Below are 1153433 nucleotides of genomic sequence, written 5' to 3'. Positions count from 1 at the left end.
ACTTCTTACATCTGTCCTATAGTTTAAGCAACATAATTGACTTTGTGTACCTACTGACTTATCTTTCCTTACAGACTAACATGCTGGAAATGGAGTATCATGTCTTGACACAGGTTTAAGTAATGATATAAATATACACTTGTACCTGGAACAGAAGGTGGTAAGAACTCTGTCATTATTAGATGTCTACAGGTTAGTTTGGGACAACATGGAATGCTTTGGTTGACTTAAGTTGACCTGGCAGCATTAGCTAAAAATTGTAAGGTGGTTTGGCCTTGCAAAACGGGTGGAACAGCAACCACAGCTGACAAATAAAAACATCTGTCAATCAAAATGTTTAAAGCATGTGAGTGATTTCCCTTAGGTAATGAAAAATAGATGAAGAGAGATGAGAAAACCATGGAGAGTACCACCATTTACACCGAAATTACAAATTATCAGAGAATGTCCCTGTGTGCATTTTGAACAAGTGTCATCAACAACCAAGCACAGAGACCTCCAGTCCTTCACACCTGGTGCACATTGCACAAACATATCACCATTTCCCAGGCTGGAAAGAGTCATGTGCCTAAAACCCTACAACCTCATGTTTTTCAGTGTTCAAGTGTTTTAGCAAATCTTTTGTTGATCCCTCTTACTGACTTGATTAGTTTCATCCTTCCAAGGGCTACCCTTTATTTTGCTTCTGTCTTCCTTTGGCAAACCAGATATTAATTCTTACTGTTTTCATCCTGTCACTGATTACCCTTTTTTCTCAAAGAGCGTTCAAGCGTACTGTAGTGCAGCATAACACTGTCATATCTGCTTTTTTTGGAGAATGTTTCCTATTCTATTTTATTTTAAATAGCCAAACTATTTTATGATGAGAGAGTTTTGCATTTTTCTGTGCTATGCATATTCAAGGATATAAAACCTAAAGAAAAATAATGTGGTTTGCTTTCATCCTGCGTTTTCCCCACTTTTCAGTTATCTTTGTAAATAAAGAGTGAAATGATAGTAGTCCTGTAGCCATGAGAGAATTCAGGTTAGAAAAGAGCAAAGTTGCACAGAAACAGTTGTTCTCAAGACCTTTCAAGACAACTTTACTTAACTCTAACATAAGTAGAGTACTTGGCTGTGGTAGGCGAAGTGAGAAGTATGTAGCTAAACTGCATTATGAGAGGATGAGGTGGAAGTAATTTTAAATTAGTCCCCCTAAGTTCTGGAAATTGCTTGCTCAATTATATCCTATTGCTGATTATGGCACAATCTGTTTATTAAGTACTATGAAGTGTAAAGGGTTCTACCATTATCCAGGTGCTTTCCGAACTCAAGGTTAATACTGAAATTTGCTCATTGATTTCCAGGGTCAAGTCTAAATACACTCTGGGCTGTTTTCAATGTATCTTTGAATTTTAATGTTGAGTTAATAGAATCTATTTTAAGGTTTACAACAGATTTCACACCTGGCTTGGTCCCAGTTCAAGGTTTTTAAATGATTACCATAAGAAACAACCATTGTGTCCCTGAAGAGCTGAATGAGGAGGCTCTGTTTTACTCTGGGTTGTTCATAAAGATTTTACTGCTGTGCTCTGCAAGGCTTGAGCTCACACGTCCTTTTCCATGGAGCATTGATAAGGTCTCTTTCTTGCACCATCTGTTAGAGATGGAATTAATGGTGACATAAGCTTTTTCTTGGAGAAGATGTGAAAGAAGACAAGTCTTGGAAGGAGACACTCTGTGTTGGAGCAGGGATACTTTGGATGGTAACTGTGGACTATGGTTTTAGCAGGAACAACTCTGAGGGACTATGGCTGACTTACACTAGAGTAGAAGAAAATAGTTCAGTAGTGAAGAGCAGTGGAGGAAAATAAGTCAAGTGGGGAGTGGCAGAAAACAGCCATTGTGCACTGACCCGACCTCCTGAACTGCCCATTACCACACAGAAGGGGTTAGACAGGACTGAGGGTAGCAGAGGGTAAAAAAATGAGGTGGAGACATAGAACAGAGGTGTTGTAGTGGAATCTGGGGAGAAGGTCTTTTCCTATATTGTCTTCATAATTGTAATTTGTTGTTTTATTTTTTTTTTTCCTAGGTACTAGGCTCAGTAATCAAAAGTCTCTGCTGTTTGGTAAGAAATTAAATTAAGTAAAACTCCCTCATCAAGACTGTTTTGCTTCTGATGTGTATAAGGAGTGTCTGTACCTTTCTTTAGTTTTAACTGTAGTCCTATCAACTCTAGATTTTTGTGTAATTGCAGGACAGGCTTGAATCCCAAAGCACTGATAATTCGTAGATATTTTTCTTTCTTCACTGCATCCCAGGATGTATTTTGGAGACTCTCTGTCTCTATATAGATGTATTTTCTATTTCTTACTGTGACACAACAAGAAAATTTGCAATGGATTCAGTTTTTGAATATTGTTTCCAAAAAGTCATGCTTAGGGTTAGAGGGTTTGATGCCTGTTCACCACCTCTTCAGTCCTCCCTTCCCAGTTTGCAGGCCTAGAAAATAGTATTTGAAATTAACTTTGCCTTGCTGTCAGCCAGATAATAAACCCTTCCGAGACAAAATACAAAAAGCTCTTTTTCCCTTCAGTGTAGGAGGGGGATATGTGAACTTCCAAAGGGAGACAGCTGTTGCACAGGAGTGTGAACGAATTTCATTGTGATACAGGATTGCTCTCTTCCCCTTAAACTATTGATTGTTTTGTTTGCTTGCTTTGAGTGCCAAAAGGGAGGACAGAGAACTGGTGCAGAGCTGCAAAGAAACACCGCAAACTAAATAAATAACAACCTTGAGCATTTGTGAGCTGCTTCTGCAGTAAAACCCCATAACCTCTGTCTAGTTGGTGATGTTGACCTTGGGTCTGCAACATCACCCAATAACTTTCAGCTGACTAGTGAAAACATAAAGCTGGAATGTTTGGGCTTGCACTTCGAGAACTGATTTGTCTTCAACGAATAATGTTTCTAAGCTTTTAATCTTTGCCATTTCCATTGTATTTTCCTCAGTGTAGCCCTGATTCTGTGCAACCTTAAGTATCTGGTCTGCAGGTTTTTGTTGCATATGCCTCCAATACAGTTGGCATGAAGAGCTTTCTTAAAAGCTGACTTTAATTTACTGATGCTGCATTGCCCAGATCAATATTATTGCATTTGGAAGGTCTATCCTGCCATTAGATTTACCAACCAGAAAATGGGGACCACTAAAGGCTTGACTTCAATTCACATTTCTTATAAATCTCCTATAAATGTGGATTATGATGCAGCATTTTTTTATTCTTTTAAATACTGAGGAGATTCTCCAGTATTTCTCTGGGACCACTGTGTCATTGCCACATGTGATCCTTCAGGTGAGATTAAGTAATTGTGTGTGTCTTGCAGTGGTTTAAAGCTAATGCTTGTCACTTTATTCAGAAAAAGAGATCCAAGAGGTGCAACGGGACTACCCAGGATTAAAGCAAGGAGAATCTGGCCTATGACATCTATTTATAGAGCTTGCTTTCTTCTCTTTGTATACTTAATTTTCTGAGTACCATTAGCCAGTAAACATGTTAAAGAAATGGTCATCCTCTATTTATATGTTCCAATTTGTCACTTTGGTCACAGAGGGCACATTCCCTGGCTGTTACTCAACATTAATGGCTGAATTAAAATAGGCAGTTGCCAAAAAACACTTCTGAGACCTGCCTCTGATTGTCCATTAATCCAGGATAATCACTTTTACTTTTCTTCTTCACCTGCGTTCTCAGGTCATGTTCCCCTTTGGCATTTCCTCTTTTTGTTGATTTCCTTTGACTAAAAGTTTAGTTTCCTTCACTAAACTCCATTCAGTGAAAGAGGACGACTCAGAGGAGAGACTTATGCAAGTCTGATATGTACCACTTGCACAGTGGTAACTCTGACTCCTCTTCAATATAAAGATTTGTATACGATGAACAAGCAGGTTGTGCTGCTGAATAGCAAAGTGATGGAGACATATTTCTACCTCTAATAAAAACATTTTCAAACAAATGTTTTAAAGTGACATGAAAGCTTTCATTATAATTTTATATATTCATCTCATAACTAGTAGAAATTGGTTTTTATACTGGTAACTAACAATTTGCTGTGCTTAATATATTTGTATTTGCAATGAATACCTAGAGTCTTCTTTTTTCCCTTTATTGGCTTCTAAATATGTTGGGGTGGTATTTTTGGAGGAGAAGGAGATAATAGTTAATGAATTTCTATGGATTTCTAAGTATCAAAGCATGACTGTGACATGCTAACTTCTAATACATATTCCCCATCTGCAGAACTAAAAGGAATTAGCAAGCTATAAAAAGCAAATCTTGACTGCCTTCAAATCCAGCAACCATCTACCTGGTGCTGCCTTTAAATCTATATCCTGGAGTTTCCCAATAGGTCTGTAAATGTCTATATACATTCTGCAAACAGAAATACACAGCTCTAAGGTTAAAGGAATATAATTTGTAATTATGCCCTTTAGAGCAGTATCATTTCTTTCTAAGAGTTATTGGACTCCAAGCACTTTTATGCCACACAGATTTATACATTTCCTTCATTATGAAAATTCCAATAAAACCTGCACCTTCTTTTCTTTGGACCTTTGGACCTGAAAGTTTTAGACATCCTGTATGATATTAAATTACATACCAGTAAAAATTGAAACTTTTCTCACTTGAATGGGTTTTCTGCTGCTTTCCATTTAACTCAAGGTGATATGTCCTTTCCTTTAATTTTTTAAAATTAATTAATCATTCCAATGACATAACAATAGAATAACAAACTCTTTAAAACTATTAATAATTCATCTTTGGTTGGTTTAGGGGTTTTTTGGTTTTGTTTGTTTGCTTGGTTTCTTACCTGGAACTGCAGTCTATAAAAGTTCAGCAACAACAAACTTCATCCAAAATGGTGCTGGGGCCTAAGGTGTTGCCTTCTTTTCAGTCAGTACTTTTGTGCACATCACAGTGATTCACAAATTGCAATGACTGACAGAAAGGATAAATTACAGGTTCTTTATCATTCTTTGGTAAACACATATATAGAACTTTTATCTCCATCTAGAAAAGATGCTGGGAAATATTGTTTCTAATTAGAAAGATGCTCAGTGTAGCAGCACAGCAGCAAGAAGACTGAAAATCTTGGCTTCTGGTACTTAGGATGGTAATTCAAAATACAAGTTCTGCTACAGATTTTTCTTGGTTCACTCCACAGTTTTGCATCTAAATGTGCCACGACTTTACAGACAGTGATCAGAACTTGAGTGGTGGAACAGGTCTCATGGAGTAGCCCATCTAGGAGACAACTCACCAGTTCCCCTGTTGGTTATTTAGCCCCTCTCTGCAGTCAGTAGCTCTTACTGAGATGTGTGAACAGTGATTGTTCAACTCATTGCAAAATTACGTTAGTTGTGCAGACAGGTCCTGGAAGTTCTGGGGCCACCCAGAGTTAAAAATAATGCAGCCAGACAAGCCAAATGATTGCTTGGGTTCTCTTGCTCCTGGGGTTTCTCTTGAGAACAGCTGCCTTCTCCGGCAAATTGTCTTTCATCAGCTGATTTGTGGCAACTGAGGCTTCCATATTCTCACCTGCTGTTTATAATTTAGGGCTTCCCACTTAATCTTCCTTGGAGTGCTCTAACACAGAGTACTGACCTTGGTGTACATTTGATTAGTACAAGAAGCTTAGGGAGCCTCTCTGCCAGATACCAGTTCTATCTGAACACTAGCAAAAGTGATTAAGCACTGAACTGTCCTTTGCCCGTAGATGAGCTATGTGCTTCATGCTTGTTACTCTTTTAATTCAGGTCTGATGAATTAGGTTTGATTTTCTTTGTTGTTTTCATTTATTTTTTTCCTGGAAATGGTCTGCTTGTTGTGTCTGGTGGAAAATGAGGACATAACATTCATTTAAGTTTCCTGTAAAATTCGATTATAGGAACATCTTGATCTTTTTTAATATGTACCACTTTTGCCCTTTGAATGGTGTTCTGAGTTGTTTAAATGTGTGTTTATTGATCCACTAATAAAGGGGTTGTGGCTTTGTCCAGGAAAAACAATGTCTGTCAGCAGAACTTGTAGAGGTAGAGAAACCAATGGCTTGTGGATTTTGTCTTTTAAGTCTTAAATCATAATGATAATCAATATTAACCACTCACTCCTAGGCTGGACAGCAAGTACTAGTTGTACTTTCTTTTACTTCTCTGTCCCTAATAACTTCTTTCTTTTCTTCAGCTTTTCTAACAATTTATCAAGATTCCCATCCATAAGTCATTGAAGGAAGGGCACACTGATTGAAAATTTGATAAATTACTTCTTGTAATATGATTTAACTTTCAAATGTTCTTCTTTCCACCAGTGTTTCTCTCCTCACTTGTTCCGTATGTTCACTTTCTGTCATCACCAGCTGTAAGAAATGTTTTTGGCTCTTGACTCCAAGATATGTCCATTTACAAGCACTACCTTCTAGGTTGCACGCTTGTTAAAATACAGTCTTCATTTTTACCTTTTCTTTGCCAGTCATGCTGTTCATTTACCTCTATGACTCAGACATTGAATATTCCACTGGTTACTGTTTCTGAAATAGGAATTATAGGGTGTTTTATTATTCCTCTTTGGTTTTTATGGTTTTTTGTTGTTTTTTTTTCAAATCTCACCTTTCTGCTAATGTTGGACACTATCAGTGAAAGAGTCTAGAACTCACCTTACTGTTGTGTAACATAGTCTGATTTTATGTTACTGTTCATGACACATGTCAAAGGATTCAGAAAGCTAGCGACCATGAAAGAGCAGAGTTTTCACTTTGGCAGTAATTAATTTAGTCCAAAGAACTACTATTATGGTTCTCAGGGCTGGATAAAGCTAAGTGCTTTTTCTTGGTCTCTATTTTCTTAATATATTGACTCGGTCCATTTGGTACCTGAAACAGAGAAGATAAAAGAAAATCTAACAATTGTTACTCATATTGAACACTGAAAATCATTCCACTTCTCTATAATAATTTATGATCCCTGTAAAGTCTGACGTATACTTGTGCTGGTTTTGGCTGGAGTAATTTTCTTCCCAGTGGCTGGTGTGGGCTGTGCTTTGGGTTTGTGCTGAACACAGGGTTGATGATATAATGAAATTTTAGTTATGCTGAGCAGGGCTTGCACAGAGCCAAGGCCTTTTCCTGCTTTTTGTACTGCCTCAGTGGGGAGGATGTGGGGATGGTTTGCCAATGCATGGGAAATAGGGAGAAGACACAGACAGAATAGGTGACTGCAGCTCCCCGAGGGACATTCCAGACTATATGACATCCTGCTCATTATATTAGTGGGAGGAAGAAGGAAGAGGAGGGGAGTTGGGAGTGATGGCCTTTGTCTTCCTAAGTAACTGTGACATGTGATGAGGCCCTGTTCTCCTGGGATGGTTGAACACCTGCCTGCCCATGGGAAGAGGTGAATTAATTCCCAGATTTGCTTTGCTGTGTGCTTTTGCTTTCCCTATTAAACTGTCTTTATCTCAACCCATGAGTTTCCTGCCTTTTACCCTTCCAGTTCTCTCCCGGATCCCACTGACAGAAGAGTGAAGGAGTGGCTGTGTGGGTATTGGTTGATGGCTGGGTTTAAACCAGGACAAAAGTTTTCTCTGATGAGTAGATCTCCTGCTGATGTGGATTTTTGAATTGAGTATCATCCTAACCTCATCATTAAACTTAAAACACGGATTCTATAATGTCCACATTTAAGGGGAATTTCTTTCTTCCTCCTGCTGGGAGTGAGTCAAGAACCAAAATGTTAACTGCTCGGGAGTCTTGGGGAAAAGTCAAGAAAGAGAATCAAGACTCTGTATCCATCCACATCATAGTATCTTGGTGTCACTTTTCTGTGTAAAAATCCATGTTTCCTCACAGTACCTGGTTTCTTAATGTTCTCACCCTCAACTCTCTCTCCTCTTATTGCAGCCCTGGGTGCATTCAAACATTGCTATATAATGGTTTTCCAAGTGCTTTGAGCTGAACAGAATGATGGAATTACCACACAATTAACCTGCATGCTGTGAATGAAGGCTTCTATCAATATAAATCAGTGTTCCATCTATGAAACTAATTCATAATATGGAACAGCATCCAGCACTGAGCATTAGCACCATCAGCTTGTCTCAGAAATAACACAGGGCCTGCTTATACAAAGAGATTATCATATATTTGCTGACACTACAAGGGGTTATACTTTGTCCAAGTTTTAGAGAGCTTTGTTGGAGACATTTCTTTATGTTTCAGTGATGTAAGTACATGTTGTTGAAATCTGTGTCTAGTAATCTCAAACAGGTTTTGGATTCTTCAGCATAAAGAGGAGAATTTCTCTCTAAGAAAACTTGGAAGGGAATAATGATGCACAATAGAAAGAGGTTACCTGTGGGAATGAACAAAGGAGATGAGACTAATTAAGCAATAAAACAAAGCTGTTTGAAAAAGAGTGATGGACTAAAAAGAGGTGGTGGCAAGGAAAAGAAAAATAAGTTTTAATTTTTAGATGACCATGGAATAAAAGTCAACTCTCCAGTAGAACTTTTCAATTTCTGAAGACTTACAGCAGTTACTCAGTGTGCCACAAATGGTTTTGTTGTTATTGGCTTGTAATTCTTAAAAATAAAGCCCTTATGTTTATTTCCATTTTTTTCCCCAATATTCTGTAAAATGTATGTCTCTATGTATAGTTGAATATCTTGTGGTGAATTACATTTTTTCCCAAAACTGAAGAGATGGAGAGATGGAGCAAACTTCAAGATTACTCAGATGAAGGAAAAGAGAAGCACTAATATTGGAATAAAAAACCTGTTTGAAATGCAGATATTAGCTTAGACTGACGACTCCCCTGCATCTGATTTGGACCAGAGACTATATATTCAATTTTGAAAATTCAATGAGCATCCTTATCACTAAGCTGCTGAGTGCTTTGAATATGGGCCATAAATGGAACAAGTGTAAATGCTCCATCAGACAGCTTCAGATAAATAGCTGAATTGGATGCCTTTCTTCTTGCTCTGACAAGAAATCTCTGCTATTAAGGATATTCTGTAGATGCCATGGAAGATTTGCTGGTGTCCCAGTGTTTGCAACACTCACCTGGGGTAGTGGAGACGGGTTCAAGCCTTTGCAGTAAGTAAAACTGAGGATAGGCATTAAGGTCCCCCAGGTTGCTGTAAATGCTTTAAGTGCCTCTTCTGAAATAGGCATTTATTTTAACCTTAGAAGACCTAAAATTTATCTCTCTGCAGACTTGGAGAATATTCACAGCCTAGGAAAAGCATTCATCATCACCTGGCTAGACATCTGAAAAGTCTGCCTTTGCATTCTGACCTGAAAAATATGATCTGAATAGTTGCTCTGGGTTGGAGTTTCCAAGCACAGTGAACAAGGCTGATTCAAATGCCTTAAGCTTCCATTTTAGGAATTTACTACTCTTTGTCTGGTGGGAGCCCAGTTAACCCTCCCTCTTTGGAATTTACAGTATAAATAGTGTTGAGTCAGCTGTGGAGATGGTTAATGCACAGGTGCCATTTCGTGTATCATAAGTGAACCTATAACACAAAAATTCAAAGGAGTGAGATCTTGTGCTAAAAAACGCCAATTATTTAATGTTGAATTCATATCCTTTCATAGAGATATTTTCCTGAAGCAGGTTGGAAACAGGAAAGGATTTTCAGGGTGGCAAGAAGGAGACAAGCAAATAGCAAGTCAGTTCTTTTAACCACTATTGCAGAGTTTAATTGACTTCTTCAGTGCTAATATGTCAAGTGGCAGGCTTTCTCCAGCTTCCATTAGCTGCTTTTAAATGCTGTCATTAGCAGAAGGGGAGGTCAGGGAAAAAAAAACACAAGTAAAAGCTATCTTAGCTCAGAGCTCCAGATAAAAGCATGTTACAGATGAGAATCTATAGTATCCCTGGATTACTGAGCAAAGAAATGAGCCAGGACAGAAAGAAGAATCCTGACTCTTCTGTTAAGTGAATTTCTGTTTTAGAAACCAAATCTTCTTTCTCCATCTCTTTGTATAATGACTGAGTTTACTCCCATTGTAAAACATCAGAAGGATGAAAATTCAGATTTTTTTAAGGAGACTCAAATCTGTTAAATACTGGAAAGGATTCTGATATTCTTTTAATTAAAACAAAGGTGATTTTCTGGAATTTGGGGAGGGAAGTAAGAGTTGGACATATTCCAGTTAAAGTAGTTCAGAGAATTATTGAATTACTTACTGACAAAAGAGATACAGGATGGAATCTGCCTTGTTAATGAGGTGGATTAAAATGTGAAAGTACCAGTCTTCATAGGATAGAACAAATATAATCTAAAGCCAGTGGAGACCTAAATTAAAAGCGCTTTCAATTTGTCATGTTACTCAGTTGAAATCCAGCAAAATCAGGCTCTTATGATAGGATAAGAAGTAAATATTAATGTATGTTTTCAGATCAAACATTTTAAAACAAAAGATCAGTAGACAACTAAGTCAAAGCTGCTTTTTAAATCGATCTAAGTCCAATTAAGTTTGCCTAGATTAGTCAGGGAAAAGGGAAGGAAAAAAGAAATCCCTATTGATGTACTCTTAAGCAAATGCAAATATGTTACTTTCTAGTTCAGTGTTTTTAAATCCAAAAAGGTTTTTTAGGTAATAACTTAACGTTCTGGTGTGTTCCAGAGGTGCTGGTTTGCACTGTACATTAGATTATTAGTACTTGCTTTTATATGTTGAGTGAGTGGATGTCCTGTCTGCTTGTCTGCCTAGATTCCTTCTCCTTCCCCTTGTCCACCCCTTCTGAGTTTATTGCCTTATTCCTGCCAATAGTGAAAGAGTGGGGAATTTTTTTTTAAAAAAAGTAATAAAATTGTGTATTTGGTATGTTTTAAATTTTTTCTTAAGAGGATAAATAGTGGGGATTACTCAAGGCCTATATTATGGCACCTGAGGCTTTTCCCTGTGTATTAGTACAGAACCTGCATTGGGGAGGGAAGAGGAGTGAGGAAGGATTTGGATGGAGATATGGTAAGTGTACTAACAGCAAACAGGTCTTGCACGAGGATAATTCAGTATTAACTCATTCACAGACAGGGAAGAAAAACTCCACCATTTTTACAGCTTGTGACCCTTTCTTCTGCAGTGACATGAGGTGGCAGTGCTGTATCTTCAGCAGGTGTATCTTGGGGTTCAGTTCAAAGGGTACTACAATAGATGTCTTGAAATATTTTCCCTCTGTTCCTGTGAGACTCACCTGCCACTTGGAAGCATCCTGGGCAGTAATTAATCACTTATTTCCCAGTGATTTTCATGTGTGTCGTTGCAATGTCGCTGCACATATGCCATAAATTCTAATTCCTAATGAGCAATAGATGGGGAGATGACCTAGAAGAGAGATAGTAGGAAGAGAAGGATTTTCTCTTTTTAGAGAAAATGTTCAGTTTATCCTTACTATTTTTATACACTGCTTATGTAAATAGGAAATGTCTATTAAGATTGCAAAGACAAGAATTTAAAGTTGTGATAATATGGGTAGAAAAAAAGCCCTGCTGTTTAAGATCAGCCTGTAGCTTTCTTGCTGTGCATGCAAAACTGTGCCATCTGATGTATATTTTGAAGTCCTATCTATAATAATCAGTTCCACTGCTGTTAGCACAAAAAAGAAAGCAAAAAAAATTCCCCAAATCCCCAAAAGTCAAGTCATCATCTCTTTATTAGTTTACACTGCAACAAATGGATAGAAGAGTTTGCCATGTAGATTTTGGTGGAAGAGTGTTTAAAGAACAAGGACTCTTTTTTTGTATAGGAGGAGACAAAAAAGTGAATGGGATGTTTTGATTATTCTCACCATAAACATCTTCCTGTAAAAAGTAGAAGGCTGTTGGATATAAAATTTATATTTTCAATGTATATTATCAGTGAGGGAAATTTTCTCATTGCATCAATTCAGCCTGAGAAATAAAACTTCTGAAAATGCTGGAGGTATGAGAATAAAACCATATTTATTGGTTTTGGTGTTACAGTTTTATCAGGACAAGAACAGGGAATTTGGAGAAAAAGGAAATTATGTAAAAACGGCTTGCTTATTGACACGAGTCTATATATTTCTATAATGAAAAAAGTTATTAAATAATAAAAAATTCAATAGTAAAAATTTCTCTCTAGCACACTGAATGCAGTGCTGAGTATTTTTATGAAATTAATATAAAGTCTTTCCATCTTACATTTAACCAGTTATCTAGCATTGAAAATACAACTGGCTTTATACTGAAGCTAATTTATTTGGAGTTTGGGTCTGTTTTCCTGGAAGAAAAAAAGACATACCTGTATGCTTCCTTTGCAATAATAACTTCTGGATTCTACCTATTTCAACCAAATTTAGTAGAGGAGCTCAAGACAAGATGTTCCTAAGGAACCAAGCAATCACGCAACAGAGAGGTACCAGGTTCATGGCCTTCACTTCACTACAGGAAATGTCATAAAACTATCTAAAATTTTATTAGAAATCAGGAAAGTGCTAGTGGAAAAGAAGTCATTACTGTCCCTATTCATGAGAAAAGCTTAATTGGAGTTTACAGGCTACTAATTGTGTTAAAATCCATTGCTGGAATGCAGAATTAGGAAAACAAGCTTCATAAATACACCTTGATATTAACATGCTTGAAAGAATGGGAATAATATTAAAAATAGCACCAATATTGGTGGCTTAAAAAGGAGGTTTTGCCATGGAGCCAAGTAGTGAAATGTAGAGATTAAAAGTTTTAATGTAGTTGCTTAACAAAGCTGTGTGTTTAGAGGAAAAGAGAAGCTTGAAATTTGTCAGCCTTCTGATTTTTGCTTCTTTACCATTTAGTTGGATCAATCTGTGGTCATTAGTTCTTCTGTGGAAGGAACCAACATCATTCTTTCCCTCTTCATCTTCCCCTGTCACTCACATTTTATACCTTTTTTTCACTTACTGCCTCATACTTTTCCAATATGAGACAGTGTAATAATGACACCACACTTCTGATACACCCTCACTGTGTTCTTTGTCTTTTCCCAGTGATCTGGTTTTTTCCTGGGGTGTCAGACCTACTCATGTAGTTTTTGACATAAAAGTTAGCTCAGGGTTTATATAATGGCATAATGTTATCCCCTACTCCTTTTCTGATGATCTTATGCTTAATTTTCTTTGCACACTAAGCTTAAGTCCAAGAGCTCATTCTTATTCTAGAGAAAAATATTTTTGTATCAAGGTTGATTTTGATTTTCCTAAAAGTGTACTTTTTTGTAATATTATTTGATCTATGTGGGGGAGGAATGGGCAGGAGATATTTTTGTCCTCCAAATACGTTTACTACCAATGTAGTGATTATGGCCTAAAAAAACCCCCAAAATAACCAATTGTTCTGATACTGTCAAAATGTTTGTTTAAGCTTATCTATTACATTAATGGGCTAAGTTATATCTCATTCTGTATCAGAGAGCTGGGAATAGAATCCAAATCGATTGAAACAGTAAGATCTGATGGTTAAACAGTAAGATCTAAAATTACTTCCTCCAGCCCGAGGTATCACAGTAATAATGAGTTAAAGAAAATAGCTTTTATTTTGAAACTGAAGAGTCAACACTCTGGTTTATTTCTTTTCTGGGCTTGGTCATCTGGGTTTTTTGTTTGTTGTTTGTTTGTTTTTAATTTTCAAAGCAATTTCTGTCAAGCTAAACCATCTAACTCTTTGGAATTGTGCACAAAGAAATCTAACAAATACACCAGTGTATTGCCTGTATACATGTCTTTTTGAGAAGTCACAGGAGAAAGCATAAAAATAACCAGTGAGAAAGCCAAAGCACAAAAAGAGACACAGTCACCAAGGGACATCAAGATTTACAAGTAATTAGTACTAACAGAAAAGTTGGTAAACTATCTAGGTAATATTCAGAAGAGGAACAAAAATAGCAGATCAATATGCTGTTTGGCTGAAACATTTTCACCTTTTTTCCCTCATCTATCTTAATTCTAGGGGGAAAAAAACCCCAAGACATCACTGGGCATTCTGTTACACAGAACCAGCCACTGAGAAATACACAGAATACATTAACATTTTCTAATTGTAATTTAGAGGCTTTTAACATCTGCACCCAGTAAACTTCACCCTATGTGCTTAAAAGGTGCCAATGATCCCTAAAAGCAGTTTGGGAAACAGATGAGGTACCAGAGGATCGGCAAAGGGAGAATTGGCTGTTGATCTTTAAAAAGAGCAAGGGAGGGGAGGAAATGCTCGGAGTTCTGGGTTGATAACTCCAGGTTTCTTCTATTAAAAAAAAAAAAAAGGACAGAAAAATAAGTCATTCCTATAACTGCCGTGAAAACAAGGATGAATAATTATATGGATTTAGGTCAATTGATCCTGTTTCCATCTACAGCACGTTAACAAGTGCTAGAGACAAGGAGAGTGTCAGAAACAGCAGTTTCTGTGAGCAGGAGTTTTCACCCTTTAGTAAGTAATGACAACAATTTTAGTAAATCTTTCTACCTGACATTCTCAGGAGCAGCCCAGGGATCCATGCCCTGAATATAATTTGAAGTATGCTGAGGTGGATACAGAACTGTCTTGAAAAACATATGGAGAGTAGTTATCAGAGATTTATTATCAAACAGAAGAATATTAAGAAAGTTTCTTGGAGTTGCTGGATTTGATACCAATCAATACTGGAGTCAGTTTTTTGGATGATAAATCAGAGCCTGTGGTCATTAGATTTTCAGGGCTGCAGGTGCACTGAAAGAACAAGATTCAAATTAATTTTGGCAGTTTTAACATACAATCTGAAAATCTTTAAAGGTTGCTGTTAACTACAGAAAAAGCAAGGTTTTCCTTTGACACAGAAATAATGAGTCTAAAAAATCTGACAGAGGGGACAGTCAAAACCCTGTGTAACACTTAATCCTGTGTGCCAGTGTTATGGTTTGGGGTGTAGTATTTAAAGAAGGACAGAGAACATTTGAGTCTGGGGAAGAATAAGGGTCTGTAAACCATTAATTATGAGGAGTGACGAATGACCTGAGGTTGTTGTAATTCAAATGTGATTTTAATGAAATATATAAAAAAATTGAGAATATAAGATCTTCAGCAGTACAGAAAAGGTGATTGTGGGGTGATTATTCAACTTTCTCTTTTCATGTAATGAATAACTAACCTGCAGAAGTTTCAAAGGATGTTATGAAATCCAAAAAACATTAACAGGTTTGAAAAAAACAAATCTTGAAAGTAGTGTCAGGATCTCTGCACTGTAGTTGCTGAAGTTTTGGAGAATAGTGCAACAGAGGTCTCTCCTTCCATAACGGTTTTTACAGGATTTTTCTAACCCATGTGTTACTGACAGCTACTGGAAAGAAAATTTACTATAGCTGGCTGTTTGGTCTGGCATAATTTGGCCTTCTAGATGTTTCTATGCTCTGAAAAAGAGAGTTAGTGTGATGGGGCAGTAAGTGTATCTCCTGTATGTGGACATATAAAAAGAGAATGTTTTCCTACTATCAGGTTCTGCTTGCAAAGCAGTGATTTAACTTTTGGGACTAGGAAACTTGTATTAGTCATTTGGAGGGGGAAGAGCCACTAAAAATGAAGGGCTGGTATAATGAACTGCTAGAAAATATTCAGCCTTGCTGCCAACTTTGGAGACTTTTGAGAACAGTTTGGAAGAATAACTGTCATGAAGAATTGCAGGTAGAGCTGATGCTGCTTTGGAGGAGGATAAGCAGCAAGATTTCTTGAGTCCCTTCAATCCTATCAATCTGTGATGAAACTCCCCCTCAGTCTCAGAGAAAACAGATCATGGACAGTGTAATCAAACCCTCAAGATTTAGGGATTTTCAGTGAGGTGATAACTGAGTGATGACTTCAAACCTGTCTCTGGTTGGCCAGTTGGTAGGAATATTGGCAAGAGCTCAGTTTCCCTTTTGACACCAAATGGATATCTGGATTTTCCCGAAGTGTGGATTGTTTGATACCAAGCTCTGTTCAATAATCTTAGTCTCAGGATGAGAGATGTGTGGGGTTAAGCAATTTTTACAGTCAGATATGAAGCTGGTGTGTAACATCTTTATATTCTCCTTGAACTGTAAAAAGAATTAGGAGTTTTTCATTATCTCATATGTTGGAGTGATTCATGTGGTAAGACTCTGCTCCTAAATCCCTATTTTCTTCCAAAATGTGCATCTCACATAGATTAAATATTTAAAAAGAACTCCAAATAAAATTCTCTCCCTTTTCCTGAGGGTTTCTTTTCTGCCTGTACTTACATTTCAAGTGAGACAAAGGCAAACAATAAGTAAGGTTGAAGATGGATGTCAATGTTACACACCTGTGTTAACAATTAGAGTACAAAGATGTACATTTTATTTCATTATGGAATCTCATAGCATAGGAGCATCAGCAGGAGAATACTTCAGATTAGTTCTGTAGATTCTTAACTGGGTAAATGTGAATTTGCTGTTTGCTTTGAATTTTAATACCCCTGAAAGATTAAATAATATTTTTTCCTTTTGGAAGGCAGAGATTTTATTTTAAAACCTGTAGAGAAAACAAACACTGAAATACTCACCTAGGGCCTGCTTTAATTCACATGAAAGCTGAGGTAAAGGCTTTTGTTGTCTCTGCTAAAAGTTGGCTTATTGCATACAGTTTAGTAATTTTCTTAGTCAATAAAGTGGGACTACTCTGATCCCTGGGAGGGGTTTGACATAAAGATGCAGCTCAGGAGAATGTCCTTCTGTTGGATTTTCACTTTTCTGCTGAGTTTGACTGTGTGGAACAGCCATTGATTTAGCTTCATGTCAGGTTTTACATCTATCCTAAATCATGCTTTAACATTTGTTTGCATTTGTTTAAAATTTTGTGGATTTGAATCTTACCTACTATTGATAGTACCAGCACAGACTAGAATGGCATCAGGGTTGCTCAGTTTGTTACAAGACATTCAGAACTGGATCTGTGATTTTTTAAAAAAAACAACCAATAAAGAAATAAAAACAAACAAACAGACAAAACCACACCAAAAAAACCCAACAACCAAAACCCACAACCCCTCCTCACAGACAAACTAAAACCCAAGCAAACAAAACCCAAAGCTTCTCAAAACCAAACACTCTACACACAGTCACTAATAAACCCTCTGTTGAGTCCATCTCTCTGTACTATTTGCAAATATTTAGATATCTCATGCTTGATCCACCTATATATGTTAAGTTTTGGAATTAAACTTCTCACACAAGAAATCCAGCAGGTCCTCCTCTTTCTACCACTACGTGTCAGGGGATTCTTAAGTAAAAAGTAATAATGACTTCAGAAAATTTTGTAGTGAGAACGATTCTGTATGCACCAGATAATTAGTTTGACATTTGAAGGGTGTGCTCTGTTCATTGCTATAATGTATTACCTGAAGTGGTGTATTTATCCCACAGGTTGCTCAGAAGCAGCTCACAGCCCCAGCTCAGACAGCAGCTACACTACGTGGTCTCTGTGGGATCACAGCCTTATTTTCTAACAGACTGCACTTCACAGCACAGTGTGACTGAAAGTGCTGTTTCATTTAGGATTGAAGTTGTCAATCACATCTCCACTGCACAGAAATGATCACCAGGTACAGTTCTTACCTCTGGCCAGAATAATTAGGACTGACCACTTTATTGTGAACACTGTAAAAAAAGTAATGGCTCAAGGAAGTACACCAGCCTGCAGCAAACTCAGCAGAAGGTACCCTGATGCTGAATTTGAAATGCAGATGTAATCTGTAAAATTACATGACAGGAAAAAATATCTGAGTACAGAATGCTGTAACAGTTGAGAAAGCAAATGGCTGGCCTATCTCTCAGTAGAATATTTCATAAGTTCCTGAATTTCCCAGGTCTTCAAAGAGCCAGACTAAAATACTCCTCTGCTAAAATGATCTGTTTGTGCAGTATTAAAAATACTTGGAAAAAGTTTTGAGAGAACAGAGAGTGGCTTTCAGAAAATGCCTGCAGTTCTTACATTTCCTCAAGGAACTGAATTCTGCAGGACTTCAGATTTTCATATGCCCTTGTCTGGCCTAAAAGGGATGAATATATTTAGTTCACTAACATGAGCCACAATCATAGAAGGTGTAGGTTGTTTTCTGTTCCCAAATTAAGCTGAAATAATAAAATGCAGGCTCTACTGCACGGAGGTGCTCTGTTCCTTTACCTGACCCTTGAAAAAGTCAGTCCTTCATTAGCCAGGAGAGAGGCAAGAGAGTTTTACTTTAAAAGAAAACTAATGATAAATTAGCAGTATTTTACCAAATCTTTGTCTACCTTGCTTCATCTGACCAATGAACCCTGCAGCAAAGAAGGCTCAGAGGAGATGGACAAGGATGATGTGCCACAAAGCTCAAGGAATAATGCAGGATGGGGGCACAGCTGTGACAAAACTGACTTTATCTCAAAACAGAGGATCTGTGGCCATTGGTTTAAATCACCAGCTGTCAAAGCTGAGCAGATCAACTGGTGGTACAAATATTTCTCCCTGATTTCATTAAAAGAATATGGATTTCTCCCTGAGTTAACCAGACCAGCATGTGGGGAGTCAATATGGGGCTCAGCCCAACATAAAGTATAAAAACTGAACAACTAATAATTTTTTTTTAAAAGAACACTGAACTTAAGGTGACTTCAGGCCTGATGGATTAAAGATATCCAGTGTTGTGATGCCAAGCATATTTTAGAGGCTGGTAATGGTAACTATTCTGATATCTCAATTGAACTGTTATGCTTAGCAATATATAGCAATTGCAACTCACACTTGAATAGTAGTTTTTGGTATATTTTGTATCAGTGTGCTAAATCAGAAATGTCATGTAACATTAACAGTCTTCTAATAAGTAAATTTTATATTAAGCATTTCATCCTCCATGTGGAAAAGAGCCTGGCCAGAGTATTGAACTTAACCTTGCTAACAGTGAGTGTCATCAGGGGAGCCCAGTTTGTTTCCACAGGGTACAACCTCTCATTTAACCACAGATGATATAGTTTTATGTAAAGGTTGTATTGCTGAGTTCCTGTGGCTTGTGTTGCGGGTTTATAGATAAAATAAAAGAGGAAATTCTGATAAAAAAATGGCCACGAATGGTCTTTGTAAATATGTCATCTTAAAAATAAAACTGTATAGTCTATGTTTGCTTAGGTTCACACTATTACTCTCTGAATACCTTCTTTGTCCTTGCTCTATTTTTCATGTAAACAACAGACTAAATTTAACCAAACCAAACAAAAACCAAAAAAAAAACCAAAAACACACAAAAAAAACCCCACAAAACCAAAAAAAACCAAAACAAACCAAACTAAACCAAAAACAAACAAAAAACAACAACAAAAAACCCAACCCAAACAAACAAACCACCCAAAACAACAAACAAACAAACAAAAAACCCCCAACCAACCAACCCAAAAAGCAAAACAAAAAATCTTTTTACAAACTAGCATGTCAGGAACAGAGTAGGTAATATCCCACATGAGTGTGATATATCTGAGCCTGTTTAACTCCTTAACAAGGAACTCCAATCTGTCATCCTCAGCTGTGATACAGGGTTTGAATCATCCATGTACAGCAATATCTTTTCTCACATTTGAACCGGTTCAAATATTGCAGAGGGTCGTGTTGGTGTTCACCATGTGACTTGCCAGAAGCCTTTAGTGCCAGAAAAATCCAATTGTGGGTCCCTCCAACTCACTTTTTCCCACCAGACGTTCTCCAGTCATTTAATAAACAGCAATTTGTGGTGCAAACACTTTTTCTTTTCCGAGCATTTTCATGAAGAACGAGCTTTCTGATGGGAATGACTAATGATGGCAATTTGGAGACAGTTGTGTAATTGCTTTTTTGAAATATTTTCACATTGGTTTCTGTGAGCGTGGAATTACTATTGGCATATTTTCTGCTTAATAAGTAATTCTTCAAGACGTTGCCTAACCAATTAAACAATCAATTATACATCTCCTGAGAGCCATAGTAGTATAACTAATGGAAACCTCCAGGTATGATGCTGAAAGTGGACTACTAAATATTCTTTACTACTCCATCAAAATTGCTCAGGGTGGTGGATGCCTTTTTCCTTGCTAATAGGAGGACAAAATTATTTGATTTATTATTATTCTTTCCTGAGCATAGCTAGTGAACATTCTTATGCAGGAACATAATGGTTTAGAGACATTATTGTGGTATATATCCATATACTTACCTGTTTTATACAGCTCTAACAATTTCTTCCTGGTTTGTATACAGAATTTTCATATTTTCAGTTTCAATCGAAAGCAAAAAGGAAATTGGATATACATTTCCTTCCACAATATACAATAAGGACAGAAAGTTTTACCTGGTGATGTCTAATTGGAATTTTGACCTTAAATATTTACAAAAATGTGTACCTACTTGCCTAGTTCCAGTCCAAACTCCCATTGTAGGGATGTTCTATGGATGGACAAAGAAAGGTCAGAGTTAATCATTGTCTAGTGCAGCCAAAGGGAGCATTCAGTGTGTTTCTAGAACATCAGAGAGTCTGGAAAGGATTCATCTCTGCAACTGCTGAATCAGTGGTTCACACCCACTGGCAGTAATTATTGTAGATGCTAAAACACCACTGCCCCAGAAGAATTACTACTGGCTGGAGAGACTCAAACCCCTAAACTCATGGTGTGCTAAAGGGGTTCTGTTAGTCTGTGGGGGATGTTTCTTATGAATGATCACCTCTTAATCCCTCTCTAACTCCTTGCTGCCTCATTTGAATGAAGAGTTGGACCAGATGCCCTCCAGAGACCCTTTCCAACCCCTCTTGCTTAAGCTTTTACGATTTCCAAGTGCGTGTGTACGCAGAAAATACTTGGAGACTTTACAAGTGTAAATGGATTTCTGGGCTGAAAGAGTTTACAGAAGGAAATGACACCTACAGTATCTTATGTGAGACAATGTGGAAGGGCTTTGCTGGTGAGGAACAAGTTCAGTAGTGGTTTCTGTCAGAAAGGCACTTAAAATAATTACAGATGAGGAGCAGGAAAATCCTTGAAGGAGAGGAGGATATGAATTGATGGTACATAGGTACAAGGCAACTTTCTATTCTAAGGACAGAAGTAATCTCACCACACATTTGAGTAGCTATCTAAAGCTGTAAAGACTTAAGATAGTTCTCTAGACCTACTCTTTAATCAGTGGAAAGGTAATAATTTAGAGGACAATTTGTGCTGTGTTAAAACAGCTGCAAGTTGGGATAGTCACTGATAATAAGATTTGTTAGCATCACAATAGTATTTTCAATTACAAGCTTTTTTTTTTAACAGTGATATCCGTGCCAAGGATTGCAGTTAACTTAAAATATTTTATAACGTTAACCTGATTTCTGTTTAAATGCATTTAATAATCCCATTAATCTAAGTTGTAGAAACAACCTGTTACTTAATTATAGATTTGAAGCTGGAAATCTTTGGAAGAATTCTACTTGATAAGCAAGTCTAACATTTCTTAGTTTTTCTGTTGTTCAGGTAATAATGGGAAGAGATAAGAAATTCAAGTCCAGTAGTACATTACATAAAATAAATGACAGAATCACAGAGCAGCTGAGGTTGGAAGGGACCTTTGAAGGTCATTTGGTCCAAACCCCCTGCTCAAACAGGGCCACCTAGAAACAGTTGCTCAGGGCTGTGTCCAGATGCATTTTGATATCTCCAAGGATGGAGATATTCAACCTCCCAGGGTGATCTGTGCCAGTGCTCAGTTGCTGTCACAGTCCAAAGATGTTTTTTGATGTTCAGAGGGACCTCCTGTGTTTCGTGTGTGCCTGTGTCCCTTGTCCTGTCCCTGGGCTCCCATGAAATGAGCCTGGCTCTGCCCCCTTTTTCACCCTCCCCTCAGTTTTTTGTAGGCAGTATAAGATCACCCCTGAGCCTTCCCTTCTCCAGGCTGAACAATCCCAGCTCTCTCAGCCTTTCCTTAGAGAACAGATGCTCCAGCCTTCACCATCTCTGTTGCTCTTCATTGGACTCTCTCCAGTATGTCTGTGCCTCTCTTCTACTGGGGAGCCCAGAACTGGACACAGTACTTCAGTCGTGTCCTCATCAGTGTTGAGTAAAGAGAGAGGGGTGACCTCCCTTAGACTGCTGACAACTGTGATGGAAGCTTTTGGTATTGCTGCAGACATTCTAACCTTAGTCAAAAGTTGTTTTCCAGGGGCAGTACATTGTTTAGGCATTCCCCAGCAGCACAGTGTGTGCAGATACTTTTTGTTTCCACTTAAGCAATCAGCCTCAGGGGAGCAGTTGGTTTTATCTGGTCACCTCTTGTGTGTCATTCCTCTCTTCTGTCAAAGAATAGAAATGCACAGTAGTGTTCAGGGTGAGAGTAATGTTTTTGTTCTACGAAAAATGTGTTAAAGTTTCAAAATTTCTGCACCTTAGGGAAATGGTTACTCCTCATATTTTCATGGGCAGGTGGTGACTAGAGAAGAAGCCTTGCCTGTGTGAGAACCAGCTTCGGTTCTTTGTGGTGCTTGACTCAAGAAGAGGCTTTTACCTGACTCCTTAGCATAGCACCTGGATTGAGACTATGGGGCTAATGACTTTTATATTCCCATCTATTTCTCTCTCAGCAGAAATTTTGTTGTGGGATAAAATATTCTCCAATCCAAAAGTTGTTTGGTTTTTGGTTTTGGGGTTTTTTTACATCTCTTGTTTTATGAATTAGATCCCAATGGAAGCTTCAACCTTTTTTCCGATGACCTCAACAGTGGTAAGAAAGGAACTGAAGTGAAACCTTAACTATCAAGCACTGACTCCCCTTCCATCTAGAAATGGCTCTTGTTTGCTTTATGAGCATCTGAATTCAAGTGGAGTGTGAGAAGCTGTTAAAATTATGGGTGGTGCCATCATGAATAGATGAACCTCTTAGTCAACTAGCTGAGATTTTTAAGAGAAACAGCTAAACTCTGAATGATTAAATGGGAATTACAAATGACTGGTACCAAGATAACTATATCCCTAGTGCAGTTTAATACCATGATCACCTAGGTAATGACATTAGAAATTTGGGTATGATGTAACAAAAAAAATGTAAAAAAAAAAAAAAAAGAAATAAAAGAAAAGAATAGAAGTTTATCACAGGGCTGCTAATTTCAGTGGACATAGGGCCAGAGAAGGCTGGATAGAAGTATGGGCATGGGAAAATGGAGGGTGGGAAGCACAAGGGTGTTGGTTGCATGTCAGCAAGCTGCTGGTCACTCCTTTTCTGTCTGAGTCCTGTGCCTGACCACCACAGCTTGCCCCAGCTGCTTATTAAAGTAATAACTATTCCTAAGTATTTGGTGTGAATATGATTTTTATCTTTGTGTGTGTCATTTATGTGCTGTCACCTGCAGACTGGGCTAACCAGGAGGTTGGATACAGGATCTGGATGTCCAGCAACTGAATGCCTTGGGGGAATGCTGCTATACAGATCCCACCTGAGACTGCTGGAGTGACCTGAGTTTACATGTGGGTTTATGGTTTGATACCAAATTTCAAGCTGTTCTAGACAGTGAGGAGACCTCACTGGAAAGATCTGAGGCCTGAGATAGTAACTGGGAAAGGGGGCTGAGTCCACGGACCCTTGGTACATGGGAATGTGGATAAACTTAAAAGTCTGGGCTGGTGTTGTGGGCACCCATGAATGAGTGTGCATACTTGTTAAATGTGCAATTATTTGCTCTTAATAGATTAGAACAGCTGAAAGTATTAGCTTTGAATATGTAATGTAGCTTTATTATTTACATGTAGAAATTTTCTGTCCTTTTTCAGCGTGACTGGAATGGCACTTCACTTGAAGAAATCTGTAGTACTATAATAATATTGAGGATTTTAAATAGTATTTTCAGGTTTGATTTATTTGTTAAGTAAAATGTGTAATTTGTTTTTATTCAAGGTTAAATCATTTTGACTTGCTCAGCTGTCACTAAAACACATCTGATGATTACCTTGCAGCTAAAAAGACTAATAATGGACAAACTGTTAAATCCACAAATTAATGAGTGCTGAGAGTTAAAACAGGTGTATTATGGATACTACCATATGTTTTGAATGGAACTTTGTTCAGAATTCCTATAAATTTCTCCTGGTATTAAATAGTAAACTGATTCTCATCTGTAACAATCTGACATGCTCAGATAACAGATGGCTTGGGAGGCCTTACAGGTTTTTTTTTCCTCTATAAGGAACTGTTAAAAATGAAGTGTATCATCTATTATTTTTCTGTGCCCTTTTGTATCACTTTCTGACTAAACAGAAAAGTGATGTATTACAGGGCAGTTGCCCACATTGTGACATTTCAGATGTGATTATCAAAATGCAGCACACTGGGGTTTGAGGTTTCTCAAATGAATGTGACAGCAGTTAGCATTTCACAAGTTCTTGATCTGTAATCTCAGCACTGCAGTAATTCAGTGGCTTGTCTGCATGCCACAGTGGAGTTCCCACAACTCCATGGCACAAATGTTAAAGTGCCTGATCTGTACAAATCCACAGGCTGCTACTGGTGACTTTCTCAAATTATTCTTAGAATGTTTGTTTTAAAGGCAGCAAACTTGGCCAGTTGAGGCTTTCATCTAAGCTGAAGTTCAACCAGCTCCTTGTACCCAGTGCCCCTCAGCAGCTGCACCTTTGAACTATGAAAACTTTTACCAAAACCTGGATCATTTTATCAATCTCTATTTTCCAATTGGTCAGGCACAGCAACGTGACAAAGAGAATTGTGTTGGTTATCAAGAAAAGAGACTGGAAAGAACAGGAAACAATAGGATCACTGAAAAATCACTCAGGCTGGGACACAAGAAAGCAGAAAAACTCACTCACTTTGAGTATTACTCAGAAGAAAATTCTGTTACTGTCACTTTCCACCACTCTTGAGGGAAGTTAAGACCAAAAACTACAGGGAGAGAAAATCCCTTACTTCTCAGATTATTCCTCTGTCTGGATGTATATTCGTATCTGACCTCCAGTTTATACAGACGTTCCTAACACAGATCTCATCCATCAGTAATGGAAAATAAAAGGAGTATCTTGTCTGCTTATACAACTCAGCTGCTCACAAGGCAAACCATGGGCTGTCTGTACATTCTTGCACAACATCACCTGAATCATGTATTGAACTGTGTCTCTGATTCTACCACTGACAGAAACATCACTTTACTCTTGGAGCTGCTACTGATGGATCTCTCTCAGAGCTTTTTGGCTTTTTAGTTTCTCAAAATCTACATGTTTCTTGGCATTCCCAAATAACTATTTCACAGTTGTTTTGTGTCAGAGGTGTGAGGGGGTCTGAGGGAGATGACCAGTGACCCACAGTTTCAGTTGGTATCTCTTATAATCCTTTATATACAGTGCTTTGTTTTCATGGGAGAGTGCTGTTCAAACAAAAATCGTTTTGCATAAAGCTATTTAATTTAAGATTTTTGCGTCTTCCAAGGAAGATGGACTTCTTCCATTTCAGCTTATTCAAGGAGATTTTTGAGGCATATTGAGACAGTATTTAGTGCTGTTTAGAGGGGATTAGAGCACACAGGTGGTGAAAGTACCAAAACTCCCCAAGATCAGCTGTGACTGTAAGTTAAAGTCCCCTCTGGGCTACTTAAATCTTTCATTTTTCTTCCTCTGCTTCTTACAGGATAAAGGCCTTTGCATTGAGCTAACAGTGATATTATAATAATTGTTTTGCCAGCAGGGGAGGTCATTCTAAGAAGAGTCAGACACAAGTTGGTGTCAATTTCTATGTCAAATTGAGTACCTTCTATCTTTTAAGCTTTCCCTCAATTTTAAACCAGAAATGAGTCAGGACGTACATAAAGATTGTCTATTACTTTCCAAGTGTCTTCAGTATTATAGCATGGTAAAAAATATTTCAGATATCTTCTGCTGCTTGAGTTGTTTGTTTCTAGGAATAAAGCAAAACTCTCTGATATCCAAAGAAGTCAGGAGACACATTTTATTATTACTAAACAAATTGTAGCAAAGTATGTTATAGATTTATATTTAAATGGAAATATTTTTTCTTCCCAATGATATATAAATCTGTAAACAATTACATTAGAAGACCACAATAGAACTATTCAAAGTCATATGAAAATGTGGTTGTAAAATGCAGAAGAGGAGAAACTGGTGATGGGAGCCCTTTGTGAATGTTCAGCTCTATTGTAAGTAACAGGCAGGTTTCTATTAGCACTGCAATCCAACACTAGTTTTATGGGGACACTAAGCCTTCTGAGAGTGACTTAGATAAACTAATGTGTGTCATTTAGAAAATCCTGACTACAACCAAAAACAATGTTTGGAGAAGGTTTTCGTCTACTGAAAGCATAAAATAAGGGTAGGATAATGGTCATGTGTCCTCCCTTCCCTTAGGAACTACCTAATTCATTTTCTGTATTTAACAGCCTGAGGAATACAGTCTTTAACCTTATACTTTATTCTAAAGGCACCGTCTACTGTACAGCTACTTTGACAATAAAATTATAGTTCTACTTAGATGAAGAAATCTCACAGAAATAGCAATTTTTTTTCAGCTTTTCAACATAAAGTTACCTCTGGAAGTGGAATTGTGGAGGGTATATGTGCTGTTGGAAGAACTGAAAGGAACTGAGACTTTTACTGGGAGGGAGAGGAGCATTAAGGGATCTTTCCTGACCCCAACACCTTCTCTCCCATCATAACTCTTTCCAATTAACTATATCCAAAACTGCTGTGAACTGTCTTTTCCAAAACCAGTATTGTTAGAAAGAATGTGTGGGATTTTTTTCCTGGATTTTCCTGTTTGTTTAGTTGGTTTTGGTTGGTTTTTGCTTTTTTTTTTTTTAGAAATTGTTGTGTTAAAGAATTCAAAATTTTGCAGCATTAGAAAAAATCTTTACCAACCTTCATTTTTAGATATAATAGCATAGTATATTAGGTCTACTAAATGTACAAAGATCCTGCAGTGCACACATGAAAATCCAAATTTTTATGGTCCTTTAAATGTTCATACACACATATCATAATCTATTTGATTTCACAGTTCAGCAAACTGAGAGCATCCATTCTACCCCACTGCAAGAAACACATTAGCAGCTGGGGAATCCAGAATCCAAACCTCAGTGTTGTAAATTATTAAAGGAGGGTTGTTTGTGCATTTTGATGGGTTGAACCCATACATCTGCAAGTTCTGTCAAAATGGGTTATTCATGAACAGTAGGCCAATATCTGCCAGGAATCCTGATTTCATCTGAAATCCTACGGTAAGTAAAATGATTTCCACTGTTGCTATATAATTAAAAACTGGAGATTTTAGGCTGCATCATATTTTCTGTGTGTGTGGAAAAAAAAAATCATTAGTAGAAGAAAATCTTTACATGTTGCAAAAGCTCTGTTCCGACATGGGGAACAGATGATCATGAATTTCATGTTGATTCGTGAGGATTTTTGTACCTCTTTGTTAATTCCTACTTTATTTTGGATGCTGGTAGTATTCATGCCAGCTGAGAACTTAGATTCTGTTCTTAGATTATTATTCAGGTGGATGTTTTGTTGTTTCCAACATCAGGTTGTGCATTTACAATGCACTGCTTTGCAGTGTCCCATTGTAGGCACCAGTGGCATCCTAGTTACTGGTCACACTGATATGATTATATGTACTTTGACTATTTTCTTTTTTTTAGTAGTTTTTTTTTTAGCAATGAAAAGGGCACGAGGTGTCTTTATTGCAGTTTTTAATTGTTTTTCTGCCTTCTTATTTAACCTCTGTTTCACAAGCAACTTTTTACAAAATCTTCATTTTCTCATGGAAGGGAAAAAAAACCAAACAACTGAAAATGCAACATTGCATAGATTTCTTTTTTTTAGTACACTTACAGAAGAAAATACAATCACCATAATCACAGCTAGTGTTAGTGCTGTTCACTGCATTGCAACAAGGTAAAGGCACTAAGGTGATGATGGTATAAGTGAAACACATGAATTCAGAGCTGAGACAGGGATCAGAATTTCCTTTGCAGATTGGCATTTTAGCCACCAGAAACCAAGTCAATGATGTCAATAAATGCAGTTCAGAGAGTACAAACCCTGGTTGAGGAGCTCACTGTGATAGACCTGCTGCTCACAAGATCTGATGATAATGGCAGCTTTGACACTGCAGGGTAGATTCCTGAATTTTGGTGAATGTTTTCCACGGTCTATAACAAGAGGAATAAGGCTTTCTCTGCATCCACCTGGTTCCTCAAGTTATGCCACCTGTCTTTTCTTGGGTTTTGACAGAGGGAGAAGGGAAGAGGAGTTAAGGGGAAAACTCATGCTAAAGGGGAGCCAGACTGAATGCCACTATATGGCAAGGTGAATAAATAATACCCTTTAAAAGATTACAATTATCCAGGGCACTTGGCATTTTCCTTCATTTTATGCAAAATTTAAGTCTGAGGGAACAAGCTCCAGTGCAGAATTCAGAGAAATTGCACTAAAGGCTTGAGAGGTGAGGTAGAATTTGCACCAGTGTAAATGACTGATTTTTACAAAAATACTTTGTTTGTTCTGTTTTTCCTTATTCTTTCCTGAAGTGGCATTCCCTCCCCATAATTTTTTCCCCCCTCATTCAGTGAAGTGATCCTTTGTAGTGGGAACTGACAAATGTATATTACCCAAGTGAACATGCAAGCAGGTTACTTTATGAAATTAATTATTCAGGGGAACGTGAGGCAGAAAGCCAGCCTAGTAAAACAATCAGGTAAATGAGCAATTTATTCCCCTGGAGAAGAAGTTTTAAAGTTTGGCTCTAAGAAAGTAAGCAGCTCTTCTCACAGTAGTAAAGAGTAAGGAAGGTTACACCTTCAGCTAATAACTCTCTGAATATAAAAGCAGAAGTTAATGCATGGGAGCTAGTGTAGATCACAGAGTGGTTTATTATATGCTTCTTTATTGCTGTAAATTAATATTGAGATATGAATGGGGTAGAGAGAAAAGGAACTGAAGTGTAGATGTGACCTGTCATTTTCATCTCTGCAAGAAGGGGAATTTCTTCCGCAATGCTTTTACCCTCATTAGAAAACATGATGTTAAGTGCATGTATTCATATGGATGTGTATGATTTCCTCTTGAGAAATGTTTATAAATGTCTGAATCCATGCACTGTGGGAGGAGGGCCATAAACATTAGTAACAGAGAACACAAATGCCTTCCAATGCAGTCGAGTGCTCCTTCCCACGCTGCAGTTCTGCTCCCTGCAGAGGAGCTGTCAGTGGTTTGCTGGCAACGCTCTTGTTTCCTCTCAACATGCAGAAGCACAAGCCCATTGTCAACACAGCTTCTGAAGAGGATCAGTAGCCAAAATTACCCCCTTTCTTCTGTTTCTGATAGACAACTGAACATAGGTTGAGCTTCTCCTGTACTTGTGGAGTTCAGCTTTTTCCTATGAACGGTATCCTCCCCTGTGAAAAATCCTTTAAACAGGGGCTTAAGGGCTTTCCTGCCTTTGCTGTAGAAAGAGCTGGCAGGATTCAGGCCCAAAGGGCATGCAGTGTATAAATGTCATGTATTAAGATGAAAGAAGGAAAAAAGCTCTGGGTGACACTGTGAGGGAAACTGGTCTCTTCACCTTAATGCTGGCTTAGATCAGGTGAAGTTTGATGTTATGAAGCAGTTGTCTTAGGTTAACAGTACTGCCCTGTTTGAAAGGATTGACACTTAATCCTACTGCTCACAAACCTAAGCTGTTGAGAGTCTTGTTTTGGAGCTAACATCGTGTAGGCAACAAACAGCACCAAATTCCCCCAGATCCAAACCCTAAGGCTCATAGAATCTTTTTCTTTTGTTTTTCCAGTTGTGTAAGTGTTTGGGATAGTTAAACTGGTCCTGATCACCAGTGTGAAGTCCATCTTAATGTTAAATTATCTTTTGTGTCCAGTAGCAGTGTGGTAGCAGGGAATTAGCCCTGTGATCACAACAACCCAACCCATGTCTCTGGCAATGCAGTGACAGTCTCTTGTGTGTTATGACACCAGATTGAAAAGTGTTGGAGCAAATGTTAGGTTCTGTTAGGTCAAATTATAATGAAGGTTTTACTGGGCTGTGTCATGTTCTGTTTGACCAAATGACATCTAGCAGAACTGTTATCTCTATTACTTTGTCCTGCTTAGCCCATGTGCTAAGAGTATAAACAGCAGTGTCAGATATTGTTACTCCCAATAAGGTTATTTGTCACCTGGTGAACTAAAAGAAAAGTTTTGTTCAGAAGGAATCTGTGTTCTTTTTATGTAGTTGTGTCTTATGTGATGTTCAACAATCCAATTCTAACTGGAAGGCTGCATTTGCTGAGATTCCTGTATCATATCCTCTTCCCATCCTAAAAGAGTGTCAAATGTCTGAACTCATGGGCTGTGTCTTATTCCTTGCTATGTTTTGGTAAAATAAATTTTAAAATAGAAAATCCAATGAAACTCCTAAACTTCTCTTCAATTATATTTACTACCATCACTTTCTGGCTCACATCTGGTTTCCAAACTTGAAAAAATAGCTTCAAACTGATGTCCAGACCCATCCAAGACATGACATTGAGGAACAAGAAAAACTAAACAGGTCTGGCAACCAGAGGTTTCTCTTGGGTCTTTGAAATGTACTATCTTGCATGTGGAATGATTTTAAATAAAAAGTGTGTCCTGGTAAGAGACAGGAGCTATCAGCTGATGGTGTTTTCTGGGAGGTGTCACAGCATTAGGATGGTTCAGCTTCAGAAGGGATCCCTCTCAAAGAGGGAACCTGTAGACTTCATTAGATAACCATAGTACTTTACAACTGTCTTTCAACCATGATGTAATAGAATATGAAGTTCATGTGAAAAGGAAGTAGAAAAATGATGTGATAGTTGGAGTACTCTAAAGTTGCATTGAAGGACAGGCAAATAGAGGTCAACTCCTGAAAGTGGTCTCTGGCCTTAAACTTGGAAAAGATTAATAGTTTCATATTTCAAAGTAACTACAGGGTGGGTTGAAAGAATCAAGATTAACTCTTAGTTAAATTTGTCCCATCTCACTGGGTACATGTGAGTGAAAATTTGTAGCAGATAGAGCCTTTCACATCTTTTTAATTTTAATGCTAGAGCTGTATTGATCAGCTCCTAACAGTTTAATAGCTGACCTGACTCCAAGCCAACATTTGCCACAGAATATTTTGTCACTGTGCATTTTCTCTTCCCCTGTTGTGAACGTTTTAATAAATGTGAACTGAATCCCACATAAAAAGCCACAATTTGAAGAGGAGAATGAGAAAGCAGTGTTTGAAGACTTGTCCTCCTGCATCAGATCAGAGTTTCCAGCAGCCTTAACCATGTAATCTCAAGTCTGTCACAGTGGCCAACATTCCTGCTCAGGGAGGAAACATGAGAAAAAAGACAAGTATAACATAACCATGACATACCTTTCAGCAGTGAGGAAGGTGGGGATTTGAAAGTTGGAGGCTGTCTGGGTTCCTTCTTATCTGTAGATGGCAATTTCTTCAGTTATTAGAATCGTAAAATATCCTGAGTTGGAAGGGACCAACAAGGATCATCCAGTCCAACTCCTGGCCCTGCACAGGACCATGCCCAAGAGTCACACCCTGTGCCTGAGACAATTGTCCAAACACTTCTTGAACTCTGGCAGGTTGGTGCCACAACCATGTCCCTGGGGAGCCTGTTGCAGTGTCCAACCACCTTCTGGTGGACAAAGAACCTCTTTCTAATATCCAACCTAAATTTCCCTTGTGTCCTGTGACTGGTTCTCACAGAGATCAGTGCCTGCCCCTCCTCTTCCCCTCAGGAGGAAGCTGTAACTGCAATGAGGTCTCCCCTCAGTCTCCTCTTCTCCAGCTGAACTGACCAAGTGCCCTCAGCCAGTCCTTGCATGGCTTCCCCTCTATACCTTTATTATGTATATAGATATAAATATGTATCCTTATAGATATATTTCCTTATAAATATATATCCTTAGAGAGAGAGAGACTCAATGGATTTATTTTACCAACCATGGAAATTGCTCATTTAACTTGATATGTAGGCATCTGCCAGGGAGTTTGGATTTGGTGTTCAGTGGCACTGCCTGAAGTGCCTGGAAATCTAGGGATCACACTGACTTTGTCCAGGCTCTTGTTAGTGAAGTGATTGTTCTTTCATTCTGCTCCCTTCAGTAAGAAATCTCAGTAACAATCTTGAGTGCAAAACTCCTTTTTTTGCCTTCTCCCTCTGCCTACCACTCACCAGTAAAAAATAAGACTTGACTATCCATGACTAACAAATAAAATTTAGGAAGCAAGAGCCACTTAATGATTTTATGAATGATTGCCTACCATTGCAATAAATAATTATCACTTTTGTACTTTAGTACAATTAATTATATATGTCAGCTTAAACAAGTGCACTTCCATAGCTACACATTGAGAAGCAGTGGTGGCTAAAAGGGCAGGGGTACCACATCCTTTTCCTATGATTTGTAGGTGGAATGTGCAGATTTGAATGCATTCATTGGACTCACCTCTCCTTTTCTGAAATAGATGTCCAGTTAAAAACACCCCCTTAAAACATCTAGAGGTACTGAGTATGAAAAAAATCCATGCTGCAAATGTTACCACCTGACTTCCTAGTGGAGAAATAAAATATGACCAAGGAATATGACTCATGGGAATAGTGGGTGATTTAGATTGCTTCAAGCTTGGGACATAATCAGACAGAAAGACATGGCATCGCCAATGTTTAGGGCATTTAATATCAAATATTCAGAGAGGCATTTAATATCAAATATTGGAGAACTGAAATTGCAACCCTAATTACCAAACACATTCCATGAGTTTCTGTCACTCACAGGACAAATGTGAAAAGTTGGCAGAATTAGAGCACTTCATTACCCTGTTTAGTGAGGGGGAATCTTATGAATTTACCTCTGGAGAGTAAAAGACTCGTGACTTTTCCATTGCTACATCAGCTTCTACCTTCTGTCGCATACAAATATTTTCCTGATGCTTTATGATGAAGTGAACTGCTTTAGAAGTCGCCATCACTTTCGTATGAGTAACAGGGCTGAATGATTAAATCCTATTGTCTGCACTTTCTATAAAAGTCATTAAGGTGGAAAAGAGCTACCTCTAAATTGAAATTCTGTCTTCAAGGTCATTATCATTTTACCTCTTCTGCCTTGTCTGTGTATACACATACTGGTGTATGCTCTAATAGTGTAAAAATATACCCAATTTTCAATTATGAAAACAAAGCAATACAATCTCTGTCAAGTCAGAAAATGGGAAAACATCCATCAGTACATTGCTTTGGCAGCCTTTAGCTTTCATGTCAATGACCCATAAAGCTGTTCTCAAATTCTCTATTCCCTCTTTTTTCCCTATATTATTGCTTGTTCATCATTCAATTCTTGCAGCTGTGATGGTGAAGATCGGTCTGATTCTGTATCCTTCAGCAGAATAACCCCAAAACCATACTTTGAAATGCAGGGAGGCATATGTCCTTTAAGCTCTAATTGTTCACTCGTTCCTTAGATTCATTACCAATCCTGAATGCTGATTATAGAGATTTCAATGAGATTTTAATAGATTTGGTGGGTAATATCTGATTCAGCACTAAAATGGAAATGATCCTGTGTATTAGCTGGCATGCACTAGCAGCTGGGATTTTCTAGTATTAAATATGGGTTTAATAAGGTAAAGAAAAATAAAACATGTGAGTGCCCTCATACACCAAGTCTGTTTCTGCAGAAAATTACTGGAGCATGTTCAGTGGAATTGGTCTGTCTGAGAGTGAGAAATCTCCTTTGTCAGTCCAGCAAAGTAATCAGTCAAGAACTGAAGTATCCTGGGCAGATTCTCTATACCACAGCACTGGCTGAATATAAATAGATAAAATATATGCCCAGTTTGCTTGTACCTAAAGGAATAGCCTGAGGGAACTCACTCTCACAAAACCCTTATCATCTTATCCTTTCTCATAAAATGAAAGAAATGTCATGAGGAGAAGCCGAATTATCCAACTGGCAGGGCATTGGATAAGAACCCTGGAAAGCTGGAACTAAATTAATCTTATGCAAAGGGGAATCTAAACAACAGATGTCTCTGAAGTGACTGCCCTGATTGCTTCAAGGGAACAGTACATGCGACCTAAGACATCTACTTCAGGTGTGATTTTCTTCTCTCCGTGTATTGATTATAAAGGATGTAGTAGCTTTAATTTAAACCATACATTTAGGCAATGAAGGAAAAGCAGGAAAGTCCTGCTTACCTGCTCTCACCAGCATTTTGCAATTCTCCTTGTTTCTTCTCCACCTTTTGCCTGTCTTTAGAGCTGAAGCTCATTCAGAGCAGAGGAGACTGACTTCCTTTAAAAGACCTGTTGCAACGGATTACAGTTTCTTTTTTTATACCTGGAGGTTACTCTAATACAAAATGCAACAAAAGCCCATCTTTAAATTTATCTCAAGACTTAGTTTGTATATATGCCACATTGACACACCTATATATTGACACACATATATGTGAAATAAAATTTTGTGTGCTTGCTAAGGTCAATGTTTTCTGCACAGGAAAATCTGACATTTAGTGTCTCAACATACATACAAGAAAGCATAACCATTGGAGTGAGTTACAAGTGTTTCAAAAGATAAGTAATTGGTGAATAGCAAACAGGGATAGAATGCATGGAAGGTGCACATAAAACACCTGAACATTAGAGAAAATAAAAACTGGAATTATTGCTGGTGTAACTCTCTTTATTCTTCAAATCACGAGCGTTCAATATCTTCCTAGAAATGACAAAATGTTCTTACCTGGATGGTTAAATGCTTAAAGAGTGATCCACAAAATGATAAAAAGCTTACTAAAGACTTTTAGTTAGGGATTCTTCCAAACACACAGCATTTGACCTACCTTTCCTCCATCAGAGTTATTGGGAATTTTGCCATGATTTCAATGACAATGGTCTTATACTTTTTGTATAAAAGGAAAGAGAATCAGAGCAGTGCTGATAACTCAGAAATACTCCAGTGCTGAACTCACAGGCATTTCAGCACAACTGAATTTCTAAATCAGTCTATGGAAGTCGCTACCCAGAGTGATTGTTTCAGCCTATGCCCATGTTCTCTTCACCTTCCTGAGCACCCTTGGGCATGATCAGATCATAAACTCTGGAGCAGCTGAATTTCTCTTTAAATCCAGTCCTTTCTGCTTTGTATGTTAGGGTTACAGTAAGGAAATATATGACTTGCCATACTATAAACATCTCTATTTTCTTCTTCAGTCAACATAGTTTGTCTTTCACTCTCAGACATTGTGGGTTTAATCATCTGGAATGGACTTAGTGTTAGAAGGAATGCTTGAATTTAGACCACTCCATTCTCATCTCTATGAAAAATGTGACACCAGGAAGGATAATTTCACCTCTGGCTGTGTTGGTTCCCCTAATCTGGCAAAAACCCAATAATGTCGATGTATCCCACAGAGATACTATTTGGCATGCAAGAATAAGTTTATAAGAGGTTCACTGAGTGCAGGTTTCATGAGACAGTAACTAGAGTGGTACCTGAGGGTTTTTTTAATTTATTTATTCTTGAATTTCAGTCTCAGGTAGCATGAGTATGTGAGAAAATGGAACTTGATTCTATAACAAAACTTCCTAATCATCAGCACTGAAGTGATTGTTTCCAATAGGTTTTGTTTTGGGGTCAGTTTTTTGGGGGTCTTTGGGTTTTGGGTTTGGGTTTTTTTGTTTTGTTTTGGTTTGGTTTCTTTAAGAGATTTATTCATCTCTCATGACTGGGATTAATTTTTTTTTTTCTGGAATGTGAGATGGTCGGGTTGTGCTGATTTTTTATTTGAATTTCTTCTGGAAGGCATGTTACTTTTAATATTCTATGTTAAAAAAAATGGTACCCAGCAATTTTCTGCAATGATTTTCAAACATTCATCATAAAGCTGAGCCTTATAACAGTTTTAACCAGCTGGTTATTTAGAATGCCATTTCACATTCAGCTATCAGAGTTAAAACAGAGATGAACAGGGTTATTTCTGGAGTGGCTGCAGAGCAGCTGAGATCACACCTGGCCCGGTCTGCAAAGGAGCCTAAATACTCCCAGACATCAACCAGCTGTGGCTTCTTTCTGGCATTATGGCTTTTTACAGAGATGCTGCTCATATGAGAACCTGTTTCTGCTTAAATCAAGACCTGACTTACCTGTTCTCAGTGTCGATTTGGAACCATCACGATGTTCACAAAATGCTTAGATTCTTTGAAGTCTGCGCACATGGAAGGATTTTTTTTTTCCTTCCTTTTCCTTTCAGTCGAGTGTATTGGTACTTGTTTATTGTCAGATTTGTCTTTCGATTTTTACAGTCTCCCTTCCCAGTTGCATGCTATTATCACCTCTTTATGCTAATGCTCTCCCCAGCTGCCTGTATTATCACCCCTGCATTTATCTCCTTATCGTGTGTGATCTACGGTGCTCATTAGCTTCCTATTCTCAGATCACTTTTTGCCTTCTCAGCATGCAAGATGACCCTTTTATCACTCTGCTATGTTTCACAATCAGGCCAGATAAGGCTTCAAACTTCCTCACTATTCCTTAGCTTTTATTTTTGTGCTGCTTGTTTCCTCTTACCATTCATTTCTCTTCAACGAGGCTTGTTTTAATGCTTATTCAATTACCCCAGGTTTTTGCTAGTGCTCTATCAGTTGCCTTCATTGCCTGGGTAGTACATTATTGATTTTCATGATTCAATATATCAGAGTATATAATTCCTAGCAAACTTCTTTCTCCATCAAGTTTATTTAATCCACCCTCTTCCCAGTCTCCTCTTCACGGCCAGACTTCATATTCATGAGGCCAACAGTACATTAACGGCTTAACTCGTTGATTCTTACACCTTACAAAGTGCTTCATCCATAATCTTACTCATTCTGCCTGATTTCAGCTAACTTGCAATTCTTACTCTGGACACGGCTACTTAGAGCACTTCTTTAATGTGTATTTTAGACAATTTATATGCCTGACTTGATACCTTTGCAGCCACTGCATAAGATGTTTTCAGCTCATTGGCTCCAAGGTACTTAAACCTCTATTTCCCAAAGCTCCTTTCAGGTTTTATGATTGTTCATGTTAAATAATGAACTTTAAACAAAGAGGATGGTTGTTGTTGTTGTTTTATGCTAAAGATCTTTTCATTAACAATGGGACTTTGAGGGGCTGGGAGACCTGTAGACTTTTATACATGAATCCTTTTCAAAAAGAAGCCTTCCCTGGTTCTGTGTAAAACCCCCTCAGTCTTGTGGGGTTTTTGATAAGATAACTGCTCAGCTATCTGTAAATTTAATCTTCCATGTGAAGTTCCAGCTGCCATGTGCAAAAAAAAAAAATCTGGATATTGCGTAAACCCCCATAAACTATACAATATGATAAGAGAATAAATGGAAAAGAAGATGAATTAAAGACATTTTTTGATAAAGAGGTCAATTATTGAGCCATGAAGTTTACATACTTCATGAGTTGTAGGGCTATAAAGAGCAATCTCAGGAATGGATAGTATGGCTTTAGTTTTCCTGTTATTTTGAAGGATTCCCAAAGTAGTGGAACCTTTTCAGTTCTGGGTTATGCAGGAATGTAACAATTAACACAGAATCCTGTTGGGACCTTATCTTTGAATGGCTACCCTAAAATATATTTTGAATCTTTTTGTTTTAAGAGTTCTTTCATGTTTGATCATCCTCCTGGATTTAGAGAACTGCTGTGATTATGGAAAGGATATGGTTGAGCCACTTCAGAATTTTGCTGAAGAAATAACTAAGTTCTACAGCAGTATAAAAAGTATTGACTGAGTGGCTCAACATTGAAGATAATTCCTTTCAATTTCCAAATTATGGCTCCATGTACATATAAAACAGCCTGGTCACAAATGGATTTCAACGTTTCTTATTCCTCTCACAAAGTACAATCAGAATAGAAGGAAAGTTTTTGGCTACAAAGCACATGTGAGGCAAAATCCTGCATAGTTAAGGCTGGACTATCTGATTATAGATATTTTTATCATGTCCTATTTTCTGTACTGTGCTTTATCCAGAGGCACTAACAGGGATCAAGAGGGTGACATGTAAGTTTGGTAGTCGTTTGTTCATCTCTTCCTGTCAGGCAGGTGATACATGGGGTTTTTTGGTCATCATCATCATTAAATACCTGGAATATATTGCACTCGTCTGACAGGGAAATGTTTAATTCTTTTATCGTGATAATTAGGGGGGGAAATTTAAAAATATTAGTTCATCAAAAGGGATAAAAAATTTGAGAGCCTTGTTTTGGTGTTAATAATGAAGCATAGCCAAGATGACTGAAAACAGCAGCTCCCATTTAGAGGTGGATTACCACTGGGGAAGGAGGAATCGGAATCTTTCATCATTTATAAATATTGCCTTGACTTTTTGCTTAGAAGCACTTAGTTGGCACTCTTACAGGATGCACTTACAGGCTGCCCTCAGGTACAAGTGGTAGAGATGAGTCTAACCTTGAAGCTATTCTAGTTCTCTGGTTCTGGAAACTCCTGTTTCAGGGTAAAAAGGAGGTAAATTAAACCCGCTTTTGAAATTTGCAGTATTTTTATCATCCAAGGAGGCAACAACCTGCATCTGAAGGAAACAGCTAAATCATCTCAGTCATTACTCTTATTATTGCCATTACAGCTGAGATGATCTTCCAGCCATCGTAGATGATCTCATGAGCACTGTTGTCTAAAGGAAGGATAAAAGCAAACCTCATGTTTTTCAGGTCATGGCTGCTTTCCCCATTCTAAGTGTCATGAAAGGGCTGTGGTGTTACACAAGAACCTTACTAATTTCTTCCCAGAAGAACAAATACGTGCAGAGAAGATACATTCACACATGCATCACTCTGCAGTGGAAACTTAAGGTATTTTCTTCCCTTATTCATCTGGTGATGAGTAGCAACAGTAGTCTATTTTTTCAGGACTGTTTGCAAAACTTAGGATCTAACATAGGTATGTTAGTGGCTTTCCCCATGCAGAGAAAATGTAAAACAGGACATCTGCTACTGTAAATCTTTGATTTTCCCATCAGCAACAGTCTTTCTGAAATTAAAGATGAAAGTTGCAGAAGGGAGGTGCTTTGCATAAATTGGGTTTTCTTTCCCTCCCCATGAAATACATGCAAGCCATGGCTAATGAAGTGCATATTTGTATAGGACTGAAAATCACTGCAAATTCCCATTTCACTCATCCAAATTATTTGATTTCTCACATTAACCATGGATCAATAAGTACCTGTGGGACTGCTCTAGTAGACAAAGGCTCAAAAATCAAAACAGAAATTCAAATGTGTTTTGATCCCTGTTTTTTCTCCCAGCACATACATATATTTCCTTCAGAAGTGTCAGATGTACAACAGCATTAAAGAATTTCAGCTCATGTTACATATTTGATCATCAAATGTGTGAATAAGAGGTCTACTTCTTATCACTATGTAAAATACATAAAGGACCAGATGGAAATCAATGGAAATTTGTCTTGACAGAAACTTTTATTTTTTTTATACAAATAGTTATAATAAAGACAATTTTTTACCTGAATGGATCTGTGGGATAATTCACAGGCTAATGTACAGGTCATACAGTATTAGAACCTGCTCCAGCTTTGCTACCATATTGTTATTGAATACTCAATACTATTGAGTTTGTTATTAGATTCTGAGATTCACAGCTCAGTTAAAGGAGATGTAGTTATATTATAGCCCCCTAGAGCTCTGACAACATATGCTAAGGAAGGGGGGAAAAAATAGCTCATTCTTTATGCCCCATTCAACCCTTGAGGTCTTTGGAACTTTCTAACTTCAAGATCAAGACTTTGTGCCTGTTGCCCTGCTGTTCTCTTTGATAGGAATCAATCCTCTGGGCATGGATGTAGATCACAGCTGGTGCTTTTTAGAGAAATACTCAATGGGGTGAGACCAAGCAACATTTTGTCCTTTGTCCTCAGTTGCTGTGTTCCCTGTTCACCCTGTTCCTTGATGGTCCTTGTGCTGGTAGAGACACACAGAGAGATGCTGGAGCTCATTGTCTCACCTGTGGACATGGAGGCAAATGAACAGTTACATGCTGTATCAATGCCACTAACAAAAGTAGATAAAAATTAAATTATTTGCCTCCAAACACACTGGTATGAAGGTGAATTGTCACCCTTCAAATGGCTTCTCAAAATGATGTTGTGACACCAGCCAGCCTGTGTGATTTGACTCTTTTCTCTGCCTTTTTTTTTTCCTGCTGACTTTCCTGAACTTTTTTTCCCCCAAGTCATATCACTGGTGACCCTGTTATATGTGGAGATTGTGTAATGCATGCTGTACAGAAGATAAATTCATTTGGTATGTGACAAAGATATTGTAGAACAACACCCAACTGGGGTGTAATTTTTCTGGTGTACTCTTCTGAATTTTAACTCTGCTCCCGTGGAAGCACGGGGAATGCTTGCCTTTAGCATTAGAGACGCTAGAACAGCTAAAAACAAGTGAGTTGATTTAATAATTAGGCACCTGATTTTTCCAAGTGTTCTGAATTCAATTTACAATTCTATGTGGATGAAGAGAAAATGTGTGAATAACCATAAACTTTAAGGAAGGGTACTTATCAAAAAAAAATCGAAAGCTAAACATGCATGAATGTATCTTACAAGTTTTAAATGTATATGTAAAATATATATCTTAAATATATAAATATATGAAAATATATCTTAAGTTTTGAAAGCATAACTGTGTAATGTTGCAACACATGTGCATAAAATGATACCACTTCATCACACCCACTTTTTTTTTATTTAAATAAATCACTGCTCTGTTTGAAAGGTCTATATAGCACAACTGTAAGCACATGTAAATTAGGTTCTTATATGCCATCTAATACCTCTTATTTGGGCTTTTGCACAAGAAGTGATACACACAACATCCCAAGGATGAGGAGAAATATTTTTATCCCTTTTCTGCAGAAAACTGTCTGAGGTGTGGAACAGCCAGGGGCCATCTCTGAAGTGCTCCAAAAGAAGGTGCAGACCTGCAGACTGGGTTGGCTGTTTAGCTTCAAACGTTTTCCATTTCCTAGAACTGAAAATTCAAACAACAGAGAAAGGTTTTCTGTTTGTCTACAAAACTGCCTGTCCTGACAAGTTCTTTGACAGGTCTCACTGGATTTCCAAGGGAGATGGCACCTAAGTCCTGTGAGGTGCTGGCACAACTTTACATAGCTTCACAACAAACTCTTTATAAAAGGGAGACCTGTCCTGGTAGCTGTTTCTGAGACATATAAAAACAAAAAAGGATCCCAAAGAGTTCAATATTTCCTGTTGGTTATTTCTATCCGACTTCCTTCAATTGGTAGAACATTTTTTTTCTTATTTCTGAGGGCACTGATTCTTCTCACACAATTTTTAGAGAGGAATCACCCTGAGGTCTGCTTTATTAGTTACCTCTTCTGTCTGGAATCAGGTTCCTGAAGTGTAGATGTTAATACATGTGGCAGATGTAAAATGAATCTCACCCCATGAGATTCCCCACGATGTTCACAAACAGTCTGTGGCAAAGGAGGAAGGTGAGCTTTAGCCATTTCTCCCTCTGTGTCTTTTTTTCTTTTCTTCTCCATACCAGGGAGGTCTCTGAACACACTTCCTCCAAGTGATCAGGAGGTGTCTTCAATGCCTAATATCAAACTGGCATCCTTCAACTTACCACACAGAACAACTCAAAAGAGCCATGTAGGATGTAAATTGATTTAGAAGCAGAAACATGGCCATGTTTCACAAAACTACAGCAAATCCAAGGATGTTTTGCTCCCTTTAAATTTTCCAAGTACCCTTGTGCTCTGGGATGTTGATCTCATATAACTCTTTAAAATAAACTTCCTCCCCCTTCCTCTGATGAGCTTGATTTGTGTTTTAGAAAGAGGATTCACCCACTGTTACTCATTCACATCATCTCTCAGCCATCAGGTGATAAAGGGCTTCTGACTGTGAGGGACCCAGACATCCTTTGAACTGACAACAAGAGGTTAAAGGCTTCTTATCAACTTTAGTAGGATTGTTTGCAATACATCAGGGATTAATTAATACCTGTTCAGACCTGGGAACACACACAGAACAAAAGGAATTCATCACACACAGATAAAACCAACGGGAATCTTGTTGACACTGCTCACTTATTTGACCCTTTAAGCTAACAGGTGTTTAGTTTCCCTGGGACCTAAAAATCAACACTGAATAGGATTCCCGGGGAGTTTTACATTCCTTGGCAGGTAACCAGATGACACGCTCACTATATGTCTAGTAAACCCATTTCCACACTACATTAGGAATTTACCAAAGCAAGTCGGATCACTTCTCTACAAAAATGAAGGAATCTTGAGAGAATTTTGTGTCTGTGTCTTTAGCTCTTCTTCTGTTTCTGGTTATGGTTTATATGATTTATAACTGCAGGGGGAAAACTGTTTCCCCCTTCCACAACTCTAATTAATAATGAATTCAAAATTAGACTTCATCCATAGTGTTATATATATATATATATATATATGTATATGTATATATATATGTAATTTCCTTTTTTTGTAAAAAAATTACTCTGGAATCACTGTACTATAGAGCTCAACTAAATTGAAGCACTAAATTGCCATATATGTAATTCAAAGCTGTATGCCACATCTCTGCAAGTTAATCTGAAATACCTTCAGATCATTGTTTGTCAGAAACAGAACTTTATCTCTTTACACTTTCTTCTGAAAGCAGCACTATTCTGTACTACAGGAGACGGTGACAAAGGAAGATTTGTTATTCATATCTTAATAGATTTTATGCTTTTTCAAAGTCTTGTAAATGACATTACTTCAAAGTAGTAATTTCAGAAAGAAAGGGAAAGAAAGGTAACCTACATATGAGCTAGTGAATGTGCTTTTTAGTGTGAGGTTTGCCAGTATTCATTGCAATTTCAAATACTTGGCTGTTTCCATAGTATTTTGCTGACTATTAAATTCCTGTGTTCATTTTAGTGTGTCTGTAAGTGGATTCTTGATTTACTTGTAGTGACTGACAGAGGGCAGGTTTGGATTAAATAGAAGGAAAAAATTCTTCCCTGTGAGGGTGGGGAGGTCCTGGTACAGGTTGCCCAGAGAAGCTGTGACTGCCCCATCCCTGGAAGTGTCCAAGGCCAGGTTGAACAAGGCTTGAAGCAACCTGGGATAATAGAAGGTGTCCCTGCCCATGGCAGGGGGTTGGAACAAAAGGATATTTCATGTCCCTTCCAACCCAAACCATTCTATGATTCTGTGAATAGTAAAATTGTCAAAACCAACACAAGTATCCTCCAAATCTCTAGTAGATTAGCATTTTATTATTTCTCTGTGGAAGGAAGAAAGGAAATGAAAGAAGGAAGGGAATGAGGAGAGCCTTAGAAGACAGAGCTTGTAGGTCCCCCTAGTGCAACAAGTCCTTTAGATCTGGCATTGCTTCTCCCCTCCTGCCCTGTTGCAGTAGTGGCTTCCATTCCACACATTTAATTTTTTGTGGTGTTTTGTGGTTTTTTTTTTTTTTTTAAGGATCTGAAATCACACAAGAAGTTCTGTGTTTGCATTGCTGTCCTAAAAAGTGCTGATTTTACCTAATGCTTTATAATATTTTATAAGGGGTTTTTAAACTAATCTAATAATTAGATTAGAAAAGTTTGCTAAATGAATTATTATAATCTCAGCAGGAGATGCATGCACTCTGAATTGTGCTCCATAGCAAGTAATGGATCTTATTTATTAGGGAACACTATCCCTAGTTAACCCCATATCATTTATATGAAATTATAAATTATGTATGAATATATCAAAAAATGTGTATTACACTGTTGTTTGGCCTATGGTAGGATTTATATGACAGAAGTAGAGGGTACTGACAGAAGCACTTCATGGCAAGGAGATGATCAGCACTGCTTTGAAATGCACTGAAATGTAGGATCTTAATTCTTTCATCTTTTTATTCCTTTTTTTCCCCTGACTTTTACAATTTTTCCCATACCTCAGGCAAAGATCAGATTCATGGCAGAATCAAATGCTCTATTATGAACCTCTGGAAGGTTTGCCTTTTCTGTCTTAAAGTGTAAACCAGGCTCTTTTGGTTTTTCTAAATCTTTACAGTTCCAAAATCTGTTCTTTTCAGTTTGTTCTGAGGGCAGGCTTTCACTGCTTTTCTTCAGCTTTAAGCTGTTTTACCCATTTTCTTCTTTTCAGCTGTATCCTTTTTTTTTTTTTTTTTAGGCTTTTCTTCACTGTATTTTTATTCTCAATCTTGTCTTCTTGCCTTGGTGGCTTTGTTTGCAGCTTAAATCTTCTAAGTGACATTTCTTCATAACTAAGGCTGATTTATCATTGGTAGACCTAAAATTCTCACATTTCAGATTTAAAAAAAAAATTCAAGAAGAAGATCATGATTTTGAGTCAGCAGTGATGCCAAGTACCTCTTCTATTCCCTGTTACTCAATTGAAAATTATTGCATGTCTGCAAGTGGTTGAGAAGTAAAAATGTATAGTATAATTGTTCTTTTTTTCTTTTGACATTACTTGGCCAGATATGAGATCTTGAAAACTATAGAAGCTACAAAGTCCATTGCAGTGGAATCTACCTGTCCATTATGATCATCTTGAAGGAGGAAAACTCCACAACTTACATCATATAGCTGGATATCTCACATAATGTGCATCCTTACCCAGTGACTACTACATGTGAGATCTTTTCCATATGTATACACGTCACAAAATAAACATTTTTATTAAATGTTACTGATTTGATATAGTTCTCCAATATTATCTTTTAGTACTCTCTAGAGGAGTCCTTCAAATTAATATATTTCAAGTACAGCATTCATTATTGTAAGCCCATATTTCAGATTTTTGGTTCTGATTTATCCTGTCTGCTGTTTGTTTTCTCTGTTGCCCAGGATATTGCCTGTACCAGTAAATGTGTCAGTGCACTTCAGTGCAGAGAATCTGTGATGAGGTACTAAAATTGTACTTTCCAGACTGACTGCTAGACACTTTAGGTATTGCATGTATTGTGACTTATTCTTTCTGAACTAATGAGCAGGCTATTCTTCCTTTTGTATGTAAAGTTGATAACAGGGCACTTTTTGTTAAGCTTTTTTTTTTTTTCCTTCTGAAAAGCATCTATGTGTGGCTTCAATTTGGAAAAGATCCTGCCTTTTTAAAGCTGCTTCCACTCACTTTTTTATTTGGCAGCACATGTTCTCAAAAGGCTTCAATTTTAAGCCTCTTCTCTGTAAAATAAGTTAAGATGTTCTTTTTACATCCAAATGCTCCATATTCCTGGAGGGAGGCCAGGTACTGTTGTGTATTAACCTGGCTAGTTAGCTGACATCAACTCTCACCTTTCCTGATCTCCTGGCTTTAAATTCATCAGGGTTAAGAAATGTCTTTCCTCCTTTAAGGATTTACCTCTGAGTAGATATCTCAGTAAGCACACATTTTTTTAGAAAGAAGTTTTATTGCAAAAAACAGGGTGAGGTTCTTAAGTTTTCTTATTTATTATCTTTTCTTGTTTCTTATATGCTCCTTCAACCTGAAGTTTTTACATTCATACTCTTTCAGTAAGCATTTAGTTCTGTCTATCTTTACATTACTTTCTTTCATTTCTTAATTCTTACTTAGTAGCTCCCAAAAACTGCACCCTGGACTGGAGATCCAGTGTTTGAGACGAGGAAAATAAAGTCTTCTTTAATAGAAAATAAGTTTGGGTTTTTTTTCTTTTTTTCTTTTTTTTTTTCTAATTTAAATCCATCTGGTCAGTACAGACTGAAGATTTAACTCAGGCTTTAAAGCTGGGTTTCTGCTCTGTACAGCAGAGCTATAAATAATGGAACAAACAAGACAGAAGGAGAGAAAAAAATCTTGCCAGCATATTTGCACCTATATCACTATTAATTTTTTCTAAATGTAATTATTATTATATTAGTAAAGAGAAATCCAAGAGAGAACAAGAACTCATTGAGGGAGAAAAGAAGGGAAGGAATAGAAAAAGAGGGAAAAGAAAGAGAACACACCCTCATGTCACTGAATCTACACAGCCTATACATCCTTCAGTAAAACTTCCAGACCTGGGGGCTTGAAGTCTGCGAGTTTGGCTGCAGTCACCAAGTCCTTCAGCAGATACCAGGTGGTGCTTCCTTCTCTGGGCTGCTTTACAGCAGCAGAGATGCTGAGAAAGAAATTATTTGTGGAGTATTTCCTCCAAGGACTCCCCCATCACACAGAGGTAGTTTTCAGAGTGTTATCAAAGGTTTGAAAGCCGAATGTAAAAGGGGATGACAGCCTTGCAGATTCCAGCTTACTCAAAGGGACCTTAAAGTCACCCCTAAAAGCACTTCATGCATGTTTGAACTTGATTCTCTCTTAACAGACTGTTTGTGCTGTTAATAATTCCAGATAATTACAGGAAATATTACCTTTCAACATCATCATCTTAAAAGATCAAAAGATGACAGATAAAAAAAATTCAACATTAAAATAAAGTATCTAAAATAGAGGACTGTAACTAAAACCAGAGCCCACAAGAGAAACCTTCCTCTTCTTCTTGCCACACTGCTAAAGCATTTGGGATCCCAAGCAAGTCAGCATCAGGTAAAGATGTAACTTCTCTACTTGGACTTGCCTTCTTATAAATGCCAACACTGCTATCCCCATATTTTGTGTTAGTAAAATGTTTGCACTTGGAAAATAATCTCACATCACAAAATTTCTTTTTCTTTTCAAATAAATAGGTCTAATGCTGATATATTTTTGGAAAAAGTGGTGTTTTCATACAGTATTTCTTCTAATTTACCAGCTAGAGCACGTTGTAAGAAGAGTGTTTGGAGGATTTTTGCTTGACATGAGCTCATTTGCCCTCTTTCTGGTACACTAAGGAGAAGCTACTTGAACACTTTGTCAGGTGAAATTAAACAGCAGTCAGGCAGCTTTTTCTGTAGAGGCACCCTGGTGAAAGGTGAACAGCTGTCAATTCATTCTGTATTTTGTAGCTCATTTCAGTTGGATTAAATAATGCCCTTTTCATTTGAGGCTGCTGCCTTCAGGATCTCAGAAGGCACCATAGGGTTCCTCCACTCAGTCCAGAATTCAAAGCTATTGGTGAACTGGGCAAAACCTCAATGACACCAGTGGTATAAGTGAAAATAACGTGATGTTTTGCACAATCTCATCCTAAAGTGTTTTTGCTTCTGCCCACTGAGGCATGGGGAGTTCAGATGGAACTGGACTGAACTATAACATCTGTTTTGAAACTGCCTGTTATTGCCACTACGTCTCTGAGAAGATAAAAACATATTTCTCCTCCCAGACTAACCTGCATTACTTACAATTTTCCAGAATGGGTTTATTTGGTTTTTTTCACATTGTTCCTCTGCATACAAATGTTAAATGTCCATTTGTGTATTATGAAATTTTACTTAAAGGGCTTTATTTTGTAATCCTGAGAAGAACTTAAATTTATCACTTGTTTGGGAGGACCAATAAAGAGAAAATAGAGAGTAACGTTCTATTCTCTCCTTTTCTGCAGAGTTGCTTTGTCATGACCTTCTCATTTGTGTTGCTCATAACTATCTGAAACTGGTCATCTGAAAATGAGTCAGTTTGTAAAGCTTTTTTTCTCTCCTACTAGAACAGCAATAAAGGGCTATGGAGCAGGTAGAAAAGTACAGGGTGTTGACTCTTTAAATATGAATATCCATAGAAGCCTGTATTTATTTAATAGCACTATTGCTGCTATGGCAATAATAAAGGCTATATAAGACTTTTCTAAGTGGTCATTTTGTTTGTTTATCCATTCACACTGCTTTGGAATCGCACAGTTTTTCCTCCTCAACCCATTTTTGCAAGAGCTATTAAATAGCTTCAAGCATATTCCAGCAGAATTTCTGATGTTTTTATTTTTATTTCCTTGACTTATCCTTTATAATTCCCTGTGACCACTGGGATGTGACAAACAATTTGTATTTTTTTTTTTTTTAGCCCTGATAATGGGTTTGTGTTAATCAGTAAAACTAATGGTAAATTTTTGTCCTTTTTCATCCTCTTCCATCAAGTCCACCTACTGTGCTAATTGTGATGTTGTGTTATGAGTTTAACCATGTGAGAAGATAAACAAAGGTAAATGTGTGTATGTGTGTATAAATATATATATGAATAAACTAAACAGACTCATCTGATTCTGCTCCTGCAAGTCTGGATTCAGGTCAGGAGTGACCCCTTTGCTCTCTGGACCTCAAAACAGTGGAATTGTGATAATTGCAAAATTTAACTCTGAGTTGTATCGTTTGGACCTCTCATTTTTTTAACTCAGGTTTTAGCCTTTTCTCTTTCTTTGCAGACACAGAATTGAGGTAAATCCAAAGCTTCAAAGATGGACTAAAATCTACAGTGCTGTTACACTATTTCTCATTTAGAAGTGTTTACCAATTGCTTGCCAGTACTTGCATTCATTTGGATTTCCTGTGATGAAATTTGTTTTTAGTTTTAAGGTCACATTCTTCTTCAGGAAGGGCAAAAAGGGGCACTGTGTGTAAGTCCATGATGTCGTACATTTTTATACCTCTTTTTTACAGTTGAAAAAAGAAGGTAAAAAACTTTTTTATCAGCTTTTGTGGTTTCACTCTGTCTGAAAAGATGCAGAATCACCTTCAGAATAAAAGTCAGCAGGCAACTCAGACCTATACGGAGTTAACCAGAATATAGATATCAGTCCTTGCAAAAGCTCTGAAGTTTGTGTTTGGCTCCTCAAGGACAAGTTTTATCAAAACAAAAGCCATATTGGTAGAGCTTGAGGTGAACATTCTATTAACAATAGATATATTCTGCCTTCCTAAGCTCCCTGCATAATAAATGGAGATGCACTTACCCTGTTCAACATCATTTGCAAGCAGTTCAAATATTCATCTTGCTTTGGTTTGCTCGCACTGGTGATATGAACAGTTGGTATCAAAATTGTCAGTGAGCTTTTTTACTTCCTTCTCCCGCTGTCTGTGAGGCACCCCTTTAACTACCACTGCAGATGGGGCTGAAATATCTAATACTCAATAATAAAACCTTTGCTCTTGTTTGCATCTGGTATTAAATCAGCCCTAACAAGTAATGAGATCTAAGTGAAACTGTTGCTCAAGAGGAGAAGGAAATAGCTTTCTCCTGTACATTATTTATCTCACTCAGGGAGAAAGTAGTGGTGCAGAGAAGCAGCAGAGTGGATCTGGACTGCTTGAAACCCCTACAACTAGAAGAAAAGACATAGGCTAAAAGAATTTCTTACTCTTGTTTTGGCCCCCAGTGCACAGATGGATGCCATTGTTGTGTAACACCTGCATGGACAGGTACACAGCTGTTCTTCGACATGTCCTTCTCAGGTCTGTTTTAGCCTTCCTATTTTTCATCATTACTGTCCTACTAATCTTTACAGATTGCAGGAAGGAAGCATAAGGAAAAACTGGGATGTCTTTCTCCAAGAGAATTGAGATAGTCATGTAAGAGCTCTTAGAGGAATTAAGTGAAACCTTGTGAGATGAAGTCCATTGAATAGATCTCAGGAACCCAAACTTTTAGTTTAATTTCCATACACCTGTGCAAAGACTTTAAAGGAAAATATCAACTCACTTAATCTCATATTTTTCTTGGAAGGCACCATGATCATGTAAAGTGGGAATTCACCTTTTATTTCAGTGGATGCTGGAGTAGGTTTCATAAGTTTAAACTACTTGCTATTTGACTCACCAAGTGACCCAAATTCCTTTGGCACTGGACTTTATCTTTCCTCTCTTCTCCTGCTTTTGTGTGGACCAGCTGCCCTTAAACTGCTCTTTAACTAATCAAGGCAAATCAGCCTTTGGTCTGTGCTGTAGGCACTGCTGTCCTGCAGGAAGGAAATGGCAGATGGGGATGAATACAACTCTTTGTCTAATGTATGGTTTCTTGTTTTGCTCAGTCATGTGAACCCATATCTGCAAACTGGAGGGCAAATCAAGTAATTCTTTAAATAGGTTAAAAATCTGCATGAAAGGAGAGAAGCTACTCTGAGTACTTTCATTGTTCCTGCTTCCATTTGCAATCTAATGCCTAGCACTTCAATCTGTCTTAATTAGGGATGTTTACATTGAGGTGGAGAATGTGTTTCATTTGTATTTCCGTTAATCACATCCTCATTAAATATCATAAAGATATTTGCCTCAAAAACACTAGTGTTTTGTTTTTGACCTAGAGAGTTCTTTTCCCCTACTCATGATAGGTAAACCAGTAAGAGTGGAAGAATTAACAAATAAGGTTATTTGGGATAAACTGTTATCTCTTCGGGAAATTTTTAAGCATTTTACAGCTTTCAAGAGACCAAGAATCAGGAAGGAGTTTGATAAGTGAACATAACCAATGGAAAAACAAACACACAAACTAAAAAATAATAAATAAAATTAATAGATAATTAAAGCAGTTAGAGCCATTGTGACATCCTGCATAACATAGGCCATAGGACTTCTCCCGAAATAATTCCTTTGTCTTGGCAATTAGCTAAGACTGAAATTGGCAATTATTTTATATTATTTATTTGGTCTTACTTTTAAAATTGTTTAAATGAGTGGAGAATCAACCATGGCACTGATCAAGTTTTTCACTATTAAATTATCTTCTCTATTAAAAGTACGGATTTTATCTATCGCCTGTGTGAAATTAGCTACAATATTCATTCATTCATCAAACCTTATCATTATGGAAATGTCTTAAAAAGGATTTCAAGAGGTTTTCTGGGCCATCCTTCAGTTTCTTGGCAGAATTAAATACAAGGTTTCCTTTCCTCAGGGCAGGATCAACTCTATCTAAACCATTCTTAGCTACAGTTTGTCTAAACTATTCTTGAAAGGCACAAGTGATTCTATGATGCACAATCTCCCCAGTAAATCTATGCCAGTACTTAACTGTACTTATCTTTAGAAAGCTTTTTCCTGAGGCCTCACTGAAGTCTCTATTTCAGAAATATAAGCCTCTTATTACTTGTTCTATCCATTATGAAGAAGGAAAACAAATTAGTTCTTCTTTGTTCCAGGAGTCTCATAGAGTTGAAGACTATGTGTCTGCTCTTCCCCCCACAATGATCAGCTTTTATGTGCTAGAGTTAAATTTCCTGTACTATAAATATTTATCAGCTTCTTAATTCTGTAATCATGATTCTGGTCTTCTTTGGAATCTCTCCATATTTCCAGTGTAAGTGGTAAGCCAGCAGACTTGATCTATTATCCATAAAAGAATATGGCTCTTATTTTTACTATTTTGTAGCATATTTGTTGCTAACATTTTCCTTTTGAATTACAGTGAGGTGCTTAAATTGACTTCATTAGCCAAAGAGGCAAAGTCCCCTGTTCTGCAAATGTGGTTTGTGTTCATCTGTCATAAGTAAAAGCTGGTTTTCAAGGGACTGAATTCAGTTTTACTGCCTTCAACAGAGGAACTCTTTTGTTTCAGGACAATCACAAAGGAAACAAGATCCAGGTTCTCAGGGAACTTTTTTTTTTTTTAATGATCTTGTAGGTTTGAAACATTTCTTCCCCCACAGTGTAAGAAAAGCTTATATTAAGTTGCCATCAACTTTTTAGAGGCGAGTGCTACATCATTCACTAAAAGCACCATACAGGTGGGCTTACAGTGGCTGAAAAGTGCCATAAGAATCTTCCAAGCTTATTAAACAGGCCCACCATCAAGCCCTTAATGTTTTTTGTCATTCAAATATAACCATTTCCAAGATGTGCTACATTTTCACCTTATGGTCATCCTATATGAGCTGGCAGAGGACTGACACATCTTTGGAAACAGCTGTTTCTAAGGTGAGATAAACCTTATCTGATCCTTTAAATAGTACTATAAAAGGTGAAGGAGGGGGAGAGAAAGTTTTGGAGGTTCCTTCTTTGGAATGCTCTCAATTTGTGAAGGTATCTTCAGATGTTCTTGCGAGATTGTGGTCACAGTCAAGGACTAGGTCAAAGGGAGGGTCATAAAAGGAGCAGGAATAGCAATAAAAGAGGGGGTCTGAAGCTATTTGAATAAAGTAGCAGTATTTCTAAGGTGGTATTCTAGTAAAGAAAGTTATGAAGCTTAGGAAGAAAAGGGAAGTGTCTGTTCTATGAAGTGCCTGAATCAAGAACAGGGATAGATGTGATATTTGAAAGTTACTGTGGAAAAGAGCACTCATATCATCCACAAAAGTTGGTGTCTGTGTAACACATCTAGAAGAAGATATAAACATATTTGTTCTCCCTTCTCCGTGCTGCCTTACAGAAACAAGCTTATCTCAGGCCATCAAATATCTGTCCCTTCCTGTATAACCTATGACCAATTTAAAAGCAGCAGCACAGTATGCTGAAGTGTCAGAAACTGAAATGCTGCCTGAGAGGAGATCAAGGGAAATCAATGGCAGCTCAGGCTCCTGTAGCAGCAGGAAACGTGTGAGATGAAAATGCTGCAGTGAAACACACCTCTTGGTGTGAACACCCCAGTTCAGGGTCAGTACCTTGACTGTCATGTTTTCAGCCTGCTCACTGTTTCATCCCCTCCTAGAGCTAAAAACTTTCACCTAAACTTCCTTCTTAAGGACGGGCCTTTTCTTCCAGTCCTCATAGTTTGAGACTGAATAATTTCCTCCTTTCGTTCCTATCCTTACCTTGAAGATATTTATAGACTGAGATCATGTTGCCCCTGGGCTTTTACTCTTCTGGACTCCATAAATTTAACTTCTTTACTATCTCACCCTATGTCTTATGATCTTCTAGTTCTTATATCAGTTTGGTTTCCTCATTTTCTCTTTCCCTACATCTCTTCTGTTCTTTCCAAACAATGGGAAAATACATTCCCAAAATATTGTTCTGATGTTTTTTCTGTTATTATGCCATTCTATTTTTTCATTATTTAATCCATTTTTTTATACATTATTATTATTATGGTCTTCCTATTAAAAACAAGCAAATAGCTGATGACAAACTTTTCAGAGATGTCTTTAACTATTGAAGAGGACAGTACAATTTCATGTGTATGAAACAGAATTCTTCAAAGATGCATTTTTTTTTTTAAATTTGGTCACCTATAATGAAGTTCTCAGTTATGAAGTCTCCTGAAATCTCTTTTCTGATAACAATCTCCACAGCTCCTTTACAGTTCATATTTCTGTATTCATGTCACAAAGTCTTACGAAAAGGTAGACAAATATAAGTTATTAGGATCTTTGCAAGGGTAATCAGATACAAATACTTCATCTTTATTACATAGAAAATTACACACGTTTAACTAGTGGTCTCTTCCGGTTTCAAATTCAGTGAAAGGTATTAAATCCCTTGTCTTAACACTTTCATAGTGAATGTAACAGTTTAGGCTTAATTTTTAAGCTTCAAAGGTTATGATAAAAAAGGTTGCTCTTCCTCTTAGTTATTTAATGGCAGGTGAGAAGCTGATGAATCTCTGACAGCTTCCACTTCAAGGTCTTGAACATTTAACTCAAAGAGTAATATTTCAGTTTTATCATATTGTTTACCCCTGCCTGAAATCTCACTGTCAGACCAGGAAAAATTGACTTGATACAAGAATTAGGAGGCTTTCCAAACAAATGAAAAAAACGAAAACCTTAATTAAAGGAAATTTAATATTGAAAACTATTATTAGTACTATTTCTAAAAGCTTTGGGTTTAAAAATGTTATTTGGGAACTTAATAAATTTGGACCAGGAAGCCTCTAAATTCTTATTTATGAGATACAGTGGGATCACAACTGAGATTAAAACTGTGAATTAGCCTAGAATTTCATGTTTCTTTTCTGTGACATCTGACTGGCTGTGAACAACCCAAGTGTTTACATTAAAAGAATGTGTTCTCTGCTGATAAAGATGATTGCTTAATGATAAATGCTGTTGGGCTAAGATCTAAAATACATGAAGCACCATCTCACAAGGGTAATTCATAAATGTGATGAGAAATGTCCCACCCTGTGTAAGGAACAGTCCAGTAGGTCCCACCATAATACACATAAAATCAATTCTAATACCCATAAAATCAATTCAAAGACTCTTTCTGTGCATCAACAGATTAAAATGAAGATGATTTTAAAGACTAATGCAGAGTCTAGAGGGGATAGGTGAAAAAGCAGTGTATGGCAGATTTGGATTCTCCTATCACCACTTCATGTTGTGAATCTTTGAGAGATGTCTGTGTCATGTTACCTGTGACTTTTCCAAAACTAGGAATTAATTTATCAGAGCCAGGAAGCACTATTATCACTGTCTGTTCGTGTAGATCTGTGACTGTTTAACCAGAACAAATAATAGTAAAGAAATTAAAATCACGGAATAATAAAGTCATAGAGTGGTTTGGGTTGGAAGGGACCTTAAAGACCATCTTGTTCCAACCCTCTTCTATGGGCAGGGACACATTTCACTGGACCAAACTGCTCAGAGCCCCAGCCAACCTGGCCTTGAATGCTTCCAGGGATGGGGAAGCCACAGCTTCTCTGGGCATCCTAGTCTACTCATAGGGATGAATTTCTACCCTCACAGGGAGGAATTTGTTTTACGTAAAGAACTTCACTTATACCCTTCTTTCAAGAAGTGTCTCAAGGCTGATAGATTGACTTGAACAGAAAAATCAGCTCAGGTCCTTGCCCAAAAACTTAAAAACATGTTTTGAGGTCAGTCTTGGACCCCTTTGGCTCTGCAAGGAATACCCAATATTGGTATTGAAGGGGGCAGCACAGCACTGTGGAGCAAAGAGTATAAAACAAACACTGGTTGAATACAGAACACTGCTGATCTGATTAAACCAGTCATTTGTTTATGGGATTTAGCTTTATTTGTACGGTAAATTCTGATAGATGCCCTGTCAGGTTGGTAAGGTCACTTTTCTAACTTTATTTTATCCATAATGTATTCCAACAGTTTAGAATGTGATTGAGAACTTCAAAGCATAAACCCTTTGGAAGACAGTAAAGGATGAAAACATATGGAAAGGTGCAAATTGCTTCATGGGTGAAGCCCAGGGTGGGGACTCAGGAGACCTGGTGCATTTCTAGTTGTGACACAGTTCTCTGTGACTCTCAGAATGACACTTATTTATCTGTGCATCAAGTACCCATAATAACCCTCACATCAGCCAAATCCTTCTTCATTTCCTTTTCTTATTACAGAAACATTGGAACAGGACTGTTTCAGTGAGTGTTTGTACCTTACCCATTGCAGAGAGCCCTTCAAACACTTCTGCAACTCAAGTACAAATTAATAAATGCATCCACCACGGCTTTCTGGAAGGGATCTTAATTACAACATTTTTTAGAAACCTCAGTATTTTTCATCAGTTTAAGTACAATCAAGCCTTAAGGACAGGAAAAGAGAAAGAAAATAAGGGCACTTTAGAAATAGGCATTGAAAATCCTAAGTGGTGATAGAGGAAGGCAGCTTTGCTTAGGAAACTTGAGTGAAAAGAAGCTTTGTGACAAGAAAAGGACTTCAGTAGGATACTTTGGTTTCTTTTTTGTTTTTTTGGTAGCACTTTTTCTTAAGAGTTTAATTACCAGGTTGATTAGAAGGAAGGAATTTGTGCTCATAAATGGCACTTATAAAAATCATCTTTTCCTTCTTGGTCTCTGAATGAAAGATGGTCTCTGACGCCAGCTGAACTATAAGTAATTGAATAAAAGAGCAAAATATACTACCTGGTAATGGAGTCATTATAGTCTGCAGAACACACATATAAAATCAATTGAAATGTATTTCTTACGCTCAACAAAACCAAAGCTTTTATAGATTATAACTTTTTATGTACACAGAAATATTTTTATTAATTATGAAAATGGCACACTAATACTCCACAGAGCAGTGTTGTAATCAATGCTCAGGAGCCAGCAATAATGTACAGTTGCTTTTTAGCAATGTGCAGTCTTTTGTAAGGGGCTTTCAAGGGGAGTTTCAGTCTTAAAAATGGCTTTCAGTATGCAAACAGACCAAGTCCCCTCCACATCAGATGGGATGCACTTCCTGCTGATAAATACATACCATTTTTTCTGCATTAAACAAAGGTAGACAGGTTAGGAAACAGCAGAGCTTGTGATGTGAGGAACACAGATGCCTCCTTACTCAGAACATGTACAACATGTTCGGCAGCCTTGGAACAAACTTTGAGGTTTTGAGATAACAGTGACTCAGCCAGAGCAGCCCAGATCATTGCAAATTCATGATAGTTGCAGAAAACAGAATCATGTAGTTTTTTCTACATCCATATGTTGTTATCTCTACACTCAGCTTAAAGCACCAAGGGGAAGAGAACTCATTCTTTTTCCTCCCTGCTGTGCTACTCATAGCTACTTTTTCTTTAAATTACTATGAGCTCATGGACCAGAGGAGACAGTCGTGATGATTTCAGTGACACCTATGAAAATCACCAAATCCAAGTCCAAAACCTAGTTTGGATTGATAGACTGACTTATATTTTTCTTTATGGTTGACGCTTTCTCATAACCTTGCTGCTTTCTTTCACTAAATGAGTTTGGTGAGTCACTGTTTTTCCCTGTTTGGAACAATGTGGCATTGTTAGAGCCCCTGATCTGCTTTGTTTTCAGCCTCTCATTTCTCTGCCTGTTCTTGTGTGCCCTGCTGTTTTTTTCCCTTTCTTCTCATCATTGTCTTCCTTGGATATTGTCTTATTCTTTGTATTTCTTAATATTCCTCTTTCCCCCTCTCATCTTTAAATGGTGTCTGTAATGCTATTCTTTTGTTATCCTGTCCCCCACCGTGCCAAAATTTCCACTTCTTAGGAAAACAATGCCCCCCTTCTGCAGGCAACTGTTGCTTTCATGTACACAGAAGAGAAACCCCACTTTGTGAACAGCACAGACAGTGTCTTCTGCTGCTGTGGGGCAGCTGCTGCAATATCACATCAGCTATCACAACCTGCCTGAGTCAGTCCAGTGGTGGGCACACAGTAGAAATTTTTATTTCATTCTTCATAGGAGTCCCCAGGCAACTCTAGTAGCAGAAGCAGGACAAGAAGAAGAATGTGGACTGCCCAGAGAGTGTCCCTCTTCTGCTCTCATTTATGAGGATGTGCTGTCTCTCCTGCTAAGTCTTGTTTCTGAGTCTGCAGGTTGGTGAGATGAAGAGTCCCAGTGGTGGTCCGTGAGTAGCAGTTTAGAGGAAATACGGGTCCCTTGATGGGTGGGAGAGACAATCCAGTTATTCACAATGTGGAAAAAACAGAAATAAAATGCTTTTTTTTGGCTTAGTTCTTCCTGAAAAAGCCTGCTCCAGGGTATCTCTGCATCAACAGGATTTGGAAGAGAAAAGGGGCAGTGAACAGCAAAAGAAGAGATTAGGGACTAACAAGAGAAGTTGAATATGCACAAGTCTATGGGTTGCTGCAAGAGTTGTCCAATGTGACTGGGAGAAAGTTCTCGCTCATCTATGAAACAACAGCAATCAGAGAGGGAGAAAACATTGCACTCATTTTATTTGAATAGTCCAGAAAAAAATGTGAAAGAAAAGGTGGTAATTGAAAACAGTAAGCAGTTGCCAAGGACAGCTCAGGCCTGGCTATCCTGATCTCCTTGTGCCATGAAATGACTGGCCATATGGACAAGGATCTTCTTGTCATGCTTATATGCATGTGTTTCATCACTATATTTGCAGTCCTGTACATCTTAAATGATTCTGAAGTTCATGCTGGATAATGAGTTGCATAGCAGTTTTATTTGGGTTACCTTTGAAGGCTTATTTGCTTTGGTGTATTTATTTTGCTTGTTGTTGCCTTAGACCTAGCTGGAATTTTGACTGGTGTGTTTACTTCTATAAAGCTTTTGCTAAAATGATAGTCAAAATTTATATTATGGAAAGAGTGACCAGCAGTTTAATGGGGTAGAATGAGTTTAATAATGAAGTAAGGAGAGTAGGAGAGGGAGAGACTAAGGGATATGTATTTCTTGGATATCGGGTGTTTCTGTGACCATTAGGTTGATTTCTGTGAACTTCCCAGCAAAATTACAGATGTAACATTACTACAGAATTGTGTTTATCAATGTATATAAAAGAAGTCAGAAATTTCATATTTGCCACAGTAAATATATTTTTTTTTGCTGATGAGTTCTCACATGTGCATACAGGTACATGGACATTTTGTATGTATTAGCATGTTAGGGCTATACCTTATCATCAAACAGCACAAAATTTGTGCTGCCAAAGCAAACTTACATCATTTTGTGTTGTGTGATTAGCACTGGCATCTCCACACGTGCACGAGTAGCAGAAAGGGCCAACACCTGATGAATACAACGGCAGCTGCTGACTATGGCATGGGCTCACTCAACCTTTCAAGTGCTCTCTGCCCCTAGAAATAATCTTTGGTCCTCAGGCCAAGTGCAGGAGAATGTTTTTGTTCCCACGGCTCAGGGTCAGCCTCTGTAGAGATGACTGACTGACTCTGTCAGTCCCTCAAAGCACTGCATTGGCTGAGTTTCCTGTGGGCTCCATGTGGTGCCTCATGGACCCAAAGGTGTCATGAGAAAACTTAATTTGAAGTGCCTAAGGTAACACAAAGTGTGCGTTGCAGTTGAGCAGCAAAGTGCTTTCATGTGTGGCATCCAGGCTGGCATGGAGCTTGAGGGCACAGGGGTTGTTTTAGGGCATAAGGGTGGCTGAGCAGATTTTGAAAACAACCTAAGCTGTTATAGTCTATATCCATGCTCTGCCTGGTACAGGTGTAGAAAATCATTTTGTCTGTCATGTTTGTTTAGTCTTGGAGAAAGCTAGCTGGTTTCCCAAGAAAACTAGCGTGTGCACCAACAAGGTGATCAGGAGACCAGAACTCAGGAATAAAATGCTAAGTTTCCCCAGTCATGGTGTACACATAGCTGTGAGGATATCTTTTAGAGAGAAACAGCTTTGAATCTTGCCCCCCTTTTCTATTACAGCTGAAAACATAGCTAATACCAAACATTTGGCTCCAGATTATTTCCTGAGACGAACAGATCACCAAAACACTTCAGTTAATATAGAATGACTTCAGAATTTGTTTCTTTGGGCAAAATCATCACAAAATTCCCTTTAAATTTATCAAAAAAAAAGTGTTCACAGAATCATAAAATGGTTTGGGTTGAAAGGGACCTTAAAGATGATCCAGTTCCAACCTCTCTGACATGGACAGGAACACCTTCCACTAGCCCAGGTTGCTCCAAGCCCTGTCCAACCTGACCTTGGACACTTCAAGGGATGGGGCAGCCACAGCTTCTCTGGGAAAACTGTTCCAGTGACTCACCACCCTCAAAGAGAAAAACTTCTCCCCTATATCCAATCTAAAACTCCTCTCTTTTAGCTTGAATTCATTCCACGCTTTTCCTGTGACTTCATGTTCTTGTAAATAGCCCCTCTCCATCTTTCTTGCCAGCTCCCTTCAGGTACTGGAAGGTCAGAATTAGGCCACCCTAAACTCTCTTCTCCAGGCTGAACAAGCCCAATTCTCTCAGCCTTTCCTCATAGCAGAGCTGTTCAACCCTTCTAATAGTCTTGGTGGCCTCCTCTGGACTCACTCATGTCCCTCCTGTGCTGGGATCCTGAGGCTGGAGGCAGCACTGCAGGTGGGGTCTCACCTGAGCAGGGCAGAGGGGCAGAATCCCCTCCCTGACCTGCTGCTCACACTGCTTTGGATGTAGCCCAGGATACGACCGGTTTTCTGGGCTGCAAGCACACGTGGTCAGCTCATGTCCAGCCTCTCATCCACCAGCACCCCAATCCTCACTCAGAAGTGAGCAGAATATCATTTACCTGCAGCCCCTTGTTACAGCAAAGCCGGATGCTCTCAGTTATGTCACCCAAATCATGCCCTTGTCAAATCTTTCAATAGCAGAATGCCACATATTTGTCATGGCACTGCAGGGCAATATCCAGAAGCATGGCTGAACAAAGAAATGCAAACCTGGATGTTCATGCAAGGCTGAGTTGCACATTACAGCAGCTTGTTGCTGAGTTAAACTAGTTGCTAATTTAGCAAGGGAAGTGCTATAGGTGGGGATTCTGCTCTGTTACGAATTATAAATTGACATTTCTCACAGAGTCTCACCCTTAACCATGTTTTGATTTAATTGGAATTCCCCACAGGTGTGACTGCAGTAGCCTGTGGGACCAAGCTGAAGTGAAAAATTTAATTATGACTTAATGTGACCGTGTTATAAGTTTTTACATCTGTCAGACAATTTGTTTCCTTCCTTACTGCTTCTGCTATTTTTAAAGCTTTCTAGATTGTCTTTGCTTTGTTGCAGGATGTATTCAAATTTTTATACCCCTTACCAAGAAAAGAGCATTTAATTGATATCAGCAGCAAAACTGGCCTATATTGATTCAGTGGTAGAACTTAGTATTTACATAATAATTTCTTTAAGAGACCTTTCTGTACTTTACATAGAAGGTATGTAACAGAATCCTTAATTAATGACTAATGAAAATGAGGTACCCAAAGGCTCCTAGCACTTGTTCATAATAAAAAAAAAAAAAGGAGGCCTCATTTAATTTCTCTTGAACCCTAGTTCCTACTCACTTGAATGTACTGCATATGACCTAATTATTTTAAATCATGCTTTAGAGTACAGTGTACTATGCTTAAAACTGGAGCCATACGCATTAATAAACATGTTTTTATTCTCTGTTTATCTGAGTAGCACCCCCATTCATTGCAAATATACTCACAGGAGTTTTCCTTACGCACACAGATGTCTAATTGGTTGTGTTACTGAATTGACACTCTGTAGTATCAGCACATTGTAGTAAGACAGTACAAAATATCATCAGGTGATAAGGATTCTTCCATTTTGTTTTTTGGCACAATCCTATCCGACAGATGTTATGTCATCATTCATTTTACACAGGTTTTCCATGTACCAGTCAGATATCTGACTCATTAGAGAACAATCTGGGCTCTTCTCATAGCTGTTTCCAGAGAGGATTATTTGGATTGATAGGATAGATTTAATTCCATTCTAAAATAAAGGTATGAAGTAGGTAGCTAGATAATTTGATGGCTGAAGTTTGATCCAATTAATTCTATTTGTTAGTATTGATATTATAATCACATATATATGGACCTGATCAAAAGTATTAGTGACATTCCAGACTCATAGTGGATAACAGTCCATTGAGAAGAATCTCTTCCTCATGTTAAACTGGGGTGAATTTCCCTCAAGAAGGGAATATATCTGTCCTGGATTGTAGAAAGAACCTGAAAACATAGATGAAAGCAAATATTTCAGATGGTCAGAGGCGAACACCACCCTGAGTGTCTAGCATGAAAAGAAAGACTCTGGATTAAGGAAATAATATGAATTGTTTTCTCCCTGTCTTTATAGGATTTATAACATCCTGAGGATCATATTAAAATTTTATACATGGGTCTCATCTCACTTTCGCTCTTATTTAGAATTTCCTCAGATACATTCATTTTTTCTTCCACAGTTTTGTCCAAGGTAGAATTTACGGATTTTGTACATTTTCTTGGATTTCTGGATGTCAACCTCATCAGACACTACAATCATACTGCAGGAACTATGGGTATTGTTGATGTAGCTGCTACATGTGTAGCAGTGAGCCCAAAATAAAGTGAGAATCTTCAAACATTCCCTCTCGAAGGTTAGCTGAAGTGGAAGTGTTGTAGGATTTTGAACTAAACTTGTTCCTTCTAAGGTGGGAAATTGAAAAAGCAGATCCAGGCTAACATACACTCACTTTTTGCTGCTCTTGCAGGAGGCAAGTTGTGTGCATGTCAGAGCAAACCTGTCCCTCCATTCCTTTCAGCTATTCAACAGAGATCTCCTCCCCAGTCACCTCCTCCATCATTAATCACCTCTCCATACAACCTTATTAATGCCCAGGTTAATACCCTGGGTATCCATGAAAATTGCCCACCCTGATCCTCCCACCGGGGGTCTTCCAGAATCCTCTGACGTAAGAAAATCCTTGGATAGCTGATCAGATGTACAATATCTCCACCTGCCTTACTATTTCATAAATTTCTCCTTTTGATTTTCTTTCCCATTTTTCTCTTGCTTCTCCCTCTGTTCTGTATTACAGCTATTGGACTTGATTCTGTCTCCTCAGCTGAACAGAAACACTTCATAAGATATTCCCCAGGGGTTAACCTACATATTGTTCCTCAAAGTTTGCCCTGTCCTTTTCACCCTTTGTTTCTGAGTCTTCAGCGTTTCTGTTGGGAATTTTGGGTCACAGTGACAACACAACAGCTACCTTGGGAGTCTGTGAAAACATTCCTGGCCAAAATGTTCCAGGGACTCACTTTGCTCCCAGACAGATGACGCATCACGGGTGAACAGGCCCCATTTTTGTTGGCTTTATGTTTTGTGGGCTGTTCACAGAGACAAAACAACAGCAAGCAGTACACAGGTGGAAAGAGAAAAACAAAACTGTCCTCTCATATGAACACATCTCCTCTTGGGTTTTGTCTGTCAGTAGTTACAATAGGTGTAGGTTAACTAAGGCTGGCCCAAGGCTGTGTAAGGTCTGTCTGGTTAAGCCTCTAAGTTTGCTTTTATCTAGGAAGAAGCCTTAACTGAACTGTGGAATACAGGAATCTTCTCTTTCCACTCACACACTGTGGAGTTTAGCCAAGAATGGGCTTGTCTGTGGCTTGGAGCCAATTTCCCAAGTTCCTAAAACGAGTTCCTTCCTGAAGGATTATCACAGCTACATGGAGGAAGCTTACTCTATGCAACGGGAGCAGAGACATTCAAATCCCTAATCCTGTGCTAACCCAGGTGGCAGGGACAGCATGGATGTGTCTAAGCTTCCATGAAATCTCTGTATTTGCAACTTTACACCAGATTCAACAAAGAGTCAAAGTGCCCGATCCAGTGTCATGTCAATGTGACTGACACTGACCGAACTAAGTTGCCTGTTGCAGTTATGTACATGGGGAAAATGCCTGTTTGAGCGTTTGGAAGCTTGGGAAATTCTCTGTCATGCAGTGTAGAAATATATTAGATACCTTGCATTTCATTTGACTTGAAAAGTGTGTCTTCTGAATGCATGAGGGTTCCTGTAGAAACTGCCTTCTTGAGTGGTATATGACATTCTCCTGGGAGTGTAAGATAAGCTTTTTGTGAGAGAAATTTTCTGATCCAAGTGATACCTTTAATTTATAATGCAGGTCCAAACCAGTCCTGCTTAGAGAGTATGTTAGGTGGAGGAATTAATGTGCTCTTTCACTTCCCTGCCCAAACCTCTTTGGCTGGTATTTAGAAGGCATTTCTACCCCATTCCAATTTCTCTCCCTGTTTATATCTAACAGTAGTGAACAGAGTACCACTGTATCTACTTTTTTAGAAATCTTTATGATTCTGCAGATCCACTGTTATTCACAAGTAACAAGTGAATAGCAATGAACATAAGTAGTGGGAATACCTTGTACTACATTTGAAATTAGCATTAATTTTTCAAAAGAAAACCTGTTGATGATATTTTCTACTGTGAAAAATGTGGTCCTATTGGTAAGTTGTCTTTGCTTGTTAATATTTTTGGTATATGAATCACCCTTATTATTAAAAACATTATTTTTGTCATTGTATTTGATAGTGAGAGTAAGAATTTTAAATGGGAACTATATTCAAATTAAAAGTGAAAATGTTTAATACTTGGAACAGGCTACCAAGTTATATAGCAGCTTCTCAATGTCCTGATAGTGTGTTTATATTCAGGTTTTATTGTATTCAGGAATACATTTTAGACACACTCAAACAATGTTTCTTCACTGAATTCAAGAGGCTCAAGGGTGAAGCACAGGTGTTCGTAACATGTAAGCATTTAAAGTAAATTATAAAATTATTTCCTATGGCCTGTGTATCCCTGGAGGCACAAGAACTACTGACAATGTCTGTTTGTCTGTTCAAAATACTTTCATACAGGATTATGTGATTATAAACAGGTAAATAAAACATTCAGTCCTCCTGTTGGTTTCTCTTGCATAATTCAACTTCATGCTTCGATTCTTCATCATTCTCCACAAAACTTCCTTCTGTAACAAAGTATTACAAACTTAAATCTGACATATATTTTCAATGCATTTTAATATTTACCTCATCTCACATCCCTGTTAGTACTCATCACACACAATGGCACATTTCCACAGTTCCACAACGTACTTAAGAATGTGTTAAACTTGAAAAACTCCAAGTGTCCCTAAATAGATGAACACAAACTCGAATTTCATGCAGAATCAGGGTCATAATCATGTTTACATTAAATGGAGTTATACTCTCACCTATACTGCTGTATAGGCATTAATCATCCATGAAATCTTTTCGTTTTCCTCAGAATATGCTTTCGTGGAAGTGTCTTCCATCCATTCATAAGATGTTGCTCCCCCTGCTTCCTCATAAATTCATAGTAATTTCTTTGATCAGTAATAGCTTCTTCATGTAGTTCCTGTCTTCTGTTTAGCCAAGATTGATGACATTTGCAAAGGGGCTGTTTGACTGACCAATTTCCTCTCATACCATTTACAGTCTTTTTGTGTTTTTAAACTTGATCCTTATCACTCATCTACATTTAAAATTTTTGCCTCGTGTTCTATATGGTTTCCGACTGGAAAATGTTACAACAACTCCAGCTTGTATGCATAAAACAGATGTTTGTGGATATTTTAAATTTTGCCACATATTTGATAACTAAGGGATTGTAACTTGTTTTGTAGCAACTTCTCTGGTATAAATTGTCTTTTTTGGTGGTTCACACGAGAAGCATATTGTTTTCATTGCTTTACTTTACATTTACAAAGTATTTGGTAAATCAAAATTAAAATTGATAACGACAAACTGAAGTCACCAGATTTGGAAATGCACATGTGAACGTGACCTTTGATGTTTGCTGGAATATATAGATACATATTTGAAAGCAGTAACAATTAGAACTATGGTACTCATTTGGGGAAGCAGTTGAACAATCCTTCTGTGGGCATCTGTCTCTCAAGTATTAATTCCTACACGTCACCAAGAGAAGCCATTTAGACAAATGCATAAATTGGATGGAGTATTCCTTTCTCATAAGCACCATAACTCCAAGTGCCTCCTTGATAGAGTTATTTATAGAGAACTCCCCACCACTTCTACTTTTGCGTGAACAGCAGAAAAAATAGAAATTAGTAATCACCCTCTTCAGTTGGGGTTAAGAGTTAGCTCAGAGAACATGATTTCTAACAAAATCTATTTGACTGTAAGTCAAAAGGAATAGAATTTGATGTTGCTTAAAAATTACTACAAGCCTTGTTATTTTCTGTTTCTCATACAAGATGCCCTCATTAAATTCACTGTCACAAAGATGCATGGCATGCAATTCATAGCTTTTTACCTTTATGAAATATTTATATGCAGAATGTCTTCTCTTCCTCCCCTTTTAATTTGAGGCTCTTTGCTAAACATCGATATATCTGTACCTGTGTGTAGCACAGCACTCCTCCTAGCCCTGTTTTGTGGAAGTTTGGAACTGGTAAGTTAGTTCCAATCTAATTCTAGTTGTTGTGATCAGCAAAACACCGGTGTGGCTGTACAACCCTCACAATGTCTTTCCTGGTGCCTGAGAATTGACTTCTTTGTCTCCCATTTCCCTCTTGAAGCAGCTCCCAGGAAGGTCATTGTAAAATGAGCAACACAGGATTTATTTTAGCCACAATGGTAAGACACAGAAATCACTGAACCAGCCTCAGAGAAATTCATTAGACCTGTTGTAATCTCAGTTCATCTTTCTGCATAACTGACATAACGAAATTTAACTGATATATTTAGGAATGTTAAAATTGCTGATCATTTTCCATAATATGGGAAAATATGCAGAATTATGAAAATTAAAACTAGCCATCTTCACAATACATGAAATAACAAAAACTATTGTCTAAGGTTTCACCTAAGAAAGAGGAAAAGATGAGAATAGCGATGAGGAACCAAACAGAAGACAAATGAATGGCCAAAAAGGTGGCAATCACACATATCATAAGAAAACTTTAGCAAGCAAAACCAGTAAGGATTACAGAGCATTCTGGAAAAAAACCTCCATATTTGGAAACACACCATATACACATCTGAAATATGAAGTTATAAGGTGTTTAAAATAAGATTTATCATAACTATTAATATCTTGCTGTCTGGTGTCTATTCTAGAAACACTGAACTATGTGTGCATTTTTGATGGTCTAACAATACACTCTCCTGTAATTGTAATTAATGTGTTGGATCCACTGCAGACATTATGTGTAATTTTTATTTGTATCTTAACTTTCAGCTGGGAAGAGAATTTGGGTGACATTAATTGATGTTTTCAGAGAGGTTTATGTATATTCCCGTTTCTTTTGAACCCTTGGGCTCTGGAGAGACACTTTCAGAAAGATATTTTTAAGTTGAGTTGAAAAAATAACGAGCACAAAAAAAGAATGGAAGGTGTTTTTGAGGTTTTAAACTCAGAAAATTTTTTCTAGTGACTAAGTTCTTTATTTGGCAGAATCAGCACTGACTCAAATAAATGTTCAAGAGTTCTTAATGCAGCTCATACTTTTCATACGATGCACGAAATTTCCTTAGTAAATTTAACTATTCTTTGCTTCAATATTCCTCCATGAAATATTTACTGATTACACGTCATGCATGCATGCATCTAACATTTACAAACATCAACAGAATGGATACATCTATATGTAAATGCATATATGCAAATCTTGGATTGGAGCACAAGAACTGGAAATCAGTGACTGAATGAATGTTCCTGTGTATTTTTGCAACATGATACATGCTCCTGTTTCTTGTAAAACACATGTTGGAATAAGAGAAGGTGCTGTTTGACAGGGAGGAAAACATTCCTCACCTTGAAGATTTAAGGCTGGAAAAGGGTCCCAAAAATTCACAGGTTTTGGATTTGAACTCAAACATTTCTTGTCCAATTGGATAATAGGTTAGACTTTAGGTGTAGAAGGTGTTGTGCCTGCATTTAAAATATCCTCATTCTAATTAATGATAATTCTCTGCTTCACAGTCTTTAAAGTAAACCAACTTTTCCATGTGCACAGTACTTAACAGAGGAGAGTGAATCACAAACTCAGGATCAGAGGTTTACAACCTTCTGCACCAAAATGTCCATGTAGCAAAGACTGAAGGGGGATGCTCAAACTCATGCAGACAAGCACTGTGGACAATGAAAACATTTATCTCAAATAAGTATTTTAGTTCTGTTTGAAAATATAGATTATATTTTAAAAGGTGAGGAGAAACAAATTTTGTGTAAAAGAGTGCATATGATGGAAGAAGTTAAACAAAAAAAAATCCATTTTTTTGATACCATATAAGAATTTTTATTAGCCTAAGTATCTAAATGATGGTTCAGTTCAACAACAATTTATATTTTAGCTAAATTTGAACTGAAAAATGAGTCCCCATCCACACTCTCTGATCTGATGCCCTCACCATGCAAGGGTTGTTTCTAGTTAATCACTGAAATATTTACCTCTCTGCTGTATCATCACCTGGTAGTGACTGTGACAGGTTTGCCTGTCACAGGCACTTAAAATCTTGGCTCACGTTGTAGAACTTGAACCAGCTGCCTGTGAGAATCAATAGTGAAACATTTCAAATACTTGTTTCTGCTCCATGTAATAGCCAAGGTAGTTGCAGGAAGAAAGTCAGCCCTGACCTTTTTAATGGATTACTCACAGTAGTAGAAGGAATAGAACAACCTTTGAATGGATGACCATAGATCTCACATTTACACAATTTCATTAAAATATATCTCTTCATTAATTGAGGGGGGGATATGTGGGGATTTGATAGCAAGAACATATATTTGAAGAATTTTTCATCTTCATCTAAATCCTGGCCAAATCACTTTGGAAGTCTGGACTTTAATAGTAAAAATTTCATATGCTGCTACACAAATTGAAAATACAACCATAAGTCAAAAGTTAAGTGAACTCATACAAGACTGTAATACTAATTATTGTGCACTATAGTATTTAAAATCTGTAAGTCTCCATGGCTTCATACTATTTGTGCTGGAGATGCTTTGATACTCTCATGGTAGGGATAAAGTAGTACAAAACATAAGCATTTTGAATATAATTACCAGCAAGGCAACAGCAAAAATTCAGGTGAACACATCTGGGAAAATACATGGAAAGATGTAAATATAAATACAAGTTTCAATATCATATTCCTCTGTATCTTGAAGAAAATCGTGCTGATAAAACTGGAGGTAGTGGATGATGTGGGAGAATTACTCCAGGATGAGACAGTAAACAAAGTGGAGCAACATATTTAAGCAGAAATATTCTAATTGCTTACTGCAGTTTTATGTTATTGGAAAGTGTCTGGTCATTTCAGCACCAGACTTAGCACATAAAATTTTATTGGAGGTTTTTATACAGCTGTTGTTAAAAAGGGAGAGAATTTATTGAAATCAATGAAGCACACTCCTCTTGATGGCTTTTTTCCCCCTCATATACACCAGTTTTACATCATTGTAATTCCACGGATGTCAGTGGGGTTACTCTTGATTTCCACTGGGATAAAAGAAGGAAGACTCCTGTCCTTTCCCTTCCTGTGTTTTTATACAGCTACAGAATTCTTGCTACTTAAAAACCACGATGGAAAAGAATAGTAGAAGGATTTTGCTTTATTTATTCTCATATTAAAATTTTTCACACTTTATGAACTCAGTTTTTTTGAAGAGAGTTGAGTATCTAAACCAACTGATCTCATTCTTTGACTTTGGAAAGAGTTCCTCCTAGAGTAAGAAAAAATCTTGATGTACATGTTTTATCACAGTGCTGAAAAAGCAGAATAGGTCTTTCAAGTTGTGGATGGTTTAGTTGCTCGGAAATAATTGTTATATATTTAACTGAATTAATTTATTTGTGCCTTAGTATCAAGCTGAGATATGAATGTAATATTTAACAACAGGCAGTCAGAAGCCTTGTTGGATGCTGTCATGGGTGGAGTGATGCACTTCACTCCTAAGAGAGAAGTAGCAACATGTTTATTGATCCGAAACAGCAATTTAACAAAGTTTAATAGTAAATGCCACTGTTTTAATAAGATATGATGGCAAGGGACACTTGATTATTTACTGCATAGAGGACAGGATCGGACAAAATGATCAGGGAGACCCCTCCACTGAGTCATGAGGTTCAGAAAGGACCCCCCTGCTTTCTAAACTCCTTCTTAGAGGAAAGTCTAGGTGCAGCTGGTTCCAGATTTAGTCCCACACTTGGCCTGATGTTTATGTCTAAAGAATTATATGTCCACAATCAATCCTTTAAGTTTGGAAATAATTTTTTGAATCTGTAGCTCCCTCTTCCAACCCTTGTACTGCCTACTCCTCCTCCCCAAACATCTCATGGAGGTGAGGAATCCTCTCATCCTGCTCTGAACTGAAAACTAAAGAATGACTGACATAGAAAGCATTATTTGTCATTGCTCTAAGTCACTGTTTCCCTATCAAGCCTCTTCCCTTATCAACATCTTACGAAAAAGGTGTTCTCTGCTGAATTTGATATGTGCAATTATTCTTCATGGGGGGTTCACACTGGTATTTCTTCAGATGAAATTTATTAAAATGCCTGTGTTTATTCTGAGCTGACTCCACAGTCCTGTAGCACTAATTTCCCTGCAGTGACTGGGAAGAATGTCATTCACATTCCAGCCCTGCAGAGGACAAACAAATGCTTTTCTGCTGTGCTCCTTTTGCAGTACAGCCTCCCTCACATGCTTGAATAATGGGTGAAGCTGTGCAAAGTCAGGGATTCTGCAGAGCAGCAGTAACTGGTGTGTTGTACATCAAAACTACAACTAGGAATAGCTTCCCTGTCAGAACCTGGTTCCAGGCTTTATCTCAACTTGGTTTATGGTCATGAAGGACCCAACATTCAAAAGCTGGATTCTCAGTACCTAGGCAAAGGCAAGAATTATTTAATTTTCCTCCCCTCTGCTCACACAATGTCATGGAAAAGAATAGTGGTATCAATTTGCATTTACACCCACTTCTACAACAGAAGATTATCATAGTCATAATATTAATCTTCTGTATTTATAGAACAATCAAGGAAACTTCTTAATCAACAGTGGGAAAGCCCAAAACTCACCATACTGAGGGCTGCATTAACAGTTTGCCAAGAGCTTAAGACCTGCAAAGAATTTCCATATTATATGTACATTATATGTGTAATCAAAACTAACATGCATAACTATATTTGTTTCTGCTGCTGCTTTCCTGACAGACACATGGTAACTATTAGGGTTTCCCAGTTTTTCTCATCCCCTCCCCTGCTCTGGATGTACAACCTCTTAAAACTTCATTTGGTGACTTTGACAGTTCACCTGACCTACCTGAAGAATATGAAGTGTATTTCATGTGTCTATCTTGAGCCAAATTAATCCAAACAACGTGTAGTTTTAAAATTATATGTCTTGACTAAAATGGCAAATCTTGGTGAGTTTGTTATTCCTAGATTTTGTATTTCCTCATGTTGTCAAATTAATTTCTGCCTTTGATTCTCCTGTTATCCTCAATGCATTTGTTGCCTTTTAAGGTGCAATAAGACACTAAAATGCAGCTTTAAGTAATAGAACATTTGAAAGGAGGAAAAGTATAATCCAAGAGCAGTTCATCTAATCTACCCTGGACAGGCACATTGAGAGTGGATGAATCACTCTCTGGAGAGGTCTGTCTATCTCTACCATAGTTATAAAGCTGGGTCACAATACTAGATCAGACAGATGGATTAGATTTACTGATGTGTAGAAACCTCTTCTGACTCAGGAGGTCTCTGGGCCAGAAGCAGTTGGCACCTGACAGCACACAGCACACTGGGGTATTTCCTTCCTATTAGGAATACATTTTTGGCCATTGAGAAGAGACAAGTTACTGAGCTAGGCAGACTATCTTAAGTCCTTATCAACTTTTAGATGGCAGAAATTTGCAAATACAATTTGGACATTTAGCTGAGAAACCCAGTGAAGTGAACTGAAGTTTCAGCCAAACTAGTTCTACCAGGAACCAATCCCTTTTCTTGACTGATGCGAGTTTCACTGGAAAGGCTTGAATGGGGATAGAAAACTAATATTTAAGACTTGACTGCCAAAAGACTTGTACTCACTGGGTTCAAAGATACTTGGAAGTAGTCTGCATCTCAGTCAAATTATTCTCCTGCACTAAGTGTGAAGGAGATGTAGTAAGTGTGCTATGTATAACAACTCATGTGACTTCACTGAAACAGCACATTGAAACAGCAATCCCTGATAGCTATTCTATAAAATTTACATCTTTTCCAGGGAAAATTCCATCTTTAACCAGTCCTTTTTACTCAAGTGAGGTTCCTTACTCTCACATTTAAATAATCAGAAACTTGCCAATTACATGCTGCTATGTATACAAAAGTCTTCCATCTACAATGACAGAATTCACAAATCAGCACCACTGAACTACATTGTTCTTATGATGTTGCAATGCACTCTGAAAACCTACTTACACATCTGACTGTCCTCTATAAAGAGAATAATATTTCATGAGATATGCTCCTGAACATGCTACCTAATCAAATTTAATCACAACCATGACCCCATGGTCCTCCTCCTGCCTCCCATTTGCACTCCCTCATTTCAGACTACCAGGACATATTCTCAGTAATGATTTTCCTTGAAAGGTGTATGACATGCAGCATCATTACCTTCTTAATAATATCATGTTTTTCTGTAACACATCTGCATGCAAGTCTTTGCCCATTTATTTCTCCACAGCACTATATCTACTATTAGGAACAACCTTTCTTCTCCCAGGTAGTGAGTACTTCCCTCTGCCCTCCATTACACAGTTTTAATCCCTGACAGCACGGCAATGAATGCTTAAAATTTAACTTCTGAATGCTGTGTGTGCAAATATATCCATACTCCCTATTTCTTTGCTTACAAAACATCAGCTTCTCCTCCTTTCTCACAATGTCCTGCAGTTAAGAGCATTAAACAGAACAAAAGTGGAAATGTGGCCTCTGTGGTGCATTTGCATGTGCACACTGGACTGGTCAGCAGAGCTGATGGAAAAATCTGCTGGCAGGGTCTGAACAAAACTCTAAACTGTAGCCAATACCTGTGGATATCAGTGAACAAGTTACCTATGCTAGTCAAAGGAATTTTTAGACGAGTTTGTGCATAAAAAGAAGATTTTAGACTGTAGGTAAGACCAGAAGTGCAATAGTTAGTCACCATTAAGTGCATTAGGGCTCGAGAAGCTCAATAATAACATCAGCAAGGAAGCTACTGAATGATCCATTTTTTTCCCCCTCTTCAAATGCAAGCATGCCTAAAGGAGATAAAGCTGAGATAACCCATCTACCTATAAATTATAGTGCCATCTATGTCAGGCACAGCATGTGTGAGGGAGGACAAGTGAACAGTCCCCACAGCCCAGGCAGTGCCTTCACCAGCCAAGGTACAGCAGGGCTGGGTGCTGATAACAAGGTTACTGACAGCCTCAGAAAGACAGGCTGAGGATCCAAGCTGCACCTCCATTTGGGAAGTGCCCCACCCAGGAGCAGCAGGAGAACTGGAGAAAGGGCTACAACATAGGTCTGACCAGTCCATTTAGGAGGCAGTGCCACAGACATGACTGGAGATGGATGCACTTAAGATACAGACAAGGTCCACCCAGGACACAGAAACAAGACTGCTAAAACCTACAGTATAGATCAGACAAGGGCTGAAGGCCAAGGATGAAGCTTAAATAGATCTCCTGAGCCCATGGGCAAAGGCTGGGGGCAGGGGTAGGGGTGCCAGGTAAGGCTGGTCAGGAAAATAAAGACCCACAGCCACATTTATGGTGCTGACACTGTTACTGCTAAACACCTGGAACACAGGAATACAAAGAACAGGCTTCAACAAATTTGCTTTTCATAATTTTTGCTCTCTTCTGGCCTCAGGACATCTCAGTCAGCTCCTCGGTTTTTGTACTCTGCATGATGTAGCTAATCTGGGTACTTAGGTTGTTCCCACCACTGCAATGCTCCATTAGCATCATACCATTGTCTTCAGGTTTATGATTCTTCAGAAAGCTGTGATAAGAATCCCAGTACATGTGACACTGTTCCCTTGTTCACTTCAATGAGCTTTATATAACCAGATTGCTTTTGGCAAGAGGTTAGCTTGTTTTCTAGTGCAAAACTAAAACTAAAAAACAGCTTTCACATAAATCTAGGGAAACCTTTCCTGTCATTGAGCCATATTTAGGATTTTGTCTCAGAGTCATTCTCTATTCTAAAAAATTGGTGATGCTTGTAGTTATTAAATGGTTCTCCCTCCTTTTTTTTGCCTCTTGCCTTTAAGTGTCAACACGCAGAAGATGAGAATAAATCCTTGATTTTAGCCAATGGAACATTTGTATTAGAGCAAAGCACTTGTGTAGACAAGGAAAACCACATTCTGTCTCAATGGAACTTGTTCTTGCTGAAAAACAAGGTTAGGTCTATCAACCTGAATCATCTCCAAGGTTTGCTGAGCTGCCAACACACTGGTAGCTGAAATGTAAATGAGATCAAAGCATACACTGTCCTAAGAACTGTGCCCATTATGAATTGTCATTTTGTCATCTTAATTTCAGCAAGTTGTGTTGAATAATTTATCTTGCCATTTTCTTTGTTTACTACTCCCAAACAGTGCATTGTGTCTTTCCCTTCTGGTCCCTGAGGACATGCTCTGCCTGTTCTGGTCCTGTGCCGAGGCAAGACCAGATAATCCACCATTTTACAAGGAAGCTTAATTTATTTTGGAAGGAATTGCAGTTATACAATCAAGAAGGGAATTTCTGTATTGCCTCTGTGTGGCCTATCAGGGCATTAGAACCCTTGTCATTCCCAAAACAAACTCAACACCTAAACGTAGACTTGGTCTTTTCCTTCACAAAGTGAGGGGAAGAATTCTATTGAAGTTTGTTAGTGTATTTTTCTAATTTTACATCCGTGATGTTATTTGTTCAAAGGTACAGTCAGAGAACCCTGTTTTACACAAGATTTGGGGGAAAAGTAGTTTCATGCAGCACATAGAAGCTGTATCTCTTTATTTAAAAAAAACACATGTATACTTCCAAAACTGCTTTTCCAGAAAACAAGTGTCATTTCCATGATGAACAGGTCCATCATGGCTGAGGTCAGGAGCCCCTGACCGGTGTCTTCTGGTACCAGATAAATTTTAATTTTCTTTGAAGTTTTTTCAGAGTTCTCACTAATGAATGTTCATTGCTACACACTATAATTATTTACCTTTTATTTCCTTACTTCTAAAGAAAATCTAGTTGTTAATAGGACAATTACCAAGGCATTTTCTTCATTGTTGAATCATTATTGCTGGATCATTTTGCTGTGACCAAGAATCAAGTTCTAGTGAATTCACTTCTGTTTCTCTATGAACATTAAACAAATCTACAAACCAAGTAAGTTCTTTTAACCTTTCTGAGGAAGAAATATTCCAAGACACATACTCATATTTTCCTCTTCTTTTAAAATAGTATCTCACAGTGAAGTTGAAAGGTCAGTAACTTGTTTGTGGACAAAAATAACATATATTGATGTTTAAAGTGGGATAAACTTGCTATTCAAAAGGCTGATGCAATCAATATATGTCCCTGGATATCAAGTCTGGCCCATCAGACTAATTTTAATTTTATGTCCACTATTGGAAATTGAAAAATTGTTTGTGAAAAATTGTTTGTGAAGAATGAAAAAGTTGGAAAGATAAAAGGTATTTTTCTGTGTTGTTTATAAAAAAATCAGTTTTGTCATTGCATTGTGTCTTTGGTAGTGTTTCCCACTTGTGCAAGATGAAAAAAATTAGGCAGCAGTGGTTTGTAATACTTGTAAAAATGACAAAAATAACGTGCAATGCAATAGACAGTCAAATTCCAAATGCATATTGAGGTAATCTAGTGAGGCATCTCTGGGATCGTGCAGGAATATTAGATGCTAGTAGTTGTATTACTTAAAAGAGTCATCCATTTCTGTTGTTAGGCCCCCTGGATCTTCCCTTTCCCACTTTTCCAATCTTAGTGTTTCCCCATTCTTCTCGCCCCTCTCTTCATACCACACAGAACTTCTGTAAGGGCTTTCAGGAGTGCCCACTGCCAGCCCTGAAGCTGTGCTGGAGCCAGGCCAGTTTGTACCAGCTGGGAATTCATTCTTATGGCCCCTTTGGGACTTTCCTCACCATTACTACCAGACCTCATCCTGGGAGCTCTGACTGCCTGCCTGGCTGGACTCTTCAGTTGTTGCAGTGAGCTCAGTTGCCTTTGTTCCTCCACATGAACCATCCAGCCAATTTTACTGGGATACAATTGCTTCACACTCAGTGTTGGGTATTTTCTCCTCTTCAAGTGCCCAGATCCTCCAGCATTCCCTGATAGTGCCAGGGAACACTCCATTGGATTCAGGGAGAAAGCCAAGTCAGCAGTACTAAAACTCTGTAAACAATTCCAGTGGATTAAAAGCAAAATGTGCAGTGATGTGCTTTCCTCAAACATCATGGGCATCAAGAACCTGTGCTGCTAGAAGATGGAGTCTCAGTTAATATCAAACATATTGTTCTGCTCCTGTCCCTAGTAGAGCACAGCAAACTGACTTATCCAGTACTGAGTAGAAGTCAGTGGAAACCCAAAGAATCCAGATGATAAAACCTCAGGGGACAGGAATCTTAAAAGAATAGAAAAAAACCCCCAACAACAACGACAACAAAAACTTTAGTGAGGTTCTAAATATCAATGGTTCCTACGGTGGATACTTCAAGTGCACTCGATTATAACACATCCGTGAGCTGGCAATGGAAAAATCCAATTCCAGCAGCAGAGATGACTTGCAGCTGCAGCTGATGGAGTGAGGGATGTGAATACAGAGAGCACTTACACGATGAAGGCAAGGCCGGCAATCAACTGTGTGCTTCAAAGCAATAAAGCACAATCAGTGTGACAACAGGGCCCCATTGTCATCTCTGGCTCCCTGTTGAAAGGACTGGCACAGGGGAAGGGCCGTGTAGCAGGGCAGCCTTGCCCCCAAACCCTGGCACACCTTCTGTGTTCCTTTTTTTCCCCTTTCTCCTTTCTTCCCTCTCACTTTGTAGCTGAGATTTCCTCATTAGGGGGTAATTCTTCAGCACAGTTAAAATGTTCCAAGTTGCCTCACCTTGCTTATATTTTGTTCTGCCTTCACATCAGCAGTTCAGGTCACAGAAATGTCTCACTGCAAGCAGTGGCTGGGAGCCAGTAAAGCAGGTACAATTCTGTAGCATGCAATGGCATCGTGCTGTTTGGGTGCCCTGTACAGTGGATAGGTGAACATTCAGTGAAGCAGAAGACACAAGTGTACTTTTCCTAGATTTTGGTGTGCATGGCTTGAACAATGCAAAGATCACTGTTCAGTTATATCAAGAAAAAAAATGTGGGTTTTTTTTTAGTTCCCCAATCAGCAGTTTTTCTATCAAAAACTCTCTTTTACTTTCGTCACCTGTTCTCCCACTGTGAACAACTTAATAATATTGGAGAGCCCCAGCTCTTTTCAGCTAAACTAGCTTTTCAAAACAGTACAATTCTGTCCCTAATCATTGTATAATTCTTAGTTTCTAAAGCCTTTGAAATATGCCTTTTCTTTTTTCCAAAAGACCCATCATTTAGAAGTTCCTTAGAACCATGTTATAATTTAAATAGTCTCCTTTCCCAAGCAACCATGATTGGTACCAACCTTAAAGCTCTGACAGGTTTACATTAGGCATGATTCAATCTTTGCAGTACAAAGAGGCATCCCAAACACTCACAGAAAAATAATGAACTGCTAGTCCCTAAACTGAGCATCTCACTGTATGTTATAAACATGGATAGCAATACAAAGAAAGACTTGACATAGAAAGAAAGAGCACTTAACAACCAAGGAAATGGTTACAAGAAATTGAAATCATGAAGACAAAAGCATTGTCCTAATTAAATGGTCTGTGCAGTAATTTAGATTGTGGTCACAGCACCAAGGCTGCCAGAGTTGAAGAAGGATTGTCATGATACTTTCAGGCACATACTGTGACTCCTGGGGATGGTCCTGTGCAGGGCTAAGGGTTGGACCTGAGGATCCTTGGGGATCCCTTCCAACTCAGCACATTCTGTGATTCTGTGATTCCTTGATTCTGGTTCTGCTCTCACTGAAATCAATGGCAAAAATCCACAGATTTAATTACAGCAGGGTTCAATGTGTGGAGAGAAAAAAAAAGGGATATATGAAAAAGGCAAGTACTACTCATAGAATAAGATAATACACTGAGTTGGAAGGGACTCCCAAGGATCTTTGAGTCCAAGTCCCAGCCCTGCACAGGGCAACTGCAAGAATCACACCATGTTCAAACACCTCTTGAGCTCTGTCAGGCTTGATACTGTGACCACTTCCCTGGGGAACCTATTGTAGTACCCAACCACACTCCAGGTGAAGAACTTTTTTCTAATATTCAACCCAAACCTTCCTTGGCACAAATTGAGGCCATTTCCTTGGGTCCTGTTACTTGTCACCACAGGGAAAAGATCCGTGCCTGCTCCTCCTCTTCCTCTCAGGAGGAAGCTGTAAATGCAATGAGGTCTCCCCTCAGTCTCCTCCAGATTGTACAAACCAAGTGACCTCAACCACTCCTCACACGTCTTCCCCTCAAGGTCCTTCTCCATCTAATGCTCTGATCTGATAAACTTTGCTGTCTACTTTAGACCTCAGTCATCTTGCAGTGGCACTGAATTCACTACACCGAATGCAAAGTAAATGAGAATTAGCAGTTTTTCACTGTTGCAGCAAGAACCTGACAGTGTTTGCCTGCAGTGCCTGTAGATGAGAAAGAGGTGCTCAGTTTCTGTTTGCATTTCAGAGAACCCACAGGATTCTAAAAGTCTTCATGCACCTGCCATGAAAAACCAGCCTTTTAAGAAGCAAGTAAAGAACAGTGAGGTGCAGCCAGCTACAGAGGTAATTCTGTGTTGTAAAGTGCCCCACAAGCTCTGAAATAGGAAACTGAGGCAGTTTGCTCTACTCGATGCATTGTGGTAATCAGGCAGCTTATTTTCTGACCCTCAGGGATCTGGCTCCGTACAAAAAGGAAAGTAAAAGCAACATAAATTTTTACAAGGAATTGGTTTCACTGAAGCCTGTATGTCGTGGTACAGAATTACTAGAAGCCATGCAGGCCCAGAGGGAAGGATGGATCAAAAATGGCAAAGTTCATACGCATATATATTTCTTTGTATATCTCAAAACTCGTCCAGCTGCTCACAAAGATATGTCCAAAATTAAATCAACTGAAGACTGATAGCCTCTCTTCAGAATGGTAATCAAATAGTACTAAATGCAAAGCAAAATTAAATCTCATTATTAAAACCTTAGATTAAAAGCAGCATCTGGGAGGATACTCAAGGAGATCTCTGTGTTATGCCCCTGTCCTTGGACATCTGCTCTTTTTCACTGGATATATTTGTTTTGACCTGGTACAACCATCCTCAGTTTCTCTTTCAGATTTATACTCTATCTGTTTAGTCATGACTAAAAATTAATAATTTCAATTACAAGGATTTCAATCATCCTGCTCTGTGTGTCATTACAAGGACCAGACTTCAGAAATCTGTATTTACTGGCTGAAAATACAAGGTTTTTGTTGTATTCATGTTGAACAGGTACATTGATTTGAGCATAAAATAAAGGAGGAAAAAAAATGTATTTTCACTTGGAAAATTATTTTACTCTAAACTTTAATCCATATGTTAATATTTCCTCTGTTTTTTTCTTCTAAAACATATCTAATTAATTTTTTTCCTTGCAATTATTTTTTAAACTGTCAGAGATAACTTGAATTTCTTTTGTTCAGCTATGTGGGATTATGCCAAGGAAAATCATGAAATCCTCAAAGTGAATAACATATGCCCTTGGCATCTTTCATACATTATTTGCACAACTGGGCAGTTTGCATTAGTCTTCTTGTAATGTGCACCTGAAACTGGTTGGTACGGATTGAAGAAAAATTGAAATTCCTCAGGAATGTTTGGTGCACCATAGATCAGTTAGAGGTCATCATGTTATTTAGTGTTTTATGGTGAATAAATCAGATGCTCACTTCAAAATCCCCCTTTATATGAGCTATAATGCCTCGAGTTCTTTATGGCAAAGGAATTTTTATGAACTGAAACTGAACCACATTATCCTGTAAAGTAATGGGGCAGTGACACCTATAATGAATAGGACATCACTCACTTTTTTGTATTCTCTGCATCCCACTGAGAGCACAAAAAATCTGAACCAAGCAGATGCTTCTCCCTGTGTACAAACACGGGGCACCTGAGGCAATGGAGTGGGAGTCTCTATATTTAGTTTAAACATCCACATAAGGATGGTTGTTTACATTCTCCATAAAAGGGGAGTCTCCACAACTTCTCAATAAAACCCAACCTAGTGATAAAGCAAGATACCACCAAAAAATGTAGGCTGGACCAAGAGAGGCAGGTAAAATAGTTATTCCCTGGCCCTCTGAGAAGTTTCCTGTGAATGAGTATTGAGAAGACGAGATCTTGGTCTTCGGAGCACATGGCCAAGATCCTTCAAATCTGGCTTTTGATTTACAGCTCCAGCTTTTCTGTTGCATTGTGTGCTCAATAGCCTTTGCTTTTTATTGGCACAACTGTAAAACTATTCTGTGAATATAATATATTTCAGACTAGTTACAAGTGGCTCAAGAATGTAGAAAAGTCACATTGTACAACTTCATTCCTCATACACTTCAGCTACTACAGCCATTCATCCTCAACCATTAGCTAAATGCAGAGCAACATATGGATTATAAAATGTTTCTGCAAAATTACTTACTTTTTTCTTAGAATTTGTCTCATAATTTTCCAGATAAAATCAATAAGACAGGTAAAAAGAATTCTCTTAATTTTCTTGATAATTGAGGATAACTTTTTCACTCCAGTGTTTTATTTATTTTTCTTTTGGTTTATGGAAAGATAAAAATTTATTAATGAAAAGATTTAATTCTTATAAGAAATACAACATTCTGTAGGATCAGGGATTCTCTGCTGACTGATATCTAGAGCACTTTTTTTCACTGATTCTTAAATAAATTTTGGTATGTGTTGTAAGAAGGCTATAAATGACTTGATTAATTTTCATGTGCCCATTCCAACCTCTTATCCTCGAAGAGAATGAACGTACAATTACCTTCATTAGCAATATAACAACTGATTGTTGCTTCAAATATGCATTTTGGTGCCGTTTTTTTTTTCCCTGAATGTGCAGCTCTGAAGTGGCAGGAAGTTCATGGTATAAATGGATCTGATGAAAAACTTCCATTTTCTAGCTTGGTCAGAAAAATTTCCAACCCTGTTCCCTTCATATTTTAAGAGGGAAGAACTAAGAGATTGTCTTTGTCATAGTTTAACGTGAAAGCAGCTCAGGGTCCAGACTAAGGGGGTGATTCATTAATCTTTAAATCCAGCTTTCTGAAGTTTAGGTGTCTCATCTAAAGTAACTGTCTGGGCATCCTGTCAAGGGAATGGACACAGATAAACAACTCCAGAAGGCAATACATCTTATCAGAGCTGAATAACATCTCAGAATGGGCCTATTTCTCACTCCACTCACTCAGGGTGCCAAGGCATTAAGTTAGACTTTGTGTTTAACTGGTCTTCAAAGAAAGTTACATTATATAACAAAACTGTAAATCTTTTGCTCTCGAGCATTTAGCAGGTAATACCTAAGGAATCACTTTGGGGAAAAAAAAATGTGGCTTCTGTAAGATTTATTCCTTAGTTTTTCAACTTTACTGCTATGTCAATGCTGGGGTTTAGAACAAATGAGAAAAACATATTTTATAGATCAAGTATTGCCTTCACCGTAGGCCTTAATTTGAGGGACTGTGAAAAACAGATGAGAAATAAATGTTTTGGTCTTCTTTTATTACTTACATTTAAAATAAAATGTTAATGTTATTTCAGCTTCAAATATGTTTAAATATCAATGGTGTAGAGAAAGCCTCGCATGGGATCTTGAAATAAAAGCATATTTGAAGAGTCTTACTTGATTTTTATCCATTGTTCTTTTTGCTTTCCCACTGGTTGTGTTTTAAAGATCCATCTGTTAATAATGCGTGTTCTTCCTTTCCATCTTATGTGAGATAGCAGGAAATAATCACATTGCCTCAGACTCTTAGAAAAAAAGCATCAGAGGGTTAAAAATACATTTCACAAAAACAGGGAATACAATAGAAATTCGTTGTTATGTTTTGTTAAAAATGTTTTAGTGATTTGTGTTATTATTACTGCTGCACCTGTTTTGCTTGTAACTGTTTATGAGCCAATGTTCTCAATGTCATTTCTGCTCGTTCCCAAATCAATCAAAAACCTGAGCATAAAAAAAAACCTCAATCAATGAATATAAATATTATAAAAGCAACTTAATCAAAACAAGAAAGCCATAAGAAATTCATACTCATAGCAAATATATTTTTCTGAACTTGTTGTTAATATTTTTCTTTAGTGGATATTCCTTGTTTTCTTTTTATTTTAGGGCAGTGGTGATGTGGTTCAGCAGTTGAGTCCTGATTTACAGGTCTTAGTGTCTTTTAATCTCTTCAGTCCAGGCATAGTTATAGACTCAGGGATATAGGTATAGATAGAGCTTCCTACATTAGAAATACCTGGGCAAAATTGGTGGGAAACATTGCTATTCAGATAGTATTCATGGCTTTCCCCAAAAATTTTATGAGATATGATTACACCAAAGAAACAAAAGAGAAACAGAGAATATGTTTGAACCTGATTCACAAATAGCACGAACAACTTTAAAAACTATGAAGACTACCTCAGATAGAGGACATCAGCTGTCTCTGGTAGATGTGTTAAAAGGCATAAAAAATAGGAAAAAAAAAATATGTTTTGCCTAAACAGAAACTTATAAGCTCATGAACTGAAGGGTGGTGGAAGAAAGGATGGAAAAATAATTTTCAGCCTGGGTAAGAACAGCAAAAATACCCAAGGACCTCCAGAACACAAACTCTCCTGTGGAGATCCATAAGATCTTACTAAAAATCTCTTGACTGTTACTTACCTGTGAAAGGTGTGGAGCTAATTTGACATAACCTGTGGGTTTTGATAATAAATTCACACTTTAGCTGACACACTCTGTCACAGTACCTGAAATCTGTAATAGTCACTGCACGAGAGATTCCCCTGCCCTCCTCCTTTGAGCACCAGGAATGAAGTGGAATAAATGGTTTCCCTCCACTAACTGAGCCCAACTTGTGGCTGTCACTGGCCCCTAGTTGGCTGCAATGTGCACACCAATCCCACCTGACAGAGATTTTTGGTATATTTTCTTGGCCACCTCTGTCTGTGACATGACTATTCACAGTTCTTCTGGGTCACCTCTGCAAGTTCTTAACTCTCGAACTCCAGCTCCTCGAGCAGCCTGGATTCTGCTATAGTTTAACTCTCCTGAAGAAGATTTACTAGAGGATTACATATATTGGACAGGAACTATGGTAGTCAAGAACAGAGAGTAGTTATTTTCCCAGTAAGACAAGAAAGAGCATTTTTAAAATCTGACTGCAATGAGTTTTGCACTGTTATGGAAGTCCCTGCCAAAATCTCTTAGAGCAAACCAGGTCTCCATATTTTTTTTTTTATTTGGGCTGGTGAGGACTGATGATGAAAAACATAGGAATCAGTTTTCAATCAGGACTCTAAAAGTATCAAAGATACCTAGTAAATTATTTATAATCAGAGTACAAGCTACTTATGAAAAAAATTAACTAACCTCAGCCAAACCCTGTTGGACAAACCATTGCTCCTAATGGTGTATATCAGAGCCTTGGATTAAATGTTTGGTTTAAGATTTTGTTTGTGGTTTAGAGGATACTGATTTAACAAACCTCATCTGTCAATCTTTATGTAACCTCAGAAATTTCAGTCTTACAGACCATCTGAGAGGAAGCAGAGCTATACATTGAAAGCAGCGTTGGCAGATTGATGGAGGCACATAGAGAGAGATCTTTGTGCCGTGAGTAGCCTAAGGGAGCATAAGTTGGTATAACTTCTGTTTTATTGGGGCCTGGAGGAAGTGTAAATTGCAGCAGCTTAGATCCCTCTGATGTTAACCACTGTGTCTAGATATAGTTCCAGCCCTTTAATACATCACTGCTGCCTGTTTCATGCAGAGTTGTGAGTGCTCATTATTGGACACCACATCCAAAGACAACACTGAGCAAACATCTGTGGTGCTCTAACAGGGCTCTGATGTTCTCTGCCAGGCTGGTTTTGTGCATCCATGGGTAGACAGCTTCTGACCTCAGCAGCTGTAATGAAGGAACATATCTGACTCACTGGTGTTTGAAATGGAGGTGTAGCAAGTCTTAGGTCACTGTGGTTTATACAAATTAGAGTCTTGAGATACAATTTCATAGCTAGTTTTGCCTGTCACCAGAAAAAGGGGATGTCCCCCATTCGCTTGATCTTCCTTAGCTCTGCTTCTCTGACCTGTTACTGACCTCCCAACCCTGTATTCTGCCTTGCTCCACCTTCAGTGTTTGTTAGATCTTTCCATGGAGTCACTAACATGAGAGAAAACAATCCAGCTTTTTTGTCTGGATTTATTTTCTAATTAATTTCACTAAATTAGTGACATAAAGCAGCTTATAATAGAGTTAAATGTGTACCAATACCTGCTGGGAGTATGAGGGGGTGGGAGGAGGGATGGGTAAGAAGGAACTTCCAGTTGTACTAGTAGATGGAGTTACTACAGTGGCTCCCCATATTGCATGGAATGACATTCTTAATGCCATCTGCTTCTTGTAGTAGATATTACTCAAGTTATAAGTTGCAGTTTGTAACATGGAGGTTTTTTTGAGGACAGACACTCTCCAGCTTCTGACTGAGTGGGACAAAAAGTGCTGATAACTCTAGGTAACAAAATACAAACCTGAGGCAGAATGGTGGACACAGAGAACTGAAATACCTGAACTCAATGCTACCTGGGTAGGTTAAATTTGTCAGTTTAGTTACAACAGCACGGGTTTAGCTCAGTTTACAAAACATTTCTGAAGTCAAGGATGACTTAGTAGAGGCTGATCACCAAATAACACCCCCACTACTACCTGGGTGTGAGATATTTGTTAGAACACGGGTTGGTTATTTCTGCTTTTCATGGTATGGCTTTCTCGGAACATGTTAGAGACATCTCCTTTGAAATATCAGGCCCAAATTCTAGACTTTGAATTTAAACTGCACTTCATTTTAGGTACCTCACTCAAGGGTCTGAATTTTGCTTTTAAACCATTCTTTAACTTTCAGAGACTTTAAAGCTCATGACCCAGCCGGGAACCTCAAGCTCAGATTTTGCCCTGCTGCTCTTAAAATACTGATACATTTTTAAAGTTTTTTGGTTTTTGGTTTTTTGGGTTTTTTTAAGGTAAGATAAACTGCAGAAACAATACTTAAATTCCATAGCTCAAGTTGGAAATCATTTCATGTTTTGGCTTTCAAACATCTACCAACAGAGAATTGCTCTCTGTTGTATATTATATTTTTAGTTGTCAACATCAGACTCAGTGTCAGTGCCAGGCAAACTGTGACACTAACTAGTCTTTTAAGTGTGAACTGGAATCCAACCTAAGAAATTCTCAGCTGAGGCTTCACACTGACATTATGTAGCTGTATCTACACATTTATTATTTAGAAAAACCAGCCTGTAATGTTTCATTTCAGCAAATTGAACTGATAGCTTTCAGCACTTCTGGAATAAATCAATACAGGGTTTAGTTCCCAGCAAAGCAAAAAAGGTTTGCTTGATGAACATTTCCTAAGTTCTTGGTCCAGCTCTTGTATAATTTAGGAAACAAGTGAATGATGCCTGGAGAATCTTGTAAGCAGGCTGCTCCTGCAGCTTGATGGACACAGGCACTTTCTTCCTACATTGTCATGTCTTGAGGAATCTGGCAGTAGAATGAGAGCCAGAAAAGACAAAGGACAACTGGTAAAGGAGGGTGGAGTGCCTTCATTAGGGAAACCAGGGTGAGTTCTTTCCCTCTTCTCTACACAATTGGGGCTGCTTTTATTCCCATCTTTATCTACTCACACAGACAACAGTCAAGCCAGGTAAAGCCTACGGGAACATCTTGGTTACTTTTCTCACATTTTGTTGCAAAAGGAGAAGTTTCTAAACTTCTTGATAACTATTTCAAAACAGGAAGATGAAATAAAATTCTACCTTTTTGAGCATTGAAAAAATGACACCTCTGTCGAGTTTTAATCTTGTTCTGGATAAGACACCACATTCCATTGGATCCTTTGGCTGCCTTTGCACACTGACCCACCTGGTTTAGAAAACTTCAGTTCAAAGTTTGGCATCATGCATACATTATTTGTGTTATTGTTCTGTAGATGTATTCTTTATAACTATAATATAACATAAAGCACTTGTGCCACTTTTTTTCTTAATTTACTCAGTTTTAGGAGGTCTTTTTCTTGTCCTTAATCCTAATTTTTTTACACTTTTTGGTTACCAGAGGAAGATTACAAGCACCTGTAAATGCAAATATTTAATTTTCTATACCTTGTTTTTTGAACAGAGAGTTTGTTTGGCTGAACAGAATCAGCTTCAGCACTGTTTCCTCTGGGACACTTTGTGTGCCTTTTGGCTTTTCCCCATTCCCAGATTAAATATTTTTCTATGACCTTGAGTGTGTACATTTGGATTGAACATAAGGCTTCTTTCCAGTACAAGTACTTCAAATCCCAGAAAGTTCCCCAATTCATGGTACCATCTCATCACTGCACTGAGAGTCTGGATCTCTGTCTGTTTGACACTATTCTGGAGAATAATAATGAGGAATTTGTAACTTGTCCTGGGGGGTCTGATTCCACCTTTTCCATCAGGTATTTTGCTCTCACATGCACAAATGAAGGTATCTCTGCACATAATGACTGAAACAACTGAATAACTTACAAGATCAGTTCATCTTTCTCTGGCAGATTGCACAGATTTCAGAGGAGAGATTTGTCTGTCTCTATTTTAGGAAGCACACAGCTTGTTTTAGGAGTTACCCAAAAATAACATTTGCTCATATGCATATGTTTACCTGTCTGCCTGGTGTTTTCTATCTCCTCACAGGCTGTGTTGTGCAGTAGCTATGGTGCTTAAAATAATGCAGGTGAATCTGATGTCTGGGGGATTAACTAATTCTTCACATAATTGCCTTGACAGATACAAGGTTAAAAAATTTCATTTCTAAGCCACAAGAATTACAATTTGCTCTATGTGCTGAGGGCTTGTTGCATGAACTTCTATAGCATCCAGTATATTATCAGTTTTTGTGTTATTTTCCTGACTAGTTCTAACGAATAATAATACAGTCTTGAAGATTTCTGAACTGAGAAAATAAACCCTGCACATGAAGAAACAGACTTTCTTTTCAATATATCAATTTAAAATCTATCACTTATGCATAGATTTGGTATTTCTTGTGAGTTTGGTGTGTTAGGTACTGTGTACACAAGATGATACAACTGGAATACAGGTCAAGATTCTGACAGTCTTACCTAATGACTCATTTGCATGATGTGCTCTTAGCCCCTTTTAGAGAGAAATAGGCATGTGCAGGATGTAATTAACCCTCCGTGTCCCATCCAGACATGGCTTTGTGTCACATAAATAAAGCATAGGTGGAAAGAACATGCTAAAGTAATACATCAGGGTCATATGTTACTTTGTATATGCTGATTGTATGTGATATGTACTTGATTCACATCCATTCATATACATTCATGTACATAGCTTTCATTTGGATTCTTGGATATTTTTTTGTAAGTTAATATCCACTATAATCAAAGTAGATCCTTAGAATTCCTTGGTGCCATCTCCTTTGATTCCAAAGGGAGCAGGGACAAGTATTTCACTTGTAGATATTCCCATGAAAATGCATCATTTGAGAAGGTTTAATCTTTAGAGGATATCACACACCATACTGAGACTTAGATTCCTCATTGCAAATTCACAGAAAATGTTCATCCCTGTTAACTGGCTGATCAACACTTCTAAATATCAGGGTATTTTGTTAATGTTCAGGAACACAGTTCCAAATTAATTAATTGAATTCCACATCCATCCTTTTGTAAAGGGCTCCTATAATAAGTATTTATAGGCAAATAGATGAAAGTGAAATCACTTGAATATTTAATATCTCTGTCTAAATGTTCAGTCCATGTTATCAATATACAAAGATATTAATCTGCCCTTTGACCACTCACTGTTAAGGGTAGCTGTTACTGATACAGCTGGTTGTCACTAGAAAGATTTTAGAATAATTTCTAAGTAAATTTTCATCTCTTGGAAGTCTGACGTTCTTCAGTTTGCAGCAGGACAAAATAACCTTCAAATTATTAGTGGCAAGAAAATCTCTCAATGAAAAATTACCTCCCGTTGTGCTGGGTGGGTTTTTTACATGCACCATATGTTTTCTTATGGAAAAATTTTAATTATAGATAAAGAGAATGAAAATACAGAAAAGAGCTAAATGCTCAGACATGGGATACACTTCAAATCCAAACAAAATGGCAATGGTAATTGTCCTTATAAAAAACCTAATCAAACAATTCTATTTACTCGAAGCCTTAATTGACTCTGTGCATCTTCTAAAATCATAAACTTTATCTCTTACATTGTCTTCCTTTCTGATAAGCAGGTTATCAATTAAAACACGTGTATCTAAATGTCTGGATGGCTGAGGAACAATGTTATAAGTGGCATTTACTCTCTATTCAGTTTTTTTAAAGCCATGTTTTGCTAAATAGATTACTTTGATTTCTCTTTAAAAAAAAAAAGAAAAAAATAACAAAATTACTGTCCTGAGTTGAAACAAATCATCATTAATACTGTGTGGATGAAATCAGGTTTTGCTAATCCAATTAAAATCATCTTTGATGGAGTTTTAAAACAAAAGAAAGAAAATCCATTTTCCTTCCTAATAAGCCTCCCCTCAGCCCAAATATTAAAGCCCTTTATACAAGGTTTAATTTTTAACAATACGGAATCTTTCGGAATTATAAATATCTTTTTATGAAGATGCATTCTAGTAGAAAATATGTGGAATTTAATGGAAGAACTGTCAAAATAAAAATCTAGTAATTCCCATTCTGTCACTACCAGTTGTCAGTCCAAGACAGTCCAACAGCTGAGATATGGATGGTATCAAATCCTGTTCTCTGAGTTTTGGTTTTTGTTTTTTCCTTAGTCAAAGCTTTAAGATATAAATAAACACAAACCATTTCAACCTTGGCATTGACTTTTGCTGTGATCACGACATGTCCATGTTCCTACCTTAGTCTGTGGGATTCAAAGAATATCAAAGAACTTTTCTTTGAGGGAACTGAAGGAACAAAATGTATCAATTTCTATGTTTTGTGAATGTTCATTGTCCTGAAAATACCTTTAATATGAATAGAAATGCACTGCCAAACTGGGGTTGTGTCATAGCCTCTGCTAAGCAGCCAATATGTCTGTATGTTGAAAAAGGACAGTTCTATACCTATTTCAGAAAAGCCTCCTGGCACTTGCAAGAAACTAATTTGGGTCTCAAGGACCAGTTGATCAATAGGATGGCACAGAAAGAAGCATGTGAACTTTTGTACATGTCCAAAAAATCCTTCACTTTCTAAGAAGATGTGATTAGCAATGATCAGCATTAGCCTATAGACTACACAGAAACTCTGTGATAAAACACTCCAACTCTGTGGACAAATATTTTTAGAAGTAGAAGAAGACATGTATTAGAAAATCTTGAATTAAACCTGGCCTTACTGATTGCTTTTTCTCTAGTGTCAGTTGGAAGATCATCGTGGTTTGGATTCAGTCTGTTGAACAGGAAACATGTATTTAGAATCACAGAAATATTAAGGTTAGAAAAGACCACCAAGATCACAGAGTCCAACCATTAACTCATGTCCTTAAGCACCAGATCTACATGTTTTTGAACACTTCCAGGGATGGTGATTCCACCACTGCCCTGGGCATCCTGTTCCAATGCTTGAAAGCCCTACCAGTGAAGAAATTTTCCCTAATATCCAATCCAAACCTCCCCTGGAGCACCTTGAAGTCATTTCCTCTTGTCCTTTCACTTGTTACATGGTAGAAGAGTCCAATCCCCACCTGGATACAACTTCTTTTCAGGTGTCTCTGTAGATGTCCACATGTGAGTTAGACATCTAAGCTCCCATTGCAGTCAAATGAGATCCTTAAAATCCCTTGGTGCCATCTCCTTTGACTCCAAAGGGAGCAGGGACAAGTACCTCACTTGTAGATATTTACATGAAAATGCATCATTTGGGGCTTTTTAATCTTTGAAGGTTATCACACACCATACTGAGACTTAAATTCCTCATTGCAAATTCACAGAAAATATGCACCCCTGTTAACTGGGTGAACAACACTTTTAAATATCAGGTTATTTTGTAAATGTTCAGGATCATGTTTCTTAACACATTAATTGAATTCCACATCCATCCTTTTGTAAAGGGCTCCTATGCATATGCAAATGAGTATTATAGGCAAATGTATGAAAGCAATATCTCTTGAATATTTAATGTCTGTGTCTATATTAATATTTAAACTGGTCCAGAGTGTGGTCTTAAACATTGGCACGTTGTACAAACTGCTCAATTATTAATATTCTTTCTGACATGATTTTGGCTCATTCTCAGTCACCCAAACTAGTGGTCACAGTCTAGCAGGCAACACAAATCACAGGATCATAGAATGGTTTGGATTGGAAGGGACCTTAAAGATCATTTAGTTCCAACCCCCTGCCATGAGCAGGGACACCTTCCACCAGAGCAGTTTTCTCAGAGATCCCTCCAACCTGGCCTTGGACACTTTCAGGGATGGGGTAGCCACAGTGTCTCTGGGCAACCTGTGCCAGGGCCTCACCACCCTCACAGGGAAGAATTTCTTCCTAAAACCTAATCTAAAACTGCTCTCTTTCATTTTGGAATCATTCTCCCTTGTCCTGTCACTCCAGGCCCTTGTAAATACTCCCTCCCCATCTTCCTTATCTCCCTTCAGGTTCTGGAAGGCTGTAATTAGATCAGTCTGAAGCTTTCCCTTTTCCAGGGTGAGCAATCCCAATTCTCTCAGCCCCTCCTCATGTGAGAGGTATTCCATCCCTCTGATTATCTTGATGGCCTCCTCTGGACTTGCTCCAGTAGGTGGATGTCCTCTCTGTGCTGAGGAATCCAGAGCTGGATGCAGCACTCAGGGTAGAGTCTCACAAGAGCAGTGTAGAGAGGGAGAATCCCTTCTTTGACCACAAAAAACAAACAAACAAACAAAACACAAAAAAAAAACAAAACCAACCAACAAAAAAACCCACAACAAAAAACCCACCTAAAAGAAATACACAGAAGTACTCAGAAGTACTCACTGTAGCTGAATCATCTTGTTCTGGAGGGAAAGAGTGTTCAGCTGTGTGAATGCAATGAATCTTTTATTTTTGCCACAGTCAGAGAAGAGGTAGAAAAGGCTCTTTTATTTACTAATACAGATGTTGCTCATAAATATTTGACCTCACCTTTTACCTCCCTTTCCAGGATCTTTCAGGCTAGGTGTTCCATTCACAGAAGGTTTGAATTCATAAGCTGTCAGAAAAAGTAAACAATCAGCTACAGACCACCTACCTTTCATGTGTTAAATATTCAAGGAACAATGATGCATACCTTAAGGCAATAAAGCTACAGTATCTGTTGGTTCTGAGACTGAACAGGACCTGAAGCAGCTTCTGAAAAATAGGCAGATCACCACTATCCCCAAAAAGTCTATTATCTACTGTGAAGCCCATCTGCCTGTCAGAAGTCTGCCTGCTTCCAGCTGCACCAGGCTGATAAACATAAAGAAGGCCAAAAAATTGAGATGGTTCTTCTTGCTTTGCTTTTTAATATAGCTAATTTAGGGAATATTTTTGACAGTTTTTGATCAGAATTGTAAACCCTTGATGATACAAAATTAATAGATATGAATACACTTCTCTCTATAATGTCAGTGCCTGTCAGAGGGGAAAAGTACATGGTAACACATTCAGGTGACTTCATTTTCACACAAAGGTGAACACACACAGAAGGCACATGGAAATTTTTATATAGAGGTTAAACAGCCTCTATATCAAAAACTTACTAAATATAGATATATTGGAGTTGTTCTTAACCCAAGCTAATGAAGAAAAATGTATTTAGGAAGACTTCTATTAAATGTAAGTTAAATACTTAACCTTAAAGGTGCTTGACATTGCATTAAAGTTTTAAAGACTGGCATTTTCAGACTGTCAGTCAAAAAGCAGAGGAGAAGCTGGATAACTGGCATGCAACCCCATGAGAGCTCCAGCTGGGGGCTGAGTGGCTGGAAACCTGCCTGGCAGAAAAGGACCTGAGGGTGGTGATCAACAGTGGTTGAACACGAGCCCAGGCATGCCCAGGTGGGCAAGAAGGCCAAGTTTTTCTATATTCTTCATTTCTTCTTTAAAATAACACAAATTAATAAATAAACACAAATTTACATCACTAAAATGCAAATTTCTATGCTCAGACGTCTAGGCTATACTATTAATTGTTGGAATCACCATCCCTGGAAGTGTTCAAAAGGCATGTGGATGTGGCACCTGGGCACAGGGATTAGTGGTGAACTTGGTGGTGTTGGGTTAACAGTGGCACTGGGTGATCTTGGAGGTCTTTTCTAACCTTACTGGTTCTATGATTCTGTAAGATTAGCAGCATCCTAGAAAAGGAACTTACAGCTGACAGCAAAAAGATATCTCTGGGTTGTGAAAACTTCATTCTTTCTGGTGTAAATGACCACCAGAGCTAGGAGAAAGAGGAGTGATGCCTTTATACACTTATTTCATAATAATTAATAATAGCTACTAATTTTTTCAGAAATTTTCTTTGGATTTGAACTTGATGGACCAACTCTGAATTTAGAGTGCTAGTCTTATATACTTTCACCTCTAAATGTCTCTGGTACAACTTTTGATTTGATTAGCACTGTGTACTAGTATAGACCATCATTCTCAGCACTGTAAGTAAGAGTAGTTTGAAAAGCACTCCTTGTTATGAAGAGCTTGTTCTACAAATATATATTTTATCAAACTGTTCTTATCCAAGCAGTCTCTGAGCCTTCTCCCAGTGACTGGGAAGTCAGTAGCACAGACATGGATCATACCATGACTGCTGAATAACTGAATAACCAAATAGCAGCCCCAAGGACGTTTAATTTCCAGTTACAGATGTAGTTATTGTGCACCACTGATCAAACAGAGCAGAACAGGCAAAACTGCCACCACCTTGAAGCTAAATAACCTAAGCCATGATTATTGTTTTCATATGCATTTAATCCCTCTATTACACATCTTCTAATGGCTTTCATCTTCTCTCACACCACTTTCAAGCTCTCAGTTGATCTACCTATATAATCAGCACACACACACATTCCACGCTGTAGTACCCACATCCATACAGTTCATGGGTTTTGTTTATATTTCAGGGACATATTTGGGCATTTTCCAGTTTGTGTGTCCTTTCCTACTGAATGCCAGATGTATCTTGTGTATCCAGTACCCTGTAAATCTTACAAAGCCTGTCACAAGTTCTTTGATGCATCACAGACATCCACCTTGTCAGCCTAACCCTCAGCACCTTCTCACTTACTCTGTTAAATTCATTACTTCAGGTGTACAGCTATGACAATTAAACTTCTCATCTGTTAAGTTTCCATGGCACTTATTTCTCCTGTGTGCCTTTCCTTTCTCTGTCTTTATCACCTACTGAAAAAATTGGAGTAATTTTTATTCAGCTTTCGAGCTGTTCTTCACTGACTGGAGGTCTCTTTCTGCTTGAGTTGTATGTCATAGTGTCAAAAACCCCCACAATACTGCCAAGAATGATGTTGTATAATTATAAAATTTCAAATTAAGAAGAATTTATCAGTATTCAGCTCTCAATTGCTCTCTCTATGTTAAAACTGCCCACTCTCATTTATACTTCCCTGAAGATTTCAGTGCTAGTACTATTATACATTTCTTCTGGACCATGGAGTAAGGAACTGCACATCCCAATTATGCAAAGAATTATGTGCTCAAATTTTCTTGTATCAGCAGCTATGCAGTTGACTTATTTTACAGCACTGAGTTGTAAGACAGACAAGCAAATGACAGGGGAACAATGTACAAGAGACTCATATTAAGTTTAGTCCTCAAGCGTGAGATTATCCTGCAGACATTACTGAGGAGAAATCGTTGTGTAATGAATGTCTCTGGATCCACTCGCATATAATGTTACTACATAATCTTGTTAATAAGTACATGAAGCTTCCTTTTGTAATATTTACATTTTTAGATCAAATATGTCTGCTGTGGGACGCTTTTGGAAATTCATTGCTTCAGTGACTGGAGAGGTTTTTATTTCAAAGTGAATACAGTCATTGCCTGTTTATTAATTTCAGTGTAAAGACTGTTGTTTAACTTCTTTCCATTTTTTTTTTAACCGTTTCTGGTTTTATGAACCAAGTTTTACAGAAAGACTGTATTTTAGTAAAGTAAAGAAAGAAAATTCTAGTTATATCTCAGACTCCATTTCATTATTATTCTAGCTGTACCTGAATACATTTGTCTCAGTGGACAGATCTATGATGTCAGCTAATAGATGGGGGAAAATATTGCAATAATCAAGATGAGAGCTGCTGACAAACTTGCTGAGATCCATAGAAAATTATATGTGGGGATGATAAGGAGATGATCACACCCAGAGAACAGGCCCAGTGATCAAGATTGCCTTGATGATACAGGTGGAAAATACAAAAGAAGAGGAAGGATCACATTTCAGTTGATTTAGCAAATACAAAAGCAGGAGATGAGGATGATATTTCAGTTGTTTCAGTAAATACAGACAGTGTCAAGGAAGAAAAAGAAGGAAGTCATGGCCAAAATCCTTCAAACACTTAAAACAGGAGAAAAAAGTAGAGGATTTACTGACAGAAGAGAGCTGTGCTGAAGGAACTGGAGAAAATATCATAGTACAGGCAATAATATAAAAAACCTAAACAAACAAACAAAAACCAGGAAAAAGAGTATGTATTGTCAAAATAAGTTGGAAAAAATGTATATTATTATTCACACAAAACCTCCCATATCTTTATGTAAGGGATTACGAAATGTCTTTCTGAGGCTTAACAGGGAGAAGAGTAGAAAAGCCTGTGCAAGGCAGTGCAGAATCAAAGCTCTGAAATAAAACACCATCAAATTAAATGTATTCAATAGCAAATCCAGGTGTGTGACTCTCTTCAAACCTACACTTTGCACTGCACAATACATTAGTTCCCAACCAGCACAAGACCAGAACTAACACAATATAAATGCAGCAGCAACCCCTTTTTTTTTTTTCCAACGCTGAGCCAAGCACGAAAAATTCAGAGCAAGCCTGAGTGATAAACATCACTCCCTCTATAAATGACTGGCCCGTTGCTAATGGCAACAACTCTGTTCCTAAAGTTAGCTGAGCTCTTACAGTGGCAAATTTGGTGTCCTCATGTAACTTGCAGGATTCAGCTCATCAGTTTTGTCAACTCCTGCAGCCATACAACTGCATTTAAGCATGAACTTTTCCTTTCTCTTTGCATGATATTTATCACAGGAAAATACAGTTTAAGTTAGATACTGAATATGTAAGTGGAATCAATATCTAGTCTTGCCATTGTGTGACACCATTTTATCCCAAATGAATACTTTTTGTTGGTTTTAAATAATTCCCTACATTACTGTAAAACAGATCCTTTAATTCCAGATACAAATGGATGGAAGTAATTCATCTAAATTATGGCACACTGCTAAAAGGGGACTTAGGACTAAACTATGTATTGCTTAGGGTTTCAGACTGTGGTTAGCAGATGTTTGCTGGGATGATGTGATGTGAGAGGCAAACATTGCATTAGTTTATGGTTGTAGTTTTGCAGAAAGATACACACAATAACCAACCTCTGAGGTAAATGAGATTATAAAAACAATCCCTTGCCTTGATTTGTGCATCTTACATTTGGTTTCAGAGACTCTTCTGTCAAAGTCAAGGAGGAGAACAAAAGTTTTTTACACCAGAACTATCTACGACCAATTCAGAATCAGTTTTGTGACTGCCATATGATATTTGGATTTAGGTTTTGCATTCCAGTAGCTCAGAAAATTGTGAGTTATAAACGGGATGTCTAAACTGTTGTATTAAACGATGCTTAATGTATCCATTAAAAATTTCATTTCAAGTTCTAAGTTTGTTGTTTGTTTTTTTTTTAAATAGAAAACTGCATTTTGGATTGATAGTGTTTTCCTCATAATTATAAAAGTGTGGAAGCAATTCATTTCAACCATGTAGAATCTTAGAATCATAGAATCATTTAGGCTGGAAAAGACCTTTAAGACCATTGAGTCCAACCACTAACCAGCACTGCCAAGGCCACCACTAAACCATGTTCCCAAGTGTCGTATCTACCTGTTTCTTGAACACTTCCAAGGATGGTAATTCCACCATCATGTATTTGTGACAAAAAAGATGGGGAAAATGTCAAAGTATCAGTTCATAACCTTTAAAATATTGCACTTGGAGCTTCATAAACTGTAGAGATAAAATACAAATTATTACTTTTCTTCTTTTACGGCTTTTCAAAGGAAAGCATAATTATCTAAAGTCAACACTGATTGTCCCACTATAAAAATTATTACGGTCACAACCTGAAGCCCTAAAGAGAATCAGGAGCTGGGAGCATGAAGAGAACAGTACACAGGGGTATCTACACAGAGCTGTGTATCACCTAAACCGATTTCAGGGAAAAAAATAGATCAATTACATTCATAATTGTAGGTTGGATGTGTCTGCTCCATTTTGTTCAGTTTTATGCCATAGAAATTGTAACAGTGTCTGGGACTGTTTCTTAAGGATATTTAGGTATCCACTTCCTCCTGATGTTTCTGAGTGTTAGACATGGAGATGAGGGCTGGGGGGAAGGTAAAAAAAATCATAGAATCAGAGAATGATTTGGGGTAGGAAAGGACATTAAAGACCACCCAGTTTTACCTCCTGACATGGGTAGGGACACCTTCCACTAGCCCAGGTTGCTCCAAACCCCATCCAACCTGGCCTTGGACACTTCCAGGGATGGGGCAGCCACAGCTTCTCTGGGCAACTTGTACCAGGGCCTCTCCACCCTCACAGTAAAGACTTTCTTCTGCAAACCTAACCTAAATTTCCTAAATAAATAAGGACATACCTTTTTTTAACTGATTTGCTGTTAACAAGGCATGATGAGTTTTTATGCTGGTTTTACACAGGCTGAGATGTCAGCACCAAAAGCCCAAAGAGCTGATGAATCAGGATATGGATGCTACAAAAAAACCCCTTTGAGTGAGCTTCACAAACTTTTCACCTCTTGCCTCTGAAACACTTTGCAGCTGTTACTGCTTGTGCAGCACACTTCCTGCAAGGTAAATAGAAATCTGCTTCCTATAATGCTTTGCAAGCATTATTTGCTGCCATAAAATATGAATAAAAGCATAAAATATTGAGGAAGGTATAATTTTATAGTACATTAAAAATAAAAAAAAAATTAACAAGCATGACAGGTTAACATTTTGCAAGTATCAGAGGAGCAGGTGAATTATGGTATTATCGGCAGCAGAACAAGCCATCTTGTGTTTAGCCCTGGAGTTCTTTATTTCTCCAGACCATTTCTAATTAGAGTCTTGAAATGAGATCCTGCTAGCAAACCCCTAAATTACAGGCAGCAAAGTGGGGATTCAATCCAGATATTTCTGGTGTAGTACGGGACTGTGAGCCCGACACATTATGTTCTGCATACAAAGCATTTGGGTTGTACAGGTACAGAATGATTATAAGGAAAAAAAGGTGTAGGTGTTAAAAAAGGGAGAGAGAGGAAATAACAATTCCCCATGCAGGTGATCTTCATGGGTGTATTTACCAATGGAGAAATTGCCATGTTTTACATAAAGAAAACACAAAAGTGTTTTGCAGAAAAAAGGGTGAAATTCCACATCAGTGAAATTCCACATCAGTGAATTTAAGAACTGAATTGATCAAGAACTGGAAAAACCAGTGTAAAGCAGGAAAGGGAAAGGGAAGAAGAATGGAAAAAGAAATGAGAAAAGGAAAGGGGAAAGACTGACTAGCAGGAGAAAAAAAGCCTGAAATTTCCTTGTGTCTAGAATAAAAACCATGAAGCCTTACATTGTTAAAATATAATCTGGACCAATACACCATTGCAAGCAAAAAGCTTTGTGTCTTGGACAAATCTTTCTTTTTACTGACATCTCACATAGGATATAGAGACATGTGTATGTGTTTCAGAAAAAAGAAAACCTCTGGGTTTAGACTATGTTAAACTTTACTACAGATTTGCAATGCCTATTTGATATCTATGAATGCACCATGCGCTTTTTAAGTTTAAGACAAAAAAATATCTAAAACAAATTATATCATAGAATGATAAAATATCATGAGTAAGAAGGGACCACAAGGATCTTTGAGTCCAACTCCTGACCCTGCACAAGACACCCCAATAATCCCACCCTGTGCCTCAGGACATTACCCAAATACTTCCTGAACCCTGTCAGGCTTGGTGCTATAACCACTCCTGTATGGAGCCTGTTCCAGTGCCCAACCACCTTCTGGGTGAAGAAATAACCTAAAATGTAAAACGAACTAAGAATAATTCTAGTTAAACTGCACTCCAAGGTTTGCTTCTAGTACTTTTATTCTCCAGCCAAAAATATCCAAAGTGTTTGTGTTCCTCCTTAAACCAGTCTCTTGAATTTGTCATTGAGTGAATCCACCAGTAGAGGCAAAGGAATTGATCAGATGGTTCCTGAAATTATATCCTTTGTGGACAGTAACTGTATAAATAAACAGAGGCTCTGATCCAGGGATATCCAGGGATATTCCTTTGGGAATCTAAGGTAGGTATGTACATCATAAATATTAGTTTCTTAGCAGAGGACACAGGAAGGAAACCTGTCATGTGAAATCAGTGGCAAAGGTTGCCTGTGTGGTTAGTGAAGTGAGGGCAGTATTTCTGCAGGTTTCCAGGGGGTTCTTTGCTTTACCTAATGACCTGATATCTTTACAGTCAATTAATTTCCTGGTGTCTGTAAGAATAAGTAGTCTGTGTAGTACTGGAAAGAAATGGGGACTTTCAAGATTTTTTTATTTTTTTTTTTTGAGAGTTAGTGATATTTTCCTACTATGTAAAAAATTGGGGAGGACAAGAAATACTGGGAGAAAAAAAATTAAAAGGAAAATATATTCCTGAAATGCTAGATTATCTCATATGGGGAGGATACAATAGGTAGGGCAAGTCAATAGGAAGGTTAAGTCAATGACTGTGTCTATTTATCTTACTCTATTTGAGAAACAAAAGTAAATAACAGACTCTAAAAGAAACAAGAAACATGAGAATATAAAGCTAGGGAAAAATTGAGGGGAAAGTTCCATGATTTTTTTTTTTTAATAGAGTGGTCATTTCAGTACTGGAACAGATATTTTAAATGCCTCTTAGAGCAATTTGATTTTGATATTTCAGACACCTGGCCTTGCTGGATCCAGACAAGACAGAGGAAGGTTTCTACTTCAAGAACAACATAATAGTAACAGAGTCTGATGTTTGTCAGAATTATTCTAGTAGTTATAAGCTGTGTGCTCTGAAACTGTAAGAGTCAGAAACAAATTACAGCAGAGAGAAGCTTTTGATGTCCATTTGATGGTCAGAAACGAAAGGATCAAATGCAAAAGGAGGTACCAGGTCCAAGAGGAAGGAGTTTTCATTATTCTGGTGAATTGAACTAAAAATAATGGTAAAAGGAGACCTAGTAAGGAGCAGGGTAACTGTTGGTACCAGAGACACTGGTCCATTAGCACAATTTCAGCTACGTAGAGTTCTCACTCTGGTAAAAGATCCAGCACAGAGAAGAAAATGAAAAAATAATAATATGACACCTTTTTTTTTTTTATTTGCAGGGAGGGAGGAGATAATCTCAGACAATATTGATTTAATAAACAATGAAAACACAAATAAGGAAAGACTTCCATTGAATTTACTAAGCCAAGAATTGAAAGGCCAAAAAATTTCAGTAAGGCAGAGAGATGGAAAATCTGTGAAAGATATAGTAAAGCACAAAGTACAGCTGACAACTGTGTTTAGCAGAAGAAAGAGGATACAGTTCACACCAGAAGGCAGAGCGTTGTACAGTAACATGCCAGTCGCCCAGAATAATAAAAATTATCTGAGGAATTTGGCCTTAGGTAACAACAAACCCTTATTTCTGTTATAACACAAAAAAACCAGCATGAATAGAATGCTGAAATTCTTAACCAAAAGAGAACATTATCATTTAAATCATAACTTATATATCATAACTATAACCTGATAATGAATATTTGTAAAGGCAAATGAGAATATATACAGGAATGCCTCATAGGATGTTTGTGGTCAATATCCAGATGAACCGGGGAAAAATACAGTCCTTGGAAAAATATAATGCAAAGACTGATGCTTTCCCACTATGCAGACAGTAAAACAAGGTCAAGGATGCATCAGTAGCAAAAAGACAAATTACTGAAGAGATGTAGCCACATGTTTTTATGGGAATAGAGGAGCTGCCAAGGGAATGTAAAATCAAACTTGTGACATCAGCAATTCTAACAACAGTCTCTGACCTCTGTATTTTCTTGATAGAGAGGGTATGAAAAAAAGAGAATTGAAGATATGAGAGGTATTTGACAGATGAAAGCACTTCAGGACACATAGGCAATGAAAGCCCCAAAGTTCAGCAGAAAATTTGCATATGTATGTGGAGAAATAAAACTGGCTTCTGAAATTAGCTTGTTTATCACAAACCAAATATTTTCAAAGTTCTATACTTTGAAAGTCCTCTTGGCCTTTCTCCTCCTCAGCTTTTTCATGGAGGAATTTGAGCATTAACTGTGTTCATCATTATATTTGGAAGGTACTGTGTCAGCTGGCTCCCAGTCAGCATCACTCTAGCAACAGAAAATTTCTGAAAAAGAAATCTAGGATGGTGCCAGGGTTGCTTGGCATCCTTTGCCAGGCAGAAGATGTGTTGGTTTATGACAGAAACAAAACTCAGGATGATGAATTCTGAGATACTTTTAGCAAGCTGGCCTTGCTCTGAATGAGACTGCTACCTGTGAAAAGGAGCAGATAAATGTGTGTTGTTTAGTATTAATAACTAGGAAGTTCTGGTGAGCAGTCCTGTTTCTGCAATTCCACAAAAAGCTCAGCAAAGTTGGTGAATGCAGCAATTTTGCAACAGTCAGAAAGACCAGATTTTGGAAAGGAAGCAACAAAGTCATTTAATATAATAAAGAAGTATTGATACACCTGCCTCTTTGGTGCAATATTCTGTATTGTTCCTGCCATCCAGAGGTAAAGGCAAGGGATGTGATAGTTGTTTGATATATCTATATCTCTATCTGTGTCCACCAAATGAAACCTGTCTGGAGACAAAAAAACCCACACCCTGTACTATTCATAGAAAAATTTTCAGAGAAATCAAAACATTGTATGTTCCAGTGTGTGGGGGCTACTCACAAAGCCACGAGGACCAGCAGAAAACCCAGTCTTTACACACCTGGCAGTTTTATAACACCCAAACAGACTGAAGCACCTCTGCCCTTATAGGATTCATGTTCAACAAAAACCCTTTTCTTTTAGATTCAAAGGCTCAGATCAGATATGATACTTTCTTTTAATCTCTGGCAGCAGCAAATAGTCTCAGGGAAAGTCTTTGTTATGCAAAAACTCATGTGAAAGAACAGATTTGTGAGGAAGATGCTGAAGTAAATATATGTTAATACTGACTGACAATAACCACACTTTTTCAATCGATCTTTTTTTTAAATTTTTTTTATTCAGTATGAATCAAATGTATTCCTTGCTGCCCAAGAAGAAAGAGTCAAGGGGATGAAATTCCAACAGACCAGTTGCCAGAATAGTAAATGCAGGTTGACACTGAGATTGTGGAATCAAAGTATTGTTAATCCTCTGAGACTTCAGAAGAGCTGCTCTCCAAAATCCTACAAGAGCACAAACAAGGTCATCACATGAGCACAGCAGTTTGTAGGGTTTGACTAGGGCAGTTCAAACCTAAGCAACAGCTGTGAAGAATACAGTGTGGGAGGGAAAATAAGCAAACAAGAATATCCAAACACAACCCTCCCCCCAGGAAACAGTTGCTAATATCATTAATCTCTACAAAACTACCTGACAGACCTTGGCAATAGGCAGAAACACTTTTTTGTTGTATGTTTGTTAGATTTTTTGAGAGGACACACACATACATTATTGTTGCTGATTATTTCTCCTTATATGCAGACCTGGCTGGCCTTTCATGGTCTTCAGCCACACATGTCATCCAAAAAACTAAAGCCACTACTTGCCTGGTGTGAAATTCCTAAGCTTTTCATAGAAGGTTGTGAGCCCTGTATTAGCAGCTCTGAGCTCCTCAGCAAAGAGAAGGTAGAATGGTACATACTTAAGAAAAAAAAAGGTAAAAATCATGGGGAGATGTGTGTATGACAATTATGATGTATTGATCACTTGCATCTGGATTCTTTCCAGTAGAACTGGTAATAAGTGTATTAGGAATGGCTCTACTTGAAGCACTCATTAATCCTAAACCTCAGAAGTCCAACCAGAAGGAACTTTTAAAGTAAAATACCAAGGTATAAACTTGGCAACCGTAATGATCTAAGGTAGAAAAGACGAAGAACCGCTCCTAGAACAAAAGGATCATTTTTTTCCCCTTAAAAATCTTAGAAATCTTCTGGTGCACTTTGCCAGAGCTCTTACTTCTGATGACTGCAAAGGTATTTCTTCAAAGGGATGAAGTGCTACCTTCACATTTCCTATTGCAGGTAAGAGAAAATGTGTCACTTATAGTGGTGACAGCAGGTAAAACCAAAGAGTGCCCTTCCCCCCAGTCCCTCTCCCAGCCTCAAGGAGCTGCACATACAAGCTTCAGGAGAACTGATTCAACCTAACAGAGTTCAGAATTTAGCTCAGATTTCATTCTGTGCCTGGATGAGAAGATACATCAGTGGAGACAGCTTTGAGTGATTTGAAATAGTTTCAGACTCTTGATTTAAAGAGTCAGAACACGTTTTAACACGGTGGGAAAAAGTAAACTCTCAATTTACTTCGTGGGTGTGTCAGTTAATATCATCAGTAAGTTGTACCAGCCATTAATTCCTTTATAAATGAAATTCCTTAAGTTTTTTCTTTGAATGATATGTAAAATCTGTTCAAAACCTCTGTCATCTTCTAAAGTAAACAGAACAGTATGCACTTGAATTTAGAACAGCACACAAAATGTCAATCATTGAAATTAGAGATCTGTTGCATTCAAAATTTTATGCATGAGAAGAAACAGTTCTGAAGCTGTAGATTGTATGAAATCTTCCCCTGCATAGTCACAGAGTAAGAATTTTGTGATTTAAATGTCCTGTTTTATCTTTGTCTCTATTTTGTTTAAGTATCATATTCAGACTCATTCTTGTGTATTCAAATGTTTGGTTCTGCAGTGGTTTATTAATATTACTGTTCTGTTCTGTGGGAATATCCTCACAAAGACTGATACAAAATACACCTGCTGTCTGAATATACACATTTCTATTCTTTTTTTTATATAAGAGGTTTTATTTTATATCTTTTCCCTTAACTTTTAGAACGTGTAGATGTAGCTTTGCCCTGCTCCAGGAAACTGAAGTGTATTTGCTTTGTAAATCTTGTAACTGTTGGTTTTGTCTCTTTGGGAACAAGAAGAGTCTAGAGAGTTCCTCCAGAGAAAAGAAAATTCTGCTATAAATGTTTGACACACAGAGGGATTAAGGATGTATAACTCCTCATTTTTCACTTGCATTCCACCAGCACCTGCAAATCCCAGTCCTGAAACAAGACCTTGCTCTGTTTGGCAGTGGGGAAGATCCTTTTTGCTCTGTTTTGGGGAACTGGTGTGGAACATATTTAGTTATGCATGACAATTTTGAATTTGCCAACTAGTGCCCTCCATGGCTCGTGTAACAGCCTGGCCCCAGCAGCTGCTCTGCATGACAGCACTGCATGTAAGGGGAAAATTTAGCTATAGCCACCCATTCCTCCATCCCTCCATCCCTCCATCCATTCATTCATCCAATGTTAATTTCCCTGAAGGCCAAAGAATGGACTTGGCTGTTCATTGTACAGATGGGACCTGTGAGCCCACAGTTCTTTGACAACCCACGTTTTAGCTGAACGTGGAACCACTTTATTCTCAACCGGGCTCTAGTGGCAGATCCCTACCTCAAATACACAAAATCCAGCTGAGACTCGTTCTTCAGACCACAAAGAAAGGTGAATTGGACCATCATGGCACAGAGAAAAGGTGACTTATACTCTGAGACAAAGTGTAGCTGATGCATTTCAGAGAAAATCCCTGCTTGGGTGGCCTGGCTGCCCCCAGAAATCAGAGATCACCTGGACACAGTTTGATGCTTCTCATGGCCTTGGATCAAATATTTACCTTGTGCATAGTCACTGCATCATATTTACTTCTCATAATCTTCGACATTTATGTGTTTCATAGTGCTCAGCTGAGGATACTCTTTGTTTACCTTCATTTTTCATACCTCATGAACACTTCTACTCTTTCTCTCTCCCTTTACAAATCCAGGGGTGAAAGTGCTACAGCTTTTGAATTTTCAACAAGCTGACCATCCTCCTGGTCTCAATGGTTTATATTCCTACTGGTATATTCAGGATACTCACAGCATCAAGTTTTGCAGGTTTTCTTTGCAGGCAGATAGGCAGTGATAAAAAATTACAAATGCCAGAATGGCTGAAGGAAAAAAAAATGTAGTTTCCTAAAATTCCTATATTTTGCTATAATTCAGTTTCTGTGTTTTGCTATTTGCATAAATGTGTTCTTTTTGCTTTCAGCGCTGAATGTCTCATAGGTGGTGTTAGGGAGGAAGGAATGTAAGTTATTTCCCTAATGTGGAAGGACAAAGGGTTTTTTTTCCTGACCTTGTTAGTTTAAAATATTTATAACCAGAAGACTAGATGAATAATTCTTCTGAACAATGTCCTATAACTCTGGGAAAAGATAAAAAATTCTCACTTAAACGAATTAATTTTGGAGGTCAGAATTTTTTTATTATTTTACCTCAAGTAATCCCACTGAAATTTAATTTAAGGTTTCTTTAATTAAGAGTAGAGAAATTAAACAATTGCAAAAATTGTTCCAGTCTCAAAAAAAACCAACTCTAAATCTATTTTTTTTCTCAACAAATCCAGTGAGAGGTAGTTTCAGAATACACCCCCCCCCACATGGTTATTTCCACTGTGCAACTCAGTGGAATAATTCACAATCAAGATTTATTCATGTCTCGGAAACTGCATCTCATTTTTCATCTCGGGTGTCTGGATCAGAAACCAATTCCAGTGGTAAGACATTCCCAGCTGCACAATGTTATCACACATGAAACCTGATTTCCACGTGCCTTCCCATCAAACACAGGCTGTCACCTACAATGATTGGCAGATATAAATGAAGACACTAATGGATAAACTGTTGGGGACTCACAGTTACTTTTATAAATGCATATTCTTTTCCTGTGTCTGTAAGGAGTAGTTTATGTCACAGTTCTTGCATTTTCAAAGTGCAGTTAAATGTTATCTTCATACACTTGGGTTCTCCTGACAGGATCTACAGCTTTGGACTTTTGTTTTGTTTAGAACTTATTAGACTTCTGCTATTAGAGAATTGGAGCACATAACGATGTTTAATTCAGTTATCTTCATCATACTCTGGAAAGTAGTATAATACCAATTTGTGGTTCTAATCTATGGCATGAGAGTACTTTTGTGTTTATCTTCTGGTGAAACACATCTGGGCACCACAGCTTGAACTTACTGAACACTTTAGCCATCTCCTATGGCAGCTGTGCAGAGGTGGATCACTCTTCAAAAAGGCAACTACAGAAGGAGGGAACAGCATCACATGCACATCCCTTTATCTCAGGAAGACCCACACCAAAACTAGAGGTGTTCTGGCTTTGAGTCTACCATTGGAGGCAATTTGAATCCTTCCATCTTTCAGGTGTTTTCATTGACAGAAGTAGAAGGAATAAACTCTTTCCTTTCTGCTGACTTTGTCTCATTTTTAGGAAATAATTTAAAATTATTTTCAAATTACAAAACCCAATAGCATCATATAAAACCAGTATTTTATGTTGAGGGTGTATGTGTATCAGATGGGACATAGAATCATAGAATGGTTGGGGTTGGAAGGAACCTTAAGGACCATCTCCTTCCAACCCTTCACCCCAATGCACAGGGACACCTTCCACTAGACCAGATTGCTCCAAGTCCCATCCAACCTGGCCTTGAACACTTCCAGGGATGGGGCAGCCACAGGTTCTCTGGGCAAACTGTGCCAGGGCCTCACCACCCTCACAGGAAAGAATTTCTTCCTAATACCTAATAGCCTTGAAAATCTCCAGGGTTGGGGAATACACCTGAACACAATTTGCCATTGCACACAATTCTTAATAACAAGTGGAGCCATTGGACATTTTAATGTTTTTGGTAAATATCATTCTACACCACCAACTCTGCCCCCTTTTTGCTTTGTTATACTCTGCTCTCACCTTTGCAGCTTCTGCAGTGATTTGTCAAAAAGGTCTCTCATCCCCCAGCCCACACAGAAAACTGATTCACTGTTTAACCTGCTGGGGGAATCACAGAGGGTAAAAGTTTCTGTGCCTTTTGTATGAAAACTGACCTTATGCTGAGTTTGGGATTCCTGCTGAACAGCCCTCGAGGGACAGATCGCTGAGGGACGTGAAATCCCGAAAAGGTAAAAAAGAGATTGATGGTGCTGTACTGTATAAAGAGGAAACTAACTGGAAAACCAAAGGATATGAAGAGATACTGAGAGGGGAGATTAGCATAGAAGTGATGGAGGGAGAGCTTTGCTTGGAAAGAAGTCAATAATCTGAATTCTATATATATAAAACATTGAGAATGCTCATCTTTCTGGTGAGGAGAGAATCCAAGGGTTATCTGGTGAAAGAGGACAGCTCCATTTTCTTTTTCCAAGAGAAAATTACCTTTTTTTTTTTAAAAAAGGAAGCCTTACTGGCATATGCTACAGATATTTTTTGCCTTTTTCAGGTTTGCCATAAATGGATGCCTTCGATGTTTTTGGAAGCCAGAGAATGTCTCATTGTCAGATGCTGAGATTATTTTGTACCTAAAATAATAGGTATAAAAATAGCATCTGATACAGCACAGACATCTCTTTCACTCCTACTCCCCAAAAGGGCAAGGAAGAAGCACTATCATGACTTTAGCTATGATGTGGCTGCTCCTGAAAGCCCAGACACATCCAGCCTGCCCTCCAGAGTTACTCAGCTCCATCAGTGTGACTCAGATTTTAAACTGTAAGGGAAGCACTTGTAACATTCAAGTGTGCATTTTAAGGTCAAAGTAAGCTTGTAAAATGTCCAAATTTGTATATTCAGAGCTGTCTTGCATCATGTACTTTCTACTATCTTCAATTACACTAATAAAATTTTCATTTCAGGGAAGAGGTTGGATATAAAACTGGCTAAATTCTTTGAGTTCTTTTTTCTTTCTAGATTATTTATTAGTGATAACAACTAATGTACTGCTTAAGGGTAATGAATCTTATTAAATGCACTTTAAATTATCTCCTAAATTAATACGAGAGTGCAGTTCCAGTGCTAAAGACCCACATAAGACTGGCAGAAAAACTAATATTCACTTCCTATGAAAGACTCCATCCTGCCTCCAGCTAAATTATGTATATCCAATCAAAATCTTGTCCCTAATAGAGATGTAACATATGTAAGCAGATTAAAATGTTATGTACTACTTATGGGAGATGTCCATAGATTTCATTCAGAGTATACTCTCTTCCTGCAGCCACTATGTGATGTCATTCATTTTTTTTATTTTTTTTTTTTTCCCTATTTCTCAGTGTATTTAACAGACATCCTCAGTTAAAACTAACAATTACCCTGCCCATGATACAGGCCAGTGTAATCCTGCTACAGCAGTATGAGTGAAGGGATTTTGTCTTCAGGGATGGAATTGTTACTGTAAGAGGTAAGTTTATTTCGGAGGTGAAAGTCAGATTTCTAAAACTGAAGGAGTGTGTACACATAGCTGGTTAAGAACACATGACTTCGTATATTCCCCAGCTTCTCCAGCCAGTTTAGGATAGTCCCTGTCAAACTGCCAGCTCCTCCTACGTTACCTTTTCCTCTCCTCCCCCTGCTCTCATGAGCCTGGTTTTGGCTCTGGGGAAGTATTAGATGTGATTGTTATAAGAGAATACTCCATGGGGATGGTTGTTTACATTCCCTTTAGCCTGGATATCCCATTAATATTCTGTCTTTCAAACACAGTGCCAAGTTTGAATTTAAATGCCTCCCTGTGTCTCTCCTGCAGTTACCAGAGGTGAGCCACCACAACAAGTCAGTCTCATTTCAGCTCCTGAACATGAGAGAGAGAGAGATTTCAGGAAGGATTATTAATAAAGAACACTGAGGAAAAAGTCTGGAAAGGAATTTGAATATTAGTGGTCAAATTTTATACTCAATAAATTCTTCCTTTACATAATTATGTAATTTCCTTCATCTCCCCCTGGAGGGTTTGGCTGGACATAATGAATTTTTTTAGCCAACTTCTCAGCAACTTGGAGGTTTCCTGTTACTCCTGTGACCAGAGTCAGGCTGTGCCTGCTGCCCATGATGCTACTCAGTCTCCTCTGACACTGAAAAAATTTTCAGGTACTGCAAAAGAAAGGCCAACAAAATTAGTGAACACAAATAAAACTAAAAAAAAAATTACACCAGGTGTAAAAATAACCTGGAATTGTCATTTCTTTGGAGATCAGAAGGGTCCAAAACTTTGGCATAATATGAGATTTCTATACTAACTTCAAATATAAAGCAGTAGTTAGTCATGAAATACATGTGTTAAAAATTCACTGAACCTATTTCAATATTGGAATAATTTGTGTAATTTCTACTATTTTTGATTCTTAAAAATAATCTTTCCCTTGAATATTGCAGAACTGGGTTACTACAAACAATCTTTAGAAATAGATTTAATTTTTGGAATAATAAAGTTTTCATTCTTTTAGTTAAAGTTTTCTTTAAACATTCTTTAAAGTTTTCACCTTCTTATTTTCAACTGATATATCATATTCAAACCTGTCTGTCCTCTGAACATCACTGTCATCAGCAGCCAATGTGCTGATCTGCTGTTTTTTCCCCATCATAATTAGTGCACAGATACGTCCATCTCGAGCTGTTACAGCAATACATATTCAGAACACACTGTTAAGAAATACAGGGGCAAAGCAACTAATAACCAGAGCTCTCCTATATTCCTTCCTGGAAAATTCCCTGTTTCATTTTACGTGATGTATTTTGCACCAAATTACCAAGAACATGAGCACTTGCTGTAACTCCTGTAGTTGAGCTGCTTTCTGAGCTGTCACCTCTGGTCAGACACAACCATGCCCCTCGATTTTCATGGATTCTTGGTATTCTTGACTGCCTGACATATAAAATTTTGTCACACAATGATCTCCTATTTCAGGCTGTTGCAGCAGCACGAGTAGGGTATGGGAAGATCATTAGATCATGGAATGACCTTTCTGTAACACAGAACAGAGCTATACCAGGGATTCCACTGCAGGGCTCAGCTCTTCAGAGCTCTCTCAGGTGAAAATATTTCTGCAGAACCTGAACTGAAAGCAAGAAAACAAGTAAACTCACTGATTTATTATTTTTATTTATTTTTTATTGAGACAGGCTGAAAGAATTGGGGGTGTTCAACCTGGAGAAGGAAAGGCTCCAGGGAGACCTGTCAACACCTTCCAGTGCCTAAAGGGGCTCCAAGAGAGCTGGAGAGGGACTCTGGAGAAGGTCTTGGAAAGACACAATAAGGGATGATGGCTCTGGAAAAACAGAAGGCAGGGTTAGGTTGGATATTAGAGAGAAATTCTTCCCTGTCAGTGCGGTCAGGTCCTGGCACAGGTTGCCCAGAGAAACTGTGGCTGCTCCATTCCTGGAAGTGCCCAAGGCCAGGTTGGATGGGGCTTGGAGCAACTTGAGATAGTGGAAGATGCCCCTGCCTATGGCAGGGGGTTAGAACGAGATGACTTTTAAGTTTCCTTCCAACTTAAAACCTCTTTGTGATTCTATGATTTGCGGTGGTGTTGGAAATCAGTAGTTCCACCTGATTTCCAGCAGGAGTTGTCCCTGTCCAGGAGCTGTTCTAAACATTAGGGTTTATTTAATAGAATTACTCCTATGCAGAAGTACATTTCCATATAGAAAGATACCATTAAATGTCTATGAAATATGGAAGACAGATTTCATAAAACCTTACTTTGTGTAAAGCAAGATAACACATATCCACACAAAAAGTGCTGAAAGAATTTGATGTCAGCATCACTAGGATATATGTTCTTTTATTTGCTACCTGTATACCCTTGTACTTAAGGGTACATAGATATTTTTGATTTATAGTAGTATTATCATTCAGTTGGAATAATATTAATTTATTAAGAGTATCCCTTGACTAATAAAATAAATATTAGAAGAAAAAGGATCTCCCAGATAAAAGAAGTACCATAGGATACCTGCCTCATTAATGGTACAAAGACTGTGACCTTTCATAATTATTTTATCAATAATATATCAATTAATAATTAAATCTCTATTATTTATAAACTGGAGACTCAATTAGGTCTCTCTTCAGAGGATAATGACACCTTGGTAATGAGAGGAATACTTGATGGAGAATAATGATTGATCAAATTGTTAAAATTATAAAAGTGGAGTAGGAAAACAAGATGCAGCATAATTTCAAGGGACTCATCCTGCAAACTCTCACTTGGCCTTTGTGCCCTGAGATGAAAATAGTAATAATAATAAATATGGATTTATCTCTTCCTCAATAGAGAGGTTTCTGATTAAAAAACACTCTAGGTTTTTTTTTTCCCATGCCTTAGTTTTTAACTCCCTTGTTACTGTGGACCAAATATTTACAATACGCTGTTATTGCAGATTTGCATATGAAATGCCAAATGATGACTGGGAGGGTTTTAGTGTGGACAATCAAAGGAGTTTGTTTTGATTAAATAGTAAAAGGGTTGTCTTTAAATACCAAGTTTGGGAATATGAAATGATTACCAACAGATAGGAGTGAAAAGGAGTGGAGGGGGAAGAGGAAGAGGGAGGAAAAGGAGTGGGGGAAGAGACAGAGAGAGAGATTTCTTATCAGGGACAGCATCCCACATACCACAGTGCCAAGTCAGTTCCCTTTGCCTAATTCATCACAGGCAATGTTGTATTGCATGAACCACTGTAAAGTTTCACTAGGGCAGTTCACAGACTCCTGTAGCAAACATGAATAATTTTATGGATCTTTATTAATCAGAGTTTGCAGATCGGATAAGATGACTCAGAGGAAAAATGAGCTATTGTATCTCTCCGTGTAAGTTTTATAGAGCAGTTGTTAACACCTGGGGAGCTCAAGCAGGATGCCAATGAGACATAAAGGTCCTTCTGGGTGGAGGTGCCTCATCTGACTGGAGCAGGCAATGAAAGGCTTCTACACTCAAGGAGCAAGATGCTGGAGGATCAGGTGCCTTTAATATCTTGATTAACTGGAGTGTGCTCAGTGGTCAGCAACGAGGGTTGAATTTGTGCCTGGATATGTGTATTGGCTGAACGTAATTTTTTCCTGGTGGATGAGTCACTCTGTGGTGATAATATTTATGATGAATTATTACTATCCATTATTATTATTATTATTACTATTATTATTACTATTGGCTCTGCACCCAATGCATTCCTCACTCTTCATGGGCTCTGGAGGGAGCCTCAAGCATCAACTGAAACTGGATCCCTAATGCTGATGGATAAAGAGATGAAACCCTTTTGGAGCACCACTGGTTGAAGAAGTTTGCACTTTTCCTTTGTTTTAGCTCACACTGGACTCAGGCAAAAGAAGTCCTGCAGTTTAGTGAGTAGTTTTCAAATTTCTTAGAAATAGGTGCATAAAAGTATTTGCTAAACTCACGGGAATGCTTTGGCCATTTTACAGAAAGCTTTAAACACAGAATATTATATGCTAGGGCTCCATTATACCTGCATTTCCAAGAGATAACAGCACTGTACATATACAGTGCCCACAGGTTTTTCTCCCTTCATGAATTTAGGCAGTTTTTCAAACAAAGCATGTATTATGTATGCAGAAGGGAAATGTCTGCTTCAGAGAAGCTGATGTCTCAAAGGTAAACATGTATAAATGTTTATACATTTTTTAACACATATTATTTACCCAGAAGAGCACAACAGCTGCTTCTGAGTTGTTCTGGGCTTGGTGGTAAATAGGTATTTTTGGCAGTTGCTCGAAACAGAAATGATTCTTTGGTTCCATTCCATTCTACCCTCTCCACTTGTTATTCTAATGATTATTCTAAAGGAATCAGGTGTCAGAGTAGATTGATTTCACTTCACATGAGGCTTCTCACAGATTAGATTGGTACATCCATGAAAGGCTCTAAGTAGAAGCTTTTTTTTCTATTTTATTTTCTGAGTCATAATTTAGTCTCTGCTCCCCCTTGACCTTGTGATTTGCATGGCCTTCAAATAGAGATGGATTCTTTCCTACTCATTCTCACCTGGCAGTATGTGTGCACTGTGATGTGTGTAGATGTTCATCAAGTAGCCTCATCCCAGCCAGCAGTATCAATCCAATTGGAATGGCACGGGACTGTTTGGATCTGATTCCTTGCCCTACTCGCCATCCAGAACACCAGATGAGCTTGAAAAAAATCTCACTGCTACTGTCAACACTGAGAGAGAGACCAAATGCTCTCACACATGCTGCAATGACTTCACTGAGGGTTGGAGAGACAAAAATTGGCTAGACACTTGAAGACATAACTTCATCCTACAGGAGAGCAGGAATATGCCCCCTCCAGGCTGCCTCTCCCAGCATTGGTACCCAGGGCTCCAGCAGTCTCCCCAGTGTGTAGTTCACAGGTTATTTTTGCATTCAGGCCTACAGCCAATCACTAATTAAGCCCCAAGTGCACACACCATGTGCATCACTAATACAGCTGTGTGTTGTATTTTGTGATTCTCCTGGCTATGCTCATTTGTTACAACAGCAACTCTCTTTCTTAACTGAAATCCTCTGCATCACTAGAGATGGTTGTTAGCTGGGATTAGTCCTGTTGTGTTTTGTGCCCTGAAGTTTATAACCCAGATCTAATTTCTCTGGTCTGTGGTAGCTGTTCTAGTTGTTTCCCCGCTGGCTTCCAGCCTTCCAGTACTAACTGGGGCTTACAGGAAGACTGGAAATGGACTTTTCCCAAGGGCATGTGGTGATAGGACAAGGGGGAATGGCCTTAAGCTAAAGGAGGGAAGGTTTATATTAGTTATTAGGAAAAAATTCTTTACTGTGAGGGGTGTGAGGCCCTGGAACAAGTTGCCCAGAGAAGCTGTGGACACTATTCCTGGAAGTGTTCAAGGCCCCAGTTGGATGGGATCCTGTGCAACCTGGTCTAGTGGAAGTTGTCCCAGCCCATGGCAGGGGTGCTGGATCTAGTAAATCTTTTAGGTCCCTTCCAACCCAAACCATTCTGTGATTCTCTGATCCTCATGGCTCTAAATGAACCAGCTGAACTAGTGGGGAGGAATAGGTCATATCACTTCTGTGGCCATATGTGTCTATCTGTGCCAAATATGATTTTGTTTTGTGCAGAGAAGTGGTTATCTCTCAGTTTGCTCCACTTCACATACCACCACATCAGTGCAAACTCATTTTCACCATGATTATAAGTTCAGCTACTGAACAATTAAATGCAGCAGCACATATATTGGGCTGTCTTCTCTTTGGCTATGTTAAGGGTGTGATAACCTGTATAGATGGATGCAGGGAGAGCTGAGTGTTAAGCTGGCACAGAAGATTCTCCACAGCTCATTTGGAGAGCTTATCACTGAAAAAAAACATGATTCATTAAATCAACCAGTAGAGTACATGCTATGAGATGATCTACTACAGTAAAGTTGCTTTCTTACATATCAGAACACAGAGGAAACAGAAATATCACTGAGTTTTTGAGAAATGTACTTTATTGCTATTTATTCATGAGCTATCAACATTCAGTGGTTTACTTACAGATTCAAATTGTGTTACAATTTTTTTGAGTATCGTACTGGATATGGCAAATTATTAATGCAAAAACATTCATAATGTTAGAAGATTAGATGGCTCACAGAGTCAGTGATGGGAGAGGTAATCATTGTGAAGCCACAGATTGAACAGGAAGTCATTAAAGATGCACTTAAACCAACTACAGCTTCAGTATGTAGTTTAAGTTAGTTTTGTAGACTTTCTTTGCAGTCAAAGAAGAGCATTAGTCACCTCCAGAAAGTAATTCATCCCACCCTTTGTAGATACTGAGAACGGATGAATATTGTCCCAGGAGGTGAATGACACTCTGAAATTAGTTTTCCAATGTTACATTTCTTCAGTAGTCAACTGATATGAATTTAGTGTCTTCAGTGTGAGTTCATTCAGTATTCTGTATTCACAAACCAGCATTACGATTGCTGACAGTCTTAGATTAGATGAAAAGACAGGGCAAAGCGAACAAATGAAATATTTCTCTACTGCTGGAGGATATAGATCAGGAGAGATTAGTTCCTCTTGCTCTTAAAAGAGCTGTAGTCCTGTGTGCAGTTCTTGACAGGGTATTGCAGGTAGTTTAATCAGTTCATGTTAGCTAAGACGATTAATTTATTAGTGTGATTTTTCCCTGCACCAGCACCACATTTATTCACAAAACAGTGTTTGAAGGACTTTATTTAACAGTTACTGCAAATTGGCAAACAAAGGCAATGCTTATCAAATGTGAAAGAGCATATGAGTATCTAATGACTGAACTGCAATTCAGGGAAGAATATGCACTGTATAAATATTGTATGCATCTGAATTCAAGTAACAAAAGTCCATCTAGAAGGCATTTAGTAGACAAGAGGTGAAGGAGGTGAAGATGTTTAGGTGGGAGATGCGGCAAAATATGTGCATCTTCTGCACCATATTGTCAGCATCAGTTGTATAGAGATGTAGTTTATCCTGCTTATGAGCATCTTTAATTGAGATTTACTGACTTATCTTAGTTATCAGTGTCTTCAGATAACTTTCTGATATGTTTTAAATTTGAGTTCTCTTGATGTTCTTAGTTTCTTACGAAATCCTGAAAATTATTTCCATTTATATCCAAAAGAAAACTCCAGCTATTACAGACTCAGTCTACTGAAACTTGCTACACTTGACTCCTGCAAGTCTCCCCTCAGTGCATTTCTGTTCTTGTCTGCATCAAACATCTCTCCTTCCTATGGTTATGAGGGGGTTACAACTTCCTTACCAAAACCCAAACTTTTTCACAATTTTTTTTTTTGTCTATCAGATCAACAAAATGGTTGGACCTCATGCAACATCAAGTTCAGCTTATGTGTCTTCAGTGCTTAATTTTCAGCTGTGATTCTTTTCTCCCATATCTGTACAGTTGGGATTTCCAGGTGTTTCCTAGGCAAACACTGGATGAGATCAGTGCTCTGTTTTCAGGAGCAGGCACTCTTAGTCTTCTACACTTAAAAATCTTCTCACTTTACTTGAAGCCATGATATTACAGACAATTGATCCTTCTTCCAAGTAACTTCTCATTAGCCACCTTGTACCACTCTTAATCAGCCTTTCCATGAATTCATTAATCCTAAAACTTCCTCAAAATATCTAATCTTCTCTTCTGAATTCTTTTCTAATGATCTGGAATCATAGTTACTGTAAGGTCCTCTGACTTTTGCATTCCTCATCCTACCCCAAACAGATCTCTTCTCATGTGTCACCCTTTCAGCCCATTCTAACTTCAAGTTCCATCTTCTTTGGACCTTCTGGCATGGAAAGAAAAGTATTCTAGTTCTTTAAATATTCCATTACTGGATTTTTTCCATAAAAAGATAGAAAGGAATCAAACCTCTCCTCTTTTAGAAAATTTAAAAGGAAAATATTGCAACTCTACAGCTCAAGTTTAATAGCTGACTGCAGGTCATTGCAAATTAAAGTTGAAGACACGGGCAAATTTCCCAATAGTCAAAGAGAAGGATGGGGTAGGGCTCTCTCTCAACTTTGCCTTAATTCATCCCGTTCATTTAATACTTAGTACTTGAATACTTCAGACTGGCTTTTATCTCATAGGCTTTTAGAAACGTTCATCACACAACTTCCCTGAAATAGAACTGGGCTATTTCTGCTTTACAGGAAAGGATTCATCAGAGATGCTACATGAATAAACGGAGATAAGAGATCAAGATGAAAAAAAGCTGGTTGACCAAGATTTCCAAACTCTCTCAGTATTTAGCTATTTCTGCTGTAGCTTTACAGCCAGGACAGACATTCCTTTGTGTCCTGTCATCCATCTCATTGCTGCATTGGAAGCAATTTTAAATCTGAGCACAGCCACGGTTCCGTAGTTGCTGCTGCTGCTCATGTCATCACAGAGCTGCTTTTGAACCCTTTCCTGACACAAAGTTCATTTAATTACTTCTGTTACTGTGCACAAGGGTCTTCCTCTGCATGCCAAGGACCTGAGCAGTGGTAGAGGCTGAGTCAAGGCCACGGACACTGACTGTGTTGACACATCATCACCTCGCAGGAGAGTCAGATCTATCAAAAGGTATCATCCTATCAGAAATCTGCCCTTTCTCATGCTCTTACTGAGCCTCCTCATTTTCCTCCTGATAGAGAGAGAGAAAGAAGAGATGGGAGAGGGCACTTTGACTGACTTCCATAAGCAAGCAAGGAATTGCTTATGGATTGGAGAAATTGTGTCATCTTCTGTATGATAGGCTTCTCTTATTTGCAACACATTGCCATGGCATGCTATGTTTAGGATTTCAGTCTTAGAACAATATTTTTTTTTAAAGTTGGAGGAGACTATTTTGATCCTCACTGTTAATTTTTGTATAATAGTGATCTTCCTCTGCTCTGCTTCAACATCTTGCTATCAAATATCAAATGGATTCCATTTCATAAGTTGCTTGACTCTCTTAAGACTGGCCTTTGGTGGAGTATCCTGCTTGACTCTGTCTCTATGATAAATGCAGCTAAACTGCAATAGTAAGATCTCACAGTAGGATCTCCAGTGACTATTTTATATGTTGAGAAGAATCAATAACTTTGGAGTTTAAGACTTGCCTTTGCTCACAGGTGTCCTTGAACAAATCAGTTTGCCCTTTGAGGAAAAATACTTCAAAGTTAAAGAGCTAGAAGCGCAGTTAGTGCTTTTATAGGAGTTAAATATGGCTGTAAGCAGAAATACCAACTTTATTTCCTTTCTTATGTTTCCTTGGTATGGGTTTCTCACTAGCTTTTCAGTCCTTAAACTCTCATTCCTGGTTTATCACACACTCTTTTTTGGTCTTTCTGAACACATGAAGCTACAGAGGACCCTGCCTAGGGGCCCTAGAAAGGGACAGCTGGAAATGAGTGGCAAAAATGCTGATACTTTTTGGCTGCCATCTCCCCTCAGCCCACACACCTCCCTAGCTGCTTCTTTAGAAAGAACCAGTCAGAAAATATGGTTGGTTTATGGTCTCGTTAAGACCTTGTACAGCTCACTTTTTTCATTCAGTTTTTTATATCCACCAAGTCTCTTTTTTCAAGGAAAGTGCTGTTGCTACGCAACTGAAGGAACCATAGAGAGAGAGGGAGCAGGGAAGGATGAAGGCGAGAGGGAGGTAAAAAAGGAAAGATGTTCTTGGAAGAAAAAGAAGGAAGTCATAGACTGTGATTTGAAAATCAAAGATAAGAAAAGCTTTTCCTTTAGCTGTGTGAAGGCAAGAGGTAGAAATGAAGGAAATCTCCTCCCTTGCCCTCCACTCCTTCTCTTGACATTGTCCCGTTGTCTCCAGCTTGTAGTGCATGGCCAGATGACTGAACAACTTGAGAAACAGGAGTTTAAGTGCTTGGGGTGTCTGGCTAGGATTCAGGAGGTCTGTCAGGTAGTCCCTGCTCACCAATTGTTTTACTGGGTCACCTGAGGCAAATTGTTTGATCTCCTGTCCTAATTTCCTTCCTCTAAAGTAGGGATAGTGCCTCTGATTTTTGCCTTGTCATTTTAGACTACAAAACCTTCTTAATTAGCATTGAATCAACACCCCAGTGAGGTCTCAGGGTCTCTGCTTTAATGATAGGATAGGTACTAATATTAAAATAACACTCACCTTCCCACTCTAATGGTGCAAAACATGTTACAGCTCTTATGTTGACCTATGACACATTCCCACTCTGTCTCATCCCCCACATTTCAGGGCTATGCTTCAAATGCAGGAGGAATTAACTACACCCCATCTAACTCCAGGACTATTCAAGGAAGTATTTATGTTCCTTGGGAACCCAAGCCTCTCCTATACTCAGTGGATTTACCTCCGGATCTAATTCACACTTCAGAAATGCCCATTTTGCTTTCTTTTGAACGTCTTCTTCTAGTAAAAATCTGAAGTAAATAGGTGCTTGAGTTAATTCTCTGAAGTTGAATAAGATACATTCAGGGCAGTGTGGCTTTCATTGCCTTTTTGTATGTATTTTACTCTATGGCGTTTTCACACAGTGGAAATCTTCCCTTCCCTTTCCAAAAAGAGTAAGAAAAGCACCAGAAGGTAGAACTGAGCCCTGCAAGAGAACTGGCAGGATGATGCTGCCTCATTTAGAATTAATTTGTTTGTGCAGGCTTGTTAAAGTGAAAGTGGCATTTTATTTGCTCTGATGAAGACAGAATTAATTTTGCTATGATTACCATTCTACTTCTTAGAGAAATTCACTGGTGCTCAGCTTTTTGTACTTGGGATAGAGGATCATTTAAAAACATAATTAAGAGTAAAAGCCCCACTGTCTGTACTGGCACGACAGTGCTTCCAGATATTGAGTTCTCCTCTAGTGCTTTGAAGTTTATGGGAGTTTTGTTTTCATAATTGGTGTGTGCTAATCACCCCCCTTGCAAAATGAGGAGCAGTTGTCATTGGTCATGAAATCAGGAGAGTATGGGTGCAGATTTCTCCTCTCTGTTCCTTGCAGTGTACCTTCATGGACAACTCCACCCTCTCCTGAGTACCCCTGAATATCCTTTGTCTATCTAATCTCTTCAGGTAACAAAACCTTTGGTGAAGCCTAAGAGCTCAACCCCTAGGCAAAGGATTTAATAGTGGAGCATCTAAGGCATCTTGGATCAGGAGTTTAAGATTTGTTTCACATTTATCCAATCTATAAGGGGGTCCTAGTTAGGATGCTAGTTAATCTTAATCTTACTAGTTCAGCGAAACATTTAGTTCTGGATTAAATTGATTTTAATTGTGTGTTTTCACACAATCATAGTGGAGATTGGTTTTCACTCTATCCTAATGGAGAAAGTTCTCTCTTCCAGAGACAGAACTGAATTGGAAATGTGGTATTTGCACATGTATACTGACTACTTTCTAAAACTATTAACCCTTCCCTTCCTTTCCCTTCCCTTCCTTTCCCTTCCCTTCCCAGCAGGAGTTTGATCTGATTAAACACACCTTCCTTCTGACCTTCTAATGGCAGTGTGAACCCCAGAGGAAGATTCCTCAGTTTAACTTCTAAGGAGACCTAATTAATTCTAAAATTGTAAACAGTTTTAGAAAGCCTGATTATTTTAGGTCATTAGCAGAGGTGGAGCATCAACAATAAGCAGGTGATTTTAATGCAAGCTTCAGATAGCTGACATTAAATTTTGTATTAACTTTCAGCGATAATTAAGTGGGGTCAACAGCCTCTGACTAAACAGTGAATCTCTGGAGACTGTAGAATTGTGTGATCTCCAGTTTACATATTATATTTTCTGTATCATTATGAGATTTTAACAGAAAATCAAAATTAGCTATCAAATGTACTTTGAAAGTATGTGATACCTCTTGGGATAAGTTTTTTTTGTTTTTGTTTTGTTTTGTTTTTGTTTGTTTGGTTGGTTTTTTGTTTTGTTTTGTGTTTTGTTTTTTGTTTTTGTTTTTGTTTTTTTTAAAAAAAGAGTGAAACCCCAAATTCTTTGTCTTCAGTTTGAACTGCCAGTTGTTTATGTTGGGCAGTGCCATGACCATAAAAGGTATTTTTTGGATATACATTACAAGCTTTGTAAAGATATACAAGGAGGCTTTTTTTGAGAGAGTGAAACCCTTTCCATAAGCACAACGAAGTGTATAATGTATCTGCTGTGATGGAAGGAAGATTGACTTGCTGCCACACTGTTGTTTAAATAGCTGCCAACAACCATGTCTGATGAATGCATTGCTATAAATGATCTCCACTTTTCACATCCTTCTACAAAGACCTTGTTAGACAAAGAGCTAATCTCCAATACTGCAAAGATTTTAGCAACATCCTAGTCGTGTGTTATACTGAATCATAGAAAACACTTCAATTTGCAGTATATATAGATTTTGCAAAGGAAAAGACTAAGAAAATTCCACAGTAGGTAAAATAACAGACAACTTTGATATGCAAAAGTAACTCTGATTTCACAAAAAAAAAAAAAATAAAGGTAAAACTTGGCCTATATTCCAACTCTCTGTTTATCCTGTTGGATGCAGAAGGAAAAATCACAAGCAGAACAATCCCTGATAACACCGTTGTTTTTAAATCTGGACTGATGAAAATTGAAATGCTTTTTGTTAGCAATTGGATGTTCTGAGAACAATTTTAACAGCAAGATCAACAGAAGTTCTTTCGTTCTAGTACCTAAAGGGATTTACAAGGTTGAAGAGGGGCTTTTAGCAGTGTCATGTAGTGACAGAACAATGGGGAATGGCCTTAAACTGAAGTGCAGTGGATTTAATTAGACATTAGGAAGAAATTCTTTACTGTATGGATGGTGAGACACTGCCACAGTTTGCCCAGAGAAGCTGTGGCTGCCCCATTCCTGGAAGTGTCCAAGGCCAGGTTGGACAGGACTTGGAGCAACCTGGGCTAGTGGAAGGTGTCCTTGCCAATGGCAGGGAAGAGGAACTGTGTGGTCTTTAGTGTCCCTTCAAACTCAAACCATTCTCTGATTCTCTGATTGTTTGCAAACAACCATCTGGACTGCAGGGGAGGACTTGGTTTGCAATCAGAGCTGCAGCAGTCCTGGCACAAGCAGGTGATTAACAGTGGAAAGTTGTACAAGACAAGAGGAAACGGCATCAAGTTCCACCGGGAGAGGTTTAGATTGGATATTACAAAAAATTTCTTCCCCAGAAGAGTTTTCAAACCCTGGAATGGGCTGCCCAGGGCAGTGGTGGAGTCACCATCCCTGGAGGGGCTTAGAAGGCGTGTAGATGTGCTGCTTAGGGACATGGTTTGGAGGTTGCCTTGGTGGTGTTGATTTAAGGGTTGAACTCAACAGTGTTAGAGGTCTTTTCTAACCTAAATGATCCTATGATTCTATAAACTTGATGGTCCAAGAACTTTCTTCTATTCATAGCTTCCTTAAAACACAACCTTTATAAATACACTCAAAATCACCTGTCCAGGAGCAAGGGAAATCTGCACATACATTAAACAAGCTAAGTATTCATGAGCAGAAAGTGTAACAGACTCTGAGCAGGTACAGAGCCAGTAAAACAGCTGTTAAGATATCATTTCAAACCCAGTCAAGAATGAGTCAGGCAGCTTTGTTTATTTCCGTAAGTTTTTAGAGGTAAAGGAGGAGAATCAAACAAAAGACATTTTTGCTTAACAGCTCTATGTCTTTGGTCTGTTTTATTGCCATTATCTTGGCTAGGTCTGCCACGTCTGTCAAGCGTGGAAGAGAGAATTTGCCTCCTACCTCTTTTTCTTTGATCCATGCCTTCAAGTTGTAGCCTTTCATCCTCATTTTCTTATGAAAGAGAGCTATTTCTCTTCATGAAATTTTCTCCCCTTATGTGAGAGACTGGCATGGATTAGCATATACTTTCTGTATCTGATGTTCAGCAGTGACCTTTCAGGGCCCTGTGATGCATTTTGATGCTGATCACTTTTGAAGGCTTTGATGTGCTGCCTGTCTACCAGGTGCAGCTTATGCAGCACTACTTAAGGGTGGTGTAGGGGAAGGGTAATAGCTTTGAGCCTCAGCTCATGAATCTTCCTCCGAAACTCTTAGATCTCTAAAAGCTTGTGGTGCACGAGCCAATGTGAGGGAAAGGTATTTTGGGGCACAGATGTAGATGGTTGGGAAAAGAGATGCACTTTTTTCAGTGCAGTGTCCCTTTAAGGTGGACTCCTTTTCTTAAAATCATTCTCTGGGACTAATAATTTAGAATCATGGAAAAGTTTGGGTCCAAAGGGACCTTAAAGACCATCTAATTCCAACCCCCTGACACGAGCAGAGACACCTTCCACTAAACCAGGTTGCTCCAAGCCCTGTCCAACCTGGCCTTGAACTTTTCCAGGGATGGGGTAGCCACAAATTCTCTGGGCAACCTATATTATAAAATATAACATAACATACAACATAATACATATTTAAACTCATTTATATCTGCTGTGTAACTTGTAGCACATATATTTTGCTGCAGTGATCTAACATGTAAATGCAAATGAGAATCTGGGCCCTACTTCCATGATTTTTAACGAAATAATTAAGAAAGTTTCTTCAGTCAGTGCTTAATCACCTAATAACTGTTAAAACTTTAAGAGGCTGTGAACACTTACCTCTTCCACTAATTAAACAGAACATATTCTTGAGCAGGCCTTCAGAAAAACAGAACATTCAAGTGCCTAAATTTGGAAACCAAATAGGACGGATATGTTGTAAGTTGATTATGTCTCACCTCCTAATTTGTAATGAAAAAATAAAAGTACATTTATTCACTAATCTGTTAAGATACCTTCATGACAGATATGACTAACCATATGATTTTGTTCTTGTCTTTCCCTAGCAAAACTTGCCACTGTCCTAATTATTTTGCTCAGCTCATTCTGTTATGCCTAAAATTAACCTGAAAAATATTTATCACAAGCAAGTCCGAGCATACATTTGGATCCTGTGAAATACTTGAAAATGCTAATGCAGTGCTAATAACAAAAGTGGAGTCCTGTGAGATTCAGTGAATTACTTAATGTTTATAAATTATTTTGGAATACTGGAACAGGGATGGCATTGCTGAAATAGTAATAATAATGTTTTTACAGTATTTGTAGATATCAGTGATCTCAAAACAATGTGATAAACCTAAGAGAGGAAATTCTAATTTTTAAAGGACACTGAGTGAGATTACTCTTGTCAGCTACATAAAATTTAGGATCAAAAATACCCACAGAATGAGGTATTCAAGAAGAAGGAACTTTATTGCAGATGCAACTGTTGTACTCCGAGACAGATCCCACTCCCAGAGGACGGTTCACATGTACAACACCAGCAAACCCCACCGTGTTTGCAAATCCTCCTGGTGCACACACTGAAACACCTCCAACTCGTGCTCCTATTGCAGGTTTGTTCAAAGTTTTCAAAAAAGTAGATTTGATCTTGGTGACCTCACGTGAGGCTGAGTGTGGCCCTTCCCTCCTGGTCTGCCCATGGTCACACCCAGCTGTCTGCCCATGGTCACACACACAGAGTCTTGTCGTGTGCTCTGGACAGAAGTGCAATCAAGTGGATCACCAGAGCAGCTCAGGTCTGTGCTGTGCATGATCCAGTACAGCAATACAGCTTTAGCAAGACATCATTACGAGCATAAAAAGTATCTTTTTTTAAACTGTGGATGATTTAACTCAATGCAGTGGGACACAAATTATAAACTGACTGACTTTATGAGCTAATCAGGATTAATATAGTATCGTCTGTGAGTTTTGTGAGATTCCTCACATTTTTGATAAGTATAAAACCTTGTCCATCTTTTCAAACTACCAATTTGAGCATGGGGTGATTTCTTTTATATCTCCTATTATGTAGAAAGAAAGACTCCATTCCATATATTGTAGCATAATATACATGTCGTTGTTCACATTATTCTGAAACAGTGACTGGAAGCATTGAGCTGCAAAATGTGTATTGTTAATCATTGGGTCATTAACCTTAACAATGTCAATGCATTCCCCAATCAGATCCAACTAAATGACTGCCCGAGGTAATAGTTAAGAGAACATTTCACACAGATGAACGTATTAATGCTTTATTTGGTTCTAAATGCAGTGTGAAGGATTTAGGTAGGAGCTAATGTATGTGAGGAGGAATAGAAAGATGAAGCACAGTTGGAAAAAGAAAGTTTAGCTTCCCAAAAGAAAGAGAGTAGTCCTCAGTTTTCTGCAGCTGAGAAATGCATACCTATTTCACTTCAGTTAAAATCATTCAGATAAAAAATATGCTATTTTGAGGAGGACTTAAAAGTCCTGAGGTTTCACTAGAATCCAGAGGCTTTTCTAACACCTAATAACCAATTCCTGTAGCTAATGTGAGTTCTCTGATCTGGTGTTTTCACAGCAAAAGGCAGATGATAAAAAATTCTTTATTTGGCTACAGCTGATGGGCTTCTGCCTGAATTGTGCTCTCCCTACATCTGACAAAGCAGGTCTTTTACATCCCTCTGAAACGAGAAGATGTCACTGCTATCCCCAAAAATCTATAGCACATATCCAATACAGTTGACCACACAGCACAAAACCTGTGTTCAATGGTCTTTTTGTAACAGAGAAGAGCCTGGAAGGATATCACACAGCAAAGACTTCCTCCAGAGTGACTAATTTTGCAAGCTGCTCCTTGTAGACCTCTGCCCAAGGCACATCCCTCAAACCTAGGCTCAAACTGGCTGGCAGCCTAGATTAAGTCTCCTGGTGCTGCTCCTGGAGACCATAATTTCCAGGGACTTGAAGGAAGCCTTTAGTAATTTATTCTGGGTCATTTCCACAGGAGTATCTGTCACCTTGTGGGGCAGCTCAGAAAGCCAGTGATACAAAATAGCCTCTTGCCACTGCCTGAAAAATTCATGTAATCATCAGACATTTCCCAAGTTGCACTCAGGAAAAAAAGGCTGTAATAATGAACTGGAAATTGGATGATTGGTCCTGGTGGTCTGCAAATGGCCTGGAGGATGTACAGAAAAATATTCACATTTAAGGCCTTTTAAAACAATGGCACCAAGCTTTCTCACTGCAGGTGAGGACGACTGCAGGTCGTTCCAAAAAGCCTCAGTTCTGGGGTTTTCACCCTTTACTTGAAAGATCAAATGCACAAAATGACACGTTTCAAAGTCAGTTCCTATTAAGCTGTTAGAGAACCTAATGACTCACTGCTGTACACACGTAGCATGGAGTCATATTTGCTACTGAAACCAGTCCATTAATGCTGCATCACTTAGCAATGAGCAAGAGGATGGTGCTCTATAAATATCTGACAAGTGTTATCAAAAACCAGATATAGCTATTAATTAGGGACTCAAAATAGGAAGTGTGATATTTGTTGGTGGGTGTTAAGAGGATAAAGCCACTGATTTTTCTAGGTCTGATTTCATTCCTTTTCTTTTAGTTATTCTCCCCTGAAGGACATAAAATTTCACTCTCCTCTCCCAATATCCTTTGCAGACTGTTATCGTGTTCTCTTAGTCATCACTTAGCAAAATTACACTATTTGAAATCTCTACTGAAGTTGAAAAGTGGAAAGTATTATTACAAAAAGGATTTTTTGTTGTTAATAGTAAGGAAAAGTTCACCTGTAAGTTTTGTTGCTTCTCTCATATGCATGAATATAAATTAGTTGTAATTTCTAGTTAATAAACACTGATAATTCTGCAGTAGTTGGGCCTTTCTGGTTGCATGGGCTTGAAAGGAAAAATTTGGTAGTGTGTTAATTCTAAGGAAGCTTTTTAATGTCCTATTCTTTTTCAGGATTAAGGATTTGGATGTTGATGAGGGGGAGTGAGGTTTTGTCATCAATTTTAATGAGACATTTATAATCTCTCTTGATTGTATTTAGGTTTCTTTATTGTTGCTATTTTTTTTTTTATTTCCCTCATTCAGGCAGTCACTCTGTGAAAGCTTTTTTTAAGTACTCCAAATCTATTCTGGTAATGAAGAAATGAATGTCAAGCAAAGCAATTTTTTCTAAATTTACAACTCATTCTCTTAGACAAGATCAAAACTTTCATAAAGAAAATATCTTTTATGTGTAAAAGAAAAAAAGACCAAACTGCAACTCCCCAGTTACATCCACTGGTGTATAGTAAGGTGGCATTCTTAGCCATTACAGTTTGCCTCACCTAGTCCCAGTCATTGCATGTCACATTTGTTTATCCAAAGATGAAAAAGCATCAGTAATAATATTTTACAGGAATGAAGCTTCTGCAGCTGTTGCTAGGTCCAAGAAGATTTAAGTACTATTTCTGTACATGTTCTGAACCTCACATCCCGCTCTCTCTCTCTTCAGGTAATTGGAAATTGGCCCAATGAAGTTAAAAGGGATAAAAAGTAACTAAGAGAATGAGATACAAGCCAAGAGTCTGAAAGGAGAGAGCTGTTGTAGCAGAGCCAGCTGGGTATGGAACTGGCATTATATTTTTAATACTTATGTGTACCACTGACATAAAATTTGTTCCGTGTGGGACAAACTGCCTTCTCTTCTTTTGCAGGGTAGTTTTGATATTTCATTTTCATTTGGTTTTCCAGAAGAGTTCTGACTCTCATCAACCCAACAGTATTGTGCACACAGGGTGACCCGGCTTTTAGAGCAGACTTGAAAAATCACCAGGTTATTCAAGACAAATCTTTGCCCCACTAGACTAATTTTCCTCTCTTTTTGCAAGGAGATACTCAAAGTACCTATAAATTCCACTTGCATTCAGGAAGATATCATGCTCTAGAAGGGCAGTAATAACCAGGACTGACTGTTCTGGGATGAGAGCAGCTTGGTCTGGGAGTACTTTGGGTTTTTTTTCATGATGCTGTTTATCTATCCCACAGTGGAAAGAAACAAGCTGTTGCAGTAGATTTAAGATTGCAATCCTACCTACCTTATGGATAAATCATTAGGGTCTTGTTCCCAATCTAGTTTTGCTGTTGCAAATCATCTCTCTGCATGCACGGCAAGTCCAGCTCCTAAAGATGATCTCAGATGTGCTCCACATGGAGTAGAGATGCACTCAAGAAGCATAATAACTTAGGCTGTGACTGGCAAGCAAATACATGGTACTGAGCAAAATAAGCAGCTGTAGCCAAATCTACACCATGGTAAGGAAAGTGATCCAGAGATAGCAAAGATAAGTTTATGGGTTGATGTACAGATAGAGTTGAATGCACAGTGTTGGCATTATTTTAGTGGGTGCTGAGAAACAACATTTGTTACCTCAGACATAGGTTGGCATTCAGTGCTTTGGGATGTCGATTTGTATCTCCTCATGATACTGTACAGTATCTCAAGCCAACTGCATCTTCAGACTCCTCATATTTTAGTCTATCTTATAGCATAAACATGCATGTTTTTAAATGGGAGAACCAAAATGCCTGCAATTGTGTCCTCATGCAGACATTGCTTTCCTGTTATTTTTACTGTCAGGGTTGTGTGGGTTATTTTTACTGTGAGGCCCTGGCACAGGTTGCCCAGAGAGGCTGTGGCTGCCCCATCCCTGGAATTGCTCAAGGCCAGGTTGGACGGGGCTTGGAGCAGCCTGGGATAGTGGAAAGTGTCCCTGCCCATGGCAGAAAGGTGGAACGAGATGGTTTTGAAGGTCTCCTCCAACTCAAACTATTCTATGATTCTATGATGGAAGTATAAAATAGGCTTTAGTTATGTGGTGGTTAAGCCATTGAAATGTCTGAGTCTAAAATGAAAAGTTTTTCCTGAGCATTTGCATAACATGCACATACTTACATCTATCCCTCTTCATTCATGATGCTTTGTCCCTGTTTTTCTTGTAAACAAACAATTGCAATTATACAGTTTTTTCTTTCTCTGTATGAATATTTATAGAGATAATGATCTGGGAATGACACTGTAATACTTAGCTGATAATCTGATGTGCTGTTGATTAGTTCCAACTGCTTGAGAATATCTGGGCTGACAAATTCCTGCTCTAGATAGTTACTTTTTTTATTGAATTCCTTAAACTTATATATACATGTTTCTACATGAAAACACAGAAATCAGGTTAATTATCTGGTAAATCAATAAATAGTATTGCAATGTCTCTATACTTACTAAGATCCCTAAATTCTAGGAAACACAATTAGGGTGAAAGTGTCCATACTCTGTTTTTTTCCAAATATTCCTTCATCTTATACTTTCCCCTTTCAGTAACACTCCAAAAATACAGGCATTTCATTTTCTTTTGCTTAAGTTAGCACATTTCTCATTGAAGGCCCTCAAGGGAAGTAGAAACTATGAAATACGAAATGCGATTTATGCTTGCCTTGTAAAATGCCAAGGAAACTGCTTTAAGACTGTAATAACCCTTGCTGCTCATTCCATGAACATGCCTATAGAAAATGTTAATTTAATCAACAAATTATAGCTTCACACAAAGCTAGAAGTGTGGAAATACTGGCAGAGGAGGAGGAAAGGTCTCTCATAATTTTTATGTTTAATCATGAATTTGAGACTCTTTATTATTCTTGTATAAACGAAGAACTTCTCCTAAATGGATTATGTTGCACTTCCCATTCATTTTCTTTCCTGATTTACATCTACATACATGTCCATTCAAATTTTATGAGAACTCACTTATGCTGACATGAACGCATCTTAGCAGAACTCTTGATACTTTATTTAATTTTTTCTTGTCAAAGATGTTGTTTGAGAGGGAGCTCAGAGAGCTGGTACTTTTAGAGGAAACCCTGCAGATTTCACACTGGTTTTTCCCAGCATTTCTAGCCCATGGATTCTGATCACGGGATGCCTGACACAGTCTAAGTGTTCCCTGCCAAATGTTGAAGCAATGAAGTCAGAAATAGGAATATTGGAATGAAAAGGACTAGAAATAGATTTCTACAAGTCAGCTTAAGCACCCATTTGCAGTAGGGCAATATTACATTTTTCAAAGGCATGTATTAACTGATTAGATCACCTGCAAATGGAGTGTTAATTAATAATATCCATAATACAGTGCAATACAATTACATTAGCAGGAAAAGCTGACAGATCCATTGTAGCTCTTTCATTCAGGCATTAATTCTAAAGATAATGGACCAAACTCTGCTCTCTGTGGGTTTTTTTCAGCTTATATATGGAGTGATTCCAGGAGCACAGGCTGGCTGTAACTTCGTGAGGCTGAATAGTGAATTTATCCCATTATCCTGTAATGAAATGCTTTCTGAAAATACCTGTCAGTGAGGCACACTTGACACACCATCTGCTTGGCTGATAACAACTCAAAAGACAAAATACTTGATCTCATGGAGGAATGCCATGGAGGGAAAGACAACAGCTTACAGTCAGTTTTATATTCCTCTAATGCTAAACTCAAGTAATCCTTATTCACATTATCTAATTCATGTCACCTTCAGAAAATCTGCAGGTAAAAATTTTGCACCAGCAGTGGATGGAATTCCAAGGACCAAAAGCAAAAAGCTTAAATCTTATGGATTGCATTGATATTTTGATTGCAAACAAACCCTTTTCCCTATTCAGGGATGTTCTGTACAGTCAACAGAAAATGATTTGGTTCTTGAGGAAAAGGAATTTCAGTGTATACACCAAAGCTGAAGTCAGGTCACAGTCCATCTGACTCTTGTGATACACAAGGTGTCACCTTGATTGACAAAATGGGAATAAAGCTAAGCAAATTTTTAATGGAAAACATGATTTACTGCAGCTGGAGACTTTTATTGGGACTGTAAAGGACTTGTGCTCTTTATAACTGATAAACCAATAGGTTTGATGTAAGAAGAGGATCCTGTTGCAAAGCCCATGTCTGCCTTATCAGAGGACACAGAAACAGATATTCTAACTTTTAGCATTTAAGCTAAAAGGCTGAGAGGAAAGGGGAGATGCAATAAATCAATAAATACAGTTTTTTTCCTCAAATAAATGGGTTTAAACTCAGAATACATACATACCCTGCCTCACTCTGGAAAAGGAACCTGTAACAGTTGTTGTGAGGGTGGGAAAGGGTAGAGGAACAACGGGGCCAAGTGTGAGGAGGCAAATGATAAAGGGGCCAAGGGAGCAAGGTCTAGTGGTCATAAATGTACAGCTTTGCAGAGTCAACAGAAAATATTGATTTAATATACTTCTGATGGCAGAAACACTCCAGTACAAGACAGCACTACGCAACAGAACTTCTTGGTCATCAAATATTTATTCCAATACTATTCAAGGTGTACAGCCAACAGCACTAGTGACTAGTAGTTTTCTGAATTTTAGGTTTTCATTACAACCAAAGCTAGGTTGTTCTATAAAGAATCAAAGCTCCCAACTTTGGCTGTTACCCTCCTGCTCTCTGCTGGGATGCACTCACAGTGAATTTTCTATGTAGTTCTTCTGCAATAAAAGCATGAAATAGTTCATGATGTGTAAAATTATTTAATAGGTTAAAAAAATATGGGTTCGTATCCTAAAAAAAGCCACCAAAAGAATGCATTCCTCACTTTACCTAATGAATATCTGTTGTAATCTGTTTTTCTTATAGAATCATAGAATCATTTAGGTTTAAAAAGACCTTTGAGATTGTAGAGTTCAGCCATTCACCCAGCACTACCAAACCCACCACTGAACCACGTCCTTAACCACCACATCTACATGTGCTTTGAACTCTTCCAGGGACAGTGATTCCACCACTTCCTTCAGCAGTCTGTTCCAATGTTTGACCAGCCTTTCCATGAAGAAATTTTTCCTAATATCCAATGTCATGATAAAGCAGTTTCACTACTCGTACGCTTTGAGCACTCCCCCAATATTTCTGTGTAGCACAGTCATTTAGGACATATGTATTTCACATGTTCATATCCATAAGGTCTGAGAGTACAGAAAGGGGACAGTTTGCTTTGTTTTTCCTGGGGCTTTGTAGCTCCAAGGTCTGCTCAGAGAACTACTAGAATTATTCTTGTAATTTCCATATCGATACAGTTAGTTTGGGAATTCTTTTTCTTCGAGTTATGTTAGCCCTGCTTCCTCTCCCATTTGAGCTCTGTGGAGTAAGTAGGAAATGAAAGGTGTAGGAGAAATGTGATATAGTTTATTGTATGCTGTGTTTTTTAATTTAAGCAGGTGGGCTGGAAGTGCCCTGAAGCAGCTCAAGATAAACCTAACAAAGTGAGTACCACATTGAGCTTATGTCTGTATTGAACAGGCACTTTTTAATTTTTGCTGATGTCTGAAGAGCTTTATACATGTTCCTCCCTCATTTTTCCTCCAAAAAGAAAGAATTTTTTCCACCTGAAAAAAAATAATAAATCAAGTAAGATTTAATAAATCAAGTAAGATTTAATAAATCAAGTAAGATATGCACTTTTCCTATAGCACAGTTAAACAAACTGAATAACAAGATGTATGCTTTGACAATAATAACTGGGCACATAACAAGGTGTTTGCCCAAGGTGTTTGCATGAATCCTGAGTGATCAGCCAGCAGTTGTCTCCAGTCTGGCTTCAGCTTCCTGGAATCTACAGTTGGTTTGAGTTTGTTTAAATTACAGAAGGAAACACATATTTTCCCTCACATGAAAGGAACTGCAATCCTTTGTTATTTGGCAAACGCATCCCACAGATCGGAATGTGAGTCTGGTTTTGAAGTGCTTTTTTTTCCACACATCTTTAGAAAGCTTCCCCAGTGCTTTTACTTGAGTACATATCTATTTCCTTCTTTCTTTTCTTAAGCAAATAACCCAAACCTTTCTGTTATATGTCCCTCAGCATCACTTAGGAATTCCACGACAGTTCCCGTTACTGCCAGCTCGTTTTTCAGCTACAGTTCTCAGCTTTCTTTAGTCCATTTCTGCTTTTCTTCTTCCAGTTGCCTTTTTTTTTTTTTTTGCCATACCCTGCTGATCACATCCCAGGTCCCCATGATGATTCTGAGCAGTGCAGCTTTACAAGTAGAGATTCCTGAGCTGAAACTCAAGAACACAGTGTGCTTTGCAGCAAGGCTTTCTCCTTGCTGGCCCCTCCAGAGGACAGACGCCAGGATTAGTACTGAAACTCAGGCTTTATATTCAAACAGCTGTGGAGCTGTAAGAAGTGATGCTATGGTTTCATAGACCATAGAAAGAAATAAAAGTATCTCCAGCAAATTACTTTATCTATTCATCAGCCACTGCATTTTTCCCTGGAGTAGTTATTTCATTCCTTGAGGCAGCTGAGATTTAAATATCTGAGGTCACAGGTCTTCTACCAAAACAACTGGGAATTTCTGCTAGAGACTCACTATACCACTGTTGTTATAAATATTGGTCTTAATTGCATTACACAAGCCTTAAGAGCCCTAATCATAGATCAGTGTGTAGGAAGGAGCTGTACAAGGGAGAAAAAGCACCATGTCTTTAGATCAACAAGGAGTACCTGGTGAGTTATCCCAGTATAAAGACACAGATAGTAAATTTAAAATTACATTATGGAAGGTATGTATAAAAAGCTTTCCATGCAGCTAGTAAAAAGTTGGAGGTATAGATAGATTGAGACAAGGTAGGCTTTAAGGAATAATTTAGAACTGATAACAGAATTCCTTCACAAATGCTTAGAGTGACTTTTTCAGCAGGGAACGTAAAGAATAAAAACGTTGATAGGAAAAGCAGGTGATCGATAGAGTGCAAAGTTGAGGGCTGATATCTTGTTGGAATCACAAGTCTAACAGAAATAGGGTAAATTACTTTTTCAAGGCTATCACCTTAGAAAAGAGCTTGAAAGCTTGCTTTGGGTATGCAAAGGATCAAGCCACACATCGTGGAAGGAAGGTTGCAATCAAAGCAAGGTGCCAAAACCAACAGCTTGAATAGTGATGTCTGCATGGATTGAGATCCCAGGCAGGTGGGATAGTTGATTAGTATCAAGGGGAAGAGGCAGCCACACTTCATGTGTATTTATTTTTACCTCTCAGCAGTGATATAGTACTCTGATACCAGCAAAATTTGTCAAAGTCTGATATAGGAATGACAACTTGATGAACAGGAAATGTGTGAATTTTCTAAATCCCAAGTTATTGCCTTATTTAAAAATATGTGTTTCTTCACAGAGCACTGTCATGTTTGTGAGTCTAGCTAGTTTGGCATGATTTAAGTTCAAAGCTCTTGATTTTCCCAGATTCTGTGTATGACGAGTTTTTGTGAGGGCTGTGTGGTGTGAGGTCAAAAAGAAGACTACCTAAGCCACAAGGCACAGGGGACTACATGAACCAAGATAATGAGCTTCTAGAGAAATTGTATTATGTTGGATTCCATTTAGCAGGGGTGAAAATAGGCTCAATTGACTGTGTCATCGAAATATGGACTTTTCTGATGCATGCAAAAACCATGATGCATTAGGAAGAAATGGAATATTGAGTAAACACTGAAGCAACAGCTTGGTAATCTTTAGAGTTTGTGAACTGCCAAAGCAGCTCTTTTAGCTCTGATAACTCAATAGGCAAACTATGGAAAGTAGTGAAACTACTGGATTATAAGTTAATAAAATTAATAGAGAGACCATTGAGGTCAACTTCTGCATTGCAACCACAGAACCCAAGAAGATTTACAGAACTCAGTCAAACTTTTAAGTCAGAGCTCCAGGCCTCTTGCTCACCTTTGCTCAATAACCATCCAAAAAGCTGATTGAATAGATTTAATTCCTACAGTTAGGAAAAAAGAATCACACATATTTAAAGGTTGCATAGAGACACAGAGGAGCAAAAAGAGGATTTAGATTGGGTAGATCACCTTCATTTTGGCACAAGATATAACTGCATATGTAACTTCAGAAGAGTTAGTGCGTGTTACTGATATGGTTTTTCCAAACAGGCATTTTTAAAATTAAAAACAAGTTAAAAAATCCCAAAACTTGATAAGCAGATCTATTTGCAGGTAGAAGGTGATTACTATCTTTTATTTATGTGTTCAAGATGGGATAATTTGAAAGAAGTTATATTCTGTTACTCAGAGAGGTATTGATAAACGAATTACTAAAATGAGAGCAGAACTTAGTAATATGTAGAAGGAGTTGCTTTTCCACAGGCACAACAGGAAATATATTCCATGATTTAGAAATTTTGTAAAATTTTTCTCTATTAACTTGCTTATATGATTAAAAACCATAAACTTCTTGGTTGTAATAAATAGTCTGTTCCATCCATCACAACTCTTAGGGGAAAAATTGGTCTTACACATTTTCAGAATTTTTTGTCAGTTTTTAGGTTTTAAGGTTTGAGGTTTTTTTCCCCTTGTGAATGTGTCCCATTACTACACATCATAATTTTGGGTTAAAAGTGGTCCTAATAATTTTCTTTCGATGAAAGGTAATTCTTTCAGTACTGTTTCCAAACTAGATCTGAACAATGTGCTGTGCACATGAAAGGAACTTCAGCTTCTTGTACAGAAAGAATTTTTCAAGGACTGTAGGCTGTACAATCACTTTGTGATCTAAGCTATATTGCAGTTTGGGGTTTTTTAAAGAATTACTTTAACAAGCAATTACTGGTTATGTAATTTTGCCACCACTGAAACCTACTATGGTATCTACACTGATTATTTAATTCACTTCCTGTTTACCTCCGGAGTTGTAGCTTCTAAATTATTGGACCATAAATCATTTAGTTCCCAGGGTCTAGCATGTAAGAAGCCAGAGAGTTTCCTTTGCTAGAAAACTCAGGAATAGGACAAATGAGAGGTGTATTCAAAAGAAAAGAAGGAAAAAGAAAAAGAAAATTATTTTAAAAGTTAAAAGAATAAAAAGACCCATTGGTATAACTGGTCTGGCTTTCTATTAGCTAAGTTTTAGGTTGATGTCACCATTTGGGCTGAGGAAAAGAAGAGAGGAATGAGAGATCCTCATGTACATCTAAATCCTACCTCTGGCACTGTTTGGTCAGTGGGATTCTGCAGGGGCCCAGGGTGGTGGAGCAATGAAAGTGCATCAGAAAAAAAAAAAAAGCGGGGTTAAGAAGCACCGGTACCAAAAGTCTCAGTGAGGAGTTCTGACCATGCAAACACCATCTGCTCTGTTAGAGTTCATATTTTATGAAAGGAACGTGGCCCTACTGTACTCTGTGAAGGGCTCTCACATCATTTCAGGAGGGCCAGGATTTGAGGTGGATGCTTAAACCCAGTGTGACAACCTGTACATGCCTCTCACTGTGAGCACCGCTGTGTTCTCTGCAATGGTTGTGTGGGGACAGAGGATGGGGCTGTCAGACAGCTACTTTGCTGTACAGAATAATAACCAGCTGTAAGAAAGGAAGCAACACTTTTGATATTCCCTTGTAGAAAGGGAAGGTTTTGTGAGAGGTGGGAATAGGACATAGGCCTCATGATTCACCAGCCAGACTAGCTGAGGTAAGATGTTTTATTTAAAAGGCCAAGTCATTTACTCCTCACTCTGAAAAACGAAAGCTGCTCATTCTAGGTGAGCAATAATCAAATCCTTTTCTTTCTGGGATGGTTGCTTCTTGGGAAAGCACGCAGGATCACCCTTGAGGAGAAAAGACAACCCAGAAAGAATTGTGCCTTGCAGAATACACCATCTAAGGAGTCTTTCTGCTGTGCCTTTTGCAACCGGACATACCTATCTCATATTGGTCTTTTTAGCCACCAAACGTGGGTAGAGCCCTTCCCAAATCCTCGTTTGTGAAGCTCAGCCATGAGCTGAGATGAGGTTGCTTCTTGGGGAATAGCTCCTATGAAGAAAATGGACCCTGTGCCACTATTACTGCCCAGCTCAGCCTCATCTTGCCCCATGCCAGACTGCTTTGGCAATAAACAGGGACAGATCTCGGCTTGCCTCAACTTCTCTGGGAGCTCAGGGTTGGTATGGGATGCTCTCAACACCTCGTTCTCAGACCCTATTGCATTTTTACTGCCATCCTTCAGTCTCCATGGCAACCCTCACTGCAGTACACCCTCCTATGCATTGCATATGTGCAGCATCACAGCTTTTTTTTCTGTTTTTTGGGGTTTTCTTTTCTGTGGTGAATTTTTGTTGTGTTTTTCTACGTAAATAGTTACTTTAACAGAGACAATGAGCCCGCTGTGTTGCCAGATGAACTCTTGGGTAGTCCTTCCTGGGTCTAAATCATGCACTAATAATCAAGCATCTTTTTCCCTCACTGTTTCCCGAGGTTAGGTTACAAATGCACGTTGGTAGTGCTGATGGTACAGCACTGGTGTTTGCACTGTTAAATCTACATAAAAACCAAGGACAATTAGGATGTATGCAGTCATGCACGATCGTTTTTGGAGTCATTGTACAATATTTATGCTCCTTTATGCTTCATCTGTTCTGAATTCCACGTCTCGTTCAGCTGGAGCCCCGTTGAAAGCCTTGTGCAGAGGGTAAGGCTGTTATTGTGCAGTTTATTCAGGACAGCATGAATTTTGCAATATTGCTACTGACTTCAAATCTTCATGAACGATATCTACATGAGTGCAGTTCTCCAGTACCCATCATGCACTGTCAAGGATTAAAAGAATATCATAGGGCAGCCTGAAGCAACCAACATCTGCTCTTGGACATCTCATATTAGCAGTGACATTCCCCACAGGAAATCACTTCTGTTCTGCTGGTGGGATTTGTTCTCTCTGGTTTCTAAAAAGTGCTTTTGCAAGAGCAGAGAGGGAAAAGAACCGGGAAAAGAAAAATAACAAGAAGAAGGAAAATAAGAAAAATAATGATAATAAAGAAGTAAAAAAGGAATTAAAAAGGAAAAACAAAATAAAAATTATAATAAAACCCCCATAAAAATAAATTAAAAAGAGAGAAGAGAAGAGAAGGGAAGGGAAGAGAAGGGAAGGGAAGGGAAGAAAAAAGAAAACAAAAGCGAAAACAAAAACAAAAAAGGAAAGGAAAGGAAAGGAAAGGAAAGGAAAGGAAAGGAAAGGAAAGGAAAGGAAAGGAAAGGAAAGGAAAGGAAAGGAAAGGAAAGGAAAGGAAAGGAAAGGAAAGGAAAGGAAAGGAAAGGAAAGGAAAGGAAAGGAAAGGAAAGGAAAGGAAAGGAAAGGAAAGGAAAGGAAAGGAAAGGAAAGGAAAGGAAAGGAAAGGAAAGGAAAGGAAAGGAAAGGAAAGGAAAGGAAAGGGAAAAGGAAAAGAAAAGGGAAAAGAAAAGAGAAAAGAAAAGAGAAAAGAAAAGAGAAAAGAAAGAGAAGAAAAGAAGAAAACCAGTTGACAAATAGTTCATGAAGAGTCCTTGGAAAGCAAATAAAAAGTTACATTGAAGTTACCACACTGCTTTCAATGGCACATTTAAAGGAACTCAATCAAAGTGTGAAGACCAAGCATTTAACCCAGCCTGACCTTCTTGAAACCAGTCCATCTCTTGTCTTCTCAGATCTCTTCATCCTGTCTGAGTGTTGAGAATATTGTTTCCTGGAACACGTAAAGAGGATGGGTCCACAAGTGGACAGTGACAATCAACAACTTAAAAGAGCTGGATATTTCTCAGCTCACTTTGCTCATGGTGTCAAGTAGAACGCTTAGTTTTAGTCTGTCTCATGTACAACTGGACATGGCACTCGGTGCTGTGGTTCAGTTCACATGGTGATGTTTGGTCAGAGGTTGAACTCGAAGATCTTGGAGGTATTTTCCAACCTTAATGATTCTATGATTCTATGTAGAGCTCCAAAGGAAAAACCAGTTTTGAGCGTTTTATATCACAAAGACCATGTGAGGATAAAATTCACTGAAAATCATGAAGCATTCAGTTCATTGAGTCATCAATAGAACAACTTGGAAATAGTTTTGCATTACAAAATGGCATTATAATTTACTAAAATTTTTAAATCTTATAGAATTTGTTTTGGTGAAATTTCCTAAGAGAGAAGAATTCTTTTCAGTTAATTCAAAGTGAATGGTGAAAGTAGCACAAGTCTTCTCACGAGAGAAGGAGAAAGGAAGCTAGAAATCTGAAAGCTTTGCAGCTAAAGAAAGGCTGGAACAAATGTCTTCTGCTCCTGGATTCATGATCCAGTTTCTAAATTATAGCTGACATATGCTTATGTGAAAAAAAAACAAAACAACTGAGTCAGTTTTGTCCAAAAGGGCGTCTTAGAAGCTTATATGTGACAGATTTTACAGAAATGGGTTTCCACCTGATCCTGAGACTTGGGGTTACAGACAAAACTCGTTCTTACATAAAGGAACCTAATTCTCCAGAGGTACACAAAAAGGGACATAAATAATTTGCCATTTTTCAAATAAGTAAAAAAAAAAAATAGTGTAGGAAAATGCCTTTGCTTTAATGGATAACATGAAATGAAACAGCAACTGTCAAAGAAAGATGAAAAATAATAGAATGTTCCTTCATTGATCAGGAAGACACGATGCTCTGCAAAAAGTTTATTTTCAGGAATTCAGTGTACTTTTTGTAAGAAATGAAGCAACATTTCCTCTTGATAAAGAAAATTTACTCTTTTAACCTTTTGATTCTGTCTTTAAAGATAAAAGATCTATGTACAAATTAAATATTAGTGAAAATGGTGTAGGAAAAATAAAGCTATAGATACAGAAGAACAAAGTCAGAAGATAGATAAAGTAGAATAGAAATACCTAACAATTTTTCCTATTGTTTGTTTTCCTGAAAAGTCATTGTGTGCCTTATCAAAGTCAGGTAACATAAATGTTCGCTGCTAATTCCTCTGACAGTCCACACAAAATATATTTTATGTTGTAACTGGAATTTCTTTTGCACTGAGCCAAACAGCTTTTTTATGAAATGAAAGCTGAGTGCAGTTCTCAGGTAGAGCACTCGGGAGCTCTGCTGCACTGACAAAAAATTACATTACTGTCCTAAAAGGTATTGCATCCTCAGTTTGGTGGATTGTGGCATTGATCTCACATTACTCCTTGTATTTGATTGGAAAAAGAACCAAAACTCAGTTTTAGCAGAAACAGCCGAGGGCAAAAGTCAAATGAGAAATAGGCAATGTGGTGAATGGTATGTGGAGACTCACCTGACTGAGCACAGGGAACCAGCTCAGAGTAAGCTGGAGAGATTTCAAGATGCTACTGAGTCTAATGATTAGATCTCTACAGGATAAAAACAGGAGCTTAGGCACTGCCTAAGCAGACATTGCCTGCAAACATTACCATGCAGGTATTTCAGTTTTAGCAGCATTAATTGGGACCTGATTTCCACCTGGGCACTGTCCTCTGCAGAGTAATAAACCTCAACCACGCGACCACAAATCTCTCCACACCTCTTAGGGGAGGCTCTGAAGAGTCTCTGGGCAGGGATATGCCTTTACCTCAGCTCAATTTTGTCATAAACATTTTGAACAGCTACAAGTTGTAATTGTTATCCCCTGTCTCCCCACATTTAAATCCTCATAATGAGAAAATTTGCTTCTCTTTTGGTCCTTCAGGGATTTCGTACGTAGAATTATTATTTTGGCATGAGTAGGTTACAGCTGCGAACACAAAATGAGCACCTAAAGCTATGGAAGGAGATTTATGATCTTTGACTTTGTTCTTATAATGAAAACAACTTTTTTTCTCACATGAATAACCTTTGTATAAGCAGGAGACAGAGATTTGTCTGCAAACTAAGGGTCAACAAATTCATTAGCACCTTGTGCTTTATATCAAGTTAATGCCATGCCCTGCTTTCACCAACACAGAGGGCTAAATATTTTCTAAGAAAACAAGAAAATGAACCAAAATGGAAATAAATGCTTTCAAACTGAACCTTAGAAATCAAGGGACTGCTCAATATACACACAGTTTTTCCCAAGGAGAAAGACAAATAGAAATGAACTGCAAATTATGTGTTTTATTCATGTTGCTGGTTCATGAGTCTTAATCCATGGATTTATCTAGATCAATATAGAAACAATAAAAAAAAAAAAGATGGAAAAGAGTGGTGAGAAATGTTACTGACCCCATTTAAGTAAGCTCCCTGGTGCTGAATGACTTGCTACAACCTTTACACCTTCCTCTCTGATCGCAGAACATAGAAAGCTTTTTTAGGTGCACGATTCAAAGAACATACAGTAATTTTTGCTTTGAACTGCCCTGCAAAAGAACCTGTATCACTGGGCAGAAGCACAACGAGCTGCTGTCCGAACACGACTCTCTGAGTTGGATGTCATTGGAGAGTACAAAGATGCCCCAGTGACAGCATGAAGTAAAGTTTCCACACTGACAAATGGCATAAACTGTTCCCAAGACGAATGGCTAAAGTATTAAATTATAACACTGTTGGATATCTGCCCTGTGTGGCACCATGTATTTATTCTTTTGTTTCAAGTCAGATAGTGTAGTTACTGCAGATGAGCGAGAAGTCTTTGAGTTTAAGTGCCAGAGGCTAAAGAGATTTTGCCTCAGGATAAAATACAGAAATTATTTAAGAACTGAAAAGTATTGTAAATTTAATAACAATCATGAATAAATTAAACCAACCTAATTAAAAAATGATAAAATGATAGGCTCTGTAAGAAAAGCCTGACTGTGGAAAGTGTTCTGTTCATATGGAAACGTTTAACTTCTCCAATCCCAGTGCCTGCCTCAGAGATGACATCTGTATCTTTTTTGTTGTTGTTGTTGTTGTGCTAACATGCTATCTTGGTTCTGCATCTTCTTCTCTCATTTAATGTCACAGTTATCCAGTTCAGTTTGAATTATGTACATGTTATACCCCACTGCTTCACTTTTCTCCCAGTCAACTGGGAGGAATACAGGGAAATTGTCTGAGCAGCCAGGGACTGTGTTAGGAAAGCTAGAGCCCTCAGAGAAATAAATCTGGCCAGGGACATCAAGAACAACATGGAAAGTTGGGGCTATTCAGCATGAGAATCAGAAGGCTCCAGGGAGACCTCTTAGCACCTTCCAGTACCTAAAGGGACTCCAAGAGAGCTCGTGAGGGACTTTTGACAAGGGCCTGGAGTGATGGTACAAGGCGAAATGGCTTCGAAATGAAAGAGGCTAAAGTTAGAAAACATATTTGGGAGAAATTCTTTACTGTGAGGGCGGTGAGGCACTGGACCAGGTTGACCAAAGAAGCCGTGGATATTCCATCCCTGGAAGTGTTCAAGGCCAGGCTGGATGGAGCTCAGAGCAACCTGGTCTAGTGGAAGGTGTCCTTTCCCATGGCAGGGGGGGTTGAAAGGTTAAGGTCCTTCCAAGCCAAACCATTCTGGGTTTCTGTGAACTGCAATCACAAACAAGGAGTAGCAATCAAACCCCCTAGGATTGTCTTCTACTTCCCAGGATATTTCTTCCTGAATGGCCACAGATGCCCCTAAAGGGATTTACTCCTGTTGTCTCATGAAACTGTTCCTCTGTTAATCATTATTATCTGCTCCAAACTCTGTTTCTGACTTCATCTCTTCTAGATGTTCTTTTTCTCTGTCTTGTTGCTACACAGAGCTTCATTCTCTGCTGGGTTCATTACACAGGATCCTTTACTGTTTAGGTAATAAGTGTAAAATGATGTATTGTTGATCACACAGCATAATAAAATCCAGCTGTTTGGTAGCTGAAATCCAGAGTGAATTGTGGTTCTTTCTATAAAAGTGGACGTGACTTCTCCTAAAATTGCATCTTGCATTATTCTACAATTTATTTGCCTTCTATTATGTATTTCTCATGTATCTGCCATTTACTTACATTCTGCCATCACACTTATTACATATTTTTGCCCAGTTATTAAAGCTCTCATCCCTGAAAGCACCCACAGACCATCTGTGAATCAGATGAATTTGGTGCTCCTTTCATAATTCCAGTGTGCACCCAGCAGCAGCTAGACTGGAACCTTCTTGCTTTCCTGTACATGGTCCAATGTTACACACAGAATCTTCTTGGGTTTACATTCAAATACATTTTACTTATCCATAATTGCAACTTAGAGGTTCATTTCAGACTCAAGTTAACCATGAACAGCATTTAAAAAGGTAGAGCAGAAATGTGATGTTTTAACTTGTTAAGCAAAATAATAGGATCATAGAATCATGAAATGGTCTGAGTTGGAAGGAACCTCAAAGATCATCCAGCTCCAACTCCCTGCCATGGACAGGGGCACCCTAAAGCTGAACAGGTTGCCAGAACCTCATCCAACACTTGAATTCTTCCAGAGATGGAGCATCCACAACTTCTCTGGGCAACCTCTTGCATGTTACTGCTGGCAGTCCAGATTTTAAAATTCCAGCATTCAAGTGGTCAAATAAGTTAAAAACTTACTGGATTTTTTGTGTGCTCATATGTTACATGTGTTTTTGTTTCATTCTAGAATTTCCAGTAACTTCCAGTATAAAGAAATACATATTCACATAAATTTATATATGTATATATATATATCACACTCTTCTACAAATTGACAGTGAGAAAGAAGATAATGAATTGAGAGAATGGCCTTTCAGTTGTCTCAAGGACAGGAGACTGTCTTCAACATAAGTCTCTGCTTCTCATGCAGAGGAGTCTGGGCCCTCCGTGGCACAGGAGGGCTTTCCTCCAGGGTTCTCATTTGTACCAGCTCTCCACAAGATGAACACACACAAGTGGACAAAACTGTTCAAGAGACTGGTAAGAATTACATTTACCATAAAATAATGTCCTCTATGGTAATTACAGCTCTGTTTTTCAGGAAGAAACTGGATATACCTGCTGACAAAAGTGTGCGTAGACTCATAAAGGTTTATATCACTAATGAATAATTCTCTCATATGATACCTACTGCTTCAAATTGAAAGTAAACATTTTATGTTAAAGAACTGAATATTCTTAAGCTGATCTTTTTCTCTTATATACCAAATATTCTGCTCCTTTAGGCTGGTTTTAATGTTATTATTTGCTATTAACTTCATAGCTGGTATTTTTAAAAGTCATATGTTAACATATGTGCTGCTAAATAACTCCTTGTATACACAGAATATATAGTTATTTAAGTAATGTGATGCAAAAAACGTAGTGCAGGCACTAACTTCTCCATCTGCAGTTCTACCTTTACTGGGAAAAAAAAAAAACTACAGGAGATATAATGTTTTAACTCTTTAACCCCTTTTTGATATGTGTTTAATCCCATTATACTGCATTTTTACTGGAAAAAAATAAAGTGATTAATATTTTGCTACAATAGCTCCCTAATGTCATATTCCCTAACAAAATTCTTAGTCCATCATTTCTCTGAAAAAAATCACAGTGTTCCAATCTGTAAGTGTACTACCCAACTGGGACATGGCTTTTTGGCTAAATTTCTTCCTTTCTTTTCTTTTACAGGCAGAGAGGTGGAAGGCTGACAAGGACCCAACTATAAATCATTCATTTTCAAAATGATGTTTTGACCAACTTCTGGAACTGTGGAAATGATTATTGCAGCCTTTGGATGTGATCTAAATTATGCCACAGGCTATGGTTCCCTAAGTGACCATACGACACCTGCAAACTGCACATTCCTGTCATTATTTTCTTATTACTCTGATAATCCCATCTTTTCCAGTATTCCCAGCTAGAAGGTGATAGCCTGAAGGGCAGAAAGGGCTAGAGATCAGAATTTTAGACTTTGATTTTACGGGAATTTGGTTCTGTGTTTTCCCCAGTCCTGTTAATAAAGCCACAGAAATTCTGAGTAATTTCTAACATATCCACAACAGGGTGTTTCACTGTTGTTTTGTGGTTGTTTTTTTTTTTTTTTTCCAAGCCCATTCAGTAGATATTTTTCTAGCGCAGCTGGAATAACATGTCAGTGGAGATTCCTTCTTCTCCTCTTGGCAAAAAGTCCTCTGGGACAGGATTGCCTTAAGCAACAGCAGTCAGGCAGGGTGCCCCAATGAAAGCAGTGACTTGTGATGTTACTGACCTTTGTAAAATTGTGCCTCTGGAAAGGTAATATCAAATCCTATAGTAGCAAAAATTAGGCTACACGAGCATCTATAAAAAAACTTAGTGAGCTGGATCTTATCACATCCATGCAGGAGAGATAAGCACAGTCTGAGCCCCTGAGGTAGCTCAGACAGCAAGATACAAACTTACAGAATAAGGGACACTGATTCCCAGTGATGACTCAGCCTAGTCCACATGGACCCTCTGGTTGTGATAATCTGGTTTGTTTGCTGTTTTTTTCAATAGACACTAATCCCCATTTTTCCAGGTAGTGACACTGGCTGTGCTGGAATACCTGCATGAGTCTGTTAAAGATACGTGAATCAGCTTTATTTATAAAACAGAAGGCAGGTTTTGACAGGTGTGGAGGCACCAGCTGCCTCCTCAGGCAGAACTGCACTACTCCTCCCAGTTCCTCCTAACTAGGATTAGCTCAATTTTAATTTCCAGCTGCTGGATTTTGTGATGCATGTGTGGGAATGTTTAGTGAAAGAGGTCTTTCCCTGCATAAGTACTTACTGATAATCGTAAATTTTCTTCCTGTCTTTTCCTGGAACAGATTGAGCAGACTGAGCTTGTGTGATCTCTGTCCACAGGGACAGTTAATATAGGAAAGCTTTAAAAAAAAAAAAGTCTCAGATTTCTGCTCACAGTATCGAAAGCCTTGGTGAGATCAACAAAGGTTACATAGAGACCTTTATTCTGTTCCCTACACTTCTCTTGCAGTTGTCTGAGAACAAATACCATGTCTGTGGGATGACACCGCCCTTGTTGCCCACACAGAAGCAGCTCTGCAGTGTTTAACGTCCTGCTTTGCAGAGGCTGCTGAGCTCTTTGGGCTGGAAGTCAGCTTAAAGAAGACAGAAGTTCTCTATCAACCTACATCTCAGGAAGTCTTCCATCATCCCCATATCACCATTGGCCAATCAGAGCTCAAATCAGTCCAGCGGTTTAATTACCTAGGTAGCCTCATCTCCTCAGATGGTAAGATTGACAGAGAGATAGACAACAGGTTACCAAAGGCATGCAGTGCCTTCAGAAATCTTCATAAAAGAGTTTGGCAAAATAAACACTTGAAGAAAAGTACCAAGATCAGTGTTTACAGAGCCATTGTGCTGTCTACTCTTTTATATGGTTCCGAATCATGGGTCATCTACCACCACCACCTGCGTCTCCTCGAACGCTTCCATCAGCGCTGCCTCCGTACAATCCTAAACATCCACTGGTCAGATTATGTGACCAATACATCTGTTCTAGAACAAGCAGCAGTCAAAAGTATTGAGGCCATGTTGCTGAGAACACAGCTGTATTGGGCAGGGCACGTCTCAAGGATGAAGGAGCACTGCCTCCCTAAGGTCTTGCTTTATGGTGAACTTACCACCGGTTGCCGCAAGAGAGGAGCCCCGAAGAAAAGATACAAGGACTCCCTGAAGCAACATCTCAGCTGTGGAGGAACATCAGAGTGACTGGAAGAGATTTAAAGCCTGGAGAGACTTATACGGAGCCTAAAGAAGTCAACTATTTATGGACTTTCATGTTATTCCTCAGTTTATTCCATGTTTTATGTACACTTACATGCATACTCCTGTATTAATCCCCTTGGTTTATATTATTCAGGGCTTGTCTAGACTTGTCCTCATGTTTTCCTACCAAAAGTTGTTTACCACCTTGTCCTCCCCTGGTTTCCCACTCATCCCACTGTGATTGGCTAAGAGGTGCCACAGTGCGGCGTGAGCTCCCATTGGTCCCTGTTGTTTAACTCCTCCCAAGATCCTCTCTACTTTCTCTCATTCCCCAATCCCGTGTTACCCTGAGATGTCAATCCCACGCTCCACCCTAGTTATCAGGCCTTCCCTTACCCAAACTCTATATAAATCCTTGTTCTCCTTCAATAAAGGGGCCATTGCACCCTGACCTTCTACCGTGTCAGAACCCTCTGTGCCATGTCGCATCCCTATTCCTCTTCCAACCGTGGCACTCAGCCTCGGCCATAGTGATCAACATAACTGGTCTACTCTGGCCTCCAGTCGGGAGACCTGGAGACACAGTATCTATAACTCTGCTGTTTCCTTTGAGAACACACGCAGGATCACTCTTGAGGAGAAAAGACAGTGCAGAAAGAATTGTGTCTTGCAGAATATACCACCTGAGGAGTCTTTCTGCTGTGCCTTTTGCAATTGGACATGTCTATCTCATATTGGCCTTATTAGCCACCAGCGTGCTTATAACAAATGTGGATAGAGCCTTTCCCAAATCTTCGTTCATGAAGCCTAGTCATGATGATGATGAAAAAACGTCTCAGAAATGTTTCCAGTTTTTAGAGGATTAGACACTAGAACTAGGTATGGTATTCCAGTAACAGCTCACTGATGTTTTCTGCAAACATGTCCTGCTTCCTTCCTCAGTCTTGCGGGTTACTATTCAAACCTCATCCTCACATCACACAGAGCATTCCCATTCAGGTAAGATGCTCTCACTGAGTCAAGAAAAAAAAATTATCAAATGTATTAACAACGGTCTTAAGCTAAAGGAGGGTACATTTTTCCACAACTGTTGTCATATGTCTTTCCTAGTCCACAGAGAGATTTTCCTTTATATTTCCAATGGGAGTGCATACCCAGAATATTGGAGCCATTGTTCGTCTGAGATGAGCCAATTCAATCTACTGTGACGACCTGTTTAGAGCCTAATTTGGGCAAAGCAATATTAGAGCAGAGCTAGTTGCAAGTATAACCTCTCCAAACATGCATTGGGCAAAAAATATCTCCTCTGCAACCACCTCTGTGGGAGTCCCAGAAAGCCATGACATTGGTCTAGAAGCTCTACTGTCCAGCCAGACATGACCTTAGGTGGTTTGGACCACAAAGATAGAATGGAACAGTGTGCAAAGGCCTGTGGGAAAGCATTTAGGAAAGGGAGAAACATGGAATAGTGTGAGAGAAATCTCCCAGTCCTTCTGGCTTGACCTTCACGCATTTAGCCAGCAGGGCATCACCCACAAGGTACCTCAGTCGTCCTGTGCAGTCCTGCTGCTGTCCAAGGCCCTCTCAAGGCAGCTGCTCCTGCACTCCTGGGGCAGCAGGGCAAGCTGCCAGGCTCCAAACAGCCCGTGGAGCCTTGAGAGCGAAGGTGGCAGCAGAGCAGCAACTGCACTGGCAAAGTTCTCAGGTGTAGACACAGCGCAGCTGCTCAGCATCTCCTGCATGGAGAGCAGAAATAAAAGAAAGGAACGATCACACACCAGTATTTCTGTGGTAACTCTACAAGGATCTCCCCGGCCCCCGTAGCTTGGGACACAGGGATTGCCCACCCAGACTGGGGAGGGACAAAGTGCTCTGGTGCAGCCATATGTCACTTGGAGTGCAAGGTCAAAAGCCAAAGCACACATCCAGGGCTTTCCCTCTTGGAGAAGGCCTTGAGGGTTGTGGAAGACACCTGACATGCAGCAACTTGAGAAGCTGATCTTGGCAGAGAATGCAGCACAAGTCCTCCAAGTGCGCATGGGGCACACACCATCTCCTCTGCACCCACTGTTCCACTGGGCCCATCGTTCCCACCCAGCTGCAGCACTGGCTTCACACACAGCCTGGGAAGATAAGAGGGAGTTTTCATCTCCTGTGCCTTCCTGACTCTGCTCACAGCACACAAGGCACAGCAAAAGCATGCCCAGTACACAGGGAGCCAGTCCACCTGGACAGTGGCAGCAGCACTGCCCAACCTGCTTGCTACCTTAGATCCTGTGCCCTGGTTGCTTAGAGGGAAGCATACCAGCTCTGTCCAATTCCAGGGACTTACATTCTATTGTCAAAGCTTTGGTATCTGCAGAGGACCTTTGAGTTGTACAATGCCCAACTGGACTCAGGTCACAGCCTCTCTCCATAAGCTCCTGTGTCTGGAGGGGTTGGGAATATTGCTCTTGCCAGGCTGATCCATTCAGAGTCTCTTGCCCATGTCTCTCTCTGGGAGCTCATTCTTTCTAAGCAAAACCAATCAGCCAAACTAGAAACTTTTCCGAAGCCCACCTGTGTGAGAGCCCTGGAAAGCCATGACACTGGACTAAAGAGCAGCAGTCCTGGATGTGTCTACTCCCAACTCCCCATGTGCCCTGGTGTGCTTTGTGCCCAGCTGCAAATGGAGCACCAGCAGCCACTCCCTCAACTCCCTTCTGTTCCCCACCACCCTGGTGGAATGGGGACGAGAATCCAAATTCCAACTTTAGAGAAGTTGACTAATATTAAATTTAAGAATACCTTCAAGAATAGATTTAGGATTAAGTTTAATAGTAAGTTTAGTTCCTAAGTGCAATAATAATAATAACTAGTTTAATAATAGATCAATTTAATAATAATTTAGTTTTATAAAACTCTAAATTAAAAGTTAGATAAAGTTAACTCCCAACTCCCATGTCCCTTGTCGTGTTGCTTTAATCCCAGCTGGAAATTAAGCCCCAGCAGCAACTCCTTCAAAGCCCTTCTCTTCCTTCCACCCCAGTGGAATGGGGAAGAGAATCAAAAGTCAAACGTTGTAAGTTTAGTAATAATAAATTGAATAATAGCTCTAATAATGTTTAATTTATGAGTTTAATATTAGATAAGTTTATTAACAACAATTTATTTTTGTTAAACTGAAACCTAAATATTTTATAAAATGTAATAGTTTAAAGCAAATTTTAATACAATAATAGTAGTAATTAATAATAAAAATTATAAGCAAAATGGAAAGGAAAAAAACCCAAAACTGTTGCTCTACACCTGCTCAGCAATTCCAACCTTCCTTCCCAAACCCAGTTCATCTTGCTTCCAAGTAACTCCCCAGTTTATTTACTGGACATGGTGTTCTGTTGTGTGGAATATCCCTTTTACTAATTGAGATCACCTGTCCCAGCGATGCTCCTCACAGTTTCTTTTCTGTATTTTCTCAGTGGTACACAAAGAGGCACAAAAAAATGCTATTAACAATATTCTCATTCTGAATCTGAAACACAGTACTGTAGCAGCTACTGAGAGGAAATTAACCCTATCCCACCTAAACCAGGACATCTCTGAAGCCCCCTCCCCAGCGCAGCAGTACGAGAAGCAGAAAAGGGTTTGGTGCCGTGCACATACTGCTGAGCAATAAGAAAAACATCCCTGGATTATGAAGTTTGTTTTCAGCACAAATCCAAACACAGCCCCCATGCTGGTCACTAATTTACCAGATCTGTCTCACGCACCTCCAGCCCCCTGGTCAGTGTGTCAGCAAACCATGAAAAGAGCCCTCAGACATCCTTCAGTGTGGGAAAGGGGACAGAGAATGCCCTGAGCCTCAACTTAATGCAAACTGTCAATGGTCTCCTGACTTGTGTCAGCAATGGTGTGGCCAGCAGGACCAGGGCAGGGACCGTCCCCCTGTGCTGGGCACTGGTGAGGCCACACCTCAAGTACTGTGTCCAGTTCTGGGCCCCTCCCTTCAGGAAAGACATTGAGTGGTTGGAGTGTGTCCAGAGGAGGGCAACAGAGCTGTGGGAGGGTGTGGAACATAATTCCTGTGGGGAGCAGCTGAGGGTTCCAGGGTCATCCCGGAGACTTGTCTTCCTTAAAAGAAAAGAAATTTAAATGAACGACATGTAAGAGTTTCTTTTCCTTTTGTCAAAGGAAAGAATTTTAGTATTTTTAGAAAACATTTTGAAGTGCAGGGACTTCTGCTGCACAAACCCATTATTTAACTGTATAAATAAAGCACTAACTAATAAAAAGTCAAGTGTTTGTTGGGGTTTTTCTTCAATTCGGCAGGAAAACTGAATTCTGCTTCATTGCATAATAATATAGGAATTGCCAGTGGATGAGGGAATGACTGCGGATCTGGTCTGCCTAGACTTTAGGAAAGCCTTTGACACTGGTTCCCACAGCCTTCTCCTGGAGAAACTGGCTACCCATGGCTTGGATGGGTGCACTGTTTGCTGGGTGAAAAACTGGTTGTGTGTCTGGGCCCAGAGGGTGGTGGGCAGTGGAGTCACATCCAGCTGGTCACCAGTGGTGTTCCTCAGGGCTCAGACCTGGGACAAGTTCAGTTTCATATCTCGGGATTGGAGTCAGTCTCTTCTCCCAAGAAAAAAGGAGAAGAAAAGATGCCTCCAAGTTGCACCAGGGGATGTTTAGATTGGATATTAGGGAAAATTTCTTGACTGAAAGGGTTTTCTAGCCTTGGTACAGGCTGCCCAGGGCAATGCTGGAGTCACCATTCCTGGAGGGATTTAAAAACCAGTGGATGTACTCAAGGACATGGTTTAGTGGTGGTCTTGGCAGTGCTGGACTAAGGATTGGATTTGATGACCTTAAAGATCTTTTCAAATCTAAATTTTCTGTGATTCAATGCATGTAAATATTATTCTGTATATGCTCATGTTTATATCCCTTATAGTTTGAGGTAAGGCAAAATTATTAGTTTAGGTTGCTTTAAGCTTACCTTCATTAACTCTCTGTGGAACTTGGGTCTTTTGAAAGACGCTTATAATAACTTTTAAAAGTAGCCTAAACTAAATAAAAGGAATGTGCTGGCTGTCAAACTTAATTATGAATATATAGTTTTCCAGTGTCATGGATTGTTTAGATCTAGTTCTGTAATCTGGAAGTTAAACTATCTACACAACCCCAAATTTCAGGAGAATGATTCACAGTTTTATGGTTTGAGTGAGCTTTTCCTGTGCAGTTTGTGATTACAGGCGTGACCATACAGATCTTCACTTAGAGTGTTTCAAGGTCAATAGATGAGATGTTCTGTATGAAAGCTTCATACCTTAAGCTCTAACTTCTGCAAAAAGTGGAGTAAGCCTTTTAATTCCAATGGGACAGTCATTTGTTTTACTGGAAAAACATCTGACACTTTTTCAAACAATCTTTAACACTCAGCTAAAATATCACCTCCCCATCTGACTTCCGAATAACTGACCTGGTTAATGCTTTATTTGTTCATTTTCAATGCAAAAGAAAATATAATTATTTAAAATTTGGTTAAGTGTCCTCCAGGAGCAAGAGAATACAGTGTATTGCCAGACAAATGAGTAGGAATGGCTTCCTAAAACATAGTTAGCATTTCATACATGCTTTAAACTCAGTTATAGTCTTATTTTCAACTTTTATATTGGGAAAGCAAAGAGGTTTTGTTTATTTTAAGTGCACTGGTGATATGAAGTAATCAGTAGTCACCAAAGTTATATTTATAATATCTATATTTAATAATCACTACTTCCCAGTATATTTACTGTAAAGAAATATATTTAAATTATAAAGAGCAATTAACTTGTTCAATCACTATGTACAGTAAGACATTGATTCTGTACAGCACTACATTGCTATTAGACTCTATCTGAGTGCAATAACTAACATGTTACTGACAAAGAACAGAGGAAGAAAATGTGTTTATTTCAGAGGAATCTGAACAACTTTCAATTTCCAAATGATTAGAGAAAAGATACTCACTGTAAGGAACTGACACCATTAATTATACATATTATTTGATTGCTTTTCTTAATAAGTCTCTTTGTAGTGTTTGGATTTCCCTTTTCTAGTGAAAGTAGAGATAATTTAGGCTCAGATATGACTCGATGTGGTTGCTGTTCACAAACATATCAATCCATATTTATTATAGCTGACAAATCTGGCAGAAGAAATCAGTAATGAAAAACAGCATTAAACTTTATGACTATGAAATCCTGTCATAAAAATTTAAAGGCCAAAAAATTGAAGGGTCAATGGGTGTCATTAATTTTATCTTCATCTGCTGCATTGTATTGGTTAATGCTAGTAGGCAGGTCTATCAGCTACTGACCAGAAGTGACCAGGAGTGGAAAATATAAATCTTATACATATTACATATATATATATAAAAATATATATATAAAAGCTCTTCCTCCCTGTTATATAGACATGGACATTTAAATGCACATGGGCATAGAAGTGTCACAGTATTCTCACTTGGAAATTTCCAAATCTGTCCCTTCAATGCCAAAAATCATATTCACTATTTCTTAGAAACTACTTCACCCAAAACCTGGCACAGGAGTGTCACAAAAAAACTCTTGCACAGTTTTCACTCACAACTCGGTGATCAGACCTTCTGTAGGTTCCAGCGGTGAGAGAACAAGGACTGTTTCCAATCATTCAAACCATTTTAAATAATTTAAAATATTCTAAGAATAGAAATGCTTCTTAATTGCTGGGAAAGGTTCAGGCACATCTTTTGAAAAGAAGTAGGGGGGAAAGAAAGAGGGGACAGGAGAAAACTCACCAGGTTTTTGGGGTACTATGCTATAACAGGCTGTGTAGGTTTCTCAATTCTACACATTTTTAAGGGCAATAAAATACAATAGAGAGGTTTGCTGAAATCTGAAACTACAAAAGAGTCACATTGTGACTTCAAGCTACGGCCAGTTACACAAACAATCTCATCATTTCTTTTTGGTCTAGCAGAGAAAGACCAGTGCATGATGCCACTTCTACCTTCCTGGTTGCCAGGTTACCACATCCCACTCAGAGGTTACAGCTTGCACTACTTATGATTAAATTGCCTGACATGTGAGAGGTTTTGAGTCTTTAAAAGTCATTAGTTTCTAAGCATATAGGTTTTGTTAGTTCCTCCTCATTTGCTGCCCATCATTATGCAATTGATTATATAAGAGCCTAATCAGTTGGTTTTCAAAAACTTGCAAGGGCCAATCAATCACGTCCGTGCAAAGTTAACAATTCTGTTTGAATCTTAGTTGGGTTTGGATTTTAACGGCTTTTCCATAGCAAAAGAGATTCCACTGTGGGCTGAAAAAAAAATATAGCAGAGCCAGTGCTTCTCACTTCTGATAGTCTTTAATTATGATATGTACTCTTATATTAAACAATGAAAAGTGTGGGTCACCTTCCTGCTACTGTACGAGATGTCACAATTTTGACTCACAGTAACATATATACACATATCTATTAAAATATATTATATACAAATGTATAAATGGAGGACTGCAGTTCATTCCTGACACATCCACCTGCCCCAGAATCCTGTCTTTTATGGGCTCCTGTGTGGATATCTGCACCAGTGTGGTCTGTCCACGGGGTGCAGGGAATCAGCTGCTCCACTTCAGTGTTTTCTGGCCTTTCTTAAACACATTTTCACAACAGTGCCACCAGCTTGGCTTATGACAGTCTTGGGTGTGTCCTGTGGTGGGGCCACTATGGAACCTACAGGAATGGGCTGGATCTCTCTATGTCCAGCATGAGGCAGCTCCAGACTTCTCCTCACAGAGCCTTTCCTGCAGACCCTGCTACCAACACCTCGCCACGGACACCAACGGAAAAATAATTAATTTCTCTTAATTATTGCTAACTGCCAGTGGGTGAGAGGTTCATGGGAATTGCCAATTCCTTATATAAAGATTTCACCCTTAGCCACATCTACAAAGTCGCTCAACCTGGTCCAAATACTATTTGCAGTGCCAAGAAAGACATCTTACTGCTCTAGTACAGAAATCAGAAATAAGAAGTCATGATTCTAGACCAAAAATATATTTACATTGCTCCTAAGTTGAGCTAGTGATGAAACACAGACTTTTCTTCTGAGCCCTGAGGGATAAGGGCTGTTGTTTCTGATGTCATCAGTTCATACCTTCTTGTTAACACAGCCATGGCTGCAGATATTTTTCTCTGTTTCCTGGGGAGAAGAGGAGGGAAAATACTGCCTTCTTTTTTAAAAGATAAATCTATAGCTTGCCAGCTCTGGAAGGAAAATACTCCACTTGATCTGCTTGTTCATTAATCTACCAGGAGTCATTACAACTGCACAGAGTCCCAACTAGAGTTTATGATCTCTGCTCTGTTTGTCAATGTGGGGAGAGTTGTACATGAAAATTTCTAGCTGCTGTATTCAGGAAGAACAGCTTCTCCAAAGAACTGTTTGTCTGCACACTGAACAGAACCTAAATCATATTCTTCCTTAAAAAGCATTACTTGACTCATTGCAACCTTCAAACAGGATTCTTTTAGGTTGCTTTCATGGTTGCGTGGAAGAGAAATAGGTTCTTTGATGTGCAGGACATGACTGGTTTCTTAAATGACAGGACATAAAAAGCTGACTAAGAACAACAACTTAAGTTTCTAGGGTAGAACAAAACAGGTGTCATTTGGTCTGCCTTAAAACTCTGAAGAGATGCACAGGTACTGAAGCACTTGAATGGTTTATCAACAAGGAAGCAAACAGGAACCAGTTCTGTTGAGATTACTTGAACTTGTTGAACATAGAATATCACCTGTAATATATTGTCTGCATTCCTCAGGGATGGATATTAAAGGAGGAAAAAAAAAAACCCACACAACTGATTGTTATGGGTTTCCTTGATGAGAACAACTATATAATGAAGTTTAATAATTTGACTTGTAGGATTTTAAAGCAGGCTTATAATAATAAAGCTTAAACTGTTCAGGATAAAGTATCCTCTTTCAGACATCTGCTTCAAAATACATGTGATTTTGAAAGTTTTAATGAATACAGTTGAACCTTCTCCAGTAACAGGATTGAGAGGAGTGGAAGATTTTTTTTTTTTTTAAAAAAGGTGCTTACAGTCCAATCACATAGAAATACCAGTGATTTAAGTCTTTGAAATAGGACCAGGAGTTTGAAAGGTGTTCCGCTCTTAATGATAGGGGTAAAGATCTTTACAATTTTGTAAATACATACATACATATATTTATATATATATACACACACATACATGCATATATTTGAAAATTAAATTTAAATTTTACATGTTCAGAGGAAGCTTTGTGGGGAATTTGGTAACGAGTACAAACCATACAAACCATTCTTTCTGCTCTGGATAACATTTTATGTCATGTAGGTACTGACGATCCACCATTCGTTGTATCTACCACCTTATTACAAACATGAGAGGTTCTGTCAGCCAGGGATTACTTTTGTTGCAACTAATCATCACAGGAATCACTGAAATTCGTAATTAGTGTTTGTAACATAAATTCTCAAGAAGTAAAACCGTAAAACATTGATTGGCTGACTGAGAAGCCAAGAACAGAGAGGTAAACAGAGGTAGGTAAGAAAATAAGAGTGAAGCTAAGATAGGAAACAGGGAGAAAGATAACCAAGTGTTACAATGATATGCAGATTTATTAAGAAAAAATAAATTTAGATTTACAGTAAGAATAGATGTACCCTGAAAAAGATATTGAAAAGGGAGGGAATAGAAATAGAGAAATATATTATCGTGACCGGGGAAAAATATTAGCACATAGTGTTAGGAATTGATGCTTTGGAAGAAACTCCAGAATTCTTTTCCTTGGCCGTCATTTCTCTGTCAGTCAATGTCAGTAAATCCCACACCAAGCTATATTATTCTTCTTTTTCTAATCATTGGCCATGTGATGGAAAGCAACCTACTGCAGCTGTCTGTCACAGAGGCAGTTAAAGTGGCAAATGTTTGTTTCTATGGATCTGAGGTCTCCAGTCTGTCCAGTGACCCAAACTGGAACCATTCTGATGTCATGTGATGTAATAACACACACACAAAAAAAAAAACCCTTCATAATGTTTAAGTATGAAAACCTCTTCCACAAGATACTCTCTAAGGCTGTAAATCCAGGCACTTGAAGCTCACTGAATGCCAAAACTGACAGCTGCCCTTGCCTCTAACCCTCTGGAATGCTCACATTATGGTGATCTCCCAACAAAATTCCATGATTTTTTCTCACAAGACACTTGCTTCTATTAGCTCAAAAGCTGTAAGGCAGTCATTGCACAGATTGTTAAGAGACATTGAGGTAAAATGTTAAAAATATTGAGGTGCTGGAGCTTGTCCAGAGAAGGCAACAGAGCTGAGGAAGGGTCTGGAGCACAAATCTGATGAGGAGCAGCTCAGGGAGCTGGAGGGGCTCAGCTTGGAGAAAAGAAGGCTCAGAAGGAAACTTATCATTCTCTACAACTACTTGAAAAGAGTTGTAGCCACATGGAAGTCAGTCTCTTCTCCCAAGTAACAAGTGGAAACAGCCTCAGGCTGTACCAGGGAGGTTTAGTTTGGATATTAGATAAAATTTCTTCCTTAAAAGGCTTGTCAAGCACTGGAAGGGCAGTAGCGGAGTCACCATCCCTGGAGGTACTTAGAAGTCATGTAGATGTGCCAGCTGGGGACATGGTGGCCTAGTTTTAGTGCTGGGTCAGTGGTTGGATTCAACGATCTTCAAGGTCTGTTCCAACTTAATGATTCTGTGATTCTAATACTTTTTTTTTAACTCATTATTCACTGTGTGGACTTACTTCCACAACAGAAATAAAAACACTATATTTCCCAGCAGTCATCTTGAAAACCTTTTTTCTCATTAAGATTGTTTCCTTTTATTTGAACCCTTTCTCTGCCACCTCTTCTTAAATCTCTCACAGGTCATTCAGTGTGCATAAGGAGAAATAATTGCAAGTGGTTGACTTACTGTGGACTAATGAGTCACTCTAAGACATCTCAGTGAAGGCTTTTCTAGTTTACTGCATAAATTAAAAAGAAAAACAACCCCTAAAAAAGTATTATGGCGGCTTATGAAGAGAGTATAAGCTAATATATGGCTTGTGGTTGAGATGGACTTGGTTTATGTGGTTATGCTGCTCAATCATGGTGAATCCTAACTCATTTTGAAAGCAGAATTCTGTTGCTGTAGAGTGTCAGTCCCTCATTCCTCACATTTCAATCCACGATGACACACAGGCTCAGGGACACAAGTTGTTGTCCTCTTCCCTAAAGTTTGTAAACTTTCATAGCTGTTCTTAGGAAAAAGATCTACCAAATTGTATATTCTGTGGTGTATTCTTTCAATCAGTGAATTACGATGACAATATCATATTTCTAAAACATAGCACCAACTTTCTACAAAAGCATTTTTCAACACGTTTGTGCATTTCCTCTCTCACCTGGACTTTCAATGTCTCTCATTGTTGCCATGTGTGATCTCTCCATCTCCCCTGCTGCTGCTGTTGCTGCTCCAACCACCCTGGCCCTCTGTGCTGCTGAGAAGTGAACCCAAAGCAAATACAGAGCCCAGGTCCTTATTCAGGGAGATCAAACAGGCAGCCCTGAACAGTCTGACCCTCTCTGCCTTCACGACCTTTCTTCCCTTCAGAGAGTGAAACTCAGTTTGACTTCCACATCTGGCCTCTCTCTGGGTGACAAACTGATATATTTTATCTTATTAAAGGATAGGCACAATGGAAACAAGAGGGAGTTACATCCCGTGCAGAAAAATAGATTTTTTATATCCTATCAAGTGACACTGTTTAATGTGTTCAAGAGGGCAGATGTGATAATGTCCATCTTGCAGTAAAAAAGGGAAATGAAACTGCAAGTCTGATGGCAGGGGTTGTTCTGATTAACAGGAGATCATTCCATATAAATAAACACTGGCACATATAGTGTCTATAAAAACACAAGGAAAAAAATTACCAAGGTCTTCATTACCCTGTTAATGTGATCTCAGTAGCATGGGTGTTGTTTGGAAATAACCTGTAAATCTAGACATTTGACCAAAATCTGTTTGATTAACCAATATTGTCCTATCACTCTTAGCAGTGTATCTGCCCTGTCAAAACTGTTAAGTGCAAAGTTGACTAAGTACAAAAAACTTAATTAATTGATCTAAGCAACAGAAAAATTTCAATCTCATGGACTGACAATAAACCATCCTATATGAAGTATCTGATCCTTTATTAAAAAAAAAAAAGAAAAAATATATTTAACTTTCAACAAAAACTAAATAACTTTACCAAAAAATGCTATTTCTCTTTCTAACTTCATCAGATCAGGAACTAGAGATTTGCTCTGACGAAAGGCAGAGACCCAACTCAGAGCCCATATCACTGAGCAGGAGCCCCATGAGCAATCAGGTGGCATTGACAGAACATAAACTTACTGTAGATAATTTCGACTATAAACAGAAATATTTCTAACTACCAACAGAATAAGTCTCTAGCTTTTACTGGGATATATAAGAGTCAAACACCATAACTCATTTTAACATAAAAGTTTGGTAAGAAATTACATAGTAGAGTTGTCCGTAATATAAACAAAAAGTGCTGGAATTGGAGGAGCCAGAGACCTCTTTTGGTCCTGAATATTTTTTCTTGATAGCAGATGCTACAGATCTGAATTTTGATTTCTATAAGGTAAGGCTAAAACTCCTAATGTTTTTCCAGTGGTTAACCAAGGTGTCCCAGAATGTAATTCCACATGTTTTCCTTCTCATTTTATTTCTTGGTCTTCAAAATCGTTAGGGATTAACTGAAAAAGCAGATGTTCCATGTGAACAGTATTCCGTACTTTTATGCTTTTCCAGCACCTTAATCACATTTTCTTCCTGACACGTAGTGGTTTTACTCTTAAAAACAGACTAATTCTTGCAGGTAAGAATTATTTCTGTTTTTCTTTGTGAAGCCATTGACTTTAGAGCAGCTCAAGACTTTTATATCTTGAGATATAAAATATCTTGAGATATTTCTTTCTTGAAAATAAGAATAGGAAAAGACCTACCTGACTAAATTAAAGTAGATTCTAAAGTTTATCCGGCTAAAGTCAGAGGAATGCAAGAGGTCACCCACAGTAGACTGATTATTTCAATTCATGTATTTTTTAAAGCAACTCAGTCATTTTTATTTTTTCACCCATGAAACACTGAAGCTTTTTCAGGTTAAGAAGAAAATCAAACCTCATGTCTGTAAAGTCATACAAGGCACAACAACTTCCTTGGGAAATGTTTGAGAGGTCAACATCTGAAAAACTGTAACACCGTTTATATTACCAAGACACCAGGTCTTAGTGTTTTTTTGACAAATGAGTCAGCATTTTACTATTTGCTTTCCAATTTCTGTGTTTATAAAATATCACAGAAAGACTTGACAGGAATTCAAAATATTTGACAGAAGGAAGCATAAACACACCTTCTCATTGGTTTTCTTCAATTTTTTTTTCACATTTTATGATTGAAAACTCCCTAGTATTATTCCCCATCTAAAACAGTTCCTGATCTTTCATAGTTCTTTGCTCTTAATTAATTTTCTGAAAGGTGGGTTTGGTGATTTACTCTTTGTGACACAGGTATAAAAATTTTTGGACCAGTGGCTGATAAGAGGACATGGAGGTATTTCCCAAAGGTTTTTTTACCTGGTTCAGAAAATACTGTTTATAGCTCTTACCTTGAAACAACAAAATACTTAAAATTCAAAACTCATATGCTTCCAAATGGGTTTGGGAATTCATTTTGTTATCGTCTTCCATTCTTGTTGTTAAAGCAATCTAGGAATTGGGAAACACATTAGCTTAGCCCTGGGGAAATGCATGTATATGCTAAAGTCTGAAAGGGAGCTGAAGGCTGGAGAGATAATGAATTCACTAAAGGGTTTATTCTTTTTTCCAGCTAAATCTCAAAAGTTATTTGGCACTGTGAGAAACTAACCCTTGCCACTGGTCCAGTTCACAGATTAAACTGGCCAACAGACCAGTTTATTTTATGTGCAGACCTGTCTGTCATCCACTCTCTGGTACATGCTCTGAAACAGAGCAAAAGGGCACTCAAAGCAATGGTTTAATACTATTTTATCTGTGCTTGTTGTCACACAGCTGGGAACATGGGGAAAGCAAGGCACTGATAGTCTACATTATTTTTTTAAAGACTGCTGTGTTTGCAACACCAAGGACTTGTTCATTCATTTTTAACGCAGCAGAGGAGTGGGAATTTTAGAAGTCATTCAGAGGGCCTAATAATACACGTTAGATTCAGTGCTGAAAATTGGTCATGGCCCTCCTTTTTGTCTGTTGGATATCACTGAAGACAGGATTAAATGAAGAAAAAAAATCAACCAAAAAAATCAAAAAAGAATCTTAAAAACCCACCTTCTGTTTGATTATGTGAGGTACCACTTTGGCATTTAATGTAGTTTCAAATTTGCAGTATGTATATCAGTTGGTTATTTGTCTCTAATGGCACCTCCCAGTCATATTTTTCTCTGTAATCATCAATTTTTACTATATAAGGTGAACAAGAAGTTTAGATTGTACTGGTATAAATCTTTCATATTTTTTAATCTAGTAATCAATTAAAGCCCTGCCATTGGCCTGTTATGAAATGGCCCATATGGGATCATTTATTCTGAACCAGAATATAAATCCTCTGATTTCAGGTCAGCTTGAGGCTTCCCAAAATTGTGGTGAAATAGCACCCACAGTGAAGTGTTATAGCATTCTTTCTAAGTTCCTACTTGCATGTTTATTCTACATATTGACAGACACTGTAAAAAAAAAAAGAGTATTATGTGTTAAAAAGGTGTTTCCTCAATATGATTAAAAAGCATTGGGTTCTGACATTAGGCTCACATAACTTGTTGGAGTCGTATTTGAGGCAAACTAACTAAATTTTATAATATGTGTTCTATACAATGTCAGTTTAGATATTTGGGGGTTTTTTTTGACCGCCTTTAATAAACCATCACCTCAAATCAATAATTATTTAAAAAGGTTAAGTGGATTTTCAGGAAACCTGAAATAGTGTTGGCTTGACACGTATCAAAATAGCATTTTTTCAATAAAACCACAGAATTTTATTTCATACCTATGTAAGATTTGTTAATGGGATGAATACCTTTCTGCTTTGTGGTTCATTCAGATTTATGTGGCTCTTTTCTGCCTTGTTTTACAAAATAATCTTTCTTACTTTGTGACTTTCCTTCCAATCTCTGCATTACTAAACACTATTTATTTCAAAGTTTTAAGCATTGAACAGTAAAGTAATTTGATTTGGCGAGGATATGTTTTCCTTTAATTTCATCATCAGTTTCTGCTTGTAATAAAAAATCAGTCCAGAGTTTTCAGGAATAAGGTTTTGCAGTTATCTGATAAAATCCCGACTTAGAGAAACCAAGGAAAAAATCACGTTAATTTAAACCAGAAGAGAATTTAATCTATTGAGTTTCAGGCTGAGAATATCCATTGCCCAGCCATACCTAGTCATACCTCAAACAGACCACGTAATTTTAGCAATTCCACAACAGTTTTGTGTGGAATTAAAGCATATAGTTTAAAAATATGTCCAGTTATGATGTAAAGACTTCAAATGACAGAATCATGTCCCTTGGTAAACCATTCCAGTGGTGAGGTACTGTTACTGTTGAAATATGTGCTTTTACTTGAATTTGTCAAGCTTTAGGTTTATATTAGATATTAGGAAGAAATTCTTTACTCCAAGGGTGGGGAGGCCCTACCAGAGGTTGCCCAGAGAAGCTGTGGCTGCCCCATCCCTGGAAGTGTTCAAGGCTTGGAGCAAGCTGGGGTAGTGGAAGGTGTCCCTACCCATGGTAGGGGAGTGGAAAAGGATGATCTTTAAGGTTCTTCCAACCCAAACCATTCCATGATTCTATGATTCAGTTTTCACACACCGAATCCTGACTTCCCTTTATCCAGTGGGTTAAAGAGCAGTGTAGGAACAGACACACGGTCCAGTGTATTAGTTTCCTTCCCCCCACTCCACAGGCATTGCCCATTAGTGGTGGCACTTCAGTGGTGTTGTAATGGATCTAGTTATGTTTCCTCTGCCACATACTTCCTATAAAGTTGTGTGAGGTCCTAATTGTTATAGGTAAATGAACCAAATCAAAAGTTAGCAGCAAAATTTATTGTAAGATTTATATAAAGTGCAGATAAGCAAATCAGCGCGCTGCGTGGCCTGAGGAGACCCCTGCTCCTCACCGGCCCACAAACCCAATAAAAACAAACAGCAACTTTTTTACTTTTCCAACTCCCCTCCCATAGTCACTTGTTAGCTCTTGATTGGGCTTGGGTTCGCGGGCTTCGTTCTGGTTGGGTCTGTTGCAGGCCCATTCCAAGTGCCAGGGACTTTTCCATCAATAGCTTTAATTAGCTCAATGTCCTTGGAGTTGGGTATGAATTCTGATGTCCAGATGTTCTCCTTGGCTCTTCTTTATCATTTTCATCCTTGACCCTCTGATCCTCGTTCTCTTCTTCTTTTCTAATGAGTACACTTAAACAATATTTTTAGAAAAACAGGATATGGTATACGTGCTCAGTAAAGCAAGATACTCTATCTTTGCCAACTAGGTAGGGAACTGCCAGTTGCAGGACAGTCAACTTATAATAGTAACACAGCAATTAACTATTCCACAGCTTACAATTCCCTAGTCCCAACCAGGTATTAGCTATAGTATACAGAAAATACAATATATATTTTGACGAGTAAATTTTACCATTGCTTACTTATTACATAATCTAATGGAGCCTTGTGCCATAGACTTCTTCTGGCCTGTGTGTCATAGTTAAAGGCAAAAATGCTTCAAGGTTGCAGTTTCTTTTTTCCCAAAGGAGTTTTTCTACTGTATTTTCACTAACCTCAGATGGTCCTGCCAGCACAGCAGTCATTCCCAGTACAAAGGGCTCTGTATCTTTCTGCCTCCTGTCTGGAGACCCTTCTAGTGCCTTTCATTTTTTTTTTTTTTCCTTTTTAAAATCATGCTTTGTACCCTTAAACTCCTCACACATCACCTCAATCCCTCTGTCCTGCTTGAAGTATTTCTGGTTCTCCAGACCCTTCTTTTCAGACAGGCAGGAAACATTCAGTATTCCTAGTTTATTTCAGCTGCAGTAAATGACCAGTTAAGATTTAGTGACCAGCTATTGCCACTGGTTTGACAATAACATAGCACAGCCATTATCAGCAGTATTTGGCACATTCTTGCATAAATGTATCCAAGGCTGTAATAGGCCTGTATTAACAGCCTCAGGAGACTGACCAGAATTCATTAATGTGCATTCAGAACACTCAATTCATCACGGTGGGGCAGAAATGAGAATTTTCTCCCCTGTTCTATGACACGTGGTTGGGTGATTATATCTGAGATCCTTCCAGAACAACAGCCGCTCTAATTCTTCTGTAAAACTTATCCCAGCTTTGCAGCTGCAGTGACTTGAGGATTTAAGTCTTGTAGCCCTATAAAAAAAATATGCTCTGCACTTTGCTTTGGAGGACAGAGTGCAAGAGGTTGAGAGAACTGGATTTGTTTTGACTTAGGAAAGTAAGATCAACAAGAGATCAAGTTGCTGTCTTCAACTGCCTGATGAGAGAATATGGAGGTGACAGAGCCAGGCTGTTCTTGGGTGAGCAAAGGGAAAAGATAAGGGACAACAGATATCAATAGAAATCCAGGAAGTTTCAATTGACTATGAGGAAAAGCTTTTTTCTCCATGACAGGTTGTCAAATGTTTATCTTTTGATATATTCAAAGCTTGACTGGACAAGGGCATGGGAAGCATTTGGACTTGTTTTCAAGGGAGTTGGAGCAGATATATTCATCAGTCCCTTACAAACTAATTTCTTCTGTTGATTACATGATAATCTTTTTCAGAATTCATTTTCTTATGTCATTACTGCCTGTGCATGTCCCTTCTGCACTCAAAAGTAACTGCAGCATCATGAAAAAGGAAACTCCTCTGTGACTGCTGGTGTTGTGGAAAGTGCTGAGTGGGCAGCACAAGGCACTGATCTTCTCTCTACCTTCAGAGGGTCTAGTCTCAGATCCCAGTTCACATGCCTACCTCACCTTTGGTAGCCCACCACATATTTACTTCAGGCTGAATATTACTCAGAAATCTAAATGTAAAAGATAATCTATTTGTACTGCCCATTAATACATGATTTAATGAATATGTATTAATCTATTAGTGGTAAAGCAGCTTTATGGAATTTTGATTTCCCTCCAACTCTATTGAAAGACTCCTAATTTTAACTTATTGAACCAGCCTTCTAATGAACCAACCAGTAAAATAATTTTTGACCTTTTCATTCTCTTTTTTAGTGTTGTGCCAAAATGCTTTGCAGAATATTTTAATCAAATACAGAAGCTTGTATTACATATAAGATTAATAGTTTATAGTTTCCAATAGTCGAAGTGCCATTATGTTAACAAACACTGGAAAATTCATTACAAAAATACATTACATGACACAGACCTTAAATACATATTTCACTGAATAAAAATGTGGGTTTTTTTCAGAATTATGTAGCCAGGGACAAAAAGACTGAACAGTAAGTAACCACATACAAAAATAATTAGCAACATTTTTAAAACATTCATATATTTTAGGCACAAAAGTGATGAATATCACCACTAAGGGGGCTTCAAATTTCATCTACTGACTCGTGCATAGAACCAAGAACTACTTGTTCAAATAAGATATAAATATGTTCAAATAAGACAATATTCTCTCTTCCACGTAAATCAAAGCAATATTTCAGAACTTTCCATGATAGAAGATCAGCCATATCCCTAGGTAAATTCTTCCAGTGGTTAATTATTTCCACAATAAGAATGTAGAGGGTTGTTTTATGTTTGGATCTTTGTAGCGCTCTAGCAAAACAACAAAGGGCTTGTCATAGGTAGTTATCCCAAAATGGAAAATGAAATAATATTGTCTAACTACCTTTTACTGCACAGCCCCATCATTCAGGCTCTCACCTGGCAATGGGGGATGAAGGTTTAGTATTCTCATCTTGCTGAGACTGCTCTGTTCACACAAAGAAGCATATTTTACTACAGGGCACTTGCAGCCTTTTCAGACAACACCATTTATTAAGCCAATGTGAGAGAACAAGGGAAAATAACTCCATAAATTAGGAATTAGGAACTAACCTCAAATGTCAGGATTTGAGATTTAATTTCCTTAAATATGTAAGCAACATGAAAGCAACTGGAACAATGTCAGTGGGATAACTCCGGAGAAAGACATAATCACATATTGCCAGTTAACTGGGATACACTTGTGAGTAATGAGAGGATTGAATCTCTGCAGGTAGAGATGAAAATTCAATTCCCTGCCCTACCTTTTGATCAAGTGCCTGGAACAGTGGATTATTGACTAAAAAACAGGTGATATTCCTTCCTTACCTATGTGCACATGGTGCTCCCAAAATTTAAACCAGGTCTAGACTGCAAATTTCACTCAAAACTCATTTGTTTGTTTTGGCAGGTGGTCAAAGCAAGGATTTTTTCCATTTTTCTCTACTGAAATGTGGAAACTCTCAACATGAAGCAGAAATTTAGACCTGGTTTGATAAAGAGTATTAAAAAGTCATGTGAAGTAGATAAAACTTTGATGATAACATGGCCTGGGAATGATCCTTTGCTCCATTATTAGTCAAGTGTGACAGTGGATTTCAGTGTGACTCCATGGGGTTTTTTTGTCTCCCTGATTTAATTTTAGCACAGTCCATTCAATTTAAATTTCATGCAAGTGTGAGGCAAAAAGCTTTCTTTGCCCAGTCTTGATAGTGCAGATGTATTAACAGTTACTGAATCGATACAGATCTCAAAGCTCATACACAAATCATGTTAATAATTTAAGAGAAGCCCTGTATAAATTGAATATATAGCTCTTATTTATATATATGACAGAAGGAGTGCAACAACACCTCTGTTTTTCATATATTTGTCTCTTTTCAATATGTATTATATCTGTAAAAGAGAGGGCTGAGCGGCACCATTTCTATTTACCAATCTCTATTTTCTCATTAGCATGAATATGCATTAGAAGTTCAATATATATTCTTGCATTTGAAAATAAAGTATGTTTCCAAGAGGATTCATGTGTCCTATGGGACTAGAGGAATATTTCTTTAATGGGCTGAAACAACAATAAGTAGTAAGAATAAATAACACAATCTGCTTTGCCTTATTGTTGTATAAACTATTCCAAACTTAACTGAAATATTCTGGACTGAATAAGCTTCCAGCAGTGTGGTGTGCATGGAATTCATAAACAACAAGGATTTCAAAGCTGTAGAGAAACAAAGTAAAATATCTGTGATCGGTGAAGATATGTCAGATACTGAAGTAACCCAAATTTTTACTTAACATATATCAATGAATCCTTTCTCTGTGTATAGATGCATATATGTATATGACACATATATTGTGAAGTCCAACTGAATATAATAAGACTGATTATCTCTCTCACCCTAACCACTATATAGAATACACTAATGGAAATTGCAGCTGTGCTTTAGAATTCTGAAAGGGTTTGTTTTGTTTTGCTTTGTTTTTTTTAAAAAGAGATTACTCTGGAGTTTTAGAGTATATTTTCAAGAGCCTTACTGCACGTTGAAAGAAGCCAATTATTTTTACCGCAATAAGATCCTGCTGTCATCAGTAAAAGGAAAAGACAGACAACAGGCTACATGTCACTGTACAATGAAAAAACTAAATGTAGACTTCTCCTCATAAAAAAAAAAAAAAAAAGAAGAAAATGCATACCTTGGCTTTCATCTAGCTTCAAACACTTACAGTGTTCTCCCAGTACCAAATGTAATACCAGCCCTAATTATTTTTTATTTCTGACCTTTTCACTAATGTATAGTGACATTATCATTTTCACACATCGGGATAGGATAATTAGAATACTAAGTGTTTTTTTACAAACAGAAACAATCTTAAATGAATTTAGCCAAAGCAAGAGAGTTGTTTTTAGAACTGCAGTGACAGAGACTGACACAGAAATATCTTGCCTTGAATGAGGACCCAAACGTAATGTTTTCACATGAGCGATAGGCAATTAGTTTCAGTGGTTCTAAATTATTATACTCCTACGAGGGAAGTAGGAAAAATGTAGGGATTTGTTCTGTTGAGTTGTAAGGATGTTGGGTCTAACATATCTTTCTATCTATTTGCAAACCAGTGACTATATCCCTCTACACAGTGGAAGTGTATATATGATACATTGACAAAAAACACAGAACAATCAGGACTTCCCCAAAACAATTTTGCACAAAAGCTTCAGTGAACTTTGTGTATCCATTTTGGTTAAACTTCCAGTATGAAGGATTTCACATTATGGAGGACTGAGCAGTTCTGTCACCTTCCAGAAGAAGATGCTATCTGCTGAAAAATCTTAAAGAGTTTGAGCAAAATAGACCCTCTACCTCATATTTTGTCCTTGGCTTTGCTTGGGCTCAGTGCAAAGAAGTACAGGGAGATGTAAGAACTTTACAGTGGTTAAATTTATCTAAAGCAAGCTGATATTGAAGCAGTGTTGGCTTTCACTCCTGTGTAGTTGGGACATCAGAGGATCATAGAATGGTTTGGGTTGTAAGAAATCTTAAAGCCCATCTTGTTCCACCCCACTGCCATGGGCAGGGACACCTTCCACTAGCCCAGGTTGCTCCAAGCCCTGTCCAACCTGGCCTTGGACACTTCCAGGGATGGGGCAGCCACAGCTTCTCTGGGTGACCCCAGGGTGTCACCACCCTCACAGGGAAGAATTTCCTCCTAATATCCCATCTAACCCTGCCTTCTGTCAATTTGAGGCCATTTACACTTGTCTTATCACTACAGTGAACAGGTATTTGCAGACACAGGTGGAAAACACAAGTGGATAAATTTCTTACCCTTTCGCTTCATAATTCTTTGTTCTTGACATAGTCTGCAGTGATCCAGGTTGCTTAGCCCAGTCAACTGACATCTGATTTACATTTAGTAAAGTTTATCATAAGTAATTATTTCTGTGTAGATTCAATCAAGCATATTTTATTTCAATATACTCTCCCTTTTTTCACAACATACTCAATTTATAAAATTTATATAGAAAGCTAAAATTATATGATTAAAAAAAAAACTTTATCTGATCAGTAAATTAAACCTAACTGCAATTCAAAAGATTCCTGTCTGTTTAGTTGATAATATTAATATTGCACCAATGCCCCAATTGATTTTTCTACACATTCTCTCATTGTAGATTATTGTGTAGATAAATAATTTCTTTGAAAAGTTAAACAGCCCACAGCAACACTAGACTGTCATAAGGGAAAAAGCTGTGATGGTCATTAGCTGTTACAACATTTAATATTTAAAAAAATATAACACTAAAGTTAAAAGAATTAGTGTTTCTTTCTTTTTATGCTTAGTTCAAAATTTGGTTGTTTCATTTTATTTTTTTTTTACATCCTGGAATATATGTTTAAATATTACTGAAACTGAGTTTCTCATAATATTAAATATCTTAACAATTGTTTTCTAATTTAAAACCTGTAATGATTTAGTGAAAAAAATCATGTCCAAATAAGAGTTATTTTTCATTCCCAGATTTTCAACTGGTATTATTAACTGTCCCCTACTTGTGTGTCAAACACACCTAAACAATGCAAACCCTCGAATCTTTACATGTGTTTCCCAGTGCATTTTGACTTTTATGTATGGATTCTTCATGAGAAGATGGGTTGATTTAATCAGAAAATTATCTTCAGCTGTGCATAGTTTTCAGCAAATCCTACTCTTTTTCAATTCTCTGTTAAATTTCTCCTTCAAACGCTTTTGCATGGTATGTAAAATATGAAAGACAAACATTATAATGTCTCTCATTATAATGTCTCTATAACAGTGGTTTAGCACATAGCTGAATGCCATCTCATACCTCCAAATACCTCCATCCTACAAAGTACTTCATGATTCCCAGGTTGAGTGAGTTGAGACAGAAATTACCATTTTTTGGGCCGTTTCTAGTGATATTGAGGCCATATGACTATGAAAATAAGTATCACCCTAGTGATAGATACACAATTTATATTTAATTCAGAGACCTAAGGAAAGAAAATAAAGCTTTTAAAACTCCTGGAATTTTTTTTTTCCTGCTGGGTTGTAGTGGTTTGGATTTTGTTTTCCCCCAGAGGCTAAGAAAGTGGTAGCCCCCAAGGAGTGGAAACCCCTGGAAGTTTTGAAATTCTGCCCAATAGGCGCTCCTGCAGAAATGTAAACATATCACAACCAGACCGGAAGAGAAGAGTTGTAGTTTTGGTTGTTAGAAGAAGTAGCCATGTTGTAGAGCCACAAGGAAGGGGGCTCTGAGCCCCTCGGGGCCTTTGGCCCCCCAGCCCGGGGGCTGTAGGGACCTGGAACAGCATAAAGCTGGGCTAGGTGCCTGTAGTTATGGTTTCTCTCCATTGTGGGCAGGAGTAGCGGCAGACGCAGCATCCAGAGACTCTGGCTAAGAGCCAGGACAGATAAGAACTGAACCGGAGAAGCAGCAGAAGCCAGCAGCTGAGTTCTACAGAGTTCTTGGGGGTAAGAACTGATACCAGGCCCCCCAAAACTCCTTTGAGACCTCCGAGAAGGAGGAATAGATGGACTCCTATTTGAGAGGAGCCTTGAAGTACATGCAGCAGCGGAGAGAGAGAGGAGCTGAGAAGCTCAGAGTGTCCTGAGAGCTGAGCCAGGACGGTGTGGGAGGTTGGCCTTGGAGGCCCTCCCTTGCTGCAAGCTACAAAGAAGCTCGCAGCCTGAGACAGGGCACAGAGGCCCTGCAAGGAGCTTGAATCTCCTGGAGATACCAGACCGTCACGAAGACCCCCTGTGCTTCGTGATATGACCGTGGTGAAACGACCTTGTCTGGGGTGACGAAGCCCACAGAAGACCCCTTTACCTGCATCAAGGGGCCGAGGGAGCTTGGATACCTCCCTCGTGAGTACTGGCAGAGATCCAGCTATCAGCTGCATGCATGAAATGAGGAGAACCTGCTGCCTTAGAAGAAGCTGCTGCCCTGAGAGACTGGAAGGGATCTGTCCTTCTTTCCCTCCTGGACTTTTATTTGGAGGGGAGAAGAGATCTGGTCCATTGTAAATACTATATGTCATGGTAGAGATAGTTGTAATCGTGTGTATAATGTATTATGATATTTATTTGTACAGTCATTGTAATATATTCCCTTTCCCCCATTCTGAATCTGGTTATGTTTTGTCTGGAAAAACCCATCTCACATTGGGTTGAGATGTGGGAGGGGGAATGGAGCTAGGGAATTGGATTTTGGGGCTACCTCAAACCATGACATGGGTCCATCATCCTGAAACGTTGAAGAGCTGAATTATTTGATCCAATGTCACTTGCATCAATGGTGAATGGAAATCCTTTCTCTTCATCTTCTCCTGGGCTTCAGAGTGGGCACATGTCTTTCAACACAAGCTGTCTCATAAATAAGGGACCTCAGTTATCAAAGTGTCTCAGGCATGTCACACCATCTGCCTTATCTTGTTGAAACATCACATACCGTGGTATGTTCAAAGAAGATCAGCATCCATTCAGAACTTCAGATGTTGCCCAGCTTTTGGGTATGTCATTCATAAAATTGGCTGGAATTTATTGTCCTAGTGCTGCATCATTTTTCCAGAGGACGGTTTTATCGTTCTCGTGATTTGACACAACCACTGAAGAACCTCCAAAGAGGTTCATAACGCTCTTGGTTTTATTTTTTGTTGTTTGTTTGTGTTTGTTTTTGTTTTTGTTTTCCTTCATTCCAGGACAATTTAAAGAGCGCTTCCCCCTTTTCATGAAGTGGGGGGTGCTGTAGCCTGTGATCATGACTCAAACACAACAGCCCGGGCATCTCTGATCCCCTTCTTGGAGCACAGAAAAAGCACCTCTAGCACAGAACAATTACATTTTCTGAGTTTGTTCAGCACTGTGTTACATCATTGATCATACCACAGACTCCTCCACTTGCCTTTCTGACCTGACTGAAATGCTTGGTAATTTTAAGGAATTTTGACTAATGCCTTTGAAATTAGTCATTTGATTCCTTTATTTCATAGACTTTTTGTATTCTCAGGCTATTAAAAAATCTCACCAAGTCTGTTTTCCTTTCTGATCCAGAGCACAAGTCTGATGAGGTGCAGCTGAGGGAACCTGTGGAGATGTTTAGCCTGGAGAAAAAGGAGGCTCAGGGGAGACCTTATCTCTCTTTACAACTACCTGAAAGGAGGTTGTAGCCAGGTCAGGATTGTTCTCTTCTCCCAGGTAACAAGTGATAGGACAAGAGGAAATGGCTTAGAATTGCTCCAGGAGACGTTTAGGTTGGATATTAGGGAGAAATTCTTCACAGAAAGGGTTCTCAGGCACTCTCACAGGCTGCCCAGGGAAGTGGTGGAGTCCCCACCTGTCTGTGTGAGCAGCTGTTGAACAAGGCTGTTTTCTTCACCAACAGTGCCCAGCAAAAAAAGTGCAAACTGGACATCACAGAGTTAAGGTGGGAAAGCTGCACGGAACCTAAAGGCTTCGTAAAGCTGCAGGAAATGGCTTGACCGAAATGCCTGAGAGATGAGGCAGAAACCATTCAGCAAATTGGAAACTGCGAGTCATTAATGATGCATATTGTTCAATTTACAAATTAAATTAATTGTGGTAAAAGTTCACGCTTGCGAGTCAAGTAATTTTTCAGAAATACGCACGTATTTTCGAACCATTAAGGAATTTCTGTGGATGGAAAGCGAGCTGCTTTTGATGATTATGTCTCTTTCCTGAGAACCCTAAATTAAATTCTTTAAATGTCAGACAAATTACCCGTGTGCGCATTTCTGAGGCCCAAAACCCTTTTAAGGATGTTATTTCTTCATCTGGTGAGACGCGCTGTACACCACACGGTACAGCTGCTGGCCTTTTAAGCATTAAAAGCTTCTGAAACTTCTCAGAGGATAAAGTCATTATGAGGTGTATTTTAAAATTAATCCAATAAATTAAGCAATGGTTTATTCAATTCAATTTACATTTATGTGTTTTTTTTTTTTTCTAGTCCATAACTATGAAAGAAAAAAAGAAAGCACTACTTTTATTCTCAGTTCATTAACTGCTGCACTGTAAGTCCATAGATGGCAAGTATGTAACTTACTCTCTTAACAGATTTATTTATCTCCAGGCATTAATTTGTTGGGGAGCCTATTATTTTCTTTTAATAGCTATTAATTTTTTTTGCAGACTAGTACAAAGGGAATATATCCTTTGAACATTTTACTACTTTATTTATGTATTTACATTTTCTGCATGCACAAAATAAAACACAATAAAATAAAAAACAATAAAAGATCTTGCTTGAGAGAAATGCATATTGGTATGTTCTTGCTTTGCATTACACTTCACTCTTCAGTCCTGGCTGTATCAGCTCCATTTAGGGGATGTGATAATTTCAGTTTAAAAGACAGATTTGAATCTGGACAGATCTGGAAGGTGAAAAAATCTTTTTCTCCAAATTCATCATCATAATTCTCCTTTTGCCAGAGGAATTTGTGAAATTTCTTTCCCTGGAAGTATTCAGAACAAAACTCAGTTTCAAACTGGGGAAGTTTGCAGTCGTGATTGAGTGGCAGACACCCAGGGAGATGCAGGAAAACTTCTCACATAGTTCACATATACAGCACATAGTTCACCCCAGCTGGTGTTTCTTTGTAATTTCTTTGTAATTTCTTTGTAAATTCTTTGTAATTCCCAAATCTTCCACAGTCTCTGTGGAAATACTCAGGTACAGAATTTGAAATCTGGTTCTGTTCTAGCTTAATGATCAACATGCTGGTGGTTTTTCACTCTTTCCTGGCCCTACAAGCAGGAGACAAAGGGTAGGTTTTTTTAAGTAACAGGAGCAACATCAACTTTCCATGACAAAAAATAAGAGATACTAAGAGTATCTCTTAGTAGTCATAAAGCAATTGCCAGAGGAGCAAGGTGGAAAAAGAAGGATATTTATGATGAATTTCAAACACAATCAGGATGAGTTGCCTTTGGAACTCATTAAAACCTTTACAAATGTGGGCATTTCCATGAAGATAGCAGAGCATCCTGAGCCTCCAGGAAACCCTCTGCCACTGATACCCAACATCCATGGGCCTATGGGCACTGATGGTGAGCAAACACTGCCCTGAAAGAAGCATTTTAGTGCCTCTCAGTGACCTATTTTTCATTAAATAATGAACACTCAGACTGCCTTGTCTCTTACAAGCAGCACTGGCCCACAAGCCATGAGACGGTAACGCCCGATCCCTCGCTCCAAAACTGGCATTTTTCTCCACGTGCTAAGGGACTGCTGTTCCAAACCAAACATTTCTGTTTTGCAGGAGTGACTCACAGCCTAGTGGAAGGCTATAAATATTCATTCCAAAAACGCCAGAATATGTCTGTCTCACCAGCCTGCTTCGAAATGAAAGCGTAGTGTTTGTATTGAAGGATGGGGTCCGGGATAGTCGATAATGAAAAGTTCCTCTCTTGTTTACTTGGGAAGAGATCTGAGCAGTCACTACTGCCATGCCATTCTGACATGGAAGTATAAAAATAAGATGCCTCACCTTAAACACATCTTAGGAATCTTTCATGTAAAAATATCACACTAAAGAGTGCTAAAATAAAGTGGTATTAGCTGTCACTGCATGGGTTGGGTGTTAGGGTACTATTTTTGATTCAGTATGGCAAGAAAAAAGGCAGATACTGACTTAATAATCAGTTCCAAGATTAAACACACCTCTTTCTTAGCTTCACACTGGATGGCACATTCATGCTTTATAAATTCCTGCAATCTAGATCTGAGGAGGTGTGGATTTTTTTTTTTTATTTTCACTCATGTCTGTTGTGAGTAACTGAAGGGGAAGACAAAACCATATATTTTTCCTATTCTACTTCAAGAAATTATTGATTCATTCAAAAAGCAACAGCTAAAGGTAGATTTTAACTGTAACTACTTCAAAACTTGAAATAATAATTACAATGTTTAGCTTGGTGTATGTATTCTGGGTGGCTTGTGCTTCTAAGTCATCCACCAGTATATTTTTACAAGTGTTCTTACACATGTTAATTCTTTCCCCAGAAATTAGTATTAAATTAGTATTGATTAGGAGGAAATGGGATACCCTGTGGAAGCAGCATGCAGATTTCTGCCATGCAGATAAATCATCTCTCTTCCATGGGCTAACAATAAAAAAAAATTAAGATAAATTTCTATAAGGTAGTGCACAACTGTTAGTGCTCCCAAGCTTTGTTGGTACCATTTGGATTGAAGAAAAACAGAGGAGGGTCTGGATTCGTAGCAACACTGAAGTTCCCTACTCTGCCACATATTTCCTGGATGACCTTGGCAGATTAAACATCTTTGGTCTCACCTGTGCAGTGTAGTGGGATCAACCTTGGCCAACTGTGCAGTAACACAGCTCATACAGCCACCTTCTGTCTTATTAATATTACCTGGAGTATTTTTCTTTTTGCTCTACACATACTTTCAATACCTTGTTTTCTCAGGATCAGGATGAAATTTTCAGAAATCAGGATTTGGGACCCTACCCAATCATTAAAAATTGAACCTACCTATAGAAAGAAAAGTGTCACAGCGGTTCAGTGATCAGCAATTTAAATTAAATTTTTACACTCTGAAGTGTCCTGTCTGATCTCCACGTCCCACTCCAGAGAGACAGGAGAATCATGTCAGCTTGCACCACTAGGCTCCACCTGGAAACCTCAGATTCCCTACAAATCTTCCCTACAAAGCCTTCAGTGGCCCTACCATCCATTAAGTGGGCAATGGAACTTAATCCTAAGATTTCACTTTTAACTTTAGGAACTTAAGCCTGTTGCTGAGAGAAACCCTTTAAAAAGCTAGTGTCATATTTGCCAGCTACACTTAGACAGACATAGGATAACTTAATTGGAATCAAACATCTGTTTAGGCAACTGAGTTGCATGACAGCTTTATAAAATTTAGTAGCAGGATTCAGCTTGCTGTTTTAAATGCCTGAATACAGAAATCATCCATGTGTGGGAGCAGTGTGTGGGTTGGGTGATTACTACACACAGTGTATCCTGGTAGTACCCTCAGAGGGGGTTAGAGAGCTCTGCACATCACCCTGAAGTAGATTCTTCCATTCATTCAGACAGATGAATTTCCCTCTGCATGTCTGGGCAAATCATTCAAGGGCTCAGTAACATTGCACAAACGTCAGCTTCTACCATCATCTAAGGTTTCATAGAGTTCCTGAGGTGTTTTCTCAGGATGGTAGATGTGATTCAAAAGGTTGTTAATGAAAACAACTTCATTGCCTTCAGAAATAATGTTCTGTTGGAGTCCTGGTGAAGAAGAAAAAATGAAATTTTTGAATTTTTGTTTCTTCATTATACTTTCATCCGTATGGGTGGATGCATAGAAACAGTGGTTCTCAAAGTTGATGGGACCAGAGCTTAGCTCCAATGGCTTCAGCTAAAAATCTACTTTATACCAAGTAAACCTAAAAAAACATGATAGTTTCTTTTTCTCTCAAAAAAATTGTGAAACTAGTGGAACTGAAAGAAATTAAAATACACCTAATATTTAGAATTTTTAGGACTATACTGTAGGTACTGGTAATACCTGGATACAATGCCAAGGGCTACAATTAAAAGTGTATGGACTGAAAAAAAAAAAAAAAAGCAGGGTTACAGATGGATCTCTGCTCCCCCTGAGCCTCCCTGGGTGCAGGGGCACGGCTGCCTCACCATGGGCTGCACCTGGGGCTGCAGGGGAACCTCAGCTCCCATTCCTGGAGCACCTCCTGCCCCTCCTGCTGCTCCGCCCTGGGGTCTGCAGGGCTGTTCCTCCCACACATTCTCACTCCTCTCCCCAGCTGCAGTTGCTGTTGCCTTGTTTTCGCCTCTTCTTACACACACTGTCCCAGAGGTGCCACCACCATCTCTGATGGGCTCTGCCTTATCCAGCGGTGGGTCCATCCTGGAGCTGTCTGGAATTGGCTCCATGGAAACAGGGGAAGCTTCCAGCAGCTTCTCACAGCAGCCACCCCTGTAGCCCCCCCTTGCTACCAAAACCTTACCACACAAACCCACTACACTCATTCTGCCCCACATGCTCAGATCAAACATGGTGGATGTGTCAACTCCAAAAGCTGTTACTGCGTTGAGAATAACCAGTTCAGGAGCCCCTCAGGAGTCCTTTTGCTAGTCTGCTCCACTGCACACACATCTAACTTCCAGTTTCCTGTCCTAAATAAGAAATCCTTCCCTGTGAAGGTCGGTGAGGCCCTGGTACAGGTTACCCAGAGAAGCTGTGGCTGCCCCATCCCTGGAAGTGTTCAGGGCCAGGTTGGATGGGGCTTGGAGCAACCTGGGATAGTGGAAGGTGTCCCTGCCCATGGCAGGGGGGTAGAATGAGATGATCTTTAAGATCCCTTCCAACCCCAACCATTCTATGATTCTACGATGTTACTACCCAGTCCCTCACTGTCCCTACAAATTCTAGTGATAAAAACTTAACCAGAAAAACTTTTACCAAATACTGCAAAATTACACACCATCCAAATTAATTTCCCTTGTCATTTGATCAGTGTTTTGCTTGAGGAAACAGGTTTCATAGAATTTCTTTTTTAAATGCTGTTCAAAGCACCATATCACAGAGCTGTGTGAGATGTCATCCACAGTATTTTATCTTTGCATGTGATAAGGTACATTTCCAACTGCTGCATCATATCCCTGTGTGGGGTATATTTTATAACATTTTATCACACCATTCAGCATACGTATTTTAAGGTCGTTTATGTAACGTTTCATCCAATACAAAGCATAGCCTTTTAGCAGCAGGCAAACTCTTTGGGGAAAATATTTCAGAGTGAAAGCTTGAACACATGTGAAAGTACAGAAATACATCAGAGCACAAATGAGGAAGGAATCTGAGAACGCCACTAACCCCTCTGCTGCTGACAGCATTTATTTAACACATTTTTCTACAGGAAAGATGAAGTACAATAAAATTCCTTGGCTGTTTTTCTAGCACACAATCATAGAGTCATTAGGGTTGGAAAAGACTTCCAAGATCATCAAATAGGTGAACTATATCCTGGTAGGATCTCATAAGGGACCATTTTGGTAACTGGCAGCCAAAGTAACTTTTAGTCATCTCTCCAGATTCCTAAAAAAACAAAATAGTCTTTTTCTTTGGTCCCACTGGTCAGGGATTTGCTCTGCCACCATAAGAAAGGTCTAGAAAGCTTTACTTTTCTCCTTCAAATCCCAACTGCCATTGCCCCAGAAGGCCAATTTAACTTGCAGTATGTAAAGCATCTTCTCAGCTTCTTTCTGCCCAATTCTCAGTGGGGAAAAAAAAAAAAAAAAAAAAAAAGCAGCTATAAAAGTGGCATTTCAAAATGGATGGAGAAAAATGTTCACATTTTTATTCCTTGATTTTCTTGATAATCTTTCACATCTGAAGCACAACGTCTCCAGGCACCATCTAGCAAGAAAGCTGCTGAGAACTCAACTGAGGGAAGGACACAGTTTGTCTTCTGGAAATCTATCCATGGGTGTCTACTCTTCCTTCCTGGACACAGCCCAGGCCAACAAGACAAGCATGTGAGCAAGGTTAGAAATCATACTCAGGTTCTTGAGTTTAACCTTCCTCCTGCAGAAGGGTAAAAAAGCAGGAGAGAGAATTTTTACTGAGGTAGAGAGTGGTAAGACAAGGGAGAGTGGTTTTAAACTAAAAGATGAGAGATTTAGATAAGATTTCAGGAAGAAAGTCTTAGAGGGTGATGAGGCCCAGGCACAGGGCCCAGAGAAGCTGTGGCTACCCCATCCCTGGAAGTGTCCAAGACCAGGTTGGATGGGGCTTGGAGCAACCTGGGCTAGTGGAAGGTGTCCCTGCCCATGGCAGGGGGGTAGAATGAGATGATCTTTAAGATATCTTCAAATCCAAAATCCCTTCAAATCTGTGATAAAGACAGAAGGAGAGAGAGGGAGTAATTTTCATTAAATATTTGTATTTATACTGAAATATGATCACTTACGTTTTTATGAATGCTTCAGATAAGACGTATCACACAGGTATATTTCTAAACATAGAAGTGAACTTCCACAGAGTAAAAAAAAATAAAAAAAATTAAAATAATTATGCAATAGTTCATGAAACACTCAGGAAATGTCTTCTTAAAATTTGATGAAATATTACATAAAGATTAAAGAAAGTATTCTAACCATAACTTTAATAAAATATAAGATTAAGATCACAAAAATTGTCCCCATTAAATTATCTTGAAATACATTATGAATTATTTCACTATATTGCATAGAATATTAATGCAATTTTATTCCTCAGACATTATAATTTTCATGACGTTTCACAGAAATATTATAAAAATGTCAAAGCATAAAGAAGTAATCACAGACACAGACACACACCAAAAAAAAAGACATGAAATGCACCTTTCCAGACATAAAAAATGTCCTTTAAGAGTACACTTCTTAAACTCATATATAAATTCTGAACTTGGATTTTCAAAGAGTTTTTGAAAACACTTCTCTTAAAAAGAAACTACGTTGTCATGGGATAAAAAAGAAAAGTTGTCCTGTGGATTAACTACTGATTAATGAATAAGGGAAAAGGTAGGAAATAATTACAGTTTTTACAGTGAAGGGAAGTTGCCAGCATAATCCTAAAGGATCTGTGCTAAAGCCTGTGTCTTTGAACACGTTCACAGGTAATCTAGAAAAGATGCAGATAGTGAGCAAGAAATGTTACTGATGATTCCAACTCAGCCAAAGGAGTAAAGGGAGATTTGACAGTAAGAATGGCAGAAAGAGGCCATGGGCTTGTGTGACAGGAAAATGAACAATGAAATAGGATGTTGATAAATTAAACACATTGGGGGAATAAACCCAGTCCAAAATATGCAAATTTGAGTAACTAATATTCAATGCAGATATCTTGGAATCATTCAATATAACTCCAAGAAAGTATTAATATTCAGTAGTAAGACAAAAAGCAAAATGATGAGGGTTTATTGGAAAAAATATCATTATGGCACTGTGTAGTTTCATAGAGTGGTCACATATTGAGTAGTACCTCTCCTTACATCAAAAACCATGAGGTAAAATTGAAAAAGGTGTCAAGAAAGAAGCAAATGGCCAAATGCAGGCAGGCAAGCAGCAGGGTCTGTGTGAGAGATCAGCATGACTTGGAGTTATAGACTTGGAAATGGAGTAATGGAAAGTTCTACAGAGAGAGATCCTAGAAATGTAGTGTATCCATGTTGGTCCATTAACTAAATTATATCCATCAGGTAAGGGTTAAACTTAGATGAAAATAAGGACAAACTCCTTTGCAAATTGATACTTAAGAATTTCCCTGCTTCTCTGCATCAGTGACCTTCATCACTGATTCCCTTGATTGTGCTCATTTTTGCCGTTGGTAAACTGCTATCAGCAGAGAAAATTTCTACATCACTTCTATGGTCAAATTTGTTGCTGTTTCATTTTTACCAGGGGAAAAAACCCAAACAGATTTTAAGTGAGCAGTACAAGCTATAGATCCAACATCTGGTCTTTATGGAGTGAGTTTGCAGAGCTATAACTTCTGCCCTCCACAGTGTTCCCACAATGTTATAAAAAAGCAGATCACCTTGCAAAAAATCTCTGCACACCACTGTTTAAAGTTCTCTGAACCTGGGGAAGGCTAAAGAAAACTCAGCTCAGCTGATGCAAAACGAGGCTTAAGGCTACAACTATTTAAACAGCGATGCCTGCTGGTCATGCCTTCAGCTACTGAACAGAGCTGCTTCCCTTCCTCCCAGCAAGTAAACTTGCAAAGGATTGGTATATTAGGTAAAAAAATGTGTCTTTTCATTCCAAATGTAGTTGCAGTTATGTAACCGATGAAAGAGGGAGTTTGTTTGGAAACACTGCAAACATCATTATTGGAAACAAACCTGAAAGCAATGTTTCAATCTTTCAGATTACTCTCCTGTGAACTGGGATTTTTTTTGGTAGATTTTCCCGTGTAGTGACTCTAACCATCCTTTAATCATCTTTGAGGAAATTGTCTGGGCTCACTCCAGTATGTCCATGTCTCTTTTGTACCGGGAAGCCCAGCACTGGACACAGCAATGCAGCTGTGCCTCACCAGTGCTGAGCAGAAGGGAAGAATTCCCTCCCATCACCTGCTGGGAAAGCTCTAAGGTGGACTTATCCACGTTTTATAAAGGTTTTGTGTTATTTAGCAGGATTCTTATGAATATAAAATTTATAAATGGTTCTAGATTGTTATCTAGGTGCACATCAACAACAGAAAGCCCTGTTTTCTTCAAAAGAAAGCTTCTTGTCAAACTCCAACAAACAGGTCAGCACCTCAACCTGAAAATTTGTTCTGAAGTGTTTTCTTAATTTGTTACTTCCTCTTCCCCCATTCTCTTTCCAGTGAGTGTAACACATTTTTGAAATGTGTATATTTTCAGAGATTCAAAAGCAAAATTTTCCTTCTTTGGGAGGAAAGAAAGGAAGATAAATAGCACAGTACTATATGGGATGATGGAAACTATTAAATGGAGCAGTAAAGTAAGAGTCAACACGGGAACATATTTGATTTACAAACCTGACTCAAAATGAGCACTGACACACAGAAACAAAAGACTGGAAATTTCATACTCTTCAGATGCTGTCATCTGTACTTTGTATTCTGGTACCACATAGGATCTTCATCGTGGAATATATAAACTCTTAATGTACATGAAATAACTTTGATGGTAAAGTCCATAAATTCTCTTTACTGTGATGACATATAATTAGTCAGTGACTCAACTGTTACTGTGAGACAAAGGGCAAGTAATTCTAAATCTTCATAAAATTTAAAGATAAAGAAGGTAAATGTGCTATCATGGTCATCTAGACTGACCTTTCTGTGTTGATTGAATCATTTCTCCCAGTGAGAGAATCTTGTAATAATTCCAAAGACCCGAGGTTAAATGAGAATATCTCTAGAATGGTACTCTGTACCCAAAAAATTATCTGAGGGGCCTGGATTCTAACTTATTCTGTCAAAAAGGCATCTAATATAAACCACACAAATATGGGGTTCCATTTTAAAATCAGTGAAATTCAGTCATTTGAAAGCAACTGTCTAGGCTGGATGGAACAAATCATCACAAAATTAAATATTTTTCTAGATAGCAAAATTTCTGAAGTCTAAAATTAGGGGAAATGCATCCTTGCAAAATGGATTTTTAAAAATAGATTTTTAAAAATTAATTTTTATTTTTTGTCCTCTGTATCCATACAAAGAAATTGATTATCCCCCTCCACTGACTGCAACAGGATAACAGGATAACGAATTCTCAAGTGTATTGGCTCCCAAGATGGAAAGGTTCTTCAGGATAATGTGCAATTCTAAACCATCCCACGATCATTTGCAGACTCCACACTGCTACTCTCCAAAACTGATCACTACATATCATCAATCAGCAGATGACACCACATCTGTGTGAGGGAAGATATTCAAAGTATGAAGTTTAAAATTCAGTAAGCAAGGAACTGTCTAACAAACGCACTCAGCCAGCTGAGCAAGAAAAGCTACAAGTGAAGAAGCATCCACAGAACAGTTTGGGTTTGCTTGAATAACAAAGAAAATGGAAGAGTGGGATGGCAGGAAGGGGACTCCTAGAACACAATCACTCTGGCACAGGCTGGCCATCAGGAGCAAGCTGACAGAAAGATCATATGGCAGAGAAATCTTTTTAATTACTATAAAATTTATATATATTTATATATAATTTAACTAAATTCCACAGTTCTTTTGCTAAATACATGTTCTACTTAAGTGAATCTTCAAGATGAATATGTAATATGAGATTTCTTAAATTTTAGGAGTTGTAGGGTAGTGGAGCAGGAGTTGTGTGGAGCAGGGCAATGTGCAGAGATGCTTTGATAAATTGTATCTGGAGGCATTTCTTCCACTTGTACTTTAGGCTCTAGTCCATGGTATTTTTTCCATTTATTTATTTATTTATTTTTAATACATGAAACTTAATAAAAATGTTAAGGAAGCCTAAAGTGAAAAGTGGGTTTGTGCATTATCATGCCACTGAACACCTGTAATTTAACTGGGTTACAGTTGGTGCTGCTTCCATGCTTGGAGAGAGGGAGACACATGTGTGAGGAGGAGTTTATTGACTTACTTGCTGTGTCTTTACAGTACAATGCCTTGACTACTTCTAGCCACGCCCTCTGTTCCCATCTCCCACTTTCAGAGCAGCAGATTAGACCAGCCTGGACAGCAGAGTAAGTCACTTGGAGCAAACTGGTCTTGTGGATGCCAGCAGTGTTGGAATGAGGTGGTCTTTAAGGTCCCCTCCAACCTAAACTGTGCTGTGATTCTATGATTTTATGTTTCTGCTGCTCCCTGGGACTGGACAGCATGTGAGAGGTTCAGGTCATATAATCCAGTTCTGGGCTCCTCAGACAAGGAGCTACTGGAGGGGGTCCAGTAGAGGCCGTTTAAGGGGCTGGGACACCTCTCTTACGAAGAGAGACTGCAGGAGCTGGACCTGTTTAGTCTGGAGAAGATTGAGCGGGGATCTCATTAATGCATATGAATATCTCAAAGGTGGGTGCCAATGTGCAATGGCCATAAACATAGTGCAATGGCCATAAACTAAAACACAAGAACTTCCACTTCAGTGTGAGGAGGAATATCTTTATGTTGAGTGTTGCAGAGCACTGGAACAGCTGCCCAGGGAGGGCTTGCAGTCTCCCTCTCTGAGATATTCCAAACCCACCTGGATGCACTCCTGTTTCTCCTGCCCTTGGTGATCCTACCTGGGCAGGGGAGTTGGACTGCATGGTCTCCAGAGGTCCCTTCCAAGCCCAACCATTCTGTGATTCTGTGAACCACCATGTGACAGGGAATGAGCAGAAATTCAAGGGCTGCCTGACACTGCCCACTTCCAGAGCTGTATGTTGAGTGCAGCCCTGTCACACTCACCACCTTCAAACTTCTTCCTCAACTCGTGCTTTCCCTGGACTTGGAAAAGGTTTTTACGTGTTTCTATAGCACAACTCTCCGGGTCTGTAACAGATGATGATGGTCCTGCAGAAGTTCAGTCCCAAACCAGATGAATTTATTAATGTGGTTCTGAAACTAGTGTGTTCAATACCTACTCATGGTTTACTAACTCTTGCAAGTATTTCTATATATAACCTTAGCACCAGAATAATTGTGTGCAAAAAATCAGTGCTACACACAATGTGAACTTAAACAATCGTCATGGACCTTCCTGATCTGAATGGAATACTAACAAATGTCTGCCAGAGGCTTTCAGTGCTTTATCCTTATTAAAAAGTCAAGGCAATTTACACAGAAAGTCAGAAAGAAAGGGACCGTCCTGAGAGGAGGCTGAGAGGATGCACCTTATTGTAACCATACATCAGAGCTTTCAAAAGCCAAATCCATTCCGTTCCTTGGCCAAAAATTTGAGTAATGATATGATGAAATAAGAGCCACTGGATTGCAACAGAGATGTACAAATTATCTCACCATTTAACTCCTTGTATTCATTACCATGAGACATTTCAAGATGAGCTGATGGGCAATTATCCTACGACACAGAGAGAAGGATTTTCTGAAGTAGGCAGACCCTGTGAGACACTTAGGCAGAAAGCTGACATGAAGTCTGCTGTAGTTTCAGTTTCTGAAATCATCTGAGGTCTGAGCCATTGTATGCAGAACATGTTACAGCGCAGTGTCTTTCAAGTACAAGAACATTGTCACAATTTGCTGGTTTTAAAATGAAAAATAGAACACTCCTCTGGCAACTAGATGAACATCTAACATAGATGGAATTTCAATACATGCTGGAGATAATGCTTATTCCTATTTTTGTTCAGAAATAGATTAAGCCCTCACTTTGCCTTTGATTGTTCCTTCTGATTTGCTGTGTTATTTCCACTTTCTCTAAAATTTTAGCTGCCATTCAATTCAGTTTCCACCATGTACTGAGATGAAATAGGCATAGAACACACTCTGATTATATTCTTGAGCTTAATCATCATGAGTTAAAATTATCCATTTGTAGACTTACATTCCATTTAATCAGGAGCTTGATCTTGACAGATCTTGAATAAACCAATATAGAGGCAGTTGGTTGTGTCTTAAACCATGTATGTTCCTGAAAACTCACTTATCCAAATGAAAATCTGGCACCTTAGGAGACAGAATCATTGGAACACACATTCTTTTTGAAGAGTGAAGGGGACAAAATACTAAGGAACTGTTTTCAAACCTTAAAACTGCAAATGTTGAGTCTGAAATATTTTCATTGAGTGCAGTGGACTCTCTACCTTTGTACATGATGACAGCTTAGCTGAGCTCTACCCTTTCTCCATATAGTAATGTATACCATGAACAAATAAAAATCACATTCAAATTATTGAACAGAATGACAAAGATTTTATTTATTTTGCCAAGAAGAGGGCAAAAAGAGTAGCTTTGCATTTGGAGATGCACACAGATACTAGAGGCAGCTTAGAGAAAGAAGCTGGACTACACTTCAGACAACTAATTTAAGCGAGGTGAATATGACCCTTGTCAGAGCATCTCATGCCTTTTTAATAAAGGATACCAGTTTAATTTGCATGCATAGCTCTGGCTTTAAGTGAACTCATGATGAAAGCATCTTCTTATGCTCTTCTCTTCTTACAAGATGCAGGACACACTCATGACATTTCTTCACACTCAAAGGAATTAAACTGAACTTTATCCCAATGCAAAGGGATTTAGGTATTAGTGAAGCAGATTAGTGCAAAGAAGGGACTATTTGAAGGAAAAAACACATCATTTCCAAAGAAAATAACAGATAGTGACATTAATTGCTAAGCTCTGTTCCGCCTATTAAAAGTTGAATGAGGCAGCTCGACAGATGATTTTATAATGACACACAGGGGATTTTTTGGTGGTGGTTTTATTTCTAATACACTCAGAATCTGGTTGGCCTCATTTGGTTTGAACTTTTGTACTGTGCAATAAAGTGTCCCCAGTCAGATAACTGGGCCCACCACAACAACATTTTATCAACCGCCAATACTCAAAAGTTCAAAAGAACACAAAAATCAGTGTTAACAGTGATGTAATAGCCCAGTCACATTAAGGCAAAATAGTTCCCACCTCCTGCAGCTGGAGCATGAGACATATTTTGCCGTTGTAACTACAATAAATAGGATTTCCTGGTACCCTGACTGTGCTGACATAGAGTCAGATATCCACATGAGCATCCTCTTGGTGTATATTCATGCTCTCCATCTTTCTCATCTCCCAGTTCTTTTCTCTTCTCCTGTGCTTTGAATACAAGGTCTTTAGAGGCACAGATACTTAAGTGTGATTGGAAAGGATTGTATTTAATAATCAAGGGGATCTTTCTCAATCCCATGTTCCCTCTTTGGTGGTACACAGGGGAGTTTTCTTCTTTATTTTATGGAGCTTCTGAAAAATAGAAACTTTTAGTATTAGCATGTCCATAAGGAGATTTTTCCTCTGCCAAGTCATCTACATCATGAAAAAGCCAGATGCCAAGGGTAACTAATGTAAAAATTCTAGTTTTGGTAGGATTATAATGATTTACTAAAGTCTCTGTGCCCGAGGTTTCTTTCAGGTCTTGACCAAAATCCCATTGTGGTCAATTGTAGTCAGCAGAAAAACTGGACTTGAAACAGTAACCTTGACTTTAGAACAGTAAGAGATTCCACTGAATGCATAGGAGCTCCGATCAGCCTAATGCACAATTTGCCTTACTCTTCTTCAGAAACCACTAGAAAATTGTCAATGAAAAGCTTACATTTAAAATACCATGAAAACCTTAAAGGAAAAAAAAAAACCCAAACATAGAGAACAAACATATAGGAAGAGTGTATTTAAAATAACAAAACCCAAAGGATTCTCTCTATGGAATGCAACTAAATTATTTAGATGATAAAACAGTTCTGACACTGACAGTGTTCCTATGAAACTATTTTGATATTAAAATATGGCAACACAAATGTTGTTTATCAGGAAGAGTTTTTAAGTAATGATATGAGGAGGTGTTTGCTACACATTTTATTTCCTGTCTAAAATGTTTCTGAAGATATGGTTTTTAAATGTAACGGGTCGTGGGGGAATGAAGGAAAACAATTTCTCTGGAACTGAGTTTGTAAATAATTTATATGTTTCATTTTTTTTTTTACCCCTAATTTTTTGTTACAGAATCACATAAGATGACAGAATGGGTAAGGCTGGAGGGGACCACAGTGGATCATCTGGTTCAACATCCCTGCTCAAGCAGGGTCATCCTAAATCAGATTGTTTAAAGGTTGGACTTGCTGATCTCAGAGGTCTTTTCCAACCTAGTTGATTCTGTGATTCTGTTATCCTTGTGTAAGTCAGTCTTTCACAACTGGAGGTCTCACACTGAAGAAACACGGAGCTTAAAATGATCCCATAGCCAAACTAATAATTTTGAGGCTTATCCATTTGTTTGTGCTCTTGTGTCCCCAAAACAAGATGTGACCTCCACTGAAGAAGGATTGTACATCAAGAATTTCTTCAGGCTACGGTTAAGTTATTTAAAAATAAAAAACAGCACAAAAGAAAACTTTACCTTGGACTAGGACAGGGATCTCAAAGTTTTCCACCAAGTACCCGACTTCTCATCTGCACAACCTCAGCAGTCACAGACACAGAGGTCCCTCTTTCTGGTTCTCTTACAGCTGTTCTCTTACAGCTGTGTTCTCTTAACTTTAATATGTGGATCTGAATAACAGATATTGAAAAAATTAATCTAAAAGTTGAGCAGGGATGACCCATGTAGAGGAACTTTATCAGAGTTCCTTTCCTGCATGTGCCCTCAGTGCAGAAGCTTCAAAAACAGGCACAATGAAACTGTTCTTGGATAAAAAAGACACAGTACTCAGAATTTATACTGCCCAGGTTTTCCTCCTGCAGTGTTTTTGATCTTAGTGAAATTATCTGGACAGAGAATATTATACCTGAAGGTCATTGTTATGCACACGATTCTGCATGACACTGAACTGATGAAAAATGGAAATTTACCTCAGCTGCACCACACAGAAAGGATTCACTGAGAGAAAAATAATGTGAATTCAGTTTTGGTGTCTTATCTCCAGCAAGTTCACAAGTGCAATCCCTCAGAAAATTTGTGCTCTGCTTCCCTCAGAGCAATATGTCCCAGCAGGAAGTCCCAATGCATTTCTGTCCATTTGTCCCTCAGTTTCATCTTCCCAGTGCCAGTTCTTCATATTCCTTTGTGTCTGAGCTACTCCTCATGAAAACCTCCACGTGAGCACCACTGCACGACGATGTAGAGGGAGAAATCCAGATATCTTTGTTCTCCTACAGCTCTTCTGGCATCTCACCAGCCAGCCCCATGCAGGTTTCTTGTCCTCAGAGACATTTAAAGTGACATCAGACCCCAAGACTGAGGCACCTGTGCCACTCTCTGAATCTCCATCTCAGAAGTTGCTCATGGCAAGTGCGTCCCACCCATGAGGGAGGAAACACTGACAAAGTGCACACCAGGCTGATCTTGAGTGAGGTTTACAAGTTTCACTAAAAAATGACTTTGTAGTTTTCTACAGTTCAAGCGCTGAACTATGTGTTCAAGGAAAATCTGATGACAAAAATGCCAAGCTCAACACTTAATCACCACATTTAGCAACTCGTGTGTTGACTACACACAGCATTGTTAGAAACATGGATTCCATCTGAATTGCCTTCAGTGCTCACTGGATTTCTGCACTAGTAACACTCACTATAATTTGTGTTGCTGTCATCTGTAGTGCACTAATTTAATTTGGGTCCCATCCCAGCATCCACCTGCTCATAAACATCAGTTACAGCAGCCTGAAGGCTCCTGTGTGGTATGCCAGGCTCAGGTGTGTACATGAGTGTCTTACATCAGATGTAAAATCACTGATAGAGAATATTTGTCTGTGCTGGGATGAGATGACCCCAGTTTCACACTCTGAATGAACAAAATCTTGCACTTGGGGAAAGCATGTGATAAAGTGAAATAAAAAAATCACGTGTAAGCTTCTGCTAACCAAAAGATCTCACCAAGAATGGTGAGCAAAACCAACTGATTTGCACAAAAAGGCTTATGCTGAATTACATTGTAAAAGTACAAGTCAGTTTCTTGTTTTGAAAGGAAAATAAAATGAAATGTACAAGAAGTGGTTTAAGGTCTCTCTACTTCTATAAGAGATTATCTCATGGATAAATTCTACACTTTGCATTTATTATTCTATGAGACAGTGCACAACAAAAACAGAAAAGCAGAACAGAGTAAGAAAGGTCCCTGTTGTTAATAGAAAAAATGAGGGACATGCTCTGAAATTCAATTCACATTCTGCAACACACAAGATAAAAGTAAAGCTATGAAGGAAAACCCAGGGATGGAAATTCAGAGACTGAAAAATACCCTGAAAAAAACCTGTTCTTTTTATTTGGTAGTAAATCCCTACCAAGCAGGAGCTTTAACTTCCTGCTAGACACATCAGAATATCTGAATTCACAGCTATAAGCAGACTGCCATATCAGTATGCACAGAATATTTGGTTTTATGTGTTTCTTATGTAAATGTGTTTCCGACTTTATAAACAAAACTGTAATCTTTCCCATTTTTTTTCAATAAAACCCATTTACTTTGTGCTTTAAGCTTACACAATGCTTAAAGTGGAGTCAAGTGCGTTTCACACTTACAGAACAGCACAGATTTCAAACAAGGCAGCATAGAGAGACAATCACTCCCCAGCTTACCTTCACATCTTAAGAATAGAGGTGTTTTCTCATTAAAGGAGAGAATCTGTTTGCAAGCATGAAAAGAAAGATGGAGATGCTGCCAGGCGGGATCGTTGTCATTTTGGCAAGGGGCAAACCCAAAATGCTTGGACATGCCTGTAATGTCTCAGTGAAGATATTCAGGGGAAAACGCAGTAAGAATGCAAAGGACACATCTTGGGCACAAAAAGTGCCATCAATGTTTGAGTATTGAGTGAATAGTCACTTTTTAATACACACAGATGGAGTTTTCACAGACACCTGAGAGCTTAGACTTTTGCATTCTGAATTTTGAGTTCCAAGCATCCTTACCTCCTGAAAAGCTATGTACATTTCAGAATCAATTTCCCAGATGCTAACACTGGTTTATGACTCTGTTTAATAGGTTTGAATTAGAGTTACCCATGTTTTAGGTGTCAGTTTTCACTGATGTGAATTTGGTGCTGTGAATTCCAGCATTCCACCATTCTCTGCCCAAATCTCCCTGCAAGAAGCATTGAATGTCTATTTAACCTGTATCATTTCTTCCTCTTCAGCAAAGCTGAACATGCACACTCTTCCCTTGACACCATTAAAACACGTAAAAGTGGGAGAGATCAGGCACTGTTAGTTTTGTATTTTCTGAATAGGAGGTCTTTTTCTGGGTTTGTTTGTTTATTTAAAGAGGTGTTCTGTGTTCAGGGGAATGGATTGTGAAATCCTAGGAAGATATAAGAAGATTTGTGCCTCAGCTTTAAAAGTTGACCCCATCACCTCCATTGAATTACAGAAAATTTCCAAACTTAGCATGTGGAAACAGTAAAATTGCAAACTCTGAGTGTATAATAATCTGCTCACCTTCAAGGTTCTCTTCATGACCAACAGCACCATTGAGCTGTAGTTTGGATCCTTTTATAGATGGTTTCCTATGATAGATGACTTGATCTCACCCAGCCTCATATGCCAAAATACATTTCATCTGATTAATATTTCTGTTCCATAAGAGGTATTGTTAGCAGTTCAGTGGGTGGTATTCCATAGGAATCAACGTGAATTCTCTGCCTTACACAGTATTATGTGTAGGGACACAGCCTTATTAGGAGAAATCTGTTCATCACTAATTTCCATAGTAATCTCTCTTCCCACATCCCTCAAGCCCCTGAAGTTCAGGGCAAGGACGGGGGGAATGAAGTTACAGAACAGAATATTTCAGTCAAAGCAGATCTGGTCCAACTGCCTGACCAATTCAGGATGGACCAAAAGCTAAAACCTGGTGTTAAGGGCATTGTCCAAACGCTTCTTAAGCACTGATGGGCTCGGGGCGTTGAGCACAAATTGGTGGTGGGATTGAACTCTGCCCTTTGGATCAGGGTCACACAACCTGGCCTCTCATCTAATGGGAATTTCAATAAATTACTCCTAATTTACCCCAGGGCAAATGATACATTAATCTGCATTTCCAAAGGATTATTGAATATTAGAGACCTTTCAAGGCTAACATAAATCTGCATTTTCAACTCCTGGAACTTTCAATTTTTGGTGCTGCTATTACATTACTATTTGATTCCTGAATTCAGTCTGGGAAGATATTATTTTGGTTAGCCTCAGAATGCAAGGTTCTGTTAGGATATATAGTTATGCTTCCTATTGATCACTTAACTAATGCTCAGTGTATCTTTCCACAGTTATATTTTTCCTAACATTAAATTCCTAAGTGAAGTAAGTTTTATGCATTACCCCTTTGCCAAAAATGCATGACATACAGATCTCAGTTTCTGAACAATGTAGTCAAGTGATTTTCAAATGACTGATGATCTTGGGAGCAAAAATTAAAAAGCTTCTGAGTGTCTAATTCAAAAAATACTAAACCTTCTGAAAAATTAAATTTCTTGATTAATGTTTTCTGAAGTTATTCATTAAAAAAATTAAGTGACCAACAAACACTAGTTCCTTTGGAGAACAGTATTATTATATGATGCTCATTGTTATATTTTCAGATTCCTGCAGGAATCTGACTGAAATCAGGATTAAGGCACTTGGTGGGTCTGTGCCACAGGTTCAGTACAAACTGAATTGTTTGAGCCACACAGAACTACAAAGAGCCAGGCTTCAATCCATGCCACTCAGACCTGGGTGCTGCACTTACTCTGGGAAGCACAGTGATGGGATGCTGCAGTCTGCAAGGAGAAATCATGACATAAAACACTACATTGGACTTTAAAAAATTTCCGAAAAGTGAATGCACTTAGGGAGCAATTTTTCAGGGTCCAGAGGAAAAAATTAATAGCTTTTCCCCACCTCACATCTCTTATTTTCTGATGTCCTGCTATTCAGAAAAACATGTATGATTTTTTTTCTTCCTGTTGTAAAGTTGTTAATGCTGTAAAAAAATCCTCATTTAGATTTCCTTTATTGTTTGCATCCCCAACAGGGAAACCCCGAGAAATCACATATACAGAGACACAAAACCTGTGGGCAAACAACACATATCCCCTTTCTTTGTAACTGGCCTTTTATATATCCTATATGACTGTGGATTTTCGCTCTACTCCCCCCCCCCAAAAGAGTTAGTTTCACTTTAAACATGGTAATTTACCCTGGAGGCAGAAAATTACAATATGAAAATTAATTTTTCTGCTGGACTGGACAATTATCATTATTATTATACTAATTCTCAGCAGTCCAGTGATAACTCTGACAAATGGCACCTGGTAAGAAAAGAACTCTGTTTTACAGTATCCATTATTCATGTGTGTCCCCCTTTAAAATTACCTGGCCCATAGCCAGGAAAGTTAAGGTCACTAAAGAGTCGTGCTTTAAGATGATATGTCACCATAGCCCTTTGCTAGCTTTGTAATGAATGTTTTAATTAAAGAGCAACAGCAGGCAGGCCAACATCTGGATCAGATTTAACTGTAATTCCCAATTCTCACAAATTGGAATCTTCAGCTCTGAGACAGTTGAAACACCCTCAGCCAATCACCTCTTGCTAGTCAGTATTCTGCAAATACATTATAAATAGAACTTAAATTTTTAAGGTGCAGTGTTATATAAAAGGCAAGAGGACTGTTCAGTTCTGATTGTACAGCTGAGAGTGTCCTTTAAAATAGAGAAATGCTAGATTTGGTCAAATAAAGCATGAAATAGTAAAGGAGAACATGATTTCATAAAGACCTGTCTTTAGTGACATCTTAGTCTTTTGTCTACTAAAATGCAGACAGATATTTAGAGTAGACAGGACAATGCTGGGTCCAGAATTTGAGGGAAATTTGTTCTGATGCTTTAACTTTAAGCATTTTGGATCCATGTTTGCCTCCTTTTATATGTTTCAGAATTGTGTGGAACAATAGGATCCTTGATTTATCTCAATAAACTAACCATCATAATGCTACTACTAATAATTTAGATAAGGATATCTTCTGATACTTATTCATAACTTGATAAAACTTTATTCTTTTCTGCCAACATTTCATAAATAATATCATGAATTCTGGAGTAGAAAGTTCTGTCTTTGAGTAGATTTTTGGTGAGTTATTAAGTCAGATATACATTAAAAAATGTAAAAATCTGAACAGGAATGAACTCCACATTCTTAGATTTTATATAAAGCACAGTCAACTGTATGCTTTGATATCTGACGTGGAATAACCACTCTGAGAAGATAACAAAGAGAAATTTTCAGTGAAATTTGACTTTGATATCATTGACGGTGTTTTTGTAAAGTTTTTTTTTGGTTTCTATCTGGGAAAGATGTGTATGCACATCTATTATATTATCCTGAGTCACAGGGGAACTTATTTACATATCGTGCAATGAACCAAAATGCAGCTTGTTCAGGAGACTGAGTGTCTTCTCTGGGCTTTTTTTGTGGTCTTCAGCAGTCCCAATATATCAATATGGATATAATATAATAGTATGGAATTAAATTATTATAATATTATATAATTATAATATAGGTTTCTCCCCAGAAAACTAGATCCTGGCTAGATTTTGTTAATCGCCACCATCACTATCCAGATTTTGTGCCTTACACAGAAGATCACACTTCCAGCAGCATTTTTTGGGCTGCACCCTGGAGTAGAGGATGTGGTTCAGTAAATTGACATAGATTCAATACCCAAAACTGCATGAAAACACAGTTAAAAAATTGGGATAAATGCCACAGAAATATTTTATTCTACAAAATAGTCATATGATAGAGAATCTGACACCTTTCACCTGCCTTCTGTATCAGCAAAAAGCCAAAGTTACCTGTTGCACCCTGGGCTCAGCTTCCTCTTGCTTTGCTTCATACCTCAAGTGTCTCCTACTAAGAAAGTCAGTCACTTCTAGTTTGTAGAGAAAAGACAGTTCATTCCTCAGGGCAGTCCCGTAAATGACAGATATCCACTGGTCTGGCAGCAGCGTGGGGGCAAAGCTTTGTTAGCACAGATTTCATTGAACAGAAATTGTTATTTTGCAAATTATTTTTAGTTTGGGGAGTGGGAAGGGAGAAGAAACTGAGTCGATAGAAAATTTAAATTTATCTGATGGCTTGTTTTAACATTTTATTCTTTCTGTGGAATGGCATGTCCTTCAGAAACGTGCAGAACATGATTAAAAATGCTTGAACAGAAAACAGGAACCAGAAGAAAACTATAGAGTGTATAAGACAAATCATAGAGTCTACAGATTTTAATACAGAAGCTTTTACAAAAGAAAACTATCACACCAGAATTATCTTGAACTCCTTGTTGGCAGAACTAACTGATATGTCACTGATAGGAGCTCCTAATTCTTTGGGAAGACCTTCACAGAATAAATCGTGTTTTCTTATTTTCTACCAGACTAAACAAGGATTTTATTCTCCAGGATTGTCACTCTCAGAGGCTTCTCCAGGACTGAAACAGCACTTGATGTTTTAAGGCTAAAGGCAGGGGTAGGAGGTCTGAGGGAAATTGTTTTATTTGACAGTTTTATTTTTGCATATGTTTTTCAATTCTCCCAAAGTACTGTGGCACTAGCTGCTTGTAGATATCTAAAAGGAAAAGGCTTTGGCAATTTTAGTAAACCACACTAAAACTGCTAAAAAAGTCACAGTTATTGCTATTGGAAAAAAAAAAGCCCCAAGGCTGTGCTTCCTCTTGCTTTACGAGCTTCCTTTAGAGACATTAAAACTCTGAATAATTTTAAAAAGTGGAAGGAATGGAAGAAAAAGAAAATGAAGCCCAATGTTTCAAATGAAAATTTAAATGATTATCTGATTTAGACCAACATGACATAAAAATATTTTTACTGAAAGTTCTGAGAAGAGGTTCAGATCCCCAGAAGACACATTGTGTTTACCAGCTAAATGTAAGAATGTAATGCAATGTACTACATCCAGTCTGTTCAAATCTTCCTGCTTTAAAAAAACAAAAACAAGTTTGAATTTATGTCCTACATTCAACAGACCACCTTGAAGTCCCTGTCAATTTAACCCTTCAGAAATTTAAGCTTTCTCTGGCATTTCTGAATAGGAAGCAACAAGGCTTGTTAGTAATGTAGATTAAAAGGATGTTCAAAGGGATGTAAGTGAGAAAGAAATGTTTTATCTCTTTCAATGTGTCAAAAAAAACAAAATCTGAAAAATCCTCTTTCCTGTCATATCACTTCATGTTTTTCTACCATGTTACCTCAGAGAGCTCAGGAAAACTGGTCAATTAGTGAAAGAAATCATACCAGAAAGGCAAAGTGTGAGCAGATTAGAAAGGCTTTCCTATTATACTGTACAGCTAGAGGCTATGGGACTTTTTGCTCTGTGTTTAAGTTAGAAGGAGGAAAAGAATAACAATGAGAAGACAAGATTAAATAGAAAACAGTGTGGAGAAAAGGAGGCTCAGGGGGGACCTTCTCACTCTCTTCAACTGCTTGAAAGGAGGTTTTAGCCAGGTGGGGTTGGACTCTGATCCCAGTGAATGGGGGACAGGACAAAAGGAAACGGCCCCAGGCTGCACCAGGGGAAGTTCTTTTCTTAGGCTGGATATTAGGAAAAAGTCTTCACCAAAACAGTCATCAAGCCCTGGCCCAGGCTGCCTATGGAAGTGGTGGAATTGCCATCCCTGGAGGGATTTAAAAGCCGTGTGGATGTGGCACTTGGGGACATGGGTTAGTGGTGGCCTTGACAGTGGTGGGGGAATGGTTGGACTCAGTGATTTTGGAGGCCCTTTCCAACCTAAATGATTTTATAATATAGCCTTAGGTTTTGTGGTTCTACCATATTGTGTCGATTTTGAATGGAAGGAAGGTTTAGAAACATGCCTCCTGATCTTCCTGTATCGCAGTTTATGGAATTAGGTGGCAAATTCTTCTTACCCAGCTTTTAAATAATGTATTTGTTACTAATTTCTGATAGATGTTTACCCCAGAAGTAGCTGCATTTTATATTATCATTAAAATCTTATTGAAAAACATCTCAGGAGACTTTGGGACAGAACAGGAGATATAAATGGAATATCCTATTAATATTCCATTAAGTTAATAATATCTGTCTAACTGAATCACAGTTATAACTCCTGCCAGCTTTTAAATACAGATTATTTTGTTTTGATGTTTAAACTCCCAGTGTGTAGAGCTGTGCTAGTCTTTATGAGCTATTTTTTTACTATTTATCTTGTGTTCCTTCAAATGTGTTATAGGTAAATTATTGAGCTGGAGGCAGAGATATAAGAAACAGAAGAGTCTAAGGCAAAATAATGATTTTGACATTGTGTCTAAAGCCTAACCACATGTCTGAGTGAATACTAGACTCTTATCTGATTACACATTTATGCACTGCTGGATGGTTGTTTATTTGCTTTGACAATGGGTCCAGAGAAGTGTTCAACAAGCCTTAATTGAGTTAATTTATGTCGAATGGAGGGCTTTTCTGGGATTGCATTTCTCATCAGGTTCCAGCCAGATCTCTTCACACTGGTCCCTTCATATTTGTATAGAATATGTGCTGCTTAATCAGATACCCCACCAGGTTTGAAGAGGGGATAAAATTGTTTTCACCTTTAAATAGGAAAGAAATAACCATAGTTGTGGTAGAAACCTGGAGAAGGTTAAGCAATTGATTTTATCTGGTTTTCTTGTGATTTTTTTAATTATTGTCAGTGTTGTTAATATTAAATACTGTTACTTTCACTCTAGGTTTTCAGTGGGAACCATTCCCTTTTTCACAAAGGTACAGAAAAAAAATCTAGTCATCCAGAGATTTCTTGTGGATCTATGGGCTACATGTCTTTGATTTAGATACCCATGTAAGTCTGTAGGTATTTTTTAATGGTAAAATTGGAAGAATAGTAGCCCTGGTACATTCATTTTGGATCAGCTTTACTAATCTTCTTGCTATGATCTCACTGTTACCCAGGAATTTTCCTAATATCAATAACTGATTGTACTAAAGTAAGATCAAAATTAAATCTGGATAGATTAAGAAATCAAAGCCTAGAAAAGGAAAACAGGAATTATGACAGAAAGTCATTGCATGAGGTGACACTAAAAGTGTTGCTGTAACTATTGTATAAAGCAACACAATTAAAAAAAAAAAGTAAAGTGAAAAGTTCTAGAGGAAGGGGAAAGGTAGGCATCAATTGCTGCAGAAAGAAAGAGGTGGAGTTTCAAGAATATGGTAAGTGGATGGACAAATTGGAAATGATGGCAGTACAGAAGTGTTTTGTGCAACCAGTGGTTGCTCTTCTTCCTCAGGTAGTTCATGGGTTCTTTGCCATGGATGTTTTTACAGCTCAGCAATGTATGTGTAATCCATGTGTGCCACCAGCTTTTTCTTTTTACTTGAGTCAACCATCTCCAGCTGGAAACCTTCATGTTAAAAATCCAGAGTATTGTGTAGTTGTGAGTCCCTGAAAGCAGTAAAAGCAGTCTGAGCTTCCAAAGGAAACCCAGCACTACCCTACAGATGGTAAGATCTGTGCAGGCAGCGGGATCTCAGCTCCTGAGCAGCACTTCCCAGAGAAAGCACTTTGCTCTGGTGTCTCTGCTAAGTTTCCAGGGAAACTAATGTCTAAACTGAGTATGTACAGACTGTTCTCTGAGGTGGAGACATTATTTTAATAGATTCACAGCTCCAGCTAAAATTTCCCAGAGGACAAGTGAGGCAGACGAGAAGAGCTCAGATGCTGACACTGGGGTTTCAGTGGCTCATGTTAGTGTAATTACCAGCTTTGGCAGCTCACCTGTCTCACACTAGAATAATCTAAAGAATTTGATGTTGCACTCTAATGTCTGGGATGTCTAATATAAGAGATCTTTATACACATATGTATTTTTATAAAGAGAGAGAGAAAAGTTGTGCCTGAGTTTAGGAGGCACTTTAGCATTGTTGAGGACAGAGGAAAGTGTTTAAAGACAGCATCCACCTATCCTTCAATTTTGTTGACAAGTAACATGGGATCCAAAGGCCAATATCTCTGCAAAAAATGAACAGATATCACTCTGTTCTTCTTGAAATTTTAAGTATTATTTTCATAATCTGTATATAAAAGAGATCATGAAGATCTTGTGCAGAATAATTTGTTGGTGTCGAAAAATACATAGGTAATTTCTCAGTCAATAGATTCTTTCCAGTCAGAATATTAATCCTTAAGTCTCATCTTAATCACACCAACAGACTTGAAAAGTTTATTTTACAGCAATTCTGTTTATATACATCAGATAAAATAATTTAGTGGGCACTGAAACATGTTTCATCCCTTAATCGTCCTTTCCAAGCTGGATACATCAACCATTAGGCTACACTGACATGGTAATACTGTTTGCTTGATAACATAAAGAAACTTCAGTTATTCTGCACGAAGTTGAAGCTGTTCATTAAAGGAAATTCAGATATATTTTCCTGCTGACACACATGAGTAACAATTTACCGTGATTGGAAGGAACCTGAAGGTAGAAGGAGTTACGGCAATAAAGTCCCTGGGCAGTCAAAAATCATTAAATCCACACCCTGCACTGTGTTATGGTCACTCCTGGCACTGATGACAGGACTAACAAATTTCATCTTGGGATTCTGAGAGGGATTAGGCATCTGACAGATGCAAAAGATCAGTTTTATCGAGAATAAGACAATTTTGGAAATACTCCAAAAGGAGATCTGAGACTCCTGGGGAACCTCTGCATCACAAGTCACGTTGCCTGCAGATCTTCAGTTTGGGAAACACAGGGGAGAAGTGTCATAGGAAGATGTGGATATATTAGTTTGGAGTTTATGTCTGGAATGCAAGAGTCAGACTTGACACTTTAATCTCCTGTATGGATTCAACCCTAAGTAACTCCCTTTCATGATTAAACAATTCTTCTCACAGGAATCCTGTTGCAAAGCAGCAAATTTGACATCACATGCGGATAGTAATCTATCCTAGATGGGACTGTCTCTCCTTGTCAAAGATGCTGAATACATTAATTAAAAAAAAAAAGAGAGAGAGAGAGAGAGAAAATGTTCACTTATAATGAAAAAGCTAATTTAGCTTCCTGCCAGAAAGGCCATAACATATGACATGAAATTAATGCCAGCAGTGAAGTAACTTACAGTTAGCTCGTGACTGATTTAGAATTAATCCTATCCTTCAGAATTGTTAAAAAAAAACAATAAAAAATAAGCAAACAAAAAAACCCACAGTACATAAATAACTGCCTGAACAAAAATATTCCCCTGTCTGTAGCTCTCTCACTCTCCAGTCCTTCATTTGGGATTTTTTTGATACTTTGGAGAAACCTGAATATTTCTGAGACCTGTGTTTTGTCTTACACTTTTTTCCCCTCCCCCTGCAATTTACTCTAATGGTATTCCAGTATCACTGACCTTGAGTCTGTAGACCAGAATGTAGATCAGATCAGCTACTCTGTGTTCAGAATAACAAAAAGATTAAGGTTAAGATGAGAATCACAGAAGTCAAAGTAGAATGAGAACATAAGTTGCCAATGGATTCACCATACCTATCAGCATGCTTAATAGAAAAATAATAATTAATCTGCTCACAGTATAAAATTATCATCTGCAGCAATTGTGACTGCTAAAATGAATTTCTCTGGAATTGTGAATTTAAACCAAAGTGACTGAAGTCTAGTTCAAAAACATGACAGAAAGAGAGGGAAGAGCTGAATAAAATTTAATCACACTGTAAAGTCAATGTCTATCTGCAGGAACATTTGCTGTTTTCCATAATTTCCACAGGCCTCTTACAGATGTTTCATCTTTAAATGGGGACTTGTATAGGTTTTCCTCTTCATAAAGTTTGTGAGATAAATGCTGCAAAGCAGCACAGAACCTCACAAGATAGCTAAATATAAGGACATACATATGCACAACAAGTATCAGAATTTATGTTGCCATTCTAAGAATTACACAGGGCAGGTAAGATTGTTGAATAGACAGAGGAAAACTTTACTACAAGAGAAAGCAATACAATAGGAAAATAAGGGTTTGGACTTATCACTTTTTAAATTTATGGTCCATGAAATGCATTCAAGAGGTCAAGCAGTATCTTCAGGTGATTTAAACAGGTAAAGTTCTAGGAAAAGGAAGAAATCTTTGCTGAATTCCACTGCTTTTGGATCTGCCTCACACGGAGATGCCAAGTTTCCTTCTCCACATTGCTGCCATAGGTCACACACAGGGAGAGAAGCTGACTTTCCTGCAAAAATCAGATTATACAAGGAAGCTGATCTGAGTTGACATGATTTGATTTGGGTTAGAAGATTAATCCAGACTTCTGCTGCCAAAGGCTTTTAGATAAATAGCACTTAGCCCACTTACACTGAATGGATTTTTTTTTTCAAAGGAAGGAGTATTAATTAGAACAGTATGGAAGTGCAAGAAATCTGCAAAGACTTAGGATCCATGTGACAAAGGCTATGAAATACTGCTGCCTTCAGAGATTATAGTATCGATGTTGGAAATGGGATGTGTGTTTCTATGATCTGCTTAGTGACTGTGCTCCTGGCTCATCTGATGAGGGAAAAAATGTGGTATCAAAAAGCACTGAGGAGAAAACAAAATAGTCCAGCCTGCTTCAAAAGGACTGTGAAGACAAAAGTTTTACAAATGCCAGTCCTGGCCTGAGACTGAGTAAAATCTTAATCCAAGATAGGACAAGCATTGTGGTAATTTAACATTTCAGTGCACTGCAAGTGTGACACCGGTTCCGAGTTGTCACCAGTCAGATGTGATCCTTCTACATGCATTTCCTTCTGGTATGTCCTTCTGACATATTTTTGATTTGGGCATGTCATTACCCAGGTCTCTTGTTAGAGCTGGTTGTTCCCTAGGTAGCAGAATCTTCAGTTAGGTCCCCTCTAAATTAAAATTAGCAGACCAAAAGAAAGATGAGTTACTGTAATTTGGAGAAGTTTGCAGCTTAACATCCTTGGGTTGGAGGGGCAGAGCATGGGATTTTACTCCAAGAAAAGTGGAAAAGTAAAACTTTAATTTGGAGAACGATGTCTCAGATGTTGGCCACAGGAACAATCAGAGGGATGGAACATCTCTTCTCTGAGGAAAGGCTGAGAGAGTTGGGGTTGTTCAGCCCAGAGGAAAGCTCCAGGGAGATCTTATTGTGGCCTATCAGAACTTAAAGAGTGCTTATAAGAAAGATGCAGAGAGATGCCTGCAGTGATTTGACAAGAAAAAATTGTTTTAAACTAAAGAGGGTAGATTCAGTCTAGACATGAGAAAGAAATGATTTATGAGGACGGCAGTGAAACACTGGCACAGAGAAGTGATGGAGGTCCCATCCCTGGGAACAGTCATGGCCAGATTGGAGGGGCTCTGAGCAACCTGATCTAGTTGAAGATGTCCCTGCCCATAGCAGGGGGATTGGAAGTTGATGACATTGAAAGGTCTCTTCTAACCCAAATGATTTTGTGATTCTAAGAAGAACACAGCCACAAAGAGTGGACTGGAATGCCCAGCTAATTGATAATACCGTGTGGGAGATTTAAGGCTGTAATGGCTGTCAAAATCCACTGTGTTAAACTGAACAAACCCAATTCCATTCATGTATTCTAAAAAAATGCAGCCTAGAGCAATGTAGAGATATAGATTCTGTTGATATAGAAATTAATTGCATTTTCTAGTGTCACACAAAAAATCTGTGGCATAACCAGCATTTTGGTTGGTTAGATCTCAGTTAACAGCCCACTCATAAAATGTTGAATGACTAATTCATGTTCTTTGGGATTTCCAAATGAGGTTTTATTAAAACACTGTTCAAATTATAAAATGGTTGGTAATTTCTGCAAAACTGAGAACACTGACATCTAGCTTCATTTTTCCCAGATATCAAGAGTTTAGTCTAAGGTACTCCCTATGGAATATCACTAGAGACAGATGACTCAAGGACATGCACATGCTAAGTGTGTATGATAGGTCAGCAGCTGTGGGTGTGTGGAAAATGCCCAATAGAAATGTTAAACTACTTTTTAGATATTTTAAAATACTACCTAATATCTGAAACTGGACTTGGACATGGAAACTGAATCAGCCATCCTGAAATGATGCCATTTAGCCAGGGTGAGGTAATGCTATAAATATATATATATATATATGTATAAGGAAGCTTGACATCTATAAAAAAGTAAAATATTCTTTTTGAAATAAAAAATCCTGGAATCCATATCTAGACAGGCAGATAAGAATCCTTTCCAACACAAATTATTCAGTGAGTTGAAGAGTTAAGTCCTATGCTTTACTCTTCAGACCTTAAGTTTACACAAATAGTGTTGTCTAGCTCTTAGGACATCTGGTTCATTTTGGGAATTTGAATAGGTCCTATCTCACTTGTTTGTGTTGCCTCATTTTCTTTATATAATGGCCATGAACAAAAAATTTACTTTGTAAATTCAAGTTTTGTAGATTCATATACTCCTTTCCATCTTATACTTGCTTAATATTTAATGACTCCTACCACTTCCTATAGGAAGGAAGGGAAGACTTCAATCCCATTTGAATTACTAAGCGGCATAACTTAGCAAAGTGTTCCTAAAATACTGGCTTATTTCATCTCAGTATTTATTTGTAGTATTAGACTAGTGATCATTCTATCAATTCATTGTTCCATTAAAAACCACTGAAAAGGCAGAAATACATAGATTGCACACTAGTTTTTATTAATATCAGAGAAGCTCTAATATCAGTAGAACTTTCATTAGATACACAAGCACAAAAATCCCCACTTTGCAAAAAATAACTTAATGGCAATGCTAAGAATACAAGGGAAGATTCCTCATTGAACCAAGTGGAGAGTCAATAACTAAGAGATTGCAGGTATGGGGTATAACCTGGAATAGTTTATTGAACATGCAAACACAATTTAAGGGCCTTGGATGTTGGACATGTTAGTGGGGAGGACAAGCTATGTTAACTAGGGAATTACACAAGTTTTTTCTACAGTTACTCAATGGGTTAATATTTCCCTCAAGCAGGATTACATGGGGGAGAAGAGTACTAAAGGGTTTAGACATGGTCTGATACAACCATCTCAAAGTCCTTTCTTAATTTGCTTCAGGAGCCAGGTTAATCCATATGTTTGAACTTTAACAGGTCTCGTGAGGAAGGTCCAGTCCTTCAGGTCATGGGATTCCTCTCAGCCCCTGTTTTCCGAGGTTTACTGCTTTGACCCATTAAGCTCCTTTCTGCAGATATTATATTTTGGGATCCAACAGAACCACAGAATCATTTAAGTGAGAAAAGACCTTTTAGATCATCAAGTCCAACACTTAACCCAGCGCTGCCAAAGCCATCATTAAACCACGTCTCCAGGTACCACATCTACTCGTCTTTTGAACCCTCCCTGGGCAACCTGTTGAAATGTTTGACCACCCTTTCAGTGAAGGAATATTTCCTAATATCCAATCTAGGACTCCCTCACTGATAGTCTGATACCTCTTGAATTCATTTCAATGATAGCTCAGATAAGAATGAGTCCTGGAAGAATATGCCCTACAGATAAGAATGAGTCGTGGAAGAATACATCCTGCAGAATATATCTGCAGCCATTTGGGACCAAAAGTCAGTCATGGAAAGTTTAGAAAATATTGGAAGCATAAGTAACAACATACCAGCGAATAAAATTTGCCACACTGGGGAGATATGAGTTTTCAAATGAAAGTTTTCTGAAAACTCGACTCCTTGTCTGATGAGTGAATCTCTTCCAGAGAGAACAAATTACCGTGTAATAAACTTGCAAAGCTGAAATGTGCTTTGCCTGCATTATGATGACACGTTATGGATTCTTCAAAGCTGCCATGGAGGAATTAATCTTTTTCATACCTTTCAAGTGAGATACAAGTTTTGTTGATACAACTCTATCTATCTAAATACACACTCACAAAATTTTGACACACATATATATATTTATATATATATAGATATGTACATATATGTGAGTGTGTGATTGTGTGTATGTATATATATAAATATAAAAATATATTTTTATTATCTATTGATAAAAAGATCTTGGATAAGAAACATATAACATCATTTCCTCTCACCAATCCTGTTCTCAGTAGATAACTCCATTCACACTCATTCTCCTTACAGAAAAAAATTTCAGCCATGACATTCCATGGTTTCATGCTCAACTAAACTGCAGTTAGGTACTTTTTCACTGGGATTGGCATGTGAAAGAAATACTAAGAATTTCTTCCTTTTTCCTTTTTTCTTTTTTCCTGGAGAAGAGTAAGTTTGTTACAGAAAGCAAATACTCTGCATTTTTCTCTCCTCAAGAACACAGATGTGGAACTAATGGTTAAGTTTTAAAGCAAAAATACCTTTAAGGCCAACAAAATTAAGTTTTTGGAAATTGCTTTTGGAATGGCTGTTGAGTTATGACAAGCTCTTTCTGAAAGCTCTGGCACACAGCCTTACAGATTTTCTTTTTAAGATGGTTTATGATTAGAGCTCCGTGTGTAAATCAAGGAAAAAAGGCAACAATTTTCATTGGCTAGAGACAGTAAAAATAATCAAGGTTCTCTGTGGTCTGCCAAGATAAATACATAGGGAAGAAAAGTATTAAATGGCACGTTTTCACTTTTAACAGTCATTTGAAATTTTCAGGCAATAGAAGATAAATGAAAGCAGAAATCTGTGGTGTTCTTCACCATAAGAAAAAGGCAGGAAATAATAAAAGTTTTACAGATCTCCTGTCTGATGTGTTTATAATAATATTCAGCTAATACCTGGTGTGCTTTTCATCAGTAAACTTCAAAGTACTTTTCAAAGCAGGTAATCTTTAGGGAGATTTGGGAAAATTCCAGCTAAAACATGTTTTGATCAGGTTTTGCATAAGGAGGAAAAACAAAACAATTTGATTTCCACCAGTTTTCCCAGGCATCAGGCAGGTTTTTCACAGAAAGTACAAACTAGCCCTCAGCTTTATATGATGTGACACTTCGTGTTAGCACAGACACCACTATTGCCTTGAGAAGGAATTTGCAATTTGTTTACACCTTCTTTGAAGCTGTTATTCATTAAGCAAGATTATATGGAAATAACTTGGTTTTGAAGCAACCAATATGTGGTTGTAATTAGGGGGTTTACAGGTATAAGTGTTCTCTGACTGCAATCTATGTGATTTATGCATGGAAAGATAAGAGGAACTGTCCCAAAACTGCTAAGAGAGGACAAAGAATGGCCACTACCAGGTCTAATGTGTAGGAGGGGGCTAAAATTCCTTTTGAAGAGGCAAAATCATCTCAGTACTTGCTCGTCCAGGGAAGCTGTGGCTGCCCCATTCCTGGGAGTGTTCAAGGCCAGGTTGGATGGGGCCTGGAGCAACCTGGTCTAGTGGAAGGTGGGGGTTGACATTTCTCATGTCAGGGGGCTTGAAATGAGATGGCTTTGAATGTCCCTTCCAAATCATTCCATGATTCTGTGATGCTCATGTAGCTCCTAGCACATGGACAGTTCTCGTGGCTGGTTTATCCTGCAAGATGTGAAATACTGTTTCGCTATTTTGAGTCTGAATATTTTATTGTCCCGTGTCAGGGAACTGAACGGTGAAAAAAGCAAACTAAAGCCATTCCCTAGGGTCCTGGCAGAAGCTTTTTCACTGACCCATCTGACAGCTGATGGGGATTGTTGCCAGGCAAGGAGGAGGAACAAAAAATCACCTCTCTAACAGAAAGATTTTCAATGCACAAAAGATATTTTTGTGTGTGTGATATGGATGCAGAATGCATAACCCCAGAGATGCCCTCTTCTCCTAAGATATATGACAGTGTCTCTTAAACCTGTCCTAGTGGAGTAAAGGACTATATTTCTGCTGAGTTCTTGCACTGCAGAGAGGAGATGTATTAATGACAGTGGCTTCAGTGCTGACCATGTGCTGAAAATAGGAACTGAACTGAAAATCTCCATATTCATTTCATGAAGGTCAGTGAACAGACATCGTTGCAATACATCTTTTAAGCCTGAGGGAACTGATTCTACATTGTATCATTTTAAGTTTATGTCAGTTTAACTTCTCTGAAATCACTAGAGTTAGAAATGGCATAAAGCTGGAAGAAAGTAGCAGTGAGTCATGCCTTTTTATTTTCAAATATAGGAGCCAAGTGTTTATGGTGGTTTCACCAGGAAGCCAGAATAAATGGGGAGATTTGGAGTGGGTTTTGATGACTTGTCTGAACCTGTAGCTCATGAATCCATGCAAACCAAACCCAAATTACAGTGCATGCATGCATCCCAGTGAACAAAACCTGCTGACTTTCACATGGCTTTAGCTGCAAAGTCACATTCATTTAACACATTTTCCTTTGTAAACTGTTCACAAAAATCTGCAAATAGTCAGAGAGTGTTTACAGGGCAGAATGGCTGCACAGAAAGGATGCAATCAGAACAGATTTGCTGGTCTATACAGCAGGTAAAAAGAAAACAAATCCAAACAAAACACCCAGAAAACAAAATGACCTATTTGTGATTTCACAAATTGATCAAGCAACTGCCCACCTTCAAGCCTGAATTCCTTCTGTAGATTGCTGTCTTTCTGAATTAGTGGTAAAATCTCCGGACTCTATGCATTGAATCCATACATTTAGTGATGTGCAGTCAAGAATGGCAATTCTTTGCCACGCAGCCCACAGATATTTTTCCCTTATCAGTCACACAGGTGGTGATTTAGGGATAAACACTATTAAGTACTGAGTCAATATACTCCCAATGAGTATTGTAGTACTACCATATTGCTTGGAGAGTGATGAAATTCCAATCCATTTTTTTACTCCTGCAAAATATAGTTGGATCCTGGACTCAAAGCACTGCAGTAAAAGAGTGTAAGTGTTGGTATGATATACCCTGCACTCAGCCAATTTGTGAACACTAAGTGTGTTTTAAAGATTGTGAACAATTTCTACCCACAGCAGAAAATCTGGATCAATACAGGCAGAAGACTTCAAGGTTTTAGGGGGAAAAAAAAGCCCACTTTGTTTTATACATTTCTGGATAGAAACTCTCTTGCATTCTTTCTCCCCCATACACCCAAAGCACAGAGTGAATTTCAATAAAAAACAACTTACATGAAATTATTCTTTTCTTTCTAGGTTGTCTATAATTAGTGACTTAGACTTGATCTAGTTTTGCCATCCTAAGGCTGAGAAATATTTTATAGGTGTACTTTTACCATAGAACTCTTCTACCTCAATACTGTAGTCAGTGTTGTACAAAGGCAGAAACTGAGGAGCTAATCTTTCCTAAAGCCGTGGAAGACTGGGGCAGAGGTGGGTAGAGAATTGAGAACTGTCAAATCACAGCCCCACTGCTTTTCCCTTTGAGAACCTGCAATGCAAACAGTGGAGATCAGCAATGCTGCCAAGAGAAGGATTTGAAAGCTGTGAAGGCTACAGGGATGTCCAGACACCATCTGGAACAAAGAACTTGCTCATGTGAGGAAGGATTGGGGAAGCACTGGAACAGGCTGCCCCTGGAGGTGCTAAAAAAATGTGCAGATGTGGTGCTTAGGGATGTGGTTTTGTGGTGGACCTGGTAGTGTCAGGTTGATGGTCAGACTCAATGATCTTAGAGGTCTTTTCCAACATTAAAGATATTTTGATTTTATGAGAAATTTTTGCCCATTCAGAAAGTCCTCTGAAAGAAAACAACATTAAAGAAGGAGTGTTTTGGGGAGCATAAGCATGTTGAACTGGCAAATGTAGAACTGCATGTCCAATAGCTATCTTTTAAAGTACTTGCTTTCACAGTGGTGGCTTAAATTAACAACAAAAACCCTTAAAAAACCCACCAAAATTATGTCAGATGCCAATTCTCTAATAAAAACTCACCTAGACTGCTTATCACACCATATACCACAGATCATTAATTTAAATATATTGCAAAGTAAAAAAGTATAAATCCACTTTCCCTGTGCAGTTAATGAAGAGAGAGAGGCTACGAAGGGAACACTGCAAGGCAGAACACCTTAGATTTGCTAATGTGGATGAATAGAGTGACCAAGACTCAAAAAATTGCCTTGGAAAGAGGAATCTGCTCTCACACATGCGAAAAAAAAAATGAAGGTACAGCACTAAGGGAAAATGGTTGGTAAATGAACACATGCTACAGGGGCTGTATCTTTCAAATTTTGAACAGGAACCAGAAATAAAAAGATAAAATGGCATCCCTCTACACTAAGAAAAGGAGAATTGGCAAAACACCAAGACAGTATGAGGGTGCCAGAATCCTCATAGTTGTATGGATTGTGTGTTCTTTCTGCAGTAACTCTCAAGAAAAGAACTTCTCTTTTAATGTTTTCCTCCTCAGGAGGAAATGAGGCAAAGAGAGGCATTTCATGGAGATGGACTGCTAAAGTGAATTCTCCTGGACTGTGAAGGAAAGGAAAGTACTTGAGAATAAATTGTATTGCTTTTACTGGCCTTTTCTTTTTTTTTTTTTTTTTGTTTAAATTCTCAGATAGTTTCCCTTTTTATTCCAGATCACCAAGAAATATGGAACTATATGGTTGAAAGGGTCAAAAAAATACAGTTTTCTATCTTCTTCAAAGTAGGTTCAGTTATTCCCATCATCCCAAAGAGATGTTGGTATAGCCTGTTCCTGGTAATCTCCCATGTTAGGAACTCCAAGGTTTGCCTAGTCAATATATCCCAGAGTACCACAGCCCTGATAGTCTTTTTGTTCCTAATATTTAACCTGAATTTTCCTTTCCTACCTTTCAAGGAAACAGAGAAGAGATAATTTTTTTTCTCTTTACTGAATTATCCTTGGGTCCTGTGGTCTGTAAGCAACACTGGACTATAAATTAGTCCTGTAAAAATCTAAAAGATAATATCAAACCAGAAACCAGGGCAACTATCTCTCTTCTTTTTTTTCTTTTTCCCTCTGCATATTTGAGGAATATTTTTATTGACATCTTTCCATTCAGATGCTAAAACTGACATCATGAGATGTGCCTCTTAGTCAACATGGCAAAACACTGTATGTGATTCTCTTTGTCTGCTCTCTGGATTTTTATCATGTTATGACAACCTTTAATTTATTTCTCACTCTCAGTTTAATATTTTCCCTCTCATCATATGCCAATCTCTTCATCCCTGCTGCTGCTAGGGACCCAAGTGCTGTGAGATCTCAGAGGGTCTACAACACTTTCGATGTGAATACAGATTAAAACGCCAATTTTTTGTGCATTCATCCCTAGTACTTGGATTTTCTTGGGTTTTTTTCAAATTAAAATTTTCTGTAAAATTTTAAAAACACGTAGAGTTGAAAATGCTAACAGAATTAATTTTGCAGTTTTGTTCCAATTCTCCTCTTTAGTTTGTTTTTGTTTTGGTTTGGTTTGCTTTTGTTTTTGCTTTATTTACCTTTCTAACTCCTCCTCTACAGCACTGTACAAGAATTCCTCCACGTAACTCAAATCACATGAGCTCTGTAATGCGAGATGTTACACGCAGGGTTGAGTTAGAAATAGAATTGTCTGCCTTAACCAGACACTTGCTGGTATACACTAAAACCTGTCTTGCTTCTTCCCCTCATTACCAGGTTAATGAGAAAACATAAAGAAATAGGTCAGAGAGAAAAAAACTGTTATTGAGGCTGATGGTCACGACCTCACAAAAGCATGATGTGACTCATTGCTGGGAAAAATGGAGGTTCAGCAGGAGGAAATCGTCACAAATGCAGGGTGGTGATGGAGAAGCAACTTTTATCACTTGATTTGCAGGGTTTAGGACGACATGGTCGTGACATCTCATGCTGTACATATATCAGTCATTCCTCCACTGCACAGAAGCAGCTGCAGGATCCCCAGGGCCAGAGACGCAAAGTTGGGTATCACAGGAGAGAAATGACATTTCACCTCCTCTTCAGGAATGATTTCACCAAGAAGCTTCTCTAAACAACACAAGACCAATTTGGTGGCAAACCATAATGAAATTGCCCTTCCAGATTTTGCAAAGACTGCTGGATTTTTTCCTCTTTCCTTTTCCAAAAGGAAAAACCTATACAAGTTTTTGTACAAGACAGGAAGCAGTTCCAGTGCAGCTGGACCTACTTCCCTATACCAAAGTACATGATACACTACCAACAAATCTCTGTGACTCTCTTATAAATTAATTGTTCTCTGTGGTTGTGAGCAGGATGAGAAGACTATACTTTAGATGCAAATAGTTTTAGTAATATTGATATTTCTTTCTCCTTTACCTGTAGTCACAGTGAATCAGTCATATCTTTTTAAACTACCTCAGACAGCAAGATTGTGTTCACTACATCCCTGCTTAAACAGGTACTCCTTTTCCAAGGGAGGTGTTACAATACTTGTCGCAAAGGAGACAGCACTTGTCAACAAGGATTGCACAGCTGAATCAGAAATATTAATTTATGCATGCTTAGTTAAAAAGGGTGGTACTGCAGTAAATCGTCTGTGCTGACAGGTGTCTCCTGCTCTCTGTAGCAACTGAATTAACAGCTTCACTCATATTATAACAGGAAGATCTACCCAAAGGCAGAGCTAGGATTAGGGTTAAAAGAGAGTACAAGTTTCTGGTTTCAGTCCCAGTCATATTATTAACTGCAAAATCAAGCTGTGTTCTCATCTAGGTATTGGTCTGATCTCCTCTCTGCTTACATTGCCAGGAACATATGAAACACAGCAGTTTCTTGATGAGAAGATCACAGAAAAGAGTAATGACAATTCCAGGAAAGCAGTGCCCCTCCTGTGCCAGAAGCTGCATAAGGCAAGGATCACATTAGTGACCCCTCAACAGTACCAGGAATATCAACTGTGCAAACGAATATTGACCGTACAAACAGCAGATTCTGTCACGATTCAGCCACCACACAGCGAGGAAACAGGACTAGCAGAGAAGGCAAAAAGCTTCTCTAATGTTACTTCTCAATGTTACTGCTGGATAAAACACTTGTGATGATGTGGAGATCAATGCATAAGTCTCCAAGAGTTTAATACACAGCTGAATATTTATGCAGAACACTAAAGGACGACGTTTAGTGCGGTGTCAGGCACAGGTTGTGTAAACAGCCAGACAGAAAAAATCTGGGAGCAGGAAAACAGGCAAACTATGGGTCAGTCCTGCCCAATGCTCACCACACATCAATCACTCAATCTCCCAGGGCAGGAGGATGTACTGCAGCAAAGACAACAGTGACTCAGTGCAACACTGAGCAACCCAACACCGCTTAGTCCTTCTTCCTGTTTCCCTGGTATCTAGAGATGGACCAAAGGACTAAAAGGCAACACTTCTGCTTTTCACAGCTCTGCCAACCACCACAATTAGTAAGATATTTGTGAACTTGTTAGCTGTAGATACAAGATATCTTATACTCTTAGGAGGAAAGAGAGAGCTTTGCTTTGTCCCAGAGGGGAAATATGTACAGGCTTGGATAGAGAGAAGTGGAGCACTAAACGGACAGCCTTTCCCAGAAGTTGGTTTTGTTCTTTCAACCAAGAGAAGCATCTGGTTTTTTCTCCTCTTGCATTTCTGTGAAGTACTGAATAAATTCCAGTTAGTTTGGTTCGTTTGTTAATCGTAAGACTTCTGTCAAGTGAGGGGAGTGGAGTGAGAATTTTGCTGGGGTACATTTAGCACATTGTATGGTTCATGGAAGGAAAGGTAAATTATTAAAGACAGTATGAAAGCCTGGATAAGCTGGAGTAGCCTAAATTGCAGAGCTGTATTTCTTCACACGTAATTCAACTGTTGTGAAGAAGACAAAAATACAATATGCTTCACTCTTGCTTTAATAGACCTGCTAATGCACAAAAAAAAATTAAGAAAAATCTGAAAATAACTAGGACTAAAGAAAATATGTAAAATAATGCTTAATACATGACTGTAGAATACATTCTACTTGTTCTTACAGCTCTTTTAAGAGATGTGGATCCAGTGAGTCTCCCTAAATGCCCTGGATTGTATAGGTAAGTGATCTAATTTTTAAATTATCAAGAACAGGTATTCCTGACAGTTTTCTAAGCTCTCTTACTCACTCTAGCTGGAACTGTAGCTCAAAACCAGATTTTGTTGTTTTGTTCAGCCATGTCCTCTTTTGACTTTGAATGGTGCCAAGAAACCATAGGAAAGACAAAAGCAAGAGAATTAACTAGACTGTCTGAAATCTAAGACTAAAGAAAAAGACAGAAATAAAGACTATAAAGTGAATAAAGAATCTTATCTACCTCATTAGTGCTGTATTTCAGTAGAAATAATCAAAAATTATTTAAGTAGGTTTGCTCTAAACTGAAACATAGACTCCAAATTTCTAAAAAGACCCAAACCCAAGGCAAACAAAACCTAGAATTTCTTTAGAAAAGTAAAATCAAGTCAGAGGTTTGTTATTTTCAGGAAAAGAAATAGGCACATCCTACCAGGTGTACAGTGGCTCTATAACTGGCTTAGATAGAATCCTCAGGAGCTAAAGACTTCCCTGCATCATAGGAATAACCTAGAAATCACACAGCCCTGCTTTGGAATCATTTCCCTGCTTTATACTTCAGAAACCGATGACAACTTGAAATCCTAGGATACCTGGAATGACCTTTGGAAATCCACTCCTTACAAGTTAAACAGATAGGCATAGAACACTTTGCTATTTTGGAAAACATTAGTTTAAATCATTGCTTCAATAAAACACTGCCTTTATCATGAACCCTCATTTCCCTATGAATGTACAGCAAAACGTTCCAGATAAGCTCTGGCTGCGACAGAAACTGCTCTGTTTTCTCCCACGTTTTCCAGTTCCAAAATAAGTCGAAGAAAGGAGAAAAATTACCTAAAGTACGATGAAAGCTATTTCATGGTTTGCTAGGAGAACAGACATCTGTAGTTAGGAGAGAAAATACCAGCTGAGCTGGTTTAAAAATGAGGCTGATGTGCTGCTTGGCACGAGTCTCACACCGTCGCATACAAAAAGCCTGCCATGAAATCGGCACTTCTGGAGTATTTCTATAGCACCTGCAGGCATATTCATGCATGACACTTCCTTAAGGTGAAGCCTTAGCAAAAATGCCATTTTCCCAGTTTAGAACTAAAGATGTGCAGAAAAGCTCTGCAAAGAACCACAATTTCCAGTGCATTGCTCCACCCCCAAGACCGTCCTTTGCTTCTCTCCCTTCTCAAACACTCTCTAACATCTGATGTGCGAGAGGTGAAGGGAAGCCTTATTAATCAACCACAAAGTACATTAAAGCACCTAAATAACTTGTTTATACAAATGATCTGCTCCAGTGTAAGTGATGGGGTCAGGAGTCCCGTTTGTTGTGTTTGTGCCATTTTATGGATGCAGCAGGAGGCATCAGCAGCTGTAATTTTGTCACGCTCCGCTTTCCATCCCTCCGAAGGATCATCACTCTTGGGCTGTCAGATGCATCCAATATCCCAGTGCATGTTGCATGTTTGATAGAGCACTACCTCGGCCATTAATCATGCAGGGAGCTAAATTTCCTCTGTCAATATGGTAATTCTGCAAGGGCGAGGATGTGTTATCAATTCTTATTGAGGAAATGACAACGAAAAAACTGGGTCAGCGTGAGGTTGCCTTAAAGCAGTTTCTTAAAATTATCTGACCAGCTAAATTTCATAATATGATTTAACTCTAAACTGTTTTCCATACCCTGTTACATACCAAGTCTTAAGGATTGACCTTTTTTTTTTTTCCTGAAGTGCATCCCTTTCCCAGAGTATAATATCACTTCAGGCAGAAAAAGGGGGATTTTAAACATTATCCCATGGCAAGATAATTGGCTATGGCAATAAAAAAAAGTTTCCAGGGTCTTGCAGGTTTTGGAAAAACATTTTAGACAAACAACTATACTGACAAGGACACTTAGAAATCCTCCAAACTACCAATAGTCATTTAGGCTGTCAAAGAGGTGCAGAGACTAAAATAAAGAATATGAGATATGTCAGGCATTTCAACTTAACATTCCTGCACTCATTATGTGTAAGGACAAAAAAAATTACAAAAACTCAAATCAGCTTCAATAACATCAAAATTCAACTTAAAGAATTATGGATGATCAGTATTAACAAAAAAAGGTTTCTGAGGGAAGAGACCTCTTTGATCCAGCAGAGAAAGGTATAACAAGACACTAGGGCTGGAAGCTGAAGGTAGACATATTCAGAACAGAAAAAAGGGAAACATTTTTAAGGATGAGTGTGATTAACTGTTGGAACATTATACTTAGAAGGACAGTGGGTATTTCATCCCTTGACATTTTGGAATCAGTCATTTTCTAAAAGAGCACATTAGTATACTTACAAGTTGTTATGAGCTTGATACAGGGATCATTCTTATGAGGAGGGAAAAAATAGACAGATGTGGAGTAACTCTTAGAGGTCTGTTCATAAATACAGTGTCCTGTTACTAATCCAATGTTTTAATTTTTTTTCTTGTATATTCTGGTTATGAGATTGTTTAACCTGGTGAAGAGAAGGCTCAGGGGGGACCTTATTGCCCTCTACAACTCCCTGAAAGGAGTTTGTAGCCAGGTGTAGTCAGGCACTTCTCCCAGGGATCCAGCAACAGGACGAGGGGACATAGCCTTAAGCTGTGCCAGGGGATGTTTTAGTTGAACATTAGAAAGAATTTCTTTCTTCACAGAAAAGCTGATTAGACAGTGGAATGAACTGCCCAGGGAGGTGGTGGAGTCACCATACCCAGAGGTGTTTAAGGAAAGACTGATTGTGGCACTTGGTCATGTCATATCCAGGGATGATGTTCAGTCATAGGATGGACTCGATGATCTCAGAGATATTTTCCAACCTTATTGATTCTGTGATTCTGTGATTTTAGTAATGATAACAACTGCCCATATTTTTCCTGTTAACTCACCATACAGCAACAGCAGAAGGGTTAATTCTATTGAAGATATTTCAATCATCATTAGTTAAATTAAGGACCTGTGGTAGGGGATGCAGCTTTCTGTGGGGTTACTGTACCACGACACCAAAAGTAGCAACTGACATTTAGTGATGGGGATGCTGACACACAAACCTTAGAGGATGTAAGTTTTGATTCCAAGAGAGAGTAACTACCTTGTAGGATAGGTTTGGGAGGCAGAGACATTCATAAAAGACGGTGAACATAATGTGCAGTAATTAAAATTAAGAAATGTGGATATCATTTTAGCAGAATCACTTTTAAAAAGTTGGATTTTTTTTCTCAAAGAATGGTTATCTGGTAAAATTCTTTTCCTCTGAAGACCCTCTGCTCCTCTTCCATTTGAAGGTTGGAATAATCTCAGCATGCAACATTTCCATGTGCAGTCTGTGAAGTTATACATGGAAGAAAATTCACATGAAACAAATAAAATATTTATTTTAATATTTATTCTTTCTTACATTTTCTCTACTTTTGCACTGAGATACTAGTTAATAGTAAAGATATCCCACAGTTTCCATCAAAAATTGGACAATTTAACCCCACCAGTAGCAGATTTCCCCAAGTGCAAGGCTGTAAACATTTACATCAGGGTAGAAACACTTTTAAAGTTACTGTATTCATCTTGAGTGTCACAAAAGACAAACAATACATTATGCTTAATTTACTTATGTATCTGATAAGAAATTTATGTGTCACTGAGAAAAAGAAGTTTTTAATATTCCCCAGATATGACAAGAAGCAGATGAGAACCAAGCGTGGAACTGATCATTTTGGGGAGGATTTTTTGGTTTATTTTGTTCCTTCATTGTCCTTATAAACTCTTCTTGAACCAGAAGCAGCACATGAGAGGGTCACAGGCTTGAACAGTTTTCTCTTTGCATATTTCAATTAATCTTTCTTTGAGTGGTAAAAAACAGAATCTGCTGATCCCAGGGTTGAGCAGGCTTAGATTGATGCCTCTATTCTTTGCTTTAGCAAGTGACCTTAATTCACATATTCTATCTATTTTAATAAATGGTATTATTTACTACACTGACACAGTATAGTATTTTTAAAGTATTTATGAAAGCAGCCTTTACATACACACAACTGATGTTTATCCTTGGGCTGCTGCCAGGGAATGAGCAATGTATGGGTAGAACAACGAGTTTGGATTATACAGTATTTATTGCTTTTCTTTTTTATCTCTTTCATAGGATAGACAGAAGCTTTCATCTGTTATAAAGCACAATACTACTTCCTTCACATGATAGTATTTCTGCCTTACCAGATCTTTTCTCCTAACTCACCCTGTCATTTCTGGGTTTGAATCTTCCTTTATGTGTCTACATATTTTTATTTTTTTTTTTTTGTTAATAGAACAGAAATATTTTACTATTTTCTTGATGTCCAATGTTCTAATAAATTTTTAAGAATGTCATGTTCCATTTAAGTGTCAGGATGAAGACCTCCAGTGTAATCTCTTTTTCCTGTAAGTGCTTCTGACTTCTTTTTGTCTATATAATTCTGCCTTGCAAGGAGTCTTTTGCAAACTAATGTTCTTAAGGACACTGTAGATGAAAACAGCTCACCTATGGCATCATGGAGAAACCAAACTGGCAGTGGGTGAATAGCTGGGGAACGGAGATACTAGAATGCAAAAAGAAGTAATCTAACTAGAGTGTGGCAGTGTAAAAGCTCATTGCTGAAGTGAAGGATAAGGAATTAAAAATAAGTATTATGTATTTCTTCTAAGTGAGCTAAATTCTGTTTGGAGCTTCCAGACTGGCAGTTCTGAAGAAGTTGGCTGTGAAAAGGATGCTGAGACCAGAAAAGTGCGAGTTTCTCTCCATCATTGGGCATTCAATCTGCTCAAGGGAGGATGAGTTTTCTGCCTGCATTCAGTCTGTTTTTTGATGATTTGGATCTATAAGACATTGATCATAAGAAATGATCAATTAATTTCATATAAAATGACCTTCAAGTTGTAATTGATGTTGGTTATTACATCCCATTTCACAGGTTGGTGTCTCCTGGGTAATGTTAAACCTTTGTCAAGGTACAAAGAAGAAGGAACAAAGTGAATAAAAACAACAATAATAATAATAATATATGATTTTATTTAGGATGAACTTTGGGAAACAGCTTCTCAGTGCGATAAAAATGAATCTGGATTATGTCAGAAAACTACAATTTTAACTTCACCTCTTAATTTCATTTACCAGACTGGACTGCTGTTAGACATTTTAGCAGAATCTATTGATGATAATACCTCAATTTTCAACAGTTTACTATAAAAATATAAAAAATATATATATGCTACACTAAAGTAACTTTCTATGTATGAAAATCAGGAGCATAGTGAAGTAGTGGTAATAAACACATGAGGGTGCCCATATTTTTACAGTCTGCAATGTGGATAATTATTTCACAGCATTTGCAAAACTGTGAGTGTTGTTATCAAAGCTGACTTACTGGCTGGAGGGGCTGCAATTCCATTGCCAAAAGCATAAAAGAGACAATCTGAAGAAACATATACAAAAGCTAAAATCTTGCCCCTTCCTCCAGGGAAGGAGATTGTCCCCAACAATATATTTGCTATTGCTTTTCTAGAACACTGACTCTGACTGACACTGATATTCAACCCATAGAGTAGATTTTCTCCTACTCCTGTCCACAGTTTCCTGACTCTGGGAGCAAGTGAACAGACATCCACTATGAACTGAGATAAAATCATTTTTTCTTTAAATTTTTCCTATCTCTTCCCTCAGAAAACATAAATGTTTCCTTAGATAGTCTCCAATTTTTGCAAGTATATAAATAACAAAGTAGTTAGCAAAGTCTTTGCTATGTGAAAAGAAAGGGATTTCATAAAGATGCAATAAACATATGTAATAAATTGTGTAGCAAAAGAACAGAACCAAAATTCATTGCTTAGGCATTAGTAAGATACTTCTTTTGCACAGCTTAAAGCAAGTGGTTTCTTCCCTTTTATTTTAATTAGAAAAAGAACAATAATCTTTCTGTGAGAAATTGCATAATCCTGCAGTTTGTAAATATCCAGTAACAGAATTATAAGCTATTAATTTTTATTTGTTCTGGTTTACTCTTTCCTTCTATTTTGGTAGGAAAGGAATAAATTTAACGATGCAAATTTATTCTGCATTTGCACGAAATAATTCATGATTTTTAATCCTAGATTTAAATATATCTTGCAGTTAGGAATTACGGGAATAATATTTCTGTGTGTAAATAGGTACTGGATAAATTATTAACTGCTTTGATACATGGCAAGGTGGGATCTGACCAGACAACTGGGAGCTGAGAAGCTGTTCTTGGCCTCCATTGCCCAATAAGAGGAGCAATTGGGAATCAAGGCATACATTTTAAGATCATGGGCAATTAAGGAAAATAAGAATCTGAACACACCATGTCTTCTCAGTGATATTTCTAAAGTAAAAAAAATTGTAGTCCACTCTACAGGGTTAGGTTAGGTCAGTGTGGAAACAAGGAGAAAGTACTCTATAAATGTTTACAATTAATTACTTTGTGTTTATTCTGTTGGCAGCTAAATTGAGATTAGTCTTAGAGTTTGTGGAATTCATAGAGAGAAACTTCTCTATTTAGAAACAATTCATGTTTTAGATGATCTAAAAGCAATATAAAGGTTACAGGCAAGGGCTGTGCTGACTTGGGACATGCTTTAACTTGGGGCATCCACAAACTTAATCATAAAGCTTTCTTCTAATCTGAAATCTTTGCTTCTTTGATTATTTTTTTTGTTTGTTTATTTGTTTGTCTATTTGTTGAACTTCTCTAATTGAAGCAATGCAGTGAAACCATAAGCAAAAATCCTTATTATTTCACTTCGTATACTCCAGTTGTACTTCTTTACTAACAGAAACACATGCAACATAAACAAGTTCAAAATTATATTTATACATACTCCTGCGAATGTCTAAAGCACATAAAAAATAGAGTTCCACTAACTTTGAGCATTTTACCTAAGAGCTAGGAATGGGTTTGCCAAAAAAATAATTAGGAAAGTTAAGAAACTAAGACCTCAACCTTCTTGTACCCAAAGCCTATTCCATGCATTGCTAAGGTTTATTGACTGAAGGCACAACCCTCATAGATTTTGAGCTCTCTGGTGGTAATGTGGGATGAATCTGCAAAAGAATATAGCCAGGGTTAATTAGAAATGTAGGTGGCATTGGAATATGGTACCTTAGAGCAATGTCTGCTTCAGATTCTTTACTCTCAGATAGACTGACAAGAGAAAAGAATGTCTAAAGCCTGAAAGTTGAGCTCTTCTCTCTTTTTCTCTTTATGATTGATAAGAAATGCCATCAACTGTACAGGAAAGCTTACAAAGCAAGGAATTTTTTAAGTAAAATTTATCATCATCAGAAATCATCATTACCTTGGGTACCACAGTGAACAGTATTTATACAGAAGCAACTATGCAGAAAACCAAAGAAGTTTCCCTGAAGACAAGACCCAAGCCTCACAATTTCCCTGTCATATGCAAGATTATCATCTACTCATAAATATCCTGCAGGGAAGCCAAGTGATGTGAGTCTGATCACGTTTTATGGATATGCACCATATGGGTGAAGGAGAAATGTCTATATTGACAATAGAAATCACTGAACAAACAAAATCTTATCTCTGGGGTCCAAAGGCAGGCAAATTTACATAAGGAATGAGTTGTGCATTTTAAAAAGAAGGTTAATTAACCGTTTCATACATTTATCCAAAACCATGATCAGTTCCATGAGTTAAAGTCTCCAAGATTAGAAGGATTTTTAAGTGATATTACAAGTTTAACCAGAAGATTTTAGGGTATTAATATAGGCATCACTGAATAAAATGCTATTCTGGTTTTAGATTCTGTAAGTGTAACAGAAAAGGCTTAATGATAGAGGAAGCTTTGACAAATGAGAGTCCCACTGTTATGGAAAATGACCCCAAAGCTAATTGCAACATAAAATATTACGAAGCTCTAGCTAAATATTTGTCTAAGTGGTGTGTTTGCTTTGGAAAGACTTGGAAAGACTGCATTAACAACTCCTCACTGTGCTATCTTTTACAATTCATAAATAAGTACTGATAAACTAAAAAAACACGGGTAAATTAACCAAAATTTAATCTGAATGCATATCTGAGTACACTCAGACAGAATGAGTGGGCTGTAGCTTTTCATGTTTGCTTATCACTAACTATGATTAATGATATCAGTGGATCTGAGAAGGTTTGAAGGTCTAGTGATGAAAGCATGCAAAAATATTTGAGCCTTGTTGAACCTGCCCATAACTATCTGATCCATAAACTGGGCTGGAAACACTGTAAACAACCTATCCCATGAGAGCTTCAGCTTTCAGTTTCCTAATATATTTTCCAATGCCCTATTTAATATAATTTTCATGCTTAATATTCAAAATATTTTCCATTCATTTTCTTTTTGAACTCAGTCCTTCAAGAGGGTATTTTTTTCCTGATATGCACTAACAGATTAGTGTATTTGGACATGCAAGGTATATTCTTCCCCCTGATGCATGACATAAGCTAAATAAATGTTATCTGGGTCTCAAAGGACTATCTCCTCTGGATTCTTGAGCCTGCCTTTGCTCCTGTAAGAAAGTCAAATTAAGATTGATAGAAGTGGCACGTACAAAGAAAGCAAAGGAACTGGCAGGGTCATAACATGAGTATGAAGATTCACCAACGTTTTCTAATAATCATAGAGCAGCACTTTGGCTTCAGGATCAAGTTCAAAGCTGCTTTTGCATTCTTTGGAATCTGAGTGCTTGTTTCAGCTGGCCTCAAACTTTGGTTATCATACCAATTTTCTCTGAGGTTCATCCTGACATCATCCATATTTTTCAGCGAAAGATGCTTCCTTATTCAAAGTTCCCGATTCCTCTACTTTGTGGTATCTTCAAAGAGCCTACACAAATTCTTTCCATAGGTCTAAAAGTTTCAAGTTATTAGATGACCCAGTCAGATTCCAATATGTCACAGACCACTTAATGTCATCAAATTATCTCCTGACTGACAGCAGTCTCTTTTTATTCCATATACTTGAATAATTTTGAAGATTTCAGGAGACTGAGAAGTTGGCACAATTTTTGTAATTTGCTGCAATTATTCTCCATGTTAAGGATTTGTGCTTTGTTTTGAATTTTGATTAATCTATTTCTAAATTTCAACAATTATACATGATTAAAGGTCCTTTAGCACTTGGCATTTTCTTCAGTTAGAGTATTTATGTGCTCTAATGAAGTCACCTCTCAATCTCCTTGTGAAAAACCAAATGTTTATCACTCTATGGCATTTCTCATGTCTTCAAAACCCTTTATTTCTGTCTCCTGTCTGCTCATTTTTCATCTTTTTAATATCCTACTAAAATCACTGGGCACTCGCTGAGTACACAGTATTCCAATACTGTGCTCATAGATGCCACAGGAAACCTACTGTTAACCTTCATTTTTAAAGAATTAATTCCTGGTTTGTACATCAGGAATCACAGTCATACTGTCACACTAAAAGCTTGATTTTCTTGACAACTATAACACTTAAATTTTTGTACTGCCTTATAAATTTCCAGCACACATTCTGCATGACTGGTATTCATTCCTACACAATCTCTAATGCTTTATTTAACTGTGCTGATACATGCTTTGTCTGAGAGATCCAAAATTATCAAGTAAAACCAAGTTCTTCATATGATTGGTGCACCCCCTTTTTTATTTAATAGAACACAAATTCTTGGGTCATCTCCAAATTCCACCAGGAGTAAATTCAGCTTTGTCTCCAGATGACTGATCAACATATTCCATACACTTGAATTATTATACTTAAAATATTCCTTGACTAGGAATATTTGCTCTGAACACCTCCAGTGTTTTGTTTCACCTCAATCATCTTGACTGTGAATTTAATCCAGAAGACCTTCCTCTGCAGTCTGACAGGAGAACAGCAGAAGGAATGAAACATTTGTGGAGATCTCTAGATAACACCACAATGATGGATAACTTCACATTTGCATTTTTACAAAGACCAAGAAAAATTTGGTCCTTTCCACCTGGCACTCATCTGACAAACCAAACCCATCGAGAGCTCTACTGGAAGTTACACATGAGATCAACAAATACACATAAGCACATTTGCTTCACCATTACAACTCTTAAAAGTATGAGAGAAGAAACTACATCAGCAGCAGCTGACAACAGGTGGAACCATGGTCCAGTTATGTTTCTTCTGAATTAAATTTAATCACACTAAAAGTTGATCAAATGCTATATCGTTGCAGTCACAAGGCAAGACCTGGGCCTCACAAAGATTTTTTTTGCTTGTTCCATAATTTTATCACTTACACCTCAGCCATCAGGATGCGCAAGTGACCTCACAAATATGCAAGTCACAGAGAGCATCTGGCAGCTTCGTGCTCAACCACCCTTCACAGAACGCATCATTCAGAAAGTAAAACCTTGGGGCACTGCTGTTTCCACCAGCAGCTGCATAAATGTCTCTATAAGGAATATAGATTTTAATGGATTTTAGCTGGCTATAAAACTCACTTTCATACTGGTGCTGGCTGACTGTCATGAAGGTTTTTTAATTTTTTTTTTTTATGAAAATAAAATTGACATATTCTGAACCACAAGAGCACCAGTTGTATGGAAGTTATGAAATCAGACAAGATCTTGCATTCAGTACAGAGTACAAAGCCTGAGTTACAGGATATTTTATTATTTTTTCCTGGGCTCAATGATAGAATCGTCGAATCATAGTATGGTTTGGACTGGAAGAGACCTTAAAGACCATCTGATGTTCATAATAAAGTTCCAATAATAAGTTCATCATAAAGTTCCAATCCACTGCCACAGGCAGGGACGTCTTCCACTAGACCAGGTTGCTCCAAGCCTTGTCCAGCCTGGTCTTGAACACCTCCAAGGATGAGGTGTCCATGGCTTCTCTGGGACACTTCATGTTTTATTATCAGCTGTTTTACAGTCACAGAGCAATTCTACATTTGCTACAGCAGGGTGGCTCTCTTGACTGCCATGATGCTGATTTGTTAAGTAAAAGTAGGATCCAGGACTCAAACTGAACCTGAACAAAGCCTTAGGAGCTACTTGCTGGAGGTGTCTGCTCACCAGTTCTTTATCATGTTAGTTTTTTCACTTCTTCATGTCCACCACGGAGTCTGTGAATTCCGTTCATTTCCCAAAACCGTCTGGTGTTATTTGGGACAATCTAGGACACCCAAAATGACCTGCAACCACAAGTCCTGAGGATGGGTGTTTTTCACTGGTCATGTGTCAGACCCTCCAAACTTGAGGAGATACCACAGATCTCCTGCTCTCTTTGACACAGCTCCATCTGGCTGCTTTGCAGCAACTGGCTCCAGACTCTCACATAGAGATATCTACATTTAGATGTATCAGAGTCTGCAAGCTGAGTCCCATCCCAGAATTTACACATTTTGCCTAAATCAGAGGTACTAATATCATGAAATGAGTGTTTAGGGTCACTCAAAAATAGCCAGCAAAGTTATCAGTGAAAGCAGGTTTAATATAAAGCCAGTGGCATGACAGAGTTCGTGGCAGGGTTCACTCTACTACTTACTACTGTAGTTAAAATATACAGAGAAAAAGCACATAAAAATCTAAAATCAATATCAGTCTGAACCAAAATAAAAACAATACCATCTATGTGAAGGTTGTGGCTGAGGAGTAGAAGGATAGGTAAGACTAAAGGAAAGATGGATAAGGACTTATGACCTAACAGCTTTTAACTTGCAACTTAACAGTTTAACTTAGCAATTTGACTTGGATCCACACATGATTTACTATACTATAACAGTAACTCACCTATAAATCTAAACTACTTAAGAACTTAGGGAAGCAGCATCTCAGCACATTTGATACAGCAAATACACACAGACAGAAAGAGTCTGTACAAGGTACCTGTGAAAAGTTTCCCTTGACTTCTGTGAAATACTCAAGGTCGAGGCCCAGTGAGCATTTCTCAGATCATAGTGTGGGCTGTGGTGTGTGTGGGGAGGATGCACCACCACAACTGAACAGTATGACGATATAAATAACAGGAACTTTTGACGTAATTCTGGTCGCAGTCTGATTTTTAAGTCAGAAAGTGTTTGAATGTTTTTTTCTGGGCTGCTGCATGGCTGGGATCTTCCCCAGAAAGTCTTGATACAATGGACCTGCAAAGTCACATGTGAATAAAGAGATAAGAGGTGGTTATTCTGGAGAGCTGAAAGTAGTGTATTGCTCTTCCTGATATAAAATCACAGTTGAGCAACCAGGCTATTGGGGTCTGCAAGAAAAGTCTTTCTTTCCTTTCTGCCTATTCTCTTCTCACTTGCCTCTCTATAAAAATCCTCCAAAACTTCCCTGAAGTTAATGAAATGTCACCAAAGTAAAAGGAGTCAATTTCAGGCCATTTATGTTGTCTCACATTTGATCTTCTTCTTGATGTTTTACTTGTCTTTGTCTTCCTTTCTTATTTCCCAAGAGAACAAAATGTGCAGGACCAAAGGCCAGTTCATCACTGGATTTGTGTGCCAGCATAAAGCCATTTATTTCAGGGCTTTCTGCAGGTATGAAATTTGATTTATGATGTTTGGATGTGCACATCCACAAAGTTATCAGTTACAAATGAAGCATGTTAAAGAAAAGTTAATGAGATGAGATTCATGACGTTATTTCTCAACCTAAAGTCTATTGAGGATTTCTGTTTTATTAAACGTCTGAGAGGTAATGTATCAAATTTAAGATTTCAGATTTGAAATATGGAAAGATCTTTAACTGTCATAACAATGGCAGATAAAGTATCAATAATTTCTGGTTTGGGTACAATCTGAAATTGAATTTCTTTCATTCTATGACAAAGTTGATAACAAAGCAAAATGAAACATTCCAATAATGTACATTCCATAGTTCTGAGAATAAATATGAATTCTTTGTTGAGCATCCTGGAAATTGGCATATTTCGTGTACAGAGACATTAAAGCACTAAAGTGAGCAATGATTTGCAATTAGACTAGAACTTCAAATTAAAATTACAATATTAATACGGTCCATTGCCTCTACCCATTCTTTGTGTTATTATCTACATAGATCCATTTTCCTTTGGTTTTGTTTGTGCAGATTTCATTCATGTTTAGGTAATTTAAAATATAAGTTCAGCAATACACACCAGACACAACCTAGCTCTGATATTCTTCAGATGCAGAACTCCTCTGAAATGGTTTTGAATAATCTGTCTTTCTACAGTATGTACAAACAACATCACTTCTGATGTTGGCTGTTACACTCAGCAGTACTAGAATTGTATTTGGAGGAAAGCTATATTTAACTTAAGAAAGACAGAAAAAACTGTCTGCAGCTATAACACATAGCTCTGATTAACTTCTGGAGACCAGACTTGGCTAATATTTTAATAAAAATGTTTCAATGAAAAACACAAGACAGGGAAAAAAATTTGGAGGGCATATTCTGAATAATTTTTACCTTTGTAATCCATCATGGAGTGTAGAGTTTATGAAATATTAAGTTTTAAGTAATTTTATTTGGGTAGACTTCTGTCGAAGTGCTTTATTCTGTATTTCTAAGGGAAAATATGAAACACAAGGCTTGACATTCTCATCACAAAAGCATCCTTGAGTAACATAGAACAATCATCTGCAAAAAAAAAGAAATCTCAAAGGATTTGGAGAAATTGTCTGATGGTATCTAATATACTTCCACTTCCAAAAGGGGAACCATTTAGCATTTTGCCAATGCAAACTCTGTAGAAAACTTTATTTGAATATCTCTACTAAACTGGTGGATATGTTTCATTAAAAGTTTTAAATGTATCAAGCAAATTTATCTTTTTTTTTTTTCCCCCCTACAGGACAAGTTGTTGTTTCTTTGATTTAATGTATTCTGGCCCCAAAGAAACTTGGCATTTAAACATGTTCATAACTTTAAATTGAAGCTTAGTCTCCTTAAAGACAGTAAGACTTCTCACATGCTTGAGTACCTCACTAGACTGGGATCTATAGGTCTAATCTAAATTCAAACTGTCTTTTCATTTATTTTAATGAGCATTACACTGGATGCTGTATGAATTTATTTCACCATTGTCATCTTCCAGTATTTCTCCCTGGGGACTGAGTGCAAATACTTGAGATTCGACATGTGTTGCTTATCACTTTCAATTAGAAAATATGCCATGTTTCCTATCTTCCTGCTCTTTGAATGGATGAGCACAGAAGGACTTCCCACAGGATGTCTTTCAGATTTAAATCTCACCTTCTGGAGATGCTCATATGAGGATTTGATTTTCATTTGCTGTGAACATTTGTGCCAGTAAAACTTTATTGTCTGGATGTGTACAGAGTGTGAGCAGAAAGGACTTGTGAGCATACGAAATCCTTTGCTGCTCAATGTTTTTTACACCTTTAACTGTGGCTGATGAGCAGATGAGAGCTGGCTAAAGAAACCAGGCAGAGAATTTAATTTTGTCAGTCACATTTTTCAGTGGATTAGTTGAAATTTCTCTAAATCCTAGAGTGCTGAGAATTGTATGAAGGCCAACACTGAAGATACTAGGACTCATTTCAGAGCAACGGCAGAAATGGTAGCCAGGGCCACACACAAAGGAATGTACAGAAGCAAAAGACAGCTGACAGAAGATGTTTTGAATATGCATTAAATCTGGAAAGTAGTAGGGCCATTTTCTGTTTAAACTCTCACATACCACAGAAAAGAATTGTTAAATAGCTGCCACATTCAACATCAGTGGACTGATTTCAGTGGTGAGAAAAGTGTTTGTGAAGTGTTATAAGCACGCAGGAGTTGTGTGCTGAATGATTATGTTTGATGATAAAACTTGTGAGTAAATACATAAAAATATTTCCAGAGGAAAAATCTCTTTCCAAATCGGGATTAAATGATATAGACTTCATATTTATCCCTATGTACAAACTTAATATACTACAAAATTCTATAGAAATATTTACAAACCTAAATAATATGTTCACTATACAGACAACCTCATAAATCATGTGGTGAGGATTTTGGGTCTATAAATGAAGGAAATTCCCTTCACACTTGAATAATTAGAAGCTGGAGTACAAGGGCATAGATGATGAGAAAAGATGATGATCATCTTCCCATGGAAAAAGCTGGGTTATCAACCAGCAGGACAGATTCCCTAACACAATAGCTACCTTTTAAATTAGCTCCTGTAAATTAACTGGCTCAACTAAACATTGGCAGGATCTTATCACTCTAATGCACAATAAAGCCTGCACTATTAAAATTCTACTGAAGAAAACTTAGTGTGAGATAAGGCAGACATGAATGATCATTTAACATTAATCGTGATGACAACCATTTCCACTTTGCTATTGAAATTCCCTCCTTCCTACATTTTCATTTCCAAATACAATGCAAACAACACGCTCTAATCAATCACTTATACATCCACCATAATTTTTATACAAGGCCCTCTATCTTAGATATATAAGCCAATGAAATAATTTATCTTCCCTCTTGCTTTGCAGTCTCGCTAAATGAAAGGAAAGGTAGGGAAAAGTAAGGTGGTACAGAGAAGTAGCAGGTAAGATATAGGGTTTTAAGGTCCGTAGGTATTTTTAACACTGACATTTGCATTCAGAATTCGTTCAGTGATGAGTCACAAACGTTGACAACAAAGACTGTCCCATCCAAAAGAGAGATGTTTGTCTGGCACAGCGTCACCTAAATGTGATTATATTGTTCCAGACTACCCCTAAGTCAGAACGAGCCACCCTGATCATCTCTGCAAAGTGATGCCAAGTCCAGGCTTGTCTCATATCATGTCAGCTCATCACAGAATCACAGAGTGCTTTGGGTTGGAAGGGACCCTAAAGACCATTTTGTTCCAACCCTCCTGCCATGGGCAGGGACACCTTCCTCTAGACCATGAACTTGATGCTCATGGTCCTGAATTCTCTTTGCCACTAAGTGTAAGGAATTAGGTAAGAATTAGTTTAGGTGTTCTGTAGGTGGTGGATGTTGGAGAAGTGGTGCCTGCAAGGCACAGTTCAGATCACTTATGATGTGACTGGTTTGCTGACTGTGTTTGGGTTTGATGCCTGTAGAGACAGACTTGGACAGAGTCATTTCTGGTTTATAGCACATTCAGGTGGGGTAGAAGGTATAAAGAGTTGTTCATAAATCCCCAGTGTTTGCCCCGAATACCCATCAAAATCTGCAATTATATTTGCATTAAGCACTTGCACACCTGGCCTACTTTCTGAGGGGAATTAACAGTAAGAGTAGTCAGCTCTTAACATCTCCAAGAATAAAAATACATCAGGTCACAATGGAGAGTTGCCAAGAGATGTTTTAGTTTAGTTATCTGAGCGTGGAGCGGTGAATTTGCTGCCCACCAAAACAAAACAAACAACCCCCCCCCAAAAAAAGAAAACCAAACACAAACAAGCTTCATTCTTCTACCATTAGTATGGGGGTAAAAGGACTGAAGTGTCTTCTCCCACATCATCCTCAAACCTTCTAGTCACCCTTATTTCAACAAGTCAGTACAGTAAATTCTCCAATTTATACAGAAAAATAAAGATAGGAAATACTTCATTAAAATATGAGTTATTCCTAAGATGTATCTATTTTAAGAATTTCATTGACCCTAAGTGGGTTGGCACAATGGAGACCAGAAAATGGATCTTTTGCTAATAATGAGGATCTTTTATTCTGAACCCTCTCACACAGATCAGTGTAATGGAACCAGTGAAAGTTTTGCTTAGAACATGATTTGATCAAAATGTTTCTTTAATTTTTTCCTTTTTTTTCCCTTGGAAAAAACAATTTAACATAGCTACTGCACGGAATAATTTTCTAAATGAAGACAGCATTTCATTCAGTCTCCATCAGAAGATGCAACTGGAGATTTCAGAATGTGAGCAAAGTGTTAAAGGAGAAGGAAAGAGAATAAAGCAAACATTTTTGTCACAATTCACAGTGACAATGGAAAAAGATGTTATGGAAAATATATGTAAAATTATTTGAAAATTAAACCCATATAACAATGGCTCTGAAAGAAACATGAACTGAAAATTACAATGAGAAAAAAAAAGGGAGAATAAAATGCAACCCTTATGCATGGAAACAAGAACAAGGGTTCAATCAGATCATGCAAATGCAAATCAAGACTTTTAACATTTTGAAGAAGAGCAATATAATGCAGCAGGAAGAATTTGTAGACAAGAACATGTTCCGGGGACCTGATGGATTCCACCTGAAAAGCAATTCACTTATGCTAACCTCAAAAGAAATATTTAGAATGAGTCATGGCTCCATCTGGCTTCTCTGCATACAGAGCAGGTATTGGTAACCATGAACTTTTAATCTCAAAATATCAAGAGAACAAACCCCTGTCAGAGTTATTCTGGGTATGCCTACAAGAAGAAAACCATGTTGCTAACAGAGCAAGTACTTTTACTGGTTGCAATCATGTCCCAGGAATTTAGATCCCTGGAATTTAAGTTCTGTGCTGCCAGAATAAAATATTTCTTGTGGCCAAGAAGAAGAAATTGGATAGGACTGTCATATTGTATTGTAGCCAAACATAAGAATAAGACTAGGGAACATAGTGGCTGATTAAAACAAATTCCCAGGATCTTCTAAATATTTACCTTGTTAGTTATTGATAAACCAACACACATCTAGGAAAGTTTCACATGCCAGAGTCCACACTGAGTTGCCTTGTGAAAAAAGATGAGATGATTACGTCTCACTAGATAAATTGCCATTAATACCCAAACAGGATGTGATGCATTTTATATGTTTGAATAAACAACTGTTAACTTCTCCCCATGCCTTCCAAAATGAACAGTGCTGTAAATCTTGTCTGCTTCTGGGCTGACTCATGCACAAGGCAGACTTAGGGGCAAGAAAAGGGGACAAAGAACAGATAAATTAAGAAAGATTTCAACAGCACATGGGATGGCAAAAAAAAACCAAACCAACAACAACCTACCTGCCCAGACCAGAAATGTCCAAATCTTCAGTGGACAGTGGAGATATATGTTCACCTTGGTTGACTTTGAAGTATTCAAACTTTGATCAGTACATTATCATCACAGACTCTATATATGCCCTAAATGACAAAAATATGAGTGGGACACTTGAATAAATAATATTTCTGTTTTCCAGCTGTCCCTGTCATGTGTGTTTTCAGTGGCAGGTGTGTCACACCCCTGGCATTTTGATCCTGATTAGCCTCACACTAAGCTTCATCTTGAGGTACCCCATCAGGCAGCTATAAATATTATAAGGCTTTTAATATAAATATTATGATGTTTTTCCTCCAGGAAGGGCATGTGCTTTTCAGTTCCATGTCATCAGATCACAGTGAATGCAAGATATCTGGTTTCCAACTAGATTTTTTTTTTCCTTATTGTTCATTAACAGGTCTATGGAGACAAGGCAAATTTCTGCCTTATTTCTCATGTACTTATGCTTCCTGCTTATATATTCTTATGTATTCTTTTCATTTTCATGAAGTCAGGTCATGTCTTTCAGATAGGTTTGGTAAAAAAGTTCATTTACTAGTCTTTCCAATTCTTTTAAGAAGAGAATGTTCCACAAGAAAATGGTAGTTTCCATGGAACTTTATTTAAGAAAAGTTTTTCAGGCTGAGATTTTTTTGTTGCTGTTGTGAAAATGTTAATTGCTTAAATAAATATTTTCATGCATAAAACCATATATTATATACATGCTAGTGCATTTATTTCTTACCTATATCCATAGATATAAATATGTCAACACATATTCACACAAATAAATAGAGGGAAAAACAGAAAAAGAAACCCAGTTAATCATTAATTTGGTATTTTGCATACTGACATTGCGGGCTATGAAAATGTTATTTCAAAACTTGTTTTACATCAGACCTATCTATTCCAGGACAAATATCCATGACAGAGATAAGCTCATCTCAGCTGGTACAAGTTCATTTTTTTAAATTTTTTCTTCATGTTAAGCTATTAAAACTCTTGTTTTCATCTCAATGCAGAAATTATTTTTTTTAAATCGCTAATTTTCATGAAAAAGAAAAATATTTTTCCTTTCTCTACTATTCAGTGATGTTAGTGGACAGCATGGCAAACCTTGACCCCTTCCTCTTACATTCATACCCTTTATCCTCCTCTTGCTATTTTGCATTATTAATTTCCATTTTCAGTCAACAGTGAGGAGTGTTACTTAAGGTACATATCATTTTGACAGTAAATTTACTTCAGTGTCTGGCTGTATGAAATAAAAGGGAAATATGTAATGAAAAACAAACTAAGGATAATGAGGATCATTGAAACGGAAATGAACCAAATAACTTTCTTAATAAAATAACAACAAAAAAAAAAAAGTAACCTAATTTCTAGGTAAGCTAAAATTTGGCACTCCAATCTGGCCTCGGAGCCTACCCCAGCCCTCAGCCCGTCCCCCCCCAACCCCTCTACCTATCCGGCATGCAGCGTGCTCTCCAACCCAGCCTCGGAGCCTACCCCAGCCCTCAGCCCGTCCCCCCCAACTACATTCGATACCGTACTGATGGAAGCCTGTTCAATCTAAGGCGTCTGAAGGCCCACACCAAGACCCTAAACCATCTTGTCCGGGAGCTGCTCTATGCTGATGACGCCGCCCTTGTTGCCCACACAGAAGCAGCTCTGCAACGTTTAACATCCTGCTTTGCAGATGCTGCTGAGCTCTTTGGGTTGGAAGTCAGCCTAAAGAAGACAGAAGTTCTCCATCAACCTGCACCTCAGGAAGTCTTCCATCATCCCCATATCACCATTGGCGAATCAGAGCTCAAATCAGTCCAGCAGTTTAATTACCTAGGTAGCCTCATCTCCTCGGATGGTAAGATTGACGGGGAGATAGACAACAGGTTGGCAAAGGCATACAGTGCTTTCGGAAAACTCCACAAGAGAGTATGGCGTAATAAACACTTGAAGAAAAGCACAAAGATCAGTGTTTACAAAGCCATAGTGTTGTCTACTCTCTTGTATGGTTCCGAATCATGGGTCATCTACCGCCACCACCTGCGTCTCCTCAAACGCTTCCATCAGCGCTGCCTCCGTACAATCTTAAACATCCACTGGTCAGATTTTGTGACCAATACATCTGTTCTTGAGCAAGCAGCAGTCACAAGTGTAGAGGCCATGCTGATGAGAACACAGCTGCGATGGGCAGGGCACGTCTCCAGGATGAAGGACCACCACCTCCCTAAGATCTTGCTCTATGGTGAACTTGCCACTGGCTGCCGCAAGAGAGGAGCCCCGAAGAAAAGATTCAAGGACTCCCTGAAACAACATCTCAGCCTTGGCCATATTGATCACCATAATTGGTCCACTCTGGCCTCAAATCGGGAGGCCTGGAGACACAGCATCTATAACGCTGCGGAAGCCTTTGAGAACACACGCAGGATCACTCTCGAGGAGAAAAGGCAACGCAGGAAGAACCGTGTCTTGCGGAATACACCATCTACGGAGTCTTTCTGTTGTGCCTTTTGCAACCGGATATGTCTGTCACGTATTGGCCTCATAAGTCACCAACGTGCCTGTAACAAATGTGGATAAAGCCTTCCCAAATCTTCGTTCGCGAAGCTCAGCCATGCTCATGCAAAATTTGGCAAAACATATTTGCAGAAACCATGCAAAAGCAGCATGGGATTTTTTTTTTCTGTGTGAGAAATTCCTGCACAGTGAGGGAATGAATCCATCTTGTTGCTGCTTATGAGGATGTTCAGCCTCACAGGATGCACAGCAGAGTGCAAAGATGTCAACGTACTTGATGTCAGTGGGAGTAAACTAAACTAATTATTGCAAGCTTCATGTTCCCGTGCTTTGCTTTTTTATTAGGATGCATTAAACACCAGTTCAGCCACACACTCAGAGAGGTCTCTAAGTGAGTGAACCAAGCACCTGGTCAGAAACACTTAGAACATGGCAGGCAAACCACAGCCAGGCTTCTCAGCAGCATCATAATACAGCATCATAATAAATATGATATTTAAAACTAATCCATCAACCTGGACAATGCAAGCTGAACAGGGAGAAGACATGAAGAAAGTAAAAACTCCGTGCACACTATGGAATTATTCTATCAGTTTACAAATTCATGTACATGATTTGAGGAAGGTTTAGAAGTCCAAAGGTATTTGATTTAATGGCCCCTTAATACTGGAGAATAGTGAGGCTTAAAGCACAGACAGTCTGAAATCTTCATTTAGGCAGCATTAAATACATGCAACTAAGTGCTATATTTAAGTATTATAGAAATATTTTAGCTCCCAGGGCCTCTTGGGGCTAGTAAAATTCCTATCTTCGAAATCACTGAGAACATTCAGTCAATTAAAGACAGATATGTGATCTCCAGCAATAACAGCTCCCTCTACTTATTTTCCAATTTTAGAGATTAAAGTTTCCCCTATGGAAAAAAAAAAAAAATTCTCCTCATCAACTTCTTGATGAATAGGCACCTTCTCTATCCATTTTATGCTATTCATTTCTCCCATCGAGCAGAATCTGTTGAAACATGTTTTCATGTTGTTTTGAAATCAGCACGCAGACGTGGAATTAAAAAACCCCACATGCTGTTATTTTCACTGCTCTTTGATCACCTCTTCATGGGCATTTTTCTAGGGTCACACAAAAGGTCTGCCTTGGTGAGGATAAAAAAGAAACCATAAAAAGGATGCTATTGTGGCAGAGAGCACAGGAGGCACCTGAGAGAACCAGCTTCAGTTCCCCCTTTATTACAAGCTGGCCACGTTCCTGTAGGCAAATCCTTTAAATGAGACATTCTAAAAGTGTTTTATTGCCAACAACTGGGGACAGACACTCAAAAGTGCTTCATAAATGGGAGGCTATAAACACACACACACAAAAATCCAGCCTAGAGGTCTTTTGTAACTTTGACTCTTCAAGCTCAATTTTGCAGTCTTCCCTCTTGAAATCAGTTGAGGATAACTGGGCTTAATGCAAAATCACAGCCTGTCCCTTTGTTTTCAATATTTGTAAAATAAAGATAAGAAAATATATCCCCTTCAGCTCTGTGCAAGGATGATATCATAAATGCCAGGAAAGCTGTTTAAGATTTGTGGACCAGAAGCACCTACAGCTACTCTCAATTCAGGTATATATCCAAAACCTGCTGACTCCCTAAGCCTCCCAGCTCTCTAAATATCTCAGGCTGCCTATTTGAAATCTGAGTGTCTTTCAAGGCCTTTGACATGGTTCCACAAAACATCCTTGTAGCTAAACTGGAAAGATATGGGTTTGATTGAGGGACTGTTCGATGGATAAGAAATTGGCTGCAAACAGAGCAGTGGCAAATGATGTCCCTCAGAGGCGAGGGACTGACACCAGCACTGTTCAGTATCCTTATTAATGCCATGGGCAGTGGGACTGAGTGCATCCTCAGCCAGTTTGTGGATGACACCAAGCTGAGCAGTGCAGTTGATTCCCTAGAGGGAGCTGGTGCCATCCAGAGGGACCTTGAGAGGCTGGAGAAGCAGAGAAGTGTGAACATTGTGAAACTCAGCAAGGCCAAGTGCAAGGTCCTGCACCTGGGCTGAGACAATTACAAGTATTGATATGGGGTGGATTATGAATAGATTGAGGAGAGCCCCGTGGAGAAGGAATTGGGGATACTGGAAGATGAAAACTGGACATGAGCTGGTACCATGCACTTGCAGCCCAGAAATCCAGTTTTACCATGAGCTGTATAAAAGAGAAACATGGCCAGCAGGTCAATGGAGGTATTTTCTTGAAGAAAATCTGGCTTCCTTTTCTAGAAAATTAATTCCAGATGTTTTGGTTTTGAAGATTAATTTTTATTAAATTCTTAGAGGAAGGAGGGGTTTTCTAGATGAAGGAGGTATTGCTTGTTTCAAATGCCCAGGGAAGTGGTGGATCCTCCGTCCCTGGAGGTTTTTAAGATGAGACTGGATGTGGCTTCATTACCATGGTCTAGAAACCACAGTGGTAGTGGATCAAGGGTTGAACTTGATGATCTCGGAGGTCCCTTCCAACCCAGTTGATTCTATGATTCTATGATTCAACTATCTCATATGTAGGGAATTTGAACAGTACCAGGAAAAATAATATTATGACTCTGTTCTCTAGTCATATAATTTCCCTTGTTTTTTACACACCATAATTAAAAGAAAAGAAAAATCTATCCTATAAAAATGAATCCCTCTATTTCAGTGTTTAGACCTGCTGATTTTTGTGGTAAATTTCTCTAAACGAGGAAATCCATAACTTATTTTTTACTCTTCCCTCCACCTTTATGCCCTCATTTCTTGCACTATGACTGAAACATAAACAAAACCACAGCAAATTCATGACTGTGAATATAGATCTAAAAGCCCAGTTGATATTTGAGGTGATTCACTAGGCCTTTCCTAACTGCTGAGTAATCCTTTGGTTAAAGAGAGATCAGTAAATTCCAGTGTTACATCCACACTGTACAACCAGGTGCTTCTGATGGTCTCTATTACAACAACCAAAACATTTCCAAAGTGAATCACTTTGCATTTTGCTATGCACTTCTGCAAATCCTACAAGTCATTTTAGGCCATCCAACACACATAACGGGTTTCTTATGAGAAAACTCTGAATTTATACATCCAACAGACAGCTGGGCAAAGTTTAGAAGTTGTAATGTCTTTCCAACTATGCTAAAACAGTCAGGTTTAAAAAAATTAGTTGTGGAACAGTTGATTCCTTGATGTGAAAAATACTCAAAGTAGTTGTTTGTTGTAGAACTGAATTCCTGCAAATCAGCAGTGCAAATGAAAATATTCTGTTATTCACTGAACCCAAACATAAAACAAGGAAAACACTCTGTTAAACAAACTTTTTGATGCACACTCAAATGGGAAATTTCTCCTTTGTGCTTGCTGATCTTTAAACACAAGGAATTAGGACTTCTGTGTTGTCTGCTGCTGTGTCTGACACTCAGAAAACGTGGATTTTTTTGTTCCCAGATCTGCAGTTAAATCATTAAGAAAATCCATTATATTCTCCAAACCAGTACAGCACACTAATACTGGGCTTCATTTTTTGAAAATTAATAAAGAAATATTAAATATAGTTTGGTAATTAGAGTTTGATTGAGGGCCAGGAGGAGGCATTTACTTTACCTGTGATAATTTAAAGACAACCAGATGAACAAAAAGAACAAACAAGACATCCCAGCTTTAGTGACCTGAACAGGTTTATGTTAAGAAAGATCAAAATTAATAAGCAATATATACTATTAATATAATGATAATAATGATAATGACAATGATGGTGATGATGATGATAATAACAAAACCAAATAAAAATATTATACACAATTATATAACATATAATGATTTCTATTATATAATTTAATATTATTATTTGATAATATTATATAGTTGTTATTATTATTATTATTATTATTATTATTATTATTATTATTATTATTATTTCCATTCATTAATCCATCTAACCTGTGCCAACTAATGTTACGAGTTTTTTCACCACCTGCAAACCATAAAGGTTGATTTGTTGATTAAAAGCACCAAAGGGTTTTTTATAGCTTTTTAATTTTACTTTCATTTTACTTTAATGGAGACAGTGCAGCTCTGCCCTGATCACAAAGCATTTTGTGTAGCAGTATGTCTCAATATTTCTGTTTCTTCAGAGAGAATTCATTAAGATGCAGTGAATTTTTGTTGCTGGACCTTGTTTCACAGAAACAAAGCAAAGAGCAATAAACTGCATACTGGAAACCTGAGAGCAATGCACCCAACTATGGCCATTCAATCAAATCCTAACAAGATTTGTATGGTCCTTCAGAGAGTTTTAGAAAGAACAATTCCAATATGAAAAGACTTTCGTTTGTTTGTTTGTTTCTCTGATTTAAAAAAAAAAAATGGTGAAAGCCTTAGATGTGTGGCAGTGATAAAAATATCAGCCTTGTTGTGGGTGCTGCCTGATATTCCCTCTCCATTTTCCTACTCTGCACCAATTTTGTTGATAAAAATGGATGTTATTGTTTTCCAACAATTGTATCTAGTTCAACATATTTTCCCCTGCCCTAGGGAAGACACATCTCAATATACCATTCATCTAGAAGCAGCACTGATTGGTCTTATACAGAACTGTACACAAAATTTTCAGGTCCTTTCATCCAGCTGCAAAGAATTGTCCATTAAGACCCATGAAATTAAAGGGAAATGCATTTGGAAAAAAAATAATGGTGGAGCAAGGCCTCAAAAACAAACTTGGGAAATGATTTATACAACTAGTTTTGAAGTAAGTGTCCTTCATTTAGAACTAGACACTAATCTGGCTGTCAAGGTGGGATGCAGCCTTCTCTGTGCTACCACATTTTAGTAACCACTATGATGATAATTAAAACAGACTGAAGCAGTAAACTGTATAAATAAAGAGAAAGCAACATCCAAGTTCGTAATATTTCCTTATTTTATTGTGATTTTGACACAAATGAAGACAAGATATATTTTATTCATTTTCTATTTTCACTTCAGACTTTGCTTTATGGCCCTTAGGGACACAGGAGTGTGCATGTAAAGAAGTCTATAAATTAAAACAAACTATGTTTATGGTAATACTACCAAATCTTTACAATGCATTAATGTAATGTGAACAAACTACAGTTTTCATGGCAGTTCATTTGCATTTCCTTCCCTGCAGTTTCCCGGGTATCTTGAGATATCAGTACTTTGCTTCCCGAAACTGCTCTAGTGAAGGGATAACTAAAAAAAAAGAACAACAACATACTCTGTGTTCTTATCTTAGCCATTTCCCTCGAGTAATTTTCATAGAATCATGAAATCATAGAGGGGTTTGGGTTGAAAGGGACCTTAAAGATCACCTTGTTCCAACTCCCCTGCTGTGAGCAGGGACACTTTCCCCTATTTCGTACCATTCTGATACAGTTCTTCCCTACCAACAGGTGGAGATGGAGAGACTGAATCTGTCTGAAACATGCTGCTCATTGATTATCAAGACAGTTGGACTATGAGGGAAAGCCCTGGGTTTGGGTGCTCATTCATAAAATTATAATATTGTGAACTTCCGTTCTTAAAAGTTATAATTTTGCATCCTTAACAACCACGTAGTGCTCAATCTTCAAAGAGCAAAACCATCTGGTAAGAAAAACTGGAAAAAATATACTTTTCCCCTTCTCTAGAACTATTCTTAGACTCTGTATCAGGGATGAGGACAGAAATATTTTCTTTTGGGGTTTTGATTTGTTTGTTTTAATGAGTGACTGGGACTAGCGCTTCACACTTCAATTTGTACCAATCAGTCCAGGTCTTTATTCTGCACCTTTCTTTGTTCTCCTTGGCACCTGAGCAATTCTTTCCCAAAACAGGTAACTGCAGGGGACAAAAGTGTCACCAGAAGTTTTTCAATGAAAGATGCTGGAGATAGTTCTTCACTCCTGAAAATGTATGGTTTCATCCAAATGCCTCGGATGAAAAAATATTCTGAACATCATGAAATTACTGTTTAAGTTATCAGTGATGGTAAAGGGAGAAGGGTATCACCCTGTACCTGCTGCTGCTACAAGGCATGCTCACTTATCTAGTGGAGTATCCAAAACCATAATACATAGAATCATAAAATACCCTGACTTGGAAGGGACCCACAAAGATCATCCAGTCCAATTCCTGACCCTGCACAGGACTGTCCCCAAGAATCCCACCCTGTGCCTGAGAGCACTGTCCAAATGCTTCTTGACCTCTGTTAGGTTTGGGGCCATGATCACTGCCCTGGGGAGCCTGTTCCAGCACCCAGACACTCTCTGGGTGAACAACCTTTCCCTAATATCCAACCTAAACCTCCTCTGACACAATTTCAGGCCATTCCCTCAGGTCCCAACACTGGTCACAACAAAGAGATCAGTGCCTGCCCCTCTGCTGCCCCTCATGAGAAACCTGCAGAGCACAATAAGGTTTCCTTTCTCCTTTTCCTGAAAAGGACTAAAAGTGTGTCTATCTGTACATGCACATGTACACTGTTCACACAAACACACACACACACACACATGTACACATGTGCATATGTGGTATGTCCTACACAAGAAAAACTGGAAAGGAAATGAACAAAGACACTAACACTCTACTATTTCTTTAATAGGTGCATTTCTCTTTTCTGAAATACTCTCAAATTTTCATAGACATATTTCCATGTCAGAAATATTGTTATTATGCCTCATTCCTACTATAGAGATGATGGGAAGAAAAGTAAATGTTTCATCTCCATATTATGCACAAATTAATTGAGTGTAAGAAAGTTCTATTGAATCTAGCTAAAAATACCCTGCTTTCAGTTGTCATCCTCAAGTCATATGCTTTTTAGGTTCTCATGCAAGTGCATGAGATTAGTATACACCCCATTTAATCTGATCATGATTGCCTGCTATTTTAATTAACCTTTATTGGCATATCTATATTGCCAAGAAAATATACTTTGAGAAGCCCCATTAATAACACTACTATTTGTTCAGGGATTTTTTTTCAGCTTCACTTATCAAATTCTTTAGACAGATAATAAATCTGTGCAGCCTAGGGTTATTGGTAGGCTGTTTGTTTTGTTATGTTTTTTTTTTTAACAACACATTTAAAATTTAATATTCTGAGAAAAGGATACTTAAGAAAATAATTTCTTCCCTACCTTACAGAAAGGAAAAATGAGGCAGAAGTTGTATGGTTTGTCCTTCTCTGTACAGCAGGTCTAGTCAGTGCTGGGCTCAGTCTAGGTGATATGGCAGATAACCCAGATAATTCAAATGTTTAATACCAATAAACAACGATCATATCTTCCCCACTTTACATCCTTCCTTGATTATGGGTCGTACAGGTTGGGGGCAAGGAGACGGTTCAGATCTTTTTTGTGTACACCCAGGAGCATGACACAATTTGGGCCAGTCATTGAAGCACTGGAGAATTTATTTCCTAGAGTGACACCTCTACAGCTAATCACCAGTGACCTGAAGACTTGTCACCAGGAAAGAGATAAGAACTGAACCTTGGCTGATCAGTCAATCCTTCCATCTATCCTAAGGCAGGCTTCCACCCTGAGCCTGCCCACATTTTCTAACCCACAAAATGAGTTCCTGAAAGCTGTGTTTTGGTATATTTTCCAAGATCTTCCAGAAATCAGACGTTTTCTTTTTTTTCTGCTATTTTTGTTCTCTGGCATTAGACTCTAACTCCATATGTTGCCTCCTTCTACTATAAAGTTATTAAAGAAATCTCAGCAGAACATCCCCCACTCTTAATTGGATCTCTTCCACTTTGGTTGGGAAGACAGAGCCCTTTAGATGATATGTGGCTGATTAGTTGTTCTCAAAGGAGTTTGAATGAGCCATCTTTACTATCACCTTGCTCTGCATAAGCACAGACATCTCAGCAAGAGCAACATTTGCTGCTCTGCATCCACCACGGATTGCACACTTTAAAGGATTACCCTGATTTCACTTCATTTATTTATTTATTTATTTTTAATTGTTGATAGACTTAGCAAAATGCACGTGTTGAATTAAGATTTTCCATTTGCTGCCATTCGAATTACAAACACAACCCTCTGTGCAAGTGGAAATCACAACTTTGGCCTTATGGGCTACTCCTGAAACAACCTTGTGAATGAGAAATCACAGCACATCATAAATCCTCTCCAGTATTGGAACTCATGCAGAGATAACAAGGTGAGAATGAGTCCTGTTTGTTCTCAGTTATGCTATCACATTGATGGCTGTTTAGCCTTTGAAAAACAGGTAAAATATTTTGTATTTCAACCATGATCTGCAAGTAGAAAGGCATAATTTAAGAGACAGAAATACCACAGTTACCCCCTTAGTATTTCATGGGGTTTTAGGTAATGTTACTTATGAACCCCTGTAATTTTATTTAGCATGAGACAAGACATGAGGTGAAGTAGTTGATAGTAAAATTTCAAATGGGAGTCAGAGCAAAGTTTTCCCTAGCTGGAAATGTAGGGGGAATTGGAGATCACATGGTGGGGACTGAAGAGAAGAAGGAAGAAGTGAGAGTTAACTTTGGATATTTAGTGCTCTAAATTTGGACATTTAGAGTCCTTTGGACATTTAGTGTTCTAAATGTCTTTTGTCACAGTTATTTCTGTTTCATTGCTGGTGCTATGAGAGAAATCCAATAAATACTAATGTGAAGGTGTCACTTGGTTCAAAAGAAATTGGGATACCAAATCAGGACAAGTCCACTGACAAAGCATGGAATAACCCTAATTTTTTTTCCCCATATAAATTAGGTGTTGTGTGTCATATGATAAGAGGAAAGGCAGTGCTATCTTAATGATAAACAGTAAGTTTATTAGAATAAATGAAAGAATATTCCTGCCTAAATTAGCTTTTCTTTCCCCCGCTGAATGTCATGCCTGTGGCTAAAACCATCCTCAGTTATCATCTGGACACCACCTACAGCTTTAAAGAAGCTGTGCATGTTTTACTTCACATGCTTCTCTTTGCTACAGCTAAATATGCAAAAAAAAAAAAAAAAAGAAACTACTCATGTTAATTCATTATCCTTCAGAAGGAATTAATTCAGAGGAGTATTGTTATGGATCTTCTGTTCCTTAACTCTGAAGTTTCCCAAGTACAGCCTGCCCCTATTAAAGAGGGATGTCAGGAAAATGCAATGGGACCTGTGTGGTACACTCAATGTGCTGTGATAAGCAAGTAGCCATCTGATATGAGACTCCTGTCTTCTCCCTAGAAACTGTGCCTTTATGGTCATAAATTACTACTAGAAAGGATGCTAGGAGATGACTCAAGTGTATGTGGGTATTTCATGAATTCTGTAGCACCAAATAAAAGTAATTTGTGTTCTTTCAGAACAGCTTTTGTGGAGCTTGTAGCATCATATTTCCCATTTTACAGACAGAGAAAATGGTTTACAGGCAGTGAATGATTTATGAAAGATAAAACAATGTATAAAAAGTTAAACCAGGAACAGAATCCAGGATGTTTCATTGCCATATCTGGACAATACAGAATATGTATTTCGTATGTGTATATTTGAGTGGGAAGATTACCAAGACCACAGAAGAAGTCAAAAGCTCACAAATTGGCTCAGACATCTAATTCTCTTCTTTGAAAGTGTGGCTCTGCAGTCTTCCAGTGTTAGAAGAGCCCGAGATTGTGTGTGACACTGGATCTGAAGCTCTTTAGCAGGGCACTGCATGAAACTCAGATAATTACCCACACTGCAGTGCTGAGTAAATAGCTTGTTGTTGAACTTCTTTCTACATCCTTAATTCCAGCAGGGAAAACATTTTTCATTAGACAGGGCCAGAAGGACCATTTTTTAACAGCAAGGGCAGTTGAAGAGTTTCCTGGATGGACCATTACTCAGTTAAAGGATGGATGTTCACTTGCTCCATTCTCTCCACTTTCTCCTGCCAGTTATTTTTTAATTTTTTTGCCAAAGACTGATTAACTTTTATGTGTCTGAGGAGTGATAGATGGTGATGTCAAGATAAAAACAGTTTCAGAAAAGCTTGCTCACAATGCGCAGTGTCCTACTTCATGGATAATTATTGGCTCCATACCAGTAGGCTCACATATAGCAGCCTGAATTTCCCTTTTGTCTATTCTAGACACCTTAACAAAGATTTGCTGAAGGATTGTTTTATTTCTCTGCATGCATATCTCTGATTTTTTGTTTAAGTAGATAAATAGAGAATAGGGCTGAACAACACATTTTTTTTAGCAATTATAAGTGGAAGAAAAGGGTATCTCAGTCTACAGGGAATCATTTCCCTTGTACTAAACAAACACACAAAATACTCATATTTCCTCATATTTAATAAACATTCAGTAATGTTCTACAAACTAGAAATCAGAAGAATCAGAAATTCAGATTGATTTTTTCAATATATATATATATTATTCCATATTCTATATTATATATTTTTATTAGGCAAAATAGCATAGCAACTGATACAAAGGAAAATCCCTAACAAGGGTCTTTTCTCAGAGAAAAAGAGATGTCTCTATATATAAATATATATTTAAACACAGGCATATATCTATCTATCTACATACATAGATATAGATATAGATATATGTATAAAACACAATACAAAGTATCCAGGAGTAATTGAAGCAGAGCTTAGCTGAGATCTCAGCAGCTAAGCAGGACCAGCTCCCACAAACAATTGGACTGGGCACAAAACTAAAGCTCTGCAGCCTTGGGCAAGGCATGATTGAATCTTTCATTGAACTGACCACTGGAAACCTGTTGTTATGTTGATTTTCACAGCAGATGCTTGGCAGGAGCATTAAGACGGGACAAAACCATTCCATAGTTCTATTACTGTGTGTTACACGAGAGAAGACACTGACACACTGAAACTGCAATTTCATTCCCATCAGTTGTCCTCTGTGGTTGAGGGATGGGGTTTTTGCCTGGCAGCAGGAGCCAAGCAGGTCTCCTTCCTTTCTGAGAGCCCTCACAGGTGTGGTGCTGAGAAGAAACTTGCCCACTGCCGTGTTCTGAGTCACTGCCCAGGCTGGGCTGGGAGCCTGGGGCTGATTTCACTCTAAAAGTCTGCATGAGACCTTTTACTAATTCCACAGTGCAGCACTCAGTTCAGTTTAGGATTATTCAAAGAACTGATTTTAGTTCAAATGCCACCGAGACGGGCAGGAGTGGGACAGAAAGAAATTACTGTTTTTCATATTTTCCATGCACGCTCATAAATTATTTTAATTAAATCCAGATAAACTCCCAAACACAAAAGTGTTGTGCTTCAAAACCTTTTATTTCAGAAGTGGTGACATGAATCCCTTTGATTTTCTCATCTCCTCCCCTTCCTCTGTTATCAAGCTAAAACAATTAGATTAATTCACCATGAATTTGTGATTAGTTTTGCTAATTCTGAAACTACATAATTTTTTTTTTTTTTTTTTTTTTTCAAAAAAAGCTTTTGAGCTCTTTACCACATTCTACTGCAGAGCTGTGGGATGGCAAACCACACCACACAGGTGCACAATTTATTACGAAATGCTGCATCAACAAGACAAGAAAAAACATAATGGACTAGAATATTGGCCTAGGTATGTATGAAGTGTCATACATGCTCATTGAAACATTGCAAATATTTAAATATTCTCCTGCAGCCACAGCTTGGCCATGGCTGATCTGGAAGTCTTCAGGCATCATATTAAACTTGTCACAGGTGTCTTCAAGGTAACAAACTCCCACAGGTATCATATTGTCTACATGTCATAACAACGTGAAATGTTTCTTTGTGAGGAACTTATTGATCTTCTTGACGCAACATAGAATATTGTATCTTTTAATTTGGCCTCAAACTCATGTCAAACTCTAAACAAATCTTCAGTTATACCAAAGTTATCATGGTTATCACATCAGGACATATGGCCCACAGAAGAATCATCCCTTCCTTAGACCACCACAGCCAGTGGCCTAATAAAATGTTTTCTCCATTCTTCCAACCTCAAAAAAAAGAAAAATTGTGAAAAAAGATCATGAACTTTTCATGAAAAGCTCCCTTTTATCTAGGTTTCACCATTATTTTATATGTGAAAGAAACCTCTGGGACTCTTCTGTATCCTGCAGCACCTGTGGAGCTGCTGTGGGCATGTGCAAGAGCAAGTTGGACCAGATGACCTTTAAAGGTCCCTTCCAACCCAAACTATTCTGGGATTCTATGGTGAGTCATCCTCGTGCTGGGGAGGAGTAGGGCAAGGTGACAACCTGTGTTGTGGGATCACACAGGCATAAGAAAGAAAGAAAGAAGGTAAATCCACACCTTGAAGTCCACTGGTACAGATTTCTTTTCGCTTCTTAGTTATCCTGATCTATGGCAGATTGGGGAGCAGCTGGAAAAATGGAGAGCTGGGAAGTGAGTGTTAATACTTCAATGTGGGCAATCACAGCCTGAGTGTTCAAATTCCCCTTTTATTTAACAATACTGAACAACCTTCAGTGGCTGAAAGTTACAGTAATAGCCAAAAAACTCCTCCTGATCATGGCAGGAAGGGCAAGTCAGTTAGTTTGGATAAGAGTATGGAATTCTGGACTAATATTGCAGAAAGACTGATGTTACTGGAAAGCAAACCAAAATCACGTATTCTTTTATGGTAAACTCTTTCCCAGCAGGAAATTATTTCCCACCCAGTCCTAGGAATAGATTTGTTTTCCATGTGTAAACTTGACCCTCTTGGACCCTGCAGCTCAGACAGCAAGGGGTCCTTGCCATCTGCCTGCAGAAGTGGAGGTAAAGTGGTAAAAACAACAGTAAGTTAATATGGAATCAGGGTTTTTCAAGTACCAGGCACTTCTCTCAACTCCCAGAAAGGGTGCAAGTTCAGAAAAGATTGTAGGAATGCAAAAATTTCCAATTACTTTTTCCCCAAAAATCCTAGAGGATTTATCTGGGACTACAAAGAATCACACAAATGGAGCTTTTCAGCCCTGCTAATGCTGACTCTTTATTGTGTTTGAAGATGAAGAGGTTGGCTCCATTTCACCTGGCTATGAAATAATTTAGCACTCAATCCTAGTTGCTTTCTAGTAGTGCTGATTCTGAATCTGGCAGAGCACCAAGGTTTAAGGAAAGAATAAGGAAGCAAATGGTAACATGAAGGGACTTTAGACATAAAAAACTATTTTCTGTACAATATGATATTGTTATTACTGTTAATATTTGTGGCCATCACAGTGCCTGGAAATCCTAGTCCTGGACTATGATCACAGCAAACTAAATACCAGTTTCTGCAGTAAAAAAAGGTAAAGGATGACTAACTTCTCTATTTTATTCCAGAGGGAGCATTTTCTTTCTGTCCATAAAGTCAACTAATAATGACAAACCACCAGCATCTTTATTTGGGATGGATGGACTACTGAACCTAGTTACTATTGTCAGGAACTCTGGGATATCCATTTTCATGTCAATGCAATGACACCCCAAGTCACAGGTGGTTTCTCTGTGCTCCTGCTGCCTTGGAGATTTCAGCTTTACAGATCAAGAAACTGAAATATAGAAAGGAATTACTTATCCAAGGTTAGAGGGCAGGTTGTGGAAGAAACAGGAATAGAAACTGTGGCTGGCAAGGCACACCACCTTTTCTAATTAACGGACCAAAGTATCTTTTCATTCTCCAACTTCCTCTAATGTGTCTAGCCAATTACAGAGCAAATTCAAGGTTCTTTGTTTTCTTTTTCTGAATTTAAAAGAAAAGAAAAATTTGCCTAGATGTCATTGTTAGTTAAAGAAAATACTTTGAATTTAAGGAGGAATCAAATCAGTTCCACTTAATTACTGCTGTGATTTTGCTTGCTTAGTGAAGAAAAGCAGTTTATTAAGTGGACGTGGAAGAGCTTTAGACACTTAATTGTTGTCCCTGGAACAAAAAAATATATCACTTAGAAATTAAACAGAAAGAAATGTTCTGAATTCTTCAAATTGTGCAGAAGCTTGATATATAATGGAAAATAATGAATTGTTTCTAGATCATGATAATGGTGTTTCTGCTTTTCCATGCTAATGAATACTGAAAGAAGAGTGTGTCATCAAAGTGTAATCAAATCCAACTTGTTTTGTAAATGATTAACAGGGACAGAAGCAGAAGTTGGGTTTTTTCAATCTCACACTAATACTTCAGTGAGACACTGAAGAGCTCTGCAATAACGAAGCTCAGAAATTATATAAATGCAAATGTAAAATACATCTCTCATTTCATTACACTAACAGAAGAAGCAATATGTGGGCACAAAAGAGAGTGTCATCTGAAGTGGACTGGCTCAAATTAACGCAGCGGGGCAGGAAACACAAATTGCACGATGTATTTGTGCCACCTGAACGATGTTTAACGCGCCGTGGGCAGGGGATGATCGACTGCACGGCGACGTGGGGAGTGCAGCGGCTGCTCAGAACCCTCATTAGCTGCAAACTGAAGGGCACTGGTGCTGGGAATCAATACCACCTCAGCACCAGGACAAAGGCAGAGAACCTTCATCTGCAAAATCCTCATTCGTGGCAATCCAGGTCTCTCGTGCAGTTTGTCCCTGTTCAAGTGAAAGGGACGGACGTCACGGTAAAGATTTATAGGGTGAGATCCACAATGAGGTTTTCGCTCTGGTTTTGCACAGACTGAAGAGTGTGGAGTCTCGAGCAATGATTAAAGCAAACTGAGCGGGTTATATCACGAGGACAGTTCATTTTCCCTTATTAAATGGAAAGGATGAAACATAAAAAGGACCATGAGATTTAAGGAAAAAAACTGGTCAATCAGTTGATACAGTTTTGCCTGGGCAGGTGTAAATGAGAAGCATTAACAGGAAAAGATGAGCACATCTGCGTGGAGGCATCTTGCTCTATGGGATTTCTGAGGACTGACAACTGTAAAATTGTCAAGGACAAAAACACCCAAGTATTTCACAAAAATGCTTCACACTGCTGACAGGGGACTCCAATGTATAACTGATCTTTAAGAGCTTGAACTGTTATCTTTATGAGCTTGAACAGTGAATATCTGTAATGAAATAAATTATTTACTCTAGATCTTGGGGTAAGTGGGAGGGGAACTGTAGTCCTCCTGCTTCACTTTAAGGACTATACCTGTTGGAGTGTTATTTATCAAGATTTCATCACAATATCTTGGAATGTGATAACTCTAAAAGAAAAGCAAGGATCTTTTGTGAATGAGAGTAAAAATTCTTTTATTTTTTGGTTAAAGCCTAGCAAAAAAAAAGGAATATTCCTCCTGTCTACTTCTCAAAGCTGGTATTTTATACAGGACTTTACCTCTTTTGTTCCATTTAGGAGTAAGCCAAAACCAGCATCTTTATATTCTCTACAATTTGAAACTCCTTTATTAGTCAACTCAGAAACACATATCTGGAAAACAAACTGATATGGGCTTATAGGATGATTTTAATTTTGATCCTTCAGAATAATGAAATATTCCAAAAAAGGATAACCTTATGTCACTTTCTTTTTATTCTTCATCTGCTGCAGAAGTTTAGAATGAATGGGAGGGAATACTGCAAAGCAATATAGTGAATTTTGTGCTGCCACCTCCTTCACTTTCCATCTTCAAGAATCTGCTATAGACTAGAAAAGAAGACTCATGATAGAAACTAATTCCATCCCTCACACCCTGATGGTGCTACTTTGAAACAGAGAGTTTATCACTATATTTTATATTAAATTCTGAACCTCTGTATGGAAAGATACAGAACAGCCAAAATTTATTTTGGTTTATCACTGACCCATGGTGAATAAGAGTTAGAATTACATATTGAGAGGTAAAATGACTTACCATCTGTTTGAAATACCTTGTACTTCAGAGACCAATGCTTGCCCTCCATCATATTTTTACTCTGGATTAGAGGATTTGTTGGTTGTATTAGTCACTATTTCTTCTTGGTCATACTGTGTTTTTTAAATAGCAGACCACTGAGCAGCCAGTCCTCACAGGAGAACTAGACCATGGTATTAAAAATCCTAATTCTTCCCTCAAGATGCATAATTAAAAGATGACCCATCAATAGTAACCTCTATTTTATTTTAAATAACTTTTTTGTTAACTACCTTTGATTTCAAAGTTGGCTTGATTATAATCATTATGATGGTTTAATATTAATGAAGTTATTTCTCCTAGTTTATTTTATTTCTCATAGGTCATTTCTGAAGGAAAAGACAGATATGTCCTTAGAAGTTCTAATATATCTGACAACTCAGTTCAAAATCAATCACTTTTCAGTTCTGTATTTTTTATTTCACTTAGAATATTCACAAGGTCATATTTCCAATATTTAGGGTAGATGCTATCTTTCTCCTACCTTACACTAAGATGTTCTCATTTGGGAGGCATCCTAAACTTAATTGTATGAAAACACATGAGGTATTACAAGGTGTGAGAAATCAAGAGAGTCCATGACATACCAGACCAAAGGCACAAATCTATTATTATGCTGTTTGCAAATGGAGTGCAACAGTGGGTGTTTAGGGAGTGAGAATAAGAAATTGGTTACCCATAGTATGAATATTCAGTATTATAATACCTAAATTCTACTCCATATAGAGGAATCAATGACAGACATCTCTCTTTTACAAGGAAAGGAAATGAAGAACCACCAGAAAATCTTTCTAAGGTAGCAAACAGGCAAGAAAAAGCCGATGAGAGGCATGACCTGGCACAAAGCAATATTTCATAGAATTATAGAATCATAGAATGGCCTTGGTTGGAAGGGACCTTGTTCCAACTGCCCTGCTGTGAGCAGGGACACCTTTCACTAGACCAGGTTGTTCAGGGCTCCATCCAATCTGGCTTTGGACACTTCCAGGGATGGGGCAGCCACAGTTTCTCTGGGAAACCTGTGCCAGGGCCTCACCACCCTCACAGCAATGACTTATTCCCTAATATCAAATCTAAACCTACTCTCTGCCAGTGTGAAGCTGCTCCCCATTGTTCTGTCACTACATGTTTTATTTGAGGCAGAACCTGATCTGCCATTTCCATTCACTGAGGATTCAAAACCCTGTCAGCTTTTCTGAGTGATGCCTGTCAAAATCCGAGCAGAGACATGGAAGTCTCCTTCATTTCCAAGGAATGGATGAGGTTGGAAGAGACATCTGGAATTCATCTTGTCTCAGTGCCAGAGAACATCTCCAGTGTCCAGAGATGGCTCTGGAGTCATGAAGACAACATGAGAGAGCAGCATCCCAATTTTTTCCACTGCCTATTGAAGACTCAGAACTGCAGCTCCCACCTGTGGGAGAGAATTTCAGTCACCAGCTCAGAGGTGATTGGCACTGGAGGTGGAATAATCTTGTTTTAATAGCACAGGTACAATCCCTAGGCCAAAAAGGAGAAAAGAAAGAAGGATGAAGGAGAAAATCTAACTGTATGCAAATGTGATGCAGATTCTTAAACTCCACAAATGTAAAACTGCCTTTGGACAGGGGATTTCCATGTTGCAGTTCACAGTCCATAAGTCCATAAGCTGTCTGTGCATTTAAGACATCCATTACCCATTCTAACTAAGTACAAATCCTTATAAATTCCTGTATCCTCATCCTACATTAACCACTGAGCTGTGGAGGCACATTACAGAGTGCCCTTTTTTCTCCTCTCCTTGCCAAGGATATACAAAGCCTATAGAAAAGAGGAAATACTCATCAGATTGAAAACGTTTAAGCTATTCCCTCTTTTACTTTGAGTGGGAATAAAGCACCTAACTTGTGATATCTGAAGACACAGTGAAGTTCCTATTTATATATTGCTTAAATATATTTATTTATGCCTTGAGATATCTGACTTCCCTTGAGAATATAAATTTCCTGCTTTTTGCAAGATAGAGGTCTGTAAGAGTGTCAAAAGATCAGATGAAAAATCACATACCTTGCTAAAATAAGTATTATACTACATTATATTACACTATTCTAGTTCATCATGAACTGCCAAAAAAGTGACAGTTTCAGACTGCAGAAACAATATCTTTGTTCTCTAATTTTTAAAACTGAAGAACAGCTTGATATGTATCTGGAAGCTGGAAGAAAAAGTTTTAATGCAAATTCTGTGTTAGTTTTGCATGAGCTGGAAATGTTCTGGTAAAAAAAAAAAAAAGAAAGATGTCTGATATTGTAACACGATAAGAAATTTCTCATTTTGAAGATTTTGGCAACACTTCTAATCTCTGATAAGAAAATATTTGTTAGACATCCTAGCATCCCATCAGAATATTTGTCAGTTGAAGTTAAGAGTGTGAGTATTTTTAACTGGATGATTTTTGTGTTATACAGAACTGTGAAAATGAAAAGATACACTCATGTTCCTTAGACATAAATAATTCGGGGGTTCCTCCTTTCACAGATGCTTTGCTAGAGGGGCAATAGAATTTTTACTTCTATGCTGAGGGGAATCACTCAAGAAAATTTACTTAAGAGCCTCATGAAATGCACAATTTAGTGTTCATTTTCTTGATGGGAGGGGATGGATTCTTGCCCACATAACACTGTTGCATTTTCAAAAGTGATTATTTTCCTTCAACTACCAAGATGCTTTTATTGTAACATATCTGTTTGGCTTTGGACACTTATATCCTTTCAAGACCAATAAAAGCATAAAATAAAAAAATTAAGATAGACGTCTGATAAAGTCGGGTATAAATTTCTGGTCCAGGTTATAATGAGAATATTGGAGTTTTGATTAATTTAAATCTTATGAATTACTGATGAACTGCTTAATTAAAATCATCTTTTCATTTCCTTTGAGAAGTTGAATTCTGAGTTTTTAACCCAAGAGTGCCATTTCTCTATGTTCACATATTTTTGTCTCAGTTTTTATTTGAATACAAAGTACTAGACTTCTGTTAAAATAAATTCTTTCAAATGACCTAAGAAAATGTTTATTTAAAACTTAATACTCTACTTAAATAGCTTAATCTAAAATTAAAAAAAACACATAAAATTTATCAGTCAGTTAAATTAACATTATAAAAATCTGTTACCAACACAGTTCCAACAGCTGTTCAGTAAAAAGTTGATTTTTAACTATCAGATTCTGAAAGATCGAGATTTTAGTTGCTTAATTTAGACATGCCACAATATGTAAAGATTAAATGATTTGACAGAAACTGTGCAAGGAAAGTGATTATGACTTTAAGTAAAAAAAAAAAATGTCTTAAGTTTTCCTTTAATAGATATAATTTAAAGTGTCAAATTCAAAGGAATATGTATGCATAATACAAGTTCATTAAAACATGAACATGCTCAAGTTTGGTCCAAATGTTGGTAAAATTTATTCTCAAATTTTAAATTAGATTATATTTTGTCAAAGATTTCTGTAAATCCCTTTATTAATCTCATGGCTCCCTGGAATGGGTCGATTTCACAATTCAGAGTATGGGTACAAAATGCAGGGAAGGTCATTTTTTCTCTAGTGACTTTTTTGTCACTAGAAAACTTGGTGTTTTCATCTATTTCTGCACTATACCTACTGATCCTGACCACTTTATCCATGAGGAAGATCTATACAAAGGTCTGTAATTTCAAGACCATTCACTGTGAAGAGATTTCCCAGGAGATGTTACAGACTCAGCTGAGATCTGTAACAACCACACTCTCCAGTGTGTTCTCAAACCCAGAAAGCTTTTTTTTTTTGGTGCAATGCTGACTACAGGAAGACTTATCCATCTTCAGCTCCTGGGTTAGGCCTCCTTCCATCCAGCGTGGATTAGGTGAAAGTAACTGGGCAGACTCCAGGAGGGGGTCAGGGTGCTGGGCTTTGTGTGAGGGAGGACATCCATCCCTTTCCTGACCATGCACATCTCCATTTATGACCCACCTGGAGCCATTTTTGGTGAAAACAATTCAAATTTACCTCCAGCATCAAACAAATAGCACGGCAACAAAGACTTATGAAGACAAAGATAAGAGATATGTGGGGAGGGGGTAGAAGAAAAGTAAAAAAACTAAGGATGCTTAATCTAGTTATCCTCAGATCAAATACAAAAGATCTCTCTTTCTTCTTTGTCTGAGGTACTGTTGACATTTACTTTACTTCCCTGGCCAGTGACACGTTCCCTTGCCCACTCCCTGTGCTCAGGTTGCTGTATCAGGAAAGAGGCTTTTCTTGGCAAAGCATTCTGGTTTTTATGTTCAATCCTTTTCTTAAATCTCCCCGGGGTTCCATTTAGATTAAAATCCTCCTTTCTCCCACCAAACACTATTGATCCTTAATTTATTTAGGAGGCAGTTTCAGCACTCCTTCTTCCAGATATTGACTGCCCTCACTGCCTTGGAAATGATAATGGCCCTTCAGAAAAATAGGTGCTATCTCTTGCACTTGAGTAGGTATTAGAAAAACACTAACAACTCTCCCCCACTTGGGCAGACAATGAGTAAACCTCTTTGGGAAGTTTTTTTCTACACACTGAAGCTTGGATTTCATGTTAATGTGCAAACTCCTAAAGATACATCAACAGAATTGATGCTTGTAGCTCATTAGTGGGTGTCGGTTGAGACAGAAGTGAAAGCAAACTGATAAAAGAAGATCTTAATAAAGTTGACTAAACAGTTTTCTTAGGAAAATAAAACAAGACAGGTCTCTCAGCTCTTTACATCAGGATCTGTACAAAATCTGTTACAATTACAATGTCAGCATTAGCTGTCTGAAGTATCTTCTTCTCAGACTCTACTTCACAATGCATAAGTCTATTACCCTAAAAAAAGAGTTCATAAGAGAACTGTGACACCTGCAGGTTTGCATGTTCTGTCAGAGATCTTAATTACATCCTTTCACGGTTCTGAAAGACTCTCTCTCATGTATCATCCTGTAGAACACTACTCACCCATTTAACAGCACTTCTAAACCCACAAATACTCCTTAAAACAACCTCAAAGAACAATCAGAAAACTTAAGTTGCATCACTAAGCAAGCGCACAATGGTCTCTCCACATTATTATGTTCTTGTCTCATTAATGAGTGTTAATGAACTAAACCTCACACGGCCTCGGTGATACAGGAAAGTGTCTACGTTCCCTGGCTTTATGGATGAAGAAATGATGGAGACAAAGAGAAGCCAGAAACATCCCCACCCCATGGCACAGGGCAAGGATTTGGGTGTCTGAGCAATAACACAACGTACTGGCCACCTTTTCTGACCTCTCTGTATTTACTCACACGTCTGGGAGAACAGGCACCCTGACCTTTAAAAAATCCATCATGAAAATTTCCTTGGTGTTTTCACTTTGCCTTAAATTAAGGGCAACTACTCTCCGTGAAAAACTCTGCTGGATAATTACGTTTGCTACAAAAAATGTTTGTTCTCGGCTATTGTTCTATGTGTTTATTAAAATAAATCAGAGCTAATGCAGTCACCTCTCAAAGCGAATTCACCTCCTGGCAAAATATTTAGTTTCCAGTTTAGACTATAACTAAACAAAGATGTGGACTTCAATGCATAAAAGTAATATGGATAGAGTCTCTGACACCAAAAATCATTATCAAGGTAATAGGTATCATGTCCCATTACTTTTAATGTATTTATTAGTTACAATTATTGCAGCCTTTGCATAATAATTTTGGAAAGTAATAAATGTGCTAATATTTGGCTTGCAAAAGTAAAGTGTTCATTTCTAATTTTTACTGTTTCCTGACCAAGTACTTGATGGAAACTGTCTTCCTTTAACTCATACATCCTCTGACTGCCCCAGACTGCTCTCTAGAAAGTGGATGAATTATTTGTTATATGTATAGTGCCTCCTTCTTCTCTACATACATCTGAAAAAATGTTTTATCCTCCAGCAGAAAGAAAACTGGACCTAAACAAGAAAGCTAGGTCCTTTTTTTCCCTCCATGTCTTTATGAGTATTCACTACAGATACAGACCAGAAGATCTCTTGCTGCTCATTTCAGACCACCCATGTTTGATTCAGTTGTCCCATTAAAACAGTTATGAGTGCTGACTCACCCATCTCAGTGACTGAGAAACTGGGGGCCTACAGTTACATTCCAAATTTGCTAAGTCAGATATGAAAGCAGGAGACAGAAATTCCACACATCTGTACAAGAAGGAAAAAAACCTACCTGCCCTGCAGCTTCTTGTCCATCTGCCCCATCTTGGAGTTGATGATCTTAAAGGTCTCTTCCGGCCTTCATGATTCTATCTTTCTAATTAACAACCAATCGTACAGACAGAGGAGAAAAACAACAACAAAGAAACCAAATTCCAATAGTCTGGTATGATGCCAGCATGTAATAAAAGGTACCTGACCCAAGGAGTTTTTGGTCTTGTTCAGCACCATTTTGAGGTAAAGCAGGAAAAGGATCTAAACCCATGCAAAATAGGTGAGAAGGGGTATTGACAGGGAGATTTAGCTCTGGGAATAGAGCTTTTCAAATGAGATTGAGGTTTTTATCACTGGGATTTAGCAGCTCTTGGTTGTACCTCATTTGAGGGAATAAAGGCGCTGAGCTCATGCTCAGGCTGGAGAAGTGGCACAGTGCTTCCCACTCCAAACCAGCACTCAAACTGTCTGAGCTGGGAGATGTGCTGCCAACAGAGCTGTGACTCACCTGCCTCTCTGGATCATAAAATATCCTTGGACTTCCACTAAATCAAAGATGCTATGGGAGCCAGGAGGATAGAGAAATAGCACTCTGCAAAACCCAAATGTGCTTTATTAGTTTAGACAGGAAAGATTCATCATCTTGAAAGAAAGGAGTGAGTGCAAGTAGAAGGAGCAACCTATGAGCTTCTGCCATGCTCAGACAGGAGCAGTCACCTGTGAATATCCCAGTCATGGCATCAGAAATATGATAGACCAGCACCCAGGGCCTGCAGAATAACATAGATATCTCACTATGGAATGATTAGTCACAAGTTGAGCCCCAGGACACATAAGTTTAAGATACAATGAGCTACAAGAGAGGGAAGCATCAAGCTGCTCAAGCTCCAGAGGTGATTGCACATGGGAGGAGAATGAGAGGGGGAGATGCTGCAGGGGCCTGGGCATAATGATACTACTGCAAAACAACCTTTCCACGCCTTCTGTTCCCAGACTCCTCAATCCTAACATGCAAAAGTATTTTAACAATAACAGAGTGAGGACCCAAAATATGTGGAAAAATTTAGGAGTTTAATGATATAAATGATTTTAAGGTAAATTATATAAAAATTATTTGTTCTGTAGATGTGCAGCTTTAAGACACTGACAAGGTAGAAAACTCAAAATAGGACTTGTTAGCTGTAGCCTTGACCTTATGGCTACAGGTTACTGTTTTGACCCTGAACATATAATTTAATCCCAGATATTAAAACTTAAACTGAAATGGGCTTTCCCACCAGAATTAGGTGCTTGTGTAACTTTGAAGGCCTTTTTTTTTTTAAGCATAAATTGGAGGATAAAGGTGATGTCCTATTTCACGTGAATTTTGAGGATAAAGATTACAAATAAAATCATGTAGTACAACCATGGATTCCAATTGAGAATTCTGAAAAAAATGTCTTTTTCAAACTCTCCATCGCATTTCCAGCAGAAGCAGACATTATTCTTCAGACTCCAGCTAAGATACTGAGTTCCAAAAATGAAGAGACAATCTGCAATCCCACACTGAGAAAAGAGCCTGGACTGCAGCGTGCAGGAAGGACTTAAGAACACATAGTACAGTCGATGATAAAATGTTTGTTGTTACCTCCCTGGAAGTTGTAGAAAATCAATATACCCATCAGTGCCAGGTCTACTGGCTCTAACAGGCTCAGGATTTCTTATGTTCAGTCTGCAGCCTGAGCAGGGAGGGAAGAGTTGTGTGTGTGTGTGTGTGCATATGAGTGACAGGGATGTGCAGTGAGCTGGAAACCAATTAAACTGTAGTGTTAGATAGGTGAGGAAAAGGGCTCTGTAAAAGCAGGATAGTGCCAGAAGTTGGAGTTTATAAAGCACCTGGTATCCAGTGAATAATAATAACATTAAACGTGTTCTGAACTAATTTATTTGTAGAGAGAACTGGAGTAAGAAAAGAAAAGCTTAAACAAAATGTCAAGTTCAAGCAACAAACGTGGAGAAAAAGATGAAAGAATGTCAGGTCTGATGCTTAAAAATAGGCCCAATAGTACAAAAGAGCAGCTAATAATTAAAGGCTTGAGGACTACCAATACTGACAGACAGACCTCATCTCAAGTAACCCTAAAATGTTAAGTGATTGTGATAAGGACTCCCATTGAGGGGAAGGGAAGGAGGTGGGAGGAAAGTATGAGTCACTACAACCAATTTGCCAAATCTCTTGCATTTATCATCTGTATATCCTCAAAGGACACTGATCCTCAAAAGATACTGATCCTCTGAGATAGTGAGATACTGATCAAAAGCCAGCGTGGCCTTTGGGCAGCTGCAGATGGAAATGTGGTACAGTTGGCACAGATACCCAGCTGACCCCACCATGCTCTTTGGGCTCCTGCATCTTTGTTTCACGTCCCCTTATTCAGGCAGAGAACTGCAACTCCTGCTGCCTCCTAGCTTGTGATGTGGAAGGCAATAGAGACATGAGGAAAGAGTTCAGATGGAAATGGGCATGGTCCACCTACCTGAGGCAACAACTTAAACTGTCCAGCCTGGGAGCCCAACCACCAATCTACATGTCAATGGAGACACCAGTGAAGAGTCACCTCCAGAGGTCAAATGAGGTCACAGGAAAACCAATTCATCTTGCTTTTCATATTCTCTCTCCCTCCTTTGTGCAGCTTCTGCTCTCTTAGTCTGCTCTAATCTTCATCTCCCCTGCCCCAGTCCAACTCTGACACCAGGAGAGCTGCAGCTCCTGTCCCACAGAGCAACTTTACCTCTCAAATTACTCAACCCATCAGCTGTGTAGCTGGGTCAGGCATGTCCACCACTTAATTTTCTAAGGAATAAATAAAACAAGACTCCTGATATTACCTTACAGGATGAGGAGAAAGGAGGAAGAAAGTTTTCGTCAGCGTGCTCAATCCTCACCCACCACTGTTGAAAACTCTCAGGATGTCCAGGGGAAATATTTAAAAGCAGCTTCCAGCCCTGACCTGCCTCTGACAAGAACCTGAATAAACTGAACATGTACAGTCTCCCTAAACAAGTTTCAGGTCTTAAAAAAAAAAAAAAAAAAAAGGCAAAAAGCTAAACATCCACTAAAACACATGTACAGCCACATTTCCATGTGTGGGCAGGACATACAGAGCTGTGTACACAAGGACATAAGGGAGTCTCTGGGAATTACTGGAGTGAAGATTTTTACCATTAGAACAATCATCTGGAAGCAAAGCCACATTTGTGCACATGCACACACTAAAATCAAGGCAAGAAAGGGTTCTTTGTATAGGAAGTAAATGGAGCTGTAAACAAACCAGTTGGAGACTGTTGTTTTTATATAGTCAGACTAATTAGCACTGGTTTCAATGTTTGAATAAAGAAATAGTTAGGAAAAGATAAGTCAACATCCTTGATTAGCATTCTGCATGGAGTAGCAAAGACAACTGCAGTAGGTTGACACTTTGTTGGTCATTTTGAAACACAGGGAGAGAATAAAAACTGCTCGCTCTGAACATCCAATTTTACCTGCTGCAATCTCATTATTTTCTACAGGATTACGCTGTCAAAAAAATAGAGTTAAACACTGAAAGAAGCTCAAAGATATTGACAAAATCAGGTGAAATTGTACACAGTATTGAAGCACTACTCTCTCCAGCTTCTTTCATAAATACCAACAAATTTTTGAGGCTTTTTAGCAGCTTTCTTTCTTTTTTGATTTCTTGATTTATTTCTTTCTTTTTCATTTTTTTCTTTTTTTTCTTTTTTTTTTTAACTTTCTCTCTCTCTCTCTCTCTTTCTCTTTTTCTTTCTCTCTTTCTGTCTTTCTTTTTGAGGGTGTTACAGCTTCTGTGTTCACAGACCTGACAGTATCAGTTCCTGATGCTGGTTTGAAATCAAAGCTCCACTGATTTTTATTGGTTCTGCTCTAGCACTGATATCTGTTACCTGCTCCACGAGGTAAATCACTGCCACTGAAATCAACCAGATAAAAACCTAAATCCCTCAAACACAAAGAAATTAAAGAGAGAAGTGGCCTGTACTGTTCTGGTATTAGTGAAATGAGAATCAGGTGTCCAAGTTTAAATTTGGAGCACTTGCAATCAATAAAGGAGCTTCAGATTTGTGCCCGCGTGAGAGCAGCATTGCTTTATTGGATGCTCTGAGTACAGGCTTAAAGAATTGCCATATTCATAGGTCTTGACGTGGTTTCACTGGATGAGCTTCCACATAATACTGAGCAGGAGCAATTAAAAGTGGCAATGGCAGTTTATAACTGCAAAACACCTTTGGAAGTTCTTGTCTTTTCAGGATGTCTTAGTAATAACATTCCCATTGGGGTATCCATTTAGATATCCTTTATGGATTAGGGGCATAAACGATCCCATTTCGCTCCCACAGGTTTGCAAGCTGAATAACTGACTCTCATATTCCTTTGAATGTCTCAGCCTTAATGTGCAAATATAGGAAGAGAGAAAAAAATATTTCTTTCCAGCTGTAACAGAGATCCAGTTGGTAGCTCACCATTCAGCAATAACTACCCTATTCTGCATCTCTCAGCAAGAAAGATGGGACACAATAGGATTTCACCAAATTTATTATAATGGTAGAATTATCGGAATAAGTCTACTAGAACACCTGAAGGGACTGATGGAGTATAAATACCATTTCCATTAAGAAGCAGATATGAGTCAAGCTCACCTGCCAGCCAAAAGGCTCCCACACCTGCCTAGGATTTAACTATGCTGGGAACCTCCTGTTTATTTTTTCTTACAGTCAGTATCATTTCTCCTTGCATGACATACAGGCTTTCTTTTTCTTTTATTTTCCATTTTTTTTCCTTTTCATAGTATGTAGCTTTTTTTTTTTTTTATGGATGGTAAGGAATAATGTAGTCACCTCTCTGGAAAGAAAAGCATAATTCACGCAATTTTACTGATCATTACTTCAATATGGTTCCCATAGACTGCTGTAAGATGCTACCAAATTGCTGTTCCTTCATCAGCCCTATTTTACATAAAGAGTAGCACAGGAAAATAATTCAGTGGGGCTTCTATTGAAAACTGTTCTCAAACCAGTCTTCCTGTCCTCTCTCAGACACACAGAAATAACTAATTTAATAAAATACTGCAAAGCACAACAGAGAAGAATGGGGGAGAACTAATTTTGAAAAGTTCCTTTTGAGAATTTTTCAATGCTAAGACAATCTAGATATCCAATGCTCAAAAGCATTTTAAAATGCTGTCTGGATAGTTAACCCCAGGGTCTCAAGAATTCATTGATGACTAAAATTTCTCCTAAGTACCAAAACAAAACAAAATCAAAACCAAAACAGAAAAGGAGCTCTGTTACAGTCTGTTGTCAAAAAATCATTGAATGAAAATTAAGAAGACTGCTTGAGCCAACTCTTAAATCTTCTCTACTTCCCTACATTACAGGAGGCTCTCCAGTCCTGCAGGAAAAACTGAGTTCTCTATTACTAAATACATCACTGCATCCAAAATATATCAGAATATATTCTTCTGAATTGTGGCCATTTTCCAAGGCATCTCAGATCATGCCAACATTGTTTATATCCCAGCAATCTGTCTGTACTCATGATTTGACAAGACTTAGGTTGTTGGATATAGGTCTGGAACCCATGAGAAACAATTTTTTAAATTATATCTCCCAATTAAGGACTTAATTTGAGATCTGTCTGTTTTAAAGTTATTAATCCACCTAATGTTCTTCATTCATTCTATATATAGAAAGTTTCTTTTGTTCAAATGTCAGACAGTTATATGTCAAAAGTTTTGAGAAAAACAAAGTTTTCTTCTTTTTGGCTAGACCTGAAATTCTGTCAAGTCAAATATGCTCTTGTTTTACATAAACTTCTTTGAAGCTATGCTCACATTAATCTCAAGGTGTTTTGTTTTTTTTTTCTTTTCTTCTAGTCCTTTGCTGATGGTGTCTGCTTCCATATTTTAATAGTTATGTTACTTTTTCTAGAATAAGTCAACAGATTGTTGCAATATATTTCCCCATTTAATTTATTTTATCTCTTTTCAATATTGAAATTAGTAATCTTCCAAATTTTGGAATCCAGACCTGGTTACTAACAAACATTCATGATTCAGAAGGTGCCTTCGATGCTCATGATAAGTTACCTTGATTTATTGTTTGATGATTTATTAGGATTTGCAAGTTTTGTTCTTATCTTCAAGACAAGGAAAGCTCCATTATCTTCTACATCATCAGTTGTCTCTTCTTTTATTTCTTCATAAGTAGTTCTCCCCTTACTATGATCCCCAGACTTGGGGAAGGTAAATCTGGTTTTAAGTTGTCCTGTATCATAGATTTTTAATGCTAATACCTGTTGTATCTCCCCACTTCCTTTGGTTTCGTCTCAAGCATCCCCACATTTTATTGTTGGCCACAAATTCTTTGTACAAAACAAATCTGACAAGGCAAGAAGCATGGGTTAGCTGCAGGGTTGTTGTATTTTAAATTGGTGATTAAATTTTTACTGAGAATATAAAATTTCCCCTTGTTACAGACTTCACTGTATTTCTGATGTTTTGAGAACTAAGTGGGTTTTGTTGCTTTGTCAAATTAATATTCCTCAGCTAAAATTGCTCAGTGTAACACAGTTTTTGTAGTAGTTTAGGTCATTCTTTACAGAGATTAAGTGGTCTATAATAAATTCCTGCCTAGCAATTTCATTACATATAATTTTAATGAATTACTATTTAGAATCCTGTAACTCTCAGTCATATCCAGTTATGAGCATCTAATATTGAACCTAGCAATTCTCCTGGCATTCTGATCTTTGAGAATCACCAGGTCCTTCAGATTTTCTTTCTGAGTATGGTGTTGGCAGCAATGCACACGGGCTTGTTCTTAACAGGTAATTTGGGGGTTGAATTTTTCACAAATAAATAATTTCCAGCTTAGATTTCCTGCCTGAGTATTCAGACATGACTGGTGTATTTTAACCTTCTCTCTCTTGTTTGTTTAAATGTCTCTTGACTGTGAAAATATTTAAATGAAGGCCACCCCATTCATACAACCTACTCTCCCTATACTTGTCCTAATATTCCTTGGCCAAAATTACCAGTCTGGTGTCATTATAATACTCCGTTTTTGGTATCTCCTGGCTCCTTTCCTTCCTGTACTGCAGAAGAGTGGGTTTTCTGGGAAATTCATGGATAGCCTGGATATTTTTAACTTTCATCTTTCCACCCAGAGCAGTCAAGCTTTCCAGACTGTGAGGAACAGTGCCAGATGCTGTGTCACAGAGTCCAATACAGATGGTGCCAAAGGTAGCCTCAGTTTTCAGTCCTACAATCCTGCCAATCCCTTCACTCCCAAAAGGGAAATTGGCTTGATATCCTTCAAACTTTACACCCAGTCCTGTCCAATTCTCCAAGCATTCTCCTCTCCAAGCATTCTCTCCTTTGTGGCCAGTTTTGGATGCTCTCTTAGTCATATCCTCACTTTATTCTGCGTTGAGTTGGGCTGTTTTGCCCTCATCAACCATTAAAGGCCTCTGCACCGAGTGCTCCCTGCATTCCTTCAGCAACACAACTGTGCCTTCAGAGGGGGAAACAGGCTGTGACTCACTTCAGCATCTGCTGACACCATAAGGAGATGGGAATGGATGGGTGGGTGGGTGGGTGGATGGACAGAGCCAAACAGACAGCAGAGTCTTTCAGCTGCAGTGACAGTTTCTGAACATGCCACCTCCCAGCTGAGCTGAGGACCTGACCCATCAATATGTTACATTCACACTGAAGTTTCAGAACAGAAGAAGAAGATTGTGGGGTTTCTGGCAGTCATGATTCTTTTGCTTCTAACATCTTCCTGGAGCTGCTCAATGGGAAGTTACATGAAATTACATTCCTTTTCTCAGACTTCCCCTTCCCTACCTCGCACGTTAGTCTGAACCAGCATGCAGGACACAAGGATAGTGGAACCTGGTACAAAGAGAATAAATTTTTCCTATTATTAAAAGGCACTATTATTTAATTATTAAAAGGGTTTATGAAGAAGGTGGTGGATGATGGTCACTTGAAAGATAATGTGTGGAATTCCTACAAGCACGAGAGGAGCCCAACTGAGCTCTAATCAACACAGAGCATCAGTTTCAGAGCATTACTGAAAGCCAAACAAAGTCACTTCCAGTTTAAGAGACTGAAATAAAGTCTGGACATTGGTAAGACTGGACATCCTACAAAAATTTTGTAGAGCTGTAGCAGTTAATCTTGGTATGTTCTGAGAGGTCATTAAGCACTATACTTTAGTTTTAATGTAACTTGAAACATTAGAGATTGGCAGAAGACATAATGTAAAGGACAGATTATTACACTTTTACCTAATGTGAAATTCTTGTACCTTTTTCTGGGATATCCAGTGCTATGTTCTGTAGGACACTGGGTTCTGTATTGGACACCTCAGGTTTGAACATATATTTCCTTACTAACTTCACAGTAAGTCTTCCCAGTTGTGTAAGAAACAGCACTGACAGGCTTTAAAAGGGAATTTCTCTATAGCAGAAAAGGGAATTCCTTTAAAAGGCAGTTTCCCTGTAGTCTCTTCCTAGAAGATGCTGCCTTTAGGTAGGGGTTGAATCACTTTTTCTTTTTTTTTTTTCCCCAGAAAACCACAAGATAACTGAAAAAACTGACAGATGTAGAAATGGGAGGCAATAGAAAAGGCTACATGATGGGAAAATTTCTCTAAGATTAATAAATTTAACTTGTATAGACACCCTTCTCAAAACCATTTACAAATATTGTTTAGGCAACTGAGATGGTTGTGTCACACTTATCCCTGGGACTTTACCAGCAAGGGTTGTACAGGGTTCAGCCAAGAACCTTTGCACTGAAAACTTCAGTTCACCTGAGCCAGTCATCCCTGCAAGTGGAATAATTACTAATTCACTAATAATCAGAGAGAGAAGTTAGAGGAGTTATTTTACCCAAAATTGCATATGAAATTTATTCCACTCTGCTTCTTGTAGACCTTTATGTAGCCATGCCACCATTTTTCTTGCTTCTTCACCCGAATCCTATGAGCATGGAAAAGTCACTTATGTTCATAGAATCATAGAATTACAACATGGTTTGGGTTGGAAAAGAACCCCCCAGTTCCATGCCCTGCCATGGGCCTTGAACACCTTGAACAACCTCCAGTTCCACCTCCATTTCAAACAGTACAATCTGATAAAAAATTCTCTAAAAAAAACCAGTAGCCTAAATTACAAGCAATGATCACATTTTCCACACCCTAATTCTTTATTCTGTCTTGGGCTTTGTTCTTTCCTCCAAACATTTGGAGGGTAATTGGGTGATTGGCATAACCATTTGCAGTATGAAAGCCTTACATCTGTGTTGAAAGATCCAGTTTCTAGCTTGGCTAAACTGTACAGATAGAAAGGTGAAAACCGTGGATAAACAAGCTCCATATCTTCCAACTGGATTTTTAATTATTTAGCAAGTTGCCTCTTTCATTAGTAGATTTGGACAAGCTTGTTAAAATGAATAAAATTGGATATTAACTTTAGCACAAAGAAGACAAACTGTTTTCAATTATGTACAAATTTGTCTTGTACATTCTTTGCATCTGCTGAAGTGTTGTATTTTTAATATAAAATAACTGCTTGGTCAGAACTGGATTTCATTTCCCTTGAGTATTGGCTGTAGCAAACCAGTCATGTGCTCTGTTTAAAGCTTTTTACATTTCTTGCAGATTTTTTCCTTTTAAGGAACACATAACATCCACAGAAAGGGAAAGAAATAGTGCTGGGCAAAAAACATTTTGAAACTTCTGCATTTTGAGCAGCAAAGAAAAATGTCTGTAACAGCTGATACAGTGGCTCATAATTCAAACTGTCCCTCATTACAGACCTAAATTTATCTTCCATCCCACACAGATTTCTACTCTATCACTTTTTTCCACTCAAAATTATTCGCATCAGAAATGTAGGCTCATGAAATGCAGGGGAGCAAAAGTGTTATTTATGCTAAAGAAACCAATCCCACTCCTTATTTCAGCTTTCTGGCTGTGGGTTTATTGTGTCCTCCCTCTCGGGGCTGAGTCCCTTATGGTATCTCACATTTGCACCCAAGCACATTGAGAATATGGTGTCGTTGCCTCTGAGAGCTTGAATTAATCTACTAGGACTCAGTCAGAAAGTACTATAAAGAGCTGGAGGCTTTATTGACTTCAAGCTCTCTGGATGCATTTTTGTCATGTGAATTATTTAAAGTCCTTCACGAGCTTCCCTGGGGCCTTTTGAAAAGAAACTCACAATCACCTTCAAATATGCTGTGGCCAGCCCTCTCCTAAAAAACCTGCTTTCTCTAAACACTGGGAATTCTGGCAGCATCTTCCCACCTCTGTGAGGGAAGTGGAGTCCAATAGTCAAAATTTTCAGACCACTGTACATTTAGAAGTAATTATATTCTAAGTGATTGGCATTTTTTTTTTTCCCAGGACAATAGATTAAAAAAAAATATAATAATTATAATTGTTCTGATGTCCTGTTTTACTTCCATACACAAGATTTATCTTCATAGGGAATATGACAAGCAATGTTATTTCAGAATTGCACATACATGACTTTATGCAGTCATAAAAGTTCAGGAATATTTGTTTTAGTTAATTTTAGTTAAATCTAATGAAACCACCATTGTTCAGATATTATTTCAGAATAATAATAAAATTTTAATTTCACAGTCTTTTTCAAGAACAGTTTCTCCATGAAAATCAACTCAAAATTATATGGGGCACAGAAATTCATTAAGAAAGAGTTCTGTTAATAGAGTCTGATGATTACTCCCAACAATGCTTCTGGGAAACTCAGTTCCCAAAAGCTTTCAGCTGATGAATCCAAGAGTTCAGTCTGAATATTATCTGTAGGAAACACAGTAATAAAAAAGCTAAATCACCAGCAGCATGAAGATGAATTATGGCTCTAATTCTTTTTTTTCCATCAGACACCAGATGAAATATTTTTATTTTTTTTTCTGTTCCTGTAAACCTGAGCAACCCTTTTTTTGTTGCTGTTTATGACTGCAGCCAATTCAGGATACAGTGAAGAAGCATCACTACCCTGATTTAGCATCTTTGTTCCTTCTTTCCTCCTCCTCATCCCCTGTGATGTTCCCAGCCCCCATTCAGGCCCAGGTAGAGCTTCTTCACCTGTCCATATATATGCTACTTAGACTCAATTTTATCCACTGTGCCTCCCCTCTCTTTCTCCATTTCCCTTTCTTATTTTCAATCTCTGGATCAGGCAGGGTTTGTTTAATGAGTTCATCCAAGTCTTACCAGGGAAAACCTGTCTTGACTTATGTTTGTTATGCACCACTTGCAATGAAGGTCTTAATAAATAATAAGTATTGATAATGGGAACACCACCATTACCTCAGCACTTTTCTTGAGCTGACAACTGTGACACAAGCCTGTTAACAACATAAGAAACCACTTTATTCACAAACAATCTTGACATTAAACTTCCCCAGCAGTAAATAATTACCTAAATTATTTGTAAAATTGTCGAGTAGCACCTTGCACTTTCTTTTGCAGTTTCCACTTCCATGAGGAAATTTCCATTTGCATCACAATATAATATTTAAATTGAAGTGTCTTGGATGCTTGTGAAAGATCCTTACCTGATACAACTTCAGATTTCTTTCTCCTTTGAAGTTAATGTCAGATAACACTAGATGAGGATCCTGCCTACATTTTTTGTAGGGCTTAAACCCAACAAAATGAGAAACCTACCTATTGTGTCAGAATCAACAGATGTCTTTCTTCCCTTCCAAGAACTCATGGTACAGAAAAGTACACTATGTCTAGTAACTGTAGATTAGAGAAGTTTAAGCTCATAATGAAGGCGGATTTTTGAGATTCCAAAATTTCACCCAATTCTATTCTAGGGCTAAAGTTAAATTACAAAGGTAGAATCAGAAATTCCAAAAGGAAGATCTCATTTCTTCTCAAATTGAGACAATCTGGTGCTACTGTATCCAGAGAATGAATTAAATTAAATCTATCATGAGTAATACATTTTCTGCTACATGTTTATAGTAATTTACTCACTCCTCTTTTTAATTCAGGTTCTGACTCAGGAAGATAGATGAGTTTGATTCTTAGTTCAATGTTGGAATTTTGTCACAATTGAAGACAAAGAATCCCTTTTATTTGGCAGGTCTATATTTACTCTAAACAAATAACTTACAGATTTTCAGAATATTTCTAATAATATACTGATTCTCTAAACAGCCTTTTCAGGCTTCTGAAAACCCTTTATAACTGTGAAGAAAAATCAATTTCTCCTTTATACATGCAATCAATCAATAGACAGAAGATTTTTAAGTCTTCCAATATTATAGTTTCTTGGACCGCTAAGATTGTCAGACACTGACCAAACAGGTATTAGTACCAAAAAAACCAGTGCAAAGATATTTCCAGTTCTAATATTTTTCTGGTTATTGAACTCTACATATGTCTGCAGGAATATATGGATTATTTTTCTAGTAATATATCTGTATCTGGGAACACTGTCAGGGAAAATCTAAAGTAAATATATGTATATATATTTATTTATTTAAAAAAAAGTGTACTGGGAGGAGTGGTTCAAAGATCATAAAAATCACAACACCAAAGCCTTCATGGGGATTCAGCCAAAGAAATAAAAAAAAAAAAAAAAATAAAGTATTTCCTACCGTGTCCTCATTATTTGCTTTTTTTCCTGAAAAAATCCGTCCTCAGATGAACACAAATAAACACATCATCATTTCCACTGGGAGAACAGGCCTTATTATCAGATGTTTTCTACTTTTCTCTGTATCTCCTACTCCAAGGACCTGCCTAAGTAGGAAACCAGAAATCTTTTACAACCTTTTGTTTCCCAAAAAATAACCAGAATGAGGTTTATCACTTATGCACAGAGGGGTATTACCTATCAAAAAATTATTTGGACTTAAGTTAGAAGGCAACTTTGGTACTCAGTGGTAGTAAGGACATTATGTGTTTCAGAATTATAGGAAAGGAAAAGCAACATTGCTTTTTTGAGTTACATATGGAAAAACTCTAAACAGAATTTTACTTTGCTGCTGCATTCTCCCCATTTCTTGCCTAAACAAGACACAGGAATAATCTGACCCCTTCTTCTGCCTGAACAGTCATATCATGTTCTGACAGAAGATACAGCAAATTCTGCAACTGCTTTGGTTTGTGTTTGTTTGAATTAAGGAAGAACAAATCCAGATATTTTGATAAATAAGCATATAAGTTCAGTTGCTAAGCAAATAGTAAATCAGTTAATAAATTAAATTGCTTCAAACTTTCTTCATCATTGCACCTTATTGAAATAAGGAGAATAAAAATCCTTTAAAATTACAAAATTTTAATTTAATAAACAATAAATTCTGTAATAACATGTTCTAGATACTCTTGGGATCTTTTACACACTGAGTTTTTGTCCCAGAACTGCCAGTGGTGGTGCCTCATTCCGCTCCCTTTTATGACATAGAGAATCATAGTATCATAGAATCCCAGAATTGTTTGGGTTGGAAAAGGTCTCTAAGAGCATTGAGTCCAACCATCAATCCAACATTGTCAAGTTCACCACTAATTCACGGCTCTAATCACCACACCTACACGTTTTTCGAACACTTCCAGGGAAAATATGTAATCTGCCTGTTTAACTCTCAAACTAAACTTACACTTTGCAAACTGTCTTCATTCAGCTGTTCAGTGAGCTTTTACTGGACCTACACAACTTAATATTCTTATAAGTGATGCAGTAAGACTGAATCTGATGATAAATTTTCATATCAAACTGAGAATGTCACTTTTCATCAGAAGGGCCACAGAAAGAAGTGATCAGAAATTAAAAAAAAAAATTCTGAAAAAGCTAAGGCCTGGATCTCTCAGGCCTCAGATTCACTATGAAATCACACTGAAAATACCTATTGAACAGCATATAATCTCATTAACTAAAAGAGAAAATTACACCTAATTCTTATTCTCTGAAGGTATGAGTTACAATAAATCCTACTGACATACTAGTGCATGGGCCCAGGAGCTGGGATCTATTATAATCTACTTACCCTCTGAGAACCTAGTTTCCACTTGAAATAATAATTAAAAAAACCCAACCTTAAATACATTGACCTCTAATACATTCAAAACGTTGGAATAAATCAAGTAGCAGAGTTAATAATTGACTCTTTACTAATGTGCTCCTATGAAAGAAAAAAATTCAATATGCTTAGTGCTACTCCTAATTTGAAGCTCTGTCTAATAGTCCATTCTTCATAATATTCTTCCTGCCAAGGTAAACCTTTTTAAGCATTTGCAAGAGCAACCAAAGGTGGAGTAAGAGTAGAGTTGTAGTTACAGAACAGTGGTCTGAAGTGCACATAATTCATCACTTTATGCCATATTTCCCATAGCAGACAAACAATATTTGTCATTTATCTTGCAATAGAAACTAACACTGGAACTTCACTGCAGCAAGTGTCACAACAAGGCATCACATTTTAAATAGGCAAGACATAAGAATGAAATCAAGTCACACCCTGCCCGTTTTAGAGGATGAAGTATGGCATGCACAGATAAAAAAACTGTACAAAAGTCACACTAAAAACTTGAGAAAAAGTAGAAAATGGAGGCAACGTGTTCCAGTTGTTAATCAAGTGGTCGAACTAAAGCATCCTCCTTCCCTCATCAGTTTGGTGGCTGATTTTCTGCACACCAAATGTAAAATGTGCATACACACCACCCTTCCATTCCAGGATTCCAAGAGGTTTTGACAAAAGATAATTCAGTTTATCTGTGAAGGAGGGAATTTTCAGTAGAAATAATAAACAGTCAGAAATGCAATAGTCTGTCATATTTATTTTATTATTTGTAGCAAGGTGAATGGCACAGAACATTTTTTGGGGGAAACTCCCCTTTTATGAGGCACAGCATCAGGATTTTTCCCAAGATATTTAAGAACTGATCAACATCAGTTCTTCAACTGAGTTAAATGTCAAAGTGTGTTGAGATGCAGTCCCTACAATACCCTTGTGAATGTAGCCCTGCAACAAGCCATTTGGGCTGCTAACTTTGACACGAGAACCATTTTTAACATGTAAATGTCAATAAAGGTTCCCACTGCTATATTTTTTTAGCTGAATAGGAACACAGCATATGTAAAAATCAATATAGATACATTACAACATATCTATTTTTATATTCCAAGAAATGCAAAGTGAGGAAGCGTGAGATACTCAGAGATTCATAGAATTCTTTAGGTTGGAAAGGCCTTCTAAGATCACTGAGTCTAATCTTTAATGCAACATTACCAAGGCCACCACTGCCCCATGTCCCCAAGTACCACATCTACACAGCTTTTAAATCCCTCCAGGGATGGTGACTCCACCACTGCTGTGGGCAACCTGTGCCAGTGCCCAACCTTCCTTTCAGTGAAGAAACTTTTTCCTAATATCCAACCTAAGCCTCCCCTGGCACAACTTGAGTCCACTTTCCCTTTCAAGACCATGAACAGGCATCAGCACTCAAGCCCAAGTGCCAAACATGCAGATGTCAGATAAAATGATTAATCATGAAACAGAGACATACCCAGCCAGGACCTGACCTGGTGATACCACAGAGTATGACCTTCAGGATGGACAGGACAATCAGGTCTGTGAGTTTATGGGCTTCAAATTCACAACTATTGATGTCCTTCAACGGGTTAACGTGAAGAGGCAGAAGAAAGTGAGGAGTAAGGTGACAGCTTTGTTTTGCTGCAAATGTTGTGTGATCTTGAAGGCATTTCTGCAAAATGTGATAATCTCGTACGTGCAACAGCAGGAAATGGGAAGGGAGAAGGTCTCCATCCACACTTTGCTGCTCTGTTAAAGTGGATTCCCAGAAATACAACATGAAGGAGTAGGTAAATGATTTCATGTTTTCAAAGCATTTGGATTCCTGGAGCTTCTCTAAAATAAAGGTTTCCCAAAATTCCTTTGTCAGAAATGCACAGTCAGGGCATAACCTTCAGTTACTCATTCGTGGTTCATTGCTCCCAGACATTAATTTCCATTCCCTAACTGAGAATGTCTATTCCTTATTAAATTAAATCTATCACTATATCTATGAGATAGATAGATTTTTTTTTTTTGCTTCCCTGCTGTCTTTGAGGACTGATAAATAAATGAATTTTATTTCATTCATATTCAACTTCGTAAAAGTTTCATTAAAATTCTTTTCTTTATTTTCTTTTTGTTTTAATATTATATAGGATTCAACTTCCATTGCTAAAACCTGTGAGCTCCAAAATTACTGGGGTGAAAAGGGACATCAAAAAAGGCATTGATTTCAGGTGATTTCACATTCATTTGCCTATGTCAACTCAAAAGCTAGAGAAAATGAATGTAGATTCAAGTTTGTTAGAACATGTAACACATTGCACATAGAACTTTGCATGCTAAGAAACATTGCCTCTAGAAACATCGTTCATGTCCTAAATCTCTGTTGTGATTAAACCACAGCCAGCAATTAAGCACCACACACGCACTCACTCACTCCTTGTCAGTGATGGGGGAGACAATTGGAAGGGCAAAGGGTCAGATACCACAGTCAAAACAGTTACAACACATTGGCATCTTTCAAGGAAAAAATGATACTTGGAAATATAAACTCTCTGAAGTATAAATCCAGTAATCTAGAAACAGATTGCTAATTACTTGTACAGAGGAAACCGAGTCAGTCTTTATAAATCAGCAGCAACTGTGGCTGTGTAGGGAATCAAAATATCAGTTATATTCTCTATTTAGAAGGACGACACAGAACTCTCTGCATGAAATGCTACCACAGGCCTACTGGTAAATATTTGCAAGTTATTTCGTCTTGTACTTAGAGCCATAGCCACATTCTTGTACTATTAGTGTGTGCATGAGATGCTGCATCTACTGTTTCACAGTTATCCTTGTGGTTCCACAGTAAACTTTTATCACTAGGTATGTCATTATTTTGTAATTCATATGCAGACTTGTATCCTGTTACTTTTTAGGAGTTTGTATAATGAAACCCACTTACTCTGGTTAGGTTGATACATATTTCAGCAGTCATATGTGCCATGGATTTTTCTACCGGAGTCATGCAGAAGGTGCCTACCAGAGGGAGACGAATCTAAGCACGCTAAGCAAACTGAGCAGGCTGGAGCCAATTTCTTTCTCCCTTTTGAACTGTTTATTCCTCTGATGACATTCTTCCAAGTCAACAGGACTGGTCATGAAAGCAGCAGCTGGACTGGTCAAAGTTTAGAGGACAGCATTCCTTCCTTCCATCTTGAAAAGACCTCCACAGCAGTCTCATCATAACTGCTGGATTATCAGAATCCCTGTAAATAGCAGAGAAGTACTAAGATGATAAGGTTCTAACGTAAGGTACATTCAGTGCCTTACAGAAAACAGAGTAGAATCTCTGCACTATAAGATCTCTCCTAACAAGACTGCAGTAGATTTTCAAGATCTGGAAGCTGAAGCTGGAAGTTTATGGAACAGACAGGCAATGGAAGACAGAAGGTGCAAATGCGTGCCTTCTACACCTTGTATTCGTAACAATTATGATAGATGACACTCCTCAAAAGCATTGCAGGCACTCTGTGTATGATCAGCAGGAGGAGTCTTTGCCATGCCCATCCCAAAAGAGCCCAGTGAGCTGCCAAGCAAGGGACACAAGGAGAAGATTAATTTATAATAAACAAATAACTCATTGATAACCTAAGCTATATTGAAAGCTGTGGCAAGTGGACAAAACATAAAATGAGCTAATGCTCTGCAGAGGAGGTGATGAAACCTCCAGGTGAAATTAGCTATGCTTGTTATTAATATAGTTACTAAAAATGGCTGATGAGGTGATGAAAACTGATAGTTGCACAACAAGGGACGGTACTACAATGAAAGAACATGAGAACTAAGACTCCCTTACAAAAAAACAGGACTCCTAAGACTCATCTTAACATGGCAGTAGGGCACCACTGGGGATCATCAAAGTCCAAAATCCCAGAAAGCCTTCCTTAGATAAGAGTTACAATGATCAGCTCAAGAATTAAGTGAATCTTGTTTGTCTTTGTTCCCTGGTATTGGGCATAATTTATAAAAGAGTAAAACTTGGGACTTTTGTGGTGGACAACACAAAACAAGGAGCCGTGCACTCTTTGCATGAACAAAAACTGTAAAGGAACACTCTTTCTTCTGCTTGAGATGCTTTGTCTCAGTCAAACAATGCAAATCAGCCATAAGATTGATTTAACTGTTATTGCTGCTTCTTACCATCAGGGTAAAATAGCTGGAGGATATGGATGAATCAAGATTTTTGCACATATTTTACGACCATCATCTACTGCATCTGCTTTCATGGACAGAGTTTTTGTTGGTTTTTTTATACTGGATACTTTCTAGGCCTTTATTTGATTTTTAGACTCTTCACAGTCCAATAAATACCCAGGAGATGTATTTTTTTCCTTCTCTGCATATATATTTCAATGTGTTTGCATTTGTCATTTGCTAAATGCATAATGACACACCATGGCTTTGGTTCCCTAAAGAATTCCTCACATGATACAGCAATTTGGAAAGCAGCTGATGAAGGCACTGGGCTTATTAAGTTCCTAGTAATAGCTAAATCCTTACGCTTCAGGAGGGTAACAGCAGATGTTAAAATGTGTTATCGCCACCAGATAAGTGGAGTTTGCAAAAATAATTTCCAGTAACAGGCTTCCAGTTTTCAGTTGCCAGTACATTTATTCTGGTTCTAAAATATATACATAATGCTTTGTAGAAATACGTTTGGTAAGCATGCAGCCATTTCAGAGTGCTTTGATCACTGTGCTACCATCAGGATGAATTTCTGCTTAGTCCAGCTGCCAGACCCTCTGGAGACTATCTGAGAAACAATGAGGCACAGCTTCACCTTAAATGAATCTCGTTTAAAATGAGGAGAGACGAGAGGGAACAATTCTTCTCCATGACCCAACTGCACTTCCCCATTCATAACTCCTACAATTAAGCCTTTGGTACTGGCAATCAAATTCTACTCTCGTGTGACCCCAGGGTGGACCCAAAGCGACTCCAAAATTAGTGCACAACTACTGCAAAACCGTTCTGGTCATGGACAGTGAAATCTGAAAGGCAGACGAGGATTTATGTCCCAACATGCCCAATATGAGAACACCTAATTTTAGGGGACTTCACCTTCATTACCCACATGAGGATACTGCCTGGGCTACCAATTGAGAGAACTCCTTTGATGCATTCACCAAGGAGAGCTTAAACAAAAACAAGCAGGCCATCTTCAGCCATGTGGGCAAATGCCAGATCTGGCTCACTGTGAGACTCTGAAGCACAAATAAAGCCTCATGCCATTTCACCAGTATTTCATTATCAAAGACTACAGGATACAGTAACTTTATTTAGCAACTACTACAAATTAGCAGAGCTATAATTAAGTGAGATACTTCAAACGTTAGGCATCACCACAGGGGACTGTAGGTCCTTGCGTTCTTTCTTGATGTTATTAGGTCAGAACCTGCTTCCTTCTGTTTCCTTCTTCATTTTCTTTTCTAATTACTAATTTGTTATAGACTCCAAGTTGTAACTGTGGAAGAAAATTCTCTGTTGGAATAGAAACACTTCCAAACTCACCTTTGCCAACCTTTAGTTCTCACTTCTTGTGGTTTGGACTGTCATATCACCTGCTCTTTTTTCTTGGGTCGTTTTTAGTTTGTTTTGTTGTTTAGTTTTTTCCCCCTCAGGTTCCAGAGAGCCTGGTTGCATAAAATCAGACAATACAAGTTACACTTTATCAGAGTGCAATTAAAAACTTACAAAATTTTTTCTGTGTAGTTCTTTGCCTGCCAAATCTATGATTGGGTTACTTTAGGTCCTGCTCTGGAAATTGGTTACCTTTTATATCTAACTATTCTCCAGGACTTCAATAGTCAAATACAAGAATTTTATTTTTTTTTTTTTAATCACTAGGCACCAACAGCATAAACCATTTACTAAAGGTAGGTCTTTGTGATCTTCCTTTCAATATCACAGCCCTTCCTTTAAAGAAAAAAATAGAGGGAAATGGTGAGAAAGATCACATTTTAAAGAAAAGCTTAATGAGTGGCTTGCAATTGTTGTATAGGGAATGGGGAGACTTCTCACCCCTCTTATTGAAGCTATTCTGCCCCTCATGGAATAAGTGAGGTCTGAGTGAACAGCAGCTTTCCTCTTCAGTCTGCTGAGATATTCACCTGTGGGGTTGAGATATCCACCCACTCTGCTCCAGAGAAACAAGACCTCTCACCCTTGGGTGATGAATGTGTAATTTTTTCTGTTGGACATTGACTCAGCCAACACCTGTGGTGACATGAATGAACATCTAATTTGTGGTTCCTCATAAGGCTTAAATACTTCCTATAGAGTGAGATGCTCAACAAAAGCAAAGGGTGAGAAGGAAGATAGTTTCAAGCAAAGAGAGTCCATGCCCTCTGCAGCCAGTATTGAAACTCTGATTAATGACCATTAACCCAATATTTCTCTTAAAGCCACAATCAAGCACAAAAGGGAAAATTATGCCAGTAGTCATATTTTCTACAGGAGGACAGCATCCCAGAGATGGGATGTTCATATTTCTGTCGTTGGTGACACAAGAGCTTTTAGAGTTTGGTCATACCAAAAAGCAGAACTTCAGAGGCTGGGGAAAATAACATTGAAAACTAGAATTTCAGAGCATCTGGGGTAAAGTGGCAGCTGTACCTCAGGATTGCAGTTTTGGTTTCAGATAGTCAAAACTGGAGGTGGGCTAGAGCTTATGAATGAGGGAAAGATAGCAGGAGGGAAAATAAATACATACTATTTATATATGCCTGTGACATTTAATAATGGCAAGAAATATAGTAAGTGAATTCCATCCATCTGTCCCACAAACCACCACTAGTCAGGAGATTTTTTTATAAGTCTCATATCAGAAGAGGGTGTTGAGACTTTTTTTCCCCCTCTTTTTCCACTTTCCCTTATGCATCACAGTAATGAATCGTTATTTTTCCAACTATTCTCAATTCTTCTCTGAAATGGCACTTCATACTTCTTAATTCCAATTTTAATTATCTCTTAAGTAAGACACTTCTCTGTGTGTGATTTATTGTACACAGGAATTAAAAAACAGGCAAAGTTCCATTACTTAATTCTTTTCTTCTTGCAGTTTTCCTGAATTACAAAGTAGAAGGTGAAAACTGATAATAGTCTTCAAGTGCATAGAATTTGGTGCCAGTCTCACAATTTCTTAATGTACAAATTGATTGTAGTTTTATGAAAAATACTTTAAATAGTAAATTATTGTAAATGCCAATAAAAAGTAATAAATTATTAGTAATAAATTATTAGTAGTCAATGTGCATGTACATATGCAAATAGCAAAAATTCTAAATTGTAGTAATATCTGCTATATATTGCTATATTCTCACCTACTTTCGATCCAAAATTATTTCAAAACCAGAAATATGTATAATTGACTATACATGCAATTCCAGGTCTGATAAGTGGGTCACTCCTTATCTTTTGTTCTCAACTGGCTTTAATCTGAAATACTAAATGACTGTTCTACCATTAAGATTTTTCCAAGCAAATACAAATCCTATGTAGAAGATGGAACTTTTGATTAAAAAATAACTCAAAAAAACATACTCAAGAAAACAAGGAAAGGATAACTGTTGGCAATAAGTAAAATCTTATCTAGTTCTTAAAAATCTAGTAAATGTATACTTCTACCATGTGTTGATCCAGGCAGAGGAGAACAACTGTTTGAAATAAAATTATCTTTTCTCACCCTTTTATCTGTAAATGATCACAGTTTAGTGATCATTAGCTCCATGTTTTGAATATTTTACTAGAAAATTTCTCCGAGCTATTACTACTTCAAAATTAAAAACTTGTGCTTGACCTAGAATGTCTTTTAGGAAGTCATTAATTTTCAGTCAAAAAAGATAAATGATAGAGTTGTTGTTGTAATGACTAATGATGCTAATTGTTAAACTTGTGCATTCTACATTATCTTATACTTTTTTTTTCTTCTGATGGACTAAAATGCCCTTTACTTTCAGAAGCTGGCTCTCAATGAGGATAAATTTACATTGAACATCAGTAAGTCCCCTCTTAACCTTCATTTGCTAAGTTAAATGCTTGAATGTTTTATGTATTTATTCATCTATTACTGATTAAGCTGCTTTTCCAGAATAGCTAAAGCCTTTTCTTTTTCTGGACCTTTTTAATTCAGGAATGTTCATACTTTAATGCTTTATCCATAAGTAATAATATATTTCTATTTCTAATCAGTATTACCTTGATTTTGCCCATAGCATTGTATTTGCTATTTGAACGATGACCTTATCCTCTAAACTTAGAGCTTATCTCATACAAAGACAAGAAATATTTTATAAGATTGTACATCTTTCCTTTATCCCACTTTTACCTGTGTCATATCTGAATTTGAAATATGTTTTCTGAAGTTTCAAGGTTCCCTGATGCAGAGCAATGAAAAGATACATCGTGTGCCTGAGAGCATTTTCCAAACAATTCTTGAACTCCTCCAGGCTCAGTGCTGTGACCACTGCCCTGGGGATCCTGCTCCAGTGCCCCACCACCCTCTGGGAGAAGACAATTTTCTTACTATCCCACCTAAACCTCTACTGACACAGTTTCATGCCATTCCCTCTGGTCCTGTTGTGGGTCACCAGAGATCAGTCAGTGGAATATAAAAAGCTAAAGAGCTCATCAAATCTCTCGTGAGAAACCTGAATACCCGCACTGACTGTGTGGATTAGATCTCCTTCTACTATAATGCAAGTTTGACAGCCTAAACTGGACAAGGTGCCCACACTGGCAACTAGTCTAGGTGCCTAATCCTGAAGCTGGACTCTAAAAAGGCTGAATTACAAGCAACAGGGGAGAAGATAGAGCCATTTCCCTGCTGTTTTGCAATGGAAAATAACTAAGGAAAATGGTATTTGAAGAACTGGACAATAATGCAGCATTTTTTTCCTAGTTTTTAGTGTATTCTATATTGTATTCTATATTCTCATTTTCCCTTGGAAGCTACACAAAATTTCTTAGGTGGCACTGCCTTCTGCCTGTTACAGCCTCATGCCTGTTACAAGGAACTGCTGTTTCAGATTTGGATATAATCTACCAAGTATTATTGCAGGTGAAATTTCCTTTCTCACTTTACTTTCTACATTTGGTGCACACAACCAGAATGGAGTTCTATGTGAAGTGACACTCTTCTCTTTTAAACACTAGAGCTATTCTTATCAGAGTGAACTGAGAAAGGCTGAAATCACTTTTTATTTTTAAATCACGCTTTATTGAAGAAAATGTTAAAACTATGGAAACCTGGAGGGGAAAAGAAAAAGATTGAATTTTACAATAGTTAAGCAACTAAGCTCAGATTGAAAACTGTTCTCTGTGTTATTTTTGTACCTGTTTGTTTATCTAGCAATAAGAACATAACCTTCAAATGTTTTTTCTATATTATCACAAAATCCATGAGTCCAGGATCTAATAGACATTTTTTTTTCATTCTAACTCTGAGCATTAAGTGACGAGAAATGTGAAACCTGACATTCTGTGAGGTCCTTAATAGCTCATAGCTCACTTGATGTTCAAACTTTCATGGAATAGCATAAGCCTCAGTGAGCAAAACATTGATTTGGTGATAATCAGAGTAGGAATGGTAAAATGTGTCAGGGCACAGAGATCCTGACAGTTCATTTTTGAACCTAATGGTTTCAACAAGGTGTGTAATTACTCATAGACCACAAAACCAGTTTAAGACATCAGTATTAGCCACACTGTTCGCCTCAATTTACTATCTCCACAGTTTGAAGTGCTGGAATCCTGAATGAAATTTAGCACCAGGACAAAAGGAAAGCAGTGTTTTAACAAAACTATGGCTCAGGGGTGAAAAAGTAAAACCATATAGGAAACACATGCAAGGGGTCTGTTCTGCAGAAAGAGTGGAGTGTGATTCTGTGTGAAGGAGGGATATTTCTCAGTCCTCCCACAAATCCAGAGGAAAAGGAGTATCGTAAAATATGCCTGAGGTTCTGCAAATCTGTGTCTTTGAAAACAATACCGACATCCAAATTGTGCTGTGCTCCAGACACTTGGTAGGGTTCCATAAAAGAGTGAAATGTTGTGCAGATGAAAGATCATAAGACTCCCAGTGCTCACAAACAATGCAGAAGGAGTCCACATGCAAAAGGCCTACACTTCATACCTGAAGATGGTTCATTAATGGAATATGTGAAAACTAAGATACATTATGTGTTATAAAATCTTTAGTAAAGAATAAAAATACTCTTTGCATCCTGGGTTGCATTACATTGATGATACAACTGTTACTTTGAAGTTTGGTACTGATTTCAATAAAAAACTAAAGAATTGCTGTTATCTGCTTTGAAATGACACAGTATGGAAGTTTCTGTCATGGATTGAAAAGCTTTCCAATAGACAAAATTTCTTATCGAAATTGGTTAAAATTATAAAAGTAGTAATTTAAGCCTTGAAGTGGTTCAAATCTGGGTAAAAACTCTGAAGAAGGTATGTTGATATGAACCTATTAAAATAAGATTGGCTTGGTTTATGAACACACTACATAGTCTATTTGGTCTTCTTTTTATGCGGGAGTTCCAAGTAGACAGTCAATAATTAATAACTGACTAGTATAGGCTTAGGAGTATATCCAGTTTTAACACCACCCTCAACAAGTTATAGTTGAATGATGGAATTTCTTTTAAGAAAATTTACTTGATCTTGGTTCACAGTGAACTGAGAGCATATGAATTTTTTCCTGGACTGTTAAAAAGTTGTATTCTATCCCCTCTATGGCTTGTCCAGCTTCTGCCTTTGAGCTTCTGGGTATTAAGATGCTTCTGCTGGTTCAAAGACCCCTCCAGTATGAGATACTTTCTACCTTGATCCATGTCTTACACAGCTAATTACATTGATATAAAACTCTCTGAGCTTTTGAGAAATTTCAGTATCTCCATGAAATCTTCAAACCTGTACTTATGTTTGGATACTACAAAATTTACAATTTCAGGCTATATTATGTTAAAATATGTGGGTAGAACTGGATTTATGACTTGTCACTGGGGGAATGCAATGAACAGACCATCACTAATGTGTGGTAATACATCAATTTCTTTAAGGCTACTTTTGAGGCCCTAACTTTTAACATGCCCTATGCCATGTGAAATTTAATTGTTCAAACTATGTGATCAACTTAAAAAGAAAAAAAAACCAAAACAAGTATGTTAGTCTCCAAAAAAGAACTAAACAGCTATGTAAAATGAGACAGCAGTTGCAGAGTATTTTGTAGGAGGGTACAAGACTGGTACCCTCCAAAAAATATCTCATGTAACATGGCTCATAACTTTTAAAATTTTAAGCCCTTGGAAAGAGAATATCAGGTTACAAATGTGAAGCACCTCCTTTGAGAGGAGACCAGCATTCTAATTATAAGTTCACAGTAGCACTTCAAACACAAATATCACTGGACACGAGTCTTACTTTAAGTGCCAAGGGCAACCTATTATTTGCAATTTCACTTTTAGTGACAGAACCATTCTAACTGCATTTCTCAGGTCTGTTATTCAGAGTGTTTAAAGATCACACTCTGAGCACTCAAGAATAAATTTATCTGGAGCTAAAGATAAATTATATTACAAAGATGGCATCAAGTTAAACTGTTCAGGCAGGGAAAAGAGGTTAAAAAAAAAAGTTCGAAGCAGAATACCCACAAATCTGCAGGTACAAGATACAAATGTTGGCACTACCTTCTCAGGTAGGTTCCTTATGCTCACAGGACTGTAAATACCTAGACAGAAGAATTGAGACAGTACAGCTGAACTCTCTAGCCATTAAAAATTAAACTGACTTGAACATTAATATAAATACCTGTATACATATAAAATTTGGATCTTGACTCAGGAAAAACGAAAATATTTCAGATTAGTAGGCAATTTTTTCCTACTGCCTGGTTTGATTAATTAACACTTTCCTTCTGTTGTTATGGTGGAACCTGGAAAAACAAGATGTATTTTACCATCTCAAAGCAGTATCCTAATGTACTCCAGAAGGCCACTACTTCATCAGGGAAAACACCATTTAGGAAGAATATAAAGCTTGGACATCTAAATATAGAAACACTACAAATCAACCCACACAAACCAAGCAAAAACACCCAAAAAAGCTCATGTCCATTTAGTGTAAGAGGAATTGAAAGGTAAAATCATGAAGAATATTCCCAAGGATACACAGGTGAGACACTAGTAGATGTAGTAGAGCTACTCCAGGAAACGAGTCTTTTCATCTTTACTCAACGCCAGCGTTCAGTTCCCAACCTTTTTGATCGTTCCTCTTTTTCCTCAGTCACGTAAGGATTCTGCTCATAAAGAAGAAAACATTATTCCTGTACACAAAGGGAAAGGGAAGCACAGTGACACTTGACACTCAACTAAAGTGAGCATTTTAGTTGTGGATTCCAGTTGACAAACCAGGCAGAATACTGAGTAACCCAAGCTGAACAGAGCAGTCAAAAAACCAAACATCACCAATGAAACACACTTGAACTCCGCACATTTTTTTTTTTTGCATTTTCACTTTATCTTACACTTCACCCAAGGATCTGAAAACTCTTAAAAATATTTATGAAATCTTACAGAATTCCTGAGAAGTAAATTATCATGAGTTGCCACTTTAAAGACTGATACACTGAAATTAAAAGCCAGCTCAGCACTAGAGCTAGGAAAAGAATTTCACACATCTAACACCTTCCCTTCAGTTCTGAATAAAAATGTCCTAGGCTGTGTATAACAAGTACTCAGAGACACTCTGGCAGCTCTGAGAAGACACATTTCTATTGAATTCTATTAAATTACAGAAATAGATGTTTTGCATTAATTGATTTTCTTTCTTGCTATCCCTTCTCTATTATTAACAGTGAAGTGTTACAGTTCTCAGAACTGAGCAGGTTCCCCATCTCATCAAATGTCTCATCCTGAACAGGACTTTTCAGTGCAGATTCACAGAAACGAGAGACCTTGTGAAGGTAAATTCAGATAATCCTGAGAATCATTCTGAAGAGTAAGTATGCAGAATAATTTATGTCTCAACACATACTAATCTGAACTTGCAAATCCAAACGATTTCAACTGTTTTGGTGCAGAGGTTGCCATCAATGCATCATAGAATTGCTAATTTTGGAAAAGACCTTTAAGATCACAAAGTCCAACCTTCAACTCATCACTGCCACCATGTTCCCCACTAAACCATGTCCTCAAGTTCCATGTTCACATGTTTTTTGAACACTTCCAGGGACGGTGGTTCCACCACTGCCCTGGCCAGTTTGTACCAAAGCTTTACAACCTTTCCTGTGAAAAAAAAATGTCCAATCTAAACCTCCCCTGGTGCAACGTGAGGCCACTTCCTCAGGTTTACCGAGTGTTCAGTATTACAGGATGATATTTTATCAAAGATGGTCACAAATATAATGTGTAAATGAAATTATGGCATTCACTGAAATGTAATGAAGCTGGGACAACCTTCCACTATTTCCACTGATTTAGTTGAAGTCCCTTTGGATTGTCTCAGTGCAATGAAACAACATTTGGCCAATGACCTTGCACTGACTTAGAGGTACTGAGAAGTGCAACCCAAGAAAGAAGAATTCCACTGGGAAAGACAGAACATGCTACACTGCAGACAACAGAGAGTTAAACACGGTTTTGTAGATGCTGACTGCAAATATGGTGGAAACATAAACAAATATTAGGGCTAATTTGTCCATCACCTTCACCCTGGTTTATTTAATGGACAGCAGGAAAGGGACAACCAACTCATGCAATTTGCAGACACATATCCCTGATGCCCATGTCTACAACCAAAACTAGCATTAGCAACAAGACACCCTCAATCATGGTTAAAATAGTGAAAATATTTTCAAGCATACACTGTACATAGTCTCCAAGAGAGTTTTTTACTGATTGGCAATGGTGGGGTTTTTGAGGGGGTTTGGTGGCTTTCTTTTCCCTAAGCTGTTATTTGGACAGATAAATTAATTCAACAGAGAGTAGATATTCATGAATTGAACCAAAGTGAAGACAAATGGGGATGTTTTGATCTAGAGCTTCTTGCTTCCTTGTGCTTATTACAGCCAGGGCTCACTGTAAATTATACAGTTGTCCTTTAATCAATTCCTCAGTTTCAAAAACTAGAGAGTGAAAACAAGGGATGGCTTTCTTGAGAAGTAAATACTTTTGGGAGGTTATTTGTTTTACCTTTTTTGTTTGTTTGTTTTCTTTTCTATATAAAATTCTTAGGTTTTTACTGGGCACCAGAAATGCACACACTTTGTCATGTTTTAGCATGGATTGGAAACCAATGACAGGTGTAAAATGGGTGGACACAGATAATCCATTATGCAGCTTTCTGATTTAAGTTATAGTGAGATCTAAATGGTAGGAAAGGTAGAATGTACTTTAATTTTTTTTTTCAGGATTTCTTTCCCTATATTTCATATTTAATACTTACAAGGGAATTCCTTCCCTATTGTGATAGACTTATCTCATGAACACAATTATGTATTCTGTCCTTGAGGTTTGAAGTGTTCTCAAAGAGTTCTTCCTACTACTAAAAGAGAAAAAAAGTCTGTAAAGAGTGCAACACTTCTTACAGTTTATCAATCCCAATCATGAGGCCTAACTGTCCATTGATTTACCGACAAACCTTAATAAATTTTTAAGAAATGACTGCATGTCCTGGAAAAAAAAAATTACTCTTCAGAATTTTTCAGTCCTGAAGGGCGTAATTTTTAATACTTTAGACTCTGGTGTACTTCTCACAGCAATAAGGCTCAATTTTAAATCAGAACTGCAAACCTACAGATATTTTTCTCTTGTGTCAGTAAATGTGATTGTGAGGTAGCCATTTATTGTACAGCTGTGCTACTAACCTGATTTCACTGAATTCACAAGCTAAACAATGTCAGTACCTGTTAATATTTAGACAGAAGCTTATTAACACACACAGCCACATAAGTTGCATACAATGTCAATGTTTAAATAACTATTTTTGTTCTGAGGGAAGGGATTCCCCTGTTAAAAGTTGTATATCCTCTTCTTAATTGTTCCTTATCATCCGTTCTTCTGCTCTTTCTCAGTCTGTGATAAGAAGATCTGCATATCACATAGTCACTGCCAGTGGAACCTCACACCCTTTGAGAAGGGAACTCTTCTCTTTTAGCAGAGATGAAGTGACCTGTCCTCCATTGCTTAGACAAATTGTAGACTGTACAAGTGACTCGAGAGCTCCTTAATCTGTCACAAAGCCAAAATCATCCACAGCAAAACCTCCTTCCACACACCTGCCAAATGCTTCTCACATGGTGACCCATCCTGTTATGGATCTTTTCATTTCCCCTCTTCCAATCTTTTCCTTTTCTGTTCTGTCTCTAAATTCTTCTTCCTCTGTGCCTACTTACCATATGTTGTATTCTTCCTGATCTTCCTATCAAACAGAAATCCAAACTCCCATGATCTGAACATATTTCTTGCTGTGTCAGCACAGACCACGGAATCAGAGGATGGTTTTGGTTGGGAGGGACCTTTATAGGTAATTTAGTCCAACACCCTGTGATGAGCAGGGACATACTGGGAATGGCTTCAAACTGAAAGAGAGCAGGTTTAGATTGGATGTTAGGAAAAAATTCTTTATTGTGAGGGTGGTGAGGCCCTGGCACAGGTTGCCTAGAGAAGCTGTGGCTGCCCCATCCCTGGAAGTGTTCAAGGTCAGGTTGGATGGAGCTCTGAGCAACCTGGGCTAGTGGAAGGTGTCACTGCCCATGGCAGAGAGGTTGGAACTGGATAATCTTTAAGTTCCCTTTCCACCCAGACAATTTTATGATTCTATGGTTCTATGATTCCCAAATAGATCAGGTTGCTCTGAGCCCCATCCAACATAAGCTTGAATGTTTCCAGGGATGGGGCATCTACCATCTCTCTGCGCAGCCTGTGACAGCATTTTACCACCCTCACTGTGGACAAGTTCTCTCTTATATCTAATCATTGGTGGCCTTCAGGATCTCAAAGAATAGCTGGACCATCAGTACACTGCCCAAATAAATGCCTATCTAATGAACCTGTCCAGCAAAGGTGAAGTAGCTTTCTCAGTTGTGGACTCCTGTTGTTGAAATGGAAGAATCTGACACCATGATCGGACCTTCTTTGGCTTTCTCTGTTCTGCAGGATTATTGTCATTCCTATTATGGAGCACTGGCACTTCTTATAGCATGGTTTCCAACAAAAAGTGGTACAGAGACTGCTTCAACCCTCTGAAATATGTGCCAGACCACCCACAGTGATCCATGGCACAGAGCTCATGACCATCTGTTGCATAGATCCAGATGCTTGTTACTTAAATTAAGGAGACATTTGTTAGCTGGAGCAATATTGAACTGCAACACTCAAGGATGACATGACTAATGGACTATTTATAGGTGCAGCCATGCATCAGCCAGGCATAAATGGTAATCATGAAACATTCTGATAAGCCCCAAAAAGTGGTGGAGGAATCCATGTCATCGCCAAATTGGAAGGAAATAAGAGAAAATTAGTATCTGGCAGACTTTTTCTTTGCCCCTGTGAACCTTTACAAAGATGATGTTGTCATATTAATGAGAAGGAATTGTTTAATTTATTGATTCATATTTAAAAATGATGGGTGATGTTGTGTACCTTGTCATGACATCTATTCTTAATTTGATGCGTTAAGGAATGTTATATTGACTGTCATTAAATGATCTCCCTTAATTCTGACAATGGGTAGCGATGGTCATTAATGACATTTGTCACCATCAGCAGTGTCAAGGATAATGAATAATTAACAAGACAAAATTTCCACAGGTTTTGTAGTCTTATATTCCACTTAGAAGCAGGCTAGAAAAACACAGAAACAAATTAGTTCCCTGAGGACAAAAACATTTGAGGAAGACAAGAGAGAAGTTTGTTCTTTAAAATACTAAAGCACACTAACCAAGAAAGATATGGGTTAATGATGTTGCACATGAAAAAAATAAGCGTAAACCAGTTTTTAATGAGACTGGTCACACCTGGAGTGCTGTGTCCAGTTCTGGTCCCAACAACTCAAGAAAGATGTGAGCAGATTGCAGATAGTCTGAAGAAAGGCCACAAAGATGACCCAAGTGGTGGACCACATGTTCTATGAGGAAAGACTGAAGAAGTTGGGGCTTTTGTCTCTGGAGAAAAGAAGTCTCCAGGGAAATCTCACCACATTATTTCAGTACTTACAGGGTGGCTACAAAGAGCGTGGAGGCTCTGTCTTCACAAGGAGCCACATGAAGGAGACAAGGGGCAACAGGCAGGAGTTGTACCAGAAGAGTATCCATCCTGATATAAGAAAAAAAATTTTACACTGAGAACAACCAACCACTGAAAAAACCTCCCCAGGAATGTTGAGGAGTCCCCATCACTGGTGGTTCTCAGTACATGACTTGGCAGAGTGTTAGATAATCTTATCTAGGCTCAAGAGTAGGACCAGGTGACCTTTCAAGCTCCTTTCCAGTCTGTCCTGTGGATTTTTCTATGATTTCATGGTTTTACACTGAGTCTCAGAGGTTGTTTATATCCTGGTCTTGAACAACAACAACAACAGCAACAAAAACTGATTTAAGACTGCAGGCATGTACATTGAGACTTAGAAGAATAATCCTTTTGCCCACTGCAAAAGTAACTGACTCAATCCTAGAGTTAACCTCTCTGTGATGCTCCCTATTTTTGCTCCTGTATATAAGTACAATGCCTTCTAAATATAATATTTTCTTTCTAACATGAACATCTTGTGATTATGCAGAAAGGTACTGCACATGTGTCTTGCAGTTACACATTAAATTCCATGAAAATCGATGCAACCTGTGATAATACGTATTTCTGCCAGAGGCACGAGGAAATGCCTGGAGCAAAAAGCAGCTCAGGTAGTCTTACAGTTCATACCATAAATACCACCAAACCTGGTGTTATGTTTGGGTTTTTTTCAGAAAGAAAAGGAGAAAAAGCACTTTATTATTGCTCATTCTCTTTGCACAGATTGTCTGTCCAGCTACAGGACTGAGCAGGGAGGATACTTAAACTGAACTAAAATGGTGATTCCATCTGAACTATCATTATGCACAACTTCTTCTATTACCTGCAGGAGCTGCTGCCTACTTAAAAATTGGCAAGGAGAACACTTAAGGCTGCTCTGACATGTGCTTTTCTAGGACATGACATAGCTCTGTTGATTTAGAATGAAAGTACATTTTATAATAAATGTCTTGCTAGCTTTTAATCAAATGATGCATTATTAGCAAAGATTAAAAGAACTAATTATGTAGAGCATGGTTGAATGATGGCTGTGGGGAGAGAGAAGATAACTATCTCTGTGCATTTGAAAACTAAGCATTAAGAAAAGAAAGGATTTTTACTTTTTAGGGCAGCAGAGAGGGGACAGACTTCATTAATAAAACAAAACAAAGAAAAGCAAAAAAGAAAACCACAGCTGGAAATTCAGTAGTTTTGGGCTCAATATCAAATGGCTGTCTGTCTGCAGACTGAAATCTTCAAAGTGATTGTGAAATCTCTGTAAGTCTGACTACTAAAAACTCAAACAAGAAAAAGTATATGAAAAGAACCCGAAGAATTATTTCTTGAATATGGAAACCAGATTGACTGAATACATCTTAAACATAATGGACAGCTGTACCAGGAGAAAGGTCAGACTCTGGGCAGTCAGAATGATAATTTCTTCTGGTACTGTCATATGGGTGTGATTTAGCTGTTATCATGTGGGGATCCACAGCCTACAAGGTGAAAAACATCACAGTAGAAGACCATAATACCATTTTCCTGACATACAAATCTGTGAATGTCAGGCTTTTCCAAGCACAGTTTTGATGCAATTTTAAGTAAGTGGTTTAGAAATGAAAATATTTAAAGCTGAGTTTAAAAAGCAGTTGCTACCACTGAGTTATATCATCTTTCTATTAACTGTGCTAGCAGGCTGGATTACTGTATTTGGGTGTAATAAAAGTGCCTTCAAGTAAAATAAATGGCCTAAAAACTATGTTGACATGAAATCTAAAAGATAATGGATTTCAGCCTGGAGAGAAAATATTTGAATAATTTGGCATAGCATGGATAAAGAGTTTTATTAATTTCAGAATGACGTTTGCTAATTTTATGTTTGCCTATGAAAGAGGAGAGCTTGGTGCAACGTCCCAGGAAATCTCTAGCTCCTCTGCATCTCATGGGAATATCAAATGAAGAAAACCATTCATGAATGGAGCCTCAAACACAACGTAATTTCAAAACAATCAACTAACTTTCCTCTTTGATGGAGCACATGTACTGTTAGGCAGCATGGAGAAGAGCTGGGACAGCATTTCAGTAAATGCCCTGATCTCTTTATCAAGGGCAGTAAAGCCTTCTCCTACACTGTTTCTTTTTCCCATACTTAGACTGTTGTTAGAGGCAGGCATGAATTAATGCTAGTATTTCCTCCTCCTCCCCACCTTCTCCCTCCATAAAGTAGAAGTAAGGGGGAAATAGCTGATGCTGTTGCTCTCAAGGCAAATCAGGAAATCAAAACCGAGTCTATGATTAATGTGATCAATTAAAAAAAAAAGGAAAGCTCCTTCAGCTTCAAGAAAACCTTTTTTATTTTTTTCCCCCATTATGAATGTCTTATTCAGCTGAGGACAGTAAACAGTCTTATGTTCAGTGACAGATGTTACATTCAAACGGACTGGAAATGTGATGAACTATCCAGTTTTGTCCCACAAAGGCTGCAGGAAGTACTGGAGAGAAACTGCAAAAATGGCAACCAACCAGCCTGGATTTATGAGCAATGCAGAGGACAGGGAATATGGAACATGATCAAGAACATAAAATACCTGAACTTCTTTAAAATATTGAACCTTTAGAACATTATGTTCACTAAATAAGACTTAGTTGACAAAAAAATGAACAGGTATGAACACTATGTGGATTAGCTTGGAAATGATTTAGAGCTGAGTGCACAGTCAAGAGTGTATTTTTTCTGCTCATTTGGCTTCTGTGCATAAGAACTAAAAAAAGAAGAAATAGGAAAATTAATTAGACTAGAATTGCTACTTCACACCATATTAAAAAAATGTAGGACGCTCAGTAGAAGTTAAATCAGAAAGGACCTTAAAACAAACAAGTGGATTATGTTTGATGTGGAAAAGAACAGATCATGGACATGTGGCAAAAATGGGTAATAGGATCAGAGCAATGAGGCAAGAAGCACTCCTCATGGGAGCCTCTGAAGGAAATTGTAGAGGTAAGACAAACACTGTCCAGGGCATGAGAAGAGGAGAACGTGGTAATGAAGATTCCAGACAGTGAAGGTTTCAGACAGTGAAGGTTCCAGACTATGAAGTTTGTGAATAGTAGTTGCAATTTTCAATCAACTCTAGCACAAATGTTGTGGTGTACTTTTTTCTCTCCTACAGTTTGGCAACAGCATGCTTTTGACAGTTCAAATTCCTTTTAAACTTCAGCTCAGGCTACACCAGACCTGTGGCAACAATATTTAAGAACAGTCTCATTACCAGGCACTGCTCATCTCAGAGCACCTCCATCCAACCACCTTGAACAGCTTGTCAGTAAACCCAGCTCCTTGGTCCTCTTCTTGTTCAAAAATATGATTCTTCCTTAAGGAATTTGTGGCCTCCTGGTTTGGAGAGGAAACTCAGTGGGTTTCCATTGAGATGGGGCTGCCCCATCCCTGGAAGTGTTTAAGGCCAAGTTGGATGGGCCTCTAAGGAACCTGGTCCAGTGGAAAGTTCCCTGCCCATGGCATGGGGGTTGGAACCACATGATTTTTAAGATCCCTTCCAACCCAGACCAGTCTGTGACTCCAAATTTTTTTCTTTAGTATATATTGTAACCGGATTAGCAAGTAGGAGATAAGAGGTAATGTTCTTGGTTTCCTTACTGTGATGTCCCTGTTCCCAGACAGAAAACTACAAGCCAAACCAAATCTAACTTTTTTTATGATTGATCTCTCAAGCTGAGAAATTACCGAATCTGAAATCAGAACAATGGCACGCAAATGTTTACTTTCCTGTCACGGTGCTTCCAGGGTGGAGAAAAGAATCTCAGTTTAATCTGAGTTAGTATTATTCTAAATCCCTGTACCAGATACAGTCTCACGTCAGAATTTTTGTTAGGCATATCAAGAGTTCAATAATCTTTCAGAATATTCACGTAAAAACCAGAGGTTTGATTAAGAAGTTTGAGAGCAAAGGTCAGTTTTTAATACAACAGTCATATTTCACCAGGTGCCATTTGCCTGATTTTATGAGATTTACTGAAGCTGACTGTTACAAGGCAATTAGAGTTCATGTTGGAAGCATAAAAAAAACCCAAAAAACCAAAATAAAATCATAAATGAAGAAATACAACCAAAACTGGCAAAGGGAAAAATTAATGATTGTTGTAATTCCACAAAAGAGAGAAATATTAATTCAGAGCAAGACAGCATATGTAGGAATCTTTAGTGCATTACACTCTGTGATGTGGTCGAATTCAGATAATTTGCTTTTTAATGATTAATAAAATGGAATCATTAGCATGTATTTTTTCCTGCAAAGAATGAAGCAGATGGATCTGTCAGGGCTTTATAAAGTTCAAATTAAAGATGAGGATTTTCCTCTTCACTGTTTACCTTCAATCTATGGGGGAGGAAGGCTGTGAGAAGGAAGAGTAACTGCTTTTTCTTTGATCAAATCAATTTAGATTTCTGCATGAATTCTGAATAAACCCCTAGGTGTTTTTTCTTTTCTTTTTTCTTTTTTTTTTTTTTAAGTAACTGGGTTTTCAAGTGGGTAAACTGTATTTTATTGCTACTCAAGAAATTTATATTCTTATTTCTTAATAAGCCGTTCCCGAAAGGCTTTCAAGGAGGTTACATTGCAATGGGGACTTATTGCTCTACAGTTGTATTGTCATTGGAATTCAGTCTCTGACTCAAAAAAAAAGACCTATAGGCAAAACTAAATCAATTTAATCCGATTTAACATCCCTCCAGGGTCTTTCAGCTGAGGTATCTTTGCACATACATTTGGGATCTTTTTAGCTTATGCAACTGTTCAATCTGAGCAAAGTACCCACACTGCTCCTGGGAGATCTAGGACAGGAATACTTGCCCAAGAACATCGTACACAGCACATGTGTTTAATGTATATATCCAACCCTCTTCATTGCTGCACAGTGGCTTTTCTCTTCCCTATCACATTTACTAATCATGACAACTGAGGTTCAGAAGTTTCTTGATACACAGTTGTCCCACATTTATACTACAACCCTTGCTCTGTTAAGGCTATCAGACTTCCAAATATTTCAATTCAAGAAGGAGATCCTCACATCTGCTCTATTGTTTTTTTCTAAATGGAGATAAGAGCAGTGTAAAGGCCACATGCATATCCAGACATACAGATTACTTACTCAGACTAATACTGTTGCAGATGCTTTATCACACTCCCACTGTGTCCTAACTACAAAGTGATTTTTAAAAACTTCCAGGTTTATCAGGGAGACAGATGTGAGAACTGATATGTATAAATTTACCTGTCTCTAGGACTTGAGTGTCCACATGGCAAACTGGAGACCTGTAATCTGGGTGATATTCTCTAAAATGCTGCCTCACAATGATACCCAGCTTTCCTCTCATCGGAGTTGCTGCTTCCTGGAGTTTTGGGAGTTCAACATAGGAAAGGTCAGAGCTCACAGACCCAAACCTTCCTGTTAACACAGAATCTGAATCATGGAATCCCACAGAATGTGCTGAGTTGGAAGGGACCCCCAGGGCTGCTCGCGTCCAACCCTTAGCCCTGCACAGGACTATCCCCAAGAGTCACCCCACGTGCCTGAGACTATCATCCCAATCCTTATGGAACTCTGTCAGCCTTGGTGCTGTGACCACTTCCCTGGGGAGCCTGGTCCAGTGCACAACCACCCTCTGGGTGAAGAACCTTTTTCCAATATCCAACCGAAACCTTCCCTGACACAACTCCGGGCCATTTCCTCCTGTCACTGGTCACAACAGAGAAGAGATCAGTGCCTGCTCCTCCTCTTCCTCTTAAGTAAGCTACAGAATAACCAAAACTGTCTAGGAGCCAGAGAGAAACATCTTTGGGCTAAATCACCTTACAGGAAGGCCAGTAGTGACCTTTTCTATTAACACAGAGAAAATACTCCCAGAAAAGAGTTTGAATTCACATTTCCCCCCTGTCTCAAGGTCAGGGTTTGATTCCTCCAAAGAACCTCAAAATCTCTTTTGCACAGTGACACTGCTCAGTTTTACTTGGATCTGACAAATTTTATGGCCTTTTCAGTGTTTTTAAGCTGAAGAGGGCTAAAGTGGGCTAAAGCTGCAGTACAGGCTGGGTGTATTAAACAGGCTGGGAGGGACAAGACCCCAGAGCAGACCTGGGTAGAAGGTAAATCACACATGAGCCACAGAGACACACCTTTGGAAATCAGTTTTAAGTTTCGAGGATCACAGCTGGACTCGGGCAGCGAAATGCGCATCAAGCACCTTGGTGCTCTCATGGAATGTGCCCCTTGCCCCTGATTCAAGTACTTATCTCTGGTCTTTTGATTTGGAGATGTTGAGTCCCTTTCTGTCACCAGTCTGGGACTGGTCATCATGCAGTCACTCTGTCACAAACCTGGAATATGACATCAGAGACTGGAATAAACTAAAATTAAATTTATCTGGAAAATACTTTGGTGTAATCAAAATGCTTTCCTGGACACTACCTGTTTAATCACACATCAGTCTACCTGATTAGTTAATTGAATCCTCTTAATTAATTTTCCGCTGTCCACCACTCCACATTATTCTGAAAAAAAAATTAAAAATCTTCCCAGGAGATTGCAAACAAGAATTGCATAAAATCTTTTCCAAAACCATTCTGATTGAAGTCATCTTAATGAAAACTTGATACAAAATTTGAAGGAAAATATGAACATGAAGATAATGTCTGCATCGCCTGTTGAAATGATGTGCAGATTTCAATGTCATTGCAAGCAGTTACCTAAAGAGTTAAGAAAGACTTTCCAGATATATCTGTCTGCAGAGTCAGCCTGTGTATTACAAGAGAAAGAGAGCCTGCTGTAAGAATATAAACCTCTAATAAGATGAGAGACTTTTACTAAGCCACTCATGCTTGGAGTCTATTGAAAGATAATCTTTGGTACAGTACTTCCAGAAAAGCAGTGAACTGAAATCAATATTCAGTAAAAAACAGATTAAGAGACCAAGCTAAAGAAATCAGAAGTTGCTCAGCAGAACAGACATATATCTTGGAGATTATCATTCAGCATGAAAGCTTGGGGTCTTTTTAGCTCCTGGGAGAGAACAATTTCTAAGGACAGGACCCTGTCTCCCCTCTTACTGAAGGTACAAACCCATGCAGTACAACAAATTTTGAATCTCCATATTTTAATTTAAAAATACAGTAGGCAAAAAAAAAAGAAGGTTCAGATATAAGCTGATCCTGGGGAGAATACATAGTTCTGTAGAAAAAGGAGCTTCTTTTCACTCACACATTTGAATATGTCTTTGATTTTTCTCTCTGTGAAAAGAGACAATTTATTTTTGAGATGAAAAATGATCTTGCAGCTGGGAAATGGGGCAAACATTCAGCAAAGGTGAGGTTATTGCCAACTTCTTCAGAGACCTTTGGCCAATCTAAGTGCTCCATGATGCCATTTCCAACTGCAAAATGTCAATAGCAACAGCACGTATCCTTCCTACTCAGATGGCCAACAATTTGGACCTGCCATTAACTCTTTCCATAAAACTAAGATCATAATTTCCTATTATATTATATTGCATTACATTACATTATGTAATGTAATATTATATATTATTATATGTTATTATTTTATATATTATATAAATAATTATTATTATTTTATAAATTATTGCAATGGCCTTCCCTTCCTTGTGCTTTGCTACATATTAACAAATTAATTTCTATTTTGCTTTTTAAAAGCTAAGAATGCACTTCTTTAACCTTTTAATTATTATAATAAAGGTAAGAAGACACAAGACCGAAAAGTTTAACAGTAGAGAAAGGCCAAATATCTTAACAGGAATTGCAGGTAGACTGTTTGATTTCATGTCTGAATGATTAATTTCAGCAAAGTAAACAAACCTGTTTTAGTGAACAACACAGTTACTTATTTCCAATGTGACAAACTTCAAATCCTGGTCTCCCCAGTACTAAATAATTTATATAGGGAAAATAATACCAGTAGAAATTAACATAATGCTCTATTTTGCTCTTCATTGAAGTGTATTTAGCATTGAACATTGTTTAATATTTCCAACATACATCCATAACTTTGTGAGTCTTTATTCAGCAAGGAATATCTCACAACCTCAAGATAACAAACTTCAAAATAAATTCAAATACTCAATCCAACTCTGTGTGTTTCCTGTTGTGAAGAGCAAATGGTCTTTCTAAAGCATACACCACTAAATTTCCTTGTTTTTCTTGTCATCTTGATTACTTTTTTTCTGATTTAAAATTTTATTTCTAAAAACAAAATTTCACATTCTTAAGTGTTTTTTCCATTATTCTTCCCTATTTTTTTTTTTTACCTTAGAAGAAGTAAAAGTATGCATATTTAAAAACATGAGAGCTCCCCCCAAACTTGCCAACTTTGAAATCCTCTTTCTGCTACAAAAATAAGCTCCTTTCCTCTCCAGAACTGGGATTTAAGTTTGCTACTCTAAGGTTAATCTTCTCCTCCCACCACACCATTCCCTCCATGTCCACTCACACACAGAACATTTCTCTATGCTTTCAGTGTCAAAACATGAATTAAAGGGTAACATAAATTGTCTTCCCCAAAATACAAAAAGCCTGAAAACGCACCAATGATGAGACATTTGATCCTTTCCTTCTCCTCAGCACTAGGGAGACTCATGGATGCACTAAAGTGATTTCAGCAAAGGGTAAGAATGATAGTTAAGAAATTGGAGCATCTGTCACAGTTGTGTTGCTCAGCTTGGAGAAAAGAAGGCTCAGGGGAATCTTTCAACATGTATAAACACCTGAGGGGTGCTAATGAAGAGAAGAGAGTCCAGTTCTCCATGGTGGTCAGTGCATGGACAAGAAGCAATGGGCATTAATGAAAGATACAGAAAATTCCATTTAAACATGAGGAAAAACTGGTTTATCGTGAAGCTGATTGAATGCTGGAATGGGTTGCCCAGAGAGGTTTTAGGGTCTTCATTGTTGGCCTCTTCCAATTTCTGTGATTCTGTGATTCTATGTTTTATAGGTAAATGCTGAAATGCTAAAAAAATATAGTGATGTAAATACCTTAATTGTTTACTTGACCATATTTAATAAGAGCTCATAAGTGCATTGCACCCCGTGCTTGCATCTAATATCTCTCACAAATAACCCTAGACGTGCCATCCCATTTGCCAAAACCTTAGTGTTTTTAGTTTTTAAATCATTTTCCTGTGAAATCTTTCTTCTCCAATTGAAAAAGAAACAAAACAAAACAACCAAACAAACAACCAAAAAAACCACAAACAAACACAAAAAAAAACACAGAAAAAGATTGTATTATGTAAAAGACAAGGCCTACAAGGCCCTTCAAGGTCTGAGGGGTCTGCAGAGTCATTTTCTTACTCTCACTCCTCTCTCCAGCTGAGATTACTGGTTTGTTTGGGTTTTTTTCCTAAACTATGTTACTCCAGAGACACTTCCACCATCACTGTTGGGCTTGGCCTTGGTCTGTCTTGGAGCTCGCTGGCTTTGACTCTATGGATACGGGGGAAGCTTCTCACTGAAGCCCCTACCAAAACCTTGCCAAACAAAGAAGTTGTTTCTCCTAGTTCCTGGAGCCTGTAACAAAGGAGAGCTGTATCCTGTGATCTTTTGCCTGTGGGCTTTTCTTTTCTTCTCCCCCCCCACCCTCTGTTCCTCTGATGTTAAAGTAAAGCTGCATTTTCACCGCAGAGCTTCATGGAGCATTTCTTGTGTGTATGTTGAGTCTCACTCTCACTTGCTCGTGGTCTTTCCCTTGATCAAGTACAGCCTTGAGCCTGTAATTGTGCTTTCATACACTTACCCTGGCTAGAGGCTTGAATCTGGGATAGCTTGTTACGGTTCAAAGCAATAGAACACCCACTCTGAAATGAGGGAAAATGATCCCCTTGCACTGACAACTCTACAGTTGTTTACTTGTATTTTCTCCTTGTGTTTTCATGACCAGGCCCACTGTCTCCTGATCCATCCCTTACCGAGGTGGCTCAGCCCAAAGAGTCACACAGAAAGATGTGCTGTCTTCAGTTAAACTTGCACAGCAGCTCTTCCCTCCCTTTTTGACCCACCAGACTGAAGATGGAGGCTCACACCACCATCCTCAGCACAAGAAAAAGGGCAGATTCCTCGTGTGGCATCTTCGGAGTGCAGGTGCTGAGTGACAGGCCAGCTTCACCTTGCTGCTCAAATCTGGGTGGCGATTACGAAAAGTGACTTTGCAAGGCAAACGTATAAACATTAACACTAATTCAATATTAAAAAAAAAATTGCAAAGTTCCCAGGCAATACACACTAAGGAAATTGCACCCCATCCTTGTGTCTCTGTGTGTCCAAGCTCCCTATTTGCCAACTAGCTCTTGATTAAAGTAGTGCACATATTTTCACTGGTGTCAGAAGGCAAAACATTTTGGAGCTTTTCAGCAAGGGAGGAGTCCAAAATGGTGTCTAAGAAGGAAAGTGGAAAGCAGAGGTATGTAAGATAGTTGCACCAAGGAAGAGTTCTGTGTAATCACATTTTAAGTGTTTCTGCTTCAGTACACAGTCATAAATGTCAGCTGAAAGTGAACTTTGCTGTTTATTAAATGTGTGTTAATAACATCATTGAAAATCAAAGTGCTCAATTGATTGCAAATGTAAATTGGCAATGCTGTGGTCTCTGTCTGCCAGTCAATCACAGCAGTATGAGCTAGGGAGGTAAAAACAAAATAAGGGAGCTGATTACAGAAGGCATTGAAGGAAGAGATAAATGCTAAAGAATATTTTTGTATTCTTGTATCATCAGACTCCTTACAACTCTTTATGCAGCAGCTGCCAAATATCCAATCCCCATGGCCTGTTTCTTTCAATTTAAAGCTCAGATGAGACACACACATCTTCATTCCCCCACCACAACCTCCTTTAGGAAAAAGCAAGAAGCAATGCTGGGTTATAGGAGACATTCCCTAGTGGAATATTATCCAGACTACCAGCTGGCTGGATGGGATCAAGGACTCAAGGAACACCTCCCTGTTCTTCCCATCTGTGCTTTTACTGACAAGAATGGCATAAAACTTTCAAAAGACTGACCACATCCAGAGCAAATACCAGCAAGCAACTAGCTACATCTCGAGAGAGTGACCAAAAACCTTCCTTTGGGAAGAAAGAAGACAGAAAGCCTTCTTGAAAAGACAGGATTTTCTCTACAGGATTTAAAAAGATTTTGGCAAAATCCTTTTTAGTAAATGTCAACTCCTTAATATTGCTTGATTTTTGAAACTGATAAAAATTCATTTAGTATCAACAAAGGCTTACTAAGTGCTACAGTCAACAAGCACTTAAAAGTTTATAACTTACCCCTCTCTGCCCTTAAATTCCCAGCCATCAAACAGCATAACATTATTCTGTAAATCTTCTTTGAATGTCTTTCTACATTGTTTACAATAATAAGACTTCAAATTCATCTGAGCTCCTAATTACCAGCGTAGTCTGAGTAGTACTAAATCAGACCCATATTATTGTATTATTATGCAGAAAGGGTCATAAGTGCTATTTGATTGACGCTATTTGTTTCCTGTACACAAATGAGAGTTCCCCTCTGAGCACAGCAGATACTGTCTTGAACAATATTGTTATGGAGATAAAGCACTGCAGAGACATCTTTTAGAGGAGAAATTAAAGTAACTCATAAGCAGCAGAACTAAGGAATCCTGCTTTCCTGTGGATTGGAGTCCTATCTCCTGCTGCTTTCCCTCATCATCAGTTCCCAAAAATCTTTTCCCTGTTACAGTAGTCAGTACAGGGAAAGGCACTGCGATGCTCCATCTGCCTTTTCATGGATTTGGACTATATCCCTGAGGAGCTGTACCTGGTTTTAAGCTACCTATAAGTCAATCAGTGCTGCTAAATACACTGGCTGGCCAAATAGAATAGGTTGAGCTTATATAGTTTCTTTTTGGAAGCACTAGTTTGGATTGCTTGCCTATTTAGACAGAACTTTCACAAAATATTTTGACCCTTATCTGTCTCCGTTTGCCACTTCTGACAAATGGAGCAACAATGGCCAGCAGATTCCAAAAGCATAAAGAGAAAATTAAGCATCAGATACACAAAGAACTCTCTCTGATCAACCTCACTTATACAAAAAGTTGTTCTGTCCCTCCTTCTTCAAATATCTTTAAAACATTTATTTCCAACTGAACCAAAACTGCTGAGATTTAGACAAATATGTAACAATCTGCTAATAAGTAGTTTATATAAATGCATAATCTGCTAATTTCAGACAAATGGGTAAGGTAAAGCCACAGGAAATTTCTGAAACTCAAAATAAAACCACCCCAGAAACACTCAGCTAAAAAAATGGTTTTGTTAGATACACAATAAGAACGACGTAAAAATACCTAAAGCCTTAAAATGTCAAGTGATGAATTATTTTATAAATGATTATTTGAGTGAAGTAGTATTTGACTTGATTTTTTGAAGAAACTTTAATTGAAGTACTTTTAAATTTTTTGCTGCCTATATAAAATACAATAATTGCTTAATTAACACATAATTACTTTCAGGAGTGACTAATTTTGGATTCTACTAAGTATGTGTTAATTGCTATGCTGGCAACTGCAAAACAAAAAGTCAGAAAGTGAAAACCTTCCCCTATCAAGGTCAGCATTTGCATTATAAGACAATCAAAATAGTGCTAAATCAATTAATAGTCCAATATCCAATGGCTGCAAGGCACTGGGCAGTGAAATGGAAGGACAACCATGGGATTTACAAGGCATTGCTGGCAGGATTCAAACTGACCTCAGACTCGAAGGTCTGTGTTGCAGCCCCATGAAGACAAATGTTTCCAAAGACTTTACTGGTGCAGGATTAGGTCCATTGATGAGTTACCTATTGACTGATGTTCATTAGCTGTGCAGAGTCCACTTTGAAGCACCTTGTTCATCCTCTGTCATATATAATTACTCCTGTTGTTCAGTCTGAGGAGATATTAGTTCATGTGTCTTCCCTTGGTGACAAAGCAAGTGGGAGTAAATCTATTAATTTATTTTTTTTTTAATAATCAAGTGCTCCATTCACTGAGTCACAATTTGTTAATTTTTGTATTGTTAATTTTTTTTTTTATTTAATATTTTGTTTCAAAGAAAAAAATACCAAACAACCCAGACATGAAACAACTTCATTTACATACCATTTTTGTCTCCTAGGACATCAGGAAAATGCAATATATTCCTACAGCAGACTAAATGGTAAGTACTGCATGCACTCCTGACAAGGCTTTCTTTAACATGAGGTCAAACACCATTTGATCTTTGAAGCTCGCTCAAGTTTTTTGTGTTACAGCTTTGATAATAACACCTCTCATGATCCTGATTCACCCAAGATAGTTGAGGCACTGATAATATCAAACAACCTGGTTTAGTCACCTCTCATTACTATCTCAGAAAAAAAAAAGACCAAATTACTACCTTTTCTTTTTTTTTTTTTTTTAATGTTGCCATACAGATTACCCTTTTGCATTTAAACCCATTTGAAACAAACTAATATGAATTTATCTGAAACATTAGGAAGTCTGGTTGCAAATTTTCAGCCTGGTCCTGCTCACATTAACACGAAATTTGCAGAGTCTTGCAGGTAGCTATTTTTACTACTGTCATTGCTACATTTTCTCCTCTGCATCCCGTCTGTACTTCAAGGATTTCAAAGGGATAATTAACTGTATTGGTCAGTCTTACATATAGATGGACCACAAGTCATATAAAGGGCTGGGGAATAATCTAAGCATCTCAAAAATCCCAAAAAGCAGGCCACTGCTGAAGAAGTTCAATCTATCTTTGGACAGAAGTAATAGAAGGAAACTATGAGTGAAAGGCCTTTTTTGCAAGCCTTTCATAGAGAGTGACCTCCAATGTACCCAGACTGTGTTAGAGAAGGCAGCACCTGCCAAAGAGATTAATTCGTCAAAGTAAATTAATTTAAAACCTGGGTTTTAACTTTCTACCTATTTACATATCACTTGGAGTTTAATGATTAGCAAATTAGACACAAATCATGTGCAAATCAATGCAAATTACTGGTTTGCACACACATTGTAAACTTCATTTTTCATGTTGGGATGTAGCCAGTTAACAAGCATATGGATTTCAGATCTGGGGTAAATGAGCTACTCCGTCACAAGCCAAAGCTTCCCCCTTCCTCCTCCCTCTTTCCCATCTCATTCCTCCACTTGGCACAAACCCACCACACTTCTCATTCAATCCACATAATTCAGCCAATACTCACCTCATGTCAGACTTCTTGTAGGCAGGTAATAACTTCTACAGTCATTAAATTAGGCTCTATGTTTTCTCTAATTTGTGCTCCTTGGTTAGAGTTTTGTGGTCACTTACACTAATTAGAAATGCTTGGTTTATTAACAGAAGATATATGCTTTGGAAAGATCCTGGAGATTACCAAGGTATTTATAGATCCCTGCAGCTTTCGTTTTCTTGGCTTTTGAACTGTGTCACATGTAACTATTCTGAACTGAGCTGACAAAAGCCCTTTGAGTTTGTCCTCATAATTAAAAATCAGTGCATTCACTGGCTCTCTAATGTCACTTTTTATTTCAAAGGGGATTTCCCTTTCCCCAGGAGAGATTACATAAACTCAGAAACACAGAATTGGACAATAATTGTGTCCAGAAGCAACCTCTGGAGGTCTGTTCTGCAAACTCTTACTCAGAGAGGAGCAACCTCAAAGATAAATCAGATTTCACAGAATCATAGGATCACAGAATGGTTTCAATTGGAAGGAACCTTAAAGATCATCCAGTTCCAACCTCCTGCTGTGGTCAGGGACACCTTCCACTACACCAGGGTACTCAGAGTCCCATCCAACCAGGCCTTGAACATTTTCAGGGATGGGGCATCCACAAGTTTTCTGGGAATTCAGTTCCTCACCACCCTCACAGTAAAGAATTTTTTCCTGGTGTCAAATCTAAACCTACTCTCTTTCAGTTTGAAGCCATTCTTCCTTGTCCTGTCACTATTTCTTCTACACGCGTAGAGTTCAGAAAATCTGCAGGGTCAGCTATTCTGGTCCCTCCCTGCTGAACTCCTGTTCCTATGATGGGAAAAAGGATTTCCTAAAATCCAGTGGGTGTTTCCACTGCTGACACGTGTGGCCGTTGCTTCTTGACCTTTCATTGTGCAACCCCAAGAGTCTTCTTCTGTCTTCTCTCCATGTCCCCACAGGCAGTGGAAGGATTCCTCTAATTCCCCTTCCAGCTTCTCCCATCCCACCCCCAAGCATCCTGTGCTTCACCCCCAACCCTCTCTGCTGCACTCACAACAGTTTCTCATTTTTGGGGGACTCTGCAAGGTTTTACACAGACTCTTCAGCAATAGTTAAAAAAAATTACTGTCCTTCGGTGTGCTGCTGCCAATTAGATGGGAACTTTGAATATTAAACTTCTTATGAAATTACCAGCAATGTTTTTTAGCTCCTCTCAGAAAATCTGTTTAAGAGAGACCTTCCTTAAAGACCAGATGGAGAAAAGGGTACTTGGAAAACTCTGTTTCTCACCCTTAAACTGACTTTGAACTGTTTCAGACAAGGAAGATCAAAACAGACAAATCAAGGGAATGTGCCCACTGGCAACATACAATCCTTAAAACCCCAGTGCATTTCAGAAAATCCCACACAATATATATGTATGTATGGTAAAAGTTGAACTTGAGCCATTGCTGAAGTCACAGCATCCATTTAAATTGCCTCAGGCTGGAATGTCTAACTGGGAATGAGTGATTTTAGTCCCTATCAGATGTGAAAAACATAAACAATCAAAGAAATATGTCTTCTCTGACATGACCCTTAATCACTGCAAAAAAAAAAAAAAAGAGACAGTGACCTTGATTAACATTGTACTGCTGAATACGATATGAGAGATCCATTGATCATGGATTCAAACAACTGGGGACATACAGAGACTTTGTTTTCGTGCCTTCATTTAATACCTATAGAATTTAAGGTGCAGAGGAGAACATTACACAGACTGCATCTGTAATCTTCTGCTCCCTGCTGAATACAAAGCTCTTACATTTTTTGTATAAAATAGGAAAGAAATACTCATATAGCTCAGGCTCAAGAGGAAATGACAGTTAAGTTTCCATTTTAATGTGTGTGGAGGAGGACAGAGTTTAAATTCTGCAGGTAACTGCAGGAAACATTTTGTTGACCATTGCCTACGTAAATTCTACAAAAAATAAATACAATATAAAAATATAAATATAAAAATACAATATAAAAATTACAATATAAAATATAAACATAAATGCACAATATAAAAATTAAATTTATTATTATTATTATTTCTTTTAGAGGATTTGGGTCCTAAGAGTCAACCTCTAATCATAAAGGTGTTTTGATGTTCCGTAGCAGTACTGTCACTCTTACAATATATTAAAATATATCAATTCTCTGCTTTTTTAATTTTAAAAGTAACACCTTTCCTATGAATATATTTTTTTTTTGAAACTTGCTTATTTCACTGTTCATCCTTCTCCCATCTAGAGCAGCTCTTTCCTTTGCTCTTTGCCTTGCTGCCCAAAGAAATTAATTCTGTTATGCCAGTGGTTTTGCATGTATAAAACATCAGATATCAGTGAGTATTTTCTGACCTTCTGGTTCTTTTCAGAATTCTGTTCATTATTCTGTGGTTTCAAACGACCAGGTACTATTCATATCTTTTAGACTTCACCGTCATCCATCTCATGTGTCAAATGTTTTAAGAGGCTTAGCAAACGAATGTACAGCAAGATGAAATGTGCTGAAAGCAGCCTTTGTCTGAATTCCAGTCAAAAAATGTCTACAAATAATTACAGACTTCTCCCGTGAGCCCCAGACATAGTCAAACAGACTGTTCTTATATGCTAAATTCAGTATTAGTGCTGACACTTACAGCCCCAGAAGTTAAGAGCATTGGGAAGGATGTGTGGCTGTAGCTGATTGCAAAGTGTTGGAAATGACCTCAGCAAAGTCCCAACCCCTAAGTCATGCTCTGAATTTGCTTCACAGAAAGCTAGTTAGCTAGAAAGCAAGTTAGGCCCAGGTTCAGGTCACCATAGAGATGTACCCTGTATTCTGGGTCCTGGGGGTAGAAAATGGGAGGGTACACAGTGTTTAATGATTTTAACAATAGTTAGGAAACGTTTTATAATGCTTTAGAAAGTGAACACGGAGCTCCTTGAAGCTTTGGGTACTTAAGTTGCCTTTTAAAGTCTATCCACTTCTGAAAACACCTCAGTGCCTTGGGTTTGGGAATTAACCTACATGGGCACACAGTCACTGTATTACTTCCTCAGCCAGGAGACTTCATTTACAGCCCTGTACTTGAGATTTTTGTCCCTGTTGCATTTTATCACAGAAACTCATTAAGTGAGGTGTCTGTGGGCCACTTGCTTTGTATCTAAAAGTAAGTTCTGTGCCTTATTTCCAGCATGGGATCAATCCAAGAGGGAGATGCTTTTCTTAAGAAATCCAAATGTACCGTCATGAACACTGCATGTTTTTACTTCAGAAACCATGTGGATTCACAGAGCGAGTGAAAAGGTTGTGTGGGGTTTCTTTTCCTTCCCTTTAGCCAGGGGTTTTTTAAACTCCTATGTCTGGGCATTTTAAGCTAAACTGTAACCACACAGAGCAGTACCAGGTCTGGCTTCAATGCTTCTATTGAATCAAAATAAGCTGACATAAGCTGGACAATAGGATGACTGGTTTCTTGTGCTGTCAGAGCTTTTAAACTGCTGTTGAGCTCAAGCTGTGATCAGACTGAAGTTTGACAAAATAAAGCAAAGAAACCCGCCTGAAACAACTCTCTCCAGCCCTGAATGAATGCTATTTTTCACTGGCAAACTTAAGCCTTTCTTCTATGTATTCACTCTGTGCACTTTATCTGCTTCCAGGATTGCTCCATTGTGAGGACGAAGACAAGTATGATACTGCTCTGAGCCATAGCTCCCTTGGGAGGATCTATCAGGCAAAACCATTGCTTTCTCAGCTTTTTCAGAGATTTCATTTCAAATATATGTATCTCACATAAAACACATTTGATTTTTTTTTTAAAATGCATCTCCCTCTCTCCAAATAAATGCAGCTTCTGTTGTAGCTCTGATACAGAGCCTTGGATGTGAAGCAGGGATAACCATGATCAGACTTACCAGGACTTGGTGACTTGGGAGAGGTTTCAATTCCAAATTTGTTGTTTTTCCTGCACAGCTGTTCTTTTTGAATCTTTTCCACAGGCGTCACCTCCAGACAGTTTTCCAGCCATGTAGTTATCTGGTTATTTGCACAGGACATTTGAATTCTATCTTTCCTGTGGATGGTGCTCATCAGCAGTCTGACATCAATATGATGTTTGAATGCAAAAACTGTTTCACTTGCACCCCAAGACTCCAACATGGGCCTTTCAATTGCCATTCCAGCTACAATCATTTGATTCTTTTCCAGTTTCCCACCTTTCCAAGGAATGGAGGAGCAGGGGGGAAGTTTTTTCTCATGCTCCTACTGAATGTGGAAACTCTCAGCAAGCACTGAGGTGAAATAAAACTGAGGAAGAATTATTAGAATCAGGGAATTATTTAGATTGAAAAGGAGCTTTAAGATCATAAAGTTCAGCTGTTAACCTGACACTGCCAAGGCCACCCCTAACCAGTTGAGTGCCACCACAGAGGCCAAAAGGAGTGGTTTAAATCTTCTTCCTTGGTGACTTTTAACACTCAGCTGGACAGAGTCCTGAGCAACATGCTCTGACTTTGAGGTTAGTCCTTTTTTCGTGCAGGAGGTTGCACTACAGACCTCCTCCATTCCCCCACAACCTAATTTTTGTACGATTGCAGTACATAGACTATACAAAATTGACAGCCAAAGGTGGGATTATGTGCAAATTAAATCCAGAAACATATAGAACAACTTTAGACTTGTAGTTGACTCTGTAAATGGTTCTTGCTCATTGGCTTCAACAGAGGTGGACTGAGATATAGGAGAGAGTCTGCAGGTGGTAGTATTTGATTGTACTGCTATTTAGCGAGAAGAAGTAGCTTATGGCATTGATTTAGGGCTTGTGATTTTAAATAACTGACAAGTCAGGCAGAGCCTGTGGATGGGTGTTTTCTATTGCAGTAAAATCAAAACAAATAACATAGTTAAGGCACCATGCAAACTGTTTTGGATATTGTCATATCATTACATGGCTTCTATTTCTGACAAACATTACTTACATTTCAAAGCACTTTTTTCCCCCAGCTTTCCATATGTCAGCTGCTACCAAAATACACTATTCAGAGTTAAGTGGAAAGAAAATTAAAATTATTATTTTTTCTAGTCTCTGATCTTCCACTGCTCAAAGAAAATCCCAGACATTGCAATATGTGTTAAATGTCCAGCTCTATCCACAACACTAAGACCACTCTACTGCCTCCAAAAAACCCATGCGTTTCCCAAGAATTGCTTCGGTCATTTAAAACTCATATGAAATAGATGACTCAGGACTGGGATCAAGATTCTCCTATTTCATGTAAGTGTGAAGTATGTCTGTCTCTTTGGAGAGATAACAAGCTGTTCTTTAGTGTCAATGTGCAGTGTTAAAAAGTTAAAAATAAGAAATCAAAAGGAACAATATATACTCTTACATGAAGTGGTAAAATTTGTGGGAAAATTTGTCAAAGCAGTAATCTTTGGGTGACTATTCAGGCCCTGCATCTGAAATACCAGATTAAATTCTGATCAGTCCTCCTGTGAAGGTACAACCATAAAATGGTTGGAAGGGACCTTAAAGACCACCTGGTCAGAACCTTCCTGCCATGGACAGGACCACAAGACCAGGTTGCTCCAAACCCCATCCAACCTGGCCCCTTCCAGGGATGGGGCAGCCACAGATTCTCTGAGCAACCCGTACTGGCTTCTCACCACCCTCACAGGGACTAATTTCTTCCTAATATCTGATCTAAACCTACTCTCTCTCAGTTTGAATCCATTCCCCTTTGCCCAAACACTACATGCCCTTGTAAATAGTCTTGTGCTATCTTTATTGTTCCCTTCAGCTACTGGAAGGCCACAATTAGGTCACCTCAAAGCCTTCTCTTTTCCAGGCTGAAAAATCCCAAATCTCTCAGTCTTTCCTTGTACAACTCTAGGGATAGGGTGCTCTATCCCTCTAATCATCTTGGTGCCTCCTCTGGACTCGCTCCAACAGGTCCATGTCCTTCTTGTGCTGGGACCCCAGAGCTGGAGGCAGCTCTGCAGGTGGCTGAGCAAAGCAGAGGGGAAGGATCCCCTCACTCGTCCTGCTGCCCACACTCCTTTGGATGCAGCCCAGAATTGGCTTCCTGGGCTGCAAGTGCTCACTTTGCCAGCTCATGTCCAGCCTCTCATTCACCCTTCCTGCCCTTCTCGCCAGGGCTACTCTCAGTCTGTTCATCCCCCAACCTGTATGGCATAAATGCTTAGTCTGAGAAGTTACATTAGCACATAACCACGTAAAGTCTTTAAGGTTTCACTGGAATGGGGAAGAATTGCTCCTAAATGGATGCTTGAAGCCAATTTCAGGTCATAAGTTAGTAGGCATCCATCCAATGCACTTCCATTTCATCTAAAACCAAGTGCCAGGGAGCATGGACAAACACTAAAAGGAGAAAGTATTGCAATATCAAAGAAAAAAAGATACTTTTTACATTAGCTGAAGGGATATTATTCTGGAGTTCTCTTGATCTATTATGGAAAATGGTTTCTGCAAATTCAGGTGAGTGGTTACTACTCCAGTGGGCACTGTGCTAGGGCAGGGAAATGGCTCAGTGTAATTAGCAATATAAATGCAGATTTCAACAGGTGAGTGACAAGCAATTGCTGAAGTTGGATGTACTTTCAGTCTTAAATTGAAATAGTAATATGAAACTATGAGACAGCTACAGCATGTTAATGTAAAAAGCTACTTAAAAAGTTAAGATGAAGGTTAAAGCCTACTTTGAGCATGTACACTTCAGTTCCAAATTTATTGATGGATAGAAGAATAGTTTACTCATACAATAGTTTTACAGTTTCTGATCTCATGTGTAGGAAAAGCCATTAGTGCCAACCTCATGCTAATAGATTACAGAGAAAAAGGAACAAAGCAAAAGATGATCTACGTTGCTGACTTAGGGTTTGATACTAGTGGGAAATTTATTTTAGACAGGTTTACACCATGCAGTCAATAAAAAGCACTGAGTTTGCAAGACTGTGAATATGTGAGCTCACTATGAAATTTTGGCCAACAAATCAGTTGTAACCTTGAGTTTGTCACCAGCCTCCCATCCATTACCCTTTTCTTTCCTCCCTGCAATAGCATTTATATTATGTATTATGTCTCCTCCTTTCTACAAGAGGTAACCCAGATTCGTCTAGCTTTCTTCAGAGGCAATATTTCTTGATTTCTGATCACTCTTGCTTCTTTCTTCTTCAGTTGATCCGCATTAGAGTTGATTATTTCTACCTAAATATAGAGTTTTGAACTTAGGTATGTCTTTTTTTCTCCTTCTTTCTCTTTTTTTTCTTTTTTAGACTTTGAATAATTAAAAGCAGTATTAAATTAATTGATTCAATCAGTATTAATGACGTATTTTTATTCACACAGGTAATTACCTAAGCCTCGACACAAAATGCTTTCTGACCTTTTACTTTCAGTAGGCTAAAATACATGATATTTCTGTCAAATACTACTTCTCACTCCTAAAATATGACTTTGTCTGTGTAGGCTTTATATTTACCCTTATCCCATTACACTGGAGGCATCTAAGTGACCTCACATCAGAAAAAAAATCCAAGCAGAGGAAGGTTGTTAATTCACTGGGCTTTTCTTAGATCTCCAGATTTTCAGATTACAGTTACAGCTGACCTTGAAACTCAGGATTTGTGGCCGAAGAAATAATGGCAGAAGTGCTGATAAACTAACTAGTGTTTTGGGATATGGATCTTTGTTGAGTTTACTCCCACTAGCAGTATATCATTCTGTATCTGAGGTATTACTTATCCTGCTACTCTTACCTCTGTCAGCACTATGGGTAGTTATCTCCCTCCATATCATTAAGGGAGAAAAATCCCGTAGAGTGGCAGGAAACAATTTACACTTTGGAAACAGGAAAAAAAAAAAAGAAGAGAACACAATTTGAGTGCAAGCTATAAGCTGTGTGGCAGTGAGAAAGGACTGTAGTTTCAAAGACTGATTGAAAACAAGAGTGCTCTTACTTTACTATTAGAAGAGATTAAAACAATCCTAAAATCCTCCAAGGGGGTGTCTGTGTGGTTGTGAAAACCCACACAAAGACACCCACATCGTCAGGGCACCTTTTTTTAACATTTCCAAATAATTCAAGAAGAATATTGATAACCTTACACATTTTCTGAAAGACAGAAGGGGTAAAACTAATATATTCTGACTTAACTGTATAAAATGAGGCTATTTTAGTTGCAGGTGATGTGCTCAACGTCTTTACAAAATATATCACTTACCCTTTAAAATTCTGATGACAAAATTCTCATAAAAAAAAGCACTGAAGTTTGGTTTAATTACTGGGACCAGAGCATCCAAAGAACCATAGCAATTTTTGTGTGCCTATGTCATCACATCAACTGGTATATCATCAATTACTGAAAGAGAATAAAATCTTATTATAGCTTAGGAATCAATTGCTTGCAAGAGCGCATCAAGAAGCAATGCAGAATTTCCCCTGGGTTATGTTGGCAATTATTGAAAAAAAATTTGAGATAATTTATTAGAATATCCCAAAAGATCACATAGTATTTCTGAATGCTTGTAAAGTACTGAATCACAAGTTGGAGGGATCATTTCTGGACTGATGAAGTTATTTATTGTTCCTGGCTATCCACACCTTGACATCTCTGGTAGGAAAATGAGCTCAGATATGCACTATTATTAGTTCCCATGGAAGTTCAAGGGAAGGGGGTGTCCATTAAAGAAAAACTCATTGAGATCTCTGACACTCAGCACACAGCAATGACAGAAGCAACAGCTCTGCTACACAGCAGTTAGAAATATCTTTGTTTAAGTGTCTTCCATAAAAATTCCAAGATCTATATAACTGCCTACATTGAATTCCAATGACTTGTGTTCCCTGGAAGTGAAGGAAGGTTTTATTCAAATCAAAGGATCCTCTAAGAAAAAGGACTGGTGATGCTTTGAGATCTGAACAGAGGCATAAAGCATCAAAATTCAGCCTAGAGCGAATTGCAATGACTCTGGTCATATTCTAAATTACTTCAGTTGTTCAATATTAATCTTTTCTGATATGTTATGTCCAATACTTGTTTGAAGAAACAATATTAAAACATGAATTTGAAAAAAATGGACCAGACCACAGGAAATAAATTGCAAGTTGGACATCAAGATTGCTAGCCAGGCCAATTTTAAAGCAGCCAATTTTCACATAGCCCTAGGTGAGTCAAGAGAACATGCTTTTAATCAATAAATCTGTCTGACACACTGCCAAAGACATGTTTTGGACCTACAGAAGTTCCAAGAATGATTTATAAACGTTTGCTGCCAAGGTTTATTTTAAAACCTACAACATAATCTAAATACAGGGGGGGAAAGAATCAGAAACCTTTAAAATACTTCTTAAAAGGAAGTGTGGGAAAAGAGTTGGTCTCAAATTCAGGGAAACAAATTGTCCAAGTATATCTTAATGTTCCCCTACTTGTGAGAGCCTACCTTGGGCACCTATGAGTGGGGACCAAATCACCCACCCCAAATACACACACACTGACAGAGAGGGAGGGAATGGAAGAGAACACAAAGCCTCACAGTGACTTGGGTTGTGGAAGAATCCTGAAAATAATTGTAGCAATGATGAACAAGTGAAATTAATACCAAATTAAGCCTCTTATTATAGTCAACAGTCTGGGGAGAGGGAAGGCACTCAGGAGGATTGCAAGGGAACAGGTGCTGCTGGGTAGATACTCAGCTCAGTGTAGCTATCAAAGGAACTTGGAACTTTCCCCACCTTCATTTAGAGAGAGCCTTTTCCAGTTGGTCCCTTGCCATCATTAGCATACTTAGCAACTTCTAGAAATTTCCCTTCTCTGCACATGCTGAGAGAAGCAATTCCCTGGGCAGTTGCATAGTCCCTTGTATCAAAGTTATATATAATGCTAGAATGAGGATGGAAAGAAAGGAATATGCCAGCCTTCTCTGACACACATGATGTTATTGTGCTCATGATGCAATACTTTCTGTCGTTCTTTTCCTGACCGAACCTGGGAAAACTCAATTCTACCCTATTCTTGCCCATTCATTCTGTTCCAGCAGTCAAATAAGGTTCCAAACATGTCAAAGCACAAATATTAACTGTATTGTAGCATAACTAATTGGATATCATCACTGGAGGTAGAATCATAGAATATCCTGATTTGGAAGAGACACACAATGGATTATCAAAGTCCAAATCCTGGCCCTGCAGAGGGTCACTCCAAGAATCCCACCACCTGCACATAATATTCTGCAAGCACAAAATAGCTGGTTTTCCAGTGAACAGGTTCTTTAGTCAGGACCCTAAAGCCTCAAGTTTTACTTTTTGCTCTGCAGGGTGACCTTGGGTCATTATGTGTCTCTTGCCCCAACTTCCCTTTCCCACCTCTGCAAAGGAAAGTGATCTGCTTCTAGCAAGTACTGCAAGAGATTAAGATATTCTTTAACCTCAGAAGCCACTTAACTGACCCTTATCTCCCAAAGCAAATATTCTTTTGCCACTAAGAAAAACAATAACCTAGAAAATGCACCAACAAGAGCCTTCATTAATGTGGAATTAAGATTCCCCTTATGTTCTTCCAAGATTGTTGGAAGTAGTACTCTGCCAGCTAGGGAACAAAAATTGTAAGACAATAAAGTCTTGCCTGTACTTTCTGAGAAGATCAAACACTTTGTACTTGCAGATTATGCACTTTTTATGGAGAATCTTAGAACAATTTGCGTTGGAAGGGACCTTAAAAGTCATCTAGTCCAAACCACCTGCAATGAGCAGCGACAGAGGTGGGCTCTCCTAGAGAAGAGGGCCACAACAATTACTGCTTCCTGTTTAAATCCCCTCTCCCTTGGAAAGGGAACAACTGAACCCTGCTGGAGAAGGCACCTGCCTTAGTCTGAGTCCCCAGCTTTCTCCCAGGATCACCTTCCCACCCCTTGTGTGACTCATTCCCTAATATTCCATGCCACGCTCTTCTGCCTAACCCTGCAGTTACAGACTGCAAGAGGGTCGTGTTTTACAGCTGAAGTGTTGATGGCCACACTCAGGAAATAAATTCTGAGTCACCCGATATCAACAGGCACCTTCAATCACTCAGAAACAGCAGAGCATCACCAGCAGCTGCTGGCACAGCTCTCCTCACCTCATGCTTCCCCCAGCTTCCATTCCATTTGTCTTGGACAAAGCAGGAGCAGTTTAGTGACTGCAGGTGGGCACCAGGAATTATCACTAATTTGGGTGGAGAAAGTCTGCATTGCAATACTACCTATGATTTGGCTATTTTCTCTTTTAAGAACCTGTGAGTGTCACTGCTGATGTTCCATGAAGGTAGAAAGAGTAACCTGAACTCTGACTAATGAACTTGTGTTAATGAATAAAAGAACTGGTCTGTGGTGTGCTCTTTTAAATTTAAGTTTTTAATTTTTTTTTTCTGATAACAGCAATGGTGTTAAAACAGTCTCTTTGTGCTAAGAAAATGGAATTCATAGCTATAATCAGCATTTTATTTTTATTGGTGATGTAGAAAGAGAACAGAGTCTATAATATCATATTGTTGGTGTGCTTCCACATTCACTGCTTATTTATTTCCCAGGAGCCTAAGACATTTTTACTTTCATCAGTAAAAAAGCAGCAACTTCCCTTAATATCTTTCAGGTCATATAATGTCTATATTGAGGCTATCACGTGTTGTTTTTTTCATCTGTGGTGGTTTTGTTTCTTTTGGAGGAGTAGAAGGTGTGAAGAGGGAGAGGGAACAGCATTTGAGAAGGAATTGTATAACTGAGACTACATCCTCAAGCTCTCAGTTAGAAACTCCCAGGCAACAAATTCTGCATCCAAGACACTCAATTTTAAATGAAGAGTTAGTTACTGGTTTTATTTTAAAAGAGGGAAATAAATAGAGCCAGAGATAAAAAAAAAAATTAAAAGCACAGTTTTCCCAACTTTCAGTAATTAAATATTGAACCATAGTATGATTTAATGTATCCTATTCCCGATTCACGTGGTCCTGAAGAGATTTATGTGAAAACTGGTACATAATCATTAGCAATTTTTCTTCATCTGTCAAAAACCATTCAAGTCTCATCCCGATCAGGAGTGATCTTTCTGTGGCTCTTTCTGTGCTCGCAGCTGGCAACTGTCACGTTCTGGAGGTTTAAGCAGCATAAAGGCTTCACTGGTGCTGTGTCTAATGGATTCATGCACCTCTGCATTCACATTAATATTTACTGCTAATTGTTGTTGCAAATACATGAAGTGTGAGATTCACCTGGATTTCTGAGTGAGGCCAACATTTGACAGCAGCATCTTAAAGCTGCAATACATCCCCAGGAAGTTTCATCACAGTTGTATCATAGGGCGCAATGGAAATAAATACCAAAGGTATTAAAAATATAGGCCCGTGCTGCTCTCTGAAAAACTGGCTCTGTGATCACATTACAGCAGAGAATGTAACTCTGTGTTGCAAATATTTTTAGCTTCTGTCTGTGAGGTGAATGCATTGATAAGATAGTGAAACAGAAATAAGATATTACTAAACAGTTTTCCTGTATGTGCAGCTATGCAAGCTGAAAAAAAACAAAATCAGCAGCAGGAGTAAAGTGACCAAAAATCACAGTTTAGGAAGGTCTTATGAGATTATTGCATTACCTCCAGTACAGAAGAGATAGAGATCTATTTTAAACGTATTCCGAATCCATTCAGGCTTCAGAACACTTTGGAATGATCTGTTTTCCTCCACTTTACTCTGAGAGCTCATCTTTAAACACATATCCTAAATAACAGGTTTTCAGGGAGGCATAAAATACCAAACACTCCACTACCACTTCCCTGGGCCAAACCAGCCCTACGTCACTCAGGTTTGGTTAGAGCCACCTGTCAGGGAAAGCACGTGGTGATGTAAGTTGGGCAGCATCCTCCAGCGAGCCCATGTAGCCCCTGGCAGTCAGGGACCACGTGGGGAACTGCACCACAGCACATCCTACCTCTGATGGACAGCTTTGGATCATGTCCATCTTGTTAGACACAGAACATGTTGTCTGACAGGAGATGCTGTGCTGTGGCAGAGCAGGAACCTGGATATTTATCGGAGGTGATAGTTGTCGAAGATACAGCTAATAATTTAAAGCAAGAAAATTAAACAAGCCAAACCAATTTTAAAAAACAAACAAAGTCCACAACGCAAGACAGGAGAGGGGGAATGGCTTTAAACTGACAAAAGGTGGGTTTAGATCAGATATTAGGAAGAAATTCTTCCCTGTGAGGATGGGAAGGCACTGGCACAGGTTGCCCAGAGAAGCTGTGGATGCCTAATCCCTGGAAGTGTTTAAGGCCAATTTGGATGGGGCTTGGAGCAACCTGGGCTAGTGGAAGGTGTCTCTGCCCATGGCAGAGAGGTTGGAACTCGATCACCCCTTCCAACCCAAACCATTCTATGACTCTGTGATGTTATGATCTTAAAGCATCTTGAAGCATTCATATTATCCAGTATTTCCTGCCAAATTCAAAAAAGCTTCATTATTAGCTTTCATCCAATTAGCTTTTCCTTTCATCTCTCATTTTGCCTCACTTCAGTCCCCAAATCCTGCAGCAGAGATCATCAAGTGGTTAATGGCTGACATGCTTCCAGCTAGAGGAAGGTATGTCAAATGTGTTATGGATCCTCATACAGATTTCACCCACCAGCTCACCTTAAGAACATTTCAAGAGGAAATTTCACTTGCATTAAGTTTATGAGTGTAAGATTGGCTGCTGAATGTGTTACTGCAGTAGAAAAACAAATGATCACAACAGATTTTTCCTCCCTTCATAAGAAACACTGCAGTCCTGCTAAAACCATTCCTGCTGAAGTACGTCTTATCCTGAGAGGTTCACAAATAGCAGGTTTTATTCTCTACGCTCACAAGTGGCAAGGTGGTTAGTTTTTAGATTTCATCTTTCCAGCAAGGTCATTTTCCCTACTGATTCAGCACTTCAGCATCTCATTTTCTGTCTAAGAAGGGGGAAACAGCGCCAGCAGGAGCACACAGAGACAAATTTTTGAAGACAAGATAGAGCAGAAAAGAGTCCGGGGATTTCCATTGTGCCAACGAAATGATTATACTGACTGGTTGCTTTATTTAGATGTAGTGCAGACAGCTTGCAGCTGGTCCATTAGAACTGTCTTGCTCTTAATTACATTGACTTTTAAAAGCTTTGATTAATTATGATACAGAGCAAAGGTTTCAAGCAGAGAGATGACTATGTCAGACAACAGCTACTGATGCTGACCAGATTAGGTTGGTGTTTAAAGCATTTTGTGTCCCATAATAAACTAGACACAAAGCTGTCAATAGCAGTTTTGTAGATGTTAAGAAATGTTTATACCGATCAAAGAGCTCCATGATTGCAGAAGACTAGCAATGTATTTATTTACTTATTTATTTATTTATTTAAATTGGTGGAACTGAATGCAAGAGACAAATAACAGATTTGGTTTTTTGGTTCATCACTGGCATGAAAATAAATCATATTAAATACATGTATTTAGAGTAGAGATGGATTGTTTTTTTCCCCTCTTTGAAGGGAAAAAATGCTTAATTTTTTTTCAATTTTGTAAAATTCAGTCACCGTGTGTGTGCGGAACTCAAAGCACTTGAGACTCTGTGTAAACAGAGTCAGATACTTTGCATCTCTCCACCTCATTCCCATCAAAACCCTCAGTGGCTTTCTGAGGGTTGATGCTCATCCTTTCTGATATCTATGGCACTATTATAAAAAATTATATGCTTTCCTGTGTTGCATAAGAAACAAATTTGCATTCAATTCCCCAAATAACCATAGAAGGTTTACATGTCCTTGAAAGCACTACTTAAGGTGGCATTCATTGAAAACTAACTGATAGTCGAGCTTCTCAATGGCTCTAGGAAGCCAGCAGAGGAAAATTGAATTGCCCTCTGCAAGTGCTGCTGTCTCACCAGGAACTCTGGATGGAAGCTGGATGACAAGGTTAGACAAGATGCATGAAGTTACAGGACCTGTGTCTCTCTGTCTCATTTTCTACACCTTTAATTTAGTAATGGCAGCAATTCCCAGGGCTGCTGTATCAGGGGCATGTTCATTAACATTTCGAGTCCTGCTACTAATGACAAGTATAGGTGAAAGATTTAAGAGACTGAGACTCTTGTTACTTGACTGATTTTGCAGAGCTGATATTTGTAGCTTCTTAAATCTCACTGTTGCAGCCATTCCCACCTTCTCTATGTATAAAAGGTTTTTCAAATCCCTGACAATTTCTGCCATTCTTTTTCTCCTTTACTTTTATATCCTTCTTTTTGATGTCACTACAGTGATTATTTTCTATTGAAATGCCTCTTAGGAATATATATCCTCATTTTTTTCCTGATAATCAAATATGGGTATTGTTTATTATATCTAGTTTTAGCATTACTGGTTGAGTTAGAACCTGCTGTAACTTGAAGCACTAGTTTCAAGACTGAAATGTAAGTCTTTTCGAATGAGCTTTATATGACATTTTTCTTTGTCACCTATGCTGTTACCCCATCAACCTTCAGACAAAAGCTTTGTGGGAATAGACTGTACTACTGTTAACTCAGGCTTCTAAATCTCTCTGCTTGAATTTCAAGCTCTGATTAAATCTGAACTACTCCCCAACTTTTAAACTGCTGGTGGGAAGCAGGTCAACTGGAGAAGAAAACAGCATCTTAGGAGAGCATACATCAGCAGTTTTGGGGGTGAGGCAATATAACACAAGAGACACAGAGAAAATTCAAGAGTCAGCTCATGATGTATTGCTTTCCTTACTGCCTTCAAAATGGGGCTCTGTCACAAGCAGTACAGTGATATATTGATGCTACAGCTTCCTCATCCACCCCACCACATCCCCTCTCCAGATCTGACATGACTCTTGATATAAAACAGATCCTATACCTTTTCTAAACTAATCTGTGGCCACTAGGATGTCCCTTCTGAATTTATTGTAAGATAAGTTTACCACTAAGAATGCAAGTTCAGAAACTCGGCTTATTGCCCTCACTGGATTTTAGGGCCAAGCAGTCATGGGGCGTCAGAAAAATGAAGCACAAGTGAAGCCTTGATGGGAACACACCTCCAAGACCTTGTAGGCAGCTGCCTTTAGAGGAGGTATCCAACCAGCATATTTTCCACCTGTACTGGGGCAACAAAACTTAGAGGAGCACCATCAGCACATATGTGCACATCCTATGTGTTTTTCAAAGGCTGCACCTCAGACACTGAACATAGAGAAGTAAAGGACCCTTGGCAGTGGCAGTGTGGGCAATATAACTGAGAAGTACCAAGGAAGAAAAACCCCTCTAACAACCATCACTTGAAAAAACATATTCCCTGCTTCGAGTCGTGGTCACACACACAGCACTGGCATTAAACAGAAACCTGATGTTATGTATACTCTGTGCGTGCAGAAACACGTGTACAGAGAGTGAACCATGGGGGAACACACACAGCCAGTGAGTTAGAAGTATAAACTGAACATGTGTAAGGACATCTAAGTGAAAGAAGAACTCAAACTTCTCTGCAATTAGACCTTCACCTCACTGCACATATTTTTATTTCTGGCAATAAAGCTGTAAGTGTCTTCTGAAAATTGAGAGATCTGACCTCTCATCTACACTCTTAATTATGGGAACAAATTTTACAGCCTTGATACAAATATCAAATATCATTTCAAAAATCAAGTTCAATGAAAAAAAATATTAAAATACACATATTTGATTTAATAGTTGAATAAAAAAATCTACCTCAGTCCTGTCCACCCTTTCTCAGAGTAACATCCATCATCTTGCCTTCTCTTTCTCCTTCCTTTAGCCAGGGGACAGAATGGGTTGTTACAGCCCTACCCATGCCAATTGCTCCAGTGTCTGTTTTCTCCTGGCTACCATGTGGTTGGTGCACACTGCAGTTATGTGCAATAGATTACACCTCTTGTAATAAACAAGCCAATTTTCCACCCTTCGGGCAAATTTCTACAATCTCTTCTGCCTTCTCCTCACAGAGTTATAAGTTCATATCAGAGAACAAGAATCAAGGTAGCGAAGGATTCCAGGTCCTCAGGAGTAACTGAGTCATAAATTCTCCAGTGATTGTGGAAGGGGCAGACAACAAGTTCCTCCTGATGGCAGTGATCTTTACATTACTGTCTTAATAAACATTCCCAACCTGAATCCAGAAGTTCTTAATTGGAGATATAAGCATGTATTTCACAAATAGCTGTGCTTCAGTTGTAGCAGAAGAGTATCCTCACTGTTTCCTGTGTTGTGGGTAAATTCATTCCTTGTCTCCTCCTAATAGTTAGGGTTTGATCTGTTTACATCTCTGTCCCCAAAAAAAGCAACACTCCCCACATATTGGAGTGAGTCCAGAGGAGAACCACCAAGTTAATCAGAGGGATGGAGCACCTCTTCTATGAGTAAAGGCTGAAAGAATTGGGACTGTTCAGCCTGGAGAAAGGAAGGCTTCAGGGTGACCTAATTACAACCTTTTGATGCCTGAAAGGAACTGACAAGAAACGTGGAGAGAGACTATTTACAAGGGCCTGGAGCGAGAAGACAAGGGGGAATGGATTCAAACTAACAGAGGACAGGGTTAAATGGGATATTGGGAAGAGATTCTTCCCTGTGAGGGTGGTGAGGTCTTGGCACAGGTTGCCCAGAGAAGCTGTGGCTGCCCCATCCCTGGAGTGTCCAAGGCCAGGTTGGACGGGCCTTGGAGCAACCTGGGAATAGTGGAAGGTGTCCCTGCCCATGGCAAGGGAGTTAGAACTAAATGGTCCTTAAGGTCCCTTCCCACCCCAGCCATTCTGTGATTCTATAATCCTTAACCCACTTCTCTCCATTTCCAGAGGAACGCAAAAGTATCCGTAACACTTTGGAAATCTTTTTCCTTTTCTGTGAAGTTTCTGTAGTGACTCTTTGTCCTTATCTCATTTGTCTTAAGCCTCTCTCTCTCGCTAACGCCTATGACAGTTCTTTAAAAAACTTATTATGTTCCCATCAATACCTACCTTCAGTGTGACACTTTGTAGCCACTGTAATAAAGACTGTACAAATGACCAGGTTCCAGAGAACAAATTCACACAAAATGTTACTCGCGGTTTATTAGAAGAAGGACATAAATAAACCAAAAATAAAACAGAGATTTCCAGGCTGAGATAGTGAAAAACTGCCTTGGAATGCTTGTCCTCCGAGTCTCACTTTGAAATAGTGAGATTCAAACATTTGGTAGCATAGGTTTTGTTTTATTTTATATACTCCTGCATTTAAGAATCAAATTCGGCAAAAGGAACATCTTGTTTCGGATTCCTGCGGGACTTAGCACAGTGAAGTCTGGAATTGCTCTCCCTCTGTGCTACAAATGCTGATTACAGTCTCTCTTCTCTACAAGCAATTTATTTATATTTTTCTAAATGATCATTAGTGAAACATTATTGAATTTATTTAAAAAAAAAAAGGATGAAGGATAAATTGCATTCAGCTAATGAAGACATAGAGAGAGTTTCATATTTTTCTATTTTGTATCTCACAGCCTCAATGGAATTTACCAGAAGAAGGTTTGATGTAACACGTCATGAAATGTTATTTACAGCCTCCATACCTGCATGTATATCCATGCCATGTAAATCTGAGAAAAGAGAGAAAATAAGAAGAACGTATTAAACAGGAGTGCAGCAGGAGGAGTAAAGGCTCTAACACAGTAGTTTAAGAACCTGGGTCACACTGGATCTTAGAACTACTCAAGGTTTTGAAGTGCTAATGAAAGCTCCCTGCTAAAAGTCATTCTTTTAACCTGGCAAGAGAGAATCTGATGATACTTTCCTAAAATTTTCTTCCTCGTGTTGTTTACAGCTACTTATAGATCTTTCAGATGGCTTTCAAATTTCAGAAAGAAGTGGGAGGGTAAATAAACATTTTTAAACTAGGTGTGATTTTCTCCTTTTTTCTTTGGTCAGCTTTGTTAAATATCTTCACTATATAATCTTGAAAGAAGAAAGGAAAGAAAAAAGAAAAAAAAAATTCTTGTTGATACTGGTGAAATACGTTGAACTTAGAAGGGCTGAAAATACCCAGCAGGACAAGAAAATACAAAAGATTGTTATAACATTTGCAAAATGATTAAATCCTAAATTTACAAAGTTGTTTGTATTTTTAGCAGGTGTCAGAGGATTTTTTTTCCCAAAGTTCTTTTAGCGTAATTCCTGTCACGATCAGTGTCTTCACTTGTGCCATCTTTGAACTCAGGGGGCATAAAGAATGGCAACATAAGATCTCAGCTCCTATTTTACCAGTCACATTGCACACATTGCTTTGATCTCAACCAAATTTAACTGACCTTTCCAACAAAACCAGGACAGAACCCGTGCAACTGCATGAAAATTTTAGTCTTCTCAACCTAATTGAGGAAGAGGAAGAGAAAAGCAGTCTCTTGAAGGACTATTTGAGTAAATAATGACACTAAAAGTTTTGTAGACATTATTGGGCTGTAGCCATTCCTTTTCCTAGTAACATCCTCTCCTCAGCTAAATAAATTAAATCTTTCATTACATTTTTTTTCTATATTCAGGGAATTGTCACTAGTGAGTTTCTTCCATGGTATCATCTTCTTATCTATAATGTTTGTTTCTGTAATCAGACTTTCTTCAGAAGTTCATTACTTTCCAATTTTTTTCCCTTCTGTGAGTGCAAATTTATTTCAGAAATGCTCCTTAGCTCTTCCAGCTCTCCTGTCTACATATGAAAGAGCCTTTTTTCCCTGTTTTGTGGTTACTTTCTTACTTCCTGGGACTCCTTTCATAACCTTGTCTGCAAAGATACAGGATAGAAAGATTTCAAAACTAGTTTATTTCTCACAAAAAAAAATAAATTACTCTAGTTTTTGGAACAACTGCTTAATGTCTCTGGTCTTTATCGTTGGGAGATTTTGTGTCAGTGCTCACATTCCCCTGTAAATTACAAGCTTTGGAGAGCAATGTGGGACCTTGACACTGATCCTTCTCTCCCTTTGGTTGTCAGAAATGAGTTTTCCTTGGGGGAATTGCATTAGTGGGAAACCAGACAGTGGTCTTAACAAGGCACATTATTTGCTTTTAATCTGGTGGCAGTCCCATTGAAGTTAACCGACCTTGGGTATATTCCAGAATAGCAATGCTTTTTTGAGCATTAATATAAATTAATTAAATTAATTAAATTATATATATTAAATATAAAGCTATTCAACCTGAATACTTCTCCCTTAATCTAAGACAGAACCATAGGTTCATAATTTAGGAACCTATGATTTAGATACACAATATAGATCACCCCCATAGCAGATCTTTAATGGTTTATTCAGGAACTGTCCCCTTGATCCTCACTCTCCCCTTGTCTCATACACACACATATGTAAACAGGTCTCTCAGCTGACTCTCAGATCCCACAGCTCCTCCTGTATTTGGCCTTGATCTTTCTGATCCCTCTAATTGTCAGCTTGCAGACTCTTTTTTTCCCCCCAGAATCTGTGCAAAAATAAGTCTGAAGAAAACCTCAGTCTCCATTAGTTATTTCTGATGAGTTTAAATTCCTCCAACCTTATCCCCACATTAACTGTCAATTATTATCAAACTGGATCCCCCTGGACAGGAGCTTCCATCCACAGGTTGGTTGATCTGTCTTGTAAAACAGGACTCATGTTAAGTCCATATAATCTTCAAGTCACATGAAGAACTGCATTTTGAACCTTCTCAGCTAAACACAGTTGACCAACTGCCTTGTCTCTACACTAGTAAGACTACAATAAATTGATAATAATTTACGTAGGTGTCCAAATAATAGGGTATAATGAAGAGGAGATTAGAATGATGCAAAAGCTGGTACATGCTATTTTGGCTAAATAGGTTCATGACAGATCACCAAATTAAAAGAAAAATATTTTGATTGCATTCTATGTGATCAAAATTTTATCTACTTTGGAAATAGTGAGCAGTTAAACTATATCAGAGGAAGATAATTTGTAAAGGAGCTCTGAAATAATATGCACACAAAAAACCCCAAAAGCCTGCAAAAGAAGATGCAAGATTTTTCAGGTCTGTTTTTGAAGCAGGGAAAACAAGAATATATTTATACAGCTGCTAGAAAAAGGTGCTATGATTTAGAAGTTAAAGTCACATTTTTTTTGCACCTAAAGCCTTTTTGCATAGCAGGCACTTAAAAGCACAACTGAGTCCTTACCTTAGTAGAGGTTGTAATTTCCTTTAGGATTAGTGGAAGATGGGTTGGGCTTTGCATTACAACTTTTAAGACACATTAAGTTCTCTGCACCTTGACAGACTTTTTCCTGTGACTTTCAGTCCTTATGTCCTATGCCCTAATTCCCTATTTCTAAAATAGGGGTAATAGCATTTTTCTGCCTCTGAGGATTTCTGGGAGGATCAATACATTGAGGATGTGAGACAGATATTGAGGTGATGTGGGCTGTACATCTCCGAGATGGATGGCTGCTGAATGGAAGCCAAAATCAGAGTTTTCAGAACATCAGAGAGATTTATTATTCTAGTCCTTGCACAGGGTAAAGCTGCATGAAGAAAATGTGACCTTGAGATTCTGCATCTCCTATTTTGATTGCCTCAGTGCCCAGAAAAAGACTGTAGATTAACCCAGACCCCCTCAATTTTCTGCTCCATTTGGGATCCCCATTAAGCGACCATTCAACTGCACTGACCATTACCCTCTTACACTGTTGGCTAGAAGGGAAAAAAAGGTATCATCCTCTTAATACAGTCATGTACCTTGTCCTGATGTGGTGGCCAAGATTGTAACATCAACCTCAATCTGGTCATACTCTGGGTCTATAAAAAATTTACAATCCCACACAGGCGATAACTTTGTCACCTACACTTCAAAGTGTCACTCCTCATACACACATGATTCCTATAACTTCACCTCTCAGTTCCTTTAGAGACACAAAAAAACCCCATATTTCAGAACAAATTCTTTCTTTTCTTCAATCCCATCTTCCTGATCCATCAAGGCATTCCAGCAAAGACTAAGGTAAATGCAGATAAATGGAAAAAACTTGTGAAAAAATGGAGATGGATGTGGTCCTACTTGGTTTAACTTTTTCACTGCATTTCAAAACATTAAAGCAAGTCTACCAACACGACCTTCCAAACTCAATACGTGTCTAATGCGAGATAAAATCGACAAAACACTCTCTTAGAGTTAGATAACTATTATAGCTGAGTAAGGATTCAGCTCAGGGTCAGAAAGCAGAATCAGATCAGTGTTTCCTAAACAGATAAAGTGGAGGTGGGGATGCAAAAATCCATACTTGGAAATCCAGAAATATGGCAAGAAGCAGCAAGCAAGAACAATATCAGAGAGGGTAAGGTGCTAGTAGTCCAAGTTTTATATTCCTCATTTTAACATGAAGAAGGATTAGGAAGTGTTATTGCTTCCCTTATGTTCATTCACAGAACACTGCTAAAACAAGAGAGAGAATTATTTTTTTTTTGCACTGAATGAACAGAAGCTATGGAAACTGAGAGGAAGAGGGCTGCAGCATATATTTTGGTCTTAATTAAACAATTTCTGGTTGCATATTAAGGACAAAGTTCACCTGCTTTCATGGAAACATACTGCCAAACAAAAGAGAAAGGGAATGACTCAAAGTGGCTGACATCTCAGATAATACAGATTCACATTCTTTGTACAACAGCAAATGTATTCACTGTTTATTGATTCACTTGACCAGTAATTGTGCTACACACATAACAAATAAGATGTCAGGGAAAGCAGTACATCCTTGTCTGCTATATATATATATTCACTCCAAGAATTCTCACAAAGCATTAATATAAGATTAAAATAAGATAACTTAGGCACCAACATAATAAAGAAAATGTTTTATAGTCAGGACTAGTCAGCTTGACCACTTAGGCATTTATAAAACAAAAACGCAGAAATTACAACAAAGAGTTACTGAGGTCACAGAATCAAACCCACAAAAATCAGACAATGACTCCAGTGTGCATCATGGTATTTTTTCTAATTATATCAGGTCCTGTTAATTCTCTTCTGTTGCTTTCCACAGAGTGGATAGTGCTCAATTTCCTCCTGAATTCTTCAGTGATGCTTATTACTATAGTAACCAAATGTTCCAAAAAACATTAATTATTTTTCATAACATCTTTCAAAACATGGAAAATTAAATCCATCTGGACAAATGTTTCTAGGTGGCCCTTCTTGAGCAGGGTGTTGGACCAGGCGATCTCCAGAGGTTCCTTTCAACCTCAACCACTCTGAGATCCTGTGAAAAATAAGACTGTCATTTTTTTGAAAGGGAACAGAGGTAGAGGGTGATTAAGACTGCTTTTTTTGGATCTCCCTTTCAAAACACATTTGTATAGTATTTTAGGCATATTTGCATTTGCCTTTTCAGAGGACAGCTCTCTCCATCTTTAGTTTAGTATTTTTGCAGATGACATATAGAGATTTTCCTTACAAAAAAACTGACGGTCTCAGAACTGAACCAGCACTTTAGGATCAATCAGTTCCAGATCTTTTCTTTTTTTTTACTTCTTTTCTGGTTATCAGGATGCTCATCCTAATTGATTGGTCTCCAGACCTCAGGCTGTAATGCTATCGAGGTGCTTTCACAAGATATTTTCCTCTAAATTAGCATGTCTACATTTTGTATTTAATGTAGGGAGAAAAGGTAGAGACTTCTGTGGCTGTCCTTCCTTCTCCAAAACCCTTCCCAAAAAATTCAGCTCAGAGAGGTCAGCAAGAATATAAAGCTTCAGCTTTGAGCTTCAGTTCAAAACCTGACTGAATCTTGCAAAATTATAAACAGTTGAACATACAGATTTACAACAAGGAGAGTCAGAAACCAATATTATTGAGTCCAATACAGAGAGAAGAAGTTTAATTCACAAGGCATTTAACTACAGTTTCATAGTGATCTGTTCCCCAGCTTGGTTTAAATGAGTCTAAATTAGGATGAGATTTGGTACCAGCTGAGCTTTGAAGGTAAAAAGAAGCTTTGGGGTATGAGCTTTTGGCTAAAGCTTGGGTTCTCTAGGTGGAATTTTAGGGGCTAAGGAACTATGTCTTGCCTGACATCACGGCTGAAATAAAAACTGGTTGGTATCACAGCAAGTAATTCAGGGATTTTAACAGACTCTGTCTATGAAAGGCCTCCAGCCTAGGGTCAGAGTTACAAAACCAGCAGCACTTATGTAAAGAAAACTTCAGTGCTGTGCTGACTTTTTCCAGCTGGGCAAACGTTTGCAGGTAGCTGGATCTCAGTGCCATACAACTCCAGTCTGTTGGCAGACAGCAAACTACTTCAAATTAGCCCCATGGAGTCCAAGTCATGAAAAAAAAACCCAGAAGCAGCAAGAGATAAGCTATCACAAACTTCTAATTTTGTTATTTTCAGCAACAACAACAGCCAAACAATCATGATCCTGGGAATCTCTGTCCTAACAGGCACACTTTTTTCAAAATTATGCTGCCGTCAGACTGAAAATACAGTAAGAGAAAGGAGAAAAACTTACTTTTTTTTCCTATTTAAATGTTCCTATTTTTCTTTCTAGACCTTTCCGGTAACTTCCTAGTTGTCGTTCAACACCAATCCTTGGTACCACCATGTCAACTTCCAGCAGGTCTACCAACTTCACTGGGATATGAGGAGTAATTCCACACACCTTAACACTTCACACACAGTACAGAGCTGGAGCAGGCAGGCAGTGTCTGTGCAAACAACCTGGTGGAATTTAGCAACTGGATCAGGAACAGCTGATGAGATCCTTAATATTGTCTCAGAGTGCTGATGGCAAGCTCAGGGTTTTGAGTAATAATGCCAGCAGATTAATTAAATCTGATGAGAGTCTGAGAAGCAGGAACTGGTAAAATAGATGCACTGGGAGGAAAAAAATACTGGGTAAAACCTTCTCCTTGGTTATTCTCCCCCAGAATGTGTGAAACATGGGCCTTACTGGCAGTAGAGCCTCTGTGGAGCCTTTTCTTCCTGCATTGTCACAGGTCAACAAAATACAAACAGGAGAAGTAAAAAGAGCTTGAACATGATAGAAAAATGAGCATAAAAGGAGGTAAATATTTGATGCTTTACATGCTGTTTCTTTCCCCTTGAAGTTATTTCTCTGGCATAAATGCCAGTTTTTCACCTCAAGCCTTCACTCTTCACCATACCCAGTCCTTTATTATTCACACTGTTCATTCAAGTGCCGGGTCATCACACCCTCTACCCATCTCATTTATTTAGCTGAAATGTTTCAGTGGAAGTTTTGTCGATGTCCCAGGGTTTGCACAAATTTTAGCACGAGTTGCCATCTTTTTAATGGTAGTTATAACACAACAAAATACACAAGTCATAAAGGGAGTACTTCAGGTTTGGAAATAGGAACAGCCCTGGAAGAAAAGCCTTCAGGCTTGTTCAGCCTTGAAAGGAAATTAAGAATGGAGTTTTACACATTATTTAGGAAAGCAATAAATGTGTGCAGTTTGGGTCCTATATTATTTTCTTTTTCTGGACTAGCCATGATCATAAAAAAATATTTCGTCTTTCATTGTGCAAAGTTAGAGTCTAGATAAACCCAGCCTAAGCCTGCTTGCTTTCTTGGAATTCCAAAGAAATATATGGTGATACTGAAAGAGCTGGAGGCTCAAAACTTCTCGAAAAAGCCAAAAAAAATCACAAATTACATGGAAACTGAGTGCAGTTTCCATTGATTAAAAATTGTAATGAATCAGGGGACTCAAGAGAATGTGTTTGAACCATCTTGATGTCATATATGTCTTCTATGCTTGCATTTTAAAAAGCCCTTTGGAGACAGACAAACTTTATTATTCTCATTTTATAGAGAGGACGGAGACACAGAAAGAAGAACCCATCATCATACTTGAAACCTGCAGTAGGGTTAAAAATTGACATAGCCCTACTGTTCAAACCACAAGACTATTCTTGCAGTACAAATTGCCAGACAATAACCATTTTCATAAAGTCCTAATTGATTATGCAATACTGTGGGAAGTTGCTTTTAATGTGCTACAGATGTTTGGATACTTTACACACTAGATTTCAAATCTCTCATAAAACAGATGACCAGGTGTAGGGAACTTCATAAGAATATTTAATGTCTTAGCTATTATGAAGTTTTTTCCCATGCAGTTTCATATAGTGAAGATAAAGATAACAATATATTTGATTTTCTTTCTCCTCTACTGTGCCTTTATAAGTTATTTAATTGTACAAACATATAAGCAGAAATATAATATATATGAATGTGAAAAAAAAGCTCTGTGGTATCATAGAATACTAATGTACCCTGCAGCTTTTTTATTACTTAGCTGTGAGCTGTACCTAGAGAGGCACTCAGATTACTGATGCAGAAAGAAGCATTTTCTCAAGGTAGGTCTATTTTTTTTATAGTCCAGAATTATGCCTACCATTTTCACCAAGTGGTGAGCATTCATGCCACCTGCAATGATGTTTTGTCTTTGTAGAAAATGTGTTCAGAGCTCTATTACAAATAACAAAACATTATTCCCATTTTGGGGTTTGTGTGGTGGCCACAGCAGTGTCCAAAGCACAGAACGGGGTTGCTCTTCTGAGACCTCCTAAGTACCCTTTTAGTTTCTTCATATGTACTTAAAATTCCCAGATAGGTCTCTGTACAGTATCAGTTTTCCCACTACACTATTTTGGGGCAGGCAATTTCTTCAATAGTTGTGTGAGCTGAAACTGGGGAAGGCTGAGACAATCATCTCATCCTGTTGCTGTTGTGAAAAGTGACAGTGGGAGACATCAGAAGATTCATCAACCCATATGTGTCAGATCTGCTACAGTTTTATAATGGATTGGGCTTGGCAGAGAGCCTCTTCTGGGTTTGCACATGGAGAGGTGAAATATCACTTCTGATGTTTGGCAGAGAACAAGACCACTCATGGGTAAAGGAAAAGGAAGGAAATTTCCAAAACTGAAGGAGAGAAGACATATGTGTGTCATTTCTGTATTTTGCCCTGTTTAGATGCTGCACAGAAACATGGATGAAGCAGAAGGATTACCAAGAAAACCTTCCTCCTCCAGGCTAAGGACACGGGGAAGTATCTTCCTTGAAGTTTTCAGCTTAGCAGATATTCCAAAGACTTTGCTACTGGAATGTCAGATGTAGGACCAACACAGCAATTAGGTATCTAAAGTCATAAGCAGATCAAAGTGCATTTAAGAAGAGAAAGCAAATATTTAAGTCTTTAAGAGCTTTGCTTAGTGAATAGATAAGTATTAGGGAATATATCTATAAATCCTCCACTTTTCCTAAGGAGCTTTCCTTGATGCCATGCATAAAATAAGTGCCTACTGTACAGTATTTTGCACTATCTGCCAGCTGCCAATAAGCACAAGATCCTGAAGTAAATGAAACTTCAGTTGCAGACTGATGACAATTCCTCTTTTCCAATGAATAGTCTGATGGAAAGGTCTCTTCCATGAAGAGCAATTTAAATAATACCATTCTTGAATTTTAGCCACGGGTATTTAAGTACCCATATTTTGACATTGTGGGCTAAACCAGATGAAGACTGAACAGCAGTGTAGAACTCACACATGATTATAAGATAATCTTGTTTTCTGAAGGTTTGGAGAAAAATAGAAAGATCTAGTTAAATCTTAAGATGAAAAATTATTATTCCTTTCAAATAATCTAAATAGAAGGGTGCATTTTTAATTAGTAGAACAGGGTGCAAACGTGACTATATTGAAAAGTTGATTATTAACTAAATTATTGTGCCATTCTTCTACAAATAAAATGAGACAAAATGTATTTTGTGGTTTGAAGATATAGGTAATACTAATGCAGACAGCATATTTACTGATGTGAATCTTATTCAATAGTCAAGTGAGTTCAATCAATTTTCTCACATAAACTGCATGTACGAATTTTAACTGGTAAATTAGGTAGATGTCATCTGCTGGCTCTTTTGGGAAATAAGAAATCCCACTACAAGATCATCAAATTAGTTTTCACCAATTGTATGAAATTATATTAAGCAATACCTGGCTATGTTTTATTTATTTGAAAGCCTGCATCAGGAATTGATAAGTCAAGTCCAACAAAACAATCCCAAGAGTAATTTTTATGAAAATGTCTTTTTCAAACCACTGAGTGAATGTGACAATTTTTAATGGCTTGGGCACGTGTACCACTCACACACAACCCCTGTAACAGAACAGGAGACTGAGACAGGTTTGCAGTCCAGCTGAGCCACAAGGAACAGAGTGATCTGGATGTACAACCAGGCATAACCTGCTCCTTCCTCGGTGGGAAGCACCAGATTGTGCCATTTGAAATCAACTGATGAGGGAGATCCCCACACACCACTAAAAAATAATGTGGGGATGAGAAAGTCTTACAGATCTTACCAGTGAATTTTTACATCACAGAGCACAAATTTGAAACCTCCTGAATACTTCACTAAAGGCAGGTAAAAAACTGGCATCTTCACAACCTCATCCTTGACTGTCTAAACTGAACAAAACCTTCCATGTCTCATATGCAAACCTTATATAATTTAACAAATAACATTACTGTAGGATGCAGGGACACATTTGCTAAATCAAAGTGTATTTATTTTAAAAATTACCTTAAAGGTTGTTTCTATGTAAAGATGGAGTGAAATTGGAGTTCTGAGAACTGTAGTTATCAGTCATGAGTGAGAAGGAAACTCCACAAATAAAGGTACCAAATCTGGACTAGGTAATTTTCAGTGGTATGACAAAACCACTGAATAAAACTGAATAGGGTTGATTCGGTTTGTGGTCTTGCAACTAAAATTTATTTTCTTTTCCCACTTTACATATGTTAAATTTCCTCTTAAAATTAACTGTTGATTATAGATATTAATTTATTTTAATGCCTATGCCAGCCTAATAGTTGGAGATACAGGCTTGTATAAACTTGTTTTATTTAAAATTACCGAATTTCAGGCTACACTCAAAACGACTTTAGTTTCTCAATGCTGAGTTGTAATACTTATTAAAACCAAACAAAACCAAATGAACTAAATAAGAAACAAACCACACAACCATATTGCTAATAAATTCTTGTGGATTTTCTAAAATAAATATCAGAATCATAGAACCTCCCTCTAGACCAGGTTGCTCATGCCTCCATCCAGCCTGGCCTTGAACACTTCCAGGGATGGGGCAGATATGCTGTGTTATCCCTCCATGCAGGCACTGGGAAGAGGCAGGTGCCTCCAAAGGACAAGTCACAGCACAAATTACAGCTGATATAGATAGTGCAGACCCCCTACAAGGATCGGATCAGCCTGAAGATGCTGTTACAGAATAACATCCGTGGAAAATGGAAAACAGGAGGAGGAATCCGTTTCTCTCATGTGCTTTTTTTTAAAACTCACTATGCACTGATGTAAGAACACACATTCAGGCTATTGTTTTCAAGGGTTTGAAATAGCACCTATCTATCCCCTCAGCAGCAGTGCTGATAGATCATTTCAACATCTGACACCACTTAAAATCTTCTAAGCCTTATGTAGTGCCAAAGAATAGCTCTGCTTTCTGCAGCATCCATAAAAAGACATTATTCCTTAAGGTTTTGTAGGTGAGGAATTCAAGCATGAAATCATGTTTCCAAGGGACCCTGAGAACAGGAAATTGTCCACAGGACTGGGCTCAAAGGGACAGAGATGAGGGGAAGGTGAGAGAGAGAAAAGGCAGGAAGGTGAGAGAGAACCAGCTGGTGTAGCAAGAGAAACACCCAGTGGACTCTGTGCATCTGCAGTTCACTTGTTCTACTTTTACTTTTTGCCATTCCCACACATAAAAATGATATTCACTGTGAACATAATGAATGCATATCAAGAGCTAAGTATAAGTAAACATATAAGGGTTTCTTTTCTAAAGATACAGCAAAAATTACACAAAGAGTACCATAATTGGGCAAACAGGAGTTGTAAGAGAAAAATCTGAAATACAATTGATCAAAAAAAAATTTTGCTAATTTTTTTCAAAACTATTGGGTGTGCAGCACATAATCAGAGTTCATCAAATAAGTTCAATGCTTTTCTCTGAGAATGTTCCAAAGGAGGAGGACTAATAAACCACCTTTAAAAGAGTATATTTCTGGGACAACAGATAATAAGTAGCAGCAAACACAATCTTCCTCTTACAAAATTCTGTCACTTAAGCCTAAATTCTTCAAGGAGATGTGACTACTGAAGCTGAAACTACAATAGTTTGTTTCAAAATATCTGCTCTGTGTGTGGTTATTAATTCTTATACAGGAAATGAAATTTGTGTGCTAAATCATTTGTTCAGTAATCTGTGATATACAATCACAGATCATATATGGTTAAATAAATCACAAAACTTCCACTAACTTCAATGAAAATATATATACATATATACATATATGCATAAAACACCATGTATAGATAGACAGAGTATTGCTAAATAGAGGCTTGGTTCAGAGATAGATTTGATATTTTAGTCTTATCTTCCTGCCTAAGGCCTAGGAAGATAAATTTGATACCATCTTCAGCTGGATTTAGAAAGACTCAAGGAATTGTTCTGGCATAACCCTTAAAGCTTAACTGTGTGTAACAACTTCATATTCTTCACTTTGGCAAAAGTTACTTCTGCTTGCATGGATTTAGTGACACAGCAAAATGTCAATGAGTCTTCTGCTTGTATAAAGATCCAACATTTCAGAGAGAAAATTTGGCTGTGCTGGAGTCGGAAGGAATTTTGCAGTATTGAAGCTTTATTCCTTGCATTTGCAAATTAAGACTGAAGGCAAATGGCTGTGGCTGCTGACTAAGCCCTGGCCTGAGGCTAGGGAGAAAGAAGAGGCCCTGATAGCATTGGCAACTACTTCACAATATTATTCATTAGGCAGAGAAAGGACTAGGTCCATTGGTAACAAGATTTATCTCAGTAGGAAACAGGTTTAAATCCATTTAAGTTCACTGAGATTTTTCTAATGATTTTAAATTATTTATGTTAAATAAGTTTTGGGTTCAATGGTACAATCTCAAAAAAATTCTGATTAGGTTCGACCCCAGGAGTTTGAAAAAATACATCACATTTCTCAAACAATTTAAGCAGGGTAAAAATAAAGTACATTTCAGAAAGACCAAAACATTTTGGTTTGACATACTCAAAGCAAACTTACTCAGTTTTGCACATTTAAATGATATCCCTTTCTACTACACCCACAATCAGCACAACACACTAAAAGAGCCTACCTCACAACCAGATTTGTGGAGGGGGTCAGTTGGAACCAAACTGAAACATCTTGGGTTTTTAGCACAGCTCCAGGTATGAGTTGCATATTCAGCTGGCACTGAGCAGCAGGTTCAGCAGGAGAAAGAAATTAAAATGGAGAAAGAAATAATGACCTTTCTCATTGTGGTCCTTCCAGACCATTCCTGAAGTACACAGCAACTTTTACTGCCATTGTCTACACAGTACTTACCTGCTTTGTCATTAAATGGGAGAATCAATCGTCAGTGGTCCTGAATTCACTGGAAAAATATTGGTTAGTGAAACTGTGCCAGCTCAGAAAAAATGGCCCATTGACTTCCCCCTCTCAGTGACAAAGGAAAATGTTCTTTCAGTAACAGGCAGAATTGATGACCTTTTCTTGTTGATTATAAAGGTCAAAAGTCTGAAGGAAAAACACAACAACTGCACAGAGAAAAACTATCTTGGCTAAAGAGCCCATGAACTATCACTGGCTTTGCTCTAGTTTGCATTGACATTCTCAGTGAGGTTCACTGACCACCTCTCTGGCCTTATTTACCCAATAACTATAATGATGTATTAATGATGCTGATTCACCTCTTGCTACAAACACAATTGTAAATTTGAGAGCCTTAAGCTGGTCCTTTGGATCAATAAAACATCCACAGCTCCTTTCCATCCGTAAGGACAGAGCTGCAGCAGCAGGAAGCACAGTCTGAAGGACCACTGTGTGCATGTATTTTCCCAGGTCCTTTCTCAACAATTCTGAGGGCTGTTGCACCAAATGAGGCACAAATTATCATCCCCTCCTTTTACAAGGGGTACTGACAAAATTCTGAGGACAGATCACAGGTTTTCCCTACCACGCTGCAGTAGGGAGGATGCTGAGCACACACAGAGGACCAGGCTTCCTAAGGATCCTCGAAACTACAGAATTCCCATCATGTTTCCCACTACCTCAACCATCACAATACTTCCAGTCTGGATTCTGTAATTGACTCTTAATCCTTACAGTTTATGTCCTTCTCCTGCCTGGATTTGCCACCTGCACCTCCACACTTGCACTTCAGTCCTGGTGAGCCTCCTCTCCCAGTCCGACAAGATGGAACTTGCTGCTGTGGTGTATATAGGATCATAAAATGGTTTGGGTTGGAAGGGACCTTAAAGATCATCTCATTCCAGCTTCCTGCCAAGGGCAGGGACACCTTCCACTAGCCCAGGTTACTCCAAGCCCCATCCAACCTGGCCTTGAACACTTCCAGGGATGGGGCAGCCACAGTTTCTCTGGGCAACCTGTGCCAGGGCCTCACCACCCTCACAGGGAAGAATTTCTCCCTATTATCCAAGTTAAATTTATCTTCCTTCAGCCTAAAGCATTTCTTCTTTGTCCTCTCAAGTACATGTGAATTGTACATTGTCCTCCAAATATTTTGAGACCATTTAACTGGGCCTCCTTATTCCATACTGGAGAAGGCAGCATATCCTCACAGAGAAGCAGTACATACATTTTGGTGGAACACATAAGAGTGTATATTTCTAAAAATGTGTTGAGGAGCTTTTATCAGTTGTTTTTCTTCTTATACAACTACTTGATCTCCTTTTCATGCTAACCTTGTGTAAAAAGCACGGTTGCAACATGTACCATCCCAGCCAGGCTTCCTGGGAGCACAGAAACAAACCTTCTCAAGCAAATTGGTTTATGTGCAACTCCAAGCACGTGCTAATTTGAGCTGATTTATTGATGCCAGCATCCCACCAATACTGGCAGCAGCAGCTGCCCCACTTTAAAGGATTCACAATCTGCCAGTGGGGGTAAACACATCCTGACATCCCTTTCCTCTTCCCTGCTCCAGGCATTATCTTCTGTGCCAATCCCTGGGCTCCCTGATCTCGGGGAGCACAACCGTGTCTAGCCTGGTGTAGGGTCTCCAGAGGGAGCAGGGAAAGCCTGTTTCTCTCATCTCCCACCCTCACCCACACAGGGTCAGGTACAATCAAGCCTGTTGTGTTTGAACAACTCTTCTATTCATTTTTCTCCCCTTGGGAGTTCACAGCTTGAGTAAGAGCTCATCTTTTATCTGGATGAAAAGAATTCCAGCTGAATTTAGCAGCTTTTCTTACATCCAGCTTGCACTAGGGGGTCTGATCCAAAACCTATGGCAGCTTTTCCAGGATTTTCAAAGTGATTTGGATTGTGCTTTTAGCAATGGGATTCTCTTCCAATGAACCTAATTATCCCACAGAACCTGGTGAGGTGCATGCAGCCAAATTGTCCCAGGCTGTCACTGCCACCCACAAGTTAAGCTCGTGTGGCCCTGTGGGTACATCTAAGAGAATGACAACTGTGATGCAACATTTTTCCAAGTGCTGTGATGTCTGCAACCACCGGAAGGGTTATTTGATTTACCCCTGGCAAAAAAAAAAAAAAAACCAGTCACTGATTCAGCATGTTCTGATTCAGTGATTTCTTTTGATAACCTCTTGATTCCATGAGGCTGCAGAAACAAAGGATTCATTAAGCATGTGCCATTCAGTCTTATTCTAAAATCTGTCAGTTTTTATGAGTGCTATCCTAGGGTTAAAGTGTCCCTGACAGTTACTCCACATGGAACTCCACACTTTCTTGATTGAAAGGCAATTTTTAAGAGAGGTTTGCACATTCAAAAATTCCTTGGTTTACACCAACATACTTTAGGAAGATCAGATGGCTGCTGATTCCCTGGGCATAGGTAGTAAAAGAAAGCAAAACATATTAAATTTCCTATACATGCACAGGATGGCTTCCAGTCTTAACATCTGGATGTTTCAGCCCACACATTTACATCATGGAATCAGTCATAAAATCATGAAATTATGGAATGGTTTGGGTTGGAAGGGACCTTAAAGCTCATGTAGTTTCAGCCTCCTGCCATGGGCAGGGACATCTTCCACTAGCCCAGGTTGCTCCAAGCCCCATCCAACCTGGCCTTGAACACTTCCAGGGATGGAGCAGCCACAGTTTCTCTGGGCAACCTGTGCCAGGGCCTCACCATCCTCACAGGGAAGAATTTCTTTCTAATATTTAATCTACATCTCTCCTCTTTCAGGAGGAGAGAAACCTCTTAAAGAGGTTTCAGTTCTCCTCTTTAAACTGAAACCCTGTGTTACTGACTTCTGTACATAGGTAATCTAGTAAATACTGTAGTATCCATTAGAAAAAAAAAACATATAAATATAACTTATTTTTAAATAAGCCATCTACTTTCTTTGTTTCAAATTAATTCTATTTATCTCTAAAAGATATTAAAAACCAAATAGAACTATAATTAAATTATTCACCCACAAGATATAAAGGATCTAGATTATAAACCCTCAGTCTTTTTAAGAGATGTGTATTCCCTTTCATTTACTCTCTACTAAATTTCTTTCATACCTTAAACCTACTTTGAAGAGAACCTTGCACTGGAGAAAACTAGGAAATGTTCATGGGTCCTACTATGCTTCACTGGGGGAAAATATTAGTAAGCAATGACATTAATTCCTTCAACAAGTTCATAAGGGGAATTTAAATCAAAGAGCAGCTGTGGTGTCTTCTGGGAGGAGAAAAACTGAATATCCTGAGGACATCTGAAAATCACTCCTGTCCTATCTTACTTCACAGAGCTCTCCATCAATTTATATTTCCCATTCCATAGGACCAGTATCATAAGATTCCTGGAATTCTTTGAGGGTCATGAAGCTCATTGTGTTATTTTTATCAGATTTATGAAAGTGTCTGTACATCATACAGAGCTAAAGAGATTTTTCAGAAGTATCTGCATCTCCCTGTATGACTTGACAGAAGGACTAATGTTAAAGTATTGACAAACATGGGCATATACCTGCTTTATTTTTAAAGCAGAAGAAAACATCATGAATTTATAATTATATAATATGTCATGCAAAATGCAAGCAATGTTGACGACAAACTGCTTTGGCACAAATCAGTCAAGAGCCATGACCCTAAGAATCAGACCCAGGGATTTTCTTGCAAGCGAGAAAACTTTCATATTTTTCGTGACCACCCACTTTCCAAACAAACAGCTGCGAAATTACTACTTCCCCAAATAGATAATGCTTGTATCTATGTCAAAAGTAGAAGGTTTTTTGGGGTTTTTGATTGTGTGTTTGGTTGGTTGGTTGGTTGGTTTTTTAAGGGTGGGTAATATAAAAATCACTTTTTGAAAAAAACTACCACGTCACACATTGGTTCCATCTTACCAATATGGAGCTACTCCAGCCTGAGTGAGCATGTAAGAATTAAGCCATGCCAAGCAGTAGCTGGCACAGTTTCCTGTCCTTCGGAGAAAAGGTTGAGCAAGCACCAAGTTTTTGAACTCCTGAAGTTCCCAAATTGGTTGCAGCTCTGCTTGCTGGGTAGAAAATCTCTGCCTAAAAACCATTTCCACTGGCAGCCCCCACAGTTTGACTAGTGGTATTTAAGGGCCTTTTCTACTTTTACAACCCAGTAGGCAATTCTACCTTAAAGAATATCTATTGTATTATTAAACTGGGATGAAAATGATACAAACCCACCAGATCTATTGCACATTCCCAATACTCTGTGAACTTACACTAGTAAAGACTAGAGAAAACTCTGTGTGACAGGTTGGTAAATAATAGCTCTGAGAACTGAAACTCTTCAGTTTTAGGAAAGCTCAAGTCTGATCTTAAAAAGGAAAACCCTCACATTGCATCTATATTCAGAGAGGGAGACTGAAGTTTCCCTATACACCAAATACACCAAGTTTTACACTAAAATGTTGAGCTCTCCAGAGAGAAATCAGAATACTCGTGGAAGAGAGGGAAGAGTTAATTGCAGCTCAGTAAGTCTTATCATTCACAGCAAGAGGAGAGAAGGACCACACATCACCCAACACCAGCTCCTGATCTCAGAATGGCTCCATTTCAGTCAGAGCTGCTGGTGACGCAAATTAATCAGGAGATGAACGAGCTGGCAGATGTAAATGGGTTGGCTTGTTTGTCAGCATGAATGGCTTGGGACATTAACAGGTCTCATCTCTGCAAAAGGCAGGAACTTTATTATTATTAGTTACAGAAAGTGCATGAGATCCTTTTCATGTTCATATAATACCCCATTAATTCAAAATGAAGGATTCAGTTGACACATATTCCAGCTATTGATGTGCTGTTGAACATTATCTTTTGCTGTTGTTCATTTCTTTTGTTGCGCAAAGAATAAATCCTGTATATTTGCCTAACCCTGTTCATCTTTCTAGTCTTCTTTTTTCTGGTTTTTTTTTTATTCTATCACATATATTTATAGTGATTAGTGAAAAAAAAATCTTACATTCCCCCCCCAAAGCTTTCATTTGCTCTCACATCACTCTGTTTCCTTTCTTGCATTAACATCAAACAGTTCGTCTGTGAAGACAGTCGCTCATCAAAATCACTTGGAGTAATTTCAATTTCACACTGATCACACAGATCTGAAACCTCTCCAAGCAGAGATTTTCATCACAAGCAAAAATTTAGTCTCCTGTTGGAGTTGTTGATATTTCAGCTCTGTCTCTTGTTAGCTCTTGGAATAGATGCGTCATGGGAGCTTACCTACAAAATTGAATTGATTGCAAAAATGATTCAGGATTAAACGAAATTATTGCAATTCTTTCCTTTTCCCAGTAGCATTTCTACTGCGGTTTTTTTCTTTATTCCTTTTTTATTCCCTCCCCCCCCCCCCCCCTTAGTTTTTATTTTGAAAACTGGCCATTTTGGACAGTGTAAAATCAGTTTCTGATTTTGTCCTACCTTTTTACTGCTTCTTTTGCCCCTTATGTTGTTTTTCTGTTAATTCTCTTCCAGTTGCACCTGGAGTCTTCAATCAAGACAGAGAATCAGTGATGACAGGTACTGCACAGATTGGGGAGACTGTCCCCACAGCTTTCCACTGCAAAAACAGAGGCACAGAAAATGGACCAGAAAGACAAAATGCATTTCTTATGACCTATAAATGTATCTCAGCTATTCTGAATTTTCTGGTTGTGCTCTGTTCAAGTTTTTGACTATACTATTGGCCACACACAGATTTGAAAAGGGCTTCTGTAGACTGTGAGATCACTGACAGTGATGAAAGCTGATTTTTGTATGTTTGGAGCTATTATAGGAATACAAATCATTAGTTATACATAGAGCAAAATAAGGTGACTAAATTTTATCATAAGAAAATATTTACTCCTTTCAGCTAACTCCACTGTAAAGTTATTCTTCACAGATTAATTCTTCAAGCATGGAAGAGTATTAAACACTTCAGGTGTTTTGTACATATATTCAATGTTTCTTTAAATTTTGCTAAAGTATTTTTGGTGAGCCTGAAACATTTTGGACATGTGTTCAAAAAACAGACAAGTTAGATACTATGATAACAAATGATCTGAAGAAGAAAGTGATGATTTAAGTCACCAGAAAGATGGATTTCTCAAGCAATCTCAATAATATTATTTTTTAAAAAAAGAGGATCCTGGATAACATGTATGAGTATTAATGTCTCTTCAAAATTCATCAAGAATTATTAAAGGTAAACAGCATATCAATTTACTCCACTTTTTATGACTTTAAATCTGGCACAGGTGAAGTTCAAAAGCTTGGACATTTATTCATTCTTACTCAATTTAGTGAAGTCTTCCCTTCCCTTTTATATAACTCCATATTTAAAGGGAAATCTTCAGCCTCTGCTATATTCCAAAGAGCTGGTTCTGGTGAGACTCTGCTTTACTCATTTGTGGTGTTTGTTTTGCATTTGTTTTTTGGTTTGTTTTTTTTTTTTTTGAGGGGGGGGAATTGTAAGGGTCTTCTCTGGACACAGATTTGCCCCAAAATAAAATTTCATTATATACAAAACAATGCTTGCATTATGTTCAGTTCTCATTTGGAATTTTGATAGTACTGCCTGGAAACAGAGGAAATGCACTGCAGTGTCCAGATGGTGAACAATCCAGCAAGCCTTGTACTCTCAAATAAAGAATGTTCCTATGGGTAAGCATACCTTCATTACATGGCTTTTGCAGGTATTGAATGACTGCTGATATATCTTAAGGCATGAATCCAATATTTCCTCATCAAAGCTCTGGAAGACTTTGGGTGTTTGGAGAATAAATTAGGAAGACTATCCCTGATTTAGTTTCTAATCTTGTAAATTTTAAATTATTCCATGGATAAATACAAAATATATTCAAACATACAGACTGTGGGTGACAATCAGAAATTGCAGACAGGGGAATTCCAAGTAGAAGTCACAGAAAACATTTACACCATGAGGATATGCAAACATTAAAACAAGGTGCACACAGAAGCTGTGGAGTCTCCATCCCTGAAGAAATACCAACCCCAGGCCCTGACTAATGGGTCTAGGCTATAAGTTAGGTGCAACTTTGATGACCTAAGCAGAACCTCAACTTTGGTGATTCTAAACAGAAGGCAGGTCTCAATGACCTCCAGAGATCACTTTCAAGCTCTGTGACTCGAAGTCTTTGATGCTGAGTTTATCCTACAGGTTTTACTCTTACCCAGAAAGGAAAATTATCACCATTCTCTTTAGCTCAGAACTTAGTGCACTCAGCCAGGGTGCAGAATAAATACCTGATTTACTCTTTCCCTGAGAGGACTCAGAACCTGATCTTTCTCCAGGAAAATGGACTACACTGGATTATAACTATTCCAGGGTGGGAAGAAGGTTCTTGACCTCTTCCTTTTGTGCCTGTTTCATTTCATATAGTACAATTAAAGATTAGGCTAAAGAGACAGAGAGAGAGTTTAAATCTCTAGCCTAGTTGGTTGATGACTTCACCTGGGAAAATTCTGAGCTGTGTTTTCTGTTCCAGGGAATTTTACTGTATTATAAACAGTTACTGTTTTATTGAGAATATATTGCTAGTCTTTGGTGTTTAGGTACTGACAGGAAGAGGCCACTGAGTTATAAACAACAGTGCTACTACAGAATTTTTCCCTTACTTACACCCCCTGCCTTATCAGATGAATCCCTGTTCTCTGTTCAAAAATACTTTAACCTTACACGTAGGTCATAGAGATGTGAAGATGAAGGACAAAAGAAAGGTGAATCCCTTTCTTCCACAATGCCTTGAGCACTGAGCTCTGTGCAAGGGCTTCACTTTTTCTCCTCTCGTCCAGGGAAGGCAAAAGGTGGCTACTGGGACTTCATCAGACCTCACGATATGAAATGAGCTCATTGCAGGGTGAACTCGTCATGAAGACAAAGGAATTCCTCCTCATTTGTGAATTCTAGCAAGATTGGGCACTTTATTGTTTGTTTGTAGGCAGTAGGGTATGGATTGAGTCTTGGGAGTTGGACCTTGCTTAAGGCTACCCAAGAAATCTTCAGTAAACTTGATTCCCACTTTTTATAGACCCATATCAATACCACCACCAGTGACCTATTCACCTACCACCTTCCTTCTGAAGAATGTGGGGTATGGAGGAAAGAATAAAAGAACAATGAAGGATGCCTATATCAGGTTAAATCTTCAGATGATTCCTCACTTTTCTACTGCATTTTTTTGTGAAATATGGCTAATTTCAGCCCCAGACTTACTATAAAGCAGAATCTTGCACTTCCTGATATCCCTTATTTAGAATATCTGTCACATAATATTCAGTTACAGCATAATTTGTTAATGTATGCTCTTCCTCTCCTTCATATTACCTGAATAATTTTCCAGCAACAATATCCTTAACAACCAACCAATCTTCAAATCTCAGTGTTATCTGATTTCCCATTGAGAGGTTGTTATAGTCCTATATAATGAGGGGAACAGGAATAATTTTTATATGTATTTGTTGCATTTAACATGAAATATTTATCTTCCTAATCTTTGAAGATTAAAGAAGAATAGATACAATCAGAAAGAGGAAAGCTATATCAACTTAGACTGCAGACTGAGACATATTTGTCCTATAAAAACCACCAGAAACACAGTAGGAACCATGCGTTGTTTCCACGGGGTGAAGTAAGCAGCTCTTCAAATGCTGGCACAGAGCTCTCTTCTTTTTAATTTTCACACTCCTCTCATCTTTTAGAAAACATTGCACTAGGAAATGCTGGACTTACTTAAAAAAACATTGCAGTGGTGCTAATCCTGGCCTCCTTTAGCTGCGGAAAGGCTTGAAAAAGCAAAACTCTTCTCACAAGATGGAACATGCTTTACTCATCTACTTGCTCATCAGGCTTAATTTATCCTTCAGTGGAAGGGTTGATACAAAGTTCATTTTCATCTCAAAACAACCTTGACAGTCAGAAAAAAATTACAATAAAGATTTTTCCTTTTTTTTAAATTCTACTACTTCTAATTTAAGATAAAATAATTTGGTGTGGATGAGGGGAAGGCTGTTGATGTGGTCTAGCTGGACTTCAGCAAAGCCTTTGACACTGTCTCCCACAGCGTAGTCCTGCAAAAGCTCATGGCTGGGACAGGGGCACTCTGCTGGGTTAAGAACTGGCTGGATGGTTGGGCTCAGAGAGTGGTGGTGAACGGTGGGATTCAGTCACCAGGTGGGATTCAGTCACCAGTGATGTCCCCCAGGGATCAGTGTTGGGCCCAGTTCTATTTAATATCTCTACTGATGATTTAGATGAGGGGATTGAGTCCACCATCAGCAAATTTGCAGATGACATCAAGTTGGGGGGGGGAGTGTTGATCAGCTGGAAGGCAGGAGGGCTCTGCAGAGGGACCTGGACAGGCTGGATCCATGGGCTGATTCCAACAGGATGAGGTTCAACCAGGCCAAGGGCTGGGTGCTGCTCTTTGGCCACAACAACCCCTGGCAGCTCCAGGTTGGGACAGAGTGACTGGAGAGCAGCCAGGCAGAGGGGGACCTGGGAGTTTGGATTGGCAGGAAGCTGAACAGGAGTCAGAGTGTGCCCAGGTGGCCAAGAAGACCAATGGCCTCCTGGTCTGGCTCAGGAACAGTGTGGCCAACAGGTCCAAGGAAGTGATTCTTCCCCTGGACTCAGCACTGGTGAGACCACACCTGGAGTGCTGTGTCCAGTTCTGGGTCCCTCAGTTCAGGAAGGACGTTGAGGGGCTGTAGCAGGTCCAGAGTAAAGCAATGAGGCTGGTGAAGGGACTGGGGGACAAGTCCTATGAGGAGAGGCTGAGGGAGCTGGGGCTGTTCAGCCTGGAGAAGAGGAGGCTCAGGGGAGACCTCATCACTCTCTACAACTGACAGGAGGGTGTAGCCAGGTGGGGGTCAGTCTCTTCTCCCAGGCAATCAGCAGTAGGATAAGAGGGCACGGTGCCAGGGGAAATTTAGGCTGAATAATAGGAAGAAATTTTTTACGGAGAGAGTAATCAGGCATTGGAATGGGCTGCCCAGGGAAGTGGTGGATTCTCCATCCCTGGAGGTTTTTAAGATGAGACTGGATGTAGCATCAGTGCTGTGGTCTGGTAACCATGGCGAGGTTGGATCAAGGGTTGGACTTGATGATCTCAGAGGTCTTTTCCAAGACGGTTGATTCTATGATATTTTTATCAACATATTTTGTCTCCTTATTTTTATTAAATGTTAACCCTTACCTGCTATTGCCCTTTTTTTTGCTCTCTCTCCTACTACATGTAGACTAGGATTCACATCTCCTTATTTTATATACCTTCACACCTGAGCAAGTCACCTTAGGGTCCTTTTTATTTCTTTTTTGTCAGAAAGTGTTATATGAGTATGATTTGCTTGCCCAAAGGTAGATGTCTGCTTTAAGATGCAACTTACAGCACCCTACAGTCACTTGCTTGTTATGTTTTACCAGAAGAGGAATTTTCTGTGACTCACTGTAATAATTTAAATATCTGCACTGTAGAGTCTAACTGGTCAGGCAAATCTCACCCCTGACATCAGACTCACACAATGCATTTTTAGGCAGTCAAACACTCAGCATTTAATCTTCTCTTTCAGGCTTCCTCGGGGGACATCAAGATGTAATATTTAGGAACAAATCAACCATCTGTATAGTGTGCAGTCTGTGCAATACCTGTTGCACGTGAATCCTGATATTTACAATCACTTTGCCTTAAATGCCCGGGTAATACAAAAAATTTGGAGAATATCTGAATCTGTCAGTACCTTCCTTTTCCAAAAATACCGTGGGGTTTATTTTTGAGGAGGACGAAATCTCTGCGGAATCAATCCCTGTGATTCCAACACTTTTTTACCTCTCCAAGGAACATGAGACAATAGCAGCTGCTGCATTCCCACAGTGCACAATAGCCAAAATTTTTCACAAGAGGACAAATCAATACCATATTCATACTGCTGCCATAAGCATAGTGAGGGTATTCTTGTTAGAGCCTCTTATTTTTCCCAATGTTATTTGTTCCTCCTTATTTTAATGCAGCTTCATTGCAGGACGTAGTTCCCTCAAATTTCTAACCATAGACATATTTCCACCTATTTCCACTTCTTTCCACAAAAACAAACCCTCAGGTGGCAACTAGAGACAGGGTTTAGTGGTGGACTTGTCAGTGCCAGGTTCATGTGTGGCCTTGATTACCTTAGAGGGCTTTTCCAACCTAAATGATTCTAGGATTCCATGTGACTCATGTTTAAAACCCTTTCTGCAAGAATATGAGGGTTTCCTTCTTTTTTTTTTTTGCCTCTGTACTCTTACCTCCAACAAAAAGCTGAGCAGTCTGTTGTCCTCAAGGCTGAATCCTGTTCCATTGGCTACTGACAAGTGCAAGATTTTCATTATTATGTAGGAGAACAGAAAACAACCAGAAGAGGTCTTTCTGTGGTCAAAAGTATGAACTACAAATTGCAAGAGAATGCAAAGAGCGACTGTTTAATGGAAACTTAAAATTGTAATAGCAGGTCATAAAACTTCTTTCAGAATAATAATAATTTTGTTGTCACACAAAATTGCACAAAGAATTATGACACCATCAAGGCAACTCGTTGTCAGAGTGGGATTGGAAATTTAGTGGTTTTTACTTTTCCATTCATGTCACTCATTGATTTTTTTTCCTTTTATCAGCTTCCCTCTAGTGACCTATTTATTAGATAAACAAGATTCCTACCCACAAACTGTTTTTTTTCTTTTAATTGCCTATGATTATTAGACAACCACTCAATTTCAGTCACCATTTGAGCACTCTCTCAGCTAAAGACTTTGATTAACTAACTCACTTTTATATTACAGTAATTTTACACATGTCAGAAACATCAATAAAACAAAACCAGGCAGCAATACGCTTCTATCTCTTTTGTCACATGCCCTGTCCATGCACTGTAAAAAGGTATTCTTCCCTGTAGGGGCTGGAAAGTGCTAAGCTGCTGAGATTTAAAGAGAAGGCTCTGTGGTCTGGGAGCGATGTGCTTTCAAATTAGAAATGTTGGTAAATGAGACCTCTGAAGATATGCAAGGGGTTTCTTAGGTGTTCACAGATTATCAGTCACCATTAGAAAAAGATTTGAATCCATCTAAAAGTATCTAAACTGACCAGAGAATTCCATCAGAATCCCATTTAAAAGATCTATTCTCTCTTTGAGCCAGCAAAGCTATTACTAAACTTCCAAGCTCAAACTAAAGTCCTGTCTCAGGTGATTTAACCATCTTTATAAGCACCGTTCCTAGAAATTAAATATCTAATAGTTTGGATGGTCAAATGACTTGCAAAAATCAGAGGCAGAGTTGTGAGATGTAGAAGATCTATTGGAAGAGTATGAAAGGCTAAGGAGGGTCAAGAGGGTTTGGGGCTATTGGAATAAAGGGGCACATTGCTGAGAGGGAGAGGTTTGACCATTGTGTCCTGCTTTGCACATTACCTGCCCACATGTGTAGCTGCAACAGTGTTGGATCAGGGATTTTATACTGTTTATCCTCATGAAAACACCAACTGCATCTCAGAGAGGTCCTTCATGCCCTCTGCAGTCCTTGACATCGATGATCAGTTATGTCTGTCGTGGATGTGGAAGCCTTGGTGAAGTCATCGTAAGTTCTCCTCAGATACCAAACACATCCAGATCCTGGCCGTAAACACCACTAATTTAAACTGGCACAGCCCAGGAAATACAACAACTATTATTGTTGCTGTTGTTGTTGTTGTTGTTATTCTACATGGGATGGATTTCACCTGTGAGCACACTGACGTCTCCCAGTCGTCCTCCTTCAGTGTCTCTGGGCTGTGACATTTTATTCCCATGGTCACAAATAAATTAAGAACCAGCACTGCACGCAGGAAATTAAAAGCAACTCTACTGAGAAGGGATTCCTCTGTGAAATTTTCCTGCCAACACACAACTGCAACCTGAACACTGATAGCACTGGTAGGCAGCAATACCGTGCTCTGGGTAGATAAACTGAGATTAAATGGAAACCAGTGACTTGAAGCTAATGGGAGCTGGAATCCCTATTTAACTGGCAGAGGCCTTCAGCAGTTGGAAGGTTCAACTGCAGAACTGATATCGATTCCTTAAAATGAGTACCAGTAATAAAAAATAAAATATATAAAAAGAAAGTGTACAAGCAATGAGACAGGATAGGAAGCGGGGGTGGAGCAGATGGGGGATATGGTGGAAAGAGACCATCTTGAGCAAGAACAAGCAGTTCTGGGGAAGGGGAATGCTAAATTATACATCTCCAGCTAGTCTGTGATGTCTGATAGATGTTTCCTGGGAGTTATGTAACACAGTAATTGCTGTTATTTTTTTCGTGCCACGCTGATTTTTATTAAACCATTCAGCAAATGCTAATTTCAGAGTCATTTTTCCAATTAGTCACAACACTTCATGGGTATCTCTGCTAGTGAGCAGACTCTTCAACCTTTGCTCCTCCTGAGCAATGTTTTTACTCCCCCCAAATAATGTCTTGTGCTTCTCTGGTCAAAGCTGGTAGAATCTGCCCTCGAAATTTTGCCATATCCAAGTCATTTACTTAGTCTTAGGGTCAATGTGAAAAAAGATGGCTCTTGTAGGTGATACATTTCATAAAAAATAGGAAAATTATCTGTCAGTCTAAATGCTGATAGATGAAATAAACGTTTTTGTTATAATAAGGACTTAAAAAACACGATGTTTTCAGGGAAAGGGATATAAGAAATTAGAACTTTTCCACTTCAAGTAGTTCAGATGTGGCTGTTACCAATATGCAGATTTCTTCCTAAAAGCTGAAAAATAAACCTTGGTGATTCTCACTACTAAAAAACCCAATCCCCAACTCTCTTTTTGTCAGATTGCTGAAAGCAAAACTTATTTTTAAAAAAAAGAACTGCTCAATAGAACATTTTCAAACAGCATTATTAAGTCTGATAACAGCGTGCTATTCAATATTTTTTTGCAGGTATATATTGCAGAGAAGAATGACAACTTAATTGGCACAAGGAGAATGTCTGAGCTTTTGCATATTTTAATAAGTCCTAGTGTATGTAATTGAGCAATGAATATTAATTTTTTTATTCTACCTTTATGATACATGATACTGTAGAAATGGTATTTTATGATAATTCAATTTCTGCTGTCTATAAAGTTTGTAATGTAACTGACCTCAATTTCTATGTCTGTAAAACAGAGGGAATGTTTATGCTTATTTTTTCTTTTTTTTTTTTTTTTTTAAATAATGAGCTGCTGATGAGAAGTGTTATATAGGAATCACTGTTCTTACCCCTGAATAATTTTCTGTACAGTTGCATTTTAATTAAAAAATATCATAATGATCTCTTGCAAGTATTCCAGGACAGGATTATTTTCACAAGTACGTTGAATAATGAAATGTCAGGGATTTGAGGTTCCTCCTCCTTCATAAAATCCCTTAATAGAAGCTCCAGCAGTTTATTATAGGATAAACTTTATACCTCCAATACTGACTGACCCAGCCTTGTTCCTTGTCACATCACAAGGATGTGGAAATAGATGGTTCTTAAGGTCCCTTCCACCCAAACTATTCTGTGATTCTGTGGCAATCCTATGAAGAATGACCTGACACAGAAACTTGTGTTTCTTAGGGACACAAAGTCAAGTATGTCCTGCTCAGCTTTACACAGATATTGTTAATACATAAACTGTGTGTCTGCATTATTGATGCATTCCTTTGAGATTTCAAGGAAGCCTGCACATCAAAATGGACAAAGATTTGGAGTTTGGTCATTGCCTCCTTCTAATATTTAAAAAGTTGCAAATGCCTTTTCTTAATTAAAACACTTTGTTCAATTTTTTTCCTCCTTTTTCCAGTTGAAAGAAGCAATTCTGAATAATTTTCAAAGTATTTTAATAAGAAAAAATAATTTATTTTCACGGGGTAACAAAATGTTTTATACCAAGCTTTAATGACAAAATTCCATACAAAAAGTGGCCCAATTTTACACTTATCTGATTTTTTGATACTCAGGACAGACAGAAACCTAACTGTTTGTGTTTCACAACTCAGTCACGGAGCAGGAAGGACAACACTCAATCAGCTGCCTCTCAACACTCTCATCTTTTAGTTAATTTGTCCTTCCCTTACTTACTCCACCCTAGTCAACTCCAGCTCAAAAAAACCCCATTTATTAATTTCTTCCTGAACCTTCTAGTGTGAAGATACTATAGAAAACAAGTACTTAACAAACATTAATTAAATTACCTTTGCTGTGAGGCAACAATATCTCCTTTCTACCAATGTGCAGCTGAAGCACAAATTGATTAAAATCAAGTGCATACACTAATATGTCCAGCCTGAAACACCTGGAATGGTATTTTTTCAGGGTATTTATCCCTGTACTCTTTTTTTTTTTTCAAGCACAGAATCAGTGACTTTGACTGCTACTGAAGGAGCTCAGACTTCTACCAGTCATTAGTTGGGATCTCAAGATGAGAGACATGGAAGAGAGGGATGCTCAGCTAAAGACCATTTGTGCAAAGCCTAGTTTAAGTGACTTTCTGAGCATCACACAAGTTGAAGGCAGAGGCTGAAATCTAATTAAGTCCCTAGAGCTGCATGGAGCTGCCTCTCCATGAGGCTGTGTCCCCTTCCTGCAGTCCTTTGGCTCATTCAGTACAGCTGCTGACAGAAAGTGAGGGTGAAGTCTGACAGACAGCCTGCTCTAGATACAGCCGTGATATATCCCTGGAATTCCATCACACACGTGGAATAAGGCAGGATCTCATGCAAAAAAAAAAAAAAATTTGCTGGTGCTTAAGTAATTAAAGATTTTCTCACAGTTTAGACCAAACAGGGAACACATAGTCAGGTGCAGGTACTACATAGTCAGACACTTTAACTGTGAGTGACAGGTTGGTAAATAATAGGTCTGAGAACCAAAGATCTTCAGTCTTAGGAAAACTCAAGTCTGAGTTTTGCCTAATTCTGCCTTGTTAGAGATGTGCTGTTAGCAATGTTTTGTATGCTTGCATCACTGTGTTGTGATTTCCTCCTTGGCAGTCACTCATCATACTCCACTACCCTTGGAAATATTGCTGAGCTGACAGGCTTTGGTATCCTTCCATGATGCCATTTACTTTCTTTGAACAATATTTAATTTGAGAAGTTGTCAGAGTGTGGACACCTATGAGCAAATCATCCTAAACTGTCTTCATCACCAAGAGTAAGAAAACAGGCATTTCTGAGGGCTCAGTTTATCTCCCATATTTCATGATTATATGTTAGGATGTAGTGAACTGGAGCTCAGCTGTCCCCAGCAGTGTCATCTGTGACTGCAAGATTTACACATCCCCATTAGCCCAGATGAATGTGTGTTATTTCCAATCTTTGAAAAAATAAATCTGAAAACACAGCAGTCCCGTGTGCCCTGCATCCACATCCTTGAAACGAGGAGTGAGTGTGGTGGTATTTAAATAAACCAAGTAACTACAGACACATCAGCCTGAGGCTGGTTCTGAGAAAAATAATGGTTGACACAGGATATAGCAGATTAAGACCTAAAGGAAGATGCTATAATTCACATCTCCTTTTGAAAGTGATCCTATCAAGCTAATTTGATATATTCTTTCATGAAACTGCACATTATTAAAGTGCATGGTGTCAGTTTTGTTTACTGAGAATGCTACAAGGCATTTTTTTTGACATCATACACTGTTCAGTTTAAAAAAAAAAAATCAGAATAATCTCTAGCTCATAGGGATATTGTTTAACATGTTGAAAACCAGCTAGTCAAGAGTCACCAAGTCAAGGGAAAACCCAGTCTCCAGGGAGATCAACACTTCTTGCTTACACAGAGCAAAACAATAAATTCTTTTTCTGCCCTCATTGAGTGTCCAGAGAAAGAGAACAGAACCAGGGAAGGGTCTGGAGCACCAGGAGCAGCTGAGGGAGCTGGGGGGTGGGCTCAGTCTGGAGAAAAGGAGGCTCAGGGGGGACCTTCTTGCTCTCTGCAACTCTCTGACAGGAGGGTGGAACCGGGTGGGGTCGGGCTCTGCTCCCAGGGGACAAGGGGCAGGAGTAGGACAAGAGGAAATCACCTCAGGTGGTACCAGAGAATGTTTAGGTTGGATATGGGGAAAAATTCTTCACAGAATGTGCTGTCATTGGAGCAGGCTGCCCAGGGCAGTGCTGCAGTCACCATCCCTGGAGGGTGGAGTAGCTGTCTGGATGTGTCACTTGGGGACGTGGTTTAGTGGTGGGCTTGCCAGTTGGACTCAATGATTGTGGAGGCCTTTCCCAAGATTCTATGAATCATATGGGACAGAATAAGCTCAGGTTATTTTTTTTTTCAGCTGGTTCATAAACACACAGCATAGAAAATGTCAGTCTTAAAGGATGCACTTGAGCAAAATGCCCCGTGTCCCAAAATTGGGTCTTTTAAACCTGTACTGGGTAAGTGTTCCAGCATGCAGAGCCTGGTGAATCCTGCCTGTAACACTGCAAGGGAAGAATGTAGTAAATTAAACCATCATTTTGTTAAAATCCTACCATGTAATAACTTAGAAGATCTTAAAAGATTGACTTCTGATGACAGTGTGACTATCCAGGCTTAAATCAGATGACGAGTCCTTTGTGGGAACCTCTCTGATTCTCTTCAAAAGAGACCTAGTTGGAACTATATTTTATTAAATTTCTTTTCCACAGGAAAAAAAAGGTTCCTTTTTTTTATTCAGAGAAAGCTTTGTTTGATTTAAATTTTGACAGCAGGAAGATCAGTTGCTCACTAATCCTTCAATGCCTCAATATAGATTTTTCTTACTGTGAGTGGAAATAGATTTGGCATTTTGGGAAACTATAGTTATTGGATTTTTTCCCCTAAATGAAATACCTAGAAAATATTTATGAAATAATGTAATAAATATTTCTTTTCCCTTCAGAGTAAATACTGACAATTTCCTAGCCAAGTCTGCTTGAAAAGAATGCAATTCAAAGCAGGTAATATTTTTAAAATGTTTGTCTTTTCTTATATTTATTTTAAGGTGGAACTTACAGGAGAGAGGGAGGATTTGCTTAAGGATACAGTATCAAAAGAAAGAAGTTTGCTCTCAGTTATAGGAAGATATAGTAGGAAGACATGGAGCACAGAAATCTTTCCAGCCTTGCATATATTCTATAACATATCCAATATATAACTGGCTCTTAGAATGTTATTGCACAATTACTCTTCATTTCCACGGCAAAGGTGTCCATGTGGTGCATCATTTGAATAATATCTTGCCCTTTTTCAGAAAAATTAATATCCAGAGTCTGCCCAGTTTGGGACCACAAGTTCTTAGACAGAGACCAGAATTGCCCAAGGCTGCTTCGTGCTTGCAGTCAAATCATCCTTAACTGTGTTGGAAACACAGAGTGGCAAAAGGCACCTCAGTTTGCCCTGAAATGTTATAAAATACAGAAACCTGACTTCATTTTCTCTACCTATCTGCATTTTCCTCCCACTTGGCATTTAACAGTGTTGATGTCAAGGTGCTCTGTGTTTCAGGAGTTACTCTCAAGTATTCCAACTTTAACACAGACACATTGGTAACACAGTTCTCTGATTTCCTTCTTAGTTTTATTCTCAGAGGTAGCTCTGTGCCTTGTACTTGTGGCATGCTTGTGAGATTAGGTTTAAATGCCTGTAGCAAGGCCTTTTAGAATAAAATCAGAAATCTTGGTGAAGTCACAGTGTAATAATAAAAAGATACGTGTATGAGAACAGCTGTAGTCAGTATTAAACCCCCAGCCATCAAGTATTGATAAAATATGCTCCTGTGCATGCATAAGAATGTTTCTTAGGATTTTATTATTCACAGTTCTCTGTAAGACTTCATCAAATAAATACAGCTTCCTGCAGTTTGATACCTTAGAAGCTCACAAAAAACTTTGGTTTGATTGATGTTTGGGTATTTTTTTGGCTTATCTGAACTCAGTGACTCAAATAAACTGCTGCTAAAACCAAAGCTGCCTAAACATGGGACCATATTAAAGGAATCATCACATCATAGAATGGTTTGATTTGGAGGGGACTTTAAAGATCATCCAGTTCCAAAGTCCTGCCATGGGCAGGGACATCTTCCACCAGACCAGGTTGCTCCAACTGGTCTTGAACACTCCAGAGATGGAGTATCCACAGCTTCTCTGATCTGGGAAACCTGTGTCTCTCCACCCTAGCAGTCAAGACTTTCTACCTGATGTCTAATATAAATATACCCTATTTCAGCTTAAGGTCATTCCCCCTTGCACTATCACTCCAGGCCCTCGTCCAAAGTCCCTCTCCAGCCCTCTTGGAGCCCCTCTAGGTACAGAAAGGGACCAAAAGGTCTCCCCAGAGCCTTCTTTCTCCATTCTGCTTACACAAAACTGTACAGATCAATCTGGGCCAAAGCTGCATTAGTCCAATCAAGTATCAGTTTTCTCTGGAGAATGAGCACAACAGGCCTAAGTCATTTCTCAAGTGGTTTTACACCTGAAGAATTCCAAAGGCATAAGGTTCATGGAGGTGGTGATCTCTTTAAAGAGCTTCATTGAATATCTTGCCGGTAAAAAAGGCAGAGCAAGCATTTTGAACATGTTCTGTGTGCCAGGGATCCCTGCCATGGTGCAAAACAGTCCTTCAGCTACTCCCACCCAACAGCTTCCCATCCCCTTATTCCAGGGCTTCCTTGGCTTCTTGCATAATGTGTATTAGTCACCAGGTTACTTAAACTTGTAGCACAGCCAAGTTCCAGTGGCCAAGTATTCCCAGAGCTGCCTGTGAAGGATGCTAAAGGAAAATCTGAGATAACATTTTAAATTTTATACCCCCCCCAAAAAAAAAAAATCCATTAAAACTCCAATAGGATTCCAAAAAGGTAATGAGATGCCATTGATTGATATCAAATTGGTTGAAGTAAAGAAAGAAACATTCCTTGCTTTAAAATAAAGCAAAACAAACAAAAAAACCCACAAAACAGTGTAGAAAGGATGTCCTTGCTAGTGTAAATTTAAATCGTGGCCAAATCACTACTGTCAGAGAACACAGATGTATAAGATCTTTATTCAGTATCAACATACTGTAAGCTAAGCTAATTTATGAGTGAAGAGTCATTTTGGCAAAATGATTATAATCAATTTATGGCAAGGAGAGGGCATTTTGAATTTTCCTATGTTTAATTTGTGTACATAAGTGATATAAAGTCACTTTAATGCTACTGCAGAGGACAAAGATCCACAGTTGTGAAGCATTTGTATTACAAAATGATTCACGGTTTCTTAACAGAACCTCAGGCAAAGATAATTAGAATAAAGGATGTTTGTGACAATTTCAAATAAGATTATATTAATCTCCTGATAAAATTCTTCACAAGGGGCCGCGGTATTGGTGATATGACTCATTGCTTCAGGATTACCCATATTTTACCAGCATCCAATCTGCCAATATATGGATTTTAATATAGAATTAATTGTGGATAGAAGATTTTACATAGCATATTTCTGAAGTTCCTATTCACTGAAATATATTTACGACTTCAGAAGTGAGGCTTTTGCAATTTCTTGACCACTTATTGTCAAATTTAAATTGGTTTCTGAAGCTTCCTCAGGGAGAGAGCTTGTGTGCTCAAGTGGCCTCATACAGGCACAGTGTCAGATCATGCAGGTTAATGAGACAGGGAGACAGAAGTGAGAATAAAAGCAGAGCAAACAGGTTAACAAACCTTCACTGAGTTTCCTGGTATTACAAACGGGCTGCTCCTGGTCCCCAGCCTGCTCAGCCAGCCTTAAAGCTCTGCAGTCACTGATTTATTCTGAACACAGACCAGGCAGCAGGAAAAACTTCCACACCACTCTCGACCACAAAAATCAACCCCAAACACCTCCATTAAGCATAGAAATTCTGAGTATTTTGAAGAGATCAGATAAACTCAGTTCCCCCCCCTACTTTTCAAAGATGGTCTGGTTTTCTTTGCCACCTCCACCATCAGATCCCACGTCTGCCAGACTTCTGTTTATTTTTTAAGCAATCTGACATTTCAGGAAAGATTAGTTGTACCTCCAAATGCAACCTAACCCAAATAATTATGCTAAATGTCCAAATACTGTCTTTTATGCCCTACTTTCAGTAAGCAACCCAACAGTTTAATGTTATCCAGCAGACATGCTTCTGTACCATGGACTGCAAACCACTTTTGAGTCTTACAAAGGCACCAGCCTAAAAATGGAAGCAATCAAGTGACTGTAACAAACATACCAGCACTTCAGGGTCTATCTGTGCCTGTGAGAGATTTCAAGCCTAGAAAAAGAGATTTCCAGGCAAAGCAAACTCTTGCTAAGAGGGTAAATGCTGAGTAGCTGCTTCTCACGGTAACAGCTGAACCACGCAAGGCACAGTTCCAGTTCAGAGGACACGCACGTCCCCGTCACATAAAACATGGAAACTAATCTGTCTCATCAAAGTCAGCTCAGAGATGTTACACCTTGACAAGAGAGTAACCATGTGGGGAAAAAAAAAATGAATTCCAGCTCCCAAATAACCCAACAGAGGTAAAGTTAGGGAAACAGTCGAGTCCCAGATTTGAAGTAGCTGGACAGAGAAGGGGGCCTCAAAAGTGTAAGAAATTGCTGAAGAGAAATGGTAGGCTCCTTTCTTCCTGCTTTATGTTGCTGGCACACAGTGTGGAGATCCTTATGTATGTTCCTGGGGCATCCCAACCAAGTTACTCTCAGCACCTGGTCAGCAAACTGGACAAAGTGGTTTAGCAAAGAGGGTCTCGGGTCACTACTGAGTGCATCCTAACAGGGTAATACAGAGATAGCTCAAGGTAATCACCGCAGTGTGCAACCCAGAGGGAACATTTTTCTTCTGACAAATAATGCTTTTGAAGGTGGCCTGGGATGGCTCTGCTGTGGATAATCCTAATTCACACACCTGCAACACAGAGCAGAAACTCACCCTTCAACACCTGGGGAAGAGACTCTCCAGCCACTTTTGGGGCGGCAGAGAAATCCTGGGAAAAGTGGTGGGGAGAAGTAGATGTTCCTTGGAGAAAATGGAAATCAGGCTCCAGAACAGGGTCAGAAGAAAGGGGGCAGACAAGGGAGGGAGCACACAGTTCAGAGAAGGGCGTCTCTGTGGTGCAGGTTGCAGATGTGCAGTCCATGCACTGAAGCAGACGGGAAGGGAGTTTCTTTGAGGATGATTTACAGTGAGAAAACCAATTATTGATGAAAACTAAGCCTGAATTGAAGGAAACTGCTGCAATAGTGCAGTGGACAAAGGTAGTTGTTTATATTGCTTTTTTTTTTATGACTACCCTGTTTACTCAAGACATTTTTGCATTTTACTTAAGAAATACTATGGCATATATTCTAATGAATCTTGACTTTTACAGTTATTTTAATCTCCTTGTAAATGATCGCTGTAAAGGAAAGTCATATCTTTTCTATCTTGAAACCCTGAATATCTTGGGCTTTTTTTCAGCCATTGTAAAATACTGGTTATCAGGGTTTTACTTGCACAGAATATGGCTGTGGTGCAGTTATGCTTCTTCTGGTTTCAGATGCAGTTCTGGCACTGCCAGTTTGGTTGTCTCCAAGTCATGCTCTGTGGCACAAAATAGATACCATCTTGGAAAAAAACCCAGACAACACAGAGAAACCAGGCCTGGACCCACATGAATAGTGTAAGATGAAGATCCAAGAGAATTTTGAAACCATTGAAACCTTTGTGCTATAGATGCACTTGGTCCAAGTTTTCTCTTGCAGAAATGTGTGATAAAGGATAAAGCTGTTTGACAACATTTCCTCCATCCCGGGCTGCTGAAAAAGCTTTCTAATGCTATTGCAGTGGGGAATTGTAAGATGCCCACCCAATTAGGTTAACATAAGTAATGATGCTCCCTCCTGAGAAGGGAGGAGAAAAAAAAAAAGTCATGTGGCTATAATTGAGACACAACTAGAGAGTTTTAAACCCGAAAAATCATCAGTAATCAAGTATTTCTTTCAGCAAGAACAGAGCCTTCAATAGCTTTAATGCAAACCTAAAATCCCATGGCTTCGGGAGGAGTGAGGAGAATCTGAAAGCAAAACATTAAAAGCAAGGTGTTCTATATGATTGAATTAGCAATGTAGAAAAGAATCCCTCAGTAAGAAACCCCAATCCTGAAAGGAAAAATAAAACTTCTCTGCAATCCAAAATACTTCATCAATAATAAATGCAATGTGCTTTTCAGTGAGTTCTGGTATCTCATTTTTTTCCTGTAGAAGTGCTGTGAGTGCAGGTTACCCACCACAAGGTAGCACAAGGGATATATTCTGCTTCTCAGCTCTGTCTGACAATCTCACTACGAGCCTCTGAAGCCCCACCATCACCTTTGAGCCCCCAAACCAAATGGTTTAGTGGGAATCTCTCCCTCGCCAGTGTGACCACATCCTCTCAGAGAGGAACCACTTTACATTCAGCCAAACAACTTTTGCCAGGAGAGTCTCAGGGGAAGCAATTAAATTTAATGGGAGGCGTAACTCCTAAATAAATGCATCTCTTAGCCAAGGCACGGGGAAGCAAAGGTCAGCTTGCCCTCTGCAGCATGCAGGATACTCTGACATTCCCACATCAACTCCAGCATTTCCATTTCTCTTTTCAAGTTTAATTTATCTCCTCATTTCCTAATGAGCTGCACTAAAGCAGTAAGCCTTGATGAGAAGGGCATTATCAGGAGACAACTTAGTCTGCCCAGCACATGATGCTCCACAGGTCAATTATAAGGTCAATTAAAAAACCATATTCTCAGTCAGACTTTTTCTGAGAGTAAAACCAGTCTTTGGAGTTGCCCTAGTAATTTTTTTTCCCCCTTTTTTTCCTAAGTCTGAAAAGCATTTGAGAAGGAGATTAAGAAAACTAAAAAAGGAAGAATTTAATTTTTCTTCACATTTCTTCACATCTCCATTGAATCAAGGTAGTGGTTTCTGAAATGGAGACAAATGTTAGTCTTTTACAGTTATATTCGAAGCTAAAAGCAGCTTTCTGCTTTATCTTTCTGGGTCTGGGGGAAAAAACTTAAAAGATCCTTGTGACTATTTATGCACAACTAGATGATGTGGGGACACGAGTCAGGGTAACTTGTTTCGATCTAATTTATTTATTCACCTAGATTCAGCCTGGCCAATACAATTCCTAAAGCAACAGTCTTTATCCATACAGTCAGTTTATGTGCACCATCTAATTTCAGACTTAGACTTGAAATTCATTTCCCATAATCCATAAAATTAGTATCTGGAAAATATAACATAATTTCATTGTGAAAAATGGTGAGCACAGAGCGTAGCCCTTTAAGGAGGTGAGTTACAGTTGTATATTTGGTTTATGATATAATATTGGTAGATTTGAAGTCTGGAAGAATCCAGAGACAACTAAATATTTATTAGGGTGGTTTTTTGGTTTTATTTTGTTTTTCTTATTTTAATCTTTTTGAGTGGTTTCAATTGACTTGTGCTTTACAGGAAAAAACCCAGATAATTTTTTTAAGACTGTTAGAAATCACACAAAATAAATAAAAGTTAGCTGAGGAAGTTGATGGTGGTAAAGTTGAATGCAGTAACAATGCATGTCTGAAAATCCAACCCACAAGAGTACAAAAAATATTTTTACTGATGAAATATGTTTAACAAATTGACACAGATTACTGGTTTACATGTGAGTATCTGTGTGGGTGTAGACTTAGACTAACTCAGTTTTATTTTTCTTATCATCAACCTGGTTATGGGTGTTCAGTGAGAGTCTCCATTACCTGCTTCTCATTCAGGGGACACAGCAGCCAAAGGTTTAAGTCTCTTGTAGTATGAGAATTTATATAAAACCTTTGCAGACTTTTTTTTCTTTTTTTCCCTTTTTTTTCTTCTTTAATAGACAATATATTTACACAAAGTAGGATGGGGAACACTGCATCAGCCTGGGTAAGCACAATGTAATATCACCAGTAATATCACCATGAAAACTCCTTAGGATGATGAAAAGGGGGGAGAGAGACACTGAAGGTTGATTAAAACCTCGTCTTTCCTACATTCTTTTAGGTTCTATTAAAATTTAAATGATAAAAGCTCCATACACCTTTACATCTCTTTAAAATTTAACATCAAATAATCTCAATTCAAATAAATTCTTCTCTAAAGTTATTTTATTTCTTCACTTATTTCCAAGGAATTAGACATAGACCTTCGAGATTACTACACCTGACCAGATCCTATTTTATTTCAGGATTTGTTTTTTAGGTTTCATTCCAGAGTGTCTTTTCAGAGACGCCAGTGCAAAATGCTTTTTCTGCTCCTCCTCCCGAAGATACTAATTTGAAAATGTTCGAAGTATAAAGTGTAATGGTTTTCACACAAATGCTGTCAGAGAGATATGGGCTGTAAACCACATTTTCAGGACTCTTTTAAGAGTAAAGAATTTTTTAAAAAGGATTGATTTGTGCAAAAATCAAATACCAGCCCTAGAATTTTGACAGATGAAACAGTCATCCAGGTCCCATTCAATCATGAGACTCTCCACTGATCATGCTGTTCCTAGCTTTTTCATGTTGAAGTGATTAAAGTTTACCCATAAGAAAGAAAGAATAGGTATAAATGGAGCAGTCAAAGCAGGGAAGAAAATTATAAAGAAATAAAGAAAGAGAAAAACAATCTGAAATCTTATCCAATACTTATTTTATGATTCCAGAAAATAATTACGATTTATGAACTTATATCACTCCTTCCCCTTCCCATAGATATTTCTTTCATATTGTGCCCGTGCAAAATATGAGCTGAGATGCAAATTGGTTTTTTTCCCAAATAATCATTTGATAAGTCACTGTTATAGGTAAAGGAAAAACAAAGATTATTTTTATGAGCAATAGAAGCACTTTAAGGTGCACACAGTGAGAAAAGCTAAAATCTCTTCCTGTGGAATGGTGACTAATGTTCAATGTACAATACAGTTGATGTGTAAGATGCCTGCAGCACACCCTACCACCTCAGGCAGGGAATGTTTCCACTAATCCACACAAAAATAAACTTTTAAACTGCTCCCAGTGACAGGGATCTCCCACAGTGCGAGATCCACCTACTGCGATTTTTGAGATACCATTGCCAGTGAAGAGAGATCATAAACATCCCCCCATGTCCCCAAATATGCCCACTTGTGTGAGAACCCAAATCAGCTGAGATCAGGGCACCAGGGAAAGCTGAAGGAGCTTTTCTTCACAGGGCAAATAAATGACTCACTGAAATACCACAGAGATTTTTCTGAGCCCTTATCTGTGCACGCTGCAGATTTACAACACTGTCTCAAGGAACAAATCAACCCACAGTGCACGCAGGCTTCACACACCTCTACAACAAAGTCTGGTGATCTTAATTTATTCCACAATTATGGACCAAATAATGGATCTTCCTTATGGTCTCAGTTGCAGACTGGGGCCTAATTAATAATGAAAACTGTACATGACAACTAGCAAGGTCTCTGCGAGCTCCTGCAGGTCCCAGACATGGGGCTGTGTAACACTGAGTGATGCTGGGCAGAAATGCTGCTAGCAAGGTAATGAAAACAAGGAGCCTGTGGTTTAACTGAGCCAGGCTGGACTTCCACACAGACAAAGAAAACTCAAACAGAGATCAACCAAAAAAACCCCACAAACAAACAAACAAAAAACCAAACCAAACCAACCAACCAACCAACCAAACAAAAAACCCCCCCAAAAAACCCCCAAAAACCAACCAAACCCCTAGATATATATCTGGATTCATAGATATATAGATATAGATGTATATATATATATATAATCATAGAAATATTTAGGTTGGAAAAGCCCTCTAAGATCATCGAGTCCAACCAATAACCCTGCACTGCCAAGGCCATGTCCCCAGTGGCCACATCTATATGTTTTTTGAGCATTTGCAGGGACTGCGAATCCACCACTGCCCTGGGCAGCCTGTTCCAATACTTGGCAACCATTTCTGTGAAGAAATTTTCCCAATATTCAATCTAAACCTCACCTGGTGCCACTTGTGGCTATTTTGTCTCATCCTGTCCCTGGAGCAGAGCTCGACCCCCACCTGGCTCCCCCCTCCTGTCAGGGAGTTGCAGAGCCAGAAGGTCCCCCCTGAGCCTCCTTTTCTCCAGGCTGAGCCCCCTCATCTCCCTCAGCTGCTTCTGGTGCTCCAGACCCTTCCCCAGCTCCATTCCGTTCCCTGGACTCACTCCAGCCCCTCAGTGAGTTTCTTGTGAATTGTGAGCCCCTATGGAGGAGCCCTATATATATGTGCATATAAACATCAATATGCATATTTATATATTTGAAAATTCAGGCACTGGGATCTTCAGAGACCTGAAAAAACTCAGGACAGCACATTCAGAAGGTCTTGTGACATCCCTGTGATATTCCATCTAAATAAAGGCAACACCTGCTTCCTGGGGAGTAGATTGGTACATGGTAGATTTTTGGCCATCTCTGAGTCTCCTGGAAATTTTTTTGTGTGCATGCAGGCACACATGAAACACACAAAATTACACATGGACACGCTTAAAGAAAAATAATCAAATAGTTTATGAGAAATTAGGATTCAAAAATGGATTTTTGTTTCCATTTATCTTACTGTTAGCAGCCAAACCTATGGTTCAGTGAGGTGATAGAGCCATTAAGATAATTTAATGTGACCTCTCAGAAATTCAAGCCAAAAAACCTTTTTTTAATAATTTCTGCATGAAATATTTCAGGAAAATAATAGATCAAACACATCCTTCTAGCAAAGTCATTACCTCTGAATATTCTAAGAGGCTTTGGAAACGTTATTTCTCTTTCTTCCTTGTGTTTAATTTTTAGTGAGCTGGGATAAAGCAGGTAAGGATAAACATTTCACATTCTGCAATGATTCAGCGGTTTTCAAGGCCATTATTATGCAGGAGTTACCAAAAAACACTGGAACTTTAAAATTTTACCCAAAGGGAGAGCATAATATTGGGTAAGAGCTACTCACCTATGACATCTCACGCAACAATATCAAAAGAAGGAAGCATTTCTCAAGCAATTAAATATTTATTCCTTTAAAGGTATAACTAGAGCACGAAAATATATTTCTACCTCCCACAGCTTTTATCAAGCTGTCAAGTTCTCCATAACTTGGTGTTAACTGAGTCATAAAGGGAAAAATATCTAAAGCAGGAGAAATGTGTGAACCTTTGCCTGAGGATGCACTTGGTCATTCAGTGAGAAAACGGAAAAATTCTTGATATTCCTGCTCTCTACAGGTGCAACTCAGCAGCAAACTGTGTGTGTGTGCTTAACTTCCAAATAGATGCTTGAGTTCTGTGCTAAGAAGACCTGGGATAATGGGCCTGCCTTTGGATACAGCTTCAGACATGACCTTTCACTTCTGGACAAACTACTCATAAGGTTCCAACCACGAAAAATATCCTTTTTATCTATTCCAGCTTCTTTTTTTTTCTCCACACACGTATTCATTGTCTTACAAAATAACTGAACCACCAAATCTGGTCTAAAAGGTTGTTTGGCAGCATATTTATACAAAGAGTGAAAGGAGATACATTGCCTTATTTCCATTGAAAGCCTTTAATTTAGATTCATACCAATGGGTTCATTTAAAAAAACAAACCTACTACTCAGTTTTTGCTTGAAAATCCCATTGAAATCTACATTTTTATATGCAAAAATGTCATTTTGAAGCCTATAAATGTATATCCTCTGTATTAAACTCGAGTTTCCCAGAGACACTGGAAGCCTGCTTTGGCCAGATTTCATGTGGAGTTACAAAACAAAGTGTTAGATATAAAAATATCCCCCCCAGTATTTTTATTTTTATGAGGTTGTTTCCCACTGCATTTTCACACCTTGGTTCACCTCTTTTTAAAAGAAGAACTGAGCTATTGATTGGTATTTTACATGCTGAGGGCACTGTAGCAGGAAAATACTGGATCAAAGTGAATCTCTGTAGAGCTGTATCCGCTGCTTTCGTATTATCAAAGCATTTGTTCAGCTTTAAACATTAGAAAACTTATCATTTATTTGAAGCCAGGCATTTAAACTCATGTATCAGTTTAATGATGTAATTGAGATCACTGGGGATTGAGGATAAAGAAGTGCTATATCTGAGAAATATATTGTTATTTTATTACACTCAGGTTTCATTCCTTTGCCTCATCCAAAACCTCTATTCCTCTGTAGTAATATGTCTTGCTCAGTAGTTCCTCGACTACTGGCTTCTTGACCAAAAATACATATTCAGCTGTTTCAACTCTTCAATTTCAGATTCTTAATTTAATAAAAAAACCAACAAGGAAAAAAAGTAATCTTTGGAAAAATTATTTTGAAAACCATCTAAAGCTATCAGGCTTTCTGTTTTCTTTCACTTCTTAATTCAGGAAGTAGCTCCTGTTCTTGCTGAAGAATGGTATTATAAACTGATATATTTTCATAGCCATTTTCCCATATTTTATTAAGATGGGAAGTAAGCCAAAACCTTTTCTCTAGCCTTCTCCTTATGGCCACAGGTCAAAAGATATAGGTATTTCTGGGACTTCAGTAACTTGGGCATCTAATTTCTCACAGAAAAGAAAGAATTCCTGGCATATGAATAAAAAGAAGAGTGACTACAGCATTTAAGACCAAACTAGAAACTGTCCCTAGTTCAGGGAGGCCTCTCTGACCTTCATGTTGATCTTCAAAACAGTCATTTGCTGCATATTTATTTGCTGGAAGCACATAATTATTTAAAAACAACTAAATTCGGTCATCAAGAAGTATATGCACATGTAGCTGCTCCTCTTGCATTGTAGGTACAACTTAAAGAGAACATTTTCAAGGTTGTAGGTGCACAGGAATATATGTGATATATACGATACCCATAAATTTTGGTTGTGAACTAAACTGCAGCTTTCTGAGAGAAGGCACTGGAGGTCCAGTTGATGATCAGAGCTCCCTGACTCCAGTGGAGGACTGGCTGCAGAAAACATTTGCAAAACCTACACAACGTTGTTTATGCCTACACTTCATATTGCACTTAAATGTCTTCTAGATTCTAAAAGATCTGCAAGATTTCAGGACTGAAAGTCTGTGGGATGAATTCTTGGTGGGTGTAGTTAATGGAATTATCATTGTGGCGACCATGACATTGTGAAAATGAATTCCACAATTTACTCATTTTAAAAAGAAATTTTTTTTTTTTTAATATTGGATTTGCTGTTTGATAGTTCACTGTGTCAACCTGAATGTTTGAGTTATAAGGACCAGAGATTACTTTTTGCTTATTTGGTAATTTCATAGAACCACGGAATGGTTTGGGTAGGAAGGGATTTTAAAGATTATCTAGTTCAAAACTGAATACAGTTACCTCATTTGGTCTCTCCTTACATGAAAGCAAATCCAGACTTTGTAATGCTTACATTTCCATGTACTTTTCCATCCTACACCATCACTTGTTTCAAATGAGTTGATAAAGACTTCATGAACTACTCAAACACAGTATCACCCAATATTTTCTTCTCTCTCTCTATCAAACCTCGTCACTCAACATTCTGTTGGCTTTACTGCATGAGCTGAGCACTGAACTGATATGTTCCCGTTGGTTTTTTTGTTCTTGTTTTCAGGTGCATTATTTTTCACGTACTAGCACTAAATTTTATGTTACCACCCTTTCAAAAAGCAAATAATCCTTCCCTAAAGTAGGACTCTAATTCACGCAAACTAAGTTGTCCAATATCCATCTGGATTTTGCCTTCATGGACTATTTTTCCTCAGCACTTTGCAGACACTCTTTTGACTGAATGACTGATAAAGCATTCTTTCATTTACAGTCTTTCTCAGCCTGGAAAATCTACATGTTCATAGATGGTATTTGTCTACATGCTTTCCTCAAAACATTTCTGAGTTTGAGATGCCTTTTATAGCAACAACATAATTTTAAAGCAACTATTCAGTTTATCCATCACAATATTAGAGCAAAACCCTCATGAAGAAGTGCTATTAGTTTTACTTGCAGCAAATTTCCTATTTTCTTTTTTTTCATGCAGCACATTGGGATGTCTTTGTAATTTACTATTTGTTTTCTTTAAAATCTGTCTTTCATCTCTGTAATTTCATTTGTAGAGATCCCAGTTGCTTCTAGGGAGTTTATTGGTACGTCAAGTAATGTCAGTCTATGTCAAACTACAGGGCAATATAAGGAAAGCCCTTCAAGGACTTCCCCACATCTTCTAATATATTTGGGTCATGTCTACACTCTCCAGTTCTGATTGGGGAACTGTTTTTATCCCACAGTGCAACTAAACAAAGCAAAAATAGTAATTTCCTAAAAGGCCCCAGAGAGTGTGTTTCTTTACATAGACTGTGTAGGAGGGCAATGGAACAAAATTTGGTACTTTGCTATTCTGGGGAATAATCAGCGTATCTGAGACAAGCACCCAAAAATCTCTAAAAAACTCTATAAGGGTTACTCATGGTTTATAACAGTGTTTCAAACCCCTTGTGAGGTCATGAACCTTCCCTTAAGTTGTTAGTATTTTACTATAAGAAAAATAAGTAGATGCTCGTTGTTTTTCTTTTATATATGCAAAGATTTTTTTAAAAAACAATAATACAATCTCTGTAGTTTAGCCAACTGTTGGTGTTAAAAGGGAATAAAGTTAGGTATTTGCACAATGGACTTTATACAGGTCTATAAACTGTGGCACATTAGATGATCTCCAAGGGTCTGGAGTGCCAACCTTACAAGTTTAATAAACTGAACTATCTTTATGCTGGTTCTGAGGTGTTCTATTAAAACAAATAATTTCATCCCACATCACACATCTGTCTCATATGTATCAAGGTTTAAATCTGTCTCTGATTTAAACTTTGTTTTTGACCCACTGACTATGGTTGGCTTACTCTGGTTGTAAAAAAAATGAGAACATTCACGAAAAGAAAAAAAAAAAAAGAGAAAAAAAAAAGGAAGCACGAGGCAAATCAATCACTGCATCCATCAAATGTGCTGCAGGAGATATTTGTGCATTAAAGGAGACGAGCCACACTGAGGATTCCAAGGTTAAATGAGTTTATTGAGTTAGTGGTTACAATGGTATGTCAGATACCTGTAATCCAAGCTACACCTACATATTTGCCTCTAAATTCTCACACTGTCATTTTCCGTGTCTCTAAACATTTCACCACCAGGTCTTCTATTACTAATATTATAATAATCAGAATAATAATCATGATATAAAAGGCAATGTCAATCACCATATTGTGCTTCATACTCCACCATAAGGAATTCAATTGGCAAAAGTAAACCTCTGGTCATATTAATGGGATTAATCGAAATGTGAGCAATCATAACACTACTAGAATATAAAGAACAAAATCTGGTTTAAAAGAAGCATTTTTAAGATGAATTAGTTTGAATCTGTTTTAAAAATTCACATACTATAATGAAGATGACTTAAAAGTTATATCATTTAATTATTGGGCCACACATTGAAGCATATTGGCTAGTACATTTTTGCACTGCAACAGAAGCAATACAAGCTTTATGGTCTACCATTACAATTCCATTTTTTTTTTTCACTTAATATACCTGCCAACCTAATGTTTCTTGCATGCATTAAAGATTTCAGGGTTTAGACTTGAATTTTTTATTTAACCCACACGTACCCCCGTGATGCAAATTCTTTGGCCAATTCAATGCTATAGTTTACTTTAAAAAGGAAGCTTGGAGTAAGTCCATTTTACATCAGAGGGCAATGCCCTAAATTCTGGCATTGCAGAAGGTTAGTAACTTTATGAATAGAGTTTCAGGTTGCATGCAAATTGTCCCTGCTTCCCCCCACCCCATGCCAGACGCACACAAGTCGGCAGGTATGCATACAAAAAGAATATAAAACCCTCCTGGTAAAGCTTAGTGGTTTAGAATGAATCCATAGCTTTAAATTCACTTAAGGCCTGTACAGGGGAAATATGTTTCTTCTGGGACCCTCTTCTCACTCTTGTCTGATATTCTTCTGGTTTTTCTCTCTTTACTAGGGGTTTCTTCTCAGGGGCCTTCATCTTCCAAGATACAACTGGTGAGTTCACTGCAGCAGTACCATAGACCTTCTGATATTTAGTAGAAGCCACATAAGATGCTTTCACTGTAAGGACCACAGCGTTCATCAGATTTTTAGCTGCCTGGATGAGGGAAGTGGCACTGTCCAGCTACAAACAGAAAAGAAAATGAAACATGGCAAGGTTACTTCAAAATAAAATACAGCAAGGTTATGCCACGACTGGATCACTGGACCATTTCCTGACTGAAGTCTGGATCCTCCCGGGTCTTATTAGGGATGAAACAAATACTCTCCCTCAGGATTAGCTTGTTGTACCCAACACAACATGCACTGAACAGTAAAGGTAAGACTGTGGTACCTCACATTACATATTTTTGACAATTCAAAGGAAAAAACTTGCATCTTTTTTTCTTGTTGTTGATTCTTTTTCTATAGTTGAAGAAGTTGCCTTTTTTTTCCATGAAAAAATTTTACTTCTCACTTAAAACCCTTAAAAATTTACTGTTACATGTCAGAAACCTCAAAACAGGTCAACAGGGATTTTTCTCAAGTGTTCTGGTTTGTTCTAATTATTCCTATTAAGCCCAGGATAACCCTCCCAGTGATGTCTATGGGAATAGTGTGAAGCCGGTGCTGAGCTTGTTAGAGAATCCCATCTGAAAAGATGAAAGGAGGTTCTGAAACCCCTACAGAAACAAAAAGATGAAACAGTTAACCACAGGTTTTTGCAGCTCCTGTAACATGTGAGTTACTTGTGACAAGGAATGTCATTTTATGATTACCAGGCTTTTTGTACTTATACCTTTGTGCTCCTCCTACGCACGAGTCTGCCTGAGGTTCCCGGGTCCTCGGGATGTAAGAGCCCTTAAGGACTTGTTGAACTTCAAAACACTGGGACTTCCAGTCAGGCAGCTTCCATCATACACTGAAATGAAGTACATACCCCTGGCCAACATTTTCAAGAGGATTTTAAGCACTTAATGGGACTTCCAAGGCAACGTCTCAACGTCCCACAACGTGAATTAGGTACTTGCCAAATCCAAGTGGATGTCCTCAAAGTAGTAGGTCCTAAAAATATGCTCTGCATATTACTGTAGCAACCCAGGTTACTACTTATGATGTTCAATTATGCCTTTCCTAAAATACTGAAAGAGTAGGATACACTTTTTTGTGGTAAAGCCTTTCAGTTATATACCATAACATACCAGTTATAGACCTTTCAGTTATAGCATGGAAACTGCTTTGATTATTTATAAGTCTTTCCCAGACTGCAGGAATTATTTTGCATGTAATATTATTTTAGCTCTTTAATTCCACCCCACATGTTCAGTAAGTTTTTAGATATTTTTAGTAAGTGTAAATGGCCTGTGTCACTCCAAACCTTTCCTGCTCCCTATTTTGGGAGCATATGATTCTGTAACATAAATGCCAAGCAAGGTAAGTAGGATAAACAGTCATAAGGAAATAACAAAAAACATACTGTACTTCACCTCAAATATTTTGAATCATTAACAGAAGAGTTCAGGAGAAATCCCCTTCTGAAGTGTTAGTGACTGATGTGAACAGGAACAGACCCTACAGAAAGCCTGTGTCTGGAACCACATTATTCTACACTTACCTGTTCTTTTTTATTTCCTCATTATGATTCATTAAATACATAAATAGCTACATACAGTGAGGTGAAAAACAAAAAAAGCATTTTAATGATATTCACGTCCTCGGTGCCATTTCCTGAAAAGCACAGTTAATTGCCTGCCCCTAGTAAATATTTTTCCTCAGGACTAATCTGTATTTCTGTTAGTAAAAGAAACCAAGTTAAAAGATGGAAAACTACATTACATGGCAGAAACATGACTGTTCAAGAGGGAGTAATGAAATAAAATCCAGTACAGTGTTATTTACTGTATGATTTATAAGGCAATCTGTATGTTTGTTGGCAAATAACAGATCACTCTTTATTAAATTAGGATATTCTAATTTACTGCAGAGATCTACAATCAAGCATTATTCATTGTTAAATGATTCTTTCTGAAACACTGGTGAATTGATATTGAATATAAAGTGATACCATCAAATAGTATTTACTTCATCATCAGTGTGAATAAACCGCCTGGACTGAGCCCATATTGCACATTCCTGAATGAATTTTAGTTGCTGAAGGTTTCCAGTAGCTTCACATTTTCCATCATGAAAAGCATTCTGGTGGCTGTTTCACATGCATTAGGGAACAGAATGATTAAAGGAAGCATTTTAAAATGAGAGGCCACACAAATTAGATGATGAAACCTATACATAGGGTTCAATCAACATCTTTGAACACATTGGCAATTTTATGAACTATATTGATAAGAGTGAGCAGAAGCTTGTACTTCTTCAAGATCAGATAGAGATTGCAATGGTACCTTTTAGGAAACCACATTATTTTGATACCATTTTAATCACCTTTAGTTTCAATCTGCTGTTATAGTAGATTAAAGCTCCCTGTTTTCACCATTATTAATCACATTTTAAGATACAGATACTTATTCTTTGACCTTAATATCCATTTATATTGTAAAATGCTTTCAAGTCTTGGAATCAGAAAAGAGACATAAAACCCTCATCATAGAAATAGGACATGATTGTTCTCCAAAATCTACTGTTAGCCATCCCATGCATCCAATTTGGCCACCTAAGCACTTCTAGTGATTTTCTCATGCCTCCAGCTCCTTGCTTGTCTCATGGCTCAGTAAAGAAGAATTAAACTGAATGAACATCATTCCAATTAACATTTAGATCTTACTCCACCACTCCAGTGTTTCTCCAGCTTTAAGCTGTGCTTTGCTATCAGCAGAGCTACACTGGCATAAAGCTGGAATGAGGCAGCAGTGAATCAAGCCCTTAGTGCATTAATTCCTTACAAAATCTGGGCAAAGAAATATAGGCAGTTTTCCAAAAGGATAATGTTAATAATAAAAAACATAAGAAGGAAAATTAACATTTTGAATAAAAGTACCACTAGGAAATTATTGCACTGCACAGAAGGCAACCTTCACTCCCTAGCAATGCCCAGAGAATTATGGATATAATCATCGTTATATGCATAATTATGTTAGCTGTTGGTCCTAACAGCTAACAGAGCCTTTGACTTGATACACAAAGTAATAGTGTTCTGCAACTTAGACCTCTTTACAAATATGTTTGCCTCCTTATAGGAAAAAACACCCTCTTAAACATAAGAGTTAAATTTAGGTTATTGGACCACAAAACTCTAAGAACAGTGAATGCTGAAGAAAATTCAAAATTCATAAATAACCTAAGAATCACTGCACTGGAGCTGGGCACTTAGTATCATAGAATCACTGGGGTTGGAAAAGACCTCCACGATCATCAAGTCTAAAAAATTTACCCAGGTTAAAACTGCCATGGAATCGTAGAATCATGTGATGGTTTGGTTGAAGGGACCTTAAAGATCATCTTGTTCCACCCCTCCCTTCCATGGGCAGGGACACCTTCCACTAGCCCAGGTTGCTCCAAGCCCTGTCCAACCTGGCCTTGGACACTTCCAGGGATCCAGGGGCAGCCACAGCTTCTCTGGGCAACCTGTGCCAGGGCCTCCCCACCCTCACAGGGAAGAATTTCTTCCTAATATCTAATCTAAACCTGCTCATTTTCAGTTTGAAGCCATTCCCCTTTTGTTCTGTCACTCCAGTCCCCTGTAAGAAGTTTCTCTCCATCTCTCCTGTAGGTTCCCTTCAGGGTCCATTACCCTGGGAAGGTGCAAATCATTCAGTAAAAAAACAATTTAAAAAAAGGTTTTTGCTACAAGCTAACTTTGCTATTAGGGAACACAAGGGTAGAACTCTGGAACAGTAAAGGATCATATCTGCCAAGAAGATAATTCCAGGCTTTTTTCCACCTCCAAAAAAATCCTTAAGATTTAGAGGAGTTTTTGAGCTGCTGATAAGCTCTGCAGCAATTTTCCTAGACTATTTGAAGAATTATCCAGAATCTTGTGACAATCAAGATTTTTTGCCTCTTTTACATGTACACATAATCTGAGTAAAATAACCAGCAATTACAATACCAAAATAGCTGAAGAATTGGGAGAGAATAAAGCTGGAAATTTTTCTTTTTAAGAGTACAGCAGTGAAAGGAGATTTTCTCCCTGCATTGTCCCATCACTATAATGGGGAAGAATTATACTTCAGTTTTGAGAAAGGAGTAAATCTAACTTCCAGAGATATCTTCACATTTATAATCACAAATATACAAAAAAAGTAAGGGAAATAGAGAAAAAAAAAGTTTTTCCAGTGAGCAACGTTATAATACAGGTAGTTTTAAAAGAGCTGGTTGTTTAAGAATTTTCTCTATCATTATTGCTGATTTTAATCAACCTCAAAAAGTGGGAGAAGACATCAAAAGAATTGTAGATACTTCCTAGTCATGAAATATTTGAGCAGAGCAAAAAAAATGACCTGTGAAATTATAGGCCAGATCAGCTGACAGAACTCCCAAATAAGATATTTCAATGCCTGTGACAGACTCCATAAATAACAAGAGGAAAGAAATAAATGGCAACCAAAGGGTTGTGTGGGTTAAAATATTTTCAAAGTAACCTACATCATACTTTGATATGATTAAACTTTGAATTGCTTAAAATAATGCTGTGGATATAATTGGACCCTTGAAAGGCGTTTTGCTTAGTCCTACATGACAGTCTGATTAAAAACTCAGTTGATACAAAACTAACAAGGCACAATACAGAATGACTCCAAATTCTCTAACAGCTGCTTCCAAATGAACATACACACACAAAAAAAAAATCAGTGCTCAACAGTGACTTTTTCAGTGGGCTCTTGGAGAAACCATTTGGCAGCTTCACAGTATCACTACTTCTGTTGAAAGATTGGGAAAAAGGTCACTTATTTGATGAAATTTTCAGATAACAATTAGGAAAGTGGCAAGTCATATAGAAGGCAAGCGACTGATATCTAATTAGCTGCTAAGAGCCACAATGTAGATTTTATTTTGGCCAACTTCATAACAGATGATATCTACTTATACAATAAGGAACTTTATTCCATGTAGGATCCCGGGTAATCACTCCTTGAGTATACAAAAATGAAGGAGCTGATGAAATTGGTTCAATTATCACATTCAGTTATGGAACAGTGAGTCCTCTTCCCAGTGCAAGAACAATGTTGAGGAACTGGAAAGAATTTACATAAACTCAAGAACTAAAAACATATTTTAGGGGAAATAGTCAGCTCTGTTTTTTCCAGTCATAAAGAGAATGACTAAAAAATTAATTTATCAAAATCAGCAAGTACATGGTAACAGGAAGCTGATTATATTTCAACTTTCATAGATTGGACAAAGATAAAACAAAACATAATGGCTGAAAGGTGAAGTAGGTCATATTAGTTATTAATTAGCTGATTTTTTTATGTAGCAGTGATAATAATTAATCACAGGAACTCATGAAAGATTGATTCTATTTCTTGAAATTGTGAAATCAATATTGGATGGTTTTGCTTAATATGTATTAACTATTGGACATTTTTAATGCACATCAATTCAGGGAGCATGTGCATCAGTTATGCAGGAAGACAGTTTAGATGATAAAAACAGCCCACAGTGACCTTGAAACGTATGAATGCAAAAAGTTAGTATTGGGAATCATTGATAAATGCAGTTTGGTTAACTCTGTACAGATTGCCATTTATTTAGCATATTGAAAAAGAACCTGTAAGTGCTCAAATACTCTTGGCTAAGACTTGATTTGTGTGCCTTTAGAAGGTAACTTAGGCATTGCCAAGTCCTCAAGGCTATCTGTGAGTTCTTGGTGAATTCCTTGCTTCTCCTGCTTTCCAAGGGAAGTTCATACTTTCATAGCCAGGTGCAGTTGCTGTTACCACAAAGCAGAAGTCAGTTAGCAGTCTCCAGACCAAATAAATTTACATGAAGCAATCAGGAATCAGGAACATAATTTTCTCAGACTGTATTCTTATGTAACAGAACATTTTCCTCTCAGCTGTGCTTGATAGTAAATCCATTCCTATGTACATAAGATGCATGTAAGAAAAAGATCTTATTCATAATAGTTATGTCTTACATTCCTGTGGCACATTCCATGCATAAAACATGACAGTATTAGTGACAGCCAATGCAAGAATGGCCTGTTTGCTATTCAGATGCTCTCATCCCTCTGGTAGGAGACATCTGCTATTTATCAGCACTACTGTGCAATGGCTGAGGGTCTATTTTAGTCAGTCACTTGAAAATGCACATAAGGCTTTTGCTAGGTACAGTCCATTGTGAGAAAACTATCTTATATATTTCAAAATCTCTATTTAATAAAAAAAAAAAGTCATTATTTGGAATGTAATGTGGTCACAATGATGTTAAAAATGGATCATAGCTACCCAGAGAAAATAGCATTATCCTTACTTAGCTATTTATTTTCACATTTGACTGCAATTAACTTAGTCCTTTATAGATGATGAATATTTAATTCATTCTTGGCACAGGTGTGTTTTACAGGTGGCCAATCCACTGAATAACCATCATCATCTGCATTTTTTCAATTACAGGTAAGGAACCCAAGGGATTCCCAAGCCCATTTGGTTGTATTTTGCAAAGGCTGTCATCCCCTAGGACAACAGAAAGCACGGGAGTACAGCAAGAACTACAGGTATCTTCTGTCTTCTATGGACTATTGTCATTTTAAAACACATTAGCAACTGCTTTATGCCAAATTTGCAAAAACAGAAGCATATAAAAATACTCCCAATACTAGCATTCCCAATAAAACGTAAACAGACACAATAAAGAAGCATTTCTACAGTTGTTTTACTTATTCCAGGCTATTTTAAAACAAAAAGTATAAAAGACAAAATTATATTCCAATACATTTGCTTTGAGAAGAACACTCAGTATGGAAGTTCCTATTTTAACAACTGAAACGGTGGAAAAAAAACCAACCAATTAGAAACACCTAAAAGTTAATGTTACACAATTCTTTTTGTGAATCATAATTATTACTGATTTGTCTCCAGCCTGGTGGGTCCCAAAGGGGAAAAACATATTTTCAATTTTTTGATAGATATTATTTTTTTCTGTTCATTAAATGCTTTTTCAATTGATAAATTACTTCTCCAATATTGTTGCTACAAAGGAAAAAAGTACAATTTTTCTTGTAGCTACCAAATATAATGTAGTTTTTTTCTCAGCATTTAATATTTAATAAATATCTTGTTGCATTTGTTTCAGAATGTAATGGGGAAAAATATTTTGACTCATGATAAAAAATCTGTCAGAACAAGTTATTTTTCTTTTTATGCTCATTATCTGCCACTTCACAGGACCAAAAAAAGGCCAAACCAGTACAACTCATATCATACCCCAGAAACACTCTAAGGACAAGCAATCATATATAGCATTGAATTTTTAAAATTCAATTGTTTTATCAGTATTTTTTATGATACAATACTGTCTCAAAGCTTCCAGTTACTAAATTAGGGTATTTGATATCAGTTTGAATGCCAAAACATCTTCAACAATTCTACAGGACAAGGAAGAAATCCTCAGTCAATGAAGTCAAAGGAATTCTGTAGATGGGAACAGGATTTCACCCCACAGATTTGCCAGAACTCCTGTAGTTGATTATACCACACATTTCACTTTCTACCTCAACCTACAACTGAGAAACATGGGAATGAGTTTTCTGCCATGATGGCTCCAGGGTTTTTTCTTCCAAATCTGCCTCATTCTGCATAGAACTGATGTCTGGAGGATGTTGCCTACATCACAGACAGAAAACAAGATTGTTTAAGGGCCATCACAGTTCCAATACAAACTGAAGCAAAATTAGTACAACCACATTTACAACTTACAAATTTCAAACCATTCTGCCCCATGGAATGGCTTGATCTGAATTCTTGGATGTTAACAGGAAACAGGATTTGGTATAACTGTTTTAAAGAGAGGCTCCCACCTAATATTCAAGAAGATAAATGTCTACGACAAAGAAAAAGTCCAAACTCTATTTGACAGAGAGGAAAACCCAAACTAGAGCTAAAATTTTTTGATATTGCCAGGAGGCTTGCTGAAGACAGTTAGAGTAGAAAGTCTGTCAAAGCTCCGTATCAGGCCCAAAAAAAAAGCAATTTACACCAATTTACACAGGGATTCACATGCCAGAACTCTACACAAGATACAACATTGCCTCACCCTGAGGTCACAGAAAGAAAAGCACAGACAGGACTGTCAAAAGCATCTCACTACAAAGATCCATTTTCATATTCAATTGCAGTTAAATTTAAAGAAAAAGGAAATATAGGATATCTAGCTAGCCTGTGCTACTGATCTCCCTCCTCCTGACTTGAGTTCTGATTTGGTTGTAATTTGAGAACAGAAATAAATTTTAAAAGCCCAAAATAATCTAGCCCTCTTTCAAACAGAGTTTTAGAAGCAAATCTTTTGTTCCTTACCTAGAAAACAGGTATAATAACAAGAAAAAAGAAAAAACCCATGTCTTTCTTACAGTCTTACCTGAAAAGCGTCCAAATCATGTCTAGTTGGCTGGAAATTGCACTCAGTGATAAAATGTAGGAGACTTTGGATACAAAAAAATCAATAAAGCACAGAAACACTACATGCTTTACACAAGAATGTGTTATCTCCTGCTATTCCTCCTGATTTTGTCACAAAGAAAACACAAAGGAAAGCAGCATAATGCAGGATTTCAGATTGCAATGCTGAAAACTGTGCTATTTGCCCAAATTCTTTTTGAATTTGTACAAGTGTCTGTATGTGGTTTATCTCCCCATCTTCAGCTGTGAGGATCTGCCACTTTTTTAAGGTAAATCTGCTCCTTCAGGTACCTTCTTATCTTTAAAGTGATGCTTGCCCAGGTCAGCACAGAGACACATTTTGAGGATGGCTGCTCTACAGGCTTTTCTCAGGAAAGGGCTTGGAAACAATGCATCAAACAGATCAGAATGAATAAAACAAAATCCTCCTGTAGAATGGAAGACAGTCCCAGGACAACTGTTCCTTGCTTCCTAATGTTTGCCCACTGTTGTCCATGTATATTTTATGCCTTGTAGAAGCAGATAAAGGGTTTGATTATTTAAGATACTGATTGTTTCTGAGGTGCTAAAAGGCTTTCACTTCCTTGGAGTTGAGGGTCCTTCCAGTATTGCTCAACTCAATCAGTAAAAACATTTCTTTCTCTGTTTGATTCCCTGAGCATTTTCCAGGACTTTGAAACAGTATGAAATGAAATAAAAAACCCAAAATCTAATCTCCACAATAGTCTTCAAGGGAGAGCCCTATTTCAGCTTTTCATAAAAGTCCCAGCACTGACAGAGTTAGCTTAATCATACACAGCAAATAATTTGTCATGGAAATTCTATCATTTTATACCAAATAAATTATTCACAATAAACTGTTCTACTTGTTTGACCAACTCAATTAATGGTTAAATAAATAACATTCATCCTTACTAAAACAAATTTTTTCCCTGGTCAATTATGGAATATACAATCTGTAAATGCATTTGTTCATTACATTTTTAATTTTAGCTAACATTACATGCAACTAAACCCCATCAAATCGGGTAAGATTTAATGGAATTATTGCAAGCAAATGAAACCAGAATAAAACAGAAACATCTGTAAAGGCTGTTGCATCTCGAGGAAAGAACAAGTAAAGATGACAGCAAATTGAGAACAAATTGGAATGAGTAAAATCTTGCTCTGAATTCCAAAGGCTAATTTTTATTACTCATGTTTTATAATGCAAATTTTCGTTTAGGATGTAAAGAACCTTTTGAGGTCATCTAGTTCAATGCCCTGTTCAAAATTTGAATTAGATGAGGTTTTTCCAGATTTTGTTCAAATTCAAAGCATGTCCAAGGATATGTTTTTCCCACATCTCTGGACTAGAGACCTCAACCCTGAACTTGAATTTTTCTACACTCGAGTTAAAACTCTTTTCTCTTATATCTAATTGGTATTTCCCATGTTAAAACTTGTTTGTTGTCCCTTTTCCTGTCCCTATGACTATGCACCTCTGACAAGTCTGGATCTGGTTCTTCGAGATCCTCCTCTCTGATAGATGTAAACAACATCTCCCCTTAGCCTTCTCTTCTAAATACATGCAAAGGTATCTAAGAGAGCTGGGTAGATGATGTTTGGGATCTCATTTTCACTACAAGACCATGTGTCTTATCCAAAGGGAAAAAACTGAGTAACTGTAGAAAGGAAGGAAAAAATATCACCAATTACTGACAATTTTTTAATAGCTCACTCAAGTTGGTTAAGTCCTGTAGTACTCTCTTCAGAAAATACTTGTGTTAGGGATTCCTAATTTACCTGGACTCTTTTTCAACTCTTTTGCAATCCAGTACTTTAGATAGCATTTTCCTTGAGCAACAAACACAGAAGTACTTGTAGCCCCAGTGTTTCAAATAATACAAGTGGTTTCTGTGCTTTTCACCTCAGGACAATCATCCCCACACAAAACCAAATTAATTCAACCACATCTCCAAATCTTCCCTCTAATCCAGAATTTATGTAAAGGAGATGAAGGTATAAATTTGGCTGTTATTGAGAAGAATGCTGAAATGAAAAAGCATTTTCAGGGGCTCTTTTCATATAAAGTTCTTACTTAAATATTGTACATTAGTCATGATTATCTATAGACTTGACTGCACTTAGTTGCCATTGCAAAAATTCAAACTGAATGTCCTTAAATATTAGTCATGATCCATGAACTGTTCATGGCAGGTGTCATTGGATCCCCAGAAGAATTTTTTCAGATGTCTCCAGTTGAACAATTTCTCTAGGAATAAAGGCAGGAAAAACAGGGCTGTTCATAAAAGTCATTGATTTGATGTGTTTGGTGACCCAGGCAAGGTTTTCAGTTTCCACTTCTATAAATGAAGTCTTACCCTGCACTCATCCTACTTAATTCCAGGTGCTGGACCAAAAGATTCCACACTCCTTTCATGCTTGGAGAAGACCAGGAACCCTTGAGTACTTGAGGTTTTTCAGAGGTTCATTTTCTATTGAGATGGGCCAGAGCATCTCACCTTCTAAACGATTTTTATAGATCCTACCTTGCATTAGAATCCTAAAGACAACACAGTGAATCTGGGAAGAGATGCTCAACATCTGCAAAAAAACTGTCCTAGGATTTGATCCAGTAGTCCAAGAATTCAAACAGATCTAATGAATATTTTCTAGATTGTTTGTCCTAATTTTCTCTTTTGGTCCTCAAATAGGGGAAAAACACACACTACAAAACATATCAATCTCTCCAACACAAAGAAACTAATAAGATTGGAGCCCCAAGACAGTTACTTTATTTAGATAAATGCTCCTTAGAAAACAATTTAAATATTTCTCTCCAGAAAAAATTAGTTTCTTTTCTCTAGGAGTTCACAGAAAGCTGACATAACTTATCTATCAATATATGCCCTCAAAGAACCCCAAAGCTAAACTCTCTGATTCTTCCTGCCTGAACACATGGTTTAATTCACTTACCCATGTCTCTGTATTTTTTTGAAGATATTACTATCCTAAGCAGTTGTCAGTGTCTACCTGAAACAAGAATATCTGCTCCCTAGAAATGGCCCTTGAGTTCCACATGAAGGAAGTCTGGAGTGAACTTCTGAGATGCAGATGTTTACACTTCACTAGATGAATCACTCTCCCACAGCAATGGAGATGAGAGCAAAAACTGCTTCATAATTCAATTAAAAACCTTCCAAATAATAAAATAATTAGTTTTCATTACACCATAGATCTACTCTCATCTTTTTGCACAGCTTGAGTGTGGTAGCCTCCCACTGTTACTGCAAGATTTCTTTTTCCATCTTTTTCAAACCATACTTAACTAGGGTGAAGTCTTTCTCCTGGTTTGTTTGTAGGTTGTTTGTTTGTTTGTTTAGTTGGTTTTTGTTTGTTTGTTGGGGTTGTTTGTTTGTTTTTGTTTTAATTTTTACTTTTAATTGGCCATCCAGAGTAGAAACTGGAATATGGAATAGAAGACAGAGAAATGCTGGTATTGAAAATTAGGTGTCTTAAGGGAGGATGTAGTGATTGAAACTCATCATTATTCCATAATCTTTTCTACCTTGAGCTCAGTATTGTTTGCAGAGAGGAAATAATGACAATATTTCCTTCTGTTTTCAGTTCTACGAGGGTACACCGTGTGTTTGCTTTGAAACACTGCGGTGGGACTGATAAAAATCCAAAAGATTGTGACTGAACAGAATCACCTTTCACTTCTTTGAGGTGCAACTGTACCAGGATCAGAACAGGGTGTGAAGGCAGTTTCCTCCAGCCACTGTACACAGTTTGAGTGTGATTGAGCATTTTTGTTGACAATTCAAATGAGTTGAGGTCAAAGTTTAAAAGGATTGCAATTTAAATCAACATGAAGAGTCCCCTAGAATTCCGGGCACTATCATTGTGATTTCTTTCGCTGAAACAAGATGAAATCCACAGTAATTCACTTTGAGTCAATGGTGTTAAACCAGCCTAAAATTGCAGTAAGAGAGGGCAGGGTGATAAGCATCTCTCTGCCAGCTGACACGGTTTAGAAACAGATGGAGCATTTCACAGCTCTCCCTCACTTCTCATATAGAAAAAGAAGGTAAGAACCAACCCACAAAGTTTTAATTCAACTTGTAAGAGAAATCACCCTGGAAAATAAAGAAAATTTGGGAATTTTACATAGACACCTTAATCATACTGAAAAACTGTTTGATCCCTATAGATGATCTTGCATCATTAAACTATTGTTCCCCCTTTGCCAGCATGACCGAGGAACAAATCTGTAATTTAAGCACTGACTTCCTTAAATCTATAGGTATAAATATGCTAGTTACTGGTTTTGTTTCAAGACAGTTATACACAATGTGTTTGCAAATACCAAACGATTTTTTTTAAGAATACCATATCGGAAAGTAATTTTCATTTTGCTAACAACTTATTTATGAAGGTTCAATTCATTTAAATTAGCATATATTGGAAAAAGTTGCTCAGATATTTGCTCTAAAAGTTTTCATATTAAACACTAAATAAAATCAACTGAAATATAAGCCTTATAGTATTTTAATTTATGTATATGGAAATAATATTAAAAAAACATTGTAATTGACTAAATACATATTTAAGCATAAGCTCCAAAATGTAGGAATCTGTGCACTTCAGACATTTTAATATTTTTTTCAATCATAGCTGCCAGAAAAATAATTAAACAGGGGAATTAGCTCAGTAAATGTAAAATTAGGCTATTTATCCTCCCAGTGTTAAGTTACTCAGGCAAACTCACATCCTGGGGTTGCATGAACAAAAATTTGTTATTAGAATTGGTACAGACAGATTCCAGGTTAATTATTGCAACAGTTTAGGTAATTTTGAATATCATTCCCTCTACAAACTCCCTGCTATACAGCTCTAATTTGCTCATCTTAACAGATAAATCTAGAGTGCAAATATCTCTGGATTCAAAGTAATCCACTGACATCTCTGTTCCACAACATCCCCTAAGTTTTGATCACTATGTCTAGTTCATCATAATTATTGAACAACATCAATTCTGATTTCCTCTTCCCAATCCTAATACCACTTTTAAAAAGAGTTTCCCTCTCTATGCCACCAAAATGGTTTTGTATCACTGAAGCGAGATTAGAGGCATTGTGCAGTTGGTCCTTATCTTTTATCAATTCCGTGCAAAAATTAAAGTCTCCTGCATTATGCAAGAGTAATTACGTGCTGAGACAATTTGACAAAACTCATCAGCAAAGGATGTGCTTAAGCTCTAAATTAAATTTTACCTCCAAGCATTTGCTTCTGAAAAGAACAAACTTCAAATCATCTTTAAGAGCAGCAATTCCCATAAAGTTTTCCCAGTGAAACGTTAGAGACTGACTAACCTGCTTTTCCTTTCCTACTGAAAGGATGGATTAAAGTTTGCTGGGGAAGCCAAATTTGCTTAACAAGCTCGTGGCTTGGCAAAGGAAGATTTGGAGATTTCACTACAGGAATAAACAGTAGTAAAACTCCTTGTGCACATTATTCAAAGCCAGAAATGTTACCACCTGTCAGGGAGACATTTTTATATTCTTTGTCCTTATTTTTCTCTCTGACAGGAAGGGAAACAATCATTAGTGAAAGTTTTGGTATCTGGCTTTGTAAAAAAGGCTCTTACTCTCCCAGAATTTCATTCAGATCTCCTATGCATTGATACAAAGAGCATCCCTGAGTCATCAGGGAGGAATATCTATCCATCACCACAGACCAATCCCCAACATGTGCCACTGACCAGAAGATGGAATGGTCTGCATCCTTAACCAATTGCTCAAAGCCACCCAGTCACCTGGAAACAGAAGTACTTCATCAATCAAACTATGGACCACCTCTGCAGAAAAGGCTGTGATTGCACTCTCCTCGTCTTTGATTTATGGAGAATGTGCTGCTGCCTTTTAGTGCCTCTCCCTGAGATATGACAAGACCCCACACAAAGCTGGTAAAGAGCTTTAAATGAACAAGAACAGCAAGATTTGCAGAATCCCCAGGGGCCAAAATCTTCGTATGATCCTTCTTCTGCCCTTTAGTATGAGAGCTCTGATATCTTGACAGCTTTAATAGATACCCAAGAGGCAGAACAAGAAAGGAAAATCTTCGTAGTCCGTCTTGTCTTTTTTAAAATGCTGAGAGATATTAAAACAGTGAAGCAGTAATACTTGGGACCAAGGGACATAGGTAACAAGACAATACTTTAAAGGAAAATAGTAATGTTTAGGTAGTGACAAAAGAAAAACACCGAGAAATTCAGTTAGCAGTATCCCTGCCCATCTCAAGTTCTTATCATAGAAAAAAATAATCAAATGCTTTGATTTATAATTTCAAAAGTTAAATCTCAGTTACATCTCCTGGGGTTTCCTGCTTAATTTTAAGTCTATCAATATTTACCTTTGAATTTTATTTCATCTATAAAATAATTGGCTTATTGTCAATACACAGCTTCATTAAATATTCTGGGCAAAGAAAACAAAAACAGTAACAGAGAATACAGGAAAAAAAATCCTGTCCCATATAAACAGCTATTATCCACAGTTAGTAATGTTAAACATATAAATAACACCACCTGCCTTTCATCATAAAGAACTTAAGAAAAAGTATGGCCCAGCGCTGTAATTAAATACTGTAATTAAGTTAATGGAAGTTTAGCAATTGAGTTCAAGGGGACCAGGGCCTGCCTTTTAGCAAGGCAAGTTAAACACTGAAGGATCAGTTTAACCATCAGTAAATGGACTGTCTCTGCAGAGAAACGTGACCATTGCTTTGCAGATGATGTGAACTCTGGGACTTCAGGACAGGAAGGAAATGCTTTTTCTCAGGTGACTAAGACAACACATGCAATTAATTCTGTGAGTCCTACGGCTAATTAAAAAAAAAACAACAAAACAACAAGCTATCAAAAAAAATCCCCCCTTGCCATGTCTCTTCCCTCCACCCCCAGATCTATAAAGACATAGATGAGACAGGAGGTTACTCACCGTTGAGGAGTCACCGCTTCCAGTCTCAAGCGTAGCTCCCTCAGCACAGGTGGGTGGGTGGGTGGAAAGTTGACTAGCCCTGCCCCCATCTATGACATCACACTCTACCTCATAAAAGGTAGTGAAAGTGCTCTGAACTCCAGTCTGATTTCCGAGAGATACAGAAAAGAGATAGTGAGAGAGAGAGCAAGAGAAATATTTGTGCCGTAGCGTAGAGGTGAGGAGAGAGGGAAACGTGTGCTGAAGGAGCTATGCTTGGCCAAGGAGACAGGGACTCCTCCACGATGAGTGACCCCGCTGGCTGGTGGTTCCTCTCACTTGTTCCCATAGCACAGGTTAAGCCTGCAAAGCCCTAAAGGGTTTGCTGATTCAGAAAGTGGGTAATTTTTGGCATCTTTTGATGAAAACCAGAGGACGAAAAGCTCTGTCCCCGTTAAACGCTAAATGACATCAAATCGGGCATGAATTTGGTTCACAGACTTCCAAAGGACACTGTTTAATGTTTTTTTTGTACAGCCAAACTGCACAAAAACATACACACCACTGCAAGCAGGTAAAATTCCAGTGACTACAACTGGAATTATGCTTGTGTCCCCCCCATGCTGAATAAACATCCAATCCACACCTCTGGAATGACCCTTGAGCAGAGTAAACCAGAGGGCTGGCCTTCTGTACACCCTCTATACAGCACTATATGAAGGTGGTCAGCAAAGAATTATGGTTTTCTTGCATTGCAAATGAGAACCAACAAACTGTGCTGAGAGAACAAGTGAGGGAAGTATAAAAATTCTGGGCATACATTTATTTACAGAGCACACTTTCGAAGTTCCAGAAAATATCAACAAAATTGCAAAGAGGTGATGTTTTTAAATACGTGCATTTTTAGACAGTGACAACCTTACAGGCTGAGGTACATTTTTTTTTTCAAACAACATCCCGAGGACTGAAATGGGGGGGGGGTTTAAAATGGGATATTCATTTTAATTTATTGTAAATGGAATTTTTATCACCCAAATTCTGGAAAACCAGGTTCAAGAGTAAACATAATTGCTTAAATTATTCACTGGGATTTTCTTGATAACCTATCTGTATACAACAAGTGAAAAAAAAACAGTATATGCTGCTAAACTTAACTCCATTTAATAAAACTGCTTAGAGAATGAGGGACTATTCAGTGCCAGTACAGAGTGCTAACATAAGATCCTGCCTTTTGGAAGAGGAAAAATGAATGCTCCTTAAATCTCTTTTAAGACTATGGATTATAAGCACGCTGAGCTAATATTGATGTTTCCCTTTAGGCTTTTTGATGCTAAAGGATCATGAGAATTGTAATCTAATCATGATTAGTTTTTCTGTCTTAATAATGATTAATGTGCATTCCCTGCTCTGTGTGATGTTTGTTTTTCTCTCCTTCGCTTCTATTGAAAAGAGAAAGTGTGTGACTCATGTCTGGTACCAATCCCTTCACCTAACAGCAAAAGTCAAGTATTTTTCTTCTTACCTTTCAAAACTTTTATCATAATGTTAATCCTGCAGTGTCTGCAGATGCTACTTTAAACCAGTATATTTGTGGGTTTAAAAACTTTACAAATGGGTGCCCAGTTGGCAAAATGAAGAGTTACTGTGACTTAGAGATGATATGGAACTCCAGGAACACAATGCAAAACTAGGCTGCAGCTGAACAATGCTAAGTGATGATAGTGCTGTTCACAATTGAATTAAACACACATCTGTCTGATTTCTCTGTGCATCTTCTTGACTACAAGCTATTTGCATGTCTGAAGATAGAGAGGAGGAAAACCACCTCTGGTACCCTGTATTGCATCGAGTCCTTATTAATATTTATGTCTAATGGCCTGCTAAAACTAAAGAAAAATCATAATTTTTAAAGGCTTTTATGGTAAAAAGTACCAAGCAGAATTCAGTTAATTCATAACTTAGGTAACCTATGCCTTGACTACTGCACCACAGTTGTTTTTGCCAAATAAAGTAGGAATATATTTGAACTCCTGTGACCACCAGGCCTTATGAAGGCTAAGCAACGTTGCTGACTCTGATAAAGAGAAGAATGTTCAGAGGATATATCTTTAAATATGAGAAATATTACACCTCTAATAGTCGTTCTAAGATCTCCTACAGAGAGACTTAAGAGTGAGCAAGAGTTAAGTTATCTTTTATTGGAATAGAAACATATGGAAGTAGCACAATTAAATCCCAGAAGACTGAGTATGAACAAGGATATTCTCCAGTAACAATACAAGACAAGGAATATGGAGAAATATGGAAGATTCCATCATGATAATGTGATATAAACAGTTCAACAGATTAGATAACAGATAATACCCCAGATCTGAAATCTTGCTTTGACCTTCTCAGTATGGCATCTGTGGTTTATAAAGAGAAAATTAAGGGAAGAGTAAAGTTAAGACTGAAAAGCAAAGTTAAGACTGAGTTGTGAACATACACTAGAACACATTACTCAGCTATTAAAACATATTCTTGAATAAAAGCACGGAAAGAATATATTTCATGAAAACATTTTAAAAATGTTTATACATTCAAGGAAAGACAGAAATATTCTAAATGTTCCAAAGAATTCAACTAGGGTTAATTAAATGAATGCATGGAAATGCAAAGAGACAGTAAATGAAGACTTTATTATCAAATGTTTTCTTAAGGGATGTAAGCTAAGCCCAACAGCATAAGAACACTGTGAATGCATGCTGAGTAATTGATTTAATATTTTGCACCGAGGCACTAGAAATCAACTTAAAAAAAGGGTCCATGTTCAGTTTGACCTCAAAGATCTGCTGGAAAAAATCCTCATGTGTTTTCTTTCTGGTTTAAAGAGATGAACAAGTGATGGCAAAGGGCAGGTACCACCCAGGTACCACTGGCTCCTCTCTATAAAGCTTGAGTAACAGCAAGATTGTGAAAAGCTGAGGAGCACCAACAGCACAGGAGCATTATAGAGACTGGTATTATCCAGAAGGGAAAAATGGATATATTTTAAGAAATTGAAACAAGAGTTTGAAAAGGTCACATGAAAATGCCAAGGTGATACAGATCATTAAAGTCTGAGAGTTTAACACAGACACACCTCTGACACAAATATGTCCAGTTTCTGTAGTGGATCAACCTGATGGATAAGTGGAAAAATCCTTCTTGTACATTATCTGTCATAGTTCAGGAATGGTGAAATATGTAACCTCCTACCTGACACTGAGAAAAGCTGCAACTTCTCTAAATTTTTGACAATGGAAATGCTGAATTTAGTTACAGGTATAAAAAAGGATGAAAATGCTTCTGCAGTCTTTTGGTTCAGATATTGGTGCTCTAATCCAGTTTTACAGAGTTCTAATTTGGCCTTTGATAAGATTTAGGACACGATACTTGTAGACTTCATCTAAATTTCTAGAGACACTATTACCTACCTGGTAACTTAGTTCACAAGGTATTTTGATGATGTATTGGTCAGAATCTGAAAGAACTCGTGTTAAAAGAGAGCATTTGAGAATATCTAACAGTAAGAGGTTAGGACTGATTTTTCTGATACTGGTTGTTTTTTTACTTTGACATTTTACTTTTTTGTGGATGCAGCTGCTTATCAGTTATGTAAGATTAATGATGTGATAACAAATATATTCTTCCTTTGCTTCTGTGAGGTACATAAATAAATATTTCCCAGCTGTGGAAGAAAATATTTCACAGGTTAAAGATAAAGGTAACTTTTAACCTTCCTCCCTGTTTGTTCTCTTCCCAAAGGCTATTATGACCTCCTGCATTTAATGGAAACACATTTGTATTGTGAGTTCTATTAAATACTTTGTTGTAAGTTGTTCTGCTCAGTATTTGCAGCTGATTTTGATCAGGTTGAGAAAACCTGTTGATGTTTTCCCTTCAGGGTATGTCTTCTTGTCTGTGAGTGTTTCTATGTGTGTGTTACTCATCTGGAACTCGGGTTGTCAAGAACAATAATTAAAGTCAAAGGAACTGATGAGTTTGAACTGAAGTTGTTATTCTTTTAATATCTGCAAAAGCACCACCTGACAGTACTTCTAGAAGTGAGATTTAGTCTCACCACTATCCAACTCAGGGAATTAAAAAATGGCAAGTGCTACAAGATGTACTTTGTATAAGAAACAAAATCCAAAATCTCCTATTGTGTGCTAAATCTGTCAGTATGTAAATTCAGTTCTCCATAATTCCATGAGAAAGAAAAAAAAAAAAAAAAACCCTGACTTTTATTTAAAGCCTCAGGATGTACCTATTAGCAAATCTCTGCATTAGGGAGGCCAACTGACAGTGCCCCAGGGGAAAGGAATTCTTATTTAATACAAAATGGTGACACTTGGTCCCAAACCATCTCTTTCAAAGGCAGTAATACAAGAAAAGAAGGAAATGTGAAAAAGCTCTTTATTCCTCTCTTTCTTTATAGTAATTTTTACAGGATTAATCTTTTAGGACCATATCTTAGGGTATGCTAGAATGGGCTTTGCTAATTATTGCAGGGCTGGTGCAATTTGTGTATCAGAAAGCCATAATATTCTTATTTTCTTCTCAACTCATTCAGCATGGCCCGGAATAGGAAAACAAGCTGAACTGAAGCCATAACTACTGTAGCAGAGAAGCTTTGAATTTTTGAGTGGTTACTGTTTTTAAAGCAAATGCAGTATGTAATGAAGCTCATACAATAGTATTTCCTTCAATTCTCTAATCTTTTTCTATGATCATATTTGTTTCAAGCTTTAATCTTGAATCTGTAACACTTTGCTTTGTTCTTATGGAATTAAGTGGATTATTTGGTATCAGAAATGCTTTCCTTTGCAGAAAACTCTTCTAATGAGAAATTTCAGTAAATGTAATCTTCAGAAATTCATGAATATTTGTCACCTGATAAAGCACAAGAGCATGTTCCCTCTGGCCAAAATGCTTCTTAATAAGGAGAAAACCTGACCTGTCTAAATCTGAACTTACTGAATGTAGACATATAGATGGTGCTTCTTGTCTCCAGGAATATATTCTAATGAAGACAAGTCCAGTGTGATTTTGCTTTGCAAATTGAATTATAGATAACATCTCTCCATTTAGGCAGGATATATTGTTTCATATTTATGTGTATGTGTGTTTACATAAGCATTTATATACAAGATGTTTTCTTAGACCTGAAAATAACCTTGCATCAAGAAATTGGAGCTCTGAAAGAACTGAGATTATTGCCCCAAAAATATTTTCTTTTTGAATTTTTCAGTTCTGTCTTAAGCTTCATTCATCCACTTTTCCTTACATGGAGTAAACTTTGTCTTCACTCAGCTGCTTTGAGGAAACAGCCATATACTAACAAAAATAAATTAACCTTTCCAAAGGCTTCTACAAATTCTTGTACAACTTTTGACTTGAAATGAGTTGATTACCAACATTGGATCTGCTCAGCACTGTCTGCTTGGGGCTTGAATCCCTCCAATGATGCCAATTGCATAAACTCTCTGGGTTCCTGGTCCACAGGAAGCAATACTGGGAAGCAATAGATAAGTTACATATAATGAATTAAATCTTTATTATTGTCAAATATTTGGGAGAGGTATTGCAAATGGCTTTAGAGCCACTAGAGATACATCTATTTCTGTCTCTTTTTTTTCCTATTAATCTTTGAGATGTTTCATAGGATAATTAGGAATTCCTCACTGTTTTAACTTTCAGAAAGCCCTAAGACAGTGCTTCCGTAAAATACATCATATATAATGAATATATGACCATGAGGGATTTTATCAGCACTCATTTTGATTAACCTGCATAATTCACTGGTGCCTTTATCCTCTAGCAGTAGTAAATTGACTCAGTGTCAGGATGATAAATTTTTTATGTTACCATATCATTGGGTAGTCCCTTTCTTGGACAGTGTATTGAGGGACATCCTGTGCCAGCAGGAGCTGGAGACTCCTGCGTCAGTCACAAATAGAAAAGCTCAAATTTTTTCCAGATAAAGGTTTATCAAAACCTGTGTAAATATCACATGCCTCATACAGCCATATATTTTGGAACAAAGTACATTTACTATGGCTTTATTTCACCCTCTCGAGTATCAATATGTCTGCATACATTCAAACACATATGCAGAGGTTACTTAAATATCTCTCCATCCCAAACTGCCCAGCTGAAACATCTCCCTGTATTTTTCATTTCTTTAATTTCTTCCAAAGCAGGTGACATGAGCTACTTGAATATACAGAATAGATCAAGGTCTCTCTTGAAACTTGCTGAGGGTGCACTCAATCCCATGGTCCATATTGCTGACCCAATATTGACCCCTGAGGGACACCACTCATCATTCTTCTCCACCTGGACATTGAGCCATTGACCACAACTCTTTCAGGGAGACCATCCAGCCAATTCCTTATTTTTTTGATCCATCTGTCAAATCCATCTCCTTACAGTTTAGAGATGAGGGTATGTGGGCCAGTCGTTCCATTTCTATTATAAATTAATAGTAAAACTGATTTTCTTGCTAGCTAAGTAACAGCAATAACCTTTTTGTACTCTTGAGAATCTTGAAGAAAAAGGACCCCGACAGTTCTGTTGATTCACCAACTCTCCCTTCAGGAAACTTTCTTTTACATAATGCTAAATTCTTGCCTGATTCAGGAGGAATTAAATCACTCTATTTGCCAAGCTCCAAAACAACACTTCGTCCATATTCTTAAGCATTTTACATGCAAAAGTTCTCTTTGACTGCCAACTTTAAAGCAAAGGAAAGCACTCTAGAAAGGCTTTATTTTTCAGGAAAATGAAATAACCCATCAGTGGCTCTTAAGTAAATGTTTAGGTACATGCTCTTAATCCAAATTCAATGAAAGACAGCCTTACTCACTTTTAATAACAGTTGAACCTCAAATTACCTGATTTTTCTTTGAGTTTCTAGAATTAATAAGTAGCAACTTGATACTTCACTGCCCACACACATACCAACTTGCTTTTACAGCACAAGGTAGTTTACAGTGATTCAGCCTTAAATGAAAGAAAAGTAGGACCTTTAAACTATCTTCTTTTATTCCATGTAAGATCCATAGGCAGAATTGATAAGGACACTGCCAGCTCACCTGAAATAACTGCTGGATGCTCTCTGTTACTCTGTGATAAATAATGAGGTTCATTCATTTTTGATGAGGACCAGCTCTTTCTGGTTACCTTACTCTTATCACTGATCAAGAATAAACATACATTTATTTTGCCCTCTGTCTTGTGTCTGTTACTATTTTTATGTATTCACCCTCCCAGTCAAGGTGTTATGGCAATTTTTGTAATGTCCTACTCAAAATTAATGGGGTGGCTCCAGCCCTTTTACCTTCCTTTTCCCACCAAAGCCCTCACTGAAATTCCCCAAGCAGGAGCTCCTCAGTAAACTCACAATCTTAACTAAACTGCCTTGTATCTTCAACAGATTATAAGAATCCTTCTCTGAGTATTGCAGTTGAACCTATTGTGTTAAGATAAATGGGATTTGGAAACCAGTTGGGAACTAGACCCAGCTAAAGTGTATATTTGGAGAGCGCTTTGGCTGTTGATTCCATGTTTTTGGACAGTGTTCAAAGGCACATGGTACAACACTGCATATCTGTCTGGCTCAGAAGTTTCAGACTTTCTGGGCAAATTTTCTGATAATACAGCTGATTAGATCTATAGAGCTCCAAATCAAACCTGAACACGATAAGGGGCTGCCTTGGATAAGGGATTTTCTTAGATTCTGCTCAATCTAATCCTACATGAAAATCTGTGGCAAATCTGCTAACATAAACAAGAATTTTAAAAAATGCAAGCTCATAGCCTAAATGGGTAGTAGGTAAATGAGCTGATCAGCTTCTGAGCAGCAGTAAACAGAACAAGTGGATATTTATTCTAGAGTAAGAAATGAACATATATATTTGTTTTATTGTAATGCTCTTGCTAACAAGAGGCAGGAAGGAACACTAGAAAAATAAAGCAGCCCTACAGTCACAAGTCTGAATTTGTATCCAAATGAGAAACATCATCATTAAAAGCAACTCTATTGAACAAAAGTAGCTCCCACAAACAGGCAAGGCTATCAGCAAAAGCTAAGTATATGTAAATGGGATTTACTGAGAGTAGTGTATGCTCAGCACCTCAGAGGATTCATTCCAATACAACAGTGCAACTGATTATGAAGCAAATACGCATTACTTTAAATAAACTAAGGCAAGAGACAAAGCAAATTATTTTGAAATGCTTTTACTCTGTAATTTCATTAAAGGACGTTGTTTATTCTTAGAGGGGAACTACAAATTGAATATTAAAATTTAAAACTACAGAAGTATATATCTGTTTATGGACCAAGGTCAAAGAGACTTTTATTAGGAACAAGGACATCATCTACACAGATCAGAAATATTTGCAAAATCTTTTGCAATTTTTTATATTAATTTGTGTTTGCTATTATCTAACCTCCTCACCATTTTTACTTACTTTCTTCCCTATAATCTTCTTCCAGTTTACAAGGCTCCTTACTGAAGGACAGGTAGAACACAGTTTTTTTCTTATTTTACTTTCCAAAACTCAATTGGAATCAGAAATTAGAAGTCTCATCTTGCAACATAAAGGACCAAGTCAACAGACAAATTGGCCTTTCTCCACTGATATAATGAGGTATTAGCTGGTGTATCCTAACTCCCAATTGCCAGGTCTTACTCATCTGGTAAAAATAGTTTTGCTATCTGCATAGAGGGAGTTTGATGGCAAAGATCAAAGGAGAAAAAAGAGCTTGGGGGGAAAAGGAATGGGAGAAAGGAAAGGGAAAAAACAGTGGGTTCTTTACTGAAATAATTTACACTTCAGGACTGTGACATTTTCTTACTTTTTGATCTGTTTTCCTATTTGCAGCAAAGTCACTGAAGCCAAAAAGGACCCCTTCATATGCTATGCTAGTACCATATCAATCTATAGAGGAAAAAGCAAACAAGATCAGCTTTAGGCTTATTTTCAGAGATAAACCATACTGAACTACTGAATCTTGTAGGGGTGAAAAAAAATAGAAGTTTCATGAAAATATATATAGCACATTATGTGTTATGTAGACAATATTTTTGAAGTTGTTGCAACATATTTTTCTCTAAACAAGCTATAGGAACTGTGGGGTGGCTTTCATCTGTCTTTTACGTTTTAATTGGTTTTATGTCTCTTTCCTTTTTATATAAATATGCAGACACCCACACACAGATTCAAACATACATATGCATACATTCATTTCATTTATAAATATTGATTAATATTCTTAATAATGAAAGAATTCAAGCAGAGATTCTACTCCCTATAAGAATTCTGAATCATAAGTCATCTTTTGGATCGATCTGAATGATATTACGGTTCTCTGAAAACACAGTAGTAAATCACAATATTGTAATAATCATCCTGGTTCTTGATATTTACATCAAAACACTTAAATATAGTGCAATCATAAAGTTAATTCCATAGTCACAGGTTGGGAAGCTGGAATTCTGGATTTCTATAGTACTTCTAACATTGTACTGTATGCAAGTTGCCAAATAATGGTATTTCATTTTGATACAAATAAAATACTGTTTATTTGTAATTGGCTATCCAAGAGAAAATGAAGAAGAAGATGGAAGCAGAAGCAGTAAGTAGACAAGCAGATGTAGATGTGCACTTGGATACCAGACCTCTGGATAGCAAAGGAGCATACAGTACCCAGCACCTTGAAGATAAACAGCTCAGAAAACACTAGCAGGAAAGCACTGCACTGTGTTATATCAGATCACAAGATAATGCTCTCACAAAGGGATGCACAGGAGTTCAACTCTGTGTCACCTCCTGTTCAGGGCACCAGCAGAAGAAGCGAGCTGGGCAACCTTCAAATTTTCCGTACATCAGTGCTACTGAGTCTTGGGAACAGAACCAAATCATTTCTGGATTTGAAGCTAGTTTTGTCTTTGCAACTGACTGTAAAACCCCAACCAAACAGAAACACAATGGTGATGAAGCCTGGTAAGCAGCGGGTGCCAACAATGCCAGACTGGGAATGATGAAGTCAAGCGGTTCGGCCACTTATAGTTTCACAACGGATGAGGATGTTCCAGGAACGAATAGATGCTCGAGGTTCACAATGGCTTATTCAGCATTCACATACACTGAATAAAGAGACTCGAAAAAAGAAACACACACAACCACAAAAGCCAAGCTGGTTGAAGCACTGATTTGGGGGAATTGCTGTCGAGAGATGGATATGACGACTCGATGGGTATGAAAAGCTGGACCCAGATGGCAGTAGGTAAGAAAAGATCGTAGCAATCAACTCTGCAGCATAGCTGTCAGCAATACAAGGACAGATCATTCCGTTAATATCAGGAGAATGGAAGAGGATCTTTTCGTTGCTGTGGGAAGATCAAGGTATTAAAATTACATACGTACATACGTCAAGAAGTGAAGACCAATTGCAGGACAGATACAGGAACCTTTAAGTAGCTCCTTTTAGGATTGTTATGTATGACTTCAGAATGTTTGATCCAAGAAAGCCTGGCAAATGTTTAAGACCTTCTACAGTGCTTTGCAAAAAAAAAAAAAAAAAATAAAAATGTTATGTGGTTGAGAACGTTTTCTCTGACTTCTGATATGCTTGAGGAAGGCCAGTGATGTCACTGGGGAATCTTATGGATGGAATGAAGGGCACAAGTTAGTTGTCCTAATAATCTTCGTACTTGATTGGGCTTAAACAATGAAAGGGTGCTTTTTCAAAACCACATTTGAAAACAGTTTTTTTGAAGCATCTTGGGTCTCACAAATCACCATTGTTTTGAAAACACACTCAGGAGAGTGAAAATATTGCACATTTGAGTTAGAGGATAACAAATGTGTCACGGGGCTAATACTAGGGTGAAAGAACAAAAAAAGGAAATCGTGAAGAGCAGCAATTGCTACTGCTTGGTTCTAGTATTCTCCCAGAGGCACAGAAGCCAACATAAGGAGAATGAAAAGAAAAAATACTTTAAAAATACAGAAAACTCATTGTTTATAATATTACTGCTGCTGCATATTCCTGTCTTTATTTCTAAAAAAGGATTGTGTGTAAGAAGTTTGCAGTGTTCATTGAAAATAACTGAAATAACTGGACGGGCACTAGAGCATATAATCATTGTGCTTGCCAATAGTATTGGAAAACAGCACATGCATCAAAATTTAAAATATTTTGCTGGCCTTCCAGATTTTTTTGCTAAACCTAGTGTGCATTGGAACCTGAGTGAATGAATCCCATTAGTCATCACCATCTTAACAATATGCACTTCATACAGAGCTGGCTTCTACACAGAGGAAGGAAATTACCAGTACTAACAAAGGAAAGAAGATTTATAATGAGCAAATATACAAAAGCTCCAAATAATTATAATATTCACAGCTTGGCAGTGACTTTCTAGGCTATAAAATTACTTTTCTTTTGGAAGAATGAAGATTTTACAAGGTTAATATAAACAAAGGGTAATTGGAAAATCAAATTGCTCTACACAAGCTATTGTAAGGCCTGGAATAATGGTGATAACATTTTTAAAAAGCTTGCTTATGAATCAGTGGATTTTTGTTTTGCGTATTACCGCAATCAAAAATGCTCCCTTTCAAGTGCTACGTGGGAAACATAAATGGCTAAATACAAATCCCAGCTTACCCCTGATACAATAAGTTCTCCTCCCAGGTTCTGAACTTCTGCCTTCACTTTGCTGCAGATATTGAGCTGGTGGCAGTACAGGGCAATGCGCTGCAGGTAGGCCAGCAGGTCCTGTTTGCAGGCTGAGTCTGGGCACTGCAGAACGAAAGAAATATTTCATTAGATTGTAGCTGAGTTTATGTGATTGGAGACAGGTCACCAGATAGAGGCAATGTGTGTGTATTAGGTGGATCTATTCCACTTTGTCTTTACATGAGGTACTTGATGAAATGTGAGAACTCAAACTCTGTCTCTAATTTAACTCAATATTTATGAATTGTAGCCTGGAGATGTACTATACCTTTCTGGAGAGAGATGAAACCTCTCTGTCAGTCACTAATGAAAGGCAATGACAATAATATGATCACTGTGAGTGTTTACTTATGATATCAGATTGTACTGAAGAATCTACTGAGCACCCAAAAGACCAGGTTTGACCTGAAACTCCACAACGTGGACCAGTTTAAGTCCAGTTCTCTAGTGCCAGCTCTTGCCTGTGTTGCCATCTTCCCTGGCATTTGTGCAGACCTTCAGAGGACACAGCTCTGCCTCAGGCTTGGCAGAAGCCAGATCTCTCACTGACACCTGAAGGACTTGGGAGGCAGAGGTGAGGCTGCTTGGGTTTGGTAATGACAGATTTGGAAAGCTTATTTTTGATGCTGAAACTTTAACCTGTGCCAGAGAGAAATTATTTACTGAACTGTGAGCGACATATTGCAGAGTATCTCACCAGATGACATCAGTATTACAGTCCTCAAGAACACAGTGAGTTAAGCTGGTCCCTCTGCATGTCTAAGGGATAGTTCTCCATCCTAGAGGGAATGCTGTCTACAGCCCTGTACCATTTCAGATACTGTGAATCAATCCCAAATGTGTGTTGATACAGATTAGATTAGGTCAAATGTGCTAGACACTGTGAGGGTTTTATAATCAATATAACTAGAAAAGGCCCAAGTACAATTTATTCATAGTCCCTGGGACTCTTAATAGAAACTGCATCTTCCCCCACAATATCAAGAGCATAATAAACAACAGTCTTGTAGTTAATATTCAAAGTCTTGCCTCAAGAGAACAGACCTCTGTAATTCACTCTGATGAAACAGTGCTAAAAGGGTTCATTGCTAACAGCATATCTCCAATAAATGCCCTTTGAATACCCTTTGAGTGCGTAGCTTGGGGAACAAAGATTCCAAATATGCCTTCTTAGCATCTTACAAAGTCTATGCTCAATTTTTTTAAAAAATATTATCAGAGTATTTCAAGAAAAACTGATAGAATTAAACACACATGAGCCAACAGTATCACAGCCTTTGACTTGAGATCACTGCTCTAACCCAGCAGATAACACTGCCCAGGAATGAGTTCATGATGAACCAGTTGTATATATTGTTGTCTATAATCCTGAAAGCAGTCACTTTGCTTTTTTTCTCTCCCTTTAAAACTAACAAGAAACAAAGCTGGAGGTCCATTGTGGCTGTCAGGTTAAATGTGCCCTACACTTATGGCAATGCTATAAAGCCTCTTTTCCTCAGACAGATGCCACATCTTTCAGGCATGAATCCCTAAGAAACCTTTTCTCCCTACCAGTGCCAATTTAATACAAAAATATTTACCCTATTCTTGAAGTCTATGAACTGAAAGAAATGAATTTTTAAAGCAATAATTCTAGAGAGCTGTCAAGGTTTTAAATATAAGCACCTTGAAGTGAAAAAATGTAAGAGCTCTCTCATTGGAACAATAATTAAAAATGCAACTGTCCATAAAAAGTTTATATTGCATGAGGGTCTCTAAAGTTCTGTGAAATATCATTAAAGTGCAAGCATTAAAACAAATAATTCATTCTGAAAGTGCTTTCACTGTTTATTATTAAAGTGTTACAATCCTCTGAAATTTAAAATGTGACTCAAGCCAATGCACTCTAAGCATAACAAGTCTCTTTGTGTTTCTTTCTTTAAAATATTCCACCTCTGCAAATACTTCAGACCAGGAATTTCATCAGCTGACAGATGGATTTCTTCTTTCTTGTGCTAAAATGAACAGATGCTGCTTTCGAAGGATTGGAATGGGTTAACTACAGGAGAAAATGCTTGCTGATAACGTAGAAAAATGGGCAGCTTCAGGTTTTTTGCCATTTCAGCTCCTATTCCACGTCAGGGTATGTTACACACTATTACATTCTTTCTTGGAGAAGAAAAAGACATACTTATTGTGAAGAGAAAGATTAGAAGCAAGGAAGTTATCGGTTCCCTCTTCTAGTGGATTTTCTCCTGATGACAACGAGAGGAAAGGAAGTTTACAAGTGAAAAAACCAGTCAAATTTAATTTGCCTGAATCTAAAATTAGCTACCTAGGACCTGGATTTGAAATTTGGCTCTTGACTTTTAGTATGCTGCTTCCTCTCGCTCTCCAGATGGATCCAGATGGAATCCAATCTGAAAACTTATATGTCTAGTGAGTTCATCTTTCCAGTTGTGATATGAGTTTGGTACTGGGAGTGAGGACACAGAACAGGGACCAGGGGCCTCTTAAGGTGAAATACCCACAACAGCCTGATGCAAAGCAGGAAACTGGGAGTCAAGGAACATTAAAGAAGAAATGTGCCATATCAAGGGAAGTTGCTGAAAGAATGAGCTGAAAAGAAAGTAAGGATTCCAAGGCATATGGCAAAGGTAACGGAGCACCTGAGTCTCTACTGCTTCCACAACAGCAAATAAATTTTGGACTCGATGACCTTAGAGGTCTTTTCCAACCTAAATGAGAGTCTCTGTCAGTCTAATTCTAACACAACATCTGGGCCCAGGAGTGAGGTGGAACAAGTCAGGTATTTCTGAGCTTTAGAGAGACTTGTTTGTGACTTTCCTGTACTGCAAAACCCAACTGATAGGTACAGAAAAACTTCTATTCGATGGGTAGATCAGTGTCCAGGTGGTGACTTCCAGCAGGTGATTCTCTACCAAGTAAAGATAACCTCTTCCTGCAAAAGGCAACTCATCTACAGAGGTCACATTGCATTTCTGCTCATTTTTGTGGTTACCTGATCAGCTACTGCCCGTGCCAATTTGTCCATCCTCGATCCTGCCTCTGCAATCTTCTTGGCTGCGTTAATGACATCTGATGTGTTCTTCAGGGGGCCTTTGCCTCTGTGAAATACAAGACAATTACGCACAACCTACATAAATCATGAGAGGCAACAGTTTTAGTGACCCTGTTTAGTGCTTGATTTTAAAATAGCAACACGAATGACTTCTTAATTTATTAGAATCTCACCTTTTAACTACTTTATAGTACAGCTTGATTAAGAAATCGGTCTGCTGCATTTCCTCTCCCTTACAAAATGCCTCACCAGCAATTTAGTGTGATGGTGCCTTCAAGCACATGAGCTGTACTTAAAAGTATATGCATTTTTAAGTGCTCATTAAGCCAGTGCTCTTTCTGGAATACACAACTATTCAAAAATTATGTGATTCCCAAGCAAGTGCTAAACGTTAAGCCCATCGTGTCTAGGGCAAGAATGTCACATTTTAGAAAACTTTTTTTTAGTAGGTTTTTTTTTCTGCTGGAAAATAAAGACGTGAAGCATAATCCTTATATTATATTTAAATATTACACTTAAAACAGGTATCATTAGCTTCAAGATTGATCTTTCACTATATTTTTAACATGATGTACGAAACTCTCATTTTAGTCCATAAAGTAACCAAAGTGCACTAAGATAAAAATTAAAAAGTCACCACAGACTTTTCTGAGTTTGCTTCACACTCAAAACTTTCATCCTGTTTGTACTAATCAAATTGCTGCTGCTCCTGAGAATGGCTCAGTTGGAAGTGAGCTTAATTTCCTTTTTTTTTTTTAATTTAAAAAATGATCAAACATAATGCTTTTAAAAAATTGAACCAGAAGAAATCTTTTCCTAAGCATAACATTGTATTATTTTTCCTTTTTTCACAATCTATAATGCCAAGAATAACATGCTGAAACATATTTCCACTTTAATCTTCTTTCTATACTTCCATTTCCACCTTAAACAGATAATGAAATAAAAGTATCCCACTTCTGGTGAACTTAAACTGCAGCAAAAGTCCTTCTTGGTGACCTCTTATGTTTCTACATTAATTACATGAGCAGATCTTGCTGTCACAAACTCCATGCATTTGAAAAATTATTCTATTTTAACACTGCTGAGGTTACAGTCAACCAGAAAGGTGTGATAGGCTTTGTTCTGTTTTAATGGAATATATTAAACAAGTTGTTATTGAATCTGATGCTGACAGAGGTGCACTTTGATTTTTTTTTTTTTTATTTACTTAAAATGTGACAGTAGTTTTCTCTCATTCTCATATTAGTTCTGTTCTTTTGATGCTGGGAAATGTAATTACAAAACTTTCAATTCCATGATCAGTGTATCAAAGGCTGTCCAGGAGGTTGCATGAAATGTTCGTATTCTGGGCTGTGTCTTTAGAACATCATTTCTTCCTTCCATGAAACTCTGTTTGGGCAGTTTTTCATACTGGTTTTTTTGGTTTGGTCAGAAGGATCAGAGTCCCAAGACAATACAAATACATAAGTAATTTGGAATCCTGTAAAATATCACCCTTCACAGGAGGTTCTACCCTGACATTTGGTATCCAGGGGTGGTGAATCTACTGCAAAAAGAACAGCACAAACTGAGAGGAAAACAAGTAAGTGGAGAGAGCGACAGCTTGGAGCAAGTATAGTAGTAATCCATTAAAGCAAGCAAACTTTCTGTGGGCATAATTAAATTTAAAATGGATAAAAATGTTTGCTGTTGCCTATTATCAATTAACTACCTATGCAAATAGTCACGTTATTTGAAAATTAATATTATTTATACACACTCCTTCTCTCTCTCTCTCTCTCTCTCTCTCTCTCTATCTATCAGATACGTGTGAACTCCAGGCTGTAAATGCAGAGACTGGCTCCTCTGATGTGGTTTGAAGGTTTCAGACAGAAGGCATATGATCAGCTGGAGATTAAGAAATTATAGAAAGATTTGGGTTGGAAGGGACCTTAAAGATCATCCTGTTCCAATCCCCTGCCATGGGCAGGGACATCGTCCACTAGACCAGGTTACTCCAAGACCCATCCAGCTTGGTCTGGAACACTTCCAAGGGATGGGGCAGCCACAGCTTCTCTGTGGAACATAGTGAGATGAATATATGGATGTTTTATTTTAATTCTAAAGGAAAACATGAAGATTTTTGTCCAGTTTTAGGCAATCAAATTTTGACAGATACCCCTGAAACGTTTGAACTCCCATTAAAAATAAACACCGAACAAAATTTAATTTATTATGATGATTTGTAATTCAAAGAATCTTGTAAAATGTTGTCCCTGGTGTGTTTAACACTATGACTACAGTTCAACAAAATAATTCTATTTACATTATGCCATTAATGAATGGCCTTTTGATGCTTTCCAATTAGAGATTAACAAGATATCAATAGAGAAAAGAAATGAAAGCAAAAAAAAAAAAAAAATCATTACTGACAGACTCCCATGACATATTAGATAAAACAGCTTCATTTCATTTGGAATTTTTTTTTTTAAAGAAGTTCAGTGTTCAAAATTATATAAATAGTTTTGCCATTATTTTTGATTGACACAAATTGCAGTGAAATGTTGAAAGTTCAGAGAGGCACATGCATTTAGATGGGTACTAAACGAAATGTCAGTGGAGTGTCTGTAAGGTCACAGACTAACTTTGCTGCTGAAATTCAAGATGATCTGTAAATAAAAGAGATTCACAAACAGGACAAAAAACTTCATGTGATTAATCCTGTTTGGAGAAATATCCAGAGCTGTTGTGCGTGGAGAACTAAACAACACATCCCACTGTATATGGTGTGTGTTACTTCGCTTTGCATCTCCAAAAACGCAGCAAATCATCTCAACAGGCTACAAACTGAACAGAAAAGGAAAGATGTGGTATATCTGGACTCCTCAGTGCAGGTTATTTTGTCCTTACCTAGTGAAGTCTGTCATTTCCATCATGATCATGCACATCTGCTTTGCCAGCACAATGATGTCATTACCGCTGTCATCCCACTTTGCCACCTCTGCATCCAGTTTGCTCTTCTCTTGGTGGAATATCTCTACCTGCTCAGCAATCTTAGCCTTCTCCTCCTGGGGAAGCTGAGCCATGATAGCCTGGAGAAAAAAATAGAAGTTGGGTATGAAAAAAGGAAGCCAGAAATTTGACATTTCCAGTGGTCCAAATGGCAAGCACAGCTTCAGTTGCTTTACATGGGAGTTGAAGACGCCAAGCAAAATCCAGCAAGCATTTGATTTCTGTTAGGACAGGCAAAGCCAAAATCCACAGCATGTTTATAGCTCTTCTTGCACCTTCAAGATGATAAAAATTATATGACATACAGATTATTCACCAGTTGATACAAGAGGATTAAATTCCTATTAAATCTTAACTTCCAGGAAGAATAAAATGAAGGACATTTATGGGAAAAGGCAGACTGAATTGCCTGTGTCTCCCCTAGTCTCATTCTCTGTCAGAAATCCAAGTTTCTGATTAACCCAACACTAAAATAAGCTATGACATGCAAGATAATACATTTCCCAGTGAATTGTAACAAACATGTCTTTTAATGATATTTAGTGTTCTGTCTCTTGGGTGATATGCAAAAAGGCACTTCACAGGTTGGTACTAATCTGCCCCAACATCAAGAAAGCAGAAAGTTCCTGGCCCTCTCAAAAAAAAAAACCAAAAACAAAACCCCCCTAAAAAACTATAATAATTACTTTTGAAGATCAAATGGACACTTCCACTAATGATTTCCAAGTTGACTCACTATTTGGCTTTAGGGGTTCTGAAGACCACATTATGCATTTAATGGGGTGTGACACATATTTAAGTGTCATTACATTTTTTTTCTTGTTTATGTCACTTTCAATCAGCTGAAGTCTTTTTTCTACGTATTCTTAAAATGCTCTTGGCTTTTAAAAGTTCATAATTGACCTTTTCCAAAACTGAACTGAAAAAGGGTTATAAACAGTAGATCAGAAAATGAGAAATTTGCAAGTTAATCAAATTAAAATTCAACACGAGTTTTAATTAGGCCTTATCAACGTAACTCAGCAGTTTCAAATGTTAAAGTCCTTTCACAGAAAAACACTGTGTAAGTCAAGCCAATAAATAAATAGATAAAATACACATAAAACCCTAGAACTGATGAATTAACTGAAGAGAACATGATAGGAGTGGTAAAATTTGGGAAGTGGATCTGAATGTCTTGCCTGCAGTTTCTTTTGGTGGCAGCTTCACCTGCACACGCTTTAAACTGGTATACAGTGTTTTAATATTTCTGTTCCAGCTGGTGAGGTGCTTTCAAAGCAGCCATATCCTACAGCAAATGCAGCTCATTCATTCCAGTTTTATTTCCACTGAAGGCCAACACAAGCCTTTCTACTGAAATACTAACAGCTTTATGGAGTAAGCATATTAAACAAATCCATTACATTCCACAAATAAAAATGTTTTGAATATTTCCTGCAGAAACGGTTCAAATAAGATACTCTTCCACTTAGCAGAATCATTTCAATGAGTCACTGCAGAGTGTGGAATGGGCAGCTTCTGCTTAGCATGTTTTCCTTTTAGGTTTTTGTCATTTGTTGCTTCCTCTGACATATTGCAATCTATGTTATTCAGAAACTGTCCTTATAATGTATGATGTTTATACAGTGTTTGCAGCTGATCAAAGCAGAAGGTTTTAAGTGCAGCAATAATAATAATAACTGCAATAAATGTAGTAGAATTTAAGACTCCTAAGTCCCTAGGTGAACTCAATTCTTAGTAAAAAATTTACTGCAGTCTTTACTTGGTTTTCAGATCAAGAAAAGATGACGTTACCAGTCCAAAATGTAGCCAAAAAATGGAAAAGACTATGAAATTTGATAGAATACTCTGTACTGTGCCTCAATTCTGCTGTACCTGAAACTTACTTTAGTAGTCAAGTCTTTGAATATAACAGAAAGCACTTTATGCTCTTTAAAATATAAAAATCACAAAAGATAGTCATCTCCCTCCAGAACACAATTCTGTCATCCTTCTCAGAGTGAGATATCCAGGTATCATTCTGAAATTCTTGGTACTGCATGGTTTTCACTCTCAGCTCCTGGGATGGGACCCACAATCCATCTCTCTTCATGTAGATTGAAATGAATATATGTATTATGTCCTTGTGATTTAGTGATAGAAATCCAGCTTTTCTGATACATGGTATGATTTATTTACCATCTGTGTTCAATATTCATGGAAATTAATTTAAGACAAAAAGAAATCTCTGCCCATTACACTGACTCCATGTCTCACATTTCTCCCATACTTTTAAGTAAGCTTCTTTTAGATTTGTGTAACTCTTCTGTTTCTGTTGAGGGTGTAAAATCTTTATGCTAAGTTCCAACATACTCCGAGTTCTAGAGCAGCTAAAAACTCCTCTGTCCTGCTTCTCTGAACTGATTTTTCAAAGCATCATTGCCTTTTGATCTTTAGGTTCTCAGCCCTAAAAATCCTCTTCCAGAATCCAAGGTACGAAATCCCCATTCCAGCTACCAGCTTTTTCTAGTGTTTGTTCAAGTGTGTGAGGACACATCAGAAGAAACCACAGACTTGTGTGAAACAGCCGTGAAAATCATTCAGGTAACTCCCAGTTCCCCACTGCTTCTCTGCTGGAAAATGTTTAAGGCTTATTTTTTAAACTCTCTTTCCAGTCAAATATGTTTTCACGACGTCATTTTCCCCTCCAATTATATTCTGATGGGTTTTTTAATAATCTGATTTGAGCAGCCTATTAAGTATGAAGTAAACATTCATCAGAGGGTGGCATAATCCTGAGTGTTAACAGGAATATTCCTGAGTGTTAACAAACTTCACTTCCCCAGCACCTGTGACCCCTGAAGCACTCATCAGCTTCATTTGCAATCCCCGTGCACAAGCTGAGGTCGCAAATCACAATGACTGGAGTTTATCATGATGTAATTACCCTGGTAAAATTACATTGACTCAGTAGCAAATGTCTTCAATTACAATTAAATTACAGGGACTACTCGGTAGCTTAAACAGATCTTCTTGACAGGTTTGCACACTGGGAAACATGACTAATGTGAGATTTCTCTGGATACAGCACATGGTGCCCTGATGGGATTTTTTTTTATTTTTTTTTAATTCACTGACTACTCCCACGGACTTCAGCACATTCCAAACCTGCAAAGCCTCCTCTTACAGCAGTTGCTGGAGCAAACAGCTGATACAAGGCACCACAAAAGCCTCAGGAAGAACATTCAATGAAGTCAGTGCTACTTCAATAGGTGCGACACGAACTTTCAACACTTGGGTCAGGTTGGTTCTGTCCTTTCTTAAATGACCCTGAAGATTGGAAATCACTGCCTTTGCTTTCTGAGGCACAGCTTTTTATTGGTGGCTATACAGACATTAATGTTTTATGTGGGGTTTACACTCACCCTGGCACTCTGGCCAGCAATAAGCTGGTCATCCTCAGTCTGTACACTTGTTCGGCTGCGAACGTCATAATCTTCCTGCTCGAAGTCTGAATCATCCTCCAGCTCTTCAGGGGTCTAGAGAGAGAGAGAGAGACAGGGAGAGAAGGCCAAAGAGAGGAGATGACAAGCTTAGAAAGAATACAGACAAAGTCCTATGCACAGTAAGCTCCTATTTCATCGATCCCTTGCCCAGGAAATGCTGTTCTGTTTCCCTTTTAAATGAACTTGTCTGCCCAAGCACTCAGGAACTGAAATTGAATTGTCTTAAAAATTAAGTTGTTTCAGCTCTAGTTTTCTTTACAAATAACATTTGTCATTACCTTGCCACAACTTTTCTTACTGCAATTTCTCTTAACTCTGTTAACATGATGAATGCAGTTCCAGGAACAAATATCCTTTGGAAACACTAACAACCAGAATGCTGTATTTCAAAATAATGTTATTTCTTATATAAATGGACACTAATACTATTATATTACTGGAAGCTACATGTAATCTTCAAAAGAGAAAGTAAATATCTGGGAAAAAGCAACTGACATCCTGGAAGAAAAATTTATCAAAACAAGTAAGAGATTTCCCATTAAAAGAAATGGTAAATGATGTCAACTGGTTTTCAAACAAATATAAAGTTTATAACCTGTGTTATCTTGTTAAGTCACATGGTTCTTTTCAGCTACAAGGCTTTGGAATTTGACTCATCCCCTGACTGAAACCATGTTATCTCCATTGCTGGTGCTACAAATGGTGTGAGGGTCTCTAAGCAGATTGGTTAAATCTAGTTACATATATGCAGGCTTCAGGTTGTTTAAAATTTCAGAGGGAGGGAGGAAAAAAGGATGGATATGTTTATTTGGGCTTTTTCATCTTCTAGCAAAAAATTAGGAGAAAAAAATTTCCTTATGTATATACAGAGAGACCGTATAACTAAAATTACTATTTAGTACCATATTTACTATAGATGGTGCAAAAAAAAAGAGTCTTCAGAAAGAAGATCATATTCCATTTTATGACTGAATAGCCTCTAGTACAACATGAGTAACTTCTGTAGGTACAATACAGGATAATGGTGATAGAAGAAGAAGATCACAGTAACTATCACCTTATTGGATACCCCCATGTGCCCCCAGTGTCAATCTCGAAGGCCACTACAGAAGAAATCATCTATGCTGGCATTCCACGCTTGGAGGCAACGTCAAGCTTTTTAGCAGAGGTGCTAATCATTGCCAGTTGTCATTACAGCTCTGTCTTGAAGATGCTCAGTCACTAGGAACCGCTCCAAACCCTCTAACATAACGTGGAGAAGTCTTTTGGCGGTGTTTATATTCCAGCCTGGCTTCCAACGTGAAGTGCACATCACTGTTTGGAGCTGCATGGTGAAGTGCACATGATGGGGAGAGTAAAACACAGCCATCTTCATTTGGCTTGAAGAGTATGAATTAAATATGTGTTTTGATGCTGAGTGCTGGAGGAAGAAATAACCAAGTGTGACAGTGTGGTAATGGAACTCAGGCCGCGTCTCTGAAGAGCGACATGTACAAACAGCGTGTGTAACAGGACAGACAGCACGAGAAGTTTAGATGAGAAATGAATTTATCTTTTCTCTACTGTCACAGGAAAAACACAAAGATTGGTACCCATCATTAAAATGACCAATGGTCTTGTTTTCGAATCACCTTTAATCACTTTATTTCTCTGCTCAGCTGCCTGAGGTCAGGGTGTGACCTTAAAATCTGTCACAAACAAACAAGCTACAGAGAGAATCATACAACTCCCTGAGCAAAGAGAGTATTTTCTATCATAGGGCTCTGCCTGCACTTTCCTGTGAAGAAAAGGAATACGGTGGACAGCTTCAACCCTTTCTTCATAAACCAGCTGGCATCCTCCAAGTCCATTCAACTACCCAGTTTCACTGGTCATTGTAACACCTGTATCCTTTCACCCCCAAATATCCTCCTCTTAGTTTCTTCTATCTCCACTTTTATAAATAAGAATATAAAAAATAAAGTGCAGTCCTCCCCCAGGCTTTCATAGTCAGACTTCAGTAAAGGGTGTAACATTCAAAATACAGGTCTCAACACTGTAACCAGTAAGGACATCCATGAGGATGTCCCTTAAAAAGCAAAAATATTCTGAAAATTCTATTCAAGGATTTACTCTTAAAGAAAGATTCAGAAAAAAACGTATTGCTGTTGTTGTTTGACACTCCTAACATTAACATTTGTGGTCTTTCAAAGACTGAAATTTAATGGGTATAGATGTTGAACTTGGAGAAAATGTAGTACAAAGCAAAAGGACCAGTAATGCAACTGTTACTAATACACTCCAAGCACAAGACATTTCCATATTTCTCCTCTGTACATGTGAGATCTAATTCAAAATGATCTTTCATTTCACTCTCTTTAGGTTTTTAAGTGTGGTGAATTTAACATCCTCGTTTTCTTCCCCAGATAGCTACATTTTTCATTGAGGGGAAGGGCTGGAGTCTGCCTGATGCCATTTCAAACGTCTTCATGCTTTTCAGCCTTGCACCATTGCTTTGTTTTAGCTGATCTCTTGGAGACACAGCCCACATAGAATAGAATCTCCCTTTTGTTTAGACACAAAGGTATAAAAAGAAATATTGAAGTTCCTTGACTTAAAGACTTCTACTCTTAGCAGGGCCTTCTAAACGCACCATAACAACTCTAATTTTTGTGTACAACTAACAGGACCTTGGTATTTAAAAACTAGTTTCCACGACAGTAGAGTTTGAAACTCAATTTATCTGATTTAGAGGATGGAAGGACTGAATCCATCTTGCAGACACATGGACTTACGGTCACACAAATGTAGGAAACACGGATTTGAGACTTGTTTCCAAACAAAACCGACAACAGCCAGTGGCAGGAGAAGCTACAGTAATTTTCAAAACTAATAGATTTTATGAGCTGACTGATTTCAGCAGAAAACTGGGTCGTTTTCATAATTTTTAGTCTGTCTGGTTTGTAGCACAGGCCATAAGACTTCCCAGGACAACTTCTTTTTCAAATAGAGTATCTCTACTACACAAAGAGCATTCTTCATTCATCTAATTCAGATGAATTCTTCCAGTGAAGAATATTCTTTCACAATCCCAGATAAATCACCCAGTAAATACATACTTTCTCTTTTAAGATGCATGTTTTATTTCTAATATGAATATGGTGACTTTCAACTTCCAGGCACTGGAATATTTTGTTTAAATATCTCTCTGACTGTGAGAGTAAAGAGCTTGCTGCAAATAAAATACCTTCCATCACTATATTTTTTTTTATTTTGTGATTGCTGTATAAAAATGTGAATTATACAAGCATAAGTCATAAAGTGGCATATATATGCAGATTTATAAATGCTATTTGTTTCATATTTCACCAACTCAAATATACTTGATGAAGATAGAAACCCCACTATGCTACACTGCTGTATGCACTTAGAAATTGTAAGATGCAATTATAAGAATTTCAACACTGTGAACACCAAGTCAAGCTAACCTTGTAATGAGAGGAAAGACTGAAAAGATGAAAAGATACTCCCTCATTTTTTACCACGAAAATGCCCTTTAATTCTAAAAGATAAGGAGAAAAAAAAAAGTAGACCTTATAATATGCTTTTATATCCAACTCCACACTCATTTGTTTTGGTACAATTGAAGCTTGAGTGATTCAGGTGAAAGTAGTACCTGAGTGCCTAAGTCAGAGAACCTCTCTCACTGCAGGTCTTCGGTTGTTTACTGATTTACAGTAAATCTAACACTTTAAATTCAGTCTGAGAAGCAGCAGGCAGTCAGTGCAGACAGTGGACCCCATAACACCCTTTGGAGATAGACTGTTTCAAAAGATGATGAGATTCTGCATCAAACCTAGTTTTCCAGAGGACCTGAAAAGTTGTAACACTTTGGGTTTCTCCACAGTGGCTGCTCCACAGGTGATGATGGCTAAACCTGTACGGACAAGTGTGGAAAAAGTGGAAGGGTATTAATACACCCAAACAGTCTGGGGTTAAGGACCCCACACTGCCCTCATTCCATTTTTATTCAGACTCGTAGTCTTCTCTCATGGACTGAAAGTCCCTTAAAGATAGAACAGAAATGCAGTTAATCATAGAATTACAAAATAGAACATCCTGAGTTGGATCCACAAGGATCATTGAGTCCAACTCCTGGCTCTGCACAAGACAGGCCCCAAAAAAATCCCACCATGTGCCTGAGAGCATTTTCCAAATGCTTCCTGAACTCTGTCAGCCTTGGGGCCATGGCCACTTCCCTGGGGAGCCTGTTCCAGTGCCTGACCACCCTCTGGGTGAAGAACCTTTTCCTGATATCCAACCTAAACCTCTCCTGACACAACTTCAGGCCATTCCCTCGGGTCCTAAGGTGCTCCCAGAGCACATCCTCCCAAAGAATCAAGTTTCTGTGCCCTAAGATTACTCCGTAAAATGAACTAAAACACAGCAAGAAGGAGCACCTGGAGATTGGCTCCAAAAACGCACTCCTGACCCAAACAGATGTAACACTGAGGTTAATGTAGATGCCACTAAAGGTAAGGTTTCTAATAGCAAAGGCCATGTGTGAAAAGAGCAAACTGGCCTCAGAGAGACATAAGAATGAGAAAAGGTGCCATTGTGATTCCTCCTAACTGCAGAGAGGGTTTCTATCTAATAACTGAGGGAATTTCATAAACAGCTGTGAAAAAACAAAGTGTAGTTTAATCCCTACACAGTAATAGAAAAGATGTCGGAATGAAATTATTATTTTCTATTTTATTTTTCGGTTCTATAATTAGACTCTTAAATTCGTTTATACTACTTCTTAAGTTGTGGAAGGGATTTTTTCTTCTGTGTAGTTCATAATAGTAGTCCTCAGTGAAAAAATGAGTCTCCTTTCTCCTCCAGAGGGAAAATAAATTCTCCCCTTGTGAAAGAAAAAGAGAAGAACAGAGATTATCCTCCCTTCCTTCGGCTTACCAAAAGTAATAATACCAACCAAAATTAATTTAAAAAGTGGCTTTATTTACTCTATGAAATGAGAGAATCATCTCAGATAAATTCAATCTTTCACGGCTTGCACACAAACAATCACTGCCTGAAAATAATTGTGTCAGATGCTCTAAAAAGTTTGCAAGGTCAGGTTTTTGGGTTTTTTTTTAATAATTCTTCGAGAAGTTTTATAGCCTGAATTAAAGGGGTGCATGAGATTTGATAGATTATTAGATAAAAATATTCTAAAAACTTTCTTCTATAGCTTAATGCCTCACTCTTTAATTATACATTCCATTTCAGGGTGACATGTTCAGATGGGAATGAGTATCTCAAAGTGAAACTAATTTTGTTTTCTACAGAAAATAAGGTTCTGATTCAGCAAACTCTGGTCTGTGTAAGCTTATATATGTGGATTTTTCCAGTTAACTCACAAGGATAATGAGTCCATTTATGTGCTTTAGTTCTCTGCCTGGGTAAGGAGTACTACATTTAGCTCCATAAATACATTAATTGTCTGAATGCAAAAATAAATCTTCCTAATCTGGGTAAGCAGAATTCATTAACTCATATCATACAACGAGTGGAAAGTAGTAGTGATACAATTGCAAAAGTAACTTGGGAGGACTGCAGAGCCTGCATGCTGATCAGCTTTCCAAGTAAACAGAACAGTAAGGCAGAAGTGAAATAAGTGAATGTGCCTCCAGAATTTAAAATGGTGCTTTGTGCTTAGCAGAAACATCTCACCAGGACAGTCTCATGGTAACCTCTCAGGGACAACTCTGATGTACAGGAGGGTGCTGGAAGACAGAACTCTGTGTAGGGGATGGGAAAGTGTGTTTCTATAGAAGATCCCACCTGATGGTTGTGCCTCATGAAGCGATTTCAAATGACTAAAGAAGACTCAAATGTGCTAAGAAGTGGTTCTTGTCCTAAGAGAAGTTTGGAAGCTCCTGTTACAGACTAAGGAGCTGGATAATCAGGGAGGGAAAATGGAGATCCTTTGTTATGCAGATCTTTCATTTCATAGAACCATAGAATCATAGAATGGTTTGGGTTGGAAGGGACCTTAAAGGCCATCCAGTCCCACCCCCTGCCATGGGTAGGGACACCTTCCACTAGCTCAGGTTGCTCCAAGCCCTGTCCAACCTGGCCTTGGACACTTCAGGGATGGGGCAGCCACAACTTCTCTGGGCAACCTGTGCCAGGGCCTCGACACTCTCACAGGGAAGTAATTAGAGTAAAGATTTCCATCCTAGTCCAGAAGAGTTGCCAGTACTCTGATGCTGCAGACCCAGAAACAGGATGGGTTTGCCTCTGTCATCAGTCATGACTGTAATTCAGGCTACCTGAGATGAGCACTGGGAATAAGAATGGAATTTATGTTTCACAGTTATAAAATTAAGCCTGTCAAAAGCTTTTTCTGTAAATGTTAATACATAGTGAGAGATGACTAAAATGAAGCTATTTTGGAGTGCTCCAACTGCCTGAAGTCTTACATTAGAGCCATAATGCACTCCCAACCACAAGTGTATGTTACCTGTTTGCTCAAAGGGATGAGTTGGTGTTTTAGCCCTGTTATTTGCTTCATAAGAAATAAAAATCCTCTATGATTTTCTCCCCAGCTTTATGTGTATGTGGCTCTCATTAGGGCAGATTCAAGGGAATTTGGGTTTCAAATAACAGTTCCAGTTGCTGAAGAGATGTCCAAACTAGGTTTGGTTTGCTGTTTTTATGTTTTAAGTCTTTGACTGCAGACTACAGTGAAAAGCAACACACACCTACTCTCATAATAATGATGTTGTTCTGTGGTTTCTTTTATTTATTTGTTTGTTTTATTAAGAGATGTCTAAGCAAATGGAATCAACTGGTTAGTCAACACTGAAATGACACATTTATACCTCAATAAACATTCAAAACCATCCCTGCAGAGGCTCACTGGAGCAGCAAGATAATTTATTTATTCATTTAGATTTTAACCAGACCTACCTCACATCCTAGGCAGCACACATATATTAGGAAAAGAACCCAAATAAACCAAACAACAAAAATCTACACAAACTTTGAAGACCTTGGGAAATTAATTCTATTACTATGGAAACAGTAATGAAGTTTGCATCTATTGGCAGTTGCAATCAAATCTTCTCCGAGGTGATTAACATATTAATTGTGGTTCATCTACGAAAACAACCTCATCTCTGTATCTACTAATTCTTTTTTGTTGTATATACTTTTGTTTCGCGCTTGTTTCAATATCAAGCTTTTCTGGCTTATTACGACGCAAGGTCGATTCCAAGAAGCTTTTTTGTTTGTCTCATCCAACATGATACCTCCCTGTCAGTCCCAAATTTTACTCCCCGGGTGCTTCACGTACCCTTATCATCAGAACAGCTTTCCTGATGTCACGAACTCCGTCGTAAACCAGGCGGGAGGCGTCGATGAACTCGTTCTCCTCAAACGGCTGGGGGACGTTGGCGCTCAGAGCTTCAATGGCAACCTCCACTTGCTCAGCAAAACGTGGCATAACTGGGTCAAACACAATGAAAGGAAGATTAGACACCTTCTTTCAGGACCATTCTCCCCCTGCTCTCGGGCAGAGACACTTCCCAACAGATGTGCGACGCGCTGTTCTTACAATTCCAAGACACGGGAAGGCTCGTGGCAGGGGTTTGCACCGATGCTGCACATGCAGGGCTCTGGCACATTTTCTGGCAGCAGAAAAATAATGATCTTCGCATTCTCTCCCCCAGTTGCACAAGAAAGAATGGAAAGTTTCCTTTAAAAAGCGTGATTTACTAACTTTTAAAAGACTACAAGATACCTGAGCAATCAGTTAAGTACATTTAAAAGCTTTACAACTTGGAACGAACAGAGTACATATTTATATCACATGATCAAAGCAAACTGTAGCCATTATGCTCACTCATTTAGAGAACTAACTGTAGTCTAGCTCATACTGAATAATAATAATTATATAAAGGACGAAATGCAAAATCAAGCATATTACTTCTGAGAAGGCACTTAACTGAAACTTTTGTTTCTTCGCTATCATCATGTATATAATACAAAAAAAAGTATTATAAACTGTGGTATGAAGTTTTTAATACATAGCTTAAAGCAATTATTACTTCTGTAAATAGTTTCAGGGCATTCCTTGAAGTAGCAAGAGGCTTTTCTCCAAATTTTGTACAGGATTCCTTTGAAGGTAAAATCACTTTCTGCACATCATGTTTGCAAAAATCTTCCCCAAATCAGTCCTCCAACAACTTACAGCCAAATCCTACACTCCTGTACTTATTAACTCCTCTGCAAAATTTTAAACTTAATATTGGAGGAAATCTGGATTCACTAGAAACCTGGATACAAAATCCAGTGGGATTAATTTTAAAGAATTCAAGGAACTTGGGTCAAGCTTGATTTATAGATAGACATCTTTACATTATATTCATGTCATTTTTAATCTAGCATTTAGGTATCTAAATCATGAACCACTGGCTTTACTATTTTGGCAGTATAATTGGAAGAACAGGGAAAGATGATTCCTAAATCATTCAGTTGCCTTTTTTGTTGCTAAAATATTACCTTTCTGGACTATCTTTTCCCTAGACCCTATTTTTAATGCACTTCTTGGTAACTTGAACCCAGCTGATGAATACAAAGGGGAATTTCCAGTGTTATTTTCATCCAGAGCAGTGACAATCTTCCCTAGGAAGGAAACTTTCACTGTGACATGAAACCACATTTTCTTCTTGATTGAATATCCTTAAATTTATTTTAATCATAATGAAAACTACATTTTATGCATCTTACTTACTATCTGGTTTAAAGTAAAATCATAAAAAACATGATTCAAGAATAGTTTACATTATGAAGAACAAGTGGCAGCAACCATGAGCTCAAACTTGTTGTTTCTGGCACTCAAGTATTACTCACTGGATATTAATGGAGAACCCTTTAAAGTTCAAGATATAGTGATTCAAATCTTATTTATGTGTATACACACACACACACATATATATATATATACACATATATATATTTGTTCATGAACACAGATGAAAGAACAAAATTGTATCTTCCATGAAGATAATATTCAGTAAGTGCTTGGGATATATTGAAGAAAACAGGAAAAAGTGGCAGCAACAATAGACTTTAAAAAAGTAAACATTAACAAAACATTGCCAGGCAGAGGGGAAACATTCTAATTAGAAAAGAAGCATGAGAGAGCTGGAAGTTTTGGGAAGAATATTAATATATGCATATATCAAATTATCTTAATTAATAGAACACTTGAAAGTGTAGTAGGAGACTAATATGAGTGCATAAGGAAGTCTTTAGACTGATTATCAAAAAGCAATCATTCAAAATACAATGAAAAGAAGTAAACTTAAAGAACAAAACAGAAATTATTTAGGGTCATAGGGATAAAACAAGTGAAACTAGAGATGCAAAAATGACAACAAAAAGGAGGTAAACCCCCTAATATTTAGGGTTAAATTAAATTTAACCTTAAATTTCTGTCTAGAATTTCCTAACTAGCAGAGGTGGTCAGGTATTTGATATAATTAATAGCAGATGCTACAGACCTGAATTAGGAATGGGCAGTTTGGAGAACATCTACATTAATATAAGGAAATTTATCTTTTACATATGTCTTCAAGCTATCAGAGTATGGTAAAATTTACCCTGTAGTTCTTAAGAAAAAATAAAAACAATTTATGAACCGTCTTTTAGAACTCAAGGAAAACAATAACAGTGAAAATTCCAGGGATTTAGAAAAAGAAAAAAGGAAGCACATACCTATTATTATAAAGCTAGAGAAAAAAGGAAGGGAGATTTATAGAATATTCAACATAATTTTAGTACCCAGAAAGAAAATGAAACATGACGTAGAGCAATTAATTTTTAATTATCTTGTAAATAATGAGCAGATGTTGGACAGGCAACGGATTTGTCAAAATAGGTTGCACCAAGCTTTTACCATCTTTTCCTTGACAGGACAGGTATCAGTGGTGGTGGGGAAGCAGATATGACACAGCTTGACTTTGGTAAAGTCTTTGCAATGGCCACCTGGGGTGATCTTAGAAACAAAACAAGGGAAATGCAAACTGAATCACTTTAAGGTGGAAAGTTAGATTTTATTAATTTTCCTGAATTAACTTGACCACATGTGTTACCACAATGACTTCCACTGGGTGTGGCAGCCTCTTCCACCCGTTCTGACTTTGCAGAGCTGGCTATAACTTAGTCCTTAATTTACATTGCTACACGTGACCATTATCTGCTCTTTCAAAATGGAAATAGCTATTAAACTACTTTATGAATTGCTTGCTTGCCAACTGCATTTTTACATCAGTGCTCACTTTTGATTAGACAAGCAAGAAAAAACATCTTAAACTAATAAGATGCTATTACTTACAGCTTCTCCATGCATATGTGGCCATTTAATGCAGTAAAGTTTTTGAAAATTGAGTTGAAAACTGTATTATTCTCCAGTTAAGGTTATTGAACTCCATGACAAGAAACCTCCAGTCCTTCTTATCTATCACTTCCTGTACAACGAAGGATTTTCTTATCCCAATAGCAAAAGAATTACAAGTAAAATTCAGGCAAAGGCACGAACCTGTATCTGGAGTTAAAAGCTTGCAAATGCATCAGATAGAGAATGATTCATTTATTATGCACAGAGACATTGGCTATGAATTTTAGATTCAGAAGCAAATCAATACTTCTGGGGAAAAATTAAACATTGGTTTCGTAGTTTGAGCCGTGGCCTTGAAAACAGTTATGCATATGCTTAGACTGAAAAATGTGAGCCATTAACATCTCTGGGCCAAACTACATGAATTAATTAGGCACCTGCATAAATGTTGACAGAATCAGGTCCCAAGTTAATAGCAGCACTTCTAATTTACTGACTTTGTCATTCCAACAAATAAAGATTTTAAAGCTTTTCTGTGGATGAGTTTTCAATGGCGGAGAAAGTAAGATCACTGCCAACAAAATGTAGGTTGAATGGCTGCTGGAGAAAAACTGAGAATCAGCAAAGTTAAAATTACTTCCATTTTATCAGTTGATTAATTCTTTTAAATTATATAATTTTTGCTATCAGCATAATACAAAACTAGCACAACAATTCATGCCTTGATAAAACTTGTATTTTTTGGTGAACCAACGTGTTCTACAAAGAAAATATTTTCTCTAAAGCTCTTCTTGTTTTTCTCCCACTCATCCATATCTCCTACATATTAAAATTATCAAGTAATTATCTGTTTTCTAAAAATATATTCCCTATTGCCCTTTTCTTGTATAGCAATCAGTTTGTACTGCAATTTTTGTACTTAAAAACATGGTTGCAAATTTTGTTTAGTGGTATGGGAACAATAAGATCACTGACAGGGAAATGTTAGGTTATGTAATAAAATTATTGAGATAAAAATTTAAAAATGTTTGGGCGTTACTGTTCACAGCATTAGAACAAAAAAGTTTCATTAATATGCAAGATTAAATGATTGCCTCGCTAATTTACTGCACTTTTATGGCCTTATTATTTAGGAACTTGAATTCTTGAGAATCTTAAGTAGATGTGAATGTTCAGAAATATAGAAAGGGATAATTAAGACACAAAAAAAAGCAATAAAGGTCAAGGACCCTCCAGGTGCACGAGTTTCTAATTCTTAGTAGCATCGATGGGAGTCAGGAAACTTGGCCTGCTTTTGTCCTACTTCACACACCTGAAAGTTATAAATCTGTTTCCCTTTACCAAGTAGAAAGGAAGAGATGTTTCCATGAGACAATTAATCACACCCACTTTAAGAAAGCAGTTAAAGCTCAACTGGATCAAATTCTGGCATTCCTCTGCCCACTGAGTAGAGAGGGAGGTCAGGTGTTTGGCTTAGAGCAGATGTCTGCTTTGCACAACCAAGTTTAGGCATAAATAATCCCATTCATGCACCAACTCCTAGAACAGTTTTGGCTCTTAATCAGGAGGGTTCTGGCTGAGCGAGACATTGCTCCTTCCCATCCAAATCTCACTGGAACTGAAGGGTTCACAGAAGTCTCATCTTTGGGGTATTTTTCTGGCCAGAAGACTATTTCTGAATGGTATCAGCAGAGCTCTTTCTTAGAGCTTCATTTTAAAGAGACAAGCAGCTGCTCCACTCTCTCTAGCACCCAGGAATTTGGATCCAAGGGGATCACCTTTCTCAAAGACTGGGGGTTGTTCCCTAGAGCCAGGCTGTCCCCAGACAAACCAGAGAAGTGACTGATCTCCTACACCCTGCTGTGTCCATCTCTGCCCTCTGGCTTACTCCTGGTAGCTCTGTATTCATTTAGGCATTTGCAATTGTCCTTCAGAAATTTGATTTTTCCCTACACCATGTTCATAAGGTGCCAATCACCTGATCAAAGCAGCCCTTAAATGACTGTAAAAATCTTTAGGTAAGATTATTAAAAAAGGACATGGCAGTGTAAAGGTTTGGATCACTACACTGTTAAAAGCTGAAGGAAGGATCCCTGAAAAATGTCTGTGCTTCTCCTAAACATCACAGTTTTTTGTGTCGCATAAATCAAGAAAATTATCTAGAATGACTGGCAGGAGTCAAAGCTAAGGGTTATCAGGGGAGACTAATAAAGAAAAAAATCCATGAATGATCCATGAATACACTAAAAAAAAAAAAAAAAGATGCTCTGTTAGGAAAAAACCTCAGCCATTATCCATATTTAATGGGTTTTAGCACAAGAAATTCACAAAGTTATAGCTTAAAAATTTCAGTGTTCTGGATGAAATTACTCCTGTGTTGTTTTGTTTTTTTTTTATTAATCCATTAATTTAACTAGCTGAGTAAAGAATGTGGTCTACCAGGAAGTTTAAGATTTTGAACAGGCATTTAAAAGATAATTCCTATGGGAAATCTGACATAGTCTGTCAAAGACAGCACAGCTTCTCAGATTCATTTGAAGGATGAATAAGGAATGAAACATGAAACCTTATTTAGCCTGAAGTGTTTGTCAAAGTCTGTTTCTAGAAGAACTGTACATTCCTTATCAGAATATTCTAAATATTTCATGCAATGTTTTTAAGTCCTGCTCTCATATAATATAATTACATTTCAGTCATGATTATTATATTGCTAATTAAAAAGAAAAAGCTTTATAGAATTCTACTGAAATATTATATAATATTTCACAGAATCACAGTATTGTTTCTGTTGGAAAAGACCTCTCAGATCATGGAGTCCAACCATTCCCCCACCACTGCCAAGGCCACCACTAAACCATGTCCTCAAGTGCCACATCCACATGTCTTTTGAATCCCTCCAGGAATGTTGACTCCACCACGTCCCTGGACATCCTGTTACAGCGCTTGACAACCCTTTCTGTTGAGAAATCTTTCCTAATATCCAGTCTAAACCACCCGTGGCACAAATGGAGGCTGTTTCTTCTTGTCCTGTTGATTTTTATTTGGGACAAGACAAGCAAGAAGGTCCCCCCTGAACCTCCTTTTCTCCAGGCTGAGCCCCCCCAGCTCCCTCAGCTGCTCCTCATCAGTCTTGTGCTCCAGACCCTTCCCCACTTCCATTACCTAATAGGACAGTATTAATCCAACTGGTTTTCCAAGAAGTAAATCTGATTTAAATATTTTGTTGCTTGGGCAGATGTATGTTTTGTAACACATATTGTGCATGGATATATCTTGCCTGCAGATACTGTCATAGATAAAGAAATGACCATATATAACCATGTCTGTGTTTCATGTCACTGGATTGGGTTACCCTTCTGTTCTCAGAAAAGTGGTCACTGATTTCTGTTACAGTTAAAACTCCTAAGTAGAAATGTGACTTCTCTTTAGTTCTGGATATCAAACCCTGTGTGTCTGTCATTGGTGAATCTTGAAGGAAGAAAAGCAAGATTAGGGAAGAGTGCTATGGCATAGAAAAGGATGAAATGCCACTGTCCAATGTACAAGATGATCTTGTCCCTTCTTGCTATTTGCTATTCAGGTTTCCCCCAATGAAATGGTTAAAAGTCAGATGTAAAATAATGAATACCCACACCCTACAGCATTTTACAGTAAACACAAGACTTTCAGGAAGAATCAGCCTTCACTGCCAATACACTTCACCACTGATTTACCCACAGACCATAAAACCAATGTTCTCAAGCTTTCCTGAATTTATGGCCAAGTCCTGACCCTTTGGCCCATATGTGTTAAGTCTTCTCTTCTGACACTTCACAGAAGGCTCCAACTTAATCTGTGGGTTTATGCAACTAAGCAGGATGACGTGGGAATGGAAGAAATGGATTTGTTCCTGTGCAGTACAGGTGAGTTGTACACCACAGAACTTATGGGGATGTCTGGAGTTACGTTACCAAGTGTTGGGAGACAGGGACACACACAGAGGAAGGAAAAACAAACCTTCCAATTTTTTTCAGACCGAATTGTCATTTGCAGAAAGATAAATGTCAAGGGAGAAGCGAGTTAAGTGTTTACCTCATGGCCAGGTACATCACATAGGTACAAGGAAAGGTACATTGCAAAGTGTTCAGAGAAGGATAACAAATGGCAGCTGCAGGGACAGATGTGTCCCACCAATTTCAGATGTCTCATTCTCCTGTCTACCTGTGCAAGACTACAGGCAGTGAGCACCCCCAAAATATTATTCCTCCTAAATGGAACACCCCTCGGGGTATAATTCCAAATAAAAGCTAACTCTTCAAAAAATCCCCTCGAGAAAACAGTCCTATGCTGTTGGACACAAAATGGGTTATATAACACAAGCAAACCCTTTCTGGCTTAGTTCTAGGTTTGTGTATATCTGTATGTAGGTGTGTGTAGGCAAGGGGATGCAAGGAATACCAGTGCTTTTATTTTAAAAGATTATTGTACAATTCTCACTTGTGATCACAAACATTCTGTTGGAGCTAGTGTATATTCACTGCATTTTTCTGCCTTTATTTTCTAGGCTTGGTAAATTTTTTTCCACTTCCACCACCATCCTTCTTATTTTAAAAAATGGTTTTTAACAACACAAGATTTTTTGAGAACAGATTTGAACAGCAACTAAGTAATAACAGTTTATGAAAATGGGTATTTCTATTATATTAACCTACTGTTCATTATATAAGGTGTCTGGCACATCCAAAATAGATAATACTGGTATTTTTAAAATCTCACTGAGTTAAATTGCATCTAAATCTTGAATTTTCTTTAGTCATATAATCCTTATCTTGACCTTCTTCCATTCTGGAAGACCTTTCGGTTGTGGAGATCAAAGTGGAAACAACTAGTTGGTGTATTCAGTGAGCATCTTCCTATAAATACAGCCTAACATCTTCAGCACTGCTGTGAGGGCTGTTATTCATGGAAAAAGTATCTGTGCTCAGCTGCCCCTTATGATGCCATAGTTTTTCTGAGAGGATGAATTAGCTCAGAACCTTCCTGTCTCTGTAGATAATACAGTTTTAATCGTTCCACTTACCTAGAGAAATTAAATAAAAATATCTTTTAGTCTTGTCTTTTTGAAAGGGAAACTCCCTCATTCCTACCAGCTAAACCAGCATTTTCCTTGTGGCAGATTTTTCTTCTGCCTATTCACCTGTTAATTAATACATTGCACACCAACCACAGCACTGACCCCTGAAGCATCACGGGATTTATCTTTCTGCCTGCTGAGAAATGGACACTTATGCTTTGCTTATGCCTTGTAACCAGCTCTTAATCCATCAAAAGCCTTAACACTCACTCCATGGTTAACCATTTTCCAAACAGCTGTGTGTGCAGGACTTTATGAAAAACCTTAGAAAATCTAAATCAATTATGTTGTGTTTTCCTTTAGCACTGTATTCTATTTTTAAACTCTAAAAACGCAGAGAAAAAGAAATAGTGTTTCAGCTTTCAGCCACAGTGGTGATTTATTCATCTCTTATGTGTCTCATTTAATTGTTTTATAACGCATTTGCTGTGATTCCTTACTGTATTCCTCTGTATCTTGATCACAGTCTCTCTGGTTAAAAATCTTTGGATCAAACCAAGCACAAGTGGAGCACAATCTTGGGTGTTCTCTGCTCCTTTTGTAAAATACTTTTTCTTTAATAATGCATCAATTTTTTTTTGTTGGTAACACCTTGACCTTTACATTTCAGTTTAGCAAAACTTTAAAGAAAACGCTAGAGTACTTTGCAGAATAAAAATCATAATTTCATCAAAATTCCAGGATAAATGATCTCATGTTCTCAGGATGATGGTACCCATAAGTTGTACTATAACTACCCGAGCTCCCATAAAACATGAATTTAACATCATTTATTTTTTTAAATAGGCTCTATTTTGCAATTTTTAGCTCTCTCCTAGATTCAATACAGGGGTTTTTCTGATGACAGCTATGCTTAAATTCATCTTCTTGCTTCTACATTTTGTTTCCCTTCATATCACTGCTGAAAAATCCATCTTTCCTACGTTTTAATATTAGCTTTGATAACACCATTGAGCTGCCTTTCCCTAGTGATAAATATCTTTAAAGTTTGTCCTACTCACACTGATAAAACTCTCACAGGGTTATTGCTGAATTGCCAGTAGTGCTGATTTTCAACTTTAGTCCGTTCTGATAAAGACAAAATAAAAAATTTGTGTCAAAACACAAGTCAGAGTGACCTACTTAAAAACAGCCAGTTACAAAGTTACTGGGATATTTTTATAACATGCTAAAAGCTGAAACTCGAAATTTCTGGTGTGAATCAGACGATTTCATATTTCCAGTGTCCTTCACAGGAGTAACCCAAGTACTACGGCACTTGCTGTTCCAGGATGGTTTCCAGACATCCCAGTGTAAACTGAAGAAAACCAAAAATTGTTGGAAACTTTTCACAGCCCTTCTCAGGCATTTCTAATCTTAACTTGTTCTGCTCTTTTCTCCTTCATTTCCCATTCACCTCCTTTCATTACAACTCTGCAAAGTCTACTCCAGTTTTCCTAATTTAAGTTCAACCCTCTGGCCTTTAAAGAATGTCACAGCTTTTTCTCCTTCCTGAACCTCAGAAATCTTGAAAAATAACATTTAGCCTCATTGTCTGCTACTTGATTTCCTTCTAGGGTCAATTCTTCTTACTTATTTAGAATCTTAGGCTTCTTCCCTTCAGTTTTTACAGCTTCTCAAATAATTGCTGAGTAGACTTCAATCTCCTCCTTATTAAAGGCAATGGGACAGTCTCAGCTGGACTTGGTCACTCTACAAAAGGGTGTTGAGCAATAGGAGAGATCTCAATATTCAAACAGAAATTGTGCTCTGTTTTCTCTTACTCCTTTCCTTTTGCCTTTATCCTTGATCTTAACCTTTTCTTTTTAATCCCTTTTCCTTTCCACTCTTCTTTCTTTTTTTTTTTTTCTTCAGCATGGACCACCTGTAACAGTATAATTTCACAGTTCTCTACAAATCTGAATGCCAATATAACATTCAACAGGGGGCATCAGGGCTGTGTCTGACCCTAGTTTCCCTTCTTCAGCCTGATTCTGACTCCCATCCACAGCCTGACATCCCATCCTGGCCTCAGGCCACCCTATGCTCATTCAGGTGCCAGATGCCCCCAGGGAGCCACTGGGTCATGTTATTTAGGAAACCAAGCTGTAGATATTAGTAAAACTTCACAGTGCCCCAAAAAGCCAGCAAACAAACAAACAATGAGAGCCTGAAGCTCTGGTTTACTCCTGCACACAATTAACACCCACTAAAATCTATGAGTTTTGTGCTTGTTCCCAGCGAGCCCCGTAGACTCTGTGGTTTTATAGGTTTCATCCTGGATTTATAAGGAAGTCATCATGAGAGAATTAAGCTTTTATTTTGGTTTTTAAAGGAAAACGAAAGTACCCAATTTTAAAAAGACATTAACCAATCCCTCACTCCCTAATACTGCTGTCAGAGATAAGAGTCTAACCTCTACCAAGTACTTGGCTCTAAAGGCAGTTCTTAGTCAAGGGCAGGACAGAAAGCACTAAAACACTAAAAAACCCACACCCCATATTTTCCAAAGCCTGTAAATTAACACAACAAACAAATAAAACCTGGAGCTGCGACTGGTTTTCAAAGTAACATTTGTGGTTTCAATTTCTCAGAACCCACCATATAATTTTCATTAAAGATTAATTTTCTCTCCCCTAAAAAAACCCATTAGCAAGGTGTTTCTCTTTCCAAAATTGTGTATCCATATTTCTCCACTGTGGATCCAACCCAATACTCACATAACAAATTGAAATCCCCAGAAAAAGAGGTTTAACAGAGGCTTTCCTTTCCTGAGCTGACAGCTAAAATAATAAGAAAAAGGTAATGTGCTTATTTCCCTTCCACTGTCATTTAACTACATTTTTCCCAGCTTCCAAAAACACTTCATTTAAAAATGAATAAAGGTCAATTGAAAAAAAACAAAACAGAACAAAAAAGGAACAAAGATAGAACTGGTGAGGTGTTCATGATTGTGCTTGTCACAGAGAGTTTGATACACACATCTGTGGGTGGAACCTGAATCCAAATAAATCACTCGTATCATTCTTGACTGTTTGATAAAATCTGTGCAGGATCCCTAGGTGATGAATAGAAAGAATGTAGAAATAGATGCATGTATTCATAGCTACCCATATCATAGAACTGTTGAGGTTGGAAAATATCTCTAAGATCACTGAGTCCAACTGTTCCCCCAGCACTGCCAATGCCAGCACTAAACCGTGTCCCCAGGTGCCACATCCACACATTTTTTGAACACTTCCAGGGATGGTGAATCCACCACTGCCCTGGGCAGCCTGTTCCAATCATTAACAACTATTTCTATGAAAAAAACGTCCCTAAAATCTAATCTAAATCTCCCCCGGTGCAACTTGAGGCCGCTTCCTCTCATCCTTTGTTCCCTGGGAGCAGAGCCCAACTCCCCCTGGCTCCCCCCTCCTGTCAGGGAGTTGCAGAGCCAGAAGGTCCCCCCTGAGCCTCCTTTTCTCCAGGCTGAGCCTCCCCAGCTCCCTCAGCCCCTCCTGCTGCTCCAGCCCCTTCCCCAGCTCCATTCCCTTCCCTGGACACGTTCCAGCCCCTCAAGGTCTCAATATCCTCTACCCCAGGGTATATGTAGGCAGGAATCTGTTCTCTGGGAGAGGGTATACGGGGCACACAATGGCACAGGGGCATCTAAACACCATTTTAACCACTGCATTTTAGGGCAATGAATTGAGTCAGTAAATTCTACCTTTTTAATCACAGAGGAATAATAATCAATGCCTTTGTAAATGGCCTGAAAAGCTGCAGATAGAAATTGTGCTGTAATATTAATGATCCACATTCATGCCTGGCATAAATTGTTTAAGCTTCATCAGCTCCATTGAATTTGTGCCCGTTTTGTCTCTCGAACTTCTGCTGCACAATTTGTACATGATTTAAAGTTCTCAGCATTGAAAACACAATTTTTTAAAAATTTTTTTTTAATACCCTCAGGTTTACTTTGATTTGACAAAATACAAAATAAGTAATAAATTTGAGGAACAGGGACTTGTTCTTAAGTATTGAATCTCAGCATTAAAAAGTTGATGTCATCAATATGTACTTAGTCCATAGTTTATAGCACTTAGTTATAATTCAAATTATATTAAAAAGTACAATAAATATGGAATATAAGTATTCATTGGGCCTATTATTGATCTGTATAATGGCACTTTATACCTGCCAGTTACTCTGTTGAAAAATTTTTAGCAAAAAATTTTATGGAACATTAGGTCAGAAATTTTAGCTGAATAAAAAGCCTGAACAGACATTTCGTTTTGCTTATTAAAGAAGTCTTAGTGATAGGAAGAATTCTGCAAAATCCCTCCTTGACTAAAAGACAATTTTAACACAAGAGTGCAACAAACTATTTTACCATGTTGGACTGAAAATATTATTTTCCTCCAGTGAATTCATAACACCAGTTCATACACTCCTAGAAATTAGCCACATTTACAGTACTTATTCCACTGATTTGTTGTTGGGTAGTAAAAACTAGAGTGATTAATGAGAACAACTCTTGGACTCACTCTTACACCTCTCACCTAAAACACACGCAACTCGAATCATTAAACTTTAAGAAAAAAAGAAGCAAACCTCACTGCATTATCTTCAAATTAAGGTCAAAAGGCATTTTGGGCATTTTTAAGGCAAAAGGGCATTATGGACATTTTTAAGGTCAGCCAGATGTAAAGAGAACAAGAATGATGCATAAGAAATGGCTTTGTAGAGCCCAGTGGAGTGTGTATCATAGGCTGAAAATTATACCACTGATTTTTGACCTCTCCCCAAATTTTCTCTCTGCAACTCACAGGAAAGAGTCTGTGAAAGTTAATTCTACAGGATATTGTGGATCAACCAGTGTTGCACGTGTTCAAGGCACAACTTTCTAGTCATAATTACAGTCTCGTGAGTCCACACTTCAGCTATAATTTCTAATAAATCCTACTGGAAGGTCAGAAAAAGAAGAAATTCTTGATTTTGGTCACTGGGATTTATCTGTTCAAATAAGGATTGGGGTATCTATTAGGGCTAAAAGATATTACACTGGGCAGAACAATAACACAATAATATTAAATAATCCCAACATATTTTTTTAGCTTATTTTGTTGACTCCTGTTCTCAAAGTGAACACAGAGACTGGTAGAGGCACAAAATTTTTTCTTTTCCATCTCATAGGGAAATGACTGTTTTTTCTGTCCAAAAGTCACATTTGCTGTGTCCTGAACAGATGCAATTTTAATCTTTTCCCTCTAAAATGATCTTGATGATTTTAAATCCCAGATGAGCAAGTGCAATCAGGTGGGGGAGGATCAGCTCAGACATTTTCAGACATCCATAATATGTGAATCTGTATCATACCTGGTCACCTGGTCAGTGAGTGGAGACCTAGTCTGTGAAGGCAATAAAATCTAAAGCATGATTCATGAGAAAAAATATAGACCACTGCTTCAAGATGAGAGCACTTGACTGCACTGAATTATTGAGATGCACATAGCAACAGACAGTATTGAGTATAAAGGGGTATAAAATGACCAGCTCAGATGCAATAACCTACATTTAGATGAATCCAATCCCTGCTCTGTCAAGGTAAAAACAGGTTGGGAAAAAAAAAAAGAAAGAGGATTTTTTTTCCCAGTCTATCAATCCAGCAAACTTTTCTATTTTTATATAATCTACATATTTTGTATAATCTAGCAGACTTTTATATTTTTCAATCAGATAATACATTTTCAGTTGCTCATATGTATTTTTCAGTGAAAAATTGTTCTGTTTAGAAACACAATTTCAGTCATCAACAAGTACATTCACCTGCACAGACCACAGAGTAATGTTTGTAATGATTTTCCAGAGACACATAATACATAATCAACTGACTCAGAAGAAAAGACTGTGCATTATTTATTCAAATCTAGAAACTTTGATGAAGCAGCCCAGTCTTGATGGGTTACAGAATCTCTTCTCAGTATGACTTCTGCAACAGAATTGAGCAGAGAATAAAAAACCATCCGTGGTCATGAATTTATTTGTTTATATCTTGTTTTTAAGCACAGATTTCCCTCTGAGTTACAGATCTCAGAGAATTAACTGAAAGTTTTATGTGACCAAATAATGAATATTTCAATAAATCAATAATTCTAATAAACTCACCTGTCTCAGAGAGCAGTTTGGTAGCTTCCAGCACCTTCTCAGTGTAAACTCCAGTTTCATAGTTTTCCATCTCTGCATTAATGATGTGAATAACTCTGGCTGCACGGCCTCGGATGGCACCTGCAGTCCTGTCCAGTGTATCCACATCCCCCTCTTGGAGAGCAATCACACACTTATTCACATCTTCCAGAATATGGTTTTCTGGAATGGAGGGAAAAAAAATATACAGCTCATTTAATTTCCTTCTTCCTCGTAGCAAAGCTTACAGATTTGGGCAAACAGCAAATGTCAGTGTGTTAAAAAATTGATATCTGTCTTTATCCGGGTCTGCAAAGCAAATGCTCTTCTGTGATATTATGCCACATAATAGTAAAATTCCCAAGTGTGATATTTATCTTGAACAGGGACTGGACTACCTGTTATCATCTTACCTATACCGTGAGTCCCAACCTGCAATTCTTTGCAAACCAGTCACATTAATTTCAACCATCACGCTGAATTTTGGTGTGATAAAAATCAATGCAAAAAGGAAAGTGGTCAAACATTACGCAGATTCTCTAATACCCAGTCTGAAGATGAATTTACACACTCACTCCCATGAAATTTAATATGTTTGGTTCATTCGTGCCCAAATAAGTCAGAAAAGAAAATAAATAATTTTGAAAACACAACAGCAAATGGCCTTTGTAGATAGCAGGGAGCCTGGGTACAAGGAGTTCGTCTCCTGCACTCCATCTATGCCAGAAAATAAGCTCTGAATTTTTCATGACACACACTATAATTATATGTGACTGTGCATATTCTGAAATAAGAGTTAACAACAGTGACTCTGCTGAGATGAGGTAATATTGACCAGTTTTATTGGATTCCTGGGAGCTGCACTGCTTTTTTTGGCTCAGAATCATGTGCTGCAGTATCATAATTTATGTAGTATTCTCATATAAATAATGTGAAAAGATGAAGCAGATTTTGATTAGGTCAGGCACTATTTGCCAGCAGCCAGGAGAGTCAAAGTAATTTCAATGAGACTATGACTGAATTTCATATTTGACCAAACTCACTCTGAGACACTCAGCAACTCTAAAAAACAACTTGCTTTTCTGTTACAGACACCTCTAAACTGAAAATGAAATGTTGTTCTTTGTAGTAGTAGTAAAACAGAATTAATCAGTTCACCAACTGCTTTTTGTTAATTATCCTTGGCCACTAAAAAGAATGACTCACTAATCTTCAGTGTTAAAAATCCCAAGGCTGGATCATTTGAGAGTTTCAGAAATGTATTACATGATGTTGAATTTTACACTTTAACAACTATGGATGGAAACTGAAAGTCCCCTGAGATGTGAATCCGAGTAACTCGCAAGGCAAAATCCTTTGTTTAAAAAACTCCCTATATGGAATTAAAAATCATTGCTTTGCTGAAATTTTTCTCCACTGTTTTGTTCTCACAAACATCATCAATTGCTTTTATGGTGGCATAACCAAATTTTGCCCAACAAGAAGTGCTACATGCATTTGAACAGACACTGAATTTGGAATATAAAATAACTTATTAAAACCATGGTCAGCTTTGTTTTGGTAGCCTATTATTAAAACATACCATCAAATGTGACACTCAGTATGAAGAGGAGGAAGTGTCATTTCAGGAGTTACATTTAATCAGACAGTAGCATTTAGAATTCATTGGTTTAACATCCAAAAATAAAACTACCCTGTGTAAGTTGAGGCTTCCAAGCCTAGAGTAAGCAAGCAACAGGATTTCTGGATACATGTCGTGTTTATTTATGGACAGCATTAGGAAAAAAAAAAAAAAAAACAAACTCAATGGAAATTATACTTCCCAGCCACCTTCAAAAGTCTGGATCAAAATCAAGACGAAGTTAGAAGGAAAAATGGTTTGAGAAAAAGAAATGAAAACCCCCATCATCCATTCAACTGACTTCTGGTTTATGGATACCAGCACTTGGAGTAAACAAAGTTCTCAAGCAAATCAGAAAACAGCTATTTGAGAAAGTTTGCCAGTTCTTTGGCTTGTGGACTGGGCCAGCAGTTTGCAGCCTGGTTTGCCCTTTCGCTGTAGAACCAGGTCTGCCGAAAAGTGTTTGTCGGTCTCAAATCTCAAATAAAAATCAATGTGCTCCCACATTCTGAAGTACCCTTTTATTCTGACAGTTCATTTTCATTTTCTTGTCATGGTTTGCAGTAAGCACTCTGAACAGGGCTGTTGAACAGTGAAATGTAATTAACTAAGACAAACCATTTTCCTGTTAATAATAGTAGCAGGATACAGACAAACAAAATAAAGGTCAGAGCAAAAAGGAAAACTAGGGATTTTTTAAAAGAATAAATATTTTTTTTCCTTCAAATCTCACAAAATTCTATTAGAAAATTTAGGTAACATCAAGGAAAGTAAAGTAGATTGAAACAACATTTTGGCCAGACTGTCTCATGAAGTTTGCCTCTTCTGAGGCACTCTTGGTACACTCTGTGTCCTTATTCACAACAATGAAATTCACCTTTCAAACTGAAATAGGAAAATGAGTTTTCTGCAGCAGACAATTACCCCAGGACACGCAGCAATCTGCAATTACTGTGTTTGTTGTGTATGACTGCATCATAACAATCCACTCTGCCACAAGTTATAGCACTTTATAAGGAGGATGGAGAAAAGACTGTGACCCAGAGTCAATGTCCTTCTCTTCTCCATCCCTTCTTTACATGAGGACTAAGACACTTTGCCTTTTTCCATAGCAGAGCTTGCTTTGCATTGAAAGCCTCCCCAGTGAGGTCTGAGAAGTGCAAAGATTCCCATTTTCCTGTACTACTTTACTACTTCTCTCTGGTTTTATTGTTACACCAATAACTCTGAGACCCAGAAGTGCCTCCCAGCTCTCTGCAAATGTACACACTGGTCATGTCTGACAACATACCCAGACAAGAATCATAGAATCATGGAGTCATGAAGGCTGGAAAAGGTCTCTAAGATCATTGAGTCCAACAATTAACACTGTCAGGTCGACCAATAACATATGCAGCATCTGCCTATTTCCCTTCTTCCTATCCCTCTTCAGGGCCTGGTAACCTGGTACAGATGGTCAGGGGGCAAGGACTCTATGGTACACCTGCCCCACTGCACAGACACACTGAGCAAAGCTACAGAATAAAGCAAGGAAAGTGTCAAGGCCAGGTTGGACGGGGCTTGGAGAAACCTGGTCTAGGGAAAGGTGTCCCTGTCTATGGCAGGGCATTGGAACTAGATGATCTTTAAGGTCCCTTCCAACCCAAACCATCCTGTGATTCTATAAAGTTCATCTTTCCTCCTCTTGCCTGCAACTGCACAAGGATTCTAACAATTCCTACAAATACTGTCAGCCTGTCACAGGTCTGGAACACATTTTTAAAAGGTGATTAAAATCCTACTTTGTAACTGAGTTGAAACAAAACTTCTGTAGAAATAGAAGTGCAAATAGGATGCTATTTTCTGGGAGGTGAAAAGCCAACCATTGCTACCAGGGGTTAATTGACATGGTGTGGCTGCTCCCACTGAGTGCAGAAGATCAGCATTCCCATAGACACAGACTAATGGATTAATGATGCTTTAGTAATTATAGCTTTTATCCCCTCTGACCCATTACTTCAATTTAGGAGTATATTTTTAGAAGAGTCCCTCGATCCCAGTACCTGAGACAGAGAGGAAATCATCCACCGAAGTGATGTCATCAACAGCTTCAGTGAGGACTCGCACCTGCTTCTCCCACTGGTCTTTAAACACATCCATGTTGTCCTGGGCTACTTTGCTCTGGGGTCTGGCAGCCAGCGTGAGTGCAGCATTTATTACCTGTTATTCAAACCCAGTTGTTAGGAGAAGTGAAAGTTTTTTTGCAACAAAAAGAGCAAATAGATTATGGGCTGTGTTAAAAATGCAGCATCACACCCCACTTGATATGTGGGTCTCAAGGTATGACTGAATTTTTCACAGGTCATGGAAATCAGGCAACAGTGTCATGACAAAGACAAGGTTACAATCTTCACCCAGGCTGTTTTCCCTGTCTCAGCTAACTGATGCTTTTAAACACTAAAAGAGTTCTCAGGTACGTTTTAGTAGGAATCTTACTTACCTGTGGGCACAGACTATCAATCTGTGTGGCTGCCATACGGACTAACTTCACACCTTCCTCATTATTTGAGATTGAACAGGCCAGATTTGCAACCTGCAATGAAATCAGCTGATGAGAATCAAGTTTTAGGCAAGTGAGCCATTAGAGTCATACCTTTCTCTGTTCCTATTGAGCCCTGCCTGGAACGAAAGAATTGTACACCAGAGGAATAATGCATCATCTTCTGTGCTGGTGAACAGAAACATGTGTAGATTATTTCCTTACTAGCAAACTGAACTACCCACCTTCTTTAGATTTTTCTCAGAATCTGTCCTCACTGTCAAGTGTTTCACATCCTCCTCTATAGCTTGAAAATTATCTCCTGAGAAGTCATGTAGAGAATGCAGAGCACCCAGACAATTGCCTATATATTTCCTTTTCTCACAGTTTCTTTTTTTTTTTTTTTGTAATTAACCAGGTCCAAATGAATACAGGTAATCAGGTTCATCCATATACTTTGAGCTTTGTAAAATGCAGAATCTTTGATGTCCTAACACATGGAATTGTACTTTTCCATCCGTAAACAAAACTCTGGGAAGCTCTACATACTACTCAAATATTTTCACTGTTTCAGATCCTGATGGTTTTATGAGGGTTTTATTTCAATTCTCAGGTGGACCTCTTTATTTCTACGTGGTTGCCTGCCCTACAGTAAGATATCCACCACAACAGTGATGTGAAATGTCTCTGGTGAAAGCCTCATTCTGTAACATATGCCTGAAGATCTCATTCAAAGATCTTTGGATCTACATTTACTCACTCTGGTACAGCTCTGGGCAGTCTGAACCTCATAAGACTGAAAGCTATTTGGATAAGATGAAGACAGAGGAGACTTAGAGATACATCTGAATGAGATCTAGCAATCAGACCACGTCTCCAGAACTGCATCTCTGTGGCTTGGATTCAAGTGGAAGAGTATGTTCTCCCAGCTCATACAGTTCTTCCAAAAAATGCATTCCCAAAAGCTCTGGCCAAGTCCATGAATCTGCCATGGTTTTCCAAACAGCAATTCATGGCACAGTGCACATAATTAAGCTCATTGGTGATATTTAAATCACAAAGGTACATTTTGGGACGGGGGAATACAGGATATTTTTTTAATCATCCAAAAGTACGGCTTTTAATTCTAATCTACATTAAAACAAACTTATAAATTTTAAATATGCTTCCTTGATATTATTCACTGTGCCTGAAGGCACAACTATCACTTGGAAATGATTCATGAATTAGTTCAAATACCCCCATCCTTCCAATTTTCTTCCAGTCTCCCCTTGTGGTATTAAACTGTTCTCATCTCCAGTGCACATCCCCGCATTAGCCCTGATCCATCTGTTCTGCATGGAACCTATTTCCCTTCACAGTTCTGGGGAACGTGGTTTGCATATAACACAGTGCCAAAGCTCAGGAAAGAAAAGAACCCAAGGCTTCAAAGACTCTTGCAGGCATTTCCTAGTCAAGATTTTACCACAGTATTGTGATTTTTGTTTTCATTTCATGATGAGACAAATGAGTGAGTCTGTTTGTTAATAGCCTTACAGCCCTCGTGTCAAAAACGTTCTCCTGAGCTGACATCTTCCAATTAAGTCACCATTTTCTGTAGTCACTTCTTTGAACACATCAAACAGACCACTTTAATCTTCACCAGAAACAAAAACTAAGCAGGATTATAATTAGAATGCATTAACATGAGTGGAAATTACAGACCTTAAAGACTAGTAAATAATATTAAGTTCAGCAAGTGCCATCTTCCTGTATTTGAAATAAGTGAATTTTCAGATTACCCTTTCATTTTGTGATTATCGTGATGGGAATTTGTCCTAAGGCTTCAGATGCAACATACATCTTATTTTTTCACAGATAGCACTGAAGGGGGCTGGGTGTCATGAAATGGCAATCAAACTGTGAAGCAGGTCTTTGAGTTCTTCTGGAAGAGATTTTGGCAGATATAATCAGCAAAAATAAAACTTATTTTGTCTCTCTTAATTACTCTTTCAATAAAATTTGATGAGATAATAATTGGATGTTGTAAAGGGTCGTGTTTTCCGAGGAGGGATTCAGACATAACCAGAGAAAACTTTTTCTCCTTTATTTGTAAAACAGAGCTTAGTACGTTGGTTTGGGTGCTACTACCAATACAGGAGTACAAATGTAATCTATTGCTACGTTAAATATGCATCAAGAGAGCACTACAGTTATCTGTTTAAAAGAAATAGTGATATATATCATGTATAATCCTTACATGATGAGCCTAATAGTTTCTGTGGTATATTTCAAGTCTTGCATAAATACAGCACTGTATCATCAGCAGTCAGAAAGCAATACTGTGTCACAATTCAGCAGGGAGAGTGCCAGCCTCTACCATGGGAAGATATGATTATGTCAAATAAGCACGGAGATAAGCAAATTCCACAAAGGTAGATGCAATCTGGATAAAATTGAATTTAGCACTGTAAATCGGAAATACTATGACTTTACCCAAAACTGATTTTTAAAACATGGCAGGAAATAGCCATTACTTGCTTAAGTCTGCATTTTAATGCCACTGCATAAGCCTGGATCTGTGAAACAATACAAGTTCTAAGTGCACTCAATCATCACATACCACACTATTTAATTATTTTGATTGACTTTGCTATCAAATACAGAGTCAGGTCACTATCAATTAGTATTCCTGGCACAGCAAGGTCCACATTCATGCTCTTAGTTGATAAAAACCATGAGGTAATTCACCATGCTTTTAGCCTACTATAAATTCAGCAACTTCAGATATTTTTCCTATTTAAAACTATGACAAGAAAAGCTTAGACCCAATTCCACCCCACTTAGCTGAGACATTTTGACTATCCTTCAGATAATGGAAAAAAAGAGCAAGGCCCTTTCAGAGGTCTCTGGTTGACTCCCTGATCCTCTAGATGTGTCTAGTTTATTATTTAAACTTAGCTGGCCCAGATGATTGTTGAAAAAGGTATTACTGAAATGAAAGAGACTGTAATGATGTATTATAACTTGTTTTGCATGGGCATAGTTAATACAACAAACTCTTCAAGGTTGGGAATTTGTTAAATATGCCATTCCTGAGCCGGATGGAGCAGACAGCTTGAAAAGGAAAATAAAAAGGCTGTATATTACCATAGCTGCCAATTACCAAACCTTTGATTTGACAGCCTTTACCTTTATGCTTCAAGTGCTCTGTCTCCACCAAAGCATTGAAAAGAAGGTTTCATGAAAGGCTGTGGAAGCAACCAGGTAATTAATTTTTTTCTTTTTTTTTCCTGTTTATTAAGTTCCTTGAACACCCTCACTTCACTGAGTGCCATAAAGAACTTAAGATTGTATTAAGATCAATGTGAACTGTCTGAAGAGCATTTATATGAATGAATACATTTTAAATACCAAAATCAATGAACTGTGAATCATCCTCGAACTGCGCAGAGAACGTAATAACAGTGAAACTGCTGTAGAGATAAACATTATTGTCCAGAATTTCAGGTCTGCTAAGCTACTCTTATACTATCAAAACAATTGCTAAACACCTTAAACCTGTCCTGTAAGAGCATGGAAAGGTAATGAGCAAGAAAATAAACACTCCAGGTGCAGCGACGCTGTATTTTTCTGTAATCACTGAATCCACTGAACCAGCCCTAGAACTGGGGATGTGAAGAAGCAGGTACAAACTGCTTCATATTCATTTCCATCACTGGCACTGATAGCACAAGACACAATTCTGCACCTTGCCAGGTATCTCTCTTTAATCATGCAAAGAGTTCCAGTAGTTTCAGTTATTTAAAATACATACAGAGCCAGTCACAATAAAATACATCTGCATGTATTTGATTGTATTTCAGCTTCAGTTTCTTGCTGGATAGCAGATTGGGTTGGGGAGGGACTTGGTTTCTAATGCAAATTTTTATTACTCTTTGTGGTGTCTTGACCCCGGTTGGACCTCAGGTGTCCACCAAAACTACTCTGTTACTCCCCTGAGAGAAAATGCAATGAAAGGCTTGTGGGTCGAGTTCAGGGCAGGCAGAGATCACTCACCAGTTACCATCATGGGCAAAACAGAGTTAACTGTGGGAAACCAGATTAATTTATTACCAATTAAATCAGAGTAGCATAATGAGAAATAAACTAAATCTTGAAAACACCTTCCCCCTTCCCTTTCCTTCTTCCTGCACTCAACTTCACTCCCAAATTCTCTCCCTCCTCCCTCTCACTGGCACAGGGGATGGGCAATGGGGGCTGTGGTCAGTCCAACATGTTGTCTGTGTTGCTACTTCCTCCTCAGGGGTTGGACTCCTCACGCTCTTCCCCTGCTGCTGCCTGGGGTCCTGCCCATGGGAGACAGTTCTTCATGAACTGCTCCAGCCCGGGTCCCTTCCCACAGAGTGCAGTCCTTCAGGAACAGGCAGCTCCATCATGAGGTCACAAATCCTGCCCAGCAAACCTGCTCCGGTGTGGGCTCCTCTCTCCATGGAGCCACAGCTCCTGCCAGGATCCTGCTCCAGCACGGGCTTCCCACGGGGTCACAGCCTCCTTTGGGCATCTCCCTGCTCCGGTGTGGGGTCCTCCATGGGTTGCAGGTGGATCTCTGCTCCCCCTGGACCTCCCTGGGTGCAGGGGCACGGCTGCCTCACCATGGGCTGCACCTCGGGCTGCAGGGGAACCTCAGCTCCCATTCCTGGAGCACCTCCTGCCCCTCCTGCTGCTCCGCCCTGGGGTCTGCAGGGCTGCTCCTCTCACACATTCTCACTCTCTGTCAGGCTGCTGCCCAGCAGTTTTTTCCCACTTCTTACACACATTATCCCAGAGGTGCCACCACCACCTCCGATGGGCTTGGCCTTATCCAGCGGTGGGTCCATCCTGGAGCCGGCTGGAATTGGCTCCATAGACATGGGGGAAGGTTCCAACAGCTTCTCACAGAAGCCACCCCTGTAGCCCCCCTTGCTACCAAAACCTTGCCGTGCAAACCCAATACTCCACTGTTGAAAGGCCATGCCAAGGACAGGATTTATCTGAAGACACATTGATATGGCAGCTGGGAGTGCAGGCCCTGCTTGGATGGGCAATGCCTACACTGGTTTTTCACTAGGAAGCAACTTAAGAGTGGATCAGCATTTGTCATCCATACTGTTTAGGACAGGAAAGTTTTATTTCTGCCATAAAACTGCCCTCCAAGTTACCAAAGTAATCAAGGAGCTTTCACATTAATTTACTTTATTTTTACACTGATTAAAATCAGGTGTAGTTACCTTTCATTGTATTTTTAAACTAGACCATTTCCATTTTTGACTTGAGCTCTTTGTATTATTAAAGGTAACTAGGACTATCAAGATGTATTGTCCTCTTATGACAATCAAATTGTATTATCTTCTGGTTCAAAATTAAATTCAAAGATTTAACATGGCCACTCTGAATTCAACATAAGTGAAAAGGTCCAAAAAAGAAACCCATTGCTTAGAGCGAAAACGTAAAAAATGAGAGCATTATATGCTACAGCAAAGGAGTAACAGCAACACAAAAGCCACACAATATCAACTTTTTAACTTTTTCTTTTATTCTTTTTTTCACCATAAATTACTTGAAGAAATGATACCAAAAAAGCTCTATTTGGCTTTCCCAACCATTTAACCATTCAAAGGTAGAGAATGCAACCTATTTCTATCTTAGTTACTTAGTTTTCTATATTGCTGGTGTGTTACTTTCTTTTTCTTTTGTTATTCGTGCCTTTTCTATTTTGTCTACACCACACATGTGAGAAGCTGAAACTTTCTGAGTTACTCAGCTTGAGTTGAAGGTGGTTTAAGTCAGACACTTCTTTAATATTCACAGTGGACTAAACCCAAGCAAATAATCAGTTATGATGTTCCAGCTGATGGGATGTAACTTGTTGAACTGTGGTATCTTAACTATTTGTAATTATTTATCCATTCACTTAGTAATTTATCCAGATATTGCTTCAATCTCTGAATCCTTCAAAATTTTGACATATATTAATGTTGGTACTGCTGTAGGCAGCCCAGTGATATTCATGGAGCCACAAATAAGATTTTTTTTTCTAAAGGAGAGCAGAGTTGAAGCCAAGTTAGCCAAGATCTTCAACTTATTTATCCTCGCTCTATTCATTCAAGCATTATATTATGAGCAAAACTCTATTTATCACTAGACAGGATGTTTTTGCACATACACAAACAAGTGCCAAAAATCAAAATGTCACTGGGAGTACATATTGCAGCAGATTCCTCTTCCTTGTCATGCACTGCAGTGCCAATTTGTACTACCAGGAAAATATTAGACTGTGGCCGCTTTCTCAGTACTTTTTCCATATGGCATTGGGGGGAACCTCATACCAGAAATAGGGACAATTTTCCCTCATTTATATCATCCAGAATAAAAGATGTATTTTTCAGTTGTTTACCTGTACATATATTCCTGTGTATTAAAAAATCTAATTGCATGTACAGCAGTAAAAAAGGGCATTTCTTTTATAAGTTAATAATGATCTGATTTACTGAGTTTGAAGTTTGCTTAAAAAAATTTCAGTACCAAACCCTGAACATATTTAATATAAACTGCTCAGACATTTACAATATATATCTAAGGAGATTGGTAAGAGCAGGATTTTAGAAAGCTACAGAGCATTTTAAGCACAACAGTTGAATGTTTTATTTCATGTCTTATATGCTGCCCACTGAACCTGTGAAAACTCTTTTCACTCTCAAAAGGTCAGCAGCATATTCTCTCATACTTACTGCAGGAATAAGCCTTTTCCACTCACTCAAACTCCCTTCGGACTTGCTCTGTATCAGATTTAGTTGAAAGAGTTTTAGGAGATTTCTGCTTTTTGTAATGTCCAAAGCAACTTGAATAAATTCAGTGGGTTTTGGTCTGAGATTTTTGAAAGAAACCTAATAGTGTTGGAAGCCTCATGTGTACAGAAAACTTAATTCGAAGTGAAAAGATCCTCATTTGGAACAATTTCAATGAAGTGTTGTTAATACAATCTGAATCTCCTCGACTTTCTAGGACCATTCTGTTACATGCAGTGATTATGGCCTATAGAATGGAGTAAATGTGAGATCAAAAATGAAACACCTTGAAAAAAACCCTTCTACTTTAGTATTTTCATAACTGAAAAAAGCCAGCATTGGTTCATGTTCAATTATAGAGCTGCTAGTAAAGGGCAGAAGAAAAAGGTATTGTATTATATTTGATCCTTTACTTTTAATATTGAACAATAATAATGATTTCAGATATGAATAAAGAAGATATGCACTAGAAGTAAATACTGACTCTTCTTTCCTTTCTTTTCTCTTCAAATAAATGGAATTTGGCCATAAAACTCTGTCTTCCTGAAACAAGTCAAGTTTTTACACCATACTGATGAGCCCCAACCATGACAAATGTGCCTGACTGCAAGCACACGAAACCCCTGGTGTGGTCTAAAAGAAGAGGGAGAAAATCCTATTGTGCATGTGGGATTTTAGACCAACTTTCCAGGTCTTAGCGATTTTTCAGCAGGATCAACCCAAGAATTCTCTGTGGAAAACAGGGAAAAGGTAACTGATTAGAGAAAAGGCAGGTGAATGTCTCAGAGCATTTTTCCAATTTACACCTGAGAAAAATAATACTGGAAACTTCTTTAGTTTTATTTGTAAAATTATTCAAGCAATGTTGTTGGAAACTTGGAGCAAAACAGTGCCCAGAACTATCAACCTGCATCCTCATCTAGAACAAATAGGCTCAGAACTGCCCCAGTTACTACATGAAAATCCAATATCATAATTAAAAATTAGGGGTTCTCTGTTTCACTGTATCTCTAAATAGCTCGGAATTCAAAGACTTTAGAAAAGTGGGTGTGGATGTTAATTCCCAGAGATGATATCAGTTGAACTATTTTGTGTTTTGACAGAAAACTCCCTTGGGAATTACAGATGATCCTCCCTTGTTTTCTTAAGAGTTGGTTTCTAAGGCATTCTAAGGCATTCAACAGAATTAAATGATAGTACTAATGGGGATCCTGCATGGCTCCCAGCTGGCCAGCTGGGAGAGGAGGACTTCACTCTGAAGCAGAAAAGGTCTTCACTCCTGAAGTTCCCTATTCCAAGAGTTGGGACTTTCCAGGTGCAGTGGGACATTCAGCTTAGATATGTGGGATTTCTCCCTCCAATGATTTGCTCACTGCCTTGATGTAACTTTTGAATTTTCTCTCTATACATCTGCATCCTCTGATGAAGAAATAAACAGCAAACAGCTGCAATTAAGCCAAGAAGAAGAAGAAGACCAGGACTTAGTCTCAAGAGCATAGTTAAGACAAGATTTGTACTTTGGTTTTAGCTTGTCTAGAGCAATACAGCATTGCACTGATGAAACGCAGAGAGTATTTGTCATACAAAAAAGCAGCCTATAAAGCCATAGGGAATCTGCTTCCTATTGCCCATCTATTCAGGAGGGCCATGGAGTAGATATCCTGTTCTAAACCACACCACTAACATGATCACTGAGTCGAGAGAGTAAAGCTAAAAGTGACTAATTTGATTTACTGATTTTCTGAGGTACATGTATAACTGCATTTTACATTGCAGGGGTACACCTTTTTTACTTCTTGTCACAGAAAACAAAGGTAAAATACCCAACTACAAGAATTCCTTCTGCATAGATCAGAGACCAGCGACCCATCTCGGTGCTCTTTTACCTCTGTTAGCAGGATTGGGTTACTTTCCTACTTAATTTGACAAGAGGTAAAGGATTTTTGACACCATTCTTCTACAACTAGTCTACCCACACTGAAAGACCAGTGAACAAAGAATGCAGAAGAACACAACAAAAACTACAGCAGTATCTCTGAAATGTCAGACAACAGAACATTTAACCAACAGCAACTGTTATGTTCCAAAGTGTGCGAAGTGGTCAAAAAAAAAGGTCTTGGTTTGTTATACCAACAAATGAGGAAGCAACTCGGGAAGTTTGTGACCTTTCTGGTCAATCTGCAAACAAGGCCACTGCTATTAAACTTCATCATGAATTATGAGCAATGTATAGTGAAATAGTCAAGGAGCAAGAGGGCAGTTGGTGTCCTATGGAAACAAGATTTACAACACTGCAATGTGTATGAGTCGATCCCATAAAGCACTTTTGACAACATACCCCTGGCAGTGCTATAATTAATAGATATTAATAGCAAGTAGTTACCAAAGCAATCCATCTATCTAATAACAGTCCACTATTTTGGCAAACTGCTCAGTGACCCTGGGACACTGATGCATGCCTGACTAGGCTGTGATAATTAAACGTTAGTTATATTATCAGGAAGCTGTATTTTGACAGTTGTTGAAGAAAAAGAGGGGACTGTGATAGGAACTCAGAAAAGTTCAAGACATTAACAGAAGCTTTGAAGGCATTAACAGCATGATAACAGACACCCCAGGGTATAAACAAAGCACAAATTATAATCACTGATCCCTAAAGAAACATAACTTGCAAGTTAGATAGAACCAATTTTATTTAGCTGACCAATGTGGATGGAGCTGAACTTGGCAGGGGATGCAAAGAATAATAAGGACTTCCATGGGTATGTCAGCCAGAAAAGGAAGGTCAAAGAAAGCGCATCCCCCTGATAAGCAAGACTGGAAAACTGGCAACAACGGATGAGGAGAAGGCTGAGGTACTCAATAACTTTTTTGCCTCAGTCTCCAATGGAAACCTCTCTTCCCACATCTCTAGAGAATGGACTGCAAGGCAGGGACTGGGGGAGCAAAGTCTCTCCCACTGTCAGAGAAGATGAAGTCTGTGACCACCTGAGGAAGCTGAACATACATAAGTCTGTGGGACCTGATGAGATGCATCCCGGGGCCCTGAGGGAATTGGTTGATGCAGTTGCCAAGCACTCTCCACGGTATTTGAAAAATCATGGCAGTCAGGTGAAGTCCCTCGCAACTGGAAAAAGGAAAACTTTGCACCCATCTTAAAAAAGTGTAGAAAGGAGGAGCCTGGGAACTACCATCCTGTCAGCCTCATGTCTGTGCCTGGGAAGGTCATGGGACAGATCCTCCTGGGAGCTCTGCTGAGGCACACGGAGGACAGGGATGTGATTTGAGACAGCCAGCATGGCTTCATCAGAGGCCAGCAGGCTGAGGGAGGGGATTCTGCCCCTCTATTCCACCCTGGTAAGACTTCACTTGGAATCCTGGGTCCAACCTTGGACCCTCATCACAGAAAAGATGTGGATCTGTTGAACTGGGTCCAGAGGAGAGCCACAGAAAGTATCAGAGGGCTGACTTCCTTTATAAGGGTGAGCAAAGAAATTTTTATTTGGGGTAATAATTTAACAGTTTACAAAGTCCCATTCAGAGACTGAATTTACATGTATCCAATTTTTGTTCAAGGATAATCTATAAAATGTTTTTACAGTAATGGCTCAACAGTAATGCAAAACTATAACATGTGCCCAGAAACAGAACGTGTATACAAGGCAACAAAACTGGAGGTTCCCTTTTCTATTCCTCCTGTCAACATGTTTTAACCCTGGCATGGAGAGAGCTCATATTGGCTCCAAACATCATTTAGTTTACTCATCTGCCTAGCAGCCCTTTTTCCTGCTAATACATCACCTTTTCTCTTTGAAACATGTATTTATGACAATTATTTTTACAATGTGAGTGTCTGACACCAAGAAAGATCCAGAGTATTTAGCAGAAAAACTATATGTTGATATCAGGTATTTTCCCACTTCTGTATTATAAAAATCTAGTCAGTCCATTACTCCTCACTTTTTGTCCCATCAATGTCTGTCCATCCTTTTTCTAGGATCATGAACAGGGGTAACTTACATACAACTGTTAAACAGAATTTATACCAGGAAGGTGACCACAGCCAAGACACAGACCTGAGCACTTGCACACACTCATCCACCTTTTTCAACTGCAAACATCATGCTCAGCAGAGTTTTAGCCGAAAATATCTGTTATAAGAGTAAGTTTTCCCCCAGGGTTGATTAGGAAGCTATCCTTCATCACACTAGAGGTCATCATTCAGTTTCCCAACATCTGTCTTTAAATTAAATGATTTCTGAGATATCATCCTGGAACAGGAAAAAAACCTGAAAACCACAGAAAACGCAAGGTCATATACAATAAAAGGGAGCATTATTAAGTCTTCTCTCAGGCCCATTCCATGTTGCTTGGAGAAGTGATAATTGCACCCAAGGATATGTCCAGATAAGGTGATGGGTTCTACCTGTACTTATTTTTTATTTTTTTTTTTAAATTACCTCTCTGTGAAGCAGGTGGGGAATAAATAACACCTTCCTTTGGAGTAGGCAAATGAAATTTATTTTAATGTTGGGAACATTGTGGCCAAGTTTGATTGGTTTTGACAGGAGAGCAGATACCACAGCAACATCCATGTCATTACACCGATGTTAATATAATATTACTACAAGTCGTGGAAATTGAAGCCTAAAGGAAACTTGACAGACGATGCTCCTGTCTGAAGGCAGGATCAGCTGCACCCAAACCACTCCTGGCAGGTGTTTGTTTCACTTAGTCTCACAAGTCTGCATTGATACACATCGTATGGATTTCTATTCCTGTACGTGAAACATTTAATTAGGGAAAACAAATAGCAGCAGTGTGTGACGAGGTCAGGCTTACTGGATCAACTGCAGGCAGTGTGCACTAATCAGGGCCCATTCAAATACATATTAGGAGATTGAGTAATGACAGCAGGCAGCAAAACAACTAAAAAAACCCAACCAAAAATCAATAACCCCCCCCATTTTTATTTCCTCTGCACATTTCTCCTTTGCAGACTCACTGTGAGCTAAAATATGGCTCTGAGCTATTGGAATTTGTGAGTGAAGAGAACAAGCTAAAAACCACATTTATCTACTGCACAGCAAGGAGGTTATTTGCATCCTATTAGGACTATTTTTACGTGCTTGTAGTAAACTCACAGATCTTTAGGACCTTAAAAAATTACAAACCAAAAAATCTTTAAAATGAGTTTTACCAAGAAGCTACTACCAGTGGAAGTGACTTTTTAAGCTAAAAAAAAATTTTGATATCCCTTCCCACTGTCTTTTTTGCATGTGCATTTCTGTGCATGAAACACCACCACAAAGGATTATTGGCTGAGTCTGAACAATTCATCTTGTAAATTAAATTGCCACATATTACCCAGGTTCTTGAGATATCTTTATACACTTGGAAGAACAAAGAAAAAATATAATTAAAACATATCTTTGAAGGATTTTTCTTTCTCTGAAAGAATTTCTTTTTACCATCAGAACAGGTGACATGCTGGTTCCTCTGATCTGTTTAACACATTGTTATTGCTGTCTCAACTCAGATGTCTCTCAGACTCCCCAGATAATGCAAAAATAATGACAAAAATTTTGATCACTACTTGTATTATTTAAAATGGATTGCAGTCAACTCGATTCTATTTATTTGAAAACCAATCCCTGTTCTCAGAGTGAGAAACTGCAGCAGGAGCCCTGAACACATTAAAAAACATTAGTACATTCTAAGTATTAATTCTTTAAATTATGTGTGTGAAAGTAAGAGATTGAGGGGGTTCAAGGGCAGCTATAAACACAAACAAATCAGCCCTTGCACAGTAAAGGACTGCAGATCACACTGAACTCAATAATCCTAAAGTAGAGATACAAAACCCACCAACTCTTACATGAAATGATGAAGCCTCTCCATTCAATCCATCCCATGAGACAAAGCTGAAGGTCCCCAGCTCATGTGGAGCAGCTTTGTTACCCTTCAGCAAAGCTGCAGTGATTTACACCAGCCCTGGCTCATAGGACACACATTTTCATAGAATCATAGAATCATAGAATCAGATGGGTTGGAAAGGACCTCTGAGATCATCAAGTCCAACCCTTGATCCACTACCACCACAGTTGCTAGACCATGGCACTAAGTGCCATGTCCAGTCTCATCTTAAAAACCTCCAGGGACGGAGAATCCACCACTTCCCTGGGCAGCCCATTCCAATGGCTGATTACCCTCTCTGTAAAGAATTTCTTCCTAATATCCAACCTAAACCTCCCCTGGCACAGCTTAAGGCCATACCCTCTTGTCCTACTGCTGGTTGCCTGGGAGAAGAGACCAACCCCCACCTGTCTACACCTCCTGTCAGGTAGTTGTAGAGAGTGATGAGGTCTCCCCTGAGCCTTCTCTTCTCAAGGCTAAACAACCCCAGCTCCCTCAGCCTCTCCTCATAGGACTTGTGCTCCAGTCCCTTCACCAGCCTCATTGCCCTTCTGTGCACCTGCTCCAGCACCTCAATATCTTTCCTAAACTGAGGGGCCCAGAACTGGACACAGCACTCCAGGTGTGGCCTCACCAGCGCTGAGTCCAGGGGCAGAATCACTTCCCTGGTCCTGCTGGCCACACTGTTCCTGATACAGGCCAGGATGCCATTGGCCTTCTTGGTCACCTGGGCACACTCTGGCTCATGTTCAGCCTCCTGTCAATCAGCACTCCCAGATCCCTTTCTACCTGGTTGCTCTCCAGCCACTCTGTCCCAGCCTGTAGCACTGCAGGGGGTTGTTGTGACCAAAATGCAGGACCCGGCACTTGGCCTTGTTGAACCTCATCCTGTTGGAACCAGCCCAACTCTCCGGCCTGTCCAGGTCCCTCTGTAGAGCCCTCCTGCCTTCCAGCAGGTGAATAAATTGTAGCTTTGAAAAACCAAGGTAGAAATTAATTCCACAATCAATCCACCAAGAGTACACAAATGGTAGTAAATACTTCTGTGTTTTCACTTCTCCATCTGCACAATGGCATTCCAGAAATGTTTGAGAGACTCTATGTAGAAGTGTCTCTGTAGTGCCAGTCCATGTATAGAAAGAAGTAAATTAAATAGTATTTTCTAAATGTGGCAATTGATCACTAAAGCTTTTCTTTCACTGGATTAAAAAGACACAATTTGTTGACCGAAGAGCATGTCATAGTCTCTATTAAAAAAATGCAGTTATCATTGCTACCAGAAATGAATAACACATTACAAAAATACAACAATCCTATATCCTTTTATTCTCCTAATCCCTATCTTTTTAATGGTTAATTTACTGTGGATTCACTGAACAGCCATCAGCATACATTTGCACTACTACCAACTGGAATTTATTCATCTGGCTGCACAGAGGGATTTGTTAGTTATTGGGGGTCAGTGAACATGTAACACAGTTTTATAAACTGATATTGAACAGGAAGAAACTGCATTAGAATGAAGCCAGAATAACAATAAGCCAAAGAGTCAGGTGAGTATTTCTTGCTTCATCTCCTATATACACCTTTTTTTTTTTTTTTCACCGCCAGGAAGCTAATGCTTTTTATATTTATATATATTTTTAAAAAATCTTTACTTTCTTTCCATTACTATTTTTTTTAGCTCTCTGAACCCCCTGACAGCTGCCCTGCTGACAGCCTCCTGCCAGCTGAAAGGGCAGAGGAAGGAACAGCACCAGTGCTCTGACAGTGTGTGGCTGAGCCAAGCGTGTGACAGGGTTTCGTCCCACAGACAATGGGTCCCAAATGGCAGCACATGTTGCAGCTTCTCAGTGCTAAGAGCTTTAATCCTATTTTTGACTCTGTCTTTACTTCAAGAGGTAGTTTGCAACATATCAAATAATTGATTCTTTCTATATATTTAGTTCTATCCAGTCATCAGCTACAGTGGAATTAATCTTGATTTCCATCGGCGTGAGTGACAGGAGAAATGAGCTCGGGGATACAGTTTGGGGATAACAGCTGTTGAAAACGTTTATTTGCATAAACACGAGGAAATCAATTCCATTTCTGAGGCAATGGAAATATAACTTACCCTAGGCAGTTCTCATCTGAGAAACCACCTTTCCTGAGAGAGTGACAGTCAAATTGTCTGCAAGATATTACCTGCCACCTATTATACCAACATTACACTGTAGTCTTAAGAAACAGGGCAAAATCATACAGAACTGTGTAGTAACATACAAGTGTCATTTGAATTAGGTTGGGAATAGGTTGGTACAATGCATGTTCACCTGTCTGATTAACATTTTAAAAAATATAACATGATTCTCACAGATACTCATGCAGCTTCTCAGGATTATTGAAAAATTTCAAAGAAAAAATATTTTTCAGTTTATAAATTGAAGTCAAAAATTCCCAAGTTTTCTTCTCCTAGCTGTCAAAACCCAATAGCAATAGAGGCAAATGGACTCGTGCTGAAGATATTTGAATAGAAAAGGTGTTGAGAAAACACTGGTGTATTTAAGATCAGCTTTACTCATTTTAGAAGTTCAGAGAGGAACACCTGATTTTCATGTTGTGTTATTCCCAGTTTAGGAAAGCATTCAATTTGAGAAGGGAGCGCAGAGGTGATTTAAATTTAATATCTTGATCTCATTTCAAGAGAATGGCTTAAACACAAACACAGTCAAGTTGAAAGTCTTAATGTTCTACTTCAATTCACATGATTTATGGCAGGGAAAAAAACCTGTAGTTTCTCAACAGGCTGAGAAATGCCAGTTTCATCTACATGGACTAAAGGAACCCAAAGTCAAACAACAGACACTCAAACTAACATTTAACACTCCAGCTGACATTCGACACTGACATTCAAATGAACATTCCAGCTAAGAATAAATCTCCTTTTCAAAAATCCTAAATATGAAATAGGGTAGATACTGTATTAATCTGTACTCGTATAATTAGACATACTGGACTGAACTCATGTTTTTACCCAGGATTTATGCGGGGTAATTGAAGCTTATCCTTCAGTTCTCAAACAAATGCCAAATATGATGCTGAGAGTGCTCAAGTGGCCGTTCTTTCCCCTAAGAAAGTATGTTCAAATTGGAATTTAGATGTCCAAATATGCCAGTGAAAGCTTGCAGCATTATTCTGAAAGATTTTGAAGCATTTTGAAGCGTTTTTTATCCATTTTCAGAATCACTTGTTGGCTTCAGTGAGCTGTTCTTCACATTAGAATGGCACTCTTGTATTAACAAAAATTCCTTTTTTTTCCATTAATAAAAGGCTCTCTTTTTCAAGGTTGAAGTCTCTGCTGCCCAGTTTTCTGTATATTCACCTCAGCATATGCAAGGTGACTGTACAATGGCAAAACTTGACAATCTTTGCTTATGCTCTGTGCTCCCACTTCCATGAAACCCCCCTGGTTCCTTGGAATTCTTGGTCAGACAGTGAGCAGGAGCAGTTATCTATGCCACAGTGGTGTCAAAGTGGAGCAAAGCAAAGCTAATTACTCACAAAATCAACCTAATGAGCATACACAGCATTCCAGACCAAAGCTGGTAACTCAGACCACAGGCTTCAATAAAGCTTCCTAAACATTAGTGAAGACAGAATAAATACCAACAGGACAAGCTTCAAGCAGCTCCCTGAGAGGCTTTTATAAGCTGTCTAATGTTTACTTGCAGAATGGAAGCTCTGTTTATTAAATAACTAAACAAACTCACTTATTTTGTCTACTCCAAGGGACACCCTTTATACAGTGGATAAGTCAATTAAAAAAATTAAAAATCAAACATACCCAACTCCCATAATAAGTATTCTATTAAATTCAGAACAATTGGGGGGGGGGGGATTTGTGGGACTAAAGGTTTCTTTTGTAGCCTACAGGCTGTTTTCAAATTAACTAAGAGAATCATCTTCCTTAATATTCACTGGTGGCACTGATAGCAGCACTCGCTGCTATCAAGCAGTTTTCTGCTTTAACAGGTTAAAACCTCAAGCCCACTGTAAAAAGGATGATAACGTGTAATTAATTGCTCTAAATTTGGAGAGCATTTTAACTTAGCATTGATGTCTCAACTCTGCATTACAGGGAATTTATCTTTTGCCTGTTACCAAAAAAACAAAACAAAACATCTCAGAGAGATGAACCAGAGACAAGAAGCATCATAGCATTTTTGCTCATACTTTTTTTTTTCCTCAAGCTAATTCCTCATGTCAGGTGCTTATGAATGGCTATAGAAGTTCAGGAGAGAGGACCAGGGAGGGCTCAGCTTCTGTATATAATATTACAAATTTGAAACTCATAGGTCATTAAAAACTTATGTTTTTCTCCAACTTTACCAAGTTATTTAACAAAATATAGAAAACTATTCTTACTCAGGCACTTAGGTAGGTTACTAATGCTTTCTGTGGACAAAGGAATACTTGGGTTTTTCATTCTGCATTAGCTTCAATATCTCAGGGCAATTTGTAAGAACCAACTTCACAGAGTCAACCTGGTTTTGCTCTCCCAGCACAAACGAGTGAACGAAGGGAAAAACCTTTGTACCTCCATCTGTTCACAGCTAATAAGATTTTCCAGGAGGTGGGAATATATGTTCTCTCTCTTTTCACCTTCCCAACAGCAGTGGTGTCTCCTTGATTTTGAAATTTTTTGGGAAGAAGAGACAATATACCTACTCATCCTAGAACAATAGCTTAATTTTTAGACATCCAAGACTATTTCCATTCTTTACCTAAAGGTGAACAAACAGCTTTAACCTCTGCAGACTGTGCCCAAAGCACCAGGCTACAGAGCACTTTTACTTGCTGCCTTTCTATCAAAGTTTTGGCACTATGAAGAAAAACCTGTAAAATTCAGTGGAAATCAAGAGATGTTTTCTTCCAACCCCAAATACAATCAATTACACATAATTCTGAACCTCCCTCAAATGCAGTCAGAAATAAATCAGAGTCATCCTTTGGCAAAACTCAGGCTAAAGCAGATAAAAGTGCTAATGCAAGGAAATTCTACTTCTTGCAAATCAAAGCAATCCTATCTAAAAATTTTGTCTCAAAAAGGAAAAAAAATGTCAGCATTTGTTTATTGGTGTATTTCTCCAACACTTAGCAAAACTTAATTAAAAGATTAATTACACGTAATCCTTTATGTCAATAGTATATGATTGTGTTTTAAACTGCTACAGGGTATAGAAATTATATATATATATATATATATACGAAATATATGTATATAATATATATACTTTTCCTGATCACCATAATATCATCTTATTTTTTTTAAAAAGAATCTATATTCCTTCAACATAAGTAAAATACATCTTTACAGGATTTCCTTTCTATGTAAAATTATAGATCACGTATCTGAGTACATTGATTTCCAAGTAAAAAAAATGATAGAATGGTTTAGAAGGGACCTTAAACATCATTTAGTTCCAATTCCCCTGTCGTGGGCAGGGACACCTTCCACGAGCCCAGGTTGTTCCAACCTGGCCTTGGACACTTCCAGGGATGGGGCAGCCACAGCTTCTCTGGGCAACCTGTGCCAGGGCCTCCCCACCCTCACAGGGAAGACAAGCATAGAAAACTGAACATTAAAATTTATTTCCTTTTAATGGTTGTTTTGTTCCTGGACAACTGTGGTTCAATAAGGACCTCAAAAAAATCAGTTTACATCAAGATCATACCATTCTGTTATTGAATTTTTCCCTCTAATGTATGCACTAAATACAGTGTCAATGTCAACTTTATTTTCTCTAACATCTACATGCTGTATTTCATCAAACTCACAGTTAATAATTTTTTGTAGGTTTTTTTTTTTGTAAAAGTCTGTTGGCTTTTATAACAGAATATATCAGATGTTTACAAAAGAACTCTGGCATTTTCACAGTTCAGCTTAAGGAAGGAAATGAAGAATATATCAGCTAAACAAAAATGAGGGGGTTTCAGTAAAATAGTTCCAACAGCAATTAGTCAGGGCATTATGTTTGATATTACTGCAGGAAACATGACCAACTATCTAAAATACGCAAGAATTCCCACACAATTTCAAAAGATATTATTAATATATTAATTTATCCTGTGTTTTTTCTCCAGATCATTATTGTTATTTTAGTAGAAAATATATATGGATGAGGGTTGAGATTTATTATAAACATATATGACAGATACAGGAAAATTCTTCCATAATAAGAGAATAAAAATAAAGAAACCATGCCAGACATGCTATCTGTATGTGAAACGTGTGCCAAAAAAATTGAGCTGTTTAAATAATACTGTTTTTTTCTGTTCCGTGGCTACAAAAAAAATAATCACAAAAAAACATCTGAGGTTGACACACCAAGTATATTTCTATTGGCCAAATTCAGAACTTTCACAGGTAGTTTACGTTGACCTAAAAGGAACATTAATATGAGATATTTCACACAGATTCTCTCTAATTCCAGGTTTCCCCAGAATAATTCAAACCTACATTTATACAATATGCACTTCTGTATTTAGCATCCCCAAGGTATATTTGTTTGGAGGGGTCAGAAGGCTTCGTGTTCAGCTGTATGGATTCATTCATCAGCTTCCAAATGTCTCCACCTGTTATTTTTAAATAAACCCACTACCTGCTACCCACCTACCAGCTCTACCCTTTATTGTCAAGGCTATTCTCTTAGTGTTCACATTAGCATCTGACATCACCAGCAGAATATAATGAACTGTCTTATTTTTCAGTGCTCTCTTCATGGAAAATTTCTGCCCATTTTTCAAGGCACTGATGTTGTGCTGCACCACCCTGCCATTTTTCAGCCATGCTGGAGATGCAACGTATAGTTATCAAACAATTACCAATTATCTGAGAGTTCGAGCTTCACAGGCATTCTATGAATTCCTGAGATTTTTCAGGGTACTGACATGACAAAATACATGTCAGCATATTGTAAAATAGTTGAAACAGCATAGCCAAAAAATGAGGTGGGAAAGGAAAAGGTTCAGGGTTCACATTAAGTACCACTTGCTGCTGCCATTATCACAATCACTCTGCCTGTGCAGACTTCAACAAACACTGTTCTGAGAAGGAGCCTTTCTTTTCAAGGACAGTATCACAAAAGTCTCCAGACACAAAGTGATTCCCACCAATGATTAAACACTGTCTCTATGTCCCTTCTACATGATACGTGTGTTCCCAATAGATCTTCTCTTCAAATGCAGCTCACTCACGTAACAAGGGATGCAAATGGTTACTTTAGAAAGAGATGTTGTTCTACGTCTCTATTGTTAAATCAGAGAATTCACTGAATTATCCCAGCTCTTGCATTAGCTCTCTGATCCTCTTTTATTCAGAATTATAGATGTATCTATAAGGCCAAAAGGCTTGGACTTCACTCACTGAGGAACTGCCAAAGGAACCTAGATCACCTCAATGCCCGTCAGACCAGGAAACTACAGAGCATGGAAAAGATTAAGGAGAAATAGAAATTCTATTGTCTGATCAATCATAAGGAATTATATAGACTCTGACAGGTTACAAGCACAGATGATAATCTATTGTAAGACTCATACTTGTGTAATCAGTTTTAAAGACTAAACAAACCAGATCAGAGCTAAAGCATCCAAGACACTGGAGCAGATAAAGGTATTGAAGAAATAGTGACAAATTGGGAAAATATATTAAATTCTTAATACAAATCACTGGAAAACTTCACTTAGACTAGTCATGTAATAAGAGCAGCATGAACTGCAAGGTACAAAGAGGGAAATAGGAAATAGGACATTAGAGGAAGCTACAATAGTGTTTTATGAATGAATTTGAGATACGTGCTTGGGAGACAAAAATAACTACAGTGTCACATTCTGGTAGGATTTTCAAAACCAATTTTAAAAGATTTGTGATCATTATGAGAATAAAATTCTGGAATCACTTACCAATGAGCTCTTTGACATAGAGTTTGAGAGTTTCTGGAATTTACAGATTAGAAATTGGACTGGAATTAGATTGTTGAATAATTACAGAATTTGGATTATTATTTACTATTCTTGATGGTCTTTCTCACACTTCATTTCTATAACATTCAGTCTGTAAGAAGGATTTTTATTGCTACCTATTAAGGCTTTTGGTTTGTTGTGCTGTTTTAATCTTGTTTGACTTTACAGGTAGCCTCCTTCACTTTCATGGCAGGTATTCTGCTCTCTTGGTAAGTGCAGGATTTCATACATCCTATGAGAAGAATTTAATTAATTTAAAAATTTAATTCTGCCATAAATGTCTTCTGACACAATGAAAGGCTCTCTTAGACATCAAAGTGAAAAAATAATAATTGTAATTATCACGTAAGCGTGACAGAGTTGCAGAACGAGGTACAAACATGAAATTTAATTTGATCGAAAGAAGTTCCTGAAGATGATTATTTATATAATATAAATATATATTCTTAACTTTGTAATAAACTTTCTCATAAAAAGAAAGTAGAGTTTCAAGTCACAATATTCTTTCTTTATTTCTCTCTTCTGCAAGCCTGCCACAAATCATCTCAATAAATGTTAAATAAGTCTCTCTTGTAAGATTCAGGTTTTCATTTCTTTATGCACAGAAATACAGATGGGCCTTTTTATTTCCAAATCTGTATTACAACAAAAATGCCATAATTACAGAATAAGATATGAAGTAGAACACACAAGAGTTTGTTTCATTTGTTATATTACTGGAGACAAAATCACACAGGAAGAATGAAAACAAGTACAAAAACCTGTGCTGAAAAAGCTGTAGAGAACAGGATCAGTGAATAAATAAATAGATTTCTACCTCCTTACTATAATAACTGCTATTGAAATCATCTTTATTATTTAGCTGCATAAAATTTGCTTTGTTGTTTGTTTGTTTGTTTTTTTCAAAACACTGGAATAAAAAGCAAGGTCACCTAGAACTAGGCTTAAGCACTCTCACATTTGGTAAAGGAAAATCAGATTTGCAGCGTCTGTGTCATTAGACCATAGCACAGTTGTGGTTATATTTGTAACTAAGTGCATAACATTTGTTGTTGGTATAAGTGTAAAAACCAGACACAAAGACCCTTCTACAAAGCACATCATTCATTCACAGCAGCCCGAAGGAAGCAAGTGTTCAAATATGTGGCTGTGTTATCTTAGTCAGATATGTTTTTTTAAATACAAGCAGTCCATACATTTTGCACATTTTTAAAGAATGTGTCAAACATTCTGTAATATATAATTCTATGATTTGGTTATGTATATATTTTTTCATATTTGTGAGTTGGTTCAAAGGCATCCACGCTGCAGCCCGACAAATGGGATTAGGAGTTGGAAGGAGGGAGCCTAAATTCATCTATGAAAAAAACGATCTAGGACATGAGGAGGTGTAATAATAATCAGCTTTAAAGAGAAAAAAATATTGAAAGAGGGTAAAAAAATGCTAATAAGACATTTATCCCTCTGTCAGAAGACAAGGTGTACAGGGCAAGTTTCCTTTTTACCTCCTTTTTAGTAACTCCTGCCTTCTGATTTTTACATTGTAATAGATATATAAACTTCTAGTGTTTATTTTTCTTAAGGGGATTGTATTCTCAAGTTTTGCAGTGGTATACTTGAATTCCTCCAGGAAGTCTCTGCTAGGAAATAAAACCTGCCCTGCTAAAGATTTAGAGCTGGTAGCTAATGGTGCTACAATCAGCCTAAAAGGAGGGTAAATAACAAGGAATGGGGGCATGAGGAACTGAAAACAACAGAACAATGATACCATAAAGAAAACCTTCTCAATAAAGTGGCAGCCTTGAGACAAAGTGTGTTGACCATTTTTAAGCAAAATTTTTCAGTTCCCAATATTTCAAGCCCTGTTTGTCTCCCATATCTCTTCAATGCTAGTGAAAAGTATGAATAAGACTTCAGAAACCCTAATGAAATCTGTGTGTGCTGCTACCAATGTTATTTTCATTTCCTTGCCTTAGTTGGAGGAAGATGTAAAATTTTCTAGGCATTCCATCCCTGTGTTTCTCATTAAAATCCATGGAAAAACCTTTCAATCCCACAAAAACTGAGCTCTCCAGCTACTGGAATTACGGGACTGCAGCTGGCACTTGTTAGCTTGGTCTACAGTGTAAGAAGTTCTTGGAAGTTTATTTTGTGGCAATAAAATCAGTTTAGCTATTTAAATGCTGCAAGTAGAGGTCAGCCAAGATGCACCGTGTGCCATCTGTTGTGTTACAGTTACATGCCAAGAAAGCTTTCCATGCACATAGGATGGAAACAGGAGCATCTTTGACAGACACTGCAGACTAAAATAAGCTTGGAGAGCTCAAACAGGTTAAGATCCAACCGACCACAGGCAGTGGCTGCAGGATATTACTCTTTTGCTGCAGCTGAAAAGAAAATATCAGGGAAACATATCTTCAGCCTGCATGAGGTGGGAAATGCTGATGCTCCCCTAAGACACATGTCCCACTGGTTGTCTCACTTTCATAGAGACTTGATGTTATAGTGTTATTACAAGGGAGGAATTTGATGTAAATGAAGCATTTCAAGCTTTCACCAGAAGGTAATTACAAGAATTATATTATCCTCACTGCAAGAAACTTGAGGGCAGAACTAGAAGCATACCACAGGCAGTAGCAGTGCCTACTGTGGGAAAAGCCTTTTACCACAGGCAGGACTTTTGTCATTACAGACAGAGGTAATGCTATAAATATATAGAGATAAAACCTGCTTCTTCTATGTGTGGAGATATTTCAGACTCCAGAAATATATCAGTCTCTAGAAATTGCCCAGGTAATTTACTACAGTAGGCATTTAATACAGTACATAAGCAACTCAACATGACCAGTCTAAAAGGCATTTATTGCCACCTAGTTGTCTAAAATCCACAGAATCATGGAATCATAGAATATCCTCAGTTGGAAGAGACTCACTTGTATCATCCAGTCCAACTCCTGGTCCTGCACAGGACACCCCAACAATCCCACCACGTCCCTGAGAGCATCATCCAAACCCTCCTTGAGCTTTGGCAGCCCTGGTGCTGTGACCACTGCCCTGGGGAGCCTGTTCTGTGCCCAACCACCCTCTGGAGGAAGAGCCTTTTCTTAATATCCGACCTAAACCTGCCCTGACACAGGTCCAGCTGTTCCCTTGGGTCCTGTCACTGATCACAGAGAGCAGAGATTGGAGCTGCCCCTCCACTGCCCCTCATGAGGAAGCTGCAGACCACAGTGAGGTCTGACCTCAGTCTCCTCTTCTCCAACGGAACAAACCACATGACCTCAGACACTCCTCATATATCTTCCTTTCTAGACCCTTCTGCATCTTCACAGCTCTCCTTTGGATGCTTTCTAATAGCTTTGCTTTCTAACAGCTTTCTCCCTACATGTACCTATAGTGATGTCCCAGAGGGTGTAGACAACAGCCATCTAAAAGGTTAAATGCTTAGTCAAAGGTAAAAATTGGGCAGAATTAATTTTATTTTGTATGTTAGCAAGGTTACAGCTATTTAAAACTAATCCTGGATGTATACTATGTTTACTTTTACTGGCATATATATAGTAAAGAGTAGGCTGTATCTAATGATTTCTAAATGCTCAAAGTTTTTTACTCACTTGTATCTAGTTTACTATTTTAAGTGATATGCAAATAACAAGTCAACTAAAAGTCAAAAGATAGTAGAGCTAAAATCTAGAGACTGGAACAAGGATTGTGAGAGCCTCACTGATAAACCACTGATAGAAATCACAGCAATCAGATCCTTTTTCTCCATCTGCTGCAGGTTCACTAATACTCTGGGCAAATCATTTTACCTCCTAGGATGTCACCAACAAAGTGGAGGTCATATTAATGATTAAATTTAAAAAGCATTTTGAGTTCAACAACAACAAAAAATCTGATACAAGACAGGCTTTTGCTGCTTTTGAGCACTAAAAGGTGTTTGAGGTAAGAAGCATCACACAAATCCTAAGAGAACCTGAGATGTTGTAATTATAAATGCAGTCAACTTAGAAGGTTAACACGTTCACTTATTGCTTGCAAAATGCCAAATATTTTTGTGTCAAACATTACAAAATGAGAAGGAATAAAAACTGCTACTTTTTTGCTTTGAAGATGTGGGAAATAATTCTTCTCTAAAAGAGAAAAATCTTTCTGAAGGCAGGTAACAACAAGGAATGGGATAATATTCAGCAAAAAAAGATTGGGGAAGAATTTTTTGCATTTGCAATTCCGATGAAAGAAAAAAAGACAAATCATTTTAATGGTTGCTACCAATTTTGGGTATATTCAGATAACACCTCATTTGTTAGCAAATCAGCAAATTCAAAAATGGAGGAAGAAACGCAAGTTTCTCAGCAGAATTCTGAGTTTTATTAGAAATAAAACTAAAGTAAAAGATGATTTATGGCCGCACCGTGGACAAGAAAGAAGGTAACTTCTGCAGCAAATGGCAAAGACAGAAAGATATAAGGTAAGACTTAAGGTGTAGCTGTACTTGCACATTTGCTCTCCAGAGCTCCTGCTGCTGTCTGGCTTTTTGCCATCTCATTCTCTGAACATCATTTCAGATGGGAAAACTGCTATCAGCGACTTTCAGAAATGAAAATATATGGTGTGACTCAGAAGTTCCTCTCTAATGCAAAAAGGGATGAAGAGGAGAAAAAAGACATAGATTTTCACCTGGGGTGGAAGAGAAAAATAATGAACACTAAATATTATAGCACCTTTGAAAGATTCATTAACCTCAATTTTTAATTGAGTGGACAGTAAATAAACGACCGACTGGAAATAATCAGACTAAATTAATGATTTATGATACTAATGCTTTTATCTATTAGGCTTTTGAAAATCATGTGTCACAAATTAGTGTAATTAATACTTACACTGATGTAGAACCTTTTCTATAAGGTTGCCAGTGATCTGTTCATTCTACTTATTTACCACTGTTCAATGAAATGGGCAAATACTACAGTAATACTGAGATATTTGTTTGCAATCCAAGGTGCAAAATTTCATCTCCTCGTGCTTTCTCTCTTACACAGGTTGGGAATGTGAAATGCTACAGCTTCCAGTTTATGTTATTTAAGTGTTTGACTTCCTTTAGACTCGTGGGTGTCAAGGTAACTCAGTGATTAGTTGCATATTAGAGGTTTAATATCATACAATATTGGAAGAACAGTGGTAAGTAGCACTTTGGTCCTACCTTCTTCAATTTTTATAACTTAATTCAACAAAATCACCAAACATTCTTTTTTTCAAAAGGGATGTCCTCTGACATTGTTATTATCTGAGAAGGATAACACAAAGCCTGATTTGCCTCTCCCACATAAACTCTCTATTTATATTGGCATCCCAGCAAGAATAATTATACCAGCGAGGAAGTTGCACTGAGTCAAATAAGGTATCATTATTGCTTCTTTCTCATTTCCCCCTCTTCTATCTAAAAATGTCCTTGTTCTATTGTTAATATACATCACTGAGTGCCTTCATCTTTCTCCTGACGTTATGGCAATTACAATTTTTTGTAACAAAAACGTATCCAGGGGACTTTTCAGTCATGTCACAAACAGTGGTTTAAGATCTTATGGCTGCTCTTAACTGTTTCCTTGGGCATGGTAATATTTACAAATCACCTTTAAGCTATGGAACAGTACAAATTGAGCCTTGGAAAGGTGACAGCTGATCTGCTACATGCTCTGTAGAGCTACGGGTGAGAATTGGACTTATTTTCTTTATAAGTCAAAGAAAAACTTGAGCCATTTAATTGGTGCCTCAAAGGGTACAACTATGAAATTACAGACTACGAGGAGACACCTAACACCAGTGTTTTTGGCTCCATGATAAAAGGCTCTCATTGTAAAGCAGTGGCTTGACTTTCTCACCCAGACATAATGACCCAGACATTAGGGTGGTATCACCAGCCTCTAAGTCACTCATCTTTTAGAAGCAAGACCTCTGTCTTACAAACCTTTTGACTGCAAGAAGTACAGGCATTGATAAAATCTTGACTTTTCCTCCCTTCTCTATCTTGTGCTTTTTAAGCATAACATATTGTAAAGAGATTAAGGCTCAGAAAACCACTTTTCTTCAACTCTTGAAGTCTTGGAAGTACTTCAGGATCATCAAAACACGAGTTTTATAACCTGTGTACTGTGAAACTAAACTTGCTGTTGAAATTACACTTTCATGCTAAAATCCTTTTCTCAGCTACTTATAAGTTTCTTAAGAAGTTGTCCTCAGGCTGAAGTTCCTCCTGCTTGCTCTGAGGCCATAGGAAAAAACTTTCTGGAACTTTGAAGAAAATCCACTTAATTGTTTTATTTGATTTTCAGAAACCCAAGCTGGGAAATAAAGCAGTGAAACCAATGCTTTTTCATGCTAAGCCATGGAGTCGGTCTTCCTTTATTATCATCAATATTTCATCAAAGATTTTCTAGTGAAGCGTGATCCACACATTTGTTACAATGTCATTCTAAAGGAATAGTGAGGTGGTTGTTTTTATCTTTGGAAATTTAATTACAGTATAAAATAAATTTTCAAACTCTATGGAAACTTGTTATTAGACTTACAGTATTTTACTCAGTAATATCTAGATATTTTCTGAATGAGCTTGCTACTGTTTTATCTCACAGCACTACAGGCTTTCTAATGTGTCTTCTCCTTCATAACTGTACTTAAGTTTTTACTTAAGATAATTATGACTAAGAATATTTACTTTCAAATCCATATCCACATGAAATGTTGAACTTTCTTCTTAAATCCATGGGTTGTCAATAAGTAAAAAAAAAAAAATCATGAGTAAACTGAAGAAATCTACTCCCATATGTACTTGGCATTCAGCAGCAGCATTACAAGCACATATAAATAAATTCACTGAAAATTCACCCTAAAACCTTCTCTTTCCCCAGTAGCTCTCCCAAATTCTCATTTCTCACAGCCTGCTCTGTGTCCATTCATATTATCATCCTGATTTCTCTCACCATTTCCCTCATGCAATTCTGAAGCAAAAGCTTCCAGCAAGAGGTGTATATTTTTTCCAAATAACAACTATCCTGGGGGAAACAAAGACATGCATTATCTGACTCTACTGGTTATCTTGAAGATCTGTTTTGACAGCAAAATATTTTAAAGCTGCACAGGCCATTCCAGGCTAAGACTATAGGTGTCAAAACACAATAACAAAAGCTATTGAACTAATCCAAAACGGCAAAAGGTGTATTTTGTTACTGAAAACATCTGGAATTCCAGGAAAGCACACAAAAAGTATTGATGTGACAGATTTTTTTCATTTAAGTAAAGCACAAAACACTCAGTCTACAGGTATTACTTCCACCTGATAAATGCTAAGAAAAAGTGGGACATTGTGTGTTTGTGAAATAGCTGGAAAAACAGGTGGAACAGACATGAGTCACATGAGTAACTAAACTTGGGAGAAAAAAAAGGGCTTAGAATCATAGAATTGTTTAGGTTGGAAGGGACCTTAAGGATCATCCAGGTCCACCCCACTGCCATGGGCAGGGACACATTCCACCAGCCCAGGTTGCTCCAAGCCCTGTCCAACCTGGCCTTGGACACTTCCAGGGATCCAGGGGCAGCCACAGCTTCTCTGGGCAACCTGTGCCAGGGCCTCAGCACCCTCACAGCCAAGATCTTTTTTTCCTAAAGGATCTCATTTAACAGCCTTAAGTTTGGGAGTTGTTGGATCAAAATTTGCAAGTATCTACATAGAGAACAGGTTTATTATAAGAAAGGTCCTTCATAACAAGGGCGCAGATAAGAGGTGAAATAAACCGTAAGGTCTCAAAAAATATAAAATACCCCTCTTTAGACTACAGATATACTGATAAATCTTAGTACTGAAGGGAATTCAGTGTTGAATTACCTGGTATAATTTATTATGGATTTAGTATCAGTTAAATATTTCTAATCAAAACTTAAGGTGGAGGAGTTTTGGTCTTCCTAAACTATAAATACACCAGAGGACTGTAAATATATCAAGGGAATGGTTGTTGGTGCCACTAAACACAGTTTGTTGCGAAGTTTCCAAAGATTTCCTCTGCCACAGGAACTTTGAAAAGTCAACACAGAAATCAATCCTACCAAGAACATTTAAGTAATAAGGATTATTTTAGCATTGAAGTGCTATCACAACATTGTAGTAGAAATAGTGTGATATACTTATGATGAGTTTATCATAACCACTTTGTTAGAGTCTAGACAACGGGATGCAGGGAAAGAAAAACAGGATAAGATCCACTATGACCCACACATTGCATAAGTTGAAGCAACAGAGACACTCCAGTGCAACTCTAGTGTACTTGTCTTATTGGTATTTGGAGATGATGCTTTTTGTATTTGCATACTTTGCTCTGGATTAATAAAATTTATTTCTCAGTGGACCGTACTGGAAAATTTGTCACATATAACTTGTTATAGTTTTTAAAATCAAAGGTGCTATAGCTTTCGTTCAAGATCATGAGATTTCTAGATTACAATTTTTCCCTCTACATCAGCTCAAAGCTCCATAATTAAAGATGCCATTGTGCCCACAAGTGTCTGACATGACTTTTCCTTGGACATCTGCTCATTTTTTGAGTATGTCTGAATGCTCTCCATTATTTCTGACTCACTATTTCCCTGTAAATGCTTTTTTCAGCTTCCTTAGAAATACTTACTGCTTTAACTGAACTTTTTGGCTTCTTAAATAGTTCTAATCCCTCCATCTCTGTCCCGAAAGGTTCAGTCGTGGATGACAGACTCCCTTTCTCTATAGTAATATCAGCTGTTTATTTTATTTCTTACTTTGCTGTGAGTTTGGAATGCCAGCAGAGATTCTTGTATTTCAGGCTTTCTTTTATTCCCCACCATTACCTTTATTTCTCTTATATTTCATGCTCTAAAACAGGTTATTTGATTTAACTCTTCTTTCTTACAGTGAAGGCTAAGATGCACATGTATAAGCACTGACTGAAATATAACCCTGCTAATACATCAGAGAACAAAGGCAAAGATGCTAAATATTTTAGAGAGTAGTAAAGTGTTAACCTGTCTTGAGCAGCAAAAATTAATCCAAACACACAACTTCTAGAGTATAGGTTCAGGTACCTGTTTTAAAGAAGCACAGGTAAAAACATCAGTTCTGGTTAGGGCTTGTTACCAGAGGCACAAATAAAGCACTTTATCAAATAGGACAGGAGATTAAAAAATAAAAAATGAGCATAACAAGGTGGGACTGTCTAGAAAATATCACCTTTGAACAACCAACATGCTGAAAGTTGCATTGCATCCTAGCACACTAAGGTTTCAAAAACAACTGGTTCGGGGGAGCTAAACCATTAATTTAAGCAATCAATCAATTAAAATAGTACCAAGAGCTCTTGACTGTATTATTAACAAGTTATAAGTCACACAGACTGCTGTGTGATCGGATTGTATGGGATAGTAGGTATAAATGGATACTAGAGTGTGTAGGAGTCAGGTTATTTTGGGAAAATATGAATCACACAGCACAGTAGCGTGATCAGAGAGGAGAAACGAGTCCCCAGCTCTGAGGGTGTTATTCACTAGAAAAATATTTTTAAAAAAATTACTCACTGATTAAAAAGGGAGTAATTGGATTTAATCTCTTCTACAGAGGCCTTAAATAAGCACGGTTAAAAGTTGATTATCTTAAAAAAATAATCAGATAACTGGAAAATGTTGTGAAATTACTACAAATAAGTTTTTTCTGCAAGGAGAAAAGCAGGTATTTCTCATGAAAATAATTAATAGAATACACATAAAAAATGTGAATAAGTGGCAAAATTACTTTAATTTATAAAAAAACCTCCACAACTTCTTTTCCAATGTGTAAAAGCTCATGATACAATCATTTGCTAATGAAAGATGACTTATAGGAAATCAGACAACAGAACCAGCACAGCACTGGCTTTATGTTTACAGTCCCAAAGCTAGAGAAGCTTTCAAGTTGACAAGGGGGATTCTGTAGCAATTTACCACCTAGGGTTTTCTTTAATTTATTTTTTAATCTTGTACTTTCCTGGGAAGGAAGAAAAATATTATCATTACTCACAGGTTGCTAATTTTATGTAGTATTTGCTTATTATTTACATTAGAGAAATATGTGTGAAAAAATAATTTATCCTTCAACCCTTTTGGTGTTGCTACAAAACAGAAATGTTGCAATCTAAGAAAAAAAGGAAAGGGGCAAATGAATAAAAAGTGATTACACGAGATATGTTAATAGTCCCACAGACTCTGGTGTGTATTACTGGGAAGAAATTTTGGAAACAAAGCTGTATTGTCAAAACAGCCATGAGATAGGGAAGCTCCTCCCCTTTCAGCCATCCTGGATTCCTGGGTTTCACCAGAACTCTGCTAAGGGCAGATGTTGAGGGATCAGCTTGTGCTGTAGCCAAGTTCTCCATTGCCAAATTGTTTAATTTCCCCCATATTTCTGTGTTAATGGTGCCTGAAAATCACAGACAGGTTCTGCCACTGCCTCCTCCCCCAGCAGACTTTGTAACCCTCAGAGATGGACCAGTTTTGCCTGAAGGTAGAGATGGCTTTTGGAAAAAAGCAGTCTTGAAAATGAAGACACTGAGTATTTTAACTCTAATTACCTACCTTCTTCAGAGACAGATAGTCAAGAGGCTCAAAACCTCACAGAGCATCAGTTATTTCTGTGTCTCACCTTTTCTGTAAAGCAATTTGATTTCACTTCAGTGTTAATCTAGAAGCTGGAAGGTGAAACTGGCACAGATCCCAGTGGACTATCGATATCCAGTGGTTAAAGTAAGGGGAAAAGGCAGCATAAAGAGTTCACCCATGACACTGCATTACCAGAAAGTTTTATCCTGAAAGAATTTGAGTTCATTTTGCCTCAAAAACTTCCCTCTCTCCCCCTCCAAGGTGGAGAGATGGGCACTAGATCTGGCAGCAGCAGGGACTCAGAAGAAATAAATGCAAAGAGTTCAAGCTTTTCATTGTCTCCTTGCAGATAATTGGACTTGTGGCTTTAGCTATGTCAATATACTAATAATGTTGACTAGGAATTGAGAACATCTGTTGCCCACACAGGGAAGAAAGGCCTGGGATGGAAATTAAAACTAAACTGAGCAGATGAAACACTAGGACACAAAGGCAGCCCACAGCTTTAATTTGAAATAAAATCTCTCAACTTGAAGAGCTTGAATTAAACTAATCTATGACCTTCCTAACATTCCTTGATTAGAACCACAGATTACTACCTTCTAAATAGTATTTCTTATCTAGCTTAATGTCAGCTAAAAGAAAAACACGAGAGTAAAAGCTGATCACAGGAAATCCAGAGATGTACACATTTTTGGGCAGCTGGATACAGAAGCTATGAAAGAATATTGACACTTTTTCTGCATTATCAGAAACAAAAAGCTAGTTGTATATCCTGATAAAACAAGTATCTATGAAATACATCAACAAGAACACTCTTTGTTCCTTGAACTAAAGTTGCAGAAACAAACGAGCCAATTTTTCTTTCTTAGGCTTCTTCCTCTGGGTTTTGTCTGTCTCTAATTAAAATCTGTCAGTTCACAAATTTAGAAAATATTTACAAAAGCACAAATAAAACACTATCATCTACTCCTTATGAAGACCACTAGTACCTCCTGGAAGTGAATTTGAGTGCCACACTGTGAACTCTCAGCACTCCATTGACCTCAAGTGCGTTGCAGGTTTACACAGATGATTTTCACTCCCTAAGAGAAAGTTTAGTCTTGCATTTCTTATGAACCAAATGCTCTGTGTGCTTTTCTGTGAGATGTTCCTGGAAAGAAAAAAAATACTGGGCTGGATATTAGTTCTGATAATGCTGATGGAAATCCAGATTAAATTCATTACCAACCACCAGAGCAAAGTTTTTCTTCATACTTTCTCCCCTCTCCTCTCATTGCTAAATCAAGTAATCAGGGGTCATTGAGTAAGTCCAGTTGATTGTTTTGTGTGCTGTGCATACTGACAGTGGGTTTTTCCCTCCTGTCTTCAGTATGCAACCCTGCTTCTACATTTATGATGGGAAAGCACACAATCAGTCTGAATTGGGGAGCTCTGAATAATACAGTTCTTGGAAAATGAAGGGTAGCCTGCATTGTGTCTCACAAAGGAGTTCAAACACTTTTCTTCTTCCCCTTGAGAATGTAAAAGAAAAAAATCCCAAACCCCTAAAATCCCGAAGTAACCCCATTATCCTCTTCAAAGTGGAGAACATTAATAAGGGCTCCTGCAAACTTAATAGACAAAAGAGACTATAAAACAGAAAGAATGGAGCTGTTGGATTTCATCTCCTACAAATTGCTATCCAACCTTATCATATTATTGATTTGCTTGCACTATATCAACTTTAAATCACCATAAACCATTGCCTAACAGAGTTCTTTCACTGGCCAAGTGTTCTTAGAAGACAACTTTGATTATTTGGTGTGTCTCAGAAATCTATTAAGTTTGTAGGAGATGAGACTGATAGATTCATGCAAGGCTCCACAAAATTCTCCCTAAAAATCAATTCATGCTAAATTTGCGAAGTATTACCTTTTCAAAAGTTAATTTTTAGATGCTTTAAATTTGGTGCTGCATCAGTTCATGTTGAAGAACAAAAAAACCCTTCATTCCAATTTCGTTGGAAATAATTTTCAAGAAAAATAATGTGACTGGATTTAACTCTTGTAAATGTTCACTGACCGCCAAATGGTGAAATCCTTCAATAAAAATATTAAAACTCCCCCACACTGAAATAACAAGTAGAACTCTCTTGGACTCATGTCCATCCTCGTGAGGATGGAAAGTCTGACCCAATCCACCAAGGGCCTATAATCTGAATTTCAACTGAACAGCCTGCTATCGTGGCCCTTGAGAGTTTACTGGATGCTGAATTTCATCTACCAGGAAAATTTGTTGTAGTTACTAATTTAATTTTGCAAGAAACACTCCAGAGGACTAACAGTTAAACCAAGGAAGCTTTACTAAACAAAATAATGAAAATTAATTAATTAGCTGCCATATAGTGCTTCGATAGATGCACTGAATAAATCTGAGCTGATTTATCAGTCAAATGCCTTTGTGTGGTAGGTATGTGAATTATCTGTCATTAACCTTATGCTAAAAATGAAGGTGTCTGGATAGAGCAGTTAAAAGACTTCCCAAGGTCACATCTGAAGCTGGCATTACAACTCAGGCATTTACTGACTTTCAATCATTAAGAGATACTTTTTAAAAAAACATTAAAGGGATTCATGAGGTAAAGATCATGACCTGGAAAGGCACCATCACTTCTCTAACCTCAGCCTCAGAGGGCAGGAAAAAACTGAGAGGTGACTGCTGAGAAATGATTGGAAGGAAAATAGTCAACCCTCCAAGCCTGGAGTAAATTCTGTTTTACATTATTATTATTATTATTATTATTATCATCATCATCATCATTCATGGCTAGGTTTCGTGAACGAAGATTTGGGATTATTATTATTTATTTATTTTTTTTTTAACCTCCAGAGTCTGTATGACAGATAAAATAAATTTGATTTCTTTGGGATGATTTACATCATAGTAAAGTACCAGCTTGCTCTGTGTTTCCAACAAAACCCATAGACAAACCTGGTTGTCAGTGAATGCCCAGAGAAATGACAATTCATCTTTGTGGTTATTAATGTTATGATAACAGGGAAGGGAAAACATATATATAATGAAAACAGCTTTTGAGAGAAGATTTGAGTATTTTGCAATATGGACTATAAAAGGAAGTTTACCTCCATAAGCCTCATGCTTACATCAGGTATTTTTTAAAATGCATTGGCCATGCAAAGAAAATTTTGCCATTTGTATTCATCAAATATCAAGAATTGCATTTTTTTTTCCTCAGGATGTTAAAAAGTAGATTTTATGTAAAGAAGTATTAAAACATGGATTATTTTTTTCCTGACCTTTTGATAGGCTTTCTATTGAGCTTGGTAAGACATCCAAGAAATTCAGATTCTGATTTTAAAATTGATTAATACTACTGAGTTTTCACAGTATTGAATTTGCAGTGCCAAATTCCTCTGACATGAGTAAGTGCAACTCCACATACTTCAGTGGAGCTGTGTTTGCATATATTAGCAAGGAATTCTGGCCCCGTGCCTGGGAAAGGATCTTACATTTCATAGTCACTTGATTATGTCTCATCTTTAAACCACATTTTACTATTTGCAAAATACTTGACCCACAAAGCCACAGAAGCCCATCTGCTGAGATTCCATTGTGCATCAATAAGTAAAAAGGAGGAAACTATTTTAAGTGTAAAATCTAGTGGAGACAGGACATAAATCTGTTCCAAATACTTATTTCCTTGTGCAGCCTGAGGAACTTGAAATCTGGGTTTCAAAATTTCACTTGCACTAGAAATTAATTTCTTCAAGACACTTTTCACCTCAACCAGAGATAGTCCTTACAACTAAAAGGGCAAGATCCACCTAAAAGAACCCATCCTTGGAAAAGAATATGGACGAACACAGAAACGAGTACCAGCTGTCCCAAACATACAAGAATCAATTAGGAATCTGCTCCTAATAGTCTGGAATAACCTAAATGGAAAAAAAAAAAAATCAAGTATTAAGCCCAAGTTACTATCAGCACTGCTTTGTTGGCAGGGTACCTAAAGATGACCACATGATGTTAAAAATCATTAACCAAACTCCAGTTTGGTCTAAACTATGAGTCTAATGTAATGTCAGGCTTGTAAAACTGGAGCTAGAAAACTGTATCTGCTCTTTGGTTGGGTTTCATAGAATCACAGAGCCATAAAACAGTTTGGGTTGGAAGGGACCTTAAAGCCCATCTCATTCCAACCCCTGCCATGGGCAGGGACACCTTCCACTCACCCAGGTTGCTCCAAGCCCTGTCCAACCTGCCCTCGGACACTTCCAGGGATCCAGGGGTAGCCACAGTTTCTCTGGGCAACCTGTGCCAGGGCCTCACCACCCTCACAGGGAAGAATTTTCTCCTAAGATCTCACTTAAACCTGCCCTCTGTCAGTTTAACACCGTCGTGGTTCTTTCTTCTTCCAGGTAAAAGGTGGTGTGGGTTTTCCTTGTGAGTGTTTTTTGAGTTATTTTTGGTTGTTTTGTTTTTTATTTTAACAACACGTCTAAAAGGTATTTGTCCTCCTTTCATGTCAATATCTCCTATGATAATTTTAATATATCTACTTAGTAATTTTTAACTTTTTAATAATACTGTCATCACAAAACTTTGTTCCAAATCGGTGGAGGAAGTGACTGCTAAAATACTAACCCCATATGTTCATTGAATATAAGACTAGAACTCTGACTGACACTATAAAATAACTGAATACTGTGGAGGGGTTTTCAGTTTATTTGGGGTTTTTTTTCCCTGTACATACCTACTGTCTATTTCCTTTTTCATTGCCACAGCTCCAGTTACAAGGAGACAGTAACAAAGTCAATAGTAACTAAGAAACCCTTACTCCTTCCTTCAGCTCGGGCACTACAGAATTAGGAGGAGGCCTGTTTTAAGAACAGAAGACATTCAAAGCTATAGTTCAATACTCTTTAAATCAGTAGTTCCCCAACAGCATTTTCCTTTGCTAAAGAACGCTAGCAAGCGTGTTGCACAGTCTTCAAAATAATGCTGGTGCAGAAAAGTCAATAATGCCACACAATATTATCAAGCAAACCACTGAGTTATATTTGTCTTAAAGAAATAGAAGCATTTTTTCATAGTTCTTGGTCGGTTAAAGGGCAAACTGAGAAGGACATTAGCATTTTAATAAAAGCCCATTCATTGTTGATCCAGGGTTTTAATTATTACATTTTATACTCCTCATGGTAATAAACAAACAAACAAACAAATAAAAATTATTATATTTAAATTTATTTATAAATAAATAAAGCTATTTCTATATCATCCCTGAAGACTTGAAATTATCATTGGTTGACTTTGCACAGTATGTCTCTTCAGAAAGAGAAGATATGATAAATATATATATTTATATACAGACCTTTCAAGACTATTTGTGTTCTTAAGGCTATGACTTCTCTATATGTAATTTTCCCTGTTTTAGTTCAGACTGACAAGTCTAGAGCAGCCTTTGGCCACCAGATACAGCACTGTGAAGCCCCTATTTGGCTTTTTACTTAATAGGGATTAAGATCAAATATGTAGTTAGTAAACCTGAACTGAAATTTACTTCTTGTTGCTCATGCTTCTTGGAAAAATACTGGAAATACCACTTTTAACATGCTCAGCTGCTTTAATGAGCTGCCAAAGCATAGTACGTGCTTTCCTCTGCCAGTCATCCAGGCATTTCCCGTGCAATCACGGGGATAAAGTTGACCAAAACTCCTAAAACTATAATTGCAATATTTCATCCATTTTTTTTTGCCTCTCCTAGAGATGGAAGATGGAAACCTGGCTGAGTCAATAAGGTCACTTACCTCAACCAACTTGTTGGCGTGTTCACGGAAGACCTGAGCGTATTCCTTCACTTCCTTCTCATTCCCGCTTTTTGCAGCCTCAATGAGAACCAGCAATGGGACATTGGTCTCCAGGAATGAATCTGATATATGATCCATCACTGCCTTCCGGAGCTGTGACAAAAGAGAGCAGACCAGTAAATAAAGGAGAGTTATCCATATCCATTCCCACTGTTCTTGGCTATTCATATTCAAGCGCTGATGTGTCACATCTCACAGCAACACATGGAAGTTTGCAATTTTTTTCCTTCTTTTCTCCAAGTTAAATATTTCCAACAGGCACACAAAATTAAACACTTAAAGGCCTAGGCTCTGCCAAACCCTCCTGGGATTCATGCTGGCATACACCTAATCCTACTGGACTGAATGGATCTATACAGGATGATGGTGATTACCTGCCTAAGACATTGCAAATTGATGAGAACTGAAAGCTCCCCACTACTTGAAAAAAACAGTTCAGCTCACTTAAAAGCCAAATATGGATTAAGGAGCTTAACTTCAAGCAACCATTAAAAATATTAGCTTGAATACTTCTAAGCCTTCTTTAATTCCTGCATTGAATAGTATTCTGTGCAATAATTAATATTTCATGTAGCAGATGCCTTGTGCTTCATATTCTTTTTCAAATACTTTCAGCAGGTATAAACAGAAAACCCATTTAAGCATTTTCCAGGTAGATTAGAAAACACACCATAGTTTATTACAAAGGAAAAAAACCCCACATCCTATAAGTTACTGAAGATTTAACACCTGTTACTTCATAAAAACATCTGTTTGAAACAATATTACTGTAAGAATGATGCCACTAACTTCTTCTCTACTTTATTGATAACCACTAATTAGTGTCAAACTTCACTAAAATTTGAAAGACAGCCAGAAAGATGACTGAAATCTTAAATAATTCTTCCTGGAAGCATAACTGCTCTGTAGGATTGTGGATCAGAAGCATTTTGAGTATGCCTTCCCCAGCTTTTTGGTTGTTAAGAATGAAAAACTGTGGACTGGAACACAAGCTGGGAGCTATTCAGCCTGGAGGCCTGGGTAGCCATTAGTCTCCTTAAATCATGCATTTTTAGTTGGATGAAACATCCAGAAAGGTAATTTTCTCTATTTTGCAGCCCAGATAAGAAAGCTTTAGGTAGACAAGGTGTCATCAAAACACCCAATCATACTGAAAACTGGTATATTGTTAGGCACTGTAAATACACCAAGATGCATTTGCTGCTTGATGGCAGCAATTCTCAGTTCTATTTGAATATATTCAAAGCTAACTTTGAATATTTTCATTCAATCCCTGAGTGGTGCAGTAAAAACAAGCAGAGCAAAATACCATATATGTGTTTGTGTGAGGTGTTCCTTTTATTTCTATCACAACTACAGCAGTCAATGTATTGAACCCAGCAGTTCTCAATTCCCCTGAAAAATTAATTCTACTCAGATTCTACCTGGAACGTTTTTCTCCACTTCCAAAATGATTAAAGGGGCTCAGAATACCTAAGTCAGTAACACATGCAAACAGGCAGAGGGAAAAGACAAAAAGAAAAGAAGAAGAATCTATCAGAGACCTGCCAAGAGTTAGGAAGCTGGTGTGTGTTTGCCACCACCTATTACATTTAAATCTTGTACTCCTTGTTTTTTTTCTCTCCTCAATCTGCTGCTATCCACTTGCTGACTCTTATTTTATTCTTACATTAAAAGCTCTTTTGGACCATCCTTTGGGTCTGTTTGCACAGCATCTCACACAATGAGAACCCTATCCCTGAATAGTTTTCTCATAATAAACACTAATATTGCTTCAAATACATCAAACATTGCAAAAAAAAACGTATTCTAAGATGATAAGAGTCAGAGAATAGTGCACCAGCACAGCACCCTGCATTCTGTGGCTGATAGGTTTCCAATCACTATGTACATCAATCCTCTAACTTGAAAATTGAGACACATGGTGAGATTCTTGGGGTTGTCCTGTGCAGGACAACCAGGAGCTGGACCAACCTTGTAGGTCCCTTCCAACCCTACTAAATGAAGGGTTTCACCTGTAGCCAGCATTAAGGGAGAGACACTGCCAGAGAAGGTGCATCATAAACTTGCTTAATCACCTTTTGCAGATGTCCATCTCCCAGCACTTGCTGGGAAAATCTGCTCTGAAGTCAGATGCCTCACTTGTGTACCTGTAGTTAGACTTTGATGCCCATTGTACCGAAACAGGACAAATGGTGGCATTTCCAAAGGAACACACAAAGATTTCGAAAATCCCATGTGGTTTCCATCCCCTACTCAGCGAAAAATCCTTAAGAAAATCCACTTGCTCGAGTTCAATATGTCAGTAAAACCTACTGTCCACTGCACTGAAAAAAACTTACTTTAAATGCTAAATGAACACTGACACTTTTCTGTTTGCATAGTTCCAAAAGGACGTATCTGTTCCAAAGGGTTTTATTCAATTCAACTTTTGATCAAAGTTAATTTGGTGTTATAGATCTGGCTGTAACAATATGCCCCCATGGAATTCTAAGAAAATCTCAGGATGTTCAAGGAAGCAGCTTATTTTCATCAGTGTTAAATATCTTCAATCTACAACCACATACCAGAAATCAATAAAAAGGACAGCAAGAGCATCAGCTAACCAGTAATTTGGAGTTTCACATAGCAAATATACAGTAGAGTTCTATCTGAATCAAAATTAATAAATTAAATGGATATCTCATTTCTAATGGCAACTGTGTGTTGCCTTATGAGGTTCATAACTGCAGCAGCTGAAAAAAAAAATCTGAATTCTGACTGTCACAGGTTTGATAAATACGAAATTAATGAATTCTATTTCCCTCTGCTGTGTTAATCATAGATATCAGCAGCATATTTCTGCCCCCTCCTGTAAACAGGAATTAGAATTTCTTTAGAAATTTGTTATCTGAGTTTTAGGATGCCCTTGCATTGAAGCTGAAAGGTGTAGTTAACGGGTTTTATGTACGCAGGAGACCACAAATTTTGCCATCCTTCACCACAAGCTATAAAGAACGACTTGACAAAATCATTTGTTAAATGTGACAGGAGTGTGAAGGCTAGACATTTATCCAACAGCTCAAATGGATACATGACAAGGTAATATTAATGGCACAAGACGAGACATTTGAAAGTATTGGCTCTCCATTACCAGTCTATTTGATCCAATTAGGGCTATTCATCAAGGCAAATAACTAGTGGAAAACTAATCCTGTATGCTCCCCTGCAGAGTGCAACAAAGTCCAGCCAAAGTGATGGCTTTGCATCCAGGGATTTCACTGTTTCATACAAGCAACATCAGTTTAGAAGGGAACGGGAGAAGTCTGTGGCTTGAATTTAAATGCTCATAAAACAAGCAGCAAAAGCACATCATGTTTTATTCTCAAACCAGCACCAGAGCTCCTGCACATACCTACATTAGCAAATGTCTCTGCAATGCCTTAATTTATGCTGCATTCTGATGTAAATATTATGACAAAAACTATTACTCATAAGACAATGCTTTAGGTTTTTCCCCTCCCCACACTGAATTTTTAAGCTAGAGGTGAATTCAAAGCGTGGGTAGTTTCCACTACAGGAAACTTTATTTGTTAGAGGGGGAAGCAGATTAAATTAAGGTCTTGCTTAATTCATTTTGTCACAGAGAAAACTTTATTAATCAACATAAAACTAAAAGAATAATAAATTTGCCAGGGTGGCCAACAAAAAAAAAACCATAGAATGCATAGAATGAAAACATCAAAACCTGCAAATATTTTTAAAAGCAATGAATGGTGTAGCACAAGGCAGATTTTTTATGTCTTTCCAGTTCAGTCAATTTAGTCAGTTTATGGTGCACAGTCAAGTTGCTGTTTTTGATAGCATCATGTTGTACTGTTCCAAGCACTGTTTAGGGCTGTTTTATCATTGTTGGTTCACAGCTGTAATTGAGCTCAAAGAGGTTAAATGCCCACCAAAATGATGTTTTCCATGGCTATATAACAATTTTAGAACCAAAGCGTCTCAGTGCTACTTACAGTCTAGTAAAGAATTAAATGTCTAATCCTTACACTGGAAGGTAAAGTCACAGCAGGAGATTAATGACTCTGACAGGTTGTTAAACTTTAAAAAGCCTGGCAGTATCTGTAACAAAAGTTTACCAAGGAGCACCTTATTCACCACTTTCCATTTAAAGTGCACTGCAACCCAACTCCAGTTTGCACCTGCAGAGCACTCCCAAACAGGTATTAATTTAATTGAAAGGGATGAAAATAAAGTTTTCTCCACTGTAGTTAAAGTGTGTCACCTCCAATGTGCTGTGAAATTGAGTTCTGGAGAATAGGGCAGTGACCATTAGAAGCTTCTGCAGTGTAGTGCTAAAGAGAAAGTCCCAGTCAATTCTGCAAAGTTCGTCACATGAAAAGGTGATCAAAGAATGGTAACTTGGGGGATGTGGGCAGTGATGCCATCAGTTATGTCTTGATGGATTAAAGAGCAAAAAAGATTAACATTTAAAGCATGTAGCACTTGGACACTCAAACCACAGATTACTGGAATATATTGAATAAAAATATTTAAGATTTGAGCCTAAGATAAAAACTCGGGTAATACTTGATAGAGTCATGAAGTAGCTGGGGCTGGAAGGGACCTTAAAGATCACTTAGTTCCACAACCCTGTCATGGGCAGGAACACCTTCCACTAGCCCAGGTTGCTCCAAGCCCTGTTCAACCTGGTCCTGGACACTTCCAGGGATGGGGTAGTCACAGTTTCCCTGGGCAAACTGTACCAGGGCCTCCCCATCCTCATAGCCAACAATTTCTTCCTTATATCTAATCTAAACTTTCTCTCTTTCAGTTTGAAATTCTTAATATGTTTTTATGTGCGTGAGGTTTCTTCTGCCTTTAAACTTCCCTAATCAGAAAAAAAAAAATGGGGGTGAATTTACTAAGAGAAAACAATTGAAATGCCAACTTCTGACCAGAAATTTAAAAGAGCATAAGACACACACACAGAAAAACATTATTTCTAGTCACAGGCCACTGCAAAATGGTAGATGGCATGAAGCACAGAAGCCAGTTACCAAGCACCTAGGTTTAAGTTTGTTTGTTTTTGAGGGGGTGGGATGGATGGTTTATCAATTTTTATGACATCAAATTTTAAACCACTTTTTCAAAAAAAAATTTTTCATCAAGAGCAAGCCTCAGGCTTGCAAACAATATGACTAGAGTTACATAAAAGCAGAGAAAAAATTATATGTTTGGGGGAAAGACATCCACATACCCCTCAAACACAAGTGAAATCAGGACATGAATTCTGTCTTTTATGTCTGGATAGAACAATGAAAACCAAACTCTGACTGCAGTTCTGGGATAATACAAAATATTTATTGTTTCTAGCAATAAAGGTTTACACAGGGCATTAACAGGTAAGGGAGAGTACAGAGACTCCCATCAAAAATGCTGGAAAAACAGAAATACAGGTAGGGACTGAACAGACATTGAAGAGTTTTAGTGAAGTCCAAGAACCCAGAAGTGAAAGACAGAGATTAAATTTTGCATTCTGTATGACCTGGCAGGGTAGAGTTATGATAAGGTGAATGTGCAAGGATGAAATTGCAGAGCAGGAAATTACATGTAGGAACAAAGAAGGGAAAGACTATAGGAGGTTACCCCAGTAAAGAGGGTTAGGACTTCGAGAAATAACACTGTGAAAACTGAAGAGGATTGCAAAGTATGCAAAATGTCACAAGACTGCACATCTAGAGGGTCTGATGCAAAAGGGGTGTGACAAAGGGGAGGGTAATGAGCAAAGATAAAAATAATGAACTAAATATCCACAGGTTAAATCGAGAACCACAACACATTGTGTAGCTTCATGTGGTGTCTCAGGGTCTGCTGAAATATTTAAACCAAGTAGAGTGGCTTTGGAGCTTTATGGGTTCTTTATATATGTATTTTTTATAAATACAGTAAACAAAAAAAAATAATTGAGGGAAAACCTGTTTTGGGGAGGTTAAATAGCTCTTTTGGTCAAAATGGGAAGGTAATTGCCTTTGAAAGCCCTTAATGAAGTATGACAAAAATGTGTAACAACTTCACTTAAAGGTAGTCAGATGCAATAAACTTTAAAGGTTTAATAGAGTTAATGCTACACGTGCCACTCTTGCATTCTCACCTACCCCAGCTGCAGGAACAGGCTGGCACACTAAATATTATCATCAGCTTCTCTAAGGCCTAGAGATTTAACCCAATGAAAGCTGATGACAGCCCTTGGGTAGACCTGTCTATCGAAGTGCCAGACAATGGTTGAAACAAGATTAAAAATTGATCGTGTTCTGCAAAAATGGATTTCTCATCATCCTTTCCAAGAGCCACTCGAAGTCACAAATGGACTCGAAGTCCCCATGGACAGAGATGATTGATATCTGATGCTATCAATTATCATCCATGCTTTTCAAGAAAGTCCTGACTGCAGCAAGATCACAGTCTGGCTTATAGAGTTGGGTTTGATTTTCGTTGTTTTTTTTTTTTTGTTTGCTTGTTGTTTTTGTTTGTTTGTTTGTTTTTTGATTGGCTATTTTTTCATTTTCTTTTGATCTTTGGGGGTTTTTTATTTGTTTGTTTGTTTGTGGTTTGGGTTTTTTTTGGGGGGGGGTGTTTCTAGTTTTGGTTTTGCTTTATTTTGTTTTCTTTTCTTCTCCTTTGCAGTAATTTCTACAAAGTAAAAACCGAAAACAAAGCTTTTTTGTATCTCTGGTTGCTTTCTACAAGTAGAAAGTAACATTAAAGACATTTCACAACACTTAGAAATAGCGCTACTGAACAAAATTGCAAAATTAATGTCAATTAAGGCACAAATGCAGTGTTGAAATCCCATTTGGAAATTAAATTCTATGTACTTTGCCACTGCTCATAAACCCATTAGGAAGACAACTTTATAGAAGTCTTTTCAAAGGACTGTGCTTCCCTCCACATTTACTGTGCTCTCTACCTCATGCTACTGCATTATTGAAAATGAACATCAAAATTTGAAGCTAATTTTGATTCTTTATGAATCCAAAATCTGATTCTTTATGAATCCAAAATCTGATTCTTTATGTATCCAAGCTTCTGTAAGTTTCTTTAGCTGCTGTGGCTACAAGTCAGTCTCTAGCTGACAATACAGAACAATGTAAGCTTCTTTATGTAAAATTGTCATATAATTATTTTCCTCTCTGGTTTGTGTGTTGGTTTGGTTTGGGTTTTTTGCCCTTTTTTTTTTTTTTTAATGTAGCAACATTATAGATTTCTGTTCTGAATTTCCTACATTTACAGTGTCTTTTATTAAAAAGAGTTCTAAAAACTCCATACTTGTTTCTGTGCTGTGATTACAGAGCTTGGCATCTTCTAAAGGTCCTGAAGTGAGCACAAAGATTTTTTGAAATATGTGAGCTTTTACGAAGACTCATTATTTGAAGAATAATACACAAACTATGTGCAGTAATCTTCTCTAATGCAATATAGCTGTCACTGAGTTTTGCCTCATAATTCTTCACAAGCTACTTTGAAAGGCCAACCCTCTGTGCTCACAGCTTCACTCAGTTTAAAAAAAAAAAAATATATATATATAAAATCAAGTCCCTATTTCAAAAAGCAAAAGCAGCCATAGTTACTACACTATGGCTTTTGCCAGACGAAAATAATCCATCATGGGTATTATGCTGCAGATCAAAGTTTCCCTCATTTGATCAAAATGTTACACACTGCAGCCTTACCCAAAACTACCTGATATGGGCACAGTTTCCTGAAATATGGCACCATATGTGCATCAGTAAACATTATGTGTAGAGTAAATTAAACACAGCCTTGTAATTAGGCAGTACGGAAATTAGTGCAGACCTGAAAGAGTAAATCAGCAGTATTAAAGCACTCTCCATTTCCTCTGAAGCACTTCAGAGCACCATAAAAACCTCAATGTCACAGTGATGAACCTCTAGGAGTGCATTTTGAGGGAGGCAAAGACATGTGCACTCAAAGAAATTCAAGCAGAAACCATCATTAACTAAAATTAAAGTAACAGGTCATTGTCTCTAATTTTTTTAGATCAGATTTTTTGATATGTTTCTAAATTTCCTTTCCTACAGTAAATACACCAGTTATTCTACCAAATGAGAGCAGACAAAAAGCGGAATATTGAACAGCATGCCAAGGGCTCAGAGTTCTTTCAGTTCAGGATGGTGACATTCAGGGTATTCCTACCTCTGTTGCGTTAAGGCCATGAATTCAGGGGAAGATGAAAGAATAAAGGACTTTATCAAGTGGAGCTTTGCTATCTCTTCTTTCTAAGCCAGGGTTACAGAGGACTCCTGCCTATTACCATTGTAGAAGCTGCTGGAAAAACCTACTAAAGAAGTACATGCAGTGCAGTGCACCCACATTAAATGAATCCAAGCCATAAACATGTAGCACTGGCACAGAAATAAATCTGTATTAGCATTTGATAGACTGCTTTTGGGAAGCCAGCTCCCAGATTTCCATATTCAAGAGCACTGGAGTCACCTCAGACGAAAACAAAACGTACTAAGCAACAAGGGAAAGGAGCTGAGTTTCTAAGGAGCACAAGCTGATGCCACAGGTGGCCTCGGGTTCAGAGACATTTAGATTGACTTAGGGCTGGCTCCCTTTAAAAACATCAAAATTTTGTCAAGGAGCAGTTTCATGCAACAGAATGGGGCAATATTACCAGTAACACTGCACTTCCCCTTGGAAACAGCCAACACCTCCTCTTTGGGAGGGAATGCAGCACAACCTTGGCAAGACTCCTGTGGATCGTCTATTTAAGTGTGGCCTCACTTCAACTTTGCCTTTACAGAATAAATCTTTAGTAAACATTCATGCAAGATTAGATTTTGAAATTATAACCTTCTTGGATATTCTGCTAGTACTTAACACTTGCATGAAATTTTGCATCTTCAAACACTGTATCAACATCAACTCCCTTACAAATTCTCAGTGTTATGTGAAGCTCAGTGAAGGGCCATGACCTGCTCTTTCTGTGTTTTTAGCTCTCCTTAAATTATACAGATATTGAATTACAAAAAGCTGCCTTCAGGATTTATAACTTTACCTAGTGCCCTCTTGTCTGCAACAAGGGGCACGTCAGAAGCTACTTTTATGGTAATGAAGAGGGAGAATGTGCTTCCCCAGCCCTCCCAGAAATGCCCCAGTTGCTGCACTCTTGACTGGCTTGAAAGTCAAAGGCCTATTTACACAAACTACCTTTGGGCTCTTATTTTCGGGGTGCCTGAATTAGGAAGCAGTTTGTTCGTGACTCCCTCTATACAAAGAAATATGAGCTTAATGCAAAATGCATCCTTGAAACCCCAAATCACCCTCCAAAGAGGAACTATCTGTTGACTGTAAGGGAGACTGAAGGAAAACCACTTCCTTATGTCATCACCCAATTTCCATAACTGACGTCAGCTGGTGTGAATGCTCAGCGTTCTGTGTTTCCTCTTCACCCTGCCCCCTAAATATGAGGTTTTTTATTTCTTTGGGTGTGCTCTTCATCTTCTTTGATACTGAAAGGAGTTTGTTTTCTAATGGTAAGTTTGATTAGAACTGGGTTCACTGTTTTCTTCTGAAGATCTTGTTTTGCTTTCTGAGCACTCATGCTTCCCTTGGGCTTATATCTTAATACACAGATGCTGTGTACCTCCTAGTGCTGGTACAACACAGAATACCCAAATTGAGGCAGCTTCAGATTCTTTTTCTAAAACTGGACAGTAAGTTGCTTGTCTTCATAGAACACAGCAGAAGGAAGAGGGGATAAACAAACAAACAAAAGAAAATCAAGTAAGTTAGTCATGAATCAGAGCAGCAGGATTTAATTTCTAGGTGCTGCTGGCCCTCCCTGAAGCATTTGCAAGTCATCTGGTCTGTCTATGAGACAGGAGCTTTGCTGCAAAAAGATGATGATAAGATTTCCTCTTTTGGAGGAAGTCCTGTGTTTTCTTCAAAGCATTTACACAGTGTAAAGAAGAAACCTATGCCTATACTTGAATAGAGAGATTTAAGTCTACAGACTGAAAACATTCTATAAGTGTCTATCCATAACATAACTCACATTGTATGGGTTAGCTGCAATAAAATCTGCTCCAACAGAACACGTTTTTTCAGTTTTAGGTGTCCCATCAGTCTAATTCCATGAGTTAATATTCATGGCTTTTATTCTGAGACTGTCTCTGGAGTCTATGTCAATTTTTGGCAGGTTTCAAAGTGCTAAACAGTTCTCTTTTTTTACCACAAATAGCATTTATAAACAGCAATACAACTTAATCTATGTGGAAGTGACTGACATAAAGAGCAAATAGAGACACGCTGCTGCTCAAGAGCCAGAACAGAAATATATGATAAATAAGCCTAAGAATATTCTGAAGGCTGTTACCCAGTTCAGACTGTTGTAACCCATATTAAACAAAGGACACCAAACTGGGAGCACTTTCAGAGGCCTATGAAGTTGATAAAAACTGAGTATGATCAAGATGTTCTCCCCCAGATCTTTGTTTTACCAAATTTGCAAGAATGACTTACAGGAGGTATTTGCCTTATCAACTTTAACCTTCACAAAATTTGACTGATATAGCTACTGAAACAGTATTTGATCAATAATCAAATCCAGGATTTGATGAACCTTGTGGGCCCCTTCCAACTCAGGACACCTATGACTAAAAGATAAGGAGTATAATAATTGTAGATTGAAGGGAGGTGCTCTAGAGAAAATGGTTGATAACAGACTAATGAATATTGTGCCCAAAGTCCACCATGTGTCTTACAAAGATATTTGCAAGGGTCATGTGAAAAGATGTACTTACTACATGATACATAAAGAATTGATTAGAGGTATAAAAAGGGTAAATATGACCGGGATATATACTTTTTTTTTTTTTTTTTGGCTGCTGCAAAGTATGTGGATGAACAAGTCTGAATGTGTGGCTGATAGAAAGACACCACAGTACAGTCACCATTAATATTAGTTCTTGCCTAAATGTCCAAACCTGATCCTGAGTACCCCATGTCACCACTCCTAGGGTGTTATTAGTGGCTATTGGGAAAGCAGACACTGAGAAGAAAGCAATAAATATCCTAAACTCAAGCAATATTCATCAGAAAGAGGGAGGCAGCTCATCCAAACCAATGCCAGAATCTTGGAAGTTCTTATCTTTCAGCTTTCAGTCTGTAAACTAGCTGAGATTAAATCATCAATAACAAGGACAGCCACACCTGAAACCCATTCTTGGAAAGTCATATGGGAAAAAATCCTTACATTTCACTGCAGAAATCATATTGAGGTGTTTATTTATGGATAGTAACGTGCTATAGTTCTACAATACCAATTTCTAGCAGTTACAGATCACAGAGCAGAGCAGAACAGGACCACAGTCTTGATCATAAATGCTTTTGTTTCTGACTGGTTTTCTGAGGAAATGAGGCTCAGAAATTACAGTAACTCTGCCCAATTTTTCAAATACATTTTAATCTGTTGGCCAATTTTAAAACCATCTGACAGAGAGAAAAAGATCTTAAGGATGCTGAATAGCTGGAGTCTGATGAAAAATTGTCTGGGTAGGAGAACAGTGACCCGAATTAGAGTCCTGTGGAGGGAAGTTTGTTCTGTGAAGTCAGTAGCTGGCTGGCCAGTGTACTAACACAGGTACCAGCTGGGCAACCACCACGTGGGTACTGGCTGAGCAGGAGCCAAAACCAGCCTCACATCTTCCTGCATTTCACCAACCAGCCCGGAGTAAAAAAGTGAGCTACAGATGAGGCAGCAGCAGAGAGGAAAAGGACGGGTGTGAGAAAATGAGATAAAACATGAAACTCAGAGGCCATAAGGAACTGAGATTATTGCTGTAGGAAGCCCTATACACACAGTGCTATGCTATAGAAAGCAAAACTTCTTTAATTCATCTGGTTTTGTTTTTCAGTCCCGTGTCTACACAATATGTGCTCCTCGGAGGTTTGCAGGATGTGATCTGGAAAAGACAACCCTGAGGAGAGGACATTTTTCAAACAATTGTTAAGGTTGGAAAGGACCTTTTAAGAACAACACGTCCAACCATCTGTTTGATAAAAAGAAATGCTAAATTAGAATGTTTTGTCTCGGAGAGTGGTGTGAAGAATTCTTTTAGCCACGAGAACAAGCACAGGTGTTCTGAGTCCAGAAATGATGACAGTTTTCCATATTAAAAATCACCATCCTAGCTACTAACTGTAGTTGCTACTAATGGGAAGTTGATGTTATTCTGCTTTTTATAACTGTCCAAAAGGTTAAACTGCATTGCACCCAAAACCACATAGTTTAAGGCCACACAAAAAAATAATCAGACAGCAAAATCCCCCTTTTTATACTGCACACACAAACTTATATCTCTAAAAATAGCATTAATTTCTATTAGCCATCCTTCCATTAAAGAAAAAGTCCAGGACATCAGTCTAAAGGTTCAAAAGTATTTATCAAAATGCAACCATTAATGTAGTTATTTCTGGACTTTCTACTTCACAGTTCCTATTAATATATTTTTTTAATAAAGTTTTGTTGCCTAAAACTGCAAGGAGAAGCAGAAATCCATCTTTAAGAAAAACATAGATACTTTTTAATTTTTACTTTGGTCTACTTTGCCATTACATCTGAAAATTAAAAAAAAAAATCAAAATTCCTTAAAACGATGGAAAATCTTTTTGGCCATTGTAAAAATGTGGGTTTATTTTTCCATATTTATTAATGTGTAAATGTACGTATTTGCAATGCTAAGCTAAAAAGAAATTACTAACTTTCAAAATGAAAATTTGAAACTGCTGAGAAAAAGTCCACACTGGACTTTTTGACACTCTCAGACTTCTTTTTTTATAATTATTATTTATTTTTTTTTACTTTCAAAATTCAATTTCTGGATGATTTATGATTTTTTTTCAGTTTTTAAGGAAGTGAAAATTTTTCTTTGGGGTATTTATTTCACACAGCATTTCTAAGTAGCTTTAGTAATAACATAAACCTCAGTCTGCAGGAGGTGGATGGATTGTCCTTAACAGCTACCTAAGAGCATAATGCTCAGTATAAACAGAATTGCTGGTAAAAAAATCTCATTTCTGTACAATTCCTTCCACTTGGAGGCATATGAAGACTTACTCTGGCTTGAATGGACAAAAATGAAACAGTGCAGACAGGCTGCTCTGCTGGTATCAATGGCAGCACAGACTCCTGCTCTTTAAGAGAAAACAAATGGTTTTAGTTATTCCACCTCACGGGGAAACCGAGCGGCTCAAAGAGACTGAACAAGCTCAGCTGGTCCCCTGGAACAGGACACAAACACTGAGAGCTGGTGGTAGCAGGGCAGGAGAGCAGCACTAACAGGTGGGACACCAGTGGTGGTGACAGCAGAACAGCTGGTGCTCTGCTCACACACCTCCAAATTATCTACAGACCGTGCTAGGCCTCGCTGGGCATCCAGTTGGTGTGTCAGCCAAACTCTTTGGTGTGTCCTTCCTGCTTGTCTTGCTCTCCATGTCACTGCAGATGTCACTGTGACACCTGAAATCCTGGGCGTGCCTGCTGCTTTGGGATTACCTGTGGTATTTAAACTATAGGGTTGGTATTTCTTTTTCCTGCTATGGCAGAAGAGCAAAGAAACAAAATAACTGGCATCAACCAGCACCCTGCTGCTGGGCTGGCTTGCTGTACCACACAGTGAAAGATGGTTTTGTTTAGCTTTTAGGTTTTGTCTTTTCTTTTTTTTTTTTAATAACTACAGACTTGCATCCCAGGGGCATAAAAAAGACCTCAAATCTTGCCAATTGGTGCAACTTATTAGCAGACACAGAATTCTGTGTGTTTTCCAGCTTGTTCAAAATAAAAGGCTGAGCAAGCTGGAGCTGTTCATCCTGGAGAAGAGAAGACTTCCAGGAGACCTTCCAGCACCTTTCAGTACCAAAAGGGACTCCAAGAGAGCTGGAGAGGAACTTTGGACACAGGCCTGGAGGGACAAGATAAAGAATGGCTTCACACTGACAGAGGGTAGGGTTAGATTAGATCTTGGGAAGAAATTGTTCCCTGTGAGGGTGGTGGGGCCCTGGCACAGGTTGCCCAGAGAAGCTGTGGCTGCTCCATTCCTGGAAGTGTCCAAGGCCAGGTTGGACAGGGCTTGAAACAACCTGGACTGGTGGAAGGTGTCCCTGCCCATGGTAGGTGGGGTGTAACTAAACAGTCTTTAAGGTCCCTTCCAACCCAAATCATTCTGTGCTTCTATGAATATCATGTGAGAAATGGCAGCAGTGAGCTATGGGCTGGTGAGATATGTCTGCTTCCAAGAACTTGTTCAGTCTGAGTTAGGTTGATGTTCTTACTGGCAGTTTATAGTAAGACATATAATTAGATCTCCATAATAGTTTCCCAATGCCCAGGAGAGTTTAAATGATGAGTTTAAAAGATGTAATTCCATCAGAATAAGAAATATTGAAGTCTCTGCAAATTGTGAGGTGGAATTTTAGCACCGTGCATTCCATCCCCAATCATTTCACATGTCTGCATGTTCTGTAGATAATGAAATCAAATCTCAGAAATAAAGAGCTAAGTAACCTGGGGAGAGAAAGGAAAATCAGTCTTAGATGGGTGATTACTGTAGACTTGCAAGGGAGCCTGACTATCAAATGAAATATATATATCTTCTCCATCACTGAAACGTATGTTGTAGATTGTCTAGTTTTATGGTGTTAACATTAAGCTTCAAAAGTATGAAAAGCAAGCTTTAAAAGGGATTCATTAAAACAAAAGGCATTATGGTATTCAAAGGTGGTTGTCTCTCCAATGATTTAGCTCAAAATAGAAAGGCTGAAATAGTGTAACTCTGTATTCTCAACCGCGGCTCATTTCTTCTCAGTCTTCAAGCCTCTCTCCCCAGCCATTAAACCAAGCCCTCAGTGACATCCTCACACTGTCAAATTTAGCAGGGAGTGTGCAGGCAGGTCTAGGCACACACACACAGATAGACTGTTGACTATGAGTTTGGTGAAGCAGAACACTGACTATGATTCTGAAGGATAATCATTTATAGTCAGAATGCTCATTGTGGAAAGCAAAGACTCCACCTTCCCCTACATTTGTGCAAAACCCAGCACAACTATGATCTAATATTGATTAGTTTTCTAGCAACTGCCATGATTTAATAAACATTATACCTATGTGACAAAATTTCACAAATATCAAACCCTATATTAAAAGCTTCATCTCCAAGCAGGGAAATACTTTGTATGCACTTCACTTTACTCACACACAGAGTTCAAACCTTTCTGAGATTGAATATTCCATGGGGTTGAATATACATGAGAAGTAGACAGTTTATTAAGAAAGGTGCCATTTTTATATCACGTTTCAGAGTAAATTTGGCTTTAGAGATGAGTAATTCAGGCAACTGCTGAGAGCCTCACACAGAACAGCAACTCGTGTTAGTCTGCTACTTCCTTGAAGCAGTAAGAACAGAGGTGGGAGGCAACACATGGTACCAGCTCCGCTGCAGAATTGAGGATCCCACAAATTTGGAGGTCAGAACAGCAGAGATCTTTCTTCTGTCATTAGCTGAGCAGCAGATGTGATTCCAGGCTTTATATAGGAGAGTCAGTGATTCATATTGACTGTAAGACCATTGCAATAGGTTTATTATTTGCAGAATATGATCTTCAAACATGTTTGCTGAGAGTTAAGAGTTGAAATGAACTGAGCTTTGGCAGTGCAGAGCACTGATTCCAAAATACCTACAGGGGCCACTCTTTCTGAAACTATCTTATAACAAATAGGTTTCTGAAGATACATTTAAGTCCTTGCTTGGTCTTGCAGTTTTATTTTTCCTTGTTGTTATTATTATTATTATTTACAGAAAATGCAGAATTGAGATCATCTCAAAAGGAGAAAAAAGAGATAAAAAGAGGCAATCTGCCCTGCCTTAACTTAAAGGCTTAAAGAAACTTATAAAGGATTTCTCCCTCTTGTTTGCCCATCTCCTTTCAATTCTTTTCCATCTGAAGCCTTTTTAATTAACCTTTCAGTCTTATTACAAAACACAATGATAAATGTAATATAAGAAATTCTTTACTGTTTAAGCTATGTTTTGCAGTTATTCATAAAATCATAGAATATTTTGGGTTAGAAGGGACCTTCAAAGGTCCACTTCCCTGTGTCATGGGCAGGGCCATCCTCAACTATATCCCCATCCAACCTGGACTTTAATGTTTACAGAGACAGGGAATCCAACATCTCTCTGGGCAACTTGTTATTTATTAACCCTCTCTGTATTTAACTCTTTATTTAATACAGTACCTTGGAAGTTTTCTCTGAAAATGTTCTGCTCCTATAATTTTTTTTTCACATTCTCCTTTTCTTTCCTGTTATTTCCATGAGGGTATTCCAATAAATACAAATAAGCACATATGCCAGTGTTTTTATGACTGGGGTTGCTGGGCTGTGAAGGCCTGGCCAATCTGCCCACCCTCCCACACAGCAGGACATTGGGGGTTACACTTGGAACACATTCCATTCTCTCTTTTTTTTTTTTTTTTTTTTTGTCTCAGGAAATGCTACTACTTTGCTTCATGCCATGTGCAATGTACTGTCATGTCTAAATAAGGACACCAACACTTTAAACCCCTACATGTGGCAAAACCAGTCCTAAGTGGAAAAGTTTATGATTCCCTCGGAAAATCAAGAAGCATTATAAAAATCAGAGCTTACCTGTCTTCGAAGGTCTCGTGTTTTCTTGGTCATCTTGTCAATAGCAATGTTGAGGGGGTCCCCCTTCTCCTTCCTTCCAGTCTGTTAACAAAACCAAAATCACGGAGTTAGAGAAAAATACTCCAAATAATATACACTTCTAAAAAAAAAAAATAGTAAAGGCTTATCAAAGGAAACCTGTGCATCTTTTTTTTCGTTTGCTTCCATCAAGCTGTTATTTCCAATGTAGTGTTTTTAACATGTTTATGTGAGGGAGGCGTAGAAGATTATTTAAAAACAATCCTAAAGTGATAAGAACAAAGATGAAGGTGACTCACCGGAGAGTTCAGAACTTTTCCACCACTAAATTATGTGCATATATTATAGTTAATACTCAAAAAATCTGGCAAGACCTTTCACTATAAAATGAATATTAAGAGTTTCTAATCTCCATCCTGCCAGGCACTGGGAATGTTAAACATGATAATAAGCAGCAACACAGCTTGAGGACAGAAGGAAAATGGTCCCTACGCCTGTAGCAGGAATCATATTGGCAGACATTAGGTGCAGTATAAAGAAAAATTCCACTTAAAACACTTTCCTGCAGGAAGTCTCAAAGCAAAACTCCTCACGAAGATTAAAAAGGGGGGAAAAAAGCTTTTTGTGGCTCGTAACCAATGGGGAAAAAATACTTTTTTAGGTTCAATGACACAAAAAGCATTAAGTGACTTTGTTAGCTGTATTACCTTTCTCTTAAGAGAAAACTGCTTCTCTAAAGATTTGTCACATCTCTTACACATTGAACTCTGTTTGAAAGCTTTTCATCAAGAATCAAAATGATCTTCCATTCTTCCTGGCAGTACTCTTTCCTTCCCAAGGCTGTTTTCAAATACTCCTATTTAGAATTGTTCCTTGCATATGATTAAGAGCGATTTTCCGTCTCCAGCTGAGCCTAATAGCATACTTTTCTGGAAACTATTGAGAAGTCACTTTTGGGGTGGGATGGGGATTAAACATACCCTTTCAACAGTGATCTCTCACATGGACTGCATGGTTAACAGCTCTACATTGGCAAGTGGCCTCTGTTCCAGCCTTTGCTTTAAGCATTCATTCCAGAGAACGCCTGCTTTCTGTTATTGACTGTAATTCTAAGTATGACACGAGGCCAAAGCTTTTGTGATCATTTAGAAATCTGCAAAAAACCCATCCCCTTTTTTCATTTAGAAATTCAAACACAACAATATCAAGTGCCACCAGAATTTGATACAAAACATAAATTTACCTCTTAGCTCTCTAAAAAGAATCCATTACAAATTCTGGAGTTAATCATACAAATTGACACCAGAAAACAGAGAGAGAAAGCATTTGCTATCACACAAGAGGAGGCATCTGTGTCACCCGGTGATATTTTTATCTCACTTTTCTTGTCTTCATCCTTTGACTGAGTTCTTCTGGTCCCCAGCTGAAGAGCTAAGTCTCTTTAGCCTAAGCAGTGTCAGCACAGGCTTTTAGTTTTAGATGTCCTGAATTCAGTCCCTGTTATTTTGTTCGAGGCAGCAGCTGTCACATGTGCACACAATCAAAGCTTGCTTTTCAGGCTGAAATTTCACAATAAAGCTGAGGCAGATAAGTTTGGTACAGGAAGCCTCTCCTGGCTGTCAGAATGGTACAGCAGAGACTGCCAGATGAGCCAGTCTCAGCCAGGTTCTAGTTAGTTAGACTACAAAGCCATATTCTAAGAAAACTTAAAAGAAGAAAATTACTCCAGCTGTGCACTCTGCACTCGCTGAAACAAGTTTTCTTGGTGACATCACTGTTCTGGGATGTTTTATTTTCCCAATCAAATAATTCAAATTCTTTAATATTGTTTAAATTCTCCTCTTCCTTCTCATTGTTAAAGCTTTAATGGACTGGCTTAGAAAGATCCATAACCACACAAAATACGTTAAGATGTTTTTTTCTAGGGCAAAGATAACCTTTGTTTGGCTTTTTTTTTTTTTTTCATTTGTAATAAAATCAGGGAATAATTTGCTAAACTGGGGAAAATTGCTGTGAATATTAACACACTGTAAACAATAAAAGAGTAAACACCATGATACTTAACTTAGGGATCGTATTTTACAGCTCTCAAACAAAACAACTAGTTAACAATTCTTATTGACTCATCTCATGCAGAGCAGATATATTTTGTGTTCACCACCTTCATGCTGAGGTCAAGCAATTAATGCCTGGCACTCATTTAGGGGTTCAGAAAGTTGTCCTTGAACAGGAACTTGGGACTTCTTCCAGCATAGTCAGCTATGGGATACAGTGACACTGAATAAATTAAGCATTTCATAAACTGCACCATTTAGGAGAAATGGCTCCTGGCCTTTGGAAAAGAAATAGAAATTTTGAGATTGACATCAAAGTTTGTGATTTAGATTCCTAATCTGGGTGTTTTGTACTGCTCATAGGAGGGAAACTCTCACTGAGAGTAGGCCCATGGTAGTCTACATATAGAACCTCTCCCAAGCCTCTCTTCAAATTTATCCTGTAACTTTTTGAGTCTGGTTTTAAATTAACAGTGTTTATGCAAACAGTGGCCCTTGGGGTGCATCCTACTGTGGAACACAAAACAACTGGGAGCTCTTCCGTGACCCTTAGGCCACACAACACAAACTGTCAACGTCCATCTGGTCGGTCCCTTCTCCCTCCAAAACAGAAAAGAGCCTGTTCTCAATGGCTCTGTGCAATTGCCCAAATCATGCCTTCATGCTGTCTGAGATGCTAAATGGGATGAACCAGCCTGTGTTGGAAAACAGGCTCCCAAAACAAGTGGATGGAGATCCAGTTGAGCTCTCTCAATGTCAGCATTTTATTAACACATAAAAATATGGATGCAGTCTCAAATATTCTGTACAATTTTTTATTTATCCATGAATTTTAGGTGTCCTTCACCTGTTACTTATGAAATGGATACTGCCTTTTAATCTGTACACAAAACCCCTCCTTCACCGTAGGATTTCAAAGAAGGAGAAATTTGTTTAGTAAATCACATTATTGAAAAATAACTAGCATGGCATGTGATGCTACATAGCTTCAGGGAGGTCTGTCAAACACCATCTGCTCTGTGCTGAAAATACAAGTTTATTAAAGTTTATTTATTTAAGTCCTTAAATACTCTTATATTATTGTTACTCTGTGATAATTTTTTGGCCTTCATTCCTAGAAGAGATAGAAAGGAATTTAGTGGTTTCCTGAAAAAACCATAAAGCTTAGTATTGAGGTTTTTGCCATTTCTCTGTTAATCTTTTTCCACAAAGAGAAGAAAGATAATTTGGGCTAAAAAGGAAGTAAAAATTGCTGCTGGCATTGGGTTAAAAAGAGAAGGAGGAGAAATGCACAGAAGTCCTTGAACGTCAAAATATCGGCATTCAGAGTCCCTATGGACAGAATTACATCAATTCATGGTGTAATGAGAACTTTGCTACAGGAGAATATATTAATCAAGCCCCTGATTTCTTGTGACCATTTAACGGCATTTGCATACTGCTTGTACTCGAGATATTTTCAAACAATTTTCTCAGTCTGTGTTACTTCCCTCCTAATTTCCTTAGAGCTTTTCCCTGCCTGTTCGATTTATTCTCAGTTGCTCAGGATGAGCTAATTCCCACGGGATCCTGACCAGGGGCTGTGCTGGCTGCAGAGTCCTCCAGGTCAGGAGTGGGTCTTCCATTGCATTTCTACCCCGAGGCTGCAGTCCCTCTCTCAGATCACAGAATGCAGGAGCCAGCTCCCTGAATATAATTTTCAAGTGGTTTTAAGCCTGATTTGCCACGTGGTATGAGAAGTTGTGTAGTTTTTCAACACATCCGTGTCTGGTAAGTGGAAGAAATCTAGGTATTGATTGCCCTGTCACTCTAGAAAATGGTTGTAGTCACAAGCAGTGTCAACAATATTACTTGAACAGTAAAACAAAGATAGAATACAAGAACTTTCCTCTTTATATTAAGCAAAGTCTGAAAAGCTTCACAGTTAAAACTGCAAAATATTAAGGTAAGCACTCAGTTATACTGGGAACTTCACTTAGTTAGGAAAAGAAATAATTTAATAACAAGAAGTACTTAGGGATGGTAAGAAATTTCAGCACCTGCTAGAATGATCTCTGCTAAGATATAGCACTGTTTTTCCTTTTGAAAAAAAGACCTTTTTACTCTCCTTCCTTTTTTTTTTCATGAGCTGTTCACAGTTTACACTACTGGAGTAAAATATATAACTCCCAAAATATTTATCACAACTATTAAGGACATTTATATCCCACGATTTTCTTATCACAGAACTCTTTTGATCAGCAAAAGATACTTAAAAGGACACTCTCTTCTAACCCTGGAGAATATCATAGAGTCAAGACAAAGTCAAGTCAACCAGCCCAGAGACACTGTGCATTTTGGATGAAATATAGTCAACCTTGGAAGAAGATGCTTCAGGCTGGAACCGTGTTGATAGTTCTGAATAATTCCAGATACTACCAGTATGGAAATCACAGAGTTTAAATTTCACCACGTGAAACGGCTAAAATTGCTACTTCCAAAATTATTATTAGAAAGATAGATGCTTCTGTAAGGAATATCCTCGTATTGGAAAGTTAGGATCAACTTAAGAGTTGTCTGAGGTGCAAACCCATAATTTTGAGCATACTATTTAAAAAAAAAAATAAAATATAATCAGTGCCAGATGAACAAGGCTGACAATAGTGACCTATAAAAGATGTACACAAGAAGTGTAGCAGCTGTAGGCCTACAACAGAATGTCACAGACAAAACCCAACATGTATGACAACTAAATGAGTGATGTTAGAGAGGGCTGTTGTCCTTTTCCTCTGAAGTGCATCATTCAAAAGTGCATCATTCAGTGTTTCAATTTAACAATAACAATATTAATAATAATAGGGGACTAAAACTACGCAAGAAGTTTTGGAACCACTGTTTTCCCACTTTCCTCTGTTAGATATAAGCCAAAATACCTGAGAAAGCTCAGTCTCCCCACACATTATATGTTGCATGTCCAAGACACTTCCACTGCTGTTTCCAGTAATTTAGCCTCCAGGAGACAGGTGGAAAGATTATCTATTGATCCAAAAGCTACCAAATCTTGATTTATTTTTATATTTTCACCATCCCTTGGGTAGAGGGTTCCATCATTTACAGTTTATTCAGAACTTCAATATCACTGTGTTTTATTAAGGCGTAAATTGCTGCTCAAAAATATATCCATCCTAATATTTTATTTTAAACATTGAACAACATCACTCTTTTAAAACTGTGCCCATGTTCAACAGCCCTTTTAAAAGTGATGAAGAGAAGCTTAGTACTAAGAGGAAGAACATTTTGAACAACAGACATAGGCTGCATCAGTGCTTCTAAACAGAAATCTACGTTTAAACATACCAATACATATTCCCCTTCTGACAGAAGATGATTAATTTTGGGTCAGGAAAAGGCTAAACTATATATTACAGGAGAAGTAAGTAGAGACTAAATTTCACTGGAAGTTGAAAATCTTAGTTATTTGCTAGTGAGATGGGACAGGAAAACAAGTTTTACAAAACCTCTGTGGTTCCTGTATGGATGAGCTGAAGAAGACTTGTTAAAAAAAATCAATTTATGGAAAAATTGAATGGCAAGAAGTCTCTTGGGAGCATGATACAAACATGAATTACTGTTTTACTCAGCTCTGTATATTTATTTTTATAAATTATTTTGGTTTTAGAATTTATTCTAAGTAACTACAATGGAGGTTTGCAATCATCTGTTTGCCAGCTTCAACTTTGCTAGAGAGACACCTCCTATGGAATGAAAATTTCTATGTTCCCTTTTCCCCTCAATAACTGATTTTTTTCTTCAGGGAAACAAAGAGAATTTTGCATGAAAGGATGTTAAAAAAAAGCTCAATGTCCTTCCTGTGCTGGGGGCCCCAGAGCTGAAGGCAGCACTGCAGGTGGGGTCTTACCTGAGCAGGGCAGAGGGACAGAATCCCCCCCTCACCTGCTGCCCACACTCCTTTGGATGCAGAGACATCCCAGTATGTTCAGGACATGGCTCCTTTGCAATAAAACACTGAATTACAGGCCCTTCCAAGATACTTCCCAGTTCTAGAATGCCATTCACTAAACAATCTGCTCATAAATGTGTGATACAGTAAGTTCTCCTTAAATAAAACAATTTCTTTCAGCAGTTTTTAATTACCTTGTGACCCGTGAGTTTGGTTCCAGTGTAGCATGAATTATAACAACAGTGCAGAAAGCTGGGGAAGCCACAAATTTGCAGTGCCAGAGAGTAAATAAATTCAATAAAATTAAAATGAGTCATGAACTGGACACGGTATCAGCACCTGAGGTGCACAGGTCTTACCCTTGGCCTGGATCCAAGCAAGTTTTATCTAGATCTGTACAAACCAAGTTTGAAACAAAATAAAGAAATAATGAAAATTGTATCTGTTAATGGTTGAGGAAGATTTTCTTGTCATATTTTATGTATATTTTTCATGCAGGTCACATCATCACAATATCTGAATCCCTCTAAGTGGTGAATTGATGAATTAAGTGGTTTGTTCCATATCAGCCATGTGTAGTTGCTTCTTTTTTCCAAAGTGAGAAAACTTATGTGTAGGGGAGTATTTCACTTTGATTGGTTTGTGGCTGTTATTTTTCTTGTTTTGCATAATTCACTGCTGTAACCCCTTCTTGTCTTTTGGTAATAACCAAGGACTTTCAGAAACATTATCAATGACTGCAGTTTGATTTGAAGCACCAGTTAGGATTAGGGCTTCATCACAATGGTTCCCAAGTGGCAGCTGCTACTATTAATTGATACTTACCCATAATCATGTACCGGCATCTAAGCTTCCAAAAAAAAGAACTGGCTGAGGAATTTATATTTATAATGATATTAGAAGTTGCCTAAAATGGAGAAATTTTTCATTCTTGAGAACAAAGGCAGCACTTTTTTGGGGTTTGGAGATCTTTTTTTTTTTCACTTGTAGATGATACACTGAATATTTCTGCATTTCTGTGTATTTTTGAACTAGAGTTTCCAGGATCACTGTGGTGAGGACACAGTCCTGCTCTTCTAGATAGATTGGATTTTACAGCCTACTGAGGCACCAAACACTCAGAAAAGGCAACTGGTGGGACTTTCCTAAGGGACAAGGCAAGTGTAACTTCCAAATCTCATTGATTTTCATTAGGTAAAACACATGCATTTTTGGGTTTGTTTTTTTTTTGAAGGAGGGAGAGCCATGAATCTGCTAGAAATTCTTCCCCAAGGTAAGAATATCCTGCCATCACTTAAGAGTTGTGTCATTTAATTAAACTCAGATTATAAAGTAGCACACACTGCCAGTCGAGAAAACAGTGATAGCTTTCAGGGAAGGACCATCCCATTTAATTTTACCATCAAGAAATACTGAATCAAATCTAGTTATTTTAGCTCCTTCTATACTCAGTATAAAGTGACAGGCACTTTTAGAGCACCCATCTGTCTTGCATACTTGTTTTAATATGGAATACATGTCACCACATGGGATTGCTCCTCTCCATCAACAATGGAGGGGATCTTGAAAAGCTTGATGATTAACTCTTAAAAAAAACTAAGTTATATGAGATAAACTGCCTACTTAATAAATATAAAGACTGTCCAGCCCTCCTAAGGATCAGGCTGGAGACTGTGTCTTGGAAAAATATTGTGTGTTTTGGATGATTTTTTTTTTTCCAGAGAATTAAAAAATACAGGATCATAAAGGTGCCTTTTTTACAAGCTTCCACAAAAGATATTCTAGTCCTTCCAGGATGTGATATTTTGAGGTCCTGAAAATAATTCGCTTTCTTCTCACTGTCTAAAAGAAACACACTTTATAATTCAGACTCAGTATTGGATCTTTACAGTCTCAGGTTCTTTTCAAACTGGCAGCCTGTCCCAAGTGGGGTCTCTCAGGGATTGATATTGGGCTCAACATTGTTTAATATCTTCCTAAGTGACTTGGCTGATGGGATCAAGGGAACCCTGATGAAGTTTGCTGCAATGCCCAACTGAACACGAGGAAAGGTTGAGAGTGCTGGGACACAGAAACACCACAACCTAATGAAGAAAACAAAAACAAGTAAAAAACCTCCAGTTTAGCTGGATTTCTCTAATCTGAGCTTTCTCAGATAAAGACACATGCCAATATCAGCCTCATTTGGAACTGAGGTTTGCTGATAACGGTGGAAAACAAGTAAATGCAGCTGGAAGAGCCAGGACTAATAACCTCAGACAGGTTTTCTGATACGTCCTCAAGAAGTCTCTGGCAGTGGGTGTGTAATGGGATCCCTATCACTGTGAATTCAGGTGAAATGAGTCTTAGCATACAAGTCTACTTCTGATCCAGGTTTCTGTCCTAATGCCCTTGAAAGCTGATGTCTGTGAAGCTTCCCCTCACTCCTTTCTGTTTGAGGGGCTGACTTTGTAACAATACGTATTAAAATTTAAATCTGGCAGAATATTTCATTAAATAGCATCTTTTCCTTTGCAGTGCTTACTCAGAGGAAAACATAAGGGTTTTCATAGAAGAAGCTGCCTGTTTCTATTCAGAAAATGTCAGTACAGAAAATTGATGCTGTTACACTTAAATGCATATAAAAAATAGAATTTCTGAGGAAAGAAATGTTCATGATGTAAACTGTTATAAAAACATCAGCTTCACTGAAGCCACACTAATTTACACCAGCTGAGAATCTCCCCACTCATCATATAAATAAAATCTTGCAGATGTTTCCATTTAGAAGGTCAGAAATGTTTACTCCAGAATTCAAAATTATTCTAATTTCTTCACAGACTTCTACTTGCAAAGGGTCCAGTACAAACTCCTCATTTAACCACCAGCTGCCTTCCAGCTGCAAATTGCAATCTGCTTTTAAATGGCTCCTGATGTCTTCTCTTAATCTAAAATAACTGGAGAAAAAGCAGATAGGATACATTTTTTCTTTCCCTTCAGATATGTAAACCTGTAGTAAAGGACTATGCAAATGAAAAATGTTAAAATTTACCCATTCTAACAAAAGGTCTTGAGAAAAGCCTATTCTATTAAGCATAATAATGTTCCTAAGTCATGAAGTAGTTATCAATGAAGTCTCCTATCATGTATTCTGTTCAAATTTTACCAGTTAAAAAGGTGATGCAATATGAGGCGACTAAGAAAAGAGGAGGGGTAGAGAAGGACAGAATGTCTTACAGCATGTAACAAAAAAATACTTCATGGATCCAAACTCAGAAATCTATTGACTAAACCTTTGGTTTGTCTTTGTTACAGATTAGTGGAAATACTTCTCAGGACTTTTAAAGGAAGTGGTTTTGATGTCTGGTATTTATGTCAGTTTTACCCCGTATTCACTAGAAAGCTCTTGTAGCCAATCTCTCCCTAGTTGGTTTTAGACTAAAATGTGTATTATGAGTCACAGGGACGAGTGTTATTCACTGAATTAACTGCAGGACTTCTTGAGCCATCTCAGCATCCCTTGAAAACATCCTTTTAGTATTTTTCAGTTCTCTCGGAGCAACACGAGAACCACACAATGTTGTTTGGTTGTAAGCAAAGATTTTTTTGTTTGTTTATGTATTCTAGAAAAAGACTCCATTGGATGATGACACTTGACTATAACATTGGCTTCCACAGTGTGGAACTTTATGCATTTTTTTTCAGCAAAGAAGCTTTTTAACCAAATAGGCACCTCTGAGAAATGAAGTGACCACTGGAAGTTCATCAGAGCACTCACAACATTTACAGGTACTAAATGAAAATTTCTTATGAACATATTGAAGCTCCAACTATGTCATTCTATTTAGATGCAGAATTACTGCACAAAGGCATTACAGAACCTCAGAGTTCAACCACACCCCCCCAAATTCATCTGTCTGTGCCTAAGAAGCACAGAACTGTTTTTTGTGAGCACTTAGAGTGCTTTGATTATCAAATATCACTTAAAAACAAGATTTCAACTAGTTGGCTGCATCTGCCACTATCTAATGGATTTCTGTATGAGGTGTGTGTTGACTATTACATCTGCATTTCTTTCTTTTTAATTGCACCATGCTTATATTCCTTGGATGATCCACAAGGAAATGAGTCTTGTTTATGTCCAATCAAAAATGTGTTCATCAATGTAGGCAGCTCAAACTCAATGCCAACTCAATACTTATAACAGAGAATTAAATGCTTTTTCCAATTAATTGCTACTTTCTTTTCCTTTACCTTGCCATTTCCCTCCAAGTCACCCAGGTAGAGGCTGGGTTTTTTTGCATGTTCTTTATCCTCCAACCTGTTCTGAACACTTTTAATTACAGTCTAAGCAGGAAAAATATTTGAAATAATTATTATCTGAAAGCACTGCTGCTTTTCAGTGCTGACACCCTACTTGGCAATGTACTGTGCAGCCTACACAGTATCAGTGGAGGTGTCAAACTTTCTGAGGGCAGTGACATGTGTCTGGAAACAAGGGTTTCACCCTGACATATCTCCTGTGAAAACCCCACCTGCAAGCAGACAATGAGCATGAGGTTTAATTGGACACGTGCCATAACTTCAGCTCCTGCTTTGAATGACTGGGGACAGAGCAAAGCCCATGAAAGAAAATAACTCAATCCTCATTACTGTAATTAATCTTTCACTTTGAGTACAGGCTGCTTCATGTCCACATGTTCCTTTGTAGAACATCACAACCACGAGGCAACAGGGATGAAATAAAACAAAATAAAACACAAAATAAAAGAACTTCTTAAACTCCAACCAGACTTCCAAAAGAATGCAGAAGCAAAGGACCAGCTCTGTCTATTTTTACAGAGCAAAGCCATGGTCTATTCCTGTCACTGCCTCAGATCAATGTGCTAAGTGATATCCATTCAAATTACTTGTCAGTTTAATCAGAGGAAGTAAAACACAATTACAGGGCATTAGTGTAAAAGCCAGCACAAAATAACAGAATGTCCATGTGGGATATCTGAGCAAAAGCCTGTTGAAAATAACTCTGTGACATTTTCATCAACAGCCTTTTTTTACAGAAAAGAAAAAAAAAAACAACCTTTGCAAATGCTATTACAAACTAATTAGGCATAAAATAATGCTTTATTTCTACAGATTGATTAGAGTCCTTATTTCTTCTTGTAGATATCAGAAAAATTTTTGGCTTTTGTTCTGTTATTAGAATAAAACTAAATGCATAAAGATAAAGACCTTTTCTGAAATGATAACTGGTGCATTTACAAAGCCTCTCTGTGCTCCCTCTCAAGACAGCAGGAGTTTTACCATTATTTCCACTGAATGATTGGAACACTCATTTTTCATGGACACTCCAAATTTCCATTGAATAAAAGGTTTATTTTTGGAATCATCAGGCAGATGACTTGGATTAAGTGGGGAAAATGGGAGCAGGGAAGGGAAGGGACTTGTCCTTCTCCCCCTGAAGGCAGAGGTGCAAGTTTGGTGGGTTCAAAAAGGACAAATTAATGCAAACCTGCCCTCAGAGCCCTGCCTGGAGTCCCCAGGTGAGATATGTTGGGGTAGGCACTGATGTCTGGGGTCCCTCTGACCCTTTCATCCCAATCTGCATCACAGCCCAGTTTCAGTGCAACAGGTAAAACTGTACCCAGTCCAGAGGTATAAAGGGAATTAGGATCTGTGAATGCCCACAACAGGAAATCAGCCTGAAGCCCTACATGATACTCAAATATTAAAATAAAAATATAGGGGGTAGAATAATCTCTATGATATTTAGAACATCACCTTTTTTTTTTTTTTTTCAAAAAATACCTATATGTCTTCAGGAGAGAGCACATGCTGGAAAAAGCCTTTTCTTTCCAGCCCTAACTTGCTTTTTAAGATCCAGAGGGGATGGGGGCTTGGACTTCACTCATTTACAGTGAATCTCCTGGAATGAGATGACTTCACTTTTTTCAATAGCCACAATGCACAGCCCAGGTTTAGGTACCCCTGTGGTAAAAAACTCACTTAAAATGTTCATGTTGTAACTTTGAGCTCAGAAACCCCGAGGTCTTTAATTGGATTTGGCCCTTTATCTTCAATATTCATGAGATAGTAATTAATTTGACCACCCCTGCCTGGTTCACAGGGTAATTGAATGAATAGTTCTGCACAGGCACATAAATGCCTCCAAAAAGAGTTATTACTATGAATGTGCAATATGGCAAGTTAACTCTCTTGGTAATGATGGCACTGAAATTCTTAAGGTATTGGAGTCCAAATCACAGCTAATGGAAGTGGAAGAAAGTATGCATATACAACATACAGAACTACTGCACATTTTGCCTTTGAAAATAATAATAATAAAAATTTAATCTTTTTTTTTTTTTTTAATTTCCTTGCTATACCTCCATCTTCTGGCACTACTAAACCCGTCCAAATATTGCAAAAGGGGTTAAAAGCAAGACAGTTCTCTTGGTAGATTGCCACAAAGACTTCTGGTAGGAAATGGAGTGTAAAAAATGTTAAAGAATGTTAAATGAAATCACAGCAGATTGAAACCTGTGGTTCCAGTGCAAGACCTGAAATAAATCTGAGACAGATGCTAACTGGCACCACCTTCATTCTGATGCTCACAAATGAAACAGAACAAGACTTCAGAGGTGCCAGAGGAAGACCAGCCATCCAGAGAACATTAAAACAGGCTTGGATTTGGTTTGCCAGCTCCAAAGTTATTCATGCCCTGCTAAGTTATCTGGATGCTTCTGAAAATTCATCCAATGGGACACGTGTGCACGCTTTTAGAAGGATTGGAAGTCTGTGGAGCTTCAACTCCTAAGTTATCCTGGATATATCTTCCTTTATCAATTCTTGGCTTCAGAGGTGAACTCCTGATCTGAGTTATTCACCAAAGATTTTTCCCTGAGGAATGGGTAATAGTTTGTATCAAGACACACTTGGTAGTTTGCAAGTCTCAGTGAAAATCATGCACTGCTAAAAGTTTTCCACAGACATCTGCAGCTGCTCACAGTCCCTTTTTAATGACAAATTCTCAGAGAAACTAATTGCAAGTGGTAAAAGTGCTGACTGACCTTTACATCTGGTTTGCTTCTTTCCCTCCTGAAAAGCTTTGATGTCCCAATTTAAACCTATATCTAATATAGAGGGTTATCAACTATTTTAAACAGTATTATTCTAATAATTCACTAGTTTGGCCCTTCAGTGACTTCAATAGTGATGTCAGTAGTAATACAATGCAGCATGCCACACTTCCTATTTATTACTCTATTCTTATATAACCTATAATTCCACTGGCATTATCTACAAAATTATATTAGAATAAATATTTCCTTTGAAAATCAATGATTTCACTAAAACAGGAACAATGGTGGAGCTTCTGCTTGTTGCCCTGGGTCATGATGAACACCAAGAAGGGAACAACTGAATCCACAGACTCTACTTCCAATTCCCACTCCTGGTTTCTAATAGACTATATTTTAGTGAGGTTTTCTTTAGTATGGCAATTAGTGTTAAGGGTGAGTCAATTCCATGATGATCAAACGCCTAAAGAAATTTAAAAAAAAAAAAAAATAAAATAAAGCTCTGCAGGAGCAGCTCTGCTGCTTTCCACACCACATGATGCTTTTCACTTCAGAACCACCAAGTAAATTACTGAGAAAAAGTTACTGTGAATAAAATGGGCTGTACTGTGTTAAGTAATTATTTCTAAAGTGTGAAATGGGTAGGAAGTATCTCATCTTAAAGTAGTGCCATGATGCATATTACCTCTCCAGTATAAAGTGAACAGTCCTTTTTTTTTTTTCTTCATTTTTCTACTTTTTCTCTTTATCTCGCAGGAGCAAGGAGAGGAATGAAAACTTTGTTTTTCTAATGATCTTGTATGTGGGAGAGAAGTGTAAAGACCCAACCTGTGAAACTATGCTCTGCTCCACTATTTGAACTGCCTCGGGAAGAATCTTCTAGAGTTTCATGAGCTCTCAGGAAATCACAGAATAGTTAAGGTTGGAAAAGGCCTCTAAGATCAAGTCCAACAGTTAATCCACAACTGCAGGCTCAGTAAATTATAAATATTATTTGAAGGATGCTCCCCATCTAAGGAATGCAGGATGGAGTTGGGATCTCCTGTGTCAAAGACCAGTGTTTCTGTGACTGCTGTGGGATGCACCTCAGTGGTGCATCCCATAATTTGTGGAACAATGCAGAACACAGCTTGTCTTTAAGCAGGTCTTTCAAGTACGTCCTGCCACACGCCCATTCTGTTCCTCAGTCTGGAAACCAGTGATAAAAGAAGGTCATTTCAATAGAAAAGTTATGCTCACAGCATGGGTTAGGAAAATCCCCCTCTGATGGCTTGTGAGAGAACAGAGGGGATTCTTGCAATTAATTAATACCTAGATGCACACCAACAGGCTGTTTCAACAGAAAAGGTTATTTTTAGTTTCTTTGGTGGTTTCACCTTTTTTTTTTTTTGACAACTATTATTAAAAGTTACAGGGATCAAGGAGAAGAAAGAGGAAAACCACATAAGAATCAAAAAGGAGCTTTTCCAAGACAAAAGGTGACACAAATTGGTAGTAATGAATCCTGTATACCAGCTGGCTAAAATACTGCTGTCCATTTAAAGGATAATTACACAGACATTAAAATATTTATGCAGCATTCATGTGAAATTCAGTCCCAGATCAAAACCAAGTGGTGGTAGAGATTAAATAAGAGAATCCTGGTTTGGGTTTAATGGCTGACAAGCCTGACTAAGACAATATCTTCCCTTAATAATCTGTTTCAACAACATGCAATACAGGCTTTTGTTTTGTTTTGTTCATACACATAAAAGATTCATTCCAAAAAGATCAGAAAGGGTTATTTTCTCAGATTAAATATCACATGGATATCTGAATTATACTTTGCAAGGGTATGACTTCTGAACACTCAGAGCCAGCCAATGACTCGCCTAAGATAAAGAGCAAAAGTGCATCTACAAAGTGTAAACTCATTTTGGCATCAGTCCTGAAACTGTCTTTGAGGTTTGACCTTCAGAAGAACTTCACATAACACAGATGGGTTGACTAAGGCTGGCCACAGGAAAGTGTTTAACAAGTCAGCGTTGCAAAGCAGTTGGAAATGATGCAGAACAAGACTCTAAATATATCAAGTGAGCTCTTCTCTGCTGAAATATCTGTATGTTCATGGCTTGCTGTCTGGCATTAGGAAGCATTACACCCAGGAGGGGAATGGTGGGATGCTACAATATCAATGCAGAGCTTGGAAATTATATTTTATTATCTCCATTTTTTAATACTTTACCATTTAATTAATTTTAATAATTTTATACGTTTCAGTAATTTAGTTTTACTTTCATAAATTTGTGTACTTCTAAGTACAGTAATGGTAAGGTGGTAAAGGTTTTCTGTATTTAGAGATAAGCAAGGGCCAATGCCAAGTGATCCTGGAAGCTTCCCCATAATGCAGGAAAATTACACAAATTCAACAAACCACAGCAGGACAGTTGTCCTCCATCACGTCACACCCACTGATGGTTGTAATCCTGATGTGCAAGGACAGGATGGGGAGTGGGCAACCTCAAATCCACGACCCCATCAGGTGAGGTACTTGTAAATGTTTCTGGTGAGCCTGTTTGACCAATCCCACGAGCTCATGCAAACCAAAAGGAACTGTGTTTACAAAATTAATATTTCATGAGCTTCTTGCTAGACAGAGAGCTGTTTCTTTAAAAAAATAATTGCCTTAAATGCACACATTTACAGATATTTTTATACTTAAGGATGAAATTTCTTTTCTTAGATAACTTCCTAAATCAAGGTAAGAATGCCCATCAATCATTTAATATAGCTAAAGAGCAGAAATTTTGCTAAAGAGTGCTTTTTCTAAAAAAAAAAAAAAAAAAAAAAAGAGTCTCCTAGAATGGCTGCATATGCCAGCATTTGACTGATGAACTCCAGAGCAGTTTATTACAACAAATAGCACCTCCTAGTAAAATTCTTCACTTCTAATATCATTCTGCTCTACAAAAACATATTTTTGACATCAGAAACAAATTGCAACAACATGCAGAAGAATGAATTGTTGCCTCTGAAAGCTGTTTCCAAAATACCACGCAACTTCAAATTTTATCAAGACAAAAAAGAAAGCTGGGTGACACATATTTATTGTGCATCTATATAATGTTTTTGTAATTCAAATCCACTATGTTTTACCTTTATACAATCAAAACCAATTACAATTCAAAACAGTCATGTTTTCTTGACTGACATAATTAACATTTTCAGTGCTAAGAAGGGCAATGCCCAGTATTATGCATCATGTCAAATATCTCATTTGAACTGCCACCTCTTTTTTATGTCACTCCCCTCCTCAGCTGGGCAGGGGAGAGAAAATACAACAAAAGGCTCATGGTTCAAGGTAAGGGCAGGGAGAGACCACTGAGCAGTTACTGTCATGGGCAAAACAGACTCAGCTGGGGGAAACCAATTTGATTTATTAACCAACAAATCAGAACAGGCTAATCCCAAATCTTAAAATACCTTCCCTCCACCCAGAGAAATGCTGTAGAACAGCAAAAACTGGTGTGGAAAAGTACCTTCTGAATATAGAATATCACAAAAAGTTTTGCCTTGGTACCTTCATGACTTAAATTGACTTTTGAATTATATTGACTTAATTAGTTTTGCTATCACTTCTGATATTTTTTCACATAAGAAAAGGAAAGCATTATCAGAACTGGTTATTTCTGTAAACCTTGAATCTGGTGTGTTAAATGTAACCATGACTCTTCCCTTCAGTAATAAATCCTAATAACCCAACTGGATTTACAACAGCCTATTATACAGCACATTCATGAATATAGACCAATTTTCAGTTTCTTAGACTAGAAATCATGATCATATCTAATCTCCTGTGCCTGACAATAAGTTTATGATATTTAGTGGAAAAGCTCACTGACTTTAGAGGTCATTGAATGAGATCACAAACTATTTTATACAGCACAGTTATTAGTAAAAAAAAAATAATAAAAATACAGCAGAAGGAATATAAGACAAATGCTCCTATTGCTTTGTGTTGCTCTATATTACATGGATTTTATAGGCGTTATTATTTCCCAGACAAGATCCTGAAATAAATACATAAACTCAGAGATTATTCTTTTTTCAAGTATTTTAGGAATTTTAAAGTTCACACTTTGAACTTGGATGTCCCTTCTCCGGGCAGGCCCCATTCAAAGTCAGGTTGGACAGAGCTTTAAGCAACGTGATCTAGTGAAAGATGTCCCTGCCCATGACAGAGGGGTTGGACCAGATGATCTTTAAAGATCCATTCTGTGATTCATTGGAATTTTGGAGTGCATTTTTGAACAAATATGGGGAGGGAGTTTCCTAAATAGAATACTTGAAATTAAGCAAATTCTACCCTCAGTGTTACTGGAATGAAAATTCACCGGTCTAAGAAAGAAAAATTTATATTTCTGGAAATGTCCCAAATTTCCACTCTGCATCCTCCCTTACTGTGAGGAATATTTGCACAGTAGCTGTGAGACCCTGGCTGTGCTCTGCTGGGAAATGATGCTCAGCAGTTGTAGGATCAACCTGGTAGTTCAGTGATTTGGGATGAGAATTTGGGCCCATATTGATCTCTCACAGTAAACAAGAGGTATGACTCCACCTAAACTGTAAATAATAATAACTGCCACTTTGTGATTTCCTGCACAGACAAACACCACACAAATTATTATTTTTGAAAGTAATGCACTGCATTTAATTGAACACTGTAAAATAATTTTTTAAATATAATAATCTTTTTTAAAGAATGCACTGAAAATGAACAGACCTGTTTCCTGCTTCAGAAACAGAGGGTGAAATACTCTGTTTTGTAAATATGATTTGCAAATGTTTATTTTTAAAAGCCAATAACCTAAACATTCTTCTACCCAAGTCTTTCTTTAAATGTCAATTGCTATAGCATCAGAGAACAAAATGATGCTTTAACCAGCTTGTTATCATAAATGTTCTATGACCACAATAGACTATCTACAAAATACTTGCCATTTGATCCAGTTGTAGGACTTGCATTGAACTAGAAAACCAGTGGAAGGGGAATAAACCCCTCTACTGATTCCTAGAATGCACATTATAAATATAGCAGGACAATTTCAACAGATTTTGATATTTATTATCTCTACAAAATTCTCCTCTGAGCACCCTTGTGGGGTGACTCCTCTCTTTATATCCCTTGCAGATTACATAAACCCACTGTACTGAACCTACTAAAGATCCCTAGACATAATAATGGCAGTCTGAAGAGTTTAAAATAATAATATAAACTATGAAAACAAAACAATGCTGCTTAAAATACAAATTTTTAAAAAAGTATTTTTATGTTATGGTTTTTTGTCTTTTGGTTTTATGTCCTGAGAAACTGTGTTCAAAAATATTTCTATGCATGCCCGTCAGTGAGAATTTTCCTTTATTAAAAAAAAAAAAATTAGGAAATTTTTGCATGAAACAAAGATATGAAAACTTAGAAAAACTTAAACACTTGGAGATACAGAGACAGAAGAGCTGGCTACAGCAACCACAAAACATAAATAATGTTTGCCATCTTAATTATACTCTTACTTTCTCATATCACCAAACCCCTTCCATCTTCTGGGGTAGTAGCCACCTACTCCCACTAAATCACTCTGGTGAAGCCTGCAAATGCTATCTTAGATTTATTTGGTGTTACACAAACATATGCAAATCCTTATCCATATGTATGAACACACAGACACAGCTCCAGAACAAAACTCCAATCCCTCCATCGGGGTCAGTGTCCTCACACTCACGGCTCCCATCCCAAAGAGTCTAATTGAAATGTGCATTACAGTGAGTGGGAAAGGGCAGGGTGAAGGCACATCAGTAATAATAATAATGTCACAGAGGTGAGTTACAGGCATGAGAGCTGCACAGTTCAGCCATTTGTCTCTTCAGTTCATACATTCCTACATCTCCTCTACATTTTCTTGCCCGTATCCAAAGTATGGGTCAAGGTTTGCTCCAGCAAGTGGCAGTTCTAATGTTTATTGTTTAATGTTCTTCGCATTTAAACAATCTCAAATCGACTGCCCAGCTACTGCTACAACCAATTTGTCTTACAACAGAATCACAACTATTTTCATAACTTCTTTTCCCTCATTCCTCTAAATAAGCTGGGTTTTTTTCAGACAGACTCACAATATTGGGCAGAACACCTGGGTGTGCTTGGGAATTTGCTTTGGTTCCACCAAAGTGTGCTTTTATTCCCTGAGTTGAGATGCAACAATGGTTCAATGTGTTTTCTTTGCCTCCTCACTCATCCAAGTCATTCTCATTCACCCATGAAATAGTTTCTGGACTCATGACCTGCCAACACCTAAAGAGCCCATGAGGCTTCAATGGAGACACCTCCTGGTTTGTTAAGCTGTAAATGAAGTCCCTCAAAATACCTAAATTAAATTCCCTCCTCTGCCTTGTTGCTCCTATTTCTCTACTTCAGTTCTGCCCCACATTTTTGGACCAATTGACAATTCAGCCTTCAGTCTCTCCTGCCATAGAGGAGCAACACAAAGACTTATTTTGAACACTGAGCTTGAATGCTGTGCAATGACAGATACACATGAATATCAATTAAATCTGGGGAAAAAAAAAAGGAACATTTCACAAGCCTGGGAAAATATTATTAAAAGGTTGAAATTCTATGTATTTTTTCTTTTTTTTTCAGTGATTTAGAACAGCGATTAGTACCACAGCTAATTGTATTTGTGCAAACACAATAAAAGGAATTGAAACAGAAAATGTTGTAAACTAAATGAAATAATGGCATCAGTCATCTCTGAAATCATTATTGCACTTGAGAAACATAATAAAATTCAAGTGTATGAGACTTTCCTGGAAATTTCCCACACACTTTTTAAAGACATCTGTTCAAAGCAGAAATGTAGGGTAAATTTCTGGAGAGGGAAAAAACCCCCAACAACAACAACAACAAAAGCTGAATCTTCCTGATTTCCCCTATAGATTACACAGTTCAGAGCAATTTCTTTGGGGTACTGTGTGACCTTTTCTGCTTGTATGAATCCCCCTTGAGGCTCTGGGCGCTCCAACAGAAGACCTGAATCAGCTCTGTGAAGCTTTTCATGAGGAACAGAAATGGACTTTTAGCCTGGCTTTCTGTGTCTACAGACACAGACCCACATTTAACTCATTTGTCCCACTTAAATCGAGCTCTGGTTATGAAGGGACATCCCCCACCACCCACAAGAACATGTTGCTTAATGCACCGTGAACAAATTTCCTTTCTCTGCTGATACCAGGATACCATATTGCACTGATCAAAACCCCATTAAACACTGCCACATTTGCAAAAAGAGGCAAGAATTTAATTTAAATGTCATTTTAAATTTCCACTATTAGACTTCGTCGCTGTTACTACCTTCATTTTTTTCCCTCATTCCAAGGCTACTGAATATCTTTACGCTCACAGATTTTAATTTTAATTGCACACTCAACTATCCCAAATTATTAGGCAGTGTACCAAGGTAGCAGCAAATTGGCATTATATGGATTTCTCTATATGCTAAACAGGTTAAACTATATCACCCATATGTTAAATTCCTCTCTGCTGTGAGTAAATCCAGTGAATGGTCTTTGTATCTCTGCAACAGACTGAAGAACTTCAGCAGATCTTGAGGAACCAGTTCCTATTCCTAAATCAGTTTCATTGGACACAGTTTTGTCCTAAGATTATAAACAGTATATCACTAGACATATATATTCATATAACTTTTGTCTCAAACTAAACTGTTTCTACCAGTCCCATCAAATTCTTGAAGCTTTCTCACAATATCAGTACCTGTAAATTTACAGATTTTCTTCCCTGCTGTTTTCCAATATTGTATTTCTCCATATCAATAACTTTCTGCTTTAAATCATTCTGAATCAATTCTGCCTCTATTTTCTTTCTTCTCTCACTACTCACCATCTTGACCTCAACAAATTCACAGGCACTACTTTACTGCCTTTCAAATCCAGGTGTAATTCCCGACTCTCCATTTATAAGCTGTCCTTTAGCCCAGCCTCTCACAAAGAGCCAAGGAGCCTTAACCAGCTTGGCTTATTCTGACCATAGATATGTCTGACATTCACAGGAGAAAGGTTTACAAGTGCTGTCAGTGGCTCCCGCTTTAAAATTGCCAATTTACAGGTCCAGTAAAGTTTTGTCCAGTCCCAGCTGCGAAATTTCATTCTGTCTGGAAGATCTGGCCTGATTTGGGAACAAAAATATGGGACACAGGACAGGGAGTTTAGAGAGAAAGTGCTGAGGGACTTTTAACCCACAAAGTAGGAAGCTCACGCCTTGATAACACATTAATCTGCAGGGTAAAATGGCTTTTTGGGAAGTGGTGGTGCCAAAACCCCTCTCAGCCAAGATTTCCCCGTGTCTGTGACACAGGTAGGTCCAGGTAAACAAAATGTGGTACAGAGATTTATTCCTTTATCTGCAACTCATGAGACATGGTGCAAAATGAGGCACACTCTGCATTAACTGTACCTAGGGATATATAGATCCCAAAGGCACTGGGATTGCCTTTCGGATTTCTCCTGCAAGTGCTTCCTGATGCTCAGGTGCAGAAAATATACCAGTTCCAACCCGTGTGGCCATTGGCACGTGGCCATCTCCCTAAAACAAATCAGGACTCACGCCCCACAGGAGGGAGTAGCAGCAAGATTAAATGAGAAGGTCATAATTATTAATAGAGATGACAGATTTTACCACATTGGGGGAAAAAATCCCCTAAGCATTTAATAAGGGAAGTGAGATTTGAAGCTGCACTGAGGGAAATTTCACATTATACTGAGCGTTTGAAAACTGTAATGTGAGCCAGCGAAATAATTCTGTAGAGATTTTAAGCCTCTGATGTCAAAAGGATTGAGAACAGCTCTGAGTGTCCACCTCCTGCCAGCCCTTTCCAGAATCCATGGTGGAAATGTGTTATGTTAGTTTAGTCTCTGCCTTCCTTCTCTATCCATTTATAAGCAGGAATATTTCACACAGGTGTTTCGAAGACAAATGACATAAAGGGAAATATTGGAAGTGCAAAAATACTATTGTACTGGAAGCTGCAGATGCACTTTAGATATCTAGAAGTGTCTACAGTATTGGACAGGTGTCAAATAAATTGAAAGAAATAATATAATAGATTATTCCACATGAGCCAAAGTTTCATGGAAATGGTGTTTAGATAACAAAAAAATCATATCAGTTTGTAATTTGTTGTGTGTGTGTGGGCTGGTATATAACCATCCCAGCAAACCAAACCAAACCTCCTTTAGTATATTCCCAGGAGAATAACATTACTGAGAAAAATAATAACAGAAGCTTTAGTTCAACTCAGCAAACAGAAGCTGCCAAGGAGTCAAATATAGTCAAATATATTCTGCACATGTGATGGACACCGACTAACAGGAATGACAGTGAGGTCTTACAGTTTAAGGCAGGCAAATATACATGTAACTAAATGCATATATTATATTTCAGGACTTCACTGAAATAGTTAATGCCTTTGAGAGTCCTCAGGGGCACAGCTGTCTGGCTCCATCAATTTTTACACATAATTCAGGTTATCAGTAATTCAAACGTTATGCTGAGCTCAAAGACACAGGGTATATGAATGTAGTAAGTCTTCTCACAGCAACTCTACATCTAGAAATGAGGAGCTGCGTTTACTTCCATAATAGAGTCTTATTTCATATTAAAATAAAATTTAAGAAAATACATAATTTAGCATAAAGTGATTTGTGCGTTTAATTGAATGCTTACAATTCTCAAGCTCTATGGGAAAGGCTGTCACACAATGAAATGGTGAAGTTGGGGGCTGTAGTTGTGTAGGTACATCTGGGATCAAAGCAAAGGTGAAGAAAATCCCTTTTATTGCAAGTCCTTGCAAGTTTTTTTAATTAAATTATAGACTTTATTTGTATTCTGCAGAATTTCTGAGCAGGCAGAGGAATGAAGCATATCTTACATTTCTTATGCACTTTACCTAAATGCTCTTTCCTTCTCATTGCAGGACTCCAAATGTCCAGCTCAGCCCTAGAATGAGGACAGAATCGATTTTGTCCTGTGTGTGTCCTGCCCATGAGTTCAGTCAGATAACTTCAGCTCAGGCAAAAACTGAGAGGATGAAAGGAAATCTCATTGTAGATGAGTTCTTCCATCATCACTGTTTGATGCAGATATTTCCTTCTTTTACACTGTTTCATTAACATAATATAATTATCCATGTCATCTAACGATCTTGCTACCTAAAAGCAATTCACTTAGAGATGACATGGAAAGGTTTTTTTTCTGGGTCCATCAATGTTTCATACTGTCATTAATGACCTGGGTGATAGAACATGGAATATGCTTATTAAATTTGGAGGTGACACCAAGCTGAGAAGCGCTGAAAGTACTCAGAAGGGTCGGATAAAAACTCAAAATGATTCTGACAAATTGCAATTATGTCCTCAAAAAGCAAAGCAAAGAAAAGAAGAGATGCTGTCCAACAGGGTCACGTGTAAGATGTTCACTCAGTCAGGAATAACCAGCTATGAAATCCAGAATGAGTAGTAACCATAGAAAACCTGCAGAAAAAGCTCCAGGGGCTTTTGTGCACCACAGGCTGAACATGAGTCACCAGTGTCACCCAGCTGCAGGAAAGGCAAGCGCTGGTCTCCGGCAGGGAATTCCAAGGGCAGCCAGGGAGAGGCTGCCCTCAGAATTAACAAGGATTAACACCTTGGGATTTGCTTTGTCACTGTGCATAAAGAAAATGTGGACTGTTTAGAACGGGTCCAAAATAGGCCAAAAGCAGTTACCCAAGATCGGCATAAGATCCACCAATAGTGGAAGTTTGGGTGCACTGGGCTTGTTACACTCTCAGAATTTGAAAAGCGAAGCACTGGAATAGATCACAGAATCACAGAATGTCCTTAGTTGATAAGAATCATCAAATCCAACTCCTGGCCTTGCATGGGACACCCCAACAACCCCACCATGTCCCTGAGAGCATTGTCCAACCACTCCTCGAATTCTGGCAGATCTGGCGGTGTGGCCACTGCCCTGGGGAACCTGTTCCAGTGCCCAGCCACCCTCTGGGGGAAGAACCTTTTCCTTGAGAAGAATTCAGTTCTGGAGCTCACAGGAGGACCTGATGTGTCAGGACTGACCAAACCCATACTGACTTAGAGCAAAGAGTGGACCAGGTGATCCCTTAAATCCACTGCCCTTCAATGCACTGAGGTTTATGTTGCAATGACTTGCCCAGCTATAACTGATAGAAAGAATTCTGTGAAACAGAGCAGAGGAGCTTTTTAACTCTTATTCATAGGGGTTTATACTTCTTTAAGAAGACTGGGTTAGATGGGAACCTCCAAGCAAAACAATATTTATAAGGAGGTAGCAAAATACTGTCAGGGCTGAGACTCAAAGCTTTAAAGGTACTTCAGTTATCCCCATCCCATGATTTTAGTGAGAATTCATTTCAGCTCCAGAGGATCTTTAGATCAGAACATACGTTCTTAAATTCTATCTATTTGCCATATTCCTAAAAAGAAAAAAAACACTGTAGTCAAACTATTTTAGATTTAAAGTAAAAAGATTTAAAACAAAATAAAATAAAATACTCCCTAAATTAAGCTCCTCTGTTCTACAGGATCACTAGTGGTTAAAGTGGAAACTGAACAGAGAAAGTTAATGCAAAAGGTGATGTCTTATATCTTGACTAAAACTCTGTATTTTTTTTCCTTAGGGATTAAGTGAAATGTTGGAGAAATGAATCTTAGGGACACCGTTTAGTAGTGGCCTTGGCTCATGATCATAAAGATCCTTTCCAACCCAAATGATCCTGTGATTCTACACATACTGTGCCTATAAATATTTTTCTATTTCTTGATATTTTGATTAAGCTGACTGAATTACACATTTGATATGAGGGTGTTTTTTTCTTCCTACTATATGAAATGTTGTTTCAGCCCTGTAATCTGTCAAGAAAAACTTAACTATACACAGAATTTACTCAGTTAGCTTTGCCATGATGTTATCTAAAGTGGTATGCTCTAAAATTCCAATAAAAAACGAACATATTGCAAGAAAGTAAATATATTTTTACAGTCTGCTGTAGTTGCTAAACTGGTCTATTCTGTTTTTCAGAGAAACATCTGGAAAATCTACTTCAGAATGAAAAGTAAGGAGTGTGATGAATGGTATATAGCAAAAGAAGAAGATGTTTTTTTTTCCAATTCCTGCAGTTGTTAGGCTAGAAATAAACCATGGAAATGGTTACAGGGAAAATTTTCCTATATATACATAAATAATTATTTATATTTAATATTGTGCTACAGATATAGCAGTTAAAGCGCAATATCCATCGTAACATCCACCATTTGCTTCAGATTTTGATGGTACCTCTTAGGTAATGTTGCATTTGAAATCTGAAGAGAGCACTCAGGGAAAATCCAGTCAGCAAGAAAAAATGAGAATTTGACTGTGCTTTTGAGCCATCCAAGTAATGCACTGGAAGACTGTCCTTAACAAGCACAAAGAAAAGCCAAACACCTGTCTGCCTATTGCCCATTACCACCTCTTTTTAATATCAAATAGTTTTGCATTGCAACAGATACTTCAGCCTGTAAAACACTGAAAGGGGACAAATATTTTCAAACTACTAGATTTTATAAACTTCACACAAAATCACATTTAAAAAAAAGACAGAAATGGGAAAAGTAACAATTTGGGTTTGGGCTCATAAAATCAAAGTTTTTTCTAAATCAGTATTTTATCTTACCATCAACATGAGCACATTTCACAAACTGCCCAGTTTTGTGTGGGAGAGAGTAAATTTTCTAGAGTTTTGGATTTAGGATGTGAATAGTGTTGATAACACACGGATGTTTTAGTTGTTGCTGAGTAGAGCTTGCTCTAAATCAAGCACTTTTCAGTGTCCCACCCTCTGCCAGTGAGCAGGTACACAAAAAGCTGGGAGGGAGCAAGGCCTGGACAGCTGAGCTGAACTGGCCAAAGGGATATTCCACACCACAGAACATCATGCCCAGTACAGAAACTGGGGGCATTTGGCTGGGAGGGGCTGGTCACTGCTCAGGATCAGACTGGGAATAAGTCAGTGTGTGGTGAGCAACTGCATTGTGCATTGCTTGTTTTGTGTATATTCTTATTATTATAACTATATTATCTCCCTTTGCTTTCCTGTCTTTATTTCAATGCACAAAGTTCATTTTTCCCCCAATTCTCTTTCCCATCCCAGCAGGGGCAGGGAAGGAGAGACCACTAGTGGCTGTGGGATGCTCAGTTGCTGGCTGGGGTTAAACCACAACAGTCCTTTTGTGACTGTTTTTCCTTGCAGTTCATGTTCCTGTGCCTCCAGGGTCAGGGTAGATTTTTCATCTCACTTCCTCAAGTCCTCTCCTTGGTCACACAGTTAAAACCACAGGGCAGTCTATGTTGTGAACATTTATCCTCTCTCTTGAGCAGAATCCACACAGGTAGGGAGTAAATCAAAACCAGGACAGGGTGGTAAAACACTGGGAGAGGTTTCCCAGAAAACCTGTGGCTGCCCCATCCCTGGAAACATTCAAGATCAGGCTAGATGGGGCTCTGAGAAACCTTGTCTAGTGGAAGGTGTCCTTGCCCACGGCAGGGGGTTTAGACTAAATGACTTTTAAATGTCTCTTTCAACCCAAACCATTCTGGGATTCTATGATATGCAGTGATAAAACAATAATTGGATTACTCACGAATGAGGAATGGTATTTCCACACTATCCCTCTCATAAATACTCTGCTCACATCAGTGGCTTTTACCATTAAGTGGCTTTTACTAGTAGGAACACCACTGAAGTTGGCTTGATGCTCTGTTGTGCTCCATATTTTAACAGGAAATAACTTGCAACCACTTTCCCCAATGGGTGAGACCTTCAGGATACATTTCTAAACCACGTCTTCACTGATGCACGTGGCAATTCAATGGGTTTTTGGCAGAGAAAAAGATACAGTTGTATAGTTTGGGTGTGGGGGAAGACCCACAAATGCATGCTCTGCACTCCCTTAATAGCAGCACAAGGTCTTTTCAATACTGGAATAGAATTTTCGATGAAGTGCCCGGTGGCGAATTTGAAGTACTTGCCTGGGGGCCCCAGTGAGACATAATTCATTCCAGGAGCTAGAACAAATCCAGCCTCTGCATCCATTCCTCTAAAGTCATTATTGACCCAAGGGAAAATGCTCGCCTTAAGCAAGTTTTAATAAAGACTCTGGTGGAACAGTTTCTGTAGCACTAAATGCGATAATGAGAAACAAGCCACTTAGCTGCAACAGACCCAGGACCTGTATATATAACCCAAAAGTCAGTTTTCTGAGGTTCTTGGGATTCCTTCCAGAGATGAAACAGGCATCCAGAAGAGATTTAATTACCTTGCTCACTAATTTGTTACATAAAAATCAGTCAGGCTTAAACGGACCAATATTCTGCTTGTCCTATATGAGTGTAATTTATTTTAATACTGTTTCTGTGAAGTAAAAATATCCATGGACTAATCAAGTCGGGGTTGAAAATCAAGTTTTTTACTAAACCAATAAAAGTGTGAACATCTAAATCTGGCCTTAAATATTGCTATGATTTAGAGTTTTTTTTCAGTTTATTTTAAATGGCAAATGTTTGTACTGTGACCATATGACCTAGTATGAAATGGGAAAAGTGATCCTACAGACTCTGGTAGATTGAAAGTTTCTTATGGAATTACTGAAAATTCTCTATGGATGAAGCAGGTAACAACAAAATGTGATAAGTAGCACATGTTCTTTTGAAGTTAGATTTTATTTATTCAGAAAAAAAAAAACAACTGTTCCTCACTCGGCCCCTCTTTAACCATCAACCTCAAAATAAAACCTTGGTAGACACAGTGGAAGTGATTTGAAAATTAAACTACAGTCTTGATACAGAGAGATAGAGAAAGGACCCTTTGTGTGACTGTTATGATCCTTAGTCTCCAGCCCAGGCAGAGCAAGCACAACCTTTTGTGCCTGTGGTTGATGTCTGGCATTCACTCACAGAGAGATGCTTTGTTTTATGGCTTCAAATTGTACAGGCAAGTATTGAAGTTGAGAAAGTCAGCGGAGGAAAATGCAGAAATAGCCTCCTCTGCACTGATGCTTTGGTAATACAATTGATGGGATGGAATAAAAGCACAAAGAAGAGGCTGAACACAGCAGTGCTTTGAGCAGGAGGGAATTGGAGAATATTCTCATGGCTAATGCCACGCAGTAAACTCCTGGTCCTACCCCTGCCCTCACCCAAGACAAGCTGTATGCAGGTACATCCTTACCAAATTCACAAAGAAATACAATTTACAAGTTTGATTAAGTATTTACTGTCCACAGCAAAAATATATACTTTAGCATTAACCACTACTAGGTATGGACTAACATTTTACAGCCAAATCCTCAAACTCAAAGCCAGTATGTTGTATTTGCAGCCAACCCACCCCTTTATCTCACATAAAAAGAAGTTTGAAGTACTAATACTTTTTATGAAAACTCCTAAAATACTTTTTTAAAGTTATGGGGGAATCAGTGTGTGCTTTATGATCAAGGAGGATTGGTGCTTGCAGGCCTTTTATTTTTATTTTCTTTCTTTCTCTTTGGTACTGTTTGAGTAGTAATCAGATACTATGTAGTGATTTCAATAAAAGTAATATTGACTCACGTTTCTGTGAAACTTGTAGCTACTTATACAGACAAGATGCGGGGGGTGGGGGGGCACGGAAAATATTGCTGGTTTGAATGGACATTAAATGTCAAGAAGACTGGAGTTGCCATCTACTGGAGTGTGCAACGAATGACAACTGCCATGCAAACCCCCTGAAATTAAAGCATTAGTCACAGTAACAGTCCAGGTACATCACATACGGCTCCATAACTAAAAAAAAAAAAAGAAATACTGTAAAGTAAATCTCCAAAGACAAAGAATTATTCTCCTCTCAGCTTCTGAGGAGTCGGAAGATGCACAAGGAGGCTGTGTCAAACCAATCTTATTTGCCTGCGTCTTTTATCCACATTCAGTAATAGATTATATTTATCACTTCTCATCAGAACACTGATAATTGCACTTGCCAGCTTCAAAAGCACAAAACAATGTCAATCTGAAAAGGAGAGAATGGTAAAGTCTTCAAACAGGAGCCTCTAGCCACTGCTGCATTTTTAAACCACTACTTTTTAACACGAGATAATATTTCAGAATATTTTCATTTGATGAAAAACAGAAAAACATAAAAATCCTCTTAGAGCTGCTTATCATCAAAGATAGTTACTCTATATTCATTTTGCTGTTCAAATAATGTGTAATAAATTCATACAAGAAGAGAAGTATTCAAGTATTTACTCTTGTGTTTATAGATGATCCAAAGTAGAATTTTTATTTCCTACATACAGGTCTTGCAAAAGGCCAGTTATTCAGATAAGAAAGTTAATAGACTAAGTGTTTACTGTTGGACAGACAGACAAACCAGATCTCCCCAGGGCAGTTCAGAGGAAAAAAGAAAGCAAAAATGTCCATAAAGTGCTGTGACTGAAATGCCACCAAATTAGGAGGAGACATGATGTTGATGATAAGTACAGCCTGGAAATTCAGGGTATTTGCAGAGATGAGCAGATCCTGTCCCACCTCAGAAGATGAAAACTATACACTGGGATTTTTTGAAAGCAATTAAGTATTTTCTCATATTTAGTGAAGATGTTTATTAGTCTCTTACTAAATGGAGAGTATGAAGTGACTGGACAGAAATATCTGACATGTGAACTGTGTTATTATGATTAATGGAGTTCATACATAAAGGGTTATTGCTCTGGAAAACGTCAGATTGAATAATTACTGGAATTACTCCCAAAGGGCTTCAGAAAATGTTCTTCCCAGTTTCGAGTCACGTTCTTATCACATTTTTCTTTTGACTAGAGGGTGATATTTAATTGCAGTTTTAAGTAAAACAACTACTGTAAGCAATTCATTAAACATTATGAAAAATGATGTATTTCTCTAACAGTCCTTGAAAGTAGCTTTTACTTTTTACCCTCCTCTCTAGGCTATATAGCACAATCAAATCAATAAATAAAATGGCTTAGTTTTGCTTCTAAAATAAAGAAGTACCTTCTCTCTGTTTTCCATGCATCAGGTTAGGCATAGAATATCCTGGAATTGATCTATTGGAATGTTACTGGCAATATTATTAAGATAAGTAGGAACAGATGATAGCATTATTTGGTCTCTTGGATTTCTTAAATTTAATCAGTATTTAATGGATACAATGGTGCCAACAAATCCAGACAGTCAGAGAACACAGCTCAAAAGACTCTGAGCTGAATGTATTTCAGGGAAGCATCCCAAGGTCAGCATTGCTTTGCAGTGCTGCAGATGCATCCAGCAGGCTCAAGGTCCTGCAGAGTGAGGGCCAAGGAAAAGCACTGATGTATCAAAGGAGAAATGCTTTGATAACTGCTATCAACACGATTTTCTCCAGGCTGAAGGTAAAGAAGCCAATACCACCCAACTTCACCCCACTGGCAATAAGGAAGTTTTTCCCAGTATATTTTAGTGTCTTCTGTTTCTCTATTGCCTTCATGTCCCTCGTGGGGCACAAGAACAGCTACAGGTGATTTCTGCTGACCAAATGTCAGTGCAGGGTCCACGCTCAGTTGGCAAAACAAGCTGCAGGAAGGCAAAGGGACCAAACCTCAGCTGGACAGAAACATATCTGGGAGCACTGCAGGACAGTCATTCTTGTCCAACAGTTGATGTCTTGAACATCAGAACTGTGTTGATTATTATCATATTCATTATGGTTGGAGCCCCTCTGCTCTGGAGCCAGGCTGGGAGAGCTGGGGGTGTTCAGCTTGGAGAAGAGAAGGATACAGGAAGACCTTAGAGCCCCTTCCAGTGCCTAAAGGGGTTCCAAGAGAGCTGGAGAAGGACTTGGGACAAGGGCCTGGAGTGGCAGGACAAGGGGGAATGGCTTCCCACTGCCAGAGGGCAGGGTTAGATTAGGTATCAGGAAGAAATTTTTGGCTGTGAGGGTGGTGAGGCCCTGGCACAGGTTGGGCAGAGAGGCTGTTGCTGCTCCATCCCTGGAAGTGTTCAAGGACAGGTTGGATGGTGCCCTGAGTAACCTGGTCTAGTGGAAGGTGTCCCTGCCCAGGGACGGGGCTGGAACTGGATGGTCTTTAAGGTCCCTTTCAACCCAAACCATTCTATGATGCTCTGATCAGTACATAGCAAAAGATAGCCCAGGATGGGCATAATGCAGGGACATCGTAACAGACAATCCCTGAAATTAGGAGCTGGAAACAAAAAAACAAAAGAAAAAACCAAACAAACAAACTCAAAAAGCAACCCTAGAAGTAGGAAGAACAAGGGCATAAAACAAGCAAAAAAAAATGAGATACAATTAGAAGAAGCAAAGTGAGGATCTAGACCCTAGTATTGCTTCCAGGATTGACTTCTTTCATATTTGGGAATCATTATTGTAAATAGCTTATCACTTTTTGTCCCCTACTGCCAAGGGCCCCTGCTGAGCAATGTACACGTGGTAACACCAGTAAAGATTCTGGGGCCCGAAGGAGGATGTTGGGGTAGATTTGGGAGCAGCTTCTCTGCTCAACATCCACAGGACTGGGAGGGAAGGGAACTCAGTGGGTTTAGAACACACTGAGGGACACAAATCCTCAGCCAGCATCCAAAGGCCGCACCAAGGAGGTGGGTAGCTCGGGATTTTCACTCCAATGGTTTCCCAAATCCTCAGGATTGCTGCCAGGAACATTACTGATGTAATCACGAAAAATGGTTATTCATCCACAGCCAGGCATGCATCACACAGCATCCACTTAAACACATAAACACCTTTTCATAGACAAAAATCTCTGAATAATGGAGAAAGAACTACCATACATCTTCAGCCACAGGCATTTCACAGATAGTGACCTTCGGTTTTGATTTAGAGGCTCTAACTAAAAAAGCTTGGCTCTACACCAAATCTGAAGAAGAAAATCAAACACACTCTTGTCAAATTATAATTAATTTGCACTACAAAAAAAGAGCAGAAGTAAGCCAAGCATTCTTTAAAAATGGTCTCTAGAATTCAAAACACTCAGTAAAATGTCCTATCTCTCGAAAAAGAGGATGATATTTTCCTGTCTTTTCAAGTTGATTACGCATCTTTCCACTCATTTAAAATATAAATTGAGTCTTAAGAAGCAATAAGCTCTTCATTTTACAGGAATATTAAAGATTCAAAATTACAGCAGTAGCAGAGGAAATAGGATTCTAACACATAGCTGAAGTAAACCCTAAAGCTTTGTTACTATTTGCCCCTCCAATCTGCTGTTTCACCTTTAAAAACATATATAATGTGAGGGTAATTATGACTCATACTTTTGTATGGATGTTGAGAATGTAGTTGGCATATTCATTCCAAAACTTTGCAGGCAAGTTCAGGATCTTTGGATATGTTATAAAAATTTGCAATACCTTTCTTCACATTTATTAAGAGTAAAGGAGCAACACAAACTTTTGATTGCTTCGTATGTTTCTTCCTTATAGGACATAAAAAGCCTTTAAAACACATTGGAACAAAAGCAAAGAAGAGCCAGGAATGATTACTTCAAAGGCTGCCATTGGATCTCACAACGTTAAATTAGCTGTTGAGCAAAGCTGGGTTTCTAAGATTACACATAACCACACACAAACCTCCTCCACCATATGAAACTGTTCAGTAAGGCCTCAGTATTTTTAAGCTGGTTTAAAAAAAGAAGGTTAGGTTATTGTCTTTTTTTTTTTTTTTTTTAGAATGCAAGACTATCTTTTGTTATGCCTTTAAATGTGTCCTTCTGAGACTCCTGACCCATGATTATTTCTCTTAGACATTACATCAGTTGCGAATAAAATGTAATGAAACCATAAATATTTCAGGTAGTCAACAAACTGCCGTCTTTAAGCTTGCAAAAATCACAATGACTTCTATCTGAAATATGAGTCTTCAACCTGGTTTCTGCTTTATTAATTCTGTGTATGAGCTAATGATCCAGAGTCCCTCTAATCTCCCTATAAGATGCAATACACACGGAACCAGGATTTCAGCACATTTCATCCTGAGTTTTCCCTTCAGATTATGGATATCATCAGAGCAGAAGCAGGAAAACACAAAAATCCCATCTTCTCTATCTGCCAAAATTCACCAAGAAGCAACGTAACAGAGACTAACACAGTCTGCCAAAGATGAGATTGAGTGTCTGCTGTAGGTGCTCTGCTACAATCTGACATCCATTTCCATGACTACATGACAGCTGATATCGGTCAGGTGCTCAGTAAATCCAGGAGTCAGATCTAAGAACATTCCAAATTATATTATTTACAGGTAACATTTTCCAAAAGCAGAGTTTCTCTGTAAAACAACTCCTTTGCATGTAGTGATAGGACAAGGGGGAATGACTTCAAACTGAAAGAGAGGAGGTTTAGATCAGGTATTAGGAAGAAATTCTTCCCCGTGAGGGTGGTGAGGCCCTGGCAAAGATTGCCCAGAGAAGCTGTGGCTGGAAGTGTCCAAGGCCAGGTTGGATGGGGCCTGGAGAAACCTGGTCTAGTGGAAGGTGTCCATGCCCGTGGTGGGGTTGGAATGAGATGGTCTATAAGGTTTCTTCCAACCCAAATCATTCTATGACTTTATGATTCTATTTTTCTCTGGAGTAAATTTAAATTATATCCTATGTGATGGGCGAGGACTCAGTAAAAGCCTTTATTTTATTTCAAAATACTAGCACTGACTTTATCACCAATTCATACTTCTTGAAATAATGTATCCACAAAGGGCAGCAAAAAAGCTTTTTGTCTTTTTTAATCATGGTTTAAAATATATTTGGAAAAGAGTAAAAAAAAAATGGATTGTCTAATGCTGAGGAGAACAGATTTTCTGCTCTGGGAAAGTCTTCCAAGACTAGTTCATCCATTTGTAAAAAGACTTTACAGAAGAGTGCCAGGATCAGCTTTTAACTTGTTCATCATAGCTTTCAATAATTGATTTCATAACTTCCTCTCAATTTTCTCTACTTCCTGAATCTCAGAAATCTAAAAAATGTTTACTGACACTAAAGTTTTGTCATTGCTTAAGAAGAGTGAACAGTTTTGCTTCAGGGGCTGTTCCAACATAAGACAAGTGCCTTTTACACAGCATGGCTACACCTGCATCCCCAGGTGAGACTGGACAACTTCCTGAGCAACACAAGTTATTCTGGAGAAGAACACAAAATTCTGGCAAGTCAGAATTCTGAACATGTGATGAGTTTAGGAACATAACCAGTTTAGTTACAGGGGAGATTTTGCCCAGTCCTAATCAGCCCTGCTATTCTGTCACTTCGTGGTGCATTCATGGTTGAACCATCACTAGCCTCTCTCAGATTGATCATTTTGAGGTAAATACATCAAGATAAAACAACCAGCCAACCTGAGATGCAATGGTGTCAATAGCAGATACATCCAAGAACAGAATCCTTTCAGTGGAAACAAGTCCTGAAGTACAAATAAAAGACCATTTAGCACTAGAGTTTATATAAGAAAACAATCCTTACAGATGAACCAGCAACAGTAGTAGAGGGCAAGGTAGATGTTTTCAAGTGTGTGCATGAGCTGTGGCCCTCTTTACTCTTAAGCTAATTGGAAATTAATTACAGTCCATTCACTGGCACCTCCAGAAATGCTTGGGAAGGGCTTGAGACAAACCTTTCTGGAGTGTCTTGCTTAGCACTTCTGAAGGTGGAATTAATTGATTTCCAGTTAAATATGACTAACTAAAACCTATACAATTGCTAATCGTTGCACTCCACGTGTGCTCCCTTCAAGACGTCCCAAGACATTTTTAGAGATATAAATTAGCAACAGTTAATCAAAACACAAGGTTTAAATTTTCACTTTCCCTGTCAACCAGAAGTTCCACCAACCTGGTCACTTGATGATAACACACCAATCTTTGCTTAATCAGGATGTTGCACGATCTTCACCAATGTGCTGATTAATCACAAAGGGATAGTTTTATTTGTTGTCTTTTTTCCATTACACCTGGACATTCAGAACCAATAACACTGTCTACAGCTTTTACAGTACGTCCAGAAATCCATAGGTGAGTTCACTCAAGAGAGTCAGTAACTCTTTAGATTATTCAAGCAGTTTACGACTAATGAACAGAAGAGAGATACTTCATCTTACGACTGACATATTTTCCTAAAAATTGACATTTCTGCACTGCATTGACAATGCTGCACACAGGTCTCTTGTGTGAGTGACTTTATAGAGATAGGCACAACCAGCTGGGACTGAATGTGGACGATGAGGATGGAATGGCTGCAATGAGACAGAAAAGTGTTTAGCACCTTGTCCAAAACAATAACATCATTTACAGAAGAATATCTATTATTTAAAGGTGGTAACAAATCCAGTGTGTCTGTTAGGTACTACAAGAATTAAAGGACATATGGAGTCACCAGGAGTATTTTGGTAAAAATCTTGCAAAATATAATGCATTTTTATATCTACTAAAAGAGGCATGTTGTACAGGAGCTGGATTTCTTATCAGCTGAAATCCTAAATTCTATACAGAAGGGGCAGCCAATAAATGTCCAGGTTGACCAAGACAGAAACGCCAGAGAAATAACAGATTGCTCTAATTTGAGTCACGTCTTTTTCTTCCCTTTTCTGTTTTTAAATGTTTCCTTTATACAAAATGCCATGGTTCAGCACCCTTGAAAATTAAAGACTACCGAAGATCAAGGTTTGAGTCCTTCCATTCATGAAAGGAAATTAAAATCACCACTAAAAGTCCCACTTTTTATTACTCTGATATAAACCACTCGGGAAATACCAGAAGGAAGAACTACACTCAGTATTTCATACACTGTTCTGACTTATTGTATTTTGTTAGTGAATTTATTAAAAGATGTATATATGCAGAGTTAGACATCAGTGGCCAGATTCTGATCTTACTCACTCTGTCCCAACCCTCTCTGTCCTGGATTGCAAGTAAGTCAAGGTAAATACCTGGGTACAAACAGTAATGGAATATAAAAGGAATTAGTAAGAATGAAATATTCTGAGGCCAGTTAAATCCCATGGGACACTTGATGGTTGGACTGGATGACCTTAGAGGTCTTTTCCAATGTTACTGATTCTATGATTCAATGTTTAATCTGAACTCAATATTAAAAATGTGTAGACCAAATACACTGAAAGATGTTTTCCTTTTTCAGCCTGAACAATTCTAACAGTCACTGCAGGGTCTTACCAGTGGATTACACTTGTCATGACTACAAGAAGTAGCTTCCCACTTAAACTTTCTAAAACTTTATGTTGTTCTTCTGTAACCTACTTCACATTGATTTAATCAACCTTCCTTAAACACGCATTAACTGAGTTTGCCATTCTTAAAATATTTTATAATAGCACATTTAATAAAGCTAATTTAAACCTGCTAATTTTACAGAGACTTGCCAGAGGCTTTGAAACTTCACAAAATGTGTAAACTTAACAGTTTGGCTGTGATAATAGCTGAGACAGTGGAAATTAAGCCCTTTACATTACAATCATGTTCAAAGTGGATTCCTAATTTTATTGCAAAACAAAAGTATGTTGCAAAAATATAACAGAAAACCAATTTATAAAAGATATTTCAGGTCAAGACATACATTCACCCAAGTTTGGTTTTTCAGATGCAAGTGGCCCAGTTCTTGAATTTGGTCACTACTGTGCCTCAACAGCACAGCCCCAAACATACACTGAGGTCTCTCATTTTAAAGACTACCTGGAATCTTTTCTACAACCAAATTTTGTATAAGTAAAAGCAGGGTTTCTCATTCAACAGAGTAAGAGCTTTGAGACAGTGTGCTTAGGGCCATTAATTCTGGGTTCCTAATTCTAGTTGTCAGTCTTCCAGCTGATGCTATATAGGTTTGCTACTGTCTGCTCTAATTTCTACCTTTGAAAACCAAATGATAATGGATTATATGCCAAGAGTGGGAATAGGCACATTGAGTAGGATCCAGGCTGTATCCCAGGTGATAGCAAGAAGAAGCAGTGCAAAAAAAAATATTCAGCTCTTCAGTAAAGCATCAAGGAGTTTCATTTCTACTAGAGGAATTCTTCACTTTATACATAGCATTTAAATGATAACTAAGTGATCATTATCATCATCTGATTTGCAGAAAATGGCAGCTTTCCTTGAAGATATAACTGAAATTTTTAGGGCTACTGTTGCAGATCTCTCCTCAAATTTTTATATGGGAGAAGGCATTAAGACTTCCCCCATGAAGACTTGTAGGGTTGCAGGGTTTTAAGGGACACAACCTCATTGCTTTGAAGCTTTTTTCAGTATCTGTAAAGTTCAAGTCATCTTTTAATTTTTTTTTTCCTGCTAATTGCCTCAAAATATTCATCAAGGCAATCTGGAATATATTCTTGGACAAGGTTTTTTTTTTTTTAGTCTCTCCTGCTTCAGTGCTCCTTCTCTCGGTTCTGTCATTGCTTTCCTTCCTGCTTTTGTGTACTCAGAAACAGAATTAAGGTGTACTGCAACCAGTGGACACTTGCATAAACAGCCTGCTTTGAATAAAACGGCATGATTTTGGGAGAGGAAAACCACCTTCAGCTTTCCTGCCCAAATGCTAAAACACAGATGAGGTTCATATACTACCAAAGCATCACATTTTTGCTTTGAGACCACTGAAATGCTGTGAAGAAAAAATGTACATAAACTGAACAGGGAGCATAAAAGCATGTTGATTCCCAGGTTCTGAAACCGCAGTTAAAGTGGTTTATATTTGTAATTTATTTAAGACTGGTTTTGGCAAATACATTAGTAATGCATCTCCTTCACACATTTTTATGCACGAAAGCTTTAAGTTTGCCAGGACCTCTGTAAAGCAACTTTTACTGCATCAAATTACTGCATTCCTTGATCTCTCCCGACACACACTCCCAGCAGCCAGCCACACTCAAACACAACGATCAGCTCTCTCACAGATACTCCAATAACAGGTCTTTTTAAAAAATTAACACAGTTGTGAAAAAGAAAACAAATACAACGCTTTTGCCCTGCCCCTCCAGCATTTTGCACCCGATGTCGACTTAAAATCAGCACTTTCTTCTGCAATACTTGTATTTCCATGTGAAACTTCTTCACTGAGAATTGATGCAGAATTGGGAGCTGTCAGCTCTGATCGCATTCACCAGCACACAGGCTTGAGACTCTATTTCATAATAGGAAAAGATGGCCAGCGTTTTCCTGACAGAAGTACCACACATTTTTCAGTCAGTAAAAATTACAGAGCTCATTGTCGACGCATTTCCCATGCAGAATGAGGACTGTAAATTATCAGGCAAAGGTTTTTTTGGGTTTTTTTTTCCCCTTTGGTACACGGCACAAGCCCCAGCACAATCTGGAAAACTTATAACTACTGGGGTTTGAAACCCCTTCTTTGCATGCTGCCGACACGGTCACAGCAACCTATACATTGATCTTATTCCAAAAACACAGTGATCTTTATGCTGGAAGAATTCTAGTTCTGTGTGCCGTAGCATACACTGCAAAGGAAAAGAAAAAGCCTTTAGGAAAGGTATGTGCTGAACACACAAAATATGCAGGATGGAAAAAGACCAAATGTAATTAAAGCTTATATGAAAAGAGACATTCCTATTTGCAGAGCTCTGGCTGCATTTCTATGAGAAAGAATGCACAGAATTTCAAATCATGTTCTATTTAGACAATGTCAGAAGAAAAACACATTCCCCCCCCCCACCCTCCACACCCCTCAATCCCCCACCCCAAGACTCCAAAAGGCAAATCTCATCATCGGAACTAAGAGAGAAAAAGCAATCCAAAGAGACCGGTTTACATATTCCTTCCCAAACCAAGAAATCAAGTCTCTCCCTCTCCCGGCTAATAGCTTATAAATTCAGACTTTAAACAAAAGCACCACCAAAAAAAAAAAAATATAAAAAAGAAGAATCATCCTAATTCTCAAGCTTCCTACTTAGCACTGCCTCGCTTTTGATGATTTGTGCGGCTGTGTGTGCGTGCCTGTTTGAGAAATGGCGAGATAGGCTTAAAGTATTTTCCATTTCATCAAAGAGCATATATTACTTTCCTGGTTCGCTCCCGATGTTGGTTTTATGCCCACCCCTTTTCAATCTGCCCATGTCTGAGATGCACAGTGCAGGCGTACAATCATGAGCAGCTTACGACACTCAGTGAACACTGGGTGCCTCTGCATGCTCTAGCAACATACTGCTCAGCTGAAGGGAAGGGATTCTTGCTGTCTCTCTCTGCTCTAAGCATCACCTAACAAGCAAAGCGAACAAAGAATGGGAAATAAAGCGACCCTTAGCCGGTCAGTGAATGAATGGTAACCTCTCTCTGGAGTAAAGGTTGTGCCGGTCAATGGTCGTTGCAAATGACGGACATTAAACAGATTGACAAATCCTGTGGAGTCGTTAGTAAAGAGTTTGGAGTTTTTTTCACGCCACAGTGTTAACTGCAGAGGAAAGGACAGAGGGAGAAGGAGAAGATCAAGCTCATGTACATAGTTCTGAAACTTGCAGGTCCTAGGAGGCAGCTCAAAAGCTAGCTGGACAAGCCTTTCGCTCGTTGAGCAGAAGCGAAGTGAGACATTGTGAGCTTGCCAGCCTTGCACAACATTGAAAGGGACTGAATTTGTAGCACAGAGGGGTCTTTTTTAGCTCTGCATATAATTAGTCCAAACACAAAGGAAGCAACTGAATGGAGGTTGTCACTCTCTGGAAAAGGGTGGGTAAGACACTTTTTAATTAAATTCTTTCATGAAGAAAGATTTTTTTTTTCCTTTGCTGCAGCATTTAACATGAACAAAATCACTATCATTTTACCTTTGAATGTCTGTGAACTTTAATGCTGCACAGCTCCTGCATGCTGTAAAGTGAAATATTTGCCTCTGTGTTTGTTCTGTTTGCTGTTTTGCTTTGGTTTTCGGGCTTTGTTTCGTTGGTTTGCTTTTTTTTTTTCCCCCCTTAAATAAAATATGATGTAGAATTTGAAAAGATTCAATGGACATTCTCAAGCATATTTGGAAATATTCTTGCTAATGGATTTCCTTCTTATTGGTCTCTGTTTAAACTGGCTGCTGAGGAAGCCCCCGGGGTTGATATTGTGTACGCTGGGTATCTTTTCTAAAATGCTTCCAGCTGTGAATAGTGGGTGTCCACAGCTCTGTCGGTGTGAGGGCAGGCTTTTGTACTGTGAATCACTGAATCTTACAGAGATGCCTCGCAACCTGTCGGGCATGATGGGCTTGTCTCTGCGGTACAACAGCCTTTCAGAGCTGCATGATGGACAGTTCACAGGGTTAATGCAGCTCACGTGGCTCTATCTGGATCACAATCACATTTGCTCAGTGGAGGGGAATGCCTTTCAAAAATTGCGGCGAGTTAAAGAGCTCACCCTGAGTTCCAACAAAATAACCCAACTGCCCAACACCACTTTCCGCCCCATGCCAAACTTGCGCAGTGTGGATTTATCTTACAACAACCTACAGTCTTTGGAGCCCGACCTGTTCCACGGGCTGAGGAAACTGACAACTTTGCACATGCGGTCGAACGCCATCAAGTTCGTGCCGGTGAGAATCTTTCAGGACTGTCGCAGCCTGAAGTTTCTGGACATAGGATACAATCAGTTAAAGAGCCTGGCTCGAAACTCTTTTGCGGGCTTGTTCAAACTCACTGAGCTGCACCTCGAGCACAATGACTTGGTGAAAGTGAATTTAGCCCATTTTCCCAGGCTCATCTCCCTGCACTCTCTCTGCTTGAGAAGGAATAAAGTTACCATCGTAGTAAACACCTTGGACTGGATATGGCAACTGGAAAAGATGGATCTCTCCGGCAACGAAATCGAATACATCGAACCTCACGTTTTCGAAAGTGTACCTCATCTCAAATCCCTGCAGCTGGACTCCAACCGGCTGACCTACATCGACTCCCGGGTCCTGGACTCCTGGAAGTCCCTCACTAGCATCAGCCTCTCCGCCAACGCCTGGGATTGCAGCCGGAACGTCTGCGCCCTGGCCTCCTGGCTGAGCAACTTCCAGGGTCGCTACGACAGCAACCTGCTCTGTGCCACCCCCGAGTACGCGCAGGGCGAGGATGTTTTGGACGCCGTGTACGCCTTCCACCTGTGCGAAGACGCAGACCCCACGAGCGCCAACACCTTCTCCCCGGTGACCAACAACAGCGACCAGACGCTCGGCTACGGCTCCGCCACCGCCACCTACGACGTGCCGGACAGCGGCGAGGACCGGACCACGTACGCCGTCACCATCACCATGCCCGGCGAGAACTCCGAGAACGCCGTGCAGATTCACAAGGTGGTGACGGGCACCATGGCACTGATTTTTTCCTTCCTCATCGTGGTTTTGGTGTTGTACGTCTCCTGGAAGTGCTTTCCAGCCGGCTTAAGGCAACTAAGACAGTGCTTTGTCACACAGCGCAGGAAGCAGAAGCAGAAACAGACCATGCACCAAATGGCTGCCATGTCAGCCCAGGAGTATTATGTTGATTACAAACCCAACCACATTGAGGGAGCCCTGGTGATCATTAATGAGTATGGATCTTGTTCCTGTCACCAGCAGCCAGCGAGGGAATGCGAGGTGTGATTTTCCTTGTGGGATTTAAACAGTGTGCAACCAAATAACAGCGTGCAGGCAGACAGTGGCACGGGGTGGGGGGGGTTGCTGGGCTTTGCTGGTGGTTTCTGATGTGCACCTCTGCCCAAATTGTTAAGAGGGGCTGTCCCAGAGACTTGATATTTTAGCTTTATCGTGTCTTAAAAACCTTCAGGACAGCCAATCTTAAGGTTTCATATGCTAATACTCCCTTTGAAGATCTGTCAATATTCAGGAATCTGAGAGTGTAAAAAGGTACCAATTATTGATCTTTTGTAAACTAAAAAAAAAACTGTTTAAAATAAAACAAAATAGCATTTACAGTTTTTACAGACTGGTGTATATTACATGAATGGTTCCCTGTATACAAAATGCAACAGTTTAACCTCTTTTTCTCTTCATGCTGAGTGTTGAAATGAAAGTTGAGGAGCAAAGAAGCCACATAAAAGAGAAAGCTTAAAATTACCCATTGTAATTAGCACACATTCACGTCCATCATGTTGCTGAAGATATGAAGCATGACACTGGAATTCTATTTTTGTTAATGTGCTACCTGTAACTGGATGCCAGTACAACAAGGAGCCAGTGCACCTCAGAAAGGCTAAAGTTTTGACCCTGTCCCTGGGACAGGATTTCTGAGGGTTTTTTAAGTACAGCTCACTTGTTAGTTGCTGCAAGATCCATAAAAACAGCATCAGAACCCTTAGAAGTATTTTGTATCAAAACTGATCATACTGCAAAGACTCCCTAAAAAAAAAACAACCAACAAAACCCCAAATGAGTGAAACACTGCCAAAATGTGCTCATCAGAAATATAAAAAAGACCAAAAACCCCACTAAATTTAAGGGCTTTTAATAGCTTTTCCCACTTTTATGCTTGTTTTGAGCTATGCCAAGAGCATAGCTCTTGTTCTGTGCCCTGTGGTGCCATGGTGAACGGGGAAGAGCAAAAGCTATTTGGGTCTCAGTGATGAAACCTGTGTGTCTGAAGAGCAAAACCACCGTCAGGGGAAGATAGAGAGGTATTAGATCCTACTTCTGGGTCCTGTAGTAAACTGCTGGCAAAGCCCAGCTCATGTCCCTCCCTTCCACCGCCAGCCTTCACTAACAAAACAACCCTAAAAATCTCTGCAGAGGCTGAAAGCAGATGAACCCTCCTTACTAATGAGTGATAAATGGAATTGATGGATATAAAGCAGTGATTTCACAATGTAGAATCACGCAGCTGTTTTATCTGACTGCCCTTAAATAAAGGCTTCCTTTCTTTGTATTTTGGATTTTTCATTCCAGTATGTGAACAACTTGATCCTTTCACCAACTCCCCTCGTACTAATTGACGGTGAGGGAGTTTTGTAACACCAGGCAGAGCATCTTGAAATTTTCTTCCTACGGCACTACATGGGAATAAAATGTTATGGATAATGAACTGGGTGACATTTCTATGCTCTGTACATGCTTCTCTATCCTCAGGTTACCACCAATAGAGGAACAATTGCAAAATCTTACATGTATTTTAATGTAACACAGGGGTTTTTTTCCCTTTTTTATAGCATCGAAGTGCCACCTACTCTTACAAGGCTACAGCAGGCTTATAAAGCAGAAAATAGGCACAGAATAAATCACTTGTTTTCCTGCACAGCAGGTTTTAGCCATTAACTTTGAGTGTAAAGAGTGACTTCTATATTTTTTTCTGACTGATACTATTTTGAGGAGTCAGAATTTATTTTCATCTATTTGATGCATCTCATCTTCTGTAATATTAAATATGGCAAGAGCCTTTTAATCAAAATTTTTATTCAGTGAGACTATAATATCATCTGTGAAAGCAATGAGATTATGTACTGGGAGAGGACTGTTTCATAGAGAATTTAATGAAAATCAGCTGCTTTTTCACTAAAGCCACTGAAAATTCCCCCACAGTTTCAAACAAGCCAGCACTGTTAAAACCAGGCTTTTCTCTCTTTAAACAAATGCACATTTCTCTTCCTGTGCCTCAAACCCAGAAGGGCCTGATCCATCCTGAAACTCCCAAGTGACCTGAGGGGTTGAGTGTCCACATACAAACCTAACAGGGAGGACAGTGAGAAGGTACAGACCCCCTTGTCTTTTGGGTTGCCTGATCACGTCTAAGGCAAAAAATATTTGCCTAAATACATGCTAACTCAGGGCCAAGCTATATTTATTTTCCCCATTAAACCCTTCTCTGAAATCAGTAGGGAATTTAACTGTGAAAAATTGGCTCTCCAACTTTGGACTAGGCTATATGTTCCTCAAATCCACAAGGCAGCACCGCAGCCAGCAGAGCTGATTACAACTAGTTGCCAGGATGCTTCCAAAAAAATCAACTAAGATCATTAAAATATTGTCTGCATATGGCAAAATATATACATATATATATAAACTGGCTTTATTTCTATAATGACCCCCTGCTGCTATAAAGAAATGTATTAGTGCAGTCATGGCTTTGCCCCCTGTAAATCTACGACAAGACTGATACCAACAAACAATCATCCCGTGGTTGTATTTCAGTGTATTTTTAGCATATTTGTGGGTTGTATTTGAAACACACGAGTGATTGCACCCCTCTGGAGTTGTTCCTGCTGCTTATTGGTGTTAGCAACCTCCAGCCACGTTTGCAAAGACGTGAGCAGTCCTGCCTTTGGAATTTATTCACCTCTGTGCTTCATGCATCTTGCACTGACAGCTCAAGTAAACTGAGCAGAGCGTTTTCCTTTAGAGGTGCAGTGATTTCCTAAGTGGGAGCTGATTTCGGTGTTGCCTGTTGCCATTTCTCCTGAAGAGAGGTGATGACCACCAATGACTTGCCACCCTGAGCAGGATGATGGATGGATCCGCCACGTGGAGCACAGCCCTTATTAAAGGATTTGTTTCAAAATCTTCATGCAGAAATCTTTTCTGAGGGTAATCTCTTCTAGAGACAACCTCCTAGTGGTCCCCAGAGGACATCTGCAGATCCTGACACCCTCTGAATATTCACCGGTGAAAAGAGGGGTATCACTGCTGTTACCTGGCAGTACCACAGGGTGCCCACATCTAATCTGAAAGTTTACATGAAATATATGTGGGTAATAAAGAAATAAAAGAGTCAGTATGTCATTTCAATCTAGCTATTGCAAATCCAGTTATTCATCCTGCTCCAGGCTATTTCCATTGGTATATATGGGAGTTATTATATTTGTACTGCATTTATGGCAACTGCAGGGACAAATTTGCCCTAACTCTTTCTTCCAAATTTTGTGTTCAACAGCTGTCCAGAGATAAGTCATTCCCTCTCTTTGATGCCCTTATTCTGGCAATATTAAATGGCTCCAAATTCAAAAGGAATAAAAAAAGATGCTTTTGGGGTTAGTTGTGACAGTTTTGTCCAAGAGATGCTTGGGGAATATCAAAGGAAGGAAAATATTTTCAATACTCCCTTTCTAATGCTCTACTTAATAGGACTAATCTCCCTTCTATAACGAGGTAATTAGCATTCTTTTCTTTATATTTAACTGTCTTTTTAAATACAAGACAGGGTGAAAGGCAAACAAAAGAACTACCTTTTTTGAGGTTGGTTAACAGTACCAGTGTTATAGATCTCTAACATGCAATCTCTTGCTGCTGACATCAATACCCACTCACAGTGCACCCAGTGCTGAAGGAACTGTTGCTGTGTATGCTCTGAATGTATATAAGGGATGATTTATTTTCCTTTCTGTCTTTTTCTTTTCTTTCTTTCTGTACTACTTAAAAAAAAAATTAATTATATGAAACCACAGAATCAATGCTAATGTACCACATTCTGTTTCTGCCCTGAAAATATAAAATACAAAGATATTCTGTGTTAAAGCTGCAAATTCCCTCCTTTGCCATGCTGTCTGGGTACTGCAGGGGGTCAGACCAAGGGATGCCCCCTCCCTCTGTGGTCACAGCAATAGCTGAAGATGCAGCCCCTAGTTCAGAGCTGCCTTGCAAACCTGTGCCAGAGAAAGACCATTAACCATACCTAAGGATATTTTTGTATGCTTTAATATATTCTGTATATGTTTTTATGGCTAAGGCATCGAGGGGTAGTTGAAACGAGTCTGTTTGATCATTTTCTTCGGTTCTGATAAAAAAAAAAAAAAAACAACTCATTTGCTATTCAGATGGACTAAATTTGTTCCTTGTGTGTGTCTCATTCTGCATTAAAAGCAAAAGGACTCCTTGAATCCCTCTCCCTTCCCCCCCAGCTTCTCCAATGGTATTCAGAGTGGCAACTAAGGAGTATTTAATGAGGAAGCTTATTTCTAATGCTATAACAGTAATAGCAGTAATAATAACGAAATTAAAAGGAGACAAAAGATAAGAGAAAAGATTGGAGTAATGACAACTAAATCAGGATGTTACTGGATTCCTTTGCCTTTTCTTTTTTTAAAGATGGTTAATCTAAAGAACTAGCACAGATGAAAAACCAAGACTGAGGGTGGGTGGAGAAAGCAGTTTTTAAAACTGTGCAAGCAGGAATGAAACAGCTTCTGCAAAGGAGGGTACAACACTAAATAGCTTCATTCAGCAGGAGAGAGAATAGGGAAGGGTGAAGGGATGGGATGAAAGGGAAGATGAGAACTGTTGAGGAGGCAAGGGGACCACTGTGCACACATGGGAAATGAGACTTTTCAGTGCCTTCCCCTCCCACGTTAGGACTGTGGCAAGGACAACAGCAGAGATGTAAGAAGGATACCCGGTATCTCCTCTCTCCCTTTCCAAAGTCCCAGTCACACACACTCTCTCATCACAGAGGCACAGACAGACATGCTTCCCCAAACACACGTGCCCACGGCCCCGTCATTTCCTCCACCACCTCCCTGTTCCCTGGGAGCACAATGTCCCCCTCATCCATCACTGTGTTTGCTGAACTCCAGCACTGTGCCTCTGCCACTGATTTTTTTTGGCTGGATTTCTTAGCTATCCAAGCCACAGTTCACCACAGGTTTTCTAAAAAAAAAAAAACAAACAGACTTTTCTACCCAAAATCTCTCTTTTTTTTTTTTGTTTGTTTTGTTTTTTAAGAAACCCTCATCTAGAGAGATGGGTGATCTCCAGCTATCACAGATTCTCCTGCTGATTATATCTACACTCATATTCAGCTTTCATGTTCACAGATATTATGACAAACAGATCTGAGATATTTTTGCTGTGTTCAATTTCCCATTATGCACCAAGGTTATGCTTTTCCTTGACCTGCTCAACCCAGTCTAATATTAACAAATTGAGCATTTACACGGGTTCCTTTCCAAGCATGTAGTTGATTAGGAATTTAGGAAATGTTGGTGATTTAAAGATTAACCTTTCATATAATTACTGACATAAACCAGCGCTATTAAAGTATTAGAAACAACTATTCAGAGCATATTCTCCATTAAAAAAAAAAACACAAAACCACCAAAAAAACAAATCACATTTTGAGCCATGCGAAAGACTTTCCATACCAGCCAATTTTTACTTTTTTTTTTTTTTAACAGCAGAAAAACCTGGTGAAAGGAAAGGAGTAAGCACAGCCTACCTCTAAAGTTATGTAGAGGAAAGCAAAGCTATAAAAATAATACAGAAACCAAGCAACAGTCTTCTGCTGGCAAGACACAGCTTGTAATTGGGTGGGTGGCTGTGAAGAGCCGAGATGAATGCTGCAGAGCACTGTAATTTTATTGCACTGTGTCTGCTCTGAAGTGCACATATTTGCAATGGAATCTGTATTTCCCTGAGAACAGGGCAATTGTTTTTTGTTATAAAGATAACGTCACTTGTTGGCATTCAATTCAGACACAATTCTTCAGCCTTTAAAGCAATTACTGTTCTTATTCGCCTTTGCTGGGGGGGATAGTTGGAGGAAACAGTCAAATGGAACAGGCTGCACTGAAAGGAGTTTGAGCCTAAAGTCCCAGGTTTACGTTACAAGAGAAGAAACCCAGTTTTAAAATAAACAGCAGCTTTCCACCTTTTCCTCCATTTCTACTCTTCCTAAAAATCCAAATATGTAACATCACTCCTAGAAGTCAGAGAGTGGCTAAAGGATAACATTATGAGCATCTGTGCTTGGCAAACAGCACTTACTATTCTGCTAAGGCACTTTTATTTTAAATCACTTCACTGCTCTCATGTTCTTCACATCCTCACCAGACACAGTAACTACCACCAGGAAGATGTCTTTCAGCACGGGTGCTATGGGAACGTGACCAATTCCCTTCCATTTCTGAGCTAACAAAGACTCAATCTGAGATTTCAAAGGTGATAGGTAAGTAGAAAAATCTAGTTCGTCGCTGAATTATCATTTTTAGCACAGCAGACTTCTCTGGCTGACATGCCCAGGCACTAAACCCAGTTGTTCTTTTATTATCAACTTTATTCTGGCCCTTTTTGCTGACGTGCCTGTCCCCTGATCACAAAACAGAGCATGGTACCAGAGAGAGGGCTAAAAATTGTATTTTCAGTAAAGTCTCAATGTAAAAAAATATGCATGGACACATCAAATTGATTTAAGGGCTGATCTAGTGAAGGTAATGCAGCTTCTCTACACAAATCTCCCTATAGTAGCACACCTCTGTACCCTAGTGGTTACAGTAAGGTATAAGCAAACATCCTCTGATAGCTGGGGGACTCCAACTGAAAACAGATTTCTGAACACCTTTTAAAATATACACTTTCTAATTTTTATCCCTTCTCACCCATTCTCCCATCTCTCATTCCCAGAACCTCACAGGCAGGGTGAATCAAAAGCAAGAGGGGGAGGAAGAAGAGGAAAACCCTGAAAAGCCCAAACTAGGCTGCAAGAACAGTCCACAGCTACTGAATTCCAGAGGTTTTGGTTCTTTTCACAACTGTCAGCCCTTTGAAACACATCTGCTATCAACACTCTTTGCAAGATGAGAGGCAAAGTGAGTTCCCAGGAGTAAACCTGGATCTTTCTCCATGGTTCAGTGCCTGTCTGACAGCCTGACTTGCTAAGAGAGCCTGGTAAATATTAAAGAATGTTAATAATAATGAGATAAACCACCTGGGGATTTTTCCCACCTCTTTTTTTTTTTTTTTTGAACTTGGCTCCATACTAAAGTTTATCTTGACAGAATCTGATCCAGATTATTTCCCAAAGCAATTTTTTCAACAGCAAACAGAAATCTGTGGCTGCTGCTAAAAGGTTTGCTAAAGAGGCCACTGCATGTCAAATGTTTACCTTAATTTCATGTAAATGTCACTCCATATTGGACATCCTGTGTTTCTTTACCAGCATATGCAGCTGCCTCCACCTTCAAAATCCTTCCCCTTGTACCTCAGCTACCTTTACAAACAGCCCAGAACCTGCTGCTCCTGTCAGATCAAATTCCCAAACAACAACTAGATGTCATGAATTTATTATGTAATTGATGTACTCTAATAAATTGAATGTGAATCCTATGGCCTGAAAGACAAAGAAATCATGGAGACAATAAAGGAGTAGAAGGAATGCATCTGACATACTCTCTATGGGGAAAAAAACCCACAAAACAAAAAACACTGTGTGGGACAGTGCTGGAGGAGCTTGAAGAAGGTGAAGGGCACAGAGTATCAGCCGAAAAAAAAGGTGAATTACATTTTTCATCAGCTGAAAAAAAGGTGAATTACATAGCAGGAAGTCACTGCTAAAAAGCAAAGCGAAAAATGGTAAAGGGGACAGTGCCCATAACAGATTAATCAGCAAGACTTGAGTGATAAACAACACAGGAGAACCTCAATAAGGGTTAACAAAGCTCTGTGGTGATACTTGATGACAAAATGAGTACATACAAACATGTATTTGCACTGAGAAAACAGCAATCCATGAAGTCACATGGAACTAAACTCTGGGCTTATTCATTCCTCTGTCCATCTTTGCTCTGTCATGATTGGTATATTTTTAATTTTTTTTTTTTTTTACTTATTTATTGCTGATATGCACAGAATTGGGCCCACAGAGATTGTGCTTTTACTTTATGGGAAATATGCTAAAACAATAGTTGTTTTTTCAATGGGAGGCACTTCTAGCCTGAAGTAAACCTTATTGTATTGGTTTTGTGTATCTATTTCCCTGATTTCAGAAACTGCTAGGGATTACATTAGGTTATTCTAGCTATTGGAATGAATACCTTCCCAAAAAGTTCCCTGAATTAGTTTTATAAAGTTACACTGAGTCTCTTTCCTAATAAAAAAAGAGTTGAAAACTTTTTCCCCCTGGTTATCTTTTCCCATTATGCAGGATACTCCAGCCCCAATCTGTCATTTTTCATTAGCAAAGGAGTCAAGCTATGTCTGTTAATGAACAGTCTTAATGAGGATTTGGTGAATAAGCCCTGGAAAATCAAACTCCAAACAAATACTAAAATCTACCTCAGATCTATTGTTTGCAGGTAATAGAAATTGGGAAATGAAAGAGAGTTTAAAGCAATAGGGCATTTAAAACAACAAATAGGGTCAACCCAATGGTGTTTATCAAGAAATTAAAAAAATCATGGAATCACAGAATGTTATGGGCTAGAAAAGACCTTAAAGCCCATCTCATTCCACCCCCATGCCATTGGCAGGGACACCTTCCACTAGAAGAATTTGCTCAAGGCCTTATCCAGCCTGGCCTCGAACACTTCCAGGGATGGAGGGGCAGCCACAGCTCCTCTGGGCAACTTATTCCAGTATCTCACTATCCATAACTAACTATAACTAAAAATAACTAAAATATACTGTAGTTCTCCTAGTTTAGAGCTGAGCAGAGCTGATCATAATAGACTGATAAGTCTTATCTCAGTAGTTGTTAATTTAATTTTGAGATTTATTAAGGTCTGTAATACCAGACAATAGGGATAAATTGATGGGTTTTCTGTAGAGTAGCATCATGCTTCTGTAATCAGCTGCACTCCTGAACTTTTGGACTAGCATAATAGTATTAACACGGTGCTATAAAGAACAGGCAATCTCATATTTGGACTTTTAAACAGCTTTTGACAAAATGCCTTTTAGATATTTCCGTTTCCCATAAATAAGACAAGCTCCATGGTCATAGAAAACTAGATAAGCACATAAAAATTCAGTGGTCTTTTACTGAATACAATAAAAAAAAATGGAGCATAGTGTGGTCCCAAGGCCAGGGCTGCTGAATCATCCCAGCTATGATCAGGAAATAGATGGCATTTTGCAATGAGAGATTATTTATATAGTGAAAAGTAATGAAAGTCATGAGGATATGCAAAGGGACTTCCAAAGGCTGAAGTTTATATAAACTCTGATGGACGAAATTCTGAATTGTCTAATACAAAGCAAAAGACAAAGTATAAGGAAAACTGTTCATCTGTGCCCTGATGATACAAGTTAGAGGCAACAACTGGACAACTGTCTTCCTGGGTATTGCATTAAAATCTCTGCTCAGTGTGCAGAGAGGAAAAAGAAAAAGGTTGAAAAAAGAAAAGTGGAATAACATCTCAAACGTACACAGAACGGAACAGCTCTCAAGAAATTAAATAGCTTGATATAAATCACTACTATGTCTTCAGCTGGAAAATCCTGTTAAGTTAGGAAAGGATCTAAGTGCTAGATAAGGATAAACTACTGACAGGCAAAAGGATGAATGATTCAGGGAAGCATGTAAGTGAGGAGAGAGGCAAAGAAACCGGACCTACAACTGCAGCACGAGAACAAAACGTGGATCCACCCCCCCCTCTAGTGGCCAGTCCACACAGGGCTACTGCAAAAAATAATCCAAATCACTGGCAGTTGACTTTAAAACAAGCACACACAGGTCTTTTTTTTATTCCCCTTTCAGTTTTATGTCGCTTCCTAGTGTATTATTATTTCCTTTCCTCATTAAACTGCCTGCTGTATTCCTATGTTGTTTCTTGTCATCACTTAATGCTGAAGTTGCTGTACAGGACAAGAATTTTTTTTGTGCAGTGCTTTTACTGGCCTGCAAGAAGAGGATACGGAGTGTGACAGGGGCCCATGCACATTCTAGCATCAGGAATAATCATAAATTAAAAAAACAAGCTTTGGAACTCATTGCAAAAGACATCACTGATGCAAAAAATAGGCATTGGAAAAAGGAACAGTTGTACAGAAATGGGAACACAGAACTAATTTGGTACATGGATCCCTAAAACTTTTTAGATTAAAAAATATTATTTTTCACGAACAGCATCTGGGACAAGGCATACCATGCAGTGGAAATGGTCTTTTTTATTTCCTAGTCATGGACCAGTCACTGAATTTCAGTGTTTCCAATCAACCTGCCCAGCTACAGTCACCTGCAGAAACCTGGGCCAGGAGAACCCTTCACATCCCCGTGTTCTGAATACACACAAGTTCTTCTTGGCCACTAACTCCTTCTTGTCTTCTGTAGGAAGTTTGCTAAAACTGGAAGAATCCCCATTTTTACCAATTTCTCTGAATAATTCAATATTACAAACCATTTCCTGTTACTACCTTTTAACAATCCTACCCTAGAACCTTTTGGGGACTGAAGAGGTGAGATGCTGAGCGGGGGGGGCACTGAGAGGTGCTGCTGAGGACTGAGCAGGAGCTGTGCTCTGTTTCTGGCTGGGATAACACCAAACACTTGGTTAGGACTGGATGTTTTGTTTAAGTTCTGTTTTCTACCAAGAAGAAAAAAAAACAAACAAACAAACCTGGTGGCTTGAAACAGAAGTGAACATCCTTTGGTTGCAATTCCAGGGAGTCTACTACATCTTTAAGCTTAAAAATTCCAGTGTACCAGGCTGTGGTTGTAGGGCAGATATAAAGTAGCAAGGCAGTAAATTTATCTCTTGTAAAAATCTTTCCATCACTTCAATCTCTGCTTCAAATGCCATCTTTACTACTATTTTTTAAGATATGGGTTAATTTATGTATCTAATATACCCTTATTATCTAATATAACCCTTTCTACAAGTGATTTGCTAAGAAATTACAATGTGTTTCTATTTGAGGCTTGTAACACACTATGCACTTTTGTATGCATTTTAATAATTAAAGCAGGGTTACTGCCCTTCTGTAGATTATTCTGAAATTACCTGTTGACTATCTAAGATGGTGCCTTGTTGTACTTTACAGTGGCTTAGATGGAGTTCAGAGCTTGCACTCTTATTTTAATAATTAATTTGTTAAATCGAAACTAAAGAAGACCACCACAAACAAGGCACAGTTTGAATTCTCACACTTTAAATTAAAAAAAAAATAAATAAAAAATTTCAACATATCTTAATAATTTTACAGAGTTAAAAAAAAGCTAGAGGCAGCAGATTATTCAAATTATTCGTATAGAATGATGTTTGCAATTTGCTTTTCCATTACTAAATGGATTCATCACTGGCCACAGCCAGGGGAAGTCTGACAGTCTATCCCTTACTGAGGCAGTGCCAGACAACTCTTTTCTTCATCATGCCCACTGTCAAGAGAGTTTTAAGAATAAGAGCATAAGGAACTGTACAGACAACTTCAAAAAAGTAACAAAAGACACTTGAGCACTGTGGAGATGGGCATGAGTATCAGGGAAAGCTTACAGGGAAACCTGTAGGAAGCTGATTCTCTGCTCACTACAGAGAGAAATCCAGACTGATCCACCAAGGACATCTATTTTTCCATCAGCACTTACAGAGAATCGTATACATATTTCTGACAATTACAGAAGGCATTATAAGCGAGAGATCTGGAGTATTTGGCTGAGCACCTCACACTGGGTGGGAATTTTGTACCTACTGGTTGATGCAATAATACACTTAGTTTTGTATAAGAAATTCATATTTTCATCCACACAGCTTCTCAATCTTACCCTGTCAAATATTTTTTGCCTATATTCCTCCTCACAGTAGACAAAAAGTAAACCCTGATTTTTAGATGAAGAGCCAAAAGTTTCTACATGTTGAAGAAAAGGGGTTTCTTCAGAATGACAGTTGAGTTTAATCTGTGATTTTCCTTGACTGCCATTATTGGGGTAAATTAAGTGTCAGGTTGCAGACTAATTCATCCTTTATTAATTAACAGTATCAACTTTTCTCTTTTCATTATAGATAACACATTTTACAGGGTACCAGAAGCAGTTTTCTATTACTGAAATTATCTCAAAGGCTCTTCTCAAATATCTGCCATAATTTTAAAAAAAAAAAAGAAACCAAACCCAAAAAACAGAAAACATTCAATCATAATTTTAATGATAGATCATTTCTCCCTTCACTAAAATGAAATCTTAAAAGCCATTTAATTAAACTGAATGATAACTGAATGACTTCAACCATGCAAAGAATTAAAACTAAGGCTGCTCTCTGCCCAGAGACACTAAAATGTGTCATGACAATTATTTACCACAAGGAAGGAAACCTTAACAGAGCATATTATTCTGAGCAGGCTTTTCATATTCGTAAATAATAACTTACTCATAGCTTCATTTATTTGCATTTTCAAGCACAAAGTTTTACCTGTGTCTTTCTGTAACACTCAGGGCGACAAGAAGTTGTGAAGTGACCACATGCTCTGAACATCAGCAAAGGGTAAAACCTCAAAGCAAGGTTCTCTTTGATACTCTCACGGCTTTTATTAAAAAAAAAAAAATTAAAAAGACTAAATTTCATGCTTAAGTCTCCTGGTGAGCCTGAGAAACCACTCCCCCTCTGTCATTAAACCAGCCCTGCCCCAGCTGCAGCTTTACAGTATAGACCATGTTCACCTGGACACATAAAGACTGTTTGCAACCATCTTCAACATGCACTTGGAGCAATTTATTTTGCTTTTTAAACAGAGCACCTGTTTGCCCCCACCTCACAAGTTTTATCTGACCTATAGCTAACCTTGTGTGAGTTAGTTTTGCCCTTCCAGGAGTTAAAAGGAGAAAGTTTCTTTACATAGCAAATATGATTTGCTAAGTCTGTGCTCTGTGTGTTCTGTGCTTGCAGAGGATTAAAGAAGAAATTTTATCACGGAAAGAATAGGAAAATAGATTTGCAGATGTAGCAATCTTGTAAAGCCCAGACTGCAGAAAAACATTCGCGCTACCATCAGGAAGGAAAAATCATTTCCCAAATTGTCCCAAGCCTCTTCCTACAGAGATTAAAAGGACAATGATGCACCTCCTACGTGACTCCTTTCAGCTGCTTGTGAGAACAGGGCAGCTCCAGTTCCATTCCTGTGATTAGGCTCAGGATTATTTCACGCCTCTCTCTGGGTTCCTATATTTGTCAGTGTTAGGCATTTTTTGCAAGGTGAACACAAGTTATTTTATTCAGAGGTGTGAGGAAAAAAAAAGAACTGGTCCTTGATGCATTAGTCAGGTTTCCATCACTACGAAGGAAAGCATCAATTGGGATGAAAACTCTAGAAATCACTTTTTTTTTTTTTTTACATTCTTGCCAACTACATAATTACGCCCCAAATGATTTTGTGCCAGGTGGTTTGGCTAACAGATGGAATGGTGTATTTGTTCACTCTTCACAAACCAACCTCCTTTCAAAAACTGTGAGCCAGAAGTATCTAAATTATTGACTGACAGTTACAAATGCCTAATAATTAATTTAACTCTAGCTACAAATTGCAGTGAGTCCTGTGAGCACTATAGAAAATATCTGATACTGTCTTTACAGTAACATTTTTAAATCATGGCAGATAAAAATATTGGTGTGAAATGATGCACTGCAGACAAAAGAGCTCTGGTATGAAGCATTTTAGGAATGTTTAAAGCAGGATACATTACACAAAAGGCATTGATGGGCTTGAGAGATGGACCCCTGAGAACCTCAGGAAGTTCAACAAGGCCAAAGAAAAGGTCCTGCACCTGAGTCAGGGCAATCCCAAGCACAAGTACAGGCTAAGGGCAGAATGGATCAAGAGCCTGGGGAGAAGGACTTGGGAGTGCTGGTGGACAAGAAGCTCAACACACCCCCTGTGTCCTGGGCTGCTCCCACAGCGTGGGCAGCAGGGGAGGGGGGGATTCTGCCCCTCTGCCACCTCAAGTGAGATTCCACCTGCAGAGCTGCTCCAGCCCTGGGGTCCCCAACACAGGAAGGATGTGGAGCTGTTGGAGCGAGTCCAGAAGAGGCACCAAGACGATCAGAGGGATGGAGCAGCTCTGCTGCGAGGAAAGGCTGAGAGAGTTGGAATTCTTCACCCTGGAGAAGAAAAGGCTCCAGGTTGACCACCTTAAGCACCTTCCAGTATGTAAAGGGGGTCCAAGAGAGCTGGAGAGGGACTATTCACAAGATCTTAGAGTGACAGGACAAGGGGGAATAGATTCAAACTGACAAAGGGCAGGGTTAGGTTAGATATCAGGAAGAAATTCTTCCCTGTGAGGGTGGTGAGGTCCTGGCACAGGTTGCCCAGAGAAGCTGTGGCTGCCTCTGGATCCCTGGAAATGTCCAAGGCCAGGTTGGATGGGGCTTGGAGAACCTGGTCTGGTAGAAGGTGTCCCTGTCCACAGCAGGGGGTTGGAACAAGATGGTTTTTAAGGTCTCTTCCAACCCAAACCATTCCATGATAAAAATTGTTCCTAAAAGATTATTTTTCACAATCCCAAATCACCAAAGGCTTAGTAAAACAAACTAGGGGTTGTGAGCAGTCCTAACAAATGCAGTCAGGCTCAGAAGATTCCTCCCAGACAACATATACTCTGTATAACCACCATTAACACAGACAGTAAATCCAGCATGGTCCAAAGGTGCTGGACTTTGAGCACACATGCAGATTAAACTGTGCTGAGGATGCAGGGCAGGCATTTCAAATTCATGAATAGCACATGTCATCAGTCATTTTCAAGCAGGAAACAGGCTGGATTTTCTGCTCCTGTGCTGTGAAGGTACAAGACCTCTACAGCAGAGCTGACCCTCCCCCATTAAACACTTCCCTAAACATCTACAAACATCACCAATTTCCCTGCTCATGTAATGACCCCCATCATAATCCCACAAAGCTGAGGGGAACAACAGATTTGTTTCCCACCCAACCCTTCTATGGGAAAATAGTAATTAATTTAAGAAAAAAAAAAAAAACAAACAGAAAATTAGAAAAGCTTTTTGTCATAGTATATTAATATCCCTACTTCTGCTATTACAGAGCTGTGCCAGAAACACTGATTTAACAGGCACTGCAAAAGTAATTACCATGCAAATAATATTAGCCAGCAATTTATTATTTTTTTAGTAAAGTCCTTGTTTTGGCTAGCAGACCACAGTAACAGATTCCAATAAAACTGAGTAATTGAAAGAAATTGCAAGTGTCTAAATAGCTGTGACACCAAACATATGAAGCAACAGTTCTCAGCCTGGCCTTTTGGTCCGCTTGTGATTTCAAATATGGACAACCTGGGGAGCCAACAAAGGAATAGCCTACACAGCAAAAAGAGAGCACTGAAGAGAAAGAGAGATACTCAGTAAAAGTCTCTTTTACTGGTGACATTAGCAAAAGGACAATGGAGAATAACATAGAGTGGTTTAAGCCACTTAAGAAATAGCATTCCTGCCTCAAATCCTCCTGTCGCCCCTGGTTTTCTTCATAAGAAACACATTATTTGGAGTAAGTCTGTCATTTTTTAAGCAATATACATTCATCTGTATATAGCACAGGACTGGAAACTTGCTTAGATTCACTGAAATGTTAAGCTTCATGTTCAGCTTTAGAAGTTGTCAGTCGATGCTCTTGCCTTGAACTGATCAGAGGAAATATGATTTTACTTTAAATCACCTAATTTTTGTGTTCTTCATGTGACTACCAGAAAATGAATCAAGTTGCTTAACTCACACCAGAGTGCTGTTACATTCACAAAATAAGGGAAACTGCATATTAAAAGATGTAAAATATTTAATTCCCATACAAAACAGCTACTGACAGCTGTGTACTCAGAGACATAATAACAAGAGTTAAATGATGCCTCCTAGGAAATTTGGGACCAGAAAACATGTCATAGTCAAGTCTGTCATCCCTGGAAAGACCTTTGAATATCATCATATATGCACGCACTTCATAAGCAGGGCCAGCAGAAGCCAGAAAGGTCACTGGAAATGACCATAAAAATGCCAACAGCAAAACAGACAAACAATTTTTTACACAAATCTTTCTGACTATTTCAGACAGTGAAAACCTCATCATGATTGTAGCACTCAGTTCACTACAGGACTCAATCAAGAAGCAAGGTAAGGGTATTGGGAAGCTCCTATGTTGTGTAATGTTTATGAACAAGCTCAGAGCCTGTTACTGAATCCATCTTAACGTAAGTGAACAAACAAAAATACATAGAAAAGGACATGCCTTCTTTGAAATAATCTTTTACAGTCTTTATATCTCTAATAATCTTAATGATCTTAATTATTATTAATCTCTTAATTATCTTAACCTTATCTTACAAGATACCTCTACTGACTTGATAATTGAACTAATAATTTAGTATTTTGCCATCGAAATCTGCCTCATTTCCTCATCAGTTCATCAGGAGAATGGCAGCTGACATCACAAAATCAGGCAGGAACACATTTGGCATTTGCCACAAACCTATATTGAGATACACAGTCTTGACTCTCCAGCTTTGCCAAGGAGTGGGAGTATTCACAGGCGAAGATCCCAGTTTTAGACACAGGAGTTTTAAATACAGTATTGGTGGTTAATAAAGCACTAACTCCCTACACCTAATACTCCTAATTTAATGCTCAGCGTCAGAGCTTGTATGTATTTTCACAAACTGGTGCATCATATTGCTGGACTGATTCTGTCACTGTTGTTTCAGACATGATATTTTTTGGTGTAGCACTCAGTGCCATTAGCGTTGCTGTTTCCATCTAAAATAAACAGCAGGACGTCTCCCTGCCCAAACAGGGATCAACTGCTGTGTTATCCCAGGGAATGGAGGTTGGCCTAGAAAAGCTGTGGCAATAAAGCCTGAAATCACAATATCTGCAGGTGAATTGATTCCACTCCTCACCACAGGAGCCTCGGAGGAAGCCAAGCTAATTGTGCATATCACAATGTGCTCAGTCACAATCCTCCTGTTCCGTGCAGGTTTTCTGAGCCAACAGGTTATTTCTAGACCTGTCCTGAGAAGCTGGTAGCTCAGCTCAGTTAATTTCAAAGCCTGGTTCTATCACAGGGATTTAAAAGATTGACTTTTACTCCAGTACCACGGAGAAACCACAACTCCTGTGGTTACACAGCTTCTTCCCTTCGCCTCGCTCTGCAGATGGAGCTTGGCTCTGATGATGCTGATTAAACTGGAGCACGTCTGGATGGATCCTGAGAAAGCTTTTTTTTTTTTTTTTTTTGTCTTAGACACATCACTATATCAAGGGCTTGCTTAATTCTCATACCAATCTTTAATTCTCACCTATCAATACAGAGCTCCTAAATAACCTTGCGGCCTCATTTCACTGTCAGTGGAAACTTCTGTTAGTGCTTGACAGCTAATACAACATAAACACAGATGATTAGACCACTCCCTTAAAACTCTGTGAAAGAGGCTGTTTGTAGGATAAAGAGATTTGAAACTAACGTGTCAATGCCATCAAAAAAGAAAAAAAAATAAAAAGTTCCTGTTTTATTTCTGCCATGGTAACTGCAGGGCTTGATTCTCAGATCACAGTCTGGGTAATCCAGAAGGTTTCCACTCCTCTAGTGATGTTACAGCCTTCATTTTTCTGGAAGCTTCTGCTGAATTTGTGTACTCAGCCTGCTGGCTTCAGATTTTTCAGAGGTAAAGGAAGTTTCTCCAGAATTATGTTAGCAAGGGAGTATCAGCTCATCCCAGATAACTGGAGGATTCTTGGGAGTGTGAAGCCAGGGATACAGACACAACATTTCCTCTACTGCGTGGATAGAAAATGAATGCTCTCCTATTTCAGAGCCAAGAAGGAACAGTCTCGATCCCACAAGGACACAAACATCCCACCAGACAGGACAGCAGCACCAGAGAGGACAGTAGCTTGCTCAAAGTGACTTTGAACAGATACTTCCAGAAACAGCCATAACTTTGGCAGTAAATTCCACTAAAATAACTGAAATCACCTCTAGCAAGGTCCTTTATCTCTGACTGATTGTGCAATACAAGTTTCCCCATCAGGGCTCAGGAACTCTAAATTCACATCCTACTTCAGAGTAATTTCCTCAAGTAGGTAAGTAATGTCATTTGAAAATATAGATTTGCTTAATGTCAGAAAAGAAAAAAGAATTCCTCGTAATAAGGTACTGCCACCATCACCTCAAATGGTTGACTTCAAGCTAATTGAGCACTTTCAATCTAGGTTGGTCTCACCAGCCAGCAGAAGAGCATCAGATGATATTCATGGGATAAGGAACTCTATTCTAGACAAACGTGGCTCTGAAAAATGACTCAAGGTTTTCAAGTCTTTTGCAAGGGAAACTGTTCTCATCCTCTACGTCTAAGCAGGGTAAAATAAGAAGTAATCAGCTCAAATTGCAACAAAAGAGATTTGGATTCCATATTAGAAAGTATTTTCTAACTGTAAATACAGTTCAGCACAGAAGATGAAATAATTTTTCTTTGTGCCCAGAATTTTGGCATTTTAGTCCTTTATTGCAACTGAACTCTTCCAAATGACTGTCCGCATTATATTGCTTTTTTAGAGACATTTTGCATTTCACTATGAAAAATTAAGACCTTCTTCACTTACTGCCATCCCATATATTTTCTTAATTTAAACTTACCTACACACACAAATATCAAAGTGAAATATATACATCTGTGTGTGTGTGTGTACATTCACAAGTTTTTGACAGCGCGCAAACCGACACGCAACGAAATCATCAAGCTGGATTAAGGGAATCGTCAGGGAACATCAAACCTTTACACTGAAGCTGGAGTGCAGAAATCCCTACGCTTGGATCCTGAGGTGTGAAATTCCTGGGTGGCCACCAGCCCTGGAGCAGGTCCGTGGGCAGCTGCAGCGAGAATCTCGCGGCAGGGTCAGATCTGGAAGGTGGCGTCACTCGGAGAAGCACAAGCTCACACTTCTCCTCGCCAGTGCATCCACATACTGTCACTAACACACCCTGGACAGACTTAACACCACTTGTCTTCAGGTTAGTGGAAATTCCTGTTGACTTCACAGCACAGGCAGATCAGTGCTTAGTGAATTTTAAAATAAAGTGTAAGTTTGAGACAGAAGCAAGGGCATATGCTGTTAGCTTTATTCTATTTCCATATTGATGCCAATAGATTTTTGGATTTTTAGCTTTTTGTCGATTTTAGAAGTAGCTGTATTATATCCCTCACCCTTTAGCACAGTAGTTTACACATTCCCCAACCCCTATTACCCCATTCCACGATTCCCATATCAATATCCCCTGAATTCCAGCAAAAATGTTTAGTTTCTTGCCAAACTAGGCCCCTTTTGTTTAGAGAACACTTGTATCTTGGCCTGAACAGCAAAAGTACAGTCAAGAACTGGGTGAATACATGCCCCCTGTACCCCAAAGAAGATGAAGATGATGAAGAAGTGGCCCCGAAAAACCCTCAGCCCCAATTCCCAGGGGGTGGGATGGGGATGGACCAGGGCAAAAGCCACAGGGTGGAAACATCTAGGATTGGACAGACAATATTTTAAATTGTAAAATCTGTACAGAGGGGGAGGTACGTGTCTTGTAATCTCATGCCTCAGAGGCACAAATTAAAACCCTTTCCTTATCTCACCTCCAAAACTAAATTGCCTTGGACCTTTTTTCCTCCCTGAATTTTCTTTAGGCTACATTATTTTACACATAACATAAAGGCAGGGTAGGAAAGGGCTGTAAATCCCTGGGTTTATTTTATTAAGCTACTAGTTTATAAATTGGACTATTTCTGATCCCTGCTTTTTTACAGTTGCCTTTTGTTTCAAGAATATTTTTCTTTTAGTTTAAAGAAGAAAGACTGCTAGAAGAAAGAATGGGTATCACTAACTCAGGTTTTTCATACTGAGAGGAAGACTAAAATTTTGACAATTCCAAACGGGTTTGACAACAGGGGTAAAGAACATTTTAATTCAAAGATGTCTTTATACTTTCATTTTCTAAAATATTGCATACAAGTGTATTAAATATTGTTTTTAGCAGCTAAAATGACAGAAAAAAAATAATGGAAAACATTTTAAAAAGCTATTTAGCTCACTTGCCTGGAAAAACTCAAAATCAATTGGATCATTCTTGACAAATGTGGCTATTATCAAAACCCTGCACTGATAAGGATTTTGCAGCAACCTCAGGCAATATCCTTCTGTGCTGAACTCTCTTTACTCCTATTACACTGTCTTTAATTCTAATCTAGACCTTCTCTGCTGCAACGTTATTCCAGAACTACTTCTCCTGTCCAGCAGGAAAATAAAACTTGTTTATTCTATTCCACTTTGCAGCAGCATTTTTCATAGTTCAGGACCTGGAGGAAAAATGGGCGCAATTTTCACTTCTCCAGACAAAACACCAGCTCACTCAGTCTTCTCTCATCAGTTGTACTTTTTCCACGTCTTTGGTCATTATTTTTACTTTCCTTTTCAATCAGACTTCATCTTTCTTAAAGTCTGTACCCTAAATTGACACAGTATTCAGCAAAGGTCTTATGAATGTACTGAGGTAAAATACATCCTGCTTATACCTGGCTGCTCTAGGAACAGATTATGCTGCACTATAACTCACCTACATCCTTTTCTAAAGAATCACTGCACCCTAAATAAGTTGTCTCTCTTTATAGAATGCATATTTTTTTATGTAAAGATATGAGGGAAGAAGATCAAGGAAACATTTAGGATGAGCAGAGAGCTGGAGCACCTCTCCTGGCAGAACATGCTGGGAGAGCTGGGGGTGTTCAGCCCGGAGAAGGCTCCAGGGAGACCTGAGAGCCCCTTCCAGTACCTAAAGGGGTTCCAAGAGAGCTGGAGAGGGACTTGGGACAAGGAATGCAGTAAGAAAACAAGGAGGCATCGCTTTCCACTGCCAGAGGGCAGGGTTAGATGGGATATTGAGAAGAAATTGCCCAGAGAAGCTGTGGCTGCCTCATCCCTGGAAGTGTTAAGGCCAGGTTGGACAGGGCTTGGAGCAACCTGGGCTAGTGGAAGGTGTCCCTGCCCATGGCAGGGGGTTGGAACTGGATGATCTTTGAGGTTTCCTTCAAGCCAAGCCATTCAGTGATTCTATGATTTGGCTTTTTAATGAATAAATATTGAAACTCTGCATATCTGTGCATACCAGTAATAAAAAAAAAAAAATAAAAAGAACTTTTTTTTTTTCTTCTCACTCTAGTCTGTTTTGTTTAATACCTCCATTGCATTCATAAAGTTTAGTTCTGTTAATACTGTGTATACACAAAACTACATCCTTTTAAAGAATTACTTTTCTTTGAGTGAAGTAGCTCATTCATTTAAACTGACCACACAAAAATACACAGGCACAAGCAGAGTTGTTAATTTATATGCCTATTTGAGCCAGTCACTTAACCATTTCCTGAACCAGAGATACACTTTACAGTGACCTAAAACTGGGAATAAGCCTTTCAATATAAAATAATAAATCCTTCCTCTCATAATCTGCAGTTTTGAAATGCACCACATTGGAAACACTTTTAGAAATTATTTGAAGACAGCAAATTTTGTTGCAGAAAACAATTTAGTCATCAGAACAATGATATATTGGACAAGACACTACTAAACAATACTCTTTTTAAAGGACATTGAGAATTTTTTTTCCATATGAAGACAGTGGTTTCATTTTCTTATCCCTCATAGGGAATGGCAGCTCCTGACAGCATTGCAGTGCTTCCTCTGGATGTGGCCCAAGTAAGCTGATATTTGAGAGATGTTACAGAGCTGAGAGGAACTATATTAATTATAATGAAAAGCCAGAGCTGTCTTCAGAATATCTCAAACAGCGTCAGGTAATTTGGTATTGTGTAAAACATGTTAGGGTTAAATTATATCCCAAATATTATTTTAAGCTACAACCTTTGTTGTAATTAATTTTTTAATTAAACCTTTTTAATTAAAAAAATTAAAGCACACAGAAGGAATAGTGTTTTAATGAGAGTATGAATATTCAGATAGGAGATGTGAAAGCTAAAGAGCTTCAGTGACCTGATTCAAAGGCCACTGAAGCAAACAGAAAGATTTCACATATCACAGAATCACACAGTGGTTTGGGCTGGAATGAATCTTAAAAGATCACCCAGTTCCACCATCCTGCCATGGGTAAGGACACGTTCCACTAGCCCAGGTTGCTCCAAGCCCCATCCAACCTGGCCTTGGACACTTCCAGGGATGGGGCAGCCACAGCTTCTCTGGGCAAACTGTGCCAGGGCCTCCCCACCCTCACAGGGAAGAATTCCTTCCCAATATCCCATCTATCCCTGCCCTCTGGCAGTGGGAAGCCATTCCCCCTTGTCCTATCCCTCCAGGGCCTTGTCCAAAGTCCCTCTCCAGCTCCCTTGGAGCCCCTTCAGGCACTGGAAGATGCCTGGATCAACCTGGAGCCTTCTCTTCTCCATGCTGAACACCCTCAGCTCTCCCAGCCTGTCTCCACAGGACATTTGCTCCAGCCCTGACATGAACCACCCCAGGATCATTCTCAATGATCAATACACAAAAAGGTAACTCACACAAACTTCTGATTTTTTTTTTTTTAACAAATTCCCTGTGTTTTTCTTTCCCCTCTGCCTTGAAACACCTGTGTGCACACATAAATCTCTTTTTTCTTGTCTCCAAGGCTAATTATTTTGGGCTGTTCATTCTTATGCACCTTCCCACATAAACTCCTTTCACCACATCTTTCTTGGGTGATTTTTTTTTTCCATCTCATCTTGTCTGCTTTCACATCTGGCACCAGCATCTCTTCCTTGTCTCTCTCTTGTCTCCAACTCTATTTTCTTCCATGTTAGTACTACCAAAAACATTTTCATGTCACCTGCCTAGAAAGGGTCTCTCAATATCTGTCTCCTTTGGCTACAGACCTGAATTTAAGACTAATTTCTGCTTATCTACCCACATGCCCCTTTTTTTTATTATTATTTTTATCTACTACAAGTCTTTCTTCTCTTTTTGCTAATCTGACACATACATTTCCTGTAAATGCATTACATCCTCGAGGCTCACTGTTACTCAATCCATATATTAAGGTAGAATGACTTCCAAATGTATCAACTTTCTATGTATAGCTGTAATATCAAGCTTGAAGACATTTGATCCAGCTTCTATTTGGGTTTTAATCTCTTTGGGACATACTTTGTGTCTTCATTTGCATTCTCTATGTAACATTTCATAAATTATTTTTTTTTTTTAAGTGTAACTTTAGCACTAAAGATATATCATAGCTAGTATCTGGAAAAATTCTGTCTTTAGGAAATTTCTATTCAGTCCTAATTCAGACAAAATTTGACTGGATTTAATGAAATCCCTGACTAAATCCAGACTGATGTCATACTTAGATCTGCGAACTCTGGAAGTTTTCCATTACGTAAATGAATCCAGAGAAATAATTTAGAGAGACATTATGAAAAAGAACACCTTTATATATATATAATGTTAAAAAATATCTGATTGGAAATACTTTTTTTGTACATGGGCATATTAGTAACCATAGCCTGTTCCTTTTTAAGTTTTACGGCTTTTTCATTACAGTCATTCCTAAAAATGATTACCATGTGGAAGCAGACAGAAATACTGATTAGAAAACATTAGAAAATTTATTTTGTATATTCAGGATTAATTTTTTCTTTTTTTAATGAACATTGTTTTTTAACTTCCTCATTTTCAGACTCTAGAGTAAGGACTGCCAAGAGTTTGAATTCAATAAATTCCTTTGAATTCAGTAAATTCCTTTGAGAGGTCACATGAGTAATTTGTATAAACCATCCTTATATTTTACATGGACACTCCAAGACTGTTGAAAGCAGCAGTTCATCTCTCAGCTCCAATGCAATCAGCAGCTGAATTAATGAATTCAATGCCTGGCCTCGATTCTTTACTATTTGGTTTAGCACAGGCAGGGTAAGTATCACACATAATCTCTTCCTGTTCCCTCTTTCTCCATCCTCATATATATGAGTATCTATAAGATTATACATATTATATATATGGATATATATATTCATGGTGATTGATATTTCTGTTCCAGCCATGTTATTCACTGTTACTCATGATAATCTCTAAGTATCTTTAGAATTTCCTGTATTTCATTAACAATAATTTAACATTATCAAGTAGTTAATATTTATCAGCTTTCTTTGGAGCTCTTAGAATTAATTTTACCAGCAAAGAGTGTGCCCACCTGCTAAATAAATGCAAGAAATAAACAGACGCAGTGAAGAGAAAGAGCTTTTTTGGAGAAAAAAAGTTTCTATTAAAAGGACAGAGAAAATACTTCCTTTAGTTTCTCATTACTTATCCATTTTCATTGAACTGGTCCTGCTGGTTTGCCTTTACCAAATATATAACCTTAGGGAAGGCCTACCAGTGATTCCCAGCCAGAACTTGGCAAAGATCCCAAGGAGATTTGCAGCCTATCAGACAATGATGCTGCAGCGAAGAGCAAGCACCGGCTCCCTCACGGCGATCTTTACATGGCTTTGCTAAAACATTCTTCTTTCTGACTTGTCAGCAGCCAAACTAACAAGACTTCAGTGACAAATGATCTACTCAAACCCTGCAGAAAGGGATCCCAGATTGGTTTTTAGGACTGTATTCATTTCTATGTCTGAACGACCGGACGCAGACACATCACCTCTCAAGGGAAGCGATGATGCAATCTCAGCGTTCGGAAAAAAGCATCTCAGGAACATCATTTCACCTGAGTGGTTTTGTCTTTTTGATCAGTTGCTTTTGGGGGAGGAAGAAGATGCAGGGGGAATGTAACAAAAATCGGACCTCCAACGGCAAAATTGTCTTAAATTTCTGAGATGCTGTTTCCCTAATTCCGCAGGACAAACAAATTATCTGTTTTTTTACTTTCAGAGGTGGAGTCTGGAAAAGTCATGTATCTCCTCAGATTTTAAGTGTCATTAATTAGTTGTTGCAATGACAGAGTCAAAGAGAATAGGTGTAGACGAGACCTTTGGAAGCTATTTAGTGTTTCCCTTTCTCCTTGGCCATTGTTTCATGACCCTGGAGGATTTTCTGGTTTTGAATCTCAGAGTTTTAAACAAAGTAACTTTACTTCTGCTACTAAGTTTATATTCAAAGAAAGGCAGAGAAAAAAACTGGTAAAGACTTAGTTGGTAAGATATGTCCTCCTGTAAGGGAGATTTGACTGAAACAGTTAATTTTCACAGATGCATAAAAAAAATAAGCCAGGAGATATCTGCAAAGTCATCTAGTCCTTATGCAGCTCTCAGAGAAGGCAACAATATCTTCTTATTGACTTTAGCATCTGGTCTCTTTATTCCAGTTACAAGGGAATTATTTTTTATCAAAGTAAACTGGTCAAGGGACTTTTACTCGTCACGTTTACAGAGCCTGGAGTAATTCCACATTTGTCTTGACCCTCTTAGTCACAACACTGCTGATCTTCAGCTTTAATCTTTCTTGTATTCATCTCATTCCTCTTGCCAAACTAAACACCACTGGAACTAACAGTTACATAATCAGCTTCAACAATTTATCCCTTATTTTTTTTTCTTCATATCCATGCTTTTCAAACACCTACATACATATCACATCCTCCTTACTTGCTCTAGATCCCATGTTTTAGCTAATTCTTCATGACAGGATGTCAATGTCAAGTCTTATTGAGCCTTAAACAGAGTCAGGGATTGGCAAATGTAATAATCAAGCACCTTCCCAAGCAAACTGTTGGGAGCTGATTGTAGGGAGGTCTGACTCAGCTGCACTTACCTACTTTTCTGAAAAAAGGCTTTTTTAACCTCTTTTTTTCTGTAACATTTGTTTCTGCTTCTTTGTTCTGAAGGGTTCAGTAGTTTATTGCTCTAAGGGCTTATATGAAAATTACGTTCAATTTTCATCATTGGAGCAGAAAAAGACATGAAACCAAGGCACAGCAAAGACACTCTTGACAAATAATGCGTCGTCTGCTCTCCTTCCCCTTCATAAATGTAATGGCAATGATATGATGGCACAGTTCAAAGGAATTTTTTCATGGACTCTTGAAAAAAATAAATATGGAGCAAAAAACTGCCTTTAAATTTTGAATCAAATGTACTTTAACAACTGTTGTTAAGGTGGATGACTCATAAATACATGGTATTACAGAGGCAGGAAAACAAAATTGTGAAAATAAAGTGGATTTACTTTTAAACTTACTGCAATATATCACTAAACCATCTTTATATACATATATATATATACCTCTTAGGAAAATAATAACAAAAAATCAAGCCAGGCCACAGAAGTAGAAATCTGGCATAATTAATATTCTTTTTGACAACTGTGAAACTACTGTTTTCAATTTGTAAATCAGCTGAGCTGATGACAGATTTCTCTTCATCAGCACTGATTTATGAGCTCATCTTATCAACTTTTTCCCCCTTCCCACACTATTTACACAAGTGGAGGCAGTTTTTTTACGCTGGGAACAAAGGGAAACTTTTCAAGAAATACTATCAAATTGTGTAAATCCACAACTGCCTTTTGAAATTAAACAGATTTTGTCTGGATGCCACAGCTCAAGTACTACAAGACAAGGAAATAAACAGAAGGCAAAACTAAAAGAGAACCATATGATCAGAGTTTGAATGTCTCAAATGTCTTTTTCTTTTTTTCAGGGTTTTGGATTTTAGTTTGGTTTTTTAGCTTCCTTTTTTTTTTTTTTTGGGTTGTTGGTTTTCTTTTAGATGGAATGTCATAATTTATGCATATTCTAATTTAATAAAAGGACTTTTATGAAAAACAAATGAGTTGTTGGATCATTAATTAACACACTGCTACTAAGAATATGATTAATAGGATGAGTAATAATTCATCTAATATTGATATCATCCAAAGAAGATAAATGTTCAATAAGTATTTTTTCTTAGGTATTTATGAAATATTTCAATTTCAGACTAAGGAAGACATTAAATAATAAATTCAATAGTAGTTGGTAATTTGAATCAACATGTTTAATTGATTTGCATTAGAGAGTCTTGAAAGATGTAGTTGGTCATTGCTCTGGGATGGAAGTGGAATAAGTACACATAGAAAAATGGCCCTAAAAAGGCATGTCATAAACCAAATCAAACAGAAAGGCAAAGGGGAGCTCTCTAACATACTTGTTTTCAGGGTGGAATTTTTACAACTTTTCTTTTTAGGCAGAGAAATCTCACAGAATACACAAACATTTCAAAATCCCAGCATTTAACTTCTCAAAATAAAACATCTGACACAGTTCTTCTTGTCTGTCCCTCTTCTTCTACAACTGATATCATCTTTTTTACCTCCCACCTTCAATCCCAAGGATAAGGGTTGGAAGACAGAGTGCAGGCATGTAATTATGATACTTTTATTAGCAGATAGTGTGTGTCCTTGCAGGAAGCTGTGGAACAATGACAGGTAAGGGAGCCTGGCTGATTCTTTTGATTAGCTGAATAATCAAGCTGTTGTTTCTTGAATGACCTTGCCTGTTATGACACACCTTATTATCAGCTCCTCTACACTCCCTGTTCTCTAAATACTATTCTCTCTACTGTCATTTCTTCCTTGACTCGGGAGAATATACTTCCTCCTTTACTTTTCTTCCATTGCAGTTGTCAGCATCTCCTACTCTGTGAACTCTCTGACCCTTCAGATCAAGGTAATCGAAGCTTATCTCTAATTAAAATGATACTGTTTAAAGTCAGGTAATGTTTTCAATTCACTTATCAAACATCGCATTAATTCATTTACCCTGAAATACACACAAGAATTTGTTAATTGTATCCAGATGTCAAGCTCCACAAAAACCTTGTAAGAAAGATATTATGTAAGAGTTTCTTGGCCACAAGGTCCAGTGACAGTGGTGTGGAAAAGTCCAATGCTTTTTAACAACCATATTTACAAGAATAAGGATATTTAATTTGAATTACTATTGAAGGGTCAGGTCCATCCCTTTTATTTGCTTTTTTTTGCTCAGAGACAATTTAGTTTACCTGTCCCAAATTCTAGAAAAAATAAAAAAAAAAGTTCAAGTAGTTTTGTTGATGCAATTTATGGAGCTAGTTTAGAAAAAAAACATATAATGTCAGCAAAGGGAGCTATTTTTATCACAATATATTGTTTAACAACCCTTCACGGTCATCAAATTTAGTGCACCTATAAAATGCAAGGCAGCTGCAGGGGATGAACCAGCAGTTTAAAAATACTAAAGAGCCAAAAATTATCAAATTCCCCATCTCCCTGATCCACTGATATTGGTAGTTCTGCACAGAAGTGAAAAGTTTTACATATACAGTATTACAGAAAGTTGTCAGAGTTTTAAAATTAGGCAATTTTAAGATGCTATTTAAGCAATTATTAAAATTAGGGGAGTGAGTGACTGTGCACAGCTACAAGCTGAGTTACTGTTCTCAGAAATAAGCAGTGAGTCCTTACAAACCTGAGGTAGGATTAACACCAGCAAAGTCCACACAAGTATGTTGCTGTCGAGCCTTGTGTAGATCAGATCTAGAGGACCAAATTCCCAATGGGAGCTGCTGAATTCCATCAACTTCTGAGGAGCTGGGCTAATTTCCATCACAGTTTTACAGAAACCTGATGGACAACTGAAAATTGTCAATGGCCCCAGCCCCCGGAAACTAATAATTTATAAAAATAATATAATATTGTGGGAGGTTTGATTTTGTTTTCTCTTTGATCTGCATCCCGATGGAATGTGCAACATTTGATTGTTGGGCTCACTCTCCAGGCTACCTGGGAAAAAAAAAAAAGGTGTTGCTGGAAAAAGCCTTGCAATTTTTTCCGTGTTTCATTAGCTTTCATGTAGGCTTCAAATATTTGGCTCTGTATTAACTATTTTTGTCTTTCAGATTCCATTTCTGCTGCTGTCAAGCCCACATCCCTTCTCTCCCCCACATCATCAGCTCTGCCCTTCAACCTCCCTACCTGCTCCTCTTCCCATCACTCTTACAAGATTTCATCTCTTCCCTTGGAGGCGAAGGTGTAGCTCAAAGATTTGGGCAGAAAAAAAATACTTGTGTTAAAAGCTGGCTAAAATCTTCATGAAAATCAAAATCCCAACAAGGAGCTGGAAGCCTGTTCTAAGGAGCAACGAAGGAAAACCCTTCCACACCCAGCTGCAAACCTCCAAAGCAGCACTGGGTATGGCATCAGGGTAGACTGAACTAATGCTTGGCTGAGTAGTATTTAGCTTAGAAATCTGCTGCGTGTAGCAGCCAATAAATATTTGATCTGTGCTCTTAAATTGTGTGTAAAGCGCTTGCAGAGTGTCCCTGTACTCAGCAAAAGATGCCCAGAAAAGTGTTGCAGAGAGGAAGGGATATTTATGCAGCCAATTGGGATTTTTTTCTCATCTTAGCAGGGCTAAATTTTCCTAATGATTTCACTGGTGATCCACGATCTTACGTCACTGCAGGAATAATCCAATCCCCGCCAAAACCCCACCATCCTGAAGAAAAATCACAGCCATTGTCAACGTTTTGCAGCACCTTCGTAAGAACTGACTGTATTTATGCAGACTAACAATTCAATTTTATCTTATGAATGCTATTTTATCTTTCATTTTGTGCTGAAACCCTCGAGGGAGTCACACACATCCCTGCATCGGCCCCAGCAGTGGATGCGCGGAACAATCAGCGTCTGTGAGGCGGCTGATTTTTCATTCAAATGGGAACAGCGTGGCACAAATAGTTGGCCACTACCCCGAAAAGCAGCCCTGCCAGGTTGCTTTATAATCCTTCACTTAAGGATGGATCAGCTGGTCTGCCTTCCCTGCTTATTTTGGAGGCATTTTCAACTAATGTTCCATTATTGCCAGGATCCAGGACCGATTTTTAATGGTCTGTTTTACCTGTAGCTTTTGGTCTTTCCCTAAGGAACTGAAATTTCACAGAAGGTGGTCAAAAGCACGTCTTTGAGTAGGTGGCCTATGAATTCTCCTCCTGTGCATGGTTTTGAACTCAGCCACGAGAAAGCTGTTTTGGTTGTGGGTTGCTTCTTCTTTGAGGACAGCTTAAAAAAGGACAAAATACGATCAGCAGAAGTGAAAAAGGAGTTCTTTGATTCCTAAATGACCTGCCATAGCCTCATAACCATTGTCTAATGCTATTTATTCACAGACTCCCCTTCTTTTTTCTTTTTTTTTCTTTTTTTTCTTTTTTCTTTATTTTTTATTTTTTCTTCTCCCCTTCAAAAAGCTTATCAAAGAGACAAAACCCATTTAAACCTGACAGAAAACACAGCAGACATCAAGCATTATTGTACAATCATGTACAGGTAACTCTCGTCCTCACATCTTCCCTTTAGCTGTAAGGGGGATTTCTACATACTGGATCTTATTATCCCTGCCTTGCAGAGGCTTTCGATTTCTCTGTTCACATTTTGCAAAGGGACCTTTGTTTTCAGCTCCCAGGGTCACCCTAAGATCAAAAAGCCATTGTTGATAATCAAAAGCCTAAAGTTTTCTGTGTCTGTGGGTCTTTGACTTCAAAATACCTACACAAAAATCAACGTAAAAGGAACAACATGGAACTTCACAGAGTCACAGAATTTCTCAGGTAATTTATTGACATACCCTTGGCCAATAAGAACAGAAACAGAGACAGCATTAATCAGAAATATTTTCAATTAACAAGTGCCAAATTTCCAAATATATAACCTTTGGTCTTATCATCCCTGAGTTATGAAGTCACCCAGATCTTTCAAAAACATTTCTCTGTCTCCCATGCCACAAGACAAAGAGGTGTTTTCTCTTAAGGAAAGATTTTCTCTATATATCAAAATATTCCAGTTAATAGTACGCATCAATAAGTGGACATAAATGAAAAGAACAACTATCCTTGCATGAGGGATTGGAATACAGGATGTTCAAGATGAAACATGGTCTGTTTAGGAAAGTGTTTGTGTAAGCTGGTAGTTGATGTTAGATCAGGATGGGCTTCTTTAAATCAGGTAGCCCTTTCCAGCTCCCTACTTTCTAATCCTGGGGTCTTACAGTGGGTTAAAGGGGAATATTTTATACAACATATAATAATATCCTTAGCAATATTATACCTGTGGATGCTTGACAGCAAATGTTTTATGTGAGGCTGCAGAACAGTCTACATTTATTTTGCTGTGCTCATAACTTCTGCAAACCTTCACAATCCTCAGACTGGTTTCTGTCAAAAAGATATTTCCACTTCTTTGTGTGGAATAAAGAGTTCCAATAAGAACAGGGAAAACAATGACAAAATAAAATGAGGACAAAGCCAGAAAATGAGCGTAACACAGCTCAGCATTTAGAGCTGAAATCAGCTCATGTGTGGGAACAGCAGGGGCACAACACCAAAGTCCTCTGAATGCAACGACCACAGCTTTGAAGACAAATTGAAATCATGACTGGGAGGAAAAAGAGGTGGCTCCTTCACATTTTTGCAGTGCTATGGAATATTCTGTTGATTCAGAGCTTTCCTGAGCTAATTTCAGAGTTAGTGCTACAAAGCCTTGTGCATGGAATGCCCATCAGAAATTCAACTAAATTAATTACTTTAATCCATTCATTAAAAAGGGAAAGATAGTTCTGGCATAAACCCATTACTCTAAGCTTACTCACTGGCCTTGTTACTTAACTTTTCTAGACCTGTTCATGACACTTTGTGTCTCCAGCTCAGGTGATGACAGAGCTCATCCAGGAAGATAAACTGATCCACACACATACTTTTTTTTCCATGCTAGTATTCTCCCTCAAAGGGACACAAAAACAACAGCCCCAAGAACTCCCACATAAATCACACAACTCACTAACTTCTCCACCTGTGTATTTTTTTACTGTCACCTAATGCAGTGATTTTCCATAAGAGAAAAAGGAAGCTCTTTGTCTCTGCAAGTGAATAGCAGCAAACAGAAAATAAAATAGCCCATGAAAAGTCAATGTTTGAGATTATTTTTTAAATTAGAGAACCCTGATTCATCAGTACTTGACAATTTTGTCAACTTTTTCTTCCCTATCCTCAACGCACCCTCTGAAAGGAGGAAGACAGACATAAAGTCACTGTGACAGACAAAGGGCAGAATAAATAATTCCCCTCTATGTAGAATATTTAATTAATACAAATTGAAAGCTGCAATGGGAGACACTAATTCCACACTCCTATGGTTCTACCTATTGTTTGGATTGCCAGGTTCAAATTCCTGTATCAATTCATGTACAGTGTTTCCCACTTCCTTCCCATAATTATTCTGTGTTAAAAGGCCACTGTGGGTCTGCTATTCAAAATACCTTTTGCATTCCACAACAAAGCTCCATGGCATAAGAAATGGCTCTTTAACCCTCATTTTTAGCAATTTGTTATGGTGTATAGACACAAACCCACACAGATATGTGTAAATACACACAGATAAACCAACAAGGGCAACATGTAAACGAAAGGCATAACTGAAAGCCACGGAGCAACATGTGAAACTATGATTTGATTAAAACAGCTTATTTCCATTATTAGAAATAACACTTTATTAATATTAATTTAAGGCTAAACAAGTGCATTGCTTAATTATTGGATTAATCAGGCAGCAAGCTCTTCTTGGATGCTTTCAATGAACTATTCCAGACCATCAAGGCTGAGATCTCTCGAGACTGAGATGCTGGGACAGCAAATTACGCAGAGAGCTGGGGTTTTCTCCTCTTATATTCTTTCCTCAAGGCTGAAAATACACATTTTGGGAAGATGGGGAGAAGAGGGAGTAAATTCTGGGAAAATCAGACTAGAGAATTGTACAAGTTCAATACCATAGAGTAATGAATAAAATTTCCTTTTTTCTTATATATATATATTTAGTAAGGTGTATACATTTTGCAATCTAGACATTCTAATGTGATACACAAACATTAAAAACATTAAAACCAAAAAGATTTCAGATGGTATCTGAGCTGAGATTATTGTGTAACCAAACCTGAATTTAATTCAACTGATTTTAAAGACCCTAAACAGTCCTCCAACCTACACACCTCTTTAACTCTGTTTGCCACCAGGTACTAAAGGGATTATGGTTTTGCACCTGTCAGGAATAATTGATCTAGGATGAGCAGGAGTCTAATTCTAAGCATAGCAGTGATAACCAAAGAGATACATGTCTGAATAAACAGTTTTAACAAACAGCGATTTAGGGGAAACTAAACCTGGATGTTGATTCTGAAGGTTGCTGAGAAAGATGCTCAGACATGGCAGTGATACATCAGTGAAATCCAGGTAATTTTTAAAAGGAATTGTCAATATCTAAGGATTGGACTGAAGGTTGTAGAGGGGAGTCCTCTGTCCATACCCAGGCTTTCCAAATTGTTTAACTGAGCCCTAATAAAGTGGAGACACGAGCAGGCATGTTTGGGCTGAGCACAATAAACAGCTAGAATAGAAAATTCAGTATGAAGGATGTGGTCTGACAACCCCAACAGTTTCCTGGTGCAGACCACAGAGACCATCCCTTACTCTCCTCCTCTCCCACCTACACTCAGGTTTTGTTCTCCCCCCTCACCACCCCTGAAGCTTTAGTGGCTCTCTTCTCACCCCTTTATTCCATATAAGTATTTTCCACAGTCTGCTTCAAATCTGGGGAAAAGGGGGAATAACTGAAAAAATCAGAGAATCACAGAATGGTTTGGGTTGGAAGAGACCTTAAAGCCCATCTCATCCCAAGCCCCTGCCACAGGCAGGGACACCTTCCACCAGACCAGGTTGCTCCAAGCCCCGTCCAACCTGGCCTTGGACACTTCCAGTAACTAATCCAAACACTCATTTTAGCCCTTTTATTTTGCAAGGAAGGCATGCTTTAGCCACACTTACCCCGTGGAGCTGTTAAATGTTTCAAGGCAAAGGCTGTCTCACACCCTGACCCTGCCTATTGCTCACTGCAAAATGAAAACTGTCCCCTGGTGGGTTTGTTTTATTGACACTTAAGTAATAATAATGGCTGAAAATAAATTAACTTATTAGCATTGATTAAACAGGGAAGGATATAATTGAATTAAAAAAAAAATTAATCTCTCCTAGTCAGAAGAATTAGAAAGGAAATTCATTAGTGAAATTTCTGCAGAGACTCAGGTTTTATAAAAAAAAGCTTGAGATACGTTTTCACTTCAGAAGCCTAATAATAAAGTTACATTCTACAATGTAATGATGAGGTATCCAAAGTGAATGTGATCATGACTGAGAGGAAACTATTTATATAATAAATAATCAGATATCACTAGTGTAAAAAAACTTGGTTTAACCACTTATTTCAAATAAATTCAGTTTTAAAGGTTAAAATGAGTTTTCTACTTTAACATTACTGACTGTTAGGAGCTCTGTGGAAAAGATGTATTTTTTTAGTAGCCTGTGTAACTTCTACCATCATTAAAATCTCGTGACATTCTGTCCATAAACTACAAAGATCATTCTGAACACTGAAAGGAAAAGAGATTTTGAAATAAATGACATGACCTTCAGTTCTTTACCACTGAACAGAAGTTAAGGTGAAATTACATTCTCCTAATACCCAGAGAGCATTCAAATTACGAAAAAAAAAATAAAATATTGAAAACATTTACAAGAATTTCAGAAGAACTGGATCCTCTAAATTCTTGGAACTCTAAAAGTTTGGATGATAATCACAGAATCATAGAAAGGCTTGGGTTGGAAGGGATCTTAAAGATCATTTAGTTCCAACCATCCTGCCATACAACATATACTTATTAGAATCATATATGTTATGCCAACATACTTTTAAAAAACTCATTAAAATCTGCAACATCACTGCAGAAAAAAACAAACCAACTTTTTAGTATCTGTGACCTTCAGGACCTCAATCACAAAAATACCATAAGCACACATTTTCCACCTGTTATCAGGAAGAAACAAAGGCAAACACCAGGTGTGGTAATTTACAGCCTTCAAGCTGTCTGAGGACAGACTGCAAACCCTCATCCCATCAGGATCATTTCCCACTGAAGTGTTGGTGCATCAAGGCTTGAAATCAAACACCGGTCCGGCGGACAACAGACCATTTTTCTTTCTATCATCTCATTTGGCCAGACTGCAGAACTGTGATCTTGAAAGCTGAGTCGTAGATTATTCCACACCTTTGCCAACGGGACAGGTACTGGAGCAGCTGGAAAGCTGAACTCTTTAATCCAGTTTAATGTGGCAGTGAAAGCACGTTGCCATTCCTGAGCCACATGTTGGTGGCTCAGCCCGAACCGGGTGACTTCACAACTATGTTTTTTTCTCAATATGCAATAGTAACAAAATGTAATAAAAATGTTAATGAGGTAAATTAAGTTCAAGAAGTTAAATGATGCTGATAATATCATAACTCTGTGTCAGCTCTCCTGTGCACAACAGTCCCACTGAGTTAAAGGAAGGAGGCAGCATGAACTGTTCTTTGTATTGAGAGTGACAGCTTCTGAAACCTAAACAATCTTCTCAGATAATGAATTCACAACAGAAAGAGGGGAAGAAAATATATTTCAGGGGTGTGGAATATCTTTTGTTCAGATGTTAATTTTCCATTTGGTTTAAGCCCATTAAAGTAAAAAAAAAATTAAAAAAAAGGAAAGAAAAACTTGCAATATACCCAAATAACGTGGCAAAAAGAAAACAAGATTGGATATTACTGGTGATAGTAATCTGATTCCTTTCCTACTCTGTGTTTCTCATGTATCCTCACAGGAGTGTGCTTGAATTGCCATGTATCTGAATTGTAAGATACAGCCAGACTCCCCCCACTGACATAATTCTCCTTTTGGTAAAATCCTAGAGGAGCAAAACGACAGGCAGAAACTCCACATCCCACTGCTGACTCCTCTGTGCCTTTGCAAGAACTCACAGAGGCCCGAAGGAATACATGAATACCAAAAAGCTTCAAATCCTGCAAAGCTGAAGGTAAGCTCCCTCGGATTTCTAGAAACTCAGAGCACCTCAGTGGTCCCAAATGACAAGTTGTCTGAAACTGGAAAGTCGGAAAAAGAAAAGAGAAAAAAAAAAAAAGAAAAAAAAAGGAAAAAGAATGACAAACAAAAGCAAAAGTAAAAAGAAAACATTCACTCCTACTGAAAATTCTGGCCACGAACTCTGGGCTGCTTCAATATATTGTAGGCATTTTTGCCACTTCACAGCAAGGCAGCCTCAGCTTCACTGGACAGGAGTAAAAGTTACATTTTATAGCAATAAACGGTAAATTCCTACTTTCCAACTTTACTCTAAAATATGTATTATTGGCAATTTAAGCACTCTACACCTTGCACTGGGTATTTTCTCAATTGTATAAGTAGACTGGTACATTACCTACATAAATACTGGCATATGCTCTATTAGGATATAATGCAGTGTACATTGAAATGCTGCATGTGCAGCTAAATTGCAATTATATTCATCCCAGTGTACAAATATATATAAATAAACATAGAGCTATATTATTTTCTCTTGTCTCTTTTTCATATTCTAGTCACTTGCAAATCAAGTTCCTCCTCTTAGCTCTGTGCATCTCACTGCACCCTTATTTTATCCATTTGCACTGTTAATATTCCTTCCACACCTGCATTTCCTGACCTGTGGGGGCACAGGGTTATTGGCACAGGGTTCAACACAAAGACATGATATTGACTGCCATCATATTTTAATTTATTTGCTTTCAAGAGCACCCAAGTGGTTCTCAAATAGAGTTAATTCAGTTTATTTTTGCATGGTTGGATGAAAATTGACTTCACACTGATGACTTTTCTCCACCAGAAGCAGCCTAGAGGGTCTTTGAATTGCTTATGCCTGGTTTTCTTTGACTTTCTTGCACCAAGTTTTTCTAAACTTGCCTGGATCTGACAATGGCCCCTTTTACCACCATCCTACTATACTTCTTTAGTTCCCTACCATACTTACATCTGTTCTGCATATGGTGTCTGGCTCATCTTTCTGACTGTTTGTGAATGTTTGAGGGCTGAACCATCAACTCATTGTCCATCTCAGTCTTTTGTCTCCTTTGCTGTACTGAGCTGCCAACATAACCTCACAATCTCTCAGTAGCCTCTGTCTCATTTTTATTACTTCTGTTTTCTATATTTCTGTTATTGTGGTATTGCTCTTTCTCTGCAATACCCACTCTCAAGAATATTCAAATTTGCCTCGATAAGACCTTGATCAATCTGATAAAGGACAACCAGAGGCTCGGAACAGAGACCTTCACAAGTCCCTTCTAACCTAAGTATTCTGTTATTGTCTTCCTGTGCACTGGACAACTACATGGGAAGCAGAATCTGGGTTGTCCAGTCTGTCTTGATGATGGATATTATTCATAAAATCTTTACAGCCCCATCAAATCTATCAAACCGTTCTATCTTTGCTTGACCTTCTTTTGTGTGGAAGTCTTGTTTACTTTTTTTGCTTTGCCACCAACACCCTTTGTTACTCCGTGGATACTGGGATGAAGTAACCCTGTACCCAAATTCCACGTACAGCTCCCTGTCATCGCTATTTGGAGGTATTTCATTCGCTCGGATCCGCTTTTCTCAACAAATGATTCACAACTCCCATGAACACTCCTGCTTCTAATTAGAGATTTGTTAACATTTTCAAGGCTATTCCCAGACACCACAGTTCTAACACTGCAGTGTTTATTCTTTCACTGTTTTAATTCCACGCAAGAGAAAACGTAGAGAGCTCATGAACTATGATCCCAACCCATTGAGGGCATGAATCATCAAATCACATACAAATGCTTACCTTACTGCCTATATAATTTCTCAAGCTGTTTTCTCTCCAAAACAGGACAAGAAATTCTTAATTCTGAACTTGTAGTTTCTGTTGCCCCTAAACACTCAGTGCTTTCATGCTGGTGGCATTCCCAGAGACCCTGGTAGCAGAACCTATGGAAATTTCTTCCATGTTTTTGGATTTAGCAGATTGTAATCATTCAGATTAGCCTGTTTCAGGTAATGGCAATTAAGAGGCCTGTACAGTACAGAGAAACTCTTTGCTTCATAATGGGGCTCTGGTAGAGATTCTGCAACTGCAGCTTGTCTTCAAGACTGACTTCTCTTTAGCTCCTCCAAACATTCATTTCCTACACCTGACCACGTCTCCAGCTTTGAGACAGACCATATAAACTCATATTTTAAAGATGTAAATGTTTGCACAGGGAACGTTGGGAGTGGATTCTCAAATATGTTTAGCTTTAGAATATTTGGATTAAGGAAAAAAGTATCTCTTTTGGGAAAGACCCAAGAGGTCTTTTTGCCCAGAGTCTTTTTGCCCAGAGTCTTCTGCCCAGGAAGTTGTGGACTCCCCATCCCTGGAAGTGTTCAAGGACAGGTTGGATGGAGCTCTGAGCAGCCTGGTCTAGTGGAAGAGTGTCCCTGCAGGGGGTTGGAACGAGATGATCTTTAAGGTCCCTTCCAACCCAAATGATTCTGTCATTTACAATAAGACCCTTATTTTTTTCTTTAATTTGTCAGTCTTCATTAATTGAGTTTTAATGAAGTCCCATAAATAATTTCACTGAGAAGCACAGCTGAAGGTAATTTTCCCACAGCACCACAGTGAAAATGAGCAACAGAGGAGAACTGAACTCCTTGAATCATTTTCTTTTTCACCAGAGAAAGAGTAATGTGAAGTTCTCCCCTAAAGGAATTTTTATGTAAACCAAAATGGATCACCAGCATGGTCCCAGCTGGTCTTGGATTAAATCCTGTATCTGCAGGTGCAGAAATTAGAATCACCCAGAACTCTCCTGAAATTGATGTCATGATGCTATAAAGGATGTATGGGTGATATATGATGCTAAATAGGACACAACCCTCAGAAACCGTATGGTGATCAAAGCCTTCCCTATGTCTGAGAAGACTCTTATTGATTTTTACAGGATTTGAGCTATTTCTCATTGTAATAGTAGCTCCTTTGTTGCTGGGGGAAAATATGCTACGTTATTCTGTATTTATAAGTTAAAAGTATGTCTTGGAAACTTCCATTAAAAAAAAAAAAACTTCAGTTACAACTTTCTGCTGGTTTATCCTACTTTAATTTCATACAGATCATTCAGAAATAAACCTGATTTACTGCATCAGTTGTTTTTTTTCCTAACATTTTCCTATACTCCAAAATTATCAAGAAGACAACTCTATAACAGAGTTGGCTCCTTTCACTATCTGACTATCAAGCTGTAGCTTTCTATTTCATGCAGTAAGTTCACGTTACAAGTAGAAAGTGAAATAATATTTCTGTTTAATAATATTTAACAGCAGTAGCAGTGGAAAAATTCCCCCTGAACATCATAGTTTTCCTTACATAACAAGAAAATCAGGCACAAAATCAGAGTAACAAAAGCAGAGCTCAGTCACATGGTGAGGTAGTTTAAGAAGAATATTTCTGGAATAGTCAAGTGAAGTTAAATCTTCCCTACTGGAATTAAACGTCATGAAATGAAAGTCATGATTGCAAAACATTCCTGAATTAAATGCATTCCTGAGGATACTTCAGCTTTAAGTAAGACTCTCAGTACTAAAATATCACTAAAAATTGATATAAAATATCAATTTAACTATAAAAAGCAAACCTCATTTTTTATTTCCAGTTACATTGGAAGATGGGAGGAAAACAGAAATGCAGAAAAATACAGATTAAGAAGAGAGTAAATATACTCAGGGTTTAAAAATAAGACCCAACAGCCACTTTTATATTGTTTTTTCCCCATGAGTATGACACATCTCCAGTGTAGGTTTCCTCTGCCTTGCTTTTTTTAAAATTGTCTTTCTCAATGTGTTGTTTGCCTCCTCACACACTCCATTTTTCACTCCTCAGCCTCTCATTCCATTCCATTCTCTGCTGTCTCTTTTCTCTGACTGATAACGATGTGGTTTTGCCCTCACAGCCCAACCTATCGAGCACTGCTGCTTCCCTGCTCCATCTAGTGGGATCACTGCTGTGTGTGCTCCAAAACCTTGCATCACGTGGTAAAAGGGAAACCAGAAATCAGCCTGGCCACAGATAACTCCCAGCTCCTGAATCTGTGGCTTGGTTAGATTTAACTCTGAAATCCCCTGTTTATTTTACAAAATGTGGAGCACATTCCAAAATTGCTGCTGGTTATCACCTGACCGCTGTGGCAAGCGTTAGTGTTCTCAACACCTATGGATTTTATAGAAGATCACAACGGGGTTTTTATATCAAACAAAAGTAAATGCACATCAGCAGCTTAATATTAACACCCAAAGAGCCAGCCTTGCCTCGAGATGTATGACTGAAAGTAAAGACAAATTGATGCAAGCCCTTTCTAGCTTTCGCAAAAGACTCTGAACACCAATTTGGTGAATAAAGTATTTAAGCCCTCAGTGCTATGTGGGCTGCTGTAAGATTAATATTTCAAAGTCCTTGGCAGTGCAAAAAGGTCTTTAATTTATTTCCACTCTAGGCATCACGGTCAGCACCAGAACAGGAAACTGGCTCTCTAGTTATTCTTTTAACATCAAGGGTTTTGTGATATAAGGCAGAACTTCTGTCTTTTGCTTCTATGTATTTTCACCATGCACTGAGCCCTGAAGCACTGACTCGAGAAAGCCTGTCCTTAGCACACACTAAATAAACACAGATCTCACCACTGGGCTCAGATTTATTTGTGGTGCTGAGTCAGCACATCAGGTGAATTTGGAATTTAAGCTGGTCAGGTTCTAGGGCCAGTGAAGTTGAGCTCGTGCGACTCTGTGTCCAGCCAGGAGAGGGTCTGCCAGTGGTTCTCCCACTGGGTATTGTGACACCCAGACCACATAAAACCCTGAAGAATATGATCCTAATTTTAGTGAAGTTAGGAAGACTCGTGAGGACAGAATGCAAACCCCTAATTTTAGATTTTGCCACCTCCTGGGACAAGGAGGTTGCTTTGTCCCTCCAATGTCAGACACTAAATTCATTCCTGCTCCAGCTGGGTGCATGGCACACTCACATACACCCTCTACAATGGTAAAAGGCACAGAAATCCAGATGTTTCCATGCCAGTGCATAGAACTGTGCATACACACAACTGGTTTAAGTATCTGGTAATTTCAAAGTCAGACATGCTGTAATGAAGACAATGTTCATGGCTCCCTCCTCTTCAGAAGAGATGGGGTGAGTAAACAGTTCCAGAAATTATTCACCAGGAGGTGAATAATTGAAAGTGCTATCATCTTTTATTAGTGCTAACTACATATGGTTGGTACCACCCAACCCTCACAGGGAACATCTAAATGGGTATTTGAAAACTAAAAGTATAGCACATAATGTACTTCGGGTTCCTCATATAATTCATGGACAGGGGCATTTAGAGCAGGAATAGAATTATTGTCTGGCACAGGTGCTCTAAGTCTTTTCAAGTTAAGTACTGAACTTAATATTACCATCCCTTGCTGCTCTCCATGAAGGTTTTAGTGTAGTGCAACTTCTCTACCCCTCAATGCGAGACCAAAGAATCACAGAATGGTTTGGGTTGGAAGGGACCTTGAGCATAATCTCGTTCCAACCCCTGCCATGGGGAGGGACACCTTCAGCTAAACCTGGTTGCTCCAAGCCCCATCCAACCTGGCCTTGGACACGTCCAGGGCCACAGCTTCTCTGAGCAACTTGTGCCAGGGCCTCACCACCCTCCAGGGAAGAACTATTTCTAAGATCTAATCTGCCCTCTGGCAGTGGGAAGCCATTCCTCCTTGTCCTGTCACTCTGGGCTCTTGTCCAAAGTCCCTCTCCAGGTCTCTTGAAGCCCCTTTAGATACTGGAAGGTGTTACAAGGTCTCCCCAGAGCCTTCTCTTCTTCAGGCTGAACAATCCCAATTCTCTCAGCCTTTCAATCTGTCTCTGTGAGTGTCCAGTGTATAATATCCCAAAGCAGCCCATCTGCTCTGCATTCACACCCAGCAGTATGTCAATTTGGAGTCCTGAACAAAGTACATCTGTGATGTGGCTGTGTGTCACTGATCTATCCTGAGCACAACCTGGGTCTGCAGTGTCCCAGCACAGCCACACACATTCCTCAGGGTTGGACATCATGTGTGGCCAGGAGCACATCACAGGCATAAGAGTAAGTGCCATACAGGGACCAGCACTGCATGGGACAGCAGCTCTTGTCACCACAGCTACCTTGGGATACACTCTATCTGTATATTCCGTGGGGTTTACCCTTGGGTAGGGAACAATTGTGGTTTGCTGTGATTAAACCACAGAGGTTCCTACGTAACAATTTAAGCACAATATAATGAATGCAAATCAATGGATCTATTACATTATTTTCCTTCTACTGCATCAGAAATACTTTCCTTATTTTTCTGAGCATGGCATTTTGAAAAAAAACCCCTTCCAAGAAACCTGAGTGTAAGACACAGATGTGCAACACCACGACCTTCGAACAGCCACACTGACTGCAAAGTGATCCAATATTCAGGTTAAAATCATTATCTCAAAGTTGCAGCACATCTGTAACAGCCCATGATCAGAAGGTAAGGTACAGAATCGATGAGTCACAGAATGGTTTGGGTTGGAAGGGAACTTAAGCTCATCTAGTCCAACCCTCTGCCATGGGCAGGACACTGTCCACAAGACCAGGTTGCTCCAGGCCCCATCCAACCTGGCCTTGAGCACTTCCAGGGATGGGAGTGTGGCAGCTTGGACTGCTCTCTTGAGTTGCTTGCTGATCTAAATAGTTCTAATCAGTTTTGGAAGTTCATACTTGTTCTGAACACGGTATCTAGAAGGATACATGGTGAGTCCACAGCAAAGCAGTTACTGTTTGTTTGGCTGTGGTGCAGGTGTGTTTATTCAATAATTCCACGAGTTATTGTGACTCCAGCACCCTGCAGTCCCTGAGCAAATCTGCCACTCCACTGCACAGAAAAGCCACATGCCCAGGCACAGACTGGCCCCCAGATCCTGTCAGCAGTGAGCAGAACTGCCTTGCAAGTCCATCTGCTGGGAGGTCAAGGCTTCATTATCAGAGTTTGTAAATGAGAGATTAAAATGGATTCCAGCCAATTCAGCACATCTGCCATGGAGGAACATCAACCACCAGGGCTTCCAGGGGAGCTGGTTATTAGATGGAGTTTCTCCAGGGATATAAAAGGTGTGAAAGGCACAGGGATGCACCAGCTGCTTCTCCCTGGGACAAATCTACCTGAGCCACCATCCTCACAAACATCCTCGGATGTTTCATAACACCCTGTGTTCTCTGAGGTGACACTGCTCTCATGTCTGTCATGTCAACAAGTAGAGACACAACTAAATCAACACAAAACTTTCTGTCACATACCTGCCCATCTCATGATCACACACAAATCGTAAGTTTTTGACAAATCACCAGTGTGGTCATGAACAAGTGGCTACAAGAGATGTGAGTTAGACCTGTACTAATTTAAAAAGAAAAAAAAAACCACAGAATAACATCCCTAAAGAGTCTAATTCGCAGCATGGATCCGAATCACCTTGCAAACAGAAACCAGCATGTGCCCACTAAGAGAAGTGCATCCATTCTGGTGAGAATGTGATGCTGCAAATGGTGGTTGTAGTAATGAATTATGTTAATTTTCTTCACTAAGCTTAAGTACTGAACTGTATTTTTATTAGGGAATCAAGTTTGTTTGTAAGACATCTATTTCCTTACCTCTGAGCTATCTACAGAAAGAAGGAAAATATTTTTCATTCTTTCCAGGTGTTTTGATGCACCAATAAAACAGCACTTAAGATTCTCAATAAATGCATGACAATTTCAGAAGAATCCCTAAAAAAAGGTGTCCTCAGACTGAAGAAAAATTGAGGTTTTTGGTGAGGTAAAGCTTGTTATACTAAATTTCTTAGCATTTCATGTAACGCAACTATGTCTTGAGAAGACCATCATAATAGCCAAATAAAACGGATTCTCTGCTTTTTGTGAGAAAAAAATGCTTTTCCTTTTTTCTATATATACTATAGTATAGTTTCATGCAATAATTATCGGCTATAGATAAACCTATTTTTTTAGTAGACAAAAATAGTGTATTTATAATTCTAAATCCTAAAACTGCAGGAAGTATAAAATAAATATTTATAAATTAATTAATTAAAAGGCTGAAAAAGGCCCTTGCTCCCTCTTGTTGCTGTCCCATTGAGACTACAATTTTTTTAACAGGATGGATAATTCAGCAATGTTAAAAAAATCACGTTTGTAACTAGAACAACAGGAACAGTGAGATGCAACAGCTCCAGGAATATTTTTTACTTACTCCACTAATTACCACATTTTTTAAGCTCAGGTCCATTCCAGTAGCAGTTAATGCCAAACTCCACTAGGTGTCATCTACTGCTGTATTTCTACTGGGACTATGAAAAGGCTGGCTCCGAAGATGTCTCACATTAATATTTATATTTCTATATATTAGTCCTTCCTTCTGTCAAGTTCTCGGGATGCATCTATAAATTCCCATTCTATATATTACTTATGCACATATCTTATTATTACAACCACTGTTGCTACTCTTAATTAAGCTTTTTTTTCCTAAGAAAAATGTATTTTCTTGAAGGCATGGAAAGCTGCCACCTTCTCAGGGAAAAAAAAAAAAATCGAACTAACTCCAAAAGAAAACAAAACCTGTTCCATGCCTTTTTATACGACATTCCTTATGCCCAAATACTGCTATTTTTGGATGAACACATAATTTCTGAGATGCAGCTAGAAACAGCCAGTCACAGGAGACAAGAGAATAGTGTGAAGCTGGGTCAGGGGAGGGTTAGGTCAGATATTGGGAAGAGTTCTTCACCCAGAGGGTGGTTGGGCACTGGGACAGGTTCCCCAGGGAAGTGGTCACAGCCCAAAGCCTGAGAGAGCTCAAAAGGACTTTGGACAGTGCTCTCAGGCACGTGGTGGGATTGTTGGGGTGTCTGTGCAGGGCCAGGAGTTGGACTGGATGATCCCTGTGGGTCCCTTCCAACTCAGGATATTCTGTGATTCTGTGATTATTTCAGTTCTGTAATAACATCACCATTAGAAGTTCTGAGAGCTTCTAATTCAGTGTATATTTGTGCATGTACCAACACCATCCTCAAGTCTGCATTGCTGAGAGGCTGATATTCCTTGGATATGCAGCTGGAGAAGGCAACCAGCACCAAACCCACAACAGTCCAGACACACTCAACTATTTTAAAAAGAGATCTGACTTTCTAAATGTTAAGACAATTTTTACAACAACCCCCCCCCCCACATAAATCAAATCTACCTCTGGTCATTATAAATGCACATAAAATGTTTCAGCTGAGATTTGAAACCAGAAAAGAACAAGATAAATTTGGGTTTCAAATGTACGATGGAGTTCACGTGACATCAGTACAGAAAGGGATCTTTGCTGCTGTCTGAGACACTGGTACTGAAACATGAGAAAAAATCCTATCATTCCCATTTAAGACAGATAAACCCCAAATAAAAGGACTGAAAGAAAATTCCTGTCAGTGCATTCAGCAGCACGGGGCTGTCTAGGCAAGCAATGGGACCCAGAGGAACTTGCTGTGCTTACCAGAGTAAATAAAACCAGAAGGACTTAATATTCTGAACAGCGAAGATCTCTAGAAGAAAAGAGCTGCAAAGACTGATTCAAGTTGGAGGGCATTTCTGGCCCAAGAACAATTAGATGTGACAATCAATTAATTTAGATTAATTCAGAAAACATAAATAACCACTAAAAAGTTAAGGGTTTGGAAATAACTGAGAGTCATAGCTGACCGACTATTTTTAAGGTGGGCATTTCTCCTTTTATCAAAGTTGCATCACACTATTCCTTTTGAAAGAAGGTAGGAAAAAAAATCCCTTTTTGATAACATTGCTAATGTAATCTTGATAATGAATGTATATCACAAATTAAATTTGATTTTACTTTTTAGTTTACTATGTTTAACCATTTTACTATCTCAAGACATGTAATCTATTTTCTACCTCACTGAAATGACACACTATAATGTGGTAATGGTTTATCTGGGATAAGGAACCAGATAGCACAAGTCGAGAATAATTTTCATTCCTTCTTACTGCATTCTTCATAATATGTTTATAATCCTAGGCCCACAGCTACAGTTTTTAAAGTGTTGATTTTAAATACTGGAAAATTAGCAGTTACCTCCTTTTACACAGAGTTCATGCCACACATTAGACATTGGATTTGCAGGATTTAAAAGTCTCTTAAAAACTTTTGCAGTTAATTAACTCCTCAAACTTGCGTACTGCTTAAAAGATTAGGACACATTTTATGATTAACTGGGAGGTTAGAGAAGAGAAAAAAAGAAAAGAAAAGAAAATCCAAATTTTTTTTTTTAAAGAAAGGGTTTTTTGTTGTTTGGGGTTTTTTTTTAAGAATGAAGAAGACCAGATAACAAAGGGGAAAAAATATTCTACTAAATGAAGCAGAATTTTCCCTGCCACTGGATAAGATGCATCAGTCATGTCAATGAGACACGTTACAGCTCCAAACACTGTCCCATCAGGTGCTTCAAGGCATATGGTCCCCACCAGAGAATGTAAGTGCAGGTGGGAGAAGGTAAAACCCCTTTCTGCTGCTGTCACACTCTTGGATCACTACAATTCATTATGGCCAGATAATGTACACCCCAATCCTGGAGATGTCCAAGGCCAGGTTGGATGGGGCTTGGAGCAACCTGGGCTAGTGGAAGGTGTCCCTGTCCATGGCAGGGGGGTGGAACGAGATGGTCTTTAAGGTCCCTTCCAACTCAAACCATTCTGGGATTCTACATTTCTCTGTGATGGTTCATAAAAGAGCCAAACTGGAAAATTTCCCAGAGTTCCCAACTTCAAGGTGACTTTTGAGAATCATATTTAGCAAACTAACTCAAAGTAACTGGTTAAAAAAATATCTCTGTAGAGATTTCATTTTGTGTTTTTTTATAACTTCATCCATGTAATTGGACAGTGTTTAACACAACGGAAAATATTTCCTTTATTATTAACAAAGATGATGTACCTGGGTCACTTCCTATATGGGCCTCTATTGTATCTCTATTTATTCCTATATTTTCTCTTTACCTATTTCTATCAACAACTCCCTTGATTTCAGTCTCTGTATTAAGAATCCCCATAAAATTCTGGTGTGTTGGACAAATAATGCAGTGTCACATCATCTATTAGTACTTCATATTTCATGTGTTGAATTTGCAAATGAGGTTTCAAATGGCTTCTCTTAATAGGCACTGAGTGAAAAGCTTTTTATAGCTCACAGATCCCTAAGAGTCTGAATCAGCTTAAATTCCCACTATTATGAGAAGCTTTTCCCCCCTCACCTCCCAGATATATTTATTTGCAACATTTCCATATCAGTACTGGTTTACAAAAGATGAAGTAGTTGGGTTCTGAACTAAAATAACACTGTTACCTGTGATTTCATTAGGAAAAGCCAAGTCAGTCCTAAAAGCCACATTTTTTTCTCACAATATCCCTGCACAAAACCCTGAGGATGGGGAAACCTCCACCCTAATTAACTGCTTGTCTTGTACCTCTTTCCTTTTCCCACTCAATTGATTAACTCAGTATTAACCAGAAACATCCCAACTAATTAAATATCTTGCCATTTCTCAGGTAAATCCCACAAAAACACAAGTGCTTCCCTATGATTCTTCGAGGGACATTGGAATTTGAGGTGTAGACAGCACAGTCAGCCTCCAGAGCAACTGCAGGAGCACACAGGAACCTGTAACAAACTCAAACAAACTGGTGAAGATTCAAATTACAAGATAAGTCTAATGCTCCCAAATGGAAATGAAAGAAAGATTTATTCCTTTGGTAACTTGGCTTTCCATGCCCTCCCCCTCCAGCAGGGAAGGATTCACGTCACTATCCATGACTGAGACCGTGTATTTTTGAAGCATCCAAAAAAGCATGTCTGGTACTAAATACTATGGATTTATCATAAATGGAAGAGAAAGTGCAACTTGAAAAGTAGTTTGAATAAAGTGTATCTGCAAACCCTCACTTCAGGAGCTGGACTTGATGATCCTTGTGAGTCCCTTCCAACTCAGGATATTCCATGATTCTGTGTCAACCAGATCTTATGAATTTTAACAAGCAACACCAAGGCCACAAACTGGGGGATGTGTTTTCCTAATGTGGAACATAAATTATGGAGCTTTACCAGAAGACAACATTATCTCAAGGTGAGACATTAGTCTCGCAATGGTGAAGATCTGCTTGTGGTTGATTTTTCTATGTTCTATAGTGTCCACCAACGTAATGATTAAAGTGTAAGAATTATTTACTTATCCCTTCCTTTTTGGACACAATTCCTTAATTGATAAGGGTGAGACTAGAGCAGACCTGGAGGCACAGGCTCGCAAAATGAGAAAAAAAGAGGAATACTAATTATTTCTTTGTAAATAAAAACTATGCATGTTTTAAAAGGTTAAAGGTCAGGTGTGTAACTACAGAGGGAATCTAATGGAGCTTCTCATTTTAAGAGGAAAGAAGGTAGATTTATCTGGAGCAGGTCTGGAAGAGGCTACGGAGATGTTCCAAGGGCTGGAGCCCCTCTGCTCCAGAGACAGGCTGGGAGAGCGGGGGGTGTTCAACCTGGAGAGGAGAAGGCTCCAGGGAGATCCTAGAATCTTCAGTGCCTAAGGGGGATACGAGGGAGCTGGAGAGGGACTTTTGATAAGACCATGGAGTGACAGGACAAGTGGAGATGGATTCAAACTGCCAGAGGGCAGGGTGAGATGGGATATTGGGAAGAAATTCTTCCCTGTGAGGGTGGGGAGGCCCTGGCACAGGTTGCCCAGAGAAGCTGTGGCTGCCTCTGGATCCCTGGAAGTGTCCAAGGCCAGGTTGGATGGGGTTTGGAGAAACTAGTGGAAGGTGTCCCTGCCCATGGCAGGGGATTTGGACTAGATGGTCTTTAAGGTTCCTTCCAACACAAACCATTAGTTGGTTATACAATTCTGTGATCTCTCATGAGCTTTTTCCATATCCAATGGCAGGGACATAATTGTAGAACTTTTGCCTTGCCCTGAAGAAACCACTCTGTCAGCATTGTAACCATTGTAACCATTGTCCTCAAAGACATGCCAGTTTTGGGCATATAAATAGTTCATACAGTCATACTTCTGGGGTTTTGTCTGTACAATGACAGGTAGATAATAGAGATTTGGTCCAGGAAAAGTTACAAGTCACATAAAGACATTGCAGCCCACTCACCCCACGCCTGCTCACATGGAGGGGCCCATTTTATCTTTGTACATAAACACACAGAAACGTTTGCAAAGTCTCCAAATTATTTCATTTTCTTGGGTGAAAGAAACTGTAATTGCCTGGGCTGTGCAAGCTCATTCTTCCTTCTACTACTTTAGTCATGGACATTCATTTTACCACAAAGAGCCCAAATTGTTCCCGTCTGTACCGAGAGTTTGTTGTCTCATTTTAACTGACCCATCAGACCATAAAGGTTTTCACATCTCTTAACTGGTGTCATTAAGAGCCCTTTCTCATTTACTGTGAAAAGGACTAACAACTCCTATAGAAGAACTGGAAGTCTTAGGAGCAACCTCTCAGATTTGCAGTCAGAGGCGACGTCATTAAATATAATTCTTCATTAAAAGATAAGAGCAGCTGTGACTGGCTTTTTGAGCATACAGCCATTTCTTATTAAGTTCAAACAACAAACAAGTTTCTTTTGTGCTCCTCTGCACCCTGCATTATCCCCCTCTCAGAGCTGGCTCACTGTGAAGAACAGCAGCGTATATTCATGTGACTCTTAAGTTTCACCTACATCTCCCAAATAAAAGACGTTATTTCCAACACACGGGCTGCCAGAAAACATACATCAGCTGAAGGCTCTGAAAACTTCAATTAACTGATGACCTGCCGCAGCATTGTCTCGCCCTGGTCCGTGAACACACATAAAGCAGCCTATTAAACCACTGTTACATTAAACAGCTTCACAGGGCACTGAGCACCTGAAGACAACCTGTTCTCTTCTACCTTCATGAAAAAACTTTGTTCCTTACCAATTCTGAATGACACAAATGGTTTTTAGGAAGGTACTGATTCCAAACACGTGAACTGATGGACGACACAGAAGGACATTAATAATGTGATCCAGTCCCTTGGGAGATCGGTCACTGTCTGTGTATTTAACAAGGATATTATACAGTGTGAATATCCAGTAATAAGGTCACTGCTATGTCTGGCCTTATTAATAAGATTAATCTCATGCTGGCTGAATGGAGGAGGTTCCCAAGGATGCCACAGGAATGTGTGGGAGGGCTGGACGGTGACAGAGCAAAGCAGTGGCCAAGTTGTGTTGACAAAGGAGACACGAGAGCAAAGAACACACTTAAGGGATAGTTGGTGGCAGCCAAAAAGGCCTAATGGACGATAAATTTTCTACTGCAGGCATGTTTTTAAACATTCTGTCTTAGACTGCTTTGCACTTACACGAGGGAACCAAACAACAACTGGAAAATCCTGAAATGTATTCCAGTACCTGATTAAATTATGCATGTAACAATTCAGTTGGGACTCACTGGGGCTGATAACTGTTAATCAGGCAGTTTATGGAGCTCTTTCACAGGAATATATTGTAGCTCACATTATTCAGTAATTCTCATTCCCTAGGTGATGGGACCTATCTCTAATGCCTTTCAGAGGCATATCAAGAACCGGCTTCCGACTATTTTACTAATCTTTCCAATTTAAAACAAGCAACAAGATTATTTTTGGCAATGTTTGGAACAAGAAAGTTTTCTCTTGACTGCTAATGATGGAAATAATAAAAACAATCTTGGGTTTAATTGCCCTCGGCCACAGAACTCTTGCACAGAAATGTATTCCCTCAGTTACAATAGAGTTTCACTCCCAGTTAATAAATAAAAGCACTTGTATGATATATCAATGAAATAAAAAAGTTTGTAGCATATCTCTATCTCTTTTCATCCAAGGTTCTATTTAACAGCTCTTCAAGTAAGACTGCCAGGCTCTTCTTTGCTAAGGGGTTTTTGTTTCAATAATTGTTTGATCGATCACAGACAAAGTAGAATCCTATATATCAAGGAGATTTCTGTTCTCTCTGGTCTTCTCAACTTTTTTACTCCTTCACTGCCCTGCAAACTTCCCAGGAATCGATGTGTAGCTGGGTCTGCAGGTCAGCTACCTCCCTTCAGTATCCAGACACTATACTGAAATATCAGGAAATACAGGAACACGAGGGATCAGCTTTCCCAGGGGTTTGCTTCTGTGGAATGCCTAGAAACATGGGAGATCTCAAAAATACCAGCTTTATTGTGGTTCACACCTTGTTTTTCTAAGAGGCAACTTCAGTGGATTCATTATCCTTCAGAGAGCTATTTAAGACAAAAACATAAGGAATAGTCCCAAATGCAAATGTCCTTTCCAATGACCAGGCTGGGAATTCGCCACTGTCATAGGAAGATGTCTAAATTTCTCTGGTTGAGGCCAGAGGTCTAGAATCACAGAATCATTAAAGTTGGAAAATACCTCTAAGATCATTGAGTCCAACCACTAACCCAGCACTGCCAAATCCACCACTAAACCATGCCACAGACCTGGTGGAGGAAGTCCAGAGGAGGCCAAGAACATGCCACAAGGGCTGGAGCCTCTCTGTGCTCTGGGGCCAGGCTGGGAGAGCTGGGTGTGTTCACCTGGAGAAGAGAAGGCTTTTGGGAGACCTTCCAGTGCCTAAAGGGGCTCCAAGAGAGCTGGAGAGAGACTTTGGACAAGGTTCTGGAGTGGCAGGACAAGGCAGAATGGCTTTCAAAAAGAGGGTGAGGTTAAATTAGATATTGGGAAGAAATTCTTTCTTCCCAGTGAGGGTGGTTGCCCAGAGAAGCTGTGACTGCCCCATCCCTGGAAGTGTCCAAGGCCAGACTGGATGGGTTGGAGTAACCTGGCCTAGTGGAAAGTGTCCCAGCCCATGGCAGAGGTGGAATGAGCTGAACTTGAAGGTTCCTTTCAAACCACTCTATGACTCTATGATTCTGTATCAACTAATTTGAGCTGGCTTAAATACAAGGTCAGTCTAAACCAGAGTACAGGCAATGGGGAAGGACAAGACCATCAGCAGGCAGATCAATTTTTGTTACATTTTAAGTAACTGAACACATGGGATGACTCTTTCTTGAAAGGTGCATGTCTTTTTTCCACTTCCTTAAGAGAGCTGAGACTTTATGACAGTGGTTTTAAGATGAAGTTAGGTGAGATACATTGTTCATCACCTTTCAAAGTAGCACTGGCTTAATCATCAGACATAATTTATGTCATATGTTATGCCAAAAGTCAGATTACACATAATCAGAATGGACCTTTTGATTCTAGAATCTGTAATGGTTACAGATTAGAAACAGGTCCCTTGAAGGCAACACAGTTCCAGGGATGGGATAGTGATGTGAGATGAAAGTCATTCATGACAACTCTGTTATATTTCTTTTTAATAATGGATGTCCATAAAGAAAGCTCAGTTCATTTTCAAATGGCTGAACTTTTTGAAGTGATCTGCTAATGGCTCCTGTGACATTGACAGAATCTGAACAACATTTATCAGGTACATAAAGCTGAGAACATGCTCTGCACCTTGCACCAGAGGAATTTACCCTGAGCCATTCCAAACTTGCAGGCATCTTTAAAATTTGGGCTTTTTTACATAATAAATATAAATACTGTCTCAAGATAAAAAATTCTTCCATTTCCCAACAAACCAATATATTTTATCTCCACAGAATAATGGGTTTTGACTTCTGTCTGGAAATAATGCAAACAAGCAGTTTAACAAACATAATAATATATGTGGTAAGCTGAATAATGTCAGATTGACATGCTTTTTAAATAAAGATTGTCTGACAATGCCATAATTTTTTACCCCATTCAGTTTGAACGTTTTCACTGGGATTTGCCAGATGTGTGCACCTAAATAATCAGGAATGAGATATAACTGTGCACAGGACTAGAAGCTGCTGGAGAAAGAGATACCTCACTAGAGAATCAGAGAAAATTTTTTCTTAAAATGTGTATTATAAACCCTTCATATTTTGGCACCTTCATGACTCTCATTTAATACAACAAGGGGTCAAGGTGTGGCTGTTCCATCCTTGGAAGTGTCCAAGGCCAGGCTGGATGGGGCTTGGAGCAGCCTGGGCTAGTGGAAGATGTCCCTGCCCATGGCAGTGGGGTGGAACTGGATAATCTTTAGGGTCTCTTCCAACCTAGATCAGTCTGTGATTCCGTAATTATTTTCCCCAGTCAGAACAATAAAACAGACTTTCTCTCTGTTTCTATTATTTATTTTTTGACAGCGGTTTTCCACTGCAAAAATAGAATGATGTAGTTTAGTCATATACAGACATTTTTATTAATAGAGTGACACAACAGAAACAAAATAATAAAACCCTTGAGAAATGATTATTTAGAATGGCTGTGAAGGGTAGTAATGCACAGGGGATAGTAGGAGCCAGATCTTAAAGCTAAAATTTTATCTGAAGTATTGTTATACAATTTAATTTCTCCGTAATTTACTTATCTGAAGATTGTTAAGAATTTATTATATAAAATATTTCAATTCTTGGCAGAACTTTAAAACTTGAAATTGAACTGGACCACTAGTCAGCCTGCAATAGTTGCCTCAGGGATTATAAAACACTTTAAAAAAAAAAAAAAAAACAAAACCAAAAACCCTATAGTTAAGTTCTAGCCTAAATTCTTAGTGCAAAAGTTACAAGTAAACCCTGCAGCAGGAAGAGAACATGGCAGCTTACAGCCACACCCAATGTCCTGCCTTTTAACCACATGGATTACAGGGAACAAGGGGGTTCCAAAACATAGAACACACCAGTCAGTCCCAAAAATCCTCGTTAATCCTTCCAACAAATTAAAAAATTCTTACTGACCCTCAATCTGCTGACTTGAACATCCTTAAGCAGATGAACTTAATCTCAATAAGCAGATCCTGTCTATAAAACATCTCTAGGTGAGATTCCTCAAAAAATCATAGCGAGCCAAAAAGAGTCAGAGAAAAGATGAAACCAAAGCAGGAAGAGGAATAAAGTCTTAATGATCATAAAAAGCCTTGGACTATGAGATGAATGTAGTTTAGACACACTCCAAAATCTATATCCAAAGGTTATATCCATTCTAGATATATGTTCCCTGGAAATAAAAAGTGTTCCTATTTTTTTCACCATAACCATTGAAAAGAAAATGGGTAAATAAAGTACTTCATAGTTTTCTTCAAATTTTGATTAAATTTATTCAGATTTATGCTTTGTTTCTCTTTCATTTACTATAAAAAATTTCTACTCTACTTGTATGAGGTTTTTTTGTCCATTTGTCTCTCTACAATTATCAAGTTAGAGATTTTAAGATCCAGCTACTGTGTATAAACACATCACCAGGCAAGGGTAAATGAGAAGGTACAATTAAACTTTTTAAGGCACTTGAACAGCACTACCACATCAGTAGAATTTTGTGATTGATTATTAATAGAAGCTCTTCAAGAAACTATCTGGTACAAGGAAAAATCCCATAGATCCATGTCCTGCTAACAGATCAAAGACAGTCAATTTTCTCCATGAGGGGAAATTATGAGTAGAATCCCACAGGGATCTGCTTTGGTTCTTTGCCCACCTTTATGTCTATATTGATCTAGAGCTGGTGAAGTAGTGAAATCTGCTTAAGCTACCAAAATATTCAGCATAGCTAAAACTAGCTCAGTATTAATGTGTTGCATCACCTCAACAACGTATTTACAATATTTCCCACTTTAACAATTCATCAAGAGGGAAATCTTGTGCCAGTTTGAGCTGTTCTCTAAAGGTACAGCTGGAATGTTCTGGGATGATCGAGGGCACAAACAGAAGGAACTATTTTGAAAGGCTTAGAGAAAACAGCACAGCGACCATTGCCACGACACCAGACAGAGGGGGGGCACCTGTGCCTGCAACACCACAGCTGGACCAAAGAACAGAAAACACGACAAGAGTAACAAAGGTATGAAAGTTATTCCATTCAAAATGAGCTTTGTCCAGAAAGGAGAAAAAAAAAAAAAAAGACAAGTCAGAGCTATGCATTTATAAACTTAATGGAAAAGGTGAACAGAAGGTAATTATTCATGGTCTCATTATACGAGACCTTGGGGAAAACTGCAATGAGTGATTAGAGAGAAAATAAATACTTTCTCACACACAAACATTTGTCATAGATATCTTGGAGCCATATATAAAGAACTCCAAAAGAAGTTAAACAAATTCAAGAGTTATTACAGAAGATGTCACAGATGGAACTTTTATCTCAAAAACTCCTTCAATCTAAAAGAGAAGGATAACTCAGTACTTGTCCTGCTTTATTGATGACTTAAGCAGATGTCAACTGCTACTCTCAGAAGCAGATTAAGTCTGGAGATCTTTGGTCTCCATCTCTGCACACATAACTACTTTTTGTGATAAACACTGTAACTCTCTCCACAGGCCAACATCTCAAATTGCCACAATGCACCCATCACTCCGTGTGTTCCCAAAGCACAGAATCATAAAATCATGTAATGGTTTGGGTTGGAAGGGATGCTAAAGACCAGCTAATTTGACACCTTCCACTAGACCAGATTTCTCTCTCTGTCATTCAAAACGTCTCTTCCATGCAACTCTCCCAACATGTGATGGAGCCCATCCACACCAAACCTTCCAGACAACCTTGAGCCCTTCCCATACTCCTGCCTCAGATCCCTTAATCCAGAGAGACCTTCCTGGCTGTCACAGCTCCTCCTGCTCTGTTGCTGAGGCTCCAAATTTTTCTCGACAGCCACCACTGCTGGCTACTCTCTTAAAAGTTTCACTATCCCTGGAGAAGCAAAGCCCTGTTTTCACAAAGATCAAACCCAGCAAAATCCTGAAGCAGAAATCTGTAATCAAAAAAAATGACATGATTCTGGAAGCCATAAAGGAGGACATAAAGGAGAAAAGCAGGTATAGGTTGTTTCCAGGCAGAATAGGTTCCAGTGACTAATTTTCAGAACATTTGCTTCTCTTCTCAGTTCTCTGTTCGGGGGAAAAAACATCTTGCATCATTACTAACACAAAGTGTTCTCCTGGAGTGTGAATGCTTAGTATCTTTAACAATCATGCAATTTATTCAAATGACTAAAAATGGATATAATAGAAAATTCTTTCCTTTCTGTCAGTTTAAAAAAAAAAAAACAACAACAAAACCAACCACTGAGTTTCAATGGTTTCTGTACTGTTGTATCTTATCTTAGAGAGGCTTAACTAAAACCTTGAGAACTCCACAACAAGCCTGTAGATGGGTTAGACTTTTGTGTAAAAAATGCTTCTTTTCCAGAAGGCATAAATAATTAGGGAAAGCGACCATAAGTCTCATCCAAAGTCAGTAGGAAGACTCCTACTGACTTCATCATATGGAATGAGCTCAAGGTTTGTATTATAGCTTCGTGTATTTTTATACTGGCATTGCAATGAATTCCTACAAAAATAAAATTTCAAAATGTTAAAGGGGAAAGAACCGGTTACACTGCTAAATTCAGGGAAATTTTGAAATGGATGTGCTTCCTACACTTGGAGCATCAATCCTCCTCTTCTATTCCTGTCTACAACAACATAAAAGTCCCACTAGGTGTAAAAATCTCCTCCTAATGCTGTCTCCTTTTCAATACATACAAGACAAAATGCACTCTGTAAACATATTTCCCTTCAGAAACTGGTAGTTAAGTAACAATTTCATCTCCTCTCCTGCTCCTTATTTAACTCCCACATCCCCTTTCTCCAACTCTAAACATTTAAAGAGCTTTATACCTGTTTGATTAAATTTAGGAGGCTGTTTATTTCTTGCAGTGATTTGAGAAATGATCTAACAATGGAGCTTTCAGCTCCTCAATACAATATACTTGGGGACACGTAATCTCTTTAAGGGACAAATCAGTTTTTAAGCTCCCACTGCTCAAGTCAGGTTGAGAGGCATCCAAATCACCAGGACTGAAATTCCTTCAGGAAGCTTCTTAGTGCAAGGGAAGAAAAACATCTTGGTAAACACACTTGTGCTTTAAGGTGGACACCTTTATCTAAAAACCTTAACCTACACAAACTATCACCGGATTAAAAAAACAAACAAACAAACAAAACAAAACTAATTCAAAATGATGTTGCCAAGGGATTATTGGTGACTTTCAAAACATGCCAGGGAAAAATTGGTGAGCACGTTTCCAACACTTCATTAAAAGTATCTAGATGTTATAATGGAAAACATGGGATGTTTTTCATCACAGAAGAAATAGCAGTGAAATCTCATTCCCTCGCAAATGTCAGGTCAGCCAGGATCACAAATCATGAATCTGAGAATCATTTTTTTTTAATCCTGGCATGTCAGACACAGCTGCTGGAACTCAGATGCTGTAGTTGGTTTGTGATCCAGTGCTGGACATCATGAATTTCAGAGTGGAATATTGTCAGAGAGATGAAAGACTGCAGGAATAAAATATCAAGGGCAAGAGGGGTGAACTCATCAATATTTGTACTTCTAGAGGACCTGAACCTTGGCCACACACTCCTGCAGCATCACTGGATGGTCCTTCATGTAAACAGCATTTTTTTTTTATTTTCTTCCCTCGCTCGGTGAAAAATGGTGGTAATTATATAAAACTGCAGAGCTACCAAGAATTAATTTTGTGCTTTAACAATACAGAAATTAGATGCCAGCACCGCTTCTCTAAATGAGATTCGCTTCATTTCCCTGTCTCCCAGACAGAATGTTCCCTCCTTCCAGAATAAAATACACTGAAAATTATAACAGCCTAAGGGAATCCCCTCGACAAGAGATCCCCTCCAGAACATGGGCTCATGGAAAGAGAAATGTTGGGAGGCTCCAGATAGCAGCCTGAAGGAAACTCAAGGCACATGACTGTCCCCAGACACCTACTCTTTCCCCTTCCCTCAAATTAAATAGAATAATTTTTCACCTTACCCTGGGTCTACTAATTCCTCCCAGGCTTAAAGTTAAGTTTGTTCAGATCTAGGTTAAACATTTTTCAGCTGGTGGGCCGGTGCACAACTGGAGGTCACAGCAGGATCTGTGTCTTGGCTGGTAAATGCAGCAAATTGAGCCCTGTGGAAACACTCGGTGGGTAACAGCACCCTGAGAGCAACCCACAACTTGATCTGCAATGTCAGCATGCCAAATTATGCTCTGTTTAATTGCTACAGACAGAAGGGAGAAATATTTCAGTGGAACAGGATTGGTAAATAAGGATTTCATCATTAGAATTGTGCTGGGTTTGGTTTATTACTTGACTAAATCCATTACATAAAGCATGATAAATTTACTGAAAAGTTACTGATTATATTACTGAACAAATCACATAACAGGGAGCCTACTTTAATGTCAATATTGCACTATATTTTAATTTCTGGTGTCTCAAAAAGATCAGCTGAAATGCCTATTCTTCCTCCAATAATTTATCTTCCAGGATATTTTTGCAATGAGTATTAATGCCCCTGCTGGTCTAATCTCACCGATATCAGTTTATTGTGGGTTTTCATTAGCTTTGATATTATAATTCATGGAAAACAAGGCACAGCACAAATAAGAAATGCTGTAAATCACCAAGGAAAGCAGAGACAATCAGGTTTTTATCAAGGCTTGCAGTTTTAGGTCCAGTTCTAACAGAGTACTTGGACTAAGCCCATCTACATGTTTAAAGCAGATACACAATTTTCGTGCTTTACCACATCAAAACCAAACTTCCAGGTATGACAGTGGAAGAAAAAGTGGTCATTATTTGTGATGGTATGGATGTTGTGAATGCCCCATCCCTGGAAATGTTCAAGGCCAGGTTGGACAGGGCTCTCAGCAACCTGGTCTTGTAGAAGATGTCCCAGCTCATGGCAGGAGGTTGGACTAGATGGGCTTTAAAGGTCCCTTCCAACCCAAACCACCCTGTGATTCTGTGATTTTGTATTGAAGTATTTCCCTGTAAGTTATTTGGAGCAGTCCAGGATTATGATTCTCTTGGAGACTGTTCACAATTTTTCCAGTGGCCAAAGGACACCCACTCCCAGAGAGAAGAATTCTGAATAACAGACATCTGACAGTACAGCAGCAATGTAAACTGATAAATTGCCTGTCAAATCTAAGAGAAAAGAAACCAAAACAGCTTTTGGCAGAGCACCTGATTCTATAAATAAAAATAAAATGAAACAAAACAAGAAAGGAAGAGATTCTTTACAGAGAGGGTAATCAGGCATTGGAATGGGCTGCCCAGGGAAGGGTGGATTCTCTGTCCCTGGAGGTTTTTAAGATGAGACTGGATGTGGCACTCAGTGCCATGGTCTAGTAACCACGGTGGTGGTGGATCAAGGTTTGGACTTGATGATCTCAGAGGTCCCTTCCAACTCAGCTGATTCTACGATTTTATGAAAATAAAATAAAAATGAAAAAATTTATACTGCAGCTTCAAGTGTTTAAACAGAGTGAGTTTGTGGTGTGTTTAAACCTTTCCTGGAGATTGGCATTTGTCCCAAGCTGTGTCAATGTGAGCACTGGAAGCAATCTTAAAAGCAGCACCACAACTTCTCTACCCACATGGATGTTTACAAGGTTATTCAGACACTTGTGCCTTCCTCAGATGCCAAACCCATCTGGTTTTTCCATCAGTGAGCTCAGAATGATGATTTCATTATCCCTTGGGTGGCAGGCATAAAATATAGGGGTGTTTAACTTAGTGACAGAATTAAAACTTGAGTTATGCAAAGTTAATTCCCCTTTTTCAAATACATCAGTGGAAATTATCAAGGAATTCTCTGGCTGACTTAATTTCACAGATTTATTTATTTACTTAAGGGTAGGAAAGAGAGGTAACTGCTAAATTTATAAATATATAAATCCCCAAATTATTTTGACATTTTTGCCATGTGCACAATAGACACAAAGTTCCACAGAAGTTTGAAGGAAGATGACTTGCAAAACAAGGCCCTTCCCACATCTAACATTGGCAATATCTGGCACACTGATCTCTGGAAAATGTAACTCAGAGTTAGAGAGAATAACTTAAACCAAACTCTTTTATAAAGAGCTTGGTTATAAGGAACACATAAATTGTAGGGATGAAAAGACCAGAAGCCAATATGTGAGGCTGATTAAACATTCTACAGAAGTCAGTTTTATATGATAATGGCAAATCTGCAAGAGCATTTCCATTGCAAATGTCATTTATCTATAAATATTAACACATAAATATTAGCTACAGCTATTTCATACAGCTACATTAATAGAACTCGCATATCCACGATGTAAATAAAATAGTTTACTATTTTTAATTTTGTTACTTGTAAAACAAGATTTCTGGACATGATTTAAACAACTAAATTATATAATTAACAAATAAAATTATAGCACTGCGTGCACAGCATGGAAGATGAGAGTCATCATCCCAGGTATACTTACAGTTCTTAGGAAGAATTGTGACCACATTAAAGATAATAGTAAAATGCAAACTTCAATGAGCAATATTATATGCTTTCAAGATATACAATTCTCTAGAGATAACTATAATACTATAACACAAGTTATTACCATAACCATAATACCGGTTGAAACTCATTCAAAAAGAACCCTAAAACCTTCCAAGCTCTGCCAAGTGATGTCTGTTTGGAGGTGGAATATATTCCCAGGATAAAAAGCAGATGATCTTCAATTGGCAGATTCTAAAACATCACAGTAGGAGAAAAATCCAGATTTTCTAGGAAAATTGAATGAATTACCCAAATCAGCTTTTCATTCATTGTCAAGAAATGGAGCAAAGGGATGGAACATGATGATCTTTAAGGTCATTTTCAACCCAAACTGTTGAAAATGCCCAATATTGGCAATGTTCCCCTGTAAGCAAGTAAGAGTGAATAAGAATGAGGAGTTGCCATAAATTTAGGATGGACATTCCCACAAAAGAGAGCATCTACAAGCAGGACTTGTAGGCCACGAATGAGAAGGAGCACAAAATTTGTCTTACCTGATGTGAGCCACCCTAAAGTTGTGCCTATAAACTACATCAGGCAGGAGAGAAATGCATATTCAGAGCCTGATTCCTCCCATCCTGCACCCGAGGCAGTGAAAAAATTATCCTCTTCCCTCCTTTTGCTGACAGTATGGGAAACACAGAGATGCTTAATTTTAATTGTCTAAAGAGCAGGTGAAGTGCAGGAAGAGCAGAGCCTTGACTTTGTACCTGCAAGAGCCCAGCTCGGCTGAACCAGCCCCGGGGAATGAAGAAGAATGGGCTCAAAGAGAGATTTTCATTACTTTTCCTCGTGCATATAAAAGAACACCAATACATTCTGTCCCTACCTCCCTCCTGAAATAGCAGTTCCAGGCTGCTCCTTTTCCAGGGTGAAACACCTGAGTTTGCCCCAAACACATGTGGCTGTTGTCCTTCTGATGCACAACACACAAAAAAAAACCACAGGGAAGAACTGTGGCAGGTTTTCCTGTTGGAACGTGGCATGAACTGAATTTACTGTCACCCTTTGGAAGTCGGTCTAAGCATTGTGTTAACTGAATTATGAAAATGTATGAGGTGGTGATCACCTGGCATTGATTTGCTTCCCAAAGGAACTGCGGATGTCCCATCCCTGGAAGTTTTAAAGGCCAGGTGGGATGGAGCTCTAAGCACCCTGATCTAGTGGAAGATGTCTCTGCCCACGGCAGGGGGTTGGAAATAGATGGTCCTTAAGGTTCCTTCCAACCCAAACCATTCTATGATTCCATGATTTGTGTTTGATTCAGTCTGTTAAAAGAAAAAAAATACACATTCTGTGAATTACATTCTAGGTATGGCACCCATTTTTTTTTTTATTTTATTTTTTACCTATTTTATGCTTTTTACTATAGACTCTGTTTGTCAAAAACTGAACAATGTACCATGAAAGAATTATCTACCACTGGTTTAAAATCCAATTCCAGATGTTAACATGGTCTTTGTAAACAGCCTAACACATGGGAACTGCTTATAAATGACCAATACGTTCCATGCACCTTGGGAACCCTTTGAAAGGAAATCTACAGGGACAATACTTATCCAAAATAGAAATAATTCCAGCTGAGAACAACTCCTTCAAGCTGAACCAATCAGTTCCTTTCTAATCATAACCACATCGTGATAATCTCCAGATTCATTCCCCCATCCCTGGAAGTGTTCAAGGCCAGGTGGACGGGACTTGGAGCAACCTGGGACAGTGGAAGATGTCCCTGCCCATGGCAGGGGGGTTGGAATGAGATGGTCTTTAAGTTCCTTTTCAACTCAAACCATTCTATGATTCTGTGATACTTTCACATTGTACATGGAAATCAAAACCTGGGTGAACCACACTCTGGTAGTCAACGTATAAAGTTCTATTAATTTTCATATACTAAGAACAAACAGAGATTTTTTTTTTTCAGCTGAGTGTGGTGGGCTGGTAGCAAACCTAAATTAGTATTTTTCTGTCATTTATTGACTTTTATTTTCTTAATAGTTAAACAGGAAAAAATTGTTCTACTACATATGCAAACTTATGCATATTGAACTCTTAAACCAACCCAGCATGGCTCTGCCTAAAGGTAGAGTATATTGCCCCTGAAAAACTAATAAAATATCAATAGTGAATCTTGTACTGGTGACCCTTGGGGTGGCCCCAGTGTTAATACCTGATGAAATGTCTCTGTTCCTGTCCCTTGGAGGTGACAAAGCCAGTTGAAACATTTTACCCTGTAAATCTCCTATAATATATAGTATATAATCTGTATTAATCATATTATATATAATAATAAAATAAATATAATCTGATTTGTATTTAGTATGTATTCCTCTGCCTGTCACAGGTATTGTACCTTTGCAAGGGCTACTAACAAATTTCCCAGTGCCTACATAGGCACCCCCTTCCAAGATGCAAGAAATTTCAAGTCACAGTCTGAGCCATCTTATAATTCAAATAATTCCACTGCATAAATAACTGTGAAATAAATACCAGAGTTAGATTAAAAGTAAAAAAAAAAAAAAAAAAGGCAAAAGCAACAGTGGCAAATTGCATTCAATATTCTTTTCAGGAAAATACACAAATGAAGCCATTGCCTTAGGGCAGGAAATGTAATTTTCTTTCAGTATAGAGCATTTAGCATCACAGGATCCAAATCTAGCTGATAAACATGTCTGGCCAAATAAACAGCCTTTTCCAATAAATCTGAACACTTTTAATCAACTTGCTTATCAAACTAAATTTTATTTACCAAATAATCTTAAACACAGGGTTTTTAAGATGAAGGGAATTAAGCTGGTAGGTCTGTATTTGTCTGACTACGAATCCTGTCCTGTTTTTAAAAGCACAGAGGTTTGTGAGCTCATGCAATGCTGATGTGAACCCATCTGCAGACTTTTCTGTGCTTGAACACGATCCTCCTGGAAAAAGAACCCCTCATCAGCTTCACTGTAGCTTGGTAGAAGGGCAATAAAACCTCTGAAAATACATAACTTCTGAAAATATATCTATTCAGGAAAGAGAGGAGACATCCTATTTGTTATCATCAACCTTTATTAATCCCTGGGGAGCCCAACCTCAAGCCCCACACCCCTAAGAGACAACTTCAGTAGTTCTGCTGTCCACAGAAGGGCTCATTTTTCCTTCAGTCTAGGCCAGGTTTAAAAGTGGACAACCCATGGTCTAGTTTACACAAGTTGAGATGGCAAAATTCTTCTAAATTCAGCTTAAGGAATCAATGTTCCATTTGGAATGGAATCTTGTCTGTCCAATGATGCCCATAGTTATCTGAAAAACTGAGCTTTTAGTACTAGACTTGGTCCAAATGCCACTAAATATCAACAGAAATGCTGCAATTTAGGTTCCTTTATGAGAATCAAATCTCACTTCATTGTCTCTACGCCAACCACCAGATTTTGCAGTAACTTATTTTTCTCTTGCACTTTGTCACTGGAGATGTTAGTGAAATGGCTAAATATTGAAATAATAACGAAATAATTAAAAAAATAATGATACTAAAGTATCTTCTGTGTTTTTTTCCCCTCCCTTTTCCCAGTTTTGCAGCACCAGTGAGATCCTGGCTCATAACTCTAAATGGCTCTGGCAAGTGCTGTTTTTACCTGGTGATTTATTTTCAGAGTGAGGGGAGGTTCTTAAAATAATTCCTCATTTTATTTGGGATCTGTTTTCTTGGATGGCTTCGACTGGTCCAAAGCTCACTGGGCACATCTTGAATCAGTCTTAAATGTTCTCAAGTTCTGCTGGTGTTTTTCCCTGTTGAAGGGTCATTGCTCAAGCCATTCAGTTATGAAAATAAAAGTCTAAAATTCAAGTTGCTTGATTTACAGCCAGGGAACAAGCAGCAAACCAACAAATTTATATTACAACAAAAACAACTGACAGGTGATCCTTGTTTAAAATTTTGCTAGAACCTCTCCTGCTAAACAATTAGAAAACATTTAACTTTGATTTTCTGCTCAATGTGCTAAATCCTGGCACTTTCCAGCATTTTCACCCGCTAGTACAGAACTGGATCATCAGATTTGAGGTACCAGAATATTACTTATGAATGGTGCAAAACACACAACTTTACAGAGAAGAGGCATGAGGAACTCTGCTACAACAGAATTCTCCATGCTCCATGGAATTTTCTTTCCACTATTCTCTTCTTTTATTGAATTACCCTCTACTAAACCCAATACTTCATATTCCAAAAAGAAAAAAACTGCAAAGCAGAAAAGGATCAAATTTTAAAAAGCACATTTATTAGCCAGGGTGAAAGTCATCTTATGCAGGATTGATTCGCAAATACACATAGAGGAAATCTATATAAGAGTAGGGAAGTCTTTATATGATATTTCCCTAATTATGAAAACATATAATAATGTATAGAAAAAGAGAGAGATGCGTGTATCACACAATCACTTAGCTCTGAGTGCACTTCAAGGTCTTGATAGCACCATATGCTTTGCCTGCTGGAGCAGGAAGGTAGTTGGTAGCAGTAAGGTAAACATGAACAGTCCACTCAAATAAATCCCATTACTCAGTTTAAAAGTCTAAAAGTTTAAAAACAGGTATAAACTAAACACCTTTATGGTAAGGAACTAGAAATGCTTCTGGCACAACACACTTCTGGCACAGTTTACATTCCCCACCAAACAACAGTACACAGTCATGCCCCTCTGGCTCTCTACATATTTCTAAACAACATGTACATTTATAACTTTGACACTAAACTATGCACTGAACATGCAATTCAAATGCAATCTAAACTCTCCTGCTTTTATTTAAAGTTTTTTCCTGTACTTTTGATTTGTTCCTTCATGTCTTTGCTTTTCCTTGTAAAAAACTCCCTCCTGCTTGCACCCTGTGTGTCTTAACAGATTGTACAGTGGGGAGATCTCCTCTTTACAGTCATGGAATTATTGAATATAACAGCAATATATTCAGGGAAGCATCCCTAGGACAAACCAGTCCTCCTTTACTCTTCCTGGAATGGGTTACTCACAGGTCTTTGCAAAGGAAACATTGCAAGTGGGGCTCAGGGGGTGCATTGAGATTGAACAGGAATGGAAGCACCAGATCTTCGCTGTTCACGTACAGAATCACACATAAAACCAGCATTTTCATTAATAATAATAATAATAATATATAATATATAAGAAGGTAATAATATAATATAGTACGCCAGGATATATGTAAAAAGGGGACAAAATAGTCTGCAGGATCTATGCCATGTAGCTTATGTTTTTTGCCGCCTCAGAGAAATCACCCAGCCCAAGAACACCAGTTTCCTCTGGGAGATCCTTAATGCAGATGTAGAAAGTGAAGAAATTATATTAATAAACCCCTCGAAACCTCAGGAGAGTTGGGGAAGTCAAAGTGTGTTCCAAATACTGGCCATTTTTCTTCTAGACCTGGAATGGGTGACATTTTTATATTCACAGAAAGCTGCAGCTTAATGGAAGTCAGAACAAACAGCATCCAAAACACAGCCCAGACAGGTAACAGCAAACCCCCTTCTTATCAGGGGGAACAAAATCTATCATACAGACAACTTCTTAAAATTTTAATACCTATAATTTAAATATTTAAAACAGCTATAATTTTAAGCCAGCAATTAAAAAAGAGAGGGAAAAAAAAAACAACAAAAAAACCAACTACTTTCCAGAATGTCATCTGAATAATTAATCTCCATGTTGAAATGGAATTTATTAAGTTTGTCAAGTGTTTAATGAGACCTTCTCGTTAGAGCCAGCACAGAATCAATGTCTGAAGGGAAGTCCAGCTAATCAGGCTGCACCAGCAATATTTACTGACATATTCTCCCTTGATTTATATGTGATGTGAGTTGTCTTGACTTAACAGTAAATACAGCCATAAAGCAATGAGAAATACCAGCAGGATGATGACACTAATTGTACTGTCTTGACTTGAATTAAAATTGCTGAGCAGTAGATGAGATTACTAGCCTGAAGATAATCTTAATTCAAATGTGCAGCTGCATTTATCTCATCTCAGATGCAATTCTCCAAAGTGCTTAAAAAAAATAATACCAGACAGATATCTACTAGGAACCTTCATTTCTGGAGGTTTTCAAGATAATTAAAAGTGTCCTCATATGTTTTGTTCTATTGCCATATTTTATAACCAGCAGTAATCTGCAGGTCAGAATAGAAAAATGAGGAAATTTCTTAAATTGCTGTAACTTTTCCCCACTTTGATACTGTCTTCTAATTTTTTGGTGGCCATTTCCAAGATAGAATGTCTTGATGAACAGAAGATCAAATAGTTAATAGCCTATCCTGTACCATGTAATTTTCTTGTAAGAATTGCCAAAGCATTAGAAAACCTTTAGAAAATAAGTTAAAAATTTACTTAGCCTAGCAATTCTAAATAGCAGCTAATGTGCCAGTTTTTTCAATTAAGGGATTATGCTGACAAGCTTCATTAGAAGAGTCACAAACAGAAATTGTGCTTTCATTGTATTTGCATACATGTCTGTCCCCAGAATAGATGAGATTTCTCTGAAACTTTTTTTTTTTTTTCTCTTAGTCAACATCAGACAATATATTGAACATTTGCAATTAGTAAAGGCTCCCACACCCTGCCACAGATTGCAATCCAAGTTTGGCTGCAGATTCTTGGGCAGAGGGAGGATCTTGACTGGCACAATGTAAACCTCAGAAGTAAAAAGAATAAACAAAACAAAACTCAAACCAATCTCAAAGGAACCTGAGATAAATACCTCTGAATGTATTAAAATCTGGTTAGAAGCTATTAAAATTTTTACCAGATATGAGAGTCAGCATGTGGTGAAAATATCTTATGCCTTCTTCATGCTCTCTTCTAAATTTCCTAAGCCCTTATCGCTCTTGAGTAATACTCATTACTAGTTATGTTCCTTCACAGTGTTCACAGAGTATTTTCTATACCCCAAAATTCTTCAAGCACCTTTCCAGAGCAAACTGGATCAGGGCTTAATGCAGTTCCATTTAGAGTAGAAAATACAAGTTTCAATTGCAAGACTCTTGTACAAAACATGACCTGCAGCACAGGTGGCATATTAAAAGTTTTAAGGAGTGTTAGGGCTGCCATCACTTGAGGTTTTTTTTTTTCCCAGATAAATTTACACCAGCATTGTATGTCTTTTAATGCAATATTTTTTTGTGCTCACAGTAAACATCAGCATGAGGAGCAATAAACTAGGAGTGCTATAAAAGAAGTAAAAGAGTGGGGGAATGTAGCAATTATTAAAAAGCAAAAAAAAAAAAAGCCATTTGAATCTCAGCATGGAAATATGTTTACAATACAGACCTCTACTGTGATAGATATCTGAAGTCCCTACAGTATATATAATGGGGCCAGAGTGTTTTTAGGGCTCTGTATCCTCATCTTGAGATAGATGTGCAAAACACATGAGCTGAATCAAATTCCCAGGTTTTCTTGGAGGCAAAATTCCCTGGTTTTAGCCCAGTAACCACTGGACCATTATAGCCAGCTCAGCCATAGGCTTCCATACAAACCATAATCTATCTTGGGGTCAAACATGCTACTACACATCCCATTAACCCCTGAGAGATGAACTTCACTGGGATAGTTGCACAAAAACTCGAAAGAAGACTTATGTCATCATCATATACCAGGATGCCTTTTCTGATTCCACACCAGAAACTAGAAGTATTCTGGTGAATGTCTGCCCTTCCATGAGCTACCTGTCTCCCAACAGGTCACAGTGCTCCTCCTGCAGATTTATCCATGGTAGAAAGTGGCCTCAGAATACAAATATCTCCCTCCATTCCCAAATTTGAATGCTTCTGCATGTAGCTCTGCTTTGCCTCAATATGAAGATTTGTATTGATCTTCATTTGAAAGGCAATTCTTTGTATAATGGATCATTTTTCATTCCTTCATAACTCCAGGCTGGCATTTAATAACGAACTCCAGCAGCCTGTGGAAGGGCTGAAATGTAAAGGTCAAGGACAAAACAGAAGCTTTCATGAATTGCAGCTCTCACATCCTCACCAAGATGCTTTTTGAATTAACAGGTTTTGTTGATGCTGAGCAGCTCTGAGAAAGCAGACCTGGTTTGTCATCTGAGTTCCATTAAACAAAACATCTTATTCCACCTGGCTCTGAATGCCTGACTGTTCTGACCATCCCCAGTGCTGGCCTTGGCTTTGCCCCCTCACCCAAGGCACACACCAACTCTGAAAAACTTAGTTCTCTCAGGCTGTAAAAAGCAAATCCCAACTACATTGTGACAGAATATCCCAAGATGGAGGAATCAAAGCCTGCAGCAAACTAAAAAAAAAAAAAAAACAACAAAAATAATGCTCCTTCCTCTAACCTTTGCTGGTGAAAGTGGTTGGAGGTTTAATTAATGAAACCCCTTTCTCTTTTCCAAATGTACACAAGCATTGGGGCAGACTGATCCCTTCCTCAATTACAGCCCACCCTGCCTTAAAAGTAATAATAAACCCATTTCTGCCACTCCTTCTAGAAGGATCCAGGTTCTATCCACAAGAATCAATCAATTTACTGTCTAGATTTACTTTTTTAAAATGAGCTCTTTCCTCTGGGAAGGTCCATATCGGTAAAAGTAAAAGGAACTCATATTTTTCCAGTGTAATATTCAGTATCAGTATTATTTGCTCCTTTTTTTTCCCCTCACCAAAACATACATTTATTAAACATAATCACTATTCTTAAACTCTCCTGATATATGATATCCAGTGATATTTTCTAAGTAAATAGTCTCTTATTTCAGCACAACAGCACAATCTCATATGATTATTAATGCTGGTGACTTTATATTCCTCCAGTTTTTGTAATGATCCCGTGAAGTTGTTGTATTAATTTAAAAAATGTAATTGTTTGAAAGTAAGTCTTACAGATATTATGAATCATGTTTAATGGTGTCATAAGACTGATGGTATCTGTTTATACCTACTACATAATTGATGCTTCACTGCAGCACCTATGGAATTTGGAATAGGAAAGCTTGCATGCATTCATGTTTTTTCTTTCCTTATATTTCCATTGCCATTATACATTTCTAAAGTATGTTCTTTCTTGCCATTTTCTTAATTCTGGTGGGTTTTTTTAATTTTATTTTGTTTGGTTTTTTTGTTTGTTTGTTTTGTTTTGTTGGGTTTTTTTTGCTTTTTAGTTCTTCTTTTTAATGATTCCTAGAGTTTTGGTGTATTTAGAAGACAAATTCCACTTAGAGATTTAGCTCATGGTCTTTGGGTAATTCTTTCTTGACTATTTGTAAATACAAACTCTACAGCGAATCAAGTATATGACTCATCTAATTAATAGGCATAAAGTGTCATAAAGAAGAATTTAATTCAAAACACTGAGTCTTTCAAACTGCCCTCCTTCTGTACTACCAACATCTACAGGAATGTTACCAGGAGGCACTGGGAGTCTCCAGAAAGAAGATTAACAAAGGGAAGGCTGGAGGAGGAGCTGTGAACCAAACACAAATCTAGAATTCTTCCTATTTCCAGCAAAAAACCCCACAATACTGGGCAGTCTGGTGTTATTTTCTTCTGGGAAATGATGGAAGCTATGTTGATTACTTTTGGTCATTACAATTTCTGAGGAGTAAAATATAAAATGGGATTATACATCTCCAGGTTTTGCCTTCTGTGCTACTAATACCTATCTTGTTTCTCTTCCTTGTGACTCCTGCAGTACCATTTACTTGTGTGCTGCAGCACAATCAGCTCTGGGCCATATTTAATTATTGCTTCTATTGGACAAAAAGGATGAAAATGAAACATTAATGTGTTTTTTTTGCACATGACAAATCCGCAGGCAGATTAAAAGTTGGCTTAATTTCATCTAACCATAAATAGGTAGAACTGAGGCATCCAGCCTAAACCAGTTATCTGGGATATCTTTAGAAACATGGAAAAAAATGGAAGGCTTCTTCAGAAGATAAAGTCCAACTATCATGGGCAATTATTCTGGATTAGAAGATAATTCTGCTGAATGTAGAAGGAGCATAAACAACAAGAAGAGATTTGACCCTTGCATTTGAGATAATTAGAGTTTGAATTCAAATTCTACTCTCCATGATTTTCCTAGGATTATATAACCTAGTGAAAGCAGAATCAACAGAGCATTGGTCTCATGAGCCCTTTAACCACAAAAACATTCCCTGGACATCAAATATTTTTCACAGCAGACACAGCTGGTGCATCCATCACACAGGAGAAACCCAATTCAGTCACCAAAAACGGCACTTTCAAGCTTCAATTTGGCCACGTGGACACCACAGTTGATCCTTGTGGATATTTCACAGAACATCACCATTGGTGTGCCCAGAGAAATGGGGTTCCCAGAGGTCACCAACTCACAGTCATTGAGCATATGGAGACCTGTATGCAGCTGGTAGCAACCCAAATTTCAGCCTTTTTTTTGAGATTGGGTAGAAAATGTGAATGAAAAGTCCCAGCTCCCTATACACTGTGGCCAAATTTTTGGAAATGTTTGAAAAAAATGTGGAACTTACACAGGGAAAAATAGGACTTTTCCTTTTTTTTCCCCCAAATGTTAAGAATATGCCTGCACATCCTTTAACAGGCACTGCAGGAAAATGGAATGCCATTTTTTATCCTTTCCTTTTCCACAGAATTCCCTTCAAACATGTTCTTTCTTCAGTGATCCTAAGTCTGCAACAAAATTCTGGTTTCAAGAACTTCTTCCTGTCTTTACCCCCAAGCTTTCTAAATATTGTAGAAGTCTCCCCTGCTCACTGACTAAAGTATCCCCAAATTGTTTTTTACAACACTATTTTTTATATATATGAAAAAGTACTTTAAAGTATTTCTTAAAGTAAGTTTTATAAGAATAGAAGGTGTTATTTGTTTAAGAAAGTCCATTATCCCATTTGAAGAGGTAAACAGCATTCTCATGGTAAGAGATAAAACAGCACCATGACTTAAGTAGATGCACAGTAGGAGTTATAGCTGGATCTTTCAAGTTGTAGAAGAAAATGTTCAAAAACTGTGGATTTTGATTATAATAACTCATGGAATTCCATCCACTTAGATGCAACCATAAAGTAGGACATGTGTTATAAAAAAATCTACAGAAAAACAATGTTCAAGTGGGTGAGTCGCTGAAGTGAAGCAGAGGTAGGTTTGGCTCAAGAGAAAAAAGGATTCCATCTGTTCTTGCACTTCTGCAATATCCTCTTGGATACTTAAATTTATATGACATATATATTCTGAGCCCGAAAAATTAAGACATACTTTCTGGACAGTAAAGGCAGACCTGAAGGAAGAACATCAAAAATAATGTTACATGGACTTTGTTTTCTGCCTTGCTGGAGGAAAAAGTCCCCATCAAACACAGCCTTCAGAGCATCTATAAAAACACAATTCCCTGGGGATACAGAAGAAAAGTTCTGTTTTTACCTCTCCCATTGCCTCAATTTTCTAGCATTATTCTGCCTTTTTTTTTTCATTTTCTTCTTTTCTCCAAGCTCAGCCTCCTGGCTGATTACTGTAACAGCCTTTCCTTTATATTTTATTTCACGATCTCCTTCTGTGGCCTCACAAGCTCACCTGGTACCAGCGTTTTCCTGAGTCAGCTAGTCCTGATGAAGCACATGAGATGGATCAAATGTTCCTCTACCCCATCTATCTCTGGTCTTTACACCATTTCATCCATTACCCCACTTCCATATGAGTGAAATGGTCCTTGAAAATATCTTACATTTCTCCTGTTATGCCCTAAGCTTTGACTGTATCGAGATCATCCTGCTCCTCCCAAATTGTGACTTCTGTGTCCCCTGTAAGCACATGCCAATAATGCTCTGTAGGTCTTCTACTTTCAAATCCTATTTCAGTTGAAATGCAGTCTGCCCCTACCACAAACCTTTCTCCTGATTCCTCCTCTGTTCTGCAGCTGGACTCCATTTTCTCCTGATGGGATTAAAACATTTTAACTAATTTCTGTGAGTGAATTCATCACCTCCTGCTTTATTCTATTCATCAATACTCACTGAAGACAGAAGCATCTCGGGAATGGATGGAGTCTCTTTCTACAGAGGACAGAGAGATGCTACAATCTATTTTACCAAAGTGTATATATGGAGAAAGAGAAAGTGTCCCAAATTTTTTGGCAATGAGCAAATTATAATAATAAAAATAATAAATAAAAAAGGAGCAAAATTGAAAATGCAGAACTTAAAAGGTGAAAAGACCATCCTGGGTTACTGTGTGGTTTTCCAAATTGCTGTAGCACTAGAGAGCTTTGCTCACTCCCCACACTGCACCAATCAGCACATCCGTCCTTTCTTAATCCCCACAGAGTGACACCTCTGTGTTATTTGAATGCTGGAGTGTACAGGAAGGAATATATTCCCTACCATGCTTTCTACTACTGCCTCCAGGTAACAGGGGGACTCTGGGCATGCAGGACCAGCCTGGCAGGGTCAGTACTTACACAGAAACCTCCGAGAGGCACCCAGGGCGAGGCGGGACGCGGTGGCGTTGGCGTGGGATTGCAGCTGCCCTGTCCTCTCCATGCCAACACAGAGTGAAGACTAAGCACAAACTGAGCTATTACATTACTATCTAATGGCATCAAATCAAAGTCTGGGCAGCTTTAGGTCAGTGAAGGTGGCAACATCAGTGTTGCAAGAAGAAAAAAAAAAAAAAGGCAAAATCATGGTGTTATAATTAAGATACTTCACTGATGAACAGATGTCTCGCATGACTTGGGACATGGCACTGGATTTCTGACACAAAGACACTGTTCAATTAAACTGTTATTTGTCTCATGGGGCTACATGTGTAGTAAAACGTTATTTAAGGGACTATCAGCAAAAAGTCTTCTTTCCTGTAGCCCAGGTCTTCATAATTAGACTGATAAAAAACCCTTTACTCATGGCTTGCTTACAGCATTTGTTCTTTAGAGCAGAATTCATTCTTTAGGATACTGTGATATCTACTGCAATGGGCCTCCAAAGCATTTCTGATAATTCCAATAAACATCCCTATTTTCATCACAGTCTAATTTGCTTAATTACTTTTTTATCCATACGTTTTCCCTAATATAATTCATATTCTTCAATACTTCCTTATTTTCTAAATGCTGGTATATTTTTTTGAAACTGCTACAACCTTTTAAAGGACGACTGCATTGTGACAATAGCTAAAAAATGGTGCAAGTGGGATATTTTGTATGCTTTGAAGAGAAAAGGGATGTATACAATTCATCATTATTTTTTTTAAAAGTACATCTTAGGAGGCACATGTAGATATTCTTCTGCTGCTGTTTTACACCTAAGAAGAAGAAAAGAGAGGGAAAGACACAAAAACGGGGGGAAAGGAGAAGACAATGACAAAGAGAAAGAGAAAGTTAAGTGAAATAAATATACCAAGAAAGTGACTGAAAGTGGAAGGAAAACACATGAATCTCCAAACATCACTTGGAAAACCAATATAATCCTCACTTACTTTTTGCTTGACTACCTTCAATCAGTTCCTTTTTTCCTCTTCTGGGGAAAAAAATCTGAAGTTTTTCATGTTTTGGACTATAAGTCCTCACAACTTAATATTCCTACCTCAGTTTTATATGATGATAACTTTAATATTGTCCCAGGTTCTCTGGAGAATTGTCAGAAGATATGAGGAAACAGTATCAACTCCTTTATTAAGGTCATTTAACAATCCTCATGATATTAATTTCCCCAGCTGTTTCCCTAATAACCTTAATACTTTTATAATTTGCAATGGTACTTTGAAATTTATCCAAGAGTTAGCAGCCATCAAGATGTCCTCAAGATAACCTGCTTGTACTTGGCCAAATTATAAGTTTCAAAAAAACATTATTTGTGTTCTTTGCTGTAAGGGCTTGCCAGAAGCATGCTGCTAAAACCTTTCAAATTTATCATAAGGATTGTAATTTTCTAGTGACTTGATTTGATTAGATTTTTTATTTTTTTTTGACAAAATACTTATTGGTGGCCCAAAACTGCACAAACTAGAAAGAGAAATACATTTCTAGTACAAAAGCAGGGTCTCAGGCAACCCAGTGATGTTCCAAGAGTTGTATGGAAAATGGAATGCCCATTTCAAGAAAAAAAAAATTAAAGTCCCTAGAGATGCAGAGCAGAGCATTTTTTAAAAAATATTACATTTCTCATCATGTGGAAATGCCACAGTTTTTTTAGGAAAACCCAAGCTACAATTTAATTATCAAATATTGTCAGTGTCTATGAGCTATCTGCAGTAGCCTCACCATGAGCAAGCACTGGAAAATTGAACAGGGATATATTATACTTGGATAATTCCAATCAACTTGGGTCATCCTTTTTTTTCAGAAAACTTGGCCACACTGCAAAATGAAAGGGGACACAGACCCAGAAGTCATTTTTGCCTCAGAGATAACTCACATTCCTATATATTACAGTCCTCAAAGCAGTTGTCAGGAGAAAAGCAGCCCAGTCTGGGCACTAAGAAAAGGCTGCACACCTTGTCAAGTACCACACCAAAAAAAAAATTAGGCAAATTATTTACCATCAAAACTGAAGGCAGGACCCTGGAGCTTACCCACAAGGTTTCTGATGTTTTTATTTCCCTGATGACTATTTCTGTTTCCAACTATAGCCTTTCAACTTGTATAATTAACAAAATAAGGAGCCTAGAGAAGGAGCATCATTCACTATACAACATGGATTTATCTCACAACATAAGTCATTGATCAGTGGTTGTAATCTAAAGCTTAAATAATTTTAATTAAAGGACATGGCCATTCCCTGTCATTTAACCTGGGAGCTGAAACTTGTCCTTTATATTCAGCTATTCACCCAGGTTTAATTTCTGGGGTTCTCTCTGTCCCCTTCTCCCTATTTCATCTTTCAACATATATATTTTTCACAACCAGACCTTTGTGCCTAAACTTTGGTAGTGCAGAGGAATGAACTAAATAACCTCCTGAGATATTTCTAGCTTACATTTGATAATGATTGAATTATTTACTGTTTGACATGACCATGCTAAAAAAAAAAATGGCACTGGTTTGATTTCATAGAAGCAGAACTATTTGATTATTGAAAATTAAAGATTTTTGGTTTGTTCTGTTTAGTGCATATTCTTTCAGCTCAATTAATTTGCAAGAGAAGAAAATTAAATGCAATTGCAGACACTGTAAAACAGAGGGGAGAACTGAGAAAACTGCCCTTAAATACTAAACTCACCTAAAATATAAAATAGACAGATAATATCATTATTTAGTTCAAAGGCAAAGACATGATGTGTAAAATACAGCATTAAAAAGTGCAAATAGGACATCATAGTTTTGCACTAATTTATGTAAGGAAGGAGGTATACCAGCTTAATAGTTGGTATTTTCTGCTAGGAAAAGAATTAAAATACAACAAAACCTCCCACAAAAACCCAATAGTTCATTTCTGTCCAGCACATACATGGAGAAGAGATGGGAGATGTAGAAACCTGAAATCCAAATCAGTGGAAGGAATCTTTATACAGCAAGTGAAAAACCTCACAAATTACTGTTAATCAATTCTTTCTCCTGCAGTGCACAATTTTTCAGCACCGTCTCTTTTTTCACCTCCTTCCTCCTCCATAATAAATCAGCAATATTTTCTGGCATTTTCCAAGGACAACAGATGCAATATTTACACTGCTTTTTGATAATGCTGAAAAACACCTTAAGCAGTAAATATTCATCTCTGCTGCCAACAACTTCATTTTTCTATTTTTATACATATTTTTGTACCTTGCATGTATATATATATATTTATAAAAGCTATAAATTTCCTCACACACACACACATTCAGATACATCTATGTTTAAACATCTATGGAAAAATAACAACACAACTTTTACACGTTTCTCTTGTTACAAAATGCAGACACAATAAATATTGTTTAATTAAAATATCAAAGGATCTTCGTTTTTGGCACAGCATCATCACCTTTGTGTATCCCATGGACTGGAAAACTTTTCATTCAGTCCCTCAATCAGTTTGATTGTGGTTGTAAATTTTCACAGACTGTCACCCCACGATGGAGTTGATTATGCAAAATTAAACAAAATTACACATTTCAGATGCTGCTTTTCAGATGCAGCTCCCAGCTACTTCTCCCCATAACTAAGACAGGTTAGTTATGAAATCCATGAGCCTCTTTAGCCTGTAAAACTGTTATTTTTGCCACAAACTGGAGAACTTATTTCTCCTTCTTTCTTCCTAAACTGCAGCTACAGACCTTTTCAAGGTATTGAACCGTTGAAAAGTTTGAATTCTACAGATTCATCTCTAACAATTCACAAAGTTCTGGAAAATTGTCGTGATTCAGGAATATGAAAAAATCTTATGGATAAGGCTTTTCCACAAGATAAACACGCTGTAACTTCATAGCAAAGGTTGGTTAAGTGAAACATATGGATGCACAGGCACGTTGTGAGAAGATTTAGCACTGAACTTTGTAAGAAGGGTGAAGAGTCTCTCGTGAACATAGTAAAGATTCTTATGTTGTAAAACCCGAAGATTCTTGGGTGGAAAAAAAAGATACAAAATGGGGTAAAAGCAAAATAATTTCTTTGGTATTTGCATGCCCAGGAAAGGGAATGAAGCTGGGGAAGGGTCTGGAGCAGCAGGAGCAGCTGAGGGAGCTGGGAGGGCTCAACCTGGAGAAAAGGAGGCTCAGGGGGGACATTCTGGCTCTGCAACTCCCTGACAGGAGGGGGGAGCTGGGGGGGGGGTCAGGCTCTGCTCCCAGGGAATGAGTGATGGGATGAAAGGAAATGGCCTCACGTTGTGCCAGGGGAGATTTAAGTTGGATATTCGGAAAAATTCTTCCTGGAAAGGGTTGTCCATTCCTGGCACAGCTGCCCAGGGCAGTGTTGGAGTCCTCATCCCCGGAGGGGTTTAAAAGCCCTGTGGATGTGGCACTTGGGGACAGGGGTCAGTGGTGGCCTTGGCAGTGCTGGGGAACGGTTGGATTTGATGATCTCAAAGTTCTTTTCCAACCTACGATTCCACGATTCCAAGCATCAAAACATGATTAAATGCTGCAAGAATGGCAACAAATCATAACTGTTAAGACAACTACAAATTTATCTTCAGTTTCCTTTCTCTTTTAAAACTGACTTCTCGTTTTTAATACCAAAATGCCTTTGTAAAATACTTCCCAGTTAGTTCTGCTTATTGCAGTGGTTGCCTTTCAGCTGCAGAGTATCAGAAGAAAGGAAAAGTTAAGCGAAGGAATTAAGCAGAAGAAGTATTTGCTTAAAGGAAAAAAATATTCTTGGCAAGAGGAGGGGGTGCTAAAAGCTGATTCTTTCTTTCTTTCCCTAAAAAAAAAAAAAAACCAAGAAATGGTAATTCTGCAAACCATCAGTTTGAATGTGACCCTGTGAATGAGAAAGCCATTCACAGATGATTATTTTTGGTTTAAATAGTGCTACAGATTTTATATGAGGTTCAGACTAAAGTTGTGACTGTAATGGAAATCCCATTTGGGTTGAAAAGTTATTGGAAGTTGAAAGTTTCAATGGACAAGGTATTAGACATGGTAAAATAACTTGGTATATATTACTGTAGACTTCTGTGACTTTGAGTAAAGTAACAGCCAGTACTTAGTTTCCCTATCTGCAAAATTCAATAGTGATACTTTTTATCCTTTGTGATGTATTTTGACATCTCTAGATAAAGGCACAAAGACAGATAAGTAATATTAAATTCTTTATTTGTGATGAATGCAATTATCTTCATCCATATACTTTCTATGCCTTTTTTTTTTTTAAATTGAGTACTTACAGGGAGTTTCAAGATCCAACTTTTTATTATGCTAAGTGATATTATTTTAGAAAAAGAAAGAATAAAAAGATCATTACACTTGACAGATGCAAGGGGTAATTCATCCCATCACAAATAGGTGTCTTAAATTGTCTATGACTTTTTTTTCCCCTCTATGTATCTCTCCATTGAGTACAGAAAGATGATTAGCTTACATTAGGTGCAAAACTTTTCCATAGCTGCAAGAACCCAATAAACACGGAAAAAAAAAGGATTTGGGGTGTAATCTCACAGCTTTTGGGTTGTAAAATATAGAACTGGAGTGTTTATAGCATGCAACTTTGAAGCTAAACACATTAAAAAAGAGAAGTGTGAATCTCATTTACATGTCCACCATCATTAATGTGATGGTTTACTGCTGGTGCTACAAAATCATGTTTTTAATTGGAGGGGCATAAAAGCACACAAGACATTATAATGCAGGGTCTTGGCCTGTGTATTTTAAGGATTTATTGCAATTATTTTCTTTTGGCTATGGATTATTCCTTTCAGTTGTCTGGATGGATGTAGTGATCACTGAGCCACTGCTCAAGGGCCTTCTGTGTGATCACTGTGCCAGTTACTTTATTATCAGGGCAACAGAAGTGAGCTTGATACAATTATTTGTGACTGAACCTTAAACCGTCTTAAAAATTTCCATTGCTTTATGGTCTTTAAGTAAGTTTAAAGAAAAAAAAAACAACACAAAAACACATATTCCACTTTTCTCTCTTTTATATATAGCATTAGGACTTCACTCTAGCACCTTCCAGTACCTAAAGGGGCTCCAAGAGAGCTGGAGAGGGACTTTGGACAAGGGCCCAGAGGGACAGGACAAGAGGCAATGGCTTCAAACTAAAAGAGAGGTGGTTTAGATTGGATATTAGAAATTCTCCCCTGGGAGGGTGGTGAGGCCCTGGCACAGGTTGCCCAGAGAAGCTGTGGTTGCCCCATCCCTGGGAGTGTCCAAAGCCAGGTTAGACAAGGCTTGGAGCAACCTGGCCTAGTGGAAGGTGTCTCTGCCCATGGCAGGGGGTGGAACAAGATGGTCTTTAAGGTCCCTTCCAATTCAGGCCATTCTGATTCTGTGTCTTCTCTCTAACACTTTAAAATCTTAGAGAATCCAGCTACATATACATTGGTACTTACATGAATTTCCTCAGTATTTAGTCCCAACTCACTTCAGCAAAATAAAATACAAAAAGTGTTCAAGTGAACTATCTGGATGTAAAACCTACATACTAATATATGCATATAAACTCCTTTATAAATAAACCATACTTTTCCTCTCGTTTGCAAATATACATAATTGCCCATGCTTAGAGTTATCTTCCCTTTCGAGCTGAAAAGCTGATATAAATAGTTCTCTCTATACAGTTCAGCTACTCAAAATAAGAAAGACATTTTAATATTGCAAAAGTGGCTAAAGCCAATATTTGTTCTGCAGCAATAGCTTATGTTGTTTTCTTCTCTCCAATATCTTGAATTGTTATAGAGACATCGCTATATTAAACCTAATGGATTTCAAATTAATTCAGTATTTATATTCTGATCACATTTTCTATCATATATCTGAAAGGATGCATTCAGCTGATAATAACAGGCTACAGGAGACAATACTGATTATTTGGAATTAAAATGGCTAAGTTGAAGCTATTTTAGACTGAAAGGAGCCTATTGATGCCTTAATTTTCTAGGTGCAATCAAGCCTTTGATACAAGGACCAGGTAGGTGACATTTCAAGGTGTAAGTGCAGCAGGATGGGGTGTTTGACCTTCCCACTGGAAGGGGACAAGGAGAGACACAAATTCTCATCTCTCTCACTGCTCCTCAGGAGCTGTGCTGCTGATGGAGTTAATGCAATTGCTGCTGAAATTGCTGTTGAAAACCTGATCCTGCACCATTACCAAGGTGTGATAGTCCTGACTTCCTCATCCCTTCCCTTCCCAGCTTTGCAGAGCAGACAGGAAAGCTCTGGAAAGTTCTTTCTCCTAATTTTAATCCTAACACTTCTAAGAGAGCAACAGGAAGCATCCACATCCCAGAGCTGCAGGATAACTCGGTCTCATACGTACAGACAACCAATAAATTGTGAGGGGACACAATCACACACAGCAGGGTTAACAATGAAATCACACAATATATGCAATAAATGGATATAGAAATAGTGCAGAGATCTCTTTACGTGTGTGTAATGCAGTGATGTGTAACATTAATTTATTGGCAATATGTGCTTGTAGCCCAGGAAATCAACAGTGTCCTGTGCCACACCAAAAGCTGTGTGAGCAGCAGGTCGAGGGAGGGGATGCTCCACCTCTGCCCTGCTCAGGTGAGACCCCACCTGCAGAGCTGCCTCCAGCCCTGGGACCCCAACATAAGGAGGATGTGGAGCTGCTGGAGCAAGTTCAGAGGAGCCCACGGAGATGCTCCAAAGGCTGGAGCTCCTCTGCTATGGAGACAGGCTGGGAGAGCAGGAATTGTTCGGTCCAGGGAAGAGAAGGCTCTGGGAGACCTTCCAGTGCCTAAAGGGGCTCCAGGAGAGCTGGAGAGAGACTTTGGACAAGGGATGGAGGGACAGGACAAGGAGGAATGGCTTCAAACTGACTGAGGGCAGGGTTAGATGGGATATTGGGAAGGAATTCCTGGCTGGAAGGGTGGAGAGGCCCTGGCACAGGTTGCCCAGAGAAGCTGTGGCTGCCCCTGGATCCCTGGAAGTGTCCAAGGCCAGGTTGGATGGGGCTTGGGGCAACCTGGGCTAGTGGAAGGTGTCCCTGCCTGTGGCAGGTTGAGTGGAACTAGATGGTCTTGAAGGTCCCTTCCAGCCCGAACTATTCTGATTCTATCCTTCCATGCATATGCAGAAATAGTTTTTGCATCCTATTTCAGGTGTGGCCAAACAAGGGCTGAGTTCACTGCCATAACCACCCCTCAGCCTCCTGGTTGCTCCTGTTCTGATGCACCCTAGGACAGTTTTAGCTTTTTAGCTGCAAGAGCATCACTGATGCCTAATGTCACATCTTTCCTTGGGCCTGGCAGCACTTAAACACTACTGCTGCTGCCACTAAAAGCAGGATTACCCAAAGAAAGTAAATATATGAGCCCTTGTTCTTCATCACCAACATCATCAGAAAGGTATCTGCACAGACAGACTGGGAGGATTTTTTCCTAAGGAAAGGTAGATGTAGCTGCACCACTCTATTGCCCCAAAACACGTAACAGTGAGAATTGCCAAGGGAAAAAAGTGCAATTCCCTACATTGGGAATCCCTCTGTGGACTCATACAGCAAAGCCATCCAGTTAAGAGTTGGTATGGATGATCCTTCCAACTCAGAAGATTCTGTGAATCAGTAATTGCCACGATTCCATTTCCAGGTCAGAGAGAGGCTTTGACACCACTTGCCCCTGCAACCATTATCTGCCCATTAGATGAATCACAGCACCAGCAAACCTAGGCAGTGCTACTAATGAGTCAGAACTTTGCACTTTTAAAGGGTTTTTTTTTCATATATTTTAATTGCTTGGTGCTCCACATTATCTACCTATAGCCAGTTATCTGTATCTGGTTGCAACACTGTCTATTTTTGTATTTCTAATGTACTCCTGGATATTTTTAACAAGTAAAAAAAACTATTTATCTGCATAAATCAAAATACTAATGACCAAAAATGTTAAATTTATTATAATAAAACTATTTATGCTTTAGACATAAAGCAGCCATGGACATTTCCATGGCTCTTTTGTTCTCCCTACAATATTTTCACAGCTCTTTTCCATAAGTATAAAAGAGGATTTAAAAGTTTCCACTTCAGAAATTGTAATGTTCTCCTATTGCTTCTGGTTTTTTCTCCACCACAAAAGATTTGTAGTCTTCTGCACTGCTGAAGGTCATGGATGGTTTTATCATCCAGCCAAGTAAATGACCAAAATTTGGCCAAGAAGCAGAGAATCATTTTTTAAGTTCTGAGGCTGCTCTGCCACTGAGAGATGATGGAGCCTGGAGACTTCATTTTAATTAGTCTCCCTTTTCCCTCAAGCTCATCTTCCCTTGATTCAAAGAAGGTAAAAAACTGACCTCGTCCATGACTGCAGAGATTGCTCAGGAATTTTAATAATAATTCACCTGAAGGAGGGATTAACTGCCTCAAATCTTCCCAAATGTCACCCAGATACTTTGTAAGCATTTAGGAAAAACAAAACAAAACTAAACAAAATGTAAATCACATTAACTTTACTTTTTATGATATTTTTACTCCATGAGAGAAATCTCTTACCCAACAAAAGATGCTGTACCCATGTGCCTTTAAATAAATGTCTGCATGACAGTGAAAGTCAGTAATAATACAGCATTTTGTATCAAAACATACATCTGGTCCCTGAGCTCATTCCAACCACCTGATTGTGATTCTTAACACACCTGCTTTACTTTAGGATTAATAATGTTTACAACTTCCCACTCAGAGACTCATCTGAGAATGGCAAATATTCCACAGTGCCCGTGGACTGGCCTTTTGCCAGGTGCAAGCAATGATCCTTTACCAGAATGACACTTTTCTAGGTCAAAATAAAACAAAGTAATGCAAAATTCAGCCCTGTGCCAACCGAGTGAAACACCTCAGGCTGTTATGAGCTCCTCCCCACCAGCCAGCAAGGGCTGACTTTCAATTATCACCTACAGCTGTAATTGAATCAGACCAGTATCTTAAAGCAACAACAAAAAAACAGTCTACCTAATTAAACTTAAACAGAATTAATTTTCCAATGAGTTATACAGCCTGAAACTCAAACAGAGTTTAGCTCAGGAACTGAAAAGTTATTTTTTTCCTTCGGAAAACCTGTAACCAACTTTCTGCCATCCTGCTGGGCAAGAAACCATCACCTTACTGGAAGCTCCAGCTGGAAGAAAGTGTGGTAGGGAACAGCATTGATTTCTCAGCCACGCAGCTGGAGAGAGAACAGCACTCCTGTCCTTCACTCCTCTGACTAAGGTAAAGCTCTTCACTGCAGGAGACAGGATTTTATTGCTCAGCTTGGAACTAAAGAGGAAAAAAAACAACCAGAGAAAATAACACAAATATCTGTGTTCAATAAAAATACTGAGACGAATAAAGAACAGATAAACAGAGACAAAAACAAAGCTAAAGATACAGGAAGATGAGGAAGCAGATCTGGAGAAGAGCATCAAGGAAATTAAACATTAATAATGTAATGCCTGTCTTACAAACAAAAGTATTTTTACTCTGGAAAGGATTAGAGAAAGGATAAATGGTTCATAGCATCTGTTTGACATATCACTAAATATACATTACTGGTAAACACTACAATGGCAGGGAAATGGAAGAAGAAGCTGATAAGCAGGAGAGCTGGAAAATTTAGGGGTTTCAACAGCTAGACCTTTTAAAAATAATTGATAGTTCAAATTTGACTTCACTAGTATAATTCACACTAACAAATAAGCATTCGTTAGGACATTGTAAATTCTCAAATGCAACAGAGCCACAGAGAACTATCATTTGGAAAGAAAACCCCAAAGATAACAAGCCCACGTGGTTTTCAACACGGAGTTACAGTTGATGAAAGGAAATTGGATGTAAAAAAAAAAAAGGCTTATGCCATGCATTACACAGCAAAGAAAAGTCAGTTTACAGATCTGAGAACAAAATAATCTCCATCTGGATAGAGCAAATCACAGCCACTGGAATGAAGCCCTGACATATCCCAACACCCCCTTCACCTTCCCTACCATTACTTTGATTTTTATTTTTTTTTTTTTTTTTTTTAAGCACCTTACTGGGAAAAAAAAAATCAGCAGGTAATTCCAGCTGACTTTAGGTGTAAGACAGGCTGTGAATCTGCTGGATCTGCATCCCTCACTGTCCTTTGGGCTGGGTTTCCACACCCACCTTTCTCCCTGCATCCAGAATTTCTATGGCATAGCTGTGCATCAGACAAAACTGCTGCTCTTCCACTTCTCTTTGACACACACCCCCTTCATACCAACCCCAAAACCAGAATCCAGACTGACTTTACTGAAATAAATAGCTAATTTTACCTGGGTATCAATCATTTGCTTTATGCTGCCAGTTTAGACACTGGTGAGTGGGAGGAAAGGACTAGACTCCTGTTTCAGTATTCCCTAGAAGTTGCTTAAATTATGATTAAGCTGTTTTTCAAACCACACACTTTCATCATTCAAGATAATACAATCTCATTCAAAAAGAGATTATTTTTGTTGTTTTTCTTAATCTGGACTTTTAAATGAAGTCCTCCTGCAGATAACTCTATTTGAAATTATTTTGCTAATGTGCCATAGGATTCATCTCTGTGAGAACACTGTTTCAATTTACCCGTTCCCAATTTGATTTAGTTGAATGCAACCTTGCTTTATTCCAATTTATCTTGTTACTCTTCAAGCTAATGGGGAATTGACTGAAGTTCTGGCTCAGCTGCACAGAAGCAAACAGCTGCAGAGAATTAAGATGCTCCTGTTCTCCAGCTGCTCATTCTGTCCCTCTGTCCCTCTGTTCCACTGTCCCTGGAAATTTGGCAAAATAGGTCCGTCCTCCAGCCCCATAGCTGAATTTTGTCCATACTGATGTAAATGTATCTTCATATGTTTTCTCTGTTGAATCTACAAAAGATGCAACAACCTTCAGAGAAGGGGCACAGCAGAGTGTGGACACTGTCACATTTGAAGATGACTTTCCCCTGCTCCTCTCCTCCTGAACAGCACTGGGTTAACATCCCACGTGGAAGGGACCTCACTGAAACTGTCCTTTCACTGACATGAGAAAAGCACCCTGCATTGCTAAGTCTCCAAAAGTTTTCCAATATTTTGCATTAATAATAAATTCCCTGCATGTGTCGGTCCACTTGAATTCCTTGCTCTTGTGGAAACTACGCGGATTCTGATGATCCCCAAGGGTCCCCATCAACTCAGGATATTCTGTGATTCTATGATATCTTACAGGTTTGTTTCATAGAATCATACATAGAATTATACCACGGTTTGAGCTGGAAGGGACCTTAAAGATCATCCAGTTCCAAAGCCCTGCCATGGGCAGGGACACCTTCCACTAGCCCAGGTTGCTCCAAGCCCCGTCCAACCTGGTCTTGGACACTTCCAGGGATGGGGCAGCCATAGCTTCTCTGGGCAACCTGTGCCAGGGCCTCCCCACCCTCACAGGGAAGAATTTCTTCCTAATATCCCATCTATCCCTGCCCTCTGGCAGTTTGAAGCCATTGCCTCTTGTCCTGTCCCTCCATCTGTTGTCCCCAGTCCCTCTCCAGCTCTCCTGGAGCCCCTTTAGGCCCTGCAAGGGGCTCTCAGGTCTCCCTGGAGCCTTCTCTTCTCCAGGGGAACCCCCCCAGCTCTCCCAGCCTGGCTCCAGAGCAGAGGGGCTCCAGCCCTCAGAGTATCTCTGTGGCCTTCTCTGGACTTGCTCCACCACTTCCAGATCCTTCTGTTTTTTGGGGTCCCAGGGCTGGAGGCAGCTGTGGAGGTGGAGTCTCACCTGAGTGGGGCAGAGGCTCTTTTCAAAGTTACAGTATTTAAACATTTAACACAATATCACTCAATGATCTCTGTTTCAGATGCCAAACAGGATTTCTCAGTTGGCTCCCCTGAGAGGGGAAGGAAAGGTGATGGAGTTGCTTCACCCCTGGGCAGCCCCCTTTCAGAACTGCCCTTTAAACCAGAGGAAAGGAAGAGGGTTCCTGTCTACTTGACATTTCACGTCCAGGACTAGTTTGTATTTCTGTACCCTCCTTGTTTCCCTACCCAAGACAGAAGCCCAGAACACCCTGGTAGAGGGATTAGTTTCAGAATAGTTTCCCTGTTCTTCTCAACATTTTCATGTTTAGTGGAGTATTTTTATAAAATGAATGTGTATCTTTCCCAAGTCACCACTTTGCTGTCAGATCTCCCAAAAGACTATTCATGGCATAGTACAGGTGATAGCTTGTGCATGCCAAGTATGTTCTCCAAAATCATCCTCTCACCAACATTTCAGGGCTCATGATATCATAGCAACTCCCTAAACTTCTACCCAGCCAGATCTGCCTTACAGCCCATCTGTCACAACTCCATCTAAAATTACATTAGTGACTCTTCAGAGAAAACAAGACTGAATGTGAGAGGCTGGATCATTTAACAATTTCACTTTTTTTAATAGATACATTGATGGCTTGGGCAAAGTCAAAAGGAAAGTGGAGCAGAAGTCCTAAAATGCCTAAAGATTTTTATATTGACTTTCACAATAGGTAACCCTCGTGAAATGCACAATAATCATGGTTAAACATGCTGTTAACCACTCCCTACCAAACCTTCCTGATACTACAGCAGACAGATTTTATTTTATTCTCTTTCCACGTATTTATCTTTCTCCCTCAGAACTGAAAGGTTATTTCTTACACTACAAAACAGGTATCCAACTGCACTGGGGTTCCTGCATCCCCTCATGCTGTAGTCCTGAAAACACTTGCTCTCTGAGGGCTATTATTCTTTAGATTTTACAAAATTATTTATTGCCTGGAGTTTTTCTCAACTGATTAGCTGACAAAACTATGCTGTGCAGAATAAAAAAAAAGTCCTACTTCTGTTTTCACCTATTTGCTTTTAAAATAAAATACATTAAACTTTGATAAAGGTGTTTATTACTGCAATTCTACCCTTAAAAGTCCAAAAGATAAACCAGAAATCCTTTGAAAGAATATCTACCTGCAAGATACAGTGATCTTCTGGCCCTGCAGATTTACTTATGTTAATTGTAGAAGTTTTGGAGTTTGTTTTTTTTTTTTAAATAAATAAAAAAAAATCTAATTTATTTTCTAATGAAAGATACAGCAGCATTTTGTGATCCTAAGAGGGAGAAATGTTGCTTTTATGTATCCCCACTTCAGGAATAAATAACGCTATTCCACAGACTTTTTCCAGCCTTTCTCTCATTGCATGGTTTATTGACTGATATAAACTAATCTATCCAGTACTCTTCTGCTGACAGTAGACTAAGAGTCACAAAAAACTTTGTTTTCTTGCTTTTTTCCCACCTTCTAGACAAAAAACTTTAAGTATTAGCCAGCATATCTAACAGAAAACTCCTCATTTTGTTAGCTAACCTCAGCATAAGGTAAAATATCACATTTCGTGTATCTGCTTTAAATAAAAGCCCAGTACAACATCTGATCTGGTGTGGAACAAAGCTGGAACATTCAGACAGTGAAATATCACACGAGACAAAGGTGCAGTTGCTTCTGCTTGGGTGCATAAATCCTGTTTCTTAAACTGTCTGACTCATACTCAACACAGAACCCCTTGGTAAGGTCTGTCTGCATAACCCCAAGTTATACAGATGTGAGCTCTGAGGAGAAGAAAGCCAAATATTTTGCAAGAGGAACCAGTGGTGTACTTGAATTAAATAACAAGGGCACTCTCATTACAATGTGTGAATTATTTACAGGTAAACACAGTAAAATGTTAAGGAAATTATATAGTGTACATGTCTGATTATACATATATATATAAATATATATATACACATAGGTGTAAAAAAGTGTGAAACTATGATGAAAATTCAGGTTTCCAAACAATGTTTCCAAATTATTCCATACATTTCTCCTGTAATGTCAAAAAACCAAACACACAAACAAAAATCAAAAAAATTAAAAAAAAAAAACAACACACACACAAAAAACCCCAAACAAACAGACAAATAAAAAAAACCCACAGAAATGTTAGGAACAATTTTAATTTATTAACACAAAAAGGTGGAGAAATCATCTGATTTCTTTGACACATCCACCTCTACAGATTCACCCTGCAAGAGCATTGTTCCACCCCTCTTGTAGCCCATGAACTCCTTTTCCTGGTGCTTTTCTCCACTTGTTGCCAGCAGAAGTGCAGAGGGATGGCCAACTCTCCCAAGGAGGGAGGGAGGCTGCCCATGTCTTTCCACCACAACAGGCTTAACAGGCTCTTAGGTGAAGTGAAAATGGAAAGAGTTTATGAACAACACCCCAGCACACCACTGAGAAAAAACAAGTTCTGCTGAGCTTTATATAAACCAGAAGAGGGAAATGAAAATTTAACATGAAAGGCAATTTACCGAGAAAACTGAAACAATTCCGTGAGTGGCTGGAGGGAGGAAACAGCCTCTGCTCAGTGGATTAAAAGACTGACAAATGTTTCTTAGGGATCTGAAGATGGACAACAGCTTAGTGCTGTTCAGAGGAGTCAATTATTTCCAAATCAGTAAATATGACAGAAGGGTTTAGGTGAGATACAGGTATTTGTCTTATAACTACTTCATGTAGTTTCATAGCGACTTTTCCCACAGCACACAGGTACTCAGATATCGAAGACCAAACTTCATCCTGGTTCCCTTTATGTCCTTATCAGCCATCACCGAGTTTCTTTCCACTTCCAACTGCATGTTGAGAGGGGGAAAGAAATCAAGGAAGGAGGATGGTTTCTTTAGCATCTCCCCACACCCCCACATCCCCACCTGCACCCCTAAACTTTTTCCCTAGAACAGTGAAAACTTATTCCATTCAATGAAGATGATGAATCTTTTCTTCCTTCTGTCAAAGCAGGCAGAATCTGATCTGCAAAGCACTTCATACTGGCATTTAATAATTTGGTTTTCCAGAAAACAGGTTAGACACCAATCATTTTTTAACCTTGATTACGAAGGGAAAAATATAAATGTGCCTAAAATGAGAAATTCTGATTGAGGGGAAAACAAATGTTAGAAATTATATCTTCTAATGTTTTGGTGCAGCATTCCAACCACCTGCAAACCACCTTTTAGCCTCACACTAATCTGACTTTCTAACACGCTGCAGGTTGACATCTACTGGCATCAGATTTTAAAAATGCTTCAATCAAGATCTGTATAATCCTCATAATTAAAATGTCTTTGTTCTATTTTATGATCAAACATTCCTGAAAACAGAGCCACCAGTCCCAGCAAACACCCAAGATGCTCACAGGTGAGTTAAGGCACAATAAAAAGCTCAGTAATCTACCAAATCTCCTCAGAGAATGTTTGTTTATCACTGTGCCTGCAGACTCTCACACTAAAAATGTACTTGCAACCATTTCTAGCAGACATGAATATAATTTGACAAGTTTAAAAAATGCACAGAAAAAGGAATCAACAGTCTCAATAAGATATCTCAAGAAAAAAGTAAAATGATTTGGTAAACACGAATGATTGATAAGTTCTTCAATGGAAAAAAAAAGGGGGAATCAAGAAGCAATGACCTCCTGTATCCATCCTTCAAGTAGCAGGTTTTAGAAACTTTTGTATTGCCCATAAAATTAGCTAGAAGATAAATCTCACTACTGTGATTTGCTCTTTATAAGTCCAAAGCCACTGTTCTGAGTTCTCACTGTATAATTACTTCAATATAGATAAAGCATGAGTCATCTGCTCTACTCTAACCTTTGCATTTAAATTTGAATTTTATTCTTGCTTATCTTTTTTCCTAAATTGATATTACTGTCTACTATGTTTATTAAAAACAACTTAAAGCCAGAGTGCATGTCAAACTCTGCACTGAGGCACCATTTGTTGTGCTATTTTAATTAACATCTCAGGGAGATTACAATTCTAATCATTTCTATTAACTATGTCAAAGTTTTCTTTTTCTTTCAAAATGTCAGATTTTGTTTCCTGTTTCAAATTATACCTTAATACCCAGAAGGTTTTTAGTAAATGCTCTGCCCACCCAGGTATGAAACTCAGAGGTACTGTTTTGTTTTCCTGCTAACAGCAGAACCATGGTTGATTAGGGAGTGCCCTTAGCAGGTTCCCAAACTTTCCCCCTCTGGATTTCTTCCTCCTCTCTCATTCTTAGTGAGAGAAAATATTTAAAGCCCAGGAAATACATTCATTGACCCAGAAGGAGACCAGTTAGAATCCCCTTCTTTCATTAATAAGCTTGTCCTGGAGCAGGACTGAAATTAAAAGGAAATGAAAAAGAAAGTCTACCACATTCAGGCTACACTGAGAAGATTTTAAGGTTAAATACTTGGTTGTCTGCATCCATTTTTGCCCATGATTTACCACAATCCTTCTAAGGCACACTTGGGTAGTCAACTGGATCTCAATGTACTTAAATGGCTGCAGGGTGAGCTGCTACATACAAAGAAAAGGTTTAGTTCCTAACTTGTTTCAGTGAATTCCTTACAAGGTTTGGGCCCAGGTATCTAACATTGGCTCTAAGCCATTGAAATATGAAGAAAAAACTCACCTTCTTAGACTTAAGGGGGTTGTAGTTGTTTGTAAAGGTTCCCTTCCTTCCTTTCCGGGGACCAAATCATGAGACCTGTTTTTCCCCAGCCATTATGGAACTGCACAGTAACACTTTCTACTTGTCTGAATAAACAAAACCACAGCACTTAGTCAGCATTTTCAACGGGATTCCCTTCCTTCTTAAAGACTCTTTTCCATGACTGATGGATATGAGCCTGGTGCCCATCACAGCTGTGGGGGTCCCCTGCAGGGAGCCAACTCTGGAGAAGATTTTTTGCAAATCGATCCCAGAAAGAGCAGACAAAGACCTGTCAGTCTCAAAGGCTCCCACACACCACACTGAGACACTACAAGAACACCTTTTGGTTTTAATGTCCTTCTTCTACTCAGTTAAAGGGTAAGTTGGTCCATTTGCTGCCATCAAGACGGTTTCACAGCCCGAAAGTCTGCGAGAGTCTTTCAGCTCTTACTTTTGAGACAGAGGGATGTAGTGACATGAACAACTTCACTACTGCTAATTAAATACAACACTGCCTGTTCCTTTGCAAATCCAAACAAAATTAATTGACTCTGGGTTACCTTTTTTCTCCACATGAAAAAAAAAAAAGAAAAAAAAAGTGGTTTGGTACTAAAGTCAGTCCTAAGATATATCATGTAACTGATCTGCCACTACAGAAAAATCTGTGCAGATTTTTCTTAGGATCTTGGTTATAAGTAGGTATCAGGATCTTTGAATGGAAAAGGGTGAATTCTTACCTGTGTAAAAGATTTCCAGAAGTCTTTACACAAAGCTCAAGTGCTTTGCCTCCCCTTTTGTTGTGTAATGCAGGAAACCACAAGAAAAAGTTGATTATTGTGCCTCTATCTGTGTCCTTCAAATGTTTTTAACAAGCTCCTTAAATTCTGCTCATCTTATCTTTTTATTCTTAAAAGCATGGTATATTCATATCCTCTTAATCACTTCTCATTATTTTTTGCTCAATTCCTACAACCCTTTTTCTTATACATGTTGATGCAAATTACCCAAGCCCTACTATTATTATCAGGGTTCTAGATGAGCTTTCACAACAGTTTGGCAAAGCTGTAACTCTTTGCATGGCTCCCTATATCATAGTGGCTATAACCTGCAGAAATAAGCAGCAGAACACTCCCTGAGATTCACCTGAGGAGGGTGTCACTCTATTTTACAGTTTCTAACACATATGTGGATTTTTTTTCCACTCATTTTCTCTGAACTGTTCTTGTTTTTTCTTGATATTTGAATGAAGTTTTGTCCCTTTCTCCTTTCTGGTGATAAAAAGACGTGGTTTGGATTTGAGAGTCCTCTAGTGCATGTTCAGAAAGCCCATTTTGAAAATGCAGCCCACCTAGGAAGGAGGAGATGCCAGAGCATTTTTAACCTAAAAACTTACAAGTAGACACACAAAAAAATCACCTCAAATTCACCAGCCTTTTCAGCAGTTCTTCTGCAGATGCTCTAGTAACATTCACATTTGTTCACAAACCACTTCAGTCCCTGAGGAAGATTATTCAAGCACTACTCAAACTTGGGAGGCTGTTTCTCAAGTGCAAGGCTGTGCTTTACCCCATCCTACTTAAACCCCCCAAAGCCAAGGGGGAAAAAAGAGAAAAAAGAGGTTCCTGTGTGGTTACACATCCTGCAGAACAGTGCCAGTCCTTTTGGGAACTGCAGTCCTTTCTGGTTCAATGGGTACAGAGTGAAAATAATTGCTGAGCCCAAATATTTCCCATCCTCAGCTGCTGAGGGTTCCCATCAACATTCTGAAACAGTCTGTTCTCAATCTCTGCGTTCAAAGAGTTGAACTGACACCAAACTGGGGTGGAGGAAGGTCTTCCCCTGCCCTCAGACTCTGCCACAGCCCTAAGGAGACCATGACACAAAGTCCTGGACATCCCAAAGGCAGCTGATACTGGGAAGATGGGAGAGAACTCTTGGAATGGTGCAACAGGAGCAAGGTTTCAGGTCAGCTGAGACACCCATCTTTCCCATCCTTGTTTGCTGTAAGTCTCACCAGACTGAAGCAGCCAAGCAGAAAGGACAACAACCACAAAACCAGACAAAAATTGTTTTATTGGCTGAGACCCACAGCACAACTTTGGCCTGGCTTTTGACTCCCTGGCAGCCAGTCTGGCAGAGCAGGGTAGTCGAGCAAGAGGAAAAGGAAGCGGATAAATGTGCTCTGAGATCTGTCCCCCTGGGAACTGTGTTGTATAAACATCATCTAAGAGTTCCTAACAAATCTTACAGACCCTTCTGGGGGAGTATTTAACAGGTGAAGGGATCTCCTGTCCCTAAATCACACTCTGGATCTAGACACACACCTATTTCACCACGGGAAACCCTGAGCTCAGCTTGGCCAAAAGCCTGTAGAGCGACTCAGTGACGTAGGATTTAAAGCATTTCATGGAATTTGACAGCATTCCCAGAATAACCTCTTCACTAATTGGGGAGAGGTAGAATTAATGTTTCTAAGAAATGAACTCTCCCAATTCTAGGCCAGATTTTGCTAAAACACAGTATAAGGAAAGAGTTCACTTTTGACCAACAACTAAACCTTGCATTTCAGAAGAGGTGAACATAGAAAAAAGAAGAGGGAAACAAACCAAACCAAACCAAACCAACCAAGCAAACAAAAACCCAAACCAAAAACAAACAAACAAACAAATACCCAAAACAAACCAGAAAAGGCACCCTTAAACTCTAAGAATTAAAGACAAAACCCAAAGGAGACATACAGCAAATATAGCAAAGGCTTCTGTTTGAAATTCATTTCCAGAAAAGCTGAATAAGAACAGAGGAGTGGCAGAAGCTGGGGAAAAATTCACCTAGACAAATTATTTTCTGCCCTTATCCCTCAGTTCAGCCTTCAGCGCATTTTCCTATCTAATCTTTATCAACTCTTGGAACATGATGGGACTGTAGCACAGTGGGACTCATAAATAAGTGAACTACTTTGATTTTTTGGTGTGTCACTGCTGATCCTGAAGTAGTTTCCAGATTGATGGCGCTGACCTGCACCTAAAAGGAACAGATAGATTTTGGCATCATTTCAACACCAAACAAGAGAGTTAAAAAAATGCTAAAAGTCGCAGAGTTTGGCAGAGCCCTATAATTAATGTCTTGTTGCTTTTCCCTTTTGTCGAAGTAGTCAAAATAATGTCATCTGAAATGATTTATTTCTATTTGTTTGGCAGCTCTCCAGCATTTCAATAGCAGGGTGGCTGCTGTGCTCAGTGTTGATTTCTCCCAGCCCATTATATTTGTACAATTTCATTTCTGTCGTACACAATCAGGCAAGGGAGTAACACAAAGTTTTTTTTTAATATTCTGCCTTGACAACAAGCAAACAACCTGGAAGAGCGGATTTCAAATTCTGGCTGGGGATTAACATACAAATGTTCTCAAAATTAGGGATATAATTATGTAAAGTCAATTACAATTTTCAATTACTTATTTCCTAAGGCTTTGTACTAAGAAATGTTGGATACCCTGGGCTTGCAACTCCTCTCAGTCCTGTACATCATCTACCCAGAAAGAAACACCACAGCCAAGTGACTCAAAATAAAAGGGTTTTAAGGACTTTGCAGGTGAGCAGAAGTGAAAAGAGTTGTGTGTCTCAGCTCCACGAAGTATTTGGGGTGGTCCTGGGGCTCTTGGCCACCCAAAGTTTTCACTGTTCTGGTGACAGCAACAGAGAGCTGAGGATCCAGATAAATTAACTGCAATACAAAATAAAGTCACTGATTAATAAAATCAATATGTATGTATGTGTGTGAGCCTTTCTCAAATTTTATTCCCAGTTTGTAAGTAATAAAGAAGAGGGAGTCAATTAACTGCATTGAATGTAATCACAGACCCATAAATTCTTTTTACTGTATTGACTTTCAGCTTTGCATACTAATGGCTAATATTCATTTTGGTTTTTTCCTCAGAAGTTTCCCCTGCAACGTGGTAATTACATAAATTGCAGCTTTTTTTTTTTTTTCTTTTCTTTAAGTGGCTATTGGGAAGGAAAAAAAAAAAAAAGGTAGCCATGAATTTTAAAAGAATCATCATTTCCTTGCTTTTAGGAGAATCTCACTTCTGAACACCCCTGCATTATGTGTTCAAAGGGAGCACTTTTGGGAAGTACCTGCCATTTCCATGACTGGAAGAGTCAATTGAAATATTTTCCAGAATTAGAAGAGTCAACAAAAGAGACAAACTATGGAAATGGAAAGGTGACAGTGGCTGGGAAAGTGATCCTCATACAGAGCACTGAGTCCTATCACGGAGTCACATTTTAAGATAACTGCAGAACTTCTTGGACAATGGACAAAGGGAAACTGCAACCACGTTGAAGAGATACAGGAAATGTCCTGTAAGAGAAGATTCTTTGTTTACTTTTTAAAATAATAGTAGAAAGAAAAAAAAAAAAAAGCCTGGATAGTTACACATTAAGTAGAGTAAGAGTAATGTACATTTCGAGATGACCTCAGCAGGTGAGAAGAACAACTTCTGGAGAGGAGCTCTATTTTATCCTTTATTTAAATTACTAAAAGGGACAGGGTCACTTTTAGATGCCTTCTAGGTAATTCTATGATTCTTTAAAAATACGATGAAAAGGTAAATCTGAACTGAAGGAAGCCTTAAACTGGATTTTTAAGTTCTAGGAAAGCAAATCAACTTTCATTACTAGGTTGCTTAAACCAGAATTTCCCATCTATTTGTTACATGACTTCAAACAGCAAAAAAGTATTTAAATTATGCATGGCTACAAGAATTGTCAGTTTTTCAAGCAAATTACTGAATAGCCTTAGAACACCTCACAAATATCCCTGTAATGACCAAACACAGTGTTATTTCTTCTATTCACTCATTACAGTCCAGTTCTGAAATATAAAACGTGCTTGATAAAAAAAGATTTTCATCAGTTACCTACTGCCAGCCAGCAAAGCAGAAAATAGAGAAAATGGCCATTTCTATTTCATATTGCTTAATATCCATCACTTTAATGGAAATGAGATAAAATAGATAATGGCAATAAGAATAGTATTAGCAGCACAGACATATATTAAATATTTCTCAGAGGTACCATTGTTGTAGCATTTACATTGTTAATATTAAAATGTCTCCAGTAGCATAACCCAGTGTAACCAATATTATAAATATTACCTTTAATATAAAAGAGTTGAATGAGCTTTTAACCTTGAATTTGATTCAATGTTGAAAATAACTTTTATACTTACATGACCCAGCTCATGTGAATAGATGAATACTTTTCCCCTTCAAATAAATCTTTCTCCAAAGTTAAACTTCCCTGCACTATTCTTAGGTGTAATTTCTATTGGACATTAAGTGATCACAGACCTTTTCTGTACTTCTTTTATATGTAACTCAGAGGCTGAAATGTCAATTTAGATGAGGCTTTTGCAATTAATATTAAATACAAATAAAGACTTTAAGAAATGTTCCATTCTGCAGATATTTCATTAATGGAAAGTGTACAGGAAGGTCATCCACATGTTCATATACCCTGAGTCCAAGTAGAGAGTGATTTTAAATGGGTTTTGAAATACAACACTTTACCAAAAAAAAAAAAAAAAAAAGGTAAGGAGGGAAAGTAAAAGGAAGTTTAATTCTTCAAAATAAGCAGCACTTGGATCACAGAAATAAAAAAATTGGACAGAATCTAAAACACAAATCTGAATGTCTCTCACTGTGAAGAACTGGATAACCATGAGGTTTAATTTAAATACAAGGTATAGAAACAAAGAGCATGAAGCTCAACTTCTTACTCCAGGGACTATTGACAAAAATTTGTTGCAAGTCAGATAATCATCAGGCACAAGTGGTAATGGAGGGGACACACACCAGTCTAAAGAAGCACAATCTACCCCTATAATGTGCCTGTGAATAAGGCAAGTGCAACACCAGGAGTGTTGGAAAAGCAGAAATGGGAAATATTAACGGTATTGTGTCAGGTGGTGAGTTTTCATCTGGAACATTGTGCACTTCTTGTCATTTATATTCAAGAAAACGGAATCTAAATGAGCAAAGCAGAAAAAAAGGGAGTTAGGAGGACTGCTAAAAGAAGCTAAAAAACCTGGGACTGTGTAGTTTTAGCAAAAGGAGGGTTCAAGAGGACACTGTAGGACTGTTTTGATGAAAGACAGCATGAAATGAAACAGTGCAGACTAAGATTTCAGGTGAAGGACACTGTTAGCAGAAAATTAATTCAGGTATGAATTGACCAGGAATAAATACAATCCCAAAAATACAACATTTCTGACAATAACAAGGCTGGGGTTCTGAAACAGCCCTTTAGGAAGTGCTGGGACAAAAATAACCCTTAATTTTAATGAGAATCTTCACGGATTAAAAGACGTGTCTGCAATATCGAGGGTCAGAGGATAAGGAATGTAAGAGGCTTCTTTTTGGCTTGCATTTCTTCTCTCATAAATGCATTTATAGGCAGGCATCAATCGCTTCTCAGTGTGGGCCTTTCACTCCCTAAGCTGAGACACAAACTCCCCTCTCCGTGGTGCACAAGGAAGAATAGAAAGGCTGCTATTAAAAAACACAAGCACTGGTTTATTTTTCATAAAATGATGGAGTGATGCTGCAACCAGGAATAAAAAAAACCACCCTCAACTTCAGATCCTCCAAGAATGACATTAAAAAGTTAAGCAGCACTTAGTCTTCTTTAGGATGTCATTTCTGCTCAGTGTTACTGTAAGATGCCTAATGCAGATGGATGGGCTAAGCAGACTCTGTGAAGACAAGGTTTCCTTCTTTACATCCAGTCTAAAAGCTTTTAAAATCTCTCTGTCACATACAATTTGACTGCATATCAATTGCATCCCCCTACTACTGCAAAACTTATAATAAGAGAGTGTCGTGGGGAAGAAAAAACACATTTTGATAACTCTGACAGGAAAATGAAACACTGTCAAAAAAAAACCAAAAAACAAAAAAAAAAAACACCAAACCAAAAAGCTGGGACTCCACATTAACCTCACTTTGCTCATTAAAGTTCTTACACAATTAAAATAGCAGCTAGGATAGATCTGAGTTATGCCACACTTTGGTGCTGCCTGAGAGTTCATTCCTGGTGTTTCTCTGTTGACCTCATGAAGAACATCCAGGTTTTCCATGGCATCCATGTGGTTTATAATACATTTGTTTCTAATCCAGATCAACTAACAAAACAAAAACTGCTTAACTTCACCCTTGACACAGAGTTTGTGCAGTGCCTGTATGTAAGAAACGAGTCAGACATTTTCATGTTTTCAACATACAGTCTGAGGTTTTATACAGTTCTTTAAGTATAGGATTAATAGAGAGAAAACCACTCTGCTTTGAAAAGGAAAGATCTGGAACAGGTCTTAGTTCTTTCTCAAAAAGTAAAGAAGAAGAGATACAAAGTTCATAATTTTGCCTGGAGTTCTAAAAGGAAGCAAAACAATCAGTTTTATCCACAAAAAACCACGTATTTATCAACATACTAGAAGGAGAATAATTGAATGATCTTCCATATATATCTATAAGAATAACCAAATTGATCCCTAGGGTGAGAGGCATCATTTCCCAAATGCTTATATTGTGTGTGTCTGTAAAATTATAATTCTCCTCACACTGTCTCCATTTAGCTCATAGTGGCTAAATGGCTCTAATAAATAGCAATAATGGTGGATATTTCCAAAGGACATAGTGGTGGCTTTATTCTCATTTCACAATACAGCCTAAGCAAGAGCAAAAATAAAATAAATGCCAGACATGCAGGGAAGACTGGGAGCAGCTCCATTAAAGTCAATAGTTATACATAAAAATACATAAAACAGGGAAAGAAGAATAACAAATGTCCTTAGATAATGTATGAGAATCACAGTGTGAACCCTCAGCACAGATACACCTACAAAGAGAAGTTAGTCAGGAGAGCCAATTTTTAACTTGCCATTTCCAGGTAAAGGGGGAAAGAATAAAAATTTCATAGCATCAGCAGTGTCTGAGGAATTCTTTTGTGCTCAAATTGTATGTCCTGAACAATTCAAAGCTCAAAGTATGGAAATTAACATCACAATCCATTGCATCTACTGCTTTCATTTGTGATTGGAGGTTGTTTTTCAGCAGATCCATCAGTTTGGATGGAAAAAAAAAATAAGCCTTATTAGCCAAAGCATTTTTATTATTTTCAAAAGCTTTAAAAAGTGGTATTTTTTTCATGATTTAAAAAAATGTAAGCAACTTTGATTTTACCCCTGGATCAACTCAATTTAGTTGGAGGGAGGAAAAAACCCAAAGTTATCTTTTGTCAAGACTTTATAACAAGTTTTATTTTGAAGAGAGGGTTTATAGAAACGTCGTGGTTTAACCCCAGCCTGCAACTAAGCCCCACAGGGTTTCTCACTCACTGTCCCTGCCCTGGTGGGATGGGGAGGAGAATCACAAACAGGTACAACCCAAGGGTTGAGGTAAGAACAGCTGAGTAAATGAAATAAAGTAAAATATAATAATAATAAAAAACCCAACACTAACAATAATGATGATGAAAAGAGAGAGGAACAAAACCCAAATAACACAAGTGATGCACAGTGCCATTGCTCACCACTCAGTGACTGGTGCCCAGCCAGTCCCCAAGCAGGGATAGGCCCCTCCCAGTCAACTCCCCCAGTTTACATCCTGGGAATGATGTTCTGTGTTGTGGAATATCCCTCTGGCCACTTCAGGTCACCTGTCCTGACCTTGCTCCCTCCTGGTTTCTCGTGCTCCTGCTCAGAGGAAGAGCACAGGAAACTGAAAATTCTTCATTTAGGGTGACAACTAAAACATCAGTGTGTTATCAACATTAATCTCATCCTAAACCCAAAACATGGCCCTGTGCTCACTACCAGGAAGAAAATTACCTCTCATCCCAGCCAAAACTAAGATGGGAAATCATATAAACTTGCAAACTATTTGGGTAAAAGTTACTGATTACTGATAAAAGAGACATCAATGACACTTTTAAACCACATATTTTGACAAACCCTTCCACTTTCCTGGGAATACATGAGAGGCTGCATGGACTTTATTCACTGTAATCTGCTGGTCAGGAGAGCTGGGTTGGAGGAAGGGATCAACAAGGACAGAGCAGACAAGGAGACTGATTCCCAAACCTCTTATTTAAATGCTGCATTATGCCTTGTGAGTCTTCTCTGCTTGTCTGCTTAGAGTTGTAATATTCTAGCTCAGTATTTTGTATTCTTAAGGAAAAAACCCAAACCTTGGTAGATCAGAAAGCTCCTGAGACATTCCATCACGCTCCCACCCAGCACAGGTAGTTCTCACACAGCTCTTGCCAGCTCAGTATCTTCTCAATTTTATGGCCTTATTTTGACAGAGAGTGGGACTCCTCCAATCAAAGACATGTCTCCAACACAGACACAACATTTCTGTATTAGAGCCAGTGGTGAGAAATATCTTTGTAGTCAATAAAGAAATGCAAACTTTAGGGTCATAACACTTTGCTCTCTAAAGTAAAAGTAATGAGACTATTTATCTCCTTAAGAAAACGTTTTTCCCTCTTTGCCTGGAGTGAACCCAAGGTGAGAATCATTTCAGAGGAGATGGATTCACCCCGAATGGTTTTTAGAGACACTCCTTCATGAACATACAGGGAATGTCCTTTCTGTCCCACGGGTTTCAATGCAGGAACAGTCTCATGAGAAGCACATTCTTCACTGGACTAGTGAAGGGCTTCAGACATTGAGGAGGAGATGAACAGATTTTTACTACCGTGACACAACTGCCAAATACTACAAGGAATAAATATCATGACAAAATGAGCTTGAAAAAACCAAAATCAATTATAATTTTAACGGAAATTTTTTCTTAAGACCAAACTCTTAAAGCAATAAAATTTTTATTTTTTTTTTTTACTGGAGAAAAGTCAGTTTAGCAAAGGAACCATGAGCTGCATTGTCTCCTCTCTCCAGCTCCCAAGTAACCAGCTTGTACAGGAGCCCTGGTTTCTACTCTCTCCTCAATCCCTCTGCTCCACCTTCTCCCAGTTTGCACTGAGCTGATCAGTAAAAGGAATGTTCTCCACTAGTAAATCCCTGCTCCAGTGGATCAGTTACTCCAGATCATCCCATGCAAAGTTCTTGGCAGTACAATTAAAGGTACAGGTACCCTATTCCCAGTCCTGTCCTCTGCCTTTGAGTGTTGCTGGACAGGTCAGACCACCTTTCTGCCCCTCTGTTTTCCATTTAAAATTGAGTTATGAATACTCAATCTTTTATAAAGGAATTTGAATCTACAGCTGAAGTTTTTTTTTTTTTTTTTTCATCATTGACCACTCAGACCTTCTAATTTATTTTGGGTCCACTGTTCTTTCCAAGTTTATTGGTGGAGGAGAAGGGGGTGAAAATGGTTTTGTAATATGTTGAGTTACAGTCTTTCTCACAGAGCCTTTAAGGTGTATATTCAGTTCCAAGACCCAAGAAACTCAAGCAGTGGTTCCATGGTGAACCCAATCAGTTAAACAAATATATTCAAGCTTTATGGTGCTGCAGATGCTCATCAAAGAGTTGTTTGCTTTTAAGTAAGGTTTATTTAAATAACTCATATATTGAATCAATAAAACACCACCTCTTGCTGCATATTTTACACAGCTCTCACCCAGCAGTTCAAAATATTCAATAGATTTATAATGAGCTTCACTGTCCCCAGCTGCAGTTGGGTTTTACATCCTTTCACACCTAATCCTCACCATCTGCACAGTCAAGATTAGACATGATCCCTAGTGGACCTTGCAGCGTGTGAGCATCCAGCTCAGTGGCTCAGACAAATTTCCCTCATCAGTCAAACCACATCCCCTGCACCTACAATTACTCCACAGCATTACAGAGAGACTCACTTGAGTCACAGAAATACATTAATATTACTTTGCAATTATTCAGCACCTGGGAGAGTTATACTTTTAAATTACTCGTGAATTGTAGCCTGATGTTCCAGGTTCTCAGGTGTTTTAAAAATTTATAACTAAACATAGTGTCTGTTTATCACCATAGTATCACAGGACCTGCCTTATTGTACCAGTTTTAGAACTTAAAACAGAGGTTTGAATGTTCAAAACAGCCTGTGCACGAAGAGTACAGAAGTACCTCTTAAAGGTCAGTTCTAAAATGCTCATTATGGTTTTGGCCTTTTAGATTTATTTTTTTTTTTTTTTTGCAACTACTCGAAATCTTTGAGTCCTTGAGCTCTTTGCACAGAAAAACACACAATACTTCAGACAGTGGGCTCTGCATAATTCACCTTTCACATCATTCAAATATACTTCTACAGCTTTCTTTAATATTATAAAGTTAGCAGCAATATTCTTGTGCAAGGCCTTTGAAGTCACTGTTATCTCTGGCTGCAAAATCAAACATTAAGCTGACATATCGACTAGCTCATTAAATTCTGTTGTTTTTGTTGCTGTTTTGGGGAGTTTTAGGTTATTTTTCTCAAGGAACAGAATCTGAAGGATGCAGCCCAGCATCACCACCCATGTGAGCTACATGACAGCCCAATCATGCAGCTACTCTGGCACATAGCAATTTGAGAAACAGAAACCCAGAGTTACCAAATCTAGGTTTGGTTTGGCTTTACTGAACAAGGATAATTCAGCCAAAGAGGACAGGAAATAACAGTGACACTGCTTCAAACCAAGGGAGTGACATAAATTCAGATTACCAGCACAGAGCCACTGTGAGCATGACAGCATCAGTACATCCCCTAAATTCATGGCATGCTCCACATCCCAGATGCTTTGGGATGGGAGAAGGGTTTCACAGGCTGGTCTGCACACAGGACCAAATTCAGTCCAGTGGTCACACAAAGCCAGGGCAAAAAGTGCTTGGAGCTGGTCCAGACAGCCAGTTAATGCACAGATATGTGTGTACAGGGATCTGAGGGATGAAAACAATCCTGCATTCTCTGTTTAGATATCCCTTTAATTCTTCTGTCTTTAGTGTCATTTCTTACAGCTTCACTAGAGACCTTGGTGCACCTCAAATGGGGAATTAGAATGCAGCACAAGTTACTTTAAATAACAAATAAAATAATTATTTTTAAAAAAAGCCTGTGAGAGTTGTCTCAATCATGATGTAAAACAACCAGTATTTTAATTTATTATAACAACTCTCTTCCTCTTTAAAAATTCTGGCTCTCAGAGAAGTTTCAATCTAAGGAAGAGAAATACCAATTTTGCCCCAATGTATTTTCCTCATTACTTTGAAAATAATGAATAGTTTGAAACAAGTGAGAAAAGAAAGTTGTAATTTCTGCTCTGGATAAAACATCTCTATTTTTGGAAAAGCAATGAGCATGGTTTTCTTCTATTAAAGCACAAGAATAATAGGTGTTAATGATGGCACTTCTGCTAATTTCATAACTCTTTCTCCCAGCTGAATGAAAGAGGTTTTATTCAATGAGCCTCAATGAATTCAAACATTGAACACCATCCAGTAAAATCACTGCAACAGCATCACACAGCACATCTAAACAGTGCAAATACATATATTTTAGCTCACTGCTAGACAATGGACTAACTATATTTGCACTCCTCACAAGCAAATACTTTTTAAAACAAAATTAGACTTTAGAAAGAAATATTTCAAAAGAAGCAGTGAACCCCTACAGCTTGGGGAAACACAGTGCAAGGTCTGCAATAATATATCCTGTAACTGCATTTTATTGCCTTCAGTGATTTTTCCATGGATCTCCTAATCCCTAATTTTAAAAAACGATTGTCTCACTCATCAGTTTCTTGAATATAAAAGAGTCACTGCCAGGAACATGAAATATGGATGTCAAAACACCCCATGTACTAGACAGAGTTACACTACCTTAGAAGTAACCATAAGAAGAAAAATGAGCATTGGCACAAAATTCCTTGTTCATAGACCTGAAATTTAATAGGAATTGTTGTAAGAAACGAGAGTCTTGCTATTCTTTGACCTACACAAAATGGGTCAATTTGTGATCTTTTCCAAAGTCAATGTGCAGCTGTTCAGTGCCTGTTCTGCACCATTCCTGTTCAGGCACCTGAAGCTGCACTGAACTCACATCCCAGCTGAGCAAAACTTCCTGTCAGCTTCAGTCCTGGATTTCTGCAAGTTGGAAATAATTGGTTCATGAAATGTATCTGTAATTGGAAAGGCAGTGCCACTGTTTCCACACACACGTTGGTTTGTGGAAGGAGAAACATGAAGAAAAAATACCTTGGCACAATTATTTCTTCAGGAACTTCCCAAGGACATTTGGGAGATGGGAAAAGGGAACCAGCCTGGACCAGAAAGGAGAAAGAAGGACAACTGGATGGCTGAAGTGAGTGGTAACAGAGAGGGCTGGATGAAAGAGGTGGGAATTTGCAGCTGATGAGAAGTGAACAAGACAGGCTTTCGGCTGGGATGGCAGCACATGATTGTGTAATTAAATATTTACCACAATGAGTAGCCACAAGGGAGTGTCCACATGCAAAACTTTTATTTCCTCCTGACAGCTTGGTCTTGCAACCCTAACAGTGCTCTTTTAACAACGTGTGTGTGTGTGTGTGTAATAAATGTAATTATACACACACTTCACACCACACACCAGTTTTCATATGGTGATATTACCATTCCTTACAGATTAATTAAGCCTAACAAGATCCCCATAATTAGACTGCTAAGGTTTATTATTTCTCTTTTACTATTGGGAAACAGACCCAGTGAGATTAAGTGCTTATCTAAGTAAATGAATCCCTAAATTACAGTGGGAGCACAGTCCAAGGGCTCTCTGATTCCCAACCAAATGACTACTTAAACCTCGAAGGCTCCGTGCATGGGCATTAAACAAATTGTCTGTGTTTAGCTGTCAATGTGTCCTTTTCTGGATGAAAAATTGCTCCCAGAATTAGACATTAACAGTAACAGTTGTCAACCTTTCCCTTAAAAAATTAAATCAATCCAACATCTTTCTGAACCCTTAATTTTGAGTGTTTGCTTTCAGACGACTTTCAGCAACACAAAGTGCATTTATGTCCATCTCTGTGAGATGTGGGAACAGAGCCTTTACTAAGCCACTGCTCTAATTAATTGAAATGTTTTTGCAGATTGAGAAATACATTAGACAAATTACAATTTCTTTCATCAGATGTCAGATCAATTAAGACAGCAGCACATACAGGTATTGAGGCATCATATGGTTATTTTTTAACCTTCAGCTTTACAGGGCTTGATAAAAAGCAATGAAATTTTAGGAAATGTTTCCTCTTTCAGATTACAAATAAGCACTAATAAAAGTCCTGAAATATGACCTTCATTTTTAAAGGCTATTTCTAATAACCACAGATTAAAATATGGGAAAACATATACTTTCTTTTGTTTAAGAAAAAAAAAAATTTAAGTAATGCAGAGGGTAGAGGGCAGAGGACCTAAAAGACCATTAGTCTAATCCAAAGTGGTAGTTCCTATATTCCTAATGTAAAGAACCCATATAACAACCTACAGCCAAATCCATTAGTAAAACTAATGACCTACTGACACCAAATCACATTTTTTACTCCCTGTTTAATTGCAAAATCACTGACCAACTGCGATTTAAGATCATCTGCATCCAGCTCCTCATAAAACTCCTGCATATGGGTGAGCTGTCCCGGTCCTTGTGACACAGACTGTCACAGAACATGTCACCTTCCCTTTGCACACCATCCACACCTGAAAGGAAAGCAGACACTGTCTTTTTAGGCTTGAAATCCCTCATTATTGATCCACGGAACATTAGTGCATTTCATGGCTTGTTTTTTTCCGTAAAAATAGTAACAAGGTTGTGTTCGAGTGCCACTCTTTAAAGAAACAACAGAACACAAACAAAGCAGGATAAGCCTCAGTGCACAGCTGGGTTCCACTGATGCTCCTGGAAAAGGTCAGGACTGTTACAACTTCCACTTTGGAAAAGCCAAAGGAAGTGATTTCCCAATAACTCCACACACCAAAGTGTTTTGTCAGCTCTTGGTCAGCCCTGGGGAATCCTAAAGCTGCAATTTGTCTGAGCTCTTCTCTTTCTCTCTCCCCCACCTCTAGAACTTTCCAGTGCCAAACCCCCTTCGTGTCACTGTTCTCGCTCCCCCACCTTCTGCCAGACAAGTTAAGGCTCGGGGTCTCTTTGTATCAGTGTTTCTTGCATGAAGAACCAATATGAAAAAAGAAAAATCGATGCTTGTATCAATCATTCCAGGAAGAGAAATTTAAATTTACTTAACACTGAGCAGCAATATCAGCAAACTTTGATTTTTCTTTTTCCATTTGGCATAACTACCCTGTTTGGTTTTTTTCCTGCTGCCAAAGGAGTAGCAGTAGACACCCCATAATCACTCTATTGCTTTCTTCTTGCCCATTTATCTCTGGTTCTGAGTTACTGCTCTGCTGGAGATGCAAACATCAGGAAACTCAAGAACAACCCCCACCAGCAGTACCAGGAAACAGAATCATTTTGACAAAAGTGCAAGTACAGCAACACCTTGTCAAACACGACAGATAATGAGCTGGGAATCAGCCTTCAAGTTACCTGAACCAAACAGAGATGAAAGCTGGCCAAACACTATTACAAAGAATTCAAAGTGCCACTCACATAGGAACCTTTCAACAGATGATACCTAAAAATGACAGATAAAAACAAAATATCACAAAGAAGGATTTTGTTTAGAGATCTCCAACCTGTGAGTTGAAAAGGAATGCATGAAAGTGCTCTGGTTTCTCCTCTTTTCTATACAGCCCCTTGGAAAGGCACCAAAGCCATCTGTAGACATCAAGAGTTATAAAACACTCCAGCTACTTGCTCCTGTAGGCTCCTGCCTTATTCCTGGACCAAAAAGAGGGAATTGGGCTAAATGGCAGACAAAAAAATCAGAATAAACAAATCATAAACCCTTAACTGTTGAAGTAATGAAGGGTAAAGTGAACTTAAACTTAGTTTGATAGTCAACTGTATATTAAATAACACTGTTACAAGACACAGAAACATCATGTTATAGACAATATATGAGGGTCTGTCTTATAAGTTGTACAGTATTTTAATGTTGTCCACTGAGCTTGCACACAAGATAGCACAGACTCCTAACTTCTGCTGCATGCCCACACCCAAAATACACTAAAATCCATTTCTTTTAGAGGTTAAATTAAGTATTTCTGATTAGTAATATGGTGCTGGTGCTGTCTGGAAGCTTTTTTCCCACCTATGGTACCTGGGGTACTCCTGAGTTTAGGGCTGTTTTCACTGGTGTTGTTCTCAGTGTTGTTCTCTGGTTCTTTAATCACACTTAGCCTTCAAAATATTTTTCACAGATTTATACAGTCTTACTGTGGAAAAGCAGGACCAAACATTATCTTTCTTCTCTGCTTGACAATAAACTCAGTTCTGAGCGATATTCTCTGTATTGAATTTCTCCCCCCATACTTAAAACTAAAAGCTGCCAGAACTTAAGATTTACAAATGTGTGTGACATTCTTTTCACTGTATCTCACCCCCTCCTTCCCTTCTCCTGCCTCATTTAGCTTTTTCTATGTTACTTTGTTTAATTGCACCATCTACATTTCTCTTACACATCCACCTTCCTTTACTTCTTCCTGCTTTTACTTTCTCCATCAATCCCTTCTCACCCAGCAGGCAGGTGCTTGAATTGTGCAGATGGAGGAGGCAAACCTCTTGGTCAGTTGAACCAAAAAAACACGGAAAAAAACGAGAAAAAATATATGAGAGAGAGAAAATAATTACACTTTAGGGGAAAAAAAAAAAGAATACAGTGTTTTTAAGGTGAATAATGATGTTTACACCAAGATAAAAAGCACAGTGAGTCACAGAGCTGCAGATCCTCCTGTGGAAGAATTACTGTTGAAAACTAAACTCTTGAACTTCCCAAACAAATAAACAAACAAAAGACCCTACAAGAAAAAATTTCTGATTGTGGACCAAAAAAGAGTAGGAAACTTTAACAGGGAAGAGGATTTAAGGGCTGCCAGATTTTCAAAACAACCCTTCATTCCCTGATCTAGAGCTTTGACACACTGTCTGAAAATTCAACTTCTACTGACATTTTCTTCTTTCTCCCCTGTTCAGTTCAGCCATAAATCACCTGTTCTGCTGCTCCAGGGTGCAAGATGCTGTTAACAATTTGACATTCCTCCCACTGTGCAGTAACCACATTCCAGTCCTTGCTCCTACTGATTGCAAATGGGGCATAGGAATCTCTCAGATAAAACTATTTATTATGGCATCAGAACACATGCTACACTCATGCCTTGGTGACCCAGCAGTGCCTCTCTAGCAATAAACATCTTCGGAATAAGCAGCTCTGACACACAGCATGAAAATCTGGGATGGACAATTCACATCCTCAAAAATACAGAATTTTCTCCCAGTGGATTCATAATTTTATCAAGCCTGAACAAGAGACCAGATCCACCAAGTAATAAGACAGTATATCTAATTCTTGTTTACTTATCTATTTCTGTCTGCTTGAGTTTTTAAACATCTTTGTGGACACGTGCCCTAATTCCTGTATTATGTGTTACTTAAATAAATTCCTATGACACCTTTGCCTCAGTTTCTCAACTGCAGCAACACCCATCAGCTCATTTCCACTGCAGAGCTATTTTCATCCTCCTTTTCTCACTATTGACCACCTTACTTTATAAAAGATCGAGTGTGGGGAAGGTACATGAAATAAATACAGCTGGAAGTGTAAAAAAGCTGCCTGAGAGATACTGAAAAGTAGATAAAAAACAAAAAACTTGACAGTTTGGAGTTTTTTTCTGTCTTGTGAGGGAAAAAAAAAGTGAATACAATCAACAGAATATTAAAATTATCCTGTTTATGAAAAAAAAGAGGAAATAGGCATGTGAAACATAGAGTTAACAGTGGCTGACTTTGCATATTTGTATTTCCAAATACTTCAAATACTTAGGGGGAAATTTAGGTGTGATTTTTTTTTTCCAATTTTGCCTCTAATTAAAAGTCAGACTAAAAAAAAATCATTTACTGATAGATACATGGAAACTTTAATAGTTACCAGAATAAATGTGCTAAATATGGATAACAAATTAAATGCTAAAGCATAAAAATAGAGCTATTTATCAGCCTGCTTTTACTTTCCCATTCACACATCCTATATATATATACACACACTTTTTAATTTGGAGGTGGGTTATACTTCAGAATTCTAATTCCCATCCTAAAAACATGGGTTTTTTTCTGCATACAGCTCAGTGCTAAAGAGCAGAAATGTTACACTCTGTCATTCCACGAGCTGATCCAGCAAGAATTACAACATTTAAGGCAACAAAATCGTGGGCCAGAAGTCTGGTAAAATAACAACATCACAGTACCAAGGGCATCAGCTGAAGGGTTGTTCACCATCCACATCCTCTCAGACTAAGACTGTCCATAAGGAACATCCTTTCTCTTTCCCAGAGGCAGCTTCCCAAGAGCCGATGGCAGAGCCCTCACACTGCAGACACCTCACACTGCAGACACCACACTAATACCACAGCTTCAGATTTTGACATTAATGGGTTTTCTTTAACATATGATGGAACAAATGCCTCATTTCTCCCCATCATCTCTCAAAAAGATGCTAAGTGCCTTTACTCAGCTGTGACGGTGCCACCGCGTGCGAGAGCATTCCCACAGTTCTGAAGGGAACAGGGGAAATTTCCACAGTCTGGAGGAAGCAACAGCTTCTTGTGTGCAAGGAAAAGACCCCACCAACCAATCAGCAAAACACTGTTAGTTATTTTTACATGTAGGAAACTGAGGATCAGACATGACTTTGGTAAAGCCATGGGAGAGATCAACAAACAGGGCAAGCAGTGAAGTTCAACCATCGCTGCCCCAAGTCCTACTCATAAGTCACTGCCCATCAGCTCTTGGTGCTGCAGGGATGTAACAGCTGTTATATTCCATATAACATTCTCTATTCCATAGAAAACTGGGAATAAAACACCTGTAAGGAGGCATTAGGACACACAGGACGTTGTGACCCATCCCATTCCCGACATTCCAGTCGACTGACGGTGCCCTCCTAGTGGGCCAGGCACAGTCTGTGGCACACAGTGAAAGAAAATTTAAGCTTTGATACCAACATGAAATCAAATCCCTGATTACATGATTAATCATTACAATTACTGATTACAGGACAGGACCCTGCCCTGGCACACACACTCCACCCACAGCGCTCCCTTTCCTCTTCACATGCCACAGTCAAGAATTCGGAGGAAATACCTTCAAATCTCAAAATTCAGAAGAGAATTATCTATCACAGAAGGACATGGTGGCTTCTTTTATTCACTGAAACCCACTAAAATGCAGATATTATTGAGTAACCTGGTCTAGTGAAAGGTGTCCCTGCCCATGGCAGCGGAGATGCAATAAGATGGGCTCTAAAGTCCCTTCCAATCCAAACCATTCCATGATTCTATGATGATTATATGGTCTCTTATCCCACAACTAGAAAGGAGTGCACTCCAGTGCATAAGAGCTATAGCTACAGCTCATTCTCCAACTGTTTCTCATGGTTTTATTTAGTTAAGAAATTTGCATGAAACCTTCAGATGACACACGATACATATGTACAGACACATTTTGTTTTACCCCATTCCCACTGTTGTTTAGTGAAATGGTGGCATCTATCACAAATCAATGGAGTAGAATGATACAACTCTACTACTAGGAGGAAAAACGTGAATAAATGATCGTGAATGCAGAAAATTGTAGAATTTTTTTTCTTTTTAATTGCTGTTTGCATTGTGGCATGTGCTTCAGGTTGCACCAACAACCAAGGGCAGATCCCAACCAGTTATTCATTAAGCCAATTTTCTTATACAAAATAAACTATTAAGGTCATAATGAATATCCTATAAAAGCAGTTTAGGAAAACAGAAGTGATACATGCCACAGTCAAGCCCTTTACTGTAGTTCATTAAACTTGTTTTTTACTTCATGTGGTATCTTCCACAATGAACTTTATTAGCAAGCCAGAGCTTTTTTTCTGATTTCACTCTCTCTCAACACTAAGAAGACAGAAAAATGAGAGCATGTGCTGCCCCACATTCTCTTCTTACAAACAAATTTCTGGCAACTTCAGGAAGAATATAGATTCTCACAGTATTCACTTAACCTCTTGGGCAAAACTGTATTTCTAAGTATAGCTCCATGAATTTGCAGACAAGAAAAACATAGTATAATTTAGTGTGGGCTTTGAAACAGACAAAAATATTTCACTGGGCCACCATAACTTTGGGCACTGACTGTCTGAAGCACTCAGCAATTCAGAAAGGAAAAAATGAGAGACTGCTGGAATTAATTCACTCTACAACCATAGATGGGCTTCAGCTCTATAAATGGAGTAAGAAGTTCAGCTTCTTTCAATTCACACATATAATTATGTTTAATTTTTGTTAAACAGACACTGCAGAAAGGGGTTTGTTGGTGGGTGCTTTTGTCCTTTTCTCATGTCTCTTGGCTCACAGGAAAACACAGGTCATTATGGGAGACAGTTACAAGCTATTTCCTTTCCCTAAACAAACCCTTATTGCATAAAAATATGATGCAGCTTTTGTTTACAAGCCTTAACAATTTGGTGGCATGAGATACAGCTAGAAGCTAAACACTCAGCATGTCTTACAGGATACAAAGCCAAGCCAAAATCTTCAGGTTTCAGGTACTATTTTAGAAACACAGAATTCTCTCTCAGAGAGCTTTACCTTCTGTTGGCATTCATAGAATCACACAATCACAGAATGGTTTGGGTTGGATAGGATCTGAAAGACCATCCAGTTCTACTCCCCTGCCATGGGTAGGGACACCTTCCACTAGCCCAGATTTCTGCAAGCCCCGTCCAACTTGGCCTTGGACACTTCCAGGGATGGGGCAGCCACAGCTTCTCTGGGCAACCTCTGTCAGGGCCTCCCCACCCTCACAGGGAAGAATTTCTTCCTCATATCTCTTATATGCCTTTTTTTTTTTTAAGAAGAAACTGCAAAATTCACTCATCTGGAGAAGGTCAAGGAGATACCAAGGCACTCACGTGCAAAGCTGATCAACTCCTAAATCCCTGTAGTATAGGAGAGAAGACCTAACATTTCTTTGGCATTGCCTGGATGAATTCACATCTCTCCAGTGGCTTTTTCCTGTGCTATATTTTCTGATGGTAATAATAATTTAACCTGTGCTAATAGGTGACTGTCAACTGATGTTACAGCATTCTGGTAGGAACAAAGTGATGGCTGCTCCAAGTGTGTTCCTCAAAGGCAAACTCAATATAATTATAGCAATGCAGTGTACTAGTCCATGGAATCTACCCCACTTTTAAAGCCACATAATTTAAAAATATTCCCTCTTTTTTGTTTTATCCCCTTCCTTTATCTTTTGTTTTAATTCAAGCTTGGTTTGGTTTGGTTTTTAAATTAATTTCAATAAACTTTACTAGGAGAATCAGCCACTCAATGTTAAACACAAGCGAACAGAGATTTTTTTTTGTAACCCAATATCAGTAGTCAGTAATTTTCACTGACTTCATCAAATTATGAGTTTTAATCATTGATTTAGTTCAAACTCAACATCTGATGCATGGTTGCCTTTGATTCAGAGTGACAAGAAAAAAAGTTTACTGTTAAAGATTAATCATGTTCTTCTGTTCCCACTCTCCTTCTGCTCATAGATTTAGGAGGATGTACTAAACTGTAGTTTTATTTTCACATTATGAAAAAATCTGGTTTAGATTCCATTTACTTGTAATTTATTCTTCCACATTTCTTACTCAATAGTAAGTAATGTAAGAAATGCATGTAACAAACATTCGTTTCATTCATTCACTTTTGTACTTGACTAATAAATGGTGGCCACTCTCACAAAGTCCTTCTGTTTACTCATGATTCTACAATTTGTACTTTGTCTTTTTCTCCTTTGTTTCTTCTTTTAAAATGTCCTTATGGTCACTGTCTCTGAATTTAGTATCACTTGGAAAAACTCTTACTCCTGCCTTCACGTTTTTGGTTCAGGGAGCTTTGCCAGTTATAAGGAACAAATTTTTTACAAAAAGGGTGGTGAGGCCCTGGCACAGGTTGCCCAGAGAAGCTGTGGCTGCCCCATCCCTGGAAGTGTCCAAGGCCAGGTTGGATGAGGTTTGGAGAAATCTGGGCTAGTGGAAGGTGTTCCTACCCATGGCAGGGGGTGGAACTGGATGATCTATAAGGGCCCCTTCCAACCCAAACCACTCTTTGATTCTATGAGTTTCTCCTTTATTCCTGATGTGAATCTTCATTTTGTATAAAACCTATTGTATCAGGAGTAGATCTGCCATTCCAAAATTTACCATATAATTATCAAATCACACCCATTAATAACAAAAAAACCGAAATAAACCCCATTTTTTCTCTTCAATATATCTCATCCATTTCTTACCCTGAGCTTAAAAAAGTCATATTTTCCAATTAAGTAGCAATATTTCCCACACGATTCGCATCAATGTCTACAGAATTCTGGTTTTTATTTTAAATGATATTTAAAAAAAGTTCTGTCATTTATAGTTGCAAAGATAACTGCTGAAACATGAAAGCAAGAATATCAATGCCATGGCTGCCTCCTAAGCCTGACAGCTCCAGTGCCTCTGCTGCTGCTCAGAACAGGATGCTGAGCAGACATGGTGAAATTACAAAAAAACCCCTAAAAATAATTAAAAGGAAAACACATAAGCAGCTTTTCTCACTTTTTAAGACTGACTCCTCCCCACTTTGTGTTTCTCCCAACAAAATTTGCAGGCAAGCTCCTTTCTTTTCTGCTTGTCAAATATGGCAGGTTTTGATGATAAAAGGGACAACCAGGAAAAACTGGAATTGAAAATCATCCCTCTTTCTGAGGACAAGCACGGGGTCCTGCACAGAGGAGAGGAGAGATAAAGGTGGGATTAGAGGGGAGGAAGGTGGAGGATGGTGGATCACCCAGTTTCACTTCTGTGTTCACTCTGCTGTTGCAAAGTTTTTTACCCTTTCTGGACTTTCCCCAAGAGAAGCCCATGGCCCCACACGTGGTTTTTTAGCTGCAGGTCCCCCTGGCCCCAAGGATGAGAACACATTTGTGCAACCTCCCCACAGGGCACTGCAGTCACCTCTCAGCTGAAGGATGCGACAGCTGGGACACCAAATTGTGGCTCTCTCTGTGATAACAAAATCTGCCCCACTCTGAAAGTTGCAACTCCTCTGAATCTAAGACTTAAATCCAATTTTAAAACCATTTGTTTCAACCAAAAATAAAGCCACATTCTCTTTCAACATAGAGGGAATCAAATATCTCAGCTGTATTGCTGCTGTTGGGTTTTACCTGATTAAATTACAACTGGGAGGACAAATACATTTGTGAGCTGAGTGTTGAAACACCATAAAAAACCACTGTGCAACAGCAGAATCCTGACTGTCAAGGGGTTAACTGCAATGCTAGAATGAAACATAGAAAACTAATCACTACTTATTGTCAATTATTTACAAATGTGTAGATAAACAAAGTAAATGCATGTGGTATTTTCCTTTCAATAAACTAAATACATGTCACCAGTAATTAGAGAAATTAGCTGTGTATTAAATGAATGAAGTAAATAGAACAGTATAAAATACAATACATCCTTAAAGACTGAAGAACCTTCATTTCTGACTGAAGGAATAGGCAACAGTGGAATTTAAACCTCAGTTATACAATTAGAGCAGACATTGCAGCAGCCCCTACAGAGTCAGTTATTGCCCTATGATTGACTAAATCTTTCCCTGTAATGGCCATTGCATTCAGAGCTGAAGGATGGTGTTTTTATGGACTGCTGGCTGCTTTTAATTCCTTTATAGCACATTAAAATATAGTCAGTCTTTTAGCCATTTTAACCTTGTTTAGCACAAATGGTTGAACTTGAAATTCATCGACTTAAATGGTCCATGGAAAATATCATTAAGAATTGCTGTAGTGGATTTCTTTTTTTTTTTTTTTTAAACTTGCAATGCATTTAATTATTAATGTCCCTCTATCATTTATGGCCCATTGTTTTTTTAGATTTTCAACTTCTTTCACCTTATCTGTTCGAAGAGTTACAGGAGCCATAACTAAAAACTCCTGATACAAAGGCATTCACTGTTACAACTAGACCTTGCAATAGTCCAGAGTTATATACTTTGATTTTTATATCCAAGGTTAAGATCAATAACAACCTGAGGGCAACACTACCACATACATAAGACACTCAGTTTTGAGATGCTATAGGCTCACACACCACAGAGCATATTTTTCATGCACATACATATGCACTATTTTACTCGTTCTCCTTTAGGATAAGATGACCTCTGAAAATAATTTTATTTATGTTTCTTTGATCTACAGCACGAATTGAGGAACACAGGTTAACTACCTGATTTTCAGTAACAAGAGGGCCTGTAACCTTCACAGGTTATTAATTTTCATAAGTTTGCCTCGAACGACTCTGGTGTTGTCAGATTTAAACCTGTGATCTGCAAATGCTGATGTCCTTTCTGTAAAATCCAGAGCAACAAGCAGGACTTGGCTTTCAAATAAAAAAGGAAAAAAATATCCCATAAAAACTACCCCCATTCATCTGGCCAGTCCTCATCTTCTACTTCTGTATTCGTCTTTTATTTCATGAATGCTAAAACAATGACTTTTGTAACACTGCTAAAGGGATCAAGGGTGATCTGGTTTCTTTTTTCTGTACAAGAAGAGAACTGTAAGAATAAAACACTAAACCAAGAGTTGCCTATTTGTCTTTCTTTGAATGATTAACTATGGTTACTGATTTGTAAATAAAACTGGAACAGATCTTCCAGCAAACCTTTTCCCTCTGATTGGTACTTCCCAGTTGTGCATCAAAAAGTAAATTCTTGTTTCTTGCCTCAATATAATTTACCCCAGGCCCATGAGAGCAGCCTCAAACCAACAACAGCTCTCTGAGTTTCACCACCATCATCCAAAGGGAGTAGCTGGAGGCTGGAAGTGGATCTGGAGGGAGTGAAGCAGCTGTAGAAGGAAGCAATGGAGTGGAAGGAGCAGCCAGATTGAAAACACACGTTTTGAAGCTCTCGAGGTGACAGAGAGCCAGGGAAGTTCAGGTTAAAGGGCTATTGTAGAAATCACTATAAATTTTTCAAGCTTAAGTAAGTGCTGTGTAAATCAATATAGCACCAAATACATCCCTTTGGAAAAAATCAAACCCAACAAACCAAAACCCAAAGGATTACATTGGAGGAAGCGAAGCAAATAGTAGAGCTGGGAGCCAAAAATTCTGCACACTTATTAAAAAAAGCATTAAGGGTTCATTACATGCATGAATACTAACAAGAAAATAATGTAATTTGTCTATGACCTGAGTAGAGTCTTCTATGAAAGTGCTGATTAATACAAATTTACACAGCCTAGGAGATTGTGTGAAGATCACCAATACATCAACCGAATCCAATCTCACCTCTTTTCTTTCCAGATGTTTGAGGAAAATTATCTGTTAAGATATCACAAAGCACAGAGCTCCTGATACCTAAGAATATGGTCTTCCCTTTCCTGGGCATACTCTCAAACAATCCTAATATCATTACAAAATATCCATTTAGCATCTTCCAGTGGAGAACTAAAAGGCTTAACTCACATCAGCTTTAATACCAAAAGGAAAATACAATATAAAACCAGAATTCAGTTCTGTGAACACCTTAGAGCCTTGGACACCAACTCTGGAAACAAAGCAGGATCGGACACACTGAAAATTCTCTTTTGAACTTTTTAAGTTCTTTAGAACTTGTTTGTGATGCTGCTTAGTAACCCAAAGAAACAACAGAATCCACTGACTTACAAAAGAAAAAAACATGTGAATATGTTAAAAGCAACAAAGGGAGTAAAGACGTTGGCAAACAATTTTCACTGCACATCTCTGTACTTTTATTACTTATGCCTTTCAATAAAGGTATGTTTTCTACTAAAAAAGGCTGAGATAATACTAAACTTCAAACTTCAGGAAAAACAAATCTGAAGCTGCTTCAACCTTCCAAATATGGCATTAAGTCAGCATGAATATATATCTCCATTTTGAAACACATGTGTGAAACCACCCTATAAATAAAGCAATGAAAACTTTTTTTTTTATGTATCCTGATATAAATTTGGATTTACTTACCAAAAAAAACCAAACAACAAAATCCCACAAAGAATAGCAGTAACCAGTTAACCACAACAGTTCAGCACAGTGCACGTTATAAACCCATTTTTATATCTCCCCAACAAAATGTAGGAATAAAACTTGTTCCCCAACTTTTTAACAAATGAATTTTCATTTCCAGCCTCGTCTTCCTTTACAAGCTATGATTTAGCTCAGGCTGGGAAAGCAGTCTAGGGAAACATCACTTCACACTTGTTCTATGGATATATTTTCTTCCTCCTGTTGCCTTTGCTGTTCTATGTTTTCACAAAGTCGTGAGAATCTTATTAGAATCTGTTTTCCAAAGAATTTTGGGCATGTTGAATTGTAGGAAAAAAAAAAAGTCTAGTCCTACAGGTTTCTTTCAGAGTTGAGAATACAGAGATAGCAGCTTCCATGGGTGTATATATATATACATATATATATATATACATATAAGTCTGATAATTCAGTACAAACAGAACAGAATGTATTTTCTATACAGGAAGTAACAAAAAATCAAAACAAAAGTATGGAATGACCAAGAATAGTCCTAAAAACTTTCTGCACAGTAACAAAGAGAAACCAAAGCTTTCAAAGTAAAATAGGAACAACTTCTACAGAGTAATTTCCTTTTTATATATTCACTGCCAAACCCATAAAGAGTTACAATAATAATTTTAATATCACAACAATATAACCGGGTTTGATAAGACCATCCATTACAAATTTATAAGAAAACAGAGCTCTAATCTTTCATGTCCTCAGTGAAGAGCAGGTAAGCCACATATTTTATTGCTGGGATTTCTTCAATAAATAATCCCCATTGAATAATGAACACAGAATGACAGTCAGTGATCTAGACTACAGACAGAGAATTTCCTTCAATTTTTCATTTCTGTAGTTTCACTGGTTTGGGCCATTATTGCTCTGTTACCTCTATTTATCTTTCCTCTTTACATCTGGTAACAGGAGTGTAATTACTACTATATTTATTATTACTATATTTGGATTCTTACATGACACATGCACATATATATATATATATATATATATATATATATATATATATATATATATATATGTAAACTGTCTGCTTATTCATTACTTTACCTAAATGGAATCTTACATCACAGACTAATCTATAACAAAGTCTTCCCAAGGGGTTTAAAATGTCCCTGCACAACACTCATTATAAACGGAAAATTAATGAAGAAAGTTGCCTAAAGATTGCCTCCAGTTTCCCAGAGACTTGAGATTAACATTTTTAAAGTGGATGCAAGCTCATTTTAGAAATAAATAAGTCATGTTGTTCCTCAAAATTGCTATTAAATTATTTTGCTGGTGTTTTTATCATTCTGAATATTGCATCTCACCACACTGCCTAGGAGAGTAAACACTCAAACTACATCATCCTTACAAAATTCTGTTCCTCAGATTAATAGGCCTGGGAATGGTTGCAGGTGTTGCCCACGAGTGTGTGCACAGAGGGGATGAAAACTCTCAATTTAGGCAGGCCCTGTATGAACTGTGACACAAATGTAAATATAGAAATAATAGATAAGTAAATAAATAAATAAACAGATGAAAGAGTAAATCCCGAGTCCAATCGTCCTAGTAAGGAAAAATGTAACACTGCAGTAGGAAGAAAGTGATTTTCCTTTTTTGATAGTGGGTGTTCCAGCTGTACAGATCATCAAGAGATGCTGCAAATTGCAGTAGAAAAAACTTAATAAATGATTTTGATACTAAAACAGGAAGAATAACAGGTAGGACGATCTTCTGGTTAAATTACTGTACAACCAGTTAGAAAATTTGATTGTACTAAAGTCCTACTTCAGGAAAAATAATGCAGCATGATCTCAAAAGACAATATGAAATCAAACCCCATCAAAGACATAAATAACTCCAAGGAACAACAAAATACCTTTCCCATTTCTTTTTCTTCTGTTGTGCTTTTTGGAGTCCCAACGACATCAGGGATTTCCTACGTGTTGAATCCTCCCAGTTCTACAAAAAGTCCAAATTTGGCTCACTCTTTTAAATTTCCAAAGGGATAAGAGGCAGAAGAGGTGCAGCATCACTTGTACTGCAAATCATTTATAGTCCATAAGATATTTCAAGCAAATTTGCCTTCTCATTATATTTGAAATATATAAAAAAACAGAAAGCCAGGCTATGAGATCAAAAGCTGGTCCCATTTCCTGTTGCACAAACTCACATGGAAACGTCTCCACTTGTCTCAATTTCCCACCTAAATTCTCTTGTTGCTGCTGAAATACGTTGCTGGGGGAGAAATCACACGTTATTTCACATCCTTTGGTCAAAATGTGACTTTAAGATCATTTTCACTGCCAGCTTACTTGTGAATATATAAATATTGTATTTTTTGCTTCAGTCATCCAAAACACTAATCTATTGGTGTGGTGCAAATCAATTATGACAAATACAAATTTTCATGTTTCCTCCACAAAAAAAATTACAGCTCAAATGCCACAGCACATGGAACATCTCAACTCAGCACTACTTAAAAATCTCAGAAAACAGGATTTTGGGAATGCAATTTTTCTTCTTTCATCAATACCAATGAGAGTTCTTTAAAGCAGAGCATTACAGAACGTTTCCTTTCTCTTGATCCAAAGTTAACCATTACTTTTTGTGCATTACAACCCAACAGGGGTGTTATAATCGAGCTCATTGTGAGTGTGGGAGGGAGGACGAGGAGTGTGCTTGGGGTTGAGCATATTTAAAGGAGAGCTGAGAAGTTTTCTGGTGAAAGGCTGTGTTGATAAATGGTGGTTAGGAGAAGAAAATTGGTTATTCAATGAACAAAGTGGTGTGTAATTTATTTTACTTCATTAGATGCCGAATTCTTCAAACACTGCTAGGAATTAGAATGCTTTGAAACTAATTATTGTAAGTACATTTAATCATAGCTTTGAAGTTACTTTCAACACAGCACACTCTTTTTGATTAAATTATATCTTTCTGCCATTCTACTGCAAGTACTCAGTTCAAGGGCAGAAGAGGAGGAAAAAAAACCTATCAAATATTATAAATAAAAACAACAATAATTTTGCTCTGTTTTTTTCTCTGAAGTATTTCCATAATAATCTCCTATTGCTAAAAGTGCACCAGTTCCTGCAGAATCTCGAGTACAATTTTGAATAAATGAACATTATCACAAAATTAAACAATTATGTTATTATACATGGTACAAATAATTGCAAGCAGAGAAGCAGAATAGCAGGGAGCACAAAGATGAACTAAAATGCACTTTCAAGGTGTATGGATTTGTTGGAGGAAAGATTAAAGGAGTTCATTACACTCTCTCACCCTTCTTTGTACACATAGTACTGGTAATTCAAGCACTCAGCTACGTGATATTTCTCTTTATCATGATAAATGATGGCTGAAAGGAGTAATTTTGCTTTGGACCTGCTTCCTGCTTGAAAGGAAATTTTGGTTCAGTGATTTAAGCAAGGCAGAGCACCATGAATCTCCTCCCTAATCCTGAGCTTGACTTGGACACAAGCAACTGGAAATTGGGTCCCTCTGATGAAAGAATGCAAACGTAGCTCCAAGCAGCTCTGCTGATCTCACTGATTTCCAGGAACCTTTCCTATTCTGAATGTGCATCTTGTACTTCAGTGATTTGACTGGATTTTAATTGGTTCTGGGTAAAGCTCCAAGGGGAGAGGAAGATGGTTTTATACTCTTCTCTCTGAGTACTTTTCCTCTCTTTTCTCTTGTTGTATAAAGCACAAATACAACAGTGCAGGCATATGCACTACAGTAGGTAAGTTCCATCCTTGGAAGTGTCCAAGGCCAGGTTGGATGGGGCTTGGAGCAACATGGTCTAGTGGGAGATGTCCCTGCCCATGGCAGGAGCTTGCAATTAGGTGGTCTTTAAGGTCCCTTCCAACACAAACCATTCTGTAATTCCATGTTATCCCACAGACAACCACACTGAAGGAGAGAAAAGCACTTTTTCTTCTATTCTTTCTTAGGGTTATTAAATATCTTCAAATATTGTAACAATGAATGGTAAAATTACTTCATGGTAGAAATTTTTCAAAGCCTAATGTTACACAACTTTCAGTATTTCCATCTCTACAACATGGGTAACTTTATTGCATTTGGCACAAGGGTTGGGAAGGTTAAGAGGATAAGATTTATCTTGTAACTGCAGAGAAACATTTACAACCTAATAGCCAAAAAAGTCCCAGAGACACAGAGAGACAGAAGAAAATATCCATTGGCTAATTTGTCTTAGTTTTATAATAGAAAATAGTAACAAAGCTATTTATGTGGATCACAAGAACTAAATCCAAAAGGAAGGAAGTAAAAAACAGCAAAACGTGGCTTGGAGTCAGGAGCTTGTGAGAGTAGTAAGAAATTTCTGGAGAAAAAGTAGGTTAAAGAGGTAAATAAGCAGCAGTGTCTTAGCTGATCAAATAGGGATGTAGCAGTATACAAATAATGAGATATCAAAGGGAAATAAAAGAACATGCACTGAAGATTATCATCAGCACATGGAGAACAAAGAATGAGGGAACATCTCTTTCTTCTTCAACTCAAAAGCACAACATTCAACAAATAATTGCAGCCTACCCCCAAAATGCCACCCAAGTAAAACAAAACAAAACAAAACAACACTTGAATGGCATAAAGCAGTGGTTCTGCTTGTTCTTTTTACTTTCTTTCCTAATGGCATATTCCATCAGTTCTGAATTTGTCAGAAACAGTGATTAGAGGAGGAAAAAAAAACTCTTTTGTTATCCTCTATCCAAAACTTCAAAACAGCAAGGACAGTGAGTGAAACACAGCCCTATCAAAGTGAGCATTTATAACTTTTAAGTTTGATATTTATAAATTTACAAGGCTTTCCTAGTCATGCTGCTCAGAACTATCACAAAAGCAGCAAATCACAGAAACTGCAAATATTTGGAGGCTTCTGATTCTATTTTTTCACAATTTGAGGCTTCAGTGCACACAGAATATCAAGAGTTGGGGGAAAACAGAAAAACCCAAACATTTTGCCTGCCTGCCTCAAGAGAGAAAGACTCATTAGATGTTCCCAGGTGCCATTTCACACACTTACTTGGTGACATTCATTAACGTCAAGCGCTGGCCAACCAGTTAAACTCTACTTTTTATACAAGGAACTTTGGTTAGAAATATCCCACATCTCCCTACTCCTCCTGGCCTTCCCTCTTCACCTCTGCCATCATCTTCAGCCTACCTTGGAATATTCAGCTCACCAGGATCTGAAATAACGTCTTAATCTATTTTGCACAGGACACTGATAAACCATTCCGAGCTTCCCAATCAATAAGGAATTTCCATTATATAACTAATCTGCTGGATAAATTCCAAGTAAACTGAAAGACTCCTTAATATTTGGGCACCCTGAAGCTGAAGAAGATTCTGTACTGGGTTTGTGTGGCAAGGGTTTGATAGTGAGGAGGTAGAGGGATGGGTTCTGGGAGAAGCTGCTGGAAGCTTCACCCATATCCATGGAGCCAATTCCAGCTGGCTCCAGGATGGACCCACCACTGGATAAGGCTGAGCCCATCAGTGATAGTATAATGTACTGAAGAATGAGGAAAAATTGCACAACTGCAGCAAGAGGGAGGAGTGAGAACACATTTATTCCCCAGTCCTTATTAACTGTCAGAATAAAATGCAAGAGGAAACATCTCCTGCTACGTAAAAAGTAATTTGAAGCCTGTTTGTTGCGGGTCATATAATTAGGAATATTATTTTAATAAGATTCTAATTCTTCAGCCTTTGATACTGCTTAGTTCTAAAACAGTAATATACCACTTTTATTGTGTCCATGCTCTGCTTTTAAAGTGACAATATTAATGTAAAATATGCCAACTATACATATCTGCATTATAAGGGTTTCTGATTTAGCCCATTTATTTTTTAGTTAACTACATCTTCTTTACACTTCACAAAGCCAACTCAAATGTATCAGTTTTAGATCAGTTAACTGTGGCAATTATGTATTTCTAAACCACAGCCAGGTTTAATGCAAAACAAAATTCAGAAAATTTATGGTTATACTTAGACATTATTTTTTAAAGCTTCTACAAATGCATTCTTTTCACTTTGCTTTGTTTCCCTTGTATTATTGTGCAGGAAAACAGGACAAGCTTTCTGGACTGACTAACTGGAGTCTTCCTATCAAAGAAGTTGTGATCTTGTAATTTAAACATTTCTACACTAGATAACAAAAAAATGTAGATAGAGCCCTAATAATGGAAACGTGTAACCTCAATGACAATGAACCACCAGGGTCCTAAAACAATTCCAGAGATAAAGAGGAAGGGAACAGTAGGAAGCTGAACTCCTTTTAGATTGTCACCTACAGCCATATAAATGACAATATATAAGAAACACAAAAAGGACTTTAACAGTTGGTGTAATTTCCAATGTACATATATCAATGTGTGCAAAAAATACAAAAAAGCCCCACTGTGAATCTTTTAAAGGCATGTATAGTGCTTCCTATAATTACATAATAATAATAATAATGATAATAATACTTGCCTTCACACATGCAAAATTTGCTAAATTATTCCAATCTGAATATTCCAATTTTATTAATGACAAGGCTTCTTTCAATATTTTGCAGATTCTAAGTCACTACATTTCTTATATCAATCAGTACTATTATATCTAGAGGTTTAACTTCCCACCATAATTATAATTGGACTGCTATTCTGCTTAACTAATCTTGCAGAGAGTTGTCAATACATAATAAAAGTAGTAGAAAAGAATTCTAATGAAAAAAATACAGAGAGAAAAAGGATGAGCATTTAAAATATTTGAATTCTTATTAAAGGAGGAATTCACTTTTAATTTAGAAAAAAAATCGTTAATCTATCATGTACTTTGATATTCAAAGAGCTCTACAAGATGGCATCATGTAGCATTTTGCTGTCTGGGCAAAACTCACCATATCAGGAAACTTGTCAATTCACATTGGAAACAAACCCTTCCTTAAAATATTAAATACAGCTGTGGGTTTTAGTCTCCCATTAACTTCATGACTGTGACCTTCATAAAAGAGTTGGCAATCTCACACTCGTACATCTCATCCAGGAGACTGAGGAGACCCACTGAAGGTCAGCACTGAATTCCTCTGATTAAATTCAAAACATAAAATCAGATTTTCACTCTGCATTTTCTTGTACTTTCATAATCTAAATTCCCTTTGGTAATTAAAGAATACAAAACATGTTTTAAGAGACAGATTATCCTACCACTCCAGGTAGTTTACAATATGGCTTATTTTATAACAGTCATGTTCTGACTTACAATGTAATGACCAAAGAAATGATGAAAGGAACAACCAACAAAAAATGATTAAACTATTCATCCTGCTCCCAATTTATCATCTGGGAGATGGCAAACTGACCATGACCAGGCACCTACAGCAAATTGTTTGGGGGATAATTTGGAATCTAATTGAAAGATAAAGAGATTTGGGAAGAATTAGAAGAAACACGATTATTTAGAATTTCTAGTTCCATTAGGGATTTACAACATCTTATCTTGCTTCAGTAGTAGGAAACCTAGAAATGTGTCCAACATCCATCCTTGGTAATTCCATGGAATCTGCATTCACAGCAGTCTCAAGAACCAAGATTCTCAATGGGAACAAGACAATCTTTAATCACACCACTGCAAAAAATCATGGAATGGTTTGGGTTGGAAGGAATCTTAAAGCCCGTGTTGTTCCACCCCCCTGCCATGGGCAGGGACATCTTCCACTATCCCAAGTTGCTCCAAGACCCATCCAACCTGGCCTTGGACACTTCCAGGGATGAGGCAGCCACAGCTTCTCTGGGCAGCCTGTGCCAGGGCCTCCCCACCCTCACAGGGAAGGATTTCTTCCTGATATCTGATCTAAATCCACCCTCTCTCATTTTAGTGAACCAGCAGCCTAGTGGTTAAGCCCCAAAAAAATCTAAAACTTGCAAAACACAAATAATATTCACTCGTGTTACTAATATTTTAAATTACTATGGTCAAATTTGATAGTATAATAGTGCAACAAGTGCCATCACTTATGAAGAGTAATGAGATGTTTTCCTTCCAATACCAAATTGTAACTCTGTAAGTACAATCTATCCAGGGTGAGACCAAAATGCAGACGCTCAGCCAACAAGAAAAATCCAATTTGTCTGCCACACTCATCAAAAAGAAATCAAAGTAAAAAAGATCAAGATCACCTGGCAAGAGCTGATGGTTTATGATAGTTCTTATCGTGGGTTTTGAGGTATTTTGTCCAAAAAGGGAAAAATCAGAAATAAGCCAATCTCTCCTGCTCATTCTCTTTATCATTATTTATACTGATCTGTGCTTTTTCAGCTCTCACATGTAGGGAAAAAAGCCAACACCCTTCACTGCAGAGAATCAGCACTTTGCAGATTTATGAGAGCCTCACATTTCTACAGAAAACATCAAAAATACTTCCCATACCAACATTAAAACGCTGTCTTCAATCCCCTCACTTGAACAGATGGGCTGTTTGTGGTACAGAAGAAGGGAGGGGAGGAAATTAATTACATCAAAGTACAAACTACAGCGTTCAGTGATGAGCAGAGCCCAGAAAACATCCACATCCCTCCTGCTTGGGTTCTAGAACACTCACTATTTTTCACAACAGATTTGCAATTATTTCTGGTTTCTATGGGGAAAAAAATCCCAGTGAACTTCTGGTCTTTTGTTGTCAACAGTTTTCATGCACAAAGAACATGCTGATGTTTCAGTCTGACCTAGTAGCAAATGTCTAACACCTAGTTGTAACCATTTTTAAGTACATCTTCTACTAATTCATATATTAAAGATCAGTTATTTTAAGTGACTAGTTTGCTCGTCCTCATTTTTAGGAATGTGAAAATGTGAAATGTGAAAAAAAACAAAAACAAAAACAAACAAAAAACCAAAACAAGCAAACAAAAAACCCCCAGCATGTCATGTTTTAGACCCTGCAGTTTAGACTCCAATTACATCTCAACTGGTGATGGTTCTTCTGCTCCCAAGAGCTCCATCCACAGCAGCATCCAAGCTGCACTCACACTAAACCCAGCCTGTGCATCCTAAAAATTACTCCCCTGATTCCAACACGCTCTATCACACAGAGACAACTTCAGGAATGCCAGTTTTTCCATAAGCTTTTGTTGCATCCTTTGCAAAGTCCCGTCGCTCCAAATACACCCAAATTTATGTTATTCACAGTCAGCACGGTTGGGTGAGTCTGTGAGTCTGTCTCAGAGCTCTCCTCACCTCCACTGCCTCAACCTCTTTAGTCACTTCAGGGACACAACACTTCCTATCTTCCCAAGGTGGAATAGGCCAAGGGACCTGCAGAAGAGACTCAAAACCACCTAAAATGGACTACAGATCCAATGTCTCCCAAAAAGGGGAATTCAGTGATTCCCAGTGTTTGGAACAAGTATCATTTGTGGAAGAAAAATGAAGTCCTGTGACATTATAAGCGGGGATAGAGAATTCAGGCGTCCAGGGTATACAGATTTTCTGGGCAAATACAAAGCACCTTGGGAATGCTCCATAATAACGTCAGGCAAGAGACAAGTCAGCACAGTAATATTAAAAATAACATTTTCAGAGCCCTGACATAATTTGACAATTTAGGAACCATCTAATTTCGTTTTTGAGGCTGCCTTAAAGTACTCTAAAACTTAATTGTTAAAGGAAACATAACAAAAGAACTTAACAGTTATTGTGATATTTCTTGTGCTACTTAAGATCTCACCACACAAGCTGATCAACCATTCAAATACACAATAAGTAACTGATTTAAAATTAAATTTTTTAATATGTTGAGTCATATCTACTATAATAACAAAACCTGATTTTCTTTGTCCAAAGTTGTTTTTCTTTTCCAAATCACAGCCTGAAAGTACAAAACAGCATCAGGTCACTCTCCAGGCTTTCATACTGTGTTGCTGTCAGACTATCAGACTGTACCAGAAGTACATTATAAAACTTTATAAAAAGTGGTTTAAGGAAAAGCCTCGAATTTTTTCTGTTTGACACAGACGCAGTTCCAGAACAAACAGCCCACAAAAGCTTTTTTTCCACAGGTTTTAACTCTACCTCATTAATGAGAAAAGTTCAACTAATTGGAAAGTCAAACTTCCCACTTCCCTTGCTTTACCTATTGCCTTTCTAATTAATTTCTAGACTTTCACAACATTTCTGTTTGCATTACCTAAAATAGCAAAATGATGCCTGTGACTGGACAAGTGTCTTTCTTAATATACCATATGGTGATATATCTCATAGTTTGACAATATTTAACAAGAAAAGATCTGCTCATTTCTGCAAATCCCCTGTTTTCCAAGCCCTTGATTAGACAAAATGCTTCTTTGAAATCCAGTGATCTAATTACCTGTTTGATTATTTGAAATAAAATTAAGTCTCCAGAATTATTAAATCACCATGTGCTTTTCCATCACATTAAGTTGTTGCAGCTGGAGGAAACCTGAACACTTCTCAGCTCACAAAAAGAATGACAAATCCATGGCTCTACACCAGTTTACCCAAGTTTAAACACCAGTGACAGCTCACAATGAGTGGTCCAGATCCTATTTAAGGCAATGGGTGAAAGGGGATCTCTGTCACATATGGACTGGGGACAGACTGAAGCAGGGACACTTCTAGCCTCAGCTCTTGACTCTTCCACCTCACAGAGGGGGCCAGCAAAGCCTCTCATACATGGAAAGCCTCCAGAAAACCTTCCTCTTTGCCCCTCACTCTCCTGCCTGCTCTTCTGATGTCATTCTTTCTCTGAGGGAGATGTCATCATCTTATTAACACTTTAATTTATAATTATTCTTTAAAACGGAGCTTGAGTCTTTTAACCTGTTCAGAAAACCTCCTATGTGGCATATTACTGAGTGTTTATGCCTCTGAACTCTCTTCACTGATAAAATCATTATCATTAAGGTTGGAAAAGCCCCCCAAGGTCATCAAGTCCAACCTTTGACAGAATATCACCCTGCTCACTAAACCATAACGGGAAGGGCCACGTCTACTTGTTTTCTGAACGCTTCCAGGGATGGTGACTCCACCACTTCCCTGGGGAGCCTGTTCCAATGCTTAACCACTCTTTCTGTGAAGAAATTTTTCCTAATACCCAAGCTGCCCCTCTCCTGGAACAACCTGAGGCCATTTCCCCTCGATCTCTCAAGTCCATATCTTTTCAGATGCCTGAAACTCAAGGCACAATATCACAAAGTTACTCACAGAGAGGTTTTATCCCTTGACTCAGCTGCTTAGAAACCACATAACACCCTAGGAAATTCCATTCAAACAATGAAATATCTACTCTTTTTCTTTTTTCTTTTTTAACAAAAAGGAAATAAAAGACGGTCTGTTCCACTTAAACCCATTTTGCTCTTCCATATTAAAATTCTGTTGGACTCCCTCCTACTCATGATTAATTTCATTATTCTTCAATTAATTTGAGAAGGCCAGCAACTCATTTTACACTACCATAATCATTTCTATAATGCCATCAAAAGCAAGTTACTTTAATACATTAAAAATTAATATATGATGGCTCACATTAAAGGTTTTTCCTCTCAGAAAGTACACATGGATTAAGGAATGTAAGGAACATACCTAACACTGCAAATGAATGGAGGTGAAATAGAGAGAACCTGTCTCAAACCCACAGACTTATTTTCCCCATCATCACATCCCATTAACCAGCTAGCTGTAACTTTATTACTCTTTCTCTTTTTTTTTTTTCCCAGGCATCCAATTCTTATTTTGATCCCACGTTTGTTGTTAAAATGGCAGTAATGTTTTACAGAAATTGCCTAAAATTAGGCATTGTGCTTACTGATTCAAGTTTTCAATTCCTTCCTCGACATCCCTTCCCAACAATACAACAAAACCTCTGGAAAATTGAATTTCAAGAGTAATTAGCAAATTGTGTTAAAAACAAATTAAACTGATCCACCATGATTTGTCAATATTTTTCAGCTGTAGCTCTCAGCCAAGGGTCACTCAAAGCTAATAAACTGTGTGACATCAGCATAGACTTGTCATGTTGTGCTCCAGAGCTGCTGTTGGGGCCATGAGTAACAAAGTGGAGCCCCTCAGTGGACACTCACCACCCCAGCCCCGGACCATTTTCTCTAATTTTAAGCCATTTTTAAGAATACAAATTATCAAAATCCTTGGCTGAAAACAAGCCCTTGGACCAGGCTGCCCAGGGAAGTTGCTGAGTGACCATTCCTGGAAGTGCTCAAAGAAACAAGTGAAGTGGCACTTCATGGTATGATTCAGTGGACACAGTGGTATTTAGCTGAGGTTGGACTTTATAATCTTGGAGGTATTTTCCAGCTTTAATGGGCCTATGATTCTGTAGTGATTTGGATTTGACCTCATTCTTTTCAGCTCTGAGAAGATTCAATGCAGTTCTCTAATGGTCCACCTAAATTTAACACATTGTACTGCACATTATTCAGCTGAATATGAGCGCTGCCTCCACATTTTTTTAATCAGCTTATTAAATAGCACTAAGTTTCTAAACATTATATGAAAAACTACAGGTTAAAAAGATAATCATATACACATTGTAGGACCAGAGTATTCTCTCTTTAAGAACAAAATGAGGAAGCTAAATATATATCTGAGGGCTTAGCATCTCTTGAGAGATGAGTAGATGCAGCAGTTCAGGTTCTAAACAAAGAAAACGACCAGTTATTCAGCAAAGAGGGAAAAGGAGAGACCATTATTTTGTAGCTTGGCCAGTAATCAATAAACTAGGAGATCTAAAACAGGATGATCAAGTTGGACATTTAAAATGAACAACAATAATTACTATTTCATACAGTATCTAATTAATTTCAGAAACTCATTGTTGCAGGGAAGCTCAAACATATGAGTGGGCTCAATAAGTCTTGAGCAGAAAGAGTGGATTATGGGTCCACAGATGGCTATTAAAACAGCAATTCAGATGCTAATTTCAACTCAGGAAGTTCCTAAATCACAGCCTGTGGAAGCTTGGAAGATATAGCAGGGAAAAGCTCATCCCACACTTTCCATGCACCTTGTACTCTTTGTTAAACAACAGTTAATGGCAAATATCAACACCAGGACAGGGAGCTGAAGGTCTGCTGGTCTGACCCACCAAGGTAGCTGTGTCCTGCTCCTATTTAATCCTTGCATGATTATCTCTCTTAGAAACAAATCTTCTTGTATGTCTTTCTTTTGTTTTTACCTTTGGAGTTGGCAGATGAGCGATTATTTTCTGCTTAATTTGACAGCTGGATACAAACTTCATTATTTTCCAAATATTTTCAAGCACAGGCTTGTTTACCTCTGTGGGACACTCCTTGCTCATGTGGTGGTGTATTTATGCAATCAGACAAATTTTATAATTTTCCAAATATAACTCTTAAGTTCTTCTTAAGTAGGAACCAGGGTTTCAACAGTAAATGTCACCTACGCACAATACCAGGTTACCAACAATAAAGTCTTTTCTTGAGAGTGAAGTGGGCTTGTTGTACATTTCTCCCACAAATAAAAGTGTAGAGTAAATCTAAATAAAAAAATTCCACTGGTGTTTTCCACTCTAATTCTCCTTTCCTTGAGCCTATGTTATTTTACCAGCTCTGACACACTAATTTCGCAGGGATTTTTATTTCTATCACTTTGACATTGATTGTGCAATAGTATAATGTTGACCAAATTATAAAAAAATTCAATCAATGCCACCATTTCAGCCCATAAATAAATAACGATGTAACAAATATAAGTGGTAAGTAATGACTTTTCAGTCTGTGTGAGAGAATTCTATTACCCTCCAATTATATCCCAACCCATTTTCATATTATTTTTATACTGAATGTTACATAGCCTGGACACAGCACTCGAGGTGTGGCCTCACCAGTGCCCAGCACAGGGGGATGGTCACTGCCCTGGTCCTGCTGGCCACACTATTGCTGATACAGGCCAGGAGGCCATTGGCCTTCTTGGCCACCTGGGCACACCTGGGCTCATGTTCAGACACTGCTGACCACCACTCCCAGGTCTTTTTCCACTGAGCATCTTTCCAGCCACTCTGCCCCCCAGCCTGGAGCTCTCATGGGGTTGCTGTGGTCGAAGTGCAGGACCTGGCACTTGGCTTTGTTGAACCTCATCCTGTTGGTCTCAGCCCATCTCTCCAGCCTGTCCAGATCGCTCTGCAGAGCCTTCCTGCCCTCCAGCAGATCAACAGTGCCACCCAGCTGGGTGTCATCCACAAACTTACTACACAGAGACTCCATCTCCTCATGCAGATTAGCAGTAAAGATATTAAACATGACTGGGCCCAACACTGATCCCTGGGGACACCACCAGTGACTGGATCCCAGCTGGATGCAGCACCATTCCCCACCACTCTCTGGGACCAGCCATCAACCAGTTCCTAACCCAGCACAGAGTGTCCCTGTCTGAGCCATGGGCTGCAGTTTTTCCAGGAGTGTGCCATGGGAGACAGTGCAAAAGGCTTTTCTGAAGTCCAGGTAGACACATCCACAGCCTGCCCCTCATCTGCCTGGTCAGAAAAGGAGGTCAGGCTGGTCAGGATCTGCCCCTCCTGAATCCATGCTGGCTGGGTCTGATCCCTTAGTTGTCCCGTAGGTGCTGTGTGATGTTACTCCAGAAGATCTGTTCCATGACCTTGCCAGGCACTGAGGTCAGGCTGACAAGCCTGGAGTTCCCTGGTTTCTCTTTCCAACCCTTCTTGTGGATGGGTGTCACACTGGCCAACCCAATTAACCTTTGCAGTGAACAAGAATGACACACAAGGCCACGATTACACTGTGTGAGCTGGAAATTTCTTTTTGAACGTCTGAACTGATACAGACAATTTCTGCTGGTGGTGCTGGTAAAAGTTCTCACAAAATCACATTCATTTAAGGAATTAAACTATTATATGAGCTAAATACATTCTTTTCAAGAGGATATAACAATCCAAATGCAATGTACTATGGTAAATTTTTAATATTGTAAAATTTCAGTACTTTATTTGAGTGATTAAATTCTCTGGTTCAGATGGAGAAAATAATTATCCATCAATCCCAGGAAAATGTTTTTTTTCTGCATGCATACTCCTATGACAAACTACAGTATTTCATTTAATTTTGGAGAAGATTAACACCTACCAGAAAAGGCACATAAAATGCACTAAATTAAATTATGAGCAATAACACTGACTTTTTTGTTTTGTTTATTTTAATTTAGTATTTTCATATTTTAACTTTGTAGTGACAGCTTTTTTAAATGTATTTGTGTTATTTGAACATAACAACAACAACACCTGGAACTTAGAAATTCAAATCATGTGTGAATTCTTTTGAAAATAACAATTATTTGATTCATGGGCATCAAGTGGAAACTACTAGTCATAACATGACAGTGAAGAGAAAAATGTTTAACCAGAGGAACAGAGTTATGATATTTGACTCCAAAACTGGGATGGGGTAGAGATTCATCTGCTCAAATGTCTTTCTATAGGTAAAAGTCCATAGAGAAACAATTTGGGAACTAAGAATTACTTTAAATTTGCATTTCAGGACAATATTTTCAGTGATTTTCATCCTAAATCCTGAGACTGGCAACTTTGAAACCTTACATTTTCAGTAAATTTGAAGTTGATTTATATCAGTAAAGCTACACAGGGAAGTTAACTCTTATTCCGAATAGAATTTATTCCTGATTTCCAGTCAGAATTTAGCTGATGAAAGTTCAAAAATATGAGTAAAAGATTTACCAAAATGTTAAATTATTACCACAATGCTCAAAAAATAATCGTATGGTGATTACTACCAACAACTCATTCACACTGCTTAAAACATTTTACAATATTAAAAAATTATGACAAACAAAATAGTACAGACCAAAAATATATTATTTTACTGTCAGGAAAGTTCTGTTCCATTCTACTGTTTGCCTGTTGATAGCTCAGTCTCTACACTTCCATTCCCTTTTCATGTCTCAATTTTTGATTACCCTTAAGGTTCTATTTAACACGTCCTTTTCTTTTCCATCCTTTCTCTGACTTTTAGGGAATTTAGACATGACAATAAGATAATCTGATGGTACTCCATCAGGAAGCAGCAGAATCCTACTGACTAAGGAGGGCAAAGTCTCTCTTAGACTTTAACTTAGAAGAAAGGAGATTTGAAAGAATGTACCTTAAGTGGTACCAGTATGGATGCTTTCTATACTGGAGAAAAACAAATTGAGGGAAACCAAAGAATGAAAGAGTCTCAGTGGAAAAGATGAAGAACAGGTAATTTAAAAGACAAAAGGAAGAAACAAAAAACAAGTCAAAGCACAAAATAAGTAATAAACATCAGGTTCTGAAAACAAGAGAGGAAAGAAAAAGAGGAATCAAACAAAAAAAGATGTTTCAATGAAGAAATGATCCCAGCTAAGCTTTTCATTTGAAATGGGAAATATGTACAGATAATAAAACATATATCCTGGTCTTTGAACACTTTCAAAAATAACTATTAAAAGAACCTTGAACAACTTACAAGCTGCACTTGTGAAATCTGAAGCTTCATTTTGAAGACTAAGCAAAGACAAAAGCAGAATTTGTTGAAATGCATTACTTGTCCTCTCCTTCTGAAACACTGTAATTGTGCTTACTCTGTATTCCTGCATGCAACATTGAATTCCTCAGTCTGCTGCCAGGTTTTCATTCCATATTGTGTATTATTGAAGTGTAAAAGTGCTGAATGTGCCCCAGTGCAATTTTAATCATATTATAGACAATGTTCCAAGCTGATTTAATCAAATCCCTTTAATTATGGCAATCAAATGTATTATCAGTTTACTATTGCTAACCCATATTCAGTACACAAACCAGCCTGGAATTGCAGGGTCTGCTATTTATACAGACTTGGTTCAACCTTATGGCAAAACGTCTCCTCCAGTTTAGGTACAAATATTTTCATAGAATCACTGAATACCAGGTTGGAAGGGACCTCAAGGATCAGCTGGTCCAACCTTTCTTGGCAAAAGCACAGTCTAGACAAGCTGGCCCAGCACCCTGTCCAGCTGTATTTTATATGTGTCCGTCTTTGAGGAATCCACTGCTTCCCTGGGAAGATTATTCCAACAGTTGATTGTTCCCACTGTGAAAAATTTTTCCTCTTGTGTCTAACTGGATCCCCCCAGCAACAACCTGCACCCATTGCCTTTCGTTTTTTCCATGTGACTCCTTGTAAAAAGAGAATCTCCATTTTTTCTGTAGCCACCCTTCTGGAACATGGTGATAAGGTCTCCTCTCAGCCTTCTTTTCTCAAGGCTGAAAAAACCCCAGTTCTCTCAGCCTTTACTCACATGGCAGACTCCCAGTGTTTGGATCATCTTTGTGGCCCCTCTCTGGACCCTCTCCAGCCCTGTCCACTTTACTTTTGCTTAGTGGAAATCAAAACTGAACACAGTATTCCAGGTACGTTCTGACAAGCACTGAGTAGACTGGGATAATGATTTCTTCATCTCTGCTGGTGATGCCTGTGGGAAATATCCCTCTTTTAAATTTAGAAAGATGGCATAAACTCAGAGAACAAAGAAAAAAGAAGAATTTATTCAGCGCGCCGGGTCTTTCTCTCACCGAGCTTCCAGGGAAAAAGACCCCTTGGGCTTACAACTTATACATTTTATAGTTTTACAAAATCCCACCCTTTTTCAGATAGGTTTAATATATTCATGTTTGCCTAAAAAGGTTCCTTTTCTCTGAAAAAGGGTTTCCCCTTTATCCCGATTGGCTGCAAGGCATCCCCTGTCAAAGATGATGGACCTTCCTTTGTTCTTAGCCCAAAGAGAAAAAGGAATCTCGTGTACAAAATGGCCCCAAAAGATTTTAATTTTTAAGAACTTTCACATTTCCCTTTTCCAGCCGAAAAAGACCCTGATACTCAAGTTTAGTTTTTGGAACTTGGATATCTTACAACTTCACAATATGCCTATATATATATATATATATATATATATATATATATACATATATATATAAATAATATTTTTATTTCTCATAATGCTCTTGGTGATGCAACCCAGCAACAACATTTTGGACCCACCAGCACTTTGGACCCTGCTCCCCAAGTCCCTTGGTTTAAAGCCCACCTTGCCAAGGCGGACAACCTGCTGCCAAAAATCCCCTTGCCTCTTCTAGGTAGGTGGATTCCATCCCTCCAGTCTCTCTTTATTGATTGGCTTAGAAAAAAAAAAATTACTTTAATGGAAATATACATGTTATATAAATTTTATCAAAACAAAAGGATAGATTGTTTTATGGAAAATTTACAAAACTAAGTTATTTATTTATTGCAGATTCCCATTATGGAAAGGGGAAAATCACGCCTGGAGAGGACTGTGCCAGAACTTTTGAGGAACATGCAGAGCCAGGTGCTCCCTCACACTCTGGGAAAACCTCCAGTAACTGAAGCCACTGTCAACCCCAACTGAGCTCAGCTGGTGTCCAGGTAAAGCCTAATGTAGTGCTAAACTAAGGCTGCCCAAAGAGACTGGGGTGCTCACCCTTGGAGACAGTGGGAGAGGACAAGGCCCTGAGCAAGCCAATGTAACACTGAGAGCAGTTTTGCTTTGAGCAGACTGGGACCAAACAACAGCCTCTGGTTCCTTCCATGGAAAAGGATTCTCTGATTCTGTATTAGTGCAGTAATGGCACTTCACAAACTTCAGTCCTACATGCTAATGCTGGGGAAAAAAACCTCTAATGCTATTATGCTACTGAGAATAAAATTCACTGTGAGAACTTCTAAGAGATCATTAAGTTTCCCTGTTACGTACATTGAGTTTGATTATCCAAATAAATTACAATTTCTTACTAATCAGGCAATCTTTGTGGCACAATGCAGCAAGAAGCTGCTACAGTTAACACAAGTGAATCAGTTTGAGGGGGCTGTGTGAGTTGTCATGATATTAGGAATTCTATTTAGGGAAATAATTATCCACACACGATGAAAATGATCAATCACCACTAAGTTAGTAACAAATGTGCGGTGTTATATGGCTCATTAGTATCTACAGATACACACCACACAAAGTTTCTTTGTCACTGATAGTCACAAGTACTGCAATATGTTTTTTCCTTGACTGAAACAGATAGGAGTTCTGTAGAAGGAGACAACACCCTCTTCTTTTATCCCAAAATAGCGTCAGGAGTCAGGATTCTTTCACTGATGCAAGGCTATAAAAGGAAAAGACTCATCACCTTTGCTACACTCAGAATTCCTGGCAGTATCCTGCAGGTACCTGCCCCCTCAGCCAGCACGGTCTGTCCCGCAGGAGAACTCCTAAGGCAGGATGACAAAAGCACTGGAATATTCACAGGATAAGATGAGCAAGCCCCTCTGAGCACCCAGTGCTGGTTACTTTTTTGCATTTCAAAGACAGGAACGGGATTCATTGACAATACTGACATCAAAGGCTGAGTCATTGATGGCACTCACTCACTGAGAAGGGGTTTTAAATACTTTCCACTACTACATTATGCTCAGAGGCTGCACAGTTTAAAGATCACAGGAAGAGGCCTGAATTTAAACAGATTGGGACAAACCTTGGGACACCAGCAACAGAATATAGAGATAGCAAGGTTACTGCAGGAGCAGTGTTTACTGCTATTCTCAGCACAGCCCAACTCTTGTCTTTAGAAATCATCTTGTTTGTTATTAAAGTAGTTACCTAATTACAAAGGCAGCTGCATTTCCCTGTAATGACCCCGATTAATGATGTGAATTGACCTCAATTGACTACTGATTTATACAATTACCTTTTAAGCGTGGTAATGGGCATGTAAATGTTGCATCTGAACACACAGCACCTCTTCCAGATCCAGAACCAGTTTCTCCATCAGACATTAGATCCGCGTTTTTCTTGAGAAAGATGGTTTTCTGGTGTGTTTGGTTTTATTTTTTTTTCCCCATTGCTGGCTGTGCCAACATTAGTAAGCAGTGTAGCATTAACAGCAACAGGAGAAATTGAGACAAACACGGAGACTTTTTACAAGGCTCATGAAATCCTGAATTGAGTAGAGAACTGTCGAATTCGGAGACAGAAGAATTTTAAAACAGGATATTTGAAACCCTAACTTCTTATTTATGAGCAATTAAAATTTGTCCAAGTAAAAGTAAATATAATGGCAAGTTTGGGAGAGAAAAAAGAATGCTATAGTGGAGTGGACTAGTTATTAAGATGGGCACCCCTGCCCATGGCTGAGGGTCAGAATTAAATGGTCCTTAAGGGTTCTACCAACCCAAATCATTCCATGATTCTATGATTCTAAGATCAAACCCGGCTGGTCTGTACATTCAGGGCATTTTGTTTATGTCAGAATAAACATCACCACCTCACTATTTATGAGTTGGACACCCACAAACTTTACCAGAAGATGGTTCCAACTGCACATATAAGCAACCTTAAAAAGAAAAATTAACCCCTAAAAACCCTAAAACCCCAAGTAAAATCCTACTTTAGATACATGCTCCAAAGTTGGATTTTGATTTGGATTCTGGGAAAAATTAGATATTGATTCTGGACTTTAATTCTTAACTACAAGAAGGAGCAATGCCGCTGGCTGAAGATGTTACTTGATGTGTGCTTGTTAGAAAATTAAGAAATCAACAATGAAAGATAATAGCCAAACCCATAATTTTATGAGCTCAACTGCTTATAAAAGAATGTGCATTTAAATACACTACCTCGAGACAGGATTATCAGCATGTTTGTGCTAAAAGGCATACCATTTTAAATAGAGATATTTGGCATTTCCAAATTAATCACTTGGCATTGCTTAATTCCCAGGTGACGCTCTGGATCCCAGGAAACGTTGTCTGCTGAAATATGTGCAATGAAAAGCTTAGGATCAGGTTATCTGACTATATACTTGGCAAAGTTAAAAACGGAAGTGTCAGAATTTTGTTTTAAATACCATGAGAAAAAAATGAAAGAGGAAATGCAGTTTAATGAAGGATCACATAAATTAAAGCCTTTGCAACCACAAGATTATCTGTAACCAAGCAGGAGCAGCACAACCTTCTAACTCATGAAAAAATCACCCTGAGGAGAGGAGACCAGGGATCAGCTGAGAGAAATGAGTACCTTCCAGGTTTCTCAGCTTGAGCTGCTTTGGCTGTAAAGCATCTTGGACTTCAAAACACAGAAGAACAAGTCATATAATATCTGAGAGTTCATAGTTGATCACTCCACACACTGTAGATTCACAGAATGGTTTGGGTTGGAAGGGACCCTAAAGACAATCTTGTTCCACCCCCCGCCACGAGCAGGGACACTTTCCACCAGCCCAGGTTGTTCCAACCTGGCCTTGAACACTTCCAGGATTGGGGCAGCCACAGCTTCTCTGGGCAACCTTGTCCATTGCCTATTATTTCTCTTTTGATAGAAGAAAGCATGAGGTAAACTGCATTGAAATGCAACAAGGCACAACTCAAATGTATTGTAGTTGAGAAGGTGTATATTTGACACCTATTTTAGGCTTTCAAATGTTTCCCTCACCAGTTATTTCTCTTATTTGCTATAGCACTCCAATATTTGCAGAGTGTCTCAGGAACCTCATAAATCACCTCCTAAAAGCACGAAGACAATTAATATGTGTGGCACCCACCAGAAGGGAGCTCTGAACTGTGGTGTTGTTACCTGCTTCTGTAATAAACTGCTGTCATCATTGTTACTCCTGACAGAGACCCAGTGTAGATGTTTTACAACACATTGGGAAAACACCAGGTTTTCAAACTGTCATCTTTTTAGGAAATGATTTCTTCAAGATCCAATTAGGAGGAAAAAAAAAAACACGTCAGAGGTTCAATAAGTTAATAAATGAGTTCCACAAATTTAAAACTCAGTGTTGATTTTCTCTCCTTACCAGAACTAGCTACTACAAAGAGAAACTCATATAAACCCAACAAGATATCTCCTTAAATCTTGCTTTAACAAGCTGCACTGACACACAGGAGATTCATATGCAGCATATCAAAGTAAGAATGTCTCTGTTTTGCTCTTTGTGTGTGTTTGATTTAAAAATTAAGAAAAAAAAAAGAACTCTAAAGCTCTAAAGAGGATGATTCACTGCAAAGATTTAATTCAATGAAAGGAAAAGACTACAGTGTCTTTGAAATGAAAGCAAAAACACCCCAATTCTTAATTCTAAAGAGAAATACAATTTATGCAACACACAGCTACAATATCCATAGGTTACTTATATTATTCACAACTAGTAGCAGCCTACACTCCCATCACAAATTGCAATAAAGCCTTTCTTTATGAGAACATCTTTCATCTCCAACTAAGAATGCAAAAATATTCTACCTTACCTAAAATATGAATTGCATCACTTCTAAAAATATATTGGTATCTATATGTGTTCCTTCACTGGAGACATTTTTAGCACTATAACCAGGCAGTATCCCAACAACTCTTTCAAAAACAAACAGGAAGAAGAAAGGGGCAGCAATATCTATTTCTCTTAGGTCAGGCAGCCTCACACAGCATCCTATGATTTCTACAGGCTGCCAGGCAACAACATAGTGTCTGGCAATTCTTATCTCCACTTTCTAAATTTCTGAGATTCGAGGAGTAGAACAGTAGAAAACGTGCATTAATGAGCCCAGAATCCCCATTTGTGCACCTTTCTCCCATATTCCCCCCACTGGTTCTCTCCTCTAACTCACTCATTTCAATTCTTGCAGTTCTGTTTTTAAAGGTTAAACTCTTGGAGTAAAAAGAAAACAACGAAGACAAGGAAAACAGGGAAAAATGCATGAAGTCAGTTCAGTATTCATGATTTACTAGTAGTAAATCAACTAGTATAGCCCAAAGGACTGTTAACAGGTATTCACTGCTTCCAGAAGATCTTTACATGATTTGAATATTGCTTAGCAACACCGACTCTATTTAAAGGGCTCTGACAATAACATATGTATGAGTAGGTCCAGAAAATAGCAGCTTCATGACATTCATCCCAGTGCTTTATCCAGAAAGCTGGATCCTTCTGCCTTATGTCCTTGCTCTCTCAAAGGAGCAGGTTCTCATTCCTGAACCCAAGTAAGACTTATAGGATCAATGCATGTTGAAGACTTAAATAAGGTTCCACAGACCACACACTTTTGGCTTTTAAATGCTTAAGAACACGGTTCTAATAAATACATTATCATTAAACCTATTGTTTCTCCTTTGGCAGGAGAAATGCCTACGTTTCCAGGTACTACCCTGAGCTCATGAAATGCCAGAATACCTTTAAAAAGGATGAAGTGAAGGTTTGCTTAACAGACCAAATAAATCAGAAAAATAGATGCAGTGGGAATCCTGCTACTATATCAGATTATGAAGAGGGGACCAGAGGGGTGATACAGAGAAGTTCACACTAGCCCAACTTCTCATAACATCCTACTTCATTCCCACACAGCACCAGACTGTGCAAACAAAATACCAATTTCCAAAAATAAAACGGTGGCAGCAAGTCATGTAACATGCATTTATTAAAAATAAAACAAAAAACAGGTCTTTTTGTAAAGCTGTAATTCCTGCTTGTGTTTTAGTATTAAACCACAATGTGGGATTGAAGAATCCAGCAACAACAACCAAAAAGAACTGACATATATTTTACTATGGAATATAACTAAAGACGTCACGATAGGACAAAATATATATATATATACAATGGAGCTTCGAGGATATTATTCTCTCAGAGTGGTAAATCACAGGCATGAAAGGGATGAGAAGTTCAGCATTACTGCAAAGACTTTTTCAAAAGAAGCCATTTGCATGCACAGTGTTTTATTCACCCTACAAAACCCCAAAATTATGCTGCAGGGCTGCCACCTGCTGGAACTTGACAATATACAGATATAAAGACAGGACTGACAAATTAGGGACTGTTGGATGGAGAAAAACAAGAGGGAGTGGCTGGCTACAGGGGAAATTTGTGATATTTATAGTAAGAGCATCCAGATAAAATTCGATTGGATTCACGCAGCCGAGAAAAGAGCATCGATAACTCCCCGAGTCCTTCAGACCAACTCACATTTAAGGACCCAGACTACAGCGACTTCCCTGCACTTATCAGGAAGGTCTTTTTTTCCCAAAGGATTTGGGCAATGGTCCAAGACATGTAAAAAGACAGAAGAGCAAAGAGAACACACGCAGCTCAGAAACATTCATCCCAGTGTAACACAGCTCAGCTGTAAACCTCCATCATTACCAGGGTTACAACACTGTGAAAACATCAGAAAAGACATTAATTGAAGTGAGTTTTTCACTGTTTCTACTCGATGGGAAAAAAATATTCTTATTTTTACACAAATTGATCAAACTAACCTGCAGTTCAGGTCTAAAAACATAAGACACATAACACACAACTGCTGAACGAATTGTTATATAAATATTGTCTCACAACTGATTCACTGCCACTTGCCTTCCTTTTTTCTTTACTGTTCTGTATCTCCTTCCTTGTCTCCACCTTTTCATCTTCTTCCTACAGCTCCTCTTACTTTTAATGTTTCCATGGCAATGACAGCAAAGGAGAAGATTAAATATGTTTTGTGTATTTCTTTCTTTTTTACATTAAATTTTGAAAGACGATGAAGGGAAAAAAATAATATCACATATCCCTTGGAGAACGATGCCAGAGTCAGGACAAAAACTCGTTATGCAACACTAAGATTTACTAGCTAACAGCTATTTGTAAACTCATCTTCATAAACATTTAAGCTGAGAATAACAGTTCTAAAGATAACATGTTAAAAAAACAGAGGGAGAGAAAGTAAGAAAGTATAATCCAGTGGGGAGTGAAAGTTAAACTATTTAACTAAAGCTCTTGAGTGTTAGAGATTATTGGATACCTTCAGGATAACATCCAAAGTGCATTCTGCACTTTTTCATTGAATTCTTTATACTAAGGCAAAAAGTTCAGCGTTATAGTTAAGAATAAATGGAGCTTTGCATCTGAAATCAAAAATTAAGTAGAGGAGCCTATCCAACAGCTGCATTTTTAACCCTTCTCAAAGGGTTTTCCTTTACTAGCTCCTCAGGTTAAAGAGGAATTCTGCAATCCCCACAGCTCAAAAACCTGCGAGATGCCCTAAAAACATAACTGAGACCGTTTGTTGTACAAATACGTTAGAATTCAACAAGGAAGAATTCCTTCTATTTTTAAAAGCCTTCTCCTGAAGCACCCAAGGATCAATAACAGACATTCCCAACTCTTTCGTGGTAACAAAGACACACTACACAAATTCGATACAACCCTTACGAATACATCCTGGTGTGTTATGCCTATGTCTTTTGAAAAGAGAACACTCCACTTGGGGAACTCAAAATACAATGTTTTTGCACTTGTAACTGTGGGACTTCAGTAAATCTGATCTTTTATTTCCTCCTGCCCCACAGCCCCTCCATTTGGGTGAATATATTTCCTCCGAAAATGGAAGCTGGAAGACATCCAGACTATTTGTCAATAAGGTAAAAGTGAATTTTAGCATTTTTTTTCTGACTTTTTTTTCTTGCGAGAAAACAATTTCACAAATTAACATAGTGAGTCTGAAATGGTTGTGTTAGGGTTATGTTTCACTGGGAAAAATTTCAGAGGTATTATCCAAAAAAATTGAAGAATTTATATGACATCACTTAACCTCCAAACACAATCCAGCTTTTAGTCTTACAATGAACACAAACATCCAAATCACCAAAGAGGTCCCTTTTTAATTTTATTTTAAAATGGTTTAGACCAAAGCTAATTCAACTCTGCCTCAAGCTTTTCTTCCAGATTTCCATTTTAAAATTGTTTGGTCCCTTTTACAGAGAGCTGAATTTGCTGCAAGGCTTCTCTTTCCATTTCTTGCCTCAGTATTTAAAGTCTGGTAGATGCTGGTACTCTGATATTTAGAGATCTGATCTATTTTCAGAGGAAAGAGATATTAATATTTCTCAGGGAGTTCAAGTACCAAATATATGACGAGGCTGTACAACATCTACAAGGATGTAAACTCCAGAAATTCCAGTTCCATGAGTCAGATGAAATATTTTCCTTAAGCATGGCTTAGTCAGTTATTGTATATAAATGGAATCTAAACTATCTTTCAAAAATTCACATGGATTTGAAATTATATGAAAAAATGGGCTATTGCCTGTCTATGCAGAAAACATCTTACCTTGACAGGTTCAAATATTTTTGGGCCTAATTTTTCCCCTCTACCTCTGGTCCGTAAAAGATCCATCACCACCTTAAATAAAGTGAAATGCCCCAAAGTTTTACTCCTGCAAATCACATTGACCAAATAGGTTTGGGTGAGAGTTCTTCAAGTTTCTAAGAGTCCCACAAAATCAACATCATTCTTTAATACATTTGGGCCTTCAAATACAATGGGGGACACTGATTAACCCTTAAACCCTACTTTGAACCACAGGGACTTTAAATAAATAACCACAGAAACCCAAGTTTTCCAACATTAACGTTCTGATGGCACCTTTAAAGCAGCTCTTTGTAAGAAAACAATAAATGTTGGAAAATGGACATTGTGACTGATTTCCATCCCATGTCTTCAACTGCTTACACAATTAACCTACTGACATGAAGATTTCTTATTAATAGGAAATCTGGAATGTGTGTGCCAAGAATTTTATAAGTTAATATGAGGTATTACTTGATTTGTCTCCAGAAAAATAAGCATATTGGCCTGTTATTGCACATCTAACCACCTATTTAATGTTCATAAGAGAGTTCTGAGCATTTGAGCAATCCATTTTTATAGAACTTTTTGTGATTCATTCATGTTTTCCCCCATTAAATCCTCAGCCAAATGGCAATATATATACTTTTATGTGGAAAAAAATTATGATCGAAGAATATAGTGACTTCTATTTCAGAACGTAATATGCGACAACATATATTTTTCTTAATCATTAGAGCACTTCAGTGTTTCTTCTCAGGTTTGGTGGGGTTTTTTTTCTTCACTTTAACTTTCTGTGAAGTTTATTGAACTTTCTGGAGCAAGCTTAATTTTGAAACCTTTCAGGCCTCCTTGGCCTCTGATGTGAGTTTGCTGTAAAAGGAACCACACAGTTCTGTCACTATTTGGAAATCTTCACAGTCACAAGGCACATTAAGGAGTTTGGGTTGAAGACTGTAAACTCTTGTCCTCTAGAAACCAGGGACAGAATAAATCTCCTCTAAAGAAAACTGTTTTTTTCCAGAAGCAGCAGCTCATTCCAAAAATAAAGTGCAATTTAATCACAAGGCAAGCACAGCACTTCAGAAGATATATTTCTTCAGAATAACATTTCCTTCTTTACAACGTGCACAGGCATTGTCTCCACTGTTTATTAATTAAACTTTTTAAGGATAACTCTGCTTAGTTCCAAAAACCTCCTTTTTTCACCCAAAAGCCTGTATCACACAGATCCCCCCGGACTGATCTGTGTGTTGCTCTGCTCAGGCACTGACCTGTCTTTTCTCCTGATCCCACCCCTCAAGTGTAGGAAGAATCCCTTTACTGCCCACTAGTTCTGCATTGCTTTCTTTCACACTTTTCCAGTGCTGCCACCTGAACTGCTGTGGCACTAAATCACCATCTTCCTCAGAGTTAATTACCCAGCTACTCAAGTTTAGGTATTTGCTTGTCTTGGTCACTAATTTGAATGTTACCCATTTTGATCTGACCTAACACACAGATTATTATCACAAACAGACAGATATGAGGCAACACGAGGGCTTGGAATTGGAACCAGATGATCTTTAAGGTCCCTTCTACTCCAAACCAATCTAACCATTCTATAATGGACAGAGAGAAAATATTAACGAAATAATGACACAAATACGTTCACCCACACATGGAGCTGGTCTCTGCTGGTTGGTCTGTGTTTTCTGGACAAGAGAGCACATGGGTCTTCTTTCCCTCTTCCTTCTGGTTAATCAATAGTTTTTGATATTCATTTCTCTCCATTCCCTTGCCACTCACTCTTTTCAGTCATGCAGGTCCATCACCTCCCTGCTCATTTATTTAGACATTAATTTTAGAACCTTATTTTCCAACACAGTGCAACACCATTCCTCACCTGCCAACGCATCACTGTGCCAAATTCCAAAGAGATAAAGAGCACACACACTTTTAGGGTTGGGAAGGCAGACTCCAGCAGTGTGATGTAGCTGCTGGGATCAAATCCATATTCTGGGAGAGAAGCAGTAAACAGCCAGGGGTGAGAGAAGGCCAAATACCAAGGATTCTACGATTTCCCATAGAAATTTTCCAAAAGGGACATAACCTCTTGCCATAAAAATGTATTTAATGTCAAGGCCCTCGCAAATACATTGTCCAGAACTGTACTTTTTCATGCTCTTACATTTAACTGAGGTTAAAAAGTAAAAAAATATCAGAGCTGGGAATATATATCAATAAACTAAACAGAAAGAAAGCAGGGGAAACCAACATTTGGAGAAGCCCATATAATTCAGAAAGAAATTTATAATGGAAAACTACACACAGAGAGGTTTAAACTGATATTTTTGAAAGCCATGTGAAGGTTGTCTATTAGAAATTATTCTTAATGGTATTTGTGACAGGTTAATTTGCCTATTTAAAATAAATATACTCTAATTCCTTTTTCAAATGTTCTTCTCCCACTCTTAAATGATACAAGCTCATTTAACAACTGGTAGTCAAACATGTTCTAAACTGCAGAGGATTATTATCAGGCAAAAATAATTCTGCCACTCTAAAAAAAGTGGCTGGCAATTAGTGATTTCAGTTGGCCTTCTCCCCACAATGTTTAGCAGAATGTTATATTTAAGCCTTATTAAAATGTACAGAGATTCTAAAATCTTAAATATAGATTTACTTTCTAATTCTCTTTCAAAGTCAAATAGATAAAAACCAAATGTGGAAACAATCTTAGACAATAGAAATGGAAAGGCCATATTGGGTTAAAAAATAAATTATTGTATTAATAGACCTATATTGTCTTTATCTCCATTTGATTTTCCAGAGGAGTATGTTTTTGAACACTGAGGTTAAACCCTATTTTTACATAAGAGTAGCTTGAAACCTAACAGGTCAGGAGAAAATGAAAATAAACACTTTTAGAGTATATTTATATGTATTAAAGTTAAGCTGTTGGCTTTTTCCCCCTCTCAGTTTGAACTCGCAGCTCCTCATGCATCTTTTTTACACACCAGAAAATTCTTTGCTTTCTTTGTCAGAAATAGTCTACTCATAATTGATGGCTTGGAGAAAACATGGATGATCTAAAAGATTACCTGAGATCCTTTAAATTATGTTCTCAGTTCATTTCTATATCGGTCTCATCACTCATATGTATAAAACTAGGGCATTAAAGTTTCCTCGCCTTGTTTTTTCACCAAACTGAAATGGAGAATCTCATTCTGATTTTGTTAGTTGATCATAACGAGATATCAGTGCATCACAAAGTGCCATATTTTTATCAGTTTTTATTAAAAAAAAATCAAGGTACTGAGCTGGGCTATAGCCTTCGACAGCACTAGCACAGACTGTCTTCAAAGGCTTTCCCTTTGGCAAGAGGAATCAGTGAGGGCACAAAACCTAAGAGCAACTTCATAATCACCTTTCTATGTGTTTCCAGGGGAAGAAAGTTCTATGTGGGAGAAAAAGAGCAAAAAATCACCCCTCAAATTCAGAGCAGTGACCCCTAAGGAGATTCTTTGGGCCATGCACGGGCAATGAAAAGTGGGATACACACCCTGACCTGTCTCTTGCTTGCCCTTACTACACACACAGGGATGATTTAAATAGAATTACAGAATCATTTAGGTTGGAAAAGACCCTTAGGATCATTGTGTTAGCCCAGCACTGCCAAGGGCACCCCTAAACCACGGCCCCATGTGCCATATCTGTACAGAAAAGCACTTTCCATGGTAAAGTTCCTTTAGATCCTGCAAGTTCTACAGACCACATGGAATAAGAAAACAAAGACTGGATCCAATTAAAGATTTGTACTGTACTTTCATTTCTGGACAAGCTGCAAAAGAGGAGAAATATGCAGGCATCTTTCATCACTTATTGAGTATTGTATTTTAAGATCTATGTTACTTTTCAGCTCTAAGTCTCTGCAGGCCACTACAGCCAGTGCTCTTCCTCACCCCTCCTGCAATTCCTGCAGCCCCCGGACATCCCTGGCATAACAAAAACCTTGTCCCTGTTCCATTCACTCTCCATTCACAGTGCAGGAACAAACCCAAAGTTTATGTGCCTTTGCTGCTTCTGTCTTTGCTAACAGTGACTGTTTGTCCCAATGGATGGACCTCCCATCCCTTTCCCCCCTCACTCCCTCCCCCACCACTATGTCAAACTGTAGCATAAATATCAAAGTGGAGAAAAACACAGAGCAGAGAGAAAGTCCATGTCATTTCCTAGTCAAGCACAGATTGCCCTCTGGAATACATCATTTCAGTGGAGTAGTAACACAAAGATGCAGTGAAATCTCTGGCAAACACTTAAAAAAGAAACATTTTGATCAAGTTGCCATTTCCTCCTTAGACTTTGCCAAAACTGAACAACAAAACCAGCTGCTGTGAGGTCTCTCATTGACTATGTGGCAAACAAAAACAAAATCAGAAACACTCCAATTGTAAAGAATGGAATGATAATATTAAAAATTAATGCAATTAACTAGGTACTCCTGACTATCCAGCACAGGTATAATCATCTGCCTTCTGAATGTGCCAAGCTGAAAAGCTGAAATAATGTTCTTTTTGATGAAAATTTCATCAGGTAAAGACATTCTTTTCCCCTCAAATAAGAAGATAGCATGTATACCACAGAAGCAATACAGAAGGCAAATCTGGAAGTTAGTTTGCAAAATGAGGAAAATATTACTTACTGCCTTTCCAAATTTTTATGCCACGCATAAAACTTCCCAGCTATTATAAACAGCAAGTCAGAGACAGGTGACAGAAGAAAGTTACTGGTTTCTCTATGTTTCTTTTTGAGAATGAGTTCATGTTGTCCATATTAATAAATACCAGTGAGATTAAGTCAAAATAACGTGTATAGGCAATTAAGCATGAGGTTTCTGAATCACTGGAGATTGCTACAATGCTTATTTATAGGAGCACTAAACAAATCTGTGATTATACTAAAATACAGGTGAAGCCTACATTAAGGCAGAGGAGGTATAATGAAGATTAAAGAGACAATAAACCTACATTATTCTTACAATGAACAGATAAAGAAAAAAAATTACCTTTTATCATCGAACAGGGAGAAACGGTTTTCAGTTCGCTAAGAAGAAGGAAGTAAAAAACAAGTTTTGCACATGTGAGAAATTCTTCACAGGTTTAAAGATGTTAACGGAAGAAGTTGCAATTCAGATCACATTCTGTGGCTTTCAAGCCTACAAAAATAGGTATGAAATTCCACTCTGTGTTTTGAAACGAGATTATAATCTCTAATACAGGAAATAAGGAAAAATAAATATATGCGTATGTCTGTTTCTACTTATTTACACATTATTTCAGATAGGAAAAAGGTTCTTATGAAACATGCATCAAATATCCCTATATAAAGCAATTCAATAGATTTTGTGCTGCATAAGTGATAAGGCAGGTTTGGCATCACTTTTCCCATAGGCCTGGATGATGCTCATCAGGTGGTTCTCTTATGGGTCTATTTTGGTGTCTTCAGGGTGTGTGTGAGGTACTTCACCAAAAGCATCAGGACACCCAAAACACAATGTGCATCTTCTGAATCATGACCACAGGGTGTGGGCTGATGAAATAAATAACAGCTCAACATACCTCAATTAACCAGTCTGGAGGTCCTTTCTCTAAATCCAGTGCAGTCTGTGTGCTCTTCACTAAAGCTGAACACATACAGGATCTTTACTATGTAAAACTATCAGCAACAAACCAAGTGCTTTAATCTTCCATCCTTCTCCTCCAGCACAGAATCAAAGAACGGTTTGGGTTGGAAGGGACCTTAAAGATCATCCACTTCCAACCCCCCTGCCATGGGCAGGGACAACTTCCACTAGACCAGGTTGCTCCAAGCCCTGTCCAACCTGGCCTTGGACACTTCCAGGGATGGGGCAGCCACAGCTTCTCTGGGCAACCTGTGCCAGGGCCTCACTGCCCTTATAGGGAAGAGTAAACACCCTTTTCCTTAGTCAACCCTTGAACTTCATAGACACCACAAGCTCCTCTGGATCTCATTTCCCACACAGTCAACCCCAGCAGCTACACTGCCCATCCTGTCCTGTTGAAGATGGGAAAACAACTTATTTTCAGTTCCCATCCTCACACCTGTGCTTGGAAGAGGTCTGGGTTGACACCTCCCAAAGCAGGTAAGACACCCCACATTCCTCCCCATTCCCCAGAAGAAAGGTGAGGGGTCCAACAGGAGCAGTTTGGTCTGCTTTGAGAACTGACCTTTCTCTAATAGAGAGAACCACAGTTGTTCTTCCAAAGGAAACCAAAATTACCTGAAAGAAGGACCTAATCAAACCAAAATATTTCCTCCTAAATGTTTGTTGCTACTTATGGTTTAGGAACTTCACCGCCGCACAGGAGTCTAGAAAAGAAAGAAGGAAAACCTCCCAAAAAAATGATATATTTGAATGGTAATTATTTTCTATCCCCCAGCTGATTTTGGCAGTTACTTCAAAATGTCAGAGAATTCATTGCATTTTGATGAAGGCACTTGTTATTTCTTAGTTGTGAAGAAGACAATCCCAGGGCACAAAGTTCAAAAGACAGCATTCACAGAAGGCAATAATTAGATTCAACTACACTAAGACGCTGTTGCAATCGAACAGCTCTGTCTGGTAGTAGAGGGGTCAGAAATTTAATGTTGCACCATTTGGTGTAATGGCTCTGATAACTGCTTGCTTATTTTCACACCTACAGTGGAAAGTAATTAAAGCAAAATCCTTTTCGCTGCAATTAGATGGCAGGACTCATTTAAACAAGGAAAAAAAATGGGGAAAGTAAAGGATCAGAAAGATGAAGAAAGAATAAATAGCAGGTCAGTACCTTCTCTAGGTTGAATTTATGTCAGAAAACAAAATTATTTAGTAAAGGCCTGAGAATTATATACTTCTAGACTTTTTTTTCCTACAAAGTATCAAAAATGCTAGAAAAGCAAACTATTGTGATTTCTATGTTTTTGAATAGATATTCTAGATTTTACCCCTAGGAAGCAATTGAATTAAAATGAAAAACATGAAAATATTACATTGTATTACTTGGTACCACTTAATGTTTGGTTCAGCCTGGAGAAGAGAAAGCTTCAGGATGACCTAATTGTGGCCTTTCAGTACCTGAAGGGAGCCTGCAAAAAAGATGGAGAGGGACTCTGGACAAGTGCCTGGAGTGACAGGACAAAGGGGAATGTCTTCCCACTGCCAGAGGGCAGGGTTAGATGGATATTGGGAAGAAATCCTTCCCTGTGAGGGTGGGGAGGCCCTGGCACAGGTTGCCCAGAGAAGCTGTGGCTGCCCCATCCCTGGAAGTGTCCAAGGCCAGGTTGGATGGGGCTGGGAGCAACCTGGGCTAGTGGAAGGTGTCCCTGCCCATGGCAGGGGGGTTGTAATGAGATGGTCTTTAAGGTCCCTTCCAACCCAAACCATTCTGTGATTCTGTGATTCCATTCCTTCCCCTTGGATAACGGGTCAGTCCTGCAGCACACACAGCACAAAAAGAGGTTGTGAATCACAGACTCTTTTCTGTGTTTGTAGGAAGTTTCCTTTAACTGTTGAATTTAGTTTCATAACCTTCCTGGACCTCTAAAGAGGTGAAAGCTTGCTCTGAGATTAGAAAGGAAATCAGAACAATTTGACAAGCCATTTGATGAGTTTGCCTGCAATAACTTTGGCACTGCAACCTTCAGTGGGACAGAAAGCTGACAGCCAAAGAAAGGGGACACAGAGCTCTGTGACTACAAGCCAGTCTTAAGTAAAAAACACTGGGGATTTTTATGAGGGGGGGGAAAAAGATACATTGGCTAAGCATTTTTTTAAACTTTTATCATCAGAAAAACAAAGAACTTTTGATTGTGAGACATATCCACTGATGAATATAAAAACTTGTAATAGTTTGAGCATAAAATAGTCAAAAAGCCCTGAACATGAAGATAATTAGAGTATTTGATGCACAAATCAATAGTAGGTATCTGTTTGAGGCGTTCTGACTTAAAAATCAGATAAAACTGGAGAAAGAGTCTTAGAGAACTAAAATTGTTTTATCGCTAATGTGGCAATGCCAAGTCACCACAAAACCCTCAAAAACTCTTTCTTGTTTTCCCTTTTTACCATTAATTCAAATTGTGAGTTTTACAGCTTCTCTGAGATTCTTGGCTTGACTATCCCAAGTCCTTTCAGCTGTTTGCCCTCAGAAAGGCCTCTGCCTGGCTCATTCTGCAAACACTGAAGATGACAGTGCAGAAATGTGGAAATCCCTGTGAAACTTCAAATATCTCCCCTTTGCTCAGTTCCTTAAGTATTTTATCCTGCACGTAATCCTGGAACAATTGCGAAAAGTAATTATGTAATGAAGCATATAATGAAAAGTGAGTAACACAGCTCAGTAGAGTCATTATAAAAATCAGAATAATTCTGGATGAAAGTTATTTATGCATTCTCCACTCCATTAGCTTGAAATGAAAATACATGTATCAAGTCTCTGAAAATCTTTCTCCTTAAATATGCAAATTTATCTTCCAGAATTTCCCAGGCGTGAGTCCCACAAGCTGTATGTAAACCTTAAACACTGAGATACCATAAACTTGTTTAAGAACAAGTTTTTCCTCAATGAATTCTATGAATTAAAATATATCACTTATAGTTCTTCACTTATTTTCCATCTATTGGGACTTTAAATTCTTTATATAAGCTTGGCTGAAGACAACTGTTCATAGTGGTGAGAAATTTCTGAGTAGAGTTACCCGAGGAAACATTAAGTATTCTGTTATCAAGGAACATAAACTTTGATCAATGTTCCATAACTAGAAAAGCTTATAGCTACATATTTAAAGAAGGATCATTTATTTCATTTAAACGGGTTTTAATAATGCTAAAATTTTAGCAGCATCTTCATATAGCTGGGCTAAAAAGGGTAGTTATCTGGGAAAAAAAAAACAATCTTACTGGGTTTCAATTAAAAGTAGCATTGATTTAACCTCTGACAGTACCCAAGATGCATAAGGCAATTTTTTTGTATAAAAAGTCTAAGTCCCTGTCTTGAAAAGTTTCCCAACTAAAGTCACAGGTTTTTTTAAACCTGCTTATAAAAGTCTATCTGTCACTTCTGATGCTGTTCATGATGATTAGTATTGGAGAACCAAACTATTGTTCTTAGGAATTTTACACAGGTAAAATTAAGTTTAGAGACAGCAGTCAAAACATCATGTAAGGCAAGAGAAACAGTTCCAGAAACTATTGATCATTATTTAGCAAATAGTTAATAATTAATAAATAGTTAATCTTATGTTTTTAAAACTGCAGTCCCATCCCTCAGATACAGCCATGGCTGTGTGACTGAGAAACAAGGAAATTACTCCATAAAAATATTATTAAATAAGACAAAAATCCACTTCAGCAATAGTTAATATGATGATCAGGAATGGTAAATGCTAAAATTCTTGCAGTCTGAGCTGGTTTGAGCTGGGATAGATTTAATTTTCTTCATCACAGGTATTATGGGGCCATAATTTGGCTTTGTTGTCCCAGCACAGGCAGTTTGCTCAAACAGTGTCAACCCAGCCTCACAAAGAAATAACAATTTGTCCCTAACTCTTGGTAGGGTTGTACAAAAATGTCTTTAGGAGGAAACATTTTGGTTGATACTGGAGATATTCAAAACTCTAGAAGTCATGGACCTGGGAAACCTGGACTAGTTGGTCCTGCCCTGAGTAGAGTGATTGAACCACAGGATATCCAAAGGCCCTTTCCAGCCTCAACAATTCTGTGACACCAGGGAAGAATGAAGAATTAATCAAACTTATCCTATAAAGCCAATTTTGATGGGTTTGGGTTTTTTTTTTAGATTTGATGTGGGATACTTGATGTGAGATCCAAAACGAGCTCTTTGGAAATGAAAACATCGATAATCACATACAGAGACTAAAATTGTTGAAAACTGGCTTACAGGAGATATCCTCCACCTTTAAGCTGCTGAGATGACACTGTTGAGGTCTACCTGGGCATTCATGGGGGATTTCTTCCTCATGCAGGAAAAGCAGCCACTAGCACAGGATTTTCTGGAGCCCTTGGTTTCCAAAGCCAGCCTCTGACCTGGTTGCACAGCCCTGTGCTCTCCCTCTGCTCTAAGGTTTGCCTAGAGGTGAGTGACTCAGAGAAAGCTCATATATTTAGAAGAAATGTTTTGTTCTCTTCATGACATTATTGTCATAGAAGTGCTCACATGGTTGTTTATCCCTTCATTTTCAAACTACTGAAGGAAATTAAAATAAAAAACTAGATGAGGTTGAGCTCTGGTTACTTTTTTCCTAAGATATTTAATGAATCAATATAAAAACCCCGAGAAAACCCCACCAGGAATGTATATATTTTAGTGGACCACAAAAGAAAACTAACAGCCTTTTCCACTATTATTCCTCCTTATTCAGTAAAATTCATCATTCATTAAAAATGATTCATCTCCCCTGGCCTCTATTCAGTGCTTCATGTTTCTAATGAATTTAATGTAGCAAGTGATGTAATCACACAAAAGTATGGTAAGAGCTCTTTCTGCCACTATAGGCACAACCATATTTAATTAAGAATTTATCATTAACTGCAGGTATTAGTTAACTATTATAGGCCCAATATATTGTCCACCTCAGAGAACCAGCTTCCTCATTAATAAACACGAGCTTGGATCTAATTGTTGCCTCTTTAATCTGCTTGGTGCATTAGTACCTCATTAAATGTGCCTTACAGAGCAAAATTACTTCTTTGATACTATTGGAAAGGATAAACAAAATCACAATAAGTTTTTGGAGGCTTTATCCAGCATTCATTTACCAAGGAATAGGTATAACTACCCTTTAATTACTGCATACCTGAGAACAGCAAGTAAAATTACATTCCAACGAGTGTGGATCAAAGTTTCAATCTAGAACCAGAGTGAAATTCCTTAGTGAATTGCACATTTCCCTCTGCAGACAGCTGTTAAAACAGCTCATCTAGCATCTACTAATTTTATTTTCTATTTCTCCACACATTTTAGATGGATATTTCACTTTGATTCCATATGTATAGGTCCATATGCACAGGCTGGCAGCACTCCTTTCCTCCCTAGGCATTACACTATGGAATGAAAAACGTGTATAACCACTTGAATTTTGTGTTTCCTTGGGGCTCTTTTTCCTGTTTTGTTTTGGTTTGGTTTTTTTTTCATTTTTGTTTAATTTTGCAAGAAATCAATGAACATTCTGGATCCTCTTGCTTTGTTCCCTTCATTTCATGAATATTCCTTTCACAACTTCACAGACCAACATGGGATTTCCATGGATACAGGATATCTGTTAGAAATCCTGTCCATCTGTCTGTTTTTAAGTGGACACTATCATCTCTTAAGCAGAGGGTCCCTAAAATATTTATTTTTCCGTAGTTAGAAACTAAATGTTGCCTAATATTAAACAAGCAATTGGGGCCTTCAGGAGAAGATGTTTACTGTGCTTTCATCATATTAGTCTGAATATCAGAGGGCAAACAGGAAAAAACTTCCAACATCACCTGCAGTCAATTCTTCAAGCAATTTTGACTCAGTGAGGCAGAGTGAGAAAATTACCAGGGCCTACAGTTTGGGAGGACAGAACAAGAGATGTAAAGTTCTCTCACGCTGCTTTCAGGACAGATTTCAATAAGTAAATTGTGCAAGATAATGCTGTGGGAACAAAAAAATCGAGCTGAAGGGATGTCTGCTATAGAAGTGATTTTTGTCTGAATAACAATACCTAAAAAATAAGTCTCAAAGCTGTTGGTGTTTTTTCACAGATGGACCGATTTTTCACTGGAGAATTGGTCAGAAACACAAATGCCATAAAATATTATTTTGGTTTTTTCCTAACACTCTGTAATGAGCAATTTGATCCATTACTGTCATCTAGAAAAACTGAATCAGAGTAGTTCATATTTAATGGAAATGCTTATAAGCAGTTTCTTTTTAACCAACTAAGTAGAGACAGGTTTGTTTTCCTTTTCACCTCTAAAAGATAATCATTGCTATGTGAAGGAGAATTACTTTATATTCTCAAGAAAATCTGCCAAATAGAAATAGAAATTTTAGATTTCCTTGCAAAAAACATCTTTTTTTTTCCAGTTTATGTTTACATATTCACTTTCATAAAGATGAAATCCAAAATATTTTTAAGACAAAAGAAACAAGACAGCCCTCAGCAAGATGTGAAATTTAGGAAAATATTGAACAATAATACAGGATGTCAAAGATCTGTCAGCATTTACTTTAAAAAATTATATCCACATCAAGTCCTGCAGGGTCCTGAAGAGTGTTTTTTACTGCCTTATGACAATCACCTTTATTATCTATAAGCAATACCTGTAGCTGGCAAATTCCTTTCTTTTTCCCCCTCTTTTCTTTTTTGAGAGTTGTATTTTAAGCCAGGGTGGTACCTTTTTTTCATCCTACTTGCTTACTTTTACAAACAGCAGAAAGTTCCTCACTTTTTAATAAATAATTTAAATTATTATTATATTTGTTATTCATATTATTGTATTCTTTCAATATATAATTTTTATATTCACAGAATCATGGGGGATTTTTTTGGAATAAGGCAGAAATTGAAACATGAGAAAATAATAAAGCAATTTTTGAGATAGTTGAGATGAATGTACAAATCTCTCTGAATGAAAGAAAATTAGATTCTTATAGCACAACAAAGCACATTTTATTAAAGACAAAACCCCAAGCATTTGAAAATTAGACCAAACTTTCCTTGTTGCCAATTTTGGGGGTTTAGAAGCTTAGTCTCCAGGTCAATTTTTCTGCTGAACTTGATAAGACCAACTTTTCCTTGATCTTGAATTCAACAGTTTATGACTGAACAGGGAGCTATTTTCTGCAACTCTTCATGTGTGTCAAAGATTAAGAACAAAACAAGCATTTGTAATTAAAGCTTTAAAATTAAATCACAGGTGCTCTTCATTAGAAATATGGCAGTTTGTGTATCTTAAAAAAAAAGAATAAAAATAGGACTTTGAAGTATGTGCTGAATTATTGTTCTGATGTGCAGTAACAGTTTTATGTCTCCTCCAATGCTACTCAAAGCTTTGAATTTGCCTTTTCACCTGTCACACTCTCTTTTTTTTTCCCTAAATCCTCTCTAATCTCCACTCCTTTGCCTTTCAAGCAGAGCTTTTCCAGATGTGGATGGCTTTTATTTGTTATTTAATAACTATGGAACCATTAACTTGTGTATACCTTAATAACATTGATCTCTGCCCGTCTGAATATTGGCATTTAAAGCCATGACACTGCTGTTTATTGATTTTCAGGACTCAGTGGATACTGTCACCAAACACAAACTATTTCTATGGCCCATGACAACTTTGAAAATAAATACAGTGAAACCAGCATTTTACATCCTGTGCTTTAATATTTATTATGTTTCCATATTCCCTTGGTTTCATAGTATTTTTTGCAAAGTGTTGTGCAAACCAGTAAAAAACAAAATGTATCATTTTTGATACTAGTAAATGACACAACATCCCTCAGAATCTTTCTGTGGTTGCCTCCTAAACCAGATATATCAGCTACAGCATCGACTAACAGTTAAACCCAAAAGGAATCGAAAAAGTTCAGAAGGTAGTCTAAAAAATGTGTATACAATGTTTCAAAGACAGAAAATGTTTAAGGCAGTGTGGAATTGTAAATAACAAGGAAAAAAGGCACTGAATCCCATGCCCACTTAATGTTTTCCAATGTCTTCCAATCTCTAATATCAGCCTAATTTTTCAGTAAGTGCTGCTGGTTACTGTGACACCAAAAAAAAAGTGTGAAGAAATGGCTTTTTTTCTTTTTTTTTTTTTTCCACAAGAACATGCAAATGTTTGATTATTTCTCTCTTTTATCTCTGGCTAGCAGTGGGAAATCTTTATCAGTGTCCAACAGTACCCAAATTACAATCTGTTTGCCTTTTCCACAGAGAGGTTCAATGGCAGTGAACTCCAAATCATTCTGCTAATGATTGCCAATGAGGCCAAGATTTCATCTACAAGCTCAATTGTAAAACAAATTGCAAGTTAAGATGGTTAGTAAAATACCAGGTATTTTTCATAGATATATAAAAAAAATATATAAATTCAACCTAACTATATCTTCCTGTCAGGGAGCTGTAGAGAGTAAGAAGGTGCCCTCTGAGCCTCCTTTTCTCCAAGCTGAGCCCTCCCATTTCCATCAGATGCACCTCATATGACTTGTGCCCCTAGACACCTTAAAATTAAGATTAAATTGATAGAAGGAGGGACAAAAAAACAAACCAAAAAAAAAGCCTTTAAACTGAAGAGGTTTTAAGCCATTGCTGCCTGACTGGTCAAAGATATCAGGAAAAATTTCTTCACTGAAAGTGTGGTCAAGCCCTGGAACAGGCCAATCAAGGCACAATTCCTGGAGGGATTTAAAACCTGTGCAGATGTGGCATTTGGGGACATTTGTGGCCTTGGCACTGCTGGGTTAAGGGCTGGACTCAATGACCTCACAGATATTTTCCAACCTAAACAATTCTATGATTAAGCAAGATGGAGAATAATTTTTCCTTTTCATAAAGCACCTCCACATTTCTAAAGATTATTGTCAATCTTGAACCTCCTCTGAACCAATCTTGAACCTTCTTGCTATATAAATAGAACATTTATTAACTAAAACACAAGTGTACAATTAATTTATACAGTGGCAAAAAGTCATATACATTTGTCTCTTCCTTCACTACTATTTCCTAGAATGACTAGATAAGTTCTCTATCCTTGCTGTTTTCTTAACTAGTAGCTCCAAAAATTACTGATTTTGACAGTGTCTAACAGCTCAACATGATGCCCAGTCTATAGAGAAACAGAAAAGGTCATTTCTAGCTGCTCTAACTGCATTTCCCAGGCTCTTTTCCCAAAGTGCCCGGGAGTCCAACAAAATAGGTGTAACACTGTCAGTAGTTCTGTACTCTAAAATTCCTTTTTGGGCTCTGAATGTCCTTCCAGGTGTTCTTTGACAAATTTTTGTACAGTAACTCCCCTTCCTGGTTTGATTCAAGTGTTTCTTCTCTAAGGCAAAGCACATGACAAGACTGAGCCTGTTATCACTGTAAAATTTCCACCTCAGCATTGTGGAGTTCATTGCAAACTCTAAGCCCTGTTGACAACACCAAACACTGTTTTCTGGGTGAGGAAACAGGCTAATCCTCAGATGAGTAAATACACACTGGTTTGCTATTGATCCACAGATCAATAGACAGCAAAACCAAAGACCATTAGATCATCTACTGTGATACCCACTACAATTCACATAATTCCACTTCCTCCAAATATGCCCTGTAAAGAAGACTTCAATTGGTTTAAACACCACAAATCCTCCCTCTCTTATTCTCTCAAACAAACAAAGTGCACCACAGTAAGAAAATAAAAAAGGCACAGGAAACTGCAGCAGTAGAGAAATAATTATTGGAGTGGTGCAAAAGTGATACAGGCAAAAGGGTGTCAAAGGAAAAGTAAAAGAAAATAAATAAGAAGAGAAAGTTTCCCTGCCCACCAAGGCTGGAAGAAGATTCTGTTATATTTTCATCTCTAGAAGTTTTCCCTGTCAATGATATGAGAGATACAAAACAGGAGTCAGGCTCAAAAGGTACATTATTACTCAGACACAATCAAAATGTTTAAAGCCTTTAGGAAAAAAAGGTTTCTGGGAGTAAACTTAGAAGTAAACCTAAAATGACTATTAGGTAATTATGTAAAATAAAATACTATTAAGATACTGTACATGACAGCATCCCACGGGTGGGCAGCCCAGGGTACCTCTCCCCAGGAATCAGTCCTGACTCACCAGCCCTCCTGCAGCCACCACCTGCACTCATTCACCTCACAAAACCCCACCAAAGATGGGGACCTCCTGAATGTCAGTCTACTCCTCCAGGAAAAACACACCAGAACTAATGAGCGTGTTGGGAAGCACAAAAAGATTTGCCATAGTTCTGAACACACTAAAACATTGGTTTTAGTCACTGAATAAAACCCAAGCTGCTACGGATCAGTAGAAAAACAGAATACATCTGTCCTGGTTTGGGCTGGGATAGAGTTAATTTTCTTCCCAGGAGCTGGTACAGTGTTGTGTTCTGGATTTAGGATGAGAATAAAGTTGGTAACTCACTGATCTTGTAGTTGTTGCTGAGCAGCATTAACACCAAGTCAAGGACATTTCAGCTTCTCACACTGCCCTGCAAGCAAGGATGATGGGGGGAACCAGGAGCTGGGAGAGGACACAGCCAGGACAGGCTGACCCCAGCTGTCCAAAGGGATATTCCAGACCATATGGCATCAAGCTGAGCAATAAAACTGGGAGGAGTTGGCCAGGAGACAGTGATTGCTGCTTGAGTACTGGCTGGGCACTGCTCAGCAGGTGGTGGGAATCACATGGTGCATCACTTCTTTTGTATATTCTTTATTATTATTATTTTTACTACTAATAATAATAATACTTGCCCTTCCATTTCTGTCCTGCTAAACTGACTTCTCAACCCATGCTTTTTACCTTTTTTTCTGATCCTCTCCCCCATCCCTCTGGGGAGAAGTGAGTGAATGGCTGTGTGGTGTTACACACCAGAACAACATCCTATCCCTCTTGGGTTTCACTAATTCCCCTTGGTGCACCAAGGAAAGGCAGGAGCCTCCTCCAGCTTCTGACACAAGCACCTGACCATCACCTTGTGCTGCAGAAGAGGACCAAAAAGACAGCAAATGGCTCAAAGGTCCCTTTTATCATTCTCTTGCTCTGCCAAACCACTGATTAGCTCCTTTCAGACAATAACAGAAGATTTTGTTGCCAAGGTGACCTCATTTCTGAGAACCCAGATCTCTTCCCAGGTGATTACATTTCCATGCTAGAGCCCTGAAGGAAAAAAAAAATTCTTCAGTGCTTGTATTTATTCTAATCTCTGCTCTCATCTATAATTTTTAAAGGAGAAATTAGTTACACATTAAAAGAATTGAGTTAGTGGCTCATTAAAGGCAGGCAGAATCTAAATGTCCTAGTAAATTTACAGGGGGAAGGCAGGTATTTCCAAACTTGTAGAGTATAAAGACAAGACTGTGAGCAACAGATCAGTCACATCCTGCTGAATGTCACTTACCTTCACCTTGGTGAAGGAAGAGAACAAAGGAACAATTCCTCTGCCTTCCCAATATTCCAATTTACCCACTGAACAGCATCATCATTATGTCTTAAACACTCACCTGAAGTGCTCAGAACATTGGGTAACAATTAGTGTCTTAACAGAGCGAAAAGCATTGTAAGGATGTTACTTGAGATCCACACAAGAAAACTTGATTTTCCACAAAACCCAGGAAAAAAAGACTAGAGTAGAGAATTTGAGATTTCTCTTACATTGAATACAGAACTTTTCCCCCTCCTGGACAAGGGTTCAAGTCATGAGGAGGCAGAGAGGAGAAATTAGAGGGCATTACTAATGATCAGCCACATCATCACCCTCACAAAAATGAAAACTGAATGGAATGGTGAACCACTGGAGCCCCTGCTTAGGGCCTGGACTGGCAAAAAAAATGCCTTTTGGAAAAAAAACAGAATTTATGAACACAGAATGTTCTTATTTCTGACCATTATTTGCAAATCAATGGTCATGTTGTTCTATTTAACAACATGGCTCCAGTTGAATCTTATCAGTGTCTCCTGTTACACAGGACAAAAGCAGGCACAACTGGATTATTTTTATTATACATCTTTGAATGTATTTTAAAATGTGTGCAACATGCAGACCTCTCATAATCTCCAACACACGATCAACAGCAAAAGACAGATTCAGGATTTTTCCCTTCCTAAATGAACCTTTGTAATATTATATTTAAATTAACCATTTTGAGTTTCTCCTTTATTAATTAGATATTGTTACTAAAGAAGTATATAAATATTAACACAATGATTGAAAGTTATGTTAATGTGGCTTTATTATGAGGTTAAAATTGGTGACAATCTAATGACATACTGATTCCATAGTAAAATATAATTACATTGGCTTCAATAAAATATTTAAAATAATCAAATGTGAATTGCTTTCTTCACCAAAATGACACTCCTTCCAATGCCACCTAAGTCCATCTACATTTCAGATACCTACATCCTTTAGAAAATTATTTAGGAAAGACAAACAGGATATTATGGAATCATAGAACCAGAGAATGGTTTGGGTTGAAAGGGACCTTAAAGATCATCCACTTCCAACGCCCTGCCATGGGTAGGGACACCTTCCACTAGAACAGGTTGCTCCAAACTGGCCTTGGACACTTTCAGGGATCCAGGGGCAGCCACAGCTTCTCTGCCCAACCTGTGCCAGGGCCTCACCACCCTCACAGGGAACAATTTCTCCCCAATATCCCACCTAACCCTGCCCTCTGGCAGTGGAAAGCCATTCCCCCTTATCCTGCCCTTCCAGGCTCTTGTCCAAAGTCCCTCTCCAGCTCTCTTGGAGCCCCTTTAGGCACTGCAAGGGACTCTGAGATCTCCCTTTCACTAGTTTTTCTTTACTTGATGTAAATTTGGGGGATTTAGATATCTTTTAAAAACAGTTTTGATATTTTAAAGGCTTATAGCATAAAAAAAGAATAGGTAAAGAAATGCCTATATTCTCATAAATCACACTTTCATAGTTTGAACACAGTTCTTGTGACAGTGAGTCTGTTTTACTTTGGTTCACTGAAAACACAAGTACTGTCCCAGAAATCAAAGAACACTCAGGAAAAACAAGCAACAGAAACCTTCTTTAAGGGTGAGTCCTTGACTTACAAATCAGCCCAACCACAAATGCAACCCACTGCCTCATGTATTTGCTGTACAAACACAGACACTGAGAAATCTGCACCATTCACAAGGACTCTCCATTTACTTTCTAAACCAAAGAGGTCCCTCATTAGTCTTTTACTTCATGAAAGATTGGTAGAACACCATTTTATCCAGAATATGAATAAATCAACCTCGCTATTGTGAACGAGAAACAGGAAAGAACTTATCTGGCAAATGTCCTTAAGTTATAATGAAACAGGTAACAGAAGTTAATACCATGGTACTTTCTTGGCTTGTGGCCTTCAAATTCAGCTAATTTATTAGCAAACTGTAATGATATATTTGGGCAGGAACACAGATCTGCTGACAACTTGAAGTGTGCTCAGGCATTATTTACACTTATTTTGTTTCATAACATGCAAAAGCAAAATTATTCTGAAAAGAAATGACCAAATAAATGTAACTCGGGTTATATATATAGATATATAAAAATAAATAAAAAATACCATTTGTGTTCTTGCCTTCTGTAAACGATTTCAAATAGAAAAAGAAATTCCCAAGTAGATGATTAATGCAAATGGAGGTGAATGTAAGACCATTAAGCTCCAACAGTAAGTTAACACAAGTAAATTCTACTCGTGTTAACTTTGAGTAACATGTCACAAATATTAATTTCCAGTTCCTCAACAGTAGATTTTAATTATTGGTACCTTACAAATAGATTCAAATAAATTTTTGAGCAGCAGAGAATACAATGATAAGAACTATGCCTGTAAATTCCTGGTTGGCTTAAACAATTTAAGTCTCTCTGATAAAATATGTACAGTCATAAAATGAAAAAAAGAGAGAGAGAGTTTTTTAATTTGGCCAAGTAAATCATGATTTTCAAATAAAACCCATAAAAACACTGAATTTTGTAGATTTTTTCTTAATCACGTGTATATAATCCTGAAACATACTTTGCTTGTAGAAGTCAGGGCTCACACAAAGGACCAAGGCACTTTTCTTCTTTATCGAATTTACTTCACAAAGTGAAGCTGCTGTAGTAAAAACCATTTTTATTTTTCCTAATTTCAGAAAAAAAGCAAGATACTACCACTGTGACCCTCCTCCGTTATATTAAATGGCAAAAATTACCCAACTTTTAGCTTAAAAATTGGCAGAGGAATACGGGGATGAACTGGGAGTTAAGCATTCCATCATACCATCCTTCTACAAGAAATCACTATCCATTTTTAAATAATATTCTACTTTTATGTAGCTTCACCACCTGACAGGAATATCAGTTCTATCCCACTCCACGAAATGCCAGAAATACAAACTGCTGTCAGCTGGAAATGGGCAGGAACTCAGGATGTCAAATGGGCTGTCACTGTGCCCAAACCCTCTCAAATATCACAGTATCATAAAATAATTCAGTCTGGAAGGGGCTTTAGAGGTCACTTGGTCCAATCACCTGCTCCAAGCAGGGTCAGTAATGAGGTCAAAAAAGATTGTTCAGAGCTTTATCCAGTCAGGTCTGGAAAAGCTCCTCAGGGTAACCTGGTCCAGGGTCTCACCACCCTCACAGCAAAGAATTTCTTCCCAATATCCAATTTAATTCTGCCTTCTCTCAGCTTAAAGCCATTCCCCCTTGTCCTGTGACTACATGCCCCTGCAAAAAGTCCCTCTCCAGTCTCCTGTAGGTCCCCTTTAGGTACTGGTATCTTTTTAAGTTTTCAAAAGGACAGGAAGAAACCATGTTTTCCTGATAGAGAAGACCCACTTCTACCCCTCTATTTATTTAAGAAAACAAATATTCTGAGATAGGTAGAAATAATTATTTCTAGAACTTAGAGGAAAACTGAAAATATTTAGAGGTCCCCCGAAACCATAAAATTTCAGATACAGGCAAAATAATAAAAATAAAGACCATTATAAAGAAAACTAGATCAGTTTATAACTTAACTACACTTTTTACCATCCCTCTCAGAGAAATGGGATCACAGGTGCCAGACACACTTTAATATCATAAAGTGACAGGCGAAGGTTGCGTTTCATATCCCAGTGTCAGGTTCCTTCTGCTCCCTTCCAGCTGGGTCCTCAAGCATTATGTTCCAGGTAGATCTTGTCAGTTATGTGTCAGGAAATTTGGAAAGGAGACAAGGAAATGAGAATGACTCTACTAAGAGTAATACAGACATCAAAATCGAGATGAAAATGGTAAGAATTGTTCTGAATTCTTAATAACTCTTTTGAAAGGTCATTTAGCAGCTCTGACTTTACCTCCATTCTTCTTCCACAAAGGAGAAACGAATGAACTCAAATGGACGAATTTTAATCCTTTGTTTTCCCAAAACTTACTCCATTAGCTAAAACATATTGAAAAATATACTGTCTTGCCCCTCTTTCAAATGGTTTTCAGTTCACAGAAAGCTGGGAAAAAATGCTGAGAACCTGAAGCAAAGAACTGGGCACTGTAACCATCCATATACTGGGTGTGAAGTCCAATCCTTTAGTAACCTGGTAGTAAGTACTCTGCAAGTTTCTCCCTTTGGATACACAAAATCCTGCTACTGCAATCCTTAGCAAAATGCCATGAACCCGGTGAGCTGTAATGAACACCTTTGCAAAGGCCTTTGGTATCCAGAAGAGCAATGACAGCAAAATTTGCATCTCCAGTGATGATTGGGATGTCCAGATTTAAATAATAAGCTACTTTCACCTGGTATTCAGATAAAAGGTAAATAAGGAAGCTAAGGGGCCCTCCCTGTCTGGGAGGGTCAGGCTGTCAGTCAATGGTAATTTAAAGAAGAGCAATGAGGAACCCAACAGAAGGCAGTAATTTTATTTTCTTGAAGAAAACAATTAAACAAAAGAAGAAAAATCTTTAGGTCAAGGATCTTGTTGCCATTACTGGGAGATTTGCTTTGACACAGGAGCTTTTTTCAGCCTTTTCCCACAGAACCTGTCAGAAAAGCCTCTGCAAGTACTAAAAGCACAGGTACTGAAGCCTAATGTTTTCAGAGGCATCATCTAGGACCTGTCTCTGCCCACTCCTTGTCTGCCCAGGCTCTGAATCAGATAAAATACACATAAATATATATGTATATCAGGTTGTATGCTAATGTCAAGCTGCCATCTTAAGTTTTAGCTTTAAAAAAATTATCATACTTCTCTTAAAATCTTCTATGACCTGCATTTTCCACAGTCACAATAGTTACAATGAGGAAAAAACCCTGCCTGACCAGAACTAAAGTTTTTGTTTTAGGAAAAAGGCTGCACACTAAATGCAGGTGGGTTTTTTATTAGATTAGTCGTTTTATAAGTAAATTATCTAACAAAAAATGTCCACAAGACGATTAAAAAATTACATTCCTCTTTAAAGGCCTCCTTGCTAACCAGCTCCACAAGTGATGGAAATCCTTCATGTTATTTGCAAACATTTCCTTGCGCCAAATTTCCAGCCCTCTGTTAATGTTAACTATTTTTTCTCTCCAATTAAAATGTATTTGTTATTACTCTTTATATTTCCCCATCTTTCTTGCTTTAAACCCCTTTTTCAAGTCATCCTTCTCCCATTTTCATTATTGGGGCTCTTATGCGAGCCAAAATGTGCACAGGGACCTGAAACATGATCCTACTATCTGTTCATATAATGAAAAAGACACTTTCAAATGGAAAAATTAAATATAATACATGCCACAACAACATATGAATTATGAATGCTCCAAGTTCCTCTCAGTATCTTGACATCTGTGCAGGCAGTACCATTTCAACCCTACAACTGCAAATATAAAAGATAAATATTTCTTTTTAGGGCAGGAGTTTGTTTTCTTTATTAATTTTAAACAGATTTACTATCACTCAGTGACTGAAACAGAATGACTTTCCTAGCCAAAGTGATTCCTGATGTTGCTTAAATGTTTAGTATTTCAAGGACTGGATGTGGCACTTAATGCAACGGTTTAGTTGACACGGTGGAGTTTAGTCAATGGTTGGCCTGAAGGACCTTGGAGGGCTTTTCCAACCTTAAAGATTCTATGACTTGAAAACTCCAGATAAACTGCATTTGTGCTCCAGATTTGTATTTTCCCAACAAAAGATTGGTTGGGTTTTTTTTCTGTACGTCTTTCGCCACAAATGTTAAGACACTTACGAAACTTTGCTAAATACTTTGCAGGATACAAATTTCACAATAACGTGGTCGGAGACGTGTTTATTTTAGGAACTTCTTGTTGTGAATCAAAGAGAAATGAGGTTGTCTGATTGTTAGGTTATATAGAAGTATTGCTACAACAATACTGCTACTTTTTATTTGTAGCTCGTTGTAATAGAACATTATAAAACTGGAAAACAGGTTTGTGTTCTGCTCTTCGCGGACATCACTTCTTTATTACTGAAGATAGATTTAATTTAATTTCCATCAGCTAGTGTTGCACTTCAGTTATTATGGTTCCAATGGGTGCAATGAAATGTCACTGCTCTGCAATCTGAGAGTCAGGAACAACATTATAAAATCAATATGATGGTCAGACTATTCTTGGCATTCATAATACTTAGGGGTTATTTTATAAAACTGGTGTGCTAACTGCATTAAGGTCTCTTCCCCCTCTCTCCTCTAGTTTTCAATTTTCTATGATATTGAAAAACTTCAACTGTTCAACACAAATTCTCCACATTTGGCTCTATCTAGTGCTACCTTCTTCCAGAAAATCTGATAGCTATTGCCTTTTATAATAGGCAAGGCAAAAGATGCAGAAAACAGCAAGTTTAACTCAATTTAACACCTCTACTATGTATTGCTGAAGGGAAGCTCCTTCCCTTCCTCTCATCAGCTTCTTATTTGGGTTCAACAACGCCAGTGAACCAGGGACTTGAGCAGTGCTTGAGTGGTCATGAAAATGATCCAGCCTATGCAAGGCTGCATCTGAAATCAAGCCATGATGTCTTCTTCAGGAAGCTCCCTGTGCCTTGTTTCTGCTGAAAGCTGGAAATCTGGAGTAGCTCAGCTCTGCTGTTCATCACTCAGAACAGTCAGGGACACATTCATTGCTTGGAAGAGATGATCCATGGCTCTCTCCAGCACGGCAGCTGGGCACTGAAAAGGTTCCCATTTATGCACAGACAGTGGAAATGTTTTGCTCCTTAAGTTCCAAAATATGCAAACTGGCAGGTTCTTTCCTGCCAAGGCAAAATTATTCAGGTTTGCCTGAAAAAAATATCAGCCCTGAAGTGGATAAACATGATGTACATAATTCAAGTCACATATTCATTAACCAATGTCCTCGTGAATACTCCTTTAAGTAGATGTATTTGTTACCTTTATTAATACAGATTTTAGAGCAACGTGTTTCACTGAAGAGGTGGGAAGAACTGGTTATTCTCTTCCAGACATATCAGTTAACAAAAATAACAGTGATGGTAAACTGACTTCAGGCTGAAAGAAAACAAACTAAAATGGTTGTTCAGCCTGGAAAAGAGAAGGGAGATCCCAGAGCACCTTCCAGTACCTAAAGGGACTCCAAGAGAGCTGAAGAGGGATTTTGACAAGGGTTTAAAGTGACAGGACAAGGAGGAATGACAGAGGGTAAGGTTAGATGGGATATTGGGAAGAAGAAATTGTTTCCTGAGAGGGTAGTGAGGCCCTGGCACAGGTTGCCCAGAAATGCTGTGGCTGCCTCATCCCTGGAAGTGCCCAAGGTCAGACTGGATGGAGCTCTGAGCAACCTGGGCTAGGGAGGGTGCCCTGCCCATGGCAGGGGGTTGGAAATAGATGATCTTTAAGGTCCCTCTCAATCCAAATCATTCTGTGACCCGTTGGCCTGGGACTCTGTGTGTGTTTTCGTGCTGTGTCAGGGAGAGGGAACTGCAAAGTCATGGCACAGCTCCTGCCTGGAATGCACACACACAGACCAGCCAATGCAACCCAAAGAGCTGCTGCCAGCTGAGCTGAACTGGTCCCAGGTTATTAGTCTGATTGTTTCTCTCTAAATCACAACCACTAAAATTAACATCATGTCTACTGTATTTTAATGATGTTGTCATGGAAAAAAGGTTGGTGAGTGTTATTGTGAATTTGGGTGGAAAAGGCAGAGGTCATGGTTTGACACAACAGACATGAACAGGAGGGAAATCTCTTCTTTTAATTGCTATGCCTTCTTCCTCCTTGTTTTGTTAGATCCACCCTGTAATGAACATACAACTAATCAAAAAATCAAAGCATTAAATAAACATTGCTGCTTTCCCCTCATGACCAAAATAAAAAATGACAGCAGACAGCGAGAAATTATTTCAACAACTGTGATGCTGAGGGTCTTCTAAATCTATTTTAATATGTTTTGAACAGACACATCTCCTTTAATCATGGCCAGTAAGGTTGTAATGCTGCACTTCACATCGTCACTGTGCTGTGCCTCAGGCCTGAGCACGCACAGCACTGCCCAAACACCTGTACACATCAGCTAAATGTAATGTATTCTGCCCAAACCGGATTGCCTCCCCACTAAATTATTCAATGTCATTATCCACCTGGGCCATCTGCAAGCCTAATGCCTCGCCTTCGAAAATCCTGAGCTCCTGTTGTATTATTTTTGTTTTACATTCCTACATAAATCCGCTCGGCTCAATATGTTCCAGCGCATTCACAGAATCAAATGCAATCTGCTGGGCTATAAAACACCAGTTACTGAAAATCGAAGGGTTTAATATAGTAACAATTCAAGGAGTCACTAAGCAGTCTTGGTGGGCTGAAGGTCGAACCACATGCTAAGGAACAAGCTAGATAATCCATGCTGCACAACAAGGTATGTATTTGCTATACATAGCGTGGCCTTGAACCCATTCGTGGATTTCATATCTAATAAAAATCTGAACAGTTGGCCTGATTGGATTTTAAGTGATGCAAATTTGGAAATCAAATAGGCAGACTCCCTTTAGACTTGGTCTATTTAAACTATAATTGTAAAGAACTGCAAATTACATTTCCAGCGCTGCGGAATTCTCCCGGGATTCAGTGAGAATTTTACCGAAGGAAAAGGATTCATCATTCCAAATTTGTTATTAACAAATAAAAACGTACACAGAGTATGAAGCTCCATCATTTTGTTATTACCATTCTGCTTACATGGCAGTACAAGTGTAACCACTCTTCAGTGAATGGAATGCTCTTTAGTTTTCATAGTCATTTAATTACACGGTTTGACAAAATCCAGCTACATTATTGTCGTTCTGTTAGTGTGGCAACACTAAGGAAAGAGGAAAAATACCACTTACATTCCCCAGACTGCAAATTAAGGTGTGATCTGGAGACCAGATTCACATTTGCAATTAGAAAGTAGAAGTTTCATTGTCACACACAAATCAATGATGGACTCGAATAACTTCCTTCCTGACACTTAATATTCAGGGAGAGACTTCATTTGCCTTTGGTTAAGAGAGACAGAAGCTGAAAATATGAGATCCACATGCCCTCCCCAACACATTGCTAAATGGGAACTCATAGAAATCAGGATAGAAAACAGAAAAACACAACTCCTTTTTGCCTGTTATTTGTATCTCCATCAGAAAATGACCCATGTCTTAATTCTTGATTTATGAGAGATTTATGAGCACTGGCAAATCACAACAGTGTTAACATTTCCATGCACTTTCACATCTAAGATTCATTTATTTTTCTTATGATTTGACACTTTTTATTCCTCCTCTCTGAAGAAAGCTTATTTTGGCACCGATTCTGACTTTGCTTAGAAGAAAACCCTTTCACTGAAGCAAAGCCTTACTAAACATTTTGTAATATTTTCTGACAAAGGAAAGTGCATTGGCAGTTCTTCATTTTAATCACATCCTGAAAGTACTGCATCAGGTCTCCTTCTTCTTTCTTTTTTGTTTTTTTTTTTAGTATCAGGTTTGTTCTAGGAGCACAAAGTAAGAGCACAGGGTTCCAGGCCATCACCCACTCCAGTATTTGCAAAAGTAAATGACTGCAGGTTAAAGTTGATCATGACATACAGAAAGTGGTTCAAAAAGATTTTAACAAAATGTAGAAGTTTTCACGTCTCTCCTTTACTTACTGACTCCATTTGTCCACTTCCTAATTCATCCTGAACTAAACAAAATTCAGAAGAGGAAAAAAAAAAGGTTAAAAATAAAAGGAGGATGGGTCAAAACAATGCAAAAATAGCTATTCTAGAGACCTATGCAAATCCCTTAAAATCCTAATGCTCTACAGGCTGTTTAAGTAAGGCTCCTAGATTATTCACTTTTAAACAGTAAATATCACCTTTGGTTCAGGAACTCCCTGAACCATAAATTGCTGGAGGCTAAGATAATAAATTTTGCAAAGAGGAATCATGATCACAGCATGTTTGTCAGGTTCTTATACTCTTCTTGAGTCATCCCCCGTGACTATTATCAGAGATAAGATACTAGGCCAGATAAAGCTTTATTCTGAGCCTTTTTATGTTCTTATTCCCCCAAATATAACCACCTTCTTTGAAGATGAGACCAATTCTCAGTGCTAAGAACCTATATAAAATTGTCTAACATCACTGCAACAAACTCCCAAAAGATTTAAGCAAATCATCATATCAAGTTATTCACAGTAACAGACAATTTGCTACATCCAAATTTCCCTGAAATGTGGGATTGCTGAAAGGACCATGGGTATTCATTGCACAATTTGAAACACACTTTCAAAACTATTTTGCTGATGTTGTCCTTCATACGCTGCCCTCCTTCAAGTGCTCTTCTCTTTTGAGTTGTTTTCTATGTAATTTCCAAACTTCCCTTGTGTATGATTTAGTCAATGCATTCCAAGAAAATAATCCAGGTCACTTCACATACAGTATGTTTTGAAGGTATCATTTTTTTCAGTTAACTTGGGGGTATCCACGAGGCTGAAATAAGCAACCATTCTTCATCCTGAGCACCTGAAACATCTTAAATCCATGAAGACAAGCAAAACCCCTATCAAAAATACATATTAAAAAGCAAATAACAGAATCACAGAGTGGTTTGGTTTGGAAAGGACCTTTAAGACCATCTTGTTCCAACCCCCTGCCATGGGCTGGGACATTTTCAACTAGACCAGGTTGCTCCAAGCTCCATCCAACCTGGCCTTGAACACTTCCAGGGATGGGGCATATTATCCTTGCACTGTTACATGTGCACAACAATTCTATTTCAGCAGTTTACATGTATTTTCATACTCATATTTTCAGATACGAGGCAAGAAAAATCCAGTATGGACAAAGACAGTCAAAATAATTTTCTACTCAAAAAGGTTTTCAGGGAGGACAGTATCTAACAGTCTCATCAGTAAAAAACAGAAAATACATTAGAAATTGATATAAACCTTAAGAAGTACAGGGGCACCTCAGCTATTTAGCTTTTAAAGCAAAATACTGTGTTTTAGCAGTTCTAGAAGTTGTCCCTCTACCTCTTGTCTATAAGAAAAAAAAAAGAAAAAGAAAAAGAGAAAGAAAAGAAAAGCTATTTACCTAAAAATCTACATCACAGTAATGCAGTCAGAGCACTGTGGGTTTGGCCATCTGGCTTAGAGGCTCATTAGTAAAGAAATGACCCCTATGCATAAAACACAGTTGGGTCATTCCCAGCTAATGAGCCTTCAAGTTTTATTGTTTGGTTCACACAAATGGTTGGATGTAAATCTACTTTGGAAGTCCCACCTTACACATTGGCAGTCAAGTATAGCTTCCATTGATTCACCCACTACTTTATTTATTTACACATGAAGGAGAGAAAACAAGATAGTAAGAAATTACAAAAAAAACCCCTCTGTATTTCTGCTTCAAAATTTATTTCAGTAGTTAAACCACAATACGAAATTACAAAACTTTTGGCTTCTTTATTATTTGGGTTTTCTTAAAGGCCTGAATTCATAACTTTAATTAAAATTCACCCTGACAAAATGCTTGCAATTGAACATTTGGATTAATCATGTGATGGCTCTCCAGGTAGAACACATCAGGATGAACCAGCCTCCATAAAAAATAAGACTCAAACAAATGATACAATTAAGTTTTAAATCTTGTGAGTTAGCCTTGCTGCCTTTCCTGAGGGTACCTATATACTGAAATCAGGCAGGTTACATTCCCCACTGAATTCCTCATGCTTATGCCTAAGGATGACCTACTCTTCCCTGACATCCAGGGGGTTTGGCTCCATGATCCTCATCACATATGCCAAAATCAAAAGTACTTCATGATGCACAAGGGTTCAGACCCACCTACCCAGCCAGAAGAATAAGACATAATTTTCTAATGAACTAATGTGTTTATGATTGATATCACCAACAAAAAAATCCTCCTTCCACTTCCTTTCCCTTTTATTTTTTGTTTTCCTTTTGTTTTAATTATGTAGGAAATTTAAAAAAAAAATGATGTTTTCTCTTATGGACTATTATGGAGCATTAGTCATGACACAGACCTCTGTTTTAACTTATGTAATAAATTATTCCCATTAAAGTTTTCATTGCAAGGCCTTTAGTCATTAGACCTATTGTTCAGCTTTAAATGATTAAAAAAAAATGTGCTTAAAGATAAAATAATGGAATGACAAACGAATTCAAGTATTTGAATTTTGTAACTTTTTAAAATTTTAATAATTTGATTGTGTCTATATTGTTGACAAAAGGAAGGTACAAAAAAATGTTCCACTGAGGAAAATTGTTATAAGGAATTTCACAGAGAAAAGAACACACAGGCAAATGGTTTGGCCATTTCACACCACAGCAGCTTCTGTTCTGTTCTGTAAGAAACAAAAACCCCACCATTCATGGCCTTAGAAAATTCCCTGGGTGAATGGTCCAGGATGTAACTCAGCTTCGGACTTCTTGTTTCCTTTCTCTCCAAAGTGCTGTAATAAAACACAACTAATGTAATTTTCTCCAGTTTCTTGGGTTTATGTGGCTCCAGGTGATGTGGCTGTGTCACTGTGTGATTACTTTGGGTACCACCGTTCTTTTACCCACTGCTGTCACCCTCCTCCTACTCCACATGACATCTCTTTTCAACAGGAGCTTGTACAGTGTTTAATGCAAAGGCTTAAGAGCACTGAAGGTTTCATTACATTAATATGTCTCTGGTTAATTCTCCCTTATCTACTTGCTCAGCTTACCCTTAAAACCCAATTAAAATGTAATTTATCTGATCCCAGGATTCAAATGCATCTCTGGCAATGCATTTGAAAGCCTTACAGTAACTACATTACTACACATCGTGCCCCGAGGTATTTTAGATTATAGATCATGTCAGAAAGAGCTCAGCCACTGGTCACTTAAAGCTACAGAATTATATTTTAGGGATCTCAGTACACTAAAATGTATAAATGTCATTACAGCTTTAATGCATAATTAGAATTATGATGCCTCTACCCGGGTCATCATTCTCTTTGTGTTGTTTTGTTTTTTTTTTTTCCTTTTTAACTAATTGTTTAACAAATAAAAGAACTGGACAATTAATCCACCAAAGACATAACAATTCTACTGGATCAATACTTCAAATTCCAAAAAGAACCCAATCCAAAAGGAAAATTATTTATTTCTTCAGCTTAGTCATCTTAAAAGAAATGCAACAATCCTCTTTCATCCTACTGTTTGACTAAGCAAGTTTTCAGGGAACTGATAACTGTAGAGAGGCTTTTTTGTCTTTCATTTCTTTCAAGTAGAAATATGAAAGCAAACCACTTGTGCTCCCAATCTCTGCCTAAGACACAATTCTGGAAAAAAGTGACAAGTTACTGTGTCACAAGACACGATGCCCTTGCATTTTTATTGCATTTTGAAAGTCGTAAGATAATTTCTCAGGTCAAATATCAGACCCCATTAAACACTGATATATCTCATTTAACATTATCATACATCTGACTGCTGAAGAAAGAACTTGGAAATCAGTTTATATTAGAATGCACATGTTCTCAAGCTCTGCATCAAATATCTACGGCTGGAATAATTTCCAAAGGGCCTCAGGACAGGCTCTTAACCCTTCCCTGCCAAATTCCTTATTGAAAGTAAAATAAATGCCTTTTAAAAAATGCAAGTGGAACTTGCCACCACATTTCTGTTTGATAGTTCATGCACTTAATATTAATATGATTAAAATGCACTTTTTCTCCCCCAATACCCTTTTGAATCTATTTTTTCCTAAATATCCCATAGCTGCTAACAAGGTAACCTCTTCATTTTGGGTATTACTACATTTTCTTGGATCAGAGCCACACCATGTAGATCTTCGGTGATCCACAAAACATTTCTGATGTGCAAGTGTGCCCTCTTCTGGACATCCAACATCAGCAGTTCAGCCGAGAATTCCCTAAATTAAAGTGAATTTCCCCATCACCGACTTACAGAGCCTTGCTCTGACTTGTAGAAACGTTCCTGGTGTAAAGAAACAACAAAAAAAATCCTTCAAACCAACGCAGGGCACATAAACTGCAGGTTTGCACACACGACTGTCGTGTTTTCTGTAGTTTAGATTGGTAATCACAGTGTAAATACTGCAATGACATTACTAAACAAGAAGAGTTTTGACCTTTGCCTGAAGTGAAGTGAATCCTTGACTGTCAAAGTGATGATCAAACGTACTAATGAGGCAAATTTCACATCACATCCTCTATCCTTCCCCTACTTCAACGGGACTTATTACCAGCTTTTAATGAATCACAGAGTCACAAAATGGTTTGGGAGGGACCTTTAAAGGCCAACTAATCCCACCCCTCTGCCATGGGCAGGGACACCTTCCACTAGACCAGGCTGCTCAGAGAAATAAATGTTCATTGCTAATTTACTCTTTATCTTGATTACCAAAATCCGATCACATTAAGCACACCTGAAGTGAACAGAAAATGTTATGCAGCCTTCCAGGAGACACAGATTTTTTTATGTGGCCTTCTGAAAGCTCCCTAATTTCAGTAGGTCCATGTTTCCTTTATTTTGATTCACTTCCAATCATTCCATATGCACTGGGAACATTTTTCTTTCCATCCAAAAGAATACAAACACAACAATGTGAATCTGGATTGTGTAAATATTGAAAGTTAGATCCAGACACCCAAAGCAGGTACACACAGAGCTAATAATCATATTGTTATTGGTAAGGCATAAAAAGCATTATAAACTTCTCTCATACTGATATTGGCTTGCAGGCATGGAAAAACAACAAATTAATGGCCCATAAATGCTATCTTCAGGAAAAAGAAAAATTACAGAGGTTATGAATCACACTATAGAGACAAGATTGATGGAGGACTTCTCTACAGGTGAACAAATAGCTTTAACAACATCATTTTCAGTCAGCCTAAGTCTTGCAAACATTAAGGTGATGCTTTCCAGCATATTAAAAGCACTGGTGCAGAAGTCATTACTTCTGTAGGAACACACGTTAGGAAAAAAAAAACAAAAACAAAAACAAAAACCCAAAAACTAATTAATAGAAAATAAAATTAGTTAAACTATGAAAATATGGACTTTTGGGGGTCTGGTGTGCTTTCAGTTTGCTTTTTTTATTATTCTCTTAATACACTAAGTTTAAAATGAGTAAATCCTCTGATAAGGTACCAACAGTACAGTGAGACAATTTGCAGACATGCCTAAATGTATGAGGTAAAACAATGAGGAATAACAAACACATCTGTCAAAAAAGGCAAGTTTTCCAGAGTATTGATGAACTTGGGGTCCACTCACTAAATTATTTATTTCCATCTATGGCATGTAAAAAATCAATATAATATTTTATAGGATAGCAGTTTGGGTTGTTGGTCAGAAACAAACCAAAACCCATCAAAATTAAATCCCACACCATCTTCCCATGACAGTTGTGCCCCACTTCATTCTGTCACATGCCTTTTTTTTCCCAGTTTTCTGTTGAAAGGGCAAACCAAAGCCACTCAGTATTTGCCCAGTTACAGTAAAAAGTCAGCACAAGTGCTGAGGAGATTCAGGTGTTCTTTAGAGAAATCAAAAAAAGAGAAATCCTATGTCTTTGAAAATATAGACATTTTGCACACCCTTCAATATTCAAACACTACAGCTATACAATTGCTGCAGAATTTTTAATGTGGAAATAGCAAGACATTTAAACTTCAATGAATTCAGACTGACAAGACCTCAATTTAAATGTTAGAGTAACAGAGGCCCAGGTAGACTAAGCACTACAGGAACCAAGAAAATCAGGTTTGGATTTACTGTCAGTTTAGGAAATTTCCATACTAATTTGGAGGGAAGTATCTTGTTAGATACATTGCTTCAACCTAATATGGCAATTCAGCCTTAGACTCCAAAAGCCTTATGTGATTTATTTATATTTTAACATGACATACAGATATTTTATAATGACATATTGTGGTCTGCCTTTAAAGACAAAGAGCAAAAGGGAGGCAAAATGTTCTCCAGTCAACGACACCAAGAGAAATCACTGTGGTTCAGAAACAGCATTTCCTCACAAAATTATTAGAATTACCGAATCATTAAGGCTGCAAAAGAGCTCATTGAGGCCAATCTTCAGCCAAGTACCACCCACTCTCATGAAATGCAACATCATCTCATTTTTTGAGCACTTCCAGGAATGGTGACTCCACCTCTTCCCTGGGCAGACTGTTCCAGTGCTTAAACACTCTTTCAGTGAAGAAATTGTCCCTAGTATCCATCCTAAATTTCCTTTGACACAACTTGAGGCTGTTTCCTCTTGTCCTGTCTGTATCTGCCTGGGATGAGAGGCCAACCCCCACCTGGCTACAATTTCCTTTCAGGTCACTGTAAAGAGCAAATTACTTCAGTAAATTTAAAAATCTACTCATCCAAACAGCTGCAACACCACTGTGTAAACTTGCAACCACCAGAACCTGAAGTCAGGACAAATTATTAGCATATTTCTCATTTCCAAGCCATGAAATCTCATCTTCTCACACAGCTTTTTTATTTGTTACTGACAGCAAACACCAGTGTGGCTCTCTGAGCCTGGCAGGAAAAACACAACAACCTCTGAACATAAAATTGCAAAACCAGAAAATACAGGAATGAATAAATGAATCAAAACTCACTTTGTGCAACTGGAAATGATGCAGCATTTCTATAAATCTACTGAAAAATAATGGACATCCCCTATGAGGGGGCCCTGACATCATCAAAAAAAGGGACAGAGCGTTCCTGAAAAGGTGTCTCAAGTCACTCTGCAGGCAGCATATTTAGACAGTGATTTATGTACAGTCATGAGCAGTGTAGGCACTCAGCAGGGATGCAGAAATGCAAAGAAACCTAAACTGCCCATAATGCATAAAACATTTGCCCATTTGGGAACATATCCTATTCCTCCAGTAAAAACTACTGCGTTTCCACTTGTTTCTTTCAAGGTAAACAAAGGTAAAAACTGCTCATATAACCTCCAAAAGAGCCAGGTGAGTAGCAAAATAGCAAATCTCCAGCCTGAAATACAGTAGGAAGCTTCAAACGAGCCCGTGTCCTCTAAAAATTATTCATCCAGCCAGGAACTCGACAACAGTACCCAAGGAAAAACTTTCCCACTGAGCCAGTCGTGCCTGAATCCATGGAGGCTGCTGATCCAGGAGTCAATCTCCTGTCACTCATCCCCGATTCCTCAGCTCAGGACAGCTGTGGACATTCCTCTGTCTCATAACTGTAATTTACTGCTCACTGTCACCCAGATTAACCTCGCACAAGTCAGCACAGAACTGAAACGTACACACCAATTATTGCTTTGCTCTTAAATATGGACTCAGATGAAGCTGTTAAATGTGACAGCTGACAGTATCTGGAGAGTTTATAGATTTCCAGTTGCTGTCGTGTTTTTCACTCTCCAATCAAGCACAATAACCAGCTGTCTGTTAAGGACATTTCATTTTCATGTTTTTCCTCTGAGCGATTCCAATTTTTTACTGATATATTTGCGAGGAAAAGCTGCCAGCAGGCTTGTGCTCTCTCATTCCCTCTTCTGGTGTTCTGTATTTTCAAAAAAATGGCATTTTCTTCTCTGTAGGAAACAGGAATTAAAGCCTATAGAAACTCAGTTAGAGCGAGCAGACACCAGGAATGAGTAGTAACTTTAGAGAATAAGATTCCAAAGAGAAAACACTGAGCAGCGCTATTCCTGTAGTAAAGCAGGGTCATCCTTGAGCACATTGCACAGGATTGAATCCAGACAGTCCTTGGATATCTCCAGTGAGGGAGACTCCACAACCTCTCTGGGCAACCCATTCCAGTGCATCTAAATATTAAATCATCAGGAGTAATACAAAGACTCCACAAAGGATTGTTCATTCCACTCGGATAAATAGAAATAGTGTCTGTCCTAAAAGCCAATCACAATAAAAACAAACCCCAAGCTCCTCTGAAATGCTGGCAGTGACTGGGAGCAGGAGCACTGGATGAGAGGGAAAGGAAGGCAGGAGAATGCAGGTTGGCTTAGAAATAAGCCCAAGGGTTTTAGAAGACAATCTCATATTTGAACCAGCTGGGAAATGCCTTTTCAAATGCAGATTTGAACTAATGCCAAGCCAGTATTACAGAGGTCTTTAACACTCACAGCTTGCTCACTTGTCAACTGCTTTCCAAATTTCTCATTGACACACCCCAGCAACCCAAAATTCAGTCTGTCTTTGCTTGGCACTGAATCTGATGATGTCAGAAGGAAATTCAAAGCATCCTTTTTTAAGTCTATTTTTCTAGAGATATAATTTCCTTTCTTTCTTATCTTGATCAGACAGCAACACAAGGGCACCCTGAGTCTTGCTAGAAAGGGTTCCCAGTCCTGGGTTCTGAGTTTAGCAGAGTATTTCTAACCCAGGAGTCTGGGTTTAGGAGCTGGAAAACCCAAGTTTCTGGTATTTTTGCTCCCTGACAGCCTGCAACACAAATCAGGAAGGATCCAGGAGAGTAAACCAGCAGGAAACTAGACCCCAATCAGAGCTAACCATCCGTTAAATAATGCTTTCATTTAGACAAATGGAAAACAATTGCAGTAAGAGCTTCTGTGGAGCTGTATTTAGTTCTTCTCTGTAGGACAGAAGGCTAGAAATGTAATTTTATTTTGAAATAAATGATGGGATTTATCACATACACATAAGAAGCTGAAAAAACCCTATCGATTTTCTCTGAGAGATTGGGGGAAAAAGAAGTCACTAGATCCAGCAGACTGAGAACTCTCCTGGCCCTGCCTCCCAAAAATAACAGATTTTAAAATTCAGATGAGTTCACCAGAGAAATAATAGATACCACGCTGGGAAAATATTTTGTCAAAGTTACTGATAAGACAAATGAAGCAAATACATATTTCTAGGTTTACAAATAATAGTGAAACAGTTTACATCTCATTTCCATAGAAGTTCTTGTAGAGAACTCCCAGGGATCTCCCTTGCAGAGCGCTTATGTATTGTGAGACTCCAGTCAATGCAGTATACTATACGAATATATAATTATTCATAGAACTAGTACAGAGCCTATGGACTAACTAAAAAACCCCTTATTTTACAGGTAGGAAACAGGACAAATCAACATTTATCTGAGGAGAAGGAAGGAGGAAGCAAAACACGCTTCTCCTTTCATAACAGCAAATAATACAAAGGCAAAACCAGCATTATTTTTACTCATCTCATTTGAATTTTGCCCTACCTTTCTCTTCACAGAATGTCTTGTCATGTTTTTCTTTGGTTGCCAGCGTTTTGAAAGTATCTGCCTTTTTTAAAAAACTAATATCCCTCAGCTCGTGAAGTTTGTTTCACCAATCTTGTGCCCTCCTCACCAAGAGCTAAGTCAACTGTGGTATCTGTTTAGTCTTCCAAAGTGTAAAAGACTTGTAACTTACTCTTATAAAACTCTGGATAACACACAGAGAGATTTTACCCTGGCATAGAACAAACTGTAGTAAGAACATTGTTATCTACTTGTTAGCCTCTGATGGATCCATAAAAAGTAGTTGGACAAACAGGGAAAGCAACATTGGCACGTGTGTTAGAGTCTCCCTGCCCATGTAGCAGAGCATCTTGATCCGTTAAATTTGGGTAAAGCACCTAAAGATAAAACAGTTCACAGGTGCAGGGAATACACCTGGAGATGTGATGGATGTACTTAAGAGCTGCCTGTAAATCTTCCAGTTCCTGATTCATGCCTGCAATACCACCCACCGGTGCAAAAGCCAAAGGTCAGTGAAGCTTCAAAAACAGCATTTTCATCCTCAGAACGTTCTTTTGCACTTGATATTTTACTCAGTTTTCAAGAAAATTTAATATGAAACAGAACATAAACCACAATCAATTTATAGGATTTGCAGTGCAAATGTCCAGCAGCTAAAAGGGTGTACAGAAGCTACTTAACTACCAAAAAATAGAAATGTTCTTGTATACAGTAAGAAACACCAAATCAAAGAAACAGATGAATAAAAGAAAGTATTTATCTGGAGAAAGACTGAACTAACATTGACTGAACAGCATATTTCCAACACCTGCACTTCATTGTCCGTATCCTTAAAACACAACCACAAATATTTACATTGTTCTATGCACATTTGATCAAAACTCATCAGCCAAAAAATGACTCATCATTTTCCAGACATCATCAAACAGAAAAAAAAAAAACAAACCACAAACAAACCAAAATATGAATGTCTGATTATTTCTTAAAGCAAGAGCAGGATTGTGGTGGCTTAAGACTACATGGGCAGATGATAAAGATGCTCCTCTTTGGGAAATCAAGTCTTGATCAGACTTAGAACCATGTCATGTTTGGTGTGTGCCATTCAGCTTTACCTTTTGAGACTCATCCATGCCTTTAAACACCTTCCAAGTGAAACCTTTTGTTATATGGAACATGCTCAGCATTATTGCAAACCCAAGAAAATCTATCCCCAGGTTTCAAGGAAATGGTTTAATACTAAAGCAAATTCTGCCACGGATGAAATTCAATCCCTAGATAACAGGAGCTGCCTACAAGCCAGGGATCTGATCTATCCTACTTATGGGGATTTAGTTATCATATCAGAGGAGTTAAGAGATATTTAACTTATCCCCTGCCCATATTAGATCATAACAGTTGTCACCTGAATGGCTCTTCAGGTTCCCCTGGCACTATTGGTCTATCTCTTGTACCTATATACTGAAACCTAAATTTAGGCCTTGATCTGTAAACTGAATTCCATCCCTTCTACCCGCAAAGATCAGTTTGGAAAACAACATTTGATGCAGTATTATTCTCAAGTTCTACCATCCCAGATGTGCTAAGATTAGAAGTACTTCATTTTATGTAATTTAAATATATATTCAGTTCTTATAATGTTTACTCAATGAAGTAAAAATAGCTTAAGATGATTGCATTTCAATATAAAGCAGAAAAACAACAATAAAAACACCCAGAGATTGTGAAACTCAGACTAAGAATAAAAAAAAAAAAAAGGAGAAAGACTGTTTCAAAAACCATACTGTGGAAATCATAAAACCAGCTGCTCACAGCATTATGTGTTTAAGTAAAAACGATGAAACTGTATTAGCAACCTTCAGTATGGTCCTAAATGCCCTTTTAAATTAAACTTACATGCCACTTTTTAAATTAAAACTCGCCTCCCTCTGTACATGTGGTCAGAAATAAAATAAGAATGTTTGTGGTCCGAGGACAAATTGCATCATTACCAAAAACCTGTGTACTGAAAAAGAGGCACCACAGTAAAATAAGAAACCACAATTAATCAGTACTGAAAGTTTCTTTGAAAGAACTTTAAAGATTGCACTTGTCAGTAATAGTTCCAAGGAGCAAGATTCTGTAGGAAGCAATCCAGCACGTTCCCTTCCATCACAGCCTCATCACCTGCTATTTAATGTTCTCTTTATAACTTCTAACCCGTAACACAGCAGCACAAACTTTGCTTTCATTCAAGTTTTCACAAGAACCTGTCAACTATCACTTCACAAAAACTAAAAAGCAAATAATGCTTCTCAGTTCTGCGCCATCAAACACCTATTCCTTGAGGTGACTCAATTATATGGAATAATATCTTTAAAAAGCAACATTTAAGTTGAACTGTACAATGAAATGACTAAAGGGCTGAAGTCTGCACTGCTGATACCTCAGTGTATCACTCTACCAACTGTAACAGTACCAATGAAAATAACAACGTTAAAAGCCCATCCTTGAACAGTCTCTTCAGCCTTATATTGATGATTCCACCAAACAGGATCAAAATGTGCCACCTGATACTCTGGGAGCAACCAAAGACAAGAAACAGCAAAGTAGAGGATGCTCAGTTTGATGCCTCTTAGCACACATTTTCATTTTAAAACAGGTTGTTGACATTGCTTCAGACTTTCTCCCACATCCTCCAGAGGGCACAGCAACAGTGCTTACGGGTTTTAACACACAGTGTCGGGTGGAGAGAATTTTCTGGGATAAATTATGCACAACAAAGGTGATGCACTGCCAGGTAACACCATGTTGAACAATTTAACACCTCTGAAAACCCTACACAGAGAGTTGTATTTGAGACTGTGAGAACAGCACTAGAGCTACACTCACTACTTTCATGGTAACTGAGCATTTCCCAGTTCCAACAGCAAGTGAAAACCTTCCGTGGTTTAATTCATGTAATAGGCAACCTCTCATGAGTATCTACAGGTCACATCCTAAATATCAAACACAAAGTTGAAAATTAACTATATTCACCTTCAATAAGAAAATAATTCTTAAGCCATTTCTCAGTCACACTGCTTACCATTATTTTCATCAGAAAAAGCATTCTGCCTCCAAAGAAATGCTTGTTGACTACTTATTACATAAGTAGGAACTTAATGCAAAACTCATGGGGAGCACAGAGTTCCTTCTTAGATAAAAAACCATTCCCGTGAGCTTCTGCTTGTACCAAACAATTTGCAATATATTAAAAAGTTCAATAAATCAAATAACATTACCATTAAAAGGTGAAACAGTTCAAAGAGAATTACCATTAAAAAGTTACATAATTAAAATATTAATTGATATGATTTGTATTTTTTGTAAATTTGAATTATAATTTAATTATAATTATATATAATTTTAATTACATTTAAAATAAATATATACCTGTATTATATATAATTAGAATTATAATCTAAATATATTAGCAATAATTCAATAATTACCATTAAAATATGTATGATTATCATACAAATTTATATGCTAATGTATTATATGTTATATAATATATAGTAATATATATTATATAGTAATATATATTATATAATATATAATTATATGATTATACAATTATATAATTATAATTACATATAGTATGAATATATATTATACTATATATACTTCTATTTATGTAATTCCATATGTATTTTACATATATAAATATATAATGTTATATATTCTGTTTTATATGTTTTCTATATTCTTTATTATATAATATATAATATATTATATATTATATAATGTATAATTCTAATTATCTATAATTCTAGTTATCTATACTATATTATATATATTATCTCTATATACATAGATATATATATATATATTATAAATATATATTCTCTATAACTCAGTAATATTTACCATTATAAATACATATAATCTTCATATAAATTTAACTCATAATTTAATTGCAATCATATATTATTTTAGTTATATATAATTTTAATTATAATATGATTACATCTTTTACATATATAAATATAAATTTCTAAATAAATTTAATTATAAACGTAAAAATATAGCTTAAAATATAGAAGTATTTGTAATGATTATTTATAGATATCTCTTTACTTGTGCTATAAAGACGCATTATTTAGTGAAACATCAGAGCAGTAACTTTGGCTCAGGAAGGCTGAAGGAAGCAGTGCCAGCGTACTGAGCGTGTGACTTACATTGTTCATGTACTCGCTGAGCAGGTCCTGCAGCGCCTGGCGCACGGCGTTGCACTCGGCCACGATCCGCTCCCGCCGGTCGTCCCGCGTGCACGAGGAGTCGGCCATGAGCGCCGCCCCGCTGATGATGCTCTCCAGCCTCTCCTCCAGGGACGGCCGGAACCGAGCCTCGCTGAAGGTCATCGGGTCCAGAATGATCTTGTTCTAAAAGGCAAAAGGAAATGGGAAATGATGATCGGTGGGTCCTCGGTGTTTTCTAAGTGTGTCTCATTTCAACAGAATCACGGAATGTGCTGACTTGGAAGAGACCCACAAGGATCAATGAGTCCAAGCCTTAGCTCTGCACAGGACCATCCCCAAGAGTCACCCCATGTGTTTGAGAGTATTATGCCAATCCTTCTTGAACTCTGTCAGCCTTGGTGCTGTGACCACTTCCCTGAAAGGCCTGTTCAGTGCCCAGTCAGCCTCTGGGGGAAGAACCTCTTTCTAATACCAAACCGAAGCCTTCCCTTACAGAACTGGAGGCCATTTCCTCAGCTCCTGTCACTGGTCACCACAGAGAAGAGATCAGTGCCTGTCCCTCCTCTTCCCCTTAGGAGGAAGTTGTAACTGCAAGGAGGTGTCCCCTCAGTCTCCTCTTCTCCAGGCTGAACAGACCAAGTGCCCTGGGCCGCTTCTCCTACGGCTTCCCCTCAAGACCCTTCACCACCCTCATTGCCCTCCTTTGAACGCTTTATATTTATCATAGAATATCAGGTTGGAAGGGATCTCAAAGATCATCTGGTCCAACATTTCTTGGCAAAACTAACTACCAAGTTTCTGAAAAAATAAATATTACAGAAATGCCTAGTAGCTCTAAATCCAAATAGATTAATAAAATTAAAAACAATCATATATATAAATAATTCACAACCTTGCTGCCCAGATATGCTGTGGCTGCCCCATCCCTGGATGTGTCCAAGGCCAGACTGGATGGAACTCTGAGCAATCTGGTCTACTGGAAGGTGTCCTTGCCAATGGCAGGTGGTTGGAATGAGATGGTCTTTACAGTCCCTTCCAACTCAAACCATTTCAGGATTATAAATTAATATTATTCTTCCTTGAATCCTATGAGAGTTTCTTGGCTATTCATGAAATTCACAGGAAAGGTGTAAGTTATTTGTACCTGAAGAGAAAGTGGGATATTCTCTGTTAACTAATTTCTTCATTTTGATTATTTTTATTAGCAGACTACACTACTAGATCATCTCAGTGTTATGTGAATTTAAAAAAATTGAGGAACCTAACACTGCAAGAAAACCATTATTAGATAATCACATTTAGACAAAAATATAAAATATCTCTGATTTCCATTCTGTAGAGCATCTTTTAAAAGTCTTTTTTGTTTTTAAATCAGGAAAAAAGTGCTACATGAAGACAGTCTAAAAATATCTAATTTGTCTAACAGGCTACTGGTTAGCAAAATATCTTTATTCCGCTAGAAAAAGAATTGATTTTCAAAGACTGTTTTCTAATGAAGAGAGTTTAATTCTTAAATTATGATCACTGCTAAGCACTTGTGTACTTTACCTATCAGACTGATTACTAAATATCAAAAAGGGCTAAAACTCATTGATTCTACTCCCATCAGTAAAATCTTATGTAATGTTATGAGTTTTGAGTCACTGCTGGATTATATTCTGACCTGCTTTTCTCCCTTTGGAGTTCAAGGTAAGAAATACAAAAGCAATAATTACCTTCTCCCACTTATGGGCACATTTACAACACTGTGTAATTCAAAATAACCTTTTGCTCCAGTCATGAAAGAAGTTTTCTAATTGTATATTGACTAAAAATGCTCTGTAAGCAGTGCACTTCTTATTTGAGCTTTGAAAGAAAATAAATCAGGAAACAGGAATGAAAAATATAAAAGCATTCTGATTTCTAATCATCACACCGATTTCAAAGCACAGAAGATTTGTGTTAATGATCTGTTTTAATTTTCACAACGTTCTGATAGCTTCATGGTTAGTCTGTTTTCTTTAATATCCAAGAGCAATGAACAAGTACAACCCAAATGATACAATTAATTTGAAAAAAAAAAAAAAAAGCAACACAGGGCATTAAAATGTAAATCAGGATTTAGGGATGTGATATATAACTAACATGTGCCTTTAGTGTTGAAAACTTTTACTTATTCAGAACATGTTGAAATGGATTTATTCTAAGCTAAAAACTGATTCCAAGTGAATGTCTTCTTCATTTCAGCAGGGCAAGTGTTTTACAAAACATCTTATTCCTCAAAAAAACTTCCAACTCACACACAGACCCCATAACTTCTGTTACTATACAGAGAAAGGACCAAGCCCTGAGAAATCTATAACTCCACTGAATGTGTAGCAGTTAAACAGCAATAAACACAAGGATGTCAGGAAATTTATGAAAATTCATTATTTAATAAAAGGACAAATAGAAGAATTTTAATCAGATAACATATTGTTCCAGCTCCAGGAACTGCTGACTTAGCAGAAACAAACGCAGTATGACCCGGAATGTGAAATAATGTCTCACATGTGTCTTCTGGGGTGTGTTTCTCAGCAATAAGCAGAACAGTTTTACAAGCACTTAAATTAGAAATGACTTCTCCAAGAGGCAGCTCTATGCATATTTATGTAGCTGGGCTCTTAAGTCAAATGCTAATACTCGGGATTTTCAGAAATCAACTATATAAATTCATCTTCACAACTGCACACTGAATTCAGTAGCAGCAAGAGTGCAATTGCGTCAAATGAACTATATATGCAATTTATGCCAATAGTAAAAGAAAAATTGAAAAAATTAGCTGCATGTTTCAGATTCCTAACTAATCCTTCCAGAAATGCCTCCCTTTTCCTCCTCATCCTCACAGCCATAGGTGTAAGGTTCTCTCCCTACACAGAACATTTCAAACAGCAGATCTGACACCTCTCAGCAAGTCATAAATCACATTTTTCTTCTTACATGTTTTGGAATACCCTGCAATCAGTCTCCCGTGAGACCCAAGGACCTATCAAAAATAAATTCCTGAAATATGCAAACATGTATATTTATCTGCCTGCGTATCTGCATATGCAAATTGTGGGACAGGTACCTGGGGAAGAATAACCCCAGGCACCAGTAGAGGCTGGGGATGACCTGTTGGAAAGCAGGAGAGGGAGGAAGTGGAGAAGGTGGACAACAAGCCATCCCTGAGCCAGTGGCGTGTCCTTGGGGCCAAGAAGGCCAATGATGTCCTGGGATGCATTAGGAGGAGCATTGCCAGCAGGTCAGGGAGGGGATCCTGCCCCTCTGCTCAGCACTGCTGAGGCACATCTGGAGTGCTGGGTCCAGTTCTGGGCTCCTCAGCACCAGAGGGACATGGAGCTCCTGGAGTGGGTCCAGAAGAGGCTACAAAGATGATGAAGGGATTGGAGCATCTCTTACAAGGAAAGGTTGAGGGAGCTGGGGCTGTTCAGCCTCCAGAGGACACACTGAGAGGAGACCTCCCTCACATCTGTCAGTGTCCACAGGGATGGGGCAGAACATGGACCAGGCTCTGCTCAGGGGGACCCAGCAGTGGGACAAGAGGAACGGGCAGGAACTGATGCCCAGGAAGTTCCATCTGAACATGAAGAATTTTCTTACTGTGCACATGGCTGACCTGTACTGCTGACTCAGGATGAACTTGCTGTCCAGCAGGAGCATTAAATACTTTTTTTTCCCCCACTGCTTTATTAATCCAAACAGAATCACAGAATGGTTTGGGTGGGAAGAGACCTTCAAGACCATCTTCTTCTGCCTCCCTGCCATGGGCAGGAACACCTTCCACTAGATCAAGTTGCTCCAAGCCCCATCCAACCCAGCCTTGAACACTTCCAGGGATGGGGCAGTCTGTGCCAGGGCCTCATCACCCTCAGAGGGAAGTTTGAAGCCATTCCCCCTTGTCCTGTGCCTCCAGGCCCTTGTCCAAAGTCCCTCTCCATCCTTCTTTTAGTCCCCTTTTAGGTACAGGAAGGTTGCTATAAGGTCTCCTCAGAGCCCAGAAGTAATTTTTAGCCCTCTTTTAATTCACTTTTATATAACAAGAAACACTTCTGGGAAAGAAAATCCCAAGAGATTTTAAGGAAAGAAACAGAACAACTGTGTTCAGCTTAAAACACAATAAATAATGATGTAGTTACTTTCTGACGGGTGGTTATAAATAAATTATATTCTAGATGTTATTTTTAAATTCTTTCTCAAATATCTCACAGGGAAAACAGCTATTTTGAGGCAAAAAAAAAGACTGGGAATGAGACCCTTCTACATCACAGCTCTCAACATGCAGTTACCAAAGAGACACTATATTTTGCTTACAAAAGGTGTTACTCCTTTTCAAAAGCTTGGTATTAAAATCCAATTTCAGACTAAGTTATTGACACCTACACAGGTCTTACCTATAAATTAATGAGGAAACAACAACTTATTGGAATGAAGAAAAAAAAAATGGTTGGCAGTAAATCTGGCTCAATAAATTCCTTGAAAAGTCTGAAGTTCCCGTCACTTCTTGATAGCCAGCTAATGAACGATGCCTGTAAATGAACTGGAACATTTTACATTTCTAATTAGTTAGCTAACATTAGAGCCATAAATCAAGCACTGACACCATAATTCAGCCCTTTTAATTAAGTGTTTCAAGTTTCTTTACAAATGTAGACAGATTAGTGTAAACGTACATCATCTTTGGCTTCAGATGCTGAAACAAAGCCCAAGAAAATTAGTTCTAATACAATTGAAAACTTGTTTGGAAACTGCTAAACTCATGATAAAATCTTGTTTAACTTTATTATTGCTAACTATTTTCTCTCCAACTCTTCCTTCTTCTTTAAATTATACAGAGTGTGCTTAAAGTGTAGTTGCAACATTTTAATAAATAATAAAGATTTTCAGAAAATAGACCTCGTCATACTAATTAGTATTATAAGCCATCTTTCTCTTTTTCAGAAAGGAATAAACTATCTCAAACACTAATAAACTATAGGAAAACACTTCTGAAATTTAAAATATCAGATAAATTATTTATAGTTCAGATAAAAATACTGAAAAAAGCCCCATACTCTACAGAAATGCCCTGTACAATCAGAGAGCACATAATAATTGAAACTTTGTGACATGTATCGGGATGAGAATCTCATTTTCAACCATATTAAAAAAAAACCCAATGTTTTTATTAGAAATATAAAGTAAAAAAACCCAAAACATTAAATTAATGTTATAAAACAACTTTACAACTCCAAAAGAACTAGAATTACTGTATCACTGCCTGCATTTTCCAACTGAATTGCTTCATTAGCATGTGCATTGCCTTATTGCTCATGAAAACTCTGCTCATCTACAGGCTTCTGTACATAGAAAGTCTTATGGAAATTTCAGCAGCTTCTTCAGAGCCTCTGCCTTGTTTACTTGTTAAACACAAAAGTAAATGTTAACAATCTGGGGGGGCTGGAGAGCCAACATAAAATGTGTTCAAATATATTCCTAAATCAATGGATAGAGTCATAAACTCTGATGACGCTCAGCATTTTGGCAAGCATGAAAAAACGCACATGGAAAGTATTTTTTTTTTTTTCTTTTTCAAAATAGTAAACAGAATTAACAAAACCACAGCACCTCAGAGCTGGTAACACAGAGTTTCTAAAATTAAATTCTTGCTTTGCTATCGCTCACAATAAATACTGTGACAACAAAGAGTTTTGGAGGAAAATGAAAACAAACACCAATAAGTTGGTCTGCAGAGTTTTCCTGTTTGGACAGTGAGTGTATGTGTGCAAGGTCAGATTTTTACCTTTATATAGATTCTTTTTAGAATTCTCCACTCAACTCCCTTCTATACAACTCCTGACTGAGAGAACCAGGAATTCAATTTTCCTTGCACTTCCTTCATTTTTCTATCACGTAAAAGGCTGATGAAAGTAAAAACAGCCTGTGTTGGGCCCTTTATACAATTCAGTGTCCTCTGTTCTTAAAAACACACAACCCCCCTCCCAAAACCAGAAGTTATTTCCTCTTGTAATAGAGCCAGAGTGAATTTTCAAAGAAACTACCAAATCATGCAACAGACTTTCAATATCAGCTTGTTTTGTTTAACAGGAAACACCCTTCTTTTTGGAAAAAGGCAACGTTTTAAAAGCATTGAGTTGAAAAAAAAAAAAAAAAAAGAAAACCAATGCACACACTTCTGTATAACTTCTGCATAACTTCTGCATAACACAGTTTTACAAAAACAATCTATCTGAGACAATCAAAGGAAACCCAAATGATGCATTATGTACCATGGTAAGCAGCACGGAACACTAAGAGAGACACATAACTGGAATTTAGGGCTTTGTGGCTCCTTTATTAATTCTTGTATTAATCTTATATTAAAAGATTGGATCAGATGACCCTTGAGGTCTTTTCAATCTGGTATTCATTGATTCTATAAAGCTGCTGTGGGACTCTGGATACATGTTAAATGTTACCTTCTCTCCTCTGTTTCTCTTTTTACACTTTTTTAATTCACATATTTAGAATGCAAAACCTTCAGGGCAGAGACCATTTCCTAACATGGTCCTTAATGATTCAAAATCATAGACCCATTTAGGTTAAAAAAGATCTCTAAGATCATCAACCCACCAGCACCACCGTGTTCACCACTAAATCATGTCCTCAAGTGCCATATTCACAGGTTTTTTAACACTTCCAGACATAGTGACTACACTTCTGCCCTCAGCACAAGGAAAAGCCAGTTTTTAAGGTAAATGCCATGGAAAAGTGAACAATATAACCAAAGAAGGACTCAAAACAGCAGTGACAATGCCACTGAAAAATCAGATTGACAGATATTTTAGATAAATAAATTCACAACCACAAGTATGAAAAACTGCATTTGTGTAAAAAGCAGCACTGGATGCACTGAAGAACCCAGTTTTTCTGAGTAACTTGGGAGACAAGTATAAATAAGAGTGTTTGATGCATTTCTTTGTCAGAAGCGCTGCACTACTGCGAAAACAAATGCCATGGGCTCGCAGGTTTGGTTTATGTACATTTGTCTGTGTCTCCCACCTTGCTAACAAGGCTGTTTAGCTCTGTTTTAGCAATAAATCAACCATTTCTCCCTGCCAGGATGCTGTGTTACACAGACACGCCATACAGCTGTAATTCAACAAAATAAGAAGAGTGTGACAGTGCAGTGTTGCATTGCAGTTTCTGGTGAGCCACTCTGGGGTGTTAAAAAAACAGAGATATAATTCAGAGGGTGCTCCAAATGAGCTGGAGAGGGTCTGGAATGACAGGACAGGGGGGAATGGCTGCATACTGAAAGAGGGCAGGGTTAGATGGGGTATTAGGAAGAAATTCTTCCCTGCAAGGGTAGTGAGGCCCTGGCACAGGTTGCCCAGAGGAGCTGTGGCTGCCCCATCCCTGGAAGTGTCCAAGGTCAGTGTCCAGTGTCCAGACAGTGGTTAGAGCAACCTGGGATAGGGGAAGGTGTCCCTACCCATGGCAGGGGATGGGACTGGATGGTTTTTATGTCCCTTCCACCCCAAACCATTTTGTGATTCCATGATCTTTTCTTCTGGGACATCGAGATGGTAAAATTTACAGGAACTCAACAAGGCTCACACTCAGGTGTAAGCGTATAACGAAGAGCAGAAGCAAGAGCCCCAACCTTGACAGAACGCTCTTCAAACTGTTCTCCAGATGAAGGGCACTGAGGGGAAGTCATATAAGGAGGCTAAGGGCACACGGTCGTTAAGCATGGAAAAGAGGAGACTGAAGGGAGACCTAATTCCCTAGATAACTTACAGATTCTTAGGGGGAACTTTGTGAAGTGCCTTCCTTTGTTTGGATGTTGTTTTAAAATTGTCTTCATATCTCAGACTTGCCTTAATGTTCTATGGTTTCAATATAGAAGTTGGCTACTCAACGTCTGGAGAATTTGGTTGTTTCTCCCAAGCAACACCTAGACAGAATGAAACAACTAAGCCTGCCGGAACACAGGGACTGAAGGGACAGGGGGCACGGCCACACAGACGGCACCTCTCCTCTGGGACTCTCCCACCTCCCCAGGGGTCCTGAAAGAATTGGGGGTGAGCGGTCTTGCAAGGGGAACCCAACGAGAATGAGGACAGTGGGTCACCTCGCATGAAGGTGTCTGTCGCTCAGGGGAAGTCGGCCACACTCTGCGTCAAAACTGCTCAGAAAGGAAAAACCACGCGGGTCATTGTCACAGGAGGCCCCTTCTGAGGCAAAGCCGTTCTTTATTGCTGCACACGGGGTGTCCCACCCAACCAGGGGTACCCTGAATGCAGTTTTACATTAGATCCTCACATTTTGCTCCGGCCTTCAGGGGCAACACGAGTTGACCTATCCCCGCTTAACACACACGTTTTACTATGTTGCAAACAGCTCAAATTCTGGGCCGGAACCACCCCCTGCTTCATTCTTGATCTAAAGGAGCCCCGACTTGGTGTTGCTACAGTCTCCTTCCGGGAAATCCACCCCCACAGCTCCTCCTCACTCCTGGGCAATGTCTCTTTGCAACCAAGGTCCCCTCACAGTGCCAAGCAGCAACAGAGATCCTGCCACGGAGAGGACCCATCCCACCACCAGGATATTCACCACCAAGCACCCAGAGGTGTTCCAAAGCTCCAGCAGCACCCCCGCAAGCCCAGAGGTCAGCCCCGAGGGAACTGATCCCGGCCCACAGCAGGGGATCCAAAGGAGCAAAGCGTCCAAGGGCCATGTCCCCCACTGTTCCATTTGACAAGGGATCGGGGGCTTCTGCCCGCTTTGCCAAGGGAGCCCCTGGGGGCCCATTCCCTGCCGCTGGGGCTGCACTTGGCGGCTGTCGGGGCTCTGGTTGCCCACTGGCAGTGGCTGAGCCGGGGTGGGCACGAAGGGCGGGGCTGGCCTGGCTGTGATGCCTCTGGCGTCTGTGACGTCACATGGCACACGTCACAATGGAGGCGAGTATAAAAGGCCACCGCAGGTAACGCTGCCCCAGTCCAGTCTGGGCAGAGGCAGGGAGTGGGCGCCCCCCACTCTCTCTCCCCTGCACGCTATGGCTCGGACAATGTTCCTTGCTTTGCTTCTGCAGAGCCTCATCCACTACCCGCAGCCGGTGGGCGACGGGTTGGACGAGGTGACGCGGGAGCGCATGGAGCTGCGCACTCACTATCTCCAGAGGGAGATGAGTCGGCTGCAGCAGGAGCTGGAGCAGGGCCCCCTGGAGCACGCTCTGCGTGCCGGGGGAGCCCTGCTCTGGGCTGCCCTCCAGCAGTGGCACTTCTCGGCTCCTGCTGTAGCCCTGGGCCTCCTCTTGGCGCTCTGGTTCAGCCGCACAATAGCAGCCATGAACCAGAGAGCAGCCGCCAGGAGAGCCCTCGAAGAGGCGACGAGGAGGAGGAGGGAATCCGTCCAGACCATGCTCACCATCAGGAAGAGATACAAAGAGGTGAAGGAAATCTGGGCATTCGCCAAGGAAATCAAGAAGAAGGTGACAAGGGCGATGCAAACAAGGAAGAGGAAGAAGAGCATGGTCTGCAGAGGAGGGCCCTGAGAGGAGGGCCCCTAAGGGTGGACCAGGAGGGACTTCCAGCAGCGGCTGCTGGAACCCTTGCAGCACACGAGCTGCGGCCTGGAGAAGAAACACCCTGAAAACCTTCACCGAGGCCCGGACAACCTTCACCGAGGCCCTGACAACCTTCACCTAGGGCCTGACAATCTTCACCCAGGCCCTAGGTGAAGGTTGTCCGGGCCTCGGTGAAGGTTTTCAGGGTGTTTCTTCTCTCCCTGACAACCTTCACCTAGGGCCTGACAACCTTCACCTAGGGCCTGACAACCTTCACCCAGGCCCTGACAACCTTCACCTAAGCCCTGACAACCTTCAGCCAAGCCCTGACAACCTTCACCCAGGCCCTGACAACCTTCACCCAAGCCCTGACAACCTTCACCTAGGGCCTGACAACCTTCACCCAGGCCCTGACAACCTTCAACTAAGCCCTGACAACCTTCACTAAGGCCCTGACAACCTTCACTTAGGGCCTGGCAACCTTCACCGAGGCCCTGACATAGCTTCCACCTATGGCCTGACAGACAGTCCCTATATTAACAGCAGTTCATTTAGATGTAGCTAAGATGTAGCTAGCATGTTTGCCCCGACAAGCATAGAAGTAGGAATTAGGCAGTGCCCCAACAACTCTGTTGGGAGTCAATATGTAGTTCCCCAAGAATTCTATGAGTAGTTACACGTACTTATTGCATAGATGCCCCCAACATTGATAAGGACATAATATGTTGTTAGTGCATTGATCCACCAAAATATTTAAAGAGTTAAGATATAGTAGCCCCACGGACATGTAAGTAGTTCACATGTAGTTACTTCATTTAGACCCTTCAAACAGAGAAGTTGTTAACATGTAGCCAATTTATCCCCCTAAAATATTTAATTAGTTAACATATAGTTACTGCATTTCTCCCCAACAAATCCAGAAGCAGTCACAGTCTGGGGCAGGCCGTGGGTCCAGCCGCCATTTTGGGGCAGGCCGTGCCTTCGGCCGCCGCCATTTGGCTGTGGCCCAGAGACTGACAAAGGCTCCCAGGGCAGGGAGTGGAGCAGTGGCCGTCCCACCTCCCCACAGCTCGCCCCTGTCGCCCCTCTGCTTCCCACCTGGCTTCTTTTGAGCCAATCAACTGCTTGATTGAACCCGTTGTTTCAATAAAAATTACTGGTTTCAATCTGGATTCTCCAAGTTCTCATTGGACTCGACCAGACCTGCAGTGCTGAATTGCTTCTGATCTGAAACTCAGCCTACTTGCACCCAGCCCATCTGATCTCGCATGACCAGCTGACACTCAAGGGGGTCTCTTTTCTGCTCAATTCCAACACCTTTCATGCATTAGACAAGCTCTACGCTCCCCACGGATCTGGTGCCACCTCACTGGCCGCCTGGGCACACTCTTGCACGCAAAGGCACAGATTACTGGTTTGGAGTTCATGCGTGGCTGTAGTGGTTTGGACTTTGTTTCCCCCCAGAGGATAAGAAAAGTGGTAGACCCCAAGGGGTGGAAACCCCTGGAAGTTTTGAATTTCTGTCCAATGAGCGCTCCTGCAAAAAATGTAAACATATCACAACCAGACCGGAAGAGAAGAGTTGTAGTTGGAGGTTAGAAGAAGGTGGCCATGTTGTGAGCCACGAGGAAGGGGCTCTGAGCCCCACAGGGGGGGGGGGCTTTGGCCCCCCAGCCCCAGCTGGAGCCTGTGGGGACCTGGAACAGCATAATGCTGGGCTAGGTGCCTATAGTTATGCTGGGAGATGTTTTCTCCATCGTGGGCAGTGGCCGTGGCAGTGGCCGGAGAAAGCAGCAGCCAGAACTGAACCGAAGAAGCAACAAAGACATGCAGCACCAGAGAAGGGACTCCTGGAAGGAGACCTGAGGGAAGGAGAGTCAGCAGCTGAGTTCTACAGAGTTCTTGGGGGTAAGAACTGATACCAGACCCCCCAAAACTCCTTTGAGACCTCCTGGAAGGAGGAAGTTGATAGACTCTTACTTGAAAGAGCCTTGAAGTGCAACATGCTGAGAAGCTCGGACGTCCTGAGAGCTCAGCCAGGACGGTGTGGGAGGTTGGCCTTGAGGCCCTCCCTTGCTGCAAGCTACAAAGAAGCTCGCAGCCTGAGACAGGGCACAGAGGCCCTGCAAGGAGCTTGAATCTCCTGAAGATACCAGACCGTCACGAAGACCCCCTGTGCTTCGTGATATGACCGTGGTGAAACGACCTTGTCTGGGGTGACGAAGCCCACGGAAGACCACTCGTTTGGAGAGACGAGTGGCCGAGGGGGATACCCCCCTCGTGTGTGCTGGCAGAGATCCAGCAATCAGCTGCTACAAGAAACAACAGAGAGAGAGAGCCTGCTGCCTTAGAAGATGCTGCTGCTTAGTGACTGCTACTCTGAAGAAGCTGCTGCCCTAAGAGACTGGAAGGGATCTGTCCTTCTTTCCCTCCTGGACTTTTATTTGGAGGGGAGAAGAGATCTGATCCATTGTAAATACTTATGTCATGGTAGAGATAGTTGTAGTCGTGTGTATAATGTATTGTAGTATTTATTTGTATAGTCATTGTAATATATTCCCTTTCCCCATTCTGAGTCTGGTTGTGTTTTGTCTGGAAAAAAAACCCATCTCACATTGGGTTGAGATGTGGGAGGGGGGATGGAGCTAGGGAATTGGAATTTGGGCTATCTCAAACCATGACAGTGGCCAAAGGTTGGGGGAGGATTCCTGAAAGAACAACCACCTTGCCTTCTTTTCTGGACACTTCTCTCACTGTCTGTCAAAGGCCGTTGTTGGAAAGGGAAACAATTAATTGTTTATGTGCGCCTGCCGGAACACAGGGACTGAAGGGACAGGGGGCACGGCCACACAGACGGCACCTCTCCTCTGGGACTCTCCCACCTCCCCAGGGGTCCTGAAAGAATTGGGGGTGAGCGGTCTTGCAAGGGGAACCCAACGAGAATGAGGACAGTGGGTCACCTCGCATGAAGGTGTCTGTCGCTCAGGGGAAGTCGGCCACACTCTGCGTCAAAACTGCTCAGAAAGGAAAAACCACGCGGGTCATTGTCACAGGAGGCCCCTTCTGAGGCAAAGCCGTTCTTTATTGCTGCACACGGGGTGTCCCACCCAACCAGGGTACCCTGAATGCAGTTTTACATTAGATCCTCACATTTTGCTCTGGCCTTCAGGGGCAACACGAGTTGACCTATCCCCGCTTAACACACACGTTTTACTATGTTGCAAACAGCTCAAATTCTGGGCCGGAACCACCCCCTGCTTCATTCTTGATCTAAAGGAGCCCCGACTTGGTGTTGCTACAGTCTCCTTCCGGGAAATCCACCCCCACAGCTCCTCCTCACTCCTGGGCAATGTCTCTTTGCAACCAAGGTCCCCTCACAGTGCCAAGCAGCAACAGAGATCCTGCCACGGAGAGGACCCATCCCACCACCAGGATATTCACCACCAAGCACCCAGAGGTGTTCCAAAGCTCCAGCAGCACCCCCGCAAGCCCAGAGGTCAGCCCCGAGGGAACTGATCCCGGCCCACAGCAGGGGATCCAAAGGAGCAAAGCGTCCAAGGGCCATGTCCCCCACCGTTCCATTTGACAAGGGATCGGGGGCTTCTGCCCGCTTTGCCAAGGGAGCCCCTGGGGGCCCATTCCCTGCCGCTGGGGCTGCACTTGGCGGCTGTCGGGGCTCTGGTTGCCCACTGGCAGTGGCTGAGCCGGGGTGGGCACGAAGGGCGGGGCTGGCCTGGCTGTGATGCCTCTGGCGTCTGTGACGTCACATGGCACACGTCACAATGGAGGCGAGTATAAAAGGCCACCGCAGGTAACGCTGCCCCAGTCCAGTCTGGGCAGAGGCAGGGAGTGGGCGCCCCCCACTCTCTCTCCCCTGCACGCTATGGCTCGGACAATGTTCCTTGCTTTGCTTCTGCAGAGCCTCATCCACTACCCGCAGCCGGTGGGCGACGGGTTGGACGAGGTGACGCGGGAGCGCATGGAGCTGCGCACTCACTATCTCCAGAGGGAGATGAGTCGGCTGCAGCAGGAGCTGGAGCAGGGCCCCCTGGAGCACGCTCTGCGTGCCGGGGGAGCCCTGCTCTGGGCTGCCCTCCAGCAGTGGCACTTCTCGGCTCCTGCTGTAGCCCTGGGCCTCCTCTTGGCGCTCTGGTTCAGCCGCACAATAGCAGCCATGAACCAGAGAGCAGCCGCCAGGAGAGCCCTCGAAGAGGCGACGAGGAGGAGGAGGGAATCCGTCCAGACCATGCTCACCATCAGGAAGAGATACAAAGAGGTGAAGGAAATCTGGGCATTCGCCAAGGAAATCAAGAAGAAGGTGACAAGGGCGATGCAAACAAGGAAGAGGAAGAAGAGCATGGTCTGCAGAGGAGGGCCCTGAGAGGAGGGCCCCTAAGGGTGGACCAGGAGGGACTTCCAGCAGCGGCTGCTGGAACCCTTGCAGCACACGAGCTGCGGCCTGGAGAAGAAACACCCTGAAAACCTTCACCGAGGCCCGGACAACCTTCACCGAGGCCCTGACAACCTTCACCTAGGGCCTGACAATCTTCACCCAGGCCCTAGGTGAAGGTTGTCCGGGCCTCGGTGAAGGTTTTCAGGGTGTTTCTTCTCTCCCTGACAACCTTCACCTAGGGCCTGACAACCTTCACCTAGGGCCTGACAACCTTCACCCAGGCCCTGACAACCTTCACCTAAGCCCTGACAACCTTCAGCCAAGCCCTGACAACCTTCACCCAGGCCCTGACAACCTTCACCCAAGCCCTGACAACCTTCACCTAGGGCCTGACAACCTTCACCCAGGCCCTGACAACCTTCAACTAAGCCCTGACAACCTTCACTAAGGCCCTGACAACCTTCACTTAGGGCCTGGCAACCTTCACCGAGGCCCTGACATAGCTTCCACCTATGGCCTGACAGACAGTCCCTATATTAACAGCAGTTCATTTAGATGTAGCTAAGATGTAGCTAGCATGTTTGCCCCGACAAGCATAGAAGTAGGAATTAGGCAGTGCCCCAACAACTCTGTTGGGAGTCAATATGTAGTTCCCCAAGAATTCTATGAGTAGTTACACGTACTTAGTGCATAGATGCCCCCAACATTGATAAGGACATAATATGTTGTTAGTGCATTGATCCACCAAAATATTTAAAGAGTTAAGATATAGTAGCCCCACGGACATGTAAGTAGTTCACATGTAGTTACTTCATTTAGACCCTTCAAACAGAGAAGTTGTTAACATGTAGCCAATTTATCCCCCTAAAATATTTAATTAGTTAACATATAGTTACTGCATTTCTCCCCAACAAATCCAGAAGCAGTCACAGTCTGGGGCAGGCCGTGGGTCCAGCCGCCATTTTGGGGCAGGCCGTGCCTTCGGCCGCCACCATTTGGCTGTGGCCCAGAGACTGACAAAGGCTCCCAGGGCAGGGAGTGGAGCAGTGGCCGTCCCACCTCCCCACAGCTCGCCCTGTCGCCCCTCTGCTTCCCACCTGGCTTCTTTTGAGCCAATCAACTGCTTGATTGAACCCGTTGTTTCAATAAAAATTACTGGTTTCAATCTGGATTCTCCAAGTTCTCATTGGACTCGACCAGACCTGCAGTGCTGAATTGCTTCTGATCTGAAACTCAGCCTACTTGCACCCAGCCCATCTGATCTCGCATGACCAGCTGACACTCAAGGGGGTCTCTTTTCTGCTCAATTCCAACACCTTTCATGCATTAGACAAGCTCTACGCTCCCCACGGATCTGGTGCCACCTCACTGGCCGCCTGGGCACACTCTTGCACGCAAAGGCACAGATTACTGGTTTGGAGTTCATGCGTGGCTGTAGTGGTTTGGACTTTGTTTTCCCCCAGAGGATAAGAAAAGTGGTAGACCCCAAGGGGTGGAAACCCCTGGAAGTTTTGAATTTCTGTCCAATGAGCGCTCCTGCAAAAAATGTAAACATATCACAACCAGACCGGAAGAGAAGAGTTGTAGTTGGAGGTTAGAAGAAGGTGGCCATGTTGTGAGCCACGAGGAAGGGGCTCTGAGCCCCACAGGGGGGGGGGCTTTGGCCCCCCAGCCCCAGCTGGAGCCTGTGGGGACCTGGAACAGCATAATGCTGGGCTAGGTGCCTATAGTTATGCTGGGAGATGTTTTCTCCATCGTGGGCAGTGGCCGTGGCAGTGGCCGGAGAAAGCAGCAGCCAGAACTGAACCGAAGAAGCAACAAAGACATGCAGCACCAGAGAAGGGACTCCTGGAAGGAGACCTGAGGGAAGGAGAGTCAGCAGCTGAGTTCTACAGAGTTCTTGGGGGTAAGAACTGATACCAGACCCCCCAAAACTCCTTTGAGACCTCCTGGAAGGAGGAAGTTGATAGACTCTTACTTGAAAGAGCCTTGAAGTGCAACATGCTGAGAAGCTCGGACGTCCTGAGAGCTCAGCCAGGACGGTGTGGGAGGTTGGCCTTGAGGCCCTCCCTTGCTGCAAGCTACAAAGAAGCTCGCAGCCTGAGACAGGGCACAGAGGCCCTGCAAGGAGCTTGAATCTCCTGAAGATACCAGACCGTCACGAAGACCCCCTGTGCTTCGTGATATGACCGTGGTGAAACGACCTTGTCTGGGGTGACGAAGCCCACGGAAGACCACTCGTTTGGAGAGACGAGTGGCCGAGGGGGATACCCCCCTCGTGTGTGCTGGCAGAGATCCAGCAATCAGCTGCTACAAGAAACAACAGAGAGAGAGAGCCTGCTGCCTTAGAAGATGCTGCTGCTTAGTGACTGCTACTCTGAAGAAGCTGCTGCCCTAAGAGACTGGAAGGGATCTGTCCTTCTTTCCCTCCTGGACTTTTATTTGGAGGGGAGAAGAGATCTGATCCATTGTAAATACTTATGTCATGGTAGAGATAGTTGTAGTCGTGTGTATAATGTATTGTAGTATTTATTTGTATAGTCATTGTAATATATTCCCTTTCCCCATTCTGAGTCTGGTTGTGTTTTGTCTGGAAAAAAACCCATCTCACATTGGGTTGAGATGTGGGAGGGGGGATGGAGCTAGGGAATTGGAATTTGGGCTATCTCAAACCATGACAGTGGCCAAAGGTTGGGGGAGGATTCCTGAAAGAACAACCACCTTGCCTTCTTTTCTGGACACTTCTCTCACTGTCTGTCAAAGGCCGTTGTTGGAAAGGGAAACAATTAATTGTTTATGTGCGCCTGCCGGAACACAGGGACTGAAGGGACAGGGGGCACGGCCACACAGACGGCACCTCTCCTCTGGGACTCTCCCACCTCCCCAGGGGTCCTGAAAGAATTGGGGGTGAGCGGTCTTGCAAGGGGAACCCAACGAGAATGAGGACAGTGGGTCACCTCGCATGAAGGTGTCTGTCGCTCAGGGGAAGTCGGCCACACTCTGCGTCAAAACTGCTCAGAAAGGAAAAACCACGCGGGTCATTGTCACAGGAGGCCCCTTCTGAGGCAAAGCCGTTCTTTATTGCTGCACACGGGGTGTCCCACCCAACCAGGGGTACCCTGAATGCAGTTTTACATTAGATCCTCACATTTTGCTCCGGCCTTCAGGGGCAACACGAGTTGACCTATCCCCGCTTAACACACACGTTTTACTATGTTGCAAACAGCTCAAATTCTGGGCCGGAACCACCCCCTGCTTCATTCTTGATCTAAAGGAGCCCCGACTTGGTGTTGCTACAGTCTCCTTCCGGGAAATCCACCCCCACAGCTCCTCCTCACTCCTGGGCAATGTCTCTTTGCAACCAAGGTCCCCTCACAGTGCCAAGCAGCAACAGAGATCCTGCCACGGAGAGGACCCATCCCACCACCAGGATATTCACCACCAAGCACCCAGAGGTGTTCCAAAGCTCCAGCAGCACCCCCGCAAGCCCAGAGGTCAGCCCCGAGGGAACTGATCCCGGCCCACAGCAGGGGATCCAAAGGAGCAAAGCGTCCAAGGGCCATGTCCCCCACCGTTCCATTTGACAAGGGATCGGGGGCTTCTGCCCGCTTTGCCAAGGGAGCCCCTGGGGGCCCATTCCCTGCCGCTGGGGCTGCACTTGGCGGCTGTCGGGGCTCTGGTTGCCCACTGGCAGTGGCTGAGCCGGGGTGGGCACGAAGGGCGGGGCTGGCCTGGCTGTGATGCCTCTGGCGTCTGTGACGTCACATGGCACACGTCACAATGGAGGCGAGTATAAAAGGCCTCCGCAGGTAACGCTGCCCCAGTCCAGTCTGGGCAGAGGCAGGGAGTGGGCGCCCCCCACTCTCTCTCCCCTGCACGCTATGGCTCGGACAATGTTCCTTGCTTTGCTTCTGCAGAGCCTCATCCACTACCCGCAGCCGGTGGGCGACGGGTTGGACGAGGTGACGCGGGAGCGCATGGAGCTGCGCACTCACTATCTCCAGAGGGAGATGAGTCGGCTGCAGCAGGAGCTGGAGCAGGGCCCCCTGGAGCACGCTCTGCGTGCCGGGGGAGCCCTGCTCTGGGCTGCCCTCCAGCAGTGGCACTTCTCGGCTCCTGCTGTAGCCCTGGGCCTCCTCTTGGCGCTCTGGTTCAGCCGCACAATAGCAGCCATGAACCAGAGAGCAGCCGCCAGGAGAGCCCTCGAAGAGGCGACGAGGAGGAGGAGGGAATCCGTCCAGACCATGCTCACCATCAGGAAGAGATACAAAGAGGTGAAGGAAATCTGGGCATTCGCCAAGGAAATCAAGAAGAAGGTGACAAGGGCGATGCAAACAAGGAAGAGGAAGAAGAGCATGGTCTGCAGAGGAGGGCCCTGAGAGGAGGGCCCCTAAGGGTGGACCAGGAGGGACTTCCAGCAGCGGCTGCTGGAACCCTTGCAGCACACGAGCTGCGGCCTGGAGAAGAAACACCCTGAAAACCTTCACCGAGGCCCGGACAACCTTCACCGAGGCCCTGACAACCTTCACCTAGGGCCTGACAATCTTCACCCAGGCCCTAGGTGAAGGTTGTCCGGGCCTCGGTGAAGGTTTTCAGGGTGTTTCTTCTCTCCCTGACAACCTTCACCTAGGGCCTGACAACCTTCACCTAGGGCCTGACAACCTTCACCCAGGCCCTGACAACCTTCACCTAAGCCCTGACAACCTTCAGCCAAGCCCTGACAACCTTCACCCAGGCCCTGACAACCTTCACCCAAGCCCTGACAACCTTCACCTAGGGCCTGACAACCTTCACCCAGGCCCTGACAACCTTCAACTAAGCCCTGACAACCTTCACTAAGGCCCTGACAACCTTCACTTAGGGCCTGGCAACCTTCACCGAGGCCCTGACATAGCTTCCACCTATGGCCTGACAGACAGTCCCTATATTAACAGCAGTTCATTTAGATGTAGCTAAGATGTAGCTAGCATGTTTGCCCCGACAAGCATAGAAGTAGGAATTAGGCAGTGCCCCAACAACTCTGTTGGGAGTCAATATGTAGTTCCCCAAGAATTCTATGAGTAGTTACACGTACTTATTGCATAGATGCCCCCAACATTGATAAGGACATAATATGTTGTTAGTGCATTGATCCACCAAAATATTTAAAGAGTTAAGATATAGTAGCCCCACGGACATGTAAGTAGTTCACATGTAGTTACTTCATTTAGACCCTTCAAACAGAGAAGTTGTTAACATGTAGCCAATTTATCCCCCTAAAATATTTAATTAGTTAACATATAGTTACTGCATTTCTCCCCAACAAATCCAGAAGCAGTCACAGTCTGGGGCAGGCCGTGGGTCCAGCCGCCATTTTGGGGCAGGCCGTGCCTTCGGCCGCCGCCATTTGGCTGTGGCCCAGAGACTGACAAAGGCTCCCAGGGCAGGGAGTGGAGCAGTGGCCGTCCCACCTCCCCACAGCTCGCCCTGTCGCCCCTCTGCTTCCCACCTGGCTTCTTTTGAGCCAATCAACTGCTTGATTGAACCCGTTGTTTCAATAAAAATTACTGGTTTCAATCTGGATTCTCCAAGTTCTCATTGGACTCGACCAGACCTGCAGTGCTGAATTGCTTCTGATCTGAAACTCAGCCTACTTGCACCCAGCCCATCTGATCTCGCATGACCAGCTGACACTCAAGGGGGTCTCTTTTCTGCTCAATTCCAACACCTTTCATGCATTAGACAAGCTCTACGCTCCCCACGGATCTGGTGCCACCTCACTGGCCGCCTGGGCACACTCTTGCACGCAAAGGCACAGATTACTGGTTTGGAGTTCATGCGTGGCTGTAGTGGTTTGGACTTTGTTTCCCCCCAGAGGATAAGAAAAGTGGTAGACCCCAAGGGGTGGAAACCCCTGGAAGTTTTGAATTTCTGTCCAATGAGCGCTCCTGCAAAAAATGTAAACATATCACAACCAGACCGGAAGAGAAGAGTTGTAGTTGGAGGTTAGAAGAAGGTGGCCATGTTGTGAGCCACGAGGAAGGGGCTCTGAGCCCCACAGGGGGGGGGGGCTTTGGCCCCCCAGCCCCAGCTGGAGCCTGTGGGGACCTGGAACAGCATAATGCTGGGCTAGGTGCCTATAGTTATGCTGGGAGATGTTTTCTCCATCGTGGGCAGTGGCCGTGGCAGTGGCCGGAGAAAGCAGCAGCCAGAACTGAACCGAAGAAGCAACAAAGACATGCAGCACCAGAGAAGGGACTCCTGGAAGGAGACCTGAGGGAAGGAGAGTCAGCAGCTGAGTTCTACAGAGTTCTTGGGGGTAAGAACTGATACCAGACCCCCCAAAACTCCTTTGAGACCTCCTGGAAGGAGGAAGTTGATAGACTCTTACTTGAAAGAGCCTTGAAGTGCAACATGCTGAGAAGCTCGGACGTCCTGAGAGCTCAGCCAGGACGGTGTGGGAGGTTGGCCTTGAGGCCCTCCCTTGCTGCAAGCTACAAAGAAGCTCGCAGCCTGAGACAGGGCACAGAGGCCCTGCAAGGAGCTTGAATCTCCTGAAGATACCAGACCGTCACGAAGACCCCCTGTGCTTCGTGATATGACCGTGGTGAAACGACCTTGTCTGGGGTGACGAAGCCCACGGAAGACCACTCGTTTGGAGAGACGAGTGGCCGAGGGGGATACCCCCCTCGTGTGTGCTGGCAGAGATCCAGCAATCAGCTGCTACAAGAAACAACAGAGAGAGAGAGCCTGCTGCCTTAGAAGATGCTGCTGCTTAGTGACTGCTACTCTGAAGAAGCTGCTGCCCTAAGAGACTGGAAGGGATCTGTCCTTCTTTCCCTCCTGGACTTTTATTTGGAGGGGAGAAGAGATCTGATCCATTGTAAATACTTATGTCATGGTAGAGATAGTTGTAGTCGTGTGTATAATGTATTGTAGTATTTATTTGTATAGTCATTGTAATATATTCCCTTTCCCCATTCTGAGTCTGGTTGTGTTTTGTCTGGAAAAAAACCCATCTCACATTGGGTTGAGATGTGGGAGGGGGGATGGAGCTAGGGAATTGGAATTTGGGCTATCTCAAACCATGACAGTGGCCAAAGGTTGGGGGAGGATTCCTGAAAGAACAACCACCTTGCCTTCTTTTCTGGACACTTCTCTCACTGTCTGTCAAAGGCCGTTGTTGGAAAGGGAAACAATTAATTGTTTATGTGCGCCTGCCGGAACACAGGGACTGAAGGGACAGGGGGCACGGCCACACAGACGGCACCTCTCCTCTGGGACTCTCCCACCTCCCCAGGGGTCCTGAAAGAATTGGGGGTGAGCGGTCTTGCAAGGGGAACCCAACGAGAATGAGGACAGTGGGTCACCTCGCATGAAGGTGTCTGTCGCTCAGGGGAAGTCGGCCACACTCTGCGTCAAAACTGCTCAGAAAGGAAAAACCACGCGGGTCATTGTCACAGGAGGCCCCTTCTGAGGCAAAGCCGTTCTTTATTGCTGCACACGGGGTGTCCCACCCAACCAGGGGTACCCTGAATGCAGTTTTACATTAGATCCTCACATTTTGCTCTGGCCTTCAGGGGCAACACGAGTTGACCTATCCCCGCTTAACACACACGTTTTACTATGTTGCAAACAGCTCAAATTCTGGGCCGGAACCACCCCCTGCTTCATTCTTGATCTAAAGGAGCCCCGACTTGGTGTTGCTACAGTCTCCTTCCGGGAAATCCACCCCCACAGCTCCTCCTCACTCCTGGGCAATGTCTCTTTGCAACCAAGGTCCCCTCACAGTGCCAAGCAGCAACAGAGATCCTGCCACGGAGAGGACCCATCCCACCACCAGGATATTCACCACCAAGCACCCAGAGGTGTTCCAAAGCTCCAGCAGCACCCCCGCAAGCCCAGAGGTCAGCCCCGAGGGAACTGATCCCGGCCCACAGCAGGGGATCCAAAGGAGCAAAGCGTCCAAGGGCCATGTCCCCCACCGTTCCATTTGACAAGGGATCGGGGGCTTCTGCCCGCTTTGCCAAGGGAGCCCCTGGGGGCCCATTCCCTGCCGCTGGGGCTGCACTTGGCGGCTGTCGGGGCTCTGGTTGCCCACTGGCAGTGGCTGAGCCGGGGTGGGCACGAAGGGCGGGGCTGGCCTGGCTGTGATGCCTCTGGCGTCTGTGACGTCACATGGCACACGTCACAATGGAGGCGAGTATAAAAGGCCACCGCAGGTAACGCTGCCCCAGTCCAGTCTGGGCAGAGGCAGGGAGTGGGCGCCCCCCACTCTCTCTCCCCTGCACGCTATGGCTCGGACAATGTTCCTTGCTTTGCTTCTGCAGAGCCTCATCCACTACCCGCAGCCGGTGGGCGACGGGTTGGACGAGGTGACGCGGGAGCGCATGGAGCTGCGCACTCACTATCTCCAGAGGGAGATGAGTCGGCTGCAGCAGGAGCTGGAGCAGGGCCCCCTGGAGCACGCTCTGCGTGCCGGGGGAGCCCTGCTCTGGGCTGCCCTCCAGCAGTGGCACTTCTCGGCTCCTGCTGTAGCCCTGGGCCTCCTCTTGGCGCTCTGGTTCAGCCGCACAATAGCAGCCATGAACCAGAGAGCAGCCGCCAGGAGAGCCCTCGAAGAGGCGACGAGGAGGAGGAGGGAATCCGTCCAGACCATGCTCACCATCAGGAAGAGATACAAAGAGGTGAAGGAAATCTGGGCATTCGCCAAGGAAATCAAGAAGAAGGTGACAAGGGCGATGCAAACAAGGAAGAGGAAGAAGAGCATGGTCTGCAGAGGAGGGCCCTGAGAGGAGGGCCCCTAAGGGTGGACCAGGAGGGACTTCCAGCAGCGGCTGCTGGAACCCTTGCAGCACACGAGCTGCGGCCTGGAGAAGAAACACCCTGAAAACCTTCACCGAGGCCCGGACAACCTTCACCGAGGCCCTGACAACCTTCACCTAGGGCCTGACAATCTTCACCCAGGCCCTAGGTGAAGGTTGTCCGGGCCTCGGTGAAGGTTTTCAGGGTGTTTCTTCTCTCCCTGACAACCTTCACCGAGGCCCTGACAACCTTCACCTAGGGCCTGACAATCTTCACCCAGGCCCTGACAACCTTCACCTAAGCCCTGACAACCTTCAGCCAAGCCCTGACAACCTTCACCCAGGCCCTGACAACCTTCACCCAAGCCCTGACAACCTTCACCTAGGGCCTGACAACCTTCACCCAGGCCCTGACAACCTTCAACTAAGCCCTGACAACCTTCACTAAGGCCCTGACAACCTTCACTTAGGGCCTGGCAACCTTCACCGAGGCCCTGACATAGCTTCCACCTATGGCCTGACAGACAGTCCCTATATTAACAGCAGTTCATTTAGATGTAGCTAAGATGTAGCTAGCATGTTTGCCCCGACAAGCATAGAAGTAGGAATTAGGCAGTGCCCCAACAACTCTGTTGGGAGTCAATATGTAGTTCCCCAAGAATTCTATGAGTAGTTACACGTACTTAGTGCATAGATGCCCCCAACATTGATAAGGACATAATATGTTGTTAGTGCATTGATCCACCAAAATATTTAAAGAGTTAAGATATAGTAGCCCCACGGACATGTAAGTAGTTCACATGTAGTTACTTCATTTAGACCCTTCAAACAGAGAAGTTGTTAACATGTAGCCAATTTATCCCCCTAAAATATTTAATTAGTTAACATATAGTTACTGCATTTCTCCCCAACAAATCCAGAAGCAGTCACAGTCTGGGGCAGGCCGTGGGTCCAGCCGCCATTTTGGGGCAGGCCGTGCCTTCGGCCGCCACCATTTGGCTGTGGCCCAGAGACTGACAAAGGCTCCCAGGGCAGGGAGTGGAGCAGTGGCCGTCCCACCTCCCCACAGCTCGCCCTGTCGCCCCTCTGCTTCCCACCTGGCTTCTTTTGAGCCAATCAACTGCTTGATTGAACCCGTTGTTTCAATAAAAATTACTGGTTTCAATCTGGATTCTCCAAGTTCTCATTGGACTCGACCAGACCTGCAGTGCTGAATTGCTTCTGATCTGAAACTCAGCCTACTTGCACCCAGCCCATCTGATCTCGCATGACCAGCTGACACTCAAGGGGGTCTCTTTCTGCTCAATTCCAACACCTTTCATGCATTAGACAAGCTCTACGCTCCCCACGGATCTGGTGCCACCTCACTGGCCGCCTGGGCACACTCTTGCACGCAAAGGCACAGATTACTGGTTTGGAGTTCATGCGTGGCTGTAGTGGTTTGGACTTTGTTTTCCCCCAGAGGATAAGAAAAGTGGTAGACCCCAAGGGGTGGAAACCCCTGGAAGTTTTGAATTTCTGTCCAATGAGCGCTCCTGCAAAAAATGTAAACATATCACAACCAGACCGGAAGAGAAGAGTTGTAGTTGGAGGTTAGAAGAAGGTGGCCATGTTGTGAGCCACGAGGAAGGGGCTCTGAGCCCCACGGGGGGGGGGGCTTTGGCCCCCCAGCCCCAGCTGGAGCCTGTGGGGACCTGGAACAGCATAATGCTGGGCTAGGTGCCTATAGTTATGCTGGGAGATGTTTTCTCCATCGTGGGCAGTGGCCGTGGCAGTGGCCGGAGAAAGCAGCAGCCAGAACTGAACCGAAGAAGCAACAAAGACATGCAGCACCAGAGAAGGGACTCCTGGAAGGAGACCTGAGGGAAGGAGAGTCAGCAGCTGAGTTCTACAGAGTTCTTGGGGGTAAGAACTGATACCAGACCCCCCAAAACTCCTTTGAGACCTCCTGGAAGGAGGAAGTTGATAGACTCTTACTTGAAAGAGCCTTGAAGTGCAACATGCTGAGAAGCTCGGACGTCCTGAGAGCTCAGCCAGGACGGTGTGGGAGGTTGGCCTTGAGGCCCTCCCTTGCTGCAAGCTACAAAGAAGCTCGCAGCCTGAGACAGGGCACAGAGGCCCTGCAAGGAGCTTGAATCTCCTGAAGATACCAGACCGTCACGAAGACCCCCTGTGCTTCGTGATATGACCGTGGTGAAACGACCTTGTCTGGGGTGACGAAGCCCACGGAAGACCACTCGTTTGGAGAGACGAGTGGCCGAGGGGGATACCCCCCTCGTGTGTGCTGGCAGAGATCCAGCAATCAGCTGCTACAAGAAACAACAGAGAGAGAGCCTGCTGCCTTAGAAGATGCTGCTGCTTAGTGACTGCTACTCTGAAGAAGCTGCTGCCCTAAGAGACTGGAAGGGATCTGTCCTTCTTTCCCTCCTGGACTTTTATTTGGAGGGGAGAAGAGATCTGATCCATTGTAAATACTTATGTCATGGTAGAGATAGTTGTAGTCGTGTGTATAATGTATTGTAGTATTTATTTGTATAGTCATTGTAATATATTCCCTTTCCCCATTCTGAGTCTGGTTGTGTTTTGTCTGGAAAAAAACCCATCTCACATTGGGTTGAGATGTGGGAGGGGGGATGGAGCTAGGGAATTGGAATTTGGGCTATCTCAAACCATGACAGTGGCCAAAGGTTGGGGGAGGATTCCTGAAAGAACAACCACCTTGCCTTCTTTTCTGGACACTTCTCTCACTGTCTGTCAAAGGCCGTTGTTGGAAAGGGAAACAATTAATTGTTTATGTGCGCCTGCCGGAACACAGGGACTGAAGGGACAGGGGGCACGGCCACACAGACGGCACCTCTCCTCTGGGACTCTCCCACCTCCCCAGGGGTCCTGAAAGAATTGGGGGTGAGCGGTCTTGCAAGGGGAACCCAACGAGAATGAGGACAGTGGGTCACCTCGCATGAAGGTGTCTGTCGCTCAGGGGAAGTCGGCCACACTCTGCGTCAAAACTGCTCAGAAAGGAAAAACCACGCGGGTCATTGTCACAGGAGGCCCCTTCTGAGGCAAAGCCGTTCTTTATTGCTGCACACGGGGTGTCCCACCCAACCAGGGGTACCCTGAATGCAGTTTTACATTAGATCCTCACATTTTGCTCCGGCCTTCAGGGGCAACACGAGTTGACCTATCCCCGCTTAACACACACGTTTTACTATGTTGCAAACAGCTCAAATTCTGGGCCGGAACCACCCCCTGCTTCATTCTTGATCTAAAGGAGCCCCGACTTGGTGTTGCTACAGTCTCCTTCCGGGAAATCCACCCCCACAGCTCCTCCTCACTCCTGGGCAATGTCTCTTTGCAACCAAGGTCCCCTCACAGTGCCAAGCAGCAACAGAGATCCTGCCACGGAGAGGACCCATCCCACCACCAGGATATTCACCACCAAGCACCCAGAGGTGTTCCAAAGCTCCAGCAGCACCCCCGCAAGCCCAGAGGTCAGCCCCGAGGGAACTGATCCCGGCCCACAGCAGGGGATCCAAAGGAGCAAAGCGTCCAAGGGCCATGTCCCCCACCGTTCCATTTGACAAGGGATCGGGGGCTTCTGCCCGCTTTGCCAAGGGAGCCCCTGGGGGCCCATTCCCTGCCGCTGGGGCTGCACTTGGCGGCTGTCGGGGCTCTGGTTGCCCACTGGCAGTGGCTGAGCCGGGGTGGGCACGAAGGGCGGGGCTGGCCTGGCTGTGATGCCTCTGGCGTCTGTGACGTCACATGGCACACGTCACAATGGAGGCGAGTATAAAAGGCCACCGCAGGTAACGCTGCCCCAGTCCAGTCTGGGCAGAGGCAGGGAGTGGGCGCCCCCCACTCTCTCTCCCCTGCACGCTATGGCTCGGACAATGTTCCTTGCTTTGCTTCTGCAGAGCCTCATCCACTACCCGCAGCCGGTGGGCGACGGGTTGGACGAGGTGACGCGGGAGCGCATGGAGCTGCGCACTCACTATCTCCAGAGGGAGATGAGTCGGCTGCAGCAGGAGCTGGAGCAGGGCCCCCTGGAGCACGCTCTGCGTGCCGGGGGAGCCCTGCTCTGGGCTGCCCTCCAGCAGTGGCACTTCTCGGCTCCTGCTGTAGCCCTGGGCCTCCTCTTGGCGCTCTGGTTCAGCCGCACAATAGCAGCCATGAACCAGAGAGCAGCCGCCAGGAGAGCCCTCGAAGAGGCGACGAGGAGGAGGAGGGAATCCGTCCAGACCATGCTCACCATCAGGAAGAGATACAAAGAGGTGAAGGAAATCTGGGCATTCGCCAAGGAAATCAAGAAGAAGGTGACAAGGGCGATGCAAACAAGGAAGAGGAAGAAGAGCATGGTCTGCAGAGGAGGGCCCTGAGAGGAGGGCCCCTAAGGGTGGACCAGGAGGGACTTCCAGCAGCGGCTGCTGGAACCCTTGCAGCACACGAGCTGCGGCCTGGAGAAGAAACACCCTGAAAACCTTCACCGAGGCCCGGACAACCTTCACCGAGGCCCTGACAACCTTCACCTAGGGCCTGACAATCTTCACCCAGGCCCTAGGTGAAGGTTGTCCGGGCCTCGGTGAAGGTTTTCAGGGTGTTTCTTCTCTCCCTGACAACCTTCACCTAGGGCCTGACAACCTTCACCTAGGGCCTGACAACCTTCACCCAGGCCCTGACAACCTTCACCTAAGCCCTGACAACCTTCAGCCAAGCCCTGACAACCTTCACCCAGGCCCTGACAACCTTCACCCAAGCCCTGACAACCTTCACCTAGGGCCTGACAACCTTCACCCAGGCCCTGACAACCTTCAACTAAGCCCTGACAACCTTCACTAAGGCCCTGACAACCTTCACTTAGGGCCTGGCAACCTTCACCGAGGCCCTGACATAGCTTCCACCTATGGCCTGACAGACAGTCCCTATATTAACAGCAGTTCATTTAGATGTAGCTAAGATGTAGCTAGCATGTTTGCCCCGACAAGTATAGAAGTAGGAATTAGGCAGTGCCCCAACAACTCTGTTGGGAGTCAATATGTAGTTCCCCAAGAATTCTATGAGTAGTTACACGTACTTAGTGCATAGATCCCCCCAACATTGATAAGGACATAATATGTTGTTAGTGCATTGATCCACCAAAATATTTAAAGAGTTAAGATATAGTAGCCCCACGGACATGTAAGTAGTTCACATGTAGTTACTTCATTTAGACCCTGGAGAAGAGGAGGTGAGGGGAGACTTTACTGCAGTCTAGAAGTTCCTAATGAGGGGAGAAGGAGGGGCAGGCACTGATCTCTTCTCTGTGGTGACCAGTAATAGGACACAAGGAAATGGCCTCAAGTTGTGTCAGGGGAGGTTTAGGTTGGATATTAGAAAGAGTTTCTTCCCCCAGAGGCTGATTGGGTACTGGAAAAGGCTCCCCAGGGAAGTGGTCACAGCACCAAGCCTGATAGTTTTCAATAAGTGTTTGGGCAATGTTCTCAGGCACAGGGGGAGACTCTTGGGGATGGTCCTGTGCAGGGCTAAAGGTTGGACTCGATGATCCTTGTGGGTCCCTCCCTTCCAAATCAGTATATTCTGTTATTCTGTAAATGGAGATATTCTTTCTCTGAAATATTAGTGGTGTTCAGTTCTCACATATCTAAGTTATAGAGGCATCTCAGAGGTGCTAAATAAACATACTCAAAATAGTAGCAAGTGTAGTCTAATTAAAACATTTCACTTAGTGTTCTTTCTGAGTTACTGAAAAAATAGTATATTTTTTTATTTAACACTTCAGATATTCATACTTTACCAATTACAATTAAATAAGAAACTTGCAATAATTTCAATAATAATGAAACAATTTTATTGCTACAGAAAACATAATTCTTTGTAGGAATATTATTTAGGTTTTTAAAGTGTATTTCCTTTCCGTGTTTTTACTATCTCTAACAAATTTGTGTGGATGAGAGTTCACTACCAAAACTCCTTTGCAAATAAACTTGCTACAGTTCTGCTACAAACAGGATAAATGTATTAGACAGGAAAGCACAGGAAGCACTTGGTGTGTTGGTTTTTTCTATCACTGGAAGAAATGGTAGCAATCAGCTATGGTTAAATTACAGAGTATTCCTGATTTCTAATACAATACTAATTTACTATACAGGAGCATTTCGGGAGGGGGGGAAGAAATATTATACATAAAAAAATAAAACCAGAAGCCCACTAGATGGTGCTCCTATACAGCAAATAGAGAGCAGCAGCATTCCCACAATTAAAGGTGAATGTAGGCAAGATCCTAACCCACAGTAACCCAGGGTACTTCTTTTTACAGAGGTCATACCATGTGATTCATTTGCTACAAAATCCTGCAAAATGCTATAAAATCCTTTGTACTCTGGAACTGACATTTCCACAAAAACGTATCAACATGCCCATTCATACACAAGCACAGATAAAACATTCACCATAATATGTCGTTCAGCCAACTACTAAGATTAAAAGCAGAGTGAATTTCTGAAACAACTGATTAAAACAATTGAGATCCATGGAATTATACAATGGTTGTGTAGGAAAAGACCTTTCAAGGTCATCCAGCCCTGTCCCCCTGTCATGAGTAGGACATAGATCAGGTTGCTCCAAACCCTGTCCAGCTTGGCCTTGGACACTTCCAGGGATGGGGCAGCCACAGCTTCTCTGGGCAACCTGGGCCAGGGCCTCACCACCCTCATTTTAAAGTATTTCTTCCTTATTAGGCTTATTAAGCACTACTTAGTAACAATCAAAACATCAGTGTTTTATCAACATTATTCTCATACTAAATCCAGAACACAGCACTGTACCAGCTACTACTAGGAGCTGGATTTCGATGATCCTTGTGGGTGCCTTCCAACTCAGGATATTCTATGATTCTATGATATCAAAAAAAAAAACAAAACAACTCTCTCCTAGCCAGGACACGTGTATATAGTGTGAATCTGCCCTCAACCTAAACTCTCTTTGCAATTCTTCCTGCTAAACTACTCATGTTCGGCATGGAAAAAGCTCAGGAAAAAGAAACACCAAAAGTAGCTCATAGAAGAGGTTGCAGCGGGCAGGAAAATGTAGTAATAGCTGGAAGAAAAACCTTGTTTAACCCCTTAGCATCATCAGGACCCTGAAAATTTACTCTGTTTACTCCCCATTTGAAAGATCAGCTCAGCATCCTCAACTATATGTCTGTCAAAGCTTTTATTAATAGTGTAAAATGCAACATGGTGGTGTTGGTCATTATGTACTTAATATGCAAAATATGACCAGTCTGATTTTTCTCACAGGAGATCCGAGGAGTGCAGGAAGTGCCAAAGTATCTCACTACTGCATAGAAGCCTGGGAAGCACTGGGATGCAGCCTGGTTGCCTTCACGTGGGAAATGACTGGCCTGACACTACTCCAGTGTAAAATCCACTTCAGCTGCACAAGGGAAAAAAAAAACAAAAACCACAACTATATTTTGGGGCCCCCGACACAAGAAAGTTGTGGACATGTGGGAATGAATCCAGAGGAGATCCACAAAGTTGATCAAAAGGATGGAGCCCCTCTGCTCTGGAGCCAGGCTGGGAGAGCTGGAGGTGTTCACCTGGAGAAGAGAAGGCTCCAGGGAAACCTGAGAGCCCCTTCCAGTGCCTAAAGGGGTTCCAGGAGAGCTGGAGAGGGACTGGGGACAAGGGATGGAGGGACAGGACAAGGGGGAATGGCTTCCCACTGCCAGAGGGCAGGGTTAGATGGGATATTGGAAAGAAATTCCTCCCTGTGAGGGTGGTGAGGCCCTGGCACAAGTTGCCCAGAGAAGCTGTGGCTGCCCCATCCCTGATGTGTCCAAGGCCAGGTTGGACAGGACTTGGAACAACCTGGGATAGTGGAAGGTGACCCTGCCCACAGCAGGGTCTAAATACTAGAGTTTCACAAGTCTGGTTCCAAACTGCTATATGGGACATGCAGTAATATTTTTACAATTGTTTCTTACAATTTCGATATTAAAACAAGCATGTTTCAATTCTTATTTTGAAGCTCACATTTTCTCCTTTTGTCTGTAGCATTACAAGTCACTTCCCTGAAGTAAATTTGGATTCCATAAATATTATGAAAAAAAAAAACAAAATCCATTCTCAGGCTGAACATCTAACAGCTATTTTTTCAAAAAGCAACATTTTAAAGGTAGTCAGCCTTTTGTCTGGTATCTTTCTGTCACATTTGATAGTTCTTAAGTTTAGTACAGCAAAAAAAAAGGAGCCTTTGCTATTGCTGTACCCAATTAGTGTGTCTTTGAGTGTCTATGTAATTTTTCCCCCTCATTACACGCTTATTCGATTTTTCACTCCATTTAAGTTGCACTGCATTCTCTAGCCATGCAAAATATTCCTAGAGGAGCATTAAAATATTCAAGAAATATGTTATGATAGCCCATTTATTAAATATGAGCTGCATTTAACAGCCTGGAGGACAGTGACCAGTGTCATCAGACACTTTCCTTCTCATCAAACGTAGTCGTTTCCCCAATGGTTGACTCACACTGTTCAAAAATTTATTAAAGATTGAGTTACTCTGCCTGGAATTTTCAGTTGAAATGCTGCTCATAACAAAAAATGGTACAGTTTCAGTACCTTGGGAGCTATCCCAAATACATAAATACCTCAAGTACCAAAAATCATTTTAACCAACTCTTTCAGTTCTCAACCAGATCAATTCATAGAATCATGGAACCATAGAATATCCTGGGTTGGAAGGGACCACAAGGATCATCAAATCCAACTCCTGGCCCCACACAGGACAGGCCCAATAAATCCCACCATGTGCCTGACAGCATTGTCCAAATGCCTCTTGAACTCTGGCAGGTTGGTGCCATGACCACTTCCGTTTATATTCCTTTGAAAACCAAATTATTTTCATACTCATTTAAGACTCGACATGATTTGGAAATCAGGGAGTAAAGGGGTGACCCACAGGCAGAGCAATTCAAGATGTTAACAAGAACCAGCACTGCTGGTCTGCAGCTTTTAAGATAAATGGATGTGTGCACGTACAGAGAAGCAATAAATCGAGTATTAAAAAAATCTAAGAGATAAAAACTATAAAATATCAGATAAAACAACATCAGGTATAGGGTGAGTCAGTTTGGATTAACATATATTAAAAAGCAAGGACTATATGACCCTTTTAACAAATAAAATATCAATTTCTTCCACACTGCTAGAGGGACAACTTGTCCCCCCCCCCCCAAAAACTCCATTAGAAAGTCAGCTAAGCCATCCTCTCAGCTCTTCCTAGAGCAATACAAAAGAAAACAGCTGCTTGCTTTTGTCATCAATGGAAAGAAGGAGTTTGGTCCTTCTTCCTTCAGACATCTCTTCCTCCCCTTTCGAAGTCAGAGGATTTATAAATTTGTTTTATCGTTGACTCATAATTTTAGTGTAGATAATCCAAGCCTTGCTTCAAGTCCAGGAATGATCCTTTTTATAGGGTCGTGGTGCATGCATAGTAAACAGCTTTATATTTACAGCACCATTACACCTACTCTCACAGCACTGTACCAGAATGATTATCCTCATTTTTTCATATCAAAATATAAAGAAAGATATTTAGAACTATTTTATGGGTAAAGTATTTTAGGCTACCCAGTTTGAAACCCCTAGAATTCCAATTTCCACAGTGGTTTGCACTTCTCATATGTTGTCAGTGCATCCAACTGACACAGCTACGCTGGTGGGACTATGGAATCATAATCTCAATCCACACTCTAAAAGGAGGCCCTTTCCTACTCACCAGATATCCCAAGTGCCCAACAAACACTATTTTTGCCTGTCACAGCCCCATCTCCATTCTGTCACAAAGAACATGTCCCCCAACCATGTACCTGAAGCCTTTGTTGTGGCAGAGAAAATCATGGAATCACAGAATTGTTCGGGTTGGAAAAGACCTCTAAGATCAAGCTCAACCATTCCTCCAGCACTGCGTGGATCACCACTGACCCATGTCCCCAAGTGCCACATCCACATGGCTTTTTAATCCCTCCAGGGATGGGGACTCCAACACTGCTCTGGGCAGCCACTTCCAACGCCTCACAACCTTCTCTGCGAAGAAAATTTTCCCAATATTCAGCCCAAACTTCCTTGGCACAGTTTGAGGCCATTCCCTCTCCTCCTGTCCCTTGTTCCCTGGGAGCAGAGTCCGACCCCCTCCTGGTTCCCCCCTCCTGTCAGGGAGTTGCAGAGAGTGAGAAGGTCCTCCCTGAGCCTCCTTTTCTCCAGACTGAGCCCCCCCAGCTCCCTCAGCTGCTCCTGGTGCTCCAGACCCTTCCCCAGCTCTGTTCCCTCCTCTGGACACAATTATTCCTTTATTTTATATGCAGATATAATTATACACTTTTATATCCACACCCCACATATATTTTTACCTCTTTCCTGTTGCCAAGCCTACATCAGATGCCATCTATCCTCATCTTAATTTTCATCTACCACAGATTTCCTGGTCCCTCTCATTTCATTTCTTCTCACTTAATAATTTCACTTTCTCTCTATCTACCTCCCCACCACACTCCAGTTTGATGTGCAGGTCCTGTCTCTGCTACACATCATGATGGCTCTGGGGAAAGCACAGAGGATACCCAGATAAATCCATCCCACAACTTAACATTTGACAACACAACAGTCCCTCAATAATCAGAGCAGCTGAGTCCTTACTAGATCAAAATTACCATTTCCTGAGTGAAAACAGAGTGTTTTCAGAGTTCACAGTAAGTTCTTGATAAACTTATCTGTGAAATTTCAATAAATTTGTCCAAGTATCATGAGGGGAAGTAAAATGTGCACCCTTAGTTGCATTAGGAACTCAGAAATATTTCATGAGCATAAACTATATACCCTATTATTAGTAAATAACTAATAAAACCAGGAATACCTAGCTTAAAATGATCTAAGGTTAAAGCAGAAACATAAAAGTTAAAGGACAAAGCAACAAGGCATTTAACACGTACTTTTGTGATCAATCATCTTCAAACAGGACCTCAAAGAAGAAAATATAATAAGAAACACACTTGTGAACTCTCCCTATTTCTACATAAATTATCTCTGAGAAGCAATAAATGGCAAATCTTTCCAAAACTTTGCTGCTAATAACTCACAGAATATGACAATGAACATGGGAACTAGTTAAACACAACAGCTAAAGTGCTTCAAATAGGTAGAATAATTACTTACATTACACATGATGATATTTTGATTGAGAAAATATTCAGATTATTTAGACTGCAGTGATTTGAAGTGTTAAACCAAAGAACACTGGTTCTGAAATCTGAAATAAGGAATGCTGAGAAGTGTTAAATATTATGGAGAAAACTGTAAACTTATTTTGAATATAGAAGAATTATCTTGTCATATAATCCAGGGTTTAGTAAGCATTTCATACCAAATACAAACTGATCTCAATCAATATGACTGATACTGCAAAATAAATACTCTGTAAAATTATTTTCACTAGAAAATGCAAACTTTGTTTCCCTTGCTGAGGTAATATACTGCCAGTATCAAAATCAAACATATTTCTCCACCACCTTTGTACTTATGACATAGTTTCACTAGTCTGGTAATTTTTCTTTCTTGTTTGCTTGTATAAAACAAAGGTAAATTCACAATCATCCCACCATCACACCTATAAATTTTGACTTTCCCTAGAGCTTCAGAAATACCATCTCTGTTGTAGAATTAGGTGTGAATAAATCTCATTCAACAGCTAAGCACTGACTTAGAAAATAGATAAAATAATAGTTTTAATCTCTTTATCCCCAGTAAGTCAGAGGAGTAAGTTTTCACTCAGTTTCCTAAAATAAGAAAGAGAAAATCCCCCAAAAAGGCTGTTTTTCCACAAATAATTGTGAACAAAACACAGTACTATGAATATGCATCCCCCATAAGCATTCCTGATGCCTTGCAACATCATGGAAAGTGGAAAAGACTTTACCTGAGGAGAAAAATGATGAATATTCTCATAAAGAGGCCAGGGACAATATCAGATGTCTCACATAGTCTTCACTACATTTATTTTCACTAAGCACAACGACTCCCCTTGCATTGAACAGCAGCCTTTTCCAGAAGGCAGCAGCAGCATCATCAGTTTGGGGTTGAGATGTCACATGTTTTCTGTCCCTGTTTGTCAAACCTTTGCTGCCCATAACGTGCAAAGTCCCACACAAAAGCCTGAGTACAATCAGACCACACAGGGATATTATTCCCAGGATCTTACCAACAAGGGACCTGTGAGCTGAGAAGGCCCTGAAAGCCATGCAAGATTCCTGAAATCTTGACCCACAATAATTGTGCAGGAAAAACCATGGATGCAGGAATAGATGTAGACGACAAGGCCAGTCCAACACATCATGAGATAAATAACCTCCACTTTCAGCCTTAAATCCAGCAGGACTGAGCAGCTCCTGACTGCATGTGACAGAAGCTTTTATTGTACCCTTGCTCATTAATTCAAGTCAAGAGGACAGCATTCCCTAATAACAATTTTAGCAAACCCTTGCCCTAAGCCAGAATGAAAGAGAAAAATATTTTCAGAGACTGTCTGCAGGTTTGTTGGTTTGTTTTTTTTCACTTTCTAAAGAATAATCCTCAAATGTGAGATAAGGAAAAATCATCAGACAGGACTGGCAATGAAATTAACAGTTAAACAATTAACTGTCAAGAAAGTTGCTTAAGCAGAACTGTATCTATTGCTGGAAGAGAGGCCACAGCACTTTGCCTGCAGTTGAACTGACTGCTATCAACTGTGTTTGAGAGATGCTTTTTCCATATCTTTGATGAACATAATTCATGATTCAAGCTGAATGTTAATGTTTCCAAGACGCTGAGCTGCATCACCATCTTCATTTTTTTTTGTCTTGTCTTCCTCACTTGCCAGACAAACAGGATTTGACCATTCAACCAACCTCAGATCTTGATCACAAAACTAAACTGCCAGACGTTGCATTATTTAGAACTATGTAGCTGGATTTGTCAAGGACACTAGGGATAAAGAGAACTTCTTTCTCTCTATCCCAGCCACTCCATCTGAGCACAAATAACTCCTTATAATTCCAGCCCACTAGCAGCAAACAACTATTCCTCATTTAAAATACACACAAATCAACGTTCGCCCTTTGCCTTTGCAGTCCAAGGAAAGGGACCTGCATGAAAAGGGGAATTTGAGTCCTGTATAAGAATGACTTATTACACAGAGAAACCCTTCATTTCCCACGCCCTTCTGATACTCACATCAAATTCATTCAGGGCAGCAGCAAGTTCTCCTATGCCAGTGTGGCCCTTGTTCTCGTCAGTGGGTGAGGTGGCCTGGGCAGCGTTGGAGATCCCAGCAATGGCCTCCTGCACTTGCTTGAAGACATAGTCCCTGTTGGCCCTCGTGGCTGCAACGTCGGGGTGGCGGAGGAAGGCCTGGGATGCCGTGTACAGCATGGTGGCATTCTTCTTCAGAGCCCCTCGGGCTGCAGCCATCTCATCCCTGCAGTGAGGGTCCTTCAGCTCCTGCACAAAAACACAGAGTTTTCATAGAATCACAGAATGGTTTGGGCTGGAAGGGACTCTCAGGATCATCTTGTTCCAACCTTCCTGCCACGGGCAGGGACACCTTCCACTAGCCCAGGTTGCTCCAAGCCCCATCCAACTTGGCCTTGGACACTTCTAAGGATCCAGGGGCAGCCACAGCTTCTCCGGGCAACCTGTGCCAGGGCCTCACCACCCTCAGAGGGAAGAATTTCTTCCTGATATCTGATCCAAATCTGCTCTTACTCAGCTTAAAGCCCTTCCCCCTCATCCTTTCACTACATACCCTTGTAAATAATCTTGCCCCATCTTTCCTGTAAGTTCCCTTCAGGTACTGGAAGGCCACAATTAGGTCACCCCAAAGCCTCTTGCCTCCAGGCTGAGCAATCCCAATTCTCTCAGCCTTTCCTCGTACTAGAGGTGCTCCATCCCTCTAATCATTCCAGTGGCCTCCTCTGGACTCGCTCCAACAGCTCCATGCCCTTCCCTGTGCTGTTGTTCCTCAGACCTGGAGGTAGCTCTGCAGGTGGGGAAAAGGGACAGAATCCCCCCCTCCCCTGCTGCCCACGCTGTGGGAGCAGCCCAGGATGTCATTGGCTTCAAGATGTAATTTACAGTTGTAAATGTAAGTCCTTGTGTTAGAATGTATTGCCTTAGGTATCCATGGATAAACACCATCCAGTGGTTTTGCAGAGAGGGAATCAGTGACGGAATCCACCACAAATGACAGAAAGAATTCCCCTCCTGCCCAAAGAAGTCCAGTCCTTCTGTGTAGTTACAACTGTTACATACTGCCCACAGTATCTTACAAAGGGTCCACACACTTCCCTTATGTAAAAACCCACCAAAAAGTTATATAAAACATTCAAAATTACTCTTCCTGATCGACTGGATTTGGTCTGTTCATTCAATAAAGGCAATGTGAGTGCAATAATCCTGTTGCAGCAAGTGCCTTATTTTTCTAAGTGCTATACCCACATCCTTCATACAATTATCATAAGGTAGACCTTTAAAAAACTATCAAAATAATAATATGGGTTTAGCTCTTACAGACCTAGAAAATGTACCTCTCACTATTTTTAGACTTCATATTTTGCTCTATTCTTCATACCATGTAGTGTTTGTCTCTTTTGTATATGACATATATTTTCTTTTATTTCCCCTGACAACAAGAATCAGATATTGCACAATATGTTACCAGAATAAGATGGTACTGTATTATTGTTGATCCAGGTCCTTTCAATTATAGGGTACATCACATTGTCCTTGAAACCCTTTGAAATATTAGTTAAGATAGTCCTAACAAGATCCACGAGGGATAACAAAACATTATTACTTCTATTTAAAACTATGAATAAAGAAGTCTGGAGAGCTGAACAGTTTACTTATGTTCACATATAGAATCTGTTGCAAACACTGCAAAACAACCCAGATATTCTGGATTTGGAGGTTCCACCCATGGACTAATTTCAGCCATGCATGTTCCTAAAAAATTTATCAGGCTAGAAAACAGAAGACATGAAAGGAAAATCTATGAACATCTTAGTAGTTTGTTCTAATGCTGTCAAGATTTTCCAGTTATATGGAAAACTTTATTGGCATTATAAAAATGCATCTTAAGAAAATTTTAAGAGATTTATAACTTTAGATTTTTTTATCATACCTCCAATAAGAACTTAAAAGATATAAACCATCATAAGCTTTCACATTTTTCTCTTTTTGCCATATTTGTAACTGTATTTCCACAGGGGAAGTGTCTGAACATACAGAAGAGCACCGTTCATAGATTTTACATTTGTAACTTATTTCCTTTCAGCACAACTCTGAAAATGCTACTTTTCATAAAAACAAACAAACAAACAAACAAACAAAAAACCACAATCATGAAGCAAACTGCCATTAATGTAATTCAGAAAATAAGGTAAACAGGCAGAGGACTATGGAAAGCCAGCTTTCCAAATCCGGTGTGCCACGTACAAAGATGACACATCCCTGAATTACTGGTGGTATTCAAATACAACTGAAGTTGGAGAGACCTTATGCAACTCCACAGTGACAGCACTGTCTTAAGAAGAACAGTGTGCAGGAGAAAGTTTTCTTTATTGCCAAGTTGTACAATTGCAGACCTGGAATAAATGTTATCATGAATTTCTGGTCTTTTTTTTTCAGTTGCCTTAGCAATGAATAAATAGGATGGAGCACTTATTTTTTTTAAATATCGGAAAATTAATAAAAATGGTTTTAAACACAAAGTAGATTTCTGTTCCTCATGAATTTTAATAGTACTAAACTACCAAAAAGCTTTGGTAGTGCTTTAGCAGCTGTCAGAGGGACCTGAGATCTGCATAGGTTAGAATTAAATGGGAATAATCATCAAATGAAAACTATCCTTAACCTCCTGAATCACTGGCCTTTTCACTCCTCAATCTGTTATTAACTGAAGCTGCTTGAAAAGTACTCTGAAAGAAGCTGTACTTTTGGAAAGCTTCATCACATTCAAAAATAATCAGCCTGATTAAATTACAGGCCATGACACAGCAATCGCTCAATGCACATTTAAAACCAGGCTTGGACATAAAATACAAGACCTTTAGAACCAAGACAGACTTTCTCAAGCCCTCATGGACTCACCTGTTGTCGTCTGGCAGCCACATAGTTCAGTTTTACCATTTCCTTCCCAAATTCCTTGAAGCGATTCGCTAAATCTTGCTCATTTGTTGCATTTTTCACTGCTTCTAGTGCCTCCTCTACCTACAAAATAATACATCAGATGTGTCAGCATTTTAATCTGGGTGCACTTTTGACAAATGTGTAACTGTTCCACCCAATACTCTCTATTACATGGACCCAATTTAGCTTTTACATCCATCACTGTACATTTGCTCTATGATAGTCTGACCAACTTTAATTAGATTTCTTTAATAGAGCAGCTGTCATTCTGCATTACTTTCCCTCTACCATGCTCTGAGATCATGTAAAACCAATGTAAAAGGCATAACTGTATTAATTTCTCCACTCAGCACTTATCAGATGAAATATTTAATATCTGTGGGTTTTAAAACAAAATAGATGAATATGTTCTTAATGTGTGGTAGAGGCTTTATGGGAAAACAAAGGGAAATTATTAATTCTGGACAGGAAATAGAATTTAAAAAGGAAACTCAAACTTACCATTAAGATTTAAATTTGCCCTGATAAATCCAAACCGTTTTTGTGAAATAAATGATAGCTTCAACCCAGAACATATGTCTTATTTCTTTTTTCCCAGCTCTTGGCTTTCCTTTTTTAGTTATTTAACACTAAGAAAAGAATCTACCCCAAGAAAACACACCTGCAGTTACTTAGTCATGCTGAGTAGCCAAAGATATAAAATCCAGTCGTACCAACAAGTTAATCCACCAAATCTATTGTGAATCTTTACCTTATGCACAGCAAGAAAAAATATCTGAAGGCATAAAATGCTCTACTCATGCAATAACTTTACTGTGACAAGATGGGTGTTCAATGTTGTATTTCTCTCCCTCACAAGATAAAAGTGCAATTCCAAGCAAAAAGATTGATAACTGAAAAGATTCTACTGATCCTTCTTTCTAAAACCTGTTGCTGAGATTCATGAGAATGTGAATAACAAATCTTCCCCTCAAAGAGAAATTGGGATGGGGACACGGTCCTGGGCAAGAGCAGAGGTTTGCGGCTCTCCAAAATACTGAGAATCTCTAAATTCAGCAGTAGCTGGTGTCTAATATTTTAGAAAGGCAAAATTATGTACAGAACCTGCCTTTTTATTGGTTTAGTTGCTCCATGTTTTCCTACCGGTGAGAGTGAATATTTTACTTTGAGTTTTTACCTCCTTACTGCAGATTTACCAAATTACAGGGCAGTGGAGCAGCAAACTCATACATTTCTATTGGAAAATGCATAATTCAAGCACATAAATTCATAGCTGTTATGTTGGAAATTATAAACTAAGTCTGAGACTTATAAGTTACAAGCTTATCCAGAATCCAAATTACCTCTTCCTTTACTCTTAGAAAGAACAGCAGTTTTTAAAAATTAACTGTCTGCCTTACCAATAACACAAATAACAAAAGCATTGCTCTATTAACTAATTTGTTCTTGCAGAATTTCTTGCAAAATATGAAGATTTTCCTTTCATATGAAGAAGCATTTACATTAAACTGCCTGAGATTTTCACCTTTAGTATGTTTGTTATGCTGAGCACAGGCATGACAAACTGGCACACATTCTCCTAAGCCCTGCCAGCTCCATATTAAATCATACTGCTGAAGAATTTGTTATAGATTCCCCTCTGATAATCAGATTTCAAAAGATGCTGATCATACTCTGTCGTGTCAGTCAGGGCTCAAGCCCACAAAATCAGTTATGAGAAGTATTAGAAAGGACAGGAGCACAAGTCCACCTTTAATTGTATTTTCACTTGTATTGTTATTATAATTTCTTTTTTACAAATTCATATTGGAGCAAGTTCTCAATCCTCAAGAAAACACAACTTCACTCAACTGTACAGATGTGTTCTGATTAAATAGCAAGGAGATAATTAAAATACTCATAGTTCTCTGCATTCATGATCACATACTGTATTGGTACATGAGGGCTTTTTATGAGTGTTACAAAAGCTCCTGCAATAACCACTATTCCTAATTTTAGTAATGCAAAAACTAATCTGAAACCAATGACCAAGTGTCCTTCCAGAAAGCATCTGCATCTATTCCCTCTAAAATATTAATTAAAATGCCCTATTTCCTGGAAGTCTTTGACAGGCTTTCAGAGAAAACTGATTACAGCACAATTCAGTATAAGGCAAGGTTCAGTACTCTGACATGCAGAATTATTTTAGCTCATTGATTTTATGGTTAACTTACACTAGTCTTTGAAAGTTACCTTTGAGTCAATATAAGATCTGTTCCTTCCCCAATTTTGTATACCATAACCACTTTTTTTCCCCAGTAATTTAATCTTTAGTTGTTTAAAACTAGTCAGCACTAAAAAATGGTAAGATAAACATATTTACATGTTCAGTCCTCAGAAATAAATTATCCTTTTTAACCTGAAAATAAAAATGAAAGTCAACATTGAATTTTGCTGAAAACACCCAGAGATTGCTGGCTTTTTTGAAAACAGAATTCACAATATTATTGGATAAATGCAAAGATTACAAACCACACTGTCATGTACTGCCCCTGCAAATCTAGGGTGCAAACTGTGTAAGTAAATACACCCACTTACAAACCAGTATTGGACATTTGTGTTTTCCATAACACAGTACTCTGCTGTAAAACAAAAAAACAAACAACAAATCTCGGATGTGAGAACAACATTCCTCATCGCCTGCGAAAGAGCTGGAATACAACTTTTGAACATAATGTTCAGAAAAAATCCCTGTTGTTTACGATATTCAAGTGTTAGCCTTGCTAGGAAAAGACTGCTTGAATTACAGTTGCATGGAGCATTTTAGCAAGGGAAACTTAAAAAGCATATTTGAGAGAGACACTGCTTACACTGCACAGAACCAGGGCCACGTGCTGACAACAACGAGAGCAGCACTTTGCTCATCAGAGCAGAGCTCACTAGAACCTGTGCCGAAAAAATCGGCCTTTTTCCTTATGGAAACTGTTTTCCAACTGTTCAGGTTATCTGCACAGTTTGCAAGTTGAAGGGTTCTCGCTGTTTTTCCAGAACATCTATCGCTGTGCAGCTGAATCTGTTAAAAGAAGCAACTCCCCATCTCCTCTGCTAAACTCACACAGGCTTTAAATATTCTGTATGTGATTTTCTACACCACCTCATTTTGTTTCAGAGGGTTTTGTTGACTTGTTTATGCAATAAAAGTGTAATACTCTAACAGCTAGGGAAAAAAAAAATTTCCAGTTTCAACTTCATAGTCTTCTAATATTCCTGAATACAAACGTGAATGGTGGCAGCCAAAAGTGAATACAAACCCTTCACAAACTATCTGGCAATGTTTAATTCCTCTTTATTCTATTCTTCCTCTCTAATGACTGATTATAAGCTGTACTATTTTCTCACTTCAAATAAAACATTCAATCTTTTGACATATCCAGAAGTCAAGCAGAGAAAAAAAGAAAAGTTGGTAACTATAGTACTTAAACTCTGCCACAAGATAGCAATGCTTGACAAGTACTGAGAGAGTAACCACTGGGAGAAGATGTGAGGTGAGTACACACTCCTGTTCAGTTCACAGCTGTTTAACAGCCAAATTAGTCCAGTCACTGAAGATATCTGACTAATTTTGTTTTAACTCTCCAAATAGTAAGTCCTGAAAAATTAGAAAACGAATATGACTAATACAGAAATATGTTATGATCTGCCTCCTATCAGCACTTGAAAAAAAACCAGTGAAGAGTAAGGAATTTTGGCAGTTACATTCATAACTGATTTATTCCCTGTTTTTCTACACACAAAGCATGCAAACCCAAGAGAGGAGGTGAAGAACACCTACAATTTTCAGGTGAGAGAGAAGCCTCATGACATCAGCCATGTCAGCCAGGATGAGGAGGCGGGTGACAGCAGAGAGCAGGGCCCGGGCTGCCCTCACCATGGTGCCCCTCTTCACCGAGGAGCAGGGGTCGTCGGCGAACTCCGAGGAGGCAATTCGCATGGTTTCTCCTAGAAATGAAAACACACACGGTAAATAAATTAGGTTTTAGCCTTGTTTTGTTTTGTTTTGTTTTGTTTTCCAGAAAGTGTAAACAGCTCACTAAATAAAGGAAGTGATGTTAAGAAAAAAATCATGAGTTGGAAGGGATCGTAAAGACCATCCAGTTCCAACCTCCTGCCATGGGCAGGGACACATTCCACTAGCCCAAGTTGCTCCAAGCTCCATCCAACCTGGCCTTGGACACTTCCAGGGATCCAGGGGCAGCCACAGCTTCTCTGGGCAACCTGTGCCAGAACCTGACCACCTTCACAGCCAAGAATTCCCTCCCAATATCCCATCTAACCCTGCCCTCCAGCAGTGGGAAGCCATTTCCCCTTGCCCTGTCCCTCCAGGCTCTTGTCCAAAGTCCCTCTCCAGCTCTCCTGGAGCTCTTTCAGGTACTGGAAGGCTGAAATTAGGTCTTCCCAAAGCCTTCTCTTCTCCAGGTTGAACAACCCTAACTCTCCCAGGTTGTCATCATAGATTTTATCTCAACCCAATGAGATTTCACATTAACCCAAACTTTGCTATTATTGAAAATAAAACAAATCTTGTTTGTCTCCAGTGCAGAAGTTCAGAAAGAAAGTACTGCTAATGTGAAATTAAAGCATATTTACATTGTTTTAAAGACCATTATAACAACATTCAAAAAAATCCCAGATGGCACAACTTCCCATAAGACAATGCGAATAGTGGGGGAGAGACTTAAGACAGCCACAGTGAGTAATTCCCATCAGAACTCTTTTCCTTATTACATTTACCACTAGGACTGCATGTTCATATTATAATTTGTGTGCAGTGTATCTTAGATGATAAGCTGATAATATACAATTTCAGTAGACAAATTCAAACAGCACATTTCTAAGGCTACATACCCTTCTTAGCTTTCCAAAATGTTGGCAAAACTCTCAAAGGATTTCTTTGGAGACAATGAACAAAAAATCATTGTCAGACAAAGAAAACAAAACAAATTTCTAAACGTGGTTAAATGTTACACTGCTCAAGCATCACAGAGTCAAAGCTCTGGGTACCTGCTCTCTGAAGAGAAACAAGTTTCTACAGAGGAGGAAGAACAGAGTTTGCTGTCCCTGCCTTCCCATGCATTTAACCTGTGTGCCAAAGATCACTGAAACTAAGAACAAGGAACTCTGAGGCCAAAAAGATCCATACACAAAGATACACAGGCTTCAAATCAAACAGCTACTCAAAAAATTTATCAACAAGTCTTGGCTGAGACTGTGTTAGAAATTGGGATTAATTTTTTAGTTATTATTATTATTATTATTTTTAAATCAGTGACTCAAAATATTTTATGTAAAATAAGAGATTGAGACCAACTACAGAATAGCTGAGTCCGACAGCTGAACAAGAGTTAGATGTGAGTTTCCTAACCTGGGAATTCGATCCCAGTGGATGACTGGATTCATCTAACCAGTTTATCAACTGGGAAGGCATTATCCTCCCTTTGGTTATTTACTGAAGGAAACCAACTATCACAGCTTTGTGTAGAAGGTTTGCTCCAATTTGCCCTCTCAGAGCACACTGAGCTGACTGACCCCAAGGGGACATACACGACTACCTGAAATTCCAGCAAGGCTTTCCCTTATTTAAGCTCTAAGTTGGATTCAGATGAGATGGAAGTGATTCTAAGCATCCAGAAACAAACCTTTTGTATGTGAAAAGAGTGAGTTTTAGGTGTATCCAAGAGGAAACAGAAGCCAAAGTAAGATTTGGATTTTGGAATCAGACGCCTGCAAAATAACTTCCATTTTGGTACTAAAGAGATTTTACCATTTTCTGCCAAATTACCAGTCTGTAACTTCAAGTAAGTATTTATACTGAAATACGAAAGAAGGAAATAATGTTTGGTAATTGGTCAGTGGCATCAGGAAAGCAAGCAGGAAAATTAGGCTTCTTAGGCTGGACTATCCAAGGAAGAAATTTGAAAATCAACACTGGTGGACAGCAGAAAAACGCAAAGAGGGTAAAAAAAAAACAAAACAAACAGTTAAAAAAATCTGGATTACTTATTTAACCCCAGAAAGCTCAAGTTATGTGAAATAAATAAAAAAAATAAAACAAAAAAAGTAGAAAGTATTAAATGGACATAATCAAATAAGCAAATCAAAAAAGTATTAATATAAAAGTTCAAAACTGTTTAAAACTTTTAAAGATCTAGTAGTTCATAATTTAAAATCTAATAGCCTAGAAAACTGGTATTTATAGAGAGGAAGCTCGTCTGTCTCAGTGCCAATTAATATATTTTAATCCTTGTACAGCAATGGTATCAAACCACTCTTAGGCTAAAGGTAACGCTGGAGCTTCAGCTAGTCCAATTATTTTTTGAGAAAAACCTTTTTATCTGGAAAAAGCCAACCCTCCACTGAGTCACCCATTTCTTTCCAAATTCATTTCAAGTTGTTCTGTAATCTATATTAAATTACTTTCAGAGAAAATTAGGTTAACGCAAGAAACACAGACATCTGAAGTCATCAGGTCTGCTTCCCTGCCACTGCAGTCAATCATGTCATAATAGAATTAATAATAATCTTAATATGATAATAGCTACTCTCAAAAACTTATCAGGCTTCCATCTTAGAAACAGCTCAGACATTTAACCCCAATTAATCCTATGTGAAGTAGGAAAGTGATTCTAAAATGAACTCCAGAACCTGACAGGTTCTTTCCATTACAGACACTTTAATGCCATGCTGCCTGTATTTATAGATAATTTATATCCATTTCTTCTCATGCCCTATCTGTCCTTCAATCTCACTTAAGTGTTCTTCTTCCACCCTTATTCCCATTGTCCCTTCTTCGCTTTGTGCATTTTTGTGACGAGCCGTGACAGATTAAAAGCAGTATTTCAGTCCCCTCTAATTGCACGGAATATCCATTCCAATAATCATTCCAGCAGTCCCATGAAACAATTCTGTTCCTGGAGTAGAAATGATAAGAACTGCAGTCTTCTGGGACATATCATTTGCAGCTACGAGAAATCCTTCATAGTGTCACAGAATATCCTGGGTTGGAAAGGACCTGTAGGGATCACTGAGTCCAACCCCTGGCTCTCCACAGGACCATCCCCAAGAGTCACACTGTGTTGCCCAAACACTTCCTGAGCTCTGTCAGGCTTGGTGCTGTGACCACTGCCCTGGGCAGCTTGTTCCAGTGCCCCACCACCCCCTGGGGGAAGAACATTTTCCTAATATTCAACCCAAACCTCCCCTGTTAGAAAGTGATTTAAAAAGGATTTTAGAAAACCTAGAACATTCAGTGGAGAAAGCCCCTATCAGCCACATAAGATACCGATCTTAAAAGAAGGGAACAAAATAAAACCAAAAAAACACTCAAGTTAAAACCAAACCCAATAAAAAAATACCAATCACAAAAAAACCTAACAGTGAAATTCAGCTTCAGTCCCAAATTTGAATGATTACCAGTAAATACCTGCAGGGAGGGTGCAGAGAGGATGGAGCCAGGCTCTTCCCAGTGGTGCCCACTGACAGGACAAGGGGTAATGGGCACACACTGAGACACAGGAGGGTCACTGAGCATCAGGGAACACTTCTGATCTGTGAGGGTGATGGATGGAACACGTTGTCCAGGGATGTTTTGGAGTTTCCATCCTCAGAGATATTCCAAACCTGTCTGGACACAGTCCTGGGCACTGGGCTCCGTGTGGCCCCAAAGGGGGTTGGACCAGAGGATTTCCAGAGGTCCCTTCCACCCTCAGCCATTCTCTGAGCCCATGAACCTGACAACAGCCACACCCCAAGCCACATTCCTGCACCTGAGCAATGGCTAAAACATATGTCCACTGTTATTATTTGGTTTCTGGGATCTCATCAGCTTGAGAAGGTTCAAACCTACAGCTCCCATCTCCCAGCATGTGATCAAACTACTTCCCCTGTCCTGAAGGGATTTAACTGGGGGACCTGCTCTGTCTCCCTCCTTCCTTGAGGGGGAATGCAAGAGGAGATTTCACAGCAGTCACTTTCTAATAATAAAGTTAAAGTACCTAGAAATGGAGTCTTTTAGACCTGATTCTCAAAAAAACCCCCTTTTCCCTCAGATTTTCAAAATACAATGTTGAGGTGGTGAATAAGGATTTTTCCTGCCACAAAATGTTGTTTTATTTTGGATATTAAATTCGGGCACTCACAGAACAGCAATGAAAGATGTCTTTGCATGTATTTCACCAGAATCACATGTACATAAAAGTCACCTGGTAACCTGGGTGAGGTAACTCGTGTGCTACGAGCTGAAAGACTGCTTTCAAAAAAATCAACAGCTGATTGCAAAGGTCACCAAAAAAAGGCTACTGGAACTTTGGGACTCATAAGCAGACTTAAAGGTAAACATTTACCTATAAAGCAAACAATGAACTAAGGCTTTTTAATGGTTAATACACAGAGGAAATGTCATTTTTCCTAAGTCTTGAAGTGTTTATTAAAATAGAGATAGAAGACAGGCACAAAGCAGCAATCCAGAGAACAGCTCTCATCAGCAGGGGATGCTGACAATACTCCAAACACCTGGAAATAATTAGTGGAACAATGACAAATTGATTGGCTGCACCACTCCTGAGCAGTTCTCAGATGGAAGAAATTAATAAAGCTGTGGTCTAATTAATCAATCTCTTTTAGATTTTGGGTTTTGTTCAACACGCCCAAGATTTAAAAGATGCAACAACTGATCCATGATCTAATTAAAGTATTTTAGAGGGCTCTTCTTGTAATTAGAGCAAAAGCATTGTTATGAAACCATTCTAGATTATAACAGTTTATAGACACTAACTGAGTTGTACGTTCCATATTGAACAGTGATGATGACACTAAATGATGATATGAAAGATCTGAATAACCCATAATTGCTAATAGGGCATATTAAAATATAAGCAGGTTTTTTGTCCTTCCTTCATGGATGCTGTCTCATTATTCAAGCAAACAAAAGCAAACCCTTCAAGATGTAAAGATCCCTAATTTTATCCCATTTGGACTTCTCTAGAAACTCACCAGAGCAGGTGAGTTCACATGTCAACAGTCAAGTTTCTGGCTTGGGAATAATGAACTAAATCTGGTCTGGGGCGGTTGGTTTCCCACTGTCTATATTCCCCCTACCATAATAATCATATTAATTATTTACCCCATCTCTTAAAAACAACATTTTTTGTTTACAACACTTTAAAATCCATTCTCATAACTGAAAACAGTTAATTTCAATATTAACCCCTATTTGGCACTGTTAAAATGTGGGAAGTAATTTTTATTTTCATCCTATATACTTAATAGATATAAATATGCATTAAAAATTCTATTCAGAATTCCAAAAGCTTCACACCAATGGCTGTTAAATCTTCTCCTCCCTTTCCCTGAAACTTTTTTTTCTACATCTTCACTGCTATATCCCCTAAACTCACTTCCCCTTTCACTTGCAGCTGGGATTTGGTTCTCCATCTGTGGGAGAATGACCACTGTTCTCATCACATTAATGGATTTCAAGGCCAGAAAAGGCCACCTATGATGGAGCCTGATCTTTTCCCATCACTTTCCAGCTCCTGGAGCTGTTTCTCTCTGGAACTGATTGTACAGATGATCTAGTTCACTTAAATTTGATGCTCTTTACATTTGACATTTAGATGGAGCGATGGAAGATGAGTCACTCTGCATTTTAAAGTACAGTGGATATCCTTAAATCTAATATGTATTTTAGATTCAATGTCCTTTTTTAGATCCAACAGCACACCATATCATTCACTTCCTACATCATTAAAATAGGTCATTTTAATTAACCCAACTAATTCTTTCCTAAGGGAAGGTAAAATAGCAAGAATACAGAACTTTTAAGATACTTAATACAGAACTTTAAGATATTTAGCCACATATCTATGACAATTGAAGACAATTATCCCACAAATGTTACATTTTAGAAAGAACTTTTCTAATTAGTAGCCAGATTAATGGTGCATTTGAAACATTAATGATGCACTTAAGTACAATGAAACAATTCAATTTCAATTCAAAAGTAAATTGTTTGGGATGTGAGTATATATTAACATTTTAATCCCACTTTGTCTGCAGCCCTCAGCTACTCTGTGGTAGCTGCAGAACTGCAACAAGAACATTCAAAATTATTAGAATAGTTCATCACCTAAACAAGACACTACAGTGAAAAAGTGGTAGGGAAAGTTGCCAATTGTTTTGTGAGCTGTGCACGGTAAATTTATTAAAATCGTTATTGTAAAACAGGACTGAAATGAATGTAACTGACAGAGAAAAATCTGTGAGCCCCAGTGATTAAAGTCTTGAATTAAGTAATTTAATTGGTTTCTGCACAACAATGCATTTATATAAAGAAAATTGTGATTAATAAATATGATTGAACTGTACCAGGTATAGAAAGGAAGAACATTTGAAAAGCACACACAACTTTCTTACAGAAGCACTCCAAGAAAACAAGTGTGGCATTCAGATTCCATCATTCTGGATCTCACTTCCATTCTGGGGCCTGAAGGGGCTGACAAATACTGTACAGCCAAGCAAATTCCAGGGTACATTCCATCTATGCCCAAGGCACCATGAACTAAGCTCAAAATCATAATTAGAATCAGTTCCATCACTCTCTATTATCACACTAATAAAAAATGCCCAATGAAGAGTTCGGTTGAAATTGATATTTTTTGAGATAAACTTCAGTTCAAAGGGTTGATATTTTCCACCAAGATGCATTTTCATAATAAAATTTAAAAAAAAAATCCCAGTGATCTCTGAAAACAGAGGGAGCAGTAAACTGCTAACAGGAATAATAAGCTCATGGGAAGGATTGATGATAAGATTGATCAACCCAGTGGATTATCAGCTCTCTGGTTGTTTTAAGGGTCAGTTTTGTATCCCTGCTAATTTATGCTTTTCCTTACACTTAGATCCTGTCTCTGAATGCCTTGACAGAAGCAGTAAGAGCTGCAGGGACCACCTGGCTCTGAAGAGAGCACATTTCCAAGCCCCACTGCAACCTGGATTAACATGTCAATGGGTATTCCTGACTGTTGATCACCCTGTTCTGAAGAGCCTAAGGTAAAGGAAATGGGCAGATCCTGAAAATTATACAGGCACATGGCATATTCTTAACATCACTGTTAAAAATCTGGGGAATAAACATGGCTACAAGTAAATAAAGAGCTCTTCCGTGTGGGATTAAGAGAACAGGCACACTCATGTGGAAAAATTTAGGGGTTTGTGGCCAAGATAGAAGAATAACAGCAGGAAAAATTTAAATACAAAAATGGGAAGAGATACTCCATTATGAGGGAGAATGAGAAAGGAGAAAAGCAGACCAAGGAAAGTATTCAGCACAGGAAATGTCTGTGGCACAGGCTTATGTTAAGAAAAAGATAAGAGAAAGACAACCAGGAATACAAGGGGAGCATTTGCAGGTTTACATGGAGCAAGAGATAGAAGGTACAATAACACTTTTAAAAAATCAAGTTATTTCATTTCTACTATTTGCTCACATAATCTGCACACACAATCTGCACACACTCATATTTGAGACCCAATGCAGTCATTTTTACTCCACAAAAGAACATGTCAAGGGTTTCTGAAATTGTGCTCGAACCATCAGTCCACATGACAATGAAGTTAATCCTTCCAAAATTGGGAATTACATTTAAAAATAAACTTTTGAAGATTATAGCAATTTTTCACCAAATCTTGACTTGACAAGATTTTAATAACCTAACATTTTATTCCCAGTTTCACTGGGAGTTCACATACATGTATTGACATCCATGTGTTAATATAAGAGCCCCTCATTAATTATTGCCTTATTAATTATAGGCATGGTTTGAATGTTTAAAAACAGCAAGAGCTTCTGTGCAGAGAGATAATGGGATATCTGAGCTTCATACTGTGCATTTACATTCCAGTGCAGGGGCCAAAACACAAAGCTGATCTATGGCCCACCACCAACACACAGGAATATGATCAATATGTTATGTACAATAAAAGGGTCATAAATCAGAAATGATTATCATCAGATTTTTAATGAGAAGAGAAAGAAATTATCATTAGGGAAAGCCTTTATAGATAATAGAAAAAATTCTGGCAGATCATTAGGTCTGCCCTTTCCAGATACCCGGGTATGAAGGAAGGCTGAGGAGAATCAGGGCTGGATGTGGCTCTGAGAAACCTGGTCTAGTGGAAGGTGTTGGAACGAGATGACCTTTAAGGTCCCTTCCAACCCAAACCCTTCTGTGATTCCATGATCTCCATCCTTTACAGGTGCAGGGGGAAACAGAGTCACAAAGGATGAGGGAAAGGTTGAGGCACTTAATGCCTTCTTTGCCCCAGTCTCCCATAGTGAGACCAGCTGTCCTCCAGGTACCCTAATTTTTCCCCTGCATGACCTCAAAACATCCCTGCAGCCCTCCTGAGCTGCCTGCCCCTTCTCACAAAGATCATAAACTCTCTTTTTTTCCCTCAGTTCCTGTCAAACTCTCTGTTCATGCCGACAAGTCTTAAATAAATAAAATAAAAGAGCAATTTAGAACCGCAAGGTCCAAAAAAAGCAGGTGAAAGGGAGTAGGGGTTATATAGTTTGGGAAGAAAAAAATATGTATTTCTTCACATATTGTAGAAATCACATAGTAGGAACAGAGGTTAAAAGCTGACTTATCTATAACCAAAAAACACCAAAAAAAAAAAAAAAAAAAAGCCAAGCACAACTCTGAAAGTCAATTAGAACAATTATGGACAAATGAGATTTGCAAACATCCAAAATCCAAATCAGTGGAGAGTCTAGATTTTCATTTTTAGTAGATACAAAAATAATTCTACATTCCATGGGCACTTCAGAACAGGCTCCTCTTCCCATTTTCATATATAAACAGCAGCCAGAATATCTTGCAGATCTGAAGTTTAAAAATAATTTTTCTTTGATAAAGGGATGAAAAAAACAGAGAGAACAAGATAGCTGGAGATCAGAATACTCTAATTTGACACTTCTCAGAGGAAAGCAGCGACTGCTATTTGATTATAACATTCTGTATTCCCTCACTCTGCAAAGTATTACTGGCCTTTGTAGTATGTGAAAAATGTACTTCAGACACAGACGTGTTCCAAATGGTAAATGGAAAGGCAATAAATTAAAGCCTTTTATATATTGACTAAGCATGTTTCAGGATTCAGATATTAGGAGGCGTATTTCAAATTTTCATGCTGTCACTTTCAATACTTCTCTCATCAACTACCACTTTCTGAAACCATATCCAGAATTAAAGCCCAATCTGTATGGGAGAATGAAGCTCTTGTACAGCTTTTGAAGCTGGATGAGTGCCACGGAAAATGCAGCCGAAAATAAAGAACACAGAACAAAACATACTGTAGGCAAAGAGGAGAGCAGAGGAGGGGGTAAGGAAGACCCCTAGATAAAGCTTAGTGCTCCAAGAACTGCTTATGTCTATCCCATTAAATGTCACTGGGTATCCATAGAATCATGGAACGGTTTGGGTGGGAAGGGACCTTAAAGCCCATCCAGATTCAAACCCTGCCATGGGCAGGGACACCTTCCACTAGCCCAGATTGCTCCAAGCCCCATCCCTGGCCTTGGACACTTCCAGGGATGGGGTAGCCACAGTTTCTCTGGGCAACCTGTGCCAGGGCCTCACCACTCTCACAGGGAAGAATTTCTTCCTAATGTTTAAATCTAACCTGTCCTCATTCACCTCATTCACCCTCTTGTAAGTAAGCAGAGATAATCTTGGTACCATGGATCAGAACCCAAGGTCCCCCCATCTGAGATGAATCACAGCAGTACTTCCTATTCCATTCTGATCACAGAAAACCTCACTTTGTTAAACTGAAAAGATATTTTACCACTTCCTTTACAAAACTTACTCAGAATTTTTTTTACTAAGTTTTTTAGTAACTGGTTTGGGGTTTTTCTGTGTGTGCAATCATCACGACATCACTTGAAATTTCCCGGTAAGTTTTTGAAAGACTAAAAATCCATCATTCAGCCCAGCAAGGGGGGAAGGACTGGAGAGGTGGAGACAACAGGACAAAACACAACGGTACTGGTGCAGAAAGAAACCTGTCTTTCCCTTTTGCCTTTGTGACATATCCCATATTGTCCACTAGCTCTTCATTTGGCAACCACAGCACCAAGCCTGACAGAGCTCAGGGAGCACTTGGACAGTGTTCTCAGGCACGTGGTGGGACTCTGTGGGGTATCCTGTGCAGGGCCAGGAGTTGCACTCCATGATCCTTGTGGGTCCCTTCCAACTCAGGATATTCTGATTTTAATCTGACTGAAACATGAAGCAATGACCAAATCTCAAGCCCACCTCCTCGACTTTCTCCCTTCAAAAAACTACTTCCCAGTTTAAATATCCAAGACAAAGCCCCTGCACTGCTCCAGATCTCCCACCAGTTTCTCTGTCCATCACTGCATTAGACAGCAGGTGACACTCTCAGCACCTTTGCTCTGTTAAAAATTGCCCTCAGTGGTGATGGAAGTTTTAAGGGACACCCACACAGGGTCATGTGAGGTCACTTCACTGCCAAGCAAAAAGGAATCTCCTTCCAAATCCTTTTGATCCAGTGGACTAAAATAACTGATTTTCCACTTCAAAGGATGAATCAAACTTTTCCTTCTCTTTACATTTTTTTTTTTAATGTTCCATTGAAGAAAAATAATTTCAGTTCAGAATTTCTGCCCAACAAATGGAGAGTGATTTCATTTCCAGCTCTCAGCTGGAATCCAGGTGATGTTTCACCAGCACAGAAATCAGAACAGCTTCATAAGGAGAAGCTGAGATGCTCTATAATTTCACAGTGACTGTTCTTCTGAGGGGTCAGAGCCTTCAATTCAAATCTCTACATCGAATTAGGCAGAGAGGCCACTTAAATACACACTCCAGGAATGCCAGAAAATCCTCCTGCAGAACACTGCTCATGGTTATCTCAAAACTTAATTGAAAAGGATGCACATTAAATGCTGTTGGGGATTACTCACTGTGAATCAAGCCTACCCAGTTTTGGAATTCCTGCTGGAAGACAGAACAGGGGAAGACAACTGCCTGTGGTGCCTCTTCCAATTCGTAAGACCCTGGTTTATTTTATTTTTTATTTAAATCCTAGTGAGACTGTTTTCCAAATTTGACCTGAATTCAGAAATTTCATGCATACTGATACTGCCCTGGGATGGGTGGTGGAGTTAAATATTTACTGCAAAATATGGCCTAGTTACAATCCCTTGAGAGGGATTTTTTTTTTTTTTAAACCATGCTGCATTTCTGCAATCCTTTCTTAAATAAAACCTTTCTTAACAGCAATATTGCTTCTAAAAAAAAAAAAAAAAGTAGTAATTTGAGAATCTGAGTTTAGAACTCAAGTCAAACACTTCTGGAAGACACACTATTTCTATAACTTGCCATTTAAAGTAAAATTTAATTTTTGACAACTGTCAGAAGTTGACATTTTAAAGCAAATTTATTATTCCCTAACATAAAGCTATGATAGTGACAAAATCTTCAAGAAAGACAATATAAATAATTATAGTATAAAAAAAGAAAAATCACCACATATATTAATTTATATTATTTTTTCAAACATATATCACTGCTTTTGTAAAATCTGCCTCAAACTGTCATGTCTAGGCAATACATCAAACCCCAACTACCCTTTATAACAAACATACCTCGGAGACATAAGTCACTTTCATAAATTTAAACTCACACGAGCTTAAACAAAACATTAAAAAGTGAAATGAACATTAGAAAAGCTCCAGACGAGGCTGGAACAGAAGTAAATCTTTTGGAAATGGTGCAGAGAATAAGCACAGTTGGCTTTAGCAAGAACCAGTATCATCATCAGTTCAAGACCTCCCCAACAGCCTAAACCACGTGTACAGAAAATCATAAAATCATGGGATGGTTTGGATTGGAAGGGACCTTAAGGACTATCTAGTTCCAACCCCTGCCATGGGCAGGGACACCTGTGTGCATTTCATTTTTCTCTATTTTCAGCTTCTTCCTTAAGGACAGGGATGATGGGATGTATCTCATTATGGGATGATGCAAGGGAAAACTTGTAATGGGATGTTTAGAGGAGAAACCAAAAGTGGGTAAAAGGAAGGACCGAGATGATTTGGGGAGGAACAAACATGGAAAAGTGGAGGGATAAGAGGATAAAAGGGGCCAGCTGTGTGTGAACAGACTGCTGGTCAGTGCACTTGTCTGGCCAGATTCCTGATCCCCAGCTGCTGGACAGACCATGGCATGTGGAGGTCAACTCAAACATCTGCTTCCCTGTGCTTGTGGGTGTGGGTGTGTTTTGGGGAGTGGGGCAACTGGGGAGACCAGGATCCAGCTACGGGATAGAGTGAGGAGCTAAACCCAGCTACTGAAAGGTATTATACATACAAATATAGGTATTTTACACCTACAGGTGTTCAACTGTTTCACAGGAAGATGGAGAGGTTTGGGTTAGAAGGGACCTGCAATGAGCAGGGACATCTTCAACTAGACCAGGTTGTTCAGACCCTGAGGGAGCATCCACCCCCTCTTTGGGCAAACAGTTCCTGTGTCTCACAGAATCATGGAAAAGTGAGTTCTCAGTGCCTGATGTGTGTGGTCAGACATACATATACACACATATATAAATGTAAAAATGTATATATATGAGCCGTGTATGCCTGTGTGTGCATGTGCTTACTGGGAATATATGATCAGTCTCTTTACTGCTTGGAACTGGGGCCATGGAGCTGCAGAAGCCTCACTGCTGGATTTGGGAACCCCTGGCACTACTTATCTGTGCAACAGCTCTTTGAGATGCTCGACACCATCTGCTTTTTCATCACGAGTGTTTTAAATCATTTCAGAAAAGGCATTTTAATGTCTTTCTGCAGCTAAATTCTCTGAGAGCTGAAAGATAATTAATGGATGGAAAAGGGTCTGGAGGAGCCAGCGCTGGAGTATTTGCATGGAATGACATTTAGTGTGCCAGATTTCCGAGGAGGAGCACTGCAAAGGTGAATAACAACTGAAGTCACTTCCACACGTAACAAGCAATTCAAAATAGATTATTAGTATTTTTTAATAACAAGATAGAGTTTCATTATGGTCAAAAAAAGAGAATATCTTATTGTACACACAGGTTTTTTTACAGTGCAGACCAAGAGTCATTCCCCCACTAGGCAGGATTGACCACAAGCCTCATCTCATCTTTCAGAATGGAGAGAAGTTCTAGTTTGTCTCAAATAACTGCTCCCCAGTAATTTCTTTCCACACAGACACACTTTCTCCTTTACCAAGAACTAGCAGACACTAACTTCTATTAGCAAAAAAAATGTGAAGTTCTCATATAGTTCAGTGAAAAGTTTTACAAATAAACATAGGGAGAACATACATTTAAGTGAAAAGATATGAGGGTTTTTTCCCTAAAAATTATTTTCTAGATTCTACAGGAAAAATTCTAGATTCTCTAGATTTCTCTAGCACCCAATCCAGATAAGAAAAAATAGCTCAGGTCATGTAGACAAAATCTAAGTGATAAAATATTAATATCAGATTCTTTTGAATTATTTTTAAGGGATCCATTATTGCTCCCTCATACTTGCTAGATTCAACCCCAGTATCTTACAGTTCTTTCATTCAACTCAGACTGTGGGAATAACAATCAGACAGAAAGAGTCAGAAAAAAACCACCAAAAAATCCCTCAAATAATCAGTGCTCAGTTATTACAGTAAGAGATACCTTCACAAATCTTCAGTTGCAGATCAGCCCTTCAGTTTGAGTCCAGTCACAGGGACTCAGAGTTGAAAATACACAGAAATCAGACAATACTCCATCGTTTGCTTTCTCTGTAAAAAGAATTTCTTCCTTTCCCACCTCAAGTGAGAGTTGTATTTTTACAAGTCTTTTAATGGTTTCTACAGAAACACCCTCACGAAGTAATTTGACTTCTATATATTTTATAAACTAGGAAAAAATGCTGCAGGAGTAGCAGAGAGACAGAGAGGGCAAACCACAGCCATTAGCTGAATTCTTATTAACCAAGTGAACCACAGAGGAATGGATTATTTGTATTTTAAATGTTAAACCCAAACTATTCCAGGAAAGATTTTAGGTACTAATGGGTACAAACCTTTTTTTTTCCTTTTTCCTTTTTTCTTTTTTTTTTTTTTTTTACAGGTCAAAAGGACAGCAGAGAGAATAGATTGGGTCAATCCTGGAAAGTCTGTGGTAGATGACTCTCCCAAGAAAGTAGATCTGAAGGCATAACATGCCATGTAAGAAGATGTTCATACCCTGGACTTAAATGTATGTAAGATAAAGGAAGGAAATCCAGTGGGAAAAGGGACAGAACAGACAAAACTAAGTACAATCAGAAAGATGGGCTAACATTAAGTTTGTAAGGTAAAGAGGAAAAAAAAAAAAAAAGAAGGGAAAGACATTTTATTTTTATTTTTATCTTCTACTTTGCATTTCAAAACCATGACTGAACACGAGCGACAAGAAGGACCACCTCGGGTGAAGACAGGACAAGAGTATGAGGAGACAGAAGTGAGAAGGGTTAACAGGGAATGTGAGACAGAGAGACAACATGAGACAGGGGAAATTCCAGAATTTCAAGGAAATTCCAAGTTGCAAGGAAGACAAAGTAAGTGTCTAATGACACAAAGATAGCAAAGAAAAGGAGAGGGAAAGGAGTAGAGGAGAGCAGCAGGGACTCCTTGGGAAACAGAGATGGTTGCAGTTTTTTAATGTAGTTAAGAAAGAAAACTGAATTAATTAGAGGGCAGAAACCAAAAGTCAAAAGAGATTCTAAAGAGAGTGGAAAAGTTTTAAGGAAGGCAAAATCCCATCAAGGATTTTATTCTTCAGTCAGGAAAGTCAAGACCTCCAGGTAGTGAGTGCTAAAGACTTGGGATAACATGGAACTGCAAGGACGGGGGTTTGGGAAGGAACTGCTGGTCCAACAAGGCCTGACTGAAAGAAAATGGTTAAATCAGGAAAGGTCTCCTAAAATACAAACTGCCTGAACTGGGGTGATGTTTTCAGCCTCAAAAAAAATATTGTGTATCACAAAACTGAGACAGTTTTATGTGAACGTACACGGCGTTACAAGTATCAGTGCAGAATGTGCCTCTCTCCATGTCAAAGTGCTGTCATTGAAATCACAAGAGCTCAAATGAACTTAAAATAGCAATAAAAATCATTCTAATAACAACTAGCTTCTCTCATATGTGTATTTTGGAGTCTGCTCCCAACACCTGAGAGATGCAGATTCCCTGCTTTTCTCTCAAGGTCATTGAAGAAGACAGGAGGGAAGAAGTAAGGAAGACCTTTCATAGGATTTATTTTAAAATCATCCTTTAAAAAGTTTTCAAAACTAGATAATTAAAAGCATTGAAGCACTAAAAATATTATTTTTAGTGTGTTCCATTACAGAAAAAAAAATTGCCAAGAAAGTTTTGTGTCTCAGATGTTTCTCCACACTTCCAAGCTCACAGATAGTCACAGAGTACGTGGATCATATGCTTTCTCTACAATGTGCATAAATCTACTTGAACAAAAAATTAAGCCTATCTCAACTCTACACTGCCTTCAAACACAAAAAACAGTTAGAGCTATTTTCTGTCCCTTGACTGAAGTACAAATTTCAAATTATGGTGTGAAGTTGTATTGATTGTGCTTGAAAAGCAAAAAAAAATTATAACACAACCACCAGCTGCTGGACTAAATCATGTTTTTAATGGATGTTTCAGTTATATGCCAGGAAACTTCCAGGAAAATTACATTAAAATCAGACAGTCACTAGCACATACCTACAAATAGACACTGGCAAAGTAATTTAACTGATAGAATAAATTTACATGAATATAATGTATTTCCTTGTCTTGCCTTCTGCAGCATCCCAGACTGTGTCTTAATAAATTTAATCAGACCTGAGCCCGATGGACCTGCAGTTCTTAATAGATTTTTGTGTCAATCAGAACCTGAATTTCAACTCCACAGGGAATTTTCTTCTTCTCTAACAATCAATAAAAGACCAGTTGCATTAAGATACCCACACTATGAGTGTAGCAAGTATTGTCCTTTTTATTCCTATGAGTTCTTCTTTACTTTCCTGCACTTCCCAGGCTTTGTAGTTTCAGGGTTCGTGGTCATACTATCATGGAATGGGTTGGGTTGGACCTTAAAGATCACCTAGTTCCAACCCCAGTGTAAGGAGACATGAACAACAAACACCCACATTTCCCAGGTCTCATTTGTCCTTCCCAGAGGAACTTTGGCACAACCCTGACAGTACCAGAACCAACACCCACACAGCAAAGCATTCCATGGCACAGCAACTGGATAATTTCACTTGGACGGTTTTGAACTATAAGGACAAAGTGTTCCTATTATGGAGTCATTATGGGATACATAAATACACATAATTACACAGGGATGAGCTTTAGGCACAAAATATTTTCATCCTGCTCTTTGTGTTTTTAGAACCCAACTCCGTAAATCAAAACTGTTGATCATCCTCCCACGTTATTAAAGAGACAAGATCCTCAACACTACATATCCTTTGCATCCCCATTTATTCCAAAGTATTTTGCAAACGATACAGTGCATTTGTTTCACGTCCATCAATGGAAAGCAAGTCTCCCTGGCAGGAATTGCTGTCTGCAGCAGAACAGAACAGCACACGGCAGCGCAGGGCAGGAAACGAGGAGCACCCCAGAGCCAGCTGTGACTGCTGGAGACATTTTTAGGTTGAGGATGTAATTATCCAAGCTGGAACCCTGCCAGGAAATCAGCCAGCAAAACACAGCCTCGGTTCATTAATCCAGCTCTTTATGTCACTGAGCCAGACGTGTCGTCTCCCACCCCAGCGGGGCCGGTCCCGTTCGCACGGTTCGTGGCTGCTGCTGATGGGGTTTGGTGCCTCCCGTTCTCCAAGCCACAGAACCGTGTTGAACACACCCAGAAAAAAAAGCTGCTCCACTTTTCTGACAGGCTTTTTCCCCAGCCTGCAGCGTTGACAAAAGATGAACATCTGTATTGCTCTGTATAATACCGTTTGAGGTCTTGTTTTATCTCTCTGTCTCTCGCATTGTTGTTTGGGGTTTTCTAAAGTATAGATTCGAAACCGAAGAGAATAAAAGTCTTGTTGTCAATTAAAAAGTCAGAAATTCAGTCAAGATAAGACACTGCAACAATTTAGGCTGATGACTCAGTAGGAGGCTCCTTGGGAGAAGCTGAGTCAGCACCACAGACCCAAAGGGAGTGTTATAAATTCAGAGAGAAGGTGGGCACTCGTGTCAGCACTGAAGATGCTGAACTAGAATTTGGCACAACACAAAACAAGTAATGCAAGCAACAGGAAACTGAACTAGTTGACAAGTGAAAATTAATGCCAGAACAGCCAGGTATCAGCATTGAAATTCTACATAAAAAACCCAAATGAAACCCCACCATCACAAAAACAAAACCCACCCCAAAAAAATAAATCAACAACCCCCCCCTAGATTATTGAAATATCATTGTACATAGAGTATACAGCAAGTACTCAACTTGTTCAGATGTACTGCCAACTGAATACTTAAAAAAACCCAAACCACAGAGGAACAGGAAAACAGTAAAGCCAAATATACATACAGCAGAGAGGAGGAAGAAACAGCCTCAGGACAGAATAGACTGGAATATTCACTGATCAGTGCTTATGTACACAAAATTTTAACCCTGCCTGCTCATATGATCACTTCAGTCCAGTTTTCACAAGCTGAAAAAAACATAAATATGAGTTTTGGGGGACTAACTCACTGAAAATCAGTATTTTATGCCCAAGTCTTTTAGACTCCTTTTGAAATCCCAGTTGGAGGTGTGTCAGTCTTGTTCTAAAACCCAGGGCTGCTGATACTGGCAGATGGTATCTTTATATTATAGGATTTACAATGGAATAAACCTGAAAGGTACTTAATTCTGCCGCAATAAAGATAATTAGAATCAAAGTCAGTAAAAAGGAAATGTTTTGTTATGGGTATATATTGAAAACACATTTTTCTCCTACCACACAGGTTAATTTGAAAGCATCTGATATACATTTTACCTTTTGAACGAAAATTGTCAGAGGATATCCATGACCTCAAGAATATTCATTTGTCTTTTCACCAACAGCCAGATAATAATTTTTTTTAAAATTGCTATTAGCCTTCTATTTGCAGATTTGGATAATTTTTTATATATTTCAATATATACTTGAAATCAAGAAGTACTTCTGTATTGCTGCACTATTTGGTTGATAATTGTTAGGATGCCAAAATCCTAATTCTACATTTGCACCCACAGGCTTTAAAATGCTGCTCAGATTTAGCCAAGTAAAAAAACAGGTCATTTTGTCACAGAGCAGACTAAAAACCAAGTTGAAAATGAAACAATAAGCTTTAGCACTGGGCAGCCTGGCTGCTAAGTTATATTTGAGGCCACTATGTGGTGACAGAACAGCTAAAAGAGAAAAAAACAAACCAAACACATTGTTTTAGCAAAGTCAGAACATTGTTTATATTTGTTCCTATTCATTAAGGTATAGGTATTTTAATACTTATATACCATGAGGGTTTATATATATACTTATATATGGGACATAATTTTAATTATATTATCAAAGCATCTGATGCATTTTTTTCAAAAGAATTCTTGGAAAGCACCAAACGAAGCTGTTGCCCCTTAAAGCCTTTTGTCCCACATACCTTGTTTTCGAACATCCTCCACAGCAGCAACCAGCTCCTCCTTGAGATCCTGGCTCTCCTTAGCAATCTGATCTCCTTTTTCCAAGAAGTTCTGAGTGGCCTGTTCCACTGAGGCAGCCAAAACATGAGCCTTCTTAGAGCGCCCTTTCTTCTTGCCAGATGGCCCCTTATTGCTCGTGTTCACCAGTGTTGTCACCTTTGGGCATGAGAAACAAGTTTTTGTCAGTTTGAGCGATTCTCCAACTGCTAATAGGATCACCTAATTCAATTTACGCCACTACTGTCTCTTCCCTGGAAGGGATGTAGTGGTCACGTGTATTGAATAAATAAAATTTCAAAGTACGAGATCCAGCAGCACAACCCTCAAAAAAGGGTTTTCCCTCCAGCCTTTCTTCAGTTTGGGCTGAGCAAATCACACCCAAGCAGAAAAAAGAAAAAGGTAAGAACCAGGTATGGCAGGGCAGTGGTGCTAAAGCATCGTTTTTGTCACTGTTTTTCATTTTTTAGAAATGGATAAGCTGATAAAATGGACACTGAACACACAGGGGTCAGAAACCACTCAGAAATCAATTGTCCCTTGAGATAAGCACTGCCGGGGACATGGAAGTGGTGACAAAAACATTGTGGCTGTTTTCTGGGCATTGAGGTGTGAAGAGCTCCTTGGGTAAGTGCTGCTTTACTGTATTTCTATCATTTTGGGGTAAGACCACAGCAGACAGCGACATCCTGTCAGGATTTAAACAGAAGGAAAATCTGCTTCCTAAAGGAATTCCTTCCTGAGCTGTCAGTAAACTGATTAGAAACTTAAACCACAAAGCTTAACAACACAGCACGGGGGGTACCACAGCTTTTGGCTGGACCAAGAAGGAATCTTGCAGGACTCCAGCAGTGAAAGACTGCCCTCTGTAAAACAGCAGTACTGAACTGGGTATCATTGGGTGTTAAATGCATGAAAAAATAGCAATGGATCCAAAATGCTCAGGGATCCAATTCTCCCTACCCAGGATACAAACCAGGGTAGCTGAAGTGAGGTACTGGTGTCCTAAGTCACACATTCACTGTAAGAATGAGGAAGAGGAAGTCTTTTGGTACCAATGAGAGAAAAATCCATGGCATAGTAGCTACTTTCCCATTTTTAAAAAGCCAATGACCTAGAGCTTCATAAAAATTGCATGAAAAAATGGGAAAAAAAACCCCAAACCTAATATCTTATTAGCATAACTCAATTTTCTGGCAAGGCTTTAAAGCCAACTGGTTTATTTTAAATATCTTACCCCACCTATACTGGTACAAAGGACAGAATGTCTCTGTCAGCTTCTGTAACTAATTGATGCAGACCTCACCCAAAATTCCGTACAATTATCAAATATATCACTTGAAAATCACCATAAGCTCATTTGGCAACCCTGTAATGATCCAGGTTTTGTGATCACACTAGGGAACCTTGCTCTCTTATTTTATTAAAGAAGCTTCACACAGCCCTGGCACAGATCTCTGTTGGAAAAACAGAACTTCACTAATTAATAGTTCAGTCCCATCCTGAATTAAGGCTTCCTTACACAGCCCCAGCAGCACAAAAGGAAGGTGAGGCTGCCTTTGCTGAAAGCAGAAAATTCTATTAAGCATGGATTTCCCTATGGCAGAGGTCACGTGTGGGCAGGGATGCCTGAAGTGAAAGGGGACAGAGCTGAATCACACACTCATCAAATTAATCCCCAGTCAGCAGCTCCAGCTCAGAGAAGAACATTCCTGGCTCTGTGAATTAAACTGTCTTCCCTACAGATTTCTGAAATGGGTGGACCAGAAGTTTAAGAGTTGTTATTCTCCCCCTGGCTTCTCTTTCCTAATTAGGTGCCTGAACAGCGTTAGTTACTCAAGATTTTCCATAACCACATTAAAAAAGATACATATGTTGACAATTTTTGAGGAAAATATCAATATGCCTTTCTTTTTAATTATACTGCTAATCCTTGTGGTTTCTCACTGATCCCTCACAAAGGACAGATGCCTTGTTATCATCTTTTCAGTACAGACTGGGTGGTGAAAGCACTGAGAGCAGCCCTTTGGAGAAGGGCTTGGGGATACTGGTGGATGGAAAATTAGATATGTCCTGGCAATGTGAGTTTATAACCTAAAAAGCCAGCTGTATCCTGGGTGGCAGCAAAAGCCCAGCCAGTAGGTCAAGGGATGTGATTCTACTTCTCTCTTGTGAGACCTGGAGCACTTAGTCCAGCTCTGAGGTGCCCAGCACAGGTAAGACATGGAGCTCCTGGAGTGAGTCCAGAGGAGGCCAAAGAGATGCTTTGAGGGCTGGAGCCCTTCTGCTCTGGAGCCAGACTGGGAGAGCTGGGAGCATTCAAATGGAGAAGAGAAGGCTCCAGGGAGACCTGAAAGCCCCTTGCAGGGCCTAAAGGGGCTCCAGGAGAGCTGGAGATGGACTGACAAGGGCCTGGAGTTATGGGACAAGGGGGAATGGCTTTAAACTAAAAGATATTTATATTTAGATTAGATATAAGGAAGTTGAGGGGTTTTTTTGATTATGAGGGTGGTGAGACGCTGGAACAGGTTACCCAGAAAGTTGTGGATGCCCCATCACTGGATATATTCAACATGAGGTTGGATGGGGCTCTGAGCAACTTATCCAAGTGAAACATGTCCTTGCACATGGCAGGAGGACTGGGCCAGATGTTCTTTAAAGGTCTCTTCCAGCACAAATCATTCTGTGATTCCACAATTTTTAAATATCAATGACAGAGGCTGTTGGAGTTTCTCTGAGGGTGGGCAGCATTTATATGTTTCTTTGTTTTTAACAAATCAAATAGAACTCTGCAAACGTGTACATGATGAAAACCATCCACACAAATATTTTGGTTTGGTTGTGACAGGTGAAATCATTGTATTTCAGTTTCTCTGAAATATCATTAACTATTTGCCAAAAAAAAATAAAAAATCACTATTCTCCCATATGCACGTTGTATTTTTAAGTAAATATTACTTGTTCTTCCCAGTGGCATTTCCTGAATGTGAAGAGCTACAAGTTATTCCTCTCTTCTCATACACTCATATATCACCAGCTGCTGGAAACACTCAGTGAGCTCAGAAAAGACAGCCCTGACATTTCAGTGTTTGGGCCCTTTCACTTCGAGATATAAGGCTGCCCTTCCACTTGAGTGCACTCCCTCATTGCCTCACTGCTCGTACTAATGGGATCCCCCTGAGCACTGTTTTTCAAAACCCTCCAGTCTCCAGAGGAAGTTTGTTACATCAAAAAAAAAAAAAAAAAAAAAAAAAAACAACACTACAACTGTCTGGAAAACAAGAACTTCATTTCTTCCTTTTTCCGAACTGTCTCATGGCTGGATTTGCCTTTTTTTGTCTCCTCCGGCATCAGGATGAAGGAGAGACCTTTCAGAATACTTTGTGAGAGAAGCAGATTGTGTTGTGGGTTAAAGCACCAGCACCAGATTCAATTCCTCGCTCAAAGTGAGGTAGAGAACAGACTTTGAGCACTGTTATGTTTGTGACCTTCTTTATTTTGACCATTCAGAAGCAGAGCAAACACGTGAGGAACTTGATATATTCCTGGCTCTGCACACCAGAGACTGACTTTGTGATGTGGCTCTCAGCAGTGGCTCATTAGCTGATCCTCATCCAACTCCAAGGTATTATTGAGCAAAACACAGGAGAAAATGCTTTCAACAATTACTTCTTCGTTCACATACAAAATAGAAAAGCAGTTAACTTGGATTTTTTCCATATTTTTTGCAGAGAAACAGATAACTTGGGTTTTTTCCATATTTGTGCTTATTGTCCAGTACCATGTAAAAAATGGATTTTTTTTTCCCCTATTACACCACTAAAAGTGTGAACACAGATGTTCTGCTGAGCATGGTTCAGTCCATAATATAACTCATTTTTTTGATAATAACCGTTCTTCACTTTTCTCTATCAACTTGACTAATCTGCCACTGTCCTTACCCAATAAATCATAACAGCTTACATAATTAACTCTTGTAATTATCTCCCCATGATTAGCACCAGCTGTCTACCTAATTCATAAAACTGAAATCCTCTTTCTCTTCTATATAGATACTGGAATTCCTAGTGGCAAATCTAACTTTCACCATCCACACCCAATTCCAGTGGTTTAACAGGGGTTTAACCCGGGTTTTTTGTACTCCACCCAGTTCCCTTCAGTGTTTGCAAACACCTGCTGCTTAGAAGAATCCATAAATAAGCAGACTGTTCTCTCTGATGTATAAATTTTTAGCTGGGATGTTAAAAAACACCAGTTACACACCTTCCTTTTGGCTGCAAAGTACACAGATAACTCGGGCAACACTGATTAGAGCCAGGATATTTTAATCCAGTGTAGCTGGAGGACAGTGAGCTGCTCCAGTTCACATTTCTGCTGCCAAATACTAATTCCTGAACAGATTTGCATATTTCTATTCTGTCACGGTGCACCTTTAGGATGCAATATAGAGATAGCAACACTGTTACTGTTAATTTATATTTTCCTTATCAGTGCTCCCACTATGGGAAGAGGCCAACGTGAATGAATATTATATAAGGCACCTTTAAAGTTCTTCAGCAAGTATTCATGCTCTGTGGAATTTCTTACTACCTGTTATGCTATCAAAAAGAAGAAAAAAAAATAAAAAAGCCTCCCCGCACTTAATTTGCTCCTACAAATCTCCCTGAAAAATTATCAAAAGTTTCTACAACAGACACACAAACCTGAAATATGTTTCCACAAAATATATGGTTAGTAATAAGAAGAAAAGAAAAACGTAATTAAAAGAAAAATCACGGTTATGTTCCCCCTACAAATCTTCCTGAAAAATTATTAAAAATGTATACAACAGCCAGAAAGACCTGCAATATGTTTTCACTGACTCTCCCACAACTGAAACAATAATCAGTAAAAATTAAGGTAACAAAATGCCTCCCCTAATGCATTTTGCTCTAATTTATAATAACCTAGGAGCAAAACTTTTGAAATTCTCCTTTTGTAACAAATTTCTGCTGTTAATTGGCACTAAAGGACTGTGATGCTATTTAAGAGGCAAATATCAACTCCATCCTCTTTTCTTATAACTCCATCATATAAGGAGTTACCTGGTAGACAGGAAAAAGAGATTATTTTCATGTTCCACTCATGAAAGACTGAAAATTTATATTCCTCAGGTTTCCCAAGGATTCACTTGCTCCTGGACATTATTTGAGGTTCCCCAAACCATCCACTTGTCAACCGGTAACACCACTGGGACCAAAACCATCTCATGGGACTGGCAGTACAAGCAATAACAACCATTACAAGATCCCCACTCTGTCTCTGCCTGGTAGAATCACAAAACCTTTCTTTTAAGAACTAAATAATCCCCTTCCTGGACACAGGTATCTGGCACCTCGTTAGGATTTTGACAATTCCAGCTTTTGCCAAGCCAGAAAATCTTGAGCAGGTGTTTAACTGGAGCAAGTGTACATCCTTCAGTAAAACCATTGGCTTAATCTGACTCCTATGAAATCTGCCTTCAATGCCTTCAATGCAAGTAAAAGATAAAAGTCAGATTTTAGGATGTTCCTCTCTACTTTTAAGTCACTGTGGTTTTTCTAAGTGCACAAAAGGGTTTGCCCCCAGTCAAGTGCAACAGCTAAAGACAGTCCATAAGCCACAGATTCCCAGTATTTCATTTTTTTTTAGGTTACACTAAGCAAGTTATGCTGCACCATTTCAGAAATTCATGTTTATGACTTGGGTTAAACATGCATTTTCTGTCAACTATTTCTTCATTATGGATAAGACCAGCTGACGATTATACTAAGATGGAAAGAGGAACAAGAATTCTTCCCACATAATGGCATAATCTTGGCAGGATGACCACCCTACATAGTTTAGGGACCAGGACATGAACTGGTGAGCACAGGACTGTCTTCAGGGGTAGGAAATGTGGGTTTGAAGTTCCTCAGGCTCAGCAGAGCAGTGAACCAAGTCTTCCTCTCCCACAGGTGAACAAGATCTAGAACCTCAAGATCTAGAATATTATATAAGAGGGTGGGGTGCCACACCAGTGTGTTTGGGTTTGAAATGAGAAGAATGAGCCATTTTTTCACCTTGAAGGAGGACTCACACTAACTCCAACCAAACCTGTGGTCTATTAATCACCATATGACATAAGTTCCCTGTTGCAGGCCCAGAGTTGAGCATGTAAGTTCTAGAAAGGGATGGGATTTCAAAACACTCACTCTTTCACATCTCTCCCACACCATCTTCTAAATCTCACTCCAAAGCATCTCCTTTCTCTTCTCCATGTGTTGAAAAGGAGAACTAATCATATAACTAATCCTGTAACTTCTGTTTCTGAATTCCTCTCGAGCTGGGTGCCTAAACAGACTTGGCACCTCCAAACCTTTGAGTCTTCCAAAGCTCTAAATCCAGGATGCTTCTGGGCTTTATATAGCATAGGTTGAATTTTAATTGGAGCAACATTTGGAGATACCAATCCTTCCTGCTTGGATCCTGTCACCATCTTCCTTCTCCTTCTCATTGTCCCAGGGAGGCAACATCACGTATCCATGGGAGAACTCAAAATGTTGAAATCAGTAAAGGGAAGTTATTTGGCTCCAGATATCACCTCTGTGCAACTCAGCACAGGTTAACAGGTTAAAATTCAAAAAATGTACCTTGAAACAGGAGAACATAAAGCATATCTTACCTCAGCTAAAAATAATCAGAAAGCTCAAGTCTACCTGACAATCAGTAAATACACAATAAGTGGAATGACCTCAAAGTGACCAGAAATGTCAACTTCCAGTGCAGTGTTCAATGATCCTGGCAACCACTGAGCAGTAATTGAGGATAAAGCAATTTTTTTTGCATTCAATAACTTTATTTAATACCTCACAGTTAATAAGTTATTACTGCTGCAACCCCCCTGCTGACATCTGTTATTTTCCTTGTTAATTAAAACAGAAAATGTCACTGATGCCATAAGTGCTTTTCCCTGGTTTTCTCCAATTTTAAATGTGGGGGCAAAACTTTGTTACACTACTTTCGGATGTAGAAGAAAAGTCATTATCACCTGCAGTTTGCTGTAAGGATATGAAGCCCCCAAGAAAAGCTGCTACCAATCTACAGGAATGATAAGAAATAAAAAGTACAAAATAACACCTCATTAACTCTTCATTCCTTCCAATACTGAATACAGAGCTAACAGTCAAGCTTACACACACATCACATGCAAGGTGTGAGATATCTCATTAGCTATATATTATTAACACAAAATTAAGACTTCTGGTACTTAAAGAGCATCAAAAATAAAAGACTACTGGCATTATATATTATGTGGGAGAAAATCAACAAGCAACTTTTCATTTCCATACTCAAGAGTTATCAGGATAAATCGATCAGAAATGAAGCCACTTGGTCCCAAATATTGCAAAGTGGGTCCTCAGAATCTCCAAAAAAAACACAATACAAGGAAAACACACACATCTGTAGTTGAATTAGAACCAAATGCAAGTGCATTTGTGCTCATGTCAAAGCACCAAATCACTTGAGAGCTGTAAAACAAACAAACAAAAATACCAAAAACATACTTGACATCAAACTGTCTCCCATTTGGTCCGAAGGCTTTATTTCTCCCAGTTTTTAGTAGAAAAGAGAATAAATTCAAAGGGTGTCTGATTCAAGGAAGATACTGCATTTAACCACATGAGGGCACACCTCACTAGAGGAATCATAAAACACTCCTGAAATCCCTGGATTCCTTGTACTTCGTGCTGTAGTACTGAATCCATATGAGATTTGTCACTGCAAACAGTACACACTTTTTAAAGTGGAATTCTTTGTTGGTATTTAACGTGCCATTTTCTTGACACTTCCTGTTGGTTTAAAAACCTGCTAGCAATCTTAAAAGCAGCAGTATTTAGGATGTAGTTATCAAAGGAACTTGACCACAGTAGAAGTACAAGTTGTACTGGCTAGGGGGAAAAAAAAAAAAGGAAAAAGAGAGATGGCAATTGCTTTGTGAGGTTCTGCAGCTTTTTCTGACCAGTTCAGGGGTTGTGGACTCTCCATCCCTGGAAGTGTCCAAGGCCAGGTTGGACGGGGCTTGGAGCAACCTGGGACAGTGGAAGGTGCCCCTGCCCATGGCAGGGGGTGGAACTGGATGGTCTTTAAGGTCCCTTCCAACTCAAAGCATCTCATGATTCTATGATTATGTTGAAGAAATAAAACACCTAAAAGTTTAATTTCCTGCCTTATTAGATACTGCATTGAAAATAGAAGCTCTGGTAATATCTGTCTCTCTTAAGGGTTTTCTTCTCCAATGATTAAGACATTGTACGAGGGGAAAAAACACAAAACAATTTAAATAACCCTTAACTGGATACTAAAATAAGACAGCAGGAAATTCTAAAGGCAGGTAGCAAGACATTTAAGCTTCTCAGAGGCAGAAGGAGCCAAAGAAGGGACTCCACGGGGCGCCCTCCGTTAGCTGTGGATGAAGACTCGCTCCCCCAGGGCAATGTTACTGTTTGGGAACTCTCCTAAACAGCATTTAAAACAATCTCATAGATCACCAGAAACACAAGGAAAACGATTCCCAGGAGTTTCCCTTTCAGTTAATGTGAAGTACTGTAAGGGAGGGAAGTAAAATATTTGACATGTGCGGTGAGTTAGTGCTCTGGGTTCTCTGCAACAAGTAATAGATCTTTTTTTAATGAAAACCTTTCCCATAAAGAATAGCAGAAAACAGAAGTAAGAACTCTTCCACTGTCTATATACACAGATTAAACCAAAATTCTCCCAAAATGGATACTATCTAATTTTCTGGGAGTTCTTTTTTGAAAAGTATGAATAATAACGAAACTAACTTATTTATTCTTCATGTCCTTTTTTTTTTTTAAATAACGAACAACTTCAGAAAATAAAGAAAATTATTTCAAAGTATGACCAAGAAAATGAAGAAAATTTTTTTTTTTTTCAAAGAGGACAGTACAAACTTCTTCAAAGCCAAATGTGCACAGGTTTGGGCCAATATTATTACCTTGTTCTATCAGTACTTATCCAAACAAAAAGAAAATTAATTTAAATGAAGTCACAACTCTGCAAAATACACAGAATTACAGAATGATTTGGGTTGGAAGGGACCTTAAAGATCATGTAGACCAACTCCCTGCCATGGCCAGGGACACCTTCCACTAGCCCAGGCTGCTCCAAGCCCCATCCAACCTGGCCTTGAACACTTCCAAGGATGGGGCAGCCACAGCTTCTCTGGGCAGCCTGTGCCAGGGCCTCACCCTCCTACATGGAAGAATTTCTTCCTGATATCTAATCTAAATCTACCCTCCTTCATCTTAAATTGTGTCATCTGAGACAGACCAGATGAGACCAGACTATTGCTTTTATTTTCTTTCCCCACTCTTAACAAACCAATTCAGGAATACAGTTTGGAGAAAGAATTACTTCAGTTATGAAATTTTAAAAAGGAAACATTGCTGATCACGAATTTTCACATGCATTTCACTTTCAGTCACCTATTTCATGGTGACCACAATCTCCACACTCAGTGCAAGCACACAGGCAGAGGGAAATAACTGTTTGAGTCTTTCCATTTTACTTTGCCAATTGTTTCAGTTCTGCAGGAATTTGAAATGCCACCTTGAAAGAATGGCACAACAGCATCAAATGTCACACCACCACCATTCTGTTGCTCTCATGCTCATGTTATGAACAGCACAGAAAACCTTGGTGAGCCTTGGTAAACATAGAGCACCTATAAATTCTCACACAAAAAGACAGAAGAGATTATTCTTGTGCTAAACCCACAAAAACAGCACAGTGTGAGTCTGGCCTTCTTTCCCACGGTGTTGTTCTCTAATCTCATGTTCTGAATTTGTTGTCCACCAGGACTCACACTCCTGCAGAGCAGTCCCCAGTCAGCCTGTGCCCACCCCATGTTGTGACATCAGGTTCCTCCACCAGAAAACTTTGCATTGGCTTTTGCTGAGTTTTCCTGGGTTTCTGCCAGCCCATTCCCTCACCTGCTGAGACACTCCTTGTGCCAGCCCCAGTTTTTGAGCATATCAACCTTCCTCCCAGATTGGTCTGAAAATTTATTGAAGGTGCATCTCAGCCCAAAGCACAACATCAGCTTAGCCCCAAGCCCTGCAGAATTCTCTTGGCAGTTGTTGGGCATCAATCTTCCCCCACTTCTATTGAAGTCCAGCCAGTTTTTGACCTCCTTAGTAGTCCACATACCCCCTGCACATTGTAGAGAGGTTTAGAAGGCAAGGCCTGTATTTCCTCTGCAGTCAAGACCTTGACAAAGCCCTCAGTTCTCTCTGAGAATACAGTGCAATACAGCAATACAGCAGAGAAATCTTTCTTAAAAAAAAAACAACCAGAAGAAAAACGCAATTGTGTTATTAGAAACAATTTGTGTGAGAGACATGATGGAGTCTGTGGAAAGGCTACTTCATTTCTTTTGGGGTTTTGTTTTTGGTTTTTCTAATACCAACTGACTGAGCTTTCAACTTATTAGTATTCAGCTAAAATGAGATTCAAAGCTGCCTTTTGATGGTCGTACATATGGTGTACCTGCAACCACAGAACAACCACCTCACCCATTTGGACTGGAGATCACATATTACTTTTCAGTAGAGCACATCCCATGAATTAAAAGGGTGAGGTGCTATGCTGGCACTCAAACACAGAATCACAGAGTGGTTTGGGTTGGAAGACCAAAGAGCTTAAGCTCTTAAAGACCATTTCTTTCCAACTCTCTGCCATGGGCAGAGACACTTCCACTATCCCAGGTTGCTCCAAGCCCCATCCAGCCTGGCCTTGGACACTTCCAGGGATTCAGGGGCAGCCACAGCTTCTCTGGACAACCTGTGCCAGCACCTTACCTCCCTCACAGACAAGAATTTCCTCCTAGTATCTAACCTAAATTTTTCCTATTTCAATTTGTGCCCATTACTCCCTGCCCTATCACTACAGTTCCTGATGAAGAGTCCCTTTCCAGCTTCCCTGGGGGCCCCTTCACACACTGGAAAGTTGCTCTGAGGTCTCCACACAACCTCCTCTTCCCAAGGCTGAACAGCCCCACTTTTCTCAGCCTCTCTCCACAGGGGAGGTGTTCCAGCCCTCTGATCAACCTCCTGGCCTCCTCTGGTCTTGCTCCAACAGTTCCATGTCCTTCTTATGCTGGGGACCCCAGAGTGGGATGCAGTGCTCCAGGTGGGGTCTCACAAGAGCAGAGAAGAGGAGGAGAATCCCCTTCTTCAACCTGCTGACCGAACCCCTTTTGATTCTTTTCATTTCACTTCAGAATTTCCTCACTGGGGTCCTGCCATGGCAGTCAGTTCCTAATCTAAAAAGCTCGCTCAGAGACAGAATTCCAGACATGGCAAAAGAGAACACTTCCAGAAACCGCCTTTGGTCAAACCAGAAGCAAGTACTGGCTTTGTCCCAGGATCTGCCAGGAACAGAAGCCATCTCTGTCCTCCTTCTGCTGTTCTAGATGTTTTTGTCAGGAGAACAGAGCAGCACCATCATCCCACACAGAACTAACAGCTACTCCTGTCCCACACATTCTGCAGACAGATCTGCTTGAGCAGACGTCAACATTTTTTCTCATTGTCTGTCTCAACAAAACCATGAGCAATACACCAAATTATCCCTCTGCATATGGCACCTAAACCTTCCTAATCACCACAGCATTAGGCATTTGCCTGCCTACCTGATAACTGAATGTGGGGTTGTGTTTTATTCCCCCATGATAAAGATCAGATTGTTCTCCCCTCCTGCTGCAGATTAAACAGTCCTTCCCAACCCACTGTCTCTCCCCGTTACCACCACCAGCATCGATTTTCTGAACAGCAACACAATAACTCTGGATTAAATTTAACCCCGCGGTGAAGGAAAGAACAAAACCACAAATTGGAGGGAAAATAACCTCAGACTGGCAGTGACAAGCCAAGGAAAGTCTGAGAAACGTAAAAGAAAAGAATCTGATATATATTCCCAGCACTAAGTGGCAACGGGCAGAACAGAACAGCGGGTGCCAAAGAGAAGCTGGTCTGTCTGAAACACAAACTGACATGAAATTGGTTTTCCACTCCTTTTGGCACAGGCAAAGACACACCAAATAAGCTTTTTTATTAAAACCTGAATGCATTAACTAACATTAAATATATGGACCTCAGGCTGTATTTGTAAGAATAAGCTATTTAACAAGGATGTCATCCTTAATAGTATATAATTCCACATTGCATTTTTACACAATTAGCTCAGTAGGCTATTACTGCTAAAAATTTAAAAAAAAAAAAAATTTTTTGATCTTTTCAGTCAGCTTCTTAACAAGCACCTCTAAACTGCGTTCTTTAATTATTAAAAGAAAAGCCTTTTAAAATGCCAAAATTCTCCAATTTAACTGTAACAGAAGAGAACACAAAGCTCTGGAACATAACTTTCCCCCACCACTAAGCACTGCTCAAGCAAAGAATGGTCATTCTTCACAAATGCTATTTAGACAAGTTGAAAACCACCCAACAGAGTCTTTGAGGATGCAGTTCAATTTCTTTGCCTTCAGGGCAGTGCACAGAGTCAGGAAAAACTCGTACACGGAAAAAAAAAAGGAAAGGATTGACTCACGAAAATCCAAAAATTTGTAAATAAATGCAGCTGAATGCACAATATGAAAAGCTTGAGGCACAGGGAATGTGCAACAGCTTGTAAAAATACTACCCACAGTATAACCAAGGAGACTGGAGAGACTGGGAATAGAAATATCACAATTATTACAAGTGGAACTGTTTGTGAAGTACCACAGTCAAAGCAGAGAAAAGTATTAAAAGAACAAGCATTTGGTGAAACTAAACACAAAAATCCTTCCACTCTGCCACTTGAAAGCTTGCATATCAGGGCAAGCACTCCCACTGCTGTTTCAAGGGGTGTATTTATCCTTGGGTTGGGTATTGTTTGTGCACTTTTATCTTAGATGTAATGAATCTCTTTTATTAACCGTGCTAATTGATTAAAGTTTCATTTCAATATGAATGCACCTCCTGCTCTGTTTCTAGATAAGTTCTAATTTTTGCTATTTGCTGTAAACTATATGAACACTATTATCAGGGAAAACACAAAAAAAAATTATTTTCCTTCTATTTTTTTTTCATTAAGCACATGGTTCTGAGTTGTTACATTCCCTCATAAATGTAAAGAGAATTACATTTCTGTAGTGTAATAGATTAACCTATGCACACTCTGGAGAGAGCTAACAAAAGGCCACTTTGCTGTTAAATCACTACAGAAGATAATTCTGCATCACTGAACACAACTTTCACTAAGATTTATCTATCAAGGCAGATTCTATAATTTGTTATTTATGGGGATTACCCACAGGGATGACAGAATGATGAGCTCAGCCTGTAACTGAAACCAACACTTTCTTTACTGCAAACGTAGGAAGCTGTGGAGGTGTGACCAGGATAACAGAGATATAAAAGCCTATTTATTTTTGATTGTTATAAAACTGTACTTGGGCCCAGATCTGTACTGGAAAGATTCACTTCCAGAGGTGGTGATGAATCCCTTTCTTCCACAGGAACAGCTCTGATCTGCAGCCTCAAAAAGGATCTTTTTAGGCAAAAGCACTGGCCCATCATGAACAAGAGTGGATGACTTGCAGCTGCTGATCCTGCTACACCAGCAACCAGAACCACACTGGACTTTCCCTGGGCTCAAATAAATTGTCTTATTCACAGATTGATTGAGTTAAACTGCTGTAAAGACCACTATGGCCAATTACTATGAATTTGAAATTAAGCATATCTTCCTTACTGTTTCGCCTGAGTACAAATCACAGAATCACAGAATGGTTTGGGTTGGAAGGGACCTTAAAGACCACCCAGTTCCAACCCCCTGCCATTGCAGGGACACCTTCCACCAGACCAGGCTGCTCAGATGACTTAATTTACATAACAATGTACTGTTAGTCAGCACAAGTAAGAGCCTTTATGCAAAGACTGGTTGTATTACTTCAGTGTTTAGCTACTCCTTATCACAAATTATGATCTTGCACTTCTTCCATTCAATTTGTAAATCCGGGTCCTCCTCCAGGCAATTTTCTTTGGTACTCTTGACATTTAAAATCAAATAATGATAGAAGGAGCAAATGAACTTTCTTACGTTTAGTGCAGGACAACAGAGTCAGATTCTGTTTCTATCTATTGGAACACTACATTTAAAAATTCAATCAGGATTGTACTGCAAGCTGCTTTTGCTCTTCTCTTCCAGTTTTTTATTTTCTGTTCCTACTTTTAGCCTCGGGTTCTGTCATTAAAAAAAACAAAACAGTCAAACCTTTTCTGTAAACACAAGTTTTGATGACAGAGCACTACTAAAAGGTGTTTCCTAAGTAGCAGCAATAAGGTTGAAAAGTAAAGGTCAATCTTACAAATTACACTTATTTATTGGTGTTTATTAAGTAAACTCTTTAGTATTTCGAATGCCAATTTTTAAGCTTGAAGGCCTTTGTGAAGTGAACTGGTTTTCCATTAAATTTTAGGCCAAATAAATGTCATTTACTGCATTGGCACACTGTCAGAAAGGCGACAAGAGGTTCTAGAAGAAAATGTGGGAGCATAACGTAGAAAAGCACAGGCCTAACAAAGGTTGTTTTGGGGTCTGAGGGTTTGTTTGTTTGTTTTTAGGACTGAACTGGAAGAAAAAATAAGGAACACATCCTGTGGAATACCCTTTTGTTAGGTTTGATCAGTTCTGCATTATACAGTGCCAGTGATTTGTATTCCTGTGAAAACTAAATGCAGCTTAGATGCAATTAGGTCATTAGATTATATTTGACATCATTTCACTTGAATTTTAGTTTCACCTTATCTCATGATTCCCAACAAAGAGGAGAGAGACTGCTCAGTGCCTATGTTTCAGCCAAATAAAATTATCAGCACTCTGAAACTTCAGGAATTATGAGATTCCTGAAATCTCTACCCTTTATCATGAAAACCAAGAACCTGGATTTCGATACCTGCTTCAAGTGGTTACATTCCCTTATAAATGTAAAAGGAAACATAATAATAAAACAATAATTTAAATAATTTTCCTAAATAATAATTTAAATAATTTTGCTCAATTATTTTTTTTTTCAGCTCGTTGGTCAGATTGTTTCCAAAGCAGGAAAACACCATCCCTAGAAACCAAAAATATATTAATTTATGCTGATTTATTGAAAGTTAATCCACAGCTTCAAGAGACACTTGGAAGAGAGACAATCTCACTGCACTTATCCCAGCAGAGTCACACGGGCCTGCAACAGAGGGACAATGCTCAGAAATGCATCAACAGAGTTATTGAAGTTATTAATTTGTGAGGAAATTGCTGCTGGCTGACAAGAAACTCTCTAAAGCTTCAACAAACATCTAAACAAATATCTTGAAAACATCAGCAATTAAGAAGGATGAGTCTACAAAGAACAAACAACCTTTCTGGCAGTATTTATACGAAATTAAAAATGGGATTATACACGTTGAATAGCAGGAAATGTCTCTTTTCAGGAGGATAAATAGACATGTGTGCCATAGAAGAACAATTATGAAGATTTACATTTCCTGGGTGTCATCCTCTCTTATCTCATATTCGTGTATTCAAGATTTGTTGTTATTGTTGGTTTTAATAATTTGAAACATTTTCACCCATGACTGTGAATACAAATTAATTAAAATATAATCAAGGGGAATGGATCCATTCTTAAGGAACTAAATCAACCCAAGACAACACCCAGAGACATCATCCAATATTAGACAGAAACTGTTTGTATTAATACATTCAGATTTTTCAGAACAATTAGAAGCTGCTCAGTACTGGAAGAGCCATTGGTGTGTTTGTTCTCCCCCAAAGGTTTGTTTGGAAATTCTAAATTCACAGAAAATTTTGTGTTTGGTTGCTTTTTTTTTTAATAATATTGACTACAAAGGACATATGAAAGAATTACATTAAAGATAGAATGAAATTAAATAAAAGAAAAATTGATAGTATAACATAGAAAAAAAGGGGGCCAACAACAAATCTTGCCTATAAAATGAGGATTTGCCTTTAAGTGACAGTTGTTGTTTTACAAACAGGATTTACACAAATACCTTCAGTATTTCCTGCATCTGTCACTACCAACCAAACATGAAGCCTAAATCTAAACAACCTTATGTTTTTTACACAGGCAAATGCAGGTGGAAGTGAAGTGTTTGAGAGGCTTAAATATTCCCTTTTATTCATAAATGAAACCGGAGCCACAGCAAGGACATCAAGTCAGACAACCTCAGAAAATTATCACAGAAACCCACTTACATTTGCTAAATATTTCTGGCCAGAATATGAATACAAGTAGTTAAATATTTATGATCTCTTTAATAAAATCTGCTGTAAGTGGTAAAAAAATTATTAACTTTAATATTTGATTGCGCAAGCAAAGTTTTCACACCTATTAACTTTTTTTAAAACCAGAATATTTCCCGTTGAACCACAGGTGCTCTGAAGGATGTTGCCCCCATAATATTCCAATGTCTTTGATAAAATTTGCAGCTTCAGCAGCAGGCTGGGAAGAGACTGAAGTCCAAATATGTGACATTATTCATTAGGCTCATGGTGTTAATTCCTGAGCACCCTGTAATGAATCACAACTTTACTTTGCTTTGCTGAGACTTGAGGGCACAGCCTGCACTCCAAGATAAAGCCCCTGCTTAAAATCCCATTGCCACAGGAAGAATTGTAGCTGATTTATCTCCAAAAGATAAATTTCCTGATTTTTAAGAAGGCATTAGGTTGCTTATTAGTCTCAAACTTGAGCACCAGCTCAGGGGGAAGCCAGAACTTCCTTAGCAAGAACATCAGGCTCTTCCAGATTAAGTGGGAAGGAATAATTTCTTAGGAGAATAAGAAGGCTCAGTGCTGACCTGAACCTGTGTAGTCTCCAAAAAATAACAAAAATCAAAACCTACACATACACACACTCCAGGAGCACATTCTCTCTCACTGTTTAATACAGAGAAAAGAATCACCCTTTCAGAGATAGCAGAGGACTTGCACAGCAAAAGGCAAAACATAATGAAGATTCCCAAAATATTTAGTTAAAATTTCATTTCTCAATATTTCTGATTATCAATCTCTGTGTGAAGACAGAGCGTGGTTGTTGATTTTGGCCCAGGCCTCGATCCCCATCCCACCACTTAATAAAAATCTTACAGCTTTCTTAGAATAGCAGAATCTGACAATCATTCTCTTCTTAAAGAAAAATGTCTTGAGAATTGAAATGAGAGAAAGGTCAAAAAAAGCATTGTAACCTTTAGTCCTTGCTTTATGACAAAATCTTAATATTATGCCTTGTGTTTGTTCACATCCTTTTTTTTTTCCCCAGGAAACTGCTCAGCTTGTAGTCATAACCTTTCACAAACCCCAGAATAATATAATTTAATAACAAATGTAATTAAAATGTAACAGATAAGATCCCTGGACTCAAGATCTTCCACACAGACCATCTCTGCTCATCAGTGTCTCCATTAGTTTTCCTACTTCCTCTTGGGCCTCTGATAGAGCTCTTGAAGTGACATAATTCAGCCTTCAAATTTAGCACAGGACATAGGGAAGATACTGGAGTATTCGAGAACAGTTCTGGTATTTGATATATGAATGAAGTGGAAAAGAAACAGATGGCACAGTATGGATAAAATAAACTCTTATGGTAATGAAATTAATCAAAACTAAAGCTGACCATAAAGAAGCACAGAGGACACTTGCTTTTATCCCATTAGAGATACAATGGGAGACTAACTTCAACACTAAAAATACCAAGGTATGCACTGTGAGGAAAAAAACAAGGATATAAAACAAAGCTGTCATTGTTTCAAAATGATGCTGTGAGTGGCACCACACACTGAGGGTCAGAAAGGAAACGGCCTTAACAGGAGAAAAACTGAAAAAAAAAAAACCAAACAGGCAAAAAAATAGGTGTGGAAAGGGTGTAAAAAATATCTGGGCTGACTGTAAAATGGCACCAAGTTGCACCAGAGGAGGTTTAGATCAGTTATTTGGAAAAAGTTTTTCACTGGAAAGGGTTGTCAAGCACCGGAACAGGCTGCCCAAGACAGTGGTGGAGTCCCTATCCCTGGAAGTGTTCAAAAAACAGGTGGATGTGGCACCTGAGGACATGGTTTAGTGATGAATATGGTGGTGCTGGGTTGATGGTTGGACTTGATGATCTTAAAAATTCTCAGAAATTATCTTAGAATGATCCTATCAAGTCTTTCCCAACTTTAACAATTCTATGATTCCATGAATACCATCCACTGCATGACTTCCTTGGGAAATCTGCTTTAATGCTATATAGTTAATTACACCTGGCCAAATGCAGGGCTTTCTAATTGCCTGTACTGAATTCCACTCCATATTTTCAGGTTATCATCTGCAATTTGTCAGGGTTATGTTGACTCCTAATTCTGTCTCCCAGCACGATTACAGCCCCAGCTTGAGCTTGGTGTTCTCTGCAGAGGTAGGAGGCATCTTTTCATTCCATTGTCTGGACCTTCAGTTAAAATACTGAAAAAATCAGAATACCATTCAGCTGACTCAGCTGTACTGACAGTGAAACTGGCTGTAAATCTCATTCCAGAGCAGCTTCACCTAAGCCAGGGCTTCCTCCTGAGAATGTCATTCCAGGCAGTGTTAAAAAGTCTTAAAGAAGTCAAGATACACGGCACCAAGCTCTCCTTTCTTGGTCAAGTCTTGTCCCTGTTACAGGAGGCAACTACAAGGATCTACATTTCTAAGGCCCAACACCAAAACACCACAAAAAGGTGTTGCTCAGTACAAACACCACAAAAAGGGTTGCTCAGAACCGGCTGAGAATCAGATCACTCCCTCAAAAAAGATGTGGTGGAACCGGAACAGAAAACTGAGGGAGGAGGATTTCTGGAGAGAGAAAAATCTCTCTCCCTGCACACACCCCTTTGTGACACCTCCAAAACCTTCAGGAACTCCGTGTTCTGCCTTATTTCTGCCCCTCAGGTCTGAGGCTCGGGAAGTCGTGGCTCCTCCCAGTCGGAGGCACAAGGACAATTCCCACACATTTCCCGAGCCTTACAACCTCCCTCAGCCATGTGCTCCTGGACACTGGTGATGACAGGAGACATGGCCAAGCCCAGCTCAGCCCTTACAACCCTCAAACCACCCATTCTTTGGGGTTTTTTTGGCTGGTTTTTAACAGGACTCTGCTTCTGAAAGGGGCTGCCTGGATGCAGCAGCTGATAATTCCCCTGTCAGCGCGTCATCCCGTTAAAAGCGTGCAAAGAAACTTCCAACAGAACCAATTTTTGCCACCGAAAAATTATTCCTTGGCTACCAGAGGACTAAAAAGCGTATTCAGTCCCACCTTAAAAATCTATTTAAGAATTTCCTAGGGTCGTTCATCTCCGTGGATATGTTAAGAAATGGTCATAAATCTGCCCAGATCTTGCATTTCACAGTGACAAAAACAGAGATGGGTGAGAGCAGCAGAATGAGGGATATAAAACATTGCTCATGTGCAGTGCCAGGATATGGCAACAAACACCTCTGCTGCTGCAGCATTTTAATTACCTTTCTGCAGTCTCTGCATAGTTAAGGCCATGCAGTGCAATTTTTATTCTAACATCTAGTAAAACAGATTTTTAAAGCTTGAATATCTCTTTTAGCAAACTACAGAACTAAAAAAAAAAAAAAAAAAAAAAAAGGCTTTATCTTAATGCTTCTTAACCAGGAAGAGCATTTCCTTCTATTCCATCTCTGAATAACTTGATTTTACAGTTACCCTGCACATTTACATTTTACCTGCAGGAATCTATTCCTAAAAGCACATGTGATTTAAAATAAATCCAGGGAATACTTGTAGAATCTACAAGTTAAACTTTTATCAGTCCTGATGTTTTTTAAAAATGCATTTTATAGGCAATTTCCTGCCACATGTTAACAGCAAAGTTAATGTAAATGTTTCAAATGTTCAAATATAAAAAGAATTAAGGTTGTATCACTTAAGAAAAATGTCTATTTATTTAGTAGAGCTGCAAAAATCAATCCAGGACAGCCCTATTGATTTTTACTATCACAAGCTAAAAGGAATTGGATTCTGCTTTTCTTTCCTTGTTTTTTTCTTTCCTTTTCTTCTCCTAACTGTCAGTTGCACATAACAAACAAGAGACAAAAAAGAAAAAGGGGACTTAAAAGTTCCAATTCTTACCAGGAAACCATCTCAAGGAAATACCTGTAGTCAGGATGGCACTTGGGTATGTCCTTAGCACTAAATACTTACAGCAGAATTAGCAGGAGTTTCAATTGTTTTCATGAATCAAGTGAATAAAAATGAACCAGTAAATCCCAGAATTATAAGACACCACGTTGTAAATGCAACAGTATTTCTCACAATACAAACCTGTAAGGATTAGAAAGTATAGGATTTAATTCCTCTCAGCTCATAAACAAACAAGTAAGTAGAGATTTTTATACCAGAGACAATCTGCTACTAATACTCTGCTTTTAAGTATTTATGAATTTGCACGAAATTATAACTTCCCCCTTGCTCCAGTTTCCCAACTCTGGATGTAAATATCATACTACATTTTTGTGAGGAGGATAATCAACAATGCTTTTACCATTACCAGACCAAAATTACTCCCAACATGTTATTTTGCCAATATCCTACAGCCCTTTTGCTGAGGACCCCCACTGTCCCCACCTCTTGCATCACAGATGTGTGATTTAGAAAGGCACAAGAGGGAGAAAAGGTTGCCCAACGTGGAGAGGCTGCTTTGACTTTTAGTTCCACTTGGAAAATTTTCCAAAACGTGGACAAGTGATTTCCACCCCTTTCTACTGCAAAAATCTCAGAAGGAACAACAAGTAAAAACAATTCAAGGACCTTTTCCCGACTTCTTAGTTTTTCACCCACGCTTAAAAAAGTCATAATTTCACTCTGCTATATCAGACTATAACCAATCATTGCTTTATGTAGTGTAGATCTAAAATCAGCAGCTTTCACAGAACTCTAATCACAGAATCACAGAATGTCCCTGCCATGGGAAGGGACACCTTCCACTAGCCCAGGTTGCTCCAAGCCCTGTCCAACCTGGCCTTGGACAATTCCAGGGATGTGGGAGCCATCTATGGGCAACCTGTGCCAGGGCCTCACCAATAATAACAATGTAATGCTTGCAAATATTCCAATTTTGGATTAGCTGATAAAGTTTGGATAAAAACAATGTGTTGCCATCGTATCCAAAAGCTGGGCAACCATTCCAGGGAAAAAACAAATACTAGCAAAATCCTAGGGAACAAGCACCAATGTTTTACAGAAAATTTATTTCAAAGCACATTGGTGTATCACCCCTGCAGCACCACAGCACCTCAGACACGTGTCACAAAACAGCAACCTCTCTTTTTTGAGCTCCAAAAATTTCAAATTGCCTCCAGCGTTCTCCAAACACTGAAGTTTTTTATTATCTTTCTTCTTTCATGAAGGAAGGCGACTGCTCAGCTGTCTCATCCAGGAATGCTTTGTTCCAATCAGCCCATAACCAGATGATGCTAATCTCTTGTACAAGTGTGGTGAGATACTCAGGGACAACATTGCTGTCATAAAAATTTACCTTGGGAGGACGAGTCTGAAAGTAGTTTCTTTGCTTTGGATGAAGTGCTCAGAATCAGTAAGAGAAGACTGTTCTTGGAGCACCACGAACATCTCAGTCTCTGAAGTGCTGTGTTTTCCCAGGTCCCCATCACTTGCTTCCCAGCACACCCAGTTCCCATCCCTCCAGCTGGAGATGGGCTGACTGGCTTGGGAATCGATCAGCTGGCTTATGTTTCCCTGTGTGGAATGACTTATAAAAATCAAATGTATGCTAAATGAATAATTATGAAACAGTAAACAGAAATGCCTGATAAATAATGAACTATCACATGCACCTCATCTCCAAGGAGAACCAATTTTAGCATATAAACCGTGCTGGGAAAAGTTCTACATGCGGGGAAAAAACATCCAAAATATATTTTCCATGTTCATTTAGGACAAGAACCACACAATCTGATTAAGTAAAACTTTTTTTTTTAATTCTTCCTCCCTCGCTCCCTTTTGGTTTGGAGGGCAGGTGTGTGTGGGGATGGATCATCCTCCTCTAAAAAGCCTCCTATAAAAGGAAAAATATTTGAGTAATGTGTGAATCTTACTGTCAAATAATTGCACAGTCAAGTCTAAGGTGATTAATAAGACTTGATCAATATGACCAACAAAACACATTCATTTGATCAATATGGAAAATGTATTGCAAAGTGTTGGCATTTTTTCATACATGCACCTTGTATCAAGACAGAATCTTAACTAAACCCAAAATCTATTAAACCTAAATCTCTACTAAGTCTCAGAAACATCTGAAATATATGGATTTAGTTACTTCAAAAGAAAATGTGTCAAACCAGAATGAAACTCAATAAAATATCCTCTGATCATGTTATTTATGTAAAGTTCTTCAGTAACTTGGATGAGATTTACTAAAGTAAAACTACAATAAGTGAATTTACAAGGACAAGCAACATCATAAAAATCTCACTAAAAGCAAAACTGAGTTATGCAGCAGTATAAAACGAAATTATAAATGTTAATAAAGGCTTTATGAATATAAAGTTGCCCACACATTCTCCCCACACATTCTCCACAGATTTAATGATTCCAGCAAAAAGGCACATTTTGATGCAACAATTATGTTTCTGATAGTTCCACCTTAGAGAGATGGAAATGCTGGAACCCAGCACAAGCTTCCCTGCTGGACCTTTTGTGAAATTAGATGTTGATTACACATATTCATTTTCTGGCTCAATAAGCTCCTTGCAGAGTGTTCAGACACTGCAGTGACAAATATATCATCCCTCAGAGAGTGCACAGTGACAGGATCACAGACCTACACTGCAAACAACAGAACCTCTGAGTGTACATCACATAAACTCACAGCACCCATCGAGCAGCAAATCAATAAGATAAGGCTTTATTCAGCATTGGGTAGTGCCATGGAGAACAGGGATGTAAAAAAACCCCCATATATCGTGTTCAATTCTGTATCTTCCTTTGAAGCCTCAGCTTTGTGATGGCCACACCAGCAAAAGACAGAGATGTAAGAAAAGCAACTGACTCACTGCAAAGGAGTTGACTCATAAAGAGTGTGCATTACCCATGGATTTGCCAGCGATTCCATGGAAAATTCGCAACCAAATCTGCAGTTCAGGCTGCCAAGTCCACACAACATTTGTAACGTGAGGGACTCTCCAATGAATGAACGAGATTTCTTTAAAATGTGCCTCATGAAACTCAATATGTAACCACCCAATGAAGCCAGACCCAACAGGCTGTTAACCTGAAATAATTTTTTTTTCTAAAACAGGTAATTCTAAACTAATAAATGCAACCCTGCTGATTCCTGTCCTTTCCTGTCATAAAAACACATGAATTCAAGAGCTGGGTCAGAGTGAAGAGTAAAGAAGTACCCAAAAACCAGATATTACCATGGGAGCCTTAAGGAACGACTGAAATAATGACTGTAAAGCAAGGCCCTACTAAGAGTTTGGCAGAGAAAAACACAGACCACCAAAGAGTGTGGCCTGAAGAACCTCTGGATTAAAATTAGCAGTGATTTTATTGGGGTTTTTTAAATACAATGGTTCTAAAAAGAGTTTAGAGTTCCCCAGGTCTTATAACCAGGAGAAATAAGGAGGAAGAAAAAAAAAAAAGAGAAGAAATTAACATAGGACATAGACTGATGATGCAATAACCAGAATATTTTTGGCCAAGGTAAGTATTTGAAGGAGTAGACAAAAATGGTCAAATGGGAGCAGTAAGGCAATCCTGCACAAAGGAAGCTTAAAACTGAAACTAAACTAACACCCTCACCTCCAAAGTCCTAAAACTGCTTTTCTTTACAAAATCCCACTCCATAAAGAATGAGAGCTTAAGTATTTTTGGTAGTTTTCCCTCCAGTTCAAAAATATTTAATTGTGCTTTCTTGCCATGCAATTTTTAAGTTTTCTAGGTATTTTGGAAGAGAACGGTGCCAGGGGACAAAACCAAAGGACTGGCAACAGCAAAAGCCTGCAGGGGAGGCCAGGAGGACAAGGATGTGAGAGGAATAAATTCCACAAAGACCCTTTGGCTTCCCTGTCCCAGCAGACTTGCAGGAAGGTTGCAGACAGGAGATCTCTGAAGGATGGATCCCACTTCAAGGCAGATCAGCTTCAGCAGCATCTGACTGAATAGGAAGCATCATATAAGCATCTTAATTTATTGTTGGTTTCTAATGTAATGCTGATGAAAGTATGTATAAAACCACTACCTGATCATACCCAAAACTCACAAAGCTCAGTACAAACTGATATTCCCTGCTTCCTATCGCAATTCCATGAGAGATGTAAAATAAAAGATCCATGGATGTGTAACATCCTTGCTGGCTCATCCAGCCTGAAGGGTTATTGCTGGGCTGGAAAAACAAAACAGTCACAAAACAAAGAAAAGAAAGAAAAAAATTCTCAGATCAGCCAACAAAATAACCCCAAAACCAAACGAAAACCCACCAAAACAAACAAAAAACCCACCAAAACAAACAAAAACCCCACCAAAAACAAACAAACCACCATGAAAGCCAAATAAAAACCAAAACAAAGCCCCACAGTCATCATTCCTCACAGACTCTACATAAGTGTAATGAGAAAAATGCAGGGCCAACCACTTGAGAAAAAAGAACAGAACCGTGCAACTTCACTGTATAAATTTTATTCTTGAAAATTTTTAGCTCAATGGAAAAGGCTGAGAGGTGGGTAGAGCAAATGCATTACCAATCTCTCATTAAAGATGTATAAAATATTACGCAGTGAACTGCTACAATGAGCCCAAAATTTCAGGCTTCAGTTTCAAAGTGCTTTGTAACTTTTGTTCTGTAAAATTTAAACACTTGCAAAAGCTCCAGGAAGATGATTACAATAATAATTTCCACTCTTGCAGTTCGTCTACTGGAAGAAGAAAGGTAATTTCTAAAAGATACTAAATCCCCTGAAGACCAGTGGAACTGCTGCAATTTTTCTAGTGTCACAAACTATCCTCCCCACCTTTTTCTTAAACAAAAATCTATCACTGCTTTCTACATTATACTCAAAACAAACTAAAATATAACTAGAGAGAAGCACCCATAAGATGCCCTTTGAGAGAGCAAACCAAAACCTGACACACAGACCAAGGTGGGAACACAGCAAAGTTCCCAACAAAGAGACCAAAGCCTCTGGCAACGAGGCACCAACCAGCAAATGAAAATAGAAAATAATGTTCTTAATTTCTTATAACTTGTCCAAGTAAACTAGTAGGGAAGTAGAAACTTCTGTCTCCAGACACGAGGGGAAAGGACAGATGTAGTTCACAGCCTCAACCTTCTCCTTCTGTGTCCAAATACAAGCACAATTAAATTACCTTTCTTGAATTCTTGATAGTTGCAATAATTCCATTAATAACACATTGTGGATGAGAAGGCCTGTCTGTAAAGTGGCCTTGATTTCTGGTTGGAACTAAATGATGCAAACTCAGATAGCATCTTGAACAAAGAGCTGGAATGCTGCTGGATTCAGAAACTCCCAAATAAATCTATTTGACAGTGAATTTACTCCTCATATAAGTGGCTCATAAAGAAAAGCTTATTTTACAGGGCATGGGCCACATTATAAAATTAACTCACTGCTCATAGTCAGGACTAAACCAGGAATACACCTGCCTGTTTCCAGCTGCTCTAACAAGTCCTTCAGTTGTGTCAGACAGGAATGTCTCAAATAAAGACCATTTCCTTTTCTATAAAGGATAAAAACACTACCATAAATTTATTAATCCATCACGTTCCAATAGTCAACAATATCATACTGCACATACATGGACACCATGAGTCCCTCAGTTTAAAAAGAAATAAACAACATAAATCCTAGAGGTTATGGAAGACTTGAAAGAGATTTTACGTGCTGGAACATAGGAAGAAAGCAGATTTAAAGAATATGGACTGAGCAGAAGACAGTAAAGAAAAAATAAAGATACATATATATGTTATGCCTCATGCATAAATTTAAATATAAATTTAAATTTGAATTTCCTATACTTTTTTGAGCCAATTGGTTTTTCAGAAAAGTAAAAAAACTACCTGGTAATTAAAGTATTTCAAGCAGGGTAGTAAAAGCTTGCTTGTTACACACTACAGAGTGTAGATATGTGTAATTCCTTGGGAAAAAAAATGAATAGGTTAACACTTATCCCCTGGAAACAACTCAATATTCAGTAGCCATTCAGTACCCTGGAGTCATTATGCTGCTACACGAATACCTTCTAATAAAAGGGTTGACTATTACCATAAGCAGATACATTTTCATTACTACAGAGCAAGATGAAATGAATCAGAAAAATTAATTCCTGTTGCAAATCTCGTTTTTCCAAAATACTCCTCCCAAAACTTAGTGGTAAACTGTTTGTACAAGGTTTTAGAGAAAGAAAGAGCACAGGTCTCAAGAGATGATGCTCCCAAAAACAGGGCTGGCTTGTGATTGCACAGTTTGGAAGGTCAGTACACCCTGAGCATCATGACCCAGCTCTGACAGGTTGACTGACCCCCAGTGCGACTGTAGCTTTGAGAAGGCGACTCCACAAGACCAGGACTTGGTGCCACAAGTGCTCCATCACGTGTCAGAGACAGTACACAAACAGGTCTGCCAGGAAGACAGCCAAGATTCCCCTGCTCTCCACCCCTCCATGTCAAACACATGCTGGCAGGCAAGATACAGTTTGGGGGGTGGAAAGCAAACTAATAGGAAAACGGAGCAAGGGCTGAATACACTTCATGCCATCAAGAGTTTCCAAGGTGGGACAAGAGGTAGAAAAGTCTTCAGATGCTGGATCAAGTGATACAGGATTAGAAAAGCAGTCAGGATAATCAGGCACATGAAAGCTGTTCAAGATCCCAGCTCAAAACCCAGGTGTCCTTGGTTGTACAACACCAGCCTGCTCATGGCAAACACCAGCGCTGCAGCAGGACTGGGAAAAGGAGAGCAGACCCAGTAGAACCCAAAGAGCCACGTCTGCAAGTAACTTTTGGCAAGTCAGCGTGGTGGGTTGACCCTGTCTGGGTGTCAGGTGGCCACCAAAGCCACTCCATCACTCCCCAGGAGCCTCCTCCCCTTCCCTCCCCACCCACCTTGGTGTCTGCAGAGCTGTTCCTCTCACTTGTTCTCACTCCTCTCTTCTCTGGCTGCAATTATTTCTAAATGATAACTTTTTTCCCCCTTCTTAAATATGTTATCACAGAGGTGTCACTACCACCGCTGTCGGGCTCAGCCTTGGCCAGCAGTGGGTCCATCCTGGCATTGGCTCCAGGGACATGGGAAAGCTTCCAAAAGCTTCTCACAGAAGTCACCCCTGTATCCCCACTGCTACCAAAACCTGGCCAAGCAAACCCAACAACTTTGTTTTATCCTCTTCCACACTAACAGCTTCTTGAGCGAAAATTAAGCTGTACTTCTTAGTTTAAAATGTCATGTATAACCAATTCCGTCCATTTTCATTCTCAATTTATACAGAACAATACTCACATAAAGTAAGTGTCAAGGCTGCTTTGATATGATTATGCTTTTTTCACTAAATACCCTTTTTGCATAAGCCAACAGTGAAAATTTGAGCAATTAGCCCACATGGACACAAGAAAACTAAATGAGAATGAAAATTCTGGTACTGACTTCCTTTAGGGTACTAAAAAGATTTATTCTAAAAAAACCAGATATCTACAAAAAGTAAAATTTCTACCCAGCAGAGCAATATTTCTTGTGTGCTCATCAGAGGTCACCTGCACAATATTGAATTAGTCTGGGTTGAACGTGCTAAGTGTGAGTTACATATGGTCTGTAACGAGGGTATTAAGTAGTAAAGGGTTTCAGCAGTCTCATCAATGAGTACTAAAGTACTGCAGTAGCACAGAAAAAGAGACTAAAGAGAAAAACTTCAATACATCAAGGGGAAAATATTAATCATCCCATTGAAAGAGCCAAGTAGAAGAGGACACTTCCTCAAAATGTGAGCATTTGCTGCTCAGACATATAATATTCAAGAACACCAACCACTGACGAGGCTGTAGGAAGAGATACTGAAAATTAATTTACCAAACAGGAAACTAAATATGGTAATTTAGATCATGTGCCTAAGGCAAAACTGCAACACTTTTCTAAATATCTCTGGCTGAAAATCAAGGTCGCCTTTGAAATACCCCAGAAGTTCAGATCACCCTAGTTACATACTATTGCAATTTATAAAACAGTCAAAGATAGCCAAAAAATCTATTTGGATCCATTAAAAGGTGTGCACACAATGGAATCAATATTCCAAGAAATTAACATAGTAAACAAAGAACAAAACAACCCAAAAATATCCCTGTATCCATGCCCTGAATCCTTTGAACTGCAAACAAATCAGTCAACCTTCAGAAATCTGTACTGAAGGGAAATGGAGCAAAACCTGCCATTGCTTTTGAGAACATGGATCTATTAGAATTAGGTTAATTAACACCTCAAAGCAAAATCTTGTAATTAGGGTATTATTTTTGTAATCAGGATCATTTTATATGCTTTCTAACTTTTGCAGATTGATGACATGCAGCAAATGAAGTTAATGAAAAATTAGAAAGTAAGATTTTCACATCGCTCTCGAGAATGAAGCTAAAATGGATTACAAACTTCAATATCCAAATTGCCTCCAAAGTCGTTAAAAACATACATATTTAATCACAGAGGTTGTGTATCTATTTTCACTTTTCCCTGGCAAATCTGATCGCTGACAAAAAACAAGGAATCCTGCTCCTGCTTCCTCCCCGATTCAGAAAGTGAGAAATCCTATTATTGCAGTTTTTTGTTCTTCCAGTAATTATCTTCCCAGTTTTATAACTCCTGGTGGACCTAAAAAGCACGTCCTAGAATTGTTAAGGTTGGATGTTTTAGTTTCGGGGTGTGAATCCGATATTTGAGTTAGTTTCAATTAGAACCATGGAATATTATTTACGCTGTAAGTGCTACCAGAAATAGACTCAAAATCTATACTGCCAGTAAATTGAAGACAATTTCCTTTTAATTGATAAGCCTTTGTATAGATGAAATGCATCCAAAGTCTTTAGGCTTCCATTAAAAGACAAAACTGAAATAATTCACATCATTCTTCTCTGATCTCCTTCCAATTTGTCAACAGCTTTTTTGAGAAGGGGGAATCCTTCCAATAATAATCTCATGAATGCTGTATTATAATGATAATGCTGCCTAAATTTACTCTATATCCACCAGCTGATCCACTTAAGGATCATATCTGTGCTACAAGAAGTTCACATTCAGTTGGATATGAGAAAATTAAAAACATTTTTTCGAGCTGCCTCCCTGTTAAAGCACTCAATTACAATACAAAAATATCCTAGACTTCGAATATCCTAGTGATATAAATTATTATATTAGCACTTATATCTGCTGCAATAATCTTGAAGTCTTTGTTTTGAAGTCTTCAATTCAACCAATGGAAAAAATGTGTCAAACATTTTTAGTAAATAAAACTTTACGACACCAACAGGAACTTGTTTATGAGACAAAAAGAAAATCCATTACTTCTTTTGTAACAAGGTCGCTGGTTATTAACTACGCAATCACCTTTTAAAACAGAAGCTGATATACCTACCCTGCTTTAATTAGCATTTTTGACACTAAAAAGAAAATGCTGTAATTTTCCAATATATCTGTTGACCGCAAGAAATTTTGGAAGTGACACAGGGTTCACAAGATGTTCTGAAAGGAAACCCAAAACACATAACTGCTTTTTGAGCAAGCCAGAATCACCTAAAAATGCAACCAAAACCGCTTTTCCTTCAAAACTTTTATATTTTCCCCTTCTACAGAGATGACCCTGATTAAATCAACAGGATTGTTAAGAACCTGCTGAGCTCTGTATTTGTGGACAGGAAAAAGGCTCTTCAAGGACACAAGCAGGAGAGAGACATCACAATAATTACTTTGATCTTCTTGATTTAGAGTTTGGAAATCCCAGGCAAGAACACCATTCTCTGAAAACTCTTCCATGAAACAGTTCCTAGAAAACCACGTCCAAGAATAGAACGGGGTTAGGAAACTGCCTAGACAAGTTCCCAATGTGCTATTTGAGGAGACAGGAGGAAGAGTATCAGGGACATCCCCAGGCTTCAGTGACGCAACTGCCTGCAGGAATTCTTCCCTAAACTTACAGAAAAGTGTCCAAGGCCAGGTTGGATTGAGCTCTGAGCAACCTGGGATAGTGGAAGGTGTCCCTGCCCACGGCAGGGGTTGGAACAAGATGATCTTTAAGGTCCCTTCCAACCCACACCATCTGTGATTCTACAATTTCACAAAAGACTCAACCAATTTCCCCCTCCCCTGATCTCTACACTTCATTTCATTTGTTCTCGCAACAAAGACACCAACTGGAAACAGCAGCAAAACTTCTCACAGTTTATTCCAGCTTGATCCTCAGTTACCTGACTTTTCTTTTGTGGGTATGTATTATATTTCTTTTCAGTCAAGGCATGAGTCCCATGAGAGCCTAATCAGCCAGGACAGGGGAAATTTTCCAGCAGTTCTCTCTCTCCTGTAGGTAAAACTTTTTTTTTTTGCAAGGATAACTAGTATCCCTGCTATCCAAGCAATGAGGTTTGGGGTTGGCATATTAATTATATGGGTGTGTTAAATATATTAATGTGCACACTGTCTACATAGAGCTCTGTTTCTCCATGGCATAGGTCTTCTTGTCCCTGTGTCTTTTCTCTTGGTTCCACTTTGATGAGATGATTTCCGAACACTGCATCGAGTCAGATGGTTTATTTATTCACTGCTTTTTGCAAAGGCAAGCAGAATATTTGCACTGGATATTGCGAGGACAGTGCATTGGATACTGGCACTGGATAGTGCAAGATCAGGTTTGACAGGGCTTGGAGCAGCCTGGGATAGTGGAAAGTGTCCCTGCCCACGGTCTTTAAGGATGGTCTTTAAGGTCCCTTCCAATCCAAATCACTCTATGATTCTATGATTCTATTAAATATTCATGTCATACACAGCAAACCTGCTTCATAAGGGCACACTCCCTGTCACACTGAAGGGCTGAAGCAATAAAAGTTTTTTTTTAAAGTCAAAGCTTTTTTTAAGCTAAATTGAGAAGATTATTTTGTCTGTACTACAGAAAGACAAAAACACCTTCTGGTAACCCTGAACCACTAATAATTTCCTAATGATGAAGAAAATTGAAGAGTTATCAAACAGATGGAAAATCCAGCATTTAATAGAAAGATTTACAAATCAGTGCAGGTTCATTTTAGCCACGAGCTTTTCCAGTCACCGGTTACCACCCACCTGAGATCCTCCCAGCATAACTTGCATTTCCAGCTATGACACACCAATAACAAATTTTCTCACCATTTCCACACTGGCTTATGTGGCAGAAGAGAATAACAAGCAGCCACCATATTGCACTGCTCTGACCTAAGCACCATTATTCCATAAAAATAGAATCTGGGAGTAATGGATGAGACCCAAACCCCTTCATTCTCCCTCCCACAAACGCTGACCCGCACATGCATAAACTCCAAAGTACAAGCATATACATAAACACCTTTAAACAGTGAATACAATCACTGGGAGGCACAGAGTGACAAGGTCCAGACCTTACAGGACACTACACACTATAAATAGTCTGCAGTTTTCAAGTAAGGGAGAGTAAAAATAAAGATAAAATTTAGCTGAAGGTTCTCTTAGTCAACACAACAAGTCTCCATGCTGAGAAGATCCCAACCAGAGCTGGCAGAGAGGCAGGGATGTTACTGAATCCAATGGCAAAGAAAAACTATGATGGCCAGAGTGCAGTAGATGTTTCTTGCAGAATCAAATGGCTGAAAAAAACATCCTAAAGTAAAAAGGTAGCTGATGGTTTTTAGTTCAGAAGTTATTTTAAGCGATACAAAGCACAAAAACAGGACAAGAGGAAACAACCTCAAGTTGCACTGGGGATGTTTGGATATCAAGAAAAATTTCTCCACAGAAAGGGTTGTCCAGCCCTGGCACAGCTGCCCAGGGTAGGGGTGGAGTCCCCATCCCTGAAGGGATTTAAAAGCCCTGTGGGTGTGACACTTGGGGACATGGGTCAGTGGTGGCCTTGGCAGTGCTGGGGGATGACTGGACTCAATGATCTCAGAGGCTTTTCCAACCCAAACAATTCTATGGTTCTATAATGCTGGAGGAAAAAAAGAGGATTCTGTTCCTACTCAACATAATAATTTCATAAAAAGCATTTAAAGTTCATTTGAAGTCAGAGAAGAAAAGTTCCATCTTTGTTTTCTGATACGATTGGACTTCAACTCCCTGACATGAAAGGCCATCACCTCATCCAAGCCAAGGAAAACTGGCGCACAGTCCAACCTCCCACACCGCCAGAAGCACCACAGATTTGAGACTGTTCTGGCAGGAAGAGCATAAACAGAAATTAGTTTCACTTCTGGGAGAATAGTCCCGTTCAGGTAAAAAAAAAAAATTAAAATAATATTGACCTCATTGCACAGCTGAATGGAGCTTTTTCCCTTCGGTCTGTCATGTAAATCCGGCTATCAAATGCAGTAATTGCTCAAAGATTATGCACAATTACTAAAACAAAGGCAACAAATATCAGGTGTAAAGTGCTCCATTACCCAACTTTTCCCAAACTTGTTTGGAACAGTCCCAGACATTCACCAACCCTCCGAAAGGGAGCTGTGTCCCTGCACAGCTGTGGTTCAGGTGCAGCTCTCTGACAACATTAATCAATAATATAATTCTCATGAAAAATAGCACACCAGATTTAGGGCTCAAATGCAATGAAAACAAGGTTCACTGAATATAAATAACATCTAATTAACTGGAATGGTTGGGAATGTATTTATCTTTCTTGTGGCAATATAGAAATCAGCCCATTTTCCAAATACACTGCACAAGGGATTGGATTAATCACAAGTTCAAGAAGAATAACACAGACACGATTATTATTATTTTCTACATAAACTGCACTAATTAAAGCTACTTGGAATTTTATCTAATGACTTATTTATTTTATAGATACAGGCACTTAATTTTACTGAGTGATGCTATATAAAAAAATACGCAAAATCATTAATCAATTTTTTTTGTCTGCCTTACAACATATTGTTCCTGCCTTTAAGTCACTCTAACAGCATCTTAAATTTATTGGAAAAAAAACCCACAAAACATGCACTGCAATTCCAAACTGTCTTTTCACAGCAAATCTAGAAGGACAAAAATGTGTCATACTGAGGGAAAACATAATCAGTTATGAACAATCTGCAACAGCAACGCTCACGATTATTTGTGTTGTTGTTAAACCTCTGCAATAATAAATAACAGTCCAAAAATACAAAGATTCTAAAAGGTACAACCACTGCACAGCTCTGGTAATAAAGGCACAGCTGTAAACCTGTCACCCTGCTATTTAAAATTCCTGGGCAAAACTAATGAAAAGAACCACAGATTGACATTAGAAGATTTAAATCTTAGCAAAAGAGCAAATGTCATCTTCAAAAACTAGACACAAGTCCTTCATTTTTTTAATCCTTTTGTTCACATATGAGTATTTTTAGTGTTTTTCAAAAAAAATAATTGCATGGATGTTGCTGGTTTATAGTTGGGATTTATTTGTGTGGTTTTTTTCTCTTCTCTCCTTAACTTATAAAACTTGCATTCATATCTGTATATAATTAGCACTCAAAACCACCAGAAACAAAACCAAAATATATCCCACCTCTTTATGGCCTCCAAAAGTTTTATTTTTCAGCCATACCTAAAATATCATGCAATTGCAGTTAAACCATTCCTAAAAACGTGATTCTTTCTTCTTATAAAATCCATCCACAAATAAAATAAAAAAATTTGCAAATAAAAAAAAAATAAAGTTACAATTCACTTGAGTTACTGTGCATGAAGGTGAGAGTAAGAGGCAGTAACCCTTACTCTTGTAACCCTTGAGAATATGTTTTAGTTATACACTTCCTTACAAAAATTTCATAGAATTAAAAATTTTAAGATTTATAGTAAATAAAGGTTGGCTACTATCAACTCTCAGAAAAAAAAAAATTAGCAATGAATACAATTACCTTATCCTTTCAGCTAATTGTGACACTGAAGCCAGAGAAAAGAAACACATTTCAATTATCAATTTCAATATTGCTGAGAATAGAAATTGTAATATTTTTTTCAACCACATATTTCTTAGAAAAATCTCAGTAAGGGCAAGTCGATGAAAGACATGTGGAGGGCATTTCTTTTACTCTTTAACCATGACAACAAGGACTGGGAACACGAGTACCCCAGCAAGCTCCAATCTTCTTACACCTCTGACAGCCAGACAAAAGTTTTAATTAGTTTCCTAGTTCAGGGCTTCCTAGAATAAATGCAATTCTGTCATTTCTAATGTGTTCTCACGATCAGTTAATGGATTTTAGGATTTTTTTTTTTTTTTTTTTTGCCTCCAGTTCAGACAACCTTCTTGTGCTGTAATTTCTTCTAAATCAATTCTTAGGTTATCCATATTTTCTCATCTGGAACACTAATGAGCCTGTCTAAAATTCAGTTTTAATGCACCTTTCTCTTCTCCTGACTCACTGAGGTGTTCTTTTTCAAACTCACATCACATTTCTGTATTACTCTCCAAAATTTCAGTAGAAGCCAGTTGATTTGCCACCATTTGAAAATCTGTCAGTCTTGTGCCTATATATACACCGAGTTCAGAGTCAGTTCCCAAACACACTCCCCCAGATAACGAAGACTAAATTATCACTTTTAGAGTTCCAAGACTTGTGTACAACCATTTCCAGTTTTCCAAGCATTCTCCAAAATCATACACAGCTTGGAGAACAAGAGGGTGCTCTGAATATTCAAGCGTGAACGCCAAATAAAGTATGAATTTCTCTTGGTGGTGCTAAAAATCACAGCATCACGCAAATTTTGGCTGTACAGGACTCGGGATGTCATCAACTCCAAACTCCTGGTCAAAACCCCTCTCCAACTCCCTGACACGAGGCTGTAGCCAGGTGGGAATTGGTCTCTTCTCCCAGGGAACAAGAGGTCGGACAAGACGAAACAGCCTCAAGCTGTGCCAGGGGAGGTTGAGGCTGGACATCAGGAAGAATTTCTCCAGTGAAAGGGCTGTCAAGCACTGAAAGGGGCAGGCCAGGGAGGTGGTGGAATCTTCATTCCTGGAAATTGTTCAAAAAACAACCAGACGTGGCACTCAGAGCTGTGGTTTAGTTGACAAGACGGGGATTGGCCAAAGTTGGACTCGATGATCTTGGAGGCCTTTTCCAACCTAAATGATTCTGTGATTCTGTGAAAGGAATCTGCCTTCAAAGGCAGATCTGGTTGCTCAGGAACTTTTGCAGCAAAGTTCTGTTGCATTTTGGGCCATTAAATCTCTCTTTTCTATCCAGTGACCCATACTTAATGACTCATGGAAGAACTTCCCATCCCTATGGTTTCTTTGCTAAGCAGCTCACACACGAATCTGCAGGCAGACTTCAGACTTCAAAATGAATGGGATTAATTTATTTATTTGCCACGATAAAGTTTCAAATTAGATGTTCTCTTTAGGAAGGAAATTGCTTTGAAACTTCATGAGGAGATCCAAATCTCTGCACGTGGAACATGCACATGGTGTGTTGTGGAGGCTGTCACTGCACAGGCAGATTGTGATTGAAGCCCAAATAGGGGTAAACGAGATACTATTCTTGACTTGACCAGACTGTAAATGCAATTTTAGGCATTGCAAAAAATAAAAAGCCTTTAAACTGGGATCATCGTTAACTTATCTGAGATGAACAGAAAGAGCAGCTGAACAACTTCAGCTGAAAAGGCAACAGATAAACACAATCTGAAGGTAACACATTTCTCATCACTTGAAGCTTCCATGGTTATGTTTGTGTGGCTCACACAAAACATGCTTTAGTCAAACATCTACTGGATTAAAGTACAGGGAAATAAGTAAAACTACTTATTTCTCTAATGCAGGAAATTAAAGTACACGTTCAAAAAGGAGGGTTTATATGTTCATATTATGTAGAAACCCATGAAAAGAAGAAATCAGAATGAAGATATTCATAAACATTGAATAAAGCAATAACTCAATAGTTCTTTTGACAGCATTTTATTTTCTCTAGTCTTCTTGACAAACTGCTGAAATAGAAATACATTGTTCCTCATCAAAGAACAATCTTGAGAACCGAAGTTGTCATCATTGAAGAAAATCATGTCTTGTAGTTCAGCTTGTAATTTCCTGATTTAAACTTGCTGAGGCACTCCATCAAACACAAACCTAGCTAAGCCCAGTTAATCCAAGCAGCTTGTGAAAGTAAGAACTTACAATGGCATTTTAACTTCTTGGCTGCTGGATTCTTCTCTGGGCAAGTTGCTGGAAAATAAAGTGAATAAAGAAAACACGAAATTCCCTCACAGAACACCCAGTAACTTGCTCATCCTCCAATAGGTTGTGGTGCACAGCAGCTTCAAATGCTGTACCAACACGGGTATCAGAATAACTGAGAGCTTGTAACCTCATTTTCAGTTGGTTTTGCAATGAATTTAGGATTTTAGTCTGTCTTTCATATCAACAACAAAGTTATGAAGGTTTGTAATGAAAGTTAATTACCATGTTATCACCAACTACATGAAATGAAACATCTCTCTGACTTTGAGTCTGTAATATGTGTACATGCTTAGAGACTTTCATGTCCAGAATAATTTGTGGAAAAATAATTCTTTTTTTCTTTTCAGAAACAAAGAAAAAAGACTAAGTATCATTTCTTTACACAGTGACTCACTTTAGGAGCAGAGGAATCATGCAGATACATCATTTTTTGGATGAATTAAAGATTTATTCTTAAAACAGAGACATCAAGTCTGTTCTCACACTCAGATGAAGGCCTGCATTTCTGTCCTGCAGACCAATGTCAAGATCCACAATGTCAAGATCCACAATGTCAAGATCCACAATGTCTACAAAAAAACTGTTAGTACCAGGTAGATGGACAGATGGGGATAGCTGACATTCATTTTTAATATGAGCATTCCTAGAAGAAAAATGACTTCTGTATGTATTTTAAATAATGGAGCTTCCCATCTTGAAGGTTACTAAATTATGTAACCAGTTTCCCATTATTAACATCAGCTCAGGAACAGAAAGGCACCAGGCCTCTACATCCTCCCAGTGACGGCAGCATGAAATGAAACAGGTTTTAAGGGTTTCTGCAATTTGGTTGGTTGGTTTTGTTTGGGTTTTTTTGAATCTGCCTTCCGTGGTGCAATAACAAACCAGGAGCACGTGCTCAGTCTTAGACTGACTGTTTCATGAATTTCTAAATTGCTTTAAGGTAGACTTAAGTAAATAGTTGTTGCTACTGTATTCCTGCTCAAGCTTTGAGACCATAAATTATTTAGAACAAGAGCTCCCAAACATGTTTGAATAGAGCTTTCCACCAGAGAACATGAACAAAAACTGCTCACGTTTTTATCATCAAATACTATTAAGATAATTAGGTGAAAGGAGTAAATACAGCATCAGGCTGAGGGAAGAAACAAGCCAAAGACACTTGCCTGGGTAACGAGTGGCTCCAGCAGCCTCTCCACTGTTAGAGTCCTGATTTCCAAACTTTTGGGGTCCCATTTCAAAATGATAGGTGACGTTGCAGAAGTCATACTCCCTGGAACAGACAAAATTACACAACATCCATGAAAATTATCAGTGTAATATCCAAATACTGCATATCATTTACTTAGAGAATAAATATATACATTCACATATAAAAAAACCCTCTAGGTGCCATATCCTCTGAGGGCTTAAACATTTATATTCAGAATTCTTTTTCCTCCTTTAGCCCTTGAGAACAGATACTGCAACACCACAGCAGATGGATATGTCCTGAAGGAACTGCACCACATGGAAGGTGCATGCAGGGAGCAGGTTTATCCTGAAGGACTGCAGCTAAAGGACAGAATTCAAACTGGAGCACGGGAAAGGTGTGAGGAAGGATGGGAAGTGTGTAGGACTCCAGCCCCTGGAGCTGCTGGCTCACGGGCTTGGGGAGGAGTTTTACTTTAATAGACATATAGGGTTCTTTAATACCTCGAGACAGAGTCAAGAGAATAAGCCACAGACTTGTTCCTGAGGGATTTCTTTATTAATTTAGGGGAGTAAATAAGGGAACTTGGCCAAAGTTCAAAGGGACACAAAAATCTTCCATCACAACACTGGCTCAACCTACACTAGTAATCCGCAACCCTAAAGTCAAAATCCAACCAATCCATTATTCTTAAGTCAAGATCCAACAAATCCACAATGCTTAAGTCAAGATCCAATCCCTCCAGCTCCAAGCCACCCTGAGCATCAAGAAAGGAGCAAAGAAAGAGAAGCAGAGGGGGCAAGAAGAGAGAAGGAGAAAGAGGGAGAGACAGATCATAGAGCTACCACTGACACCTGGTAGAAAACCAGCTCTCACACGTCCAAGTGGCAAACACGTGCCTGTGGTTTTATCTGCTCTGGTCCCTGTGGACAACTCCTCCAGTTGGGGCTTATGATCCACCACCCACTCTGGGCTTCCAGGCTGGTGTGAGGGCACTGTCCTCACTGCCCCAGTCTGAGCTGGGTGAGGGGCTGCAGGAGCTGTGGGGTGTTATAGGGCAGTGTCCTCACTGTCCCTGCCAATCTGAGCCTGGCTTAGGGGCTCCAGGAGTTGTGGGGTGTTATAGTTTTCCTGGGCTGTCCTTGACTGGCAGCTGCTCCAGAGCTTCCCTATGTGGGCTCCAGGGGCTGCCATAAGAGACATGATGCCAGCCCATCTCTGTGAGGTTGGATCCAGCCTTTCCCCCTCCACACACACACACACACACTCTCCCCACAAGGTGGTTCTGACCCAATAATCACTGACCTGGTGCCTTACAGAGTGTCATGAACCTACTGCAACCCCAAAACCCCCTGTGCTGCTCAGAGTGAGAGAAGGAAGCAGAAGAGTCAGAAGTGGAGACCGGGTAAAAACTCAGGGTGGAGGAAGGTGGTTTAGATTTTGCCCTTTTCTTCCCTTGCAATCCCACCCTATTTTAATTAGCAATAAATTTTAAAATCATTTTCCCCAAGTCTGTTTTGCCTGTGACAGTGATTGGCAAATGACTGCCCTGACTTTGAGGTTTCCAAACCTATAAGGTTTCCATCCTATTTCCTCCCCCTGTCCCTTGTCAAGGATGGGGAGGGAGGAGCAGCTTGGTGGGCATTTGGCTGCCAGACAAGGTCAACCCACCCACATGTGGAATAATACAAATTCAACAGCTCTGTTCATGGTTTTGAACAGAACTTCCCCACAGTTTTCAGCATTTCTTAATGTTGCATCAAAAAGAGTAGAACTCGTTTAAAACCGAAAAGGATTCTCCAGACCACCTGAAACTTAAACAAGGCCTAAAATGAAGGCAACAGCAAGTTGCTGTCATTTTTTTTTTTTTTTTGCCACTTCAGGTTTTTAGGCAATTTTCTAGACAGTTGACTTCATTTTTGAAATTCCAGGTACAGAGAAGCCCAGCTGTCAGGTTGTAAGAGACAACAAATGCACCTCATTGAGCTGGAAAGTGATTTTGTAGAGGTATTTGGTGACAAGCAAAGCCACATGTAAACTAACTTGTCAATAAAAAACAAGAAGACAGAAAAGTTTGATGAAAAAATGTTCATTTTAAATAACTCTGGTTTAAATATTTACCTCTGTTTTAAAATGAAAATTAAAAAAAATAAAAAAAGTCCAATGAGAACTCCAACAGGGAGAGATTATCCAACAGTATCACACTGGACATTGCTTAGGTGAGATTCAAGTCAAATCCTCAGAATACAATATCCCAAAAGTTTTAAATTGTTTTCTCCAGAAAACTGTGTTTAACCAACAAGGTAATTTAGGTAATAAAACGTAAAAGGAAATAAGTAAATACTCCACCACTGCAATTAAGTGAACACAATCAAAAGATATTCAGCTATTGCTCCTTGAATCACAATCCACTTCATAAAGCTCTATTCAATAAGGTACATACTCAGGACTCAGCAACATTATCTAGTACCTACAAAATAGATTCTGCTGCTTTATTCAGGAGAATGTCTTGACTGATTACTATCAATCAAAATTAAAGCCTCTGCAAAATCCATTCATAGTCTGCAAAAGATTCTGTGTCAAAATATTTGCTCAAAAAGAGGTAGATCAGAACTCCTTAAGCAATGTATTTATAAATCACATATAAACCCCACCCTCAGGCTCTTCTTATTTGCAAACACTCGGTGACAGAAATATCTGACAATATCCAGTGTGTGTGTGCTACAATCATTATTATTCAGTTTCCACCCTTCTGCAAAAAAATCCTTAGGTTTCATGTCAGTCAGATGTGACTAAAGAAAACTGCCAGACAGTTTCTGGTTGCTCTAAACACGGCTGATGTGGGAGCCAAGCCCTTTTTTGCAGCAGACAATATTTATTCATCTCTCAGAACCCATTTCCTTTTTATATAAGGATGGTTGACACTCCAGTTGGCCTCTGGATTCAAAAAAATAAGTCTGAAGTAGACAATTATTCTAGTCAATAATTTATATGAGTTATGACACTTTCAAATGTGTCACATGGTCTTTCTTTTTAATAAGCCCACTTTCCCCCACTATTACCATGAGTACTCAAACATACACTTGTCATAATAAAAAAATAAATTCAAAGCTGTAGCACAGTCCAAAGCCCACAAAAGCAAATTAATTTCAGTGGATGACAAGCACACAGGTGATACCAAAGATAACCTGGACAACCAGTTGTTACAATCAGAACACGGCCTCAGATTCAACCTTTACTACAAAATAAAACAAATATCCTTCAGAACTCAATAAAAAAGGGTGAGCAGTGCTTTCAAATACAAAAAGATATATACGAGAAAAAGCCTTATTAAAAACTCCTAAGATAGTTTTTTTATTTGCAAGAAAATCTACCCCACAACAGCAAATAAGTAAAAACAAGTCAAATTAATGCATTTTCTTTAACACTCCTCCAGCTGCTGTTGCAACAGCAATTTTAAATGACAAGACTAAAAAGAAGCTGCCTGCCCAAGTGTGTGTTTATGAACAGATAGAATATTTCTTCCTTGACATATCTACAGTGAACTTCCCAGACCAAACAGGTGAACAGGGACTGCTCAGCTGGATAAAGGACAGGATACTAAGAATATCTTACAACTATTTGACCAAATAATCCCCAAACAAGCAGCTTTAAGCACTTCAATGAAAACACAAATTGCTTCACAGCTTACACCTGGCTTGGATTATGCAGTACCTGGGAGGAAGATAACCTCTGTGAGCAGAGGATAATGGCATCCCATAATATTTTTCATATAAAGATAAAAGTGTATTATGATAGAGAGAACACTGGCAGATGTAAGCAAAAGATTTCCTTTCCTATTACCTTCTAGACTAGACTGATACCACTATTTTCATAAAGAGCTTAATTTTTCTGCTTTCTCATTGAGTTATTTATTGTCATACTGACCACTCCGTGTCATTTTTTGAATGCTTAGCAACATATTTATTCCTTCTTTCAAATGGGAAATCAGGTTTCTCGTTTGAGTCTCAACCTCTGTAATTCAGAAACGTGTACTGATTGTTCTTCAGGGTAAATCCCATGGAATAAAAATTCATTTGCTGATTTTATGATTGCAGAGTTAAGGAAACATTTTTAGCAGAAAGCTTCTTCTGTGAAACTTAATCTCTGTTTTTCACCTATGTTTTCAACAGGCTGAGTGTGATTATTAACCCTACATTCTAAAACTGATATTGTTAAATAAGGAAACTATGTCAATAGTGCTGTAATAATACTGCTATAGAAGTGTACAGACATTGCAGTCCTAGCCCTGAAACCATCTCCACACTTTTTTCAAGAATATGTTTAGGGAATTCTATTGCCTAACTTTGTTTTCCTCCTTGAGCATGTGCCAAAATGTCTCTTTAAAGCTTTTTAGCTTTTCCTAAATACAGCAATAGAGAAATGTCTCTATCCAGTTCAGTAATGTTCAGTGCGAACATTTGTTCAGGCAGTTTGTCTTCAAAGCCTATCTGTAAAGAAAGTAAGTATTTACTTTAGTAAATGCTAACAAGCATTTACTTGAACAAGTGGAACAAGCAGATTCCTACATTAGAGCCAAATTCCGCATCAGTGGAATTCTTCATTTCATAACAGTCACCAAAAAATCTAACCCCGCACCAACCCTGTCACCAACCTTTTCACACAGCAGGACTTTTTACTTTTTTGGAACATTCTACAAAGCCAAACTATTCTGCACGTGGAATTGTTTGTCTGTCACACCACAGTGCAACGTTTCCCTCTACAATAGATCCACTCTCCTTGTGACTGGCACAGACGTGCATTCCCATGCTCAAAGCTGCTCCCAGGTGACAGCTCAGCTCATTTCTCTGCTGAAACTCCAGTGTAACAGTAAAGATATTTTAAATCTACACAAGCAAAAGCAACATTTGCCGAAGCAAACTGATAATCTTTTAGAAATAGAAACATTGCCAGTCTTGAGCAGGCCTCCAGTTATGAGTCCAGCTCAAGTCTGCAATGCAGAACAGTGCAGACATGAAGGGCAGACGCTGAACATTTCACACTGAATGAAGTAAAAACCCATTCTACCTGACTCACAGCAAAGCTGTAGGATTCACTTGGTGGTAATACTAGATTGGCAGTGCTGGCAGCCTAAGTTTGTACTTCCAATTGTCTATTTGCTATTGGAAGGTAAATAGTGTCATTAGTGTAAGAAGGATGTCCAGCAAGGTAGAAAACCAGTAGGTTGAGAGGAGTCAAAAGGCAAGATAATAATGATTTAGCCCATGTTTCCAAATAGTAAATTTAAAATACTAAATTTAAAATAATAAATTTTTAATAATAAATGTACAATACTTAATGCTTCAAGGCATTTACATGGAGTATTAAAAGGAAAAAAAAGTGCTTTACAAATGATTCTACCCCATCAGTCCCCATCTCAACTTGCAGTCCCCGGGTCCAGACTAGCAGGGCACTTCCACACGTTTTAAACCCACCTGACTTTCCAGCTCAGCTCTTCCTGCACATTTGTATCCTTTGCCCTTGGCAACAGGGCTGTGGATTACACCCAGAACATAACTTGGTGGGCCACTAACTAATCCTACAGAAGGATAACAAGTGTTCAGCTCCCCACCTGACTTTGGAGCCACACGATGACAGCACAGGTAACAAGCCAAGCCCCCAATTCAGCAGCAGAGATGGAGGGCAGGGCAGCCCCTCCAGCAGCAGCACGGACACAAACTGGTCTAGGATGAATTAGAAACTGAAAAACAGTCTGTGATTCCTTAGTTCACATCCTAAGATTGAGAATCATGTGAAAACAAACACCTCCCTGCTCGGAGACAGAATCCAGAATTCCTTACAGCAGGATACACAATCTCTTGAGACAGACACAGAAACAATCTGACTGATCTCACAGACATTTATGTGCTTCACTGGGAGCTGGAAATCTAAATATGTGAATGGCTGTACCCTCGAGTCTGCCTTCAGAGCATAACAGCGTTTGGAGACGCACAAACTGGCTGTGGACTGCCTTGTACAGGTACAGGATAAACTGGAGCACAGGACCAACTAATTCAGACATTAGAAATACCAAAAACACACACAGTCCTAGCGAGTTCACAACCTGGCTGACCTGTCTGGCAGAGGGATGCAGTGATATATATATATATATATATATATGTATGTATGTATGTATGTATGTATGTATGTACGTATGTATGTATAAATACCTGGTGTTATATATAGCTGAGAGATTCTGTTACCTTACATTTATCTGCAGTATTGAGCAATGCAGATGTACCTGTGTTCTGACCTGAGCAGCTGTAAAGTGTAGTTGCCAGAGCTCTGATACTCCAGGGATATCCTGGTTTCCAGCACTATTCCCAACCCATTTGCCCATTCTCTGTCTCTGCTAACACAGGAATACAAATAGAGACAGAATGACAAAAAGCAGGAGAGCATAACAACTGCAAAGCAGGGAAATAAAGGGGAAATACTGAGGACACACACTAACAATGAGGAGTAAAAGTGCAATGGAAGAGGGAATAGAGAACATCCCTTTCTGCAGATAAAAGCACTTATCATTAGTCAATGACAGCCCAGGGCAGCCTCCAGCAGATCTGGCTGAAACAATAGGAGTTCAAACAGGCAGTTCCCATCACCTTGTTTAAAAAAAGGAGAAAGAAAAAAGAAAAGGAAAAAAAAAAAAAAAGCAGAGGAGGATGGTTTGGAGGAGTGTAAGGAATATCTATCTCCACATCTGAACATCAACTTTTTGACATACTTATTTGTATCATGAATGTGACTCTTCTCTCTTCTTTCCTAAAACTTAGGCAGGAAAAAACAAGCCAAAAACTAAACCTTTAGGTCCCACTCCCAAGCTTAACCCCACAGGGAATTTTTAATTTGAGCTTTTCTAGGCTCTCAACTTCCTTTTGGATTCACAGCCCTTTCCCCTTCCACTAACCCTCCACCTCCACGGTGGGGTGAGATCCTGGTTTGGCCTCAGCTAAACAGAGTTCTTAAATGGAAGCAGCCCACGATGCAAACTCAGATTTCTAACCATAAACCATCAAGCAGGGAGGGAAAAGGCCTTGGGGAGGGGAGGATTACCTCGGTAACAGAGCCAGAGGGTCAGAGCCCGTGGAGTGCCCCGACAGAGAAACAGGAAAGCTAAAAAAAGGCGATGACTGATTCACACTTTTCAGTCACATTAACCAGCTCAGTCTTGGAGGCAGCAGCCTACACCAAGACCTGACTTAGACGTGAGGGCAAATTGCCTCCAGGAATCCAAGAGGCCACCAAGAGCTCCCAGGGAAGGTGCAAGAGCAGCGCAAGGGGCAGAGGAACAGGGAGGTTCCACCCACACCCACCTGCGGCTGCTTCTGCTTTAACCAGAAAGCGATAACGTGTTTCAAAATCCTGTGCAAAGCTACATGCAGTGTCCTAATCGTTTTTATCTACTACATGGCTCAGAAAAATAATTCTAGTTCAAAGGCTCACACATCTCCAACTATGTTCTCTCGAGTGCCTGTTTGGGCTCCCCCACCATTCAACACTCAGGTGAAGTTTGCTACTGAGTAGACCCTCACTCCAGTGGGGTGTTAGATAAAATGTCCAACCTTTAAAACACCTAAAATTCAAATGGTTGCTTCACCATGAGTAGCCTGGTGAACTGGGGAGTCCTATCCCTAGGAAGGATGAAAAATAGGGTGGTTTGTATTTGTCTGCTCTAATAAATATGAGGAGTGGAATGATGTGAAAAGTAATTTACTCCAAGATAAGTGTTCATAAAGTGCTTGAAAGCTGCTTTGAACAGCCATACATAAAATTCCTACATTCAAATAATTTATCTTGCATTATTTATATAAGCATGCTTTTTTCCACTTTTACAGTCAAGGTAGGGGAGTTTCCTAAAAAGCTCAGTGAAATAGAAGATTTTAAGGAATCTGTACCAAAAGATTGTCACATCGCTTCTGTACAGTCGTAGATTTTTTCCACAATTGGCTCTGTATTCACACAGCTCTTCAGCACCTCCTAATAAAAGTCATCTCACAGTTCTGGATGTGATCAAAGCCTCTGAGCTCCCTGCTGCTGGGAGGCTGGTTCATGTAGGGTCACACTGCAAGCCCAGGAAAACCAAAGGATTTGAAATCAGGTCCTCGGTGCAGATCCTACACTCTGCATTCTCTCTATATATTTTTCCCCAAATGATGCAAATTTCTACATTTGGAAATATAATAACTGTGTAAGACATTTAGATTAATGCAAATACGACCAATTTACATAAGTGACCCTCCTTTTTAGTAATAAACTCATAACTTCTAAAAAGTTTCTTCAAGTTCAGCTCCTTCTTAAGGAAACATTAATCACATATCTTGCAGGAAAAAAGTAAAATAATAAACTTTTATTCACTATATCTATTTAATTTTTTTGTTATTTTTCTTCACTGTGTTAACCTGGCATTAATAACACCAGGCCATGTTTTACAAAAAGCAGAGAAGTGTGAAGAATCTTTGGTTCAAACAAACGTGTTTGCTCCCTTGCAACACAGAATTTGTATCACAAATTCCAAAAGTTCTTCCTTGAACTTGGCTCTAATCATGACTTTGCAAGCCTCTGCTTCTGCATGTAGGGGTCATCCTTTCACTGCAAGTATCCTATTTACAATTCCTCATACTTGGAAACCACAATTAACCTCACCTCTGCATTGCCCTGCAGCTGCTTCTCACTCCTCTGAAAGACAACTCTATTCCACAAGACCAACCACTGCTGCCTCCAGATGAAACAATTTACAGGTTTTCCTATGAAGAGTCAAAGCTTTAGGGGGTTTTGAGCTTTTTTTAGTTTGGTTGGCTTTTTAAGGAGACTGTTTCCCTGCCAGTTGCACTAGAATTGTAATACTGTGGGTTCCATCTCTCTACACTTATTTCTCTTTCATTAAGCTTTAAATAATTATTCATTATTTTAATTAAGAGTTTTTTGCTCTTGTTCCTACAGGTGCATCACTATTTTCCTGCACTGAACAGAATCTTTTAGTTATCTGAACTACTACAGATACAACTGGCCCAAAGCCTGTAAAATTTTGCTGTGACAAACTGGATGAGAACAGTCACCCCCTGCCCTTGGAAAGTCTATAAGCTTCCATATAGTGGAGAAGGAGCTGTTCCCATTTCCCAGCTCCATAATTAACACATTCAATAGGACTGTTTTTAAACAAAGCCCAGCGGGAGCACAGCTGGAATTCTCCTCAGCAATTAATATTAAGGGTCATTAATAACCTCTTTGAACATTCCCACCAACTTCTAGATGTTCACATTGTCTGGTATCTGCAGTTGTCCAGCTGTTCATCCACTGATTCTGAAAATTTCCTAAAACTCTTAAAGAATTTTATCATCTAGCTTTGTGTTCATTAAATCTGCTCTTTTTTTAAACATTTCACAGAAAGTTGTTCTATTCTTACAAAAGATGCTCTATCATTCTGATAGAAGCCACAGGTACCATTCCATCATCATTTACCACTAATCCAAAAAAAGGGCAAAGTAAAAATTTGCAATGATAGACATATATTTTAAGAATAAGAACTAAACTGCTTAATTCTGCTTGATCACTTATTGTTGAGGATTTTTCTGACATTATTCTTATGCTGATGGTTGCTTTAAACAAAGCACAGTGCACAGGCTGCCATCCATGATTGTATCCACGAAGTTTTGTCTTCCCCAGCTGTGTGTTCACAGGATTTGCTGTGGTTCTGTTAGTTGGGAAATCCTGAAATACAGTGTGGCATAAGAATTGCCTCACCATTATATTCTGAACTGATTTAATTGAATTAAAGATAATAAAGGTCTGTGTTGCCTATTCCTTCATTCAAAAAGAAGTGATGAAGACAATCACGGGGCACGTACAATTTCTGATGTAAAAGATGCCATCAAAGCCATAGGAGTGCAGATGACATCTTTAAAGATGATAACTTAACAAAAATAATTTTTAAAAAAGTAGGTGTTTCTCCCAAAACTTACACACAACTTTGGAAAAAATGTCATGTAGAGAGAGACAAGACTTTCTAAGAGTCTTGACCTCACCCTTTAATCTATCAGTTGGACTAATCTTGATTTTTTTTCTTATTTTTCCTTAATATGCAGAGTACTGAAGACAATCCAGAAAAGAAGCAAAAAAACTTGTGCCTTTGCTTAAAATTTGAAGACAGAATTATCTCAGAACAAGGCTGACGATTCAACATTAACCTCTTACAAAACAATGGGAAAAGCAGACATTTGAACATGTAACAAACTCTTACATGGGGAGGTCACAAAATTATAGTTGGTATATTTTAATAAAGAGAACTTTAAAAATAATAAAAATAAAAAACCAGACTCCCCAATCCAGGCCAAAGTATACTAAAATCCAGTGAGTGAAAGGTGAAATTAAACAGGTTCTTAACAGAAATAAACAGCTTCCAAAGCATTTTTAAATAGGGAAAAACTATGTATGGGGAACATAGTTGCAAGAACCTGAGATGGATTTTCTATCACTGCTGATTTTAAATTCAGAACTTCACTGTGTCACAGATAAGGATTAACCAGAACTGCCCTCATTAAAAGATACGGTGCCTGTTATGCAGGTGATTACACTGATCACATCTCTTCCTTCCAGCAGGCCAAGCTGGTAAAAAAAAAAAGAAAAGCAAAGGATGGGATCTGGCTTCATTTCAAAAAGTTCTGTACAGCCAGTGAACACCTTTAAGGTCATTTTACAGTCCCCAAAAAACAACCAGGTTTCCAGATCCATGAGCTGCAGCAAGAACTAAACTCATCTTTAATGGAACTGAATTCCAGAACCCTGGAACTCCAGCAGTGAACACCATACAACCCACAGCACCACCTACCACTAAGATAAAAAGCATATAGATTTAAGAGTTCCAGTTAATTACAGATGTGCCAGAATGGGCCAGACAGGCCATGACATCAAGAGATTTATGCTCCATGACAACATAATTCTTATAAACTGGAAAGGCACTGGCACTGACTGGTACAATCCACTATTTGTTTAAGATCACCCATAAATACAGAAAACTGTTTGGTCACAGAATGAACAGGTGGTTTGTTTTTAGCAAAAAGGTCTCCACCTTCAGCTAAAGGGATTATTTAGAGAATCAAGAGATTACAGAATCATGGAATGGTTTGGGTTGAAAGGGACCTTAAAGATCATCTCATTCCAACCCCTGCCATGGGCAGGGACACTTTCCACTAGATAAGATTGCTCCAAGCCCTGTCCAGCCTGGCCTGGAACACCTTTCCAGATGGAAAGACCACAATCTAGTGACAGTTGATATTTACATCATACATACAGAGCAGTAGCATAAAAACCTACTATCCCAGTAGGTGATTTCTTAACCATAGCACTATTTTAAAGTTTCTTCCTCTATGTCTTATTGTAATACTATAATACAAAGCCAGTTTTCAAGATAGTAAATTCATTTTATTTGGCCAACATCCATGTCTTTAATACCTTCACTGTATGCTGCCAACACAACAATGCACGAACGTTCCTGGGTTTTACAGGAGTCTTTGTGGTAGAATTAAAGAAAACAAAGCAGATAATTCAATAGTGACAAGTGTCATCACAGTTTCTCTTCATTGCACAGGCATGGAGAGTATCCAGTATCACCATTTGTCATCATGGGATGTTCAGTCTTCAAGCCTGAGTACTTTCCTGTTTTGTTCACTGTATTCCAGTACCCAGTCAATAGGTGATCCTCCTGCTCCCACTAATCCACAGCATCCTATCACTTGTTCTGCTGCCATGTACAAAGCTCTCTAAGCTCATCCCTTGTGGCTGTTCTGTTGTTGTTCAGTTGGTTTTTATTATGTGTTTACATGCTACTCTTTAAAGTCCCTATTTGTCTTCACTAATTCCACTGTGTCACACTATTTTTTTTTTTTCAAAATAGTAATTCTTATCCCTGCAGCTCCAGCTTTGTAATGTCTGAGAGCAGATTGATGTGGCTGTTTCTCATCTACTCAGCAACTCTGTTAATACTCTGGTTTCAGGATATCTAATTTATTATCTTCAGTTAATACTTTTTGCTTTCTGTGTAGTAATCATAACTAAACATGTTTTTCCCCCACCTATTCCATGAAGGAATCAATCATGCCAAGGACAAAGGAGAGTCTACTACTTCTACTACTTCTCTATTCATAGATTTCATGATTTATTCATTCTTTTTTTTCTGAGATGTAATCCTGTTGTCTTCTTAACATTAATTTGGAGTCCACGCCAACATGACCTGTAACACCTGCAGAACATAAATGGCCTTTCAGTAAAATATCCTTTGTGCTTTTTAAAGGCCCAAGGTCTCATTTTCCAAACCAATTATTTACTCATATTCGTGTTAAACAACATCTGAAATATTGGAGGGGAAAACAACAACAACAACAATAAAAATACCACACAACCTAAAAAGCAAAACACAAGGAAAAAAAACCTTAGCAGCAAACCAAACTTGCAATTTTTTAGTTGTCATCAATTGTCATAGACAAGGATGTGTCAACTCTACTAACTATAACTTCTACAGTCACTGTTCTAGAAATTTTTAGATTTTTTTTTTTAATTAGCTGATGCTATCTCTGATATGACCTCAAGTGAACACCTGTGGTCAATAAAATTAGTGTCCAGTCTAGATACACCTACAGTTGGTAAGAGATGGAGCAAATTTCTCAGATTCATCACTGACTGTAGTCGGGCCCTACATCAGCCACTACTCACAGCCACATCTACTTGTAGCTTTTCCTTCCAATAAGTGAACCAAAAACACTACAAGAGCTTTGAATTAGTAAAACTGGATTTTATTAGAACACAGCCTGGCCACCACCATAATGGAAATTCAGGAAGAGAGAGTCAAAATGAATCATTTCAAACATCTCCTTCCAGGGTTGAGTTTTTCCTTCTGCCTGCTCTCAGCTCCAGCACTTTGTGGAGGTTTGTTGGGTAGCAACATATTTTGCTATGTCCTTGATAGCCTGAAAAGTCCATTTTCACACTGCTATGACACATCTGTCTGGGTGTCTATTCTTTACTCTTAAGAAAGCATCAGGTTTCTGGTAATGCTACAGGTTCTACACTCACTTCTGTATCTCGTTCTGCCTTCCTGACCCACCATACATTTAGAATTGAAACCACAGATTGTTCAGTCTTTAATTTTTTCCTTTACTTTCATGTACTTTCCCTCCCCTCTTCTGTTTCTGAGAAACCTGGTTACTGACAATAAATTAACTGATCTCAGGGCTGAATATCGAACTGCAAAATGCCAATCCACAGAATGCCATCATTTACCTGTTTCTCCCTTTTTCCTTCCTTCCAACCAAACAAGAAGCATAGGGCAGAATTGCTTTGAAGTTCTTACAATGGCAATGAAAAAGATAGATTAAATTTAACTTTGATAGATGTGAAGTGATAAAAAAGCAGGAGAAAGGACCAGGCTCCTGATTGCATACATAATGATGGACTCTGAATTGGTTATTAAAACCCAGGAATGCAATTTGTGATTTGTAATAGCTTTATGTAAATGCCAGCTTAACACAGAGTAGCAACCAAAAATAAAGTGAGGAATTATTCTGAAAGGAAAAGGGAACAAACCAGAAAACACCATTATGCCATTATAAATCCATATCATTAATATGATTTAGTCATCACTTTTCTACAAAGAATATTGCACAACAGAGAAATACAGTGGCAACAAGGATGATCAAGGGCTTCAAGGAAAACTAAATAGATTAAAAAGTCTTCGTAGTGCAGAAGAAAAGACTGAGGGGGGACACAATACAGCCAACAAATGCCAGAATCACAGAATATCCTGAGTTGGAAGGGACCCACAAGGATCATCGAAGTCCAACTCCTGGCCCTGCACAGGACAATCCCAACAATCCCACCACATTGTCCAAATGTTCCTTGAGCTCTGGCAGCCTTGGGGCCATGACCACTGCCCTGGGGAGCCTGTTCCAGTGCTCAACCACCTTCTGGGGGAAGAAGCTTTTCCTAAGAATAATAACCTATAGTGCCATGGATAAAAGGAAACAATCTTTTGCTTTTGTCTTTCTCAATGAGAAAAAAAATAAACAAAAATAAAACTGAAGCATCAAAAGAAAAAAACAAAACTTTTTTTAAGTTATCAGGAAAGGTTTGGGAACTCCTTTGTCACAGTGCAAGAAGTTTATGTCAGCTCATAAATTAACTCAATGCGCTCATGAAAAGGAAAAGAACACCAAGAAAAAAATTACAAAACAAGTAAAAAAAGCCCTCACAGACTGACCTGAGGCTGCTGAGCTTCGCTGCCTGAGGCTCAGAGGGTAGTCCAGAAAACCACCTCTGAGTGTTTTCTCCACACTTTCACTCAGAGGCATCAACCATTTCATCCCCTCATTAAATGGAGATTAAAACTGTTGACACCCCAGCCCAGTGTCTACTCTGGTACAGAAAGACAAATTACTTAGAGACAATATCCAGGAAGATAAGGAAACCTCCAGGGTACAGAAGATCGGGCCAACTTTCAGGAGTGAGATAAATCTACTTTCTTTCCTCTTCCTCTGTGATAAAACAACCAGAGCAACCAGGTGCCAAGCTATTAGAGCAGGAATAGCTTTGCCCTGACAAGGCGGATCAGGAATCGAGTAACCCAGGAGATAGTGAGGGGAAACACAGAGGTGACAGCTCCAATCTGCCTTTCAAGCATGAGCAGCTTCATTTACCAAAAGAGGAATCACTCAGCTTTGCACACAGGCACTCAAGAAAATTACTTCATATCACAAGACCTACAACGTTCCTGGAAGTGAAGAGTCACTACTGAGAACTCCTGGAAGTGAAGAGTCACTACTGAGAACTCCTGGAAGTGAGGAATCACTACTGGGAATGACAGGCACAGGGAGTAAGTCCAGGGTTGAGCTGAGCTGGTGGTGGTGTTTTCTTCTTCACTCTCTGTACAGTGGTGCTGCTGTCAGTGCTCTCACAGCATGAGGAGTTAAGAGGGATGTTCAAACAATACTCCATGGGCTACTAATGCCAAAAGGGATAGAAAACACCCCAGGGAAAATGTATATGTAGATTACATACATTATGTATGATCTGTTTGTTAGGCAAAAAGAGAACCCTTTTCTTGCTATCCACAGGGGTAACATACATCCTCCCCTTGGAATCACAGAACCATTAGGACTAGAAATAAACTCCAAGCTCATCAAGTCCAACCTTTGACCAAGTCCCACCACACCCACCATTGCAAAGTGCCACCTCTACTTGTTTTTTGAACACCCTCAGGGACAGTGACTTCACCACTGCCCTGGGCAGCCAGTGCTTAACCCCTATTTCAGTGAAGGATTTTTTCCCAATACCCAAATTGAACCTCCCCAGGTGCAACTTAAGGCCATTTTCCTTTGTCCCCTTCTCTTCCTTGTGCCTCCTTACAGCCAGGAAATACAAAAGCCCCTTGTCAGTCCATATCAGGTTGATCAGCTCCTTACTATCAATTTTAGTTTCACAGAAAAGAAGTCCTATTAAATCAAGTATTCACAATTTTTTCTGCACTTTTTCCGTTCTCTATTCCCAGCTTTTAATGGACCCTCAACAGTTCACACATTCCCAAAAGAAGCAATACACATTTAAATCCTCTACACTACTTTCAATCCATGATGATCTCGCACAATTACTTAATTGTAAGATAGCAGCTAATGAGGAAATTCAAAAGAAAGTGAACTCATTTCGAGAAATAGGATTCTATTTAACAGCATTTAATTACTTCCTCAGATCACAGAAAGGAACTCATTCATACCACCAGTTAATTTTTTTTTAATATAATCAGGGCAAACTCTTCTGAAACCAGATATTAATAAGAAAATACTTTCCTTTTGAACCTTTTTTTTTTTTTTTAGCTTTTGTGTTTCATGGACAGACAAACAACCCACTGCAATATTTGAAAACAATATAATAGCAGTTTAGTATCTCCATGAAGAACAACCCCAGCATCAATACAGGCTGTGGGATGAACTGATGGAGAGGAGAAGAGGAAGAAGGACTTGGGGGTGTTGGTGGAGGAGAGGCTGGACATGACCCAGCCAGGGGCACTGGCAGCCCAGGAAGCCAATTGTGTCCTGGGCTGATCCCTGGGCAACAGGAGAGGGGGGGATTCTGTCCCTCTGCCCCACTCAGGTGAGACCCCCCTGCAGAGCTGCCTCCAGCCCTGGAACACCAGCACAGGAAGGGCATGGATCTGCTGGAGTAGATCCAGAGGAACACTGCTAGGAGGAAAGACTGACAGTGCTGGGATTCTTCAGCCTGGAGAAGAGAAGGCTCCTGAGAGACCTTCCAGCACTTTCCAGTGCCTGAAGGGGCTCCAAGAGAGCTGGAGAGGGACTTTGGACAAAGGAATGGAGGGATAGGACAAGGGGGAATGGCTTCCCACTGCCAGAGGGCAGGGTTAGATGGGATATTGGCAGGGAATTTTTCCCTGTGAGGGTGGTAAGGCTGCCCAGAGAAACTGTGGCTTCCCCATCCCCAGAAGTGCTCAAGGCCAGGTTGGATGGGGCTTGGAGCATCCTGGGATAGTGGAAGGTGTCCCTGCCCATGGATGGGCTTTAAGGTCCCTTCCAACTCAAACCATCCTACGATCTGACAATTCAAAACAGATGCCTTAGCAATAAATATTCCAGTTCATTCCTGGGTGACTCTTGTCTTTCATTTGTCACCTTCTATAACACCAGTATAAAAGATGCTGCTTTTCTCCAAATAAAAACTGCTATCACATTAACCCCCTGCTTTCTTTTTAATAAACAGTTTCAAAAATATATGCTTTTTTCCCCCTCTACAATTTACCTGAGGAACTCCCAACATATAAAAGACACCATAATCAAAAATATATCAATAAATTACTACCGTTCTAATTTTACAAACACACAAAAAAATTTCTTAAACTCTCACAGTGAGGGAAAAATTAATAATCTACAAGGTCATGGTATGAAATCCCACATATTGAACCCTTCATTTGTTTGAAAGTCTTTGTTGGATATGAATTTGGGAACACCACCACCTTATGGCATCATAAGGAAACTTTAGAGCAAGGATTTGTGGCCATTAATGGGGAGAAAAAACAAGTTCTACATTTCAGTAGTTTATTGCAAATGAGCAAAGTAAATTAAAATAATAACTTAAGATAAATATTAGCCATGCAATTCTTGCAACAATATAATGCTTCATAACAATGAGCACATTTAATCAAACCCATAAATTAATCCAATTTATTAACACATGCAAAATCCAAGCCCTGTTATACAGTTTATTACTGAATCAGACAAAATGCTAATCCCAGAAATCCACCATTGTCTTCCTTACCTGTATGTAGCAAAATTTTTTTACAGAAACACAGGTTTGAAATCTATAACAATATGGGGTAATTTAAAGTACTATTTGCTAAAAATTAAAATACTGGAAATTAGATTTACAGGCCAGAGGCTTTTGCCAGGAATATGACAGCAATGCACACATGTGCATTACTGAAAATTGGGTAAGACAGTTCAACTTACTTATTCTTTTTCCTGCAAAAATAATAATAAAGAATAAAATTTATAAAGAGCTTAACATTTTATTTCTATGGCCACCGAAATATCACACTCAAAGCCTGAGTTCAAGATCAAATGATGCCATTATAGTAAATATTTCACATTATAGGGTAGTTTATGACACGTCCTAGTCTTTCCTCTCATTTATGCTCATCTCAGGACAATGACCTGAAGGGAACAGACCTTCAGTATCCATCCTTACTTCTGCACTTCCAATGTCACCTTCTGCAATTCCTACACAACCCCCTTCAGACTGAGAGGCACAGACTTATCTCTTTCCATTAATTTTTTGATGCTACAAGCATTCATGCCCAAGAAGAAAGCATGAAATCAAAAAAGATTATTTTGTGGAATTAATTTTGATCCTGCCATCAGTGAGACAAGTGCACAAGAGGGGGCAAAAAAATGATAATTTCTTAAATGTTCTTGATACCATCGATGTTCTAATCAGCACTGCTGTGTCTGACTCTCAGTCAGAGCTATCTATCCATCAACCACTGTTCCATTCTCTTAGAATGCCTTAAGGTAATGGTTCATTTTACCAGCAAGTAAAACAGAGGAATGAAAAGTAGCTCAGTTCTCCTGGCCAGATAAAAGCCATACCCTGGAAGGACCAGCCACTCCTAGTTCCACTAAAATAAACTTAATTAATTTAAATGTAACATTTTCAGAAGCAGCTTTGTACAGAGTTGACCTTGCCCTCCTGAACAACCTTCTACACCTTCCTGTTTGAATCCCATCAATTGTGTCTTTTGTCACTTCAATGCACTATAGCTGTGATTTTTCCTTTTCATATCCTGTCCTTATCAGCTGCAAAACAACAAATACATCTCATAAATTATACTGTCTCAACGGACCATGGTGTAATTTTGTTCTGTTGCTGTAAACTGAAGCTGAATATTACAACTAAAAACATAAGGAAATCTACAGTTATATACTAAATATTTAATTTGTCTTCTTGTGAGATAATATAAATATATTTATATGGCTTTTAATGGAAAAATTGTTGATGATTTAGGAATTATTCCACTTTTTTCTTTATTCTTACTCTTCCCAAATACAAAGCAGAGGAAAATGCAGGTGTACTTTTAAGTACAGTAGGAAATTCGAGCTATTACTAGTAGGTAAAAAAAAATACAAAAATGCCTCCTGAAATTAAAATGATCCATGGTTAAATTTTATCAGGAACACAAAACTGTACGAGCCAACTTTCTAATAGAAAATTCCACATTTTTGTGCCTTTGATTTTTACACGAGAAGGAGCCCTCACTTGTTTACCAGCAGTTACACACCCTCTAACTCCTTCTCAAATATTACGATTCCTGAAGTGTTTAAACAAAAAATTGCACATAACAGGTTTAAAATCATATATAAATCTTTTCGCTCGCAATTATATTTTTTCATTTAAAATCAGAAATTCCCTCTGATGGCCAGACAACAGAATTTCAAACTCGTTTTAGTTCTAATGAAGTGATGTTGTTCTGGTAGGTCCCACCTGCCTTTCCCCCTCTCCTCTTACAGCTTTCCAGTGTTTCCTGGTTTTCCAGCCAGAGCTGACAGTGCCACAGCCCTTTTCTAAACTCACCCAACAGGGATGTGACTCCCTCAGACTTGCCAAACCACACAATCCCAGCTGAAATGGGATTTGTCACACGGGATTTTTCCATGTAGCCCACAGAAAGCCCAACACTGCACGTTGCTGATCCAACAGAACATTGCAGTGTGGAACTATAAAGAAGCCTGAATCCCAAAAATCTGAATCATTGCTCCTGCTTAGAAAAAATCTGATGAGTTCCTTGCCTGTAAGTCACCATTTCCCATTATGCAACACGAGGCATGAGTGGTTAATTAGCTTTCCCCATATGCCAGCACATACGTAAAGTCCAATTATTAGTAGTGTTAGTTTACACAAATTACCTTTAAATCCAATATTTGCATACCTTCTGGTCTGCACAGCCTCCTCCAGAAAACAGCATATATGTTTTGGAAGATTTTGTTAGATCTCTGGAGAGAGATGTGCTTTCTGATATTTAACCAAGTATTTAAATTGTCATTTGCATGACCAAGGTCGTCTTCTCTTCAGCTGGAAAACCACGAAATTGTCCCAGGCTCTCATATAGTGATTGAAGGGCACAATAATGCTGTTTCACAGGTAGCATTATTTCTGCTCAATGCAGTACTAAAACTCATGAGCGTGGGAGAGCTGGATGGAATTTCCAGATAAGGCTGAATGGCACTTCCAATTTCACTAAAACACAACAAAAGGCACAGCATTTGTCCACTCAAATCACTGAAATCTCCCTTTATTGAACTCTTACTCTTCCCTTCTTTATCAAAAAAACAAGGAATTATGTTTGATTAATGACTCCACCACCCAGAGTGGAATCTTCTGGGCGCATACTTGATTTTGTAGGTAGCTACTTTTTTATAACCTGGGAATAGGTTCCATAGGTAGTTTGTAGAGTATAAAATGCTCAAAACTAGACTATAAGTAAAACAGAGTCAGTTCTCTAATGACTATTTACTTTGGAAGGTATAACGGGGTAGGGAAAAGTAGTTAAAATATGCCAGCAACTCTCGGAAAGCAAAATGAAAAGTGAAATTCTCATTGACAGCCACATTATGATCTTGGAGATTTTTCATGAAAGGTCCTAGGGGACGGGGAAAAAAAAGCTAAATTTCATAAAATAATAAACAGAACCAACCTAAGTAAAATACATATGTATTTTACTTAGGATTTTGGTTTTATAAACCACTTCAGCTTTGCTTTATGCTGTGTAACTCCCACAGAAACTACCGAGTCATTTTCTTGTACTGCAGCAAAATGCATTAATTTTTTCCCAATACATCTGCTGGGGGCTTTTTTTTTGTTCTCCTTTGCCAACTGTGGAAGCCTAAGATGTGGGTATCAAGGAGACATCTGAGCAAGGTTTTGGGTGAAAAGTATTTCAGTATCTGCCATGGATACACAGATGCTTACTCATGCCAAGATGTGAGAATGGCAATCCCTCTGTAACACAAAAGAAGCAATCATCTGAAAAAAAAAGGACCACACAGAAGACAACCTTGTACCCAAGGAAACAGAGCAGCAAAGTATCTCATTTTTCACACCAGATTACACCAGCAGTTACAAATTCTAAAGGAAGTATGCTAAAAGGGCTACTTTCCACTAAAAGAGAAAGGATATGATTTTACAAGCCCAATATTATGTTTTCATTCATGAAATCTGGGAACAGGGCCAGACCTGACTGCATACATTCCATCTGACCTTTCAGGAACATTTGTTTCGCTGCAGAACCTCCACACTAATACATAACTTGGAACTGCACCACTAATGCCAGTCACAGACACCACCTCCCAATGAAGCAGCAGTTATTTATAAAACCCTTCTGGGACCATCACCTGGAGAGAATCCGTCCCACACATCAACCAACGAGCCTGGTTGGCTACAGAAGGTGACAGTTCTGGATGCCAGTGATGCAATTCACCCAATTGTGTTGATTAACACAGAATCTTAACAGAGTGACTGAATAATAGAGTGACTGTGTCCAAGAAAATACTTCCTCTTTTCTGTGACTGTTCAGCTCAGTGGTGCCTGAATTTTTCAGCCAAGAAGAATATGAGCTCACCCTGTTTACAACGAGGTGGCTGCAACCACAGCAAGGTCAAGCCAAGCTACTCGTGGATGGAAGTCATTGTAGCCAAAAGTAAAATAAATTGTGGTGACTGTAGAGCTCACAACTCCACAGTGCCCACATGGAAAGACACATCCCTCATCCCAACCAAAGCCAGAAGCTTGCAGTGAGCTGTTACCATCAGAACAACACCTACACCTCACACTTACCTTCTCTTTTCCTCAGGGACCTCTGGAGAGAAGCTCTAACACAAGTAATATTCCTTCTGGGCATATGTTAAATACATTGGGATGCTACTGGTACAAAACTGGATTAGAAGTTATGACATTTTGATTCAAACCCTTCCTGAGCTTTAGATTTTTTTTAGTAATTTCAAGATGTCCCCTAATCTGTGCCATTCTCTTTTCCTTGCAATAAATAAATAGAAGGTTTCCAGTTCACCAAAGGACAGAGGAAATAAATTTGGGTTTGCAAGACATTCAACATTATGATTTCAGCTTTACAGGCACTGTATTATGCAAGAAAACAGAATGTATGAAATTTAGAATGAAACTTTGGTGTACTCAAAATAAGGGGACTTGGTCACTTGAAGTGACCGGTATCACATTCATCCAAAAAATAAAGGAGGGCTAATTACAATTACCTTTCATTATATCTAAACTTTCTAAATATGTAAAACGTTGTATAACTCAACTTTGTTAATGATCAGTTGTTTGGTTTTTTTCTTGTCTTGACAAAGAAATCTGGCACCAATTACTCTTCTGATAACATTCCATTGGTAAAATCAATGAAAAAGCACCAGAAATTTGGAGGACATTATTTCTTTAAATGTCACAGAACCCTAGAATTGTTTGAGTTGGAAGAGACCTCAAAGACCATCCAGTTCAACCCCCCTGCCATGGGCAGGGACACCTTCCACTAGCCCAGGTTGCTCCAAGCCCCGTCCAACCTGGCCTTGAACATTTCCAGGGATGGGGCAGCCACAGTTTCTCTGGGCAACCTGTGCCAGGGCCTCACCACCCCCACAACCAAGATTTTTTTCCTAATCTCTAATCTAAAACCACTGTCTGTCAGTTTGAAGCCATTCCCCCTTGTCCTGTAACTCCAGGTCCTTGTAAATAGTCCCTCTCCATCTTTCTTTCATGTCAAGATTTTCATCCACCAAGTCCCTGTCCTTAGGGCTGCTCTCAGCCCATTCTCTGCCCAGCCTGTGTTTGAGTTTGGGATTGCCCCAAACACCTGACCTTGCACTTGGCCTTGTTGAACCTCATGAGTTTCTCAAGAGGCCACCTCTCAAGCCTGTCACCTTTATAGCAAAGGCACAACTGAATGGCAATAACTGAAACAATGCATACAATTTATCATTCTTTTGAGTCGTAACATCTCAACAGAGTCATTAAAAACCTTGTCAGAACAAAATTTAATGACCACTTATATATTACACGAATTTTAAGATGAACCAGACTCTAACTGGATTTTTTTCAGGTTTTTTGTCAGAACCTAATGACAAACCTGAGACTCCAATCTCAATGATATCTTACCATTCTTCAGATTATTTTAAATAACTTTAGTTTTTCTTTTAGGTTCTAGTTGCTGGTACTGTAGTCAATCCACCACATTTAAGTTCTAATTACGACCCTGAGTGCTGCAGATTAAGCAGCTTTCAGTAGCAGCTTGGCAATTCAAGAGTGTGTCAGACACAAAGGGATCTCAGAAGAGCAGGGATTTCTTTCTCCACTTGCAGCCCATGATATGGGCTCCAAACCTGCCTTACTGAAAGCATGAGCAATTTTCTCAATTGCCTTCAATGGGAAAAAGATTTGAGTTCCTATTATGTAAGATTGATGATGAATTTATGGTGTCTTAAAGCACCAAATGAAGTGTGATTTAACCCTTGGTCTTTTTGAAAGCCAGCTATTTTTCTCCTGTTTCCCATTCTCTTTCTATTGCACACACACCTTATTGCTTTATTAATAATCTTTGGAGAATACTTCTAATCAGGTGACTTGTCCCAGTTCTTTCTTCTCTTAGTAGCTCTCGAAAACTTTCTTAAAACTATCTTTTCCCATCAACACAGTATTTCAAAGACATGTTACTTTCTGTTGGCAGTTTCTGATCATCATAATTATATTTTTGCTTGTTTGCTTTAAAGTCAAGCATACACTGAACCTGGAACATTTATATGTTTGGAAATAAAATTAATTCTGTACTTACTAAAAAGACAAATAAACCAGAGGTCAGATTTGGATCTATTTTTATCTCCTTTATAATATCAAGCTGAGGGTTTGGGATACGTTTTGCAGAATTGAATTCTGGATTTCAAATAATCCTTCACAATTACCACAAGGAATTTCTTCCTTGTTACAACATCCCACATTTTAGTACCCTTCATATGAATAATAATCACTCTCAAATTACAGTGCCAGATCTTTGTTTACTAACTGTGGTCTAGAGAGCTGACAATGTTGATTTAAGGAAACAAATCAGTCTCTATATGAGGAAATCCACATTACTGAGGACACTTGATCTGGATCCATTCATTTTAAATGCCAGGGAAGCAACTGCTTGAGGGGAGACCTGGACCTCAAAGACTTGTGCTGGGTCAAGAACAACTTTATTCTTCCCAGCTCTGGAGAGAGCAACATACAAAAACAATAACTATAAAGTCCATTGACTAACGTGGCCTATTTATCCTATTTAGCCAAATTTTCCCAGAAAATAAGTTGTTATGCCACTAACATTGAAGTGTATAGTCAATTTGTGAGCATAATACATAATGCAAGAAGGGATGGGACAGTGCTAAGCAACCTAGAATTTGATGATTGTTTTGAATACTTCCACTAAAAGGTTGTCTTGAATTTTTCAAACTTTCTCTGTAATTTCTTCTGTTATTTGAATGCCTCATTGCATACACAACAACAACAAAAAAAACGGAGAAAAAAGAATTTCCATAGCAACTATTCCAAGGAACAGTTTAGTAATTCAAACCATTCAATTTTTTGTACTTTGACCAAAGCTCTTCTTTGCCTAGATGGGTTTCTTTATCTACATTCAAGTGGAAATTGGTCACGAAGAATTTCATATTAACATATTAATAAAAACTAAACTTCGTCAGAAGAATGTTTTGTGATCCCTAGAGAAACTGTGATTTTAAAGGTATTTCAAGCAAGAATTTGCTTTAATATTTGAAATGTCTACAGTGGCATCACGTAAAAACACAAATAGAACTTGTACAGGTTTTTACACTGAACAAGACTTTTCCACAGCAAAAAGATACAGGAGTAAAGCTTTTGATTAAGAAGGCAAAACCTATATTTAGACTAATTAACTGCCATTTTTTTCATTTCCTTTTCCTTTTTTTTTTTTTTTTAAGATTAGATTTTTTTAAGATTTAAATAATTTTACAAAACCTTTAGGGATTTATACACTATCTTTGCTCTCTCATGGCAAGGTATTACTATTAGTGTACTATGTAGAGTGTAGTCATTCTTTTAGATAAACAAACTTTCAGCCCCAAACACCTCAGAAGAGATTCTGATTCTACTGTGACCAGAAAAATCTTTAGTATCATCTTAGTCTCAAAATATGGGATTTTTAGGCTTGTAACATCAGAGCTGACAACATGCACAATATTCCAAAATAAGCTCATTTCAGTGAGATTATTAATTTAAGATACACCTAGCTATGCTCTTCCCTGTTACAAAACATACTGATATTGGTTTTCTTGACAAGAAAAAGGAAGATAGCTCTTACCAGGAGAAAATTCCTGTCCAACAGTGCAAATTCCCACTGCCTGTTCCTACTAGGGAATTCCCCTAATTTAGGAATGAAGGCACATTCCAAGAATAGTGTTACTTACACATTTTTCTTTCACAAGAAAATTCAAGCTAAACTGGTAAACCAGACTAGAGATCAGGGACAGAGGAACGTAGACACCTCACAAAGTATTTTTTATTTGCTTATTTTCACATGACCTGCTTGTCCTTCTATCTTCATGCCCAAAAATTCCTTATTCCTCAGTAAAGTCTCATGCCGTCCTTTGTTGCAATTCTGAACTTTGCTGAAGGAACCCACCAGTGAAGTTCAATACTTAAACCACCTCTGTGAACAACAGAGCCCGAAAGGAGCCACGCTCAGAGCAGGATGCCGTGGGGAACAGCTGGTTGGAAGCAGAGCTCAGACTGTCTGAATCCCAATTTCTCCTTGAGGCTTTAGGACTTCAGACAACAGAGCTGCACATGGTGAATTGGAATGGGCAGCCCCTTCCTAGAAAAATTATGACACTAAGCTGGGGGAGTGTCAATCAGCTGGAAGGTAGGAGGGCTCTGCAGAGGGACCTGGATAGGTTGGAGAGTTGGGCTGATTCCAACAGGATGAGGTTCAACAAGGCCAAGTGCGGGTCCTGCACTTTGGCCACAACAACCCCCTGCAGCGCTACAGGCTCGGACAGAGTGGCTGGAGAGCAGCCAGGCAGGAAGGGACCTGGGAGTGTTGATTGACAGGAGGCTGAACATGAGCCAGAGTGTGCCCAGGTGGCCAAGAAGGCCAATGGCATCCTGGCCTGTATCAGGAACAGTGTGGCCAGCAGGACCAGGGAAGTGATTCTTCCCCTGGACTCAGCACTGGTGAGGCCACACCTGGAGTGCTGTGTCCAGTTCTGGGCCCCTCAGTTCAGGAAGGACATTGAGGTCCTGGAGCAGGTCCAGAGAAGAGCAACTAGGCATGGGAAGGGACTGGAGCACAAGTCCTGTGAGGAGAGGCTGAGGGAGCTGGGGCTGTTCAGCCTGGAGAAGAGGAGGCTCAGGGGAGACCTCCTCACTCTCTACAACTCCCTGACAGGAGGTTGTAGCCGTGTAGGGGTTGGTCTCTTTTCTCAGGCAACCATCAGCAAGACAAGAGGGTATGGCCTTAAGCTGTGCCAGGGAAGGTTTAGGTTAGATATTAGAAAGAATTTCTTTACAGAGAGGGTAATCAGACACTGGAATGGGCTGCCCAGGGAAGTGGTGGATTCTCCATCCCTGGAGGTTTTTAAGACAAGACTGGATGTGGCACTTAGTGCCATGGTCTAGCAACTGCAGTGGTGTTGGATCAAGGGTTGGACTTGATGATCTCAGAGGTCCCTTCCAACCCAGTTGATTCTATGATTCTATGATCCCAAGAGAGCAATGGTCACCCTGAGTTTACAGCCCTAAGGAGCTGTTGCAGTGACCCACCACCCAGCTCAGGGGCACAAGTCTTCACACAGACTGGGAGAAAAAAAATCCACTCATATTTTCCTTACCCCAGAGCTCTTATTCCCCAGGAAAACGTTCCAAGCAGCAGAACACAGCCTTCTTGCCTCTAAATCATCTGTCTTTTTGTCCTTTGTGGAATCACAGAATCATTTAGGTTGGAAAAGTCGTTCAAGATCATCAAGTCCAACTTTGACCAATCCCCACCTTGTCAACCAGACCAGAGCATAGAGTGCCACATGTCCTTGAAGATGTAGCACCCCCTGACTGTCCTTTTACAGATGTGCTACTTAGAAAAAAGTCATGAAAAAAATAATTTAAAATCCTCAATCTTAAAAAATAACAGCAATTAAGGATACATAAACAAAGTGATTGAAGCTACCTCAAAATTCATAATGGCCAGTCTGAGAAATTTCTGGTTTCCAGGTGCTAAAGAGTAGTGGCGGATGGTTTTTTTATCGCACTCATTGATAGATAATGGCACTCAAATGCAAAGACATCAAAGCATCTAATGTTCCTGCCACACCAGAAGAAACAATTAGTTAATGTTGAAAGGGAAGTCTTCAATAAAAACCAAGACAAGGACTATTTTTATAAGTGAATGAGTACAGAAACTGTTAAGTGATTCAAAGCACACAGACAAATGTGTTTACAGCTTCAGAAATAATCCTCACAGGTAATTAACTTGAGTACTGGTAAGGACAGACAAGTGACTGCAGATACCTCAACCTTTGCTTTGGGTTGGCTCAGTTATGAAAGTTTTACCACATTTAAATAGGATGTGTTAAAAATGACAGAAATTCATCTAAACCTCCAGAGGAAGTGTAAAGAAGTCATGGTAGAAAAGGAAAAAGAAGACTTGGCAATATGTCCATCTAAGAAGGATCACATAGAACAAGCAAAATTACTGACTGAAGGGAGCACAGAAGCTTTACAAGCAAAGAGAAAATCAGGGCACTTGAGAAGAGGATTCTCCAGTGTGTTCATCTTGTGCTTTAACCATTGATTTAAAAAAAAAATAAAATAAAAAAAAATAACAGAACCAGGAAAACCAAATATATTCCAGTGTATTCAAGTCCAAAGACCTTGAACTGTAAATTATTTACACTAAAAAGTCTTAAATAATGGTGACCTCAAGAAAAAAAAAGGAAAATTAGAACGTGAAAAGCCTAAGTATAGAAAGCACAACTTATGTTCTCTTTAATCACATCAAGCTCTCGAGTTACAGGAAGGCAGGAATGCCTGTCAAAATTAAACAATATCCTCCTAGCCAGGAATTACAAAAACTGCAAATACCTGGACCAGCAGCAGCACCACTGAGGTCTCCACAAAGAGCAAAAATTAAAGCCAGAAAGGCCAAAAAGCTCATTTGATTAAGCAAAACATCTAATTTTAATCAAGCAATCAGGAGATTACTCTAGAGTGAGAGGTCACTTAAAAATAACACAAAACAGAAATAAACATCTACTCCTGAGAGGAGTGGGGAGGAGAGGCAGGACCAAACAAAACCTTTTCCAACCCCACACAAAAAATCCTTTTAAAACATGCTGTTTTCCAGCTTCCCAGAGCGTTTCCAAATCCAGGAACAAATTCTTTACCTAATGTGGACATTTACATGATTCAGAACTCGTGTACATACACACTGGGAATGGTCTGAATTACTGCCCATCAAATGTGCTCCCACATCTTTTATTCTCCGTGCTCTTGTTTCAAGAAAGAGCAGGTTTGGAAAAGCTTTTCCTCAGATCCTGCTACAGTGAATTCCAATGGAAGAAGCCCAAGGCCAGGCTGGATAGAGCTCTGAGCCACCTGGTCTAGTGGAAGGTGTCCTTGCCCCTGGAAGAGGGTGGGAACTGGATGATCCTTAAGGTCTCTTCCAAGCCAAACCATCCCGTGCTTCTGTGATTCCGTGGTTTCTTGTCAGCAAGCAGTTTTTAAGGGAAGATTTGCATTTAAGTGCAGAAAAATATTTTTCCAGATACATGTCCCTTCCCCCAAAATACAGAATCTGTGACCAGATGATTTGTGATCAAGCTTTGTGATGGATGGATTTTACTTTTGTCACATTTAAGGAGGAAATAACGGTGGTTATTTTCTATATGGTGCACAGCAGAAGCTGTTTATGGTCATAAGGGCAGCTACAGGAAGGGCAAAAACCCCAAAACTTGTCCAGAGGCAACTGAAATATGGCTGGTTATGTCTTTTTTACTCAAAGTCAGACATATACACACAAGAAACTGCCTACAGGCGAGTCCCAACTGCAACAGCGTTTGCTCCACCTTCCTCATTTGTGCTTAACACAGTTCTGGAGCGAAACCTGACTTCACTTCCCTGAAAGATGATTTTAAAATAATACAAAAGGGAGGTTTTGTTAGCAAGTTATCAATATTACATGAAATTGAGCCTCGAAAATTAAAGTCGGTAAGATAAGACGTGTCACCCAATGTCCTTGACACCCATTCCATGAGATGAATCATTAAATTTGCACAGATCTCTTCCATCGGAGCAAATTAACAAGATCCTGTTGTATTTTGAAGGAGGAATCACATCAGAGATCAACACCAGGGTGTGTTGTCACATGGCACTTATGGGCTTCAACCACATCAGCTTTAAAACTTCTGATCAATACAATGCACTTCAGCTCACTGAGATGAAAATTAATGAGCAAAACTAATTTAAATTGCAAGGTCATCATTTTATAATGAAGCTGGGGATAAAACCTTTCTTTTTTTTTTTTCCTTTTTGCAAGTTTTTGGACGTTTTATCCAGGAACAGTTTTGAAAATCATATTTTACTGGGTTCTTCTTTAATAAGTAATGTATTAAATGTTAAGCCAATCCTCAGTATATGTATTATCCCCATGCAAAATAAAGATAAAGGCAGAATGTAAAAGGGCCCTTTCTTCTCTGCAGGAGCTATTGAGGTCAGAACTCCATCTGCATTTATGTTTCTGCTTTAGAATTTATATCATATTTACATCATGTCTAATTCCACATCTCCAGTCAAAGTTCAGGCACCAACTGGTATTTGGAAATGCTGGAAAGTTTTGTTTCTGCTATTCCTTCAAGCATTTACAGTAAAAAAAAAAAAAATCAGTATTATAAACAGAAATCTACCATTTCTAAAATTTCAAGCATAACAAACACATATAATAAAAAATAATGTATAACTACAGATAACATTTGTTACACAGATTTAAATGATAAGAAAAATAATGTATTCATCCCCCATATATATTGTATTAAATAAGATCCATTTAAATGCCAAGCTTCTGCATTTTAATCAAAATTTCCATTCAAAAGTTCAACCAAAAAGAAAATCACTCTATCAAATAACATTATCCAGCACTCTTTAAATGCAAATTATTTTAAAAAAATTAAAAATTAGGTAAAGGAATTTAAACAGCTCCCATCAGGCAGCCAAACTGAAAGACCACAAAGAAAATGCAGAATATAACTACACTGGGTCAGCTTGTCAAGTTTTGACTTCTGATTTCAATTTTAATGATAGTATTTTCCATAGATACAATATTTAGAATAAATTTGGTTTACAGTGATAGACAAAAACTAATGTTTCAATGTGACTATTGTGGTGTCTTTACTCCCTTTTTATTAGGAATGTAAATGATAGACCGTATTTAAATGCAAATCAACGAGTTTTAGAGGTCACTGATGAAGAAGAATGATTTGCCTCTCAGGGAAAGTAACTGATGAGGAGAAAAATGGAATAAACTTCTTTCTTTTTTTTTTTTTAAATCACAGTTCTTTAATAGGAACGGGAAGTACAACAAGAAAACCACAAAAATGGAGATACAGGATGACTTTTCAATGGTGATCCATATTTAGAAACTGTGGAAGAGACGTTTGGAAAGACCATTTGTGATTAGAACGGACACACAAATCTGAAAACACTGTTTAAGGGGTAAAAATCCTGCGTTGTCAAGAAAATAATCTGTAAAACTTGATAGGTCTTTTCCCACTCTAATTGCTTCGATTTTGGGACTTGAAGATCACACATTACCCTGCAGCAAAACAGAGCAAGAAGTGTTTAAGACACAGCTCAGCTGCCTAAAACATCAGCAAAAAATACCAGAAAAGAGCTGATCTCTTTTCAGATTCAAATTGTGGCTGCCAGCATCATGTGCTTATGGTACACAGATTCCTTGTAGCATTTTTGTGCCCTTTTACATTATCTAATAATTAAAAATAAAAGCAGAGAGATAACTATTACAGACTTTCCCTTGGCACGTAAACAGGTTACCAAGTTTCATATCAAATATGAAACAAGTCTTTCATGTTTGTAAGAATATTACTAATCTAAACAAAGTGAAATTAAAAAGTTTTATCCACTGTATATGTGATGGAGAAATATACGTAAAGAAAGAAATAGATACAGTGAAATACTAATTATGCTATAACCATTTTTAGACAGGGTAAGACTTTTTTATTATTCTTTAACTACCTAAAAGCATCTCTGTTAAATGAACCTTTGAGATTTTCAAGGAAAAGAACTGTGTTCAAGATTTATTTCTGTTATTTACAAACATTATTCCACAGTCCAGGCTAGTGTTTATAGTTATTTTCAACCTTTACCTTCTTAGAAAAAAATGAAATAAATACTTTATGACACTCGAATGTAATTCTAAAGCACTGACTTGAAGTCACTGTGGATTTACTTGAGTTTAAGGGTAACAGAACTTCTTAGAAAATATAGTTGAGACAAAGCTGAGCAATAAATTCAAAGTAAGGAGTTAAGCACCCTTCTCATGTACAGTGCCTCCAAAGCAAAGGTGGGATAAAATCTCTCCCTGCTGGCCTTTGCTTTCAGGTCCTTGTAAATTTGAGTTTGGCCACTCAGAGTGACAGCAGTGCTTTGCCTCGTGTGGACTGTGGTTGGTTTGCATTAGAATCACAGAATAATTCAGGTTGGAAAAGATTTCCAAGACCATGGCGTCCAACCTGTGAGCAATTCCCAACTTCTCAACAAGACAAGGGCATTGAGAGCCACATCCAGTCATTCCTTGAACACCTCCACGGATGGCGACTCCAGCACCTCCCTGGGCACCTCCTTTCCAATCCTTAACAACCATTTCAGTGAAGAAATTTTTCCTGATGTCCAACCTGAACCTCCCCTGGTGCAGCTTGAGGCCGTTTCCTCTTGTTCTGTCTCTTGTTCCCTGGGAGCAGAGCCCAGCTGCTTGCAGCCCTTGTTGTGGCAGAGAAAATCATGGAATCACTGAATCATTTGGGTTGGAAAAGCCCTCTAAGATCATCAAGTTCAACCATTCCCCCAGCACTGACCCATGTCCCCAAGTGCCACATCCACATGGCTTTTAAATCCCTCTGGGGATGGGGACTGACACACTGCCCTGGGCAGCCCCTTCCAGTGCCTGGCATGTGAAGAAATTTTCCCAATATCCAACCTAAACCTCCCCTGGCACAACTTGAGGCCATTCCCTCTCCTCCTGTCCCTTGTTCCCTGGGAGCAGAGCCCGACACCCCCCCCAGCTCCCCCCTCCTGTCAGGGTCTTGCAGAGCCAGAAGGTCCCCCCTGAGCCTCCTTTTCTCCAGGCTGAGCCCCCCCAGCTCCCACCCACTCCTACTGCTCCAGCCCCTTCCTCAGCTCTGTTCCCTTCCCTGGACGTGCTCCAAAATACCCTCCCAAAACTGAGGGGCCCAGAATTGGACACAGCACTCGAGGCGAGGCCTCCTCAGTGCCCAGCCCAGGGGGACGGTCCCTGCCCTGCTCCTGCTGTTTCAGAGAGCAAGAAGGAGACAGATTTTAACAGGAATGATTTAGAGAATTCCTAAAGCAGAACCTGGGGGAAGGAGAAAGGGACCTATCAATCTAAATTTCGATAGTGAGAGATTCAATAACTCCAAAGGCTGAAGGAGAAAAATCTGTACGTCCAAAAATGCTGAGGATGGGGAAGATGCTCTTTGGGAAGCTTTACACAGGTCAGTAGATTCATTTTAGGGAGCAAAATCATATCTGGGATCTGAAAACTGAGCTGGACATGAGGTACATACGTGGGTACAAATGTAACTTTTGATTCCAAAAAAGATTCTCCAACCAACTCCCCTTATCTAAGCACCTTCTTTTATGGGAATAGGGATGGTCAACTCAGCATCTCTTAATAAACAAGGAGATACATTTGATTTCTCCAAACTCCCATTTTTCACACCTCTCAGATTTAAAAAAAAACAAACCCTCATAATAAAACACCTACATTTATACACAGCAGAAATGACAAATCTCCATTAAAAAAATGCGTGTTGGAAGAGAGCGTGGATTTCTGGAGCAGGTTCTCCTGCAGTGCCAGGCTGCACTCCACAGCATCTAAACCCACCATATGGCACACAGTAACATAAACCATGGACACTCTGCCCAATATCCCATTTCTGAAACTCTGGAATAATACAGGAATAATCAGAACCGAAAGAGTGATGATTATTTTTTTTTCCTTAATATATGAAAATCACTATGCATCTATAAACTCCATATTCTACAGATCTGCCAATCTTTTCAATCAACAGACTAAAGGAAGAAAGGGAAATCTGTCAGAGGAGAAATTGGTTAAAATGCCTGACAGAAAACCAAGGCTTTTAATTTTAACACTGATAATTACAGAAATTAAATAATGCTGGCAATCATATGATAATAATTATACACACATCAAAAAAGGAGCAGATCAAGCAAATTACTCAGAAAAGCTGTCTTATGAAAATACATATTTTTATTTTCTCTGTTTTAGACAGACATGGTGATATCACTTAAAAAAAGAGTGTGATTATCATCCGTTTCTCTTAGAAAAATGAATTTGTGATATCACTCATAGATTTCTGATCTACATTTTCCAAGAACATCGGCTTCATATGCACAGTCAAATAACAAAATTTAACACAACTAAAAAACCTAAAGGTTAAAAAAATGTCTATAGCTCAAAACTTAACCCCGATCAAAAAAAAAATCCAACCAAAAAAAACTTTGGAAGCCATTTGTTTTTCTTGAAGCAGAACTACCCTTCTGCTCTGAAGACAGGCTGGGAAATTTGGAGTTGTTCAGCCTGGAGAAGAGAAGGCTTCAGGGAGACCTTAGACCCCCTTCCAGTGCCTAAAGGAGCTTCAAGGGAGCTGGAGAGGGACCCTGGACAGGGTGCCTGAATTATGGGAGCAAAATACAGAGACTAAACAGGTGAACTGCACATTGCAAGTCCCAATTTTTTTAATTTTACACTTTCTGGTGTGTGCAAATTAACAAACTGTTATTAACCTGAGTCAGAACAAAACTGGTGGAGGAAGAAATGGGACTAAATTTCAGATGCCACTGAACTGGAACTTATCTAATGAACTTGCTGGTTTGAATTCCTGGTTACATTAAATGCTATTACTCTAAATGCTTAGAGGGATATATTATAATTAGAAGGAGGGAAAAAAATGAAATCACCACTTTTTTTTTCCAATTCCAAATTAAAATATTTAATACATCTGATACAATTATTTCTTGTACCTAATAATAGACCTGGGATTTTCCTTTGCCAACCCCACAGTTAAATTTGCCATGAATTTGCCATCGAGTCCACAGTTGGGCTCAGTGATCTTTGAGGTTTTTTCCAACCTTAACAGTTCCATGATTCTATGAAAGAAAAGAAGAAATCCCTCTGTCTCTAACAGCAACTGTCTTTTTATTCCAGCTTTGCCTTTGCAGGTCCCAGATGAGACTTCTTAATCATTTAAGATCTTCATGCCACATAAAGAAGTTTGCTGTACCAACGGGAAATTCAGCATTTAGGCAAATCAGGAGTTCTTTCCAACCCAATAAATACTTACTTTTTTACAATTAAAGACGTTTACAGCAATATTACACAAATGGTCTCTGTGGTTTATTGGTCATTTGCTTATTTTCTGTAAATCATGAGCACACTCTGCTGACTATAAAAGTATTTGAGAGTAGTTTTTAATACCACAATTTCACCATGGAAGAGCTTCACTATACTTATCCTAGAAATGGAAAATTAACTCTCTTAAACTTGCTAATTCGTAAATTTGCTAATTTCTATAATGGTTCTAAAATCCAATCAGTTTTCTAAAAAGCAAATTTGACTACAGAGGCATTTTCATCCTTAACATTTAAATTCTTTTAACTTTGACAAATTTCTTCAATGAGCCTAAGTTCCCATCACACAAGCATGTTCTGCATGAAATCTTTCACAAAATTATACTTAGGTCATCCCAGATTTAGTGGGTGGGGCTCAGGGGGGTTAATATCAAAAATTAATGTAATATGTTCCACCTGATGATTTTCTGTGCCAACTTACATGTATAATTTAGAGGTCCTTCAAAAGCAGGCATGAGGGCAAAAACTAATACATCTGACGATGATTCATGGTTTTCTCCAGCTCTTGACTAACATCATGAATTCAGCAATAAACAACTGGCCTAAATTATTGAAATTATCAGTTACTGTTTAAATACATCTCCATTCAAATGTTGACTTAATTATGACTTCAGCCTTCCTGCAGAAAGCATGCTTAGCCTTGCAGGTAACTTCTAGAAAACTGTCAAGTAATGAAATTTTCACTTGTTCCAAAGTATCAATATAGAGTATATTCATGTAATCTTTGCCCCTCCTAATGCAATAAATGTTCACTGCTACAGAACCAGAAGATTTCAGATTTCAGAATATCTGCACACCCAAGTTTTATGTGGAACAACTGGCAAAGACATTAACATCCAGGTGACCAAAATAATCCCTCAAAACGATGTTTTCCTGCTTTACCTTTCTTTCACCAGGGCTAAGGAGTATTGATCAAATCAAATGCTTTAACTACCTGCTACAAGTCTTTTCCAGAACAAACGTGTTCCTGCCACAATCAATTATCTACCTGCCTCAAGAGAATCAGTTTAGATGTTGCTAAGATTTCTCAGGCAGAAGAAAAGTTTTTCAGACTGCTTAGGCTGGCAATCCATTACCTGAAATAAAGTATTTTTCCCAGGTATCTTACATTTTCTACAGAAGGAAGAATAAAAAAATAAAAAAAAAAAAAAAAAGGAAAGATATAACAGGCGAAGTGATAAAAGCTGCAAACACCACAAAGATAAAGAGAACACTGAAAATAGTTCAGCCACAAAATGTGAGTTATTTGGTAAATTCGGATCATTCAGGAAAACTGCTGCAATACAAAAAAAAGGAGGAAAAAAAAAAGAAAAAGTATCAAGAAAGGAAACCAAGCTACTTCTAAAGAGAGTGGAAAGGAATGACTGAAAGGTTTGAAAGGTCACATGGAAAGCCACAGAACTGCCATGCTGCATTCAGGCTGGATACTCAAGATTTGAGAGCATTTCTGTTACCAAGAAACTCGAGAGGTACAGAAGGAAGTCATGTGGCTTCTCTACCTTGTGCCTGGATAATCACACCCACAGTCCAAATGAAATTATTCTCTCTCTGTCCTATTATACAGGTGCTATTTTTGGGTTTCCTCTTTTGTTGTCCAATCCAACCTACACCTAAATCTTCCAGATATTACTCTTATGACATTCTGATTCATCCATATGCCCAAAGCTATACTTCCTCCCCTCCTCTTCTTGATGTTATCCTCCTGTTCCTCGCTGTCTGTACCCTCTGCTAGCAGCAATCTTATTCCATCACATGCACTCAGAGAACTATTACAAAGATACTTCAGGTTTTTGTGAAGTCAGTGCTTTCTCAAACTTCTTCCACTAACTAAATCACCCCTCTGCATCACACTGCTCACCTTCACTTTGAAAGCTTTTCAAAGCTTCGCTCACACACCTACTGGGCTGCAGTTTAATGAGCCTTTCCTCCTGCAGCACCGATGGTTTCAGCAGCATCCACCTGTTCCTCACCCCTTCTTCCCATCCCCGTGCTCTGCTCCGAGTTCTGCTCACAAAAGTACTTGTTCAGGTGCACAATGAACCGATGAAACAAAAAGGAAAAAAAAAACCAGTTTTGAAATAAGTATTTTTAAAATGAAAGTTAATTTAGCACAGATCAGCTGCGTACAAATAATAGAGCACAGCTCAGGAGCTGGCAGAGTGAGAAACAACAGCAGCTGCTTGACTGAGCCCTGGAGCTAAAGAATTACTGAAAATAAGCTTTTTGCAACAGGACATTGACTTCAGCTTTAAACATCCCATAAAGCAGCTGACTAAATTGTTACACAGGTAATGTTGCACTTTCTCAAAAGCTGCACTGGACACCTGCAAGGAAACTCTTGCAAAGATCTGGTTCCTCCTTGCTTTCATTCAACCTCCTCTGGCTGCACCATGTGAGGAAACTCAAGTGGTTGGGACTGGAATGGATTGCTGTCTCCAAGCCTTACTTTGGTGATTGATTCTCACTCAGCCTGTGTTTGTACTCTCCATCTGTCTAAATCCAGCTTTCACTTGGAGCAGAGAGGCTGAGTTTGGTTTTGCCAGGTATTTACAAAGCACTTGGCACAAACACAGTGGGATCTTTGCCCAAGACTCAAAATCAAAGGTACTAAAATATATGAAACCCAGCCTCCCCTTCCCCTTCAAAGAACCCTAAAAACTATCATCAAAACCATCACTACCCCCGTGTGCATGACAACAACAAGGTAAAGTTCTCATTTCCCACTTTTTTTTTTTTTTTTTAATAGAAATTCAATCTGGAGGTGCTGACATAATGTTCAGAGAATCACAGAATCACAGACTGGTTTGGATTGGAAGGGACTTTAAAGATCATCCAGTTCCAACTCCCTGCCATGGGCAGGGACACCTTCCACTAGCCCAGGTTGCCCAAAGCCCCATCCAACCTGGCTTTGGACACGTTCAGGGACGGGGTAGCCATAGCTTCTCTGGGCAACCTGTGCCAGGGCATCAATGCCCTCACAGGGAAAAATTCCCTCCCAATATCCCATCTAACCCTTCCCTCTGGCAGTGTGAAGCCATTCTCCCTTGTCCTGTCACTCCAGGCCCTTGTCCAAAGTGTCTCCAGCTCTCTTGGAGACCTTTTAGGCACTGGAAGGGGCTTCCCAGAGCCTTTTCTTCTCCACACTGAACACTCCTAACTTTCTTAGACTGTCTCCACAGCAGAGGGGCTCCACATCCCTGATCACCTTCTCATATGGCAAAAGACCTGGGATGGGATGAAACATGGGAACAGAAGACAAGGGAGCTCTTGAATCATGATATGGAGAACCCAATCCGGCATTTCCTTCCCTCTGAACAAAAGGGTCTGGAAATTTTAGCACAATTTTTGCAAACCCCCTGCCTTCCTGAGCAGGCAGAAAGGCTGTTTGGGAAGGATTTTTCTGCAAATGAAATTTGATTTGTTCAACATGGACCTTCCATATAATGTTCTTATATAATGAGTAAATTAGCAGGTGATATAAACCTCTGAAAATGGAAAGACTGTAATGAAAACCTTAATATGCTTTTTACAGTAATGCTGAAAAAAGAAGTGATGCCATGCTTAAACTGATCATGTTTTTATTCCCACCCCCAGGCAAACCTGCAAAAACTCAATGAGCAGTGTGATTTTGTTACATATATTTATAAAGAATCATTTTCTTCTCCTTTGAAAACAACTCATTTGAAGGAAGACTTTAGTGTAATGACTGACATCTGGGTACTACAGGCACAGGATTTCCTATTATTGACTGAAGGTGAAAGAACCACAAACACAGAGAGAGCAGAGAAAAAACAGCCATTAAGGAGCTGGGAGCACATGAATTTTAAAGAGCCGAGGAAAGTACAGCAACTTTGTAGAGCTGATGGGAAGTCTGGTAGGCTCAGAAAGCTGTTCAAACATCCCCTCTGCTGAGCCTGGAAGAGGATGCTCAGGACACCCATAGACTTCAAAGAAATCTGGATTACAAACTGCCCTGATTGTATCCATTTGTACCAGAAGCAGGACAGCACTTGTCTTGGGAAAGCACACTAGGAAATGGTAGAGGGAAAATATTTGGCTTTCCAGATATAAATCTCCACTCTTGGGAGGGAGAGAGCAACAGGGTATGAGACAAACACACAGAAGTCACTCAACTTGCTTGGTTTTGTCTCAACTCCACAGGGGAAAAAAACCTGGCTGACCCCTAAAATTCAGAAAAATCCATATGCCAGTAAGAGAAATAGGATTTAAATGTGGGATTTTTCTATGTCTCTTACATAAATAGGTCTGAGGAACAGTGTTTGATCCTTAAAATATCCATCACTCTACAACTGTACTTTCTGAACTAGGAGACACACACGGATACAGGCTGTACAGTTCCACTGAGAATCCTCAAAATTCATTCATCTGGAAAAGTAACAGCCACCATCCATATGCTCAGATGACAGAGATCTGAGATGCTTTTGGTTCTGCACCAAGTTCAGTAAGTGGCTGTTTCAAAATTATTATGAAAATAAAATAAAAAAAAAATCCAACTTAATTACATGAGGTTCATCAAAAGGACATTTTAGAGTTAAAAGCATTTTTTTCATTGATGCTATGGTGCAATTCTCAAAAGGAAACTGGTATCACCACTAATGGATCTGAGAAGAATCTGGAGAAGCAATACAGAAGGAAGTCATATCAGCCCAGGAAAAAATATATAGATATGGAAAAATCCAGGACAAAAAGGCACAGTAACTGCAGAGTTGTATTTTGAATTGTTTGCAACCTGTCCAAGCAATTACCATCACTGTGTGCCCTGACCACAGAGGAAGCCAACTTATCTAATCTGTTTTTCAGTCTTGAAAACACCTCTCCAGTCTGACAAGATGAGTCTTACTGGAGCTAAAAATCCCCTCAGTTGAGGAGAAAGAAAGACAGAAAGACTTAAAATGCATTTTCTGTTTTACTCACATTAAAACATGAAGTCGATTCCTCCATAAATACAAAAACCCTGCAAACTCTGATGGGATTAATTAACAAATAACTGGTATTTGCAGGCTAAAGGAAATGCAAGAAGTAAACAGGTGACAATGAAGTGCCAGTCCTTCAAAAAAAGCAATTTAACCAATGTCAGATTAATTTCTCCACAGAGGAACTTTTCATAAACAGTTTCCATCTTGATAGTGAATCTTTGATCAGTGTCTCTGAAAAAAACAATCTCTGTGAAGATTAAGAAAACAAAGGAACCCAGATAAACTGGAAAATGGCAACAAAACTTTTCAGGCCACCAGGTAAATAAACTATTAGAGGCACCTCAGTGGAATACAAAGAGTTCTCGTAGAGGATTATGATGGAAAATAAAAGGATTTAAAAAAAAAAACCACACAAATAACCAAACAAAACACAAGGTGAAACTGGCATCTTATCTTATATGCCTTTTCAAACAAAGTAATACATTAGGCATTCATAAAACTTGGCAAAAAAAAAAGACAATGTCAATCCAGGAATTATACAGGATAAAACTAATCAGTGCTCACTGTGCTATGAAACCTGACCCTTAGGGCAGTTGTTGTATCTGAGGCACAGAGAACAAGCTTGAGACCAAACATTAATGAAACCAATCCACAGTGAGCCAAAAAAACAATTCAGTTTTAGTGACACCATACCAGCCATTGTATCTGCTTCCTCTAGAACACCTTTAATTAACACTTCAGTCTCACACATGTTCCCTGCAAGGTTCCCTGTGAACATCCTTCTGGGAGCTGTTCCACAGGTAACAGAGGATGCACAGACTCTCCCTGGCTTTTCTGCTGGGCCTCGTCCTCTCAGACTCCACCTTTCCTACCTCACTTTTCCACCGGCTACCAACTCTCTGGAGCAGTTCCTGCTTCCAAAGGATTTGAAAAAAGATTCGTAATTGGTTTTCACGTCTTGAACGTTTTTGCAGAATTATTTTTGGCCTCCCTTATAACATTTTGGGCATTGAATACTTGCACATTATGATACCTTTTAAAAAATATTCTCTTATCTAAAAATAGCTTTCTCTGCTGTCCTGAGTCCTCACTGCCTTTTCTTCATTTTCTGTTTTAATGAGTATTATTTATTTTTCTTACTGCCTTGAAACAGAAGGACTTGATGATCTCCTAGGTCTTTTCCAACTTAAATGATGCTATGAAGTTTCTTAAGAACAAAATCCCAAAGTGTTCTTTTTAATTGCCTTTTAATCACGTCTCCCTCTATGTGTAGTTCTTTTTGGAGATAAAACACTGCCATAGTGAATTTGGCTTTTTCCCCCACCTCCTACTAGGCTTTGAACCAAAGTGTCTGTGATCACTCTTTCAGATGTTTTCAACAGCAGTAGTTTTAGTCCCAAGCTCGTTCAAAACCAAGAGTTTTCCTCCTCTGTGCTCCCTGACACAGTTCAGTAAAGTTCTGTAAGGCAGACAAATTCTGCCTCATCCTCAGTCAGCTCTTCCTACTTCACTGCAGAACTTCAGTCCATGTAATGTAACTGTATTGCCTACTAAAACAGTTAACTCATTTATCTAACTGGATTCTGAGCTTTCTGGAAGGTAAAGTACAACCTCACAACTTCAATATATAACCTGTACGGTATCATTAGTCCCCAGAAAGAATTCCTGCTGCCACTTGGAAAAGAAGGAGGTGAAGAGTAAAGTGACTATTTTTAATGATAAAGAAAGCAAAATAATTAAAGCAGAATACTCCAGCATAAATCTCACTGTTCAAACCTGCAGATTTTATCGAGCTCAGTGACCAAGGGCAAAAACAGCTGATGAAAATGCCTTTTTTTCACCACTGCATAATATGGAGAACATGGGAAAAACATGGGAAAAAGCAACTCCACATGTAAAATGGGGTCACAGTTGGAAGCCCTCTGAAAACCAGTAGTTCTGCACAGCTTTGTTCAGGAAAAGAGGGCAGGGGGGGAATACATGTATGTCACCATTTAAATCTATTACACATCTCCATCCTCAATGGCATGTGTCCCTCCACCTCCACAAAGGTCTGGTAGAACTAGAACGTGTGTCTATGAAGTCTCCATGACCAGAGGCACTGAATGCTCTCCATCTGAAGAGAGTCTAAACACACCTCATTATTCAACTTTCAATGTGAATCAGAGAGAATAGCTGTGATTAAAAACATGCCCCATCACTGGAAGTGTCCAAAGCCAGGTTGGACAGGGCTCGGAGCAACCTGGGCTAGTGGAAGGTGTCCCTGCCCATGGCAGGAGATGGAACTGGATGGTCTTTAAGGTCCCTTCCAACCCAAATTATTCCATGATTCTATGTGAAGGCAGATGGCACAGAGGTGAACAGAACTCAAAATACTTCCTCTGCTACAAGAACTTAAATGCACCTCAAATTCTTCAGTCATCAGGTTTCTAAATATCAAATAGGGAACACTTTTCCCCTCAGAATTGTGGAACCAACTGCAGCAGGACGTTTCAGAGACAAAGGGAACATTAACAAGAGAAGTTATGAAACAATGTTGTGCCTCTCCTCAATTAAAAACTATTGTCCAGTTGCTACCCTGAGACTCAGGAAGTCCATAAACAGCTGGTTCTTCAAAGCCAGGATGGAATATCCAGGGATGAATTAAGCCATACCTGTCCTCTTTGTTTTCACCTACCCTTACAGAAAGAAGAACAGATTTTATTATTAACTTTGCCTGTAATCACCATGTTTAATAATTTCTGAGTTGCAGAATTTTTGTGCAACACACAGTTGGAGTTGGACAGACTTTGGCATTTCATAAGTGTCATCAGATCAACCAAGATTTCTGCTAAAATCCTGCACTTGTTCTAACACAAGGTACATAATAGTCACAGAACTTCAAGCTTTTGGCACTCAGTTCACTTCAAACTTTTCAGGCATCTCAGTGTTTGTGTTTAGGTTTAGGAACAGAAGTTCCTCAAATAATGTCAATGGAGCCACCTCCAAAAATTATTCACAACACCTCAGGCAGATATTCCTTGTCACAGTAAAGTTCTGCTAAATTTAATTCATCCCAACATTTGCAGATTTACAAATGTGTAACAGCACTTCCCAAGCCTAATTAAAGCTTTCCTAACTCACACATCTGTTAAAAGCAAAAATATATATACAAAAAAAATTCCCTCAGAAAACAAAAATAACATCCTACATGCTCCACTTCCCAAAGCTGGATTTCATTCACAAATGTATCAGGTTTTATTCTCAACACAAGATGACTCACTGCATGTTCACTTCAATCTTCAAATATTTTGTTCATATATGCAGGAAAAAAAAGCTACAATAGTTTGCTCAGGAAAAAGGAAGGTTTGTTTTTTTTTTAAACCAAGAGCTTACAAAGGTGGAAGAATTTGGCTTGTACAGAAAAGAATATTTAATATACAGTGGAATATTTAGTAAAAGAGACGTTTTTTCAGTGGGATTTATTCATGTCTTGAAGAATAACAGAGAAATAATAAGGGATTATTATTACATGGAAGAGAAATCATTAAGTAAATTTGGCCCAAACCTAGAGGGAAATATCAAGCAATTATTGATAAGGATTGACTGAGATTACAATTTCCTTTACCTTACAATTTAACAGAAATGCACAAAGCCCCAAAAGCTTACTTGGAATCAGAATTTTATAACGATTTTATAACTCTTGGTCAAAATGTAATGGAGAAGGTGAGAATGCTGAACACAGTAAAAAATGGAATTTACTCCCAGTCTGGTTTTATGGTATTTGACAGGAAGCCACCATAGCAGCCTCTAAAAAGTAAGAACATCACAAATCTTATTTTTATTGCCCTTTTCATAAAAAGTTCTTCAAAAGCTCATGTTTCATCTGTCTTCTAACTCCAGATTTTTTGACTTTAATGTCAGGTTTTAAACACACAGGTATTTTTAAACTGCCTTTCTTGTTGTGCTTTCCACTTGCACATAACAGCATCTAAAATCTCTTTCAGAAATCATAATTCCTTCTTCTCAGTTTTATTTCTTAATGCAAGTCAGAAAAATGTCTCCATTACTTTTTTCACTCCCCGTTCTGTATGTAGCCAAAATCTCTTATTTCCTTTGATTTGAAATCAAAGACAGTTGTAAGAAACAAGACAGTTTCTCGCAATAGCAGAGGAAACATATACAGAGATCTCTGTTTTTCTCAAAAGCACACAAAGACCTATCATTTTACCTCTTCTAGGGAAGAAATAAACTCTACAATTCCCTTAAATCAGGCCATCAGCTACATCCTATATTATCAATCATTACCATGACTCAAATCTGATTCCAACGTCCACAGCCCCTCTCTCTGGGTGCTGTTCATAAAAGCAGTAAGACCATTTTTCAAACTGAGATAGTATTTAACAGTAGCAGATAAGAGACAGCAAAATAAAAACAAACAAGTAAAATCACCAATACACTTCTGTAGGTCCTACCATCCTCTGGTACCTGATGAGGCTACTCTTCTTCCTCCCAAATCTTCCAATAAACTGAAAGTTTACTTCTGCTGGCTCAAAGACTTGGTAAAAACAACTCATAAATGGGAGCATGGAATTACTATGACAAAATTCAAGTTTTTTCTGTAAGCAACCTCCAACATATTTTCTTGAAGGCTGCTTTGCTTGGAATATAAGGGGAGAGAGATTCCAGCTGACTCTTCTCCACCTCTTACTAAATAAGTTTGTGAACATATTCTATTCCAATGTCCTTTGATGTAAAACCTGTTTCCTACAAGATCTCCCACCTCAAAAGCAGTCTCAGCTAAGGTAAGATATGGAAGATCATCTGCAAGATACAAAACCTGACATTTCAGACTTGTTTTATGTTCCAATAGCCTGAAACAATTTCTTCATCTCCACAGCCCCCTGGTTAACATTCTTTAAAAGATTCTGGTAGTATCATAGAACCATGGAATGGTTAGTTTTGGAAGGGACCTTAAAGATCATCTCATTCCACCCCTCTGCCATGGGCAGGGACACCTTCCACTAGCCCAGGTTGCTCCAAGCCCCGTCCAACCTGGTCTTGAACACTTCCAGGGATGGGATTAAAAAACCAAAACAACTAAAAATGCCTCTGAAAATTCCTTTTCTGTACTTCGCCTTATGGAGATCTTTGGCTAAAAGAAAATGTTTGCCATCTTCAAATAACATCTGTTTAAAATTGGTCACAAAAGTGTACAATATTCAGTGAGATTGCTCTCTCTCTTCCCTTTTTCCCCCATATACAATTATATTACCATGGAAAATGTTCTCTCTCTTTCTCAGGTACTTACTAGAGCTTGACTTCTAGATGCAAATTATTTGACAGTGCTTAATGCTGGTAAGTCTCAGAAAACTGGTCACCTGAGCTGCTTGCTCCCAGGTAATGAAAATCTGATAGCAAAGGGTCTCATCTTCTTTACCTCTGAATTACCCCAGTCTGAGACAGTCTTGGTGAAAATAGAGATCTGTTGTGTTGTGGGGAAAACTCAGTTTCTGCCTTGAAACCAGTTCAAACCATGTAATCATTAAAAAAATAATAATTATTCAGGTTTTTCTGGTTTGTCACCTCTTGGATTTAAATGGAAGTAGAAATAGGAGTTCTTTGATCATTACAGAACGTTTATGAAGCTGCACAGAAATAATTCACAGTTCTGGACTGCGACAGCAAAGCTGTTGGGAAACCAACAACAAAGGAGACAGTGATTTAATTTCCAACACCTCAGTGAGCTGTAGGTGGTTGGTAGTACTAGAACAGAGGAGAACTATCACTGCTGACAAGGCTCCTCCAACCTCTCCCTAATCCAGGGCACAGATTTGGGCAGAAGGGCTGTAAAACCCAGATAAAATGTGACATTCTTTCTAGAGGACAGGGAGCTGTTGCTTAGAGACTGTTTACAGACACATCCTGCTGGTGTACCTAAAAAAAAAAAAATAAAATTAGGTCATTCTTGGCTGTAGGTAGGAAAGATCTTTATTGGTATAAAATCCTCCCCATCTTTCTTTACTGTCAACAATTAACAATGCTTTAGGAAGGCTGCTTGGATGCTCTTTTTGCCTACAACTGCACAATCCCAGTGGCAGAATTACCAATACTGAAAGAATCTGGTGGCTAAACAGAGTGGATTGACATCATAGTTCACTCAGGAGGCTGAGCCCAGACTGGACCATCTTAGGAGGGGACTGGCATTAAAAGTGAAATCAAAAGGGGGTGAGGGGTAAAGTGCAATTACTCTTCTCATCCATCCCTCAACTGTTGTGGAGGAAAGAAAAACATCAAAAATTAAGAAAAAAAACCAAACATACCAATACCACCAGGCCAAGAAAAAAACCAAAATCTCAGTTCTACTTTTTAAGTGCACGATGAAACCAGGGCTGCCTAAAATGAAAGGGGAAAGGCCACAACACTTCTTTGAAGCCACGAGAGAACAAAGTTTGCCTTGAAGAACAAAAGGTGATGTTTGAATCCGTTCATTTTATTAAGGAAAATAGTACCAGGAGCTCCTAAGTGTCTAAAACAAAGTTGCAGGCGAGCACTTACTGCACAGAGACAACAAAGTCGTTCAGAGCAGATGGGAAAGAAAAATTACATCAATCCAGAGCCAGTTTTCTCCTCCGCATAAATAATCCACGCTTGAACAATTTTTCCTCATATAAATAACTGCATTTATAAGAAGCCTCAAGTAAGAAGGCTCTTATATCATTATTCACTTAAAAACCACTCCAAAAACTCAGACAAATCACTGCTTTCTAAGTAAAAGAAAATAAAATGCACAGCTTGTGGTAATAAACAGCTCATTGTCGTCCTTCCAGAGAAAGTAATTTTTTTCTCTTCACTTAAAAATAAATGTAGCACGGGCTTGTTTTCTTATATTAAGCAAATCACATCAAATGAATACAAGGAGAATAAGTGCTACCACATGGCACCTCATGTAGCAACAGGACAGATGTCACAGTGATAACCCCAAAAAACAAAGCTGGTGTTGTAGGGACAAGTGCCTCTGGTTGAAACTTCAGGGGTAGATCTCGAATTCATTAACAAAGCCCACATTCTCTGTAGTGTCAACATAAGGTCACCACACCATCCTTCAGGCTGGAAAAATAAGGATCACGAAACCATGTGTAATTTAATCACTGTTCCTTAATCCAAAGGACAAACAGGGCCCTGTGCTGTGACGCCGTGTGTGACAAAGCTGACTTCTGGAAGCCATAGGTGGAGTTAACATGTAAGATACAAGTTTGGGTTTCAAGGGTTATCACAACCTAACACAAGTGCAAAGTCTGGGAAAATTGTTTAAACTCCCTCGCTCAGTGCATGGCTTCCCACTGAAGGAAGGTGGCTAATGGGGTAAGATCCCACTCTCCTGTGCCAGAAATACAGACAAAAACAACAACAAAAGAAGAAAATATTAAGAACCACTACTATTATAATTCAGAAACTAATCTAGAAATGCACTTTGGATTAAACTAATGTTAATTATTTCTAAAATTGAAGATAACATGGCCTATTTCCCCAAGGCTCCCAAAGCCACGCGGGAGGCCTGTGAAGCGTGGAGGGGAGGCCAAGTTGATCTTTATTCATGTGTTGCTGTGCTTATCTACATGGGAAACAGAATTATGCTCTATTTAGCCCTCTGTCAGGTTGCTCAGGTTTTAAAATAACTGTTAATGAAATCACAAGCCTTCACCACAAAAAGCAGGAACGAAAATAGCAACAGGACAGCAAACGTTGGACTGCAGCAACTCTGAGCGAGTGTGGAGCAAAAGACACATCTCCCCACAGCCTTGAAATAAAACACAGGGAATAATAGATTACATTTTACTGAGGCCTCACCACTGTGAATGGCATTTCATAACAATTTTCACAGAAATACAGCTCTTGAAAACTGTTTTTTTCCTTTGGCTTAAGAACCTAACAGCAAAAAAAGAGTTCAGCAGGGGAAGTGTTCCTTACATTAACACATAAGATACCTGGAAATCACCCGAAGGACACATAATTTATCATAATGAAAAAATAAGGCTTTCAATTTTTCATCTTTTTCACAGTATTGTGCAAAACTCGATTTTAACTCATTCAAATGGCTGTAACTTTTAAAATACTGCCGACACATCATTTGCACTAAATTATTTAGAAATAGATGGACGTACACTTCTTAGACTGAAGTCTGGGCTGAATTTTAGGAACGACAATCAACAAAACACTTCCTTTAAAAGAAATAAAATCATAGAATCACAGAGTGGTTTGTGTTGGAAGGGACTTTAAAGACCATCTGGTTCCAACTCCCTGCCATAGGGAGGGACACCTTCCAGCAGAAAGCAGTAGTGAGTCTTTTGCTTTCCAGTTTGAAATGAGAGAACCTTGATAAATATGGCTAAAAACCCAACACCTTTGATGGTGATTAAACATGTGCAAAGACTGCACATTATTTGTGACAGAAGAAATCTTAAGTGATCACACACCTCCATCAAATCCTTCTATTTTATTTAGTGGGATCCAAAAGTGAAAAAATGCAAGAGTTGTTCCTCAGACACCAAAATTTCCTTGGAGAAACAAATAATGAAACCTTTCTAACATACTGACTGTGATCACTGCCCTTGACATACCTTGTAACTCATCCTGTAATATTTCCCATAGTACTCTCTGTGTTTGGAAACACAGACCCACAATCAATTTAGATTCATCATACAGAGTATTCTGCATATGACATACACACGCCTATAATACACATCATTTAAGACAACATCTGTAATTCTATTTCCACTGAGGCAGAATATCTCCAAAATGTCAGGACTGTCACCAAATTTCATCATTATTTCATGTACTTTGCCACACTGAAGACTAACTCTGACCTGTGGTTCCTGCCAGGGCACCCTCCCACCCACATTTTGGGAGAAATACAGTTAAACTCATCAAGTAACTCAGTGCTGGTATGTTTGGGGTTGGTTTTGGCACTGAGATGAACCCAGGATGCTGCACAGAAGAAAACCAGCAGGGATGGATATGGTAGAGGACCTTCTGGAGACCTGTGACCTCATTGAAGAGCAAAGCTGAAGACTGTAAGGTGTTTCCATCACGTTTAGGGAACTGAATTCACCTGCAATGTTTTCTTCAACTGGCCCAACATAACGTTTCCCACTTCTGAGGAAAAGCAGCCTTTAGATCAAAACAACAACAAAAAAACCAGCTCATTAAAATGAAGAATTGAGCAGCAGGTATTGTTTATTTACAGCAACTGAGGAATCAGATGCAAAGAAGAGCTGATCTATTGGACACTTACTGCTACTTTTTTTTTTTTTTTTAATGTTAAAATGGTAAAAAAAAATCCTGCTCACATAAATCATTTGCTTTCTGAAGCATGGTAACAGACACAAGCAGTACTCACAACAGTCCAGAAGGTAACACAGAGAGGCATTTGAATTTTCCAGAGATTTAAGCAATTTATCGATCACTGCAAGAGCACACAGGACTGGCTCCTGCTACACTCAGGAGACATGGACACAAGTCCAGTGCCAAAGGCAGAAACAGCTCCAAAAGTGTTGGGTAAGAGCTCTGTAACATTGATGAAAATTCTGTAATTAATTTCAAAGGATCAAGGATTTAATCTTGCATAATCTGAATACCCAAACCAGTCCCTTAGACCAGACAGCCAGAAACCATCTGTAACGCTGGAAGAGGCTCCCAGTAAAATAAATCTTTCTCCTCAGTCCTTGTTAAGTGTTCCTCATGTTTTGTACATTTCTTGAAATTGGAGAAACATATTTCACATTCGAGGCACTGAATTTACTGCAAAAGGAGGATTACGTGGGGACCAGAGCTAAGATTCAAAATGAGTGCTTTACTTTTATTTTAATGTATAAAGAAGGTTTGCCTGCTCAAACACAATGCCTTTTTTTTTTTTGTATTTACATATTTTCCTCTTCATTAAAGGATCTCCAAGTACTTCAAGCTGCTGAAAGTCTTCCTGTACATCCCTGTGTCCCTCAGCAGCTACACTTTGCCTGTATTCCCTACACCTGAGCTGTACTGGCCAAGAGGTGATCTCTATTCTGAGCATCTTTAGCAATTTCTAATTAAAGCCAGGTGGAAATCATTAAAAGTACATTTTTTAAGGAGTGCTTTCAAAATTCTTTCTTCACTTACAGGATCTTGCTTTCACTCCAATGCAAAAGAACTTCTTAATGAAGAACAGCAAAGAAAGAGAAACATCCAAACCAGCACAGCCAAGAGGTGAGTGGATGAGGTCACTCCAAATTTTGGAGATAAAAACTGTCCAACCCACATCACTAATTTCAAGCACATCTGAAATGTTTAAACTCCCATGTCTTCTTTCATAGAATATCCTGAGTTGGAAAGGACCCACATGGATCTTTGAGTCCAAGTCCTAGCCCTGCACAAAGCAACCCCAAAAATCCCACCATGTGCCTGAGGGTGTTGCTGACTCATATCCAGCTTATCCTTGACCAGGACTCCCAGGTCTCATTCCTCAGTCTCTCCAGGGTTGTCCTGTCCCAGGTGCAGGATCCAGCACTTGCCTTTGATAAACTTGTTATGGCATTTCCCTGGGGAATTGTGATTTTCAGTCCTTCCTCAGAAGCTGCTCCTTCTGTGTAACCAAATACTGACTGCTCTGATCCACCCCTGTCCTCATCATCACAGTCCACCTCACTCTCACCCTCTTTCAAGAAATATTTAATTACTGTGGATTATCTCCCCAGAGGTTGATCAGGAAAGGCTTTAGACATCACAAATCCTGCAGCATCCTTAGGGTAGGACAAACCTTTCTTCTAGATATCAGGGCAACAGACTGGACCTCACACCACCTCCAACACAGGAGAGTAAAAAAGCAGAGAGAGCAAAAAAAAAAGAGAGATCTCAATTTTTACACCATCATGGAAAACTGACTTAAAAAAAAAAAGAAATATTTAAAATATTTATCTATAGTGCTTCCCCTTCTTCCTGACTGATCTTTTTATGGAAAACCAGCCAAAAAGCTGTTCTAGGGCAATGTAATTTTTTGTTTTTTTGGTTTCTTTTGGCTGACTGTCAACCACCCAGCAAAAATAAACTCATTAAGATGACAGGAGACCTGAACACACTCATGTTGTCAGTGCATCTCAGCATCATTCCCATGAACCCAAAAGCCATAAAACAATTAAAATAAAGTTAAGCTGACTCCACCCTTAGGGTGAAACCAAGCTTGCAGGGATCTGTCAGCCCAAAGTCGGTGTCTGGCAGCATCTGAGCTAAAGGGTACCTGCAACTCCAGCACATGTCAAGTCAAAACAGTCCTAAAACTTGAGCAAACAAGGAGAAATTGGAGTGTGGAGCCTCAGAAAAAGCATTTATGTCATAATTACAGCTCTCGACCTAATTGTGTTTGCAAGCCTACTATTTCTGTATCCAATCCACTGCCCCCCATGTGTTGAATCTGTCCAGTTATTTGTCATTTTTTCTTTTGCTGCCACCAAATTTGTAGTTTTCCCCAGCTTAAGGCTCACATGAAGCCTCGTAATCAGCGAGGTTTCTACTTAAAAGCAAGAGGAAAAAAGTTACCATGGCTACTACAGTCACTCAGCTTTCTCAACTACTTCAAGACATTAATTCTGAAGGCTTTTTGGCTATGTTTGCACAAAATGTATGCTTCCATACCACTCTGTCATGTAAATTAGGTTGTGCTGCAGCATTTGAGATCACCTGGGACCACACCATACCTCTGGCTGGCATTCCAAAAAGACTCTGCAAGGAGCAAGGTGATAGTTTCCCTGATCACATTAAGGAAATTATAATGAAATATATTAAATATCATTAAAAACAATAATAAAATGCTATTTCTTACCCTGCCAAGTGAAGGTAAATACTGAACACAGATAGCCCAGACATTTTCTAGTTCTTAGGCTGAATTTGTAAACAAAATACAGTTGGTGGTTAAATACAGAATTAGAACAAACAAAGACATAAAGTATATATACGGCTGTAGAAAGTGCTCTGGAAATGGATTTAAGTTATTTAGAAGATGAGGAAACCATACAGGGGAGTGATAAAATGTATAAAAGGTTTGAGGCACACAAACATTCACCTGCATTGACCCACTATCCCCTGGGCTCAGACCTGAATGCAAGCGTTGGAATTTGAGTATAAAAGAAAAAAAACTTTGTTCAAGGATGTAATTAGTGTGCAAGAGCAAATTAGAGCATCCAGGGGTTCAGTTTGCTGCCTTAGCCATGCACAGAATTCTCCCTAAGCCACGCAGGTAAAATTTATTCATAAGATAGCAACAGTTTTTCTCATTTATTTTTCTTTTTTCTCATGCTCCTGTTCCTGCTGGATGTCAGATGTGACCCAGTAACAACATTTAGCAAGGCCAAAAGTCCACAACACTTTGTGAGCTGATTGAAACAGGGAAAGCATGGGCAGCTCACCCGAGGACAAGGGACTCTGTGGTCTCTGCCCAGTGCTCCCAGACAACCAGAATATTTGTTGGAGCACATTTATTCCAATTCTATCCCTCCACTGCCTCATCCTCCTTCATTCATGGGCTTCCTGACAATTTCTTTTCCTTAGAAGTATTTCTGTGTGGCATCTGAGCACTGGGAATGGAGATTACAGAGATAATAGATACGTTTAAAATTAGACTAAGCAGCTGTAATTCTGAATTTGCATTTCTGACTTGATTATAGTGAGCACTCAGGACTATCTGTGTAAGAACTAGAAAGGAGTTCATGTGTTGCAATAAAAATATATGAATCTCTCTCACTCTGACCCCATTAAGGGGAAAAAAAGGATAACAAATGGTACTTGTATGGCAGTTGTTTCTTTGCCACTCTGTAACTTAATTTTAAAGAATCACCTGTGGATTTTAATTGCAAGAATTAAATCAACCACCTTTCCCATATTTTACAAATGGAAGGACTATTCTCCTACTTACCCTGGATTTTTCTCACTTCAGATTTCAGTTGTTATCTATTTTATACCTTTCCTTGAAAGGCTGAAGAGTCTTTTGTTATCTAATCAATCAACATTTGTAACCACAGGATAACCATTTATGAAGCATTTTGATAAATCCTCTGTGAAAACCAAGCACAGATGACACAATTAATTTTACTTAAATATTCTGTCCCAATACAAAAAGTTAGAAATCAATCCTTTTCTATTTTGGGAAATGCTGAAATAACCATTTTCATCATATGATTTTTTACAGAGACATAGGAAAAAAAAGAGTATTTGGGTCCTATATTCAAAGTTTCTCAATAAATATCACAAAGAATTAACTATGAGTAAATTATCACAGCTGATCATATTTTTTATCAGGAGGAAAGACCTTTCAATAAACAGTCTAGAAAGTTAGTATTTAATGACAGAGAACATCACATCCATTCTCTATCGATTTGTATTCATTCGCTTACTTAAAATTATTTATTTACAAAAGTCTCCAAATTGATGCAAATTTACACAACATCTTGAAAGAGGAAATCTCACTATACAAAGGAGCAAACAACAAAATGCTTTTCTAGAGGCAGCAAAGGAGAAAAAAAAATCTAATCAGATAAAAACATGTGCCTTGGACTATTTGAGCAAGTTTTGTTTGCGAATAATTTTTATGTCTTTTTTAGAAAGATTTTATTTATGTCTGTTACCAGGGTTCCTCTGGAAAGGACACAGCTATTGCTCCTGACACGATGATACTGCAACAGAAATAGATCCAATGCTTACTAAAATTTTATTCCATTGTTCTAGTGTTTTACTCCATAATCTAACTTGAAAGTTAAATCTCTAGGAAGAAGCCTCTTGGAGTTACTTTTGATGTTTGAAAAGATTTAGAGAACTGATATAAGTGGTTTTCTCAGCTCTGCACAGGATGGACACAATCTCTTTATTTAAAACATAAGGAATATTTCCAACTGACCCTTTCTTTATAAGCACAACTCAGAGAACTGAGAGATTCAGCTGCCCCTGCTGTGCTGAATGGGCTTTAATGGAGAATTTCCATAAAGACACATTCAGTGGAATAGAGAGGAGTGGCTTTTGTTAGTAAATAACAGAGTATTAAAAATTAAGGTTGATTAGTTGTAGACAAGGGCCAAGTAATTAATCCATTTAGAAGCTTTAAGTAACTCAAAAGCTTAAGCCCCATTTGCAGAAGTCACCTGGGCAAGTGGGAGCCTCCCCTGGCTGAAATCACTTCCACTTTCTGCTCAGAAGAGGGTGTTCAGAATTCAAGCTCCACTTACATTCAAATTGTCTTCTGTTTTAATATTCTTGTCTACATTAAGCATATTGTAACATATGCTTGCTTTTAAAATACACAGCTTCAAAGAAAAGGACAAGTCCACAGGAGAAAGAAATGTCACATAATAATTACTTAAAACACCAGAGATAACAGCAGATTGGAACATCTATAAAAATATCTTTCAAATACTCTAAACACAGAAATTCTTTTGTATAACTGCAAAATATAGCATTTATTCTTACCTCTCAAATTCAAACCCTGTGAGATGTTCTTATTGTTACAGGATTCAGCTTCACTTAACTGAATAATTCTCATTACTTAAGAAGCCTGAAAACTTGGGCAGTTCTCTGCAGCAATGTTGAAAACATTTCTCCCCTGTTTTCTGTACCAGAATGCTAATGTAAGGGGTGAAAAGCACTGCTAGACAAAAAAATATTCCAAAGGAAAAAAAAAAAAAGCCTTGCTATCAGAAAACGCTGATTCAGCACAGTTAAAGTACTTTAAGGAAAGGTGTGCTTTCTTAACACAACCAAGGAAAAACTATGGAAAAGCTTCCCTCCTGCTCCCAACGAAGTCAAAACGCTTTGTCTGATGACAGCACAAGATATTTGAAACACAAAATGTATACGGTGGGGGTGGTGAGCAGTGTGGATAGTTCTACCAGGGGAAGGAATTTTTATTCTGCTTGGAATTTTAAGATTCACCTGCTTGTTCCAGGTCAAAATAAAAAAGTACTCTAAACACGAGGAGCATGAAAACCCTGCCTCTGAACCAACTGTACTGGTAAGTGATGGTAACAACAATTTAATGTCCTCGAGCAGCCGATCTTTTGTCATGTAAATACGACTCCAACCCACCCTAATGTTTGTAAACTTTCCAGAACGCCTATTTGTATACAAATGCTTTTTGCAAACAGACATCACTGCTCTCTCAGAGGCTCCTGTAGGATGTTGAGGAAACGCTGAGAAACATGCCATGTAGAGCTTTTATCCAGAAACCTGATACCAAATTCATTTACATCTCTAGAGTGCTGAGCCTGCCCAACCAAAGACTCCACACAATAGTTTCATCACTCTGAGATATACTTAAATGTATTATGAATTCCTGTAAGGCAATAAGAAGTTGGAATACAAGGTAAATGTAGAATCATATAATAGAATCATGGAATGCTCTGGGTTGGAAGGGACTTTAAAGACCATCTAGTTCCACCCTAGTGCCAGGGGCAGGGACACCTTCCACTAGAACAGGTTGCTCCAAGCCCCGTCCAACCTGGTCTTGGACACTTCCAGGGATGGGGCAGCCACAGTTTCTCTGGGCAACCTATGCCAGGGCCTCACCACCCTCACAGGGAACAATTTCTTACATATATTCCCCTAAATTTCCTCTCTTTCTATTTGATCCCATTACTCCTTGCCCTATCTCTACAATTCCTGATGAAGAGTCCCTCTCCAGCTTCCTCATAGGCCCCTTGGGCACTGGAAGGTGCTGTGAGGTCTCCACACAAAATTCTCCTCTCCAGGCTGACCACCTCCAATGTTCTCAGCCAGTCTCCACGAGGAAGATGCTTTAATCTCCTAATCAACTTCTTGGCCCTTCTCTGGATTTTCTCCAACAGTTCCATGTCATCCTTACACTGGGGGCACCAGAACTGTACACTGCTGTTAACTTACTTATCAGCCACTTCTTTTAATAGACCAAAACCTCGTTTCTGTTCTTTGTTGGCATTTCTTCAGCTTTGTTACAGCACTCTTAAACACTTCAGTCTTTTTAGTTTCCACCACTGCTCAAGGCATGCCAGACTCAGCAGCAGTTTGGTCCCAGTCAGGCCCAGGTGTTGTTGATCCATGTGGAGGATCTCACCCATCAATACTGGAGCTCCACAAGGAATGAGTCTCAGCTGCTTCTGCTTCCTGCAGGGATGGAAGCTGTGCCTGTGGGACCTTTTCCCTGGTCAGCTGGCACAGTGTATCCTACCACGTGTAGCAGTTATGGTGTTTATAGGAAATAAACAAGTTTATCCCAGTCAGGAACTGGCTCTGAAACACAACTTCCTTTTCGTCACTTTCACCCTCCCTTCCAATTCTGCTCTTTTTGTATCTTCATCTTGCATCTTACCTCAAATCAGCTTTAAGGGAACAATTCCCAGCAACTTGAGCCACAAAGACTCTAATCAAGTTATGTCCTTAGCATGCCACTGTAATTCCTATCAGGAATCACTATCAGGTTAGTGATGTTACTCTTTATTTCTGTGTGCTGCCCTTCTTATTTCCAGCTGTATATTGAACTATTTATTTACTTATCCTTTACTGTGAGGTGAGGCCCTGGCACAGGTTGCCCAGAGAAGCTGTGGCTGCCCCTGGATCCCTGGAAGTGTCCAAGGCCAGGTTGGATGAGTCTTGGAGCAACCTGGAATAGTGGAAGGTGTCCCTGCCCATGGAACTGGATGATCTTTAAGGTCCCTTCCAACCCAAACCAGTGATTCTGTTATTATTTCTGTATAATTGCCCTTCATCTTTTCACAGCCATTTAGTATTGTATCTAAACTCAAAGTATTCCTACACTTTTTACCACCTATGGACAAACTATGGAGCAAATAAATAAAGAGTTTCACTTTCTTTAGCCAAGCCTTGAAACATGCTACACTAAAAGCAAAGCCTACTCATCTGAAACGTAATAAATGTTGTGGTTCTGTCATTGTACACAGAAAAAACAAATAATCTCATACTCGTGTGTTCAGACAGCGTGTAATACCTGGAAGGCATTGTCATAACTACCACAGTTTAGCCACAAAACAGATTTCAATAAATGCTGCAATTACAAGTAAGAAGTCAAACGTAACAGGAAGAAAAGTGTTACGGGATAGCAAATTCCAAACTTTTTGAAACAGTAGGTGTAAAAAACTGATTGGTGAGGATAAAGACATTTCTTGGCAACAGGAAAAACATAAGGAGAGGGGGAATTGTGAGAACAAAGAAATCTTAGCCCTCACACAGGTGTGCTGTTAAACAGGGATTGAGCTACACTAACAGTGCACAAGGGCAAACACATTCAACAAGTAATTCTGCATTTGTAAGGAAGTGGGAGGATTTGCTGGTACCTCAGGAGAATATCAATTATCATCCCACTACAAGTACAATGTTAAAACAACATTACTTTGCAATGAACATTTTTGGTAGCAAAACCAAAGGTCACCACAGAAAAGCTCTCTCAGAAGTGTCCAAGACATCTGTCCCACTGACATGAATTTTTAGGAATTCTGAAAATCCCAGGCAAATTGCAGAAGTCTGAATGAACACTTATGTTACAGCCATGCTCTGAAAGACTCACTGAGACAGTGGTTGCAGCTATAGGAAGGTTTGAACTGTGTCAGTCCTGAACAAAACAAACATGTAAGAAAAATTATATGGGGTACTAATACACCAGAGCTCTATAACAAATAATGGGAAGTAAAATAATGAAAATTAATTTTCTAAAATGAATGTGGTTTTATTCTTTGATACAACTCATACCTCCAGTTGGCAAAAATACCTGTCTGTGTGTATAAACTTCTCTGGCACTTGGTGCAGTATTCCATGAAAGCCTGACAGCAAAACAGCACCAATTAAACTGGTGAAGAACTGGTTAAGTGACATCTCAAAAGAAAAAAACAAAAAACCAAAAAAACAGCTTTTGAGAAGAACTCATCACAACATAACTCAGAGTAACATGGAGTTCCCCCAAAGGTGGAGCCGCTATCACAAAACACCTTTTCATTTGCAAGCCCACACGATCAATAGTGACATGGTTTGCACAAGTGTAAATTGACAGAGATAAATCAGTTACAAAAAGCCATCAGGAGTGGTGGGCATATTCGATTAACTCTAGAAACAAAACATGATATAAAAAAGCCAGCCACAAAGTTATAAAGCCACTATTAAGAAACACATGCCAGTCTATGGAATGATGAACTCTTGTGGAAAGAAACAGTCCTGCAAAGGGTTTGCCACAGTGAGAGCACCCAGAGAAAAGGACATCAAAATGCAGGGCTGCAAATGAAGGTTGAATATGTATATGTGATGTAGAAACAGCAGAGTAACACTAGAGGGGTAATATTTAAACTCACAAAACACTCCTGAGATAAGGTGTTGGCACGCTCCCCTTTTCAAAAAAATGCTGAAAAAGTGGCTCTGGAAAAAAAAAAAAAAAAAACAGAAACTGAGTTTTGAGGAAAATGCATGCAGTGACAAATGTAAAGAATTTTAGTTCACTTGCTTTTTTAAGTAGAGAAGAGAGGGAATACTGGGTTACAGCTGATAAATACTTCCATGGTAAGAAAATACTTGGAGTTCTTTAGCATAGTGGAGAAAGGCACATCAGTAGCCAGCGACTGGAAGCTGAAGCCAAATAACTTAATAAACAGCAGATTCTCCACCTCTTACAGTCTTCCGATCAAAACTCCAATTTTTCCGGAAAACATGTTTCAGCCAAATGCAAGTTATTGCATTTAAAAGTAACTGGATAAAATCCAACTGACTACAACAGTCAAGGGGTCAGAGCAGAAGATCTAATTGCTTCCTCTGGCTTTAAAGACTCAGTCTACAAATACTCTTGGTTTTCAGGGCTTCAAAGGCATTTCAGTAGTACCATGCAGGCTCAACATTAATATTAAAAGAGCTTTCAGAAAATCTGCATGAATTACAGTTGTATTTCCATGTGAGGGCTCAAGTGACACTGGAGCTTTCCTGTGGAGGTTTCTGTCATCAGCAGAGCCCATTAATGGAATTACAGCTATCTTGTACCCAGCTGAGGTGGTATTTCTGTAAACAAGCATTTACACAATTGAGTGCAGAACTTCACCCTTCAGGTCAGTACTTTTTCTCCTCCAGGAAGAATTCTGCTTGACCTGGAGTATAAAAAGCCTGATACAATGCATTATATCAATCATAGGCACTACAGGTAAAGAGGAAAACCAGCAGCATCGTAACAGCCACAGAGCCAGGAAAATCTGGTGTTTGCATCAGCAGCATCATTTGAGCTGCCCCTATTTATGCTCCTTATCTACCTCATACTCCCAAACACACAGCATTCACTGCAATCTGGACAAGTTCACAGAATTAACATTTTTGGGGGATACATGCCAAGATGATATATAGCATACGTGTTAAATATTCAGGTTCATAGTTTTGCTGTAGCATTGGCTGCTGTGGTATCTACAGATTTCTAAAATAACAGGGGGGGTGAAACACATCTATCCTGGCAAAGCACAAACTAACTTCGAATTCAGCAAACGGAAGCTCAAAAAGGCTGAAATTGTCCGAAACACGCTCGCGATGAAAGAAATGCTCTGGCATTGCACGGGAGAGAAATACAACCACCAACTGACAGAGCATCACCTAAAAAGAAGCCAGGCATCACACACGAGGGAGTGCATTCCCCCCTCCAGCCTGCAGAGAGGCAAGTGCCTGCTGCCTTCTCCTCACGCTGCACCCCCATCGTGAAGATGGAAAAGTTTCTCTCCCAAACCCCCCGCGTGTGGACGCTCCCCTAAGCACATGCATCCACAACGCCAACTCCCAAGTGGGCACGGCAGCCGGGGAAAGCCCCAAATCCCCCCCACCACCATGTCTGAGCAAAACTTCTTCCACTCCAGAAGCCACGCCAAGAGACACTTTGGCCATCGCCGACATCCACGCAGCTCCTCGCCATCCACGGAGAGACAAAGCCACGCTTTAAACTTTCACTCCTTGCCACCGGAGCACATCCTTCGGTGGGAGCTGGCACCTCTCAGGATGGATTCCGGGTGGGATGGGCAGCGGGTGGTTGGGAAGGTCTTAGCCCCTGGAAGAGGCCTGCGGGGAAGGGATGGACGGATGGAAGAGGCGCCCGCAGCCCCCTCCCCACCGCCCCCCGCGCCCCTTCCCCGCCGGCTCCCGGCCACACAATCGGAGCAGCAGCGACCGTAAATCACAGGGACGCACGGGGGATGGATAAAAGGGAGGAAGAAACCTCTGACGCCTGAAGAACGGAGGATAATTTTAAACAATACCAAAAAATATACAAGACTTGAGATAATACGGAGCCAGGTTTCACCTCGAAGTGATGGCGGGTAAATAGATGAATAAGTGAAGCAACACACCTTTGACCCTCTCTTTTCTTCCCTAAATATAATCCCCCTCTTCCCATAACATAGACACCACAAAATGACCATTAATTCAAATCCATTCTTTACAGGAGGGGGGAATTATCTCTGTGACCGACTCCGTCTCTTTCCTTCTCCCTCTTCCACTGAGCGAGAATTAAAATTGCGTTTAAAATAAGGAAAAGCGGGGGGGGGTAGGGGGGGAAAGGCAGGATTATTATATCTGGAGGGTGCGAAATGTGGGCACGGGGAGAGGGAGCCTGGGGGATGGGGAGGAGTGGAGAAAGGTGGCTAAGGAGAGAAGAAAGGAAAGGAGGACCAGGAAGCGCAGGGAAGGATGAGGGGAAGGCGAGATAAGGGGGAAGGAGGATAAGGAAAGAAGGATGAGAGGAAGGAGGTCGGGAGGGGGAGAGGAAGGATGAAAGGGAGGAAAGGATGAGGGGAAGAAAGGAGGATGCTTTGCCCTGGCCTCACCTCAGCTCGGTGGGTGGGGGTGGGAGAATCTCTCGCCGCCGCCGCCGCCGCCGCCGCCTCCACCACCACCACCACCACCTCCTCCTCCTCCTCCTCCTCCCCAGCAGCGCCGGTCACTGACGGGCCGGGTGTGCGGCGCGGCTCCCGAGCGCGGTCCCCGCCTCCCTCGCCCCGTCCGTCGCTCCCTCGTCCCGCCCCGGCCCGAGCCGCGCTCGCCCGGCTCTGAGCGGAGCCGCGGCCGCCCCGCCACCGCCGCGGGGGGAGGAGGCGGCGGCAGCGCGCCTGCGCCGCCGGGCGCTGCCGCCCAGCGAGGGAGAGAGGGAGAGAGGGACCCGCTCCCGATCCCGGCACCGGGGCCGTGAGTACGGGAACGGGAGGGCTGCGGCGGCTGGAGAGGGGGGGGGGGCTGAGCAGCGGGGCACGGGCGCTGTGGGACCGCGGGAAGCGGCCCCGGCGAGGGGCGATGCGCGATGTGCGGGGAGGGGAGAGCGAGGGGCGGCGGGGAGGCGCAGGAAAGATGGAGAGGGACCATTTGCAACAGCGTGCGGCGACAGGACAAGGGGAACGGCTCCAGATTGAAAGAGAGGAGGGTTAGATTGGGTATTGGGAAGAAATTCTTCCCTATGAGGGTGGAGAGGCCCTGGCACAGGTCGCCCAGAGAAGCTGTGGCTGCCCCATCCCTGGAGGTGTCCAAGGCCGGGTTGGACAGGGCTTGGAGCAACCTGGGATTGTGGAAGGTGTCCCTGCCCACGGCAAGGGGCTTGGAAGTAAATGGTCTTTAGGATCCCTTCCAACCCAAACCATTCCGTGGTTGTGTGTCAGCAACGAGGCTCCAGGGGCGCATCCCAGTGGCCGAGGGACAGCGCTGGCGCCTGCGGCCGCCGGGAATGGAACAAAGAGCTGGGAGAGGATGCGGTGGGATCATTCCTGCGATGGTCTCTTGCGCTGCTTCAGGTGCTTCGCAGGGGGAATATCGGTGCTTCATGGATGTGCCGTCAGGACCGATTGCAAGAGCTTCATTCTCCTGTTCTCTTCAACTATGAAAACTTTGCTTACGGCTCCCTTACTTGGGTGTTGGGCAGCCCTACCTGAGAGAGCCAGGTGAGGGTCGGCCTCTTCTCCCAAGCAAGCAGAAGCAGGACGAGAGGACATATTCTCAGGCTGCACCAGCGGAGGTTCAGGTTGGACATTAGGAGGAATATCTTCATGTGAAAGGGTGATTAGACATTGGAATGGGCTGCCCAGGGAGGTGATGGAGTCACCGTTCCCGGAGGTGTTTAAGGAAAGGCTGGACATGGCACTGAGTGCCATGGTCTGGTTGACACAGTGGTGATGGGTCATAGGTTGGACTTGATCATCTCAGGGGCCTTTTCCAACCTAATTGATTCCGTGATTCCCTGCACCAAATGTCCAGGTTTGGCCCCCTTTGCACTTTATTTTTCCCCTTGTATTTCACTTGTATTGCTCATCTTACCAACCTTAAGTTTTTTTGCTGTGCTGGCAGCACCTTCTGCTGTTTCTTTTGGATGGAACAAGCTGCCACCATCCTGAGCCTGAAGTCCCGTAAATCCCAGTGGTGGAGGATCCCTGTGGAGTGGGAGTTGTGAAGGGATTTTGCCGTTTTGAGACTGTGCAAATCCCACTGACGTGCTGTCGTTCCAGGCATCCTTTGCACTTCTTGTGGCATCCATCTGCTTCCTCGGATTCTGCAGAAACTCACAGGCAACCAGGAGGGGAGGGGGATGAGTCCTCCCACGTTTTTACCTTTTCTTGACGGTTTTAGGCTCGGAGGGAACTTGCCAAAATTATTTCCCCTCAGCCCATTGGAAATGATGTTAGTAGTGCAGTGTATGTATTAGGCCACAAGCAGAGGAATAGTTTTCAGTCTTTTTCTTCTCTCTTCCTGTATAAAAATATAGTCAGGATCTATATTTATGTTTACAGTGAATAAGTGAGGAAGGGAGCTGAATTTCTTTTATCAGGACTCGACAGCAGAGTCCAGGGGAGAGATGGAAGCAAGAAAAAACATTTCTTAGGCAAGAACTCATTTAAATATGAATTTGAATGTGACCAGATGCACCATGGCACATCCTTGGTACAGCCATATAGCTGTGGGAAGACACAGTCAGTAGAATACAGAAATACTTTGACTTATTTTAACCTCACAGTGTCATGTGTAAACAGAGATCATGCCAGGCTGACCTCCCCTTTATGGTGAGATGAAAATTATTGGTGCAAGGCAAACTGGGCATTTAGTTTGTGTCTTTAATAGGTTTCCAGGTTGCATCAAATTCCTTTTCTAGGTGTCTTTCCCACCCTGTTAAATGGAGCCATGTGATGTTAGGAAACTGTTACCTACAGACCTTCTGTTTCTTTCCCACATTTCTGTATTCCATATGTTTTGGATTGCTGGTTCTTCTAGGTAGGGGCAGTGCCTTCCTTTGTTGGAACTGGCTGGTCTGTTGTGAATATTAATGGAAACAAGGAATGTTCCCAAATAGAACATGGTAAATTACCTGCTGCTTTATCACAGTGCATTATATTGCTAATTGAATGTCAGCTAAATGTTTCTCCAGGCATTTGACTAAAATGAGCATGAGCTATAGTGCATGTGTAGGACCACAAATAGTAAATAAGCCTGATTATGAAAAATTGTATTTCTCCCCTTCACCAGCAGCAAAGCTGCAAATACATCTCTTGTAAATTTGAACCTAAGGACTCATTCAGCTCTTTGTATGTCTCTGCTTAAAGTGTGTCCATTTAAGAAACATTATTTACCTAGTCCAGATTACTTTCATCTAAGGCAGAAGACATGGATTACTGGACTGTTGCTAAGAGATCTGCCAGAATGCCATAAAGAAATCTGAAAATCTGGAGGAGCTGTATGAACTTATTTTTTTTTGTGGTCCCGAAGGAGGCTCTGCCCACTGGTTAGATCTTTTTTTCTTTCCTTTAGGTTATTAACCTATTTTTGAATTTGCCCTTATCTTTTATCACTGTGTCAAAGAAAAGGAAGAAAACTGAATTTGTTACCACTGTTTACTAAAAACTGACATAATGTAAAGGAATTTAGCTCAGACCAGCCAAGGGAGGCCAAGTGACAGCTCCTAACAAACCATTCCAGCTGCCATGAGATTTCCCACTGCCGACATCCAGCCACGTGTAGAGAAGAGACATCACCAAAGCATCAGAAATACTGGGCACTTGGATTAGCAAGACAGACAAAAAGATTATTGTGCTTAAGGGAAACATTGCATGGCTGCTTTTTGTGTTGGTTTTTTTGTCGACTGTGGAACTCTGTCACGATATAGAATCCAACTATTAAGCAGGTGCATGGAAAACAGGAATGATTAGAGTAAGACCTACAGAAAAAGACAAGGAGTATTCACATTTATCAGTGAGCCTGCTGGCCATTTTACCTTTCCTCTCCTTAAGGTTTCCATATTGAATCCTGCAATACATGGTTACTTGAAGGAGTAGTGGATCAGATAAAACTTGCATTCGCTGTAGCTGCTGCTGAGAGCTGCTGATTGAAGCAGAAGAGTGATGTGCAGAATTCTGGGGAGAGCACACACTGAGAGGCACATAAAAATTCATGGACAAAATTTCCTGGAAGAGCTGGGGTTCTTGAAGCAGCATCCCACATCCTCAGCCCTCCGTGTGCCAGATGGACCCTCTGATTGAGCCCCGTCACCTCCCATGGGTGTGTTAGTTCTTACCTGGGTAAAAGGCCGTCAGGGAGTGATGAGTTGGGTCCTTCTTGAAAGACCTTAATGCAGGACCTGGATCTGTAGTGACAGTGTGATCACCCAGAAGATGGATGCCCAGGAGAGTCCATGTGAGTGTGAGCTCTGGAGACCGTGCAGGACTTACCTGGCAGAATGAGCATTTAGGTTCCCTGGGTGCTGTGCTCTTTGCTGCCTTTGAAGAACTCGAAGCTGGGTGATCCCTGGGGTAACGAGGGAAGGAAATAAAGGAGGGGTTAAGTTTCTCTGCCCAAGGAACTCTGGGAGTTGTGGTTGTAGAGGCAGATTGCTGGGTCCAAGGGTATCACATAGCAAATTTCAGCACACAGCAGCCTTGGTTTGCAAATATTAACCTGTAGTTTATTGAGTCACAGACAGATCTGAACTGGACTTTCTAAATCATCTACTGAATATTTTTCTTTTTTTATAATAACAACTTAGACAGCAGGTACTTTGACGTGATGCAGTGTACTGAAAATCATTTTCTTCTGTGTCCCATTTAAATCTGTAGCACTGAAGCCATAGTCTGTTACCTGTTATTGCAGTGGCTGTATATGATATCCATCAAATAAAGGTTTTCCACATAAAATTACATGTTACATGTGTTCTCTGACAAAGTTATTTTTGGATAATGGGGATAATAATCTAGAACTTTTATCTTTCCCAGCATATCAAAAGAATTTACATTTGAGACAGATCTAAAACTAATCTGAGCATATATATAAATATAATCACAATATTATATCTTAATGCTAGTTCTAGCTTTCTGTCTTTTTTTTTTTTTTACCTTTTAGTGTAGTAAGCAATTTATCTCCTTTTCCGCCCACTTTTGTCTTTAACTACTGGAAATTTTGCTGTAATATCATTTGTCATGTCACATAATTTATCTCTTTTTCTCTATTTTCTTATATTTTCCCAGCATCCAAATACTGTGCAATACCAATTTCTTCAGTAAGGCTTAATATTTGACATGTTTTCAGTCTTACAAGAGGTTAGTCTGCTTCTAGCAGCATTACAAATTGTGTTTTTAATCTTTATATCTAGCTCTTGTGAAAATACCAGAGCAGGAATTATCCCCGTTACCCCAGAAGAAAGTCTCAGCATTGTGTCTCTGTACACACAAAAAACCCTCCACACCTTATACTCATCTTTTCTCTGGTAAAACCTTCTTCTTGAAGAGAGATTATTGCTAAAAACCGTTTTGATTGTTTGCTTCAAGAACATGAACTTTTTTGAGTTCTTATTTCCTCTGTTATTATCTCAGTAACTCTTTGTACCTGGATGGGCTTCGTGTCTTCACCACCTAATCCTGAATTCCTGTTCCTGTTTGTACAACATTTGTGCTTTATTGAAAAAGAGAATTTTGGAGAAAAGGGAAGCTCAGACTAGTGGGGCTTTTAATGAAAAGAATCCGTTAACTAGTATCTAAGTGAGAGAAATTGAGGTGAGTCAGTCTCTTGGGCAATTCAAAGAGATTTTGAAAGCTGCAGGTGGAACTTAGAATGCTTTAAGCTTCTTTTAGGCTCAGTGATCTTTAAAGACAAACCAACTCATAGGTTGTTCCTTTAACAAACAATAGGTTGTTTCTTTACCTGTGCTGAAGGGGGATTGTCAGCAGCTCTCAAAGATCTTTCAGTGCCTTCTATTAATAAGACATTGCCTTTTGGGCTTGACTGAGTGCACATAAAGACACAGGGATGGACCAAAATCATCCCCTGTCCCTGGGCACATTTGGGTGCCTGTATTTTGGTTTAGGTGTGTCATTTTTGGCACATTTACTCAAGCAAATATTTCCTGCTTCCCCTACATATCCACACTTGTGTGCTGGACATTGGCATGAGCAGCACAGCGAAGCCTTCCCAGCCTGCAGGTCATTTAAATTGGATATTGTGTAAGGAGTGGGTGCAAGGTGGGTTCTGACACAGAGTCCCCTGCCTGCTGTGCCCTCTGCCACCCCTTCTCACTCTTTTATCTGCCTCAAAAGAGTGCCAGGCAGAACATCCAGGGACTTGCCCTGACTCGTGCCTCTGAAGTGACTGGCAGGCAAGTAACAGATGCAGTTTGTTTGGAAAAAAACACAGGGGGGTCTGTCCATCCACCTTTTTATGCTGGAGAGGATGAGGCAACTCCTTCACTGCTTTCAGAAGGCTGACTTTAAAATTTCAAAGGAAACACAAAAAGGACACCTGCTCTTTGCTGGTGTTGGACTAGATCAATGCCCACCAGAGCAGGCTATTATGAGGCCTTTTCCTTAAGTGGTTCCTTTTAAAAACCATAGGAACAGGTTTTAATTTTGTTAAAATTTTAGTTTGGACTTCAGCTGGGGCGCCAATTTACAGGGCAAGGGGTTTTGTTTGTGGAGGTCATCTCTCCCCCTTTGATTGCAAGAAGGGCACTGTGCAGTAGATTCATTATGCCTCTATATTTTGAAGGGGGGATGGAGAAAGGAAGGTTTAGAAGTTCTATATCTATTGAGAGAATGTGCTGTAAACTTTGGAATATTCAATTCAAATGCCACAGAATCTCTTTCAGACCTTTATAAAATGAACATGTTCTACCTCAAAGATTGAGACTCAGGAAAAGCTCTTGCTCAAGCTTCCTCAAATAACTGACTTGACTTTTTTAAGGCTGCCTCAGTTTCTCTACATCTGAGCATTCTTAGTGGTATATATATCAGAAAAAAATCTATTTATACCTCTCCTTAAAGCTCTTCTCTCCTACAAAACCCTTGTTCAGATAAGCAGCTCTTAAGCAGGGAGTGCTGCTTTCCATGTTGACCGCCACCTTCGAGCTGTCTCCCATCTGTTGTTTGTAAACACTTCATGTCTTGTGCTGCTGATGTTGTTAGTTCCTTGGAAAACAAGCTCTATTTTCTTATGTTTGCACACTGCATCAAAACAACAGGAAATCTGTCCATGACTGGGAAACCCACGCAACGCCAGAAGAGATTTTTCTTGCTAAGGATCTCAATTAAGGAAACTCAGGAGAGGTGAAGAATGATGTTGCAAATTGTAAGAGAATGTTGTTCATATGTACACAGAATAAATGCTCAGGGAGTCTTGTCCATGGGGGAGAACAAGACTAGGGAGACACCAAAGGAGGAGGGAGCTGGGCTGTGTGAGGGAAGGGTGGCAGAAGGTACAGATTAAAAACTGCAGGATGTATTTTTGGCTCGTGCCCTGGCAGAACCAGTTAAAGTTGTCTTCAGGAACTGTCCCTAGAATCCCTTTCTTTTCCTAGCCAAAGAAAAGCTTAGGGAGAAGGATTAATATCCAGTCAAAGTAAGATTGGCTCTTCAGGATCATCAGGCTGAGGAACAGAAGGGTTTTCCTTGCTGCCATGGCTCCACATCCAGTTCATCAAGTATTCTGCTCTTGAGGAAAGCAGCCAATGGATTTGCTTCCCCTCAGGGAAATTACTGCCCTCAAACCTTCTGCTTTTTCCATTATTCTACTTTTCCTATTATTACATCCTGTTGTGCTTTCTATACCTATGAGGTAGGTTGGAAAGCTGTCCAGTACTTGCTCATCCATGTGAAAATTGCAGGATTCCTCCCCTGGATCATAGTATTTTTCTGCAGTGTCATTTATGGGCTAAATTTTGATCCTTTCTCAGGCCTAATTACACAGATCTCTGTTGCCTTTATGAGACTTCCAGTAGACAAAACATGACATATTTATATCTGAGATATATATATGTATATATATATAGAGAATATTTATATCTGATATATATATATATGGAGACAGAGATCATCTTAGTAGCTTAGACGTAATTGTCTGTGGAAAAAGAAACTTGTTTTCATAAACTTTTTGTTTATAATGTCTGGTTTGCACTACATTAATGATTCTCTGTGCTTAATTAAGGGTTAAAGCAGATGGTTGTGATATATTATTTGCTAAACATCTTTTCATGAAAATGAAATTCAATCAAATGTATTTTCTGCTTTGTGAGCACAAAGCAGTGGTGAGACGGAATCAAGATTTGGGTTACTCACGATGTTTAAAGGGATTATTTCCCATGTTTTGAAGCGTGTAAAATTCCTAATTCCTTTTTCTTTTTTTCTATTGACAGAAGCCCAAGACGATGCATCTTTCCATTAACATCTCTAAAAATGCACAAAAGACTTTAAACTAAAACATGGCCTGAAGAAAGTTAATGAAGTTCTTGATAATCTGCGTCACAAATGAAAAGACTGAGGACGATTCTGGTCTTTTCCTTCAGGCCTTGATGAGTCATGAAAATTATAGAAAGCTGATATTTCTAAAGGAGCAGCATCTGTAAGTAAAAAAGAGTAGAAAAATCAAGAACAGACATCTGATGTGTCATGGTGTCAGGAGCTACTACTGGTGGTGAGCAGTAAGCTGAAATTTTCTTGCATCTTAGTGGACCTTTTGACCTAATTTACAGAGCTTTCCTTGTTAATTAACTTTTTTAGGAAGGTCAGATCTTTTTTTCTGCTAAAGGTCATGTACTTAACATAAGAAATCTTTTATCATCTACAGTACAGTACAGCAACATAAAATTCAGAGGTTTTTTTATTCAGAATAAATTAATAAATCACAAGCAATAAGCATGGAGTATTTCACACCCCTTTACCCTGTCCTCATTTCTCATTGTAAGTTAAAGCATGATCTAAAGAATTCATTTCTGTGTTTGTCTGTTTGTCCTGACCAGTGTGAATAATCACAGGGTTATGCAAGCAAACAGCTACCAAAAAAAACACACCTCAAGTGGGGATGACACTGCAAGAATATTTACATTTTCAAATCACTCTTCATATTTGAGTGACAGTTGAATGAACTGTCCTTTAAAAAAAAAAGAAAGAAAGAAAGAAAACGGAAAATGCTTTTTCATTAAATTAACCTGCTCAGAAATATTGAAGGAACCTCTAGCAAACTAAAGAATCTCTAGCAAACTAGAGTGGTCCTAGGACTTGCAATTTTGTGTTATGGGGGGAAAACAACTAGCAATATCCTAATTTGGGAATTTCTCTGCCAGGGTATGAGGATCCATTCCACTTCATGATTTCTTCATGCAAACAATATAAAATATTTTATAAAACACGAGTAATTTCCATAACAGAATTTTGACAATTTAAATCAAAACAGGTTGCTAGGACAGTTCCCACAAATCTTCCTCTTTTGGCTTTGTTTTGTATTACAAATGTCAAAATGAAGCCATTTCTGTCAAAATAAATTTTTTCCTTTTCTCAATACCCTAATTTTCATTATTTGACAAAGTTAAGATGAAGGCGAATTTCAAATGCATAAACCCATGAAGACATAGTTTTAGTTTTATAAGTAATATCATTAGATACTGTATTGTTACTTGAATTGACTTTCTTTACTGCTCTGTGTAATAAGTGACTGAAAAATAAAGGACATTTACATTGTTTAAAGCTTTTCGAGTGGTTTCTGCAGTCAATTTGTAGGAGCCATTGCCAGAAAATGTTACCAGCCCCGGGTTTTGTTTCAGTAGCAAAATACTAAGTGAAATCTAAGTGGATACAGGGAATTGTATCTAGTCTTCTGTAAATAAGAAACAGGTGAACTCTACAAGGTAAAGATGTAAAAATTGCACAAATTTATCATCCAGACTTCATCGATGAAATCTCACATAAGGAACTCATTTAATATTGGTGCAGGTGGGCCACTGTAAGTGTTGGGCAGTAGTGCAAGTAAATAAAAGTGTCATTTTATAGGGGACAGTATTTACCAAATTGATAGTTGAGTCTTTGCCTTCAGAGGTGCTGAAAGAACTGGGTGTTTTAGGTTTTGGATTTTTTTGACATCAGAACACAAGAACCGTAAGTTGGAGAAGGAGTTCCCAAAGGTGGAATTCACTCCTGTATGGCAATAAAGTTGCTGAATTGCAATTAAAGTGATTTCTTGAATTAAAATTCATATCTATTCCTCCCTTAAATTAAGCCAGATGTGTCTTACACACACGAGTTAATCATGGGTTTAATCATGGATTATCAGCTGATTGTATCTCCTCAGACTGGCTGACACCTGGGTTGGTTTATGCCAGGGTCTCTCAAGATGTGATCCAAGAACTACAACGTGGCAGCAATGCATGCTTGAATTCTGTCAAGAAATTAGAAGTCATTTGATTAATGGCAGTTTATTTCTGGTGATCTGAAGTTGCTAAGAAAAAAGGCAAAGCAAATATCCCAAAGCAAGGAACAAGACAACCAGGGACCATACCAAAAAAAGAATGGGAGACAAGGCAGAGGGTGAAATATTCTGAAAAGGCCTGTGGAAAAGAGCTGATTTAAGATCAATGAGATGAGGAACTGCAGGAGCCAGTGCTACCAGCATTTTTTCAGCACCTGGTGAAAGGCTTTGTACTCAAAGGGATAAAACACAGACTTTTCTCTTGGTCCTTTCTCCCCCAAACCATGGAGCTGTCTCAGAGACTTTAAGCAGTTGGGAATGGAAGAGAAATTATGGTCAATATAACTGTGTATGAGGTGTTACAGAGTCCTATGAAAAGTGATTCTAATAATGGAGTTTTATAAAAACTCCTGGGGTTTGGGGTTTTTTTTATATTCAAGCTTTAGCAAACTTCACTCTTTCCTCCCACACACACACTGACATTGATATAACTCTTGCAGTTGACTTGAAGGAGGAAGATACATCAATTTTATACTTTTATTTTAATGCTTCAATGTTTTTGTCCTGTTATCATGTTATAAATGCATATGATTTGCGAGAGTTTGGAGTAATAGGGAGTAAAATGGAAAGTGCTCCCGGGGAATTGGTTATTTATATAAAGCTGATGAGAAAACAAGTGTTTTATCTGAGGGTTCTGACTCTCTTAAAGGATATTTGGCTCAAGGACAAAATGCTTGTTGGAGCACTCATTTAGGTGTGTCTTTTATTGCACTACTTTGTACTGTGAACAGAAGAACATGTATCAGATGCTTTTTTATTATGTATCTTTACTCTGTGTGTCAGCAAGTACGGGAGTAGAGAGACAAATTGATTTTGTGAACATATATATCCAAAGCTTTCTGTTGTCACTCAGAGCCATCATGCAGTCAGGTTCTAGACGTGGAAAAACCATGTAAAACTGGAAGTCAGCAAGTAAAACACAACTTGTTTCAAGGCTCAACAAGTGTTAATTTATGAAGCAGTAAAAAGGATGTGAGTACTAAGAATATCTGTAATTCTACACTAGGTCTGAACACATTTGAGGGAGTACATAGCAATATACTCATTTTAAGAGCAAGTGACAAAACAGAGATGTTCAAGATGATGTGGAAAGGAGTGAAAAAAAGGAAAGGTTATGATTCAGCATCTGATTTTCTGAAAGTCAATGACCAGTACAGGCAATCCCATGGAAGGTGCTCAAGCTGTGTGTTACTGATAATTTCTCAATTTACCTAACAGTAAAAAAGCTGTCAGAGTAGTTCAAATCTGTAGTTTATTTGATTCTGTAAAGACTTTAAAGATCTTACCAAAGATTAAAGAAAGGCATGCAAGCAAGTAGATAAAATGAGCCATTATTTAAAAGTCAGTGTGGGTGTGGTGCCTTGACCCATTTAGAATATTAAGTATGCTGCCTTAAAGTATTGAATATATATTTTCATTAAGTATTGAGTGGCCAAAAATATCTTAAAAGCCTTTTAAGGTAGTGTGTAATAACATCCCTTTCCCAAAAGTAGGCCAGGGCTTACCTAGGCTGCTTTTACAACGTGGGTGCCTCCTAAAAAGAAAATCCCAAGTGTGCAGAAGGAGCTGACGCAGCAAAGGTTCCAAATCCTGCATGTCGTGATATCCTTTGATTTTGACATGTCTAAACCTGGAGCAGCAGCCACAGGCTGTGGCCTAACATATATTAATGACAAAGTATCTTGAACTCTTTGTCTTCGGTGCTGCAAAAGTGCAGTGATGATGATGGTGATGGGGATGATGTGCACTGATGAAACTCCCTCTTTCCCATTACGAGAGCAACAGGAGCCTCTGATGACAGGAAGGAGGCTCCAGGTTACTTCCCACAACACAAGTCTGTGTAAGAACTAAGGAGCAACATGATCTGAATGTGATATAAGGAAGCATCTAATGCTGAGAGTGGTGAAAAAGGAAGGAGTGAGCAAAGGTAGTTACAGGATCCTCGCTTTGGTCAGTTAAGACCTTAATTGTTGTACCTTTTATTAGTCGTAGGGAATTATAAAGTTGTAAATTACAACGTAATTTGATGAGTTATAGCTGCATGGACACTGGATATACGTTGAAATTGTAAAGGTAAGATACTGAGCAAATAAGTTTTAATACTGCCCTATTGTGCATCTCACCTCTCCTCAGAGTTTTTGGTAATGTTCTTTCCAAACACTAAGTTTCAGGAGTGTGTTCTTAGTAGGAAAACGTTTAGGTATTCCAAGACATTCCAATGCACTGAGGACTTTTATTTTATAACAATCTTTTTTTTTTTTTTCTCTACGAGGTGGCAGTGGTTATCTCTTGAAAAATTACCTAATCTCTTCTGTGTTTTATCTCCAGATTCCCTCTGAAAACTGTATCATTATAAATTATAATGAAACTCAAAAAGTGACCAGAATAGGAATTGAAAGAAGATTTGGTATCTTCAAAATGAGACTTAGATGCTCAGATAAATGTGGTGGAACAGAACCAAACTGCCCTTCATGTGAGTTCAGAGCAGCCCTGGTAGGTGCACCTTATGTAATACAGCCATTAAACATGGTTCATCTGTAAAGATGAGGAGGAAGCATTTTAATGAGTCAAGCCAAATTACTGAAGTAAATGACCGTAATGATGTAGACTTGGAAAATTCTGTGTGCTAAGACAGGGGACTGCAGCACAGGAGAGGAGGTGCTGCCTCTGGCTCATACACAGACCTCCCTCATGCTGGCTCATATGTGCCCTCTGAGCTTTCTGTGGCTTTACATTTCATCCTAGAACCATTTTAGTGTCAGTAAAACGGAAATTAGAAATGCCATCTTGCAATGCTAAAGGAAAAGAGGTTTGCAGACCAGCAGACTACAGTCTCAGGCAATAAACGGTTTCCAAGTTCTTTACTGCCAAACAGCAGGTCTGAGGACTGCCTGCCCTCACCTCCTGCAGTCTGCTCGGTGAATAAGAAGGCTCCAGCAAATGCTGTAAAATTAGGTTCCTAATTACCACTCCTTGGAGTGGGAACTGTGGGTTTGAAATCCCTCAGACAGACTGGCCTCCAATGCAGATCTTCCCAGGCTCCTAAACAGCAGGTTGGCTCTGCCCCTTTACTGGGCTTACCAAGGCAAATGAGACCAACTGCTGCTTTTTGTCCTCCCTGTCCTGTGCTGGGTGTGTCCATGATCTCAGGTTCCTCAGGTGACCCAAAACTCTTTTTTTTTGATTTCCACGTAGCCTTGGGCTGTGTGGGGGGTTGGCCCTGGCTGGGCACTGGGTGCCCACACAGCCACTCCATCACATTCTATGGGAGAGAAAAGGTAACAAAAGGGTCAAAATAAAGACAGGGTGAGATCACTTGCTAGGCAGTCCTCCATGAACTTCTGCAGCATGGGTCCTTCTCACGGGCTGCAGTTCTTCAGGAACTGCTCCAGTGTGGGTCCCCCTGGGGTCACAAATCCTGCCCAGCAAACCTGCTCCAGTGTGGGCTCCTCTCTCCATGGAGCCACAGCTCCTACCAGGATCCTGCTCCAGCACGGGCTTCCCACGGGGTCACAGCCTCCTTTGGGCATCTCCCTGCTCTGGTGTGGGGTCCTCCTTGGGTTGCAGGTGGATCTCTGTTCCCCCTGGGCCTCCCTGGGTGCAGGGGCACGGCTGCCTCACCATGGGCTGCACCTCGGGCTGCAGGGGAACCTCAGCTCCCATTCCTGGAGCACCTCCTGCCCCTCCTGCTGCTCCGCCCTGGGGTCTGCAGGGCTGTTCCTCCCACACATTCTCACTCCTCTCCCCAGCTGCAGTTGCTGTTGCCTTGTTTTCTCCTCTTCTTACACACATTGTCCCAGTGTTGCCACCACCATCTCTGCCTTGGCCAGCAGTGGGTCCATCCTGGGCACCATCCTGGAGCCGTCTGGAATTGGCTCCATGGACATGGGAGAAGCTTCCAACAGTTTCTCACAGAAACCACTCCTATAGCATCCCCTGCTACCAAAACCTTGCCACATAAACCTAGTTCAGGCTGCAAGTAGCCAGTGCTGCAATCAAGGAGATCCTGCTTTGTGCAGCGTGGGAAGGATGTGTGACTTGCAGCTTCTTAGGAACCAAAATAGTTTGGGTATAAAAATATCCCTCTCTTAGGAACTGGGTCCTACCATCAGGTAAATACCTGAGGCAACCAAATTCTCTACCAACTCTTCTATTTCCAGATTCATCATGGTCCTATAAGGTCACACACCCTTTCCCAGATAAAACCCTCAACTGGTGAGAGTTACAGACATCATTTTTCGCACTAGAAATTTAAATAGAGGGAGGAAAAAGCTTCAGCCATAGACTTTACTGTGCTTAAAAAAAATCAACTCAAAATTATCTAAGTATGAGAGACTAAAATAGGCAAGGTATTGCAACTTTTCTGGGAAAGTTCATGTTAAAGGACCCCACTATTCAGTTATGCATAAAGTACAGTAAGCTCCTCTATGAATAGTATTAAAAGACTTATCTTTCTGTGGATTTCTGTCCTATATTTTCTATGAATTCCCCTCAAAATCTTAAAAAATCCCTAGCTTTTATTGTGGCCAGGTTTTTGGCCCCTTAAGAAATGGCACATGTTATTAAAGCTTTTCTTATGCCAGTTGTCCTGCTAATACACATATGCTGTCAGACCAGCTGGCTGTTGGCAAACAGGGGAGGTAAATGTCATGTTCTTTCCTGTCCATTTTCTCAGGATAGCACTAAACTATTTCTCTGTAAACAGCACAGTAAAACTACAGTCCATTGACTCAATTTTGCTTAGAGAATTTACAATATAGCAGCATGTTAACAACAATCAGAGGGTCAGACATATATACAGAAAGAAGGATGCACACTGCACTTAATTTCTGATGAGAAATTTAAATTTTGTGGTTTTAATTAAGTGTTCCCAACTTAATCCAAGTGGTATTACACAGGAAATTACAAACTCTCTTCAGAACTAATAGGGGTTTTTTATTCCATTAAAATGTATTTATTTGTTACCAATGAGAAATGAAGGGCCAAATCATCAGATGGGAGAAAGATGTGTTATTCCAACTAAGAAGAGATCAATTTGTACTAGATTTATATCTGGAACTTGCTAGTTCTGGTCTGCTTATCTACCCGTGTGAAAGGAAAAGAAATCCTCCTACCTCATTTTGTCAGGACTATCTTGTTCAGGATCAATTTGACCTCCTCCTCCACATTCACATTTGTGAGTTTTTAGCCAAATCAGGTCCATCAGCAAAGTGAGAGGACTGTGGAGTAGTGAGGGAGTTGTGCTTTGACATTTTGGGGGGGTCATTCACAGCTGTGGGATGAGCAAGGACAGATGTTCCTGCAGGATTAATCGTGGTACATAAACCTGTGTTAGAAAATGTGTTGAAAATGTTTGCTGTAGGAAAAAAAAAAAAAAGTGAGGAATGTTCTTGTTCCCCTGGACTGGCTGGGCTGTACAAGACACCCAAAATAAATGTGGCTGCTGAGCAGCCAGTGACACCACATGAAAAGAGCTTTAGCAGGGGAACAAAAGCAATACTGTTTTATCTTCGCTGCTGATTAAAGTCTGTAAGTCCTGTAGCTACAAAATTATGCACATTTTAAACAAAAGCCTGCACCATGTCACAAGCAAGAAAAACAAGTCACAGGGTGCAAGGCAAAGCTTTCCTCCAAGGCACTGATGGTTAATCAGTCCCTCTCTCACAGTGACCACAGTGTCATCTGAGCTGTGGACTTACTGCTCTGGGCCAAGCAGTTGCCATAATACAGCTGTTTAACACTTCCCTGTGCTCAGCTGAGCCCCAATAAAGACTGAATTTGGAGCAGATAGAAGGTTTTTTAATAGATACTACCCCCCAGTGAAAGCTAGGCTTACCCTGAAACAGCTCACCAGACCCAGCATCCCCTCCAAATATGAAAAAAAAAGGCCCTCAAATCCAGAAAACCAGACATAAAAAAAAGTTCAAACAAGATGCCATAAGAAAAATAATCAATGACATCCTGTTAAAGTCACTCTGTGGAAAAGATTTAGTATAGCACAAAAATCAGTCATGGTTTTAAACAGGTACTACATAACAGATAAGGAGATCTGGAGACACTCTGGTGAGAGTTTACTCAGTATTAAATGATGAAACATCTGTATATTCCATCCATCACTGGTTATGTGAAAGAACATTTGATTCTGCAAATTACAGAGAGGCCCAACCCTTCAACTTCTACAGAGGGGAAAAAAAACAGGTCATCCAGCCTTGAAAATATTCAATTTTTTCTTTTGTGTACACAGAAGCAAAATTATGTATAGCTTTTTTGTGTAAAAAGCTCTTTCTGGACAGCCAGTCATTAAAAATATCAGTTGTTCTCCTACAATGAAGAGTTTTCAAGTATACCAAGAAAATGTGTTTTATTCTTTTAAAAAATCATTTAATTAAAGGTACGAATGCAAAATTCAGACCCTACATATAAAAGGCTTGAGATTTTACACTGCCAAACTCAAACCTGTTCTTACAGCTGTAGTCCCAACTTCTTTCCTAAGCTATTTTTCCTTCATAAAGTTCAGAACGCTGACCCTCAGTGAAGTCTTCTTCTATCCTTATCTATTTCATATTGCTCTGTTCATGAACTCTTTTTTTCAATTAAGTCATTTTCAAAAAGCATCTTTCTTTACCAGGTTTCTACCAAAGCAATTAGTTGGTGACATCTGGCAACAGAACCCCCACTAGAACAGACAACTCTAAAGTGCCACCTACTTTTGTAAGCTTTCAGTCTCATCCACAAAATAACAATGATCCTGAATTTTAACTTATCATAAAATCATAGAATTGTTTGGGTTGGAAGGCACCTTCAAGACCATCTGGTTCCAACCCCCTGCCATGGGCAGGGACACCTTCCACTAGCCCAGGTTGCTCCAAGCCCCGTCCAACCTGGCCTTGGACACTTCCAGGGATCCAGGGGCAGCCAAAGCTTCTCTGGGCAACCTGGGCCAGGGCCTCATCACCCTCACAGGGAAGAATTTCTTCTTAGTATCTAATCTGACCTTGCTCTCTGTCAGTTTAATTTATCCCACAGCCAAATCTTTGAACATGAGCCAAAAGTCAGTCCTAGCCCAAGTATTACTAACTGTGTCTGTAAAACCTGCTTCTTTAAATATCTTCCAGATCAAAAGTCTGATTAGTCTTTGCTTAATCTGACATGAAACTGTGTTTCTTGAAATTCCTTTCAGTCTTAATAAAGGCCACAATACAGGGGGAATGTTGTAGCAGAGGCGTTTTGGGGAGCGTCAGAAGGGCATCACCCAATTACCAACTGTTTTTTCTACTTCTACCATGTAGAAAGTTCAAGACAAAAGTTACTTTGAGAACTTGAATCAGGTTATAACGTTTCCAAAATGCACAGCTAAGCAAGAAATGTCATTCACTCAAGCCCCCATCAAAATGTTTCTCATTACATCCCTGACTAATTACATTACCCTATCCCTTTTAAGTAGTGATTTTAAAAGCACAACACTTGGCTCAAAATTGATTCCTTGTTTTTAGGCAATTCTTCCTATCAGCTGGAACCAACAGTGTTTAATCGGGTGATAAGTTTTCACATGGAATTGCTGATTATAGTCCCAAACCTGCAAAGTGCTGCAGGATTAGAGGGGGGAGGAGAGAATAGAATTTGAAAACAAAAGGACCAGATCACTTCATCCTATAATTCAGCCAGGAATAATTAGTGCAGTTATTTTATATAATATCCTATGGATATACTGAATCTCTATGTCCTCTGTGTGATATCAGGAAAGGACACTGCAGGTCCTAGTTGAAAACAGGCCAGAAATTTGAGACCATTGCTCCCCACTAGCATTTCTACCACTGAGCTGGACATTCCCATAGAGCTGGGAAGTTTGGAATCTTCAACACATGTCACCCACTTCAGTTCAGAAGCACTGGAGAAACATCTGATGATCTACCATTACCTTTTTTTTCTTAAATAATTAGGCTACGAAGCATGAAGAATCCAACCATCCCTGGAAGTGTGCAAGGCCAGGTTGGATGGAGCTCTGAGCAACCTGGGATAGTGGAAGGTGTCCCTGTCCATGGCAGGGGGTTGGAACCAGACGATCTTTAAGATCCCTTCCAATCCAAACCATCCTATGGCTCTATGATTCCGTGATCATTCCAGAAGCCTACAACAACTTTGGAGCACCCAATTCCCACACACAACCCAGGAGTGCATGGAGGGCACCAACAGCTTTGGGTAGACAGGACCTGGGAGAGCAAATCCTGACTCAGTGGGAATATTGTCTTCCCAAAAGCCAGTTGCAAACAAACAAACATACATACATGCATGCATACATACATACACATATATATATATTTATATCTACTCTACCCATTTTATCTGACTGCACTAGATACCAGGACAGCTAATGGGTTGCTCCTTGGTTGGATGTTTTGTTTTCTCTCCTACCCCCATCTCCCAGCAGCAGCTACGTGCAGTCAGCTCGATGTTCCTCATGAAATGCCCAATATTCTTTGGCTTTGAGAGCTATTTAAAACACACCAAAATGAGAATTTTTCTGTCCAAACCCTCTCAACCATTTTTCAGACCCTTAAGCTTACACCTTAACTAAATTTTCTGATGTTTATTGTCTTGCTAAAGGTCTAAACTAATGGGTACAGGTAAATCCTTGAAGGAATATATCATCTCTTGCCAACATTCTTGGTACAATTTATGTTCTTGTTAATAGTTTTGTACTTATACATTAAACAACCCTTAAGTGCTTCCAGTTGGCTGTATAAATATGATTTTTATTCGTGTGAATATTTCAGTGTATTTTTTATGAGATACCTGATCTAAATTTAAATCTGAAAAGGACAGGAAATATAGACAATTTCCATCCTTCTCTGGCCTTTGGTTTGGACTATAAATAAAAAAATCCACTCTAAGGTCCAAATATTTTTGTGGCAGGTGTTGCACAAATGCTAAACAGAGGCATCATTGCCCAATAAATTTTACAGATTAAGGCAAAACCACAGGAAACAGGATGTAAAGTCTGAATTTGTACATAAATGAACTTAGCAAAGAAGTATTAAAACATTTTCTGTTCCATTTAGGTCTCTGAGTATGGGAAGTTTTTTCTATCAAATCATTTTGATCAAAAAAAAAAAGAAGCTGAATCACATCGAGCAAAATATGTGCATAATGTGTGAAAAAAGGACAAAGCTAAAAAGGATAATTTTAAACTAAAAACAATGTGTAAAAAAACCAATTTCTTTGCAATAAAAAATGGAGTTTAAGAAACATTCTGAATTGCTTTGTTTAGGGTCAAGCAAATATTTTTTCAAGTCGAAATAATTTAATCTTTCTTTTCATTTTTTGCCAGACTGACTAGAAATGAAAGTAAAATGAATTATCAAAAGCAAATATTTCAGACAGTGGACAATAACAAAAATTAAATGAGTTAATTAGGCATTTCTAGTATTTTTGTTGTTGCCAATGAAAGGGTAGAGGTTGGAAGTAAACAAGTAGCAAATGGAAGACGTGAGTAGGTTACGTGAGAGATGTGAGTGGTAAACCAGGATATAATGAAAGATAAGATAACAGATGTTTGGATTTTAGCAGGGAACTTTTCCTGTGTTTGAAGAGCAGTCCAAGGTCAAGTGTGGACATACAGGATAAATTGACAGCTGGACAGTAAAGTCTGAAATATTGGGAAAGGTCAGAGTCCTAATAGATCAGTGACTCAAACAGGCTGGAGCTGGGGAACAAAAGGGTTTGACTGTAGAGCCAAGAATCTACTCTTTTACAGAGAGGTGCAAGTAGAGGCTCATCTCAGTTATTCTGACTTTGGCAAGTCCCCCGTATTTGCAGGTCAGTCTCTTCTCAAAACTAGCAAGCAACAGGACCAGAGGAAACAGCCTCAAGCTGTGCCAGGGGAGGTTTAGGTTGGATACAAGGGAAAATTTCTTCATGGAAAGGGTTGTCCAGCCCTGACACAGCTGCCCAGGGAAGTAGTGGAGTCCCCGTCCCTGGAGGGATTTAAAAGCTGTGTGGATGTGGCACTTGGGGACATGGGTTAATGGTGGCCTTGGCAGTGCTGGGGGAAGGGTTGGACTGGATGATCTTAGAGGGCTTCTCCAACCTTAATGATTCTATGATTCCACATGAGAAGTAAAAATACAAGATGACATGGATTTAAACATGTCCCATTCGTTTTCCTCCCTTGCTCCAGTTTTACTGTCAAACCCCTGATGGCAGCAGGCTGCCCAGGGTGCTACATAAGGCGTGTGGTTTCAACTCACTTTTCTAAGTAGTTCTTATTTGCCAGAGGGGAGAAAAATTTTAAATATCTTATTTCCAGGACTGCTTCTAGGCTACAAGAAATCTACAGTGTAATCTGGCTGTTATTTCCCATTGCCACCAAGGTCACACCTATCTGGTAGAAAGCCTGGATTAAGAAGAAGCTGCTTTACTTCACATATTTTAGCTGTTCACAGTTTAAACATTGTTTTGCCATTGTGTGGACAAAGATTACGGTGTTTAAAAGCCACGTTCACTCCCAGATCATTTATTTGCTTTATTATAGTAAATTTATATATTGATCTTTATTACAAATTATCTAACACGATGTTCAACATCCATACTCTGTCATGCAGGGCTCTGCACAGCTGTGAGAGCAGAATGCAGAGTAGGTATTACAGCATATAGTAAACAACGTATTTATATTATCACAAATATAATTTAGAGTTATATATAACATAAAATTACATATGTCTGAAGAAAGAGTTTTCCTGGGAATCCCATTGCCTGTCACACTTGGAAAATCCTTTCTTTGGTTGGTGGGTTTTTGTTTGTTTGTTTTTTTTTTTCATTCTCCTTTAATGAAGATTTATTCTTCCCTTAAATTAAATTCTTTTACAAATTTCCCAGAAATTTTCTACCTATTATACACCTCTACTTTATTTTTCTTTTTTTTTTTAATAATTCCACATTTCTTTGAATTTGGAAGGATACCATAATACTGAAGCAACCATGCTGTTTTCATTGGCCCTTTCAATAAAGCAAAATGACATAATAAATAGACATAGAAGAAACATTAAGTACTATTTCTCAGAAGAACATATAAAAGTAATCCTATATATATATGCTTAAGTCATAAAAATGACTTGATGCATATTTTTATTTCAGTATCTGCAGGAAGATGGATCCCAGTCCATTAAAACTAAAATTTCCAGAAAGACAGGCACTCTGATGTATCATCTGTCAAGGTAAAGAGACTAAGAACCTTTAGCTGACTGATATGATGGATTTTCACTTTTTTAACTTGCTTTAAGAAGGAAGAAAGTGTGGAGCTGAACAGCTGGTAACATTTGTTAAAAGATTATGGTGCTGAGATTCTGATTTAAATTTGACTTCTTGGTCGTAAACACATGAACAACACATGAAATGTTCCTATTCCTTGACATATTTTCCCTTGGAAAGAATTATTCAACTGCTTCCTATATAAAACCCATGTAGGATTAAAGAGCAGAGAAGTCTCCAACTGAAAAAAAGAGATGTATTTCCTGTAAAAGGAAGTCATGTAAGAGGCACAAAGCTTTCTTTAGGGTAGCTGCTACCACCTTCTGTATGACTGTTGAAACACATGTAAATGAGAAGAAAGGTTAAAAAGATATATATATGAAATACTTGGCAATATAGTAAGACTCTTCCCTAAATTGTTTCCTCTAGGCTTAGAGCTACAAAAGCCTTTCCTCATATACGGGACAGAACAGCCATGTGAAAATATCTCTTATTACTCCACCAGATGATGTAGCTTGGAAATACATTAGAAATTATGTGACAGTGCTGTCACAAATACTGTTACACCTCTGGTGTGTGCAACTAAAGAGAGCAGCCTGTGGGATTTGGAGCCTCTGACCAGTCAGGATCTAAACCCTACAGGCTATTTTGGCACATTTTAGAGGAATACACTTGCTCACTAAAGCCAGATCAAGACCACCAAACCTGCTCAGTTAAAAGCAAATAAATAAGTACATCAAGTTCTGGTGTTTTCCAAGCTTTGTTATCAGATGGTGTCTATGAAACAGCCACCCAGAAGTGAAAAGTTGAACCAGCACATGAAACTGTGATACAAACTAATCATGGAATCATTTAGGTTGAAAAGACACCTAAGATCATCCAGGAAGACTATTTTTGTGTTGTTCTGAGAGGAGTCTTTGCAAACATAATGTGAACACGCTCCATCAGAACTCTAAAAACCTCAATAAAATCTGGATCATAACTGGGTGAGTGATCAGACAACATCCCTACAGCGTTTATCAACAAGAGCTTTGAGTTATAAAAAATAATAACAATGAAAGACTGATTTCACAGGCTGTTCTGAATTATTTGATGAGGTGGCCTGATTTAAGCTACAGAAAACTCCAGTAAAACCAGGGAAGGTCAAACAAATAGGAGCAGAAAATATGACAGATATTCCAGATATGAAACCGCATCTTGCAAAGCAGAGTCTAGAGGAGTGTTTGGATTTACAGAGGTCTGGAAAGCCTTTTTTACAGCCAAAGACTAAACAAGATCAGTTTGTTTAGTTTGTCTGAGAAAAGATTATGATTAAGTCACCTTCTAATCTGTAAGTAGGAACATGGAGAGAAGACTTCTGATAATGGAAAACTCTTTAATCTAGCTGACAGAAGCACAGCAAAAGCCAATGGACAAAATCACTTAAATCATTTTGGAAATGAAACACTCATTTTGAAGCCATGGGGGTTCCGTGTAACAAATTGCTAAAGCAGGTTATTGATTCCCCATCAATTTAAGTCTTTAGTAGAGATGTTTTTCTAGAAGAGCCCTAACGTTGTCAAAAGTTCTACCCTTGATGCAAGAAGTGCTCAGTGAATGTTATGAACTGTACCAAAGATCAAATCAGGTGAAGATAATGGTGTCTTCTGAGTTTATAATATATAAATCTTCAATATTAGGCCATGGTTTATGCAATTCTGTAGCTTGTGTGATAAGTTGCATTGTCCTTTGTGGAAAATAAAAGTAGATTCTACTGTTTTCCTTTTCAATTCATGGCATCCTCCAATCTAGCTGGCTGGTTTATACCTGCTGAAAAGGAGAGTTGGTGTCATTTAGTGTTCAGAAACATGTTTCTAGGCTTCATTTTGTACACTACAGCTCACAGATGCTAAGAATTAATATCTTGTGTCCTTCATTCTCCCACGCACATCACTTGAAATACCCTCATAAGCTTCATTCCTGTGATGTGATGGGTCATCTCTGCATCTATTGCTGCAGCTGAAGTTTTGGATGCAGTTTCAAAAGTTTCAAACAGGGCCAATCTGTGTGAGAATATTACAGGATATTGCTAAGAAGAAACATATTGACAGTCAGATCAGTTTATTGAGTAATTGGCAAGAATTTGACAGCACTTGCTAATACCAGTGGTTTATAATTGGTTTGGTTAGTAAAAAAAAAAGGATAGGCTGTTTTCACACAGCAAAGCAAAGGTAGATATTCAGCTATAAGGGGGTGTGTGGAACGTGTCTTGAGTTGTTGAAAGACTTTACTGAGCAGAGGTTTGGTAGCTGATATCTTCAGAAAGGGTACATCAGTGCTAGTAAATAGAATTGGTGAGAAGTGATTTTTAACAAATAATGCAGGAACTGGCAGTAATTTTAATGAACAGTTCTGCTGGCAGGCAGTGACTCATTCCAGCACAGTAAAGACTTTGTTCTTAGTAGTACTTTCACTTACATTGGGAGCCTGGCTACCTGAAATCATCCCAGACATAATGGCCCACTTTGAAAGAGCAGGAAACATTAAACAGATTGGCCAATCCAGGGCAAATAACCCTACTAAAATTTATTGAAAGGTAGTTCACCAAACAGCATATCCTGCAGTTAAATCCAGTGGGTTTTGCTCTGCACACACCCAGACTCCAGCCTGTGATTTCAACTCAATTACTTGATTCTGTAAAATATGTCTTTCCAAGACTGTAAAACGAGGAGACATTTTGGGGCAAGGACTACAGAAAGACAGAAGCAACAATAAAATTCTTGTTCTGTAAAGGGGAGGGAAACCAGTACCCCAACAGTATGATTCATCCTCCTTAACTTCAGCCATCCAAAAGGTAGGCGTTGAATTAAAGTTAGTCATTCCTTTCCTGTCACTTGTGGAGGAAGATGTATCCTGCCTGCTCTCAATAGCTACTTTGGGAACTGCTATTTAGAAAGACTTCCCCTCTCCACTGCCAGTGGAGGATACCCAGGGGAGCAGCCAGTAGAAAGCTGCATCTTCCAACTTAAATCTAGACAGGATTACCCTGTCTCTAGGTTGCCCGGAGAAGCTGTGGCTGCCTCATCCCTGGAAGCGTTGAAGGCCAGGTTGGACAGGGCTTGGAGCAACCTGGAATAGTGGAAGGTGTCCCTGCTCATGTCAGGGGGTGGAACTGGATGATCTTTATGGCTCCTTTCCAGCCCAAATCATTCTGTGGTTCTAAGAAGTCTCTTCTTAAGGTCCATTCTCTGCTGAAACCGAGACTCTGGAGTTTGAGCTGTTCCAGGGACACGGACCAGGGTAGGTTGGTTTCAGGGCACGCAGAAGTGTCAATTAAAATAAACGAATAGAAGAGAAATCAAGGGATGGCCAGAAGCAAAGTAAAATGAACCACAAGACCTCAAGAATCACATTTGGCCTCTTCAGCCTGCAGTAAAATAAAAGAGCAAGATCCTTGTCTCAATGAATTGAAGCAAGATAAAAAATCCTGCCCAAGTAGGTGATTCAGCCAATATACTGTCCTAGGTGGTTCAGCCAATATACTGTCCTAGTACTGCTGAGGTTTTGGGGAAAAAAACCAAGAAAAATCAGCAAAGAAAGTATAATAAGGAAATTAAAAAGAAGTTTGGATTGGCATTGAATTGGATTGTCATGGGCAAGAAACAAGAGCTGTTGTGCAACAGGAAAACTATGGCATAGGTGACACCACAAGACATCCCTGGAGGTGTTTAAAAGATGTGTGGATGTGGCACTTGGGGACATGGGTTAGTGATGGCCTTGGCAGTGCTGGGGGAATGGTTGCACTGGATGATCTTAGAGGGCTTTTCCAACTTAAATGATTCTGTGACTTCCCTTTTTAAAAGCTCTCTGTTACAGTATGATTTACTGCAGGGTTTATATTGATTTACAATTATTAGACAGTTATTGTAATTTATGTTGATAAAGCAATAAGGGAGTACTGAAAATATTTATTAAATATGAGGAACTTTGCAGCACTTGGACATTAATCAAAGTTGATCATCTACAATATATGTGCTAATAAACCATTAGCGAATATTTAACCTGCAAACATGACACAACAAGCTGACAGATTACCTCCTTCAGGAACAGAGAGACTTTGTGGGAATTTTGAATTATTTAGCTTGTGACACAGCACAGGATTTAGGAGTGGGAAGCAATTTTACTGTGTGATTTTCTTTTTTAGCGTCTGAGCTCCTGAAGAAAAGAGTGATGGAATTAATTTTGTTTCCTGTTGATTTAAACATTAGCAATCCTGGGGTTTGCAAAAACCTTCAAGACAGTTGCAAGGGTGAGTCAGATTCTCTATTGTGTAATGTAATCTTTGACTTTAATGCAGAAATCATTATAAAATAGAAAAGCCCGAAGGAACTAAAGCTTCTGAACACTTTGTTTCAGATGTCAGAGAAAGAAGTGTTAGGGGTCAGTTTAGCATTTGCATAGGTGACCTGATTAATTGGAGATTAAATGGTTTTTTCAGCAACCGATGCAGAAGACTGGGCTTGCTTTTCTGGCCAGCTGAGCTCATCCCTTGCTGAGCAGATCTCCAGGGTAGGAGACTGTTCTCCTGCTTGCCCTGTCCTTGGAAAGGTGGAGGGGTGCTGGAAGGGACACTACCTGGAAAGGAGTTAATCCATTAACGCCTCCTGGTTGATTAATTTTCTGCTTCGACTCGTTTTAATTCTCATTCTGCTGATTGTTTCCTTTCAGGAAGGGCATTTGCAGATAGGTTATCAGCTTCTTGGAAGGGCATACCAAAGCTCCCAAGCGCAGATCTAGCCCACTTTTCCAAATGAAATGAGGTATAAACAGCTGCAGACAAATCCTGGCTTTATCGGTGTGAATGGGAGTTTTCAGAGAATCACAGAATGGTTGGGGTTGGAAGGAACCTCTGAAGAGCATTTAGTCCAACTGGGCTCTGTGCCACTGGTCACAACCCTCTGAGCTCAATGAAGATGGTCAGTGAAAACCAGAATTTGCCCCTAAGCAAAATGTTTCAGCTCTGAGCAAGATGCATATTACAGACAGTTAAAAATGGTTGCTTTTAAACTGGGACTGGGCACAGGAGGAAATGGGCCATTACAGACCATATTCAGTAGTGGTGGGACATATAGCAGTAGAAAACTGCTTTTAGAAGGGGAGCATAATATGGGATGTGAAACATTAAGCTTTTTGATATGGAGAGTCACTACACAGAAGTCAAAGCTGTAATTACCAGAGGAAATCATAACATTATGGCAGATATCAAGGACACGTATGATGCATTATGAGAAAGATTAGTATGAATTGCAAAGGCTTCCCTTAAACTGTCTTTACTAAAGATCATTCAAAACTTCCACCAGTACCTTATATAGATTGGCTGCAAAAGTACAGCAAGTGCTAAAAATTTCTTCTGCAAAGTTTTGATCTGTGAACCATTAATATTTCCCTTAATTTAGCTTGTGTGCTATTTACAAATCAGAATTGCCTGCCTGTGTAAATGGAGCTGTTGGAGGGAGTTATTCCATTCCACGGAATGATTACTTTTGTTGTTCCCCACCACTCCACCACTTAACACCACTTGACTATCCTGGTTACTCACAGGAGTGACTCTTCAGAAGGATTTTTATTTCCCAATCACAATATTGATACAAAATACACTCCATTCTTCGTAGGTATTCATGGCACACACTGTAACAGTCCATCTGTTACCAACACACTGCTCTGCAGAATGTTTAAACTGTGGGAATTAGGGGTAAGAATAGCTAGGATTTTTTTTTTTTTTAATGATACTTATCATTTTCTCAGCACAGAGGGCATGGGAGAAAAAAAAGAAGAGGGCTTGATTGATGCGTTGGAGTTTAATATTTAATATTTCAGTATTATTTTTAATATTATTAATAATTTAATATTATCAGTATGTGCTACCATAGCAGTACATGTAATAATAATATATACTGGGACTGTTGGCAGAGATCTGGTCTTAAAATGCTTAAGATACAGAGATGTCCTCTGTAGTTCCTCTGAGGAACTGTTCTTTCATGCAATTGGTGATAGAGGTATAACCTGTCTGTCTTATTAAATTCCACATCCAATAAGAGCAGCAGGGAAGGTTCCCAAGCCTTTTCCCACATCACACTTGTGTCCATGATTCCTTTTACTATCTCACTTTGACACTCACAGAGCTAATTCTGGTGCAAAGATGTCAGGGGGGACAATACTGATACCCAATACCTGATGAAAACTTTCAGTTTATGTTATCTAGCAAATAAATTTATAAACCAGTGCAAAGGTGCAAAAGATGATGGTTTTTTTTCCATAAGAATCAAAAATGTAGAGTTTCCATTTGTATCCTACATACCCTGGAGGGTGATGGTGAGAAAAGACCTTGTAGGTATATACAGTGATATATACAGATACAGACAGATAAATCACCATATATATAGTGATTTTCTCCAGAGCAGCATTTAAAAAGGAAATAAAAGAAGTTAATTCAGGACTTACTTCAAAGTGGTAAAATTTAGATAGAAATGCTGTTTGCCCCCAACATTTTTATGGGTTCCAGGTGGAAGTTCTATGGCCCAAGTGATTCAGCAATATCTGGAGATTGCACAACCCATCGAAAGCACAGGAATTATCCCAATCTTCCCTTTCTGCTGCCAGTACAATACTCAGCCAGCAATTCCCAAAGCCTCCCTCTGGCATTTCTCTGTTGGATTCACGTAACATGTCAAAGAAATGATTTTTCTCTTTGATTGCTGCAGTAAAATAAAAAGCACTGAGAAAGCAACATCTCAAAAACTTACAATCGCAGTTACATGAAAAATCCAGCTCCCTGTAAAAAAAAAAATACAAACCACACATAATAACAAAGAGTTAGGGTCGTTACTCCTTGTTACAGCACTTTAATGTAACAATGGCATTTGGAGACCCTTCCAGCATGAAAGACAGGAAAAGCAAGTCAGCAATCAACTTCACAGGCCAATAGACTAAGATATATAAACCCCAGCTTTAGTGCATTTGGACTCTGCAGAAGTTCCCTGTGTTGGCTGAACAGCAAAGGCTGGAGGAAAGCAATATTTTCCTGTCCTGTTGGCTTTTTGTACCTCTTTCCAGCTGGCACTTAATAGTTAAAGCAGGAAATGGACTTCTGGCTCTAGAAGTCTAAAATGTGGTTATTGTTTTAAGTAATCATAGACAAATATATAGTTATATATACATAAATAAATAAAATAGACAAATACATATTTTATATATATACATATATATATGCTATAAGGTACAGGTGCTTAAGTTTTGCTAAACCAATTTAGAATTAGGCAACTAAACACCTTCTGGAAGTTTAGAGATCCCTTTCAAGTTCTGGTACTGCCTTTCCCACCCCCCCTTCTTTTAAATTTCTAAGACAACAAGAAACATCTGTGCTTATTAGTGCTCTATTTTCAGCACTGCCAATTATGCACTGTTCTAATTAGAGTCAATGAGAGGTGTGGGCTTTTACTTCCCCTGCTAAAACATTATGAAATGAAACAGAGCATTTTATTCCAGCCTTCTTACCTGATTCAGCACATCACAGGTGTGGGGTGCTGAAGATGTGAACATATTTTTTGAAGTCCTGAGAAGATGGGGGAGCTGATCTTGTGCATTGAGAGCTACAGCCATTTGATTATTCTACAGGACTAAGTAAAGGGTGGAACAAGCACATGCTGACCCAGGGAGCACAGTGACCCCACAAACAGTGCAGCCTCAGCTATTCAAGCCTATAACTGCAAGAAAAAAATGTTCTCAAAGAGCTCAAGATAACTTCAGCCCAACAACTTTGTAATTAGCACAACATTTTCAATACAGCAGGACATTTGAGGTCTAGATCTCAATATCCCCTGTTCAACACTTAATATTTCCCTTCCCACCCACTCTACCATTTCTGCTACTAGACTTGGCTGGCTCCACATCACACTGAATTGGCAATTTTTTCTCTTCGCATTAAAGAACAAATTCAAAAACCAGCCATGGAAAAAACGGCAGGGAGGGGATTTAAATCAGCTGGGAAATTCTGAGGTTGGAAATGGTTGTTTGTAGCAAAAGGAAACTAATGGGTCTTACTGAGTAGCACAATATTCACGTCTGCTTTCCTGCCCATATTCCCCATCAAACAGGACTGCAGTTACACATTTGTCTGGGGAAGGATAATGAAGAAACTGTGAGTAGAAAACAAAGAGCTTGTTACCAGTCAAAGATTAGCCCATGTTGTAGCCCAGACATTTCCCTGCAAGCAATATAGTCAGCAGAGCATAAAACTACGTTTTACTGTTCAAGGTGCATTCAAATACTGTAGCAATAGCAGAAAAATACACAACTTTTAACTAGACAGCAAAATAACTTGGATTTCTTATTTGTCTGGGAGATTAATTTACCCACAACTTGCCAGAAATTCGGTAGGAAAAGAGATTTCTGCATAGAGCTATTTGTTCCATCAAAGCCCAATGGATTGACTTGTGTCAAAAAAGTGGAAAGGCAATTCCAATTTATATACCTGCTGTATACTTTGGAGATCAACGTTTAACTTGAGAAAACACAGGATGCTGGTTTTGAAAGAGTAGGGAAGTTACATATGGAGGAAGATCAGACTGGTGTTATACCCTGCAAAAGGCCATAAATGTAAGTCACCAGCTGTCCACGCTGTTGACATTTGTCGTAGAGTATCAGCAGAAGAGAGAAAGTGAAAAAATATCATTCAGGATATGAGAGAATTGATTCTGTATTTCTTTGGGATGGTTTCTAATTAATTATTCAAGAAAAAAAGCCAAAAACTGCTGGTTCCCACCGGAAATACAGAACAAAGTTATTTAATGAGCCACCATAAAACACAAACAAGTTCAGTTGGCTTTATGCAGATAAACTCAAAGAACTTTTCCAAGATTATAGTTTAAAAACAGGGACACACTTCAGAAGTTCTAATAACATTACCTCACCATCCAGCTGTTTACATTGTACTTGCAGCTTCTTTGAAATGATGCCAAAATAAAGTAAATTTGAATTTTATCTGCAGAGAAGTTCTCTGTGGAATAATCACCAGAATGCTTTTCATTATAACACAATTATATCATCAGCGTCTAATGATCAGAATGCAGAGCAGCTGATTATTTTCATAATGCAATTACTTCATTCCATTTTAGAAAACTCAGCTGCATGCAAACAGTTCTCTCCAAATACCTCATTTTTCTGATTAATCATATGATGGGAACTCCTCTGTCTTGCCCCTTCCTAAATGTTCACCTGTTTTCACTGTGCTTCTGAGCTAAGTTGGTCATTACAAAATAATCACCCAGGAGGAAGATGGTTCTTCCTCGGAATATGATCCTAACAGCAGATCTTCCAAGTGAGGCAAATGCAATTGTTCACAGATATTTGCCCTTGCCCTTTTTGTGTGTCCAAACACCACACTATGCATATAAATCAGGTATTTGTGCACAGGTTTTATTACCTACAAATGCAGAGAGCTGACATGATGCTCCCTTGTATACACACAGAAGCACTTGATGTGTCTGGCAGGTAGTTTTCTATCCAGACATCTCCAAATAGCTGATCTGAACCCTCTGATCCTCGCTGTCAATATGAACCTCTGAGGCTTTTGCTAATCACTGCTGTCTTTCATGTATATTTTAAAATAACTATAATCCTGATGGAATGAACCACATAAGAAAATATAAAAGGCTGCAGCATTTGATTGTTCAGCAACATCATTTATACAGAGATGCTGGAATAAAAAAAAAATTACCACTTCTAGGGAGTTTCACTTGAAGATCTGAAACCTTATTTGTAAAAAAAATTAGTTAATCTTACATTTAATCCGTTCCTTTTGCAAAACTCACTGACTTAAAAAAGACACGTGAGGGCCAATATCCTGTCTCACTATTGAGACTTCTTTTTTTTTTTTTTTTTAAGGTGCTTTGCTAAATTTCACAAATCTGAAATGAGAAGGCCAAGAATAGGATTACACCTCCAGACTCCTCATCTCTCTCCCAGACAGATAACAGTGGTACCTTAAAGGATCAATAACACGTTCAGAAAGTGAGAACTTACAAAAGAAAAGATTTTAGTCAAGTCTACTGAAGCCCAGACATGAGAGGAATGATTTACTTGAAAGAGAATCTGAATTAAATGCTCATATGAGAAACAGACTTATGAGACTTTAAAAGGAAAATTATTGTAACAATTATAATGGTAATAACAATGCTATTAGAGATAAGATTCCTATTGTAAAGGCCTTTGTCATTTTGGGAGAATAATTTATTCATTTTCATTTCCTTAGACTGAAAGTATGCAGACAATCAGCTTTACTCCAAAGAGTTTCTCTGCAATTTGGAAGGGGAAGAAATTTATAAAATTGCAGCTACTTATACTTAAAATCTAATTACAGCTATAGAATCCCCTCTGTCTAACATTTTATTTCATACTGGTCCAAGTCACATATTCCACAACTGGGTTTCTCTACAGCTGTTAGCACCTCTGCATTTTAATTTTGTTAGGTAAGTGATAAACAGCAAGTCTAGGCTCAATTTTTAGACAGAACTTTTCACTGAGTGCATTTTTACCAGTTTCTATTTAAGAAAACTAAAAAAGGCCCGAAACAGTAAATAAATATAGAACCATAAAATCACAGAGTGTTTGGGTTGAAAGAGACCTTCAAAACCACCCAGTTCCACCCCCTGCCATGGGCAGGGACACCTTCCACTAGCCCAGATTGCACCAAGCCCCATCCAACCTGGCCTTGGACACTTCCAGGGATGGGGCAGCCACAGCTTCTCTGGGCAACCTGTGCCAGGGCCTCACCACCCTCACAGGAAAGAATTTCTTCCCAATATCCCATCTCTCCCTGCCTTCTGGCAGTGTGAAGCCATTCCCTGTGTCCTGTCCCTCCATGCCTTGTCCCCAGTCCCTCTCCAGCTCTCCTGGAGCCCCTTTAGGCCCTGCAAGGGGCTCTCAGCTCTCCCTGGAGCCTTCTCTTCTCCAGGGGAACCCCCCCAGCTCTCCCAGCCTGGCTCCAGAGCAGAAGGATTCCAAGACTTGGAGCAGTTCCATGGCCTCCTCTGGACCCTCTCTAACAGTTCCAGGCTTGTGCTGAGGATCCCAGAATTGGGATTATCCCAATCAAGGCACAGCCCTTGCACTTGGACATGTTGAACCTCTTGAGGCTCTCCTGAGTCCACTTCTCAAGCTTATCCAGGTCCCTCTGGGTGGCCCTGTCCTGAACTGCACTGCTCAGCTTTGTGTCACCTGTGAATTCACTGGGAGTGTGAACTCAATCCCACTGTGTGTCACTGCTAAAGACATCAAAGAGCCCCAGTCCCAAGGCAGAGCCCTGAGGGACACCACTCGTCCCTGACCCCCACCTGGACATGGAGCCACAGACCACAACTCCCTGGTTGTGTCCTTCCAGCCACTTCCTTATCCACTGACTAGTCCATCCATCAAATTTGGATGTCTCTTCCATTTGGAAGAAGGATGTCATGTGGGGCCATATCAAAGGCCTTATAGAAGTCTAGGTAGATGATATCTGTTGGCCTTCCCTGGGCATGTCCCTGCCTATGCTTTATTCAGAGAAGTGTGGACGTCACTTAGGAGAAATGATTTGTTTTAAAACAGCTTCCACCTCCTCCCTGAACATTTCTGAACAAAAGACTTGTCAGTACTTAAACAGATTTTCCCTGCATCCAAAAAATCCCCTTCAATACATGAGAGATGGTTCTGACCTCACATCAGGAGCATAAAACCAAACAATCAGCACATCTTGACTGCACTGTGGATTCCAATCCAATGTATTAAACTAGTTGAACTGGCTCTTTATGCAGTTCAGTTATAGATTTGAAGAACTTCTGTAAAAGGCTTTACCTAAAGCCGATGTATTTTGGGGGAAAATGGCAAAAGAGAAGAAAAAAAGCTGAAAGACAAATAGAATTCAAAGGGAGCTTTTGTCTGTGCTCTAGGAGGGTCTGCACATCCTTCCTTGCTGGCCTTTCCTGTTTTTTTAGATGCAGGAAAACCTTTTGGGACACTTCAGCTAAAGCTGAGGATGCTCATGAGTTGAACTGTGGAAGCTACAACCCTTTGTCCTCAGTGCATCCACTGCAGGGTTTCAGGAATTAATCAGGAGCCTCACACATGGAAAACATCCCACGGAATCAGTAGGCCACTGATTCCTCCTAAACCTGGAGCCAGGCTGCCTCTGACCAAGCAGTAGGCAAGATGATGCCTTTTCCCTCCATGTACTGGCAAGCAGATTTGGTAAATATAGAAATAAATTTTTCAGGATTCTCCTCCTTGGGATTCTCCTTTCCAACTGCTCTCATTGCTAGCAGCTCTGGGAGGCTGTTAGTTGAACGCCTTCCCAATTTCTTCAGCACTTTAAACCAAGCCATTTTCAGTTAGTCATTTTTTTACACTGTTTTTTAAACACATTGTCATGAAAAGATCGGCTGAATTTGTAATGAAACCCCATTTGTGTCAAATAAAACACTTAGACGATCATTTCAGTATAATCTAAATAAAAAAATACCTAGTTATGAATACTTTGAAGGGCATGAACTTTAAGGGAATGAAAAAGTCTTTTGGACCTTCCCAAAACAGTGTGGGAAACAATTTGATGTAATGTGTAATTTTGAATTACAATTTGTTTAATCTTCATATCCTACATGGCAGGTCAAAAGGCAGTAATAAAAAACACATCTGTACCCTTCATGAGGTGCTGTATGTGCATGTTGTTTAATGTGCACGTTACACTGATAGTGTACAAGGCAAACATTACCCTGTGCACATCTTTCTTTTCACTCAACTGGACTTTTGCCACTGGTTTCAAAGAGAATGTGTTATCCCCTAATTAGAGAAAGCCCAGCAAAACCAGAAAAATAGGTCATCATGTTCAAAACAAGTGATTTGATGCTTCTGGCCAGTTATTTTTGTACACTGTGATTAATTTAAGTTAATTTAATTTAGCTTGTTTTAATAATTGCATAACTTTTATCTGGATGCCCGTGCCAGATGGCTCAACCAGCCTGAAAACAGGAAGATGCTGTAATTGTGGCAGCCTAATAACATTTATTTACTGCAAGTCTGACTGCCCGTGACACTCATCAGAGCTCTGCAATACTGTGCTTTGCAGTAAATTGCTCCAGTGCACTTCACTTTTAGCCACACAATCTTTTTCCTCTCCAAAATTATTTGAGAAAATATGTTTGTTTAATGCACTTTTCCCTTTTGTGCTTCTTTTGAGAACTCCACCAAGTCTCCCAGCTCTGGGGCACCAAAAATCATCAGGTTAAACTGGTGTTGAGCTCAGTTCCTGGACAGATCATTGCCTGGATGACTTCTGTGCTTCAGTAACTAGCTTACAACTACTTGAAAAACTAATATATCTTCAGATGGTTAATTCCTCGGTCCAAAATTGTGGAAATATTCTACCTCTAATCTGTCACGAAAAATCTCTCATTTTTAAAGCTGGAAAGAGTAACTTTCTGCTTTTGATCAAGCACCATTTCCTTTGGTTTGTTTCTGCTTATTTCATTTACATTTGCTCACAGTTAGGAAGCCAAAGTAATTTTTAACCTCAGATTTAATATTAGCAATTTCCAATGTTCCTCCTCTCAGACCTGTGGGTCTCATTTGCCCCAAGCACACCCAAAAATTCATGTCAAAACTCTTGCATGATTTTTCAGAGATCGAGCAATGATGCAAATAAGGTGGAAATGTTACTGGATTAGATTTTTTGAAGGAGAGCATATGAATTTTGGAGCAATTTTTGTTCATTCAGGTTAGTTTTTTTTCATTGCTACTTCTGTACAACTGCTGCACTGAAGATCCCCTGCCCTGGCAGTTTGCTGATCCACTGGGATGCTCGTGGGCAGAGAGAGGATGAGCATCTCCTGGGTGCACTCCTCTGCCAGGCTTCCCTGTTTGTGCAAACTGCCAGTGGCTCTGGTCTTGAAGGAGGTCATAAATCCATTTTTTTTGGAAGGCAAACCTGCTGTTCCTGCCCTCAGTTTGGTCCTGAGCAAAACTCTTGACACCTTTAACTGGAACAGGACCAGGAGCCTGGTACAAAGTGCTGACTCTATCAAGGTATCCACAAAAAGTATAGATTTTCTTGAAAAATCAACTCCTGCTGGTGGTTTGCTACACTAATGGAGAAAGAGATTGTTATAAATATACAACTTTCAGTGTGTTGATGCAAAACTTTTTGTTTGAATGAAATAAATCCATCAATATGCCTTTCTTTGGGGTTTTTGATGCTGTCATGCCTGTCTGTTGTTGTGCTACCAGAGATCCAGGTGCTTTTGTCAAATGCAGCACCAGGTAGAACCATCTTATTTTCTCACTTCTGTTTGTGACAATTGTAACTGAAATAATGGGTAATTTTTGTGAAGCTTTTTAGGTAATGGGGACAATTTTTATTGCTGGAGTGAACCAGATATTTTCCATAGGAGAACAAAAATCAATAGATTTGAGGAGAGATTTCATTAACATGGAGAAAAATCTGTTTTCACTGAAATCAGATCAGTGGGAAATGTGCTCTGCATGGTCAGAGGCCCACGTTCTAATTGCAAGTAATCACTTACCCCGTGTATTTGGCTGCTCCTTTTCTGTTCTCAAATAATTTGCAAATCACACTGATTTTCTTGCATATGTATTTCTTGTTTGGAATTATTCAATGGCTAATTTAAGGGAACACATTTCAGCTCATGACATGTTCATGCACTATTTATTTAGATTTCAGGGGAGTTTTTGCTGTTTCTGAATGAGACATGCCATTCTTCTTCCTTTGAATAGATGTCTGAAATATCAAAGTGGGGATGATTCAAAAAAAAAAAAAAATGATTGTAATTCATTTGGAACACTCATTTTGTTTATTGACCAAATAAAATATATTCAAGTTTTCACTTTCCTTCCCTATTGCCTATTAAAAGCTGTGGGGAAAAGTAAAATAGGGAAAAATAAATAGCCAAAAATACTGGTGTGACTTTTCTTTCTGTCTCAAAAACCAATGACTGCAAAATGCTGGGCAAAGGGAAAAATAAGATTCCTTGAGAAATGGTGGTTTTGTTAAAAAAAAAAAAGTGATGTCTCATGGGAGGAAAATGAATAATGAATGAAAAATGACAATAGTATAATATTGTGCACATAAGAATTTAGATGCTTTTTGGGCAAATACCTGATTATACAACTTAGTAGTAAAAAAAGACAGAGGCTTGGCTGAATTGAATAACCACTGTGAGGCTAAATGAATGTTTCTGAATGCTGATTTTACAGTAGTTAGGCAGGTCTAGGCTCACTTTCCTGGGAATGGTTAAATTAGGATATGATCTAATGCCCACTGATGGAAAAATTCCCCTTGATATGAAGGGATTTGGGGTCAAGGAAGGAAATAATGAGATGTAAAATGAAAAGAATCAGAGTATGGTAAGGAACTGTCAGGACAAGTGTGATGGCAAAAGCTGGGCTCTTGTTTGTAAATGCAGAACCCCAATTTTCTAACCACAGCCAGAGTAGGTGCCCTGCCAGGGCACTGGCATCCTGTGAACACCGCAGGGTGTGATGTAGAGACATTTAAGTTTTACATTTTTACAGGGATAAACTCTCTACATACCCCCAGTTTACTGTATGTGGCATCTCATTTAATGTATCACCTCCATTCTTGGCATTTTCACAGGTTTTAAGTCATTCAGGAAAATTTACAAATGAACTTCCCACACATGTTATGTCAGATACCCCATTTAATTTTTCTTTATGGTGTCCCAGGATGATTAATTATCTTCTGTAAGTGCTGTGTGTATCTCAGATTTCTGTTTTACTGAATTTTTAGTGTTACTTCTTTGTTCCTGAGAGTGCACCTGCTTCTAATTGTATGCAGATGATATACAATTATATCTTTAGAGGGATCCAAATGACAATGCTTCGCTGACTTCTAGTGCTACCTTTCTGACATAAAGCTCTGGTTTAGTACAGGTTTTAACAAAGCTAAAATCAATTAATCATATACCTTGAAATACCTTGGCTTAAGCATTGCAAGTGAAAAAAAAAAAAGGGAACTGGGGCCTCTTCTTTATAAATTAGGCCAGTATCAGGGGAAGATTGCATGAATATTTGAATTTAAAGTACTTTTAAATCACTATGGTATTTTCTTTTCAATAATTCCCATTCTTACAGACAACTGTAGCAGCAGAATTTTGAAAATCAACTTGGAAAATTGATAACAACCTCATTAGAAACCTAATTTTACTCTTTATAGTCATGTAAAAAGTGATTTTTAGCATACAAAATGATGTCTTTGAGCACCACCGAGTCTTTGAACACAGAATCATTACAATCAAACGTTGACTAATGAGCCATAGGAAATATTAAGCCACAGATACAAATAGTGTTTCCCAAAGAAGTCATAACATGGATAATTCAAGGAACAGGTAGAATTCAGAAAATACTTTTTTTTTTTTTTTACTTATTTATTTCTTATTATCATTTTAGTAGACACCAAAGTATTTTCTGCATGTATGGAAGTAGGACTATGTATAGTTAGTCATATGTGTAGGTGGCAAGTATAGGACTATGTCAAAATACTTGTGTGTACAGGAGCATTTACTCATTCCATACTCTATTACCACTCTACTTCCCAAGCAGAAATGCATCAATCCTAAAAATACTTCCTAATTCTCTCCTCCTGCCAGGTGTCTTCATCTTCCTGCTGCCAGATCTGCAGGCAGGTTGCCAGGATTCCCTGACACGCCAGGAAGTGCTGCATTTCCACTCCCCGACTCCACCTCGACAAGGGGAGATTAACGGATGCTTCAAGTCAATCTTTGATTTCCATAAACCATTTTGGAGTGACATGATTGAAGATGGCAGCTCAGGCAAAACTGTGGGTTGGGTTTTGTTATTTAACAGCTCCGTGGTTTCCTTAGAAACAATAAAAACAAACTGTGTTGTTAAGAGCAGGTGTAGATTGGCAAAAGGCATCAATTCCTGGTACAGAACAACAACCTGACAACCTGCTGCACTGGTTTTGGTATCATTTATATACATCTTTTCTATGAGGTAACACAGGAAGATATTAGTCTTTCCTGGCTACCCTGGATATGAGACAGAGATTCCCCCACTACATTCAAATCAAACACGAATATTCTCAGAACGGTTTGGTTTGGAAGGGACCTTCAAGACCATCTCATTCCAATCCACTGCCAAGGGCAGGGACACCTTCCACTAGAACAGGTTGCTCCAAGCCCCATCTAACCTGGCCTTGGACACTTCCAGGGATGGGGCAGCCACAGCTTCTCTGGGCAACCTGTGCCAGGGCCTTCCCACCCTCACAGGAAAAAATTGCTTCCTCTACAAGATCTCATAGCTTACACACACTCCACAGGATTGATCCAAACATTCTGGTTGAGGGTCTTGTCTTCAAGCAGAAGGTGGTCGATGAAATCAGGTTCAACAGCCAGAGCTCAGTGGAGCACTGAGAGTTTATTCTGTGCTCTGTGGTACATCAATACTTAGGATTTATTCTGTTTAGCCAGGAAACACATGCACAGACCTGTGCTTTAAGAAGGTCTGGCTCAAATGAAGAGGGAAATGGTTATTTCATTATCTGGTGGCTTCATCATTTCATGCCCACTGGTAAAAATGCAGCAAACCTCTGGGCTGAGTGATTACTAAATGATACTTTCCACATCTGCCCTTCCATTACACCCTCCATCCATCTTGTCCACTTATCACAGAGTGCAACTGAGGCTTTGCAACTATTTATTATAATTTTCAGTGGAGCACAGTTGACCTTGTGCTTTTAGACAACTTCTTCTGACCCATCCACTTTAAAGCCAAAAACACCTCCAATCAGTTTATAACAGTGAAACAGAGGGAGGAATATAATGATATTGATGAAATGGATATAAGATTACTGAGGCTGCATTTTAATTCAGTCCTGGTGCTGTTTGCATCTAATAAAATTCCTCTCAGGGAATTTTTTAAGCTGACCTCTTCAAAGTAAATCACAGTATGATTCACTGTGTGCCACACAGCCAGTTTTCACAATCACAGTGTGTGAGATAAAGGAAAGCTGCAGTGAGGGATGCAGCTAGAGGACAACTGCAAGCCATCATCCCTGCTAAGAATGAGCAGAGAAACTCAAACAATGTTCCATCTTTTATGAAGAATGGGTGAGGATGCATTTCATTGGTTCAGAATAGGAAATGGCATTCAGGATTTCTGCATTCAGGTCCTGGCACTACCACCACCCATCTGGAGGTGGTCTTGCTAATGGAAAGACCATGGTTCCTCTCCAGTTGTGGCTTTCTGTGGTCACTGTTTCATTGCCAAGTACTTTAATACTGTAAGAACAGATCTACAGGGTGAAATATTCAGTTCACAATGTATAGGTTTTAAGCATTTTTGTGGTGGACTGACACTGATCCTCCAAATATATTGTGCAGCAGCTGCTCCAAAGCCAGTCCATGATGGGAATGAACAAGTGGACATGGCTCACTCCAAATTACATGATTATCCAAACTAATCTGTGGGTCTGACCTGAGAGGATGAGCTGATACCATCCATGGATTATGAAGCTTCCCATCACATGGTAGTACTTAAATGATGCAAAAAGTCTGCTTTTTGAGTCTGTGAAATGTGGGTGAATTCCACATTGGTGATCTGAGAGGAAGACATGAGTTTTAATGCTGAGTTTTACACTGCAAGATGATTTGCAATAAAACCACTTCAAAGAAGAAATAGCTTTAAAATCCTTCTTAACTTAAGCTCTTCTTCCTTCTCCCCAGACTGAATGCAGTTTTATTTACTTTTTAGATAGGGATACACTTAGAGGATAGTACTGGATGGTTGCCTCAGCCAGGCTCTGTTGAAACTATATTTGCTTACTGCATATGGCATGTTATGAGGTTTAAGACATCATTTAAAGGCAGAAAAATCAACTGTAGTTGCTGATATTTTCAGCCGTATGGTCCTAATTTCCTCAGATTCAGGGATCAAAATTCAGAGGGAGAAAATGCTGAAATAGCAGAGTAATTTATAAATTTTATTACAGCAAATACGAGATTGAAAACAGACCCCTACCCATAAGTGCTTTGGGTGCAGGCAAAGCAAATACGAGCTGAATATGAATTTTTCCTGGTGAAAATATGTAGAGGAAAAAGGAAGAAGACACAGATCCTCCTCTTCCTCACCCTATTCAGACCCTACCAAGGTATCACTCCTCTCCTTGATGGGAATGGCTGAATTCTGTTTCTTGCATCACTGTCTTCTCCCTGGGTAGCTTCAATTGATTGCATCTGGGGCTGCTGGCACATACCAGTTTGCTTCCCATTAAAATTAGGCTTTATTTCCCCTGAGATACTGTGGGAAACACACATACAGGCCTGTGGGAGCAGTCCAACTCCAGAAGAAGAAATGAAAACAACGTCATAGTTATTTATAGGGAAGATCCCGGTGAGCCTGGAGTCATAAGTTGGACTGAATCACTTTCTTGTATTTTTTTTCACATCTTTGCCTGATTTCTTATTGTCTCATGTCCAGTTATCTACATCTGTGACAGATGGTAAGGATGTTTGATTTGTCCTTGTACAATTTACCCTTATCAGCACATGTACATTTTGCAACCTGTTTAAACACTGAGAGATGGGCAGTGAAGAAGAGGGCTGCCAGTCCTTTCTTGATAGCAGCTGACTATGTCTAGGCTGAAAAAACAGGATGGAGCTGGGACAGAGAGAGACTAACTGCACTTTATTGGGAGGTTGAAAAGCCTCTGGAAGATGGGATCTTTTTGGAAGGGATCCAAAATTAGGTGATGCAGGTTATGGGAGAAGCAAGGGACCCTAAAGATCTTCTCATTCCAAACCCCTGCCATGAACAGGGACACCTTCCACATTGCTCCAAGCCCCATCCAACCTGACCTTGGACACTTCCAGGTATGGGGCAGCCACAGCTTCTCTGCCCAACCTGTGCCAGGGCTTCACTACCCTCACAGGGAAGAATTTCTTTGTAGTATCCAATCTAAACCTACTCTCTGCCAGTGGGAAGCCATTCCCTTTTGTCCTGTCACCCCAAGCTCTTGTAAATAACCTCTCTCCATCTTTCTTGTCGGCTCCCTTCAGGTGCTGGAAGGCCACAATTAGTTCACCCTGAAGCCTTCTCTTTTCTAGTTGAACATTCCCAATTCTCTCAGCCTTTCCTCACAGTAGAGCTACTCCATCCCTCTAATGAACTTAGTGGTCTCCTCTGGCCTCGTTCCAACAGATCCATGTCCTTCCTATCCTGAGGACCCCAGAGCTGGAGGCAGCACTCGAGACTTCCAGGAGGACAGGATTTCAAAGCATATAAAAAAGGCAAAGCTGGAAATCAGTACTTTAACCTATCCTGCAAGGACATAAGGAACAAGTAACATAAGGAGCAATTTTGCAGGTGTCACATCTGATCTTCTGGTGCCAAGCTCTACCAGCACCATGTGAGAGGAAGATGGGACTTCCATCTGTTGTCAGACTCCTGAGCCCTGAGAAGACAAACCCCAGAGCCCCAGTAAGCTCAGTCTCCTATGTTCTTATCTGATCAAAAGGCATTTTATTCCCAGGTGTATCAAAAGCAGTATCAGTTAATGTCCAGGGAATTTGCAGCATTTCCATAGCAGCCAGTGTTGTGAGACAGAATAATTCAGAAGACAAATAGAATGGGAAACACAAGGCTGAGAAAATATCCTTTTACAGGAAGAAATCCTGATCTGCACAGGTGACTCATCACAACACAAAAAGTCTCAGGGGATTCAAAATGATGAAGGGAAAATCCACAAACACACCTGCATGCATACACGTGCAGATACAATGGCTCACACTTCTTTTTTTGAAATATATATTCATTTACTGTTGTTTAATTTGTGGATAAAATGTTGGCAAATCTGGATGAATCTCTGAGACACTCCTGCCAAGGCTCCTAATTTAACTATCCCCATATTCCACCAATTTGCCTCTTGTATTGATCACCTCTTGCTGTGAAAAACACTCACAGAACCGTTGATAACTTGTAAAATTATAACAGTGCCAAGGCCGCCCTAGAACCAACAGGTGGAAAAAAATGTGCTTATTCCTCTGAGTTTTTATATTAAAATGATTCTTCACATGGAAAAGAAAAATCACAAAGATTATCAGGAGTGAGTGTAACTTCCAGAACTTTGACATTACAATCTGTAGCACTACTTACTTATAGGGACTCTTAAATATTTCAGATTATTTGCCTTATGCTTCTTCTTGTTGAAGTGGTTGTGCACGACTAAGCTTTCATTAAAAGCAGAATTTCTTTTATCGTGAGTTTTTTTTTTAACACTTTCACTGTGAGCTTAGAAATCTTTAAATGCAATCAGCACAGAAGCCTTTTTCACCGAGGCTTTCTTATCACTAATCCTCCTTTGTATTCTTCTTTATTGTAATGGTTATTCTTCTTTATCATAATACATATCGTGTGTATCTCAAAAGAACAGCGTGGTGAACGCTTGGCTGCCACTGGCTGTGATTGTGTTCGGGGCAGGAATGGTTGGCATGAAAAACTTCATTCAGAGTAGAAAATAAATAAATTCCCACATGCATTCCAATGCCTGCCAGAAATCATCTTTCCATTTACAACCGAATTACCTGAATTGCCTTTTTACATATACAGATGAACCAAGACTCTGCAGGTAATCAAAAGACCATTGCACAGTTTTAGATGCTGATCTCTGAAGGAGAATAGCAAGAAGTCCAGAATTGTGTTTAGTGGAAAATTCAGGCTTCAAAATGTATTTTCCAGTCTGATGCAGAGCAGAACTGAAGTTTTACAAATGTGTTTTCATTTACAAATACAAAACAACCCCTTGCCTTCCCTGGAATACATGGACAGTTTGGTGTCTATAGCCCTCCTCTGAGGCGTGGGGAGGCTGGATTCAAATTCCCCCTCCTTGTTTGTTCGAATGGGATAGGAAGAAGTAATCCGGGGTGTTCACCTTCCTGGATTTTTCTGTTATTATTCTATACTGGGTATTTTCTTGGAGAAAACTAAATAAAAATTGTGTTTGAGCGGGATAATTTTTTTCACCAGATAAATGCACTCCTTGGCAAAGTTTTCATTTGGACGAATGATTTCAGGTGTTGTGTATATCTGTGTGTGAAGGGGCCCCATTCCTTACCACTGTGCACACACTCTGCTCCCTGACAACTCCATGTATCCCTTTGGGCTTCTGCTGCCACAGAGGCACATCGTCCTTCAGGGCAAACCCCTCTCACTCTCCCCAGTGAGGCTCACAAACACCCACAGCCCCTGTGCTTTCATCACATGTGTCTCTGAACTCGAGAAACCCTCATTAAAATTTCAGGTCCCCACCAACTAACTGTTATCATCAGAAAATTCCCCAGCCGGCTCCATTCTGACAAGATGTGATATCATGTAATGCAAAATGCATATTTATCCTTTTTTTTATAACGTTTTATGATGGCATATTGGCTCCCATCATCAGGCCATGCTCTGGAACTGATGAGATTGCAGCTGTTTGGGGCATGCATCACCTAAATTTTATAGAGTGCCTTCTACTTTTGATTTTCAATTGCCACGACCCACCAAAGATGTGCTGTTTCACAGCTTGGGGCTCTAAGTCACAGGAGATAAAGTGCATATTGAAAGAGTAAATTGAGTTTGTTACTTTAAATTGAAGGAAAGTCGTAGTTAGGGTAGAGAAGAAATAATAAATCTGCTTTCTGGAACAAATAGTAGCTCTCATGGTTTCCAGCAATAAAAGAACGAAGAAAGGCCTAAAGACATGAACATTTAAACAAACAAGTTGAAGATCTCAAAGAAGAAATGACAGTGGGAGCTCTGAAAACTGTTGCCAGCTTTCCAAAAAAAAAAAAAAAAAAAAGGCTTTTGTTTGTTTGGGTTGGTTTTGTACAGGAAGAAAGTAGGGAGAGAGAAAGCACTTTAAATAAGGGCTTCCTAACCACATGGGTTGAGGTAGGAGACTATGCTGTCAGACTAGTTGCATGTAGAGAAATGGTTATTTTAAAATGTTTTAAAGGGGAGGCTGTTCAAAAATAAACAGAGGGTGGAAAAACAAAGGGTAATAATAAAATAACAGTACATTAAAAATGTGAGGATTTGGGAAAGAGTAAAGAACCAAAACCATGCCGCTGGTAGATGTTTCCCTACCATAAGAAAAGGTCAGGCAGAGGATATTTCCAAAGTCTCCCATTTGTGCCTTCAGTGCTCATTGGTGTGCAGGGACTCAACTATGGCCACACATAAATAGGGTGTGTTTGCATTTCTCTTCTGGGCAGCAGGACCTTTGGTCCGTGGTGTCTGTGCTTTGTAACCCACAGTGTGTCTCCTTCCTCCACTCTCCTTTAGAGGCAAAATCCCACGTGCAACCTTCTGCCTTGGATGTAACACAGAATAATGTGGGTAGGAAAGCACCTTAAAGACCATCCAGTTCCACCCCCTACCATGGGCGGGGACACCTTCCACTAGACCAGGCTGCTCCAAGCCCCACCCAACCTGGCCTGGAACACTTCCAGGATGGGGTAGATCTGCCTCTCTCAGTTAAATGCTTGAGGAAGGAAAGTCTGACCATATTGCAGCTTCTGATTTTGCCTCTCTTTTCTTTGTTTGTTTCATTTATGAACCTTTGGCAAGTTTATGTCAAACCTTAATCCAGCAGAGGTTCAACAGAGACATCTCTGTAGAGACGGGGCCTGCAGCAAAACTGAAATCACAACGTAAATACGTTACTTATTTTTCACATCTAATATGTTCTCTTAAAATCTCTGCACTTTATTTGGAAGCTGGGCAAAATGAACCAGACTCCAGTGTAATATTCTATTAACTCCAGTGGAGTGACACCACTCCTTTGCGTGCTCTGTTATTTAATACTAAGCCACAGACTCCACTCAGATGTGGAGTCATATGCCAGCATTCATTCTAGAAAAAACGCTCTTCATGTTAAGAACTCACATCTCCATTTAATTATTAATTGGACTTTAATTGGCTGTCATAAATTCATTTGCCCTTTTATCTACAACAATGATTCTTTGGGATTGTTATGACTGCCTGAGAGAATGAGTAATGGCTTTGACTTCAATGCAATGATGCTGGGATAGTGCTGCTGCTACAGCTGAGGTGACTGAAAGAAGTTGAGTTGTGGAGGTAGTGGGAGGATACAGAAATCACAGACTTTCAGCATTTCAAAGCATGATGATTTCACACCAGAGAGGAATTTGCCCAGCCAGCCAGAACGGTGACTGCAGTCTACACAAACACCTATTCTTGGAAATGAAAATTAATGTAAAATAAATAGTTTGGCCTTTCAGTACCTAAAAGGGCTACAAGAGAGCTGGAGAGGGAGTTTGGACAAGGGCATGGGGTGACAGGACAAGGAGGAAAAGTTTTAAACTGAAAGAGGACAGGTTTAGATAACAGCTTGGAGAGAAATTCTTCCCTGTGAGGGTGGGAGGCCCTGGCACAGGTTGCCCAGAGAAGCTGTGGCTGCCCCTGGATCCCTGGAAGTGTTCAAGGCCAGGTTGGATGGGGCTTGGAGCCATCTGGGCTACTGGAAGGTGTCCCTGCCCATGGCAGAGGGGTGGAACTGGATGATCTCAAGGGTCCTTTCCAAGCCAAACCATTCTATCATTCTGTGAGTCTTAATAATCTATGATAAAGGAAATAAAAAAAAATTCAAAACTAAAGAGCTAAAGGTGCTGCCTATAAAATAAAACAGATGGGTCAGGTTAACTGACAGGTCAGATAAACTGGGAGGTTGTTGTGCTAAACCGAGCTCTCAGATTTGAGCCATAAATCTGAGCTGGCTTAATGTAAAGTGATATCAACGCACAGCAGAAATCTGACAGGTAATGCTTCATAAAAGCTGCACATTTTCTGAGTGTATGGCCATGGCACACTGGAGCTAACAAGAACTCTTCAGAGAGTAGTCCTGGAAGAAGTTCTGTGCTTGGAGTCCAGTCCCCCCGACGTGGGCAGTCTGGCAGCAGATCCATGAGCCCAGCAAAGTCTCACATCCCTTCCTGTCACTCCCTCACATCAGAAGACACAAACTCCTCCACAGAACACACTGTAACAAGCACAGGCACTTGCACAAAATGCCAAAAGTCACAGAACTCTATGGAGGTGCATAAAAATGAATATTTTTAGTTATAATATATAGCTATATATATAATCTCTAAAAGAATATTTTGTTTCTGATTTCTGCATTAAGTTTTCCACTGCAAAATGCATGTTGTGAACATTACATGTCCCAGGCCAATACAAGAACCAGCTGCTGACTTCTGTAAGAGCAAGTTGGCGGCAGATTTGATCCAGGTCAGTAGTTAGATCAAGACCATCCAATTGCATTACACAACTTGGCAAACTCCTTCCTTTTCCAGTCTCCAGCGTGTTTGATGCACCTCACTCCCAGCAACTCGAAAGTACAGGCTTTGAGGGGAAGATTTAGCTTTAGCTTTGGGGTTTCTACATCCTGCTCTGAAATAACCTCACCTCCTCTCACCGTGTCCTGCACATCCCCTTGAAAGGAGATCTTGCCCTACACCAAAGGCTTTTTGCTCTCATGGATCCAGCCAAGCTGAGGGCAAGATGATACCTGGCTCCCTTTACAAGGAGGAAACTTCCCTCACTCTTTGCTGCTGCAAACATTGCTCTCCATCTCCAAGGAAACAGGCTGGGAGAGTCACTTTCATTCCCCAGCTGCTTCCAGAGATTCCCAGGAAGGATGGGGGTCCCCCCTCTCTAAGGCAACGAACTGGGATTTTTGCATTCTTTCACGGCTGTTGCTCCCAAGCTGTTGTGTGACCTTGGGGTGAGTCATTTCCCCCCTCACTTTTGGGCATTTTCAATTTGTAACTCATTCAAGACACCTGTTTTCTACCCTTTTTGTTGTTATTTTGTTATGGTGTTTGGGGTTTTTGTTGTTGTTGTTGTTGGGGTTTTTTGTGGTTGTTGTGGTTTTTGGTGTGGGGTTTTTTTTCCCTTATATTACTTTTTAAAAAAAAAAAAATTCAAACCGCTGAGATTTTATGGCATTCCAGAGTTCTGCTGCTGCTGCTGCTCCTTGCAAAATGAAAAAGAAGATGAAATAATAAACTCTTTAATGTTTCTCATGGGCATCTTCAAAAAACATCCCTGATGTCCTAACAGAGTGAACAGATCTGAATACCAGAGGAATTAAAAAAAAAGAATGAAACTCCATCCATCCTGTTACAGGATTTATCTTTCTTGCAACAAACAGCGGTGAAAAAGTTCTTAATTTCTTTATGCATCTGTGTGTGTTGGGGATGGAGAAGGATTGTTTAAAAATTAATCTTTAACCATAGAATGGTTTGGGTGGAATGGACCTTAAATATCATCTTGTTCCAACCCTCTGACATGGGCAGGGACACCTTCAACCTTTAAACAAGAGGGTCAGCTGCACACAGGAAAGATTCGGAGTTTTTCCTCCCAGGACATCTCCCCTCCTGTGTGTTTGGAGCTTCTGCCTCCACCCACCTGCCTGGCACCCTGCCATGCACTCAAACAAACAGCACTCACCACTTTCACACCTCAGAGTGCCCAGAGGCTCTGCTCTTGGCAATGGCAGAGCAAGGAATTTATTATGCCTGAGCACTGCTGAGTGACAGGGAGACAGAAAAAAACCCCACAGAAGCACAAATAAAGCAGCAGGAAGGAATCCCTCCCTGATGTTAATTTATTATTCCGGTCCCAGGAAGAGAGCAGGAGATGTCAGACAGCCCAAATCGATTTCTGGCTCGTGGTCTCACCTTTTAAAACCTTGATTCTCCACGTGGAAGGTGGAGATGATCCTCAGATCAAGTGGATGCAAAGAGAATTAATCAGTGCTCAAAAGGCACTGGCAAGAATGCCAAATATTTGCAGTAATTTAAGAAATAAATACAATATTGCCGGCATTTAGGGGGAGGGGATACTGAATTCATCAGGCGAAATTCTCAACATGTGTCAGGGTACCTCTTCTGAATCAGTGCTTTCCCCTTTGTAGCATCACAGAATCATTAAACTGGAAAAGCCCTCTAAGACCGAGTCCAACCCTTAATCCAGCACTGCCAAGGCCATCAATGACCCATGTCCCCAAATGCCACATCCACAGGGCTTTTAAATCCCTCCAGGGATGGGGACTCCACCACTGCCCTGGGCAGCCCATTCAAATGCTTGACCACCTTTTTCATGAAGAGTTTTTTCCTAATATCCAGCCCCTGGGGTACTTCTACTCAAGGGTGCATTGTATGTGTGAGAATCCATTTTCACATGTCCCCACTGACTGTATCTGCCTCAAGTTCTGGGCACCTGTTGCCTTTCCTGGGTTGTGAATGTCTGCAGGCTTCACTGATCTCAACCAAATTTGTTGGCATTGAGCTCCTGTGGAAACTGGCAGCCTTGTCAGGGTTTCATGGCATCCAGAGCCAGGAGTTTTTTTCTAGATTTTTAACGATTTGGTCAAGAAAACTTAGAAGTGATGCTATTATAAGGCCGGAAAAAGAATCCAGAATCCAAGCTCCCTGATTTAAACTCAGAAGCTGTAGAATGGCCCGGGTTGACTCAGAAAAGTGGAGGTTTTTAAGTATTTCTAGGGAAACAGCACATTTCGTATTTTATTTAAGAGAGAGACAGCGTATTTACATTACCAGTAGTAATACTTTTCAAATTATAATGAAGCCATGAATGCACATCCTTCTCTCCCCAAAATTCCCTTCATTCAATGCACGTTTTACATAACCTAACATTTCTATACCACTGATATCAGACTTTATTCTTTAGTAATTACTGGAAGTGCACACAACCACTCAGCATTAGTGCTTTTTCATCTCTCTGACGGGTTGAAATCTCCCTGTCTAGGATAAGCTGCGTTCTTTGCCTTTGATTCATTGAAACTCCAAGCGCCTCGCACTCAGAGCAAGTGCAATAATTTAAACAAAGTGCTTTTCCTCGCCAAAGCCTCGGAGTCAGTGGTAATGACAGCCCCAGGAACGGGCAGTGTGGAGCACTCTCCATGGCAGCAGAGCACATTAACATGCTGTGGTCAGTCCCTTTTGCTTCGTTATCCTCCCTTTGGTTTATCCTTACATCACCTCCTCACGGGAGAGCTCGGCTGCCACTCACCCACCAGCAGCCGAGAGCTGTTCATCTCCATCAGACCCTCCACCACACTTTAACCTTGGAGTGTTTGGAGAGGTGGAGGATGGGAAGTGACGATTCACATCGCGGGAAATGGGGTTTTGTGTGGTTGTTCAGACGAATTTGAGTTTACAACCATTTACTTGCAGTTTGTCTTTACGTTGTGTCGAGCTTCCTTCGGGCGTAATATGTAATTTTTGTCACTTTTCTTCAGGGCCAGATTTAGCCGCTCTCATTCCCCATCTCTGCATATGTTTTGTGGCTGATTTTAAGGGATTAATGATTTCCAGACTAAAGCACGACTGGCTGTGAGGAAGAGGGGCTGAGTGACACCTGGCCGTGCTCGCTCCCTCAAACCCTGCATCACTCAGCAGTGGATGGGGAGCCTCAGGGGCAGCTCTCTGAGCCTCAGCGCTGCCTCTGCCAGCTGCAGATTTTCCAGCCTTAAACAGATTTGTTGCAATCAGCAGTTCCCAGTTTCCAGAGGGACACAGCTACATGTTTCTGGATCGTTGCTAGTTTTTTTTTGTTTGTTTGTTTTTTCCCTCTGAAAGCTCTTTCCCACCAAAAAAAAAAAAAAAAAAAAAAAAGAGGCAGGGCAAAACCTCACCCACTTCAAGAACTGCTTTTTTTTTCTCAGATTCCCTTGAGCCTGCTCAGCGTCCATCAGCCTGTTATCACATCTGCCCAGCATGATGAGCCCTCTATGAAAAGTAAGACCAAAACCAGATGAAATAAAGCATAGGAAAAAAAAAAAACAAAAAACAAAAAAACCCCAGAGTGACTCTCCCTCCCAAAAAGTGATGTTCCAAAATGTTAATGCAAGCGAAGCTTAGATATTTCAAAAGCTTTAAACCAGGCTTGGTTTTTATCCTTTTATTTTTCCTGGTGGATATAACATCTTTGTTGAAAAATGAGTGGTTTAAAAAAAACCAAAACAACAAATCAGAAACTGTTCTGAGGAAAAAAAAAGATGCTGTTTGAAGCTATTGACTTTTGCATTGTGGCTTATATTTTTAGTGCAAATATTTTTAGTGCAAATACAAGGCTAATTTATTACAGCAAAATACATGGCACTGTAAACACATAAGGCTGTGAGAAGTCAAAAAAAGGATGTATTTATTCCACATAGTAAAATGGAAACCATTTCAATTTTCAGAAGAATAGTTTCCCCGTGGTTTTACCTGTTACACTTAGATACGTCAAATAATTGTAACATATATGTTCTGGCACATTTTTGGAATTACAAAGCCTCATCAGAAGTCTGAGCTGCCAGGTTATGTAATGCAGTAAAATGGAGGAATTGAGGTCAGAAAAAATCTGATGCTTGTAACATACTAAGATTATCCAAATAAAAACACTTCTGAATTGCTAATTTTTAATAGTCCTGGGGTATACAAGGTAAAAGACCAAGTACATTAAAGAAGAAATAATAAATCCCCTATGGTAGAAGACAGAATGCAAAAGGCAGAATAAAATACTCTCTCTTGCAGGTATTTAGAGTCAGAAACATTAGTTGGAGCTTGATGTGACTTGCAGATAAAAAGAAAATCTGTGAGTCTTAAATATGCATAGAAGTAGGAAAATCACAGACACACCACAGGGATGACATTGAAGCCCTTTCCACTCCAGGCACTTTAGGTAATTGCTCACTGCTGCCTTGTGGCAAACCCAAGAAACATCTGATACACCCCGACTGGCACGGGAGCCAAGAGATGCTGGTGGTGAAGATTCCTGATGTGGATGATGGAGGTCAAGTCCTAATAGGACCTATCCTAAAGGACAGAAACCCGGAGACTTTGTGTAAAATAAAGAACACAGCTCATAAATTATGATTCATACAATCCATACAGTTATTAACTGCCTAAAAGCATCTCAAACATGCCTGTCCTGACACTGATCCAACTGTCCTGTAACAAGAATTCTAACCTCTGTCTCTGATTTAAGCTTGAATAGAGTCAAGGGGTGTTGAGGAACCCCAACTAACAAAACACCTTTACAGAGCACCCAAGGATAGACATGATTGTGATCTTTGCCTTCAAATACTTAAGGAATGGTCCGTTCATCCAAGAGCTGTGAGTGTTTAGCTGAAGTTCATCCTCAGCCTGAGAGCTCTCATCTGTTCCACCTTGCAGAACAAGACAATGTCCCACAGCTGGCACAATGTGGATCATTTATGGGGTTGTGCAGGAATAATACAGGTGAGGTACTTGCCATTGTGCTGTCTTGAAGCACCCAATGAAGAATTCAGGGGACCAAAAAAGATAATCATATAAAAAAGAGGTGACCGGAAATTTTTGCTGATAGATCAGAGAAAAAGGTAATTCTGGGTTCTCTCCATCTTACCTGGACAGCTTAAGCACATTATAGGGCTGATAAATTACAGGAAATGTCCCAGGAAGCAACTGCAAACCAGACCTTCCCGTGTCAAAGCACCAGGCTAAAAAGAGATATATTTATGCCATTTTTCTCTCCTGTACACATGTATAGAGCAGTAGCATTAAGAAGCAAAGTACAAAGTACCCAGAATAGCCCAAACTTGAAAAAGACTAAATTTCTCTTCTGCAGGGTGAAATAAGTGGGATGAAACCCCTTCTGAAAGAAAGAGGCAGTGAACTAAGCCCTCTGCTTTCATGCTGAGCTCTTCAGCCACCACTAAATTACATAAAAGGTGATAAGTGTCAGTTTTAAAAGACAGCAGTGAACTCCAATCATATTTTTCAAAGAGAAGGAAACTATATCAGAGACTCCTTTTATGCAAGGACAGGTTAAAAGTTTGTACACTCCTCATGCAAGGGCTTGCTGTGCTGGGTGGATAATTCTGGCTCTTTATACTGACGCCCTAAGGCTGAACTGGCCAAATGAGTCAGAACATGAAGAAAACAGTGAAAAAACCCAATGGAATAGGGTTTAGAGAAAACCAAACTCACATTTAAAATGTCGTAGAAATACTGTAGAACCCATGGACTAGCTCAGCAGTCATGGAGCAGCTGGGAAGACAAACAGAGACAACATATGAAGCTTAGTGGTGTCAGAGAGCTGGAGTGGGCACAGTCATCTCTTTGTGGTCCTCCCTTCCCTGGAATACAGGGAACTTGCACAGGGCTGAGGTGACTTGCAAGACCAAAAATGTGCCAAATCCTAGAAAATGGGGTCTGGAAGAGGCAGAAGCTGAGCTCTGGGCTCCTTGGTGCTGCTGAATAGCAGCAGCTGGAGGATGGACAGCCAAGCTTAGCACCTCTACTGCTGCATCAGCTGTCCCACACGTCCTCCACCCCCCAAGGAGCATGTAACCCCTCTGATGTGGTCCTTCTTCAGCTCTGATGCAAGGTGGGAATCAGAGACTTCCAGAGTTTTAAGGACTGTGGGAAACTCCTGTTCATCCTCCTATTCCTGAGAGACCATCTCATGTTCCACTGGCTCACTTTTGCCAAAGATGCTCAGTATTTGAGGGTGCTCAGATTTAATCTCAGCAAGTTTAATTTTGTTTTGATACTTGTGGAATAACCCCCAAATGATTTTCAAAGGGCACGTCTGTTTTTTATTTTGTGTTATCCCTCTTCCCCTGTGCAGTGTGTGGAGCATAATTACTCTGCCCATTTGCCATGTTCAAGTGCTTGGTACAACTTTGCTGGCTCTCTGTGTCCATTTGTTTAACATCTCTTATGCTGAGGGGAAACTCATATTGCATTAGACACTGTCCTGTGGCAGGTTCACCGGGTCACTGGTGGCATATTATTATATCAGATTGCAGTGTAATACTAAACTACTTTTGCTTAATCATGTTCTATCTTTCAAGGGGTAAATGCTCCTATTTTCTCAATTTTTTCCCAGCTATAACAGGCTTAAAAAAATACCAATTTAGCATTGCTCTGAAAATACAAGTGAATATACTGCCCTGTTTCAGAACTAAGAAATCAGATTTTTTTGCCTCAGAAAAATGGCTCCAAGAACTACAAAGAATAAGCAAAGCCAATGACCACATGCACTTATTTCTAAAGTGATTTTATTGGAGCCCTTTGATATGAGTGGAATTAATTGTAGCATTGTGCAACAGAGTTGGACAAATAGGAGAAAAATATTTTGGACATTCATGCAAATAAAAGGCTGACCAGTGTGCTGCTGAAATGTCTGTGACTCAGTTTTGTTCAAGAACGTTCAGGTGGATGCACTGATATTTATCACAATGTGGGCAGAACACAAAAGCTGCCCAGAGCTCCTGAAAGCATGCCAGGATGGCCTCAATGGGACTGCTCTCCCAAACATTTTGGAAAGCTCTCCTTTCAAAAAAATCACTTTGCTGGTGGATTATGTCGTGTTGTGGCCGTGTCTCATCCCTGCATGTGATTTGATTTAGTGGGTCAGTGAAAATGATTTTTGGGATACACGGGAGTTGTGCCCCGTCTGCATCACGGGACGGTCAGAAGGGGAAGAGAGAGGAATATAATAGTTTGAGAATGATTACACAGGATCTCTCATTTGTGCTCCTCATACTGGGAACATCTAAAGCCTGGAGGATGGTTCAGTTTGCAAATAATGGGTGATTCATCACTTACAAGGAAATATGGGGGGGGGGGAAGGATTTTCTTATTTTAGAAATATGCCATGCAAGGATGGTGACACATCCTACACAGATAGGCCATGGATAGAATCACAGAATCACGGGATGGTTTGGGTTGGAAGGGACCTTAAAGATCATCTAGTTCCAACACCCTGCTGTGGGCAGGGACACCTAATTATAATCTTCTCTGTTCTCAAGAAGAAAAGACTAGAAGTAGAAAAATCTGCCTGCTAAAGACAGTTTGGTGTCAGAGCAGGGAAGAAGATGGATTCTTCATCACTACATACTTCAGGGTTAAAGCAGTCTTTGTCAGAGACAGATAAAACACACTCAATCTGTCCTCAAAACATTTATTTTACCTCTGTGACTGGAGTTTACAGCAAGATCCATGTAGCATTTGCCAAAGAGGAGATGCAAAGACATTCAAAAGGAGATGCAAGTGGGTTCAGAGGGAATGAGAACAAGGCTTTCAAACTGAACCAAGGCAGGCAGAGCAAAATAATTTCCTTTTGATTATGTAGCACTGGTGCTGGCTTTGAATCCCTTATGGAGCAGATACTGCATGGAACACTTCTCTCACCCTGTTTATTATGGCTGTGTGGCATCTTGGTGGATGTCACAGCTCAAGAGCAAGAACTGAAGCGTTCGCAAATGGGCGACTGTAAGAATAAGTTTATAAATTTGAAGCTAAAACCGAAGGTGTGAAGTTGTTTTCAAAAGCAATGTGATTTATTTTGATCACTTGATTAGGGAGGAAAATATGCCTGCTGATAAAAAAGGGTTATATTGAAGAGTTTAAGGAACTTTCTTCCTCTTATTATAACAAATTTTTTTGTCGACTCAATAAGCTAGCAGGGTCAGGGCATAGTGATTCATGAATAAAGGTAAATCATTTTCTCCACCTACAAGCATCATACCTGGACAGGACAATACATGTGAATATCATTCAAACTTACTGTTTCATTTATTTAAGTATTTACAGTAACAATCATGATTTATAATGGTTTAGGAAAAAAGTAATTACAATCAAGAAAACTCCAGCTATAAACTGATTAGCAACCTCCTTTATTTCCTTCCTTCTTTCCTCCCTCTCCCTTCTGCATGGCAAAAGGCAATGGGAAATGAATCCCACTAAGCTGGTATTAGGAGATGTCATGTGCATAATTAATAGCAGTTGTCTGCTTTGTCACATTAATAAACCAGAAGCTATAGAAGCATCTCCAGAATATTGAGATCAGGAGGAGAAAGGAATGATGCAAAGGTTAAAATACAGTCCATATGTTTTTCGGCTCATACACTATCAAAATAGGAGGAGGAGAGCAGTTTTCCAGCCCTACAACTTTGAAACTGTCCCTACAGAGCAAACCTCTGACTTCCTGTGTAATGGTGCTTGTTAAAACATTATTAATATCCTCTCAAGGTCTCACTGTGTGTAAGGATGAGGCACCACTGCTGTCTGTAGCTGCTGATGGCTTGGTGTGCAGTGACTGCTTCACTCTTCCACTTGAGCTGAAAGATGACACAAAAGATTGTTGGAAGTTGGATAAGAGAAATATTAAAATTTCAGGGGGAAAAAAACAGAAGAACTCTGGGTTTTCCCATTTTTAGCTACCACCAGCTGCAAAGGGCTGTGTTCTTTACATCATATACTAACAGGTGAGCACAAAACTGTGTGTCACATGTAGGCTGTGGAAAGCTGTGTAAGCTCTTAGAAAGTAATGTTTGACTGTGATGCAACTAAGTTTATTTGAACTAATCAACTTCTTGAACTATGCAGACAAACATTCACTCTTGAGACAGTGAATTTGTATCAATTTCCAGTGATGCATAACAAAAATCTCCCAAAACATGGAACTCAAGGTATGGGTAAACAACCACCTGTGTCTAGTTTACTGTGAGTTACAGACCTTTCTCTCAACGACAGAGAGAAAAATCACCCTGTAAAATCACCCTGGTTGGAAGAGACCTCAGGAGATCTTGAGCCAAATCTCCTGCTCAGAGCAAGGTCAGCCTGGATTGCTCATGGCTTTGCCCCTTCAACTCTTCAAGGACAGTTTGTACCCATACTCAGGCTCTGTATCTGTTGCATGTATGAAATAAAATGTATTCATATAAATAAAGACGCTTTCAGTTGGCTTGTTTCATGCTTGTATTTGCAACGGGATAAGAGCAGGCAAAAGACCACTGAGGGTAGTTTAGCTGATAAATGGCACTGCATTATCCACAGTAATGTCAGGACTTGCAATATTTCCGGGGGGACCTACCTGTACAAACAATATTTAAATGAAGAGACTGCTGACCCAGATTGCAGCTTCTAGATGCTACTGGAAAAATAGGAAATGAACACTGCAATAATTGAAGTAAACAATCGAGCATCCTCTGGGCTAAAATGAGGTTCTTACAGCATTCTTATCTTTTATAAATTAATTTTGTCCTACTTTAAGTAGGATTGCAGAGTAGCTTTAATTTTTAACACTATTTAGTATAAAATAGATTATGTTGGTGCCAGAGTTCTTTCTTGAAGGGAGGTGGTCTTGTAACTGTTGAATGCACCAGAAGACAACACAACTACTTAACTACATGTACAGGAGTATCTTCCATGTGGACATGGAAAGATTATGTGTCCAAAGGCAGAGTTGGCTAGCTGCATTTCTATAGTGCACATTTTAAAGGCAAGGTAGGTCTCTCTAAAGAAAGAAAACAAAGTATTACCCAGGAATGTTGGGGACTTTTCTAAGAAATTGCCTTTTCTTTGATAAAATGCAGTTTCATCAAAACCTTTTTTTTTTTTTCTTGGAGCAAACTAGATAACAGTTTTCTCAGAAAATACATTTGGGTGCAGGCAGAATTTCTGTCAAATTGAAAAGGGGTAGGGATAAGGGACACAGAGTCACCATCCCCAATTTCAGAGAGCCATCAGCTCAGTGGAAAAGAGATAAAAGGCACTGCATCCTATATTGGTAATACAAGCAGGTTAATTTGTGTGGTCCAGGTGCTGTAAAGTAGCAACACATGACACCACTTGCTTTCCTCCTTCTACATTTGTTTGGTGTCAATTTGTAAAGGGATCTCAAGAGGAACCTGAGTTCCAGCCATTTCCCCTTGAGAGAGGAGCCACTCAGGGGTTGATACCACACCATATTTTGGAAATCTCTTGGATTTTACTTTACATAAAATTGAGTGAATATTTGTCAGAACATACTGGGATTTTTCTTCCAGTCTTTTCCTTTCCAGTCTTCTAAGAAGCAGACTTACCTGGGAGATCACACCTTCCTTTTTTCTTTCCTTCCTTCCTTCCTTCCTTCCTTCCTTCCTTCCTTCCTTCCTTCCTTCCTTCCTTTCTCCCTCCCTCCCTCCCTCTCATTTTTTTTCCACAATTAATGTTGTTTTGAAGTTCTCTGCACACACAGGTATCATTCCTCAAATCTCCTGTATTTTTGCAAAGACAGAAGAGCTGCTTCCTGCCCTGCTCTGTTATTAACTGACTGGCTCCTCGGTTCTGATCCTATTGTTGCTCTCTGCACATAAATCTTGTTTAGTCAATAGGATTTGCCTGCCTGAAGGAATGCATGATCAGCTGCATAGAGAAGCATAAAATAGATTTTTGTGCTTCAGATCTTTAAAATGTTTTTGTTGGGAAATAATTCCCAAAGCTGTTTTTTGGATAATATTTCTTTTCCTTCACTGAACTGTTTTCTTATACTTTTGGCTTGCTGAAGGATATGAACTGGAGTCTCATTTATCAAGTCTTTGGTCTAAATTTTACTTTTCCTTCTATTTTCTGAGTTTACTGTATTTTAACACTTATTTTGACATCTTTATTTTAGCATTTTGGCATGATGTTTTCTCTTGCAAGTTTTATAGAGTAACGCTAATTCATCAGTCATTAATTTAGATAGGTTAAGTAATCCAGCACACATTGAAGCAATCTGGCAATACTTCAAAAATCTTGAGAGTAATCTAGTAATGATGTATAATAGCTGGTAACCCAAAGTTTTGTTAGCATGTTCTGTCATGCTACACCTGCACATGTGCTGCAAATGGCCTGACACAGGATATTGTAGGAAAATTGGAGAACCCACAGTGTAAAACTTGAGAGGTCTTTAATAATTATGAAATATATTCAATAAACCTCCCAGAGGAGATGTTTCCTCCAAATGTCCTTATCATCCATTTGGCTGCATCCTTTTGGTTGGTTATGTCCCTTCTTAGGGCACCTACCTCTGCATTTGAAGTTTATTGACAGTTATTTTGAAAGTGGTTAAACTCTTGAACTGAGTTTTTGTGGGAATACATTGCACATGTTAATTATAAAAAAAATTCTCAACAATTGACTTCTATCAATTCATCTTTTGGACAGTGGCCAAGCCCGTAACATGTGCTGTAGGAAAGGGGAAACTGAGGTTTTCTATTCATATGTGTTGAGTTGCTTATTTTATTGGTACTCTTGTGTATTTTTTTTTCCCCTGAACAATTTCTCTTGACAATAAATTAATTCTGAAGGGGAATGATCACGTTTGATCACAATGTGTCTGCACACCACTGACTTAGGCCATGGCATTATAAAACTCCCAGCCTTAAACTTTAACCCTCTCTTAATACATCTTGGCATTTTGTTTACTTCTTGATCACTGCTGTGCACCGAGAAGATGTTTTCATGGAGTTCTCTGCAGTGACAGTAAGATCTTTTTCTTGAATAATTACAGTTAATTTATAACTCAGCTATGGGTATGAGCAGCTGGATTGTCCTTTCCAGCAAGTGTCTCCTTGAATTTATCTGCAGTGCATTTCATCTGTCATGAATGCTGTGCAGCCAGTTTAGCCTGGTCATTTAAAATTCTCCGAAGTCTTGATTAGTCTTGTCCCATGTAAATTATGTCACATAAACCGCATTTTTTCCTGGAACAACAAAAAAATTGATGCTAAAGGCTTTGTTCCAGGTTATTAAAAATATTTGTTTCTATTTGTCTCAGACACTGCTTGGACTGTGCAAGATATTTTTCATGTCAAAAAGAAATCAAGATTTGTCCTCCAAGGAGTTTGGTTTTGAGGCAAGAGATCCACAATATAACTGGAATATTCAGGGTGATCATTAATTACACCTTGGTAAAATTAAATAAAAAAAATAAAAAAGCACCAATATATAATTTTTAATGGCTTTTGGTAAAAAACTCCTCTGTTCACAGATGTTCACTTCAGGATACAGTGTACATAGCCAGTATCCCTGTAGGAATATTCCAGAGCTTTGTTCCTGTTGTGTATTCCTGTGACGATTGTCCTGTGACAAAATGTGACTATCAAGTCTGACTCTATTTTATCTTTTTACCAGTTTTTAACCCCAGGCAGAACTTTACCCCATGACAGATGAGTTTCTTAAGCAGCTTTTTGTAAGGAATGCTTCTAAAAGCATTTTAATAAATAATGTTAACTGCTTCTCCCCTAACCGCTATTTTAAAAACATCCTCAGGCTCAGAGTCAGCAGCCAATCTGTATTTAGCAGAACACTTGGCCACTAGCTGAAAACTAAACACATGTCACAGGGTTTTGTTGAAGAGAGCTGGATTTAAGCCTGATTTCAGCTTTGCTGAACAGGTGACTTACACAGCAGATGAAGCAGAAGCTGAGCAGAGATTTGAACATTCAAATTATTGTTTATAATGTTGTCTTAATCTCTCAGAGATTTGAACATTCAAATTATTGTTTATAATGTTGTCTTAATCTCTCAGCCTTCAGCTTTCACCTTTTTTTTTTTTTTTCTTTTTTTTGTCATAACAGTCACCTGCTGTGTGTGTAACACAGGGATTGGGATTCTCCTGGGACACCGACCACTGTGCTTTGCTACCTGCCTGCCTGACACCTTGTACAAGGAAAAACCCATCCCCACCTGGGATTTCCAGATGAAGTCTTGTAGGTGTGTAAAGAACTACTGGTAGTAAGCAAATAGCCTTTCCAGTAATTTGGAATGGCAGAGGACTCATCTGCGTGCTTGATTACTATTTGTAAGTGTGATATTGTCAGGCTGAGAGAGCTGGGGGTGTTCAGACTGGAGAAGAGAATGTTCTGGAGAGACCTTCCAGCAACTCCCAGTGCCTAAAGGGGATCCAAGAGAACTGGAGAGGGACTTTGGACAAGGGATGGAGGGATGGGACAAGGGGGAATGGCTTCCCACTGACAGAGGGCAGGGTTAGATGGGATATTAGGAAGAAATTCTTCCCTGTGAAGGTGGGGAGGCCCTGGCACAGGTTGCCCAGAGAAACTGTGGCTGCCCCTGGATCCCTGGAAGTGTCCAAGGCCAGGTTGCACAGGGCTTGGAGCAACCTGGGCTAGTGGAAGATGTCCCTGCCCATGGCAGGGGATGGGACTGGATGGTTTTGAAGGTCTCATTCAACCCAAACCATCCTGTCATTGTATGAATATCTTGGAAGCAAGACTGCCACATTCCACTCTAGTATAGCCTCAGTGCAGAAGTGACCATCCATTTTGGCTGAAAGTAAGACGAAAAGTGTTCATTCTTCCATAGCTAATCCCCAGTGAGAGAAGGTTTCAATATGTCACTTGTGCCTGCAAGTCTAACATCCATGGCAGCCCACAGATCACCCAAACAGCTTTGTGCTGCAGCTCTGTTTCTTCCTTCTTTGCTCATTTTATGCCATACCAATATTCCTCAAATTATTTCAGTGTCTGATGACACAGAAGATTGATGTAGATCAGGCTTCTCAGTTTCCCCCATCACCAGCTTGGCAACGACAGACAGAAGAGCCTGTTACAGCACTGAACGAAGAATAAATCTATACAAATTTAATTAACCTCTGCAGAGCTGATTGAATTCTAACCAAATTTAGTCACAGGTTTTTTTGTAAGTTTGGAGATGCTTGGGCATATTTTTGACTCTTGTGCTATAGTTTGAACTGGCTGTATATGCAAACCAAATTTGTAAAATGAAATTAATAGATATTCTTACTAGGGTTTACTGATGCAGGAATTGTCACCTACATACACGAGCAAAAAACCATTTCTGTTATAAATACAGATTTTATTTATTTTTCTCAAATATGGATAACTAAAAAAAAGAAGAAAAACAAAACCAATGAAGGTGACATGAATCAACGGTGGAAACAAAATAGTAACATGCTTTATTTTCTGCTGCCTGGGCTTAACATGGCTGGTGCATTTTGGGTCCCAAAGATGTCAGTGTGAGTTATGTCAGTTCACGCTGAAAGAGTGGATTGAAAATGAGTTGTCTGGATTAATCCACCCCCCTCCTCTGTTTCAAGAGGATTAGGTTAAAAACTTTACTCCGGAATTTAAGACCTCTCAAAGCTCCCTTTGTTATTTAGAGCTGTTTAAGGCTGTCCACAGCTCCATCTCGGGGGCATCGACCAAGACTCCACTCCAATGTGCACAAAGTGGGGTCGGGGAGAAGGTGTTTTGGCATTGAGAGTTTGGCTCTGAGAGTTGAAGGAGGTGATTGTGTCAGAAGAGGGAAGGAAACAGTGCTGGTCAGCCCGGTGGAGGAGGCAGCATGCCTTTACTGAGCTGCTGGAGAGGAGTCAGGAGGCAGCTCCTTGATGTGAGCACACACCCAGAGCCAAAATCTTCTTTTCTCTGTACGTTCTGTCCCCCTCACCCAAGCTGTGAGTGAAATACAACTACTTCTGGTGCATTGGTTCCTCTTTTTAACAAACTGGAAAGCAGTTCTTGGACCTGCTTTTCTTCCTTTACAATTAAATCCTTGCCCAGGTGTTTTTCTCCTTTCCTAGAAGAATTCCAGGAAGAATCCTGGCCTGTCCCACACTGCTGGTATAAGTTCTTGGAGTCAGATAGCAAAGTGTAATGCTTTAAGGAAATCTCATGAAGAAACAAGGTGTGTCAATGAGACATAGGTTTAAAAAGGATCTCAGAGTGCTGAGTCTTATCCTCTCTTCGTACCATTCTGGGTTTCTGCAAGAAGAAGGATTTTCATAGAATAATAGTGCAAGGACCACAGAGGGAATCAGTCAGTGATTGCTCATTCAGTATTGTCATTCCAAGGGAAAAAGCAAGGCATTTTTCAATTAAAAAAACATTGGCCATCATATTTGTCCCTTCCCTCCTCAGGAGTTTGAGAGAGCAATGTATTTATTGTTTTGGAGGTGGTCTGAGGTGACCAACTCCTGTATGAAATCTGGTCTAGAGGCTCTCACCCACAGTTTCTGGACCTGATACTCATCTTCCTCCTCTGTCTCTCTTCTTTCTGGCTTTCTCTCTTACAATATATTTATCTCTTTAGCATTTTGTTTTTCTGCGGACATTTTAACTTGTCTTACTGATTTCTCTGAGTAAGATTTAAGAGAAAAATAAAGATATATAAAAGCTGTCATGCTCCTCTCCGCCCCCCCCCCCCCCCCCCAAAATTCACCATTAAAAAGACTACGTTTTATGTTTTTTAAATGAGTTTTGCACTTTTACCTTCCAGTACATGAAGGGAGCCTGGAAGAAAGATGGAATAAGACTTTTCACACAGTCATGGGTGACAGGACGAGAGGGATTGGCTTCACACTGCCAGAAGGCAGGGATAGATTGGATATTAGGAAGAAATTATTCCTGTGAGGGTGGGAAGGCCCTGGCACAGGTTGCCCAGAGAAGCTGTGGCTGCCCTTGGATCCCTGGAAGTGTCCAAGGCCAGGCTGGACGGGGCTTGGAGCAACCTGGAATAGTGGAAGATGTCCCTGCCCATGGCATGGGGGTTGGAGTGAAATGGTCTTTAAGGTCCCTTCCAACACAAACCATTCAATGGTTCTATGATTCTCTGATTTTTGCAAAGGTAGATACATCACAGCTTTACTATTTGTTTAAGAAAAAATAAAAATTTTTTTTTGATGTTCCTGACCTCACTTGCTATCTCCAAGACATAGGATGTAAGCTCAGAATATCCAAAAGTCCATGCAAATCTCCAGAGTAAATATCATGGTCAAAAAGTTCATTTCTTTGCCACACTATGACTTTCCTCCATATAGTGAAAGGTCAGATGTGCAGTAAATTTACTGAGCCCAGGACACTATCCTCCTAAATCCTCATAAATCCTACCTTCCTCAAGTCAAAGTGCCAGATACTTGCCTTATTTTGTTATTTTTCACACCTCCATAAAAATTTATCAATTAATTGTATACCCTAATTAACAACATTATATAAAATAAAAGCCAAACCAGCTTCACAGCTCTTTGAAAGAGAAGCACTTCACTGCATTTTTGTCTTGCTACAGAGATGGGAGAATAAGAAATATGACAAATGATGTTATTTTGCTCAGTGTGAAGAGTGTTCAGATGTTATGGAGGTGATCTTAACATTGATATAAAAGACTCCCAAACAGAAGGAAAGTGGTCTTGGACTGGTCCCAAAATTTCAAGTCTACTCGTGAAACACAGATAACACTTTTCCCCCTTCTAACTTCAAAACACTTATTTCAGGAACTGCTGCTCACATCACACGGTGTTTCTCTTCTCTGTCTGCTCAGAAATTGAAGACTTTCAATGCTGAAATATCTTCTTTCAACTGGCAAAAGTCATGCAGTCTCCATTAAATATCTCCTTGCACCAGCTGAGGTCTGACCACAGATGTTTTCCTGCCAGTGAGGAGGAAATGAGCATTCATGTGAAGCAATAGGAGTACCCTGAAAGCCAGAGAGTCCTCTATTAACTATTCATGACTAGAAGAAAAAAAAAAAAAGAAATGTTACATGTTCCTACCCCAGAAGCTCTTAACTTTTGGACAACTCTATAACACAGGGAAGAAGGACTGTCCACACTTGCAGTGCTGATTTACTCCTGATTAAGGAAAACAGATTAAATATGGCTCAGAGCCTTCAGTGACTCATTTTTCATTCCATATGTGCAGTCATGTGCTTTAGTTACCCTTAGTCCAGCTGGAAAGGATGAAGAGATAGGAGAAATGAAAGCTAATGTTTGAAAACCTTTTAATGTAAAATAAGCTAAACCAGTGTTTTCTGTTATTGAGGACAAAATACATTATATATCATAGTTTGAGATCTAGAGGGAAATGCTGGACCTGCAGTGGAACAGGAGATCTTTGTTTTGAAATGGCAAAATTCCTCTGTTTGCTTATAGACTGTGTGTTATAAGATGATTGATTTTCAACTTGCGTGGAAACACTGCTGTTCATCCTGCATCCAAATGAAAACACATGCATCTCAGGCAAAAAAAATTCCTTGTTTAAACAAAATGGAGAAAAAGCCTCAGAAACTTTACATGATTAGGTTTAAAATAATACAGTGGGTGCTCAAAGCCATTCAGAGATTTTGAAAGTCAGAAGGAACTCAGGGAGGGAAATAGGCTGAGGGGTCTAGTGCAGGTGAGGGAGCCATAAAAATGTAATTTATCACCTGCTTGTGAAGTTTATTACATGAATATTATGAACAGCAGGTGGGTTTTTAAACAAGACGTGCATATATTCCTCTGCTTTTCCAGCAAAACATCATCAACCTTCACTGTAGTTCAGTGCAGGATGCAAATGCATCAGGACACAGGACACTGGCCCTCCTCAGTATGTGGAACATATCCACTCACGTTTTGCAGTAATGGCCATTACCACGGGCCATTGTGCAAATAGGTTTGAATGGATCTTTTAAAATTCCATTTTTAACACTGCCAGGAAATGAGGAATGTGCAATCTGGTTGCAGGGAGAGCTTGGGAAAGGAAAATGTATTATCCAAATGTGCATTTAGCTCAGAAAGGGCACTGAATACTCCCAACACTTGCAAGTGATACTGTGAGATTGAGCTCACTGAAGGCTGTCAAGGGCTTGTCAATGTTTAATTATATATATCTTATGTTGTAATTACACCTCGTTAGTAGCTTTGCTTGTTCTATTGTCAAGGCATTCCACTGATTGCCATTTCTAGATAAACCATAACCAACTAAAAAAATCCCTATTAGGATGATTATCTTTGTGAGTAGAAAACAATTAAAACTGAATTATTTTTTCAAAGAGCTGCTAATTATTTAATTTTTTTCTGCTTCCTTTAAAATGGCTTTTTTTGCTGAGGGTAAACGTATTTTATATCATGTCTCTTAGCCATATAAAGGAAAAAGATGAGGGGTAAAGTGAGAGAGAACCCTGGTCATCCATCTCTAGCCTTCATTGCCTAAAGGCATAATAGTTATCTATCCCTTTGTTCTGCACTCCCCAGGTAGGAAAAATGGTCATTCCTAAGAAACAGGATTAGCACACCTGGTGATAGAGATCAATTATATCCACTGCTGTTAGTTGGTTCTCATTAATAAGAACAAGATTCCTTTCCAAGCAAAATTTAATTCAATTTTTCATATGTTGTAACTTTTCCCAATTTCCTTTTCTTTTTTTTTACTCAGAGTACCATAACTTGGGATTCATAGGTTGCCTTCTATTGCTTCTTATTAACTTTTTATGGAGAAAACCACTTCTATTGTTAGATCCCTTATTTAGAAATTTAGTGTTAAGTCTCCATTCCACACATAAGTGACAGAGCTTGGATGCTCTGTCCTCCTGCTCTGTGACCTCTAAAAATAGTGTTTTAGCAGAACAATAAATAAAATAAAATTTCCTTGAAAAAAGTAGGAAATTATTAATCAGCACTCTTTGTTTGTAGTATGGTGGTCGTTTAGATGTATTAGGTCCTATGTAAAGGCACAGAGACTCATCAGGTTCTCAGTGGAAGTTTTACAGCTTTCGATGATTTTTGAGTTCTGACTTCACAGGAATTGCACTGTTTGGCACCAGATGTGGATCTGATGCTTTTTCTATCTGTTCAGATGCTACTGAGGGCCTAAAATAGATGCACCGAGGTCACATCTGTTCTGCACACAGAAAGGAATGGGTAGAAACTTCAGGGCAAGGGGAATAAAAAGGAATTTGTCAGTGTTGTGGTGGCTGTCAGTGAGAACTCTGTCTGTCAGCAGAGCATCACAACCAAAAAACCCTCAATTCCCCTCACTGTGTGAGGAATGGTCATAGATTTATCTAAGCCAGGTCCTTACAGAAGTCATGGATGAAGAAGTGGAAATGAAGAACGGTGGCACTTTGGCTGCATCACTGGAGTTTTGGGGAGGCTTTGCTGCAGTATTTTTTAAGGCAGGAATGTACAGCTCCTCCAGCTGACTGGAGCTTTTCCACTGGTGGAAAAGGTGGTGACTGGGGACCAGCAATTAGTGACAGCAGTTCAAAAATTATGACAGGGAGGAGGGAGAACTTCAAGTGAAGCCTTATGTGGGATCATTATATGGCTCTTGTGTGGAGTTTAAACATAGAATATAATTGGGAACTAGGCTACAGCACATGTAAGGGGGACAGAAGAAGAGGGAATAGTGCCTGAGGTTTATTTTAATTGTATCCTCCTTGTTTGCTTAGGTAGCAGAATTTTGGACATGAAGAAATAAATTCAGTCTCTGTAGAGATGTTGGGAGACCCAACTGAGTGGGAATGGTAGAAGAGTGAGGGATCTCAGTCAAACTGATCCCCACACAGTATTCCCCTCCTTTGCACACTGTAAAAGCACAGTCAGATCTTCCTCAGGACAAAATTCTGAAATTTGGGCCCTGTGTATGTTCTTAATTAACTTGAGTCCCAGCCCATTCCCAAGGGAGGCAATGTTTTCAGGAGCAAATGCTATAATTTCATTTGGGGAAGCTCCTGTAACACCAGGAGTCCAGATTAAAAATCTTGTTTACCAGGAGGCAAAATATCATGGGATGTGATGGAGGAGGACAAACCCTCGGGAAGCTGGAGAGAAGCAGGATAAATTTGGGGGCAGCATGGGCCTGCTTTGCCAACAAACAGCCAGCCTTTATGAGACAGTCTCCTATTAAATAATGATGACTCACTCTCCAGACAGTAATTTATTTATATGCCTCCTTTAATGTTTTGCAAATCACTGCTTTAAAAAATGTCCAGCTGGAAGACAGGAAGACTTGGGAGACAGAGAATCAGCTTGATGGAGAATCAGATTAAATAAAAATGACATGGAATATGACAGCGAGGGCACGTGGTTGGAAATGAAAAACATAACCATCCTCCAAGCAGAAATGCAGCCTCATTGCTGGAACCAGTTGCTGTAGCTTGAGAGACCCAAGTTTTTACTGTATCTTGTGAGACAAAAAAAATGAAAAAGATAGGAAGAGGAAAAGAGGTATTGGCTGATATTTAGTGACAGCATTTCTTCCAGTCTGAAACACTGATGAGCTTACATTTTTTCAGGCCAGAAGGGATTTCTTTGATATCACAGTCTGAATTAAAAAAAAAACAATATTGCTATCTCTTGTAAGGGTAGACCAGTGGAATCAGTATGAGACAGAAGAAACTTTTAAATCATAACTAATATTGCAGAAATGTCGATAGTTCACACATAGAAAATTGGCATATGGTCCACAGGGGAGGCTTCAGTGTAGATTGTAGCAGGTGTGACAGTCTGGGTTTGGTGTCTGAGTTGGCAGAAAGGTAAGGACAAGCGGAAGAGACAAGGTGAAAATTCCTGTTTGATTTCTAATTCTGCCACCAAGTGTTTCCCATGCCTGTGTGCCTTCATTTCCCCAAGAGGGTGTGGAGGGTAATGCCTTCCTTTGTGAAGTGCATTCAGCTTCATAAATATAAACTGCTTTATAAAGGGCCAAATGGGGGGATTTCCAAGGGACTGACTCAGTTTCAAAGGTGATGAGACTGACTATTAAACATATTCTTGGTTCTTTTAAAAATCTCTCCTAACTGAAGTAACATTCAAGCACTTCAGGTGATGCCCTGGGTCGCTGTCCCTCATTCCCTTCATGCCTGTGACTTGCTGGAACTTACTCCAGCAGCTGTGCAGCCTGGAACAGCTCAGCTCCTCTTGGCATTTTGCTTTGTGATGATTATTAACTTTAATAAAACCTGCTTTTATTGACACTGCTTCAATATGTATCCACCTACTTTCACCTGTGCCTGGATGCACAACCCTGAGCTACTCTCACTGTTCAGAGCTGGTGCTTAAAGCCCAGAGAGGGCTTTTATTGTTTGCTGGACAGCAAGAAATTGGCCAACTACATTAAAAAAAAAAAAACAAACAGAACAATTTAGATTAGAAAATACTTTTAAGATCATCAAGTCCAACTGCTAACCCAGGACTGCCAGGGCCACCACTAAACCATGTCCCCAAGTGTCACGTCCACATGGCTTTTAAATCCCTCCAGGGATGGTGACTTCCTCGCTGCCCTGACAACCCTTTTGGTGAAGAATTTTGACCTATTCTCCAATCTAAATCTCCCCTGGCACAATTTGAGGCTGTTTCCTCTAGTCCTGTAGCTTTTTACTTGGGAGCAGAGCCCGACCCCACCCGGCTCCACCCTCCTGTCAGGGAGTTGTAGAGAAGGTCCCCCCTGAGCCTCCTCTTTGCCAGGCTGAGCCCCCCCAGCTCCCTCAGCTGCTCCTCACTTTAGAGTTGCTCTGGCATGGCCAAATAAGAGGAACTTTCTCTTGCCCCTCTCTGTGAGGGGTCAGATGCTTTGTTGCAGATTTTAATGTACCCAAGGTCATGCCTGGTTGTGTGGTGCAGGCAGCCCCAGCCTCCTCCTCCCAAGCTCTTAACTGGCTGGACATGAGCCAGCTCCTGTCAGGAAGCCATAAAGCTCCCAAGTTGTACGTGGATGTTCTTCTCCAGGAGCACTAATGCACTAATGTGATTATGCAACTTCTGGTGAGGAGTGTGATGAGAGGAACTCAGGTCTTGGTGCATCATAACAATTTCTCCTCAAATGTTCAGGTATTGATGTTTCCCTTAGTTTGGATTTTCCAGAAAGCTACTGGGAAAGTCTGAATCCCCCTGTTTTGTCCCCCTCCCATCCCCTGACATTAAAATCTCTGTTGCCTTAGTTGCCTTAGTTCCTTCTCTCTGCACATACATTTTTTTAGGAGTATCCCGAGCTCATCTGAAGATTCAGAGATCCTTTGGCTGGAGGCCAAATGCAAAGGAAGAGAATGACTCATTATCAGCAGAATTCGCTTAATCACAAGATAACAAAGGAGCACAGACTGGTGTATTTTCATGTCAAATTAATATTTTCCACATTCTTTCAGTTGTCAGGAGGACACAGTAACAAAACAGTTAAAAAACGTTATTTTGATCAATCCTGAGCTGCAAAAATCTATTGATGCTCTGGATCTGTGCCACAACCTGCTTCCAGGTGACCTCCTTGTCTGTGTGTAAGTGGCTGTCCTCGATGGAAATCTCACTGCCCATCTCCAGCCTTCGCAAAATCTGTGATTGTGAACTTTGGATTTTGGCAGGCATTGCTAACATTGGCCACTTGACACAGATGTCACGTGGGGCTCTGATGTGCCACTGAGTTCAGGCTTTTTTTTACCATTAACATTTACTTAAGCACTCTTGTTTGCAAAAATAATGAAGCACAAAGTTAGGAGAAAAATAAACACTAGCCAGTGATCTTCCCACATCAGTTCTTTGCTCTTGTGGCTCTAAACTTGTGGTTATTTGTGCTGAGCTTTTCCTGTGAACCTCGGTGTTCATGGAAGCATCTGCTGTGGAAAATTCTGTGTAAAACCTTCTTTTACACATTGGGCCAAGTGAGAGCTCTGCCAGGGCTCTGCTTTTTGTATGCAGTGATCTACCCCGGACCACAGCATAATTCAATTAATTCTGTGTTTCTTTTTAATGTGTCCATCAGCAATTTACATCGAACCTGTTCCATCAGTTGGCTTCAAAGTGCTCATCAATAAATCCTCACCCAATGCCTGCTTTATTAAGCAGAAAAACATCTGGATTAGGGGCTCAGTTGTATATTTAAACCCACATGGAATTCAGGGCAGTGTGTGGAGGCACAGCACCATAAGGAAGGGCTGCAGCTGATAGTGGGATTCCCTCAGGAGGTCTGGAATAACGGAGGTGACGGCGCCCTTGGAAACTGCATGGATAGAGATGGGGGGTGTCTGGAGGGGCTGGGTCCTGCCATCTGGCTTTTTGTACAAATACCCACATCCAGGACCCCGTGGGATCCGAGTAACAGTGACCTTTCAAGGTGCAATCCAATCGCTCTCAGTGTGATTATTGCATCGGGTGCTGTTCTCCTCAATTTGTCTGTTTTTCTGCCGGTTACTATCTTTTTATTTTCACCCTGCTGTTCTCCTCTGTGGCTGGATGGCTGTGGAGAGCATTCAGTTCCACTTAGCTTTGATTTCAGTGAAACACTTTTTGACGTACAGAACAAGCAAGGTTGGGGATTCTGTTCTCTGTCCTTTTTTTGAGGTATGTGCATTTCCTTGCACGCTGCAACATCAACTGTATACAGGTTTTGCTCCTCAAGAGAGAGGAAGGAATATTGTTTTGGTCTCCAGACACCTTGCAATGCCACAATCTCTTTGTGCAACACATTTAAAATTTAACAGTAAGAAAAATTAGGATATGTGTAGGATGGATTATGTAACACAGCAATGAGTTCTTGTCATCTTCCATCTTAAATATGACCTTCCATGTGACCTGATTATTGTTTTTCTTTTCTTTTCCCTATGTTCCAGGTTTCATATCAACATCACAGCATCATTTAATTCCGGTTTGCTGAGACATCTTTCATTTGGGCCCAGAGTCAGAAGTTCAGTGGAATTACTCCAGTGTAAGACCACAGTGGAGAGAGAATTGCAGATCTTCAGCCTTGGCTCTTTTTCCTAGGCTCCCTTCTAGATTTTTTCTCAGGAAATATACACTCAATGACTCTGATAGATATCTGCTAATAAATTCATGGTATGCGCCTCAAAATTTTACAAGAAATATTATGTAAATTAAAAAAATGGTTTTCTTATAAATTTATTGGTCTCTGGTGTTCTACCACTGGAGTGAGCTATTTTTAAAAAAGAAAAAATTAGTGCAATGCATTGCAGTGGAAAATGGTCAAGGAAAAACCTGAGTTATAAAAAGCACAGATTATTAGCACAGACTGCTCCTGCTGGGAAGGTTTTCTTGACTTGATATTGATTATTACTGCAACAATTTACCTTCCCTTATCCCCCTTCAAACAAACCAGAAGTATTTTTTCCAACTACACCTATGCCAGAGCTGGTTGCTTTTTTTTACTTTGATAGATATTTTTTCATTGGTCTTGGCCCTGTTTAAACAAAGTCTGATAAAACCCAGGATGGCTGCAGATTCTTCTTTAATTTATCAAAATCCCATGTGACAAACTTTAGGTCAGATTACTTATTCACTTTTAGTCCCTGCCTTTGGCTTCAGCTTCCTCATTATCTACCTGGAGTCTTCTGTGTGCAAAACTTGATTTAAAAATATGCAATTCCAGCCAGAAGGATTATGACACTTTTATCACCTGTTTTACCAGTCCAACCCTCATTTTGAACACAGTGACACCTCCAGCATTTAGAAAGGGTCTTCTGAATTTTTTGTTTTGTTTTCTCAGTTGTCATTTAGCCAGAAAGGACCGAAAATACTATGAGAAAACATAAACTAATATCTAAGATTTCACAGACCATCTCATCTTGTTAGGAAAATAGTATAAACTGGTTTAACTGGGAAATAAGACACAAGTCTCAGCAGGATGTGTCATTTTGAGAATCTGAAGCTATTCAGCATAGTGGGACGTGTCTCCCTTAGCCAACAAAGATATTTTGGCAAATCATAGAATCTTAAGGTAGGAAAAGACCCTGAAGATCATCAAGTCCAACTTTCAACCAAGTACCACCATGCCCACTAAACCATATCCTGAAATGTCATGTCTACTCATTTTTTGAACCCTTCCAGGGATGTGACTCCACCACTACCCTGGGCCGCCTTGACCACTCTTTTAGTGAAGAATTTTTTTCTGATATCCAACCTGAACCTCCCCTGGTGCAACTTGAGACCATTTCCCCTTGTCCTATCAATTGGCACATTAGTTGATGCCCTGTCAGCAGAAATTATTCTCTGTTCACTGTTTGACCCACACTGGCTCTTTCATATATCACAAGTCCATGTGAAATCTCTCTTTCTCACTTGCAGCTCATTTTAATTTCCTTCTCCTACCAAACCAGAATGTAATACTATTTTTTTAATATCTTTATTGAACAGGGGTAGCCAGAAGTGTGTGCACAGCTCCAGATGAGAAAACAGCTGCTTTGGAAAGTGCAATTAATACTTCCTGATATCTACTTGAAGAATTCAATCTGATACTCCCTAGAATCACATTTGTCATTTCGATGGCCAGACCGTGTTGGTGGCTCACAGCCACACTCTGATTGACTAACACACCATGTCATGTTCTCCTGTCCCCTGTTTGCACTGTAGAACTCAAAGCTCTACCAGATTAATAGTTCCTAGTCTCCAAGTGTGTGACCTTACAGCTTCAAAGTGTTAAATCTCATCCCATTTCTGTTGTTCCAGTTCCTATTCAATTATTTCAGTAGACTGCAAGCTTCTGTCAGTGATGCCTTGTTATCAGTTTGATTGGTGTACTCTTAATTTTACCAAATTTATTAGTGAAAGCATTATCAAGATCACTGTCAGCACCCAATGCTTGTAAGTCTCCTCAGAAAATCTCTTTTCTTTTTCATCCCAGTCCATTGATATCCTCTTATTGCCTCTCATACTCTTTCTTACCTTGTAGCTACAGTTTCTCCCTTGTTCTTCCACTGCACTAAATACTTTATTTGGAACACCTCATAAAAAGTGTCACTTATATTTAAATAAGCTAATCTAATATCTAAACCAGCAGTTTCCAGAAGATAAATGTCTGTGACAACAAAGAAGTCTTTTCTGTATCAGTGACAAAGAAGAAAATGTTTTTCCCTTTGTGATGTAAAGTTTCATAACTAATGACATATTCCATGCAGAGCTCCATCCCCTTGGAAAGATGACTTTGACTATGAGGTTGGATAACACAGATCTTATCTGTGAGGTTTTCTTGAAAAGGAACTTTTTCCATGATAAAAAAAATCAGACCTAGGAGATAAGGAAAGTAAGAGAGCTTCACTCCTTGGCTATGAGAACAGGTTTTCCAGATGGGCTGCATGGTCTCCAGCCTTTCTCTGGGCTGCACAAAGCCTTGTGTGACTTGGTCTGACCTCAGAGTTGATTTTGCTTTGAACAGAGACTCATGATGGTTCTTCCAATCTGATTTTTCCTAGGACCTTATGATCTCATATATTATTTTACATCATCATTCTAAAATTGATATCTAATCTCCAGGTCATCCACGTCACTGACAGAGAGAAAAACAGTTCTCAAAAAGGCAAAGCTTCTTCTATAGACAGTTAAAATCAACTGGCTATCAGTCCACACCGAGTCCACAGAGCGAAATTATGAAAGCACAGCTTGGATTAGCTGTGATTTTTCATGGTTAAGGTTGGTCAAATGCCTCCCTTCTAACTCAGGATATTCTGTGATTCTATATATGTACCAGATATTACACAGATCCTTAAATTAACCACGATGCAGTAGACTGAGTTCAGATTACAACTACATCCCTGTAAACCTTCACCAGGCTGCCTCCACTGATTTTTTTTTGGCATGGATATGTTTTCTTACTTGCAGAACTGAGACTGTGATGAAAAGGAAAGGTATCTGAATACCTTCTGTTGTTTTTGCGGGAGGTTTGTTTGTTGGTGGATTTTTTTCTGTTTTCCCCACTTTTATTTGATATGAAAAACTCCTTTCACCACTCCGCCTAGAACTATTACGAAAAGGCTTTCTGCAGCATGTACATGTTCAGAGAGCATAAAATAAAGCTGCCTGAATTGCTGGGAACAAACCTCAAGTTCCTCACACACACACAGAACAAACCACAATGTGCATGTAACACACCACACTGTCTGCACTCCTTCCCAGCCCATAAACTCTGACGGTGGAGGGAAAATGTGGTAAAATTTCGCCTGGGGATAGGGGGTTACTGAGACTATGAGTGCAATGCCTGGAGCTAAAGGCTGAAATTTCTTCGTGTAACACCGAGACAACTCTTTTTTTCTTCTGTCCTGAGGGCAATATTTCACTCTGCAGATTTTCAAAACAAAAGGCCAAAGAAGTATTACGACAACTCCCCCGGTGACTTTTTTTGCCACACAAACCCCACGGTTTTATTCTGTTTCCTCTTAAACACCAGCTACTAATGAATAAGGCACAGGTTGAACGTGTTTCATATAAGGAGTAGAAAATAGCTAGAAGAACGAAATGCTTGGGCTGTAAAGTCAAATAAGTAAAACTCAGGAAATGCCACAGTTAAGGCTGTTCGTGCAACCTGACCTTGACTTTGTCGTGGCTGTGCCCCGGGTTGCAGTTACTGCATGTTATTTTCCAAGGGTACATGTTGCAATTAGGCCGTTTCATTCTGCTTCTCTCTGCCCCCTCTAAGAAGTATCACATTTCCAGAAAGCCCTGCTTATTTTCTCTTTGAATCCTCAAGCCTTCTGTCCCCAACTTCTGCCCTTTCTGAAAAATAATATCAAACAAAATAAGTTGAATAAATCAACTAGTGACAGTAGGGACAAAGGACTCTGGTGTTGCTGTGAGGTATTCAAAGCTCCAGTAAGGACTGCTGTTCTATAGACTATGGCAAAATAACACCCAGGGTTACAAAGGGATTTTGACTTCGTAGAGATAGAAACAGAACAAAGCACTGAATTACAGCTCAACACCTTAATTGCATGACCATTCTGTCAATTCTCCCATACTCTTCTCCTTCTTAATTCCTACCTAGAATCATAGAACCATAGAATAACTTGGGTAGGAAGGGATCTTGAAGATCATCCAGTTCCAACCCCTTGCCATGGGCAGGGACACCTTCCACTAGACCAGGTGACTCAGAGCTTCATCCAGCCTGGCCTTGGATACTTCCAGGGATGGGGAATCCATGGACATCAAACACTAGGCTTAGCCCAGGGATGAGCATGATACAAATGCACTGACAAACCACCTCTACCCTTCTCATGGGATGGTTTATGGATCTCTTGTGAAACTAACTCTTGCAGATTTTTGAAAATGACAGTTCTCTATTGGTTTTCTTTCTTGGCCTTGCAAACACATATGGAGCGAATTAATTTTACCCAGTTATTGTCTGTAAGTTATTACTTTATGCATCATCAGGTTTATTTGGAAAAGAAAATTAGGGTGCTGCTCCTTCAAGCATTAAGCAGATGTTCACTGCTCACAGTGAAGGCAACCCCCTCCCCCTAAAATCCATTAAACTATTTGTATGTGGGAGGCTAAAGAAACCTGCCTGCATTTGCAGGAGCAGGGACCTCTGAGTTAAAAATAGTGTGTTTAGGATAAAAGTCCAAGATTTCCAGGTAAGACAGCTGGTCCAGAACTTGTCGTAGAGATATTGTTTGCTCCCTTTTTTTTTCCTCTCACTGACCTCCTTGTTAACCATATACTGGAAAAAGGGCAGTAGACGGACCCAGACAGAGAAATAACAATGTTAATTTGTCTGTTTATGTGCAGTTATCACCAGCATATGGTGGCTACACCTCCACAGCCAATCTTCTCCTCCCCCAGTCTAATTAAAACTGACTGAGAAGGGAGCTATGAAGCTTTCTTTCTTTCTTTCTTTCTTTTTTTTTTTTTGTTGGCATCACATATTAAAAGATGACAGCTCTATCATATCATAGCAGCAAACCTTTCTCTGATACCTGAGTCACACGACATTTCTCCAGGCAGAGAGACCTGTTATTATTCTTACACTTTCAGACACGTGACCACATTGTGTGCTCTAAAATGTTTAGGAATTTGTACTACCTGCACTTTATTTATGTAATTTTAGAGCTATTTCCATGCTGATTTCCTTAGAATGAAGTGTAGACCCATTTCAACTGTTCATGTTAACCAGTCATTTTTTTGGATACTTAAAATATATAAATATTTTCTTTTTTGTTATTATTATTATTAATTCTTTAAATGAGCAAAGAAAGAAAGTTTATGCTTTTTTTCAAAGAGAATCACAGAATCACAGAGCAGTTTGGGTTGAAAGGGGCCTTAAAGAACACCTAGTTCCAACTCTCCTGCCATGAGCAGGGACCCCTTCCACTAGAAATACCATATGTGGTTCTCCCTACTTTTAACTAATAGTTAATATAGCCTTTTTTTTCCTTTCTCATGGAAATATGGATGGAAACGGAACAGACTCCAAATTTTGTCCCATGGTAAGAATGAGACTGTGTCGCTTTGTGCCTCAGTTTGGCCCATAAAAAAGTGATGGCCAATTTTTTATTAATGCAGGAGAGGAGACTCATTTAAACCCAATTCTGACTCAAAGTCCTGAAGGGATCAGTAAGGAGGGCACGGAGTCTTCCCTCCCCAGCTCAGGAAGGGCACAGCACCCTGAGCCAAGTGCACCCCTACACTACCAGTTTTGAGCTTGATTTTAGCCAGAGCATTTCTAATTTCCTTGGTTGGTGTGGGTGAAATCCAGCTGGGAAACCCTTCTCTTCCCCTCATGCCATGAAGTCTCTGCTGGGAGGAGTTTTTCCAGCCTTATTGAAGTCACCTCTTGACGTGTGGCAGTGATAAGAGCTCTGCAAATCCTTTGTACCAGGGATCCAGACAGAACACCCTCCCATTTATAACAAGGACAGGAAAAGCTATGGGCACACACACATGCAAATATCATAACATGAGATCTTCACATCTCTGCAAACTTCAGCTCCTTCCACGACAAGCTGTACATTTGAATTTTTCATGAACAGCAAGTTTCTGGCCCTGAACTGCAACTGCAGATGTAGAAACAATTGCAACAACAAAAAAACTCCAAAACGAAACAAAAAAATGGGAAAAAGAAAGACCATTGTCTTTTCCATGCAGGCTTAGAGATGTCTACCCAAGCTAAAAAATTATAGCAAGTGAGTCCTCTTAAATGAAGCACAATTTTTCTCAGGTATTATTTGTATGAGACTACAGTAAGAAACTGATGGCATAATTTGACTATTTAGCTTAAATGCTGTTTAATGCCTTTGAAATGAAGGAGATAGGGAAAGAAGGATTTTGGAAGGGAAGGGGTAAGAAAACAATGGGAAAAACTGATTAATATTGTCATGACTAGATAATTTCCTTCAGGGGACAACAAACTGGGTTGATGTACTGTGCATACCAGAAGCTGAAAAGATTTGTGGAGCTTGGGAATTCAATTGCTGCTTTTTCTAGAGTAATTTTCATATCCTTCCTCTCTCCCACCCCTAGTGAGAAAAACAAGTTAGTCCAAGGGTTTGGGCACTGAGGTGCTTCCTGTTGGAGTAATTACTGCAGTAATATTTGTAAAGTAAGGCAGGTTGGGTGGGGCTTGGAGCAACCTGGGCCAGTGGAAGGTGTCCCTGCTCATGGCAGGGGGTTGGAACAAGATGGTCTTTAATGCCCCTTCCAACCCAAACCATTCTGTGATTCTGTGATTAAACTTTTGATGTGAAGATGAACAACTTGCCTGAATGCCAAACACATCTCTGTGTTTTTACATCTGTCTCAATCTGTCTCTTCACAGCTAGTCCACCAAAAATCAGGGGCCTGATTCTGTAAAACACACAGGAAAGTAACACCCACTTATGAAAAGTGTTGCAAATTAGGTGGAATGGCTAAAGATGGGGCTGGGACAGGAGATGATCCTGCTTTGGAGACATCTGAACTCCTTTGTCAGAGGTGTCAGGGTGTGAGCTGGCACAGAATCAGGCCCAGAAAGCTGAGTTAAAGTGTTAAGGATAGGATGGCACCTTTAGGTTCTTTGACTTCTTGCCTTGTTGTCTTGTTTCTTCCCTGACATATTGTCATTGGCTTTTATTGAGCAGTTCAGGCAATATCAAACCAAACTTCTTCCTCCTCTGCAATGACACAACTCACAGCAGTGAAAAATGAAATATATTCCCGCTTACACTTTATTTTTATTTCTCTTTTTGTTTTTCCCTCTAAAAGATCAAGAGCAAAGCTTTGAAATTAAACAAACTCCCTCCAAGCCAGGACACTGTAGAAGTTGTTATACATCCTTAAGCAGATTAGTGAACCCTTGGGTCTGAGTTTAAACCTTCCCTATGAGGTGGTGACCCTTTCCAGAGCTTCCACCTTACAGTCTCATCCTTCTGCGACCGGCTTGTCCTCCTTGTACCTAATTTTTTTTATTCAAACATTTACCCATTAAAGGTAAAAATGAAAAGGGAAAATCATAGTGAAACAAAAATGAAAGATTTATTTTTGTGAAATGACTAATGTGATCAGATTTATTGTAAAGAAGAGCTGGTTAAGCTGCAGTTTTGATCTTTCCCTACCTTGGGAGCTGTAGGATTTTGTACAGGAGGCTTTAAGATCTCAGTGCTCTTGGGCAAAGGGATTGGACTTTTGAAGTGCCTTTTTTTATTCCCTCTTCCTTCCTCTCTTCTTTTTTTTTTCCTTGAGTGGACAGGAAAACTAGAGAATATATTTAAGTGGCCAAGATTTTTTTTACAGTCTGTAATTGTTCTCTGGGTAGGGATAATCCTCACAGTTTGTGTTGTGACCATCAGCATCAGGACTGTGTGTTTTGAGCTGTTGGCTTTGCTCTAGATATGGTGATAACAGTCCCATGAGTCCCAAAGTGCTCTGTAAATGTAAAAGGGCAAACCCTGTCTTACAAATGGGATATTTGGGGTACAGGGAGGTTAAGAAACTGCTTCATTTGCTGCAGTAAGCAAGTAATGGAGCTAGGAATATTTACCACCTCTCCAGGCTCCCATCCACTTATTTTGGAAATGATATATGAAAGTATAAAGTACACAAGAAAACAAGAGAATCATAAAATAGCCCTGCCACCACCCCCACCTCCATCCTCCAACCCTGTTCAGTGCAGAATAAAAACATTTTCCTCATATTGCTCCCTGGAGTGCTGTTTGTCATCAGCATTGCTGAACTGTTCTCCCTGGTTTTCTCAGTGTAATCACAAGAGCTGTGGCTTTAAACTGGGTTTCAAGGGCTGAAATCTGTGCTTTGCCAGGAGATTTGTGCTCACAGCATTTGCTTGAAGTCACAGAAATTCTTACAAAGAAAGTTGATAAATGCAGCTTGTTATTAATTAATTAGTAAAGACTCCGGTTATTAGTCTTGAAACCTACCCTAATCAAGGTGAGTGCAGGATGGAGTCACAGCACCGTGTCCTTCTGTTCATATGGGGAAAGGAAATGAAGGACAGAGACAGCCCATCTGAGCTGAGGTTTTTTTACAACTCTGAGTTAGTTGTTGAGTGCCCCATAGAGTCAACAGAGGGACAGAAATGCTCCTACAGCCCATCATTTATCTCAGCACACGTAGATACCTAAAATCCACACTCTGATGGTCTGTATTCTGAAATTCTGTGAGAGCCATTTAGATGATCAACTCAGATGTGGACACTGACACTACCTAAAGTCAAAATTCAGAAAGAAAGTGAATCCCAAACAAAATTACTTTATCTACAATACTTCAACTACTCAATGTGGCATTCAGTGCTATGGTTTAGTTGATATGGTAGTGTTTGGTCAAAGGTTGGACTTGATTATTTTGGAGGTATTTTCCAACCTTAACGATTTTATGATTTATTTCTTGGTTTGTTATAAGTATTTTCTTTTGCCTGAGTTTATGTAATTTCTATAGATGTCTATACGTTTGGATGGAGAAATAATTACAAGAAATAAAGGCTGAGGAGAGGAAACCATAGAATTATAGAATATCCTGAGGTGAAATGAACCCACGAGGATCCTCTAGTCCAACTCCCGGCCCTGCACAGGACACTCCAACAATCCCACCATGTGCCTGGGAGCATTGTCCAAATACTTCTTGAGCTCTGGCAGCCTTGGGGCTGTGACCACTGCCCTGGGGAGCCTGTTCCAGTGCTCTAGTGTGTCTCCTGAGAAGGTAGTGGATGGAATTCCCTGAGTTACGATAAACTCTGGAGACTGGTACGATATGCAAGAGCTGGCAAATTCAGGAACCCAGAGGTCTATGTTAAAACTTGAAAATTACTTAGATGAGAGAATAAGCATGTGCAGGTAGATGGATCATAGGAGATCCCACCACTGGGAGGATGTGAAGGTGCTGAGAAAGCTGGTGGGGAAATCGTGCAGAATAATGATTAGATGAGGTGGGTAATCCATGGGTGGTGTGATATGATGGACCTGTGCCCTTGACCTTCCTGAGGCAGAATGCCAGTGGCCATGGGATAATGGACTTCAGCTTGAACTCAAATGACATTTTGACACCGAAAGTCTCAAGCATGTGGAAATCAATAAGACAGCCCTATGAAGGAGACTTGATGATTGCAAAATCATATTGTATCGACTCTCAAAGAAAAAATGACTGTTGCAACTTACTCATGATTAATTATCCACATCACAGTTGCCTCCTAGAGATCCTACCCTGTGTTCACAGGGGCAGGCCCTGTCCATATTGACAGTAGGAAGGGCTGTACCTTGGAGACCTTATTCTGGAATGAGAAATGGGTGCAGAAACCATTTGTTCCACAGAAGACTAGAAGCTGTCCTTCCATACAAGCAGTTTTGTAGCCTTTTGGCTGTTTATTACTGTAAATGAGATCTCTCTGTTGAAGGTAAGAACTTGGTGGTACATGCTTCTGTATGTTTTATTTTGCTAGAGCAGTTTTCTAAGAAAGTAGAAAACATCAAGCTCATGGTTTTAAAAGGACAAAGTTTCAGGCAGAATTTCAGCACTGGGATACAAGGTACATACATTTTACAGAACCTCTTTCTGCATTAAAAGTTAAAAATAAGGCTGCAAGAGCATATGCTATTGGTGTCCACAGCTCACTGTTTCCACCATCAACCTCCTTGTTTTATAGGATTTATAAATCAGCTTTGAAAATTTTCTCCAGGCTAAATTTTGGCACAGAAGGTCACAGCCAAGACTTGGTTTCACTAAAACTCATTAAAAATGGTTTGATGTTTTAAATTACACTGAAGCAAGAGAGGAAAAATTCTATTTCTGTGGCTTTCAGTATTTCCTCCCCCGCAGTCCCATCCAATTTGAATTAAAATTCATCTGAATAACTGTATTAGGGTACCACTTTCCTTTCTTGTGGTGTTGCCATCAAGTCTTTCTGTGGGTAAAACAGACCCATTCTAATCTCCAGAATGTGCAGCTCAGCTGCCGAACACAGTTGGAAAACATTTCTATGTCAGAAGTGGTTTTTTCGCTTTGAAAACGTTGTAAAATCCATGGCAACCCAATCCCATCTGTGTCCAGCTGAACACCCACCTATTTCTCTCTGCTGACCTCAGTGGACACTGGGAAAATAGTGTAAGAACCAAAGGTCACTCCTTGGGATAACTTTTCATTGAAATTACTATATGGGTGTCTGGAAAAGGGAATGGCAGCTGGAATTAAGCACTGCTAAACACAAAGTAGCCCAAGTGGAAAGAAGCAACCATAAATATCCATTCTCAGTGAGAGGCCCCACATTAATTATTGCCACTGAGAGCAAGGAACCTTGTAAACACTGCAGACTGGTGCAGCACTTAGAAGGTGCTTAAAAGGCAGAAGGGATCTTAGGAATCATTAGGATGGGAATGGGGATTCAAACCACCTTCTTAACCCTGTTTAAATTCACACATGTAGTGTCTCCTGAGAATTATATTGTCTCAGAATGGAAAATTCACCTCAGAAGAAGGGAGAAAAAACCACACGAAGATGGTAAAGATGGCCAGAGGTTTGTAACAACTTCTGCAATAGGGAAAAATCCTATAAAATAGTCCCTTTAGTTTAGCAGCAACTAGGATGGACATAACAGAGAAAACAACGAATGACACTGAAAAAGTGAGCAGGGAATCATTGTTCTTCCTTTCTTGAAGTGCAGAGAAAAAAAGACATCCAATTCAATTATCAGGCAAGCAGATCCAAACAAACAAAGTGAAGCAGTACTTCATAGGGAGCATAATGAAATTGCCCCAGAAAGTTGTGGAAATTTGAAAGATTGTGCTGAAAAACTGAGTAGACTTTTTTAAGGACTGTGTATCAGTTAGGAGCTATTGATTGCAGTGATAAGTCCTTATACCACTGTCTGCCTGAAGGATTTACCAGGGAAAAGCTTTCAGTATAAATGTCACACATTTTCCAAAACGATCTGCCGCTGGCCAGTGTCAGAGGTAAGAAATTAGCCTAGATGAGTTTTGTATCTGGCTCTTTGCAGCTGGTTTTAAGTTCTTTTCTTACTTTATTTTTGGATTTATAAATTCCAGAGCTATGTGGAAAAATGTGTTTGATTAATTAAGTTTTACAGCCTGTGGGAAGGGAAGTCTGTTCCGAAAAGCTTAAGAAAGCACATAAATCTGCCAAAGAATGTTCAGCTTAGAGAGACTATAGAGATGGGGAGGGTCAATTTTGAGCAATAACTGTAGTTGGATGCATCCAGTTATTCATCCACTTCATCCTCATCCTGCATCTTTTCAAGCAGCTTCTACATCCACACCTAAATCTGCAACTGTCCTTTCTATTGGATGACTGGGATAATGAATGTGAACAACTGGTGTATTCCTGTCACAAAGTAAAGCAACATTTCTATTTATTCATCAGGTATGACAAGGTACTAAATTGTTTTTTTCAGCTCTTGACATGTGAGCATTGCTACAATGCCACAACTCCAAGATCCTTGTCATTATAGAGGAATGTCAGTTTTCGCTCTAGAAAAAGAAACATAAGGACAAGATTCATCCTGCCTGTTGCTGAACAGCCAGAAATCATGGAATCATAGAACCACAGAATGGGTTGGATTGGAAGAGACTTTATAGGTTATCCAGTTCCACCGCCCTGCCATGGGCAGGGACATCTTCCATTAGCCCAGGTTGCTCCAAGTCCTGTCCAACCTGGCCTTGGACACTTCCAGGGATGGGGCAGCCACAGCTTCTCTGGGCAACCTGTACCAGGGCCTCTCCACCCTCACAGGGAACAATTTCTTCCCAATATCCATCTAACCCTGCCCTCTGGCAGTGGGAAGCCATTGCCCCTTATCTGGTCACTCCATGCTCTTGTCCAAAGTCCCTCTCCAGCTTTGAAAACGTTGTAAATTCTGTGGCAACCCAATCCCATCTGTGTTCAGCTGAACACCCACCCATTTCTCTCTGCTGACCTCAGTGGATACTGGGAGAAGCAATGTAAGAACCAAAGGTCACTCCTTGGGATAACTTTTCATTGAAATTATATGGGTGTCTGGAAAAGGGAATGGCAGCTGGAATTAAGCACTGCTAAACACAGAGTAGCCCAAGTGGAAAGAAGCAACCATAAATATCCATTCTCAGTGAGAGGTCCTACATTAATTATTGCCACTGAGAGCAAGGATCCTGGATATGCCACAGACTGGTGCAGCACTTAGAAGGTTTTTAGAGGTAAAGGGGATTTTAAGAGGACCTTGGAGCCCCTTTAGACACTGGAAGTTGCTCAGAGGTCTCCCTGGAGCCTTCTCTTCTCCAGGCTGAACACTCACAGCGTGTCTCCAGCACTCTGAACATCTTCATGGTCTTGCTCTAGCAGTTCCTTGTAATGGGGTGCTCAGTCTGGGATTCCTCGATAGTCAATGAGATCATGTGCTCAGTGAGTCCTTACAGACTCTATGTTTTGACAGTGATTTCTCTGACTTAACGAGATTCCAGCTAGACCCCAAAATTTCAGAGAGTTGGAAATTACAATGATAAAGCCTACCTTAAACCTCCCTTGTTTCCAAAAAAATCCACCAAAAATTAGCCAGAAAGGATAAAAATACACTTGAAAATTTCAGGTAAAAAAGCAAGACATAGAACTCATCATAAATCTTTTTGATTTTTAAAGTTTTGAAGCTGTTCAACTTTGTCAAACATACCTGACAAGCTTTGGGGAGACATATGAGGAAAAAGAAAGTCCCAATAAAAAGAGAAGCTCAACAATGCTTTGAGTTGGATAGATGTGGCTGCACAGCTTATTTTTGCTCTGCAATGTGAACATTAACTTTAGTCAATCCAAGCCGAAAAGATGACAAGAGAATTAATTGTTTGTGGTGGTTTGTCTGGTTTTCACAATGTATTAACAAGAGATTCCTGTCCCGTAGCACGGGTTACTCAGGAGGTTCTTTATTGCAGCGAAAGGTTTACTGATGGCAGGTTATGAGTTATTCCTTGAGTCTCATCATATTGTTTTTTCTTAGAGCATCAAATTGTGTAATATATTGAATTTTTTGAAACAATCTCTGCTTCCACCTAGAAGGGAACTCTGTTCTTGCTGTAACTGAAGGAAAGCCTGAAGAGAGAACCTTACAATTATATCAGTGCTCAGAAATAAATAAAAGGAGTATCTATTCTAGAAACTTCCTGCAGTAGGGGCCAAGCTTTAGGTTTGTAATAGCTTTACAAAGAGTTTATCTTCCCAAATGTTCCTCACTTATTCTTTCAAAATATTTAAAGTATATATATGATGTACAACAACAATTTCTGAAGATTTGGATTAAGTGTGTAATCAAATATGAAAACATCCAGATCCCTGGTGTGATTCAGTTGGTTTGACTTTGTCAAAATGCCCCTTTACAATCTACAAGAGGAGCAAAGTAGATGTACTTTATTGATACAGTACTTTATCTGCGAGGAGTTATCACCTGCTTAACTTAATGCACTAAGAGCAGTTGGGTTTTTGAATTTAGTCTTCAGAGATAGTGAGCTTTCATTGTGAAGATTCTACTTTTTCATAAAATGAAGAATAGTCTTCAAGAATATCAATTTCCAGTCAAGGATTGAAGGTTGGTTGTTTTTTTTAAAAATAAATTATTTTTCCACTTGAGGAGAAATAGGTACCAAACCTCCTTTAAGATCCTCACTAAAATGTAACATGCTGGTCACCATAATCAAAATCATCAGTTGAATAGAATCTTGAAAGAAAAAAAGGAGCTGTTTAACCTATCTGAAATGCTTTGTTTTTCTGGGGAATTATATTTTACTTCAAGGGCTTCTTTTTTTTTTTTTTTTCTGAGAAACAGTGAGATAGTAAACATGAAACTCAAGAAACCTATTTTTCCAACAGAAATTCTCATTAGTAAAATTGGTTTAGACCAGTTCTACAAAACATGTTCCTAAAAATGAACGTTCTTACAGGTTCCTTGCTGTGGGCTCAGTTTCTTATTTAAGAGTACAAACTTAAGTTGGTTTAAAAAAAGAGCCCTTCAACACATCAACATTTTTAAACCTTTCTGTGAGAGTTTAAAGTGGACACTGTCAGGCATTTTGCATTTAGTCAGAGCATAGTGAAAACTATTAAGATGGTGGTGACAACATCAGATCAAGTGTATTTGCTTTTGTTCTGAATACTACTGGGCTTTTTTGCCCTAAACCATAGCAAAGTCAAAGTAATGAATGGGTAGACATGAGCATTTTATGGCCTTTTGTTACTGCAGAGAGAAAAAAAAAAATATCTCTGGCTGTATTGTGTTTAATAGTTGCTGTGCACCCAAGCAATAATTATCAAAAGATGCAGCCAGATACCAATATGACCTGAAATGCTTCACTGCATCCTGCTACAGCAGCTACAGCTCGTGCTCCATAAACCATATTCACGAGGATTGAAGTGCTGAAGCCAAGAAATATTGGTGTGAGTGTTCCCCAAGGAAAGCTCAGGGCTGGTGGTAAGTGATGTTAGCACACAGTTATCAGCACTATTGATCACACCTAGCCAGGGTAAAGCACTCTACATGATGTTTGCCACCTCAAAATTGTTCTGTAAGAAGAGGGGAACACCCTGTGTGTACCAAGAGTGTGACATAGAACAGGAAAGTAAAACACCTTCATGCCCCCAAAATGATTGCAAATCACTCTACTAGTTTGTAGTTAAACAGTAAGGTGTGGAAGCAGCTATTTGAGCTATTTAATGCCAGACACAGGAATTAAAATTCTTCATTCTCTACCCTTTTGGTAGTCATCTAAAGGTTTCCCAGTGGAGTTATGAATCCTGTAAAGTTAATATACATCTAGTGAGTCTGTGCTGGCCAAGATACCTCCAGAAGCTCTGTAGACTGCCCAGCCTGTAGATCATGGGCTGAAAATCACAAGTAATTATCTAAACCTGAATAAATTCAAGATGGAAATCAAAATAAAGTTTTTGACTTCAACAAGATCGTGTGTCAGAGCCTTCCAAGAAAAGAAATGGCAGCATGAATCCTGTTGGGCTTCCAAGCCTCGCTGATTCATGAATGAGATAATAAAAGCCCTAAGAATTTTATTTTAGGACTACTTTATAACTATGTTTTCTTTTATGTGTCCTTGAAGCCTTCCTAGAAAAAAAAAATTGGTCAGCATGGGAAGCCTTTTAAAATCTAGCTGGAAGTTTCAAACATTTAACAGTCCTAGAAATTATTTTTCAGGCAGCTGGGCATTTACCTGAGGGAAATATTAGACAAAACTAGAGAATACGTGCATGATCACACATTTGCAGCTGCTTCATACACAAAATTTGTGGATATATGGGACCAAGCTGGAGCTTCTATACCTCCATACTAAAGATATGGGCACAGGTAATAATTCTGATGATTTTAGATTTTGCACTGATTCCATATGGATCTGCTGTCCATGAGTTGTCCATTTTTTCCACAGAGGTCTTTAGTATATCCAATACCATAGTTTCCACTTCTAGAGTGCATTTACTGAGATATATGGATACAGGTCACAACAGGTCTGGCTTAAATCACAGACTCCCAGCTTGAACAAAAGCAAGATATGTTTGGAAGGTTAAAAGCAACAGAAGTAATGTTCATTGAAAAATCCCCACCTATTCCATGAGACAGAGTAGCTGAACATGGTTTGATTTTAGTATCATTTATATTTTGAGTTAAAAACAGGTTATCTTGCATAACTCTTGGGAGTGACTTACCTAACCCATTTCATTGGACACATGAAGTGACTTGAGGTTTACCCTCCCTGGCCACGTCAAAACTGTAATTTTCTCTGGGTCCATCATGAAAAAAAATGTAAATTTGTCCATAGAATTGTAGGGTCAAAGAAACATAGAATATCCTGAGTTGGAGGGGAGGCACAAGGATCATTGAGTCCAAATTCTGTAGCTTTGCAATATCTTTTCTATATATTAATTGTTGAAACAATTGTTGAAGGTCAATTCAGCCAGGCGAGCACATTTTTAACATCTGTAGTACATTATTTTAAGGCCATCCTTCTGCTGGCTTGAGCCCTGCTGCATTTTTAAATTCAAGCAGCCTGGGATGGGGCTTTTTGCCTGAATTCTTGTTCTGTTGAAGGCAATGGCAGACGTCCACTCACTTCAAGGGGAATAAGAGCTGGCACTAGTGAAGATGTGTTTGCCTTAAGCACCTTTGCCTGAAAATCTCTTTCCTGGGATGTGACCCCTGTTTTGCAGATGGTTTGGATCAACCCTCAAGGACGTGTCTCTTCTTAGATACAACGTGCAAACTTTATGCTTATGTGCCTAAATTGTTGATGAAGATGGTTAAGCCCAGCTCCCGCTTTACAGAACTAACTTATCTCACTCTTTTACTGACTAAGATGGAGCTGAGGGACACAGAGATGCCACTCAAGGCTCCTGGGAAACCTTTCTTACCTTTGAGGTAGATTGGTGCAATGCAGTACATTGCCTCACTTTTAATATTGAGCCAGAAAGAGTTTTTTTTAAGTATCGTATATTCCTACTCACCCTGTAGGATATATTTCTACTTCACCAGAGACAGGTAATTCACACAAGTGCTTCTCCTTTCCTTTTTCCACCTGTGCTAAGCAGCAGGAAAAAAAGGTTTTTCTTCAAAGGTTCTCCCTTCACCTTCATGACAGGAACACTAAGAGGAAGGGGGAAATTGCTTCCTTGCAAAATATCTGATAAAGGGGCACTTAAAGCCTGTCTGTGAAAAGATGGGGCTTTATTTCCTTGGACTGAGGTGGAAATTAAAGTTATGTTAGTTGTCTCCTGGGGTATTGATCTAAACACTGCTGTCTTTGGAAGGCTGCTGATGTGCACTTTTTGCATAGATGACCTCAGCAATAAGTGTACTCTCAGAGTCCCCTTGCAGCCAGCAGGGCTTGCTGGATTCCCATGGACAGGAGCTGGGACTTGTAGCCTTCTAGGACACTTAGGTAGGGGTAAGGAAAGCAGGTTTGCTTCCCCTGCTCTTCCTTCTGCTTTTCCTTTCTGTTTCTTTAGCCCAAAAATTATCTGGGGTAAAGTATGTAATCAGTTTCTGGAGAAAACAGTGAATTAAGTGACTGAAATGGTTTCCTGCTCTGTAGCTGTAGCCCATGGAGGTGTGTCCTCAGCCCTGCAAGAGACAGGCTGAAAGGCAGACAAAACATCTCCTCTGAATGTTTCTTCCTGTTTTGTCATGTTAATTATATGACTCTCAATCAGGACATGAGTGGCCAGGCTGTGTTGCACTTACTCCTGAGATGGTTATCTAACTTTAAAGGACAGCCAGTGCTGATGGCTGCAGTGCAGATTCCTCTTAGGTTCTGTATCTACTCCCTAACGGAGATGTATTGTTTCATCCCCACAGCATCTTGTGAGACCAATGATATCTTGTGAGGAACTGATCAAATAAAATCAGATTGCTCAGGGTCTTGTCCAGCTGAATTTTGAGTATCTTAATGAAATTACGCCACCTCTCCAGACCCCTACGCTGCTTGTCAGCCTTCACGGTGGGAAAAGTTTCCTTTTATCAAACTGGGTAACAGTTTGTGTCTGTTGTCTTTTGCCCTTGAACTGTGCAACCTTCATAAGCCTCTCTCTTGCCTAAATCTATGTAGCTGTGGACAACATTAACATCTATCTAAGACTTTTCTTCCAGCAAATCCAATTCTTTAATTCTCTGCTTGACTATCATATATGATAGATGGCCACCTGACTACAGGAATGTGTAAAAAGAGAGGGATTGATGGAAGGGGTCTCAACAGGAGGAGTTGTGCCTTCCTCTTTCCCCAGACTAGGACACTTAATTCTGTACCATTTCAGACAGATTTGATTTACCTCATTCCAAAAACGTATCCCAGACTGGCCTTTTCACTGTGTCTCTAAATGCTGGTGTCTTATGGTGACTCTTGGTCTCAGCCTTCATTTCCTTCAGTTTAACAATTCAATTGAAAACTAACTTTCACTTCTCCTTCCTGGATTGCCCCCAGCTGGACCATATTTCTCTTCAGCTGTGGTGTCCATAGCAGGACACCATGTCCAGTGGAGCTGGAACTCCTGTTCATGCCTCCCTGAGGGTTTTTGTCTCCGAAAGTGCCTTTCTCATTTCCAAGTCCTTCAGTAATCTCAGGGTTCCAGCCAACAGACAAAGCTGCTGGATGTTTGCTTAATGAACAGCAGGGTGCCAATGTGTGGCAAATCTTCGCTCTGGGTGAGGGAAAGTGTATATATTATGTTTTTGAAGTTTTGAGTGCACTGTGATGTCCAGGACAACTGTATGGAGGAGTCACTTAACCTGGGATCAGTCGGATTAGACTCCCCCAAACACTCAGGTGCAGCAAAACAAACCTGACTCCATCTCTGCCCACCACCTTCTGGGATGTGTTACCTGCCTTGATGCAAGAATTTAACATGCTGAGTTGTGAAATGTGGGGCTGACACTCAGAAATGGGCTCATCATAGCAGAGGCTGAAAGGTTCTATGTGTACTGATAAATTTAGGAGCTCTTGGAGGATTTGGTCTGGAATAATTCCTCACAGCTGGTCAACAGTGGCCTGGCAGAGGTTTGAGAATGTTTTTCTATCCATCTTCAGCTCTTTTTTTCCTCTTTTCACTTCTTTGCCATTCACAGTGCTGAAGTTTTGTTGAAATTATAAACTCTGACCAGAATTCAGTCTTGCTAAAAATTTACTATAACTAGTCATAATTTTAAAAGTTAATGCTAAATAGAGAAAAACAAATAGATTAAAAGTAAAAAACCCCAAGCCCCAACAAAACAAAAAAACCCCCAAAACCAAAAAAACACCCAACCAAACAAAAACCCAACCAACCAACCAAAAAAAACACATACAAAAAAAGAGGGGTTTAGAGAGAAAAATTAGTCTTTTCTGGTGTTTTTCTTGCATTTTCCTTCAATATTTGAAATATAGTCTTCCTGTGACAGACACTTATCTTGTGTCTCTAATGTGTGTAGCAAGCTGTAGGTTCCAAGCTGAATTCTGTCAAATAGTTTCAATTTCTTTATAGGATACAAATAAATTTTTTATAAGATTGATGGAATCAAAGAGTTCACAGGAGGCAAACGCTTGCTCACAGATAAAACTCCTCAGCTTTGCATGACTGAGATTTTCTAATCTGAGAGTTTCATATACAAACATTTAAGGAAATTATTTCAAGAACAGTAACTCCATGGGGCTGTTTTTCTAAAAAATGCTCTACAAACCCCTACTCAGTTAACTGGGAAGTTAATATCAGGTGTACAAATATGAATAAATTGTCTACAATTAGAATCTTTTTTGAAAACCGGGGCAGATTTTACTTAAACCTTAAATTTAAACCAGGGTTTGACAATAATAATAATATAGATATCAGATATACACATGTCCAGATAAGCTGCCCACGTCATGAAATAGGACAATTTATTGTCAAGTGAAGAATTTACAGGCCCCAGATCAAAAAAGATTAAGAATTTGTATAACACTTTGGGAAGTGTGCCAAAGCTGTAATGCAAGCCTGGCCTTTTTAGAGCTCACTGAATTGTGTTATTAACCTTGGAATAAAAGAATAGAGAACCATTTTCAAATCTTATTTTGATAATTAACATGCACAAGCGATAGAAAGCAAACAGCAACCTTCCCCTGGACACCTACTCCTCGTTTGCACATTCTAATTACTTACATTTGCATACACATATGAAAACACAGTGCTTTCCCCATTAGTGCTGATCACATTCCTCATTAAGTTAAGTAAATACCCCCAAAATGCAAACAGTTGTCACTGAATTTAGCGTTATTTTACACGGACCAACAGCCAAAGCATTTTTCAGGTTTTTGGTTATTCTGGATAGTAACTTTAAAGGGAAAAAAGAAACAACTGCCTGGTTTGATTCTGGAAACAAACCAAACCGTGGCTCGGTCACCTCCTGACACTGTTATGGTTTTGGTCTGCAGTTGTCAGATGCTGGAAAGCTGAGCAGCTGCTGGCACAGGCTGCTCATCTGCAGGCAGCTAATCTAACATTTCCTCTCTGTGAAGCCTGAACTCAGCTCCAGTCAGCCCTTGCATCTCTGCTGCATCACCACGGGCTCAGCAGACCCTCTGCTCTAAACGTGGAGAGAGTTTGGAGGGCAGGGTGAGAATAAACACATTACGTTTCTGCCTGGAAGTTGGGATGGACGTCCGTGATTATAGGTGTTATTGTGTGGGTGGGATTTTGGTGGAGCTGGTTAAGGAGCCCTGAGGTTGGTTTTTAAAGAGTGCTGTGAAGTCATTCAGTCACTCAAGCCTCTTGCTTGTGTAAAAGTTCAGCTCAGGAGATTATGGATGAACAGGTCATCACATCAGGATGAATATTTATGTTAAACCCACAGTTTATATTAGAAGAGTGATACCCAAATCACAGAATCATCCCTTGAGTTGGAAAGGACCTTAAAGACCACCTAGTTCCAACCCCAAATATGTTATATACTCTGAAAATAGTGCAGTGGATTACCAAGGACATGGGTTCTTCAGCAATCTCAGTGTTCTCCTGCCCTGACTCGAGCTGAGCTGGGCTTACATCTGCTCTGCCTCAGCAGCTACAGAATCCTGATATACCTGTCCTGGTCTGGGAACATATTCCTGCTTCCAGGTGTGCTGCTGCAAGTAGAGAAGTGTTGGCAAAAAGATGCTAATTTGCATCTTAACCCTTCAGTATTTCGTTAAAGGGTAGGGACAAGCTCATTTTTCCTCATGGAAAAGCCACCAGTGGGGAAGCTGAAAGGTGCCCTCCAAACATGGTGGTGCTTAAAGGATGCTTTAATGATCTACAAGAGAAAGTGAGTGGAAACAGAAGGAATTTGCAGGTAACTACTATGGTTTCTAAGGTAGGAGAAATCTAGACAGAAGGAGCCTTCCAAGCTGTCTAAACAGTAGAGGAAATTCAATGCTGAGATGCAAAAATAATGGACAGTATCTTGAAATACTCATAGGTTTATGTTATGCAGCTGGCTATGGAAATTCCACATTGTTTCAGCTCTAGTAGAAGATCTGTGAATCATTATAAATAACATAATGAAAATGCTTCCCATGGAGGCAAGGTCAATGGAAGAGAATTGCTAGTGTGCATGTAGACCATAATGAAGAAGAAGAATAAAGAAAACAATACAAACCTGTATGAATAAAAATGCCTTTTCACCTTGAATGCCATGTGCAGTTCAAGGCATCCAAACTCAGGAAAGGACACAGCAGAAATGGAAATGATTCTTTAATTTGTAGCAAGAAGTATTCAAAAGTGAGATCATTCACCTTAGAGAGGAAAAACTTATCCACACCATTATAAATATGTATAAATAAAAAAGCTATACAGATGATGGAGCTGCAGAGCTCTGCTTAGCACTTTCTTAAATTGTTAAAGCAAATATTTACTGAAATAGAAAGGCAACAGTTTTTAAACTGGAAAGAAAAATATTTTCTTGCAGTAAAATCATAATTAGCCTTTGGACTAGTTGCTACATGGTGTCATGGTAATAATACAGTTAATATGCTTAAAGGTGTTGTTTGGTAAAAGTTACAAACCTGGGATTCCTGCAGATTTGTATCCTAAATCCCTCCTCTTCCCTTGTGTCATTGCCACCTCTCCTACCTGCTGGATTGTGGAAGTGGCCTGGGCAGGACATGCACACTGATTAGTTAATAGGTATTTCTTTGAGAGATGAGATCAACATGTTAAAACCTTCCCTCTTCTTTCTTTCTAAAGGCTGGTGGAGCCTTGACAGCTCAGAGACTTCTCTGGTTGAAACTGTGCAAAATGTTCAAAAGGGAAACAGATAGCAAGGTTATCAGATCAAAAGAAATGAGGATGAAAGAGTCCTGCTTGTCCCTGGAGAAATACAATTTCCTCCAGGCTCCAGTTCAATTTTCATCCTGGAGTAGCTTCTAAGGAGGCTGATCCCAGAACGTCACCAGGTCTGGGGAATTGCAAAAGATTTTGTGAGTGTTTCCAGCACTGGCTGAGCATTGAAGTTGGACAGCGCTCCAGCCTCAGCTGGACAGGGAGCCAGGAATACCCCCAGGATGGCTCTTCTCTTCCCCCCTGCCCAGCTCCAAAGCCAGCTGGAGGGGCACAGTGGAGCTGGAGAACCATACCAGGCTGAAGGCAGAGGCAGAGAAGCAGCAGGTTTGCTGAGGGAAAGCCAGGGCTGAAGCCCAAATCTGACACAGCAGAACTTGAAAAAAAGTTGTGGAGCAGCTCGATTAGGAAATTTTGCCAATCTCTTTCTGTTTGTTGGAAAGATGATACATCAAGCTAAGCTTGTTATCTCCCTCCTAGCTGCAAGAGATACAGTCTCTAGTAATTGTGGATATTTACTTTATATTCAGATAAGCCTTTTATTTTCTCTGACATTTTCCCTGAGAAATAAAGATTTCTTGTTTCTGATCCTCCTTTTTCAGCCTGCAGTACTAAGAGAGCATATACTGCTTCAAGAGAGTGAGGAGTGGGCACTTCCAGTCCAACATCACTTCCTTGGGATCAAACAAAACCGTGAGGAAGAACAAAATGTCTCCAATAGAAATTTTACTGTCTCTACCCATCTGTACAAATGAAGGGCAGTTTGGAAAATAAAATACCTTCTGCCATCACATGCAGGTCGAGATCCTTTGAAATCAGAAAGGGCAATAAAAAACAAAGTTTTCTTTGTGTAGCATCTTGTGCAAATAGCCCAGTTTTTATCTTCACCCTACTATTGCTGCCAGAGAGCAGTGTTGAAAGGTTTAAGTGGTACATTTTGATCCAGAGCCCTCTGCAGCCCCTGGTTTGTGCCGAGAACTTTTCCATTAGCACTCCTTAAGCCCACTGTGAAACAACCTCAGGAGCTGAGCCTGAAAAGCCATGTTCTGTCTTCTTGATCTGCCTTTTCTGTGGGGAACCAGTAAAAGATCAGGTGCTGGAATAAGTTTTGAGAAGCAGGTATTGTAGAGCTCCAGTGAGAGCAGATTTCCATGAGAAACTCCCACTTGTCACCACTGAAAAAAACCTATGATAAATTTAAAGCTATTTCTACTCTTCCTGAGTATTCTTCTTCTATCTACACGATATCTGTAAACTTACTGAAACAGTGCTTTTGTTGGATTTACATGGAAAACCCCGTAGAAATGAATGAGTTTTACTAAGAGGTCAGACTTATTTGCAGCTTATTCAGGGGAGATTAAGTAGCAAAACTTTGAAGTGGGAGGTGTAGAAATGCATCCTTGAAATTCAATTTTTTTTCTGTCATTTTAGGAAATGTATGTGTGTGCCAAAGTATCTCGTTGTTCTTCTGATGTTTTTATCAGATCCATGCAAAATGCAGTTGGTTCCAGCCTTGAAATGCAAATTTGTCTTACACTGCTCTTGCTGCCAGTAGGAAGACTAAAAATACATATGTAATGATGTTCCTGGAACGTTTGCAAGTGCCTTTAGATGATGATTCCAGGTTTTTTTTTTTTTCTGCTATCCAAAATAGTGTTAATTTCACAGGCTCGTTTTGGCTAAAATGTATGGACTTATATTCAAATTAAAAATTCCTCTGAGGATAAAATAACTCAGCTATTAGAAGAGCTTCGCCAAGTAGGTAGGTCACCAAAATGGGGCTTGAAAAAAAAAAATTAGGTTTTGCCAATTTATTATGCTTACATCTGGTTTTGTTATTTTCTTGTTACTTTTAACATTCTTCACAGTATTAGAATCCCAAAACAGCCCCCAAGCCTGGCAATTCAGGAAGGCTTATAATTAAGGCAGGTCTATTTAATTTTGTTAACAGAGAAAAATGAGAGAAATAGTAAAAAAGAAGCCTAATCATCATAACCAAAGGCAGTTTTTACAAAGGCTTCTGACTAATGCCAGCAGAGATTTTTGAAAGTGGGGACGTTTTAAGAGCTGGTGCCTGAAAATACAGATGTAGCAAAGCATACTTAAGAGGCTATTTGAAGCTTGGAGTCAGGAAAATTTTTCTGCTAAAACCATATTTTGAAACTGTCCTGAGTGGAGGCAGAATTAGATTGATTTCAAGAGCCAACATACTGTTTTCTGAGGGGACTCTGCATTGCTGTGGTTTTTTTTAATGGGAGCCAGGAGCACTCAGACCTTCTGAAAAGCAGGTATTTTGAAGATTTTGATCCCGTAAACCTAGAAGGGCAAGATGAGAGGTATCTGAGCTGGGTTCAATGTCAAGTGTTTAAATACACATGTATTGTGGAATTCATCTTTGTTGAACTTCAAGTATCCAGAGTGGATGTTTCTGTTGGACTTGGTTGTCCACTTTGCCCTCAGTCAGTGGGGAGAAGAGGCATGGCAGGGGATGAATCATCTCATCCCTGAGCAGTTATCTAAACCTGGTCACATGAATCTTCCCCTGCCAGGGCACATTTCTCTCCGTGCCTCTAAAAGGAGTGTGGGAAGGGTGTCGACACCACAGATGTCTGAAACTTGAAGAGATACATCTTGTCCTGCATACTGAAATCCAAGCACCATTCTGTGAACACTTCAATCTTTATTCCCCCTTTCACCACTTTTAATGTATGATACAACGATGCCCCTTTAATGATTTCTTTTCCACGGTGCTCAGAGGTGTGAGAGATTTATGCTACTTGGTGAATTTAACTTCGTGCTCGGTGCAATAAAGAAAGTGAAAGTGCACTTAAGAGTTATAAAGAATCTTGGATCTCAAGCCACAAAATTTCTGCAGTGTGGGTTTTTCAGGTGTCTTGTTGCTGAACGTGCTTAAAGTAGCCTAAATGGTCACTGATGATAGGAAATCAGTGTCAGGAGTACAGGAAATCTATGTGTTGTCTGGATAGCAGGGTGAGGTTAAACATCATAAGCAATGATATCAGAAAGAGGTTTGAGAAATACCACGTAGGAATTTCTGGAGAAAGAGGCTTTAGAGGCAAAGCTAATAAAAGATAATGCAGCTAAGCTGGAGTGATTCAAGGTGAAATTCAATTCCCAGAAAATTCTTGATCCTTGGACGAGAGTACACTTTGCTATCGTAACTACACTTCCTAAAACTGCATGGCAGCATCATTCAGACTTAAAACTATATATAGTTCCCTAATTAGCAGCAGAAAAGGAATTGAAATTATGTATAGTATCAACAAAGAAAATAAGTAACTGAAATGCTTAGCAAAATTACGTGTTTTTAATGAGAATCCACTCAACTTCATTTAAAATTACTGTAGAGGCTGAAGGTCATTTCGGTCATTAGACAGTCGCGATTTATTCCCTAGAAGCTAATAGGCACACTCCAAACCTAAATAGAAATGAAGGATTCGCAGCACAGTACAATATTAGAGACTGGCACTTAGGAAGAAGGCTTCCTGCATGAAGGCAAACAACTCTTTTTAGCTGTAGTAAGGTAATTGTTTGAAGAACAACAACAAAAAACCCAACAAAAAAAGCAGGAAGCTATTTCTGAAATACAATGCACTGGCAAAATAAGAAATGGAGTGAGAAAAATATATCTGCTGAGGACAAAATCAGACAGGAGGGAAAATTTATATCCCTGTGCTAATTTCCTAATTTCAGACACTGAGCTGGATGGAAGAATGACAGAAAAGGACCTTGTCTAATAGATGTGACAGAAATGATGGGATTGAAAGACAGTAATCTTCATCTGAATTGCTAACAAAGATTCATGTTCATAGAGTTAAATGTTAAACTTTCTCATAAAAGTAAAGTGTTTGCACTTAATATGTTTAGAAATTACAATCAGGAAGAGCTTCTCCTTCCATCTCATCCCCTATGGCTTTTTGGAATAAACTAAATGGCTTTACTGTGCTGGGGAAATCAGGTAAGTGCCTGCTGAGCCTGTTTGCTCATTTACTCACATCCCCACACTGAAAGACTTGTAAATGTGTTTGTAAACAGTGAGTTATGGGCTTATGAATGTGCTGTGCTGCAGGATTATGCAAGTCACGTCGTCCTGTGCATTTACTCCTGCAGGGTTTTCAAACCAAACAAGACCAGGCAGGGCTTGTAAGGGGATGGGAGGCCCATGTGCTGCAGAATCGTCGGGGTCAGTGTTTCAAGAGCTGACAGTCTGCCCTTTAAACCAGTAGAGTAGCAGGGAATGAATCAGCTTTACCGGGATTTAAACCTCAGCCTTTTACTTAACTGCTAAGTCTAATTTGGTCTATTTTGCTTGAGCTTCTGAAAAGCTCAGGAACTCTGCTAGGATGTCTGGACTGCAGCGTGGATTTGGGGTCTCTTTGACCCTCTCTCCCTTGCTGTAAGGTCAGCCTAGCCAGCATCTTTAATATTTCCTATCTTGACCTGGGGCTCTGTCCTCTTGAAATTTCCTAGTGGACCTAAAATCAGTATAGTCAAAATCATATTTTTATTTCTTTCCCTGCCAAACATCAACTCACTTGAGTTCTTCAGACACAGTTCTCTGTTGCTCTGCTAGGTGGGTTTGGTTCGACTCTGACTCATCTCTGAGCACTCCTGGCACAGCCAGATCTAAGATATATATAATTTTGGGTGATGCAATGTCTTTAGGATAGAGGAAATCTCTTGTTCAGGTCATTCTCTTCTCACATCCTCATTTGCTCTTACCTCTGACAACCTCTTCTTCATACATGTACATCCTTTAAAAATAGACATGAAGTGACCGTTCCCGTTGTTCATCATTTAAGGGAATAAGGCACTTTTGTTCCTTTTATTTTTTTTTTTTTTTTTTTTGCATTGCTTCACTGGAAATCTGCACAGCATTCAACACAAAACACTTGTGCACTTTCACAGACTTCTACAGCCTTTCCCAACCCCACTGATGGTCTCCTGGCTTCCTTATGCTTCCCAATCAAAGAATCTGCATGTTTTGCATAAATGGTTTAACCATAAATGTGGTTTAACCATCAAATACTGGTGGTTAAGACAGCAGAGAATAGTATCTACTGCTGCTCTTAGGGATGTCTGTAGTGTTTGGTAAGCCCATTTAACACTGAAATATTTACTGTATAAAATGAGAACCCTGCTAGCAACGTTGTGATGCGAGAATGGGATGTTAACACATTACTTTTGAAAGGTAAAGAATTATAAATATAGTCATAAACAACACAATTAGACACTGGTCTGGACTCTGGGCCTGATTCAGCCCTGTTTGGGTGGATTATTAGTCTTACATCCCATCACTATGTCTACTAGGGCACAAAGAAATTCAGCTCAGGACTGAGCATGAGACCTGGGAGCAGAATTCACCTCCCTGCTGTCTTTTGCATAAATATAAATGCTGAGATCAATTATACAAGATCCAGGCTCTTTGCTGGCTCATTTCTCTCCTAGCAAGGAATCACACTCTCCAGAAGTTCAGTTCTTAAACTTCTCAGAAGCTGGGACAACTCATTATCTAATGGAGATTGCATACCTCCAGCACGTCTGAAGCCATGAATAAAACAAATTCACTCACCCAAGATGTGTGATTACTTCTGCCCAGACATATTGCTTGAAGCATCCTGCTGTCTTAATTGCAAACCAATCCTCACACTTATAAGGATATCTCACTTTCATTTTGCAATATGAATTTGAATAAATATAATCTTTTCTTCCTGATTTGGAAGCAAAAAAAAAAAAAAAAACACCTAAATAAGTGGCTGCTTCACTTCTGGTCAGCTGATGTCATAGTGGTGAGTAAAGCTATGAAATGGAGAAAAAAAATAAATGTTGGCTTCAGGTAAGGTGAAGGCTCAGAGTGGTGTGATCTGTTTGGCCATTGACTGGTTAAAAGAGAGGAGTGCAGAGTCTCCTGACAAGGCAGTGAAACAGATGGACAGTTTTGCCCAAACTAGAACTCCTCTGGAAGAGAGAAATGCTGGAGAATCTGTGATGAAGGAGATAAAAATGAATATTCTAGCAAACCGGTAAGATTTGGGCTGTATCTTTAGCTGGTGAAAACTGGAAGCTCATGGAGCAGTGAACTGGGGATTGGACCTCTGGCACTCTTCCTGTCTCTCCACTGAGTGAAGTGGTTGAGAGAAAAACCCTACCCGGGTCTGTGAAGAGCAAAGTATCTGCGCAGATATCAGGAAAGTCAGGGGGAGAGCAAAGAGATCACAGTCCATGACATATGGGGTATAGGAAGCAAGACAAACTGAGACACTACACACTTGGCAAATGTATTCCTAGCCTTAAATATAACACTTTCTGCTAAAAGAACCTTTTCAAGAAGATAACCCAAAGCCAAACTGTGGCTGAAAATCAACGAGATAACCTCGAGTGAGGGTTAGAGATGTTGGGGTCTGTATTCACCCCCTGTGCAAGGCAGGGCAGCTCTCTTTCACCCCTAGACTGGATGTGCAGCTGGCAGAAAGTTTTTGTGCTTCCACTGCATCCAGGGTGTGCAGAAACATTCCTTCCCATGCCATAAGGTGTTTTATTGCTCCTGAGCTGCTAAAGGTTTATCAGTTATTCAGGTGATCTGCAGAGAACTCCAATAACAGCCACTCACTGAGCCCTGTGCATGAGATAACGATGAAAATGTATTTTAGGCTGGAAATATGCCTCCTATCTCTTACCCAGTCAAAAATAATTCTACAGCAGCAAGGTACTGTACTCTGAGATGGATTTTAATCTTCCTTACACCAGCTAAAATTAGAGAAACTTCAGGTGGAATCAGTAGAGTTGCAGTAACGTAAATCAAATCCTTTTTTCAGCTCTGCATGTAGGGAGAGATATTTTTTTTCCCAAATAAAGGAGGATTGAAAGGTAGAATTCTCTTTCCTCATATCTCCCTCCCTGTATATACTGATGGATTTCAGGTAGAATGAATTAAGACAGGGCAAAGCACAAAGGGGATCCAGTAATGTTGACAAGAAGTAGCTGGTGACAACAGCAGTTAACACCAAGGAGGCTGAGAGGGGATTTAGTGGTTATGGCACTAGCACACAGACTAGTAGAGATAAGGCAGGAACAGTCAGCAAGGAAGCAGTGGAAACAGTCAGCAAAAGACAAAAGGAATGATAGGAGCAGCTTAGTCATTAGGGGAGTAAAACCACTTAGAGGTATTTGTCCCTTTCAAAGCGTCTGCTCAGCTGCCATGGCAGTGGGAGAGACTGTGTCATGGCAGGAAAAAGGAGCCTGTCAAGGGGGAAGGATATTTACCATGATTGATATGGTCAGGCAGTTAAGTGGCCCCATTACCATCACTTTCCTGTGTGCAGATGGGGTTACCCATTTTGCATGACACCCTCCCCACCCCAGTGGATCGACAGAGTGAGGGTTTTGTCTCTCGACCCCATTTTGGGCTGATCCAGGGCTTGGTGAGCTGAGGGGCTGCCTTGTGACTCTGTCACTGAGTTTCTACTGCTAGTATCACACATGAACTTTGCACTGTAATTTACTCCTGTAGCCTGTGTCAGAAGGTCATTTTTCATAAGATCAGTGGCATTTTCAAAGAGCAAAGGGACAATTTTTGCCGGATGCTGCTGCCACGTCCTGAGCACACGTCCAGATGCCATCGCCAGCCAAGCACCCAAGTGCTCAGAGCATTGATGTACTGACATGAAGCAGGAAAAAAAGAATTTCTATGTGCCTTTGAACTGCTTGGAGCATTCCTTCAGCTAACAGATCCAAAGAACTGGAGACAACACGCACAAAACTGTGCTGAATAGGGATAAAAGGACCATGGATTCAGTGCTTTCCTCCAGCTGAGCACATCCTGCTGCAGCTTTCTGACAACACTCTGGTCCCATCACTTAGTGACTACAGACAAAAGGTCTCTAAAGCCCTGGCCCTGCTGACCATCACACGCTTGCAGAGAGAACAAGCTGCCAGCCCCAAGCCTGTGCTCAGCCCGGAGGATTGATAATTATCATTTCTCTTTTTAAGCACTCGGAGGCCAAGACCACAGTCCAAGACCCCCTGGAGTTAGGTATTGATCCACACTAAAGAGTAAAATCTTACTAGTTAATAAGGCAAAGCAGGTGAGGGCTGGAAAATTGTGGTATTTACCTAAGAAAACATCTTTTTTATTACTCACTTGTTTGCTTAAATGTGAGCATTTATAGAGTACTATGAAAAAGGGACCCATCCGTGTGTACTCAGCTGTCTTTTGGACAAGGAATGATTTGAAAGATTTTCCCTTGCAAGATCAAATCCTCACCTCTTTTGACTGAATAAAAATCTCCTTTACCTTCAGTTTTCAGCATGAAGATTTAAAATGTACAATATCAAGAGTAACATTAAAAGAGGTTAAAAGGGTGAGCAACACCCGAGTTTAGCAGAGGAAGAGAGGAAAAACAACTTTCATCTGCTTTTGTTCTCCTTGTTTTTAACAAATGCCAGCTCCCCCAACTCTGTTCTGGCAGCTGGGGACCAGTAAGCCAAATCTGGACATGTGCACTTCCAGCAAGAGCCCTGGATCCTCAGCCACATCCCCTGTCCTGGTCAGGGTGAAACCACTGCTGTGGGGATATGCAGATTTTTAGGACTGTGGCCACAGTCCTCCTGTGATCACAGTGACCTCGGGGCTATTTCATACTGGCAGCAGAACAGCTACAGCACAGCTGGGGATGAGGCCCGTGGCTGTGGTCAGTGTAATGATTTACATTTGGTATGAGCATCACTCAGCTCTGAGCAAAGCTGTGCCAGAAGAGTGGTGGGAGCTGCACAGCATTTAAATGAGAGCTTGAACAGCACTTCGAGCTGCTCAGATGGCAAAGACATCCGCATCAACATCCTTAGCCCAGGATTGTAAAAGGCACGTATCTCTGAGCACCAGTGCACAGTTTTAAGTTCACCAGTGGCATGAAAAAATCAAGACAATACAGTTTTGGCCGCTGATCTGTTGAGTCTGTTACCAAAAGGAACCCAAAAATACACCCCAAGAAACCATTCAACACAGATGACTTCAATGAGACTTGCCCCATCTCCTGCAGCAAGTTAATTTCCCACAGAAAATAATTGACAGAGAATGACGGTTGCAACCCTTGTGTGTGTGAGAGAGAGAGAGACTGTCTCTGTATCTCAAAGCATATTTTTATGAGATTCTGGAATGGAACTGCTCCGAAATAATTGTTGCTGGAGACAGCGAGAGGCACCGAAAGCACCAGCAGGCATTTTTGACTAAACCCAAGAAATTCTTAAAATGTAAAACGCAGTGTGAAAGAAAAGAAAAAAAAAACACTAACCTCCCCCAAACCCAAGCTCTGCAGTTGTGAAGCCAAAGGAACCCTCTGAAGGCAGACAGTAAAGTTGGCTCCCTGCGACGGAGAGTTCTTGCAATCAGAGAACACACAAGTGTGATTTTTTTTTTTTTTTTCCTCATGCCCTGGAAAAGAAGTCTTTGATATTCTGGAGGGAATTAGAGAAAAAAAAAAATTGAAAGTGAGTGAACTTCACTAACAGCCTTCTCCCCTTCCCTGCCCCTTGGCAAAAGCGTTGGTATTAATTTATGCAGTTGCTGTGTAACACTGGCCAGATATTTCCTGACAGAATTTTCTGTTTGAAAATGATTTTTGCCTGATATTAATTATTTTTCTGGAAGTTTCTTATCTCCTTTCTGAAGACCGATCTGCCTGATTTATTCCTATTCCTTAACGCCCAGAGTTTTACCGTATAAATACCAAAGAAATTAATTGTGTAGCTGTCAAAGGGGCCTGGAAATGTGTGATGTTCGGGTGGGAGGGCCAACACCTGCAGAAGACTGTAAAGATATTTTAAAAGCAACAACTGAAATCAGTAATGCACTTGCCTCAATTGCTTCTTAGTTACTACTTAAGCTGATTACTTAGCTAGAAAATTCAGGAGTAAGTAATTAACAGTAATTCACTTGCCCAGGACGTGCTTCAGCCATTAGATATTTTTCCCTGCCTCCAAAAGCTACCATAAAGGAGATATCCATTTCTTCGGAATCCTTTGCCTTATCTTATGAAATACAGGTGGATTTAAAGCTTTTCCTCTACAACACTTAGCAAGTGAGCCACATATACAATGTGGGGAGCACAGCAGCCCTTTTCCTATATAGGGAATGGTACGGAATAGCCTACAGGAATTTTTCTTCTCTTTTTAGTTAATCCTCGCATGTAGTTACTTTTGAGGTCCCCTTTCAACCTCTGAGTGGGTATAAGACAGCCTGAGAGTGGGAATGCTTTGCTCCACAGAATGTGAGTGGTTCCTCAGCACTGCTCTCCTCACAGCAGACTTTTGGATCTCACATTAAAACAGCTAAAACTGACATCAGTTGCAAAAATGGCAACAGTTTCCCATTAAAAGTGATTGTTTTTCATTGCCATTTAAATAAAAAGGAAGTATAAAGGATTTTCATTTGATACTGTATCTTTGCTCTGTACAGTTGAGACTCTTTTATGCACCTGTCAGTAACATAATGTTGCCTCAAGAACGAAATTTCCTCCAAGCATCTGTTTCAGCTGCTTGAATATTCTCTTACTGTATAAGATGAGTCCATTGTCTGATGAATACGTGTTATTTAATTTCTGAACAGCGTGTCAGGGACTCCTACAGCTTGTGTATGCAAATTCTCCCTGTCTGTGAAAGCACCATCGTTTTTGCATCTTGATGGATCACTTTTAAAGGGTAAGGCAGATAATTAATTTATTATATATATTTGGTTGAAAACATAAAAGTGTGATTTAACAGAGAGAATAATTAAGAAGATGTGAAAAGTTTGCAGAATTAGGAGCACTGGCAATGCAGATTGGATTCCCTCACAAAGAGGCTTTGTTGGGGACACATTGATATTCTAGATAAGTCCAGACACTTCTAGTTTTTTGTTGTGGCTTTTTATTCATGGTTTGCTTTAGGTTGGTTTCTTTTCTTTCTTTCTTTCTTTTTTTTTTTTGTTTTAAGGTTGTCTGAGGTTTTACAGTAGCTGCTCTGAGATGTACAAATTACAGAGCTAAACACAAAATGAAGTGGCAATGGGAAATTAGTGTACTCCACAGTACAGTCTGGCTGATAAATTGCTGCAGTTCACTTGCAGCTTGCTTTGAAAACAATGCTGCTTTAAAAGTGATCTTTGTGAGCTGACTTTCCTTTTCACTCTTTAAGAAAAGGAAAAAAAAATAAGGAGACTCGTTCTTAACTTGAATTGACTCGACATCATTACTTTGAGATGAAACCCCAGTGAAAACAAGGCAGGTTGGCACTTTTGCACAGGTTACCACTGTAAATTAAAGCCTATCTGAAGAGACAGCCCCAGGCTGGTGTAAATCAGGAGCAGCCAGCCCAGGGGCTCTGCTCCAGACAAATATGCCAACTTCATGACTAGCAGAGCACAGCAGGTTGCTGTGGCTACAGAGGGAGGAAAAAAAACCCACAACTTTTCCAGGACCTTTCCCCCAAATCAGCCACGTCCAGCACTGGTGGATTTAGCAGAGGTGTTTCAAACTGGCATTTAAATATGAATGACTGGGCAGGAGATGTGATATCAAATAGCCCTAACAGGCCCAGTTTATCTTGTCTGCCTGCCCACCATCCAATCAATCCTTTAGTGGCAGTGGAGTTGAAACCTTGGCCATGATAATCCCAGAATGGCCAGAGGCAAAGCTTCTCCATCACTGCCGAGCAATTCCAGGACCAGCGTTCAGTGTTACTGTAAACCTGATACAGCCCTGCCCTCAACCAGCCCTTTCACTGCTGGATAAGCAATTCTCTCTCTCAAGGCTGTTTGATAATGCTTTAGACCCACCCTGCATGTCTATGAGGTGACACATTTTCAGAGATATTGAAGAATAGTCTGGCTGCAGTAAAAGCAGCAAATAACAGTCCCTTGGGGCCCTACAAAGACAGAGTTATTATTTTTTTAAACCTCCAATATCAGCATTCCCACCTCAACCTCATGCATTGCAGAATAATGCAAAGATTTCCTTTCTCATACGAGAATTAAGTACTGTAGGCAGGTTATGTATTTGTATTTCATTAAAGCAATAGGGATTTTCCTTCACATGCTGATTCATTCAGTCTTATTTCTGGTACACAGGAGAGCTAAAATGCTAGAAACAATTTTGGACTGGTCGCTTGGAGGACCCAAGGCAGGTTGTGGCTGTTGTGGAGGGTGTAGAGAGCTCTTTAGCCACATGGTAAATAATCTTGAATGCAACTGGAATAATGGAATCACTGAGTCATGGAATGGTTTGGGTTGGAAGAAGTCTTAAAGACTATCTCATTCCAACCCCTCTGCCATGGGCAGGGACACTTTCCACTAGCCCAGGTTGCTCCAAGCCCTGTCCAACCTGGCCTTGGACACTTCCAGGGATGGGGCAGCCACAGCTTCTCTGGGCAACCTGTGCCTCACCACCTTCACAGGGAACAATTTCTTTCCAATCTCTAATCTATACACTGCCCCCTGTCATCCCCCATTTTCCTGTCCCTCCAGGCCCTTGTCCAAAGTCCTTCTTCACTTCTCCTGGAGCTTCCCTTTAGAATGCAATCTGGAAAGTGAGAAACATGGAATCCTCTTAGTGTGCTGCGTAGATCCCTTCTGTAAAATGAGACCCTCGAGAAACTAAAATAATGTGTCAAATGCTTGCTACTTCTTCCTATTTCTGGTTTTAATATAGAAGTGGGTTTAAGTCATTAAAATGAATGGTCACACTGTGTCTTTTCTGACTTGCTCATTATAACAATAAAAACTGTAGCATGACTCTTTCTTTCTCACGATTGAATTTATGTAAGTTGTAAATTCCTGCCTGGGCACTGACAGATTCTGCAGAAAACAAAGGTTCATCAGCTGGGTCAGTGGTCATTTTGTTGTGCATGATCCTGTTCTGAGGAGATAGTTACCTACTTCTATGTCACTGCTCTATGTCCCCAGCCTCTCCAGGGCACATCTGGCCTACATATGTGCATATCTGTATCTACCTAGCTATATAACTATATATATAACTTACAGAGAGAGACTGTATACATATATATGTGTGTGTATGTATATTTATAAATAGTCTCCTTCCTCTTTTGTAGTCATTGTTAATTTGCCGAATGTCTGTTTTCTCTATCCAATGTTTAAATGAAAAATTTTCAGAGTGATGCTATTGCTTGACAAACTTATGTCATGCCAGTGCCCCTTTCTACCACATCAGTGACAACAACAGTGTCAGCAGCACAAACTGCTACACCAATAACTTCATACCTGCTTATCCAAACCCATTTCCTTCACAGCAAGATCCAACCTTCATCTCAAATCCACACTGGTCAAGGATGAAGAGGATGTTCAGATCCTTGCTGCCAAACTGCATCTCCTAGAAATATGTGCTTCTTCTCACTAGTGCTGACCTGGAAGGTTACAACCAGGCTCCTGGTAAAGGTTTACTGGGAAAATAAAGGAATGGCAGCAGATTGTTCTCACAAGTGGTAGTTTATCATTGGATTTGACAAGGAAACCATTAGCAGGGAGTGTGTATCCACAGGGGAGGTGAGGTAATGCAAGCAGAAGCATTAAGTTTCTGGGGGTCACATTTTCATAGCTGATGGCACAAAATGCAATTAGAGAGGGAAAACAAATTAGATTTAGTGACTTCCCATCCATAAACATGCACGCTTGAGGTACATTTTACACCAGCTGCACAGTCAAAGGCAAAGTACTGAGTTTAATTTGAGAGACCAGCTCCTCTAGTCTTAGGCCAAGATAAGAAATCAAGGCCAGTTATCTCAGTGTGGAAGAGATTAAAAATTAGAGATCTCTTTTAAAATATTCATAGAATGCTTGAAGCACTCCATGGATGTCAATGGATATCAGCAGTCCTTGGATAAGATTTCATTCTGAACTACAGACCCACTGAAGATTTTATATTCTGGCTTAGTGAGTGAGGACCAGGGAGGGACAATGGCTCTTCTGTTGCAGGTGAGACAATTTCTGTTTGAAATGGATGTTTTTTCTGCAAATTTATTACATCATCCACTCCATTAAAGACACCAGGACCCACCTAATCTTTTTAATGTCCAGTACCCATGTGGTGCCTGACTTTATTCACTGGCTTTAAAATGAAATAAATTGTTTAGATTTCTTATCCTAATCTATGATTTTGAGGAGTTGGGGAGCAATTTTTAGATAGTTCTATTCTCAAGTACTTGCACTTCTTGTATTTTTAAAAAATGAAAAAATTAAAGCAAAAAATTTACAATGACATTAGTTTTTGTTTGTATGTGTGTTCTTTAACGTAACAGAAGAATGTGTCAATCATTTTTTGATCCTCTGGTTGCCTGCCACTGAGAAACGAAATTATATAAGGTACTTCTAACATGGTTTGAGTTTTGTCTAGAATAATAGTTGTGAGTGAAGTTGTGTTATTTGAAAGGGCGAGAAAGGAAGAGATTGCTTTAACCTCCAGTCAAAACCATTAGACTGAGGATTTCTAGTGGAACTTTAACCACATAAGAGTTAAAAGATTGGTTTAAGTTAGTTGTCTGTAGGAGCAGTGAAGTGAAGGATAGTTTTACAAGGCTATTCATCTTGCCTTGGGATAGAGAACCAAACCAGCAGCCTGAATCCCATCAGGAGAATCTACCTGTTTCCAGTGAAGGAGTTACTTAACGAGGTATGATTTAATTAGTTGGTATTTGGTGTCTGGCTGTGGGATAAATCCTACCAAAGTGAGCATTTTGAAAAGCCAGACTGAAACCACATCACAAAGAATATTCACATAGACAGGAAGGCATATATAAATCAGACCACTTTTCCTCCTTCACAGACATCATCACTCACAAATCATCTTTAATGTGTGTTATAAAAATAATTAATGGCCCAATTATAACTTATTTTTTCCCACAGTACTTCAGACACCTAATGTGTGCAGGCATGCTCAGAGAATCCCAGAGAGTCCCCGTTTGCATCTGTAGGAGCCTGGAGAGCTTTGAAAATCTCGTCCTAAGGGGATTTAAAAGTGCTGCCCTGTTTTTAGCCTTTATTCTGTGAACTTTCCTGCTGTCATGTTCATCCCTTACACTAATGAAGTGGAGTGTGGTAGAACTAGTAAGAGCTTTTCTCCGAATGTGTTTTTGGAAGCTACAGAGCAGCGTTTACAAATTGCTTTTTGACTGGAATGATTCAACGACAGCGATTTGTTAACTCCAGTAATATATGTACAAATCTGGTTTGTTGAAGACTGGTTTTGCCAAACAAATCGCTGGCTTACAGTAACCTACTCAACATTTATGTATTGCAAGGATGCAAAAGCTTGGACTACTTATGCAACAAGAAGAGGATGCTGGTAAATCCCATCATATTGCTTTTGTCTTTAAATAAACTGTGGTGTGAATTTGACATAGAAACAGACATCAAGCGTGCTCCCTGATAATTTGGCTTGGATTCTAATCAACAGTGTGTTTACTCAAGTGAAACACGGTGATAAATACATTGAATCAGAGGCACATTGTGATTCACTGCAAAATCCTCAGTGTTAAATTGGGTTTTTTCCCCCTCCTAATTGAAACTCTTTCATTATTTGAACAGAGACAACAGAAAACAATTTCTTCAAGGAACCTTGTAAGTCAAACTCTGGATGTATCGAAGTCTATTCAATGAGCCTGAAGCTTCTACAACATTACTCGTAGAAAAAGAATTATTTAAAGATGAGCTGCATTGAAAATCCAGGGTTTGGTTTGGCCTTTTTTTTTTTTTAACTTAAAAAAAAAAATGTCTCTAATAAACTTTCTTCCTTTTAATTTTCTTTATAATTTTCCCTAATTTCATTTACGTGAAGGAGGCTTGGGAATGCCACCATGGAGAAGTAGGAAGGAAAGAAACCTTCATGTAAGACTTGTTTAGGTTTCTTTTTTGACTGTTGCAGTGAAGATTTAGAATGCTCATTTCAGAGCTGTTGCATTTTGTTGCTTGGGTAAACCAGTCCTTCTTTCTTTCCTTCCTTTCCTTTCCTTCCTTTCCTTCCTTCCCTCCTTCCTCCCTTTCTTCCTTCGTCCATTTAAACGCTATAAATGCATGAGAAGCAAACACTTCTCACAGCAAACCAGCAGAAACCCAAATCCCCAGGCAGGCACAGCCCCTCCCGTGGACTGAGGATCAGAAGGGAAGATGAGCCCCCGATGAAAGCACCCAGTGAGTCGCTGGGGCCGCTGTCCTGCTGTGCCCCGCAAGCAGCAAACCACAAATTCAGAAGTGCTCCATTCCTCCTGTGACATTTATGACCAGATTTTCCAGCTTAGCTCACTGCCTCGTGTCCAATGTCCCGAGGAAAATCTACCCTTTAAAGTAATTCCTCTTGTATGACTTTCACCCGAGTCCATATGTTAGTGATCTCCGAGGGCTCTGAAAGCCCAGAGGATGTGTCAGGCTGAGGGATGAAGACAAAAGCTTGACCAGGGGAATTTGGGCTTATTTTGTTTCCTAAATGGTAGCTGAGGCCTTTGAAAACCTTGTCTTCAATCTCAGTTCTCCATCATACAGCTGGAGAATTGGCCTTTCCTCTACTTTTTGTACATCCTATTTGCTTAGAGTATAAACTCCTTAAGGCAGGGATGGTCTCTTGTGTAGCACAATGGGACCTTGATCCTGGTAAAGTTCATAAATTCTTCAATAATACAGATAGTGCAGATCACCTCAGTTCCCACAAATAAGTATCATGCATAAAATATATTGATTTTTACCCTCTTCGTTAAGTTTCCCCTTTCTTTTCTCCTTTTCCCTCTGATCTTTTTGATGGATGAAGGAGATACAGATTTATGAGGTCAGAGGCCTAACAGAGAAAGACCAACTTAACTGTGCAACAGTAAAAACAAATCTGAGCAAAATATCAATCTGCAAAGGAAAAAAAAAAACTCAAAAGATAAAAAAGAAGCTGAAGAAAGACCAAATTTGAAAGAAAACTCCCTTCTAAGGGAGATGGAAGATGAAAGGCAAAGGATCTTTAACATCAAAAAGAAATTCCCAAACAGAAGTCCAACATGATTTTGTTCTAAAGTAGTAAAGGGGAGACACAATTAAACAGACTTGATAGGAAAGATGGAGAGAGAGCTGGAGGGAATTATAAATCAACAGAAAACAATGATATGAAAGAGAAATATAAAGTGAGTAGGAATTAAGAGGAAAGGAAAAGCCTTTGTAGGCTCAGAAACCCACACAGCAGAATACTATTTTCAAGAGACAGATCTCTACTTCCTTGAAGCTTGATGGAAATATCTGGTAAGAAAGTTTCAGCTGTTTTCTTACACATTTGCTCTGTGATTTTAACTGGCAGCCCTCTAACCCACCAGTGTTTTGCTCCTACTTTCCCCCCTATAGTGTTTTCTCATTTGTAGGGTAAGATTTTAGTGTAAGTGAATATCCATCACCACTGTCTTCAGATACTCTGAAGAAAGAACACGATTTTTCTTATGATTCCAGGTAGGCTCACGTGTTCTAGTGTTCATCACTGAGCTGATGGAACAATCTCTTGGCCCATTTCTTACCAGAGGAAATCTAGATAGCAACGTCTGTGCAGGAAATGTATTTTTATGGCAGAGTTCTTTCAGTGGTGACCCTACACGAGCAGGTTCTTGGTAATACACTAAAACCCATTTTAAAATGCCATCTTGCAAGAGCAGCTGGTGGAAAGCTGGGCACACACTCCTGATAATATAGGCCAGAGGTAGCTGGGTAAATTTACTTCTTTGGATTTGAAATGAGGAGTCATACTCAGTGACCTTCCCAAATAAACCTGTGTGTGGAGGAATGCATATAAACCTAGGTGTAAAATAAATACCTGGTAGCCACCTTCCCCTACACACACAAATATATGAATTTTGTATACATATAATTCAGAGCAATTTTCGAGGCAATTTTCTATCTCTGCTATCCTTCGCAGCATGAATAAATGTCCCAGCAGTGGGTAAATCATAATCCTTACTTTCTGTGGAAAAAAAAAATAAAAATCCCCTTTTCTTTTGTAAAATGTTTGCTAAAGACCTTGATTTATTCTTATGCAGACATGGAAAGTGGAGATCTGCCTGTAACCTGTGAAGAGCAGAAAATGAATGTGAAAGAATGCATGATGGGTCCCAGTTAGGATAAAATATTAATAATGTGAGTAGGGCTGTGTGGATATTGCAAGCCTGCTGCTATCTAATTAGAGCACATTGTCTCCTAGCAAAGTTATAATACAAATGTTTCTTTTTTGTATTCCCAAATTCTCTGCTTCTCACCTCCAAAGTGCTTGTGAAAATTTAGCATCTTTTGTTGTTTTACCTTTTTGTTAAAATAAAAACACTAGCAAATCATTTTTTAATTTGGTACCACCAAGAGTACAGTGAAGGTCAGCCCTCCTGGGAGTTCAAAATACAACTTTCAGAGGTGTTTTTTTTTTTTTTTCTTTTTTTTTTTCATTCTCTTTTCTTCCCCCCCCCTTTCCCCTTTTTATTTTTTCCTTGTTTTTTCTTCTTTTCTTTTTTTTTCCTGCTATAATACAAGATAAATGAAAATGAGTGTTAAAAGGTGGAAGAGAAATGGGGTTTTTTTTAGAAGTGGTGTCTTTCTAAGCATCCTACTTACTAAAAGCAAAACCACTGGACATGTCAGCACATGGGTTGCTTGTAAACCTGTTCCAGGACCTCGATCTTGCAGGATGCTCTAAATGTCTGGAATTTGGATCGATGTCTTGTTGTCAGGTTCAAAAACCATCTCAAGTGTCACTTGACTCTGTCAAGTCATCCTCTTTATTTGTTAGCAATTTATAATAATTTTAGATCTTTTAGGAAGAAATTCTTCCCTGTGAGGGTGGGGGGTCCCTGTCCCAGGTTGGGCAGAGAAGCTGTGGCTGCCCCTGGATCCCTGGAAGTGTCCAAGGCCAGGTTGGACAGGGCTTGGAGTAACCTGGGACAGTGGAAGGTGTCCCTGCCCATGACAGGGGGTCAGAACAAGATGAGCTGTCACCTGAACATGTCCATTTCTCTGGATAGGAATGTACAGGTGAAAAGACTGTTTTTTCTAAATTTCTCAATTACAGATAAGAAGTTAGGTAGGATCTGTGTCTGTTCTTCACAAAAACTCTGACTGAACCCTAGGGTATGAGGACTGTGCCTAAAAAGAGTGTTTGTGAAAAGGGAAGGGTCCAAGCACTTGAAATCCAAGCTCACACTGTAATATTGACAATTGGTGTTTAAAAGTCATGAGCCAGATTCAAAGATACAGCAAACTTGGCTGATAAATGGTCTTTTAAAACTAGACATTTGCTTTCTTGCCCTGCAATTACATCTGGATTACATTTCAGTTTTTCTCTTTCTCATCACAGTATTTTCTCATTTCCTCAATGCCACACTTGACATGCCTTGATTTCACCTGCTGGGACCCTGCTCTCAGAAGTGTCAGCACCTCTGCAGTGTGATCCTGCACAGGGCACTGTGGGACCCAAGATGAGAAATGCTTTATCAATGTACAATCATAATTACTGTAGTCAAAGGTTCCTGCACATCTGCCAGGGCAAATCTTGCATCAGGTTTTTTTTTCAGAAGGTCATTTTCCTTTCACCACCTCACATGAGCATTTCACACAAGACTGCCTTCTCCTTCACAAGGCGTGGCAGGGAATGTTTCAGGCCTTGCCAGATGGCCACTACTACAGGGCTGGGAATACTTAGATGACACTTTCTCAGTTAAATTTGTGTTTCTGTCGGGTCTTTCCAGCCATCCCAGTGAGTGAATTCCTTTCTCCCTCTTTGATAGTAGTATTCAAGTACTTTAAAACAAGAAACTAGACTCTATCTTCACTACAAAGCCTGAGTATATGTAATAATAAATCACAAGCATATTTTGATTTGCATCTTCTGTCTAAGGATGCAAAGAATTTCACAAGAAATCTTATGTTTGAAGCGATGCTCATGAAAGTGTTAACTTGAAAAACTCAGCCTTAAAAAAGAAACTGCTGGGAATTTGCCTATCATGAATGTAGGGCAAGATCAGCCATTGAGACTTTACAGTATTTCTCACATGATCTATTAAATGTGGTTGTCATGTCCCATCTGACATGATCTCATTTCTAACTTTGACTTTGTGGGTGACAGTCAGGGCTTCTCATGTAATTGAAGACAGTCTCAGCCCCTGGCACTGTACCTCCTAGGAAAGCATCTGGCATTTTGATTGAAGACCCTACATGAATCACAGTCTACTCTCACCACTGAAGGATTTTGTCCTATGAATGAGCAAGAATGTCCTGTTAATGAACTCCGATTATTAGATTATTTTTTTTTTGTAAGAATAAAACAAAACACATAATAATAATAATAATCAGCTGTGTGGCAGGAAGCACTCAGACCCCAGACCTTGTCCAGAGTGTCCCAAACCTTTTTGCACTCTCAGATGAGGAAAACACCCAAATGTCTGTGTTTCTTGGGATTGGGGACTCTCTGATTCCTATGGTGACAAGTAAGAGTTCAGCTCACTTATTATCCATGCTAGTCTGGGAACACTTTGCAGCAGAATGTGTGACTTTGTTCATTAACATCCCAGTCATAAGAGTCATCTTTCTCATTATCATCCTGACAAGGATATTTGAACAGGTGTCTTCTCTGGAGGGACATGATGAATCTCCATCCCTTACAGATACAATATTCATTAGACATTTCTTTTTCATTCAGTATTGCATTTACCTTCTGTCATGAACCAGCAGTTTTTAATTCTTGGTTTCCCACAGCTCTTTATCTTCTCACAGACTGGAATGAAGTACATGCCTTCCTGATCCAGCAGAGGCTGGTCTATCTAGTGAACTGGAAGAAACATGTCTAAATCAGGATTCAGCTGAAAAGTAGGGCTTCCTGTGGCTATTGCAACACTGCACTGAATTTTTGTGTTGTTGGGAAGACCTAAGATGTTATTTTGTTTTGGTGCTGCTTTGTTTTGTATAAAATGAACCAGACAACTGTTTCTTTGCTACCTCTGCTCAGATGGTGTCTGTTCACCATGCATTAAAAGGATCTTCCTCCTCCTAGTAGGTGTCCAAATAACTTTATGTACTCCTTTAGGATTGTGAATTTTCAAGGACATGAGCTGCTTCAGATGATGACCTATGTTTTTGGCAGAAATCCTTCTCTCCCCTGACTTTGGGTGCTGAGGTTCCTCATGTGGACACGTTAGCAAGTGCTCACAGTCAAATGGTCTGAGTTGTGGCTGTTGGGGAACCCTGTTTGCTGTTCTAGCCATTTATCTGAAGTGTGGTCCAGGGGACCAAAAATCAGAGCTCAAGTTCCCATATGTACAGACCATAATAGGGGTAGGTCAATCTTTCAGTCTGTGTGTAAAACTGAGTTACAAATGGTAAAACCCATCCAAAGCACTTTGAAAGACATAGCAGTGGGTGTAGAAACTAATCCAAAGTAGCTGAACTCAATGCCTGGTCCTGCTTTGTTCTGAGATATTGTTCCAACCCAAAGAGCAGATTTCTGACATGAAAGTGTATTTCATTTCTAGCTTTTAAAGTACTGAGAATCTGAACAAACACTGTTCTGGGTTTGAGTGGCACGGTTTTGGTAGCAGGGGAATTACAGAGGTGGCTTCTGTGAGAAACCACTGGAAGCTTTCCCCATGTCCATGGAGCCAATTCCAGCCAGCTCCAGGAGGGACCTACTGCTGGGCAAGGCTGAGCCTGCCAGTAGCACATCTGGGATAATGATTTTAAGAATAGGAGAGAAAAAACTTGCTGTGGAACTGCAGCTGAAGAGAGGAGCGAAAATATGTGAGATTAACAACTCTCCAGAGACCAAAGGCAGTGCAGCAGGAGGGGCATAAGGTGCTCCAGGTGCCAGAGCTGAGATTCTTCTGCAGCCTGTGGTGAGGCAGTCGTGCCCCGGCAGGCCAGGGAGGAGCAGAGATCCACCTGCAGCCCCTGGAGGACCCCACACTGGAGCAGGGGGATGCCTGAAGGAGGCTGTGACCCCATGAGAAGCCCATGCTGGAGCGGGATCCTGGCAGGAGATGTGGTCTCATGGAGAGAGGAGTCCACACTGGAGCAGCTTTGCTGGTGAGACTTGTGACCCTGTGGGAGGGACTCACGCAGGAGCAATTCCTGAAGGACTGCAACCCACGGGAAGGACTCACACTGAAGGTCACGGAGGACTGTCCCCCATGAGAGGGACCCCAGGCTGGAGCATGGGAAGAATGTGAGGATTCCTCCCCCAGAGAAGGAGTGACAGAGACAACATGTGATGAACTGACCCCAGTCCCTATTCCCCATCCCCCTGTACCACGAGGAAGAGGGAGAGAATTTGGGAGTGAAGCAGAGTGCAGGAAGAAGGGAGGGTTGGAGAGAAGGTGTTTTAAGATTTGGGTTTATTTCTCCTTACCCCACTCTGATCTAATAGGCAATAATTTAAACCAGTTTCCCCAGTGACCATGATGGTAAGTGCTGAGTGAGAGGCATCCAAAGCACACCAGTGAACAAGGCAGGAAGGGTGTCTGGGTTGCTTTTCTTCTTCATTATCTGTTTTCAGCATGTAGTGAGAAAGCTCAGTCTACAGATTCACTTGTGTCTCTTTTCCCTTCCTCAGAGAAAACCTCAGAAAAGTCTGAGATTTATTTTCATTTTCTTTTTTAAAATTTGTGATTTTACTTAGGAATATGACAAAACACTGTCCCTGTGGAATTAGCCTCTTTCAGAGGCCAGCGTTACCAAAGTGAAAGAAGTTACAGCTGAAGCACATATTTATGACAATAATAATAAGTAAAAAAAAAAGCTGAACTTGCTAAGCCATGTGGGAGAAACAGGCTTTAATAAGGACATAGACTCAAGTCTGCCAATTCCCTGCTTGAATTTCTCTCAATGCCAGCAAAGCACACTTGTGTTGAACTTTTTCAACTGCATGGAGTTCAGTGCAGGGTTAGCTTTGCACTAATCTTCAAAATTGGGAATGACCTTAACATTTCCTGCTAGGTGAGCTCAGACACAAATACAGGAATTGTTTGAATTTCATACAATTACCTCCACTCTCTTGCATAAGTGTGTGCGCACACAAATAAATAAAAAAGTCCTTATGTTTTAAGGAGGCTGTGGGAGCTTTTTTTCAGTGCTAGGCTGACAATTTGAGTGCTTAATTTCCTATAGAGGCAATCGAATTTTGCCTGCTTTTAAATCCCTCTGCTCCTTTCCAGCTTCCTCTGCCTCACTTCACATTGTCTCCAAGCAAACAACATATTTCTGTCTTCTGCATTTGATTATGTATACAATGAATATTGAAGCAGGAGAATATAAAAGACATGAAGACTGAACAAAGAATTCAGTAAGGCTTTCCATGGTTTCAGACAAACCAACCAGCTGATTACTCTGTATCACAACTATGCTTTGACCTTGTGTTCCCAAAAAGTAGGGAATCCATTAAAGCAGAAAAGCCTCAATAAAAAATTGTGACCTTTTCCCTGTAGCACTACCAGTCTTGCTTCAGGGCTCTGCAAAAATGTCAGGACCTGTCTGCACTGATCATATTGTAAACCCAACACCTTCCTTTGTTAGCTCCTCCTAGTGCCAGTATACCATTAAGTAGTTCCAAAAGTGCAAGGAATACATCTGATAAGTCCAGTAACCTGAGCATCAGTCTATAATTCCACCTGGCATATAAGAATATACTTAATTTCTCCTTCTGCCACAAAGCATAGAATCATATGCTTAACTCAGAGACCCATCAAAGGCAATTACTGTGAATTGCAGGCCTTTATACTCAACTGAAAGCTCATGACCTTCAGAAAAGAAACCTAAGTTTCCATTTAAGGTTTTTTTGCCCTTTTTTTATTGTGGACTGAGAAGTGATTTGTGACACACAAGTGAATGTCAACTCTTATGAATTAATTAACCATAGGTGAGTAAAAAGAATTCATGCTGTAAAGTGTACATTTATTGAATCAGCATCTCCATCCTATTCTTCTTTAATCATTTGTTAGAGTGGTTGCAAGTGTATAATACCTACTTTAGTTTCTTTTTTTTGAGGTATTATCTGAGCTGTTTTCTCTTAAAACTCTTGAGTGACATTTCCTTTCAATAAGGGTAATTGTTGCTCTGTAAGTCTAAAAGAGAATGGAAAAGTACTCACTTTGAAGAGTCAAAGGTCTGTTTCTTAAAGCACCACCAACACATCATCCTGGTTCACTCAGGGATGAATAATGAATACTGTTGGAAATGAAGTGAATGTTAAAATACATAATAGAAGAAGGGAAATTCAGAGAGGGAGAGTGGGAAAGAACAGGCAGAGACCACTGTCGCTTTTGCACTGAGACTTGATTGTGACAACAATAGATTTGCCTCTTACAAAGATAATGCAAGTCCCAGCTTGGCAAAGCTTTCCAATACCTCTTAACTTTAAGCTGGAGTCCTCATGTTTTTTTCTCCCATCGAGGGAGAATAATCATGTATTAAAGCTAAGTGAGTGTCTGACTATGACATCTTGGCCATATAGAGCGCCCTGGTCTGAGCTGTGAGGAGACCATTTGATATTTCTGTATGCAGCTCATCTACAGGCTTGATATTTAGGCAAGTGCTTGTTCAACATTTTCAAGAACACTCAAATATCAACAAACTCTGGATGCAAATATCTTGGATGGACCCAGGTTTGGTTTTCTCATTTCCCAAGCTGGTTAGGCAAAACAGTCCGTGTGAACTTATACTGAAATATGTTTAATATATCTTAAGGTCCTCATAGCTAATTGAAATAATTTATAAAATGCCAACGTAGCCAAAGAAACCACTAACTCAGTTGTGGCCAACAAGCTATAAGGAAAATGATTGAACAAGTGACTGTAAAAGCTAAATATATCTATATGGGATTATATTCGAGGAAATAATGTTGATTATAATATGTTATATCAAAATAACCTGTTAATTAAAATACAGTTTAATTAATAAGAAAATATTGCCACAGTTTTTTCTTCTGGTGAAAGAACTAAAATGTGCTGATAGTTCAAAAACAAATACAAGAAAACAGAGTGAGCCATGAGCTGGATTCATCCTTGGCTGCATATTGAGGTCAATGGCTTTCCAAGGAAAGTTTCCTAAATGGAGTTGTGCTTGCTTGATCCTACTGCTATATTTACCACCTTTGTGTGTCCACAGAAGGGCATCAGAGCTGGGGAAGGCTCTGGAGCACAAGTCTGATGAGGAGCTGGGGGAGCTGGGGGGACTCAGCCTGGAGAAAAAAGTGGCTGAAGGGAGACATTATGAATTCCTACAGCTCCCTGACAGGAGGCTGTAGCCAGGTGGGAGTTGGTCTTTTCTCCCTCGTAACAAGTGACAGGACAAGAGGAAATAACCTCAAGTTGTGCCAGCAAAAGTGTAGATCAGATATTGGGAAAATTCCTTTGCCAAAAGGGGTGCCCAGCCCTGGCAGAGCTGCTCAGGGCAGTGATGGAGTCCCCATCCCTGGAGGGATTTAAAAGCCAGGTGATTGTGGCACTTGGGGTTTAGTGGTTGCATTGACAGTGCTGGGGGAATGGTTGGACTTGATCATATTAGAGTTCTTTTCCAATCTAAGTGATTCTATGATTCTAATTCCTTATTATTTGTCTTAGTACCATGAAGCTGCAGTGCCAGAAGAGGATTCTCCTGTGTTAGGTCATGTGGAAACACACACTGAAAAGGAAGATCTTCCCTAAAGCATTTAAATATTGAAAGATATGAAAGACAAACGAATACAATTACCCTGGGAACTAGAGGAAAAGAAAGGGCTGGAACTTTTCAGTACGACAGGACATGATCTCAGGAGGACTTCTGAAATTTCAGAGAACAGAAGCACATCTAGGAACACATTTACCTGTCACAGTTACATTTACCCTGACAGCCTCCTGTCTTCCTGTCTGGCTAAAGGGTAGAAAAACATATCCCGTGGAGCATCCCCATATCTCATTTCCAACTGCTCATGGAGCTTAGGTCATGAGCTTAAACTGGATGCTGGGCATGCCTAAACATACCTAAGACAGCTAAAGCTAGGGAAGATGAATACCAAGTGACAGGAATTGGAATGAGAATTTTGGCTCAAAGTCAAGTAGGAAAGGCTGGTTTTTATCATTTGTTTTTATTTCAAGGTGTGTTAAGATAACTCTTCCCTGCCCTCAGCCACAATTCCTTGCCTGAAGGGCAACACAAGCAGAAAATGCTGCCTGAATTCATGGATGAGCACAGGAATGGCTAAGGAGAACGAAGATAGCCCAGAGGGATCACAAGGAAGGATTATAAACTCAGTTCTGACCTTGCTGAGCTTGAACTGGTGCATCATCATACACGAGATGATGTTAGTTTGCCTGGAGGGAGACTGGAGTAGAGAGATCAATCTCTGAGCTTCCTGCTTAGAAAGGATGAACATTTTTCCTGAGATTTACCTACAGGTGAGTGACAGATCAAGATCAAGAAGGGATAAGGAAAATGGTCTTATGAAATGCAGGAAATATTTACCAGGTGAGTGGAGGAGGCAGGGTGAAAATGGAGTCAGAACTTACTCTCTAATTCCAGGCTTGCTTGATGACACCATGGCTTCAGCTGAACTTATTCTGGTGTAAATTATGTTGCCTTTGTGTAGGGGCTCAGAGGTTCTGTAATGCAACTTCCAGCAGACAGATACTGTGAGGTCTTCCTGGAAATTCAGGTGGTTTCCAAAGATTATTCTCTTCCTCGAATCCAAATATACTTGTTCTCCTGCTTCATGCAGTGCCACATCCTTAATTTATTGGTTTGCTTAGAGTATTTCTTTCCTGAGGAACAGAAAGAGTAAAATCTCTCACATAGAAAACCTGAAGAAAAAAACAAACAAACAAACAAACAAACAACCCCAAACTTGTGTAAATCAAGTTTTTCAGTGAAAGTCACATCTTTGCTCTTATCCATCCTACCCACTTCAAGATATTTAGCTGAGAGGACTATACTAGGACTTAAATGACCTTAGGTTTCTTCCGTAGTCAAAAGAAGAAAGCAAGAGAAATTAATTGTTTAGGAAGTTTAAACTCACCCTTCAAGAAGCGTTTTCTCCAACAAATATTTTGCATATTTGTTAAGTGTTTAGTCAAACTGTAACGCAATGCATCATATAAAAATAATTACATTTTTGCCTATTCCACCAGTGATTACTGTCTTGTAATTACTTATCAACACCAATTACAAAACATTGATTGTCAAATGACTCAAAAGTTGGGATAAGAATTACCAACTCATGAGACAAAACTTAATGGCCTTCAGAAGCAGGGAATAAAAGTTGGTTTTGACATTCACAACTACTGCTAACCTAAAAAACAAGCAAAGGAAAGAGGAGTTTTTTTATAAGGAAGGTGTTGGATAAATGCTAGGAAAGTAAGTAAATATCTTACACAGAGAGAATAAAAAGTGTTCATTTCGCTGTAGGTCATGGGGCAGGAGCAAAATCTTAAATAAAGGCAATAATAGCACAACTAATGCATTTATAATAAAGGCTGAATCAATATTAGCAGAGATTCTTTGCAGAGGAGTTGAATTTTACTATTGAAGAAAACATTAGAAAGAAAAAAAAATATCACAACAAATACAGAGAACAAAGAGGAACACAAATGAATAAGAAGAAGGGACTACCTGGTAAGGTGATCAAACTGCTGATTTTCTCTTGAAGGATCCACTGCAACTATATCAGTGCTTAAATCAGTCCAGCAGTTTAATTACCTAGGTAACCTCATCTCCTCAGACGGTAAGATTGACGGAGAGATAGACAACAGGTCTATAGACAAAGGCATACAGTGCCTTTGGAAAGCTTCATAAAAGAGTTTGGCGAAATAAACACTTGAAGAAAAGTACAAAGAACAGTGTTTACAGAGCCATAGTGCTGTCTACTCTCTTATACGGATCTGAATCATGGGTCATCTACCGCCACCACCTGCGACTCCTCGAACGCTTCCATCAACGCTGCCTCCGTACAATCCTAAACATCCACTGGTCAGATTATGTGACCAATACATCTGTTCTAGAACAAGCAGCAGTCACAAGTATTGAGGCCATGCTGATGAGAACACAGCTGCGTTGGGCAGGGCACGTCTCAAGGATGAACGACCAACCACCGCCTCCCTAAGATCTTGCTTTACGGTGAACTTGCCACTGGCTGCCACATGAGAGGAGCCCCGAAGAGAAGATACAAGGACTCCCTGAAACAACATCTCAGCCTTGGCCATAGTGATCAACATAACTGGTCTACTCTGGCCTCCAATCAGGAGGTCTGGAGACACACCATCTATAACGCTGCTGTCTCCTTTGAGAACACACGCAGGATCACTCTCAAGGAGAAAAGACGACGCAGAAACAATCGTGTCTTGCAGAATATACCACCTAAAGAGTCTTTCTGCTGTGCCTTCTGCTGCCGGACGTGCCTGTCTTGTATTGACCTTTTTAGCCATGAGCACGCTTGCAACAAACGTGGGTAGAGCCCTTCCCAAAGCCTGGCCATGATGATGATGATTCCTGATGAGCTGATCAGTGTTAATCACCAACTGGCTGATCGATGCCTGGAGGTGTTTACCCAAGACACCTCTGGGGGGCAGATGTCACCTTGCAGTTCCTGTAAAAGCCTCCTAATGGGATCTTTCAAATCACTTATTATGTTTTTTCATGTTCCCGGTGTTATGTGTAACAGTCTAGAGATGCTTCTAGAAAAATCCAAAAATGGATTTTTGTTCATGTGTGCTAGAAATAAACATCCACAAATGCATGCACACCCCCACAGATGGAGAGGAGAGGCGCCGACACTCTAAATTGGGTTTGCTGTCATACTGCCCTCAATCCCATTCTGTTCCATATGGTCTCATTCCTTGGCTTGCTATATCAATACAGGATAATCATAGAGTTGTAGAACAATATCCTGAGCTGAAAAGGACCCACAAGGACCATCGAGTCCAACTCCTGGTCCCACACGTGACAACCCCATGAATCCCAACATGCGCCTGAGAATGTTGTCCAAATGCTCCTTGAACTCTGCCAGGCTTGGTACTGTGACCACTGCCCAGGGGAGCCTGTTCCAGTGCCCAACCACCCTCTGGGTGAAGAACCACTTCCTAATATCCAAACTAAACTTCCACTTCGTACCATTCCCTTGGATCCTGTCACTGGTCACAGAGAGCACAGATTTGTGCTGCCCCACCACTTCCCCTTGTGAGGAAGCTGTGGATTCTGATGAGGTCTGTCCTCAGCCCCTTCTTCTCCAGGCTGAACAAACCAAGTGCCCTCAAACACACCTCATATGGGTTCCCCTCTAGACCCTTCACAATCTTTGTGACCCTCTTTTGGATGTTCTCTGATAGATTTATATCCTTAACCCTTAGAGTCTAATGACACAGCTCAGCAAAATGAACCAGCCAAAAACTAGACTGACTGGCTCCTAACTGCATCAGATCCCTGAGATATCTCAGTACATGATATTGCATAAAATATCAATGTTTTGATATTTGCATAACAAATCTGCTGGTGCCAGTTCACAGATGAAGGCAGGAATGGGAGGCTGGGAGTAAAGGAGAGGGAGTGACTGCAGAAGTTCTCGTTTAGATGAGCTAAAGCACAGTGGAATCACACTCTTAGAGAGTGGTGAGGGTTGCATGGTGATTTACAGGCATCCTGATGCACCTGCACGGTCAGGAGCGTGTGTGGTAATAAATGTGGCAGAAAATCGTGGACAGACAGAAAAAATACTGTTAATAAAAGTTTCAGGCAACGGCAGTACCTTTCTGTCTGTCAAGTTTCCAGCACACAATGGCAGTCAAAAAACCCCCAACAAACAATAAAATTAGCAGGGCTTTTAGAAGGGAGGGTGTTGGCAAGGGAAACGTTCCCAGCCTCAGAAAGTTCACAGCCTCGGTGTGTGGAAATGAGGTGTGAGCCCTGCCATCAATTTGAACTGTAGCACAGCTGATGGAATACAGGGAACGTGTTCACATTGAGGCAGCAGAGACGGGACCAGATGATTCACAGCCACATGGTTTCCATCCTATTAAATGGAAATGAAGGTACCGGTGCAGGGGGGGGACTGAGGCTGTGTCCGTGAAATAGTAATGGGTGAGTGATTTTCCAATTATTCAAACAACTCTGAGTGAGAAGGGCTGCCCTCCAGCTCAGAGAAGCCATGTGTGCTGTGCCACAATCACACTTCCAGAGGACCTATTTACAAACCTTGCAAGCTCTCTCAGTTCAGTGCAGGTTTAACTTGAAACTGTAGGGCTATATGGACTCATCTTGATCCACAACAACCTCTCTCTTCCCCAGAAAAGAAGTCTGATCATACTAGAGACTCACACTGGGGGGTTTCCTGATTGAGATCCAGTCTTCCAGAACAAGCAAAATGTTCATAATCAAGGGAAAATCTTCTATAGTCTTCAATCATCTTTGGATCAGGCTCTTAACGAAACCATCTGCTCCAATGCATCCTCACATTAGGAAACACAGCTTCAAAAGAAGTTTGAGATAATTTCTCTTCTTTGCCTTTTGTTTTTCAACCTTCACCACTGCCCTCCCTTTCTCAGGTGAGTGGTAAGAAGTCCTTAGGTGTCACAGAAACAGGTGACAGGTGAAGTGCAGCCTGGAAGGTGTCTATAATGCTCCTTCTTCTGGCTTTTGGTACCTCTGTGGAAAGGTCTGCATTCAATGCTGAGAGGATCCTGTGGGTTTGGGAATACAGCCCAAGCTAAAGCTCCCCTAGCTGGACAAAAATGACCAAATAATACAGTCTGCAACTCCTGTTGATGGTCTTAACCCATATTAAAATATGATGTTCTGTCTGCAGTCCCAGGAGCACCAAGGTTACCATGTTTGGAGGGGAGTGTGAGCCACTCTTCCTGGCACCTATTATTGGAGGAAGGATTCTGTCCCACTCAATTCTTTGACAGAGGCTGCTGTCATCAAATAGACAGTGTTTACAGGGCTCCAGGGCTCTAGAAGGAATCTGCTCTGCTCCCATAACTCCAACAAAGAGTCAAAAATCATCTCCTTACTCAGGTGATGTTCCTGGAGTTGGTTTTGGTGCTCCTTCCTGATATGAAAGTCACATTTCATGGAATGTGGAGTTTACTGAAGCAGGAAAGACCTTGGATAAAAGTATCAGACTGAAGCCCTTTGAGGTACCCAATGGCAGAATGAAGTATAGAAAGAGAACATCCCACCTCACCTGATCTCAAGGCAAGTTGGAAAGAGATGAACAGAAGCGACAGAGCTGAGAAACAGTTAATGCTTGAAGCAATGCTGTGATCTAAGCTGGGGGTTTGGAGAAGATGTGGACGTGGAGCACCCACCAGCCCTACCAGGATGGGCAAATATGTGATGCCATAGGAGCAATAAGTGTGTCCTAAAACTATTTAAGAGGTGATAATTTCTTAGCAGGAGCGTAGGTGCAAACACACAAAGATAAATGCAGGTATTGCAAACCCACATTTTAGGTTTCATCACTTTACCAGGTACAGAGCAATGCTGAGTGGGTTTTCTTTTCCTTAGGAATTTGCTGCCAAAGCACGTGTACCTTCAAAACAAGCATCTTGTACGGAGAAAGGAGAGCTAAACAAAATCAAATCAAATGGGATAAAAATATAAAGAAACAAAACACCTCCCACAAAGCTTGACCACCCTCAACTCAAGATTCATATAACCAGGAGAAATATTGTGACTTCCTTTTCACAGCTCATTCTACCCTTCTGTCTAGGTGAGGCAAGTGTAATTGTTGGAGACTTCTTGCTGCTCTTTCCCTCTGTATCTGTTCTCCCATCTTTGCTGACTGGATGGTACATCAGACTCATCAGATTTATTTATTTATTTATTTATGCAAATGGGAACATTCCAATTTATCTAGCTGAAAGCTTGACTCAAAGCCAACAGAAGTCATTCAGTGGCTGAAATGATTTTCATCCTTTTCTTTTAATCCACCTTCACAGACCATGCAGGACTGCTTTGCCAGGCCATCAGACAGCCCATTATCTGTACAGGTATGCACAGATACTGAAATATATATTCTGGAGTAGTGTTATTGCAGCTTTTTGCATAATCCATAACACCTGCAATCAGTGAAAGAGAAAACACCCCACCTATATGAAATCAGTATGTAAGGATGGGATCAATCATACTTCCAGAGGTGCCAAAATCCTTTTCCATTGACTACTGACAGAACTTAGACAATGACCTTAGGTCAGGTACTGAGATTTCAGATGCATCTACATAAATGAGTGGTCTTTCATGTAAATTCTCAAGGATTTCTGCTACTTTCACTTGTCAAAGAAGAGCTCTCCCTTCCTCTGATACTCTCTGCAGAACAGCCTGTGAATCAAACCACACACTGCTTCACATGAAAAAGTGATAATGTGATTTTTCTTCTGCATTCCCAGAGGAGGAGGGGCTGTAAATGTTGTCCTCTTTGCTTTTTTCCCCCCTTGAAGCTGCAGTAGGTAAGGTAGTGAGATCTCAGCAGAGAGGAAATGAAGTTCAAGAGCATTCAGTAGAATGTGTTTGTCCAGTCTTGTCATGTGGGAGTGATGCAAAGTTAAACTCTCCCCTGTGGTGGAGATAAAAATTCTTAAAGTTGTGGGATGGATGTACATTCCTGTTACCAGGGGCATAGTTTGCAAGTATTGTGTTGCTCTAGGTCATTCTTAAATCACACTGGCTGTTGAAATGGTTGAGGCATAAAATGTGAACTCAGAGACTTGTGGATATTTCTTACCGACAGCAAAAATATTACCTTATTTTTTTCCTGCATTAGTGGTCAAAAAATAAGTTAGGACTGTGATAATAAAATGTCATTTGTGAGCTGGATTCCACTTGTGGCTCTTTTTTACATTTACCTGGAGTAGTACCTGAAGTGTCAGTAGAGCTGAAGTAATTCCACATTTCCATTTAACATGGCTAAAACTCAGACAAACCACTCCAAGCACTTCACAGAAAAAAAAACTGATCTGGGGTCCCACTGAGTTGGGGCACAGGAGCCTTATCCACTGCCTTAGATGGTTGTGAGAAAGCCCTTGAGCACTTAATTTCAGAAGTAGTCAGATTCTTTCCAGTCTCCTGAATGAAGAAGGAAATATTTTTGCAGCCTGGTTGGTTAGAGAAGTGGATGAAAGTTTCTTAATGTGCTTTTACTCTATACTCAAGCTTGGCTCAAATCTGCACAAATTACATGTGAGCCCCTCTGTCCCACCAATACATTTCTGTTTTCTGTTTGCTATCCTCTGTTGGGTCTGCCAACTTGCTCTCCACTGCTGTGTAACAATGCAAAGAATGTTGTATTAAACCCCCAAAATTCTCCTTGTTGACTTTATGCAGTTAACTTGACAAGCACAACAAAGTGAACATGCAGTCAGCAGTCAGCTCTGAAAATCCAGCTGGGATCTAAAGATAACAGATCAAAAACTGTCACTGAAATTGGGGCACAACACTGCTGGTGAACAAGCTGTCCTAATATTTACAGGTTGTTTTAAACAATATAACGCTCTGATTCCCCCACTGATAAAATCCCTTTGCACCGAGGTTGAATTGCAAATATCCTGAATATTAGCCCTGTGTCCCAATGGGATAAAAACCTTCTACCAGTGGCTGGCTGGCATGACTGGATGAAGTATGGCCTTCAACTGCTGGATGTGGCAGGAAGATACATGAAGCCATGTGAGATAAGAAGGTCAGGGGCGGAGACGACTGGATAAATGGATGATTCCTTGAGGATCTTTGCTGGCTGGTATAAGTCAGTTGTCCCAAGAGAGAAAGAACATTTTATAAAAGTCACAAACATAAATACCTTCAGAACACATCAAGACTTCGATATGAAAGTGTTTACAGCTCACAGTGGCAGTTTGGGATTTTAATTTACTGCTCTGGTTGGGCTAAACAGAGCTGCTGGAGGTTTATATGCTTGCAAAGAGTTCCCTTACCTTCCCTCAAATAAAATATCCAAAAATATTTATCGTGTCTTCTATTTGAGCTGAGCTGGTGAGATTTTAAATGCAGCTGATAAAAAATGTACAGCTACTGGGTTGTGTAAGTCCCTCAGTGCATTAGAATCTTGGAAAAGTGGAAGTGCCTCTGATCTATTTGGACTGGGGTGGGAGAAAGAGGGACTGGGACTGGACAGTCTTTAAAGTCCCTTCCAACCCAAACCATTCTGTGATTCTATGTTTCCCTAGCAAGAAAATTTGCTGCATTGCAACTATCTTGAAATTCATGAAGTAGAGAGGGCTTTTGGACTGGTTATTCTTTAAAAATAAGTGTCTCAGAAGTGCTCTCTTTAAAACAAGGACTGTCCTCAAGAGCGTTAGCAAGGCCTAAGCAGATGTGAATGTCACTGTAATTTCCTTTTTCTGTGATTTAGTATAGTCAAGATGTCAAAAGTAGATGAAATGGGCTAAGCTACTTTGAATTGGATGACCCAAAAGCTCCAAAATGTTAGGAAATCAGGACATCTTGACAAATATATACCTCTTTGTCAAACATAACCATGACTCAGTGAAAAAATTTAATTCATTGCTTAAGTAAAATTGGACATCCTTAGAGGACATTTTGGGAATGCACTTCAACAATCCATGAAATACATTCAAGAACACAGCTGCAGGGGAGGAACAAAGCACTGGCAATTATACCGAGGCTTGAAAAAGATACAAACCGGGCAAATTGTATGAATGTAATTGAATAAAAGCCTCCATTTTCACCAAATTATTCATTATGATCTAGCAAGGTACTTCAAAAGCAAATAGAATTTTTTTTTAAATGAGTGTTTAGGTTTGGATTTGGGCCACGGAAATGAGGTACCTTAGTCCATGTATATAAACATTGCATGAAATTTGGTTGCAATTAGCATATGGAGATCCCAGAAACGGTACTAAAATTTAAGGGGGATCAAGAACTCCAAAAACTAGATCATTTTAACTGTGCTAAATACAGGAGTGGTGCTGAGTTTTGTGTATCTCTTTGTAAAGTTTGGCCTCAGGTCATAATTCCTTATGCAAAATGCAATCCAAGATTAAAAACACCCTAAACAATGGGGTTTAATGACAAAGATAAGGAACTACTTGATCTAAAGTCTCAGAGGCTCATCATTTGGAAAATGCACTGACTTGGACATTTAACTATGAAAGTAGGTGCAATTAGGTCTGCATATTTTAAAATCCTTATCTTAATGAATGTAGGAGTTAGTACATGACTACAAATGAAGAGAAAAGAGAACAACAGTTCTCAAGAGCTGAGCAACTATTTTCTACACGCTTTTTGAGACTAGATGGTGATAAAAATGGGGGCTAGAGTGAAATGAAAAGAGAAAGTTACAATGTTTATTAGACAAAAACACTGAAAGCACAGATAGAGCTGATTGGTCGCAGTCTGAAACACAGGCAGAACTGTAGGTAAAGCTTGCTTTGAAAGATAAAACACATACCAAGAATGATGTTAAACTTTACCCTTTGCTAATGTTATTTGACATTCAGGATCCGTGCTGCCTCACTCTGCCCTTCCCAGATTTTGCCCTTTGTGTTGTAGAGTGTCACGTCTCTTTGACTCCATGTCATCACAAGGACTTTCCCCTGGCTGCAGCCAACAGAGGGGCTGAGTCTTGCAGTAAAAATGGAATAAAAGGAAATCCAGAGAAAAAGCAAGAAGAGCAAGGGAAAAACAGATGAAACGAAAGAAGCAGAGAAGGACTGAAGTGAGGAGTGACCTTTTCCACATCCCCAGGGCTGCAACACTGCAGGGTAGCAGCCAGATCCTCAACTGCTGTCAAACTGACAGAGACCCAGATACAGCCTCTCAGACTTCATAGGGATCCCAAGAGCTAAGATCCTTCTATAATTGGTGAAGACCATCCCAAAACCCCAGCAACATGGAGATACTTATAAAAGAGATACTTCTCTTCCTTTGCTAGTTTTCAGAATGGAAGTGTATTCACATTTGCAGAGTCAGTGTCGATTTTTGAGGCATGGATGATGAATTTCTGAACATGGGCAGTTGTCAATCCTGACATAACCTGAAAGGGATTCAGAGGCTCTCAAGGCAGGGTTGAGGGCTCTTTTCTCATTACTAATCCGTGTACTGAGGGCTAAAGTGTCAAAAGCAGCTACTGAAAAGTGGCAATCATACTATTTTAAAAAGGTGGGAAGGAAGATCCGGGGAACTACAGGCTGGAGAGCCCCACCTCTGTGTCTGGGAACATCATGGAGCAGATCCTCATGAAAGCAATGTTAAGGAATGTGCAAGACAAAGAGGTGATCTGGGACAGCCAGCATGGCTTAACCAAGGGCTAATTGTGCCTCACCAGCCTGATGGCCTTCTGGGGTGGAGTGACTGCAACAGTCAACAAGGGAAAACCAACTGATGTCACCTACCCAGACTTTTGTAAGGCTTTCTCCAGGGTCTCACATGACACTCTTATCTCCAAACTGGAGATATGGATTTGAAGGGTGGCCTGTTCGGTGAACTTGGAATTGGCTGGATGGACACAGCCAGAGAGTTGTGCTCAGTGGCTCCACGTCCAGGTGAAGGTCAGGGATGATGAGTGTCCCTCAGGGCTCGATCCTGGGACCCGATCTCTTCAATATCTCCACCAATGATATCGATGATGACATCAAGCACACCCTTAGTGGTTTTGCAGATGACACGAAGCTGAGTGGTGCAGTAACCATAACAGAAGGATGGGAAAAACATCCAGAGGGATGTGGAAAAACTTGAGAAGGGGGTCCACCATAACCTCATGAAGTTCAATAAGACCAAGTAAAAGATGCTGCATGTGGGTCAGGGCAATCCCAGACGTGGGATTTAGGTTAGATGTTAGGAAGAGGTTCTTTATTCAGTGAGTGGTGAGGCCCTGGCACAGGTTGCCCAGAGAAGCTGTGGCTGCCCCATCCCTGGAAGTGTCCAAGGCCAGGCTGGATAGAGCTTGGAGCAACCTAGTTTAGTGGAAGGTGTCCCTGCCCATGGCAGGGGGGTGGAATGAAATGATCTTTAAAGTTCTTTCCAACCCAAATCATTCCATGACTCAATGATTTTCAGTAAGAGGAGAAAGAACACTCTTAGGCTGCAGTGACTACCAGGCTCATTCCAGCTACCAAGTATAAGTCAAGGACAGTCTAATACAGGGCTGAATATCTACTCAGCTGGGAGGAAGAGGCACTTGCAGGTGGTGATTGAGAACTGAAAGGGTTGCTGTGTACTGGAGATGCCTGACTTGCTCTGTGACAGGAGAGGATCCCATTCTGGCCTTCAGAATGATGTGCCACACAAAGCTGGATGGGAACAGACCTGTGCACTTTGTGGGGGTGCACATCATAAGCTCTTTTCTACTACAGAGGCACAAAAATACAGGGAAAAATCCAGCAAAGCACTGTTCTGACACAATACTTTGACACAATGACACAATACTTGCTGTAAACATCAAAAAATATGAATAAAGAATGCAGACAAAGGTGCTTTTTACCTTTTAGTTGCTCTCACTCCAAGGGAGCTGGAAGAAGAAGACACAGAGATGCTTGGTGGGCAGCAGAGTTCCAAGTTGCCATGACTACGCTGGTACCCTGGAGATTCCTATATCCACACAAGGTGCATTTTTACTCCTGGTCACAGTGTGGACACACTTCACACTGTCTCACAAAAACCCTACACATGGAAATGTGCCAGAACCTCCTTTTGGTAGAACTGGTTTTCTCTAAAATGTTCCCAGATTGAGATCCAAGGTGGAAACCATTCTAGACAAGTTTCAAACAACATTTATTTTTTTTGAAAAATATTAAAGGCCCTACTGCCCCAGATTGTTTGAGATCCTTAAGGAAACATCTGATAGTTATGTGGATAATATCACTGTTAAGGCAGAAACAAAGCACAGATCCCTGAGGGATCAGGAGCATCAAGAGAAGAAATCCAGACAAGCCCAAACCTATGGGAGCACAAGTTCCCAGCATAAGTCCCCACCAAATCCCACATCTTTCGGTGAGAACTTTGATATTCCACTGTTTCAGTTATGACATTTTGCAGCAAGCACACAATGCTCAAAATGCTGCTGATAGAAAAATGGATAGAGGGCAAACTAATGGAGAAAATAAAACTTTATTAAGATCTGAATTGTTGCTGGCTGATATTGTGCAGAGCAAGACACACAAATGGCAAGAAAGACCTACGTTCATTTAAGTGGAGTAACATTCTGCAGCAAAAGATATTTGGAAAGAGTCTGAGAAAAGGGTAAGCTTATAATTTTTCCATTTTTTTGTGATATACCTGACAATTCCATAAATTGATAATTTTAGGTACAGATATTACATCTTTGTGTGCATTCTATTTGAAGAGTGTGAGGGACATAGGAATCGATCTGAGAAGATAATTTTAGAGTTAAAAATCCAACTTCTTTTTATATAAATTCCCAAGTGGATTCCTCTTTTTTACTGTCAGGTAATGATGACAAATGATACAATCTTAGTTTCAGGGTAAAATGTAGGCAGTTGTAAGTCTTTTGAAATTATGGTGAGACTTTTATAAATCTTGGGTCAGACTTCTCTCAGAGTATCATTCTTAGGAGAATAAAATCATGCTGTGTGTCTTGAAAGGATACAGTAGAGTGTAATTAGGTTTATCTGAAATAAAATGGACATGTATAAAAAATGTCAAACAAATATATTTTGCGACACTGCATTATTTGATGATTGAGTGGTTAATTCTATGGGAGTAATACAATTCTCATGCCAGCATGAGAATTATATGGATCTACCCTGCTGGAAGAGATCACAGATCTGTCAGAGATGTTTTCTTTGACTGAAAAATGAATAGTTTAAAGGGAAAGGGAACACACTGAAACCCGTATCAAGGGAGCAGAGTGACATTTCAGCTTTCTCATTTTGATCAAAACCATCTATGTTTGAATATTGTAACTATAAAAATTCAGTAGAATAAATGATTAAAACAAAACATATAATACAGTCTTTTAGGAATGACCTTTCAGTCCTGGTCTCTGTAAAAACCCAACCCAAACAATTGCAGTCCAGCAAATAAATAAAACCCAAAAGACTGATAAAATAAATACATTCCTGGGAATTTAAGATTATTTTCTTTCAGAGAGCACCAGGAAAGCCAATGTTTTGGAAAGTCACTAATTGTATTCAGAGTACAGGACATCCAGAAATTCAGCCTTCTTCAAGGTGTCTCTAACTGAGCACCTACTGCCTGAAGTACCTGCAGTAATCAATTGCTTTTCCGAAAACTGGACCAGGACCCAGGTTCCAGTATTTTCTCAAAGTCAGAACAGCAATATTTGGTCCATAAGTGATGTTTCTCTCTCATGCCACGCTCTTCTGAGATGCATGGAGGGGAAGGAATGTACAATTTTCTGAGTGGTACTGAAACTTATCCCCAGCTTGGAAAGCTTCCAGCAGTATTTTAGATGCTACCACAGTACAGACAAATCCAGCAGAAACAAGCCTTGTTTGCTATTAGATATATTTTCTAAAATAAATGTGGAGGTAAAATTGTCAGTGAATTGGACCATCTGAGGCTTTTTACTTTCCTCCTGATTTATGGCTCTAGCACCCCTGCAGATTTTAAGCTGGTATCAAATCCCTGCTGAATCTTTATTCGTCTTAAACAAAATAATTGTCTTCTGCAGTAATACCAATTTTCCTGTGCCTCTGGGCTTGCTGTCTTTGATAGAAAGTTCTTTTGGATGCTAATTTATTTGGTTATATTACAGGGAGATAAATTTGTTTGCAGCCAGTTTCCGGCAGGGCGAAGGGATATAAAACTACATCACCAGTGCCTATTCCAGAAACATTATAAAAACTAGAAACAGGAGGAGGAAATTATAGCAAAATTGTCCTCCTGAATATATGGAATTCCCCCAAGTAATAGGATTATTCACTCTGTGTGGCCATGCAAAGGGCTACAGAGGACAGTGAAGATTAAAGGGTAGGCCTGGGTTGCTCAGGGAATCATGTTTGTTCTTGAGCTGTTGTAGCTCTCCAAAAATTTTGCACCTTTCAAAGTGGTTATCTGGACTCTCGATAGCTGATGTAGGAAAATGAACACTACTGATGGATTTGCTTCTCATCCTAAGGCAGAGGGCTGTGACAGGCAGACAATTTTTATTCAGAAAAATAGATCCAGATAATACTGTTCTTCTCATTTCAAGCCAGTTTTCCATTCAGCTTTGTTTTGCTTGTAATTTAAATATTCCTTTCCATGAAGAAGCTAGTGGTGGGCCAAAAACTCACTTGTAGCTCAGCTGGCAGGACATCTGGCTGGAATCAGAAGGACACCAGGCTCCAGGTGTTTCCAGACTTTTCTCTTCCCCCTGGCTTCTCAGATACCTCTGTGGTTTTCAAGGTTGATAAAGCAGCAGCATCCTCTTCCTTTTTCTTTCACAACCTATTGGAGAAATAGCTTAACTGGTAGAGAAGTGAGTTTTGCAGCTTTAGTTGGCTTTTTTGTCTTACGTGTGGAGGTAAACTTATCTGGTCTTCGCGTTGGCAAAGCTGATCAGTGCAAAACTAGGGTGTTAATTGTCATGTCTCTAATTTGTTTCCTCTGTATGACATATCCTGGGCTGATCCCACAGCGTGGGCAGCAGGGGAGGGGGGGATTCTGCCCCTCTGCCCACAAGGACGTGGAGCTGCTGGAGAAAGTTCAGAGGAAGCCCTGGAGATGCTCCCAGGACTGGAGCCCCTCTGCTCTGGAGCCAGGCTGGGAGAGCTGGGGGGGGTTCACCTGGAGAAGAGAAGGCTCCAGGGAGACTCGAGAGCCCCTTCCAGTGCCTAAATGGGCTCCAAGAGAGCTGGACAGGGAGTGGAAAATGTCCTGGAGGGACAGGCCAAGGGGGAATGGCTTCCCACTGCCAGAAGTCTGGTTAGATGGGATATTGGGAAGGAATTCTTCCCTGTGAGGGTGGTGAGGCCCTGGCACAGGTTGCCCAGAGAAACTGTGACTACCCCATCACTGGAATTGTCCAAGGCCAGGCTGGACAGTGCTTGGATAAACCTGGGCTAGTGGAAGGTGTCCCTGCCCATGGCAGGGGGTTGGAAGTAGATAATCTTTAAGACCCTTCCAAGCCCAAACTATTCTGTGATTCTGTGATCACTTTTCTATGACATATTCCATGACATTTTTATATGGCTAATAAGGCACAGATTTATATTGCCAGCCTTACATTGATTAGTAAACATGATTCTTAAGCTCAGGTGTTTTCTCACAGATATAGTCCAGTTCCTATTTTTAAAAATCTGTTTTCAAGCAACCTAAATTCCACTGGCACGAGGACTAAAACTGCAAATTCTCATGGACTTGCTGACAAAGGGTAAATTAAACCCTTTAAGTTACCTCTGTGAATTCATACAAGGACAGCGACACTGACATCTTTGTTCCTGTCTGAGTCAGAAAGGGATTTGTCTATCCTAAAAAAAAGTACTAAAATAATACTAAAACCCCCAGTATTGATACAGCTAACCTACTATAAGCAGTAAAATATCCACCTCAGCAAGACTTAGGAAACAAATCCTTAAAACTAACTGGATGTCTGACTCCTAATGCTCCATTTAGGGATTGGTTCTTTGATCCCTTTGGAAAATAAGCTTATACTTTAAAACATGTAATTTCTTTTTTAAACCTCAATTCATCTGGTATTTATGCACCTTGTTCTGAGTAAACAAAGGAGACACAGACTGGAAATCTTTACTTTTTCATGTTATTTTTACATGCCTTTGGACTTAATTGCAGAGACTTCATTGTTCATCTGCAGAAGTTCTGGAAACAAGTCAGTGTTCCTGCAACTCTGCAGGCTGTGGGAAATCGTATTTTTGGAGCTGTATGGGTCTCAAAAAAAAGACTTTAAAAATCTTTACTAACCATAGGTAGCTGATGCTCCAGTTACCTTATTGAGTTCTCCTCCCTTCTGCTAAGCAGCAAGACAATTAACTTGACCTATGTCTTTGTAAATTTGAGTCAAATCTTCAGCAGTTAATTACAGCAAAATGATAGAAACATTACACTTAAGGCTGGGCAGTTTTCATTTCAGTAGGAGCGATAATGTTTTTTGCAAACCTGTGTGCACTGAATTACAGCATTAATTTGAAATGGTTATTGTAACCTGTGTAATGATTAAAGTTTCTAGGACAATTTGAAGGTAAAAGAGAAACCTCAGCACTATTAAGGCAGGAAAATTATTAAATGAATAGTGTAGGTGACAGTCAGACAGATTCTGGACCGTATTCTGTGCTGATTTGCTTCCTTTGAAGTCATGGAAAATTTTCCCACAGTAGCTTCAGTCATAAACAAACCAGATACATTATAACCCAACACTCAAGGTATATTGTTTATATTCTCCAGCACTTTAAAGCTAAAAATTGTGTGATCCCATCGTTACTCTCTTTTATGAATAGGTCACAAAGCAGGATTTTATCTTTGGGATTTTCCTCTCAATGCACATCACACAACGCTGTGTTTTCTGCTGTTCTGATTTTGCAGCACATCTGCTTGAAAAATCAAACATAATTTCTGAGCTGAAAAACAGGAATTAGAGTTGTGGTTAGTTTGTTTTTTTTTCCTGACCAGTTCTTAGCTGAGAACTCAGGTGTATGTTCTCACTCATTTAAAAAGGAAATCAGTAATTTGGACCGGTGGCATATTATATGTCACATGTTGCATAGTTGGCTTGCTTTAAACAAATATTAACAAAAATTGCCACATTTCTTCTTGGTAAGTACCTGTGAACTGAATTGATCTGTGCATCAATATGCTGCTGCAGTTGCAGACCATCATATCCTGAAAGAATTTCCTGTCCTTTGATTGAAATAATCTTGGGGTTGTCACTCCTCAGACTGCTACAAATGCATATTAGTTTGAGTTGCCTTTAGTCCTTCAAGGATCCAAATTGTGGGCCACTGAAAATTTAACTTTTAAAGAAAAAAGCAGCTACACCTGTGTGACTGTTTCAGTAGAAGCCCTCGGGGGGGATCAGAGGGAAACCACTTCAGGGAAGTGAAGGGAAGGCACTTTCTCCCTGCTGCAGCACTTCCATATAATATGGGTTTATGTTATGCAGTGCAGATGCGGGATACAGTCACATCAGTGCAGAGACCTAATGCAGAGGAAAAACTCTTTATCTCTGGAAGTCATTGTTCCTCAGAGAAAGAGATGTTATAAAAACACACAGGGGTTTCTGTGCCCTCTGTTCGACTCAGTGCTGATCAGGGTTTAACTCCTCTTGAAGCATCCCAAAAAAGGAGGTACCATAAGTACAACTGATGAATTTCTAATTTCTTTCTCTTACACCAACAGTCCTCTCTCCGCTGACCAGTAAAAGGACCTGAGGGAATGGATGGAGCTGTGTCAGGGAGGGTTTAAGCTGGATATTAGGAAGTGGTTCTTCACCACTGCTTGGACACTGGAACAGGCTCTCCAGGGAAGTGGTCACCTGCCAGAGTTCAAGAAGTGTTATGACAACACTCTTAGGGACATGGTGTGATTTACTGGGGTTGTGGCTGATGCATCCAGTCTAGAGTTCTCCACAACACTTGAAGCTACGAGACTGCACTGGTAGCTTAGAACTAGGGCAATCCCACCCCCTAGATACTTACCTAGAAAGAAACAAAAAGATTTTAAAAATCTACCTACTAGCATCTTGAACTGCAGTTCAGCAAGGGTTCACTCTTCATTTTATTGTATTGAGATATAAATAAAAATCTAGTATGGGTAGGGCCAGATACTGACCCTGGCTGAGGGTCAGCCTGAAAGTCCTATTGCTAAAAAATGCAAATTAATGTAGTAGAGATGGGCTTTATTCCTTTGTGTGATTCTTTTTTTCCCCAGAGCTTGATGAATAAAGATAAATATTCTCCCATCAACTTAATTCATTCTTTCTTTAGTCGTGTTTGCATTCATTATTAACTTCCTAAGAAGGTGTAGCTGTGTGATCTTATGTCTACAAAAATCAGCTCTCCTCCTGCTCCTCCCTCTATCCCCTCATGACTTTTGAAACTCAGTCGGTCCCAAAAGAGATTTGAAGGGGATGAAGTAGAAGATGCAGAGGGAATTCAATATCCACAGGGTGGTGAAGAGAATTAGCACTCTCTGAATTGAAAAGACAGGAAGAATTGACATTAGACAATTTATTTGGTGGCAGCTGGCCAGCCTTGCTGGCACACATCGCTCTGAAACAAGGATAACACACCTTCTTTCTCACCCAACAAGACACTGAGAGTCTCAGAGGGAGAGCTGGAGTTGGTGCTGTGAAGACACAAACCCCTAACACAGCTGGTTTTGTTACCTCCTCTGTTCACAGAATGTCTTCTTTCATCCTCACTATGTTACAGATCCGTGAACCACATCCACTTCATCCAACAGGAGTTACTGAATTTATTCAGGAGAAACCAGATGAAGTTTGGGAAACTTAAACGAGATGACTGCAGAAAGCCCTCTGGCTTTATATTCTGTGAAGTTTTGAAAAAATATACAGATCAAAAATGATGTATATAAGGAACTCCAAAGTGACTTGTGGGGGTGGATGGTACAAATTGACTGTTTGGCTGATCATGGTCATCCAGATGTGCATCAAGGCCATGTAACTTCCAGATCCAGTGGTAAATACACACTCTAGATTACATTTTATTATTCCTGATCACTGTGTGACATCTGATATTACCCAGAGGAATTGTGGCAAAGTCAGGCTGGATGGGGCTCTGAGCCACCTGGTCTAGAGAAAAGTGTCCCTGCTGGAACTAGCTGGTCTTTAATGTCCCTTCCTGCCCAAACCGTTTTATGATTCATGATCAGATTTGAGGAAAGGTAGATGTACAGTACAGTGAATTCATTGGATAATGTCAGTAACCCTGAAATTATTTGCTCAGCTTTAATATTTCCTTTCCTATCATGCATGGGGTTAACAGGTGGGATTTCAAATGTAATGAATGAAACTTTTAAAAGAGGTAGCACCTGGGAGAAACAAGTAAGACAAGCTGGCTAATGTACACTTGTGCTTTAGCTTTTCACCTTTGGAGACTTGATTTCCAATGTCTTTTAGAACCCAACAGGGAAGAGGAGACAGAAAAAAAAGGGGAAAACTAGAGTTTGCCGTTCAAATCTTTGCATAATACACATCCCTTGAGTAGTATTTGCTCAATGCCATCACTTGCACCCCAAGATCAATCCAATCAGGCATTCTGAGCCTGATACCACTGTGTCTTCCCAACTGCAGCACTACCTCGATGGTCAGTGCTGTGAGAGAGAGGAGGATCAGGCTCTCTCTCTACACAGTCCCTTGTGAGATGCCAACAGGGGACAGAGTGTATCAAAGAGGATTGTATCTGACACAGCTCTTTTTTAAAGAGATGTTTAGTTTCCCAGAGAAGTGGGAATCTTGCCTAATCCAGAATGACCCAAATCGTTTTGATATACATCCTTTTAAGTGAGTTTGGCCATGCAGTTTCTCACTGAAAAAAATCCCTTGATTGTCTAGGGGTGTAGAAAAAGATTAGTGCATAAAAGACCATCTGTCTCCTTGCTGCTGACAGGCTAAAAGATGGTCTCTTTCCTCTCTATGGAGCAGGTTGCAACCTTCCCAATCTGGAGGCAGCGAGCATCCGTTATCTCTGTGAAACACCAGCCTGGAACAAACATTTCCTTTCCCTCAATTTGCTGTCCTGGGATAATCCTTTGGCTGCCCAATGGGTTGATCCGTGTGTGAGCTCCTGGAGCTCCTCACACCCTTGGGACACAGACTCACATATCAGGTATTGATGGTTTGGCTCCAGGATTGAACAGAATCGCTTCTTTCTGCCAGGCATGCAAGCTGGTCTTCCATCAGGAAAGCTTTCCTTCCTGATTGCTGATTAACTTTTTGGTAAAAAGGGGAGAATTTTCCACCTATCAGAGTGCTGGACAAATGGATATGATTTCCTCTGCTGTGGCCGGTGCTGTGCAATGAGAAGCAAAGAACTCTTTGACTTTCATCCTTTCTTACACCAGTGTAGCATTTGGAATCCAGGGCTTTTCCATATTGTGTGCTTTGAAAACTCAAAATAATAACCACTTCCCTTCCTGGGGGACTGCAGCATGAATAGGTAAGGCAGGCAAAGAAAATATAGGCTTATATTCCTGTTTCAGGGATGGAAAACAGGCATGGAGAGACTGAGCAATCTGCCCAGAGTCCCACTGGGATATAAGGTCAGAGATGGGAGACATTCAAATCTTTTCTCAGTCCCTTTACTGCCCTATTTCTCTGCGTCCTCCAGCTGGGATTGTTCACATCCTTGTACTCCAGGCATGTGCTGACACATGTGTCAAGAGAATACAAACACATGTGATAGTTTTTAGCATTTACAATTGATAGGTACAGGAAGCAAAATCCCCAGTTGTGGGTTACTCTGTCCTTGCTTTTAGGTGTCTCATAAAAAATATAGTTACTTACCCCCTTACACATCACACAGGCAGTGGGCTGGTTTGATATCAAGTTAATATTTAATAGTTGCAAAATGGTCTGCTATCCTGGGGGAAAGATGCTTTCTGAATGTAAAGTGTAATCTCATATTTGGTGGATTTGAGCTTTGCACATGTCACTGGATCAGCTGCTGCTACTACCAGATAGGCTTATCTAGATACTTACAGAGCTAAAAAATTGCATATGTATATGGTTTGGATTGTAGGTTGTGTATCCTATCAGCCACATTTAATTACTTATTTTTGGGGATCACTATTTTTTTCTTGGAAAGAAGACTTGGTTTCTTGCCTTCCCCCCTTCCTGTATGATTTTTAGGCACCTTGGTTATCAACATGTACATTTCTGCACCCATAAAGTATAGATAATAAAACAGGACTGTCTACAGTGTAAATTTCAAGTGCTTAACTCCCTCATGACATCAAAACACAAGCCACTGTAGCACCGACATTCCTGACGGGCCAGTGAAGGCAAGACAATGTTTGTAGTACCTTCTTCTTGGTCCATGGATTTAAAGAACGAGGACAGCTCCAGTCATAAATTGTTTCATGGAGAAAGAGGGATTTTTTTTTAACTAGCAAAAGGAAGCTGAGAGCAGGAGAGAAGCAGGAATCCAGGAGGAATTTTTATCTGCCTTCTGGGTGGAAAAAGAAAAGAGACTCCGGTGCCGGGTTTTATATTTGGGGGTTCTCAGGGTTCACACAGCCCATGAGAAAATACACCTTGTCTGGCAAATCCTCTTTCTTGGTAGTTCTAGCATTCACCAGTGACTTTCTAGACTCTCCAAGAGAGAGGTTTAATTTTTCTTTTTGTATTTTCACCATGCACATAACATAGAATCCCAGAATAGTTTGGGCTGGAAGGGACCTTAGAGATCATCCAGTTCCAACCCCCCTGCCTTGGGCAGGGACATCTTCCAGCATAATACCATGTGAGAGCTCCCTTCACACCAGCTACCCCAGCTCAGGCCTGTGCTCTGTCTCTGACTCACTTGGAAAATCAGTGGTCTTGATACTCCACTGCTTTTCTCCTGCAGCTTCTCAAGCTCAAACCTACCATAGTGGTTTCTCAGCTCACTGGCTGTTTCTGCATAGTTTCCCAGTAATAGGAGGCTGTGAGAATGACTGTGCTGGGTCAGACTAAAAGTCCTCCTAGCCCAGCATCCTTTTTGAGTCACGAATCAGCTCTGTATACTCAGGAAGAGCTTAGGAGCAGGTGTGCATGTCATCCTGCTTCCTCAGAGGACTTGTTCAGTCTAACCTTGTGGCTGTAGAGCTGTGCTAAATGAGAGGTGGTGTTCCAACCGACCCCAAAGTAGGACATTTTTTTCCCTAGGAGTCTCTTCAGTTTCTTTATGCACTGATGTAAATAAAGGCTGGCCTATTGCACCCCCTCCTCACTCAGGCTGGGAGCTTCACAACAACTCTTTAAATGCTTATTTGAACACGTGGGAGATGCCTCCTGGTGCGTGGAGAAGGTGCACAGACAAAAAGCTCCATTTGTCCTGAGAAAGCCATATGGCTTTGCAGAGCAGATAATCCAGGTTCCTTCACCCAGGAAGCTGAGATGCTGAGTTTTAAATGTCAGCTGAAAGGTGTGTGAAATGAATAGTTTTCATTTATGACACTTGAATTATTTCATAACCTATTTGCTAGGAAGGGTTCAATCCCGTTTCAGATACTACTTTTACTGCCCATTGCCTATCTACAGGTTTCTTGCACTGTCACAAATGCCCTTCCCCAAGGGCTGTGCTTCCCCCACTCTTATTTTAAATGGTAAAATTTGTTATTGTTGTGGAGTTGGCAGAAACAGAGTAATGTGTGTGCAAGCTTGTGTCTCTGCATCCATCCGAGAGGGGCAGCTGGAGCTCTGATAAGGTCTTTCTCTCCTTGCCAGCAGATTAGAAAAGGACTATGGAAGAGAGGGATACCAAGGGGAAGCATCATTTCATGTCTGTACCAAGGCAATACTCCAGCTGGCATCAGCCACTATTTACTCCGTGTTTTCCATGTGGGATCAACAAGGGAGATGCAAAAAGAGAAACCAGGAAAGCCTGGAAGTCGAAAGTATGTTGTCTGACAGTTTAAATTATTTGATATTTAGTGGAGTGCCAGTCTGCAAGACAGCTGCAGCACACACAGGAAGGGTAGATGAAGGATTTGGGCAGTATCTGGCATTCAAGTTTCTGCTCTGTCTCAGACTCTTTGTGTAGCCTTGGGCAAACTCTTAAGTGCCAGGTCTGAAGCAAGGAAGTGTGAACACACCGGGCATAGAAACACTGTGAGAGGGACCATCAAGTGAGTTTTGATGTCTCCTCAGAGAGCAGAAAACAATGTAGAGACACAGTTTGGGACTGGGCAGGGTGAAAGCCTGTGTAGAATTCTCAAAGTTGGCTACTTCAGGTTAACATGGCAAAAATATGGATATTTGCACATCAGAGTCCATTGCAAGGTGCAAGACATACTGGACAGATGGGAAGTGGGTTCCTAAATCATAAGATATGATCATGAAAGTCTGTTCTACAGCCTAACCTTGCACAGGATGGAGCACTCACATGTTCTACATCCCATGGCCCAGACTTGATGCCACCCAGTTTCTGTGTCCCACATGGACAGTGTCCTCACCACTAGTCTGTTTTAACTCACCTCTGGAAACTCTATCAGCATCCAGAAGGCAATTCAATATCCACTGGGCTGGAGAGATTGTGACTAAGCACATTGGAAAGTACAAAATCATTGGAATTATGGAGTTATGGGCTTGAAGGTCAGCACAGATATAAGGAAATTACCACTAATGTTCCAATTTAGGCAGCTGACTTCTCTGGTTTTTTGGGCTGAAACCTCTTTCCAGGGAACTCAGTCCTTTGTGGAAGAGAAGCTGTTGTGCCAGATAACAGCAAGTGGCATATTTTAAACCCACAACACCGAACCTGTACAAATCATGGAACTCCTTTGAGAGTTGAAGTTAAAAGCTAGTTCCCCTGTATGTATTTTTACTGGGAAAAATCTTCCAGATGTAAGATGTTGAGTCATTTCCCAGGGCAGAGAAGAAATGCAAAGTAGTGCAACTTTTCAAACTTGTTGGAAAGCAGGGCACCTGCACAGGGAAGGCATTAAACAAATGGACATCAGATGAGTGAATAGGTCATTTTTTTCCCCCATTTGAAATATATGATCCAGAAGAAAACAAGTAATAAACAGCAGGGCCACCTCCTGCTACCCAATTATTCAGTAAGGATGGAGTCCAGACTCTGCCACAGAGAAGCACTGAGACTTTCCTCATCAAAATGTGACTCTCTGGCAAAGTGAATACTCTGGGAGGTCAAATGCATTTCCAGTCAGTGCAGTATCACTTCCAACAGCCTGAATGAAGGATTAACGAAGATGACTTGACATTTACCTAGATTCATGTGCAGCTAATAGGGTTGATAAAAGTGCTCCATGAATAATGCATATTGGGTAATTTACAGATGGAAAGATTAATCTCCTTCCCATAAGCAGAAGGGAAGGGGGGTGGCATGGGACATCAGACAGAAAAGATTGGTCTTTAGATCCATAATATCCTTATCAGTTCAAAGAGGTCAAGATTTCCTGGTTTAGTATCATGGTTACTTCCATTAAGGAAGTAATTTTAATTACATAGAAGGTCACAGTCCCCTGTCTTTGTTTTGGGGGTAAAAGGCTGGAGAATTAGCAGAATGCAGTGCAGCTGAGGGCCTTGTTGTTGGTACATAGAGGGGCTGAGAACAGTATCACAGTCACAGAACAGCTGAGCTCGGAAGGGACCTCTGGCAATTGTCTACTCCAACATCCAGATCAGAGAAACATCAGCTACAGCAAGTTGTCCAGGAAAGTGTCCACTTGGGTTTGAAAATCTCTAAGGATGAAAACTCCACAGCCTCTGGATATCTTGTTCCAGTTCAATCACTCTAATAGGAAAAAGGTTCTTTTACCTTGTATTTAAGTGGTTTCTTCTATTTCCATTTGTGACCATTGTCTTCTGTCCTGTTACTGGACACCGCCTGGCTCCATTTGTTTTACTCACCCTTCAGCTATTTACACACCTTGAAAAGATCCTGCAAAAAGATCTCTCAGATCAAAGTAGCCTCAGATTTCTCAGCCTTCCTTCACTTGGAGATGCTCCAACCCCTTAGACATCTTCATCACCCTTGAGCCAATGCTGCCATGGTCTGTTTTGCTGGTATTTGGACCATGGATGCAGTGAACCCTTGAGTTCCCAGGGAGAGGTGAATGCAATATTTGGGGGAGCATTTTCGTGTTCCAGATGACAGTTAACAGGAACAACCATCCACTCTCTCCTGCAGTTCACGGGCAGGGGTGACACACCTGTCACCGTGTGTCTGGTGTTCTTCAAAATTGTTCTTGTTAAACCTCACAGTCACTTTTAAGAGAGGCTTAGGCAAGAGATGTCTTGCCCAGAGCAAGCGTTAATGAGGTTTAATCCTACTGGTGGCCGCAGCACTCTGAGTCAGTTTGGAAAGCACTGCTGTGGGATTTTGTTAGTTACTGTGATGGGACCACAAATCAAGCACAACTTTCACAAGGATGTGCCTAGATAATTTAGTAATACCCTCTTGAAGACCACAGTGCCCTTTAAAGTCAAAATGCTGGGTTGTGCACAGATTAGAACAATTACATTTGTAATTCGGACAACTCAAAGGAATTTGGTAAAGCAGAGCAAGAATGAGAAGACACTGTGTCCTTGCTTCTCCTTTTAATTTCAGTCAGTCCGGTGGTTTTATGGGTTTCAACAAATTCTGTACATTTGCTTTCTTGTCTTCAGCATTCCCCCAGTCTTGATCTGTAGCCTTCCAGATCCTTACCAAGTTCTGCCTCTGTGTCTTCCTGCACCTCCCCTATCCTTTAGTCTTGAGGCCTTCTTGAGAGGGTTTATTCCTAAAAGAACAAGTCCCTCTCCCTCTGCAGATTTTCATTTGTCTCACTCACTTTTTAAAGTCATGTGGCATAAGGCACATCTTTAAAAAGCCAGATATTCTTTGCCATAATTGGTCAGCTGAGAAGGCTCTGTCCTGTTGATGCAGGATGGCAGCAAGATGTTTCACTGGCCATCAAAATTCTCCTTTCCCCACTGTTGCTCCAGTGCAGAGTCCTTGAGCCAAGGACATCCACATCTCCATTCCTGTCTACATTAGAGTTGAATTTTAATCTGAAGGTGCATTTAAATGAAGGGCAAATTTCCTCCTGCTTTCAACAGAAGGAAAATTTCTTCGCTTGAGTTGGATTTTACTCAGTCAAGAGTTCACACTTGTCTTGGTAAATAGGAAAAGACATTCCCAAGCTGGTGAGAGGGATTCTGACCGAACTCCCTGAGGCTGCACAGAAGGGTGAAGTCTTCTGGGACATGAACCCAGGACACCTGCCTCCAACTCTGTAGTCTACTTCCATCTCTAGAGTCTGCTTCTAACTCAGTGATAGACCTCGAGCATGCCTTGACTTCAGTGGCACGACAGGCACACAGTTCTCATCATCATGGGTCTCCTCTGCCACCATCGTGGGACCTCAAAGAGTAGTGACACCACTGCCAAGAGTGAAGCTGTTAGAGGTCCATGAAAGGGGTCCAACACAGCCTGGGCTGTGCCCACACACTGATCATGAGCACATAACACCAGTGCTGCTAAGAAATGGAGGAAGCCCCATGGCACAGCCAATGTTGTTATGCACAAAAAACTCTGAATTACGGGGCTCCTAAAGCATGATATTTAATTAGGTGCTGGGCCCCTTCATGTGGTGCTTTGTACAGCTTCAGTCAGCTGAAACTCAGGCTCTGTATATTCAGAAACTGTGGGAGACTGTCTGTCTGCACGTGTGACAGTCACTGGCAGCTGCATCTCCTCTGAGACACATTTGTGGAGTATCAGCTATTCAGTGCCATCTTGTTCACTCAGTGGGAAAACAGAAATCACTACTGAACAAACCCAGACCAACCCTTTCCTCTCCTGGTGGATCTGTTGGGAATTCAGCTCTCTTATTCCACTGGGCCCCCAGCATGAGCAAGGTGAAATCACAACCTCAATGTCCTTAGAGACTGAGCCCTCCTGCACTCAGCTGGATGGGTGATATCCCAGGCAAGCTTTCCATGCTCCTCTGATACTCCATCCAAGCCAAGAACTATTGTTTTTCTGTACATTGTGGCTTAATTTTAACAAGAGGTAGCTTCTAGTTCAAGACTGAATTCCTTCTGAGTACATCAGGCTGAATGCAGAAGGACCAAGATTCAAGTACCGGAGAGGAGAGAGAAGCGAGAGTGGTGTGGGAGAGCAAAAAAATCTATTTGGTTAAAACTAAAATAAATGAGACAACAGGAACGTGTTCACTTCATGCCAAGTGAAAAATCCTCTTGCTGAACACAACATTTAAATATTTCTGATTTGGAGCACTAGGAAGAAAAACAAATAAGAAATGAAGGATCATAATCCCTAACTGGAGAAGACAAGATGTCTCCTCACCCCATTTGCCAAAGCAGTGACCCTGGATGCAGGAGGTACAGATTTCACCCCTGCTTTTGCTTTGGTGTAGAGAAAAGTCATATCTCCACATCCTTTATTCCTTCTCATTTTGGCTATTTGGGGCATAATTGCTTCTGTGCTTACTTTTTCAATCTGCTCCAACATTCTGGGTGAAGATATTAGAAGGCAGGCATCTCCTTCTGTGTGAGTGTCCCACCATACACTTGGGTATGGGGAATATTGAACACAGAGTGTGACCCCTCTGCCAGGAGGACTTGAGGGAGAAAATAGCACTACAGAACTCACCTGAGGCTGCAGTCTCAGAAACAAGCAGCACATCCAATTAAAGCAAAGACTCCAGACTCCAGGGAATACTGATGTGTCCGTGGAGGCAGAGACAAGTTTGAGCTGGGGATTATAAAATCTCTGTTTCACTTCACTACGGCAGGGAAGAAGAATCAGGACAATTAATAATCAAACCTCATGCCAGGTGAAATTAGCAATGCCAGACGGAACTGCATCAACAGGAGTCACTGAATGCTCCCTCTCCCTTGCAGGAATGTGCCTCATTCCAGCAACGTGGATCCTTCTCCAGGAAAGGGGGGGCTGAAATCTCCTCAAGCAGAACACGGAATTGGATTTAGGTTTTCATCTGTGAGCTGACATCATAAACTCTGGGCCATTGGTTAACATGACCTGCTGTGGCTGTTTTGTAACTGTGCTGCTCCCCTCTCTCCCCTTTGTTTTCTATTTGTGCTGTAGCTCCTTAGGGAGGTGTCTAAAATCCTGAATAGTTTGGGGGAAAATAATTTTGGTAAATTAACTTCTCACCCTTCCATTTCTTATTCGGTTCTCAAGTTTCTTCCGTGGATGAAACATCCAGCTTACTGTAAAAATAATTTTATTTTTTTAAAGCAACCCTTTAGTAAATAGACAATCTCACTGCAGACTGCTCAATTCTGTATTGAGGAGGTGGGACTCATAATCATTATCGTGCAATACTTCCCTCCAAGCACTCCCAGGAGACTCTCTTTATCTGGGAAAGGCAATGGAATATTCACACCTAATCACCACGACACAGAAATACACTTCTTCAAAGGGGAAAATCAATTTTCCCTTAATATTTAAAATACTAACAATGTACTTTGCTGGAGCTAAGCATTTAGATAAGATTCTACATTCAGTGCTGATGATCAGGAGCAGAGTCTGAAAGGGAGGCAGGAAAAAGGAGACAGTGGAGTTCAGTAGAAACCATTTGTAACTAAAGAGCAATATAAAAAAAAAAAAAAAAGAAAAAAAAAGAAAAAAAGAAAAAAGGAGAAAGGAAAAAGAAAGGTGCTATGTGACTCTCTCTGCTCAGTTCATTTCCACACCAAGAGTGTTGATCCCTCGGGTTAAAAGTCTGTTTGTCATTCTCTGCGACATTAACAGTAATATCTGCTGGGATCTGAGACACACAGACAAATCCTCAAGACTCACCTGGGATTCTGGTCTCTTTTCCCTTCTGTGTTCCCTCCTCCTTCTCCGTTCCCCCCCCTTCTCCGTTACTTTGTTGTGTGAGTCACAGTGGTGGCAGTAGTTCTGTCCCTTGAGATCACATCAGGGGCTTGCAGAGACATTAATCTGAGAGAAAACTCCATCACCAACTAAACATGATTTTATTTTTAATGAAAAGTATTTCTTTTCTGTAGGGAAGTCACAATGACTGCTGAAAAAACCAAAACAAACCCCCAAACTTAAATACCTTCGTCTCAAATCTTTCATTTTATTGTATGAGAAAATCTATAGGGGTGAAGTTTGTTTGCTTGTTTGTTGAAGAAAAAATCTATTATCCTGCTCAATGAAGGAAGATAGATTAAGATTAGATATTAGGAAGAAATTCTTCCCTGTGAGGGTGGTGAGGCCCTGGCACAGGTTGCAGAAGCTTTGGTTGCCTCATCCCTGGAAGTGTTCAAGGCCAGGTTGGATGGGGCTCAGAGCAACCTGGGCTAGTGGGAGGTGTCCCTGCCCATGGCAGGGGGTTGGAAGAATCTTTAAGTTCCCTTCCAACCCAAGCCACTCTGTGATTCCATATATAGAAGACAGCTGAACAAATCCTACCCATTTTTTCTCTGCAACATCCTTGTCTCCTGAGAATCTCAGCTATGTCCCGTTTGTTCCTGCAATCAGCCCCCAGTTCTTCCTTTCTTCTTTCTTTCCTTCTGTCTAATTTTCTTCCTTTCCGTCATCCCCCCCTTTTCCAAGGTCAGTCTAAAAAAATATATTCCTGGGAAAACATGGAAAAATCTGGCATTCAATATTATTGTAACCCCAAACAGAAATGAGATTAAAACCTGAAGTTTAGTGAGTCTATGGATGTATGCATGAATAGGTATGATTTATTGGAAGTGTCAGGGGTCCATTTCATCTTTAAATAGGAAAACCATGAGGTGTAACTTGATGACTTATTAAAAAAGTGTCACACTACCTAAGAAGAGTGACACCATAAAATACTCATACATACAGTTCCCGAGAGGGTCTTGCCAGAAGAGTATCCTGGCATACCATTTAATGGGAGAAAATAATTATTCACAGATTGTTAGTTTTGCTTTTTACAAACAATGGGTCCAGTTAATTTTGTGTTATCGCTTGCTTCTGTTTGCAGGCTTCAATCACTCCTTTAAAACAGCCCAGCCTTCCTAGGGCACAGGGAGTGAAAAGGCATCATTTTAATGGGCTTGTAGCTAATTAAAATGTGTGACATTCAGAATGTGGCTGGAACGTGGCATAAAAAAGTAATTACAGAACAATACATCATGTCACGGACAAGTGGCTAAAAGTGAGCATGTGCTGGCAAATGTTATGTAGGAAAAACCAGGCTCTTGCACACAGTCAGGACCCTGCACGTTTCAACCAGGCACGAGTGGTGGGAGTGTTTTCATTACAGAGAAGTTTCAAGACCTGTTTTGTAATTCTTCAAGGTTCTGCCTTCGAGGCCACGGTGCAGACTGATCTCTGTCAGTGCAGAGGGTGGATGCTGGCAGGCAACGATGTCACAAACAATGTTTATTCACAGGGGCATAATTTTGTGCAGCAAAGAGCAAAGATTTTTGTCATTTGTCTGATGTTCTGTTTTCTGGACTGCTTGGTCTTCTTGTCTGCACCTACTGAGTGAATTAATACATCGGGCTTGACTGGTCCCCACATACACAGACAATGCAAAATGTGCTCTTTTGAGCTAATAAAGGGCTGCTGAGCACCATCAAGGGGCTTCCAGCTCCAGTGGGCACCAGATGCTTTTGCACACGGTTTTCCATATGGAATCATGGAATCACAGAACGGTTTGGGTTGGAAGGGACATTAAAGAACATGTTGTTTTAAACCCCTGCCATTGGCAGGGACACCTTCCACTACAGGTTGCTCCAAGCCCCATCCAACCTGGCCTTGGACACTTCCAGGGATGGGGCAGCCACAGCTTCTCTGGGCAATCTGTGCCAGGGCCTCACCACCCTCACAGGGAAGAATTTCTTCCTAATATCCCGTCTAAATCTCTCATCTTTCAGTTTACACCTGTTCTCCCTTGTCCTATCACTCCATGCCCTTGCAATATGTCCTTTTCCAGATCTCTTGTAGACACTTGGGTACTAGAGGTTGCTGAAAGGTTTCTCTGGAGCCTCCTCTTCTCCAGGCTGAACAATTCCAATTCTCCCAGCCTTTCCTCACAGGAGACATGCTCCATCCCCTCTAATCATCTTCCTGGTCCTTAGAAGAGCAGTTTCAAACAGCAGTCTGGGTTCCAGCAGGCAGCTCACCTACAAAACCAACCTGAATGGAAAAGCTACTAAAAAAAATCTGGAAGTGGTGGTTGGATGGGCCAGTTCGGATTGTGTTTGAGCAACCTGTACTATTGGAAGGTGTCCCTGCCCATGGCAGGTGGTGGAACTAGAGGGACCTGAAGGTTCCTTTCAACCCCAACCATTCTATGATTCTATGATTCTATAACTGAGGTCTCCAAACAGATGATGAAAGAAAATACTGCTGTATGGGCTGATTAAGTTAAATAATTTTGTGTCCTAACCTTCTTCCCTCCTGCTTTGCAAACCGTTTCTATTTATTGCAGATAATTATTGCTTTTTCTTCCTCAGCTATGTGTGTTGGCTCACACTACTGTAAAGATTAAAGGGCTTTTTTCCATTTCCATTTAAAATCTTGTTAGAATTAACCCCAGACTCTTAACTTAGCAGCCAAAATGGACTCCATGCTGAACTCAGCAACTCAGGTTTTTTAGAAGAGAATTAAGAATATCTATTTGGCTGCTTTTTAAGGAGAATAATGCAAGAAAAGGAAAAAAGGAAATAAAGAATAAAAACAAAATGTACCAGTGCTGTTAGATTTATTGCTCTTATTATAATTTCTTTGGTTTATGTAAATTTAAATGAAATTTTTCAGGCCATTAATCTATAATATAGACTATAGTCCTCTTTGTACTTAATTAAAAATTAATAGATTGATACCAGAAGGATGAGATTTTCACAAGTACTCAATAGTGGCTGAACTCTACTTTGATGGAAGTCAAAGAAACACCCCCCCCCGAATTCATTAAGAACAGAGAATAGCACGGCTGAACACTTCTGGAAACCCTTCCTTGAATGAAGTGTAGTGAGGGATCATTCTGAAAGCATTTGCAAAGTGTTCAGTGAGGTTTCCATTCCATAGTTTTTGGAAAAAGTGGTTTGAGATGTTTAAAATATACATCCCAGATAGGTTTTGTGGACTTTAAAGGAGTCTCTTGAGCTGTTGTGGTTGGGTTCAGAAATTCAGAGCAGGAAAATGCGTTAAAAGCATACCTAAGGAACCTGGGAGACACGGCAAGTAGTGGTGTTTGGAAGCTGAAATGAGACAAATAAATGTGGCAAGAATGCATTTAGAAAGTTTCGCTGGATTTATCACTTGGAACTGACACAGGCCCCAAGGTCAGTAATAGTTTACTCACCTCTGTCCTCCTGAAATCCAAAGTGGAAACCAGAAAGGATGGATGAACTAAGCACAACAGATGAGACCTGATGCAGAGTTGGGAGAGAGGAACTACAGTGCAGCATCAGAAAAGACAGTTCATAGAATCATAGAAGGGTTTGGGTTGGAAGGGACCTTAAAAGTCAGCTCATTCCAACCCCCTGCCATGGGCAGGGACACCTCCCACTAGACAGGTCTCTCCAAGGTCCATCCAACCTGGCCTTGGACACTTCCAGGGATGGGGCAGCCACAGCTTCTCTGGGCAACCTGTGCCAGGGCCTCCCCACCCTCACAGGGAAAAATTTCTTCCTAACATATAGTCTAAATCTAACCTAAACAGTTCAACCAAGATCTTAAAACCTCATAAAATTCTCTGCAGCTCAAAGCATTATGGTTGGTGGGTGAAACTTTCGGGTCAAGCTGTTTGTTTGTTTTTTTTAACTCTAGAGGCCCATTTGGTCTATCCTTGCCATTGGGGAAGACACAGGGTGTTACAGATGACTTGTTGCTGAGGGATCAGATTGAGAGTATGACATAAAGGGAAAGAACTGACCTGGTGGTTGTATCTCTAACAGGCCAAATGCCTGTGAAAACACACAGTCCCTTTGCTGCTGCAGGGGCTGTAGGAGAGGCAGTTTAATGGGGCTCTGCACACAAGTTTTAGGACCTTTCATACCACAGATATAAATGATACATTTCATCTTTATGCCTCCCTTCTAAATCACCAAAAAGTAAATTCAGATAATGCTGAAAGGCAGAAGCCCTGAGCTGCTGCTTTGCTGTGCTATTTATAGTGTCAGGACCTGCTCTGGCTTAATCTTCTGGGTGTCGTTCAATATATTTGTGACCCAACCAGGTAGAACCGAAGCCTTGGCTGTATTTCCAAGCTCTCAGAGGTTTTAAGACAATCCCACAGCTTTTGCTGGAAGTAGTTTTCACAGTGTGCTGATAATTAATCTAAGGGAGAGTGTAATTGTCCACAGGAAAACGTCAGCTGCAGACCAGAAAAGAAAACCTTAAAATATTAAAAAAAACAAACAACAAAAGCATAAAACAAAACAAACAAACAAACAAAAAAATTAGAAAAGGAACATACTGACTTTATTTTCCCAGCAGATGTCTTTGCTGAAGTCCCTCCCTTCCCTGGTTCCATTTCTGCCATGTTAATTGTCATAACTACCCCCTATAGTTCCTTGGTAGGAGAATTGTCACAATTACCCTGTGACTTTGCACCAGCTGTCTTGGCATAGATGAGGCAGCATGCTTTGGACTCTGAACACCTGCAAACCCAGTACATGGTGGATGTTTGGATGCTAAACCAAGCAGCTGTTGCGTTTCAGGCTCATTGTTTTGGGGAGGCTGGGAGGAGAGAGATGGAAAAATGTCTATGTGCCTGAATGCCATCATTTTCCCTTTTTTGAGGTTTATTGTCTGCCTTCCCTTCCAGTGTGCTGCATCTCAGCTGATTAAGGCATGGTCCCAGCAGCTATCTGGGGATTACACAATCTGTAGGGTTCCATATGTTCATAGCTCTAAGTAGCCAAATACAGTGGGGGAAATGAGGGGGGAGAAACAGCCCCAACTATATTTTGATTTATTTCCAATTACTCCCTATCCAGAGATCTTAAAGGACAGTTCAGTTTGGTTGGTGCACTTTTCCATGAGTGTAATCTGGAAGCTGGCAGTGAGCACTTTGGCAGTTTTACCCCAGTGAGTTTAATAACCCAACGAGAATTGCCGAGAACAGTGGGATCAGATCCACAGAACGAGCCATGAATGCACTTCTGTTCCCCAGTAACTGTTCAGTGGGATTATTCAAGAGATTTAAATGTGGGTGGCATCAATTTGAAATGCAGATGGTGTATCTTATTAAACACCATTTTAGCTATTTGTAGTGCTCAGAACAGTATTTGCCCTGAATTTAAATAACGATGTACAGTATTTGTTAAAAAACATGCTTGGGCATGTTTTGTTTAATTAGTGGCTTGAAACTTCCTAGCATATGGCCTGTCATTTGGTGAAAAGATATGCAATTATGAACTTCCTTGAAGTTTTACTATTTAAATGCAAAATTAACTTACTACGTTCAGCAGTTAATGGCAGGCCATTAAATATAGTATTTACTAAACAAAAGACATATAGGAGCAGCTGAGTGTGCCTATGCCATCTGTACCTCTAACAGTGTACATCTTTTAGTTCACAGGAGGTGGACTGGACCCACTCTGCTCCCACAGTTCATTACCAGAGTTTTCTGCACTTCAGTGCAAACAACATCGTGTCTGGTTATTATCTTTAAAGGCCTGGATGCTGCTTTAGAAACATCAATTTAATTTTTATGCTTCAGGAAAGCAAACAGACCATCTGCTTAGATATCCCAGTACTTTCTGAAGTGCTGCAGACATTTATTTTTTTTTTTCCCCTGTCAGATTTTGAATGGCCTTTTAAAGTTTTTGGAACTTTTAGTTGCTGGTTATTTTTCATTAGGAAATGGAAATGAGAGTCTGGGAGACTGAAGGATGATGCATGGGGATTTTTCCCCCCCATAACTTACCTGCTCAGTTCCTACTGCTCATCACGACAGAATGACTAATTCAGCATCTGACTCTCTTCCACCAGCTCGAGCCAGTTCCTCCATCCAACACCTTCATCATTCCCCAGTCCCAGCAGAGCTGATGGAAAGACTTGCCTCAGGCATCTCAGCCACCCCTCATTGCAAGCAGTGTTATGCACTGAAATGACTCACAGATCGGAGGATTCTCATTTTTACTCTCGAGAATGAGTTACCTCGGAAAGCGAGGAGAGAAGCAATGAAGCCTGATGAAGAAGTGAGAAAGGAATGACCCCCAAGCCTGACACATCCCTTCCCTTCACAAGTCTGATTTCATGGCTTTATCACTCACCGCTCTTCTTCAGACACAGCAGGATTCATCTCGGTGCATTATAGACATCAACACATGAGCCAGGCCCTCCCAGACTTAGAATTTACACAAGAAATAGGCTATTTCAGGACTTTACCTCTTCTATACATTTCCCTCTTCAAGAGGTGAGTGACAGCCCTGAAACCCCTGTTTCTCTTCATTAACTGCGAGGTGAGTGTAGGTGTCTGCAGTGTGTATGTCTAATTTTTGAAATGCAGACTCCAAGCGCAAAGTTCACAAAACATCGTGGCTGAAACCTTTGCTGACATCACTGAAAAATTCCTGTGGGTTTCAGGAAAGTCAGGATTTCACTTTGTTTCCTTTCTTACCACCAGTAGATGTTAGTTCAGCAAAAACAAGATGCTCAGCTCATCAGAGGGACAAGCAAAGCCATGATCCTTTCCAGCATGAGCTGCCAAGCAGATGAAAGGAGAAGTAAAACAAATCAGAAGGGGAAAGGTGGGAGATCAGAAACATTGACTCATTTCTCTGTTCCCTCGTGGATAGCATTTAGCTTCTCACTTCAGCCATGGTTGCCAGTACTTTTGCTTGTGTTTTTTCCATCTTTCTTCCCACCAGTCTGACCATGGTATCCCACCATCTCACTGGTCTGCTTCACTCCCTCTTATTGTGACTTTTCCAGGTTTCTCTTTTGATTTACAAAGACATGACTCTTGGCTTTAAGACCGTGCTCCCTTCTGCTCACCCCTCACTCTGCCTGCTCCACTCCTTTTCCTGATCACTGTTGTTTTCCTACCCCAGCTCTGTTATTTTTTGCTCAACTGTCTTGATCTCTCTGTCTAATGAACAACTTCCCTGTCTCCCAGCTCTCTCCTAATGAAGATGGAAAGAGCTTCAGTCATAGAACTCTGGGCAACATCACATAGCAAAAGGAATTATGATACAAAAATAGATCCATAATATGCTCACTCTTTCTTCTTCTGCAGTACAAATGGTGGCTGCCTCAGGGGAATGTTTCCTTTGTTATTTACCTTCAGCTCTTATTTCCCTGCCCAGTTATCAATTGTTTTCTTGTGATTATGGAGCCACAGAGTGTGGAGATGAAGGGCAAGGTGCTCATGTTCTGCAGGCATGTACAGGGAAGAAGGGAAGGGAAGGTTTGGGAAGGGAAGGTTTGGGAAGGGAAGGTTTGGGAAGGGAAAAAGAAAAGAGAAAAGAAAGAAAAAGAAAAGAAAAAAGAAAAGATAGAAAAGGGAAAAAGAAAAGAGAAAAGAAAGAAAAAGAAAAGAAAAAAGAAAAGATAGAAAAGATGAAAAGAAAAAGAAAGAGAAAAGAAAAGAAAAGAAAAGAAAAGAAAAGAAAAGAAAGAAAAGAAAAGAAAAGAAAAGAAAAGAAAAGGAAAAGAAAAGAAAAGAAAAGAAGAGAAAAGAAAGAAAAGAAAAGAAAAGAAAAGAAAAGAAAAGAAAAAGAAAGAGAAAAGAAAAAGAAAGAAAGAAAAGAAAAGAAAAGATAAAGAACCACTTCAGGCAAAATATGTTTTTTAATAGCAAGCTCTATATCCGCTCAGAATCTAATTTTTCCTTCTAATCTAATGAAGAGCTCTTTGAAACTCAGCATCCTCCAAACAACTGTGTAATATTTCCATTCCAAAGACAGTTTTTCTGGACTGATTTTTTTTTCTTTAATTGGTTTTAGGTTTGTTTTTTTTTTTGGTTTGGTTTGTTTTGGTTTTTGGTTTGTTTTGGTTTTTTGTATGTTTTGTGGTTGTTTTGGTTTGGTTTGAGTGGTTTTTTGTTGTTGGTTTGTTGGTGGGGTTTTTGGTGTGGGATTTTTGTTTTTTGGGGGGCTTTTCTGTCTTTTTTTTTGTTCCCTCCTCCACCCTGACCTACCATGGTCTAAAATCCAACCAAGATCAGACAGGAACTTGCTGAGGTTTTTCCAAAGTTCTTATGCTCACCTCCCTTTGGAATGGTCAGCAGCCAGTCCCTGGGCACTTTTGAATATCCTGATGATGATGCCAAGGTGCTTAAAGACCTTATCTGGTGCTCCTCCTAAAAAATGCAGCCTCCCAGCTCTTCTGCTCCATCAAGCTTTACGGAAGAAACAAGTCATGCTTTAATTCTCCATTAAACAATTGTGACTGGAAACAGACATCACTGGGAGTATTCACCTCAGAGAATATTTTAAAAAACCTAAATATTGTTATTAAAAATATAGGAATAGAATAGGAATAGAATTAATCTTTGGAGAAAGTTCCTGTCCATGGGCAGGGACACTTTCCAGGTGACCAGGTTGATTAAGACCTCATTTAATGAATTGTCTTTGAGTTGGTGCTTCATTTTGACTTATTAAGACCTACAAAATGCTTCATTTTGCATTCAAATGTGATGAGTTGAAATATTGCTTGATCCTCTGATCTGATCTTCCTTGATGGACAATGGGTCATTTTTTTTTTCTGTAGACAAGAATTATAAGGGAAGAAATTAAAAAATGCACCTGGTCCTCCATCCCTTTTGGCTTTTAATTGTTGCTCCAGCAGCAAAATAAGCCCATGCCCATCAAAAGAAACCAATGAGGCTCTATAGCAAAAAAAAATTGGAGGGATGGTGGAGGGACAGAATAATCCAAACTTTAAAAAACACACACACTTTCTAAAAAAACATGAAAATAGGCTTTTTCACCCCTATCCTCACACATCCAAGTGGAATTCATTGTGGTCCATTTTTGACCTTTTCAGATGCACTGAAGTCTAAACAGTGTTTATGCCATCCAGTCAGGGGCAACTCTGAAAATACAGCCAATATCAAAAAGAAATGGAGATAATGATTCACTGTAAGGAGCTTATTCCTCTCAGTTGTTATGAACTGATGCTCAAGTGGGAAGTCGGGGTCTCTCTCTCTGTGTTTCTGGATGTCATTTCTTAAGAAGGAGACATAAAAGACACCTTGACAAGTTGTCATTCAAGGTTTCATGGCAATATCTGTATGTGCAGGGCTGCCTGCTCTGCTGCTGTGGCAAACCCCTCATTCAGATGATTACATTTTGCCTACTTACACTCAGGCTGCATTTTCAATTCCATATGTCATTCTCCTTGTCTTCTCAGTTTAAATTACTGTATAGTGCTGCTGTGCATTATTAAACAGTTGCCACATTTCACCCCAGTGGATCTTGCATTTAAATGTTGGATTTACAAAGGTTGTGCTGCTTTGTTAGGTTTGCCTGTGCATCTGGTCGAGGGTTTTTTTTCAAGAAAAAAGGTTTTGTTTTAGAAGCAGACTTGAAAATTATGGGTTTTCATTAAAAGTTGTCAAAACCTTTTTTCCTTTTCATTCCCCTCCCCCCCTCCCCAAGTTTCTGTTTTTCTGAATTGAAAATTATATTAGGTAGGGGTAGATAAAAGAAATGGTGTTACAAATCAATGCTATTATTAGCAAAAAATAAAAAGGTTTTCCAATTAAATATTGAACATCATTCCAACAGTGTTTTTTGAACATTTCATCTGTTTTTTGAATACCGAGGTGACATGAAGGAAAAAAAAAAAGAAAAAAGGAATCAATTTCAAACAACTGAGAATGGAAACAATGCCTGAGCTGTGAATATCACAGCAGAAATCTTTCAGTTGTTTCCAGCAAGTTCTTTTTTGTGCATCTTCTTTTGAAACTTGCAAAGTATTTCACCATTCAGAAAGAAAAACTGCCTTTAATTCTGTTTCTTAGTAGATGTATCCACAAAATGAGACCCAAGTGCAATTTGTTTCTTAGATTAGAAGCTCGATGAGACAGGGATCACTGCTCCATGAAATTAAGCACATTGTGTGTAGGCTGGAGGAACGTTCCTGCAAAGAGGAAGTGTTTGAATCTGTCCCAAGGAGGATAGACTGGCTGTGCAGGGGGGTTGAAGAAATGGAGAACTTGGTTTCAGGCAATGAAATAAGAAAATACATATGTTGGGGGGGGGGGTTGAAATGAGATACTGATGAAAGGTGTTACCTGTTGTTATTCAAGGCCAGGTTGGACGGGGCTTGGAGCAACCTGCTCCAGTGGAAGGTGTCCCTACCCATGGCAGGGAGCTGGAATTAGATGACCTTTAAGGTCCCTTCCAAGCCAAACCATTCTGTGATTCTGTGATATTATTCTGTGATATCTCTTATTCTTCAGCTACCCTTCATTAGTGGCAAAATGAAGAATTTAGATTAATTGACCCACTTAGGGAAACTATCACAGTGTCTGTGTGTTGTGTTATCTTGGGAATAAAACAAGCCCCAAGTGCAAAATTAGAGGAGTCAATACCCTTAGAAGAGAACTCAGACTATTTTAAAACGTGTGGAAAGATCTCCGAGGACACAGATTCCCTACAAAACTTTAAAAAGCTTTAAAGCATCTCCTTTTATTTATAGACAGCTTCATGAAGTCAACTGCTAAAAAGTGTTAAAATAGTCTGTGTTGTAGAGTCCTTTGAGAAATAACACATTTCTCAGGATCAGAGTTTTAACAGGGGCTGAACATCAAACTCCAATGTAAATATCTTCTATGGCTTGAAGTTGTCACTGCAGAGGAAGCCCAAGGCAGACACTACTGTAAAAACAGTGCAGGTAATTTGGAAAGCAGAGACACCAGAGATGTGCCATGCTTTTAAAAAATCATTGCTGTGTTCCACTTTTAGGAAAAATTTCCACTTTTTAAGACCATGGTCTCCTTGGCTGACCATAAACAGTTTCCTTCAGCTCTGAGAACAGACAGAATTTGCCCTCTGGATTTCATTGAGGTTTGTCCTGATTATCAGTAAGATTTCAGGAGACATTTATTGCCAGTGTAGAAAAACAGAGGCCTCTCATCACCATCCTAGGTGTATCCAACCTATGTTTTAAAGGAAAGCTGAGATTGCAATAATTTAGTCTGGTTTAATGAGCTGGGACTCCAAGTAAAATATCTGGGATAAAATCAAGAGTGGACATGTTGAAGTTGGAAGAAAGCACCACTGTTCTTCATACTGACCACAGTATGTAACTGGTGCCTCATCACATGGCCCAAAAGAGAAATAGGCAAAAAATGCCACAGACAGTGATTTCAGATGGAAGGACAGCCCTTGAAACACTCTTCCCATCCAGGTACAAGAAATGGTTTAGGAATAAGCTCTAAACTGCTTTTTTGTTACATCAGGCTGGATTAAGAGAAGTTGCCTCACAAGTTAAAGACAGTCTTGTAGCTCCTTGTAGCTTGTATGATGGACAAGCAGAATATGGAAGCCTTCTGGGTGACTTTTGAGGAACTGATGGTTTTTGCATCCAAGTTCAGTGAGCAAGGTAGAAAGGACACAAGTTGCATCTTCAGTGATTTTAAAGAAGTGTCCAAGGCCAGGTTGGACAGGGCTTGGAGCAACCTGGTCTACTGGAAGGTGTCCCTGCCCATGGCAAGGGGGGTGGAACTTCATGGTCTTGAAGGTCCTTCCAACCCAAACCATCCTGTGATTCTGTGAATAGACAAGAGTCTGGTGACGGTCCAGTTGAGAGGTCACTCGTGTGTGGCTAAATGAGACAAGGTTCTTATTGGACAGCAAGAATTTCACAGGTGAATTCCAACTGTGCAGCACATTTTATTTTCAGATCATTTCATGAACATCAGCTAATTAATCCTCAAAGCATCCTGGAGAAGAGAGCTGGAAAGGACAGTTATGCAGACATCCCAGTAAATATTTAATTTCTTCTTCCTTTTTTTTTTTTATGGTTTGTGTTTATGGAGTAATTCCACAGGTGGATTCATTGGTATGAGCTCGTTAAAAGAGGAAACAACCGTGACATGATATATAAGATACATTTGCAAAAAGTAATCCTACAGGTGATGTGATGCTGCAAGCAGAAATCACTCCTGTCAGTGGGACATTGCAGAGAACAAATGAAGCAGTAAAATGTGCAGTGACACAGATGCTCAGGGGACCTGCTTCTGGCACTCCTGCTTTATCTTTAACTGCAAAGGCAAGATTGCCCCTTCTGTGCAGCAAGGATGTGCCAGGGGAGGGTTGCCATGGCAGGGGATAAGCACATTAACTCTCCCAGCTTGTCTGCTCCTATTCCCACCCACTCACCCGTCTGGCCAGGTTGCAGCTGAGCTGCAAAGCCTGGGGACCTGGCGCTGCAGACCCACCAGGGAATTCTTGTCTGGGCAATTTGTGGCTGGATTTTGGCACTTGTCACCCCCACCTGTGTTGAGGGGCTCAGGCACACAATGTGAGTCCAGCCCAACAGATTTTCCACCCTGGGTTATTCCCTGGCCATTTTCCAGCCAGACCGTTTGGGACTACGATGTTAAATCTGATTCCCTTGCAGGGTCAGGATTGATCAACACAGGACTTATTTTTGGCAGCACAGAGGAATGTGTTTATTGGCCAAAGCCTGTACCGGCAGGAGATGTGAGTAAATCTCCCTCTGCCTTCATAAAGGTCACCTTTTCAAATTACCCTCTTACATGTGCTGCACCAGGGTGTGAGAAAAGGTGTTTGAGCACCCTGGTCACACTGAAACAGGGAGGGCTGGAGTTAACAGCTGCCAGGAGCAATTGTTCAGAGCCATCTCATTCCACTTGAGCCAGGATTCAATCCACACTCAACTTCATGCTAGAAGGAATCCTGCCTATTTCTGGTGGCTTTGCTTTAGCAGAAATGTAAACCAGTCTGCTGGCCAGATTTCAGTTTGAATAATTACATTTTGCTCACATAAATTACTTGAATAGTTTCAAAGAGGGGAAATTACTCTCTGCTAACTCTTCCAAAGCTATTTAGTAGTGATGGTAGGAGAGAGGAAATTGGACAACCCACCAGAGAGGTGGCTATATTTTGATGGGGGATGAAATTCTCCCTGTAGAGTCCGTATTTTGTGCAAGGAACTTCAGTCCATGTCCAGCCTACATGAAAGATGGAGAGCTATTAACTTCTTTCAGAAGCCTCACAGGTCTCAGTCTGTGATATATCTCCCTCAGCCTGACTCTCATGTATCAGACTGGCTCTCTGACAGTTCTTCTGGGATGGCTTATTAAAGCCCTGTTAAGTCCTTATTTCTCCATTGTAATCTTGCTGAATTTCTCCTTTATTTCCTTTATCACCAGGCCCCTTCCTTCAAGATCCACTCTGTCAGCACTCGGTCAGCTGTCTCCTGTTATCATCCACTGACATCCAGGCTAACTGCAGGGACCCCTTGGCTCTGCATCCATCACATCTTGAGGATCCTGGATTTTGCAGACAAAACAAACACCGTGTCATTGACCTACACACCCAGCTGTGCATCCCAGTGTCACACATCCATCCTTGCCTCTGCCTGGGACAAACTGCAGCTCCCAAATTATTCCCTCCTTCTTTGAATGATCCTTCTAGAGCCCGCTGTGGAAAATGTGCTTTAACTTATCTTCATCCTCACATCTTTCTGAGGCAAGCTGATTTTTCCCCTCTGTACCCAATCCAGTGTTCTTATATTATATCTTAGGCATTAAATCCATCACAAGTTTCATCTTTCTCATTCTTTTTCCGCCCTTCTTAAATTTCCTCAGTGTTCTCATCTATCACATCACTCTTTCCAGCCTTGATATTTCCATTGTCATCACTTTGAGTGTCATTCTCGTGCCTGAAATGTCCTAATTTTTCACATCTTTTAAGCATGCTACCCAAAATGACATCCTTCCTGAATCAGGGAATCAGTTACATTATCTTTATGATTATTCATTAGACAGAAGTTTTAGAACACCTAATGCATATGTATAAACCTATTGTTCACAAGTTCTGATTGTTCAAACACTCATCCTGTGAATTCTTTAAGGCAGGATGAGATTTCTTCAGTGTGTGAGGAACAGAGCAAAAGTCACACATGTAGGATAGAAGTTTTTGGAGTGAAATGTGCAAGATCTTCTGGCAAAACACACAGTATTTGGAGGTGTTGAGCTTGTTCATTTGGTCAGACCTGACGTTCTACAAAGATTTATGCACATTTAATCTGAATATTTCCAGCAGTCCCACTGATTGTGATGCACAGGAGGAAAGTATTGGTCTAAATCACTGCATGGACTCGGCTTTCTTTGGGCAGGGGTTGTAGGTAATTCTACTCATCAGTTGTGAACTCATCTCCTCTTGGGTGTTTGGAAAGATTAATATTTTTTTGAATCTTAGATTTTTGGAGTTTCTAGAAGTTGTAGCTGTTTTAATGGATTTGAGGATTCTGACCTTGCACTGTTATTCATACAGAGATGAACAGCCCAATGCTGAAAGAAAAGCACAAATATATTCCCTGAATATCCTTATAAGGAATGAAATCAAAGAAATATTGTGTCAAAATTTATCATTAAAAGAAATATGCTGTGTCATGAAATTAATTTCTAAAGCTGTGGATGCTGAATATCTTGGACAGTGGAAGATCTTTCTCACTAGTCACTGTTTTTATCAGCTGCTAATGTACAAGCATTTGCCATTTTACTGTTATCCTTTTGAATAGCTCCATGGAATTACTATATTGTCACTAAATATTAAAATACATTTTTTTTATCACTTTGTGCATCTAGTCTCCCTCAGTCCTCCCATGGGCTTAAATATTATATTTGCATATTTATGTAATAATGTAATTTGAACAAACCCCAGGATACAGGAAGACCCATGCAAGTGCTGGACAGCCTGTGAAGAGAAATTCAAGAAATTTACCATAAATTATAGCAAAGCTTTGGGCTCCTGTGCTCCAAGAGAGCATTATTAAGATCGTCTATTTTTTACACCGTAGGCAAGAGCTACTTGGAAAATTTGGGCTCCATAAACGATTCTGAAGTCGTGGAAAATTTTAAATCCTAAACCAATGGCAAAAAGGGTGCATTGCTTTATTTTTTCCTTGCTGCATTTTTGTGCTGCAGAACTGAAATATTCCAAGGTTTCAATCCAAATTCACTAAGGCAGTCTAATCACATGAAGGCCATTCCTGTTTCTCCAACATCAAAATGTGCTTCCTTTTTGTAGGGATGAGCTGGAGAAAGGGAATCTGAACACTCTGTGAAAACATTTAGTCAAAACTGCCACTGGGAGCTTGGAAACTGGCCAGGTTTGCTGCCAAATGCCTGGTGGGCTGGAAATTTGATTTTTAGTCAAAGGATTTGAAGTTCTGGTGTACCTCTCCCGCGAAAAGAGGCCAGATGAGGCCTCATGGGCCTGGAAAGCTTGGAAGCATCTGATCCTAAATCATCCACGCTCAGAGCTTCTTGAAAACCTACCCAGCAGTCAAGGAGCCCAAGTTCACTATTATTTGTAGGCATGATTTTCCTGGTCTTCACTGAAAATAGGTCCTCTGACTGAAGCTCCAGCTCTACAATTTCTAATGGAGAAGAATTTGCTCCGAGAACTCCCAGTTGTAGTTACAGAGTCTCTCCAGAGCTTCGGGGCTCTGTTCCAAATCACAGACCTCACACTGGGCTTACAGGGAGGCAAGGTAACTGCTGACTGCTTTTTTTTCCCTGGGAGATGTCCCCTTTATGGATCACTGAGATGCTCACAGGGCTGAATAGAAAGGTTTTCTCCCTCCAAAAAAATTACATTCAAATCCCATTCCACATTACAGCAGTAAAAGAAGATTTTGATATTATCTTTGAAACACCGGGATTCATATTTAAGAAATCTTACTTTGCCATCAGTTCCAACCCAAGGAAAATGCCAAACGGACATGAGCTCAGGTGTGGTGGGAAGGAAGGGTGGGATGTGATGACAGTGGTATGTAGAGTGCCAAGGCTCTCTGAGAAAATGCAGCCAGATAATGTGACAGCAATGATTAAACTTTATATGACTTTTAGTATTGTTTTTGAGCTAGAAGTCCTTAAAACACCTGCATTGCATAACAGCACCATCAGTTATTTTGTCCTGTAATTGGTTAGAAAGTCATTAATGACAACTTGCTTCAAACCCAAGCAGCTGGTTCTGTGACCCTCTAGGTAACAGCAAATGCAAGAACAGGAGGAACAGTAATAATTCAAACCCACAGTATATCCAGTTGTTATTCTAAATTTTTTACATATATCTCAACGACAAACTAGTGCTGGCACTATTCCTGTTTAAATATGTAGCCACTGATTCAGGAAAAGAAGTGGATTTTTTTTTTAATTTTATTTATTTTATCATTACAGTGTTGGTTTATTTTGGTGCAAAAGCTCTCATTTGTGCTTTAAAAAAGCCCTCAAGAATGCTTTCTGTTCTTAAGAATGTCACTATCATAAATCAGCGTAGCTGTACTGACTTTAGAAATGCTACCATGATTTATGTGATTTGTATCAGCTGTGGGTCCAGCTCTCCATTCTTTGGTGCTTGGTGCCAGAAAAGCAGTTCACTGAAGTTTACTAGAATGATCAATTAGGGAAAAAAACCCTGACTTTTTAAAAATAGTTTTTTTTCACGATGAGGATTTCTATTTCTTTTTTTAAATTCTCCTCCTGCAAGGTGCTTGAACCCACCTTTCCTGATGTTTCAAGGGCTTCTCAACGAGCTCAGAGGGAAACTGAGGCTCTTGACCCTCTGCAGGAGAGGCCCGTAATGGTTGGAAGGACATTGCCTCACATCTTGTACAACCTGCTAATGTGCTTGTGCATTCATGCACAGTAATTGATCTTACAAACTTCTGAGTGTTCACTGGACTTGCCATTATACATGAATATTTTATAGCTGCACCACTATAATAACAGTAATTACGTTTGCCCTTTCACAGAACCTTTTAATACAAGGATTCAAGGTGGTTTATGGATGGTAATTAAGCCCCATGGTCTTCTTGTGGAGTGAGAATTATTATCACCACTCTGCAATGGGGAAGCTGAGGTACAGAAAATCTGAACTTGACTTTGCCCAAGGTCAAATCTCTGCCAGGACTAGGAGATGAATTCAAGGATTCTTGCTCTGGGCTCACTGCAGTTTATATTGATTTGGATTAATGCCACCAACTGGAGAAAAGGTTTTAAAGTCGAAACTTTTGATATTTTCCTATTATTTGGAATATTGTTAATTTTACTGCTCTGGAGGGTCACGGTGCCTCTCGATGGAGCCTCACAAAAAAAAAATCCAGGTGTCAGAAGGTACTCACCGAAAGGAATTTGAAGTGCTGCACCCAGAGGCCCTGATCCTACACCAGAGATGCCAGTGGAGACTTGTCCCTGAGCATTAGCCCAGCCTGGCAGGTACCAATGCAAAGCTATTAATGCCACTGTGAGCCCACAGTGAGCTGCGAACAAAGTCCAGGGTTGAAAGGTACTTTTCTCTCAATCACTTTACTCACAATGAACCATGTCCCAAGGTAGATTGTAGTGTCACTGCCTGTCACTTGGATGAATGGAAATGACTCACTGTGATTGCTGCTTTGATAAACTTATTTACTATGGGAGTGCTGGCCCTTGATTGGCTGTAAAAAGAGGTGTCATTATTATACAATGATTATACAGCCGGGCTGTGTCTAATGAATGACATGAAAACCAGCTATTTATCCAGGGACACTGAGCACATTCCCTCAGTGGTGCCTTATGCACCTCAGCCTGATTGAGTTGCACGCCCAGGGCATGGCAGCCTTTGGGAGGCAGAATTCCAGCGAGAAATTCCGGATTCAGCGATCCCACATGCACAGCAGAAGGAAGCTGTGGTATTTTATCTCTTCCAGCTCTGAGGGAACATGAGCGTCTCCACGTTTCCAGCTCCAGACGTGATGTGACTGAAACCACGTGTGGGATTCCCTGCAGCTGGGGAGCAGATGGTGCCAGGTTAGCAACGTGGGACAGTGGGACAGCGGGTCCCATCCCCTGGCTGCTTCTCCCGTAACACTGAGCTGGTTTGGGAGAGCTGAACCACAGAAATACGTAAGAAATGGAAAATGCTCTCCAAGGGTAAGGATTCTGGCTTCACAAAAGTAACTGGGAAATTATCACTTAATTCTGCTCGTTCAGAACATCCTTCAGGGAGCTCAGAGGTGCCTTTGGCAGTTAGGAAGACACTGTAATTACTGTAAATGATGTAAAATCCTTTAAGCTATGAGAGATTCGACCAGTCTAATCAATATCTTGCAATAACAAGGTTTAGCTTGGTAAGAACTATTGTGGCAGTAATAACACTGTTTATGATTTATTCTACTCAGTTTCAAAGTTTTAGTCTAGAAACCTATGTATTTCAGAAAAAACAGTATCACAGAGCAGTGCTAGTGGTGGAATAATTTGGATATTAGCACAAGGAGGAAAACGTGCTCCGGGCCTGTGTGAAGGTTGAATGGGAATGAGTGGGATGCCAACATATCCAAGACAGGCAGGGATAAGAACAAGACCACCCTTCCCACAGAGAAATGCCTGGTGCAGACAACTTACCTTGAGAAAGGAGTTAGTCTCTTAGCACAAGTTTCCCTCTTCTTTTTTTTTCTTCATTTTTCTTCCTTGTGGGATCTAGGAATGGATCCTATCCTGAAAAACAGTGGAGTTTCCTGTTCCTAGCAGGGCAGTATGAGCAGCTTTTTTCTTCATTCTTTAGAAAAGGATCATTTATGAGAAAAACATCCAAAGGAAACTTTTCACTTTATCTTTGACTGTAACTACTTGTCTGAAATAAAAGATTGGACATGGCAACATACAGTGAGTAATGTTCCACAGATTGCCAACAGCAGCTCTCTGAACTGTATGTTTCTGAACAGAACTATATTTTAAGTTCAAGATCTGATTGCAAACACCTTAAAAATGCCTGGCAATTTCACTGTTGCCTTTTACTTATTCATTTCAGCTCTTCTGCCTTAGCACCTCTCAGCTTTTATGCACTGAGATTCATTAGTAAGTGAAGCACACTGAATCCATGCTTCTGAGTTTATGTTTCTGAACACAAGCAAAAACTCACACCCATTAATTATTTACTGAGCAGGAGACTTCTAAAATATATCTCAAGGAAGTTCACAGATTCATTAATTTCAGTTCATCTTATTTGGAGTTTTGTTAATGGGAGTTTCAGCAGGTGAGTAGCTGTTTTATTTTTACATGCATCATACTCAGTTTAATGCCATTTCATTAGAAGCTGTTTGTGAACAAAACACTTAAAGGCAAATGTGAGTTGCCCAAAGCATTTTTCCCCATTGTCTTTTCTTAGGCCGTTCCCTGAAATCAAAGATTTCATGGATTTTTTTTTTTGGTTTGCTTGCATTATAGGTTTTTGTTCCATGCATGTAACAAATGAAAACCATGAATTGGAGTGGACATGGCATTTTGAAAACCACAAAGCACTTGATTTATTCAAATTATGTTTACATAGGGATTATTTCACCCATCAGTGAAATGCAGCTGCCTCTGGCTTGGAAAACGTCAGTCTTTAAAAAGAAACATTGCTAAGTGAAAAGAACTTTATCTCCTATAAAACTTGAGGAGAAATGTTGGCTTGCAGGATGTAATTACTCATTTGGATCTTAGCCCAGACACCAAAGCTATCATTCCCTCTTTAACAAAAGTAACTTGGAATCTTAAGTGGTTACAGATAATGAAAGCCTTGATTCTGTAACCTTTATGAAAATAAAATCAGTATTAGTAGTATAATGCTTCCCAAATATTTAGATGTAACTGCACTTATGATTTACACAGCACTTTAAGCAAGGGACCTCCAAGTGCTCTATGAAAGTAAAGGTTGGTTTTAATTTTCAGAACAGCCTTGGTCACTACTTTTGGATCTCAACCTTCCAAAGCCTGCAATATGTTGCCACAAGGCAAACAATTGATTCTATTCTGGCCCCTGAATTCATGCAGAACTTTTCCATGTTTCTGACAGGGAAGTTTCCTGCATGGATCATTGGCAGATGTAGCTACAAGGACGTGGTCACACAGCAGTGCCTGTGACAGCAGGAGGTGGATTGAAGGATTGCTTTGCCTTCCAGCCTATTGATTCTGGGGTTTGTAGTAGCATATTTAGCACTGGTGTCAAAATCATGGATGAGTTTGTGATAAAGCTTCCGTGGTGTTTTAAAAGCAGCAAGAGTGAGATTCCAGAGGGGGCACATCTATTTTCTCTGTGATGTGCAACATCTATGCAATCATTTCTATCCACAGCAAAATGTAACCCATCAGCCCATGAGAATGTTTCAGCAATGAAGACATATCCATTTCCTTCTGCATCCTTGACATTTCCATCATTTCCCCAAAGGATTCTCTGTCTTCCCTTCTCAGGTTTTGAGCTATTGCCAGACTCTCATCTGAAGATCGGTGTTGTTTACATTGTCTTGGGAAAATATCTGTCCCATCATTGGAGGAGAAGAGAAACATTATCCAAATGGTACTAAAATTGATATTTTACATATATAGTAGTTTCATAGAACCTTTTGGGAAGATAGGAAGAGAAATTTATGGAGAAAAGAATGCAAGGTTGCAAGGAATGACACATAAATGAAAAGAATTAGGGTGTGGAAGTTATCTTTAAAAAAAAAAAAAAGAGTTTAAATACACTGAAATTTTTGGTCAGTCTTACATTACAAGACGTTAGAGAGTCTGCTATGTGAACTCTCTGTAATAATAATGAAAAAAGTACTTCCACACAGTTTATGATCACAGAATCATAAAACCCTGAAATTGTAGGATAGTTTGGGTTGGAAGGGACCTTAAAACTCATCCAGTTCCAGCCCCCTGCCGTGGGCAGGGACACCTTCCAGCAGTCCAAGTTGCTCAGAGCCTTTTCCAGCCTGGCCTGATGTTCCAGTTGATGTATCGGCTGATGTACCAGTTTATTTCTGTGAAACTGTAAAACATGTTTGAATTGATCAGATGAGCATTAGAGATTTCACAGCAAAACTGTGTGTTGGATAAATTTTCCTTGTCCCTCTCTCTGCATCAGGAATACAGCAGGATTTCCTGAAGAGTGATGCTGATTAAGTAAATTAAAACTAAAACATTGAGTATGGAGGAATGAAATAACGTGAATTTTTCTGATTAATAAACTTTTCTGTGTGTGCAGAGGAGATCACAGAGGAGAAAAACCTTCTTCTATAAGGGGAGTTCCCCACAAGTTCAACAAGGGGAAGTCCTGCTCTTGGGAAGGAACAACCCCAGGCACCAGTATGTGCTGGGAGTCACCCAGCTGGAAATCAGCTTGGCAGGAGAGAACAAACCTGAAACACAGAAAGTCCCTCTGAACATCAGGAACAATGTTTTGGCCATGATGATGGCTCAACACAAGCACAGGTTGCCCAGGGATGTTGTGGGGTCTTTACCCTTAGAGATATTCAAAAGTCATCAGGGCACAGTCACGGACAACCGGCTCTGTGTATCCCTACTTGAACAGGGGAGGGCAACATAACCTCCACAGGTCCCTTCCAACCTCAGCCATTCTCTGATTCCCTGATGCAGTAAATCTGTGATTCTGAGTCTAAATAACTTTCAACTGAAGATCTTCTATATAAGATCAGAGAGGTAAAAACATCTGGCTTTACAGATGCCCTCCTGGCTGTTAAAAGAACGTGTTCTTCTAAGTCTGCAAGGCGAGATTTCCCTTTTTAGTGTTTCAAATGCTTTATCATCTGATTTAAACTATCCTAAACCAAAAGGATTCTAACTATACGTTGTTCCAGGGAGGGAAATTTGCAGGTTTCTTGGGCCCTGCTGTTGGATTTCATGGTGCCCATCAGAGACAGAGGTAAGAGGTAGAACCAGGCCAGGGTGTGGTGGAGCAGGGAGCAGCAGGAGAGAAAGGGTGATAGAGGAGTCTGAAAATTGCTGGTAATTGTGGTCCAGCCCTTGAAAAATTTCTCTTAAGAGACAGAACTAGGCACATGCTATTTTTCAGTAGTCTGTGAGCTTCCATGATAATGAGAAAAGCTTGCTTATTTTTCCCCCTCTCTGCTCTGTCCATGCATTTCTGACCACATTGCAGAGGGAGGAAGCAGCTATTCATTTCCTTACGAATTGATATTTGAAATCTCCTTCCCTTTTTAACAAACTCATCCATCTTCACAGAACCTTTGCTACCAGGCAATTTCTACAAATCAAGCTGAACATTCGATCTGTGTTGTTTTAATGATCTTTCTTGCCAATATTTATAATGTGCCTTGAAAGCTGAGGCAGACCATGGGCTGGGTATTTACTATTATTAATGTGTCACTGCCCAGAACATGCACATGCTGAGGGAGCTGGTAAACATGTTTAATTCTACCAGGTGTTGGAGGCATTTGTAAACTGCTAATTTATTTAAAAGGAGTACCTCTCTCCCTTTGTTTGGAGATTTATTTATTCATGTTCTCCTCTCCCTTTTAATTGCTGCAATCTCACTTCTTCAACCTGAATTTCACCTCCCTCTTGTCCAGACTCCCATTGCCTCTGACTCTTAAAGCTTATTAGAAGTTTTTACATTTACTATCAGTGACTATATAGTAGCACCCAACGGGGTAGGTAGTTTTTTAGAGGTAAGAGAGGGTTTTGGAGGATCCCAAATACTTTGAGGGCATGGAGGTGATTCTTATGTCAAAAAATTCACAGGTTATTTCTATACTGCTGTACATGGGGGCCAAATGTGCTCACTGGGCTAAATGTCATTCAAGAAAGACCAAGAAATATTCTGCCATTGATATATTGCGAGTTAAGACTGAGATAATAGAACATATAGATATGAAAAGAACAGTAGATAAGGCAAAAGAACCCTGATGAGACAGTTTTGGTCAATGTGATAAGGAAATGATAAGGAAACTACAAAAGTACTATGGAGCCAAGGATCAGAAAAATCAACATTCCCTTCCCTTCTCTGCAACATGACTTAAATTTTGCCTTCAGGACATCAGTTGCCTGGGGTTGCTCTCTCCGTGTGAGTTTTCCCTGAACAACAAGGGGCCCTGTTTACTTTTTACCTCTGAGCCCAACAGGATCTGTAGGGATCCAGGGGTAGCACAAGGGGTTCTAGTCTGCCCTCAGAGCATGTAGGGTCAAGCTCTGTGTGGTGGCTTTCATGTGATATCCCAGGGGATAAATTAAATGACCAATGCAGTGGTGATTATGCCTTATATCTTCCCTGCGTCCTGTGTTTATTTTCTCTTTTCCTTTTCCAAAGCAAAATGTCACACAACTTGTTTTGATTGTGTTTCAGTGGAAATTGAATAATTCAAATAGAGGAAAAGTGAGGTACAGTTTTTCCCCTCTCAGCAGATGAAGTCTGTTGGAAATATTGTTGGTTGGATTTGTTGTACCCTTGAATTGTCTCAAGCTCTGTTCCTGTGATTTTCCCATGAGAATGCAAAAAAATTGCAGGTTGGAATTATTAGTTTTTCTGTCAAATGTCATGTAAAAGCCATTAGTTAAATTCCTAATTCAGATTGGCTTTTTTTTTTCCTGCCTTTATCCTTTTCCAGTAGATCACTATTTCCAAGTAGTCCTAGACATTTCCTAAAGCTCTTCCTTAGGCTACAAATATCTCTTCCTATATTTGTTCCTCTCTCCAACTGTCTTATTCCTTCTTTAATTCCTTCCTTATCTCAAGAGAAAGTCAGTACATATTTAAGGTCTAGTTTCCCCTTTCTGCACTAGTGTAGGATAAACCTAATCATAGTTGCTGTTGAGAATAGTATGATGCCACCAATGGAATTAATAAGGAAGAAATAAAAACATGTTTTCCAAGTCTGTCCACCTCTATTCTAGAAAGTCCAGATGGGCATGAACTGAATGCCCTGGGTTAAAGGGATATTAGCAAATCCCAATAAAACCAGTCAGATTTCACCGAGCTTTGCATTTCCTGAGCTCACTTAATTTACCTCCAGCACATTGGTGACACGCCAGCAGACTGATTTGCAAAATTTCTGTCTTTATAATGTCCTATAAACTACTTTATGGGACAAAAGACAGATACATCCCTGTCTTAGAGAGTTTCCAAATTGCAGCTTAATTAAGGCACTGGGGGACACAAAGGGAAGACAAGGGCACAAGATACAAATCAGAGGGTTGTATTCTTGCACAATGGATTCCCATTACCCTAAACAGAATCATACCAAGGAATGGATGTCTCTCAGCAAGATATCTTCTATAATAGAGCTGGGAAATGCTCGAGTTTTCATTCTGTTGGTCGGGGGAAGGGAAGGTCGGTCAGAAAAGGAGAAAGAGGGTCTTTAGGCTGTGAAAGGGTCCCTGGCACAGGGTGACAAAGAGCCTCACTGGGTAGATTCCTGGGAAGAAGGCAGCAAACCTGTGTGGTGGAAGCCAGACTAAGGCAGTGAAAAGACAAGGGAAGAAACCTCTGTGTGTGCCAGTGGAAGGAGTGAGCTTCAAGTTCTGCATCACCCTCACTGTCGTGGGAAGCAGCTCTTCATGTTGGTTTGACTCCTGCTCTGTTTATCTTTCTTTTGGTTTGGGCACTGGTGCAGAACCTATTACACTACAAGTACACAGAGGAGAGAGGAGGATGATAAGCCCTGTGATAAAAGCCCGTGTATGTCATTACATTTTGAAAATGTGATACAGCGACAGTCAGGCTGAAGGCAAAACACCTGTTTATTTCAGCCTGGCCTTAAACACTTAAGAGAGATAAGAAACACATCTGGGGACATGGAAAAGCGGTATCTGGCTACTTTTAGAGATGTGACTGCATTTAGGTGAATCGAAATTGCCAATAAATATTAAAGCTGTGAGGTTCATTTATTCAGCACGATGATGAAGGAAGATAAATAGTCCTGTCTCAGGAAGAGGTAAAACAAATGCACCCAGAACAAGCATGAATAATTATTAGAATCATAGAACCACAGATCCTGAGATGGAAGTGACACAAGAGGAGCATCAAGCCTGACTCCTGGTCCTGCAAAGGACACCCCAACAGTGTCACCACGTGCCTGAGAGTGTTGTCCAAACATTCTTGAGCTCTGTCAGCCTTGCTGCTGTGACCACTGCCCTGGGGAACCTGTTCAGTACCCAGCCATCCTCTGGGGGAAGAAGCTGATGAAGGTGGAAGGAGTGATTTAAAGAGAAGGAAAAGATGAACCGACTGATGTAAGGTGAGTTGCTTTAGAGCTTTATCTCCCTCAAGGCATGTGATCTCTCCATCTGTCCATGAGCGGGAAGCACTTGGCATTGTGTGGAGGACACAGCTCTGAGTGTGCAGATGGGGTCAGGCACAGGTACCAGCACCAGGAAGGCTTCATGAGCCGAGGATTGGAAAGGTTGAGCTGGGAAGGATGACCTGAAACTGTCGGATGAAGTCTCTGGTGCTACTATACCCACTCTCTTGCCTCTTCTATGGAAAGCCCAGCGCCAGGAAGATTGACTGGCAGTTTCCAGGGATGCAGGTAACTTATTTAATAATTAATTAATTAATTACAGATAACATTACTGTGAGGGTAGTGAGGCCCTGGCACAGGTTGCCCAGAAAAGCTGTGGCTCCCCCATCCCTGGAATTTCCAAGGCCAGGTTGGACAGGGCTTGGAGCAACCTGGGATAGTGGAAGGTGTCCTTGCTCGTGGCATGAACTTGGTGGTCTCGAAGGTCCCTTCCAATCCAAACTGTTCTGTGATTCCATGATGATGGGGTCCTGTCTAGCAGGCCATGTCTGGAATGTGGGTTGGAATTTAGTTCCAGATTAAGACTCTATTTAAACACCCATGTAGGTACAGTGTTTGGTGTCCTCATAATTGCAAAAATGCACACACTGCAAACAAATATACATATAAATCATAGCCTTGGGTGGGAAGGCTGAGGTGCTGATGCTGTTGGGTTCATCAGCAAGGATTTTCCACCATGAAGTCTTACAGAAATGAAGCAGTCCAGTCCTTTCAGAAGGAATTATCATACATGGACATCCTGAAGAGCATAACATGCTGCTTTAATTCCCAGCTTCATAAGAATAGCTGGAATATTCTTATCCAAACCGAATTATGTAGCAAAACCACCACAGAAGCTGTTCAATCCAGCTGTTTTATTGTGCAACTGAGATGGACTGAGAACCCAACTGGTGGCTGTCAGGGATCTGTCAGTGAGTAATTCAGTGCTTTTAGTCACATCCACATTCACATTACTTGGGAACCAACAGAGGGAAAAACAATACAAAAAAGCCAGAGGGTTTTTGCTGAATTTTGTTGAACTAAAAATTGAACTATGAAATGAGGTTGGTCAGGCAATCAGATGTATACACAGGAAATTTTTTGGCTTCAATATAAGGATAATTGAAAACTGCCAAAGTTTAACATTACCTGTTTGTTAGTGGTTGAGCTTTAATATTAGAGCTCTAGATGGGAAAAACGAAAGGCTTATCTCCTGCTTGTGGTTGAATTGCAAGAGAAAAGAGAAAGTACCTACGGCAACACATAATTAGTTAATGCCAGAAAATAGTCCTTCTTTGTTAAAATCAGCTTGTGCTGCCATATGTGGCTGCCTCCTGGACATTGTTCTTTAAGCACTGTTAATTGTAGCTGATGGTATCAATTGCCTTTTGCATTTGTCTGTTAAATGTGAAAAGAGCTCTATTGCAAATACTGTCTCTCGATCTTCATTTTCAGAAATAAAATTGGGGAAGACTGAGAAGAGGCTCAGAGACATACCAGCCCTGTGTGAGGAAAAGTCTCAGAAACCTCCCCAAGGAGACTTGCAGCATTTCTGTTCAAACTTTGTAATAATAACGGGGTTTGGTTTAATATTTTATGGAGGGATTTTTTTAATTGGATCAGAATTCTGCCTTAAGTCGTCATTAAAAAAACATCTCCCCCCCACCATGCCTAATTGTTCCCATGGAGCTGTAGATGCTGCTGATTTTGTCTTAGGGATAATAAAGCATCAGGCATGCTCATGGACAGCCCTCATTTCACATGGATCAAAATCCTGGCATGTGTTGCTCTGTGAATGGTGTTAAGTCTGCCCTAAGCAGCAACTGGGATGGGAGCACAAGTTCCCCTATTCAGCCCCAGATATATCTGTATATGATCATCTACAATCCTGTGCTGCAAGCCTTGCCCACAGCATAAAGTCTGTTACAGGACTGTGTCTCCAAAATATATGTTATTTAGCTCAGGAGTCTATAAATGCCAAGAACAAAGTCCTAGCACAATCATTTTTCATTATCTTTTTTCACCTGAGGCAAGAAAACCCACCATGATTTATCATGGATCTGTAAACACTGAGCCTGACAAAGATCTCCGCTTGTATTTGTACAGGGTTTTTTGCCTCCTAAGTTAAAATTTAAATTTAAGTGTTTAAAATTTAAAATGTTAAATATGTTAATTTAAAAATTTTACATCAAACTGTAGATTTCCTTTAAGTCTGCTACTGTATTAGGATGTTTGATGCCAAGTTTGGAGCAGCAATTGGCCATTTCCAAGACATAATTGGAAAAATAGGAATTCGAGCACCTGTCTTCCAAAAATGAGGTTTCTTCATGATGTCATCTTAGAAACGAAGAACATAGAAATCCTTGGTTACTGTTGAAAAATCTGGTCAAGCATAACTCTGTAGTCAGGGGCTTTCTTTTCTTAGAATTTAAAACTTACTATAGTGTAATGTGACATTTAAAGTCACTGTGTTCTCTTAAATTCATGTTTTCGCTTTTGGGACTGTTGGTAATATTCCTGTGAGACTCAAAGATCCCAGGGAGAAAATGGTTTGTCTGTGACCATTTCAAGCCAAGATTTCGCTGAAGCTGTCACTGGACAAGGGAAACAAACCAGAAAGTCAAAGCAGTTTGTTCTCAGATCAGACAGAAACAGAAACAGTAGAAAGCTGAGCTGGTAATAATACAGATCCTTATCCAACAGGCAGCACAACCTGGAAATTGAAAAACCTGCTCTCATTTGTTGCAGTACTGATCCAGCAAGTGGTTTTCCGTGGAAGGCCTGGCTTGAAAAACAATTTTAATAAATACTGAAGAGATTTGCTTCAAGATTTTTAAGTGAAAATCTGAACCATGATAAATCTGAAGAGAGAGAAGGAAAAAAAGAAGAAAAAAAAAAAAAAAGGGAAAAGAAAGGAAGAAAAAAGGAAAGAAAGGAAGAAAAAGGAAAAAAAGGAAGGAAAAAGGAAGGAGAAGGAAGGAAAAAAGGAAAGAAAGGAAAAAAAAGGAAAGAAAGAAGAAAGGAGAAGAGAAAGGGGAAAAGAGAAGGAGGAAAGAAAGGAAAAGAAAGGAGGAAAGAAAAGGAAAGAAAGGAGGAGGGAAAGAAAGGAAGAAAGGAAGAAAGAGAGGAGGAGGAGAGAGGAAAAAGGAAAAGAAAGAAAGAAAGAGAAAAAAGGGAAAGAAGAAGAAAGAAGGAAAGAAGGAACGAAAAGAAAAAGGAAAGAAGAAAAAGAAAGGGGAAGAAGGAAGGAAAGGAAGGAGGAAAGAAAGGAAAGAAAGGAGGAAAGAAAGGAAAGAAAGGAGGAAAGAAGGAAAGAAAGGAGGAAAGAAAGGAAAGAAGGAAAGAAGGAAAGAAGGAAAGAAAGGAAGCAGAGGGAGGAAAGAAGGAAGGAAGGAAAGAAAGAAAGTAGGAAGGAAAGAAAGAAAAGTAGGAAGGAAAGAAGGAAAGAAGAAAGAAGAAGGAAGGAAAGGAAGGAAGGAAAGGAAGGAGGGAAGGAAAGGAAAGAAGGAAGGAAGGAAAGAAGGAAAGGAAGGAAAGAAGGAAGGAGGAAAGAAGGAAGGAAGGAAAGAAGGAAGAAAGGAAGGAAAGAAGAAGAAAGAAGGAAAAGAAGGAAGAAAGGAAGGAAAGAAGGAAGGAAAGAAAGAAGAAAAGAAAGAAGGAAAGAAAGAAGGAAAGAAGGAAGGAAGGAAAGAAGGAAGGAAAGAAGGAAGGAAGGAGGAAGGAAGGAAGGAAGGAAGGAAAGAAAAACTCAGACTGTTAAGCTCATTTAGCAGCCAAGAACCCAAAGATACCAGCTCTCTGTTATCAATGTGAGCTGTGCTCCAGGCAAAATTTCCTTGGCGCATTATTGACCTTTAAAATTACATCCTACCTCCTAAATATTGCTCCATGCTGCTGTCTTTTATTATACTTGGCTTTCTTACAGCATTTGTTTATCAGTCTGCTCTTTCTGTGTTTACCTTAAGCCTTTCAGAAGCAATTACATGGAGGATGGACATAACTCAAAATAACAGGTATAGGACAAAGCAGAAGAGAGGCCAACAAAGCTCAGGATGAAGGAAAAACTGGGAAGGGACTAGAGCTGGAAGAAGGAAAGAGTAATATAAACATATAGAAGAATCCTTTCACTTTTCATTAGGATTTGACAGTGCTGCAGCATAAAATATGCACAAACTGACCACCCTGATCAGGCCACATGTCAGGTGCACAATCTATGAGTAAAATAACACTGAGAGATGCTGATTCCACAAGGCCAGAAATGGACCCCTTGCTAGACTCGAAGTATAACCTGGAGTTAACCTAAAACCATAATTTCACCAGGTGAAGTTGCTTATGTTAAGTGCCAAAGGGAGTGGGCCCACAGATGGTACAAGTGATCATCCTACTGCAGCCAAGCAGGGATTCCATGTGGTTTCAGACACCACTGACAGGTTGGGTCAGGCTTCAATTCTTTCTGAGTCTTACCTTGAATAGTACAATAGATGTAAATGGAATATAATTTCCTTCTGATGCGATTTTCTTCAAAGGGTTTTCTTTCTGGAAGTGTTCCCAGGACATAGTTATCCAAATAAAAGCTTCATTGCTCCTGCTACTGTTAACATTAGTCAACAGATTTCTCCTGAACTTCAATCAGAGAGAGAAAAATAATTCTATCTCTCTGTATGAATAGTTGAGGCAATAGATCCTTAAGTGACAAGTGGGAGAGAGCCCTGCACTGCTTTCCAGGGTCCTTGTGCTGTCTTATGAGGTAGAAAAATACTGTAAAAAAAAAGATAAAGATAACAAAAATGAAGAAAAATTGAAAGATTGAAAAAAATATGGGATCATACAATGGTTTGGGTGGGAAGGGACCTCAAAGCTCATCTAGTTCCAATCCCCCTGCCATGGGCAGCACACCTATCACCAGAATGGGTTCCTCCAAGCTCCATCCAGACTGGCCTTGAACACCTCCAAGGATGTCAACCTGCCCTTGAATCTTCTTTGGCTTGATATGGCAACTTGCTGATTTGTCTGACCTTGCTGTCCCAGTGCACAGGATGACACAGACACAATGAATTTCAGCAGGCTCATGTCAGGCTGATGATGGGCCATGGCAAAAGGATCTTCCTGTGTTCATAATTAAAATGATGAGAAATGTCAGCCTGACAGCCAAGCAAGCACTGAGTAAGTCATCCAGGTAAAAGGACACACTCTGTGGCCGCGAGTCTTTGACTAGAAATTCAGTCTTCAGACCCTGGGAGTTTCTTGAAAGAAATTGTATAATATCCTTTGTGAGCACTGGTGAGCTCCATACAGCTTGAACAATGACAAAATCCAAGTAAAAAGTTATAATGGAACCTAAGGGACATCTAAACTGCTCGTCTCCTACACATTTTCTACTTTGTGGTTGTCTGCAACTCATCATTGAGTCTGCTGGAGTTTCTCTGTCATGTACAGAAAAAACTAGCCATGATTTATCAGAGAATTAGATGCTGCTTGGTTCTATCCAACAGCCTTTTACAGAGCCATCTCTAGATTTGTGGGGATCTATTACCATGACCTATCTTCTCCATCTGTAAAGATGCATTAAATAGCTCATCTCTGTCTAACAGAAGTATTATAAACACATTATGAAGATTACAAGGTGCTTGGAGACCAAGAAAGTACAAACATTGTTAGCATATTATGATGTAGGAGTTGCACTGAGACCCCTCAGCTCATTTTCATGTAGACCTATAGTTATTTGTCAACAACTAATGATTTTTTTACCTTCAACCTGCACAGATTAAATTCAAGTTGTGGCGTGGAGTCCATTTGCAACATTTCGTGGTCGGATCTGTTCAAATCCCTGGTTATTCCAGCCCTGGAATTATGTTTTCCCAATGCATGTGTTCAAACAGGGCAGATTCAGATGGAACAGGCTGCCCAGGGCAGTGGTGGAATCACCATCCCTAGAAGGGTTCAAAAGAAGTGTAAATGTGGCCACTTGGGACACGGGTTAGTGGTGGCCTTGGCGTGCTGGGGGAACGGTTGGACTCAGTGATCTTAGAGGGCTTTCCAACATCAATTATTCTGTGATTCTATGGGTAATCTACTTTGGGAGAGGGAATATTTACTTTCGTGAACTTGTAATCAGATTTTCTCATGGATCAGCAGGGAGGCCACGGGGTATAATGGAAACATTTGCATAGACTTTAATAGGCTTTGTGCTGGATCCACAGCATCGTGGGTATTATTACTTCTTCATCACTTACTTACAGTGTATTATTACTTCTTCATCTAATAATCCCACACAGAGATGGCCTACACACATTGCCTTGCTTTACGAGGATAAAATAGCTCCTTGATCAATTTTGCCCCCGTGTGTAAAAATTATTCTGTCAATTATTGGCAATTTTTTCTTCTCCTCAGGACGACCGCATCATAACACCATTTCCACTTATTTTCAACTGTCTGTGTAGAATTTCTGAGGAATTCAAATCCTCTTTATCACAACAAACCACCATGGAAATTATGTATGCGTTGGTGTTCATATCTTTGCGTGTTCTATTAGGAATTTAGCTCATTTTCCTCTGATATCATCATGTATTCTATGTGTGGCTTAGGACTTGGAGAACTGCATTTTTTTCCACGGTTTCATTAATCATGTCAGACCTTTAGTTAGATTTAATTGTAAGTGCCAGTCTGAAGAAATTCATTTTGTGGCCATTATCATTAGGCAGAACGGTTGGTGGTTTAATACGTCCTGTAGAGGAAACCCACAGAGCAAAACACGAGAGCAATAATGGCTATTGCTTTCTCATTTTGAAGCAGGAATTACTCATCAGTTAATTTTTTTTTTTTTCTACTTTAAGAGTATTTTCTTTTAGTTCCCCGTGCAAGGGAATTACAAATTTAGGGAAGGTGTGCCTGAATAATCCTTCACCCTGCGACAATTCTAACACAGCACTTTACTGTGACGCTGAAAGTGAGGACAGGATCATGCTGGCAATGTCTTTTAGACCTGTGGACAGTCTTTTGGCTTATCCACTGGCCTAAATGCTTCTGGAACAGCCAGGTGCTCAGCAGCTGCTTTGGCTGTGGTCTGAGACAGAAGGGAGCCTCACTCTGTTAGGAATTTTCTCCAGTAAAACTCTTCTTTCTCTTCACACAGCCCAGCTCTCGAGCATGCTGAGCTCCTATTTGCTGGTTTGGCTGTTTCAAGGGTATTTAAAGTTAATGCAGATAAATTAAATACCCCCCCCCCAACCCCCAAAACAGTTAAGACTCAGGGCACCTCATCCAACCTGGCCTTGAACACTTCCAGGGATGGGCAATCCACGACTTCACCAGACAACCTGTTCCAGTGCGTTACTACCCTCCCAGGGAGGAATTTCTTCCTACTATCTAATCTAAATCTACTCCTTTTCAGTTTAAAATCACCACACCTCATCCTACAGCTACCAGATCTTGGTGCTGGAGAGGGTCACTGAAGCCTTCAACGAATCCCTGTGATACTATAATTTTCCAGTATATTTTCTGTGCTGGGAAACCTCAGAAAAAGCTGCCTCAATCCCTGGAAATGTCCAAGGCCAGGTTGGATGGGTTTGGAGTAACCTGGTCTAGTGGAAGGTGTTCCTGCCCATGGCAGGGGTTGGAATGAGATGAGATTAAGGTCCTTTCCAACTCAAATCATTCGGTGATTCCTTCTGGATCTTAACTTGTTTTGTGAAAGTAGAGTTTTCTTTGGATCACAGGACAGTTCAGCAGCAAAAAAAAGATTTCACTCCCTAGGAAACCCTGAAACTTTTAGACTCTTTACTCAGTGAAGGCAAGGTTGAATGAGAAGAATTCCAAAACATGTCCTTTCTTATTCTGCAGTGTTTCTGCACTTACAACCTGGTGGTTTGCTAGAGTGCTCTCACAGGAGATGAAAGTTTGAGTACCTTTGAGCAGAGAATGAATTGAACCCGGAGAAGTGTTGTAGCAATTCAGTTTTGGGTCAGGAGGGTTTATTTCTGGGGTTCTGTTTTCGCCCAAGTGCTTTGATCTCATATTCACACTGCAAGCCCGTCGATTGCTCTCTGGTTCCTGCTCCAGAAGATCACCTCCCAGGTCTGGATTCAAGCACACGCTCATGGGTGTTTGTGTCAGTGACTGAGGCCCTCAGGCAGTGTAAGAGGAAGAAAGCTGACAAGTAATTGAGATTGATAGGGGAATTAGATGTGAAATAGGTACTGGCAGCCATACTCTTCCTCTCCAGAGAAGTAATTCCCTCACAAACACAGACAGAGAATTGGATATTTGGAAAATGTTCAGAAAAAAAGAAAATCCTAAGTGTCTGTGGATTTTGGGGCTCTGTAACAGCAGAGGAGAGGGACTTTTGTTCTATACCTCTAACTCATACAGCCCTCAATTAATTTTTATCCCTGTTTTGTTCTATGCATGTCTGTGCTACAGACTAAAATCTTGTGAAAGTCCCAACATGCACTGAGAGTGCTTTCTGAATCACAGAACTTGTATTTCTTTATCTTTACCTTAACAAAGAACCACTTTCCACAGAAGGAATTTCCAGGCCAACTTCAAACTTTGACTGGGACCCTTTCACATTAAAAGGTGCAGAGAGAGTTTGTCTTTGAAACGGGAACATAACAAATGGAGCAAGGGGCAAAAGGGCCTCAGAAGTACAACCAGGCTGCAGCTGAAAATGGAAATAAAAGGAAAGTCTTACAGAAGGTATGAGGATGTCTGAAGAGAGCAGTGTCCAATATAAACAGTCTTTTCAAGTGCACTCAATTCTCATTAACGTGCTCTGGGAATTTGTTCCTCCCCTGTGATGGGTTTGAAGAAGGATTTGAAAATTTACCATTGCTTCCAGCAGGTAGACTTAATTCCCCATCTAAAGCTCATTGAAGTCAATGAAAAAAGGTTCTCACTGAGTTTGGTGGACCTTGGCTCCGTTTCTTGACATTTAGCTGAGGTAGCTGAAACTTGTTCCCCTCGAGCCATCCAGAGGTTCTGTTGAACTGAGCTTTCTCTCACAGTGTGAGGTATAATAGGCCATCAGTTGAACACATTAATGAAAAGGAAGGTCAGAAGTCTTGCTTCCTTGTTCGCACGTGTCATGGTTTAACTCTGCAGGCAACTCAACCCCACAGAGCACTCACTTTGCTCCCCCGGGCAGTGGGAGGGGGAGGAGAACTGGGAGGAAAATATAATTTGTGGGTTGAGATAAAGGCAGTTTAATAGGACAGAAAAGGAAGAGAAAATAATAATAGTAATAATAGTAATAATAGTAATAATAATAATAATAACAACAACAACAACAACAAACATAATAATAATATAATAATAATAATAATAACTAAAGTGATGTGCAATGCTGCCCTCACCACCCAGGTACTAATGCCCAGCAGTTCCCAAACAGAGACCTCAGCTCAGCTTGCCCAATTCACATACCCACACCATGATGCATGTGGTCGGAATATCCCTGTGGTCACGTTGGGTCAGCCTGTCCTGGTTGTGTCCCCTCCCAGCCCCTTGTTCCCCCCTGCCAGCTCACTGGCAGGGCAGTGTGAGAGGCTGAAAAGTCCTTGACTTTCTGTAAACGTTGCTCAGCAGCAGCTAAAACATCGGTGTGTGTTATCAACATTATTCTCATGCTGAATCCAAAACACAGCACTGTACAGCTCCTGGGAAAAAAATTAAACTCTATCCCAGCCAAAATAGGGGCATGGTGCTAAGACTCAACATTTGTTAAACATTCTAGAAGACTTTGAGGTGAAAGATGCCAAATATTGGGGAATATATGTGTGTGTGAAAGCCAAGCAATTGGAAACAATTCATCTGTTTTCCTTGAGATCAAATGAGATTAAAAAAAAACAGAAAAAAAAAGAAGGAAAAAGGCAAATATTTGCTTTTATGTTGCTGTAAACATCTGTTGTAGCAAAATAACACAGATACAGAACAAGAATCACTGCAGGAGATTAACACCTGGCCTGGCAGAGCAGCATCCAGGACTCCAAAACAGCCCTGTGTGCTGTATGGTATTCATGCCAGGGCAAGGTGTTTCAGAATGGGATTCGTAAAAAGCAGCATCCTGAGCCAAAACTGATCAGATTCAGAGTGTTCTGCATGGAGGGAAAGGCAGAAGGTAACAGTTTACTTTAATTTCTCCCCTATCCCTCAGAGTACATGTCTTGTAAGGAAATCTTTCCTATTTAGGACTAATAAATGTTATGCCTTCTCTCAAAAGTAGGAACTTTCTTTGCAGAGCTTGGCAGAGAGTTAGTTATTCCAGTATTTCACTGCATAGGTTGTTTCCACCATATATTTACAAAAGAACTTGCAGGAAACAGAGCAGATCAAGTGCTGGTCTCTTCCCATCAGCTGAATTCCAAACCCTGTGCTCCAGGACAGCATCTATGCTGGATGGAAAAAGAACAGCTCCCCATCCATTTGGCTGAAAGTTCTTATTCTATTGACTAAGTATTGTATTGGAAGAACTGAGTGTAGATTACCCAGAAAAGGGGAAAAAGGGAGATTATTGTGGTGTGAAGCCATTAGGACACTCCCTAAGAAGAGGGTTAGGGTTTGAGTTCAGGCTAAGGACAGAGATACTGACCTTCTCTTCAAGGGCTGGATCATAAAGTCATAGAATTACAGAATAGTTTGGGCTGGAAGGGGCATAAAAGACCATCTCATTCCAATCCCTGCCATGGGCAGGGACACCTTCCACTAGCCCAGGTTGCTCCAAGCCCTGCCCAACCTGGCCTTGGACACTTCCAGGGATGGGGCAGCCACAGCTTCTCTGGGCAACCTGTGCCAGGGCCTCACCACCCTCACAGTAAATGCATTATGTAAATGTAAAATGTATTAAGTAAATGTTAAACATAGAAAATAAACGTAGATGTGTTTTATAAACAAGTTTGCAACTGTATAACCTGAAAAAACAACTGCCAGAACAAGGATACCCACTTTTCACATGACACCATGAACTGTGGCTTCAGGTGTCGTTGTTTTGCTCTGTCTCTCTGGTCCCCCACTTCTCTTAAAGCAAAAGCCAAGCTTCAAATCTCTCCTTCCTCTCTTCTTCTTTTCACCCAACCTGTGTGATTTCGGTTTGAGATCGTGCAAGGACAGGACACTAAACCTCATTCTCCCAGACCCTTGCCAAGAGCTCCAGATCAGCTAAAGGCAGGGGAGGCTGCACAGCATCCCCTCCATCTCCAGGTATGGCAGAAAGGAAAGTTTTCCATGCCTGTGTGCTGCATGGAGCCTCATCCAGCTCTGTGTATCCTTCCCATTCCAATTCCCTCGGGCAGCTGGGCACAACATGCATAATTCACAGGGCTGGCAGAATTTGGGGCTGAGTGAGGCCCCAGAGCTGAGCCATCCTGGGGCTGAGAGCTGGATCAAGGATTCTCCTGCCAGCCTGGAGTGAGAGCTGTGATGCTCCGTGTTTGCATGCACCATTTCCCCATCACTGCTGCAACAACACTGCTCAGGAGTACCTGTGTTTCCACAGGAGAACGATTTAAAGAAAACCAGAATAAATCAAGAGCATTGATGCAGAAAAACACTGTGTCTTGCAATGGACCTGCAGCTTGACCTCTGCCTGCATCCCCACCCCACCCTCCTTGTTGCTATACTCAGACCTCTCTGTCAGATATTTCTCACTGAAGGTTTCTGCAGGATCTCTTTCCTAGGAGAGCTAAACCTCCTTAAATTTCTTCCAAAGTCCTCTTTCCACAACATTACGTTAAAGATTGATTCCTGTGTGAAGTTACAGGAAGGCTGTTACAACTACCCACAGAGCTTGCTCTACCTTGACAGCAACTGTGCTGGTGATTTTTAACTCAAAGGATACACCTTTTAAATTTTTTATTGGCTTTTAGTGCTTCTTCAGGGCAATGTGAGGTTAAAATCAGTTTTTATCAACATTGAAATAGAAGAAGCAGTGTTAAGTTTGAAAGCCCAATTTTCAATTTAAGCCATGTAGCATCACCTTCACTTATGTAACATGCCATACACCAAACAGAGGGGCAGGAAGCACAACAGAGCTGCTGAGATGTTTTACACAAACCTGGCAAAATCTTATTATCAGCTGAACAACTCCAGAAGGTGTAATTTTCACACATCCAGGCAACCTGAGTTTCTCCTCTCTACTCTTTTTGCACAAAAAGAGCAATTACCAAGGTGTCTTTCCCCGAGCAGAAGCCACTGGGACTAAGCCTTGTAAAGAAATCCATCATCACCACATTATAGCAAACATACCATAACCTGTTGAGTTCATTCTGTGTTCTGACCTTTTCCTGGAGGTCTGTAGGTCCAGGCCATGGAAACTAGATAACATATATCCTGCAAGAACCAGCTGGTTCCCTCTCTGGGTGGCTTATGAGTATCCTGTCAAATCAGAGGCTTAACATAGTTGGTTTAATCGGCCTCACGATTATTTTGGGACACGTAGCAATAGAAAAATATGGGAACAAAGGAAGAAATATTTTAGTTATAAAGCTCACAGGTGAAAAGACAAAGGACTTCAGGGGAGCAACATTTCCAAGGTTTAGAAGGTGGGGAAGCGAGTAAGAGACTGCAGGACCATTGCTGTTTGTTACTTTACACAGTGGGAAATTGAAATTGTAGGTGTTAGAAGCACAAGTAAGGAGCCACTGCAACAAAGTGTAAGACTGAAAATAAAGGTACATCTTCTGTATCAAGGTATAAGGTCACAGGTATCCAACATTCAAAGAGAGCACATTTACCAATGTTTGGAGTCCATCTCCCTCCAGCATTTGCCCCTGCAATACATTCCACAACGTGGACTTGAGGAACATGTTTGGAATGTACTAGTAGCCTTTTAAGCTGTTTGTGAACTAAACATTGTTATTTATGTCCCCAGCTGTGCCAGGGAGACTTCTTTGTGTTATTTTTTATTGCAGTGGCAGGGATACAGAACACCTGCTGTACCCAATCTAATTTTAAATATGTTGAGCACTGGGATTTCTCTCATTTTCCTTGAGATGCTCTTCTGCAGTCCTGCTCCTCTGGGTTCACCCCATCACTCCTGAAAATCTGCACAGGCCTTTTCATCATGAGAATGACTGTTCCCAGGGCAAATTTTGATTTTCTACTCCTGACCCAGACTAAAGAGTTTCGTCTGTGCAACAGGGAACTTTACAGTTATTGAGTCAACATATTTTAGACTACCAGGAGCTATTTATAGGCCTTCCCCCTATTCTCTGGCAGTTTTCCTTAAAGATTTCTTAAATCCTTCTTAGCCAGGCAGAGATTTACAACAAGTTCACAGATCTCCTAACCTTATTTTTATTTATAAATTCAGACGTCAAAACCCCACTGCCATAAGGGGAAGTGAGTTGGGGAATTCGTCACAAGAATCTTACTTGGTGCGTGTTGTAATTCTGTTTTATTCTGGTTTGGCAATCTACCCTTCAAGGTACACTTAACAGAAGTTTGCTGGGCGTAAATTGGTGACAAAAGTAGTCAATTAAGAATGCTTGAAAAGTCTCTGTTTATTGACTAAGAGCCCACAGAGTTGCATGTCGTTCCTTCCTTAGCAGCAAGATTCTTCATCATGATTAATTACTGTCAAATCTCCATAGTTTTGTAACTACAAGATACAAGATATCTACTGGAAATTTGCAAATAAATTGTTTATTAGAGAAAAATAAGACCATTTCAATTATCCTACTGAAGTCACCATCACATGCAAATTTATCTGGTTCAACTGCTTTCCTGAGTTTCTACTTTTTTAAAAAACTTTTTTTTTCCTTTTTATTCCCTCTTTTTTTTTTTTTGTCTCCCTGGACTATTTCATAGCAGATCTGTTGAAAAGGGGTCATTACCTTGCACCATTCTTTTACATCTTCATGTTCTGTCTGGAGCATGGCTTGAAATAGTATGTCAGACTTAGATGTCTGCTATTCCCAAAGCATAAAGGTAAGCTGAAAAATTTGGAAAGGAGCTGCAGGAGAAAAATCTGATAAAAAGCATACCTTAAAAAAAATCAGGTACATTTTCAAAGCTCATGTAGACAATCTGAATTAAGAAAGTAGCAAGCCTTTTCCTTGGATTTCACTGAAAACTACATGGTCTGTGGTGTGGAAACAGTGAAAAGTCAAACTTTGTATCTACAGGTGAATTTGGGGAAATAATTTCTATGTTTCTATTTGATTACTGAACACACAGAATACAGCTTTAAACTGGAGCTTTTCAGCCTGGTGGATACTTCTGTAGAGCACAGGGAGCAGGTCAACCTAACAAGCAGTTTGCTACCACCTTTTTTTTCTCTCTCTCAAGTAAATATGATGGATGATCCTCTTTCCAGTTTTTAGCCAGCTGACATCTTCACTTACCTATCTGCAAGGAGGTGCTTGAGGCCTTGTGTCATCAACCTGAGAGACCCACCTGGCTTGATACAAGCCATGCTGGAGCTGGGGAACATGTGGGATCCAAGCCTCGTTCTACTGCCAGTGATGCACAGCCCAGAGATGGTATGGAATCAGTGGAAAAGGTAAGTTTGCACACAACAGTAGCAGCTTCCAGACAGAAGTCCCTGTCAGTAGGAGAATGAATATATTTTTTGAAGGAAAAAGTCAAAGGGCCAACAGTCATTAAGCAAGGAAGATTATTATCTATGAATTTAGAACTGTTAATTCAGTGTTTCTTGCTGCTTTTCACTGAATAGGTTTTGAATGGCAGAGCAAGTGTCAGTCATGTTTACGAAGACAAAAAAAGAAGTAACACACAAGTCTCAAAAAAAAAAGGATGTATTTAGGTCAACAGCCATCTTCCAATTAAAGACAGACAATTTGAGGGAAGAGCAAGGCCATGATTGCAATGATGCTGCAACAAAGTCACTGGGAAGGCACTGTGCATGTTTTGAGGCAATTGCTTCAGTGGGGAGGCAGCTGAACACCTGTCAGTAATTGCTTTACCTTTGGTCCTAAATGATTATGAAGCAAGAAATCCTGACGAGGGAAATCTGCCTTATCAGGCTACCTGGAAAGGCACAGATTCTCTAAATCGTTTTACCAAAAGATAGGAGAGCAAAAAAACCAAAAGATTGATTATTTAAGTACCAAAATTCTTCACAATGAAGATCAGTATCTGGTTTCCCAACACAATAAACCAGTCAGATGTTTGTAGAAGGTAAAACATCTCCTTTGCAGTGCCACACCACCAAGAAGGTCCATGTGAACAGAAGCATCTCTGAATCCAGACTTCACATAGGTGACCAGCAGGTTCCATATGAGAAACCAGCCTGTGCTCGTGCCTATTCCCTGCTGAACAGCCTATTGAAAGCTGTTGAAAATTAAAAAAATCATCAGGGTTCTAATTGCACATCCTTGTGCCGGGTTCAAGCTCCAAGTCACAGACGAAGAAGTAACAATGGCACTCCAGGCCCACTGTAAAGGGTCTCTGCAACACTGGAAAAAGGGATTTGACAGGATTTTTGACTGTCAGATTTGCACTCTCATAGCCAGCAGGTTGGGGAACTTCACTCCCATCTGGAACAAGTGCATGAAGTGGAAATTTACATTTCTTGCTCTTCTTCATGCCTACTGCTTAGCTAAAACTAGGACAACTCTGAGGAAAGGAGGTGAAGATTAGAAACGGTAAATTATTAGAGTTATAGGACCAGGGAGGAAACCAGAGCATGGGAGGAATGGAAGAGGTGAAGTGACAGAGAAGGGTGTTGAAAGAAAGAGCAGAAATGCGACATCAAACAAATTTTGATGCTCTATTCTTACTTTTAATTTGCTCTTATTCATTTATTTATTATTTAATATTACATAACAGTGGTAAAACTTTGGGGCATCATTTCTTTGCAGACAATGCAAAACACACATATGTACTACTGCATTTCTGTTTCTAAACAACGGAATTTCTGTTAGAAATTAAATATTCTGCTGCTTTTTTATGGGATCACAGTTCATTCCTGTTGGTTGCAGGGTACCTTCTTTTTCAGGAGGTGTCGACCAGCTCTAGAAAGGATGGGAGACACTTGCCTCTGTATGAATGAAAAGCCATAATGCACCATCTAGGCTGGTGGCTTTGCTAAACATAAAATCCAAATTATGTCAGAACAGAGGAGATGGAGTTGTAATCACACTGATGCGTGACACACAATTAACAGTGTTTGTAAATTTGCATCTATGAATAAAATTCCAGTTGAAATGGATATTCAACAGCCACTAATGAGGTTTGAAGGGCACAGCTAAGGTGTGTTCATACAATAGAAATCAGTGAGGCATGTGTGCTGAACAAACATGTGAGCACGGATAACACATTTCTTAATGGAAATGTCAGAAAAATGCTGGCAGGTCAAGCACTCTAATCATGAGCCTTCATGTGCTTTTGAAAGGACTAAATCCTGGTAGCAGGACTTGGTGTTGGATCACCTTGAGGGACAGTAAATATCGCTCTGCTCAGATGAATTATGAAAACGTGCACAGGTTTCTCATAACTCTTCCCATGCCTGATCCTCCTTGGCATTCAATCCTCAGCCATCCCTCACTTTATTAAATCATTTCACTTTGAGATGGTGGGAGAGGGAGCGTATTAGAGCCTAGCTGACATTTGAATGTGCTGGAAAACACTGGTGGCTTTTTTTCCTTTCTCTTCCCTTTTTCTAATTTGGTGACCCTCCAATGTTTTTCCCTGCAATATTTCACAGGGACGGGTTTGGCTTTCCTGCAGCCTCGGGCACCTCTGCACGCAGGTGTTCCTAAGTAATGTTTGGAAGCACCAAGTACAGGTATTAAAGTTTTGCCTTAGGCAAATTTGATGAATATTTGAATTGGGCAAGAAACAGGGGTTTTTTAGTGAACGCAGTAATGTAAAATATCCAGAAACTGTGAACTGTGAAAAGGTGCTGGGGCACTCAGGAAGACCCAAGCCTACCTACAATTTTTCTAAGGGGAAAAAAAAAAAAAGACTAGACATACCTTTGCCAGCTTGAAATGTGTTGCAGGGAGATTGGTAAAGCAAAGAAATGTGAGCCAAAAATGGTAATTGCAGGAAAAATAGTAAACCCCAGCTATCTATGAAAAGTAGCCACTGCCACTGGCTGGCAGTTTAGCACAGGATTCACTTGTTAGCAGCTCCTGCCCAGGCACACAGTGACAAATTGGAGGTAAAGAATAAATTGGAGGCAAAAGAAAAGAGAAAAATGATTAGTAGGAAGGAGGAACTGACTCCTGAGAGAACAGAACTAATAAGGTAGAGCTTGGCTAAAGGAGAGCTCAGGAAAGGGGCATAAATCTACTTGTCTGTAAGCTGAATACCAAAGGCAGGATTGTTTAAGTAGGATCATAGCAAAATTAAGTGGTTTGGGAGGGGGAGTGGGGAAAATAATTCACTAGAAAATGCATGGTGAGATGGAAATGAAGATTCTCACCAGTTTTGGCTGACTCTTGATCTGTATCAGATCCCTTGCTCCAAAACACTACATTTGAAATTTCTAAATGCCATATTTTGACTTTATCACGTTTCAAATAATGTTTTTAGGCTCCATACACTCACTTCATTGCTTACAACAATTAGAAAAAGGAAATGGACCGAAACATTTTGGTTTAAATTGAAAGAACAATTCTGTTTGACCCGAAAACTGTTAGGGAGAGGAGCTGTATTTAGGGTGAGAAAAGTCAAATGTTTTCAATCAACTTTGAATAATTCCCCTTCTCCACAGTTTGGCAACAAATCAAAAAAAAAAAAAAAAATCAATTATTCACAGAGCTCTACTCCTGGGGGCACAATTAAGAATAATTGGAGGAAATTAAGCAAGGGAGAATTTAAGCTTCAACAGTAGGATGAGCTTTTCTCCTGGTGAGAAACACAGGCTTGATTCTGCAAGTCACTGAGTGTTGATTGTGAGGGACTCAGTCTTGTTACAGAATCCCTTGGGAGATGCCAGCAGGTTGGGGCACTATCAAGCATCCTGAGAGCACAGTCCAAAATCACACTGGTCATAAGTGCTTGGAAACTCTCCTCAGGCCATCAGACATTAGGGTTATGTTGTCCAAAAATGGAGATGACAACTCAAAAAATCTCACTTTCTTTCTTGTACTGCTGTGTAGGGTAGCAGCTTAGCACTGTCTGTGCAGTTTCCTTCCCTCCCTCCCTTCCTTTCTTCCTCTCTCCCTCTCTTTAACCTCTCTCTTCAAAATTCCCCCTTATTCAAAATCCACTACTAGAACATAAGGGACTAACTTACAAAAATTTCCATACCAAATGTGTAATTTACTGATAAAACTTTCTAACTTCTTGTGGACCCTCTGACTTTTGTTCCTTTTGGATCACGGGCATGTCTGGGGCTTGGCTGCTCCCTTCCCCTCAGGGGTGGGATGCTCCAGCAGGGTGTATTGATATTTTGTGCTGCTCTATTTTTGGTTGAAAGTTGTGTGGTATGAAGGGGAGCCTTTTAGAAAAGTCTGCTACGTTGCTCAGTATGTTTTCCAGCCAAAACAGTAATCTCAGAGAATGAAATCGAGTTTCTTTGACAAGGCCCATTTTCTGGAAACAGTTTTGATTGGCATTAATTATTTTTCCAGTCTTTACCAAGTGAATCCCGTATAAGGTTTTCCCTTATTTTGTGTGGGAGTGATAGATGTCAGGTCTCCAAATTCTTCCACTCCTTACACAATATTATCTCATCTACAGTCCTTCCATCTTTTGGAATTTCAGTGCAATGATTTATTAACATTCACAGCAATGCATCAACCATCTCCTCTGCCAGCTCTGTCAGAGTCTTCTCCAAGTTGTCTGACTGGCTGATCATGAAAATGAAGGGGGGGGGGGGGAGATAGGTTTGGCTCTTTATTCCTTGATTTACTAAACCACTTACAAACTGTCATCATTACTAAAACTATGTAATAACCTTTTGTCATTTTCCAGGATGGAAGTGTTTTTAGGGAGCATTTTTGATATGCTGTGATATCATTCATAGTGGTTACTCCTGTCTCTAGCAAAGGTTTCTACTGCTGATGAGAATTCTTTTGCTCTTCATATATTTTAAATTTTCTATAATACTACTTATGGTGGTTTTTTTCCCTCACATCATCAGCTTTCCTTGTCAGTTATCTTACACCTCATAGTTTCTTGGTGGCAGAGGTTGCCATTTATTTTCATTTCTTATAGTTTTAAGTTTTTCTCATTTTTGTTTTGGCTTGGGTTTTTTTTGTTCAGTTTCTGGTTTTCTTTCTCTTACTGAGATGAGAGTGTTCAGTTTATTCTTATTTGAACTTGACTTGGTGGGTTTTTTTGGACTTTGAATCTATATGCTAGAAGAAAATCTGATTTTTCCATTCCTATTTTTATTCCTGCCTTCCTTGGCTTATCATTTTCCTCAGCATTGGGAAATCACCCTGTTGAATGACTAAGTGAAAATATTGCTGCTTAGGTCTGCCCTCTATTTATCCTGCATATAATCAGGATGTGACCACTGGTGCCTTAGCAACCATCATTTTCTAGTCCAGTGATTAATTCATTTTTAGTCATCATACCCAGATCCCAAACAGAATTATCTTCTTGCATTCTGGGTGCTGCATTTGCTTTGAAAATTCAGGCTAATCTGGTGGAAGCAGCCTGGATGATATTAAATTAACAGCAAAGGCACAGGCACTAAGAAGGAAACTCAGCATATGGTTAAATCAGCACTTCATGGAGAAAAATAAAAATGGGGATGACAGGAGAGTTTTGAAGCTCTCAGAGAGGGTGCTTAGAATGGAGGCCAAGCAACCCAGCAGAAATACAGCAAAAAGAAATCAAATCATCTCACCTGGCCCACACATCAGTTCAGGAAGGTCCAGGAAAATACTTTAGTAAGTGAGATGTGTTTAATAAAGATGGTCCCAAAGCATCTGGAAAGCCTTTTCATTTGAACAAGCTATGGAGGAATGAAAGTGTGTTTATTTGGTCTGCCTCTAAAGTATTTCCAAAGAGCAAATGTTTGAGAGTCCATTTTAAAATAAAATCCATCTGTTTCTCCAACAGTTTTAAAAAACTGTTTACTTTGTCTAAAATTAACTTGTCTGACACGTTGTCATGCTTGGTTACCACAGCAACAGTGGCAACAGCTATGCCACGGGATATTCATTTTATCTGAATTTTTACCACCTAACTTTTTGCTTATATGTGTGTGTATGTGTGTGCATGTAGCTCAGAGTTCTGCACCCAGCTCCCAACCAGCTGAAAATACCCTTTTTATCCAACAAGCCTCAATCAAATTCCCCAAACCCATATTTCAATCCCGAGATCTATTTTTTTGATCTCGATGCCAGCAGCAGTTTTCTTGGGTCTCTACAAGCAAAATGTGTCAGAGTCTTCCCTGCTGGACCCCCCAGTTTCACTCAGATTCACTCCTCAGTCCTGGCAACCCCCACAGCTCTTTGAGCAAGAGCATAGGCTGGAAAAGCATTTGTGTGTCAGCAACACAACCTGGAAATAAGGACATTTTTTACCAGTGTTTTCCCAACACATTCGTCTCCTTTCCCCATTGGAAAATTTCAAAATGGGACTGGTTCTGCCGGGGTCCAGTTTGTAACAGGAGCTTCATCATTATAACAGTTCAATGAAACTGTGGCTTTCAGCAATCTGCCTTAAAAAATATGTGTGAGACCTTCCCTTGTCCTCTTTCCCCCCTGTAATTTCACCATCTGCCATCCACGTCCACAGCAAAGCAAACACAGAATAATCATCTCCTGGTCATTTTACAGAGCTGGAGGTTGCAATGTAGGCAAAGCAGGAAAAAAAATCTGTTATCATTTGTAGAGCTTGTAAAGGGAAGCTTAAAATTTCATTTAACATGACAGAGAAGTAAAAGGTGTGTCCAGCTCTGGTCTTTCAAAGCTGTCAGTCTGTTGGATGGCCCTAGAAAGCCTCAACCTGCAGGAACTCAAGTTAAAAAGAAAAATCAATAAGAAGAAATTATGCCAACAGCTCCAGAATCAATAATTATCTAAAGGATCTCTTCCTTGCCCAGGAAAAATGCAAACCAAAGGAAGAGAGTGACTTGGGCAACCTGCCCACCACAGAAGTGAGGAGAAGTGGGAAAGCTCTTTAGATCCCACAAAACATCATCCATCACAACTCGGAATGCCTGTCAGTTAAGTGGCAGGCAAAGTGGTTGTGAATTTAATACCTCATGCATAAATTACAGAGTGATGTTAAATAAATGCTTTTATGCCTCGAATATTCTAATGGACGTTCCTTCCTAGGTCGTGCATGATTTTGTGACTTGAATCAATTTTAACAAGGACCATAAAGTTAATGGAAGTTATTGAAATGAGAAAAAAATAAAAGGTATTGATTTTGCTGCATTTGCTGATCAAACCTCTTCCTGCAGCAAAATTGCTGAGAAACCTCATCCACACAACTGGTTTATCCTGTTTTCCAGTCCTTTTGTGCTCTACGAATGATGTCCAGGAGGAAGATTGGCATTAGATACCAACTGGGACGTCACCGAAATGTGGGACAAGTGTAAAATTGAATAAATCATGTTCTTACAGTGAACAAACACAAGAGGGTGGTATAAGCATGTGCAGAAATCCTTTAGCTGTCATGGAAACATTTGAGGCTCAGGAAGTGCAGCTCTAATGTGCATCCATTGATTTGCATCTGTTATTTGGAGGGCACCTACGTCAGAGGCACCGCTGGGTTATTCATCAGCATTCCAGGTGGAAGATGAGACACTGTGAATCTGGATACATGGAGTACATGCTAAGTAGTCTCCTTCAGTAAAGAAAGGATGATGCTCTGTCTGAGTGGGGACCAGAGAGAGCAGACCAAACAGCATGGTAATGAATGAAAAGCAAAATAATCACAGACAAGGTGTTACAGAAGGGATGGATCACCTGTAGAAGCTCATTATCTTCCTTAAGGTGAGGGCTGCCCACTTCCAGTGACAGGCTGGTTAGCAAGGATGCTCCCTAGGATGCTCACCTGTCCCTAAAGGATCCATGCTTCTTGCTCCATGATATCCAATCAGTCCCCTACTGACACCAGACTGGAGCAAGACCAGGAGTGCAAGTGTTCCAGGTTACAGGTACATCCCTCAAGTGTCCGTCCTCTGCTCCCAAAACCAGGGAGAACTTGCTTTTTAACATCTGCTTTGTCCCAGCTGTGCTGAGAGCCTGGGAGCCAGATTTTGAAATGTTGTCCGATTTCCCCTTGAAATTTGATATTGTCCTCTGAAATCCCAGTTATGGCCACAAGACTTTCCCTGCAGTGTAGTGGTGGGTGCCTTATGTCAGCAAGATAATTCTTGGATGTCCCAGGGGCTGTCATGTTGCCACTGGAGACAGAAACAACACTGAGTCACCACAAATTGTGTTGAATTTTTATATAACAGACAAGCCTGAGGTTTGGTGCTGGCATTAAATTTTGTAGCCAGTGCTGGTTTTGTAAAAAAACTAAATTGTGCTTTATCCATGTGAAGAAAGGGTGGATGTCATCTGGCAGAAGGGAACCCAGTCCCACTTACCTGTCCTGTGCAGCCTGGGATCCATCCCATCAGCCTTTCCTGCACACCAGATCAGATGAATGTTTAAAAATGCAGTTGTAATTTTCTACTTGAGAACTTTTTCCAGCTGGGTGCCTGGCTCAGGAGTTTTCTCTTCTTGACTTGAGCAGTACAAGAAGTGCAAATCGATTTTATCAGGATTTAATTAAATTTGTGCTGTGACCTGTAATGCAGTGTAACTCACACAAGTGAAATCTCTGCAGCAGGGCTGAGCACGGACACAAGGGTTTGTTACTGGGACCTTCTTGCAATCAACAGGGCACAGCATGTCCTCTTAATTTATCCAACACAGTCCTGGGCAAATGAAATTACTTCTCTAGCTGCAGCCTGTCCACTTCAGACTGAGCATATGAGGGAGATTAAATAACATATTCAGAACCCCAGATCATCTCCATCAGCCTCAGACCTCAGATTGGGATTCCCAAGGGAAGTTCTTCAGTGGCAGGACAAATAACAACACTCTCCATGGTAACACCTCCTTCCCTCGTGTAAAACTCAGTGAGAAATCAATGGAGTGTTGGTAAATCAACTGATCTGAGTCCTCTGGAACCGAGATTTTGATTTTGCAATTCAAGCCATTGAGTCCCAACTGTTTGCAACAGTAATTAGTTTAATTACCACCACTGTAACGTCAAGCAGACACTTTAAGTGTCAAAATAGGGTACTTTTCTTTTTAATTGGGCTGTGTATCATGGCTGCACACAGACATGATAGGCATTCAGTACAATTGACCTTAATGTGAAAGCACCAATAAATCTGATTTCACATTCTGAACTCACTGAATCCCTGTTCTTATCCTTTTTTTTTTTTTCACTTAGTTTTCAAAACTCAGTCCAATGCACAATTGTCTATGCTTTCTTTGGGAGGAAGCTTCATTTCCAGAGGAGAAAAAAAATAGTTTCTAATCACTGGAGTGCAGAGGATATTTCCAATCACCTGAGCCACTGAGGACATTTGAAATGTGTAGAGTACTGATGTTTTAGATGTAAATATATGGAATTACCACTAAGTACTGGAAGTGTGAGTGTGTTCACTCTTTACAACCCTAACAAGAGGATGGAGCCAGGTAAGGGTCGATCTCTTCTCCCAGGTACAGTGGCTGGGACAAGGCTGTGGATACAGACATTTATGGGAAATAGATGTCAGCACATCTTTTTTGTAAAGAGCTCTCATTTTTTTAAAAAAATCAACCTATAACTATATTACAGATTCAGGTAATTATCTGGCTAAGCATTCATGAGGTGACTGGAGATGAATGGGCTCCTACTGATCTGGGGATGGTCGTTTCATCTTAAAGCTGTTTGTATGGAGCACCTTTGGATACACTTACTCCTTTCTGGCAGCTATAGAGGGAACCTATATTGCATTAATGTCAATGTAATTTATATTACTACTATCAACCAAAGAAAGAAACATAAGAATGAGAAACACTACAAATGAGCAATAATGCATTGCTTGACTCAGTTCAATGATTTATAAATACTCATTAATACTTCAAAAAAACCAGTGCACACTTTGTCTCACATGGATCACTGATCGTTTGCACTTTCCGAATTCTTGCAAAGCATTTGGAATTTCCACAGCATTCAAAGGGCAAAATTGGATGATATTGGAAAGCTGAAAGATATTTTCCAGCAGAGCTTTTACTCTTAGTCCCTAGTAACCAAAGAGAATCTGATTTGGAAGGATGTCTATAGATTGCAAACTGGGAAGCTGGTTTACACGGTACCTAAAGCCAACACTTCCAAATTGTAATGCTGTATTATCTGCTTCTCTGTGGATTTCACTGACCAATTTCAGGCATTTCACTTTGAAAGCATTAGCTGAAATCTAGAAAGCCCAGTTCCAAGCATGGTTAATGAAGACTAAAAAATTCCACCGGATAATTCACAAATATTTTATGTACTGAATAAGGAAACACAATTTGTGTAGCTCAAAGTTAAAAAAAAATGTTTAAAAAGTCTTTCCTGAGAAGTCAATAAAAACACTCAGTATTCACCCACAGTCATTTAATGTAATAGATTTTTTAATCAAAATAAACCATCCTATAATTCTGTACATAAAGGCATTGAAAATTAAAATTATGCTGGGACACAAAACCTTATCTTTATGCTGGGACATTTGTAATCTATTTTCAGCTTCTCCCTAAATATTGGCTGATATTTAATGCCTTTGTGTTTTAGCATCTCTGGCCATCAAATTGAAACAATATTGTTTCTGACTTACCCATTGGAAATTTTATTTATCAATATGTCTAAAGGATTTGGGGATATCCATACAAAGAAACCAAGATAATATCACACTGTCATGGTGGAATAGACAGTCCTCATTCCTACCAGCTTGCACCAAGCACAGTTGTAGCTTTCTTGGAAGAAAGAAATCATTTTTAATGTGTTGTCTTGGTGTAAATGGCTTTGTGTGAGCAGCTGAGCACAGATTCCTGACATGGCTTGGTTTGGTTGGGTCATGAATATGTAAAGAGTCATCCAGGGCTTATGATCACAGAATCATGGAATCACAGAATGATTTAGGTTGGAAGGGACATGAAAGACCATCTTATTCCAATCTCTGCCATGGGCAGGGACACTTTCCACTACCCAGGTTGCTCCAAGCCCCGTCCAACCTGGCCTTGAACACTTCCAGGGATCCAGGGGCAGCCACAGCTTCTCTGGGCAACCTGTGCCAGGGCCTCCCCACCCTCACAGGGAAGAATTTCTTCCTAATATCCAACCTAACCCTACTCCCTGCCAGTGATCATAGGCCCAAAGCAGAAGACAAAATGTGTGTGGCTCCTTAAAGAGCCATATGTTAATCCATATTAATCCATATTTCACTGGTATCCACTTGTACTTTACAAAATGGTTGCTGTATTCCCTATAATTCCTGACAATACACATTCCCCACTTGTTGAGAATTACTGGTGTTACTGGTGTTTACTTGAGAAAGGCACTCAGCCATTTTGTCAACTTTTTGTGACGATTTTGGATCCAAAATCTGCTGAACTCTGCATCTCTTACCTATGAGATTGATTTAATATCATTCAGTCCCTCCATTATCAAGGCCATTTCACTTCCAGGGAGTGCCTGCTTTCCATACCGTGCACACTTTGGACTGGAGCATTTTTTGTTTTACTTCAGAGGAGATGTGCAAGTGCTGGCCTTCATTTCCCTGATGACTTTGGGTGATGGAACTCCATTACATTCATTCATTAGGACAAGAGCTGAGCAGTATTGGCCACAACAGTTTTAGTGTGTTAATACTCTTGATGTATTAATACTCTTGATGTAATAATCTGCTGGGAAAGCGGTGTGGACAGAGGATGGAGTGAATTAACAAAACAAACTCTTTCTTGTCTTGTTCCCATACAATTTAAGCAGTGTTTCATATGATGATCCTTTCCTCTGTCCTGCCCTGCTCTTCAAAAGCTGCCTAAGACCTGTTTCTCCTGGAAGTGGGAAGCAAGTCATTACACACACCACGGCTCATCAAGTCCATCTCAGCTCCGCTCACCAAAATGTTGCATGGATTAGGGAAAGGGGGATCAGGAAACAAAAGCCTCATCAAGTGACTTCTCATCCCTCTTTGGAAAGCCTATGCCAGTATCAACCTCACTGCCTAGGGGATTGTTGGTAGATGCATGAGATAATTGGAAAGGTAAATATAGGGAATTTCTCTGCCGAGATACAATTTCCTTCCTCCCTCTTAGCTTGAGAACAGTGGATACAGAAATACCCAAGGCAGCTTCATATAAACTAAATCAGTTTGTTACACTACCCTCGGTGTGAAAAGCTCTCTGAGATTCCCCAGGCAAAGGAGATGAGACAAACAGCCTCGCCAGCATGGCTGTGCTCTCCTCAGCCTCACATCTCTGCCCTGGTTATTGCATGGCATGGATACACCCAGATGTACTCTGAGATAATGGTTTCATTTCAATCCAAAGGTGCCAAACCCAGCATGGGGACCCAATTTCGAGCCATTTTTTCCCCCTCCCTCCACATATGTTGTTTTTAACATTATGGTAGGTTAGCACAAGAAAGGATTTTTTTTTTTTTTTAAAAAAAACACAGCTTCTGAGCAAGGCATGTGAAATAAGTGGACTGGCACTGGGAATTCAGATCAATAAGCAGCTCTATTGAGAACAATGGATAGGGAAAAGAAATTGGTCTCTGTTCTGTTGCAGATCAAGGGGGTGAGACATTGATTTTTGCACTCAGCACAGTATTGACCTAAGAGGGAATTGCATTAGGTGACAGAGTGCAGTGGGTCGGATCTCTCTTTGGATGACAAGCAATTTCCAGCAGGCTATGGAATATGAATGGGAAAGTGGGTAATGACTACCAGAAAAAAAAAAAAATATCAGCAGTGGAAACATGTCTGGTAACAAATGCTACTTCTCCAAAGCATCACTCATCCATCTGAGCAACAACACCCTCCAGAACTAATCCTGCAATTACATGAATGTTTGCTTAACTAAACACAAAGTGCCTTTGGAGTGGAGCAGAGGATTCCTGGGCTTAGACTTTCAGCGAGAAGAGAAAGCGAATCAACTTGGCCAAGTGCAGTAATCTTTTGATGGATACATTCAGCAAACAATGGGCTCCTGCCATCAGCCTCGGGGGCACCAGCTCTGCTGGGCTGAGCCTTCAGACAGCATCATTAAGATAAAATAAACTCAGCTGTGGCTCCTTACATCCACTGTCTTCCCTAATGTTGAAATACTAAGGGGAGCAGATAAACTGCTAAGAAGCTGCTGCCTCTTTGAAGCCTTTCTGATGCCACGAGGCCCCGGAAGAACTGCAGGAGAAAAGACCTGTAGGTGGGAGAAAAGAAATAGGTAATTCAACTCATGAGGAGACATCATAGACAAGCAGCTTACACATGGTGGCAGAAATAAACCACTCATTTTTTTTCATGGCAATAGCTATTGTATTTTTAATAGTTTCTCTGAAGATAGGCTTATTGTTTGTTTGTTTGTTTGTTTATCACAAAGAAATAATCCTTCTCATTTTTATTTTTTTTTCTTTTTCCTACAAAAGCAAGTTTTGGCACAATTTTGAAACACTGACCTGATTCCTCCCCAAGGTTCTTGGTGCGTTACATTCATTTTCCATTGAAAAACAAGGGGAGAATCTACCCAAAATGAATAGATTTGCATTTCAAAAAATGCCCCTTAAAATGTCACCGTGAAAAGAGGTGCAAACACCTGTTGTATGAAAATGGGAGAAAAAATATTAAAAGGTCATCAGTTTCTTTTTGTTTGTGGAAGTCTCACAGGAAGATAAAGAAGTTTGTGCATTAAATACATGGACAGTCACCTTCAAAACAGGAGCCAAATCTCTTCTCTTGGGTAGGACACCTTAGACAGAACTTTAACACCCCATAGAACCATAGAATCTTGGAATCATTAAGGTTGGAAAAGTCCTTTAAGATCCTCAAGTCCAAGCGTGAGCCCAACACCACCACCAAACATCTCCTTGGTTTCTTCCTAGATGAAAATTTTTTACTTCATTGTGTTCAGGTTCAAGCAGAAAGGTTTCACTTTGTACACCTTTCATCTGCTCTTCAGGGCATCTCCTGAGTGTGTCAGATCTCAAGATAAGGCAGAGACTGTTTCTTGTCTAAGAAAATATCATTTAGGGACTCTCCACCTTCAGTATGGGACATTTACCCTCCATTAGTGAACACAACAGTGAGATCTTTTCCTCGGGTTTTGACTTTTTTTTTGGATTCTATTACCAATATCTCCTATCATGGGCAGAGAGGTAAAGTATGATTTATGAGGGCTCATCCATCTTGAAGGTGTATAATCTGTCACTGCTCCTTAGCAGAGTTGATCTTTAAATCCCCTCTCAAATAATTTTTACAGCCAGACAAGGTTAATCATTTCTAATCAAGCAAGATTAGCATATAAAAAGGGATGTTGAGATTTTATAAACCACTCACTCTGTATTACCATATCAGAAATACTCATAATTGGATCAGTGCAGAAACAGACTGTAGAATTTTTTCAGAGTTGTATGAAAAAAATCAGGAAGATCCTCATGTGGTCGTTGCTCAAGGTCAGTCTGTATAAAATTCTGATTAACTAGAAATTGGGACCTTTTAGTACTATAAGTCTGCCTTATGGTCCTTATTTCAGCTACCTTTGGTGAGAACAAGAGAAAGGAAGAAATTTCTCTTTCATTAACAGTTCCTGCTCCATTACTTGACCTAAAGGAAGTTTGGAAAGTCAGTTGTCCTACAAAGAACACCTCAGTCTATTATATATTAGATATGTTAGGGTTAACTTCTATCCATCCTATGAAGTTGAGATACAGTTTTTATAACAATATTCTCTCCTTTTTTACCTCTCTAGCTGCAAGTTATAATCCATGTAAAGATTTACAGACTTATTTCTTCAGTTATATAGAGGGGGAGTTTCCAATTTTGAGTTATGAAACATGAAACTCCCTGTACACTAATAAAGAACCCAGCCTGGTGGGTTTTCCCACATGAGAAACAGCAAGAAACCATCTTTCTTTTTGACAATTATTTATTGCTGTCTGAATATATTTGACATAATGTCTGAATTAATCACAGTTGTAGAGTCTCAAAGACCTTGAGAAAATGGTCAAAATTTGGGGTTTTTTTTTGGTTGTGTATTTGTGAACGAGAGCCCATCATTCCTTTGCCACAGAGCTTGGATCACACCATTTCATTCCCTCCCTAAGCTTGCTAAGAGAACTAAATCCAGGAATCTCCAACACATTCTTCACTGAGCTCCACAAAACTACTCTTCTTTTCTTTTTTTTTTTTAGACCAATAAACAGAAAATGTGACACATCTGAAAACTTTGACACAAAGAGGTTGTTAGAAAAGACAGCCAAAATGCCACTTGTCTCTAAGTAGGCCTGATGGGGGGGAAAAAAAGGAGTGTTTTCAGATGGTGTGTACATATGGAAGCCTCACCATCATCACCATTAGCGTGGAAGTTTCCCAGAATTGCTCCTGCAGCAGTTAAAGACTATTACATAAGCTGAAGGAGTGATAATTTGGGATAAGAACACTGCTGATCCAAAAAATGACAGCCTCTCATCATCTATGGAAACTAAGGAAACTTAGTCAAAATTCTGGAGTTTTAAGCTCACTTTATTATACAGATGCAGCCACAAGAGCCTGCTTTTGTTTTCTAGTGACTTAGACTCTGATGGTTCTCAAATTTCAGCCAAACTAAGTAATTTTCTAGGTTAAACCTAATCTTAATGCACAAAGTCCATTCTGCAGCCAAGATTTTATGTGCTGTTTTCTTTTTCATTCCCCACCTGCAAAAAAATGTGTCAGGTGAGCTTGGCCTCAAGTTTAATTGCCAGTTTAATAGACACAACATGCATATTGCTTTTTATTGAAGTTTAGTTTAAAGTATTTGGGTATAAAATTCCCATGGAAATCTGAGACATGAATCATAAAATGTCATGAAACACCTTTTATACCCAAGTGCCAGTAACTGTCTAAATATTTAACATGGTAGTCTCTTCCCAAAGGGGTTGTGCAAGGAAAAGATACCCATGCAGACAGAAAAGGTTCTTCAATAGACAAACAGCATTTCATTTAAATGTGACTGTTGTAATTAATCCAGGTATTAATTAATTTAGTGGTTGTCATCCCTACCCACAGCATGGAGTTGAAACTAATTGATTTTTAAGGTCCCTTCCAACCCAAATATTCTGTGATTCTGTGATTAATGTGGTAGCTTCCTAACTTTTCCTACACTAAGCTTCTCACTACACATTTTAAGTCATCTTGGTAATTGTGGAGTTCTGTTTCCCAAAATATGAATAGTTTTGTTAACAAAGGTGTCTTTCTAATTTTTACGATGCTTACTAGTATTTTCCTTGCTAAATTCTTACAACTCCATAATTCCTTCCAGGTCTTCATATAAATCAGTTTTCATTAAATCCTTGTGTCTTACCAGAAGATTATTCTGATTTTTAGTTCATTATTTCCACCTCTTCTGTCTCAGCAACATCATAAAGCCAAAACACCATTTGATACAGGAATCAATTCATTATCTTAACCTGCCTCACGTATTTTCTCAGTTTTAGAGAAGCTCTCATATCTCTCTTCTCAGTCTTTTGTTACCCAAACAAATCTCAAGATGGAGGCTCTCAATAGTTTCAAGTAGATGGCTGGGACATCTACAGAGAACATATGGGGGAAGTAACAAGGGTTGGGAGCTGTTCATATTTTATCACATTTAACTTCACCCCTAAGACTGAATTTTTACAGATTCATCTGAGTCTTATTTTGAGTTCCAGGATTAGGCCAAGACAGTCTTGCAGCACGTCCTTCAGATCAGCCCTCACACAAAACCCCTTTCTCATTTCTCCAGCTGAGGCTCAACGGGAACAAGATACACCTTTAAAGAGAAGAAAAACATTTCCGAATCCTGGGAGCCTGTTTTGAGCTGGTTCATCTGTGATTTCTCAGTGACAAAGTGCTCCCCAAAGTTTAGGTGCTTCTCTGCTGAGTTCTGCACAAGCACCTTGTGCTGCCAATTTAGTGCAATTGTCTCTGCTCTCAAGGACTGGCACAGCTGGATGTTTTCATCCCAGTGATGAAGTGTAACACACAAAAGTCAGGGTTGGTTGTTTTTTTTCATTGATTTAAGTGGACCTTGAATCAGGTCTTAATGGTTCCTGAACAAATTGGGAAACATAATGAAAGCAGCCTTGTGCAAAGAAATTTGGGTAGAGGAAGGAGGAGAGGGAAGAGAGAGAGAGAGAGGAGGAAAACAATCCCTTTTTTAGTAGGGTTAAAAGATGAACTTTTGAAAACTTCCTGACTTCTCTGAGTTTTTGTCAGAACCCTTTCAGGTATGTACCTGAATATGTGGCAGCTGAAAAATGCTACTGCTTGACCCCATCGAGACCTCTGCAGAGTTCATCATGTTTGAGAAACTCTTCTTCGAAATGTCCTCAGTAACAAGTCTAATAGTATTTGGAAATAATTGGGCTCCATGTTGCCTTTTAGTTTTTCCTCAAAGCCCTTGTAGGTTTTTTTTCCTTACTTCATTTCCTACCAGTGTTCATTTTTTGCTGTCCTGAATCACAACAGAAATGCTTTTTTTTAATCCTACATGCATATGAAATGCTCTGATCACAAGAAACTAGTCTATGGAAGAGTCATTGAAATAATTATCTGAGAGACATCTCCAATGTTATCCTGTTCTTAGACTCACAAAATGGTTTGGGTTAGAAGGGACATTAAAGATCATCTTGTCCCATCCCCCTGCCATGGGCAGGGACACCTTCCACTAGCCCAGGTTGCTCCAAACCCTGTCCAACCTGGCCTGAAACACTTCCAGGGATGGGGCAGCCACAGTTTCTCTGGGCAATCTGTGCCAGGGCCTCACCACCCTCACAGGGAAGAATTTCTTATCTTAAGTTCTACCTTGTTTCTTGACTGAGTCCATGATATCATGAGTTCTGTTTTTCATGTATAAAAATATTACTTCCCACTACGAAATGCTTGAGAAGAAAGGTCTGGAAAAAAAATGCTTGATGCAAAGGTCCTTAGCACTGTGGGCAATGCAGAATATTGGCATTCCCCGGAGTGTTCTCCCTAAAAGTCAAGACAAAGGTGGATAAAGTTACAGCTGGTGGGAGAACCCCAAAAAATGTGGAGGATAAGTTCTGTAGTTGCCTTCCACCCACAGCAGCTCATTCCCCACGTACCCGTTCCCCATCAGTAGCACCAGCATCCAGGTAGGTTTTCCAAGGTACTGGAATATCCAAAGCCAATAGATCCATGCTCCCCATTATGCATCTGTTTGCTTTCAGCTAGAACCATCCCTGTGAAATAATAACTCACAGCTTAACTCTGATGTCTTAAGAGCAAAAAACCTTCACAGAGCCGAATGGGATTGGAGTTGACATTATTTCTTCCCTGCAACAATGGATTCCTGGTGTAAATTCTCAGGACACCAGCCTGACAAACCAGTCTTTCATCCTGTTTTTTCCTGGAGTTGCCCCAGCAGTGTTTTTGCAACTGTTAGAGGGAATTGTTTTCTCTTATCATTTTCAGCACAAATGACAGGCCGGTCTTTTTCCACACCATTAATGTCGCTGGCGCCCTTGGCAGCGTGTGCTGTGCAAAATGAACCTCCCATCAGCCTGGAGTCGGAGGACGTATGTTTTCCTCGCATTTTAGCCAACACAAGGGGGGCTGGGTTGTATCCAAACCCATTCATAATGCCCTGTGGTTGTATCCAAACCCATTCATAATGCCCTGTGCTCTTTCTCACAATGTGCCCTGGCGTCACGGTTCTGTTTTCCAGGTTCAGCTATCACAGCTCTCCATCCCCAGCACATCCTGCATCTCACACGGACGCGGGGATTCCACAGCCAGCTGGGAAAACGACACATCAGCTCAAAATATCCCAGTTTTTCCACTTTGTATGTGCCATGTACAGCTGTGAAGGGTTTTTTAATATTGCAGTTGGATCTACAATGAGTAGGTGAATTGGGGGTTTCTTAGGCTTGGTAGCAATCCTGAAAATGAATTCAGTCCTCTTAGAGTGATGTAGAGCCTTCATTCTGAGGATGAAACACCTAATTCTCATTTTCAACTGTGTAATGATGTTTAGAGCAAAGTACAAGGTCATTTTGAATTGGAAAATTGACACAGTTTCTGTTTAAGTAAATTGAAATTAATTTTTAAATTTTTTTAAAGCTTTCTTATTTCAGTATTGTTTCTTTATTTCAAACAGTGGCAAAAAAACCCCACGTTATTTTCACAGAATCACAAGATGGTTTGGGTTGAAAGGGACCTTAAAAAGACCATCTAGTTCCAACCCCTTCCCATGGGCAGGGACACCTTCCACTAGACCAGGCTCTTACCTTAGTGGAAAAAAAGGTTATTACCTTTTCATTTATCAAATCTTTTGATGAAAAGGGAGTTATTTTGGTCAATGATTCTGTACAGTGAAGATTGTACTCTTAATTAAAATCGGTTGTCTTCATAACATCCTTTTTTTTGCTCTTTTTTAGGGATCCTGTTATGCTAAGTTCTGAAAACTCATACAGCATGCTAACATTCCTATCCTGGACCATCAATGTTTAGGTAGGGAGAGTAATACTCCCAGTCTTTTACTATCAGGGAGCTGAAATAGAGAAATTAAGAAATTGTTCAGTAAAAATCTTGGATGTTGTAAGTTCGAAGCTGCTGCACATAAATTTCAGAAGTATGGTCTGCAAAATGGATCCCAGCAAGATGAACAACCCAGGCTGGAGCCACAGAAGGATGTGGAGGGAGCTGAGCCCCAGTTAGGATGAATATGGTAATCTGATGTTTTTCCATAAACGATGTGAACATACGTTACAAAATAAAGCGAAAATAGCTTTATATTTCAAAATATATTTCAAAAAATGCTGAGTTCTGGTAACGTGTTTCTAATGTTTCAAGACCACTTTTGTTTTGATTGTCTCTCCAAAGACTTTTGTGAAGAAATGCCTCATTTTGGGGTGCTTGGAAGCAAGTAGAAGATCACTGAGAGGTTAAAACCCTTTGACTCAGGTTTCTTCTCTTTTCCTTCCTTCCTTACTCTGTGTTCATTCTTTCTGCCTTTATTTCTTTTCCTTCTGGTTCAAGGCCTTCACAATTTATGCAAGCTTCATGTAAGTCACTACAGAAATTTATTTCAGATGACTTGTTCTGTTTGGCTGGTTGAGCTTGCCAAGGATTTCTGGTGAGCAGATTTGTGGGTGTCTCTGCGTGCGTGTGGAAAAGGGAAGGGAGAGTTTTGCACCACAGTCAGTGCAAGTAGAACCAAGCCAGACATCTGATTTGCATAAAAAAAACAGCATAAAGGAAATATCTGCTCTTCTGAGTGCAAAAATATAGTGAAGAAAATGAAGGAAATTTTCTTTGTTCAAGACTTGGGACTGTGGATGAGACTAGAAACTTACCCTGGGCTCTAAGTGATGCTTAATAAATTATGCTGGAGTTTCTTTGAAACACTGTTCTGAATACAGAGATTTATAGTACCATGCCAGTTAGAATTACCAAACCTTTACAACATTTCCCTAAGAGTAAAGTTTCACATCCCTTTCCTTATTGAATAAACTGAAGCCTAAAGATGCTGGATGACTTGAGGGTTGGAACTAGATGATCTTTAAGGTTCCTTCTAGCCCAAACCACTCCGTGATTCTATGATTCTATGACTTGTGTTAGAAAAACTTGCAGTTTAGCAGCAGATCAGGGAACAAAACCCAATGAATGCCATGACCCGTGCAATAACCGATAATTAATATTTAAGATGATCAAGGAGGAAAGAATAACCACTTTATCCCAAAGCACAGGCCTGTCTGCATGTGCATTGTAAATATTTATCCCAGGATGTCTGGCTTTCCATCAGGATAGGTCTTATTTAGCAGAAGGAAGAGAATAGGATTAATGTTTATATTCACATTCAGTGAAGGAGCCTTCACCATCTGTGAAGTTAATGTGACAAAACAACATTTTCACATGTCATTTACTTTTAATTTCTTTTCCCTTTTTAAAAAGTAGTCTAATTAAAGAAAAGATAGAAAAGGAGAAGAGCAGGAGGGGGAGAAATCTCAATGCAGAACTTGAAAGCACCATATTGTAATTTGGGATGAGGAGGAAATGAATTTGCATGTTGATGCCTTTCATATTTATTCAGTTAGAAAAGTGTTTATTGAATGCTTCAGGCAGAGAACATTATGAACACAATTAAAATTTCAACCACTCAAAATAAACAACTAAAATATATTCCTTCTTAAATGGAGGAAGTTCAAAAATCAGAGGTCCCCAGGACATATGCTTGAGATGTCCCAAGAAGCACCAAAATCTGTGTGGTAATCCTTCTCTCTGGTGACCAGTGACAGACCCAAAGGAACAGCGTGGAGCTCCTGAGGGAAGGTTTAGGTTGGATCTCAGGAAAAGTTTCTTCCCCCAGAGGGTGGTTGGGCACTGCCCAGGCTCCCCAGGGCAGTGGGCACAGCCCCAAGGCTGCCAGAGCTCCAGGAGGGTTTGGATGATACTCTCAGGGACAGGGTGGGATTGTTGGGGTGTCGTGGGCAGGGCCAGGAATTGGTGATCTTTGTGAGTCCCTTCCAACTCAGGATAATTCATGATTCTCTTAAATGTCTCTTTTCCAAAATGACTTTAACATATACCCTTAGTTAAATGTATATATATGAGGGAAAACTAACCAGAGCCACAAAAACATGATCTTGGCAACTGTAAGGTTCATAAGTAGCAAGGGAAAAACAAGGAAATTTTCCATCGAGCTTCAGCAGAAAGTAGGAGTTGTCAACTGTTAATGCCAAGAGGTCATGATGCTTATATGGGGTTTTTTTGTTGTTTCAGCCTTCACTAAAACAATTAGCCTTGGCCAGATACACCATTAAAACTTGCACAGAGCAGAAAGGTCAAACCAGATAATGCAAGAGGTAACTAAACCAGATATTGAAAAAAAAGTATGTGTGATGGGAGGTATTAAAAGTTCCCATATAACTTTATATTGCTTCATTACCTTTATGTAGAAAACTTGTTGCAGTAACTTCCAAACAGCTCATGGTTTTCCTGTAGAATGGAAACCTGAATGAACAAAATCCCCAGCCAACCAACCAATCAATAGAAACAAAACAAAACAACACTCCAAAAAATCCCCAAAACAACCCCAAAGCATATTAGCTATCTTCTTAGAAGTGCTAAGTTCAACACTAAGGAATTATCATTATCCACAGAATAAACACGTGGGAGACACTGCAGAAATCAGGAGTTCAGGAGCTAACATGAAACTACCCGTTAAAAAGGAATGTTTCAGACCAACCCATTTTCCTTTCAAGATACAATAACAGTCCTTAGGGGGAAAGCAGTTGATGTCAAATCTTTACTTTAATTAGGTTTATTTTGTGTTATCCTATAGAACATCCTCAGTGGTGGGATGTGAAAGTATTAGCAGAGTGTACAGAAGGTGTAACAGCTCTGTGGAGAGTACAAGAAAAGCTGAAAAAACATCCTCATGTTGTTGAAGGTTGGCTGCCAATTCTGACAGAGCCACATGGCTCTAGAATTCTCTTGGGTTTTGTGTTATTATGTATAGTCAGTAACCCTAATTAACAAAAAAGTGTGATTTTAAGTTTACAGACAACATCAAATTTTGTAGCAAAGAGAGACTGTCAGCAGGTTGGAGGGGATAAGAAGAATTCTGAGTATTCTTAATAAAGATGGGAACCATGGTACTATTTATTACAAATAACTGCAGGTTTCTACATTTAGACAGTGATAATCCTCTTTATAAATGCGGAATAAGGAAAACTGGTTAGGCAGGAAATCCACTGAAAAGAGATTTACTGAACTTCAAATTGACAACCATTAAAGAAAACTCAAAGTAAAAAGGAAAAAAAAAAACACATTTCTGGAGAAGGACAAACTTTACCCTGGGTTGTATAATACTAATATTTTATATATATATGGAGTAATATAATAACCATAATAGATTAATAAATTTTTTATTGCCCAGCTGTGACTGCCCCATTCCTGGAAGTGTCCAAGGAGGGTTTGGACAGGGCTTGGGGCAACCTGGGCTAGTGGAAGGTGTCCCTGCCCATGGCAGGGGGTGGGACTGAGTGATTTTTAAGGTCCCTTCCAACCCAAACCATTCTATGATTCTATGATTCCATGATTTGAATGCTACATGTTAATAAAGCTGTGCCTCCTCACTCAGGTCAGAAGAAAGCTCATAAATTTTGAAAACACACACCTGTCGTGGTTTAGGAATGACATTCCCCAGTTTAGTACTCCCACCAAAAGGAAAACCACAAGCCACTCCCTTCCCTTCCCACTACAGTGGGGGACATAAGGCAGAGATTATGGGCTGAGATAAGAACAATTTACTGGAAAAAGCAACGAGATAAGAAAGGAACAGTAACAGCAACAATACTAATAACAAAAATGTACAAAGAGAGGGTGATTTATCTGCAAAAATGCTCACCAAGCTCAGGTCAATGAAAAACAATGGCAAACTCTAGATCCCTGAGTGTAAGAGATAAACTAATTTATCATTTAAAATCCCTTTGTATTTTTATTTTATATTTCTACTACAATACCTCTTTGAATTTTAATTTCTGTTTCTGCCTCCTAGAAGAGGGCAGAAATTTATTTTTTTGCAGGGGAGTATGTGTTAAACATATATATTATTTTTCTTTTTTTGAGGATTTTGGGGGTCACTTAAGACAGAAAGCTTGGTAATATATAGAAAGGGAACACTGCACCACTGTGCCCTTCTTTTAGGAGCCCACACTGCTTCTTCCAGTTATGAGGGAAATTATTTCAGTAACTCTTTTGGACCTAATTATTAGTCAGTCGCTTTGGAAATTCTTTCACTTTCCTACTTCTTAAGTTGTGGTGTGTTTCTCCAGGGCTTGCAATAAATCCATAAATGAGAGCAATTTGACACTGGGATGCATTGTTAGAACAGCACAACCAACAGATTTCATTCCATAGGCATCGTGGGGCATAAATAAAGGCCATTTTATTCCTTGCAATGCATGAGCCAGATTGCAGACGCTTTCCTTGCAGTTTTCAATGTTTACTCCCATGGGCTGAGGCATTTAGAAATCTGGCACTTTCATGTTAGTGTGATATTTCTACGAGGCTCCTCAGGAAATCTGACATCATGTTTTGTGACATATCTTGCAGATAGCATTTTCTCTTCAATTGCTCACCCAAATGTTCCCTGCCTGTTGTACACAATACAAATTAATACCGTGAGCTGCTGCTCTACCCTGCTGTTAAAATGCGATTTGTTCTTTGTGTTTCCTCTGTAAAAGGGCTGCTGACGTCCGTTTCTAATGCCCAAATCAGAGAAGGAGCTCAGATATGAGGTTTGCAATTAGGCTCGAAATTTGATAAACATCAAAGAATTCGCAACTGCCACTTTTTAAAACCAAAGATCAAAATAAATTCCAGGATGTATATGGGCTTGAATAACCATTCTTGCAGGGAATGATCTGACTTCAGAAGAGTCTCAATTACAGAAAAAAAAAAAAAAATTATGTAAATGTGTAAAGTTTTAATTATGTGCGAAACATTGCCTAATGTCATCACCATGAAAAGAATGAAAAGAAATGAAGATACAGCTGCTTCAACTAAAAAAAAATAAACAACAAACCCCACAAAAGAAAACAATTTTCATCATTTGAAAGCAAATGAGTGAATGAAATTTTGAGAGAAAAGCATATTAAAAAATAATTTAATTATATCTTACAATATTACTGTGAGTCAAGAAGAGCAGTTCATTTAGCTGAAACCTAAGAAACTTTAACCTGATTTTCATATTTGGAATTGTTCTTCTACTTTTTGCTTTAGCCACAGCAAAGGAATCTTTTTCAGAACTCTCCACACTTTGATCCCTAGACATGAAACGAGAGAGCAAATGCATGAAACAAATATTTGCTCATCAGGTGACAAAATTATGTCATTTGATCCCATGTCACCGAGTCCCTTGGGCTTGCAAAATACACTGAGAGAAGCTGAGCACAATTCATTAATTGTGACAGTTGACTTTTGCTGATGAAGGAGTTATAGCAGACCATTTGAAGTCTGTGAAGTTTTGAGAGATAATTACTAGTAGTTCTATTTCCCTATTTTGCAGTTGGCCCCTTTCTCTACAGAGAGACTTGCAAGGATATAAAGCTCCAGTTCCAAGTTTATAGGGGAGAATTGTGAGCCATGATGCCAATAAATACCTTTCTGCTCACATACTGGTGGGTGGGTGGGTGGGCAACTTCTCTGTGTTTTTTAGGACATGACAAGGGACTGTGTCACAGTGACCATTTTCTCTCTCTCCAGACAATCCCAGGCACCTGGAGTTGTGATGGAGAACCTTCAAGCTCATGATTTCACATGCAAGGATACGCAAAGAAACATATTTTGGCCCAGAAGTGCCACAAAACCCATCCAATTAACCTTGCATGGCTCTGGGATTGTATCACATAAATATCTGTGCTGCCCCAGCCTCCAACCCTTGCAGGGTCCTGTCCAGCCTCCCAGGTCAGCAGGCAGAGGGAGCTGGGCATTTTCCCCTTCAATTGAATTGAACAATCAATTTATCTTCAATGCAGGGATCCCAGTTTGGCTTCAAGCAGGAGCATCCTCCCAAGTCACTCATATATCCCTAAAAGCATTAAGTATTTACTAGGCTAAATCAAGACTTAGATTTGCTCTGCAGCTCAGCTTCAGATGTTTCTCCCAGGCAGCAAGAGACTCCAGCACAAGTCCCTTTGCCTACTAATATTTAATTAGTTCTATCTGGAAGAGGAAAGGCCTCTTTCAAGAGGTCCCTATTTCACAGCAATGTGCATGTCACAGGCTCAGGTGTAGACCCAGCAGGTAGGAGGCACCAGCACAAGTTTGCATCCCTTTATTTTCAGCTGCAGGAGTTAAAAAACAAACCAACCTTCACACCAGTTTTGGGATTTGAAGTGCTGCCTCTGCAACAAAATCTTTAAAAGTGACAGTCAGGGAAATTTTACTGACTTTTCAGCACAAGCTCTTTGCAGCAGTGTGACACCTGCCACCTTCTCCCCCAGTTCTGTGTGGGCAGCTCAGGCACTTCACTCAGATTTGCTGAATCTATCAGATGACTGGAGGCCTAATGGGCAGTGCTGAACTTAAGCCTGCTTTGTTGATCTCAGAGAAAATACTTGTCCTCAGAGACTTTCTCCTTGGGAGAGCTCAGGAGTTCTTGTTAGCGGCGCATTGCAGCAAAGAGAAGTCCACAAATTCCCTTAAACAGAGAAATAATGGCAGAAAGCTTCATTTCTCCCACTTATTTCCTGAGACACCTTCAACCACTAACCTGGGTATTGTGCTAAATTCAATAACCTCACAATAGGTCTTGGGCTCACAGTGCCACTGTACAGAGACATGGAATAAGCATCCTACTTCCAAGGATTCATATTCCCAGTAGGAAAGGGACGAAGATGGTATTGTTATGACATGTAAGTACACTATACACACAGGAGCCACATATAGCACCACTGGAAAAAAGCCAGGGGTGATACTCACTGGTATCTCCAGATTTGTTTCTAGCAAAAATATGTGTATGCCCAGAATATTGATCTGAATATGTAGAACAGGGGATAGAGGCACCAGAACAACTAAAAAGATGGACAAAGGTTATTTACAAGAGCATGCAGTGACAAGACAAGGTTTCAAACTGATGGAGGGCAGGTTTAGGTAGTATATTAGGAAGAAATTTGTCACTGTGAAGATGATGAGGCCCTGGTACAGGTTGCCCAGAGAAGCTGTGGCTGCCCCATCTATGGAAGTGTCCAAGGCCAGGTTGGACAGGGCTTGAAGTAACCTGGGCTGGTGGAAGGTGTCCCTGCCCATGGCAGGGGATTGGAACTGGATGGTTTTTAAGTTCCCTTCCAACTCAGACCATTCTTTAATTCTATGATTATTTAGTTTTCTTAAAATATAAGTACTGTACAGTCATTTTTCCATGATCCTGGATGTCCAGAAATCTGGATGAATGATTTCCTTCTTCCACAGTAGAGAAGTAACAATGAACAACTGGAGATGGGCAAATTGGGAGACAAGAGAGGCAGATGGGAAGTATAAACTTTACTACAGCAACACTAAAAATTTGAAAAACCACTTCAGTGCTCTGGTGGTGAAAGTTTTCAGTCTTCACAGCTGTTCCTACAGCTGCTTTAAGATGTTGGTTTGCTAAACAAGCAAATGGACAGAGTCTGGTGAAAGGTGCCAACTGCACAGACAATAGGTCAGATTAGTAAGATTAATGCTTGAGCTCTGTTCTTGCTCAAAAACCATGATATAACTCAATATTCACAGAATCATGGAATCATTAAGATGGGAAAAGCCCTCTAAGATCAAGTCCAACCATTCCCTCAGCACCGCCAAGGCTACCACTAAACCATGTCCCCAAGTGCCACATCCCCACAGTTTTTAAATCCCTCCAGGAATGGGGACTCCAATACTGCCCTGGGCAGCTGTGCCACGGCTGGACAACACTTTCCATGAAGAAACTTTCCATAATATCCAATCTAAACCTCTCCTGGTGCAACTTGTAAGTATGCATGTCCTCTGGAGTCCACAGAGACTGTGCACTTCAGTTGCTGTATTCATTTTGGGAGGGTAAGGATACAGAGAGAAAATTTAAAACAAAGCAGCTGGATTTTTATAATTTTTTTTTAAAGTTGTTCATAACATTTTCACAGCTGGTAGCTGGAAGTTGTGATTTTGTAACTATTACAAATTGACTCACCAGCAGAGGAAAAACACACCTTTTAGAAGTGAGATTGCAACCTGGCCAGCAGAACATGTGAAGAAGCTCCATAAAAAAAAAAAAAAAAAAGATTAGCTGGTCAATTTATCAATAAATATGTTCTTTTTTCCACAACAGAGTCCTCATCAAGCTACATGACCAGCACATTCAACTACCTTCCTGAGTAAATAAGCTATTTTACAAGACTCTTTCTCAGAAATAAGAGGAAAATAAAACTGAATAGAAAATAGTGCCCCAGATATTTCTGCCTCACTCTAAGTCTTCTAGACTCCTTTATAGGGCTTTTCTGTGCTCATTTCACTGGAATTCTAATATTCTATGCTGTTAAATATAAATGGGCATCTGATAATGAGAGCAACATGGAAACTGCAGATACTCAGAACTTGTTTGAGAATAGCAAGGCTCAAACTTCACTTCCACTTGCAAATAAAATGTCTTTTTCAGAATCCAAATGAACTGAGGTGACCCACAGTGACCAAGGGTCCCTCACCCTTCCTAGCAGACATGAGTTTGAAAATCTCACCAGAGATGAAATATTGGTGATTTCTGTACTGTCTCTAGGAGAAGAAACATGGTACAAGGACATTTTGTGGTCTTTCAGGTCCCTTCCAACCCTATGATTCTATGGTTGTATGAATAATAATAGAAACCACATACAAACATATTCCAGCTTTTTGTAAAACAACCCAGCTCCTCTGAAGCCAGTGGAGATGTAGCCAAAGCATTATCACAGCTGTCTTTGCAGCAGGGAGGAAGCACATACAATACCATAGTGTGATGGAGGATGGAGCAGGAGAGCTTGGGAGCTGAATTTTAACAGGTAGACACTGGCAACAAAGCTGCAAGATTTTAATCCCCTGTGCTGTTTTACATGTGCCACAAGCGCCACTTGTTTATTTTGGGAACAGCTTATTACTTTGTCTGGTCTACTGTAAATGCTAATGCATGTAAATGCTAATCAAGATCCTTGCTCTGCTTTCCCACCTCACCTAATTGGGTTGCATTAGAGCTTGTTTGGGAGTTTGCACTCAGAATCACATATGGGATCGGATCACATCTCCCTGGTCCCAGCTGTGCTGCAGAGGAGGAGTGGGAAGGAACAGCAAAGCCAATATCTCAGTGCAGCCAAATTCCTTTGTTATGCAAATAAATGTCCTGCAGAGTCACTTGGAAAGGGTTACACACCTCACTCCACAGTGAGTGCAAACAATTAGTTTGCACTTAACAGAGGGTTTGCAGTGACTACAGGGATTAGGTGAATGTGGGACACGCAGGAGCCTGTTTATTGAAATGTAGCATATTAAAAATACTGTGATCAGACCTAGGGAGTGAGGGAGGAAGGTGTTATGAGCTCCTTCCTCCTGTTATGAGCTTGGCTTGGCTGGTGTTGAAATCTGATGAGAAGGCCCACTAGCTGCCATTTGGTTCTCAGTGCAATATTTGGGCTTAATGAAAGCAACTGCTCCTGAATCACAACAGAACAAAAATAAAGTTCATCACACAGCTAAAGTCACCCAGTTTTAGTGTGCAACCCCTTCTGCCAATGAGCCAGTTCTGCAGATTTATTCACATTTTTATTCACAGTGTAAAGTCTGTATTCCCAGAAACTTTACTTGTATGATGGATTCAATGTTTTCTGAAGAGAAAAGCAAATTGAACAGGTTCATTCTGGAAAAAAAAACTATGCTTATTTCAACTTTCAAGTTTTTTTTCTGAGCTTTCCAATGCACTGATGTGGTTGGAAAGAAATACCCATGGAAACAACTCAGCTATTCGGCTGCTCCCGGGCAAATTTTTTACCTAATAATCACAATACATTATATAAGGAATAAAATATCATAGACATAATATTTATTTGATAAAAATTATCAATATATATTTGATAAATATTTGATCAATATTATTTGATAAGTATTTGCAGTTAGAAATTCTTTCCGATAAGAAATCTCAATCAAACGTGAAACATTTGCATCACACCTGTGGTGCAAAACTGACAGTTTCAGAACAACCTGAGTTTCTGACAGTTCTTTTGGGGATCTAACTGGGAGGTCTGTAGACAGACCCTGATGTGTGGAAGAGAGCTGGTAACTCCACCTTCTCCAAAGCAGAGGCAGGAGCTCTGTCTCCAGCCCCTTAGCACGTTCATCTCATCCAAACCTCTGCTACTCAGGTTTTCTTGCTTAGACTTGGCAGGAGCTGGAACCAAGGCACCTGTAACTGCACAGATTTGGAGTCCTCATTTAACTTTTGTTGAACAACCTTCCCTGCTTTTTTAGCCCTTCCACAGAGAGTTTGAAAACACCCATTTTTCAAATTCTGAACAGAAATTTTAAATTATGTAAATGGTTTGTGCTTTCCTTTTTGACAGGGGTGGAAATAAGGGCTTAGATATATTAAAAAATAGAGCCTAGAAAGCACTGAAGGACTGCTAAAACACATGGCACTAAACCTACCTCGCTTCAGATTTGGCCCTGATATATGGTAATGACACCTTCACTGTTTCCCCCCAAATACTCAGTTACTATCAAGAGGGACATCTGGCAATTTATGTATGTTGGTGTTATTCACTGAGATTTTCTGAAAAACTGTGTAATCTAAAATATTTTTGATTATTTGTAATTTTATTACTGATTGAGCCCAGGAGTGAGGAAGTACCAGGAGTCCCAGGGATGGGGTTTATGTATTTTTCCTTCTAACACTCCAACCTACTGACACTCATTGTCTCTTTTGGTTCATAACTCAGTTCTACAAGACCCTGTTGTTAATTTACAATTTTCTTTACGTCCTGGTAGGAAAGAAACCTCAAGACAAGGACAGCAGCCTCTCCTCATTTTGTCTCTTCACAGTGAGAAAGACTGAATGGCTCCTCTTAGGGGGAAACAAACCTCAGAAACTCTCCAAAGAGCCAATTTGAACCCATCCATGTGATGTGTAGAGGTTCCCAGAGCACCAAGATGATCCAGTATTGAATGAAGAAGCCTGGGAATGAATTAACTTATGGGGAAAAATAATCCTTCCGTAGCATCTCCTAAATTCAAAGAGAAGGGTGCATAAGAGAGGGAAAAGAGGTACTGAAAGGGAGTTCCTTTACAGGAAGATGAAGGTGTAATAAACCCAGCAGGATAATTCCCACAGTCCTGTTGGTTGGTTGTTATTTTACAAGTTCAAGCTCAGAGACTGCACAGTAAAATACCCTTTGGATTTCTTATAAATCAACTCCCCTGTTTATTATAAACACAGCCTGACTTGAGAATCAGCAACAACAATGATGAAAGAATTACTTCTGCTCCTCTGAGAAGCTTGGCAGCTTTCCCACTGCTAATGCTCCCTCTTTGTATCTTCCGAGAGTTCAGCCCTATTTGCTGCAATCTTCATTGTGGGTGCTTGATGCTCAGTGTCTGCAATATCTCTGCAGGCCTGACATTGAGTAATAGCTTTCTAAAAATGCCTTGAAGGCCACTCTAAATGTGGTAAAATGGTCTGTAACAAAGTAGGTAAACGCAAAAACCTCATGGGATTTATATAACAAGCCCTTGAAGAAGGGAAGGAAACTAATTGCTGTCTTGTTCAGCTATTTTGTTAAAGTATCTTTTGCTTCAACACTCTTCATGGATACAATGCTAATACATTTTCTTCTGGGGAGATGTAGCTTTTCTCACATGAATGTCTGTCACCTCGGGGACAAGATATTATTCAGGTCAAGAAACATGCCAGAAAAAAAGCATCATGTATGGGAGCAGTTTCGGGTGCTGTATTATTTTTCCCAGGCCTTGCAGAGCCTCATGGTAGATCCTTCCACATGTCAATCATCTTTACAGTCCTGGATTATGATTGAGAGGTGCAGTTAAATCTCTGAGAAAGGTGGCAAATGTTGAAAAAGATCAATGAAATAAATCTTTAGAGGTTGAAAATACTTCTTTTTGTGACCATTACACGTAATCTCCGCATGCTGCCTAAATGTTCTGCCAATATTGAGAGGGAATAATGTTGTTCCAGGTAGGAGTTTTACCTTGATGTCACAGGAATTTCTTACAATAGGGAGAGAACAGTATGTTATCAAGATGTTATGGAACTGGAGCTGAGCATGCAATGAACCAACAGTGACTTGGGCACACCTTTGTAAGCAAATATATCCCTGAACCTGTTATCTTCTATAAATCACTCATTGAAGAAGCTGAAATGACATCAGTGGTAGAAACCATGGTGACATTCATGTGACCGTGGTGGAAAAAGCTTTCACGAGGTGGAAAATAATTTGAGCAACAATTAAAGAGTCTCATTCCACACTGAATCCTGTGTTAGCATCATCTTTTGTCACGGTTTAACCCCAGGCTGCAATCCAGCCCCACACAGCCACTCACTCGCTTCCCCACCAGCGGGATCGGGGAGAGAATTGGAAGTGTAAAAGCTGGAAAACTCACGGGCTGAGATAAAGTCAGTTTAATAGGGAAAGTAAAAGCCATGAATGCAAACAAGGCAAACCAATTCTTAGGAATTAATTCACTGCTTCCCATGAGGAAGCAGGGGTTCAGCCATCTCCAGGAGAGCGGGGTCCCATCATGTGTAAAAGTTACTTGGGAAGACAAACAGCATCAGTCCAAATGTTACCAAGCAAGTCATATTTTTTTTTTAATAAAAATGAGTCTATACAGCAGTGGAGGAAGATTTGGAAAATTCTTTCAACTTTGTTGCAAGTGTATTTGATCTCCACATCTGTGACTTGAGCCATCTACTGCTTCCTTATTTCCCTATGTCAGTGATTAATATGTACTAGCAGATGCCTTGGTTTTGAGAACAAGGACTGTGTGTCCGAGCAAAGAATGATCAAAGAAGTACATTATGACCTGAACATATATTTGAGATACTCTCAAATCATTCTTCATTAGAAGATCTGGAACCATATCCAAATAAGTCCATGGAAACAGTTAGCATATATGCATATATTCAGGAAATGTAATGAACATGCAATAAAAATGTGATGTCTGCGTATTAGTTTTTTGAATATAACCTGGTCTGTTAGGTTGGTGGGGATGAGGCTTTGAGGAGCAATCCCCATGCATCCAGCACTGCTGGTAGAGTATTGTCAGCTTTCTAACCCAGAAAATTGGTTAGAGAGTCTATTTAGTTTATTTACCAGTTTTCTGTGACACAAACACTCCGAATACCCCCCTGCTTTGTCCTTCTTCCCCTCACTTTATATACTGAGCATGATGCCATATGGTCTGGAATGTCCCTTTGGTCAGTTTGGGTCACCTGTCCCAGCTGTGTCCCCTCCCAGCCTCCCATGCACCCCCAGCCTCCTCCCCAGCGTGGCAGTACAAGAAGCAGAAAAGGCCTTGGCTCTGTGTAAGCTCAGCAATAACTAAACCATCTCTATATTATCAAGCCTGTGCTCAGCACAAATCCAAAATACAGCCCAACACCAGCCACTGTGGAGAAAACCAACTCTACCTCAGCACAAACCAGCACATCCTTGAATCTGCCTCCATGGGAGCTGCTCGAGGACATCCCACCTCTCTGGGGCTGGTTTTGGGCCCCCACCAGGCACATCAGACATAAAGTCACACCTTTCAGTAGTGTGGGCACCACCCACAGCTCACAGGGGCAGCCCAACCACAAAATATTGCTGTGTTTGTTCTTGATCAGGGGAATGAAAGAAGACAAATGAGGATGGACCACTCTCCCCACCACAGCCAGGAACACCTTGGGTAATCCTTCAGCAAAGAAAACAAGTACAGAAAGTGAATTTGGAAATTAGCCTTTCACTCAAGTGAAACCATTATTTCAATCAGCCACACACTGTCTTTTTCCCAAAGTAGAGACTGCAGCGTGTAGCCTGAGATATTCAGATTTTATTCCACAACAGTTCTGCTTTATGTTTCATTTATCTTAGCTTTACTATTATTTTTACAGTCCACCAAATGCATTGTAAGGTTATAACAACCATTTTCAATGTCTTCTGTTTATCCTTGAGGCAGTTCCCTCCTGCCTGTTGCTAAAGTGCTTTGAGTAATGTGGTTATTCAAAAAAATAAATACATCTCTGTGAAATGCATCTAAATGTGATCCTCTCTGAAAATTTATTTAAATTGTATACCACATCTTTGGCCCAGAGATTTTGGGGGATTTTTTTTTTTAATCCCTCTCTCTCAAGTCTTTCAGTCACAGACGAACTTTCCAGGAATAAAACTTTCAAGAGTCTTGTACATGATAGGACGAAATTCTGCAACAGAAATGACACAAACTTTTATCCACTTGCTGGAGTCAGATTATTTCAAGAAATAGATTCTGCTCAAAGTACCATCATGTTCCTCTGCTGTGTTTCTGAAGTAGTCATGGCTTTCGTCACTTTACATTTAAGGAGCCTTGTGCTATTTCTCTGCTGTACTACAAGCAGTGAGGAACCTGTCAGCCTGAATTACCTTCAGTCTCAGAGTCATTATCAGGAGGGGACTAGAAGAAAGTCTTGTTAAGGAATAATATCCTCTGCTTTTCTGTGCAACCACCTTTATGTTAAAAATAAAATAATCTTTAAAGACATCTGCTTGGCAAGGGATTCTGAAATTAGTAAAATAGGACAGAGAAAGCAGAATATCTTCGTAGGTTCCCTGCTGCGTCCACTGAATTTTGTGACTGAAATCCCTTATTTCAAACAAAAACATTTTTAAAATAAAATGAAATAGATGCAGAGCACATTCAATACAAAGAAAGGGTTCCCAAGGAAAAGCAGTTTCTGATTAGCTGACTGCCCTGTTTTAATTCTCACGTCGCTGTGAACACAACTTCTGTGCACCACAGACCAACCACCCTTCTCTGTGGCCACTTTTAGGCTTCTACAGAGCCATGTTTCCAACAGTTTTTTATGTTGGCAGGACAACAGCACCTTGCACTCACCTTCCAGTGCTAGAGCAATCCAGCAACTGGGCATCTCGAGAAATCACAGAATCATTAAGGTTGGAAAAGACTTCTGAGATCATCAAGCACCCAGCACCACCACTATGTTCACCACTAAGTCAGGCCCTCAAGAGCCATATTTTCAGGGTTTTTTCAGTGCTTCTGGGAATGGTGACTCCACCACTGCCCTATTCCAGGGCTTGACAACCCTTTCCATGAAGAGCATTTTTCCTAACACCAATCTAAACCTCCCCAGATGTAACTTGAGGTAGTTTCCTCCTGTCCTGTCCCAAGGAGATGACTCTGGGCCAGGAGAAATGATCTACAGCCCAGCACTGTCCTGGGAGAACAGTGATGGCCTTGATTTGGGTAGAGAGAGGGTGACATGGAGCAATAAGAGAAGTGAATGGGATTTTCGGTGGCCTAACTCAGCAGCTCCTCTATTTTACACCTCTGCCTACATGGCAGCTAAAACTATTTTACAGTGGAGGGTTAGTGAATTCATTTCCAACATCTTTTTTTAAAAAATAACTAATCCACCTTGGGGAAAGCATGCAGAGGTATCAGGAGATGATTCCCAGAGGTTTAGTATCGATGTGCAGCGGCTGAGAAAGAGGATTTTACCTGCTAGAGGGAGGAAGAAGCTGATAAAAAAAGATTAAGTGGGTAGTTTGCATTTCTTTAGCAAACTTTACCTTCTGGCAACAGTTGCACAGGAAATCTTTTCTACAGTGTGATGGTATCTGATAGAAAAGTGTAGTTACTGATGGAGAAAATGGTATGTGTCTAACCAGCAAGGACTTATCCATCTGCTCCTCACTGCTAAAAAATATCTGATTACAATGGAAAAGGTCGAAAAATATTCCTTAATTTTCAATTAAATGTTTCACTGCACAAAGCACTACACAAGATTTTCTTGGGACTCCTCCTCAACCTGCTGGAACTAGATGATCTTTAAGGCTCCTTCCAACCCAAAGCATTCCATGATTGTGTGAACACTTTTTTGTTTGTTTGCAAATGTAGAGCTGCATTTGTTTTCAAAGTCACTAACTGACAAAATAGAAATAATAAAGACAATCCGGTTCTCTGAGACAAAGTTCACCCGTAACTCAATTGAAAACAACTCCTAATAACCTTTAATGATGAGAAATTAATTTTAGAAAAAAAACCCATGAGTTTGACATGAAGGCCAGCATGAAACTTCATGTTGAAATGCTTCTCCAGTGTTTAGAGAAGAGTGAGCTGAGAAAATATATTGCTTTTAGCCCACAGAGTTCAACTCACCACAGAGCAAGAATGATCCAGCAAACATTTTAACTGGGCTCTGTGCATTGCTGAGCTCTGGGAACTCAGTCATTTGTGTATGATTAATAAATACTGACTTAATGGCCAGAAGGGACCAACAGATCCATCAGAATGACATCCTGCAAAACAAAGCTCTTGAGAGTTCACCCACTTGTCCTGTACCACTTCCAGAAACACATCCAGTCTTGATCCATGGAAAGCCAAAGATGGAAAATCTGCTGCCTCCTTTGGGAGCCTGTTTCACTTTTAAAAATCTGTGTTCTGCCAGCAATTGGAATACTTCTAGTTTTACTTTTCCAGCTGTTGTTCCTCACTAATATTTTCCTTCCTGAGTGAAAGAACTGGTTTGTACTTGTGGTTATCTGCCCACAAGAGAAGTAATAATAAATAATTATTATCTAAATTATTATAAATAATACTGTTAATCAAGCTTTCTTTCTCAAATTTCCTTTTGATAAGAATCTACCAGTGCATGCCACTTCTCACAGCCCTCAGAAACTTTTTGCAGCTCAGTTTCTTATTTCTCCAGTGTTGTCCCAGGAGACATAATCTGGAGACCAGCCTGGTAATGCTCTAAATGTATGTATTGGGTAGATGGTGACAAGTTTCAGCTTCTTGTTTGAAGTGTTTCTTCATTATTGCAAGACACAACAATGACTTTATCCCCACATTTAATGTTGTAATGAGTTACATCACACAGTTCACTATTTGTTATCTTCCTGATGTCAGGTGATTAAATGTTTATGTCTGGCACTCAAAACCCTAATAAAATTAAATAAACTACTTCGTTATTTGAACTCAACCAGTAATTTAAAGATGTAATGAGATGCATTTATTCATTTGCATTACATTTTTGACATTGCACCAGGCAATTATCCTAAAGAAAGTCAGTTCTGATTTAATTCTCTCCCTCCCAGCTTGGCTGCTCAGCCTGAATTTACTGATCACATCATCTTCTCAAGGACAAGAGGCTGTTGAACTTTCTGATTTAGAGTTTGTCTCTGACACTGCAATCACAGTTCTGGTTGGAGGAGGCTGTAACACTGATGGTGGCCTGAATCAAGTGACCTTTTATGCAAACACACCAGAGTTTAAACACTGTGAGTGTGATTGATAGCCCAGCCATAGCTGTCTGTCCTGGTTTAACCCCAACCAGCAACTAAGGACCACACAGGACCTTGGTCACCCCACCCCTGCCCTTCCCTGGTGGGATGAGAGAACGAGCAAAAAAAAATTAAAATCCATTGGTTGAGATAAGAACAGTCCCACAATATAATAATAATAATAATAATAATAATAATAATAATAATAATAATAATAATAATAAAGGAAAACAAACCCCAAGAGAAACAAGTGATGCCCACCAGGGTTGTTCACCACCTGCTGACCGATGCCCACTCCATCCTCAAGGAGTGATTGGCCCCTCCTGGCCAACTCCCCCAGTTTATACATTGGGAATGACTTTCTGTGCTGCAGAATATCCATTTGGCCAGTTCAGACCAACTGTCCTGGCCAAGCTCCCTCCCAGCACACAGAAAACTAAATGTCCTTGACTTAGAGTAAGCACTACTTAGGAACAACTAAAACATCAACGTGCTATCAACATTATCCTTGTTCTGAATCCAAAACACAGCTACTGGGAAGAAAATTAACTCTGTCTCAGCCAAAATGAGGACAATGTCCCCCAGAGCCTCTTTCCTGTTCTGTTCTGTCTCCCAGAAATGGTTCCAATTGCCATAAAAAACACAGTTCTCACTTTTGCTTTGTCATCGTCTGGATAAAAATTATGAGTAATATTTTATACAAATGCATTCTATCTGTCTGCATTTTGTGAAAATTAGGCCATCTGGATTTGATTCTTTCCCCTCTGCAATTTTCTCATGGGATTCATCAAATCCTATTGTGTTCTCACTGAAGAAGACTCCTCTTTTAAGCACTGCGAGTGAATGCCAGAAAGGTGACAGTCAGGAGAGGATCAGAAAGAAAGATAAAGGTAAGAAAGAAAGGTTTGGTAACTGTAGAGAGGAAAAAAATGAACTCAAGAAGTTTCAAAATATGAGTGAGACAGTTTATCTATCAAAAAAGTAATTTTGAGACTTAAAGTCAAGCTGAAGTTATTGAAATAGGCAGCTGGTTTTTCTGATCCCAGCTCACTGTCTTCCTAAGGTGCTTTTCCTCCCAGTTCCTAGTTTAGACACCCACCTCTAAGATATTTCCTTACCACTGTTCCACAGGCTGTCTTGCTGATGTACCTGTCATTAGAGTTTACCACATAAATTTTTTGGAATGCTTTTTTTGAAGAATGATGAAGTAAACCGGATGTTTCTGAAGTTCTGCCATCGTAAATTAAACATTGCTATAGATATGATGATTTTGTTTGTTTGTCTGTTTAAAAAAGAAGCAAAATTACAAAGTTTCCCATTAGCATTTTATAATAGAGAAAGTGTGTGTTTGTGATACATACACATTAATCAGAGAGGAAATGTTACTACTTGCATCAGAAAACCCCCAAATATTTCTACAGAATCACTGAATCACAGAATAGTTTGGGTTGAAAGGGATCTTAAAGATCATCCACCACTTAAAGACCATTACAACCACTCTGCCATGGGCAGGGACACCTTCCACTAGGCCAGGTTGCTCCAAGCCCTGTCCAACCTGGTCTTGGACACTTCCAGGGATGGGGCAGCCACAACTTCTCTGGGCAACCTGTGCCAGGGCCTCACCACCCTCACAGGGAAGGATTTCTTCCATATATCTAACCTAAATTTCCTCTCTCTCAGCTTGCAAGTTGCATCTTATTACCCTCTTTAATCAAATCACTCATATGGTAATGAAGAAAAATCTACCATGGTTTCCTTTCCGAATCTGTGATTGCATTTTGTTACTGAAAGGTTTTATGGGAGGAACTTCCAAAGCCATTTGACCACCTAAACTTGTTGTACCCTGAAATTTTAGCACCTCCTTGTTCCAGTGAGAACTGGATGTGCTCAATGCAAAGAAGTTCAGATACTGAGCTCGATGTATTTGCTTTGTTCACATCTCTAGACTTATTTTCCCTCTCGTTGTCTCACCCTTTTCACCCTTAAACCCCTCAAAAGCACCCATGACCCAAAGAATTACTTGCACTAAACCATTCATGCACATGACACTGTATCATGTGTCTGTATTAGACTAAAATAAGGCTTTTGGCATCGAGCCCTTGCCCACAAGAATTCCCTGTGTCTGCATCTTGTTACAGGCTGCATCTCATCCAGATGCCAGGCTCAACTCACAATTTCACAATCCTTTTGAGTAAGCACAATGGAAACTGGTTATTCTGTCTGGAGAAAATTTGGCCTGTAGAGGTTTACTGATCACTGAAACTTAGAGGATTGCTCACCCACATGAATAAACCAGAAATTGTTTACTCAGAACTGTCCTGTTGAAGCCATCATATTTTTTGTACATCGTTGGTTTTCACCACAAAAATAATTATTTTCTTTTTTTTTTTTTAAATAGCCGAACCATTAATTAAAGCAGCTGAAAGATTTGGAACCAAAGAGAAAGATGGTTTAAAACAAAATAAATTTCCCATTTGATACTGCTTCATTTAAAATCTATATTAAAAAGTCGTCTCTCAGCACTACCATCACTGTCACTGCGTTCAGCAGACGAGGGAATAGTTTAGAGGGGGAATATTTGTATATGTCACAGTTTTAAATTGTAAGGAAATTGTAAATCATGGAGTCACGGAAAGGCTTGGATTTGAAGTGACCTTAAAGATCACACAGTTCCACCTCCCTGCCATGGGCAGGGACACCTTCCACTAGCCCAGGTTGCTCCAAGCCCTGCCCAATCTGGCCTTGAACACTTCCAGGATGGGGCAGCCACAGCTTCTCCGGGCAACCTGTTCCAGTGCCTCCCCACCCTTACAGGGAAGAATTTGTTCCAATCTAAATATAATCTAAATGCCAAACAATGTTTGTTGTTTAAGTGGGTTTTCTCCCTCTTCTGATTATCATTTAACTCTTTGCTGAAGGTGACAAGAACATTATTACTATAGGTGGAATATAAATCTCTTTGTTGGCTTGGCAAAATGAAATAGGAGTGTCCTTTTCTAACAGGATGCTTTTAAACTTGCCATAAATCAAAAGACTACAGTTCAATAAAAAATTTTGCCATAGGAATGTGCTTTATTTGTCTGCAGATGAAAAGTTGAAATGATAGCTCTGTTAAATATGGGCCACTGCTGCTTGAGCCAGTAAGACTCTGGCAGTGAACATCTGATTGGAGAATGATTCATATTTTCCACAACAAATAATAAAATAAAAGTGGGGGGTGGATGTAAAATGGAGAATAAGCAGAGTTTTAGTCTATGCTTTCACCTGAGGAGGATGGAGAGATGCTTTAACGCAGAAAGGAGAGGAGACAAGGATATTCATTATTCAGGAGGAGGAGGATGTTTAATCTAAGGGTACTTTACATTAGGGCAAATCTAATCTGATTGTCAGCTTAAAAATTTGCATTTAATCATCCAGAACAAAGAAGTAGTTTAACTGGAATTCAGGATGGTCACAGAAAGAATCAAGGGCTGAAATAGATGAGCTGAGACAGCAGGAACATCTTCAGCCTCCGAGGTTTCTCAGAGCAGACACTGTTTGACAGGATGGGTTTATACAAGGTTGTGCTTGTCCTGAAGCAGGATGATGGACAAACTGACCTTCCAAGGTCCCTTCTACCCTATCAATTCTAGTTTAATATTTCTTGTCTATAAAATTGGAATGGGTTAATTTAAACACACTAATGAGAGAGTTTGAAGTGGGACCTGAGAATAACAGGTCTGCCAGGCTTGCTGCAAAGGCTACTTTCCTTTCCTATACAGCATTTTTGGGTGAAAGGATTTATTTGGACTGTTAAACAAGAAGCTCCTTGCACATGCCATAAATTGATGATAAACTCAATTTTTAAAGTTTTTTAGGAACACACACTGAGATTAAGGGCCAACCAGAAGCACATCTTCTTCCTCTAGGGCTATGGGGTAAAGCTAGATGAACCAAAAAGAGCCTGGTGAAAGGATGTGAAAATACATAATTTAGTCACCCCCTAGCATTTGATTCTCTCCTTGCTTGTAGAAAAATTTTATTAATTCCGACATAATGTAATTTTCCTTTCAGGGTCACATTTAAAAACCCCAAATTGCTGGTTTGAGCTGCAGTGCACATTCGTTCTGTCTGTGTCAATCTCTTTTCCAATTATCACCCTGCAAATCCTTTTGCAAACAAAATCAGTGCATGTAACTGGCTGTGAGATGTTTAGGGAACAACAAACAGAATGAGGTCTCGAGGAAAAGGTCAGTCCTGATCCATACAGGACACCTTTCTCTCTTTGTTCTGAAGCTGCTGTGAAGGGATTCAAAGCAAGACAGACTCAAGTGTGAAGTTTGACCCTTTATTTTGGGTGATCTGAGGTGATAGGTAAAGAAAGGTGAAGAAATTAAAATCTTAGCTATTTTAAAATTTGTTTGCAAACAGAAAGGCTGAATTTTTATTATTTTCTTTTTAAAGAATGAACCTCATTAGATTGACAGAAATAAGTCTTAAATCTTCTTACATCTGTCTAGTCATAGGCCTTTTTTCCCCCCCTATAATGATATCACTGGTATCCAGACATATTTTCTGGAAACCTGAGAGCTTTTAGTAGGATATTTCCCCATTCCTGGAAATGTCCAAGGCCAGGTTGGCTGGGCCTTGGAGCAATCTGATCTGGTGGAAGATGTCCCTGGCCATAGTAGCGTGTTGGAACAAGATGGTCTTTAAGGTCCCTTCCAACCCAAACCATTCTGTGATTCAATGATTCTGTATTTAGAGAGAAAAAAAAGCAAAGTATTGAATAGATTAAAGATGCCTGGGGAACAAAAAGACTGCTTTCTCTGAGAAAGCATCATTGACAATTTTACAATTTAAGACAGGGCATAACTGTTCTTGTTTTCAGGACTCCTTTGTGTCTTCCTTATGGTAACTCATATTTTTCTGCTTGAATGGCAATGCAAAGATAACAGAATATGTGTGACCCTTCCTCATCAGAATAAATCAGTGAAAATGATGGGGATAATCTATGTTTTGTTCAAGAATGGGATGCCTTAGTCCTTTAAGTCATTAAACCAGGTAGGCAGACAAGCAGTGGATTTTAATCACAGGTATCACAGTTCTCAGAGAACAGGTTTCTCCTAGAAACCACCACCTGGACTTCATCAACTGAGTCTGAAGCCTCAGGGCAAAGACTGGAAATATTATGTGGTTAAAAAGCAGAATGTGGCAAATGAAGGGATGCCAAATGTACAGAAAAGCAGAAAGGGGTTCATTTGCTTGCAGTTTTCATTTTATTATTAATTCATATCACATAATGAGCTCATCTACACAACAGAGAAAGACACAGTCATTGCTTAATGGAGCATATGATTGCAGATAGACAAAATGATAGGGTGGAAGGATTGTAGTTGAGGATCCAAGCTCAGTGATATGCATTTTGATTTTTCTGGCAATTTTTTTTTCTTTCGACAGAGAGGTTGTAGGGTTGAGTACTGTTAAAATGTTTCATGGAGACATCTGAACAGAACCAGTTGAAGGTTTTTCATGAGATTTATCACCCTTCACTTTATATATATCTTGTGTATTGAAACTTGAAGAGTTGTGGACCTGAGCAACACTGCACCAGCTGTGTCATGGTCTTATACAACATGGGCAAAATCATAGAATCATAAACACAGATTGGTTTGGGCTGGAAGGGGTTTTAAAGATCATCTAATTTCAATCACCCTGCCATGGGCAGGGACACCTTCCACTAGCCCAGGTTGCTCCAAGTCCTGTCCAACCTGGCCTTGGACACTTCCAGGGATCCAGGGGCATCCACAGCTTCTCTGGGTAAGCTGGGTCAGGGCCTCACTGCCCTCACAGCCAACAATTCCTTCCCAATATCCCATCTATTCCTGCCCTCTGGCACTGGGAAGCCATTCCCCCTTGTGCTGTCCCTCCATCCCTTGTCCCCAGTCCCTCTCCAGCTCTCCTGGACCCCTTCAGGCCCTGCAAGTGGCTCTCAGCTCTCCCTGTAGCCTTCTCTTCTCCAGGGGAACCCCCCCAGCTCTCCCAGCCTGGCTCCAGAGCAGAGGGGCTCCAGCCCTGGTAGCATCTCTGGGGCCTCCTCTGGACTCTCTCCAGCAGCTCCAGGTCCTCATGCTGGGCCTCCAGAACTGGAGGCAGCTCTGCAGGTGTTGCAGCTCATCATTCCCAATGAAGATACCCCATTGCAGCTCTTCCTACATCAGTCTTGAACACTCACCATGTACTGAAATGTGGCTTTGCACACTCTTGTGATCTCATTAACTGTCTTTTCCCCCAGAGGTCCATTCTGAAGCCCCTGGCAATGAGGAAAGCACTGCCAGTTCTCACTGTCTGGTTTTGCAGCAGGGTGCTGACTCCACTCCCCAGTGATCCTAAGAGGGGCAAAGGCCAGAAGTCACCAGTTTCCCTGCTGAGTTCAGCTCTTGAGGTGTCTAAAATAAAGCTTCAGAGAGCTTATCATATCTCTTCCTGAAGATTTATTAATTGCAGAAATGTAAATCCCATTCAAGAATTCTGACGTGGCTTTTCCCACTGCAGATATTTGTGAGCTGTGATGGTGTAAAGGGGAGGAACTGTTAACCTAGGAAAGACTGAAGCTGTGAGCACCAGGGGAAAGCTATCAGTCAAAGTTTCTACAAATATTACATGGAAAATCTCTCTGTGTTTACGTAATGGCTTTAGCTGGGATTATCACTGAGCTCAAACCATTCCTGCATGAGCTGGAGGACAGAATCTCATGAGTGCTGGCTGCAGTAGGTGCACATCTTTAATCCCTGGACACAGAGGGGGATGTGAACTGCTCACTAAACAACCATTCACTTCCCTGAGGGTTCTTAAATGCTAAAATGTCCACATTCGAATCTACTTCTTGCAAGAGCAACTTCATTTACTGGCAGCTCAGGGAAGAAAAAGTAAACAGCTTAAGGTCCCTTTAAAACCTACTGCTTTTCTTTCCTTGGATTGCAAAAACAGGTGTTAAACCACAGGATCAAGCTACTGAAATGTGTTTTCAGTAACCCCAGAGAGGGCAGAGCCAGGCAGCGACAAGGTTCCTGTGAGATGTTAATGAGCTGCTTGTTTGACCCTGTCTGAGACCCAGACTGAGTTTGTGTATTTAATTTCTTTCACGCATAACTTGCTCTCACAATCCTTTTTTCACAATGCCAACCAGTTTGTGCAGAAATCTTGAGCTCTGCTTCTGGTATTAGTTGCTGTGCAGTGTGCTGGAGTCAGTGTGAGAAATATGTTTTTCCACGCACGTGCATGATGGACGGGATAGGGAGCATCCTTTGTTTTCATGGAATCATGCAACAGTTTGGGTTGGAAGGCACCTTAAAGCTCATCTTGTTCCAGCCTCCTGCCATGGGCAGGGACACCTTCCACTAGACCAGGTTTCTCCAAGCCCCATCATGTTTTAGTGAAACAGTTCATGTTTCTGAGGCAAATTACATCTGATGGATGGATTAACAGACAGGAACTTGCTGCCTTCTGAGTCTATCAATTTACAAATGAGGCTCAACCACCATTCCCTCAGTTACCTTTTATAGTGTCTTTACCTACAAAACTAGATCCAGTATCACAAGCATCTTAAAAGCTGTTTCAGTGAACATCTGCACAGCGAGGTGCAGGAGTGGGCATTTTCCCTGCTGGGAGGGAAAGGGGAGGTGTGTTTCCTCTGATCCTCGCAGGAAAACCCACAAGTCTCAAATCCTAATGATATTGCCAAAGCTTGGACAGCAATGGGTATTAAATACCTTTCCCAATTTGCATGACAACAGGAATAAAATACTTCCAGCACACACACTCACACATAACCATGCTTCCAACTTGGATTATTTTACAGCTTTGCAGCTTCTGGCTCTGAGCATAGTCTCACTGTGCTGAGGTGTACAAATAGAGAATAAAAAGATTATCTTTTTTTTTCTGTCTAACTACATGACAATAAACAACAGGCAAGTTTAGAAGAAAATACTACCATGGTATTGCTCAGCATGTAAGGAAGACAAATGGCTTGTTTCATATTCCAGTAGAAGGGGAAAAGGCACAAATAAGAAGTGACATGCTCAGATGATCTTCCCCAAGTCCAGCAAAGTGTGGGAGGGGAAAATTGTGCAGATGTGACAACCTGCGACCTTCTCACTTCCTAACAGCCAAGACATGAAATCAGGAGAGCTTTAGCTGTCTAGTAGTGATGACAAAATGATTTAGAGAGATTATCTGAAAGCCCCACGAATTTCAGATACGACCTGGGCTGACACCAATGTCCAGACAAAAGCCCACAGGGTTTGTCACCTGTAACAGATTATAGCATTTCCAAGCAGTGGGGAACAACTGTAAAAGAGTTAATGAAGCACAAGGCTCATCACAGACTCACCCCCAGGTGTTTGTCCTCCTTTATCCACTCTCATTGCTGCAAACAGCTGAGCCATCTCATTTAAAGGTGCTTTGGTTAAGTTTAAAAACTCTGTTGTCAACTCTCCATGTGCTGCACCCAGTGAGTGCTGAGAAGAGATGCCCCAGGTAAAAAGTGGCAGGTTCCAAGGGATTAAGGAAAAAATTGGACTGAAGGGCTCCAAGGGGAAGATTAGTCATTGTGTGCTAAGTGTGAATTAATGATTAGACATAGGCAGAGAAAGGGGCAGGTAAGAGGTAACAACGTGAGGTTCTTGCAGTATTTTGGGTGCTTCTCAATCAAATGAGGCACATGAGCTCTTAACAGGCAGCTATTTTTCATCTACACGTATTAACTGAACCTAACATTAAATAGAGAGAAAGCACTCTGCGGTGTGGAGTATTAAAAGATGAAAACAAGGAGCTTCAGTTTTGAAACTGGTGCTACAAATCAATTAGCTGCGGAAAAAACAACCCCAAAACAAAAAGGATTAAGCCTAACAAGCTCCAAGGGAAGTAAACAAGTCCACTGTTTGCTGTTGGATATTATTTGCTTGGTGTAAGTGTCTTTTAGGTCACCATGTCTGCACAGATAATTACAGTCAACTGCTGTCCTTATCAGGGTACATCTGATTTATGTTGCCACAGATTTTCATCTCTCTTTCACAGAACTTTGAACAGAAAACAGCTGGTAAAATGTGTGGGGTTTTAAAGATATCAATGTAGAATAAGGACATCCATAAGTAAAAATCAAGGCCATGTAGTTAATTTGGCTTCTGCAGAAGTCTAGGTGAGTCTGCCCTTCCCAAACTGAGGGGCCAAGTGTACAGTTTACAGCTGGGCTAAGTAGAAGAGGTCTAAAGAAGTCTGCAAAATACAATAGTTTATTATGTTAATTGGCCTAACAGGGAGATGTAGTCTCTATTTGGAGATGGCCCTTTTCACATCTCAGGTTTTTTCGTGGGTCACTCTTTCACCTACATGAAACCTATGGTCCCTGAATACAAGAATCTCTACATCACAAGTAAGGAAATACAGGGTTTATGATGTGGGGTTTTTTTATAAAAAAAAGAAAGAAGAAAGATAGTGTTTGTATGAAAGGACCAAGGCCAAGTGTCAAAAGAGAGAACTCCACATGGCTGTGTTTATGGAGAAGGCTGCTTCCTAACCTGCTGAAAACTCTTTCTGGGTGCTTGATGGAGCACAATAGGGTGTTAAGACCAGACATTTCTGGTCTTAATCCTAGGGAGTGACCTGGACTGAACAAAACTTAAGGACCTTATTGCTCTCTGGAACTAGAACTACCTGAAGGAGGTTGTAGTGAGGTGGGTGTTGGTCTCTTCTCCCAGGAAACAAGTAATAGGATAAGAGGAAGCTAGCTCAAGTTGTGTCTGGGGAGGTCTAGGTTAGGTATTAGGAGAAAAATTCTTCCCCAAAAGGGTTGTTTAGCCCTGGCACAGCTGCTAAGGGAAGGGGTGGAGTCCTCATCCCTGGAGTGACTTAGAAGCCATGTGGATGTGGCACTTGGGGACATGGGTTAGTGGTGGCCTTGGTAGTGCTGGGTTAAGGGTTCAATTCGATTAACTTGGAGGTCTTTTCTAACCTAAATGATTCCATGGTTCTCTGATTCTATCTTCTCCAATAACCTCTGACATGCAAAGCCTGCAAATTAAACAAGACTACCAAAGGGAATTGGTTCTAAGGCATATTCCAAAGACAAGCACTCCCACTGCCATTTGTGCCCCTGAAAAAAACCTCCCCCAAGCCTCTAATCACATATTTAATTATATTAACAGATGAAAATTAGCTGTGCTGAATTACTCAGGAAGAAGTCACTCCCAGACAGCTCTGGTTGTGTCTAAGTGTTTTGCAAACACAAGATGATTACGAAGGCCAAAGGACAACCTCTCTGGGCTGGGAAGCTGCTTTTGGGATCTGTGGTGGGGAGCTGTGCTTTCCTGAGGAAATGGATTTGTGCACCAGGTGTCAGCACAGCACAATATTTCATTTCTGCAGAGATCCAGTCTCAATAATATCATTCTGGTTACTCAGTTTTTAAATTGCTTCCCAATGTGTGTGTGTGTGTGTGTAATGCAGTCTGTAACTGCCCCTTTTGGCTATAATGTCTTTTATTAGTGCTCAGTTGTGTTTTTCTCTGTTTGCTCAGATGGTTCCTTGCCTTATTAGGCTGTGTAACCACTCAATAATTTTTTCCATCATTTTCATAATTTAATGTTGCAGTAACAAACAAGTCTGAAAAGAAATTAATGCTGCACTATATAATCCATGACAAATGCCTCAAAGACATTTAGAAACATGACTCAGCTCTTAGATGACATTTAGTTATCAGTGTTCTAATCCTTACAGCTTTAGGTCCAGATTTAAAGGCATTTAGGCAACTGATCTCCAGTAAAATAAAAAAGCAGTTTATCTAGCACCTATCTTTGATTCAGATTTTCATCTGTGAGCTCTCAGATTGTGTTGAATGCTAAAGGCAGACTTGCCTTTACACCTGCAAAAAGATAGCCAGGCAGGGGGAGAAGGAAGAGAAGAGATGCCACATGGAAGGCAGGAGATGTGCTCTCAAATCTCTGCTCTGCTCAACACTTTTAAATCCCAGAAAAGAACTGTGTGCCTTAGACTTTCCTGCAAAGATATATCTCAAAATCTCTGCCTGAAGTTATTACATTTTGTATAAACAAATATTCATTGGGAGAAGTGTCTGACCTTGTCTCCTCACCAAGATACTGGGAAAATACTGTAATGACCAAACAGCAACTCATTTTGTGGCTTGTTCACTCTTAGGTGCATTTATATATGTACAAAACAAAGCAACTTCAAGGGGATTAATTAATCCAAAATGTCCCAGCAACATCATGTTTATAGCAACATCTTTGCAGGAAAAATAGAGCTTTCTGCTTCCAATCAAAAACCAAGTGGAAACAAAACTACATTTTCCAAAACCTACATTAGTCCCCCAACTCAGAAACAGTGGGAAAAAAATCAAACAATGGCTCTGTTGAAAGGTCTAATCCCAGATTTTCTCTTACGTGCAGTGGTGTCTCAGCAGTATGTTTTGGAAAACCTAGAAGACAAGATCTTTCCAGGGATGCTGAGATGTCATTGAAGTTTTGGAGCTGGGTGAGCAGTTGGATGATCGTGTACGTACCCACTGGCAGACAGAAAATCAGGTACTGCAGGAGTGTAAGTAACAATGTGGAAAAAAAGTGGGATTTGGAAGTCCTGGCTGCACCTGAACATCAGGCTTCAGCTTCTAAACCAGCTGCTGGTTCTCTCTCTCCCTTTGCCGTGCCCTCTCACGTCAGGGGTAGCTTTTTGTCGTACTTCTATCAACACATTTCATGTCTTATGGTGACTTGACAACCAAATTCTCAAGACTCCAGATCTGGTGACCCAAATAATGGTTTTCTGCATGTTATCTGACCAGTTTGTTTGTTAATATTCAGCCTTGCAGTTCCCATTACAAGGAGAACTTGACGTTGCCTCGGGCTTTTCTTTTGTCTCAAGGCTGCTTGTTTAGAGGATTCATGTGCACAGCCCTGTTTCTCTCTGCTCAGGAGAAATTTCCTTTTCTTTCCTTGGTTCCCGATGCCCCTGTGCCAGCACTCTTCCCATAAACCTCCAAATGATCTCACTGTCAGCTGGAAAATGAGGAAAACAGAAAGAACTCAATATTTTTGAAGTATTTTCCAAGTTTTATCAGGAAGAAGCTAGAACCATTCTCCTTAGTATTCTCATGGCTATGTCAATACATTAAATTAACTATCCACTCAGCTGGAAAAAGAATCTGGAGCTGACCAGATCCAAAATCCCCTAAGCCACAGGGGATGTTTTTATAAATGTTAGTGAACTCTGGGTAGGAATTTGAGGATGGAAATAGAAAATCCGAGCATCTGAAATGAAAGCAATTGAATAGGGTGAAGGAAATTCACAGCTAGAACTTCTATAAGGCACTTATTTTGACACTTAGAAACATTTATTTTTTTTTTGCAAATTTACCTCTCTATGAGGTCACGAGAGATTTGCCTGCATTGCCCCAAATTGTGAAGCAGTTTTTTATGTGTGGAAATGTTCTGGTGAATTTTGGCTGAAGTCTGAAACAGAGTTATGGGGAACTGGATGTTTATTTTTTTCATTTTTCATTTCTCTGAGAGCACTGCTTATTTTTTTTTTTAATGACAGAGGACTGCAATGGGTTTTTTTAAACACTGTTATCTTTCTCAGGCACAGTGATGGCAATAACACAGCTTCATTCATGAGATCCTGTGTAAGGGGTCAGGAAATCATGTAGGCTCTTCCCTGTCAGATACCTCCAGATACTCCCACATATAATAAATACTAAATGTTCCTAGAGCAGTGCCAGGTTGTTGAGTGCCAGGACAATATCCCAGTGTATTACCTTACTACAGAATTCACTGGATTTTTTCTGGCACTTAACAGCCCTTCCAAGCATCCACCTTTCTGTCCACTCTGGTTACAAATCTGCCCAGACTGCAGGATTTAAGTGCCGGGGGTTTCTTTTTGTTACATGTTTCTACTCCCTCTGCTACAGAGAGGCTTTGATCCATTTTTGTGGCTTCTAGGCTTCACCAAGCCAAAACCATCACATAAATAAAAAGATGATACAATGAGCCAAAAAATGAGAATGGACATGAAAGCATGTTCGAATCAGGAGAAAACTGGTAAAGTGATTCTCTTGTCAACCAATTCTGGACCCAGAGAAGCTCAAATATTAAGGAGATATAAATGACAGCATTATCCTGGCTTGCTGTGATCTAGTTTATAGAAATGCAGGCAGCTGTAGGATGTATTTTTGTTCACAAACACACCAAGCTGCCTCTCAAGACCAAACAGGTTTCTTGTACCAGCAATGAAGTTTCCCAGCTTTAAAAATAGGTATTTTTTAAGGCCTGTATGTCTAACAGGTTGTATAGCTGTTTTATGTACCTTAACAATCTCCAGGATTTCAAAATGCTGTGTTAGGCCTTGTCAGGTTCTTTTACAGACAGTGTGGTTGCACGGCTCCAACACGATGGTTTCTACATTATAAATTACATAAATTAGAGTTCATACAGGTACAGAAATTGCACCCTGGTTTTCCTGAAAGAAAAAACGAGCAGGGACACGGTCAGAAGTGAAAGGAGTTGGCATCTGGCTTAGTGCATCCTTGGTCTCCCTCTTCTGGCTCAGCTGGAAGGAGCGCTCTCCATCCAGGATGTGCTACCGCTCAGCATCCCCCTACTACCAGGTGGTGAAGGGGAATTTTGTGGAGAGAATATGCCAAGAAGCTTTTTTTCCAGCACGTGGCTACAGGTACCATCCCAGAAAACTGAGCAATGAGCATTTTCAGTCCAGCTCTCCCACGCTCCTCCTGTGTTTTTTGTGCATCAACTTCAAACTTTTAGAAAAGCATCACGTATCTCTTTAACACACACATGGTGTGGGGGGGGGGGGGGAAGGGATGAAGGAGATTTGAAAATAAGAGTGGGAAAATATATACGGGTTGTGACTCTGGATGTTCTGCTGTAGCTGTTAATGCTGAGCTCTGCCTGACTCGCACATTTTACCTGCTTGCCAGAATTAAGGGCTTAGAAACTCTAAAACTCAGTTAACCGAGTTACTGATCAGTAAAATGGCCATAAATGCTTTTCTGCACATTTTTATGCTGGTGTAAGTTTTGTATCAGCAATAGTGTGGCAGCAGGACCAGGGCAGTGCTCGTCCCCTGTGCTGATACTGCTGAGGCATCTCCAGTCCTGGAGGCAATTCTGGGCCCCTCAATTCTGGAAGGACATTGAGGGGCTGGAGCATGTCCAGAGAAAGGAACAGAACTGAGGAAGGATCTGGAGCAACAGGAGCAGCTGAGGGAGCTGGGGGGGCTCAGCCTGGAGAAAAGGAGGCTCAGAGGGGACCTTCTCGCTCTCTACAACTACTTGAAAGGAGGTTGTAGCCAGGTTGAGGCAGGTCTCTTTTCCCAAGTGACAAGACAAGAGGAAATGGTCTCAAGTTGTGTCAGGGGAGGTTTAGGTTGGATATTAGGGAAAATTTCTTCACAGGAAGGGCTGTCAAGTCCTGGTACAGACTGCCCAGGGCAGTGGTGTAATCCTCATCCCTGGAGAGAATTAAAAGCCCTGTGAGTGTAGAGTTTGGAGACATGATTTAGTGATGGCCTTGGCAGTGCTGGGGGAATGATTGGACTCAATTATTTTACAGGTCTTTTCCAATCTAAATGATTCTGTGATACCCTAAGTCATTTTGCCAGTAAAATCATGTGGGAATTTGAATTTCTTTTAAGGGGATTTTGATGTAAAGAGCACATTTCGTATTCCTCTTTTTTACCTTTAGCTTTCTGAGCCTTTCTACCACAAACTGGCCTCTAAGTATTTTTGTTTCTTTCATTCTTGCCAAAAAAAGAAGAAGAAAAAAAAGTGAAGGCTGTAACTGCTAACATCTGACTTTAAAAAACGCAATATCAGACTTCTGTGTCTCACAGTACCAAGGTTTTTGTGTATTTTGAAGCTGGGCATTAAACTGTGAGAAACAGAATCATTAATTTGAATTGGTTTCCTTTCCCCAACACCTCACTTACACATGTGTCACAATGATATGTGACATTTAGAAGGGAATTTGGCAAGAGACCAAAAAAAAAAAAAAAGGAGGGTGTTAGATAAGCTCTGAGACATAGAAAGAGAGACCCCTGGGGAAATGGTTTGCCTATAACTTTCGACTGCTGCCTTTGAAACACAGGAACTTATAACCCACTGTTTGACTGTGTCTCATCCTGTTTCTGTAAAAACAGACACCTTTGGGAGTTTTAACCTGAAATTTCATGCAATAAACCTCGGCTTATATATATATAATAGCAATATCTGAAAATCTGGACTTGTTTTTGCTTTGCTGCTTGTTGTTGCTTTTGATTTTATTTCGTTGTGTGTGTCCTCACAGATAATTTATGCCTGGAATAAAAACAAGACTTCCGAAATTTGGAAAAGAGCCAGTTCTGAGTATGTTGTGGTTTGAATTGCCCATCTTTGTTCTCTGTCTTGGTACCAATATGTCCTTTGGGGACACATGTAAGGACTTGCTTGATAGGAGGAGCTACAGCCCAACCCAACACTTGTTTAACCTGTTAACTTTTTTATTCAGTGAGTGGGATTTTAATAATAATAAAAATAATAACAACCACAACAATCAGGACAAATAAGGGAAGACTATTCTCATCTTAAAACTGTTAAGGTACAAGCCACCAGTTCTTACAAGCAGTTGCCCATTGGTACCTAAATATTCATGTGACTTGCCGAGCTCCCTCCCTCTCATCAGGATAGAGGGATTCCTCCCTGCTACAGCCCAGAAAAAAGTTGGCAAAATTAGAAATTAGAAAACCAGGGGGAAAAAAACCCAAACAAACTTTAGCAAGATGGGATGGTTCCCACTTTGTTAGGAAAGGGGAAAATTGGCTTTAAGAGAACTTAAATTGGGGATTTTGGAGCACAGGGATGTAAATTGTGCCCTCTCAGAAGCAGATTTCTGATTAATTGTATCTGAGGGCAGAAGTGCAGGTGCCCAGCCACCAAACTGTGATGTGGCACAGTTTGTGTCCTGCTTCTTGGGATTCTCCACGGTCTAATTAGAGCAAGACTGAGTGCCTGAACCAACCCTAGAGGGCTCTCACGACTCAGGAATAGGAAGGATTGGAGCATCAGAGGAAAGACTTGATTTCAAGCTGCAAATTTTCTCCTTTGATAAGAAATACCTGCTATTATTGTGGGTATATCTTTATGCTCACATGTGTATTAGCAAGGGTTTTGGTGCAACATTTCTCAGTTGGAAATAAAACTAGAAAGTGTTTGGGGTTTTACTGTTCCTCTTCCCTTCCTTTCCCTTTATCCAGGGAGAGAATTTTATCAGTGAGTAAGACTTTTAAACACATTTGGCAGATCTGTTGCCAGTTTCAAATAAACCATTAAATGTCAGCTGATGAGCTTCAATTGTTGGAGCCTTTTGGGAGAATTATGAAAATAGCTGTGAATTGGCAGATTTAAAAATAATACATCTTCCTTTCATTCAGATGATCTTGGTGTTTTAAAAAAGTACAAATGTAAGATCTGTGATAAAATTCTTCACTGTGAGGCTGGTGAGGCCCTGGTACAGGTTGCCCAGAGAAGCTGTGGCTGCCTCATCCCTGGAAGTGTCCAAGGCCAGGTTGGACAAGGCTTGGAGCAATAAAACTTGGTGTGTCCCAGTCAGATAATTCTTAGCTTTTTTTTCACCCTCGCAAACATACGTTCAAAATAAAAATATTATTTGGGTTTTTTATACATCCTCTCCTTTGAATTTTGGAGGCCAAGGTTAGGTCATATTTACCTAATCCATAACATTCCTTTAGCACAGTTTCATGTGCTGGGTACTTTTTCCACATCTGCTGTAAGTGTCATTAAACCCTTGAACTTAAAAGTACTCTGATTAAGGAAATACTTCCACAGCATTAAGAGCACTTTACCTTACAAATTAAGGATTTTCAAGTGAGAATTTACACCCTAATGATTTTAATCCTAATGAAGACTTGACGTTCTGCTCCTCCGGAAGAAAATCCCTGGTCTCAGCACTAAACTAGTTGCAAGCTTTTATTGATATTCTAATTATATATGAGAACATAACCAAGACAGCACTCCTGGCATCTCAGATGGAAAATCTGCTCCTTTTTTTTTTTTAAGGAGAAGAATGGCAAGAAACTGTTTGAAGCCAAGCCAGCAAATCCCACATCATTATTCAGGATTTGCTTGCTTGTTTTAGAAAAAGTAGGAAAGTATTAATGACAGGCATATTACCTTGTTTCAACTATATTAGCTGATCAGAAAGCATGCTAATAATATGATTAAAACGTTAAAGATAACCTTTTTTTGGGGTACCAGTATATTCAAACCAAAGTGTAAAATTAAAATAAAGCAACAAATTTAATCTACCAGATGAATAGATTTTTTTTTTTTTCAGAAATATGACAATTTCCTCAGGGGTAAAAACTGCCTTATATTTTAGGATCTGGAATAAAATAACCAAAACCCTTTTGCCTTTTGAAAAATTCACCCTCAGGTTTTATTCACAGCCATCAGAAGCTGTGTAACACTTGTGTCAGCAAAGAGGAAAACTTTTCCTCTCTGTGGCAATTTTCTCTGAATTAAAAACCCAGTATGATATAGAAAGCAGTAGGAGAAAGTTCATATTTCCATTTCAAAGTTATCTGTACCAAAACTTAAAGATGCTGTTGCTGCTGGAGGTTGAGGAGTTGAATCCACTGGGGAATATCATGATATCAAACCACAACTCCCATTGAAGAGAGCATTTCCATAAAATGTAAAGATTTAATCTGAATTAAGAGATGTGTTCTCCCGAAAAAGAGAAAGGAAATTTGCTGGTAAGGGATATTATTCCACAGCTTAGGGAGAACTGATTGGCAGAAGGAGCTGATTCATACAGGATGGAATTTGTACTTTAAAAAGCATCAATCTCTGCAAATCTTACCATGCAATGGAAAAAAATAAACGAAATTTAGCTAAAAAACTTGGAAGTTGCAATCATGTAACTAATTGCTCCTAAACAGCAGAGGAGACACTGTGGAACACATTAAGTGCTTGGGCATTTATTTATTCATTTTTCTTCTATTCCATTATGTAACACCTTCCATCCTCTAATTCTGCCTACCTTCCTGCAAAATAAATAAGGCACAAATACATCCACTGGGTGAAAATGCTACAGAAAAAGAGAATGACCAGTTGTAAAATAAACTCTCTTAATTTCCAAATGGCCCAAGTTAAGCATCCTGTGCAAGTCTTGCTTCATGCCCAAAGTACTTCAGTATTTCTGAATTAACTATATAATCTCTAATTCATCTTTTTTCTTGAAACTATTAGTGCTTTTACATCTTGAAATCCAGCTGTGAGAGAAAATTCTTCTCATCCTTGTAATTCCAAAAGAGGTCTGTGCTGTACATATAAAATAACTATCTTTAAGGAGAAGGTACAGGATGTTCAGTGCAGATTGTTGTATTTCATTGCTGGATTCAAACATGTCCCTGTTGAGCAGATAAAGAGTTTTCAGAAGCTTTTAACAACGTGCATTGTAGGAAAATAGCAGAAAAAAGCCAGTCTGACAGATTTCAAGTGTTTGATTCAAAGACTGAAATGAGTAACAATAAAATAGATATGGATTTGGGTTTGGTTTTGATTTTTTAAAAAATACTGTTACAAGCTAGGCAAACAGAACGTAAGCTCTTTAATTAGCATCTCTTGAAGCACAGAAAGTACCTCAGAGAAAATTAAGGAGAAGAAAGAACCAACTGTCCCCTCCTCCTCTTATCCTTCTCCACCTTTAAGAAAGCAAAATAGAATAGTTCAAGGCTGCTGGAAAATTCCAGGATGGGAAACTTCAGCCCAAACTAGTCATAGTTCTTATTTTAGCTGACCACTAAATTTTGAAAGATACCTTCTGTAAGGCTGGGTTGGATGGGGAATGGGGCAGACACCCAGGAGGTTTCTAACCCTGAGTGAGGGCTGAGTCCCTCAGGGTAGGTCAGGCCTCGAGGCTGCCACAGAAGTGCTCAGGGCTCTCTGTGGTGGCAAGTGCTCGAAGAGCTTTTGGGGATGGGCCAACTGCCCCTGACTCCATGGGATGCTGTGGTGTGGCAGGGATGGGGTCTCGGGAGGCTCTACTCGGGTGTCTCTTGCCTTTTGCCGGGGCACAGCCCAGCCAGGCACTGACAAGGAGGCTCCGGGCTGGGGCAGGATGGGCCCTGTGCTGTCTGCAGTCAGGCACTGCCTTCCCTTCAAGCCTCGATCCCCATGCTCCCTCCCGCCCCAAGCCGCTGAGCAAACTTGTCTCCCATTTCCTGCAGGCCATGGATTCAGCACTTGTGCTCCTCCTGGCTGTGCTGGCCGTCCTGCCCGAGCAAACACAGGATCCCCAGAGCGATGTGGTCACTGTACAGGGGATGACCGAGAGTGAGATTTTTCTGGAGCAGAAGATGAGCGAGCTGTGGGAGGAAGTCGAGTGGAGGAGGGCCCTGGAAGAAGTTCCACTCCTTTGGATGTTGCAGCACTGGCTCTTCTGGGTGGCTGCAGCAGCTGGGCTCTGCTGGCTGGCCTGGAAAAGGAAGGTTGCTTCTCGCAGCTGCCATGAGCAGGACAACGAGGGGAAGGAAGACCTCAACGGAGCATGGAATGGTGTCAGGTCTTTGGCTGGGACCACCCCGGGCTGCAGCCACACATGGCCACCTCCTTCCCCTCAGGCAGGAGCAGAGCCAGGTCTGAGTGGGATGCACTGCATGGAGCACTATGGATAAGAGTGGGAAAGAATCAAAGAACATGCGCCGTAACACTAAGCTGTTACAACAGTTCTGGAAGCTTTGGAGTGAAAATAGAAAATGCATATTAAATCAATCAGAAAATGAATTTGGCCAACAGGGATGAAAAACAAGTTGCTGTGTCTGGGATGCCTGATGATCTCTGCTCTGGTGTGGTGGGTTTTCACAGCACCAAGGCACTGGCACGGCACGGTCAGGGGTGGTATGAAGGGTTTGCACAAATCACAGCCTCCTCCGTGCCTGCACTGTGAGCCACACTGGTCAACACCACCTGAATATTTGGCCCAGTGGTTGTGTTTTCTGGGGACAAGTAATCAGATTTCAAAGCACTCAGGGGAAATTAGTTTTTAAGGCTGTTACTTTGGTCCCTTGCAACGTGAAACAGTGCAGGTTGCTTTTTTATCTCTCTCCCTTTGAAAATAACAACAATCTTTACCTTTGGGGACCTCATTTAATTAACAACGTTCTCTGGTTGCACATCAAAGAGCTGGGGAATGAAACTGAGTTGAAACCTGAGCTTTTTGGACCCTAAGAGTTTTTCCATCCTACTAAAATTGCAGGAAATAAAAGTTGTTTATTCTTTTTCCCTCTACCAAAAAAGTATCCCAGGAGAATTCAGCTGAATCCCAGTGTCTTGTTTTGGACAGATCATCAACAACTGTTTTAAAATCACCTTGATTCCTGTGTCCAGTTCTGGGCCCCTCACTTCAAGAAGAACATTGAGGTGCTGGAACATGTCCAGAGAAGGGCAATGGAGCTTGGGAAGGGTCTAGAACATACATTCTATGAGGAGTTGTTGAGGGAGCTGGGGTTGTTTAACCAAGAGAAAAGGAGTCTCAGGGGAGACTATTCTATGATTCTATGAAAAATGCTTAAGAAAATCGGCAAGTACAAAGAACTTTTTCCTATCTCCTGCTGTTTCCCAACAATTCACGATTTCAGAATTTCCAGGAATATCTGTTTTTCAATGGCTGCTGAGAGCAAGAGTAGGAGGGCAAAAGGACTCAGTTTAGTGTTTCTTTGGAGCACATGAGCCAAGAGCTGGCTGTTACAACTCTCTGGAAATGAAATGTTAATTTGCAGTAATTCCATTTCCACTTCAGCACATCCAAGGTTTTTATTATTGGGAACAAGATGATCTATTGCTTGACAGCCCACCCCTGGAAGTGTTCAAGTCCAGGAGCAACCTGGTCTAGTGAAAGGTGTCCCTGCTCATAGTGGGGGGTTGGAATCAGATGAGCTCTAAGATCCCTTCCAGCCCAAATTATTCTGTGATTCCAATTTTCTTCAGGACAGAATGATTTCCTGACTCTTCCTTCTGCCTTTCCCACCTTTAGACTCTGCAGGTTTTCAACACACCTGCATCTCCAGAAAGGTCTCATTGAGGAATTCAGTGTGTTATGAAGGTCACTGAGGTGCCCACTACTCTTGCTAAAACAACCTGAGGCAAATCGTGATCAACCATTTTCTTCTATGCATCTCCTACAGGAAGGATTGTAATTTTCAGAAACCTGACTGAGGATATTTGGTCAAATTTAAAAACCAGATTTCCTTTCCATGTTATCCTTAAAGCCCCCTTCAAGAAACTTAATATCTTGAATTTTTTTCCCTGTATTCTCTGATAGATGACTTCTTGTGCTGCCACTGTTTTTAACATGCTGAACTTTCAGAAGCTGGAGCTTGATATTAATAAGAATATTTGATTAATTCCTGGGCTGATGGAATTTTGTTTGATTAGGAACAAGAGAATAAGAAAAATTCCTCCCGGCTCCAAATTCCATGAATATCTGTATTTTCCACGCTCATTTTTTCAAAAACTCACAGACATTGTTACAAGCTTGTCAAAGGAAACGGGTCACTGCAGTTTATAAGTAGCTTAAAGCACAAGCAAACATGGCACTGCTACTGAAGTGCAGAGACAAGTCATCAAAGTAATATTTTCAGGATATTTTTAAGTGGTCACACTTCCAATTTGCACCCTACAGTCATAAATTCCGTGAAAAGAGGAATGTCTTGCTTTCTTTTTCATACTGTGCAAGCAATTGAAGTTCCTTCAGCTAAAACTGAGCTATAAAGGCATTGCTTTACCAGGGGCTTTTTCATGTTTTTCCAAGAAGCCAAGGGCTCATTGCATCATAGCACTTGTCCAGAAACCACAGAAATATTTAGATTTGTGCCATTCACAGCCTGAAAGGCCAGAAAATCAGCTCTCTAGGGACAACCAGTGCATGAAACCCTCCTGTGCAAATCAATTACTTACAGCAGTTTAGAGTCTCCAGAGAATCCTTTGTGCAATTCTGCTCCCAGTATGCTACAAAATCCAATGGATATTTGACTATAAAAGCTCACAGATATCAAATTACTGCATCTCAAGGCAGAAACATTCTTTTGTCCAAAGAGAGAGTAATTGCAGTCTTTTAAATTCTGCTAAATGACCTTTTTTTTGTTAGGATATTGCTGCAGACAAAAGTCATCACCTTCAGCAAGAGGGATGAGGTGTAATAACCTCTTTTCTTTTGGCTATGGGCCTTTTAAAAACTTCTGGGATAATTCTGTGATATTCTGAGAACTGAACAGCCTGGACATTTTATTGCTTTGTGACACCTGGCCTGAAACATTCACCTGGTCAATTAATTTACCAAAACTCATCTCCCTGTATATGTACAGTTAAAGGTCTCTTCCAACCTTGAGGATTCTGTGATGCCATGTGGTTTGTACACAAACACACAGTCACTCACCCAAAAACTTCAGAAGGTTGGGCAGTGCAGGTTGGGTAGAGATTGCACAGTTGGTTTGCATTTAATTGTTTTCAGGGTCCAGGACTGGGAGAGAGGGCTGGAACAGCTCTGCTCTGGGGACAGGATGGGAGTTTTGAAGTTATTCAGTCTGGAGATGAGAAGACTCCAGAGAGAACTTATGGCACCTTCCAGTGTCTAAAGGGGGTCCAAGAGAGCTGGAGAGGGACTTGGGACAAGGGCCTGGAGTGACAGGACAAGGGGGAATTGCTTCCCACTGCTAGAGGGCAGGGTTAGAGAGGATATTAGGGAGAAATTCTTCCCTGTAGGATGGGGAGGCCCTGGCACAGGTTGGACAGAGAAGCTGTGGCTACCCCTGGATCCCTGGAAGTGTCCAAGGCCAGGTTGGATGGGGCTTGGAGCAACCTGGGTTAGTGGAAGGTGTCTCTGTCCATGGCAGGGGGTGGAACTTGATGGTCTTTAAGGTCCTTTCCAACCCAAACCATTCCATGATTCTATAAATCACGTGTCTACCAAGCAGGAGATGTTCCTTTTCCTCATCAAGAGAATGAGCCCATTTGTGACACTAATTGCTTCCTACAGTTTGTGCTGCCAGGTAGATTGCAAATGTCCAACCAATCAGTCGCATGTTCTCTTATTATCTGAATAAAGTCTCCCAAAACCCGAACAAGACATCCCACAGTCAATCTGCACATCAGGAGGGCGTCTGCATGAATAGCACTGATTGAGGAGGTTTCTAACAAGGACAAAAGATTCTCATTCCAATCTGAAAAGCTTTTTTTTTTTTTTTTTTGGCTCAGGTTCCTTTCAAACCTCTTGCAGACTGGCAGTTGGATTCTTTTACCATCAACAGAGTTTTCATAACTCCCATATCTCAGCTGGGAAAGACAGTCACATCCAAACCACCCTATCCCAGCCTCACCTCCAAAGTGTTTGCAGAGTTTTTGCCAAACTAGTCGATGGTCTTTCAATACTCTGTGCAAAACTACATGGTTTTTTTTTTCCCATATAAACCCAATAATTATCTCATGAATGTTTCCAGATCCCTACTTTATTCCTAATAATCAGATGAGCTTTTTCTGTTCCACATCCCCATATGTCTATGAGCATAAGATGAATCTGAATTTCATTCCAAGATTTTTATGAAGTTGATTTTCCAGTGTGTCCCCACCATTTACTCTCACTTGAGTGTACCAAAGCCAACTATTGATCTTTGGAGCTTGGCCATCTTCAGGAACACTCTAACACTTGTTAAACACTGTTCTTCACAAACCTAGACCAGATGGACAAGTATTGCAATCTCAGTTTAGCCTGATCCCATAAAAATTGCTTCAGTTTGTTTTGTTTGTTTGAGATTTTTATTTTTTTTTTTTTAATTCAATGGAACAGTATTTTGGTGTTTAGGCATTTTAATCTGCTAATAATTCAAAGTTTGTTGAGAGTACATGCAATTTCTTGAAAATGTTAACAAGGATGAAACTCTTTCTGGTCTGTCACTATGATGTCCCACAGTGACATGCTGCCTAAGAAAATAAAGTACATGGAAAATAAAATGGAAATAAATAAATAAATGGAATCAGACTCCTTCCAGGTAGCATAGAAGATTGAATCCCATATTTTACTTCCTTTCCTTTCAGTACATTACAATTCTAGGCTTCAGTTCATCAGAGATTGGTGAATAAACCACAGCTGGTTTATGGCTCTAGGAGCATGAGTAAATATATTAGGGACATATATTTTCCTTTACACAGATATCTGTTTATTTATTTAGGTAAATAAACCTATTTCTATGCCATGATCACATGGTCACCAGTGATGGGCTCCATACCAGCCCAACATCTCAAATATATATAGGTTCTGTAGTAGTTTGTCCTTTCTTTCTCCATCAGAAGCCAAAATTTCCCACTTTCCTTAATATTTGGTTTGAGTTGGATGCAACTGGAAAGAACAACTTTGCTCTGCAGTGAAAATCAGTTGTAATACCTGATAACACTGTTTGTATGTTGATATTTTTGTAGCTGTCTCATTTGTAATCCACAGATGACCAAATCTGTCATCAACTAATCCGTTGTATAAACTTAATACCTTGCACAAGTGAAACAGGATGTGAGTCAATGCAGACAGTGATTCTTTGAATGCTGTTCATTGTAATTACCATGCCCCTAAGCAGCTTTGCCTATTCTTGCAAAAATATTTGATGTTCCATTTTAGAACTTCAGTAATTTCTGTTTATTTATCAGAGGAGATTCTGAGGGTGAAGGGCAAAGAAAAAGAATGGAAAATTTTCTAGCTGAGAGCTTGGGTGCTTCCTGAAAATCTCACTGCTTCCTAAAGGTTGAAAAGGATCTTTGAAGACTTACATTCCGGTAACAAGAAATTCTTCAAGAATACATGCAGCTTTCTCAAAAAAAAAAAAACCAAACCCAAACTGAAATCCGAGCAGAATCTGTAGAATCTTGTATATTCTGCAGTCTTTTCAAATTACTGTGTTAGTGTTAGTCCTGCTGCAATTGTTAGGTCATTTTCCAATGTCAAATAATATTTATTTCAGGAATGGGCTGCCCCTCCTCTATATACAAGTCATTTTTCATTGATTCTACCATTTCCACTTCAGAACCTAGAATTCTTCATGCTTCATCTTTAATTCTTTATATGAAGTAGTAAGTGAGTAGTGAGTAGCTTAGATTTGTTTTTCATGGTATACAGATAAAAAAAGCCCTCCTTTAAAGAATTCCAGCCTCGTTCAACCAAAATGTCTGTGATGAGGTTAAGGAAAATGCAACATGCTTTCAGAGCTCATCCAAGAGTTCAATTTTCAGTCTTCTGCTGTTGCAAACCAAACTAAGCACTTAGGAGAATAAAAACGAATTTTGGATTCAATGAGTACGAACTAGGATTATTCTCATGTCCTTTTTCTCTATTACATCTACCTATGGTGTAGTGTGGTCTCATTCTTCTTTTAAGTACAAAATCTTATTCTCCCCTTATAACTTTCAGTAGCATCTCTCTCCCTTGCAGAACAGTACAACCTCTTGGGGATACAACCACATTTTCTGCAATTTTTGCCCATCTCAAAGGTAAGACAAGACAAATGCAAATGAGAAACGACATATGTTCAACTGTAAGGATGACAACTAGGAAGAGTAGTGATTTCCCCATAGAAGTGGATGCTTTTCTGGAAGGTAAACTTCAGCCAAAAGAGATGCAGGAAAGAATGAGTGGGATTATCCAGGAAATATTATGCCAGAGATCAAGTAGAGTGATTAATTTGCTCCCTTCTCCTTCCCCTCTGACTCGTGTCTATGAGTTTTGCAAGGCATTCACAATGGTAGTAGTCACCATCTACATAACCTTTATCATGTGTTCACTGCTCTGAAGATTTTTACAGCAACAGATGGCTTTGTTTCACTGTTTTTCTGCAGAATTCACATGCAAATGTGTCACTTCCAGTGTTGTCTGTGGCATCTGAGATCATTGGAGTTCCATAAATAACCAGTTTGGTGTATATTTGTAGAATCCTTTGTCATCTTATGGAAAGCTGTGTGGGATTTTTGCCTGATGGCTCTTAAGTCATGTTGAAATCAGGCTTTGGGGTAGGAAGAGAGTTAGCCTAAACTACTGGAGGGACTTGCTGGGAACTTATTTAAAATTTCCAGGGAAAACATAAGAGAAAACAGTCTAGACTTTCACTTCTGTTGCACCAGCACTGTGCTTTATCAAGGGCACTGGGTGACCTTCCCTGTTGGCAGCACTGAAAGTGGTCCCCAGGGAGCTGCATCCAAAAAGATACAGCATTTTATTCCATGTGCATAGCAGTGGAGTGCACTTGTCTGAGGGCTGGTACAATTAATTAAACTAAAGGAAATTTGGGTTAGATGTTTGGTTCACGGGTTTTCACAGCTGAAATGAAGGATAAAATCAGCTTCTTTATGATTAGTTATGGGAAAAAAAAATCCTTCTTTTTATTAAATTAAATTTCTACACCAGCTGAATTAAGAAATGGGTTGCCTCCATGTGCTCCTTTATCCCCACTCTTTCATGCTTATATACGAAAGCAAGTTCTTTCCAGATGGAAAAAAAAATGAGATAAATATCACAGTTATTTCCCAATAACAATTCCCTTTCTCCCATGCGACTGCTTTTCTTCAGAGGGCACATGCTCACCAAAAAACAAACATGAGGCTATTAAATATATATTTTCCTATAAGTCATATGAGACCTGATCATCTGCTAAAATTGGAACTCGCCTGGGAGACATTCAAGCAACACCGAAAGGTTTACCAAGAGTGCAGAAAACAAGCAGAAAAAAAGGCATTTCTTTCCCTGAGTTCAGGAAACGTTTGAATAGAACTACCTGCCTTAAAATTAGAAAATGCACTGGTTTATCTCCCAAGGTCTCTCTTTCTTCTGGCCTTCAAACTTCTGTGGTTTAATTGCAGTGACATGGCTTGAGGAAGCAGTCCTGCTGGAGTTGGCATGAGAATGTCATTAAGCTGGCACCCACTGAATATTAAATATTGGTGGTCTGAATAACATCTTTATACAGAGGCATTTGTTGTGTATATCCAATATATTTATCATGAAGAAATGACATTTTACTCTCAACTGTGACGCCCATGGGGTTACATTTGAGATCTGGATTGTCCTCCTCATCCTATATTATGCATTAATAACTTGCTGGATGTCATGACACAGATTAATCTCACCTAATTTTAGGCAAGCACACCTAAATATATCACCAAATATAGGCAAACTGGGGTCTAAGCGCTCTGGAAAGTGCCTTGGAAAAGTCTTTGCTTTCAGGCTTCTGAGCTACTTGTAGCTTCTACTAATTTGTGATCTAAGTTTACAAGAAAAAGAATCTTAAAATGTACAGAATAAATTTTGTGGTAATAAATAATAATATTTTATGACAAATTATAATAAATTTTGTGCCATAAACTGAATAGCTTCATGCTTCATCTTTAAACTTCATGTCTGCAAAAAATTATGGTATTTAGCTATTCAAATCAAGATGCATTACTCCTCCACTTTTAAAAGGTATGAAATATTGGTGTATTATTGAATGAAATCTGGTGTATTATCTAATTAAATATGCATTTATGAGCTTTGCTTATGGTGCAAGAGATGCAAATTTTATTAAAATATTAACTGTTTCTTTGCTTTAAAGTTTTGGGCGTTTTCAGCTGATGGAATTAGATACTTTGCTGTCTCCAAGCAACCTCCAAGGGCCAGGTGTGGTGGGGGAAAAACCAGTTTTCCCCCTGAAGTTATAAAATGGTAACCCCCCAGGGGGTGGTTACCCCTTGGGGTTGAGTGAATGAGTGCTTCTGGAAAATATAAACATATCACCCAGACTGGAAATGAAGGTTGTAGTAGTTGTTGTAGGAGGGGTGGCCATGTTTTGAGGCCACAAGGAAGGGGGCATGGAGCCCCGTTGGGGGCTCTGGCCCCCCCCAGCCCCCGGTTGGGGGGGCTGCAGGGACTTGGAACAGTGTAAGACTGAGCTAAGTATCTGTAGCTGAGAAGCTGGGAGTTTTTTTCCCTTCACCGTGAGCAGCAGAAGGAGTGGCAGAACAGCACTGACCAGAGATAGTGGCTGAGAGCCAAGAGATAAGGAACAAGCATGCAGCAACGCAGAGAGAACTGCAAGGAGAGAGAGAGAACCAGCAGCAGAGAGAGAACTAAGCTCTACAGAGAAAGAGAGAGAGTTTGGATAAGAACTGAAACAAACTTCCCAAACCCCTCTGAGACCTCCTAGAGAGGAGGAGATGGACTCTTACTTGAGAAGAGTCTTGGAGTGCTACAGCACCGAAAAGAGAAGAGCTGAGAAGCTCAGGCTTCCCAGAGCTGGACCGGGATGGCCGAAGGAATGCAGAGGAGGGCTTCACCCCCCCACTGCTTTGAGACAGAGCACAGGAGCTCTGCAAGGGGGCTGGAATCCCCTGAAGATAGGAACCACCATGAAGGCTCCGGTACTTCATGATATGATGTGGTGAAGTGACCGTTGTCCCGGTGAACACAGCCCACGGAAGAAAAAGACCCTCGCTTGGAGTCGAAGGGCCGTGAGGGGCTTGGATACCCCCCTCGTGTGTACTGGCAGAGATCCAGCTACAGCTGCTGCATGGAAGAAGAGAGCCTGCTGCCTTAGAGACGCTGCTGCTCTGAGAGTGAAAAGGATCTCTTCCTTCTTCTCTCCTGGACTTTTATTTGGAGAGAGAAGAGATTTGATCCATTGTAAATAGTGCTTTATCATGGTAGAGATGGTTGAGATTGTGTGTGTAATGTATTATAATATTTATTTGTAGAGTCATTGTAATATAATCCCTTACCCCATTTTGAGTCTTGTGTGGTGTCTGGAAAACCCATCTCACACTGGGTTGAGATGAGGGAGGGGAGCTTGAACTCGAGAGTTGGATTTTGGGGCTCTCAAACCATTACACCAGGGCAAATGGTCTTTGACATGTATGTAAGATCTAAGTCTGTTTTCTATCTGGACTCTTCAACCTTCATAGAATTATTGAATTTGTCCTCAAACAGGGTTGTACAGCCCAGGGTGATGGATCCTACAGTGCTTCAACAAGTGATTTCGTCAGCATTGAATAATTCATGTTGTGCAATTTAAAAACATTAGCCCAGAAATACTTTGCATTTGTACAGCACAGTCAACCTAAAGAGCTCCCAGTTTTTTCATCAAATAACATCCATTAATTTTACAGGCTGCATTTAGTGGACTCGATGTGCTGCCACCAATCTAATTAAACATCAGCAAACTCAATCCAAAATCAACATAAAAAACAACAGGTTGTTGATCGAGATATATCTTTCTATCTGGCAAAGACATATCAAGATTTAATGGCTGGAAACCAAATCTAGGAAAATTCAGAGCTACGATTAAGTCTGAATATTTCTTACAGTTATTTCAATTAGCCATGGGACCATCTTAGTAAGGATTGTGTGAAATTCTCTGTCACTTGAAGACTCTAATTGAATCTTATGGCTCCCAGTAAATCACATGCTGTGGGCTGGTTGAAGGGAGACATAGGATAAAGTACTGTAGCTTGTGTTATTTAAATAACAGACGGGATAATTTGGTTTTATATTCTGAGAAACACACCAGCCAAAAATTAAAATATAAATGAATTAGTCGATCTAATAAATCAATACTGAAAACTTGCCAAAATGACATATCGCTTCCTCTTCAGCCTGAGAGAAAAATAAAACCCAGACCGTGTTAAACAAATATTCAGGGCAGCACAGAGCACGAAATTGAGCACATATCTCCATGTCTTTAATGCATGTGCTATTCCACAAAACCCTAATTACTCACTGTGTCAGAAATCTGTTAAAAGTAATGAGAACTGTCATTTATCTTATCTAATACCATCAGAAAAGAAAAACCACAAAAAGCCCAAGTGACACTGATTGCTAAAATTTCTCCTGGTTGGTTCTAAAATAGCAGAGTAGATTGCAAAGACAGGGCTATGACTGCAAATACCTGTGACCCAGCAGCTCCTGGAGCCAAGAGCACCAATTAATTTCTACTGTCATTTATTAACTTCCTCTGTCACCAGTCATCCATGATGTGAAGGTTTGTGGCCTCGTAAACCTCTACTCACCTTTGCTGATCATTCTTTCATGAGTTCAATCAGAAAGTAGCTAAGGCAATCTTTTTAATTCTATTTTTCATCTGACCTTGTCACAATTCAAATATCTTCCTACTGTATAATTTTCCTGCTCACAGACAGACCACAGAATATTAGCTTTATTTTATGACAATTTAAAAAAAAGGCAATTAACAATGAGCCTATGAATTGGTACTGTTTAATTCAAGTAGATCTTCCCCTGGTTGCCATCAGAGGACTTTATTCCAGTGTCATTGTCCCTTAGTACATTTTAGTTGGACTATTCCATCTCGTCTTTACAGAATGCAAAGTACCCACATTAGGTCATTAAAGTGTTACAATAATTATTTTTCAAATGTTAAAATGTATTTTTTAGTCAAATACATTAGATTTCCTGAAAGAAGGTAAACAGGGAATGGGAGTGGGAAGAAAATGAGTGTTCCACAGTTGATCTCATCTCAGAAAGTGATTCATTATCGAATCCAGTGAAGAACACTTCATTTCAAGCCAAGTAGCTGCAAATAAGGGCACTCTGCAAAGAGCTCTCTAATTTAATAAAAGTATATTAATAAAATTATTTTTAATAGATCCTTAGAAATGTCATTTACCATCAATAGCACTTAGAAAAGAGGAAAAGAGGCTCTAGCAGAAACCCACTTCAAAAGACACAGAACAGAAGAATACTTGTGAGCCTCAGGTCTCTGTAACACACACTCAGTAACTGTAGTGGGGGGGGAAAATGTAAACCTTTTGGCTGCTGGAATAAAATCCCATCTTTCCCATAGGTTGCATTTACACAGTAACCAAGTGACAGACTGCAAGCTTGTGGCTTTTGAAGAAGCAGCAGATCTACAGAAAATGGTTTTGCAAGACATATCTTTAACTCTTTCTGCCACTCAAGACAAAATGGATATCTTGGAGGTTTGAGTACATCCTCCCAGGGGATTTCAAGAGCTGGCTTGAGGAGTGAAACCCTCACAGGTGGATGGAAAACCATCTCTTCTGCCCAAGCAGCACCAGAAAGTAGCTTAACCCCAAAATAAGTGGAGCCTTGTACCACTCCCGGCCCTGTTCTTTCAATAAAGACAGTATGTGTTGTGACAGTACCTCATATGGGTGTCAGAACTGTAGAAGCCTTCACACAGCCAATATTCAAGGCCTCCAGCCTTTGATGTGCCCCCAAGGGCTTTGCTTTCACTCTTGCAGGAAGAAAGGTGGAATAAAAATTAAAGTGAAGAGACTGCTCATTCGCTGCTGCCTGACTTGTGGAGTTAATATGCTGTGGGGCTTGTTTGGTAAGTATTAAAATTTTAAGGACAAAGAGTATTTTAGTGAAATGAGACCTTTTGCTCCTCTGATACTTTGAAGACACAAGGTTAAAAAATATGAACTACGAAAAGGAGTAGAAGGGTTCCTGACCAATTTCCTGATTTTTTTTTGGTTGAATGCTGCCTGGTCTGTGGAAGATGTAACAGTGCAACAGAAGATATGACAGAAATAGAAACAGTGGAGAAGAACAAACTGTACTTGTATGTAGTGCTCATTTGCTTGGCTAACCATGTGGTCATGTTCTAAGGATTTATCACAGCTTTGGCTTTGGTATAGTCCTTTTTTTAAGTAAATGTAAGACAGAGATGTGCAGGGCAGAAAAAAAGTGCCATATTCAGAGAGTGATTTAAAAGCATTCAGCAGCTGCCTCCCAAATCATCCCTGTCATCTCTGCACGTGTATATTTTTATACATATATTTTTCCAGCTCAATAGGGTGTCAGTGGAAAAGTCACATTGACATTGAGCAACTGTGTCATTCCCAGGGCATTCTAAAGACAAAACCTGCTGTGTGCCCACCACCTTATCCAGCTTTTTTGGTAAGCCCACACCAAAAGGTCATGAAGGGGATGTCTCCCAAAATACTCTGGAGCAAAGCCATGCTGGCAAAGCTGCACTGCAGAAAGTATGTTCCCTATGCTAGAAATGCCCATCCCTTCTCCAGACTCACCGGAGCCCCCGCAGTCACCTTCAGCCACCCCCAGTCTGACCAAAGGCCAGGGGTACTGGTGTCAAGGAAACATCAACCCATGGCAGCACAAGAAGCCTGGAGATTTTATGCTAGAAGGGAAAAAAAGTGTTACCAATAAATCTAATCATGATCATCCATAGAATCACTGTCTCCTACTTCCCATGCTTGGCTGACAGACTTCTCAACTATTCTGCCACAGCTTGGCACTGCTGCACTGAACATCAGCCACGCTCAGAGTTCAGTTTTCCAGTAAATTTTCCGAACACATGCACTTATCTAGAGGATCTTATCACGTTTGAATGCCAAGTCTGGCTGGTTTGCTTGAGCTGTGCTTGTATCTGCCACTGGACTCGAGAGGCAACTGATTAGATTTTAAACTGAGCACAGAGTAGAAGACAATGAGACAGGTTCATGAAGCTCCTCAGGTCTCACTTAGAATAGGGATTACAAGCCAGGATTCGAATGTCATGGCAGGGGTTAGAGAGAGCATTTCCCTGGATGTTATATTCAGCAAATGGATAGTTCCAGGGGAATTCATATTCACTGAACAAAATTAGAATTTAAAATTAGAACTAACAAAAAGCTTTCTGTGGGATGTTCTTTGGTATGAAAATAAGTTGATTATAGTCTCACATGTCATTCTGAAAAAGTGCCTAAATGCTGAAATTTTAATGCGATTGAAATGGAACTTTTTGACTATGCAGGAAATAAACATTGCAATGTTTTGTTTTACATTGACTCATTTTAGAATGCTTTTATAGGTAAAGTTATTTTATACTCCAACTGTTTTGTCCAAATGCACGTGTTTTTATATAAATACATAAAGAGGGGGGTGTGGTGAACTAGATTACCTTTAAGGTGCCCTCCAACCCAAGCCATTCTATGATTCAATGATTCCTTACAGACACACATGTATTTATTATTGTCATAATTTGAAATTGGCCCCCCTGAGAGGCTGTGGGGGCTCAGAGGTGACTGGGTGCCAGGACAGTGTTCCCTGGAGAGCCAACCACCACTCATGTTGTTCGCTTCTGCTCAAAATCATATATCACAGCACCGGAAGCGGTTGGCAAGTGAAGTCTTGGTTGTTTTGCTGTTGGTGTCTGCTGCGTGTAGGTGAACAAGGCCAGGGGGTGGCTGGGCTCCCTCTCTTCCCCTCCGGGGGGGAGAGGGGAGCCCTGCGACCCCCCAGCTCAGCCTTTGGCTAGAGTTGGAGACTCTAGCTCTTGGCTAGAGTTGGAGGCAGCATTTGGAGTGTGTGCTGTGAAGGAAGAGATTCACATCACCTGAGGTAAGAGGAGAGAGGCAGGCTTTGCGGCCAAGCCCTCTCCCCCCTCCTTTTCTGCAGTGAAGCTGTAGAGGGGGGCTTTTTCTTTCCCTCCACTGTAAGTGGAGGAGAGGCTCAGCCCTGAAGCTGAGCCAAGTGGACGGGCCGTGGAGGTAGGCCCGGCGCTTGGGAGAAGGGTCCCAGGTGAAATTGGAGACGAGCCAAGAGCTCGAGAGGTGCCTGCCGAAGTTGACCGGGGGCAGCTGAGAACTGATGTGGAGGAATGAAGATTCCAAGACATGTGTGCTTGATAAGCTACACTGCAGCAGCCTACGAACCGAGGTGAGACCATGAGCAGAGAGAGATCGCACAGCAGCAGAGGAGCAAGGACTCAAAGCTATCGGACTTCATGAGGAGAGACTGCAACAAAACAACTGCTGGAACTTGGTGAGAGGGGGAGTGTTCAGGAGCCCAGAACACTCCCACGGCAGACTGTGTTACATATCAGCCTTAAAGGCTGCTCCTGGACTAAAGTTAAAGGAGGGGCTTGAAAGGACTGACTGATAGAAATGCAATAGATATATAATAGCCTTTAGTTTGTATAGTATTTATTTGTGTAAATAAATGTATATACTTCCCCCTTCCCCTACAGAAGCCTCTGGTCTGAAAGTTTCTCTCCGGTGTTAGGATAAATTGTTGAGAAGGGGTGGGGGAAGCCTGGAAATTGAATTTTAGATTTCTAATGTGGCTCAAACTGCCACAATTACACATATTTATTTAATAATTTGGAGTTTTGTTATTATGTTAAAAAAAACACTGTTTGTCTCCTCACTCAGAACATCAATGAGCAAAAGCAAATTTAAAACATGAAATGAAAACTGCCAAAACCAGACACTTCTCATTTAGATACAAAACATTAATTTTTAGGTTAGATTAAAATACTCCTCTCTCCTCTGGTCCTTCCCATGTCATCCACAGCTGAGAAAGACCACACAGAGATGAGGGAATCCTTCCCCTCTCCCAGCTTTGGAAGCCATTTCAGGAGCTTCATAAGAAAAGGTCCTCTGTTTTCCTCAGCAAGGCCTTGAGGGCACCAAGAAGGGTAAGAGAAAGTAAGAGGTGGCAACCAGGCCTCGTTACTGCCAGATCATGGGAAATGATCTCAGGGGCTACACTTACAGTGCATGTTATATACTACAACCTTAATGTTACTCTCTGACGTGCTTATAAAATTCTAGTACAGCCCAGGGAGAGCTGGATGTATCTCCACACATCAAAGCTCAGTGTTTCCTTGGAATTAGCAGCATTTTGCTCTCGCTATATAATTTTAACAGGGTGTTGTAAGGTCAGTTCTTTTCAAAACTGGGATCACGACTCCTCTCTGTCATATCTGGTGGCTGTTCTGGTGGCCCTGCATGGCAGGATGACCAGAGGATTCAAGCCCTGCTGCCAGTGCCAGGATGGTCCCTGGCGATGGCGCTGGCCCTGCTCAGCTTCCTGTCCCCTGTGAAAGTGCTGAGGGTGCGTTTGATCCCACCCTCTGTGTCACTGATAAAGACATTAACAAGCCCCAGCTCCAAGGCAGAGCCCTGAGGGACATCACTCATCCCTGGCTTCCACGTGGATATGGAGACACTGACCACAACTCTCTGGCTGTGTCCATCTGGACAACCCTTCATGCACTGCATAACACAGCCTACAAACCCAGGGCTCTCCAGTTTGGAGATCAGGATGTCATGTGGGACTTTTTCAAAGGCCTCTCAGCAATCTGGGCACACCAGGGCTACAAGTCTAGAAGCTGAGGTCTGGCTCCTGCGGGCACAGCCAGCTCCAGCCAATTCCAAAGGTTTCTACTGTCACAGGGGTGCTGGGTGTGGCCCTTTGTGACAGAGGCACTTTCAATGGGCCCTTTGTGACAGAGGCACTTTCAATGGGCCCTTTGTGCTGCAGGGCCACATCTGTACAGAGACCATTGTGACATCACAGAACCCTGCCCTGACAGATGCTGATTTTAGCAGCACAGAGCTCTGGGGTACCCTCTCCCAGAAGAGCCGCTCTCTCAGGAGGAACCAGTTCCCTGGATGCCTCTGCCGAGGAGAACAACAGAGATGCCCATGAAGAAGAAAGCCAATGCTGACTCTCAGCCCCACAAGGGGCTGCCAACCACAACCAGGAGGCGCCCGGAGAGGGATGGGGGAGCACTGAAAGGCCCAGATGGGACCAAGCCTTCACGGAGCTCCCCGGCTGCCAAGGCCAGCCTTGCAGTTGTGCCAAGGCAGCCACATCCATCTCGTGCCTCCTTTTCTCCACAGGTGATCCAAAGGACACCACAGGTAGTGACAAAGGGTAGCCAGAGCCAGGCCTTGCTCCTCTGTGGAGAAAGGCTGACACGGCTGCCCTGCCCAGACAGCTCACAGGACAACACCAGCCTTCAGACACGCACAGGTAGACAGGGGAAAATGGGACCAAAGATCTTCCCAACCATAACACCTGATGACAGGCAGGCAAGAGGCCCAAGCAGGAGGACAGGACAAAGGGTGCAGTCAGGCAAGATCCCCCTTCAGCCTCCCTTGCTGACAAAGACACCAGTGCTGTCACTGCCCCGTACCGGGGTGACACAGAAGAAGACAGTCCCTCTGCCATCAATCCAGGTGGCGGCACCACAGCACACACAAGCTGCCAGGGCCACCTGCAAACTGCCTCCTCTGCCACCAGCAGCCTCGGCTGCTGCTGCCAGGCACAGGACAGTGACCATCCCCACGGCCAGCAGCAGCCACCTCCCCCCTGTCCCTACTGCTCGGGGCACCAGCAGCCACCTCCCCCCTGTCCCTACTGCTCGGGGCACCCGCGCTGAGCGGGGCACAGCCACAAGTGGTCAGAGCTCGAGGGCTGCTCCATGCCATCCCAAAGCCCAGGATGGAGCTGTGAAGCCCAGGAGCCGTGCCCCTGTGCCAGATATCTCCCGTAAGAGCCACCCTGGGAGCCAGACACCCAGCCAGAAGCTGGCAGCACAACGGGACCAGGCACTCAGCATGCCTGTGTCAGCTTCCCCAGGCAAGGACGCAGGGACACGGCACCAGAGACACATGTCAGACCAGGGCCCAGCATTGCCCAGGGTGCACGTGAAACGCACCCTCACCAGCACATCTGAGCCAGGGCATGACAAGAGTGGGAAGGACCTGACCATCATACCCAAGACAGAACCTTCCCAGGACATGAAGACAATGATTGTGGTAGGACACTCCATAACCCTGAAGGCAGCTGTGAAGTCCGGCAGCCGGCTCCCTAGGCCTGACATCTCCCCTAAGAGACACCCTGGGAGACAGAGGCCCAGCCAGCAGCCAGCAGCACAACAGAACCGGGCACTCCCCATGCCTGCATCTGCTTCCCAGGGCAGGGAAGCAGGGACGCAGCACCAGAGAAAAAGGCCAGAGCAAGACCCAGCACTGCTGAGGGTCAACATGAAAAGCACCCTCCCAGCACATCTCTGCCACAGAAGGGAAGGATCTGGGAAGGATCGGACCACTGTGCCCATGACGGAGCCTTTGAAGCAGCAGAAGATCAGGCGCCAGGCCCCTGCAGAGTGCAGAGTGCTTCCACTCAGGAAAGCCAGTCTCCAGCTTTTAGGGGAAATCTCGTATAATGAGAGGGTGCTGAACTGGCTGGAAACAACTTTTCCAAAAAATCGTGGGGCCTTGGCTGAGGAGGAGAAACAGCAGAAAGATGATGGACACCAAAAGCTGAGCCAAGGGGAAGATGGTCATGATAAGGAGCTCTCCCAAAGAGAAGATAGCAAAGTGAAAGAGGTGTCCCAAGAAGAAGATGAGAGTGAGGAAGACCTGTCCACAGAAGAAGACAGCAGTGAGCAAGAGCTGTCCAAATGGGAGGAAAGCAGTGATGAAGAGCTCTCCCAAGGAGAAGACAGCAGTGATGAAGAGATGTTTCAAGAAGAAGATGTCAAGAAGGAACAGCTGTCACAAGGGGAAGATGATGTCAGCCAAAACATCTGGGACGACCCCTTGGGCCCGGTGAACAACCAGGACCCTCACACTTCTCCCCAGGGGGTGCCCAGCTCTCCCAGAAATATGGGCACAGAGGCAGCAGGAGAAGCAGCTGGTGCCTTGCCCAGCACATCTCCTGCCACAGCTTCTCCTGCCTTTGCTGAGCAGGTGGCAGCTGCAGGGACAGAGAGCCAGGCAGCTGCCCCACACAGCCCCTGCTGCCCACCCAGCCCCCTGCATAGCTTGCTGCAGGACCATGCCCTCAGTGAGCACTGGGTGGGGACACTGGGGGGGCCAGTCTACACAGCCCAAGACTTGTCCCAAGGGGAAGGTGACAGAGAGCCAAGTACTCCTCAAGACACGCTCCCTGTGCCCGCTCCTCAGCAAGCACCAGCATTTGGCCAGCACAGCCAGGTGCCAGGGTACACCTTGCCCGGGCAGATGGAAGCCTGTGCCCCCAGCCAGCAGCCACCTGTCCCCCAGCGACAGCCCTCCCGCTTCAGGCGGGCGCTCCAGGCCCTGCGCAGGCTGTTCCGCTGGCCCCGCAGGGCGGCACCGCCACGGGATCAGAGCCCCGCTGCCAGTGCCAGGCCCGGCCTTCACTAGGATCCTCACACCTTTGCTTGAGACATCTAATCTGAAGTGACTGATCCTCACCTCAGTGCCTACAAGCTCGCGGTGTCTCGGAAGCTTGTCAGTAATGAGGACAAGGAGAAGACACTCCCCCCCATGGTCCTGCTGATGAGGAAAAGGCATAACCTTGACACAGCTGTTGACAGGCATCTCGTCTCCCTGTACTGCTCATCCAGTGGATGAGAATAGGAACCTGTCAAACAGATCTCCATCTTCCACTTAAATAATATATATAACATAATAATTATAATAATTTTTAATCTCTATAATTTTAGAATTCTATTATTATATCATTTTATTACATTATTCTATTACATTGCAATTAGACATAGCTATATAATTACAATTGGTACTACATTATAATATTATAATACATTATAATTATATGTAGTTTTATTATTATAATTATTATTATATAATATTTTATTCCAATTAGATATAAATATATAACATACTATTTTATTGATTTTTAGGTATTTTAGAAGTACATTATTATATCTAATAATTATAGTTATAGTTATATAATACAAGAAATTTAATAGATATATCTATAATAATACACTCAAATACAGCCATGACTAGTTTCTCTTCAAATCAGCACTGAGGATCTTATGAGGATCCGAATGGTCTTAACAGTTCTCCACTACCCTTTTGAAGTTGTTTAGCAATAATAATTGTTCTTCAAAAGAAAATAAAAATAAAGAAAAAAAAACACGTTTGAGTGATGTGCCTCATTTCATAGAATTTCAAATATTAATAGCCCAGTACATGAATGTTCTATGTATTTTGATATTCCAGTCAATAATCAATTCCAGTAACTAAATGCATCAGCAGTAATGCTGCTGGAGGATTAATCTACCCACAAAACATATTTTTTTTCTGTTTCATTCATAATGCTCTTTGCTCACAAACTGTCCTGGAATCAAAGGATTTTTCTTAAAAAAACATCATGTTGTCCTTTGTTTCCATTCTTACCTATGAGCTCTCAGTCATTAACCAAACTTTATAGTTTGTTCATTCCCCCTTGTCCCATCCCTATCTGCTCTTGGAAAAAGTCCCTCTCCACCTTTCTTGTCAGCTCCCTTCAGGTACTGGAAGGCTTCAATTAGGTCCCCCCAAAGCTTTCTCTTCTCCAGGCTGAACAATCTCAATTCTCTCAGCCTTTCCTCATAGCAGAAGTGCTCCATCCCTCTAATGAACTTTGTGGCCTCCTCTGGACTCACTCCAACAGGTCCATGTCCTTCCTGTGCTGCAGGCCCAGAGTTGGAGGCAGCTCTGCAGGTGGGGTCTCACCCGAGCGGGGCAGAAGGGCAGAATCCCCCCCCTCTTCTGCTGCCTGCACTCCTTTGGATGCAGCCCAGAATTCAATTGGCTTCCTGGGCTGCTGGCACACTTTGCCAGCTCATGTCCAGCCTCTCATCCACCAGCACCCCCAAGTCCTTCTCGGCAGGGCTGCTCTCTGTCTGTTCATCCCTCAGGCTGTGTAGATACCAGGGGTTGCCCAGGTGCCGTAGCTGTGCCACAGAGGATGTTTGCCCCCAGATCTGGGTTTACATGGTGGCTCTTTGGCTCAGCTAACTAGGTTGACTTGGTGAACTCAATCATCTTTTCCAGCCTCAGTGGTTCCATGATCTCAGAAATGTTGAGCCTCAGCATGGCTCACTGAAGGGGATAAGAAAGCTTCAGCCACGGTGTCAGTGCTGACTGCAGTGTCACACACACCTGCACCACTGAGCCAGGCACACGGACAGGCTGTCTTCCCTGTCTGGATTGCAACTGTCCTGGTTCAGCTGCAAAGTGTGGAGAGTCAGTCTGCACAGGCTGAGATTCAGATATTTCACAGTGCAGCCGTGGGAAGAGAGAGCCAGGCACAATTTTACGTCTGGCAGCACTTTCACTCACTAGTCCAGCATCAACCGTGCTGCAAATAACACCGTGATTCCCAACATGAGTTTTTCAGGCTTCTTGTGGATTACACCAATTTTTCAACCAATTCATCTAATCAGTTCATTGCTGAAATGTGTTCAGAGTGAAGCTGCCTGGTTGTAAGACAAATAAAAAAAAAAGTGACAGAACTGTAGATGGGTTTTACACAAAGTGACACCACTTATCAGCCTTCAGTGAGTGGTGGCAGGACCAGCTTGCTATTGCTGACCCTTGAGCTTTACACTTTAAAGCATTTAAAATTTTAGCACAGTGTGCATAGGAGTTTGCCAGCTTTATCATTCTCTTACACACTGCAGACAGCTGCTTTCTCCCCATGGTGTTCTTCCAGACAGACATTTCAGCTGAGGCTGATGAGTTTGATCACCATTAACTGCAGCAAAGCTCCAGCTTGGGAAAAATGTGTGTTGGAATGGGCTGATGACGATTAAGAAGCTATTTAAAGCTCACTGCCTGAGGCAGGCACCTGTGGACAGCAAGGGATGACTAGAAAGGGCCTGAGACCACTGTGTGAGGACAACATGAAGGGAGAAAACCAAATCTCTCAGCCTAAGGACTGCCCTGGTCCCTGCTGAGTGAGAAGTCGGAAGAATCTCTTCTTTGAAAAAAAACACAGGGGTCTGACTGTGGCATGTGCTGGATGCAAAGCTGCTTATTTTTCCAGAAGGATTCCTCTGAGTGAGCTGAAGATTGTCACATCCCTTGGAATCACAGTCCCCAAAAAGGCCAAAAGAATTACAGTAATTTCAGGTTTATTTTTAGGAAAAAAAATAAAGTATTGGCAGCACCTGGGAATATTAACTTGTACCTTTAGAGGTCACTTGATCACAGAACCACTGAAATTAAAATAACTGCTTAAATTAACATTGGACCTTGAAAAGGATTTAATTTAGATAGATTTAAGCAAGAGGAGATGGAATGACCTTACTTATAACCGCAAGCCACAGTCAGAATGTGGCAGCTTGAAACTGCAGCACCCATGCTGGATGGTTTATACAGCTGTGTGCCTTTGATCTGAGAGTCTGGATGCTCCAGAACAGGGCCAGGAGGGGGGAAATATTCCAAAGGTCAGCAATGTTTACTCTGTTAGATAAAAAAGGAGTGTTAGTCCTGGCAATAAAGCAGCCATGTTTTCACAATCACATGGAATAAATTAATTTTGAAAAGAATATATTTTTTTTATAAAGACTCTGAAGGTCTAGAGCCTTTCAGAAGGTTCTCAAAGGTTCAGAAAGTTTCTAGAACCTGCTCCTTTTACATTTTTGATACCCTTAAGACTAGAATCATTGTGTGTGGCCTCCAGAGATGAGCTAGTCCATCTTTCTGTCCCAAGATAGGATCAGGTGTAATTTCTGATCCTATAAGTTATTTTTCCCAACCTGCTTTCAAAGGACTCCATTAATAGAGTTTTAACAATGTCCTAGACAATTAATTTCAACACTCGAATATCCCTGCTTTTAGAAAGTTCTTACTATTTTTTAATTTTTTTTGTTGTTTTTGCAGTTCATGTTTCTCACTTCTTTTTTCTGCACGCCACAAACATGGAACCAGATTTATTCCTTGTTTTTGCTGGAACACTTTCCACGTATGAAAATACATGGAAGATATTTCCATACCCAGCGTGCTGGGTGATGAGTGAAACAGGAATGTCACCTGTGGATCCTTCCTCTGTGACACGTTGCAGAGAGCTCCTGATGTCCCAGCAATAGGAAATGGCTCATACTGGACTCTGCTGGTCCAGAAGTGGTGGAGAGCTCAAACTGGGCACCATAGTTTTCATGCTTTCATCACTTCCAGAAGTTTCTCAACTTTTGCACTGAGAAGGGGGTTCGCACACAAAAAAAAATAAAAATATCACAGTTGTGATAATAATTTCATTGCATAGCACTAGGTGGAAATAGCAAGGAATGTGTTCCCTAGACATGGTTGTAGTGGGTTTTTATTGCAGTAAGATCCTTGTGTGTTTGAATGTGTAGCTGGATAAAGGGGACATAAGGAGACAGCAAAACCACCCTCTCCATATCCACTGAGGTGCAAGAATGGGGAAAAAAAAAAGCAGAGATAACATTTAACAGCTCATAGGCATCATCTTTATCCTCATAAGCCCTCTCAGGAGCCAGCTCCTAACACCTTTAAACACTTTCAGGTCAAGGTCAACAGTAGCTAAGCTGCTGAACCTACAGATTGAAACAAGCTGTTATGTGGTGAATAAAGTTTGTTCCTCCAAGGCAGGAAAAGCTCCTCTTAAGGCAGGAATTGCTGCTAGTGCTCATTAGATGGCAGCCTTCCTTTAGGCTCAGGAGGGAAGAACAGCTTGGATGGTTCTGAATTCACTACAGTTCCTCCAGAAAGCATTAAAAAAAAATAAAAATAGATTCTTCCCACTTGTTGTCACTGGTAAGTTTTCGTATTAGTTGCTATGTCGACCCACCACCCACGTTGAATTCACCTCACCCACCCAAACTTTCCCTGCCACAGCAATCCAAACCCATTCCTACTGCCAGCTCATGTGTGACTCACAGCGGTGCTGTACAAAGGGAAAGGTGAGCATATTCCTCCCTCTGAAGACACCTCCACATCCCTGTTGGCTGAAGGGATTCACAGGCAGAGAGACCCAACCAATTATGTAATTTGGCAGAATAATATGCCATGACTGACAAGGGCTCCAGGAACAGGAGAGAGCCCTGAACTGCAGTGCAGCATACAGTGTTGTCAGAAAGGGTCAGTGTCATGTTCATGGAGCATAAAAATCATCTTAGTGACCTTGGTTTGATGTTTTTTCATTAGGCATCAAACTCTGTTTTCAAACTAATGTTTTTTTTTTACTTTGCATTCAATAAATGCCTTGAGGATGCCCATGCTGCTGGATTTTTTTTTTCCCCATCCTTTTTTATCAATAAGAAAGAATCCCTTTTCATCAGCAGGAGATTTAAGCTCTACAGGAACTTCTTTTCATCGATTTTGGCATTCATCGTGCATTTAGTTGACTGCTTAGCCAGATTGTGATTTTTAATGCCAAACTGAGTTTTTTTGAGGGGGTGTCCCTTCTATTTTCTAACTTTGAAAGGCAGGTTGTTAGCTCGAAAATCAGCTTATTATTCCTCTAGATTTGAGTGAAGAGAACTTGGTTAATAGAACTAAACCTAAAACAAAGGAAACTGTGCTCTATGAGCCAATGAAACTTTTCTCAAGACACATAGAAATCGTATAATAAATTGCTATGAAACTGATAGAGTGGGAGCAAATCACAAGTAAAATACAACTCTGGCTTCATGGCACTCAGAAATGAATCAGAATTAATGGTCTCTGAGGTGAGTAGTCCATGCTTCTTAGAAACCCAACTGGTGTGTTTGCTAAATTTATCAGTGCACCTGATATGATGTTAAAACCAATAAAGGAACTGACATTTGCTAGTTGAAAATGTAATAAAATTCGATGTTTCAGTACCTGCAGTTTAGCAGTTCTCAAATTGATGCTCCTGCCATGGTAAATTACTCAGAATCATTTAATTTCTCTGAACACCTGCTCTGCAGTTTATTTGCAGACATTTTGCCACGTAAGAGTGGAGCTCTCATTCATCTGTGTTCCCTTTGGTACTGGTATGAACCTTCCAGCTCACAAGGATAAAAGGAAGAGGGAAGCTGGCTGACCCACTCACACTTTTGCTGCTATTATTATTTTTATTATGTTTGTACTTAAGGACTTAGAGGTCCCTGTACTGCTTGGCATTGCACTAAGAGGAGTACCCAGGGCTGTTCCAAGGAGTGTATAATTTAAGGGGAAATGTTACAGCCAGGATGGAGGGAGAGTTGTAACACACGGAGTGTGAGAGCAGCTCATTTGCTCTCGTTCCTACTTGTCATTTTTTAGATAAGGTGGCTTTTTTTAGAATGTATGGGCAAGCAAACAGTGAGGAACAGGTAGAGGAAAAGGGAAGGAAGGAATGTAGAGAAGTAAAAAGAGAAGGAAGGAACGTGGAATTAAGGGAGGGATGGAGGGGGATAAAAGAAAATTCAACTGCACACTGCAGTCAGCTCCCTGGATCCAGAGGTCTCAACTCACAGATCACAGAATATTCTGAGTTGGAAGGGATGCACAAGGATCATCAAATTCCAACTCCTGGCCCTGCACAGGACACCCTGACAATCCCACCACGTGCCTGAGAGCATTGTCCAAACACTCCTGGAGCTCTGGCAGCCTTGGGGTCGTGACCACTGCCCTGGGGAGCCTGTTCAGTGCCCAACCACCCTCTGGGGGAAGAACCTTTTCCTAATGTCCAGCCTAAACCTCCCCTGGCACAGCCTTATGCCATAACTCAGATAATTCCAACTAATGAGTCATTTCATCAAGGCACCCTATTTAAGAGGCCTGTTGCCTTGCATTTGCTACAGTTAATAGATAGAGATGGAGGCCAAAGATGTCAATGTTTCTTCAGAATCCCTTCTCTGCTCCAGCTGCGAGGAATTGGATGTTTTAATTGCCTTAAAACATTGCTCCTGTAGCGAGCTGTGCAAGCCTCCTGCCAGGGCACTGAAGATAAGGCTGAGGGGAGGTGGCCACAGCCCACAACCTGGTAGATTTGTGGAGGCCCAGGGGGCAAATCTCTGGGGGTGTGATGCTCATCTAAAGAGGGTCAGTGGCAATTCTCTGGGGGTGGGATGTTTATCTCCTATGGGCCGGGCTGTGTCAGAGGAGGCCCCCTGTGCACACACCCATCACTGCCCCAGGGAAGGCCTCTGGGAGGAGGAAAAGACCTTTTAGCAGTGGTGCCCTCAAAACAATCCCCCACCTGAAGCCTAAATTACTCTGCAAAAACAGCACCTGCAGCCTCTGAATAAGAGCAGACAAGCACCAGAAGGGTTTCTGAGCTTATATAAACCCACTTGACTTTATATTTCCTGGGCTTCTTTCCCCCACCACTCCCTGACAGACTAAGACACCAGTGACCACAGCAACCAAGTCTGTCAGAGACCTCTTGGAGGTGACTATAAACTCTTAGATTTTTCTCTTTCCTTCTCTCTTTTATTTTTTTTTCTCTTTTTTTTCTGTCTTCTGTTTCACACATTTTCTTGGGTCATATCTTTATGCTTTTATATTGCCATACTACTATAGATAAAAACAACCAAAGTGGCTACCTGTTTTCCTTTGCAATCAAACTGTTCTAAAATAAACCTTATATACATATATATACACATACACACACATGTATCTACCTACCTATCTATCTATCTATCTATCTAATCTATCTCTGTAAACACTGATCACACAGTATCTATTTATTTTGACTCACCCTGAGGGATTTATTAGCAAAAAACCAAGTTATTTCTGCCTTGCAGGGGGTTCTGTAACACCAGTGATGATTATGGACCAGTTCTGGAGGGACCACGGTCCACCTGACACAGGTGCCTTAGATGGATGTCTAAAGTTAGATGGGACCAATCCAGGACTTGGTGTTTCCAAAGGGTGTGTGGCTTGGCTAGAGATCTCCCCAACATCATCTCACACCCACAGAATTATTGGGAAGGGGTTGACCTTAGCTAGTGACTTTTACAACCCAATTTTTCCCCGGAGTCCTTGCTTTGCCTGCTGGTATTTCTGCCAGATGGAGAGTCTGGATGTGTCTTTCTCTAGTCCCACTTAATCCCCCAATAGCACGTGATGGATTCTAGGGGAGATGGGACAGTATCCTGGGGTATCCTGGCTAATCTGCTCCTCCTCCAGCATCAGCTGCAATTCAAATGGAGTCAGTTGCCCAAAAAAACAAAAGAGAAAGCTCCCCATTAATGCTATTTGTCACAAGTTCTTAATATCATAGTTGCCTTTTAGCCTTACTCATCAACATCTAGAGGGAAAAAAATAAGAAACCTTCTGAATAAATCAGATTTGACATAACTTTCCTCAAGAACAATGGCTTTAAAACTAGCTGGAAAAATGCTTTTAAAAATAGACCAAATTGATCTGTCGCCTTTGAAAAAAAAATCAATCTTAAGATGAAAGAAAAAAACCCTATTCTTCCAGCTTCTCATAATTTTTTTGAAGTCTGGGTTTCACCAGTGAATCCTTTTCAGTCAGTTCTTTTAAAATGGGTTAGACAGTTCCTCCATTCTTTTCTGTTCTTTTTTTTCCCTAGGTGTGGCAGCATTGTACACAACAACTTTCATGTCTTTATGAAAAGAAAGGATGTAAATTTAAGATCTAAGACCAGGAAAATATCATGAGGAAGAACATGAAATTAAGTATATTGTTACTGCTGCTTAACAGATTATGGAAGTTGCTTGCATTTACTTTTACATACATATTATTTTTGAATCTCCCAATGGCTAAACAAAATCAATTGGACTAAGATACATAAAAACCCTTCAATTAACCATTATTTCTCTGTGGATCCTGGTAAACTCAAAGTAGATATATTAATCTCTGCAAGTCCAAAATACCATCAATAAGATATACATAGATATATGTGTACAGACTTTTTGGCAGGGCCTGTTGTGATAGAACAAGGGATAATTGTTTCCAACTAAAAGAAAGTAAGACTCAGACTAGATGTAAGGAAGAATTTTTTTATTTTTTTTTTTATGAGGAGTGTGAGAAAAGACTCACTTCTTGATGTTATTGAGAGGAGACAACGTCATCGAAGCAAAACTATTTTATTGAACGAGTCAGGTGCTTCTTTTCAGGGAGGAACACCACCCACCAAAATGGGCAACCTTTTATCTCCTTCCCTGGCTGGGGGTGGTCCCTGTCCCCTCTTCCATTGGCTGGGTACTCAGGGACTCACATTCCCTCTGGACTGCCTACTTTGCCCCAAGTCTTCCTCCCCAATTCCCCTTTATTCTTCTCCCTTTTTTGGTAGATCTTTACCATAGCCTTTCCTATTGGTTCCTGACTCTTTGCAGGTGCAAGGAACAGAGTAACCCACATCTGAACAATAAGCTGCTATAAGCAAGAAACAAGGGTTAGCCTCCTCACCACCACTTAGTCACTCTGGCTGCAACAAAACATCGCTTTGTTTCTCACAGGAGGATGGTGAAACACTGGCACAGGTTGCCCAGAGAGGTGAAGAATCCCTGGAAACATTCAAGGCCAGGTTGGATGGGGCCTGATCTATTTGGAGATGTGCCTGCCCATGATAGGGGGCTTATATGATCTTGACTGGGGCTAGATGATTTTGAAAGATGCCTTCCAAGCCAAACCATTCTATGACCCTAAGATGCTGTGATTCTAGGTGATATGGTTTGAAGCTGGCTCCCTGCCAAGTCTCCAAACCTTACCACAAGAAGTGTCCCTCCCCCGCCCCAAACCTCAGGGAGAAGAGGGAGAAAAACAACCAAGAAAACCCTAAACGAGAGAGAGACAGCTAAAGTAATATATATAAATATATTTACACTTATGTTACAGTTATATACAATTGAAATATATATACAATTTCACAAGGGAAAGGGAAGGGGGAAGGGAAAAGGAACAAAACCAAAATAAAAAAAAATATATATCCCGATCAGTAGTCCAATATCTAGCAACTAAAAGAATTAACAAAAATTATCTCACTACTTTCCTTGGGACAACAGAGAGTCACGCTGGAACGATCGCCAGCAACCTCCGTCTCCCAAGGTCGACAAGGCCTTACCAGGCCTCGCTCCCCAACCCAACAGACTCAATAGCAGGGAACCTGCACCTCCAAACCTCTGGAAGGAAAAAGAGCGAAGGCCTTTTCTCTTTTCTTCTTATAACTTGGCTTACGTAAAAATCGTAGGGAATACTGGGTAAATCTGGACCGTTCCTTGGTTACAAATTGGTCACCAAGGAAGGCCTAGACCAAACTACCACACTAGGATACGTGGTAAGCTCAAAGTAGGTGCATACAACACTACAAGTCCAAAATGCCCTCAGCAAGATTGATTTATCTATCTATCTGTCTGCTTCACACGCCCAAATAGTTGATCTAATGTTCATCAAGTCTATGGTTGTTGATTGTAATGGGCTTTGAGTAAGGTTCGTAATTTCAAGCTGCTGCTAAATGCATCTGCCATCTCCCCAAACAGCCGAGTGATGATGAGAGAAGAGAGGTTTCTCATTCCTCAGAGACAAGCTCACTGGGACACAAACACTTCTGTGCAAAGGTTTTAGAGGATACACACAGACACTCACTGCTAGACTATTACTGGGATCTGATTATTGTGTCCCAGCTCATTAGCTGGGAAATGCTCAGAAAAGGAACTAATCATCACTTGGCACTGCAGATCTTTGGGGCCTGACTTCAGGCTCATGAGTAACGTGGCTTGGCCACGCTCTCCAGCTCAGAGTGAGTGACTTGCTTGGGGATCCTCCTGACCTGAGGGCTTGATGAGACATTTTAAACTGGGTTGTGAGCTGGAGCAGGGCACTCACTCATATGTCTTGTAGCTTTGGGAGCAGTCAATGTCTCTGTTTCACAGGAAACTGTACGAGAAGAATTCAGCATAGACACAGAATGGAGTATCTCCTGAGAAGGCCTTTACTTAACCACAGGATGTGGAAGTTGCTTTAAATCCTAAGTCATTCTGGGTGGCATTTTTTTCTGGTATGTCTATTAATTTGTTACCTGACTCATTCAATCAAGCGAATCTCTCTGTAGTTTAAGACACACTTTTCTCAATATTTGTGTTACTTGACAGGCTGTGTAATGAGCCCTCCCATATTTCTCGATGTAATTATTACAGTAATCACCAGGTGAATACATTAATCATCAAATGATTGCATGACAGGAAAGCCTTCCAGACAACACAGAACTAGATTCATCTGTCTTCTGTTCTTTTGCAAGTCCTCACAGTTTGGATTTCTAAGCCTTTAGGATAATTTTTAAGGTATTCCTGAGTCTTTTTTCCTTTCGCTTTTCCCGGTTCCTTTCCCCTGTTGGTACATACATTACACTCTCATCCCTAACAGCTTTTGTCTGTGTCCCAGAAGAATGGCAGGACATTGAATAAATGCTGGTTTTAAAGATTTATGATTAGCAATGCCAGTGTCTCTCCCTGCAATGCATCTGTGGGGAAGTTCTGAGGGCATTGTGTGGGACTGATATGGAAACAAGGCTAAATTTTTTATAAGGGTCGATGTTTGGGGCAACTATTGAAACCATGTTGTAGAACACAAAAATTTGAAATGAGACATCTGGCATTTGTGTGTGTTTGTGTGTATTTTCCCATTCTTTTCATTTATCTACATTTTCCCAGGTGATTATTTAAGATGATGAGCTTGTTGAGCCCAGCAATAGAAATAAAAGAACAATGGAAGAAATTTGCTATGGAATAGATCTATTTCTCTGAGATAACCTTGACAGTTTCATCCTCTGACTAAAAACCCAAATTGCTTGATCATCCAGAGTGAGTAGGTGAGGATTAATGGTTTCAGAGCACACATGAATTCTGATTTTAGATGCAATCAGCCAGTCCTTTATGTTTCTGACAGGACTTAAAAATGCAAATACAGAAACAGGCTGTGAGCAGCTTCACAATGCTGGAGATCTCAAAAATTTTGGGTATTATCAGTGAGGATAATAGTTCAAACATACAAATATGATTGGAAATTTAACAATCCTCAAAAAAAAAGGAGAAAAAAACCCCTTCCTTGTGGTAAAATTATTGAAGTCTTTGAAAAGCTTGCAGATAGACACAGTTTTGGGGGAATTCTGTGATTAAAAAAAAAAAAGTAATGAACCTGTCCAAATAAAAATGACTACCCTATTTTCATTGGTTCATTTTTATATATCTTTTTGATCATTGTCTGCAAGTGGCCAGGATCTTCACATTGTTGCATCTTCGAATACACCAAAGTCTGGTCTCACTATGTCCTTTCAGACATGATATGAATTTTATAAATTATATATTTTATATATATTTTATATAAATTGTATAAATTTCAAATATTAAGAAGTTTTCCCTCTGGGGAAGGCAAAAGAAAAAAGTGAAAGATGGCCGTAAACTTATTATTCCATCCTACAAAAACTTCACACTAAACTTTATGCATTATTGAGATTTTAATATAATTCCCTTTAAAGAAATAATTCACTGTGTTCACTGGGGCTGTGTTTAGTAATAACAGCATTCAGAGAACATAGTTCCTTCTTGACCTGAAAGAAACTCCATCAAATATTCAACATAATTTTTTATGAACCAAATGCTTAATTGTGTGTATATAGTCTTGTAATTGCAATGTAATGATTTAGTTCAATATCAGTTTCCTCCACTCGAATATTTAAATGCAATTAAGAAAAAGTTCAGGCAAAACTTATTTGAAACATAAATAGGATTTTAACCAGATGTGTTTTCTTGACAGCTCTAGTAAACAAATTGTCCCAGGTGATATTTTAAACTGATTTAAATTAGTGCAACATGTCCAGTTTGGAGTTTGATATATTAAATGAACCAGAAGGCTTTATGGGAAGTTAACTTCACATAAGGAATACAGGGAGACATGAAGACATTATGTGTTGATTAATATCTCCTCTAACTTCACACCTCTAATGTGTTTTTTTTTTCTCCCATTTTGTTGACTTAGCAGACTGCATTTCTGCCATTGAGTGCCAGATGCAGTAAAAGATGGTTTCACAAAAACCCTCTAGTCATTCTGAGAATCTATATCATCAAATTTTTCTTTGTCTGCGTGGAAGATTGAGTAGAAAACTAATTTCCCCATGGAGGGCAAAGCAGAAGATGCATTGAGGAAAATGAGAAAGGAATCAAGACCGCCCCAACAAAATGTCAGAATCAAAACTTAAAATAAAAATCAAAGTCTGCAGACCAGAGTTCAAACTAATTAATCAAAAATGTTGGCTCCCGAGTTAGTGAGTATTGATTCACATACAGGACAGGCTGCAGGGATAATACAGGCAGGTTTATAACAGTGAAAAGCCAGGAGAGCTGCTGAGGCATTAACATGTAATCCCAGGGAATATCCTGTGGGTTAAATTGGGAAAGTCTAAAAGCTTCTTTTTGCTATGTTGAGAAAAATGGGAGTGAGGGGATGAAGACAATACAAATTACTATGTCAAGCTGTGATGGATACAATTCAAACAAAAAGAGAACATCTGTAGTTCCTACTTGCTAAAGATCACATTAGATTTCCATGTCTTTGCTTAACTAATATTGAACTGTTGATCATTTCAAAAGCAAACAAAACTCACTCTGGCCTAATGGACTCTTCATTCTATCCCTCTGTCCCAACTTTTTTTGGTTCTTGTGCAGGAGTTTTTGATTTTGAATGGATACAGAAGCTCAGATCTGAGTGCAAGGGGAATCAGTATGGCATCAATATTAATAAATGTGGAATTAACATTACATTTAACAATACATTAGCCCTGTGTGTTAGGGAGTGCTTTGATTGTCTAGAGCTTAAATGACAGTGACAATAGGGTTGAGTGTTCCTGGGTAAGCATCAGGGGGAAGGCCAACAAGGTCATGGTGGGAGTCTGGTTTAGACCACCCTGCCAGGATGAAGCAGCAGGTGAAATATTCCATAAGCAGGTGGGAGAAGCCTCATGATCACAAGCCCTTGTTCTCACAGGGACTTCAACTTACAACACAAAAATACAGCACAGTAGAGGCAAAACAGTCTGGAGGGTTGCTGAAGTGTGTGGAATAGAACTTCCTGACACAGCTCTCCTGGGCAGAGCGATCACAAAGAAGTAAGGAAGGGGGTGCAAACTTCTGCCTTGGGCTTCCAGTGGCCAAAGTTTTGCCTGATAAGATCCTGGCTGATGAAGTCCCTTGGGAGACAGTCCTGAAGGGCAAGGAGTTCCGTGAAGGTTGGATGTGCTTTAAGAAGGAAATAAAGGTGCAAGAGCAGGCTGTTCTCACATGCTGAAAGACAAGCCAACAGGGAGGGTTTAGGCTGTGGTGAAGCACTGGAACAGGCTGCCCAGGGCAGTGATGGATTTACCATCCCTGGAGAGATCCTCTGTGGATGTGGCACTTGGGGACACGGGTTAGTGGTGGCCTTGGCAGTGCTGGGTTAACAGCTGGACTCAGTGATCTTAGAGGTCTTGTGCAGCCCAAATGATTAAACACAAGTGTTTTGCTGAATCAGTCTGCAGGATTGGCGACAGGATGAGGAGCAATGGCCACAAACTAAAACAAAAGAGGTTTCACCCCAACATGAGAAAGAACTTCTTTATGTTTAGGGTGGCAGAGCACTGCAACAATTGCCCGGGGAGGGCGTGGAGTCTCCCCCTCTGGAGACATTCCAAACCTACCTGGACACATTCCTGTGTCCTGCTTCCCTTGGCAGGGAGTTTGGACTGGATGATCTCCAGAGGTCCCTTCCAACCCCAACTATTCTGTGGTTCTGTGATTCTGTGATTATTTTACCTTCTGTTTGTGGGATCCACCTAATTTAGCAACTTTACACTTCGGAAAAGTAATTTCCTCCGACTGAAATGATACGTAATGGATGGAGAGAGGCACCTGCAACATATGTTGATATTGCCATCTAGAGAGCTTTGGTATGATTAGGGGATTTCACGTAAATAAATACTGATGGTGCATTGCAGTGTTGGGGCTGTTTAAACTAACTGTTCTCTAGTTTTTTGGAAAATGCAATTTTGTTTCTTTGTGCAAACCCAGTTATTTTTCTCTTACATTATTTTATCCAATTGGGTTTCTTTTTCAGATGTGGTTCTCGCAAGCTCCATTTAATTTCATTTTATTCTTTGAGAAATAAGATTTTCCATTTATCACTTCTGGGAAACGGGGGCTCTTTGTAGGGGAGAGAACAAGACATACTGCCCAGGTTTACAGTCTTATAATTTGTTATACCGGGCCAGTATGTAAAGAAATGATGCAGGAAAATGCCAAGCACCATCATTATATTTTATTTGTAATGGACTCTTAGGAATTTTAATTTTAACATGTGAGCATGTACAACAGCAATTTAAACCAGAAGTTCATTAAATCAGGGAACACAGAGCTGGGCTTCTGTTCTATGAAACATTTGGGATCCTAGTCCTGTTTTCCAAAACTCCAGCTCTAACCAGGGCGAGCAGATGCATGCAACTTTCAGAATGTGCAGACATGAAGCAATAACTCATCCCCAGAACCATGAATATAAAGACAATAAATATTAACTGGTTCACAGCTGCAGCTGGAGCCCAACAGATGATGCAGCTCCCTCGGGTCTGCAGGAGTTCCAAAGGAGGCAGGAAAATGTTCATCTTAGCAGTCTGTCTCAGAGGATTTGCTGTCAGACTTATTTCTTTCAGTTCAGCTCCATGCAGGTCAGTGCAGGAAGGGGTGCTACCACCGAATTAAATCTGAAGCTTGAGCCCCACACCTTGCACCAATTTCTAACACAAAATCTGCAAAGGTTAAACCAAGACCATGGCCCCTTACAGGCCAAATCTGCCCAAGATGAATCCTCAATACAGAGAAAAGTATTTCCTAATCTAAAAGACATGGAGCACTCAAATCCCTACCCTCCAAATATTTTGGGTTTTTTTCTTTCATCTCAATTCCCAGTCCTTAAATACTTGCCCTAACCCAAACTTTAGCATCTTTTTTTTTTTTATTTTCCCTAGGGTGATGGAAGTTCTATACATTTTCATTGCCTCTAAATCTACTTCTTGTAATCACAGCCAGCTCTGTGTAAAACCAGACTGCTCTGCTTTGCCTCTGTAAAAGGAGGTTTCTGCCTTCTGCAGTCCCGAAGTGTAACACTGTGATAGGCATCATGTCCATCTCAAGGCACAGCAACCTAATTCCATCAAACTCTGGACTGAATGCCATCTGGCACTGGAGTTTAATTGCCTGCTTCTTATTGTTTGGTGAGAGATATAAAACAGTTGCATAGGTTGGTCTGTTCGGTTCAGTGAGAGTTTTCCAGGAGAGCAAGGTAGGTCTTGTAGGAACATCAGGGTTTCATGTGCCTGACAGTATTGTTCAAGCACTTCTTGAGCTCTGGTAGGTTTGGGGCTGAGACCACTTCCCTGGGGAGTCTGTTCCAGTGCCCAACCACCCTCTGGGGGAAGAACCTTTTCCTAATATCCAGCCTAACCCACCCTGACACATCTTCGTGCCATTCCCTCAGTTTTTATCGCTGGTCACCAGAGAAATGGGATCAGTCTTGCTCACATTTCACAGACAGGAGCTGAGACACCAAAATCAACCTGAGTGCTCAACCTTGCTTGTATCCTTTAAAAAATAGCAACAGAACTGCCTCAGAACAGAATCACAAAAATGTGTGATAGACTAAATGAGGAGCCAAATACCCCCAAATTTCTCTGCATCCTGGGCTGCTGAATGCTTCTCGTCTCCCTCTGAGCTTCCCAGATTGCAATCAGCAGGATACTTTGGACTATTCTCCTTGACTGTCAGGTATTTTAAAAGTTATTTTAAGGTTGCCTGTATTTAGTATTGTTAGGGACTCATTTCAATATGCATATGTATTTAAATGTATTCATACCTCCCCCACCGTTCCATGTAGTCACTGTCAGCTGTGTCTGGAAAACCTGCCAATTACTGTCATTTCCAGAACAATAACAGCCTAATTGATCGGCAGAGTAAATGAGAGAGCAACAAGGAGATCATCAATGCTGGCAAGAGAATCAACAACACCCAAAGTGGTCTTGGGGTGTTCTGCTATCTTAAGGACTTCAAAGCAGCTCATAGAAATTCATGTTAAAATGTATAAACTGTGTGATCCTTCCTGCTTCACTCAGGATGGGGAAGAGTGGAGAATTAAATATCAGAAGGATTTTACAGCCTTATTCACTTGTATTTGCACTAAGGGAAGACCTTATAGAGAATGATCTGTCACAAAATTCTGCTTGAGCTGTGCGGCTCCATATTGCCTTCAAGGGCAGTCAGTGCCCAAGCAAAGCATCACCGTCAGGAATCTTGGTGTAAATCCAGATATTTTCAGCGTTTTGAGTTTCAATTCTGCATTACTATGAAGTGGGAAGTATGTACCCAAATACTCCAAGGATGGAAACATTTATCTTACCCTTACTAAAGAATTGAGATAAATAAAAAGGCAATTCCCAAAAATAGGCCTCAGATGGCAGATTGAATCTTTTCCTGTCTTTGGGATGGTGGGAAGTTGGTTTCTACTTTCAGTAACATCTTTCTCCTCCATTCTTGCTATGGTCGTGTGTTGATTTCTCTTATTGCAAGAAGGAGATAAATTCCTGGACAAAAGATTTATGGAACCTTTGTGTCATGAATAATTTCTAAAATTTGTGACAAATATCATCCTCAAGACTTTTCTTTTTGTGTGTGTACTAAAACAGAGGTTTAGGTCGTGGTGCTGTATCAGTTTGTCTGGATATCCAGTTAGAGTTTCAGGTTATCAAGTCATAGTGTTATACACATTCTGTCATCTTGTTTTATTTCAATTACACTTTGAGCTTTTCTTTTTGCTTTTTTTTTAACAAAGCCTCTGAGAAAGATTATAGGACAGTTAAAAATTGCTTTGCTGGGTTATTCACACATGATTCTGGGAGCTGATATTTCTCTTAGAAGGCTGTACCTGTCCGTCCTCCACAACAAGTTCTATTCCAGAACATACATATTTATATAAATAAAGGAGTCACACTTGTAATATAAGATCAGGGATGTGAATCCTTAAGGGTACTCAGATACTTGTTTTGCTGTATTAGTTACTGAAATCCATCACAGGGGAAGTGTCACTTCAGTTGTATCTTCAGTCTAACTCACGGATCCCTCTGTGCTGGAAGGTGTTACATGCTCAGCTGTGCCACATGGAAATTCACCTAAATATTGCTTTGCACCTGAATTTTTTCCCAGAGCTTTACCCCAAACCAGACACAGATTATTCAGCCTGAAAAGATCCAAAGAGCAGCACTGATGTGAGTAAAGCTACTCCAAACCTTGAGAAAAAAGAAAATAAACGCGCATAGGAGCAAGAAGAGAGAAGTAAAAATGACAAAGAAGAGAAGTAAAAAAGGAAAAGCTCTTAGTTTGTGAATAGAAAAAATGGATATCATATAGAAATATAGAATTATATATATAATATGTATTATATAGAAATATTTTTAATATCTATTATATAGAAATATATATTATATATATTATATAGAGAATTAAAGGCCAAAATCCTGACTTTAGTAGTCATTTGATGTACTCAATAAGTATAGAATAAGATGAATAATTTATAATAATAACAATAACAACAACAATGTAGCTCATATATTCCTTTTCTTCAGAAAGTCACTAAACACTTTGTAAAGGAGGTCAACATCATTAGCACTGTTTTAGATTCTAAAATTCACCTGAAAGAGGATTTTAAGCAGAAGGTCCTCAGCAGCCTGCTCTTGAAATTTGCACCTGATGCTTTCCTCTTTTGTCTATCAGCAGTATTTGCAAGTCTAAGCATCCTGGAAAAATTGTACCAGGTGATGTTTTTCACTTTTAATATGCAAATGGAATTTCTTTTTCTTTACAATGACTCATCAGAGCAAAACCAGGGTAAGAACTTTGCTTTTACCTGTCTCTAGAGTAAAATAACAAGATTTCTTTATGATTTTCCTTGGAGGCTTTTTCCTTCCGAGTAATGTAGAGTGGCACCACTTTCCCCATCCTGACGTGATTCCAAGTAAGTCAGGATCATTCCCTGACCTTTCAGCAGCCTTCAGCCACATCTTATCTAGAATAAACTTAAGTGTGATCATCCTAAAGCAATGGTGCCTGTAATTCAGAAGCTGGGATGGACAGTCTTATATACTTTTGGGTAGAGTCAGTGAAGAAATCTTCACACTGGGAGTGAAGAAATCTTTTTATTCTCTGTGTCAGGTAACAACTTCAATCAAAACCACCAAATCATGACATTTTATATATGACTATATAAAGTGAGGGACATTAATCACATCTGTTTCAATTTCCTACTGTTCAACCAAACTTCAGCTCAAAGAGGAATAACACACATTTCCAACATGCTTTAACTGATAAGGAAGTGCTAGCACTCCACAATTAAAAAAACCCCACCAGATGAAACCATTATTAATCTAATTTTGACCACGACTGTCCTCACCTCAATGAGGTTAGACATCTCTGACTTTAAAAACAGAGTAGTTTGGAAAGTCTGAAAAAGGTCCTGGAAGAGATCTGAGAGTCACAACATTCTGCAAAGAGCAGAAAATAGCATTTATTGTATAAATTTTCCAAATTTTCTGATGATCTAATATAGAGTCATAGAATCATAGAGCCATAAAATGATTTAGGTTGGAAGGGACCTTTAAGATCATCTCATTCCAACCCCTGCCATGGGCAGGGACACTTTCCACTAGACCGGGTTGCTCCAAGCCCCATCCAACCTGGCCTTGGACACTTCCAGGAAAGTGGGGATTTTCTACTCCTTGTTGGTAGGAAATATGACTGAACTACAGGGGTGACACAGTGGTGCCAACACAGGTTTGCCTGGAGTCTGGATCAGACTCCAAGTCTTTTGACTGTGATCCCTTTAACACATTGCACATAAAAAACCCCCTGCAACTCATAAAAACATCCTTCTTAAGTGTCACATCTGTAGCACAAGACAGCGTTGTACTGGCAAACAAGAGATAATGTCCTAGGGGGAAAGGAGGCAGTAACACCTGAGGCAGCATGTGCCATAAATATTTGGGTATTTTGAAATCAATTTAGCCACCATCTCCCCTACCAACCACACACGCTTCAAGATATCCTGATATAGCCTTTCTCACCTTTCACACCAGCTACAAACTCCACTGTTTTTCTTGTCCTCTGAAAGCAGAGTTTGGAAGAGGGCTCTCAGCAGACGGATTTGGTACAGCACAAGTGAAATCACTGGCAGGAATCAAGCTGTCATTTCCCCATCGTTCACTGCAGAGGGTGCTGTCTGCCCACATTCCTGCTCCTCAGGAAACAGGTGGGGAAAAAAGCGTTGTGAACTATTTAATAGTTGAAAAGGCAGGTCACAGAATATTATCAAAATGCACTAAAAACGTGCATAATTAAAGACATAAAGTTACATTTCCGAGTCATGACACAGCAAGACACAGTGGAGCAAAGCTGTTGTCACAGCCTGACTGAAATTCTGAACAAGCACAAGACAGTCAGTCCTGATTTTAACACAAAAAACCGAAGCTTTCCTCCCTGCTTTTAATGAAGTTTAAGTCTTTCTGAAGTCATCCACATAGTCAGTGATGCTAAAGTAGAAATAGCAACGCCTTCCTGGTGAAATCACAAAGTTTTGGGAATCTGTTTTCATACTAATTTTTCTCTCAGACTCTGGAAACCAGTTGAAACATCAGAATTTTGTTTTGAAACAAGAGAAGTGGGGTTTTATTTGGGAAGTAGCACCATGGAATCAAAGACAGCCAGTCATTCTGTCCTTTTCATGTTTGTGGGGATGTCAGGGCAGGTCTTGCTTTCAGCTTAAGTCACTCATCTGATAGAACCAAAAAATCAAGAATTTTTTCCCTAAATCCAGGAGTGTTTATGGCTTGTTCTGCTTAATCTGTAACTCTGTTGTTTAAAATACAAAATGAGGATCTCTGGTACCCAGGGAAGACATCAGATTTGCTGTTACCACTGCAGGTCTCATGCTTTTCCAATTTCCATTTGTGAAAGAGACTGTTCTGTGAACAGTGACCACCCTTCCCAAAATCCACCATTTGGTGGGAAATGGGTGCTCTTGGGTTAAAGGAGGAGACAAAGAGGCCAGTTGTCCCATGCCTTAGCTGAGTCCATGGCCCACTGTGCTTTGAGCCACGTGGTCCAATGTAAGGTGTCCCTGCCCATGGATGGGGAGTTGGAGCTCGATGGTCTTGAAGGTCCCTCCCAGCTCAAACCATTCTGTTATTCCAAGATTCTGTGATTCTGTGTTTTTGCCAAGTCAGAACTGGTGACTTTGAATGAGAAAGTGTAAGTCTAGACTTGCACAGGATGGAGTAATGGGACAGTCTTGGGAATACTTTTGAGAAGCCAGTAAGAAAATTCTAAGTGTAATGCAGGAGCACACTGGAAACTCCAACTCCATCAGAACCTTCCTCTGATCAGAAACAGAAGGATCGTGGAGACAACAGAAGGGATTTCAATGTGGAGATGGGGTACAGCTGATTTCTGGGAGGACAGGAGCTGCACCCTTCATAACTAACCACTGAGCACAACTGCTGGATGTGGCACGGAAATTTTTGCACCATTTCTCATGCTGAATGTGTCCAGGAAAGCTGTGCTAAAATGGACTCTTTATCTGACTCTTTATCAGGGTTCAGAGACCATCCCCCTGCTTTGCTAACAGACATCCATTCACCTTGGGTTTTTTTATTCTTGTTGCTATAAAAAGATGTGTTAGCATGAAATGTTGTGCCTTAAGCTGGGGTTTAAGAATGTGGGGTTGGGGGATTTTTTTGAATGACATCCCTTCCTGCCATTTGATGACAGTTATGCAAGTTGAGTTATGGTGTAATTGTCCTCCATCACATAAAGTTTGAGGAAAATTCAGATTCTTTGTTCCCAGTCTTGCAGCACTTCAAAGCTCTCTCCTGTTGCCAAGGCTAAGTGCTGTTGAAGTGGTGGCTTCCCAGTGTGAGAGGAGAGCAGGGAACACAGGGAGGGAGGGCAAGGTTTAAAACCCAGGATAGTCTTAAAAATCATGACAGCTAAAATTAGGACAGAGGGGGAAATAAGTAATTCTGACTGTTGTTATCCCTGGTCTTTGAGCCTTTTCTTAAGAAGTTGTTGAATTCTGCCTGCATGAAGAGGCAAGGACAGAAAAATCAAGGCTTGACTGAGAAAAAAATGAACTCATATACAGTATTAAAGTCAGTTATTTACTCACCTTCCATGTAATAAATTTGCCTTGATTGCTTAAGCAAAGCTCATGAAATTTGAATGGAATCAAGTGAAGAATCTACTGCCTCTCTACTACTGAAGAATGTATTGCCTCAATTAATTCTTCATTGCATTAGGCCAGTGAAAGTGAAGTCACAAAGATTTGGAACCCTCAGCAGATGTAATTTATATATTCAATTATCAGTACCAGTTTATGGAATTGTTTAACAGCCTTCCCTCATAGATATAAATCAAATTAAATCAATTAATCTTTAAAAAATGAAAATGAAAAACCTCACAGAAGTCCACAGTTTCATTCATTACATACAATAAATATTCCTCACGGAAAGGCAACATATTACATCCCTCTGGAGATTTGCCTTTCCAAATCCCTGCTAGTAAGAAGCTTTTGAGTTCAATGGGGATTTTACCTGAGCAAAATTCCCAGATTTGAGCCAGAAACAATACCAGAAAACCAGTCAAGCAAAATGATGGTAAACAAGTTGTCATAACAATTCTCTGGATTCAGTCACGCTGGTTCTTCTTTTACAGCACCTGTGCTGACATTGTGTCTCTTGAACAGGACATTATGGCATTTTTTGTTAACTTTTTGTATGTAATGAATTGTTTGGACTATCCATAAGCATTCATCCTGGAAATGTATTATTTTCTTTTTCTTTTTGCAAAGGCCACTCTTCTCTTTCCTGAAGCACAGGTGGGCTGTGCATGACTGAACCCCCTTCACAGCCAAGAAGATCAGGAGTGAAGATGCCGTGCAGTGGAGTGAGTTGGACACAGTGAGCATGGACAGGGGGCTTAAACTGGTCAGAGGAAAACACCAACCCCCTCAAGGAGCACAGGGGAACAGGTTTGCTATCACCAGGATCACAGGGTTCCCCACACTGGCAGCACATCTGTGATTCACAGAAATCCTCTGCTTAAGGGAACTCCCACATTCCCTCAGTATCCTGTTGCTCCACCTTCTTGCCACACCAAGCAAACAGAGCACCTCTACACTAGATGTATTTACTTCTTTGAAACACCAGGATCTGGGGATCCTCCTCATGAACTGAGGGCCACAGGGAACTTCTCTGACTGCCAAGAGCTGACACACACACCTGACGTGTCACAGACATCCATCCCACTGCTGAGCAGCACGAAAAGCATCCCCTGACAGGTTTGCCCCAGTTCACCCAGAAAAGCCACCCAAGGAGCAGCTGCTGGGTAAACACAGATGTGCAGAGCCATTAGAGATGCACCAGGACACCTCAGACACCGGCCCCGGGTGACTCATGAGCCAGACAAGGTGCTGCAGGGTGTCTGAGATTTGAAATTAAGGGTGTGAAAACGAGATAGAGTTCTGGCGATACATTGTTTTGGTGCAAGCTGCTCCAAAGGCCAGTTAGCCTCAAATTTAAAGGGTGTGAAATAGAACATTTAGTCATCTAAAGTTGTAAAAAGTGGTAGCTCCAGGGAAATTTTGAGCGGGTAGAGTAGAAACTACGGTGATATTCTCAACTTTGTAGAATTAAAAAAAAAAAAGAATTAATTATATAACTGGTATTTTAGTGACACTTCATAAAATAGCTTTTTTTCTACAAAATGTGAAGTCTACTATAGACATATAGTAACTTGTCTTCATATCACATACTTTTACTATCTTTAAATTTGGTAATAACTTCATTAATATTTAATATTCAGAGATATGCCAGTAGTAGCAACTTTATTATCCTCTTTTTAATTTGTCTTTTTTTTTTTACTTCCTTTGGAGGACAGATATATTCTCCACTGAACCACCAGCAAAAACTTTCCTTTTGCCTTTCATGCCAACAAGACTTGCCAATCTTAACTTATCATCAAGGATTAATTATACCAGTACTAAACTCATCAAACATCATAGAGAATAGTTTACACTGAGGGTGGCAGAGTGCTATAATTTTGATGCCATATTTCATCTAATAAATACTATGTAGATAGGCAGTATCATAAAATACTCCCTTTCCAGTATTGTGTACAAATATTACAGAATTCAAGACTGACAAGATCCTGAAAGATTTTTCTGGTCGCTGGCTCAGACACCAAGATTGACCCTGGATGGTCTTCAGCAGATGTAGGTAAGTAAAATATCTGATGTGACTCTCAGACATGCAATAGTTGTTTGAGATATTATACTACGTTTGATACTAGTTCTAAAGGGGGAGAAGTAAAATGCATATTTAAAATGCATATAATGCAAATATTACTAAATCACAGAGCAGAGATCCAGGATGAAATGGAAGCAGCAGAGCTCCTTTGACCTCTCACTCACAACACTAACAGTAATCAGCTTATGTGTGAAACTAAGGGAACAAGAGCATTTAGAAGGGTTATTTACAGGGTGACACCTCACTATCACTTTATACCATGATGAATTCCTTTATATTATTGTGAAATATATTTCTGCATTCTGGCATTAGCAGTTGCTCTTTCCTTCACTTCTGCCTGTGAGCTGAGGTTCACAGAGATAGCAGAGATCAAGTGTAGGGTTAAAATTTTGTAGCTACAAGCTTGGTGAGCATAGCTGACCTTCAGGATAGATTATATTCTTTTTTTCTCAATAATAAAGGCAAACATAATCCAAAATTTCACTGGTTAAATTTTGTTAATATGGGATATTGCTGGAAAGATATACTGTGAGGATAGAAGCCAATGAGTTCTCATGGCTTCCCTGTCCTCCAACCCTGTGGCTTGTGATCCAATTTTCATTTCTTCAGTGCAGATATTTCACAAAATATTCTGAGTTGGGAGTGTTTTGGTCATGTAAACTTCAGACCTGCTTTTGCACAGAACTGACCATAACCACATTAATTACTTGGCTTATGTGGCATTTCTGAAATAGCAAAGCAATGCAGAAGATGAGTTCCTGAGCTGCTGCACTGTCTGATCCAGGTTCTTCTGCAATAAATGGAAAAAAATCCCTTAGGTTTTTCCTTGTTCTCAAGAATTGCATTATGTTTCTCTCCCACCTCGCAGATCTTTTTCTCATTTACTGCATCACTTCTCAGCTCCTCACCACACCTGACTGTTCACTTAAACATCTCCTTATTAACAGTGTAGGGTGGAAGCTTTTAGTTTTACCTTCTGTCAGATTTAATTACAAGCTTCATGTTTCTTTCACTTCCACATGCCTTTGCTGATGTTTAACCAATCTTTTTTTGCAGTGATGAGTGGGGTTTACGCAAAAGCTCTGATTATGTTAGAGATAATTGAAGGAAAGCAGTTTTTGAAGGATTGTGCTGCCTAGGCATCTATCCCTACGTGCTCACGGTCACTACCACGATCTCCACACAGTGACAGCCAAAACCAGAGGGCTGACATGAATTTAGGTCATTACTTGAACATATTTAGGTGAAATATGATAAAATACACATAATATTTACATATATTACATATGGGTTGTATTTTTTTTCCCTGTCTGAAGTGAGTTTAGGATTTTACTGTCCTACCTGCACCAGTATGTTTCAGGAAATCTTCCAATTTCAGAACTGCTTTATATGATTCTTGTTCCAGAGAGACAATCACATGGCTGTCTTTATTTTTCTTTTTCTTTTCTAATTTTTCTTTCAGAATGAAGAAATTTCACTTTGCTGAGTAAGATGAAAAGGAAGAGCAAGGCAGTTCAACATCAACCCTCTGTGTTTTCAGATTCTGAGATTTCATGTTCAGGTCTGTTGACCGCATTTGTTTTTAATATATTTCAGCCTTTTATTTTTTATCTTTTATGGTTTGTTGTCCCTGTGAATTTAAAACCACCTGAGTATAATTAAACAGTAATTTAATTTAAGGAATTACAGGAATTAAATACAACCATCCTCCCCTGACTAAAGCACAGTGTTTATCACAATACTTTAAAGAGTGGTCAGGACAAAGATTCCATTCAAACAGATTCAATGCTATAATGATCTGTTTTCTCTCTTTTCAATCTCACTTCTGTAGATTGAAGGGAACTGAAGTTCACCTCATAATAACATACTCACCAGGACTGAATTTAATAGTAAAAAATGAAGGCTTTGGACTTAGAGGGTCAACAGTGGTGATTTTTGATGCAATGCAGAAGCTTTTTGATTGGAAGTGACTGAGAAGAAAGACCTGTGTACACTGATCAGTCTCAAAGCAGCTGTGACACCTTCTCAGACCTGTGCTCATGGTCTTCCTCGTGTCTTGGGGTTTTTTCTACACTCCCGAATCAGGAAGGTACATGGATGTCAATGAGTTGTGCTCAGCAGTTTACAGAGGAAAACAAGTTGTAGAACCACAGAATCAGAGAAATACCGAATAATTTAGGTTGGAAAAGACTTCCAAGACCATTGAGTCCAACCTGTGACCAATCTCCACCTTGTCCCCCAGCCCAGAACACTGAGTGCCACGTCCAGTCATTCCTTGGACACCTCCAGGAATGGGGACTCCAACACTGCCCTGGGCAGCCCCTTCCAATGCCTGAGCACCATTTCCAATTTAGAAATTCTTCCTGATGTCCAGCCTGACCCTCCCCTGGCACAGTTTGAGGCCGTTCCCTCTCCTCCTGTCCCTTGTTCCCTGGGTGCAGAGCCCGACCCCCCCCCGGCTCCCCCCTCCTGTCAGGGAGTTGCAGAGCCAGAAGGTCCCCCCTGAGCCTCCTTTTCTCCAGGCTGAACCCCCCCAGCTCCCTCAGCTGCTCCTGCTGCTCCAGCCCCTTCCCAGCTCCGTTCCCTTCCCTGCACACGCTCCAGCCCCTCCATGTCTCTCCTGTCTGAGGGTCCCAGAGCTGCCCCCAGGGCTGGAGGTGCCTCAGCAGTGCCCAGCACAGAGGAATAATCACTCCCCTGGTCAAGTTCTCACATTAGACAGGAAATTCCAATATTTCAAACCCTGTTGAAACAAAAAGTATAAATATTTTTTAAAACACGTGTGACTAAATGTTCTCAGAATACTTTTAGAATAATTTTGCCATTAAATCATGTTGT

General features: G+C 39.4%; 2 protein-coding genes and 4 long non-coding RNA genes across 14 annotated transcripts; 3 read left to right on the top strand and 3 right to left on the bottom strand.

The window, feature by feature from the left end:
• Nucleotides 1-130627: 130627 nt before the first annotated feature.
• Nucleotides 130628-145238, bottom strand: LOC116786136. 2 transcript variants are annotated; one of them, XR_004356836.1, is made up of 4 exons: nt 145193-145238; nt 143790-143886; nt 136755-136826; nt 130628-130719 (listed from the first exon to the last, which is right to left on the bottom strand). It is a non-coding gene; the product is annotated as an uncharacterized LOC116786136 (long non-coding RNA). The 2 variants fall into 2 exon arrangements; XR_004356837.1 differs by lacking the exon at nt 130628-130719 and adding an exon at nt 135729-135914.
• A 216886-nt stretch (nt 145239-362124) lies between these two features.
• CTNNA2 (catenin alpha 2) lies at nt 362125-865037 on the bottom strand. Of its 6 annotated transcripts, XM_032686521.1 has the most exons (19): nt 864918-864983; nt 864008-864153; nt 804798-804904; nt 767021-767216; nt 748075-748241; nt 744225-744344; nt 741309-741575; nt 705276-705479; nt 479721-479801; nt 462941-463093; nt 425716-425808; nt 425279-425435; nt 421598-421798; nt 407308-407459; nt 399903-400016; nt 396397-396578; nt 393445-393550; nt 390372-390506; nt 362125-363277 (listed from the first exon to the last, which is right to left on the bottom strand). In XM_032686521.1, the coding sequence occupies exons 3-19, from the start codon at nt 804897-804899 to the stop codon at nt 362990-362992; spliced, it is 2718 nt and encodes a 905-aa protein (XP_032542412.1). In that variant the 5' UTR covers nt 804900-804904; nt 864008-864153; nt 864918-864983; the 3' UTR covers nt 362125-362989. The 6 variants fall into 6 exon arrangements, with proteins under 6 accessions (XP_032542412.1, XP_032542411.1, XP_032542413.1 ...); XM_032686520.1 differs by lacking the exon at nt 864008-864153 and having other exon boundaries at nt 864918-865037; XM_032686522.1 differs by lacking the exons at nt 864008-864153; nt 864918-864983 and adding an exon at nt 862428-862448.
• Nucleotides 378799-389294, top strand: LOC116786157. 2 transcript variants are annotated; one of them, XR_004356847.1, is made up of 6 exons: nt 378799-378905; nt 381443-381575; nt 382454-382495; nt 384892-385135; nt 387192-387346; nt 388303-389294. It is a non-coding gene; the product is annotated as an uncharacterized LOC116786157 (long non-coding RNA). The 2 variants fall into 2 exon arrangements; XR_004356846.1 differs by lacking the exon at nt 384892-385135.
• Nucleotides 519035-524859, top strand: LRRTM1 (leucine rich repeat transmembrane neuronal 1). The gene has a single exon (XM_032686526.1). It carries the CDS (start codon nt 519941-519943, stop codon nt 521501-521503), a length of 1563 nt encoding a protein of 520 aa, XP_032542417.1. The 5' UTR covers nt 519035-519940; the 3' UTR covers nt 521504-524859.
• On the bottom strand, nt 713623-733251 carry LOC116786156. Of its 2 annotated transcripts, XR_004356845.1 has the most exons (8): nt 732910-733251; nt 732658-732825; nt 732519-732581; nt 728270-728458; nt 723878-724066; nt 719487-719675; nt 715094-715282; nt 713623-715017 (listed from the first exon to the last, which is right to left on the bottom strand). It is a non-coding gene; the product is annotated as an uncharacterized LOC116786156 (long non-coding RNA). The 2 variants fall into 2 exon arrangements; XR_004356844.1 differs by having other exon boundaries at nt 732658-733251.
• A 284121-nt stretch (nt 865038-1149158) lies between the features above and the next one.
• On the top strand, nt 1149159-1152216 carry LOC116785412. The gene is made up of 3 exons (XR_004356528.1): nt 1149159-1149248; nt 1150478-1150565; nt 1152058-1152216. It is a non-coding gene; the product is annotated as an uncharacterized LOC116785412 (long non-coding RNA).
• The last annotated feature ends 1217 nt before the right edge of the window (nt 1152217-1153433 follow it).

The sequence above is a fragment of the Chiroxiphia lanceolata genome, chromosome 4 (genome assembly GCF_009829145.1).
Source record: "Chiroxiphia lanceolata isolate bChiLan1 chromosome 4, bChiLan1.pri, whole genome shotgun sequence".
In the NCBI taxonomy this organism is placed as follows: Eukaryota; Metazoa; Chordata; class Aves; order Passeriformes; family Pipridae; genus Chiroxiphia; species Chiroxiphia lanceolata.
Note: the sequence above shows the minus strand (reverse complement) of the source record. Positions and strands in the feature narration are given on the sequence as shown.

What these genes read in the sequence shown, in the direction of transcription:
- CTNNA2 (XM_032686525.1), bottom strand. Translation starts at nt 804,899, where the DNA reads ATGACTTCTGCAACGTCACCTATCATTTTGAAATGGGACCCCAAAAGT. An exon ending in TGGAGCCACTCGTTACCCAG is followed by an intron (nt 767,217 to 804,797) that starts GCAAGTGTCTTT and finishes TCATGCCCAAAG; the next exon opens with GTGACAACACTGGTGAACAC. An exon ending in GAGAACTTATTGTATCAGGG is followed by an intron (nt 378,833 to 390,371) that starts GTAAGCTGGGAT and finishes CTCGGAAATCAG; the next exon opens with ACTGGAGTTCAGAGCACTTT.
- LRRTM1 (XM_032686526.1), top strand. Translation starts at nt 519,941, where the DNA reads ATGGATTTCCTTCTTATTGGTCTCTGTTTAAACTGGCTGCTGAGGAAG.